The sequence below is a fragment of the Lissotriton vulgaris genome, chromosome 3_1 (genome assembly GCF_964263255.1).
Source record: "Lissotriton vulgaris chromosome 3_1, aLisVul1.2, whole genome shotgun sequence".
NCBI classification, from domain to species: Eukaryota; Metazoa; Chordata; class Amphibia; order Caudata; family Salamandridae; genus Lissotriton; species Lissotriton vulgaris.
Genome location: NC_141689.1, coordinates 633853048 through 635006480, shown reverse-complemented (window position 1 = coordinate 635006480; position 1153433 = coordinate 633853048). Strand labels below are relative to the sequence as shown.

At 47.1% G+C, this 1153433-nt stretch overlaps 2 protein-coding genes and 1 pseudogene across 3 annotated transcripts in view; 1 reads left to right on the top strand and 2 right to left on the bottom strand.

The window, feature by feature from the left end:
- The window catches only part of SKIC3 (SKI3 subunit of superkiller complex), a 1256060-nt gene extending 1066784 nt beyond the window's left edge, over positions 1–189276 (top strand). Inside the window, exons 36-41 of the mRNA XM_086960925.1 lie at positions 60645–60769; positions 89291–89449; positions 144789–144941; positions 151247–151377; positions 184891–185014; positions 187841–189276. Of these exons, the coding sequence (XP_086817051.1) occupies positions 60645–60769; positions 89291–89449; positions 144789–144941; positions 151247–151377; positions 184891–185014; positions 187841–187918 (770 nt within the window). The 3' untranslated portion in view covers positions 187919–189276. The remainder of the gene's footprint in view (positions 1–60644; positions 60770–89290; positions 89450–144788; positions 144942–151246; positions 151378–184890; positions 185015–187840) is intronic.
- Positions 189277–385514: 196238 nt separating this feature from the next.
- Positions 385515–1136410, bottom strand: FAM81B (family with sequence similarity 81 member B). 2 transcript variants are annotated; one of them, XM_086960923.1, is made up of 9 exons: positions 1136341–1136410; positions 1062157–1062228; positions 935422–935665; positions 777719–777837; positions 770190–770319; positions 633537–633643; positions 596465–596600; positions 481542–481737; positions 385515–389426 (listed from the first exon to the last, which is right to left on the bottom strand). In XM_086960923.1, exons 2-9 carry the CDS (start codon positions 1062204–1062206, stop codon positions 389293–389295), a joined length of 1116 nt encoding a protein of 371 aa, XP_086817049.1. In that variant the 5' UTR covers positions 1062207–1062228; positions 1136341–1136410; the 3' UTR covers positions 385515–389292. The 2 variants fall into 2 exon arrangements, with proteins under 2 accessions (XP_086817049.1, XP_086817050.1); XM_086960924.1 differs by lacking the exon at positions 1136341–1136410 and adding an exon at positions 1136070–1136201 and having other exon boundaries at positions 387426–389426.
- On the bottom strand, positions 804669–806037 carry LOC147726854 (uncharacterized; annotated as a pseudogene).
- Positions 1136411–1153433: the final 17023 nt, after the last annotated feature.

The following is a 1153433-nucleotide window of genomic DNA, read 5'->3' as shown; positions in this document are numbered from 1 at the left end:
GGTACATATAACTTAGCTTAGAATACTCTGAGTTCTATTGAACCAGCTGTTTTAGTTCAACAGGGCCTAGCACACCCTGACTACAACTCTTAGCAAGGGATCAATAGGCAAACAAATAGTGTAGGTAGGTGCATCACTTACACCACACTAGAAGCATGTCAGACAAAGGAGGGAACTCAGAAGCCCCCCTTCTGTCAGTTGACCCTCCACAGGTCACTTCCAGATATGCTGCTCTTAGCTTCCAGGAGATGATACAAATCTGTACATTCAGGAAGCTAAAACAGGGTTCTAACCCTACCATTCCCTTTCTGATTGGTCTCTTAGAGACTTATGATGCCAGGAGGACTGCTAACACAGATCCTACTCATCCAGATGGGAACATGCCTCCCTTAGAGGGAACCACTGGTGACCCTGACCTCCACCTCCAAGCAGCATATGATGCAGAGGAGGAGGAAGAAGAGTTATCAGGGGATGAGGCAGACAAAGGTCAGGTAGAAGTCAGTAGACTAACCAGGACCAACTTAAGTAGGCATGAGAATGGATTTGGGGGACCCCCAGGGCCACTCTCAGACGGACTTAACATTGGGAATGGACGAGTTAGGTCTCTATCCAGAGGCTCTAACAGATCCATTCGAACCAATGGCTCTCAGACCTCTTCTCATAGAGGGATGTCATCCCCTAGGAGGAGAGAGCATGAAGCAAAGATGAGGGAAGCCAATCTGAGGATTGAAAGGGAAGAACTTGCCCTGGCCAAAGAAAGGCTTGCCTTTGCTAGAGAGCAAAAGTTAAGTGGGCTAGATCCCACTGGTGGCAGCATTCTCCCAAGAGAAAAAGACAGGAGTTTAGACACTAGACACCTGAGTAAGATAGTGCCCCCCTTTAAACAAGGGGATGATATCCACAAATGGATAACTGCTTTGGAGAGGGCCTGCACTGTCCAGTGCGTCCCCCAGAGTCAGTGGGCAGCTGTCTTGTGGCTCTCCTTTGAAGGCAAAGGTAGAGACAAGCTCCTCACTACTAGAGCTGAGGATGCTAACAATTACCAAGTCCTGAAAAATACACTGATAGATGGGTTTGGCCTAACCACTGAGCAGTACAGGTTGCTGTTCAGGGATACCCAGAAAACTCAGTCTCAGGATTGGTCTGATTTTGTGGATTGTGCCACTAAGGCTTTGGAGGGCTGGTTGCTGGGCAGTAAGGTTACTGATTACACAGGATTGTACAATCTGATCATGAGGGAACAGATTTTAAACAATTGTCAGAACCAGTTGTTGCATCAGCACCTTGTTGACTCAGATCTGACCTCTCCCCAAGAATTGGGAAAGAAGGCAGACAAATGGGTCAGAACAAGGGTTAAGCAGAACCAGGGCCAGAACCAGGGTGGTCAGAAGAAAGCAGACCAGAAGGGTAATAATACCAAAGGTGAACAAAATGACCAGAAGTCTTCGACAGGTCCCAAACAAACCAAAGAGGGTGGGGGTCAGGCTTCCCAGAAGAAGAAGACTCAAGAAGGCCAGTCTAAAAGGTAGTGCCAGTACTGTAAAAGTAAAACTCACTGGTTTAGTGAGTGCACCAAGAAAGGAGGGCAAACTCCTGCCACTGCAGCCCCTAAGGCACCTGCACCCCCTAGTACAGTCAGCAGTGGTAAAAAGCAACCTAGGCGGAGACAGTAGATTGCCCACACAATGGTGGCAGGACAAAGACTGGGACTGAACAGCTTCCAATGAATTACTTAATTTTATTAAACAATTTATTTTATAATTCATAAAGCAAAAACAATGACATATGTATCACAAGAAAACATTTAAAAATACATTTCTAAAAAATAAACATGAATTAAAATTGAATGAGATTAGTGGATTCTTTTACAGTGAGAAATAAGTTGTGTGTCGACGCGTTTCGGCGGCCAGCGCCTTTCTCAAGACAGAATACAATTTTCTGTGAATAAAAATGTAGTTTAGTATACAGGTTTAAAAAATTCCTATTTGTTTAACAAGAAAAAATAAAACATTAGACATAATGCATTTTACACATAAAGATAAATAAATAACATACAAAATTTATACAGTAATGCATAATTATATTCTTTAAAACCAGTTTTTTTGAAAAAGGAAACTGTGCAGTATAGCTAAGTCCCATATTTAAGGCAATCAAGTACTCTATTGATGAAGAGGGAGATGAAGGGCTTTACTCTGAGTGAAGGGATTGACTTAGAATAACTTGAACAGGTGAATATGATGGCGGTGAGATGTTAAATTCAGGATAAACAACTACACAGACATTGATAAGTTTATTCTTTAACCCAAAGATAAAGCATAAGAATGGATATTGAAGGTCACAGAAAAGTTATTATAGGAATAGTGATGAAAAATCTGATGTGAAAAGGTAGAAAAATTAAGAAGAGTGTCAATGATAGAAAAAATGATGTGACAAAAAATATTAAAGAAGAACTATCATTCTGGACATTTATGGTTAGTCTCCTGTGTAGGCTAGAATAAGCCTACACCTCTAGCGTCCCTTATAGATTTTTCGGTGCCATAATGGTTTAAAAAGGTTAACAACCAGAGCTTATTTCATCAGAAAATTCATTATTCTTTTTAATTATAATGACATTTATCTCTTGAGGTCAGGATCTTATTTTGTAAAGGGCCCCTGAAATTCTTCTTATTTGTCGTATGTTTAGAATAATGCATGGTTTTAAATCTAGGGATGGAAGGTGGATGCTGTATCTTGTACCGAGTGTAATAATCACTCTTATTATTATGCTTACCTATAGCTAAATCACTACGATCATGCCGGTCGTTGTCAAGGGGATAGAGTTTCTGCTTGGTGCTCGATGATAGAGAATGGCGTATTCAAGAGGGTGAAGTTCTGCAATATAATATAAATTCAAAATGAAACGCTGCAGCATAACATAATTACTTTTAATATCTAAGTGTGTGGGAGAAGAACATACCTCGTATGGCAGGTCCCTATTTCTTGTGTTAAATTTATATTTGTATATATTTCGGTCAGTAGTGGAACGATAATCGAATAGAATAACCTGCAAGAGATATAATGCGATGTATGTATATAAGAAAGACTTGTATATCAACTCCAATGAAGTCGAATGCTAAGGTTGCTTGAAATATCAAATCTGTAGAGGCTCATTTACCTGATAAAAAACGTATGCTCTCGTCGCCTCCACGGGATGTTATGAGCTTTATTTTATGACTTCTGATTCAACACAACCTAAGCTGTAAAAAATGAAGGCACATTTTAGCACTTCATATATAGGCTGAAACACAGGTGATATTTAAAATGCCGGAAGGGGTCTTACCGAGCATTTTACGAGATTTGGATGCTTATTGGCGGTGTGATGAAGATTCAAAGAACACGCTGGGCTCGATGTATAGCTATTATTACAGCCGGGTACTAAAACATAAGAAATATGCAACTCTGCATTAGTATATATTTTCTTAAAAAGAGGAGAAGCGGCATGAATCAGATTTACTTTCTCAACGAGAAAGTGTTCCCGTCTGCATACCTTTTGACTTAGCCGTGATGGGGCTTCAACATGGAGTGTTCAGATTCTGCCGAGTGTCGAGGATATAAACACCGGGTCAGGACCTGAAACTAACGAATTAAGAAGCAATATTTTAAAGTTAGACTAAGAAGGGCTATTTAACCCTATAGCACCACACTTTGGATTTATCTAATCTACGTACCTTTGATATTATAAATCTAGGCGCGTGGAGGCGGGCAGATGTCTTGAACGAGTTTCCGTGGTAAATTTGGAAAAGCCGTACTACGCGCGTCTTTTTATCTCGGCAGGTGAAAGCAATTAACCTTGTCACATGGTGACGGAGGCGGAAATAAACGCGAAGAAAGACTATGGATTACAACTACCAGTGGGGATGAATTTTCTCAAAAGAAATATTTTCTCTTATAAATGTCGATGGCTACGTGAAAAAACTACCTATTTTCGAAAACGGGATAAAAAAGATATAAGCGATAAGTAAAAATGAATATCTATGTATTTCCAGAAATAGGAAGTACAAATACCACAGGGCCAGAGACAAATTTCCTTTCTGTGAAGTAATCAGAAGGTTGCATAGTAATTTGTTTATACTCTTTAGGTTCACTTTTAATAGAAGGCGTGTATCTGTCCTTATATGATTACCGTATAAATCTCCATATATATGCACTCAGAATTGTTACGCACTTATGGAGTTATAGATAATGAGACAACTATTTACAGTCGGATTCAAAGCTATTAGAGATCTTGGAAAAACACGCCATCAGACAATCGCGTTTTCCCACGGGATCTCGCTATTTAATCCCTCACGAAATGTATTTAGAGAAAAAATCCAAAAAACTTCACGTTTTTTTCGAATGGCTTCACCTCCTTTATCATCAGGTACATTTTCAAGTATGCGCCATGTGAATTCATCTGGGCCGTGTCCAAGGTCCAGAAAATGCTTCACTATTGGTGCAGTTACCTTCTTGGTCCTGATTGCTGAACGGTGTTCAGTTAATCGTATCTGAATTGTACAGGCTGTCTCACCTATATAGCCCAAGGCGCAGGGACATTGCAAAAAGTATACAACATTAGAGGTTTTACAGTTGTACATATTTTTGGCATCAGCTGTGTGTCCATTGTGGGTGAAGGAAGTTCCTTCATAAATATTGGCGCAAGATTTGCAGTTAGAACATGGAAAAGTGGCTTTAAGGGGGTGGTTACCTATTATGGATTTCTGAACAAACGTTGTAGGGTCTGTTGGGGCTTTCAGTCTTGAGCGAACAATGTAATCTTTGATATTCTTGTTACGCCTATGGGCAAAAAGGGGTTTCTCTAATGTATTGGCACTGTTACTGTTCAAGATGTGCCAGGAAGAGTTGAGGACTTGTTTTATTTTTGCATCTACCGTTGAATGTCGAGTAATACAAACCAGTTTTTTAGTATCTTCTTTTGGTTTGTTTCTTAACAGACAGTCACTGTCATAATAGCGTGCTCTTTTATATGATTCCCTCACTAATCTGTATGGGTAGCCCCTGTTCAAAAATTTCTTTTTCATCTCCACTGCTTGCAAATCAAAGTCTTGGAGGTTCGAGCAGTTCCTCCTAATCCTCAAGAATTGGGAAAATGGGATGCTCTGTCTCTGGCTTCGGGGATGAAAACTTTGAAAGTGGAGGAGGGTATTTCTGGCTGTGGGTTTCACAAAAAGATCTACTTTGAGTTGGCCCTCCTCATGGAAAATCCATATATCTAGGAATTCTAGTTTGCTCGAGCTTATATGTGAGGGAAATTTAAGGTTTGAGTCACATACATTAAGCCAAGCCAGGAACTCATCCAGAGTCTGTCTCCCATCAGTCCAGACAAAAAAGATGTCGTCAATATATTTGGACCAATGGGAGACAGACTCATAGAAGGGTGCTATTTCATTGTAGATGTAACGGGCCTCAAAGGCGGCCATATAGATGTTTGCCACCGAGGCCCCCATGCTTACTCCCTTAATTTGTCGGAATAGTTTTTGTCCGAATTCAAAAATGTTCTCAGTAAGCACCATCTTGAGACATTGTAGCAAAAAGGTCTTAGGGCATGGTATAGAATAGAGATCAATGAACCATTCCACTGTCTGTATTGCCTCAGTTAGAGGAATATTGCTGTAAAGAGACTCAACGTCTAAAGTTACAAGTATGTCTCTTGAAGGGTTAAATCTAATGTTCTCTACCTTGTTGATCATAGCACTTGTGTCTTTTATATAAGACGGGCTATTAGGTATAAAGGGACAAAGAAAGGAGTCAACATATTTGGAGAGAGCTTCAGTCGGAGTTCCTATCGTAGATACGATCGGCCTGTAAGGGTTTTTTTTTTCATCCTTATGAATTTTTGGTAGGCCGTAAATACAGGTAGTTTTGCCTGTGTTAGTATTTAAATAGTCAAACTCCTTTTTGTTAATGTCACCTTTTTCTAAAGCCAAAGTTGTTATGGAATGAATGTCTTTAGTTATTTTATTAATAGGATTTTGTCTCTCAGTACAGTAAAAAGTACGGTCTTCTAGCATTTTTAACATATTTTGTTCATAGGATTGTGAATCAATGACTGCTATGCCGCCTCCTTTATCACAGCTCTTAATTGTGATGGAGGTATTGGAGGCCAGTTCATTGAGGGCATCGTGTTCAAGTTTATTGATGTTATAAATAGGTTTTGGAATGAACCGAATAGTTTTTTCTAATTTTTTTTTAATACAACTAACTCAAAGGCAGCCACCTCAGGACCAACCTGGTCGAGAGAGGGGCTGAAGGTGGAGGGTAGTCTAAGGGTAGTTGATGCTGAAGGCATCAAATTAGTTGATTCATTTTGAAAGTATTTTTTGAGTCGAATTTTTCGGAAGAAGGATATTATATCACTGTGTAATTCGAAGACATTTACGCCACAGTGCGGTACAAATGAAAGACCTTTAGATAGAAGGCTAACACTAGGGTCATTCAGCACAGTTTTAGGCAAGTTGAAAATGGGGATTACATTCCCGCCTTCCAATATTGTCTTTTTCTGGTCTCTCTGACAAATTGTGGTTCCTCCTGCTGATATAAATGTTGGGGATCTTGCTGGTAATGATGTTGGGGTTTGTACCCCCCTCTGTTTTGTGGTTGAAACCTCACCCGAGGTCGGCCGCGGTGCCCCCGCGGTTGCCTAAAAAAGGAGTCTGGGTTTGATTACATTTAGCTTGGGCAGAGTTATAATTACTGTCTGACTCATAAAATGCTTCATCTCCTTCTCCATCTGATTCTGAAGAGGCCGAAAAATTATTAACCCTTTGTTGCTGGTTTCTGTTAGTATCCATATAGTGATTTTGTTTATAAAAGTCTGGTCTTAAATATGGATAGGCCAATTCTAATGAGTAAAATCTTTTCTCTTTTACGAGCTTATCGTTTTTACGTTTCTCTAAATAGCTCGCAAAGGATTCTACTTCCTTATTTGCATCCTCTAGTTTTTTAAGGGTTTCTTCTAAATTGCCTATTTGTTTAATTGCTTCTTCTAGGGCTTCTATTTCTTTTTTGATATCTATCGCTAGTTCTTTTGCGGTCTCTACTATAATCATCATTCAATCCCGCGAGCAACGGCTCGCGATCATACTCCATTTTTCAATAAATGCACGATGGTGTACAAATAGGCCCGGGATGTTTCTTACTCGTAAGCCTATGGGGATTATGCCTGATTTTAAATAAGCCAACATAAATTCCCCATGGGCTTCCATTCTCCGTAATTTCTTTTTAAGGTCAATTAGCTTGTTAAAGTCGTCGCGTCCTCTGTGTGTGTCAGAGGTGGCATTGGTGGCGTTGGTAAAGGTATTTGATGTACCTACTAGTAATGCGAATTCCTCATCAGAGAAGCCAAACGTTTTGAGTTGGGCCATCTGTGGGTCTTATGATAATGGAGATATATATCTAATAGAAGATAAAGAGTTATAAAAAGTGGAGCGAGGAGCATAGATATGAAGACACAGTGTCGATAAGCAATACTTAATTCTGTATTTGTTAAGCTAATAATATAACATGAGGCCAAGATAACAATTAGTATTAATCAGAGACTAAAACCCTACACAGACAAGCTGTGGGTAAAAAACGTCCTGCACGTCCTTCCTCCGGAATCCGACCGACCAGCGCGACGAGACCCGGCTTCCCTGGCACGTCCGAGCTCTACCTACATTGTCAGCTCAGCTGATATCCGTGGGTGTGACGAGACCTCGAGGGACCGGCCATCTTCAGAACTGCACAACGCTTATCCAGCACGACCGCCGAGGGATCCTCGAGTGAGTGCTTTGGGGTTCGAGAAGCCCTGACCCTGAGCAGCTCCAGCATCGAAGTCCAGCCCCCTAGCATCCACCAGATCTGCGTGGGGCCCTTCTGCCCTTTGCTGCTCACCGCGTTGTCCCGCTACTTGCCTGCTGGCTTGTGGCCCTCTTGACAACGCTCCACGACGACAACACCGCTGGTCTGGTTGCTCCAGACTGGCCCTTGCTCCCCTCCAGAAGAGGAGCACCCCGGACCCTCCTGGTCCACTCCAGACGCCATTTTAAGTCCACCGTGTGGGCTTGCATTTGCCAAGACTTGTTGCCCCAATCCTGGGTCCAGCGACGTCGACAGCAGAGACCTTCGTGGGACAGCTCCCACCTCCATCCTGGTCGCCGACAGCGCCTCCTGGTCCGTGAGACTGCAGAGCCCAGCGTCGCTCACTCACCTGGTCGAGGTGACTCCATCCGGTGCCATCCTGGTGCCCATCTGATCACTGGCTAGTGATTCAGGACTTGGTCCCCTCTGCTTACAGGTATCCTCCATCTTCGATCCAGGCTTGGATCCATCCGAATCTCTTCACTGGTCGCCTGCCAGCAACTTCTTCTTTCAGGCTCCATAGACTGCAACGAGGATTCCCGACGTCTTTCCAGGCCTATACAGCCGCAGCCCCTGGGCTAGGTAACCTCAGCATTTCGATGCTCCAGCATAGCCTCACTATCCAAGGGTCCAGATCCTTTTTCGTTTCAGCTCTACCTAGTCGGATTCGTCCGATAACACTAACTTTGTAATTTCTAGCAACCATAGACTTTGTCCCGCATCCCGCGTGAGAGTGCACACTCTGCACCCGATCTCCCTAGGCCTCCTGCTAGTAATCTGAAGGTTCAGTAGTCAAGTCCTAGCGATCCTAAAGCCTATTAGAGTAGTACTTACCTGCTAGTAATTTCGCATTCCACTTTTGTAGTATATGGTTTTTCGTGCCCCTCGGGCATTTGTGTTAATTGTGCAACTTGAAGTATTTTCTTAAGAGCTTTGTATTGTGCTAGCACCCTGTCCTCATAAAAAGTCCAGGGTTGTTGTGTTCTAAATAAATATCCTTTTATTTTCATAACAACTTGTGTGGTGTCCTTTCACTTGGTGTTCAAGGGGTATATGTAATGGTATAACAGCTGGCTTAACACGCCCTCTAGAGTTTAGCCTAAAGATTGCTCTTGTCCATGCTACTAGGATAGCTGGTCTACGGTTGACTTACAACCAATCATCAATAAGGGTGGTTTGGACTGATACAAAGTGCTCACTAGAATAGTGAACATTATATATCAGACCAACTTCTCACATCCTGCTCATGCAGTGGCACCCTCACACTTACAACCCAGGTCCCTGCCTTCGGGATTGAAAGGCTGCTTTAGGGGTAATTTATAGGTTTTAAGTGTAGTGGCCTCAAATAGAGGAAATCTTTTGTTGTAATAGGTGCTAGCACCAGCTTACACAGACTGCAATGGCAGACCTGTAGACACAGTTTGAGTGTTGTCTCCTGGGTGGCATGATGCATGCTGCAGCCCATGGGAGACCCCTGGTGTACTATGCCCCTGTGTACCTTAGTATCATATACTGGGGACTAACCGTATCCACTAGTATCCAATTGTGGAGGTACAGAAGTACATACCAAGTCGAACTTCATGACAAAGCACATTGACTGGTGTCCTGATTAGCAGAATCTGAGTCATACTAGTCTAAAAAACATACTGACACCAGCAAAAAGTGGCGGAAACCATGAAAGCAGACCCTACTTTCCTACACAACCCACCCTCCCCAACAAATGAGATTAGACTAACCTTGCCTAGTTTAGTCTTTATTTTCTAAGTGGAAATATATGTACAGTCCATCTGCGTTGGCTTGGTTACTCCCTGGGCTATGTTCCACAGAAATGTCCATCCCCCTCTAGGAAAATGGACCACTGAGTTGGAGCAGGTGATCCTCCCAGGTGGAGCTAAAGGTAGCAATATTGTCTAGATATGCTGAACTGTTGGCTTTCAGACCTGTGAGAACTTTGTTCACCAACCTCTGAAATGTGGCAGGTGCATTCTTCAAACCAAAAGGCATCACAATACATTTCAAAGGGCCCACTAGGGGTTGAAAATGCTGTTTTTGCCTTGGCCTCCTCAGAGTGTCTGATTTGCCAGTAGCCAGCAGTCTGGTCATATGTACTTGGATGAGGTCAGACTATCAATTAGCTCATCTGCCATGGGAATTGGAGGGAAATCAGTCCGCGGGACTGCATTGAGAGTTCTATAGTGTAGTGATAAATAACGAGTCGCAGGCGTAGGTTGCTGTTAGTAGGTTTAATCCGCTCAAGAGCAGCACAGCGACAGCCTCAAAGCACAGCATCCAACTGCCAGAGCAGTCAACATTCTACTCGAAACCACGGAACTCCCAACACTCAGGGTTCCAACTAACAGTGCCAAGAGGGCACAAACACAGAATACTACATTATCCTCATTTCTGCAAACAAAAGGAAGGAAGGAAAAGAGTGTAGGAATTGACAGAAGGAAAGGGAACTAAAGGAAAAGAAACCAGAAAGGAAAGGAAAGAAAAGAAGGAGAAAAAGAAAGAAACCCTGACAACCACAAGACAGAACAAGAACACCACATAGCAGGACAGGGAAAGAAAAGAACTATCTGAACCTGACAGGAATCCTGGGTACCCTCACACTCCTACGAAGTGTGGGCGACAGATCTTCATTAGCAGGTTTGCTGCCAGAAATTGCGGATTCAGAGGAGGCAACTTTAACTTTGACAACCTTACATACATTCCACCAATGGTTGTTGTTAACCTGCACAGCATTCCCACAAACCTTGTTGACAACAAACGGTTCAGAGAATTTACTCCTGCCTTTGGTGACATGAGCAGGATTCTTAATGCGAACAACATCACCAACACAGAAGCCATGAGACACCACCCTTTTCCTCTCATCAAAATGGCTTTTCTGTCTAGCCTGTGCTTTGTTAACGTTTTCTCTCACAAGACCATCAATGCCATCTATGACATCCATCTTGACCCACTTGGACATCCAACCTGGACAAATCTTAGTCGACGGTTTCCTCCCTCTTAGAAGCTCAAAAGGGGAAAAACCAGTGGAAGAATGTGCGGTGGTGCGGTAAAACCATAGCATGGAGCGAACAGCGTTCTCCAACACACACTTACTGGCAATAGCCCATTGGACACAGTTATTCAACACACGGTTCATTCTCTCGACAAGGCCATTGGACTGGGGATGGTACAAAGAACTCTTCTTGTGAGAGACTCCACTTTGGGTAAGGAAAGACTCGAAATCAGAACTGACAAACTGTACCCCATTATCGGTCATGATACATGAAGGAAAACCCTCTCTAAGGAAAATATCCTTCAGGAACAAAATGACATTAGCGGAGGAGGGCTCATTGATGAACCGAACCTCTGGCCACTTTGAATAGTAATCAATGGCCACGATGGCAAATCGTGAGGTGGAAGGTAAAAGGTTAAAGGGCCCGACCAAGTCTACTCCAATCTTTTCCCAAGCTCTCTCTGGGAGTTGAACTGGTTCCAGGGGGGGCGTCCTCACCTTTAGACTTTTGTCGGAACTGTTGCATATGACACAACCATCAATCATCGAATCAACACAAGCATCCATTTGTGGCCACCAAAAGACATCTCGCAACCTGCGTTTAGTGAAAGTTTTCCCTAAGTGACCCTCATGTGCACCATCCATGAGACGCGCCCTCAAACTCTCCGGAGGAATCAGCCTACCACATCGCAAGAGAATACCATCCTCTACGGTGAGTTCTTCAGCAATCTTAACATACGTCTGAAAGGGTCCAGAGACATACTTTTCCCTCGGCCAACCAGACTTCAAAAAATCAATGACACGAGCAAGGATAACATCCTTTGCCAATTCTCCTTTCCACTCAGATTCGTTCACAGCACACATGCCTTCTAAGTCCAAAGCCGCTACAAAACAATCCTCTTGATCATCTTCTCTCTCAACCTCGGAGTCATTCCCAGAGATAGGAAAACGTGAGAAATAGTCTGCCCTGACATTTTTTGCTCCAGGCAGATAAGTAATGTCAAAATCGTACTGTAGGAGCTTGGTTGACAACCTTGCAATTCTAGGGGTGTGCTCTTTAATCTTTTCACCAGACAAAATTGAGACCAAGGGACTATGATCAGTGCGTATGGTGAAATGACTGCCCCAGAGAAAAGAATTGAATTTTCTGACCGCCCACCAGCAGGCCAATAACTCTTTCTCGATGACCGAGAAATTCATTTCTGCACCACGCAACACTCTTGACGCATAAGCTATGGTGTTGTCGACCTGACCATTCTTCTGGGTGAGCACAGCCCCAAGACCAAACCCACTGGCATCAACAGTCACCACACATTCCTTATTGGGGTCAAAAGCTCTGAGAACACTGTCACTCACAAGCTGAGACTTGATCCAACGAAAAATTTCATCACAATTCACATCCCACACAAAGGGTACATTTTTTTTGAGCATGTTGGTTAAGGGTTGAATTTTTGATGCATAACCCTTGATGAATCTAGAGTAGAATTCACTCAACCCTATGAAAGATTTCAAACCAGGTTTATCCAAAGGAGGAGAGGCATCGACAATGGCTTTAACTAACCCTGGACGTGGTTCAACCCCCTTGTGAGAGACTACATGCCCAAGGAATTCCATTTTCTCTTTAAGGAAAACACATTTCTCCCTTTTGAGAACAACGCCTTTACTTTGCATAATGCCTAACACCTGATCCAAAGAAACGTCATGTTCCCCTTTGCTTGGCCCAAAAATTAAGACATCGTCTTGGAAAACGATCACTCCGGGAGTGTCCTTGAACATCTGACTCATCAACCTCTGGAAAACTGCTGCCGCAGAGGCAAGACCAAAGGGCATTCTACAGTATTGGAAGCTGCCAAAAGGCGAAACGAAAGCAGTTAGGTGCCTAGAGGACTCACTCAACACCACCTGGTGGTAAGCAGATGCCAAATCCAACTTAGTGAACCACCTAGCGCCCCTAGTTAGAGACAATAAATCCGTGATCTTGGGCAAAGGGTGCGAGTCAACCCAGATGTTTCTGTTAAGGCTGCGTAAGTCGACACAGACGCGTAAATCCCCATTCCTTTTCCTTGCAACAACAAGGGGAGACAACCACAACGATGACTCGATGGGTTCAATGATACCCTTTTTGCACAAATCCATGAGTTCCTTTTCAAGACTGTCCCTGACACTAAAAGGGACACCCCTTACCTTATGCTTGACCGGAATGGCCCCTTCCTTAACTCTGATTTCGTGTTCGAAACCTCTAATTGTTCCAAGGCCTTTACTAAAGACTGAGGGAAACTTAATTGCCAAACCCACAACATAGTCATCAGTTTCTACAACTGCCAAGCTCTCAGGAATTAAAACATCCTCTTCCATTCCAACCTGTTCTCTTGCACCAGGTCTTAATATTAACCGAAACAAACCACCATGGAACCACCCCAAAATGTTAAGACCCTTGCAAGCCACATAAACTTTCCCAAAGATTTTCCTGCCCCTGAACTGAATGATATCCTCAAAATACCCATCTAAAGCTATTCTGCGCCCCTCAAAGGACAAAGGAGCTCTGTCGGGAGGTTCAAGCTTTCTTCCTGGCCAAGTCTCATTAAATAGTTCTTGGGTGATCATAGTGACCTTTGCTCCTGAGTCTACTAATAAAGAGATTACTTTGTCACCCACACCGAAATTTTCGTATGGATCAACACAATCCGCAGGGTCACCAACAATGACCTCATCATCACGCACAGCTATGACCATGTCTTTGTCGACTTTGGTAGACACATCAACGGAAACTTCGCCCTCATGAACCACAACAACCATATCTCTAAGGTCATCTTGGATGGTACTAATGTGATCTTCCCCCCTGCTGGAGTTATCATTGCATTCTGTAACACAACCTACTCCAGAAGTGTTGACCTGACTCTGTGGTTTGTTGCCAAAACTCATATTTCCCTGCCTAGGGTTTTGACAAATTTTGGCAAAATGACCAAATTTTCCACAGGTGCGGCAAGTAGCACTCCTAGCTGGACAGAACTTATTATCCTTATTGTGAGAGGGATTCCCACATCTATAACAAATGTCCCGTCTAGAAAACAGATTCCTATCGTAGCGTTGTGGATAAGAAGAAGAGTTCCTCTCAACAGGTTGTTGACCAGGTCCAGTTCTGGATTCTCTGTTCTCCTTGGACCTCACAATGGAGACTGTTTCTTCATTCTTCCTTTCAAGTTCTTTAACTTCTTTCTTTGATAACTCAATGCTTTTTGCAGTGCGGATTACTTCTTCCAGAGTAGGATTCCCTAACGTGAGCAATTTCTGTTGTATCGACTTGTCTGTGCACTTGCAGATGTATTGATCCCTGATCAATTGTTCTCTGAAACCTTCGAACTCACACTCAGCACTCAATTGTCTCAGAGTGGATACATAGGTTTCCACATCTTCGCCTGGGAGTTGATCTCTTTTGAAGAACTTATGCCTGATCACGACGAGGCTAGGTTTCACGTCAAACCTCAGCTCCAATTTCATCCTTGTCTCAACAAATTCATCGATGTCATCTTCATTGTTTCTTGGAATAGGAGGTAAATGTTTGAAGATTTCCCTACCCTCGAAACCCAAAGAGTGCAAGAGAAGACACTTCTTCCTTTCTGCGCGGTATCTAGACGCGCCTATTGCACCAAGGTATGTTTCGAAGGCGTCGAACCACTTCTTCCAAATAATTGGCGGATTCCCTGGTGTTTCCAGGAAAGGTGGTGGAGGCGAAACAGATTGCATCGCTTGACCAAGTAAACTGGAATTGAAAAGAGAAAGAAAGAAAACAAGTCCTTTGATGTCGCTGTGCCAATTGAAGAACAAATCTCCCTTTGAACGTTCAGAATGCAGGCTTGTAAAGCAACGAAACACGATGCAGAGAAGGAGACTTGTTTTGCATTAAAGATTCCGCTTTGCTGGCTTTCCTTGAATTAATTTTATTGACAATAAACTGTGAATGTAGAAGTATCACGTTATGGAGAAGAGGGTTGTTAAGGTTTTAAAAGTACTTGTAGCGCAACAGTATTGTGGTTTGCCAACCACGTAGATTTATTACTTTTCGCGTCTTCAGAAAACAGCTGTCCCAGAACGTGTAGCGCAACAGTATTGTGTTTTGCCAACCACGTAGATTTCGGGAGATAAAATGGCCGCTGCGTGCGTGGACTCGCGTTGCCAACCACAAGCGTCGCCGTCAAAATGGCCGCCGGGTCGTACGCAGCGTGCCTTGCGCTGCCAACCACACGCACCACAGCGCCAACCACGACCGTTGCACTGCAGCTCTCCGCCCCCTAGATGGACGCGCAAGGAAAACAAGACGGAGCACTTATCTGGAAGTGTCCCTCGTCGTGCGCTCCGAACAGGACAGGCTCCTTCTGTGGGTTCCGCTCTTCTCCCTCAACGCGACTCCTCTTCTTTTCCGGCGCTAGGGCACACCGACCTTCACTCAGGATTCTCCTTGATCGACGAGGTAAGGCAGTAGGTCAGTTTCATGCTCTTGAGCATCGTCGCCACATTTCTGTAGTGATAAATAACGAGTCGCAGGCGTAGGTTGCTGTTAGTAGGTTTAATCCGCTCAAGAGCAGCACAGCGACAGCCTCAAAGCACAGCATCCAACTGCCAGAGCAGTCAACATTCTACTCGAAACCACGGAACTCCCAACACTCAGGGTTCCAACTAACAGTGCCAAGAGGGCACAAACACAGAATACTACATATAGTCTACACAAAAACTCATCTCCCTTACCATTTTGGGTGTGAGGTTTTAGCACAAGGACTACAAGACCAGCCCAAGGGCTATTGGAAGGTTCCATGACCCCCAACTCCAGTATCCTTTGGACCTCAGTCCTGATGCTGTGTCTAACATGGTCAGGCTGTCTGTAGATTTTACTCTTTACTGGCAAACTGTCACCTGTTTCCACTTCATGGGTACACCAGGTGGTTTGACTTGGAGTCAGAGAGAACAAGGGGGGAAACTGATCTGAAAGAGACACGTTATTGATAGATTCCTTACCTTAGAATATCCCCAGGCGTCAGACTGGATCCGGATAGCTTTCGTCAGCAGTACCCCTCGTCGTATGGCTCTGTGTGCGTTGTTGGCGTCGTATTCACCGAGATTACGTCACTGGAGCTACTTAGACGCGCCCACACATGCTCATGTCAGTTCTTTCTTTTTTTGCACCAGCAACAAAGATCCGGAAAGACCCGTACCCCGTCAACTTGTTGACTAAAGTGTTTGTTTGATTAAATTGTAAGTAAATCTTACTCCTGGTGCATAGGGATGCCCGGTTTCAAGCTTTGCGAGGATTGCTTTTACTTTACTCCTGAGGCTTGAGCCGGGAGGTTGTTTTTTAAAATTGTGCTCCGCCTTGTCACGAATTTCCCGTGTGTCCTCTCCCTCCCCCCTGCACTGAATCAATAGTGTTTTGTTTTGGTTAATGACACACTAGCGCCGAACTCAGAAAATATCTTTTGCTGAATTCTATCTAAAAACTGCATACTTGCCTGCCCTGGGGACGCGGTCGACTCTATGACCGGTATCAGGCAGGACTAGGATAGTTTGAGAGTCAGGCAGCAGCCATCTTTCTGAGGGCTCGCGCTGCACGTCGCGCTACCGAGCGCTTAAAACCAGGAAAGGTTCGTGGAAATTCCTGATTGCTTTTACTTTTCTCCTGAGGCTTGAGCCGGGAGGTTGTTTTTTAAAATTGTGCTCCGTCTTGTCACGAATTTCCAGTGTGTCCTCTCCCTCCCCCCTGCACTGAATCTATAGTGTTTTGTTTTGGTTAATGACACACTAGCGCCGAACTCAGAAAATATCTTTTGCTGAATTCTATCTAAAAACTGCATACTTGCCTGCCCTGGGGACGCGGTCGACTCTATGACCGGTATCAGGCAGGACTAGGATAGTTTGAGAGTCAGGCAGCGGCCATCTTTCTGAGGGCTCGCGCTGCACGTCGCGCTACCGAGCGTTTAAAACCAGGAAAGGTTCGTGGAAATTCCTGATTGCTTTTACTTTACTCCTGAGGCTTGAGCCGGGAGGTTGTTTTTTAAAATTGTGCTCCGCCTTGTCACGAATCTCCCGTGTGTCCTCTCCCCTGCACTGAATCAATAGTGTTTTGTTTTGGTTAATGACACACTAGCGCCGAACTCAGAAAATATCTTTTGCTGAATTCTATCTAAAAACTGCATACTTGCCTGCCCTGGGGACGCGGTCGACTCTATGACCGGTATCAGGCAGGACTAGGATAGTTTGAGAGTCAGGCAGCGGCCATCTTTCTGAGGGCTCGCGCTGCACGTCGCGCTACCGAACGCTTAAAACCAGACGTTCATGGCTCCGCGCAGCGGACGCGCATTGCGGGCGCGCCAATCGCGCGCCGGAGTCAAGCCAGAGTCCTGCCCGTCTGCGCCCGTCCGCGATCGACCGGGGCGCGGGGCAGGACACCCTGGACCCAATGACATAGCTCTGGTAACTAACAGGGCGTCCTCTCAACAGCGAATCCATTACACACGCGCAACTCTACTAGAAATAGGTAAGACCCCTATTAAACCTTGTTGGCACTCCGCGGACCCTAATGCGCTACCACCACAATGTACTACATGTAATCATCTATTTCAGACTGTTCCGAACTGCAATTCCCATGTGCCTAACCTAAATTTGATGCTATTAAACTGTAGATCCATGATAAAACATAAATTGGAACTACGTGATCTACTACAGAAACAAGACTTTGACGTTCTGTTTCTTACTGAAACTTGGTTAGAGGAATCCTCATCCCCCGATATACTAGAGACAGTTCCTTTGAATTACAGCTTACTGAGAATCGACAGACCCAAACAGCGGGGTGGAGGTCTTGCAATGATTTTCAAAAGGGAATTGGAATGCACCCTCACTAATAAAGGCATTATTAATAGTGAAAGTGGAACATTCTCTATAAAAGTGAATCCGTCAATGACCATTACTGGTCTTCTCATTTATCGGCCCCCGGGCAATGCTACCCCTTTCTGTAACCAGCTCATAGAAACAGCCATGCAACTAGCCATAAAATATAACAACCTTATGATTCTAGGTGACCTGAATCTTCACTTCGAAGACATTAATGCTAAAGAAGCCCAATTACTCAAGACAGCTCTCCTCGCACTGGGAATAACGCTGCTTTCAACCTTTCCCACACATCAACATGGTCACCTTCTTGACCCTGTCTTTGCCACCTGGGAGGTATCGAAATACATCCCCTCGTCCCAATAATTTGGTCTGACCACTACACGATTACTTTTAACATACCTACTAATAAGACTACTAATAGTGTGAACACACCCAGGTACACTGAGCGTCTTAACTGGAAAAACTACACCCCTGAACGTTTTATCAACAAATTAAAAATTCACCTCCCACCAACCGGACAGTCCCTACAAGACACCTGGAACAATTATGAACTATGGCTGAGCAAGGCACTAGATAAAATTGCCCCATGGACTTCCAAGCCCCCAGTCAGGAGAACAAAATCTGAACCTTGGTTCTCAGAAAAATTAAAAACAGCTAAAGCCCGCTGCAAAGCGATTGAAAGAAAATGGAGAAAAAACTATTCTACTGAACTTAAGGAAACCTATAAACTGGAACTAAAATCTTACCAGAGATTAATAAGAGAGGAAAAAAGTCTCTTTTATCAGAGCAGAATCGAAGAAGCCACCAATCCAACAAAAGAACTATTCCGGATCTATAAGGAACTTACAGATACCTCTAGACTAGATACCCAGGACACATACTCAAACGATTTATGCGAACAAATAGCGGATTTCTTTGTCAAAAAAGTTGAGAAAATTCACGCTACCTTTCCCATCCCCTCTACATCCGGAAAGGAAACGTCCCCCTCTCTAAAAACCTTCCTCTCCCAATTTAACACACCTGACAAAGAAAACCTGTCTAGCATAATCAATAGTATCCACTCTGGCTCCCCTAATGATGTGTGCCCTCTAGAAAAAAGCAAGGACATCATGGACCATACCCTTATGGATCAAATAAGTCAGATGATAACCCTCTCTTTTAAAGAATGCTATGTTCCGGAAGCTTGGAAAACTGCTCAAGTTATCCCTCTCAAAAAAAAAAAATAACATCCCGGTTACCCAATTTCAAAATCTTAGGCCAATTTCCCTCTTGCCACAATGTGCCAAGATAATTGAAAAAGTAGTAAACAAACAACTGATGGCTTTTTTAGAATCAGAAAACGTACTCCACCCTACTCAATCCGGCTTTAGATCTAACTATTCCACGGAATCAGCTGTTTTGTATTACACGGAATACATCCTCAAGATGGTGGACGAGGGTGAGACAGCAGCGTTGGTCATGCTAGACTTAAGCGCAGCTTTTGACACTGTGCTACATGCCACGCTGCTGTCCCGACTCTCAGACATCGGAGTGAAAGACCATGCTCTGGCGTGGATTAAATCTTTCCTTACTAAAAGATCTTTTCAGATACACTGCCCACCCTTTAAATCATCTTCTCGAGACGTGAGCTATGGGGTTCCACAGGGCTCCAGTTTGAGCCCCACACTGTTCAATATCTATATAGAGCCCCTGGCTCAGGTCGTAGAGAACTTTGGGGTGGGCATTGTCAGTTACGCCGATGACACCCAGCTCATGTTTAAGCTCACTCCTGATACCGAGAAATATGCCTCCAATTTCTCGGAATGCATGGCTGCTGTCGCCATGTGGATGGATAACAACTGCCTCCGGCTAAATGGAGATAAAACAGAGGTGTTGGTGGTAGGAAATAAAACCTCTTTATGGTCGCAGGCGTGGTGGCCCACAACATTGGGCGACTTTCCGCACCCCGTAGAAAAGGTGAAAAACCTAGGGATTATGATCGACTCTGATTTGTCAGGAAAATCCCAAGTCAACAAAATAATAGGCAAATGCATCGGTACGCTAAGAATTTTAAGAAAAATCATCGATCTCATCCCTACTGAAGCTAGAAAAACCATCGTACATGCGCTTATCACACCTCATTTGGACTATGGGAATGTTCTCCTATTAGGACTGAACCAAAAACATCTTCACCGGCTTCAATGCTTACAAAATGCGGCCGCTCGCATGGTACTGGGCCTTCCCAAAAGAACATCTGCCAAGGCGGCCTTGTCCAAACTGCACTGGCTCCCTGTTAGGGAAAGAATCCAATTCAAGAGCCTCTGCTATGCCCATAAGATTGCCCATAACAAAGGTCCCACCTATCTAAGAGATCTTCTGACTATCCACCGCCCAACCAGAGACCTTAGATCCTCAGGAATGTCACAATTCAAAATCCCACGTGTCCACAGAGCGAAAATAGGCGACCGCTCTTTTCGCTACCTTGGAGTAAAACATTGGAATGCTCTACCTGTTCATTTAAGAATGGAACCCTCAGAGACTCTTTTTAGAGCCAAACTAAAAACCCACCTCTTTCCCCAATAATTGCTTTCTCTGACCGCCCCTTATCTATTCTCTGTGAGTTTTGTTGGCAATCAGCGCGGGGATACACAGTTGTGCAGCCATGCGCTTTACAAATTTTCTATTATTATTATGTCCGCGCATGATGTCATTGATGGACCCACACCTTGAGTGTCTATTCTGCCTGGGGCGTGTCATGACACTGAGTCGTGTTCTCACTGCTCAGCCATGGCCCGGAAAACTTTGCGGGAGCGGTCCCGAAAGTGGCTGGAGGCCTGGTAGTCGGCCCCACGTCGTTCCAGGTCCCGGTCTCGTTGGAGGTCGAGGAGCAAGCACCATCATTCGAAGTCTTCGCACTCGGAGTTAGATAAGGCGAAGCACAAAAAGTCGAAGAAGCATCGTCACTCTTAGTCATCTCCTCGCCGGACGCGGCTGAGGGGGCAGGTGGCCCCGTCCCTGCGGCTCCGACGGAACCTGAGCAGTTACTGTTGGCCTACCCACCCTTCCCGGGTCCATCAGCGACTCCAGCCGAATTGCAAGAGTTTGTGTCTGCACTGGCACGTATGTTCGGCCCATTCGGCCCCGTCAGATAGCCTTTGGGCATGCGGGCCCCACTGTTGCCTTCTTTCTTGCCAAAGGTTGTCACACACTTCCACATTGTGCGGACCATCACTTTGCCCACCTTCTTTCCGTCTCCGCATCCTTCCAGGGAGGAGGAGAGGCTCCACCGTCTAGAACCAAAACGTTCGCTTGCTTTCTATCTGCAGCGTACACAACAGTTCCGAGTGAATTATCAACTCTTTGTTGCCTACGTGGGAGCCAAAAAAGGTCGGGCTGTGCACAAACAGACCATTTCCCGGTGGGTTGTTCTGTGCATCAAAGCATGTTACCCCTTGGCCAAGAAGGAGCCTCCTGTGAGGCTGCGTGCCCATTCGACCAGGGCGACTGCAGCCACTACTGCCTTGGGATTCGGCGTTCCCTTGCAGGATATTTGTCAGGCAGCTAAGTGGGCCTCGCTGCACACGTTTACAAAGACCAGTGCCTTGACAGTCAGGTCCAGAGAGACTGCTTCTTTGGCTGTTCTGTGCTCCGTGACTTTCTGGTGTGCTCTTGTTCGCAGACCCACCTCCGGAGTTGGTATTGCTGTGGTATCTTGTCTAAGGTAAGAAATCTATCACTAACGTGTCTCTTTCAAATGCACAAGTTACTACTTATGTAACGATATGTAAGAGACATTAGTTAGTGATAGATTTTTTACTGCCCAACCCATCCTCCCCGTTCTGTGGACTGATTTACTAGGGTTAAGGTCATCCCTTTCAGGGCCCTAATTTTTATGCACCAATGGTCAGTATCGTGCATGGCTCTGCGTTCCTGGCGCGGAAAGTCGTGTACAGAACTGACGTCAGTGCGCATGGGTGACGCCTAAGTACTCTCCATGGCGTCATCTCGGCGCTGACGACGCCAGTGACTGACGCGGAGCCGCAGGACGCCACCTACGGACGCGCAGGGGTACTGCTTAGCAAAAACTTTCCGGATCCAGTCTGACGCCTGGGGATATTCTAAGGTAAGGAATCTATCACTAACTAATGTCTCTTACAGGTATATCGTTACACAAGTAGTAACTTGTGCGATTGGCATCCACTGGCTTCCCCAACTAAAGACATGGTAAACTAGGTGTAGTGTGGTGTTGCACCTAACTACCCAAGTGGAAGCTAAACCTTAAAAGGATTGTAGAAAGGTTTGTGCTAGAACCTCAACTATCAATCCAAAAAGTTCAGTAGAACTTCCTACTTTACAAAAAACATTTATATGTTCCTAATGCTGGTGATGGTTTACACCTTGATTAGCTGTTGAAACAGTGCAGGCTTAAATCTCAACTGATGCACACCAATGTAGGAGGCTTGCTTAGTATATGATGCACACTTATTTAAGTAAAGCACCTTGCACTAATCCAGACAACCCTTATGGTGGTTTTGGAGGTCTTAGACAACCTTGAAAAGCTCTCTAAGTAGTAGCTGTGGAGAGCAACCTTCAGGCTTAGTCCAGAAAGTGTGTTAAGCAGCTTGTTTTACTGGATCTATTCATGTAGTGTAGGTTATTTGAAAAATAATCTCTAGTGTGTACATACAAAAATGTCTATGTTCGAGGCATGTAGGCTGCTGAATTCATATCTGTGCATAGATCGCCGCCTAGTGTTGGGTCCGGATGATTGCACATTGTTGTCCTGGAAGAGTCTTCGAAGTATCACGAGATAGGTGGCTTCTCCCCTGGACTACAGTGCGCATGAGCATCCTCTCCATCCTCAGATTGTTTTTTTCCGCCATTGGGTTCGGATGTACTTTCTCAACTCTAGTTCGGAAACTTTGTATTGACTCTTTCCTAAGGCCAAAAGGCCTTCGAAGCGTCGGTATTGTCTCGTTCAGTGCCTGTTTCTTTCCAGTTCTTCGAACCGGATGTCGGAGGCTGCTTCTCGCTTTCGACACCAAAGGCCCAGACTACGACGACGATGGATCGGAGCCCGTTCAAACGATGCCCCGTCTGTAATTCAAAATACCCCCACATTGATGTGCACCCAGTGTGCAATAAATGTTTGTCCCCCGAGCACGACGAGGCCAGCTGTATGGCCTGCTCGAAGTTCCGCTCCAAGAAGACGCTTAAAGTTCGACGCACAGCAAGACAGTCAGCGCAAAAGTTGGCGCCGGAGCCGGTCAACATCTTCGAGGACGGTGACGAAGAAGGCGCCGAAGAAGAAGCTCCTAACGAGCGGTAATAACCAGCGTCGGAGCATGACTCCAACTTCGAGGTGGACGAGCAAGTTGAGGATTACGTCCACGGAGAAGACGTCGTCGAGGTAGGGGACGACGAAGGGGCCATCGGAGCCGTCGATGACGACTCCAGTGATGAGCCAGGCCCAACCGCAGTAGCGGGGCCTACAACTGACAATACGCTCCCTACGGCTCAGGTCGAGGCATCGCCGAAAGGCCTTAGCCAAGATCTTCCTTTACATTTTATAGCCCCGCGTCCAAGCCAGGATAAGAATACTTCGAAGGAGCCATCGGTCGATTCTTCAAAACCGAAACCAACAGAGACAAAATCGAAACCGAAACTACTTAAGATGGTCGTCGGTTCGACGTCGACGCCAGTCAAGTCAAAGACTATCGACGACCCTTCGGCCTCGAAAGGGGCCGTCGCCTCGAAGGCTGGAGCGTCAAAGCAGAGCTCGACCGTCAAACACGTCACCTCAACGCAGTCGACGTCGACGCACAAACATGGCGACAAGGCCAAAGGCCTCCAGACCAAGAAGGCTGTCGAGCCGAAGATTTCAGCGCTCAAGCCACTACTGAGCAAACCACTCGAGTCGAAAACCAAAGCCGACCCGAAACAGCAAGTGACGTCGACGCCTAAGGCCGTGCATGCTACGCACCGGGAGCTCGAGTCGACGCAATCAAGCAAGCGTCCTAATGAGTCGCCGAAGCAGCTCGGATCGACCACTACGGCGAGCTCCAAAAACGTCGGCCACCCTCCGATTAAATTCGGTCTTCCGCCAACGGCTCGAGCCAAGCATCTCGAACACCACAAAGGCACCGACCCTTCCAAAACGTTGTCTGCACCTTCGAAGCCCACCCCTGAAGGGGTTGTGTTCCACGAACCCTCGTACGACAACCAGTCGAAACTCTTCATCGACTCGGAATCGGGCAGGCTTACCATCCATAAACGGAAGATCGCACCTGAACATCCCTTGGAGGGTTATAAAATTCCTCTTAAACGGAAGAAAGACTCGGCCACCTCACCAGTTCTCTTTGAACACTTTGAGAACTATCCACAACACATGGCATATTCTCCAGCACAAAGCGAGGAGGACATGGGTGATGATTATTGTCAGGCGGCCTTCACTTATCACGCTGACACTGATCAGGAGGAACCTCAACAGTGGTCTGATGCTGTGGATCAAACCGTAGATCCTGATGATCGACAAGCTGCACCGGACGCTCAGTCCTACAACGTCAAAACCTCGCCAACTGAGGACACGGCAGCGTTTAACGCTTTGATGGAGAGGGCAGCGCTCAACCATGACGTGGAAATGCACGCAGAACCTGTGGAAGAAGATTTCTTATTTGACACTTTCTCCGCCTCTTAAAGATCCACTAAGACTTTGCCTATGCTTAAAGGGGTCCTCAAGCATGCTGCAGACATTTTCAAAGAACCCACAAAAGCAAGGGTTATCAACCCACAGATTGAAAAAAAATATAGGCCTGCTCCAGTGGACCCCACCTACATCAAAGGCCAACTCCCATTGGACTCCCTCGTGGTGGCCAATGCCCGCAAGAGGACAAACTCGCAAACTAGTGGTGACGCTCCTCCTCCGGACAAAGAATCAAAGATCTTGGAGGCGTCAGGAAAGCGAGTAGCAGCACAGGCTGCTAATATTTGGAGGATTTCAAATACACAGGCCCTATTGGCTAGATACGATAGGGCTCACTACGACACACTAGAACAGTTGTTGCAACACCTGCCTGATGTTTACAAAGAGGGAGCAGAAATGATCATACAGGAGGGGAAGTTGGTTTCTAATGCATCCATCAAATGCGCACTGGATGCGGCAGACACGGCAGCTAAGGCCATTAACACTAGTGTAATGTTAAGACATCACGGATGGCTCCGCATCTCTGGGTTCAAACCCGAGATTCAAACAACTTTGCTCAACCAGCCGGTTAACCCAGACTTCCTTTTTGGTCCCGAGGTAGACACAACCCTCGAAAAAATAAAAAAGGACACTGAGACAGCAACATCCATGGGGGCTCTGCAATCACAGCAGTTTCGGGGCAGTTCCTTTCGTCGCTCCGGTAATAGGAGAGCCTCTAGAGGACAGGCTTTACAGCAGGCCTAGTACACCAAAGGGAACACGCAATCCACCTATACAAAGAATACCAGGGGTGGATACCGTGGGAACAGCGCCAAGGGCAGAGGACGTGGCAATAACAACGCCAGATCCTCCGCTCCCAACAAACAGTGACGCCTTGTCGCTGCCCCCCGACCATCTAACACCTGTCGGGGGAAGACTCCAGCAGTTCCTGCCAGTCTGGGAAGGCATTACCACGGACAGGTGGGTGAGACAACTTATCCGATACGACTGTTGTCTAGAACTAACCTCTACCCCCCCACCCCCCCAACATACCCCCAAGGCACCGTCCTATGTCCGCAGAGCACATGCACTTATTGCAGCAAGAAGTACTCTCCATGCTGCAAAAAGGGGCAATAGAGCTTGTGCCTGCAGAAGAACGAGGTACAGGAGTGTACTCTCTGTACTTCTTAATCCCAAAAAAGGACGGTTCCCTGCGGCCCATTCTAGACCTCAGGCCCCTCAACCAATACATACTGTCAGAACACTTTCATATGTTAAGCTTACAGCAGGTCCTGCCGTTGCTCAGTCAGGACGACTTCCTAGCGACCCTGGACCTCAAGGATGCATATTTCCACATTCCCATTCACCCAAGTCACAAGAAATATCTCAGGCTCACCATCAACAATCAGCATTACCAATTCAAGGTCCTGCCTTTCAGGGTCACGACTGCCCCCAGAGTGTTCACCAAGTGCTTAGCGACTGTGGCTGCGCACCTTCGAAGACAACACATTCATGTCTATCCCTACCTGGACGACTGGCTTGTTCAAGCCAAGTCAGCCCAGCAGTGTGACAGCCACATGTCGCTCACAATTCACCTCCTTCACAGTCTAGGGTTCTCACTCAACTACGCAAAGTCACACCTGCAGCCCGCCCATGTGCAACAGTACCTAGGGGAAACATTGAACACTCTGACGGCAACAGCACAGCCGAATTCTACCAGAGTCAACAGCATGCAGCTGCTCATTCGGAGGTTCAGGCCTCAACAATCGCTCCCAGCGCAGGTGTTCATGCAGCTCATCGGTATGATGGCATCCTGCATATTCATAGTCCCGCTCGCGAGGCTGCACATGCGTCCCCTTCAAGAATGCTTAGCACGACAGTGGAACCAGGCTCATGGGCATCTAAAAGACCTAGTGTTGGTGACCGGTCGTGCATACAACTCTCTGCATTGGTGGAATCCACAAAACCTTTGCAGGGGACGACCGTTCCAAGAGCCTGTCCCACAGATAGTGCTAACGACGGAAGCATCTCCAGGGTTGGGGAGCGCATGTCCTCCATTACACGGTGCAGGGACTATGGACAACTCAACAGCAGAAGATGCATATTAATCTGTTAGAGCTGATGGCAATCTTCATGCCACTAAAAGCGTTCAAGTTGCACCTGTGCAACAAGGTCGTGTTGATCCGGACGGACAACATGACTGCCATGTATTACATCCAGAAACAGGGAGGCACACACTCCCCACAGCTATCTCACCTAGCCCAGAGCATGTGGTAGTGGGCCATTCAGAGGAACATCTTCCTCATGGCGGAGCATCTCCCGGGCGTAGACAACCAGATGGCGGACCTGCTCAGCAGGCACAGTCATCAGATGCACGAGTGGGAAATTCGCCCTCGGTACTCCAGCCTTACTTCCAGCAGTGGAGTCATCCAGAGATCGACCTCTTCGCCACAAAAGAGAACGCAAAATGCCAAAGCTTCGCCGCTAGGTTCCCACACCCGCAGTCTCAGGGCAATGCGATATTGATGAACTGGTCAGGCAGATTTGCATACACTTTTCCCCCAGCCCCACTCATACCGCTGGTGGCGCGCAAACTGCGGCAGCACTCCATGACGCTCATCCTGGTTGCTCCAACGTGGGCACGGCAAGCTTGGTACACCACGTTCCTGGAACTTTCAGTGGTGCCTCACCAACGGCTGCGCCTCACTCCCAGCCTCCTCACACAGAGCCATGGAGACATTCAGCACCCAGATCCGCAACAGTTGAGCCTAGCGATTTGGCTCCTGAGGTCATAGAGTTTGGCTACCTCAACTTGCCCCCTGAGTGTATTAACATCATCAAAGAGGCAAGGCGACCTACAACTAGGGCGTGCAATGCAGCCAAATTGAAACGTTTTGTCATATACTGTTCCAACAATGACATTAATCCGATAGATGCGCCCACACAAAAATCATATGTTACTTGCTGCATCTGTATCAATGCAATCTAGCGTATAGTTCCATCAGGATACATTTGGCTGCTATGGCAGCTTATCTTCAGAACAGGCAGCACCTTTCCCTCTTCAGAGTGCTTGCCATCAAACCCTTTTTGGAAGGCCTTAAAAGAGTGATCCCTCCCAGACACCCTCCTTCGCCTGTCTGGAACCTAAATATCGTTCTCACTAGGCTCATGGGGCCCCCCTTTGAGCCTCTCCATTCTTGTGAGATACAGTTTCTTACATGGAAAGTAGCTTTTCTGATAGCCATCACTTCGCTACGAAGAGTCAGTGAGCTTCAAGCCCTGACAATTCAAGAGCCTTACCTACAAATTCATGCTAATAGGGTAGTGCTGCGCACCAACCCCAAGTTCATGCCAAAGGTCATCTTGCAGTTCCACATTAATCAAAACATAGAACTGCCAGTTTTCTTTCCAAACCCAGATTCAGTGGCAGACAGAGCACTGCACACCTTAGATGTCAAAAGAGCTCTCCTGTATTACATCGACAGGACAAAAGACTTTAGAAAGACTAAACAACTGTTTGTTGCCTTCTCTCCACAACACAAAGGCAACCCTATTTCCAAATCAGGTATAGCCAGATGGATTGTTAAATGCATACAAATCTGTTATCAGAAGGCTAAACGCACTTTAACAGTTCCCCCAAGAGCGCATTCCACACGCAAGCTAGGGGGATTCATGGCTTTCCTAGGTAACATTCCTCTACATTTACCAAACACTACTGCGTAGATGTACACTCCAGCAAGCTGCTGTAGGACAGGCTGTTCTCAGAACTCTCTTTCAGACTGCTGCAGCTGGCACCGGCAACCGCCGATAAGGAGGTAACTGCTATTTATTCTATGCACAGATATGAATTCAGCAGCCCGCATGCCTCGAACGGAATATGCTACTTACCAGTATGCATCTGTTCTTGGCATGTAGGGCTGCTGACATTCATATCGCCCACCCTCCTCCCCGGTGCCTGTCGCAGCTGTAGCACTCAGAATCATTCTCAGGCATGGTCATCACTTACTGTATTACACTCCATCTCTGCCACAATGGCATAAAACAATCAGAGGATGCCCATGCGCACTGTAGTCCAGGGGAGGAGCCACCTATCTCGTGATACTTCGTAGACTCTGCCAGGACAACAATGTGCAATCATCCGGACCCAACACTAGGCGGCGATCTATGCACAGACATGAATGTCAGCAGCCCTACATGCCAAGAACAGATGCATACTGGTAAGTAGCATATTCCTTATTACACAACACTCACTAACACATAGGTATATATCCCACCCGGAGATTTCAACACAGATACTCAAGAATACTTCAATTGTAACAGGTAAGTAAGCACAATACACAGTGGTCTCCAGGGGAAGATCAAACCAAGAAAGAGGAATGGGAACTGTGACCGAAGTCGGGACCGGGAACTGGAGACTCAGAATAGCTGGGAATATAAGGCCCCCGCCCCCGCACCTCACACACAGGTAAGTACCCAGGAACCCCACAGAGGACTGTGCAGAGTGGAAACCTAGCTGCGTACTCAATTGAAGTCAACTGGAAAGTCGCGGTTGCAGGTTTGAAGAGAAGAAGGACCCTTCCCAGTGGATCCTGAAAAAACCCTGTGAAAGACAGAAGGTTGGAGAGTCACCCCACCCGTATATACCTCAGGAAGCAGGATATACCTACACCTGGGAAGCCGGGTGCATAGGTGCAAAGTGACGTCAGAAACCACTGTAGACCATAATGAAGAACTTCAGTAATGATGCCGCTGGCAAAGACTCTGCAATAGTCCGGGTGAATCGAAGGGTGGATTTTTGAAGAGAAGAACCTGCAAACAGAGGGGACAGAGTCTATGCCACTCGGAGCTGACCAGGAGGCCTGGAAGAGCAATGCCCACCGATGACGGAAGATGCAGGAGTGATGACGGTGACCATGTCCCTGCAGCTGTGAGGACCAGACGACGCTGAGTTAGACCAGGAGCCGTTCACGAGCTGTCCCACGTTGGAAGTCGAGAAACCAGGGGGTCGGTGTCAGGCGGGAGCACCAACAAGCCTTGGCAGCAGCAACAGACTTGGAAAACGATGAAGGAGAAAAGTTGGGACCAGCAAGGGACTCACCAAGTGCAGGAGAGTCAGAGCAGGTCCAAGCAAGCAGGGGAGCCCACTGATGCAGGAGAGGACCCTCAAGATGACCCACAGGCCGAAGACACTGGAGCCACAAGAGGACCTGTGAGCAACTCACCAAAAATAAAGGCTCACAGTATAGAGGATGCAATGAGGATGAAGATCTTGGCAGGAAGAGATGCTATAGGCTGGAGCCTTCAATTCTCTAACCCAGACCCTAGTGCTAACATCCTAAGTGTATGTGTGCATGTTTTGATTTAGTGGCATGTGTGGTATATTCCTGTGTGTAAGTGAATCAGACTAATCATGCCCTGTGTGATCCATTTTTGGATGTCCAAATCTGCTTTGCCACACAAGATGGAAGTGAGGTTATTTTCTCAGATATTTGGGGTCTAATTCACAAACAACTCTTTGTATTACATTTGTAGTACTATAAAATGCAGTTCACATACTATCTTCGAAATTTTACAACCCTCTGCTCGCAATACTTGTGAGCAGAGTTCTCCGTTTGATTGCAGAGACTCAGGGTGCAGAAATGTCTGCACACATACATACAGAAGGAGCAGAGTCATAAAACTCCACCCATAATTTGTGAATACCAAAAAGTAGTTAACTTACATACAAATGTAAGTTTACCTTTATGAATCAGTCCCTTGATGTGTATTGCTGACATTTGTGAAGTAGGAAGAAGTCTTGGACACAAAAGTGAGCAATAAGGGGACAAGACTACTTCAGAAATTTTGCTGGGCAAAGAGCTGATAATCAGGCTTCCGGAAGCACTGCCTTTTGGTAGATAGTGGTGTTGAAGTGTTGGGCTGCACTCTTATGCTAGATGAAAGGGACTCCCTAGCGAAGTGTGAGAAGCTGGCTATGTATATACTATACCAAAATAAGGTGTAGTGTGCAGAGAGTCCATGGGATACCAGAGGTATAGCAGAGGCTAAATTAGATATAATCACTTACAGCTCTCTCTGTGGTAGTGTGGTCGAGCAGTTAAGCTTATAAGGAGGGTGTGTTAAGCATTCATTGTATTCACTCAGTCAAGGACTGATGACACACACTCCGAGAGAGTATCCAGACCAATAAGGTAAGTATAAAAAAGGTATACTTATGTTTTATTTCTAGAACCAAGCAGGACTGGGTACAGGTAAGTAAAAGATACTTTCAAATGCAAAACTTTACAAGGAAATGCAGTTGCTTCGAAAGTTGGACCTCACCTTACCAGAAATAAACGTATTGCCGGATATGACTGACTCATACATATAATCACATGAGACAATAGTAAAATAACACTTAATGGTCATTGAGATATGGATCATCATATTGGGAGCTCAAGACTGAGCGGAGTGGTGCTGTTCAGTGCAGCCTGATGAGATTTTGAGCAGAGTGAAGCTGCAACAGGCGTGTAAGTCAGACAGTGAGTGACGCTCTAAATTAAATAAGGGGCTGCCTGGATGCCAGATCCCCTTGTGAGGGCACTGCCAGGTTCTGTATTAGTTATGTTTACCACAGGCCATCTCTGAAACTACGTGCTATAGGAGGCTGGAGAAAAACAAGACTGGGTTTGGCTGAACCTCCCTGCCCAGACACAAAAGTAATATAGGGTTTTCTGAAAGAGACACGTTGTGATAGATTCCTTACCTAAGAATATCCCCAGGTGTCAGACTGGATCCGGAAAGTTTTTAGTCAGCAGTACCCCTGCGTGTGTCGGTAGGTGGCGTCGTGCAGCTCTGCATCCGTCGCTGGCGTCGTAAGCGCCGAGATGACGTCATGGACACTACTTAGACGCCACCAATGCGTGCTGACGTCAGTTCTTTATTTTTCCGTGTCAGCAAGCATAGATCTGGTTAGAGCATGTACCCTAGTCACTTTTTTGACTAACTTTTTTGAGACTTTTGTCTCTACTTCTTTTGAGTCTTGATTCCTGGTGCCACGTAGGGATGCCTGGGTTTAAATCCTGCGGGGCCTGTCGCCGTACGGTGTCGGTGGCCGACCCCCCACGGCATTTGTCTCTACTGTCTGGAGCGTGACCATTTCTCCCCGTCATGTTCTGATTGTTTGGCAATGGCTCCGAAGGCTTTGCGGGAGCGGTCCCGAAAGCTGCTGGAGGCCCGGCAGTCATCTCCGTGCCGTTCGAGGTCCAACAGACCCATCATCATCTCTCCTCGGGGTCGAAGTCTTCACCCTCAGAATCGGGTAAGAGACGTCACAAGAAAAAGGCGAAGACGCGGACGAGGGGGCCAGGATTCTTCCCCACGGATCCGTTGAAGCCTGGGAGTCCCGCAACTCCGTAGGAGCCTGGGAGTCAAGTGGCCTAACCACCTTATCCGGGTCCATCGGCGACTCCAGCCCAGATGCAAGAATTTCTTGCTGCCATGGACCTACTTTTCAGGCCTATGGCTCCCGCCGGTGCGCCTTTGGACCCCGCGGTCCCAGTTGATGGCCCTTGCTTACTCTGGCCAGTGGCCCCACAAGGTTCTCCGCCGGTGGCTCCGGCCTGACGCCGCAAGTACCTCCAACTGCCCGGCGCCGCAAATGGTCCCGTTTGTCCCACCTCCACCCTTGCCCGGGTTTCCAGACAATTGTGCTCCTTCATGGGACCCTAATTGGGACATGGAGCCGGACTGGCGCCGTTCCCGGCGCTCTTGTACCATTTGCATTCCCCTGTTCCTCCCCCACCGCCTGTGCCTTGGGCCGTGGAGGAGGGGGATGACTGGGAGGGATTTGAGGACCCTCTTGCACGGCAGTGCAAGTCAGAACAGGAGTGGAAGGAGGATTCAGAGGATGCAAGTGGCCTTGACATCTCCTCTGCGCATGGCTTACTGTCTCCTCCCGCGGTCATGGAGGATGGCGCCACTAATACTGTTGTGCTCCGTAGAGCAGCTGAGGTCCTTGACCTTGATCTACCTACTGTCACTCTTAAGACAAACCTCCTTACTGAAGTGCTTCAGCCGGCGGCAAGTTCTATCGAACCTCTGCTTCCGTTCAATGAGGCCTTGACAGATGTTTTGATTGGAACCTGGTCTAGGGGTTTCTGTGGTTAAAAATGTGGCCAGGCGTCATCCTCCGGCACCAAGTGACTCTGCCTTTTTAACAAATCATCCAACTCCCGAGAGCCTGGTCATTCAGGCCTCCACTTCCCAAAGTGCATTCCTTACCACGTGCCGGATAAGGAATCCAAGAAGCTGGAGCAGTTTGGCAAAAAGTTATTTTCCTCTGCTAGCTTGGGACTGCGGTCAGTCAACACCGCATGCCTCTTGGGCCGCTACTCTCACACTGTGTGGGACACAGTGGCGCAGACACTGCCCCAGTGCCCAGAGGAGGTTAGGACTGTACTTTCCAAAGCTGTTGCGGAGGGGAAGGGCGCCGCAAAGTTCGCCATCCGTTCTTGGCTGGACACCGCGGACTCTTTGGTTAGGGTGATCTCCACAATGGTGTGTCCCTGTATCGCCATGCCTGGCTGCGGTCCACAGGGTTTTCGGGTGATGTCCAGAGTTCCCTCATGGACATGCCTTTCTATGGTACTCGCCTGTTCGGCGATAAGGCATTCCAAGGACTCTCGGGCTACGGCAAAGTCCTTGGGTCTCTCCACCACACGCGCCCCTGCACGTTGGTTCAGCCAGAAGCCTGCGCTGAACCAAACTCAGCACGGCCACAGGTGTGGAGGCCTCTGTGGCGTCACAGGGGGCCAGCGCGTGTGTCAGTTCACCTCTGCTCCCGCAGCATCCGCCTCAAAGCCTTCCCAAATGGGGCCTGCACCCTATCTTGGACCTCAGGGATGTCAGTCGCTTCCTCTGGAAGGAGAAGTTCAAGATGTTAACTCTGGCTCAGGTCTTGGCTGCTCTCGACCCTGGAGACTGGATGATAGCGTCAGACTTGCAGGTCGCATATTTTCACATCCTTGTCCTGCCGGCTCACCGGCGTTACCTGCGGTTCACGGTAGGGCAGGAGCATTTTCAGTTTGCAGTGCTACCTTCCGTCCTTACCAGCGCCCCTCGGGTGTTCACAAAAGTGATGGCGGTGGTCGCAGCTCACCTGCTCGGGTCAGGGGTGTCAGTCTTCCCCTACCTCGACGACTGGTTGTTGAAGGCTGGCTTGTCCCAGGCAGTTGTCACCCACCTTCAGACTATGGCTGACCTCCTGCATTTGTTGGGGTTCTCCATCAACGTGGCGAAGTCGCACTTGAGTCCGTCTCAGAAGCTCCTCTTCATCGGAGCGGTTCTGGATTCGACGCGGTTTCGGGTGTATCCTCCCGAGCAGCGAGTCCCGGATATTCAGGCTATGATTCTGATCTTTCAGCCCTGTCCCGGGTTTCATTCAGGATGACCCTCCGGCTCCTGGGCCTGATGGCCTCCTGCATACTGCTAGTGCAACATGCCAGATGGCATATGCGGGCTCTGCAGTGGGACCTGAAGTTCCAGTGGGCGCAGCATCTGATAGAGACTACTAGGTGCAGATTCCTTAACGTAGAATTATCGCCAGACGTGAGACTGGATCCGGATTTATTTTTTTTGCCACAGCATCTCTGCTTGCCGGGGGCGGTACCACGTGATACTGTCCTGACGTCCGCAGGCTTGACTTCAGCCCCACCCCTGCTCGCCAACATCAGTTTTTTCCTTTTCCGCGTGCAACGCGGATCCAGTTCGTGCTCCGGGCTTGTTTAGGCCTTTCCCATTTGCTATTGCCTATGTTTGTGGGAACAGTGCGCGGTTGCCTTCGGGCTTTAAAACATGCTTGTCTTGTGGAAACCTGATGTCGGCAACAGACCCTCACCTCCTTTGCATGTGGGACTGATTGCGAGACGTGCGAGCAGTTGAAGCTGAAGTCGCGGCGGGAGCGCCAGATGAAACTTCTCTTGGCTCGCATGTCCAGATCGTCTTCCTCACCTCCAGCCGCCATTGTTGTCCTCGTTCCTCTGCTAAGCCGCAAGAGCGTCGCTCGCCTGTTGGTATGTGTCGCAGTTTGTCCCCGAGGGCTGGTTTCCGGCCTGTTCGTGGGCTCCCTGCGGGTGATGCGGCCCTGCGTATCGTCCCCCTATCCACCGTTTCCCAGTAAGGGGGCGTCGAGTGGCCCAGATGGAGACATATGCGGCGGCTGTGCAGGCCTTGCTGGCCTCTCCTTGTAGGAAGGTGGATATCTGACTATGGTTGCCCCCAACTTTTTGCCTGGTGTTTTGCTGGTTTTTCGACTTAGTTGACCTGGGGCCCTGCTATTCAGGACCCTAGGCCCACTGCTCTCTCTGTAAAATGGATTCCATGTACCTTAGGTACATATCTAATTGGATACTGAGTCACCTTATCAGCCCCTGTACAGTGTACCTTAGGTACCCAGAGCATAGGTGCACCCAGGGCCTACCAGGGGCTGAAGCATGTATTATGCCACCCCTGGCTGGCCATCCAAATCTGACACAACTGGCTGCACGACAGCTGGGGCAAGGTGGTGTAATCACCCTTTGCTTTAGATATAGTATTCCTATATCTAACCCTAAAATGGACACATATATTCCTATCAGTCACTCCTATGGCAGGCCTTATCAATCCTGAAGGCAGAGTGCTTGGAATTATGTGAGATGGTTCTCTGGCATGAGCTGAGCCCGTTTGCAGCTTGCGGAACCAAGTCCCAATAGCTGTTCCATGATAACGCGTACCATATACTCTTAAGTGCATTATAATTCTCGCGGTTATTTGCTAACTTTGGTATCGCTTTATCAAAACATGTCGAGTAAGGTGTCATACGAATTGGAATACTAACCCCTCGCCAATTCTGGCGACGGGGTTAGCATTCCACCCTTCTAGAGGGACACGACATGTATGTATCTGTGAACCCCGGTTAAAGTTAACTCGAGCCTCAGCATCACAAAATGGATGCTGCCACCACAGACACAAGTCTGACCTCCTGCTGCTGGGAGTCCTTCCAGCGAGGAGAGCTTGGACAAAGGGTTTCCTGTCGGGGGCGGTGCTAGCACCATCCCAGACAGGGTTTTGTGTATCCCAGGTAGGCAGGGCTGAGAGGAATGTGACTGCAAGTGGCACCCCGGTGCTCACTGTGCATATGCCGGCTCAAACCAGTTCCAGGGGCACCCCAGCCCCTGAGCTGGGGAGAGACCCGACAAAGGAGAGGGGTGTAACCACCCCCCTCCTGGTCCCACCCATGGGCAGGACCTAGTCGCGTGCCAGCCCTTTTCTTAGGATAAAGGTAGGAGCGGGCCCCCTTCCCAAATTGGATAATCTTGAATCTTGAACTACTTTCCACGAAAGGAACTCTTGACTTTCTCTGAAGACTCTCCCTTGTGGCTAAGGAGTAGCCACCCTGCACCAGCAGGCACCACCTAAGCATCGCGGTTTGCTGCACTTCCATCCTCCGGATCAAGACTGACCAGCTCGACGAGACCCGGATTCCCTGGCATCTCTGACCTCTACCTGCATCATCAGCCCAGCTGAGATTCGTGGGTGTGACGAGACCTGAGGGACCGGCCATCTTCAAAACCTGCACGACGCTTAACCAGCACGACCGCCGAGGTACCTCGAGTGAGTGCACTGGGGTTTGAGAAGCCCCAACCCCGAGCAGCTCCAGCACCGAAGTCCAGCCCCCCAGTATCCACGAGATCTGCGTGGGACCCTTCTGCTCTTTGCTGCTTGCCACGTTGTCCGGTCACTTGCCCGTTGGCTAGTGGCCCTCCTGACGACGTACCACGACGTTTTCACCGCTGGTCTGGTTGCTCCAGACTGGCCCTTGCTCCCTCCCAAAAGAGGAGCACCCCGGACCCTCCTGGTCCACTCCAGACGCCATCTTGACTCCACCGCATGGGGTTGCCTTTGCCAAGGCTTGTTGCTCCAATCCTGGGTCCAGCATCGCCGACAGCAGACACCCTCGTGGGACAGCTCGCACCTCCAGCCTGGTCGCCGACAACGCCTCCTGGCTCGTGTGGCTGCAGAGTCCAGCGTCGCCCACTCACCTGATCGCGGTGACCTCATCCGGTGCCAACCTGGTGCCCACACAATCACTGGCTAGTGATTAAGAACTGAGTCCCCTCTGCTTTCAGGTCGTCTCCATCACCGATCCAGGCTTGGATCACACCGAACATCTTCACTGGTCGCCTGCCAGCAACTTCTTCTTTCAGGCTCCATAGACTAAAACGAGGATTCCCGACGTCTTTTGAACCCTATGCAGCTGCAGCCCCTGGGCTAGGTAACCCGAGCATTTCGGTGCTCCAACGCAGGTTCACTATCCAAGTGTCCAGATCCTTTTTCGTTTTAAGTCTACCTAGTCGGATTCGTCCGAAAACAGTAACTTTAGAAATACTAGCCTCCATAGACTTTGTCCCGCATCCCGCGTGAGAGTGCACACTCTGCACCCGATCTCCCTAGGCCTCCTGCTCCTAACCTTAGAGTTCAGTAGTGTAGTCCTAGCGATCCTGAAGCCTCTGGATCGAGTTACTCACCTGCTAGTATTTCGCATTCCACTTTTAGTGTAGATGGTTTTTCGTGCCCCTCGGGCATTTGTGTAAATTGTGCAACTTGAAGTATTTTCGTAAGAGTTTTGTATTGTGCTTAGCTCCCTGGCTCATAAAGAGTTCAGGGTAGACTTGTTATTAATAAATATCCTTTATTTTTATAACAACTTGTGTGGCGTCCTTTCACTTGGTGTTCAAGGGGTATATGTGATGGTAAAACAGCTGGCTTAACACGCCCTCTAGAGTTTAGCCCGAAGACTGCTTTTGTCCACGCTACTAGGAAAGCTGGTCTATAAGGTTGACTTACAACCAATCATCAATAAGGGTCGTTTGGTATGATACACAGTGATCACTAGAATAGTGAGCACTATATATCAGGTCAACTTCTCACACTCCTCCTCCCCCTTCCCCTCCTGGGACATCGTGGATCCCTTGCGTTGTGCGGGGCCCTCCACAGCAGCTCCGGCACCGACTGGCTTGGCTCCAGGCTTGGGGGATATGGTGCCGTTAGGGTGCGGCCCTACGGGGGTCCCTCTTTCGGACCACTGCAACGCTTCTTCGCCGCAAACTCCTGCGGGAGTCCCTGTGGTGTCGCGGGAGGTCGCCGGGCTCGGTTCACATCCCCGAGCCCCTCTCTGCCCTATGGACCGGCGGCGAACTTGTCTGAGACAGAGGTGATGCCGGTTCGGCGCATGCAGCTGCTGGCCCTGGAGGCGCCACAGGGGTCTGCGGACCCCCCTCATCCCATCATGGGTCAAGTCTGGTGGGGGACACCTAGTCCCTCCCCGGGCCCCTCTCGTCCCTCCATGCACGCGGCTAACTTGTCGGAGGTCGAGTCGGCGCCGTCCCTTAGCCGTCTCAGCTCTGGTATCCTGCGCCGTGTGGCGAGGCGGAGGCCTGTCCGGCGTCTCCTTTGGCGCTGGACGATTACGACGTCCTGCCTCAGGTTGCGGACTCTACGGTGCCGAGCAGGCCTCGGGTCGTGGACTCTTCTTCGGATGCCTCCTCTAACCTGGAGGTTGGGCGCCTGCTGGTGTCGTCCTTGCCGGAGATGTACAAGTTAGTTACCTTCGGTAACGATGTATCTGGTAGAGACGATTCTAGCCGCAGATTTCTTCACAACCCGCCCTTCCTTCCAATTTTGCGAGGGCCCATCCTATTGGGCCTTCCGCACAGGTCTCCTTTGGGTGCATTCCTCAACGTTCTGCGAGGACCCTTGGCTTGGTCTTCCACATTCCCCTGCCTCTGGGTGCTTTGTCTTCTGCATATGCCCTCTTTCACTCCTCCCTAGCGGGATGCTTTGTTTGGTGTGTTTGCATCCACTCCTTCCTTTCTGGTACTTGATTGGTAGGTTCAAGGGTACTCCTGCATCCCTACACCCTGGTGTTTCCAGTGTGGGGCCTTCTCATACTTCCCCTTTTTCCTTGCTTGGAGTTTCTGACTCATGTGCAGTCTGCTGTGCTGGGGTCTTTTGGCTGGGTCTCAGCCTCAGCTCCTTTCAGGGGATGCGACTCTCCTTGATGGTGTTGTTGTTGTTGGGTGAATTGTCGTTACTCTTCTGGTCTGGACTGCTTGTCCTTCACTTTTAATGGACTGTGGTTGCAGGTTTCTTTCCTCTGCAGCAGTTTTTCGCATGTTTCTTTCTGACTCCACGGGGGAATGTTGTATTTGCTTGCAGGGTTGCTTTGCAGTGGCTGTGCTCTGCTCTTCCCTTCTATGACTTTCGGTGCCACAGTGGCTGGCACTTCCCCGAATGTGGCTGTCCCCCGTCCCCCCCCCTATTTGCTTCTTTCTTTTCTGTTTATCTGCTATTTCGCACACTGTTCCCATATTTTTTTGTTTGGGATGGGTCCGCTTTGTAGCCTGGAAAAGTTCTCCGAAGAAAACTGATGTTGGCGCACGGGAGTGGGGCTTATGTGACCTCGCTGACGTCATGGCCACGGACGACGTCATTACGGAATCACGTGGTACCGGCCCCGGTGCACAGATATGCTGTGGTAAAGAACATTTTCTGGCTCCAGATATATCTGTAAGAGACATTAGTTGGTGATAGATTCCTTACCGCCCCACCCATCCTCCCCGTTATGCAAACTGATTTCTAGGGTTAAGGTCATCCCTTTCAGGGCCCTAGTTTTATGGCACCAGTGGTCAGTTTCTTGCATGCCTCTGCGTTCCTGGCGAAGAAAGTCGTGTACAGAACGAACGTCACCGCGCAACTGTGGTGTTGCGTGCTTATCTAGGTTCCTGATCGATACTGTGACCTTATGCCCCTATTCGGCTATAAAACCATTTATTCCCTATATTGGCATAACCGTTCAAGTGCGATTTTCTGAAAAGTCATCTCTGGCCTCACACGAACAGAGCCACATTCCAGCATGACTCTCTGCTACTTCCTTTGCGACCAATTAGTGCAATGACAGAGCAGCAGTCACTATCTGATATTCCTAGATAACACTCCGAGTTCTTCAACAAGATAAAAACTTAGCAAACCTGGAAATCCCCGCTTGCTATGTTTTGATTAGTAATGGAACTCTAATGAGCAACTGATAACTGTCACTTCCTAGTGACATCTTTAATTGACGTCTTATGTCCAGCAAACTTGCGTCAAACCCGGCACCTGTCAGGTATAAATATTACCAACGTTGCCTTAAGCAATGTGAGCTGTGAGCTACAAGCTACTGTTGCTGATGCTGGCTGCCTGCATGACCCTGTGTTGGTAAATCTAGCACTCTGTCGCTGCAGCCTGCTATCCTGTGGTGGTGAAGCTGCTGATTACCATTATCGCCGCTACAGCGCGAACTATGGTGCAGTACGCTTAAGGAGCAGAACAGCCGTCCTCTGCGAAGACATCCAGCAGATTCCAGCTGCCCGCGGACGCTGTCCCCCCTCCTTCCTCGACGCGCTGAAGAGAGCCGCTGCCTTTCTCGTGCAGAGAAATCCAGTCCCGGCGCTTCCGGTTTACCCTCGCGGGTGACTGGGATATCGAGAGAGACCCCTGAAGGAGATACCAATCCTCCATCATTCTATTCAGAGGTATGGTGTTGACTAAACCCTTAGACGAGAATTCTTGAAACAAACCTTGGCAAAACCAACTTAACTTAAGCTACTTACTTACTCCCCTTTTCACGTGTTAGGCTTAGGTCAGGCACACTGGGGTAGGCTTAGTTAGAAGCACCAGTTGAGTATGTTAGCCTAATGTATATATGACTGTATATATGTTTTATTACTTTTAAACCATTGTATGGCTAAGAAACCATACCAATGCTTTTACAGTTCTATTTCGCAATACTTATCTTACTGTACGTACTTTTTATAATAACAATTATTACAATTGTGGCAATACATTTCTCTTGTACGAGAAGAAAGACTGTTCAATAAATGTTAACCCTTTATTGACAAACGCCCGTCTCTCTATTCTCTACATCTCGTGAAAGTAAACTGCACTAGACTGACTGAGTGAAATACATGTCTATTGTTTCACACGACCCTAGAGATTGACTCTTGATCTGAGGAGCAAAGTTGTCATGTTGCACGGTTGTTGGAAAACTGAATCCCTTCTTGTCTGTGCCAAGGGAGCTGATCACTTCCTATGCAGAGAAGAAAGTTTCCAGTGACCTCTGAGCTAGTTGGTAACACAACCCAATTAAGTTTAGCATAGTCAGTGGAGGCCTGGAATATCTGCAGTTCCACGTCGATACTACTGTTTATGTTATTCCAATGCGCAGGGCCTAGTGGGAAACTAGGAACTACACTACAGTGGTGCCTAAGTAGTCTCCGTGACATCATCTCTGCACTTACGACGCCAGCGACGGACACAGCCACACGACGCCACCTACCGACACGCAGGGGTACTGCTGCCGAAAAACTTTCCTGATCCAGTCTGACTCCTCGTGATATTCCAAGGTAAGGCAACTATCACTAACTAATGTCTCTTCCAGATAATTAGTAACTTGTGCATTGCTGCCCAAGTCAGATACCAACCACAGAATTTGTAACAGCAGGCACATGGAGCGCACAGGCTAACTACTTAAATGCATAGCATCCTGCTGTGAGATACCTCGCATGAATTAAAATCAACCAATCAATTCACGTCTCGAGTCTGTCCAGGCAGCCCCTGTCCACGTGGGACCCGACTGACAAGGCTGAGAGGCGCCAGCTCAGATCTCATCTGCTGCCATTTATCCAATATTCTACCGCAGCACCAACTCATGTGAGCACAGCGGAGAGTTAGGATTGCAACTTTTCAAGCACGTCCATTACTACATCAGACTGCAAAATGTAACATTACCACTATCACAAGTTTCACAGACTTGTAAGCCGCGGCAGGTCCTGCAACACACACCGTAGGCAATCAGATCCCTTTGTAATGATCATCTCATCACCCTGCCTCTGCCGTGACTGTATGTGCGACCCGTCTCACTGGCAAGTGAACTCCAGCGTGCATGATCGACGAGGCACCGATATAATCATTGCTGCATGGTAGGCAGCAGCAAACTAAACAAACATAACTACTGCTCACTCTGCCGCGCACTCAGAGTCCACTTCCAAATGGATACACTTTGTTGCAATAACTTGCCGCCACCACGTCAAATGAATGCTGTGCCGGCAGGAACAAAGCCGCTGTAAAAATCATGAATGCTGATTGCTGCAGCCAGCGCTGCAATGAGCCACCCGGTAGGCGCAACCCACTCCTGACCTACCATTCAAGAAACTTTGCACACAACTAAAGAATAATACAATCACACACTCTGCCAGAGCAGCACGTGGTTCGTGCTGCTTGCTCATTGTTAGAATTGGGGGTCTCTGGTTGGCGCAGGTATGCACTTGCGACAAGCAGGGACCCTCTCCTCTAAGTCAGGGCAAAGGATTACTCTCCAGAAATAACCCCTGCTTACCGTCAAGGTAGTGTGGCGCAAGCAGTCAAGGCTAATCTCAGGAGTACATGTAGCTAAGTATTTGCAATATCACACACAATAATTCATTAACCCACCACACAATGACACAAGACTGTTGGTTCTGTAAAAATATCTCTTTTATATAACTCTTAAGCAGGCTTCAGATACAGTCTTTAAGTGATTTACAGATGGTTCCAGTTACAAATACCACAGTTCTTGAATTGCAGGGACAGTACTTTAGAATGCTTTCACTCCCTTTAAAATGTGGCCACAGTTCTTAATGTCACATTGGACAGTCTCTTGAAAGAGGTTTGAATACTCCTCAACACACCCTCACAATGTTCAGTCTCTTTTAAAAGGCGAGATTACTTCTCATAACAACATCTGGCTCTCCAGGCACTGTGTACTACTTAATACACTGTTAGTTGAAGGTCTGGGTCCTCTGGAGCGCTCCTGTGCGCTCCGTACGATCACCGGAAAAAGGCCCTACCAAATCTTACGGATCTCGCGTGAGACGCGTACACCGCGGCTGATCAGGACCAGGGGTACGAGTCGTATTAAGCTTGTACGACTCGTACCTTCAGGCGTAGGGGCACAAGAACGTTCACAATGGACAGCGGGACACTGCGCACAGCTCGAGGCGTTGGAGGGGCCTCAGTACATCATACAGGCGGTGCGAAGCGTACCGGTCTCAGCGTACCCCTCTCCTCAATACCAGCGTACGCTGCGCACAGTTTGGCTGATCTAAAAGGGGTGAGAGGCGTACACACGATGCAGTACAAAGCGGGCAGTTCTAAGCGCCCACTTCTTCAATCTCAGCTGTGCACAGTTCACCGTACCGTTTTGTTGAGGGGGAAAGGCGAAGCGGTGCCTTCCTCCGTGACAGGAACTACGGCTCGAGGGCTCGTCTCCTCGAGAGCAGCGTTGCGTTGTGGGAATGGCTCGTCCTCCTCTCGTACACTTCGGTCCTGGAAAGAGGGGGCGGGGGACCCAAACAGTAGTGCAAGGCGCTGTTGGTGATGTTTCCAAGTACAGCGCGTTTCTCCGGATAGTTTCACAGGGGAAATCAGGCTCGCAGGGCACGGTCCTTTCTTGCGGGGCTGAACACGGCTCAGGCAGGCTCGGACCAGCGGGGGGCTAGTCTTTACTGTGCCGCTGGGCTTCGTCTGGCAGAGGTCGCGGTTGCTCAGCGGAGGGACCAAGGGCCTTTCAGAGGGCGCAGCAGATCTCCACGGCGCGCTCAGCTATCTCCAGTGGAACTGTGGGGAATACAGCATGCACAATAGTTTCTCCTTCCAGGCGGTGAGGTTGAGCCCAATGTTCCTGGGGCTCAGTTCAGGGGGCAAGTTCACACGCAGGCCCTTGGAGATCTTTATAGAAGTTTGGCACAAGTTAAAATAAAATAAAGTCTCTGTAGTCTTTGTCCTTCTCTCCTTCTTGCAGCAAGGCACCCACCACAGGCCAGTCTCTCAGGATTAGAGACAGTAGTCCTCCTTGTAGCTTTCCCAGGTCCTTCTCTTCGGGCAGAGTTTCTTCTTAGCGCAAACAGGATCTGATTTGTTAGGAGCCGGGCTCCTACTTTTATACCAAGTTTCTTTTGTTCTTTCAGGCCAGGGGGGCCTTTGCATAGTTCACTTCAGCTCTGAAGCACTTTGTTTTGCCAAAACAGGTCTTTGCTTTCAGTGTGTGGGGCAGGGCAGCAGATGCTCCGCAGGAGGTGGAGCCAGCATTGTGAGAACAAGTACAGTCAGAAGCACCTTGTTGACAGACTTCCCTCTTCCTGGTCCAGGTGTCTGGCAGAGTCATCAGTCGCTCCCCAGGGGGCGGAGCCAGCATTGTGGTGGCAGAGCACAGCCCTATTCAGAGTCAAGGGGCACTCCCACCACCTACTCTGGTGTAATACCCCTATTCACCACCTGTCGTCCCCAGCCCTGTCACTCACACAACCCAAACAGCAGATACACATCCTGGCAGAGGCGGGCTGAAATGGTTAGGCAAGCAAATACTAACTTTCTAAAAGTAGCATTTGCAAACACAGGATATTAAAATAAACTTTACTAAAAGAAGTATTTTATTATTCTGAGTTCAGGCATACTAAACTTGACTTCCTACCATGTTCCCTGAGCCTGCTGGGATTATAGAGTGTAATAATTCCAGCAGCCCATTCGGGCCTATGAGAACAGGTAGCCTTACAATAGTGAAAAACGAAATTGGCTGTAATTCACTATTAGGACATGCCACACATCAGGACTTGTCATACCTTATGCTTACAATGCACCCTGCCCTTGGGCCTACCATAGGGTTGACTGATATGAAGTTAAGAGAAGGTTTAGGGACTGGCAAGTAGGTGCACTTGCGCAGTCAGCATGACAGTACCAGACTACACGCAGGTTCTGCAATGGCAGACCTTAGACACATTTTACTAGGCCTCTTCTGTGGGTGGCACAACCAGTGCTGCAAGCCCACTAGCAGCATTTCTATTTACAAGCCCTGGCACCCCTGGTGCACTTGACTAGGGACTGACAGTAAACCAAATAAGCCAAACATGGACACCAATCAATGTAACAATTTACAACAGGGAGAGCATATGCACTTTAGCACTGGTCAGCAGTGGTAAAGTGCCCAGAGTCATTAACCCAACAAAAACAGGTCAGAGGAAATATACGAGGAAAAAGGCAAAAAGTTTAGGGATGACCCAGCAGGAAGGGCCAAGTCCATCACACATATTGAGTGTTTGGCCAGGGCGGTAGATTTTGGTCCTGCCTCTGCAAACTGCGGTGGGGTCTAGGAGGCATTACATGCTCCTTGATGCGTATGGGATAAGTTGCGCTATATAAATCTTTACTCACTCACTCACTCACATTGCATATCTGAAAGAGACACGTAAGTGATAGATTCCTTACCTTAGAATATCCCCAGGCATCAGACTGGATCCGGAAAGTTTTGCGTAGCAGTACCCTTGCGCGTCGGTAGGCGTCGTCTGCGGCTCCGCGTCCGTCATCTGAAAGAGACACGTTAGTGATAGATTCCTTACCTTAGAATATCCCCAGGCGTCAGACTGGATCCGGAAAGTTTTGCGTAGCAGTACCCTTGCGCGTCGGTAGGCGTCGTCTGCGGCTCCGCGTTGTTGGAGTACTTAGACGCCGCCTCCGCGTGCTGACGTCAGTTCTTCTTTTTTCCACGCCAGCCAGCGCAGATCTGGAAAAAGCAGTTCCCTAGTCATTTTTTGACTAACTTTTTGGTTCTTTTGATCTCTTTCGAAGTCTTCACGACTCCGACGGTGCCGTTAGGGATGCCCGGCTTCAAGCACTGCGGCGATTGCGAGCGACTCATGTCGGTTACGGATCCGCACCGACTGTGTCTGACGTGTTTGGGCGTCGACCATGACGACGAGGCCTGCTCCGACTGTCGGGCCCTCTCGAGGAAGGCCAGGCGGGAGCGGTCCCGCAGGCGACTCGAGATCCGCCAGTCGGCCCCGCGCCGTGTGAGGTCCCGGTCCCGGTCCCACGGGAGTCAAGTCAAAAAGTTTATTTGTACTGGTACTCAACCGAGGACCACAAATTATATTATACAAGTTACATATATAAAAGAGGTTTAAATTATCAATACAGGGGTAAAAACGATTTCAAAAATTTATACAAATTATAACAAATGAATTCGTTCGGAGGTTGTTTGCAAAGAGCTATAAGTTCTCTCACCGTCGTGATTCTACATAAGCGATATATTGGTTCTAGGAATCTAGTGCGGGCTGAAATTACGATCTGGTTCGGACATACGAATAAAACATGCTCCAAAGTCTGATCGCCCCCTGCGCACAATGTACATAAAGGAGATCCTCCCGGGGACCATCCTGAGGTAAATGAGAGTACGGGAAGGATGCCCAATCGAACCATAGCAATTGTTCTCCTTGCGCCATGTGTCAAGGTTAGCCCGATATAAGACCGACTTTGTTTAAATTCTAATGAATCAACAAAGGGTTTATAGGTAGGTAATTTAGTGCAATGTCGAGAGTCCAATTCGTAGCTTAATTTTGGGGTGAAGCATTTTAAAAACAATTTTAGTTGTGCTGGTGACCAATTTAGCAACATTTCAATGTTAATATTTGCTACGCGAAATGCTTCAGTCATGTTCTCTCTAAATATATGCTTTTTAGCGTCATGCCCAAAGGTTTCTTTTTTCAGCAGTGACCTTAATGTGTTCTCTTTTGCATGCAATAAATTGTAGGCCCACCTTATTACATTTGCAATTGCTACGGCGTACGAACTTGTGACTGATAGTTCCAATCTCAGTGCTTGAACTGGTACTGCATCTGACAATTTCAGAATTTTTCTTAAGATCTTTCCCTCTTTGCGATCCATGAAAACCCATTGTTTTATGGGAATATACTCCGTCGCATAAGAAAGTACAGGAGGTATTTTTACTCTATAGATGTTTATCAAAGAGGAGAAATGTCTATTCCCTGTTGCGCTATAGAGTCTCTGGAGGGCCGCGGCATGTATGTCTGATTTTCTTAGCAGATTGTTCATTTGAGTGGTGTTAGTTAAGTTTTTTGAAAGGATCCTGCCGAGGTAGGGATAGTCCTTAACTTCTTCTATCGTTTCTCCTCCTAATCTCCAGGTATATTTGGCGCTTTGTTTCCTCCCCGAGAAGGCTAGTACTTTTGTTTTCTTAATGTTTGGGACTAAATAGTTTTCTTTGGAGTAGTTGTGCAGAATATCAAGTGACATTTGTAGTCCGAAAGGGGTAAGATCCAACAACACTATGTCGTCAGCATAGAGCAGAGCGATTATTTTATTATCAGCAACTTTTGGAGGTAGGTTGGAGCCCGATTGCAGGTAGTAACACAAGTCGCTTAAGTAGAGGGAGAATAGGATTGGGGTTAGAAGGCACCCTTGCTTTAGTCCGTTTTCAGTTTTGATTCTTTTCGTATAACCTTTTTCTCCCCCCATTTGGACTTGACACCAGGTATTGGTGTGTAAGCTTATTATAGACTGCAGTAATTGTTCGTGTATACTGAGCTTCCTCAATTTCTTCCACAGTGTTGGTCGGTCTACCCGGTCGAATGCTGTGGAATAATCTATGAAGGCAGCGTAAACAACCTGGTTTTTTTGTGTTACGTATTTGTCGAGGATAACTTGGATAACTGCGATATTGTCAGTTACCGAATGTTTAGGTCTGAAACCTGCTTGAAACATTGGTATCTGACCTGTTGTGAAGGCCCATTCTTTTAGACGATGTAAAATTTCTGCTGCAAATACTTTGCCCACCGCGTCTACAAGTGCTATTTGGCGTTAATAGTATGCCTGGGTTTTGCTTCCCTTTTTATGGATCGGGATGACTATACTTCCCTGCCAAGATTTTGGAACTTGACCAGTATCTAAAGTATAGTTAAAAAGGTGATATAGCAACTGACTCCATTCCTTTGGGGCAATTTGTAATGCTTTGATCGGAATCTGGTCAGGGCCAGAAGCACCTGTTGATCTTGCATTACGTATGTTTAGTTCGACAGATGATGCAGTAATTTTATTTAATGGATATTTGACATTTCCTTTGTTGTAAACCCCACTGCATTCCGAGGGGACTCTTGAGTTTGATCTGTAAAGGTCTGTCAGAAAAGTTTCCCAGGCGTTCGGAGGGACCGGTATCGATTGTAATTTCTTTTTGGATCCAGTAAGTTTTCCTATTAGATACCAATATTTGCGCTGGTCATTCTTATTTGCCGCTATCTGGATGTCGACCCAATTACGATCTTGTAAGGATTTTTTAGCTTTTTGATTCTCACGTCTTAGTTGATTTTTTGTTTTATTTATTTCCTTTTTTATTTCTGGAGTGGGATTCATATATTGGGCGCGTATGTATTTGTTTAATTTTTTCTTTACTTCAGAGTTCTTAAAAGTGCGCTTATTTTTGTCTTTGTTCCTACTGGTGCCTGCTGCATCCTTTGCTGTCATATTAAGGATGAGAAGTCTGAATTCTTTTATGATGAATTCAAAATTTTCGATAGGATTATCTGAGAATATTTTCGTTAGGAACTGAGAATGATCAATCAAGGACGTGATTTTGTCGATGGTATAAGAGTTCCAGAATATGCGTCTCTTCTCGCTGTTGACCACTATATTGCTTTTTTGGTATATAATGTGGCAGGCTGCAGAAGATTTTGGTAACCAATCTGTTGTCAGATGCATTAGGGTATGGTCGCTTTCTTGACAGAACTGGTTAAGCAAATGTGAGACTGTGTCCAACAAATCCTTGCTACTAATTATGTAGTCTACAATAGATGGAGTCCCGTTACCCCGCCTGGTGTAACTTGCTGGAATGTCCCCTTCCATGTTACCGTTCACTATTACTCCATTGATATTTGTCAATGTTGATAATAACAGTTTCCCTCTTTTGTCAGTCCGTATGCCCTCCGGAAATTGCGGGGATATGATGTCCATACCTTCTTCTGAGTGTTGTTTTGCCCACTTATTAATTTCTAGGTTAGAAATTTTACTATTAAAGTCGCCAACAATTAAAAAGGGTGAGTGAAGATGGTTTTCTATTATATTCTCGATCCTTTCCATGATTTTTAAAAATGTTATATCATGCTTTTTACCCGGAGGAGCATATACATTGAAGAGGAGAACTGTTTTAGAGTGGGCCGTACTGAATGTTTTAGCGGAGATTTTGATGCACTGAAGGTTTTCTAGGTTAGTATCTAATAGTTCCTGGTCCCACAGATATTCTTCACTTAGAAGAATGGCTAAGCCGCCTTTGGCATGACCTCGATGAGTGTTTGTTGCTGAAATTTCGTAAACATAGTAGTTTTGAACAATGATAGGTTCGGTTGCCCACGTTTCTTGTAATATCAAGATATCCGGTAGATTTCTGGTAGCTGTGGACAGTTTGTTCTTAATTCCACCTGCGATATTCCAGGAGGTTATTTTTATGCCGGTGCTAAACAGATTGCTGTTGAAGTCTCCTGATTTTGTTGCTATTCAGAGTCTCTGAGACCCAAGCCCAAGATTTTGTATTATTGTCATTCTCAAGTTTTTTAGGGGCTTGGTACCAGACGGCCCGTTGACCTTGGTTCACCTGGATTTTTAGTTTTTCTTGCCCTACAGACTGGATATCTGAGTGCATGATTACTTGGTCTTCTTTCACCTCATAGTTCCTTTGGGATTGTTTCCAATATGAGTTAGAAAGTGCACTTATTTGAGCGTTATACCCGGTTGAGGCTTTACTGACCGTTGGTTCCTTTCTTTCCATTACATCATAGCCTTGTTTGTATAGTATCTCTTTGTCATTCAGAATGATTTCTGGGAGAACAGACGACCAAAATGTTACCCGTACTAATTTAGTATTGTCTTTGATGGGAAAAGTTACTAAATCGAGTTCGTTACTGCTCAGTGATTGAAGAGGCTTAATATGGCGTAATAGATGTATTATTCTTCTTCTGTTGAGTGGAGATGAGTCACTAGGAAAGAGTTCCTCGAATTGTAGAATTTTGGGAGAAGACTCTTTCTCTCTTTGTTTGTACCTGTTTATGTCTTCCGTGGCTTTGTTGTTGTTAATTTGACTTGGTTACTCCGGAAGTCTGAAAGGGACATATTCTTGCGCTCTTGGGTCTAATTGTGGCGACTTTTCTTCAGGTTTTTTTCTGGTTGCTATTTTTGCAATGCTTTCTGATGCTGTTATTTTTTCGAGTTGTTCCTCTGCAAGGTTTTGTGTTATAACAGGTTTTCTAAATTTCAGTTTGTGAGCTTTCTTTTTTTGAATCCTTCTTATTGGTTTTTTCCTCCTACATTTCCTTCCCTCTATGTTGTTTTCCTGATTCTTTTTATCTGTAAATTCTCCATTATCTTGGATTGATATTTTAGCGGTGTGTATTTCTTGGATATCTGATACGGAATTATTTGCCGGTGTAGTTGTTTCGCTTCTTTTTGTGAATATTGGGAAGTGATTAATCTTTTGCTGATGTTTTTCTTTGAAGAGTTTTTTTAGTGAATATATTGTTGAATCATTTGAATGTTCCGTCTTTTGTTTTTGTTGTAATTGAGTCTTAAAGGTTTGGGTACCAAAATCGCGTGTTCTTTTCTTCTGTTCCTTATTATGTTCTTTTGATATGTCATATTGTTCAGTTTTTATTTTTGTTGGTAAATTATTTTCCTCTGCTAAGAAGAGATCTTTTTTCTTTTTCTTATCAACTAGATGTTTTAATATCCCTATTTGAACGTCCAGGGTTTGATCGGAGTTATCTAGAATGTTTCCCAGAAAAGAGAGGACAGATTCCAAAATCTCTTGCAGCGAGAACAAGGCTTTTGAAATGGGTGAAGTCGTGTTGATGTTGTTATTATTTGTTTTAAAGTTGAAGGGATCAGATGAGAGATCAAGTAAGGTGATTGGAGGAGATGTTTTATCCTTATTATTCTGGCTTGTTCCGTAGTCCGATTTTTGTGGTCCAAGAATTGATTTGTTGACGTTTGAGTTGCCAAATAACGTTGAGCTCCCTCCGTTTTTGATAGGAGTAGAAGTTTTTAGAGTGGACCGTTCCTGTTGAGAGTTTTATAGATCTACTGGAGTACAAAGTAATTTGCTACTTGAATCGGTGGCCAGAAGACCCAATTTAGATTGTGAGTTAGGTTTCGTTGGAGTGCTTTCTGATTCCCTTATGATCACCGAAACGTTAAGAGAGGTTTCTTTGGCAGATGTAATCAATTCTTGAGTGTCTATAGCTGTAAGTGTAGTAAAGTATGTGCTGATTGCCGGCGTTAAGGTTATCCGACCAGGTTTAATGGCTTTGTCGGTAGATTTCCAGATAGCGTTCTCTGTCCCCATTCTTCTCATAAATATCGTACGGGAACGTAATTTTTTGAAGCCCATTTAAAACCTATATGCTTTAAGTTGTTGTTATTTAAAAGTTATCTCACAAGTATACCGATGTGAGCTCTGATGTTAACTGCAGGTTAGTTGGGCTTCCCTTAGTGACTTACCAATTAAGGTGTTCTCTGTAGGGATGGTCGAAATGAAAAGGGGGGGGGCCCGTCCCGTCCTCAGGCGTCCTCGGACGGCCACAGACGGCCCGCCCTTTGCCCAGGCTTAGCCCCGCGCTTGGTCCCGCGCGTGTCCCGCGTCGCGGGGAGCGAGTTGATATTTGTACGCTTCGTCGGTGGGCGTGTCCGTGGGCGTTTCGCCTGGGGGAAGAGGAACCAGCTGATCTCAGCTAAGAGTTCTGGTCCTCGCAGTCCCCCAGGCTAGGTGCGCTCTCAATGCACACCCTGGCCTCAACCCCTCTGACTCCAGCTGGGAGCGATGGGCAGAGCGTGCAGAATGCTCACGCTCACACCAGCGAGTCAAGGGGAGGCAGCGCCACAAAGCGATTACAGGTTGAGCGTCGGCTTCAGTCAAGCAGCTCCAAGCAGGCAGCACAGGTCACAGGCGGCGAGGGGAGATTCCTCACACAGCGAAGCAGGCTGTCAAGATCAAATCCGAGTTCCAGTGAGTGGCGCCCGCGAAGCGGGTGTCACGAAGATGTATCCTCGTCGGTGGGCGTGTCCGTGGGCGTTTCGCCTGGGGGAAGAGGAACCAGCTGATCTCAGCTAAGAGTTCTGGTCCTCGCAGTCCCCCAGGCTAGGTGCGCTCTCAATGCACACCCTGGCCTCACCCCTCTGACTCCAGCTGGGAGCGATGGGCAGAGCGTGCAGAATGAAGCTCACGCTCACACCAGCGAGTCAAGGGGAGGCAGCGCCACGAAGCGATTACAGGTTGAGCGTCGGCTTCAGTCAAGCAGCTCCAAGCAGGCAGCACAGGTCACAGGCGGCGAGGGGAGATTCCTCACACAGCGAAGCAGGCTGTCAAGATCAAATCCGAGTTCCACGGGAGGTCGAGGGACAGGTCGCGGGGGCGGAGCCGTTACAGCTCCGGGAGTCGGCGCCACTCCTCCGGGTCCAAGTCGTCAGGTAAGAAGCATAAGAAGTCGAAGAGACATCATCGCTCTTCCGACTCCCCCCGACGCTCGCGCGATGCGGCCGGGGGTTCGGGTGACACCGCCCACGCGGCTCCTCAGGAGTCGCGGGCGCCGCGTTCGGCTCCATACCCCCCGGTCCCTGGGCTGAACGCGACGCCGGAGGAGATAGAGCGCTTCCTCATGGTCATGAGGTCCCTTTCTTTTCCGACGGGTTCCGCGGCGCCTTCGGGCCCAGCGAACCCGTCTGGGGGCCCTAGTGGGTCGGGTTGAACCCCGACGCCGTCGGGTGCTTCGGCCTCGACGCCGGCGCCGCAGGGCTCCACGATCCCGACGCCGCCGCTGCCCTCGGGCTCGGCGCCGCAGGGTTCGGCGGTCCCGGCGTCGTCGGTGCCTTCGGGTCCGACGCCGCAGGGTGCCGTTCGACCCTCGTCGGGCGATGGAACGTCCCCGGTGGACCTTACGACCCCCCCGGGGTCGGTCTGTGTGGTGTCCCCTCCGGCGTCGGTCCCGGCCGACGCCGTCTCCAATACCTCCTCTCTATGGGCCCCGACGTCGGGACGGCGCCCGTCGGCGCCGATCCCGACGCCGTTCGGGGATTTCTATCCCTATGAACCATCCTCATTCACTAACGACCCTGAGTCTCAGGAGATGGGGGACGAGGAGGATTGGGAGGGGTCTGAGGACCCTCTGACAAGGGAATGTCAGTCTAGCATGGACTGGACAGGAGACCTCGGGGAGGCCAGTGGCCTGGACACCTCTCCAGACACTGGATTCGTCTCTCCTCCTACCGTGGCTTCGGAGGAGGGCGCGACATATAGTGTGGTGTTGATGAGGGCTGCTAAGGCATTGGGCCTTGAGCTCCCCGTCGCGGCCGTGAGGACTAACCTCCTCACTGAGGTCCTTAAGCCGCAGTCAAACTCCATGGAGCCTATGCTGCCGTTTAATGAGGCCTTGTCGGACGTTCTTTTGGGCACTTGGTCCAGGCCCGCTACAGGTTCGCCTGTAGATAGGAGCGTGGCCAGACGCCACCGCCCGGCTCCGGGCGACCCATGTTTCCTGTCCACCCACCCCACCCGAGAGTCTGGTTATCCAGGCCTCTAACTCCCAGACCGCCTTCCCGTCGGCTCCCCCTGATCGGGAATCCAAGAGGTACGAGGCCTTTGGCAAGAAGGTCTTCTCGTCCCTTAGCTGTGGACTACGGTCTTCTAACACCGCATGCCTCTTGGGCCGTTACACCCATTCTATATGGGAAACGGTGGCGGGATTGCTGCCAGAGTGTCCGTTGGAGGTACGGGCCAAACTCGGCCAAGCCCTGGTGGAGGGCCGGGACGCAGCGAAATATTCGATCAGGTGCGGACTGGACACAACTGATTCGCTGGGCAGAGCGATGGCTACGGCGGTGGCGATTCGGCGCCACGCCTGGCTCAGATCCGCCAACTTCTCGGCTGATGTCCAGAATACCCTCATGGACATGCCGTTCGATGGCCGTCGCCTCTTTGGCGACAAGGCAGACCACGCGCTTGAGCGCTTTAAGGACTCCAGGGCTACGGCCAAGTCCTTGGGCCTCTCGGCCCCGCGCCAGCAAGGGGCTGCTTTTCGCTCCTTTCGTGGCCAAGGAAGGGGCGCCCCCACACGTGCCGCCAGCCACTCGCCGCAAACTGTCGTCCAGCGCGGCGGCGGCCGTGGAAACCGCCGTGGAGGCGGTCGGGGAGGCAAGCAGAGCCAGTCCACACCTGCCCCCGCAGCATCCGCCTCTAAACCCTCCTAGTCCGTGCTTTTCGGCCCATGTGACGCCAGTGGGGGGCAGGGTTCGCCATCACCACTCTCACTGGCGCACAGTCACTTCGGATAGGTGGGTGCTGCAGATCGTCCGAAGGGGCTACTCCCTCCCCTTCGAGACGACCCCTCAAGCCATGCCACCGCAACACCACCGCGTATCGGGGGATCATTTGCGGCTCCTGCAGGAGGAAGTTTCGGCCCTCTTGGCCAAGGGGGCCATCGAGCGCGTTCCTGGGCCAGAAGTAGGTCGTGGTTGCTACTCCCACTACTTCCTGGTACCCAAGAAGGGCAAAGGGGGCCTACGCCCTATCTTGGATCTGAGGAACGTCAACGGCTTCCTCCGGAAGGAGAAGTTCAAAATGCTGACACTGGCTCAGGTCTTAGCTGCCCTAGACCCAGGAGACTGGATGGTAGCGTTGGACTTGCAGGATGCGTATTTCCACATCCCCGTCCTGCCGGCCCACCGGCGCTACCTGCGGTTCACGGTAGGCCTCGAGCACTTTCAGTTTACCGTGCTCCCCTTCGGCCTTATCAGCGCCCCACGGGTGTTCACTCACCTGCGCAGGTTAGGGGTTTCAGTCTTCCCCTACCTAGACGACTGGTTGTTGAAGGCGGGCTCGCCCCAGGCAGTCGTCAACCACCTCCAGACTACGGCGGATCTCCTGCACAGGCTAGGATTTTCCATCAATGTGCCGAAGTCACACCTGTGCCCCTCTCAGAAGCTCCTTTTCATCGGAGCGGTTCTCGACTCGGCGCAGTTTCGGGTTTACCCGCCCGAACAGCGAGTCCGGGATATTCAGGCCCTGATTCCGATCTTCAGGCCGTTATCCCGGATTTCGGTCAGGCTGACGCTGCAGCTTCTGGGGCTGATGGCCTCCTGCATCCTTCTGGTGCATCACGCACGGTGGCGGATGCGGGCTCTGCAGTGGGACCTGAAGTTTCAGTGGGCCCAGCACCGGGGCAACCTTTCCGACCATGTCCTGATCTCGGAGGGCACTGCGAGACAGCTGCAGTGGTGGCTCACGGACCGCGATTGGGTCAACGGCAGATCCCTCTCCCTTCCCCAACCGGAGCACGTAGTTGTGACGGACGCGTCCCTCCAGGGCTGGGGTGGCCACTTGGGAGAGGCGGAGATCAGAGGTCTCTGGTCTCCGGCGGAGTCCCGGCTCCATATCAACCTTCTGGAGCTGAGGGCGATTCGTCTTGCACTGAAGGCATTCCTCCCCTCTGTCAGGGGGAGCATAGGGCAAGTGTTCACCGACAACACCACCGCCATGTGGTACTGCAACAAACAGGGCGGAGTGGGGTCGTGGACCCTTTGCCAGGAGGCTCTGCGCCTATGGCAATGGCTGGAACATCAGGGCGTGACCCTGGTGGTTCAACACCTGGCAGGCTCTCTGAATGCCAGGGCGGACGAACTCAGCCGTCGGTGCATGATGGATCACGAATGGCGTCTGAACTCGGACGTGGCGCAAGGTCTCTTTCAGCAGTGGGGAGAGCCTTGGTTAGATCTATTCGCCACAGAAGAGAACGCGCAATGTCATCAGTTCTGCGCGTTGGAATTTCCAAGGCGGCACTCGCTCGGAGACGCTTTTCGTCGCGAGTGGAGCTGCGGTCTGTTGTACGCCTTTCCGCCTATACCACTTCTGCCCAGAGTGCTGAAGAAGATCAGGCGCGACCGGGCCCAGGTTATCCTTGTGGCTCCGGACTGGGCACGAAGATACTGGTATCCCGAGCTACTCAGCATGTCAGTCGATCCCCCGATTCGTCTGCCTCTTCGGGAGGACCTTCTGTCGCAGCAGCAGGGGACGGTCCTGCACCCGAACCTGTCCAGTCTCCACCTACAAGCTTGGAGATTGAGCGGCGGCAGTTGAGGCCATTTGACTTGCCTCCCGAAGTCTGTGATATCATTCTGGCAGCCAGGCGTCCCTCCACAAAGTCGGTATACGCCTGCCGGTGGAACAGATTTTTGGCATGGTGCACAGCAAAGGCTGTGGATCCTCTCTCTGCACCCCTTTCGGAAGTGCTGCTCTTTCTTCTTTCCCTTGCCCAGCAGGGCTCTGCTCTGGGCACTCTTAAAGGGTACCTTTCTGCTCTATCAGCCTTCTTAAGGCTACCAGATCAGCCTTCTTTACTCAAGTCCCCTATTGTAAGTAGATTTCTGAAGGGCATCACGCACATGTTCCCTCCTGTTCCCTTCGTGATGCCCCAGTGGGACTTGAATCTGGTTCCCACCTATCTGATGTGTGCTCCCTTTGAGCCACTTCATAACTGCCCTCTTCGTCTCCTTACTCTAAAGACGGCATTCCTGGTTGCCATCACCTCTGCCAGGAGGGTGAGTGAGCTCCAGGCTCTTTCTTCTTCTCCACCTTTCCTGTCTGTTCATCCTGATAAGGTGGTGTTACGTACACGGCCTTCCTTTCTGCCCAAGGTTGTCACGGCCTTCCACATCGGGCAGTCCATCACTTTGCCCACCTTCTTTCCGCCTCCGCATCCCTCGAAAGAGGAGGAGAGGCTCCACCGTCTGGATCCAAAACGTGCGCTCTCCTACTACCTAGATCGCACGCGCCAATTCCGGGTGGATGACCAACTCTTCGTTGGTTACGTGGGCGCGAAGAAGGGAAAGGCTGTGCACAAGAGGACCATCTCTAGGTGGATCATCCTGTGTATCCAAGCATGTTACTCCATAGCGAGGAAGGAGCCCCCAGCTGGATTGCGGGCTCACTCCACTCGGGCCACGGCGACGACAACCGCCCTGGGCCGCGGTGTCCCCCTGCAGGACATTTGCCAGGCAGCTACGTGGGCCTCGCTGCACACGTTCGCAAGACACTACTGCCTGGACGGTCAAGTCCGGAGGGATGGCTTCTTTGGCCGTTCCGTCCTCCAGGACTTTCTGGTGTGATATTGGTTCGCAGACCCACCACCGGGGTTGGTATTGCTGGGGTATCTATTCTAAGGTAAGGAATCTATCACTAACGTGTCTCTTTCAGATGCGCAAGTTACTACTTGTGTAACGATATATCTGTAAGAGACATTAGTTAGTGATAGATTCCTTACCGACCCACCCATCCTCCCCGTTCTGCGAACCGATATCTAGGGTTAAGGTCATCCCCTTTCAGGGCCCTAGTTTCATGGCACCAGTGTTAGTTCTATCATGGCTCTGCGTATCTGGCGCGGAAAAGCTGTGCTATCAGAACTGACGTCAGCGCGCATGGGCGCCGTCTAAGTACTCCGACGTCATCCCGGCGCTCACGACGCCGACGACGGACGCGGAGCCGCAGACGACGCCTACCAGCGCGCAGGGGTATTGCTACGCAAAAGTTTCCGGATCCAGTCTGACGCCTGGGGATATTCTAAGGTAAGGAATCTATCACTAACTAATGTCTCTTACAGATATATCGTTACACAAGTAGTAACTTGCGCATCTGGCACTGAAGGCATTCCCTCCCGTCTGTCCGAGGGAGTGCAGTGCAGGTGTTCACGGACAACACCACCGCCATGTGGTACTGCAACAAACAAGGCGGGGTGGGGTCGTGGACCCTATGCCAGGAGGCTCTGCGCCTCTGGCAATGGCTGGAACATCAGGGCGTGACTCTGGTGGTTCAACACCTGGCAGGTTCTCTGAACGCCAGGGCGGACGAACTCAGCCGTCGGTGCTCGATGGATCACGAATGGCGTCTGAACTCGGACATGGCGCAAGGCCTCTTTCTGCGTTGGGGAGAGCCTTGGTTAGATCTATTCACCACCGAAGAGAACGCGCAATGTCATCAGTTCTGCGCGTTGGAATTTCCAAGGCGGCACTCGCTCGGCGACGCTTTTCGCCGCGAGTGGAGCTGCGGTCTGTTGTACGCCTTTCCGCCTATACCACTTCTGCCCAGAGTGCTGAAGAAGATCAAGCGCGACCGAGCACAAGTCATCCTTGTGGCTCCAGACTGGGCACGAAGGTACTGGTATCCCGAGCTACTCAGTATGTCAGTCGATCCCCCGGTTCGTCTGCCTCTTCAGGAGGACCTTCTGTCGCAGCAGCAGGGGACGGTCCTCCACCCGAACCTGTCCAGTCTCCACCTCCATGCTTGGAGATTGAGCGGCGACAGTTGAGGCCATTTGACTTGCCTCCTGAAGTTTGCAACATCATTCTGGCAGCCAGGCGTCCCTCCACTAATTCGGTATACGTCTGCAGGTGGAACAGATTTGTGGCATGGTGCACAGCAAAGGCTGTGGATCCCCTCAATGCCCCTCTCTCTGAGGTTCTCCTCTTTCTTCTCTCTCTTGCCCAGCAGAGCTCTGCTCTGGGCACTATCAAGGGCTATCTTTCAGCTCTTTCAGTCTTTCTGAGGCTGCCTGACCAACCTTCTTTGTTCAAGTCCCCCATAGTTAACAGATTTCTGAAGGGCATCACTCATACCTTTCCTCCTGTTCCCTTCGTGATGCCTCAGTGGGACTTGAACCTGGTTCTAACATTTCTGATGTGCGCTCCCTTTGAGCCACTTCACAACTGTCCTCTTCGCCTTCTTTCTCTGAAGACTGCCTTCCAGGTTGCCATCACCTCTGCCAGGAGAGTGAGTGAGCTCCAGGCTCTGTCTTGTAAGCCTCCTTTCCTTTCAGTCCATCCGGACAAGGTTGTGTTACGGACAAGGCCCTCCTTCCTTCCCCAAGGTAGTCACGGCCTTCCACATTGGGCAATCCATCACATTGCCCACCTTCTTTCCGCCTCCGCACCCCTCGAGAGAGGAGGAGAGGCTCCACCGTCTGGACCCAAAACGTGCGCTCTCATTTTATCTGAACCACACACAACAGTTCCGGGTGTATGATCAACTCTTTGTTGGGTACGCGGGCGCTAAGAATGGGAAAGCGGTGCACAAGCGGAAAATCTCCCGGTGGATTATCTTGTGCATCCAGGCGTGTTACTCCTTGGCTAAGAAGGAACCCCCTGTTGGGCTGAGGGCTCATTCTACTCGAGCCACTGTCACTACAACTGCCTTGGGCCGAGGTGTGCCCTTGCAGGACATATGCCAGGCGGCTACGTGGGCCTCGCTGCACACGTTTGCAAGACACTATTGCCTGGACAGCCAAGTCCGGAGGGATGGCTTCTTTGGCCGTTCCGTCATCCAGGACTTTCTGGTGTGATTATTGGTTCGCAGACCCACCACCACGGGGATGGTATTGCTGGGGTATCTATTCTAAGGTAAGGAATCTATCACTAACGTGTCTCTTTCAGATGCACCAGTTACTACTTGTGTAACGATATATCTGTAAGAGACATTAGTTAGTGATAGATTCCTTACCGACCCACCCATCCTCCCCGTTCTGCGAACCAATATCTAGGGTTAAGGTCTTCCCCTTTCAGGGCCCTAGTTTCTTGGCACCAGTGTTGGTTTTTGTCATGGCTCTGCGCTTCTGGCGCGGAAAAGCTGTGGCTAAGAACTGACGTCAGCACGCGGAGGCGGCGTCTAAGTACTCCGACGTCATCACGGCGCCCATGACGCCGACGACGGACGCGGAGCCGCAGACGACGCCTACCGACGCGCAAGGGTACTGCTACGCAAAACTTTCCGGATCCAGTCTGACGCCTGGGGATATTCTAAGGTAAGGAATCTATCACTAACTAATGTCTCTTACAGATATATCGTTACACAAGTAGTAACTTGTGCTTTAGTGCGGTTATGTGGTCCGCAGCCCTAAAATGCGTTACAATAAAGCCTGATGCCTGGTACTTGGCAGGACTGACGTTTTATGAGTACACCACAAGTGATCCAATAGACGATGGAATGCAATCACGCCCCTCTAAAATAAGCTGAATACACCACTCAGGTTGGGATTATTATTATTGCGCCTCAACCAAGAGAAGGGTATAATAATTATGAAACCCCTCATTGTAAACAAGGGTATTACAGAATACCAAAGCGCAGCACCATAGCACCACTATTGCAATATAGAACACTCCAAGTGAACATAAAACCACTCCCCCTTGATCCTTTACTAGATCAAGTGAGATGCGAAAGCATGTAGGTGCTACTTCGTCCCCCACAGCACATGAGATACAGGATGTGGAAAGTGATACAAACATAAATACTCACTCCAGAGAATGGGACAATAGAAAGAAGGGCAGAGCGGTGAACATGTAGGTACTGTCAGCAGCACTGTACCCCTAGGAGTTGTGAGCTAAAAAATAAAAAAAGCTTGTCAAAAAAAGTGCCTTTTGGTCTTCAAAACCACTCGTTCCTATGGTTGTCCGTAGTACAAAGGGACTACATTATCTGTAGATATTCTACTTGTCAAAGGGCAGAATGCCGTCACTCACAGTGAAGTTAGCCAGTCGTTGAAATGGGCTGCCCCTGCTGTGGTTGGTGGAAGAAAAATGTGAATGACTCAAAAGCAGAACAAAGCATTGAGAGGGCCCGGCTGAAAGATTCCATATTTATTATATTATACATATAATTTCAGTAAAACCAAAAAGGTCTTGGCTAACACCAGACATGACAAAAAGCAAAAGATGCATCCAAAGTCTGTAGTCCTTGAGACTTCTAAAATATGCCTTTGTAACTCTTGTGCTCTAACAATCTGTTTCCCAGACCCTGAAGATTTAGTCAGCCTTCAGCCAAAGTGTAACATCCCTTTCTGCAGTAACGTAATAGACAAAAGTGAAATAGCATTTTACAGGCAAACATTGAAAAATGCATCACACTACATGAATGCGAGATCGAGTTGACCTTTTGCCAAAGGGAATGAGGCAGCATGATGTGACTTTAAAAAGAATCTGCCCATTTTAAGACTGGCCTTTCGTGCAAGTGTGAAATTCAAAATTTAGAGGTTTAAATGTACTTGTACCTGCAGTCACATTGATATAGACAGTATTTGGGGAGCAGAGTAATATAGCATCATTTAAAAGTGACATTCTTACAATATTGCTTTTTGAGTACAGTTTATTCAATACCAGTTGCTCTAATTGTTTAATACAACAATAAATCTAGTATTCTGTTAGCAATGAACAAGTATGCTGTACAAAAGCTTTTCTTGTTTTAATCATTTTTACTGTTCCTATTTCTAGTGGAGCATAGAGCAGACCTTCCAACTAACTACACTCAAGCTCTAGAAAAATGGTCTGGGTTTCAGTCTGTTATTGGTTTAAAAGATTCAGGCAAAATCTCAGAAGCTGAGGATCATTGCACAAAGGTAATTTCTTTGTTGTTCTAGTTGTGTGGGTGAACATTTGTATGTATCCATGTATCTATTTGTCTGTGGTAGGTGCCTGCGACATACAAAATTTAACCTATCTGATATAAGACTACTAGATTCCTTCACGTAGAATTATCCCCAGGCGTGAGACTGGATCCAGAAACATTTTGCCACAGCATCCCTGCGCAACGGAGGTGGGGCGGCATCACGTGACTCCACCCAGGTGTCGTCCACGTATGTGTCATCAACGAGGTTACATAAACCCCACCCCAGCGCGTCTACGTCGGTTTTTTCCTTTTCCGCGTGCAATGCGGTTCCGGTCTTGCTGCAGGCCTCTTTTCTTCATCATTGTCTCTTTTTTGGGGGAACAGTGTGTGAATGCCTTCGGGCTCCAAGACTGGTGCTCGGCCTGTCGGGCGTGGACTCTCCGCAGGTGATGCAGCCCCATCTGCCGTCCTCCTATCCACCGTTTCCTGGTGATGGGGTTTTGAGGGTCCAGATGGAGACATACGCGGTGGCTTTGCAGGCCTCGCTGATGTCTCCTCCTCCTTCCCCTCCTGGGGCATCAACGGATCCCTTGCCTTGCGCGGGGCCCTCTGCGGCGCCGCCGGTGGCTCCGCCCCCGGCGCTGACTGGTTCGGATCCAGGATTGGAGAATGTGGTGCTGTTTGGGTGCGGCCCCTCGGGGGTCCCTCCTTCAGACCACGGCGCCTCTGCCTCGCCGCAAACTCCTGCAGGAGTCCCTGTGGTGTCGCGGGAGATCGCGGGGCTCGGTTGCATCCCCAAGCCCCTCTCGGTCCTTTGACAAGGTAGTCCTGTCTATGGCTTAGGTGACGCAGCTACGACGCCGGCAGCTGCTGGACCGGGCGGCACCACAGGGGTCGGTGGACCCTCCTTATCCCGCTTTGGGTAGAGGCTGGGCAGGGACCACTGGCCCCCCTCCGGGCCTTTCTCGTCCCTCCATGCAGGTAGTTGCCTCGTCGGAGGGCGAGCCAGAGGTTTAGTCGGCCCTGGCAGCGCCGCATGGTTCGCCAGCAGAGGCTGGCGGAGGGCTTTGTGTCACTCCCCTGGTCCCTTTCATTCCTCCACGCAGACGGCTGCCTCGGCAGAAGTTGAGTCGGCGCCGTTCCGAAGCCACCCCCTGACCACTTGGGATCCGGTCCCCAGAGCGGTGTGGCTTGGAGGAGCCCTATCCGGTGTCTCCTTCGGCGCTGGATGGCATTGCTGTACTGCCTCAGGTGGCGGACTCTACGGCTCCAGACAGGCATCGAGTTGCGGATTAGTCTTCGGACGCTCCCTCTTCTCCGGAGGCTGACTGCATATTGGTGTCGTCCTCCCCCGAGACTGGCCGCCGTATGGTGTCTTTTTCACCGAAGGTCGGCTCCCCACCATTTCTGAGGCAGAGATGTTCGTCGGAGGAGCGGCCGGTCCCCCATTCATCGGTACTTTCTGACTTCCAGGTCTGGCCTTTGCCCATCCTGCGTGGTTTCAGCGACCGCCGCCGTAGTTTGCAGCCGTCGCCCATGGAGGAGCTGCTTTCTCTACCGCGGGGCCCTATGGAGGTGGGTGAGGCCTTCGCTCACGCGGTGTCCACAGCAGTGGTCATTCTGCGCATGGGTGACCCGATTGCTCACTTTCCGGCTGACAATCTCTGGAGGTTCTCCACCAGGGCTGTGGTGGGAGCGAGATCTTGCTTACCTTTGAGGGTTTGCTTCTTTCTTCCCTGACGAGGGCTTGGAGGCGTCCGCCTCAGGGGATCCGGTGCCTCAGCACCTTCTCCCTCCACCCCTCTGCTGACAGTCCACTTTTGCGGACTGCTTTTCCCTCCCTGCCGCCACTGTTGACTCCGCCGTCCCAGAAGGCCCGCTGGCTGGACTCGTGGGGGCTCAACATGTTCGCCTCGACCACCGCTGCCCTTAACACCTTCTGTGTATTGGCTAAGGCCTCCTCCATTTGTTTGTGGGACTCAGCTGAGTCTCTGGGAGCTGCAGCTTCCCAACAAACTATTCAGGTAGACTTACAGCATCATGCTTTGGTAGGCCGGGAGCTAGCGGCGTTTATTCTACGGTCCGCTCTGGACATCTTGGAGGGGCAGGGCCGGTCCATGTCTTCCTCAGTCGCCCTCCGTCGCCATGCTTGGCTTCGGGACGGCGTGTTCCCTGAAAATACTCGGGAGCGACTCCTTGATCTTTCGTTTGAGGGCAGCCTGTTGTTCCATGCTCTGGTGACTCCGCCAACCAAAGGTTTCCGGCCGGGCTCTGTCCTCCTCCTCCTCCTCCTCCTCCGCCTCCTCCGCCTTATCCTCCTCCTTCCCCTCCTCAGTGACTGCTGAGTTGGGTTGGTTCTGGGCCTTCTTAGGCCGGTAGTTCTGGCTGTGGAGTGTGTTTTCTGGCCATTTGTGTTCTCCTTTGGGACTTTGGCATTGTTTGCTGCTGGACGGCCCTTTGTTGACTATGTGTGATTGTTTTGCTGGCTTTGTTGCGCAGACTTGGCCCTGAGATTAGGATGTGACTCTCCTTGATGGTGTTATGTGAGAAGTTGGCCTGATATATAGTGCTCACTATTCTAGTGATCACTGTGTATCATACCAAACGACCCTTATTGATGATTGGTTGTAAGTCAGCCTTATAGACCAGCTATCCTAGTAGCGTGGACAAAAGCAGTCTTTAGGCTAAACTCTAGAGGGCGTGTTAAGCCAGCTGTTTTACCATCACATATACCCCTTGAACACCAAGTGAAAGGACACCACACAAGTTGTTATGAAAAATAAAGGATATTTATTTATAACAAGTCTACCCTGACTCTTTATGAGTCAGGGAGCTAAGCACAATACAAAACTCTTACGAAAATACTACAAGTTGCACAATTTACACAAATGCCTGAGGGGCACGAAAAACCATATACTCTAAAAGTGGAATGCGAAATACTAGCAGGTAAGTAACAAGATCCAGAGGCTTCAGGATCGCTAGGACTACACTACTAAACACTAAGGTTAGGAGCAGGAGGCCTAGGGAGATCGGGTGCAGAGTGTGCACTCTCACGCGGGATGCGGGACAAAGTCTATGGAGGCTAGTATTTCTAAAGTTACTGTTTTCGGACGAATCCGACTAGATAGACTTAAAACGAAAAAGGATCTGGACACTTTGAGAGTGAACCTGCGTTGGAGCACCGACATGCTCGGGTTACCTAGCCCAGGGGCTGCGGCTGCATTGGGTTCAAAAGACGTCGGGAATCCTCGTTGTAGTCTATGGAGCCTGAAAGAAGAAGTTGCTGGCAGGCGACCAGTGAAGATGTTTGGTGTGATCCAAGCCTGGATCGGTGATGGAGACGACCTGAAAGCAGAGGGGACTCCGTTCTTAATCACTAGCCAGTGATTGTGTGGGCACCAGGATGGCACCGGATGAAGTCACTTCGACCAGGTGAGTGGGCGACGCTGGACTCTGCAGTCACACGGGCTAGGAGGCGTTGTCGGCGACCAGGCTGGAGGTTCGAGCTGTCCCACGAAAGTGTCTGCTGTCGGCGATGCTGGACCCAGGATGGGGGCAACAACCCTTGGCAAAGGCAAGCCCACGCGGTGGAGTCAAGATGGCGTCGTGGTACGTCGTCAGGAGGGCCTCTAGCCAGCAGGCAAGTGACCGGACAACGCGGTGAGCAGCAAGGAGCAGAAGGGCCCCACGCACATCTCGTGGATGCTGGGGGGCTGGACTTCGGTGCTGGAGCTGCTCAGGGTTGGGGCTTCTCAAACCCCAGGGCACTCACTCGAGGATCCCTCGGAGGTCGTGCTGGTTAAGCGTCGTGCAGTTTTAGAAGATGGCCGGTCCCTCAGGTCTCGTCACACCCACGAATCTCAGCTGGGCTGATGATGCAGGTAGAGGTCAGAGATGCCAGGGAATCTGGTCTCGTCGAGCTGGTCAGTCTTGATCCGAAGGATGGACGTGCAGCAAACCGCGATGCTTAGGTGGTGCCTGCGGGTGCTGGGTGGCTACTCCTTAGCCACAAGGGAGAGTCCTCAAAGAAAGTCAAGAGTTCCTTTCGTAGAAAGTCGTTCAAGATTCAGGATGATCTAATTTGGGAAGGGGGCCCGCTCCTACCTTTATCCTAAGAAAAGGGGCTGGCACGCGACTAGGTCCTGCCCATGGGTGGGACCAGGAGGGGGGTGGTTACACCCCTCTCCCTTGTCCCGACTTTCCCCAGCTCAGGGGCTGGTGTGCCCCTGGAACTGTTTTGAGCCGGCATATGCACAGTGAGCACCGGGGTGCCACTTGCATGCACCTTCTTCTAAGCCCTGCCTACCTGGGATACACAAAACCCTGTCTGGGATGGTGCTAGCACCGCCCCTGACAGGAAACCCTTTGTCCAAGCTCTCCTCGCTGGAAGGACTCCCAGCAGCAGGAGGTCAGACTTGTGTCTGCGGTGGCAGCATCCATTTTGTGATGCTGAGGCTCGAGTTAACTTTAACCGGGGTTCACAGTTACATACATGTCGTGTCCCTCTAGAAGGGTGGAATGCTAACCCCGTCGCCAGAATTGGCGAGGGGTTAGTATTCCAATTCGTATGACACCTTACTCGACATGTTTTGATAAAGCGATACCAAAGTTGGCAAATAACCGCGAGGATTATAATGCACTTAAGAGTATATGGTACGCGTTATCATGGAATAGCTATTAGGACTTGGTTCCGCAAGCTGCAAACGGGCTCAGCTTATGCCAGAGCACCATCTCACATAATTCCAAGCACTCTACCTTCAGGATTGATAAGGCCTGCCATAGGAGTGACTGATAGGAATACATGTGTCCATTTTAGGGTTAGATATAGGGATACACCACCTTGCCCCAGCTGTCGTGCAGCCAGTTGTGTCAGATTTGGATGGCCAGCCAGGGGTGGCATAATACATGCTGTAGGCCCTGGGTACACCTATGCCCTGGATACCTAAGGTATGCTGTACAGGGACTGATAAGGTGGCCCAGTACCAATTGGTAAATGCGCCTAAGGTACATGTGTGTCAATTTAGAGAGAGAACAGCTAGGCTGTGGGTCTGATTAGCAGGCCCACAGCCAGGGAAAGTCGTAAACCAGTGAAGCAAAAAGAAAAAATCGGGGGTGACCATAGGATTGCAGACCCCACTCTCCTACAGTGTTGTCTTAGGGTAATTTGTCATTACTCTTCTGTTCTGGACTTCTTGTCCTTCACTGTTAATAGACTGTGGTTGCAGGCTTCTTTTGTCTGCTGCAACATTTTCCATATATTTTTCTGTCTCCATGGAGAATGTCGTATTTGCTTGCAAAGTTGCTTTGCAGTAGCTGTTCTCTGCTCTTCCCTTCTATGACTTTCAGTGCCACGGTGCCTGAAACTTCCCCGAATGGTGCTGTTCCTCACCATTCGCTTCTTTCCTTTCGTTCATCTGATTTTTCGCACTCTGTTCCTATATTCTCACAATTTTTGTTTGTGATGGTTCTGCGTTGTGGCGCGGAATAGTTCTCAGAAGAAAACTGATGTCAGCGCACCGGGGTGAGGCTTATGTGTCCTCGCTGACGTCACGCCCGCAGACGTCAGGGCGGGGTCTCGTGGTAATGTCCCCGGTGCTCAGAGATGCTGTGGCAAAGAAAATTTTCCGGATCCACTCTCTCGCCTGGGGATAATTATACGTTCAAGAATCTGCGGCTAGAATCGTCTCTACCAGATACATCGTTACCGAAGGTAAGTAACGCGTACTTTACATTACACCCTCATCAGGTGCCTTCACGAGATTGGCATTCAAGAACTCGCTCTGCTAGATCTGCTCCTCCTTAACGAATAGAACACACTTTTTCAGCTTAGCACCCTACTCCTTCCATTCCCAAAAAAACCCATCTGCAGAGTGCCTCAAGGTGCATCACTCAGACCCACCCTCTTCAATGCATACATGATCCGCTGGCCAATGCCATCAGTGCACACAACAATAGCATCCTCTCCTAATCTGACAATAGGCAACTCATTCTCTTCCTCTCTGACAAGACCCCCAACACAAGAAACAAGTTGTTAACTGGATGAAAGCCAACAGTCTCTAGCCCAACGACAAGAAAGAACTAGTGAACTTCGTCAAGAACACCTCAGCATGGCACGCCAACTGGTGGCTGCTGAAATTAGACCTACACCCAGCCCAGGAACTCTGAATGATCAACAGCAAACTGTACATGACTGCAAGTGCCCATTTCAAACTCCTCATACACACATTCACGGCACTACACTACTGAGTCTCTACCTACCTGCACAGTTACCTCTCCTTCCACCAACCTTCTAAACACCTCAATTCCACAGTACTCCTAATTGCACACATTCCACGCATAAACAGAACCAGATTAGGAGAATGGACATTCTCTTACATTACTCCTAAAGGCTGGTATGCCCTCCCATTCCACATTAGAGCCTCCTCTTTTCTTGATTTCCACAAGAAGCTGAAGACATGGCTTTTCAATTAACCAACCTACCATAGTCAGGGCTAGGCACACACCTGGGGAAACGGACATTACGTTTTATTCGCTACAGCGAATGCGATTACAATGCGGACGTTACAGCAACTTTGTTGTTATATCGCAGTACATTACAATGCAAGTTGTTACATCGACTTGCTGTAGGGGGCTCACTAACCTAAGGAATAGTATAATTTACTATTCCAACACCTTCCTTACTGTTGCGCACTCTGGAGTTGGAATAGTAAATTCTACTATTCCCAAGTCCAGCGTGCCCCTTACAGCAAGTTGATGTAATGACTTGCGTTGTAATGTGCTGCTTCTGATGGATACATTTGCTTGTGGATTCCTCACCTCATGAATATCCCCTCTGCGCCAGCATTCTGGAAATTTTTTGTAGCTCTCTGCGCCAACGAGGTCATCGTGGCTCTGCACGCGGCTCCGCATGACTTCACCGGAGCCATAAGAAGACCACGTCGGCGTGATGACTGCAGTTCCTTTTCTTCCGCGAACAAGCTAACGTTTTTTCTGGGACTCTCCTGTCTTTCTACTGCTATTTTGTTTCAAGACTTCTCTTGTTACTATTTTCGATTATGTCTGTTCCTAGGAGGTCGGGTTTCAAGCCCTGCAAGGAATGCAGAGGTCACATGTCAATCACTGACACGCATGATGACTGCCTTTGGTGCCTTTCGAGGGATCACAACATCGAAGGTTTTTCATCCTGCATGAAAATGAACCCTAAGGCGCTGAAGGAAAGAGAGTCTAAGCTCTTCATGTCCAAGATGAGAAAGGAGAAAAGAGGTTGTAAAAGATCGAAGTCGTCAACTTCGCATGGATCCAAGAGGAGGCACAAGAAGACGACGACATGGGTCTCCACGTCGTTCGACCAAGTCTCGTGCTTCGAAGTCACCTTCCCCAGCTTCTCGACGTCGTGTCAGAGACTTTGTATCTCCTTCGCCTTCTGAGTCTCCACAGGCGTCGCTTGTCCGGTCTCCTATTATGGGTTCTCCGGCGCAGTCTCCGGTGCCGGTTGATTCTCTGGCTTCGGATGGAGATTCGAATCCCTTGGGAGAAGAGTCTCCTGTTGTTCCTGTGACTCCACCAGTGGCTCCAGCGCATCCGTCTCCGGAGACTCCTCGTAAGGAAGTTGAGCCAGCGCAGTATCCTTAGTTCCCGGCACCGGGTTGGGCTTTGTTGCACTTCATGAATGCGATGTATGGTATTTTTACCAGAGCCACATGTCCCTCTGGAGCACCTTTGGGTCCCATGGGCCCATTGGCATTCAATTTGGGTGTACCTCAGCCTTATCCTTCGGCCCCCTTTATGACTTATTTGCCGGTGGCGCCGTCATGGCAGTTTCCGGTGCCGAGGGTGTCAACGCCGTTTGAGCAGTCCCCAGCTCCGTCTGGCGTCCCTGCTTCCAGGGTTCGTTCGATGCGGTTCACTGTCACGGAGCCTCCTAAGACGCCGTTGCCGGAGCCGCGGATGGCGCCGCCGACACCGCTGCCGAAGAAGCTCAAAGGCGGATTGAAGAGGAGCAATATCGTGCTGGTGAAATGGAGGAAGGTAAAATTTATGAGCCTGAGGACTTGTTGGAAGACTTGTGTGAGGCAAGTGGTTTGGATGTCTCTTCAGAAGTGGATTTTGCATTGCAGAAGGCTTCTCCTTCTAAGGATGTAGCTCCTTATCACGTTGTCATCAAGAAGGCAGCTGAACTGTTGGATCTGGAGCTTCCGATGGCTGAATATAAGCCTAATCTTCTAACAGAGGTACTTCATTCTCCTTCTGCTGTTGTGGAACCTCTTTTAGCCTTCAATAATGCCCTAATGGAGCCGATATTAGAAGTCTGGAGTAATCCTCTTTCTGATCCTGTAGTTTCTAGATCTGTTTCTAGAAGATATAGACCGGCACCAGGGGACCCTGATTTTCTTTCGTCTCACCTGTCACCTCAAAGTTTGGATGTTCAAGCTTTATGCTCAAAGCAGTCTGTGGGTTCCTTTCCTCAAGCACCGGGTGACAGATTCAAAAAAACTTGAGCAGTCTGCAAAGAAAGTTTTTTCTTCAACCAGTATGGCTTTGAAGTCCACCAACGCAACTTGTTTGTTGGGCAGATATATTCACGCTTTTATGGACTCTGCGAAGGAGATTCTCCCTAAAATATCGGAGGAGGATCAGAACAATTAAAATGAGGTCTTGTCGAACTCTCAGGCGGCTGCTCGCCAAGTAATCCAGTTGGGTCTGGACACTGCAGATTTGGTGGAAAGGGTGATAGGTTCGTCTGTTGCTACTAGGAGGCATGCATGGTTAAGATCTTCAGGATTTTCGCCTGATGCGCAAGCTGATCTTTTGGATCGCCCCTTTGATGGTTCTAGGCTCTTTGGGGAGAAAGCTGACCTGGTGTTGCAGAGGTTTAAGGACAGTAAAGCCACAGCAAAATCCCTGGGTTTACAGTCTCAGTCAAGACGGTATGGTTACAGAAGGTTCCGTGGTTTTGGGAAATCTTCCTTTCGTTCCAGTCGGCCTCAGCAACAACAGCAGCAAAATCCTCTGTATAAATCCTACAGGGGTAAAGGCAGAGGTCGACTTCGTGGGGCTGGACGACATCCCTCCTCCTCCTCTTCTTCTACCTCTCCTCCCCCTCCCGGTAATGCCGGAAAGCAGCCCTAGATCCGCCATCCTGGATCATGTGGGTCCTGTGGGAGGCCGACTTACCCATTTTCTACAAGATTGGAAATTAATTACTTCGGACCTTTGGGTACTAGATCTTGTGGAAAATGAGTACGCCCTTCGCTTAAGGGAATTCCCTCCTCCTTACCCTCCTTGTCAGGGGTTTTGCACAGAGGATCATTTGCTTCTCCTTCAGAAGGAGGTTCTTACCCTGTTACAGAAAGGTGCGATAGAGGTGGTTCCGGAGCAGGAAAGGGGTCAGGGATGCTACTCCCGGTATTTCCTGATCTCCAAGAAGGATGGCAGGTTACGTCCCATCCTGGACCTCAGAATCTTGAATCTGTTTCTCAAACAGGAGAGATTCAAGATGCTCACCCTAGCGCAGGTTCTTCAGGCGCTGCAACAAGAGGACTGGATGGTGTCCATCGACCTGCAGGATGCGAATTTGTACATCCCAATCCTGAAGTCGCACAGGAAGTATCTCCGTTTCACTGTTTGATCGCAGTACTACCAGTTTGTGGTCCTTCCGTTTGGTCTTACTACTGCACCTCGAGTCTTCACCAAGGTGATGGCAGTGGTGGGAGCCCATCTCCGAAGGTTGGGGATTCCGGTTTTCCAATACCTGGACAACTGGCTTCTGAAGGCAGAGTCTCCAGGGGTGTTGTGTCGTTATCTGTAAGTAACAACCCAGCTGTTGTACAAATTGGGTTTTTCAATAAATGTCTCCAAGTCTCACCTGGTACCCTCACAGCGCAACCTGTTCATAGGGGCGGTACTGTATACAACTGTGTCTCGAGCATTCCCTCCACTTCAAAGGATTTTCGAAATACAGGAAATGATTCCCTCGTTTTTCAATGGAGCGGTTGTTCCAGTTCTGAAGGTCCTTTGCCTGCTCGGTCTGTTTGCTTCCTGCATTCTGTTGGTCACCCATGCATGCTGGCACATGAGGGCACTCCAGTGGGGTCTCCGCAGGCAGTAGTATCAGCACAACAGAGATCTCAGGCAGTCTGTGAGGATCTCCAGAGAAGCTGCAGCGGATCTGTCTTGGTGGAGTGTGGAGGGCAATCTGTCTCAAGGAAAGTCCTTCCATCTTCCGCCATCGATGGCCACAGTGATAACGGATGCCTCTACTCTAGGGTGGGGAGCACATCTGGGGATCCGGAGATCAAGGGTCTTTGGTCTCCAGAGGAAAGATTGTTTCATATCAATCTTTTTGATTTGCGGGCGATGTGTTTGGCGCACAAGGCCTTTCACCCTTCCCTTCGCAGTCAGTCAATTCAAGTCCTGACAAACAACACGGCTGTGATGTGGTACATCAACAAGCAGGGAGAAGTAGGGTGGTACCGTCTCTGCAGAGAGGCGTTGCGGCTCTGGTCTTGGGCTCAGGACCATCGGATTTGCCTGATGGCAAATCATCTGGCCGGGGTGCTGAACGTGTGTGCGGACAGTCTCAGTCTGCAGTTCTCTGCCGACCACGAGTGGAGGCTTCATCCAGAGGTAGTTCAGCACATCTTCTAGATGGGGGGGGGACTCCTCGGGGGGGGGCCTGTTTGCCACTCTCGAGAACGTGCACTGCCTGTCATTCTGCAGCCTCCAGTTTCCGAGGCAGGGAGCGTTGGGTGACACGTTTCAGTTTAGTTGGAGCACACAACTCCTTTACGCGTTTCCTCCCATACCCTTGATTCCTCTGGTTCTGAGGAAGATGCGCCAAGACCGGGCCCAATTTATATTAGTCGCCCCGGATTCGCCAAGTAGGGTGTGGAATCTTCTTCGCCTATCTTCGCACCCTCCGCTCCGTCTCCCTCTCAGGGCAGACCTCCTCTCTCAGATTGAGGGGCAAGTTCTACACCCCCACCTCCAGAGCCTGCACCTTCATGCCTGGAGATTGAATGGGGCAACTTGAATTCTTTTTCTCTCCCGCCTGATGTGGTGGACGTTATATTATCGGCCATGCGACACTCCACCAAGTCTATCTATTCGTACCGGTGGTCTAAGTTTGTTAAGTCGTGTGGAGAGAAATCTATTGATCCCTTAAAAGCTCATCTATCTGATGTTCTTAGATTTTCTCTTCATTTGACTCAGCAGGGTTTTTTTGTGGCCACTGTAAAAGGGTATTTGTCGGCTTTGTCTGCATTTTTGTGTTTACCCGATCAGCCTCCTTTATTTAAGTCTCCTATGGTCTTAAGATTTATTAAGGGGCTGACAAACATGTTTCCTCCCACTCCATTTATTATGCCTCAGTGGGATTTGGTGTTAACTTTTTTAATGGGTTCGTCATTCGAACCAATGCATAGTTGTCCTTTAAGACTTTTAACTTGTAAAATGGTCTTCCTGGTGGCTCTCACCTCGGCCAGGAGGGTGAGTGAACTCCAGGCTTTGAGTTCAAAGCTGCCTTTCCTGACCATATATGCTGAAAGCATGGTACTTAGGACCAGGGCTGCTTTTCTGCCTAAGGTGGTGACTCCCTTCCACCTAAGTCAACACCCTCCTCCGGGAGAGGTACTGCTGTGGGATTCTGTTAATAAGGTGAGGAATCCACAGGCAGATGTATCCATCAGAAGAACAAGTTACTTACCTTCGGTAACGCTTTTTCTGGTGGATACAGTATCTGTCTGTGGATTCCTCACAGTACCGACCCACCTCCCCGTTTGCCCACCCTTTTATACCATAAAAGCTGAAGTTTTGAGTTTTTGATGTATTGTGTACTCAAGACTCTGTTTCCTCTGTTTATTTACTATTGTCTTGTTAAAATACAAGCTTTCTTCTGTCTTTATACACTGAGTGTATTTGTGTAAATTTTGTATACTATGTATACGTTGTTTCTATGTCGGTCGCCCGTTTTACCTCTGTTGCACGGAGAAAATAGGTGGAACTGACGTCATCATGCCGACGTCGTCTTCTTATGGCTCTGGTGACTTCATGCGGAGCCGCGTGCGGAGCCATGACGCTGTGACGACCTCGTCAGTGCAGAGAGCTTCAAAAAATTTCCGGAATGCTGGCGCAGAGGGGATATTCATACGGTGAGGAATCCACAGGCAGGTACTGTATCCACCAGAAAAAGCGTTATCGAAGGTAAGTATCTTTTTCATCTGAAAGAGACACGTTAGTGATAGATTCCTTACCTTAGAATAAAATATCCTCAGGCGTCAGACTGAATCCGGAAAGTTTTGCTAGCAGTACCCCTGCGGTTACGCGTCCGTCGCTGGCGTCGTATGCGCTGAGATGACGTACGGAGACTATGCGCCACCCATGCGTTCTGAAGTCCGTTCTTTCTTTTTCCGCACCAGTAAGCGCAGATCCAGTTAGAGCACGTACCTCAGTCATTTTTTTACTATCTTTTAGAGACTTTTTGTCTAGTGTTTATCTTCTATGGTGCGAGTAGGGATGCCTGATTTTAAATCCTGCGGTGCCTGCTGTCACAATATGTCTGTGGCGGACCCTCAAGACGTCTGTCTCTACTGCCTGGAGCGCAACCATGCCTTCCGGTCCTATCTGGACTGTAGGGATATGGCCCAAAGGCATTGAGGGAGCGGCACCGGAAGTTGCTTGAAGTTTGACACTCGTCCCTACGCCGTTCGAGGTCTAGGGGTCGTTCCCGTGACCCACCGCTCCTCGGGATCCAAGTCTTCACCCTCCGATTCGGGTAAGAGACAACACAAAAAGAAGTCGAAGAAGCGTTTTCGCTCTCCGACGTCCCCCCGTCGGTCCTATGATGCGGACGAGGGAGAAAGGGGCTCCGCCCCTGCGGCACCTTCGGAGCCTGGGACTCCGCGGCCTACCCGCCTTACCCGGGTCCGTCGGCGACTCCCACACAGATGCAACAATTTCTTGCTGCTGTGAACCAACTGTTTAGGCCTTGGGCTCCTGCTGATGCGCCATCGGGCCCCGCAGTCCCGTGTTAGGATCCTACTGGTCTGTCGACTCCTCCGGCGGATCCAGCCCCGGGGTCGCCAGCGGCTCCAGCACCGCAGGATCCTGCTCCGCTGGCTTCTGCCACGGTGCCAAGAGGTCCCATGCTGCCGACTCCGGCCTCGGCGCCGCATTCAGCTACGCACTCGGCTCCGCACTCTGCTCCGCCGGAAGAGCAGTGGATATCGCTGGTTCCACCTCTGCCCCGGTTCCCAGAGTGTTTTGTCCCCACCTGGGATCCGTATTAGGACACAACGCAGCCTTGGCTCTGGCTGGGGCCGTTACCCTTCCCTGATCCTTGCCCCGCCGCCGAGGCCTGTGCCAACTGCGCCGGCAGTGGAAGACGATTGAAAGGGGTCCGAGGACCCTCTTGCTAGTCAGTGTGATTCTGAGCAGGACTGGTTGGACGCCTTAGAGGAGTCCGGCAGCCTTGACGTCTCCTCTGATCCGGGGTTTGCCACTCCCCTGCCCACTATGGTGGAAGCTGCCTCGTATACGGTGGTGCTCCGTTGGGCAGCTGAGGTCCTTAACCTCGATCTCCCAACAGTGACCCTTAAGACTAATCTCCTCACTGAGGTGCTCCAGTCGGCGTCCACTTCATCAGAGCCACTGCTGCCCTTTAATGATGCCCTCACTGAAGTCTTGTTGGGCACTTGGTTGCGGTCAGCCACAGGGGCCCCTGTTGATAAGAACGTCGCCAGCCGCCATCGCCTGACACCGGGTGACCCTGCCTTTCTGACCTCCCATCCTCCACCTGAAAGTCTAGTCATTCAAGCTTCGACGTTCCAGAGTGTTTTTCCCACGGCTCCTCCGGATAAGGACTCTAAAAAGTTGGAGCAGTTTGGCAAGCGGTTGTTCTCTTCGGCCAGCTTAGGGCTGTGGTCGGTGAACACCACGTGCCTTTTGGGCTGCTATTCCCACGCAGCGTGGCATAACTTTGCTGAGGTGTTGCCTAGTGCCCGTAGGAGGTCCAGACTGTGCTGTCTCAGGCTGTGGCTGAGGGTAAGTGTAGGAGAGTAGGGTCTGCAATCCTATGGTCACCCCAGATTTTTGCTTTTTGCTTCACTGGTTTACGACTTTCCCTGGCTGTGGGCCTGCTAATCAGACCAACAGCCTAGCTGTTCTCTCTCTAAATTGACACTCATGTACTTTAGGTGCATTTACCAATTGGTATTGGGTCACTCTTGTAAGTCCAAGACTTAATCAAATAGCAAATAGGCAAAGGATTTACAGGATATCAAAGAAAGTCACTCCTATGGGCAGGCCTTATCAATCCAGAAGGCAGAGTGCTTGGAATTATGTGAGATGGTGCTCTAGCATGAGCTGAGCCTGGCTGCAGCTTTCGGAACCATGTCCTTATAGCTGTTCCTTGATAACGCTATACAATATACTCTTTAGTGCATTATAATCCTCGCGGTTATTGCTAACTTTGGCATAGCATTATCGAAACATGTTGTGTAAGGTGTCATACGCTTTGGAATACTACCCCCTCGCCAGTTCTGGCGACGGGGGTAGCATTCCACCCTTCTAGAGGGATAAGACATGTATGTAACTGTAACCCCGGTTAAAGCTAACCCGAGCCTCAGCATCACAAAATGGATGCTGCTGCCACAGACACAAGTTTGACCTCCTGCTGCTGGGAGTCCTTCCAGCGAGGGAGGCCTGGACAAAGGGTTTCCTGCCTGGGGAGGTGCCAGCACCACCCCAGACAGGACTTTCTGTATCCAGATAGGCAGGGTTGAAAGGAATGAGATATGCCTGGGGCACACAAGGTGTCCCTGTGCATACCCCGGTTCAAACCAGTTGCTGGGACACTCCAGCCCCAGCTCTGGCGCGAAACAGGACAAAGAATAGGGGGTGTAACCACCCCCATTCCTGGTCCACCCATGGGAGGGACCTAGTCGCTAGTACAGCCGGCTTTAGCAGAATAAAGGTAGGAGTTGGTCCCATTCCAAATTAGATTATCCTGAATTGAAACTACAAGAAGAAACTCTCTTGTGGCCAAGGGGTGACCACCCTGCACAAGCAGGCCCCATCAAGCGTCCTAGCGGTTAACTTTGTTGTCCTTACTGCCGGAACCAGACCTCAGAGCTCGACGAGACCCGGACTCCCAGACCTCTTCGACAACTACCCACATCTGCAACACAGCTGAGACCCGTGAGTGCCACGAGACACGTGGGACCGGCCGTCTTTGAAGAACTGCACCTCGCTTCCAGCACGACCTCAGGCACCCTCGAGTGAGTGCTTTGGGGGTTGAGAAGCCCCGGCCCGAGCAGCTCCTGCACCGAAGACCAGCCCTCCAGCATCCACGAGATCTGCATGGGGCCCTTCTGCTTGATTGCTACTCGACGCGTTGTCTTTTCACTTGCCGGCTGGCTAGTGGCCTCCTAGACGACGAACCTTGAAATCTACACTGCTGGTCTGGTTGCTCCAGACTTGCCCTTGCTTCCTTCCAAAAGAGAAGTACCCCGGACTCTCCTGGTCTGCACCAGACGTCATCTTCACTTGCTGCTTGGGTTGCATTTGCCAAGGCCTGTTGACTCCGATCCTGGAACAGACACCGCCGATAGCGAGAGCCTGCGTGGGACAGCTCGTGCCTCCATCCTGGTCGTCGAAGACGCCTCCTGGTTCACGTGGCTGCAGAGTCAAGCGTCACCTCTTCACCTGATCGCGACTACATCATCTGGTTCCTTCCTGGTTCCACTCTGGTCACTGGCTAGTGACTTTGAACACTGTCCCCTCTGCTTTCAGGTCTCTATCTTCTTGGATCCGCCCTTGGATCACTCCGGACATCTTCCTCTCTGGTCGCCTGCAGCATCTTTCTCCAAGGCTCCATTGACTTCAACGCGGAAACCCAACACACTTTCACACCTATGCGCCCGTGGGTGAGGTAACGAGAGCATTTTGGTGCTCATAGGTAGATTGACTCTCCTAGTGTCCAGGTATCCTGTAGTTTCAGTCTCAACCAGTCGGAACTGTCCTTACTCACCTATTTTGTAAATTGTTCGTGCCCATTGACTTTGCATTGGAACCCGCGTGTGTGTTCTAACACTGCACACGCGTCCCGTGGGCCTCCTGCTCCTTACCTAAGGTTAGGGTAGTGTATCCCCAGCGATTCTACAGCCTCTGGGCATCCTCATTTCCTCTATCTTCCTACTTATACCATTTACTTAGTATATGGTTTGCCGTGCCCCTAGGGCACCATTGTAATTTGTGCGACTTATTGTATTTTTTTGAAGAGTATTGTTATGTGCTTAGCCCTCTGATCTCATAAAGAGTTCAGAGGTGTTTGTTAGTAATAAATATATTGTTTATTTTCATAACAACCTGTGTGGTGTCCTTTAATCTGTTATTCAAGGGGTTATATGTGGTAAAACAGTTGGCTTCACATGCCAAAAGAGTTTAGCCTAAGACTGCTCTGTCCATGCTACCATTAGGATAGCAGGTCTATAAGGTTGACTTACAACCAATCACCATAAGGGTTGTTTGGACTGATACAAGGTGATCACCAGAACTAGTGAGCATCATATATCAGGCCAACTTCTCACAGTAAGGACCCGGCTAGGTTTGCCATTTGTTGTGGCTTGGACACCGTAGACACCCTCGGTAGAGCAATTTCCACGATCGTGGTGCTTCGTCGCCACGCCTCGTTGAGGTCCACCAGATTCTCCCTGGAGGTCCAGAGCTTGCTCATGGACATGCCCTTTGGCGGCACTCGCCTGTTTGGTGATAAGGCCGACACTGCCATGGAGCGTTTTAAGGACTCTCAAGCTACGGCCAAGTCCTTGGGCCTCTCCGCCACACGCCGGGCCTCTTCTACTTTTCATTCCTTTCATGGCCATGGCAGGGGCACCCCTGCCCGTTTGTTCAGTCAAAAGCCTGTGCAGAACGAAACTCAGCGTGCCTGTGGGCATGGAGGCCGCTGGGGTGGCTCCGGGGGCCGGCGTGAGTGTCAGTCCACCTCCGTCCTCGCGCTTTCGACCTCGAAGCCTTCTTAGTCTGAGCTTCAGGTCGCACCCTACACCGGTGGGTGGCAGGATTCGTCATCACCTTCTCCATTGGCGATATGTAACTTCCGACAAGTGGGTGCTGCAACTTGTCAGGACGGGCTACTACCACCCCTTTGAGTCTACTCCCCTGGCCATGCCACCTTGGTTCCACCGCATGTTGGGGGATCACTTCACGCCTCTCCAGCAGGAAGTTATGGCCCTCTTGGCCAAGGGGGCCATCAAGCGTGTTCCTTGGCCGGAAGTAGGACGTGGTTGTTTTTCCCACTACTTTCTGGTCCACAAGAAAGACAAAGGAGGCTTGCCCCCATCTTGGACCTCCGGGAAGTCAATCGCTTCCTCCGGAAGGAGAAGTTCAAGATGTTGACTCTAGCTCAGGTCTTAGCTGCCCTCGACCCGAGAGACTGGATGGTAGCGTTGGACTTGCAAGATGCATATTTTCACATCCCCGTCCTGCCGGCCCACCGGCGTTACCTGCGGTTCACGGTTGGCCAGGAGCATTTTCAGTTTGCTGTGCTCCCCTTCGGCCATACCAGTGCCCCTAGGCTCATCTGCGCAGGTCAGGGGTGTCAGTCTTCCCCTACCTCGACAACTGGTTGTTAAAGGCAGGCTCCCCCCAGGCAATCATCACCGATCTTCAGACTACTGCTGACCTCCTGTATGTGCTGCGAATCTCCATCAATATGCCAAAGTCGCACCTGAGTCTCTCGCAGAAGCTCCCCTTTATCGGAGCGGTTCTGGATTCGACACGGTTTCAGGTTTATTCTCCTGAGCAGCGAGTCCAGATATTTAGGCTATGATTCCGATCTTTCAGCCTCTATCCCGAGTTTGTCAGGATGACCCTCTGGCTCCTGGGCCTGATGGCCTCCTGCATCCTGCTCGTGCAACATGCCAGGTGGCATATGCGGGCTCTGCAGTGGTGTGAGAAGTTGGCCTAGTATATGATGTCCACTATTCTAGTGGGCACCTTGCACCAGTCCAAATGACCCTTATTGATGGTAGGTTGTAAAGTCAACCTTACAGAAAGCTATCCTAGTGGTAGCTGTGGGCATCAGCCTTCAGGCTAAGACTTAGAGGCGAGTTAAGCAAGTTGTTTTACCAATTATAATCTCTTGAATGACCAAATGGAAGCACACCACACAAGGTATATATCAAATATATATGTATTTAATCTAAACACAATCCTTCTGGTCTCTTTATGAGGTCAGAGGTAAAAGTAAAATATAAGGAACTTACTTATATACAACAATAAGTTGCACAGTATACAATATGCCCTAGGGGCCTAAAAAACCATATACTAAAATAGTGGTATAAGAACCACGTGAGAGTTAGAAAGCAGGACTAGGGCCTGTAGAACCGCTGGGGCTACCTAGAATCACTAAAGGTTAGGATGCAGGAGGCCTCCCAGGGAACGCCTGCAATGTCTAAACACAGCCGCGGGTCACCATTGACTTTCTATGAAAAACAAACAAGTTACAGTTTTAAAGATTAAAGGCACTTCTAGGTGGACTACGATGGAACCCTTTTAGACTAGGACACTTCGAAAGTCAAGACCCACGGGAGCACCGGAGTACTCGTGTTACCTCACCCAGGGAGCCCGGTCAATGGAGAGCTGCGAAGAAATGCTGCATGCAACCAGAGGAAAAGTGTCCGGGTGGATCGGAGATGTGAAGAACCTGAAAGCAGAAGGGACAGAGTCTGGGTCACTAGACAGTGACCAGGATGGCGAGGAGAAGATTCTAGCCGATGTCGGAGGATTTCAGGTGAAAGAGGTGAAGCTTGACTCTTCAGCCAAGAGGACCAGGAGGCGTCGACGATGCCCAGGAGCTGGATTCGAGCTGTCCCACGAAGGATCTAGTTGACTGCAGTGTCGGAGTCCGGACTGGCCCCAACAAGCCTTGGCAACGCACACAAGATGTTGAGATTGGCTTTGGTGCAGACCTGCAAGATCTGAGGGACTCCTCCTTTGGAGAGGAGTGAGAGCACGTCTGGAGCAAGCAGGAAAGCTCAAGAAATCAAATATTGCCCTTCGTGGAGGCTCGCTAGCCAATGGACTAGGAACCGCAAAGGGGCCTCGAGTGGAAATGCTCAAAGCGGGCCCACGGGACACTCTTGTAGGCCTCTGAGCTTCGGTGCAAAAGTTGCTCGGGCAGGGGCTTCAAATACCCCAATGCACAACTTCGGGATACCCCTGGAAGTAGGTGCAGTTGCAAAAATGCAGGATGTCCAGGAGTTCCGGTCCCACGTCTCTCGTGTCCGCTACAGGTCTCAACTTTGCTGGGAGCGCAGGTCAGCGTCAGAGATGTCTGGAAGTCCATGTCCTGTGTTGCAGATTCTTTGGGATCCGGCGGGAGCCTCGAAAATGCAGACCGCCAAAGATGCTGTTGGTGCCTGTTTGAACAGGGTGGTCACTCCTTGACCACAAGGGAGATTTCTTCCGTCTTCCAGTCGATGTGAGATGTCGAAGGTCCAAGATTTATGTATCACAGTTTCGTCCAGGGTAATCTGAAGTCTCAGGGACTGGAAACCTATTCTTATAGCAAGTTTAGGGGTTGGACTAACTCTAGGGTCCCACCTATGGGAGGACCTGGGGAGGGGGTGGTTACACCCCTTCCTCTTTGTCCAGTTTTGCGCCAGAGCTGGGGTAGAGTGCCCCAGCAACCGGTTTGAACTGGGAAATGCACGGAGCACCTTGTGTGCCCCTGGCAGTGTCTGAAAAGCATTCACTGAATGCAACCCACCCTGTCCCAATACACTAAAGCCTGTCTGGGGAGGTGCTGGCACCTCCCTGGACAGGAAACCTATTGTCCAGGCCTCCCCTGCCAGGGTTTCGTCCAGCAGCAGAAGGTCTGACTCGTGTCTGGGGCAGCATCATCCATTTTGTGATGCTGGGGCTCTTTTAAACTATTACCAGGAAGGTAAGTGTGCACATGTCTTCTCCCTCTATAAAAGTGGAATGCTACCTCCGCCGCCAGAACTGGTGGTTCGGGGGGGGGTAGTATTCCGAATTGTTTGACACTAAACACGACATGTTTTGATAAAGCCAAACCAAAGTTAGCATTAACCGTGAGGATCATAATGCACTTCGGCCCGGGCTTACGGCTAGTTCTGATCCAGGCTGGGAGGATGTGTTACTGTTGGGGTGTGGCCCTTCGGCGTTCCCTCCTGTGGACCACGGCACCTCTGCTTCGCCGCAAACTCCTGCGGTAGTCCCTGTAGTGTTGCGGGAGGTCGCCGGGTCTCGGGTCGCATCCTGACCCCCTCTTGGTCCTTTGACAAGGCGGTCATGTCTAAGGCCGAGGTGACGCCGCTATGGCGCCAGCAGCTTCTGACCCTGGCTGCGCCACAGGGGGCGGCGGGCCCCTCTGACCCGTTTTGGGTCGGGGCTGGAAGGGGGCCCCTCTCCGGGGCCTTCTCGTCCATCCACGCAGGCAGCTGCCTCGTCGGAGGTCGATTTGGGGCGTCGGCGCCACAGGGGTCGGTGGGCCCCTCTCATCCCCTCGTGGGTCGAGGCTGGCGGGGGACTCCTTGTGGGTCCCCTGGTCCCTCTCGTCCCTCCGTGCAGGCGGACTTCTCCCCAGAGGTCGAGTCGGACTTAGCGCCGCCATGGGGGCCGGTGACCCTCTCTCTCGTTCCCCATGGGCCGAGGCTGGCAGGGCACTCCTTGTCACTCTCCGTTGGCTTCTCGTTCCTCCACGCAGGCGGCTGCCTCATTAGATGTCGAGTCAGTGCCGTTCTGGAGCCGCCCTTTGACCACCTCGGCCCCGCCCTGGCCCCAATCCTCGATGCCGGTAGGAGAGGTGGTGGCCCGGCCGGCATCTCCTGTGGTGTATGGATGACGATGACGACTCCCTGCTCCAGGTTGCGGATTCTACGGCACTGGACAGGCGTTAAATTGTGGATTCGTCCTCGGACGTTCCCTCTTCTCCAGAGGTTGCACGCCTGCTGGTGCCGTCCTCACCGGAGACAGGCCGCCGCATCGTGGCGTTCTCCCCGGTGTCATCTAAAGACTGCTCCATGCCTTCACCTCAGCTGTGGCTTTCACCTCAGTAACCACAAGTCCCCCACTTTTCGGCTCCTCTTTCTCCCTTTCGGGCTTGGTCCTTGCCCCCTCCACCTGGCTTCGGGGACAGCCACCTTAGTCTACAGCAGTGGCCCACGGAGGAGCTGCTTTCTCCACCACGGGGCCCTATGGAGGCGTGTGCGGCCTTTGCTCGCACTGTTTCCACGGCTGTGGGGATTCTTCATATGGGAGATCTGGCTGCCCATTTCCCCGCATATCATCTCTTGGAGGTTCTCCACCAGGGCTCTGGTGGACGGGTGCTACTGCTCCCCTTTGAAGGTTCGCTCACTACCTCTCTGACGCGGACTTGGGGACGCCCCCCACGGGGGATCCGGTGCCCCAACACCTTCTTCATCGACACCTTCCGGCGCCGCGTGACCCCATGTCTCTTTCCCTCCATCCCTCTGCCAGTGGGCCCTTGTTGCGGACCGCCTTTCCTGCTGTTGGCTCCACCTTCCCGGGAGGCCCGTTGGCTCAACTCTTGGGGCCGCAATAGGTTTGCTTCATCCAGTGCGAGTCTGTGGGCTCTTAACACCTTATGTGTGTTGGCTAGGGCCACTTCTTGTTTGTGGGATTCGGCGGAGTCCCTTGGATCCGTAGCCTCTGAAGAAGGTGCTGGCATTGATTTGCGGCACCATGCGTTGGATGGCCGGGAGCTGGCGACGTTTATTCTTCGCTCCGCTTTGGACATCTCGGAGGTGCCTGGTCGTGCCATGGCTTCGTCGGTGGCCCTTTCGCCGCCATGCTTGGCTTAGAGTCAGTGTGTTCCCAGACAATGTGCGGGAACGGTTGATCCACTAGCCGTTCCCGCACATTGTCCTTTTGACGGTTCCCTTTTGTTCCATGCCCCGGCAGACTCAGCCATCGCGGAGGTGTGTCATGTTCTCTAGCTTGGAGACTGAGATGCTTACATCCCTCCTTCTTCTGGTGTAGCCTGGTTGGTCTTCCGGCGGGACCCTGGCCTGTTCTTCTTGCTTCCGACTGCTTTGTTGCTGTCGGCCCCGTTTTGTCTGGTCTGTTGCCTTCCGACTGTGGTGGGCTCGCCTTCTTTACCCTTGTTTCCTTGGGCCCTCTAGGTTGTTCTTTCCTCTTCCTTGCCCTGGCACTGTTCTGAGGTTTTTGTTGCCTTATAAGGGTGTGGGGTGCTTTGGCCTCCCCAGGCTTTGCGCTTGGCTCCTCTTCATCCCGCGCCCCCTCGGGGGTCGGGGTCGGTGGTGTTATATTTGTAGGGGTTCCCTCTTGCCTGGGGAGATGAGGCTTTTCGCCTGTCTGTTGGACTAGTCCCCTGTGGGACCCTCTGTTCTGTCCGGGCTGGTGCAATCCTTTCACAGACCCTCCCTCCCCGGGGGTATTGCTAGGGTATCTATTCTACGTTACGGCATCTGCAGCTAGTAGTCTCTATCAGATGTACGAGTTACTTACCTTCAGTAACGATGTATCTGGTGGAGACTATTCTAGCCGCAGATTCCTTCACAGCCCGCCCTTCCCCCCAGTTCTGCGGGGACCTTTGGTTTGGTCCTCTGCACTCGCCTCCCGGTGGGTGGCTATGTCTTCTGTGAGTGCATTCTTTCGCTCTTTGGCGGCTGATCCGTCTTGTTGCTTGTTCCTTCCTCTTCTCTGGTGCATTGGTGGATGGGTTTAAAGGTACGCTTGTGCCCCTCTGTTCTGGTACTCCAGGATTGAGGGTTTGCTTGGAGGTTTGTCGTTCCTGTGTGCCTTGGAACTGGCTCTCCTTCATTGTTTCCTGGTTGGGGTTGTAGTCCTGCTACTTTTTGTCATGACATTTTGCATATGCTCTTTGTCTCCAGGAGGGGGCCTATCTACATGCTGGCAGGGTGGCTGCTCCGGGCTGTGTTCTGTTCTTTCTTCTTTCCCTGCTTTTGGACACTGTAGTGTTGACACTACTCCTTATGTTGTTGTTTGTCACCATTCCTTATTCCAATTGTTTCTTCTTTTCGCACACTGTTCCCATTCTCCCACAGTTTTGTCTAATGGCTCCGCGTTGTGGCGTGGAAAAGTTCTCCAAAGAAAACTGACGTAGGCGCGCCTGGGCGGTACTTATGTGACTTCGCTTGCGGGCGACGCCTGGGCGGATCCGCGTGATGACGTCCCCCCAGCTCGCAGAGATGCTGGGTGAAAATGTTTCGGGATCCATTCTCGCGCCTGGGGATAATTCTATGTTAAGGAATATGTGGCTAGAATAGTCTCTACAAGATACATCGTTACCGAAGGTAAGTAACTCGTAGTTCAAATACATATAACATAAGGCACCCTTCCAGACACTCCTCCTTGTAGAAAGACTTGAAGGTGGATGTTTCCCTTGCTCGATTAGGACACTCTTTGAAGAAATGTAGATTGGAGGGACCTGATGTTAGTAGTGGCAAACAACAATATTTGATAGAGACTACTAGCCGCAGATTCCTTAATGTAGAATTACCCCCAGGTTTGAGACTGGATCCGGAAAAATTTCTTTGCCACAGCATCTCTGCGCGCCGGGCGCGGTACCACGTGATTCTTTCCTGACTTAGTCAAAGGGCGGGATGTCAGCAAGGTCACATGAGCCCCACCCCGGCGCGCCGACATCAGTTTTTTCCTTTTCGGCGTGCAACCCAGATCCGGTTCGTGCTCCAGGCCTGTTTAGGCCTTTCCCTTTCGCTACTGCGTGTGTTTGTGGGAACATTGTGCGGATGGCTTCGGGCTTTAAGACGTGGTCGTCTTATGGACGGCTGATGTCGGCGACCGACCCTCACCTCATTTGCATGTGGTGCTTGGGGGAACATCACATCTCCTCTGATTACGAGGCATGCCAGCAGTTGAAGCCGAAGTTGCTTGTCCAGATCGGCTTCATCACCTCGTTCAGCTTCTGCGGAAGGTTTTCGAAGCAGTCGTCAACGTCCTCTTCCCTCTCCTAAGCCGCTCTCCTTTTAGTAAGTGTCGCAGTTTGTCCCCGAGGGCTGGTTTCCGGCCTGTCGGAGCGTGGGCTCTCCGTGGGTGATGCCGCCCTGCGTATCGTCCCCCTGTCCACCGTTTCCCGGTGTGGTGCCATTGTGGTGCGGCCCTTCAGGGGTCCCTCCTTCGGACCACTTCGCTGCAAACTCCTGCGAGAGTCCATGTGGTGTCGCTGGAGGTCGCCGGGGCTCGGGTCGCATCCCGAGGCCCTCTCGGCCCTTTGAACAGGCGGTGAATCTGTCTGAGGCCGAGGTGACGCTGTTACAGCGTCAGCAGCTGCTGACCCCGTGCAGCGCCTCTGGGGTCGGTGGACCCCCTCGTCCTATCATGGGTCAAAGCTGGCGGGGGACCCTCGTCCCTGGGCCCCTCTCGTTCCTCCTCGCAGGCGGCTAACTCGTCGGAGGTCGAGGCGGCGCTGTTCCGGCGCCGTCCCTTAGCCACCACGGCTCCGGCCCAGCCCTGGTCTCCTGCACCGTCTGATGTGGCGGAGGCCTGTCCGGCGTCTCCTTTGGCACTGGACGACGCTTACGCCCTGCTCCAGGTTTCGGACTCTACGGCACCGGACAGGCGCCAGGTCGTGGACTCGTCTTCGGATGCCCCTCTTCCCTGGAGGTTAGGTGCCTGCTGGAGTTGTACTCGCCGTAGACGGGCCACACGTTGTGGATTTTTCCCCGACGTCATCAAAGGACGGCTCATCGCCGTTGCGGCGGCCCCGGTTTTCGCCCGAGGAGCCGCAGGTCCCCCACTCCTCGGCGCCTCTTTCTCCTTTCCGGACCTGGCCCTTCCCCGCTCCGATTGACTTAGGGGATGGCCACCTTAGCTTGCAGCCATCGCCCACAGAGGAGCTGCTTTCCCCACCGCGGGGCCCTTTGGAGGCGGGTGCGGCCTTCGCTCGCGCTGTTTCCACAGCTGTGGGAATTTTGCGCATGGGTGATCCAGCTGCCCATTTCCCCGCGGATCATCTTCTGGAGGTTCTTCCTCAAGGCTCTGGTGGTAGGGAGCTGCTGCTTCCCATTGAAGGTTCACTCCATTCTTCTCTTTTGGGGATTGGGGCCGTCCCTCCACGGGGGACCCGGTGCCCCAACACCTTCTGCACCTTCCAGCATCACGTGACCCGGTGTGTCTTTCCCTCCACCCCTCTGCCAGTGGCCCCCTTTTGCGGACTGCCTTTCCCTCCCTGCCGTTGCTGTTGTCTCCACCATCACGGGAGGCCCGCTGACTGGACTCTTGGGGGCGCAATATGTTTGCTTCGACTAGTGCTGCTCTGCGGGCCCTTAACACTTTGTGTGTTGGCTAGGGCCACCTCTTGCTTGTGGGACTCGGTGGCGTCCCTTGGATCTGCAGCTTCTCAGGAGGGTGCTGGTGTTGATTTGCGTCACCATGCTTTAGATGGCCGGGAGCTGGCGGCGTTTATTCTTTGCTCCGGACATCTCGGAGGTGCTTGGGCCGTGCCATGGCTACTTCGGTTGCCCTTTACCGACATACTTGGCTTCGGGACATTGTGTTCCCGGAAAATGTTCGGGAACGGCTGGTGGATCTTCCCTTTGATGGCACTCTTTTGTTCCACGCCCCGGCAGACTCGGCCATCTGGAGGTTCTTAGCAGGACTTCGGCCTCCTCCTCCTCCTCCTCCTCCCCCTCAGTAACCTGTGAGTTGATCTGGTTTTTGGGAGCTGTTCTTTCGTTGGGGCGGTTCGCCCCAGTTGTGTGATCTGTGTGATTCATGTGCCTGTGAGTCAGATTTTGTTGGGACTGTGGCTCTGTTGGCTGCTGGCTGACCCTTCTTGACTGTGTGTTTTTGCTTTGGGTTATTTACACCAGGTTGGCCTTGAGATTAGGCTGCTTGACAAGCTTTCTGTGGGGGGTTTTCCCGCAGATCTTTCTATTGTCCTCTGCTGCAGAAGTTTCTTCCTAAGAGGGTTCCCATGTCTTGGGACTTAACATACCCTGTGTGGGGTAGTGGTAGCTGTTATATAGCTTGTTCTGTGCTCGGGAGTTTTGGTCGCCTTCGGGCCTCTGCTCTCCCTATCGTTTAATTACGTTGCAGGTGCTATTCCCTTCTGGTTGGTTTGGAATGCCTTTGGTGGGACCCGAGGTATCCTTCTCCGGGGTCATTGCACTGTTAGCCTGGTCTGACCTTCTGTCTGTGGCCTGGCGTCATGGCTCTGATTCCACGTCTTTTTGTGTTGTGTGTGCGGACCCCTCCGTGATGTGTGTCCTGGTCTTTCTTCGCCTTCCTGCTCTCTATCCTGGGGGCTGAGATGGATTTCTGTTCCTTCCTCTTTGAGGCGTACCCTGCCCGGTCTTCCTGGGTGTCCCTGGCTACTCTTTCTTCTTCCGCCTGCTTTATTGCTGTCAGCGCTGTTCTGTCTGGTCTATTGACTTCTGGCTGTGGTAGGCTCAGCTGCCCTCGTTGCGGGGTGTGTTCCCGGTGGGGGGGGGGGGGCTTGCCTTCTTTCTGCCTCGTCTCTAGGTTGATCTTCTTCCTCTTCCTTGCCCTTGGTGGAGGTTTGGTTGCCTGTTACGGGCGTGGGGTGTTTCAGCCTCCTCTTGCCTTGCCCCTGTTTCCTCTGCGGAGTGTGAACCAGCTTCCTCTTCTTTTCTTCCTTTCCTCTTCCCGCATCCCCGTGGGCATTGGTGGTGTTCGGACTGTAGGGGTTCCCCTTGCCTGGGGGGACAGGGCTCCTCGCCCTGTCCGTCAGACTCATCCCCTGTGGGACCCTCTGTTATGTCCAGGCTTGTCGGGTCCTCTCGCAGACCCTCCTTTCCCGTGGGTATGGCTAGGGTATCTATTCTACGTGAATGGAATCTGCTGCAGTAGTGCCTATCAGATGTACAAGTTACTTACCTTTGGTAACGATGTATCTGAGAGAGACTATTCTAGCCTCAGATACCTTCACGACCTGCCCTTCCTCCCTGTTCTGCGAGGAAATTTAGCTTGGTCTTCCGCATTCGCCTGCCTCTGGGTGCTTTGTCTTCTGCGAGTGCCCTCTTTCGCTCCTCCCTAGCAGGATGCTTTTTCGGTGTGTTTGCATCTACTCCTTCCTTTCTGGTACTTGATTGGTAGGTTCATGGGTACTCCTTCATCCCTACACCCCGGTGTTCCAGTGTGGGGCCTTCTCATACTTCCCCTTTTTCCTTGCTTGGAGTTTCTGACTCATGTGCAGTCCTCTGAGTTGGGGTCTCTTGGCTGGGCCTCCGCCTTCGCTTCTTCCGGGGGACGCGACTCTCCTTGATGGTGTAGTCTTGGGGTACATTGTTGTTACTCTTCTTGTCCTTCACTGATAATGGACTGTAGTTGCAGGCGTCTTTCGTCTGCTACACAGTTTTTCCCATGTTTTTTCTGTCTCAAGGGTGAATTTTATATTGCTTGCAGGGTTGCTTTGCAGTGGCTGTGCTCTGCTCTTCCCTTCTATGACTTTCAGTGCCACAGTGCCTGGCGCTTCCCCGAATGGGGCTGTTCCCCTCCATTTGCTTCTTTCCTTCTGTTTATCTGCTATTTCGCGCACTGTTCCCATATTCTCACAGTTTTTTTTAGTGATGGCTCCACGTTGTGGCGCGGAAAAATTCTCCAAAGAAAACTGATGTTGGCGGGGTGGGGCTTATGTGACCTCGCTGACGTCACACCCGCGGACGACAACGTCAGGACGGAATCACGTGGTACCGCCCCCGGCGCACAGAGATGCTGTGGCAAAGAACATTTTCCAGATCCAGTCTCACACGCCTGGGGATAATTTTACATTAAAGAATTTGCAGCTAGAATCGTCTCTACTGGATATATCGTTACGGAAGGTAAGTAACTTGTACATTCTGCTCGAGCGCTGGACACTGCTTAGACGCTGTTCCGCTTTGTTTCCTTAAGAAGAGGGTTTGAAGTACTATTAGCTTAGAGATAGAGGAGGTGTGGGCTCAAAGTTGCTGTAATTATTTATCATATTGAATCACTGGTATTTAAGACTGCATGTTTTGTGTTTTACAGAGTACTTCAGAATTATCATACATTTATTTAGTTTGCTGTAGTGGAAAGGGCACTGTAGACTGCACAGCGGCATTGTGGGCACACAACCTGCTTCTCTGTATTGCGAGTAAATGAGATAATACTGCAGCACACTTACAATAACGCACAAAAAAAGCTTAAATGCAGGGGATTCGAATTCCGTGAATCTGTGTGCACACCTCTGTCCCTCTTTTTCCTAGCAATCCTTTAATCTCTACTGTTATGATGGGATAAATTGGCCTTTTGAAAACGCACATAATATTGATTTTTCTTTTAGCGTGTAAAAGGTATTGTCTACATTTTATGTATTCTACTAATAGCTGTTTTCGGGGTAAATGATTTGTTTACATATGATTTCACCTATACATTTTCGAAACGTTTCTACAAAAATATGTATTCTTTTTTTTGTTTGGTTATTGGTTGAATTGGGTATATTTTATAATCGAGGTTGTAAGCAATTTTCTGTATTTATTTTCAGACTTTGAAATTGTGCCATGATCAGGCAGCAGTGTTCCTGCTTTTGAGGCAAGTCCAGAGTAAACAGCTGCTGGTCTCACACAAACCATTACTGGAAACCATCTTGGAAGAGCTGAAAAAAACAGTTGTATCAAATTTCAATAACATAACAGCTTGGCATGTAAGGGTGACATTTTATATTTCTGTGTGCTTGTTATGACTATGGCCATGCAATGTAATTATCTATTTTTACTGAAATACCAATAAATGAGCATTGTTCGATAGCTCTGCCCATGGTGGCGTTCAGTGCAGGTATCAAATGTGTCCTCTAGTACGAGAACACTGGAATTGTCTCCTGTGGCATTGGTTGCTTAAGGTAAATCCTTGCATATGATGTTGTATCCAAGGAGTTAACTCACTTCTTTCACGTTGACCACTAAATATTGGTACCCTGTAGTTGACCACAAAATGTAATAATCTCTCCTTGAGGTTTGTGAGGCAATCTTCTGCATCATTGCCTGGCTTTAAATCATCACTTTCAGAATGTTATCATTTCTGCACCAGATGTTTCACTGCGCATTTCTAATCTGAAATAGACACGTTAGTGATAGATTCCTTACCTTAGAATATTCCCCAGGCCTCAGACCGGATCCGGAAAGTTTGTTGTAAGAGCCGGGATGATGTCACAGAGGCTACTTAGGCGCCACCCATGCACGCTGACATCAGTTCTTTCTTTTTCCGCGCTGAAAGCGCAAATACGGATTGAGCACGTACCTCTCATTTTTTGACCACTTTTTCTAGACTTTTTGTCTCCTACTCTTGTCTCCTGGTGCACGTAGGGATGCCCGGCTTATAAGTCTTGTGGGTCGTGCCACCATAATATATTATGGTGGCGGACCCCCATGATGTCTGCCTCTACTGCCTGGAGAACGACCACGACTCCCGGGATTGTCGGGACTGCCGTGCCATTGCCCCGAAGGCATTACGGGAGAGGCGTAAGAAGTTGCTTGAGAACCCCAGCAAATGCAGGAGGTTGGCCGTAGTCTGGAGGTGGGAGACGACTGCCTGGGGCGAGCCTGCCTTCAACAGCCAGTCATTGTGGTTGGGGATCACTGACCCCCCTGACCTGCGCAGATGAGCTGCGACCACCGCACTCACTTTCGTGAACACCCGATGGGCGCTGGTAAGGCTGAAGGGGAGCACGGCAAACTGATAATGCTCCTGGCCTACCATGAACCGCAGGCAACGCCGGTGGGCCGGCAGGACGGGGATGTGAAATTCCGGTCCCACGTCTCTCGTGATAGCTACAGGTCCCAGCTCTGCTGGGGACTCGTGTCAGCCTTGTAGATGTCTGGAAGTCCGTGTCCTGTGTCGCAGATTCTTCTGGAACCGGCGAGAGCCTCGAAAATGCAGACCTGCAAGATACTTCTTTGGTGCCTGTTTGAACAAGGTCACTACTTGACCCCAAGGGAGATTCTTCAGTCTTTCAGTTGAAATGAAATGTCGAAGGTCCAAGATTTCTTCTTCAGAGTTTCGTCCAGGGTAATCTAAAGTCCTAGGGACTGGGTTCCTATACTTATACTAAGTTTAGGGGTTGGGCTAACTCTAGGGTCCCACCTATGGGAGGACCTGGGGGAGGGGGTGGTTACACCCCTTCCCCTTATTTATTTATTTATTTTATTTTAAAGGTTTTATATAGCGTTGGCTAGACCTGGAGGTATCGGAGCGCTTTACATGAGCATCAGATCATAGTTACAGGTTACATCGTTACAAAGGTTACACAGTTCTTAGAGCATGGCAACATAGTTACTTGTAAGGTCAAGATAAACAATAAGCACAAATACGTAAGGGGAAAAGCAGGCAAGGGGAAAGATTCAGGGGAGGGAGGGAAGGAGCTGGGGAAGTAGACAGGTAATGAAGGCGGGAAAAAGGAGGGGAGGGTGAAGGACATGGCATGGAAAGAGGAGGGTAAGGGCAACGGGGACACAAACCGGTAGACGAGTCAAAGCAAAGTCCAAACTCCAGTGAGCTGTGATTCCTGGGGAAGTGGTATCACTTCCCTATCTCTGTTGCGAGAGGCTCCCTTTATGCAGTGGACTCTTTCAGAGGGGTCTCTGAGATTCCAAGGCCTGCAAACTGGATCCTTCCCCTAAGGGGAGAGGGAGTGCTTTGTGCCATACCATACCTCAGCTGTGAACGGCTCCCTTGGCGCAGTGGACTCTCTCAGCGGGTACGCTGAGACCCCAGAGTGTAAATATTGTCTCTTTCCCCAACAAGGGGAGAAGGAGTGCTTAGTCAAAGGGCACAATGGGCAGGGGGGCTAGGCAGAGTAGCAGGCAAAGTGAGAGATTCTGGGTAGAGTGGATAGGAGCTTGGGAGATAGACAAAGGGAGAAAGAGTAGTAAATGGGAATACATTTAATTAATGAGTTATTAAAAAGCGCTGGCTAGACCCGATGGAATCAGAGCGCTATACATGAGGGACTGTCCAGTTTTGCGCCAGAGCTGGGGCTGAGTGCCCCAGCAACCGGTTTGAACTGGGAAATACACTAAAGCATGGCTGGGGAGGTGCTAGTACCTCCCTGGGCAGGAAACCTATTGTCCAGGCCTCACCAGTTTCGTCCAACAGCATGAGGTCAGACTTGTATCTGTGGCAGCAGCATCCAATTTGTGATGCTGGGGCTCTGTTTAACTTCTACCGGGTGTACCAGTTTGTACATATCTTCTCCCCCTAGAGGGGTGGAATTCTACCCCTGCAGCCAGAACTGGTGGGGGGGTAGGATTCCAAAGTGTTTGACACCAAACACAACATGTTTTGATAAAGCCAAACGTTAGCATTAACCGCGAGGATTATAACGTATAGAATATATGGTATGGCTATATCATAGAACAAATATAAGGAAGGATTTCCAAAAGCTGCAGAGGGGCTCAGCTCATGCTAGGGCACCCTCTCATACAAACCAAGCACTCTGCCTTCAGGATTGTCAAGGCCTGCCATAGGAGTGACTTATAGGTTAATATATGTAGATCTAGGTATACCTTATCTAAGTAAGGGGTGATTACACCACCTTACCCAGACTGCAAGTGCAGACCTGTGGTGACATTTTGGAAGGCTTCCCAGGGGTGGCATAATACATGCTTCAGCCTCTGGTAGGCCCCTGGGGTACCTATGCCCTTGGTACCTAAGGTATCATATACTAGGAGCTCACAAGGTAATTAGTAACCAATCTGGTATGTGTAGGAAGGTACATCCTGACTATGGTTGCCCCCAACTTTTTGCCCTGTGTTTTAGCTGGTTTTGGACATAGTCGACCTGGGATCCTGCCAATCAGGACCCCAGGCCTACTGCTCTCTCTTTAAAATGGATTCCATGTACCCTAGGTACATTTCCAATTGGTACTGGGCCACCTTATCAGACCCTGTAACTCAGGGCATAGGCGTACCCAGGGCCGCCAGGAGCTGCAGCATGTATTATGCCACCCCTGGCTGGCCGCCTAAATTTGACACAACTGGCTGCATGACAGCTGGGGCGAAGTCGTGTAATCACACTTTGCTTTAGATATAGTAGCCCTATATCTAACCATACAATGGACACTCGAGTTCCTATCAGTCACTCCTATGGCAGGCCTTGACAATCCTGAAGGCAGAGTGCATGGGCTCGTGTGAACTAGGCTCTGGCCCGAGCCGAGCCCGGTTGCAGCTTGCGGAACCAAGACCCAATGGCTGTTCCATGATAACGCGTACCCCATCGGTAACTTCGGTGTCGCGTTATCAAGGCATGTCGAGTAAGGTGTCATACGAATCGGGATGCTGCCCTCTCACCAACCCTGGCGATGAGGTTAGCATTCCGCCCTTCTAGAGGGACACGACATGTACGTAACTGTGAACCCCGGTTAAAGTTAACTAAAGCCTCAGCTCCACAAAATGGATGCTGCCACCACAGACACGAGTCTGACCTCCTGCTGCTGGGAGTCCTTCCAGTGAGGGGCGCTTGGACAAAGGGTTTCCTGTCGAGGGCGGTGTTCGCACCGTCCCAGACAGGGTTTGTGTATTCTGGGTAGGTAGGGCTTTTGCGAGAAGGTGACTGCGGAGTGGCACCCCGGTGCTCACTACGCATCTGCCGGTCAGAACCAGTTCCAGGGGCGCCAGCCCTGGCCTGGGGAAAGTCCGGCAGGGGAGAGGGGTGTAACTACCCCCCTTCCTGGTCCCACCCTTAGGGCAGGACCTAGTCATGTACCCACCCCTTTCTTTAGGATAAAGGCCGGAGCGGGGACCCTTCCAAATTAGATCATCTTTGAATCAAGAACTACTTTCTACGAAAGGACACTCAAGACTCTTCTCAAGATTTCTCCCTTGTGACTAAGGAGTAGTCACCCTGCATCAGCGGGCACGATCTAAGAACTCTGCGGTTTGCTGCAAGTCCTTCCTCAAGGATCCGACGGCCCAGCTCGACGAGAACCGGCTTCCCTGGCACCTCTGACCTCTACCCACGTCATCAGCTCAGCTGTGATCTGTGGGTGCGACGAGACCTCGAGGGACCGGCCATCATCAGAACCTGCACGCTCTTAAAAACCAGCACGACCATCGAGGTAACTCTCTGGTGAGTGCTCTGGGGTCCGAGAAGCCCCGACCCTGAGTCGCTCTAGCACCGAAGTGCAGTCTCCCAGCATCTCCACGATCTGCGTGGGGCCCTTCTGCTCGCTGCTCAGCACGTTGTCTGGTCACTCGCCGCTGGCTTGTGCCCTTCTGTGACGACATCCAAGAATCATCACTGCTGGTCTGGTTGCTCCAGACTGGCCCTTGCTTCCATCTTTGCGAGAAGCACCCCGGACCCTCCTGGTCCACTCAAGACGCCATCTTAGGCCCACCACGTGGCCCTGAGATCTGCCAAGGCTTGTTGCCCCATCCTGGGCCCAGCGACGCCGACAGCATCATCCTCCGTGGGACAGCTCGCACCTCCACCGTGGTCGCCGACAACGCCTCCTGGTCCGTGAGACTGCAGAGCCTAGCGTCGCCCACTCACCTGGTCGAGGTGACGGCCAACCGGTGCCTTCCTGGTACCCTCTGACTACTGGCTAGTAGTACGAACTTGGTCCCCTCTGCTTTCAGGTTTCATCAATCTCCGATCCAGGCTTGGATCTCTACGAACTATTCAGCACTGGTCGCCGGCCAGCAACTCCTTTCTTCCGGCTCCTGGCTCGTCAGCGAAGACCCCGACGCCTGTAAGACTTGTGCAGCCGCAGCCCTCGTGGCTAGGTAACTCGGCATTTCGGTGCCTGCATAGCCCCCTTACTCTAGGGTCCCGAGTCCCTCGCTTCCGACTTGCCTTATCGGGTCCGCCCGAGACCTTAACCTTTCCGTGTCCTCGGACACTTGTTTTAAACTGTGCACTTGAAGTATTTGCTAAAGAGATTTGGTTTGTGCTTAGTACCCTGTCCTCATAAAGAGTACAGGGCTGTTGTGATTCTTAATAAATATCCTGTTTATTTTCATAACACTTGTGTGGTGTCCTTTCACTGGGTGTTCAAGGGGTACATGTGTGGTAAACAGCTGGCTTAACGCGCCCTCTTGAGTCTTTAGCCTTAGACTGCTCGTATCCACGCTACTAGGATAGCTGGTCTATAGGTTGACTTACAACCAAACACCATAAGGGACGTTGGAACGATACATAGCGGTCGCTAGAATAGCGAACGTTGCATATCGGGCCAACTTCTCACATTGGTGAGCAGCGGTTGGGATTTGAGCTTGCTGTTGTTTTACCACACGTATCCTAAGAATATCTTGTTGAAAGATCACATAAAGTACTGTTAGGTACATATAACTAAAGCTTAGAATACTCTGAGTTCTACTGAACCAGCTGTTGTAGCTCCTCAAGGCTTAGCACACCTTGGCTGCAACTCTAGCAAGGGATCAGTAGGTAACACATAGTGTAGGTAGGTGCATCACTTACACCACACTAGAAACAGTATGTCGGACAAAGGAGGAAACACTGAGTCTCCCCTTGTGTCAGTTGACCCTCCACAGGTCATCCCTTCAAGATATACTGTGCTTAGCTTCCATGAGTTACGACAAGTATGTACCTCTAGGAAGATTAAGCAGGGGTCTAACCCCACAACTGCTTTTCTGATTGGTCTCTTAGAGACTTATGATGCAAGGAGGGCTGGTAACCCAGACCCTTCTACTTCAGAAGGCAATATACCCCCCTTACAGGGACCCTTTGATAGCCAGGAACATCCCCTCCAGGAAGCAGATGGTGCTGAGGAGGAGGATGAGGATGATGACCAGTTGTCAGGGGATGAGGCAGATAAGGGACAGGTAGAAGTCAGAAGACTAACCAGGTCCAACTTAAGCAGACATGAGATTGGTACTGGGGGACCCCTGGGCCCACTCTCAGGTCAGCTTAACATTGGGAATGGACGAGTTAGGTCTCTATCAAGAGGCTCTAACAGATCCTTTCGAACCAATGGCTCTCTCAACTCTTCTCACAGAGGAATGTCTTCCCCTAAGAGGAGAGTGTATGAAGCTGAAGAAAGGGCAGTCAAACTGAGGATTGAAAGGGAAGAACTTGCCCTGGCCAAAGAGAGACTTGCCCTTGCTAGAGAGCAAGAATTATGTGGGCTACAGCCCACTGGTGGCAGCAATAATCCTAGCAATAGGGAAAGGAGTTTTGATAAAAAGCACCTGAATAAGATAGTGCCCCCCTTTAAAGAAGGGGATGACATCCACAAATGGATTACTGCTCTGGAGAGGGCCTGCACTGTGCAGGGTGTTCCCCAAAGTCAGTGGGCAGCTATCTTGTGGCTCTCCTTTGATGGTAAAGGTAGAGATAAGCTCCTCACCACAAGGGTGGAGGATGCTAACAATTACAAAATCTTGAAGAATACACTGGTTGATGGGTTTGGTTTAACCACTGAACAATACAGGATGCTGTTCAGAGACACCCAGAAAACTCAGTCTCAAGATTGGACTGACTTTGTTGATTGTGCCACTAAGGCTTTTGAAGGCTGGCTACTGGGTAGTAAGGTTACTGATTTTAAAGGATTGTATAATCTAATTATGAGGGAGCAAATCTTAAATAATTGTCAGAACCAGCTATTACATCAGCACCTGGTAGACTCTGAGTTGACCTCTCCACAGGAATTGGGTAAGAGGGCAGACAAATGGGTCAGAACCAGGGTTAGGCCTAAAAACCAGGGTGGTGACCAGAAAAAGGAATCAACCAAGCCTCAGGAGAAGGGTGGGGATAAATCCACAGAGAAGACTTCCCAAGGGCCCCAAAACTCCAACAAGGGTGGTGGGTCCCAGAACACTCCTTCAGAACAGAAGAAACCTTATTGCCATACCTGTAAACAGGTGGGTCATTACAAAAGTGATGCCAGTTGCCCTAAAAATGGTAATAAGGGAAATATACCCCCAGGTAATACTCCTAAACCTCCTGTTACCACTAGTGGTAATCCCCCAGGTGGTGGGAGTGCCCCCAAGAATGTGGTGGGCATTACTTTGGGCCAACAGGAGGACTATGGCCTAGCCAGGTTCCCTGACCACACTCTTGTCTGTGAGACTGGCATGGGGTTTGCCAACTTCACTACTGGACCCCACATTTTGGGAAAGTATAGACAAGAAGTTTTAGTGAATGGTCAGAAAGTCGAGGCATTCAGAGACACAGGGGCCAGCCTCACCATGGTGAGTGACCATCTGGTCCCCTCTGCTCAACTGACCCCTGGTTTTACTTATCAGGTGACAGACATTCATGGAGTGAAGAGAAGGCATCCCATGGCAGTAGTCAAGCTCAGTTGGGGTAATGTCACAGGGCCCATGAGAGTGGCAGTGACAGATAACCTACCTGTAGATTGCTTACTGGGGAATGACCTGGAACTCTCAGCATGGGCTGAGGTGGAGCAAGAAACTCACTCCAGAATGATAGGCCTATCCAGACAGGTTAGTGGGGCAGTAATGGCTACAGCCCCAGTCCAAGCACCATTCCTCCCTGAAAAGGTTGGAAGGGCAGTGGTAGCCACTGCCCAGGCTCAGACAGACTTTCCAGAGCAGGATAGGAGGGCTGTGACAGTCACAGCCCAAACACAAACTGAGTGCCCTCCTGAAAAGGTTGGCAAGGTTGAAATGGTCTCAGCCTCTACTCAAACAGATAGTGAGGTTGTGAAGCCTGAAACAATGGATCACTCCACTCAAACAGAGAGCATTGAGGAGGAAGAAGAGTCTTCCCCCTCCCAGACACTAGGTGAGAGCCAGCCTCCTCAGGGAACTGACTCTACCCCTGTTGAAGGAACTGCCCCAGAGGTAGTCAGGCCTAGCCTGGCAGAGCCCCTGATGGCAGTGGGCCCTTCCCAGGTGGGACCCAGTCTGGAGCAGGTAACCTGCACCTCTCTACCCTGCCTCAGTCAGCCCAGGGCTGAAGAGATCAGGGAGGCCAGTGGTGGACCCAAAAGGGCCCCCTGTCCAAAAAAAACCCTTAATCAGCAGATTAGGATCACTGAAGCTGGTAAACCTAGCCAAGTGAAAAGAGAACAGACTCCTGAGGGATCCCCCTTAAAAGTAGTTAGGGAACTCCCACAGCTGGACACTGTTGGGCACAGCCAAACATGGGGCCTAAAAACCCCAGACCTGACCTGTCCCTCCAGTAAGCCAAACAGAGGGACTCAGCCTCCAGCTTTAGGTAGCCAGAGGCTGACCCTGAGAGCTCAGTGCATCTCAGCTAAAGAAAGAAAGGCACACATGATGAATGGTGATTGGAGGAAGTTGAGCCCAAAGGTAGAGGAGCCTCACTTCAGTACTCCATCCCAGCATCAGCCTTTTACTTTCCCAAGACACACCAGAGACAGAGATTCCCTATGGTGGAGACCCTCAGATACCCTTAGGGTGAGGGGTTGCCTAGTGGACCATGACACAGGGGGAAACCAAGCCAGAGCTGGTCCTTCCTTATATGGCCACTTAGGTAATAGAGGCTTACCTGGACAAGGATAGCCTTATCTCCTTTCGTTTGGGGGGGGGGTTGTGTAGGAAGGTACATCCTGACTATGGTTGCCCCCAACTTTTTGCCCTGTGTTTTAGCTGGTTTTGGACATAGTCGACCTGGGATCCTGCCAATCAGGACCCCAGGCCTACTGCTCTCTCTTTAAAATGGATTCCATGTACCCTAGGTACATTTCCAATTGGTACTGGGCCACCTTATCAGACCCTGTAACTCAGGGCATAGGCGTACCCAGGGCCGCCAGGAGCTGCAGCATGTATTATGCCACCCCTGGCTGGCCGCCTAAATTTGACACAACTGGCTGCATGACAGCTGGGGCGAAGTCGTGTAATCACACTTTGCTTTAGATACAGTAGCCCTATATCTAACCATACAATGGACACTCGAGTTCCTATCAGTCACTCCTATGGCAGGCCTTGACAATCCTGAAGGCAGAGTGCATGGGCTCGTGTGAACTAGGCTCTGGCCCGAGCCGAGCCCGGTTGCAGCTTGCGGAACCAAGACCCAATGGCTGTTCCATGATAACGCGTACCCCATCGGTAACTTCGGTGTCGCGTTATCAAGGCATGTCGAGTAAGGTGTCATACGAATCGGGATGCTGCCCTCTCACCAACCCTGGCGATGAGGTTAGCATTCCGCCCTTCTAGAGGGACACGACATGTACGTAACTGTGAACCCCGGTTAAAGTTAACTAAAGCCTCAGCTCCACAAAATGGATGCTGCCACCACAGACACGAGTCTGACCTCCTGCTGCTGGGAGTCCTTCCAGTGAGGGGCGCTTGGACAAAGGGTTTCCTGTCGAGGGCGGTGTTCGCACCGTCCCAGACAGGGTTTGTGTATTCTGGGTAGGTAGGGCTTTTGCGAGAAGGTGACTGCGGAGTGGCACCCCGGTGCTCACTACGCATCTGCCGGTCAGAACCAGTTCCAGGGGCGCCAGCCCTGGCCTGGGGAAAGTCCGGCAGGGGAGAGGGGTGTAACTACCCCCCTTCCTGGTCCCACCCTTAGGGCAGGACCTAGTCATGTACCCACCCCTTTCTTTAGGATAAAGGCCGGAGCGGGGACCCTTCCAAATTAGATCATCTTTGAATCAAGAACTACTTTCTACGAAAGGACACTCAAGACTCTTCTCAAGATTTCTCCCTTGTGACTAAGGAGTAGTCACCCTGCATCAGCGGGCACCATCTAAGAACTCTGCGGTTTGCTGCAAGTCCTTCCTCAAGGATCCGACGGCCCAGCTCGACGAGAACCGGCTTCCCTGGCACCTCTGACCTCTACCCACGTCATCAGCTCAGCTGTGATCTGTGGGTGCGACGAGACCTCGAGGGACCGGCCATCATCAGAACCTGCACGCTCTTAAAAACCAGCACGACCATCGAGGTAACTCTCTGGTGAGTGCTCTGGGGTCCGAGAAGCCCCGACCCTGAGTCGCTCTAGCACCGAAGTGCAGTCTCCCAGCATCTCCACGATCTGCGTGGGGCCCTTCTGCTCGCTGCTCAGCACGTTGTCTGGTCACTCGCCGCTGGCTTGTGCCCTTCTGTGACGACATCCAAGAATCATCACTGCTGGTCTGGTTGCTCCAGACTGGCCCTTGCTTCCATCTTTGCGAGAAGCACCCCGGACCCTCCTGGTCCACTCAAGACGCCATCTTAGGCCCACCACGTGGCCCTGAGATCTGCCAAGGCTTGTTGCCCCATCCTGGGCCCAGCGACGCCGACAGCATCATCCTCCGTGGGACAGCTCGCACCTCCACCGTGGTCGCCGACAACGCCTCCTGGTCCGTGAGACTGCAGAGCCTAGCGTCGCCCACTCACCTGGTCGAGGTGACGGCCAACCGGTGCCTTCCTGGTACCCTCTGACTACTGGCTAGTAGTACGAACTTGGTCCCCTCTGCTTTCAGGTTTCATCAATCTCCGATCCAGGCTTGGATCTCTACGAACTATTCAGCACTGGTCGCCGGCCAGCAACTCCTTTCTTCCGGCTCCTGGCTCGTCAGCGAAGACCCCGACGCCTGTGAGACTTGTGCAGCCGCAGCCCTCGTGGCTAGGTAACTCGGCATTTCGGTGCCTGCATAGCCCCCTTACTCTAGGGTCCCGAGTCCCTCGCTTCCGACTTGCCTTATCGGGTCCGCCCGAGACCTTAACCTTTCCGTGTCCTCGGACACTTGTTTTAAACTGTGCACTTGAAGTATTTGCTAAAGAGATTTGGTTTGTGCTTAGTACCCTGTCCTCATAAAGAGTACAGGGCTGTTGTGATTCTTAATAAATATCCTGTTTATTTTCATAACACTTGTGTGGTGTCCTTTCACTGGGTGTTCAAGGGGTACATGTGTGGTAAACAGCTGGCTTAACGCGCCCTCTTGAGTCTTTAGCCTTAGACTGCTCGTATCCACGCTACTAGGATAGCTGGTCTATAGGTTGACTTACAACCAAACACCATAAGGGACGTTGGAACGATACATAGCGGTCGCTAGAATAGCGAACGTTGCATATCGGGCCAACTTCTCACATTGGTGAGCAGCGGTTGGGATTTGAACTTGCTGTTGTTTTACCACACGTATCCTAAGAATATCTTGTTGAAAGATCACATAAAGTACTGTTAGGTACATATAACTAAAGCTTAGAATACTCTGAGTTCTACTGAACCAGCTGTTGTAGCTCCTCAAGGCTTAGCACACCTTGGCTGCAACTCTAGCAAGGGATCAGTAGGTAACACATAGTGTAGGTAGGTGCATCACTTACACCACACTAGAAACAGTATGTCGGACAAAGGAGGAAACACTGAGTCTCCCCTTGTGTCAGTTGACCCTCCACAGGTCATCCCTTCAAGATATACTGTGCTTAGCTTCCATGAGTTACGACAAGTATGTACCTCTAGGAAGATTAAGCAGGGGTCTAACCCCACAACTGCTTTTCTGATTGGTCTCTTAGAGACTTATGATGCAAGGAGGGCTGGTAACCCAGACCCTTCTACTTCAGAAGGCAATATACCCCCCTTACAGGGACCCTTTGATAGCCAGGAACATCCCCTCCAGGAAGCAGATGGTGCTGAGGAGGAGGATGAGGATGATGACCAGTTGTCAGGGGATGAGGCAGATAAGGGACAGGTAGAAGTCAGAAGACTAACCAGGTCCAACTTAAGCAGACATGAGATTGGTACTGGGGGACCCCTGGGCCCACTCTCAGGTCAGCTTAACATTGGGAATGGACGAGTTAGGTCTCTATCAAGAGGCTCTAACAGATCCTTTCGAACCAATGGCTCTCTCAACTCTTCTCACAGAGGAATGTCTTCCCCTAAGAGGAGAGTGTATGAAGCTGAAGAAAGGGCAGTCAAACTGAGGATTGAAAGGGAAGAACTTGCCCTGGCCAAAGAGAGACTTGCCCTTGCTAGAGAGCAAGAATTATGTGGGCTACAGCCCACTGGTGGCAGCAATAATCCTAGCAATAGGGAAAGGAGTTTTGATAAAAAGCACCTGAATAAGATAGTGCCCCCCTTTAAAGAAGGGGATGACATCCACAAATGGATTACTGCTCTGGAGAGGGCCTGCACTGTGCAGGGTGTTCCCCAAAGTCAGTGGGCAGCTATCTTGTGGCTCTCCTTTGATGGTAAAGGTAGAGATAAGCTCCTCACCACAAGGGTGGAGGATGCTAACAATTACAAAATCTTGAAGAATACACTGGTTGATGGGTTTGGTTTAACCACTGAACAATACAGGATGCTGTTCAGAGACACCCAGAAAACTCAGTCTCAAGATTGGACTGACTTTGTTGATTGTGCCACTAAGGCTTTTGAAGGCTGGCTACTGGGTAGTAAGGTTACTGATTTTAAAGGATTGTATAATCTAATTATGAGGGAGCAAATCTTAAATAATTGTCAGAACCAGCTATTACATCAGCACCTGGTAGACTCTGAGTTGACCTCTCCACAGGAATTGGGTAAGAGGGCAGACAAATGGGTCAGAACCAGGGTTAGGCCTAAAAACCAGGGTGGTGACCAGAAAAAGGAATCAACCAAGCCTCAGGAGAAGGGTGGGGATAAATCCACAGAGAAGACTTCCCAAGGGCCCCAAAACTCCAACAAGGGTGGTGGGTCCCAGAACACTCCTTCAGAACAGAAGAAACCTTATTGCCATACCTGTAAACAGGTGGGTCATTACAAAAGTGATGCCAGTTGCCCTAAAAATGGTAATAAGGGAAATATACCCCCAGGTAATACTCCTAAACCTCCTGTTACCACTAGTGGTAATCCCCCAGGTGGTGGGAGTGCCCCCAAGAATGTGGTGGGCATTACTTTGGGCCAACAGGAGGACTATGGCCTAGCCAGGTTCCCTGACCACACTCTTGTCTGTGAGACTGGCATGGGGTTTGCCAACTTCACTACTGGACCCCACATTTTGGGAAAGTATAGACAAGAAGTTTTAGTGAATGGTCAGAAAGTCGAGGCATTCAGAGACACAGGGGCCAGCCTCACCATGGTGAGTGACCATCTGGTCCCCTCTGCTCAACTGACCCCTGGTTTTACTTATCAGGTGACAGACATTCATGGAGTGAAGAGAAGGCATCCCATGGCAGTAGTCAAGCTCAGTTGGGGTAATGTCACAGGGCCCATGAGAGTGGCAGTGACAGATAACCTACCTGTAGATTGCTTACTGGGGAATGACCTGGAACTCTCAGCATGGGCTGAGGTGGAGCAAGAAACTCACTCCAGAATGATAGGCCTATCCAGACAGGTTAGTGGGGCAGTAATGGCTACAGCCCCAGTCCAAGCACCATTCCTCCCTGAAAAGGTTGGAAGGGCAGTGGTAGCCACTGCCCAGGCTCAGACAGACTTTCCAGAGCAGGATAGGAGGGCTGTGACAGTCACAGCCCAAACACAAACTGAGTGCCCTCCTGAAAAGGTTGGCAAGGTTGAAATGGTCTCAGCCTCTACTCAAACAGATAGTGAGGTTGTGAAGCCTGAAACAATGGATCACTCCACTCAAACAGAGAGCATTGAGGAGGAAGAAGAGTCTTCCCCCTCCCAGACACTAGGTGAGAGCCAGCCTCCTCAGGGAACTGACTCTACCCCTGTTGAAGGAACTGCCCCAGAGGTAGTCAGGCCTAGCCTGGCAGAGCCCCTGATGGCAGTGGGCCCTTCCCAGGTGGGACCCAGTCTGGAGCAGGTAACCTGCACCTCTCTACCCTGCCTCAGTCAGCCCAGGGCTGAAGAGATCAGGGAGGCCAGTGGTGGACCCAAAAGGGCCCCCTGTCCAAAAAAACCCCTTAATCAGCAGATTAGGATCACTGAAGCTGGTAAACCTAGCCAAGTGAAAAGAGAACAGACTCCTGAGGGATCCCCCTTAAAAGTAGTTAGGGAACTCCCACAGCTGGACACTGTTGGGCACAGCCAAACATGGGGCCTAAAAACCCCAGACCTGACCTGTCCCTCCAGTAAGCCAAACAGAGGGACTCAGCCTCCAGCTTTAGGTAGCCAGAGGCTGACCCTGAGAGCTCAGTGCATCTCAGCTAAAGAAAGAAAGGCACACATGATGAATGGTGATTGGAGGAAGTTGAGCCCAAAGGTAGAGGAGCCTCACTTCAGTACTCCATCCCAGCATCAGCCTTTTACTTTCCCAAGACACACCAGAGACAGAGATTCCCTATGGTGGAGACCCTCAGATACCCTTAGGGTGAGGGGTTGCCTAGTGGACCATGACACAGGGGGAAACCAAGCCAGAGCTGGTCCTTCCTTATATGGCCACTTAGGTAATAGAGGCTTACCTGGACAAGGATAGCCTTATCTCCTTTCGTTTGGGGGGGGGGTTGTGTAGGAAGGTACATCCTGACTATGGTTGCCCCCAACTTTTTGCCCTGTGTTTTAGCTGGTTTTGGACATAGTCGACCTGGGATCCTGCCAATCAGGACCCCAGGCCTACTGCTCTCTCTTTAAAATGGATTCCATGTACCCTAGGTACATTTCCAATTGGTACTGGGCCACCTTATCAGACCCTGTAACTCAGGGCATAGGCGTACCCAGGGCCGCCAGGAGCTGCAGCATGTATTATGCCACCCCTGGCTGGCCGCCTAAATTTGACACAACTGGCTGCATGACAGCTGGGGCGAAGTCGTGTAATCACACTTTGCTTTAGATACAGTAGCCCTATATCTAACCATACAATGGACACTCGAGTTCCTATCAGTCACTCCTATGGCAGGCCTTGACAATCCTGAAGGCAGAGTGCATGGGCTCGTGTGAACTAGGCTCTGGCCCGAGCCGAGCCCGGTTGCAGCTTGCGGAACCAAGACCCAATGGCTGTTCCATGATAACGCGTACCCCATCGGTAACTTCGGTGTCGCGTTATCAAGGCATGTCGAGTAAGGTGTCATACGAATCGGGATGCTGCCCTCTCACCAACCCTGGCGATGAGGTTAGCATTCCGCCCTTCTAGAGGGACACGACATGTACGTAACTGTGAACCCCGGTTAAAGTTAACTAAAGCCTCAGCTCCACAAAATGGATGCTGCCACCACAGACACGAGTCTGACCTCCTGCTGCTGGGAGTCCTTCCAGTGAGGGGCGCTTGGACAAAGGGTTTCCTGTCGAGGGCGGTGTTCGCACCGTCCCAGACAGGGTTTGTGTATTCTGGGTAGGTAGGGCTTTTGCGAGAAGGTGACTGCGGAGTGGCACCCCGGTGCTCACTACGCATCTGCCGGTCAGAACCAGTTCCAGGGGCGCCAGCCCTGGCCTGGGGAAAGTCCGGCAGGGGAGAGGGGTGTAACTACCCCCCTTCCTGGTCCCACCCTTAGGGCAGGACCTAGTCATGTACCCACCCCTTTCTTTAGGATAAAGGCCGGAGCGGGGACCCTTCCAAATTAGATCATCTTTGAATCAAGAACTACTTTCTACGAAAGGACACTCAAGACTCTTCTCAAGATTTCTCCCTTGTGACTAAGGAGTAGTCACCCTGCATCAGCGGGCACCATCTAAGAACTCTGCGGTTTGCTGCAAGTCCTTCCTCAAGGATCCGACGGCCCAGCTCGACGAGAACCGGCTTCCCTGGCACCTCTGACCTCTACCCACGTCATCAGCTCAGCTGTGATCTGTGGGTGCGACGAGACCTCGAGGGACCGGCCATCATCAGAACCTGCACGCTCTTAAAAACCAGCACGACCATCGAGGTAACTCTCTGGTGAGTGCTCTGGGGTCCGAGAAGCCCCGACCCTGAGTCGCTCTAGCACCGAAGTGCAGTCTCCCAGCATCTCCACGATCTGCGTGGGGCCCTTCTGCTCGCTGCTCAGCACGTTGTCTGGTCACTCGCCGCTGGCTTGTGCCCTTCTGTGACGACATCCAAGAATCATCACTGCTGGTCTGGTTGCTCCAGACTGGCCCTTGCTTCCATCTTTGCGAGAAGCACCCCGGACCCTCCTGGTCCACTCAAGACGCCATCTTAGGCCCACCACGTGGCCCTGAGATCTGCCAAGGCTTGTTGCCCCATCCTGGGCCCAGCGACGCCGACAGCATCATCCTCCGTGGGACAGCTCGCACCTCCACCGTGGTCGCCGACAACGCCTCCTGGTCCGTGAGACTGCAGAGCCTAGCGTCGCCCACTCACCTGGTCGAGGTGACGGCCAACCGGTGCCTTCCTGGTACCCTCTGACTACTGGCTAGTAGTACGAACTTGGTCCCCTCTGCTTTCAGGTTTCATCAATCTCCGATCCAGGCTTGGATCTCTACGAACTATTCAGCACTGGTCGCCGGCCAGCAACTCCTTTCTTCCGGCTCCTGGCTCGTCAGCGAAGACCCCGACGCCTGTAAGACTTGTGCAGCCGCAGCCCTCGTGGCTAGGTAACTCGGCATTTCGGTGCCTGCATAGCCCCCTTACTCTAGGGTCCCGAGTCCCTCGCTTCCGACTTGCCTTATCGGGTCCGCCCGAGACCTTAACCTTTCCGTGTCCTCGGACACTTGTTTTAAACTGTGCACTTGAAGTATTTGCTAAAGAGATTTGGTTTGTGCTTAGTACCCTGTCCTCATAAAGAGTACAGGGCTGTTGTGATTCTTAATAAATATCCTGTTTATTTTCATAACACTTGTGTGGTGTCCTTTCACTGGGTGTTCAAGGGGTACATGTGTGGTAAACAGCTGGCTTAACGCGCCCTCTTGAGTCTTTAGCCTTAGACTGCTCGTATCCACGCTACTAGGATAGCTGGTCTATAGGTTGACTTACAACCAAACACCATAAGGGACGTTGGAACGATACATAGCGGTCGCTAGAATAGCGAACGTTGCATATCGGGCCAACTTCTCACAGTATGTACCTAATGTACATGGTATCAATAAGAGCGAGAACAGCTAGGCTGTGGTCCTGATTAGAAGGGCCACTGTGAGAAGTTGGCCTGGTATATGGTGTTCACTATTCTAGTGATCACCTTGCACCAGTCCAAACAACCCTTATGGTGATGGTTGTAAAGTCAACCTTATAGACCAGCTATCCTAGAGGTAGCGTGGACAGAACAGTCTTAGGCTAAAAGACTCTTGAGGGCGTGTAAAGCCAGCTGTTTTAACATATGTAACTCCTTGAATACCAAATGAAAGGACACCACGCAGGATATATATAAATTATATATGTATTTATTTACTAACACACTCCTCTGAACTCTTTATGAGGTCAGAGGCAAAAGCACATAACAAGTTACTCTCAGAAATACTTTAAATAGCACAATTTACAGTTAGGCCCTAGGGGCACGTAAAACCATATACTAAGTAAGTGGTATAAGAACCACGACTTGGGAAAGGAAAAGGCCCAGGGCCTAGGGAATCGCGGGGGCTACACTATAGGAATCGCTGGGGCTACACTATCTGACCCTTAGGGTAGGAGGCCCACAGGCGGCGCGTGCAGTGTCAGTACACTCACGCGAGAGTCAATAGAATGTCAATAAGTACGTAAAAGGTAAGTAAATGGAGATTTAGGACACTTCCAGTCTATCTAGGAAGATACAACTAACAAAAGTAGACACTAGGATAGTCAATCCCTACAGCAGCACCGAAGTACTCGCGTTACCTCACCGATGGGCTGCGGGTGCATAGGTGTCAAAGTGTGTCTGGTTTTCTCGTTGATTCCTATGGAGCTTTGGAAGAAGATGCTGCAGGTGACCAGGAGGAAGATGTCCGGGTGGATCCAAGGGTGGATCAGAGTTGAAGAAGACCTGAAAGCAGAGGGGACAGAGTCTAGGTCACTAGCCAGTGACCGGGAGGAACCAGACGTCGTTGAGGAGCAATCAGGCGCTGTTGTGAAGCTTGTCTTTGCAGCCACGCAGACCAGGAGGCGTCGAGGACGACCAGGTGCTGGAGAGGAGCTGTCCACCGAAGGTTCTCGCAGATGGAGGGGTCGACTTCAAGATCGGAGCCAACAAACCTAGGCAAAGGCAACCCATGCAGGATACACAAAATGCTTCTGGTGCAAACCAGGAGGGTCTGAGGTACTTCACCTTTTCAGGGAAGCAAGGGGCCAGTCTGGAGCAACCAGACCAGCGATGGATTTTCAAAAGGATTGTCGCCACAGGGGTACTAGCCAACAGGCCAGCAACCGGACAACGCGTCGAGCAGAACACACACAGAAGGGCCCCACGCAGATCTCGTGGAGTGTGGCGGGCTGGTCTTCGGTGCAGGTGGAGCTCGGTGTCGGGGTGTCTCAGTCACCAGTGCACAGCTTTGAGGAGGCTTCAGGAGCTGCGCTGTTAGCAAGTTGCAGGCTTTCCAAGATGTCCGGTCCCACGTGTCCCACTGTGCTCAGCTGTGCAGGAGTCGTGCAGTGGGGTCAGAGAGGTCTGGGAGTCTGGATCTTGTCAGGCTCTGTGCTCGGGTTCCGGCGGGAACGGGGACAAAGCAAGCCGTCGAGTTGCTGGATGGTGCCTGGTTCCTTGTTACTTGTTTTATGTGCTCCACCTAGTTGTTTGATATATCTATATATGTGACTATAATTTGTGTATTCATTACTTCATAAAATTCATTTTTGGATATATCAAGGCTTTTAACTTAACCTTGATTACAAATAAATACTGAATCGATCCCTCTGTGCCTCTTTGTATTTGTATGCATCTTTTTGATGTCATGTGCTCATGTACATGAGGGTAATTTGGGCACAATCCCCCCCCTTTTCTCCTGGGTGCCCAGGGTGGTCACTCCTTGGCCACAAGGGAGATTATTCAGTCTTCTGCTCAGGCGAATGTCGAAGGGTCCAGAGTTTCGTTTCAAGTCGATTCCAGGATTAATCTAAAGTCTCCTGGGTCAGCTTCTACCTTTATACCACTAAAGGGTGCTGGTTTACTCACTACACCCCCTTTCCTTTGTCCAGTTTCGTGCCAGAGCTGAGGCTGGAGTGCCCCAGCAACCGGTTTGAACTGGGGTATGCATGGAGCACCTAGTGTGCTCCAGGCAGTGTCTGTTTCTATTCAGCCCTCCCTGTCCCAATACACATCCTCCTGTCTGGGGTGGTGCTCGCACCTCCCCAAGCAGGAAACCTATTGTCCAAACCTCCGTGACTGGAAGAACTCCCAGCAGCAGGAGGTCAGACTTGTGTCTGAGGCAGCAGCATCTATTTTGTGATGCTGGGGCTCTGGTTAACTTTAACCGGGTACAGTAGTTTCAACATGTCTTCTCCCTCTAGGAGGTTGGAATGCTACCCCCGTCGCCAGAATTGGCTAGGGGGTAGTATTCCAAAACGTAAAACACCTTACACATGTTTGGATAAAGCCAAACCAAAGTTAGCATTAACCGCGAGGATTATAATGCACTTGGAGTATATGGTATGGCAATATCATAGAACAGCTATAAGGACATGGTTCCGAAAGCTGCAGACAGGCGCAGCTCATGCTAGAGCACCATCTCACACATCACCAAGCACTCTGCCTCCAGGATTGTTAAGGCCTGCCATAGGAGTGACTTATAGGTTACACATGTGTCTATATATAAGGTGTGAGAAGTTGGCCTGATATATGATGCTCACTAGTTCTAGTGATCACCTTGTATCAGTCCAAACAACCCTTATGGTGATTGGTTGTAAGTCAACCTTATAGACCAGCTATCCTAATGGTAGCATGGACAAAGCAGTCTTAGGCTAAACTCTTTTGGCATGTGAAGCCAGCTGTTTTACCACATATAACCCCTTGAATACCAAATGAAAGGACACCACACAGGTAGTTATGAAAATAAACAAGATATTTATTAATTAAAATACACCTCTGAACTCTTTATGAGGTCAGAGGGCTAAGCACATGACAAGACTCTTAATAAAAATACAATAAGTTGCACGAGTTACAATGTTGCCCTAGGGGCGCAACAAACCATAAACTATACAAGTGGTATAAGGAAGTCGATAGAAGGAATGGAGCTGTCCAGAGGCTGTAGGATCGCTGGGACTACACTACCCTAACTTTAGGTAAGTAATAGGAGGCCCACGGAACGCGTGTGCAGAGTGTGAACTCACACGCGAGATGCGTAACAAAGTCAATGGACAGTACAGTTTACGAAAAAGGTGAGTACGGACAATCCTGACTAGGTGCGAAGTCGTGTCGGGTTTCTGCGTAGAAGTCTATGGAGCCTGAAAGAAAAGATGCTGCAGGCGACCAGGAGTAAGATGTCCGGCGTGATCCAAGGGTGGATCAAGGAAGCTGAAGACCTGAAAGCAGAGGGGACAATGTTCAAAGTCACTAGCCAGTGACTGGAGTGGAACCAGGAAGGAACCACAAGCTGTTGTCGCGATCAGGTGAAGAGTGGACGCTTGACTCTGCAGCCACGTGGACCAGGAAGTGTCTTAAACGACCAGGATGGAGGCACGAGCTGTCCCACGCAGGCTCTCGCTGTCGGCGGTGTTGGATCCAGGTTCGGCATCAACAGGCCTTGGCAAAGGCAACCAACGCGGTGAGTGAAATCGGCGTCAGGTGCGGACCAGGAGGGTCCGGGTGCTTCTCCTTTGCAGGGAAGCAAGGGCCAGTCTGGAGCAACCAGACCAGCGGTGTGGATTTCAAGGATCGTCGTCTACGAGGCCACTAGCCAGCCGGCAAGTGACCAGACAACGCGTCGAGCAGCAATCCAGCAAAAGGGCCCCATGCAGATCTCGTGGATGCTGGAGGGCTGATCTTCTGTGCAGGAGCTGCTCGGGCTGGGGCTTCTCAATCCCCAAAGCACTTCGTCGAGGATACCTCAGAAGTCGTGCTGGAAGCGAAGTGCAGTTTCTTCAAGATGGCCGGTCCCACGTGTCTCGTCGCATCTACGGATCTCAGCTGTGCTGCAGATGTAGGTAGAGGTCTGGAAGTCCGGGTCTCGTCGGGCTCTGAAGTCTGGATCCACTCGGGAAGACGACAAAGTGAACCGCTGGAACGCTTGATGGTGCCTGCTTGTGCAGGGTGGACACTCCTTGCCCACAAGGGAAATTTCTTCAGTCTTCTGTGGAGCAGAACGTCGAAGTCCAGAGTTTCTTCTTGTAAAATCAATTCAGGATAATCTAATTTGGAATGGGACCAGCTCCTACCTTTATTTTCCTAAAGGGGGCTGTACTATGACTAGGTCCCTCCTATGGGTGGGACCAGGAAGGGGGGTGGTTACACCCCCTATCCTTTGTCCGGTTTCGCGCCAGAGCTGGGGCTGGAGTGCCCCAGCAACTGGTTTGAACCGGTGTATGCATAGGGCACCTTGTGTGCCCCAGGCATGTCTCATTCCTTTCAGGCATGTCCTACCTAATACACAAAATCCTGTCTGGGGTGGTGCTAGCACCTCCCAAGGCAGGAAACCCTTTGTCCAGGCCTCCCTCGCTAGAAGGACTCCCAGCAGCAGGAGGTTAGACTTGTGTCTGTGGTGGCAGCATCCATTTTGTAATGCTGAGGCTCGAGTTAACTTTAACCAGGGTTCACAGTTACATACATATTGTGTCCCTCTAAAAGGGTGGAATGCTACCCCCATCGCCAGAATTTGCGTGGGGGTACTATTCCAATTCATATGACACCTTACACGACATGTTTTGATAATGCTATGCCAAAGTTAGCAATAACCGTGAGGATTATAATGCACTTAAGAGTATATGGTATAGCGTTAGCATGGAAACAGCTAAAGGACTTGGTTCCGAAAGCTGCATACAGGCTCAGCTCATGCCAGAGCACTATCTCACATAATTCCAAGCACTCTGCCTCCAGGATTGTTAAGGCCTGCCATAGGAGTGACTTATAGGAGTATAAGTGTCCATTTTAAGTTTAAATACAGGTATACTATATCTAAAGCAAAGGGTGATTACACCACCTTGCCCCAGCTGATTGATCAGCCAGTTGTGTCAGATTTGGATGGCCAGCCAGGGGTGGCATAATACATGCTGCAGCCCCTGGTAGGCCTTGGGTTCACTTATGCCCTGGGTACCTATGGTACACTCTACAAGGACTTACAAGAGTGACCCAATACCAAGTGGTAAATGCACCTAAGGTACATGGAGTCCATTTTAACAGAGAGAGCAGGAAGCCTGGGGTCCTGAATAACAGGATCCCAGGCCAACTATGTCGAAAACCAGCAAAACACTAGGCAAAAAGTTGGGGGCAACCATAGTCCGATATCCACCTTCCTACAATACTATACCTAAGCAAGGGGTGATTACACGACCCTGCCCCAGCTGAGTGATAAGCCAGTTTTGTCAATTTAGGTGGCCAACCAGGGGTGGCATAATATATGCTGCAGCCCCTGGTAGGCCTTGGGTGCACCTATGCCCTGGCTACCTACGGTACACTATACAGGGACTCACAAGGGTGACCGAATATCCAATTTGGTATGTACCTACAGTACATGGAGTCAATTTTACAGAGAGAGCAGATAGCCTGGGGTCCTGAATAGCAGGATCCCAGGCCAACTAAGTCGAAAACCAGCTTAACACTTGGCAAAAAGTTGGGGGCAACCATAGTCCGGTATCCACTTTCCTACAGCCACAGCCAAACCAGTGAAACACAGCATAAAGTGGGGGTAACCATAGGAAGCAAACCCTACTCTCCTACACCGCTGACGAAGGATCAATTAAAATTACTCCAGGAGGAAGTTATAGCTCTTTTGGCCAAGGGAGCTATAGAAAGGTTTCCAGTTTCAGAAGTAGTCAGTGGCTGTTATTCCCCTTACTTTCTGATACCGAAGAAGAACAAAGGGTTGCGGCCCTTTTTAGATTTTCATACCGTCAATGTCTTCCTCAAGAAAGATAAATTCAAGATGCTTACTCTGGCTCAGGTCTTGTCTGCCCTAGACCAAGAAGACTGGATGGTAGCATTGGACCTGCAGGATGCGTATTTTCCCATCCCCATCCTAATGGGCCACGGGCATTAACCTGCGGTTCAAGGTTGGCTGTGAGCACTTTCAGTTCACCGTGCTCCTCTTTGGCCTTACCAGTGCCCCTCATGTGTTCACCAAGGAGATGGCGGTGGTCGCAGCTCACTCGCGCAGGTTAGGGGTGTCAGTCTTCCCCTACCTCGACAACTGGCTGTTGATGGCTTCCTCGCCCTAGGCTGGTGTCTCCCACCTTCAGACTACGGCGGAGCTCCTGCATTCGCTAGGGTTTTCTATAAACGTGCCGAAGTCATACCGACTTCTTCTCAGACGTGCCCTTTCATCAGAGGTGTTCTGGACACAGTGCAGTTTTAGGCCTATCCTCCAGAGCAGTGAGTCCAGGATATGCAGGTTATGATTCCGATGTTTCAGCCTCTATCCTGGATTTCGGGTACACTGAGACTGTTGGGCCTCATGGCCTCCTGCATCCTGTTGGTAAAGCACGCCAGGTGGCGTATGCGGGCGCTGCAGGGGACATGAAGTTCCAATATGCACAGCATCAAGGAAATCTCACTGACGTGGTTCTGATCTCGGAAGGACCTGCAAAAGATGTGCAGTGCTGGTTAATGAACCGCGATTGGGTCAACGGCAGACCCCTCTCCCTTCCCCAACCGGATCTCACAGTCATGACAGATGCGTCACTTCTGGGATGAGGCGGCCACCTGGGCGAGGTGGAGATCAGGGGACACTGACGGCGGAGACGGGGCTCCACATAAATTTGTTGGAGCTTCGAGCGAATCAGTTGGCATTGAAAGCATTTCTTCCCTCTGCCAAGGGGAAGTTAGTGCAGGTGTTTACAAACAACACAACCGCCATGTGGTACTACAACAGGCAGGGCGGGGTGGAGTCGTGGACCCTTTGTCGAGAGGCCCTGAGTCCCTAGACATGACTGGAACAGCAGGGTATAACCCTGGTGGTTCAACACCTGGCAGGTTCTCTGAATGCCAGGGTGGACAAGCTCAGCGGTCGATGCCTAGCGAATCACAAATGGCGTCCCCAGTCATAGGTGGCGCAAGTTCTCTTTCAGCAGTGGGGAGAAACTTGGTTAGATTTGTTCGCTTCCGAAGAGAACGCACTGGTCCGCATTAATGCGCCCTAGAGTTTACGTAGCGGCTATTACTCTGCAACGACATTCGTCATGAGTGGAGCTCAGGCCTGCTGTACGCCTTTCCGCCCATACCCTCCTGCCCAGGGTTCTGAAGAATATCAGGAGTGACCAGGCCCAAGTCACCAAGTCATCCTTGTGGCTCCGGACTGGGCGGGGAGAGTGGTATCCAGAGCTTATGTTATGTTATGTTATGTTATGTTATTTAAAATTTATAAAGCGCACATACGCCCAGGAGCTTCTTGGCGCTGGAAAGAGATAAAAAACATAACAAAGGGTGAATCAACAAAAGTCTCTATTTCAAATATGCTTGTGTGAAAAGGTGAGTCTTAAATGCCTTTCTGAAGATGAGCATCGATCCTCCAATCAGGCTGCCCCTTCAGGAGGATCATCTGTCGCAGCAGCAGGGGAGGTTTCTCCACCCCAACCTGCCAACTCTGCGCCTCCATGCTTGGAGATTGAGCGACGGCAGTTGAAGGCATTTGACCTTACTCCCGAAGTACCTAATGTTATTTTGGCGGCCCTCCACTAAGATGGTATACACCAGGAATTTGTATTATACTGTACAGAAAGGTCTATTGACCCACTTTCTGCTTCTCTTTCCACTGTCCTTTTTTTCATTCTAACCCTTGCCCAGCAGTGCTCTGCTTTGGAAACTCTCAAGGGTTACCTTTCTGCTCTGTCTGCTCTTTTGCGACTTCCAGACCACCCCAGTTTCTTTAAGTCTCCAATTGTACATAGGTTCCTGAAAGGGCTGGCTCGCTTGTTTCCACCCACGCCCTTTGTTATGCCACAGTGGGACGTTAATTTGGTCCTCACCTATCTGATGTCTGCTTCCTTCGAGCCTTTATATAACTGTCCCCTCCGGCGGCTGACCATCAAGACAGCCTTTCTAGTGGCGATTTTCTGCCTGGAGGGTGAGTGAGTTGCAGGCGTTACCTTGCGTTACCTTGCACGCCTCCCTACCTGATGTCTTTTCCAGACAAAGTGGTGCTTCACACCGGGCTTCCTTTTTGCCAAAGGTCTTGACCCCATTTCATCTGGGTCAAACCATTACATTGCCCTCCTTCTTTGCACCCCGCATCCCTCTAATGAGGTGAGTGTCTCCACCGACTGGACCCAAAAAGAGCATTGTCGTTCTACCTTTACCGCACAAGAGTTCCGGGTGGGTGACCAACTCTTTGTGGGGTACTTGGGAGCAAAGAAGGAAAGGGCAGTGAAGAAAAGGACCAGAACTTGTTGGGTCATTCTCTGCATTAAGGTCTGCTATGCTCTGGTGAAGAAGCAGCCCCCTGTGATAGAGCCAATTCCACCATGGAAAAGGCTGCGATTACGGCCTTGGCTCGGGGTGTCCCGGTTCCGGACATTTGTCAGTCAGAAACCCGGGTATCTTTGCACACTTTTGCCAAGCACTACTGCCTGGACAGTCAGGTCCACTGGGATGAGCATTTTGTCCGTACGGTCCTACAGGACTTTCTAGTTTGAGGTATTGGTCCCCACCCACCTCAGTAATGGTATGGCTTGGGTATCTAATTCAAAGGTAAGGAATCTGCAGCTAGAAGTCTCTGACCGTCTGAAGCAGCTCATCAGAGGTCGCTCCCCCTCGCTCCCTGCCTGTCCCGAGACGCTTTTGCTGACGCTCTGCTGCAAAATTCACCTACTCGAGAGCTAAGGCGATATTGCAGCGCCTGGTATTGTTTTTACATATTTATTTATTTGCGCTGCTCATTGGCCCTGCATTGTGCTTTATTAAATAGCGCTTGGCTCTGAAAAGTGTTTTAATAAGCGGCGACTGTGCCCCTGCTTTGTTGTGAGATACCCTACTCCATTTTGTTAGTTTGTTTACCTGGACCCCGTGTCTCCTCCCCGCTCCCGCCTCCCAGCTGCCCCTCCCACACACTAGTTTCGTTCTGCAGCCCCGTCCCCCACTGCCACTGTGACCGTCTGAAGCAGCTCATCAGAGGTCGCTCCCCCTCGCTCCCTGCCTGTCCCGAGATGCTTTTGCTGACGCTCTGCTGCAAAATTCACCTACTCGAGCGCTTCGGCGATATCGCAGCGCCTGGTATCGTTTTTACATATTTATTTATTTGCGCTGCTCATTGGCCCTGCATTGTGCTTTATTAAATAGCGCTTGGCTCTGAAAAGTGTTTTAATAATCGGCGACTGTGCCCCTGCTTTGTTGTGAGATACCCTACTCAATTTTGTTAGTTTGTTTACCTGGACCCCGTGCCTCCTCCCCGCTCCCGCCTCCCAGCTGCCCCTCCCACGCTCTGCCCCCCTCCACTCTCCATATAAGACAGATGAACCTACGCGCAGCGTCCTCGCGCTGCGGCCGCGCCGAAGGTGCGCCAAAGGTAAGCCCGTCTACGCCCGTCCGCGCCTGGACCGCGCCCAGCGCCAGACCCCCTGGCCCCCGCCGTACCCAGCCCACTAGATTCACATATGACGCCCTCAACCCCAAACGCACACCACAATGCTGCGAAGCCACCCCAGGACGTACCCACGGTCCATTCGCCTGTCACACCTGCAAGTTCACCTGCTTCAGGACCCTCTCCAAATCCACTTCCTCCAAACACAGCTCAGACTCTAACCACCTACTGAACTCTGGGACCTACTTGACACTGCATCACCGGTCATCGCCTTCCTTACAGAAACTTGGATGAACACATCATCAGCACCCGACATCGCTATAGCCATCCCGGACGCTTACAAGATCACCCGAAAAGACCACACCAACCAAACAGGAGGAGGCATCGCCATCGTCCATAGGAACACCATCAAAATCACAACCAGCATCGACGATAATCTTGCCACCGCCGAACATCTCCACTTCCAGATCCACACCGACCCTAAGACCACACTTAGAGGCACCCTCATCTACAGGCCTCCAGGAACCCGTACTCAATTCAGCGATGACATCACTACTTCGTCAGCCCACATGCCCTCGCCTCCGAGAACTACATTCTATTAGGAGACCTCAACTTCCACCTTGAAAACAAACACGACAGCAACACCAACTCCCTTCTGGACAACCTGGCCAATCACGGACTCAAACAACTTGTGGATACCGCCACCCATGTAGCCGGACACACGCTCGACCCTATCTTCACCTCCAGCAAGCACATTTCCTTCGACCGCACCACAGCCCTCCATTGGACAGACCACAGCTATGTTCACTTCAGCTACAAAACCACCTTGACCCACAACCGCCCACAACCTATTCCTCGAAGAAACTGGAACAAAATCACCTCCGACCAACTCCTCATATCACTCAACCATAACCCTCCCACCCTCTCATTGGACCCAACCCAAGCGGCCACCAACCTCAAGCAATGGATCACCCACAGCGCTGACGAAATAGCACCCCTGAAAAAGCACCAGATCAATTCAGGCAGCAAAAAGGCCCCCTGGTTCAATGATGACCTTAAAAAATCCAAGAAGCTATGCCGCACCATAGAGAAAACTTGGAGAAAAAACCCAACCACCGACAACATGGCCACCCTCAAGGCGGCCACCCGCAAACACCACCAACTGATTCGATCCACCAAGAAATCAGCTTTCAAGGATCGTCTCGACAACAACGGCCACAACAGCAAGGAACTTTTCAACATCGTCAAAGAATTCACCAACCCCGCCGCAGCATCTAACGACATCACTCCCTCCCAAGACCTCTGCGATGCGTTATCCTCCTTCTTCTACAACAAAATTGCGGACATTCACAACAGCTTCGAGAATACTCCCGGCGAACAACTCTCCCCACCCCCCTCAGATCCTACACCGCCAACTAACAACCTCAGCACCTGGAACCCAATCACCACCGAAGACACCATCCGCCTAATGAACTCAATCCACTCTGGCTCGCCAACCGACCCCTGCCCCCACCACATCTTCAACAAAGCTGACTCCATCATCGCACCCCATCTCCGTGATGTCATCAACTGCTCGTTCAACTCTGCCACCTTCCCAGAAAGCTGGAAACACGCCGAACTCAGCGCCCTCTTGAAGAAACCCACAACAGACCCCTCTGAACTTAAAAACTACCGACCCATATCCCTCCTCCCCTTCCCCACCAAAGTCATAGAGAAAGCCGTCAACAGCCAACTCGCCGCCTTCCTTGAATCCAACAACTCCCTCGACCCCTCACAGTCCGGCTTCCGAGCCAAACACAGCACCGAAACCGCCCTCATCGCAGCTACAGACAACATCCGAACGCTACTGGACAACGGAGAAACAGTGGCCCTCATCCTACTCGACCTCTCCGCCGCCTTCGACACAGTCTGCCACAGCACCCTTATACAACGCCTCAGCAACATCGGCATACAAGGAAAAGCCTTGGACTGGATCATCTCATTCCTCGCCGGAAGAACTCAAAGAGTCCGACTTCCCCCATTCAACTCAGAGGCTACTGAAGTCATCTGTGGAGTACCACAAGGATCATCACTCAGTCCCACCCTCTTCAACGTTTACATGAGTCCACTCGCCTCCATCGCACGTCAACACAACCTTAACATCATCTCCTACGCCGACAACACCCAGTTAATCCTTTCCCCCACCAAAGACCCTAATACCGCCAAAACCAATCTTCACGAAGGCATGAAAGAAGTAGCCGAATGGATGAAACATAGCCGCCTAAAACTCAACTCCGACAAAACGGAGGTGCTTATCCTAGGATTCCTCCCCCTCTGCCTGGGACGACTCTTGGTGGCCTTCCGCTCTGGGCACAGCACCCACACCCACAAACCACGCACGCAACCTGGGCTTCATCCTAGACTCCTCTCTCTCGATGTCCAGACAAGTCAACGCAGTCTCATCCTCCTGCTTCAACGTACTTCGTATTCTCAAAAAGATTTTCCGCTTGATCCTCCTCGAAACAAGAAAGACTGTCACCCACGCACTGGTCACGAGTCGACTGGAGTATGGTAACACACTATATGCCGGAATCACAGCAAAACTACAGAAAAAACTCTAACGCATCCAAAACGCATCAGCGAGACTCATATTGGACATCCCTCGCCAAGATCACATCACCGGACACCTAAAAGACCTCCACTGGCTTCCCGTCAACAAGAGAATTACATTCCGTCTTCTCACCCACGCACACAAGGCCCTCTACAAACTAGGACCCGAATGCCTCAACACTCGACTGTCCTTCTACACACCCACCCGCCAACTTAGATCGTCCAATCAAGCCCTCGCCGCAGTCCCGCGCATCCGAAAATCCACCATGGGTGGCAGATCCTTCTTTTTTCTGGCGGCCAAGACCTGGAACTCACTCCCCACTCACCTCCGCCTTACTCAAAACCACATCTCCTTCAGAGAAGAACTTAAAACCTGGCTATTCAACAAAAATTGAACCCCCCTTCCCAAGTGCCTTGAGACCCTCTGGGTGAGTAGTGCGCTATATAAATCCCTGAACTTGAACTTGAACTCAAATGAACAAGTTATTTACCTTCGGTAACACTTTTAACTGACTTTATCTAGCTGCAGATTCCTTACAGCCTCACTTGTTCCTTCCCTCTTTGTGGACTGATATTGTAGGGCTAGGGTTACTCCCCCTTTCAGGGCCCTAGTTTTGCACACGACTACATCAGTTACTTCATGGCTCTGCGCTTTAGGCATGGAAAAACTAAAAGTACTGACATCCACGCATCTAAGTGACACCTATATAGATATCTCAACATCACAACCGGTGACGTCACTCGGAGCCAAATAAAGCCACCCGATGGCGTGTGCAGGGGGTATTGCTCAGCAAACGTATCCGAATCCAGCCTGACACCTGGGAAATTCAAAGGTAAGGAATCTGAATATAGATAGCCTCTACCAGATAATGCATTACGGAAGGTAAGTAACTTGTTCATTTTGGAAACAATGTGTGCTAAGAACCTTCATTCTATAAATGGGCAGAATTTGAAAAGTGCATGAAGGAACCATTGTTTTTCTCATCATTACCCACATCATGGAATTATTTCATTTTCAGCCAAATGCCCTCTTCCCATGCAGACAAGGATGAAAAAAGATCAACAGACTAAACAGTACTTTATTTAAGGTGTATTATGAAGGACAGAATGGTCAAAGTTCAGTGAGGCTGTAAAGTATTGGAAATAAATATCCCTGCATCTTTTACCAACTGTCGAAGAGGAAGCACTTCTGAGGAAAGAATAAACCAGCTCTCCTAGACCTCGGATGCTAAACATTTCCTATTATTTCCCTCATGAAGTAGCTGACCTTCTATCCATCATCCCAGGCTCTTCCAGCACATTAATCTTTTTGTCATTTGCGTAAACAATTTATTTGGTTTTTGCGTAATCTCTCACATCCTGCTTTTAAATCATCAAATGTTTAATTTTCATATCAAGAAACATCACTGACTAGGCAATGCCCTTCTTCTCTGCTAGTAACCATTTGCCACCAGGAACAACAAAATGGGGTCCATTTTGTATCCCCTCCTGCTTCCTGGCTACTTCTCATTCCTTTGCCAAATTGCTTCGATTTATCATGAACCTAAACATGAACTTGACTGAACACATTGAGAAACTAACAAAATGTGTCTGTCTCTTTGTAAGAATGTCTTCTGAGGAACCTCAAATCCTATATCAAATCACAGGACTTCGGAATCCCAGTGTAAGTTTTCATTCTCTGCCATCTTGATGGTAGAACTGCATTATTATTAAGCCTTCATAAAGTGACTGTCACAACTCTTAAAACCATCTTTGATGCAACAGATGCCCTCATTTTAAGAGAACTTTACTGGCTCCCTTTGGAAGCATTCAATTGATTTCAAAGTGATATTCATATATACAAGCTCCCTTTGCTTTTCGTCATACCTTAAAGACATTCTCCACACCCCAGCAGGCAAAAGAAATTTCAGAAGCTAATCTCATCTGCTTTTGAATATTTCAAAACCTCTAAACGTTCTGGGAGAGGTGCAGATCAGAGACCTCTGGTCTCCAGCAGAGGCTCAACTCCACATCATCCTGTTGGATCTATGAGCCATCCATTTAGTTTTAAAAGCCTTCCTGCCATCCTTTCATGGGAGGCTGCTTCAGGTGTTCACGAACAACACCACTGCCATGTGGTACTGCAACAAGCAGTGCGGGGAAGCGCTGTGGCCCCTATGACATGAGGCCCTACATCTCTGGACTTGGCTTCAGCACCAGGGGATTTTCCTGGTGCACAGTACCTGGCGGGCTCCTTGAACACCAGTGTGGACAAACTAAACCGTTTACACCTAATAGACCACGAATGGCAAATACACACAGAGCTGGCGCAAGGTCTCTTATGCGACTAGGGAGAGCTTTGCCGTGTTTGAGTTTCCCGAGTGGGCTCTCACTTGGGGATCCCTTCAGCGTCAGATGAAGCTTGGAATCCTGTACGCCTTTCTGCTGACACCACTCCTATCCCAAGTTCTGAAGAAGTTTAAGACAGACTGGGTCCAAGGCATCCTGGTGGCACCAGACTGGGCAACAAGAGTTTGCTATCCTAAAATCCTGAGCATGAGAACAAGCCCTCCGATCAGGCTACCGCTTCAGGAGGACCTCACGTTGCAGCAGTAGGGTAGAGTTCTGCACTTGGACCTGCGCACTCCATGCCTGAGCAATGTCAGTTGAGCACTTTTAGCCTTTCTCCAGTGTTTGTGGATTTTATTCTCATAGCTAATCTTTCCTTTACCAAATCCGTATACAGGCACCAAATAAAACATAAAAAAAAGTTACTAGACCTGTAGGTCGAGTGACTTGAATAATTTACTCGACCTAACTAGAATGTACTTGACCCGTAAAGTGGTCTCAAATTGTGTCATCATTGGCAAATATTTTATTTTACTGAGTGGCCGCCTTCATTCTCACGAGTGCACCTACAAATATGTGAGTTCAGAATTTCTGCTGTATAAAACAAAACTCTATTTTGTTTAAATAGGCTAAGGGCCTGATTTAGATGTTGGCGGGCACACTGCTGGCCCGCTGTGTTCTGAAAAACCCCGACAAGCATTCAGCACCCCTATCGCCTTGTTACGATATCATCGCTGGGCTGGCTGTGTGCCTGCGGCGCAGTCATGGCGGTGGAATGCTGCGGCTCTAGTTATGAGCCGCAGCCAATGCAGGCCATGCTGAGAAGGCTCTGGGTGGTCGGGTGAACCGTTTCCCTGCAGCAGGGTCTGTACAAGAAACAGTGCGCTTCAACGTGCACAAGTTATGAGGGCTCACACAGAGCAGCACCAGGAAAATGTCTACAGGGCACATTCCCCCTCGAGAAATGCTTACACCCAAAACCTGTTTTTCCGCCTTTGTTTTTATGGAGGTGTCACCGCCATGGAAAGGTTTGAGTAAAGGTGGTTGTAATCCTGACTGCGTTGCCCATGCCATCCCCGCCACCATTGACGCCACTCTACCAACCGGCGCGGGAGCTCAGATCTTGGCCGTGGCATGGAGTCGGTCAGATGGTGGTCTCACCTCCCACATCATAATCAGGCGGTCTGACCGCAAGTTATGCCGGCGGTCGGACCACCAAAAAGTGACGGTGATCTCAGTACAACCAACATCTAAATCTGAAAGAAACACGTTAGTGTTAGATTCCTTACCTTAGAATATCCCCAGGCGTCAGTCTGGATCCGGAAACTTTTGCGTAGCAGTACCCCTGCGAGTCGGTAGGCGTCGTCTGCAGGCATCCCCTGCGGCTCCGCGTCCGTCGTCGGCGTCGTGCGCCGTGATGACGTCGCTGGAGTATATAGACGCCGCCTCCGCGCGCTGACGTCAGTTCTTCTTTTTTCCGCGACAGTAAGCGCAGATCCGAAGAGCAGTACTCCGGTCTTTTGACCTACTTGTTAAACTTTCTATCTCTTTTTGGTGCCTGGTAGGATGCCCGGTTTCAAGAATTGTGACGGGTGTGACCGCACGATGTCGGTCACGGACCATCACCGACTCTGTCTCCGGTGTCTGGGCCCCGACCACGACGTGGACGCCTGCGTCGACTGCCGGGCTCTCACTAACAAGGCTAGACGGGAGCGGTCCCGCAAGCTGCTTGAGCTCCGGGTGTCGGCCCCGCGTCGGGAGCGGTCTCGGTCCGGCCGGAGGTCCAGGGAGCATTCGAGGGAGCGGTCGCGGAGCCGCGCCGAGCGCTCCGGAAGTCGTCACCACTCGTCGGGCTCATCAGGTAAGAAACACAAGAAGTCGGGGCGTCGTCATCGTACCCCCGACTCCCCCCGACGCTCGCGCGACGCGGCCGGGGGTTCGGGTGACCCCGGCTCCGCGAGAGTCGCCGGCGCGGCCTGCCCCATACCCTCCGGTCCCTGGGCACGGTGCGACGCCTGAGGAGATTGAGGCGTTCCTCATGGCCATGAGGGCGCTCAGTCCGGGGGCCCTAGCGGGTTGGGTGTCCCTGACTCGACGCCAACGGGTGCTCCGGCCCCAGTGCCGCCGACGGCTCCGACCCCGGCGCCGCAAGGGCCTTCGGGGTCGACGCCGGCTGGCCTACCGGCTGGCCCGGCACCGACTCCATCGGGGTTACCCCCGACGCCGTCCCCGCGTGGCGCCGGTTCTCCTGTGCCGGCTTCGGCCGGGGCTCCGGCGCCGGCTCCGGGCGGCGCGTCCCCATTCCCTCCCCGAATCCGGACGCGGAGTCGGACCGGCGTCGATCGACGCCGGGCTCGACGCCGATGGGGCCTGTGAACCCCGAGGAGCCGTTCTACATCGTTGACTCCGAGTATGGAGATGATGAAGAGTACGGGGAAGGTTGGGAGGGGTCTGAGGACCCTCTGTCACGTGAGTGCCAGTATGACCCGGACTGGACAGGTGATTTAGGGGATGCCAGTGGTCTGGACGACTCTCCTAACCCTGGCTTTGTCTCTCCTCCTTCCGTGGCGTCGGAGGAGGGAGCTGCATATTCAGTGGTGCTGATGAGGGCTGCCAAGGCCTTACACCTTGAGCTCCCCGTCGCGGCCGTGAGGCCTAACATCCTCACTGAGGTCTTCAAACCGCAGTCATGCCCACAGGAGCCACTGCTGCCGTTTAACGAAGCCTTGTCAGACGTTCTGTTGGGCACGTGGTCCTGGCCCGCTTCAGGTTCGCCTGTTGATCGGAACGTGGCCAGACGCCACCGCCCTTGTCCGGACGACCCCAAATTCCTGTCCACCCACCCCACCCCCGAGAGTCTGGTGATCCAGGCCTCTACCTCCCAGACCGCATTCCCGTCGGCCCCGCCCGATCGGGAATCCAAGAGGTATGACCAGTATGGTAAGAAGGTCTTCTCGTCCCTGAGTCTGGGACTGCGGTCTTGCAACACCGCATGCCTCTTGGGCCGCTACACCCACTCTGTGTGGGACACGGTCGCGGACCTGCTACCTGAATGCCCCATGGAGGTGCGGGCGAAGCTCGGCAAGGCTGTGGCTGAGGGCCGAGACGCAGCTAAATATTCCATACGGTGTGGTCTTGATACAACCGACTCGCTGGGCAGAGCTATGTCAACGACGGTGGCGATTCGTCGCCACGCCTGGCTGAGATCCGCCAACTTTTCGGCAGATGTCCAGAATGCCTTAATGGACATGCCGTTCGATGGCTGTCGCCTCTTTGGCGACAAGGCGGACCACGCGCTGGAACGCTTCAAGGACTCCAGGGTCACGACCAAGTCCTTGGGTCTTTCGACCCAGCGCCAGCAAACGGGTTCGTTTCGCTCCTTTCGTGGCCAAGGAAGGGGCGTCCCCACACGTGCTGCCAGCCACGCGCCGCAACAATCATTTCAACGCGGTGGCGGCCGTGGAAACCGCCGTGGCGGCGGTCGGAGTCAACGGCGGGTTCAGGCTACACCTCCCCCCGCAGCATCTGCCTCCAAATCCTCCTAGTCCGTGCTTTCGGCCCCATGTGACACCAGTGGGTGGCAGGGTTCGCCATCACCACGCTCACTGGCGCACAATTACGTCGGACAGGTGGGTGCTGCAACTCGTCCGAAGGGGCTACTCCCTCCCCTTCGAGACTACTCCTCCAGCCATGCCACCGCAGGACCACCGTGTGTCGGGGACCACTTGACACTTCTGCAGGAGGAAGTTGCGGCCCTCTTGGCCAAGGGGGCCATCGAGCGCGTTCCTGGGCCAGAAGTAGGGCGTGGTTGCTATTCCCACTACTTTCTGGTACCCAAGAAGGACAAGGGGGGCCTACGTCCTATCTTGGATCTACGGAACGTCAACGGCTTCCTCCGGAAGGAGAGGTTCAAGATGTTGACTTTGGCTCAGGTCTTGGCTGCTCTAGACCCCCAAGACTGGATGGTAGCGTTGGACTTGCAGGATGCGTATTTTCACATCCCCGTCCTGCCGGTCCACCGGCGTTACCTGCAGTTCACGGTAGGCCAGGAGCACTTTCAGTTTATCGTGCTCCCCTTCGGCCTTACCAGCGCCCCACGGGTGTTCACAAAGGTGATGGTGGTGGTCGCAGCCCATCTGCGCAGGTTAGGGGTTTCAGTCTTCCCCTACCTAGACGACTGGTTGTTGAAGTCGGGCTCGCCCCAGACAGTCGTCCACCACCTTCAGATGACGGCAGACCTCTTGCACGGCCTGGGGTTCTCCATCAATGTGCTGAAATCATACCTGTGTCCCTCTCAAAAGCTCCTTTTCATCGGAGCAGTTCTGGACTCGGCGCAGTTTCGGGTTTATCCTCCGGAACGGCGGGTCCGGGATATACAGGCTTTGATTCCCATCTTTCAGCCGCTATCCCGGGTTTCAGGTCAGGTTGACGCTGCGGCTGCTGGGGCTGATGGCTTCCTGCATCCTTCTGGTGCATCACGCCCGGTGGCGGATGCGGGCTCTGCAGTGGGACCTGAAGTTTCAGTGGGCCCAGCATCAGGGCAACTTGTCCGACCACGTCTTGATCTCGGAGGGCACTGCAAGACAGTTGCAGTGGTGGCTCACGGACCGCGATTGGGTCAGCGGCAGATCCCTCTCCTTACCCCAACCGGAGCACGTAGTTGTGACGAACGGGTTCCTCCAGGGCGTGGGGGGCCACATGTGAGAGGCGGAAATCAGAGGCCTCTGGTCTCCGGCTGAGTCCCGGCTCCATATCAACCTGTTGGAGCTGCGGGCGATTCGTCTAGCACTGAAGGCATTCCTCCCCTTTGTCAACGGGAGTGTAGTGCAGGTGTTCACCGACAACACCACCGCCATGTGGTACTGCAACAAACAGGGCGGAGTGGGGTCGTGGACCCTGTGCCAGGAGGCTCTGCGCCTCTGGCAGTGGCTGGAACGTCAGGGCGTGACTTTGACGGTTCAACACCTGGCAGGTTCTCTGAATGCCAGGGCGAACGAACTCAGCTGTCGGTGCTCGATGGATCACGAATGGCGTCTGAACTCGGACGTGGCGCAAGGCCTCTTTCTGCAATGGGGAGAGCCTTGGTTAGATCTATTCGCCACAGAAGAGAACGCGCAATGTCATCAGTTCTGCACGTTGGAGTTTCCAAGACGGCACTCGCACGGCGACGCCTTTCGGCGCGAGTGGAGTTGCGGTCTGTTATACGCCTTTCCGCCTATACCACTTCTGCCCAGAGTGCTGAAGAAGATCAGGCGCGACCGGGCCCAAGTTATCCTTGTGGCTCCGGACTGGGCTCGAAGGTACTAGTATCCCGAGCTACTCAGCATGTCAGTCGGTCCCCCGATCCGCCTGCCCCTTCAGGAGGACCTTCTGTCGCAGCAGCAGGGGACGGTCCTCCACCCGAACCTGTCCAGTCTCCACCTCCATGCTTGGAGATTGAGCGGCGGCAGTTGAGGCCATTTGACTTGCCTCCTGAAGTCTGTAATGTAATTCTGGCAGCCAGGCGTCCCTCCACTAAGTCGGTATACGCCTGTCGGTGGAACAGATTTGTGGCATGGTGCACAGCAAAGGCTGTGGATCCTCTTTCTGCCCCTCTTTCAGAGGTTCTTCTGTTTCTTCTTTCTCTTGCCCAGCAGGGCTCTGCTCTGGGCACTATCAAGGGCTACCTTTCTGCCCTTTCAGCCTTTTTGAGGCTTCTTGATCAGCCTTCTTTGTTCAAATCCCCGATTGTAACTCGATTCTTGAAAGGCATCACTCACATGTTTCCACCTGTTCCGTTTGTGATGCCTCAGTGGGATTTGAACCTGGTTCTGACCTTTCTAATGTGTGCTCCCTTTGAGCCCCTTCATTCTTGTCCTCTCCGTCTCCTGACTTTAAAGACGGCTTTCCTGGTTGCCATCACCTCTGCCAGGAGAGTGAGTGAGCTCCAGGCTCTTTCTGTCCAACCTCCTTTCCTGTCCATTCATCCTGATAAGGTGGTTCTGAGGACTAGACCTTCTTTCCTGCCCAAGGTTGTTTCGGCCTTTCACATCGGGCAGTCCATCACCCTCCCTTCCTTCTTCCCGCCTCCGCATCCTTCAAAGGATGAAGAGCGGCTCCATCGTCTGGACCCAAAACGTGCGCTTTCATTTTACATGGATCGCACACGCCAGTTCCGGGTGGATGACCAACTGTTTGTTGGCTACGTGGGTGCGAAGAAGGGACGGGCGGTCTGTAAACGAACCATCTCTCGATGGGTCGTCCTCTGCATCAAAGCGTGCTACTCTTTGGCTCGGAAGGAGCCTCCTGTTGGGCTGAGGGCCCATTCCACTCGGGCCACGGCGGCTACCACTGCCCTGGGCCGGGGAGTCCCCTTGCAGGACATTTGCCAAGCGGCTACGTGGGCCTCGCTGCACACCTTCGCGAGGCACTACTGCCTGGACAGTCAAGTCCGGAGGGATGGCTTCTTTGGCCGTTCTGTCCTCCAGGACTTTCTGGTGTAGTTGTATTGGTTCGCAGACCCACCACCGGGGTTGGTATTGCTGGGGTATGTATTCTAAGGTAAGGAATCTAACACTAACGTGTTTCTTTCAGATGAACAAGTTACTTACCTTCGGTAACGATATATCTGTAAGAAACATTAGTTAGTGTTAGATTCCTTACCGAACCCACCCATCCTCCCCGTTCTGCGAACTGATACCTAGGGTTAAGGTCATCCCTTTCAGGGCCCTAGTTTTTACATGGCACCAGTGTTGGTTCTCTCATGGCTCTGCGTCTCCTGGCGCGGAAATGCTGTGTGCAAAGAACTGACGTCAGCGCGCGGAGGCGGCGTCTATGTACTCCAGCGACGTCATCACGGCGCACGACGCCGACGACGGACGCGGAGCCGCAGGGGACGCCTGCAGACGACGCCTACCGACGCGCAGGGGTACTGCTACGCAAAAGTTTCCGGATCCAGACTGACGCCTGGGGATATTCTAAGGTAAGGAATCTAACACTAACTAATGTTTCTTACAGATATATCGTTACCGAAGGTAAGTAACTTGTTCGACTGGATGGTAGCGTTGGACTTGCAGGACGCATATTTTTACATCCCCGTCCTGCCGGCCCACCGGCGCTACCTGCGGTTCACGGTAGGCCACGAGCACTTTCAGTTTACCCGTGCTCTCCTTCGGCATTACCAGCGCCCCACGGGTGTTCACGAAAGTGATGGCGGTGGTCGCAGCTCATCTGCGTAGGATAGGGGTTTCAGTCTACCTCGACGACTGGTTGTTGAAGGCGGGCTCGCCCCAGACAGTCATCACTCACCTCCAGACTACGGCTGACCTCCTGCACCTGCTGGGGTTCTCCATGAATGTGCCGAAGTCACACCTGTGTCCCTCTCAGAAGCTCCTCTTCATCGGAGCGGTTCTAGACTCGGCGCAGTTTCGGGTTTATCCTCCCGAACAGCAAGTTCGGAATATTCAGGCTCTGATTCTGATATTTCAGCCGTTATCCTGAGTCTCGGTCTGGTTCACGCTGGGGCTGATGGCCTCCTGCATCCTTCTGGTGCATCACGCCAGGTGGCAGATGCGGGCTCTGCAGTGGGACCCGAAGTTTCAATGGGCCCAGCATCAGGGCAACTTGTCCGACCATGTCTTGATCTCGGAGGGCACTGCAAGACAGTTGCAGTGGTGGCTCACGGACCGCGATTGGGTCAGCGGCAGATCCCTCTCCTTACCCCAACCGGAGCACGTAGTTGTGACGAACGGGTTCCTCCAGGGCGTGGGGGGCCACATGTGAGAGGCGGAAATCAGAGGCCTCTGGTCTCCGGCTGAGTCCCGGCTCCACATCAACCTTCAGGAGCTGCGGGCGATCCGGCTTGCACTGAAGGCATTCCTCCCCTCTGTCCGGGAGACTGTAGTGCAGGTGATCACTGACAAAACCACCGCCATGTGGTACTGCAACAAACAGGGTGGGGTGGGGTCGTGGACCCTGTGAGAAGTTGGCCTGATATATGATGCTCACTAGTTCTAGTGATCACCTTGTATCAGTCCAAACAACCCTTATGGTGATTGGTTGTAAGTCAACCTTATAGACCAGCTATCCTAGTAGCGTGGACAAAAGCAGTCTTTAGGCTAAACTCTTTATGGCATGTGAAGCCAGCTGTTTTACCACATATAACCTTTGAATATCAAATGAAAAGGACACCACACAGGTTGTTATGAAAATAAACAGTTATTTATTAGCTAACATACACCTCTGAACTCTTTGAGGTCAGAGGGCTAAGCACATGACAAACTCTTAGGAAAAATACGTTTAAGTTGCACGATTTACAATGGTGCCCTAGGGGCACGACAAACCATATACTAAGTAAGTGGAATGTGAAAGTCAATTAAAGGAATGGAGCTGTCCAGAGGTTGTAGGATCGCTGGGACCACGCTACACTAACTTGAGGTAGGTAATACGAGGCCCACGGAGCACGTGTGCAGAGTGTGGACTCACACGCGAGATGCGTACAAACGTCTATGGACAGTACAGTTTAAAGAAAAGGTGAGTACGGACGTTCCTGACTAGATAGGACTGAAACGACAATGGAACTGGACACTAGGAGAGTCAAGCTACCCCTGAGCACCGAAATACTCGTGTTACCTCACCCACAGGCTGCGGGTGCATATGTGCGCAGTCGTGTCGGGTTTCCGCGGCGAAGTCTATGGAGCCTTGAAGAAAGATGCTGCAGGCGACCAGGAGGAAGATGTCCGGTGCAATCCAAGGGTGGATTGGTGAAGAGAGGAACCTGAAAGCAGAGGGGACAATGTTCAAAGTCACTAGCCAGTGACTGGAGTGGAATCAGGAGTGGAACCAGATGTCGTCGTCGCGATCAGGTGAAGATGGACGCTTGTCTCAGCAGCCACGTGGACCAGGTGGTGTCTTTGTCTCCGGATTCGGGTTCATCAGGCCTTGGCAAAGGCAGCCCACGCGGTGAGTGGAAACGGCGTCTGGAGTGGACCAGGAGGGTCCGGGGTGCTCCTCTTTTGGAAGGGAGCAAGGGCCAGTCTGGAGCAACCAGACCAGCAGCAAAGTTGTCGGTGTTCGTCGTCTAGGAGGCCACAAGCCACCCGGCAAGTTACCAGACAACGCGTTTAGCAGCAGGCAAGCAGAAGGGCCCCACGCAGATCTCGTGGATGCTGGAGGGCTGATCTTCGGTGAAGGAGCTGCTCGGGGTCGGGGCTTCTCAGTCCCCAGAGCACTTGGATGAGGATACCTCAGGAGTCGTGCTGGAGCGAAGTGCTGCTTCTTTCAAGATGGCCGGTCCTACGTGTCTCGTCGCACCCACGGGTCCCAGCTGTGCTGGAGTTGTAGGTAGAGGTCGGAGAGGTCTGGGAATCCGGGTCTCGTCGGGCTCTGAAGTCTGAATCCTGTGCAGGAAGACGACAAAGGGAAGTCGCGGTACGCTGATGGTGCCTGCAGATGCAGGGTGGACACTCCTTGCCCAAAAAGGAGATTCCTTCTGTCTTCTGTGGAGCAGAACGTCGAGGTCCAGAGTTTCTTCTTGTGAAGTTGATCAGGATAATCTAATTTGGAATGGGACCAGCTCCTACCTTTATTCAGCTAAAGGGGGCTGCACTATGACTAGGTCCCTCCTCTGGGTGGGACCAGGAAGGGGGGTGGTTGCACCCCCTTTCCTTTGTCCGGTCTTGCGCCAGCTCTGGGGCTGGAGTGCCCCAGGAACTGGTTTAGACCAGCATATGCACAGGGACACCTTGTGTGCCCCAGGCATGTCTCATTCCTTTCAGCCCTGTCCTACCTAATACACAAAATCCTGTCTGGGGTGGTGCTAGCACCTCCCAAGGCAGGAAACCCTTTGTCCGAGCCTCCCTCGCTGGAAGGACTCCCAGCAGCAGAAGGTCAGACTTGTGTCTGTGGTGGCAGCATCCATTTTGTGATGCTGAGGCTCGAGTTAACTTTAACCGGGGTTCACAGTTACATACATGTCGTGTCCCTCTAGACGGGTAAAATGCTACCCCCGTCGCCAGAATTGGCGAGGGGGATGTATTCCAATTCGTATGACACCTTACTCGACATGTTTTGATAATGCTATACCAAAGTTAGCATTTGACCACGAGGATCGTAATGCACTTAAGAGTATATGGTATAGCGTTATCATGGAACAGCTATTAGGACTTGGTTCCGCAAGCTGCAAACGGGCTCAGCTCATGCCAGAGCACCATCGCGCATAATTCCAAGCACTCTGCCTTTAGGATTGATAAGGCCTGCCATAGCAGTGACTGATAGGAATATATGTGTCCATTTTAGGGTTAGATATAGGGATACTATATCTAAAGCAAAGGGTGATTACACCACCTTGCCCCAGCTGTCGTGCAGCCAGTTGTGTCTGTTTAGATGGCCAGCCAGGAGTGGCATAATACATGCTTCAGCCCCTGGTAGGCCCTGGGTACACCTAGGCCCTGGATACCTAAGGTATGCTGTACAGGGACTGATAAGGTGGCCCAGTACCAATTGGTAAATGCACCTAAGGTACATGCTTGTCAATTTAGAGAGAGAACAGCTAGGCTGTGGGTCTGATTAGCAGGCCCACAGCCAGGGAAAGTCGTAAACCAGTGAAGCAAAAAGCAAAAATCGGGGGGGACCATAGGATTGCAGACCCTATTCTCTTACACAACCCCCCCCCCCCCAAACTTAGGGACATTAAACTAACCTTGACCAGGTGAGTCTTCTTGTTCTAAGTGGAAGTACCTGGAGAGACCATCGGCATTGCCATGGTCAGTCCCTGGTCTGTGCTCCACTGTAAAGTCCATCCCCTGTAGGGAAATGGACCAGCTAAGAAGCTTAGGGTTTTCACCCTTCATCTGATTTAGCCATAAGAGGGGCTTATGGTCGGTCTGAATCTTGAAGTGAGTACCAAACCAGTATGGCCTCAACTTCTTCAGGGCCCAAGCCACAGCAAGGGCCTCCCTCTCAATAGCTGACCAACGTTTCTCTCTAGGGGTCAGCCTTCTACTTATAAAAGCAATGGGCTAGTCATGACCATCAATATTCAGTTGAGCTAGAACAGCTCCCACACCCAACTCAGAAGCATCTGTTTGGACAATGAATGGCTTGGAGTAGTCTGGACTCTTGAGAATAGGTGCAGTGCACATGGCCTGCTTTAGGTCATCGAATGCCTTCTGACAGCTAACTGTCCACTGAACATTTCTTGGCATTTTCTTACTTGTCAGTTCATTAAGTGGAGTCACAATGGTTCCATAATTTCTGACAAGTTTCCTATAGTAACCAGACAGGCCCAAGAAAGCTCTGACCTGTGTCTGGGTGGTTGGAGGAGCCCAGTCCTTTATGGCCTGTATCTTGCTCTCCAAAGGTTGAACTTGGCCTCCACCTACAAGGTGGCCCAAGTATACAACTTGACTCTGCCCTATCTGGAACTTGGTAGCCTTGATAGTGAGGCCTGCCTTTTGCAGGGCCTCCAAAACTTTCCTCAGGTGGATCAGGTGATCCTCCCAGGTGGAGCTAAAGACAGCAATATCATCTAGATATGCTGCACAGAAGTCATCCAGCCCAGAGAGAACTTGGTTCACCAACCTTTGAAAAGTGGCAGGTGCATTTTGCAAACCAAAGGGCATCACCACAAACTGGTAATGACCTCCTAGGGTCGAAAATGCTGTTTTGGCCTTGGCATCCTCAGCTAACCTGATTTGCCAATAACCAGCTGTCAGGTCAAATGTACTCAAGAATTTGGCAGAAGCCCATTTATCTATGAGTTCATCTGCTCTTGGTATTGGATGGGCATCTGTCTTAGTGACAGCATTGAGACCCCTGTAGTCTACACAAAACCTCATCTCTCTCTTACCATCCTGGGTGTGATGTTTAGGCACTAGAACTACAGGACTAGCCCAAGGGCTCTCTGAGGGTTAAATGACTCCCAATTCCAACATTTTCTGTACTTCTTGTTTTATGCAGTCCCTGACGTGGTCAGGTTGCCTGTAGATTTTACTCTTTATAGGCAGACTGTCACCAGTGTCCACCTCATGGGTGCACCAGTTTGTCTGACTGGGTGTCAGAGAGAACATTTGTCTGAAGGATTGAAGAACCTGTTTACAATCCTCTTGTTGAGGTTCAGAGAGGCTGTCAGAAAAGACTACACCATCTACTGACCCATCATCAGGGTTCTGAGTGAGCAGGTCTGGGAGAGGGTCACTCTCTTCCTCCTGTCCCTCATCTGTAGCCATGAGCAAGCCCATGTCTTCCCTGTTGACAAATGCCTTGAGCCTATTCACATGAAGTACTCTGTGAGGGCTCCTGGGAGTTCCAAGGTCTACCAGATAGGTGACCTCTCTCTTCTGTTCAATGATGGTATGGGGTCCAGACCATTTGTCTTGGAGAGCTGCTGGGGACACTGGCTCCAACATCCACACCTTCTGTCCAGGCTGGTAAACAGTAAGGACAGCCTTTTGGTCATGCCAAGCTTTTTGCAGTTCTTGGCTGTCCTCAAGGTTTTTAGATGCCTTTTCCATGTACTCTGCCATCCTGGAGCGGAGACCAAGTACATAGTCCACTATGTCTTGCTTAGGCTTTTTGAGAGGTCTCTCCCATCCTTCCTTCACCAAACAAAGGGGCCCTCTTAAAGAATGCCCAAACAGAAGTTCAAAAGGGCTGTAGCCAACCCCCTTCTGTGGGACCTCTCTGTAGGCAAACAAAAGGCAGGGTAAAAGGATGTCCCATCTTCGCCTAAGCTTTTCAGGTAACCCTTTTATCATCCCTTTGAGGGTCTTGTTGAATCTCTCAACAAGCCCATTGCACTGTGGGTGATAGGGGGTGGTGAATTTGTAATTAACACCACACTCCTTCCACATTGCAGTCAAGTATCCTGACATAAAGTTTGCACCTCTGTCAGAGACAACCTCCTTAGGAAACCCCACTCTAGTAAAAACTGAGAGAAGGGCCTTGGCCACAACAGGAGCTGTAGTGGTCCTAAGGGGAATAGCTTCTGGATACCTGGTGGCATGATCCACTACCACCAGTATAAATCTGTGCCCAGATGGTGTTGGGGGGTCCATTGGTCCAACAATGTCAATCCCCACTCTTTCAAAGGGTACCCCCACTACAGGTAGTGGTATAAGGGGGGCCTTTGCTGTGCCACCTGATTTGCCACTGACTTGACAGGTGACACATGAGCGACAAACTTATCTAGTGTCCTCAGACATATGAGGCCAGTGAAAGTGTGGGACTAGTCTTTCCCAAATCTTGATCTGGCCTAAGTGACCTGCAAGGGGAATTTCATGGGCCAAGGTGATAAGGAAACCTCTCAGAGACAAGGGGATGACCAGCCTCCTGGTAGCCCCAGGCTTGGGGTCTCTTGCCTCAGAGTAAAGGAGTCCATCATCCCAGTACACTTTATGGGTACCTGTGGCATTCCCTGCAGCCTCAGCAGCAGCCTTCTGTCTGAGGGGGTCAAGAGATGAACAGTCTAATTGTGCTTGGCTCAAGTCTGCCCTGGAAGGTCCCCCGTCCCAAGAAACTCAACCTGATCAGGCTCAAGTTCTTCTAGGACAGTTCCTTCTGGGGTCTTTGGGTCAGTCTCCTGTGAGAGCTGATCCTCACCTTGAGGCAAGGGGGAAGGCACTGCCTTAACCCTACTGTTCTTACTCTTGGTTAGTGTCTAGTCCATTGTTCCAGGATCCAGCACTAGTTCAGCTGGGCATTTCCTGGCCTGTGACCTAATCACAGCAAGGACATGTGCTGACAAACCTAACATTTCCACATGAGTCCTATACTCCACATCTGACCATAGGGAGGATTCCAAATCATTGCCCAAAAGACAGTCTACTGGGAGGTCTGAACTAACAACAACCCTTTTGAGGCCATTTACCCCTCCCCAGGAGAAATTAACAAGTGCCATACTATGGTTGGTAGTGACATTGCTAGCATTGGTCACTAGGTAGTCTGAACCTAGTATTACCTGTCCAGGGTCCACAAATGCTGGTGTCACCATAGTGACACTGGCACAGGTGTCCCTGTAGGCCTGAGCCATTTTTCCATTGATTAAAAGCGTCTGCCTGTACTTGCCCAGAGTACTGGGACTTATTGTAGAGGTCAAATCCATGTCCCCAGTACAAACAAGAACAGCCTGGGTAGGTACTCTGACTAGGTCAGAGCTGTCAGATACCAATGTCAACCCCACTATAGCCTTAGGGGGAACACTACCACTACTAACTGAACTAGGGGTTGCAGGTGCCTTAGGGGTAGTAGTGGTAGGAGCTGGGCCTTTCTTGGTGCACTCACTAAACCAGTGAGTATTACTTTTACAGTATTGGCACCATGGTTTCTTCTGACCATTTTTCTTTTTCTTTTGTGAATTCTGGGTCCCACCCTCCTTAGATTGTTGGGGCCCTGTTGAAGACTTCTGGTCATTTTGCTTACTTTCATTACCCTTCTGGTCTGCTTTCTTCTGGCCACCACCCTGGTTCTGGTTCTGCTGCTTGACCCTTGTCCTGACCCATCTGTCTGCCTTCTTTCCCAATTCTTGGGGAGAGGTCAGATCTGAATCAATAAGGTGCTGATGCAACAACTGATTTTGACAATTACGTAAGATTTGTTCTCTCATAATTAGATTATATAATCCTGTGTAATCAGTAACTTTACTTCCCAGTAACCAGCCTTCAAAAGCCTTAGTGGCACAATCAACAAAGTCAGCCCAATCCTGAGACTGAATTTTCTGGGTGTCTCTGAACAGCAACCTGTACTGCTCAGTTGTTAAGCCAACCCCATCAATCAGTGTATTCTTCAGGACTTGGTAATCGTTAGCATCCTCAGCTCTAGTAGTGAGGAGCTGCCACCAGTGGGGTCTGCCCCACTCAATTTCTGCTCTCTGGCAAAGGCAAGTCTTTCTTTGGCAAGGGCAAGTTCTTCCCTTTCAATCCTCAGATGGACTTCCCTCATCTTAGCTTCATGCTCTCTTCTCTGAGGGGATGTCATCCCTCTCTGAGAAGATGCCTGAGAGACATGGGTACGAACAGATCTGTTAGAGCCTCTGGAGTGAGACCTAACTCGTCTATTACCAAGGTTAAGCCTGTAGGAGAGTAGGTTCTGCAATCCTATGATCACCCCAGATTTTTGTTCTTTGCTTCACTGGTTTGCGACTTCCCTTGGCTGTGGGCCTGCTAATCAGACCCACAGCCTAGCTGGTCTCTCACTAAATTGACACGTGTACCTTAGGTGCATTTACAAATTGGTACTGGGCCACCTTATCAGAGCCTGTAACTCAGGGCATAGGTGTACCCAGGGCCTACCAGGGGCTGCAGCATGTATTATGCCACCCCTGGCTGGCCATCTAAATCTGACACAACTGGCTGCACGACAGCTGGGGCAAGGTGGTGTAATCACCCTTTGCTTTAGATATAGTATACCTATATCTAACCCTAAAATGGACACATGTATTCCTATCAGTCACTACTATGGCAGGCCTTAACAATCCTGAAGGCAGAGTGCTTGGAATTATGTGAGATGGTGCTCTGGCATGAGCTGAGCCCGTCTGCATCTTGCGGAACCAAGTCCTAATAGCTGTTCTATCATAACGCGTACCATATACTCTTAAGTGCATTATAATCCTCGCGGTTATTTGCTATCTTTGGTATCGCTTTATCAAAACATGTCGAGTAAGGTGTCATACGAATTGGAATACTAACCCCTCGCCAATTCTGGCGACGGGGTTAGCATTCCACCCTTCTAGAGGGACACGACATGTATGTAACTGTGAACCCCGGTTAAAGTTAACTCGAGCCTAAGCATCACAAAATGGATGCTGCCACCACAGACACAAGTCTGACTCCCTGCAGCTGGGAGTCCTTCCAGCGAGGGGAGCTTGGACAAAGGGTTTCCTGTCAGGGGCGGTGCTAGCACCAATTGTCTCATCTCCTGGAAGCTAAGGGCTGCATATCTGGAAGTGACCTATGGAGGGTCATCAACCACAAGGGGAGCCTCTGTGTTCCCTCCTGTGGTAGACATGCTTTTCTAGTGAGGTGTAAGTTGTGCACTTACCTACACTATGTGTTTACCTACTGATCTCTTGCTAAGAGTTGTAGTCAGGGTGTGCTACTCCCTTTCTATTACAACAGCTGGTTCAGTAGAACTCAGAGTTTTTCTAAGCTTGTTATATGTACCTATAGTACCTTATGTGATTTTTCAAATGATATCTCAGATTATATTTGGTAAAAACAACAGCAAGCTCAAATCCCAACAGCTGCACACCAATGTGAGAAGTTGGCCTGATATATGATGCTCACTAGTTCTAGTGATCACCTTGTATCAGTCCAAACAACCCTTATGGTGATTGGTTGTAAGTCAACCTTATAGACCAGCTATCCTAGTAGCGTGGACAAAAGCAGTCTTTAGGCTAAACTCTTTATGGCATGTGAAGCCAGCTGTTTTACCACATATAACCTTTGAATATCAAATGAAAAGGACACCACACAGGTTGTTATGAAAATAAACAGTTATTTATTAGCTAACATACACCTCTGAACTCTTTATGAGGTCAGAGGGCTAAGCACATGACAAACTCTTAGGAAAAAATACGTTTAAGTTGCACGATTTACAATGGTGCCCTAGGGGCACGACAAACCACATACTAAGTAAGTGGAATGTGAAAGTCAAATAAAGGAATGGAGCTGTCCAGAGGTTGTAGGATCGCTGGGACCACGCTATACTAACTTGAGGTAGGTAATAGGAGGCCCACGGAGCACGTGTGCAGAGTGTGGACTCACACGCAAGATGCGTACAAACGTCTATGGACAGTACAGTTTAAAGAAAAGGTGAGTACGGACGTTCCTGACTAGATAGGAGTAAAACGACAATGGAACTGGACACTAGGAGAGTCAAGCTACCCCTGAGCACCGAAATGCTCGTGTTACCTCACCCACAGGCTGCGGGTGCATAGGTGCGAAGTCGTGTCGGGTTTCCGCGTCGAAGTCTATGGAGCCTTGAAGAAAGATGCTGCAGGCGACCAGGAGGAAGATGTCCGGTGCAATCCAAGGGTGGATTGGTGAAGAGAGGAACCTGAAAACAGAGGGGACAATGTTCAAAGTCACTAGCCAGTGACTGGAGTGGAACCAGGAGTGGAACCAGATGTCGTCGTCGCGATCAGGTGAAGGTGGACGCTTGTCTCAGCAGCCACGTGGACCAGGTGGTGTCTTCGACGACCAGGATGGAGGCACGAGCTGTCCCACGCAGGCTCTCGCTGTCGGCGGTGTCGTCTCCGGATTCGGGTTCAACAGGCCTTGGCAAAGGCAACCCACGCAATGAGTGGAAACGGCGTCTGGAGTGGACCAGGAGGGTCCGGGGTGCTCCTCTTTTGGAAGGGAGCAAGGGCCAGTCTGGAGCAACCAGACCAGCAGCAAAGTTGTCGGTGTTCGTCGTCTAGGAGGCCACAAGCCGGCCGGCAAGTGACCAGACAACGCGTCGAGCAGCAGGCAAGCAGAAGGGCCCCACGCAGATCTCGTGGATGCTAGAGGGCTGATCTTCAGTGAAGGAGCTGCTCGGATTCGGGGCTTCTCAGTCCCCAGAGCACTTGGATGAGGATACCTCAGGAGTCGTGCTGGAGCGAAGTGCTGCTTCTTTCAAGAGTGCCGGTCCCACGTGTTTCGTCGCACCCACGGGTCCCAGCTGTGCTGGAGTTGTAGGTAGAGGTCGGAGAGGTCTGGGAATCCGGGTCTCGTAGGGCTCTGAAGTCTGGATCCTGTGCAGGAAGACGACAAAGGGAAGTCGCGGTACGCTGATGGTGCCTGCAGATGCAGGGTGGACACTCCTTGCCCACAAGGGAGATTCCTTCTGTCTTCTGTGGAGCAGAACGTCGAGGTCCAGAGTTTCTTCTATTGAAGTTGATCAGGATATTCTAATTTGGAATGGGACCAGCTCCTACCTTTATTCAGCTAAAGGAGGCTGCACTACGACTAGGTCCCTCCTCTGGGTGGGACCAGGAAGGGGGGTGGTTACACCCCTTTCCTTTGTCCGGTCTTGCACCAGCTCTGGGGCTGGAGTGCCCCAGGAACTGGTTTAGACCGGCATATGCACAGGGACACCTTGTGTGCCACAGGCATGTCTCATTCCTTTCAGCCCTGTCCTACCTAATACACAAAATCCTGTCTGGGGTGGTGCTAGCACCTCCCAAGGCAGGAAACCCTTTGTCCGAGCCTCCCTCGCTGGAAGGACTCCCAGCAGCAGGAGGTCAGACTTGTGTCTGTGGTGGCAGCATCCATTTTGTGATGCTGAGGCTCGAGTTAACTTTAACCGGGATTCACAGTTACATACATGTCGTGTCCCTCTAGAAGGGTGGAATGCTACCCCCGTCGCCAGAATTGGCGAGGGGGTAGTATTCCAATTCGTATGACACCTTACTCAACATGTTTTGATAATGCTATACCAAAGTTAGCATTTGACCGCGAGGATCATAATGCAATTAAGAGTATATGGTATAGCGTTATCATGGAACAGCTATTAGGAGTTGGTTCCGCAAGCTGCAAACGGGCTCAGCTCATGCCAGAGCACCATCTCGCATAATTCTAAGCACTCCGCCTTTAGGATTGATAAGGCCTGCCATAGGAGTGACTGATAGGAATATATGTGTCCATTTTAGGGTTAGATATAGGGATACTATATCTAAAGCAAAGGGTGATTACACAACCTTGCCCCTGCTGTCGTGCAGCCAGTTGTGTCTGTTTAGATGGCCAGCCAGGGGTGGCATAATACATGCTTCAGCCCCTGGTAGGCCCTGGGTACACCTATGCCCTGGATACCTACGGTATGCTGTACAGGGACTGATAAGGTGGCCCAGTACCAATTGGTAAATGCACCTAAGGTACATGCTTGTCAATTTAGAGAGAGAACAGCTAGGCTGTGGGTCTGATTAGCAGGCCCACAGCCAGGGAAAGTCGTAAACCAGTGAAGCAAAAAACAAAAATCGGGGGTGACCATAGGATTGCAGACCCTATTCTCTTACAGACCCTATGCCAGGAGGCTCTGCGCCTCTGGCAGTGGCTGGAACATTAGGGCGTGACCCTGGTGGTTCAACACCCAGCAGGTTCCCTGAACGCCAGGGCGGACAAACTCAGCCGTCGGTGCATGATGGATCACGAATGGCGTCTGAACTCTGACGTGGCGCAAGGCCTCTTTCAGCAGTGGGGAGAGCCTTGCTTAGATCTATTTGCCACAGAAGAGAACGCGCAATGTCATCAGTTCTGCGCGTTGGAATTTCCAAGGCGGCACTCGCTCGGAGACGCTTTTCGTCGCGAGTGGAGCTGCGGTCTGTTGTACGCCTTTCCGCCTATATCACTTCTGCCCAGAGTGCTGAAGAAGATCGGGCGCGACCGGGCCCAAGTCATCCTTGTGGCTCCTGACTGGGCACAAAGATACTGGTATCCCGAGCTACTCAGCATGTCTGTCGATCCCCCGATTCGTCTGCCTCTTCAGGAGGACCTTCTGTCGCAACAGCAGGGGACGGTCCTCCACCCTAACCTGTCCAGTCTCCACTTACATGCGTGGAGATTGAGCGGCGGCAGTTGAGGCCATTTGACTTGCCTCCTGAAGTCTGTAATGTGATTCTGGCAGCCAGGCGTCCCTACACAAAATCGGTATACGCCTGCAGGTGGAACAAATTTGTGGCATGGTGCACAGCAAAGGCTGTGGATCCTCTTTCTGCCCCTCTTTCAGAGGTTCTCCTCTTTCTTCTTTCTCTTGCCCAGCAGGGATCTGCTCTAGGCACTATCAAGGGCTGCCTCTCTGCCATTTCCGCCTTCTTAAGACTTCCTGATCAGCCCTCTTTGTTCAAGTCCCCAGTTGTAAATAGGTTTTTGAAGGGCATCACTTATATGTTCCCTCCTGTTCCTTTCGTGATGCCTCAGTGGGACTTAAACCTTGTTCTGACTTATCTGATGTGCGATCCCTTCGAGCCACTTCATAACTGTCCTCTTCGTCTCCTTAATCTTAAGACTACATTCCTGGTTGCATCACCTCTGCCAGGAGAGTGAGTGAGCTCCAGGCTCTTTCTTCTCAACCTCCTTTCCTTTCTGTCCTTCCGGCCAAAGTTGTGTTGCGGACGTGACCCTCTTTCCTGCCCAAGGTAGTCACAGCCTTCCACATTGGGCAGTCCGTCACCTTGCCCACCTTCTTTCCGCCTCCGCATCCCTCGAAAGAGGAAGAGAGGCTCCACTGTCTGGACCCAAAATGTGCGCTCTCATACTATCTGGATCGCGCACGCCAGTTCCAGGTGGATGACCAACTCTTTGTTGGTTACGTGGGCGCTAAGAAGGGACGGCCGGTGCACAAACGGACCATTTCTCGATGGGTCGTCTTGTGCATCAAGGCTTGTTACTCTCTGGCTAAAAAGGAGCCTCCTGTGGGGCTACGTGCCCATTCCACTCGGGCCAAGGCGGCTACAACTGCCCTGGGTCGGGGAGTCCCCTTGCACGACTTCTGTCAGGCAGCTACGTGGGCCTCGCTGCACACGTTCGCAAGACACTACTGCCTGGACAGCCAAGTCCGGAGTGATGGCTTTTTCGGACGTTCCGTTCTCCAGGACTTTCTGGTGTGATCATTTGTTCGCAGACCCACCACCGGGGTTGGTATTGCTGGGGTATCTATTCTAAGGTAAGGAATCTAATACTGAACTGTTTCTTTCAGATGCACAAGTTACTTACCTTTGGTAACGATATATCTGTAAGAAACAGTAGCTAGTATTAGATTACTTACCGCCCCACCCATCCTCCCCGTTCTGCGAACCGATATCTAGGGTTAAGGTCATCCCCTTTCAGGGCCCTAGTTTTCATGGCACCAGTGTTGTTTTTTATCATGGCTCTGCGTTTCTGGCGCGGAAAAGCTGTGTATAAGAACTGACGTCGGCACGCTAGGGCGGCGTCTCAGTACTCCGACGTCATCCCGGCGCAGACGACAGACACGGAGCCGCAAACGACGCCTACCGACGCGCAGGGGTACTGCTACGCAAAATTTTCCGGATCTAGTCTGATGCCTGGGGATATTCTAAGGTAAGGAATCTAATACTTACTACTGTGTCTTACAGATATATTGTTACCGAATGTGAGTAACTTGTGCATTAGGTATTTAAATGTGTTTAGAAAAACCTTATACCCTACAGCCGTTCATTTCATACTTCGTACGGCAGGTCAGACAATTCACTTTACAAAATCCTGGAACTCTGCAGCCATCAAAGGAAAAGTAATTGTAAATTGACTTCTGGCCTCTGTCTCTGAACACAAAGCAAATGTGACAAGATAAAAACAAGATTTAAAGGCATCTTTACCTTCGCTTTCTGACTGAACTGAACACCAGATCGTTGTCAACTTTTCAGAATGGATGAGTATTTCCTAAATTATACATCGACCTGATCAAATCTAACTCACCATAGCGAGTGGGCAAGTAGATTTTCTGAGGCCTGTCACTGGTACAAGTTTGTGGCTTGCTGCACGACCTAACAGATTGACCCACTTCATGCCAGGCTGTCCGAGGTTTTCTTGTTTGGATCATTCTTACCCCAGCAAGGCCTTGCTTTGGACGCAGTTCATGGCTATGTGTCAGCTATTTCAGCCTTTTGGCAGTTGCCAGACAGCTTTTGTGTTGTAAATCGCCAGTTGTGATGCTTTTCCTTAAAGGACTTCAAAATTTGTTCCCCCCCACCCCTCTACTTTCATTTTGCCCCAGTGGGACGTGAATTTGTTTTTGACCTTACTTATGTGTTCTCCATAGCTGTCTCCAAGGTTGCTCACCCTTAAGAGTGTATTTTTGGTCACCATAACATCGGCCTGGAGGGTGAGCGTGCTTAGGTATATCTCAGTTAATGCACCGTATACAACCTTCTAACCTGACAAGCTGGTTCTCTGGACTAATGCATCTTTCGTGCCAAAGGTGATTATGCTGTTTCAAATTGGTCAATCCATCTACCTGCCAACGTTCTTCGCTCCACCTCACACCTATGAGGACGAGGATCGTCTCCATCGTCTGGACCCGAAGAGAGGGCACTGAGCTTCTACATTGATCATATCAGACAACACCAGGCGGATGATCAGCTCTTCATTGGGTTGATGGCAGCGAAGCAGGAAAGAGCGGTGCAAAAGCGGACTATGTTCCGCTGGATCATACACTGCATCCAGATTTGCTACTATTTAGTTCAGAAGCAGCCTGCTCAGGGCTTGCAGGCTCATTCGACCAGAGCCATGGCTGTTACTACTGCATTGGCACGCGGAGTGCCTGTCCTGGACATTTGCAAGTTGCAACATGGGTGTCCATACGTTCACAAAGTACTAGCGCAACAGGCATTTTGCGTATTCGGTCCTGCAGGACATTTTGGTTTGAGCCCGTTCAAAGACCCACCTCCTGGCAGGTACTGCTAAGGTGAGGAATCTGCAGTTAGAAGTGTCTCTCTAAAGAACATGTTATTTACCTACGGTAACCACTTTTCTGGTAATGACTCTTATCTAACCGCAGATTCCTCATCCTCCTCATTCTCGATACTGGACTCATTCTCCATAAAAGAACTCTATTAAGAAATCTTCCCACTGGCCTTGACAGAATTGATTTTGGCTTTTTGTCTGTGGACACGAATAGCAACTGCTCAAGTCACATCCAGCGTAGAAAAGGTCGTTGCGGAGCCGGCCGCGCCACCTTCCGGCATGCAGGAGTACTACAACAAAGTTTTCCAGATCCAGGCTGATGACTGGGGAATATTCTCAGGTTAGGAATCGGCGGTTAGATAGTCTCTACAAGAAAAGGCATTACCAAAGGTAAGTAACTTGGTCATCTGCTTTCTAAGTTACATTTTTGTACAATTCCCCTTTCTGTGCATGAATTTAGTGTGAATTTGGATACCAGTTACATATAATTGTAATGTAGGCAAAATTGCCAGTTTGAGCAGATGTAACACTGGTTTTTCCAAGGTCACAGATGAGCCATAATAGTTACTGCTACAGTGGGAGAAGGATTGAAGAGGATTGGCTATGAATCTTAATATCTCATCCCAAATGATTGTATGAAGGTACACCCCTTTAATGTGTGCATTTGTTTCTGACTAGTAACAGGCTAATGAGGCACTAGTCTTTGTATGATCCTGAAACTCTGTCTATCATCTTCTGAAAGTCCATAGCAGCTCAAGGGAGTGTAAGGTTTAATGACAATTCATCAGTAGTCTAAGTTTGTCTTTTAAAGACAGTGGCTGCCAAAGTGTTTCTTAATTCTAGAGGACTTTCCCACTGATATCCTATGTTCCTAAAATCTAGCTCTTGCTTGCCTTTCTGGAAGAATTTCAAATATTCATTGTTAAGGAATCTATTGAGGGCATGCTTAGTATTACTACAATAAATTTTGCTTTTCTTGGTTTAGGTCTGTGTTTGCAGCTTAGGGTTTGGCTTTTACACATTTTACGCTATCTTCTGTAAAGTACTATTTTACATGTTTCTTTTCATTTTATTTTTACCTCCTGAAGGTTTTAGTTGCTTAGTAACTTATATGGTCTGATTGATATTTAAAGAATTGAATAAAAAAAATAATTACACTCCATAGAGTAACTCGGAGTAGATACTTCAATAGAGACATGTTATGCACACAACTGAGATAAGATATAGGTATTAAAAAGGACAGTGTACTGATTTAATTTTTGAATTACTTTTCAGAGACCCTGTTATATTATTCATGAGAATAATGTCTAAACTCTGATTTTAAAAGCTTTTAACATAGCGATCTAAAGTTCTTATTTTGCATAACAGATAAAAAACTTATATTATACATTTTGTAGTTTGTAATTGTTGTGACTAAAAATCTTGCACCTTTTATTCTTCATTTTTTAGTGGTTGGCCGAAGTCTACAAGTCCCAGGGAATGATGGTTGCAGCAGAGATGTGTTACAGAAAAGGTCTTCAGTTGGCATCTCAGCAAAGCAATTGGAATGGGAAGCTTTCCAGTCTACTGCGATTAGCTATGCTTGCATATAAAGTGTGCTTGGTGCGTATCCCTTCAATTTAATTAGTTCTAGAATCATTGCTAGAGCTGTTTAATGCACCATATTCTTGTCAATAATTTTCTTTGGTTCCATATGCAAGCGTTGTAAATGTGATCACAGCTGAATCTTGAGACCCTCATTACGAGCGGGTCGGAACGCCTGTTACTGCACATGGTGTGAATAGCCATGGGCTTATGTTCAGTAGGGATCACAATAGAAGGTGCATAATAGAAAGCAATATTTAACTAATTATGAGTTATACAATTAAGTTCACATTCTCTGCATAATTATTAGCAGGTCAATCCTGTCAATATTTACTGGGGACAATTGCAGGTAAATACTGGAACATTTGTATTTTAAGGTTCAGTAAGCACCAAACTCCAGATGTTGGTCCTCATTATAGGGTGAAAATCTCTGAATAGATGATATCACACTGAAAAATTCTGACCACATCCGCAGGCATGGGACTGGATCCAGAAACTTTTTTCCCACAGCATCCCTGCACACCGGGGGCGGGCGACATCACTCGACTCCGCCCAGGCGTCGTCCGTGTTCGTGACGTCAGCGAGGTCACATAAGACCAGCCCTGGCGCGCCTACGTCAGATTTTTCCTTTCCCGCGTGCAACATGGATCCGGTCCTTGCTACAGGCCTGTTTTAGGCCCCTTTTTCTCCATTTCTTTTGGTGGAACAGTGTGCGAATGCCTTCGGGCTTCAAAACTTGTATGTTTTGTGGGCTTCTTATGTCGGCGACGGACCCGCACCTCATTTGTATGTGGTGTTTGGGGGAGGATCACAGCACTACTGACTACGGGGCCTGTCAACAGTTGAAGCCAAAGTCGCGGAGGGAGCGCCGTATGGAACTTCTCTCTGCGTGTCTCTCCAGGTCGACGTCCTCCCCTCGGTCTGCTTCGGCGGACGGCTTCAGGTTTGGCCTTGGTCGTCGTCCTCACCCTTCTCCGATGTCACATGAGCGTCGCTCCCCGGTGGGTAAGTGTCGCAGTTTGTCCCAGGGGACTGGTTTCCGGCCTGCTGGGGACATGTGCTCTCTGCGGGTGATGCGGCCCGCGTGTCGTCCTATCCACCGTTTCCCGGTGTGGGGGTGGTCGAGAGTCCAAATGGAGACATATCGGCTGCTTTGCAGGCCTCGCTGGCGTCTTCCCCTCCTGGGGCGTCGGCGAACCTCTCCCCTTGTGCAGGGCCCTCCGCGGCGCCACCGGTGGCTCCGGCCCCGGCGCCGACTGGTTCGGATCCAGGCTTGGAGCGTGTGGTGCTGTTGGGGTGCGGCTCCTCTGGGTCACCTCCTTCAGGCCACGGCTTCTCTGCTTCGCCGCATACTCCTGAGGGAGTCCCTGTGGTGTCGCGGGAGGTCGCCGGGGCTTGGGTCGCATCCCCGAGCCCCTCTCGGTCCTTTGACAAGGTGGTCCTGTCTAAGGCTGATGTGACGCCGCCATGGCGCCGGCAGCAGCTGGACCGTGCGGAGCCACAGGGGTCAGTGATTGTGGTGAGGACTCCTCGCCTCTTTCCGGGCCCCTCTCGTCCCTCCCCACAAGCAGCGTCCTCGACGGGGGGCTAGTCGGAGGTGGAATCGTCCCTGGCACTGCCTCATGGGTTTCCGAGCGATCTACGCCTCATTCTGGGCCGCAGCTGACGGAGGTCTTCGTGTCACTCCCCAGGCCCCTCTCGGTCCCCATGCGGGTGTCTACCACGGTGGAGGTCAGGTCGACGCCGTCCCCACCTCAGTGACTTCTGAGTCGGGTTGATTCTGGGCCTTCTTAGGCCGTTGGTTCTGGCTGTGGAGAATGTTTTCTGGCCATTTGCGTCCTTCCTTGGGACTTTGGCATTGTTGGCTGCTGGATGGCCTTGTGTTGATTATGTGTGTGTGTTCTGCAGGAGTTGTTGCGCAGACTTAGCCCAGAGATTAGGCCTTCTGCTTTGCTTGGGCTGCTTGTCAAGCCTTCCAGAGGGGTGTTTTTTTCCCCGTGGCTCTTTTGCTTTTGCCTCTGCTGCGGAAGTTCTTCCAAAGAGCTTTCCCATATCTCAGGACTTAAGTAACCTATGGGGGGTAGTGGTGGCTGTCATATGGCTTGCTCTCTGCTAGGGTGTTCCAGTCGCCTTTGGGTGCCTGTTCTCCATGGCGTTTAAGTAGGTTGCTTTTGCTTCCTGAAGTCCTGTGTGCGGCCACTCGTAGTGGTGTGCCCGGGCATCTCCTCATTTCCCTGATCCTGTGTTCTCCCTTGCCAGGCGCCGCTTCCTCGGCCTTCTTGGGGCCTCGGGCTGTTCTTCTTGCTTCTGGCAGCTTTGACTGCTCGCACTGTTCTGGCTGGCAGGATGCTCTCCATCTGGAGTGGGTTTGCTTTCTTTTCCCTCGTTTCCTTGGGCCCTCCTGGCTTCTCTGCCGCTTTTCCTGTCTTGGTACTGGGCGGAAGCTATTTTACCTCGTGGAGAAGTGAGGTGCTTCAGCCTCTTCAACCTTGCCCTTGATTCCTCCGCTGTGAGTGTACGGGCCTCTTCAGCCTTCTTCTCCCTCCTCATCCTCTTGGGGTCTGTGGGGTTCTGCTTGTGGGAGTTCCCATTGCCTGGCAGAGACCAGGTTCTACCTGGTCCACAGATCTGGTCCCCTGTGGGGCCCTCTGTTTTTTATTGGCTGGTGGGGTCCTTTCGCAGACCATCCTTTCCAGGGGGTATTGCTAGGGTATCTATTCTACGTAAAGGAATCTGTGGTTAGTAGTCTCTATCATGTACGAGTTACTTACCTTCGGTTACGATGTATCTGGTAGAGACGATTCTAGCCTCAGATTCTTTCACGGCCCTTCCTTGCTCCCCTATTCTGCGAGGACCCTTACACTGGTATTCGGTACTCGGGTGGCTCCGTCTGGGGCGGTTCATTCTTCCTTTGGTTCGCGGGGGGGGGGGGCCTGGGGTTAATTCTATATGAAGGAATCTGCGGCTAGAATCGTCTCTACCAGATACATTGTTATGTAAGGTAAGTAACTCGTACATTAACACTCATCTTATGCAGTATGACAGGACATGTTATCATTGTGTGCATAACTTGGAGGCTGCTCAACTACATTGTATTGCTTTCAAAATTGCCTGGATATTAAGAATAATTTGGGATTTATGATATAACGTGGAGTGAATGTACTAAAGCCTTCTTTGTAAAATACTATCTGCACCAGAGCTACACCTGAAATAAAGTTGTTTCTTTACTGTTAGAAGTTGGCCTGATATATGATGCTCACTAGTTCTAGTGATCACCTTGTATCAGTCCAAACAACCCTTATGGTGATTGGTTGTAAGTCAACCTTATAGACCAGCTATCCTAATGGTAGCATGGACAAAGCAGTCTTAGGCTAAACTCTTTTGGCATGTGAAGACAGCTGTTTTACCACATATAACCCCTTCAATACCTAATGAAAGGACACCACACAGGTAGTTATGAAAATAAACAAGATATTTATTTACTAACAAACACCTCTGAACTCTTTATGAGGTCAGAGGGCTAAGCACATGACAAGACTCTTAAGAAAAATACGTTAAGTTGCATGAGTTACAGTGTTGCCCTAGGGGCGCAACAAATCATATACTAAACAAGTGGTATAAGGAAGTCGATAGAAGGAATGGAGCTGTCCAGAGGATGTAGGATCGCTGGGACTACACTACCCTAACTTTAGGTAAGTAATAGGAGGCCCACGGAACGCGTGTGCAGAGTGTGAACTCACACGCGAGATGCGTAACAAAGTCAATGGACAGTACAGTTTACGAAAAAGGTGAGTACGGACAATCCTGACTAGATAGGACTAAAACGACTGTGAATCTGGACACTAGGAGAGTCAATCTACCCTTGAGCACCGAAATGCTCTTGTTACCTCACCCACGGGCTGCGGGTGCATAGGTGCGAAGTCGTGTTGGGTTTCTGCATTGAAGTATATGGAGCCTGAAAGAAAAGATGCTGCAGGCGACCAGGAGGAAGATGTCCAGTCCGGTCCGGTCAATGTCCGGACAACACCACCGCCATGTGGTACTGCAACAAACAGGGCGGGGTGGGGTCGTGGACCCTCTGACAGGAGGCTCTACGCCTCTGGCAATGGCTGGAACATCAGGGCGTGACTCTGGTGGTTCAACACCTGGCCGGTTCTCTGAACACCAGGGCGGACGAACTCAGCCGTCGGTGCTTGATGGATCACGAATGGCGTCTGAACTCTGACGTGGCGCAAGGTCTCTTTCTGCGATGGGGAGAGCCTTGGTTAGATCTTTTTGCCACTGAAGAGAACGTGCAATGTCATCAGTTCTGCGCGTTGGAATTTCCAAGGCGGCACTCGCTCGGAGACGCTTTTCGTCGCGAGTGGAGTTGCGGTCTGTTGTACGCCTTTCCGCCTATACCACTTCTGCCCAGAGAGCTGAAGAAGATCAGGCGCGACCGGACTCAAGTCAGCCTTGTGGCTTCGGACTGGGCACGAAGATACTGGTATCCCGAGCTACTCAGTATGTCAGTCGATCCCCCGGTTCGTCTGCCTCTTCAGGAGGACCTTCTGTCGCAGCAGCAGGGGACGGTCCTCCACCCGAACCTGTCCAGTCTCCGACTCCATGCTTGGAGATTGAGCGGCGGCAGTTGAGGCCATTTGACTTGCCTCCTGAAGTTTGCAACATCATTCTGGCAGCCAGGCGTCCCTCCACAAAGTCGGTATACGCCTGCAGGTGGAACAGATTTGTTGCATGGTGCACAGCAAAGGCTGTGGATCCCCTTAATGCCCTTCTTTCTGAGGTTGTCCTCTTTCTTCTTTCTCTTGCCCAGCAGGGCTCTGCTCTGGGCACTATCAAGGGCTATCTCTCAGCTCTTTCAGCCTTTCTGAGGCTGCCTGATCAACCTTCTTTGTTCAAGTTCCCTATCGTTAATCGATTCCTGAAGGGCATCACTCATACCTTTCCTCCTGTTCCCTTCGTGATGCCTCAATGGGACTTGAACCTGGTTCTGACATTTCTGATGTGCGCTCCCTTTGAGCCACTTCACAACTGCCCTCTTCGCCTTCTCACTTTGAAGACTGCCTTCTTGGTAGCCATCACCTCTGCCAAGAGCAAGAGAGTGAGTGAGCTCCAGGCTCTATCCTGTAAACCTCCTTTCCTTTCAGTCCATCCGGACAAGGTTGTGTTACGAACAAGGCCCTCCTTCCTACCCAAGGTAGTCACGGCCTTCCATATTGGGCAATCTATCACCTTGCCCACCTTCTTTCCGCCTCCGCATCCCTCGAGAGAGGAAGAGAGGCTCCACGGTCTGGACCCAAAACATGCGCTCTCGTTCTATCTGGATCGCACACGCCAGTTCCGGGTGGATGACCAACTTTTTGTTGGTTACGTGGGCGCTAAGAAAGGGAAAGCGGTGCACAAGCGGACCATCTCGCGGTGGATTATCTTGTGTATCCAGGCGTGTTACTCCTTGGCTAAGAAGGAACCCCCTGTGGGGCTGAGGGCTCTAGTTTCATGGCACCAGTGTTGGTTTTTGTCATGGCTCTGCGCTTCTGGCGCGGAAAAGCTGTTGCTAAGAACTGACGTCAGCACGCGGAGGCGGCGTCTAAGTACTCCGACGACGTCATCACGATTACGGACGCGGAGCCGCAGACGACGCCTACCGACGCGCCAGGGTACTGCTACGCAAATGTTTCCGGATCCAGTCTGACGCCTGGGGATATTCTAAGGTAAGGAATCTATCACTAACTAATGTCTCTTACAGATATATCGTTACACAAGTAGTAACTTGTGCATCCGATCCCAACACCAGGCATGTAGAGCTGTAGAAATCTGCAGCTCTACATGCCAAGAACAGATGTATACTGGTAAATAGGATTTTCCTTACTGTTCCTCGTAAAATCTATGTCTCTGGATTGGTCTTTTTAATTTTGGTGTCCATAAATTCATAAATATTTGTACATTGGTGTTGGGTTCCCTGAGTCTTAAGTTTCTTTCCTCTTGAATTGTTTTGGTGCAGTTTAATGCTTTACACGCGTTCCTGTGTGTAAGCCTGACTGCTCATAGCTACAGATACTTATGGTTGTACTATGGTTTAACAAACTAAACCGGACTCGTTGACAGGTATGATTTTTATATAAATAGCAAAAATCAAATGCAAATCAGAATCCTAAAACTATTTGTGTCTAAATCTTTTTTACTGAAATGTGTTAAAATGTATTTAAACAATGTTTCGTAACAGGATCTATAATAGTTTCCCTAATCAAGTAACAGAAATAATCTTTTTTGTCTTAACAGTGTTTTGTTGTTTTTTTTTTTTTGTACATAAATTTTCAAAATAGGCAAAAATTCCAAATAATCATTGGCCGGCCCTGGTTCAGGAGGCAGTTGCTGAAGCCTTGAAGATTTCCTTCTGTCCACTGGCTATTTTACTTCAAGGGCTACAGCAGTTCAACATCAAAATAGGGGCAAGGTAAGAGATGTTCTGCAGAATTTTCATCCTTTGTCGAGTTTATTTTGAGAATATTTGCTTTACATATAAAGATGCAGTCTTCAGAAAAAGCAACTCAATAAATTACTTGCATAAACATTATGGTGACTTTTGGGAAGACTAGTTCCCACTTTCTTTTAAAAAGATACATGTTAAACATAGAGCCTAAAATCTGAAAATGTCTGCTTAACCTAACCAGCTCAACATTTATTGAGTCCTAATGTACAGTATGCGTGGTTTGAGGAAATGTGGACCTAATTCTAGTACTTTTCAATTATGTCTTTTTATATCATATACTGAGCCTGCCACTCAATGATACAGCAATTGGTGTTTTTTTCATGCACCTGAAGGCCATCAGGGAGCAGGAGACCAAGTTGTGCTTTGCCAAGGCCGACAGGGAAGTGCAATTTGTACACCTCACAACTCAGTCCCTCTCTAGGGTCTAGCCTATACACCTAGAAAGAAGTCTTGGACCACAGTGCCATTCCCCTTCCTGCCACCACTAGAGATCGGATTTGGACGCCATAAATATTTCTGATAGAGATTGTTTGCACACAAGATTACACCTCCGAGACTGGTAATTTACTTCCTCCATCTGAACCAGAGGCTTGCCTTTGAGACGAAGTCTTTTACTTTGCCACTATGGTGCATAAAGCTTCAGAGACTTAGGAGCTGACTTTCCTTTCTGAAACACCAAAGTATAATTTGATAGAACCTTTACAACCGTCTTCTTCGTTTGTTTCCATTTAATAAGGCCATTTAGAAGTTTTTGGGGATAGCTCTTTTTTGGGATAGCTCTTTTTGGGTTCTTCATTACATAGATTGGCAGATGCTGTAGACCTACTAATGGTGTCCCAAAGGTCTTGCCCTCTCATCATGTGTCAGAGAGCCAGGTGGCAGAGCCTTCATTGTTAAATCTGAACACAAAGGCTTTTCCTACGGCTCTTCCTATCTGAAAGAAACAAGTTAGTGTTAGATTCCTTACCTTAGAATATCCCCAGGCATCAGACTGGATTCGGAAAGTTTTCGTCAGCAGTACCCCTGCGCGTCGGTGTAGGAAGGTGGATGTCTGACTATGGTTGCCCCCAACTTTTTGCCTGGTGTTTTGCTGGTTTTCGACTTAGTTGGCCTGGGATCCTGCTATCCAGGACCCCAGGCTTCCTGCTCTCTCTGTAAAATGGACTCCATGTACCTTAGGTACATATCTAATTGGATACTGAGTCACCTTATCAGCCCCTGTACAGTGTACCTTAGGTACCCAGGGCATAGGTGCACCGAGGGCCTACCAGGGGCTGCAGCATGCATTATGCCACCCCTGGCTGGCCATCCAAATCTGACACAACTGGCTGATCAATCAGCTGGGGCAAGGTGGTGTAATCACCCTTTGCTTTAGATATAGTATCCCTATATCTAAGCCCAAAATGGACACATATCCTCCTATCAGTCACTCCTATGGCAGGCCTTATCAATCCTGAAGGCAGAGTGCTTGGAATTATGTGAGATGGTGCTCTGGCATGAGCTGAGCCCGTTTGCAGCTTGCGGAACCAAGTCCTAATAGCTGTTCCATGATAACGCTATACCATATACTCTTAAGTGCATTATGAACGCTGTAGTACCGACGGACAGAGCGGTGCTTCTCCTCTTTCTTGAGCCGTGGCCAGGTGGGGTGAGGTCTATACCTCTTACAGAAATGAAATCATGTTAAGAGGGAGCAGAACACCAAGAGATATCATGTGATCTTTGTATCGTATTTTGATTTTGAGCACTTATCATATCACGATCACCTTGTTTGCTGTAGCTATTATTAATATGGTCCTGAAGAAAGCAATGACAAACACGTCTATTATTTGCTGAAACATGTCGACCACACCTTACATTTAGACGGTCTTTATTTCTTTTCTGACTGTCATTTAACTACTACTTTTTAACATTGGAAGGTAGGGTAACACCAAAATAAAGTTTTAAGTACCCCCCTATCCTATTTTACACTCACTAGTTTTGTTCATTATTTCACACCTTTTGAGCACTGCAACATCAGTCCCCCAGGGTTTGACATTTACATCCTCATAACTTGAGAAGCAAGACCCCAGTTAGACCCTACTGCCCGGCGGTGGAGCTCCTCCCAACATCAGGACCCCCGACCGTGACAGTTGATGGGCTATCCCAGCAATGGCCTTGGTGGAATCCCAAATGATGAAGGGCGGTTCCGTGTGGTGACTGATGGGCATCCCTCCTTGATCACTGTAGGGATGATTCTTTTTTCTTTGATACATTTGGTTTGAAGCTGTTTCCTTTGGGTACACTGTGAGAACACACTGTGCGCTAGACGCTCCAATATATTGGTTGTGATATATGTATAGGGAACATGTTGGAGCATGGTCTTTAAAATTCCCCTTGGTGCCAATCAACTGTATTTTGTTTGCTTACAGCTATGCCAATAGTCCCTCCCAGCTTTTTGTCAAATGCCAGGACACTGACTCAGAGGGCGAATACGGCCACGAGGAGGTTGTTCATCTTCAGCTGCAGCAGCAGCAATCTGAACAGGAAATGGTTACAGTGCCAGCATCTTTCCTTCAAGATCTGCATAAGATGCTGCAGGACTATAAATCTAAGGCAAGTAGGCCTCTTCCAGTTCCGTCAACGCCTGCTACGCCTACAGGGGCTCCGGCTTCATTTGTGACGCCTACGGCTCAATCTTCCCCTCAGCCTCAAAGTCCTTCCATCAGGATTCCTCTGGATTACAAGAGGCCCATGATGATGATGATTCCTCGGATGAGGACCAGCAGTCCGATCATGTCTCTAATCCCGATACGGAATATGATGAATATGTCATTGAACATCCCTCATCACCAGTCCCGGACCCGGCGGACTCCCCGCCAGCGGACATTGGGGGCTTCCATCTGCTGATGGAGAGAGCTGCTGCAAGATTTAAATTGGCCATGCCTAAAGTTACTACAGATTGTTTCTTATATGATTTTAAGGAACCCTTTCGGAAAACTACTAGGTCCATTCCTATTGTGGATCACCTATGGAAAGAGGGCATAAAGGCTATGAAACACCCGGCGACGGTGGTCCCGCTGCTACCGCGTCTAGATAAAAAATACAAGACGACCGATGATGCTCCTGCGGCTTTAACAGGTCACCCAAGGCCAGACTCTGTGATCTCGCAGACGGCGCAAAGAAAATCACGTAACCCTTCTGCTCCACTAACAACTCCTCCGGACAAGGAAGGGCGGAGGTTGGATAACGTGGGAAAGAGATTCTCATCGATGGCAAGTTTGCTGCTGCGAGCGGCTAATGCCCTAGCGATCCTGTGTAGGTACGACCGCCAGCTCTGGTGCGATGTCGCCCCGTACCTTGACCAGCTGCCTCCGGAATCTACGTCTGAGGCAAAGAAGATTTTACAGGAAGGAGAGGCGACGTCTGTGAGAAGTTGGCCTGATATATAGTGCTCACTATTCTAGTGATCACTTAGTATCATACCAAACGACCCTTATTGATGATTGGTTGTAAGTCAACCTTATAGACCAGCTATCCTAGTAGCATGGACAAGAGCAGTCTTTAGGCTAAACTCTAGAGGGCGTGTTAAGCCAGCTGTTATACCATCACATATACCCCTTGAACACCAAGTGAAAGGACACCACACAAGTTGTTATGAAAATAAAAGGATATTTATTTATAACAAGTCTACCCTGATCTCTTTATGAGTCAGGGAGCTAAGCACACAACAAAACTCTTACGAAAATACTTCAAGTTGCACAATTTACACAAATGCCCAAAGGGCACGAAAGACCATATACACTAAAAGTGGAATGCGAAATACTAGCAGGTAAGTAACAAGATCCAGAGGCTTCAGGATCGCTAGGACTACACTACTGAACCTTCAGGTTAGGAGCAGGAGGCCTAGGGAGATCGGGTGCAGAGTGTGCACTCTCACGCGGGATGTGGGACAAAGTCTATGGAGGCTAGTATTTGTAAAGTTACTGTTATCGGACGAATCCGACTAGATAGACTGAAAACGAAAAAGGATCTGGACACTTAGATAGTGAACCTACGCTGGAGCACCGAAATGCTCAGGTTACCTAGCCCAGGGGCTGCGGCTGCATAGGGTTCAAAAGACGTCGGGAATCCTCGTTGAAGTCTATGGAGCCTGAAAGAAGAAGTTGCTGGCAGGCGACCAGTGAAGATGTCCGGAGTGATCCAAGCCTGAATCGAAGATGGAGACGACCTGAAAGCAGAGGGGACTCAGTTCTTAATCACTAGCCAGTGATTAGGTGGGCACCAGGATGGCACCGGATGAAGTCACCTCGACCAGGTGAGTGGGAGACGCTGGACTCTGCTGTCCCTCGGACCAGGAGGCGTTGTCGGCGACCAGGCTGGAGGTGCGAGCTGTCCCACGAAGGTGTCTGCTGTCGGCGATGCTGGACCCAGGATTGGGGCAACAAACCTTGGCAAAGTCAAGCCCACGCGGTGGAGTCAAGATGGCGTCTGGAGTGGACCAGGAGGGTCCGGCGTGCTCCTCTCTTGGAAGGGAGCAAGGGCCAGTCTGGAGCAACCAGACCAGCGGTGTAATCGTCGTGGTTTGTCGTCAGGAGGGCCACTAGCCAGCAGGCAAGTGACCGGACAACGCGGTGAGCAGCAAAGAGCAGAAGGGCCCCACGCAGATCTCGTGGATGCTGGGGGGCTGGACTTCGGTGCTGGAGCTGCTCAGGGCTAGGGCTTCTCAAACCCCAAAGCACTCACTCGAGGATCCCTCGGCAGTCGTGCTGGTTAAGATTCGTGCAGTTTTGAAGATGGCCGGTCCCTTCAGGTCTTGTCCCCCCCACGAATCTCAGCTGGGCTGATGATGCAGGTAGAGGTCAGAGATGCCAGGGAATCCGGGTCTCATCGAGCTGGGCAGTCTTGATCCGGAGGATGGACTTACAGCAAACCGCGATGCTTAGATGGTGCCTGCGGGTGCAGGGTGGCTACTCCTTAGCCACAAGGGAGAGTCTTCAGAAATAGTCAAGAGCCCTTTCGTGGAAAGTAGTCAAGATTCAGAATTATCTAATTTGGGAAGGGGGCCTGCTCCTACCTTTAATTCAAGAAAAAGGGGCTGGCACGCGACTAGGTCCTGCCCATGGGTGGGACCAGGAGGGGGGTGGTTACACCCCTCTCCCTTGTCCGGACTTTACCCAGCTCAGGGGCTGGTGTGCCCCTGGCACTGGTTCAAGCCGGCATATGCACAGTGAGCACCGGGGTGCCACTTGCAGTCACCTTCCTCTCAGCCCTGTCTACCTGGGATACACAAAACCCTGTCTGGGATGGTGCTAGCACCGCCCCTGACAGGAAACCCTTTGTCCGAGCTCTCCTCGCTGGAAGGACTCCGAGCAGCAGGAGGTCAGACTTGTGTCTGTGGTGGCAGCATCCATTTTGTGATGCTGAGGCTCGAGTTAGCTTTAACCGGGGTTCACAGTTACATACATGTTGTGTCCCTCTAGAAGGGTGGAATGCTAACCCCGTCGCCAGAATTCGACATGTTTTGATAAAGCGATACCAAAGATAGCAAATAACCGCGAGGATTATAATGCACGTAAGAGTATATGGTACGCGTTATCATGGAACAGCTATTAGGACTTGGTTCCGCAAGCTGCAAACGGGCTCAGCTCATGCCAGAGCACCATCTCACATAATTCCAAGCACTCTGCCTTCAGGATTGACAAGGCCTGCCATAGGAGTGACTGATAGGAATACATGTGTCCATTTTAGGGTTAGATATAGGAATACTATATCTAAAGCAAAGGGTGATTACACCACCTTGCCCCAGCTGTTGTGCAGCCAGTTGTGTCAGATTTGGATGGCCAGCCAGGGGTGGCATAATACATGCTGCAGCCCCTGGTAGGCCCTGGGTACACCTATGCCCTGGATACCTAAGGTATACTGTACAGGGACTGATAAGGTGGCCCAGTACCAATTGGTAAATGCACCTAAGGTACATGTGTGTCAATTTAGAGAGAGAACAGCTAGGCTGTGGGTCTGATTAGCAGGCCCACAGCCAGGGAAAGTCGTAAACCAGTGAAGCAAAAAGCAAAAATCCGGGGTGATCATAGGATTGCAGACCCTACTCTCCTACAACGTTGATGGAAATCATCGACTGTGCAATGGATATTGCAACAACGGCATTCCGTTCATTGGCTGAGCGGCAGTACTCCGTCGCCAAGGATGGCTTAAGGCTACTTGGTTTCGGCCTAAGATCCAGAACAAGGTCTTGGATCTCCCCTTTGATGGAGAGGCATTGTTCGGCAAACTCATTGACGACACCCTGCAAGAGATAAAGAAGGACACAGAGACTGCCAGCTACTTGGGGACCCTTCAATACAGAAAGTCTCCTTTCAAGGGATCCAGAGGCAGGGGTGGTAATTACAGAGGATCCTTCCAACAGCAACGCTATTCCACCACGGGCTCAGGTTCCCAGCAATACCGTCAGCCTTATCAACAGCGGCAGGGCCAGTCTACCAACTATTCCAGGCCTTACAATAAAGGAATGCAGGCTGGACGAGGATGTGATTCGTCCAAGCGCCAGTAGCGGCCTCCTGGCTCTTCCTACTGGACCCTCCTTCAGGAAATCATCAGTTGGAGGCAGGGTCAACAAATACCTTGAAAACTGGTCCAGGATAACATCGAACCGTTGGGTGCTCAACATCATTCGGAAAGGGCATACCTTGGAATTCATGCAAGTCCCTCCACCCAAGCCCCCGGCAGCCACTCCATCGAAACACCAGCGTCTCCTTCGGCTCGAAGTTCAACAGATGATCCGGAAGGGAGCGATAGAGCCGGTTTCCTCAAACCAAAGGGGTCAAGGATTTTATTCCAGGTTCTTCTTGGTGAGGAAGACGCTAGAGAAGTGGCGCCCGATTTTAGACCTCAGGGGGCTAAACACCTATCTCATCTCTCTGTCCTTCCGGATGGTGTCTCTCCAGGACATCTTGAAGCTTATCAGCCCGGGGGATTTCATGGCCACGCTCGATCTCGAGGATACCTATTTCCACGTTCCGTTTCACCCAGCGCACAGAAGGTTTCTGCGATTCAAAGTAGCCAAGAGCCATTACCAGTTCAGGGTTTTACCCTTTGGACTCCGCTCAGCCCCAAGAATTTTCACAAAGGTGCTGGCGCCAGTAGCAGCTTTCCTGCGAAAAAAACATTTTCAGGTCTTCCCCTATCTGGAGGACTGGTTACTGAAAGCTCCGTCCAGAGAAGCAGCGCTGAAGGCTGTTCAAGCTTGTACCAATTTATTCCAGAACTTGAGACTCACTCTGATCAACGAGTAGTCTTTCCTTGTCCCGTCCAGAAGAGCTCGTTTTCTGCGAGCCATCTTTGATTCGAAGCTCTCAAGAGCCTTCCCTACTCCGGAAAGGAGGCAGAAATTACAAACCATGGCCCAAGACTTACAAACAAGAAAGTGTCTTTCAGTACGCCGCTACAAGTCTCTACTGGGAGTGATCTCGTCGTGTATCCCGCTAATTCCCCATTGCAGACTAAAGATGCGTCCTTTGCAGGAGCAACTAGACAATCAGTGGAAACAGGTCCACGGTTCATTCGAGGACAGGGTGACTGTCACTCCAGAGAAGAGGGAAGCGGCCTTATGGTGGACAGATCAAAACAACTTGTACCAAGGTCTAACCTCGCAAGCGACCCGTCTCCACAAGTGGTAACAACGGACGCGTCATTGGAGGGTTGGGGAGCAGTGATGCAAGGCCTACATGTCAGCGGTCATTGGTCACCCCAGGAGAAACGCCTCCACATCAACCTGTTGGAACTCAGAGCGATACAACTGGCTCTACAAGCTTTTCTTCCTCGCCTGGAAGGTTCACAAGTGCTTATCAGGACGGACAACACCACGGCCATGCACTATGTGAACAAGGAAGGAGGAACCAGATCGCGCCCATTGTCGCAAGAAGCTCAGCAGGTCTGGGGATGGGCGATCCTTCACAGGATGTCGCTGAAGGCAGAACACTTGCCGGGCGTCCTAAACGAAAACGCCACAAATGGAATTGAATCAGAGAGTCTTGGAGCAGGTCTTCAGCCTGTGGGGCAGGCCGGACATCGATCTTTTTGCCACTCCGACCAACAAGAAATGCCGGTCTTACGCAAGCAGGCTTCCCCATCGAGATTCACTGGGAAATGCGCTTTCGATAGCTTGGTCGAAGACATTTGTCTACTCTTTTCCTCCCATTCCTCTGATACCACGACTGATCAGAAAAAACAAGGTGGAACCGTGCAGGATGATCCTGATAGCCCCGGCTTGGCCGAGGCAGTTCTGGTTCACGGAGCTCCATCTGTTGTCAATAGCTCCTCCCTTACCTTTGAGGATTCTGCCGGATCTTCTCACGATGTCCGACGGACAAATTTGGCACCCAGCTCCACAGTCGTTACACCTGACTGCATGGCTCCTGAGCAGCGAGAGTTTATGAACCTGTCCTTGTCAAAGGAGATTAAGGAAGTTCTGTCCCAAGCAAGGGCTCCTTCAACGAACAGGACTTACCGCCTTAAGTGGAAATGATTTTGTTGTTGGTGTAGAAAACAAAGCATTGATCCTTTCAATTCCAAGCCTCATCAGATCCTACCTTACCTGCTATCCTTGGCCAAGTCGGGACTAGCTCATTCATCAATTAAGGTCCACTTGGCTGCTTTGTCATGGTTCAGAAGGACAGGATCCGGTCCTTCCTTGTGATCTTCCAGGATAATCAAGCAATTTCTTAAGGGCTTGTTCAGGGTCTATCCACCGGTGAGACCGCCCCCTCCTACATGACATTTGAATCTGGCCCTTTCTCAACTCATGAAGGGTCCATTTGAACCAGTCCATCGTTCTGACATGAAATATCTTTCGTGGAAATTGGCTCTCCTTCTTGCTCTCACGTCGGCAAGGCGTGTTGGAGAATGACAGGCTTTGACCATCCAAGAGCCTTTCCTTCAATTCAAGAGAAACACTGTGATCATGAGGACTAATCCTAGGTTCATGCCAAAGGTTCCCTCGGATTTCCACTTGAATGAACCGGTCATTCTGAAGGCGTTCTTCCCTCAACCTTCTACGCCAGCAGAGAAAGCATTGCATCCGTTGGATGTGCAGCGATGCTTGAAATTCTATTTGGAATGTACTAAAGGTTTTCGAAAATCTTCTTAACTATTTGTAGCCTTCGGGGGTCCTAGTAAGGGCCTTCCGCTATCCAAACAAGGTGTTTCGAGATGGATCACGAGTGCCATTCTACATTGTCACAAGGCTGCAGGAAAACCTCTGACTGGAAAGATCCGAGCACATTCCACAAGATCTGTTGCCTTTTCAAAAGCCCTCTTTGCGGGGGTGCAAATGAAGGACATTCGCAGAGCTGCTACCTGGAGCAGCGTTCACACCTTTACCAAGCATTACTGCTTGGAATCTCTGCAACAAGATGATGCAGCAGTAGGACAGGCTGTCCTGCAGAACCTCTTCCACTAAGGGTGAGCTTTCCTTTCTTTTCCACCTTCCGTCTTTCACATTTTGTATCTAATGTCATGTTGTCTATTGCTATAATTTACGATGCAAAATGTGATTATCTTGCCAACTGCTTGCTACTCTGATACAAAGCATGGGAATCTATGAAAGTTCCAATACTGGGGTAAGAAAACAAGTTACTTACCTGTAACTTTAGTTCCCCAGTATTGGTAACTTTCATAGATTCCCATGCGCCCACCCGCCTCCCCAGGGAAAGCTCAGCCTACAACAGATATGGTGTCTAAGTACACAACGGCTACGAAAATCTGAGGCTCTGAGGTTCCTTCAGGAAGGTTCTAAGTGGTGAGGCACTTCTGATTGGCTGATGCCAAAGTGTGGTCTCTTTTATACAAAGAGGGTCATATGCTACAAAAGGGAATGAGGCCTAGGCCTTTTTCCATTGTCTTTTGTACCTACAGCTATGGTATTTTTGTTACCGAGACTCCCATTCCGACGACGGGGAATGATACAAAGCATGGGAATCTATGAAAGTTACCAATACTGGGGAACTAAAGTTACAGGTAAGTAACTTGTTTTCTTATATGGTAAAACAACAGCAAGCTCTTATCCCATCCGCTGCAGACCAATGTGAGACGTTAGCCTGGCATATAATGTCCACTTTTCTAGTGGGCTCCTTGCACCAGTCTAAACGACCCTTATTGATGGTGGTTGTAAAGTCAACCTTATAGACAAGCTATCCTAATGGTAGCATGGACCAGCAGTCATAGGCTAAGACTTCAGAGAGCACGTGAAGCAAGCTGTTTTACCAATTATAATCCCTTGAATATCAAATGAAAGGACACCACACACGGTATATATCAAATATATATGTATTTAATTCTGACACAACCCCTCTGCACTCATTATGAGGTCAGAGGTAAAAGTACATCACAAGTTACTCAATTAGCATACGATAAGTTGCACAAATACAGTTTTGCCCTAGGGTCCTCACAAACCATATACTAAGTAAGTGGTATAAGAACCACAACAGAAACAGTGAGTAGGTCTAGGGAATCGCTGGGGCTACACTAAACAACCAAAGGTTAGGAAGTAGGAGGCCCACGGGAGAAGCGTGCAGTGTCTAAACACAGTTACCATTGACTTATAATGGAGAACGTAAAAGTTACAAAGTTACTGTTTAAGGGCACTTCCGGATTGGCTACGACAAAACCCCTTTATACTAGGGCACTTCGAGAGTCAAGACCCACGGGAGTACTCGTGTTACCTCACCCACAGAAGCCGAGTGCATAAGTGCCTTTTCGTGTCGGTTTTCGTCGATGTTTTCTATGGAGATCTACAAAGAAGTGCTGCAGGCGACCAGAGGAAAAGTGTCTGGGTGGATCCAAGGGTGGATCGAAGATGTGAAGAACCTGAAAGCAGAGGGGACAGAGTCTGGGTCACTAGCCAGTGACCAGGAAGGAACCAGGCGATGTTGCGATGATCTTAGGTGAAGAGGTGAAGCTTGTCTCTACAGACACGAGGACCAGGAGGTGTCGACGGCGACCAGGAGCTGGATTCGAGCTGTCCCACGAAGGATCTAGTTGACTGCGGTGTTGGTTTTCGGATTGGACCCAACAAGCCTTGGCAAATGCAACCCACGCAGGAAGTGAAGATGGGCTTCGGTGCGGACCAGCAAGGTCTGTGGAGCTTCTCCTTTGCAGGGAAGCTGGAGCAAACAGGAAAGCGGTTTGGTTTCAAAGGATTGTCTTCAGGAGGCTCACTAGCCAACGGGCTAGTAACCGGGAAGACGCGTCTAGCCGAAATGCAAGAGTAGGCCCCACGCCGCACTCGTGGAGTGTGAAGGGTTGAGCTTCGGTGCAAATGGTGCTCGGGTCTGGGGCTTCTCGTACCCCAATGCACAACTTTGAGGGTAGCTCGGTAGTCGAGCTGTTAGAAAAATGCAGGATGGCCAGGGTGTCCGGTCCCACGTCTCTCGTGTCCATCACGGGTCTCAGCTTTGATGTGGATTGGAGTTGAAGAAGTCTGGAAGTCCAGTTCCTGTGTCGCTGAGTCTTCATGTTCCGGCGGGAGCGTCAACAAAGCAAACCGCCAAGTTACTGGTGGTGCCTGTTTGCACAGGGTGGGCACTCCTTGACCACAAGGGAGATGTCTTCCGTCTTCTAGTCAGAATAGAATGTCGAAGGTCCAAGAGTTCTGTATCAAAGTTTCGTTCCAGGATAATCTGAAGTCCTGGGGACACAGCTCCTATCTTTAAACTGATTTTAGGGGCTGGATTACCTGCTAGGACCCTCCTATGGGTGGACCTGGGAAGGGGGTGGTTACACCCCTTTCCCTTTGTCCAGTTTCGCGTCAGAGCGGGGCTGGAGTGCCCCAGCAACTGGTTTGAACCAGGCTATGCATGGAGCACCTTGTGTGCCCCATGCAGTGTCTCAAAAAGCTTCTGCTGATGCAGCCCTCCCTGTCCCAATACACATCTGCCTGTCTGGGGAGGTGCTGGCACCTCCCTGGACAGGAAACCTATTGTTCAGGCCTCCCCTGCCGGAGTTTCGTCCAGCAGCAGGAGGTCAGACTTGTGTCTTTGGCAGCAGTATCCATTTTGTGATGCTGGGGCTCTGTTTAACTTTAACAGGGTAAAGCAGTAACTACATGTCTTCTCCCTCTCGAAGGGTGGAATGCTACCCCCGCCACCAGAACTGGTGGGGGGGGAGTATTCCAAAGTGTTTGACACCTTACCCGACATGTTTCGATAAAGCCAAACCAAAGTTAGCATTAACCGCGAGGATTATAATGCACTTAAGAGTATATGGTATGGCTATATCATAAAACAGCTATAAGGAGATGGTTCCGAAAGCTGCAGAGGGGCTCAGCTCATGCTAGGGCACCGTCTCACATAAAACCAAGCACTCCTAGGATTGTCTAGGCCTACCATAGGAGTGACTTATAGGTGCATATGTGTCTATATATAAGGTAGATATACTATATCTAAGTAAGGGGTGATTACACCACCTTACCCAAGCTGAGTGATCAGCCTGTGGTTTCAGTTTGGATGGCCAGCCCGGGGTGGCATAATACATGCTTCAGCCCCTGGTAGGTCTTGGATGCACCTATGCCCTGGGTACCTATGGTACATTATACAGGGACTCACAAAGGTGACCCAATACCCAATGAGGTTTAGGAGCAGAGCCCAGAGTTCTTAGCGTTCTATCCTGGAAACACTATGAGATATATGTACTACTTGCTACTCTGATACAAACATGTGAATTTATGAAAGATTCAATACTGGAAAAAAACGAGTTACTACGTGTACATTATGGTTCTCCAGTGTTATCTTTCATAGATTCACATGCGCCCACCTCCCCGTTTGTCAGGTAGAACATTTTACCTCCGGATATATCCAGAGTGTTGGAGAATAGGGTCTGCAATCCTATGGTCCCCCCCCCGATTTTTGCTTTTTGCTTCACTGGTTTACAACTTTCCCTGGCTGTGGGCCTGCTAATCAGACCCACAGCCTAGCTGTTCTCTCTCTAAATTGACAAGCATGTACCTAAGGTGCATTTACCAATTGGTACTGGGCCACCTTATCAGTCCCTGTACAACATACCTTAGGTATCCAGGGCATAGGTGTACCCAGGGCCTACCAGGGGCTGAAGCATGTAGTATGCCACCCCTGGCTGGCCATCTAAACAGACACAACTGGCTGCACGACAGCTGGGGCAAGGTGGTGTAATCACCCTTTGCTTTAGATATAGTATCCCTATATCTAACCCTAAAATGGACACATGTATTCCTATCAGTCACTCCTATGGCAGGCCTTATCAATCCTGAAGGCAGAGTGCTTGGAATTATGTGAGATGGTGCTCTGGCATGAGCTGAGCCCGTTTGCAGCTTGCGGAACCAAGTCCTAATAGCTGTTCCATGATAACGCTATACCATATACTCTTAAGTGCATTATGATCCTCGCGGTCAAATGCTAACTTTGGTATAGCATTATCAAAACATGTCGAGTAAGGTGTCATACGAATTGGAATACTACCCCCTCGCCAATTCTGGCGACGGGGGTAGCATTCCACCCTTCTAGAGGGACACGACATGTATGTAACTGTGAACCCCAGTTAAAGTTAACTCGAGCCTCAGCATCACAAAATGGATGCTGCCACCACAGACACAAGTCTGACCTCCTGCTGCTGGGAGTCCTTCCAGTGAGGGATGCTCGGACAAAGGGTTTCCTGCCTTGGGAGGTGCTAGCACCACCCCAGACAGGATTTTGTGTATTAGGTAGGACCGGGCTGAAAGGAATGAGACATGCCTGGGGCACACAAGTTGTCCCTGTGCATATGCCGGTCTAAACCAGTTCCTGGGGCACTCCAGCCCCAGAGCTGGCGCAAGACCGGACAAAGGAAAGGGGGTGTAACCACCCCCCTTCTTGGTCCCACCCAGAGGAGGGACCTAGTCGTAGTGCAGCCCCCTTTAGCTGAATAAAGGTAGGAGCTGGTCCCATTCCAAATTAGATTATCCTGATCAACTTCACAAGAAGAAACTCTGGACCTCGACGTTCTGCTCCACAGAAGACAGAAGGAATCTCCCTTGTGGGCAAGGAGTATCCACCCTGCATCTGCAGGCACCATCAGCGTACCGCGGCTTCCCTTTGTCGTCTTCCTGCAAAGGATCCAGACTTCAGAGCCCGACGAGACCCGGATTCGCAGACCTCTCCGACCTCTACCTACAACTCCAGCACAACTGAGACCCGTGGGTGCGACGAGACACGTGGGACCGGCCATCTTGAAAGAAGCAGCACTTCGCTCCAGCACGACTCCTGAGGTATCCTCATCCAAGTGCTCTGGGGACCGAGAAGCCCCGACCCCGAGCAGCTCCTGCACCGAAGATCAGCCCTCCAGCATCCACGAGATCTGCGTGGGGCCCTTCTGCTTGCCTGCTGCTAGACGCGTTGTCTGGTCACTTGCCGGCTGGCTTGTGGCCTCCTAGACGACGAACACCGACAACTTTGCTGCTGGTCTGGTTGCTCCAGACTGGCCCTTGCTCCCTTCCAAAAGAGGAGCACCCCGGACCCTCCTGGCCTTTTGAACCCGAATCCGGAGACGACACCGCCGACAGCGAGGGCCTGCGTGGGAAGCTCGTGCCTCCATCCTGGTCGTCGAAGACACCGCCTGGTCCACGTGGCTGCTGAGACAAGCGTCCACCTTCACCTGATCGCGACAACAACATCTGGTTCCACTCCTGGTTCCACTCCAGTCACTGGCTAGTGACTTTGAACATTGACCCCTCTGCTTTCAGGTTCTTCTCTTCACCAATCCACCCTTGGATTGCACCGGACATCTTCCTCCTGGTCGCCTGCAGCATCTTTCTTCAAGGCTCCATAGACTTCGACGCGGAAACCCGACACGACTTCGCACCTATGCACCCGCAGCCTGTGGGTGAGGTAACACGAGCATTTCGGTGCTCAGGGGTAGCTTGACTCTCCTAGTGTCCAGTTCCATTGTCGTTTCAGTCCTATCTAGTCAGGAACGTCCGTACTCACCTTTTCTTTAAACTGTACTGTCCATAGACGTTTGTACGCATCTCGCGTGTGAGTTCACACTCTGCACACGCGCTCCGTGGGCCTCCTATTACCTTCCTCAAGTTAGTATAGCGTGGTCCCAGCGATCCTACAACCTCTGGACAGCTCCATTCCTTTAATTGACTTTCACATTCCACTTACTTAGTAAATGGTTTCTCGTGCCCCTAGGGCACCATTGTAAATCGTGCAACTTAAACGTATTTTTCCTAAGAGTTTGTCATGTGCTTAGCCCTCTGACCTCATAAAGAGTTCAGAGGTGTATGTTAGTTAATAAATAACTGTTTATTTTCATAACAACCTATGTGGTGTCCTTTTCATTTGGTATTCAAAGGTTATATGTGGTAAAACAGCTGGCTTCACATGCCATTCAGAGTTTAGCCTAAAGACTGCTTTTGTCCACGCTACTAGGATAGCTGGTCTATAAGGTTGACTTACAACCAATCACCATAAGGGTTGTTTGGACTGATACAAGGTGATCACTAGAACTAGTGAGCATCATATATTAGGCCAACTTCTCACACATGTGTCTCTCTTGGGGCTGGAAATTTGAGGTAGGAGTGCTCTGCCGGGGAGTGTGATGTCCGGGCTTTCTGCTGATAGGCTGAGTTTTGGACCAAACAACAAGGAGGTCTGGTTACCAAATTATGTCATTCCCTATGGGATTTTCTATGCAGTTTTTCTCTATGGTACTGCTATGGTCATTCTGTTACCGTGAGACTCCCACCATGACGACGGGGAAGATACAAGCATGTGAATCTATGAAAGATAATACTGGAGAACCATAGTGTACAGGTAAGTAACTTGTTTTTTGCCAACGGGAGAAACGCAGCTAAGTTCATGATCCGATGTGGGCTGGACACCACCGGCTCGCTGGGCCGAGCGGTTTCATCAACAGTGGCCTTACAGCGCTACGCCTGGTTGTGGTGGACTGGCTTTTCTGATGATGTCCAAGCGTCGCTTATGGACATGCCCTTTGATGGCTCCCGTCTCTTCGGAGATGAAGTGGATTCATCACTGGGCTGCTGTAAGCACAGCGGCGCTAGGGCACATCCTTGGGCCTTTCCATGGCCCCTTGTCACAACCCCAATCTGCTATTCACTCCTTTCGTGGCCATTGAAGGGGAGTCCAGCTGCTTCTATACTCGCCCAGCCACTCAGGTGCGCAAGCATCCCGGCCTCTGTGTGTCTGAGGGCTCTGTACCCACAGAACCTCTGCGTCGGGCAGCAAAAGATCGGGCCAGTCCACCACTCCCCGGGCAAGTGTTGCCTTCAAGCTTGTGGAGAAGTGTGGCTCAGGGGTTAGAGGCGGCAGACCCAGAAGCTGAGATCGGCCCTGGACCAGGGTTCAATTCCCCGCCTCGGCGGGTCTTGGGCTCATAAAATTCCACGGACTCGATAATTCTCGCTCCGGTGCCTTCTCAACTCACGGGTTCACACTCTGCGACTCTGGGCAATAGCTTGCTTAATCTCCACAACGGCCCCTCGCGGAGGGATGCCTGGCTTTCACCTTGTGGATACCCTGCCGGGGTTATCTCACTGGGGAATACCAGGACGGGTTCTCTAAGCAAGCGCCGGGAAACCCTTTGTGGGTAGCTGTGCGCTATATAAGCTCAAATACATTTACATTTACATTTACAAACCCTTATAGTCTGCCCTCTTACTGTCATGGGTGCCCAGTGGGGAGCAGGATCTGCCATCAACGACCTCACTGGTGGTCTATCACATCAGAACCGTGGGATTTGCCGATCGTCCGAAGGGTCTACTCCCTCTCCTTCATGATTACCCTTCCCTCATTGCCACCTACATGCGACCGGAGTACAGAGGGCCACCTAGCCCTTCTCCAACAGGAAGTGATGGCTCTCTTGGCCAAGGGAGCCATAAGGAGGGTTGCAACATCAGAAGTGGGTAGTTGTTGCTATTCACACTACTTTCTGATACCCCAGAAGGCCTTTGTCCATTTCTTACTTAAGAAAGAGAATGCGCACACTCACTCAGGTCTTGTCTGTCCTGGACCTGGGAGACTGGATAGGAGTGTTGGACTTGCAGGACGCATATTTCCACATTCCGATCCTGCCTGCCTATAGACGTAACCTGTGGTTCACCGTCTACCACGAGCATTTTCAGTTCGCTGTGGTCCTTTTAAGCCTTACCAGCGCCCCTCGGGTGTTCTCCAAGGTGATGGCGGTGGTTGTAGCTCATCTAAAGAGATAAGGGATGCCACTCTTCCCCTATCTTGATGACTCGCTGTTGAAAGTGGGCTCGCCTCAGACTGTCGTCTTTCACCTCCTGACTACGGAACACCTGCTGCATTTGCTGGAGTTCACTATCAATGTGCCAAAGTCACACCTGACTCCCTCTCAGATGCTCCTCCTCATCGGAGCTGTTCTGGACACAGTGCAGTTTTGTGCATAACCTCCTAAACGGCGAGTCCAGGATAGCCTTAGGACGCGGCATTCCCTTGCAGAACATTTGGCAGGCAGCTATGTGGGCCTCGCTGCACACGTTTACCAAGCACTTCTGCCTTGACGGTCAGGTCCGCAGAGACAGCTTCTTTGGCTGTTCTGTGCTCTGTGACTTTCTGGTGTAACCTTGTTCGCAGACCCACCACCAGGGTTGGTATTGCTGGGGTATCAATTCTAAGGTAAGTAAGCTATCACTAACATGTCTCTTTCAGATGCACAAATCTAAAAGAAACAGGTTAGTATTAGCTTCCTTACCTTAGAATATCCCCAGGCGTCAGTCTGGATCCGGAATTTTTTGCGTAGCAGTACCCCTGCGCGTCGGTCGCGTCGTCTGCGGCTCCGCGTCCGTCATCGGCGTCGTTAGCGCCGGGATGACGTTGCCTGAGTACTTAGCCGCCGCACTCGTGCGCTGACTTCAGTTCTTCTTTTTTCCACACCAGCAAGCGCAGGTCCGGAGAAAGTGGTACCCTTTAGTCTTTTTTTGACTAAACTTTTTTGATCCTTTTTGATCTATTTTCCTTTTGATCCATCGGTGCACGGGTTCAAGCCCTGTGCCGACTGCAACCGACTGATGTTGGTTACTGACCCCCATCGCCGGTGCTTGTATTGCTTAGGGGCCGACCACGATGACAAGTCGTGCCCCGACTGCCGGGCCTTGACGTCGAAAGCTAGACGGGAGCTGTCCTGTAAGCGCCTCGAGATCCTGTAGTCGGCCCCGCGCTGCTCGAGGTCCGGGTCCGGGAGGAGGTCGAGGGACCAGTCGCAGGGCCGGAGTCATCACAGCTCGGTGAGTCGACACCACTCGTCGGGCTCCAAGTCCTCAGGTAAGAGGCACAAGAAGTCGAAGGGGCGACATAGCTCTTCTGAATCCACCCGTCGCTCGCGCAACGTGGCCGGGGGTTCGGGCGACACCACCCACACAGCTTCGTCGGAGCCGCAGACGTCGCGGCCTGCTGCATACCCACCCGTCCCTGGGCAGAACGCAACGCCGGAGGAGATCGATGCCTTCCTCATGGCCATGAGGACGCTCACTCCTCCGTCGGGTTCCGCGGCACCTTCGGGCCCCGCGGTCCCAACTGGGAGCCCAAGCGGGCCGGGTGCTTCGGCCCCGGCACGGTCAGCGACTTCAGGCCCGGATCCGGGTCGCCGCTTGTCGACCTTACGACCCCGCCGGCGTCGACCCCTAGGGTGTCGTCCCCGCACAACGCCGTCCCTGGTCCCTCCCTCGACGCCGGCTGAAGAGCAATTCTTCTATGATCCGGCTCCATCCTTTACCCCTGCATTCCAGGAGATGGAGGACGAGGGAGATTGGGATGGGTCTGAGGACCCTCTGGCACAGGAGTGTCAGTCCTTTCAGACTGGACAGAGGAGCTAGGGGAAGGCAGTGGCCTGGGCACCTCCCCAGACACTGGTTTTGTCTCCAGTCCTACCGTGGCTACGGAGGAGGGGGCTGCTTATAGTGTGGTGCTGACGAGGGCGGTCAAGGCCTTGGCTCTTGAGCTCCCCATCGCAGCGGTGAGGTCTAACATCCTCACAGAGGTCTTTAAGCCGCAGGTAAGATCTCCGGAGCCTCTACTGCCGTTTATGAGGCTCTCACGGATGTCCTGTTGGGCACCTGGTCCAGGCCCGCTACAGGTCCCCCTGTAGATAGGAACGTCGCCAGGCGCCACCGCCCTGCTCCTTGCGACCCTAGTTTCCTGTCCACCCACCCCACCCCGAGAGCCTGGTTATCCAGACCTCTGCTTCCCAGTTCGCATTCCCAACTGCGCCGCCAATTCAATGAAATGGCGGCGCAGAAATACAATTCGGAAGAAAATGTTCTCCTCCCTCAGTTTGAGTTTGCGGTCGGTCAACACTGCGTGCCTTTTGGGCCTTTGCACCCTCTCCCTGTGGGATACGGTTGCGGCCGTGCTGCCTGAGTGCCCGGACGGGCCCCGGGTGAAGCTCGCTCAAGCCCTCGCGGAGGGACGGGACGCAGCGCGGTACTCCATAAAATGTGGGCGGGATACCATGGACTCGCTAGGAAGAGCGATTTCCACGTCTGTGGCAGTTCGCCGCCACGCGTGGCTGAGGTCCGTCAACTTCTCGGCCAATGTCCAGAACACCCACATGGACATGCCGTTCGATGGCAGCCACCTCTTCGGTGGCAAGGCAGATGGTGAGCTTGAGCTCTTCAAGGACTCCCGGGCTACGGCCAAGTCCTTGGGCCTGTCGGCCCCGCGTCGGCTGACTTCTGCTTTTCACTCCTTTTGTGGCCAAGGAAGGGGCGCCCCCACACGTCCTGCCAGCCACGTGCCGCAGACTAACATCCAGAGCGGCAGTAGATGTGGTAACCGCCGTGGCGGTAACAGGGGACAACGGCTAGGCCAGTCCACATCCACCCCCGCAGTATCCGCCTCAAAGCCTTCCTAGTACGAGCTTTCAGGCCCATTTGACGCCAGTGGGGGGCAGGGTTCGCCATCATCTCCTCCACTGGCGCACCATCACATCGGACAGGTGGGTGCTGCAAATCATCCGAAGGAGCTACTCCCTCCTCTTCGAGGTGACCCCTCCACCATGCCACCGCAGTGCCACCGCGTGTCGGGGGATCACTTGCAACTTCTGCAAGAGGAAGTTACGGCCCTCTTGGCCAAGGGGAACTTTGAGCACTTTCCTGGGCCAGAAGTATCTTGGACCTGCGTAATGTCAAAAAAAAAAAAAAAAAGGAGCTTGTTTCCTTCCCAGTGTAAGAATTGGCTTTTGTAGTTTGGTTTGCCCTGTTCCCATCATGCACTGGGACAGGAACAGACTAATTTGCATACAGCCAGGTTCTGAAACTGGGATGGTGCAGTGAGCTAAAAAACGGTGTTGGATCTAGCCCTGATCTCTTGACTGGGTGAGAGCTTTCTGCTTAATTCAGAGACTCTGTCCCTCACCACCTCTTGTTGTAAATATGTGTAATGTCAACGGCTTCCTCCGAAAGGAGAAGTTCAAGATGCTGACTTTGGCTCAGGTCTTAGCTGCCCTAGACCCGGGAGACTGGATGGTAGCGTTGGACTTGGAGGACGCCTATTTTCACATCCCCGTCCTGCTGGCCCACCGGCGTTACCAGCGATTCACGGTAGGCCACAAGCACTTTCAGTTTACCGTGCTCCCCTTCGGCCTTACCAGCGCCCCTCTGGTGTTCACAAAAGTGATGGCGGTGGTCGCAGCTCAGCTGCGCAGATTAGGGGTGTCAGTCTTCCCCTATCTTAACGACTGGTTGTTGAAGGCGGGCTCGTCCCAGACAGTCGTCAGCCACCTCCAGACTACGGCCGACCTCCTGCACCTGCTGGGGTTCTCCATCAATGTGCCGAAGTCACACCTGTGTCCCTCTCAGAAGCTCCTCTTCATCAGAGCGGTTCTAGACTCGGCGCAGTTTCGGGTTTATCCTCCCGAACAGCGGGTTCGGGATATTCAGGCTCTGATTCCGATCTTTCAGCCTTTATCCCGAGTCTCGGTCAGATTGACGCTGCAGCTTCTGAGGCTGATGGCCTCCTGTATTCTTCTGGAGCATCACGCCAGGTGGCGGATGCGGGCTCTGCAGTGGGACCTGAAGTTTCAGTGGGCCCAGCATCAGGGCAACTTGTCCGACCATGTCTTGATCTCGGAGGGCACTGCAAGACAGTTGCAGTGGTGGCTCACGACCGCAATTGGGTCAGCGGCAGATCCCTCTCCCTACCCCAACCGGAGCACATAGTTGTGATGGACGTGCCCTCCTGGGCTGAGGGGTCCACATGGGAGAGGCGGAGATCAGAGGCCTCTGGTCTCCGGCGGAGTCCCGGCTCCACATCAACCTTCTGGAGCTGCGGGCGATCAGGCTTGCACTGAAAGCATTCCTCCCCTCTGTCCGGGGGAGTGTAGTGCAGGTGTTCACAGACAACACCACCGCCATGTGGTACTCCAACAAACAGGGCGGGGTGGGGTCATGGACCCTGTGCCAGGAGACTCTGTGCCTCTGGCAGTGGTTGGAACATCAGGGTGTGACCCTGGTGGTTCAACACCTGACAAATTCCCTGAACGCCAGGGCGGACAAACTCAGCCGTCAGTGCATGATGAATCGGACATGGCACAATGTCTCTTTCAGCAGTGGGGAGAGCCTTGGTTAGATCTATTCGCCACAGAAGAGAACGCACAATGTCATCAGTTCTGTGTGTTGGAATTTCTAAGGCGGCACTCGCTCGAAGACGCTTTTCGTCGCGAGTGGAAATGCGGTCTGTTGTACGCCTTTCCGCCTGTACCACTTCTGCCCAGAGTGCTGAAGAAGATCAGGTGCGACAAGTCATCCTTGTGGCTCTGGACTGGGCACGAAGATACTGGTATCCCGAGCTACTCAGCATGTCAGTCAATCCCCTGATTCGTCTGCCTCTTCGGGAGGACCTTCTGTCACAGCAGCACCTCCATGCGTGGAGATTGAGCGGCGACAGTTGAGGCCATTTGACTTGCTTCCTGAAGTCTGTGATGTTATTCTGGCAGCCAGGCATCCCTCCACAAAATCGGTATACGCCTGCAGGTGGAACAAATTTGTGGCATGGTGCACAGCAAAGGCTCTCTGCACCCCTTTCTAAGGTTCTCCTCATTCTTCTTTCTCTTGCCCGGCAGGGCTCTGCTGTGGGCACTATCAATGGCTACCTCTCTGCCATTTCCGCCTTCTTAAGGCTACCTGATCAGCCCTCTCTTTTCAAGTCCCCGGTTGTAAATAGGTTCTTGAAGGGCATCACTCATATGTTCCCCCCTGTTCCTTTCGTGATGCCTCAGTGAGACTCGAACCTTGTTCTGACTTATCTGATGTGCGCTCCCTGTGAGAAGTTGGCCTGATATATGATGCTCACTTGTTCTAGTGATCACCTTGTATCAGTCCAAACAACCCTTATGTAAGTCAACCTTATAGACCAGCTATCCTTATGATAGCATGGACAAAGAAGTCTTAGGCTAAACTCTTTTGGCATGTGAAGCCAGCTGTTTTTTGGCGGAGATCTTTTTCCAACTGCCTTATGGTGAGGTGGGGGTGTGTGGGCCGGGCTAGGTGTAGTGGTGTGTGGGGTATTAAAATGTAGCAAGGGGTACCGGAATTCAGTTTATTCTGGGGGTCCCCTGGCTGCAGTTAAAAAGGGGGGTTAGCTCACTAGGTGTCAGCAGGTTAGGTCGGGTGACCCTAGATGAGACTAAAGGTGATGTTGGTCGACATGTTTCACGCAGTGGGTCTAGTCACCCGCGATTCATCAGGACCTTAATAATGTGCAACGGAAAACATGCTAGTGTCATGTGTGTCAATTGTTACCTCTGTGGGTACTCCTATGCCTAGACATAGAGAAAAGGAAGAAGGACAACCATTAAATGCTAATCTGCATGTCAACAGTTCCAGTTTATGCCAGGGTGTTCATACAGTGTGGCATGCTATTGGTGTTAAGGAGTAATGTACAACCGCCAAAGCATGCCTTGCAAAAGTCTGTGTGCAAAGTGCGCAGTGAGGAGCACACCCAAATGTAGAGTCCGTGAGGAGGTTTTTGGTGGAGTGCTGGCTAAAAGCAATATTTAAAAACAGTTTTAAAGAAAGATTTAAAAATGCAGCAGTTACAGAGGTTTGGACTGCTCTTGTAGTATGGAATTCGAGCAGGTATATTTGTATGGCACCGTTTGTAATTACATGCACAACAATCACACACTGTGTCCCAAAGGGGAAATTATGAGAAGTCTCACATGTCCCACTCACCTAATGGTTGAGGATTACATGCCACATGAGGGGTCGGCGGGACTAGACATCAGGGAAGAGCCCAAGGTTTTAGCTGGAGATGGAATATAACATAGCGCCAGGATTTGGAAAGTTGCTAAAGCTAATGTTAAAAATTGTCTCCAAGCAGAGTAGGGCTTGTGAGGTCAAGGACCTCCACGCTATCTCCCTTTGTTAAATCCCTGTCTAATTAGACTCACCTCCATTCTCCCGTGTCCGCGCAGTCAGACCTACCCTTCTCCGCCGAGCTCGAGTAGATGTAAGAGCTCGGCGGCCGGGGAAATTTAAAGCGTGTTGACAGGTCGGCGTGTGACGGCGCGTCTCCGCCTCCTCTGTCAGATCACGTGGTTAGGGCGCTTTCTGTGGCGGCCATCTTAGAGCGGTGTTCTGTTGCGCTTAACGCTGTCTACACATCATTCTAAATGTAAGTAAAACTATTTATTTCATTTAGAGGGTAAAAAAGGTTGTTGAAGATCACCCTATATTCCCAAAGGCAAGACACCACTGTTGTGCGTGTGGAGTGGTTTGTACAAAGAATCACTCGCTCTTATGTATGAAGTGCGGCGGTCACTGTGTGATGGGCATAGGATATGCTCCGGGCATATGTTTACCAATATGGTCATGAAAACATAGCGGTATTCTGTGTTTTGGTGAGTCTACTGCCTAAGGAGCATGAATGGCATATGGGACACGTTGCGTAGTATGTGATGTCGCATTGCATAGAGTGTAGTGTTGGCAACAGGGATTGGTGTTAGGATGATTAAGGTGGATCGCTGTCAACAATGTGGCCCGTGTACAGGGCGAATGGTTATGCGAGGGATAGGAAAAGGACCTAGATATCCTACAGTGAATGCCACGGGATATCCTCGTTGAGACCCTGTTTGTCTGTGGACAATCGATGGATCCATCTTTGCTCTTTCCGGAACAGGGCATTGTTGGGGCAGTTAGGGCTGGCTTCAAGTACTACCCATCTCATGGAGTCCTCATCATGGTTTTGTTCAACAAAATGTTTGCACATCTTGGTATGGGTCTTTTTGCAACGAAAGTTGCTTCGGTGTTCAATAATTCTCGTTTTGACTGGACGGGAGGTCATCCCGATGTAGAGTAGGTCACACGGGCACTTGATCATATAAATACAATGTGATGTATTGCAATTAGTGTTGTGTCTGATCTCCCATTTGAAGGTCTCGGAGAGCTGGATCGTCTTAAGTGTCATGGTGTACCTACAAACACCACACATTCCGCATGGATAGTGGCCCGTTACTGGGGGTAGGTGCCATAAAGTTTGTTGGGTATCTTTCCTGGTGCACTTAGGCCTAGTACTGATAAGGATGTCCTTCAGGTTTTTGGATCTCTTGAAGGCGAACCTAGGTTCTTCTAGGGATAACTCGCCTGTGTTTAGGATCCCCAATGGCGTCTGATAGTGCCCCTAATCTCAGTGGACAGAGGGGTGTATGTTGTTACACATGTGATTGGTTGATTCTCAACCGGGGATCTCTCTTGTCTCTCTAGGAGCGCTTCCCTGTTGTTATTTCTAGCGCGTTTCCTGGCTTTTAGGACATCGCACCTGGGGTAGCCCCTGTCAAGTAGATTCCTTGATAGGATTTCGGACTCCTTTCTGTAGTCAGATACCTTACTGCAGTTGCGTCTGATTCGTAAGAATTGTCTGAAGGGCAGATTGGTACGCAAGGCCCTCGGATGGTGACTCTTAAAATGTAAAAGACTGTTACGGTCAGTGGGCTTGCGGTACATGGTGGTGCTGATGGACCCGTCTTCTAGTCTTATAGTTAGATCTAGGAAGGCAATCTCCTTGGGTGAGGAGGTCATCGTGAAGTGTAAGTGAGGGTTTAGAGAGTTGACCCAAACCAGGAAGGCTTCATGTGACATGGGTGGGCCTTTCCACAAGATCAGAATGTCATCAATGAAGCGCTTCCACATCTTGATGTTGTTCATGAAAGGATTGGTCTCGTGGTGTATATGTAGCCATTCAAACTTGGCCATGTATAGACAGGCCACCGAAGGGGCAAAAGTGCTGCCCATGGATGTCCCCTGGGTCTGATGGTAGTATTTGCCTCTGTATTCGAAGTAATTTTCAGTCAGAGCTAGGGTGGCACACTCCATTATAAAGGTCTGTGGAGTGTTAGAGTTCCAGGTTTCCTGGCTTAGTCTTTCCTCAATCACCTCTAGAGTGGCCCGCTGAGGAATGTTTGTGTAGAGGGCCTCCACATCTAGGGTGATCAGGAGATCAATCTCTCCTGTGTTCTCGATATTGTCCAGTATGCGCAGTACGTCTGTGGTATCCTGGACGTAAGAGGGAATGCTTTTGACAAGGGGTTGGAGAAGGTGATCGCAAAATTGCGAAAGGGGCTCCAAGACTGAGTCAATCCCTGACACGATGGGTCTCCCTGGTACTGGTCTTGTGGCTTTATGTATCTTGGGTAAGATATAAAAATATGGTACCCTTGGGTCTTTTTTAACCAGGAAGTCAGCCTCCTTCCTAGTGATCCACTGTTCGCACTCTGCGCTAGTGACCAAGCTTAGATTGAAAACCTTCTTTGAAGGGAGGCCGTGTGAACCCAATACTGACTCTGGGTTACATAATCCTTCAACCTTCACACCACACAACGGTATGGTGCCGAATGAAGTACTTACTTTTGAACAAGCTGTGCTCAAAGATATCTCAAAACTGAACTTGAAAACACCGCACTGCAACATCTCCAGGAATGAGATGGCCACATTGAAATCATTGGCGGATGACCCGCTCATAACCATCAAACAGGCAGACAAAGGGGGTGCCACAGTGCTGATGAATACTAAAGACTACGAGTTGGAATGTATCAGACAACTGAGTGACAACAGGTACTACACACCCATTGCCAGTGACCCTACCACGCGCTTACAAACTACGATTACAAGCTTGGTCACTAGCGCAGAGTGCGAACAGTGGATCACTAGGAAGGAGGCTGACTTCCTGGTTAAAAAAGACCCAAGGGTACCATATTTTTATATCTTACCCAAGATGCATAAAGCCACAAGACCAGTACCAGGGAGACCCATCGTGTCAGGGATTGACTCAGTCTTGGAGCCCCTTTCGCAATTTTGCGATCACTTTCTCCAACCCCTTGTCAAAAGCATTCCCTCTTACGTCCAGGATACCACAGACGTACTGCGTATACTGGACAATATCGAGAACACAGGAGAGATTGATCTCCTGATCACCCTAGATGTGGAGGCCCTCTACACAAACATTCCTCAGAGGGCCACTCTAGAGGTGATTGAGGAAAGACTAAGCCAGGAAACCTGGAACTCTTAACACTCCACAGACCTTTATAATGGAGTGTGCCACCCTAGCTCTGACTGAAAATTACTTCGAATACAGAGGCAAATACTACCATCAGACCCAGGGGATATCCATGGGCAGCACTTTTGCCCCTTCGGTGGCCTGTCTATACATGGCCAAGTTTGAATGGCTACATATACACCACGAGACCAATCCTTTCATGGACAACATCAAGATGTGGAAGCGCTTCATTGATGACATTCTGATCTTGTGGAAAGGCCCACCCATGTCACATGAAGCCTTCCTGGTTTGGGTCAACTCTCTAAACCCTCACTTACACTTCACGATGACCTCCTCACCCAAGGAGATTGCCTTCCTAGATCTAACTATAAGACTAGAAGACGGGTCCATCAGCACCACCATGTACCGCAAGCCCACTGACCGTAACAGTCTTTTACATTTTAAGAGTCACCATCCGAGGGCCTTGCGTACCAATCTGCCCTTCGGACAATTCTTACGAATCAGACGCAACTGCAGTAAGGTATCTGACTACAGAAAGGAGTCCGAAATCCTATCAAGGAATCTACTTGACAGGGGCTACCCCAGGTGCGATGTCCTAAAAGCCAGGAAACGCTCTAGAAATAACAACAGGGAAGCGCTCCTAGAGAGACAAGAGAGATCCCCGGTTGAGAATCAACCAATCACATGTGTAACAACATACACCCCTCTGTCCACTGAGATTAGGGGCACTATCAGACGCCATTGGGGGATCCTAAACACAGGCGAGTTATCCCTAGAAGAACCTAGGTTCGCCTTCAAGAGATCCAAAAACCTGAAGGACATCCTTATCAGTACTAGGCCTAAGTGCACCAGGAAAGATACCCAACAAACTTTATGGCACCTACCCCCAGTAACGGGCCACTATCCATGCGGAATGTGTGGTGTTTGTAGGTACACCATGACACTTAAGACGATCCAGCTCTCCGAGACCTTCAAATGGGAGATCAGACACCACACTAATTGCAATACATCACATTGTATTTATATGATCAAGTGCCCGTGTGACCTACTCTACATCGGGATGACCTCCCGTCCAGTCAAAACGAGAATTATTGAACACCGAAGCAACTTTCGTTGCAAAAAGACCCATACCAAGATGTGCAAACATTTTGTTGAACAAAACCATGATGAGGACTCCATGAGATGGGTAGTACTTGAAGCCAGCCCTAACTGCCCCAACAATGCCCTGTTCCGGAAAGAGCAAAGATGGATCCATCGATTGTCCACAGACAAACAGGGTCTCAACGAGGATATCCCGTGGCATTCACTGTAGGATATCTAGGTCCTTTTCCTATCCCTCGCATAACCATTCGCCCTGTACACGGGCCACATTGTTGACAGCGATCCACCTTAATCATCCTAACACCAATCCCTGTTGCCAACACTACACTCTATGCAATGCGACATCACATACTACGCAACGTGTCCCATATGCCATTCATGCTCCTTAGGCAGTAGACTCACCAAAACACAGCATACCGCTATGTTTTCATGACCATATTGGTAAACATATGCCCGGAGCATATCCTATGCCCATCACACAGTGACCGCCGCACTTCATACATAAGAGCGAGTGATTCTTTGTACAAACCACTCCACACGCACGACAGTGGTGTCTTGCCTTTGGGAATATAGGGTGATCTTCAACAACCTTTTTTACCCTCTAAATGAAATAAATAGTTTTACTTACATTTAGAATGATGTGTAGACAGTGTTAAGCGCAACAGAACACCGCTCTAAGATGGCCGCCACAGAAAGCGCCCTAACCACGTGATCTGACAGAGGAGGCGGAGACGCGCCGTCACACGCCGACCTGTCAACACGCTTTAAATTTCCCCGGCCGCCGAGCTCTTACATCTACTCGAGCTCGGCGGAGAAGGGTAGGTCTGACTGCGCGGACACGGGAGAATGGAGGTGAGTCTAATTAGACAGGGATTTAACAAAGGGAGATAGCGTGGAGGTCCTTGACCTCACAAGCCCTACTCTGCTTGGAGACAATTTTTAACATTAGCTTTAGCAACTTTCCAAATCCTGGCGCTATGTTATATTCCATCTCCAGCTAAAACCTTGGGCTCTTCCCTGATGTCTAGTCCCGCCGACCCCTCATGTGGCATGTCATCCTCAACCATTAGGTGAGTGGGACATGTGAGACTTCTCATAATTTCCCCTTTGGGACACAGTGTGTGATTGTTGTGCATGTAATTACAAACGGTGCCATAAAAATATACCTGCTCGAATTCCATACTACAAGAGCAGTCCAAACCTCTGTAACTGCTGCATTTTTAAATCTTTCTTTAAAACTGTTTTTAAATATTGCTTTTAGCCAGCACTCCACCAAAAACCTCCTCACGGACTCTACATTTGTGTGTGCTCCTCACTGCGCACTTTGCACACAGACTTTTGCAAGGCATGCTTTGGCGGTTGTACATTACTCCTTAACACCAATAGCATGCCACACTGTATGAACACCCTGGCATAAACTGGAACTGTTGACATGCAGATTAGCATTTAATGGTTGTCCTTCTTCCTTTTCTCTATGTCTAGGCATAGGAGTACCCACAGAGGTAACAATTGACACACATGACACTAGCATGTTTTCCCTTGCACATTATTAAGGTCCTGATGAATCGCGGGTGACTAGACCCACTGCGTGAAACATGTCGACCAACATCACCTTTAGTCTCATCTAGGGTCACCCGACCTAACCTGCTGACACCTAGTGAGCTAACCCCCCTTTTTAACTGCAGCCAGGGGACCCCCAGAATAAACTGAATTCCGGTACCCCTTGCTACATTTTAATACCCCACACACCACTACACCTAGCCCGGCCCACACACCCCCACCTCACCATAAGGCAGTTGGAAAAAGATCTCCGCCAAAGAGCCCCTCTTTGAGGTGAGCCCGTCGGGGATTGCACCGCCTCCCCGACGAGGAGCAACCGCCGATGATGAAGCATGACATCCTTCGGGGTGTGTGAGGCCATTACATCCAACAAAATGGATGCCCCAGGATGTTACTCTAACATCTGTGGTCATGCCAGCTAATACTTCCCACACTTTCCATAGGAACAGTACAGCAACCTCCCTTTGTTTCCCTAGTGCAAGACACGGACACAAGCTGTAACTGGACCTTCCACCTCCCTGTGTGGAAAACCGTGTCCGTTGATCCATTGATCACCTACTTTAACTTAAATACCAAGTGTAAGGACACCACACAGGTTGTTATGAAAATAAACAATATGTTTATTAATAACAAACACCTCTGAACTCTTTATGAGATCAGAGGGCTAAGCACATGACAAGACTCTTAGGAAAAATACGTTTAAGTTGCACGAATTACAATGGTGCCCTAGGGGCACGTCAAACCATATACTAAGTAAGTGGGTTGAGAAAGTCGATAGAAGGAATGGAGCTGTCCAGAGGCTGTAGGATCGCTGGGACTACACTACCCTAACTTTAGGTAAGTAATAGGAGGCCCACGGAACGCGTGTGCAGAGTGTGAACTCACACGCGAGATGCGTAACAAAGTCAATGGACAGTACAGTTTACGAAAAAGGTGAGTACGGACAATCCTGACTAGATAGGACTAAAACGACTGTGAATCTGGACACTGGGAGAGTTGATCTACCCTTGAGCATCAAAATGCTCTTGTTACCTCACACACGGGCTGCAGGTGCATAGGTGTCAAAGTGTGTCGGGTTTCCGCGTTGAAGTCTATGTAGCCTTGAAGAAAGATGCTGCAGGCGACCAGGAGGAAGCTGTCCGGAGTGACCCAAGGGTGAATTAAGGAAGATGAAGACCTGAAAGCAGAGGGGACAATGTTCAAAGTCACTAGCCTGTGACTGGAGTCGAACCAGGAAGGAACCAGATGCTGTCGTCGCGATCAGGTGAAGAATGGACGCTTGACTCTGCAGCCACGTGGGCCAGGAGGTGTCTTCGACGACCAGGATGGAGGCACGAGCTGTCCCACGCAGGCTCTCGCTGTCGGCGGTTTTGGTTCCGGATTCGGCGTCAACAGGCCTTGGCAAAGGCAACCCATGCGGTGGATGGAAAAGGCGTCTGGTGCGGACCATGAGGGTCCGGGGTGCTTCTCCTTTGCAGGGAAGCTAGGGCCAGTCTGGAGCAACCAGACCAGCGGTGTAGTTTTCAAGGATCTTCGTCTAGGAGGCCACTAGCCAGCCGGCAAGTGACCAGACAACGCGTCGAGCAGCAATCAAGCAAAAGGGCCCCACGCAGACCTCGTGGATGCTGGAGGGCTGATCTTCTGTGCAGGAGCTGCTCGGGGCTGGGGCTTCTCAATCCCCAAAGCACTTTGTCGAGGATGCCTCTGAAGTCGTGCTGGAAGCGAAGTGCAGTTTCTTCAGAATGGCCGGTCCCACGTGTCTGTGGTGGCAGCATCCATTTTGTGATGCTGAGGCTCGAGTTAACTTTAACCGGGGTTCACAGTTGCATACATGTCGTGTCCCTCTAAAAGGGTGGAATGCTACCCCCGTCGCCAGAACTGGCGAGGGGGTAGTATTCCAATTCGTATGACACCTTACTCGACATGTTTTGCCAAAGTTAGCAATAACCGCGAGGATTATAATGCACTTAAGAGTATATGGTATAGCGTTATCATGGAAACAGCTAAAGGACTTCGTTCCGAAAACTGCAGACAGGCTCAGCTCATGCTAGAGCACCATCTCACATAATTCCAAGCACTCTGCCTCCAGGATTGTTAGGGTCCGCCATAGGACTGACTTATAGGAGTATATGTATCCATTTTAGGGTTAGATCTAGATATACTATATCTAAAGCAAAGGGTGATTACCAGCCAGTTGTGTCTGTTTAGATGGCCAGCCAGGGGTGGCACAATACATGCTGCAGCCCCTGGTAGGCCTTGGGTACACTTATGCCCTGGGTACCTATGGTACACTGTACAAGGACTAACAAGAGTGACCCAATACCAATTAGATATGTACCTAAGGTACATGGAGTCCATTTTAACAGAGAGAGCAGGAAGCCTTGGGCCCTGGATAGCAGAATCCCAGGCCAACTATGTCGAAAACCAGCAAAACACTAGGCAAAAAGTTGGGGGCAACCAAAGTCAGATATCCACCTTCCTACACTCCCTTTGAGCCGCTTCATAACTGTCCTCTTCATCTTCTCATTCTTAAGACTGCATTCCTGGTTGCCATCACCTCTGCCAGGAGAGTGAGTGAGCTCCAGGCCCTTTCTTCACAACCTCCTTTCCTTTCTGTCCATCCGGACAAAGTTGTGTTGCGGAAGCGACCCTCTTTCCTGCCCAAGGTAGTCACAGCCTTACTCATTGGGCAGTCCTTCACCTTGCCCACCTTCTTTCCACCTCCGCATCCCTCGAAAGAGGAAGAGAGGCTCCACCGTCTGGACCCAAAACATGCGCTCTCATACTATCTGGATCGCACACGCCAGTTCCGGGTGGATGACCAACTCTTTGTATGTTACGTGGGCACTAAGAAAGGACGGGCGGTGCACAAACAAACCATTTGGGTGTCTTTTGCATCAAGGCTTGTTATTCCCTGGCTAAAAAAGAACCTCCTGTTGGGCTGCATTCCCATTCCACTCAGGCCACGGCGGCTACTACTGCCCTGGGTCGGGGGGTCCCCCCTTGCAGGACATCTGTCAGGCAGCTACGTGGGCCTCGCTGCACACGTTTGCTAGACACTACTGCCTGGACAGCCAAGTCCGGAGAGATGGCTTATTCGGCCGTTCCGTTCTCCAGGACTTTCTGGTGTGATTATTGGTTTGCAGACCCACCACCGGGGTTGGTATTGCTTGGGTATCTATTCTAAGGTAAGAAATCTAATACTAACCTGTTTCTTTCAGACCCACACGTTACTTACCTTCGGTACCGATATATCTGTAAGAAACAGTAGTTAGTATTAGATTCCTTACAACCCCACCCATCCTCCCCGTTCTGCGAACCGATGTCTAGGGTTAAGGTCATCCCTTTGTGGGCCCTAGTTTCATGGCACCAGTGTTGGTTTTTATCATGGCTCTGCGTTTCTGGCACGGAAAAGCTGTGTATAAGAACAGACGTCAGCGCGCGAGGACAGCGTCTAAGTACTCCGGTGACGTCATCCTGGCACCGACGACGGACACGGAGTCGCAGATGACGACTACCGACAAGCATGTGTACTGCTAGGCAAACATTTCCGGATCCAGACTAACGCCTGGGGATATTCTAAGGTAAGGAATCTAATACTAACTACTGTTTCGTACAGATATATCGTTACCAAAGGTAAGTAACTTGTGCGTTACTACTTGTGTAACGATATATCTGTAAGACATTACTTAATGATAGATTCCTTACCGCCCCACCCATCCTCCCCATTCTGCGAACTGATTACTAGGGTTACGGACATCCCTTTCAGGGCTTAGTTTTCAATGCACCAATGGTCAGTATCTTGCATGGCTCTGTGCTCCTGGCGCGGAAAGTCATGTAGAGAACTGACGTTTGCGCGTATGGGTGGCGCCTAAGTAGTCTCTGTGACGTCATCTCGGCGCGTGCGACGCCAGTGACGGACACAGAGCCACAGGGCGCCTCCTACTGACGTCTGGGGATATTCTAAGATAAGGAATCTATCACTAACTAATGTCTCTTACTGATATATTGTTACACAAGTAGTAACTTGTGCATTAAGGCCTTTGATCCATGTTGCCACTTTGTGTCTAGCGTGCGTTGAAATTTACCATGTCGCAATATACTATTCAATTGAGACAGAAAGTATAACAAATTAGAAACATTATCACAAAGGCATTAACTTTTTGAAGGTTAAGAATGACTGTGTTGAATATACATTATCAGCATCATCTGAATTTATTTATGATACAAACTGTGGTTAAGTATTGAACATTTTCAAATGTACTTTTTTTCCTTGTAGGGACACCCGTCGTTTCTTGGAGAGGGTCGTATACCAGCCTGGCTATCCTGACTCCTGTTCGGCAGTTGCACGGTGGTACCTCCTACGGCATTTGCATGCCAAATATGATTATGAGCTTATTGATGTAAGAGCACAGTATTATTTTTGTACCCTTATAATACGGAATGCAGAGTGATTGCATTTAAACATAGAAGTTGGAAGATGATATGGTGAATTCTAGCAGTTATTTTGACATTAATGGCTGCAACTTCATTTAAAAGTGACTAAATTATTCATAATCAAGTATAATGAATATATAATAATCAAGCACTCTTTTTAGAAGGTCGCTTTTTTAAAACCTTATCTTTTTTATTAGTTTTCTAAGTCAGTGATTTAGAGCAAACATGCTTGCACCGTAGTTTCCTTTTGTGTGTATGATAGACTCATAGAGTTTCAGATTCCTTACCTTTGAATTATTCCCAGGAGTCAAACTGGATCTGGAAATGTTTCTTGAACAGAACCCCCCGTGCGACGGTTGGTGGCGTTGTTCAGCTCTGCATGGCATCGACTGTGCCAAAAGTGATGTGCACGGTGCCTATATAGGCACCACCCCAGCGCAGTGACGTCAGATCTTACCTTTTCGCACTAGTCTGCACAGATCCGGGAAGAGCTACCTATTGGTCAATTTTTTTGTAACTTTTTTCGACATTTTGTCGAAGTGTTTTGATAATTGTTTCCTCCTGATGTGGCAGGAATATAATTTACAAAGGCCATCTTCAAGCCCTGCGGAACCTGTGACCGCTCGATGTAGTTGACGGACCCACACCTTGTATGCCTTTTGTGCCTCAAGCCCAACCACGACCCGAAGGCCTGCTCCAATTGATGTGTCATGCACCCGAAGGCCTTGAGGAAGCAATATGTAAAGATCCTGGTGGATCTACAAGCGACACCACGAAGATCCAGATCTCAGTCGAGAATAATGTCCCGGAAGCAGTCGAGGAGTCTGAGAAGTGCGTTGGACTCTAAGTAGTCATGCCATTTGGGTAAGTTCTGCCACAGGAAGAAGCCGAAGCGTGCTTCAACTTCGTTTTGTCCATCGGCCGACAAGACGAGGGAGCATCATTCGAGCCCCAGCTTCACAGCTGAGCCAGTGCCTGAGCCGGCTCTACATCTCCCCAAGTTTCCAGGAGCTAGAGCCACACGTGCCCAATTGAGAGAATTATATTACGCTGTACACCTCATATTTTGGCAGCCCATTCCCTCTGCCACGCCTTCAAGCCCTGAAGGTTTGGGAGATGCCCCTACTAGATCCAAGTCGGTGGCTCCGGTGCCAGTCAGGCCCCAAGGATCCACAGATGGATCCGAATTGGCACTGGTCATGTCATGTTGACCATCCCAAGCGCCGGTCTCAAGCATGACGCTCCCGCCGCTGCCGGCACCTTCACCATTTAAATCCCTGACATGGTACCGAAGGGGTGTCGCCTGACGCTGACTTGAGCCATGCCTTCCAAGCTGGAACCTGAGCCCTGTTCTTATGGGCTAGGACTCTGGATGGAAGGCAAGAGTTTGCTGGTCCCTGAAGAATGCCAGCAATATGATACAAGCATGGACTGGTGTGAGGATTTTTGCGGACGCTAGTGGACTTGATACTTCTCCAGATACCTGCATGCTCTCTCCCCCCAGAGTGGATACAGAGAAGGGAGCTTCATTCATAATGGTCGTGAGGAGGGCGGCTGAGGTCCTGGACCTTAGCTTGCCCTCGTTGGCATTCAAGACTAATGTCTTGACGGGCGTGGCCAAGATGGTGACGAGAGTGGACATGTAGAATGAAGCTCAGCGGTAGGCCCAGCAATTATCGGTTTCCTGATCTCCCCACAGCTGGTTCCTTGCTCCTGCTACCTTGGTGGGACAAGCTGAGTGCCCACACTGACCCCGGCATGACAGGGCTCTGCTCAGGGCACTCTGAAATGGTATCTTTCTGGCTTTTCGCGACTGCCTGACCAACCCTTGGTATTTAAATCTTCGATTGTAAATAGATTTCGCAAAGGTCTTGTATATATGTTCTCTCCTTCCCATTTCATAATGCCTTTGTGGGGCCTTAAGTTCGTTCTCACATTTCTGATGTGTGCTCACTTTGAGACTTTACACTACTGTCCCCCCAGGATGCTCCCCATCAAAACATCCTTTCTTGCAGCTATTTCATTGGCCAAGAGCACGAAATGAGCTGCAGGCTTTATCATCTAAGCCTCCCTTTCTATCAGTTTTTCCTCACAAACTGGTGCTTCTTACTAGGGCCTCTTTGAACACTGCACACGTTTGCCAAGCATTACTGCCTGGACGGTCGGTCCTGCATGACTTCTTAGTCTAAATGTGTCCGTAGACCCACCTCCGAGGTTGGGTATCTCTTCAAAGGTAAGGAACCTGCTGCTAGATATCTCTATCAGATGAACAAGTTACTTACCTTAGGTAAAAGCCTTATCTGGTAGAGAGAATATCTAGCTGCAGATTCCTCACTGACCCACTTATCCTCCCCACTCTACAGATAGATTTCTAGGGTCTTGGCTGCAACCTTTCAGGGCACTAGTTTGGACACACCAGTATCAGTGCACTTCATGGCTCTGTGCTTCTGGCGTTGAAAGTTGTGAAAAATAACTGACGTACATGTGCCGAGGTGGCGCCTATATAGGTGATGCAGACATGACTTACGACTAAGACGACATCGACAACCCCACACGGAGCCAATAGACGCCATCTACTGGCGCGCAGGGATACTGCTCACAAAAAATCTTCCGGATTCATTCTGAGGCCCGGGTAAATTCAAAGGTAGGAAATCTATGGCTACATATTGTCTCTACCAGATAAGGTGTTGCCGAGTTTAAGTAACTTGTTCACCAAGAGTAAACCAGATTTTGAATTGACAGTATTAGGCACCTACTGCTATTAAACAAACATATTTATTTTTGTCTATTAGGTTCTGATCGAAAATGCCAAAGCTAATGGAGATGTTAAAGTGTTGGAACTTCATGAAAAATTGTCCGCAGCTTTATAACAAATATCAATATCAGATGGATTTGCCATTACCTGCACCCCGTGCTCTTTTAAGGAGAACCCAGTTGCCTATTTTTAGAAAAAAACCTTCATAATCATCCATTTGGTTGCCTCCAAGGTCGTGTTTATGATTCAGGACACATATGTTGGATTACCTTCCATCAGGAACTTGCTGTAACCTGTCTTCGTTTTTTCCTTTAGAATTACATGCATGTTATTTTACTTTACATTGTTTATTACTACAATGCAGTCTTTATGTTTACCTTTACTGGAGTCATTAGAGCACAGTATGGTGAACAACATGATTACATTGCTTGCTTCGTAATGGCTGCATATGCCTAAATAAACATCTATATTTTCTTGACCTTGTATATTAGCAATCAGGTTTGTGTACACTGGTTTATATTTTGCCCAAGTCTGTACCTATGGCAACAATGAAGCCATTGTTCAGGAGAAACATGCAATGTGTAATCATACAGTCACCTTCAGAGTAAAACAGTCCATTTCCCAATAGATTCCTTATTCATAGAGTCCCTATGTCTTGAATTCCTGGACACTTATAAGACAACTCAGAACATGTTTTCAACATTTAGATGAGTAGGACCCATATTGGACTACATGTTTGCCTGTACTATCTTTATAGGCAATGTCCTGTGGCTGTCTGCAGGCCCAGCCCAAAGTGCCACTTTGTCATCATCAATCTGTTTACCCTAATCATCAGAGGCTATGTACAAATGTTGGTATTTGCAAAGGAGATATTCCTAATGATGAGATACTATTTACTTTCAAGCTGTCCATGTTTTTATTGGATAGACTGACCTTTGCAGATGTACACTGCTCTAGCTCGCTGTGTTTATCTTAATTATATATATCATCACCCTGGTGTAAGGGCCAGTTTTACTTACCCATCTGTGTTTCCAGTGGCATCAAGGGATGACTAAATATATGTACATTATGGTGTTCTGGAGAGGGACTAACTACCATAGAGACACAAACACTCCCACAATATGATTTCTGTTTACAACATACACATTAGCTTTAGATGTGATGAAAACCAATCTTGATTCTCTACACATCTTCAATTTTTCTTTCCACTTTAAAGAGCTGTTTATGAATTTGGAAGGCATACACCTGCAAGCCGCATGAACGAAATGGAAAATCATTAAAGGTGGAATTAGTATATTGGCTGGCTGGACATTTTGCATGAGTCTGTCAATTCTATGTCCAGATAGCCTAAGTACTCATGATGCTTTTTTGAAAATTTGAAATTTAAATAATGCTCTCAAGGTTAATCATGGCTAATTTTTGATTGGTAAAAGGTTCAGCCTTTAAAACGCATGAAATAAAACGAATAGAAAATTTGTATTGTGTATGTCATGATTCATGGTTATTTAAAAAAATTCAAAGAATATTAAATGTAATTTGCATAGTTACATGGTGCACTTTAGAGTTCTTTGTCTTTAGGAGTTGATAACAGTAAGCCAAGAGTGTAAAGAATAATAAATTAGATAGCATATTTTACTGTAAAACTGCCAACTGTTGCCATATGCTGTATCCTGCATGTTGTTCTCCTCCACTATTGAATCGATTGTCATTGAGAACAGCCCTTACTCTCTAACCAGTAACTGATTTTAGCAATGCAGCTTACTGATTTACCATTCTCCAGTCATCCTTTGATGCATGCTGACATGGTTTCTGCTGCTTTTGTAGTGACCTTAAAACTAATAAAGAAGCATCCTCCAAGATTGTACACGCATAGGACTCAGACTGCTACAGCATTAAATTAAGGGATATTTTCCTCAGATTCAATGTATAAAGAAAGGTTTGGGGCAGAGTAGATTTCATAAAGAAATACCTTTTATTTGCGACAAACTAGAGAAAAATAGTATGATGTCTTGGCACTGCATTCACATTCTCATGCCAGATTAAGAGGTGTCACTCAAAGATGCTAAAAAATCATATTTCATTCTGCTTGGATTCATCAATATAATGTAAATCTGAAAGAAACACATTCGTTATAGATTCCTTACCTTAGAATTACAGACTGGATCTGGAAAGTTTTTTCGTCAGCAGTACCGCTGCGCGTCGGAATGTGGCGTCGGCCTCCGCGTCTGTCGTTGGTGTCATGGTCGCCGGGATGACTATGCAGCTGATACTGAAATGCGCCCGCGCATGCTGACGTTAGTTCTTTCTTTTTCCGCGCCGGCCAGCGTGGATCCGGGAAGAGCAGTACCTCCGTCATTTTTTTACCATCTTTTTCTCGACTTTTTGTCTACTTCATGTTTCGAGTCTTTGACTCCGAACAAGTGCACGAGGGATGTCCAGTTTTAAGGCCTGCTGTTCCTGTAAATGGCTGATGTCGTTTACGGATCCGCACCGCGTGTGCCTCTTTTGCCTGGAGCGCGACCACGAACCCAAGTCGTGCACCGACTGTCAGTTGACGCTGAAGGCTTTTCAGGAGCGGTACCAAAAGCTGCTTGAACAACGACAGTCGGCTCTGCGCCATTGAAGGTCTCGGTCGAGAGGGAAGTCGAGGGACCGGTCGCGGAGCCATCGCTGTTCTGACAAATCATCGATGTTTTCGGCCCAGGTAAGTTGAAGCATAAGAAGAAGCCGGAGAAGCATTGTCGCTCTTCGACTTCTCCTCTTCGGTCGGCCAACCCGACGAGGCCCACGTGTGTTGCCTCTTCCGCGGCTTTGCGCGCTGAGCCCGTTGAGTCGACTCCGGGCTTCCCTCCCTTTCCCGGGCCTGGAGGAACTCCCGCCCAGCTTTGTACATTCTACAAGGCGATTCATGCCACCTTTGGGCATACCGACCCCGTTAGCCTGCCTTCGGGCCCCGCGGACTCGGTTGGGGGTCCTAGGTCTTTGCCGCTGACGGCTCTGGCCCGACGCTGCAGGGCCCCCTTGCATCCAGGCCTGGATCCGGATCGGTGCCGGTTGACATCATTACACCTCCGCCGGCACCGCTTCCTCTGGCACCACTACCGCATTCGGCGCCAGTCGGCTCCCCAGCCGGCGTCGACCCCAGCCTCCATCTCGACATGGACACAGAGCCGGACCAGCGGCGGTTGACGCCGGATCCCACGCTGATGGGTACTTTTGTCCCTGTGTTCCACCCTGGCCAATTACAGCCTGTTTGGCAGCCAGAGAAGGGTGAGGAGGACTGGGAGGGGTCAGGTGACCCTTTAATTGACCAGCTAAAGACTGAGCAGGACTGGAGAGAGGACCTCGGGGATGCCAGTGGTCTTGACACTTTACCCGACCTTGACATGTTGGCAAGGTGGGAGTGTCATACGCTGTGGTGTTGCGTAGGGCAGCCGAGGCCCTCTGCGCGTCGGTAGGTGGCGTTATGCGGCTCCGCATCCCTCACTGGCACCGTGAGCGCCGAGATGACGTCACGGAGACTACTTAGGCGCCACCCATGCGCGCTGACGTCAGTTCTTTATTTTTCCGCGCCGAAAGCACAGATCTGCATTGAGCACGAACCACAGTGCACGTAGGGATGTCCGGATCGAAGTCTTGTGGATCGTGCCGCCGTAGCATGTCGTGGCGGACCCCCACGATGTCTGCCTCTACAGCCTGGAGACCACTCATGACTACCAAGACTGTCGAGCCATGGCCTGAAGGCCTTGCGGGAGCGGCGCCGGAAGTTGCTGGAGGTCCGGCACTCCTCTCACCGCCACTCCGGGTCTAGGGGCTGTTCGCGGGACCGGAGCCGTTGCTCCTCGGACTCTTTTAAGTCTTGGCCTTCAGATTCTGGTAAACAACGCCATAAAAAAATAAGTTGAAGAAGCGTGTTTTCGCTCTCCGACGTCCCCCCGTCGCTCCCCGGAGGCAGATGAGGGGTGCGGTTCCTCTATAGCCGGGGAGTCCCACAGCCTACCCGCTATACCTTGGTCTGTTGGCGACTCCCGAACAGATGCAAGAGTTTCTTGCTGCCATGGACTGCCTTTTTAGGCCCCGGGCTCCCGCCGCCGTGCCTTCGGACCCCGCGGTCCCATGTCCAGATCCTCTGGACCCGCGGCTCCCCCACTAGCACCAGCCCCGGCGCCACAGGATCCTGGGCCGCGGGCTCCGGTCCCGGCGCCACAAGGTGCAGCGCCGCTGGCTCGGGCCCCGGCTCAGCCACAGGCACCTCACTGGGTCTGTGTATCCCACCCCTGCCCCGGTTCTCGGACCATTTCGTTCCGACCTGGGATCCTCTTTGGGATACGGCCCCGACCGGCTCCATTTTTGGCGCCGTTCCTGACGCCGCTTGCCCCCTCTCCGGGCCTGGTGCCGCAGCCGGCTCCCTCTACTCCGGAGCAGCACGAGGACTGGGACGGCTCCGAGTACCCCCTTGCCTGGCAGTGTGACTCCTAGCTGGATTGGGTGGACGACCTTCAAGATGCGGACGAGCTTGATGTGTCTTCAGACTCGGGGTTTGCCTCTCCTCCACCTACTATGGAGGAGGGCGCTTCCTATACCATTGTGCTGTGGAGGCTCTCCATCTCGACCGCCCTACGGTGGCCCGTAAGGCCAACCTCCTAACGGAGGTGCTCCAGACAACATCTACATTATCAGAGCCGCTGTTCCCTTCAATGAGGCTCTCACTGAAGTCCTCTTGGGCACTTGGTTGCGACAAGCCTCGGGGGCGCCGGTGGATAAAAACGTCGCCAGAGGTCATCGCCCGGCACCTGGTGACCCTGCCTTCTTGACCACTCACACCACACCTGAGAGCCTGGTCATTCAGGCCTCAACGTGGCAGAGTGCCTTTCCCACAGCTCCGCCGGACAAGAACTCCAAAGCCTGGACCAATTTGGCAAGAGGTTGTTCTCCTCAGCCTGCTTGGAGTTGCGGTTGGTTAACACCGCCTACTTATTGGGCCGTTACTCCCACGCGGTGTGGGATTCGTTAGCTGAGATCTTGCCTCAGTGTTCTGAGGAGGTCCAGGCTGTGGGTTTGACACTGCTGATTCGTTGGGCAGGGCAATTTCCACGATTGTGGCGTTGCTGCGCCATGCCTGGTTACGTTCCACTGGGTTCTCACCCGACGTCCAGAGCTCGCTCTTGGACCGGCCCTTTGATGGCTCCCGCCTCTTTGGCGATAAGGCCGACCTTGCCCTGGAGCACTTCAAAGACTCTCGTGCCATGGCCAAGCTGCCACGCCTGGGTTTCGTTCCTTTTGTGGCCAGGGCAGGGGTACCCAGGTACGCTCTTCCAGCAAGCCTGTGCAGAACCTGCCTCAGCGCTGCCGTAGGATTCAGAAGGGACGGGTCTGGTAACCAGCGTGCGGGTCAGTCCACTTCCACCCCCGTTGCTTCCGCCTCTAAGCCGTCCTAATCCGAGCTTCAGGGAGCACCGCACGCTGGTGGGTGGCAGGATCCGCCACCACCTCCACCACTGGCACGAAATTACATTGGAGAAGTGGGTGCTACAGCTAATCAGCCAAGGTTATGCACTCCACTTTCTGTCCTCCCCTCCGGCCATGCCACCTCGGTACCACCGCATGTTGGGGGATCATTTGACTCTTCTCCGTCAGGAAGTCTCGGCCCTCCTGGCCAAGGGGGCCATAGAGCACGTTCCCAGTCAGGAGGTGGGGAGTGGTTTTATTCCCGCTACTTTCTGGGCCCCAAGACAAGTTCAAGATGCTGACTCTGGCTCAGGTCCTGGCTACCCTGGAGACTGGGTGGTGGCGTGGACTTTTGACATTCCCGTCCTGCCGGCGCACCAGCGCTACCTGCGGTTCACGGTAGGCCAGGAGCATTTTCAGTTTGCCGTGCTCCCCTTTCCTTACCATTGCCCCTTGGGTGTTTACAAAGGTGATGGCGGTGGTCACAGCACATCTGCGCAGGTCAGGTGTTTCAGTCTTCTCCTACCTCGACGACTGGCTGTTGAAGGCGGGCTCGCCCCAGGCAGTCGTCACCCACCTCCAGACTACGGCCGACCTCTTGCATATGCTGGGGTATTCCATCAATGTGCCGAAGTCGCACCTTAGTCCCGCTCGGAATCTCCCCTTCATCAGCGGTTCTGGATTCAACGCTTTTTCGGGTTTATCCTCCCGTGCGGTGAGTCCAGGATATTCAGGCTGTGATTCCACTCTTTCAGCCTCTATCCTGGGTTTCTGTCAGGCTGACCCTCCAGCTTCTGGGCCTGATGGCTTCCTGTATCCTGCTGGTGACACATGCCAGATGGCATATGCGGGCTCTGCAGTGGGACCTGAAGTTCCAGTGGTCACAGCATCAGGGCAACTTGTCCTATCGCGTCCGGATCTCGGAGGGGGCTGCACGACAGTTGCAGTGGTGGCTCACGAATCGCGATTGTGTCAATGGCAGATCCCTCATCCTTCCCCAACAAGAGCACACAGTGGTGACGGATGCGTCCTACCTGGGATGGGGAGGCCACATGGGAGAGGCGGAGATCAGAGGCCTCTGGTCTCCAGAGGAGTTCTTGCTCCATATCAACCCTCTGGAGCTGCGGGCGATCCGACTTGCACTAAAGGCATTCCTTCCCTCTGTCCGGGGAAGTGTAGTGCGGGTGTTCATGGACAACACCACTGCCATGTGGTATTGCAACAAACCGGGCAGGTGGGGTCGTGGACCCTATATCAGTAGGCTTTACGTCTCTGGACGTGGCTGGAACATCAAGGCATTACCTTGGTGGTTGAACACCTGGCAGGTTCTCTGAACGCCAGGACGGACGAACTCAGCCGCCGGTGCATGGTGGATCACGAATGGCAGCTGCACTCAGACGTGGCGCAAGGTCTCTTTCTGCAGCGGGGCGTGCCTTGATTAGATCTATTCGCCACCAAAGAGAACACGCAGTGTCATCAGTTCTGCGTGTTGCAATTTCCAAGGCAGTACTCTCTCGGAGACACTTTTCGTCGCAAGTGGAGTTGCGGTCTGTTGTACGCCTTTCCGCCTATTCCACTTCTGCCCAGAGAGCTGAAGAAGATCAGGCGTGACCGGGCATAAATCCTTCTTGTGGCTCCGGACTCGGCTCGAAGCGTATAGTATCCCGAACTACTCAGTATGAGCATCGATCCCCTGATCAGTCTGCCTCTTCGGGAGGATCTCCTGTCGCAGCAGCCGGGGACAGTCCTCCACCCGAACCTGTCCAGCCTTCACCTTCAGGCGTGGAGATTGGGCGGTGACAGTTAACACCTTTCTATCTTCCTCCCGAAGTCTGTGATGTCACTCTGGCAGCCAGGCGTCCCGTAACCAAAACAGTGTACACCTGCAGGTGGAACAGATTTGTGGCATGGTGCGCAGCTAAGGCTGTGCATCCCCATTCTGCCCCTCTTTCTGAGGTTCTTTTGTTCCTTCTCTCTTAGGCCTAGCAGGGCTCTGCTCTGGGCACTATCAAAGGTTATCTTTCGGCCATTTCCGCCTTTCTACGGCTTCCAGATCAGCCTTCTCTTTTTAAGTCCCTGGTTGTTAACCGTTTTCTTAAGGGCATTACGCACACTTTTCCGCCCGTGCCCTTCATAATGCCTCAGTGGGACTTAAATCTTGTCTTGACTTTTCTGATATGTTCTCCCTTTGAGCCTCTTCATAACTGTCCTTTTAGTCTTCTCACTCTAAAGACAGCTTTCCTGGTAGCTATCAACTCTGCCAGGAGAGTGAGTGAGCTCCAGGCTCTTTCTTCCAAACCTCCTTTCCTTTCTGTTCATCCAAGTTACTGCTTGTGTAACGATATATCTGTAAGAGACATTAGTTAGAGATAGATTCCTTACCGCCCCACCCATCCTCCACGTTCTGAGAACCGGTATCCTGGATCTGAAAGAAACAGGTTAGTATTAGATTCCTTACCTTAGAATATCCCCAGGCGTCAGGCTGGATCCGCACACTTTTGCATAGCAGTACCCTTGCGCGTCGGAAGGTGTCGTCTGCGGCTCTGCGTCCGTCATTGGCGCCGGGATGACGTCGCCGGAGTACTTAGACGGCGTCCTCGCATGCTGACGTCAGTTCTTCTTTTTTCCGTGCCAGCAAGCGCCGATCCGGAAAAAGTTTTACCCATAGTCAATTTTCGACTAACTTTTTCGATCCTTTTTCATCGTCTTTCGAAGTCTATCGACTCCAACAGTGCCGGTAGGGATGCCCAGGTTCAAACCCTGCGCCGATTGTTGCCAAATGATGTTGGTAACCAACCCCCATCGCCGGTGCCTTCAGTGTCTGGGCCCGACCACGACAACAAGTCCTGCTCCGACTGCCGGGCCCTGGCGTCCAAAGCTAGACGGGGGCGGTCCCGCAAGCGACTTGAGCTGCGGCAGTCAGCCCCGCGCCGCTCGAGGTCCCGGTCCGGAAGGAGGCCGAGGGACCGGTCGCGGGGGCAGATTCACCACAGTTCCGGGAGTTGTCATCGGTCTTCAGGCTCGAAGTCCTCAGGTAAGAGGCACAAGAAGTCGAAGAGGCGACATCGCTCTTCTGACTCCCCCCGACGTTGGCGCAACGCAACCGGGGTTTCGGGCGACACCGCCCCCGCGTCTCCGCCGGAGCCGCAGGCGTCACGGCCTGCTCCATACCCGTTGATCCCTGGGCAGAACGTGACGCCGGAGGAGATCAAGGCCGTCCTCATGGCCATGAGGTCGCTCACTCCTCCGTCGGTTTCCAAGCGGGCCGGCCCCCGATTCATCTGCCTCTTTAGGAGGACCTTCTGTCGCAGCAGCAGGGGGCGGTCCTCCACCCGAACCTGTCCAGTCTCCACCTCCATGCTTGGAGATTAAGCGGCGACAGTTGAGGCCATTTGACTTGCCTCCTGAAGTTTGTAATGTGATCCTGGCAGCCAGGCGTCCCTCCACAAAGTCGTTATACGCCTACAGGTGGAACAGATTTGTGGCATGGTACACAGCAAAGGCTGTGGATCCACTCTCTGCCCCCCTTTCTGAGGTTCTCCTCTTCCTTTTTTCTCTTGCCCAGCAGGGCTCTGCTCTGGGCACTATCAAGGGCTACCTTTCTGCCCTTTCCGCCTTTGTAAGGCTACCTGATCAGCCTTCTTTGTTCAAGTCCCCGATTGTAAATAGGTTCTTGAAGGGCATCACTCATATGTTCCCCCCTGTTCCTTTCATGATGCCCCAGTGGGACTTGAATCTGGTTCTGACTTTCCTGATGTGCGCTCCTTTTGAGACGCTTCATAACTGTCCTATCCATCTTCTTACCCTTAAGACTGCTTTCCTGGTTGCCATCACCTCTGCTAGGAGAGTGAGTGAGCTCCAGGCTCTTTCCTCCAAGCCTCCTTTCCTGTCTGTGCATCTGGACAAGGTGGTGTTGCGGACAAGACCCTCTTTCCTGCCCAAGGTAGTCACATTCTTCCACATCGGGAAGTACATCACCTTGCCCACCTTCTTTCTGCCTCCGCATCCCTCTAAAGAGGATGAGCGGCTCCACCGTCTGGACCCAAAACGTGCGCTCTCATACTGTCTGGATCGCACACGCCAGTTTCGGGTGGATGACCAACTCTTTGTTGGTTACGTGGGCGCAAAGAAGGGACGGGCGGTGCACAAACAAACCATTTCTCTGTGGGTTGTTTTGTGCATCAAGGCATGCTACTCATTGGCTAAGAAGGAGCCTCCTGTTGGGCTGAGGGCCCATTCCACTCAGGCCACGGCGGCTACTACTGCCCCTTGCAGGACATCTGTCAGGCAGCTACGTGGGCCTCGCTGCAGACGTTCGCAAGACACTACTGCCTGGACAGCCAAGTCCGGAGAGGTGGCTTCTTTGGCCGTTCCGTCCTCCAGGACTTTCTGGTGTGATTATTGGTTCGCAGACCCACCACCGGGGTTGGTATTGCTGGGGTATCTATTCTAAGGTAAGGAATCTAATACTAACCTGTTTCTTTCAGATGCACAAGTTACTTACCTTCGGTAACGATATATCTGTAAGAAACAGTAGTTAGTATTCTATTCCTTACCGCCCCACCCATCCTCCCCGTTCTGCGAACCGATATCTAGGGTTAAGGTCATCCCCTTTCAGGGCCCTAGTTTCATGGCACCAATGTTGGTTTTTATTATGGCTCTGCGTTTCTGGCACGGAAAAGCTGTGAATAAGAACTGACCTCAGCGCGCAAGGGCGGCGTCTAAGTACTCCGGCGACGTCATCCCGGCGCCAGCGACTACGGACACGAAGCCGCAGACGACGCCTACCGACGCGCAAGGGTACTGCTACGCAAAAGTTTCCGTATCCAGTCTGACACCTGGGGATATTCTAAGGTAAGGAATCTAATACTAACTACTGTTTCTTACAGATAAATCGTTACCGAAGGTAAGTAACTTGTGCGTTAAGTAGATCCCTTTCAGAGCCCTAGTTTCATGGCACCAGTGTCCGATTCTTGCATTGCTCTACGTTCCTGGTGTGGAAAACTATGTACAGAACTGACGTCAGCGCGCAAGGGTAACGTCTAAGTACTCCAGTGACGTCCTCCCGGCGGTCACGACGCCGACGACGGACACAGAGCCGCAGACTACACCTACCGACGCGCAGGGGTACTGCTGACGAAAACTTTCCGGATCCAGTCTGATGCCTCGGGATATTCTAAGGTAGGGAATCCAACACTAACTAATGTTTCTTACAGATCTATTGTTACCGATGGTAAGTAACTTGTGCTTCACCACCGTAGAGAACGCGCAATGTCAGCAATTCTGCGCCTCGAAATTTCCAAGGCAGCACTTCCTAGGGGGCGCTTTTCGTCACGAGTGGAGTTGCGGTCTGTTGTATGCCTTTCCGCCTACACCACTTCTGCCCAGAGTGCTGAAGAAGATCAGGTGCGACCGGACCCAATTCATTCTTGTGGCTCCAGTTTGGGCACAAAGAGTCTGGTATCCCGAGCTGCTCAACATGGTCATCGATCCTCCGATCAGACTGCCTCTTCGGGAGGATCTCTGTTGCAGCGGCAGGGGGCTGTCCTCCAGTCGAACCTGTTCAGTCTCCATCTCCTTGCGTTCAGATTGAGCAGCGGCAGTTGACGTCTTTTGACCTGCCTCCCAAAGTCTGTAACGTAATGTTGGCAGCCAGGCATCCCTCCACTAAGACGGTATGAGCTTGCCGGTGGAACAAATTTGTGGCATGGTCCACAGCAAAGGCTGTGGATCCCCTTTCTGCCCCTCTTTCTGAAGTGCTCTTGTTCCTTCTCTCTTTAGCCCAGCAGGGCTCCGCTCTGGGCACTATCAAAGGCTAACTTTCTGCCATCTCTGCTTTCCTTAGGCTGCCAGATCAGCCTTCTCTAGTCAAGTCCCCGGTAGTTAACCCTTTCTTGAAAGGCTTAATGCATCTTTTTCCTCCAATTCCATTTGTTACGCCTCAGTGGGCTTGAATCTTGTGCTGACTTATTTGATGTGCGATCCCTTTGTGCCGCTTCATAATTGTCCTTTACGTCTTCTAACTCTTAAGACTGCTTTCCTGTTAGCCATTACTTCTTCTAGAAGGGTGAAATTCCTCAAAACCTCCTTTCCTGTCTGTCCATCGGGACAAGGTGGTTCTCAGGACCAGTCCATCCTTTCTCCCTAAGGTGGTCACTACCTTCCATATCGGGCAGACCATTACTTTGCCCACCTTCTTCCCACTTCCGCATCCTTCAAAGGAAGAAGAGAGGCTCTACCGTCTGGACCCAAAACGTGCGCTCTCCTTCTATCTGGATTGCACAAAACTGTTCTGGGCGGATGATCAACTGTTTGTTGGCTACGTGGGTGCAAAGAAGGGTCGGGCCATACACAAACACATCATTTCTCAGCGGGTCGTGTTTTGTATTAAGGCTTGTTACTCTCTAGGTTAAAAGGAGCATCCAGTGGTGCTGCGGGCTCACTCCACCAGGGCGACTGCAGCCACTACTGCCTTGGGAAAAAGAGCGCCTCTAAATGACTTGTCAGGCCGCCACGTGGGCATCACTGCATATGTTCACCAAACTCTACTGCCTGGACAGCCAAGTCCGGAGAGATAGCTTCTTTGGCCGTTCTGTTCTACAGGACTTTCTGGTGTGATCTTTGTTCGCAGACCCACTAACGCGGTCGGTATTGCTAGGGTATCTAATCTAAGGTAAGGAATCTATTACTAACGTGTGTCTTTCAGATGCACAAGTTACTTACCTTCGGTAATGATATATCTGTAAGAAACATTAGTTAGTTATAGATCCCTTACCACCCCACCAATCCTCCCCGTTCTGCAAACTGATTTCTAGGGATAAGAATATCCTGTCAGGGCCCTAGTTTTGTGCACCAATGGTCAGTGTCTTGCATGGCCCTGCGTTTCTGGCGAGGAAAGTCGTATAAAGAACTGGCGTCAGCGTGCGAGGGCAGTGTCTAAATAGCTGCAGCGACGTCATCCCCGCGACCACGACAACGGACGCGGAGCCGACCGACGCCACCTTCCAACACGCAAAGGTACTGCTGACGAAAAAACTTTCTGGATCCAGTCTAGCCCCGGGGGTTATTCTAAGGTAAGGAATCTATAACTAATGTTTCTTACAGATATATCTTTACCGAAGGTAAGTAACTTGTGCTTTACTTACTATGAGGGTGATGTTGTTTAAGGCTGTTAGTATGAATTGTGTCACTTGGACAGCTTGGTAGAATCCCTCCATCTTTAGTGCTACTATCAGTCCATCACCTGTTTTGTTTGCAATTGCCGCCATAAGTGCGCTGGGGATGCTCAGACGTGGGTCCCAGGCACTCCACACCACTGGAGTCAAGCTAGCTTGGCTGATGAGAGGTGTTACCTCGAAACCGGTCCGGTCCTCGGATGCTTGATTCCGTTCTGGGAAGGACATGGCTTTTGTAGTTCGGACTGGACTGTTCCCATGGGGCACAGGGTCAGAGCTGATTTGCATATCGCCATTGTCTAACCCAGGGTGGTGTGGAGTGCAAAAAACGATGGATTTGGGCCCAGATCTTTGGACTGGGGTGAATGTTTGACATTGATCCACATTCTGTCCATCACCTGTTTTGTTTGCAACTATCAGTATAATGGCATGGTCATGATCACTTGGGGTCCATGAAATTATCTATTGAGGCATGCCCTGCGAAACGATTTATGGTCAAAGAAAAGCTAATTGAATAACAAAGGGATTCAAAGTGGTTTAGATTATTTTACGTCACTAGTTCTTCTGATGGATACATCTTCTTGGAATTTGTGTTTATTTATTCAACTGCACTATACGCATCAGACTAATGCTCAGGTTACAAGTTAAGCAGAGTTCCATACAGAGATATCTAGCAGCTACAATGACTCTTTAGTGGCTGGTAGCTCCTCGCGGAAATCTGTGTATTAAGAATGAAACCCCTCGGAATGGGAAATAACTGCATACTCTGAATTACCATGCCAAAGTCCTCATGATATTCCTTTTCTGAGGCGTTTGAAGCACACATTGACCGCCTATTCTGAGAAGGTGGTAAATGTGTGCAGGGGCTAGTGCATGGGGCATAAGAGTAGGGAAGGCAGGGGAGCGAAAGGGAAATACCGTTCTAGCATGGCAAGCATTGCATGCCGGCCCTCGCTAACAGGAACCGAAATGCAGGTCTTGGCTGCTGTTGCTTCCAAAACTCATGCAATTTTACTAGCTAGAATTACCAGATCAGAAAAAAGTGAAATTCCATATGGTGTTTCCTGCTCCTACTTATTTGCAATCAGTATCTAAATGTGGAAGATCCTGAAATAGCAATGATGACCTCTAGAAGTGACACATCAACTCTACAGCCGAGAAAGAAAAGTAGCAGGAACATTAGTAGACGCAAATCACTATCAATACTGAAGTGCCATTAGTGGCTCTCATCTCCGTCCTTTTGTGTTATTCATGCCACAGAAACCAGGTACTCAGAATTTGCAAGAGTTCTAGAAATATTTTTAATACATTTCAATTGTTCTAATGATATTCTTACTCCTAAAAAATATTGAAGTTTAAGTCTTGCACACAGTAGAGTCACGCCCTATCAAACATCTATTTCTGTAATTGTTATGTGTTGCTTGGGAGCCTAACTCTTGTTTGGTAAGACACCTGAAGTTTGTTATAGAATATTGAAGAAAAGTAATTTTACACTTTCCACTGTTTCAATGGAAATTTCCAATTAATGTTCAGTGTTTTGGCTGCGATGTAAGGCTCACTCCAAATTGAAGAAATTGCAATGATGTGACTAAGCATTGGCTACCCCAAAAGTAGAAGCAACTCCAGTTTCTAAGGTGGAAGTTGGTGGATTCAGGCAGAAAATACCCTAGAAGGAAACTGGCCCATAACCATACCTGGTCAGTTTGTATCTGTTGTACAAACAGCTTTAAGAAGAGAATTCCTTACCTTCTACTATTGTATTTGTTCATCCAATGTACCGAATAGGCAGCTTCTCCCCACCTTTATAATCATTGAAAATTGTTGTCCAGGAACGTCCTTCGGCCTGTGTACCATGTAATAAGCTCAAGCTTACCACTGAAAATCAGTAAAAATAGAATGAAAACAAGCATTTACAATGCAATAGGTATCGCATTTATGAGAGTTTGCATCATTGTAAATGACAATGCCTTTTATTTATGGGTTGTTTATAAAACAGATAAATAAAAGGCATTGTCATTTACAATGCCAATAGCTTAAACTCTCGCAAATTCAAGACCTATTGCATTGCAACAGTATGCTATTAAAAGCCTACGCAGTTGCCGACGGCCTACCTGCCTTTCCCGGTTCCATTGGCGACTCCGGCCCAGCTGCAGGAATTTTTGTCAGCCATGGTCCGTCTCTTTGGACAGTTGTGCCTTCCGGAGCCTCTTCGTGCCCCGCGGGTCTGACTGGGGGTCCTCGCCTGTGAGAGCGAGGGTTTGATATACAGGCGTGGAGGCTGCAATATAGGTTTGGAAATAGGTTTATTGATATTTGGGGGAAGAGAAATGGGTTGAGAAGTTAAAGTTTCTTCTTCTTCAGAGTTTTCCTGGGATGAGCCGGAGAAACCGAAGGTCTGCAACATTGTTTCTGTGCCTTCTAGGTCTTCTGGACCGGGTTGGTTACTCCGGAGGCTCATAGAAGGATAGAAATAAACAAAGGGGAACCTTCAGAATGGAGTTCTTTACAATGAAGTTGATGTCCTTCACCACACCCGTGTGTTTGTCAGGATAATTCAAAATGGTGAGTGGTCTTATTTAGAAAGGGTATGGGATCGTGAATGTTAAGTGCCTAGGGTAGGGGTAGTCGTGTACAGTTTCAGACAATTTTCGGTAACGAACTTAGTTGTCTAGAGCAGAGTAAAGTTGTGTACCATCACTCATATACTTCACAAAACAGTGTGGCACACGTAGTATTTTACAAGCTTCACTTGACACCCGAGGTGCTCTACCCTCCCACTATGCTCGTTCCCGCCCCCACCCTCTGTGTCCCTGAGCCAGTTTTACTCACCGGCCCCGCCGTAACTCTCCTCCGAGTTACGGCCGCCTTCCAGCCTCCTCCGGACACCACCAGTCCTCCGACCAGCTTTCCTCTTCGGGGTCGTCAGGTCCAGCGTCTTGGCCACCGGGTCCCGCGTCTTCTCCACCGGGTCCCGCATCTTCTCTACCGGGTCCCGCGTCTTCCTCACCGGTCCCGCGTCTTCCTCACTGCGTCCCGCGTCTTCACTCATCCTCGCCTTTTCCGCGTCTGCTCTCTCTCCTTTGACCTGCCCCTGCGTGCAGTTTCGTGGCTCGCGTCTCTCCCTTCCGGGGTATGGGGGTTGGATTTCCGGGTCACGCGAGCGATAGGCATGGTCCTGTGGAGATACGTGAGAGGTATGTGGGCGTGGTAGTCCTCGGGAGCTCTCCTGACACCATGGTCGCCCCTGCATGTTCCGGGTAAGTGCGGGGTCTTCCTCACATCGCCGTTCTTCGCCAATGGCCCTACGTCGTCAACGGCTCTGGCCTCTGCGCAGCGAGACCCCCATGGATCCGTGCATGGATCCCAGCCGATGTCAGTTGACCTCGTACGATCTCCACCGACATAGACGTCTATGGCACCGGCGTCGGCCGTCTCCCCGACTGATGTCGTCCCCGGCTTCCACCCAGAAATTGTGGGGGCTGCCGAACCGGTGTCAATAGACGCCGATTCCTCGACAGTGGCGCTTCGCCTTCACGCCTGGCTGAGGACAACTGGCTTTTCAGGGGATGTCCAGAACACTCTGATGGACATGACTTTAGATGGCACTCACCTTTTTGGTGACAAGGCAGATAGTGCGTTGAAGTGTTTTAAGGGCTCGCGGGCTATGGCCAAGTCCATGGGCCTTTCAGCCATGCGCACTTCTTCGGCTTCTGCTTTTCGCTCCTTTCATGGCAAAGGAAGGGGCTCCCGAACACATTCGTTTCAGAGCCACAGGCCTGCGCAGCAACAGTCTCAGCGCAGCCGCGGTCGTGGGACCCGCCAAGGTGAGTCACGGGGCCAGCGGGCAGGTCAGTCCACCACCTCCCCTGCCACCACTGCCTCCAAACCTTCCTAGTCCGGTGTTTCAGGCCCATCACACGCCAGTGGGCAGCATGATTCGCAATCACCTCCCCCGCTGGCGCACCATCACTTTGGACAGGTGGGTTTTACAGATAGTCCGAAGTAGCTACTCCCTTTCCTTCGAGACTTCACCTCCAGCCATGCCACCTCAGTTCCACCGCATTTCGGGGGATCACTTGCCTCTTCTCCAGCAGGAAGTTGCGGCCCTCTTGGCCAAGGGGGCCATCGAGCGCGTTCCGACTCCAGAAGTAGGTTGTGGTTGTTACTCCCACTACTTCCTGGTTCCAAAGAAGGACAAGGGCCTGCGTCCTTACTTAGACCTTCGGGATGTCAATCGCTTCCTCCGGAGGGAGAAGTTCAAGATGCTCACACTTGCTCAGGTCTTGTCTGCCCTAGACTCGCAGGACTGGATGGTAGCGTTAGACTTGCACGACGCTTAATTTCATATCCCCGTCCTGCCAACCCACCGGCGTTCCCTGCGCTTCACGGTAGGCCACAAGCACTCTCAGTTCACTGTGCTCCCTTTTGGCCTTACCAGCGCCCCTCGGGTGTTCACGAAAGTGATGGCGGTGGTCGGAGCTCATCTGCGCAGATCAGGGGTTTCAGTCTTCCCCTATCTCGACGTCTGGTTGTTGAAGGCAGGCTCGCCCCAGGCAGCCGTCTCCCACCTCCTGACTGCGGCCGACCTCTTTCATGTGCTGGGGTTCTCCATAAACGTGCCAAAGTCACACCTGATCCCCTCTCAGAAGCTCCTCTTCATAGGAGCGGTTCTGGACACAGCGCAGTTTCGGGTGTATCCTCCCAAGCAGTGAGTCTGGGACATTAGGACTATGATTCATATCTTTCAGCCCTTGTCCTGGGTTTCTGTCAGGATGACCTTGAGGCTGCTGGGCCACCTGCATCCTGCTGATCAATCATGCCAGATGCCATATGCTCTGCAGTGGGACTTGAAGTTCCAGTGGGGCAGCATCAGGGGATCCTCTCCGACTACGTCCAGATCTCGGAGGGCACTGCACAACAATTGCAGTGGTGGCTTACGAACCAGCATTGGGTCAGTGGCAGATCCCTCTCCCTTCCCCAACCAGAGCACACAGTGGTGACGGATGCGTCCCTCCTGGGATGGGGGGGCCACATGGGAGAGGCAGAGATCAGAGGCCTCTGGTCTCCAGCGGAGTCCAGGCTCCATATCAACCTTCTGGAGCTCTGGGCGATCTTACTTGCACTGAAGGCATTCCTTCCTGGTGACAAGCGGAGATGAGTGCAGGTGTTCACAGACAACACCACCGCCATGTGGTATTGCAACAGGCGGAGTGGGGTCGTGGACCCTTTGTCAGGAGATTCTGCGCCTCTGGACATAGCTGGAACACCAGGGCATTTTCCTGGTGGTTCAACACTTGGCTGGTTCTTTGAACGCCAAGGTGGACAAATTCAGCCGCAGGTGCATAATGGATCACGAATGGTGTCTTCACTCAGAAGTGGCACAAGGTACTTTTCAACAGTGGGGAGAGCCTTAGTTAGATTAATTCACCACCGAAGAGAACGTGCAATGTCAGCAGTTCTTCGCGTTGGAATTTCCAAGGCGGCACTCGCGCTGCAACGCTTTTCGTAGCGAGTGGAGTTGCTGTCTATTGTACGCCTTTCCGCCTATACCACTTCTACCCAGAGTGCTGAAGAAGTTAAAGCGCGACCAGGTCAAAGTCATTCTTGTGGCTCCGGACTCGGCTTGAGGAGTTTGGTATCCCGAGCTACTGAGTATGAGCGTGGATCCCCTGATCCGACTGCCCTTTTTGGTAGGATCTTCTGTCGCAGCAGCAGGGGACGGTCCTCCCCCGAACCTGTCCAGCCTCCACCTCCTTGCGTGTAGATTGAGCTGCGACAGTTGATTTCATTTGACTTGCCTCCTGTAGTCTGTGATGTCATTCTGGCAGCCAGGCGTCCATCCACTAAATCGATATACGCCTGCAGGTGAATCAAATTTGTGGCATGGTGTACAGCTAGGGCTGTGGATCCCATTTCTGCCCCTCTCTCAGAAGTCCTTTAGTTCCTTCTTTCTTTAGCCCGGCAGGGCTCTGCTCTGGGCACTATTAAGGACTGCCTTTCTGCAAGTTCACCCTTACTCAGGCTCCCTGATCAGCCCTCTCCTTTTAAGTTGCAGTTGTAAATAGATTTCTCAAAGGCATTACTCGCCTTTTACCTCCTATTCCGTTTGTGATGCTGCAGCGGGACTGAAATCTGGTTCTTTCTTATTTGATGTGCGTTTCTTTTGAGCCGCTTCACAACTGTCCTCTTGATTTACTAACTTTAAAGACTGCTTTCCTGGTTGTCATCACCACCGCTAGGCGCATGAGTGAGCTCCAAGCTCTTTCCTGTAAACCTCCTTTTTTGTCTGTTAATCCGGACAAGGTTGTGCTCCGCACTCGTCCTTCCTTCTTGCCAAAGGTTGTTACTGCCTTCCACATTGGGCAAACTATCACCCTGCCCACTTTCCTTTCACCTCCGCACTCTTCCGGAGAGGAAGAGAGGATTCACCATCTGGACCCAAAACATGCGCTCTCATTTACCTGAATCGCACACAACAGTTCCGGGTGGATGACCAGCCTTTGTTGGCTACGTAGGTGCCAAAAAAGACCGGGCTGCGCACAAGAGGACTATCTCCCGCTGGATCGTCTTGTGTATAAAAGCCTGTTATTCTCTGGCTAAAAAGGAACCTCTGGTGGGGCTGCGCGCCCATTCTACCAGGGTGACAGCAGCTACTACTGCATTGGGACGTGGTGTCCCCCTGCAAGGCATCTGTCAGGCAGCCACGTGGGCCTCGCTGCACACTTTTCTAAGCTTTATTGCCTTGACAGCCAAGTCCGGAGAGACAGCTTCTTTGGCCGTTCTGTTCTCCGTGACTTTCTGGTGTGATCTAGGTTCGTAGACCCACCTCCGGGGTTGGTATTTCTGGGGTATCTATTCTAAGGTAAGGAATCTATCACTAACGTGTCTCTTTCAGATGCACAAGTTACTTACCTTCGGTAACAATATATCTGTAAGAGCCATTAATTAGTGATAGATTCCTTACCGCCCCACCCATCCTCCCCGTTCTGCAAACTGATTTCTAGGGTTCAGGTCATCCCTTTCAGGGCCCTAGTTTCAATGCACCAATGATCAATATCTTGCATGGCTCTGCATTCCTGGCGCAGAAAGTCCTGTACAGAACTGACTTCAGCACGCGAGGGCGGCGCCTAAGTAGCTGCTGCGACGACATCCCGGCAATCACGACAGACGCGGAGCCACACGACGCCACTTAACCAACGTTCAGGGGTACGCCTGGGGGTAATTCTGAGGTAAGGAATCTATCACTAACGAATGTCTCTTACAGATATATCGTTACTGAAGGTAAGTAACTTGTGCTTCTACAAGCTGATTCTCTGCGGCTCCTGGGCAGACTCCAGAGCATATTTATGTAAGATTTCCTCTCCCAATGGTAGTACTGCTCACTCAGCGAAATGTTCTATTCTCCATATTGAATTTGGATTAACCTGTACGAAACAGATTAATCTAAAGATGAGAAGCATCTGACTTTGTGGCTGTGTCTATTCTCACAAATCTGCTACACGCTTGCTATGACATGTCTTTGAAGAGTACCTACCATACACAGACGGAGTGGATGATGCTTTCCTATACTTCTATTAATCCATACACTAACATTTAATGCTAGGGTTCCCTGCATCTCCCTTCTTTTCGTTTCAATATGCCAAGGTGTTGTGTCAAAGCACAAGAGCACACAAGTCTAGCCATCATGCAAAAAAAAAAAAAACCCTGAAAGCAGTCCCATAAAGTAGCATGCTAACTGTCTACAAATATGCCTCAGTGCGTTGACAGGGATACGGAATGATATAAATGCAACTACAGAGCCAAGGACAAATTATGTGATGTTCCAGATGAGTTTGTCACCAAGCATCAGTCAATGCTTACCGCGAATCTTGAGAGCCACCACATTGTGCCCTCATACACCAGGAAGGACAGCATGAAAACTTTCAAGTAGCCTCTTATTTATCTCAATTCTCCATACAAATTTAGAAAGGAATGTAAGTTAAATACATCCCTAACCAGAATACGTGTGGCTCACTTGGAAGAGGTAAAGGTTGTTAGTCATGGAGTTCATCTTATGACCATCAACTGTGCTGATAAGTTTGAGACGAAGATTGTTCCATCTCTGGATATCCCCACTAATTGAAGTGGGGTGAACCCTCCTAGCAAACCTTGAGATTTCTTAGGAAGGTATAACTCTTGACTGACAAGTGAGAATCAGATTCCAAGTGTTACACTTGGATCGAGTTGGGGGGTGTTGTTACATAGGACTTCTCTGAAAGAGAATCGGGTATAGGGGGTCGAAGGTTGGCCATAGTATGAGAACCTTACTCATGTAAAGAAGCAACCTACCAGAATCAACCAAACATATACGTTCCTTATTGGGAGAAGACAGTCTAAGAACAGTACTGACTTCCACTTAAGCATGGCATCAATCAAGCACTGCAACAGGACAGCTTTGCTAATCCAGTGCAACTCCAAAGGTACTAATCAAACCCTTACATATCTCTTGAAGGTAAAATTACAGGTCCTGCAACCCCATGTTGTCACCAGACTACACAACGCCGGCATTCAAGGGACATCTCTGGACTGGATCCGACCATTCCTCACCGGAAGAAGCCAAAGGATCAGACTGCCACCCTTCCTCTCTGATCCCACGAAAATCACCTGCAGAGTCCCTCAGTTGTCATCACTGAGCACGACCCTCTTCAACATCTACATGGTCCCCCTCGCAGTCATTGTCCAACAACACGGCCTCAACATCGTATCCTACGCTGACGACACCCAGCACATCCTCTCACCAAAGACCCCACCACCGCCAAACTCAACTTCCAGAAAGGAATGCAAGACGTTGCAGTCTGGATGAACAACTGGTGCCTGAAGCTCAAAGCTGAGAAGACAGAAGTCCTCGTCCATGGAACCACCTCCTCAGCATGGGACAACACCAGGTGGCCGACCGCCCTCAGGAGCCCACCCACCCCCTCAGACCCCACCAAAAACCTTGGCATCATATATCATCAACCGACAGGTCAACGCCATCACCTCCGGCTGCTTCGACACCCTCCTCATCCTCCACAAGACCTTCAACTGGAACACCCCTGAGTCAAGGAAGATGGTCATCCACACACTCACACCAGCAAGCTGGACTACGGAAAGGCACTCTACGCCTGCATCAACAAGTCCCTACTCCGCAAACTCCAGACAATACAGAACACTGCCGCCAGACTCGTCCTCTGCATCCCCCGACACAAACACATCAGCCAACACCTACGAAGACTCCACTGGCTCCCAGTGGAGAAAAGAATCCCCTTCAAAATCCTCACTCACCTACAAATGCCTACACAACAACGGACCCAAATATCTCAACAAGGCACAAGTGTACAATATGTGCAACCACACTCACATCAACCCAATGATGTCACCACAAATAGACTCCACAGAAGTTTTTATAAAATGAGTATAATCTTTATATAAGAAGTTATACGATATGACCACACAATACAAAATCAACATATAAGAATGGGTAGCATTCTTTCCGGTGGGTTGGTAGGTTCTAACCACCGCTTCTAACCAACATTTCAGTTCACTTCTAACCGTTTCCAAAAGGTTAGGCCAGTGGTATTGCTAGAATCACACAGGTTGCAAAAGGAAACAAATACTGCAATGCGTAACGATATTCTCTTGTACTGTGCAACAGAGAAACAATGCCATACGTAGCGCCACAGTCATGTACTTTGCAATAAAAGGAATAATGCAATGCGTATCACTACCAGCATGCCCTGTACCAGGAAGAAATAAATGCAATGCGTCACGCTACAATCCTGTACGGTGCAGTGAAGAAATAATGTACTGCTCCACGTTATAATCGGATACTGTGCAAGGAAGAAATAATGCAATGCGCCATGTTACAATCAGTTAATCTGCAAGGGAAAAATAACAGAGTGCGTAGCGCACCAAAGCAGGTAGTTTGTCAGGAACAAATGAGGTCAGGCATTATAGTTCGTTAGCAGCAATAATGCAAAGTGTAATACAACAGTCTAGGTGCTCCGTTAACAGAGCCCCCAATATGAAGCAATGATGACACAAAGTCCTGCTTCCCACTCTGGCCCCAGTAGCGCCCCTCCTTGGGTCAGCACGTGCCGGGATCCGAGCTGAAGCAACAGGCCTGTGCAGCTGACAGAAGCGAGAGGCAGAGAGTGTATCCCTCCGAGCCCGCACCCCACCCCAGGTGGTGATCCACGTTACCTGGGGTGGGCGCGACCCCACTCTCCTCTCCGACGTCAGCAACTTGGGCCTTGATCCAGAACTCCGCCATGGGGTACGTCAAGCTCGGGGTGGCAGCTCAGCTCTTCCGGTGCTGCCAGTCCGGGCCGCTGCTGTTTTACTCCAAGGGCCCAATAACTTGGCCCTCCTTGCGGTGCTCTCAGTGAACACCGAGACCCGCTCTCAGCGCTGTGGAGACTTTACTTCAAATTCAGTGCACACCCTACCCAGGCACTCCTCACTAGCGCCTCAGGTTGCACCTCGACACGCACGATACGCGTCCGAGACTTGTCTCTTCTCTGGTGCTCACGATGACCCGGCATTCTTCAGTGCCTCTGCTTGCACCTCGACACGCACCCTGCGCATCCGAGTCTCACTCCTTCTCCCGGTGCACACGATGACCAGGCGCTCATCACCAACGCCCTGGCTGCACCAAGACACGCACTCCTCTTGTCCCAGACTCACTTCTTCTTTTGGTGCACACGATGTTCAGGCGCTCTTCACCAACGCCCTGACTGCACCACGACACACTCTGCGCATTGGAGTCTCACCTCTTCTCCCGGTGCGCACGGTGGCCAGACGATCCTCACCTATGCCCTGGCCTGCACCACGACACGCACCCAGCACGTCCGAATTTCACTTTGTCTCCCCATGCACACAACGACAAGGCGCTCCTCACCAACGCCTTCGCCAGCACCACAACAGGCACCCATCAGGTCCGAGACTCTGCTTACTCCTGCGTGCCCACGATCACAAGGCACAATTTCTGAGGGTATCAAGCTGCAACAGCACGTGCACAACGTGTTGCTTGGGACTTCTCCGGAAACTTTTATGATCCTGTATTTCCAAACTGGGAGCCAGCTCACCCTGGGGTTACAACACACAGCACTCCGCACAAAGCACAGGCTTCTTCAAGCAGGGGGACCCAGTGCCTCCAAACACAGTCCCAACAGCCCCTCCCTTGGTTAGAACAGCAAACTGCTGACCTGCCCCAGATCACAAAGCAAGGATTGGTCTTTCCACAGCAGTCTCTTCAGTTGCTCCTTCTTTAGTAGAGGTTCCTCTTGACCATAGAATGGGTCCAAGCCTTTTCAGTCTCAATCCATTTCTGTTTCATTCCAATGTTCAGGGCTTTCAGCTCTCATAGTTATACCTCTTACTGTCTTTGAAGTTCGTTTGTGCTCAGGGGTCCCTGGCCTATCCCTAAATCAGTTCTGGGTGTCTCCCTCCTAGTGTCACCTCTCTCCCTTTGATACTGGTGGTGTGGTTCCTTATTCACTCAGCAGGAGATGGGTCAATTGGTTTATAGCACCAGCCCAGGCCTTTTCACCTCCCGGGCGTCTCCTCCCCTACTCTCCAGATGCAGGGCAACCTCTCACACCCTCCCTGGGTCAAGATCTCTCCCAGCTCCTCTCACCTTTCAGATCCAGACAGACAATCCACATTTCAGCAGAGACACACAGAAATGCTTAGAGCACAAAACTCAGGCACTTTCTAAAAGAGTGGTTTCTGAACACACAGTGACAAAACCACCTTCTCAGAAAGATGTGTTATGACATTGCGAGTTCATACATACTAAACTTCACCTCTCCTTTATAAACTTACAGGAAACTATGCTAACAAACACAACACCCTGCCTACCCCATTCTGTCCTATTGACAGGATTGCCTTTCAGCAGTGAAAAATGAAATGGAGTGTTTTTCACTGTCAGTACGTAACACACACCTCAGTATATATCCTGCCTTTTACCTACACTGCACCCTGCCCAGGGATTGCCCGGGACCTACCACAGGGGTCCCCAATGTGAATGTTAAAAGGAAAGTCAGTTGTTGCATTTGTCAGGACAATTTGGCACTCTGCGTGCAGGCCCTACACTGCAGGCCTAAGTTTCCCTTCTATGCGCGCCTTTGCGATACTAGCCCTGGCACACACAGTGCACATCACTAGAGACTTTACTAGTAAGGCAAACATACCAATCATGACCAACCGATTACCATTACATTTTACATAGGGAACTTGTACTTTGGCACTCCTCAGCAGTGGCAAAGTACCCAAACCATCTAAATTAGCAACTCTATGTCAGGAAAACGGTCTAGGGGGAAAGCAAAAAGTTTAGGGAACTTTAGCCAAGAAGGCCACGTCCTACACTTTCCATTTAGGGCAACTATAGCAACGCAAAAAGATGATGGAAGTAATGCTGAACATTGTCAAGCATTCACCCCCAGTCACAGATCTGGGTTAAATCCATTGTTTTTTTGCTCACCATGCCACCCTTGTTTGGACCCAGCCATATGCAAATCAGTATTGACCCTACTCCCCATGGGAACAGTCCAGCCTGACTACCAAGCAAGGAACACCCTGGAACGCAAACGAGCATCCTGGGACCTGTTTTCGGGCATCACCCCTCATAAGCCAGGATAGCTTGAGTCCAAAAGCAATAGTAACAGATGATGGACAGAATGCTGAACAATGCAAACATTCACCCCAGCCACATATCTGGAATTATTCCATCATTCTTTTGCTAACTACGCCACCCTCAGTTTGAACCCAGCCAAATGCAATCAGTCTTGACCCTGCTACTCATGGAAATAGTCCAGCCCGAACGGCCAAGCCAGGTCCTCCCTGCAACGGAAACAAGTATCCTGGGACTGTATTCTGGGTATCACCCCTCTTCAGCTAGGCTAGCTTGAATCCAGTAGGACAGTGAGCACTTGACACATGTATGGGCGTACCCTTCCGACTTAGGGTGACAAAAGCAAGAAAAACAGATGATGTACTGAATGCTGAACAATGCAAACATTCACCCCCCAGTCACAGATCTTAGTTTAATCCATCGTTTGCTCACCACGCTACCTCGGTTTGGTCCCAGCCATATGCGCATCAGTATTGACCCTACTCCTCATGGGAATAGTCACGCCCAAACTGCCAAGTCAGGCCCCCCTGGACGGGAAACAAGCATCTGGGCCATGAGTCACTTGGACACTCTGTCCTCCTCTTTTCTGTTTATTAAGTTTTGAGCATTTACAAAGTCGATCTGCTCTGCATACGTATTGTGATCACTTAGATGTATATTCCTTTCTTGTAGGAAATATTTGCAGGCATTTATACCCAAGTCGTTTGCTATGGTGGTGTATAACAAGATAACATCCATTGTAATCAAGTAATACGAGTCATCCCAGGTTAATTGCTGAATTTTTCTAAGGATATCACTGGTATCTTTGATATAAGAATCCAGGTTTTCCACAAAAGGTTGAAAAAAATAGTCTATATAATTTGCCATTGGCTCCAATAAAGACCCATTCGCCGAGATTATCGGTCGTCCAGGAGGTTTTAAAGCTTCTTTGTGCAATTTTGAGAGGAAATAAATGCTGGCCATCACTGGATGGTGCACCACGAGATATTTTCTCTCGTCTTCATCAATTAGTTTTTGAGCCGCCCATTTCAAGATTTGTTGATCTATTTCTCTTTTCATTTTGACCATTGGATTGACTTGTAACCTTTCATAATAGATGGCATCCCCAAGCTGCCGATGGGCTTCAGTTATGTATGCTTGTCTGTCCCAAATGACAACGTTTCCGCCTTTATCAGCAATTCTTATCACTATTTCCTTATCCATTGAAAGGTTATGGAGGGCTTCCTTTTCTCCTTTTGTTAGGTTGTCCTTATACCCTCTCTTTTTCATTTTGCACAGGTCATATGTCACAGCTTCTTGAAAAAGGTCTATTTTATTCACCGGTTGTAATTGGGGATAAAATCTTGAGTTTGGGCGTTTATTTGCTTAGGCCTGCTCCAACTTGTTCATAGGCCTCTTGGAGGGTAATTTCTCCGTTTTCCAAAGCATGTAGATTTAGCAATGTTAGATATGCTGTTTCATCTTTTGCTTTATGATTGATTCAGGGGTTTCTCTTATGCTTAGTTCTTTTTTTGGATGTTCTATAAAGAATTTCGAAAGCTTCAATTTTCTTATATATATATATACAGATCTATTCTTGTTTGAGCAATGTCCATGCTTTTAGTGGGGCAGAAGTTTATACCCTTTTTTAGTAAAGTGACTTTTGTTTCAGACATTTGACGTTTTGATAAGTTGACTACTTGAAGTTCATTTGTTTGTATCTCATTAGATTAATTGTTTTCTCGATTATTTTCAACTAGCGTTCCTTCCTTTGAGCCATGCTCCTTGTTGTATATGTATGTGTATATATATATCTATATCTATAGCTTTAACAGTGGGGATAGTTTGGTTGAGTTCATTGAGCCCAACTAAACCAGGACTACACCCACCATACACTTGATTTGATAAATGAAATTATGTGTGTCTGGCACGAGTCATCTGGTAAACGTAACAAGATACCAATCGATTGCAAGATGCAGACTGTATTAACTGAAATTGTCCTTGCGAGCCATCTAGTTCGCGCTCACAAGTCCCTATGTCCTCATTCGTCTCCTTCCCTTCTTATGCATCTTCTCTCCCTCTCTATCCAGTATCTGCTAATGCTACAGTTTCGTCTGTTTCTGCTCCTTCCCTTCTAGCACTTCAAACTAAGACCACCCCTATTTACAGACTCCCGCATTTTGTCTCCATTCGCTCCCCTATTCACTTCAATTTCTTTTCTAGCCCTAACTCTCTCTCTTCTTTAAACACACTGCCCACAATAGCTTTACGCTTTTTGTCTTCACTCATGACTGTCTTTGCTCTTCAACACCTCACACACATATAGCGTCCATTTGCGGCCTTGCCGGCCCCCAAGCACAGACCACTCCTTTCCCTACTAAAACACATTAAATTAGGTAAACTTGCTTTACTCACAGCTTGCACGATCTGCTCGGATTGCCAATTTTAGTAAGCTCTCACCTAGCAACCACTGTACGCGCAAGTCCCACCGGTGGAATGCCAGGAAAAACGAGCACCTGTGGTTGGTAGGATTTCGTATTGGTTGCCTGGAGATGGCCAAGATCTGAAAGAAACAGGTTAGTGTTAGATTCCTTACCTTAGATTCCTTTCCTTAGAATATCCCCAGGCGTCAAACTGGATCCGTAAAGTTTTGCGTAGCAGTACCCCTGCCCGTCGTCTGCGGCTCCGCGTCAGTCGTTGGCGTCGTGGTCGCCAGGATGAAGTCCTCGGAGTACTTAGACGCCGCCCTCGTGCGCTGACGTCAGTTCTTTTTTTTTGGAGCCAGCAAGCACAGATCCGGGAAGAGCAGTACTCCTAGTCAATTTCCGACTAACTTTTTCGATCCCTTGGATCTTCTCGAGTCGATTCTCGACTCCGGTGCCGATAGGGATGACCGGGTTCAAACCCTGCGACGACTGTAACCGTATGATGTCGATTACCGACCCCCACCGTCTGTGCCTTTACTGCCTTGGGGCGGACCACGATGACAAGTCGTGCCCCGACTGCTGGGCTTTGACGTCGAAGGCTAGGCGGGAGCGGCACCGTAAGCGCCTCGAGATCCGGCAGTTGGTCCCACGCCGCTCGAGGTCCAGGTCCAGGAGGAGGTCGAGGGACCAGTCACTGGACCGCAGGCATCACAGCTCGGCGAGTCGACACCACTCTACGGGCTCCAAGTCCTCGGGTAAGTCGTGGCACAAGAAGTCGAAGAAGCGACATCGCTCTTCTGACTCCCCCCGACGCTCGCGCGTCGCGGCCGGATGGTTCGGGCGACATCGCCGCAAGCACAGCGTCCAGCTCCATACCCGCCGGTCCCTGGGCTGCACGCTGTGCCAGAGGAGATCAACGCCTTCCTCACGGCCATGAGGTCGCGCCTCCCTCCCTCGGGTCCCGCCGAGGCGTCTTCGGGCCCCGCGTATCCGTCTTGGTGAAGTGGGAGCCGGCGGCTCCGGCGCTGTCGAGTGCTTCGGCGTCGTCGACGACTCCGGTCCCGACGCCGCAGGGTTCCTCAGGATCCAGGGCTGGATCCGTGACTACTCCAGTCGACCTTAGGACCCCTCCACCGGCGCTGTCACCAAGGGTGTCGACCCCGACGCCGTCCCCGATCCCCAGTCCGGATCCGGAGTCGGACCGGGGCCGCCCGGCACCATCTTCAACACCGATTGGTGCTCCCTTCACCGACGACCCGCTCCATCATTTATTCCTGACTTTCAGGAGATGGATGACTAGGGGGATTGGGAGGGGTCTGATGACCCTCTGGCTCTTTTGCCAGGACTGGGCAGACGAAAAGGGGGAGGCCAGTGGTCTGGACACTTCGCCAGACACTGGATTTGTCTCCCCTCCTACCGTGGCCACGGAGGAGGGTGCTGCTTACAGTGTGGTGTTGAGTAGGGCAGCCAAGTTGGCCTTGGCTCTTGAGCTCCCGGTCGCAGCCGTGAGGACTAACCTCCTCACTAAGGTGCTCAAACCGCAGGCAAGCTTTTTGGAGCCTCTCCTGCCGTTCAACAAAGCCCTCACGGACATTCTGTTGGGCACCTGGTCCAAGCCCCCTACACGCCTCCATGTAGATCGGAACATGGCCCGACACCAACGCCTGGCTCCGGGCGACCCCATTTTCCTGGCGGTTCACCCCACCCCTGAGAGCATGGTGATCCAGGCCTCATACTCCCAGACCGCATTCCCGACCGCCCCTCCGGATCGGGAATCCAAAAGGTACGATCAGTTTGGCAAGAAACTGTTCTCCTCACTGAGTTTGGGGTTGCAGTCTGTCAACACCGCCTGCCTTTTGGGTTGTTACTCCCACTCTCTGTGGGATACGGTCACGGAAGTCCTGCCACAGTGCCCGGCAGAGGTCCAGGCAAAGCTTACCTAAGCCCTTGCAGAGGGAAGGGATGCAGCACGCTATTCTATTCGGTGTGGACTGGATACCACGGACTCGCTAGGCAGGGCGATTGCAACGACAGTGGCGGTTTGCCGTCACGCCTAGCTGAGGTCCGGCAACTTTTCGGGCGATGTCCAAGCCTCCCTTATGGACATGCCCTTTGATGGCCGTCGCCTCTTTGTCGACAAGGCGGACAGTGCGCTGGAGCGTTTCGAGGACTCCAGGGCTATGGTTGAGTCCTTGGGCCTCGGCCAGCGCCAGCAACCTTCCGCCTTTCGTCCCTTTCGTGGCCAAGGAAGGGGCGCCCCCTCACGTCCAGCTAGCTACAGGCCACAAAACCAACCTCAACGCAGTCGCGGACGTGGTAACCGCCGTGGCGGTGCCGGGGGACACCGGCAAGATCAATCCACACCCGCACCGACAGCATCTGCCTCAAAATCCTCCTAGTCCGAATTTTCAGGTCCTTTCGATGCTAGTGGGGGCAGGGTTTGCCATCACCTCCTTCACTGGCACTCCATCACATCGGACAGGTGGGTGCTGCAAATCGTCTGAAGGGGCTACTCCCTCCCCTTTGAGGCGACCCCTCCAGCCATGCCACCGCAGTACCACCGCATGTCGGGGGATCACTTGCGGCTTCTCCAGGAGGAAGTTACGGCCCTCTTGGCCAAGGGGGCCATTGAGCTCATTCCTGGGCCAGAAGAAGGACGTGGTTGCTATTCCCACTACTTTCTGGTACCCAAGAAGGGCAAAAGGGGCCTACGCCCTATCTTGGACCTACGGAGCATCAACGGCTTCCTCTGGAACGAGAAGTTCAAGATGCTGACTTTGGCTCAGGTCGTAGCTGCCCTGGACCCAGAAGACTGGATGGTAGCGTTGGACTTGTAGGACGCATATTTCCACATCTCCGTCCTGCCGGCCCACCGGCGTTACCTGCGGTGCAAGGTAGGCCACGAGCACTTTCAGTTTACCGTGCTCCTCTTCAGCCTTACAAGCGCCGCATGGGTGTTCACGAAAGTGATGGCGGTGGTCGCAGCTCATCTGCGCAGATTAGGGGTCTCAGTCTTCCCCTATCTCGACGATTGGTTGTTGGTGGCGGACTCGCCCCAGACAGTCGTCTCCCACCTCCAGACTACGGCCGACCTCCTGCACTCGCTGGGGTTCTCCATCAACGTGCCGAAGTCACACCTGTGCCCCTCTCAAAAGCTCCTTTTCATCGGAGCGGTTCTGGACTCAACGAAGTTTCAGGTTTTTCCCCCCGAACAGCGGGTTCGGGATATTCAGGCTTTGATTCCGATCTTTCAGCCTTTATCCCGAGTCTCGGTCAGATTGACTCTGCAGCTCCTGGGGCTGATGACCTCCTGCATCCTACTGGTGCATCATGCCAGGTGACGGATGCGGGCTCTGCAGTGGGACCTGAAGTTTCAGTGGGCACAGCATCAGGGCAATCTGTCCGACCACGTCTGAATCTCGGAGGGCACTGCAAGACAGTTGCAGTGGTGGCTCACGAACTGCGATTGGGTCAGCGGCAGATCTCTCTCCCTACCCCAACCGGAGAACGTAGTGGTGACGGATGTGTCTCTCCTGGGATGGGGGGGCCACATGGGGGAGAGGGAGATCAGAGACCTCTGGTCTCCGGCGGAGTCCTGGCTCCACATCAACCTTCTGGAGCTGCGGGCGATCTGGCTTGGACTGAAGGCATTCCTTCCCTCTGTCCGGGGAAGTGTAGTGCAGGTGTTCACGGACAATGCCAAGGCCTCTTTCAGCAGTGGGGAGAGCCTTGGTTAGATATATTCGCCACTGAAGAGAACGTGCAATGTCATCAGTTCTGCGCTTTGGAATTTCCAAGGCGGCACTCGCTCGGAGATGCTTTCGTCACGAGTGGAGCTGCGGTCTGTTGTACGCCTTTCCGCCTATACCACTTCTGCCCAGAGTGCTGAAGAAGATATGGCGTGACTGGGACCAAGTTATCCTTGTGGCTCCGGACTGGGCACAAAGGTTATGGTATACCGAACTACTCAGCATGTCAGTCAATCCCCCGATTTGTCTGCCTCTTCAGGAGGACCTTCTGTCGCAGCAGCAGGGGACGGTCCTCCACCTGAACCTGTCCAGCCTTTACCTCCATGCGTGGAGATTGAGCGGCGGCAGTTGAGGCCATTTGACTTGCCTCCCGAAGTCTATGACATCATTCTGGCAGCCAGGCGTCCCTCCACAAAGTCGGTCTACGCCTGCAGGTGGAACAGATTTGTGGCATGGTGCACAGCAAAGGCTGTGGACCCACTCTCTGCACCCCTTTCTGAGGTTCTCCTCTTTCTTCTTTCTCTTGCCCAGCAGGGCTCTGCTCTGGGCACTCTCAAGGGGTACCTTTCTGCCCTTTCCGCCTTCTTGAGGCTACCTGATCAGCCTTCCTTGTTCAAGTCCCCCATTGTAAATAGATGTTTGAAGAAATGAAATGAAATGAAATGAAATGAAATGAAATGAAAAGCAACTTATAATGCGCAACTAAAACCCGAAGGCATCAAGGCGCCTAACAAACAAAAGTCATCAAAAAAAGGCAGAGACAAAAACTACATGTAGGCTTTGACAAAAAGACGAGTCTTCAGAGCCTTTCTAAACATATGTGTGAAGGGCATCACACACGTTTCCTCCTGTTCCCTTCGTGATGCCCCAGTGGGACTTGAATCTTGTGCTTACTTACCTTATGTGTGCTCCCTTTGAGCTGCTCCATAACTGTCCTCTCCGTCTTCTTACTCTGAAGACTGCTTTCCTGGTTGCCATCACCTCTGCCAGGAGAGTGAGTGAGCTCCAGGCTCTTTCTTCTATACCTCCTTTCCTCTCTGTTCAACCGGACAAGGTGGTGTTGCGTACAAGACCTTCCTTCTTGCCCAAGGTTGTCACGGCCTTCCACATCGGGCAGTCCATTACTTTGCCCACCTTCTTTCCGCCTCCGCATCCCTCGAAAGAGGAAGAGAGGCTCCACCGTCTGGACCCAAAACGTGCGCTCTCTTATTACCTAGATCGCACACGCCAGTTCCGGGTGGATGACCAACTCTTCGTTGGTTACGTGGGCGCTAAGAAGGGAAAGGCGGTGCACAAGAGGACCATCTCGCGGTGGATCATCTTGTGTATTCAGGCATGTTACTCCATGGCCAAAAAGGAGCCCCCTGCTGGATTGCGGTCTCATTCTACTCGGGCCACAGCGACTACAACTGCTCTGGGCCGAGGTGTGCCCTTGCAGGACATTTGCCAGGTAGCTACGTGGGCCTCGCTGCACACGTTTGCACGACACTACTGCCTGGACAGCCAAGTCCGGAGGGATGGCTTCTTTGGCCGTTCCGTCCTCCAGGACTTTCTGGTGTGATGTGACTTTCTTGGTTCGTAGACCCACCACCGGGGTTGGTATTTGTAACAGAGTGCCACTGCCAGTACAGGACATTGTCCCCCCTTCAACTACCCTCTTCTACCCTTCACAGAACATCGAGACCACAGACAGCACGCCAGAGTGCGAGGAGAGACACTGGCCCTTTAACGAGGAAACAGCAGAGGAATGGGCGGGGCTGTATGGTAAGGCGGAGACGTCTTATACGGAGGAACGCCAGCACCAGGTGTGCTTGTTAACCCGGAGGGAAGAAGACGTGTGGAGAGAAGCGGAAGAGGAGCGGAGAACTACGGACGTGGACGCAGAAAGGAAGGAAGACTCGGAGTCTGAAGAAGCCGGGAGTTCGAGAACGGACGAGAAGCCAGGAGGGCAACGACTTCACGAGTCGCCCTGCCACACACCCAAGGGAGGTGTGTGGCTAACTCAGGTACGCAATACTATCCGGAACTGGGTGGGACGTAAGGGCGCTTCGTCTAGTTTATCCTGACCCCTCCCTGACCCGGTGTACCTTTCCCCGAGCACTATCCTGCACTGCCATTAGTACGACGCAAAGAGAGTTACACGGGTTAATGTGTCCTCACTCCTTTCCCCCTGCACGTGTATATAAATAAAGCACCCTGTAGGAGAATAGGGTCTGCAATCCTATGGTCACCCCCGATATTTGCGTTTTGCTGCACTGGTTTACGACTTTCCCTGGCTGTGGGCCTGCTAATCAGACCCACAGCCTAGCTGTTCTCTCTCTAAATTGACAAGCATGTACCTTAGGTGCATTTACCAATTGGTACTGGGCCACCTTATCAGTCCCTGTACAGCATACCCTAGGTATCCAGGGCATAGGTGTACCCAGGGCCTACCAGGGGCTGAAGCATGTATTATGCCACCCCTGGCTGGCCATCTAAACAGACACGATTCAGAAAAAGGGGTGGTGATGAACAGAGTGTCTGAATTGAGCAGACCACTCTTACCCAGTCCAAAGATCAGGGCTTGATCCATCACCGTTATTTATCTCACTGCCCCATCCCAGCTCAGAACCTGGCTATATGCAAATCAGTCTGTCCCTGGCCCAGTGCATCATGGGAACAGAGCAGACTAAACTACCAAGCCAATTCTTCACCAGAAAGGAGACAAGCTACCGGGGACCGGTTTCTGGCATTTCAGCCGTCTTCGGCCCGGCTTGCTTGAATCCTGATGGAGCAGTGAGAAAGGGACTCATGTCTGAGTATACCCTGCCACACCTATAGTGGCCAAAAACGATTCAGAAAAAGGGGTGGTGATGAACAGAGTGTCTGAATTGAGCAGACCACTCTTACCCAGTCCAAAGATCAGGGCTTGATCCATCACCGTTATTTATCTCACTGCCCCATCCCAGCTCAGAACCTGGCTATATGCAAATCAGTCTGTCCCTGGCCCAGTGCATCATGGGAACAGGGCAGACTAAACTACCAAGCCAATTCTTCACCAGAAAGGAGACAAGCTACCGGGGACCGGTTTCTGGCATTTCAGCCGTCTTCGGCCCGGCTTGCTTGAATCCTGATGGAGCAGTGAGAAAGGGACTCATGTCTGACTGGGTGAGAGCTTTCTGCTTAATTCAGAGACTCTGTCCCTCACCACCCCTTGTTGTAAATATTTTTGTCCACCCTAAGCGTGGAAGGGTATACTCAGACATGAGTCCCTTGCTCATTGCACCATCAGGATTCAAGCAAACCGGGCCGAAGACGGCTGTAATGCCAGAAACCGGTCCCCGAGAGCTTGTTTCCTTCCCAGTGTAAGAATTGGCTTTTGTAGTTTGGTTTGCCCTGTTCCCATCATGCACTGGGACAGGAACAGACTAATTTGCATACAGCCAGGTTCTGAAACTGGGATGGTGCAGTGAGCTAAAAAACGGTGTTGGATCTAGCCCTGATCTCTTGACTGGGTGAGAGCTTTCTGCTTAATTCAGAGACTCTGTCCCTCACCACCCCTTGTTGTAAATATTTTTGTCCACCCTAAGCGTGGAAGGGTATTCTCAGATGTGAGACCCTTGCTCATTGCACCATCAGGATTCAAGCAAACCGGGCCGAAGACGGCTGTAATGCCAGAAACCGGTCCCCGGGAGCTTGTTTCCTTCCCAGTGTAAGAATTGGCTTTTGTAGTTTGGTTTGCCCTGTTCCCATCATGCACTGGGACAGGAACAGACTAATTTGCATACAGCCAGGTTCTGAAACTGGGATGGTGCAGTGAGCTAAAAAACGGTGTTGGATCTAGCCCTGATCTCTTGACTGGGTGAGAGCTTTCTGCTTAATTCAGAGACTCTGTCCCTCACCACCCCTTGTTGTAAATATTTTTGTCCACCCTAAGCGTGGAAGGGTATTCTCAGATGTGAGACCCTTGCTCATTGCACCATCAGGATTCAAGCAAACCGGGCCGAAGACGGCTGTAATGCCAGAAACCGGTCCCCGGGAGCTTGTTTCCTTCCCAGTGTAAGAATTGGCTTTTGTAGTTTGGTTTGCCCTGTTCCCATCATGCACTGGGACAGGAACAGACTAATTTGCATACAGCCAGGTTCTGAAACTGGGATGGTGCAGTGAGCTAAAAAACGGTGTTGGATCTAGCCCTGATCTCTTGACTGGGTGAGAGCTTTCTGCTTAATTCAGAGACTCTGTCCCTCACCACCCCTTGTTGTAAATTTCTAAACAGACACAACTGGCTGCACGACAGCTGGGGCAAGGTGGTGTAATCACCCTTTGCTTTGGATATAGTATCCCTATATCTAACCCTAAAGATGGACACATATATTCCTATCAGTCACTCCTATGGCAGGCCTTATCCATCCTGAAGGCAGCGTGCATGGAATTATGTGAGATGGTGCTCTGGCATGAGCTGAGCCCGTTTGCAGCTTGCCGAACCAAGTCCTAATAGATGTTCCATGATAACGCTATACCATATGCTCTTAAGTGCATTATGAACCTCACGGTCAAATGCTTACTTTGGTATAGCATTATCAAAACATGTCGAGTAAGGTGTCATACGAATTGGAATACTACCCCCTCGCCAATTCTGGCGGCGGGGGTAGCATTCCACCATTCTAGAGGGACACGACATGTATGTAACTGTGAACCCCGGTTAAAGTTAACTCGAGCCTCAGCATCACAAAATGGATGCTGCCACCACAGACACAAGTCTGACCTCCTGCAGCTGGGAGTCCTTCCAGCGAGGGAGGCTCGGACAAAGGGTTTCCTGCCTTGGGAGGTGCTAGCACCACCCCAGACAGGATTTTGTGTATTTGGTAGGCCAGGGCTGAAAGGAATGAGACATGCCTGGGGCACACAAGGTGTCCCTGTGCATATGCTGGTCTAAACCAGTTCCTGGGGCACTCCAGCCCCAGAGCTGGCGCAAGACCGGACAAAGGAAAGGGGGTGTAACCACCCCCCTTCCTGGTCCCACCCGGAGGAGGCACCTAGTCGTAGTGCAGCCCCCTTTAGCTGAATAAAGGTAGGAGCTGGTCCCATTCCAAATTAGATTATCCTGATCAACTTCACAAGAAGAAACTCTGGACCGCGACGTTCTGCTCCACAGAAGACAGAAGGAATCTCCCTTGTGGGCAAGGAGTGTCCACCCTGCATCTGCAGGCACCATCAGTGTACCGCGACTTCCCTTTGTCGTCTTCCTGCAAAGGATCCAGACTTCAGAGCCCGACGAGACCCGGATTCCCAGACCTCTCCGACCTCTACCTACAACTCCAGCACAGCTGAGACCCGTGGGTGCGACGAGACACGTGGGACCGGCCATCTTGAAAGAAGCAGCACTTCGCTCCAGCACGACTCCTGAGGTATCCTCATCCAAGTGCTCTGGGGACTGAGAAGCCCCGACCCCGAGCAGCTCCTGCACCGAAGATCAGCCCTCCAGCAGCCACGAGATCTGCGTGGGGCCCTTCTGCTTGCCTGCCGCTCGACGCGTTGTCTGGTCACTTGCCGGCTGGCTTGTGGCCTCCTAGACGACGAACACCGACAACTTTGCTGCTGGTCTGGTTGGTCCAGACTGGCCCTTGCTCCCTTCCAAAAGAGGAGCACCCCGGACCCACCTGGTCCACTCCAAACGCCGTTTCCACTCACCGCGTGGGTTGCCTTTGCCAAGGCCTGTTGAACCCGAATCTGGAGCCGACACCGCCGACAGCGAGAGCCTGCGTGGGACAGCTCGTGCCTCCATCCTGGTCGTCGAACACACCGCCTGGTCCACGTGGCTGCTGATCACCTGATCGCGACGACGACTTCTGGTTCCACTCCTGGTTCCATTCCAGTCACTGGCTAGTGACTTTGAACATTGTCCCCTCTGCTTTCAGGTTCCTCTCTTCACCAATCCACCCTTGGATTGCACCGGACATCTTCCTCCTGGTCGCCTGCAGCATCTTTCTTCAAGGCTTCATAGACTTTGACGCGGAAACCCGACACGACTTCGCACCTATGCACCCGCAGCCTGTGGGTGAGGTAACACGAGCATTTCGGTGCTCAAGGGTAGCTTGACTATCCTAGTGTCCACTTCCATTGTCGTTTCAGTCCTATCTAGTCAGGAACGTCCGTACTCACCTTTTCTTTAAACTGTACTGTCCATAGACGTTTGTACGCATCTCGCGTGTGAATTCACACTATGCACACGCTCTCCGTTGGCCTCCTATTACCTACCTCAAGTTAGTATAGCGTGGTCCCAGCGATCCTACAACCTCTGGACAGCTCCATTCCTTTAATTGACTTTCACATTCCACTTACTTAGTACATGGTTTGTTGTGCCCCTAGGGCACCATTGTAACTCGTGCAACTTAATGTATTTTTATTAAGAGTCTTGCCATGTGCTTAGCCCTCTGACCTCATAAAGAGTTCAGAGGTGTATGTTAGTTAATAAATATCTTGTTTATTTTCATATCTACCTGTGTGGTGTCCTTTCATTTGGTATTCAAGGGGTTATATGTGGTAAAACAGCTGGCTTCACATGCCAAAAGAGTTTAGCCTAAGACTGCTTTGTCCATGCTACCATTAGGATAGCTAGTCTATAAAGTTGACTTACAACCAATCACCATAAGGGTTGTTTGGACTGATACAAGGTGATCACTAGAACTAGTGAGCATCATATATCAGGCCAACTTCTCACAGTGTGGAGCCTGGCTGGCGTCTGCTCTGCGTTAGGACCCTGTGGGAGCCTTGGAAGCCCCAGAGAGCCAGAGCGGAAAGGAGTGTGCCTCTGATGGGATTGGCGTTTGTCCCGGTTTCCGCGGACGGAGCAGTGGAAGCGGTGAGCGGTGTCTGCTTCGGAGAACAGGAGCTTCGGCTGGGATGTCGGGCGAGTATATGGCGGGGGGTCAAGGCTGATACTGGCTAAGATCAGCCTCCGTTCTCCTCTCAGCCAAGCTCACAACGCTGCACGGTCAGTTAAGGGAGAGTGGGGTGGCAGGCAGCGAGTTGTTGGAGGTACTATATATAACGCGAATTTGGTGAGGGCTAAACAGCTAGGTTATTTTTGCCGGAAGTCGCCTGGCGCTGATATTGCCAGCATTGTCCTTGGACCCTCTAAAATCGGTACAGCACGGGGGGATGGATTCAGTTATAAAAGCTGCATCAAAAACTGTATCAACTCAATTGAAACCTGCTCACCCCAGAGTAGAAGGGGCGGTTCTATCTACTGACTCTGTGAGAGGGCGAGGGAGTGAAAGAGAAGAGACACTGGTGCCCGCACCCACTGTTTTTCCTGCAGTTCCTATAGTACCTGCTAGAAATAGGTACCAACTTAGGTCCAATTTAGATCTACAGAAGACCAGGTTTGGTCATTTGAGCACCCCAGGGTTAGAGGTAGTGCCACTTACCCCAAAAGGGAGGAGGAAGGAAGAAAAAAAAAGACAAAACTCTAAGAGCAGGGGAGCCTAGGAAGCGGAGACTGCCAAAAAACGGTCCATCTCAGCCAAAACCAAAACCTACACCATCTTTAAAATTATGGAGCAGGTGGCAGAGCCTAAGGGGGGAAAGCCTCCCACACTATCTTCCACTCCCATCTCCACTATTATTACTTCAGATAAATACCCAGCAGGTGCAGGGTCTCAACCTGTGACTTTGGAGAATAGATACACAGTGTTAGCCTCTGACCTAGACCTAGAGGCGCAGATGCTGCGTGAGGAGGATATATGCAGTCAAAACTCTCCACAGGTAGCTCATGGTTTATCCTCTCCTGTGGCGCCTGCTGAAGCTCAATTAGTCCAGGATGGCAGAGGCAGCGAGACAGCATTAGTTGCACCAGATGGAGGACTTTCACAGGTGGCGTCGTTCCTGCATAATCTGAGAGGCGATCTACTGTCTAAATTCGACATTTCGGAGGCGAACCAAAAGAGTATTCAGGAACAGTGCTCTAACTTAGAGGCTAAACTGGATGATGTCTGTAAGCGGACGGGCATCTTGGAGGAAGAAGTCACCTTGTTGGCAGGGGCCTCAAAACAGCATGATAGAGACATTGAGATTCTTAGAACCCAGAATAGGACTCTCCAGATGGACATTGAGAGACTAGAAATTCAGTCCAGGAGAAACAACTTGAAATTTTTAAAAATCCCGGAGGGAGCAGAGAATGGGGATGTTAAGACATTTATATGCAAACTTCTCAGAGAGGGAGTCCTTAAAGATAGACCTGACATAGACCTAGAGTTAGAAATCCAAAGGGCCCACGGAGACCCCTTCAGACTTCACACTGAGAGAAAAGCCCCCAGGAAGATTTTGGTAAACTTTCATACGTATACCATAAAGGAGTTCATTTTGGGTAGAGCTTTGTCAGATACTACACTCCGAATAGACTCCGCTAAATATTTGTTTCGCTCTGATGTGGGGAAAACAACAGCACAACGACAATGGAAACTAGGAAATAGGATGCCAGATTTGAGGAGTATGGGCGCACAGGTCCAGATGAAATTCCCAGCCTTCTTAAAAGTAGTCTGGAGAAACAAAACACAAGGGGCCAGATGTAGGTGAAATAGATTTACAGATTTTTAATTACCGAATTTTACCGATTCGGTCATTAAAAATCGGTAAATCTATGGGGTGGACATGTAGGTATTCCAGATGTGCTGGAATACCGGTTCGGATGATTTCGGTATTTACCGATTCGGTAAATACCGAATAATGCCCATTCATTCCTATGGGCTTTGAAGCCCATAGGAATGAATGGGCATTACCGATTCGGTATTTACCGAATCGGTAAATACCGATTTTCACAAGGGTGCAGGGGGTGTCACTTTGACACCCTCTGGCACCCCCAAAACAGGCTCGGGTGCCATGTGGCAGGCATACATGCCCTAAGGGCAGGTCTGCCTGTCACATGGCATAGGTGTACATGCACACATGTGCATGCACACCGGAATCGGTATTTTACCATCAAATTGGATTTGATGGTAAAATACCGATTCAGTAAGGCCTCTGGGACTCTGAAGAATCCCACCTACATCTGGGTGGCTCAGATTCGGTAAATTTACCGATTTTTTTTATTTTACCAAATCGGTAAAATTACCGAATCGGTAATTTTACCGATTCGGAAAAATAATGCCCCCTACATACCTATCACCTATTTACCGATCGGTAACGGCCGAAAATACCGATTTTTGGCCGTTACTGACCGACCTACATCTGGCCCATAACTTCCTATCACCCCAAGAAGTGGACACGTTTCTAATCCTAATGAGAGAGAACTCTTAGTAGAGCCCTGTTTGTTTGTTTTCTCCGCACCTTGACACCAGATCACTCTTATACCTTGATACCTCGACACTCTGACACCTTGAAATGACCCCTAAACAATTGGGAGTAATCAGTCAAAAATTTTACTTTATTTGGTTTATCATAACCATAAAGCATACATGTATAAAAATTCTGTTAAAATAGCAACAAGTTAAAAACTCATGTAGTTAAAAAATATTTCCTCCCAGGCTATATCTGTTGTCTGTTTCTTTTTTTGAGAGCAAATTCTCTACCGAGTTCATGAATTTTACCCCGCGGCATATTAGAATGTTTGAGCCTGCTCCCAACCAGCTGGTCACAGCTTGCCTGCAGGTGCGGATCTGTAGCATATTAAAAATAGGTTTCAATAAATTCTTCCTTTTTTCTGTGGAGGATTCACATGTGCACAGGAGATGACACATGGTCTCACTGTGGTAGTTACATAGCCTGCATCTTTGTCCCTGGTGCGTGACTTTCCATGATGGAATCAAGTCTTTGGAGCAGTGGTCTCCCATTCTAAGGGCCAAAAATTTTGTCTTTAAAGATAGCCGGAAGTGCGCTTGGGAGTAATCATTTTTCCCTAGACTTAGATCAAAATAGGGGAAGGGGCGATTGGATGAGGAGCATAAGGGGTGAACTGTCAAAAGAAAAGAAAAAAAAAGGAAATAAATGTGTGTACACATAAAGGGTTGGGAAATTCTGAATTAATAAAATAAAATAAAAAGGAGAATACACATGGAAGTGGGAAAAAAATGATAAATAAAAAACAATAAAATGCACTAGAGATCACATTTTTCGTAGCTACTCTCCGTTTATAAGAGGGGAAGTCCTGATCAGACACCAAGGGGCTTCCAACAGGCAAAAAAGATCGCCAAAATAGGTATGGGGGGTTCCTCATGGGAGGTGGGTAGTTAATTGGGTGGCAGGGGTAAAAAAGGGAAAAAATAATCCTCATGTACTTACGAAGAAACAACGTTTTTTTAGACAGGAGCTGGACAGTGAAATTTTGAAAAAACGGTCTGTATGGCCAATATGACAGGTAAAATTAAAATCATCAGTCGGAACGTAAATGGTTTAACGGACAGGAAGAAGATGCATAGGGTAAAATATTATTTGTATAATTCGGGAGCTCATGTTTGCCTGCTTGAGGAGACACATCTAGAGACGCGAGAGTGCAAGTCTGCGTTCAATAAATGTGGGTGGGTTCAGGATATCCTCTGCTCAGAACAAAGTGGTAGTACGAGAGGGGTGGCAATACTGGTTAGATCGAATGCCAGGATTAGGCTGGTCAAGTCTGAGACAGCTCATTCTGGGAGATGTTTGGTGGCATCTTTAATAAGTGATCAGAACCCCTTTATATGTGCAGTTTACTACGGGCCCAATCAAGACGCTCCGGGGTCCCTCATAAAGCTTAAAGCTAGCTTAGCGGAGACCGTAGGACCAGTAATTTTAGGGGGTGACTTTAATTTGATGTTCGATGAAAAATTAGATCGTACTTCCAGGGTTAGATTCACACCTCCCCAAAGATCCCGAATGGAGCTCAAGAATATCATGAAAGATTTTAGCCTTATTGATATCTGGAGAGCTAAAAATGAAGGGAAAAGGGATTACTCCTTTTTACAGTAAAAGATATGGACATCACTCCAGAATCGACTTCTTTATATTGGATAAAGAACTCTTTTCAGGGGTAGACTCCATATCTTATATCCCGGCGATTTTGTCTGATCACTCAACTGTAGAGGTTCTAATTCATCTTAAACAAAAGGTACAGCAGAGGAGGTGGACCCTGGATAGAACCCTCTTACTTCAGGAGGAGGTTAGGATGGATCTAGTTACACAGACTGAGGAGTTTTTCAGGCTTAGCAATGGTTCTACAAGTAAACAGATGATATGGGAAACATTCAAGGCCTTTATTAGAGGCTCTTTGAGTGCCCTGATGATCAGGAGAAATAAGCGGATGAGGTCAGAGGAAGAAGAACGCCTCCTCAAGCTTAAATTAAAAGAACAGGAGCTACAGAGAGCATCAATAGATCAGTCGGATACTAGATCCCGACTACAAAAAGAACTTGACACTCTACGGGCAGAGTATCAAGCAAATCTAGATAAGGTTTTAAAAAATAGATGGGACGCTAGTAAGCTCCAAAACATTTTGTATGGGGAGAAATGTGGTCGCTTACTCGCATGAAAAGCTCATGCAAATAAGACCAGAAACCAGATTAACAGTCTATCCCTTGCTAGTACAGTGGTTACCACCTACGATGACGATCTTATTAGAGAAGAGGCTAAGACCTATATGCAAAATTTATATAGAACCAACTCTAGCTATTGCATGCAGCGGGCTGAAAACTGGCTAGGTAAGATACAGCTTCCTAGTTTGTCAGAAGAAGATAGGTCTTTTCTCAGCTCTGAGATTAGGGAGGGCGAGGTAACTAAGAACCCAAATCCTGAAAATGACCAAAGGAAAAGCAGCTGGCCCCAATGGGCTTCCTGTAGAGCTGTACAGGATAGTCCTAGATCAAATAATTTCCGATTTAACACTACTGTTCAATGGAATTCTTATAGGGGGAGAACAGGCCCCAAATTCGTGGTCGGAAGCTACTGTTAAATTAATACCAAAGCCAAACAAAGATCCAGTAAAGATCGAGTCCTACAGACCAATTTCTTTATTAAATGCAGACTATAAGATTTTTGCGGGAGTATTAGCAGTGAGACTGGCCAGAGTGGTTAAAACTATTGTCCACAGTGATCAGAGGGGCTTTATTCCCGATAGACAACTTAACGAGCGAACTTTTTAAGTTATTGCTGCATTAGATGTTGCTATAGAAAAAAAACTCCCTCTGACCCTGGTAGTGGTTGACGCCGCCAAGGCATTTGATCAAGTAGATTGGTCATATTTATAGACAGCCTTGGCCAGCTGTGGTGTCCCAAACACCTTCGTAACAGGTATAAAATCTCTTTTTTGTGCACAGTGTGTTAATATTTTAGTGAACGGGTCTCTTACGGATTGGATGCCCATCGCCCGTGGAACCAGGCAGGGCTGCCCTTTGTCGCCTCTTTTGTCTAATTTATATATTGAGCCTTTTGTGTGTCTGCTTAGGTCTGACCCATTAATTAAGCCCTTTAAGATTTTTAACCTATAATTAAAATTTGCGTTATACGCGGATGATTTATTGATGTATACTTCAAATCCAGCTGAAGCCCTGCCAAGACTAATAGAGTTAGCAGAAATTTTCGGAGAGATCTCAGGGTATACAATCAATAAAGATAAGACCGAGATATTGGATTGGAATCAAGAGGCAGGGACGTTAGGATCAAAGACACGAATGAGATATCTGGGTGTACATTTGGCTAAAATGATTGAGTATATTCCAAAAATTAAATTAGATAGTCACCAAAGATGTGTGTACCCTACTCCAGCGATGGTCGTCTCTCCCTTTAAATATCTTTGGGAGAATCAACTTAATCAAGATGATTATCCTCCCAAAGATAACGTTCCTATTTAATTCCATCCCTTTATCTTTTCATATATTGGCTATTAAAAAACTACAAGGGAAACTAGTAGCCTTTATTTGGAACTCAAAGTCTCCACGAATTGCCTGGAAAAGGCTCAGGAGAAGCTTGAGAACAGGGGGGTTGGCTTTTCCAGACCTATTAGTCTATTGCCATGCATTTCACTTCAAAAACTTCAGATTATTGGCTGGTAAAACTTATCAATCTTCCTTGGGTTTACTTTTTTCAGCATTGTTGCAGGATACCCCACAGAGACAAGACTCTTTTCTTTTTAAATTTGGGGATACTAACATTTTTTTAGAAGTGAGACTCAAGATTCTGGGGGTGGCCTTAAGAAACTGGGCATATGTTAGGAAAAGGCTCAATATTCCATATTACGCAATGCAGGCCCCGATATGGGATTCTCCGGGGACTCCAGCCTGTCTGGACGACCAGTTATCCCGGCCCCTGAGGTTGCCCGGGTTAGAACGTTGGGGGGACCTACAGGTGGATGCCCAGCTTTTGAGTTGGGAAGCCCTCTCTAATTTGACGGGGGTACACTTACCAGATTTAAATATTATCAGCTAGCCGGATGGTGGTCAACTAGGCCTTGGGACTTTAACAAATTCAAATCCGAAGTTTGATTCAGTAACCAGGAGTGGGAGGTGGAAAAATCAAATCTCATATTGGTACTCAGCCATGCTTGATGCAGAAAATGTGACAGAACCAGAGTTACAAAAACTTTGGGGTAATTTTTTTAACTCGAATAGTGGGAATGTTGGGGACTGGTGGTTTGATTCTTTTTCCATCTTGCAAGCAGTAGTTAAGCCTGCTATGTTAAAAAGAAATAATTTGTAAACTATGTATAGGGTATACTTAACCCCTAAAAAAATTGCTAAATTCTCCAACTTAGAATACCATTGTCCGAGATGTAGGCATCCCGAGGTAGACGATGTTCATATGTTCGCTGATTGCCCAGAAATAAAAGACTACTGGGTCAAGATTCGAGGCTTTCTGGAAGATGTCCTTCAAGTACCCCTGGAGGTTACTACAAGAACTATCCTATCTGGGTTATGTCTGGACTACAATGTAAATGATCCCCTTACTAGATTTGTTTTTTATGTTATGCTCCTTGCAAGGCGCGAAATTTGTAGAGCCTGGAAGGATCCTGCCCCTCCCACTTTTTCAAATTGTTTAAGAAACATTATTTTTACAAGCAAATCTGACATGGCATGTGATTCCACAATTTTGGTTAAAACCTGGGCTGCTCTAGTGGCATGGCAAGACGGATGATTGGTTTTCCAATGATTTATCTGGGGCCCTGCTGGTTCCCTTGACTCCAAAGTAACACGGGGCGGCAACTATGGTGTGAAATGGATTGGAGCTGGGAAGGAAGTGGCTACTGGAGGGATCAGGCTTACCACCTCGCTATTGGCCGATAGAATCAGGGCTGGACCAGGATGTCCAACTGTGTAGAGGTTGCCAGTCTCCCATCAAGATTTCCAATAATGGTATATGAGGAATACCAAAAAAAAAAGGAAATGATTCCTTTGTTTTACAATGGAGCGGTCATTCCAGTCCTGAAGGTCCTTCGCCTGCTCAGTCTGTTTGCTTCCTGCATTCTGTTGGTCAATCATGCACGCTGGCACATGAGGGCGCACCAGTGGTGCCTCCCCAGGCAGTGGTATCAGCACAACGGAGATCTCAGGGAGTCTGTGAGGATCTCTAGAGAAGCTGCAGCGGATCTATCTTGGTGGAGCGTGGAAGGCAATCTGTCTCAGGGGAAGCCCTTCCATCTCCCTCCATCGGTGGTGTACGGGTTCAGTAACAGGAGGGGCGGGAGGAAGCGAGTCTGACACGTTAAGTAGAGATTTCAGTGAAGGTTTTATTTTTAGATATGCTTTTCTTCTTCTACTGGACAGTCTTATGCGAGCAAACTCGTCGGGCTCCGTCCTTATGCCCTTGGGGAAGTTAGGTAGTTCCAGGGTGTTTCTGCACCTCGGTGGGTGGGTGCCCTCCAGACCGGAAGTTCTGTAGTGGACGTCGGGGCAGAGGTCCGCAACTCAGGTCGTGCGTGAAAGAAAGAAGAAAAGCAAGGAGTCAGTGTAACGTTCCTCGCGGACGTTTAGGGACCAGGGAGTGAGGGACACCAAGTGTTCACAAGGCGGTCGGTTCTAAGTGCGGGTGAGGGGATAGGGTTTGGGAACTATACTGTTAGAATGCCCTTCATTCATTTGAGAGCATGCCACGAGCAACCCAGCCCACCACTTTGCCCCGTACCTTGGTGAGCCACGCTCCTCCCGTGGGAGCGTGGCGGGGCGAATCGCCGAACCGTTGGCCTCCTGGCTTGTCGTCCTCAGCTGGGCTCGTCAGGGACTCTTCTTCTCCGTACTCCGGTTCCGGTCTCGATCTCCGACTTCTCACGCTTTCTCCTCCTAGGGAAACGCCGTCCACAGTCTTCCTGGAACCACCTCCTTTTGGCTCCATGATGTCCCAGGGGGGCGGAGTCTCGTCACTCTCGAGGGCTGCATTAAAGGGGCCGCGTTCCCTCTCGTCTTCGCTTCCCCAGGCTTCCTTGTCAGCATAATTCCACTCCTCCTGCCAGTGAGAGATCGGCTGTGTGGAAACAAAAAGGGGTGATAACGGTACAGCACCACCAGTCTTTCCCATTGTTGTCATCACTGCAGGTGTCGGGGTTGCGTCCCGCCCCGTCACAGGTGGCAACAGTGATAACTGATACATCCACTCTATGGTGGGGTGCTCATCTGGGGGACCTGGAGATCAAGGGTCTTTGGTCTCCAGAGGAAAGGTTGCTTCACATCAGCCTTCTGGAGTTACGGATGATACAATTGGCGCTCAAGGCCTTTCTCCCTTCCCTTCGCGGTCAGTCAGTTCAAGTCCTAACGGACAACACTACCGCGATGTGGTATGTCAACAAACAGGGAGGAGTAGGGTCGCATTATCTTTGCAGAGAGGCTCTGCGTCTCTGATCCTGGGTTTAGGACCATCAGATTTTTCTGATGGCAAGTCATCTGGCCGGAGTTCTAAACGTGCGTGCAGACCGTCTCAGTCAGCAGTTCTCAACCGACCATGAGTTGAGGCTTCATCCTGAGGTGGTTCGTCACGTCTTCCGGACATGGAGAACTCCTCGGGTGGGCCTGTTTGGCACTCACAAGAACGCTCACTCCCCGTCATTCTGCAATCTCCAGTATCCGATGCAGGGAGCTTTGGTGGACGCGTTTCAGTTGAGTTGGGTCTCACAACTCCTTTACGCGTTTCCTCCCATACCCTTGATTCCTCGAGTTTTGAGGAAGATTTGTCAAGACCGGGCCCAAGTCATATTGATCGCCCCGGATTGGCCAAGAAGGATGTGGTATACAAATCTTCTCCACCTCTCCTCGTGCCTTCCGTTCCGTCTCCCTCTCAGGGCAGACCTTCTCTCGCAGTCGCAGGGACATGTTCTACACCCCCACCTCCAGACCTTACACCTTCATTCCTGGAGATTGAACAGGGCAACCTGAATTCTTTTTCTCTTCCTTCTGACGTGGTGGACGTTATTTTGTCCGCCGGACGTCTCTCCACCAAGTCTATTTATTCATATAGGTGATCCAAATTTGTTCATTGATGTGGGGAGAAGTCTATTGACCCTTTAAGGGCTCGCTTATCTGACATTCTTCAGTTTGCTCTGTCTCTGGCCCAGCAGGGTTTTGCTGTGGCTACTGTGAAAGGCTATTTATCAGCTTTGTCTGCGTTCCTTTGCTTGTCGGACCAGCCGTCCTTGTTTAAATCACCCATCGTGTTACGATTCATTAAGGGGCTTACCAACAAATATCCGCCCACTCCTTTTATGGTGCCTCAATGGGACTTAAATCTTGTCTTAACCTATTTGATGGGTTCTCCCTTCGAGCCCTTACACAAGTGTCCCTTGAGGTTATTGTCATTAAAACTTTGTTTCTTGTTGCCATTACCTCGGCAAGGAGGGTAAGTGAGCTTAAAGCTCAGAGTTCAAAACCCCTATTCTTGACTATTCATAATAAAGGGATCTTGTCGTGCGCAAACTTAGCCCAATGGGCATCAAGGCGCCTAATTCCAAATCCAGCTCATAACAAAGAACTCTACAACTCAACCTGTATAGGCTCTAGAGAAGCACCATGTTTTTAGGGCCTTTTTAAACAGCACCAAAGAGGGTAGCGTCTTCACCTCCATCGGCAGGGTGTTCCAAAGCTGTGGGGCAACGACGGAGAAGGCCCTGGCTCCCCACCTGGTGAGCTTAAAGCGAGGAATGACAAGTTGGAGTTGTCCCGAGGAGCGCAGACACCTTGGAGGGTGATAGCGAGTAAGTAGGGAGCTGATCGCATCTTTGGGTCCGTCCTCGAGAGCTCTATAGGTCAGGCACAGAATTTTAAAATAAATTCTGTGCTGGATAGGCAGCCAGTGAAGGTCTCTCCTCGCAGCAGTAGCAGAGGAAGACCTGGGAAGGTCCAGGACAAAGCGTGCAGCCGCGTTCTGCACTACTTGCAGTCGATGTATGAGGCCCTTGTTGGTTTCCATGTAGAGAGAGTTGCAATAGTCTAACCTGGAACCAACAAGGGCGACTGCAATCTGCTTGCGTGCTTGAGGGGACAAGTAGCTGCGAATTCTGTTGAGAGTCCTGATCACGCCCCAGCAGGTCGCGACAGTCCGACTCACCTGTAGAGACATCGAGAGTGATGTATCGAACACCACACCCAGATTTTTGGCGGATTGTGAGGGAATGGGGCAAGTTCCAAGAGAGGAAGGCCACCACTCACTCGACCAGATATCTTGGTCCTTCCCAAAAACCAGAACCTCAGTCTTGTCGCCATTTAGCTTCAGGGAGTTGGTAACCATCCAATCTGCAACATGTTGCATACAGGTCCTGAAGCGAGAGGCAGATGTTATGACAGAGGACCGGGTGAGTGAAATCATAATCTGGGTGTCGTCGGCGTATGATACCACCTCCATCCCCAGCGATCTCACAAGTCTAGCTAGGGGGGCCACGTAGATGTTGAATAGGGTCGGACTTAATGCCGACCCCTGAGGGACCCCACATTGCAAAGACTTTGCTGGGGAGAGGTGGTTGCCGAGCATCACTCTCTGTTCCCTATCTAGGAGAAAGGAGTTGAGGAGACATGCTGATAGAATGGTTCTCAGGACCAGGGCTGCTTTTCTGCGTAAAGTGGTAACTCCCTTCCATCTGGGGCAGTCCCTTACCCTTTCTTCCTTCTATCCTCCCCCTCCCAAGGAGGAGGAGCGGCTTCACCGCTTGGACCCTAAGAGGACGGTGAGTTTTTACCTTGATAGAACTAAAGACTATCGTGTGGATGACCAGCTCTTTGTGGGCTTAGCTGGCTTCAGGAAAGGCAGAGCGGTGCACAAGCGCACACTTTCCAGATGGATTGTCTTGTGCATCCAGATTTGTTACTCTTTGACCGGTAAGGAACCTCCAGAGGGTTTAAGAGCTCATTCTACCAGGGCAAAGTCTTCTACATCTGCCTTATCTAAAAGGGTTCCTGTTGAGAACATTTGTAGAGTGGCAACTTGGGCCTCCCTCCACACTTTCGCGAAGCTTTACTGCTTAGATTCTGAAGTGAGGAGGGATGGTCACTTTGCGCGTTCTGTCCTTCAAGATTTTCTGGTATAAAAGGGTAGACACCCTCCTCCGGGAGTGGGGACTGCTGTGGGACTATTCACAAGATGAGGTATCCACTGGCAGATGTATCCATCAGAAGAACAAGTTACTTACCTTCGGTAACGCTTTTTCTGGTGGATACAGTATCTGCATGTGGATTCCTCACGGACCCACCCCCCTCCCCGTTTTCTACCCTTGTATACCTACAATGTTGATGTTGTCTATTTTATTTTCAATTAAAGTGTTTTACAGCATTGTTTTCACACTGTGTGTGTTGGTTGAATTCTGTGTACTATGTATAATATATATATTTATGTTGGTCCTTCCGTGTGCCTTGTAGGCACGGAAAAAAAGGGCGGAACTGACGCCATCAAGCCAACGAGGCTCCTTTATGGCTCCAGTGATGTCAGCAGAGTCTCGAGCGGAGCCATGGTTCTATGAGGTTGTCCTCGTCGGCATGGACTATCCACCAGAAAAAACGTTACCGAAGGTAAGCAGCTTGTTCTTCTGTGAGCCTCTAGTACTTTCCCAGGGTAGATCATGTGATCCTGCCAGGTGGAGCTAAATACAGCAATATCACCTCGATATTCTACACTAAAGGATTCCAGTCCAGGAAGGACTTTGTTCACCAACCTTTGAAAAGTGGCAGGTGCCTTTTCAAGACCAAAGGGCATCATAGTGAGCTTTTGCTCCTAGAGTCAGACCTATCTGCCAATACACTGATCTGAGATCAAAGGTACTGAGATATCTGAAAGAGACTGTTATAGATTCCTTACCTTAGAATTACCCCCAGGCATCAGACTGGATGCGGAAAGCTTTTTGTCAGCAGTACCCCTGCGCGTCGAAAGGTGGCGTTAGTCGGCTCCACTTTCGTTGTTGGCGTTGTGGTCCCCGGGATGACATTGCGGTACCTACTTAGACACCGCCCTTGCGCGTTGACGTCAGATGTTTTTTCCTGCACCAGCCAGCGCAGATCCGGAGAGAGTGGTACCTCCAGTCACTTTTTGACTGACTTTTTGTCAACTACGTTTTTGAGTCTTCGACTCCTGGTGCACTTGAGGGATGCATGGTTTCAAGGTTCCTGCCGACGGTTGATGTCAGTGACAGATCTGCACCGTGTGTGCCTGTTCTGTATGGAACCTGACCACGACTCCAAGTCGTGTTCCAACAGCCCGATCATGAATCCGAAGTCTTTGCTTGAACGGCCCCGAAAGCTTCTCGAGGCCTGGCAGTCGGTGTTGCGCCGCTCGAGGTCCCTGTCGCGTGGGAGGTCAAGGGACCAGTCGCGGAGCCACCACTACCACCCCCAGCAATCTTCTTTCAAGTCTTCGCACTCCTCCGGTAATTCGAAGCACAAGAAGAAGTCGAAGAAGCATTGTCGCTCTCCGACTTCTCCCTGTCTGTCGGCTGACGCGACAAAGGATGCGGGTGGTGCCCCTCCTGCGGCTCCGCGTGCGAAGCCCGCTGTGTCAACTCTGGGTTTCCCTCCCTTCCCGGGACCCAGTGCGACCCCTGCCCAGCTTCGGAGTTTCTACGAAGTGATGCATGCCATCCCTGGGCAGCCTGACTCTGCCGTAGTGCCTTCGGGCCTAGTGGACTCAGCTGGGGGCCCTGGGCCTTCGACACCGGCTGCTTCTGCCCGGCACCGCAGGGTCCCCTTGGATACAGGCAAGGATCCGGTTGACCTGACTACACCTCCCCCGGCGCCGACTCCACCGGTATCATGTCCGCAGCCGACGGCGGATGTGTCCCCAGCTGGCGTTGATCCCGACCTCCACCCCGATGTGGACACGGAGCCGTACCGGCGTCACCCGTAGCCGGATCCGATGTCAGTGGGTACTTTTGTGCCCCTGTTCTCCTCTGGTCCTATCAGGGCAGATTGGCAGCCACAGGAGGGTGAGGAGGACTGGGAGGGGTCTGGAGACACTTTCACTGACCATTTAGGTTACGAACCGGCCTGGAGAGAGGAACTGGGGAAAGCCAGTGGTCTGGATACCTCACCAGACCTTGGCATGTTGTCTCCTACTGTGGCTATGGAGGAGGGAGCGTTATCTGATAGAGACTACTAGCCGCAGATTCCTTAACGTAGAATTATCCCCAGGCGTGAGACTGGATCCGAATTTTTTTTGCCACAACATCCCTGCGCGCCTGGGGGACGGCATCACGTGACTCCGCCCAGGCATCGTCCGCGTACATGACGTCAGCGAGGTCACATAAGTCACACCCCAGCACGCCTACGTCACTTTTTTCCTTTTCCGGTTCATGCTCTGGGCCTGTGTGCGAATGCCTTTGGGCTTTAAGACGTGTTCATCTTGTGGACGCCTGATGTCGGCGACGGACCCTCACCTCATTTGAATGTGGTGCTTGGGGAAGGATCACAGCTCCACTGATTGCGAGGCGTGCCGACAGGTGAAGTTGCGGTAGGGGTGCCGGATGAAACTTCTCTCGGCTCACATGTCCAGATCAGCTTCATCACCTCGATCAGCTTCTGCTGAAGGTTTTCAAAGTTGCCGTTATCGTTGTCATCCTCATCCCTCTTCTGTGCCGCAACACCGTCGTTCTTCTGTCGGTAAGTGTTGCAGTTTGTCCCTGAGGGCTGGTTTCTGGCATGTTGGGGGTGTGGGCTCTCCACGGGTGATGCAGCCCTGCATATTGTTCCCCCTATCCACCGTTTCCCGGTGAGGGGGCATCGAGAGCCCAGATGGAGACCTATCCGGCGGCTTTGCAGGCCTCGCTGGCTTCTCCTCCTCCTCCTTCCCCTCCCGGGACGTCGGCGGATCCCTTGCACTGTGCAGGGCCTACCGCGGCATCGCCGGCGGCTCCAGCCCCGGTGCTGACTGGTTCGGATCCAAGCTCGGAGGATGTGGTGCCATTGGGGTGCAATCCTTCGGGGGTCCCTCCTTCGGACCACTGCGCCCCAGCTTCACCGCAAACTCCTTGGGAGTCTCTGTGGTGTCGCGGGTGGTAGCCGGGGCTCGGGTCGCATCCCGAGCCCCTCTCGGCCCTTTGAGCAGGTGGTGACTCTGTCTGAGGCCGGGGTGACGCCGCTACGGCGCCAGCTGCTGCTGGCCCTGGCGGCGCCACAGGAGTCGGCGAACCCCTCTCGTCCCATCATAGGTCGAGGCTGGCAGGGGATCCTTATCACTCTCTGGGCGCTTCTCGTCCCTCCGCGCAGGCAGCTGCCTCGTCGGAGGTCGAGTCGGCACCGTTCCGGCTCTTTCCCTTAGCCACCTCGCCTCCAGTCCAGCCCTGGTCTCCTGCACTTTGTGAAGGGTGGAGGACTGTCCGGTGTCTCCTTTGGTGCTGGACGACAACGACACCCTGCTCCAGGTTGCAGACTGTACGGCACCGGACAGGCGTCGGGTCATGGACTCAGCTTCAGACGCCCCCTCCTCCCCAGAGGTTGGGCGCCTGCTGGTGTTGTCCTCACCGGAGACGGGACGCTGCGTCGTGGCTTTTTCCCCGACGTCATCAAAGGACGGCTCTTCGCCGTCCCGCAGTCACAGTTTTCGCCAGAGGAACCACAGGTCCCCCACTCTGCGCCTCTTTCTCCTTCCCGAGCCTTGCCCTTCCCCACTCCACATGGCTTAGGGGATGGCCGTCCTAGCTTGCAGCCATCGCCCACGGAGGAGCTGCTTTCCCCGCCATGGGGTCCAACGGAGGCTGGTGCGACCTTCGCTCATGCTTTTTCCATGGGTGTGGGAATTTTGCGCATGGGTGATCGGCTGCCCACTTCCCCGCGGATCATCTTTTGGAGGTTCTTCACCAGGGCTCTGGTGGGAGGGAGCTGCTGCTTCCCTTTGAGGGTACGCTCCATTCTTCTCTGACGGGGACTTGGTGGCGCCCCGCCATGGGGGATCCCGTGCCCCAACACCTTCTGCACCGGCACCTCCCAGTGCCACGTGACCCGGTGTGCCTTTCCCTCCACCCCTCTGCCAGTGGGCCCCTTTTGCGGACTGCCTTTCCCTCTCTGCCGTCACTGTTGTCTCCACCTTCACGGGAGGCCGACTGGTTAGACTCTTGGGGCCGCAATATGTTTGCCCTCTGTGGGCCCTTAACACTTTGTGTGTAGGCTCGGGCCACCTCTTGTTTGTGGGACTCGCCAGAGTCCCTTGGATCTGCAGCTTCCCAGGAGGGTGCTGGTGTTGACCTGCGGCACCATGCGTTAGATGGCCAGGAGCTGGCAGCGTTTATTCTTCGCTCCGCTCTGGACATCTCGGAGGTGCTTGGTCGTGCCATGGCTTCTTCTGTTTCCCTTCGCCGGCATGCTTGGCTTTGGGATAGTGTGTTCCCAGAAAATGTTCGGGAACGGCTGGTGAATCTTCCCTTCGATGGCACTCTTTTGTTCCATGCCCCGGCAAACTCTGCCATCCGGAGGTTCTTGGCCGCTTCCTCCTCCTCCTCCACTTCCTCCTCCTCTTCCTCCTCCTCTTCCTCCTCCTCTTCCTCCTCCTCTTCCTCTTCCTCCTCCTCTTCCTCCTTCTCCTCCTCCTCCTCCTCTTCCTCCTTCTCCTCCTCCTCTTCCTCCTCTTCCTCTTCCTCCTCCTCTTCCTCCTCCTCCTCCTCTTCCTCCTCCTCCTCCTCCTCTTCTTCCTCCTCCTCCTCCTCCTCTTCCTCCTCCTCCTCCTCCTCCTCCTCTTCCTCCTCCTCTTCCTGAATTCCAGGCTGGTGGGTGGATTCCAGGCTGGTGGCAGCTGCTTGGCGCCACTGGGAAAGGCAGCACGTCTAAGGGCAATTACTACGGCACAATCTAATTATTTTAAACTTGTGGCACTCTAACTTTTAGGCTGCTTATCTTATTTTGTTATTATTTCCTGTTCGCTTTTAAAGCTCTGCTTCATCAATACTGCGGCGCTCTGCAGATCTAAAGGCAGGTGCCTCGCTGTTAAGATTTGTACCGTACTGTATTAACTTGCCGAACATTCTTGTGATCCTACCTGCTGCTTAGGGCCCCCTCTGCCCTGGTCCATCGCGGCTCCCCTGCCGTTAGTGTGGAGGGCGGCTCCCCTACCGCGGCTCCCTGTGCCGGTCTGGTGGAGAGATCGGGCACCATATTGGGAGGAGCCTGAAGAGCACTGGAACCACAGTCAGCGGTCCAGTTGCCCGAGGCTCACTCCCATAAAACGCTATGTGTCAACGGCAGCGCAGCGGACGAGCGCAGCGGGCGCGACGAAGGCGCGCCGGAGTTGCGCCTGAGTTAAACCCGTCTGCGCCCATCCGCGAGCGTTCGGGACCAGGGGCCACGGATTCTGGCCAAATACACATCTACTCCTCTTCTGAGTTAATCGCATTCAAACCTAATGCTAGCTCGTGCCCCCCACTATCCCCACACACACTTAAGCGCATTTCTCAGCTGGAGATAGTGAACACCAATATCTCAGCTGATGATCTAATACCTATAAATATATTGAACCCAACTACCACCGGCCTTACACAAGAATTCAGATGTATTTACCTCAACACTCGGTCGATGGTTAAACACCAGATCGATATCTTTCTCCTACTAACGTCCGAGAAACCAGATATGCTCTTATTGACTGAGACATGGCTCACTCCAGACTCTTTACCAGACATACTCGTATCTTTACCATCTGATTACTATATTCTCTCAGCCAACCGCCTACCTGGGAAAACCGGGGGCGGAGTTGCAGCTATTATTCTCAAATCCCACCAATTTAGAGAACTACCATCTCTACTCCTTCCAGATACGGAGAACATTGTCATTAAGCTGGATACTGACTGTGGAGCATTAGTACTGGTTCTGTTGTGCCGTCCACCCCAGTCGATGTCCACTTTTCCTTTAACTTTAACAGAACAACTTGCCTCTCATGTTACCAATTATTCTAAAATTCTTCCGATCGGGGACTTAAATTACTGGTTCGATAATACAAAGTTGGACCACCAGGCAGCTGAACTGACAAACCTATTAACAGATCTAAACCTGAACCAGCACATACACACTCCAACCCATCAGAAGGGCCACAGCTTAGATCAGATTTGGTCACTTAACCTGCCCTTACAGCTAAAGTCCATTTGCCCTTGCAGTTGGTCAGACCATTTCACTATCTATTTCTCATTTTCCATCAAGGGGCCGCTAAACCTATTTCTCAAGCAGGCAGAGAATTCCGGAAATGGAAAACCATGGACCTACCCTCATTTTTAAACTCACTGAGCTCTTCCCTCCCGTGCAAAGTAAAGACATAGAGACAGCCAAAACTATGCTCACTCAGTGGCTGCGCCAATCCGCAGACTGTCATGCCCCCCCTGATTAGTTTTAGTTGTTCACGAGGGAACGACGCTCATAAATGGTTCACCCCTGACCTAAAGAAACTAAAACTTGAAATCAGACACAAAGAAAGAAAGTGGAGAGCGAACTATTTACCACTTGATAGGGTAATTTACTGCTCTGCCAGAAAGGCGTACCAAAAAGTTCTGCTCCAACACAAAACTGAATATTTCTCTGCAAAAATCCTGAATTCAGCGAACAGATCTAAAGAAATATTCAGCATTGTGAACGACTTGTGCTATGACGACAGGACAGCCCCCCCCCACAGTTCCCACACAGAAACTCTGTGATTCATTGAACCAATTTTTCAGTGAAAAAAACGCAAAAATAAAACAAAATATAACTAGCTCTCCTACCCCTACCCCTTTAGATGATATTTTTTTACAACCCTTCGGCACTATACACTTTCCCTATTATTGATCAAAAAATATTTGTTGAACTCCTCACACGAGTCAAATCAGGGTCGCCCAACGACATCTGTCCGCCTTACATTTTTAAAGAAATAGGACGCACCATTCCTCAGAGCATCCTTCCCTTACTTAATGAATCTCTTACTCAGGGTAAGGTCCCTAGCAGTTTTAAACATGCACTACTGATCCCGTTGACTAAAAAAACGGGCATTGATCCACTGGACCTCACAAACTATAGGCCTATCTCCCTTCTACCCTACCTATCGAAAATTTTGGCGGCCCATGTCACCAACTGTCTCCCAAATTTTATTGAATCTACTGAATACCTAGAATTCAATCAAGCAGGGTTCCGTCCCTGCCACTGGACAGAGACAGTTATACTTGCAGTCCAGAACATCTTAAGATCCAATGCTGATAACAACTTGCATCAGGCTCTGGTGCTCCTTGATTTGTCGGCGGCGTTCGACACGGTTGACTATTCCATCTTGGTCGACCGTGTCGAACAGGCCGGCCTCAGGGGCCCTGCCTTGAGCTGGCTGCAGTCCTTCATATCTGAACGCACTCAATCTGTGAGGTTAGGTATGTTCACAGCCCCCAAAATCAGTACCTCTTGTGGAGTTCCTCAGGGCTCTTCCCTGTCCCCTTTATTATTTAATCTGTATCTGCGCCCTTTGCTGTATTCTTTGAAAAATCACAATGTCACAATATACAACTACGCAGATGATTTAAAACTTATTTTTTCCCTGAGCTCTCCTGATGCAGTTGTAGCATTCCAAGCCACTATGACCCACATCCAAAGCTGGATGACTTTGAACCATTTTAAGCTCAACCCGGGCAAGACAGAACTTGTCTTGCCCGGGAAAAGTGAAATCAGCTGGGGCCCCCATTTTTGGCCCGTGGATTTGGGAAATCCCCCCAGCAAATCTCACTCCGTCAAGAGTCTGGGGGTAACCATCAGCGAGGATCTCTCACTGAAAAGCCAGATAGGAACGGTAGTCTCTTTTGGATTCTTCCAGTTGAGAAAGATAAGGAAAATCGCCCATCTTTTAACCCACTCGGCTCTGATTCAGGCAGTCATCGCCTTGGTCTTATCCCGCCTTGATTTTTCGAACAGTCTTTATCTGGGTCTTCCAGTTGGTCAGCTTAAAAGACTGCAGTATCTGCAGAATCAGGCAGCCAGGCTTATTTATAAGCAAACTAAGTGGCAGTCCATCAGGCCAGGGTTAGAAGTACTACACTGGCTGCCTGTGGCGCAGAGAGCCGCATTCAAGGCTGGATATATTATTTTTAAAGCTTTGCAAAATAAGGGCCCGAAATTTATAAGGCAGCTGATATGTAAATATATCCCTTCACGCAGCCTTCGTTCAGCCCATAAAGATTTACTTTTGGTACCCCAGTACAAGAAAAAACGTCAGGGAGGCAGCAGCTTTCACTACCTTGCAGCCTCCCTTTGGAACTCCTTGCCACAATCCTTGTAACAAACTGAAAACCTTCTTTCTTTTAGACATGCTTTCAAGACCTGGCTTTTTAAACAGGCATACTCTAAAAAGATGACTGCCGAAAATGCCTTGCTGTGTTATGTCTTCAAACCCACTGTTCAATAGCGCATGAGGCCCATGGGCGTACGTGCGCTGAATAAATAAACAATTAACATAACATAACATAACATAACTTCCTCTTCCTCCTCCTTCTTCCTCCTCTTCCTCCTCTTCCTCCTCTTCCTTCTCCTCCCCCTCCTCCTCCTCCTCCTTCTTCTCCTCATCAGTGATCTATGAGTTGATCTGGTTTTTGGGAACTGTTCTTTCGTTGGGGTGGGTCGCCCCGGTTGTGTGCTCTGTGTGATTCATGTGCCTGTGAGTCCTCTTTTGTTGGGACTGTGGCTCTGTTGGCTGCTGGCTGGCCCTTCTTGACTGTGTGTTTTGTTGAGGGTTATCCACACCAGGTTGGCCCTGAGATTAAGTCTTCTGTTCTTTCTCTTGGCTGCTTGACCAGCCTTCTGCAAGGGTTTTTCCCCACCGCTCTTTCTGTTGTCCTCTGCTGCAGAAGTTTCTTCCTAAGAGGGTTCCCATGTTTTGGAACTAACATACCCTATGTGGGGTAGTGGTAGCTGTTATATAGCTTGTTCTGTGCTGGAGAGTTGTGGTCGCCTTCGGGCCTCTGTTCTCCATGGAGTTTATGTACATTGCAGGTGCAATTCCCTTGTTGCTGAATTGGAATGCCTTGGTGGCGCTCCAGGGTGTCCGGCTGCTGTGCTGTTCGCCAGGTCTGACCTGCTATCTGTGGCCTGGTGTTGTGGCTCTGGTTCTGCTTATTTTTGGCTTGTGTGCACGGACCCCTCTCTGAGGTGTGTTCGGGCCCTCCTGCACCCTCATGTTTTCTGTCCTGGGGGCTGGGATGGCTCTTGTGTTCCTCCCTCTTTCGGGGGAAGTCTACTCATCTTCCTTGGTGCCCCGGGCTACTCTTCCTGCTTCCGACTGTTTATTGCTGTCGGTGCCGTTCTGTCTGGTCTATTGACTTTCAGCTGTGGGGGCTTCCTTCTTTTTCCCTTGTCTCCTTGGAGCCTCTGGGTTGATCTTCTTTCTCTACCTTGCCTTGCCCTTGAATGGAGGTTCTGTTGCCTCTAGGGACGTGGGGTGCTTCGGCCTCCCCTTGCCCCAGTTTCCTCTGTTGAGTGTGACAGGGCTTCCTCTTTCTTCTTTTCTTCTTCCCATGCCCCCGTGGGATCGGTGGTGTTCTGCTTGTGGGGGCTCCTCTTGTCTGCAGGGACAGGGCTCTTCGCCTTGTCCCTTGGACTGGTCCCCTGTGGGACCCTCTGTTATGTCCAGGCTGGTGGAGTCCTTTCGCAGACCCTCCTTCCCTGTGGGTATGGCTAGGGTATTTAGTCTACGTTAAGGAATCTGCGGCTAGTAGTCTCTATCAGATGTACGAGATACTTACCTTCGGTAATGATTGTAGGAAGGTACATCCTGACTATGGTTGCCCCCAACTTTTTGCCCTGTGTTTTAGCTGGTTTTGGACATAGTCGACCTGGGACCCTGCCAATCAGGACCCCAGGCCTACTGCTCTCTCTTTAAAATGGATTCCAGGGGGCGTGGCCAAGATGGCGGGCTGAGAGGTCGCACTTGCCGAGGGCTCCCGGACCCCTGAATCTCTGCACCGCTTGGAACCGCTGATTCCCCCCCGGATCACGCGGCCACCGAGCCTGGTGCTTGCGGTGGAGGTGTGGAGAGCCTGCTGAGCCTGGTTAGCGCCGTCGGGGACGAGATTTTGGCCGGTGTGGCCCAGATCGGACCCCGCTGCACGACCCGACTGGGAGCTGGAAGCCGCGAGTCTCCCGACCCTCGGAGCGCGAAGGTGCGATCGGCCCCTGAGATGTGAGGCCCGCGGTGGTGCATGGGCTGTTGGAGTTGGACTTGACGACGGCTCTGCGCGAGGCTTGGAGCTGTCCAGCAGCAGCTGTACGGGGCGGAGCGGAGCGGAGGCGCAGAGCGGTGGCGGAGTCGGTGCCACCTTGCTACGCCAGCCCGTGGCTCGAAGGGGCCTGCCGGAGGGGGTCGCCTAGGCTGTTTATCTGTGCGGATCTGGGGACTGAGTCTTCCGAGGTGGATTTCCCCCTGATGCGGCGGACCCCGGTGGCTGATGCATTGTGACTTAGCCCCCTGACCGGATCTTTGGTTCGTGGGTCGGGGACGGACAAAGGGTCTCCATCTTGGGCGTTGTCCCCACGACACTACTGAGCGGCCATTTTGTGGGGCCCGGCCGGGCAGCTCATCCCTCCTGGCGCTCACGGCGACCACCCACGGCTGGCTCATAGCCGCTTATTCTGCTGTTCAACGAGCCTCAGAGTTTGTTCTCGCTCTACGATGTCGAATGCCAGGGGACAGCGAAGAGGCGACCGGACCTTGCCGGAGATGCTGGGACGGGGTGCCCTGCGCAGCGGAGGGGCCCAACCGGCCGCGACCTCCCCGGCTTCAGCCAGAGGGGCAGAAGGAGGAGAGCCCCCGGTGACGAGGTCTTTTCTCGAGTCCCTGTTTAGCTCCCTGAGGGAAGACTTCCAAGCACTCAAGAACGAAGTGGCCGGGGAGGTCCGCGAAGTGAGGAGAGAGATGGACTCCCTGGGGGACCGGGTGAACACGGTGGAGGAAGCGGGCCACTCCAGGGATGAGGAGATCACCCATCTGCAGCAGGAGGTCCTGCGGCTCCGGGAGCAGCAGATCGAGCTACAGGCCCACGCCGAGGACCTTGAAAACCGGTCCAGGCGGAACAACATTCGGGTCCGCGGAGTGCCGTCTGGTGAAGAGGGGGAAGACGTGACGGCATATCTGGTGGCCCTCTTCCGAGCGATCCTGGGTGAGCCGGAGGACTTTCGAATTCGTATTGACCGGGCGCACCGGGTGGGTCGCCCCCGCAGGGCTACGGCGCCCGCCCCGGACATTCTGGCATTCCTCCCGAACTTTCCTTTGAAGGAGCGGATCCTTCGTGAGGCACGAGGGCAGCAGCCTTTTGGATTCCGGGACCATCCTGTGACACTGTTTCAGGACTTATCCACAGTCACGTTACAGAAAAGGAAGTCCTTCAAGATCGCTACGGACTTCCTTCGGGAGCATGAAACGCAGTATTCCTGGGGACACCCCTTCCGCCTGATCTTCAGGTGGAATGGGGTCTTGCATCAACTTCGGTCCCTTCAAGATGTTTGCGAGGTGCTGGGCCTCACTGCAACGGACACGGATACCCCGGCCCCGCGACGGAGGCGCAACAATCGTGCCGGCTGGCAACGAGCCGAGGGGGGGGCCTCTCCCCCGACGGAGCGCCCGGGCTCGCCTGCAATCCGGGCTGAAATGGCGGCTGCCATCCAGGAGGCCTCCAGAGTGGCGGCGAATGGCGAAGTGGCCTTGACGGCTTGAACTTACTCCGGGGGGAGTCTACTTTAGCACATTCTTATTGCAGGTGCGGGGTTTTGGGGGGTGGCACGGGAGGGAGGGCGAGTGCGGAAGGTGGTGGCTGGACGTCCACTAGGTTGACTTTCCACGGCCTTGCCCGTTTGGGCCGGACAGGGACGATGTTTTTTGTGAAAAGTTTGAGAAGCGGGGGAAGGGGTTGGGGCAGACGGGCAGCTGTTTCGGTTTTGAGACCTAGACGGGGAGCCAGTAGCGAGGGGTGGTGTGGTTTTGTTGGGGTGGGGGCGGGGGGGAGGTATTCGGTTATGGGATGTTGGGGTTTGGGGACTGTACTGTGCCAAGGGTTGATTCAATGTTGCTCTGTTTTGAGGTCTCGAAGGGGGCCTTCTGTGTTTGCTGGCTGGGCTTTGCCTACTGATAAGTGCTTCCAGACCTCTTTCTTAGATGGCTCTTAAGGTGCTTACTCTCAATGTGAAGGGGCTGAATAATCCGGTTAAGCGGCGGGCAGTGTTATCCTTGTTGGAAAACTCACAAGCGGATATTTGCCTGTTGCAGGAGACCCACTTATTGGCTAAGGACTGCACGCGGATGCGAACCCCCAAGTTCCCCACTCAGCTTTTTTCCTCTAGCACTTCCAAGACGGCAGGGGTGGCCATTTTGTTTTCTAGAAGGTTCAGGGGCGAGGTTGTGAGCAAGGTAGCGGAGCAGAAGGGAAGACTCCTGGTATATAGAATCAAGGTGGGGGGCTTGGCACTGACTGTAGGCTCCATTTATTGCCCCAACGATCATCAGGACCAATTCTTGCACAGGGCCTTGGACGACGTTGCATTCACCTCTGATAGGCACATAGTGTTGGGAGGTGATTTGAACCTGGTTTTTGACGCGACACTGGACAGGTCTGTGCAGCGGCGCCAGCAGTTGGGTGAGCTCTCGGGCCCGATTCGAACTCGACTGGCGGAGCTAGATCTGCATGACATGTGGCGAGGCCTCCACCCCACCACCCGCGCATATTCTTATTTCTCACACGCCCATAGATCTTATGCGCGCTTAGACCACCTTCTAGTGTCGGGCCCGCTGCTTCTTTTGGCTTCGAATGCAGACATGGGGGTCCTTTCTCTTTCTGATCACGCCCCAGTTGAGGGCACTTTCACTCTTCCGCCGGTGGCTCGGTTGAGGGGGGTTTGGAGGCTCCGAGATACGCTTTTGCATCGGCGGTCGGTGGTGGACCAGATCAGGGCGGCCATTTTGGCTTTTCAGACTGTGAACGATAACGGGGACACCTCCCGTGCAACGCAGTGGGCGGCCCTAAAGGCCGTGCTCCGAGGCGAATTCATCGCGATTTCCGCTGCCGAGAATAGAGACCGGCAACTTAAGAGAGAGGAGCTCACCCAGCAGGTGAGGGAACTGGAACAGGTACATCACAGGACAGGGGCCCCCAGAGTGTGGAGGCGGCTGAAGGCGGCGCGGAAGCTCCTGGCAGCCCTAGACACGGATCGGGCGGAGTACGCAGTACTCCGCCTGAAGCATAAATATTATACAGGGGGCGATCGATGTGGGCGGCTCCTGGCTAACAAGCTCAGGGTGCAGCACCAGCAGCACCGAGTGAAGGAATTGCTGGACCCGGCCGGAGGCAGAGTCACGACCGATGAGCACATAGCGGATGTCTTCCGCGGCTTCTATGCGGACCTCTACTCCGGGGAGCCCCCTTCGGCCCAGGCTGAGGGGAACTACCTGGACTCGGTTCCGCTCCCGTCGCTGACTCAGGAACAGGCTCAGTATTTGGAGCGTGACATACGCATTGAGGAGGTGGTCACGGCGATATCTCGGCTCAAACTGGGCAAGGCCCCGGGTCCGGATGGCTTCATCCCGCTGTTTTACAAAACCTTCTGCCAGGAGCTGGCGCCTCTGTTGACTCGCCTTTTTAACTCCTTCGCAGATCCGGGAGCCATCCCCTCCGAATTTCTCCAGGCCACGGTCTCGGTGATCCCTAAGCCGGGCAAGGACAGGACCGCCTGTGGGTCCTACCGCCCCATTTCGCTGCTGAACACCGATTTGAAGGTGTTCACCAGTATTCTAGCGGCACGCCTGGCGTTGCATCTCCCCGGCATGGTTGACTCGGACCAGGCAGGCTTCGTGCCCGGTAGGCAAACGGTAGATAACACGAAGAGGGTGACGCACATTCTCGAGAAGGCCTCTAGGGTCCCTGGAGAGAGGATGCTCCTGTCCATTGACGCGGAGAAAGCTTTTGACAGGGTGCACTGGCCCTACCTTGAGAAAGTCCTGAGCAAATTTGGGATAGGGGAGAAGTTTCGTCACCTGATCTTTAATTGCTACCGGTTTCCTTCTGCGGTGGTCCGGGTGAACGGCGGCAGCTCTCGACCCTTCCCCATTGAACGGGGCACGAGACAGGGGTGCCCGCTCTCCCCTTTGCTCTTTGCCTTGTACATGGAGCCATTTGCCCAGAGGGTTCGGCAGAACCCGGACATTATTGGTGTCCAAATGGGAGGGTTTCGCCACGCGATCAGCCTGTACGCGGATGATGTTATACTGACACTGGATGATCCGCGGAGATCACTACCGGCCTGTGTGGAGGAACTGAACTTATTCGCGGATGTGGCGGGCTTTAAGGTGAACCTGGGTAAGTCGGCCGCCCTAGACATCTCGCTTTCTGCTGCCACCAGAGTGGAACTGCAGAGGCTTTACCCTCTGAGCTGGTCCAAGGACCAAATCCCGTATTTGGGGATCCTGCTGGCGCCCTCCCTCCCGGAGATGGTTAAGGCCAATTACGCAGCTCTAGGCACTAAAATCAAGGAGGAGCTGGGTCGATGGGATAAAGGCACGCTGTCGCTACTGGGTAGGGTATCCGCAGTGAAGATGACCCTTCTGCCTCAGGTGCTTTACCTCTTCAGAGCATTACCGCTCCACCCTCCCGCGGGGTGGCTTGCGGAGACTCAGACTGCCATTGCACGATTTGTGTGGCAGGGCCGTAGGCCGAGGATCAAGAGGAGTATCGCTATGCTCTCACCGGAATCCGGAGGGCTGGGGATACCGGATTTACGGAAGTACTTTCAGGCCGCCCAGCTCCGATACCTCGTGGAGTGGAGTCGGTGGGAATCGGATAAACACTGGTTGTTCCAAGATCAGGCGGTGGCGGGTCGGACCCTGCAGGAAGTCCCATTCTTGAGGCGAGTCCATCGGCCCCCCAATCTCTACGCGTCCTTGGTGACGCGGGTCCCGCTTCAGACGTGGGACTCGGTGGCGGCTAGATGCGAGTTGACTACCTTCCCCTCTCCCTTCACGCCGCTCATTGGCAACCCGGACTTCGGCCCGGGGCTGGAACGGGGAGCTTATGACCGCTGGCGGGTGGCCCGCTGCTGCACTCTGTATCACTTGTACTCCCCCGAGGGCGTAGTCTCCTTCCAGGACTTGCAGAGGGAATATGGCCTCCCGGAGACGGAACGCATGCGGTACATGCAGGCGCGCCACTGGGCATTACAACCTCAGGTGCGCGACACGGCGCACAGGGAAATCACGGAGTATGAGCGTTGGTTGATAACTCGCACGTCGGACGCCAAACTGATCTCGGACCTGTATAGAATGCTGCAGCCCCCCTCATATCTCATTCACAGCCCGGGTCGGGAACGTTGGGAGCGAGAGCTTGGGCGCGAGCTGAGTCATAAAGAATGGGACCACATCTCTTACCGCGCGCGCCACTCGGCCTACCACACGGGTCTTACAGAGACCTTTACTAAAATTTCGACCTACTGGTACCGCACTCCGGAGAAACTGCATGAGATGGACAGGGCGATACCAGGGACGTGCTGGCGCAACTGTGGCAATACTGGTACACTGACGCACATACTGTGGGATTGCCCCCTGCTGGCCCCGTACTGGGAGGAGGTCCTGAGAGAAGTTGACAAATGCTTTGGGATAGAACTGCCTAGGTTCCCGGCCTATGTTCTGTTGGGGTTGCCGAATGGGTTGATGTATCCCCTTAGGTCCAAGAGGGGTAGACAGATCGCAATTGCGCTGGGGTCAGCGGTGCAGAATATTCTCATACACTGGCGCACTACAACACTTCCCTCTGTAGTTGGTTGGCTGCACAGACTGTGGCACGTTCTTGGAATGGAAAAGATGTCCTTAGTGGCCCTGGGGGATACTGATACCTTTGAGGAATTGTGGGAGCCCTTTCACAGCCTGTTATGTTCTGAGTTCCGAGAGATTACCTGCCCTAGATACCTGCGGTTGTTGAGGCTGACACCGCCGCCGGACCCGCCTGCCTGAGTGGGTGGGTTCGGGGTTGCATAGTAGTAATTCATTGAGAGTTCACAGTGGAGGAGATTGTAGATGCTGGCACAGTACAGGGGGTGGGTCGGGGTGGGATTGTCTGGGGTTTAGTTTGGTTGGGTAGGTTTTTTGGAGCGGGGTTGTTTCTCCTCCCTTTTCCTCTCCTCATTCCTCCCCTCCCCTCCCCCTTTCCCCCCCCCCCCCCCCTCCCCCGTCGTTTGTCCGTACCCACAGGTGCTGAAGCTATGCTCCCGAGCTGGACGAAACCTCTCACGAAATTGTGACCGCATTGTTGTATTGGCTGTATGATGCGCATTGGAGCGCGGATCTTGTGGGTTACCTGTTTCTTACCCCTCTGTGTCCTACCCCACCCTGCTTCAATAAAATACTTTAAACCTAAAATGGATTCCATGTACCCTAGGTGCATTTCCAATTGGTACTGGGCCACCCTATCAGACCCTGTAACTCAGGGCATGGGTGTACCCAGGGCTGCCAGGGGCTGCAGCATGTATTATGCCACCCCTGGCTGGCCTCCTAAATTTGACACAACTGGCTGCATGACAGCTGGGGCAAAGTCGTGTAATCACCCTTTGCTGTAGGTGTAGTATACCTATACCTAACCCTAAAATGGACACACAGATTCCTATCAGTCACTCCTATGGCAGGCCTTATCTGAAAGAGACACGTTAGTGATAGATTCCTTACCTTAGAATATCCCCAGGCGTCAGACTGGATCCGGAAACTTTTGCGTAGCAATACCCCTGCGCGCCGGTAGGCGTCGTCTGCGGCTCCGCGTCCGTCGTCGGCGTCGTGAGCGCCGGGATGACGTCGTCGGAGTACTTAGACGGCGCCAATGCGCGCTGACGTCAGTTCTTCTTTTTTCCGCGCCAGCTAGCGCAGATCCGGAAGAAGCTCTACCCCTAGTCACTTTTTGACTGAAAACTTTTTGATCTTTTTGATCTTCTATTTAGTCGACTTCTCGACTATCGGTGCCAGGGATGCCCGGGTTCAAGCCTTGTTCGAAGTGCGGCCGACTCATGTCGGTCACGGACCCCCATCGCCGGTGCCTGAAGTGCTTAGGCCTCGACCACGACGATCGATCCTGCTCCGACTGCCGGGCCCTGACGTCGAAGGCTAGGCGGGAGCGGTCCCACAAGCGTCTCGAGCTGAGGCAGTCGGCCCCGCGCCGCTCCAGGTCCCGGTCCCACGGGAGGTCGAGGGACAGGTCGCGAGGTCGGAGTCATCGACGTTCCGGGAGTGGACACCGATCGTCTGGTTCCAAGTCCTCAGGTAAGAGGCATGAGAGGTCGGAGCGACACCATCGATCCTCCGACCCGCCCCGACGCTCGCACGATGCGGCCGGGGACTCGGGCGACACCGCCCACGCGGCTCCGCGGGAGTCGCAAGCGTCGCCGCCTGCCCCACACCTTCGGGTCCCTGGGCACGGCGCGTCGCAGGAGGAGGTCGAGAGGTACCTCATGGCCATGAGGGCCCTCCCTCCCCAGTCGGTTCCCGTGGCGCCTTCGGGCCGATCGGCTCCGTCTGGAGGTCCTTCCGGGTCGGGCGCTTCGGCCCCGACGACGTCGGGTGCTTCGGCCCCGGCGCCGCTGGCGACTTCGGTCCCGGCGCCGCACGACCTCGCTGGATCCGGCTCCGGATCCGGGACCTCGCCGGTCGACCTTACGACCTCGCCGGCGCCGTCCCTTCAGGTGTCGTCCCCGGCAGCCGATGTGGTTGCCGCCCCCAATGTTTCCTACGGTCCTACTCAGGAGTCGGAGGGGCGCCGCTGGGCGCCGATTCCGTCGGCCTTTGGAGACTTCTATCTCCACGAGGAGGCCCTGGCTGTCAATCCTGGTCTCCAGGAGCCGGGTGACGAGGAGCAATGGGAGGGGTCCGAGGACCCTCTGGCACGTGATTGCCAGTCACATCAGGACTGGACATATGAGCTTGGGGAGGCCAGTGGTATTGACACCTCGCCAGACACTGGATTTACGTCGCCCCCGACTGTGGCTTCGGAGGCGGGTTCTGCTTACAGCGTAGTGTTGACGAAGGCAGCTAAGGCCTTAAACCTTCAGCTCCCCGTCGCGGCCGTGAGGACTAATCTCCTCACTGAGGTCCTCAAACAGCAGTCCGGCTCCGCGGAGCCCCTCCTGCCGTTCAATGAGGCCTTGTGTGACGTTCTTCTGGGCACTTGGTCCAAGCCCGCCACAGGCCCCCCTGTGGACAGGAACGTGGCCAGACGCTACCGCCCGGCACCGGGCGACCCATGCTTTTTGTCCACCCATCCCACCCCCGAGAGTCTGGTCATCCAGGCCTCAAACTCCCAAACCGCATTCCCGTCGGCCCCGCCCGACAGGGAATCCAAGAGATATGAACAGTTCGGGAAGAAGGTTTTCTCGTCTGTGAGCCTAGGGCTGCGGTCTGTGAACACCGCCTGTCTCTTGGGCCGCTACACCCACACCCTGTGGGACACGGTTGCGGAGGTGCTGCCTAGATGCCCGGAGGAGGTCCAGGCTAAACTCAGCCAAGCCCTGGCGGACGGCCGAGACGCAGCACGCTTTTCTATTCGGTGTGGGCTGGATACTACGGACTCACTGGGCAGGGCGATGGCAACGACGGTGGCGGTTCGACGCCACGCCTGGTTGAGGTCCGCCAACTTCTCGGCCGATGTCCAGGCCACCCTCCTGGACATGCCGTTTGATGGCCGTCGCCTCTTCGGCGACAAGGCAGACCATGCGCTGGAACGTTTCAAGGACTCCAGGGCCACGGCCAAGTCCTTGGGCCTTACGGCCCCACGCCAGCAATCGGGTGCCTTTCGCTCCTTTCGTGGCCACGGAAGGGGCGCCCCACCACGTACCGTCAGCCACGCGCCGCAGAATGTTCAGCAACGCGGTGGCGGACGTGGGAACCGCCGTGGCGGTGGTCGGGGCCAGCGGCGAGGCCAGTCCACACCTCCCTCAGCAGCCCCTGCCTCAAAACCTTCCTAGTCCGAGTTTTCAGGCCCATGTGAAGCCTGTGGGAGGCAGGGTTCGCCATCACCTCTCCCACTGGCATACAGTCACTTCGGACAGGTGGGTGCTGCAAATTGTCCGAAGGGGCTTCTCCCTCCCCTTCGAATCCTCCCCTCCATCCATGCCACCTCAATACCACCGTGTGTCGGGGGATCACTTGCAACTTCTGCAAGAGGAGGTTTCGGCCCTCTTGGCCAAGAGGGCCATCGAGCGCGTTCCTGGGCCAGAAGTAGGACGTGGTTGTTACTCCCACTACTTTCTGGTACCCAAGAAGGGCAAAGGGGGCCTACGCCCTATCTTGGATCTGCGGAACGTCAACGGCTTCCTCCGGACGGAGAAGTTCAAGATGCTCACTTTGGCTCAGGTCCTGGCTGCCCTGGACCCAGGAGACTGGATGGTAGCGTTGGACTTGCAGGACGCCTATTTCCACATCCCCGTCCTGCCGGCCCACCGGCGTTACCTGCGGTTCACGGTAGGCCAAGAGCACTTTCAGTTTACCGTGCTCCCCTTCGGCCTTACAAGCGCCCCACGGGTGTTCACGAAGGTGATGGCGGTGGTCGCAGCCCATCTGCGCAGGCAGGGGATATCAGTCTTCCCCTACCTCGACGACTGGTTGTTGAAGGCGGGCTCGCCCCAGACAGTCGTCAGCCACCTCCAGACTACGGCCGACCTCCTGCACTTGCTGGGGTTCTCCATCAATGTGCCGAAGTCACACCTGTGTCCCTCTCAGAAGCTCCTCTTCGTCGGAGCGGTTCTCGACTCGGCGCGGTTTCGGGTTTACCCACCCGAACAGCGGGTTCGGGATATAAAGGCTCTGGTTCCCATCTTCCAGCCGTTATCCCGGGTCTCGGTCAGGTTGACGCTGCGGCTTCTGGGACTGATGGCCTCCTGCATCCTTCTGGTGCGTCACGCCAGGTGGCGGATGCGGGCTCTGCAGTGGGACCTGAAGTTTCAGTGGGCCCAGCATCAGGGCAACCTGTCCGATCATGTCCTGATCTCGGAGGGCACTGCGAGACAACTGCAGTGGTGGCTCACGGACCGCGACTGGGTCAGTGGCAGGCCCCTCTCCCTACCCCAGCCGGAGCACGTAGTTGTGACGGACGTGTCCCTCCAGGGCTGGGGAGGCCACATGGGAGAGGCGGAGATCAGAGGCCTCTGGTCTCCGGCGGAGTCCCGGCTCCATATCAACCTTCTGGAGCTGCGGGCGATTCGTCTAGCACTGAAGGCATTCCTCCCCTCTGTCCGAGGGAGCGTAGTGCAAGTGTTCACCGACAACACCACCGCCATGTGGTACTGCAACAAGCAAGGCGGGGTGGGGTCGTGGACCCTCTGCCAGGAGGCTCTGCGCCTCTGGTAGTGGCTGGAACATCAGGGCGTGACCCTGGTGGTTCAACACCTGGCAGGCTCTCTGAATGCCAGGGCGGACGAACTCAGCCGCCGGTGCATGATGGATCACGAATGGCGTCTGAACTCGGACGTGGCGCAAGGTCTCTTTCAGCAGTGGGGAGAGCCTTGGTTAGATCTATTCGCCACGGAAGAGAACGCGCAATGTCATCAGTTCTGCGCGTTGGAATTTCCAAGGCGGCACTCGCTCGGAGACGCTTTTCGTTGCGAGTGGAGCTGCGGTCTGTTGTACGCCTTTCCGCCTATACCACTTCTGCCCAGAGTGCTGAAGAAGATCAGGCGCGACCGGGCCCAAGTTATCCTTGTGGCTCCGGACTGGGCACGAAGATACTGGTATCCCGAGCTACTCAGCATGTCAGTCGATCCCCCGTTTCGTCTGCCTCTTCGGGAGGACCTTCTGTCGCAGCAGCAGGGGACGGTCCTGCACCCGAACCTGTCCAGTCTCCACCTACAAGCTTGGAGATTGAGCGGCGGCAGTTGAGGCCATTTGACTTGCCTCCTGAAGTCTGTGATATCATTCTGGCAGCCAGGCGTCCCTCCACAAAGTCGGTATACGCCTGCCGGTGGAACAGATTTGTGGTATGGTGCGCAGCAAAGGCTGTGGATCCTCTCTCGGCACCCCTTTCGGAAGTGCTGCTCTTTCTTCTTTCCCTTGCCCAGCAGGGCTCTGCTCTGGGCACTCTTAAAGGGTACCTTTCTGCTCTATCAGCCTTCTTGAGGCTACCAGATCAGCCTTCTTTATTCAAGTCCCCTATTGTGAGTAGATTTCTGAAGGGCATCACGCACATGTTCCCTCCTGTTCCCTTCGTGATGCCCCAGTGGGACTTGAATCTTGTTCTCACTTATCTGATGTGTGCTCCCTTTGAGCCACTGCATAACTGTCCTCTTCGTCTCCTTACTCTAAAGACTGCCTTCCTGGTTGCCATCACCTCTGCCAGGAGAGTGAGTGAGCTCCAGGCTCTTTCTTCTTCTCCACCTTTCCTGTCTGTTCATCCTGACAAAGTGGTGTTACGTACACGACCTTCCTTTCTGCCCAAGGTTGTCACGGCCTTCCACATCGGGCAGTCCATTACCTTGCCCACTTTCTTTCCGCCTCCGCATCCCTCGAAAGAGGAAGAGAGGCTCCACCGTCTGGATCCAAAACGTGCGCTCTCCTACTACCTAGATCGCACACGCCAATTCCGGGTGGATGACCAGCTCTTCGTTGGTTACGTGGGCGCGAAGAAGGGTAAGGCTGTGCACAAGAGGACCATCTCTAGGTGGATCATCTTGTGTATCCAAGCATGTTACTCCATGGCGAGGAAGGAGCCCCCGGCTGGATTGCGGGCTCACTCCACTCGGGCCACGGCGACAACAACTGCCCTGGGCCGAGGTGTCCCCCTGCAGGACATTTGCCAGGCAGCTACGTGGGCCTCGCTGCACACGTTCGCAAGACACTACTGCCTGGACAGTCAAGTCCGGAGGGATGGCTTCTTTGGCCGTTCCGTCCTCCAGGACTTTCTGGTGTGATATTGGTTCGCAGACCCACCACCGGGGTTGGTATTGCTGGGGTATCTATTCTAAGGTAAGGAATCTATCACTAACGTGTCTCTTTCAGATGCACAAGTTACTACTTGTGTAACGATATATCTGTAAGAGACATTAGTTAGTGATAGATTCCTTACCGACCCACCCATCCTCCCCGTTCTGCGAACCGATATCTAGGGTTAAGGTCATCCCCTTTCAGGGCCCTAGTTTCATGGCACCAGTGTTAGTTCTATCATGGCTCTGCGTATCTGGCGCGGAAAAGCTGTGTGTCAGAACTGACGTCAGCGCGCATGGGCGCCGTCTAAGTACTCCGACGACGTCATCCCGGCGCTCACGACGCCGACGACGGACGCGGAGCCGCAGACGACGCCTACCGGCGCGCAGGGGTATTGCTACGCAAAAGTTTCCGGATCCAGTCTGACGCCTGGGGATATTCTAAGGTAAGGAATCTATCACTAACTAATGTCTCTTACAGATATATTGTTACACAAGTAGTAACTTGTGCGACAATCCTGAAGGCAGAGTGCTTGGAATCGTGTGAGATGGTGCTCTGGCATGAGCTGAGCCTGTCTGCAGCTTGCGGAATCAAGTCCCAATAGCTGTTCCATGATAACGCATACCATATACTCTTAAGTGCATTATAATCCTCGCGGTTAAATGCTAACTTTGGTATTGCTTTATCAAAACATGTCGAGTAAGGTGTCATACGAATTGGAATACTAACCCCTCGCCAATTCTGGCGACGGGGTTAGCATTCCACCCTTCTAGAGGGACACGACATGTATGTAACTGTGAACCCCGGTTAAAGTTAACTGAAGCCTCAGCTCCACAAAATGGGTGCTGCCACCACAGACACGAGTCTGACCTCCTGCTGCTGGGAGTCCTTCCAGCGAGGGAGGCCTGGACAAAGGGTTTCCTGTCCGGGGCGGTGCTAGCACCGTCCCAGACATGGTTTTGTGTATCCTGGGTAGGCAGGGCTTTTCAGGAAGGTGACTGCTGAGTGGCACCCCGGTGCTCACTACGCATAGGCCAGTCAGAACCAGTTCCAGGGGCACACCAGCCCCTGGCCTGGGGAAGTCCGGCAGGGGAGAGGGGTATAACCACCCCCCTCCTGGTCCCACCCATAGGCAGGACCTAGTCACCGGGTCAGCCCCCTTTTTTAGTATAAAGATAGGAGCGGGCCCCCTGTTCAAATTAGATCATCTTTGGAATCAAGACACGACTTTCTGCGAAAGGACTTCAAGATTTCTTCATCAAGATTCTCCCTTGTGGCTAAGGAGTAGTCACCCTGCATCCGCAGGCACCATCCTAAAGAACACTGCGGTCTGCTGCAAGTCCTTCATCACGAATCCGACGACCCAGCTCGACGAGACCCGGCTTCCCTGGCACCTCTGACCTCTACTCACCTCTACAGCAAAGCTGAGAACCGTGAGTGCGACGAGACCTCGAGGGACCGACGATCGCCAAGACTGCACGACATCTTTACTGCAAGCCCACCGTGTCCTCCACTGGTGAGTGCTTTGGGGTCCGAGAAGCCCCGACCCTGCGCAGCTCCAGCACCCAAGGTCAGCCTCCCTGCATCTCCACGATCTGCGTGGGGCCCTTCTGCTGTTTGCTGTGCACCGCGTTGTTTGGCTACTAGCCGGCTGGCTTGTGGCCTTCTGAACGACGCCCGACGACATCTCTGCTGCTGGTCTGGTTGCTCCAGACTGGCCCTTGCTTCCTTCTTCAAGAGAGGCACCCCGGACCCTCCTGGTCCACTCCAGACGCCATTTTAGGTCCACCGCGTGGGCTTGAATTTGCCAAGGCTTTGTTGCCCAATCCTGGGTCCAGCGACGCCGACAGCTTCTATCTTCGTGGGACAGCTCGATCCTCCATCCTGGTCGCCGACAACGCCTCCTGGTCCGTGAGATCTTCGAGCACAGCGTCACCCACTCACCTAGTCGAGGTGGCTACCATCCGGTGCCCTCCTGGTGCCCACTGACTACTGGCTAGTAGTCTCGAACTTGGTCCCCTCTGCTTTCAGGTGTCATCTATCTTCAAGATCCAGGCTTGGATCCAACTGAACTTTCTTCACTGGTCACCGGCCAGCATCTTTTCTTCCGGCTCCTGGTCCGTCTACGAGGATTCCCGACGTCTTTTCAGACCTATGCAGCTGCAGCCCCTGGGCTAGGTAACTTCGGCATTTCGGTGCCCCAGCATAGCCTCACTATCTAAGGGTCAGGATCCACTGTTGTTTTCTCCCTACCAGGTCGGGTTCGCCCGAGAACACTAACTTTGCAATTTCTAGTTACCATAGACTTTTGTCCGCATCTCGCGTGAGAGTGCACACACTGCACCCGAGTCCCCTAGGCCTCCTAGAAGTAATCTAACGATTCCCTAGTCAAGTCCTAGCGATTCCAAAGGCTATTAGTACTGTACTTACCTGCTAGTAATTTCGCATTCCACTTTCAGAGTATATGGTTTTCCGTGCCCCTCGGGCATTTGTATATACTGTGCTAACTTAAGTATTTTTGTAAGAGTTTTGGTTTGTGCTTAGTACCCTGTCCTCATAAAGAGTACAGGGCTGTTGTGATCTTTAATAAATAACTGTTTATTTTCATAACACTTGTGTGGTGTCCTTTCACTTGGTGTTCAAGGGGTATATGTGGTATAACAGCTGGCTTAACACGCCCTCTCGAGTCTTTAGCCTTAGACTGCTCGTATCCACGCTACTAGGATAGCTGGTCTATAAGGTTGACTTACAACCAATCATCAATAAGGGTTGCTGGACTGATACATAGTGTTCACTAGAATAGTGAGCACTGCATATCAGGCCACCTTCTCACATTGGTGAGCAGCGGTTGGGATTTGAGCTTGCTGTTGTTTTACCACACGTATCCTAAGAATATCTTGTTGAAAGATCACATAAGTACTGTTAGGTACATATAACTAAAGCTTAGAATACTCTGAGTTCTACTGAACCAGCTGTTGTAGCTCCTCAAGGCCTAGCACACCTTGGCTGCAACTCTTAGCAAGGGATCAGTAGGTAACACATAGTGTAGGTAGGTGCATCACTTACACCACACTAGAAACAGCATGTCAGACAAAGGTGGAAACTCTGAGTCTCCCCTTGTGTCAGTGGACCCTCCACAGGTCATCACTTCTAAATATGCTGCTCTTAGCTTCCATGAGATGAGACAAGTGTGTACTCTCAGGAAACTAAAACAGGGGTCTAACCCCACAACTTCCTTTCTGATTGGTCTCTTAGAGACTTATGATGCCAGGAAAGCTGAGAAACTTTTTAGCTCTCCTAATCCAGTTGGGAATATGCCCTCCTTACAGGGACCCGTTGATAGCCAGGAACATCCCCTCCAGGAAGCAGATGATGCTGAGGAGGAGGATGAGGATGATGACCAGTTATCAGGGGATGAGGCAGATAAGGGACAGGTAGAAGTCAGAAGACTAACCAGGTCCAACTTAAGCAGACATGAGATTGGTACTGGGGGACCCCTGGGGCCACTCTCAGGTCAGCTTAACATTGGGAATGGACGAGTTAGGTCTCTATCAAGAGGCTCTAACAGATCCTTTCGAACCAATGGCTCTCTCAACTCTTCTCACAGAGGGATGTCTTCCCCTAAGAGGAGAGTGTATGAAGCTGAAGAAAGGGCAGTCAAACTGAGGATTGAAAGGGAAGAACTTGCCCTGGCCAAAGAGAGACTTGCCCTTGCTAGAGAGCAAGAATTATGTGGGCTACAGCCCACTGGTGGCAGCAATATACCTAGCAATAGGGAAAGGAGTTTTGATACAAAGCACCTGAATAAGATAGTGCCCCCCTTTAAAGAAGGGGATGACATCCACAAATGGATTACTGCTTTGGAGAGAGCCTGCACTGTGCAGGGTGTTCCCCAAAGTCAGTGGGCAGCTATCTTGTGGCTCTCCTTTGATGGTAAAGGTAGAGATAAGCTCCTCACCACAAGGGTAGAGGATGCTAACAATTACAAAATCTTGAAGAATACACTGGTTGATGGGTTTGGTTTAACCACTGAACAATACAGGATGCTGTTCAGAGACACCCAGAAAACTCAGTCTCAAGATTGGACTGACTTTGTTGATTGTGCCACTAAGGCTTTTGAAGGCTGGCTACTGGGTAGTAAGGTTACTGATTTTAAAGGATTGTATAATCTAATTATGAGGGAGCAAATCTTAAATAATTGTCAGAACCAGTTATTACATCAGCACCTGGTAGACTCTGATCTGACCTCTCCACAGGAATTGGGTAAGAGGGCAGACAAATGGGTCAGAACCAGGGTTAGGCCTAAAAACCAGGGTGGTGACCAGAAAAAGGAATCAACCAAGCCTCAAGAGAAGGGTGGGGATAAATCCACAGAGAAGACTTCCCAAGGGCCCCAAAACTCCAACAAGGGTGGTGGGTCCCAGAACACTCCTTCAGAACAGAAGAAACCTTATTGCCATACCTGTAAACAGGTGGGTCATTACAAAAGTGATGCCAGTTGCCCTAAAAATGGTAATAAGGGAAACATACCCCCAGGTAATACTCCTAAACCTCCTGTTACCACTAGTGGTAATCCCCCAGGTGGTGGGAGTGCCCCCAAGAATGTGGTGGGCATTACTTTGGGCAATCAGGAGGACTATGGCCTAGCCAGGTTCCCTGACCACACTCTTGTCTGTGAGACTGGCATGGGGTTTGCCAACTTCACTACTGGACCCCACATTTTGGGAAAGTATAGACAAGAAGTTTTAGTGAATGGTCAGAAAGTTGAGGCATTCAGAGACACAGGGGCCAGCCTCACCATGGTGAGTGACCATCTGGTCCCCTCTGCTCAACTGACCCCTGGTTTTACTTATCAGGTGACAGACATTCATGGAGTGAAGAGAAGGCATCCCATGGCAGTAGTCAAGCTCAGTTGGGGTAATGTCACAGGACCCATGAGAGTGGCAGTGACAGATAACCTACCTGTAGATTGCTTACTGGGGAATGACCTGGAACTCTCAGCATGGGCTGAGGTGGAGCAAGAAACTCACTCCAGAATGATAGGCCTATCCAGACAGGTTAGTGGGGCAGTAATAGCTACAGCCCCAGTCCAAGCACCATTCCTCCCTGAAAAGGTTGGAAGGGCAGTGGTAGCCACTGCCCAGGCTCAGACAGACTTTCCAGAACAGGATAGGAGGGCTGTGACAGTCACAGCCCAAACACAGACTGAGTGCCCTCCTGGAAAGGTTGGCAAGGTTGAAATGGTCTCAGCCTCTACTCAAACAGATAGTGAGGTTGTGAAGCCTGAAACAATGGATCACTCCACTCAAACAGAGAGCATTGAGGAGGAAGAAGAGTCTTCCCCCTCCCAGACACTAGGTGAGAGCCAGCCTCCTCAGGGAACTGACTCTACCCCTGTTGAAGGAATTGCCCCAGAGGTAGTCAGGCCTAGCCGGACAGAGCCCCTGATGGCAGTGGACCCTTCCCAGGTGGGACCCAGTCTGGAGCAGGTAACCTGCACCTCTCTACCCTGCCTCAGTCAGCCCAGGGCTGTGGAGGTCAGGGAGGCCAGTGGTGGACCCCAAAGGGCCCCCTGTCCAAAAGAACCCCTTAATCAGCAGATTAAGATCACTGAAGCTGGTAAACCTAGCCAAGTGAAAATAGAACAGACTCCTGAGGGATCCCCCTTAAAAGTAGTTAGGGAACTCCCACAGCTGGACACTGTTGGGCACAGCCAAACATGGGGCCTAAAAACCCCAGACCTGACCTGTCCCTCCAGTAAGCCAAACAGAGGGACTCAGCCTCCAGCTTTAGGTAGCCAGAGGCTGACCCTGAGAGCTCAGTGCATCTCAGCTAAAGAAAGAAAGGCACACATGATGAATGGTGATTGGAGGAAGTTGACCCCAAAGGTAGAGGAGCCTCACTTCAGTACTCCATCCCAGCATCAGCATTCTTCTTTCCCAAGACACACCAGAGACAGAGATTCCCTATGGTGGAGACCCTCAGATACCCTTAGGGTGAGGGGTTGCCTAGTGGACCATGACACAGGGGGAAACCAAGCCAGAGCTGGTCCTTCCTTATATGGCCACTTAGGTAATAGAGGCTTACCTGGACAAGGATAGCCTTATCTCCTTTCGTTTGGGGGGGGGTTGTGTAGGAAGGTACATCCTGACTATGGTTGCCCCCAACTTTTTGCCCTGTGTTTTAGCTGGTTTTGGACATAGTCGACCTGGGACCCTGCCAATCAGGACCCCAGGCCTACTGCTCTCTCTTTAAAATGGATTCCATGTACCCTAGGTGCATTTCCAATAGGTACTGGGCCACCCTATCAGACCCTGTAACTCAGGGCATGGGTGTACCCAGGGCTGCCAGGGGCTGCAGCATGTATTACGCCACCCCTGGCTGGCCTCCTATATTTGACACAACTGGCTGCATGACAGCTGGGGCAAAGTCGTGTAATCACCCTTTGCTGTAGGTGTAGTATACCTATACCTAACCCTAAAATGGACACACAGATTCCTATCAGTCACTCCTATGGCAGGCCTTGACAATCCTGAAGGCAGAGTGCTTGGAATCGTGTGAGATGGTGCTCTGGCATGAGCTGAGCCTGTCTGCAGCTTGCGGAATCAAGTCCCAATAGCTGTTCCATGATAACGCATACCATATACTCTTAAGTGCATTATAATCCTCGCGGTTAAATGCTAACTTTGGTATTGCTTTATCAAAACATGTCGAGTAAGGTGTCATACGAATTGGAATACTAACCCCTCGCCAATTCTGGCGACGGGGTTAGCATTCCACCCTTCTAGAGGGACACTACATGTATGTAACTGTGAACCCCGGTTAAAGTTAACTGAAGCCTCAGCTCCACAAAATGGGTGCTGCCACCACAGACACGAGTCTGACCTCCTGCTGCTGGGAGTCCTTCCAGCGAGGGAGGCCTGGACAAAGGGTTTCCTGTCCGGGGCGGTGCTAGCACCGTCCCAGACATGGTTTTGTGTATCCTGGGTAGGCAGGGCTTTTCAGGAAGGTGACTGCTGAGTGGCACCCCGGTGCTCACTACGCATAGGCCAGTCAGAACCAGTTCCAGGGGCACACCAGCCCCTGGCCTGGGGAAGTCCGGCAGGGGAGAGGGGTGTAACCACCCCCCTCCTGGTCCCACCCATAGGCAGGACCTAGTCACCGGGTCAGCCCCCTTTTTTAGTATAAAGATAGGAGCGGGCCCCCTGTTCAAATTAGATCATCTTTGGAATCAAGACACGACTTTCTGCGAAAGGACTTCAAGATTTCTTCATCAAGATTCTCCCTTGTGGCTAAGGAGTAGTCACCCTGCATCCGCAGGCACCATCCTAAAGAACACTGCGGTCTGCTGCAAGTCCTTCATCACGAATCCGACGACCCAGCTCGACGAGACCCGGCTTCCCTGGCACCTCTGACCTCTACTCACCTCTACAGCAAAGCTGAGAACCGTGAGTGCGACGAGACCTCGAGGGACCGACGATCGCCAAGACTGCACGACATCTTTACTGCAAGCCCACCGTGTCCTCCACTGGTGAGTGCTTTGGGGTCCGAGAAGCCCCGACCCTGCGCAGCTCCAGCACCCAAGGTCAGCCTCCCTGCATCTCCACGATCTGCGTGGGGCCCTTCTGCTGTTTGCTGTGCACCGCGTTGTTTGGCTACTAGCCGGCTGGCTTGTGGCCTTCTGAACGACGCCCGACGACATCTCTGCTGCTGGTCTGGTTGCTCCAGGCTGGCCCTTGCTTCCTTCTTCAAGAGAGGCACCCCGGACCCTCCTGGTCCACTCCAGACGCCATTTTAGGTCCACCGCGTGGGCTTGAATTTGCCAAGGCTTTGTTGCCCAATCCTGGGTCCAGCGACGCCGACAGCTTCTATCTTCGTGGGACAGCTCGATCCTCCATCCTGGTCGCCGACAACGCCTCCTGGTCCGTGAGATCTTCGAGCACAGCGACACCCACTCACCTAGTCGAGGTGGCTACCATCCGGTGCCCTCCTGGTGCCCACTGACTACTGGCTAGTAGTCTCGAACTTGGTCCCCTCTGCTTTCAGGTGTCATCTATCTTCAAGATCCAGGCTTGGATCCAACCGAACTTTCTTCACTGGTCACCGGCCAGCATCTTTTCTTCCGGCTCCTGGTCCGTCTACGAGGATTCCCGACGTCTTTTCAGACCTATGCAGCTGCAGCCCCTGGGCTAGGTAACTTCGGCATTTCGGTGCCCCAGCATAGCCTCACTATCTAAGGGTCAGGATCCACTGTCGTTTTCTCCCTACCAGGTCGGGTTCGCCCGAGAACACAAACTTTGCAATTTCTAGTTACCATAGACTTTTGTCCGCATCTCGCGTGAGAGTGCACACACTGCACCCGAGTCCCCTAGGCCTCCTAGAAGTAATCTAACGATTCCCTAGTCAAGTCCTAGCGATTCCAAAGGCTATTAGTACTGTACTTACCTGCTAGTAATTTCGCATTCCACTTTCAGAGTATATGGTTTTCCGTGCCCCTCGGGCATTTGTATATACTGTGCTAACTTAAGTATTTTTGTAAGAGTTTTGGTTTGTGCTTAGTACCCTGTCCTCATAAAGAGTACAGGGCTGTTGTGATCTTTAATAAATAACTGTTTATTTTCATAACACTTGTGTGGTGTCCTTTCACTTGGTGTTCAAGGGGTATATGTGGTATAACAGCTGGCTTAACACGCCCTCTCGAGTCTTTAGCCTTAGACTGCTCGTATCCACGCTACTAGGATAGCTGGTCTATAAGGTTGACTTACAACCAATCATCAATAAGGGTTGCTGGACTGATACATAGTGTTCACTAGAATAGTGAGCACTGCATATCAGGCCACCTTCTCACAACGATGTATCTGGTAGAGACGGTTATAGCCGCAGATTCCTTCACGGCCCACCCTTACTCCCCGTTCCGTGAGGACCGTTGACTTGGTCTTACGGCACTCACCCCTCGGTGGGTGGCTATGTCTTCTGTGAGTTTATTCTTTCACTCATTTAACGGGATGCTTTGTCTTGTTTCTTGTTCCTTCCTCCCCTTTGGCACATTGGAGGATGGGTTTATAGGAGCTCCTGTGTCCCTATGCTCTGGTTCAGGATAGGGGCTTGCCTTCCCTCTCTTCTTTCCTCTCCTTCTTCCCTTCTTTCCTCTCCTTCTTCCCTTTGGTTCCTAAGGGTTCTGGTCCCTCTGCTACCCTCTGGGTTGGGGTCATTCAATGGTGCCTTTGCCCTTGTTCCTTTAGGGGGTTGTCGCACTCTGTGCTGGGGTTACCTGGGAGGTTTGTCTTGACACCAGTTCCCCTTCGTTGTTCCTGGTTGGGGTTTTAGTCCTGCTACATGTTATCATGACATTTTGTGTATGTTCCTTGTCTCCAGGGGCGTCTGTCTACATACTGACAGGGTGGCTGCTCAGGGCTGTGCTCTGTTCTTTCTTCTTTTTTCCTGCCTTTGGCTGCTGCAGTATTGACACTGTTCCTTATGGTGTTGTAATCACAATTCTTTTTTTCAATGTTTCTGCTCTTTTGCACACTGTTCTTATACTCTTGCAGTTTTGTCTGATTGCTCCGCGTTGTGGCGTGGAAAAAGTTCTCCGGAGAAAATTGACGTAGGGGCGCCGGGGTGGGACTTGTGACCTAGCTGACATCACGTAAGCGGACGATGCCGGGGCGGAGTCGCGTGATGATGTCCCCCCGGCGCGCGGGATGCTGTGGCAAAAAATTATCCGGATCCAGTCTCACGCCTGGGGATAATGCTACGTTAAGGAATCTGCCACTAGAATCATCTCTACCAGATACATTGTTACAGAAGGTAAGTAACTCGTACTTCTGCAGTGCTGTTGCGTAGGGCGGGCAAGACTCTCAACCTCGAGCTACCTACAGTGGCGGTCAGGATTAACCTCCTGAGAGTGGTGCTTCAACCGGTGGCGAGCTCTTTGGAGCCCCTGCTGCCATTTAATGAAGCCCTAATCGACATCCTTTTGGGCCCCTTTTCCAGATCCAGCACATGGACCAGGTGCCCAAAAGGATGTCCTTTTGGGCACCTTGTGCAGAGCTGGACCACCTTGGTAAGAACATTTTTTCTTCCTCCAGCTTTACGACTGTGGTTGGTAAACACAGCATGTCTGTTGGGCCGTTACACCCAGTCTCTGTGGCATACGGTAACGCAGGTGCTGCCTGTGAGAAGTTGGCCTGGTATATGCTGTCCACTAATTTTAGTGGGCACCTTGCACCAGTCCAAACAGCCCTTATTGATGATAGGTTGAAAGACAACCTTTATTGAAAACTATCCTAGTGGTAGCTATGGAGAGCAGCCTTCAGGCTAAGTCTTGAAGGAGTGTAAAGCAGCTTGGTTTACCAGTTTATAACCTCTTGAATGTCTAAATGAAAGGAGAACCACACAAGGCATATATAAAATATATGTATTTATTACTAAACACTCTCTAGTAATCTCTTTATGAGATTACAGAGCAAAGTACACAATTTAAACATGATAGAACTTCAGTAAATAGCACAATATACAAGGAGCCCTAGGAGGAGACCATACCATATATTAAGAAAGTAGTATAAGAACCACGACTTGACTAGACACATTGCCTAGAGTACGTAGAATCGCTGGAACCCCAAGGAACCACACAAGGTAGTGACACAGGGGGACTCACGGGGAACGCGTGCAGTGTGAGAACACAGCCGTGAGCGCTGTTAACTTCTATGGGGAAAGTCACGGTTGGAATTTTGAACTTTAAGGAGACTTGAGAGGACTTTGAGCAAACCCCTTTAGACTTAAGGGGTTCTAGGGCCAACACCCACAGGAGCACCGGAGTACTCAAGTTACCTCACCCAGGGAAGCCGGGTGCATAGATGTCAAATGGTGTCGGGAATCGTTGTCGTTTTTAATGGCATCCTGCTGCAAAGTGCTGCTGCCGTGAAGAAGAAAAGTGTCCAGTGTGATCCAAGCCTGGATCAAAGATGTGAAGAACCTGAAAGCAGAGGGGACAGAGTCTGGGTCACTTGCCAGTGACTTAGGGCACGATAGACGAATGCCCACCGATGTAGGGTGCTTCAGGTGCGAAGAGGTGAAGCTTGACTCTGCAGCCACAAGGACCAGGAGGCGTCGAAGACGACCAGGAGCTCGATTTGAGCTGTCCCATGAAGGATGTCGAGTGCTGCGGCGTCGGTGCTCGGATTGAACACAACAAGCCTTGGCAACAGCAACCCACGCAGGAAGAGAAAAGATGCTTCTGTGAGGACTAGCAAGGTCCAAGGGACTCCCCAAGCGATGGAGAGTCAGGGCACGTCCGGAGCAACCAGGGAAACCCAAGGAAAGTTAAAGTTGTCTTCTCAGGGACCCATAGTTCGACGGACCAGGGATCCCGAAGGTACCTCGAGAGAAAACACAAAGGGCTGGCTCTCGGAACACTTGTGGAGTGTAGGCTGGCAATCTTCTGTGGAATTGCTGCTCAGGGTCTGGGCATCAAGCAACCCAAAGCACAGCCTCAAGGATCGCCAGGAAGCATATGCACTTGCAAATGTGCACGGTGTCCAGGAGTTCTGGTTCCACGGTCCCCACGAGGGCTACAGGTCTCAGCTTTGCTGAGAGCTCAGGTCAGCCTCTGGAAATCCGCCTCCTGTGTTGCAAATTCTTTGGATTCCAGGGGGAGCTTTGAGGATGCAAACCGGTCAGACGTGACTTTGGTGCCTGCCACGCAGGGGAGTAATTCCTTTACTCCAAGGGAAATTCTTCAGTCATCTAGCGCCTTGTAGATCGTCGAAGTTCCAGGATTCAGGATTAGAGTTTCGTCCAGGTAAATCTAAAGTCCTGAAGTCAGGGGTTCCTACTTTATGCCCAAGGAAGGGGTGGGACAAACTCTGGGGACCCACCTATGGGATGGTTTGGAAAGAGGGGTGGCTACACCCATTTCCTTTTTCCAGTTTGGCGCCAGAGCAGGGGCTAGCCCCTGCAGCCAGTTTGAACTGGGCTATGCACAGGGACACCAAAATATGCCCCCAGTGCAGACTTCAAAGCTCTCTTGGAGTGCACCCAGCCAGCCCCAATACACTAAAGCCTTTTTGGGAGGTGGTTACACCTCCCTGTGACGGCAAACCTATTGTCCAGGCCACCCCTGCCGGAGTTTCAACCAACAGCAGGAGGCCAGACTCGTCTCTGTGGCTGCAGCATCCATTTTGTGATGCCAGGGTTCTGTTAAGCTGGTACGGGTGTTACCGGTGTGGCCATGTTTGTCCCGCTAGGAGGGTGGAATCATAACTCCGCCACCAGTACTGGCGGGGAGGTATGATTTCAAGGTGTTTGACGCAACATGTTTCCTTGCAGCTGTTCCAAAGTTAGCATTTACCACAAGGTTATAATGCACTTAAGAGTATATTGTCAGCTGCATCACAGAACAACCCCGAAGAATAGATTCCGAAGGCTGCAGAGGGGCCCTGCTCATGCATGGGCACCCTCTCACACAAACCCAGCACCCTGCCTTCAGAATTGATAAGGCCTGCCATAGGGGTGACTGTTTATATGTGCAGTGATATAAGGTAGATATAGGTTCCCTATATCTAAGTAAGGGGTGCATATACCACCTTACCCAGGTTTCTGTAGCTGACCTGTGGTGTCATTTTCGAAGGCTGCCCAGAGGTGGCATGTAAGACCGGGCACCCTTGGCGTGGGTATCCCTTCCATTTTTGTGAATGTGCCTCATGTGTTTTTGCTGGTGTTAGCTGCTCAGAGCACTGTGCCACTGCCAACCAGTGCCACAGTGCAAGTGCTCCCTGTATAAAATGTATACATTGATTGGATTCCATGATTGGCTTATTTGGTTTACTGTCAGACCCCAGTAAAGTGCACCAGGAGTGCCCAGGGCTTGTAAATCCAAATGCTGCTAGTGGGCCTGCAGCACTTGTTGTGCCACCCCCAGAAGCGGCCTGGGAAAATGTGTCTAAGGTCTGCCATTGCAGAACCTGCATGCAGTCTGGTACTGTCATGCTGACTTGGCAAGTGCACCCACTTGCCAGTCCCTAAACCTTCCCTTAACTCCATATTAGTCACCCCTATGGTAGGCCCAAGGGCAGGGTGCATTGTACGTATAAGGTAGGACAAGCCCTGATGTCTGTTGCATGTCCTAATAGTGAATTCCAGTCATTTTTCCGTTTTTCACTATTGTAAGGCTACCTGTTCTCATAGGCCAGAATGGGCTGTTGGAATTGTTACATCCTATGATCCTAACAGACTCGGGGAGCATGGTAGAAATTTGAGTTTAGTATGCCTGAACTCAGAATAATAAAATACTTCTTTTAGTAAAGTTTATTTTAATGTTCTGTGTTTGCAAATACCACTTTTAGAAAGTTGGTATTTGCTTGCCTAACCATTTCAGCCCGCCTCTGCTCTGATGTGTATCTGCTGTCTGGGTTCTGTGAGTGACAGGGCTGGGGAATTCCAGGAGACAGGCTGGGAAGCCAGGTGGTGAATAGGAAGATTACACCAGGATGGGTGGGAGGAGTGCCCCTTGACTCTGAATAGGGCTGTGCTCTACCACCACAATGCTGGCTCCACCTCCTGTGGAGCGTCTGATGTCTCTGCCCTGCACCCTGAAAGAAAAAGGCAGCCTCATGTCAACAAAGTACTCAAAAACTGGACTGAACTAGGCAAAGACTCCTTGGCCTCAAAGAACAAAAGATTTGTATTATAAATATAGGAGCCCTGCTCCTAAGAAATTAGATCCTGCTTGAACCAAGAAGAACCTCTGCCCCACAAGAAGGAACTGGGAAAGCTGCAAGGAGTACTGTCTCTGACCTGGGGGGTTGGCCTGCAGTGGTTGCCTTGCTGTGAAAGGAGAGGAAAAGACTGAAAGACTTTATTCTGCTTGTACTTCTGAAGATCTCCAAGGTCTTGTGGGTGAGCTTGCCCCCTGAACGAAGTCCCAGGAATATTGGACTCCTCCTCCCTTTAAGAGCCGCTGGGTGAGGTTCCGTGACGATTTGAACCCGTGTTTTCAATGTTGTCGGAAATACATAATATTAGTATCAGCGAACCGCAAATGATCCATTTAGCATATCCTGGTGTTTTCGCTATGCTACGAGCAAGAGTACTCCTGTTACGAACACATTTCCGATCTACCCATGGCATCCATCTTAGATCATGGCGGCCATTTTGTGTTTCTTGCCCTCACATACGCAATAACCTCTGATCACTTCATTTCAATTAAGGACACGTGGCCTTAGCCGACGATTCACCTCTTTAGTGACACGTGCACCTTAGAACAGAACACGCTGTAGCTGCATGACTCGACAAAGGCTGCCTCCTCTGCCCGAGGCTAGTCCTGCTATACCGGTTCTTGTGGTCATTGGTCTGATCATGATTAGGCGGCCGAAGCTGGTAGCCTTGCCCATTTACAACCCACAAACATCCCTTATCCTGCTTTTCTATCTTCTGCACCTGGCTCTGCTCCTTTCCTTCTGGGCCTTTATTAGGGGGAGGTAACGAAATTTACGATGAGGCGGTCCGGGTCTTGAATGAAAACTTGACATGAGATTATGATGGAAAAGTGGGAACCCCTCGTTCGTAATTTTTTGACATCAGATATTGTCGACGATTCCTGTGCAACGCCAAATATTTATTGTTTAGGACACAAAGGTTTGGGAATGTACTAACATGTGAAGAATTTGCCCGAAGCCTAATTTTTAGTATATAAGGAGCAACCCTCTTTGTACAAATCGAACAGGCTCCTAGACACTGCCCATGCGTAGTTTCTGTGACTTCTGTGTCCCTGCAGTAATAAACCTTGGTCTTTGACGCCACCATCGAGAAGCCCGTGTTTCTGTTTATTTGTGCACCAAGACAGGTGGAACTCCGGGGTCTTCGGGTGTTGTTCCCTGACACCTCTGGACGGAACCAAAAAGTCCAGAACTCCATGGGCCTTGCCAAAGATTTGCCCTGCCGCTGGAGCTGCGATCTGAGTGCGACTCGTAAACCCTGTTCTTTCCGCAGCTGTGTCCGTGGCCGCCCCGCACCGTGTGACTCCGCTCTGCACGAGCCGTAGCTCGCAACGTCCATTGAAGGGCCGCTCGCACCCCCCGGCACCCTCCCCCCTTGAGCCGCACCGCTCGCCGTCTCCCCTGCCGCTGGCAGTCAAAGACCGGAGCTTCCCGCAAGGAGAATCCGGCCTATACGAAGCGTACTGGCCTCCTGGCGCTGCACTCCAGAAATCTAACCTGCAGCCCTGCATTGAAGAGTACGGCTCGTACGCTCGAAGCGTACCGGCCGCCCGTACTGCTCTGCTGGGTTCTGAACGGCATCTCCGCTCAAAGGCATGACGTGCATCACGCCCCGCAATGTGAATCTCCACGACCCGGATCGTCCACTTCGCCCTGTGGCCCCCGCTCGCCCGCCCCAAACCAAGGCGCCTACACGAGCCGGGCTCGCACTGGAGAAGAGCCAACGCACGCTTCTGGGACGCCTTCACCTGCCACGCATCATCCGCGTTGAGAACTACCCATTAAAAGGTACTGTGAGATTTGCACTCCGACTGTGTGTGCACCGGACCAGAGAATCCGCAACATTTAGCTAACTCTTTTGTTGATACGATCTCCCCCAAAAGAACCGCACAGTCAGCGCGAAGCGCATGGACCATAAAGACACGCATTTTTGAAGTAATCACTGCATTCCTAAGAGTATTGTGGCCTATTTTAAACGTTATTGGATCTTGTGTTAAGCCTTATATAAAATAATTATTTTTTATATAAAACCTAGTGTGGTATCCTTTTGTGGTGTTGTCACTAAGTTACTGTATGTGTTCACAAATGCTTAACTATTAGCGCTCTGAGATTAGCTTTGTCTGCTCGCGCCACACTGCCTAGAAGGTGAGCAGGGGTGATTTTGAAGGGTATTCCCCTTGTCCTGACTAGAGGAGAGGGTCCCTGCTTGTCACAAGTAATTACCTGTGCCAACCAGAGACCCCCAAATCTAACATTGGAAGCAGCGGAAGGGATTTTCGAATTTGCATTTGTGATTAATGTACAGTAATTGGTGAACCCCACGTAGTGAGTTCAGACCAATAGCGCAGCCACATACTTGTGATTTTTGTTTTTGCTGAGAGATCTCCATTTTGAAAGAAATCATGCCTGGCCCAGACAGCATAGAAAAGGCAGCATCTGTAGTCTCTGACATTGAAGGAATAGAATGGGAAGAGGAGAGACTAGAGAGCTACTCAGTAGCCTAGCTGAAGGGCTTCTGCAGAAAGTTTGGAGTTTCCAAGTGCTGGATGTAGAAAAAAGACACAATTCCAAAAGGCGCTGATGGCCTGGTTTGAGTCAAGGGCACCTGAGAATGGGGTGGAAGTTGAATCCGCAGGAAGTGTCATTGATTTTGGCAGAGTCCTGTCGCCAGAAGAGCTGGCAGACAGAAAAGAAACCCGGGCACATGAGATGGAGATGGCAAAACTCAAAATCAATGGGCAACTGGAGCTGGAAAGCAAAAAGATGGCTCTGGAAGGAAGGAGAATTCAAATGTAGCATGAAATGAAATTGAGGGAGATGGAGCTGAAAGCTAAAAGTATGGAACATACTCCCTCTGGTAGCAGCGCATCGCCTATGCAGGTAGAGTCAAGGGTGTACATACCTAAAGAAGTGGTAAAAGAGTTTTTTAAGAATGCTGGCATAGGGCAGTGGTTCAAGGCCTATGAGGTAGCCATGTCTTCCCACCGGGTCCCTGAGAGAGATTGGGGAGCGGGGTTGTGGGGGCGGTGAGGTTCATAATTCTTACCCACACATGAAGGAAGCTTTGATGACCAGGTATGGGTTAAATCCTGAATTGTACAGACAGAGGTTTAGGGGTTGTGCAAAGATTCCTAATAGTACGTATGTGGAGTATGTAACTTTTTTCTGCAGAGCACTGGATGGTTGGGTGAAGGGTAGCAAAGTGAATGATTTTCAAGGTTTCTTTGATTAAATTGCATGGGAGCACTTGTCTAATAATTGTTTTCCTGATCTACGCCAGCACCTGATTGATAGCAAGCTGACTAATCCTAGGAAGCCGGCTGAGGAGGTGGACCGCTGGGTCAGCACCAGGGTCCACAAGGGTCAAGTGGGAGAATCTGCCAAGAGTGGGCAGGGAACCCCAGCAGAAGAGTGGGGGGGACAAGAAAAAACAGAGGGAGTTCCAAAGAAGGCCTCAAAGTAATCCCCAAGGGAACCAAGGGAAAGGTTCTCAGCCTCCCCCACTCCAGAAACCGGCTGGGGCCCAACAGGTACACTTGTTCAAAGAGGGCCCCCATAAGTGTTACAAGTATGGTGACCTGGGTCATTTTGCCAATGATCCCAATTGTCGCCTGTTTGGTAAACCAGCACCCATTGGTGATCCGCCCCGGCAGATGGCTAGTGTAGCCGTTGGGGAGGAAGTAGCAGCCCAAGGTGGGTGGGGTACCGTAGAAATGTCCCTTGTCTCTTTAGGAGACTGTAAGATGGTCCCTGAGAACCAACTGCTCAATAACACTAAAAGATATGGGCAGTGGGTGACCATCAATGGCAAAAAGGTGGGGGCTCTTAGAGATACAGGAGCCAGTGTGACAGCTGTCAAGCATCACCTGGTGTCTCAAGAGTAGGTTGCCCCACATGCATTCTGCCGAGTCGTGAACGCTGACAACACTGAGAGTCAGTGTCCAATGGCTCAGGTTCCCTTTGAGTGGGGGGGGGGGGCTCTGGTACTCTTCAAGTAGCTGTGAGAACTGCCATGCCTGTAGACTGTTGTTGGGGAACAACTTGGAGAGCTCACCTTGGGAGAAGGTGGAGAAGAGTACTCACCTGAGGATGGTGGGTCTGCCTGACGGGTTCGTGCGTGACCACCCGGTCAATGGCAGCCAGTAAGAGTGCTTAAAAGGTCCTGTAGCCTGAGGGAGAGGCCCAGGGACCGGCCTTAGAGAGAAGGCACAGGAGGCATGGGAAACCGGCCCCTGAAGTTCCCACAGCCCAGGAGGAAGCAGACCTTGAGGGGGTGTAATAACCGACTTTTCCGACCCTTTTTAGAAGGAGGATGATGGAGGATGACTCCAGCCTATTACCCTTATAGTATAGGGATTAGGACTATAAGTAGGACCTATCCATAAGGCACAGTAGTGCATTTTCGTACCCTTTTTCTTAGATTAGGGCTTATAAGCTAAAGCTAGGGGATAGATATATAAGTATTAGTGATGATCCGTCCTTTTGTAAGAGTATTAGTACATTTTCTATGGAGCCATGCATATTTTGGGCCTTGCAGGCCTTAAACGGGACAGACTCCATCTTGCCCTCTGCCCGGTAGCTGGAGAGGCTTTCTAGGTTAAATGTAATGTTTTAGTTTCAAGGTGTTGTTCGCTTGGAGAGAACCGGTTCAGGCTGGCCCTTATCAAAAGACTATATTTTTCTCCACTCCGAAGACACAACTTCAGGCCGGCCGGCTGGGAACGTGTCCTTGGTACGGGGAGGTACAAGAATTTGGTGGGCGGCAGGTTACTGGCCGTAACTTTCCATGAAGGGACAGCTTCCATGTTAGTGAAAGTGTTAGGCACTGAGTCAGTCAGTCCGTAGGCGGCAGCTAGCCGTTAGCATCTATGCCCCTAATTATTTCTGCGGCAGACAATCGCCATTTTGAAGTCTGAGAAAAGATTCTAAACCGAGACTCTCTGAGAACGAGAGAGAGAGAGAGAGAGAGACGGTAGCTAATAACGAGCAAGGTTCCAGTGACTTGGAGGGAAGCAGAGGAGGTTGAGCCTAGCGGTGCAGACGTGTACTTGTGACGGCTGAGGTGGACCCCCGAGACGAGCCAAGACACAGAGAGAGACGAGACGAGAACCTAGATGACTGCCGAGTCCAAACTTCATATTAACCAGGTGATATCTGCCCCTTCCCTTGCGAAGCGCGCACCTTAACCTCTACTTTTTCTTTGCAGCATATATATATATATCGTGTAGTATTGTGTTTATTTCTTTTACTGTAATAAATGCCCCCATTTTTGGTGAACCGACATGTGCCTTGTATTCTTGTTCAATCATAGTAATCTAGTTCTCCTAGTCAGGCGTTGTTTGCATGAACGGATGTGAATCCCGGTCAGGTAAGGAGTGACTGAATAAGTAGGGAGGCAGGGAACAGTTGATGTCAAGAACAGAAGGCACATATTATAATTTGAACACTATACTAATTTCCATTGCCGTAGTTTTACCCTGAATAGATAACTACAGATTTCATCCCTGAGGATTCATAGGAAAGTGATCGTCGTTGGTACACGGCGTTAATGAGAGCACCTAAGGATAGGTGTGTAGGTCTGCCGGATTGTAGACCGTGTGTAAATGAGAGCACCGGGGGGATACGGTGCGGAGGCCTGCCGTATTGTAGGCCATGTGTAAGTGAGAGCACCCAAGATTGAGGGGTGTGCAGGTCTGCTGGATTGCAGACCGGGTATAAAGGAGAGCACTGGGACTGCAGGCCCACGTGTGTAGACGCGCCGGATCGCGTGTCAAGTGAATAAAGTGCGAAATGGTACATTATCAGACCTGCCCCAGGGTAGACTAGTCTGGGCTTATGTGGCCGCGAGACTAATAGGTGTGAATAGGATATTGTAGAACCAATGCTTGTTTATTGCTATTTTCCCCATCCTTAGGTACGAGATGTTACACATATGCCTATATCCATTGTAAATTTGTTCTAAGGAGGGAGTTGTTTACGTTCCGGCTGGATTAGAGGGGCTCCTAGGAGCGGATTCCATCTGGTCCAAAAATCTGGTCGGTACAGGGGGATGCCCTGGAGCCTACCGGGGAACAGATAGCTGAACTGGGTGACCTGCCTGAGCTGACCCATTGGCAGCAGGAAGGAGGCCCCTCCAGGAGGAATTCTGTGGGGCCCGAAAGAGTGTCCTTCTCTCACAGGTTTGCGGCAGCAGGCTGCGGACCAGGCCAACGGTGATCAGTCTGGAACACATTTCATTTATTGGGAGAATGACCTGTATTCAGAGCCTAAGGTTGCTGAGCGTGGGCCAGCCCATGCACCGGTTGTGCCCCTGAGCTTCAGAGCCTTCCTACTGGGGCTGGCTCACGATGTGCCATTGGCAGGGCATTTGGGGCAGGACAAGCCCTATGAAAGGCTTGTCACCCACTTTTATTGGCCTCAAATGCGCAAGAGTTCAGACACTCATTGAGGGACCTGCCAGACTTGCCAGGCAAGAGGAAAGAGTGGTAGGAAGCAGAAGGCTCCTCTCCAGCCATTCCCTGTAGTCAGTACCCCATTTCAGCGAGTGGGGATTGACATTGTGGGGCCACTGGACCCCAGGACAGTTATGGGCAACAGGTTTATCCTGGTCCTGGTGGACCATGCCACCCGGTACCCGGAAGCCATCCCTCTGAGGAGAGTGACGGCCCCCGTGATGGGACGTGCACTGATGGGAATTTTCTCCGGAGTGGGATTCCCTCTAGAGGTGGTGTCTGACCGGGGTACCAATTTCATATCCAAGTATATGAAATCTCTTTGGCAAGAGTGTGGTGTAACCTACAAATTCACCACCCCTTACCACCCCCAATGAAATAGGTTGGTTGAGAGATTCAACCGTACGCTGAAGGGCATGATTATGGGTCTGGAAGAACCCATGAGGCGTAAGTGGGACGTCCTGCCATGCCTGCTCTTTGCTTACCGTGAGGTGCCACAAAAGTCTCTAGGGTTCAGCCCCTTTGAGCTCCTGTATGGCCACCCAGTGAGAGGACCTCTAAGTCTGGTCAAAGAAGGCTGGGGGAAACCTCCCCAGAATGTATATAGCTACATGCTGGCCTTCAGGAACCAGACTAGGCGTTTGAGCACTTGCTGAGGCAAATCTGGAAGCCAGCCAGGAGGAGATGAAGCGGTGGTATGACCAGAATGCCACTCTGGTAGAGCTTCAGCCTGGACAGAAGGTGTGGGTCTTGCCCCCCATGGAGCCTTGTGCGCTCCAGGATAAGTGGACCGGCCCCTTTGAGGTTGTGGCGCACAAGAGTCCTGTCACCTATTTGGTGCACTTGCAGTCTCCCAGGAACCCCTTGAGGGTCCTGCATGTCAACCGCCTTAAGCCCCATTTGGAGAGGTCTGAAGTGGGCATGCTCTTGGCAACAGATGATGGAATGGAGGAGGAGACTGAGCCTCTTCCTGACCTCCTGGTAGCCGCAGAGCAAGATGGGTCAGTGGATGGAGTTAACCTCTCTCCCACCCTGACCCCTGAGCAACAGAATGACTGCCGCCAGTTGCTGGGACAGTTTTATGACCTGTTCTCCCTGGTTCCTAGTGTCACAGATTGGTGCGTTCATGATGTGGATACAAGAGACAGCTTACCTATGAAGCATAAGGTTTACAGGGTGACTGACAGGGTCAGGGCCTGCACCAAAGAGGAGGTCTCAAAGATGCTTGCTCTTGGGGTGATTGAGTCCTCCAGCAGTCCTTGGGCCAGCCCAGTGGTCTTGGTCCCGAAGGCTGCAGTGCCGGGTGCCACACCCGAACTCCGGTTCTGTGTGGACTACAGAGGACTCAATTCAATCACCAAGACTGACGCGCACCCCATGCCCACAGCTGATGAGCTCATTGATCGGTTAGGGGCTGCCCGGTACCTCAGCGCGTTTGACTTAACGTCTGGGTACTGGCATATCGCCTTGACTGATGGGGCCAAAGAGAGGTCAGCATTCTCCACACCAGATGGGCATTTCCAGTTCCGGGTTATGCCATTTGGGATGAAGAATTCCCCTGCCACCTTTCAGAGGTTGGTCAACCAGGTGTTGGTTGGGCTGGATGAGTTCAGTGCCGCCTACCTGGATGACATTGCAGTGTTCAGTGTCACATGGGAAGAACATCTGCGCCACCTCTGGGAAGTGTTGATGGCACTGCGCAAGGCAGGCCTCACAATCAAGGCGAGTAAGTGTCAGATCAGGCAAGGTTCTGTGGTGTACTTGGGACACCAAGTTGGGAGCGGCCAGGTGGCGTCTCTACAACCCAAGATTGAAACCATCCTGGCTTGGGAACCCCCCAACACCCAGACAGAGGTGAGGGCCTTCTTGGGGCTCACCGGGTACTACAGGAGGTTTGTCAAGGGGTATGGCAACATTGTTGCACCCTTGACAGAGCTGATTTCCAAGAAGCAGCCAAAGAAAGTGATCTGGACTGACGCCTGTCAGAAAGCTTTTGACACCCTGAAAACTCCCATGTGCACGACGCCTGTGCTCCTGCCACCCAACTTCTCCAAAGAGTTCCTTGTGCAGACAGACGCTTCAGAGCATGGTGTAGGGGCAGTTCTCTCACAGATGACTGAGGAGGGCTTTGACCAACCTGTAGCCTTCATCAGTAGGAGGTTACTTCCACTGGTACAGAGGTGGAGTGCAATTGAGCGTGAGGCTTTTGCTGTGGTCTTGGCACTGAAGAAGCTAGGACCCAACCTGTTTGGGACTCACTTCCCGGTTCAGACAGACCACAGCCCCCTCAGATGGTTGATGCAAATGAGGGGTGAGAATCCAAAGCTGTTGAGGTGGTCCATTTCTCTACAGAGAATGGATTTCGCCGTGGAACATCGCCCTGGCACAGATCACATCAATGCTGACGGTCTGTCCAGATTTTTCCGCCTTAGTGATGAGAACTGGGGTAGGGTAGTTCTCCCCACATTTCAGCTAGAGGGGAACACGTGTTAGACCTGGCACCGTTGGCGTGGGTCTCCCTTCCATTTTTGTTACTGTGCCTCATGTGTTTTTGCTGGTGCAAGCTGCTCAGAGCACTGTGCTACTGTCAACCAGTGCCACAGTGCAAGTGCTCCCTGTATAAACTGTATACATTGATTGAATTCCATGAACCTGCATGCAGTCTGGTACTGTCATGCTGACTGGGCAAGTGCACCCACTTGCCAGTCCCTAAACCTTCCCTTAACTGCATATTAGTCACACCTATGGTAGGCCCAAGGGCGGGTGCATTGTAAGAATAAGGTAGGACAAGCCCTGATGTGTGTGGCATGTCCTAATAGTGAATTCCAGAAATTTTTCATTGTTAACTATTGTAAGGCTACCTGTTCTTATTGGCCAGAATGGGCTGTTGGAATTGTTACATCCTATGATCCTAACAGACTCAGGGAACATGGTAGAAAATCGAGTTTAGTATGCCTGAACTCAGAATAATAAAATACATCTTTTAGTAAAGTTTATTTTAATGTTCTGTGTTTGCAAATACCACTTTTAGAAAGTTGGTGTTTGCTTGCCTAACCATTTCAGCCCGCCTCTGCTCTGATGTGTATCTGCTGTCTGGGTTCTGTGAGTGACAGGGCTGGGGAATTCCAGGAGACAGGCTGGGCAGCCAGGTGGTGAATAGGAAGATTACACCAGGATGGGTGGGAGGAGTGCCCCTTCACTCTGAATAGGTTCTGTGCTCTACCACCACAATGCTGGCTCCATCTCCTGTGGAGCGCCTGATGTCTCTGCCCTGCACCCTGAAAGAAGAAGGCAGCCTCATGTCAACAAAGTACTCAAAAACTGGACTGAACTAGGCAAAGGCCCCCTGGCCTCTAAGAACAAAAGATTTGTAGAATAAGTATAGGAGCCCTGCTCCTAAGAAATTAGATCCTGCTTGAACCAAGAAGAACCTCTGCCCGACAAGAAGGAAGTGGGAAAGCTGCAAGGAGGAGTACTGTCCCTGACCTGGGGGATTGGCCTGCAGTGGTTGCCTTGCTGTGAAAGGAGAGGAAAAGACTGAAATAGACTTTATTCTGCTTGTACTTCTGAAGATCTCCAAGGGCTTGTGGGTGAGCTTGCCCCCTGAACCGAGTCCCTGGAATATCGGACAACTTTTGCCTTTAAGAGCCGCTGGACATTGCCAAAGATTTGCCCTGCCGCTGGAGCCGCCATCTGAGTGCGACTCATAAACCTTGTTCGCTCCGCAGCCGTGTCCGTTGCCGCCCGCACCATGTGACTCCGCTCTGCACGAGCCGTAGCTCGCACCGTCCATTGAAGGGCCGCTCGCAACTCGCTGCACCCTCCCCCCTTGAGCTGCACCGCTCGCCGTCTCCCCTGCCGCTGGCAGTCAAAGATCGGAGCGTCCCGCAGGGAGAATCCAGCCCATACGAAGCGTACTGGCCTCCTGGCGCTGCACTCCAGAAATCTAACCCGCAGCCCCACATTGAAGAGTACGGCTCGTATGCTCGAAGCTTACCGGCCGCCCCGTACTGCCCTGCTGGGTTCTGAACGGCATCCCCACTGAAAGGCACGACGCGCGTCACGCCCCGCAATGTGAAGTTCCATGACCCGGACCTTCCACTTCGCCCTGTGGCCCCCGCTTGACCGCCTCGAACCAAGGTGCTTAAACGAGCCGGGTTCGTACCGGAGAAGAGCCAACGCACGCTCCTGGGACGCCTTCACCTGCCACGCATCATCCACATCGAGAACTACAGATTAAAAGGTACTGTGAGATTCAAACTCCGACTGTGTGCGCACCGGACCAGAGAGTCCGCAACATTTAGCTAACTCTTTTGTTGATACGATCTCCCCCAAAAGAACCGCACAGTCAGCTCGAAGCGCATGGACCATAAAGACACACATTTTTGAAGTAATTACTGCATTCCTAAGAGTATTGTGGCCTATTTTAAACGTTATTGGATGTTGTGTTAAGCCTTATATAAAATACTTATTGTTGATATAAAACCTAGTGTGGTATCCATTTGTGGTGTTGTCACTGAGTTACTGTATGTGTTCACAAATGCTTAACTATTAGCGCTTTGAGATTAGCCTTGTCTGCTCGCGCCACACTGCCTAGAGGGTGAGCAGGGGTTATTTTGAAGGGTAATCCCCTTGTCCTGACTAGAGGAGAGGGTCCCTGCTTGTCACAAGTAATTACCTGTGCCAACCAAAGACCCCCAAATCTAACATGGCATAATACATTCTTCAGCCCCTGGTAGGCCCCTGGGGTACCTATGCCCTAGGTACATAGTGTACCATATACTAGAGACTCATAAGGGTACCCCAGTATCCAATCTGGAGTGTACCTAAAGTACATGGAATCATTTCAGAGAGGAAGCAGGTAGGCTGGGGTCCTGGATAGCAGGGCCCCAGCCAGACTAAAGTTGAAAACAGTGAAACATTAGCAAAAAGTGGGGGTAACTATAAGAAGCAGACCCTACTCTCTTACACTACCCAGTGCCCGGAGGAGGAGTGGGCCGTGCTTTCCCGTGCAGTCGCCGAGGAGAGAGACGCAGCCAAGTTTGCCTTCAGATGTGGGCTCAACACCGCTGACTCGGTAGGCAGGACAATTTCAACATCGGTATCCCATTGACGAAATGCCTGGCTGAGGTCGACTGGCTTTTCCGGGGATGGCCAAGCTACCTTCATGGACATGGCCTTTGATTGCCGTCGCCTGTTCGGCAGGAAAGCGGACAACGCGCTAGAGCGCCTTAATGACTCTCGAGCTACGCCCAAGTCCCTGGGCCTCTCCACCCGCCCTGCACAGTCTGCTTTTTTCCCCTTTCGTGGCCCCGCCATGTTCCACCCAGAGCCAGAGGCTGGCGCAAGCTGTTCAGCCTCTGCCTGGCTGGGGACGTGGGACCCATCGTCATGGGTCTGGGGGCCAGCGAGTGGGCCTGTCCACCACTGCCTCCTCTGCAGCAGCCACCAATCCTTCCTAGTCCGACCTTTCAGGGCCACCAATCACTAGTGGGCGGCAGGATTTGCCATCACCTCCCCCACTGGCGAACCATCACGTCGGACAGGTGGGTTTTGCAAATAGTCCTAAGGGGCTACTCCCTCCCCTTCGAAACTACCCCCCAGCCATGCCACCTCAGTACCATTGCATGTCGGAGGATCATCTGCCCTTCTCCAATCCTCGACCCTGGAGACTGGATGGTAGCGTTGGACTTGCATGATGCTTATTTTCACATCCCTGTCCTGCCGGCCCACCGGCGTTACCTACGGGTCATGGTAGGCCATGATCACTTTCAGTTTAGCGTACTCCTCTATGGCCTTACCAGCACCCCTCGGGTGTTCATGAAAGTGATGGCGGTGTTCGCAGCTCATCTACGCAGATCAGGGGTTCCACTCTTCCCCTATCTCGACAACTGGCTGTTGAAGGCGGGCTCACCGTATGCAGTCGTCTCCCTCCTCCAGACTACGGTGGACCTGCTGCATTCGCTGGGGTTCACAATCAACGTGCCGAAGTCACACCTGACGCCTTCTCAGAGGCTCCTTTTCATCTGAGCGATTCTGGACACGCCACAGTTTCGGGTCTATCCTCCCGAGCAGCCAGACTGGGATATTCGGGCTTTGATTCCGATTTTTCAGCCTCTATTACGGGTTTCGGTCAGAATGACCCTGAGGCTGCTTCGCCTCATTGCCTCCTGCATCCTGCTGGTAGATCATGCAAGGTGGCATATGCGGGCTCTGCAGTGGGACTTGAAGTTCCAGTGGGCACAGCATCAGGGGAATTTGTCCGATTGCATCCAGATTTCGGAAGGCACTGCACGACAATTGCAGTGGTGGCAACCGAACCAGAATAGGGCCAACAGCAGATCCCTCGCCCTTCTCCAACCAGAGTACACAGTGGTGAAGGACGCATCACTTCTGGGATGGGACAGCCACATGGGAGAGGCAGAGATCAGAGGCCTCTGGTCTCCATCAGAATCCGGGCTCCACATCAACCTTCTGGAGCTCCGAGCTTGCACTAAAGGCATTCCTTTCCTCTTTTCAGGGAAGACTAGTGCAGGTGTTCACGGACAAACCACCGCCGTTTGGTACTGCAACAAACAGGGTGGGGTGGGGTCATGGACCCTATGTCAAGAGGCTCTCCGTCACTGGACATGGCTGGAACATCAGGGTATTTCCCTGGTGGTTCAACACCTGGCAGGGTCTCTGAACGCCAGGGCAGACCAACTCAGCCACAGGTGCATGATGGATCACAAATGGCGTCTTCACTTGGAGGTGGCGCAAAGTCTATTTTGGCAGTGGGGGAGAGCCTTGGTTAGATCTATTCGCCACTGAAGAGAATGTGCAATTCAGAATGTTTGAATTTCCAAGGCAGCACTCGCTAGGTGATGCTTTTCGTCAAGAGTGGAGTTGCGGTCTTCTATACGCCTTTCTGCCTTTACCACTTCTGCCCAGAGTATTGAAGAAAATCAAGCGCGACCGGGCCCAAGTCATTCTTGTGTCTCCGGATTGGGCATAAAGAGTCTGGTATCCCGATCTGCTACACATGGCTATCGATCCTCCAATCAGACTGCCACTTCGGGAGGATCTTCTGTCACAGCAACAGGGGACGGTCCTCCACCTGAACCTGTCCAGCCTCTACCTCCTTGTGTGGAGATTGAGCAGCGGCAGTTGGCGGCTTTTGACCTGCTTCCCGAAGTCTGAGATGTTATCTTGGCAGCCAGGTGTGCCTCCACAGAGATGGTATACGCCTGCAGATGGAACAAATTTGTGGCATGGTGCACAGCAAAGGCTGTGGATCTCCTCTCCGCCCCTCTTTCTGAGGTTCTCTTGTTCCTCCTTTCTTTGGCCCAGAAGGGCTCTGCTCTAGGCACTGTAAAGGGCTCCCTCTCGGCCATTTCAGCCTTTATTAGGCTTCCTGATCAACCTTCTCTTTTCAAGTCTCCTATTGTAAATCGCTTCCTTAAGGGCATTACTCATCTTTTTCTTCCTGTTCCCTTCGTAATGCCTCAGTGGGACTTGAACTTAGTTCTTACGTATCTTATGTGGCTCCCTTTGAGCCACTACATATAACTGTCCTCTAAGGCTTCTGGCCTTAAAAACTGCCTTTCTGGTGGCCATCAGCTCTGCGCACAGGGTGAGTGAGCTCCAAGTGCTTTCTTCTAAGCCTTCTTTTCTGGCTGTTCATACGGACAAGATTGTCCTTAGAACTCGTCCATCCTTCCTTCCCAAAGTGGTTACTCCTTTCCATATTGGACCGACCATCACTTTGCCCACCTTCTTTCCGCCTCCACATCCTTCCAAAGAAGAAGAAGAAAGGGTCCACCGACTGGATCCAAAGCGTGCGCTTTCCTTTTTCTTGGATCACACAAAACAATTCCAGGTGGATGACCAACTCTTTGTTGGCTACGTGGGCGCTAAAAAAAGGTTGCGCCATGCACAAACGGACCATCCCTAGATGGGTCAGTCTGTGCATCAAAGCTTGGTATTCCTTGGCAAAGAAGGAGCCGCCAGTGGGGCTGCACCCCCATTCCACCAGGGCAACAGCAGCTACCACTGCTTTGTGACGTGTAGTCCCCCTTAATGACATCTGTCATGCAGCTATGTGGGCATTGCTGCACACGTTCACAAGACACTACTGCCCAGACAGCCAAGTCCAGAGAGACGGCTTCTTTGGCCGTTCTGTTCCCCCGGACTTTCTGGTGTGATCTTGTTTCGCAGACCCACCTCCGGGGTTTGTATTGCTGGGGTATCTATTCTAAGGTAAGGAATCTATAACTAACTGTTTCTTTCAGATGAACAAGTTACTTACCTTCGGTAACAATATATCTGTAAGAAACATAGGTTAGTTATAGATTCCTTACCACCCCACCCATCGTCCCCTTTTCTGCGAAATGACTTCTAGGGTTAAGGACTTCCTTTCAAGGCCCTAGTTTTGTGCACCAGTGGTCCGTGTCTTGCAAGGCTCTGTGCTTCTGGTGTGGAAAGTCACGTACAGAAATGACAGGGCACGAGGGCGGCATTTAAGCAGCTACCGCAACGTCATCCCAGCGACCACGAAGCTAACAACGACTGCGGGGGCGACCGACGCTACCTTTTGACGCTCAAGCGTACTGCTGATGAAAAATGTTCTGGATCCAGTCTGACGCCTGGGGTAAATCTAAGGTAAGGAATCTATAACTAACCTATGTATCGGATAGAGACTACTAGCCGCAGATTCCTTCATGTACAATTATCCCCAGGCGTGAGACTGGACCTGGAAAGCTTTCTTGCCCAGCATCCCTGTTTGCCTGGGGGACAGCATCACCCGACTCCGCCCAGGCGTTGTCCGTGTACGTGACGTCAGCGAGGTCACATAAGTCCCACCCCGGCACGCCTACGTCAGTTTTTTTCCTTTTCTGCGTGCAACGCTGTTCCGGTTCGTGCTATGCGCCTGTTTAGGCCTTTCCCTTTCGCTATTGCTTGTGTGTGGGAACAGGGTGCAGATGCCTTCGGGCTTTAAGACGTGCTCGTCTTGTGGCCGCCTAATGTCGGCGACAGATCCTCACCCCATCTGTATGTGGTGTTTGAGGGAACACCACGACTCCACTGAATGTGAGGCGTGCCAGCAGATGAAACCGAAGTCCCGGCGGGAGCGCCGGATGAAACTTCTCTCAGCTCACATGTCCAGATCGCGGTCGTCATGTTTGCAAAGGGTTCTCGGACCCGCTACTTCCCTTGTTGACATCGTCCTTCTCCCAGGTCGCAAGAGCGCTGCTCACCTGTCGGTAAGTGTCGCAGTTTGTCCCAGAGGGTCGGTTTCTGGCCTGTCGTGGGTGTGGGCTCTCCGCGGGTGGTGCAGCCCCACGTGTCATCCGCTTTTCTGCCATTTTCCTGTGTGGGGGCGACTAGAACCCAGATGAAGACATATGCAGTGGCTTTGCAGGCCTTGCGAGCTTCTCCTCCTCCTCCTTCCCTTCCTGGGATGTCAGCGGATCCCTTGCAGTGTACGGGGCCCTCCGCAGCGTCGCCGGCGGCTCCGGCCCAACTGGTTCGGATCCAGGCTCGGAGGATGTGGTACCGTTTGGGTGCGGCTCTTCGGGGGTCCCTTCTTTGGACCATGGCGCCTCTGCTTCACCGCAAACTGCTGCGGGAATCCCTGTGGCGGCACAGGAGGTGGCTGGGGCTCAGGATGCACCCACGAGCCCCTCTCGGTCCTCTGGTCAGGCAGCGGTCTTGTCCGAGGACCAGGTGATGCCGCCACAGCACCGGTGGCTGCTGGCCCTGGCGGCGCCACAGTGGTCGGTGGAGGGCCCCTCTTGCGGGTCGAGGCTGGCGGGGGACTCCACGTCCCTCCCCGGGTCCCTCTGGTCCCTCCACGCTGGTGACTGCCTCATCCTCGCTGGAGACGGACCGCCGCGTCGTGGCTTTTTCACCTACATAGTCTAAGGGCGGCTCCTAACAGTCTCCACAGCTGCGGTCTTCGCGGGAAGAGCCGCAGGTCCCCCACTCCTTGGTCCCTCTTCCTTCTTCCGGACTTGGCCCTTCCTTCCTCCGGTTAGCTTGGGGGATTCGGGGGATGGCCACCTTAGCTTGCAGCCATCACCTAACGAGGAGCTGCTTTCCCATCCGCGGGGCCCTACGGAGGCAGGTGCCCCTTTCGCTCGCGCTGTTTCCACGGCTGTGGGAATTTTGCGCATGGATGATCCAGCTACCCATTTCATCTTCTGGAGGTTCTCCATCAGGGCTTTGGTGGTAGCGAGCTGTTGCTTCCCTTCGAGGGTTTACTCCATTCTTCTTTCTTGGGGACTTGGTGCCGCCCTGCCACGAGGGACCCGGCGCCCTAACACCTTCTGCACCTCCATCATCCGGCGCCGCGTGATCCGGTGTGTCTTTCCCTTCAACCCTCTACCAGAGGACCCCTTTTGCAGACTGCTTTTCCTACCCTGCCGCCACTGTTGTCTCCCCCATCATGGGAAGCCCGCTGGCTGGACTCCCGGGGGCGCAATATGTTCACCTCAACCATTTTGGCTCTACGTGCCCTTAACACACTGTGCGGTTTCGCTAGGGCCACTTCTTGTTCGTGGGACTCTGTGGAGTCCCTTTTGTCTACCGCCTCTCTGGAGTTTGCCTATGTTGATTTGAGGCACTATGTGTTGGATGGCCAGGAGCTGGCTGCATTCATTCTTCACTCCACTCTGGACATCTCAGAGGTGCTGTGTCGTGCCATGGCTTTTTCAGTTGCCCTTCATCGCCATGCCTGGCTTCGGGACAGTGTGTTCCCGGAGAATGTTCGAGAACGGCTGGTGGAACTTCCTTTCGATGGTGCTCTTTTGTTCCATGCTCCTGCGGACTTGGCCATCCAGTGGTTCTTGGCGGGGCTTCGTCCTCCTCCTCCTCCTCCTCCTTCATCTCCTCCTCAGTGACCTGCAAGTTGATCTGGTTCTTGGAGGTGTTCTTTCATTGAGGTGGGTCGCCTCGGTTGTCTATTCTGTTTGCTTCATGGCCACTCGATTCCTCCTTGTTGGGACTGTGGTTCTGTTGGCCAGCTTTTCTTGACTGTGTGTTTTTTCGTTTGGGTTTTCTACACCAAGCTGGCCCGGAGACTGGGCCTTCTGTGTTTCCCCTCTGGCTGATTTCTAAGCCTCCTGCTGGGTTTTTGCCCCAGGTCTTTTCGGTTGTCCTCTGCTGTGAAAGTTTTTTCCTAAGAGGTTCCCATGTCTTGGGATGTGATATGCCCTATGTGGGGCAGTGGTGGCTCATATATAGCCCTGTTATGTGCTGGGGAGCTGTGGTTGCCTGCGGCCTTCTGCTCTTTGTGGCAATATAGTATGTTGCTGATGCAGTCTTCTTGCTGATGGCTTGGACTAGCTTGAGTTACGCCCAGGGTGCTCTTCTCAGGGGTCGCTGTGCTGTTTGCCTGGTCTTGCCTACTGTCCATGGCCTGGCGTCATGGTTCTGTCCAGTTCCACTTCTTTTTGGGCCGCATGTGCGGTCTTTTCCCTGGGGCGTGTCCTGACTCTTCTTCTTTGCCTTCTTGCTGAGTGATTTGCTCTGTGGTGTCCCCGGGCGTCTGCGGAGCTTGCTGGTTCCGACCTGTTGTTTTTTCTGCACCTTTGTGCCTTCTTGGGGCTTTAGTGGAACTGTCATCCTACCTTGTCCACTACTTCCAGTGTACCTTGCACTCTGTTCTACCTCTTCTCCCTGTGGGAGGAGATGGTCCCTGACTTCTTGACCCTCTTGCGGGCGCCGTCAGTTCCTGCGGGGCATTGGATGGTTCTTCCTGGGTGACCTTGAGTTATCTTTTCGGCTTCCGCCTGTTTATTGCTGACGGCGCCGTCCTGTCTGGGATTGCTTTTGCTCTGCCTCTTCTCCTTGGAGTCTCTAGGTTACTCTTCTACTTCGGTGCTCCTTTCCTTGCCTTGGTCTTGGGAGGACGGACAGAAAATCTTGATTGCATGATTAATAAAAATCTTTGCAATTGAGCTAAGAATACAGAATAAAGCACCTTTGCAAAGCACATAAAAAAACTCATTTCATTTCAATTACATTAGTTAGAAAGCCATTTAAAAATTGCAGTATGTTTTTTTGTAGTTACTTTTGTGTTAGTACTATTTGCTGCAAGTGAAAGTGTTAGTACTATTTGCTGCAAGTGAAAGTTATAAAAGCTGTTTAAACGACCCTAGATTAAAAAATCAAAAGCCAGGAGTTTCCATATGGCAGACATCAATTTGTACTTGTTTCTGCTTACAATATCCTAAAAGTTCGCAAACGAATCTACCAAGAAGACAGATTAACAGATAAAGGTTATGATTCCGGTGTATAATTTTCAGATGTTTGCGTTTTTAGTCAGTTCATGTACTGGCAGGAGGATTTAGCACCATGTTTGCTAATTTCATGAAACTTACCAGTCTGCAAGCTATTTGACTATCTCCTCCTGCAAATCATGCTATTAATGCTAGTCTGTGAGTTCGCATGCGTTTTTGGTTCCAGAGCTGTTTTAGTAGTAGCCTTCGTTCATTCTCTAGACCAGTGCTTCCCAAACTTTTGACTCCTGAGGACCCCCATTGACTCACCACTGGAAGCCGGGGACCCCCAGCAATTTGTATGATTTAAATTTCAAACATTAAAAGAGTAATTTGATTAGGAAGGTTGGTGCTGCATCTGCATAAATGGTTAGTTTTATTTCGCAGTACAAGGCTCCTGCCAGGGCCAGAATGGAAACCCAAAGCAGCCCTGGCAAATGTTTTTGGACCTGTCCCCATACAGTGCACACCAAGTGCATTGAGTGAGCCTGCCCATTACAAAGGGGGCTTTGGGAGGCTCTCCCCCAAAGAAAATGTAGGATAGAATGGTGCATTCTACAACACATTCATCATTATATATTGAATTGTACTAGCTTATAATGAATAGTAAATGATGACCTTACTATGCACCAGGATACAACAATCTTTGTTGGGATTCTTCAATGATTCCCTTATTATCACCCTTCAACAGTGCCTCTCATTTCTCCATAGCACATCTGTCACATGTATTTAATTAGTTTTATAGCATCTCTCCTACCACTGTAGGATGTCAGAGCACTTTACATCACACATATATAGAGACAATGAATCATACTTGTAAATCAGTGTTGAGAAAATGTTACATAAGTCAAAGGGGACTACAAGGTGTAGGATTCACATGTCTTTCATACTGGTAGGCATTTTTGGTGCTTGGTCTGGAAAAGCACAAACTCAGGATTCATTACACAGTGGTTAGCATTGACTAACAATAAAAATGTATTTCCACCCAAATAAACCACTTTAGCAGCATCAGGACAATGAAAGACTGGGAAAAAAATAAGTTAGTAACTTGTACTATGCAGTGTGTAAGCAGCTCCTTGGTGACAGTTTATAGGTCACTGTGCTAGATTATGATTGTCTCTTATGAGCGGCAGAGTAACAAAAGAATCTATGTGACAAAAGCAGTAACCCACTGACCTATGCACATAAAATACAGTTTTTTTAAATGCATTGCACACGTTCTTTGCAGCAGGCATATTAACCCTCTGTGCTACATTAGATAATTCAACCCTGCCACTGGACAAAACTTGGGCGTATCAACAAGTTGGCGATAAAAATTATTGCCGCTTTTGTGGCCGTTTTCGACCGAAAAGTGGCGATAATTGTATCGCAATATTAGCACGGTCACGCTACTGCATGAATCCTTGCTTTAGCACCCTTTCCTGTAACGCCCACCTTTGCATCTCTAATGAGATGCAAAGTGGGCATTCCAGCTCAAAATAACTGGAGAAATGTCGCTAACAAACATTTCTCCAATTATCAATGGGCACGCTAACAAGCATATCGATAAGAAAAGTTTCCTTTGACTAAACAATGTTAGTCAATGGGTGGTGGATTATAGGGCTGAGACCACCCAACCCTATCAACAAGCATATCGCAGGTTTCCATGGAACATCGCTGAAAAAACAGCGATGTTCCATGGAAAACATCGCTATCTCTGGAATAATTATCGCCTTTGTGTTATGCGTTTGTAATACGGCGCTAGCATGAAGATAATTATCTGAGATAGCAGGCGATAAAACTCCTCATGCTGAGGGCAGCCAGCGATAATTATCGTTGCTGCTTGTTGATATGCCCCTGGATCTCTCTCCAGAAGGTACATTCATCACTGGTGTTATCTTGAAACTTTTTTTGTTGCTAGAAAACTGCTAATTCTAAAAGAAGCTTTGAGGGCTTTTAAAACTGCTGCCTGTGGACCCCCTGGGAATGTTTCACGGACCCCTGGTCTAGACCATTGCAGCTACACAGTAAATGCAAAACATCCTCTTTTAGGCCATCGCAAAGTCTACAGTTTGTAGTGGATTCCGAACGTGTCCATGGGGGAAGATGTTCTTTTGCTGGTATTACTCCTATCCTCAACTGCAAGAAGGATTCCTTTACAGCCCGTGAAAACCCTGTTCCCAGGTATGCTTGTGGTAGAGGCCTGGTATAGCTCTGGATCACGAACCACCCATGGGCCCTCCTGGTAAGTGTGGATTTGTCTTCTTCCAGGGATAGTGTCTTCACTATTTTGTTTACGAGCTGCTTGAAGCATTTGTGAATCCCATTCGCTTCCAGGAGTTCTTGTAGCGCAAGAGAGTTTATTGCTGCCTGGAGATAGACCATTGCAGGGCAGTCCTTATTCCTTTCCAGTTCAAGGTGCCTATCTCAGCTCCCTCTATGCCAACATTTGTCGTAGGCACCCTTGCGTACTATTTGTTGTTTGTGGAGGCAGAACTCAAGTCTTAGTTGCACTGGTGAAGTGTACTGTGGGAGGTTGAATAGTATTCGCATTGCTTTGGACACCACCTTATCTAAGGTGGTCTCGTCTCTCCCTCTCATGCATTTACTGCCGTAAGTTATCAATGGTAATAATCTTGCTTGTAATACTTCTAGCAAAGGGATTAAGTTTGGACCCGTTATTTTGTGCTTGATACTCTTTAATGCGACGGCCAGGGATATCCCTCTATTTCTGATCACCGTTGTTTGTTGCACAAATGTTCCTTTCCTGTCGAAGATTATCCTCAAGTATTTATATTCTTTGACGACCTCCATCTTCTGGTCCCGTAGAGACACTGTTTTTGATTTAATATCATCACCTTTGATTTTTCTAGGTTTATGCTTAGCCCGTTCCTTTCAGGAAAGTTACTCGTCGTGTTTATAAGCTGCTGAAGGCCTACAGGGGTTCAGCTGATTAGTATTAAGTCATCCGCGAACAGAAGATTAGACAGTGTAAGGCCTCCTAGGTTTGGGGAGTGATGGTTGCAATTATCAAGTTCTGCTGAGAGGCCTGACATGAAGAGGTTGAACAGGGTCGGGGCAAGGACACAACCCTGCTTCCGCCCCTTTGTAGTTGGAATTTCCCTTGATAGACAATTGCCTGTCCCCAGCTTTATTTGAATCCAGGTCTCTGTGTGGAGTAAAATAAATAGATTCAAAAGTTTAGGGTCTATATCCCAGCCTGATAATTTAGCCCAGAGCTTTCCTCTATCTATAATGTCAAATGCGGACGTATAATCAATAAAACAGACAAATAGTGTTTTTTTTATTTCATAGTGGCGTCTATTAAAAGAGAGAAAGCAAGAATGTTTTGTCGTTGTCCCTGTGCTTTTTTGAAAGCCTGTCTGGTTAATGGGGATTAAGCTTTTCATTGATGCCCATTCGGTTAGTTCTTCTAAGAAAAGGCCCACAAAATATTTGGCGTCTATGTCTATGAAAGCGATGAGCCTATAATTCTTTGCTTCGCTCCTGTTACCTTTTTTGTAAATCGGGGCGATGATTGATCCCTTCCAAGAGTTGGGGATTCGTTCTGCCACCCCGATATACCTAAAGAGGGGGTGCAGTTGCTCAGCCCAGTAATTTGGTTCCTGCTTATAAATAATTGGGGGAATTCCATTTGGCCCAGGGGCCCCCTCTTTCCTGCCTTTCGAGGGAAGTTGGTCTCCTTGACTAGAGGCTTTGGGGCCTCTGGACGTAGCTGCCGGACCACAGTGTCTTGTTTTGTTCCGTCAGCATCTGTATTGAAGTGGTGCACATAGGGCCAGATGTAGGTAATTCCTATTTACCGACTCCTAAATACCGAATAATATCGATTCGGTATTTAAGAGTCGGTAAATAGGAAGGGGGCAGATGTAGGTTATTCTAATTTTAGAATTACCGAATCGGTACGATTCGGTATTTACCGATTCGGTAAATACCGAATCGGTATTGCCCATTGATTCCTTTGGGCCTTGAAGCCCATAGGAATCAATGGGAAATACCGATTCGGTATTTACCAAATTGGTAAATACCGAATCCTGCAAGGGTGCAGGGGGTGTCACTTTGACACCCTCTAGCACCCCAAGTACAGGCTTGTGTGACATGTGGCACACATACATGCCCTAAGGGCATGTCTGTGTGTCACATGGCACAGGTGTACATGGACAGATGTGCATGTACACCTGAATTCGGTATTTTACCACCCAATTGTATTGGGTGGTAAAATACCAAATTCTGAAGGCCTGTAGCACTGTAAACAGTGCTACCTACATCTGGGATTTACCGAATCTGTAAAATTACAGATTCAGTATTTTACAGAATCTGTAAATTTACCGAATCGGTAAATTTACAGATTCTGTAAAATAAGGGCCCCTACATCTCAAAAACCAATTTCTGGTTGGTAACTGCCGAAATCGTCCGTTACCAACCAGTAATTGGGGACCTACATCTGGCCCTAAGTGTTTTACCCAGGCCTCCTCAGTTATGTGGGAATTTATTCCAGGGGCCCTAGGATTCTTTATTTTGTTTACTGCGTGCCAGAATCGTGTGGTATTGTTAGTTTTTGCATCGTAAACAGGGCCGGACTGGGAACCAGAACCGGCCCTGGCAAAGTGCTCGGCCGGCCCCCCTCCCCCCCTCCGGGATCAGAGGGGAGGGGGGAGAGGTGCGACCGCGCTCTGTGATAGGGCCGGTTTTTGGCCGTTTTTGTTACAGGGCCGTTTTTGCAGCATAACGGCCCTGTGACAAAAACGGCCCCAGGGGCCCAAAACCGGCCCCCAACCATGCGGCCCACCGGGGGATTGCCCGGTGCCCTCAACGGCCAGTCCGGGCCTGATCGTAAAGCAATTTAGCCCATGTTTTTTTCTGTGGTTTCCTGTTTTATTCGCCACAGGATCTTATTCTTGCTGCTTTTTAGCTTCCTCAGCTCTATCTGTCAGCTGCTGTCGGTAACTTTTTTCCAGAGTCTGCGGAGTGTTCTGTTAATGTCGCTTTTTCTTTGCCTTAATGTGCTGGTTTGGGTTGTCGGTGGGTGGATTTTTTGATAGTTTATGGGCTTGGTGAGTAGGTTGTTTGATCCATGAATTACTTTTGCTGATTTTGATTTGGAATTAGCTGATCCAAAGTTTTTCAAAAAGGTCTCCCAGGCGCACATATTATTGTCATTCTTTGATTTAAATTCTTCCCAGCAGATTTTGGCTTCTTTCACGAGATTTTCTGGGTCATTCGTTTTACATTTGATTATTTTGCTATTTGAAGTGACCATTAAGTTTTGTGCTTCAATTGGGAAAGTTAGTGCTGTTCCCTGTGCCGTCAGGGTCAGCACTTGTGGCAGATGGTCGCTACAATCTAACGTACCAATCTTAAAATCGCTTACTAATTTAAAAAGTGGATAAGATAAGAAAGTATAATCTATCGCAGTACTGGACGTGGAATTGCGGTAGTTTGCTGCTTGGGGCGGTCGCCAGGTGTTCGCCCATTTAGTGAAATTAGGCCCAAGCTTGTTAGGTCCTTTAGTAGATCTTTGGATAGCTTAGTTTGTTTTTCCCACGTGCTCTCTTCCTGAGGTGGGACCCCCCTTTCAAGCAATTGGTCATATTAAAATCTCCAGATACGATTAAATTCAGTGTTTCTACTTCCGTGATTAGTTTGGTCAGTTCTGACACCAGGGACATTGTGCCAGGTTTTTTCCCTTTTGGGTGCAAGTAAGTATTTACCAGGATTAGCTGTTGTCTGTTTTTACCTGGGGCTACGATTTCCAACTGTATTGCGTTAATTCCATTCTTGATGTATTCTTGTTCAGCAGTTCTTTTACTGTGTTTATTGTTTTTATTGAAGAATACGTGGTGAGGCCTCGTTTCTGGTGACCAAACTTTGAATTTTTACTGGCTGGAAGGTGGTATGATTTATAGCCTTGAAGGTGGAACGGCTCGTCCAACCAGGTTTCTTGGAGTAGAATTAAGTCATACTGCTGGAGGTACGTCAATTGATCTTTATTCGTAGTTTTGGATCCTAGGCCATTTATATTCCAGGAACATAATTTTAACAATGGCTTTAGCGATGGCGAGTTCCTGTTTTGTTCTTCGATCTGTCATGAACCTATGGGTCTGGTATTGACTGCTTTTGCTACCCAGGATCAGTCTTTCCCTGTATCCTTCTCACCCTTACCCCTGAGCGTCGGGATGTCTCTAACCTTTGGTTCAGCTGAGACTCCTCGGGCTCCTCTTAGTACAGATTTTTTGGGCGCCCCAGTCCAATCTCTTTTTTTGTGTGATGTCATTATGGTCTTGGATGTGGCGAAGTAACGGTTCGAGGTAGCCGATTTTGTAATAAGGTTTTATTCGAATCCCCCATGCATGTAGTTGCAAATCCTCCTTTAAAAAATGTTCCACTAGCTCTCCTGAGGTCCAGATGGTTTTTGTTATTTCCTGTTCCGACAGGTGCTTGTAGCTTTTGAATTCTACGGATTCCATCTTGCTGGTCCGTTTCCTCATCTTTTCCTTTGCTCTCGTTTGCTGGCAAATGTTTGGTCTGCGGGGTCATGCTTTCTGATCCCTGTGGCCGAAGTACGTTGGTGAATTTCTGCTTCTCGTGCAAATTTGGTTCGTCTCTGGTTTCTCCTTGTTCCGTCTGGGTCTCTATTGGGGATTTGCTTGCCAGTTGGAAGAAAGAATTTATAATGGCCTTGGGTGGAGGTTTTGTTGCCTCACATGAGCGTGGGGCTTTTGGCCTCCTTTCGCCTTGCCTTGTTTCCTCCGCTTGGTGAGGACAGGCTATACTCTTCTCTTCTTTTCTCCACCACCCCTTTGGGGTTGGTGATCTTCTTCTGGCAGGGGGTTTCCCTTTGCCTGGGAGGACGGGGCTCCTCGTCCTGTCTTGGGACTCGGCTCCTGTGGGGCCCTCTGTTGAGCCCAGGCGGGTGGGGTCCTCTCGCAGACCCTCCTTCCCCTTGGGTATGGCTAGTGTATCTAATTTACGTGAAGGAATCTGTGGCTAGTAGTCTCTATCAGATGTACGAGTTACCTACCTTTGGTAATGATGTATCTGGTAGAGACAATTCTAGCCACAGATTCCTTCATGGCCCGCCCTTCCTCCCCGTTCTGCGAGGACTTGTGACTTGGTCTTTTGCACTCGCTTCCCTGTGGGTGGGTGTGTCTTCTATGAGTACATTCTTTCCCTTTTTCAGTCAGGATGTTCCTTTTTTCCTCCCCTTTGTCACATGGGAGGATAGGTTTATTGGTACTTCTGTGCCCTTATGCTCTGGTTGCTCCAGTTTGTGGCTTACCCCCCCTTTTTTTTCATTACTTGGGTTCTGGGCCCTTTGCTGTCCTCGAGGTTGGGGTCTTTTGGCTGTGTCTCTGCCCTTGTTCCTGATGGGGGTTGTCACACTCTGTGATGGGGATGTCTTGGAGTTTTGTCGTTCCCTGTGTGTCCCGGACTGGTTCCCCTTCATTGTCTTTGGTTGAGGTTGTAGTCCTGTTACATGTTATTGTGACAATTTTACATATATCCCTTGCCTATGGGGGGAGGGGCTGTCTCCGTACTGGCAGGGTTGCTGCTCTGTTTTGTATTCTTTTCCCTGCCTTTGGATACTGCAGTGCCGGGCACTGCTCTTTATGGTGTTGTCTCTCACCATTCCTCTTTCTGCTCTTTCGCCCACTGTTCCTATACTCTCACAGTTATGTCTGTTGGCTCTGCGTTGTGGTGCAGAAAAGTTCTCTGAAGAAAACTGATGTAGGCACGCCGGGGTGGGACTTATGTGACCTCGCTGACGTCACGTTCGCGGACAACACCTGGGTGGAGTCGCTTGATGCCGTCCCCTCAGCACGCAGGGATGCTGGGCAAGAAGGTTTTCCGGGTCCAGTCTCACACCTTTGGATAATTCTACGTGAAGGAATCTGCGTCTAGGATCGTCTCTACCAGATACATCTTTACCGAAGGTAAGTAACTCATACTTCTTACAGCTATATCATTACCGAAGGTAAGTAACTTGTTCGGAATGTGGGACAGGAGTTGTAAAACTCCTTCACTTTCTGCTGCATCCCTGGCCAGTAGACATGACTGACTAGCTTACTCCACGCTCTGGTCTGACCAAGGTGTCCAGCTAGGGGAATGTCATGGACCAATGTTAGGAAGAAATTCCTAAACGTCTGAGGCACTACCACTCTCCTAGTTGCACCAGGTTTGGGGTCTCTGGTCTCAGTGTAAAGTGATTCCCTCCTTCTAATAGGTCGAGTGGGAACCACTGACATCACCTCCTTCCTGAGCAGCAGCTTGCTGTTGCAGGCTATCTGAAAGAGACACGTTAGTGATAGATTCCTTACCTTAGAATATCCCCATGCGTCAGACTGGATCCGGAAACTTTTGCGTAGCAGTACCCTTGTGCGTCGGTAGGCGTCGTCTGCGGCTCCGCGCCGTCGTCGTCGTCGTGGGCGCCGTGATGACGTCGTTGGAGTACTTAGACGCCGCCTCCGCGTGCTGACGTCAGTTCTTCTTTTTTCCGCGCCAGCCAGCGCAGATCTGGAAAAAGCAGTAACCCAGTCAATTTTTGACTAACTTTTTGGTGATCATTTTGATCCTTCTCGAAGTCTTAATCGACTCCGACGGTGCCGTAGGGATGCCCGGCTTCAAGCATTGTGAAGATTTCGACCGGTCACGGATCCTCACCGCCAGTGCCTGACGTGTTTGGGCGTCTACCACGACGACGAGGCCTGCCCCGACTGTCGGGCCCTTTCGAGGAAGGCCAGGCGGGAGCGGTCCCGCAGGCGGCTCGAACTCCGGCAGTTGGCCCCGCGCCGCGGGAGGTCCCGGTCCCGGTCCCACGGGAGGTCAAGGGACATGTCGCGGGGACGGAGCCGTCACAGCTCCGGGAGTCGGCACCACTCCTCCGGGTCCAAGTCGTCAGGTAAGAAACATAAGAAGTCGAAGAGGCATCATCGCTCTTCTGACTCCCCCCGACGCTCGTGCGACGCGGCCGGGGGTTTGGGTGACACCGCCCACGCGGCTCCTCGGGAGTCGCGGGCATCGCGTCCGGCCCCATACCGTCCGGTCCCTGGGCTGAATTCGACGCCGGAGGAGATTGAGTGTTTCCTCATGGCCATGAGGTCCCTTCCTCCTCCGACGGGTTCCGTGGCGCCTGCGGGCCCAGCGAACCCGTCTGGGGGCCCTAGTGGGTCGGGGGCTCCGACCCCAACGCCGTTGGGTGCTTCGGCCCCGCTGGCGCCTTCGGGCCCGGCGCCGCAGGGCCCCACGATCCCGACACCGCTGGTGCCCTCGGGGCCGGCGCCGCAGGGCACAGCGGCTCCGGCGCCACCGGCACCTTCGGGCCCGGTGCCGCGGGACGCCGATGGGTCTTCCTCGGGCTCTGGACCGTCACCGGTGGACCTTACGAACCCCCCGGCGTCGGTCCGTGTGGTTTCACCTCCGGCGCCGCCGTCCCCGATACCTCCTTTGCTTCGGTTCCGACGTCGGGACGACGCCTATCGGCGCCGCACCGGACGCCGTTTGGAGATTTTTACTTCTATGAACCGACCTCATACAATTACAACCCTGAGTCTCAGGAGATGGGTGATGAGGAGGATTGGGAGGGGTCTGAGGACCCTCTGACCAAAGATTGTCAGTCTGATATGGACTGGGCTGGAGACCTTGGGGAGGCCAGTGGCCTGGACACCTCTCCAGACACTGGATTTGTCTCTCCTCCTACCGTGGCTTCGGAGGAGGGGGCTACCTATGGTGTGGTGTTGACGAGGGCTGCCAAGGCCTTGGGCCTTAAGCTCCCCGTCGCGGCCGTGAGGACTAACCTCCTCACAGAGGTCCTTAAGCCGCAGTCATGCTCCATGGAGCCTCTGCTGCAGTTTAATGAGGCCTTGACCGATGTTCTTTTGGGCACTTGGTCCAGGCCCGCTACGGGTTCGCCCGTAGATAGGAACGTGGCCAGACCCCACCGCCCGGCTCCGGGCGACCCATGTTTCCTGTCCTCCCACCCCACCCCCGAGAGTCTGGTCATCCAGGCCTCTAATTCCCAGACCGCATTCCCGTCGGCCCCGCCGGACAGGGAATCCAAGAGGTACGAGAATTATGGCAAGAAGATATTCTCGTCCCTTAGTTTGGGACTGCGGTCTTCCAACACCGCATGCCTCTTGGGCCGCTACACCCACTCTCTGTGGGAGACGGTGGCGGAAGTGCTGCCAGAGTGCCCGTTGGAGGTACGGGCCAAACTCGGCCAAGCCCTTGTGGAGGGCCGGGACGCAGCCAAGTATTCCATCAGGTGTGGGCTGGATACTACTGACTCGCTAGGCAGAGCGATGGCTACGACAGTGGTGGTCAGACGCCACGCCTGGCTGAGATCGCCAATTTTTCGGCAGACGTCCAGAGCACTCTGATGCACATGCCGTTCGATGGCCGTCGCCTCTTTGGCGACAAGGCAGACCACGCGCTTGAGCCCTTTAAGGACTCCAGGGCTACGGCCATGTCCTTGGGCCTCTCGGCTCCATGCCAGCAAACGGGTGCCTTTCGCTCCTTTCGTGGCCAAGGAAGGGGCGCCCCCACACGTGCTGCCAGCCACACGCCGCAGACTACCACCCAGCGCGGTGGCGGCCGTGGAAATCGCCGTGGAGGCGTTCGGGGACAACGGCGAGACCAGTCCACACCCTCCCCCACAGCATCCGCCTCTAAACCCTCCTAGTCCATGCTTTTCGGCCCATGTGACGCCATTTGGGAGGCAGGGTTCGCCATCACAACTCTCACTGGTGCACTGTCACTTCGGACAGGTGGGTGCTGCAGATCGTCCGAAGGGGCTACTCCCTCCCCTTCGAGACGACTCCTCAAGCCATGCCACCGCAAAACCACCGCGTGTCGGGGGATCATTTGCGGCTTCTCCAGGAGGAAGTTTCGGCCCTCTTGGCCAAGGGGGCCATCGAGCACGTTCCTGGGCCAGAAGTAGGACGTGGTTGCTACTCCCACTACTTTCTGGTGCCCAAGAAGGGTAAAGGGGGCCTAGGCCCTATCTTGGATCTGAGGAACGTCAACGGCTTCCTCCGGAAGGAGAAGTTCAAAATGCTGACTCTGGCTCAGGTCTTAGCTGCCCTAGACCCAGGAGACTGGATGGTAGCGTTGGACTTGCAGGACGCGTATTTCCACATCCCTGTCCTGCCGGCCCACCGGCGTTACCTGTGGTTCACGGTAGGCCACGAGCACTTTCAGTTTACCGTGCTCCCCTTCGGCCTTACCAGCGCCCCACGGGTGTTCACAAAGGTGATGGCGGTGGTCGCAGCTCATCTGCGCAGGTTAGGGGTGTCAGTCTTCCCCTACCTAGACAACTGGTTGTTGAAGGCGGGCTTGCCCCAGACAGTCGTCAGCCACCACTACGGCGGATCTCCTGCACCAGCTGGGATTTTCCATCAATGTGCCGAAGTCGCACCTGTGCCCCTCTCAGAAGCTCCTTTTCATCGGAGCGGTTCTCGACTCGGCGCAGTTTCGGGTTTACCCGCCCGAACAGCGGGTTCAGGATATACAGGCTCTGATTCCGATCTTCCGGCCTTTATCCCGAGTTTCGGTCAGGTTGATGCTGCGGCTTCTGGGGCTGATGGCCTCCTGCATCCTTCTGGTGCATCACGCACGGTGGCGGATGCAGGCTCTGCAGTGGGACCTGAAGTTTAAGTGGGCCCAGCATCAGGGCAACCTGTCCGACCATGTCCTGATCTCGGAGGGCACTGCGAGACAGCTGCAGTGGTGGCTCACGGACCGTGATTGGGTCAACGGCAGATCCCTCTCCTTTCCCCAACCGGAGCACGTAGTTGTGACGGACGCGTCCCTCCAGGGCTGGGGAGGCCACTTGGGAGAGGCGGAGATCAGAGGACTCTGGTCTCCGGCGGAGTCCCGGCTCCATATCAATCTGTGGGCGTGGGCGATTCGTCTGGCACTGAAGGCATTCCTCCCGTCTGTCCGAGGGAGTGCAGTGCAAGTGTTCATGGACAACACCACCGCCATGTGGTACTGCAACAAACAGGGCGGAGTGGGGTCGTGGACCCTCTGCCAGGAGGCTCTGCGCCTCTGGCAATGGCTGGAACATCAGGGCGTGACTCTGATGGTTCAACACCTGGCAGGTTCTCTGAACACCAGGGCGGACGAACTCAGCCGTCGGTGCTCGATGGATCACGAATGGTGTCTGAACTCGGACGTGGCGCAAGGCCTCTTTCTGCGATGGGGAGAGCCTTGGTTAGATCTATTCGCCACCGAAGAGAACGCGCAATGTCATCAGTTCTGCGCGTTGGAATTTCCAAGGCGGCACTGGCTCGGAGATGCTTTTCGTCGCGAGTGGAGCTGCGGTCTGTTGTATGCCTTTCCGCCTATACCACTTCTGCCCAGAGTGCTGAAGAAGATCAAGCGCGACCGGGCACAAGTCATCCTTGTGGCTCCGGACTGGGCACAAAGGTACTGGTATCCCGAGCTACTCAGTATGTCAGTCGATCCCCCGGTTCGTCCGCCTCTTCAGGAGGATCTTCTGTCGCAGCAGCAGGGGACGGTCCTCCACCCGAACCTGTCCAGTCTCCACCTCCATGCTTGGAGATTGAGCGGCGACAGTTGAGGCCATTTTACTTGCCTCCTGAAGTTTGCAACATCATTCTGGCAGCCAGGCGTCCCTCCACAAAGTCAGTATACGCCTGCAGGTTCTCCTCTTTCTTCTCTCTCTTGCCCAGCAGGGCTCTGCTCTGGGCACTGTCAAGGGCTATCTTTCGGCTCTTTCAGCCTTTCTGAGGCTGCCTGACCAACCTTCTTTGTTCAAATCCCCTATCGTTGATCGATTCCTGAAGGGCAACACTCATACCTTTCCTCCTGTTCCCTTTGTGATGCCTCAGTGGGATTTGAACCTGGTCTTACGTTCCTGATGTGCACTCCCTTTGAGCCACTTCACAACTGTCCTCTTCTCCTTCTCTCTTTGAAGACTGCCTTCCTGGTAGCCATCACCTCTGCCAGGAGAGTGAGTGAGCTCCAGGCTCTATCTTGTAAGCCTCCCTTCCTTTCAGTCCATCCGGACAAGGTTGTGTTACGGACAACGCCTTCCTTCTTTCCCAAGGTAGTCACGGCCTTCCACATTGGGCAATCCATCACGTTGCCCACCTTCTTTCCGCCTCCGCACCCCTCGAGAGAGGAGGAGAGGCTCCACCGTCTGGACCCAAAACGTGCGCTCTCATTCTATCCGAATCGCACACAACAGTTCCGGGTGGATGATCAACTCTTTGTGGGATACGCGGGCGCTAAGAAAGGGAAAGCGGTGCAGAAGCGGACCATCTCCCGGTGGATTATTTTGTGCATCCAAGTGTGTTACTCCTTGGCTAAGAAGGAACCCCCTGCTGGACTGAGGGCTCACTCCACTCGAGCCACGGCCACTACAACTGCCTTGAGCTGCGGTGTGCCCTTGCAGGACATTTGCCAGGCAGCTACGTGGGCCTCGCTGCACAAGTTTGCAAGACACTATTGCCTGGACAGTCAAGTCCGGAGGGACGGCTACTTTGGCCGTTCCGTCCTCCAGGACTTTCTGGTGTGATTATTGGTTCGCAGACCCACCACCACGGGGATGGTATTGCTGGGGTATCTATTCTAAGGTAAGGAATCTATCACTAACGTGTCTCTTTCAGATGCACAAGTTACTACTTGTGTAACCATATATCTGTAAGAGACATTAGTTAGTGATAGATTCCTTACCGACCCACCCATCCTCCCCGTTCTGCGAACCGATATCTAGGGTTAAGCTCATCCCCTTTCAGGGCCTTAGTTTCTTGGCACCAGTGTTGGTTTTTGTCATGGCTCTGCGCTTCTGGCGCGGAAAAGCTGTGGCTAAGAACTGACGTCAGCACGTGGAGGCGGCGTCTAAGTACTCCGACGACGTCATCACGGCGCCCACGATGCCGACGAAGGACGCGGAGCCACAGACGACGCCTACCGACGCGCAAGGGTACTGCTACGCAAAAGTTTCCGGATCCAGTCTGACGCCTGGGGATATTCTAAGGTAAGGAATCTATCACTAACTAATGTCTCTTACAGATATATCGTTACTCAAGTAGTAACTTGTGCTTCAGGACCGGGACAGGTTTTCTTAGCCCTGGCACAGCTCCTCCCCAGAGGGGCCCCCTGGGCCCAAAAGCTCAGCCTGGTAAGGCTCCATCTCCTGAGGCTCAGTTCCAACTGGGGATGACTCTTCTTCCTCATGAGGAGAAGGGTCTGGTGTTTGATTGGATACTGGCTCCCCAGTCTTCCTGCCTTTTCTCTTGGAGGGGTGGGCCATTATTCTAGACTCTAGCCTCTCTTTTTCATCCTGGGCTCTGCTCTGTGCTCTGGTTTTCACACACACACACACACACACACACCCAGTGTGGGATTCCAAGCATTTCTGCATGGATCCTCAGTTCTGCCTCAGCCAAGGCTGAGACTCTAAACCATTGCCAAGCAATCAATCAACTGATATGGATGAAGAGACTGTTACCTCTTTCTTTCCAGCTACCCCTCCCCAGTCAAAGGACACCAGCGCCATGCAATGGGTTTTTGTCACATTGTCAGCATTGGTGACTGGACAGAACCTTCCAGGCAGACACTGTAATGAAGACACCAGTTGCTCAGTCTCCATGGTGATGCTGGCATCAGTGTCTCTCAAGGCTTCCACCCTAACCCCATTAATAACAGGATGCTATCTGTATTTTTTCATGTTAATGGACCAGACAGCTAAGGAGGCTATGTCCAAATCCCCTACTAGAGTCACCTCAGTGAGCTCCTTGGCATGGCCTGTGCTCTACCGAGATCCCATCCGGATATTAGCCACTGCATGTAGTGCAGGTGGACTAGAGGCATTTTTCTTAATTGTACAGCCAAAGTCTTCAGTTTGGTGTCCAAGGGACCTACAGTCCTGACACCAAGCCTTCTTGGGATCCCAGTTCTTCCCCTGGTATCCACTGTTTTTCTGTAAAAAGTCTCTGGGCCCACCCTCCTGAACAACTGTTTTGGGATCAAAAGAGGACTTTGTTTTTAGAGTTACTCCTTTTCCCTTTGAGGGGCTGTTTGCCCTCTTTCTTTCAGTCTCCCCACCAGTGGTAGTCTTGGTCACCCTTGTTTTGATCTAGTGGTCTGCCTTCTTCCTCAACTCTTGAAGAGAAAGTGGAACTTGGTCTACCAGGAATTGATGTAGCTTCTCTTGGTAACAGTTACATAAAATATGCTCCTTTATAATCAAATTATAAAGCCCTTCAAAGTCAAGCACATTGTTACCTTCTAACCAACCTGCCAGTGATTTTACTGAGAAGTCTACAAAATCTACCAAGCTGTGGCTCTGGGTTTTTCGAGCCTGCCTGAACCTGATCCTATACTCCTCATTGGTGAATCCGCAGCCCTAAATTATGGTACACTTCATGAGTTCATAGGATTCAGCCTCTTTCTCACAGAGTGTCTATCCCTGCACTTTACTGAGAACATTTCCTATAGAAGAGCACTCCAAAGCTTCCTGTGGGTCTGTCTGCCAAGACAGGCCCTCTCAAAGCAATGAACCACTTGGTGATATATTCGCCCTCAAAGAATTTTGGGGCAATTCCTTGGGGGAATTTAGGGTCAAAATAATCTACTTTTTCCCAATTTATGATCGTGTTCCCACCAGGTCCTAGGCCCAATTCTTTTCTCTCTCTTTCTAGAACTAGTAGTCAGGCTTCTAGAGCTGCCCTCCTGGCTAGTCTTTCCAGAGCAACCTCTTCAGCTGAAGGTGCTTCTCTGTTAACAACAATTGGGCAAGGTTCAGTCCAACACCAACAGTGCACCGCCAGTGGCACAGAGGCTGCAGGGTGCAAGTTTGAGGTTGGGCACCCAATACAAATCAATGGGGACTGGGGCAATCAGACAGAGGCTGCTTACAGGTAAATAGCAAGGGCTTGGGTGACCAGTCCCTGGGGGTTGAGGCTAACACTAGACGGGGCCCAAGGCAGCACCAACACTAAATCACCAGGGGCACAGAAGTGGCTGAGTGCACGGTGCCAACACAGTGCCAGCTGCCCAATGAAAAGCAATGGAGACAGGCCAGATAGGAAAAGGGCTAGTGCAGCTCTGTAGTGTCCAGCTCTTCTTAGATTGTCAGGAACTGAAGTTCAAGGTCTGGGAGTGCCACCTACATACTAGATTCGGATGGAGACATCTGTCTGTGGATTCCTCACCTTTTGAATTCACCCACGTGCCAGCATTCCACGGAATCTTTTTTCCTAGCTCTCCCACGTCAACGAGGACGTCACAATAACACGGCTCCGCACTCGCGACTCCATCTGACGTAATCGGAGCCACAAATAGACCTCGTCGGCATTTACTTCTTAGGTTACTTTATCTGAAAGAGACACGTTAGTGATAGATTCCTTACCTTAGAATATCGGAGCCCCTGCCCCCTTGTCCGCCCCTGTCCCCCTCGTCTGACCTTGTCCCCCTCGTCCGCCTCCGAGGAGCGATGGGAGGACGTCGGAGAGCAAACACGCTTCTTTGACTGCTTTTTGTGGCAAAGCTTACCGGAACGATCCCGGAAACGGCCCCTAGACCCGGAGCGGCAGCGGGATGAATGCTGGACCTCCAGCAACTTCCTACGCCGCTCCCGCAAGGCCTTGGGGGCCATGGCTCGACAATTCCAAAGATGAGATCTAGGAGAGAGGCACAGAGACTGTTAGAGGAAGAGGAATATCAGCAGGATAAGCCTGAAGAAGGTGAAATTCCTTTCCATTTCATCTTTATTTTGACAAATATGTCATAAAAGAGATCACATATAAAAACAATTTAAAAGTGAATGCAATGCATGTAAGTAAATTAATAAGTACTAAAGAGATGCAAGGGTCCATACAACATTATCATTACATCACAATCTATAAAAAAGATAATATAAATAGGTGAGTGTCCGTATATTCCTCCATACCAATCTAGAGTTGGAGTGCAAGCAACAAGGCATCTATACAACTGTAAATACTGGATCCTAATTCAGACAGTATTTATTACATACATTCATTCATACATCCTTCTTTTGTTCCACATAGCTGCCAAGAATTTTGTTACAGCAAATACAATTACAGTTGAAAGATCTGTTTTAAGTATTCTATAGGCTTGTGAACATTGCGTGATCCCCAGATTTTTACATAGAGGGATAATCCACAACCTCCTGGATTTTTGATAAGCAGTGCAGAAAAACACAACATGCATTTCATTTTCCAGCTCTGCAGTACACCCAGGACAATTTTTTGGGGAGGGCGGACACCACTTGCTCGTGAAAGCTCTAATAGGTAGGGTGCCATGTCTCCATTGGAGGTACACATTTCTCAAAGCAGCAGGACTAACATCATCTAAAACAGACTCAAATTGATAAAAATCTTTAATCATTAAAAAAGTGCTAGATAAAGGGCTGGTTTGTGCATTCGATATAAGAGCAGTTAATTTAATTTCACGGTACAGATTGAGCAGGTACTTACGAGAGACCCTAGTGCAGGTCAGCTCCGGGTCAGACCACATTAACGGAAGACCTATTCTCTCAAATTCCTCTCTTACATACTTCAGCTAGGGAAATTTCCCCGAGTTCGGAAACCTTAAAACGTATGAGAGCTCTTGCCTATAGTTCTTGAGCTCAGGGGTAATCCAAAGCCTCCGCCAGAAGGTTAGCGGTTTAAGACCCAATTCCTCATCTATTGGTCGGAGGCCCAGATCGAGCCTCAGTGGCAATAGAGGTGTACTAGGGGGCAAAGCTACCAACTGTCTTAGGAATTTGTTTTCCACAACGGCAATCGCGGACCCACACTTGTGGCCCCACAGTTCGCCACCGTAGATTACTTGTAGTTTATATATTTCCAGAGGTGGGCCATTCGGTTTGACAGAGGATTTGTTTAAGAGCTTACGGATACCCCCGCTAATTGAGACAACTTGAGTTGAGATTTTATTTGATGTTGAACCCAAGTCATAGTTTCATTTAAGGTGAGCCCTAGGTACTCAAAGGTCTGAACCCTTTCTAACCGGACTCCACCTATCGTCGGGTTTGGGCGTGTTGTTTCTGGGGGATTAAAAATCATATATTTTGTTTTTAAAGTATTTATTTCCAGCCCCCGTTCCAAACAAAAAGACTCAAAGCCATTCAGCACTCATTGGATGCCCATGGGAGACTTTGAGAGCAATAAAGTATCGTCTGCGAACATGATCGCAGAAACCCTGCAGCCATCAAGTTTTGGAGCGTCGCTGTTGGGTACTGCATTCAGGTGAGTGATTACCCTGTTGACATAAAGGCAAAAAAAAGGTGGGTGCCAAAACACACCCCTTTCTTACCCCCTGCCAACAGGGAATATAGCTGAGAGAGCACCATTTTTCCCACACCTGACCTGTGCGAAATTCTGCCTATGGAGTTGGATTATCATATTCAAAAGGGGGGGGGAATGCCCAATTCAAGAAGCACAGTCCAAAGTTTCCCACGCGGAACTAGGTCGAAAGCCGCACGGAGGTTCACGAAAACAGTGTACAGTGAACCGCCCTCAATTTTAACGGTTTTCCAAAAGAGCAGGGTCAATCGAAAAATCTGATCCGTAGTGGATACATTCTTTCTAAACCCTGCCTGGTAAGGGCTTAAGATGGAAAACTCCTCAGTCCATTCTAGGAGGCGGTCTAAAATCAGCCTCGCAAAGATCTTTTGCGGCACATCAATGAGGCTGATAGGCCTGTAGTTGGCTGGGAGCAGAGGAGAACCCTTCTTGAAGATAGGGACTATCTCAGCTCGCAGCCAAGTACTAGGGACCGCCATGCCCCTTTGGATTGCATTAAATAAAACCGTTAAATAAGGGGCCCAAACCATGGGTTCGTGCTTAAAGAGGTCGCCGGGTAGTTTATCCAAACCTGGCGCTTTGCCGGCTGCAAATTTGAAAATAGCGGCATGGACCTCTCCCTCTGTAAAATCAACCTCAGTCATATGAGCAATAGAACTGGGCACTAGTCCCCCTTGCTCCATATCGTTGGTAGAATTGTCCCCTCCATACAGGGTGCGAAAATGATCTTCCCACACATCCGCAGCAATATTAGGTGCTACTGCCAATACTGGGTCAACCGACCCAGTATTAACAATTAGCCAAAACTTCCGGGCATCTCTTATTTTTAGCGCAGACATTAAATTGGCCCAGTTCTCGTTGTCCCAGTCGACCTTGGCATGATGGATTAACTGCCTACATTCTAACCTCCTTTCTTTTATCAGTGCCCTATTGTTATTTTGTTTCAGGGCACGAGGAGCGCTACTTTCGCCTTCCTACATGCAGTATTATACCAAGTAAGTTTATTACCCGCTCTTCTCCCTGTTGGCCTTGGGGGGTTTAGAATCTCTGCTAAGATATTGATTAATTCCTTGTTAATATCCCCTAGCCTTAGATATACTTCAGGTGAGGGATGCTGTGGAATTAAGGCGCCGACCGCTTCCAGTACCGGAATTGCCCGAGCATATAGCTCCGCCACTAGCTCTGGATGTATAGCAAATTTGTCCCATCTAACCTTGCGCCTGTTATGTGACAAAAGCGCCCTGTCATCTAAGCCACTATCTAGGTTGCAGTTATCTTTGGAAATACCAGGGGATAAAAAGTCCAGAATCAAAGCGTTATGGTCACTTTCACCCCTAGTTTCCACCCTAAAATCAAGGACCTTATGCCGAGCACAGCTTTCGACAAATATATAGTCCAGCCGTGACTCCTGACCAGGCTTGTTAAAAGTACATTTTGAGAAGATATCCGATTTTACACGGCCATTGAGTATTTAAGTGTCAGAGCCATGATTTTGACAGCCAATGGCGCCCATTACCTGAGCGGGGGACCCACCACTTGAGGTATTTTCCAGTGGTCGTCCTCCTCCTGATTTACACCATCCAACACCATTCAACAGGCCCAAGAGTGGCTCAAAGTGAGAATTAAAGTCTCCCCCTACCACAAACGTTGTGCCCTGAGGAATCACATTTAGAAAGGAAGAGAGCTCCTCAATGGTTCTGGACTCAGATGTAATACTCACAAGTCGAGAGTAGGTATTAACCAAAGCGAGTCTAGAAGCATTCAGCCACTCCAGCACCGCACATTGGACATCCTCTGTTGTAGTATTCATAACCCTGGCACTACAGCCCAAATGGGTTCCCACCCAAATTGTTAAACCCCCCGATGGTCTCCCCCCCCCCCCCCCCCCGCCCCCCACTTTGCAGGGACTGAAAATGAAGCAAAACCACTCCGCAGATTCTCCTCCCTTGCCCAGGTTTCCTGGAAGAGGCAAACATTGTTCTTATCTATATAACAGCCCCACTCGGGGCAGGCCATTTTATTGCATAGACCTGCCACATTCCAGGACAATATTTTCAGTGAGCTAAGATCAATTGTAGTTCTTCGGGTTGGTGAGCTGGATTCTATACCAGTAGTCAGGATTCCTAAAGTATGAAAATTAACTGGATCCTTAACCTGGTTGTCGCAGGTATTGGGTTCAGGTGAAGCGCCCTTCGATGTCCCTGGATGATTATTCATCACGCTAGCAGCTTCCTGCATCCTACCCTGATTCATACATGTGACTGTTCCTAACTGACGGGTTTGATTATGTATTGTAGCACCCGTCCCCCCATCTCGGCCCACAGCTCTACATTTATACTGTAGTCAATCTACCTGGTCCAATCAGCTATACCTATTGCTATGGAGATATTGAGTGGGCATGTGAGTGTCGTAAGAATTGGTCCTAAGCCCTCTGGTCTGTCCCCTAGGTCCTACCCTTGTTCAACCATCTTCTAGCCCTATTTCAGATTGAACAATATCAGGTGGGTAGAAGAAGGACAGTGGGAAAGTCTGAATAACAGTATCTGCCTCTCTGCCCGGCCAGTTACAGATATGCGAGACTATCCTGGGGTTCCTAAAAGTAACCAGGATACAGTCACCACTGATATTTTTACTAGTATATCCCACCCAAGAAACCCTTCTAACCATTAGAATTTCACTAGAAATGTGGGGTGGGAGGGGTCTGTGTGTGTTCAGCCAGTTTTCCGCTTTGTTGTTAAGAGAGGCAAACGATTCTACAGATGAATTACTGAGCTCGGGTACACCGGTTAAGACCACTACAAGAGGTGCTGCCTCTGGGGGTAAGTTAACTACCTTTTTCATTCTCACTCTATTGCCCTCACGTGTTCTTCGCTTGACATTCTCATTAGATTTTTTAGCCATCCTGGAAGAACTAGCAGGGACAGTAGTTTCTGCCCTGGGGGGATTACTGGGGCAGGGAAGTTTGCTGGAGGGAAGATGGTGACTGGAAATGCACGCCCCGCATTAGCATCAGACTCCCTCTGTGTGGTTTCTATAGATTTCAAGTGATCCACCATAGCCCCAGTGGTCTTTTCTATTTTTTCCAATCTGAGGTCGATTTGGTCAAGTCTATCAACCAAGGGGTCAAGCAAAGATTTCAGAATACTGCCCAGGCCAGAAGTCAGCTGGTCACCCCTAGCCTGTGCTGTGTCCCCAAAACTAAATGTAGTAGGCTGCACCACAGGAGGAATTGGGGGGAGAGGGTTAGTAGTGCCACCAGCTACTAGAGGAGCCTCCCTATCTTTAGTATGATCTTTGGGTTCATTATAGGAGGAACATTTGTCTAGCTTCGCCTTTTTTCCACCCCTTACCTGTGCCCCACGTTTTCTTTTGGGGACAGCCCCTTCCCTGTTTCCCCGAGGCTGGAAGGTATTAGAATCAGGCCTACTATCAGACATCACACTGATATCGGGAGAAGGCACTCCAATAGCCTTGGGGATAACCGGAAGAGAATCTCTATGCGTTCCAGGGCTAGTCCTGGGCTCTGGCAAGACAGATGTTCTTAGTTGTTCATTGCTATTTAACAGAGCAATAGGGGAATCCGCACACCTTTCAGGAGTTTTGGCATTAGCTAAGTGACCCAAAGAGGACCTTTTGACATTTTCGATTCCCGCGAAAGATGTCTTTCCAAAATAGTTATTTCATTAGATAAGAGAGAATTTGCTCTAACCAGGAAATTGTCCAATGTACCTGCCACCATTGTACTCGATGATAGAGCTTTGCTTCTAGTCTCTCGGCTCGTCATAGTCCTAGGTCCACAGTTATGCACCACCCAATGAGTGTTAGGTGCCTTATAGACACTAGCGCAGTCACTCAAAAACCACAACGGGTGGCTCGGTCCGGTCTTGCACGGTCTGTAACGGCCTAGAACAGGCCCGCCCTTGGCCCGGGCTTTGCCAGCGCGAGTCCGCACGTGTCCCGCGGGTCGTGATTGTAGGTGGAGCTAAATAGAGGGAGGTGGGGGCGGGAAGAGGCCCCAGCTGCGACAGATGACAAGCCGCTAGGCCTGCTGGTCCTCGCAGTCCCGCGCCCGTGCAGTTCGCCCCAAAGTTCAGCCCCAGTCAGCAGGTAGCAGGGTTTCACACAAGGTCCCAGGAGCAAAAAATTAGAATCAGGCTGTCTCCGCTCCCCAAGGTCCAGCCGCTTGCGAGCGGCTCCCGCGGAGCGGGGGCCGCGAGCCGTGAAGTACTGCAGGGAGGCGGGGCAGGAAGAGGCCCCAGCTGCGGCAGATGACAAGCCGCTAGGCCTGCTTGTCCTCGCAGTCCCGCGCCCGTGCAGTTCGCCCCAAAGTTCAGCCCCAGTCAGCAGGTAGCAGGGTTTCACACAAGGTCCCAGGAGCAAAAAAGTAGAATCAGGCTGTCTCCGCTCCCCAAGGTCCAGCGGCTTGTGAGCCGAGAGGTGAAATTGAAGAGGATGAGTTTGAAGGCCTTCAGGTGGTGAATGGCTTAGATACTTCCCCAGAATGGGAACTTTCATCACCAAAGGCTTTACCCTCGCAAGATGTTGCACTATATCGTGCAGTTATGGGAAGGCTGCTGAACTTTTAGATCTTCAGCTACCCACTGCTGATTTCAGACCGAATATTCTGACAGATGTCTTACACTCTCATGGTTGAGCCTCTTTTGCCATTTAATGAGGCTTTGAATGAGCCTATTTTCGAGGTGCGGTGGAAGCCCCTTTCTGCACCTGATGTTTCAAGGAATATTGCAAAAAGGTACAGCCCTGCTCCAAATGGTCCTGCTTTTCTTTCTTCTCATACTTCTCCTGAAATTTTAGTGGTGCAGGCTTCTTGTTCGAAACAATTGGCAGGATGTTTCCCTCAGACTCCTGGAGACAGGAATTCGAAAAAACTAGAACAATCCACCAAAAAGGTTTTCTTCTCTTCAAGTATGGCTTTGAAATCCACCAATGCAACCTGCTTGTTGGGGATGTATATTCATGCCTTGATGGACTCTGCAAAACAGTTTGTTCCAAAGTTGCCGGAGAATGATCGAAGTTCCTTTTTGGAGATCATGACAGATACCCAGGCGGATGCTCGCCAGGCTATCCAGTCTGGTTTGGACACTGCTGATTCAGTGGCAAGAGTGATGGGCTCTTTTATTGCTACAAGGAGGCATACCTGGCTTAGGTCTATAGGTTTATCTCCTGATGTACAGAATACTATTCTCGATCTTCAATTTGATAGTTCCAAGCTTTTTGGGTAAAAGGCAAATTCTGCTCTGCAGAGGTTTAAGGACTAACGAGCCACTGCTAAATCTTTGGGTCTCCAGACCCATACTAGAGGATTTGGTTTTAAGAGGTATCATGGTTTTGGCAGAATGTCTTCCTTTTGAGGCCATCAACAACTTCAGCAGCAGCAGAACAACCAGTACAAATCTTACAGAGGAAAGAACAGAGGTTGTTTGCGAGCTGCAGGCCGTCAACTCTCCTCCTCCTCCTCCTCCTCCTCCTCCTCCTCTTCTTCTTCTTCTGCTCCTACCACTGGTGTCACTGGAAAGCACTCCTAGATCCCCCATCTTGTAGCATGCTGGTCTTGTAGCGGGTCAGGTGTCCCATTTTCTACAAGATTGAAAATCAATAACATCAAACCTTTGGGTTTTGAATCTTGTGGAAAATGGGTATGTCCTTCTCTTTCGCAAGTTTCCCCCTCCTTACCCTCCAGCCAGGGCTGGTGCTCAGAGGACCATTTGCTGCTTCTGTAGCAGGAGGTTCTTGTGTTATTGCCGAAAAGTGCGATAGAGGTGGTCCTGGAGCAGGAAAGGGTTCAGGGATGCTACTCCTGGTATTTCCTGATACCCAAGAAGGATGGCAGGTTAAGGCCTATTCTGGACATCCGGGTCTTGAATTTTTACCTCAGACAGGAGAAATTCAAGATGTTGACCCTAGCTCAGGTTCTTCTGGTGCTGCAGCAAGAAGACTGGATGGTGTTGATCGATTTGCAGGATGCGTATTTTCACATTCCCATCCTGAAGTCACATCAGAAGTATCTTTGTTTCACCTTAGGGTCCCAACATTATCAGTTTGCGGTCCTCCTGTTTGGTCTTACTTCCATGCCTCGAGTCTTCACAAAGGTGATGGCAGTGGTGGCAGCACATCTCAGAAAGTCGGCGATTCCTGTTTTTCCTTACCTGGATGACTGGCTGCTCAAAGAAAAGTCGCCAGAGATGGTGCTTCATCATCTGCAGGTAACAGTGCGGCTGTTGTACATTTTGAGTTTCTTGATAAATGTACCCAAGTCTCACCTGGTGCCCTCACATCGCAACCTGTTCATAGGGGCAGTACTGGATACTACAGTGTGGCAAGCCTTTCCACCTCCGCAGACGATTCTCGACATTCAGGAAATGATTCCCTTGTTTCACGATGGAGCGGTTGTTCCAGTCTTGAAGGTCCTATGCCTGCTCGGTCTGTTCGCTTCCTGCATTCTTTTGGTCAACCATGCATGCTGGCACATGAGGGTGCTCCAGGGGTGTCGCGCAGGCAGTGGTATCAGCACAACGGAGATCTCAGGGAGTCAGTTAGGATCTCCAGAGAAACTGCAGTAGATCTGTCTTGGTGGAGTGTGCAGGGCAACTTGTCTCAAGGAAAGCCCTTTCAGCTTCCTCCACCTGTGGCCACAGTGATCATGGATGCCTCCACTCTAGGCTGGGGTACTCATCTGGAGGTCAAAGCTCTTTGGTCTCCAGAGGAAAGGTTGCTTCACATCAACTTTCTAGAATTGCGGGTGATACGTTTGGCACGAACGGCCTTCCTTCTGTCCCTTCACGGTCAGTTAGTTCAGGTCCTGACGGACAACACTACTGCGATGTGGTACATCAACAAACAGAGAGGTGTAGGGTCGTATCGCCTCTGCAGAGAGGCTCTGCGACTCTGGTCCTGGGTTCTGGGCCATCAGTTTAGTGTGATGGCAAATCATCTGGTGGGTGTGCTGAATGTTCGTGCGGACAGCCTCAGTCAGAATTACTCGGTCGATCACAAGTGGTGGCTTCATCCAGAGGGGGTCCATCTCATCTTCAAGATGTGGCGATTTCAGTGGTTGGACCTCTTTGCCACTCGCCAGAACGCGCAATGCCCGTCGTTCTGCAGTCTCCAGTTTCTGATGCATGGAGAGTTGGGGACACGTTTCAGTTGGATTGGAGTTCGCACCTCTTTTATGCGTTTCCCCTCATACTTTTGATTCCTCGAGTTCTTAGGAAAATTCACCAAGGCCGGGCCCAAGTCATATTGATTGCCCTGGATTAGCAAAGAAGTGTGTTATACACAGATCTATTTCACCTCTCATCGCACCCTCCGCTCCGTCTCCCTCTCAGGGCAGACCTCCTCTTGCAGTCGCATGGTCAGGTTCTACACCCCCACCTCCAGAGCTTACACCTCTGGAGATTGAACGGGGCAAACTGAGTCCTTTCTCTCTCCCACCGGATGTGGTGGATGTTATTTTACCATCCAGGAGACACTCCACCAAATCTATTTATACCTCTAGGGGGTCAACGTTGTTAAATGGTGTGGAGAGATGTCCATTGATCCTCTGAATGCCCGTTTGTTTAACATTCTTGATTTATCTCTTTCTTTGGCCCAGCAGGGTTGTGCTGTGGCTACAGTAAAGGGATATTTGTCAGCTTTGTCAGATTTTCTATGTTTGCCGGACCAGCCGTCTTTATTTAAGTCCCACATTGTTATAAGGTTCATTAGGGCCTTACCAATAGGTTTTGTCCCACTCCTTTCATTATGCCTCAGTGGAATTTAAATCTTGTTCTTAATTCCTAATGGGTTCTCCTTTTGAGCCTCTTCATAGTTGCCCGTTTATGCTTCTTTTTTTTAAGACGGTCTTTCTGATCGCCATTACCTCAGCCAGGAAGGTAAGTGAGCTTAAGGCTCTTAGTACTAATCCTCCGTTTTTAACCATTCATGCAGAAAAGATGGTTCTCAGTACAAAGGTTGCTTTACTGCCTAAAGTGGTTACTCCTTTCCATCTTGGGCAATCCATTACCTTACATACCTTCTAGCTTCCCCCTCCTGCTTTCAAGGAGGAGGAGAGATGTCATTGCTTGGATCCCAAGAGAGCTGTCAGTTTTTATCTGGACAGGACCAAGGATCTGAGACTGGACGATCAGCTCTTCGTGGGCTATGTTGGTCGAATGAAGGGCACAGCTGTGCACAAGCGGACTCTCTCCAGTTGTATTATCTTGTGCATCAAGATCTGCTACGCCTTGGCCAAGAAGGAACCGCCTGAAGGTATCAGAGCTCATTCTACCAGAGCTAAGTCTTCTTCTTCTGCTTTGGCTAGAGGTGTTCCTGTTTTTGACATTTGTAAGGCGGCACCTTGGGCCTCCCTCCACACCTTTGCAAAGCATTACTGCTTGGATTCGGAGGTTAGGAGGGACAACCATTTTGCACGCTCTGTGCTTCAGGATTATTTAGTATTGGTTGGTGGAAACTTTCCTCCCGGAGTGGGACTGTTGTGGGATTCAATTCAAAAGGTGAGGAACCCACAGGCAGATGTATCCATCAGAAAAACAAGTTACTTACCTTCGGTAATGCTTTTTCTGATGGATACAGAATCTACCTCTGGATTCCTCACTGTCCCACCCTCCTCCTCGTTGTCCACCTTTGTAAACCAAAGGAATTATTGTTTAATTGACATGGTTGTTTTCCTGTATCTGTTGATTGCCATGCTATTGATTTATTGGAAACACTTTGTTTATTTAGCTTTTCCTATTTTTCTTTATACTGTGTGTATTTGTGTTTATATTGTATACTGTGTATACTTCAATTATGTTGTTGGTCACCCATTCGCCACGTAAAAAATGGGTGGAACTGACGTCAGCACGCCAACGAGGTCTATTTGTGGCTCCGATGACGTCAGATGGAGTTGCAAGCGGAGCCGTGCCATTGTGACGTACTCGTTGACGTGGGAGAGCTAGGAAAAAAAATTCTGCCGAATGCTGGCGAAAGGGAGAATTCAAAAGGTGAGGAATCCATATGCAGATACTGTATCTACCAGAAAAACCATTACGGAAGGTAAGTAACTTGTTCTTTAGGGGCTTAGCAAGGTAGTGACGGTGGCCAATGGCCCCATTACCTGTGCTGTCTACACCCTCTATCATGTTCACCTCTTGTGGGAGGAGGACATGGACCTAGCCCTGATTGGATAAGTCCTACCATCTTCAAGTTGGTGGGCACTGAAAAGTGCACCTCACCTCGCCTACAGCACCTGACGGGTGGAGTTGGCGAAGGGGGGCACACCTCCTAGTCTTTCTACGCTTCCTTGCCTATCCTCCTGCCATAAAGGGGGGAGAACAGGACGGTGGCCTGCTCCCTCTAAGAGGAAAGGCTGGGGTTGCATTACAAAGGTGGCAAGGCCTTTGAAGCTCCCCAACCCACCCATGGCTATTCCTGACCAGGGGAAGATGTGAACACCTCCACCCAAGAAAGGCATTATTCTCTGCTTCAGAGTGCACAGGCTGCGGGGGCTTATATTACGCCACTGACATGGCAACTGAATTTGGTGTCTCAATTTGAAACACAAGGTTGCAGCAAGTGACTCTTATGCCTCAATGCTGAAGGCCATCCAGGAGCAGAAGGTTAAATTGTTTCTGTTCAAGACCTGCAATGGTACCTGTAAGTAATATCCATCCACTGCACCTCACCTGTAAGGAAATGATCTCCTAAAAGATTGTTCCACGAAAAACACGAAAAGTGGGATACGAAAAGAAGTCGTTGTCTTCTTTTTTGAGGAAACGGTCCTGCTCGTCCAAGGGCCACTCAGTCTCAAAACCATTTTCCATTGGCAACCTTTTGTTATTTGTGGAAGCATGTTGTCACATATCAGACTGAAAATTCTGGGTCCATTAGCCGACCCCGCACAAGTCAGCCTGCTTGGGGATGGCTCATGCACCCTCTGAGCAATCCTCAAAGAGGAAGCACTTTCCTGCTGATTTGGCGACTTTGCTGTTCTGACCCAGATGCAGCTTCTCTGTGGGATCCAGCCACAACACAGAAAAACAAGCATTGGCATAGCCAATGGGTCTCACCTTTGGGACCTTATAAGTGTAGAGTTATCCAGCACGATATTCTTGGTGCAACAACATCAAGTGTTGAATGGCTAAACACTTATAAGGTCCCAAAGGTGAGACCTATTGGCTATGCCTATGCTTGTTTTGAGTGAGTGGCTCGTGCAGGTATGCCACTCAGAGAGATGCTGCGAGTGCTTTTACGGGAGATATGCCTTTCCGGGACTTTGGGTCTGATGCAGAACATTGGCTACAGAAGTGACCACAAGATGGCGCCAGATTGCACCTGCCTTTAAACAAGCCTTGCTGATAGAGGTGGGGAGGTGCAAAAATAGTATTCGGCCCTGGAAACATAAAACTACTTGGACCTGGGCTGGGATTAGCAGGGCAAGATGCACGTCTATGCTTGCATTTCCCATTTGCCCTTAATTAATCTTCATCTTGGTTTCAAGCATGTTCTTGCTTTCTCCCCCATGAGGTTTTTCTATAGACATTCCAATATTTAATCAAATCAATAACCTAGGTGTACTACGGTTCAGAACACCTCCAAGGATCGAACAGAGAGTGTTTCTCAAGTAAGGGACAAGAAAAAAAATCTAAATCCGTTTAAAATAAATCTACCCATCAGCAACAGAAAACCCTGAGATGCTGGGAGATTAAGGCCGGATAACTACAGTGCAACACCACAACCACACTCCCATGAAGGAGCACAAGCCACATCTATGCCAGAAATCAGAAACCAACCCACCAGTGCTCAATTTGAGCCGGGGGTTTTCGGTGCTCGGCACCGGCAATTAATTGTCCGCAAAGAGGTCTGTCTAATTCTGAAATGAGCATAACAATGTTTAATAAATCAATATAAAATTTAAAAAAAATACCTTCAAATCATATTTATTATAGCTTTACTTGGCCTAGAACAGTCTGAATTGTCACACTGCGGGATGGTTAGTAGTTGTGTTGTACCTTCATTGGCAGAGCCAACGAGGTAATGGGTGGAGCAGGCTGGCAATCACTTTTTCCCGTTACTTTTTACAAATGAATCACTGCCACCCACCAACACACCGACCTTCACCCCACCTGTGCAAGGGCTCCAAAGAAACCTACGTCGGAGTTTTTGTGCAGTTTGTGCTAAAAAGGTGTGTGGCACAGTATACAACATATTAATTGTGGGATAATAACCAAAATGAGAAAATATGATTCTATAAACAGGGCAGGGAGTAATCGGTCTACAAAGGAGCCCAACTTGGATAGGCAGGTTGGAGGAATGAAATGGGAGTCACAGAAACTGTATTTCAAAGGGTTTTTCTCGAAGGATGCTGCTCACGGAAGGCAGTGTTCCTCTGTTCGTGCTTTTGATACATGTGTGGGACTCTTTTGCCTGCAGGCCTTAGTGCTCGGCTGCTTTCATGCTTGACTAATGCTGGTTAATTTTAGGTTATGTAAATTGATTAACAGTAATATACATCAGTGGTCCCTAAGTGGGAATGATAAGATCAAACACAGCATTTTATTCAGAGCTCGAGGGTCTTTAGCGTATAAAAGTGCAGGGCCGTTTATACAACAGAGGGAGCAGCCACGTGGTGGTTTAATCTGGGCCGCCATTGCTCTGTATTTCTCTTCTTATCGACACTTGAAGCATGAACGTGAACGTCAGGAGACACGTCTCTACCGGTTTCAACAACTGGAGCATGCTGATGCACACGCATGGCAGCGGTTTGCATCAACCTCGCGAGGATGAAAGGCAGGGCCGGGTTGGAACCGGAGCCCCGCAGGTCGATCTACATCTGTGCACAGCCACCCGTGCTTCATGCCTTGAGATTCACAAACAGTTGACTTATCATGTCTGGTTTGTGAGGTCATGTTAGCTCTACTCTTTCGTGTTTCTAAGGGTCAGGCGTGCACGGATATCTGATGGGAAGCTTTTGGGTCCTGGCCGTAAAGCGTGTAGAAAAGAACACAGATTTGTATGAACTTTATGCTCTGCAGCACTAGAAGTCGGCGGGGTTGGTTATTTAAGCACTAGGTAGGGAGAGTGGCTTCTTCTAGGTCCAAGCATCTTTTTGCTGCGGGTCCCTCAGCAGAGCTTGGAGTCTCTGGCACGCTTTAGCGCTAAGCATCTTAAACAGTGACGCTTTTTAGGAGTTCCACACACCCGCAGACGTGATTTATATATGCATAAAATTAAAATGAAGACAGGCAGAGGGAAACTAAAGCCGCCATCAACCCCTTGGAGTGCCCAAGCACATCCACGCCTGATCTTACAGGGCCGCAGTTGCTCCAGGAGCAGGCTGGCAATGAGGTGAAAACGTAGCCCGAAAGGTTATTGCGCCCCCGGTGTGCGCAGCCAGCAAAAACGAGCTGCCGCTCGACCTCTTTACCACTAGAATTGCGCAAAGACGTAGAATGTTCATTTCCCACGTGCATCATTTAGACTCCAGCAGAGTACTGTATCACAATATGTGAACTACCGTGCACTTTTAAACCGCACTTTATGGAGTCAAGCTATCAATTTATTCAGACATTGCTTTCGTATAATACATTTCTTGTTTACACGGTTTTAGGAGCCAGACAGCTGCATTTTAGGCACCTGACTTCCGATAACAAGATAAAATCAAGGAACAGAAGCCAGTGGGCACAAGCTGCTGCGGCCAACAGGCACGCACACACTTACCGCCTGCAGTGGCCAGCAGCCGCACACAAACCTACCAACACCTCCTGGAGTGGCCAACCGGCGCACCCAAACCTACCAACACCTCCTGGAGTGGCCAACCGGCGCACCCAAAGCTACCGCCACCGCCTGGAGTGGCCAACAGGCCACACAAACCTACCACCACCGTCTGGAGTGGCCAACAGGCCACACAAACCTACCACCACCGTCTGGAGTGGCCAACAGGCACACACAAACCTACCGCCCAACAGCACACACAAACCTGTGGCCAGCAGCAGGAGTGAATAACAGACACACTCCCGAACTTGCGAACCCCAGGTGGAGTGGCCATCGGATGCACACATAGGTCAAAGATCTACAGTCACAAGATAGATTCACATACAGGCCCAACAGCCCCAAGTTACAATGACCAACAGGCACACCCATAGGCCTACAATCATATGCAACAGCAGTGAACAGGTCACTGACAGTCACAAGCTAGAGAGACAGCAGACTGGAACACAGCCTGCAGCCATGTGCTAGAGTGCCCACTGGCAGGCACACAGGCCTACGCTCACATGCTACAGCAGCCGAAACTTTCGAATCCCTTTTACTTAGAATTTTTTTGGGGTTACATATGCAGAGTATGCAATAGATAATGGATTATGTGACAGATGCGACTTCCGACATGCCAACCCTCTCGATTCAGGCGGGAGACTACCGATTTCAAGGCTAGTCTCCAGCCTCCCGATTCCTCGAGGGTTTTAACTGACAGGGCTGGGTATTGTGTAAAGTGCTAATTCTTCAAGCAATAGTCAGAGTGGCGATGCAGGGACTCTAGAAGGGGTGAAAAGCCAACAAAGCCTCAAGCGAATGGTCTTTTAAAGACCTGTAAAGAACTCTGGGGCTGCCACACAGAGGGGTGGGACTGGGGGTGGTTTATGCACTGCCAGCAACCTGCCAGGCCAGTGCACAACACTTGCATAACCCACTCTCTGCCTGCCATTGCGCTCCATGCTTCTGAAAGGTAAGAAAAAAACGTGCATTTGCATTTCAAATGTCCGATCCTGCAGCAGCCACTTCCAAAGCCCATACATGACAGTAACCCGATTCAAGGCCTCATACTCCCGATTTTTTTTAATCTCCCACTTTGCTCTTCTGAAATGTAGGCCTGTATGGACTAAATCAATGATTTTACGGAAAACTCCTCAGTTGCAGAATCGCATAATTCCAGTAGAAATGTATAAATGTCTTCCCAGGGCATCTTTAGCGACGGTTCAGATCCTATTTCATCGTGCAGAGCTTCCCGCTGTTCTGAAAGCTGCGGCCGGCAGATACTGGGTCAATGTATCGACTCCACAAAAAGGCGGGAGCGGCTTGGGAATGGGGCATTAGCCTGTATACGAAGGAAAAGAGCCGCCAGGCATGTTCCCAGATCATGCGGTCTCACCCCTTGACTACATGGGTAGGCCATCACTCGCTGGACATAAGATACACACCCTAGGGAATTTATGACATGATGTGCGGCCAAGAAATGTACATTTCATTGGGTTTTTAAGTTAAGAATTACATTGGCTGCTGGGGGAGTGTGGAAATTATACTTCATGTCACCTTGTGCAGGCCGTGAGAAACGCGCCTGAGTCAAAAAAAAGCACCTGCAAGAAATGCTTTTATGGGAAGTCCATCAAATATGGAGTCTTTGAAGAATGCACCCCTAAGCATGACATTAACAGTCAAGGAAATGTGTATAAAATCTTCAAGGCTGCTGCTGGAAGATTCTGGCAATACGTAATGTTTCTAGGAGCAGGCCTTGACATTTGCATCCCTAGAAACGCACGTTAAATTAAATGTGCAAAGCAATAAGTGCACCGCCTGCAGAGCTTGTGCCCCTACAAACATCCTCTATGTGATATATATTCCATAACACAAATTGTATGATATGCTAATTGTTGTAAATAGACTGCGCACACAAGTTGATAGGAGGAGGTAAGACTAAGGATTTATTCTGGCAGGAAAGAGCGGACCCTTCTCTTGGCCAGCCTGAATCAACTGTCACCCCAACCATGTCCCCCTTACAACACAAAAGCCCCTCAACATTCCACGGACTCCAGCCTCTCGAGTCAATCAAGGCGCAAGGCCTAAGCTTACTGAGACTGCTTGTCTCGAGTAGGCGCAAAAAAAGTATAACACGCACTCTAGAAATGTGCAGCCCTCCATGAGACAGACAGTTTATCCACCGAGGCGCCATTTACAGAGAACCTCCATATACTTATTGAAGTTTTTAGCCTCCACCAGCTACCAGGTGCCTATAAACGCGTCAACCATGTTGTTGGGGTTGTTGAGGGTGGAGTTTGGCTAAGGCGGGAGTGCTGCAGGCGTAGACTTCTGAGTGCGTCAAATGGTTCTGTTACTGCTGCTCACCTAGAGAGCACCAGGCCACGTCTATGATACAAAGGGGGATCGCTCTTCAAGAGGGCGAACTGACAAGACACGCCTCTCAGCGCTCACTCGCCGAACAGGAAGAGGGTGCGCTCGGAAATATTTGAATACTTCCGCTGATTGTCTCAGGCCACCCAGTCATGCACGAGCGGATCGAGGATAAACGGTAAAATCGCCAAACACCGTCGTTTTTATCAGATTGATAATCGGCTTGAAGGCTGCTGAGAGGACCAACACGTCTAAAGAAAATACGTTCAGCAGTAGAAGAAAAGTATTTGTTTAGCATCTAAGTATATGTTGGTGTGTAGAAGAACTCACTTACTGATGTTCCGCGTAAGTATCCAAAACACGAGCTCAGACATTTGTAGCATATACGTCACACAACTGTTATGTAAACAAGCGCTCGTGCCGGCGAGGAGAGGAAGAGGCAGCAGTGGGTGGGGAGAGAGGAGGGGGCATGCATCTGTTTCCCTTGTGGGAGCGAGCAGGAACCGTATGTTTGTAATAGACGGATGGTTTGAAAGCTCACTCCCGCAAGGGAATTGCCAAACGTGCACTCATTGAAATCAATGCAATGCTTGTGCGTTTTTGGCAGCAAAACTTAACCGAGTACAAGAGGTCTTTTTTCCTATGCAGTGAATGCGCGCTGCATAGGCGATACCTAAAAAGCCGCAACCTGCCAAGTCACCATCCCCATTCAGTCCGTCTCCCACTGCACCAATGCAGACATCCTCCAAGGCAACTACTTTGTGTGTGTGTTATGAGAGAAAAATGTAGGGAAACTTTAGTGATGTTTCCTTAGCAGAGCTCCTCCCTATGGCTCTGATTTTCCCGAATGAAGGAGGTTTTTGACTCTGAATCTGATACACGGAATATCCCTGATAGTGATTATGGTCGTAGGGAGTAAGTGATTCGCAGGTTGATGACTTCCTTCCCAGGTATAATATTGATATACTACCTTATATCAGGACTTACAAAATAAAGTAACACTGCGAGTCTGCTTAACATTTTACCAGAGGGAGACACTCCTGACCCTTCTGGCACTGCTTCATAAGAACTTTCTTCATTTATGACTGTGGTGCACAAAGCCATTGAAGCCTTGAAATTGATTTTGTCCCCTGCCAAGGTGAAGTCTAACATTTTGGCTGTGTTCTTCCAACCATCCTTCTTAGTGACAGAGCCTTTGCTTTCATTCAATGAGGCATAATTAAACCCTGTACCCTGTTATGGCTGCATGGAAGAAATTATTTTCCGACCCAGGAGGTCATATCCAGCCTGACTCCTAAGGCCTACTCAGACTGACTCCCAATGCCTGTTCTTACACTAGTCATCATTAAATCTGGGCATCCAGATAGCCTTCAAGCAGAACCCATATATATGATTTCAAATGCTTTATGGATGTTAGTGCAGGTACAACAAGATTAATATGTTCATTCTTGCATATGACATCATTCAATGTGAAGCTTGCTTTATTCAAAATAATGAGCAAAGTGTATTTAAGCTGAGGGTACAGACAAGTTGAAAGCAGAGATGACATCTTTGACATTCTAGCTGACTAATTGGTAAAACATCTATAAACCCCCTTTGTTAAGGCCACAGGCTGCCATCTTGGAACTAGAACAGCCTTTTCGGCTTACTGGTACACCATAGATACCAAGCTGAGATAGCCAATGAAATTCCTCACACAGAATAACTCTTCTATTGTTCAACAAAGGTATTGGTGTGGGAGGCCAACTTAGAAGCTCACACAGGTTCTGTGTTAAGACTGCTTAGCTAGAGGCAAGAAGTTAGGCATTGGATGATATGCATAGACTTGAAGTTTTCATGCAAGAGAATTCTCAACACTGATCCGCCATTACAATGTTGCAATTTTTTTATTTTACTGTTTATTATTTGTTTTCATTACCACTATTTTGTTAATTTTATAGTTACAACTATACACATGTTATGCTATAGGATAGGATGTTGATTTTAATAAAATCATAAACATATCCCTTTTTAAATTTCTGAGTATGTCTATTCACGGTATAAAGAGATTCAGAACCTACTAACAACAATTAATTTTGTGAAGTCTCACAGGACTGAAAGTTACCCAGAGTCTACTTTCCTCGTATAATACTTAGTTGGTTTGTAAGTTAGTCTGCCAGGCATCCTAGCTTTGGTTGAGCCTAGACGTTCCCCAAAGGCTTTAGAAAATCTAAAGTCTTGCCCACTGTATGGAATGACAAAAAACATATAATTAGAATGCTTCAAAAACAGCAGAGGTATGACTCTCCTGCTGGGCCTAGCCTCCGTAGCATGGTTTACCAATAATATAGAGAGTTGTGCCTGTGTCCCGCCAGAGATAACCTTCTCAGTCTGTGGACACCCCAACAGCTATGTTTCTTCTCAGCACAGGGGAGGATCTGGTGAACAAAGCTACCATCCTCTACTGACCCTGTAGCCTCAATAGACCTCTGACTGCCTCCGGCCTCCCTACCCTCCTTGATGTCTGACTAGTCTCTGGTGCTGTTCGGAGAAAAACTTAGGACAACGGCTCACCTCCACGACATGGGCTTTACCATGATTGTCCAAATATTCTGTCTATCTCGCTTGTAGAAAGTTATCTTTATCCCAGGTTGGTAGTGGTATAGAGGACAAAGCCTGCGTGAAGGCTCTTCTTAAGAGGATCGCAGATATTCAGGATTTGATTTTGAGTTTTTTGACTCGGACTGAAATCCTTGAGCTGCAAGTAATGCGTTCTTCCATTTGCATGGGTACATAGCTTCATGCATACTGTTACTGCCACATCCCTTATTCCATTAGTTTCGTGTAAATGTAGGTCAAGGGACCCGAGCCCTTGGTACGACGATTCGCTGCGGGCGCTCAAAAGCACCTGTAGGCATGCTGAGCGGGAATGGCGCAAAACTTATGACAGCGATAAAAAAGTTTTGTATTTGGCCGCTGTAAAACTTTATCATCGTGCGGTCTGCAGAACCCGCGCGGCTTTCTACGCCCTGCAATTTCGTACCAGTACCAACCCCTCTAAAACTATTTTTAAGGCCTTGAAAGACCTCATAGCTAAAAAGGTGGTAGCGAATAATCAGGGTTATATTGCACACTGTGAAACCTTGGCGGCCTTCTTTTTGGAAAAGGTCCACGCCATCTACAGAGCCTTTCCCACGGTCGTACCCTCTGTTGATAGACCTCCTAAGCTTCCAGTTTTGGATGTTTTACATTCTTTTCCGAGTTTAACACCAGAAAACTTTGGGAAATTGGCTCAGCAGGTCAAGTCTGGATCTCCGGCTGACCCTTTACGGCCAGCTTTGTTCAGAGACCTAACATCTCACGGTCTTTTTCCGGTTTGCTCTTTGATTAACACCTCATTAGCATCCGGCCTGGTTCCCGCGAAGTGGAAACATGCGGTAGTTATGCCCATCCTCAAAAAACCAACTCTGGATGTTGGTAAACCTGAGAACTACCGCCCAATTTCACTTCTTCCGTGGCCAGCTAAAGTGGCGGAGGCGCATGTTAATTCTGCCCTCTCGGACCATCTTCTACGGGCGAACATCTTAAATAGCACGCAGAATGGATTTCGGGCGAGACATAGCACGGAGACAGCCCTCCTCTATATGGTGGAGCACCTGCGCTCCGTGCTTGATGCGGGTCAAACGGCGGCGCTGGTGCTATTAGATCTGAGCGCCGCCTTTGACACCGTCTCCCACCCGATCCTTCTGCAACGCTTGGAGGAAGCCGGCGTCACCGGCCCTGCACTCCAGTGGTTCCGTTCTTTCCTTGCCAACCAATCTTTTTGCGTGGCCGTCCCGCCCCATCAGTCCAAATTCCATCCTCTGGATCTTGGGGTCCCCCAGGGCTCCTCGCTGAGTCCCACGTTATTCAATCTTTACGTGAGACCGCTGGCTGAGGTTGTCAGGCACTGGGGTATGACCATGGTGTCTTATGCTGACGACACTCAGTTAGCGGTTACGATCAGCGGGGATGCGGATGTGGATGCCCCTAGATTCCAGAATAGACTCCGGGCGGTTGCCAGCTGGATGACCTTCAACTGTCTCCAGCTGAACGCAAATAAGACGGAAATTATGATCTTTGGCAAGCATACGGAACTCTGGGGAGACAGGTGGTGGCTTTCGGATTTGGATCCTACGCCAACTCCGGTCGCTGAGTTAAAAAACCTTGGGGTGTGGCTTGACCCAACTCTCACCTTTGTCTGCCATACTAAGCGCACAGCAGCCTGCTACTTTGGCATCTTGCGTGGACTACGTCCCGTATTAAAAAATGTTGATGCTACCACCAGGCAACTTGTGATCCAGGCAACTGTGATCTCTCGGCCCGATTATGCCAGCTCCCTTTTAGTAGGGCTAAATCAGGCCGAAATCACCCGCCTGCAGCGTGTACAGAATGCAGCAGCTAGAGCTGTTGTGGGCTTACCTAGATTCTGTCCCACAACCAACACTCTGCGCACCCTGCATTGGCTACCGATTGCGCGAAGGATCCAGTTCAAGGTTCTTTGTGTAGCCTATAAGATTCTCAAGGGATCCCCTGCCTTGATTCTTTCTAACCTCCTGTCCTGTTATATCCCAGTCCGTGCTTTACGATCTTCGGACCTAGAACTTGCGGTCGTCCCCCGTTTCAAGCGCTGCCGGGCTGGTGGCTGCTCATTTCAAGTAAGCGCAGCGGTTCTGTGGAACTCCCTTCCCCTTGAAATCCGTGCCCTCAGGGATTTGCTCTTTTTTCGTCGAGCTGTTAAAACTTTTTTGTTTCCTTAGCTCTTTCCTTTTACTCTGTCCAGTTGTGTTGTGTTGCTACCTTGTCGGGCGCCAGGACGCTCCTTTGCTGGAGCATCTGTGCGCATAATAAATGTGTTTAACATAACATAACATAACATAACATGCAAGCTAGCTGATGAGAGCTTTTAAGTGATCACAGTGGCTCTATCATCAGGGGAATCTTAACAGCTCAGGTGCAGATCTCCCATGTAGTAGCCAGAGCTGCAATGGTGGATAACTCTTTTACTCAGTTTACTGTTCATGCTACCATGGTAAGAGTCATGGTTGCCTCCTTGTTGGGCAGGTGTGCCCATCTGGTCCAGCTGACTGTATAAGGCCTTTGTTCTGCATCGGAGCAGCGTCTGCACATAACCATACTCTAGCCGCAGGCAGTCCACCTTTCGATGAAAGGATTTCTCTCTTTCATCCTAAAGAGCAACATTGAGATTCTGTCCGACACATCACCACCGACTATTACACCAACAAACAGGGCAATGTGCAGAGGTGGTTCACTTAAAAGGCTTCCTTGATATAAGAGCAGATGTTCTGAGTTGCCTTTCACAGGAGTACCATAAGTGGAGCTACACCCTTAAGTAACAGCAGGGATCTTCTCTTTAATGGAATTCTTTTCATAGATCTCTTTTCCATAGGTCAGATAAGGAGTTTTCCTCAGTTTTGTGCCAAGCACTCTCTCTGAATGGTTCACTGGGGATATCTTCAAGTTCAACTGGTCTCAGGGCCTGCTGTGCAGATTTCCAACCATCCCATTTCTGGCAAACGTTCTATAGAAGGTGCAGGAGTATCAGGCATAGCTGATTATCTTTGCTCTAAATCGGGCTCAAAGAATATGGTACTCTGATCTGTTGGCACATGTGAAGATTGAATGGTCCCAGTTAGAGTTATTTTATCTTCCTGATGAAATTGCAGGCATCATCTTGGTGTCCAGGAGGCCTGTCTCTAAATTGTCACATTCTATGCCTGTTCTATGCCGGTTTGTCCAGTGATACGACTTGAAAGGGAACAACCCCTGCACTTCTCTCTTTCCAATGCCTTGTGTTTTGTGTTATCCTTTGTACAACAGGGACTAGCGATGGTGACTGTTAAGGGCTACCTGGTGGCCATGTCTTCATTTATGTGTTTGAGTGATTATCCTTCCTTGTATAGATCACCACTAGTGGTGCATTTTCAGAAAGGTTTTCTCAGTTTGCTCACTACCACTCCTTTTATTGTTACAGTACCTGCTTTGATTCTGAACATATAGTTCAGGGCTTTAAATCTAATTCTGTTTTCTACCCTGAGCCAATGCAGCTCACGACGGTAGATCGAGACCCTCGAAGTTTTGGGAATTCTGCACAGCAGTCTTACAGCTGAGTTTTGGACAAGCTGCAGCCGCCGAACTACCGCTTTGTTGGAGCCAAGGTATAGTATGTTTCCGTAGTCAAGCCGAGATGTAATGAGGGCATTGACTACGTTTTTTTGGGTGGGGATGGGCAGCATCCAAAGGATTTGCCTCAGCCACTTAATGATGGTAAAGCAAAGGCCGACGACTTTGCTGGCCTGTTGTTTCATGAAGAGGGAGCTATCTATGATGACTCCTAGATTACGTACTTGGGTGGCTGGGGTTGGGAAATTTCCCATCTGGTTTGGCCAGTGGGTGGGGTTCTAAAGATCACGTTGTTTCCCCAGAAGGAGGATCTCCATTTTTTCTCCATTTAGCTTTAGCTGGTTTCTAGTCATCCAGCTGAAGATGTTTTGTAGACCTAGTTTGAGGAGAGACGGGGATGAGGGACTAGATTCAGACAGGGAGAAGATGATCTGTGAGTCGTCGGCGTAGGTCATGAGAGTGAGTCCTGATTTATCCGCTAGGTCAGCCAGAGGTCCGAGATACAGTTTAAAAAACAGGGGACTTAGGATGGATCCCTGGGGCTCTCCGTGTGGGGCATTGAACATTTCGGAACATGCCGAGGAAGATGTAATTTGGAACGTCCTTTGTGTCAGGAAGGACCTGATCCATTCATTAATGCCTACACTCCTTCCTGGGTACTTAGATCTGGAGGAGCAGCACTGGCAGGGATACCCAGAGTACGCCGTGCACAACTGGGGGGGTTGCTCCTTTGTTCTTCGCGCAGCCAAGCTTTAGGAACCCTATGGCACTCAACAGAAGACTCAAACAGTCTGAGGCAAGTTTCCACAGAAATCTGAAGACTTGGCTCTTTAGACAAGTTAGTAGCATACCTGCACCTGACTTTACTGATCCTGATATTGCTACTGCTTAGCGCGGGGACACGCCGTTGGAGTAACCGGGCGCTTTATAAATCCTAAATTAATTCATTCATTCACTTTAGCAGTCTCCTCCAACAACTTTATGGAATGTGACATGTTTCCTTTCTCCTGAGCCCACTGAGACTGCAGAACCTGGAATGTTCTACAAGCAGAATACAGGACGCCAATAGTCCAAGAAGCCTCAGAGTCTCCCTCACTGATACCTAGGACTGCAGCTGCAGCATTGGGATCCATGTTCTGGGCTCTCTGATCTAGAGGAAAAGCCCGATAATGCACCATGTCCAGGATGGCTTCTATGAAAGGGAGCCAATTACAATGAGTAAGATGTGACTTTGGCCCGTTGAAATTGGTAGCCCTAATATATCACATAAACGGTGTGATGAGTGGAAGTTTGTTTCTCCGATTCTTACCTTTACACTGCATACAATAATTGTCAATTTTTAAGCCGAAGGATGAGAGGACATAGAAATTAAAGTACAGGAAATGTTCACTAGAACGTGGCCTTATTTTTGTGAAGCATATCAATCAATCAATCAATCAATCAATCACGGCATTTGTAAAGCGCGCTACTCACCCGGGAGGGTCTCAAGGCGCTGGGGGAGAGGGGTGAGTTACTGCTCGAACAGCCAGGTCTTGAGCTTCTTCCTGAAGGAGAGATGGTCTTGGGTATGCCGAAGGTGGGTGGGGAGGGAGTTCCAAGTCTTGGCTGCCAGGTAGGAGAAGGATCTTCCTCCAGCGGTGGCTCTGCGGATGCGTGGTACGGTGGCGAGGGCGTGGCTGGTCGATCGTAGCTGGCGGGTGGGCGTGTAGAAGGTCATGCGGTCGTTGAGGTATTTGGTACCCAGGTCGTGGAGAGCCTTGTGTGCGTGGGTGAGGAGTCTGAACGTGATTCTCTTGCTGACGGGGAGCCAGTGCAGGTCTCTCAGGTGTCCGGTGATATGGCTGTGTCGAGGGATGTCCAGGATGAGTCGTGCGGAGGCGTTCTGGATGCGTTGAAGTCTTTTTTGAAGTTTGGCTGTGGTTCCGGCATAGAGGGTGTTCCCGTAGTCCAATCGGCTGGTGACTCTTGCCTGGGTGACGGTCTTCCTGGTTTCAGTGGGGATCCATCTGAAGATCTTGCGGAGCATGCGCAGGGTGTTGAAGCATGAAGATGAGACAGCGTTGACTTGTCTGGTCATCGACAGGGAGGAGTCCAGGATGAAGCCCAGGTTGCGTGCGTGGTCTGTTGGTTTGGGAGCGGTGCCCAGGGCTGGGGGCCACCATCAGTCGTCCCAGGCGGAGGGTGATGATCCCAGGATCAGGTCTTCCGTCTTGTCTGAGTTCAGCTTAAGGCGGCTGTTCCTCATCCAGTCGGCGACGTCTTTCATCCCTTCGTGTAGGTTGGCTCTGGCGGTGGTTGGGTCGTTGGTGAGGGAGAGGATCAGCTGGGTGTCGTCGGCGTAGGAGATGATGTTGAGGTTGTGTTGGCGTGCGATGGCTGCGAGGGGGCTCATGTAGAGGTTAAAGAGGGTTGGACTGAGTGAAGACCCTTGTGGTACGCCGCAGATGACTTCGGTGGCCTCGGATCTGAACGGGGGGAGGCGGACTCCCTGGGGTCTTCCGGCGAGGAACAAGATGATCCATTCCAGTGCTTTGTCTCGGATTCCGATGTTGCTGAGGCGTTTCACTAGGGTGCGGTGGCAGACAGTGTCGAACACCGCAGAGAGGTCCAGGAGGATGAGGGCCGCTGTTTCCCCGTTGTCGATCAGGGTTCTGATGTCGTCGGTGGCTGCGATAGGGGCGGTCTCGGTGCTGTGGTTGGCCCGAAACCCGGACTGCGAGGGGTCGAGAGATCCGTTCGTCTCGAGGAAGGCGGCAAGCTGTCTGTTGACGGTCTTCTCAATGACTTTGGCCGGAAAAGGAAGGAGCGAGATGGGACAATAGTTCTTGAGGTCGGTGGGGTCCGCCGTTGGTTTCTTCAGGAGGGCGGTCAGTTCGGTGTGCTTCCAGCTCTCCGGGAAGGTGGCGGGGTGGAAGGAGGAGTTGATGATGTCTCGGAGATGGGGTGCGATGATGGCGTTGGCTTTGTTGAAGACGTGGTGTGGGCAGGGGTCGGTTGGTGATCCGGAGTGGATGGAGTTCATCGTGCGGGTGGTGTCTTCGGTGCTGATCGGGGTCCAGTTGCAGAGGGTGGTGGTGGAGGGCGTTGGTTTGGTGGTAGGGTGCATGGTCTGTGCGTCGAAGCTGTTGTGTATGTCGGCGATCTTGCGGTGGAAGAATGAGGCGAGTGAGTTGCAGAGGTCTTGCGAGGGAGTGATGTCGTTGTTTCCGGCGCTGGGGTTGGAGAACTCTTTGACGATGCTGAAGAGTTCCTTGCTGTCGTGGGCGTTGTTGTCCAGTCGTTCTTTGAGTGCCGTCTTCTTGGTGGCGCGGATCAGCTGATGGTGTTTGCGGGTGGCGTGCTTGAGGGCGGTCCTGTTGTCTGTGGTGTGGTCGAGTCGCCAGGCTTTCTCGAGGGTGCGGCAGTTCTTCTTGGATTCCTTGAGTTCGTCGGTGAACCAGGGGATTTTCTTGCTGTTGAGTCTGCTGGGAGGGTTCTTTAGTGGTGCGAGGTCATCGGCGCAGGTGGTCAGCCACTTGGTGAGGTTGCTGGCTGCTTCGTTGGGGTCCGTTGTGCTGGTTTGAGTGTTCTGGCTGAGGGAGGCGGTGAGCTGCTCGGCGATGATTTTGCTCCAGCTCCGGCGGGGAACCTGTTGCGGGTGGTGGTGGGACGTAGTTCTTCTGAAGCTGAAGTGGATGCAGCTGTGGTCGGTCCAGTGGAGTCCGGTGGCGTGGCTGAAGGAGATGTGCTTGCTGGATGAGAAGACGGTGTCAAGCGTGAGGCCGGCGTAGTGGGTGGGGGTGTTCACCAATTGCTTGAGTCCGAGGTTGGCAAGGTTGTCCAGCAGGGCAGTGGTGTTTCTGTGTCGTTGTTGTTCTCCAGGTGGAAGTTGAGGTCCCCTAGGAGGATGTAGTCGGCGGAGGGAAGGGCGTGCGGGCTGATGAAGTCTGCGATGTCTTCGCTGAATTGTGTGCGTGGTCCTGGGGGTCTGTAGATGAGGGTGCCTCGGAGGGTGGTCTTGGGGTCAGTGTGTATCTGAAAGTGCAGGTGTTCGGCGGTGGTGAAGGATTCGTCGGAGTTAGTCGAGATGCGGATGGTGTTCTTGTCTGGTTGACGCGGTCCTTCCGGGTGATCTTGTATCCGTCCGGGATGGCGATGACGATGTCGGGCGCTGAGGAGGCTTTCATCCAGGTTTCGGTGAGGAAGGCGACGTCCGGTGCTGTTGCGTCGAGCAGGTCCCAGAGTTCCACGGCGTGCCTGTGGATGGAGCGGGTGTTGAGCAGGATGCATTTCAGGTGGTTGCTGCTGGTGCTCGACTTGGCGGGGGTGGAGCAGGTCCGGTGGCAGGTGAATCGGCAGGCTTGGCAGGCGAAGGGTCCGTGAGTGCGTCTCGGGGTGGCTCGGTAGCAGGCGGGGTTCCGGCCGGCATTGAGTGCGTTGAGAGTGGCGGCGTCGTAGGTCCGTCGGGTAGTCTTGCATTGGCGGTGAGGTCCAGGGGTTCTGGCGCTGGGCGCGGTCCAGGCGCGGACGGGCGCAGATGGGCTTGCCTTTGGCGCGCCTTCGGCGCACAATCGGCGCACCCGCTGCGCGCGTGCGTGCACTCCACCATAAATGGCGAAGTGGGAGGGAGGAGCAGCTGGGAGGCGGGAGCGGGGCAGCCAATGGGAGGGATACAGAAGAGAAAGGGGAGGGGCCGCAGGGGAGCAGCGGCGGGGAGCGGGGAGAGGGCGGGAACGCGGCAGGGGGCACAAAAATGCTGAACAGAGGCAACGACGAGGGGCAAAGTAAAATACAACAATAACTCTACAGTGGTAAATGCTAGACACGCAACACAGGAACAAAACGATGTACGAAATAGAGGCAGGGACAAAAATACAAAATAGAAACGATCAGGAGCACAGCTACGGGCAGCGGCGGCACTCAGCGGGATCGGGGGCAGCGTGGGCTCACTCACGGGGAGTGTGCGCGGTGCGTGGGGTGACCGGCTGCAGACATCAAAAGACAACCTGTATTATAAGTCTTGTTTCATTACAAGGCCCATTACCCTAAGGGCAATGGTCCATTGCAGTGGTTGCCTGCTAATCATAATTGGATGTCTGAGTTTGTGAACCACAGGGTCAGGAAAACATCATTGATTTAATGCGACTGGAACGCACAATAAGCAGTTGGCATTCCTTTTGTTTGGTTTAAGGTTCGTCAATGACCATCACCTACATTATTAAAAGTCTCATTGCTTACAACATTGGCACTGAATGATTTTATTTTCTCTAGCAGGTCCTCTGTGACATAAGATAAAGACCTCAGTACATAGTTTTATTTTGAAATCATTGGAAATGCAACTCTCCGCAATGAAATAAAATACTGTTAAAGTATATAATAATTAAAACGTTAATTAGAGAATTTCAAACCTTACTTTTTTCTTGTGATTTCCTAAACTTAAACTGAAATGAATAATTGGAACAAAGGTTGAAATCGTTTTTAAAAACTTTGTTTCCGATCTATGTGTCATTCATTTATGCCATTGGTGTGCATAGATTTCTGACTTTTCAATGAACTGCACAACCTCGTGAGGAGGCCCCGGTTGGAGGCTACATACCCCTGATGGCTCTCCCTTCTTCAGCGACCTGTTTTCACCCCTGAGGGGGCCCTGAGTTAATACCAGCCCACCCCTCAGTGGCTTATCGAGTGTGGCCCTCGGCCGCCCCACTTCTTCAGCAGCTCCCGCAATTCTGGGTCAGCAGAGAGGGCCCGTGCGGAGCAGCCCTCGGGGCACACACACCCCTCCCCAAAACAAAGCAGAAAACACCAGATGCAGGCAGCAGCCCTGCAGCCACATTCGAATGAAAGGAACTACGCCACTGACTCTCCTGGGCTTTTTACTTTTCGTTTGTCCTGGCCGCCATTGTGCTGATTCTCGCGGCCGCTTTTTTCTGGACCTGACACACCACCTTGTCCATTCCCTCGTCCTTTAACCCCTTTCCCTAGTTTCCCCCTTCACGATCCTCAAATGTTTCTTCCCTTTTCTGATTTGCCTTTTCTCCATACCCTTGTATCCCTCCCACCCTCCCTTGGTGCTGTGACTGCATCCCCCTCCGGCCCCATTTAATGGAACTCTGCTCTTCTGTTTTTCCTTTGGGTCTTGACCTGAGAAAATCCACTTTGTGTATATATGTATATAGAGATAACTCTAATCACTAGTCTATGCAGTAGACCTTTGTACTCTCTACCATTCCTATGTGACTCTTAAGAGCATATCCATTCTTATCCCTTCCCTATGTATATAGAGATAACTCTAATCATAAGTATATGCAGTAGACCTTTGTACTCTCTACCATTCCTATGTGACTCTTAGAGTATATCCATTCGTATCCCTTCCTTATCTATATAGAGATAACTCTAATCACTAGTATATGCAGTAGACCTTTGTACTCTCTACCATTCCTATGTGACTCTTAGAGTATATCCATTTGTATCTTTTACTTGAGTGACTACTTTTTGTACATTTGCAATTTTTCTATCTGTTTGTATCTCTTCCTTGTGTGACTTTACATCTTGTACATTTGCAATTTTTTCTGTTTGCATCTTTTATGTAATGCATGTAATCCTAAGTCCTTATGTTTTGCAACTGGTTCTTATGTAAAGCGCTCTGGCACCATCGGGTAAAGTTTGCGCTATATAATATCGCATTAAATAAAAAAATTCAAAAAAACTGCAAATAAATCATGCATTGAAATCAAATAAAGTCATAGATTGGTCTGTATGCTCAAACAAAGTCTAACACGTGGTAATGTAATAATAGCCAGCACGCATCAAATATATTCTGAATGTGTAGAAAGTAATTTCTATAACCGAGGGCTCTGCTCAGTTGGCGGAGCTTCCATTGGTGCAGTAGGAACAGTAGCACTAGGACCCTTTGAGCTAAGGGATTCACTGAATCCAAATTTGTCTTGTATGTCAGAGTTCAAATAGCAGTCATGGGGCCCATTTCCTCCCTTGCACTAAGGTTCATGACACACTGGCTGCCACTAGCTCCGCTGATTAGTTGGAGCATGAAATGCTGAATTCTATACATTTCAGCACTGCATTTATACAATGTTTCTCAATGTGATAAGTGGAGGAAATTATGTGTGGTGAAACAGAAACCTCAGAGTGACACTAACGAGCAGGTGCTGGGCTCTTCTTATGTGAAGACTTTGAATAAAAGATACCACAAGCTACAATAAACATTCTACCTTCACTAAATCTGCAGTTCTCACTTTGTTGTGCTTGCTTCATACGGTTACTTTACCAGTTAGATTAGAATGTGCAGTGTAAATCATGAAACATCAAGATGGCAGATTAATAATAAAACTGTCCTGTTTTATGTGGATTTAAGTGGTGTTTTCTCAGTGTTTTCCAAACCTTTTGAAATCAGTGCTCATCAGTGTGTATTCAGCTGCCTCGCCCCCAAAATAGACAGAAAATGTGTTTTTCCAGTGTTTCTGAAATGTTTGTTGCAATAATTGAGATAAAGCACATATTTAATTTAAAAGAGAAGCAATGCAACGTATGAAGTGTCTCCCCATTGCCACTGTATCCAATGTACTTATGTAAGACAGTTTTGAGCATGGAAAGTCTGTTTAATACCCTCACACTCATATCTCAGTACCCTCTCTCACATCTCATTACCTCGCACACTTACTCTGTCAGGGCTCTGTCTGATTTACAGGACTGGTAATGGATTAAAAAATGAAGAGTACTATTATCAAATGTTTAATAAACAAATGCCTGGACACAGTCGAGGGCTTTTACCGACTACTTACTGAGTATTATGATATTCTAGGGGTGGTCAGCCTTGCAAACAGCAAAGTACCTTGTGAATCCTTTAAACTTTTGAATTACACCAGATTGATTTGTAGCCCTGCATTCTAAGGCACCTGAAACGTGATGCTTTATTGTAAATTCTGTTTAATGAATAGAGAGCATACAACACAAGCCAAACAAATTGACGACTCATGTCCCTGTAAAACGAGCACCAAATAAGCCCACATTCCATTGTACAAAATACAACAGCTTAATGAGAACATACATGTCAGGATCTACCCCATGTAAAATGCAATCAGGCCCTACATAACAAATGGTAGCTCAATATAGGGGAACAACACTCATCCGAGCCGAACCTCCCTTTATCTTAACAAGCAACCCATTATAGGGAAAGCAGAGAGAAACAAACCTAGAGGCGGAAGGGAAAAAATGAATAAAACAAGGTTCCCCTTAACCCAAGCATTGAACATGAGCCTATCTTTAATGCTGTAGAGGAAGCTTTGGAGATGTCCTGTGGATGTCGTCATAACATATGATTTCTTCCCCTGCTCTATGGGTGGTCTCTGATCAGGAAAGTCACAGGGAACTGTCATCAATTACACATGAAGAATAACATTAAAGAAAAAACCAATATGAAAACCTTACAAAACAATGAAAAAGAGAAAAAAAGTAAGCTTTGAGAGAAGACTGACCCTCGGACCGGAGCTAGGGAGTCATCAGGCCAGATCATCGGGCCTAAGTAGGTCGCTCAGGAGAGACCGGCTTCTGGCCTCTAGAGTATGGTTCAAGAAAATCCTTAAGCAACTGCAGGGCCAAAGTCTGGGGGCAACCAACGGGAATGCCTGTTCGCAGTGAGGTAGAGTATAAGAGGCTGCCAAATGCGGGTGAAACGTGTGTCTGTGTGGTTAATGCAGGCGGTTAGCAATTCAAGAGCTAAAACATTCCACAGGTGAAGAAACCAGGGGAAGATGCTGCTTCTTCCAGAATAAGGCTATTGACTGTCGAGCCGCTCCTAACAGATGGAGGATCCAGCGCCAGTCCTTATATGACATAGCATTAAGTGTTGCAGGTTTAATGCCTATGAGCGTGACTACTGGAGAAAAAGGAATAGGAAAACCCACTATCTCTTTAATGTGGCTGAGGACCTCCTTCCAAAAGGTCGTGAGATTGGGGCATGACCACCATATGTGAAGGAAATCACCTCTATTCCCCTGGCATCTCCAGCAGGTCGGGGGGGAATTTGGAAACATTTGGTGTAAGCGGGTTAGGGTGTAATACCTTTGCGTCATTAACTTGTAAGCCGATTCGTGTGGTCACGTGCCTTGGAATGTCTTTGGGATATCCCGCCATAACAGGGCCCACCCTTCAGGAGGTATGTCTTCTTCTAGGTCTGAGGCCCACCGCGTCTGATATACGTGGGGTGTGGGGCGCTGAGAGAGTTTTAAAACAGTATATGTATTAGAAATCAAACCCTTTGACCCCTCAAATTTGCGAACCAGGGACTCCGAGGCAGTCAGTTGTCTAATAGCTCCCTGGACATAAGTCTGGGAGCTAAGCCAATGGCGTATCTGGTAATATTGCATAAGTGTCCCCACCGTGAGATGAAACTTTTGCCTGCATTGCTCGAATGTAAGAAAGTCCTCAACCTGAAAAAGGTCCTGAATGACCTGGCGTTTGCCCTATGTCCATGTACCAAATGCCTGGATTTGCATTGCGGAGAAAACATTGGGTTACAGGCTATAGGCATATTTGGGGATGGGAATGATGTCAGGCCTCGGGCGATTGCCAGCTTGTCCCAAATCTCCAATACCGTCGTCGTAGGGGTGGCTATATAGGTGCTGCGGGGACGTGCTCCACGTGGGAGCCAGGCCAAAACCCACAAATATCTACAAGCCACCACCAAGCCCAAATGAAACCAATGTTTTTCACATGAACCACCCACTCCGATCTATACCTAAGGGGACAAGCCCAATAGTATTTGAAGAGATAGGGGCATGCTAGTCCACCCCGGTCCCGAAGCAACATTAAAATCCTGTTGGAAAAGCGTGGGCGGGATTTCCCCCATATAAATTTTGTAAAGTCTCATTGTAGGGCAAGAATATCATCTTGATGTATTGGAGTGGGTAAGGTTTAGAAGCGATAGAGAACTTTAGGGAGGAGGGACATTTTAATAGTGTTGATACGTCCTAACCAGGCAAGGGGAAGGCCCTTCCTTCTGTGCAATTCCTCCCAGATAGCCTTCTTATATCCAGGCCAATTGGATTGAGTCCAGGTCGAGAGTGAGGGGTCAAGTCTAATCCCAGGTATCGAATCGAGACGTCTGTCTACCGCACCGGAATCAGGTCTTGCATTGTCTGGACTTCCGAGGCCGAAAGAGTAGGATTAAGATCATGAGATTTTTCCAGATTGATCCTATATCCCGACGCATCCTCAATGGTCTTCAGAAGGGAACACGTTAAACAATAAAGGGGGGGTGTGTAAGGGAAATATTTATTGACCTGGCATTGCTACGATCCCTAGATATAGTGAAACAACAATTAGTGGCAATGGGTCAGGGATAACTCAAGCTATCTAAAAAAAACGTACATTTATATTAGGATACAATCCAAGAATCCCAGGTATTCATGGTGAAAAATTGTGTTCCCATCAGATACCCGTCCTGTACCGCCCTACATCATTTGGGATCCTTCACCCGAAGGAAGTGGAAACATGTCGACTATGGATTAGGTAGATTGTAGCCTAATCTTGTGGGAGGATACAGAGATGTGATGAAAGAAGAGTAGTATCAGGGGGTAAACTGACTAGCAGTGTAAAGAAATGTGCTATGTGCAAAAAAATAGGTGAATAAGTTAATATTGGGTTGCAGGAATGGAAAAAGAACTTTAATAGGATCCTACCCACACCCAAAGTTAAAAAACAGTGCAAAGTAGTGTAACAAATGACTACTTAGATGTAACAGAGGTCGACATGTTTCTGCAGTATAGTAGGGTCAAGGGATCCCTTTCTGCTTCTTCAGGACCTTTAAAAAAAATGCTACTTCTGGTGTGCAAGACGTAGTGATTTACAGTATAAAATCATATCACCTGAAATCGCCCATGGAGATAATCCAGATGGTCAGGGTATCGTGTTAGACAAACAAACACACAAAAAACATACAGTTAATAACGATAGCTTGTGAGGAAAAACGAATTTCTCGTGAGAAATTTATAATGCCAAATAGTACTGGTCGATAGTTGTTAAATAATCAACTTAATCATTCAAATCAAAATGATGATGTGAAAAGGATAACACTGTACCCACTCACCCATGATATGGGGAATAAACTCTCCACCTCACCCGGCTACAGCTCAGGTAGAAATGAAGCACCGCTCTATTAAAAGAGAGAAGAAGAAACACTATAGAACGAGGAAGAGCTAAGGAGCTTTTAGCTAGACACGCCCTGTCTCAGCAGGATCATTCATTTCTGTAAGGTATGCCATGATATTCTGCAACAATCATCAGCGCCTACCCTGCGCTATTTGAAAATTAATAAGGAAGGTTGCAGTTGTCGGCTATTTTATAAAGTACCAACACGGAAAAGCTGTTAGCGCTACATGCACCTTCGTTACGCTGATATTCTGAAACACATGCGTTTCGAGAGTTGGCCGTGAGAAAAGTTAAATATGAAACCCAGATTGTTTGTACCAAACAAAGCGTTGCCTGATTCAAAGGAGGCCCTGGACATCGCATCCGCACAGACGGAATGCTGCCGCCGTGTTAATGCAAGTCAGTTAAAGCTGCGGTGCCTGCCGAATGAGCGCTATGAGCACATCTGACTAGAGACGTGGAGATTATCCCGTTTCCTCTAAACGCGCTTACCTGTTCGTCGGTACTCCTGGCATCCGTCTAGGCTGTCATGTGGGAGGTACCAAGACGGACAGGAAGCATACTTTTAAACTCTATTGGCGAACTGCGGTATAGATCATGTGACCGCAAGTTCTTCGCGCTGAAATAACGCTAAGCTGCTGGGAACTGTAGTCTATCACTATACTCTAGTTCTCACAACAGAAATGGAAGAAACACTTCGATATTTCTGTCCGTGAGTCTATCTAGTTTCAACAATATTATTTGTGGATGAAGACTAGCGCAAATACTTACTCTGATAATGTAAAGAAAATACATTAGTCTTTAAGGCTCAACAGCTAGCTGCAGTACGATCGTGTAATTATACATATTTCGCGCTGCAATGCTGCTGGGAGAGGTCATTTCTCTGTGTGTTCAATACCGCCATGTCTAAAGTAAACACTGGAGAATTTATATGCCAACCTTAGATCTTAGTCTGTGGAGACTGTATTATTCGCAATAGCCAACATGCTCTCTCGTTAAGAATTTTGTAAAAAATATAATTTTTTTTAAAAAAAGAATCCAATAATACAAAGCATAGAGAGTATGGAATCCACAGTGCCCAAACTGGACTACAGAATTCAACAGTCACTTGCAGCTTTTCAGAGGTAATCTTAAATGCTAGGTCACAATATTTACTGTTGTGCACAGACTGGGGACACCCATTCAATGAGCGAATTATAACGACATCCACGGGATGTCTTCATTCAAACCCGTTTTGACGGTTTGTAACTTATACACCCACTTCTGTTCTCTTCTGTGTAGAAAGGTGCTGATGTCAGAGATGTGTTTGGGTATCAATGGTTGTTCTAACACTGTCCAGTGTAGATCAGTTGGAGAATGGTGGGCTGCTAGGAAATGGTTCGTCAATCTCGTAGCCTGCTTGCTACAACGTATCGAGCTCTTATGCTCCGATATTCTTATCTTTATTTTCCTAGTGGTCATACCCACATACCTTTTCTCACATGGGCAGTTGATCAGATAAATTAGGTTCGAACTGTTACAGTTCGTGAACCTACGTTGTTCCCATGGTCGTTCTGTTCCGATATTGATCATAGTAGATTTAGAGGTTTTGGGGCAGGCTGCACACTGTCCACACGGATGGTGACCGGTGACTGCGGGCATCTCCCAAAGGGTGCCTATGGCTCTTGGAATATCCATTTTAGGTCTTGAGTGGACCAATTTGTCCTTTAAATTTTGTCCCCTTTTAAACGCAAAGAGGGGTACAGATAGTGTGTCCTTTCCAGTATTCAAGATACCCCAGTGTTTTTTGATGATTTTGGAAATTTGATTAGACAACGTGCCAAACGTAGTGACACATGTCATGCGTTCAGCTTTCTCTTTGGGAGGTAATATTTCCAGTAGGCTGGCTCTGTTGTTGTTCGCCGCTCGCTTTTTAGACTGATATACCAGTTTTTTAGGATAGTCTTTATCTAGTAAATCTCGTGCCAGGCTCTTTGCATGTGTTTCAAATGAAAGTCTAGTAGTGCAGTTTCTTTGAATACGCAAAAATTGCCCGTAAGGCAAATTATCCCGTAGGGATTTGGGATGGCAGCTATGATAATTGAACAATGAATTACGGGCCATTGGTTTCCGGTAGAGCTCCGAAACAAGGCAGTTCGGTGTGCCATGAATCAATAAGTCCAAAAAGGCCAATTGACAGGTGTCGTATTCCATGGTGAATTTCAGGAAGCGATTCCTCTGGTTTAGCCACTCATGGAACTTCTTTAATTGGATCTCACCTCCACGCCACACGACGAAAATATCGTCAATGTAGCGTTTCCAGGCTCGCAGACACCTGAGATGGGGGTTGGTGTCTGCGAGCACGTGCTCCTGTTCGAATTGGAAACAAAACAAGTGATGGACAGAATGTGGATCAATGTCACACATTCACCCCAGTCCAAAGATCTGGGCCCAAATCCATCGTTTTTTTGCACTCCACACCACCCTGGGTTAGACAATGGCGATATGCAAATCAGCTCTGACCCTGTGCCCCATGGGAACAGTCCAGTCCGAACTACAAAAGCCATGTCCTTCCCAGAACGGAATCAAGCATCCGAGGACCGGACCGGTTTCGAGGTAACACCTCTCATCAGCCCGGCTAGCTTTTTGTAGTTCGGACTGGACTGTTCCCATGGGGCACAGGGTCAGAGCTGATTTGCATATCGCCATTGTCTAACCCAGGGTGGTGTGGAGTGCAAAAAAACGATGGATTTGGGCCCAGATCCTTGGACTGGGTTGAGTGTGTGACATTGATTCACATTCGGTCCATCACCTGTTGTTTTTGCCTGTTCGAATTGGTGCACGTACAGATTAGCGAGACTAGAGGCAAAAACGCTGCCCATACTAGTCCCGCTAATCTGCAAATACAGGGAGTCCTCAAAGGCAAAAAAGTTTTCTGTCATAGCCAGTGTCGCAAGTGTCATGATGAGCCTGACTGGGGTTATAGAGTTCAGATCTCTTGCAAGTAGTAACTCCTCTATCACTTGTAATGTCTCAGTTTGTGGTATTGATGTGTACAAACTTTCGACATCGAATGACACCAGAATGTCAGTCGTAGTGTCATATTCGATGTCGGGTAGAAGTCTTAGGAAGTCTTTAGTGTCCTTCAGAAATGTCGGCATTTCCTGTACCATCGGTTGTAGAAAATCATCGACAAAAGTCGACAGAGGTTCCAGAAGTGAACCTATCCCAGATATTATGGGACGGCCCGGTGGTGGACGTTGGGCCTTGTGTATTTTCGGTAGTTGGTAAAAATAGGGAGTGACAGGATTGGCTGCACGGAGGTATTGTCCCTCTTTAGGAGTGAGCCATCCTTCTGCGAGGGCTTCTTCGACAATGTGTCCTATGATGTTTGTTAGTCTTTCAGTAGGATCTTCTTTGAGTTTCTTATAGGACCTTGTATCATTGAGCTGCCATAAGCACTCATTGCGGTAGGTTTCCACATCGAGGATGACTACTGCTCTCCCTTTATCTGCAGGTTTTACTACAATAAGGGGATTCTCTGTCAGTTCCTTAATGGCATCCTGTTCATTTATGGATAGGTTAGAGAAGGTCTTTTGCCTGGTTGCAAAGAGTTCCAGTATGTCATGATTTACAGCCTCCTCGAAGGTGAGGACCTTCAGGGGCAAACCCAACGTGGTGGGATTGAAAGTAGAAGGTTTCTTCAACCCTGTGTTCACATTGGGACTGGTTAGTGCCATCTCAGTTGTCTTGTTTGCGAACAAATAGTGGAGTCTGATCTTCCTATAAAGTTTACTTATTTCGATTTGCGCCTGAAAAGGATCAGTGCGGTTTGTAGAAACGAAACCAAGGCCTTTGTTCAGTACCTGTTCTTGAGTCTCTGTCAGTTGTTGCGAGCTCAGATTGATAACTAAACTGGTCCTGCCGTGGATGCTGTTTGATCTTGTGGGATTTTCTTCCCACTCCTCAGATCCATGGTCTGGGGTGGTACGTTACAGCGAACCTGTCCCTGCCTGGGAGTTCTTTGGCGGCCCCGGCTTTGCCTGCCCCCTCCTAAAAAAGACTGTTGGTTATAGTCTCCATAGAATTGTGGCGGACCATAGGGATTCATCATTGGTGGAAAAGGGGGTGGTCCCCACGGTGAGGGCTGCCACCAAGGTGGAATTTGTGGTTGGGAAAAGGCCTGATTATAACCTCTCCACCCTCTCTTATTGCCTCCTCTTCCTCTCTGTTTAAATGATGACTGGCTGGTATTCGACCCGTCCGAATTGCTGGCGGCACCATCGGAACTAGAGCTCCCATAGTTGGATCCTCCCTTGCGTGTGTCTTTTTGGTTAGAGTGGAAAAAGTTGTCGCTGGTGTATGGATAAACCTTATCCATGGCGAATTTGTCCAGATCTTTTTTAAATTTCTCTAGTTTGGTGAATAGTATTGAGTCTCTGAACTCTTTACTAGATTTATTTCCGTCCTCTTGATGTTTGGTAAACAATTTAGTAGATGAAATAGTTGTTTTGATCTGGCCCTCTAAGACCTGGATCTCCACCAATATTTTGTCCGCTGTCTTTTTTGCTGTTTTCATAATGAGCACTAACCAGTCGCGTGTGCACTTCCACGCTATAAGCGACCAGTCATGGAGGAAATCCTTATCGTCTAAAAATAGACGAGGGACATTCCCCACAATTAAGCCACTGGGGGCACAATTGCTTCTTAGATAGTCTGCCATTACTATTCCATGTACACTAACTCTAGCTTGATTTTTTTAAGAATAAGTACTTTTGCCCAGCCATCCTCGGGAATAGTGGAGGTGGTAGGTAACATCTCGAGCATGCTGGGATTCTCCGAGAGTAGTGTCTGGATCTCGTTTTCATCGAATGCTAGGCCTAGGTTAGTGGCCATGACTGCTGCTTGAATGTGTCTAGTGTTATACTACAATGGCTCCTCTACTCGAACAAGATTCCTCCCTCTCAACACAATTGAGTCGTGAAAGAATATATGTGACACCCGCAGTCGAATGACTGCTCTAGAACACGTTAAACAATAAAGGGGGGGTGTGTAAGGGAAATATTTATTGACCTGGCATTGCCATGATCCCTAGATATAGTGAAACAACAATTAGTGACAATGGGCCAGGGATAACTCAAGCTATCTAAAAAAAACGTACATTTATATTAGGATACAATCCAAGAATCCCAGGTATTCATGGTGAAAAATTGTGTTCCCATCAGATACCCGTCCTGTACGGCCCTACATCATTTGGGATCCTTCACCCGAAGGAAGTGGAAACATGTCCACTATGGATTAGGTAGATTGTAGCCTAATCTTGTGGGAGGATACAGAGATGTGATGAAGGAAGAGTAGTATCAGGGGGTAAACTGACTAGCAGTGCAAAGAAATGTGCTATGTGCAAAAGAAATAGGTGAATAAGTTAATATTGGGTTGCAGGAATGGAAACAGAACTTTAATAGGATCCTACCCACACCCAAAGTTAAAAAACAGTGCAAAGTAGTGTAACAAATGACTACTTAGATGTAACGGAGGTTGCCATGTTTCTGCAGTATAGTAGGGTCAAGGGATCCCTTTCTGCTTCTTCAGGACCTTTACAAAAAATGCTACTGCTGGTGTGCAAGACGTAGTGATTTACAATATAAAATCATATCACCTGAAATCGCCCATGGAGATAATCCATATGGTCAGGGTATCGTGTTAGACAAACAAACACACAAAAAACATACAGTTAATAACGATAGCTTGTGAGGAAAAACGAATTTCAGGTGAGAAATTTATAATGCCAAATAGTACTGGTCGATAGTTGTTAAATAATCAACTTAATCATTCAAATCAAAATGATGATGTGAAAAGGATAACACTGTACCCACTCACCCATGATATGGGGAATAAACTCTCCACCTCACCCGGCTACAGCTCAGGTAGAAATGAAGCACCGCTCTATTAAAAGAGAGAAGAAGAAACACTATAGCACGAGGAAGAGCTAAGGAGCTTTTAGCTAGACACGCCCTGTCTCAGCAGGATCATTCATTTCTGTAAGGTATGCCATGATATTCTGCAACAATCATCAGCGCCTACCCTGCGCTATTTGAAAATTAATAAGGAAGGTTGCAGTTGTCGGCTATTTTATAAAGTACCAACACGGAAAAGCTGTTAGCGTTACATGCACCTTCGTTACGCTGATATTCTGAAACACATGCGTTTCGAGAGTTGGCTGTGAGAAAAGTTAAATATGAAACCCAGATTGTTTGTACCAAACAAAGCGTTGCCTGGTTCAAAGGAGGCCCTGGACATCGCATCCGCACAGACGGAATGCTGCCGCCGTGTTAATGCAAGTCAGTTAAAGCTGCGGTGCCTGCCGAATGAGCGCTATGAGCACATCTGACTAGAGACGTGGAGATTATCCCGTCTCCTCTAAAAGCGCTTACCTGTCCGTCGGTACTCCTGGCATCCGTCTAGGCTGTCATGTGGGAGGTACCAAGACGGACAGGAAGCATACTTTTAAACTCTATTGGCGAACTGCGGTATAGATCATGTGACCGCAAGTTCTTTGCGCTGAAGTAACGCTAAGCTGCTGGGAACTGTAGTCTATCACTATACTCTGGTTCTCACAACAGAAATGGAAGAAACACTTCGATATTTCTGTCCGTGAGTCTATCTAGTTTCAACAATATTATTTGTGGATGAAGACTAGCGCAAATACTTAGTCTGATAATGTAAAGAAAATACATTAGTCTTTAAGGCTGAACAGCTAGCTGCAGTACGATCGTGTAATTATACATATTTCGCGCTGCAATGCTGTTGGGAGAGGTACTTTCTCTGTGTGTTCAATACCGCCATGTCTAAAGTAAACACTGGAGAATTTATATGCCAACCTTAGATCTTAGTCTGCGGAGACGGTATTATTCGCAATAGCCAACATGCTCTCTGGTTAAGAATTTTGTAAAAAATATAAGTTTTTAAAAAAAAAGAATCCAATAATACAAAGCATAGAGAGTATGGAATCCACAGTGCCCTGCATTTAACACCAAGCTGTGATGCAATCGCCAGGAGCTTCGCATTGCGATTGTGTGGGACTACACAACGTGGTGGTTTTATGTGTATGTAATTGACGCCACTGTGACTGAAATAGGAAGCCCTTAGTAGGGATGTTCTGCCCGCTGAGTATCTATTGTAATGACTCATACATTTTGGGACTAGAAAAAGCATACTCAGTGCAAATGTATGGCCCAAACTGGACTACAGAATTCAACAGTCACTTGCAGCTTTTCAGAGGTAATCTTAAATGCTAGGTGTTAGAACTGGCTATTTCTGGTAGGCTAAGGCTGACGCCAAAGCCAGGCAGAAACCACCAATCTAGTCAGGGCAAGGAAGTCACACGCCAAGATAACCCCTGCTCACCCCCTTGGTAGCTTGGCACGAGCAGTCTAGGCTAAACTCGGAGGCAATGTGTAAAGCATTTGCGTCAGCGCACAATAGCAACAACATACTAGGTACACCACAAAAGAGACTCCACACAAGGTTATTATAAAAATACCTTTTGTATTGTAAAAGCACATCAGATAAAATCACACATATACATGGTGCCAATTGGCACGGGCAATATTCACATGGGATTATTCACAAGACAGGGCCACAAGGGCCACTGTCACAATCAGCACATTAGTAGTAATGAAATACCATCAGAACTTAGACTAAAAGAGTATAAAATCACTGTAGCACAAAGTAACAGTTATGAATCACATCCAGTAACTACTGGGAACAGGTAAGTACACACTACGCAACCCTAAACACCTTAGGAGCATGTCACGCAGGTACCCAGGACCTCACTAGGACCCCCTGTACTAGAAAGAACAACCACCTAAGGATAAAATCCACTTAGGGGTATAAATCAGAACACATTACCCATGATGCATGAATATACATTCAGAGGAGTAGTAAAGAAAGAAAACACATGATGTATAGACCTACACATTCAGCGGTGTTAAGGACAGAGCACATGATGTAATGACAATACATTCAGGGGTGCAGTGCAAGAAGACACATGATGACTAAACATTCAGAGGTGCAGCGCATGAAAAGAAAGACACATAATGCATAAAACATTCAGAGGTGTCAAGAGTATACCATAGCGCAAATATCACATGAGGCCTAAAAACCTTCAGAGGTGCAGGAATAACACATGATGCAAAAGATCACATTCAGAGGTGCGATAACCATACCATTGCACAAACTCACAAAAGCCACCACCTGTGGCAGTCCCTAGGCCAATGGCCTTGTTGCGGCTCAGACGCCCTGAGTCTCAGTGTCAGGGTGCGCTGCCATGCAGCGCCAGTCTCAAAGTTCACAAAGCCTAAACGTGGCAGGTGCCCACTAAGTGCTGGGCACCTGGAGAACAACAGAACTGCGCCAGGGCCCTAACTGGCCCTTAGGCGCTAACTGCGCCACTGCTGGAGCCACACAGGCTCTGAAACAAACACTGTGGCCAAACGTTGGAGCCACACAGGTTCTGCAGACAATGCCCCCTCGAGCCTTTTCATGGCCTCTCCAAGCGTTGGGGCGACCCACTGTCAACCGGGGCCGCCCATGAAGCCCTCGTGGCTTTAGACACACTGAGCCCTTTGGGGACGGGCAACGACAATATGCCCCGATATGCCCCGAGCCCTCTTGCTCTCCAACACCAATGCGGCCGACTCGGGAACCTCTCAACCGATGATGGCCCCCGGGCCTCTCAGGCTCGATATTGTAACCGCCCCTGGAGCCTCGCAGGCTCCCCAGTTCCAAAACATGGCCCCTTCGGTGGAGCGGCCCCCTATCAGGCGGGGGCCACTCAAGAACTAATGCGGGTGCGCTCCCGCACCCACGGGGACTCCCACTGATCTCCCCTTGGTGCTCCCTCCTCTCCCGCCTTCTCCTCAACAGCGTCACTCACCAGCTGCGTCACCAGGGCGGGGGTTCGCACCACGCTTCACCCGGTCCCCCATCTCGGGACCGGGACTTCGAGAAGTGGAGCCCTCATGGCTCCCGGCTCCTCTCTCAGCGCGTAGCACCTCCGGTCTCCCACTCCACACGGGAGACCGGTAACACAGCCACAGGCTTCCCCCAGGCAAGGGGGGGAAGCGGAAGTAACTTCCTCCCGGCCTCTTCTCTTCCCGGGCCCGGCGGTGATCACGAGTGATGGGCCAATCCCATCGCGGCTCTCGCGGCGAGCCTCCCCGTGACGTCGGAGCCTCTGCGGGCCAGGCAGCCAATCCCAGCGCGACTCTCGGGGGCAGGCCTCTTGCAACGGCCAATCAGAGCGCGGCTCCTATCGGCGAGGGACCAATCGGGTCCCGGCCCCTTCGTTCTCCTCTCCTCGGCTCCTGATCGCCTTCAGGCCCCCGGGCCGCAGCGGTGACAACACGGGGCAATGCCGGGTGGGCACCGGCCTCCATTAAATGCAGCATAAAAGCGCTACTAAGCGCTTGGGCCAGATAAAGCGCTCCAAAGCGCCAAACACGATCCACAGCGCTACGGAGCAGGAAAAGCGCTCCTAAGCGCTACAAAGTCCAGAGAAGGCGCTCTCAAGCGCGTGGGGGGAAATTAAGCGCCCCAGAGCTCCAGACAGCAGGCAGAGCGCTCCCAGGCGCTCAAGGGGAAGCACAGCGCCTCCAGGCGCTAGAAATCCACTCCAGCGCTCTCCCCAGGAAAAAGCAGCTTCTCCATGCTGCCAGGGTCCCAGAGCTTCCCCAGGGGCAAAGCCAAGTCCCCCCTTCAGCCCAGGCAGGGCAGAAGGGTCCCCCAGGAGTCCAGGAATCCAGGCACCCAGGGGCTGGGCAGCGCCCACCCCTGGTAGATCCAAGTCAGCCACAAGAGCTAGAACAAGAACAACTTGGAAGGAGACTCATCCCCTTCTTATAGCCAGAAATGCCTTTGAAGTACTTCGTGCAAGGGACCCTGAGTGCTGGATTGTTTCTGGTTTTCGTCTTCCTGACAGCTTCAGGGCCAGAGGTGACAGTGGGCCGTCAGGAAGGAGAGCTAGCAGGGTGGGTGACAGGCACGGCCCGGCACCACCAGACGCTCTTTCCTCCCATCCCTGACAGCAGAGGGGCCTTTCATCCACGGCTGACTCAGACCCCCTCCTCTGGGGCCTTGCAGACCCTGCAGACCCTGTCCTACTCAAACCGGACAGTCCATCCACCAGCAGGTCCAGGCACTCCTGGGCAGACTCACCAGCCAATCACACGCTAGCACCAACTTACACAATTATGCCAACTTCCAAAAGTGGTACTTCTAGACTAGACACAGTCATGCTGCATACATCCATTTGCAGCATTCATTCTCACGAGTTCACACATATCAAACTCGACCCCTGCACTCCCCACACAACAGGAACTACCATGGGCATACATATTCCCCATTCATTCCTATGGGAGGGCAGGTCACTCACTCTTCATACAGAGAGCTCAAGCACTTTACACTGTACCACAGTGAAAAAAGTGCGCAGAGGCCTAGAATCACCAACACCAGGTTCCAGAAACAGGCTAGGAAAAAGCAAAAAGTCTAGGGGTGAACCTGCCCAAAGGGCCGGGTCCAACACAGCCCCCTTCCAGCCAAAACGCAGGGTAGACCAATCACTCCACTGATGGGCTTCACTGCTTTGGGCGACAAAAACCACGGACACGGACCTGCACGGCAGGGACACCCTCCGGTTTTTCGCCACTCTGAACCTACCTGGTTACCTCTAAACAATAACTCTCTGACACAACTAGGATACCCCACTGGTACTCACTAGTCATCCACAGCCAAGACCATCCAAATCACAGGTCCTAACCAATCCACAGAGCGGGGGGCAATAACCCCTGGCACACAATAGCCATTCTCCACTCCCTCTCTCAGTGTAGCTACAACTACCACTGATCCAACAACCTAGGGTCCACACCCCCAAGCTGACCAGAGGTCTCGGGCAAGAATGCCCCACCCTACCTCTACTTCTGGGTTTCCGCACCCTCACAGAGAAGCATTCACCAGAACACAATTCTCCTACCAGATCAGGACCTCACTCCGTCACTGGTCTACCACCTGGAAACTATTCCACTTCTGAGGTACAAAGCACACAGCACAGTTCCTCTTCAAGCAGGTGGGGGGGACACAGTCCACAGCAAAGCCCCCTTTCCTCTACCTTAGTGAAAACAACAAACTGCAGGTGAGCCCCAGAACACACAGCAAGGGCAGCCCCCTCAGTCTCTTCAGCTGATCCACTTTGGTAGAGATTCCTCTTGACCTAGAAGTTTCCTAATCTCCCAACCTAAGATCTAAACCCTCAGGTTGCACCGGGGTCAGAAGTAAGGACACCGTCCCTCTGCACCCCCTTCCAGTTCCATGACTACAGGCCCAGTTTGTCTCAGGCTAGACAGAGCACACGCCAGCGGCGTATCAGCGACACACCCTCCTCCAGTACTCCCTATCACAGGGTAATTCTCAGTATGTCCCAGGCTAGACAGAGCACACGCCAGCGGCGTATCAGTGACACACTCTCCTTCAGTACTCCCTATCACAGGGTGATTCTCAGTATGTCCAAGGCTAGACAGAGCACACGCCAGCGGCGTATCAGTGACACACTTTCCTCCAGTACTCCTCCCAGGTCAGGCCACAACCCCAACCCGGCTTTCCCCCCTCCTCGGGGAACAACCTCCAGAGGCCCCACAAATGGTTAAGCACTCTAGAAGGTCAAATGCTCAGCGAGCCAGGACTTCTGCACCCTCCACTTAGGAGCGGTACTGCCCAACACTAGGACCGCCGGAGTTCTGGTTACAGACACTCCCCGTCCTCTAGACACAGGAAGATCCTCCTCAACTGACCTGTATGTACAGCCTAGGCCCCTGACCTGGCGCTCCCTTAGGGAACCCTCCGGGCCCTGAGATAAGGTTTCAGGCCAACGTGGGACACACTGTCCCACACTCACTCCGCCTCCACTGAGACAGGACGTGAGCCCCTACACCCCTACCATGCTACTGGGATCTAGCTGGGCTACACAGTAACCTCTTCTCCTCCACAGGATCATCAGATACACAAGCCACTCCTTTTAAAATCACTTCCTAATGCCTCAGCCAGACATCTAGCACACCGCCAGACATCCACCTTCTTGTCCAGTTCCTTTGCAGGACCTAGTGCACACCACCAGAGGTACACCTCTCATGCAAGCTCTTTAACAAAAAGAAAACTCACACCAACTCCTCCAGTTCAGCACATCACTCCTTCGCACACTCCCCCCCCTCGGACTGGTAAGGCAGTTTCTACCACCCCTGATCACTCAACCCGACCACACGTGACACAGGTACCAAACTCTGGGAGCGGGGAATGGGAATTAACACACTGGACACATTAAAGCTGCCACCACTGGACCCTACCACACTGGGGAATCCAGACACACACACTACACCCAGGGAACAACTACCCCCTGAGCTAGTCTTTTCTCCTCACACTCCCTCTCTCTCCTATCTACCCACACACACACATGAGGATAGGATTTGGGATTGGACACTGGACCCTGCAAGGGATTCCTAATCTATGGGAACCTCCCCCTCTACTGGCGTCCTGCCCTGTCACTTTCTCTCATCTGCCACTAAACATAAAGCGCAGAAACACATTTGAAAATGACATTCTTGAGGAAAAAAAATCAAAAACAATAATCCCAAACATGTGACTATCTGAAAAAACAATTGCAGAGTTTTGTAATGTAGCCAGTTGTCGCTATGGCACTGCGCAAACACAAGTTCCAAATCCGCACCGCTGACCCACCAATGTTAGAACTGGCTATTTCTGGTAGGCTAAGGCTGACCCCAAAGCCAGGCAGAAACCACCAATCTAGTCAGGGCAAGGAAGTTACACGCCAAGATAACCCCTGCTCACCCCCTTGGTAGCTTGGCACGAGCAGTCTAGGCTAAACTCGGAGGCAATGTGTAAAGCATTTGCGTCAGCGCACAATAGCAACAACATACTAGGTACACCACAAAAGAGACTCCACACAAGGTTATTTTAAAAATACCTTTTGTATTGTAAAAGCACATCAGATAAAATCACACATATACATGGTGCCAATTGGCACGGGCAATATTCACATGGGATTATTCACAAGACAGGGCCACAAGGGCCACTGTCACAATCAGCACATTAGTAGTAATGAAATACTATCAGAACTTAGACTAAAAGAGTATAAAATCACTGTAGCACAAAGTAACAGTTATGAATCACATCCAGTAACTACTGGGAACAGGTAAGTACACACTACACAACCCTAAACACCTTAGGAGCATGTCACGCAGGTACCCAGGACCTCACTAGGACCCCCTGTACTAGAAAGAACAACCACCTAAGGATAAAATCCACTTAGGGGTATAAATCAGAACACATTACCCATGATGCATGAATATACATTCAGAGGAGTAGTAAAGAAAGAAAACACATGATGTATAGACCTACACATTCAGCGGTGTTAAGGACAGAGCACATGATGTAATGACAATACATTCAGGGGTGCAGTGCAAGAAGACACATGATGACTAAACATTCAGAGGTGCAGCGCATGAAAAGAAAGACACATAATGCATAAAACATTCAGAGGTGTCAAGAGTATACCATAGCGCAAATATCACATGAGGCCTAAAAACCTTCAGAGGTGCAGGAATAACACATGATGCAAAAGATCACATTCAGAGGTGCGATAACCATACCATTGCGCAAACTCACAAAAGCCACCACCTGTGGCAGTCCCTAGGCCAATGGCCTTGTTGCGGCTCAGACGCCCTGAGTCTCAGTGTCAGGGTGCGCTGCCATGCAGCGCCAGTCTCAAAGTTCACAAAGCCTAAACGTGGCAGGTGCACACTAAGTGCTGGGCACCTGGAGAACAACAGAACTGCGCCAGGGCCCTAACTGGCCCTTAGGCGCTAACTGCGCCACTGCTGGAGCCACACAGGCTCTGAAACAAACACTGTGGCCAAACGTTGGAGCCACACAGGCTCTGCAGACAATGCCCCCTCGAGCCTTTTCATGGCCTCTCCAAGCGTTGGGGCGACCCACTGTCAACCGGGGCCGCCCATGAAGCCCTCGTGGCTTTAGACACACTGAGCCCTTTGGGGACGGGCAACGACAATATGCCCCGATATGCCCCGAGCCCTCTTGCTCTCCAACACCAATGCGGCCGACTCGGGAACCTCTCAACCGATGATGGCCCCCGGGCCTCTCAGGCTCGATATTGTAACCGCCCCTGGAGCCTCGCAGGCTCCCCAGTTCCAAAACATGGCCCCTTCGGTGGAGCGGCCCCTTATCAGGCGGGGGCCACTCAAGAACTAATGCGGGTGCGCTCCCGCACCCACGGGGACTCCCACTGATCTCCCCTTGGTGCTCCCTCCTCCCCCGCCTTCTCCTCAGCAGCGTCACTCACCAGCTGCGTCACCAGGGCGGGGGTTCGCACCACGCTTCACCCGGTCCCCCATCTCGGGACCGGGACTTCGGGAAGTGGAGCCCTCATGGCTCCCGGCTCCTCTCTCAGCGCGTAGCACCTCCGGTCTCCCACTCCACACGGGAGACCGGTAACACAGCCACAGGCTTCCCCCAGGCAAGGGGGGGAAGCGGAAGTAACTTCCTCCCGGCCTCTTCTCTTCCCGGGACCGGCGGTGATCACGAGCGATGGGCCAATCCCATCGCGGCTCTCGCGGCGAGCCTCCCCGTGACGTCGGAGCCTCTGCGGGCCAGGCAGCCAATCCCAGCGCGACTCTCGGGGGCAGGCCTCTTGCAACGGCCAATCAGAGCGCGGCTCCTATCGGCGAGGGACCAATCAGGTCCCGGCCCCTTCGTTCTCCTCTCCTCGGCTCCTGATCGCCTTCAGGCCCCCGGGCCGCAGCGGTGACAACACGGGGCAATGCCGGGTGGGCACCGGCCTCCATTAAATTCAGCATAAAAGCGCTACTAAGCGCTTGGGCCAGATAAAGCGCTCCAAAGCGCCAAACACGATCCACAGCGCTACGGAGCAGGAAAAGCGCTCCTAAGCGCTACAAAGTCCAGAGAAGGCGCTCTCAAGCGCGTGGGGGGAAATTAAGCGCCCCAGAGCTCCAGACAGCAGGCAGAGCTTTCCCAGGCGCTCAAGGGGAAGCACAGCGCCTCCAGGCGCTAGAAATCCACTCCAGCGCTCTCCCCAGGAAAAAGCAGCTTCTCCATGCTGCCAGGGTCCCAGAGCTTCCCCAGGGGCAAAGCCAAGTCCCCCCTTCAGCCCAGGCAGGGCAGAAGGGTCCCCCAGGAGTCCAGGAATCCAGGCACCCAGGGGCTGGGCAGCGCCCACCCCTGGTAGATCCAAGTCAGCCACAAGAGCTAGAACAAGAACAACTTGGAAGGAGACTCATCCCCTTCTTATAGCCAGAAATGCCTTTGAAGTACTTCGTGCAAGGGACCCTGAGTGCTGGAATGTTTCTGGTTTTCGTCTTCCTGACAGCTTCAGGGCCAGAGGTGACAGTGGGCCGTCAGGAAGGAGAGCTAGCAGGGTGGGTGACAGGCACGGCCCGGCACCACCAGACGCTCTTTCCTCCCATCCCTGACAGCAGAGGGGCCTTTCATCCACGGCTGACTCAGACCCCCTCCTCTGGGGCCTTGCAGACCCTGCAGACCCTGTCCTACTCAAACCGGACAGTCCATCCACCAGCAGGTCCAGGCACTCCTGGGCAGACTCACCAGCCAATCACACGCTAGCACCAACTTACACAATTATGCCAACTTCCAAAAGTGGTACTTCTAGACTAGACACAGTCATGCTGCATACATCATTTTGCAGCATTCATTCTCACGAGTTCACACATATCAAACTCGACCCCTGCACTCCCCACACAACAGGAACTACCATGGGCATACATATTCCCCATTCATTCCTATGGGAGGGCAGGTCACTCACTCTTCATACAGAGAGCTCAAGCACTTTACACTGTACCACAGTGAAAAAAGTGCGCAGAGGCCTAGAATCACCAACACCAGGTTCCAGAAACAGGCTAGGAAAAGGCAAAAAGTCTAGGGGTGAACCTGCCCAAAGGGCCGGGTCCAACACTAGGTCACAATATTTACTGTTGTGCACAGACTGGGGACACCCATTCAATGAGCGAATTATAACGACATCCATGGGATGTCTTCATTTAAACCCGTTTTGTCGGTTTGTAATTTATACACCCACTTCTGTTCTCTTCTGTGTAGAAAGGTGCTGATGTCAGAGATGTGTTTGGGTATCAATGGTTGTTCTAACACTGTCCAGTGTAGATCAGTTGGAGAATGGTGGGCTGCTAGGAAATGGTTCGTCAATCTCTTCGCCTGCTTGTTACAACGTATCGAGCTCTTATGCTCCGATATTCTTATCTTTATTTTCCGAATATGACACTACGACTGACATTCTGGTGTCATTCGATGTCGAAAGTTTGTACACATCAATACCACAAACTGAGACATTACAAGTGATAGAGGAGTTACTACTTGTAAGAGATCTGAACTCTATAACGCCAGTCAGGCTCATCATGACACTGGCGACACTGGCTATGACAGAAAACTTTTTTGCCTTTGAGGACTCCTGTATTTGCAGATTAGCGGGACTAGTATGGGCAGCGTTTTTGCCCCTAGTCTCGCTAATCTGTACGTGCATCAATTCGAACAGGAGCACGTGCTTGCAGACACCAACCCCCATCTCAGGTGTCTGCGAGCCTGGAAACGCTACATTGACGATATTTTCGTCGTGTGGCGTGGAGATGAGATCCAATTAAAGGAGTTCCATGATTGGCTAAACCAGAGGAATCGCTTCCTAAAATTCACCATGGAATACAACACCTGTCAATTGGCCTTTTTGGACTTATTGATTCATGGCACACCTAACGGCCTTGTTTCGGAGCTCTACCGGAAACCAATGGCCCGTAATTCATTGCTCAATTATCATAGCTGCCATCCCGAATCCCTACGGGATAATTTGCCTTACGGGCAATTTTTGCGTATTCAAAGAAACTGCACTACTAGACTTTCATTTGAAACACATGCAAAGAGCCTGGCACGAGATTTACTAGATAAAGACTATCCTAAAAAACTGGTATATCAGTCTAAAAAACGAGCGGCGAACAACAACAGAGCCAGCCTACTGGAAATATTGCCTCCCAAAGAGAAAGCTGAACGCATGACATGTGTCACTACGTTTGGCACGTTGTCTAATCAAATTTCCAAAATCATCAAAAAACACTGGGGTATCTTGAATACTGGAAAGGACACACTATCTGTACCCCTCTTTGCGTTTAAAAGGGGACAAAATTTAAAGGACAAATTGGTCCACACAAGACCTAAAATGGATATTCCAAGAGCCATAGGCACCCTTTGGGAGATGCCCGCAGTCACCGGTCACCATCCGTGTGGACAGTGTGCAGCATGCCCCCAAACCTCTAAATCTACTATGATCAATATCGGAACAGAACGACCATGGGAACAACGTAGGTTCACGAACTGTAACAGTTCGAACCTAATTTATCTGATCAACTGCCCATGTGAGAAAAGGTATGTGGGTATGACCACTAGGAAAATAAAGATAAGAATATCGGAGCATAAGAGCTCGATACGTTGTAGCAAGCAGGCGAAGAGATTGACAAACCATTTCCTAGCAGCCCACCATTCTCCAACTGATCTACACTGGACAGTGTTAGAACAACCATTGATACCCAAACACATCTCTGACATCAGCACCTATCTACACAGAAGAGAACAGAAGTGGGTGTATAAATTATAAACCGACAAAACGGGTTTGAATGAAGACATCCCGTGGATGTCGTTATAATTCGCTCATTGAATGGGTGTCCCCAGTCTGTGCACAACAGTAAATAATGTGACCTAGCATTTAAGATTACCTCTGAAAAGCTGCAAGTGACTGTTGAATTCTGTAGTCCAGTTTGGGCCATACATTTGCACTGAGTATGCTTTTTCTAGTTCCAAAATGTATGAGTCATTACAATAGATACTCAGCGGGCAGAACATCCCTACTAAGGGCTTCCTATTTCAGTCACAGTGGTGTCAATTACATACACATAAAACCACCACGTTGTGTAGTCCCACACAATCGCAATGCGAAGCTCCTGGTGATTGCATCACAGCATGGTGTTAAATGCAGGGCACTGTGGATTCTATACTCTCTATGCTTTGTATTATTGGATTCTTTTTTTAAAAAACTTATATTTTTTACAAAATTCTTAACCAGAGAGCATGTTGGCTATTGCGAATAATACCGTCTCCACAGACTAAGATCTAAGGTTGGCATATAAATTCTCCAGTGTTTACTTTAGACATGGCGGTATTGAACACACAGAGAAATGACCTCTCCCAGCAGCATTGCAGCGCGAAATATGTATAATTACACAATCGTACTGCAGCTAGCTGTTGAGCCTTAAAGACTAATGTATTTTCTTTACATTATCAGACTAAGTATTTGCGCTAGTCTTCATCCACAAATAATATTGTTGAAACTAGATAGACTCACGGACAGAAATATCGAAGTGTTTCTTCCATTTCTGTTGTGAGAACTAGAGTATAGTGATAGACTACAGTTCCCAGCAGCTTAGCGTTATTTCAGCGCGAAGAACTTGCGGTCACATGATCTATACCGCAGTTCGCCAATAGAGTTTAAAAGTATGCTTCCTGTCCGTCTTGGTACCTCCCACATGACAGCCTAGACGGATGCCAGGAGTACCGACGGACAGGTAAGCGCGTTTAGAGGAGACGGGATAATCTCCACGTCTCTAGTCAGATGTGCTCATAGCGCTCATTCGGCAGGCACCGCAGCTTTAACTGACTTGCATTAACACGGCGGCAGCATTCCGTCTGTGCGGATGCGATGTCCAGGGCCTCCTTTGAACCAGGCAACGCTTTGTTTGGTACAAACAATCTGGGTTTCATATTTAACTTTTCTCACGGCCAACTCTCGAAACGCATGTGTTTCAGAATATCAGCGTAACGAAGGTGCATGTAACGCTAACAGCTTTTCCGTGTTGGTACTTTATAAAATTGCCGACAACTGCAACCTTCCTTATTAATTTTCAAATAGCGCAGGGTAGGCGCTGATGATTGTTGCAGAATATCATGGCATACCTTGCAGAAATGAATGATCCTGCTGAGACAGGGCGTGTCTAGCTAAAAGCTCCTTAGCTCTTCCTCGTTCTATAGTGTTTCTTCTTCTCTCTTTTAATAGAGCGGTGCTTCATTTCTACCTGAGCTGTAGCCGGGTGAGGTGGAGAGTTTATTCCCCATATCATGGGTGAGTGGGTACAGTGTTATCCTTTTCACATCATCATTTTGATTTGAATGATTAAGTTGATTATTTAACAACTATCGACCAGTACTATTTGGCATTATAAATTTCTCACGAGAAATTCGTTTTTCCTCACAAGCTATCGTTATTAACTGTATATTTTTTGTGTGTTTGTTTGTCTAACACGATACCCTGACCATCTGGATTATCTCCATGGGCGATTTCAGGTGATATGATTTTATACTGTAAATCACTACGTCTTGCACACCAGCAGTAGCATTTTTTGTAAAGGTCCTGAAGAAGCAGAAAGGGATCCCTTGACCCTACTATACTGCAGAAACATGTCGACCTCCGTTACATCTAAGTAGTCATTTGTTACACTATTTTGCACTGTTTTTTAACTTTGAGTGTGGGTAGGATCCTATTAAAGTTCTTTTTCCATTCCTGCAACCCAATATTAACTTATTCACCTATTTTTTTGCACATATCACATTTCTTTGCACTGCTAGTCCGTTTACCCCCTGATACTACTCTTCCTTCATCACATCTCTGTATCCTCCCACAAGATTAGGCTACAATCTACCTAATCCATAGTGGACATGTTTCCACTTCCTTCGGGTGAAGGATCCCAAATGATGTAGGGCGGTACAGGACGGGTATCTGATGGGAACACAATTTTTCACCATGAATACCTGGGATTCTTGGATTGTATCCTAATATAAATGTACGTTTTTTTTAGATAGCTTGAGTTATCCCTGACCCATTGCCACTAATTGTTGTTTCACTTCAGAAGGGAAGCCACCGCTGGGAGGGACGTAGCGGTGGAGGAAAGGAAAAGAAGGTGGTCATCTGCAAAGAGGGAGGCTTCATGGTCATGCCCACCCATGGGAATGCCTCGTACATTCAGAACTTGACAAATAGCGATAGCCAGGGGTTCTACAACCAGGGCGAACAACAATAGGGACAGCGGGAACCCCTGTCTAGTGCCCGATAGATGAGAGTAGGGACAGTGACATGACCATTGAAGCGTATGCGGGTAGAGAGTTTTGCATAAGGCGCCATCAATCTGGAAACCATCCCCGGTCCCAGCCCCACTCTCCGCAACACTTCTCTGAGGAATCCCCAGTCCACTCGATTGAAGACTTTTTCAGCGTCAAGGGATACCAGACAGGCAGGGATATTTCTATAGCGTACTTTTCCTACGGGATTGGTGTCACTACAACGCATGCTTTTACATCGCATGCCTTTACAACGCGGTTTTTACCACGCAGTCCATTACAAAGCATAATGCTTTTAGGCGCTGGATAGTGAATTATTTAATTTACTATTCCAACTCCAGTCCCCGTGGATAGCAGGGAAGGTGTTGGATAGTAAATTAAATATATTCCCTATCCTAGAGCGCCCCCCAGCGCAATGCGTTGTAATGGTATGCGTTGTAATGGTTGCGATGTAATGGTAGTGCGTTGTAAAAAATGCGTTGTAAGTGATGTTCCCCTTTCCCACAAGATGGGCAAACCGTCAGATATTATCAGCTCCCTAGCAATGTTGAATAAAACCCACCTGGTCCGCGTCAATGAGATCGGGAAGATGGGGTTCCAGGCAATTGGCTAAAATGTTTGTATAAATCTTTACGTCTGTGTTTAACAGAGCAATGGAGTGGTATGATGCGGGAAGGGAGTAGTCTTTACCTGGTGAGACCCGTGACGTCTGGGAAGCTATTAAAAAGATGAAGCAAATGGTCTCAAAGCTGCAGATAGAAGATCTGATAAAAAGTGACAGGTATTCCATCCGGCCCCGGGGTCTTACCGAGTGGGAGTTGCTTCAAAGCATGGGCAATTTCATCATGGGCAATGGGACTTTCCAGCAATTTCGTAAAGTGAGAAGCAATAGGGCCCCTTGGGCAAGAATTAAGAAAGGCATTAACAGTGTCAGGGGGACAAGGAGCGTTCATATAAAGATCCCAATAGAACTTCTCCAGTTCCAGGCCTTTATCCGCCTCTGGAATGGCCCATGAGCCATCTGGGCGCTTAGGTTTGGCGATGTGTGCTCTTGCGGTCTGTGCTTGAAAGCGTCATGACAGGCACGCCCAAACCTTATTGCCTCCCGTGTAGAACTTCTGCTTGAGATTAAGCAGAAGTCTCACCACCTTATTGGTACGATGCAGACGCAACTGGCCCAAAATTCAGCCAGACTCCGTTTATTGCAGAGGGACGGATGAAGATGTCCCTGAGTTCTAATGTTTTGATGTCTCTAGAGAGAGTTGTCTCAACCAATCTATCCTCTCGGGTCTTAGCGATAGATACAGATGTGATGACTCGTATAGTAGCTTTAAAAGCCTCCCATTGAGTGTCCTCCGGAGTGTCGGTAAGGGAATTAGCAAGAAAGAAGGCCTCAATCTCTTTCTGGATATCTGCCACATCCACAGGGTCCTGAAGGACCTGAGGAGGCAGCCTCCAGCGAGGTACGAACTCCTTACAGGTAATAGGAGGTTGGAGAGAGACCAAGACATGAACATGATCTGATAAGGATATATCTGATACCTCCGCATCACTCAGAGAATGGATCAATAGGAGGGAGAGAAAAAAATACTCTATATGATGAGCTTAAATGGAGGTGTGTGGTGGACGGGATTCCGTGGTAATTCATGCACAATGGGCATACAAATGCGCATAATAATGTGGTAGACAAAGGGGAATCAAGATTTAAAAGGTAAAACCGGGTATGCAGTGTCTCCAGATATTGAGAGCAGAAGGAAAACATTGTTAAGGCAGTCAGTTTGTATGAACATCTTGGATGTTGTCTCCAGTGAAATAGCCTTGTGTATCTATTGTTGTATCTATTACTGCACAACCCTCTGTCGTTGGGGATGTCTCTTTCTTTCCCCTTATCCCCCTTCGACTGTCCTTTTCTTTATCTTGTGCTGTTTTCTGGTATTATTACAGATGTATCCTACTCTCCTTTGCGTACCCGCCTCTGAGCGCGACTCCCTTGCAGACTGAACTAATATCCCTAAATCGTCCATTTATCTTTGAACCACAATATTAGTGGAGTCGGATTATCTCCTTGTTTACCTATCAGCTGTATCGTTTATAACATCTCGGTAAGCATAAATCTCGATGCATTAAAACTAGGGATTGGTCTATCTATCCCAGATAAACGGTGTCTTCTGTTATTCTCACTGCACATCTTTTATTCCCTCAGACTGGGGTTTGAGCATCTTCCTCTGTCGTTGACTATCTTAGATGCCCTCCATTCAGATATATATACATATCTTAGAAACGACTACACTCTTTTGGTACTTATTGTCACTCCATCTCACTTGTTTTTCTTCCTCTTCACTATGAGCACATTGGGTGAATTCTCTATTAATGTGCTCAGCCGACATTCATGTGATTCATTGGAACTTCCTTGTTTGCTATCTCTATGTCTAAAAAATGTCCTTGTGCACACTTTTCTCTTCTCCCCCTTCCTCTCTTGAGCTAAATGAATGTATCTAATGTATAATGTTCCTCGCTGCAAACGTTTAAGTTTTCCCCTCATATGTTATATATCTAGGAATTGTGTAGTTTCTTTGAACTGTGTTTTATATTACCCAATCTGTATGATACCCTTGCTTATCTCTTTTTATTATCCCTTTAGGCACGTCTATTGTTTTTCTTGTGTCCCACAACTGACTTGATCACCCTGACGAAGGTGTGACCCACATTGGGTTAGACACTGCAACACGCGTTGGCGCTGGAGAACCTGGTACCTCTGTTTATTTCCACCTTCTATAACAAGAAGACACATGAACAACTATTGATTATTTGATGCCTATCTTATATCATGAATGTGAATCATTTTGAGTTATGACCTTATTACAAATTGTAAATTCCTTTTGAGTGTAGAGAGTGTATGAGTATGGCTGTATTAGTGTTTGCTTAGTATGTCTTGAATGTGTGAATGTGGGACCCTGTATATATTTGTTCACATTGAAATGTTTTTCAATTCCTTGCTACTTACATGAATGTTGATAAAATAGTATAAACAATAAAAAATATACATATTTGATACCCCTTTTGATTGATTCGTTTTGAGGGAACTTTTTCTGTTTGCATGGCGATGTTTTAAAGCATCAGTGACCTTATGAGCACTTTATAATCATTTTTAGGCATCTTGGGTTTTTCCAGATTGCTTTCTGGCCATCACAAGACAGCTACACAGTAATAATGGCCCTAGTATCACCCAACACAACATTTGTATGTATTATCATCCCCACAGCCCCTAAAACCAGCGCATCCAAAAGAAAAATATAAACTATGGAAAAAAAAGAAAGAAAAATGAAGGATACAATAACTGATGGCCAACTGGGCAAGTCACAGCCAGAGTCCATCCAGAACAGCCCAGTGTCACACAGACGGGCCATTCTGGAAACGTCACTCTCCTACAGGACTCTGTAGGGGGGGTGGTAGTCGTACAAAAGTTTGTGGGTCTCCGCCACCACAATCCTGTGACAATGTTCAGGAAAAGCAATAGTTGCCCCAATCCTCGGGCCAACCCTGAGAGGATCAGCCGCAGCCGCGGTTCGGACATCTTCCAATGGCATAATCACTTTATACAGGAGGGTCAAATGTCACTTTCTAATGTATGCAATATTGCAGCTAACAATCCTTCTTTAGCAGTATCAAGGAGTTCCTTCCCATAACTGGGAGCACCTCAAGACGAAGTCAAGGCACATGTAGCCTCATCAGAGGTCCAGGAAAAAGCACGGCCAGGATGTGTTCATTCTGTATGATCTGATGATCGAGCCGGAGACTGATGATCTCCTGTTTAGCTTGGGAAGAATCAAGTTTATGCAAGCAGCGTCTGGACTTAGGAGGCATGACTGTGGACCAAATCGAGCGAAGAGGCCCCTCTCGGCGCTCTCGGAGTGAAGACACGACCCCACCATCAGTCTCCGATGGGAGCTGCAAAAGCTGTTCGTAACTTTTAGTGAGTGGAGGACTCGCCTTTTGCCCTCCCATGTAAACATCAAGGTGAACGGATGACCCCATTGGTATCTGATGTTGAGCTCTCTCAACTTATCTGTGACGGGCTTGAAATCTTTTCGCTGTCGAAGTGAGGCTGGCATTTACAAAAAAGGGGTTACCCTGTGTCCCTCAGAACCTGGGTAAGTATGCAAATATAACAAAAATGGTTCTGTCGGGTAGAGCAAACATGAGTAAAAGGATGGAGTATGGGGCCACAGCTGTGTTAATAAGTTACAGTTGGAGGAAAACTTATTTGTAAAGAAACTCCTGTTTTTGCCCACCTCAGCTTCAACCGAATTAAGTCACTGTGAACTAGCCATTGATTATTTAACCGACCAATGATGATCTGGCGGTCTATTTGGCTTAAGGATGAGAAGTCCTTTAATAGATCTATTATTGAGGACTGTTTACGGTTGGATAAATATCGAGAGATACCCTGGGTTAAATATGTTGTTTCTTGTTTTTCAGACATTTTTAACTTGAATATTTTAAATGACCCCAGCGCAGCAGCAATGATTTCTAAGTCGGAAATGAAAAGTATATTCCTAAAATATGCGGGGAGGAAGCGGGCAATTGCAACCGGATCAATGTCCACTGTCATTTTTTATAATAAGTATAATATAACGGAAGGATTTCCTTCTTATTTAACTATGGTGACTAGGCACTCACATACATTTTTGCTAACCAGACTTAGATTTGGGATGGCACATTATTTAGTAGCCCACCCAAATATTAAGAAACATCTGACTGGGCCATGTAGGTGTGATGAGGTATCCACCCAGAGCACTGTGTACTTTCTAATGTTTTGCAAACTGTACACTAATTTTCGTATTGCCTTTTTGAAACCCATGTTTGTTAAATATGGCATACGTACTGGAGGCCGGATATTTCGCCTGGAAAGGTAGATAGGAAGGCACAATGGCTCGGAATCTGGTTAGAAGAGATTAATCTGGAATAGTGAAAGGAGGGCAAGCGTCCCATCCGGATCCTGCTAATAGTCAGGCTCATGCAGGATCCGGATGGGACGCTTGCCCTCCTTTCACTATTCCAGATTCATCTCTTCCAGGCGAAATATCCGGCCACCAGTAGGATACCGAGCCTTATGCCTCTCAACTACCTTTCCAGGCTAAACATTCGGCCTTCAGTAGGACTGTCAACCACTCCCCGAACTGTCTTGAGAAAGACCCGCCGTGACCACCCATTGGGGCACCACAGGGTCGAAACGTCGACGCTTTACTTAAGGTCCAGCATCAACAAGACTCTATACTTGAACAGATAGATATCTTAGTATTTGAAAACTGTCATCTGGCCTATCCTTATTTTATTTGTACATATGTATAAGTCTGCACTGTATATAATGTTCACCTCCTAAGCACTTTGCACATTTGTCACCCCCTTTTGTTTTGTATCTCACTTGACAGTCCGTATTACCATATTGTATTTATCAGTGAATTAATTAATTCTGAGATAAATGTTCTTCTATAAGCAATTGTTTTCTCCATGACTTATTCATTAAGTATTGTTGTGTGTCAGAGGACATTGGGCCATATGTATGGAGAAACCGATTTGCGATTCTTTATTTGCGATTTTTACCGAATCGCAAACCGGTATGTATGAAACAAATCACAAATAAATAGCGATTTCTTAAAAATCGCTATATATTTGCAAAACCTCTAAATGCAATTCCTTAACCTCAGGAAATCGCATTTTTTGCGAATCCTTACTTTGCTCTGATTTTGCCTACATACATACCATTTTGCGAATTCGCATTCGCAAAGGTCGAAAATCTGAGAATTTCGGCCTTTGCGAATGCGAATTTCAATGATACATATGGCCCATTGTGAATTAAATGTATGCCTTTTTTTAATAAGATACTTGGAAATGCAACTAGTTTGGAATGCTTACATCTTTCTTGTTTATTTCCCTCCACCAAACTCTCTTGTTAATCCATGAACCCTTAATAAAGTGAGCAGCATGTCACCTGCACTGTGCACTTAACACTGCACCTATTCAGCAAAAGACTTCACATTGCTCTTGCTCCTAAACCCACAGTCCACCCACAGAGAATATGGCTCTTCCTATTTCACAAATATACCTGTCAAGCCGTAGAGCCTATGATTAAAATTGGCACTTCTATTTATTAGAGCTGGTTTTTAATATAATTTTAAACAAAATAAGAATATAAAGGGCTTTTGTTTTCATGACCATTAATTAAAGTTATCTGCATATGCTGATTACATCCTGTTATATGTATTGTAACCATCTATTACAATGTCAGCCTCTTTTGGTAAAATGTATTAATCTCCAAGTTTTTTTGGCTAATTTTAATTGTGAGTAAATCAGAAATATCATTGAAAAATGTTTGCCTTTGATCTATATTTGAAGAATATTATTGTATTTAGAACATTCAGAAAATAAAGTACGAATATTTGGTCGCTAATTCAATTAAAGAAACAAATAAATTAAACCTGGAGGATATTAAATCAAAGCTAGATGACTTGACATTGAATTGAAGACAGATTGATACTATTAAGATAATGCTCACTCCTATTGTTTCTTTCTACCTGGGCAAAGCTGCGTTAAACGCTCGCCAGGTTGGAATTTAATTTGTTGAGAACTGTGTAATTTTTAACTGGAGGCTTGTTTTTATGGGGAACTAGCTTACCCGTCGCGCGTTGCTGCGATCTCAGAAGAAAGGAAATTTAAGGAAACTTGTCATGATAACATTCAATTTACATTGTGTCATTTTTATTTAAACTTATTCATTTTAATATGGAAAACATTTTAAAGTGTTGTTTTAATTCTGTTTATTTATTCAAGTGCTTTTGGATACACTGTATTTTTTGTTTTTCCGTCTGGTGCGTACACGAATAAACCAGAAGGTTTTCCGACGCGTAAGTTGGCCACATACAGTTGTCCATGTGAGAAGCACGGATTCCCCAATTGTAGTCCACACACTTGCAGTGATTGTCCTTGTGCTTTGTTGATGGTCATTGCAAAAGCGAGCCGCACCGTACACTGTAAACGTTCAGTATTGGAAAGATTATGAGGGCTCTGGGGACCCGGGGAGGGGGGGGGGCGATATTTAACACTTTATTTTTTTTTGCCAGAAACCTTCGCGGAGTATACTCAACAACTTTTAACAATATTTAAAAAAGAAAAATGTTTTGCCAGAAACCTTCGCGGGAGTGTACAACTTCCCAAAGTTTCATGACGATCGGATGAATGGTGTAGTAATGCATAAAGGACAAACAGACATACTTTCGTTTTTATATATATAGATTACCTTTGGAGGGGTGTTTTATTTATTCGTAAAACGCCGCACTCCTCCTGACCCGGGCCGACCCACGAGAGACTCACTTCCGGTCTCGGTCTCCTGGGTACAGGTTAGCAGGCTAGTCTTGAGGTGATAAGCCTATTTAGCACGCTCAATGCTGCGTGCGCGCCGCCGGCGCACCAAAGACGCACCAAAGGCAAGCCCGTCTGCGCCCGTCTGTGCTCTGGCCGGGCGCAGGGCCCGTCCCCCTGCTTGTGGCACATTAGGCGGACTACAGTACTCGAGTAGGGTCTTACATGAACTTAACCCCGGCAGCAGGATACCACCATGCACAGAGCTGTCTTCTGGTTGGGGAAGTAATTTAACAGATGGCTCCCAGTGTAGTTGCTGCCTGCTGCCCCTTCCGACCATCCTCAATCTGCCAATTCGTAATGGTAGGATCTCTCAGGATCATCTAAATACAAGGACGCATGGCCATAGGGATCCACTGAACTGTATACTGCTGAATGCCAGATCATTAGTGAAACACAGTTTGGAATGTGTGCTCCTCTTGGAGGAGCATAAGATTAAAATTGCTTTTATCACCGAGACTCGGACGGATCGCAGCTCAGGGCCTGATCTGGTGAAAGCAACATCTTTAGGATTCCTTTGCCATACATTGAATCGGCCCAATAAGAGGGGGCATTGGCTTGCTATTATTTATCATGAAACACTATCCCTTAAGGCGACTGCAGCCTCCAACCTGGCATGTGAGGCCTTAGCTTTTGAAGTTTATGCTCTCCTGCATAGACCCTTTAAAGGGCTACTTATATACCGTCCCCCAGGGCCCAAAGGTGGCTTTTTGAATTCATTAAGCACACTCCTGGAAGAAGGATTGTGCTCAGATTCCTTCTCGGTAATAGGAGATTTTAACTTCCACTTTGAAAATACCAATGATGGTGATAGAGCTAGGCTCAATCAAATCATGAATGTGGGTGGTCTGACACAAAGGGTGATTGTGCCGACTCATGATAAGGGGCACACTTAGACGGATTCTTCTCTAATAAGGAGGATATAGATGAGATCTCAGTCCCGCCGATTGTTTGGTTGGACCAATGCATGGTAAAGTTTGTACTTACATGTCCTTTGGCCCACTCGTCTGGTCAGCCTAAACCCAAAGAGATTAGAACCAGATCTAGAAAACTCCATTTATCAGGCCCCGCATGATGTAGAGGAGGCGACTATCACCTACTGGCTTTTGAAAGCCTGTGATCAACTTGTCCCCCTCAAGAAATGGAGTCCCAAACGGATATCCCCTTCTGCACCCTGGTACACGGAGGAGCTGAGGGCCAAGAAACTGGTCTGCAAATATGCAGAGAAGACCTGACGGAAATCATATTATAACACCGAAAGGGAGAACTATAGATTGTGTATCTCCAGGTACAAGCAAACACTTTTAGAAGCCAAAAGAGAGTATTTTTCGATACAAATTAATAAGGCTGTGCCCAATCCCAAAGAACTGTTCAAAACAATTTCCAAATTAGCTAATCCCTCTACTCCTAAGTATCAGGGAGATGCTGAACTTGGTAACAAATTAGATAGATCCTTCAAATCTAAAGTAGAAACAATTTTCATCTCATTCACAGGTAGGATTAACGATACCTTGACGGTAAGCAATCAACTAGACCAAGGAAGTCTAGGCTCCTCGGCAGAAGGACTGGAACACTTCTCACCTATGAACAAATTAGATTTGGTGAAATCTTTGCTCAAAATAAAATCGGGGGCCCCCAACAATCCGTGCCCTGCTGGTATAGCCAAAAAAGTACCGGAAATTATTGGAAGGGTACTTACACCTTTGATTAATGCTGTCTTGCAGACAGGATGCTTTCCCATAAATTTGAAGAAGGCCTCGGTGCTCTGTCTTTTAAAGAAGCAATCCCTTGATCCTAAGGATGTGAATAGCTCACGCCCCATTTCCAGGCTACCCCTACCAGCCAAGATTCTGGAGAAATAGATGAATACTCAACTTAGTAATTTCCTCTCTGTTAATAACTCCCTGGACCCATCACAGTATGGGTTTAGAGCCAAATCACAGCACAGAACTGATGTTAATTAAATCAACTGAGGAAATCAGAGAAGCCGTGGATAGGGGAGAAAATGCCATCTTAATCCTCCTTGACTTATCCGCGGCCTTTGATACGGTTCACCACACGGTTCTGATGAATAGGCTCTCGGATATTAGAGTGAGAGGTGTTGCCTGGAAATTGTTACAGTCTTTTCTATCTGATAGAGTTCAGACGGTGGATCTGGATGGAAACATCTCAGAACCTTTTTCCCTCCCCTGTGGGGTGCCACAAGGCTCGGCTCTAAGCTCTACGCTTTTTAACATCTATGTGGCACCCCAGGCTAATGTCATCCAGTCTTTTGGTTTCCAGCTCACCTCCTACGCAGATGACACAATAATTGTGTTGTCGCTGACGGAGGGAGCAGAAAGGGAAGTAGGGGCGAGGTTTCATGATTGTATGAGTGCGATCTCCACCTGGATGTCGTCCAATTGCTTAAAACTCAATTCAGCTAAAACTGAGGTGCTGCAATTTGGAAAAAATTCGCAAATCTGGACTCCTGACTGGTGGCCTGAGTACCTGGGATCATGCCCAATTCTATCACGGAAAGCTAAGAATCTGGGAGTTCTGGTTGATAATAAACTCTCTATGGGGGACCAAGTGAATCAGGTAACCTCAGCATGTTTTATGATCCTTAGAATCATAACAAAAGTAAAATAAAATCTCCCATCAGACAACCTAAGGACGGTCATAACTGCTTTCATCATGTCCCGCCTGGACTATTGCAACAGGCTTTATCTCAATGTCCAGAAGCAACATATGAACAAGTTGTAATTGGTCCAGGATGCGGCAGAAAGAATGCTGACGGGAACCCTTAGGTTTGTTTCGATCAAAGGAGAATTAAAGAAACTGCATTGGCTTCCTGTCCCTCTTAGATCACGCTTTAAGGCACTTACTGGCACATGCATCAATATTGCATTTTGCGATTCCTTAATTGCGAAAAATAAGGAATCGCAATTAAGGAATTGCAAAATGCAATGCATCAAAAAATCGCTAAAAAAATAGCGATTCCCTAAAATTCCTTAATTGCGATTCTCTAATTGAGAATCGCAATTAAGGAATACCACCCCATTCATTCCTATGGGCCTAGAGGCCCATAGGAATGAATGGGAATGACATTCTTAATTTGCGATTTACCATTAGAAATTCGCAAATTAAGAATGTAATTTCAAGGGTGCAGGGGTGTCCAAAGGACACCCTGTTGCACCCCTGAAATCTACCCATAAGTAAATTTTGCACACACACATGCCCCAAGGGCATGTGTGTGTGTGAAATGAAACTTTGAAAAATGCACTTTAGTGCATTTTTTAACGTTTTTCCCAAATGACCATGAAGGTCAACTTCATAGTAATTTGCACCCCTTATTTGCGAATTCGCAAATTTTTAAAGTTTGATGCATTGAATTTAAGGAATCTCAATTTGAGATTCCTTAAATGCAATCGCAATTTAAGAAATCACAATTTTGGGATTTCTTAAATTGCGAAAATAACAAAAATGATAATGCATCCCAAAAATGGGAATTGCATTCGCAAACGGCCGAATTTTGCGATTCGCATCATTTGCGAATGCAATTTTCTTTGATGAATGTGCCCGTATGTGTTGTCTTTAAAGCTGCTAATGGGGTTGGCCCGGAGTTCCTTCAATCCAGGCTCACATGGTATGCTCCAGGTAGAACTCTGCGTTCCTCTGGATCTAAATTAGTCCAATCCTCCACCTTCAAGAAAATGAATTGGGGAGGTAGAAGTTTCCTTTACTGTGCCTCCAAAGCCTGGAATGAGCTCCCCTTCCATCTCAGAAATGCCCCAAACCTTGCCTCCTTTCGCAAGGATCTGAAAACATGGTTGTTCTCACTTTAACTCGCTAGCGCCCTCCAGGTAGTCAGTACTTAGCGCCAGGACACCCCAGGGTAGCAGTGCGTTTTATAAGTACAATTATCATAACATAACATATTGTTATTTATACTCTATCCATGTTAACAAGCAATTTAGCTAGGTCTTTGTTTAAGACTATTGATATATCCCTTTCCAAATTTTTATTGAAACAGAAAAAGGCAAGGATTTCTCTTCCAAAACGCAAAGGATTTAAACATGTTTAGGGTGGAAAGATTCCTGATTTTTATACATATCATTCTGCTTTTTTTTACCTCTGACAATCTTGGTTTTGCTTATTTAGTACACACGATTTTGGTGTGGCCTATATGTGTTACATTGGAGAGCTCTATGATTTTTCATGTCATTTAAGGAAGTACTGCATATGCCCCATAAACCCAAATCAATCTCAAGTCCCACCGTTAATGACACCTGTGGTTTACCAACATCAATATTAACATTTAAGTTCTTTGAAAAAGAGCATTTTTTTTAAATTTGCTTTATGGTACAATAAGAAATTTAAGATTAATCATAGGGAATTGTATTGGCCCAAATGGAAGTCTAAGGGGATTCATTTAATTAGTCAACCTTTGGATGATGATTCATTTCCCCCTTTCCTAAATCAAAGGAGATATATAATCTGCCTGGTTTATTTCATACACATCATGTTGCATTAATAGAAGCTATTGAGGAAAAATGATTTGAGTGGCATCTCTAGTGATTTCCAACATAGTGTGTATGTAATATTTGAGAAATAATCACAACCTCCACAGGCTCCAATGGGTTATAATTTATTAATGAACCAGAATAGTTAGAGATAAAACTAATGTTGAATGTCAATGGAAAAATGTTTGTATAAGCTGTGGTCCATTCAAACATGAGGTTTTATATAGACAAGGATTCATTGCACATCTTGTGCACCAACATTATTGTTTCTTTACAGAAGACTGTTTCTGGTGCCTTGTCTATTGCATAAATCTAACAAGTTGCTTTGTGAACCTTGTCAACCATGCTCTTGCATTAAAGCAGATTTGTGACACATGGTTTATAAGTGCCCTTTAATATATCCGTTTTGGGTCCAAGTTTAGAATTTTCTTAATTAGGTTATGATAACCACTGTTTCTTTTTCATTCCAAAATATTTTCTTGGGTAGCTCTGTCTCAGATTAGAAGATACTTCCAGTGAAAGGTTGAATATTAAATTTACTCTTAGAAATTGAATGGCAACTGATTACAACAAATTGGAAGAAAACAGAAAAAAATCATATAAAGCATTGCTGTATGGTATATGCTATAGCCATAACGTGAAATTGCCCTTTTTTATTTTATTTCTCCAAATTTCTATATTGAGGAGTTTAATATGGCAGACCTTCTCTTCATATTTATCCAGATCAGGAAGAGTTTTGACTTCAATACTTACTGAAAAGGTACTAAATCCTCATTCATGTGCTCTTGAGTTTGTGTGTGTGTTTCAGATTTTCCCTTTCCTCCCTCTTTCATTTTTCATTTTCAGGCTTGACGGCACGTTTGCTCCAATGCTGGTTCCATTTTGTAAGTGGGCCCCAGTACTAGGGTAATCTGATGGATTTTCCGAGAAGCAGCTTAAGACATCCTGGTATGGCTAGTGTCAGATCTCCTCATGTTGGGTGAAGTCCTTCTGCCGCCAATTGTGGAGGCCAAGGTAGTGACTGATGCCTCTTCACTTAATTGAGTGGTCATCTTAATGCATTGGATTGCAGAGGCATGTGGTCCCCTTTGGAACAGAAGTCCCACATCAACCCGATTGAGCTCCAGGTGTTCTGCCTGGATCTCAAAGCAGTCCTGTCTTCTATCAGTGTTCCAAATCCTGATGGTCAATATGTATGTGATTTGGTGGGCCGACAAGCAAGGTGGCATGGGCCTGTTCGCTCTGTATATGGAAGCTGTGGTCTTTGGTTTAGGTTTACAGTGTCTGGCTGGTTATGAAAACACCTGGTTGGCTTGCAGGAAGACAATCTAAGTCAATGTCACCTATCTGAAAATGAATGCCTTCTTTATCTGGAATTGATTCAGTCCATCTTTATCCTTCAGGGTATCTGTCTGGTGGACCAGTTTGACACTCATGGTGCTCTTCTTGGCCTATCAAGGTTTTATTGTGGCCCTTGTTAAGGGCTTTTGGTCTGCTCTTCGGACTTTTATTTGTTTCCCTGATTGAAAGTCTTAATTAAAATCTGCTGTTGTTATGTATTTGCTGAATGGGTTAACCCATTTGTTTCCCCTTTCCCTTTGTTATGCCTCAGTGGAACCATAACGTTGTACTTACATACTTGATTGCTACACCATTGTAGCCTTTTTTCCTTTGCGGTTGCTTTCCTTACAAATTGTGTTTCTAATTGCCATTACTGTTCTACAGCATCTTGCTGAGCTGAGGCTTTGTATAGTAGTTCTCAGCTGCCATATTATTACTAACCCTTCTTTCCTTTAACGGTAGTCACCCCATTTCCCTTGGGTCAGTGTACACTTTACTGACATTCTGCTCCTTTCCTCTTCTCACTGCACAGGTGAAGAGAATACACCATCACACCTTTGGTAATGATCTTTGTGGTGGATTCAATATGTACATGCGGATTTCTCAACAGTCTGGTGCACCATCCCTTTGTGAGGATTGACCATGCAACTGTTGATATGGTCTCACATTAGTTGTAAAACTGCAACTTCTGTCAGCCTTGTAGGCTGTGTGTGCATGCATGACCTCGTTGTAGTGATGGGTTGGTACAGTGTACAGCTCTGTTATATATTATCTGGGGGTGGATCCCAGAGCCGAGTCACTACCTATTGGCACATGACAGCAATTTTACATTTCCAAACCTATTTTGACACCTGTAGAAGATTCAAGAGATGAGGAATCTGCAGGCAGATAAGTATAACCACCAGAATTTTTTTTAATAAAGAAAAGTAGCTTACTCATGTATGCCCTTATTACTGATGTAATTAAGTCCAGCTCTTTATGGTTTTCTGTTTACTATACTGAATTGGGTGAGTCCCATCCTGCATTTCTGCTGTACCACTGGAAGTCCACTGGGGCAATTAGCCACAATAGCTCACTGAGGTTTTTCACCATCTGTTTTTATGTATTTTAATGTCCTCCATCGCATTTGCGATCACCACCATTAATAAAGAACAGAGTACAGATTTACCATTAAGGCCATGTCCACAACTGTTGTCTACCCTATATGCCTGAAATGTTATTTTCCTTTTCTTTTTTGTTCCACTACAGGTAGATCCAGGGTACAACAGGTACTTTTACCAGTAGACACTTCTTCTGCTATGGATAAACTGTGTTACCAGTAGATTTTAGGTGTAGATAGTTATTTTCTTTTTTCGGTCCTGAAGAATCGCGAGTAAATTCACATTATGCAAGAAACATGTTGACCTATATTATTTAAACGAAGGACACTCTGACACGAGACATCACACTCAGATGAGTGGCCTGCTCACTGTTTTTAAATAGGATAGGAGACCCCCAGCATAAAATGTTCCAAGCCAGGTACTCCCAATCCTATTTTAACCCACCACTACACATCTACATTATTCTGGCCCCACACCTGCACTTCACCATACAGCTGTTGGATAAAAGATCTCCGATAAAGTGACCCTTTTAAGGGAGCACGTTGGACATTGCACCGCCGGTCCAACGAGGAGCAGCCTATATGATGAAGCATGACATCTGGAAGGGTGTGTGAGGGTATTACAATCCAACAAATGGATTTGCAACTGCAGTCCCCAAGTGGGCATAGATGGACCCAACCTTCTGTTGACTCTCTGACTCTGGCACTAGAGGAACAGCATAATACCACTTCTTTGATATTACATGGTCTCTCTACCTATGATTAGCCCTTCTAAGTTGTGAAATACTACAGATTTATGTAAAGTGCTCTAATTCTTCTTGATACTGTAACATTTACATAAATACAAAAATAGATAGTGATATACATTATCCTGCAATCAATCAGAGGCTTGTAAAGTGCAACTACTCATCTGTAAGGGTCGCCAGGTGTTTGGGGGGGTGGGTGGAGAGAGAGCTACAGGTCCGTCGAGGCACTGTGATTAAGTTGAAGAGCCATGTCTTGAGGTCCTTCCTGAATTTAGGCAGTGACGGTGATTGCCGGCGGTGCAGAGGCAGGGTGTTCCAGGTCCCTGACTGTGGTCTTACAGATATGTGGGATGGTAGCCAGGGCCAGTTCGGTGCAGTGGAGGTCTCTGGTGGGTATTTGGAATGTGAGGCGGTGGTTGAGGTACGTCGGTCACACATCATGTAGGGCTTTGTAGGCGTGTGTGAGGAGCTTGAACGTGATTCTTTTGTTGAATGGGAGCCAGTGGAGGTCTTTTAGGGGGCTGGTGATGTGGTTTCAGTGGGGAATGTTGAGGATGAGTTTGGCGGAGGTGTTCTGGATGTTCTGCAGTTTCTGGTGATGCCGGTGTAGTGTGTTTTGCCGTAGTTGATTCTGATGCTAACGACTGCATGGATGACCATCTTTCTGGCTTGTCGGGGATCCATTTGAAGATCTTTCAGAGCAGAAATAACTAGTGGAAGTATGATGATGAGACGGTGTTGATCTGGCGACTCATGGTGACTGAGGAATGCAGGATGATGCCGAGGTTCAGGACATGCTGCTGGCCACCAGGAGTCATCCTAGGTGGAGCCCATGATGAGGACTTCGGTCTTCTCTGAGTTGAGCTTGACACAGCAATTTTTTATCCAGGTGGTGACAGCCTTCATCCTGTTGAAGAAAGTTTTTCTTGGTGACTGTTGGTTCTTTGGTGAGGGAGAGAATCAGCTGGGTGTCGTTGGCGTAGGAGAAAATGTTGAGTCTGTGGTTCCTGACAATGACTGCAAAGGGGTCCATGTAGATGTTGAAAAGTGTGGGGCTCAGGAAGGAGCCATAAGGCACTCCGCAGCTGATCTCTGTGGGTTCCGAGAGAAACGGACGTAGTCTGACTCTCTGTGTTCAGCTGGTGAGTAAGGAGCTGATCCATTCCAGGGCTTTGTCGCGGATGCCGGTATCATGGAGTCTTGTGCATAGGGTGCAGCGAGAGACGATATCGAAGGCGGCGAGAGGTCTAGGAGGATGAGGGCTGCTGTTTCGCCTTGGTCAAGGAAGGCGTGGATGTAGTCTTTGGTGGCGAGGAGAGCGATCTCAGTGCTGTGGTTGCTCCCGAAGCCAGATTAAGAGAGGTCCAGGATGTAGTTTGCTTCAACTCGATAAGTTGGAAATTGATGGTCTTCTCAATGACCTTGGCTGGGAAGGGGAAAAGCAAGATGGGTCTGAAGTTCTTGAGGTCTGTCGGGTCGGCAGTGTGTTTATTCAGCAAGGGATTGATTTCTGCATGTTTCCAGTCTTCTGGGAAGATGGCAGAGTCGATGGAGCAGTTGATGGTGCAGCAGGCAGGGGTCCGAAGGTGCTCCCGAGTAGGTGCTCTTCATCATCTTGAGGGTGCCATCTTCTGTGAGGGGGTCCAGCTGAGTAGGGTCTGTTGGGGTCCGGCGTTGAAGGGGTCGGTGGTTGAGAGTGGGGTAGGAAGGTCTTAGGCATCGAGGCTGTCAAAGCTGTCATATATCTCCCTGATCTTGCAGTGGAAGTAGGTGCTGAGGTTGTTGCAGAGATCTTAGGGGGTTTCTGCTCTGGGTCTAATGATTTCTTTGACCACAGCGAAAAGTTCCTTGCTGTTGAATGAGTTGGTGTTGATACTATCGTGTAGGGCCCTTTTCTTTGTTGTTCTGATAAGGTGGTGGTGTGCAGTGACAGCGGTCTTAAAGTCGGAGTAATCTTCTGGGGTCTTGCTATATCACCACCTTTTCTCGAGTCATCTGCAGAGGTGCCTGGACTCATGAAGGGAGGGGGAGAACCAGCTGGTTTTCTTTGAGTGTAGCTTGCTTGGGGCTTTCTTCAGGGGAGCCAATGTGTTGGCGCAGTAAGAGATCCATCGTTGGAGGTTGAGTGCTGACATCTGTGGAGGAGCTTGGTTGAGAGTGGTGGTGAGCTATTCTTTGGCAAACTTGTTCCAGCTTCTACAAGGGTAGCAATGGGTGTGGTGGTGTATGGTGGGTTTGGTGAAGGCGAAGTGGATGCAGCGGTGGTCAGTCCACTGGAGCTCGGTGGTGTGGCTGAAGGTGGTGATGTCGCTGACAAAGAAGATGAGGTAGAGCGTGTATCCTGCTGAGTGGTTTGGAGGAGGTGACCAGTTGTTTGAGTCCGACGGTGGTGAGGTTCTCCAACAGGGACGAGATGTTTTTGTCATTGGAGTTGTCCAGGTGAAAGTTGAGGTCGCTGAGAAGGATGTAGTCTGTGGAGGCGAGAGCATGTGGTGTGATGAAGTCTATGAAGGAATCACTGAAGGGTGGTTGGGGTCTGGGGTGGTCTGTAGATGAGGGTGCCACGTAGGGTGGTGTTCGGGTTGGTCTGGACCTGGAAGTGGAGGAGCTCCATGTTGGCTGAGAAGTCCTCCATGTGGGTGGTGAGGCGAAGGCTGCTTTTATGTATGATGATGATGCCTTCCCCTGGTTTGTTGACGTAGTCCTTTTAGCCGTCCGGGATGGTGTTAGCGATGTCTGGAGCAGAGGTGGTGTTCATCCAGGTTTTTGTGAGGAAGGCGATGGGGTCAATGGAGTCAAGCAGGTCCCAGATCTCCAAGACCTATTTGTGGAGGGACCGTGTGTTGAGCAGGATGCAGTTGAGACAGCCAGGTCTGGTTTTTGACAGTTGTCCGGTGGGTGGGGCTGATGTGCGGTGGCAGTTGAAGGTTCAGCTACAGTTCCGGCAGAAAAAGGGCCTTGGGTGTCCATTGACGATGCCCGGTGGCAGGCGGTGTGGCATCTGGTATAGAGAACATGGAGGGTGCTGGCGTCACAGTGGTGGATGATCCGAGAACCAGGGTCTGTGGTGCTGTCTGTGGTCCAGGCACAGACACTCTTGACTTTGGCGAGCTTTAGGTGTTCCAGTGGCGAGGATGCCATAAGTAGTGTGAGGGGAAGTGTTGGACAACTGGGAGGTGGGAAAGCGGGAATCAGCACTGGAGGGGGGCGGGCTGCAGGAAGAAAACAGCAGCAGGGGCATAGGTTAGAAAGGTGCAGAAAGAGGCAAGAGAGCAGAAGAAGAAAAAGAACAGATACAGTGAAAAAAAGAGAAGGAAAAAGAGCTCAGAAGGCAGAGGGCAGAGTAGCAGCAGAGCAGAGAAGCCCCTCACTGGACCACCAGGGATGGGACGCAGGCGGATGCCTGCGATAGGAGGAGGGCCTCGAACTCTAACCAGCAAAGGTCAGGGGCAGCAGCTACTTCGGCAGAGCTGCCTGGTGAGTGAAGCGCTTCACTGACAAGGTCAGTGAGACTGCTCCTTTCACTGCACATCACCCACCATAAGTAGTGTGGGGGAGGACTGGACAGCTGGGAGGTGGGAAGTGGGAATAGATGCTGGAGTGGGAGGGGTGGCAGGGGCGAGGGGGAAAAGTGCAAAAGGAGGCAAGAGAGTAGAAACAGAAAAAGTGAAAAGAGAAGGAAAAAGAGATCAGAAGGAAGAGAGACGGAGAGCAGCAGCAGAGCAGAGAAGCTCCTCACTGGACTAGCAGGGATGAGATGCAGGCGGGTGGAGGAGGCCCTCGACTTCTGACCAGCAAGGGTCAGGGGCAGCAGCTACTTCGGTGGAGGTGTGTGGTGAGTGAAGCACTTCACTGACATGTCCTTGAATATGTCCTTTGGGCATATGCATCGATCTAGGATTTGACTGTTCCACTTCTCCTCAATTCAGCTCACTGAGGCCCTGGTCAATTTCATTTAGGCAATACATTCTATAAATCCTAATTGGTCTGTTGATTAGCCGCAAGTATTTTGACAGGTCAACTATACATTGCAAGTGCATGAAATAATACAGACGGACTAAGACAGTCTGATTATTGTCAGTGTGATGCCTATTTGCATTGCAGTCTATGCTTTCTGCCTGGTTATGCACTTCTTTGTATGCATCCCTAAACGTGGTTTGTGTGGTATATACCCTACGCCTCTACTGTTCATGCAGGTGGCTCATTTCAAGTTCTATATGCATTAAAATGTTTGTATTTAAGAAGTTGATGGTGGAGAGGGTCATATTCATTTCTACATCAACATTAGATGTGCTATCATTTTATAAATCAGGTTTATCACGTTTTGTCTCACTATTTTTCACATCACTTTTTTTGGTTTTTTTCAGTTTTGTTTCCGACTTTTTAGTGACTATTTTGTGCAGAGATTTTTTGCCCCCTTGGCGGACAAGAAAGGTTACAACTGAAGTACATTTTTTTCCCAAACAAATTGATTTATTTTTAATGCCTTCTCTGAGTTTACATATTACAACATTTAACGCCAGAATAATTTCTGAAAGTTTGTTGGACCATAAGCATCACAAAATATATTTTCCTGCTCACATGTTGTTAACTATTACAGAAAATACAAATGTAGATTGTTGCCTATTCTCGCGCCTCTAACTGTAAAACTGTTCATTGGTAATAAAGGACTGAAAGCAGCAATGCAGTGGGATCAAGCAATGTGCTATTCTGAGAAACTACACATGTTAAGACTAAGCAATGACAAGCCTCCAAGATAATATTAACAATTTTACAACTTAACAGCAGATCGATAACGATTTCATTTTCCCTACATACTTAAATGAGAGAGGTTGCAACATGGTTGCCAACTTGCCCATCCCAGGTGTGACGTCTTTATCCAGTCTACCGGCCATGTTACATATTATTTGCAATGGTGCAAATCCATCTGCACCTGGTTACGTATTGCCGAGTGGAGCAAACCATATTTTAAAAAATGTAAACATGGAACAGATAGTTGTATTGCATTTATAAAAGAAGTGTATTTTTCGCAACTTTGAAATGTGATAGAAGAACCATTGTAGATGTAAAACAGTTTATTCTATTAAATCACTATTATTCTCACTAATGATTTATGAGCAATAAGGGGCACATTTACTAAGGTTTCATGCAAAGCAAGGAAACAAGCAAAGTTGCTGCGTTGAGTAAAACAGAGAGAGCAGAAAGGCAACATATCTACTAAGTAATGGCACACTAATGCTCCCACCATGCAATGTCGACTCTCTCTTTTTTTTTTTTACAGAGCCACTCAAGATGCCACAAATTGGCCTTTGAGTGGCTTTGTTAAGCTCTGCTAACTTTTTGCCTTTTGTCTGTGCCAAGAAAAGTGGTGATGCCACAACGCAAAATGTTAGTAAATTTGCCCCTTTATGATTTGTATTTTTTGCAAGTTGTGCTACAGTCCAATTCCTTCAGTTCTCGATTGGTGCAATAATCTTTTTGTAAAATGGATTGTACAAAAATGTGTTTGTCCTATTCTAAGAGAGGCAACAAAAATAGTGCAAAAGGATTTGCCCTGTACTTTTTGCACTGGTGTTTAGACACAATATCGGAAAACAAAATCGTGTGGAGAAAGTAGTTTGTCTAGAATATTGAGGACAAAAATAATATGACCTCCTTGACCACAGAGAAAATGTCCTCATGTGGTTTGCCTCCTTCCTCCCAAGATGCACACAGAGCATCCGACTGCGTCCCTTCACCTCTGCACCCAAGAACGTCATCTGCAGCGTACCCCAAGGATCATTGCTCAGCCCTACCCTGTTCAGCATCTAAATGACCCCACTCCCATAATCAGATCCCACAGACTCAACATAATCTCCTACGCTGACAACACAAAACTAATCCTCTCACTCACCCTCCAATGCTGAAACCAATTTCTGCAACGCCAAGACCAGTGTCGCCAAATGGATGAGAAATAGCTGCCTCCAACTCAACTCTGACAAAACAAAAGTACTGATCTTCGGGAAGAACACCTCTGCGTGGGACCACAGCTGGTGACCAGGAGAACTCGGACCAACACCCACACCGATAGACCATGCACGCAATCTCAGCATCATCCTTGACAGCCAACTGCCATGAAATGACAAATTAATGCTGTTGACTCCTTTTGCTTCCACCCCTCCACATGCTCCCAGAATCTTCAGATGGATCCATATCAGCATCAGAAGACCATCAGGCAGGCCCTCATCACTAGACAGCTCAACTATGGCAACGCTTTTTTCACAACAGTCTCCACTGAGCTCCTCAAAAGACTCCTGACCATACAAAACACAACCAGACTCATCCTGGACCACCCCAAACAAACCTGCATCACCACTCACCTCAGAAACCTTCACTAGCTCCCCATTCAGAAGAGATGCTGACGCACTTATACAAAGCGCTACACGATCAAGGACCATCCTACATCAACCATCGGCTGAGCTTACACCTGCCCTCAAGTCACCTGGGCTCCACCTCAATCGTGCTCTCACACACCCTTCCATCGCAGCTGCAATGGCGTAGCTCCTGCTCCTATAGCGCTGCCAAGACTTGGAATGACCTGTCCCTCCACCTCCGAACCACACTCTCCCTGGTGGACTTCAGAAAGAAACACAAGACCTTGCACCCTCAGCGCTCAGATACCCCTAGGGGCGACGAAGTACAGATGCTGATTGAATAAGCTAAATGTGGTTCGCAAAACATGTTGGCATAGTACTGTTCATACAGGCCTGAGATTGATTGTAAATTCAAGCACTAATATGAATTAATCAAGCCTGCAATAGCATATAAAAGACTTTGGAATAAAATGATTTCCACATAATATGAAGACGTTTACTTTGATGCCTCCTGAGAGGGATGTGAAGGTAGACAACTCTCCATGCCTCAGTGCGGGAATTCAAACAGATCTCAAGTTGCCTAGGATTTGTACTTTACAGAGATTAGAGATGCAGGCTATCAACAGCAGTCTGGCTATGGGTGGATCATGCATTCAGCTTCCCAACCTGCAAGTAACATACGCAAATGTGTAGGTGTTCAGGTGAGCTTTTTCTATAACAATGATTAATTGTACTGTAAATGCGAAAATGTGAGATACAATCAAAGAAGAAAATGTGTAATTAAAGCCTACTTGATAATGTCAAATTCTGATGTTAAGGGCAAACAATGTATGAATCACATGGGAAGTCAAAAATATATTCACATCCTCAAAAACATAGCACCCTCTATACAATATTTTTAGAAAGCGGTCACCTCTGCTATGCTGCAAGCTGTGGCAAGTCATTCCTTAGTTAGCTGCAATAGGTTTGCAATGGGTATCTTTACTGTAAAATGTAGATCAATGTTTATATTCTTTTGCTGGTTCAAGGTGAACTTTGATGCTGCAGAGGTTCTCTTTCCTGTTCTGGAGATCAGTGCTAATGTGAACGTTTCGTCCTTCATTTTTATGCACCCAAGGAAATGCACACAATATAGAGAAATCTATTCAATGTATAGTGGGTTAACAGAAAGTTAACCTTTACAAAAGAAATGTATAAAAATTGGCTGACAAGATAGGTGTACACATCGCCTTATACTTTCAGTGCCAGGCTGTAGTAAGGACTGGCTTCTAAAATTGCAGGGTGTTATAGAAAGTCTTTCAGTATATTCCCTTGGGCTATTTAAACTGCCTTGTTGGAACATTGACTATCGCCAGTGTTGACTACATCAATGTTCCCTAATTAGTGTATCCGTCAGTCATGATGGATTGTGTCTTGGGTCTGCAAAGTAACCCACATCCAGTTTAGATGTCTCAATTCAAGAGCCACATTGTTCTTGCATGCGATGTGCCTTACACACGAGAATAGGAACACAGCTGTCCCTCTACACTTTCTATAAACCTATGAATGGTTTGGCATTGCCAATAATCAAGAGGAGAAAAACACATAATCGGGGCTCAGTTTAGGATTTTACAAACGGAGTGAAATTTATAGAGTTTATCACAAATGATTAATTGTAAGAACAATATAGTGGCCTGACTTGGAATATCAACCACTGGGAAAACACCCAGGAGTTATAGGAATGGGACAAAGGTTGACTTCATGGCTGGTTCGGCTCAGGGTTCTCATGGTCACATAGATCATTTACTACTACAGAAAAATAGTATTCTTAGATTGGGCCAGACCATTAATTTTTATCATAATTTTAGCAAATATATTTAGAAAAGACTGTTAAACTATGGTTGAGTCAATCTGATTTGATACACATGCTGTAAAGTCAATTGTTTGGCCACATTTCAAAGAAGAAATTTTGTGGACCTCCTTTACCCTTTTCAAGGACTCCTAGAGCGTGAGTTTAAATTGTTTGCTATACTCGCTTGGCTTGCTATACCATCCTTCATCTGGAATTGCATAAATCTTTGAAAACCTGAAGGTATCCAAGAGCAACTCCTTTCCTCCAATCTCAAATAAAATTTGAAAACCATCAACAAAATACACTCAACTCCCCTATGATCGCTCCAAGACAAACACAGACATCAACCTCAACTATTCACACAGCAAGTCTCTTGTTCTAATACCCTTCTTGCCTCTAACACGTTACCCCATTAATACTCAGTTTCCCTTCTATGGCCATGTCTTAAACCACTTGCCTACCCCCTTTAGTTCAGGCAACTGAGTCATTCTTGTAGAAACAAATACAATACTGCATGCCATCAATGTAAATCTGGGCCACGTCCCCCACGCCACGTCCCTACTTATCAAGAGCACAGCTTTGAGCAGTTTTTCATGATATACTCTGGATAACTTATTTTCTGGAGCTCTCATCAACCTATATCACTACCCGAGGAGGTCCTTCATAGTTGAATCAATGTAAGATTTTAGATCACTTCTTCTCTGTTGCTCTCATCAACCTATGCCACCACCCATGGGAGTCCTACTAAATCAAAATATACTTTACTTTTCTCTCTGTACTGTGGTGACCAGCTCGCTTCATGCTATTACATACAATATTTTCCAGTCCTGGATGTTTCCCTTGCAAGTAATTGTTACCAGGTGTGCTAGTCTAATTAGGTGATTGTACACGAACCAAGACTACAGTTCCCAAAATACATTAGGTGGTGAGAGAAAAGCCCTGTACTGATCTAGAGTGAGGTAGTCAACCTAGTCTGTAAACCCCTTCTCTTGAAGATATCATCTTCAAAGTGCAGATTTATTTAATTATATTATTGTCTTTACCATGTAGATGTCTAGGATTGATGTTCCTTGGTTGTAGAGTGAGGGAAGGTCACTATGTAAGGGCAGAAGAGAGTGGCATCACAAAAGAAGGAAACTTAGCAGGCAATGGTAGAGACCTGGAATGGAGTATATTAGAAAACAATAATCATTATTAAAATAAATGATGTCAAGCAGAAACTTGAGCATTATATCTTTAATGTGAACTAAATACCTTGATTTTATTTTTTAGTATCTGTCCAGTTTACAAACTGGACAGAACTATGAACCTCAATGATTTAGAGAGTAAGAAAATCGGGGGGAAAAGAACCACAGTAATTTGCAGTGAAAAATATAAATGTCCTTAAAAAGCACAGACCTCTCACCCCTCTGCTGCCATTCATTGATGTGATGAGTGGACATCTTAAAGGTTACTTCACAGTGCACATGGATAAATCAACAACTACAATGTTGATCATTCAGAATGACTCCATGAAAGTGACTAGGAATGCACATTATTTACTAAAATTCTATCTCTGCAGACCAAAGACAAGAAATGTCAAAGACCTTAACATGGAAACTATTAAAAATATCACAGGTCTGTGTACACAGTGTTGGTTATTGTTTGTCTTGATAATCATGAGCATTGCAAATTGAAACGCTTCGTAGAACATTGCAATGATATATATGGCAAATAGTAGGTTGTGTGTCTTCCTTTTATAGTGGGCAATGCTTTGTATTAAATAAGACATATGATACATATTTTCACAATGGACCACCTAAAAGGCAGTATGTGTAATGGAATTCAGGGTGTTGGATGTATTCCATGTTGGCCCTCAGTGTGAGGATGATGAACATTTAAAACACCCTTGAACACAGAACATGAAGGAGTGGCCCTGAATTTAATTGGTTGGGATTTGCAGTGGAGTGAAAGTTCTAAATTAGGAGGTGGCAGAGGATGACGTGGGTATATCAAAGAGACTGTGGTTGTTGGACTGTAGGGTCAGGAAAGGTTACAGCAGCGGAGGTTACAAGAGAGGTAATTCATGGAGGTACTGCTGATGGTCATGTGGGCCAAGGAAATAAATTTATAGAGGGCTTTATTTTTGCAGATATCAAACTAGCTTCAGGTGAATTGGAGGAGGTAGAGTCTGTCAGGGATGTTAAAAAAGGGCACTTATGGGAACTAAGTTGAACACACTGTGGGGTGGGAGTCTCTTAAGTTATCGAGTTTGCCAATTGTAGGGTTGTTCATGATAGATTTGTCTGTCTGAGAGTTAAGTTGTGTGCACCTTTCTGATATGTATTGCCTGGTATGTGGCTGTGGTGTAGCAACAATGAAAGACTTCAACCACATGCTAGAAACAAACTTAACTCATGGCAGAAAGGCATGATGAACGAAAATATATCCCTTCCACCCAGTGTAGTTGTGGCAGAAAAATAAATGATCTCATCCATCCTAGGAGTTAGGGCTAGGAAGCACAGGTGTACACGTAATAGAGGAAGGAGAATCAATGAAAGGAACAAAAGATCTAGACTTCGTGTCGGCACTCGGAAGAGGTTGCACAATGGAGGAGGTATGTTTGTTCTTTCCTGCTCAATCAGTAGATGTATCAGATACATAACATTTATAACTAGACATTTGTTTAGATAACCATCATGAATTACTGTTGCTGCACAAAAATATCAACATATATTTCAGTTTTTTCACCACGTTTCTCTTGAAGTGTTAAACACATTGTGGTGCACCGTCTAGAGTATATTCTCATTGTGTTGTGTAAATCAATCCAATGGAAAGGGTATGTTGTCTTTCTCCATTTTTGTCTCGTAGAAATGCATGCTCCGCAGTCACATGAGGCAGTCTTTACCAAGAGACATTAAATGAAGTTATTATAGGCATGCTGTTGGATTTCCAATAGTTTGATGAAATATCAAAGGATAGGTAGTAGATCCTGCTGCTGTTATATTATAGACGAGCTGTTTAAAAATAATTTGACTTGCCATTTTGAATATGCGTAATATAAAAGCAAAATCACAAGAGTAATTAACGAAGGTGAATGTTGATACTGTAGTATCTCTCAGAAATCCTTGATTTCAGTCATCTTGCGTCGTATTTGCTTGATGTCTTTCTGAAATTTCTTGGTCTCTAGTTTCACTTTAGTTTCTTGTATTTGTTGGAGTGATGCAATGGAGTCTTGAATTGATTGAAATCCTATTGAAAATAAAGGTACATTAGTGAATTAAACCCTGCAGCGTTTTATGTTAAGATCAGAAGGGTTGATTATATGTAAATTCTATCCATAATGCATCCTAAACAACAAAAAAGGTTTGTATACTACACATTTCAGTATGCCAAAGTGCACTGTAGCTTGAAATGCACCAATGGAACAATAAGAAAGACAACCAATGGTCAATTAGGTAACTCTATAAGTAACACATTAAAAAAGAGCCATTCATCTTTCTTTCATTGCTGCTCCTGCTCATGTTACCTATTGGGGTAGCTTACTTGCGGTCTTCATTTATTTGACATTTAGAAAATAACTGTTGCCTGAGTTTGGCAATGTGGCGTTACAATTCTATTGTTAATGGTTTACTGTGTCTTGGGTTATTTTTCCGTAACATGCTGCTAGGTTCCTTCATTGCTGGTGTGAATAATTTTGAGGTATTTATTTATTTATTTATATTCTTATAGCGCGCCTGAATCAGCCCCGAAGGGGTATCTCCGCGCGTAGCTTCTGTAAGGGTTGAGAAACATATTAGGGGATGACAATGTAGGGAAGCAGAAATAAATTAATCTAGGGTGAATAGGTGTGCTTTTATTTTTTTCCTAAAAGAGAGGAGATTAGGAATTTGTCTCAACTGTGGAGGCAGGGAGTTCCATAGCAAGGGGCCTTTGAGGGAGAGTGCCCGTCCTCCCTGTCTTGCTCTGGTCACTCTAGGCACCTGCATCAACATGGTGTTACTGGAGCGCAAGGCACGTCCAGGAGAGTAAGGGACAAAAATGTCTCTTAGGTATTTGGGACCGGACCCATAAATACACTTATGCATTATGCAACATAGTTTGAAGTTGACGCGTTGTCTCACCGGGAGCCAGTGAAGGTGAGAAAGGAGTGGGCGTGAAGGGGTTCGGGGGGGGGGGCATTCAAGATGAGTCTTGCTGCAGTGTTCTGCACCACCTGCAATCTGCACAGTTGTTCTTGATTGGCAGAGATGAGTAGACCATTGCAATAGTCTACCCGTCCGATAACCAGTGCTTGTACCAGCGTTTTCCTGTGGATATCGGCAGGAAGGGGAAAATGCGTCGTAGGAGACCAATTACTCGGAAACACGTTCCAGTAACTTGACTGACATGGTCTTTTAATATCAGTGTTTGGTCTAGGCGCACTCCCAAATTTTTGATGGTCTGTTTTGGCGCAGGGACAGGTCCTAGCTCAAGTGGCCACCAGTCCGGGGACCAGAGCAGGGTGGCCCCTCCAAACAACATGACTTCGGTTTTAGTCACATTGCATTGGAGGAAGTTCTGGGCCATCCAACCTGCCACAGCTCTCATACCATTTTGAAAGGATTGCATGACTGCAGGTGTGATGGTTTGGAAGGGAAACAACAGCTGGGTGTCATCAGCGTAGGAGATTGGGGAGAACCCGTAAGATCTTATGATGTCCGCCAAGGGGGCCACATATATGTTAAATAACGTGGGGCTCAGACATGAGCCCTGTGGCACTCCCTTGCTGAGCTTCCTACAGATAGATTTGTGGGAGCCTAATTTGACACCTTGTTGCCTATCTGCAAATAAGCTTTCAAGCCACGCAAGGGCAGTCCCTTTTACTCCCACCTCCCTCAAGCGGCCGAGAAGGATTTTGTGCGACACCGTGTCGAAGGCAGCGGACAAATCCAATAGCACCAGAATCACTGAACTCCCCCTGTCAAGTGACATCCTGATGTTATCAGTTACTGACAGGAGGGCTGATTCGGTGCTATGGTTTGGCCTAAAACCAGATTGGGAGTGGTCTAGGCCGCCCGCTGCCTCAATGTAATTGGACAGGTGCGCGTTGACATGTTTCTCGGCCAGCTTGCTTAAATATGGTAGGAGGGAGATGGGCCGGAGGTTGGAGAGCTCCGTCCAGGGGAGAGCAGCATTCTTACGGATGGGGTTCACCACCGCTCTTTTCCATTCAGTTGGTACATTACCCTTCTTCAAAGACTGATTAATTACATCTTGAATGTGGGGGCCTAACAGAGTACTAAGGGAGGTTAAAGTTTTAGCAGGAATAAGGTCATCCGGGGACCCGGATTTTACATGGGTCATTAATGTAAGAAGCTCTCTATTATTGATAGGAGGGAAGGTAGTCAGCATGAGGTTAGTGTTTTCAGTGGGGAGGGGGGCAGTCACAGTGCCATTGTCTGTTTGAGATGCTAAGATTTTATCATAAATGGATTCTATTTTGTTTTCAAAATATAGGGAGACTTCCTCGCATAGATTTTGTGAGAAGTCATCTGGACTTACACATGCCATAGGCTTGACAAATGTCTCAAGAATCCTATAAAGTTCTTTTGGAGAATTGCCAGCTTCCATGAGCTGTTGGGCTATGTTGTTTTTACGGGCAGCTTTAACGTGTTTATAGTAGTTTGTTTGGGCTGCACGATGGGCCTTCTTGTTATCCTCTGAGTGGGATTTTCTCCATCTCTTCTCTATCCTCCTACATTCTTGCTTCTCTTTTCTGAGAGCCTCGGTGTACCATTTTTCCTGTTTGGCCACAGGAAATTGCCTAAATGCTTTCAGGGGGGCAATTTTGTCAATGGCTACAGTAAGTGATTCCTGAAATATAGTTAGGCTATGTTCCACTTCATCAGTATCCTTAATATCGGGTTTTTCCCATACCTTTTGTAGTGCCTCCAATGTGGGTTTGTGCCATTGTCTACGCATAGTAGGGGGTAGGGATTTTTTACAGGAGCCTTTGTTAATTTTAAAAATAGTGAACTCTAATAAAAAGTGATCAGACCAATCTAGTTGGGTCGGTTTATTGCAAGATATATTATCAAAGTTAGTGTATATCAAATCAATGCAATGTCCGCCTTCATGTGTGGGACCGTGATTTTTTTTGTGTGAGGCCAATGGTTGTCAAATCAGCAGACAAGCTTTGGTCTCCGTGGATTCAGGTTGGTCGGTATGTATATTAAAATCCCCAAGAAGAAGGAAATCCTCATTGGCCCGTATATGTGGGCCTAGTATCTCTAAAAGAGATATAGAGAAACTAGGACATGTAATTGGTGGTCTATAGATAAGTGCTCCCTTGCTGGTCTTTCTATTAGGGAAAGTGATTCTATAAACGATTATTTCCATTTCTTTACAGCATTGTTTGTCTAGAATATCCAGTTTAAGGTATTCTTTGTAAATTGTAGCAATGCCGCCACCTATTTTTTCAGGGCGGTCTGAATGGTGGAGTTTGTATCCCACTGGTACTCCCAGGGCAATAGCAGATGTCGTGTGAGGCTTTAACCAGGTTTCAGTAATGAAACAAATATCCGGAGTTAGGGAATGTACCAGGTCCCAGATCTCGATTTGGTGTTTGGGCATTGATCGGGCATTTATGAGAATACAGTGCAGATCATCAGATGACGTACTTGGTTTGTGTGAATCAAAAGAATTAATGGTGGAATAATGGCATTTTAAACATGAAAAGGGTCCTTCAGGACAAGGCCAATTATCACTTGTATAGCAAGGAGAGATGGGCTGCCTTAATTTTAGCAAAGATGATGCCTCATACCTGATGTGTTTGGCCACACAATTGGGCGGCATAGTGGGGACCCGTCGCCCCGTCAGCGCGTCCTGTCGCGGACAGGCGCAGACGGGCAGCTCTTTGGCTGGTCTTCGGCTGAAATGAGGCTGCGCGCAATCGCTGCGCGCTTCCTGTGAGGCGAGGGCTAAATAGCCCCCTGGTAACAGCTAGAGCGCTGACCGCTCCCGGAAGTGCCTGGCCCTCACCTGTCCGCCCTCCACACAACGGTAAAGAATTACCGAGTCGGACCGAGGCGGGCAGGAAATGGGATCGAGACCAGCACTCCGGTAGGTTACAGGAATTAAAAAAGTATTAAACAGTTAGTGACGCGCTGATCGCTAAAACGTGCACAAGTATTTTAAAATCAAAGGGAGTCTTGAAATGCGGCTATGTTAAAGAAGCTCTGCAATGTCACTCTAAAGATTGTCTTCCCGGTCAGCAAGCTAGCGGTATGAAGACACTGCCACCGTCTTCCACCGCAGCTGCGCTGTGAGAGGCTCCGCCTAAATAGCCCCCTGGTAACAGCTAGAGCGCTGACCGCTCCCGGAAGTGCCTGGCCCTCACCTGTCTGCCCTCCACACAATGGTAAAGAATTACCGAGTCGGACCGAGGCGGGCAGGAAATGGGATCGAGACCAGCACTCCGGTAGGTTACAGGAATTAAAAAAGTATTAAACAGTTAGTGACGCGCTGATCGCTAAAACCTGCACAAGTATTTAAAAATCAAAGGGAGTCTTGAAATGCGGCTATGTTAAAGAAGCTCTGCAATGTCACTCTAAAGATTGTCTTCCCGTTCAGCAAGCTAGCGGTATGAAGACACTGCCACCGTCTTCCACCCTTCCACTGAGGGGTAGCTGTTTCTAAAGAAGAAAAGAGAGCGGCAACCTATTCTGGTTTTCACATAAGTGTAGGAGTTGTAGGTCCATCCGGACCCCGAATAAAACTAGGTTTTGTGTACCGGCTGGCAGTGGCGGCTGGTGACATTTGAAACAGGCGAGGCGTAAAATGATTGTCATACTGCACCGTAGCGAGCGAGCTCGAACAACCTAAGGGGAGGTTGAAATTTTTTGAAGAAAGAGTGGACAAATGGTGCTTTGTCATGCACATTTGAGGTCACAGAAACCCCTCTTGACTAATTTGCAAATGTCCACTTTCACCACGCCAATGTTAATACCAATGAGTGGCTGAACGAAGTGCTGCGCCTGACCTGCACAATGACGCCGTAAGAACCAGAAAAGGGGGTGGTGATGAACAGAGTGTCTGAATTAAGCAGACCACTCTTACCCAGTCCAAAGATCAGGGCTTGATCCATCACCGTTTTTTAGCTCACTGCACCATCCCAGCTCAGAACCTGGCTACATGCAAATTAGTCTGTTCCTGTCCCAGTGCATGATGGGAACAGGGCAAACCAAACTACCAAGCCAATTCTTATACTGGGAAGGAAACAAGCTTCCGGGGACCGGTTTCTGGCATTTCAGCCGTCGTTGGCCCGGCTTGCTTGAATCCTGATGGTGCAATGAGCAAGGGACTCACATCTGAGTATACCCTTCCACGCTTATGGTGGACAAAATGATTCAGAAAAGGGGGTGGTGATGAACAGAGTGTCTGAATTAAGCAGACCACTCTTACCCAGTCCAAAGATCAGGGCTTGATCCATCACCGTTTTTTAGCTCACTGCACCATCCCAGCTCAGAACCTGGCTACATGCAAATTAGTCTGTTCCTGTCCCAGTGCATGATGGGAACAGGGCAGACTGATTTGCATATAGCCAGGCTCTGAACTGGGATATTTCAGTGAGATAAATAACGGTGATGGATCAAGCCCTGATCTTTGGACTGGGTAAGAGTGGTCTGCTTAATTCAGACACTCTGTTCATCACCACCCCCTTTTCTGAATCGTTTTTGGCCACTATAGGTGTGGCAGGGTATACTCAGACATGAGTCCCTTTCTAACTGCACCATCAGGATTCAAGCAAGCCGGGCCGAAGACGGATGAAATGCCAGAAACCGGTCCCCGGTAGCTTTTCTCCTTTCTGGTGAAGAATTGGCTTGGTAGTTTAGTCTGCCCTGTTCCCATGATGCACTGGGCCAGGGACAGACTGATTTGCATATAGCCAGGCTCTGAACTGGGATGGTGCAGTGAGATAAATAACGGTGATGGATCAAGCCCTGATCTTTGGACTGGGTAAGAGTGGTCTGCTTAATTCAGACACTCTGTTCATCACCACCCCCTTTTCTGAGCCGTAAGAACCAGGCATCCTGTCTTCCGTGGTTTTACTGCCCCCATAAGAACAACATTTCAAGTGCTCAGTGATAAGGCCTGCCAGAAATGCTCCATCTTCTACAGATGGGTGGCTCAAAGTATTCAGAAAAACTCCACCTTGTGACTAACATAACTGAACATGTTGGTATTGTTACTAATTACAACCAAACCGCACTGTCCAGTGTTTCACATACTGTTTTCAATAAACATTATTCTGCGGAAGACACGTACGTTATTAAAGCTAATAGCACCTGAAATAAACATGCAGTATAACAAATACAAAAAGCTGTCTTTGTGTACTTTGTCACCAGAACCCCTACTGCGAAGGAGCATGCATATCCCTGAAAAAAATATAAAATTTCTCTCTCCACACTCTCTCACACACACACACACATGCAATTACACAAACACCACACGCACACACGGCACTTCGAAAATTAAAGATTTCGCTAAATCTTTAATTTTCGAATAAATTGCAGAATAAAAACGATGCTCATGCCTAAACAAGATTGAGAAAGTGAGCCACAGTACACCATCTAAACCAGAGTGCCGTAACACTCTGACATCACAATATCTGTCTGGTTTCCTATAACCCTGACACCACAATGTTCTGTTCCATGACCCATCATGCTTGGACAGCACAATGTTCTCGTCACATCACATGACTTTCCACCCTCTGACATCACTTATTCTACATATACTGATGCAGGAAATGACTGGTGGGATTCCGTTTATCCACGTGAACATCGCCTTAGTTGCACGTTCTAATCTATTATATCCCTACAATTTTGGATGGCATTCCACTTTTGTCCAAGTCAAAATACTTCCATGCATAGAGGCTCACATGGCACAGTGAGCACTGGCAAAGCAATGTTCTCCCCTTTCAATGCCATTACCTGCCCCTTTGCTTTGCCTGTGTTAATTGGTAACTCTGTCCCGCATTTAGCAAAAACGAAAAAATGCATGTTTGCTGATATGGAACAGCATCACCAAAAACTAAAAAAACTTATATAAGCCAAATATGTGCACATGCTTCACCATCCATGCGCACACTGCGTTATGATGCGTTGGCTATTTTTTCTATCTTTTTTTACTTTTAATTTACTTTTTCCAAGATGGCAGATGCCAAGTTTGGAGTGGTACAACATTTTTTTAAATAAGTGTGGAAGCGCACTAAAAGAAAAAGGAGTGACCTAGGAACAAATTGCAGCTATCAGACCTTCAAAAAATGTTTTCATGAAAAAGAAAAGAAAATGTGTCATGAGGGAAAGGGAGCACAGGAGGCATTTGCAAAAGACTCAACATCGGAGCAGAGCCAGGGAGGGTGGGGAAGCAACAGGTAGTGGGGGAACAAGGGACACATTGATGACGAGCTGGAGAGACTAAGGCACAGAGAGAGATAGAGAGGGAATGGGAGAGACGTTAGGCTGTGAGGAAAGGTCCTCGGAAAGTGCTTTGAAGGAGAGACATTTTCCAAAAAAGATTTATCACACGCCTAAAGCTTTTGAGAATTATTAAATACCTTCTTACAGAGCACATAAAACAAAAGGCAGACAGAATTTAAATGTATAACTTTAGGACTTGACTTTTCAAGGAATTATAGCTGTAAAGTTTTGAAGCATTAAACTGTAATGCATTAAATGCCCGTGTGTCTTTTGTAGCAGCAATATAAATTCCTAGCAATAATTCTGGCTGTACAAAAATCAGTGGGGACTATATTAGCTTGGTAAATGGCAAAGCAAAGTTGTATGTTTCCAATGGCATTTAACATTTGTCAACCCTCTGAATAATGTTACATTATGATTTTATTGATTTCAAGCTTCTGGTGCCCCCCTCCTCCAGTAAGCAAAGCTTACATTTTTAGCATTTCGCGGTAGCGTTTTTTCCCCACTGTTCTGTTTTATATTGTCTGGCCGGCCTCATGACAGAAGGAGCATTCCTTCAGGTTTGTGCTTGCGAGAAAGGTCATTTTCTCACAAAATGACTGAAGGAAGGAAGTAGCCCACGAAGAGCGCTGTAACCCCGAAATATCTAACGAAATAAATATACCCGCCTGCCCACTGCGAGCCTGATTGTGTTTTGCAATCAGGATGTGTTGGGTAAAGCGCGGCTAGGCCGACGGCGTTAATTGGGGTCCGTGGGGTTGAGCACCCGCGTCGAGCAGTGGGGCCTGCCAGTGCTTCTCCGCTACGTATCCTGGGTGGTATTCAACAAGTCCATTGACTGGTAGATTTGGAATGACAAACTGTTTGCAATTAGAAGTGTCATGATGACACAAAGGCGCTTTTCACCCTAGCCCTGGCCCCCCACCAGGGTGATAGAGATGGAGTCCGGGGTCCTTGCATGGAGGGCCCTGCCTGTCTCCACTTGTATTTTGTAGTCAGCCATGTACTCGAGAGCAGCTCTGCGGTCCTGGGCGAGAGTAGCTGAATTCCCTGCTTTTGTAAGGAAAGGAAAGGCAGGGCCGACATCGGCCCTGCCACAGTTATGGGGGGGCGCACTGGCCCCCACCCACCCTGGGTCCCCTGGTGACCCGGAAGTGATTGAGTCACTTCCGGGTCACAAAGGGAACAAAGGCCAGGCCAGTTAGATCCGGCCTGGCCGATGACGGGTTAAAAGGCCGTGGAGCGCGAGAGTCTGCCTCTTTCGCAATCTTCGTGATGAGTTCCTGCCAGTTAATGGCTGAGCCTATTTCACAGGATGGTGCTGGGGCAGTTGTTGGTGGTGAGCTGTCCAGTTTGGGTCCTGTTGCTTCTGCGTATCTCCTTCCATCCACACGCGCGTTGCTATGGCTGTTTGTTGGGTTTCCAGTTGGGATTCTGTCTGCCAATGCGGATTTGTAAGTCTTCCTTTGTCCCTGGTCTGTTCCTGTTGGGTGTAGGGAAGTCTTTTGTAGTTGGGGGGGTTTGCGTGGTCCATCCTTCTTTGCCTTCTGCAGGTAGGGACAGCCGCGATAGCTTGCTGGGTGGGGTCCTGTGCAGTTGGCACATATTGCTGGTTCGGTTTCTCAGTTCCTTGTGCATTGTTTAGAGGTGTGCTCGCCTCCACAGCGTACGCACTTTGGTTTCTGGTGGCAGAAAGCAAAGGTGTGCCCCAAGCGCTGACAGTTCTAACACATGACCGGCCCTCGTTTCCCTCTAGGTGCTTCTGTAGTGACGGTGCAGCTGCAGAGCAGGGTGACTGCTGAGGGGTCAGCTGGCTTCCCATCATGGCTTGCCGACAGGTTTACAACAAAGAGGGGACATTTGTTGTTCTTGTCTGCTGGAGAGGCACTCTATGCCATATTTTTGACTGGAAGACCAAGTTCAGATAAGTCCTTAGTGATGTGCCCAAGTGATGCATTTGCTGGGAGCCCCCATATTACAAAGCGCTGGGCTTTTGCAGAGGTCATTGAAAAGGTGTGGTACTCCTTTTTCTGGTCTGTAAGTATGCTGGTCACACTCCTGTAGTCATCTGGGGTGGTGAGCATAATCTTGGCGTGGTCCTGCCTGGGCTTGATTGTGAAGGGGGAGGTGCAGTGTTCATCCAGTAGCTCCACGAGGTCCTTGTGAGTGGGTAAGTTCTTCAGGATGATGGAGGGGGATCCGTAATCGCCTTGTGGGACCTGAGGAGGTCTCTGGTTCAGTTGCCTCATGGTCCTGAAGGTGGGTGTCGCAGTCCTGGGTATGTTGGAGAACGAGTTTGAGGTTGCAATTGTGGGGCTAGTGAGAGGTGCGTGGGCAAGCTTTGCGACTTTTTTTGGCGAGCTTGGAATTGCACTGTCTCTTTTTCTTAATGCGCCATTCCATGTCGCGTCTGCCTCCATGGTCAATTGATGCAGCTGGATGGGGGTTAAGGGGTTTAGGCCCTTCTCCTGTTCCTGTTCGGCACGCAGCCTGGCCCTGGTCAAGCCAGGGAGACACAGACCCAGCACCATAAAGGAGTGGGAGAGAGGGCAGAACGGGCCGGACCGAGACACTCCCGCCGAGAATCGAAGTGCAAGATAAATCAAGCAAAGCGCAGCAATGATAAATTAAACTGTAATCTGAGTGCAAAATCAATCAGGAAGTGAAGATGAATTCAGCAAGCAGAGCGAAGCAGGACAAAATGAAATCTGAGTATCCAAGCGCAAGCAGAGGAATTTACTCAACAAACAGAGCGCAGCAATGAAAAATTGCAATCAGAGTACAAGAACAAGCTAAGGAAACAAATCAAGCAAGCAGAGCGCCGCAATGACAAATTGCAATCAGAATACAAGATCAAGCTGAGGAAAGAGCCAAGCTAGCAGAGCGCAGCAAAGACAAACTGCGATCAAAATGTAAAGTCAAGCAGATGAAATTAATCAGGCAAGCAGAGCTCAGCAATGATAAACTGCACTCATGATACAAGGTCTGCCATGCATAGGAAATGAGGCAAGCAACAAAGCAGGGCGGAAAAGCTCCAACCAGAAATCAGAGTAAAAATGAATCAAACAATGAAGCAGGCTAAATCTATCTACCAGGCATGTTCTCTCGATGCTGCGAGTGGGATTCAATCCCCCATCGTGGCGGCCATCCGAGAAATCAGTTGCAGCAGGAATCCAATCATCCTGTAACCAAGTGGATGGGGATCAGCTGCAAGCAGGAATCTTCAGAAATCCTCATCTCAGGCAAATCTAATGGTAAAAATCAAGTCATCCGGCACCAAATGGAGGATGCGAGTCAGCTGCGACGCAGCTGCGACGTCGTCATAGAAATCGAATGAATCATGTGAATAAATCGAAACAGTACTCGAATGAGAATCGAATTCCTGTGGGGACAATGGTGGCGAATCTTATGTCCGGACTTTTCCACAGTGAAGAAAACACCCGCAATGGCAGCAAAATCTAAAGGAAACTCCGTCTTCTTGATGTGGAATGCTAACAGCATTCAGAAGAAAACTGCAGAACTCCTGCACCTGATGGAAACCATGGATGTGAGTATAGCGCTTATCTCAGAGACCCATCTCCAAGGAAGCCAGAAGCTCAAATTAGCAAACCACAGGGTGTACCGCACAGATCACCCCAATGAAGCCAGGGGTGAAGGAACAGCAGTCATTGTCAGCACAAAAGTGAAGCACTACGAGACTGCACTACCAAGCAACCGGCGTACAGATCCAAACACCTGCAGGCCCTTTACGGTTGATTGCTGCCTACTCACCCCCAGGGAGGCTAAGCCTGAGGGACTTGGATGCTTTATTGGACCACCGCATCCCGACACTAATTGGAGGTGACCTTAATGCCAAGCACCAGTGCTGGAACTCTCTCACAGCAAACAGCAATGGACAAGCCCTACTTGCCCACTGAAAAGAAGGAGGACTTTGTTGTGGCTGGTCTGACTCAAACAACACACTATCCAGGATCTGCACTGAAGAAACCGGATGTTCTGGACATCGTCATCATGACGAGTCTCTCCCAGTCTATGGAGCTTGAAACCCTAACAACGCTGACGTCCAACCACAACCCAGTGTTGATCACAGTGGGAGATGTACTTGAAGACTAGCAACAGGGCACCAGGCACAACTTCAAGAAAGCGGTCTGGAGCCTATACAAGAAAAGCCTGGAGAAGACACGGGTCCCAGGTCCCCTACGCTGCATCGAAGACATTGACCAGGCAGTTCACCACTTCACAGCTGCAATCCACACTGCTATGGAGCACAGCGTTCCCGAGCAGAAACTCCAACGCTGCTCTATCTACGACCTCCCGAAGGGCATCAAGCAGTCAATAGCTGATAAGAACAGAGCCCAGAGAGAGTGGTAAAGGAACCACACCCCCGACCTGGTGAAAAAGTACAATGAGCTGACAAGACAGCTTAAGATGCAAATAGGCCAGCACAGAGGGGAAAAATGGGAAGCAGCTACAGCTAACTTGAAGGACTCAGACAACTCTCTCTGGAGAATGACCCGACGCTTGACTGGGAAGAAGGAACCAAACCCACCGATACAAGGGAAGACTCACTTGGCATGCAGCAACAGGGACAAGGCTAAGGTCTTCGCTGACACACTGGAGGCATCCTTCAGACCTAACCAGGCAAGCAGACTGGCAGCGGAAGTCGAGCAAGAGGTCACCAAGCACCACCGGGAGCACCCACCAGAAACAGAAGCTGCAATCATTGAGGAATGCTCAATGGGTGAATTACTGGCCCTGCAAAGACTCTAAAAACAGCAAGGCACCAGGAAAGGACAGAATAGTCAACCAAGCCATCAAGATGCTCCCAGATACCGCAGTGGATAATCTTGCTGAGATATTCAACGTGTACATGCAGCACCAGTATTTCCCTAACGCCTGGAAAGAAGCAAAAGTCGTCGTATTCCCCAAGGCTGGGAAACCACTGTGAGATCCTGCAAATTACTGCCCCATAAGCCTCCTATCTGGCCTATCAAAGCTCTTCGAAAAAATTATCCTCGCCAGTCTCGTGGACTTTGCGACAAGCGAAAACCTCCTTGCCAAAGAACAGTTTGGGTTCCGGAAAGACCACTCAACCAATCACCAACTCCTCAGAGTTGTGGACATCATCAGCCATGGATTCAACATCAAAAAGTCTACTGGAGTAGTCTTTCTGGATGTAGCCAAAGCATTCGACCGAGTATGACATGAGGGACTGCTTTACAAACTTATCAAGCTCAAGTTTCCAAACTACCTGGTCAAGCTGTTGTCTAGCTACTTGTCAAAACTGACCTTTCACGTGGCGGTGCGAAAAGAATGCTCATCGCCACGTCCAATTCTTGCTGGAGTGCCTCAAGGATCAATCCTAGGACCATTCGTCTTCAAAATATTCACAAACAACATCCACACTGACCTAAAGAAGACTGATCTTGCCCTTTACGCAGATGATGTTGCAGTCATCTCCCAATCCTTCAGCGACAAAGAAGTGGCTAAGAAGTCTGCAGACTCTCCGAATGGTACAGCAACTGGCAGATCACTGTGAGCACAAGCAAAACCAAAGCAACATTATTTACCAGGAAGCTGAACAGAAAACATCCACAGATCCTCCTCAATGGGGATGAGATCAAATGGGCAAACAGCAGATCCTACCTGGGGGTGACTTTGGGCTCTAAACTCAGCTGGAGAAACCACATAGAGAAGACCTGCCAGAAAGCAGCAGCCAAACTGGCTGCATTATACCCAATCCTGAAGACCAAGTCGATGCCCATGCTGAGCAAGGTGCGTGCAATCACCACAATAATTCGACCAACTATGACATACGCTTCACCAGTTTGAAGTGGCTGCCGCACGCAGCTTCGGAAAGACCTACAGAGACCACAGAGCAAGGCCTTACGGATTGCAGCAGGTGCTCCTATGTTCACACGAACAGCAGACCTCCACAGAGACCTAGGCATTGCGATGTTGGACGACCATCTCCTCAAACTCAACAGGACATTCTACAAAGGATTGGATCAAAAAGAAAACCCACTGATCAGGAAACTCGCAGACATCTCTACAAACCCATTTAACCGCTACCCGCGGCCCATCGAAGCGCTAACCTTGTGAAACTGAAACAGCAATGCAGCATCCAAAAACTCATCACTGCCTGAAGGTACATGGTCTGGGACTACCGGCCACCCCCCGCCTTACTACACAGATTGCATTACTTAATTCAACAAGTCAACACATGGGTCTTTGGAAGGCAGGGGGTCCGGGACCCCCTGGCCGTATTTATTAAAATATGAAAATAAAATGAAAATTTTAATAAAATAAACATTTTGACAATTATTAAATGCACATTTCAGAACATTAGATTACATCCATTTTGACATTGTATGATGGGCTAACCTTAACAAATATCTAGTACAGCGTGTTTCCTAACCGAGTCTAACATCCTGAAAAATAAATGCATTCTAATAATTAAGTCGGACGGCAAGGTCGCTAACCGGTGTCAGATCCTTTACAGCTACGCTCTCACGTTCGAGATGCGCATGCGCAACCCAGGGCACGTTTCACCCACGTGCGCTCCCCGAACTCCATTAAACCATAACAGGAGGGCCCACACTTGCTCACCTTGATGACGTCATAGTGTCTGTGAGGGGTGGCTACCAGCCTGAGGAAAGCGTAGACTCCCTCCCCCGCACCCTTCTAAGTAATGGATATCATATCCTGCCCCTGAAGTTCTGGGAGAGACCAATGGCCCCTCCCGACGGGCGGCCCCTTTCATGAATGGGCCCGCCCCCCCCTAAGGACCTTAAAATGCTGCTCACCGATTATGACCTTACCGCCAGACCCACATAATAAATACGACATTGCTATTCTAAGAGGAAAAAAGGCCTAAGGAGAGAATTAGTTAAAAACCACAGCAAAGCACCAAAGCATTTACATCCGTACATTTTCCTGTAAACGGGAAAAAAGGCCTAATGAGATAATTAGTTATAACCACAGCGAAGCGCCAAGCATATATATATATGCACATTCCACCTGTAAACGGGGAGAAAAAGCCTAAGGAAGCCAGCATTCCATTCCTATGATCCAGTACATCACTAGACAGTATACCTACCATTGTCTTTACCCAATTCCGCTAACCAAGGGGATGGAGGGTGGGGAAAATTAAAGAGCCCCACGGTGGGGCGAGGAGCGAGCCTGGGGAGCGCGGGCACAAAGAGGCCGCTTCCCGCGCTCCCCAGGCTCTTAACCCCTTCGTGGTCGCGGCCCCGCCCCCCCCGGCCCGGAAGCGCACAACTACTTCCGGGGCGAGGGGGCGGGACAAGCCACCACAAAGAAATCGGGATATGGGAGGGGCCGGGCCCCGCCATGCGTGCGTGGGGGCCGATTGGCCCCCCCTTTTCTCATGGTCTGGGACTACCGGCAACCCCCCGCCTTACTACACAGATTGCATTACTTAATTCAACAAGTCAACACATGGGTCTTTGGAAGGCAGGGGGCCCGGGACCCCCTGGCCGTATTTATTAAAATATGAAAATAAAATGAAAATTTTAATAAAATAAACATTTTGACAATTATTAAATGCACATTTCAGAACATTAGATTACATCCATTTTGACATTGTATGATGGGCTAACCTTAACAAATATCTAGTACAGCGTGTTTCCTAACCGAGTCTAACATCCTGAAAAATAAATGCATTCTAATAATTAAGTCGGACGGCAAGGTCGCTAACCGGTGTCAGATCCTTTACAGCTAAGCTCTCACGTTCGAGATGCGCATGCGCAACCCAGGGCACGTTTCACCCACGTGCGCTCCCCGAACTCCATTAAACCATAACAGGAGGGCCCACACTTGCGCACCTTGATGACGTCATAGTGTCTGTGATGGGTGGCTACCAGCCTGAGGAAAGCGTAGACTCCCTCCCCCGCACCCTTCTAAGTAATGGATATCATATCCTGCCCCTGAAGTTCTGGGAGAGACCAATGGCCCCTCCCGACGGGCGGCTCCTTTCGTGAAAAGGACGAGGTGGGTGGCAGCCGCTCGCACCGCAGCTGACCGACGCAGCTGATCCTCCGAGGCGATTGCCTTCTCCGCCGACAAGCCCATCACCGCATTACGAGGGCGTCGAAATTCGAACGTGGGTCCACACTTCAACGGTGGCTTCTCCGGTCGGGCTCGATCTTGCTCTGTGCCTTTAGCGGGATAACCTGCAAAATAAACAAAGAAAATTAAAGAGCCCCACGGTGGGGCGAGGAGCGAGCCTGGGGAGCGCGGGCACAAAGAGGCCGCTTCCCGCGCTCCCCAGGCTCTTAACCCCTTCGGGGTCGCGGCCCCGCCCCCCCCGGCCCGGAAGCGCACAACTACTTCCGGGGCGAGGGGGCGGGACAAGCCACCACAAAGAAATCGGGATATGGGAGGGGCCGGGCCCCGCCATGCGTGCGTGGGGGCCGATTGGCCCCCCCTTTTCTAACGCCCGGCGGGTACGCAAAACTCATCACTGCCCGACGGCATAATCGCCTCGGCAGGCAACCAAATCCCTTTCACTGTCTGACGGCATAATCGCCTCGGCAGGCACCCAAAACTCAACACTATCAGAAGGTACTAGATAGACAAAGAAGAGATTCTTTGAGGAAACATGCTGACAATTCTGCAAACTCAATTGACCGCTACCCGCGGCCCATCACTGAGCTAACCTTGTGACACAACCTCAACTGTGACAAAGCGTCACACATCAATAAGACAACCTAAACAGCGACTAAAAAATTAAAAATTAATGTGGCAACTGCCTCGATATCCAAAAACTCACCACTGTCAGAATGAATCTGACAGACGAAAACAAGACAGATGACGAGTCTGCCTCTTTGACTCCTGCGCGCCACGTCCTGCCCTTCCAGCCTCTGGGAGGCTGTAATTATTTTCCCCAGCCTCGCTAGGAGGCTGTAATTAATTCTTTGTTTTTCGCCCTTACAGTTTTCTTTAATTGCTGCAGGTCTAAGAAACTGAAAAAGGAAGGGTGGCGTGCGGCGGGAGGAGAGTGATCCCGTCGCCGGCGCGGCGCTCCCTGGAGGTCATGGCCAGAGTCAAGAAAGGAGGAAAAGGTCCTGTTTCGCGATGACACCACGTACTGGATCCGGAGGGAGGGGCCACTGTCTCCATGCGTGACATCCTGGGCATCACATTTTGTGAGCAGCGGTCGAATGTTTTGAAGAAAGCTGAGGTTTTCGTGCTCAGCACACGAAGGGTGAGTTTCACTGCTTCAAGGGACATTACACATCATTACAATATATAAACTGGTCCTGGAAAGTCCGCACAGGATTTTTTAACGGTTTGGCTCAGGATATGCATACTGTGCCCTGTACTTTTCTTCGTCAGACTTCAAAATCATGCGGCAAAAGGATTTTGTATTTGAGAGCTCACTTACTCGACCTTTCCAATCCTAAAACATGACCATTCTGCCATCTTGTGGACAGAAATGCGCAATTCGACAAACTTAGGTTTAGCCACGAGGAAAGTCCAGCCATCTAGCGGACTGGTTTATTGCAGCTTCCCAGAAAGGCAAGAATAGGGAATGCAGCTTTCCACTGTGAATAGCTTTCGAGCTCATCTGTCGAGGTGCAGTAAGGGACACTTTTTTTCTTCATGATTCAACAGGGAGTGGCTGAGCCAGTCTTCAAAGGTGGCTTTGTGTTTTATCTCCGGTACTTTTCGTTATTAAATTTTTTTTTTACTTTATTGCATTTATATTGTCGTGTTTTCCAGATTTAAAGGTCTCTTGATAGCAAAATCGTGCCATTTTTAAAGACTTTAGATAGAGAGTGCAATATTCGATATGGGAGGTGGGCACAGGACTGGAACATGACTTCCCAGATTCTTCCTTAAGAAGAAACATGTGCACCCATGAGTTAACATACTAAATATTCAGTGCAGTTCTCTTCTTTGGTTTATGCATATACAAATATTGTTTTTAAACAATACAAATCTGATACCAACATCGAGATGCATTCGAGGAGCGCGAGACATGCATATCGGCTAGCTTAGAGTGGGGCGAGGGGTGGCTCAACTCATATCGGTGCTGACTTTGGAGCTTGGAAAAACAGGGTTCGATCCTCAATGTGGGCGGTGAGAGAGCGCAATTTGAATGGAATATATATCGTAGTCATATTTAGACGCATCTATTATAAACGTAGGAAAGAAACGTATATCGTAACATGAAGTTGACGACTATGGCGTAAAAGTTAACAGACGTGACCAAAGTAATATAGGAAATGTATAACTGTATTCACTTTAGAATGTATTAGATTTAGAAGGCCTGTATACTTAATGGGTAAATGTCGAAATGTGTAGAAATGCTTACGAAATGTAGAACGTGCACAATAGAATTCATGTACGTGAGTAACATTAAATGTAGAAACAGCGGGACAACGTAACATGAAGAAATGTGCAAGGAGCATACACACAACGGTGTAAACAATGAGAATAAGTTATATTCTATGTATTAAAATTGTATTCTATGTAAAATGTATTCACACATGAGCAAAGTATTTGCTAAAGCGATTACATATGAATGTATGTTAAAGGTTATACAGTGTAGAAGAAGTTGTAGGAATGTTAAAAGAGTTTAGGTCATTTGTGATTATAACCTGACTGACCAAGGGTTCGCAGGAGCATAGTCCAATGTATGTAATTTAGTGGGCTCACAGGAGTCGTGAATAGCTTCATATGAAGGTGCGAGCCGAAGAGTCTAGCATTTGTTAGATTTAAGGTGACAAATGTCGAACGAAGTTTATTGCCTAAACATGAGAGGAGACGATTGGAATTTGAGCTTTGTTTTGAATGACCATTCGCAGGATCTAGTAAGGTCAAGAAATAGTTGTAAGTTAAAGTCTTGTTTAAGTTCATTTTGACTTTTGATCTGAAAGTGTCAATTAAAGTTGCCAACAAGAAGATGAAGATGACATCTAAGGAGAAGGGTCAACCTAACGGACGGCGCAAAAAGATGAAGCGATGGAAAGAAGCTAGAAGCTGACATCATCGGGGAAAGTCCGTGGTGGGCGTCAAGGGGCGTTCCACCCACACTGTGATTGTGTATTTTAGGGACAGCACCCCGGGGAGAAGGTAGCAATTGGAGATTAGGAACAGCGAGGCGAATTGCTCAGAGCAAAGGCAAGGGTAGATGCCTTGAGCAGATGCGCTGAGAGAGATCAGAGCGCAAGGGAGCAGTAGGCCGAGGACCCTTAGAAGAGCGGATGGGTAGGCAGAGAGGGTACTGCTTCTTAAACTTAAGTTACCTTTAGAGGCTAAGAGAGTTTGAACTTCTTTGGAAGTCAAACTGCTGACACCTTTTTAGGGAGGAAACTTGCGAAGTAGGGATGTCACCTAGTATAGAGTAGGGACAGATTTAACTTGATTAATTTTCTCTTTCTGTAGATGACGCAAAGGAACCACTTCACATCGAAACTTTAAATTGCTGATTTTGGAATTGATTTTGTATTCTTTGTATACTTTGAGGTTTATCCTGAGAGGATTGTACTTGCATTCAAATTCGACTTTTATATAAAACTTTTAAACTTTATCAGTTGTAAGTGGTTCTTCAGAGTGGCGTCAGTTAATGGGGTTTAACTAAACCTATGTGGGGGTTGTCTTTTACTCAATGACAGATACTATCGGTCCAAAATTGATGAATGAGATAAATTATTAAATTGATTATAAATTGATACCAAAATCTCATTCCCCGCAGCGGCATCAAGGAAGTGAGATTCAATTATGTATGTGACCATGGAAGCCTTTGTCTGCTACTCAGAGCGACCCAGGAATGTGTTTTGCCCTTTTATTTCTTTGAGCCAATGTTGACGTTTGTTGCGATTTATGAGGGAAGCAACACAACTACTTTGTCATTTCCTCCGATTAGACGAGTGCTGTGTGTCTGCTTTACAATGTTGCTTCGGGTAGAATAAGGAATATTAAGGTTTTGTCTCTATTGTTAGCTTAGAAAAAGTTTACTTAACGCTGGTTTACACTAGCTGAGTCAATTGAAAGGTGCAAAGACAATTATACTCGAGGACCGGCGGTTACCAATGAAGGATAATTTCAGATTATCGTGGGGTGGCAGTGTACCCAAAAGACGTTAACTTGGTAGAGTGTGCGGAACAGTTGGATTTTTTAGGCAGATACCATTTAAACCTGTTAGTTTCACTATTGCTGTCGTGAAACCCACACTAGTTGTATTGTAAGCGACAGTAAGGGTGGCCCCAATTTGTTTGTCATAAACCGGAGAGCAGTGCGTCGTCTTGGAAACTGCAAAGCAAGTTTAATTTCAAAGGGGTTCACGTGGTTCAGCTTTTTAATAGACTGCCTCTGTAATTACTGGCACCCAGTAGGTATGCCCATAGTAGGTTACCATTGGGCAGCCGGGTCTCTTGTAGATACACAATGAACATACTACAGTATCTAGTGGTGGGCACTAGTTACTAGTTGTGTCGATGTGTGCGCGGAGCCCCAGAGAATGATGAGGAAAGTCGACAATTGACCATTTATCATCTAAACATATGCTCGGTGGCAGGAGATGCATAAATCGTGGTTATAGTAATTTTCTGATGTGTGTGTGCACTAAGCACAGGATGGACAGGGTCAGGTGTACAGCGTATATGAGTTGGGTACACGAACATACTGCAGTATCTAGTGGTGGGTTCCAGTTACGTTATGATTCTGGACATCCGCGTGTTCACCGGCGCAGTTGAATGGTGCACTAAACACTCAAGGTGATTACTGCCATGTTCATAGTTCAAGTATGGGTGCATTATGTCCATGATTTATACAATGGCAATTTTTTGCTGTCTGACCGTGTGCAAATAAAGTGCGAGGAATCTCATAGAACTGGAGGCATATGTGGAACTGATTGAATCAGGAGATAGGCACATATTGACATTTGTATAGTCTTTAGGGTGCACGGGCGACACTGGAGCATGCATAGTCTGGTGTGCACCGGGCACAATGCTAAAAGTACATACTCTACGGGCGTGACAGAAATGAGGGGGAGCGCACAGTACCGTGTTTTATGGGATGGCTGGTGGGCCCTGGTTTCAGTCCGCCGCTTTTCCTACGCGGTTGACTTACAACCGCGGCGGAAAAGCTGTAACATGGCTGGCGATGTCTATCAGACACCGCCAGCCATATTAGGATAGAGTAAAAGAGATGCTTTTCCAGGGCGGCTTTTCCGCTGTTGAAAAGCATACAGAATTTGACTTCGGGGGCCCGTTGCGGGCCCCCTGGGTGAAGGGGGGGTGAGGGGGCACATGGGGGGGTACCCATGGTACCCCCCTGCATTTGTATGCAGAAATCAGCAGGCACCGCGCGGTGCCTGCCGCTTTCTGCATACAAATGCATTGTATGCATTTTTTACATTGCGGCGGGTGCAGTTGAAGCTGCACTCGCCGCAATGTTAAAGATATAGGATGTGACCGCTACCCTGGCGGTCACATCCTAATCTGCACGGAGGGAACAACGCTGCCCATGCGGACGTTCCCTCTTACTCTGGGGTCGCGGACGGACTCAAGTCCGTCCGCGACCCTAATGAGCCCCTAAGTGTCATATTTGCAAAGGCATACGAAGACGGGTTGGATTTCAATAAGGGCACCAACCAGACACTCAGTAGGAGCTCTCCACTCGGTACCCTGTACCTTCCTTAAATAAACCATGAACGTGGTATTATATTCCACTGTATATTTCCATTCTTTAAATTAGTGGGGCACTCGCACACGTGGAGTACAATTACGGGGGAGCCGGGTATATGGTAAGTTGTTAAATATACACCTGTTACAGAACTCTTGAAAAATACGCAGAGGTCCCCATGTTTGTAACTGGTGCTTTGCTAGGCACCCTCAATGTAAGCCTGATTTCAAGGCTCCTCCTGTAACACAATCATTGCTATGCTAAGACCTCACAGTGGAAAGTCTGAGCGGTATGCAACTGGTGCTAATATCTTGTTATAATTTTGGAAGGGGTGCCCAGGTATACAACTGGGGCTATGCCAGGCACCCTCATTGAAGGGATAGTTCAATCAGCTAGGCGATGGCCACTTGCAAACGTTGTCATGCTCCAAAGGGTAATGACTTTAGTACTTATGGCGCAGGCACTAGGTATTCAGCTTCTAACAGAGTACAGGGCTACGCCACCTGGTTCTAACAACACATTTAGCCAGCAGGGCACACTTCCTACCTTTAGTTTAACTACTGAGAAGCCCTTATCTGTATCCTATGCAATTGCAGATGCAGTGATAGGATTAGATCCCTCACTGTGGTACTCTGATTTATAATCTCAGGGACGATGTTGCGAAGAGAAATAGCGACATGGGTTTACCAGTGGATTGCTAATTAATTACCAGCACCATGCAGTCACCCAACAATGTTTTTACTGGACAAGACTACCCAACAATTTTCTTACTGGACTAAACGGCACACAAAAGGTTAAATGGCGCTATGGTAAGCACTCATCAATACATATGCCCTCTGTGGAATGATGGCAGGGGGCCGGGTGGTTTCTTATGGTTGACCTAGCTGATTTACTGATAAATCTCTTGGGACCGCACGTGTGTGTGTCAGGGCCAGTAAGCTAAATGCTGCTTCTTCTTCACATAGGTTACCTCTAGGGTAGGCTACAGGATTTCATATGTGCCAAATTACTTAATGGGGGAGTTAGGACAGTTATTGCATGGTGTTGCAGTCAGGCTTACTTGGCACGATCCTCGGTGTGGATTCTTTCAGGTATACTTTAAACGCTAGGTGGTCAAACAGACTAGCTTCGGGTCCAGTATCTCGCAGGATTGGGGCATCCTTGTGGCATCATACAGTACCGGCACCGAAGTAGCGCAGACTGGCAAATTGTGATTGGTCATCTACAGACAAAAAGGCAGTAATCATTTGTTTGTTTTTTCACATATGTATGATTGGATTTATGGCGGATACCTGGGAAGTGCTCCACACCGCAACAACTGCAAGAGGTGGACAACCAAAGGGACCGTTAGATGCGGAACTTGAGTGGCAAGCGACGACATCAAGGTGATGGGTGATCAATCAAGGTCTCAAGAGGTGCCAGCACTGTATTGGTTGTTTATGGGTGTGTTAACCATTGGTGGTGAGAGCCACAGTAATATAGCAGTACGCTGCTTTACGTGCTTCAGTATTCTGCCGCTACGGCGCCTGTGCTCGCGGGTGCCATTGTAGCAGACATTATAGGATAGTCCATAGTAAGGAGGTAGGCATACGCAGAACATTTCCCTGAGCATTGGGGGCAGGTGTAGGTGGTTTACGAACTCCATGATATGCTTGTAGCAGTTCCTGGGGCCTGTCGTTCCCTGGGTAGCCTGCCAATTACGCTGACAAGGAGTGTCAGTGGCTGTAAGGTGTGAGAAGTTGGCCTGATATGTAGTGCTCACTATTCTAGTGATCACTGTGTATCATTCCAAACGACCCTTATTGATGATTGGTTGTAAGTCAACCTTTAGACCAGCTATCCTAGTAGCATGGACAAGAGCAGTCTTTAGGCTAAACTCTAGAGGGCGTGTTAAGCCAGCTGTTATACCATCACATATACCCCTTGAACACCAAGTGAAAGGACACCACACAAGTTGTTATGAAAATAAAAGTATATTTATTTAGAACACAACAGCCCTGGACTCTTTATGAGGACAGGGCGCTAAGCACAATACAAAGCTCTTAAAGAAATCCTGAAAGTCGCACAATTTACGCAAATGCCCGAGGGGCACGGAAAACCATATACTCTAAAAGTGGAATGCGAAATTACTAGCAGGTAAGTACTACTCTAATAGGCTTTAGGATCGCTAGGACTGGACTACTGAACCTTCAGATTACGAGCAGGAGGCCTAGGGAGATCGGGTGCAGAGTGTGCACTCTCACGTGGGATGCGGGACAAAGTCTATGGATGCTAGATTTCGTAAAGTTAGTGTTATCGGACGAATCCGACTAGGTAGAGCTGAAACGAAAAAGGATCTGGACACTTAGATAGTTAAGCTATGCTGGAGCACCGAAATGCTGAGGTTACCTAGCCCAGGGGCTGCGGCTGCATAGGTCTGAAAAGACGTCGGGAATCCTCGTTGCAGTCTATGGAGCATGAAAGAAGAAGTTGCTGGCAGGCGACCAGTGATGAAGTTCGATGTGACCCAAGCCTGGATCAGTGAAGATGGATACCTGTAAGCAGAGGGGACCAAGTTCTGAATCACTAGCCAGTGATTAGATGGGCACCAGGATGGCACCGGACGAAGCCACCTCGACCAGGTGAGTGGGCGACGCTGGGCTCTGCAGTCTCTCGGACCAGGAGGCGTTGTCGGCGACCAGGATGGAGGTGCGAGTTGTCCCACGAAGGTATCTGCTGTCGACGTCGCTGGGCCCAGGATTGGGGCAACAAGTCTTGGCAAATGCAAGCCCACGCGGTGGACTCAAAATGGCGTCTGGAGTGGACCAGGAGGGTCCGGGGTGCTCCTCTGTTGGAGGGGAGCAAGGGCCAGTCTGGAGCAACCAGACCAGTGGTGTTGTCGTCGTGGTGCGTCATCAAGAGGGCTACAAGCCAGCGGGCAAGTAGCCGGACAACGCGGTGAGCAGCAAAGAGCAGAAGGCCCCCACGCAGATCTCGTGGATGCTGGGGGCTGGACTTCGGTGCTGGAGCTGCTCAGGGTTAGGGCTTCTCAAACCCCAAAGCACTCACTCGAGGATCCCTCGGCGGTCGTGCTGGATAAGCGTCGTGCAGTTCTGAAGATGGCCGGTCCCTCGAGGTCTCGTCACACCCACGGATCTCAGCTGGGCTGATGATGTAGGTAGAGGTCAGAGGTGCCAGGGAAGCCGGGTCTCGTTGTGCTGGTCGGTCGGATTCCTGAGGAAGGACGTGCAGCAAACCGCAGTGTTCTGAGTTGGTGGCCGCAGATGCAGGGTGACTACTCCTTAGCCACAAGGGAGAAATCTTGAGAAGAAGTCTTGAGTTCCTTTCGTAGAAAGTAGTTTCAGGATTCAAAGATGATCTAATTTGGAAGGGTCCCCGCTCCCACCTTTATACTAAAGAAAGGGGCTGGTACAGGACTAGGTCCTGCCCATGGGTGGGACCAGGAAGGGTGGTGGTTACACCCCTCTCCCATGCCGGACTTTCCCTAGCTCAGGGGCTGGTGTGCCCCTGGAACTGGTTCAAACTGGCAGATGCACAGTGAGCAACGGGGTGCCATTTGCAGTCACCTTCCTATTCAGCCCTGCCTAACTAGGATACACAAAACCCTGTCTGGGATGGTGCTGGCACCGCCCCTGACAGGAAACCCTTTGTCCAAGCTCCCCTCGCTGGAAGGACTCCCAGCTGCAGGGGGTCAGACTTGTGTCTGTGGTGGCAGCATCCATTTAGTGATGCGGAGGCTCGAGTTAACTTTAACCGGGGTTCACAGTTACATACATGTCGTGTCCCTCTAGAAGGGTGGAATGCTAACCCCGTCGCCAGAATTGGCGAGGGGTTAGTATTCCAATTCGTATGACACCTTACTCGACATGTTTTGATAAAGCGATACCAATGATAGCAAATAACCGCGAGGATTATAATGCACTTAAGAGTATATGGTACGCGTTATCATAGAACAGCTATTAGGACTTGGTTCCGCAAGCTGCAGACGGGCTCAGCTCATGCCAGAGCACCATCTCACATAATTCCAAGCACTCTGCCTTCAGGATTGTTAAGGCCTGCCATAGGAGTGACTGATAGGAATACATGTGTCCATTTTAGGGTTAGATATAGGTATACTATATCTACAGCAAAGGGTGATTACACCACTTTGCCCCAGCTGTCGTGGAGCCAGTTGTGTCAGATTTAGATGGCCAGCCAGGGGTGGCATAATACATGTTGCAGCCCCTGGTAGGCCCTGGGTACACATATGCCCTGAGTTACAGAGTCTGGTAAGGTGGCCCAGTACCAATTAGATATGTACCTAAGGTACATGGAATCCATTTTAGAGAGAGAGCAGTAGGCCTGGGGTCCTGAATAGCAGGGTCCCAGGTCAACTAAGTCAAAAAACCAGCAAAACACCAGGCAAAAAGTTGGGGGTAACCATAGTCAGGTATCCACCTTCCTACACAACCCCCCCCCCCCAAACGAAAGGAGATAAGGCTATCCTTGGCCAGGTAAGCCTACATTGCCTGAGTGGCCATATGAGGTGGTACATGCACTGGCATGGTTACCCCCTGCATCATGGTCCACTAAGCAATCCCTCACCCTAAGGGTATCTGAGGGTCTCCACCATAGGGAATCACTACCTGTGGTGTGTTTTGGCAAAGTAAAAGGCTGGTGCTGGGATGGAGTACTGAAGTGAGGCTCCACTACGTTTGGGCTCAACTTCCTCCAATCACTACTCACCAAATCTGCCCTTCTCCCCATGACTGAGTTGCTATGAGCTCTCAGGGTCAACCTCTGGCTACCTAAAGCTGGAGGCTGGGTCCCTCTGTTTGGCTTACTGGAGGGACAGGTCAGGGTTGGGGTTTTTAGGCCCCAGGTTTGGCTGTGCCCAACAGTGTCCAGCTGGGGGAGGTCCCTAACTAAGTTTAAGGGGGGTACCTCAGGAGTCTGTTTTATTTTCACTTGGCTAGGTCTACTAGCTTCAGTGACCCTAATCTGCTGACTGGGGGGTTCTTGTGGACAGGGGGCCCTTTGGGGTCCACCACTGACCTCCCTGACCTCTACAGCCCTGGGCTGACTGAGGCAGGGTAGAGAGGGGCAGGTTACCTGCTCCAGACTGGGTCCCACCTTGGAAGGGTCCACTGACATCAGGGGCTCTGCCAGGCTAGGCCTGACTACCTCTGGGGCAGTTCCTTCACAGGGGGTCAGATCAGTTCCCTGAGGAGGCTGATCCTTTCCTAGAGTCTGGTGGGAGGGAGATTTCTCTTCCTCCTCAATGCTCTCTGTCTGAGTGGAGTGATCCATAGTTTCAGGTTTCACAACACTATCTGTTTGAGTAGAGGCTGAGACCATTACAGCCGTACCAACCTTTTCAGGAAGGCACTCAGTTTGTGTTTGGGCTGTGACTGTCACAGCCCTCCTATCCTGTTCTGGAAAGTCTGTCTGAGCCTGGGCAGTGGCTACCACTGCTCTTCCTTTTCAGGGAGGAATGGTGCTAGGACTGGGGCTGTAGCTATTACTGCCCCACTAACCTTTCTGGGTAGGCCTATCATCTTGGAGTGGGTTTCTTGCTCCACCTCAGCCCATGCTGAGAGTTCCAGGTCATTCTCCAGTAAGCAATCTACAGGTAGGTCGTCTGTCACTGCCACTCTCATGGGCCCTGTGACATTACCCCAGCTGAGCTCGATTACTGCCATGGGATGCCTTCTTTTCACTCCTGAATGTCTGTCACCTGATAAATGAAACCAGGGGTCAGTTGAGCAGAGGGGACCAGATGGTAAATCACCATGGTGATGCTGGCCCCTGTGTCTCTGAATGCCTCAACTTTCTGACCATTGATAAGGGGCTCTTGTCTATACTTCCCCAAAGTGTGGGAACCAGTAGTGAAGTTGGCAAACCCCATGCCAGTCTCACAGACAAGAGTTGTGTTAGAGGACCTGGATAGGCCAGAGTCCACCTGGTTTCCCAAAGTAATGCCCACCACATTCTTGGGGGCACTCCCACCACCTGGGGGATTACCAATAGTGGTAACAGGAGGTCTGGGAGTAGTACCTGGGGGTATGTTTTCCTTATTGTTGTTGGCCTTGGGGCAACTGCTGTCACTTTTGTAATGGCCTACCTGTTTGCAGGTATGACAATAAGGTTTCTTTTGGGTGTTGGGAGAAGTTTGGGACCCACCCTTTTCGGAGGATTTTTGGGGCCCTGTGGTTTGATCAGAAGATTTATTCCCACCCTTCTCTTGAGGCTTGGTTGATTCCTTCTTTTGGTCACCACCCTGGTTTTTAGGCCTAATCCTGGTTCTGACCCATTTGTCTGCCCTCTTACCCAATTCTTGTGGAGAGGTCGGATCAGAGTCTACCAGGTGCTGGTATAATAACTGGTTCTGACAATTACTTAAGATTTGCTCTCTCATAATTAGATTGTACAATCCTTTAAAATCAGTAACCTTACTTCCCAGTAGCCAGCCTTCAAAAGCCTTAGTGGCACAATCAACAAAGTCAGCCCAATCCTGAGACTGAGTTTTCTGGGTGTCTCTGAACATCAACCTGTACTGTTCAGTTGTTAAGCCAAACCCATCAACCAGTGTATTCTTCAGGACTTGGTAATTGTTAGCATCCTCAGCTCTAGTAGTGAGGAGCTTATCTCTACCTTTGCCTTCAAAGGAGAGCCACAAGACAGCTGCCCACTGACTCTGGGGGACGCACTGGACAGTGCAGGCCCTCTCCAAAGCAGTTATCCATTTGTGGATATCATCCCCTTGTTTAAAGGGGGGCACTATCTTACTCAGGTGTCTAGTGTCTAAACTCCTGTCCTTTTCTCTAGGTAAAATGCTGCCACCAGTGGGGTCTACCCCACTCAATTTCTGCTCTCTAGCAAAGGCAAGTCTCTCTTTGGCCAGGGCAAGTTCTTCCCTTTCAATCCTCAGATTGACTTCCCTCATCTTAGCTTCATGCTCTCTTCTCTGAGGGGATGTCATCCCTTTGTGAGAAGAGGTCTGAGAGCCATTGGTTCGAATGGATCTGTTAGAACCTCTGGATAGAGACCTAACTCCTCCATTCCCAATGTTAAGTCTGCCTGAGAGTGGCCCTGGGGGTCCCCCAAATCCATTCTCATGCCTACTTAAGTTGGTCCTGGTGAGTCTACTGACTTCTACCTGACCCTTGTATGCCTCATCCCCTGACAACTCCTGATCCTCCTCCTCTCCTGCACTAACTGTTCCATTGAGTTGGAGGTCAGGGTCCCCAAGTGTTCCCTCTAAGGGGGGCATGTTCCCATCTGGATTAGAAGGATCTGTGTTGGCAGTCCTTCTGGCATCATAAGTCTCTAATAGACCAATCAGAAAGGGAATTGTAGGGTTAAAACCCTGTTTTCGCTTCCTGGAGGTACATATCTGTCTCATCTCCTGGAAGCTAAGAGCTGCATATCTTGAGACGACCTGTGGAGGGTCAACTGACACAAGGGGGGCCTCTGAGTTCCCTCCTTTGTCTGACATTCTTTTCTAGTGAGGTGTAAGTGGTGCACTTACCTACACTATTTGTTTGCCTACTGATCCCTTGCTAAGAGTTGTAGTCAGGGTGTGCTAGGCCCTGTTGAACTACAACAGCTGGTTCAGTAGAACTCAGAGTATTCTAAGCTAAGTTATATGTACCTGGGTACTTATGCGTTCTTTCAAATGATATTCTTAGGATACGTGTGGTAAAACAACAGCAAGCTCAAATCCCAACCGCTCCTCACCAATGTGAGAAGTTGGCCTGATATGTAGTGCTCACTATTCTAGTGATCACTGTGTATCATTCCAAACGACCCTTATTGATGATTGGTTGTAAGTCAACCTTTAGACCAGCTATCCTAGTAGCATGGACAAGAGCAGTCTTTAGGCTAAACTCTAGAGGGCGTGTTAAGCCAGCTGTTATACCATCACATATACCCCTTGAACACCAAGTGAAAGGACACCACACAAGTTGTTATGACAATAAAAGTATATTTATTTAGAACACAACAGCCCTGGACTCTTTATGAGGACAGGGTGCTAAGCACAATTCAAAGCTCTTAAAGAAATTCTGAAAGTTGCACAATTTCGCAAATGCCCGAGGGGCACGGAAAACCATATACTCTAAAAGTGGAATGCGAAATTACCAGCAGGTAAGTACTACTCTAATAGGCTTTAGGATCGCTAGGACTGGACTACTGAACCTTCAGATTACGAGCAGGAGGCCTAGGGAGATCGGGTGCAGAGTGTGCACTCTCACGCGGGATGCGGGACAAAGTCTATGGATGCTAGACTTCGTAAAGTTAGTGTTATCGGACAAATCCGACTAGGTAGAGCTGAAACGAAAAAGGATCTGGACACTTAGATAGTTGAGCTATGCTGGAGCACCGAAATGCTGAGGTTACCTAGCCCAGGGGCTGCGGCTGCATAGGTCTGAAAAGACGTCGGGAATCCTCGTTGCAGTCTATGGAGCCTGAAAGAAGAAGTTGCTGGCAGGCGACCAGTGATGAAGTTCGATGTGACCCAAGCCTGGATCGGTGAAGATGGATACCTGTAAGCAGAGGGGACCAAGTTCTGAATCACTAGCCAGTGATTAGATGGGCACCAGGATGGCACCGGACGAAGTCACCTCGACCAGGTGAGTGGGCGACGCTGGGCTCTGCAGTCTCTCGGACCAGGAGGCGTTGTCGGCGACAAGGATGGAGGTGCGAGCTGTCCCACGAAGGTATCTGCTGTCGACGTCGCTGGACCAAGGATTGGGGCAACAAGTCTTGGCAAATGCAAGCCCACGCAGTGGGCTCAAAATGGCGTCTGGAGTGGACCAGGAGGGTCCGGGTGCTCCTCTGTTGGAGGGGAGCAAGGGCCAGTCAGGAGCAACCAGACCAGCGGTGTTGTTGTCGTGGTGCATCGTCAAGAGGGCTACAAGCCAGCGGGCAAGTAGCTGGACAATGCGGTGAGCAGCAAAGAGCAGAAGGGCCCCACGCAGATCTCGTGGATGCTGGGGGGCTGGACTTCGGTGCTGGAGCTGCTCAGGGTTAGGGCTTCTCAAACCCCAAATCGCTCACTCGAGGATCCCTCGGCGGTCGTGCTGGATAAGCGCCGTGCAGTTCTGAAGATGGCCGATCCCTCGAGGTCTCATCACACCCACGGATCTCAGCTGGGCTGATGATGTAGGTAGAGGTCAGAGGTGCCAGGGAAGCCGGGTCTCGTCATGCTGGTCGGTCGGATTCCTGAGGAAGGACGTGCAGCAAACCGCAGTGTTCTTAGTTGGTGCCTGCAGATGCAGGGTGACTACTCCTTAGCCACAAGGAAGAAATCTTGAGAAGAAGTCTTGAGTTCCTTTCGTAGAAAGTAGTTTCAGGATTCAAAGATGATCTAATTTGGAAGGGACCCCGCTCCCACCTTTATACTAAAGAAAGGGGCTGGTACGGGACTAGGTCCTGCCCATGGGTGGGACCAGGAAGGGGGGTGGTTACACCCCTCTCCCATGCCAGACTTTCCCCAGCTCAGGGGCTGGTGTGCCCCTGGAACTGGTTCAAACTGGCAGATGTACAGTGAGCACCGGGGTGCCACTTGCAGTCACCTTCCTATTCAGCCCTGCCTACCTAGGATACACAAAACCCTGTCTGGGATGGTGCTGGCACCGCCCCTGACAGGAAACCCTTTGTCCAAGCTCCCCTCGCTGGAAGGACTCCCAGCTACAGGGGGTCAGACTTGTGTCTGTGGTGGCAGCATCCATTTTGTGATGCTGAGGCTCGAGTTAACTTTAACCGGGGTTCACAGTTACATACATGTCGTGTCCCTCTAGAAGGGTGGAATGCTAACCCCGTCGCCAGAATTGGCGAGGGGTTAGTATTCCAATTCGTATGACACCTTACTCGACATGTTTTGATAAAGCGATACCAAAGATAGCAAATAACCGCGAGGATTATAATGCACTTAAGAGTATATGGTACGCGTTATCATAGACCAGCTATTAGGACTTGGTTCCGCAAGCTGCAGACGGGCTCAGCGCATGCCAGAGCACCATCTCACATAATTCCAAGCACTCTGCCTTCAGGATTGTTAAGGCCTGCCATAGGAGTGACTGATAGGAATACATGTGTCCATTTTAGGTTTAGATATAGGTATACTATATCTACAGCAAAGGGTGATTACACCACTTTGCCCCAGCTGTCGTGCAGCCAGTTGTGTCAGATTTAGATGGCCAGCCAGGGGTGGCATAATACATGCTGCAGCCCCTGGTAGGCCCTGGGTACACCTATGCCCTGAGTTACAGGGTCTGATAAGGTGGCCCAGTACCAATTGGATATGTACCTAAGGTACATGGAATCCATTTTAGAGAGAGAGCAGTAGGCCTGGGGCCCTGAATAGCAGGGTCCCAGGTCAACTAAGTCGAAAAACCAGCAAAACACCAGGCAAAAAGTTGGGGGTAACCATAGTCAGGTATCCACCTTCCTACATAAGGCTCAAGAGGTGCCAGCACCGTATTGTTTGTTTTATAGGTGTGTTAATCAGTGGTGGGACAACCACAGTAATGTAGCAGTATGCTGCTTCACATGCTTCAGTATTCTGCCATCATAGCAGACACAATAGGATATTCTGTAGTAAGGAAGGAGGCATACGCAGAACACTTGCCTGAGCATAGTGGACAGGGGCAGGTGGTCCACAGACCTTGTGGTATGCCTATAGGAGATCCTGGGGCCTGTGGGTCTCTGGGTAGCCTTCCAATTACACCGACAATGAGTGTCGGTGTCTGGGGTGACGGGTCTTTTCGGGCACAGTGTGATGCCATCAATGTAGCCCATTTAGTGGCCCCATGGCGGTATTAGTGGCCACATGGCGGTATGCCCACTTTCCTAGAGTCTGACAGCACTAGCATCTCTATCCCGCACTTGGGGGGGGGGGGGGAATGACTGATCAAGAGCTTCCAATATGAGTGGGCAAGTCTGTGAGGCCATGGGGCCAAGGGAAACATCTGACTCGTAACAAACTACTGAGACTAGCTAGGGCATGACACTTACAGAATATAGCTCAGGGATGCAACTGTGGGGGAGCCGTGCTTCTTAAAAGATGGCATCCATTTGTCCATCGGGGTATGAAATCATCTCAGAGAATCTTCTTGCCTACTTAGTGGTATATAGGGAGGACTTTGCAGTGAGTGGGCTAGGTAAGGAAATTTTAAGGACAGGGCATGACCTTTCAGTGTAGGAGGTTATGGGGGGGCCAGATAGTCGGTCAACTACGCTGGCCTGTGGCGGTAAGGTCATGATTGGTGAGCAGTTAATTTAAGGTTCTTAGGAGGCGGCGCCATTCTCGAATGGGGTCGCCCAAAGGGAGGGACAAGTGGTCTCTCCTAGAACTCCAGGGGCAGTTACAGCCTGTTGGCTACATGGGTGCGGGAGAGGGGAGAGTCACGCTTTCTCAAGGCTGGTTGGCCACCCCGCACGTGCACAATGACGCCAGTAAACGCACAGAGATGCAAGGGCCCCCTTTAATGAAGTTATTAGAGCGTATGGGGGTAACCGGGGGGCCAAAGTACCCTCACGGTAAGCGGGCCCTCTGCGCATGCACACTTTGACTGAAGGGTGTGGTTAATAGGGAGACCGGGGGTAACCGGGGAGGGGGTGTACCCCCATGGTAAACGGGCCCTCTGCGCATGTGCGCTCCGACAGGAGGGCGTGGTTAATAGGGCGTACGGGGGTAACCGGGGAGGGGGTGTACCCCACGGTAAACAGGCCCTATGCGCATGCGCACTCCGATAGTAGGGCGTGGTTTAGTGATAAGGATCTGACACCAGTTATTGACCCTGCCGTAGGCCCAAATAGGTACGCAGAAAATAAATATTGTATGTGATTGATATGTTAGTCTCGGATAGGAAATACCTTGTACTAGAAGTATGTTAAGGTTAGCCTTCTAACATCTGTATATATCAATTGTAACGTTTTCTGCATAATTGTGTAAATATTGTTTATTTCAATTTTTGATTTGTTTTGTATGTTTTAATAAATACGGCCGGGGGGTCGAAAGATCCCCACCTTCCAAAGAAATCCCTCTCATGTCCTGTTAATAATGTTGGTTAACGGAAGGGTGGGGGTCCTTCGGCAGTCCCTGGCCACAAGGAAAGGAAGGGCCGACATGGGCCCCACCGCAGTTATGGCAGGGTGCACCGGCCCCCACCCACCCCGGGTCCCCTGGTGACCTGGATAGAGCGTACGGGGGTAACCGGGGGGGCCAAAGTACCCTCACGGTAAGCGGGCCCTCTGCACATGCGCACTTTGACTGAAGGGTGTGGTTAATAGGGCGTACGGGGGTAACCGGGGAGGGGGTGTACCCCCACGGTAAACGGGCCCTCTGCGCATGCGCACTCCGATAGGAGGGCCTGGTTTAGTGATAAGGATTTGACACCAGTTATTGACCTTGCCGTAGGCCCAAATAGGTACGCAGAAAATAAATATTGTATGTGATTGATATGTTAGTCTCGGATAGGAAATACCTTGTACTAGAAGTATGTTAAGGTTAGCCATCTGACATCTGTATATATCAATTGTAAGGTTTTCTGCGTAATTGTGTAAATATTGTTTATTTCAATTTTTGATTTATTTTTTATGTTTTAATAAATACGGCCGGGGGTTCGACAGACCCCCCGCCTTCCAAAGAAATCCCTCTCATGTCCTGTTAAGAATGTTGTTTAATGGAATGGTGGGGGTCCTCTGGCAGTCCCTGGCCATATGCAGCTGCGCTGGCTTCTTTATAAACGCCCAACCCTTATCCTCTCAAGGAGACGGAATAAAGATCTCTCAGAGGTAGATGTGGGCGCAGCAATAAATTAAGAGGCAGAGCCGAGCGAAAGGCCTGGCATGGCTCTAAGAGCTCGCATGAGCTGAACATGAAGCGTTTTTTGTAAATCTTGCAACAAACTTGAAAATATGACAGACTCTTCAAAGTTAAAAAACAGTTTTTCTAAAGCACATGGAAGTGTTTACTCTTAGTCAGTCGCGGCCAGCATGACGGGCGGTGGGGGGGGGGAGGTTGTGGAAATGGGGTAGTCGCGGAGGGGATGGGGGAGTCGGGAGGGGTTTAATTAAAAACATTTTTTCAAACTTACCGTCCTCCGCCACCTCAGCTTCCCGCCGTCTGCTCCTGTGTTTTCCAATTCCGGCCGCACCTCTACTCGTGATCATGAAAGGCAGCCTACCTCCCTCCCCTCCGTCAATCACAACGCTGCAATGGCAGCAATGTGATTGGTAAGGCTCTTCGGAGTGTGCCCCACCCGGGCCATTTTCTCACATAGAGAAAAAGGGAGAGTGGGCAGTCCTACTCGTGGGCAGGGGGGGGAATGGCTTGCCCACTGTTATGGGTATTGACTGTTTGGTTGGCCCCAGCGACGAGCAAACAGTTATTACCCACAAAGGTGGACAAGCCACTCCCCCTGCCCTTGAGCAGGACCGCCCACCCACAACCAGGCACTTTTGCTTTCTCGCAGATTGAGAAGCAGAAACATAAATGGTAGTTATTACCATTTATGTTTCTGCCTTCTCGCACTGTGAGAAAGCAGTGGGGAGGACGCCCCCACGCCCCAATCGAGGAGCCGCCACTGCCGGCTGGTAATTTTAACTCACTTTTTCACTTACTGTTCTAGGCCAACACACTTGCATGCACAGCTGCGGGGTCTCCTAAAAAGATATCTGATAAAGAACCCTCTCGCGGGGCCAGTGGGGGACAGCAGCGCCACCCCCACAAGGAGCAACACCCGATGATGAAGCATGACACTCACAAGGGTGTGTGAGGGCACTATATACTAAAGGAGAAATTTCCCCTTTTTCTAAAACATCCCAACTTTATTGAGACATACAACTCCTACACATGTGCAAATCAGAATAGGTTGCCACTCTCTTTTCTTCTTTAGGGACAGCCACCACTCAGTGTCTACCACGTTAGTCCTTGAGAGCAATGGTACTGGACCTAGTTACTTTCTAATACCTCCCCGTCCCCTCTCTCTACAGTGTGTTTGTGTTGTGAATAATTTTGAGCCAGAAACATAATGTCCCTCCATATGATACCTTACACCTAAATCCCGCCAACTCCTTTATGTTACCTCCCATAACACGATCTTTCAATCTGGATCTTGATTGTTATTGTGTTGAGGTAGGGGTTCCACTCCTCTCTAATCGCCCTTCTATGCTTTGTCCTCCATTTTTATGTATATGGATATAAAAACCCAGGTCTCAAATGCTACTGTACTCCAGCAACATGAACTGCACCATGACTCAGGAGATCTCTCTCGACCCAAACTTTCGGACTCTGAAGCTGAACTTTGTTTTTCGATCCTTTCTGTCCTGCAGCAGTTTACCTATTGAGGTCTGAAGGAATATATGACTTATTGTCTTTTGGTTGGAACCTCAGCAAACTCATGGCAATGTGGAAACTCGCAACTCTACTTCCACCTCTTCTATTGAAGTCAGGAAGGGTGGAAGGGGGGGTTGAGACCCATAATTTAGATGCCCCACATAGAATTTTGTTTGTCATGCAAATAAATAATTTAATACAAACGTGTGAATTGATACATGTAAGATCATCACATATTCATTGACTTGGTGTGTGTATTAAGTTGAAACAATTATTCAACTTTAACATTTGTAATCGCTAATCGATGTGTTCGAATTGTTTCATTCTTTGATAGATTCCCAAATAAATGTAGACAAAACGCAGCCCACGTGTTCATGGGCATCCAGACGTTCAACAGGACCAGTTGTTACGGCAATGACTTGAGAGCCCGACTGATTGAGAAACTGCCTGACTTTTTCTTTTTGCTCTGGCCACCCCCTAGTCTCTTTTTTTATATAATAATTTTTTTAAGGAGCAGGATGAGAGCCAATAAATCTATTACATAGTAAAACATATAAAAATCCTTGATAATAGCAGCAATTCTTAATAAAAAAATAAAATGATAAAATATGCAATAGCGATAATAACTAATAAAAACGTGCATAGGTAGAAATCGTGTGCCTCAAACCCAAATAGATAAAAATCTTTTGCATAATAATCCTACATCCATCGATACAATCTATTAAAAATCAGATTAACACTGTCCACCCCAAAGATCATTACCAGTTGCAGCGATATCCAATGTGAGAATGTAAAAAAAGAAGACAATACAATACCATACCCAATAGCAGCAATAGCCGATATCAAAGTGCAAGAGTGCAAATAGCGCAAAACAGACCTGTATAAAACACATTGTCCTAGGCATATCGAAGATGCAAAAAGAGCAAATCACCACTGAGTTGAAACCATTCACTACTAATACCAATTAACGATAACGTTTAGTGAGACAAAATGTGCAATACACCACTCTAGCCAGTGTAAATGATAGAGCCGCATATAGCATTTCTCCCTGGAATATTTATATTTATTTATTTATTTATTTTAAAGGTTTTATATAGCGCTGGCTAGACCCAGAGGTATCAGAGCGCTTTACATGAGCATCAGATCATAGTTACAGGTTACATCGTTACAAAGGTTACACAGTTATTATAGCATGGCAACATAGTTACTTGTAAGGTCGAGATAAACAATAAGCACAAATACGTAAGGGGAAAAGCAAGCAAGGGGAAAGATTCAGGGGAGGGGGAATGAGCTGGGGAAGTAGACAGGTAATGAAGGCAGGAAAGAGGGCGAAGGACACCGCATGGAAAGAGGAGGGGAAGGGCGACGGGGACACAAACCGGTAGACGAGTCAAAGCAACGTCCAAAGTCCAGTAAGCTGGATCCCAGGGGAAGTGGTATCACTTCCCTATCTCAGTTGCGGGAGGCTCTCTTTACACAGTGGACTCTCTCAGAGGGGTCTCTGAGACTCCGAGGCCTACATACTGGATCCTTCCCCAAAAAAGGGAGAGGGAGTGCTTTGGAAAGGTGTGCCATACCTCAGCTGTGAGTGGCTCCCTTGGCACAGTGGACTCTCTCACGGGTTCGCTGAGACTCCAGAGTATAAATATTAGACCTTTCCCCAACAAGGGGAGAAGGAGTGCTTAGTCAAAGGGCACAAAGGACAGGGGGGTAGGTAGACTAGCAAGAAAGGTGAGAGAATTCAGGGGAGAGGGGATAGGAGCTAGGGAGGTAGACAAAGAGAGAAAGAGTACTAAATGGGAACAAATTTAATTAATGAGTTATTATAGAGCGCTGGCTAGACCCAAAGGAATCAGAGCGCTTTACATGAGGAACAATAATGTTGCAATTTACATCAGTTAAAAGTTACATAAGTATCAAGAAAAGCATTTAAAGAACATATGGGCCAAGGTGAATGGAGCAAGGAAGGGTAAGGGGATAGGGTAAAGGGGTAGGAGGAAGTTAGGCCGTAGAGACGAGGGGAAAATCAGCCCAAGGTCCGGCTGGGTAGGTGACGGCAGCGGGGGAGTCCACAACCCATCTCCTCTAGCTATATGGTAGCTCCAAAGGGCATCAGTCAACTCGCTAGGTCTCCACAGTCTGGGGTAAGTTCCGCAGGTTCCAAGTCCTGATGTGTAGCTAGGTTAGGGGATAGGTTTAAGGTCTGGTCACTGTCCAATTGTTGTCCCAGGGAAGTAAAAACGTGTAGGGGACCACTATGGAAACCATCATTGGGGTCAGGCAGGGGACTGACCTGTACACTGGTACACTGGTGGCCATCCAAAGGTCAGGCATCTGGCAATTAAAGTCAATATCCAGGACAGCGGCCGCCATAGAATAACAAATCCAGTGTGCACACACCATCACACGCACATACATGCACAAACACACACAAATGTGAGCAAAGACTCTCATATGCGCACTGACGCACACACACACACACACAAGCCCATAGACAGAAAACATCCAAGAACACAAGCACACATAAAATCCAATGCTCTAATACAAAAACACCCAAATACATGCACACGCAAACACCATCACATGCACAGACATGCACAAGCACACACAAATGCGCTCACACTCTCAAACATGCAGACACGCACACATACAGAAACTATCAAAAACACAAGTACACATACAATCACATGCTCCAGAACAAAAATACCCAAAGACATACACACAAATACATGCACCCATACACCCCATCACAAGCACAGATATGCACAAGCACACACAAATGTGCGCACACACTCTCATACGCGAACAGAGGGCGCATACAAGCACGCATACAGAAACATCCACAGGCACAAGCACACACACAATCCCATGCTCTAATACAAAAACACTCAAATGCATGCACACACCATCACACGCACAGACATAACATACAGAAACCTCTGCGCGCACAAACACAAGCACACATAGAATCGGTATACAGTCAAAATATCGAGTTTTTAATATTGAGTTACATTAATATCGAGGTAAAAATATAGAATGGACACAATATTGAATGGACAGAATATAGACTACAAAAATATCGAATAGAATAGCATAAATATCGAATCAAAAATATAGAATGGACAAAATATCGAATGGACAGAATATAGACAACAAAAATACAGAATGACAGAATATAGACAACAAAAATATAGAATGACAGAATATAGACAACAAAAATATAGAATGGGCAGAATATAGACAACAAAAATATAGAATGGACAGAGTATAGACAACAAAAATATAGAATGGACAGAGTATAGACAGCAAAAATATAAAATTTGAGGTAAGTTAATATTCATTTTTTAAAGTATTTTTTATGTTAGTATATGTGTGATAAGTGTATATTTATTTTATAATTTATTTTAATTATTTAATTTGATGGTATTTAATTTTTGCGCAATATAATTCTGTAGCGGGTTGTGGGTTTATAGGGGAATAGGGTGGGAAGTAATTTAATTATAATGAATTAAATATGTACATTTAGTTATTGGTATTTTGAATTAATTGTTAATTATTAATTGGTAATTAATTAAAATATAATTGTTAATTATTTTAATTATTTTAATTAATTGATTAATTGATAATTATGTTAATTTTATTAATGTATTTTCTGTAGCAGGTTGTGGGTTTATAGGGGAATAGGGTGGGAAGTAATTTAAATATAATTATTTAAATGTGTAAAAGTATTTATTGGTATTTATTTTGAATTAATTGATATTTACATTTTTAATTGGTAATTAATTAAAATATTATTGGTAATTAATTTTAATTCATTGATTAATTGATAATTATGTAAATTGTACTAATGTATTTTCTGTAGCGGGTTGTGGATTTATAGGGGAATAGGGTGGGAAGTAATTGAATTATAATTAATTACATTTTAAAATGTATTTATTGGTATTTATTTGGAATTAATTGATATATACATTTTTAATTGGTAATTAATTTAAATATAATTAGTAATTAATTTTAATTAATACTTTAATTGTTAATTATGTTAATTTTATTAATTTATTTTCTGTAGCGGGTTGTGGGTTTATAGGGGAATAGGGTGGGAAGTAATTTAATTGTAAATAAATAAATATTGTTATTTATTTAATGGTTTTGTTTTGTTGTAATATTGAATAATTTTTTAATTGTTAATTAATTGTTAATTGGTAAATAATTTCTATTAATAGGTAATTATTTGTAATAATTTTTTTTGTATTTTTAATTGATTAATTATTATATTATATAACATTGTTAATTACTTTTAATTAATTTGTATTTGATATTAATATTTAATTTATTTTTATTCATATGTGAAGTATTTACTTTCCCTACTGTTGCAATCTCTGAAGTGTGAATAGTAATTTTCACCCCTACGCTATCCAACGCTTTCCCTACTGTTGCACTCACTGGAGTGGGAATAGTAATTTTTACCCCTACGCTATCCAACACTTTCCGTACTGTTGCACTCTCTGGAGTGGGAATAGTAATTTTAACCTTCCCGCTATCCAATACTTTCCCTACTGTTGCACTTTCTGGACTGGGAATAGTAATTTTTACCCCTACGCTATCCAACACTTTCCCTACTGTTGCACTCTCTGGAGTGGGAATAGTAATTTTTACCCCTACGCTATCCAATGCTTTACCTACTGTTGCACTCTCTGGAGTGGGAATAGTAATTTTTACCCCCACGCTATCCAACGCTTTCCCTACTTTTGCACTCTTTGGAGTGGGAATAGTCATTTTAACCCTCCCGCTATCCAACGCTTTCCCTACTGTTGCACTTTCTGGAGTGGGAATAGTAATGTTTACCCCTACGCTATCCAATGCTTTCCCTACTGTTGTACTCTTTGGAGTGGGAATAGTAATTTTTACCCCTAGTCTATCCAACGATTTCCCTACTTTTGCACTCTCTGGAGTGGGAATAGTAATTTTTACCCCTACGCTATCCAACGCTTTTTCTACTGTTGCACTATCTGGAGTGGGAATAGTAATATTTACCCCTACGCTATCCAAAGCTTTTTCTACTGTTGCACTCTCTGGAGTGGGAATAGTAATTTTTACCTCTACGCTATCCAATGCTTTCCCTACTGTTGCACTTTCTGGAGTGGGAATAGTAATTTTTACCCCTACGCTATCCAATGCTTTCCCTACTGTTGCACTCTTTGGATTGGAAATAGTAATTTTTACCCCTACGCTATCCAACGCTTTCCCTACTGTTGCATTCTGTGGAGTGGGAATAGTAATTTTTACCCCTACGCTATCCAACGCTTTCCCTACTGTTGCACTCTCTGGAGTGGGAATAGTAATTTTTACCCCTAAGCTATTCAACGCTTTCTCTACTGTTGCACTCTCTGGAGTGGGAATAGTAATTTTTAGCCCTACGCTATCCAACGCTTTCCCTACTGTTGCACTCTCTGGAGAGGGAATAGTAATTTTAACCCTCCCGCTATCCAACGCTTTCCCTACTGTTGCACTTTCTGGAGTGGGAATAGGAATTTTTACCCCTACGCTATCCAACGCTTTCCCTACTGTTGCACTCTCTGGAGTAGGAATAGTAATTTTTACCCCTACGCTATTCAACGCTTTCTCTACTGTTGCACTCTCTGGAGTGGGAATAGTCATTTTTACCCCTACGCTATTCAACGCTTTCCCTACTGTTGCACTCTCTGGAGAGGGAATAGTAATTTTAACCCTCCCACTATCCAACGCTTTCCCTACTGTTGCACTTTCTGGAGTGGGAATATGAATTTTTACCCCTACGCTATCCAACGCTTTCCCTACTGTTGCACTCTCTGGAGTGGGAATAGTATTTTTTACCTCTACGCTATCCAACGCTTTCCCTACTGTTGCACTCCCTGGAGTTGGAATAGTAATTTTTACCCCTACGCTATCCAATGCTTTCCCTACTGTTGCACTCACTGGAGTGGTTATAGTAAATTTTACACTTTCCGCTATTCTCGGGTAAAAATATTGTAATAATTTTATTAATATTACATTTATATATATTTGTATTAACAAATTAATCTGTATTTTTTTAACTAACATTAATTATTTAATAATTTTAAGGTTATTTAAGTATTTTAAGTATGTTTAAGTTAATTATATTTATTATTTCATTAATTTTTAATTAATTTAAAGCATTTTTTAACATTTGATATTTTGACTAACTATATTTTTTACATTGATATTTTTGATTCAATATTTTTGTACTTACCTGTTTGGAGATAGGAGGTCGATATTTTGGTATTCTATATTTTTTAACTCGATATTTATGTAACTCGATATTCTTGACCTCAATATTGTTTCAGTGATCCCACAGAATTACATGCTCTAATACAAAAACACCCAAATACATGTCCACACCATCACACGCACAGACAAGCACACACAAATGTGAACATAGTCTTTCATACACGCACAGGAGCACACATACACGTGCGTCTGCACACACGCACACACAAGAGCACTCCCATGACACATTTCTCCAAGACTGCTGCAGCATTGATAGCAAACAATAGCAGTTTTGGATGGACTAATGAAGGAAGGCCAGTTGTACACACACTTATTGCGACTGCTGCATTCTCCGCTCCATTAAGAAAAGTGGTGTCTTTATGGGCGAGCCGTGTCTACATCTAATATTGCTGGTCTACCATGCATCATAGCTGTGGGGCACTGAAGTGGGCTCCGAGGACTTTGCCCTGCCTTGCTGCCCATTACACGCTGCCTTTTGTCTGCCTCACTGGTCCCCCAGGAGCCTCCTCTCATTTCTGCGTGGGTGATCAGGTTTCCTGGGCTCCCCCACTGTGGTTCTTGCATGCCACTCCCTGCCACAACTCTCCGGAGGCCTGGAGCTCCCGCAGCTCTGCTGTCGCTCCTCTCTGGTGGTCCTCCCTGATATGCTCTTTATCTGGTGCCTTCAGCTCAGTCCCCGCCACCCTGTTCAGGCAGAACGTCTGTACCGCTAATCCAATCAGGCGCTGCTCACTTTGCAGCTTTGCTGGTGCCGCTCGCGCCACTTCAGGGCTCTCAGCTGTCTTTGTCCCCTCTAAGCAGCACCTCTCCACTTGGGCCGTTCCGCAGCAGGGTATCACCGCCGCAGGCCTGTCAGCTCTTCCTGCTCTCAGCGGCTGCTGCGAACCCCTGGAGCCCCCTCGGTCAACACTCCGAAGGAGCTCAGTTGCGCAATGCATCCCCTGTACGTGGCCTACCTTCGCCTCCATTGCTGTGCTGCCATCTTGGTCACTTCAGTGCAGCAGCATAATCAGATCCACGCAGCTCTTTGCCACCTTCTGGACCCTCCTCTCATTCCCAATGCGGTGTCAGCTCGCAATCCCACTGAAATCAGGCCGCAGGTCCCCACATGGCGGCAGAAACAAGCACTGCACAGCATCTCCGCACTTCACAGCAGCATAGAAACCACCAAACAGCAATCTCGCAGCAGGTCCGGATTTTAAATGAGGCAGCCATCTGATCAATATTACAGTCCACATGTACCGCCCAGGTGATCTGACACAGTACCTGAAAGTGCCGTTGAGGAGCGATACGCTCCAGCTACGTGACCGCAGTCATGTCCGCCCGCCAGATGTTGAAAACCCTATTAACCTTCTGGATTAATTAGTGCCATGCTGGAAAAAACTGCTCCTCTGAGAAGAAAGGAGCCCAGGTTGCTTCAAATCTCTCAGTTGCCCCCAAGTTTTCTGGCAAAGACGTCCTCAAAGGCTTTGATCCCAATCATTTTGTTGAACCAGTGATGGTAAGTAGGCTCCGTATCTGTAGCTATCAATATAAAATACTGCTAAAGTGTATGAGGGCGGATACCTGATGAGATAAAGCGAACAATATCAAAATTGATGTCAGTGAAATCGTAGTTTGAGTAGTTCGACTAATTTAATGGAAAACCTTGCTCCAAAATTGTTACAGCCTGGAGCAATCGAAAAAGATATGCACCCATTTGCCCCCATTCGATTTCATTACACCTAAAACACTGATCAGGAAACGATGGAAATATCCCATGTAACCTATGTGGTTTGTAATTTGCTATCCATCTAGATAAGAACGCTATGCTTTTATAGTTCACGTGTCTTAGTGATCTGCCGCCTACTTCCCTAAGAGCCTCCCATTCTTTTCTATTAAACCTACAATAGGTTTCCTGAAAAATCTTTTGCAGCAGCTCAGGTAATAGTTTCAGATTACTGTACTCAGGGCCGGTCCTAGAACTTCTGGGGCCCCGGGCGAAAGGGAAGATGTGAGGCCCCTCTAATTTGCATGTAAGTTCCAATCGCGGCTAGCATGACTCGTGGGTGGGAGGTCTCACAGGGGTTCGCGCGCGGGGGGGGGGTAATTTAAAAATAAAATAAACTTACCTTCCCAGGTCTCGCGTCATCTCTGCTCCTGACCTGCTCTCTTTCTTTCCTGCCTCTGGCAGGAACAGGGAGCAGGCAGCCTCCCTCCCATAAGCCAATCACAACGATGCAATGGCAGCATTGTGATTGGTTGGGACACCGACCAGCCAGGCGCCTATGGGGATGCCATTTTCTCCATGTATGGTGCATTGGTGCCTACATGGAGAAAGGACAGAGTGCGCAAAACCAAACAGTCAGGGCCCTTAGCAGGTGGCAAGGCACTCCTCCCCTGCCCTAAAGCAGACCCGCCAGCCCCCAACCAAACACTTCCGCTTTCTCGCGAAGAATGACAGAACAAATAGAGCAAACAAGTGGCCAATTACGGCATATTGCCACACTTAACACCTTCGCCCCGCACACCATAGCCAGAAGTGTGATGGCCTGGGAGGCAGGAATGAAGCTGAGGCCCGTCAACAACCAGCCCACATGTCACACCTTTCAGCACCGGGCTATTGAATGACTGATTCCTTCGTAATCTGACCCAGTTCCCAATTACAGGTCAAACCTGCAAATGCAGACGGGCCTCGCGCTACATGTGGGCTGCACGGCCCTGGGGAAAAGGGGCCCTCTCCCTGGGGGTTAACAGCCATTACCCAGTGCTGCGAGGCACAGGGGAGGGGGGCCTCTTCCCCTATTCCTACACATGCCTGCGAAGCCCAGTGGAGAGGCAGCCCTTCCCTGGGCCACGCAGTGCTCACCACCGGCGCGAGGCTGGTGGGGACAGTGGCGTCACTAGGGGGGTGCGGGGGGTGCGGACCGCACCGGGTGTCACCCCATCTGGGGGTGACACCAATCTAGTTAGTTATGGGCTGCTTTAGTGCAAGCGCACGGTGCGCTGTGCACAGTTGCGCACCTGCTTTAAAAAAAATTAAATACTGCTACTACTGCAGTCAGTGCAACACTCACTGAAGTAACACGTACGCAGTTTGTGGGTCCCAGGGCCGTCAATCTCTTTAGCGCTACCAATGACGGCCCTGGGACAGCCCCCGCGCGAGGGTGTGCGTGCGCTCCAGCTTTGATGCGTTAGCGCGTTCACACGAGCCCGCCATGGAGGAGACGAGACCAACGGCAGCGCAGGGGAGTGCGTGAGTCCTGCAACTAGAATAAAGAAAGTATTCATACCGAGGACATCACACCACGGCATGGGCACATCACACCACAGCACGGGCACCATATTCTATCTGTCCATTGATATAACGATTGCCGTCGTGGTCTGAGGTCTCCACGCGGCACTTTGAAGAGACTTTTTAATAGTTTGCCCGTGCATGTACTTCATGGAGTTTGCGTCGGTGCCTTCTTGTTCTTCGCAGCTCGGGGCGCTTTATGTGTTTACAGTGCATGCCGAGGGAGCACTTTGTTTGCTGCTACGAATGCGTGCACGCGCCCTGGAGCATTATGGTGCCAACTTTCTGAGGAGAATAAGACTTAGAAGGGTTAGGGATCGTACATTGGCGAGGAAACACTCTGCCCGAAGGAGAAGGCCCCACCTCCTGTCGGCAGAGGAACACATGGAAATACTCGTGAGAGGTAGGAAGCGCTTTGTAAATTATATAACACAATTAGAAGGCGTGTTAAGCTGGAGCACCGAATGCTGACAAATAAGTGCATTTCTGCAAACAAAATGTAATTGCCATAAGTCAAAATGGCATTTTGGTAGTCCCCACACAAATGTCTCACACCTAATCATGATGTGTGCGTAAAATGCATTATATTTTTATGGTAATCATGTATAACTGTGTTGAGCTCCAATTTCTCATAATTCTACAGCTGTGTAAAACTGAAGGAAGTAAAATAAAATACGTGTTCTAATTACCCTTAACTATGTTTTTCCTTATTTGTTTCTCTTAAATGCCAACCCATCCTTCCTTTATACATTGAATGGCGTACTTTTTATGCTTTATGAACACATTACAAAAAGTCTACACAGTTATGTAAGTGTGCCAAGGGCAATCCGTGCCTTTTCATCGGATCCCATTCTGGAGGCCACAGTGCAAGCAGAGGCTAACTGGGCCTGAGCTATGGGGGGTGGGGTCTTTTGACTCTGATATCCCAGGGTGAGTCTGTTGGATTTAAAAATGGGCCAAAAACAACCCCTTCACCCTTAACTTTCAGTGGTGGCCATGGTGAGCAGTGACAGACTTTTTAGGGAGGTGGTGTCCTGGTGCTCAAAATCAGAGTTTGCTTGTTTCCGGCCCAGGGAAGACATGGCTTGGCAGTTCGGGCTGGACTGTTCCCATGAGGCACAGGGTCAGACTGATTTGCATATGACCATGTCTGAACTGGGGTGGCTTGATGAGCAAATAACGATGGATTAAACCCAGATCTGTGACTGGGGGTGTATGTTTGATTTGCTCAAACGCTCCGTCCATCATCCCCTTTGGTATCGCCAAGATTAGAGTTAAGCAATCAAACAGCAGCACAATAACAGATTGTCCAACCCAGTGCTTTACTTTAGAAAAGAAAAGCACTTATTTACACATACTTAAAACGGAAGACTACTCACAAAATTCTATCAGACAAAGCTATGGGTCTTGTGCTATGGCCACTGCACCTTTGGATGCTGCCTACCCCTTCCACCATCCCCTTTGGTATCGCTTTGTTCGCCCTAAGTTGGCAGGGTATGCCCAGACGTGGGTCCCTTGCTCACTTTGCCAATGGATTCAAGCAAGCCTCCATCATCCCCCTTGGTATCGCTTTGTACCTCTTCCTTTTACACAGGCGTCCCTCCTCTGGTAAGGCTAGGACGGTTCCCTTTTGGGTTTGAGTGTCTACGCAGTACAAACCAAGGCTCAGGTGCTGATTGCTCCTGTTCATCATATCCAGCACTCAGTTGGGTACAACGCCCCTTTAAAGTTTCACAAATTGCAGGACTCCCTTTTCAAAACACAGGCAGCAAGGAACCAGCGGACCAGTACAAAGCATCTTCACTCTCTCCTTTTCTGGGATGACATGCACTGTGCACTGGATCAGCCTTTGTCAGTCCAGGCAGGGTCCCTGGTAGAGATGACACAGGTGGCTGCTGCCTGAGGTCCTGTGGCATGAACACAGGTGTTTAGAGTCACAGGGGCTCCAGAGGATGTGTCCGATCCCACTCAGCTTCTGCCTTGCTTCCAGGTCATGTTGCAATAGGCTGCAGGTGGGCCACACCACCTAAAAGGTAGGATCGCAGCAGGACAATCGACAGTTGCTGGCACACTTCTTGATCATGGCATCAAGGGCTGCAATGGGCAAATTCTTCATCATGAGGCACAGTAAGCTGCTGCTGCACTTTTTGGCACAACGGTGAGAACAGCCAACATTTGCTTTTCTTGGCACAGCGTCAAGCTCAGCTGCAAATCCACAATTCCGGCCCATAACCCTAGTACCAGAGAGACTGGCACCCACCACTCCTGAAGCTAACAGATTACTCTTTTCCGTCTTTCTTCTCCTGGCTGCTCTGGGGGTCTCTCGCTTTCTGACTGTTAATAGACAGTCACGCCTACTGCTATGTTGAAAGACTCCTTTCCATCGCAGCACCCAGGATAAATTTAGGTACTTCAGGTCAGATGAATAGCTTCTTTCAGCAAGACAAAACGTTAGTTAATGTCCCCTCACCTCTGGGAAACCATTGTCAGGCTCACACCAGCTCTGATTACACAGCACACCTTACAGTACTACGCGGAGTACTTCCTCCTTGGTCACAGAGAACTTGGAACTGGAACAACAGGTGCGCAGATGCCTCTCAATTATATTCAGCCAAAGCAGACAGGGGACATGGATCCACTGTCTACATTTTCAGAACTGGATTGTGGGGGGGTTCTTTTTCAAGTATTCTTTCCAGTTTGCGCTCCAGATATATTCTTTGTGTATATTGATGCACCTCACAGCAGGTTAGTCTCTAGACTAGAGTACACACAACAAAGGCAACAAGAGGAGCTTTCTGCACAGTCCAAAGCAAGGGGGGCGGGGGTGAGCCCCGTGCAGCACTAGTTTTGGGGGCGGCAGCCTCCCCCCACTCTTACCTGCCGTCTCAGTGTGGCAATCGCCCTCCTGCTTTTCAATTGCCCAAGAAGGGCAGCAAATGCAAAAAAATCCTGCCAGCACCCTCCCCCCCAGCTCTTTGGTGCAGCCGCAGTGGGCCAGCAAACAAGGGGACCGCCACAGGTGGCCAAAGTGCTTGCAATGCCACTGTTTCTGCACCTAGCATTCATCAGTCACACTGAATTGTCAACAGGGACAATCAAAAGCCTGGCCTCACCCCTTCAAATTTGGGACTCACTGACTTCTTCTTGCTGGGTCCGGACTCAGAGGCAGTTGGTGAGAGAGAAATAATATCCAGTCATCATTTATTTATAAATTAATATGAATCATGAACTTAGTTAGAAATGTGGCAGTGCAGTGGCACACAAATGAATCAGATTCAGTAAAAACATGGCCCTCTTTGGGCGGGTCTAGTGCACCTGGCTAAAGCTTTCTTCTTTCCTTGGACAGTCACGATAGGCCCTGGGGACTGCGGTAATGGCATTTTGTTTGTTTTTTGATACTTGCACAAGTGCCACCATTGCCTACGTAACATTTGTTCTTGTGCTTGAGTGTCTAGCATATATTGCAGTATTATACCTCTTCTAATTGTACTTTGTTTACTCTCGAGCACACTTAAGTTCACTTTAAAATAGTTTATTGGGATTACACTACTGTAGACACCTGGTGCAGAGATCTTTGTTTACCCAACAAATTCCAAAGCATTGTAGCTGTAAGATAACTTTGGTGGTGAATACACTTGCTGGCGAGATCTGTGTGCAGTCTAGTTACAGGCCGGCCTGACTCATACAAAGTATAAAGAGTTAATGTGATGTCCCAGCTGCAAAGTGAAGCATGCACCATGCAGGTCACAGATTTGTATTTTACGTAGGAAGCTCAGCGAGTTACTGCTTTCATTGCAGACATTCTTGAGTGAGATAGGTCTCAGGTTACCATCCTTGTAATATACCTGCTTAATGAATTATGAACCATCTTTAAGCAATTGCATGCTAACTGAAAGGTATAAGTTTAGAAACAGTGCTTTTTGCTCAGTATTTCATTATTCGAATTTTTCACAAAAGTGTTCCTTTAGTAATAAAGACGCATTAGTAATTGCTTTTATGGGAGGTCCATGCGGTAAGTCGTGAGGGGGGGGTAGGGGGGGGGGTAGGTGACACCATGAGTTACCCGCACCGGGTGACACCAACCCTAGTGACGCCACTGGGTGGGGAAACACTTTTGCGAGGCCCCCTGTTGATGGGCTGAGCTCGGGGCCTTGGCAGCCGCCCATGCTGCCCATGCCTAGCGCCGGCCCTGACTGTATTGGCGTAACAAATTATGCCAATTACCCGCACCCGATAACCTAGATACATTTATTCGATGAACTAGAAAGCGAGTGGCTTCATCCATTATTACACGTAGTTGTTTTTAAGATGAAAACTAAAACGGAGTAGCGAATTCTGATGATCAAGTTGTTGACTTATAGAATCCCATGAAATTAGATTAGTTCCGTCGTAAAAATCTCCCAGTTTCTTGAACCCTAAGGCTTTCCATCGCTGTATAGTCCCTTCAGTGAATGCCCCCAGATCTCTCAGTTTTGTAGTGGGGTACAGGCATAACAACTCAGAACACCCCTAGATTTAAAAAACAGCAGAATACGTCATGAGAAAACAATCAGTACCTTATATCTCGTTTTCTCAAGAAGTTTTGCAGTTCGTAAGAAAACAGGCAACCTAATTTCACTTTTCCATGTGGTCCAATAACAAATTAACATACACTGGGGATTCTGCTACCAATTCAGCCATAACATCAAGCAAAGCGGCCTGATAGTACGTCTGCAGGCGTGGTAATGCTACCCCACCCTGATTTACATCAAGTTGCAAAATAGACATTTTCACTCTGGGTTGTTTTTTAGACCATATTCTTCTAATTCTTATAATAATGGCACTGCAATCATCAAAATGCGCAATAGGAATTTTAAGCAGAAGATAAAAAAAAAAGGAAGGATGGAGATTTTAATTAAAGTGACCCTGCTGATTAACAACAATGGCAAAATGGTCCACCTCTCCAGCAGCTTATTTACATTAATAAGCATTGCCTCATAGTTCAGCTGGAAAAGTTGAGAGAAAATATTTGTAACATAGATTCCTAAATATCTAATAGGATGTTGTGAAATCATCTGTAAGCAGACAGGGATTTCAGCTCTACTTGAATTGCATCGAACGAGCTCCGTTTTCGCTTGATTGACTTTGTAGCCACCAATGTTTGTAAATGCAGGAATTTCAACAATGGCATTCTGAATAGTTAAGCTACCGACCTGTAAATATAAAATGACTTAATCCGCAAACAATGTCATTTTTGCCATCTGAAATCGATGGATTGGTGCAGATCCTAACTGCTAAAGGCTTACAGCCTGATTCATCAAGCCGAAATGGGCTCGCAAAGGGCCAGATTCTGAGAATCTGGCCTTTGCGAGCGCTATTTTTGCATTTGGGATTCATCATCCCAAATGCAAAAATCGGTAATAGCGATTTCGCTATTTTGCGAGGAATTACATTTAAGGAATCTCAATTTGAGATTCCTTAAATGCAATTCATCATCCATTTTAAAATTGCGAATTCTCAATTTCGGCCGCTATTTACCGCGAGGTAAAACCTCGTGGTAAATAGCGAAAACTTAGAAAAATGCTTTTAAAAGCATTTTTCTAAGTTGCATGTTGCACACACACATGTCCAGTGGACATGTGTGTGCGCAACACCTGTTCTTATTTACTTTTAAGGGGTGCTACAGGGTGTCCTTTGGACACCCCTGGCACCCTTTAAATCGCTATCTTATTTGCGATTAGCAAATTGCTAATCGCAAATAAGGAATACTCCCCATTCATTCCTATGGGCCTTTTGGCCCATAGGAATGAATAGGGAGTTATTCCTTATTTGCGATTAGCAATTTGCTAATCGCAAATAAGGAATATGTAGGAATCACTTTTGTTTTTGCGATTCCTACATGAATGCCGTTTTGCGAGTCTGGAATAGCGATTCCTTATGAATCGCTATTTCAAACTCGCAAAACGGCACTATGATGAATCAGGCTGTTAATAAGGACGAACGCTTTTTCAGCGTCGATCTTTAATATTGCTGCCTTCTCCTTGTTAACTGAAAAATAATCAATGGTATGTATAAAAAAATATGTATTGGTGGCCATCCCTCTTTTGGGTAGAAACCCGCTCTGATCAGAATGTATTGACTGTTGTGCACACGATGCAATTTGCTCTGCCCAAACTTTCGAAAATAATTTATAATCAACTTTAGGCAAGCTTATAGGTAGGGCTCCCAGTTTATGGTATTTCTTTTTTCGACATTTCCATCTGTATTTAACCATATTTATTGTGTGCTCTTTTTTCTGTACTTATCCATTTTTATTTTGTGTTTTCTGTATAAATTAAGCTGCAATGGGTATTTTTCCATATTTATTTAACTGATACATGTAAACTCGCATTTGAATGTCCAAAAGGTTTCAGCAGTATACAGTGCAATAGAGTTATTTGAAAATACTTGCATTGTGGAATAGCATAAATAACTGTAGACCTGCACTTAAGCTTGATTAGGCAATCTATTGTCTTTTTTCATCTCTCCTACCTCTCAATCTGTACACCTACTGACCTGGCACTCATAATTGACAGTAGAAAAGATCATCCAAAGAAGGCCTATTTTTCATAATTTTCTGTATTTAAAATACAGACAGGAAAAGAAATAGTTTTCTGTCTTTATCTGAAAAAATAAGTCGAAACGTAAAACTGGGAGCCCTACTTATAGGGCAGTACGAATTAGGATCTATAGTTACTACAACTTGCGCTGTAGGGTGCTGGGCTTAGGAATAGTAAAATTTACTATTCCAACTCCAGCCTACGTACAGTACGGAAGGTGTTGGAATAGTAAATCTACTATTCCTTAGTCTCGAGCGCCCTCCAGTGCAAGTCGTGGTAACAACTTGCGTTGTAATGGTACTGTGGTGTTTTGACCGCATAGTAAAGGTTGTTTACCAAAGGATGGACCCCAGGACACCAGTGATAAACAACCTGAATCACCATAGTTGAGGTCCAGTAGACCCTGCCTGCCCTGTGGGCCCTCGAACGGGGTCTGACAGGCCCCCGCCCACTCTTTGAGAAATCCACTGCTCCCTATATTACCATCAGGAAATGATGCAGAATGATTTACAAATCACTCCACACAATGACCCCTCCTCACATAGCAAACACGTTTAGAATCTTCAGGGCCAGCATCTCACGGAGCATCAACACTGGAAACAGAAAAGAAGAGAAAGTAATACAGCATGCTCCTTCAACCTAAGATCCAATTTCAATTCTTACAGTACGGCTTACACACTTATTTCCACTAGCAAATGATGAGACATCTTATCACCCAGCAACTTGCACTGACTATCTCTATCGACTACAGAATGCCTTTAATACTGTGTATCCTTGTTATGGCCACCTATCTAGTAAATCCCGTTTTATGAACAATGATCCAATGCGTTCATCTAGATTTGCCCTCTATACATCCCATACATTCATACATACATAAAAATCAGTCTCAGCAGCCAAAACTGGTTACAGTATAAGGATGCTTAGGATTTGAAGTAAATAAAGTTGAAGTTGGGTAAAGATGGTAGTAAAATGGAGATGTAATTGTGTGGTGAGGGGGCAGATTACTATGTGAATGAATCCCTTATACATCATAAGCGAAGCACAAGTAAACTCTTTGCTTCTTAGGAAAATACATGCTCTCACTTCTGCAGTAAAATAACTCCTGCATTGTGTTGGTTATTCCTCTGTTTGTATGTGAATCAAGATATTTTGATTAATTTTTTGCTTCTCTGTATCCTAATTATAGTCCTCTCTATGGTTTGTTCAAACATGTGATTGAGTTAGCATGGATAACATTTTGCTGAAGTACTGACAAACTGATAACGTTTGAGAGCTATTATGGCAGATCAGATCTTTTTCTAAAAGTGAGTAAAGAAGTGTTACAAAATGTTCCACAAAATCTAGACAATATTTATCTATCAAGGACAGGAGAATACCTTCTGGATATATGGCCAATCTGGAAACAAATCTCATTTATTAGCTGCAGATTCACCATTAGGTGCTTGGTGATCCAGATTTCCGTAACTACTGTCGTTTGCAAGAGGAACAACAACTTGCTGCAACTACATAGTAAGAGGAGCAATTCTCAGCCTTTGCTCTCAAGTATCAGATACATTTGAAGCATATCTGTTGGTCTAGGATGTAGATTCACATAAAGCTAGGTTAAAGGAATGTTGAAATGCAAGAAAAATCTGACGTGAGACTCTGGGGTGCGAGATGGCAATTCCCATGCCATTTCCCTATTTCACATTGTGGAAAATTGTGGGCGGGTTCTGGCTGGAGAACATTAAATATTTAGTTATCATTGATGGGGCCTTATAATTTCCTCGAATTAAGAAATCAGAATTCCCTACGCAATTTCAAGGTGTAACCCACTGCTCTGAAAATCTAATGAAACTAGAGACAACTACTTGCTTGGCATGTGTAACTGCTGACCTACCAGTTGGTGTCTGTACAAGACCAAAGGATGATTTGAAGTCTCTGGGATGCCTGTTCCCTGGCATTTTTCGCAGAAACATTAGGACTGCTTTGCTTAGACCAAGTGCTGGAAGTATGAGGAACACAGTCTGATAGCTCTTATTCTCTGCCTCGTAGGGTATGTGAGAATCATGGTAGAGTTGCTGCATAAACGAAGATTTCTCAAAGAGAGCAACTGAAAACTCCTCTAAGCCTAGAAACATTGGTTCAAGATTCAGTGATGGGAACTGAACTTTGAAACATCTTATCAGAGATTTTTTTCCTCCATTGAGTCAACCCTCTTTCCACAGACCATCCAAGTCCACTCGCATCCCAGTCTTCATTCCATTCAAGAAGACCAATCAAGACACTTGAAAGATTTTTCGAATGTGTGACAGCCTACCTTAGAACCTTTTATAAGCTGGGAAGGATAGGTGGATATTTACCACATGTGATAAATTACCATTACGCTAGAATAGGGTGCTTACCATCTGTGGTACAGGTCTCCTATTTCGGATTATCAGCATAAGGCATTACAATTCACAATCGTTTTTTAACACACAGAATTCCGCATGTTTTCCCTTTGCCAGGCCTTTTTCCTCAAATAAATGTTGGCAGCTTTCACCTGCAGGAATCTATCAGGGGAACACTGTGAGGTTCAGATAATTATCACGCAGCTCGTAATTCTGATCCATGTGCAAATTCTTGTTTACACACGGAGCTGAATTCAGCCCTTGTAATGATGGCTGTAGTCTTCGTGTCACCACTGATTTTCCGCTTAATTGTGGTTACATGTACGGTATTAATTTTATTATTTCCTATTATTTACCAGTTTGTAACCACTGGCCTTTTTGTGGTATCCAGTTGCCATTGGAGTATATTCCTGAATTTGGAACTCAATTCAGTTTATTATTCTATTTGCTTTTGAATAATTATGCATGCCACCCTTAGCACGTCTGGCAAAATGAAGCCTTGAGTTCTGCCATGCTATACTTACAATCTGTTGTTGAACTAGTGATTAACAAAGTGTTAAACAGTTGAAGTTTATGGCTCTGTTCTCCTTTCCACTCCTATAAAGTTTCATATTTATTTATGTTTGATATTATGCCAAAAAAGACAAAACAAACAATCCAAATATTAGTTCTCTATCAATGTATACAAACTTATTTTTATGAATGTCATTAAAGTGATTTCTTTGTTTCCATTTATATATCAAAACACAAAAATGTTTCGTATATTTTTGAACAAATATGTTTCCTAACTATTATTGACCACCTAAGATCAATAGCAATAACATATGTTCTCATTTAATCATTCCTAGCAGCATTTCTTGCCAGTGAGGCTGGCAAAGTGAGAAAAGTGTAATACATAAAATACTTTTATTATTATTATACTCCATCAAAAGTATTATTATATTAGCCTCCATTTAAGGGAGGGATACTCAATAAAATATATGAAAATGAGATGTGCAAAGGGATTTATACAGAAAAATGCAGTGAATAGTAAAAATATGCTATTAGCAGACAGAATTCGATTTACTATACTCCTCACCTAGCGTCAGATTTAGATCCCAAACACAGAATACAACTGAGGCAGTGCTAAATTCGAGCAGGTGCTTTTAGGTGCTCAGCACCTGCACTTCTTTCACAGGGCCGGGGCTACAATTTCTGAACCTGCAGGTGGTGGTCTCAATATTAATTGTTCAATTCAAAATAAAAAGAATAACATACATTGCATGGTGATTGGCTGGTAAATGTTCATAAGCAGGCCGGCATTCGCCTGTCCAGGCAGGCATGATTTAGTCATCGACAAACTATGGCTTGCATTCTATTCCCCTAGTCTGCTGAACCCTGCCACTGCCTGAGCCTAAGCGTCCCATTGAATATTTGTAGCTGGGGGCTGGCTCATGACAGAGTTGAGGCAAGGAAGCTGTAAGAGCGCATTTGGAACTTGGGAGGGAGGGCTCTTGAGGAATAATAAATGAAAGTAAGTGTGGACTTTCAACTTGTTGCAAAGCCAGAGTAGCATATCCGGCAGCCCTGGATTGCTGCTATCCTCAATGTGCTCAATGCGGCTGTGGCCCAACACAACTTTTGTGCACCATGTCATCACCAGTAGAATCTGTGCGCTGCACTCCAGCATGATAATTGCTGTGCGTGAGTGAGTCCAGTAGCCACACAGCCATAATTATCGGCATTCGCAGCATTACTGCTGGGAACAATGCCTGTGCTGTAGCAGGCAGGATCGCAGCAAGCTGAGTAGTGGATGCCGATGCCGATGCCGTCGCCATCCCTGGACCTATTAATTACAGGCAGCACTAGCATTGACATGACCTTCTGTGCTCAAACAGCTGCATGTTCCGCAATAAACACAGTCATACCACATTGATTAATATATGCAAAAAAGCATTTTCATTGGTGTACATTTTGTTTTTGCACTCAGTGTAGGTAAGAAAGTAAAACATCTACCGCTTCTTTAGCAATGACAACAGGAAAACGCAGAGTTCAAAATAGCAGGGACATGTACAGGCTGACGACAGGGGTCACAGGCAGCAGCAATGTTAGAGATGAGAGACACAACAAAAATTGAGCGGAAGGTTCCCCTGGTTTACTTAGACACAGGTAGGGGGAAATTGCTGCAATTAAAGAAGATGAACCTGTGATTTTAGTGAAGGACTCTATGGTGTCAAGAGTCCTGGCTAGAACATACCAATATCAGCACAAAACCTATTAACATGTGGGTCCTTAAAGTAATAACCAATCTTGAGCACATATGTAAACTTAAATATCAAGCACTATCCCAGGTAAAACAATGATGAGAGACAGCAAGAGTAAAGAGGAGAAGAAACAACAAGAGAAGGGGAGAGATAAAACGGAGCAAAGTAGAAGAAAGGGAGGAGAGCAAATCAAATACAAAGAGAAAGCAGACATGATGTGAAGAAGAGAGCATTAAGAGGAGAGAAGATAGAATGAAAGGATCTGGAGGACATGAAAGAGGAAAAAAAGCAGACAAATGATAAAATGGACACACAGCTAATCACTGCTAGAGAGTGATAGTAAAGTGCCAAGATCGAGGTGAGAGAGAGTAGAGAATGGATAAAAGTGAAGAGAAAAAAGGGCTGGACTAAATTGAATAGAGGGCAAATCAGAAAAACAGGGTGTGACAAAGGTGATAGAAAACAATTAGAGATGTGAGAGGATAGACTCTTAGAGCAAAGACTTAGGGGACAGACAACAAATCAAGGGTAGAGGATAGAGGCTTAGGCTGTGAGAGTGTTTAAAGTGGGGCTCATCGGAGGAAGACATATGCGGTGGCCTCCTTGGCAACATTTTCAGCACCTGCACTTCTTTTTTTTACAAATTAAGCACTGAACTGAGGTATATAGCAGGTGCAACTGAACAATAACTATCCACTAAACCAAGGAGCCAGATATTTCACCTGTCCTATAACTTATACATAACTATATTATCTTGAACTTCTATTACTGTAAACAGAGAAGATCTGTCTTCATAACCTCGAGAAATTTCCCAAGTCTGTATCACAGCAGTATGTTATCATAATTCATTTACAGGTTAACAGTTCCTCAACTTTCCTTATTTTCATTTGTGTAAAAACAAGTGTTAAAAGTCTCTCTCTTTCAATTAAAAACATAAGATGTGCTAATGTGATGGGTCCCGCTTCGCAAAAGGAACGTATTAATGTGTGCCATGAATTGGATGCCTTCTCACTCTTAGATAACTCACAGGAATAAAAGGTAGCAATTGGCCCAATTGCAGATTCAATATCCACCGTCTAGAGTTTCTGTCCTTTATATCTTTTAAATATTAATGTATTTGATGTAAACACAGATAAGAGAGGCACATGAATGGAGATATTCAAACATATTCTTGGTATAATCCATTACACAACGGAATCACGATGACAGTGGCATTCGTTCTTTTTGTATTCTTAGTTCCTTTTATTCATTTCTTGGCACTAAACATGAGCATTTTTCCGTACTGCTTGATGAATGTATTTCACCTGAGAATTTACCCATACGCATATGCTTAAGGTTCTTTTTCCTCTTACAGGCCTCTACATTTGGCTTGATAGCTCTTTTATCCAATTTTTCAAAACCGTGTTCCTGGATACCTGTGAGTATTGTTCTTTAATAGAGCAGAGCAGGTCAACATTTGCCATAACTTTCCCTAAACTTACCATCCAAGATGCATTGGATTCTGACAGGAGAACCTTTTTATTTGTATAATTTAATGTAGCTTCTGCAGATGTTAAAATTTAATGCAAGATAATTCATTATTCTTTGATAGTATTTGAGTTTTATACACATTAAAGCTAGATCGAGCCATAGAGCGCAATTCACCAACCCCTTCAGAAGACCAAGACACTTCTTCCATATATTCATTTTAGTTGGCTCAGCATATTTCATCTCCTTTTCTTCTACTATCTCATATCCATACAGCAGTAGATTAGCTATTAGCTATATTCATATTATAAGACTCGCTTTTTACCTCCACTGATTTATGGGCACGTTCCAGGGCTAGCCAGGCTAGTGGTGAAGCCACTGATGTGCATCTTTATTTCTAATACTCAAAATGTCTTTTGGCTGAGAGGGTACTTATAAAGAAAATCCCCAGATTCTGGTATTCATACACAGATTCCACTTGTCGGGCATTGAACCACCATTTTAATTGTATCCCTTTAGTGAAACACATTGCTTTTGTTTTGTTACTTTTATTAACAATTCATTGGAAACACAGTAGTTTACAATTCATTTAGTTGTCTTTGTAAAACCGATTGGGGTTAGAAAGAATAAGATTGTGTCATCTGCGTAGAGTATGTAGGACACATGTTCCTCACCCTGTTTTGCTGGAAATGATTGGGCTCTCTCAGCTATTTCGGGCACCCAAGATGTATATAGAAAACAGGAAAGATGCCAATATGCATCCTTGTCTTAATCCATCAGATGTTTCAATCTTTCTTGACAAAAAGTCATTACTTCCCAGCTCGATCTCTGTCCATGAACCCTCTTGTAGCTTGATTATCAATTTCAGTAATCCCAGCACAATAAGCCAGCTATCAATTTTCTTCCATGGCGTGAGGAATTGACATATAAAACACTGTTGTTAAATCGGTGTACATTACAGAGGGTGGCCTGAATAGGGCATATTTCCTAGCAAGGAGTAAAAGACACTCATCAATGGTGGGGTATCCTTTCCTGAATCCTATCTGAATTGTTTAAAGTGTATTTGCCTCTTCTATCCATTCTTCCACAATTAATATCGTTGTTTGGCATAAAGTTTGCAAGGAATATCTATCAGTGTTATCACCCAGTAATTATGCAACTGCTCTCGAGGGCCCTTTCTATAAATCGATACCCATATAATACCTTTTAATGAGTCTGGAATTCTGTAAAGTTAAATACCAGCACTAAGCAAGGGTACCAATGTTGTGCCCAGAGATTTGAAGTCAGTTGTAATGTAGAAGCAGACTACCATCTGGTCCTTGTGCTCTTGCCCCTTTTAGCTCCTTTATCAAGGTTTCAGCATTTTTTACTGCCATATTATGGATGCAGTACAAATATACCACAGGGTGTAAGCTGCTGGACAAAGTTGGATAGTGGTTGGCTATTCATTGCTCAGACAAGAGAATTGGGCATTTGCAGCATTGTGGGTTGCGTGCATGCGGCCGCTTTCGCTTTTAATTGTGGCCCGTACCGGGCCCGGCTGTCAGAATCTTCAGTTGGCCGGTGGGTGCAGGTACGTACAGTAATGCAATGCAGACCTTTTTGAGTTACGTGCAAGGTTCTTTACAGACTTCCTAAAAACGTGGATTATTGTTTGCTCACAGGTTCATTCGCATCAGTCTTGGAAAGGGTTCCAACCGTATTAATTACTTGGAAGGTAGGACTCTCTATGCTTTTATCCATCTCACGGAGATTGCGTTCATACGCCTGGGCATGTGTCAAGTTCCATTATGTCCGATAGACGGAAATCTTTCCTTTTCCCCCGCCAGCAAACGCGGCGACCATTAATGGCACTCCTAACCTTTTACCTTGTAAGGGTCCACCTTCATTAGGCTCGGCGTCTACTAACCATGACAATACGCCTCTCCCCCTTAATATGACCGCGTATGGGCATGTTTCATTTTTATTTTCTTCTTAACAACTCATTTGAGTAGACAACACCCGCTTTTCGGGGCTTTACATTATCACGTTGGTAAAGAGGTTCGCTTTGATCTCATTTCCTGTCCCTTCTGACCTCAGGTGATGATCTGCACTATTCACATGAGACCAACTAACAACTTTGACGATCTCCCCATATAGTGAGCGGCGATTGGTGATTCTCTTTCAGTCCTCTGGGTATATTTAGGCCTTTTATTGTCATTTTAGGAGGTTAGTGAGCAACCTGTTTCGGGATTGTGGGGTTCCAGATCCACCAACCTCCGTGGAATACGAGGCCTCGATGCCTAATCGTTTGCAAACATTACTCCTGGCCTAATCTCACAACTTGGAGTAAGTGCCATTCACAACGCTCTGGGCTTTACACTTTTTGTTGTAACATAAGTCTAATGTGAAGCCTCTTTTTTTTCTTTCGTTCTCTTAGACTTAGAAGCCTAAGGGCTCACCGTTTTTAATCACCAGCCTGATTAATCACGCTGTTGTCAAATCGGTAAACATCCATTGTTACTTCACATGCTGTTTTTTGACTGACACCCCACTTCACCTGACTAATATGAAGTATCTGATTATCCCTAGGTGCTCCCTTTCTCTTGTCCTGATGAAGACTCCAGGCTAAGGATCTAACAGGTAGATTCATGAAAGAAAAATTGGCTCGCAAAGGGCCAGATTCTGCGAATCTGGCCCTTTGCGAGTGCAATTTTTGCATTTGGGATTCATTATCCCAAATGCAAAAATCGTTAATTGCAAAATCGCATATTTGCGAGGAATTGCATTTAAGGAATCTCTATTTGAGATTCCTTAAATACAATTCATTAACGATTTTTTATTTGGGAATTCGCTATTTCTGGCCGCTATTTACCGCGAAGTCTGACTTCGTGGTAAATAGTGAAAACGTAGAAAAATGCACTTTAGTGCATTTTTCTAAGTGGTATGTTACCAACACATATGTCCTTTGGACATGTGTGTGCGCAACATCAGGCTACATTTACATTTCAGGGGTGCTACAGGGTGTCCTTTGGACACCCCTGGCACCTTTGAAATCGCATCCTTATTTGCTAATCGCAAATAAGGAATAACTCCCCATTCATTCCTATGTGCCTTTAGGCCCATAGGAATGAATGGGGAGTCATTCCTTATTTGCGATTAGCTATTTGCTAATCGCAAATAAGGAAGCTGTAGAAATCGCAATTAAAATTGCGATTTCTACATGAATCCCGTTTTGCAAGTCCTTAATAACGATTCCTTAATAATCGCTATTAAGGACTCGCAAAACGGGACAATGATGAATCTAGGGGTAAGTACCTTCACTACACACAGAGATTGAAGCGTCGACTATCCTTCATTGTTTTCAAGCCCAGATGACAAAGATTAATTAGCTGTGTCTATATAATGCTATGTGTATTTTGTATTAGTTTGCCTTCATTAGGCTGGATAGATTTCAGCTAAACTTGATGTATATATTGCACATTGCCTTTCCTTTTCCCCAACCCTCACAAGCACACATTCCCTCTTGAGCACTCTGTCCCCCCTCGAGCACCATCTTTCCCAAATATACAATCATGCTGTCCTCTATAATCATGCAAGGAATATAAAATACATTGCATTTATTTTTGATGTGTCATGATGATGCTTGAATGATTTAATAGTGTAGCACGCAAAAGTTACTTCTACTGTGACCATTCTTTAGTATACTGTACTTTACCCGGGTCCAGTAGTATTTCGGGTCACCCCATTGTTATATAACATATTTTAGAACATATTATGGATGCGGGCGCAAAGGCACACATGCCTTTAGGAGGCGCACTGAAAGTGCGCCACAAACAGGTGGCTCACTTTTAGTGTGTCTCCTAAAGGCAGCCCTCTGGAAGGGAGAGGGGGGGAAAAGACAAAACATCCACTTGCAGGCAGGTGCAGTCACTCACTTCACCCGCCTGAAAGGGGATCCCGCTCCCCTCTTTAAAGCCTGCACAGTGAAACACAGAGCAGCTTTGAAGCAGCCGTTCTATATTTCACTAGAATGTGCTGTGGGGCAGCGTGAGTACCTGGCTGACTTCATGGTAGGCAGCCCTACAGCCAGTGCATTCATGGTAATACGGCACACTTTCCTTGTTTATGCATGGCACACCTATTTAAAGGTGCGCCATGGTCGTATTATATGCAAGCATATAATACGGCCCCAGATACCCAAATCTGCTCTTTTCTGCTGCTACATTATGTACCAAGTAGTCTTTTCGAAACCACTTTTTAACTTGCCAATGTTTCTCGCAGAGCCACTATCGCCATCTACTCCTCCATTAATTTTGATTGTAAATGTGACCAGTTTCTTTTAAGGCCTGCAATATTCCAAAACATCAGACAAAAGGCATTAATATTAGGAGCTGTATGGTTTGGTTACAGTGTGACCAGAATTAATTGCTGCAGCAATCTAATTCATTCGATCTATTTCCTGGTATAGTTTTCTTTACAATAAGGTATTTAATATTTATTACAAATGGATTCAATTCTTCAATTATCAAATGTATATTACATATAATGATGTGCATGTTTTATGAATTAAATCATGTATATATTTACATATCTATTAATATTTATCTTTGACAATTGCTTTTTAAAAATATTACAACATTTATTGTATTCTTTAAAATGCGAATAAAAAATTCCAACACAAAATGATCCTGCTCAGTCACCTTTTTTGATGATGGACGTGTAAATATCCTACTTTTAGAGCCCATTTTAGTAATGCACATTTTGTGACCTACCCAATCACATTCATCATTCTTTATTCTACTGTATGGTTTTCCCTCTTTGTATTGCTTGTCCGCATCCTCTTGCCTTCATCACTAGGCCCTTCTGCAATATACTGCTGTTTAATTTGTTATCAAAGCCTATCCGATTTAATTCATCAATTGATTTTATGACCTGTTCAATGACAAACAATTCTTGAGTAAAAGATAACGTGAGTAAAAAATATACTGTGGCATTTGGACATTCATACCCAAGAGTAAAAGCTATATAGCTTGATGGCATTTTTTAAACAACCTTGGTACACTATTTAGGACTGAAATAATTATAGCACAATTAAGATAAGTACTTGGGGCAAGATGTATCAAGCATTTTTACGGTCGCAAACGGCCCAATTCGCAATATGTGGCCGTTTGTGACCGTAAAAATGCATTTTTGTATGTATCTTTGTCAAACTGCGATTTGGGAACATGCTACTGAATCGCAGTTTGGAACTGCAAATACATACTGATTCGATATTCGTAAGAGGTGTGTTTGAGACGTCCTTTCCTAAAACCGAATCGCAGTGAAATGTAAGAATGTTCAGCAATCGAAATGTGGTTGCTAAACTTAATGTAGGTGGTAACCCATTTGCCGGGCCCTTTGTGAATGTTTGTGAAAACGTTTTTTTAAGAGCAGGTAGTGGTCCCATGGACCACTGCCTGCTCTTAAAAAATGAAAAGAAACTTCTCATTTTTCTTTTTTAAAAGCAATACATTTTCCTTCAGAAAAAATGGGCTGCATTTAAAAAAAAAACAATATTGCTTTATGTAAAAGCAATCACAGACATGGTGGTTTGCTGAGCTCAGCAGGCCACCATCCCTGTGATGTTAGCGATTCCTAATGGGTCACAAATTACGGCCTACCTCATTAATATTCATGAGGTAGGTCGATTTGCGACCAACTAATAATCGCTATGAAACTTGGAGTTTCATACATTAAGAATTGCGATTACATAAATGTGATTCACAGAAAATCGCAATTAGGTAATCGCTGTTCCCAATATTTATACATCTGGCCATTGGTGTCCAATCTGCGAAAATAATAACTATTTCTAAAGTCAAGTGTTCTTCACTTATATTGCAGAGCTCTCAGTTACTTCTTTTTAGGGTATTGTTTGTCTCAGTATTGATAGTATTTACTATTGTGTTTCAATACCTACAGTTATGTGTATTGCTTCCTTGTTGGTCAAAGAAGAATGAACTAATTGGAGTGCATGAATACACTGTTCATTCTGTACCTCAATATTCAGCATTTTAGTCTCTCCTGCTTTAACATTCACTATTGAAACTATTATTTGCCCACTTTCATTTATTTTCTCTTCACTTTTCTTATTTATTCCTCCTTCATACCTTTCAGTTGAGCATTCATTTCCTGGGATGCTTATACTTAATTCGTTATTGTCCCAGCTCATCATCCGGCATCCTTTTATTGTATTGTAATTGCATTTATATAGCATTTATTACCCATAACAAGGCGTTGAAGCGCTTTTTCGGCGAGTAGCATGCTACCCCAGAACTATAAATGATTAGTGGTGAATTAGTATAGTGAAATATGAAAGTACTTTGAGTGGTGGATATATTAATCAGTTATTTGTATTGAGGAGGATAGTGAAGGGATATAAGAGGGAAAAAGTTTGCATTTACATAGCACTTGCTACCCCTGATGAAGTGTTAAAGCGCATTGTTGCCGAGTAGCACGCTACTCTAGAAAACTAGAAAGGATTAGTGGTGAATTAGTGTACTGAAAATTGTGGCTTGTTTGGGAGATCAGAATAGTAAAAGAGGTATAAGATGATGCAAGGAGGGGTTGAGGATGGAAGAGTCTCGAAAGAGTTTTTTGGGGGTTCATAGTAGTGGTATGGGTTTTGGGATGAATGGGAGAGTTGAGTAAGAGGAAATATTGATAGAGGTATAGGGTGAGAAATAGGGTTGTGAATTGGAACGAGTAGTAGCATGAGGTTTGAGATAAGTCAGAGAGTTGAGGTAGAGGAAATATTGAGAGTGGTACAGGGTGAGAAATAGGGTAGTGCATTGGATACGCTGAATTAGAAGAAAAGTAATAAATACATAGATAAATGAGTCCATGGAAGGATATATATGCATAAGGAAGGTAATATATGTAGATTGAACTCCGGCTTTCAAGTGTTGTTGTATTGTAAATTAATGTATTTGTTTTCATTGTTTATAATTCAATAGTGAAGCATTTCTAGATAAATAGTTATGATAAAAGATTTATTTTACTAATTTATGCAGTCACTTATATACATGTTAAAAACCTAGAATAGTGTAACTGTAAGTGATATGTACATTTGTTAAGCAAAACTAATGAATATCTATATTTTTAAAACATAATTATTATACATGTTTACACAAAGCAAGACACATATAGTGATCCTTCACCTCTTTCTTCTCTTTATTTTATTTTGCCCAACCTTCCACAGTTTTTTTCCTTGGGAGATTGAATATACTTCTTTCTTTTCAAAAGAACTAGTTAAATCTCCACTTTCCCCTTAGTCTCACTACTTTCCTTTTTTATATTCATTATATGTTTACTTTTTTCAATACCTATTATTGCAATTTCGTGATTGTGTAGAGCTTCACTAATTTGAGCTGATGCATCTACAAGACCACTATTACTAGCCCAACTCATTGTACCCTCCGTCTGAACCATTGCATACTTCTTTGTGTATACAAAATTAGAGGGATCTATTTCGGTTTGTGTCTGTGTCAACTTAAGTATGACTAGTTGCTCTAGCTCTTTTTCCTTGTAGAAGCCCTTAGTTACGTTCAGTAAGATATTTTAATATTGTTGAGGTGATCTTAATGTTCTGATACTGTAAGAAAGTGGCTATGTATATAATGCACCAAAGTAAGTTTCAGTGTGCACAGAGTCCACAGTCCAGGGTATGACAGAAGTTAAAGTTAGATATAACCTTACTCTCAAAAGTGGTAGCTTGGTCGAGCAGTAAGGCAGTATCAGAGGACAGTGTAAAGCATTTTTTATACACACTCAGTCAGCAAATGGTCTCACACACTCAAGAAATGAACTCTAGGCCAATAGTTTTTTATATAAAATATATAGTTGTTTTATTTTAGAAACCCGGTAGGTATCATAAATACTTTCTCAGAATGAGATGTTGCAATGGAATACTTTCAAATAGCAGTTGACTTTTAAATGCAATAAATACAGTTGTTGCAGTATGCAACACAAGTTAAACACAAATTAACATTGAGCTCAATGGGAAGTTTTAAGTAAATGCAATAAAATCACTTCACAAATGTTTTTCTTACTCAGGGCTGGATCCTGGATTCAGTCCTGGTGCATTTCCTGTAAACAGTTGAAATAAATAGTTTTTGTTATACAGGCGATTTTTAAGGAATATTTGTGAGTTTTGAAAATCGACAGAAGAAATTCTGGCAAAAACCAGACAATGTATTCCTATGGAGGAAAATTGGGTTAACAGTAAATCGCGGTTATAATTACTTTTCAGGTTCAGTGCTGGACTCAAAGGTACAACACTGGGATCTCTCCTGATCTTAGGTCAGTAATTTCTTTTTTGATGTTCAGACAATTTTTAAGGAATATTTCAAAATTGTGAAAATCGACAGAAGAATTTCCAAGTGAAATCAGCCAATGTTACCCTATGGAGAAAATCAAGTTATCGGTCTTTGGGTAAGTACTAGACTGGTAGAGGCAGCCGGGTGCAGAGAGAGTAGGCCCAATGTTATCCTATGGAGGATGGGGGCCTTCGGTTGGTGGCTGCTAGCAGGCAGGCCACGCGGCTGTGGGAGCTGAGCTCCTGGTCACTTACACAGGGCAAGTGGGGAAGTAGAGTAGTGTAGATGCTGCAGTCCTAGTGGCACTCGGGCGGCTGGGTGCAGGATGCTTTTCGGCCTTTGAGCGCCCAATGTTATTCAATAGGAAACCTGGAAGTTGAACAAAGGCTGCAGGCTCGGGGACGGAGATTCTTCAGGTGTGACCACCACTTTGAGAGGTAAGTTGAGATCTTGGAGGATAGGTAGACACCCAGGAGTTGGGCACAGGGGGCCGTGGGGCTCCGGGTGCAGGGGTGTATTTTGACATCGGGAAATCTTACCCTTAGCTGGTCGCAGTTGGAGGGGTCCCTTGTTGTGAGGTTGCAGGCATTGTCAGGAGCGTCGAGGAGGGTCTTGGGCACTGGATTTCAGGTCACAATCGCCAGGGGGACGTTCTCGTGGTCTTTGTTCACTCAGGCACATGCCGGGCTCGGCGGGTGCAGCGTGTGCTGGATTCTCGGTTCCTGGCTGGCACCAGAGATTGCTGCTATTTGAGCAGAACCACTGCTTATGGAAGTCCCAGGCTTTTGATGAGCAAGGCAGGCAGGTCCTCCAGGGTTTTTGAGGTTGCTGTCCACAGGAGACGCAGGGTTTTAGCAGGAGCAGATGTTTTGAATGTGGCTTCTCACCAATAAGCCACACCCAATCACTGCACTACCACCTGGAACGCCAATATACCACTGCACTTTTGAATATTATACACTTTTAAGCATGTCTTAAATGCTTAAAACTTACTTCATACTTCAACACAAAACAAACAGCACCTTTTGAAAATGACTTCTATCTAACAAAATGACTCTATCACTTTTAGAATAAGGCTTGGGGTTTATTACATAATACACTCTAAACAAATGCTGTCTCAGATACCCAATGCATTAGATTCAAATATATGTAGCAAACTTATAATCTAACGGCGTGAATCAATAACTGAGCAAAGTATAATACTGATTTATAAACAAGCAATAACTGATATAAGATAAGATACACTGGACGTCCTGCAAGAGATCAGAATGATATATAGATATTTATATAACCACAGTAGAGGGTCACTCTGGATGTGCACCTCCCACACCACAAGGAAAACACCTCAAATGATCACAGTCACTGAATCACAAAGCACAACACATCACCTGATGCATACACTGCCCACTTCTGGCTGGGGGAAGTCTTCACACAGCCGGGGATCAGAGCTCAGCAATCAGGGTTCAATCCGAGATAGACACGTCTGTCCTCGCTCGGAATCCACACTCCCAAACTCCCCCCAGACCAGTGGAGACTCCCCTTCTTAATACAAATTCAAACATAACGAAGCTTCTAGCAAGCCACACCCCCTCGTTCTCATGAGAGCCCGTACCAGTCTGCTCCAAGGCCACGGCATTGGTTGATCAGGCCTTTGCTATGGCCTCGAGACGGACCATGTACATTCCTTTGATAAGAACCAGAGTTTCTCTAGTCAGTAAAGTATGAAAAACAGAAGGGAGAGTAAAACATGCCCTCCCCACTTTGCAGCAATGTGCAAGCACAGAAAATAGCTTCAGTCATGAAAATGGAGTTAGTTAGGCCATGCACACAGAAAGGCCCAAAGCAAGATGGAATTGAAAAGCAAGATGACATAAAAGCATGTCAAAGCTAAGCACTGCCATAAAGCAAGGTAAAGTCAGAAAACAGAATGACTTTAAACCATGTCCTATCATGTCAAGCCAATAGAAATAACTCATAATTCTCACCAATGCACAATACAATACACATTCCTGCACAGCTGCACACCTTCAAATGCACATCTCACAAGCTCTGCTCTTGGCAAGACTGTTCCACTCCGTAACAGCTCCCATTGAAAGACAGTAAGATTATAGAACAGAAGAGAAGCAGGCATATGCAGCACCATCCTACATTACGGCTAGGGTAAAATAACACACTAAAGTCAGTCAAAATGGTGATGGTTGAGGGTCATCATAGGGTGCCAAAATCACAAGAGTGGCTCTTTTATTACAGCAGGTTCAAGGATCAACTGGCCGGTAGGGCTGGGCCCAAGTCATCTGGTGTCATAATTTTGTTAGCAGCTGCACAACAGGTCTTCTTTCTTCTTGTTTCGAAATTGGGATCTGAGGGAGGAAGGTTCAGGGTGCCCCTAAATACTACATTTTGGGCCGGTTCTGGTAGGGCAAGGGCAGGGACAAATGGGTCCCTGTCCTGGGGTGAGTACACCCCCTATCCTCCTCCTCTCCTGTCCTATCCTATATTGGGTAGGGCTCCCCGTCCTCCGATGGCGGGAGCCCGGAGTTATGCTTCACCTCGCCTCTCCCACCTGAGGGGTGGGGTGGGCAGAGGCTGGCACACCCCCTTCCCTTCCTTTGTTTTTCCCGCCTGTCTTCCCTTCAGAGTGGGGGGTCAGAACCGGTGGGGGCCAGTTGCTGAGTACAGCAGGTGCCCTGGAGAAGCTCACAAAGGCAGCATGCCTTTGAAGCTCCCCCTGCCCATCCTGGGGGAGGAGACCTAGCACCTCGTCCCAGGATGTGCATTGTTGCAGGCCCAGGAGAGTGGATGGCTCTCTACCCAGGGGTCCAGCAACATGTCTGCTGTGTGGCAGCCTAGGCAGCCTCTCAGTCAGGACACTGGTAGTTGATTAGGTTTCAGGGGGCCTCTCTAAGATGCCCTCTGTAGTGCATTTTACATTAAATCCCACACTGGCATCAGTGTGGATTTAATGTGCTGAGAAGTTTGAGAACAAACTTCTCAGTCTTCAGTTTAGCCATTATGGTGCTGTGGAGTTCGTAATGACAACCTCCTAGCACCATATACTATTAATGGCATCACTGCACTTACAGTGCCCAGGAATGGCACTGGGTACTGTAGGGGAACAGGGATCATGCACCTGTGCTCACACCACTGGAATAGTACACCGAGCTAGAGGGGTGACTGAGATATGCCAGGGCAGTGTGTTTGTGGGCATGTCACACAGGCATGTGTGCCATGCCGACTCTCTGTTTAGTCCTGGACCTAGACACTCAGTCTGCAAAGGCAGTGTGTATGTGTCAAGGTACAGGGCCTCTAAGGGTAGTACAATAAGTGCTGCAGCCCTTAGGGGCCTTCTCTGGTCACAGTGCCCTGGGTACCTAGGGTACCATTTACCAGGGCTTACCTGTGGCCAGAGATGCCAATTGGGTTTAGGCTTTAGTTCAGTTTTTAGGGAAGGAACACATTCCCCGGGGACCTGATTGGCAGGGACTCAGGGCACACCAAGGAAAAGTGCATCAGTTATCAGACAAAAAGTGGGGGGGGGGGTTACTGCAACAGAAACCCACTTTCCTACAGATACTAATCCTTAACTACATTTTCCAGCAGAATCTGGATGGATTCCAATATATGTTGTATAGCAACCATCATACCAGACCATATTACTGGGTGAATACCTTGGGCATAGTATGCTCCGGTGGCTCTGTTTAAGGCCACCCTTCCGGCTTGCCAGTTCATAATAATGCTTTCACACAAAGAACCTGTTATATAAGGAACTTTATTTATGAGTAATACTGCAGGAAGCTTTTGATTTGAGTCAGGAGCTAATTTAATTTTTGGGCTGATGATTATTTAACCTCATCAAATTAAAATTGTCCAGAAAGCATTGAGCATAAGGACATTTCAGCTAATCCCTTTTGGTCCTCGGCCCTGATATTGTGCCTAGAATAGATATGTCACTCACTATATTGTAGTCTAGGCCATGTTGAGGGTACATATTCTATAGCCCTATTACCCGCTGAGCCGTAGGCAAGGGCCTTTAACAAGGGAGCGGGACTTTAATGGCTGTATAGCCCAACTATGAAGGGAATTAAGGCTATTAGAACATTCTGCCACTAGAGGGCAGAATGTTCTAACAAATTAAACAGAGGATTCAGGGAGCCCAAAGAGATGGATAACAATCCCCTAGGACACAGAGAGGCCTTTTTCAAGCAACCATGGAATGTTGCTCTGCAGGATTTTACCGGCCCGTAGAAGCACGGAGCACTTAACCGGTTCTATATTCATGTTCAATCTCATTTTCCATTAATAAGGTCATTTGGCCTGGCTTGACTGCCAGTTTTACTTTCTCCAGGGCCAACTTCCCCTGTATGGCCTATAAAAGTGTTTTCTAAAGCTGATCTAGTCCTCCTACCAGGATTCCTACCGCCCTTACACCATGTGTTTGCTTCCCATGCCCCTTTTCAGTTATAGACTTAATAAGTTTTTTCTTCCTAGATCCATTTTTATTGATTGGTGACAGATAGTCCATTATGGATAACTTTTTACAAATAATGTGGCTAGCAGTCTCGTATATCTTATCTGACGCAACAGTTGTCTTGTCTCTATACCTTCACTTGGGTTAGCCCTTGTCAGCAGCCGCGGCCCATGCAGGTAAGAGCAGTGGGGTCAGGTGTTAGGGGATTTCGAAAGACGACGACGAGGGAAAATGTAATTTTTCTTTTAATTTTGCATCTTTATCGTCTGTTGAAATCCCCCCCACCCAGCCCACCGCTCTTACCTGCACCGGCCAAAGCTGCTTGCCAGATATGCAGGGGCCCTTCCTCAGGGTCTCTAACAATATGAGTTATTTCCATTTGAGACAAAGACGATACTATGATCTTACTCAAGTTGCATCACTTATGCTTAGATCCTCCTTGGTCTTCCTGTTTGTTATATTATACAGATAAAGACTTTTTTGTGATAGCATAGTGAGATTTGTCTTTAATTGTTTTTTTCCTCTGTGGTTTACTCTTCAATGACCCTGTTCTCAGCATAGTTAGTTATTTTACAGACCTTTGCATAATTTGCAATGAGTCTTCTTCCCTGCAGTTACTACTGTTGGAAAACAGCTTAGATTTAATTTTTGTATTACTTGATGACTGTCTACAGTTGCCATTTCTTGCTTTCCCTCTGGCCAATCCTCCACTTCAATGGTAGGCCTTAATAAATGAAGGTACAGGGTTTCAATGTTGTACACAATTAGTGTATACCAGATGGAATTTGGTTATCCCCACAATCAGGGAACAAAGTTGTGCGAAAATGTTTCACTCTTTTCTAACTGCCTTCAAGTAGACACAATCGGGATCACTCTAAGGTGGAGATTTACAAAAAAGTCACACAACGCAGTGCAACAGGGAGGGAGCAGGAGAGTGCCATATCTTCAGACATATGGCTCTCTCCTCCCCTTTCCCCAGAGCTGGCGCTTATTACAGCGGCCCTGTGCCATGCACACACCTTAGCGCCATAGCCGGGGTGTGTGCATGAGTCTAGCACAGGTTTTGTACAGAAAGGGTACCTTTCATGTAGTACAAAATACTATATCTAGACACAATGGAAAGCTTTTCCCACTTTGTATGCATGCTGAAAAGTGCAGCACGCATGCAAAATCAGAAGAGCACAGAGGAATTAAAGCATTTTTCCTGGTAGCGCCTCCTTTGGAGAGGCGTTAACTTTTGGCGCAAAACCATGTCTACAAATCTTTGGAAATATGGTTTTGCATCAAAAGGCATGGGTTTCACGCCAATGTTCCACCCAGGTAACGCCCCCTGGCCCTAAGTAACGCAAAGCACAAAGTAAGTTTTGCGCTGGAAAGTAAATAGCAAAATGTTTTGTAATCTGATCCACATTACTGCATGTTACAGCAGATAAGTACCAGATATCAAAGTCTATAGTGGACGTCAATAGAATTGGCAGTTCTTGCATCCAAGATCCAGATCAACATCTTGCTGTTGCTGACCCGGGCCACCAGAGATGGAAAACACCATTGTCCCTTAAATATTAGTGCAGTGTGAATATTGGCCTGTCTGTTGTTCTTTATTTTAGTGGGGCAATATCACATTAACAGTGATGCTTTACATTCGTGATCAATATGGATACTAAGTCTGAAATAACAACGGGGGGAGGTAGAGTAAAGAGATAGGATTCCTACTCCACAGGCACTGATAATTAAACAAGGAGAATCCTACTTCCAGTGTACACCACAGGGTGGGGGACACTCAGTGTTTTGTAAAATACCCCTCACACACCAACAGGCCCCTTGGTGTCATGCTTCATCATCGGGGTCTTCGCACCCCGCTAGAGGGATGCGGCACGCTGCGACCTGCGACTACGCGGGAGCGTTGACAACGTTGACTATGTGTGGTGTGTGTCAAGTGCAGGTGAGGGGATATATGTGAGTGAAGGGTGTGGTGAAAAATTAAAAAGTACCTGGCTAGTGAGTGGTGTGAAAAAACTTTATTTAGGACCCCTAGCTGGTGCTATTAAAAAGATGTGCAAAAAGGCGAGGTCTGTTGTCTTAATTAGGGACAAAACCTCTGGTGTGCGTCGACATGTTTCGGAACCGGTGTTCCTTCTTCAGGACGGGGCACAACTTCCCAACCCTACTCACGTATTTCTATATAAAAAAATGTTATCTACAAAACTTATTACTGAATAGTGATAACGATCTCACGTAGGCTAACAATGTGCCTACAGCGGTATTTATCGGTTCATGCAATTGCATGTCTCGTAATCACTGTTGTATATTGCATCATGAGCATATCCAGAACATCAAGGTCGGTAGGTGGATCCACAATGAAATCCGCCTGAATTGGCCTCCTTCTACCACCCTGTGCTGCTCCGCTGTCAATATTGAGTACGTGAGTAGGGTTGGGAAGTTGTGCCCCGTCCTGAAGAAGGAACACCGGTTCCGAAACATGTCGACGCACACCAGAGGTTTTGTCCCTAATTAAGACAACTGACCTCGCCTTTTTGCACATCTTTTTAATAGCACCAGCTAGGGGTCCTGAATAAAGTTTTTTCACACCACTCACTAGCCAGGTACTTTTTAATTTTTCACCACACCCTTCACTCACATATATCCCCTCACCTGCACTTGACACACACCACACATAGTCAACCTTGTCAACGCTCCCGCGTAGTCGCAGGTCGCAGCGTGCCGCATCCCTCTAGCGGGGTGCGAAGACCCCGATGATGAAGCATGACACCAAGGGGCCTGTTGGTGTGTGAGGGGTATTTTACACAACACTGAGTGTCCCCCACCCTGTGGTGTACACTGGAAGTACAATATGGATACTAACCTGACAATATTGCTTTCATTGTTGGGGCATTATGTAAACTGGCCATAGTGGGGGCTGGGAGAATTTAAAATTCTGCGGCAATCATTGCAGTAGATAGTTGTCCAATTCGTAAACTGGAGAATTGTAATGTAAACATATGCATGTATGTTATGTAATACAAATTGCTGCTATAGCTCCTATGAGCTTCAAGGGAGATCTGTTATCTTCAAGATGGACAACATCTCTGCCGTCTCTTATATCAATCGCCTTGGTGGTAAAAAATCAGCAGACCTCTCCAATTTAGCCAAAAAGCTTTGGATGTTTTGCTTGGAACACAAGATCTCCCTGAAAGCGGAGTATCTTCCGGGAAAGTCAAATGTTTTCCGCAGATTGGAACTCAAGATTCCTTCTAGATTTCAGCGATTGGAAACTCGATCCTCTTGTCTTCAACACCCTAAATTTCCTTTGGGGTCCTCTAGATGTGGATCTTTTTTCCAGCAGATTAACCTTCTAGTTAGAGAAATATTTCAGCTGGATGCCGGATCCGGGCGCTCTTGCACTGAACGCCTTCCTTCAATCATGGTCAGGCCTACAGGGTTATGCCTTTCCCCCCTTCGCAATGATCCAGAGAGTTCTTCAGAAAGTCAGACAAGACCAATCCTCACTGGTTCTGATAACTCCATTTTGGCCTTCCCAAGCCTGGTCCCCAACAGCTCTGGAACTGGCCTGCGAAATCCCCTTCTTAATTCCTGCGGTCCCAGGTCTGGTTACAAACGCAGACAGGGAAGATCACCATCTAATTCTTTCAGGGAATTTGAACCTTCTTGCTTGGAAAGTGTCAGGAGATCCAATGAATTGTCTGACCTTTTGTCATCAGCTGCAACTCTCCTCAGAGAATCTTGGGCTCCAGGAACACATTAAAGATACAACAACATGTGGAGAAAATGGCTTTGTTGGTGTCTGGAGAGGGACTTGGATCCCGTGGAGGCTCCTGTCGTACACATAGTTAATTTTCTTGTTGAACAATTTCATAATCTCCTTTCTTATAGATCTATTAAATGTTATAGATCAGCTATCTCTGCCGGTCACTCCCTTGTCAACGGTAAAACGGTAGGTGAGAATGTTATTATTTGTAGAGTTATGAAAAGCATTAGACTTAAAAGACCTCCTAGGCCTAAATACCAGTCCTTATGGGATGTTAAATCTATTCTTGATCTTTTTATTTCCTGGCCAGATAATTCACTTCTTAATAGGAAATGCCTTTCTATTAAATTATCTTCTCTCGTATGTCTAATTTCTTGCTGTAGAGTTTCTGATATCAAATGCCTCAATATTTCTTATAGGTCTTATGATATGTTTGGTGTTAAATTTGAAATTGCCGCTCGAAGTCGCGTGGCTAGAGGCTGACCTGTTTTTCCTGCTTTCCCTGGGTCGCCTGGACTGAGTAATCCTGCTGGGGCATTGACTACCGGGCGCTGCAATCGAGTGGGACTGCGAGTCCCAGGAGAGCCTGCGGCGTTCCTGGAGCCGCACCTGGGACTCTTCCCACTCCACCCCGCCCTCCGCCCCAGGGCCTTGAAAGCCACGACTTGCGGCCCCCGCTTCGCGGGAGCCGCTCGAAGTCGCGTGGCTAGAGGCTGACCTGTTGTTCCTGCTTTCCCTGGGTCGCCTGGACTGAGTAATCCTGCTGGGGCATTGACTACCGGGCGCTGCAACCGAGTGGGACTGCGAGTCCCAGGAGAGCCTGCGGCGTTCCTGGAGCCGCACCTGGGACTCTTCCCACTCCACCCCGCCCTCCGCCCCAGGGCGTTGAAAGCCACGACTCGCGGCCCCCGCTTCGCGGTAGCCGCTCGAAGTCGCGTGGCTAGAGGCTGACCTGTTGTTCCTGCTTTCCCTGGGTCGCCTGGACTGAGTAATCCTGCTAGGGCATTGACTACCAGGCGCTGCAACCGAGTGGGACTGCGAGACCCAGGAGAGCCTGCGGCGTCCCTGGAGCCGCACCTGGGACTCTTCCCACTCCACCCCGCCCTCCGCCCCAGGGCGTTGAAAGCCACGACTCGCGGCCCCCTGTTCGCGGGTGCCGCTCGAAGTCGCGTGGCTAGAGGCTGACCTGTTGTTCCTGCTTTCCCTGGGTCGCCTGGACTGAGTAATCCTGCTGGGGCATTGACTACCGGGCGCTGCAACCGAGTGGGACTGCGAGTCCCAGGAGAGCCTGCGGCGTTCCTGGAGCCGCACCTGGGACTCTTCCCACTCCACCCCGCCCTCCACCCCAGGGCATTGAAAGCCACGACTCGCGGCCCCCGCTTCGCGGCAGCCGCTCGAAGTCGCGTGGCTAGAGGCTGACCTGTTGTTCCTGCTTTCCCTGGGTCGCCTGGACTGAGTAATCCTGCTGGGGCATTGACTACCGGGCGCTGCAACCAAGTGGGACTGCGAGTCCCAGGAGAGCCTGTGGCGTTCCTGGAGCCTCACCTGGGACTCTTCCCACTCCACCCCCCCTCCCGCCCCCAGGGTGCCACGCCCCCTTCACCAGCAATATCTGTGAGTAGTGTGACGCGTATCGCGGGACGTGCGCGGGCGAAGACCGGGCAAAGAGCGGGCCGTTTGAGGCCGTTAGAGACCGGGGGAGACTGGACTGGGCTATACCCTTTGGCTCCAAAACAATAGAGGAAGTGTAGAGGAATTGATAGAATCACCCTCCTTGTAGATCCGCATAAACAAAAAGATTCTATCAAAAAAAGTGCAAGTGTTAAATTTTAGGATTTTTTCTAGAGTCCTACAAACCGATAGCAAAAATAAGCTGTCAGTTTGTGCTTCGGGCATGAGTTGGCCCAGGGTGAAGCTCAAAAGATTGAAAAAAGACGCAATGGTCTTTTCCCAGTTCTGATTGCGTGCCTCATGAGCCGGCAAAAACGAGGGTTTTTCAACGTGGTCAAGTAACCGCTGATAAGCACTGCTTTAGTCCTACCCCCGTGCCGCTCCGAGGAGAACCTCGGAGCGGCACAAACTGACAGCTTATTTTTGCTATCGGTTTGTAGGACTCTAGGCAAACCTTAGAACTGAGTACCTTCTAGTAGGAACCATCAGAGGTCCTGATGATCAGACAGTAGGGGACTGTCTGTGAAACATGTCGACCTGTTAGGTGCCAACAGCCCTACCTCACAACCCCTTTTTAACATTCCCAGCCAGGGAAGTGAATAAAATTATTTTTTCCACTAGCCAGGGAATTTTTAAATTAATTTTTTTATCCACATCACAAGGTCCCTACACTTCACCAACCTCACTGATACTGCACTAACACATAGCCTTTCATCACAAAAAATAGTGCTCCCGCGTAGCTCGTAGGTCGCAGCACGCCCCGCCCCGTAGAGGGACGTGAAGACCCCAATGATGAAGCATGACACTAAGGGATTCTTAGTGTGTGAGGGGTATTCTAAAAGCACATAGTGCCTTCATCCCACTGGTCTGATGAAGAGCCTCATTTTACACTCCCTTAAATAAGAAACTGAAAAAATCCTAAAATTTAACACTTGCACTTTTTTTGATAGAATCTATACCATTTGGCCCCAACTTTGTTATAATAAACCTACCTGTCAGTGAGCTTGCTGAAGATAAGGTACTATGTCCACTCGTGAGTATAGAAGCAGGGCAGCCAAAGGGAAGTTGAAAAATGGGACACTAGATGACTTCATTACTAGGACCAATAATGCCATAGATATGGAGATCAATAAAATGCAGCACAGGGTCTCCACTGAACTTGATGCAGCTAGAAGGTTATCCCAGGAGCTGGCCATGGCCAAAAAATCCTCTTTAGGGCACTTTGCCTTTGCCAAAACACCTGACCCCCCAATGGGTCAGCTCCCACTTTGACTGTGACGCAGGCAGATATCCACCAGCCACCAGTCATACCGCCCCCCGCATCGAAGGTGGGGTCTCCACATGCATCCTCCTCCATCCTAAGACTATCACTGGGTGGGGTGGCCGGGATTGATGCTACGGCTGATGGGGCCACTTTGGAGAGGGTACCAACTGTTAAGCTTAAGGGAACGAGTGGGAGGACTTCCCCTACCCCCCAAAAGGGTCCAAACCATAAAAGAAAGCGTAACAATACTTCTGCCTACTCTAGGAAAAAGGCCAAGGTAGCAAAGGCTCAGTTACCCACTCAAGCACTATCTCAGGTATCCCACGTATCCCTTCCCATGGGAAATATTTGCCCCCCTGAATTAGAATTAGAATCTAGCTCAGTAAAATTGGTTGGCAAACACAATGATAATTTTGTAATAGAAAGTGAGAATGGCGGGGTACCACTCTGCACTATAAAAGGGAAGGTTGTGGAATTCTTAACGATTGTGTGGGAAACACTAAAAAAACTTCTAACCCCCCTGGAAGTTAGACTCTCGCGAATAGAAACCCAGCTGCTTGAGACAGAAAAAAGCATCTTAAATCTAGCCACCTTGAGTATACCTGACAATAAACCAACTTGCCCACCAGTTACTACTAATACCCCACCACTACCTGCCGTTATCCCATCTGAAGCTCCGGTGGCTAAACCCATCCCGAAACCCCGGCACAAGGGTATTACAAGTACTTCTGTTAACAGGGTAGCGGCGGCCACAAACCAGCTGCCGGGTCAATCTGCACCAGCCCCGATAGACATGGCAATCCCGAGGGCCAAAGATCATAACACCCACCACTCCACTACACAGAGAACAAAATCTACTAAAAATCATTACAGGGGCTATGTTGACCTTCCCCCTGATGTAAGACCATATGTAGTTGTATTAACGGGGGTGCCGGAACTTCCATGCCAACAGCAGGAAGACTTTGGATCATTAAAAAACAAAGTAATCCATTGGCTTAATGTCAACAGGCCAATACCCAATCACCTGAGAAGTAAAATTCTTATGGTGCGACGGGTCCCTTGGATAGGCACCTCGCACAAGTCTATTACAGGTGATTGCGTTATTGTTTCATTCGAAGATCCCAACACTGCACACCTCATTCATTCATGGAGCAATTATGGTGTAAATTCGCCCATAGCATCTAGACCCCTAACTTATTTCTATCCGCCCCGTTTACACTTCAACACGGGGGGGAATTGGAATTGGATCCCGGCGAGAAAGGGGGTACAGGGTGGGTTACCCAACTATTGGCAAGATACACATGGTGGGTGGACTGGGGCACCCACTCACAACAGATTTGGGTGCCTTGAGGATGTGGATTGACTTTCACATAGGATTACTGGCACATCGTCTTTGGCAGACTCATCCTGTTCTTCGCCTTATTCCTCGGGTCGATCTGCTTCCCCACTATCACACTATCTCCCTGGAGACTGTAATCAAATTACAGGTGAGACTAGGCACACAGATGGGGCTGCTGTTGAATACTGTGCGGGCACCACACTAATTGAGCCAACAAATGATAAAATCATTCACATAGATAGAGTTGATCAAAACAGCAAGGATAACCCCCTTCCTGAGGCGCCGCTTGGAACATGGTCGTTGGTAACAGAAGGACTGTCCCGCCACAAGCACAGTCAGTCCAGGACAAGCAGGTTCACTTTGGTATCTAATGACACTGATAAGATGGTGGCTCCCGGCGTAGTCTCCATACTTTCCTGGAACATTGCCGGGTTGGCCAATAAACTAGATTCCCCAGAGTGGGCGGAATTAATTGAAGAACATGACATATGCTTGTTTCAAGAAACATGGGCTAGGGAAAAACAGTCCAGCACAGGGTACGCTTCTTTCGAGATTGCGGCAAAATGGGGCGGGAAGGGATGACCGTCTGGGTGCCTTTTGATTCGGGTGGGTTCCCACCTTTGGATGCAGGGCGAGAAACCTTGAAACCAACTCAGCAGATTTTCAGTGCGTTGTCTTGGGGTGGGCATCTGGTGTGAGTGTAGCATTGATTAACGTATATTCAAGAGAAGTTGGGATAACAGGCACCTCGGGGACAATTGAGGATTTAGCTTTGTTCCTTGACTCTGCCACTCTTTGCCCTTCACTCATAGTTGGGGGGGACTTCAACACTCAGTATGAGCCCCTCCCGGATCATCTGGCAGGGGTAACTAGTGAAGAGGATGATCTTTGGGAGATCCTACCCCGGTGGGTCCCCCTGTAAAGTCTTGGTCACCTCTAGTCACCCAAATAACATCTTTTACTCTTTCCCACTCGCTGAGGGCTTGCAATAGCCGAACTAAGGGAGATATTCCACCAAAGTACACCTTTAATAGACCAGGGCATGAGTCACGGATAGACTACATCCTGGTTTCAATGAAGGATTGGGCTAAAGTGAGGGACTTTGGGATAGTCGCTAGGACTGACAGTGACCACAATGTACTTTCACTGAGATTTGCGGTCCAGGGATTGCCCACTGGTACAGCAGAAGAAAATTTAGCATTCCCTGCTGGCTTAGTCGCAACCAGCAATAGACGTAGAATTAAATGGCCAAAACTCCTGGAGAACCCTAATAACATCCATAGGCTATATGCGACAGTGGTCCCTGCCCTAGAAAAAGTTGAGGTTCTCATCCCTCAGCTTGCCACCGCTGCTGAGCCCCCTGCCCTAGAAAAAGTTGAGGTTCTCATCCCTCAGCTAGCCACCCTGCTGAGCTCACTGTGCTCGGGGATATTCATTCTGAGCTTTGCTCTAACCTAGCAGAAGTACTGAACCCGGTGGCCAGGTCGAAAAAGCCCAAGGGGAGAAGAGCCTCATGGTTCACTGCTTCTTGCAGGAGAGCAAAGGCCGTCCTTAGAGTCCCTTAAAATTCGGGAAACTCCCAGTAAGATTAGGGAAAAGCGGTTGGCCTACAAGTCCATCCTACGCAACGCTAAAATAGAATGGGACGAGGACAACTGGTCTAAAATGACGGCTGCCCTTGCACTGCGAGATGCCCGAAAATTCTGGCAAATCGTTAAGCATGGCTCAGCTGAACCTTTAGCGGCAGTAGAAGCAAATATTGCATCTGCTGTCTGGGAGGACCACTTCAAAACCCTGTATAGCGTGCCCGACCCGGACCAATTGGGGAACCCACCCGAACTAACAATGGTCCAATCTACTGAAAGTGTAGCCCCCATGGATGGGTTCACTCTGGAAGAAGTCACTATGGCGATCTTGGGCCTTGCTGCTGAAAAGGCGCCAGGCTTAGACAGGCTCCCAGGTGATCTATATAGGCACGAAGTCAAAATCTGGGCCCCGTATCTTAGGGTGTTGTTCAATGCGATCTTGAATGGCATGACGATCCCCTCAACATGGCTGGGGGCAGAGATAGTCCCCATATTTAAGAAGGGATCGCCTCTGCTCCCAGCCAACTATAGGCCAATAAGCCTGATAGACGTTTCACAGAAGCTTTTTACTAGGATACTTCTGGATCGTCTGTCGGAATGGATGACGGAATATAATATTCTGAGTCCCTTCCAAGCGGGCTTCAGAAGGAAGGTTTCCTCCATAGACCAGGTCTTTCGGCTTGCCCTCATTTTTTGGAAAACGGTACAGCTGGAGGGTGGCAGCCTCTACACTGTATTCGTGGACCTGAGGGCCGCCTTCGACCTGGTTCCCCGCAGAAAGCTTTGGGAGGTGTTGGCCAAACTGGGGGTCCCTAAGGGCTTGCTGGAGATGATTATTCGTCTCCATACTGCCAACTTCGCACAGGTGAGGTGTGGCAAGGAGGGAGCATTGTCGAATAGGTTCCCCGTTGACAGGGGGGTAAGGCAGGGTTGTTTGCTTGCGCCGACCCTGTTCTGCCTCTACGTCAACGGGGTTATCTCCCACCTGAATGGGGTTGTTAACTCCGATGCTCCTAAGCTGGCAGGCTGCAGGGTGCCGGCGATTATGTTCGCCGACGACACCCTGCTGCTTTCAAAGTTTGCGATGGGTATCCAGCGCGTTCTTGACGGCTTTGTGGATTTTTGTGGGGAACATGGCTTAGAAATCAACACCCTAAAGACTAAATTTATGGTGTTCAATCCCCCACCAAAACTCCGCTCTAGCCCCAACATCGGGCAAAGCAGACTCGAAAAGGTGAGAACCTTTGAGTACCTTGGAGTCATGTTAAATGAGAGAATGTCCTGGTGCACGCATCAAGAGAAAGCACTCCTTAAATTGGTTCAGTACTCGGGTGGGATTATGAAGCTCGTGGGTAAAAACAAGTCATCCATCCGGCCTGCTGGTCCACCTCTCCAGATCTATAGGGCACAGGCAAGGGGGGCTGCCATGTATGGTTGTGAGCTTTGGGGCCACGCAGTCTCTTCAGACCTGGTGAAAGAGGAGAACAAGTTCATCCGAAGGGTGGTAGCACTTCCCCCCAGCACGCCTCTTGTCTCTTTAAGGTTAGATCTAGGGATGGGACCCCTTGATGAAGAACTGGCATTGCGACCCCTGGCTTATTGGCGTAGGTTGTGGGCTGTCCCAGAATTGATTAGCTATAGGCAGGGTCTCCAGGAGGTGCTTGCTATGCCTAATGTAGGGAAAATTAAATGGCTGAAATTTATCAAAACCGAGCTGGAGGATCTAGGCCTCTTGAAGCTGTGGTCTGACCCTTTATCCACTTGCACATTTTTTCCCAAAAAGAGACTGGCAAAGGTTTTTCATGACAGTAAATTAGCGGCACTCTGCCGTCGACAAAACCATGGGACACTCACGGTGTCATTTTTACGCACCAAGGACAACTACAGCTTTGAGCCAGCCTTGGACAAACTATATCCTCCCTTACTCAGGAAACTCTATTTGCAATGGAGGCACGGGACCCTTCCACTCCGAGCACTCACAAGTAAGTGGAGTGAACAAGCAGTCAGCTTATGTCCAGCTTGTAGAGTGGCCAATGAATCTGAGCTCCACATAATTTTTTTCTTCCCGGCTTATAATGTGACCCGTAAGAAATGGATTGTCCCTCTATGCAGGAATGTGGGGTTTGCAGAGTGCCTGGCCACGTTCAGAGTGCTGAAAACAGATCTGTCGGACCACATCGTTTTCGCAGTGGCTAAATACCTAGGTGCAATGTGGTCCCTGAGAAGACAATGCCTTAAGGCCGGTCTCTGACTTAACTGTACCAAAAATGTGAAATCCTGCACTAATGAAATTTTCTAATGGACTCTAAGGACCTTGCAATGTCTTAAATCTTTTACCTCTTAACAGTTATGAAATGCTTTTAATGTCTTTTATGGTGATAAATTACCGAAATAAAGATTTATGAAATGAAAATGAAATGAAATTGTAAGGAGAACCAAGACTATGTCAGATTTTATTTTCTGTCCTCGCTTTAATATGTGTAAACAGCTTTGTGTTTTGAACTGTATGCAAGAATATGATAATAGAATGAAAGACCTTCTCCCTCCTGGTGCTAACCAATTACTCATTTCTTTTGTTAAACCTTTCAAGCCCATTTCTTCTTCTATTGCAAGATGGGTTAAGTGTGCTGTGAATCTAGCTGGTGTTGACTTATCAAAATTTCAAGCACACTCTATTAGAGGCACTATGGCCAGTAAATCCATCTGGTCTGTTGCTAAATTGGACGATACTCTCAACGCTGCAGATAGGTCCAACGCATCCACATTGGCTTGACATTACTGTAAACCTATCAAGCACATGTCTGATGTTGTCCTTCACGGCTACCAACATGCATAATGTAGCCTTCGGTTTTGTAATGAAATTGCGATTCTCCTTTTAATACGACCAGAGAATCTGGATTTCATTAAAGACACGGAGGCTAACATTACCCCTCCCATCCCTCCCTTGGAGGATTTTTTCTATTCATAGTATTGATTGTGATTTTATCATTCTGATTGTTGTTTTTCTGCTATGCCTTGTTATTATATTTAATTTTACTATGCTTTGTTATTATATTTTTAAGGACTTCTTTATTTTCACTTCCTTTTTTTCCATTCGTTTCAGATAATTCATCTTAATGGACTCCTTCTTTTTGGAAGCTTATAGATTCTTCTTCTAAGAACATCTTCAGTGTTTTGTGTATCTGACTTACCCTGACTAGAACTGTTGTTCCTGCTTGGACATGCAGGCAAAAACCTACCAAGTGATTGTCCCCTTTCTGGAGCACAACAAGCCCCAGGCCACCACAAGTCTGCTGATAAACCCATTGCAGTCCCTCCTGCTCCAATGGTTTCTCTTGTCTATGTCCCAGCGTAAAACCAGCGTAGTATAGTTTCAATCTCAAAATCTTCTCCAAACTCCTGAGGACAGAGCCCCAGTAGTTATACCCACAATGACCTTTGAAGTAGAGAGCAGTTCACAAGGCCACCTTTGAAATGCACAGGCCTATTCAAAATTTAGTCCTGTCTGCCTCCCTACCCTGGGAGGCTTGATCAATATCTTTAGTGGGTTCAGAAGCCTGCCTCTTGGAATGCCTGTGCCAATTCCACCTCCTCTGATTCTGAGGGGCCTTCCTGGGATGGATAAGAGGTCTGCAGTTTCCCTTCAGTGCCCCTAGTTTATGGACATCTATAAGGAATTCACAGGTGTAGCTTTCCCCCAGCACCCAGATGTGGATTGCATACAGACACAAACGTAGAAATGCCCACTTCCCCAAAATGGCATTCCACATTAGTAATGTCAAATCCACTCTCACTACCGGAGACAATGTGCCGTTACTAATTAATTCAACAATACTAAACACCATACTGCTACTCTGCTGCAGTTAGTAAATACAGCTCAACAGCCTTTTCACAGATCTCCCATGTTATTCAATGCGAGAAGTAACTTCACAGTACTGAACACACCATCCAATGTTATTCACTACTAAGGCATATATATAGCAAACTTACACATGCCCTACCTCTTCCCTACACTGCACCCTGCCCCCAGATAGTACTCAGATGTAGTGAGAGACATGCAGAACTTTGGCAAGTAGTTTTTAAATACCAAGCTGAGTAACAGTGACCTGCACAAACAGGCCCCGCCAAGGCAAACCTGTGGTACGTTTGAAGAGCTACCTCCATGAGTGGCACAACCAGTGCTGCAGGCTCACTTAGTAGCATTTGAGTTACATGCCCTAGGTATATGTCTTAACACTGGACAAGGACTTACAGCTAACTCAAATCTGCCAATCACATATACACCAATCACCAGTATGAATATGTCAAGCACAGTGCTTTGGCATTGAACCGTAGTGACAAAGAACTCAAAGTCCTAAGCCAGCAAAACAAGGTCCAAACAAGAGATCGGGGTGGCCAAGATGGCGTCGGAGTAGGACGCACTTACGAACCTCTCCGGCGCCGCTCCTACAAAGCAGCGTATAGCGGGGTCCCAAGAGTGCTGCCCGGCGCCCTGCGAAGTGCGGAGACTGGCGGAGTGCTCCGGTGCCACCGGAGAGGAGTTCTGAAACCAGCGACGCCTCTGGGGGCCGGTTCAAGTTGCGGCCTGCGAAGCCGCGTCCTCGCGTGCTAGAGGGCCCGGCCTCGACTCGAGCGGCGTCTCGCCCCTGGCGGGCCCGGCTGCCACTGGCGACCCCGGCGTGGGTCGGACGAAGAGCGAGGCGCGTCCCTGCAGGGTGCAGCGAGGAGGAGCGCATCGGCGGACCCGGCGAGGCGGGCTCATAGACGGCAGCCCTAACCCCCGACAGAGGTGGACCGACCGGGGCGCCTTTGCTGCCCCCACCACCAGAGCACGGCGGAAGACACACCGGAACGGCGGAGGAGCGCAAGGTACTGGCGCTGACGCGCAGAGCATTGCAGCTGAGGGAGACCTGAGCCGGGGGCGGATCGAGAGCGGCGCCTCGGCCCTGGAGGAGCGAGAGCCTGACCGACGGCACCGGGGGAATCCTTTCGGCCTTCCGGCGCTTTGAGCTCCTCTCCACTATTGCAACTGCCTGCTAGAGCGCCGCGTTATTGAGGAGTCCTCAGCCTGGGGAGGGTCTGTGCATCGAGGACAAACTTTGGGGACTGCCTTCGAGGACGCTCCTCGTCCCATAGGTGCTGCCACGTGTGAGCTGGGAGGGACATTTCATTAGCTTCCCTGAGAGCACCTCGCATATCACAGTCTCTGCGAAACAGAGGCGCTTCCTCTACGTTGCTTGGTCCTGCCCGAAGGAGCACTTTACCCGCGTCAGCGGTTGGGACGATTAACTACCTGAGGTGGGCGACTCACCGTGCAGACCGGCGCCGCCATCTTGGGGTGCCCCTGTTTGGTGCTCGTCCTCGCTGTGCTGCTAGCTGGAGGCGCCCGCCGCGTCTTCCCCACACCTGCAACCAGCTGACCGCTAGCTCTGTGAAGCTGACCCGTGCACCCTGAAGTAGAGGGGGGGACGTGGCTGGAGGACACGGAGACCTGATGGTGGCGAGCTGCATTCACTGACCACCGGAGGGGGTCTCTCTTCCCGCGACGGCCCGCGTGGTCCTGTAGGCGCTGAAGGTGGGTGCCTACCCGGGCATCGGCGTGCAGTCAACGCCCCGAGAGGAGGAAGCCGCCTTGCCGACTGGGCACGCCTGTTTGAACACGGGTTAAGGTGTACTACGCCGCCGACAGGAGGCCCGACGCTGTGAATCCCCTGCTGGTGACTGGTCCTCCCGACTGCGTCTGCCTAGAGTTTGGTGGAAAGATCGAGACGGAGACCACGGCCATGTCCAATTCCCAGCGCAGAGGAGGGAATAAGGGGAAGGAAGGGGCCTCCAAATCATCGCAGCAACCTGCGTCGCCGGGAGCCAGTGGTTCCTCTAAACAGTCGGATGATGAAGCACCGGCGACCAAGGCTTTTATGAAGGAACTCTTCGCTACCATCAAGGAGGACATTACCGAACTTCGTACACAGCTGGCCTCGGACCTCAGGGAGGTGCGGAGGGATGTTGATGGGATCGGCGAGAGGGTGGCGACGCTGGAGGACCATGACCTTAGCATGGCTAATGATGTGCACCAACTCCAGCAGGACATCCTACGTCTCACGGAGCAGAATCTGAGCTTGCAGACCCACACAGAGGACTTGGAAAACCGCTCCAGAAGGAACAACATCCGTATTAAGGCGGTCCCGTGGGATGGCGAAGCGGGGGACCTGCGTGGGTACGTCCAAGCCTTGTTCCTTCAGATCCTAGAGGATGAAGAAGTGCGGGATATCCTGATGGACAGAGTGCACAGGGTGGGGCTGCCCAGGAGAGGTGGGGGCCCACCGCCGGACATCCTTGTCTGTGTGCATGACTTTCAGATGAAGGAGAGGATATTGAGGAAGGCTAGAACCATTTCTTCATTACAATTCAGGGGCCATCACCCCCAGCTTTATCAGGATCTGGCGGCGACAACCTTGCAGAAGAGGAGGGACTTCCGACCTGTGACCGCCTTCCTCCGGGAGCGCGGGGTGTCCTACTCCTGGGGTCACCCCTTCCGGATCGTCTTTCGGTGGGAGAATAGACTGAGACAGATCAACTCCCTGCAGGTGGCGAAGGAACTGCTGGGCATCGAAGAGACGACGCCATCGCAGGAGGCGCGTGGCTCGCCATTCCGTAGGCGACGGCGCTCTTCCTCGTGGCACAGGGTGGGCCCATCCCCGGAGCGGCAGCGACCAGACTCGGCGGCTAGTGCACAGGAGAGGGATGCAGCGGTGGCATCAGTGGCCTCCGCCACTGTGGCGGACTCCCAGCTGAGCTCTGGAGCAGCTTGACCCCACTTCAGCGAAGTGGCGTCGGAGAGGGCTCTTGGCCTGAGGTCCTCGGGGTTCTAAGGTACTTTTGGAGAAGACACCCCGGATTTCGGACCTGGGGGTCCCAAGGAGGACTCCCCTGCCCCTACTACAGTCCAGTGGGGGACTCTTGGACCGTGACCTGCTGGAACTGAAGACTGCGAGGTTCAGGTTCAGTGCCTTGGGTGGCATTTTGTTGTTCTTTGTTCTTGGAGGGGTGCTGGGGGGGTTTGTTGGCGCACTGATTATGGGTGTCATAACGGGGTGTTTTGGGTTGGGGTTGGGAGTTCGAGGGGTGGCGGCGACACTGTGTGGTGAATGTGTGATGACAGGTTCGTTTTCGTTGCTTTCATTTGTGTTTTGCGTAGGGTTCTGGAAACTGCCCTTGTTGACCCTTATGTGCCTTGGGATTGTGTTTGCCTCATGGGACTCGCGGGGTGACCGGGAGGGCCTCCTGAGTGGGTTGTGGCTGGGTTTCTTCCCTAGAGAACCCGTGGTTGTTCGTTTCCTTTGGGTTTGGCTTGTGGAGCGAGTACGAGTCTGGAGCGGACCTCGTGGCTGCTTGACGGTGAACATGGAGTGGTATCTGTGTGAACCCTTATGCCTGTTAGCGTAGGGACTTGGAATGTCAAGGGCCTTCACTCCCCACAGAAGAGGCAGAAACTCTGGAAGTACATCATAGATCACCATTTGGATATAGTGGCCCTCCAGGAAACCCATCTGGCTAGGAAAGACGAACTGAGGCTTCGTCATCGGCAGTTCCCCCTTATCTACAGGGCCTCTGCGGCCACGAAGCACAGAGAGGTGGCCCTACTCTTTCGGGCTTCCCTTCATTTTCATCCCATGGGTGTGAGTGCGGATAGAGACGGCCGTTGGCTTCTGGTGAAAGGTCTGTTGCGGGACCGCCTGTGTACCTTTGCTGTCTTGTATGCCCCTAATGCGGGTCAGAATGGCTTTCTGCAGGATTTGCTGGATAAAATGGGGGACTTTGTGGAGGGTCACTTGATAATGCTAGGCGATTTCAATATGGTGTGGGACAGAGGACAGGATAGCTCTGGGGGCCGCAGAGCGGACACAGGCGTTTTCTCGGACAAAACTAAGCAGCAGTTGAGAGATCTAGGGTTGTTTGACAGTTGGCGCTTTCTTCACACACAGACCAGAGACTACACCTTCTTTTCCAACGTGCACCACACATACTCCCGTATTGACTATATCTTACTCAACCAGGCCCTTCGGGGAGATGTACAGCTGGCGAATATTTTTCCACTTTCGCTATCGGATCACAGCCTTGTTGTTCTGGGACTGCGCTGGGCCGCTGGGGGGGATGGTTGGCGCAAGTGGTACTTTCCGGCGGCTCTGGTCCGGGATGAGACGTCGTGTAAGGCGCTGCGTAAGGCAATTGGTGATTTCTTCCTCCTTAACCCGCCCTCGGACACGTCGGTGTATACCACGTGGGACGCATGCAAGGCCTCCCTGCGGGGCACATGCCTCGCTCTCAACGCGAACCTGAATAAGCTGCGGCGCGAGGAGAGGGAGGCTTTGGAATTGGAATTGGCTACCTTGGAGCAGGCCCACAAGGCGAACCCGTCTAGGGTGACCCTACGCCCCCTAACAGCGGTCCGAGGGAAACTGAGGGCCCATTACAATAACAGGGCGGAATTCACCCTTCTGCGACTCAGGCGTACCTCCTACTCCCAGGGCAACAAGATCGGGCGTCATTTGGCCCGACAACTGCGGGACAAGCACGAGAAGGACTATGTCGGGGGTATTCGCGATCCGGCGGGCTCTGTCCAGCATAGTGACGCGAACAAAGCAGCTATCTTCGGGCGCTTTTACGCGGCACTCTATTCGAGTGACGCTCTCGATCCCGACGCCCAGTCCAAATTCCTGGAGGGACTATCTCTCCCGAAGGTCTCTAGAGAATGGAACGAATCGCTATCCTCCCCCGTCACCCGCGAGGAGATCCTGGAGGCCATTAAAAACCTGAAGCTGCACAAGGCCCCCGGACCTGATGGCTACACGGCCCTCTTTTACAAAACATTTGCTTCTGAAATATGCGACTACCTGGTTTCCCTCTTCAACGCGATGGCGACTGATGGCAGAACCACAGATTCTATGGCTGAAGCGCTAATTAGCATTATTCCCAAATCGGGGAAGGATCCTACCCTTTGTTCATCCTACCGCCCGATAGCACTCCTCAATATAGACGCCAAACTGTATTCCTCTATCTTGGCGACTAGGCTGCAGGACCTGATGCCGGCCCTGATCCATCCTGATCAATCGGGATTTATCAGGGGCAGACAGACCCATGATAACCTGCGCCGCGTCATACACCTCATCGAGAAGGCGGAGCGCCTCCACATACCCGCGGTACTCGTGGGGCTCGACGCGGAGAAGGCTTTCGACCGCGTCGACTGGGGCTTTTTGCATCGGACTCTGGTGGCTTTCGGCTTCTCACCCGCGTTCGTAAGGATGGTTGAGGCTAATTACAGTGGACCCACGTCCCGTGTGTTGGTCAATGGCCATAGATCCACGACTTTTCGCCATTCCCGAGGGACGCGCCAGGGTTGTCCCCTCTCACCCCTTCTCTTTGCTCTGAGTATTGAGCCCTTAGCGTTAGCAGTCCGGGATAATGAGGGGATTTTGGGTCTTCCCTTTACGGGCGAACAGCACAAGATCTCGCTCCTTGCGGACGATGTTCTGCTGTCCATCAGGGATCCGGCGCGGTCGCTGCCACATGTCCACTCAGTGCTCTCGGCCTACGAGGGAGTGGCGGGCTTTAGAGTGAATTTCGATAAATCCTACATCCTCAACCTAACTCTCTCGGCGGGGGAGGTGCACGCGGCCGAACAGCTCACTCCACTTGCCTGGGCTTCAGAGTCCTTGCTCTACTTGGGAGTACGACTGACCTCTACCGTGAATGCCCTGTTCCACGCTAATTTCCCTCCGATGCTGTCCTCCGTTAGGGCTGAGCTGGAACGCTGGAAGCCTAAATACATCTCGTGGCTAGGCAGGGTGCACGCCCTTAAAATGGTGCTCCTTCCCAAACTGTTGTACCTATTTCAGGCGTTACCTATTCCGATAGGGCTGGACTACTTCCGCCAATTGAAGACCATGATGCTCCGGTATGTCTGGCAGGGTGGCCGAGCGAGGCTCCCATTCCACGTCCTGAGGCGCCCACGCTTGGAGGGAGGGGTGGGTTTTCCGGACATGCACTTATACTACAAAGCTGCCCAACTGAGGGTCATAGTAGAGTGGTCCCAGCAGCAGTCGGAGAAGCACTGGCTCCACATGGACCGTATCGTGGCGGGCCGCTCCGTTTGGGACTTAGCCTGGAAACCTAAGGCGGACCGCCCCAGGAATGCCTACATTAGCACCCCCACGAGCACGGTGCTGAAGGTATGGGACACGGTGAGCGGTGACGACCGCTGGACCACGTTCCCGTCCCCTTTCACCCCAATTCATTTCAATCCGGCTTTTCCACCGGCCCTGGAGGAGGGACCGTTTGACGGATGGAGGGAGGGTGGCTGTAGAGCACTCACCCACTTGTTCCATGGCACCGAACCCCTCACTTTCCACAACTGTATGAGGGACTATGGTGTCCTCCCGACGGAGCGCTACAGGCATCTCCAACTCCTGCATTGGGCTACATTGCCTGCAGTAGTGGACGCGGCTACCAGACCCTTGTCGAAATTTGAGTCCTTCCTTCTCCACACTACTACCATGAAGGGTGCGGTCTCCTTCCTGTATAAACTGTTATTAGACTCTGCCGTGTCACCACGCCCACGATATCAAGATCACTGGGAATCCACGTTGGGGAGGGACATATCTACTGTCGAATGGCGGGCCCTATGGAGAGACGTGACAGCGCACAATCACTCTGCTGATCTCAGAGAAGCACATATGAAAGTCATCTTTGATTGGTACCTATATCCCTCCAAGCTGCGCAGCATCTTCCCAGCTACTTCAGATAGGTGTTGGCGGGGCTGTGGAATGTTAGGAGACTTTAAACATATTTGGTGGGACTGCCCTACCATCCAGCCGTACTGGGCTGAGATACTATCCCACATTAGAGACATCCTGGGTTACCCGATACCGAACTCCATGGACTTTGTCCTACTGGGACTTAGAGACCCACTGCTTGAACACCAGACTAGGGCGGATAAGAGGGTGATGTGGTTGTGTTTGGGAGCGGCCAAAAAGACCTTAGCGGCAGCGTGGAAATCCTCCTCTGCCCCGGCTATTTCCTTGTGGCATGCCCGACTGTGGCGTCTGTTAAGCATGGAACGCCTTTCTGACATCTTCCTGGGGCACTTTAAGAACTTCATGTACAATTGGGGTCCACTTGTGAGATTTCTGTCCCGAGGTTTGCCCTCAGCTGTGTGCCCGCCAACGCTGCGATCTCTCCATCTTTTCCAGATTTGATTTCAAGAATGCCTGTGTTGAGTGCTATGAGTGCTAGTCGCCGTCACTGGGGGGAGGGTGATGTTGGGGAGGGTTGTGGGTGGGGGATAGTTGGGGTGTTCGTCTTCTGTTCTCCCTTCCCCTTTTTCTCTCGCTGCGACTAACTATGCCTGGGGAGGGCTACAGAGCCACGAGCGGACTTTGAGCGCTGCCTCGCTCTACCACTACCTATGTTGGACTAGAATCCCTATTATGGATGGACTATGGAGCTCTATCGCCCTTCCCCTTTGGATGAGTCCCTCCCCCTTCTTTGCGCCCCCTGTGTGGGGTTTCGTGGCGGTATGTCGCCTATTTTTTATTTTTTCCTTTTTTACTATACTGCAAAATAAAGTTTTTAAAAAAAAAACAAGAGATCGGAAGCCAAACAGTCAAGCGAGACCATGCCAAAAGATGCCAGGTCTAACAACAATCTTATGGAGGTCGATTGAGTGAGTCGCCCTCTACATCAGGTAGTGCGGAGGCATATCTATCTCTATTGTGCCTCTTGGATTTTTTTCTTCACCGCACCACAGCACTGCATGTTGGAACTGCTTAGCTGTGTAATACAACTTCATGTACGTGTAGCCCAAGCCCGCCTCCACTTGACTGTTTTTCACACGTGCTAGTTGCAGCCTGCTTCCGTTCCCTGTCCATTCCCAAGAGGTTAACATTGTATCCAGTGCCCTGAAAGTCGACCACAGGATAGGACAAATAGAAGTCTGCAAATGGTGTGAGGGGGTGGAACGGGTCTTGTTAGGGCGCTTAACATTGTTGGATAATGGGTTTTGGAATTTGTTCTATTACAGAACCATCTTAACATATTTAACTTTTCCCTAATATATTTGAATATTATCCTGTAAAGTTCACCCTTTGGCCCCATTATTCTTGTGAATTGTGGGGCTCGGGTGAGTGGTGTCTCGAGGGGTCCTGGACGGGGGAAGAGCCTCTGCCTTGCCTCTGTTTCGGAAATAAAAACAACCCTTCACAGTAACAAGTGGCTACTTGCCTGCTCTGTATTCGCTCTTGATCTCTTCCAGCTCGTCCCAGAGGTCCTTCTCTACCCTCGTTATCCTTGCGTGTATTTTCTCTTCCATGTGCTTCACGCCGCTCAGCTCCGCTTCAAGCCGCTGCACGTCATCGGAGCTTTCTAAGCGCACTCTGAGGTGATGCATTTGCTCTTCCATTTTCTTTTCCGCCGCATTCTGTGAAAGTAATTCGAGTGGGATGAGCGACAGTTCTTTGTTAGGCAGTGCTTCACTTTACACAGGGCAGGCAACCAACAAAATGTCCACTTAATAACTTCCTTATCTCAGTCGTTCAGATGGTCTTCTTTATTCCAGTTAAGAGAATATTTTTTTATTCATAAGCTTTTGCGCTGTTGCAAAGTGTGGAATACTCAAAATGATCTTTCATATCACACACAGGCCATTTTTGCAGTGATTTATCAAGAAAGACCGCCTTTGCAACTTTGTATTCAAAATAACTTTTAAGTCTTCGATTTTTCTCTGCTGCATCAGCGTTTGGACTCTCTCTTTAGCAGTAGTTGATGACAATCTTTACAGCACTGGGATGATGGTGGGGGCAAGGAAGTCTAAGCGTTTGACCCCAACTTTGCACCACATCATACTCTGTACTCCACATGCCACCTCTGACTTAACAATCCACCACACCGCACATACCACATAATAGTTGTCATATGTTCCCATGACATGCGCTATTCCTTGGCTAACGCCCATCTTTTTTAGAAGGACTTGCTGGCACATTGTAGTAATCAGGGACCACGCTGGTGATATTCAGTCAACGTAGGTTTATTCAAGTAGTAGGTAGGCAGGTAAACAGGTAGAACAAATCCAATTATAATGCCACGGCAGCCCCACCGGGAGCAGCATGCTAGCTGCTCAGCCCCATCCATCAACTGTCGTCCCTCATTCAGTCACCCAAGTATTCCACTCATAGCCCACACACCAAACATTCCATTCAGAACACTCACACAGGCTGAGCAGCCAGGGACAAGGAAACATGGGAGAGGCAATCCATAACATCAGGGTAGTACATACCTCTTCCCTAATTAAGAGAAGAATGATGTAACGTAAACAAAGAATAAAAGATAAAAACAGCATTTAAATATAAACATAAAATTACAGCAACAGTAAATAGGGAAAAACAACATCGCAAGGGGAATAACTAATCAAGATGAATCTAGAGCCCAGACCCAGGGATGGAGGGAAACATACATCACTAGAGGGAAAGGAACAAAAGACTATAGAGAAAGACGGATAAACAATAATACATATCTCCCTCCTCTTATGAAGGAAAAAAAAGAGAAAACGTACAAATGTAACATCTCCATGTAAGGAGTAAAGTCAATGTGGACAGAAGGGACTAGTACCCAACATCCTGTCCCCTACCCTAAGCAAAGGAAAATGTGTACGTGAATGAGGACTAGAGGGACTAATACCCAATGTCCTGCCCCCCACCGACCAATAGGGACAAACATGAAGTCAGAAAATGTTCAAAACCCTGTGCAGCGCAAGGCGTCTTATGCATGCAGGTATCCACCCCTGCAACAAAACCTTGTGCAGCGCAAGGTGTCTTATGCACGCAGGGACCCACCCCTGCAGCAACAACCCGTGCAGCGCAAGGCATCTTATGCACGCAGGAAATCCACCCCTGCAACAAAAACCCATGTAGCGCAAGGCGTCTTATGCATGCAGGAATCCATCCCTGCAACAAAAACCCGTGCAGCGCAAGGCATCTTATGCACGCAGGAATCCACCCCTGCAACAAAAACCCGTGCAGCGCAAGGCGTCTTATGCATGCAGGAATCCATCCCTGCAACAAAAACCCGTGCAGCACAAGGCGTCTTATGCACGCAGGAATCAAACCCTGCAACAAAACCTCGTGGAGCGCAAGGCGTCTTATGCACACAGGGACCTAGACCAAGCAACACCTTCCGCCTTCCACCTTCCGCCTCCTCACCCACGCACACAAAGCCCTGCACGACCAAGGCCCGAGCTACCTCAACAGCCGAGTCAACTTCTACGCTCCCAGACGCCACCTCCGATCAGCCAACCACGCCCTCGCCGCCGTCCCCCGCATCCGAAGAGCGACTACAGGAGGAAGGCCTTCTCCTACCTGGCCGCCAAGACCTGGAACTCCCTCCCGTCCGACCTGCGCCTGACCCAAGACCACCTCTCCTTCAGAAAGAAGCTGAAGACCTGGCTGTTCGAGCAGTAGCGGCACCCCCCCCCCCCCCCCCCCAGCGCCTTGAGACCCTACGGGTATGTAGCGCGCTTTATAAGTGTCACTGATTGATTGATTGAATTTAAAACATAGCATGCATACTTTTTAATTTCTCCAGCATAAACTGTCATTCTCTGTGCTCACAACAAAACTAACAAACATACATGTAAAAATGACCTCTTGAAACTGCATTACATAACATTGACAAACAATGCTGCGATTAAAAATGAAGAAACAAGTCCTCCACTGAGCGATGTCTCACACGTTGTTCACATTTCCCGACTGTGCACAAAATGAAGAAAAGAACCTGCGAATTCCTAAGTTCTCAAAGTCACACCGCAGGCAGACACAAAGATAAGAGACACCAAAGTTCTCACCACAACGATCCAGTTCAAGACGAGAAGCTAATTCTTCCAACGCAGCGTTTCTGTGAGATGTTACTATCCTTTTAAATGCCACACTTTCCACATTCCAAAACAGCTAGAAACAGACCAGTGTCAAACAATGAGATGACGCCAATACAGTACAGTTCATAACCCCGCTGCTTGTGTGGAGATTCCAACAAAATATGAATAACTAGACATGTCTTTACCCACAAAATTTGCCATCTGCTTTAAAGCTGCTAACATTGTCACCAAACACCAAAAGTCAACATGGCTCACCTCGAGGAATATATATACTCAAACACCTGAACGATGTCTCCTCAAAACCATGAAAGCTGAAGACCTCATTGAGAGCGTTGCGTGGCAATAAATAAAACGAACATCCCCTCAGTGTTAGGACACAGTGATGAAATCAGGAAGAAGAAAATGGCGGCTCGTTGAGACATGCTGTGCCAAGTGGCTCCCGGCATGTACCTGCGCCCAACATTGCTGTACTGTATCAACACAGGAACGTCATAGAGAAGAAGATCCATGTAGGTACTGTAGGTTGTGGTTTGTTGACACCACAGCTGTTTGGCCCCAAACATGTCTTGTCACCTGACATCGTTCATCCAGCTACTGCCACTGATGAGATGAAAAAGTTGGAGTGGTTCTGACAGCGTAGCTTCAAACATGTCTCTTGGCAAGTACTGGTGCAAGAGCCACTGAGTAGGAAGCTCAGTTCCAATGAAGGCAATGAACAGGAACACACTCTGGGCAACGTCATTGTAGTGAAGGTCTGCTCCAACACAAGCCGTTATCAGGCACACACACTGCGCAGTATCAATGTAGTGAAGATATAGGCTTACTGTACTCAAAAGCTCACTTCGGCGCAGCGTCCATGAAGTATCTTGTTGTACAGCACGCTTGTATGTGGCCTGTCTGATGTGATGGACACCAGTGGGGCTGCTCTGCGTGCTGGGGCTGGACCAGTTTCATATATTGTACTTGTAGAATAATGTCTTTAGAGTGACACAGTTGTGTGTCCTCATGTAACTCTTATTTGTTTTGTCTTGTTCCTGTCACTTGTGTTAATCGGTTTCTCCATGTAGTGGCTCCTTCCCAGCATGATGTAGGAGGCATCTTGAAGTTTTTTATGTCTACTTGCACCACTGTAGAGCATGCGGACGTCCTTAACTCATCGCCAAAAATAAGTGTAGTAATCAGGGACCACGCTGGAAATATTAAGTCAACGTACGTTTATTCAAGTAGCAGGTAGGCAGGTAAACAGGTAGAGCAAATCCAGGTATAATACCACAGCAGCCCCACCGGGAGTAGCCTGCTAGCTGCTCAGCCCCATCCATCAACTGTCATCCCTCATTCAGTCACCCAAGCATTCCACTCATAGCCCACACACCAAACATTCCATTCAGAACACTCACACAGGCTGAGCAGCCAGGGACAGGGAAATATGGGAGAGGCAATCCATAACATCAGGATACTACACACATATTTATTAAATGAAACTGGAAGTCCCTGAATGCAAAGTGCTGTCAACCAAATTATCATACACAGGGCCACTAGAATTATGTGGCAGGAGAGGTTCAACTTATGCGGGGGAGTTGAGCAAATTGTGCAGCGAGAAAAGTCTAGTTATGCAGCATAATGCAGCACATTTTGTAACCGTATTACTTCATACATTTGTCATTTTTAAACTTGGTAACACTGTCTGGACATTGGTTGCACCTCATTAGTATGAGTTTAGTACCCAAATATAGCAATAAGAAACAGAAAGTGACAGGTCCAGCTTTGCAAAGGGCCTTTCACTGAGCAGCAACATGTGTTGCAGCATTTTTAGTAACTTTTGAACAATTGGAGATAAAACATGTGTTTTGTTAAAATCTGCAGATTATGCAACAGAGGATGGATTATGTGACAAAAGTGGCATATCTATAATTATGGGAAAATCGCTGCGGCCGAACAATCGCATAATTCCGGTGGCCCTGATCATACCTTCCCAAGGGATCACACATGACATTGTGCCAGCTCAGTACTACTTTCACCACACCACACACTCCACCTGAAGTTAGCACTTTCCACAAGACTCACACCACACACTCAGTGGTCTGCCGGTATTTTTCCCTTTTTGGCACAGTTTAAGGGGTCCCTAATTCCAAGGGACCCCGAAATGCAACTGTGCTTCTTCTTAGAGCCGCTGCTTCTGTGCACTGAAATCAGAGACCATCGGTTGGTATTTCTACCCTGTAGTCTGCAAGGGGTGGAGTCGCTGGACCCCCTGAGCCATTTTTGCCAGGTCCAGACTGGTAGTAGAAACATATTAGGGTTATTGGGGTACAGTAGCTCTACCAATAGGTGATTCCTACTAGTCTTCACTTGTAAATATCCGGTCGCTTCTTCCTTTATTCATTAAAGAAAGTGAATGTTCACAAATGTGTGTTTGGTGTTGCTTGATGCCAAACACCAGAAAAAGAAACAGGTCTGGATGAAAGATTGATCGCGATCCCTTTTGGTGCTCGTGTTATATGAAACACCCTAAATTGTTTTGTATAAAATGGAGAATACAAGATTGAGGGAGTGGCTGCAGCATACAGAGAGTCAAGGCCACACACATCCATCACTTTTTCATCCGTCTGGTTTCCTACTTCTCCTGGCCCTATCTGGGGAAATACACAAGTTTCCAATCACACCAAGCCCCAGGAAATTGTATGTGTCAGTATCACATAGGCACATGCACATTCTGTCTGAAGGGTATGGCCTACCATTTCATATATCCCTCCCCCTCTAGGGGAAATCTCTGCCTCTACCTAGCCGCATGCAAATATAAGCTTCAAGAATGCCTTTTTATGGTACGGATAAGCCCTGGACTGTTCCCCCAATGCCATGGACTGTAAATATCAGCTCAAGATCCACTCCAGCTCAGGGAAGATCTGTATCAACACAAACCTGCAAGGACACTGCTGTGGTGCTTCCTGGACGCTCAGGTACCGGTTTCTCATTTTCCCAAGGCTATGACTACACCTGATGACCTGCTGAAGCCCTGGTTGGCTGATTTCAAGCAGGTGAAGGTCTAACCATTGGAGAATCCTACCAGTCTATGAGTTCAGAAAAGCTCACACAGCATCAAGAAGCCCCCTTCTCATCAGAGCTGCCAAGTATCGCCCACCTACAAGAGCAGGTGATCAATGCTTTGGGCGCATACTGTCTCCATGCGCCACCATTTACATTTTTGTGTTTTGTTCACTTTTATTGGTCCCCCACTTGCCCTTTCTAGATACTCACTATGCTGGCTTAGTGCGAGCATGGTCCCTTCAACAGCCGGTAAAAGTCTAGGTACCGGAGGAAATGCCACCAAGCCATACTTGGAGGTCCCCGGACTCTGTGACGCAGCGCAGCGGTTGATCCCACTGCTGGTTTGGATGACAGATGGATCCAGATAGCTCAAAGAGGAAATGTGTGGTCCTTGCATGCACCGTTGTGTTTGGGAGCTCCTATCACGTATGGTAAACGAACAAATAAGGAACCATTGTAGCTGTCCTTTCCAGCACATCAAATGAGGTCATTGAGAGAACCTTTTACTTTAAATTAAGAAAATAATTTATTTAATACAACGCCGTGGTTCTATCCTACTGTAGACCGCCACCCCCTGTTGACAGAGATCTTAAGATGGTGAGACCCTAGGTCATAGCAAACCTGTGGCCCAATTACACATACGATTCACTTTTCCTGTTTGCGCCGGGGTGCACCTTTAAATTGGTGCGCCACGCACAAACAGGGAAAGTGTACCATATTACAGTAAATGCGCCGCCACAAGTGCAGCTACGAACTCGTTCTGCTCTGGGAGCAGCACCTTCAAGTAACATACGGAGCGGCTGCTTCAAAGCTGTGCCATGTTTCACAGTGCAGGCGGCAACCTCTTGACACTTTAAAGAGGGATTAGAGATCCATTTGCAGGCAGGTGCAGTGGGTGATGCACCCGCCGCCAGAGGGCTGCCATCAGAGGGTGCAATGACTGTGTGCCACCTTTTTGCGGCCCACTTTCAGTGCACCTCCTAAAAGCGACTTTGCCTTTGTACCCGCATCCATAATTTGGCATGGGCGCAGAGGTAAAGAGATTCCCTAATTTACATGGGGCCACAAACCCATGCAAATGAGGGAGCGCCCTCTTGAAATAGTGTTGGCATTAAATGTGCATCAGCGCTATTTGTATTACAGAAGGGGTTGCACAAGTGTTTGCTGAACCATTTGTAATACCCAAGTGCCCTGGGAGTGCACAAAGCAGTTGCACAGGCCTGCTGCGCCCCTTAGGACATTCTGTAATACGGCCCCTGGATGCTGAAGCTGAAATGTACATATTATTTCATTCTGGGCATGTGGACATTGCTGTTCTCCTTCATGTAAGGTATTTCATACACCAATAAACTCAGTTTGCACATGCTGGAGAGTGTGTGTTTACAAATATTAAGTTCATGCTATTTGTCAATAAGATTCCCACCAGGTTTTACCTGCCAGAAACAGTGTGGTGTACACAATTTGTGAGAGGGCAAATGATCACATTAGCAGTTAGCACATGGGCAAATACCATCCATCTTGGAATCCCCTCAAAGGTGCAAATGTGAGTTTGAACCTGAAATGGAATTAGCCCTGTAGTTGTAATCTGGGCCTTATTACACTTTATTGGTTAATGGAAAAGCCCAGTAATGTGAAGCTTAAGGTCTTGACTGCGAATTTTCAGAACTCAGAACACTGTGGTAATCCCAGTCCATTTGTAGTGGACTTGTGGAAAATCCCAAATCCAACAATAGTAGAATACTCCCAGATATGGAGGCATGATGAAGACAGGAAGGTTCACCTGACTGGTTTCTGGCTATTTGACTGTGACGTAATTTACAACGGAACCTATAAAAATTCACAGATTTGTAATGTTTGGAAGGGCACTAGTCAGTAGAATGATTGCACCCTAATTAGTAGGGATTCTGAAACCATACTGATGTACTTCTCAGGATGGCGCATACAGCAGTTACATTTTAAACATCAGTTGGGCTTACAGAGACACTGGGTGCATTGAGCGGGCTGAGACTGTGGAACATGAACTCCTGGCGCTAGGGCACTCCTATCACAGGAAGTGGTAATAATCACTTTTGGGTAGCGTCAGGGAGTAGGAACATACACACTTCTTTCAGGTCTCCTTAACTAGCGATGGACGTGGAAGCAGGTGATACGCAACTTTTTAATGTTGTATCATCTTCTCACTCTCTTTTTATCTCATTACAGATACTGGTAATCCATCATTCAACTTTAATGTTTTACCCCTATCTCCGCGTTTGGGTATTATGGCTCATCTCTTTGGATCAATCTCTTCTGGATTCTTAATTCTGCCGTCTCTTTGGAATAGCTTTGTCCACCTGGTTCCTTCGTTAGTGGACGACTCCTGAAGCCTGCAGGACTCCTCATTGCTGTCATATTGATGGAATCAGGAGGGTGTTACTCAGGCTGTCTATCTGTGTTGCCTTTATCAGAACATATGCTTATGAGCATTATCTGCCAATACCACATTGGAGGTGAAGAACGGTTTTACTTTAGAAGTCTTCTTCATGCTGTTCAATCTCTTTAGGGCGACAGCTGTGTGATTGCTTTTTTCTCCCTTACCCTTATTTTCCAATGAACAAAACCCTTCCTGGTAGCTTCTTAACACCCATCTCAGCGAAAGTCTTTGCAGGGAAATGATCAAAATCCAGCCAGGTTCTTTATACCAGAGAAATTCTCTCAGTCCCACACTGATTACGATTGTCATTCTTTGTGGTTAAAATGGAATTTTTTTAAAAGGATTCATGAACAGTGTTGCTTATGGCCCTTATCCTTCTTTTAATAGTGAGTGTGGATTCTGTAAGCAATATCACTGGGTCGTTGATGGTGCTCAAATTCTTTTGGCAGTGTTCTTGAAATTCTTCCCTCTATTCTGCAAGTCTAGCTGATATCAATGTCTGCATGACTCTGCTGCCACATTGTCTTGGTGGATTTACATATCAAGAGAAATAACCACTGTCTGTGCTGAGGAAGATTGTGGGGTTTATCAAGATGTTCCCCATTTTTTGGGTCTGGACATTTGGGGGCTCATTTATGGAATTTTGGTGTAAGGCAGATCAGCCAGCACAAAGCCTTGCTGCGGTGTCCAATGGCAAAGTGAAACGACAGGAATACTCAGTTTTTAAGCAATTCGGTGCATTCCTGTTCTTTCTCCGTGCGCTGCCCTGTTTCAGCAGCCTAGTGCCAATGTAGACGGTGACTCTATTGCAGGCAGGATTGTTTTTGTGCAGGAAGGGAGGCCTAGAGGTCCACAGGAATGAATGGGAATTGCATGCACAATTTGCGAGTACCCAATAGCTACTCGCAAATTGCGCTGCAATATCAAGGGTGCCAAAAGGACACCTTGTTGCACCCCTGAAATATACATGTGTGCACATGTGGCGCACATACCTGCCCTAAGGGCATGTATGTGCGCACATTGCACTTAGAAAAATACAAAATTGTGCATTTTTCTAAGGATTTGCAATTTACCACCAACATGAAGTTGATGGTAAATTGCAATTCCTTAAAGCAGGGTCGCAATTGAAAAAGCGTTTCCTGCATTGCATTAAGAGAATGCATTCACAAAATAGGTAATTGCAAAAATTGCGATTCCCTATTTTGCAATTGCCTTTTGGGATGATACATCTTAAAAGGCTTTTTTCCGTTAGCATACGGGCGGAATCTGCGAATCGGCCCATTTGCGAATAGGAAAACGCTTGATACCTCTGGTCCATAGTCTATACAGGATAAGGCGTTACTGGAGATAAGTGACTTGTTCATTTAGCCTACTAAGGACGCAGGCTGAGCCTGATTTTCTGTCCCTGTGGCTGTTTGGTGGCATTTAATCTCTCAACATATGCCTGTGAGTGGGTTTGGTGTCTCCTGTGTCCTTTCTTTGTTTTTATTATTATTGTTTTTTATGGTTGATGGTTGGGCTCTTTTTAGCCCTTACCCAGGGTGGAGGCAGAGCGCCATGGCTTCGTTAGTTTTGACGAGATAGTCACACTAGGGCTTATGTTGGGCCTGCGGCTTGGGAAAATGCGGCCAATAACAATTCTTTATTTACCAGAAAAAAGTAGTAAAGATAAATCAAAAAACGCTCACAACCCCCACAGGAAATTGTAACTCTAAGAAATGCATATGTTGGACACAGAGAGGGCCAAGACATTGGATGGTTGTCACATTCTACGTTAATACTATACACACACATGCTTATGCTTCAACATTCATAGATGATGTTTAAAGCACAATAAAATGTACATAAAGTGGGAAATAGCTGTGCACTGCACACACACGCAAGCCCAACTGAAGGATTCTGTACTGTACAGATCTAACCTCACTGACTCAGCCCTAATTAGCTCTAATTAAGCGTTTAGGTAATTAATCCATTAGTTTAGAAAGAATTGATGTGAAAAACACAGCCATATACATCGTCATTAACATATCATATGCTTTGCAGCTTTAATGTGAACCTTTTCTATTGTCTTTTCCTACTACTTATTTCACCCCCGCCCCGCAAATGTTTGAGTAAACAGGGCTTTTTCTCTTCCACAAACAACTTTTTCCCGGTATGTTTTTCAGCATCGGGGCCGGGCCCAGATCATGACAAATGGCAATGAGTTAATGTAAAAACAGAGTATAAACACGGTTCCATCTGGACGGCTCCGGGCAACGGATGTCACAGTATTGGCAACTGTCACCCTGGTGAAGGATGTGACTGAAGAGTTCCATTACTCTAATGAAGGACCCAGCGCAGAGTGGCAGGCGCGGGAAGGGAATTAAACCCAGTAAATCACCATCTGATTTAATGAATCCTCGTTTCAAGGGGGTCTGTTCATTCGAGTGTGCGTTGCTGTGGATTTGTCTGCATTGATACCGCGGGGCTGGGTGGTATATGAAAGTCCCTTGGTAGTTTGTAGGAGGAGGTTAATAGTTGTAATGGTCTGGTCCAAAATATCTCAGTGCAGGTCCTACAAATTGCAGGAATATTCATAAAAGCAGATCAACTGTTTTATGTTGCGGTTGTTATACTGCGAATATATGGTGCATTCAACTGAACACACGCTTCAATTAAGTGTTAATGTTCTGACAACTTTTGTGTGGTTGCATGGCAGAACAAGGCATGCATTACCTTGCATGCCTTTACAACGCTGTCATTACAATGCATATATCTTTACCACACATCCACACATATGCCTTTACAACGAAAATGTAAGTATTTTGAAACTAAGTATAAAGTCTTATACATATATTACCTACTAGCGGTCGCCAGTAGACAGATATAGTGAGGTCCTGATTTCTATTAAAAAGTTGTTTTTCAGTTGCCTATATATTTGGAGTCATTTTATAAGTCTTCATGACATTTTAAAAATTAGTTTGATGATCACTTCAGCTGCTGTCTTGGAAATGTCGAAGTGATCCGTCAAACGGGGGCCAAGAAAAAGGGGGTTCCTAAAACGCTTTTTCCCCATGATAATTTCCATAGGAAACTGTAGACACTGCTGAATGGAATTACACCAAATTTGGCAGAAAGGTAGCTCTTAGTCCAGAGAGTGCCCTTTTTTTGTTAAATGGTTTAAATCCGTTCAGTAGTTGCTGAGAAATTTAAAGATTTCTAAGATATAAAACTGAGGTCCTGGTGGAACCGCAACCACTCCCGATCTCGTGGCTGAAACTGCCACCTCCCCGCGGCAACTCTATATCAAATTACATACAAGGGCCGTGCAGCACCCTCAGCCCTGGGGACCACTACCATAATTCATTAATGTTCGAGGGGGGCCTCGTGGCCCCCATTGTGGAGCCATAGATGACCCTAGCGACTGCCACTCCCAGGGCTGGCTCTCACCTACGGGACATTGCAGTTTGCTATGGCTTCTCCCGCCAACCAGAGCAAACACTGCTCAGCTTCATGGAAGGGAGATGCTCCAGCCTCCATGAAGCGGAGCAGAATTACTTTTAGACAGAGGGATCTGCATGTTTGCAGCTCCCTCTGTTCAAAAGCATTGCCAGCTCCCACAGCAGGCGGGGAGATGACAGGGACCGCAGGGGCATTGAGGCTCCCACTCTGGTCACCAACGAGAGGCCATGTCCCGGGGATGGGGTCCTCCGACAATATCGGCCCGGAAGGGGGGCCGCACAGGCCCTCATCCCCATTATTTAAAACAATATGAAGGCCTGGCCTCAGGGTGATTTGGGCTTGAGAGGGGAGCTGCACATCCCCCACCAATTGAAAAAAATAAAAGAAAGGGCAGGCCTTGGGAAGGGGTGCTATGCTGACCCCCATTCCTTTATTTTTAAAAACAAGGAAAAGGCCGGGTCCCAGGGGATGGGGTCCCAGGGGGCCGTAATCGGCTGGGGGAGGGAAGCTCCCCATTTAAAACAACAACAAAAAACGACTGACCCTGGGGGATGGGCTCCCGGGGCCGAAATCGAATGAGGGAAGGGGGCTACGCAGCAAATATTCAACAAAAAAAAAAACTCCGGCAAGTCGCCGGAGGCCATACCCCCTTCACCACCACTTTTCAAACAAGCCTCCTGGTGCAGTGGTGGTTGGGGAATTAAATCCCCTTGAATGCTGAGGGTCTTTGGGGGGGCCAACAAGCCCTCTTGTTACCTCCCATAAATTTCAGACAGCAGGATTGCTGGGTGGACTTGAAGACCATGCCCCCTTTCTCCACCACTTCCTGGCATGTTTCTGGGTGGGTAATTAATTCCACTTTACTCCTGAGGGCCTCAGGACTAAGGTGAACTATTTCCCCAATCAGAAGTGCATCAGGAGGCACGTTTGCAGAGTGGTGGAGAAAGGGGGCATGGCCTATGACAGCCTTTCAGTAATCCAACTGTGTGGGTCTTACTGGTGGTAACAGGAGGTGTAGTTAGTCTCTAAGGACGTCCTTGAGGGCCAACTACCCCTCCAGTTACCTCCAGTAAGGCTCACACATCGGGATTGCTAAGAGGTCTTTGGAGGCCATGCCCTATTTTTCTACCACTTGCAAACGTGGCTCAGCACGTGGTGCAATACTGTTTGGGGGATGAAGTCCACTTTACTCCTGAGGAACCTTGGGGGCCAAGAAGCCCTCCTGGTAGCTCCTGTAAGCCCTACACAGCGGGATTCCTGAGAGCTGGTTGAAGGGCCAGCCCCCTTTCTCCACCACTCTGCAAATGCGATTACTAGTTAAAAACTATAGAAATTCACTGAAAAAAAACAAAGGTTACGGAGATGTTATAGTTAGACTGACATTGCACTCATACAATACCAGAGAAATTCAGCAGTTCTAGTTAGCTGAGGTAACTATAACTCGCTCTCCCGCAATGCACTGTGATCTAATCAGCAGGCTAACCCACGAGGAGGTTTCCTCGGAACAGTTGTGTTCTTGAGACACCGGCCTGCGAGACGCCATGTCGAGTTTACAAATGCAATAAACTCGTATATGTTTTCCGGATTGTTGGGAGCCCCTCTACACATATTGATTCAACTGGAATCATATGTGATTAACATATCGGATCTCGAACTGAATTACGGTGTGACCGATAGTGGCACTGGTGGTGACACATGCCCTGAAGAAGACCGGGGTGACCTCCTTGGCACAGTAAGTCGGTCGAAACATGTTGGCAAAGGCAGTTTGAGGAGGGCTGTTTAGAGGACTTTAATCTGTCTCTTGGAAACAGCACCCATACTTTTTTCTTTTTAATCCTGGTTGTGGAACCTACTAATAAAGTTGTTGCTTGGTATCTCCAAACCAGTTTTAAACACTATTTCCCTTAACTGCACGTGTTGCGCACCTATTCTAGCCACTTGGTGATATTCACTGATCACTAATTGTGTTTTATATGTTTCTGTTATATGTATGTTGTTTGGTCACGTATTGGTATTCTGTGGTCTTGTTTTGTTTAAAACATCTCACCCCCCTTATGCTCCGTCCAGAGTGTGGCTACACCTGGACGTATTGTAGGCAGACCCGATGATGAAGCATGTCACACACTTCGGTGTGTGAGTGAGGGCAGTTTTCTCAAAACAATCAATTTTTTGTTTTGTGGGACGTGTTGGGGTTGTTTATGTTCACCTCTCTCCACCCCTTTATGTGTGTACAATGATTGTCTAGGAGGTTCGGGGTGGGAGATTCATTATTGACCCTCTTCCATCACTAGTGTGAAATACTGTTTATGACCTCACATATTACATCACTAATGACATCTCAAATGACATCACTGATGACATCATTCAGTGACTGTGAGTGTTTTTAAAATGTTTGAGTGTTAAATATATACACCAATATGTATTGATAAATGAGTAAGTGTATGTGTGCCTGTATCGATGATTCAATAGGCATGTGACTGACTGCATAAGTGAGTGATTAGGTGTCTCAGTGAATGTATGGGTCCCTGACTAGGTTGTCTGAATGTCTGTATCAGTCTGTCAGTTGGTGTTTAAGAGGTTTTATGGTTTCATTGGTGAGTGGGGATGTGAGTCGCTGTATGGGTCATTGTTTGGTTGTCTGAGTACCTGTATGGGTGAATTAGTGTCTGTGTGGGTGGGAGGGTGTGTGACTACCTGCAGGGATGAGTGAGTGGGTGAGTCAGTTGGCATATGGGTTAGTGAGTGTGTAAGTGAAGGACTGTATACGCGTGTGTGTGGCTGTGTCAGTGAGTGAATGGATGTTTCAGTGGCATATGGGTGAGTAACTGGATATGTGAAAGGCAGTATAGGTGAGTGATGGGGTATGAGAGTGACTGTTTCAGTGAGGGACTGTGGTAGTGACTGTATGGGTTAGTGAGTGCATGTGTGAGGGGCTGTTTGGGTGTGTATGTGTTATTATCTGTATGAACAAGTGAGTGACTGTATGTTTAACTGAATAGGTGAGTAAATAGCTGTGTAATTGGCTCTATAGGTGAGTGAGTAGGTGTGTGAGTAGCTATATGAGTGACTGACAGTGTGTGAGTGGCTGTATGGGTGTATGAGTGGATATATCAGTTTGGCTGTATTAGTGAGTGACTTGGTGTATGAGGGCCTGTATGGGTGACTGAGTGGATGTGTGTGTAGACCTATGAATCATTGAGTGGGTGTGTATGTACTGGAAGGGGTGTTTTAGTGGTTTTGAGGATGCTAGTGTAGAAGTATGAGTGGGTGTATGAAAGGTTATATTGGAGTGTGAGTGGGTGTGTCAGAGATTGTGTGGATGATGTCATCAGTGCTGTCACTTGAGATGTCATCAGTGATGTCACTGACCATTTCATGAGTGATGTATTATGTGAGGTCATAAGCAGTTCATTGAGGGGGTGTGAGTTATAGTTAGCTCAACTAACTATAGCTGCTGAATTTCTCTGGTTTTGTAGGAGTGAAATCTGACCCCTATAACCTTTGTTTTTTTCAGTGATATAAATATGTACACACTCTCACACACACAGATATAATAAACTTACCTGCAAAATATTTACATTTTGGTTGTTAAGGTATGTGTTGTGAAGACTTTCATTGTAATGCCATGCATGGTAAAGGCATAAGCATTGTAATGACGACACTGTAAAGGTTATGCATTGTAATAACTGTTTTGTAAATGTTGTATAACCAATTGTGTTGAGGAATGCGCTAATTAGTTTTTAGTAATCTACTGATTTTCAGTACTCTCTTTCTTGTCTCAGATCTTATATTTAGACCTGGGTCCACCTCTTTTCTCAAACCTTTTAGCACTGGCTAGAGGTAGCCTTTGCAGAGCTTATACCATTCATACACATACAGGTGGTGAAAAAGTTCGGCCTCCCTCAACCATTGAAAGTTGTATCATTCAAGTTTTGGTCCATACAGATTACATTCATTAAATGGATGCAAGTCATGTCAGTGGAGTAGGTGTATGAGTATGTATAACAACATGAACAGGCAGTTCCCAATAATATAAAGGACCAATAGGTTCCAATAGTAACAATTGCCCACAGAACAACTGGGTATATTTAAATCATTTTATTGTCATTTATATGTATACAAAATTGCATAGAAGAAAGTCCATACTTAAATGAGTAGAACAGCATATATAATTCATATAGCGTCAGCCCAGAGCTACAAGGAACAATAAAACATTTTTTCATACATCATACACTGATACAATCAATCACAAACTAACTCACAAATCAGAACATCCATCTAAATACAGACAACTAAAAAAACTCTCAACAGCCAGACAGAAAGAAGCGCCTGGGCAATCGTTACTATTGGAACCTATTGGTCCTTTATTTTATTGGGAACTGCCTTTTCATGTTGTTATACATAATTGCTTCCCTGGTGGGTTGTTACCCCTTCCCGTATCTTTTTTAGGTTCAGGGTCCCTCTTCTGTTTTTTGTAGGTGTATGAGTATTCATAGCGATGGGCGACCACCAGTTTTCCGCATCAAGGTGGTGGGACACCAAAGCAAGATCATGACTTGCCCTCCAGAGATGGGAGCCTGACAAGCTTCACAATGTTGCCAAATGCTCTCACTGCGCACCTTTGGCTTCCTTTTGTCCAGGTTGCTTTTCATTATGTCTAGCTTATCAGACATTGCATGCTGTCCGGTTGCAGAAGACTTGTTGTTGACGTACCAACAACTTACAGGGGCTTACAGCCCATCCATTGGTTACCATTTATTGGTTTTATAGTCCATCTCATTTGCTTGCTTATTCAATGGCTTTCCTTGTCCCATCTTATATTTGTCCGGTCCCTCTACTGAAGCATAGCCTCTTTATCATCTCTTTGATTAACTGGCTTCTTTCCTACTGCCCGCTTTTAGTGAGATACTTTTTTGTTTTTTCTAAGCACTCTATGGGAACGTATGCGTTTTCCAACTCTCTCCCTCGTGTGCTCTCTTTCCCGTACTTTATGTTGCTGTCTCCCTCCTGCCAATCTTCCCTGTTCCCCCCTCATTGTTCCTTTCTAGTTCCAATACTTCTCCTTCGTCCCCGTGTTGCTCTCCCCCTCATGTGCTGCTTTTTCCCTCCGACACCTAATCCCTGTTGTTGAGGGAAAAAAAGCAGCTTCAGGTTACTACTTTAAAAAAAAAATATTCACCACTCAATCTCCGATCAGTAAAGAAAAAAAATGGAGCCCACATCATTTGTAGGCACACATGCATGATGATGCATGTTTGTACCTAGAAAATAATGCTGCCATTGCGTCCACATCATCACACGTTTTACCACTTTTGGTCGTGGTGCACAGCATGATCAAAAGACTATTACAAGGCAAAGAGGTCCTAAAGTAGAAACCTGTTTGCCAGTGCTTTATTTTTTTCCTGGTTTCTTGTCGCAGTTTTTAGTCTTTTCTTTTTGGTCTTAATGTCCCTTGTTTTTGGTTTCTTTTAATAAAGCTAATAAACATAATGGTTTAAGAAGTCCTGATAGCCTGGGACAGAACACATATGGAAGGGAAGGTCTTACCTTACTGTAGAGGCACAATAACTTTCACACAGTATCTCCAACATATAGAAGACAGCATAAAAACAAGCTTTGGCAATTTAATAGTTCTCGCATTTGTGATAATTTGAGCTATTGGTGTTGCAAAGGAAAATTTTTGTTAGATTTTTCTTCTCTAAAAAGTATCTGAGCAGTAGCTGTTTCCTTGCTTCCACGAAGCAAGGAAACAGGGCAGTACCACAGGGTGTTACTAGGTGTCACTGCGGATTGGTAATTGGACCTCTGTTAGCCACATAAGGTATTGCACCCATAATGCAATTATAAAGACAAAGATTGAAGTGGAGCATACGTTTCCATTTGCTTTTATTAGAAGGGAGATTTTTGTTAGCTTGTGTTTTAAAAATGCACCATTGTTGTTTATTTAGCTGCCTGCAGGCGCGACCTAAAAACAGGAAGCAAAGACAATGTGGGGCTGTCTTGAAATGGAAAAGTTTTGTATTAAAATAAATGCCTCATTGCAGAAAATGGTTTGAAACCTATTTTTATATGTGCAATTACTGCCTAAAAGTATGTTAAAAAAACAAAGCAAAGTTCATTGCATATAAAAAAAGAAACAATATCACAACACGTTGTGCAGGCAAACTGGGCTGTTATGTCTGCCTCTTTAACATTATGTTTGCAAATTATAATTTGTGTATAAGAACACACTGAATTTCAGGTGCCGCATAGTTGATGCCACCTGTCTTCAGGATGGGAATGTTGCAATGGCGCCAGCAGTTGCCACACATCAGGCGTGAGTAGCTCATGCAGTTATATTATTTAATTTCTGTTTTGCTGCTTCTGGTTTTGATGTTCACGATTCCAAGTATACCAGACGACAAAAGAAATGTTCAGACTGAATGAACTACGCCTTCGTAACAGGGAACCGACTCAAGGCAAATACAAGATTTAATTGAGGTTAATGAGGATGAAGGGCCGAAGGCTGCATTGCACCAAAGAGGGAGAAGCATGTTCAACATATGGAACTAGACGGATTAGAGGTGCGATTAACATGCATAGATTCTCCGAGAATCATTTTACTGTAATGTAAAAACGAAGAGTAATGACTAGAAGAAATTTGTATTAGTCGGTCAAGGAATTCTGGGAATTCGAAATACAACATTCCACGCTGGCGTCGACCGTGACACTCGACCGCCATACAAGAAGGAAAGAGGAATAAGCTTCATTGCGAGTTGAAGTGCCTTAAAATGTAACATTCAAACATTTACAGCCAGTCAATTTCAGCCAATTTACCTGAATGACACTCTCAAAACATTTGCCCTTTCAATTTTTGACGTGCCCGAAGCAGGGTCGGACTGGCCAAAAAATAGGTCCATGCACAGAAATGAAAGTGGCCCCATTAGCGAACCACATAGCTAAAAAGTGATCATATCTGTACATCAGCCCAGCTTTTGAACTTGCAAAGACATGGTATGAATTACTTTTGATATCACTCGGTTCCTACCCTTGACTGGATTAAACATCTCACTGCCCTAAAGTGCATCCCTTTTTGTAGACTCTGCAAAATCCTCAGGTATCACCCTGGATAAACACCTAAACATGCAAGTGCACATCAGTGCTACTTCTAGAGGAGCCAATTTCCAACTTAACACACCTAAGAAATCAAACCTTTCCTCCCCCCGAAGACCTCAGGCCAGCGGTTCAATCACTGATTATCTCTAGATTGCAATATGGGCTGGTGACCCTTGCTGGACTACCGATAGCCAGCTTGGCCCCACTCAGAACTACCCTGAACGCATCAGCTAGACTCATAACAGGCTCGAGATAGTTTGATCACATTTCCCAGGACCTTCTGCAACTAAATTGGCTATTTATTGAAGCCAGAATCAGGCTCATGATAGCTTGCCTGACTCATAAAGCCATACTCTATAAAACCCTGTACAACATGGCAAATAAGCTTGAACTATCCGGCTCCATCCGGAACCTTAGAAGTACGTACACCCTTCTCTTGAAACCTCCAAGATTTAAAAAGAAAAGATCTTACAACCGTGCTTTCACTGGTTTTGCTACGAGAATTTGGAACTCCCTCCCATCCGAGATCAGATCCAATCCTTCCACGACATCCTTTAAAAAAAACTGGTCAAACGGCTACTCCTGAATGAACGTTAACACCATCATCTTGTGATCATGCTCTTGCTTTTATTAATACACTATTTGGATGTACTACACTGATGTGTTTTATTGTATGCTTTTACGTTATTTTGATCTAGTCCCCTATGGCTCCTTAATTGCATTATCTTGTGATCTCGCTCCTACCGTTGTTATAATTTCCTTGATTCGTATTGCACTTCTCTGGTGTGTGTCATTTTATGATGTTTTGCTCTTCATGTTCTAGGGTACCGGTTATACCCCTAACTCGTAACCTGAACATTTTTATTATGTTGTAACGTCACCTGCTTTCATATTGCATTTGTACCGTTGCTTGCGCTAACTCTGTACAGCTCTCTGATACCCCTATGGGTCTTGTTTGTGCTTTATTAAACTATTCAAATAAAATAAAATAAAATATGTGGGTATTTTGCAAGGTATGAGAGACTGAGTGCGTTTTATTTTGCCGCAGGCAATGCTTGTGGTAATATCATGGAAATCAACATTAAAAACCTGTCCACAAACAGGCCAAGAAACTGATCAGTTCGCCGGGCTCTGCCTGATTGCCCTATAGGCCAGAAGTACCTCTTGTGACATCTGCACCCTGGGGGTTACCTGCTCCTCCTGTTTACTGGCTCTTTGGTGTAGGATGGAGAGCCATGCTGGTGCCCACATTTCTTTTCTCCAGAAAATGCAATCTGATGACACTGTGTTTTTTAATCCTATCAATCTCCCCTTCCAGTCTTTCTATGAGAGCTATTGGACCCTGTTCTGCAGCAATAGCAGACTGCCTAAAACACCAAATTATTCTGTTCAAAACTCATGGGAAGATCCAGAAATTTCTCCAGAGATTTATAAACATAGACGTGTAACGTCCTCCACCAGTTTTCTTTTCTGATCTTCGAGCTGGCGATTTCTGTCTGATTCATGACCTTAAACTGGGGTCGCAGAAGTTGATAATTCCTCATATTTCATGAGTACAAATTATGAATAGTGAATACCAAGCCAGGCACCCAAGGATTGTTAACCCCAAAGAGGGCTTCCTGCCATGACAAATGTTTTATTGTGCCCATTGGGGCGTATCCTAATTTTGCACAAAGCGTGAACTTCAAACACCCTTGGACCTGTAAAGTACTGTCAGATAAACCAAATAAGACTCTACAAGTATTGCATTGCACAATATCGGCCCAATTAGAGATGTTCTCATAAAAAGCAATCCGCCCATAATTTAAAATTGGCATACGTTTATCAGTTTGCTGGATATCACTTGTTAGATCGCAGTTAGAAGTAGCCCTGATGGCTCCTTCCTCAATCCTAAAAAAGATGCATTTAAAACTATACTGCTGAGTGTAACGCCCTTGGTGTCACTTAAAACCCCCCTGCTCTTCAAACCATAACCCTAGATACTTTTTTTTTTACAACAAATGTTATTGAATTTTTCCATCCAATGGGGTGTGCCCCCAACAAGCAATATTCAAACATAGCAATGATCATAGGTATACAAGTCGCTGCCGAGGGTATCCTTCGAGAATCTATAAAACATCCAAACCAACAACCCCCGCCTCCCGCCACCCCTGCACCGCCCTACCCGCTTGAAATTCTAAACAGGCATATATACATATGATCGCATCTCCACATCGGCTAATCCGCGAGTTAAAGTGTAAAGTCCTGTAATGGTGAGTCTGTATTTGAGATCTTGATTCGTGGACGTGGAAAAGATAGAAAGATCAACGCCCCGGTACTTGGCCCATGCTGTCCAGATTTTCCAGTGCTTCTGCAGGCAACCCCTGGCCTGAAACACAGCCACTTCGGCAGACATACATTTATCTAATGCGGATTTTCAGACCGAAAACCCGGGGGGAGAAGAAGACTTCCATTGTTGGGCTATGTCGCGCTTGGCCAGTGTGAGTCCCAAAAAAAGTAGGTTTCTTTTATATATGTTCCCCCCTATGTCATCAGTACTGTGGGGGAGGGTCAGGCGTGGATCAGCTGGGATGTCCCACCCCAGTACCCGCCCCAGGAAGGACAGTACTCCCGATCAAAAATGACATAACGCCGTGCAGCCCCAGACCGTGTGTAAAAAGGATCCGTCATCCAACTGGCATCTGAGGCATGTGGGGGATGGAATAGCCCCCATCTGCCAGAGACGGAGGCGGGTATAGTACACCCGATGCAGGTATTTAAACTGTATCAGTCTATATCTAGATGACACTCCTGAACCCCTAGGCTGGCAAGAGCCTCGGTCCAGTCGTCATCAGAAAGGGTCGGTACATCCGCCTCCCATGCTGCTCGCATCCAGTGCAGGTTCGTCTTAGTATGTGTGGTCAATGTCTGATAGAGCTGACGGATTTTGTGTTCCCCCAGATCACCCATCAACAGTCTTCCCTCCAGGGGATGGAATTCTGGCAGCGTCATAAGGTTTTAACCAGGGAAGACAGAGCGTGGCGAAGCTGGAGATATGTATGGAATTGGGATTTGTGTAGGTCAAACTCCTCCTGCAGCCTTTGGAAGGATTTAAGTGTGGGACCGTGCATCACATCACTCAGTGTCGAGATCCCTATTGTATCCCACCGACGGAACCCAGGCAAAGCCGCGACCGATCGGAGGCATGTGCCCCACCAGAGGGGCGTCTCTCACGTCAGCATACCCCACCAACCCATGGACTTCGAAACAATTCTCCAGATCTGGATCACCGTGCGAAAGCCGGGGGAGAGCTTCAAGGGTGGAGTTATTATACAAGAAATCCAGCAGTGGATAGACCTCTAGGAAGAGCCGCTCCATCGCGTAAGCCGGATCGCCCTGCAGATTATACCACCATTCATTGATGACCAGCAGTTGGGACGCCCAGTAATAAGATTGTACGTCTGCAGCCGCGATACCCCCACAGTAAGTAGATTGGACACAGGTCGCCAGAGCCACTCGGACCGCCCCACCATCCCACAGGAAACTGTTCAGGAGAGCATTCACTTAACGGAACCAGGATGGAGGGATGGGATAAGGGTAGTTTTGTAATCTGTATAATAAGAGTGGCAAGGACACCATTTTACAAATCGCAGACCTGCCATAGAGAGACAGTGGAAGATGGGACCTTACCGTCGTCTCCTCCCGGACCACAGGAAGCAGAGGGGCGATGTTAAGCGACCACGCCGAGGTGGGATCCCTGGTGATATGGACACCTAGGTATTTAAATCCGTCGTTTGCTATGACGAGCAGTGAGGCCCAGTCTTGACATCCCCGCTCCCCACATATCGAAAAAAGCGTCGACTTAGACGGGTTGGGATGTATGATGGTACAACTCGTACCGTTACAACGCGTCCCTTTACGAAGCAGTTTTAACAACGCAAGTCGTTACAACGACTTGCTTTGGGGGGCACTGATAGTGAATAGTTTAATTTCCTATTCCAACACCAGTCCACGTGGATAGTAAGGAAGGTGTTGGATAGTAAATTAAACTATCCCCTATCCTAGAGCGCCCTCCAGCGAAAGTCATTGTAACGACTTTCGCTGTTAAAGCTGCGTCGTAACGGTACTGCGCTAAACCAGTTACGTTGTAAAGGATGTTTCCCGACGAGTTGGCGCATAGACCGGTCGTCTCGCCAAACACCCGCAGAATCTCCAACACTCTCGGTCCCGTAACCCCGGGGTCTGAAAAGAAGAATAGTGCATCGTCCGCGTAGAGTGCAATTTTATCTGTGTATTCTGGGGACCAAACCAGGCCCCTATAGACCGCATCCAGGCGCACCCACGCCGCCAATGGCTCGATGGCCAGAGCGAAAAGAAGCAGGGACAGAGGGCATCCCTGCCTTGTCCCCCTCCGGATATGAAAGGGGTCCGAGCGATACCCGCCCACCCTCACTGAGGCCGTCAGGTCAGTGTATAGAAGTTTAACGTAAGCTCAAAATCGTGGACCCAAATTAATCGCCTTCAGTAATTTAAAAAGGCATGTCCAGCTCAGGGAGTCAAAGGCCTTGTCAATATCGGCCAGTAGGACAGCTGCTGGACGTCCCAGGCGGTGGGCCTCAGCCACAGCGTTATGCGTGCGACGTATGTTATGCCTGTTGGAACGGTGCGGCATGAAGCCTGACTGGTCTGTGTGGACGAGATCCAGAATACAAGTGCGGAGGCGATCGGCCAACTCCTTCCCCAGCAGCTTTGGCTCAAAGTTCAATAAGGATATGGGGCGATACGAGCCCGGGTCTTCTGGCGGTCAGCCCGGTTTGAGGAAAACAACTATTTTGGCATGCCACCAATCCGGGGGCAAGATTTTCTGCTTGAGTGCCTGGTGTAGTGCTCCGAGAAGGTGGGGGCCAACGGTCCCCGTGTGAGGACGTAGGAAGTCGCCAGGGAACCCGTTGGGTCCCTAGCACGGCCCGGGTGGATATTGGTGAGGACGACCTGCAATTCGTCAAGAGAGATGGGTTTATCAAGGGCGTCCCGCTGCTCATCGGATAAGCGCTTGGGAGGGATATCTCCGAGGAAGGCATCTATGAGCGAATCTGCAAGTTCCTCACGGGCACTGTATAGAGTGGTGTAGAACTCAGCGAAGACCTGCACCACTGCCTCCGGGGAGGAGCACAAGGTGCCAGTAGAGGATCTAAGTATCTGGACCTGCGTCGGGGCGGGCCGCGCCTGGCAGAGTCTGTGGAACATCTGACTGGATTTATCACCCCATTGATATATCCGGTATTGTGTTGCCAGCCAGGCTTCTTTGGCATTGTTTGTAAGCAGCTGGCGCAGCTGCTGCTGAACATGGAGTAAATTGCGGCGAGCACCACTCCCCGAGCCCAACACCACCGCCTCTTGAGGTCGCTTTACGCTTCTCCAACTCTAGAATCTGTGCCAGGCGACGTCTCTTTTCCCCGTACGGTAGCTAATATCTACCCCTCGTATAGTGGGTTTGAAGGCTTTCCAAAGTGATATCTTGGATGTAACCGACCCGACATTCGAGGCAAAGTAATCAACTGTAGCATGATGAAGTGTCTCTTGATACTCGGGATCTCGAAGCAACCATGTGGAGAAGTGTGGCTCAATGGTTAGAGGAGGCATACCCGGAAGCTGAGGTCAGACCTGGGACCAGGGTTCAATTTCCGACGCGGCAGGGTCTGAGCCCAAGTGTCCATGGACTCGATAATTCTCACTTCGGTGCCTACTCGATTCACGGGTTCACACTCTGCAACTCTGGGCAATAGCTTGCTTAATCTCCACTACGGCCCCCCGCGGCGGGATGCTTGGCTTTCACCTTGGGGATGCCCAGTATGGGCTATCTCACAGGGAAAAGCCAGGACGGGTTCCCAATGCAAGCGCCGGGACACCCCGTTGGGGTAGCCGTGCGCTATATAAGTTACACTAAAAAAAAAACAAAAAAAAAAAACATGTTGACATGCGCCAGCGATAGGGGGACCGGCTGGTCTGCAGACGGAGTATGAGCTGGGTGGGTGAGTGGTCTGACAGGCCCCGAGGGAGGATGGAGGTGGACCTAACCCTATGTGTGTAGCTATGTGGGAGATATATATAGTTTAACCGAGAGAGCGTGTGGTGTACTGAAGACACATACGTGTAGCCAGCCTCGAAGGGGTGAAGGGCCCGCCATGTGTCCATCCAGCCCAAAGTATGCGCCAGGATGTCTAGATACTTTTAGTGCTGATTAATTCTAATCTTTACACTGTGTCTGAGTAAAGGGCAATAAAGTCTTTCAAAAGTAACGGGGATCTACCTCAACCAAGCACATCTGTGTAACATAATCTTGGGGGGGCACCCATTCAAGGTACTCTGAAGGAGTGCCTGCCTATATCCTCACCTTGCCGCTAGCTGTGTGCAAGTATAACCATATAACCTGACAACATCAAGATATGTTTAATGATACAACTAGCTTAAAGGATCAAACATAAAGCCATGAGTGACCAACATGCACTGAAGTCGGAGTGGCAATGGAGCACACCGAAAATGTGTTTCTTGTCACTGATTCACATAGTAGTGTGGTTCAGGGCTTGACAGTGTTTGTCCCTCACTCCACAAGAGCTTAAACCTATGGAGCCCTTGAGTAGAGATAGCAGTTTACACTGTAAGGCACGCAGAGACTCAAATGAAATTCATTCACTAAGAAGCGAAGATTAAAAGTTTACTGCCGCTACCTTCACCCATGATTAAAAAATGGTCTGTCCTCATCTTTTTGTGAAGCTTCCTCACCATGCATCATGCTTTTTGAAGACAGAAATATATTGTGTGGTGTCACTCATTTACGCCTGCTAAAGATAAATGGTCTGATTCGGAACAAAATGTGGACTGATAGTCAAAAAACAGCTGTTCCTTAAACATATGTGATCCTTGCAAGTCAACGCGCTCTCTGTGCCCCAGGTTTCTGCATATTACCCAAACCTGGAGTGGCCAAGAGTGATTCGGTGTGCTTTACACGATGTAGGGACACAAATACCACCACCAAATCTTAATGAATAAACAATCAAAATTCCTTACAGGAGGTGACGAATAGAAGACCCATCCCCCAAGACATTTTGAAGAGAAATGGGCTTAAATGTTGCTATTTCCAAAACAATTTTCCAAAAAATACAGTTAGCAATCCTTAGTTATTGCAGGTCTGTCTGACGGGGAACTCATAGAGCATTCCAGTAGGTAACATGCTGCCACAGTGCTGTCATAGATTAACATTACCTTACAGACAGCAGATGTATACCGCTACATAATGTGATTGCCAATACACACCCCAGTAATGCATACACTGCAATATAATCTTTATTCACAATGTCTCGGACTCACAACTAGCACTTGACATGGCTTGCTGCCAGAGAGTCTACACAAGTGCTGAGAGGTGCAACTAACGTGTATAACATCTACCTGCATTTATATTGTACAAACCCACAACAAGTCTATTGGAGAAATTGAGGGGACTCTCTACTCCAAGTGAAGCTGAATTATATATATTCTGTGTAAAATTCTGGGTCAGTTTGTTTCAAGTTTAATCTCACACCCACTAGTGCACTGATGTGCAATCTATGATGAAACGTTGGTGGGGGGCGCAGCACTTGATTTATTTGTTTATGCAAAACCAATTTTCAGCTCAATTTCACCTGGGATAGTTTACACCTAACATTCCATCAGTGTACTCATCCTATATCTACTGCTCTCCTTTTCTCACATCTCTCTGTGTCTGCCTCAAACTTACCTCTTAATATCCGAGCTCAGAGCCACCCCTCCACCTATGTCACTTTCTACCTCTTCATTCTCACAAACATTCTCAAAAATGATCTGCACATCCTAAATCTATTATTCTTTACCAATACATATGTCTAATTTTAGTTGCCCTTTCACTCATGTTGTCATCATTGTCACTTAGTGTCACCAACATGTCTATTTCTGCCTCTCTAATGTTCTTATCTTTATCTCGTTTTCCCACTTGCCACTACCTCTTTCATTCTTTTACTCCACCAGTTTCTATCAACTCTTTGTTTCTCATAGTGTTCTTTCAATTTCCATCTTCCTCTATCCAGCTTCTACCCTAATATGCCCTAATTTACCTCTTACGTCTTTCTCTTCCAATCTTCCATGTAGATGACTCAAGCTCCTCTACACCTCTCCTTTTTATTTGCACCTTTAAACCTGTTCTCCGTCACTATCTTAATTTTCCTTCAGTATCTCAACAATACTGTTTAGCCATCGCCCACTTTATCTTACCTCTGTATCAATCTTGCACTGAATGTTTCTACCCATCACCCTCTTTCCCTTTTTCTCTGTCTGCCGCCTGTTCTCTCTTGGCATCCCCTTCACGACCCCTCTATCATGCCTTATGTTCCATCCTTTCACTTTTACTTAATCCGTCCATCATTCCTTCTTGTGTCTCTTTTCACTTCTCTTTAATTTTCTCTAGCTCTTTTTTGAAATATGATTTTATTATATATATACATGAAACATGTGTAACCTATTGGATTCCGCCATGTACCCACCACCCCACTTTCCAGACTCACACTTTCGTGATATTGCTCAAGCACTATTTAGTATCACGTCACTGTTTCACTCATGTTGTGAGTTTTGATAGACAATCGTTACCCCCATGACAGTCTCCATTTCTTATTATTTATAATTTTATTGTTACTTTGTTAAGATACCTCACTTCCCTACCACACCCCTTTTTTCGAATTCACTGCTCCTCCGCACACCCTATGCTCATTCACACTCCCCGTAATAGACCAATAGTTGACCTTACCCATTGTCGTGCACCCTCTGGACCTCCTGTGATCTGTATTGGGACACTTCCAGTCGGGCATTTTCCCACACTACTCTATGTAGCACAGGACACATAGGGCTATTTAGCACTACTGCAATTGTGCACTGCCCCATCACCACACCCCTTCTGCTCAGCAGCAAGTCAGTGTCAATATCCCCGAGGGTAGCCTGCCACTGGGCTGCAACCACCTCACGCTTTGAACGGGGCGCGCTTTAATAAATGAAATAAACCGCCTCGAGGAGGAGGAGGAAGAAGAGGAGAGGCGGTACCTGCCTGAAGATACTACCACCTATAAGCCAAAGGAGCACATTGTCTGGGAGTTTTTTTTAAATCCCAAGGGGCCTCAAGAAAGTTAATGCGCCAAAGGTCACTTGTCTGATCTGTGGCACTGTACTTTCCAGGGGGAACCCTGCCAAAAAGTATTCTTTTGGCAACAACACCATGATTCGCCACATGCAACGCTGACACCCAAACAACTTTGCTGCGGCAGAGGTCAGAGAACTGACCAGAAACCCTCCCCAATCTTCACCCAGCACCTCCCAAAGTAAGCAACCCACTCCATAGGGTCCAGAGACAAGTGAGATGGTCCCAAACATCCAAACCCAGTTTGGAGATTTCAAAGTTGTTTGCAAATTTTGTGGAAGGACAATTTGCTATGGCGAGCAAAGTATTAAACTGATTAACCACACCCCTTTTACACCTCTCTGCAACGCAGCCCCCGTGCATGTTTGAAGAGGGGGGAACTAATTCCCCTTGCATACTGGGGGCCCCTGGGGGCCAACTAGTCCACCAGGAGCCTCCAGTATGCGCCAGGGGGCTGCATTGCAGAGAGGTGTAATGAGGCCACACCCTTTTTTACACCTCTCTGCAACGCAGCCCCCGTGCATGTTTGAAGAGGGGGAACTAATTCCCCTTGCATACTAGGGGTCCCTGGGGCCCAACTAGCCCACCTGGAACCTCCAGTATGCGCCAGGGGGCTGCCTTGCACAAAGGTGTAATGAGGCTATGCCCCTTTTTACACCTCTCTGCAACGCAGGCCACTGGCGCGTTTGCAGAGGGGGGACTAATTCCCCTTGCATACTGGGGGTCCCTGGGTCATATCTGCCCAAACACCGATATTCCGAACGATTGAAAATTACTTTTCTTGAGAAACATTCGGATTTCGATTATCAAGTCCTATACTTTGGAATTTTTGAAAGACTGACTTTGAGGATGCTATAAATTACTCAAGTCTGCCCAAATTGTGTAGGTAAAATTGATACCTAGTCACTTTGAATAAGAATGTACTTACGTCTCGTCTAACATTTGGAAGAAATATCTAGTTATATGACAACAGGATACCGACATAATTTGACGGAAATAAGAACGCCCTGAAGAAGTTCTGTTGTACAGAACGAAACGTTTCGGCTGGCTGTGGTACATAAATTTAAGGAAAATAAAAGCATTTGAATATACACCAAGATTCAGCGCTTCAATAAGGACTCTAAGTGATATGATTTGATTGGACTTATTGTGCAAGTGGTGCTGTGCCAAACTTTGGAATATTCTCCACTACTCTCTACTACTTACTCTCTCCTACTCCACTACTCTCAAATACTCACTCTCTACTACTCATTCTCTACTACTCTACTACTCTCTACTACTCTCTCTCTACTACTCACTCCCTACTACTCACTATCTACTACTCTCTACTACTCTCTCTCTACTACTCACTCTTTACTACTCACTCTCTACTACTCTCTACTACTCACTCTCTACTTCTCACTCTCTACTACTCTCTTCTACGCACTCTCTACTACTCTCTCTCTACTACTCACTCTCTACTACTCACTCTCTACTACTCACTCTACTACTCACTCTCTACTACTCTCTACTACTGACTCTCTACTACTCTCTCTCTACTACTCACTCTTTACTACTCACTCTCTACTACTCTCTACTACTCGCTCTCTACTTCTCACTCTCTACTACTCACTCTCTACTACTCTCTCTCTACTACTCACTCTCTACTACTCACTCTCTACTACTCACTCTCTACTACTCACTCTACTACTCACTATCTACTACTCTCTACTACTCTCTCTCTACTACTCACTCTTTACTACTCACTCTCTACTACTCTATACTACTCACTCTCTACTTCTCACTCTCTACTACTCTCTACTACTCACTCCCTACTACTCACTCTCTACTACTCACTCTACTACTCACTCTCTACTATTCTCTACTATTCTCTCTCTCTGCTACTCACTCTCTACTACTCACTCTCTACTACTCTCTACTACTCACTCTTTACTACTCTCTACTACTCACTCTCTACTGCTCTCTACTACTCACTCTACTACTTACTCTCTACTACTCTCTACTACTCACTCTCTACTACTCACTCTCTACTACTCTCTACTACTCACTCTACTATTCACTCTACTACTCTCTACTACTCACTCCCTGCTACTCTCTACTGCTCTCTACTACTCTCTACTACTCACTCTTTACTACTCTCTACTACTCACTCTCTACTGCTCTCTACTACTCACTCTACTACTTACTCTCTACTACTCTCTACTACTCACTCTCTACTACTCAATCTCTACTACTCTCTACTACTCACTCTACTATTCACTCTACTACTCTCTACTACTCACTCTCTGCTACTCTCTCTACTGCTCTCTACTACTCTCTACTACTCACTCTCTACTCTCTATTACTCACTCTCTACTCTCTACCTCTCTCTAGTTCTCTCTCTACTAGCCTCTACCTCTCTACCGCTACCTCTCTACCTCTACCTCTCTACCTCTCTCTACACGCACACATATACACATATATATATATGCATATATATGCATATGCATTTATATATATGTATGTGTATGTATATATATATATATACATACATATATAAACATATATAATCTGTATATCTATATAAATACAAATATAAATGCATGCATACATATACAAATATGCATACAAATGCATGTTATTTACATGAAAGTTTAAAAAACACTAAGAAAAGCAAAGCTAAAAAGCCACCTCATTACAAACAGAATGGCTTTAACTTAAACGAGGGCGAGATCTATTGCATTTTCAATGCTTGTTTACTTTGGTTCCATCAAGAAGGCATTCAGATGTGTCACACATTTGCCATAAATTCTGAATGCTGGCACTCTAGTTGCTCATTAGATCACTGTAGTAAAGCTACTGCTCACCAGGGAAGACTGCTGCTGGTATTCAAAGTGTATGTTTCAGTCTGCATGTCAGAATTTTTTTCATGAAATAGATGAGGATTTGAGAAGTCACTCAAAATGATCCCTAATTTTTCTTTCTGAAGCACTAATCACACTTTCTATGGCAAAATGAACCCCCTCATTTTGTTCCTTTTTAAATTAAATGCTTTCAGACTCACCACTTCATTCCAATCAAGATGGCTTCTGGTGTGACATACTTTTGTCATAAGTAAGACTGTTAGCGCTCTAGTTGTTCTTTAGAACACTCTGGGACATTCTGTCATTGGGCTATACTTGGGCTACATCTGGGTGATATTTGGGGTACATTTAGGCTCTTTTGTCTCTGGTGGCCATCTTGGGAGACTGCATGTCAGAATTTTTTAATGAAATTGAAGAGGATTTGAGAAGTCACTCAAAATGTGCCCTAATGTTTCTTTCTGCACCACTAATCATACTTTCTATGGCAAAATATAACCCTTCATTTTGTTCCTTTTTAAATTAAACGTTTTAGGAGTTACCACTTTATTCCAATTAAGATGGCTTCAGGTGTGCCATACCTTTGTAATAAGTAGGACTGTTAGCGCTCTAGTTGTTCTTTAGAACACTCTGGGACATTCTGTCATTGGGCTATACTTAGGCAACATCTGGGTGATATTTGGGCTACATTTGGGCTCTTTTGTCTCTGGTGGCCATCTTGGGAGACTGCATGTCAGAATTTTTTAATGAAATAGAAGAGGATTTGAGAAGTCACTCAAAATGTGCCCTAATTTTTCTTTCTGTAGCACTAATAATACTTTCTATGGCATAATATACCCCCTCATATTGTTCCTTTTTAAATTAAATGTTTTAAGAGTTACCACTTTATTCCCATCACGATGGCTTCAGGTGTGCTATACCTTTGTAATAAGTAGGACTGTTAGCGCTCTAGTTGTTCTTTAGAACACTCTAGGAGGCTGCAGTAGAACACAAAGGAATCAACTGACAGTCTCTGTCCTTGTTGGATGTACATGTTTTACTGAGAATGTCAGACTTCATTCTCACATGACTGAGAAAGATAATGTGAATTTACAGAAAATATGCTTTCAGTTTAGCTTATAGATCCCCTTCCAAACCACTGTGGGAAAATCATGAGATATTAGTTTTCTTTCAAACATGATTCATGATATCACAGCAGAAGGCTTTTTCACATGGTAAAATCACCTTAGAACACACCACAATTCCTAAAATGAATATGGTACCATCAACAAATGATTTATAATGTAACTAAAGTCCTAAAACCCTCTATTAACTACAAGGCTTTTTAATGAGGTGCTATCATGTATATTGGTCCCAAGATGGCTGCCAACACTTCTTGGATGAAGTGCTGACAGCCAATCAGATCAGATGTAAGGTTAGGCTCCGCCCAGATATATATATTTTTTTGAACCTAAATACTCAAAATCCACTGGAGCACATATCTTGAGACATAGCAAAGGCACATCGGGCTACCAGTCCCTAGAATTTTGCCAAGTTTTGTGGAAGTCCATTCAGCCGTTCGGGCTAAAAGTGAGTCCAACCGCCCTATGGAAATTAACATGGGGAAAACACGTTTTGGGACCCCCCCTTTTATCTCGGCCCCCGCTTGACGAATCCCCCCCAAACTTCCAGGGAAGGAGCGGAGCGCAGCGAGGCAAATTTAAGGAAATTAACAGGCAGATTCCTCAACTGGCGCCAAAGTTATTTCCAATAGAATGTTGCGGATTTCCTATAGAAAACAATCCTAACTATAACTACCTACTGGCGACCGCCAGTAGGTAATATATATATATATATATATATATATATATATATCCAACACCTTCTCCAAACGAAAGAAGCGAGACCCACTTGAGGATTAGATATGGAGACTTTATTCTTTATTTAGCCGCTCTTGCAGAGGTAAACAGGCACAACGTTCTTGCGGCGTATGCATTTCGGCATCCCGCCTCGTCAGCGCCGCTTGCGTGTCTGTGTGAGAGCAGGGCGTCACAGCTCGATTTAAATATTCCGCCCTCTCTCTTAACTAATGAGCTTCTGCCCCCCAGGTGAGTATGTTCCAACATCTGTCTTAGTTCTGGCGCGCCTTGCACCAATGGCGCCTCCAAGTTCCAGAATGCACTGTTCTTGTCGTCATCCGGTAATGGGGTCAAAATTGCATGCTCCGAGTTCTTCCTCCGGCCAGCGGCCACGTCTCCCACATCCCCCCAACTTCACACCTCCTCCAACATTGCCAGGAGATATGTCCGCGGGGGCCCAGCAAGGAATTATATATATATATATATATATATATATATATATATATATATATATATATATATATATTCAATGAAAAAACCATTGGTTTTAGGCCATATATAGTTAGGGATTTGCATTTACAAAACCTTATTTTACTCACACAAAACCATTGAAATTCCATATATAGTTATAAGCGCTAACTATATATCGCGCACCCGCAATCCACTGCTGATGATGTCACATATTACATCATTCATGACATGGTTAGTGACATCACTGATGACATCACTGATGACATCTCAAATGACATCACTGATGACATCACTGATGACAACATCCAGTGACTGTATGTTTCTGTAAAGTTAAAAAATCTCTTACATATTGAAGAATGAGTGGATATATAAGTGTCTGGATGAAGGATTTAGTAGGTGCATGACTGACTGTATGAGTGAGTGATTAAATGTGTCTCACTGAGTGCATGGGTTAGTGACTAAACTGTCTTAATTTGTGCATCATTATGTCGGTTGTTCTGTAAACTGTTGCATGTGTTGATAAGTAGCTATATGAGTAACTATATGGGTTATTGATTGGTTGCCCAAGTATTTGTATGGGATACTGAGTGTGTGTGTGGGTGGCTGGGAGGTGTGTGACTCTGTGCATAGATGTGTGAGCAGTTGATTCACTCGATGTATGGTTTCAAAAGTGCATGTGGAAACAGCTGTATGGGCGGTTGACTGTGTGCATGAGTGTATTGGTGAGTGAATGGATATCTCAGTGCTACATGTCAAAGTAAGTACATATGTAAAACACAGTACATGTGAGAGTTGACATATATAAATAACTGGGTATAAGAGCCAGTGAATGTGTGAGTGGCTGTATGGATCATTGTGAACTTGTATCAGGGATTGTATAATAGAGTAAATATGTGTTAGTATATGTTTGAATAAGTAAAGTTTGTATAACTGTATAGTTGAGGAAATGGAGGTGTGATTGATTCTTTGCATGACTGACTAGGTGTGTGAGTAACTCCATGGATGAGTGACAGTCTGTGAGTGTCTGTTTACACTGATTGTATCTAAGGTTATATTAGAGTCTGAAGAGGTTCATCGTATTATCACATGAATGATATCATCAGTGATGTTATCAGTCATGTCAAATGAGATGTTTTCAGTGATGTCATCAGTGATGTCATTTGAGATGTCATCAGTGATGTCATCAGTGATGTCACTAACCATGTCATGAATGATGTAATATGTGACATCATCAGCAGTGGATTGCGGGTGCGCGATATATAGTTAGCGCTTATAACTATATATGGAATTTCAATGGTTTTGTGTGAGTAAAATAAGGTTTTGTAAATGCAAATCCCTAACTATATATGGCCTAAAACCAATGGTTTTTTCATTGAATTTTCAAGGTTTTGTAAATGCAAATTCCTAACTATATATGGAGTATAACCTATGGTTTTTTCTGTGAATTTCAATGGTTTTTTAATAGCAAACATCAAAAGCTGTCAAATGTCAAGTACGTGATAGGTAAAAACGTTTTCGTGTTTATGCACGCTGATGTGCTTTGAACGCTGCCCCCCCCCCTCCCCTCTTTTCTCTTAGTAGTACTCTCTCCTTGCAGATAGTGAAGGGTAGTTAACGCAGACCTTTACCCCTGTTGTAATCCGTCGTACCTGCTTGTCTCTCCATTTGATTGATTATTATCCAAGCATTTACTGTTTTACAATTGGTTCTCTTTGGATCATTCTCTATTTACAAACAAGCACAAAGTCGCAATACTCTGTTTAGTCTTTGCAGATAGTGAAAAATCGTGCAAAAAAAATAAAAGTAATCGAGCAAAATCAGTAGACCACTAATTCGATCTCTTTTTAACCTCGGTAAAATACAAACATTAGGAATAACCCTTCAAGAGAAATACGAAAATAGTGAAATGAATTGAGCTCCACACCATGAGGGCTGCAAAACAGCTCGACTCCGCCACCCACACCGCCCAAAATAACGGCAAACCCTATGCAAATATTATAAATATACACAACACACCACCAAAGAAACAGAATAAAACATTTTATTAAATAACTATTTACATAACTATTTTATACTTTTTATTGCCCGATCCGGCTAGCTCAATCGATCGAGCATGAAAGTCATGCACTGATAACAAGCGTTGAGAGTTTGTAGAATGATGGCTTCAGATTTTCCACATACAGTGTAGTGGCGCGAACTGGCAGGGGGCGTTTGGATTCTACCCCTTCTCCAAATAAGATTTTCATACGTGAATGTTCGTTCATGCTTTTTGTCCCTGAGTTGCTTCCATGTCACTGCCTTACATAAATGGCATAAGTCCTGGTTATTGAGTGCCATACTTCAGAGTTCTAAGCAGTTCTTGTAACACTGTTTAAACCTTATTTGCACCTGCTGCAGCTTCACTATTCAAAGTAGTGGGGTCCATTTGTGGACCTGACTGCATTGGAAAACAATGTGATACGGTGCCTCCCTAAACCGCTTGACGGAGGCTCCCGAGGAGCGGTGAGATGGCGCGGACTGAGAGGGGGCGCTTGGCTCCTGCCCCCTCCCCAAGTCGTGTTGCCCTGGTGAGGCCTGAGATCGCCCCCGGCATAGGTGGCCGGCTCCCAGGGTCCGGCGGAATTTTTTCCCTTTTGAAGAATCTTTCATTCTGGACCTTGTCCCACAATCCGTTTCACCTGAAGACACGCTGTCGTAGGGCGCCCCTTTACCGTTTTAGTTGCCATTCCGCCCGCTTTTGGTACTCTGTGCCTCTTCCGCCATTCAGCTGTTTACCGCTCGCTCTTGCGACTACAACGTCTCGCTCACCATGTAGTTGAGTTGCTCCCGCTCTTAAGATTTGACCGAACTTTTTTGACTGCTGAAAGCGGTGGAATTCCGACCGCTGGTTGGTGGAGACATTTTGACTATATTCTGCACCTGCATTGTCGCGTAATGCGTCATATGACGCGACGCGTTAGCGCACCCGGATGTGCTCCGGTGCGCAAGGCGCAGCTTCCCGGAAACGATCCAGAGCGCGCCGCGCAGCGCGTAACGTAAGCATAACAGGTCATGTGACTTGTTAATAAAACTTTTCATTGGTTCATTTTACTTTTCTTTTCCTAATTATGTAAGACTAGGTCATGTGACCTAAAAATAAAACTTTTCATTGGATTAAAACTTTTTTTTCCCAAACGATGAAAGCCCCACCTTGTTTCTGGATGTTTCAGACTGAAGCTGGCGTCACCATGAGAGCACCACCATCTCGTAGCTCCGTCGTGGCCATTCCGCAAGCAATCATGGCAGCCGCTCCCCACCGGAAGCCTGCGGGAGTCGAGGGCGCCCAAGACTTTTGTACAATCTTCAAGGCTGAGGGGACGCTTTCGAGAATGGAACCCAAGCCCTGGCAGACAAGCGTCCGAGTTCCAAGGTGTCCCAGGGCCATTTTACTGGACCAGGCCCAAATCCGAAGAGCCGGCCGCCATTTTAAGAGTCCTGTGGAAGCCGCCTACCGCTGCACCGCAAGAGTGGGAGCAACTCAACTACATGGTGAGCGAGACGCTGTAGCCGTAAGAGCGGGCGGTAAACAGCTGAATGGCGGATGAGGCACAGTGTAGCAAAAGCGGGCGGAATGGCGACTGAAACGATAAAGGGGCGCCCCACTACAGCAGACAAGCCTCCGCCATGTGCTTCAAAACTGCATATGTATCTCGTGATATCAAAGTTGGGCAACCAGTACAGAACAAGCAGTTACGAGTCCCATTTACACCGGCGCCATTTTGGGCGCGGCCGGGCAGGTCCAGGATCTACTGAAACATAAAAAATGAGGCTGACGTCTCTGAAGCAGTTCACGAACAGCAGGACATAGCAAATAAACATGAACTCTCTAAAGCTGTTAACTCACTGCAGAACAAAACAAGTGAACCTGAAACCTCTGGAATAATTGTCGCTCAAAAGAACAACACACAAAACTCTGTAGAGCCTGAAGAAAAAAAAACAGAAGGGCACTGTAGTTTCAGACACACTTAACACTAATGATGAAACAAAGATATCGTCTGTTTATAAAGCAGTTATCATCTTGACAGAATTGACAAAGAAGTGTACAGACACCAATGCATCAGCATTCTCGGAGATAACATCTTAAGGAACAAAGAAACACCTGTTCACTCTTGACACCCCAGGTGCTGTGTATATTGTACTATAGTGCTGCATCGACAAAACGGGCAACACTATTGATGTGGATTTTTCATTATTGATTATTGTAAAGAAATGGCGACTCCCCCCTTTAGCAGATTAGCTAAATGTTTGCGTAATTTAGGCATAAAAGTTATATTATTGTTGTTGTTGTTGTTATCGTTATAGTTCTGGTTAATTTCAAAAAATGGTTAAATATATTTACAGTTTTTGTTGCGTTCGTTATATTTAAATGTTAATAAAGTTTTAAAATGTAACTGTCTTGGAGTACTATATTTTTTTAAAAAATCGGGTGAATGGGGCCTTGAATCGGGTTATTGTCATGTGTGGGCTTTGCAAGTGTACTGCTACAAGATCGGACATTTCAAACTCAAATGCACGTTCTTTTTCTTACCTTTCCGAAGCATGGAGCGCAATAGCAGGCAGAGAAAGGGTGATGCACGTGTTGAACACTGCCTGGCCTGCAAATTGCTGCCAGTGCCCCCCCGCCCGCTCCTGAAAAAGGACACACACACACCGCCGCCCCGAGTACTTCACAAATCTTTAAAAGACCATGCGCTTGTTCAATGGGAAGTGGATAACATGGCTAAGAGCATTTGCTGACTAATGCATGAATATCGCTGACTTTTCAGCGATATTCATGCATTGCGGCCGTTTTTTATCGCATTTGCGATAAACCTTGCTAATAGCAAGGTTTATGTGCGATAAAATTCGCCGAAGTGCGGCGATAATTATTGTCTCTAAACAAGTTAGAGACAAAAATTACCGCTAGTTGTTGGAAATATGCCCCCGGGTTTTTCCTTGCAGGAATCGGGAAACGAAAGACTAGCACTGAAATCAGTAGTCTCACACCTGAATCGGGAGGGTTGGCATGTCTGGATACTCTACAGCTGGAGCCATACACTACATCCGCAGGGCTAGGTGATAGCCTAGGTCCGGCCTGGACAATCGGACACAGAGGAAGAGAAGTGTCAGAGGGTGCGGTAGTGAATAGGGTGAAAGGGAGGTGTCGAACGGGCACAGGGTGTGATTCTCAGAGAAGAGCAGCGCAGATGGGGGAAGTATATGGCCCATGCATGAGAGAGAGAGCGGGGGTGACCATTGCGTGGGGGAGATGCGTGCGAGGGTGGGGAGCCATGCTGAGAATCGACGGCGTGCAGAGAGTGGCCCTGGTCAAGGCATCTAAAATGGCTGCTGTGCACGACAAAATTGTGGCATTGGACAAAAACGCAAGATGGCGCAGACAATGTTTATCAATAAGGATTCATTTATAACAAAATATTTACTCGCAGTGACAAAATGGTGTTCAACACTTCCTGATTTCCATCGAATCGAACGTTAACAAACGTCACGCAGCAAAAAAAAAAAAAGCTCACGCACAGAGCGGTTTTTAGCCATGTTATCCAATGGAAGGTGGATAACATGGCTAAGAGCATTTGCTGGATAATGCATGAATATCGCTGACTTTTCAGCGATATTCATGCATTGTGGCCGATGTGCGGCGATAATTTTTGTCTCTAAACAATTAAAACGAAGCACAAAATGGCGAATTCCCGTTTCGCTACCAGTTTGCGGCCCAGTTCGCGGCCCGTGAAGCGCTTCTACCGTGAAAAATAAATTTTTTTTTCTTTTCCCCACGGGACCCTTTAATAACCCCAACAACATTCCTAGGGGTCAAGAGGGGTATACCTTGCCCCCTTTCAATAAATTCCCCCTTCGTTTTTCACCTCTTCTTCTCTCTCGATCCTACCGAGAGATAAGATGGCGGCCGCTCCGGACTATTTAGAATGTTGACAGACACCGGAGAGCCAATCAGCTTTCTGTTATCCAATGGAAGGTGGATAACATGGCTAAGAGCATTTGCTGGATAATGCATGAATATCGCTGACTTTTCAGCGATATTCATGCATTGTGGCCGATGTGCGGCGATAATTTTTGTCTCTAAACAATTAAAACGAAGCACAAAATGGCGAATTCCCGTTTCGCTACCAGTTTGCGGCCCAGTTCGCGGCCCGTGAAGCGCTTCTACCGTGAAAAATATATTTTTTTTTATTTTCCCCACGGGACCCTTTAATAACCCCAACAACATTCCTAGGGGGTCAAGAGGGGTATACCTTGCCCCCTTTCAATAAATTCCCCCTTCGTTTTTCACCTCTTCTTCTCTCTCGATCCTACCGAGAGATAAGATGGCGGCCGCTCCGGACTATTTAGAATGTTGACAGACACCGGAGAGCCAATCAGCTTTCTGTTATCCAATGGAAGGTGGATAACATGGCTAAGAGCATTTGCTGGATAATGCATGAATATCGCTGACTTTTCAACGATATTCATGCATTGTGGCCGATGTGCGGCGATAATTTTTGTCTCTAAACAATTAAAACGAAGCACAAAATGGCGAATTCCCGTTTCGCTACCAGTTTGCGGCCCAGTTCGCGGCCCGGGAAACGCTTCTACCGTGAAAAATCTTTTTTTTTTTATTTTCCCCACGGGACCCTTTAATAACCCCAACAACAATCCTAGGGGGTCAAGAGGGGTATACCTTGCACCCTTTCAATAAATTCCCCCTTCGTTTTTCACCTCTTCTCTCTCGATCCTACCGAGAGATAAGATGGCGGCCGCTCCGGACTGTTTAGAATGCTGACAGACACCGGAGAGCCAATCAGCTTTCTGCGCGCAAAGTTCCGTTTCGCGAAAAGTAAGCGGACCGGATCGCTGCCCAGAGCGCTGTTACAGATATATATCTTGGTTTGAACATTAATTTCTCAAAAACTACTGGAGCACATATATTGAGACCTAGCAAAGGCACATCGGGCTAACAGTCCCTACAATTTTGCCAAGTTTCGTGCAAATCCATTCAGCCGTTCGAGCTAAAAGTGAGTCCAACCGCCCTATGGAAAAATGAATGGGAAAAACGCGTTTTGGGACCCCCCTTTTTTCTCAGCCCCCCCTTGACGAAACTCTACCAAATTTTCAGGGGCTGCTCAGAAACAAAATGTGCCATTTTCCTGAAAATTTCAGCCGATTCCGTCCTCAAACGCCAAAGTTATTAGACATAGAATTTTCAGAAATCCCATAGGGAATTAATCCTAACTATATATACCTACTGGCTATTGCCAGTAGGTAATATATATATATATATATATATATATATATATATATATTCTTATCCAACAAACAAGGAAGCTTCTCAAGATGCACTCTACAGTGCGTCTGCTATTCGGCATCACGGTTCAGCCCGCCCCAGCCATCCAAGTTTGTTGTAGTGCTTGACACGTTTCTGTAGCCAACGTACTACTTCATCAGAGGCGTTTCTCGTGTACGCATGGGACCGCTCTTTATACTGCATGCTGATTGGTTGAAAAACCCGCATGGGTTCAACTATGTATTTGATTTCTTCATATAGCATGCTGGGATGTGTATATAATGATTTTGTTCTGTATTTCTTCATCCTGCCTTTATGTCTTCATGATTTTTCCACCTCTCAATTTGTTCACCTTTTCACTGTGGCGTTTTTCATTTTCTTTGTTCCTGCTCATTTTTTCTTATCTATCTTATTCTTTTTAGTTGCTATCATATCTCCTTTTTTGTTCCATCTCCCTCTATCTTATTGTTTTTTTTCCGGTTGTTCCTCACTCCATTTCTCTCTCTTCCACTTTTCTTCTCTCTTTTTTTAAATTCCCTTTTCTCTTCTTTTTAATATCACTTTATTTTCACTGCCTTTATTTATACTCCTACTTCTATTATTCGTCATTCAATCCCCCTTATTCATTCTCAGTACCCCCTACTTATCTATTTAGTCTTGTTCCTTTCCACTGTCTTACTGTCAACATGTCAAGTGATTTTTCCCCTGGCCACCCAACTGTGAACGATCAGTCTCACCCGAAGGTATTTATTAACCTCTGAGTGATTACTCTGGTCAGAGGTATGCGTGGGGGCGGGGTTCATGGTGGCAGGGATCACAATGATCATGTCACTGTTTTCAACAGGAAGGAAGCATAGGCAAAGCCAATAGGTCTCGCCAATGCAAGAGCGTTTGGCTTTGCCAATGTGTTTCACCCATGGTATACACCAGCATGGCTAAAATTAGTGCTGTAGAGGAAATTGGAATGTAGTGTTATAGATGGAATATCGAAGAGTGGAGTGGTGAAGAGTAGTGGTGACTGGTGTATAGTGCCGTAGAGGCAGTGGTATAGAATTAATCAGCTTACAATGTAGCTTCTTAGTGGCGTAGATTAGAGTGTTGCATAGTAGTGTGCAGTGGCGCGCACTGAAGTGGTGCAGAGTAGAGTGGCATAGAGTACTGTGGGGTAGAGTGCAGTGGTGCAGAGTAGAGTGGCATACAGTGCAGTGGCATAGAATGGCGTAGAGTGGTGTAGAGTGGAGTGCTGCAGAGAGCAGTGGCGTGGAGTGATGCAGAGTAGAGAGGCGTAGAGTGCAGTGGTGCACAGTGGAGTGCAGTGGTGCCTTGTGGAATAGAGTGCAGTGGAATGGAGTGGTGCAGAGTAGAGTGGAGAGGCGTAGAGTGGAGTATGCATGAAGGGGTAACACACAGTCATTACTGACAACACATTTTCAATTGAAATTACACAATTACTTTTGCACCATCAGACAGTTTTAATGAGAAAACCTTTTTCTGCTAGCAGTATTCAAAAAGACTGTCACATAAATCATCTCAATCTGAAGTCCTAAAGAAAATTAAACAGCAAGCGCCCTCAGAAGACAGAGCCTGCCATTTGACCTCTGGCTTTGAATGCACAGTGAATGTGACAATATAAGAACAAGATTTACAGGCTTGTGTACAGAAAGAAGCACAGAGGGTCGAAGTCACTCTGGGCAACCTGAAACAAATAAAGCCATAAAACACAAACCCAGGAAATATGAGTTTTAAAGCCAGCGGTAAGCAAAGGGCGGAATGCATTCCCAGGGCAGCTTTCTGAATGTCCCCAAGCTGCCTTAGCAAACTAGACAACTGCGCTGTCTGCTCGGCTTTAACCGAAAAAGCAACAACAGAGTAAGCTTTCCTCTCTGGGAAGAGTTACAGTGCAGACAGTGGCAGTGTAAGTCTTACTTAGACACGCAACAAGAGGCACTACATGTGTAGCAGCACTGGAAGCTTCAAGCTCACACAGAACCAGTTACAGCATAAGCAGAACTACAAGATTCCCACAAGCACAAATCACAGAGGATAAACACAGCAAAGAAAGCAACAGTCAAATAGCCTATCGTTCGGCACAGGCAGTAGGTTAGGATTCCTTTATATAAAATATGCACAAGACAAGAAACGGCAAAGCAAGCATCCTTTACACAAAAAGAAAATATAAATCACAGGAAGAAGCAGGGCAAACCTCCCTTACAAAGAACTCGTACAGCACTAGAAGGATCAGTCCAAGCAACCCTCAAACACAAGCATGGCTAGTGCTGTATACGCCAGCCTTGCACAAAAGCATGAACAGTAACAGTGTCAGCCTCCCTTACTCATAACAGGTACGGTTAAAAGTGGTTTTAGTGCATGTCTCACAAAACAAATACATGATGGCCAGCAGCAAAACAGACACTCAGTGGAGGCATCGGTGTTCGAGCCTGCCAAGCAGCCACATGGCACATCGGAAACCTTCCACCTGCCTTGTTTTTTATTCAACAGCACCTTGCAAGCTTCAAATAATATACTTATGTTTATAACACTAAAAATAAAAGCACCAGTCTCAGAATTCTATATGATGTTGTCTAAGATGCTAGGATAAGCTGAAGATATCGTATGTGACGTCTGCAGTTAACCTCCTCAGTAAAACAGCCCAGACTGCCATCTTGAAAAGCAACAGTTGCTTTTAAATAGGCATCACGTGCTATGTTATTCGACTATAAATTACAAAATAGATATTCATTAGCCCAGAAACAAACATGTATATTAAAGATCTTTGAACTTCTCAACGACGTGCAGCAAATCTTTGAAATTAACATCATAATGGTAAGCAGGGCTATTAAACCGGCAGTTTCCCCTGAGACTCACCTATTTAGGGCCCCATGTCATTGGCAGGCAGCTGTAAAAAAAAGATAGAAAGTCAGGCACTAGGCCTCACAGGCGCAGTGTTGGGGGACCTGGGATTGATGACACTGTTCTTCACACTACCTGAATCCAAGAACAAGGCAAGCAGCACAAAACACACACCTACCTCCTAACTTTTTGTGTCCCTGCTCTTGTCAAGCCTTTCAGATGCTCTTCACATGGAAATGATTGATATCAGCGGAGAGATAATAATACTAGCTGCTTTCTGTGCATTGCACTGCCCTGAACTCAACCACTCTTTGTGGATGGAGTACTTCTGGGCCTCACTCAACTCACCCCCTAACTTCGATGACAGGGCAATAAACTACAAATTATAATGTGTTCTGGCACACTAGGCAGAGTTTTACTTCATATCACAATGCCATGCTCGTTCACTAAATGGGACGGAAGTGAGCAGTGGGCTCCCCGTGGTGTCAACAGCAGTGAGAGATCTGTCTTCCCAACTTGTGGTGAATAAAACACAAGAAATAGAGCTTTCATTAAGTTAGGCCAGCTTATCCTGTCATCGCTCGTCAATGCGACATCGTAGTATACCACAAGATAAATGGAGTTACAATTAGTTGCTTTAATAAGGAATCGTAGGCTTGTTATGAAGAGACTAATACTTTCCCAGCTGGACTGAACTAAATGTACATTCCCAAGGCCAACCCAACTGTCTCAGATTGAATAACATTCTATGTAACAAGTCATGTCAGACTGTGGGGACACTTGAGTTTAATGTTATAGAATGGTGAGAGAATCGCTGAATGTAGTCTGTAGTAACTGTTTCTTTTTCCTTGTTTCATATCAGTTATGAGCCTGTCTATCGTGTAGAGATATGAGAAATCCTTTGTTTAAGGACCTACAAAAGGATGTGATTCCTTCATGAAAGGGGACACCTTTTTTCCATCCTTAGAAGGCAAATCTACGATGAATTTTCAGTAGAACTTTCCTGAGTTGTTCTCTGTATTCCTTATGATCTGAACGCTTATTGTACTAATAGGTTGATGATCAAGCTTATGCATTTCTATAACTGATAATCTTAGAGTAAACGTGAAACTTTTGTCCTTGTCTGTCACTCTTAATCAGAAATGCTTTTACCCTAATACTAAATGTATGAGATTTAATTTACAAGCGAGATGGATCCAGTTGGGAGCAGAAAAGTCCAATAGTGACTACACCGCTCCCAGCCCAACCCTTTGGTGCACACAATAGGGTAAATGAGCTATAGGTTTGTGCAGTGACTTATCTGGTAGCAGAATTGATGGTTCCGACTGGACCCATCCAGCACTGATTCAACCTATCTGAATGAGGTCAATCACCCATGGAACTGACTAACTGTACCTTCATGGTCCAGGTTGTTTTGCCCCGAGATTCAAATTGACCCAACCCTAGCCCGATCCTGATTCCTGGAGACCATGGGGAGATGAGGTAGGTGTCCCGGTAAACTGAAGCAGAATGACGGGAGTATCTATAGGGTACATTGTGGCTATAAGGAGCGAAGCCAGACAGTGTACGTTGGAATTTATCGTTCGCTATGGTGTGTAATGCAGTTGATGACGTTTGAATTCAATTACTATGTAGCATTAAGTCTTGGATTTGTGGGGACAACATTTAGTTTGATCATGATGATGTTTTTCTGAGTTTTGATGACAGCAGTGTAAAATGTGTGTTTTGCTTGGTTGACCTTTGACTGAGATGCAGTATTGGCTACTAAGCCATGAGCTCAGAGCATGAGAGAAGGAAGAGAGGGTGAGATCGTAGTAAAGAACAATTGTTGACTTTTAACAAAACGGGGAAACACGATTCTAATGAGCAAGAGAAATTTCGACCCGACGATACAGCAGCTAGGGAAAGAAAGGGTTAGACATGTGCATGTGGCTCAACCAGTGGCAGAAATAAACTGCAAATGATAGGAAATTATGATTCCAATTAAGTAGCACATTCCACATACCTAGAACTGAAAAGTTGAGAAGGCGAATGTATGACTTAAAGCCCCAGCCCAAACTCACAAAGTTCAAGGCCTTAAAAGCTTTGGGGACAGACTGCAAACAGAAAGAATAGAAAGAAATCTGAGCTGCAGAAGAATGGAAGGATGAAGATGAGCATAATGATTTGAGGCCAGTGAAGCTGAAGGGATTGAAATCACATGTAAAGGAACTGATTGAGAGCATCAGGGAATCAAGTGATGTGGAGTAATTTAGGGAACTGTGGTCTTAAAAGGAAAGTTTGAATGTAAAATTGAAGAAGGAACCCCTAGGGGATAGAGAGAGAGAAGCCACAGAGAAGGAATGTTAATGTTAATGTTAATGTTAAGAGACATTTATTTAGCGCACTGTCACCATGAGTTTCCTGGCGCTGATGGGATACTGAGATTGGGCAATAGGAGTTTAGTGAGGATGGGAAAAGAGCAAAGTTTTTAAGGATTTCCAAAAAGAAAGCAGGGAACAAGAAGTCTTGAGTGAAAGTGGGAGGGAGTTCCACAGCTTGGGGGCCAGGTGAGAGAAACTGCGACCACCAGATTTAGTGAGTTTGAAACGGGGGACGACTAGAAGCTGGAGGTGGGTGGACCTCAGGGTGTGAGGGGGACAGTAAGGGGTGATCAGGGACTTCAGGAAAGCAGGGGAGGGACCAGTGAGAGCCTTGAAGACCAGGCAGTGGACCTTAAAGACTATTCTTTCACTGACTGGTAGCCAGTGGAGTTGATGTAATAAAGGTTGGGCCGACTGCCATCTGGGGATTTTAAATGCAAGTCTGGCAGCCTGGTTCTGAACGATCTGAAGCCTGGACTACTGGGATTTGGGAAGGCCATGATATATAGAGTTGGAGAAGTCCAGACGGGACATCACCTGAGATATTAAGACTTGTAACAAGGCTTCGGGAGTCAGGAGGTTGGCAACTTTCCGTATCCTGTATAGCTGGAACATACAGGAGGATGTTACCGCACTCACCTGGGCCTTGAGAGTGAGCCCAGAGTCAATAATGACCCCGAGACTCTTTACACAGCCAGCAGGAGAGGGAGGTGTACCAAGCTCAATAGGCCAATACTGGGGGCCCCAATAAGGGGCACTTCTCCCAGGAAGGAGAAGCTCAGTTTTGCCAGGATTGAGCTTTAATTGATTTTGGTTCATCCAGTGCTGGATGTGTGTCATGGCCGCCTGAAAGTTGGTAACAGCGTCAGGGGAGGTGAGGGGGAAAATAATTTGCAAATCATCCGCGTAATTAAACACGGTGACGTCCCACCTACCTAAAGAGTGAAGGAGGGGTTGAAGGTACAAATTAAAAAGAAGGGGGGACAAGGAAGATCCCTGAGGGACCCCGCAAGATGACGAAACGCTGGTGGCGCTGAAAGGACCCAAACTAACTGCCTGAGATCTCCCCTCTAAAAAAGATTTAACCCAGGACAAAGCAGGCCCACAGACTCCGGCGGACTCGACACGGTGGAGTAAGATGTTATGATCCACCGTGTCGAATGCCGCCGATAAGGCAAGTAGGACTAATGCCTGGGGTAGTCCTCTGTCAGGGTTGTTTCTGAGGTTATCCAACACGGCAAGAATCACAGCCTCAGTAGAATGGGCTGGTCTGAAACCTGCCTGGTTGATTTCCAGGAAGTTGGACTCTTCAATGAATTGCGAGAGGCAAGTAGTAACATGTGCCTCCAAGATTTTAGACAGGAAAGGCAAGAGGGAGATGGGCCGATAGTTAGCGAGAACCGCTGGGTCCGCGCCGGGTTTCTTTAACAGGGGCACCAGTACGGCCTCCTTAAATGACCTGGGGACTATGCCAGAGTTGAAGGAAGAATTAAGTAAAGGTAGGATGCAATGTGGAAGGGTGTGACAAATGTCGCGGAGCACGGAGGGGGGGCAGCAGTCCTTGGGGGAACCAGATTTCACACGGGTGGACAACTTGGCAAGGGAATCCGAATCGAGTGTAGGGAACCGGGACAAGGTGGAGGTATTAACGGGGGGGGGTTACTGCTGTGGCTAAAGAGGGGGAGTGGGGGATGGAATTTTTAATTGTAATAATCTTATCAATAAAAAAGGAATTTAAAGCATTGCATGACTCTGCAGAGGGAGGCAAGTTCGGGAGTGTCCTGGCGTCCGATGTTAATTCGCCAAGGACCTTGAAAATCTCTTTGGATTTATTGGGAGCTGTTAAAATTCTCTCAGAGACGAAGGCAGACTTGGTTGTGATGATGGCTTTTTTATAAGCTTTACGTGCGGACACGTACGCCTCCCTGTCGGAGCTAGGATAATTACGCCTCCATCTACGCTCCAGTTGGCGCAGCTTGAGATGTTGTTGTTTCAGGGCTGAGTTGTACCATTTATGGGAGTTACTATGGCGTGTTCGAGGGAAGCAAGACAGGGGGGCAAATTGGTCGCTAGCCATCATAAGCCAATGGGTGATATTAGCGTCCACGATGTTAATGTCTGGGATGTTAGTTATTAGAGGCTGGGTCTCAGCAAGGAAGGAAAGGAAGGCAGATGAATCGAGGGCCTTCCATTTCCGAGCAGTCCCTGAGCAGGAAGTGAAGGAGTACTCTTTGAGGGAATTCCATGGAGGAGCAGGTGCACGTGTCCCTTGGTTTTGAACAGATCTCTCCCACTTCACTAACACTGATCCAATGTTGAGGGAAAACCCCAATAAATGGTATACCCAAAGACATCATCAGATAGTGACCATTTCAAAAGACTTGTGGGAGGACTTGCTCTTCAAAGTATCAGACCGAAAGGATGTGTGGGCGGAATGCAAGAGATCTGTAGATTGGTCAACACAAGAACCCCTGAAGTAGCACACACAAATGCACGTCATCCTTAGTAAAGACCAAGTATGACACAGACATTGGCCACCTCAGGACCAAGGACCCCCAGATAGAAATAAATTGGTCTACAATTTTCTTAACATCCCAAGAGCCCAAAGGCACGCTTATTTTGTGAGATTAACACATGTTTACAGAAGGCACAGTAGAATGAGTGATCCCCTTGGAGACAACATGGGAGAATGTAATTCTTCCTTTATGCATGGGCTATGACAAGACCTCAGCACACAGATTATACAGCATGTTCTTTGCTGGCAAAGCAAGCCCATAGATGAGACACTGCAGCATACTATATATTGCAGTGATACATTAGACGCTAAGCAAAGGTGAATGAAGTATTGTTGCTCAGACCAAGTTAGCACAGAGTTCAGGTGCAGGTGGAATATACATGCCTGTCAAGGACTAGACCTTGATACAAGTATGGGGTTAAACATGCTGGGAGTCTCTATGCTGTATGGAGGAAATGCCCAAGGAATGGGTAGAGGACGGGGAGGTAGACCTGGAACAAGTATAAGAGCTCTGTAACATTTGCAATAAAGTTGGCCACTGGAAACAGAAGTGCAGATACAATCCTCACTGAGCAATAACTGATGCTCAAGTACCCAATCCCAAGATGCAAGGGGAACTTTCCCTATGCTGCGACCTCCGGTGATGAACTAAAAAACTCAAAAACTCAAAGGCCAGAGCTTCCACAAAATTACATGCTACCAGTAGAGATGCAAGGAGGGAACCCTCACTTCGAGCCTAATGTGAGAGCTCAGCAGAATCTGTTTGTGATGCAAGAATCTTCAATTCACATTATGTTTGGAAGTTCATTGGAATCTGAATTGGCTCAAGATGGTGCCTGAGTGGGTAGGAGGAGTAGATGCTTGGTGCAGTCCTGGAAGTGGAACAGAGTAGCAATTATTTACAAGGAGAGGTTAATGGACATCCTGCATCATTCCTGGTAGATACTTGAGCTACTCATTCGACCTTTAGGACAGTTGAGGTCTCAAACCTACCCCTCAGTAAAGGAAGCCCCAATTGTTGGCATCACAAGTCAGCAGCACACTATTCAGATTTCAGCCACAATCCTAGTAAAAATTGGGACTATCAAAGAGCATCATTATTTCGTCATATTAACCTCATGAATTTGTTAGGGAGAGACCTACTGTGTAAACTTAAATGCATGATATACTGCATGTCAGATGGAGTGAAGTTGGAGACTTATGCATCATATGCTGAGTTTAAATTGCAGGCACCGATTCTTTAGTCATGATTGTACCCTGTCTTACCAGGGAAAAATTAGACCTAGATTTTAAGGAGTCAGTTAGAGAAGTGGTATGGTATTTCACAGGGAAGGAGATTGGATTGATTAAGGATGCTAACCTCCTGAGGATAACTGTCAGGTTGTATGGCGTCTTTCCTCAAAGTCGCCCTTACAAGTTGACCCCAGAAGCCATTGCAGGGATAAAACCCATCATTGATAACATGATAGAATAGGACATGTTGTCGGAGGTCATCAGGAGTCCATGCAATTCTGCAATTATGGCCTTACAAGAATTGATCAAAAATGGTGGACAGTGCAGGACCTCCAAAAAATAAATCAAACAGTCTTAGTATGTTTTCCTGTGGGATTCCTGCTGGGATTCCTATTTGGAATTCCCCAAGAAGCGGAATGGTTCTCTGTCATTGAGTTCTGTCAGGCACTCTTTTCCATTCCCATTTGTCAAGGGACCCAGTATCTCTTTGCTTTTGCGTTTAGATTCCAAAAGAAAACTCTTAGGTGGTGTTGTGCTCCTTAGGGGTATATGAAGAGCCTGTCATATTTGAATCAGATAAGATCCTGCACAGTTGTCATGAAATTCCACCTTAGTGCAGTGCATAGTTGACTTGCTTGTGGCATCAATGACATAAGAAGCTTGTAGGCAAGACACCATAGCCCTACTCAACCATCTTGCTGAGAATGGGCAGAAGATTTCCCCTGAAAAAATACAGCAGTGTCAGAAGAGGTCAAGTATTTAAGACACCAGATTGAGAAAGGAGTCAGAAGAGTGTCCCATGAGCACATCAGATGACCCTCAAAATGAAATTTCTGACCACACACAGAGAAGTGCAAATGTTGTTGGGCATGGTTGGCTATTGCCGACAATGGATCCCAAATTAGTTCCTTGTGGCAGAGCCTTAACTGGAACTGATGCATGCAAAATGTCAGTGACCAGGACCCAAGGATGACAAAAGTATTGAAGCCTTCCAGGACCTCCAAATTTTACTTTGCAGTGCACTACTCTTCTGCCATGAGCATGATGGGCGCGCTTTATCTGTGTTGACACAGATCCATCGAGAGGCAAACTACCCTATCACACACTTATCAGCAACTCTTGATCTGGTAGCCGGAGCACTGCTTTGTTGTCTCAAAGCTACTGCAGTGGTCAGCCTGAGTGTTCAGCAGATGGAAGGAATAGTGATAGGTCACCTGCTCATAGTCATGGTGTTCCATTCAATTGAGATGTTCATGACTTGCTCTTGCCTCCGCACACAGCATTTGACCAACAGCTGCCAAACCCGCCACAAGAGAACCATCTTGGCTGCAATCAATGTTTTTTTAAAGAGGTGTAATACTCTGAACCCTGCCTCTCTATTGCCTAACCCTGATGAAGGTGAAGAAAGTGAATTCAATCATTACTGCATCAATGTCATACAAGCTATGTACAAAGCTGAAACCAAACATACTGGATGTGCCCTTTCTTCAATCTGACCATGCTCTGTTTGTTGACGGCTCTTGCTTGAGAGACTGACATGGCATTTTAAGACTTCAGTATGCCCTCTGCACCTTAAGCGGTGTTGTAGAAGCATCTTACTTGTGTCATGGAACCTCTGCACAAGTAGCTGAATTGATTGCCCTCACTAGAGCCTGTTGTATTTCAGAAGGCCCTTAAGTCATCATTTACACTGACAACCAACCGGAATTTGGCTTGACTTGGGTCTCTTGTGGTCACAGAGAGGATTTTTGACTCCTCCTTGTTCCCTTACTAAAAACAATTTGTATGTCCTGAACATATTGAATACCCTTCAGCTGCTGAAGGCAATAGCAGTGAAGTGTGCTTCACATAGGAGTGGGAAGGACATTGTCACAAGATGCAACCACTATGTGGATAGGATTGCTTGATACTGCGCTCTTAAGTCTAGCACTTTCCACCTGGATAAGCCATGCAGTACGGAGGAAGAGACAGCCTAAAACATGCTCTTAAACACTGTACAAACATTTATAGAGCTGAGGAAACTGCATGAAGCCCCAGAGATTGAAACTGCAAAATGGGGAAGGGCAGGATGACCGACAGATGCTAGTGACATATGGGTATCTAGCGATGGAACACCTATTCTACCTGACAGTGTTGCCAGCCATGGTGAGGCACATGCATGATCCAAAACATGTGGAATGTGATTGTTAGCTGATGGCTTTGGAAATCATACTCTACCAGGAGATGTGACAGTTGTTAAACTACTACTGCAGGAATTGATTCAGCAATTAGGAAGTGTAATTAATTTCAAAACAGATCCAGGGAATCATTTAAAAAATGAGATAATGCAGTTGCTGTACATGCCGTTAAGGACTGACCAAAGATTTCACTGCACTTACACAGATCAGAAGCATAAGGTATGGTAGAAAGGATAAACAGGACAATCAGAGCAAATTTGGCCAAAGCCTGTGCCTCAACATCTCCCAAATGCCCTGATGCACTTCCCTTGGTACTGATGTGCATTCAGCGCACTTCCTTCGAGAGAACAGGATTGTCTCCTAAAGGTTTGATAGGGACTGCCTTTGGGAATCCATCCTGTCTTGGCTGCGGTTCTGTGAATACCAGAGATGAAAAGTTTATCACGTCCTGCAAGGGGATGCCTGTTGTGGTACATTCTATTTCTCACAGATTCGATGTTGCAACTTCATCTTTGTGAGAAGCCCAATGCTGTGATTTGAGACCTGTTGATTGAATTGACGTGAAGAAACGCGTTTGCAAGTCATGCCTGGAGGAACAGTGGAGAGTACCCTTCCAGGCTATCCAGATGACTAACACCATAGTGAAGTGTGCCGGATTGCTAAACTGGATACATGTCTCCAGTACCAAGAGGGTGAGATGAACAGAGGAAGAAGTGGAGTCAACATCCACTAACTCCCTGAATCTGCCCAGGTTCGAAGTTTCCGAGACCTCCAAATCGGAAGAGGAGGGCCATTCTGGGACTTCCCAGCCTTGCACAGCACAGCCTCGACAACTACCACAACAAAACAGTGATACAGATTCTTCAGTTGCATTTGATACTCAAGATTGCAAACTGAGATTACGCATTTGCAGAGAGAGCAAGCACTCATAGAAAGCCTAAGCTATTCTGCCTGGGACGAGTATCTCCAGATCAGAGAGCAGAATTGACAAAGAAAGTTCCACATCAGAAAACAAATCAGCCTCTTCTGAGCCAGAAATGACAAGTAACTCAAGAGAACAAGTGGACCCAGAGTTAAATGGCTATGGACTAGTCAAAAGAGACTCTTGCCAAAAGTAGAGAGACTAGAGACAATTAGGGAAGAAATTGAGTTAGAGTAACAATAAAATCCAGATTTTCGAGATGACAATGATGAGGACCTAGAGTCAATTACAGCTAAAAGACCAAAAAAGGAGTGAAAACTAAATTGCAAGTATTCAGGTCTTGACTAGATGTACTTCCCAAAATTTGACGCTGACTATGACAATTGTCTGACTGAGGCTGACAAACCATGAGCCAAAACAGCAGATGAGAAGAATCTTCTTGTGCACAAATTGTCGTCAAAAGCTGAAAGGAAAGAAAAAGATTTAGGGCAATGGTCAGATGATAGGGCAACAGTCAGATGGGGCCCTTAGGCATCCACTTGAAATAGAATAAAAACCACTGTAGATTCTGAGGTAGGTTAGTGACTATAGAGTAGTTTTAGAAAAACTTATCAAAGTCCAATGTCTTCACTTGATCTGATGCAAGATGACATGGCGCAGCAACGCTGCCAGATTGTCCTAGTAGTTTTGGTAGTTACCATTGCTGTTTTCATAGTTGGGTGAATATTAGATGTCTACTTGCTGGAGGGAAGTATTCTGCACCCGCCCTTTAATCAAACAAATAAACTCTGCATGTGGATACACTTTGACACACCCATTCTTCTGTTCTGAGACTTTCTATAGCTATAATATATATTTCCAGATGCTTGCTGCATATGTTAAAATATTGTTGAGTCTTCTCCTATCTTCCAGCTTCTGCAGCGGAAGGACTGGCTTATCATCTGCCCCTGTAATATGGTATTTCTTTTATGTAGCATTTTCCTGACTCTGTTTTTTCCAGAAATCTTTGCTTAAATTGTTTAATACAAATTAATAATATCTGTTGGAAAGTGTATCATTTGTAAAGGGATTTAATGTATCTGTGCTCAACTAAGCATGTTTATTGATTTTTAAGGCTTTTAAATGAATGGATCAGTGTTGAAAATGAAATGCTTTACTCTCCCAACTAGTGAAAGTTCCACTAACCAAAGCATGCAGGATCTAACTTGTAAGGTTAACAAAGATGAAAGAAACTTTGTAGACACATTAAATGAAAGAATAAGACAAGATGAAGAGAAGGAACGTGAAAGGGTGAAGCAGAATGGAAAGAGAGAACAGAATAAGGGAAACATAGAACCACCCTCAACACTGAATGTTGAATTTTCCAAGATGAGAACCTTATGCAAGGTGAGAAGGCAAGAAGGGAATGAGGTTATAGAGGATGTAGGATGGAGCGAATGCGAGCCTAGTGATTTTGTTAAGGATAGGATTTTTGCTGAAATCAAGGAGAAGTATTAAAGGCATATACTGTGTGTGTGGTAAGTCAGCTTACTTTAGGCAGCCGCATAATTGTGTAGGTATTTGCTATACTGCTTTAGTTTTCCCTAAAATCTATCATACTGACAATACAGACCATAAACTTGACTCATATGCAAGATTTAGCAAACGTAGTTTCAAGCAAATAATAAGTGATATCTTTGGAGCACTAACACCCTCAGTGGGCGTGGCTTTGAATGGCATTAAAATTAGAAGGTTGTCAACCGAGTAGATAGATTAGCTGCTAAGACTGGATGAGGTTTAATTGTTATTAAGAAAGAACTGCTTGCAATAAGAGCCATTGTTATACAGAACTGCTCCGCTTTAGACATTCTTCTTGCAAAGGAGGGCAGAGTTTGCAAGGCAAATCATGCAAGGGAATGTTGTGCATACACACCTAAAGTAGATAACCAGATGAACAGTTATATTGGCAATATCACTAATATTACCCATGAACTAACTGAACTAGAAGAGAGAGGTGTTTGGAAAGGAACAGCTTCTGTATTTTTATCTATTCCACAAGGCTTTGAAAAAATAGGGTGAAAGGCTAGGAAGTGTAGGGGGAGGAATACTGACATTGCTTTTGACCCCTCTTTTAGTCATACTAATTAGTGCTGCATGGTTGCTTTTCCTTCTAAACTTTTGCAAGAGAATTTCATCATAATGTTGGTTGAATTGTGGGAAAACAAAGCTGTCACAAATGAGCGGAAGAAAAAGGAGAAGAGCAGATGTCAAATGAGTGGAGATGCAGAGTGAATTTTATGACCAAATAAAAGAAACAGAAGAATCCAAGCAGAAGAATCTGAGATTGATGACGGCTGTCTTGTGATGACTAGCTGAATGTTATAATTTATAAATCATCAGGGGGAGGATTGTGAGATCTGTTTTCCAACTTGAGGCGAATAAAACATGATAAATTGGCTTTCATTGAGTTAAGCCAACTTATTCTGTCAGCCCTCTTAAATGCGAAATCATCATATACCACAAGATTATCACTTTTACTATTATTTGATGTGATGTAATGAAGGATTTTAGACTTGTTATGAAGAGAGTAATGCTTTACCGGCTTAACCGAACACAATGTACTTTCCCAAGGCCAATTCAACTGCCTCAGACTGAAGAAGTTACTACGTAACAAGTCATGTCACATGTACAGACTCTAAACACTTGTGTTAAATGTAGTAGAATGGTGAGAGAATCACTGAAAGTATTCTGTAGTAAATGTTTCTTTTTTCTTGTTTCTTATTGGTTAAGAGCCTGTGAACCATGTACTCTCCTAGTGATATGTGAAATCCTTTGTTTAAGGACCTATAAAAATATGTGATTCCTCCATGATAGTGAACACTTTTTTCCCTTTCTTACAAGGCGCATCTATGCTGGATTTTCAGTTGAACTTTCATGAGTTCTTCTCTGTATTCCTTATGATTTGTAAGCTCATTTTACTAATTGATTGATGATCAATCTGATAATCTTTGAGTAAACCTTTAAACTTTAGTCCTCGTCTGTCATTCTGAATCAGAAATGCTTTTACACTGAGATTTAATTAGCAAGAGATACAGACACAGTGAGGCGCCCCAAAGTCCAATAGGGACTGCACTGCTCACGATTCAACCCGTTGGAGTGCACCAGAGGGTAAATGAGATATAGGTTTGCGCGTCTACAGCAGCTTTCATGGGTGCATGAGAGGGAACAGAAAGAAGGCACATCTACCACAAGCCACACCTCCCACAATCCACTGAGCTCACCTCTGTCTGTAGCCATGGTACAAGTCGAAACATTTGTTTTGCTGCAGCCTCTGATCAGGATCAACGAAAATATAGAATTGAAAGAATGCTAAAATAAAGTTAAAGAGAAAGTTGGGAAGCTAGCTTCAATTAACTCTGCCTGGGACTTATCCTGTGACTGGCTTCTCTGTTCTCCTAACTGGGCCAGACCTACCTTAATGGGACTGCAAGATTAAAACAACTGATTCCCAGTCGCATTGACTGCATAGCTGAGTGGATTCACACACACTGCAAGGGGCCCCATCCACTACCTAAGACCTAGACATATAAGCTTCTGCTGTCTCAGCTGATCTTGCTGCAACAATGGTGTTGGACTTGGCCTTTTCCCCCAAAAATTTTCGCTTTTGACCCCCTTGTCTAGGATGTCTCCCCCATGGGATTAAACCTGTATAGGCCATGAGTGGTGTGAGACACCTTGTTGAAAATGTAATGTCATGTAATAGTGTGAGCACTTGTGAATTTCCCCACTTTAGAACTGCACCTGACTGAAATGTATTGTACTTAAAATGGATGCCATGGCCATGGGTTTTGCCACTGGACTGCCATAGGTCAGCGGTCTAGATAATATTACCCAGCTACCCCTAGCTTTTGGAGGGAAAGCCTGGCACCCAGGGTGCTCACTCCCTCTCCTTGAGCCAGTTTAGGCCAGCTTTGCCAACATTCTAGAAGGTTCTGGCACTGCCTGGGAGGAGGGTATAAGTAAGGGGGAAGTGCCACCAGAGAGTCAGTCAGCGCTGGGACAAGGAAGAGAGGGGACCTGCTGTGAGGTGCTACTGCCACATGGGCCTGTGAGCTGCACCCCATAAACCCCCCCCCTCTGCTGTCCCCATGGGCCCCTGACAAGGGAGGGCCCCTATCCAGGTCACTGACGCTATTTGAGCGGGTACCACGCCAGCGCTGTGTGAAGAAGCGCCCAGGAGGTGAGGAGTGTGCCCCTGAGGAATTGCTGCGGGACTGTCTGCCCCTTTGAAGCACCATGGGGAAGATTGTGCCCCCAAAAGAACTGCTGCGGGCTGAGGTGCTGTGAGTCCCTGTGAAAGCGCTGGGACCTGGGACTGTTGTGGCCCCCTAGTGCTGAAAAGCCACCTGTCAAGCGCTGTGTGGTGAAGCGCTAAATTCCTGCCCCCTCTGCGTTTTTTGAGGAGCAGTGCGCTGTGAATAGCGCCGTTTTCGGAGGAGCAGTGCACTGTGAGAAATGCTTTTTCCTGAGGAGACTGTGGCAGCCTGTAAATAGCGCCGTTTGTGGAAGCGCGCTTTTGCCGCTACCGAAAGAAGTAATTAAAAGGGAGCCTACCCCTTATTGCCGCCGGAAAATCACCGCCGCGGCCCGGCGCTGTTGTGGGGATTCCCCCCCACTGCTGTGGGCATCGTTGCGGCAGCCCCCGGTACCAGAAGAGGGCCGCCGAAGTGAGGAAAGGGCCGCGCTAGGCCCTGAGGCCGCGGCACTCGCGTCACGTGACGGGGGCGCCCGGCCGCGTCATCGGCCCGCCTCCGCCAACGCCGCGCTGGGATTGGCTGCCGGCCGGCAGCCCGGGAAGAAGAGCGACGCGAAGCCCTGGGTCCCCATGAGGGAGGGGGACCCAGGTGAAGTATCGGTGCGGGCCCCCATGGTCGAGGGGGAGCCCCGATAGGAACGATCGGAGCGGGCCGTCGGAGGGGCCGCTGGAACAGGCGGGGCCGGGGCACACTGTCGGTGCCAGCCCCGCCGGTGCAGGGAGAAGCTGAGTCTAAGCCCTGGGTCCCCGTGAGGTAGGAGGGGGACCCGGGTGAAGCGGGGCCCCCGTGCCAAGGAGGGAGCCCCGAAAGAAGCGACCGGAGTGGGAGGCCACCCCACCGGTCTGTGCCCCCATGCGAGGGGCCGGTGAGGTAGGCGAGGCCGGGGCACACTGTCGGTGCCAGCCCCGCCTCCCCGACCTGAGGCAGCCAGAGAAGGGAGCCCCGTGTGAGGTGGGAGGAAAGCCAGGCAGGCTTTCCCCCACGTGTGCCGAGACACCGCGTGTGTCCCCTGAGGCCTCTCCGAGGTCGTATTGAAACCCTGGGCCTCTGTGAACAAAGGAGGCCCGGGTGAGGAGAGTGTGGCCACCCAGAGGCCGTTTTGAAACCCCCGGACCCCCATGAGGAGGAGGGGCCCGGGCGACGCTGCTGTAAGGGGGGGCCTCAAGGCATATTGCCGGTGCCTGCCCCCCTCTGCCTCGAAACTGCATAGGCCTGAGTGAGGCCTTGCGGGCCCCTCGATGCTGAAGAGAGCCCCTGTTTGGGGCCTGAAGCCTCGCGGAGGCTACCTTTAAGTCCTGGGCCCCCGTGAGGACGGAGGGGCCCGGCTGTCGTCGTGAGAGAGGAGGGGGCATCGAGGCACATTGTCGGTGCGTGCCCTTCCTCAGGGAAGCCCTGCGCCTGCTGAGGACCCTAAGTGAGAGAGAGTCCAGGAACAGCCGTTGAGTGGGGCCTGTCTTAAGTTGGTGGAGGGGGGGCAACGGGGTACATTGCCGGTGCCCGCCCCCTGGGACTGTGTTGCCCTGTCAGGCGCCCCGTATTGCGGAGGGCACCTGCGACTTGGGCTCCAGATTTATTGAACTGCCCTGACTTTCCTGCAACTAACTGCCCTACCAGACAACTCGGGAGCAAGCCGGTTGCCCTTAATGCATATTCTGGGGTAGAGAGTCTTATTCCCCCTCATTGCAAATATAGGTACCTACTTTATGGGTTGCCCTGAGGTCCCCAGTTATTAAGGAAGTATGGGCAAGGAAATGTCTAAGGGAGTCTAGAAGTAAAGAGGGTTGACTGCTGTGTACACCCTGATGTTTGATACCCCTAGTTTGATGGTAGAGGGAGCCTAGTTGATTCCTTACAGGTGTTCCTGGTCTATGAGGAGGGCCCCTACCGGATATTAATGCTGGGCGATGTATGTTCTGCCTAATGTTGGTCAATAGGTTGGCCTGATGTGTTATTCCAGGCCCTTGGTTATGTACCAGGTTAATAGGCCAGATGGGCTGATTTATTACAGGTGTTCCTGTCTATGATGTGCCGTGATGCCCTAATGTTTTTCCCTTACAGGGGTTGGGTCGGCGTAATTGTGCATGATGTATTTCTATGCTAATGTAGAATTTGCAATTACAGCCTACCCTTAAGGATGAGAGTCTGAGTTGGCCCCGCCAGATTGGCCCCAGATTGAACGCCATTTTGATCCCATCCTTTTTCTTCCTTTCAGCATGGACTACTTCCTATGTAAATAATTCCCCCCTTTATTCACTTGGCTCTGGCGCCAATTGGCGTCCTGTTGTGACACTACTGTTTTGCATTCTTTTGCCTTGCAGGTTGGAAACACTACTAAACTACGTATCTTTTTCCAACTCAAACTGGTGTCCTGCCTCTTTTGTGGTGTGCCTGGTGTGTTGACTGTGGGTACTGCGTGAGTGCTTCACATGTCCTCGAAGTTTGGCCTGCCCGCTTGGTTCCATGCTACCCCCTTGGAGATTTTGGTAACCCCCATTTCTTACTTTGGTGGCAAGCGGTGGGATAGGACTTGTGTTTGCGCAGTACCACAGCGGCCACAGGTTACACCACAGGTAGAGCCTTGTGGTGGGGATTATTGTTGGCTGAAGATTGGTTGCTGTATTGCTTCCTCCTGAACGTGGTTTGTGAAATTGTGTCCCCTTGTTCCACTGTGGGTGTGTCCCGAGAGTCCTCGCCACGATGGGGTTGGTTTATGAGGAGGTGGAACTGATGGAGTACACCGAACAGGAGGTGATAGACTTCCTACTGGAGAGAGGGATACCCCCAGTAGGAAACATTAGGAGAAAGCTGTTTCTTTATGAGGCCCTCAAGAGGGTGGAGCCCTTAAAGATCGGTGGGGACCTGTCTGATTACCCCCCTGAGTATTTAAAGGGTGGATTCGGTAGAAGCCAATGGGAGGGCTCCCAATCCGTATCCCTGGAGGGTAATTACCTGGATGGAGAGGAGGAAGAGTTTAACAGGGCAGAGACGCCAGTAGCTGTTGAGGACCCCAGAGATAGGGAGTCTCCCACTGGGTCCAGTCCCCGGGGCACTGCCCCATCCCTTTCCCTGTCCCCAGAAGAGTGGGTAGATAGGAGGGAAGAAAGGGAGCATCAGCTAGTGCTGGAGAAGCTCAGATTTGAGCAGGCCATGGAGTTAGCACAGCTGAGGATTCAACAGCAGAGGCTAGAGACAGAAATGGTCCTAGCCCAGGAGAGGATGGCAGAGGCAGAGAGGGCCTTTGCCAGGGAGAGTGTAGCTCAGGTGGGTAGATTGTCCCCTGAGAGCGGTTTTAAGAGCCTGGATACGCCTGTGAGGGTGGGATCCAGTGGTGGCAGCGAGTGTAGGTCCAGTGCAAGGAGTCCCATTCCCGAAGCCCAGGAGACCGTGCCTGATTCCCAGGAAGAGGGGGACGGGTTAGTGTTCACGGGCAGGGGAAAGCTGTCCCATCAGTCCTGGTTAGAGTTTGAAGAGGAGTGTTGGACTGTACGGGAGGATTGGGTGGTGAGGAGAGCAGTGGAGGATTGGGAAGGGCTGTGCCATGCCGTTATCCGGGAGCACATGCTGAGGAGTTGTTTCCCAAGTCTGTGTCACCATCTGTTGCAGTGCGGGTTCTCAGACCCCAGGGAACTTGCACGGGAGGCAGACCTCTGGGTAAGTGCCAGAGCGTCTGGGAAGGCTGAGGGGAGTGATCCTGGAGGGAGTGAGACGGGGAGGTGTCCCGGAGTGCCCCAACTGCAGTCACCGGGCCTGGAGAGTTTTTTAAGGGAACCCCAGGTTGGGAACCTAGGCTGTCCCGATGTGCCATCCAGAGGGAGGGATCCCCTTATGTCAGGAGAACCCGGAGCATCAGTAATCAGAACTCCAGTGGTTCGGGGGCCTGACCAGTCACAGGGTTTAGATCCTGGACTGGGGTTCCAGGTTCAGGGTTTGCCTGACCTGGAGTGTGGGGTACCTGCAATTCAGGTCCCTACCAATTTGACTCCCAGTGGTACTGCTCCCAGTGGGAGGGTGCGGAGCTCTGGGAGGGGGTGCAGAGGGAGGAAGGTCTCTTCTCTGTCACCGGCTCAGCCAAAGGGCGCAGATCCCGGGTTGAGTGGCCAGGTTGAGGGTTTGCCGGACCTGGCGGGTGGGACATCTGTGTTCAGAATCCCCCCAAGTTTAACTCTCAGGGGTACTACTCCAGGTAGGAGGGTGCGGAACTCTGGGAGGGGGTGCAGGGAGAGGGAGGACTCGCCCCTGTCACCGGTTCAGCCTGTGGGTTTCGACTCCAGGTTGGGGAGGGAGTGGTTGTGTGAGGGTGTCCCCAGGCGAAGGAGATGGCGGAACCCTAGGAGGAGAAGAAGGGGGAGGAGAGCCTCGCCCCTAAGGGCTGGTCAGTCTGAGGGTGTAGACCCCAGGTGGGTGGACCAGTGGCAATTTGGAGAGAGGAGAGTGGTCCAAGAGTATTACAAGCCTGAGGCTAGAGCCTCCCACTCTAGGAAGGAAAACCATCCCACTAGGGAACACCAGTGGGGTGGTTTTGTTGGTGAAGGGAGGGTTGCGAGAGAGAACCATTGGGTTCCAGAGTGGAGGAGAAACTGCAGGTGCTCCTGTAGTTGCAGGCCTGCGTCCACCTTTTTCCGCCCCAAGCAGGGAAGCCCATCAAGGCATTGATCGGTCTACCCTGGCTTTTGGCTGGGGGGGAGTTGTGTTGGACTTGGCCTTTTCCCCAAAAATATTTCGCTTTTGACCCCCTTGTCTAGGATGTCTCCCCCATGGGATTAAACCTGTATAGGCCATGAGTGGTGTGAGACACCTTGTTGAAAATGTAATGTCATGTAATAGTGTGAGCACTTGTGAATTTCCCCATTTTAGAACTGCACCTGACTGAAATGTATTGTACTTAAAATGAATGCCATGGCCATGGGTTTTGCCACTGGACTGCCATAGGTCAGCGGTCTAGATAATATTACCCAGCTACCCCTAGCTTTTGGAGGGAAAGCCCGGCACCCAGGATGCTCACCCCCTCTCCTTGAGCCAGTTTAGGCCAGCTTTGCCAACATTCTAGAAGGTTCTGGCACTGCCTGGGAGGAGGGTATAAGTAAGGGGGAAGTGCCACCAGAGAGTCAGTCAGCGCTGGGACAAGGAAGAGAGGGGACCTGCTGTGAGGTGCTAACGCCACATGGGCCTGTGAGCTGGGTCCTGCACCCCTATAAACCCCCCCCTCTGCTGTCCCCATGGGCCCCTGACAAGGGAGGGCCCCTATCCAGGTCACTGACGCTATTTGACCGGGTACCACACCAGCGCTGTGTGAAGAAGCGCCCAGGAGGTGAGGAGTGTGCCCCTGAGGAATTGCTGTGGGACTGTCTGCCCCTTTGAAGCACCATGGGGAAGATTGTGCCCCCAAAAGAACTGCTGCGGGCTGAGGTGCTGTGAGTCCCTGTGAAAGCGCTGGGACCTGGGACTGTTGTGACCCCCTAAGTGCTGAAAAGCCGCCTGTCAAGCGCTGTGTGGTGAAGCGCTAAATTCCTGCCCCCTCTGCGTTTTCTGAGGAGCAGTGCGCTGTGAATAGCGCAGTTTTCGGAGGAGCAGCGTGCTGTGAGAAATGCTGTTTCCTGAGGAGACTGTGGCAGCCTGTAAATAGCGCCGTTTGTGGAAGCGCGCTTTTGCCGCTACCGAAAGAAGTAATTAAAAGGGAGCCTATCCCTTATTGCCGCCGGAAAATCACCGCCGCGGCCCGGCGCTGTCGTGGGGATTCCCCCCCACTGCTGTGGGCATCGTTGTGGCAGCCCCCGGTACCAGGAGAGGGCCGCCGAAGTGAGGAAAGGGCCGCGCTAGGCCCTGAGGCCACGGCACTCGCGTCACGTGACGGGGCGCCCAGCCGCGTCATCGGCCCGCCCCCGCCAACGCCGCGCTGGGATTGGCTGCCGGCCGGCAGCCCAGGAAGAAGAGCGACGCAAAGCCCTGGGTCCCCGTGAGGGAGGGGGACCCAGGTGAAGTATCGGTGCGGGGCCCCCATGGTCGAGGGGGAGCCCCGATAGGAACGACCGTAGCGGGAGCCCACCCCGCCTGTCTGTGGCCGTCAGAAGTGAGGGGCCGCTGGAACAGGCGGGGCTGGGGCACACTGTCGGTGCCAGCCCCGCCGGTGCAGGGAGAAGCCGAGTCTAAGCCCTGGGTCCCCGTGAGGTAGGAGGGGGACCCGGGTGAAGTGCCGTTGCGGGGCCCCCGTGCCAAGGAGGGAGCCCCGAAAGAAGCAACCGGAGCAGGAGGCCACCCCACCGATCTGTGCCCCCACGCGAGGGGCCGGTGAGGTAGGCGGGGCCGGGGCACACTGTCGGTGCCAGCCCCGCCTCCCCGACCTGAGGCAGCCAGAGAAGGGAGCCCCGTGTGAGGTGGGAGGAAAGCCAGGCAGGCCTTCCCTCACATGTGCTGAGACACCGCGTGTGTCCCCTGAGGCCTCTCCGAGGCCATATTGAAACCCTGGGCCCCTGTGAACAAAGGAGGCCCGGGTGAGGAGAGTGTGGCCACCCAGAGGCCGTTTTGAACCCCCGGACCCCCGTGAGGAGGAGGGGCCCGGGCGACGCTGCAGTAAGGGGGGGCCTCGAGGCACATTGCCGGTGCCTGCCCCCCTCTGCCTCGAAATTGCATAGGCCTGAGTGAGGCCTTGCGGGCCCCTCGAAGCTGAAGAGAGCCCCTGTTTGGGGCCTGAAGCCTCGCGGAGGCTACCTTTAAGTCCCGGGCCCCCGTGAGGACGGAGGGGCCCGACTATCGTCACCGAGAGAGGAGTGGGCATCGAGGCACATTGTCGGTGCCTGCCCTTCCTCAGGGAAGCCCTGCGCCTGCTGAGGACCCTAAGTGAGAGAGAGTCCAGGAACAGCCGGTGAGTGGGGCCTGTCTTAAGTTGGTGGAGGGGGGGCAACGGGGTACATTGCCGGTGCCCGCCCCCTGGGACTGTGTTGCCCTGTCAGGCGCCCCGTATTGCAGAGGGCACCTGCGACTTGGGCTCCAGATTTATTGAACTGCCCTGAATTTCCTGCAACTAACTACCCTACCAGACAACTCGGGAGAAAGCCGGTTGCCCTTAATGCATATTCTGGGGTAGAGAGTCTTATTCCCCCTCATTGCAAATATAGGTACCTACTTTATGGGTTGCCCTGAGGTCCCCAGTTATTAAGGAAGTATGGGCAAGGAAATGTCTAAGGGAGTCTAGAAGTAAAGAGGGTTGACTGCTGTGTACACCCTGATGTTTGATACCCTTAGTTTGATGGTAGAGGGAGCCTAGTTGATTCTTTACAGGTGTTCCTGGTCTATGAGGAGGGCCCCTACCGGATATTAATGCTGGGCGATGTATGTTCTGCCTAATGTTGGTCAATAGGTTGGCCTGATGCGCTATTCCAGGCCCTTGGTTATGTACCAGGTTAATGGGCCAGATGGGCTGATTTATTACAGGTGTTCCTGTCTATGATGTGCCGTGATGCCCTAATGTTTTTCCCTTACAGGGGTTGGGTTGGCGTTATTGTGCATGATGTATTTCTATGCTAATGTAGAATTTTGCAATTACAGCCTACCCTTAAGGATGAGAGTCTGAGTTGGCCCCGCCAGATTGGCCCCAGATCGAACGTCATTTTGATCCCATCCTTTTTCTTCCTTTCAGCATGGACTACTTCCTATGTAAATAATTCCCCCCATTATTCACTTGGCTCTGGCGCCAATTGGCGTCCTGTTGTGCCACTACTGTTTTGCATTCTTTTGCCTCGCAGGTTGGAAACACTACTAAACTATGTATTTTTTTCCAACTCAAACTGGTGTCCTGCCTCTTTTGTGGTGTGCCTGGTGTGTTGACTGTGGGTACTGCGTGAGTGCTTCACATGTCCTCGAAGTTTGGCCTGCCCGCTTGGTTCCATGCTACCCCCTTGGAGATTTGGGTAACCCCCATTTCTTACAAATGGTAACTATTTAGCTGCTGTTATCAATACGTTTTTTGGTGGTAAGCTAGGGCTGTGGGACCTAGGGTTGCCACTGATGGAGCGTGGATGGCGATTACCACCTACCTTTATCAATGTCTACCTGAAAGAAACGAATCTAACATATTTACCGAAATATGACATGTTTACGTTTTTGACAAAATTATGAGTTCACATACTGCTTTGTAAAAGCATGCAGAGTTCTTTGACAATGATGTTATAACAAACTTAAGCTAAGTGAGAAGAATTGAGAACCTAAGAATTGATGCGTTTATGTGCTATGAAATAAACAAAATGTGAAGATAAAATGTTGAAATTTCAAGAATAAACACATAAAGGGGCTTTAACATAAATACATAGTAGTAATAAAAAGATAAATTAAAAGATGTTTTTATTTTGCAGATAGTGCAAAAATTTAAATGTATGGGAAAATTAAAATGTGTGCTGAAATTGTTACGTTGGGAAATTCTAATACCTGGTATTGAACTAATGTGACTAAAAAGAGAAAAGAAAAGAGAAAGACTTAGAGGCACTACCTAATATTAACGTGTACTCAAGAGTTAAATGAATTAATGATCAAGTTAAATACATTTACGAAAATGAATTCATCAGTAAAGATATACATTACTGTTATTTTAGCTGTTTTCTGTGTAGGCCTCCATTTTTTTCCTTTCTGCTCAAAATTGCCAAATCATGTAGGACACCTAAGCCCTATGAGAACTTTCTGCAAGATTTCATTTCTGTTCGGATTACCAATCGATTTCTCTTTCACTAGTAATCAAACTGATAGAACTGTAATAAACAATGTTGCACACCCTGGGAAAGGAGCTTGGGAACGAACTGACAGGAGATGAATAATGGTGCCGCCTACGTCCAAGGGTGTCACCAGAGACTGACATAATGAATTATAATGAGTTTAAGGAAAACCTGAGGAATGGCTTGCTTAATTCTTCCGGATTTCGTATAACTTACTTATTACCCCACAACAGACCACGGTAAAGGACCAATGAAACCTCATGGTGTTGTGTTTCGATTTAGATTCCGTATGTATTTCCAGATTCATGCCCTTATATAGGTACAATTCACATTGCCCTTATATAGGCATAGAAATCCAGTCCTTATTTAGGCATAGTCCATGCTACCCAAATACAGGCATGGCTACTTACATCCGTTCATCTACGTCACAACAATTTCTTGGAAAACCAGACTCTTAAGCCGTTGGGACTTTCCCCGTGCTTGAATATTGATTTCTCCAAGAACTAATTTATTATGCATGAACATCTATTCCTTAGGGGTTCATTCATGACGTTCATAAGCCCGACTTTTACGTCAATACTGGCATTCCTAAACACCTTCAAGGTATAAATATACCTTCACTTGCTATGGCAAGGCACGGTGCGGTTCGACTACCTACTTGCACGCGGCTCGCCACAGTGAGTCCCGCAGGGAGTCATCTCCCCAACTCACGCACTGACCAGACTCTGTCATCCTCCTTGCGGAGAATCTAGCTCCAGTGTTAGAGAATCGAGTCCTGGGAAAGAGATACCAACCTTTCTCAATCTAAGTTATGGAGCTGATTAGAACCTAGAGAAAGTTTTGGCAACTCTTGGCATAACTAAACCAGACTAAGACAGCACCTACTTCTCCCCTCGTACTAGACTTAGGTTAGGTACACTGGGGTAGGATTTTTTAGAAGCACCAGATGAGTATTTTAGCCTGTGTTATTTATGTATGTATTTTAACGAATATATGTCATACCTACACGACATGCCATTATAGTATTATTTTATCTTACTGCTAACGCTGTACATTTCATACTTCGCATTCTGTCTTACAAATGTAGCAGTTCATATCTCTTGCATGAGAAACAAGACTGTTCAATAAACCCTTTTTATTGAAACGCCCGGCTCTCTATTTCTGTGCAAAACTCTGTAGAAACGAAGCATGCACAATTGACTGAGTGAAATGGTTATCTATTGTTTCCATGACTCTGAAGATATTGTTCCGACTCTAAGGGAAACAAAGTTGTCATGTTTATGCGGTTGCAGAGACTAATCCCTTCTTGTTCATTGGAGAAAGTTTCTAGTGACCTGTGAGTTAGCTGCACACACAAGTAATTAGGTTTAATGTACTCAATAGAGACATACTGACCTCAGTCCTATGTCAAATCTATAGTGGGTATTATTTCAATGCGCAGAGCCTATTAGGGATATAGGAACTACACTACAATGGGCTGATAAATTCGATACTTTAAGGGGTGTGCACTGGAACTATTTTAGAGTATAAAGACCCCATAGGAGGAGAATGGGGGAAGGCTGGCTATCGTTTAACTTTTTCTGCCTGACATGCTGTCAGATTGACTTTTGACTTTGGGTGATTTATGATTATCGTTACTTTAATGTGAGGAAAATGACTCCCAAATCAAACTGTACTTGAACTCGAACTGCGACCCCTGAATCTTGTGCCCTGCTTGCTGGCAGAGTGTGAGAAATTACCTTCTGGCTGAGTGGTTGTCTGACTCCTCCTACGGACGGCATGTAGTGCTGTAGCCTTATCTCGAACTGAAGGACTTTGATGACAGACCTGAAGCAAACTACCTGGCTTTTTTTAAATTATTTATGTTACGGAGTTTAATGTAGCGCGAACTTGACCCGAAGGTATTGGGTATCGGAGTGCTTTACATAGGTTTGAGGTCCACCGCCCTAGCCCTTAGGCCACCTCCTTTCCCCAACCTTGCTTGGTTTGTATGCTAACAATTGTGTTTGTATTTTTTCTCCACGGTTTATTTCAGGCCTGAATCTGGATTAAACAGCGAATGTTTCTATACTATAGATTTTCCTTAAACTGAATGTCAAAATATTTTCTTGACCTGATTATCCAACTTGAGGCATTAGATAAATGTTTTATTTGAATTATCTATTCTGATTCTGTCTTATTCTTTTGACTATAATCGTGGCCTCAAGGAGCATATATGTGTGGCTGAAGAAGGTTTTGATGCAGGTTTGAGGAGAGTTTAGCCAGGGTGTCAATTATCTATTCCAGGTCCTCATAAGATAATTGATTGCATTTTCAAGTATATCAATTGCCTATCAGCTCAACAAAAAAGAACCGTCGGAGGAACTATGGTAAGAAGGTAATGGTTATACAGGTAATGGGCCTGGTTGAGGTAAATAAGGAAATAATGACAAAGTGATTAGATTGAAATTGTGAACAAGAAAATCATCTTGCTGCATCACCACCTTCCCCCATACAAAATACCAACCATTTGTTCATTGTTCATGTTTAAAGATTTCGCAAAGCCCCAGAGAAGATACTTAAATAGAACTTTATAGAAACTCATGCATTCATTTTTAGGTCCGGCCTGATCCAGCGCATGCGCTGCTCTGGCCGAGATATTTAGTAGGGCTTTCAAAAGTGCTACTATCCTGGCGACCAGCTTGCTAGAACGTGCACAAGAGCGCGTGCGCCCATGCGTGTAATAGCAAACTGGTGGCCGGCAAAGCAGCACTTGAGGTGATGCGCGTGAGCACCACTCGCGTCATTCCTGCCATGACTCGCGCATCCCTTTTTACTCATGCGAGTCTTCCTTCCTGTGCGCCCTCTCTATCTAAGCAACCCGGAACCATTGCCTACCATATTTTACATAATTTTGACTACGATTCCAGCTTGGGGTGTCAAATCTCACCCGTCTTGGGTGAGTGTTTTGTGCGTGTGTGTGAGTTTGTGTCAAAAGGTGCATGTGTGTTTGCATCTGTGCCAAAAGGTGCATGTGTGTTTGCATCTGTGCGTGTTTGTGTGTGTTTACCTCTGTGTTAGCGCTGAGCGTGTGTACGTGTGCCTGAATGTACACGTGCATGCGTGTTTGTTTACTGAGCGTGTTAGTGTGTATGCCTGGCTGTGCTTGTGTCTTTGTGTACTTCGTTGTGATCAGTTCCTTCATATGCTTTTTTTTCCTGTAATCTCTGTACGTCATTGTTGTTCGAGACAGCGGGCCTGCAAATAACCTCATACATAGAACTACGAAGATAACCCGGGGGTGTGGCTGTGACGTCATGGGATTCTAACCACCGGGTTGAAAGCAGGATCTTGACCACCCGCAGCGCGCCCTTTGATACAGTGTGAGTTCAGCGGCTTGCAGGATCCGTGCATTTTAAGAGGCTGGTGGGCGGCGCTGTATGAGGGCCACCATCCTTTCCCGAGCACCAAGCAGAGGGGATTCTGACCCTGGAACAAAGGCTTGGTGCATCGAAGCCGCCTCCTCAGTGATAGTAATTGCTAGATACAAATACAATTTCTTGCAAGCGCCTACTTAGATAAGACGTCTTCTAGCAGCGCTCTGGAGCAATATTTAAATGGGAAGAGGTGTTGGCAATATTAAATAAGCATATTTACTTAGGGGAGAGGGTGTGACGTAAGGGCCAGGGCTACCGACTGTGGAGCATGTCTGCTCAACATCTTGTGATTCTGGGCAGATCACTTAATGTCCCCCGCCTACTAAAAAATATAATGTGTCCTCGTGTAATGTAACTGGTGCTCATATAAAATGCTGCAATACCTTTGGGTCGACTTTGCGCTATATAAAAATGCTAATAAAAATAATAACCTGAAATGTAAGCCAATAACGTCAGTCCACAAGTACACCGGTGCTTGAGATGCTTTGTCCCCCTACGCACTACGCACGAGTTCTACACCCTTCCTCCTGTCCTTTTGCTTCACTTTTGCTTCGTGGAAAACCAGACCTCCCATGTCGTACTTTGCTTCCTTCTATAATGATTTAATGGGTGTAAAACAAAAGGTGAGGTGTGTTAGTGCACCAGCGCTCCCAGCTTTCCTGATTTAAAATTCATGATTTCAGCACCCCATTATGAATATTGTTCCAGCACCACTACTTCTTACACTGCCTCAGACGGAATGTAATGCACGGTAGTCTAATATTTCCACAGGCACTGATGCACAAAGCTCCAAAATGTATTATAATTAATATTGAAAGGACATTACTGTGCAGCAGAGAACAGAAGGCATTTTCTCTGGCTGTGTAACCTCCTTGCAACTGACTCACATGGGTCTTCCACAGGAACCCGGATTTCTGCAGCCTTACAAGGCCTTCCTTCTGTAAGTGAAACACTTTTGTGTGCCTGGCACTCTCCCCCTCTCTTTTGCCTTCCCTCTCCCACCTTTCCATCCCTCCCGCCTCATCCATCTGGCTCTTACAAGCCCGAGCAGCTCTAACAAGAGCTTACTCCTCTAATGAAAAGCTGGCCTCCAGGCGTCCCATTACAAGGCAGCGAGGGAGACAAAGAGCTCAAAGCGCAGCTATATAAGCCCTGAAGGGGCTGCCGGGCTTGCCACACATTGCCTTAACATCAAGCAGCCCCCCTTGCGCTCTCCTCGCGCCCCCCAGCCCTCGCGCGCACACCTTCCACTGGGAGGCAGCCGCACTGAAGGACAGCGTCACCGCAAGCCTCTTCGAGCGAGGTGTCTGATGGAGCCTCGCGACAATAGGAGCTGAGTCGGGTCCACGTGCCAGGCAAGGCAGTGATCCCTGAATTCAATGGAAGTGCCATACGGCGGAGATAACCGAACAGTTTAAGTGTGGACTATTAACTCTATCTTGCAGGTACAAACTGCTTTGTTCCAGTGAGCAGGTGGAGAGGCGGCTAGAGGATAGGTTTTAGGTGGTCCACATTACTTTTGTTTAGTACGTTTTTCATGTAGCGTCTATACCTGGTCGTTAAGACCACCTATTCACAGAGAGGTGAAGTAATTTGCCCAAGATCACACAGTTCATTCAAATGATGATTTGGGGATTATAACTCCATTACCTCCTCGTCCAGTCTTCCCGTCCCGCTCCTTATCAGCTAGTCTGCTCCCCAGAACCCTATACCTAGCAGAACTTTTTTAGCACTTCCCCCAATATTGCGCCACCAATCAGGCGAGTATATAGGGGGAAGTGCGTTACAACACTTCCTGTTCATTTTTTTCTGCCTTCGCAAACACGTTGCCTAGCAGGACGTGGGTTCGGTGAGTGTATTGTTCCTTTTATTGTGTGTTTTTTATTGTTTGCCGGCGGCCTGCTTTAGCGGCTGCCTTGTTCTTTGTTTGAGCTGCATGATGCATGTTTTCACGGCCCGCTTTAGCGGCCATCTGTGCCTTTTTTGAATACTCACGTGTGCGTTGCAGCGTGCTTTAGCAGCCGTTGGCCTCATGTTTGTCCCTTAAGCGCCCTGCTTTAGTGGGAGCAGGTCTCCTTTGTTTCTTTGCGGCGCAGAGCGTCCGCCTGACTTTCTAGCCTCCTTTAAGGATTTCCGGCGGTCAGAGCTCTCCCTTTAACATCCGCATTTTTTCCAAGTTGCTCGATGTGAGAAGTTGGCCTGATATATGATGTTCACTAGTTCTAGTGACCACCTTGTATTAGTCCAAACGACCCTTATGGTGATTGGTTGTAAGTCAACCTTATAGACCAGCTATCCTAGTGGTAGCGTGGACAAAGCAGTCTTAGGCTAAACTCTTTTGGCATGTGAAGCCAGCTGTATTACCATATGTAACCCCCTTGAGCACCAAGTGAAAGAACACCACATAGGATATATATTCAAAATATATATGTATTTATTACTACAAATAGTCCCCTGAACTCTTTATGAGCACAGGAGCAAACACGTTAAAAAATTCACTTGATAATATACAAAAGTAGCACAAATATGGATAGGCACTGGTGGCCCCTAAAACCATATACTAAAGAAGTGGTATAAGTACCACGAGTCGAAAGGAAGTAAGGCCTAGGTCCTTGGGAATCGCTGGGGCTATGCTGGACTAACACAAGTTAGGAACTAGGAGGCCCACGGGATCTGGTTTGCAGTGCGCAAAGTTAGAAGCAAGTTACATTGAAGTCAATGGATGCGTAAAAGTTAAAAAGGTGAAGGTAGGAATTCTCCGGTCAGTCTAGGACTTAACCCTTTGGAATCTAGACACTAGGAGTGTTAAGCTACTCGGGGGCACCGGCGTGCCAGCGTTACCTCACCCACAGGAAGCGGGTGCAGTGGTGCCAAAGTGTGTCGGGATTCTGCAGGAGTCCGGATGGAGCATGCTGCAGGCGACCTGATGTGAAGAGTTCCGGTGGATCCAAGGGTGGATCTGAAGAGGTGAAGACCTGAAAGCAGAGGGGACAATGATCACAGTCACTAGCCAGTGACCGGCGTGGCACCAGGAAGGAACCAGACGTTGTCGGGTGCCAACAGGTGATCTCGTGAAGCTTGTTTCTTCAGCAGCGTGGACTAGGCGACGATGACGACAACCAGGAGTCACTCACGAGCTGTACCACGTAGGCTCAAGTTGATGGCGGTGTCGGCTTCTTAATCGGAGCAAACAGGCCTTGGCTAATGCAAGCCACGCAGGAAACAGAGAAGGCGTCTCACTCTAACCAGCAAGGTAAGAGGGGTTGCTGCTTTTGGGAGCAGCAAGGGCCAGTCTAGAGCAACCAGACCAGTGGTGGAAAGTTGTTGTTTGGTCGCCAAAATGGCCACAAGCCAACGGACTAGTAACCGGACAGGCACGTCGAGTGGAATAAAGCAGAAGGGCCCCACACAGATCTCGTGAGAGTTGGAGGGCTGGTCTTTGGTGCAAATGTAGCTCAGCGGTGGGGCTTCTCAAGACCCCAAGCACAGCAATGAGGGTACCTCAGGGGCTGCGCAGTCAGCTTCTCGTGGACTTTTCAAGAGGTCTGGTCCCACGTCTCAGGTCGCCTCCACTCGTCTCAGCTTAGCAGGGACTGTGAATCGGGCTGTTAGATGTCTGGGAGTCTGGTTCTTGTCAGCCTCTGGGCTCGGGTTCCGGCAGGAGGAGGCGGCAAAGCAGCATTGATTGCTGGATGATGCCTGTGTTCACAGGGTGGCCACTCCTTGGCCACAAGGGAGATTCTTCAGTCTTCTGCAGCAGAACGTTGCAGGTCCAGAGTTTCTTCTTCTTGTAGTCGAATTTCAGGGTAATCTGCCGTCTTGCGACTCAGCTCCTACTTTTAAACTAATTCTAGGGGCAGGACTATCTACTAGGTACCTCCTATGGGTGGGACCAGGAAGGGGGGTGGTTACACCCCCTTTCCTTTGTCCAGTTTCGCACCAGAGCTGGGGCTGGAGTGCCCCAGCACCGGTTTGAACTGGCCTATGCACGGGGACACCTTGTGTGCCCCGGGCATGTCCGGTTTGAACTGGCCTATGCACGGGGACACCTTGTGTGCCCCGGGCATGTCTGATTCTCAGCCCTAACTAACCAGATACACAAAATCCTGTCTGGGGTAGTGCTAGCAACTCCCAATGCAGGAAACCCTTTGTCCAGGCCTCCCTCGCTGGAAGGACTCCCAGCAGCAGGAGGTCAGACTTGTGTCTGTGGTGGCAGCATCCATTTTGTGATGCTGAGGCTCTGTTTAACTTTAACCGGGGTTCAGGTTCTGTACATGTCGTGTCCCTCTAGAAGGGTGGAATGCTACCCCTGTTGCCCGAATTGGCGAGGCGTAGTATTCCAATTTGTATGACACCTTACTCGACATGTTTTGATAATGTCAAACCAGAGTTAGCATTTGACCGCGAGGTTCATAATGCACTTAAGAGTATATGGTATGACGCTATCAGGGAACAGCTAAAGGACATGGTTCCGAAAGCTGCAGACAGGCTCAGATCATGCTAGAGCACCATCTCACACATAACCAAGCACTCTGCCTCCAGGATTGATAAGGCCTGCCATAGGAGTGACTTATAGGTTACTGTGTGTCCTTGAATAGGTTAGATATAGAGATACTATACCTAAAGCAAAGGGTGATTACACCACCTTGCCCCAGCTGAGTGATCAGCCAGTTGTGTCAAATAGTAAGTCCAGGCCAGGGGTGGCACAATACGTGCTGCCGTCCAAGGTAGGCCTTGGTGCACCTATGCCCTGGGTACCTAGGGTACACTGTACAGGGTCTCACAAGGTGATCCATGTTCCAATTGCTATGTACCTAGAGTACATGGAGTCCATTTTAACAGAGAGAGCAGAGGGCCTGGGGTCCTGAATAGCAGGGTCCCAGGTCAACTAAGTCGAAAACCAGCTAAACACTAGGCAAAAAGTTGGGGGTAACCATAGTCAGATGTCCACCTTCCTACACTCGAGAAGTCAGGGGCCTCAGGACTTCGTTCTTTTAAAAAGGGGCTTGACCATTGGTCCCCGACCTTTTGCTGGTTGGTGGTGTGTCATTGGTATTAACTCTTGTGTGCTGTTGGCATTTCCTCTTCTTTCTCTGTGGGAAGGTGCCTTGTGTTGCCTTTTTGCGCACTTTCATGGACCAGGGTGCTTCTGGCTCCGCTGCTCCTATTTTGGATGCCTTGTGCCTCCTTATTAATGAGGCTGTCTCTGCTGCCTTCCGGGCTCTGGAGGCGGCTGGCCCTCCTGCCAAGCTACCCTGTGGGTCTCTTGATCATCCTGAAGCTCCAGACTCTGAGTTGACTGGGGAGGAGGAGTGTGTGCGTGAGCGTTTTTTCCAGGGTGTGGAGCTCTCTGATTTATTCTCCCATGTCCGTGACAACTTGGGGTTCGAGCCTCCTGCTTCTGAAGTCTTACCCAGTATCACCAGCCGCCTTCAGAGTCCTTCTCCTTGCATGGCGCTGTGCGCAAGGTGCTGCATCATGAATGGAAGGAAGTTGATAAGTCCTCCTTCCCTCGCTTCTTGTCCAAGCGGTATCCTTTGGAGGGGTTTACTGCAGAGTTTCCCCAGTTCATCAAAGTGGACAATTTGATGGCCGGTCTCTCCTCACAGGGCTTGGTTCTGTCTGATGACGCCCTTCCTTCTGGCGCATTGGATAGGTTTGTGGAGGGTGCTATGAAGTGTTCCTACGCTGCCTCTAATTTTTCAGTGAGGGCGACGTCCTATTCAAATTATATGGTCCAGTCCCTGCTCAAGGATTTCCAGTCCCTGTCAGTTCTTCTGCTGGATGGGGAATATACCACCTCTCTCTTGGCCCTTATGGAGTTGCAGGTTCGATATTTATCAGACATTTCCTTTGACAATCTGAGTGTTGCTGCTGCTGCTTCTGGGGCTTCGATTGCTGCCCGGCGTCATCTCTGGATGCGTTCCTGGAAGGCTGATACGTCTCAGAAGGCGGTCCTTTTTCGTTTTCCCTTTATGGGGTCCAAAGTGTTTGGGTCTCTGCTGGAAGACATGGTTAAGCAGTTGGCGGAAAACCGCAAGCTAGAGTTTCCGGTCCGCCCTCCTTCTCGGGGGCGTGGCTTTGGCTACCGCTGTGCCTTTGGGCCTTCTACTCATGGTGCTTTGCAGCCCTTTCGTGGCAGGGGTCGTGGCCGGAGAACCCCTGGAAGTGCCAAGCATCGTGCCCCCTCAGGTGGTGCTGCTGTTGCTCCCTCCTCTGCCCTGTGACTATATGCCTTTTCCGGTTGGGGGTCGCCTTTGTTTCTTTCTGCACCATTGGTTGGAGGTTCCGGATGCATTGGTAGTGAACATTGTGTCGGAGGGTTATCGGATCGAGTTTTCCTTCCCCCCGGTCTTCCGGGTGACCCCTCTTCCCCACCATTCTCTGTGAAGGGAGGCCTTGTTGGAGGGTGTGCGCCTTCTGTTGGAGAAAGTGGCTATTGTGGAGGTTCCTCCTCTGGAGAGGGGCAAGGGTTGTTATTCTATCCTCTTCCTGGTCTCCAAGAAGGATACATCGGATCTTTGTCCTGTCTTAGATCTCAAGAGGGTCAATCTATTAATTCCCAGACGTACGTTCAAGATGGTGGCGTTGCTGTCCATCCTACATCTGGTGCTTCCTGGCTGCTTCCATGCGTCCTTGGACCTGATGGATGCCTATCTTCACGTGCTTATCCATCCGGAGGATCAGAGATTTCTCCGATTGGCTGTTGGTTCCCGGCACTTCCAGTTCCGGGTACTGCCTTTCGGCCTTTTGATGGGCGCCAAGGGTTTTCCTGAAGCTCTTAGCCTCTCTGGTGGGTATTCTCCAAACCAGAGGTCTTCAGGTTTTCCCTATCTTGACGATTGGTTGATTGTTTCTCCTTCTTTCTCCCAGGCTCTGTCAGATGTGGACCAGGTGTGTCGTCTTCTAGGGTCCTTTGGATTTCTCATCAACCACCGGAAGTCCTCCCTGCAGCCCACCCAATTTATGAAGTTCCTGGGAGCCATGTTCCACATGGATCTGGGAATGGTGTTTTTTTCCAAGGACCGTCAATTGACTCTGTCCAGTCACCTTTCTTAGCTTCTATCCCAGTCACAGGTGTCTGGTTGCGGAGTCAGGGGGAGATGGCTTCCACTCTCCATCTCCTTCCTTTGGCGCGGCTACATTTGAATCTCCTCCTGCATCACGTTCTGTCCCTCTGGGATCCGGCCTCGCAGGACTATGAGGCTCTTATTCCGGACTCCCTGAGGATTCGGGCTGCTCTCCGTTCGTGGTTGTCCCTTCAGTCTCTTTCACAGGGCTTCTACCTTCTTCCTCCTCCAGCTGTGGTTGTTTTGTCAACGGATGCCAGTGCCGATTGTTAGGGGGCGGTCATGGGTCCCTCCACGGCTTAGGGTTGGTGGTCCCTGTTCGAGTCTCGCCAGTCGTCGAACTGGAAGGAGTTGAGAGCGGTTTGGTTGGCTCTCCGGTGGTTTACTCCTCTTCTTCAGGGTCACACTGTCTCGGTGCAGACAGGCAACCAAGTTGTTCGGGCTTACGTGAATCGTCTGGGAGGGCATGTGCCGGTCTCTGTTTCTCCTCTCCAGGCCCATTGGTCTGTGGGCCGAGCACAATCTGGTGTCTCTGGCGGCAGTGTATCTTCCGGAGACGGAGAATGGGCCTGCGGACTCCCTGAGCAGGGTGTTCCCTCGTCTGGGACCATGTGTCTGTCGCCTCTTCTGTTCCAGCTGATTGTCCTTAGATTCGGCCTTCCTTGGCTGTATCTATTTGCCTCGGAGGAGTCTGCCCTTCTTCCCCATTTTTGCAGCCTGGTTTCTTCTCGGCTTGCATGGGCGATCGACGCTTTCACGGTTACTTGATTCCCTGGGTCTTCTGTTTGCCTTCCCACCATTTGCTTTGGTCCCCCAGGTCCTCCAGAAGCTTCGGTTGGATCGGGCGGAGATTCTTCTGATGGTTCCGGAGTGGACCCGGCGGCCTTGGTTTCCCCTTTTGTTGTCATTGTCGGTTTGCCCCCATTGGTAGTTTCCTCTGTGGCCCTCCCCTCTGCGTCTCCTCTTCTCCGGGTGTCCTCTCTGCGCCGCCTCTGGCTGGGGGTCTGGCACTTGAAAGGTTGACTTTGTTGGAACAGGGGTGTTCTGTTGAGGTGACTCAGAGTATTCAGTTATCTCGACTCCTTCCACCCTGAAGTCCTACGACTGACATTGGAATAACTTCTCCTCCTGGTGCTGTGGGAAGGGTCTTCTTTCCTCCTCTTGTGCTGCTGCGAGGGTGCGGGATTTCTTGCGTGATGGGTTTTTTGGGGGGCTCGCGGTTTTGACGCTCCGTGCGCAGTGGGCTGCCATTCTTGCCTTTCAGGGTTCTGATGTGTATTCTATCTCCCCTTTGGTGGCCCTCCTTCTGAGTTGTTTCTTGATTCAGCGTCCTGTTTCATGCTCTCCTGTCCCGGCCTGGGATCATCCCCTGCTTCTGCAGGCCTTGACGGGACCCCCCTTTGAGCCTTTGCTTTCGGTGGACCTTAAGTTCCTTACGGCTAAGGTGGTGTTTTTTTGGTGGTGGTTTCTTCTGGTAGGCGGGTTGGTGTGATTGGTGCCTTAATGGCTTCTCCGCCTTTTTTGCGTTTTTGCTTGGACAAAGTGATTCTTCGTCCTTGTCAGTTCTTCCTGCACAAGCTTTTGTCTACTTTCCACTGTCAGGAGGATAGTGTCCTCACTGTCCTTTTTCCAGACCCCTCCTCTACGGAGGAGGTGGTCCTCCATGCTTTGTATGTGTTGCGGGCTCTCAGCATATTTTGGGTCGTTCCAGTGCCTTTCGTAAGGTTGATTCCCTGTTTGTTACCTACGGTACATCGGGTAAGGGGCTTCGTCCTTCCTTGTCCATCTTGTCCCGTTGCGTAAAATGTGCGGTAGTTTCTGCTTATGAATCCGCTCACTGTCCTCTCCCCGCTTCGGTTCAGGGTCGGTCTACACGAGGTGTTTCCTCCTCTTGGGCCATGTTCAAGGGTGCCTCTGTTGCGTGCTTATCTAGGATCCTGATCGATACTGTGACCTTATGCCCCTATTCGGCTATAAATCCATTTATTCCCTATATTGGCATAACCGTTCAAGTGCGATATTCAGAAAGTCATCTCTGGCCTCACACGAACAGAGCCACATTCCAGAATAGTTTTCTCTGCCACTTCCTTTGCAACCAATTAGTGCAATGACAGAGCAGAAGTCACTATCTGAGATTCTTAGATTAACACTCCGAGTTCTTCAACAAGATAAAAACTCAGCAAACCTGGAAATCCCCGCTTGCTGTGTTTTGATTAGTAATGGAACTCTAATGAGCAACTGATAGCGATCACTTCTAGTGACATCTTTAATTGACGTCTTATGTCCAGCAAACTTACGTCAAACCAGGCACCTGTCAGGTATAAATATTACCAACATTGCCTTAAGCAATAGCCTGTTGCCCGTCGCCTGAAGCTGCTGTCATGCTGAAGATATCATAGCTGCTATCGCTACTACTATCGCTGCTAACTAGCGAACGATGGTGTGGTGAACTTAGGAGCTGAACAGCCGTCCTCTGCGAAGAGCCCAGCAGATGCAAGCTGCCCGCGGACGCTGTCCCCCCTCCTTCTCCTCCTCGACGCGCTGGGAAGAGACGCTGCCTTTCTCCTGCAGAGAAATCCAGCTCCAGCGTTTCTGGTCTACCCTTGCGGGTGACTGGGATACCGAGTTTCCCTGAAGGAGATACCAGACCTCCATCATTCTATTCAGAGGTATGGTGTTGACTAAACCCTTAGTGAGAATTCTTGAAGCAAACCTTGGCAAAACCAACTTAACTTAAAGCTACTTACTTACTCCCCTCCCAAGTATTAGGCTTAGGTCAGGTACACTGGGGTAGGCGTAGTTAGAAGCACCAGTTGAGTATTTTAGCCTAATGTATATATGAATGTATATATGTTTTATTACTTTTAAACCATTGTATGGCTACGAAACCATATCAATGCTTTTACAGTATTATCTTGTAATACTTATCTTACTGTACGTACTTTTTATCATAACAAGTCTTGCAATTGTGGCAATACATTTCTCTTGTACGAGAAGAAAGACTGTTCAATAAATGTTAACCCTTTATTGACAAACGCCCATCTCTCTATTCTCTACATATTGTGAAAGTAATCTGCACTAACCTGACTGAGTAAAATAACTGTCTATTGTTTCACACGACCCTAGAGATTGACTCTTGATCTGAGGAGCAAAGTTGTCATGTTGCACGGTTGTTGGAAAACTGAATCCCTTCTTGTCTGTGCCAGGGAAGCTGATCACTTCCTATTCAGTCAAGAAAGTTTCCAGTGACCTCTGAGCTAGTTGGTAACAAACCCAATTAAGTTTAGCATAGTCAGTAGAGGCCTGGAAGATCCGCACTTCTACGTCGATACTACTGTTTATGTTATTCCAATGCGCAGGGCCTAGTGGGAAACTAGGAACTACACTACATGGCGCCCAACGTTTGGTAAGGCGATAAACTAGCGCAAGACGTTAGAGTAACTCAGTCGTGCATATTTCACACAGACCCCTTTCTCCCGTAAATACTCCAATAGACGTCTGGAGTGGGTGAAAGGTTAAAATCCGCCCGAACTCAGTAGGAAGAGATTCCTATGTAAAGCTCTGGTTTATTCAACGTTGAAGGATACAGTGTTCCAAAATATTGTGCACCTAATCTTTGTCTCCTTGGAGACCAACTCTGCAAAGCCTGCATTTATAAAATGTCAGACAGTGAAGAAGAAAGGGAAGCAGCTAGGCTGGCAGCCCAACTAATAGAGGAAGACTCGAGTCTCCTACAGACAGACCCGGATGCTATCGACATCCCGGTCCACTTAAGAAAATCTATAACGTTAAAACTTATAGAAAACGGACTGACACCTCAAGGTGGTACAGTAATTTTCGTGATAGAGGCTCACGAATATCGGCAGACAGAGGTATTATATTCATGGATAAACTTTCCAGCGGCAAACGCTAGAACAAAAGAGTTTCACTATTACAAAATAGAGGAACCTCCGGAAGAGTACGCTCCTTTCGAGGAGACTGAAATACCACTAAAATTCCAAGAGCATCTGCTCTGGTTTAATGGCGCCCTAAAACATAATGATCCCATAACCAGGCTCGGTCCACTAGGTAGACCAGGAGCAACGTGGCCGGTTCTAGCCGGCTACACACCACATCCTGACATTCCAAAAATGTCTAAAGAAGAGCTGTTAGTACAGCTAAAAACATTAATTAAAATGCATAGGCAATTAGTCCAATATGTAATGCGGACTGCAACAGTCCAACCAGCTGTTAATGTACCACAGCTGACCCCTCATCAGGGGAACACTAATAAAATTACACCACAGAACATACAGTCATGTCTTGGTAAAACACCCGTAAAACGGGAACAAATTCCTTTCTGGTTAGCACAGAAAATCACTCAAATAGAGGCAGTATTTCCTGATACTACCCCTATAGAGAAACACAGAATCTTAACCATCTGCCTTCCTATGGGAATCGCACCACACGTGGAGGACTGCGACACTTGGGGTACAGTCTTTGCTTCCATTTACACAAAAACACACGGTGTTCCGTCTATGGCGGTAATACCAGAAGTGCTAAAACAGATTCAAAATGAATACGGTCCAGAGCCAGCTTTAAATCTTGGTATGAAATTACTGAAAGACTTCAAGCAGGTCTCGGCTATATTATTAGCCAATATAAAGGGAGAAGCAGCATCTGTGGCGATTCGCCAGAAGTTGAAGGAAACAGATATAAAAGATCAGCCAATTGAGCTTGCCAGAATCATAGAAAAATGCTATGAAGAATTAGGTAGAGACAGCTTGGGTGGAAAACCAGTAAAGCCCCAACTGCTCGAAAATCCTGAAAAATTATTTATTAAAAATAATTTAAACACTCCTAAAAAGAGCTCGGATAGAAATAAACAATCCACTCCCAAGGAAAAAGTTTTCCAGCCCAGAGGAAGGTCTCCTCGACGGAGGGAAAGAACTCCGACTCGAGAACACCAGTCTCCCCAGAGGGAGCCCTCTGAGAAAAGATATAACCTTAGAAATAGGGATAATCTGAAAAAACCTGATAGATATCAAAGTATTGATACACGTCCCTCTCGATCTTTTTCGCAGAAATCGGAAAGAAGAGGACGGTCAGACTCAGGAGAGCACACCAAGTCCAAAGACAAGGAACCTGCTCAGAGTAAAAAATCTCAATTTTCAAAAAAGAAGGTAGCCAGTATTAGAGTAATCAACCATGCCGAGAATACTGAGGACACAGTTGAAAAACGGGGAGTGGGCATTGACAATGTTGGACAGTGCAGCAGAAATCAGTATAGCGCGCAAGATCTTGATGAGCCATCTGGAGACAGTGGACACAAATGAATACATTCAGGTTAAAACTGCCGACACCAGACTTAGCGAGCCCCATAAAATATACAAAATAACATTGCGTATAGAGGGTGATAAGACTAGGAAAATAAAGGGTCTATTTTGGGATAAGCTCTCAAAAGGCTATGATATTCTGTTAGCTGAAAAAGATTGGCCCCCAGAGTTTGTCAGGGAGTGTCCTCGTGGCGAAGAAGTGATTATGCCTGCCTTCTCGAATCACATTCCGATTCACCAAAAATATACATATGCAAGGAAATGGGCAGTAGCCCAGGCACCGGCATTATATAAAAATCATGTAGGATGGGATGAAGACTCTCCTCCTCACAAAATCCAATTAAAAAGTGAACCAACTGCCCAACGGCAGTATCCCGTTAAGCAAGAAGCTAAAAAACAAGTCAGGGAGATCTTAGATCAACTTGAATACCAGGGGGTGATTGAAACATGCACCTCTCAAATGAACAATCCTTTATTTCCTGTCTCCAAGCCAGACAATTCATATCGTCTAGTTTTGGACTACAGACACCTTAATACATGTTGCAAAACTTTTGCAGTACAAAACTCGCATAGTACAGCCCTAATGAATAACATAGTTAGGAAAAAATATAAAACGACATTAGACATATCTAATGGTTTCTTTTGTCAAAACATTGCACCAGAAAGCAGATATTTGACCGCTTTCTCAGCATTTGGGTCGCAGAAAAAATTCTGTCGACTCCCACAGGGGTTCAAGAACAGCCCAGGACTATTCTCAGCTAGGGTAACAGAGTTACTACAAATATATGATGATGAGGCATTATCTTACGTAGATGATATCTATCTCACAGACGACGACTTGGATACTCACTTGAAAAGAGTGAACACCATTATACTTGGGTTCGCAGCAGAGGGTTACAAATTCAACTTTAAAAAGTCTCGAATTGCCCATCTTACAGTACTATTCTTAGGGTACAATCTATACTAGGTTCTCTGAATTTCGGAAGAACTTACATTCTAAATTACGCAGAGAGGGTTAAACCTCTCTACGAACTAATTAAACCTGATTTTAAACAAATCAATTGGACTCAAAAACACACAGAAATTTTGAGATCACTGCAAACAGACATGTTAGCTAAAACTAAATTAGATACACGTGACAACACACGCAGTCTTGTAATCCGAGTCATCCCAGGAAGATGCGGATTCACGTACCTAACCTCTAATGAGGGAGAAAAGGTACCAATTTCAATCAAATCTCACTTGTACACACAAGCAGAAAAAGCATTCAGTCTCACAGAAAGAACTGTGAAGGCAGTGCAAATTGCATTAGCAAATGAAAGAGAACTAGCACATGGTATAAGGATTAATATCCTCACAGCGGAATCCGCCTTCGAGGCGCTATTCAGCCCAGTAAACCTGCCTACAGTGCCACTGGATCCGAAATGGATACAGTGTGTAGATTCTCTTGGAGCGGAAGATGTGAAATACTATTTCGCCCCGCAATTCGAAGAACTGAATGATTTAGAATATGAAGAAGAATATCCTCTGCCAATCGAACTTCTGCCTCTCCCACAATACGCCTGTATAATCTATACAGATAGATTTGTACAGCATTTCAACGTAGAGAGCCAATCCTACGATTCAGCCTGTGCGATTGTTAAAGGTCGTTGGCTGTGCGGTAAATTCAGACCGAAAGTAACAAAAACTGAATCTGTAAGAAACTGTTCGGTTCAGAGAACTGAAATCAGATGTTTAAAGATGGCGCTCGAAAATGCAGAACATGAATTCCCGACACTAATCGTGTGTGATTCTCATTTTTGCGTCAACTCTTACAATAATAAACTGCAGAGATGGATTGAAAACGATTACAAAGATGACACAGGTGCCACAATAAAGCATAAATTGCTCTGGAAACAGGTAGCTCTTTTACACAAAGAACTACAAAAGACTCACGTGGTACACGCACAGAGTCTTCAACGTGATGGCGTTCACGTTGCAGGGAATTCATTGGCTAATACAGCCACAGCGGAAGCAACTAATCCGGCTTCCGTAGCCACAAAAAAGCGTACAGAAAAATACATAGACGGGGAAACCATGCTGGCAGTAAAAACGACCGTAAGAGGCGACTGTGCAGCACTACCCGAGAACTATCCACTCAATTATGCATACGCAATCAATGCAAACTCCGTTCCTTTTGCTCGAATCCCTGGAGTGGGGGATAGGGTAATTCCAAACAGGGGCCGGAGGGGCTTCCTCTTACTGGAAGCACACATGGGGTTGGGTCTGAGACACCAAACAATTAAAGACTCTCTGAAAGAATTACAATCAGAGTACTGGTGGCCTGGAATGAGCATAGATATTCAATGTTTTGCTCAAAATTGTGAAGACTGCAACAGAGATCGCAGTAATGAACAGGCCAGTGTAGTTTCAGGTACCCTGATAAACAGCATAAGACGGTCTATCTGCGCAATCAAAGAAGAGAAGCGCGTCCCATTGTACATCCTTAAGGCTAAACACACTTAAAAATGAGGCCTCCAGCGCTCGGCTGACGCTAGAACTGTTATAAGAGAGATCTGCGAGTCTATATCGGCACATATGCAATTACCACTTTCCATTCTGACCAGGGTCCTGCTTTTAGCTCTCGAGCTTATAGGGAGGCCATGGCCAGCATGGGAATTGGGTTGCGGTATTCTTGTCCGTCGCACCCCGAAGGGAATAGTGTGGTTGAAAGAAAAAACCGGGACATAAAGCGATCTATAACAGCAAAGGTATTAGGTTCAGGCGCTGGGTGGGTCAAACATCTAATAAGTGTCCAGACCAGTCTTAATAACTTGCCTAGAAATTCTCTAAAAGGTTTCAGCCCAAACGAACTATTGTTCGGAATTAGAATGAACATTCAGGACCTCGATAGTCAGATAACAGTGGTACAAGAAAAAACAACAGACTTTGACATCAAAGATCGTTTGGCTGTTTTACAGGAACTGAATGAAACAAGAAAATCCTTAAGCAACATAAAGTTAAAGCAACAGCCATCTACCACTGACGAGGCACCACAAGCAACAGCCCCAGCAAGGCCTGTCTGGATTCCAAAGATTGGGGATCTAGTCAGAGAAAAAAATCGCGGTGAAGAAGGAATTTGGGCCTTCTTACAGAAAAGCAGTACCTGTCTTGGCAGTCACCGGAACAAGATCAGTTGTACTACCGCCCCTTGCTGGTAAAAAGGAGAACAGAGTTGTGTCTATCGACCTGGTAAAACCACAAGCATGTGGCCTATAATCAACAGTAGGCCCAGTGGACTCCCAAGAAACAACAGAATACCCAAACTTGCAACAATCCAAGAGGTTCAAATTGAAAGACTAATCACATTCGATCAGCCTGCAGTGCACAGAGAAGGACTATGCAATAATGCCATGGAACTCGTGCCTCTTGAGACACAGATTGAAACGGTTCGTCAAGAAACACCAGTCTACAATAATGTGGCATCAGAAAGTGCTACCGAGAGACAGATTGAAAGAACAATCCCAACAATTGACAGAACAGCCTCTGGTTATTTCATCAACTTCAACAACTTCTCTGAAATCAAAACGACCCCGAAGTGATGCCAGAAACAAAAAAGACTTTTAAAGAAAAAGCAACGGAACTCTTTAATCAACTGAAGAAAATCTACCTTGTTTCCCCTTGGTTAGAGTTCTGGTTCGGTCTAGGTGTATTTTTCCTCCTGCTTTGGCTCATCATGGTACTGTGTTTGGGAAAATTCATTGAGGGAAAATATAGTACAATGGACACAGCAAGTCAGAACATCAACCTAGTCCTGAAACCACACAGATCATCCCACGTGAAGAAAAGAGAACTGTCAACAGTAAATGTCACAGCCATTCCAATACCTGGTGGGGTAGTATGGGAGAAAACTGACTATGAGATCTATGGTCCGGTCGAGATCCTGAAGTATCCTCATCAACTGAAGGTTTCCTTAAGTGACTTTGTAAAACCTAGTACATCCTCTGATGATTGGGACTTTAACAGTATTAATGACATGATGTCTGATTTAGTAATGTCAGCTAGATTTACACAACATGATTATTTACAAGGTTCATCTAGTTATGAGCAGACATTCTGCTACACACATTATGGCGATCATTATTTGCATAAATCTGCGCAGCCTAGAAATGTTTTTAAGTATAATCAATGGGAACATTGTTCTACACCACCGAAAAGCAGTTCTAAAGCTTTTTTTGAGAAATTCAAATACTTCTCAGGGTTTAACACCAGTGATGCAGAAACATTTTATTACAAAATGTTAGATAAAACAGGAATGAAAACAATGCTGACAAATTCTAAATTAATATATTCAGAAGCATTTTATGACAAAATGATGACATTTGGTTTTGATTATTGGAAAAATATAATTGAAACAAAAACCATTTGGGGTACAAAAGATTGGTAGGTACACGGCCTTGAAGCACTATTCAGAACCTGCATGATACCAGAACAAATGATGTTTTTAAATGACACAATTCACCAAACATCCTGTCTTGGCCTAGCTAAGATCAAAGACCTTAAAACACTGTCTATACCAAAGCCAATACCTGAAAATACAACTACAGATATTGAGTTAGACGTATCACAAATTTTACATTTTAACAGAACACATTCTTATTGGAAAAAGTGGTTAATCTGGCCTACTGACAAAAACAGCTGTCAAGATAGATTCCTGAACAAACACAGGGGTTAAAAATGACCAGACTAGACCCTAGATACTCCCAGAGACAACATCCAGGGATAGTAACAACATACAGTGTAGGGAAACTCTGCCTTGAATGGCTAACATCATCCACACTGGCTGAAATTAAGCAACACTTATCTTTACTAAAAGATGGTGCTGATTTGCGCAATTTCATTCTTGGACCACGCAAACAGCGCCAAAAGCGTTTCATAGCGACCAGTATCTATGCTGCGTACAACGAGGCTTGGAAAGTCACACAAATTGAAACAGCAGAAAAAATACGAGAAATTGATCGTATTATTTGGAAAAATCACTTTCTGTAGTGGACAATGGGTTAATGACTCTGTCCTCCAGAATATATTCCTTGGACAATATTGTATCTTCTGCCTTTGACATAATAGACAGAAACATGCTAATGTTACAACATGGCCAATCTCAATTACGTTCTATTATACAATTGGGCTGGACGCTGCAAAATCTTTGTTCAGGCTATGTGCCTTGGCGTTTAATAAACACAACGTCATTATTCTCCCTTTTTAACCTTACTGATAAACAAATCAGTTTGGCACAGAAAGGAGCAGACTATACAATCCTGAGCATTGAAAAACTTGAGAGAATACCATTGACAATGTCAGAGAGTCCTGTCATTGAATGGATAATACACGGAATTATCACTATTCCAATAACAACTTTCCGATTTAAAAAGTGCCTTGAGTACATACCTACTGGCCAGTATGAACGATTGGGTAAAGGATATGTAAAATCAGAATGGAAATTACCATACACACATTCATGCTACAGTGACAGCGACAAAAATGTATTTCTTAGTGGTGAAAATTGTAAACATTCACTAAGCGGTATACTTTTGTGCCAGGGTATTAATTTACACGGAGCTTGTGATGGAAATTCTGACAACCTTTCATGCCACCAGCTTGTCACACCTGCAACTCAGATAGAGCCCTTCTTTATGCAACTTGCAAACGGGAGTTACATTCTTAGAACGGATCACAGATGTTGTGGCCTTGTTCCAGGGAAAAGTTATCTAGTAAGAGTAACATCCATGGTCAAATGCTGTATGCAGGCATTGTTTCCGAGCGGGCCTGTAGACACAGAGACTCCCATCTGGTCTCGTCTGAATCTCTATTCTATACGAATTGATACTTTAAGCAAAATGAAGTCTGTGCTTTTGCAGACAACAGTGCCCATAACGTCATCAAAAGAGACGTATGATCTCCTAGTTGCAAGGACAGCTACGGAAGTTCATGAACTTTTATCAACAAATTGCCCCGTGCATTTCGTAGAAATGCTTAGCCAACTCCTTAACATGTCTAGTGCCACAGGCATCCCAGGCATATTTAAGAGGATTTTTACGGGACTGCTTACACCATTTCAAGCAATTCTGGGAATCGTTCCAAATCCCCACTCTGTCCACTCTGTTTTTGGCGGCATACCCTTATTTTTGGGACTTGTAGCAGGGATTTTATTTTTGACCGTCCTGCTTCGTTATGGCAAGCCAAAGCTCAGACATAGCTCCCATGGGAATGGAGGAGACAATCCTAGCAATGCGCTACCGGGACAGGATAACTAACGTCCTTGGATTGGCCAGGCTGAGAGATCTAAACATGACCTGGTTCCTTTCATTCAGACCTATATGGCAGAACTGTATCTTACCGGTACTACGATGTATGCTATGCGGAGATGAGTGCGTGTTGGACATCTGTCTTTCACTTCCATCAGCAGTACCAATGGACGTCGATACTTTGCTCAGTCCGATAACGGCTCACGCATTGTGTTGTCCCCAGCAGCTACCAATCCTGATGACGGCATTCGTTGAGACTCCTGTGCTACGATTAGGTGGTAACAGTGGAGCGAGTGACAAAAGCAACATCACCCAGGTACGACCTTCTGTGAGCATTGCTGATCCCGACTATGATGACAGCAAACATTCTCACACCTGCCAAGTTACAGCACTATCGAATTTGGTTGAACTGTCACCTGATTTTGTAGACCAATTCTTTGAGAGCCTGTCTGATACGATGTTCTCACCCGGACAGAAACAATAACTTTATAGAAGCTTTCCGACACACAGCGTTCCCATGAACTCTGAATTCGGCCTTCAGTTTTGATCAACAAAAACTGCTAAAAGCGTTGGAACTCTATTTCCCCGTTCAAGCAATAATTCTTTTGAATTGAACACTTTTTACTATTGACCCTTTTTTGGCACGAACAATTCTTTGCTTAAAGTAAAAACTATTCTTAGAGAACAGAAGCTTCAACTTCTATTTCTAAACACATCTAGAGACATAACAACCTTACACCAGCCTCTAGCACATTTATTGCACTGCATTTATATGTGATGATTTAGCTCGCCCTTCTTCTGTTTCAGAGATATTTCATGTGTAAATCTTTTTGCATAATCGTTCATTGATTTCATATGCAATAATTTTTGAATGATTTCTATGCTTCAAAAACGTACAGTACCTAAATTTTCACGTATTACAAATACGCCTATTTCGAATGCATTTATGTATTTTGAGGTGGGCAATGTTACACATGCATCTTATTGCTCTAGTTTTAGTAATTTGATGGACATGAACCCGTGGAGTGGGTGTTGCGTGCTTATCTAGGATCCTGATCGATACTGTGACCTTATGCCCCTATTCGGCTATAAATCCATTTATTCCCTATATTGGCATAACCGTTCAAGTGCGATATTCCGAAAGTCATCTCTGGCCTCACAAGAACAGAGCCACATTCCAGAATAGTTTTCTCTGCCACTTCCTTTGCAACCAATTAGTGCAATGACAGAGCAGAAGTCACTATCTGAGATTCCTAGATTAACACTCCGAGTTCTTCAACAAGATAAAAACTCAGCAAACCTGGAAATCCCCGCTTGCTGTGTTTTGATTAGTAATAGAACTCTAATGAGCAACTGATAGCGATCACTTCCTAGTGACATCTTTAATTGACGTCTTATGTCCAGCAAACTTACGTCAAACCAGGCACCTGTCAGGTATAAATATTACCAACGTTGCCTTAAGCAATAGCCTGTTGCCCGTCGCCGGAAGCTGCTGTCATGCTGAAGATATCATAGCTGCTATCGCTACTGCTATCGCTGCTAACTAGCGAACGATGGTGTGGTGAACTTAGGAGCTGAACAGCCGTCCTCTGCGAAGAGCCCAGCAGATGCAAGCTGCCCGCGGACGCTGTCCCTCCTCCTTCTCCTCCTCGACGCGCTGAGAAGAGACGCTGCCTTTCTCCTGCAGAGAAATCCAGCTCCAGCGTTTCTGGTCTACCCTTGCGGGTGACTGGGATACCGAGTTTCCCTGAAGGAGATACCAGACCTCCATCATTCTATTCAGAGGTATGGTGTTGACTAAACCCTTAGTGAGAATTCTTGAAGCAAACCTTGGCAAAACCAACTTAACTTAAAGCTACTTACTTACTCCCCTCCCAAGTATTAGGCTTAGGTCAGGTACACTGGGATAGGCGTAGTAAGAAGCACCAGTTGAGTATTTTAGCCTAATGTATATATGAATGTATATATGTTTTATTACTTTTAAACCATTGTATGGCTAAGAAACCATATCAATGCTTTTACAGTATTATCTTGTAATACTTATCTTACTGTACGTACTTTTTATTCAACAAGTCTTCCAATTGTGGCAATACATTTCTCTTGTACGAGAAGAAAGACTGTTCAATAAATGTTAACCCTTTATTGACAAACGCCCGTCTCTCTATTCTCTACATATTGTGAAAGTAATCTGCACTAACCTGACTGAGTAAAATAACTGTCTATTGTTTCACACGACCCTAGAGATTGACTCTTGATCTGAGGAGCAAAGTTGTCATGTTGCACGGTTGTTGGAAAACTGAATCCCTTCTTGTCTGTGCCAGGGAAGCTGATCATTTCCTATTCAGTCAAGAAAGTTTCCAGTGACCTCTGAGCTAGTTGGTAACAAACCCAATTAAGTTTAGCATAGTCAGTAGAGGCCTGGAAGATCCGCACTTCTACGTCGATACTACTGTTTATGTTATTCCAATGCGCAGGGCCTAGTGGGAAACTAGGATCTACACTACACCTCCTTGCGTGACATTTGCAATGCTGCTACTTGGGCCTCTCCCCATACATTTGGGTCTCATTACCGTCTTCAGTTGGGGATGGCGGCCTCGGCTTCCTTTGGCTCTCATGTTTTGTCTGCTGTACATGATGTTTGATTTGTACAGCTTTCATTTGCATTAAATTGACCTGTTGTGCTTCAATTTCTGGTCTTTCTTTGTGCAATCACTGTGTGTTTGGGTATGGGCTCACTGATAAGGAATGGGACGGGAAGACTGGATGTGGAGGTAACGCCCGGTTACTCACCGGTAATATTTATTACTCCGAGTCCTGGTCTTCTCGTCCCATTCCTGAGCCCTTTCCTCCCTCCCTGGGTTTTTTATGTGGGGTGATTGTTTTTCTGCTTTTCTGGGTTTCTTTGGTATTCTCAGGAAGTGTTGTAACGCACTTCCCCCTATACGCTCGCCTGATTGGTGGGGCCATATTGGGGGAAGTGCTAAAAATGTTCTGCTAGGTATAGGGTTCTGGGGAGCAGACTAGCTGCTCACTGATAAGGAATGGGACGGGAAGACCAGGACTCGGAGTAATGAATATTACCGGTGAGTAACCGGGCATTCTCTTTGCCTAGCCAATAGGTCTCGCCTTTGGAACCTTATAGTGTTTAGCCATGCAACAGTTGATGTTGTTGCACCAAGGATATTGTGCTGGATAACCAAACACTTATAAGGTCCCAAAGGCGAGACCTATTAGCTATGCCAATGCTTATTATGTCTTAGGTAAGACAACACATGCACTGTGATATGCAAGACATATTGCCATCTTACAGTGAGCTTAGAACCTTCCTATTGCTTATCATTGTTTGGTTTTACTATCATTCTCATTTGGTTGCTTTTTATTCACTAGATTGTGTACACTTTCCTTCCTCTTCCTCATGTGTTTCTCCCCTCACATTACTTGTGTCCTTACATTACTCATTTTATGAGCACTCTTTCTTTCTTTTTTTTTTTAGCCACTCCATCAATGCATGTATTTTCTAGTTGTCCTACTCGTGCACCTCCTCCCCCGCCTCGGTATCCTTCTCCCTCTCACCCATGTGTTGCGTTCTCACTGGTGTGTTTCGCCATGCCAGCTCCTCTTTGCTGTCTTTCTCCCGTTTGCTTTCCCCAACCCTCGTACTCCGTGCTGCTTTCTCCCACCAGTGCTCTCTGTGTTGCTTTTGACCTCCACTGTAGCTTCCGTCTTGCTTCAGGTTCCCTGATCCCATCTTGCTCCTCCCTTAATTCTGCCTCAGCCACTGACCTCCGAATAAAGCTCCTCAATAGCTAATGCGTGGAGGATCTGTCTACAGAGACGGCTAGCTCTTGCCAGTCTGCTACAGGAGCCATAGGCCCTACCACCCTCGCTGTCCACAAAAGATGGATAGACAAACCTTTTCCGCTAAATTACAATTCGAGAGTAACAAAATGTTACCTGAATACCTGCATTGTAGTGTATGGGCTGGAGGACTGTCACTTTGGGCCAGTGGTGTAACGAACCTTGAGGGGGGCCCCCCTGCAGGGTACGTGAAGGGGCCCCCTCCTGACTCAATCTAGAGCTCCCCAGCAGAAGTGCGGTGCTGCCGGGGCCCCTGGAGGGTGAGGGCCCCCCCGCACCGCGGGGGCTGCAAGGGCCAGTGTTAAGCCCCTGCTGTGGGCACAAAGTCTATTTCGTAGGCCAATGCATTGTGGGAAGTGTAGTTCTGACTCGGCTCACTTTAAATACTGCTGACACTGCCAACAGACCATTTTAGCGCACCTAAAATGGAAATGAGTTGAGAGTAAAATGTGATTTTAAATCTTATTAATATAACAAGATATAAACAAATCTATGTGTGTACTTCTTCTTGTGATATTGAATAGGTAAATCATCATTAGCAAGCGTCAGGTATACATTTTGTAACAAAAAGGATAAGAGTATCAATATAATGGCTTGAGATTTGAAGGCTGACAGTTGTGAGCAAACATAAATGCTCCCTTTGGAACTCATTGGCTTTGCCAGTGTTTTTTAGCCAAATGCTAGTTGTACCAGCCAAAACATTCAAATATTATTCATGAAAAACGATATGGTGGCAGCTGTAGCTACGGTCTCCTCTAAAATGTAAACCATTGGATCCCCTCACTGCGAGGGCTGTGGCGGCCTTTGTTACTTTGTTATGGTTAATGCAAGGTGTCACAACTGAAAGTTAAAATGTTTTCTTTTAAGCCACAACCCTGCTGGAAAATTGTTTAATACAAAAGTTACAGGTTTATTTTTTATTAACCTCAGCTTCTTGTTCATGGAACTTTAGCAAAGCATTTCTCCTCTTCAGCAAGTAACACAATAAGACAATAACTTGTAGCAGTGGTGCATGGGAACTATCTGTAAATTAGAACTGAACTAAAGCTCTGATAACTTTCTGGTAAACAGTTAGGGGCTTGTTTACTAATAGTTCACACAGTTGCTGCGGTGAATGATTCATAGAGAGCTGAAGAGCTTTATATCTACTCTACCTGCTCTGGTGCTCTGAGGCAGTTAGCACCAATGCAGTAACACTTTTCCCATGGTGCAAGGAGGTCTGCGTTACAGGAAGTATTGCTTTTGTGTAGTAGGGGACATGTTCCTGCACAACAAAAATATAATTCAAAACAATTTCCTCTTTCTATGCGTGATGCAGAATGGATCACATATTATAAGAAGGTGGATACCTGACTATGGTTACCCCAGATTTTTTGCCTAGTGTTTAGCTGGTTTTCGACTTAGTTGGCCTGGGATCCTGCTACTCAGGGCCCCAGGCTATCTGCTCTCACTGTAAAATGGACCCCATGTACTTTAGGTACATCTCCAATTGGATATTGGGTCACCTTATGAGCCCCTGTACAGTGTACTATAGGTACCCAGGGCATAGGTGCATTCAAGGCCTACCAGGGGCTGCGGCATATATTATGCCACCCCTGGCTGGCCCTCCAAATTCACACAACTGGCTGATCACTCAGCTGGGGCAAGGTGGTGTAATCACCCTTTGCTTTAGATATAGTATACCTATATCTAACCTTATATCTAGACACATATACACCTATAAGTCACTCCTATGGCAGGCCTTAACAATCCTGGAGGCAGAGTGCTTGGTTTTATGTGAGATGAGACTCTAGCATGAGCTGAGCCTGTCTGCAGCTTTCGGAACCATGTCCTTATAGCTGTTCTAGGATATAGCCATACCATATACTCTTAAGTACATTATGAACCTCACGGTTAAATGCTAACTCTGGTTTGGCTTTATCAAAACATGTTGTGTAAGGTGTCATACACTTTGGAATACTACCCCCTCACCAGTTCTGGTGACGGGGGTAGCATTCCACCCTTCTAGAGGGAGAAGACATGTTGTTCCTACTAATCCCGGTTAAAGTTAACCAGAGCTTCAGCATCACAAAATGGATGCTGCTGCCACAGACACAAGTCTGACCTCCTGCTGCTGGGAGTCCTTCCAGCGAGGGAGGCTTGGACAATAGGTGTCCTGTCTTGGGAGGTGCTAGCACCACCCCAGACAGGCTCTTGTGTATTGGGGCAGGGAGGGCTGAAAGAAATGAGACACTGCCTGGGGCACACAAGGTGTCCTATGCATAGTCCAGTTCAAACCGGTGCTGGGGCACTCCAGCTCCAGCTCTGGCGTGAAACTGGACAAAGGGAAAGGGGTGTAACCACCCCTTCCCTGGTCCCACCCATAGGAGGGACCAGGCAGGTAATCCAGCCCCTAGATTTGGTATGTAGGTAGGAGCTGAGTCCCAAGTCTTTAGATTTATCGTGACTGAAACTTGAAATGAAACTCTGGACCTTCGACGTTCTACTTGAAGATAGAAGACTGAAGAATCTCCCTTGTGGTCAAGGAGTGACCACCCTGCACAAGCAGGCACCATCAAGCGATCAATGGTTTGCTTTGTCGTCGCTCCCGCCGGAGCCCGAACACAGAGCCTGACAAGACCCAGACTTCCAGACTTCCTTCAGCCCAATCCACAGCCACAGCAAAGCTGAGACCCGTGGAGGCGACGTGAGACGTGGGACCGGCCATCTTGGAAAGCCAGCAAATTGTTTTCCGTGCAACTTCCGAGGCACCCTCGAAGTTGTGCATTGGGGATTGAGAAGCCCCAGCCCCGAGCATCATCTGCACCAAAAATCATCCCCCCACAATCCTCGAGTGCTGCGTGGGGCCCTTTTGCATTTTCCTGCTTCACGCGTCTGTCTGGTCAGTTGCCCGTTAGCTAGTGGCCTCTCTGACAAGGAAACCTTGAATTTCCACCACTGGTCTGGTTGCTCCAGACTGGCCCCTGCTCCCCTGAAAAGGAGCCGCCCATCAGACCTTGCTGGTCTGATTGAGAAGCCATCTTCAATTCCTGCGTGGTTTGCCTTAGCCAAGGCTTGTTGACTCCAATACGGAAGCCGACACCGCCGACAGCGAGAACCTTTGTAAGACAGCCTGTGCCTGACTCCTGGTTGTCGTCGACGCCTCGTGGTCTTCTTGGCTGCAGAGACAAGCTTCACTACATCACCTGATTGCTTCGCGTCATAGCCTGGTTCCTTCCTGGTTCCGTCCTAGTCACTGGCTAGTGACCCAGACTCTGTCCCCTCTGCTTTCAGGTAATCTTCACCGGACACTTCTCTCCTGGTCGCCTGCAGCATCTTTCTCCAAGGCTCCATAGGATTCAGCGACGAAACCCAACACACTTTGACACCTATGCACCCGCTTCCTGTGGGTGAGGTAACGCGAGTACTCTGGTGCTCCTGTGGGTATTAACTATCCTAGTGTCTAACTTTCAAGTAGCTTTATCCTAGTCACTCTGGAAGTGACCTAAAAGAACTAGTTTCCAATTCTTTCGTTCCTATTCTAACTGTATGGTAACTTGCGTGTGTGTAAAGACACTGCACACGCCTCCCGTGGGCCTCCTACTTCCTATCCTTTGGTAGTACAGTGTAGCCCCAGCGATTCCCGAGGCCCTAGGCCTATCCTTTGTTCGTGACGTGGTTCTTATACCACTATTTTAATATATGGTTTGAAGTGCCCCATGGGCTCTACTGTATTTTGTGTAACTTATTGTATGATAATTAAGTATCTTGTTATGTGCTTGTGCCTCTGATCTCATAAAGAGCTCAGAGGGGTTGTTTAGAAATAAATACATATATATTTTATATATATCTTGTGTGGTGTCCTTTCATTTGGTATTCAAGGGGTTACATATGGTAAAACAGTTGGCTTTACATGCCCTCTGAAGTTTTAGCCTAAGACTGTTTTGTCCATGCTCCCTCTAGGATAGCTGGTCTGTAAGGTTGACTTTACAACCATCACCATAAGGGTTGTTAGGACTGATACAGGGTGCCCACTAGAATAGTGAACATCATATACCAGGCCAACTTCTCACACATATAGAACAAGCATTTGAAATGCAATAGGTCTTGCATTTAAGAAAGTTTGAGCTATTGGCATTTGTAAATGTAATTTACAATGCCAATTGCTTAAACTCTTGCAAATGCGAGACCTATTGCATTGTAAATGCTTGTTAATATATGGGAGCATTTTTACAGCAATCCACGCAGCCCTTTATAAATAAATTCCTGAGGACGTTGTCAATACTGCAAGGTGGGATTTAACTGCGTTACACCCGTGTACGTCAAGTGGTGCACTGTAGAATGAGGGAACCAAGTACAAGCCCACCCTGGCATCCCACCTTTAGGCTGCGCAGTTTTACATAAGTCACCAAACACGCACTGAGGTTTAGCACATACTTTATAAACGCCGGCATTCCCCCTGCTGTGCATGCCTGCTCTCTTTAATGCTAGGCTTGTGTCTGACTGTTATGCAATTGGTGCTGATTTAATGTGCTATGATACCCTCGGGTAAAGTTTGCGCTATATAAAAGTGCAAATGAATAAATAAAGCCTACCTGTAGCACGTCCGTAGCTATATAAAAGTGCAAATTAATAAATAAAGCCTACCTGTAGCACGTCCGTTCTTGTTCTGCGATGCCACATGCCTTTGGGCCTGTACTGATTAACTGCACCCGGCTGTGGGAAACCTCCATGGCAGGAACAAGGTGTTGCGGGGAAGAGGCGGGGAATGTAGCCACTGTCCTGTGGCTGCACCGCGGGGTAACAGTGCGGGGGCAGGAAGGCAGGCAGTCGGTACGGCTGTGCCATGGCAGTGTAGTCCTCTGTGCAGGCCGGGCACGGGGGTTGCTGTTGCTGTTGGAAGTGGTGAGGAGATGGGGGTTCGGTATGTCTGCTTCTTAATACTGGGCAGGGCACAGTTATAAAAAAAAACTAGCTGGGCAACCCGCTGCAAGGAGATGAGTGGTCGCCATTATTGAATGTTTTAAAAAAAAAAAGATTTGGGTGAGCTGCACACAGGAAGATGCGCGGCCGCCATCATTTAATGTAAATAAAAGAAAGCTCTCCACTGGAGGAATATAACAAAATTAAAAGATACACATTACCACCTGTTTTTTTTTAGATAGAATGAACTCTACACGAACATATCAGCCCGCTTTAAATGAGCACCAATTGCATTACAGAGGGACACATTTTTCAGCACCGGTAGATTGTGATTTGTGTACAACCACAGAATGTTCGTGCCCTCGCCACTCTCGAACCTGGTTCCCAGCTTCAAAGTCTCCCGCCGTTATGAATGCAACCTCGGCTTTATATATAAAACTAGATGCCGAAAGCTACAAATATGAAAGGGCGCCGTGCTAACACATCAAGCGCGGCGCCCGTGCATATTGAAGTTATGAAACGGGCGCCATGGCTAGCAGGAAATTAAAAGAAATAGTTCCTGAAGTACCACATAAACAGTTTACAGTGTAAGTAAACTAGTTGTTTGGTGCTGCTCCGTACAAAACGGAAATTATGTATTGGGACCAACAGCAAATAAGGAGCCGCTAAAGAAGAGCAACAGGAGAATGAACTAATGGCAAGCAGGTGGAGGGATTTCACTCAGTGTAGAGATTACTACAGGTCTTGCAGACAGTGCATGCGCGCAACCTAGGCTCGACCTAAAAAGGAAGTAACAAGGAGAAATCAACATATTTCTCTTTGTTACGTCTCACTTAGGTTGGAGCACCATTTTGGCACAATACTAGATTGACTAGTTTTAGTAAATCTTGGATTGCGTCAAATTCCATGGGTAGATGCATGGGAACGCCCATGCACCACCCATGGTGCGCAAAACACATCAAAATGTAACGCAAAGCAGTGCAAGGCGCTGCATTTCGTTACATTTCTTTACATGATCACGCAATGGGGCTCAAGTAGCCCCTTCCATTGGTTTGTCCTTTAAGGACTTGTGCAGCCTTGTAACGACTTGTGCCATGCAAGGACAATGTAAGTGCTTAATAAATCTGGGCCATAGTATGCAAAGAATGATCAACTAGAGGAGATAAAATACCAGCCCTTACACTGATCTTAGTTTTGAAAACTGCAACGGGAAAACCATTGGGACTTTGTGGGCCATCACTCCAAACAGCATTCAAAGACTTCAGTACTCTACCAATGCCAGACAATTGTTAAAGCTAGCATGAGTGAATAAACTGTAGTAACGTCATTGGTAACATAAAGCCTATTAATGTGACAGTTTCACACCACTGGAGAAACATTGTTCATCCTTCTCTTATTTCCCTCACTAACAAATTTTTTAATAACATTTCAAAACTTTCTTTCATCCCTTGATTTTCAAACCTCAAAAACTTGTCAGATGGCTTTCTTGTAGGAAGCTCTTATTTGAATCCCCTTCAGATGAAAAAAAACACATCATTACTTGCTAACTTGATTTTCCTAAGTGTTTTGTTTAAATTATTCCCAAGTGGTCTCAGGTCCTCGCTGTCCCATTTATTACTAAAGTCTCTCAAACTATCCCTCGATATATTAGTGGATGAGAAGCTATCTAGGGGATGATTTCTCATCTTTCTCCCTAACATCCTAAAACAAAGTCCCATAAAGCAACCCCATAATTGGAATCATTGCCTCTTCTAAATTGCTAAACCACAATACAAATGACTACCCTTACTTAAAGAAAAAAATCTTTTGATCTTTTTTAACCCCTTCGATGCTCATGACGAGCTCAGCTCGTCATGAGGCACGGTTGAGCTGTGCTGATGACGAGCTGAGCTCGTCATGAAACTATAGGGTTCTAGATCTATCAGCACAGGAGGGGAAACCATTAGAAGCCAAGGTGTTAATGACTTTTGAAGTCATAATGAATGCGCATTTTTGGATCATCACAAAAAACTTTAAACTTTAAATCTGATAGAGACATCTAGCTGCAGATTCCTTAACTTAGAATATCCTCCAGGTGCCAGACTGGATCTGGAGATTTTTCAGCAGTTCCTCTGTGCACCGGAAGATGGAGTCGCATGGCTCTACCCTGACATTGTCTACAGATATGACATCGGTGGAGCCATATAAGTCCCTCTCAGTGCGCTGATGTCAGTGTTCTTCTTTTCCACACCTGCAGTGTAGATCTGGGAGAAGCTGTTCCTCAGGCCTGTTTCTGTTTTTAGGCCTTACTGAAGCCACTTCCTGTATGGGAACAGTGTTCCAATTCCTTCGGGCTTTAAGTTGTGTGAGACCTGTAGGCAGCAGATGTCAGTGACGGATCTGCGCGCGATTTGCATGTGGTGCTTGAGTGAGCACTATGACTCCATGGAGAAGCGTCAGCGGTCTCCATCTCGAGCTGAGGTTCCTGTTCAGGGCAGGTCATGGAGTAATTTCTGAGGCCATTGTTCACCTTCCTCAGGTAAGCATAAGAAGAAGTCACGGAGGCCGTTGGCCTCACGTAGTCATTATGTCGGTGGCCGCTGCTCCCGGTCTTTACTGGACACGGCCTCTCAGCAGTCGACCCCCACCTATCCCCCATTTCCTGGGGTTGGGGAGACTAGGACTCAGATGGAAGCCTATTACCAGGCTTTTCAGGCCATCTTTTGGTCGACACCTCTCCCTGGTGCGTCATCCGGCCCCACAGAGATGGTAAGGACTCAGACTGGGAGCTCGCCGGTGGGTTCGCTCTCAGCACCGCACCAGTCAAGTACCCTGACCCCAGTTCCGGAGTCCCTGCGATGTCTGGAATTGGCCTGGTGGGGCTTCCCATTCAAACATCAGCCCCCAGTCCACCTTCGGTGTCAGGGCAGAGTCCTGTGGGGTTCCCTGTGATGACGTCTCATACGGCCGTAGCAGGGGACTTGTCCCAGAGTCAGCGCATTTCCACACCACAGTCTACCATCGCGGTGGATGTCGGGTGGACACATTCCCGACACCAGTCAACGGAGTCTCCTTTGGTGTTTGTGGATATCGATGCAGCGCCGTCTTGATGCCGGCGATGGTCTTTCCTCCTCCCTTGCTGATTGTGGAGAAGGCCCCCCCTCCAGTGTTGCTTACGCGTTCTTCGGAACCCCATTAACTAATTGACCAAGGCTCCACAAACTTTCAATGCAATAGTAAATAAGATACTAAATACCTCGCTTGCAACTGCCATGGTCCCTGCACACTGGAAAAGGGCAAAAGTGCTCCCTCTATCGAAAAAACCTTCGGCTGACCCGAACCAACCGGGAAGCTGTAGACCCATCTCCCTCCTCCCTGCCTTCTCCAAAGTTTTGAAGAAAGCAGTCAATCATCAACTGTTGTCAATACCTGGAGGAAAACAAGCTTTTACATCCCAGTCAATCAGGCTTCAGACCACACTTTAGCAAGGAGACAGTGCTTCTGGAAGTAGTGGAGCATGTCAGTAGCACCCTCGACAAGGGAGGGAAGACAATCCTGATCATGTTGGACCTAGCCGTGGCTTTTGACATAGTTTCCCATCTAAAACTACTCAAACGCCTTCGGGCAATAGGGATCAGAAGCACTGCCCTGAAATGGCTTTCCTCATTTCTAAGTAATCGAAGCGAAGAAGTATGGTTGCCCCCGTTTTCCTCTCAAGTTACAACTCTAACAGTGGGTGTACCCAAGGGATTAGCACTGAGCCCCACATTGTATAATGTTTACCTCACGCCTTTGGCGACATTGGCAGAGTTGGTGGGCGCAAAAGTGATCTCATACACCAGCGATACTCAGCTTTTCTTTTCCTGTGGTAGGGGAGAGGAGCTAGATGGGGAGCACATCTGAGAATGTCTCTCCAAGGATTTTCAGTGGTTGGCTCGATACCAACTAAAAAGCAACCCAGAAAAGACTGAGATTGTGATTTTTGGGGCTGCCCCCAACTGTTAAAGATCTTGTTGCCCTAAGGATGTGCTGCAGCCAGGTCCTCTATCTAAAGAGTTCTGTAAGGAATCTTTGGCAATACCCTTTCCTTCCAACCTTCTTCCTGGATCATTACATCTCCTTAGCTGAGGAGGTTTGGCATATGATGTCAATTGTGCTCTTACGGGGTTATTTACTAAGGTTCTGCCAGTATACAGTCAAAATATCGAGTTTTTATTATCAACTTGCATTAATATCGATTAAACAATATAGAATAGACACAATACGGACTGGACAGAATATAGAGTACAAAAATATTATATAGGATAGCATTAATATCGAATTAAAAAATATAGAATGGACATAATATCGAATGGACAGAATATAGACTACAAAAATATAGAATGGACAGAATATAGACTACAAAAATATAGAATTGGTAATTAGTTAAAATACAATTGGTAATTAATTAAAATTAATAGATGAATTGATAAATATGTTAATTTTAGTAATTTATTTTCAGTAGCGGGTTGTGGGTTTATAGGGAATAGGGTGGGAAGTTATTCAATTATAAATAATTAAATATGTTAATTTATTTATTTGTATTTATTGTGAAATAATTGTTAATTCATTATTAATTGGTAATTAATTAAAATATAATGGGTAATTAATTTTAATTAATTTATTAATTGATAATTATGTTAATTTTATTAATTTAGTTTCTGTAGTGGGTTGTGGGTTTATAGGGGAATAGGGTGGGGAGTAATTTAATTGTAAGTAATTCTATTTTTAAATTAATTTTTTTATTTTATCAAATTTTAAATTATTTTCTAATTGTTAATTAATGTATTTTTAATTGGTAAATAATTTGTATTAGTAGGTAATTATTTTTATTATTTAAATTTTATTTGCATTTTTAATTGATTAATTAATATATTATATAAAAGTGTTAAGTATTTTAATTAATTTGTAATTGGTATTATTATTTATTTTATTTTTATTTATATATGAAGTATTTACCCCCTACGCTATCCAACGCTTTCCCTACTGTTGCACTCTCTGGAGTGGAAATAGTAATTTTTACTCCTGCGCTATCCAACGCTTTCCCTACTGTTGCACTCTCTGGAGTGGGAATAGTAATTTTTACCCCTACGCTATCCAACGCTTTCCCTACTGTTGCACTCTGTGGAGTGGGAATAGTAATTTTTACCCCTACGCTATCCAGCACTTTCCCTACTGTTGCACTCTCTGGAGTTGGAATAGTAATTTTTACCCCTACGCTATCCAGCGCTTTCCCTACTGTTGCACTCTCTGGAGTTGGAATAGTAATTTTTACCCCTACGCTATCCAACGCTTTCCCTACTGTTGCACTCTCTGGAGTGGGAATAGTAATTTTTACCTCTACGCTATCCAACGCTTTCCCTACTGTTGCACTCTCTGGAATGGGAATAGTAATTTTTACCCCTATGCTATCCAGTGCTTTCCCTACTGTTGCACTCTCTGGAGTTGGAATAGTAATTTTTACCCCTACGCTATCGAACGCTTTCCCTACTGTTGCACTCTCTGGAGTGGGAATAGTAATTTTTACCTCTAAGCTATCCAACGCTTTCCCTACTGTTGCACTCTCTGGAGTGGAAATAGTAATTTTTACCACTACGCTATCCAACACTTTCCCTACTGTTGCACTCTCTGGAGTGGGAATAGTAATTTTTACCCCTACGCTATCCAGCGCTTTCTCTACTGTTGCACTCTCTGGAGTTGGAATAGTAATTTTTACCCCTACGCTATCCAACTCGTTCCCTACTGTTGCACTCTCTAGAGTGGGAATAGTAATTTTTACCCCTACGCTATCCAACTCGTTCCCTACTGTTGCACTCTCTAGAGTGGTAATAGTAAATGTTACCCTTTCCGCTATCCTACGGTAAAAATATTGTAATTCTTTTTATTTATATTACGTAGGCGCAGAGCAAAATGGATCAGTATCAAGGGGCCGAACATTCTATTTGGATATAACCAGAGATCAGCTTTCTTCTAACATACATTGTATCATAAACATTGACATAGAGATGTGTAAATCTACCTCCCAAACCACTTTTGACTGATGTACCTCCCATTGCTATGACATACAAAAGCTGCCTTTTTTTATCAGATATCATTGAACACACAATACCCCAAAGCCTGGGCAGCTTCCATGCGTTCTCCGTAGATGTATACAGCACAGAGATATGCAGGGCATTTACATTGACCAGCTCGCTAACCATGGGCGGAAAATCCGTTTCGCTCGCGGATTTTGCGGATTTTCGGTAAATTCGCAATCCGCGAGATTCGCTAATCTCCCGCAAAATCCGCAAATCCGCGAGCAGCGGATTTTGCTCGCACTGTTCGCGTGAGTTCGCGCCCCCGCGAATAAGTGCAAAATTGCAGAAATACGATCTTAGCAAAACTGAAAGTAACTACTTACCAGGTTCAAAAGTTCAGGCTCATCATTAGTAGCCATTTCCTGTAGTGCTTCCTGAGGGGCCCCTCCAGAGTTCAGTTGCCAGTTGAAACTATTATGTGACCCTGCTCTGAACCTCAGAATAGTTACACATATGCCACAAAGGTCCTGAATTACAGCTAAGGGAGACAAGCAGGAGCCAGGCTGGAAGTTCAAATCCATTAATCAGCCCCTAATGCATTATTGTCAGTTGGGGCAGGGCAGGTGTTGTAACTAATTTTGCAACAATGAAAGCACTTAGCAAGTGCAAAAGATCACTAATCAGGAAGCACTAAGGAAGCAGGTGCCAGCTAAAAAAATATTCTGTGACACATTAATCAGCCCCAAATTAATTCAGGTCACTTGAGGCAGGGAAGGTGTGCTTGCGTTGCCACAATAATGTACACTGACTGGACAACCAGAGGGTGCTGTGATGAAACAGAGGGTGGCATGGGTGGGCCAGAGGGTGGCATGAGTAGTCAGAGAGTGGCAGTGGTGACAGAGAGTGGCAGTGATGAAGAAGAGTGTCCCAAACAGGCTGGACACGTAGAAACAACAAGTTCGCGAAACTTGCGACCCGACAGGTAAGTTCGCAATTTGCGACATTGTAAAAAACCCTCGCGAACTGGCAGAAACCCGCGCAAACACAAAAAAAAAAATCTGCAAATCCGCGAGAATTCGCGGATTTTGCGGATTGCGAGTTCGCAAATCCGCAAAATTCGCCCATGCTTACAGCTCGCACATATTCTGTAACCACTTTGCCCTCACTTCTTCCTCATGCTGTGATGCACAATTTGAACAACATGTTTCACACGTTTCATTTCAGATGATTTCTATACAAGAAATGAAACAGACCAAACAAGACAAGAGCAAACCATATCAGAAAGCAATACGAGCAAATATAATGACATGTTCTTCGAAAACAAATTACAGAAATGCAAAACAAGAAAGCAGAATCTTATACCATCTTGCCCTAGTAGATGAAACTGGTTCTATTAAAGGCAGTTGCTATAATGACGAATTTTACAGGCAAACCAAAGAGTCATCGGGTGCCTGATTCTGCCTTTCACTTTCTCACTGTTTTCTACTTTTTGTCTTGTGGAGCCAATTCAAAGGTGTGGAATAGGCGAGATCCAGGCCTTCAGACAAGGATAAAGTAACTTTGTGGTGCCTCCATTACTTTTAGTCTTTAGACTACTTCCAATCCTCCACACCTTCCTCCCTAATCCTTTGTCATCAGTCAAAAAAAGTCAACCATTGCTTTTGGTGAGGGTTTCAACCTCTGTAGAGGAAGAGGGTACCACGGTGTAAAACATACCTGCACATGTCCAGGGTTGCCTGCCTAGGACTTTTATTTAACAGTGTAGTAGCTTTGGCTACCATTAGTATGGGAAGAGGAACCTATGGGTTGGGAATTAGGATAACCCCTGTAGATACCTGCATCACTTTCAGGGGAGGAATACCTGGGCCCCAAGTACCTCAACCACCGCCTGACCTTCTACACGCCCACCCGCCAGCTACGATCAACAAGCCTCGCCCTCGCCGCCGTACCACGCATCCGAAGAGCCACCGCTGGTGGCAGATCCTTCTCCTACCTGGCGGCCAAGACATGGAACTCTCTCCCCATCCATCTTCGGCTGCCCCAGGACCATCTCGCCTTCAGGAGACAACTCAAGACCTGGCTGTTCGAGCAATAGCAGTCCCCTTCCCCCAAGCGCCTTGAGACCCTGCCGGGTGAGTAGCGCGCTATACTTTTGTTATGATTGATTGATTGATTGAAAGAGTTGGTTCTCAAGGAGCGGTTACCAACCAGGACAACCTGATCGTGCAAAGTGTCCAAGGTCCTTGCTGCCGACAAATTTACTTCAACAGACCTGATATGTTACTCCTTCTTTCGCGAGGTCACCCTGGATGGGCGAGGATCGACGGTGGTTCGCCTGAGGTGCGAATGTCATGAATAGTGAAGAAATTAGTAATTTTTGTACTTCTATCGTGTCACTAATAAAGTTAAATGATGATGATGATGATGAGTAATACTTTCTCTGCATATTATAGCCGATTTGGCTCTATAAATGAAAACCTACATATATAACGCTGTGGACATGGGATGATGTTTAATCTGAAGCATAATACAATTACATTGCAGTCAACAGATCAGATGTACATTCTTGTTTATTAACATACTACATGCAATACTTAGGACTCGTTAGCAATACAGATGAGGAAAAACAAGAAAAGATTCCTGAAGATCACCCTGTTTCCTGCTCCAGAGCACATTCTTGCCCTACCACTAAGACTTATGTGTTATTCAGGTAAGAAGGGGCAGGGCTCCTCTGGAAATGTAGTCCGAGGGGGGCGCAATGTTTGGCGCAGTTTTCAACGGGGCACTATTTTTCCTAGCTCAGTATTCTGAGTAGCATTATTTCTCCCCAGGGCACTATTTCATGATGCATTATTTCAAGGGGCAGTTTTTCTTGATTTCTGAACACACCACTCCCTCTGGGCCATTTCAAAGGCATCTTTTCCAGAGTCTCATATTCTAGAACGTGCTGTTGCTCCTGGTGCAGGGGGTGTATTTCGCATAGTGTTCTGACAGGAAGATTTCTTCTTCCACAGATTCTGAAGACAGTATTTCTTCTGACATCGTATTTTTAGAGGCATTATGTTCTCTGGTGCAGTATTTATTCTCGGTAGTGTTCCTGTCTTTACTACATTTATAGTTGACTAGGATGTATTGTTCCTGGTATTATTGGACTGATTTTGTGTCCTGTGCTTTGACTTCCCGTGGTAATGGTTTCTTATGGGTACAGTAGACAGAACCGGCCCTACTTCTGACAAGGCACTATTCCTGCTGCAGTAGACAAGCGCTTCTGTTCGAGCTCCCGGTGTTTCCACTAGACTCTATTTACGTAGTTTCCTGAAAGTGACGTGAGCTAGTAAATAAGAACAATGTGTGCCAGTACAAAACTTCCACTATTTATACATGTACAGTGAAATATGCGGTATGCACAATGGAAGTTTGGCTATGATTTGCCCATAGTGAGCAAAAATAGGGCCAGGGACATTAAATAGCCTATGTACATTGGAGTTCATAAAAAATTTCAAACAAGGGGGACACCCCAAAAGACGTAAAATTCACAGAAATATTTGTTAAAGCCCTAAAGGAGAGCTAAGTATTAGCATCAATTCTTCATAACACACTTTTCTAACCCCAATCAGGATTTTAAGTAGTCAGTGTTTAAGTCTGAATTGACATTATGTAATTAACCTAAAAAAGGGCGTGAGAAACACTACTACGGAAAGAGACTGTGGCTCTGCTCACATATTGGTAGACAGGGGCACATGGTTTGATTGGGCATAAATTGCGTGCTTCCACAAAAAAAGTGCTTGGTTAACTAGATAATTTATGGTTTTGCTTTTATCTGGCAGCAGAACAGATGGGTGTAGGGCGGTCATTAACTTTTGAGTTCAGAGTGCAGTTTTGTGTTTAAGAACCCATGGCTACACTAATCTACATGGGTTTTTACATTTGCTTGACAGGGCAACTGTCACTGTCCTATGTGATCAACAAAAAAAAGTTTTAGAGAGGGACTTAGGTTCCACCCACATGTTGGTTACCCTGGCACAGGATTTGATTGGGCTGAATTTGTGTGCTTCCACTTAAAAGACTGCTTGTATTGCACTTTTTAGGCTTGTGGCAAAGTTTATACTCTATACAACAGCACTCATTTGGGTATGGCGGCAAGCCAATGACCATGGCTAGAGGCCTCATCTGTTCATTATGAAATGTTATGGCAAAGACACTAGGCCGTTAGACACTTAAATGTGGCTTGTTATTACTCTATACTAAAGCCTACAGATAGGTATTTTGTTACATGGAATTTCACAGATTACCCTAGTAGGCAAGGGTTTTGATGTTAGTCACACAGTGTGAGCAACCATGGATATCAAAGGCTTGCTTTGTCAGAATCTTTGTTACACCATTTTAGGAGAGATAGTATTTTGCTTAGCCAACTATAATTGTGTATATCTTTCTAATTTTATGACTGTGTGTCTGATGGTTGCCTTGTGGAAAACGCTTATGCTTAAAACTGTGAGCCTGAGTTGGTTATGGTGGCAAGCCAATGATAACAATCATTAGCCTGACTGGTGCACAAGAGCAAGCTATTCTAGATGCCATAGTCTGGCCTGTTTATTATGAAACATTCTGGCAAAGGCAGTTAGTCTATTTTAATAATTGAAAAGCATATGTTAATGCCAGTAAGCTCTCGACATTTGGTTGTTATCACATTGAGTTATGGGCCATAGACAGGTACTTTGTTACATGGAATCTAACAGTTCATTGAACTAGGCAAGGGTTCTGATGTTGGTCACCGTCTGACAAATCTGCAAGTGTTTAACTGTGATGATTCTTGTTATGCCCTATTAAGATGGGTTGTATACTGTTTTGTGAGCTTTGTTTTCATACATATTTGTAATTTTACACCTGTATGCATGATGGTTGCCAGTTTATGTGTGCTTGAATGGGCCAGTTTTAAAGGGTAAATAAAGGCTTTATCGGTTGATTGGGAAACGTTATGCCTGATTTCATGGGTTTGATCTGTTTATTGTGAAACATTATGAGAAAGCCAGTAGGCCTGAGCTACTTATAGTGGAAAGTATGTATTAAAGGCAATAGACTTTTAAGGATGGATTGGTATTACACTGTGCTAAAGCCTGTAGGCAGGTACTTTGTTACATGGAATTTCACAAATTACGGTAGTATGCAAGTGTGTTGGCGATCCACCCAAATAAACTGTGGGGATGGAAAATATGCACAACAATAATCCTTCTTCGGCTCACTTGGGAGGGATAGTATTTTTGGTTGCCAACTGTAATTTTATATACATTTCTACTTTTTAAGACTGTATGCCAGATTGTTGCCTTGTGGAAAGCTGACGCTCATGGAATCTCATAGATTACCATAGTAGGCAAGGGTTTTGGTGGTGGTTACCTCCTCTTACAAACTATGAGTGTAGACAATTTATACTGTCAGAATCCCTGTAAGACCTTCTTAGGAGAGATTCTATTTTGCCTTGCCAACTTTAATTTTGTATAGTATGTAATTTTATGACTGTATGCCTTGTGAGAAATCTTATGCTCGCTAAAGGAAGACTCAGTTGATTATGGTGATAAGCCAATGATAACAGCCACAGGCCTGATTGGTTCACTGGGAAAAAATATTTCTATTGCCACTGGTCTGATTTATTTATTATGAAAAGTTATGATAAATGCATTAGGCCTCAGAGATTGATTATAAAAAGCTTATTTTAAAATCAATAGGCAATAAACAGTGAACTGTTCTTTCTCTATTTAAAGCATACAGATAGGTATTTTGTTACATAAAATAGCTCATATTACCTTTGTAGGAAATTGTTTTAGTGCTTATTACTGCCCCTGGCAAATCCTAGGGGGAGAAGATTTGCACTTTAATAATGCCAGAATCTCTTTTTAGCTGTCTGCAAAGGATCGTGTAATAAAACTGTTCATTAAAATATATATGTACATATATATATATATATCACCACTTCCACAGCAGCGACGAGGGAATCCAATCTCCCACCGAGGCAACGCAGACACAGACCAAAGTTTCTGTGCAAGTTTCTATATTTAGTTGCAAACCGCCATAACGTTTCGCCTCCTCAGAGGCTTGTTCACATGACAATGTGACTCTGGTAAGTTGCAGTTTTTAAAGTGACAGTGCAAAATTTGAAAGTGCATCATGTGACATGACCATCTATAGACATAGAAGGTTAATTATAATATTTTTTAGTTATCAGGGAGGCTGGAAATGCCGAAATCGATTGGGTAGATAAATATAAAATTCATAAATACATAAATAACAGTAAAATACACGTTATTCATATCTTTCTTCTCGGACAGAAGGTATAGTACCACATTAGATTTCCTCTTATACATATGACATAATAAACACATAAATGCTGAGTCCGAAAGATATGTGCAAAATCACGCATTCATGCAAAATTCCACAGGAGCCTACAATCATACCCTCAATATGTTGGGCCCTTTTAATCTTTATTCTCCCTCTAGACCAATCATAGTTACAATGTATAAATCATCAATACATTACACATTATAGTATTAAGGTGGATATCTATATGACCATGAATCAGGGGAACAGTAAATTACATGACCATTCATTGATTGTACTGGTGGTTTGTCACTCTTAATTCCAAACATATTTCGGGATGAATCCCTATATATATATATATATATATATACACACACATCATGTATATAGTATATATGTATGTATGTATGCATGTATTTTTCTGATCACATATGTACATCCACCTAATAAAATTGAGTGTACTTGTGTGTCAAAGCTTGTTGGCCAGTCCTTTTGGTTATAATGTTTTTAGTGTCTGGCTTGACAGCGCAGCTCTTGCAAAACAATTATGTGAGTATCACTAGAGAGACGCTTTGGCTCCTTCACATGTTGGGAGTCAAGAGTACATGTTTTGAATGGGCAGAGGTTGCATGCTTCCACAAACAAGCATTTGCAATGCAATAGGTCTCGCATTAATTACGTTTGAGCTATTGGCATTGCTTAATATTGCAACACCAATTGCAACAAAAGTCTATAAATTTTAGGCCAAAAAAATGTGCATTTATTTTTGTAGCAATGGTAGCATGCTGCGCTTTAGATGAATATATTTAAAAGTAAAAGTGCGCCATACTGCGATTGCTACAATAGTTAGTTGTGGATGCGTTAACAATTGATGTGTGCACTGATGGCTGATGGTGTGTGTCCCTGTAGAAATTGTGCACTGCCGGCTGGTGGTGTGTGTGTCTGGTGGAAGCGTGCACTGACGGCTGGTGGAGTGTGTATGCCTGGTGAAAGCGTGCACTGACAGTTGGTGGTGTGTGTGTGTGTGTGTGTGTGCCTGGTGAAAGCATGCACTGACGGCTGGTGGTGTGTGTGTGCCTGGTGAAAGTGTGCACTGATGGCTGGTGGTGTGTGTGTGCCTGGTGAAAGTGTGCACTGACGGCTGGTGGTGTGTGTGTGTGCCTGGTGAAAGAGTGCACTGACAGCTGGTGGTGTGTGTGTGTGCCTGGTGAAAGCATGCACTGACGGCTTGTGGTGTGTGTGTTCCTGGTGAAAGTGTGCACTGATGTCTAGTGGTGTGTGCCTGGTGGTAGCGTGCACTGACGGCTGGTGGTGTTTGTGCCCGGTGAAAGCGTGCACTGACGGCTGGTGGTGTTTGTGCCCGGTGAAAGCGTGCACTGACGGCTGGTGGTGTTTGCGCCCGGTGAAAGCGTGCACTGACGGCTGGTGGTGTTTGTGCCCGGTGAAAGCGTGCACTGATGGCTGGTGGTGTTTGCGCCCGGTGAAAGCGTGCACTGACGGCTGGTGGTGTCTGTGCCTGGTGAAAGTGTGCACTGACTGTGTGGTTGTGTGTCGTTGTATGTGTGTGTGTGTTTGTATGTGTGTGTGTGTGTTTGTATGTGTGTGTGTGTTTGTATGTGTGTGTGTGTTTGTATGTGTGTGTGTGGTTGTATGTATGGTTGTATGTGTGTGGTTGTATGTGTGTGTGTGGTTGGGTGTGTGGTTATGTGTTTGGTTGTGTGTGTGTGTAGTTGTGTGTGTGGTGTTTGTGTGTGTGGTTGTATGTGTGTGTGGTTGTGTGTGTGGTTGTATGTGTGTGTGGTTGTATGTGTGTGTGGTTGTGTGTGTGTGTGGTTGTGTGTGTGGCAAAGTACAAAGGCTTCAGAAAAACTGCGCGGACACGTGCCAGCTGGGTTTTAGGGCTCATTAATGTCGTCCCTTCAGGGACCCATATGTCACTCCCCATTAGGGGTCGGGAAATGCAAATGTCCAGATGACTTTTTTTATCTGCATCCACTGCAATCTCTTAACTCCATGAGGCAGTAATAACAGAGTAATGGGCAATGTGCAGATCAAGTAAAAAAAATAAAAACAAGAAAGGATTCACTATCTCGCTATTTACTCACTGGAGTATTTTTTTTTTTTTTATCGAAGTAGCAATCTGGATTTGCTGTTGTAGGCTCATAAATTATAAGTACAGTTTTAGAAAGTATCAAACAGGTAGAATTAAGCAACAAAACGTAATAAACAAATGTCATCTTCCTATTTGTCTTAATAGCCCCTACCATGGAGCTACTTACTGTTCATATCCCATTTAGATACACAAACATATTTAATGTTTGTCAATACCACAATCATAATATTTTTCGGTGCCATGGTTTATTGTTATTGAGTAGTGGAAGCGGGGTGTACTATGATCCTAGTTTGTAAGCAGTGTGTTCCGTAAATCTGTAATACAGACCTAAAGAGAGCAAGACCTTAGAAACGAGCTGGGATGCGATTTACTGAATGGGGAAGCTAAACTATTTCAAGGTTGCCTCGAGCACTCACAGACAACACGATTAACGCGGAAACGCACAAATATTTAGAGTGCACTAAAGCACTGCGTCCTCTGTGGCAAGCAGAACCATACCAATCACCACAAATGGGGTTACATTTATCAATCGCAAAAGTGTCACTTTATAAGGAAAAGTCTCCCGTAAAAATAGTGCTAATTAGTTGTTATGCAAAGACAAATATACGACCACGTTAAAGACAATAGGTTTCTCTAATACCACGACGGGCAACCTATTTGTCATATTATTAAGCAAAAAAAAATAAATGTCATTTGAGTCAGAAATTAGGGCAGCGAGCATTTTAAACAAGCATAAGACTTGCAGAAGAGTAGGTGGATGATGTGAGGATAGTAGGGCTGGGGTGTTTGTTCTGGGGCTGGCTTGGTGGTGGTTTGAAGTTTGCAATTTGTGGGTATTATGTGGGGCTCCGATGGCATCAGGACTGCAGGGGGGATCTGTGTGGGGAGGTGCGCATCCTGGGGTCGGGGTTTGCAGGACGGGAGTTGTGGTGCTTACTGCAGGCTTGGCACAGGGTTTAGCATACTAAAGGATCAGTCTGGGCATGGTGAGGTTGATTACAGCATCATATACAAATTACGATTAGTCCAGTGTAGATCTTTCTCTAATGAAGTTAGGCACAACTAGTAGGATTAAACCTCAACAGGAGAACTAGCAGGAAAGATAATTCATTTTGGTGTAGATGAGTTAGCAAACAGCATGTATTAAAAGTGCAGACACTTTACCTGTAGTGCAAAGTTTGTGCAGCGAAGACAAGGAGGCCCACAGAGTAATGTTCTCATGGTACAGACTGTAGACAGATGCACACTTCTCTCAACTTACTTCTCAGTAGGAGAGATTTCCTCACTTCTCAGTAGGAGAGATTTCCTCAGTGTTACGCATTTTTAAGATTTGGTTGCAGATGCAGAGCTGGCTTCGTTATCGAACTTGAAGGACTGGGGAGGGCAGCGAGGAGGTGAGAGCTCCCGAGGACAGGGATGCCGGAACGGCTGGATTTGGCTCAGCAGTCAGTCCTATGGGACCACGGGCTGAGTGAGAGCATACCTCAGGCCCGGCCAGGCTCGCCACATAGTCTGCGTGCTTCATGGTCAAAGCTTAAGCAGGCTGAATCCTCCTGGTTTTCAAGACCGCAGTGGGGGTTATTCATCGCGGGGTGGAGGGGCGGGGGACTGGGGGCAACGGTTCCGATCGTTGCTGAACCTTTCGCCTTTACCATAGTTTCTCGCGTCACAGGAATGTGGTCATTGCGAAAACAAGCGTTTTTGGGGAGACGGCGCGTTCTTGTAATCTCCTTATCAGCATGTTTAATTAGCGGCAAATGGCAGAGCGTAAAGTTACGTTCTTAAACAGGCAAGGTCTTGTGCACGTTACTCCGTAGCTGCTCAATGCGTTAAGAGGAGATTACTTTCGAAAGGGAGGAAATAAAGGAATAGGGAGAGAGAACTAAGTTGACAATGTGCCTTTAGTATACCACGGTCCTGCAAGGAAATGGGGGACGAAGGAAAACACCTTGACTCAAGAGTGCATCCGTTTTACCGCATCGTAAACGGAGCACTGGGGAAGTGAATATTTAAATACCCAGTCATTACAGCGCGCACGCACTGGCCGCGTCATGAAGTCGCTAGATGCTGCCTGGTGATTAATGAGACAAAACCTTCAGTGAACAAGACGTGCGCAAAAACGAAACCTGCCGTGGGGCGGGACTTCCGTCTTCCGAAGCCCGCGCCCACGGAGTGCCTGGACAGAAAAGCAGTGCTGGTGACGCGGGACTCCCATGCCCGAGGGAGAGTCCAGCGGAGGCTGCAGAGTCCGGCGATGCGGTGAGTGGGGTTAGTTTGGGGGGGGGAGGCGTCTCTGTATGTGCGCGTGTGTGTGGGCGGGGGGGGGGATTGTCTGTGTGTGTGCGCTCGTGTGGGCGGGGGCGCCGGCGGGGCAGGGGGCGGGGGGCTGGGGTGGTGTGGTGTGTGTGTATGTATGTATGTATGTGTGCACTCGTGTGTGTGTCTCTGTGTGTGTGCGTGATCCATGGTGACCAAAGAGCCTGCCGGAATCGGAGCGCGCGACCTGATCCGATTCCGGCAGGCTGCGTGCGTGCGCGTGCCAGTCTGTTGTCCCAAACCTCGTTAGTCCTTGAAAGCCTGAATGATTGCAATAGGACTCCACTGCGACAATCGCTTTCGCGATTGCGTCGCAGTGCGAGCCCTAAAAAAGAGTTTGCCCTCTGCACAGCTGTGATCATTTTGTTTATTTATCCAGCTGCATAAGCTTGAACTTTCAGGGGCTCAATCAAGGCATTGGAATTCTATTAAAGTGTCTTAGTTAAATAAATACGTTGGGTCAGATTTACAAGCCCCTTGCACCACTTTTGCGTCATTTTTAACATGAGAAAAGTGACGCAAAAGTGGCACAAGGGGCTTGTAAATGTGCCCCATTGTTATTCTCTGGCAGCAGCACAGATGGGAGGAAATAAATCATTAAACTACATGAATTTTAGGTCTAGGTTGAATGTGCAACTCTCACTTTTCCCTTTAACCTACACCAACATTATTTTACTGATTTTTGCTTCCACGCAAATACATATCTATTCCCATGATATTTACTTGTATTTCTTCACATTACCATACAATATTCCTTTAAAGTCAGGCCTATTGTCGTTGCTAATTGTTGTCTTTTTATTCTCTCCAGGCAGTGTTAATGGTTTGCTTGCTGCTCAGTTCGTCTGCAAAGTGAAGCATACTACATGGCCACTTCCTTTAAACAAGGAGACGATTATGGAACGCTGTTGACCATAGTGCATCTTTGTTTTACCATTCCAAAATGGCCAACAAGTTATTTCTTAATGCGGCTACCATGCTTGAACTTTAAAACAATGATAGACTATTTGCAATACCTTTGGAAGGCAGAAACTCGCTGCTATATTTAGTTATTACAAGCCTACACCTGCTGTGTTTAGACTGCAGCATGAATTCTTTTGTTTTCCTTGTACTCTTTAGAATTATCTTGCATATGTTGTTGAGCTCGTGTGTGATTTAATGCAGTTGTGTCAGAGAGTGAAGGCAAGAATGAGTCAGTGGCTGGATGAATGAATGCATGAGTGCAACGATGAGTGACAGGGTGCATGTATGATGACTTATTGAATGCCCATACCCATCAATGACACACAAAATGCACATTCATTCATAAGCCGGGCCTTTCGGGATTGCCAATGCCTGTTGTGGCAATTGCTCTAGTACGTCATATGTAACTAAACTGGAATTAAGATATCAGGTCCTCATTGGTAGGAAGCATTGAAGGGATAACCGAAAAATAATACAAACGTAAAGAAGGGAAGCACATACAGGCAAGACAATGCAAATATGCATATATCTAACTAACATATCAAGTATTTCACAATAAAACAATAATCCCCACTCCCAAAGCTAAAAAGGATTGTAGATTGGAGTAAGTATGAAATTAGGATGTCAAAACACAAAACATCTCCATCCTTTATTGTGTGTAGGGCAATGGATGCCTCCAAATAGAAAATAGTTTCCAGGTGGAGAGAAAAGAAAACAAATTAAGTGTGTCAATCAAGTCCATCACATTTACTATTTGTAGTGTGATGCCTGTAGACAATCCTCGGGACAAAGAGTATGGAATCAGAGTGCACGTGCACAGTATACAGCAGGCGTGGTGGACCAGGGGAGTAGAGTGTGGAGTTAACGGTGAGGGGAAAATACAAACACAGGTGTAAGTAGCATGGATGAGGCAAACACTGCTGTCTCTTTTTATGAATTTGTGTTTCCTCTCAGGAGAATGTGGCCCACCAGTCAAAGCACGCTTAGGCTTGCCCTCAGAGTTTAGTTTCTTACCATTCTCTCCTTCATAGTGCTGAGAAGCTGGTCTGCGTAACGCGCTTGATCCTGCTCTGACCGCTGCAGCTGGGATTCCGTCCACTTCCTCTGGCTCTGAATTTGCCCGCGGAGTTCCGAGAGAACGTTTGCCAATCTAAATGTAAAATAAATATATGTTATGAGCACTGAATACTATTAGAACGCCGTTGATAAAGCTTCAGCAATAGGTCTGTAAGACACAAAACTCTGCCAAAGAAAGCACCATTAACCAATCGTATTAGGAGAATATGGCACTGTTCCATTGTGTGCATAAATCAGGTGTATGACAGCAGGTTTGTGGGCATGCTGCACAGCTCACATAGCTAAGCTCGACCATGAAGTGATGCGCGCACGACGTTCTCTGTCTTAAATTGGCTCAGAGCATTACGGATTTGGAGGTGTGCAATGACCCAGCATGCTTTGATATACATAGGCGTGCTTCTGCAGGCACTGACCATCATCAACCCGTGCTTAATTTGTAAAATAACGTGTGTCGGTGCACAAAGCGCTGCTCAGAAACTCCGCTGGCACTAGTAAATGCCGACGCGCCAAAATCAAGGTTGCATTATGCGTAGTCCTGAATCCACCTCAGGCCTCTTTATTCCACTGTCAGACATCCCCGCCCCTTTAACCCACTCTTGCTGGGTCCTGCTTTCTCGCTTGGTGATGGATTTTCTGCCTTTCTCGTCCCCTTCTTTCCCATTTGTGTATGCTCTCGGAAAGTGTCTGATGAGGAAAAATAAGTGCTCAAATTAAGCAACGCACATTCCACTTCTTTCTAGTGCATTACTTATATCCAGGCAGTGGTCGAAGTGGGGACAAAAAAGTAGGGGAACTGTGGGCGGAGACTCAGGGGGCGGGAATAAGCAGAGGATTGAATTAGTGGGCGGAGTCGGAGGTGTGGCTAAAAATAGCAAAACATACCAATTTTTAGTGCATTTGGCATTTCACTGACCAGTTACAGCTTATAACGTTATTTAATTCAAACAATCGATACACATGTTCATTTGAGGTTTAATATATAAGTTGTTTATATTTAATTCATTTACAATGTGGGACATGTTTCCAATCACAGAATATTCCAAATACGCTTATAAGTGGAATCATAAGCCACTTGTCTCCGAGCCATGCAGTTTCTTTCATTGGCACTTCCCGCATTGCAAATCCCTGGTGAGTTTGCAATGCAAAATGGAGGCACCAATGGGTGAGGTGGACTGGCCTCAAGGGTCCTGTGTATCATCCCCAGATCGAGCCTCACCTTCCCACCTTCATTCCGGCATCGATCAATACCCTGCTTTTTACATACCCATGTTCTGTCCTCTCTTTGCCACCATTACTTCCTGGCATCGCTCATTACCGTACTTCTGGCATAGCAGGGTTGAGCCCTCCTCTTGCCAACCTACATCTTGGCCTCACTTTTAACCCTGATTCCAGCAAACCCAGATCTAGCCCTCCCCAATTTTAATTCCTGCCATCGCACATTACTCCGCTTCTAACATACCCAGATCCAGCTTTGCTTTCTCCCACTCTCACTTCCTGGCATTGAACAAAATCCTGCTTCTGGCATAGCCAGGTTCAGCCCTACCCTTGCACCCTTAGCCCCTGGCATAGTCGTTAGTATGCTTCTACCATACTTAGATCCAACCCTCATCTCGTCACCCTTAGGTTCTGGCTTCACTAACTACCCAACTCCTTGCATACAGGGTATATCCCTCCTGTCACCTTACTTCCTGGCATTGTCCTTTACCCTACTTCTAGCACCCCAGGATCAAACCATTGTGTTGCCACCCCTATTTAAGGCAACGGTAATTACTTTACTTTTTGGATGTCAGGAGCCAGCTCTCCCCTCACCCTCCTCACTTTCTAGCACTGCTCATTACCATGCATCTAGCATACCCAAATACAGCCCTCCCATCACCACCCTTACTTCCTGGCACTCATTACCTTGCTTCTAGCATACCCAGCTTCAGCTCTACCCTTACCGCCTTTACTTCATGTTCTAGTTTTTTGCCATGCTTCTACCAAACTTAGATCTAGCCTTCATCTCGTCCTGCTTAGTTTCTGAAATCACTCACTACAAAACTTGGAGGATACCCATGTTCAGCCTTCCTCTGACCACCCTTACTTCCTGGCATTGCTCTCTACCTTAGTTCTAGGAGTGATTCAGCCCTTCCGGTGCCATCGCTACTTCCTGGCATTGCTTATAGCATTACTAGAGTTAAACCCTATTTGCTAACCTTACTTAAAGGTATCCCGACTTACCTTACTTCTAGCATACCCAGATCCAACCATCCCCTCACTACCCTTACTTTTTAGACATCATTACCCTGCTTCTAGCATAGACAGGTTCAGCCCTTCCCTCGTCCTCTACCTCCTTACACCGCTTATTATTGCCCTACTCTAGAACACCCACGTCCCGCCCTCCTCTCGCCACCCTTACTGCCCGGGATCGTTCATTACCCTAGGTCTAGCCATAGTTGGATCTCGACCTCCCTTCGGAACCCCCACTTCCTAGAATCATTCATTCCCCCAGCTTCTAGCTTACATGGTTCATTTCTCCTCTTTCCACCCTTACTTCCTAGCACCACTCATTTCCATGCTTCTTCATACCCAGATTCAGCCCTTTCTTCACCCCTCTGTATCCTGGCATCCCTCATTACCCAACTTCTAGCATACCCAGATCCTGCAATCCCCCTCAACCTTAACTCCCGGCATCGCTCATTACCCTATATTTAGAGTACCCAACTCCAGCCCACCCTCCCCACCCAAACTTCCTGGTATCACCCATTACCTTGCTTCTAGCATACCCAATTGTTCACCCTCACATCGCTCCTTACCCTGCTTCTAGCGTCCCCACATTGAACCCTTCCACGCCTCCCATGCTCTCTGGAATTACCCTGCTTCTAGCATACCTACACCCAGCACTCCCCTCGCTACCACTCACTTCCTAGCATATCATTACCCTGCTACTAGCATACCCAGACCCAGCCCTCCCTCGCCACCCTCACTTCTTGGCAATGCTCATTACCCTGTTTCTAGCATACCCACATCCTGGCCTCCCCTCACTCCCCCTCACTTCCTGGCATCATTCATTACACTGCTTCTAGCATACCCACATCCTGCCCTCCCCTAGCTCCCCCTCACTCCCTGGTATTTCTTATTACCCTGCTTCTAGTATACCCAGATCCAGCCCTCCCTCACCACCCTCACTTCCTGGCATATCATCCATAGACTGCAAACTGCCCAGGGGACACATAGGGCGAGGGCATGAAAAAGACTTGAAGGGCATCAGCAGAGCCTCTGTACTGTAATTATAGGTTAAACTGCACGTCTGGATTGAGATAGGCAGGGGCAGCAGTGTCTGGCCCCTACCAGCAGCACCGAGAGCAATGGCAGATCGGGATAGATGCCCTTCGGTGGAGCAAAATGCCAACATTTTAGAAGAGTAAAGAGGGAGATTTGTTTAAAATAAACGGAAGAATTAATTTCCCCCATTGACTTCTGCAGAAGCCGCAGGCTGCAGAAATAAAGCTGGTTTTGGCTTTCAAGGTTGGGCGTCTCCCGCCCAAATCGGGCCTATTGACATGTATTTATTTGATTTATTTTGAAGGTTTTATATAGCTCGAACAAGACTCTTGCGAGTATCAGAGCGCTTTACATGACAAGTAGAAATATATACAGTATATATTACGATATAATGAACCACGAAATAAGTAATAGATACATCTGGATCAAGAAAAGGCAGTGCGATGCTAGTGCAAAACGGCAAAGAGAAACAGAAGGACGGGCCCTAAAATAGTGTTTTACATATAATCAGGCAGCACACCACTTTACATACAGTACCTCTCCTACACTGCTTTTATATATAATCATCCCAGTACACTGCTTTACATATGACGTCCTCTGGTGAGCAGATTTATAGGTACTCGCTCCTGAGCCCTGTTTATATACAGTGCTCTCCAGTGCACCAATCACAGTTCTATATATAATAATACCGGTGCACTGCTTTACATATAACGATCTCCGTTGAACTGATGTAAAAACACTCACTCCTGTGCCTTGTTTATATGCAGTTCTCTCCCGTGCACCGCTATACATAATAGTGATTTCAGTACACGCTTCTATATATAATGGCACCAGTGCACTGTTTTACATATAGTGCTCTCCAGGAATTTTAAATGCCCGCAGTGAGCCTGGCATGGGTGGTGCCGCCAACTGCACTGGCTTCTGAGTAGGGCACTACACATTGAAAGAGCAGATTTACAGCAAGTCACAAAGTCCCCCAGGTGGCGTCCGTCAGTCTGCTTGACACCAAAGAATCCTTTGTCACAGGTCACAGGGGGGCGGGCAGGCAGGCAGTGTCCTCACAAATGAGGTGTGAATCACGGTCTCACGGCAGCAGCAGGGCCATCAGAGGTAGCCGCTTTCGCGCTATGCTACACTGATGGCCCTTTCAGTCTCACTTTGTAGGCCCCGAGACACAACAGGGTAGGGGAGGAGGTCGGGTGCAGTGCAGAGGACCTTGTCAATATTCACGTTGCAGCACGCGCCCGACCTTCGTCAATATATTAACGTTGAACCACTCAAACAAACAAAAGGTGTCATTTTAAAGTGGCTATTCCTACAGTCCCGGTACGCCCTTTCAAAACCAAGAAGTAGGGGAACGGACTAGCATAATTTTTAGAAGTAGGGGCACGCCGTGCCCTTCCGTCCCCGCCCACTTCTAACACTGTATCCAGGTATATAACCTTGATCATTTTATACATTCTGCAACTTGATGAATTATACATTGAGCACAATCAAAGCTTCAGGGCAAAGTAGTCCTTCAGCGTGAAAAAGCAGTTACATCATTCGAGGCCTCCCACCCAGCCAGGAGCCGATCTTAATGCAGTTTGCTTATTACATGAGGGAGCGGAGCAGCCATCTTTCCTCAAGTTACAAGATTTTATGACCAAAGACGCCTGTTAAACATTTCCTAGGGAAAAATTGCCTAGCAGGATCCCAGGGGCCCGAATGCCACCAAGTCCCTGTGTCCCCTGCTTTGCCAGGAAGAAGCTGCTGTCATTTGGGTCCGGTCCGCTAACAGCCCTGGATCTGGCGCCGCTGCTCCGACAGCACTGATTATAGCGCCGCCCTTGTGTTAGACAGGTATATTGCAGAAAGCTATTCAGAGTGATAGCTTTACATGCAATGTACGTCACTCGCTTGTCGTTCCCTTTCGTAATAACGGCTGTACAGCTGTGGAGAGGCGGGAGTATCCATTCCAAGCAGAGCCCCGCCCGTCACGTGACTCTGCCTGCTTTAGGAGCATGTGTAGGACATACGCAGAATCTATTGAGTGTGAATCTGTACAGTCATACGAAGAGGTCGCCACAGCACCGACGAGTATGAGGGAGGCCCGAGGTCCCTGCAGGGGACCCCATAGGAGGGCAAACCCCGTAGTAGGGCGCAGGGAACCGAGGCCAGCCCAGGGGAGGGAGGGGGGGTGGGGTCACGCAAGGATAGGCCAACCCCCTTTCCCGGGACGGTTATAGGGGAGCTCCTCCCCCCTGGCGCCCTCTTTTGCTGCTGCCCCCTCCATCGCTGTAGGCGTGCAGGCTGCTCCTCGCCAGCCTCAGGCCCCTTTAGCCCCCTTAGGCCCCCTCCTTCACTCCCCCACAACACCGGACGCTAGGCCCTCAATTTCTGCTCATCAAAAGGTGAGGGATCTACAGGCCTCCCCCTGGGCCCCGTCCTCGGGATTGCCGAGTCGACAGGGCTCCGTGGTTTCAACACGGGGGATCCCAGTGATCCTATCTTGTAGCGTGCGGGGTCTGTTTTTGTGTTGTACGGGCGGATGGAGCGGTAGCGTTAGGTGGCGCCGACGGGGTAAAGGGGTTTAATTAAAGTGATGTAGCGGTAGGTCGGGGAAGTCATGTGGCTCTGCACCACGAGGGAGAGGCAGGGTTTTAATGGCGCCAATGTCCTCACGGAGCGTCATCGCTGTGGTGTATGCAACAGAATTAATTAACGTCGAGCGGGAGAAGCGCTGGGTTGCATTTAGAGCCTGCCCTATTGTGGGGTGCGTGGTCTGTGGGCAGGCGGGGGACGGGGCTTTTAAGATGGAGCCGAAGGGGTTGAGTTGCGCTGCACCTTGGCGGGGATAGGTGTATTGTGGCAGGAGGGCAGGTATCGGCGTGAAAGTTTACTTAGTTCATAACCCCGATGCATATTCACGCACTCTGCTTACTAGTGGGGGAGCGGGCTGGTCGAGCCATGGTTGGATGGCACACCCTCCCGCTTCCTCAGGCGTCCGACCCCCGCCCTCTTCCCCCCCTTTCGAGGGCTTTAAAATGCCCGTTGTAACTGAGCAAAGGACCCCTTGGCGAGTCACAACGCCGTAATGTATGGCCTCAGGGGTCGGAGCGTGCTCCGAAGGCGGTGCATCTCCCCGGCCTGCCGCCCCACATTCATGAGCGTGCCCCCCCCCCCTCCGGTTGCCTGGGTGGGCCCTACACCGCGAGGTTGGTACATCGGACGTCTCCGCGGGGGAGGGGGGGTGATGCTCATAGCAGCGAGTACCTGGAAACATGGTTTTAACAACTAAAATTACTACAACATCTGTTCCAGAATTCATAAACCTTTCGGTTTCTGGGGAGACATGCGCTTGGTAGCGCTGCCCGTTCGGCGCGAACCCAGATCTCCCAGGCCACAGACCGCTGCTCTACCAACTGAGCCACGGGGCTATCGCATCATCGCGCCGCGTCACTGCCCCTAATGACCAAGTTTACAAGTGACCAATGAGCCCCTGCCACCGTAATTCATGCCCAGGATGCATGGCTGGCGGCATTTGCTCCAAGGCCCCTCCCCCACGCTGCTACTGGCCGTGTCGTGGTCTCGTAGCCACCCCACCAGTTAGCCTGTCTGACCTTCCTGTGGCCTACAAGCGGTCCAGTTTGGGGTCGACTCCCGTGCCTTATCCATCTCTCTTCCCTGGAGCGGCCCCGAGCTGCGTCCCAAAGCTCCCCCTACCGCCCTCGCATTCTCTATAATTTTAGGACACCTCGGGCCCCTGTGCAACCTGGTATAGCCCAGAGACGGGGCCCGGGCGTAGACGAGATCGAGTCACCATTACCCTGGGGCTCAGCGCCTTCCCAGCCCATATCCACTGGCGCTCAGTGACAATGCACATGGCTTTTCACTGGTAGCTGGGATCGTGGGTATTTTCCGACCAGATCGGGTGCTATGGTACATTGAGGCTCGCGCTGTAGAAGACAAACGAACAGGCGGATTGATCGAATAAACGGAGATCAATAGTGTGCAGTACACAGTGAAGTGGCATTTCCATCAATTACATATCAGATTTTGCAAACGGGCATGCCTGTTTGTGTAATATGAGCTTGTGGTCCTGGCCCACGCTGATTATACAATAGCTTTGATCTTAGTTTACATTTGTCACAAATGCAAACAGGAACTACTTAGCATGTCGGGGGGCCGGTAGTTACTCTATACACTAAAATGGCCGGGTAGGATGTATTTATACAGTACCTCGACGATAGATAAATAGACGTTTTAGGCTATCGGCAAGCATCCCGGAATGGCTTCGGGGGCAGCAAGCAATTAAACAGGGGTAAATACAATTCGCCGTGACGCCTGGGGATGGACAGGTATCCGGCCTCTGGCGTGCCTGAATCGCCATGCGGGTTTCGCATGCAAGGGGGGAACGTGGCCTAACGGCTAGGGCGCTGGACCTCGAACCTGGAAGAGCCTGGATCGAGTTTCGGGAGTGTTGTCCACACATCCCGTGATTCTGGCCAATTCAATTGTCCTCCCTGAGCCAACCAAGAGGAACGAGTGGTGATATGTAAGGCATATATCGTCACAGAAAGGTGGTCGCACAGGCAACGTGTTATGCTAATTGACATCGCATAATTACTGACGGGTGGTCGGAATTGTACTGCGTGTTTGCCACCTGCTAGCAGAAGGTTAGCATACTGCCCATCTATGTTTTAAGGGTAATAACTGTAATGTGGCGTTATTTACAATAGTGTTGTGCGTACATGCTCACTCGCGCATCCTGTGATTCTGGCCAATGCAATTGCCTCCCCGAGCCTAACAAAAGGAAGGAGGGTGATATGTAAGGCGCTTTGTTACCCGAGCAGGTTAGGTATACAATTGATAGGTAAGGCGCCTTGTTACCCGAGTAGGTTGAGTTCTACAAAGGGTATTGGGGAGTGTGGGCCACTTGGGGCCCGAACCTTACCTCGCCCCCCCCCCCAACCGTTGTGGCGGATCGGTGACCCACGTCGCAAGTGCAGAGTGGCAGGCTGGTTTACTAGTTAATAACATGAGCCCTGAAGTATTTAGGTGCATTCGACTTGAATTTCCCCAAATTGTGCAGAGCGGCAGGCTGGTTTACTAGCTAATAACATAAGCCTTGAAGTATTTAGGCGCATTCGACTTGAATTTCCCCAAATTGTCCTTCCATTCAGCTCATTGGAGTGAATCGACGCAAATCACACCTTGGCCTAAATCTTGTAGGGTCAGTCTCCTTTCGAAATGTGTTCTGTTTAGCAGTATTCTTTTAACAGTGGGCCATAATACTTCCATGTCTTCACTGACGTAGACGAGACGTCCAGTGTACTCTTTCAATTGCTATCCTCAGTGTAAACCAGTCTTTGCTATCCTCAGTGTAAACCAGTCTTCTTTACATAGTTCATACCAGACATCCATCAATGGGGTTAACGCGCGTTATTAGGTTCTGGTATGTGGTTTTTCTTTATGGTGGGTGCTGGCAAGTGGAACAGTAGGCAAGCTTGCTGACATGAGCAGAGCATATCTGCTATGCTAGGGGCACAAATGTTAACTAGACCCACTGGGCTAAATTAGGATAACTCTGAGCAGAGGTTTAGCTCCCCCATTCATGCTCACAAAGGCCATCAAAAGAAGGATGATCTCCTGGCATGCTTCCAACTGGAATGAGGGCTGAGAACCTATCCAGACTGACATATATGAATGATTAAATGTTGAGCCGGAAGATTAGCTGGCTGCTGGACTTCCAATACAAGACTGATCAAGCCTATCTCAGATCTTCTTCCTTATCCCTCCTTTGCATGTAAACGAAAATTTAGCCGCCATCTTTCCGGGGTTTGCTCAGGGTAACACATAGCATAGATTAGTAAAAGGCTAACTAATTTTAATTTTAACCAAGCTGTGCTAAAGATTTAAATAGTGAGTAATGCGTCTCCACGAGAGCAATTATGCCAAGGTCCAGTGGGGGAGGAATGGGGAATCCACTACTAACTTCCCGGTTGAGCGGGGAGTGCGGCAGGGTTGTGCAATGGCACCCCTGCTGTTCTCCCTGTTCATCAATGGCATCGTGGACAGGATGTTGGACGCAATGGTTGACGCACCTTCGTTAGCGGGCATCAGAGTCCCAATTCTGATGTTCGCGGACGATACCTTGATTGTGTCCAAGACTCCGTCGGGCCTGCAGAGAGCCCTGAACATTTTTGACGCATTTTGCAAAGAACGGGGTCTTGAGGTGAATGTAAATAAAACCAAGTTGATGGCCTTTGGGCATAAGCGCCAATCTCAACCTAGGGTATTTTTGAATAATGTTAAGTTGGAGCTAGTAAATGTTTTTACATACCTCGGGGTTGAGATCTCAAGCAAACTTGGTTGGGCAAGACACATAGAGAAGGCGCTGTTGAAGCATCGGCAAATTTCAGGAGCCCTCAGGCTTGAGCAAGTGAAATCTAAGACCAGGCCCATAAAACCAGTTCTTATGGTTTATGACGCCAAAGCCTTGGGCGCAACCCTTTATGGGGCCGAAGTCTGGGGCTTTGAGAGTCTTATCAACATTCAAAAATCTGAGAACAAGTTTTTGAGAGGGATAACTAGTCTTCCCCAAAGCACCCCCTTAATACCGCTTGTCCTTGATTTAGGTAGAAAATCGCTCAGGAACCGAGCCCGACTGAGGCCAATCCTTTATTGGAGACGGCTTTGGACAACCATGGAAATAAGGCACTACGCCGAGGGCTTCCTAGCATTAGCCAAATTAGATGTTTTTCGCAAAATTAAATGGCTAAAAACGCTCAAGGACGCTCTTGCGGAACTTGGGCTCTCCAAATTATGGGAAAACCCCCTCGGGGAAGTATTCCCCAGTAAAACCAACATTAAAGAAATATATTGGGATTACATAGATCAGAAATTATGGAGGAGCGCAACCTCGGATTCAATGGGGGGAAGATTCCTGGAAATCAAACAAAGCCCATCCCTGGAAAAGTATTGGGACAGCATAACTGTCCCATTAGACAGGAAACTATTTTTCCAGCTAAGGGCGGGCTCTCTCCCCCTGAGGTGCCTGACGTCCGGCTGGAGAAATAGTGGTGGTTTGTGCTGCCCGTCATGTGGGGCCCCCAATGAGAATATTGCACACTTCCTGTTTATATGTGAGTCCTATGCAATCCCAAGAAAATCATGGTTGGCTCCAGTATGTAGGAATCTTGGTGTCCGAAGCGGTGTGGAGGGGCTGAGAATTATCTGTTCCTCCACTGAAATGCCCATCGTAGTTGGAACAGCTAAATATCTGGGGTGGGCATGGTCCATAAGGAGGCGGGCTCTACTCCCCAATGTGTTTTGAATTCCACATCTTTATATTTGTTTGACTAAACCTTGCAAATATCCACTGGGTGTTGTATATGAATTTTAACATCACAAAATGCGGGCAATATGTATGGTATGAGTTTTAATTTGTCCAAACTGTGGGAATGGTCTGTAACGCGGAGGTTCCCATACCTCAGCATGCATTTAGTATTCGCATAGTATGAAAAAGCTTATTTTATTCCAATTGGTAAAAATTTTAATGCTTTGGTATTATGTATTTTCAATTATAAATTGTTGTTATAGAATGCTTGATGTTTTAAAATGTATGAATTTATATGCCAGTGCTTTTATGAGTGTATAACTCGAATAAAGCTTTTTCAATCAATCAATCAATCAATAGTGAGTGTAGCCTTTAAATGTTCATGGAATATCAGATTCAGTGGCATATTGTAAGGGTACACTGCCACATTTATGAATGTTATATTAGGTTAAAACAACCGAAGTGCCCAGATACCGATAGGTGTCAAACACCAGTCTGTCAGCGGTGCACCTTGCACGCTGTGACAGCCTTAAGCGGCATACTTGTCCTTCTCTGTGCAGATGGCCTCACCTGCACTCCAGTGAGGGAACGGAGAGCCCCCTGCAAGCAGGTTCAGTGACTGACTGAACATGCCTGCTGGAGGGGGGGCGGCAATGTCTGTCTCAGCCATTCGAAAAATAGGCATGCCATCCAATCTCACCCATCCTCAAGATTCTATCATTGACTTTCTTGATTTCTGCACTTTAATGATGTTGCTTCTGAATAAACATTGGATAAGGGGAAACGGGAATGATTTACTTGATCCCAGTTAGGGTGATTACTTGGACCTTATTCCAGTCCATAATTTTCGCCTGCTGTCCCACTTCGAACAGGCCCCAGCAATAGCATATCAGAGTCAGTACTGCCCCTGTAGGAACAATCCTGTTCGAAGTGAGGGGTAACATTCTCCCTGGACAGGAACATAAGTAAATCTAGACCGGTTTCTGTGACAAGATATTGGCCCCTCTGGGGTTGAAGAAATAAGTTGCAAGTAACGCCTATCCCCAAATGAGCACCTGTAGTCCAAATGCGTAGCTTACTCGAAGGTTGTGGAGCGTATTGACATACCTAGTATTTCTGAATTATCTTGTATCCAAGAGCCTACATTTAGGTTGGCATTAAGTACAGGTACTTTTATATATAGCCGTCCCTCCCAGTAACTGGAATTACAACACAATATAGGAGTTAAAATACTTGAAAAGGAAAAAACTTAAGATGTGCATATAGGGGAGAAACTGGAAATAATTGGCAGCAAATACAAACATACAAATTGAAATCAGACCATGTCTACAACCAACAACAAGATGGCAGACGGGCATCACCCTGGCGCTAGTGCTCCGTATAGTGTTAGTTCGTCAAAGTCTAGTACTTAAAATACCGAATTTTAAGGTATTGGAAATAAGCTTTTAGCTGAAGAAAGCAATATACATGCATAAACAATAATGTGCGGTTCCAACTTGCCATCCCGTAGCACAAATTTATACCGGTGTTGCGCTTCCGGTGACTATATGGGCAGGGAGATTTGTGCTGTTGACAATGTAGAAGTTAGGGCATATTTAACAGCTGTTCAGAGATCTTCAGTGAGTTTTTCAAATATCCCGTAGACCTACCCTGGAGAAAATAAATAAATAATTTTGGTAGGGGAAAGTTTTCAGATGAATCAGGTAGACTTCAAGACTGTTGGACTTTCCCACTGTTTTAGTACGCATGCGTACTCTTCTTAGATAGCGCGGACCGCATCAAGTCTCCAAGCCAGCTGCTTGACCATATGTAATCCTTTTAATACCAAATGAAAGGACACCACTCAGGATATATATAAAACATAGATGCATTAAAATTTTATCACTACCCCTCTGAACCAGCTATGAGGCGGAGGTGCAAGCACATAACAATACACTTAGTTAGTACACGCATTTGCACTATTTTCGGTTAGGCCCAGGGGGCCAAGCAAACAAAAGAGTAAGAAAGCGGTATAAGTACCAAGCCACAAAGAAAGGGAAGGCCTAGGGCCTAGAGAAAGGCTGGGGGCCACACTGATCCAACAATAGCTAAGAAGTAGGTCTAATCAATGTCAACGGGGACTTAGAAGTCAGGTAAAAGAAGAGTGAGGACAGATATAAATTTGCATGCACAACCTACAACGGTGACGGTGTGCATATTTGTCCCACTTAATCGTATTCAGAGCGCGCAAAGGTATTTAAAGAGTATTACCTAGGAAATATACATAAATATATCACGAATAAAGTGGCAGGTACAGACGCCAAGAAACAATTTAATTTCCACAGGGATTTGGCGGTCCCCAGAATGTATCCAGGTGACGTGAATTGTGACCCGTTACAAAGCTGTCCAGATCTGTTAGGCTGTCCCTGGTAGGGGCCTCTTAGTTACGAAGATTAAAAATTCTTCATTCATTCCTGGAAAAAACTCAATTAGTACAGGGAGGCTACAACAACAAACGCTGCGTAGATTATTGAAGGAACACAGGCAAAAGCCAAACATCCTGGTGGTGCACCTTGGGGGGAACGACCTGGTGGCGTTAGGCAAGAGGCGTTTATTAGACACAATGAGGAAGGATTTGAGCATCTTGAGCGGCGAATTAGGACAGGGCAACAGATACTGGTCAGAAATTTCCCCTAGACCTATCTGGCATGGAGCAATTTCACATGAGGCATTAGAAGTCACTCGCAGGCGCGTCAATGCAGCAATGCGCACATTCTGCGAACAAAGAGGGGTAGGTTTCATCAGGCATGGCTTGCTGCACGCCAAATCCATTGGCTGCTGGGAATCTGATGGAGTACACTTGTCCAAAGTAGGCATGGCGATTTTCTTATTTAGACCTGGGGGAAGCGCTAGAAACAGCCGGATGTAGATAAGGGAGGACTAGGGCTAGGTAGTGGGGGCTCTGGGCGCAGCGGGTGCCACGCCCAGGGCTGTGGATAAGGTACAATGCGACCCCCTCATGCAGGACAGGCGCAGGAACAGGACCTGAAGCCCCAGTGCAAAAGGCACAGCGCTGAGTCATATATAAGCCGAGGGGCCCTTCTTGGGGACTTGGTTCAACGGCACCCCGTTAGTCCTTAGGGCGGTTGTAAGCCTGAGCAACCGGGGGTTTGCTAATAACGCCCCGCCTGGATGGGCAAGGTGTGAGTTGACTCTCCCTTGTCTGGAGGGTGGGGCAGGTGGACGATAGGTCCACCGGTGGGAGGCTGGTGCCTCCCAGGTTCGACACCTGGCTAGGGTCATTGGTGTCCGCTTCATTGGCTCAACTTCAGGCGCCCTGCAACAAGGGGTTGCGGGGTATAGGGGGGTCGCCTGTCAGTTAACCTGCTCTGTTATTTGTATCACAAATAAACCTGCAACTTCTTATTCCCAAAATGCTTGTCTGTGTATCATTTGGGTGGTGAGGGTTGTGGGACGAGGTGTACCGATGCAACTACTATGAGGGAGGCCCGAGGTCCCTGCAGGGGACCCCATAGGAGGGCAAACCCCGTAGTAGGGCGCAGGGAACCGAGGCCAGCCCAGGGGAGGGAGGGGGGGTGGGGTCACACAAGGATAGGCCAACCCCCTTTCCCGGGACGGTTATAGGGGAGCTCCTCCCCCCTGGCGCCCTCTTTTGCTGCTGCCCCCTCCATCGCTGTAGGCGTGCAGGCTGCTCCTCGCCAGCCTCAGGCCCCTTTAGCCCCCTTAGGCCCCCTCCTTCACTCCCCCACAACACCGGACGCGAGGCCCTCAATTTCTGCTCCCCTCCCTACCGCTCACCCGCAGAAAGGGGAGAAGTGGGGCGGGGGGAATATTAATGATGTATTTATGTTTTCTAGGTTGCAGGAGGAGTTACAAGGCAACCCCCTCATGCAGGACAGGCGCAGGAACAGGACCTGAAGCCCCAGTGCAAAAGGCACAGCGCTGAGTCATATATAAGCCGAGGGGCCCTTCTTGGGGACTTGGTTCAACGGCACCCCGCTAGTCCTTAGGGCGGTTGTAAGCCTGAGCAACCGGGGGTTTGCTAATAACGCCCCGCCTGGATGGGCAAGGTGTGAGTTGACTCTCCCTTGTCTGGAGGGTGGGGCAGGTGGACGATAGGTCCACCGGTGGGAGGCTGGTGCCTCCCAGGTTCGACACCTGGCTAGGGTCATTGGTGTCCGCTTCATTGGCTCAACTTCAGGCGCCCTGCAACAAGGGGTTGTGGGGTATAGGGGGGTCGCCTGTCAGTTAACCCGCTCTGTTATTTGTATCACAAATAAACCTGCAACTTCTTATTCCCAACATGCTTGTCTGTGTCTCGTTTGGGTGGTGAGGGTTGTGGGACGAGGTGTACCGATGCAACTACTATATGTGCTGCCCCAGAAATAGATGAGATTGCGGGCTCGTGGGCGCAGGGGCCACGTGCAGCGCCAGCAGATGGCCAGGGCATCACACATTCTAAGAGTGCAGACAACGGCATGGATTCACTGAACAGACGGCTCCTTCAGCATATGAGCAACTCACTGCTGCTCAGAACTAGGACGAGCAAAGGGCGAGTAATCACTCCCTCAGCGTCTCCGGGAGCCAGACCCCCAATGTCTGACCATCACTCAGACAATTTAATGGAACTCAATTTGCGATTCCTCGGAAGCTTCCCAAGAATTCAAACCTGCGACCTGCAGATTGCAGGAGATGTTCGGTGCAAACGGATAACATAAAGCTAGACAGAGGCCCACTGGGGGTCCATAGTTGCGATGTGGGGGAACCCACTGTTCCCCACATCGCAACTATGGACCTGAGATTTTTTTTGCGGGATTTATCTACATGATGTACACACGCTTTATTTTGTTTTCTTTTAGCACTATCTTAAGTGGTCTGAGCCCTTAAAATAATCTAGTTGAGCAACCTGAAAACTGCTCGCCCTCCCAAGAAGGCAACACCACCAGGAACCGCAGGCTTGTTAATACTTAACCGACACCCCAAAAAGTAGAGATAAACAGCCCTTAGTTACCCCAAACTCCAAAAAGTGGCGATAAACAGGCTCGGGGCTTCACAGCCACTTTAGGGAAATGGTGAGCAAGTCCACGGAGATTATTCTGATCCATAACTGCTTCACATATGGAGAGGGTGTGTGTGTGTGAGGGGGGAGGGCACGAGGCACAACTCTACTACAAAACAAACAGAAAAAGTGGCTTCTTGGCTAGCAGCCTAACTAAAAACATATGACTGCTAAACAGAAATCTTTATGCCTTAGGATGTGGGAATGAGTTAAAAACTAGAAAATTAGGATGTGGGAGAACATATCCTGTGCCGTCTCCAAAAGGCTTCAGTGCATCCCACTCAACAATTAGATTCGGACTCAGCTTTTCACTAGAAGATCTACCAGAGATCGTTGCATTCAACTAACAGCCTACATGGCAATTTAGTATTAGTGAAAAATATTTATTAGTTATAGGCATAGATTCATCAAGCAAAAATCCACTCGCAAAGGGGCAGATTCTCAGAATCTGCCCCTTTGCGACCGGTATTTTTGCATTTGGGATGCATCATCCCAAATGCAAAAATCGCAATTTAAGAAAACGCAAAATTGCAATTACTTTAATTGCTATTGCATTAAAGGAATCTCAAATTGAGATTCCTTAAATGCAATGCATTAAAGCTCAGAAAATAGCGATTTCGCTAATAGGGCTCGCAAATTACCATGAAGTTGAACTTCATGGTAATTTCCAAAAACTTTGAAAAATGCACTAAAGTGCATTTTTCAAAGTTTCATGTTGCGCACACACTTGCGCAACATATGTGCACAGATCAATTTCAAGGGTGCAACAGGGTGTCCTTTGGACACCCCTGCACCCTTGAAATCGCATTCTCAATTTGCGATTCGCTAATTGCGATTCGCAAATTGAGAATGTCTTTCCATTCATTCCTATGGGCCTCTCGGCCCATAGGAATAAATGGGGAGGTATTCCTTAATTGCCACTCGCAATTTGAGAATCGCAATTAAGGAATTTTAAGAAATCTCTATTTTTTAAGTGATTTCGGCATGCTTTGCATTTTGCTATTCCTTAACAGCGAATCATTATTTTTTGCTATTAAGGAATAAGCAAAATGAGTTCTTGATGCATCTGGGGGATCGACCACTTTTGAAAGAGCAGATCTTTGTGACTAACAGGCAGACTTGTAATGTGTATGCGTAAAAACACTCTTCCCATCCTGAAACAAATGTGCTGGAGATGTACCTCTTGTTTCCTGTGACTTTTAATTTCTCGTTTAGTGTATGCTTCTGTATGTTACACAAATATCAACTAAACGAGAAATTAACAAAACACCTTGCTAAGAAAGCATGCTAAAGTCACGGGAAACAAGAGGTACATCCCCAACACATTTGTTTCAGGATGGAAAAAGACACACGCACGCACGCACCCACGCACACACACAACACACACACACACACACACCCCAACTGAACGAGAAATAAAAAAAAAATCTTGCTAACAATGCAAGCTCAAGTCACAGGAAACAAGAGGTACACCTCCAACACATTTATTTCAGACAATAACCACTCACAGGGCAGGTATGGGAGTGCAGAAGTCTAGCAGGCCGATTGAAAAGGAAAGTAAGTGAAAGCAGGACAGCAGATATCAAGCATTAGCCGGCAGCCCTCATCTTAGTAGCAAGTACCTGAAAAGTAATAAATGTGTAGGAACGAATGACTTGTTGAATCACTTGAAAGTACATGGTCACTGACCGAATGTTTTCCCTAGAAGCAGTTGTTTTTATAAAACACCAAAGGGGCATATTACCAAGCAATAGCGATAATTATCGCTATTGGTTGGTTAGAGACAAAAATTTACAGCTGAGCTGCGGTGATTTTTATCGCTGATATACCTTGGTATTACCAAGGTTTATCGCAAATGCGATAAAAATCGGCCGCAATGCATGAATATCGCTGAAAAGTCAGCGATATTCATGCATTACCGAGCTAATGCTCTTAGCCATGTTATCCATTTCCCATTGGATAGCATGGTTAAGAACTGATCAGGGCAGGTGTTAGCTTTTGGAGATATTCGCGCTTAGCGCGAATATCTCCAAAAGTTGGTAATAGGAGATAGCGATGTTAGCGACTGTTTCCAGTCGCTAACATCTTGGCACGCCCACTATGCATGTCATTAGTGATAAATATCACTGACATGCAAAGTGGGGCCCAAGATGGTCGCTATCTCCTACTAGCTGCCGCTAACTAGTGTTAGCGACAGCTAGGTAATACAGAGATAATTTTATCTCCCCTTTCTTGGCTTTTAAAGCCAAAAAAAGCGGAGATAAACCCCCTTGATAATATGCCCCCAAATATTAAACTATGAATGTGTAACATGTGATTTGGCTCAGGGAAGAGTGGTGTCTGTGGTCATTTTGCGGCTTGGCAAGGGTTATAGTGCTGTCCACGCAGGAAATGTAGACAATCTGAGTAACCTTCCCACATTCCGGGGTGCTAAACAGAGATAGCCGCTAAGTGACTCGGGTAGTTACTGGTGATTTCTGTTCTCCCTGGGGAGAGCTCTAAACATTGCAACCAGATCAATCCAAGGGCCCTACTTTTCCAGTACCTTTTCAGTAAGGTTAATGAAGGGTTGAATAATTGGCATCTAGAAAATCAGTGGTCAGACTGTGGCATGTACCTCCTTTCTGCCCATGAAAAAACCATGCCTTTGATCTGGACAGACTTAAGGGCAGTACAGGACAGTGCAAAGATATCTGATGCCAACGCACACATTTGGGATGTTCTATTTAAAGGTATCAATAACCTGAAACTTCTAAACAATGTAATCTAGTATTGCAAAAAGCTAGGGGTGCACAGGAAGGTATTTGAATATAAGAATACCTAAAGCTATGTGATAACTGGTATGAGTCTTCACTTGTAGGGCTACCTAAAATTCTTTGGGAAGAGTGAGCTTTTGAAAATAATTAGACAGAGAGGAGTTACTTAGATGGTACAACATTTGCACAGATAAGCCCTTTTATACCATAAGAAAGGGGTTAGGATGACTCAGGGGTCCATCCCAGAGGAAGGGCTGGACAGAGGGGAGGATACTCCTATGTCCTTTGTTCAGTTTCACACTAGAGCAGGAGCCAAGGGCTCCCTGAACTGGCTCAAACTGAAGTATGCAAGGAGAACACTAAATGTGCCCGTCAAAGCAGTCTGGTGGTACTGGCAAGGGCCCCCACTCAACCCTAATATACTAAGTCTTGTCGGGGAGGTAGTCACACCTCCCTGTGACTTTATACCTATTGTTTCACCTTCCACTGCTCGAGCTCAGCTCAGCAGCAGGAGGGTAGAATTGTGTCTGTGGTCGGCAGCAGCACTAGCTTGCTAGCAGATGCTGAAAGGCTGTTACCAGGAGTGCTGGGGGCTTCCTGGAGAAGCCCACCAGTGTATGAAATCACTGGTAACGGTGTTGGGGTATGACTCCAACATGTTTCATACCACTATATGGAGCATGGCCACTATATGTATCAAAATGACTGACCGCACTTACAAAGCCTAGAGAATCTACTCTGGGGTTTGTAGGGGTGTCCTGCTCATGCAGGGGCACCCTCCCACTTATAACCCAGAACCCTACCTTCAGACCGGAAAGGCCTGCCTTAGGAGGGACTTATAGGTTTTAAGTGTAGTGACCTCAGACATAAGAAATCGTATATCTGTTGTAAGTGGTGCTAGCACCAGCTTACACAGGTTGCAATGGCAGGCCTGTAGTCACAGTTTTAGTGGTCTCTTAGGGGTGGAACAATATATTCTGCAGCCCGTGGGAGACCCCTGGTGTACCTATGCCCTGGGTACCTCATAACCATATACTAGGGGCTTATCGGGTATATCAGTAGCCAATTGTGGAGGTACAAAAGTAAATACCATAGCCAAATTTAGGGAGGAAGCCCAGTGAATGAGATCCTGATTACCAGGATCCCAGTCAGACTAATCAAAAAAACATGTGAACAACCGCAAAGGTGCACCACAAAGTTCTTCAAGCAACAATATTGTTAATATAATGAGTCGAAAAAAGATGATGTTTTCTTGTTTTTCAAAGTTCTTTATTTTCAATCGTTGACACCATACAGCCGACGCGTTTCGTCCCAAAGGGTCTTCTTCAGGGCTTGTAAGTTGGAAGAGAATGCTTCCAAGTAAATCCTCAAAGGAGAAATTCCGTACGGCTCCTTTCACAATATTGATAATTCTTAAATGATGAGAACCTGGACTGAATCCTCTAATACGACTTATCTACATCTGGTATTGATGTAAACTGTGAGTGATACGGATGTCATATGGTTGTATGTAAGCTCTGCCACAAATTGGAAAGGAGTTTATAAATAATCAGGGTAATCTATCTCAGTTTCTAATGTCCTCAGGATGTTCAATTTTGTAATCCACTAGAGCAAATATGTAGGCACTGGAGGCCAGTAGGTTGATCGTAATAAATCGTCCTGTAGTGGGGGTTGTCCGCAGAGCCTTCGCCTTGTCCGCAATCCGTAATCCGATCAGCCCCGTAATCAAAAAAACATACTGACACCTGCAAAAAGTGGGGATAACCATGAAAGCAGATCTTACTTTCCTACAAGGCCCTATACTCTGTTCATCACCACCCCCTTTTCTAAATCGTTTTTGGCCACTATAGGTGTGGCAGGGTATACTCAGACATGAGTCCCTTTCTCACTGCTCCATCAGGATTCAAGCAAGCCGGGCCGAAGAAGGCTGAAATGCCAGAAACCGGTCCCCGGTAGCTTGTCTCCTTTCTGGTGAAGAATTGGCTTGGTAGTTTAGTCTGCCCTGTTCCCATGATGCACTGGGCCAGGGACAGACTGATTTGCATATAGCCAGGTTCTGAGCTGGGATGGGGCAGTGAGATAAATAACGGTGATGGATCAAGCCCTGATCTTTGGACTGGGTAAGAGTGGTCTGTTTAACTCAGACACTCTGTTCATCACCACCCCCTTTTCTAAATCGTTTTTGGCCACTATAGGTGTGGCAGGGTATACTCAGACATGAGTCCCTTTCTCACTGCTCCATCAGGATTCAAGCAAGCCGGGCCGAAGAAGGCTGAAATGCCAGAAACCGGTCCCCGGTAGCTTGTCTCCTTTCTGGTGAAGAATTGGCTTGGTAGTTTAGTCTGCCCTGTTCCCATGATGCACTGGGCCAGGGACAGACTGATTTGCATATAGCCAGGTTCTGAGCTGGGATGGGGCAGTGAGATAAATAACGGTGATGGATCAAGCCCTGATCTTTGGACTGGGTAAGAGTGGTCTGTTTAACTCAGACACTCTGTTCATCACCACCCCCTTTTCTAAATCCTATAGTCTAAGGGGCAGATTTACAAGCCCCTTGCGCTGCCGGTGCATCACGTTGTGTGATACACCAGTGGTGCAGTGGCAAAAACAATCTCCCCATGACGCAGGCACCCTTGCACCCTTGTACAAGGGTGCCTGTGCTGGCGCATGGCAGCAGTTTGTGCGCCAGAGCAGGAGGACGCACAGAGATGCAACATATTGTTGTAAATATGTCGCATCCCTGTGCTTCGAAACTAATGCAGCGGGGCGTAGCAAAATGACTTGCAGCACAGCGCAGCCTTAGTTTCTTGTAGATCTGCCCCTAAGTATCACAGTGATCGACTGGTGTGGTTATCTTCTCTGGGATCTCACGGAGGGTATCTCTCAGGTTCAGGTGATCAACCAATCCGTTCTGCATCTATATATTTATCCTTGCACATTTTAAGATCTATTTCCAGGGTCATATGGGCTCCATTTGTGACGTGAATACTGAGCCAACACGTTACCACTTTGACAGCGTCTTACTCCAGCAAAGGAAGAGTGGATATTGTCTTCCGTGATTGCTCGAAAGGTGAGTAATCAATACCGGGCGGTTGGAGATGGCAAGTGGGTAGGGGTGGGACAGATTTCTTCAAATGTAAGTGAAGGAGCAGGGTATTGTGATTGGAGAGGCCCCTACATAAGTACTCGGGGGTACCAGAGGGCAAAGTTGTTCTGAACATACTGTTTGGTCACAGCGCACATATAAGTCATGCACAACAGAGTAACATTAATAAAGTCAAAGCTATGGACTCTGATGACATCTTTTAGAGTCCAGTGAGTGAGCCAGTTTGAGACTGCGCATGTGATGAGGATGGTTAGAGCGGAGAGCAGTGGAGGTTGGGACATGTCTAAGTCTGCATGGAGGACACAGTTAAAGTGCCATCATCAAGAGTATGTAAGCCCAGGAGGGAGCAGCCTGGAGAGTTGTTGGAAACAATTGGTCGAAAATATGGTTATAAGGGCATAGGTTATGGCAAGGACCAGGGGGCTAGCATCAAGGAAACCCGGAAGGAGAACTAACCTACCTTTCTTATCAATGATTTACGAATAAACTACAAACTTGACTCCTGCTTTAAGCCAAATGAGTGCCTCCCTAGCATAGGCTGAGTAGTTGGCAGGGAAAAGTTGGCCTCTTCATCTGTTCTGGAGGCAGGCATCCTCCACCTTCATTATGTGAGATGCCTGGATTAGGGCTATCTGCCACCTGCACCCTTTTAAGTTAGACTGGATTTTGTATGTCTTGGATGGAGTGTGAACCCCTTTCATATTCCATGACATGATAGAAAAGTGATGTTGGCTATACATCACTTTTCTGGCTGCATACCAAAAGAGATATGCCCAGCTCATGGTGGCCACTTAGGAAGGGATCGTGGTGAAGGGACAAGCTATAGTCCACAAAGGAGGTAGTGCACAGAGTACTAACTGTATCAACAGAATAGCTAGGGCCACGAGGCCCAAAAAGAACTACAATACCGAGGACAGACAATAACATGCCTACTGTCCAAACCTGTGTGAAAGCGTAGTATAGTACCATCAAGACAGATTAATGGGGGCTTGTAAGAGTAGGCCAGAGTCCCCTGAGCTAAGAAGAGGTGTAGACAGATGGATCCCTAGTGTGGCTGGAGATGGTAGTATCAGAAGTGCATCAATGCAAGGAGAGTTCAATCAGTGTGTTATAAACAATACACTCCAATTGAATGGACCAGTCTAATGTCAGAAGAAGTTGTCCGTTGTTTTGGCATAAGTGCGTATCCGGTTCACCTTGGTCTAACAAGGAAGGGGTGCCATCATCTGTCAGTGGATGTAGTTGGAGCCGACCCAAGGGAGGCATGGAAGGCAGCCGCCACAGCAGGGCAGAGTGCTGGGCTTGATCACTTGAGGGATCATTTGAGGGAGGAAAAAGGAAAATACCTTCCACCCCTTAGATGCCCTGTGATGACGGAGGCGGTCTCTGGGAGGTCGTCCCGACCATTGCCGGGAGGTGTCTGCCTGAGAGTAGGTGCCCTGTCTTGCGAATAGTCCCAGGCTCTGTGAAGAAAGGAGTTCTGGTCCTGGACGACTATAAGTTTAGAAGGGAAGAGCAGGGCATATGTTAAATTCATTCAATGTCAAAAGCCTGCTCAGAATTATATGTAATATTAAACAAACATTTCCTTCTCCAATCAGATTTTATGATTTTACTCACAGCCATGGTCATATATGGAATGGAATACAGCAATGTGCTACTCATACTCCCACCCAAAACCCACTTGCCCTTGTAAGAGCAGTCCTTCAGTCTGCTGCCCAATTCATCTCCATAACTACGATCTGGGCATCAATTAACTGACTTTCCCTTAAGGTGTGGAACATGTACAATATCTCCAGCATCACCTACAAAGCCATACATATGGATACCCCAAAATATCGACCAAATAAATTGAGCCCAGCTGAAGGAAGCAAAGACTTAAAGGAGAGACTCTTCCTGTACCACAATCTTCCCAAGTACAAGAAAAACCCCACAGTGAAACATTCCTTCTCCAGCAGTTCCCATAAAAGTCTGCAACTCTCCATCAACCGAAGTATGCACAGCTCCCTTCTCATGTTATTCAAAGACATCTTGTTAGACTTGGCATCCTTGCAGTGGTTTCCCCTGTCTTTTTTTCCTCTACCTCCTGTATTTTTGGACTGTGTGCTGGTATTCGTTTTTGCTGGTTTTGGTACTCTGGGCATTTTGCCACTGCTGATGAGTGTCGAAGTGCAAGTGCTCCCTGGGTACATTTTGATTCTGATTGGTTATCCATGATGGGCATAATTGATTTTCTTGTAAGTCCCCAGTAAAGTGCACTGTGTGTGCCCAGGGCCCGTAAATCAAACCCTACTCATGGGCCTGCAGCACCAATTGTGTCACCCACATCAGTAGCCTTTTAAATGGGTCTCAGACTTGCCACTGCAGTGTCTGTGCACAGTTTTTAACTGCCATGTTGACCTGGCAAGTGCACCCACTTGCCAGATGCTAACCTTCCCTTTTCTTACATGTAAGGCACCCCTAAGGTAGGCCCAAGGTACCCCCATGGGCAGTGTAGGTGAGAGGTAGGACATGTACTGGTGTGTTTTACATGAAATGATAGTGAAATACTGCCAATTTCGTTCTTCACTATTGAAAGGCTGTCTGTCCCATGGGTTAACATGGGAGCTGCCTTGTAACACCTTACAAGTGTAACTTTCCATTGGGACAAGATGGAGAAATTAAGTTTAGGCACTGTGAACTCAGAATTTAATAACACACCCTTTACTGAAGGTGGTTTTTGTAATTGTGTGTTTGAAAATGCCACTTTTAGAAATTCAAAAATGAAGATTATAAATCGATTGCACTCTAATGTCAAAACTTCATCCAAATATTTATTTAGCTCAATGGCATAATGTTTGCGTGCACACTTGAAGCGTACTCCACCCAGCAAAGCAACACACAGCAAAGGGGCAGTCTCCTCCTCACAGCTCTTCAAATCTTCTTCCTTGACAGGGGTTCCTCTTGATTCCAGAAGTAATCTAATGTTCTGAGGTTTTAGGTCTAATATTTATACCCCAATTTCTCTTGTAGTCTTTGTTGCAAGATTCTGCCACAGCACTGCCGCAGAATCGACGCATCATGGGACCGTGGCTGAACAGGTCCTGTTTTCAGCTGCCACATCGACTTCCACCGCATCCAGATTTCCACACATCGCCCCTGTGTGGCAAGTTTTACAAAGCATCACCCGTAGACCAGAACAGTCTTGGAATCAATGCATCAGTTCTCCCTACAGTCCGTATTCAACGCATCATTTCTGCGTGCAGCAGAACTGTTGCATTGCTTCCCTCAAGGACTCAGGAACTGATGCATTGCTGTGTTTTCTGGCCCTTCCCTTCTCTGCAGCTATTTTCTCGTGTGTATTTTGATGCATTTGAGGTACTTTAAGTAAAAGTTACGCATCCATAGTTTTCTATGGACAGAGTTGCTTGAAACCTTTTAAAAGTCATATTTTCAATTGTGTATGTTAGATTTTGTCATTTTTGTATTGTTTGGTTAAGATAAGGATAATTTATTTTTCTAAAATTATGTGGTGTCCATTAGTAGTGTTTTCACTGTATTACTGTGTGTTTTGGTGCAAATTCTTTACCCATTGCCTTTAGGATAAGCCTGTCTGCTCATGCTAAGCTACCAAGTGGTTGAACAGGGGTTATCTAAAGTGTGTAACTCCCTTATCTTGACTTGAAGGAAGGGTCCCTACTTTGATAAAGGTGCATATCTTTGCCAACTAGACACCCCCATTTCTAACACTCATTGTCCTATCCAAAAACAACTTGCCCCTTAAAAAGCAGTCCTTCAGTCCTTTGCTCGATTCATCTCCCGAATTAGGAAATTCAATCATATCTCATGATCTGGGCATCACTTAAATGACTTTCCCTTGAGGCGTGGAACACGTACAATATCTACAGAATTACCCTCAAAGCCATACACACGAATTCCCCAAAATATCGACCAAATAAATTGAGCCCAGCTGGAAGAAGCAAAGAGCTAAAGGAGAGAGTAGAAAGTCTTCCTGTACCACAATCATCCCAAGTACAAGAGTATCATTCCTTCTCCAGCAGTCTCCTAAAAATCTACAACTCTCTATTGACCGAAGTATGCACAGGTCCTTTCTCACGTTATTCAAAACCATCCTAAAAAACATATACTTGCCAACTCAAATCTCTGGTGAAACTACCTCTGTTGAACCCTTTGTGAGGACAAAACAAGTTCACTGCAGGCCTGTAACTTCTGAAACTTCCTGTCACTTGCCTGTATACATATGTCATGTTAAGAATGATGTTTATTTGTTTCTGTGAATGCATGTCTGTTCAATAGTGAAGTGCTGTGGTAGGATCGCATAGGGTCACACTGCAAATACAAAAAATAAAAAACAAAAACACAAGACCATAAAAAATCATACAATCTAAACTATTGTGTAGCTGCACATAATACAGATACGTCAGTGAAAGAAATTTGCTTATTAGCTGAGAGGGCTGATAGCCCCCAAAAGTAATAAACACAATCCTCATCAGAGTGAAGCACAAAAGTCAAGAAATAAACCTGTGCTTAACTATATGCCAGCTTGGTACAAAAGCTGTTAGATTTAACTTAAAGAAAATGTGCAAAGTATTTATGCAGTATTCAAACAGTAACAAAGTAAAAACAGAACACTAGAAAAATCCCAAACCACATTAGAAAACGTGAGTACATTAAAATAAATGACACCAAAAAGACAATAATCCAATAAGTAGAACGAGCGTTAGGAATTTTTAGATTTCATATAAATATAGAACAAAGAAGAAAAAAACAACACTGTGGTTATCTGATTGTGCTGGTTCAGGTCAAAGACTAAGGGTGATAGAGTGCGGGTCGCATACAGGGGTCAGGTTCGTCTCGGTAAAAATTTACCTTCTCACACAGTCCCGTTTCATGATAGGAGCCTCAGCTAGTGGCTTTGTGTTGGCTGGAGTCGTTCGGAGATCGTTGTTGGCGAGAACAACAGGTCAAAATCTGTCTTCACGTTGGCAGGAAATGCAGACGATCAATTGCCATTGCGAAGAACCCCAAACTTCTAGATTTTTGTCTGGAGTCCAGTTTTAAGGGTGGAGGAGTACACTCTGACACCAGCCAACTGTCAAGACCTGAGGAGGCACCTCTAGGGCTCAGGGCTCACTCCAGCAGAGGTCGGCAGCAGGACTAAGGCAGGTCCAGTTGACACTGGTCTGCTGGGCAGTTGAAAGAAAGTCCTCTAGAAGCTTGTTGTGTAACTGTAGCTCAAACACAAGGTCAACAAACTGACCATTGGAATCAGTTCTGAGGACCCAGTTCTGGGGATTCTCTGTTCAAGGCAAGTAGCTCCAGTCTTCCTTCTTCAGACAGCAGAGCACACCTTCTTTTGAATCTTCCACAGGTTCTGGTGGGTTCTGATGAGAGGTTGTGAGGGTTACATGTGTATACCCAGTGCTAGCCTGTGTGGTGTGGAGGTCCCTCTCTTTGTCTGTCTAACCCTAAATTGGTTCTGGTCAGTTCTTCACCTTCCCCAGTGTCTAGCTCCAAACTGTGAAGGATAGCAGGGTAGGCAGGCCCAGGTGTCAGCTGCATTTGCCAGTGACAGTAGCTTCCTATCACTCCTCAACCTAGAAAGGAATCTGAGAATCGCAGTGCCCCCCACCCTAATATAGAGCTCGATAATCTCAGCTTGCAATCCATCAAGACTTATAAAGCCATACAATTCGCTATCAGAGACAGGAAGAACCTTCTACGCCTTTCATAGAAATGTCTATCAAAATGGGAGATCATACAGAAATCCACCCACGAAACACAGAAGAAACTAAAATCTATCCCTATGGTAGCGACAAAAAGACTACTCCTCCATCAAAATCAACTTAGCTATCTGAGAGAAAACGAGATACAAACCCTTTTACGATCCTATGAAGCAGCCACTATTCCTCCTACTAAATTAGATGAAATCAGGATTAAGTCAGTTTCAACCAACGCATACAGAATCGCTAAGACTAGTAATAGATCACTAAATGTTAACAACTTAACAAATTTGATAATAATTCCCGAAAATCTAGACTCTTCAACTATCACACCACAGAAACACATTAGGTGTATTCTACTCAACTGTAGGTCAGCAAAGAAATATGCTGCAGACATAGCCAACCTCGTATTAAGCCAGGAAATCGACATAACTCTACTAACAGAATCTTGGCTATCTGACTCTTCCTCCCCATGCCTAGATATATTAGTCCCCCCAAACTATTGCATTATGAGACTAGACAGGCCAATAAAAAAGGGAGGAGGCATCGCCTGTATACATAGATCTGACATTGCCATCATGAAAATTCAATCTGACCCTTTTGAGTTATGTGAGTATCTCGGTATGTCCCTTGATATGTCAGATAATCGAGTTTGCAAACTACACACATTCTATCACCCCCAGCCAAAAGCACCAGGTTTATACACCAGCTGATAGAAATCATCAGAGCAAAATTTACCCCTCATTCCAATGATATTTTCTTAGGAGACTTTAACCTTCACTGGAAAGATCATTCTGACAATCAGATCAATCTACTCAAAGCCTTCCTTGTAGATCAATCACTGGTCCAAGAATGTCTGCTACCAACCCACTCCAAAGACTCTACCTTAGGCTTGATCATAGCTAAAGAAATAGATAAAGATAAAATTGAAATCACCCCCAGTGATTGGTCTGATCACCACATCATTACTTTCCAAATACCCTTCACAACACTAAAAGCTTCATCACAAGCAAAAAAGTGGATGTGTGACACTAGAGGGCTCAATATGGAGATGGTCGCAGCACGCTCTGAGATAGAATTACAACTTCCTAATAATAAGTTAGTGACCTCACGAAGTATTACAATAACACAATGTTGATTATTATGGAGGACATAGCAACCGCTAAAATTCAAAAGGATCCCTGACAAAGATAAAAACCCTTGGTTCATTGGTGACCTCAATGAAGAAAGACGGTCACTCAGATTCACAGAGGGGAAATGGCGACAACACCCTTCCTCACCCCATATAATACAACTAAGACTGGCCAGGAAGGCACACAATAAAAGCATCCTAAACTCAAAAAAAGACTTCTTCAGGAAAGAACTGGACAATGCAAAAAATAGACCGTGGAAACTATTTGATCTGCTAAAAGATCAATCTAATAAAACGGCCAAATCTGCACCAACTAATACAATTTCGAATTTAAGCAATGAAGATGTATCCTTCTTCTTCACAGCCAAAGCCAAATCGATGGAGGTGGAGCTCAAAAAAGCAGCTGAAGGCCCTTTCTTCACTAAGAGCACCCCAGATGAGGTTCAACTGCAACCAACTCTGGAAATGCCTAAAAATAATGCGAGATGGTCAGAATTCAAGCCTCTCAGGGACTTAGATATTGCAAAGAACATCCCCACCATTAAACCAAACAATCACTACAACAATCCTTTACCTGCAAAGTGTTGGACTTCAATAAACCAACTGCTCATCCCCTCTGATGCACTACTTGCCCTTGACCGCATTGAAACCTGTCTCCTAATCCCGCTCGACCTCTCTTCTGCATTTGTCGCGGTTAACCATGCCAAAATACTAGATCGCATGAAAAATTGGATTGGATTTGAGGGTATAATCCTAAAATGGTTTAGATCGTTCTTAGAGAATAGAATGCAAAAATTCACAGTCAACCAAACGTTATCAGCTTCTTCCAGAAATGCGATTGGAGTTCCTCAGGGCTAAACACTATCCCTGGCACTATCCAATCTGTACGTAGAGCCACTCACAGAAACCTTACAACGAGCAAACATCTCCTTCCACATGTACTCAGATGACACACAGCTGTACATCAAGATTACATTGACAGAAGAGATAGATATCATGAACCAAGCCCTAAAGAGTACCATCCATTGGCTAACGAGCAATCACTTGAAGCTTAACCCCCATAAAACGGAATTCATGCTGATTTCCCCACAGAAAAGCGCTACGAACATCCTAGAGTGGACCAATCTGATCACAGCACTAAACTGTACACCCTCAACGATATGCCTATATATGCCAAGTTGATGCTGAGTTGTTTCTTCTTGTATTTGCAACATGTAAATTGAAAAATAAAGTTTTAAAAAATACTGTACACCCAGGATTGTTGATTCTACCAAATCCCTAGGGATCATACTAGACAAAAACATGAATATGCTATCTCATATCAACACAATGGCAAAAAATGTCCAGTTCCACTTAAGCTACCTCAGAAAACTGAACCCTTCTTAAATAAGACAGACCTTAAAACAGCAGTCCAGGCACTAGTAATATAAAGGATCGAGTACGGTTGCACAACCCTAGCTGGTCTCCCCAAGATTTCAACAGCTCTGCTGAAAGCCTGTCTCAATGCGGCCACAAGACTTATAACTGGCTCCAGGAAATTCAACCACATCACCCCTCATCTGAAAGCTTTTAACTGGCTGCCTTATGAAGCGAGAATACAACTAAAAATGGCATGCATTACCCACAAAGCGATACACTACAAAACACCAGCGTACCTAGGCCAGAAAATCACACTATCGGAAGGATGCCGTGTCTCCAGGACCCACCGGCCCGATTCCGTAAGAAAAGAACTTATGACCCAGCATTCTCTGGTGCAGCGCCCAGAATTTGGAACGCTCTCCCCCTAACATTAGAAGACTTTTGTCAATCTCTGCCTTAAAAAATGAAGCCAAGTACATGAGTAAATATCTCCCATAATCGTAGCAGACTCGCCACTATCATTGTTCCACGATTATACGCATGCTACCGCTAATCAAACATTAACCTCTTTGGGGTATTGTATATGTTTATTAAGCTTTAATGTTTTTCGTAAAATCATTGTACAACTACTAATGACTGTTTATTGATATGCAAATGTGAAGCGCTCGGATACCCCACTCAGGGTCATGTTCGCGCTATAGAAAACACCAAATAAATAAATAATTAAGCTGCATTTGCCAGTGACAGGGCTGGCAGCTTTAGAAGGCTGTAAGAGGTTAGCACATGTCTTTATGCAACCCTTTGAAACTTACGGAGAGCTGATTACAACCCCTCTCCCATCTGCCCGCCATTCTCCTCATGAAAGAAACATTTTGTCTCTTGTCTGGAAGGAAAACACATCTTTACACAGGCGATCCATTATCAGTCATGTGACACTAGCAGAAAGGCACATTTGGTTTAGGCAGAAAAATGCCAACTTCAAAAAATAAAAATTAAATAAAAAAAAATAAAAAAATAAAAAAATTAACGCAGCAAATATGCACTCAAGAAACTGGTTCAAACAATCAGTATCAATAATACACAATGTAAATATATATAGCAAACAGTATTGTGTGCACCAAGTGAGGGGTTCTGCAGGCCACCTAATTCAAAAGAGACTTTGGAAATTCAGCATTAAAGAAGATTTTAAATAGCAAATCAAATGAGTAGAAGTATATATCTGCTCTCAAACTAAAGGTATCATTTATTAATTGTAATAAAGTAATTCAGTATTATTCTATGAGAGAGGTAGTCTTGCGACAATGAAAACTTAGGCACACATGTCTTACCTTTTCCATACCATGCACCATTCCCTATGAGCCTTCAGGGCCAACATTAGGGGTGACTTATAAGCATTAAAAAAGAAGGTTTAGACATCGCAAAAGGTTTATATTGCCTGGTCGAAAAGGGAGCTTAAAAATGGTACCATAGGCTGCAGTGACAGGCCTGAGAAATGTTTCACTGTGCTACTTTAGTGGGTGGCACAATGAGTTCAGTAGCCCACGTATAGCATTACAATATACGCCCTTTGTACATGTATACTAGGGGCTTACAAGAAAACGAAAGCAGCCAATTAGGGACATGCAGATTACACTATGTTTAAGGGAGAGAGCACACACACTTTACTGCTGTTTAGCAGGGGTAAACTGCACAGAGTCCGAATGCCAACAAAAATGGGACCAGCAGAAACAAGGTAGCGAAGGCAAAATGTCCGGGGGGACTCTGCAGGATCAAGTTCGCGCTGTATAAAACTTTATAAATAAATAAATAAATGCGATGCAAAAGGTGTGAGGTCTAACAGTCAGCCATCCATCCACATGCAGATGTGTATGTATAGCGGCATGTTTAGAAAGTTATTTGACTTGTAAATTATTTCTATGTAATTTATGCACATATTCCTTTGTGAGGTAGCTGTTTTCTCATCTTGATTATCAGGATTCCTCAGGAACTACTTCATTTCGATGCCATGCACGTGTTGCAGCATTTGATTTCCGTTTTGTATTGATATTTGTGTTTCGCTCGAGGAGGTGGTGCAAGTTTACTGGGGCAGAGTGATTGTTGCGGTACTGCGATGACCAGCGGCCCTTCATCCCCGACGCTGGTGCCTCTTCCCGCCCCTCCCACGCCGGACTTGAAAAGCAGCGCCTCGCGGTCCCCGCTTTGCGGGAGCCGCTCGAGGAGGTGGTGCAAGTTTACTGGGGCAGAGTGATTGTTGCGGGACTGCGAGGACCAGCAGCCCTTCATCCTTGACGCTGGTGCCTCTTCCCGCCCCTCCCACGCCGGACTTGAAAAGCAGCGCCTTGCGGCCCCCGATTCGCTGGTGCCACTCGAGGAGGTGGTGCAAGTTTACTGGGGCAGAGTGATTGTTGCGGGACTGCGAGCACCAGCAGCCCTTCATCCCTGATGCTGGAGCCTCTTCCCACCCCTCCCGCACGTTCTATATCTCGGCCCCGCCCCCCGCGTCGCGGGACGCGCACAGGCTCGCGCCCGGGCTCGCACCCGAGCCAAGGGCGGGCCCGTTTAAGCCTGTTGCAGCCCGGAGGAGACCGGACCGGGCTACCCCTCTTTATCCGCCACAGAACAGGTCCACGTCCTGGACACACTGTAAGTATTCTTTGTGGCGAAGATTGTACCAGTACTATGGCTGTACGTGAGAGTAGGAGCAAGGCTTCAAGTGGTCACTTAACGGGAACATTGGATCATTTTGTACTAAGAGCTAACTCTGTTATTGACCAGGGCATTATACTTATGGAACGCCGGGTTCCCAGGACTTAGCTATGGCCAAAAGATCCTCTATGAGCCATTTTGCTAATGCTCGCACCTCTGAGTCTTTTAGGGGACCAAATACGAATACCGTCTCTGTGATTGTGCATAACCCACCCACTCCCCAGGGCCAGGTCGTTACTTCCCCTGCTGTGCAATTTCAACCACAGGATTCTACTGAGATTACCTTTGTCTCCACTCCGGTTAAGTCCCCGGAAAGACCCAATACCTGTCAGCTGCGGGAAAGACGTGAGGGTGCAAAACCTAAGAGGAATGTCACAACATCTAGTCACAAGGGGGTCGAGGAGCCGAGGCCTACTGATATAGTTGATCCACCATTGTTAACTGCAACAAACTTTGAAGAAAATTAACTAGGTGTGGATATATCCATCGACGGATCAGCGGCAGCGGAGGATCCCCTATGTGTGAAACTGAGCGTCTTACTGAGATCCTCACTCCGACCGCTTGAAGAGAGACTTACCCGTATTGAGCAACAGCTCGCGAAGTTTGAGCATGCCACATTGGGAACTTTAGACAATATTAAATCAAATGTATTAGACAAGGGCAATTTTTATTTGAATACTGCATCAGGTGGGACTGTAATGCTTAAATCTTCCACAGTTGTGGCACAATCATTAGTTGATAATTTATTGTAACATCTGTGGGAGCTACTGCAGTTTTAAATACATTGTCTAATAATGCTGGAGTGGGAGATACTGCAGTTCTGAACACAGTGGCTAATAACGCTGGAGTTCAATTGGGCAGTGACATTATTGGCTCGAATGCTAGTAATCCGAGGTGTATGTTAATAATGTCATGGAATGTGGCAGGTTTACCACACAAATTAAATTGTCCAGAGTGGGGCTCCTTTGTGGATAGAAACAACATTTGTCTCTTCCAGGAGACTTGGGCCAGGGAGGAACAACACAGAGTGGGATTTGTGGCTTTCCATGTTCCTGCTCGCTGGGGAGGAAAGGGACACCCATTTGGGGGCCTTACGACCTGGGTTGGTTTACACCTGGGTTGCACGGGTGAGTCTATCTCCACCTATTCTGATGATATTCAGCACGTGCTCTTGAAGTGGCCATACTCTTTTAAACTTGCCATTGTGAATGTTTATTCACGTCCGGTAAGTTCGGCTAACAAGCCCAATACTATTGAGGAGTTATCACACTTCTTGAATACCCTTAGTAGTGACCTTTATTTTGTGGTGGCTGGTGACATAAATTGTCATTTTGAGCCCCTGCGGGGGTTGAACGAGGGAGCCCTCACCGGTGAGGACGAACATTGGGTAATTCCGCCATGCCAGTCGCCCTGTTCTAAGTCTTGGTCCTCTCTGGCGGTTCAGATTATGGCCCTAACCTTAAATAATTCGATTAGGGCCTGTAATGGTCGGACGCCTTCGGACATTCCGTCAAAGTGTACCTTTAACAAGAAGGGCCAAGAATCACGCCTCGATTACATTATGGTGGAGACACGGCTGTGGTCAAAGGTTATCGATTTTGAGGTAATCATTAGGGCCGATAGCGACCATAATGCATTAAGTTTGAAGATGGTTTTTCCTGGGCCCAAGGACAATGAAACTGAAGATACGGCAGATCTAGGAGATGGGATGATTATTACTAACTACAGACGCTGGGTTAAGTGGGGGAAAATTGTGGCATCCTAAAATGGATTACCTAAACTATATAACAAAATCTTACCTCTTCTTATGAAGGTTAACGCTCTAACTACTCAACCCCTGGCGCCAGATTTTAATGACAAATTGCAGTCTATGCACCAGGAATTGGTAGTCTCTTTAGCTGAAGTTTTTAATCCCCAGGTCCCTAGCAGGAGGAAAAGGGCGCCTGTATCTTCTTGGTACAATGCCTCCTGCAGGAAGGCAATAACTGAGCTGCTTAAGGCTCTCAAGGATGGGAGTGATAAACATAAAACCTGCACTCTGAGACTCCATTATAAGGAAACAATGAACCACGCGAAGAAAGAGTGGGATATGGAAAGGTGAAGCAATCTAACCTCTGCCTTAGACTCCAGGGATGCACGCAGATTTTGGGCAATAGTTAGTACAAGGTCTGGAGAACCAAGATCCGCTATAGAACCTAACATTGAGGCCGGGGTTTGGGAAGATCACTTTAAAGCCCTATACTCAGCTGAACTGGGTCTGGAAATTATCCCTGCACCCGTAACTTCAACTGCCCAGTTAGATGAGTTGGAATTTACTGTAGAGGAGGTTTGTAATGCCATAGGGAAACTTGCCTCGGGAAAAGCTCCTGGCCTCGATAAACTCCCTGGTGACCTTTTTATTAACCAACCCAGGATCTGGGGACCCTATCTGCACATTCTTTCTAATGCAGTTCTAAGAGGCATGGAGGTACCTGGTACTTGGCTGGGAGCAGAGATAATCCCAATATTCAAGAAGGGTCTCCCCTGCTCCCAGCCAACTACAGGCCCATTAGCCTCATTGATGTTCCCCCAAAAATGTTCTCACGGCTCATCTTGGATCGCCTGCAGGAGTGGATGGAGGAACATGATGTCCTCAGCCCGTATCAAGCTGGGTTCAGGAGGAACACATCCACCATGGATCAGATCTTTCGCCTTATTCTACTATATTGGAAAACGGCAAACATAGAGGGTGGCAGCCTCTACATGGTGTTTGTGGACCTCCGGTCCGCTTTCGATTTAGTGCCTAGGGGAAAACTTTGGGCTGTGCTTTTGGAGCTGGGCGTTCCGTACGAAATATTGAGGGTTCTGATGAGGCTGCATGCAGGGAATTTCGCACAGGTCAGATGTGGGAGGAATGGGGTGCTGTCATCCAGATTCCCAGTTGGCAGGGGGGTGAGGCAGGGGTGCGTTTTGGCACCAACCCTGTTTTGCCTCTATGTGAATGGTGTAATATCGCATCTGGATGCGGTCCCCAATAATGATGCACCCAGGCTAGCTTGCAGGAGGGTGCCAGCGATTATGTTCGCTGATGACAACCTCCTGCTTTCCAAGTCTCCTATGGGGATTCAATGTGTATTGGACGGCTTTGCGGATTTCTGTCATTGCCGCGGATTGGAGATTAACGCGGATAAAACTAAGTTTATGATTTTCAATCTGCCGGCATCCACCCACCCGACGCCTATTTTGGGATCTGTCAGACTGGAGAGGGTGCAGACCTTCCAGTATCTAGGGGTCACGATAAATGAAAACTTGTCTTGGGGCCCCCAACAGGTTAAATCTCAGCTGAAATTGTCCCAGGGGGGAATTCTCAAGATGTCCAATACATCGTCATTTAAACCAGTGAGCCCTGCGCTGGAGATTTAGAAAACCCAGGTGAGGTCAGCGGCTCTCTATGGTGGGGAGCTATGGGGGCACTCCTACAGGCCCGAATTTGCCAATACGGAAAATAAATTCATGCGGCAGTTACTGGCACTTCCCCAAAGTACACCGCTCCTTCTGCTAAGGTTAGATTTGGGATTGAGTTTTATCCAGGACGAGCTAGCACTAAAACCCCTTAGGTTCTGGCGCAGGCTCTGGATAATGCCAGAACTGTTGAACTACAGGCTAGAACTGAAGGAAATATTAAATTGTAATAGTGCAGCAAAAATTCCCTGGCTCGTTTTCGTTAAACAGGAATTTGGTAAAATGGGTATGCCCGCACTGTGGCATGATCCTGAAAGGGCGTGCCGTGAGGTTTCAGGCAAGTCCCTTACGAGGTCTTTTATGGATAATAAACTTAATACTATACTGCATGATTCTCATGCTGGCACCCTGACTAAATTGTTTTTAACATTTAAAATATCATACTGCTTTGAGGATTTCATGGACGTTTTCTATCCTATTGGATCAAGGAAACTCTATATACAATGGAGATATGGTACATTACCCTTAAGGGCTTTTACAGGTAAATGGTCTGCCTCTACGAACAAATCTTGTCCTGGGTGTAGCTGTTGAGGATGAACTCCACATACTTTTTTTTTGCCCAGCCTACAGTAAAGCCAGGATGTATTGGCTAGTACCGTTATGTAACAACATGGGTTTCGTCCAATGTTTGCATGCCTTGAGAATCCTTAAGACAGATACGTCTAGACACATTGTATTTGCACTTTCGAAGTACCTGTCAGTTATGTGGTCCAAGCGACGATTTTTAATTGTTAATGAATGCCAGGGGTGATTTAAATATCTTTTAGGACTGTATGAACTGTACTATTTTACATGTGTTACGGAAATATATGTTTTATCTGTACTCTTTTATGGCAAAACAAATGCCGAAATAAAGATTTCATGAATGAATGATATTTGGAATAGCTTTAATGCATCTGAGCAGATGTAATGAAAACCTTCAGCCTTTCTTCTCATGGACGCATCTTAATTATACAGTTGATGCCTCATTTCTCAATGCGAAAAGAAGAGTGAATGTACTTTCCTGGCCTGTGCCAGGCTGTCATTGTGTTCAGGCACTCATCTATGCCCATTAATGTAATTAAAATCTTTCATTCACTTACTTGTAGTCGAGAAGCTGAAGTTCATGGATCTGCTCCCCCTGGGCTGTCTTTGCTTTGGAGCTCTGCTCGCTAATGGAAGTTTCCATCTTGCTTAAGAGCTGCATTACCTGATTTGATTAAAAAAGGAACAGCTTGATGAGCCAAAGAAATTCTTGGTGACCTTTTTCGCTTCGTTTCCTATAGACGTTGCAGCAAGATAGATTTAATGTTCTACACTGTCTTATTATTCCCATTCATCAGTTATATACAAAAACTCTTTAAAGAAGGAATAATGTTGTTTCCCAAAGTTTTAATTACTTTGAAGAAGCTGTTCTTTCCTCGTAGCTCATGACATCCAAACAGTTTAACAGGAACAAATATAGCCAACTTTTGAACCTGATGCAGCTTACACACAGAGCTGAAAACCATGGGCCTGATTTACAAAAGTAGGTTACACTTTTGAGTACGTTTACACCTCTTAGTAAGTTTACTACTTTCTGTCTTCACAAACTATGAGTTTAAACTTACAACAAAAGTGAGAATTACCTGTCTCCACCCCCAGAGTAATGTGATTGGTTTACTCTTGTGTGGGTGGGTGACGATGCTCCCTAAACCTGTCCTTGACTATAAGCATACCACTTTTACTCATCCCTAATCCAATCCCATTTGGTAGATAGCCAGCCCCTTTTTCCACCTACACCGATATGTCCCTCCAACATTTACTTCTAAAATCTACATTTACATGTGTGAGGAAACACTGCAATCAGAGTGGAGAACACCGCACATAAAAGTATTGGAAAAACGTACTTTTTGTAGTATGTTTTGTAGTTTGTCTTGTAGTGTTACAAAATGCAGCTTAAGACACAGGCCTTTTGAGTTGTTGAATGATTTATCCATCAAATTGCTGAAGGTAGCAACTTTGAACAGGCACAACATCAGAAAGTGAAATAAGTAGGCAAATATTTTGTTTCCTTTTATAAAACTAAGACTAAGACATGATTCACAAAACATTATACATATTTACTAATACTCCTTTTTCAATTCACCATTTCTGAGTGCAGCTTTACTCCTAGGTGTATTCTCCTCCTCCCAAATCAGGGAGTGAATCCTCTTACAAAAGAATTTACGAGTTTAAAGCTATAACTAATATCTTTGCGTAGGTGGATGGAGATCTCCACCACTGTGGCGGAGAGCTTCCTTTGGGAAAGTATTTATTAATATTCAGAAAATGTATGCAACATATTTTAATATATAATATAAATGTAAATTAATTTACAATGTTTATTATTAACCTGGACCTAATAATATAAAATGTTAGAGCATACTAACTAATCACATTAAATGCGTATTAAATATTTAAATAATTGAAATGTATTTAATTTGTAAATATTTTTTAACAAAAACAATTACTTACTAACATTTCTATTTTTCTTTTATAATCAGAACTGTTTATTAAGAGTTATGTGTTAAATTAGTTAAAATTATTTTTAACTTTTATTTTTGCTGTATCTGTGAGTGGCCACACGTGGTGATTGATTTACTCTAAGGATGGAGTCTCTTTTAACACCTTTTGCTACTTTAGATGTGTAGACTCTTAATAGTAATGGTATTACTCTTTTGTTATGTTTTGTTATGTTAATTGTAGCTTATATAGCGCGTAATCACTTACAGGTCTCTTAGTGCTTCTGGGTGTGTCCCCCTTGTTTCTGCCACACTTATTACAACATTGTATGCCCAAGTATGTGAAGATCACCATCACCTCGGTGGAGATCTCAGCACAGAAAAGATAAGGGGGGGTAGATCTCAGCCTGTAAGTTTGTAAATAGCATTTTATAGCATGTGAGTAGTACTACTCTAATACTACTTTACGTACTACAAAATGCAGTTAGTGAATTCGTCCCAATATGTCCACTACACCGCTGTTTTGGCACACCAAAGTTCAATTTAAATGAGCAGAAAAATGTGTTTGTAAGGACGAACGCCCTGAAGCTAATACACTTCCCTGTTATGCAACAGTACAGGGTCACACAGACACTTACTGATTGGATATAACTTGACACAGTCAAACCAAGCACTCAAACAGGAGTTCGGTTAAAACCCCTTGTAACTGGACATAAACTTGCTAGCACTTTAGTCTAATTGGTATTTTATGACAGTGAGTCAGCCTTCTTTACATTTTGCACCATTGGAACTGATTAACATTTGCACTGTTAATCAACTAAACTACAGTAACAGTATATATGATTACTAGTGGACGGGCCTTTTGGACAGTCTGAATCTGCCAGATGCACTAGCTTAAAAGGCCAGTTTGTGGGCCATTTATTTTGGTACTGTGGGCTGTGATGGGATCAAACAAATCATCCTACGCACTATCCTTTTCCAGTTGGCCCACTTGGCAATGCCAAACTGCCCAAAAGGCTAATCTAACACTGTGGATAAGTGCAAAGCAAGGACTTGCTCTTCAGCCAGTCACCCAGATTCTACCAGGCCCTCATCTTCACATAGTTATTATAATGTATTGTTCATTAACATTGCATGCTACCACCGTATTCCTTTTATCATAGATGTTAATTCGCCAAAATGCCAGGGATAGAGAAAGTGACATCATCCCAACATGCAGCCGCTAATGAACTCACAGGAAGTGACATTAAGTAATCTACAGAGGATGCTGTCGGGTCAAACAATTGCTTAGTTTGTGATGCCGAAATAAAGTTTTAAACCGTTATTAAACCAATTAAACCATCACGATGTGGAGAAGTGTGGCTCAGGGGTTAGAGGCGGCAGACCCGGAAGCTGAGATCGGCCCTGGACTAGGGTTCAATTCCCTGCCTCGGCGGGTCTTGGGCTAAAAATTCCATGGACTCGATAATTCTCGCTCCGGTGCCTTCTCGACTCACGGGTTCACACTCTGCGACTCTGGGCAATAGCTTGCTTAATCTCCACAACGGCCCCTCGCGGCGGGATGCCTGGCTTTCACCTTGTGGATACCCTGCCGGGGCTATCTCACAGGGGAATACCAGGACGGGTTCCCTAAGCAAGCGCCGGGACACCCACTGCGGGTAGCTGTGCGCTATATAAGCTCAAATACATTTACATTTACATTACATTGTTAAGCAGTTCTGAACCCACCCCCCCCCCACAAAAAGGATGCCTAAATAAAAATACTCATACAATGTGAACATGAACAATTACTGTTTTGTTTTATGTATGAAAAAGAAGAATCAGAAATATATGGATGTCATATATACAATTGTATCCACAAAGGTGACACAAGGTAATCAAGTGAAAAGTAAAACAGTTGTGATATCACTGTACAGGTTTTTCATATATATATATATATATATATATATATATATAGAAAATAAAGAAACTGACAAACCTGGTTGTCGTGTGCAGCTCCATCTCCCTCTGTGGGGAAACAGTGAAAATTAATTATCGGCTTGGTTCCGCCGAAGGAGACTGCGCTGCCATCTAGAGCGCCATACACCCTCCAATTGAACCTTCCTTGTTGATCCGGTAAAACGGCTTAGGAGGTTGTGGTGCTCCCAGGTACTGATACCCGGTATTGGACTCAAACAAGCTTTCAAAGGAGCTGATTTGGGGAAACCTGTTGTCGGACAGAAGTCCAAGGAAAGAAACAACATTGTCGGCATTGAAGCAACACCGTGCCCACTGGAGGGTAGAAAAACATTAAAAAAGACCCGGGGAGCCGCTTGCACTACAGGTACCATAAGGCTCACAACAGGAAGTGACCTGCCAAATGTTGCCATTGGAGGCTTTAAAAACCATGAAATCACGAGGTACTTATAGCAACAAGCTGGCGTTCCCGGAAAAGCGGTGTTCTGCAATTGAGGAAGTTCTAGGAAGAACGAAACGCGTCTTGTAACAATGCTGCGCTAAAGAATGCATCAGAAAATAAAGAAACTGACAAACCTGGTTGTCGTGTGCAGCTCCATCTCCCTCTGTGGGGAAACAGTGAAAATTAATTATCGGCTTGGTTCCGCCGAAGGAGACTGCGCTGCCATCTAGAGCGCCATACACCCTCCAATTGAACCTTCCTTGTTGATCCGGTAAAACGGCTTAGGAGGTTGTGGTGCTCCCGGGTACTGATACCCGGTATTGGACTCAAACAAGCTTTCAAAGGAGCTGATTTGGGGAAACCTGTTGTCGGACAGAAGTCCAAGGAAAGAAACAACATTGTCGGCATTGAAGCAACACCGTGCCCACTGGAGGGTAGAAAAACATTAAAAAAGACCCGGGGAGCCGCTTGCACTACAGGTACCATAAGGCTCACAACAGGAAGTGACCTGCCAAATGTTGCCATTGGAGGCTTTAAAAACCATGAAATCACGAGGTACTTATAGCAACAAGCTGGCGTTCCCGGAAAAGCGGTGTTCTGCAATTGAGGAAGTTCTAGGAAGAACGAAACGCGTCTTGTAACAATGCTGCGCTAAAGAATGCATCAGAAAATAAAGAAACTGACAAACCTGGTTGTCGTGTGCAGCTCCATCTCCCTCTGTGGGTAAACAGTGAAAATTAATTATCGGCTTGGTTCCGCCGAAGGAGACTGCGCTGCCATCTAGAGCGCCATACACCCTCCAATTGAACCTTCCTTGTTGATCCGGTAAAACGGCTTAGGAGGTTGTGGTGCTCCCGGGTACTGATACCCGGTATTGGACTCAAACAAGCTTTCAAAGGAGCTGATTTGGGGAAACCTGTTGTCGGACAGAAGTCCAAGGAAAGAAACAACATTGTCCGCATTGAAGCAACACCGTGCCCACTGGAGGGTAGAAAAACATTAAAAAAGACCCGGGGAGCCGCTTGCACTACAGGTACCATAAGGCTCACAACAGGAAGTGACCTGCCAAATGTTGCCATTGGAGGCTTTAAAAACCATGAAATCACGAGGTACTTATAGCAACAAGCTGGCGTTCCCGGAAAAGCGGTGTTCTGCAATTGGGGAAGTTCTAGGAAGAACGAAACGCGTCTTGTAACAATGCTGCGCTAAAGAATGCATCAGAAAATAAAGAAACTGACAAACCTGGTTGTCGTGTGCAGCTCCATCTCCCTCTGTGGGGAAACAGTGAAAATTAATTATCGGCTTGGTTCCGCCGAAGGAGACTGCGCTGCCATCTAGAGCGCCATACACCCTCCAATTGAACCTTCCTTGTTGATCCGGTAAAACGGCTTAGGAGGTTGTGGTGCTCCCGGGTACTGATACCCGGTATTGGACTCAAACAAGCTTTCAAAGGAGCTGATTTGGGGAAACCTGTTGTCGGACAGAAGTCCAAGGAAAGAAACAACATTGTCGGCATTGAAGCAACACCGTGCCCACTGGAGGGTAGAAAAACATTAAAAAAGACCCGGGGAGCCGCTTGCACTACAGGTACCATAAGGCTCACAACAGGAAGTGACCTGCCAAATGTTGCCATTGGAGGCTTTAAAAACCATGAAATCACGAGGTACTTATAGCAACAAGCTGGCGTTCCCGGAAAAGCGGTGTTCTGCAATTGAGGAAGTTCTAGGAAGAACGAAACACGTCTTGTAACAATGCTGCGCTAAAGAATGCATCAGAAAATAAAGAAACTGACAAACCTGGTTGTCGTGTGCAGCTCCATCTCCCTCTGTGGGGAAACAGTGAAAATTAATTATCGGCTTGGTTCCGCCGAAGGAGACTGCGCTGCCATCTAGAGCGCCATACACCCTCCAATTGAACCTTCCTTGTTGATCCGGTAAAACGGCTTAGGAGGTTGTGGTGCTCCCGGGTACTGATACCCGGTATTGGACTCAAACAAGCTTTCAAAGGAGCTGATTTGGGGAAACCTGTTGTCGGACAGAAGTCCAAGGAAAGAAACAACATTGTCGGCATTGAAGCAACACCGTGCCCACTGGAGGGTAGAAAAACATTAAAAAAGACCCGGGGAGCCGCTTGCACTACAGGTACCATAAGGCTCACAACAGGAAGTGACCTGCCAAATGTTGCCATTGGAGGCTTTAAAAACCATGAAATCACGAGGTACTTATAGCAACAAGCTGGCGTTCCCGGAAAAGCGGTGTTCTGCAATTGAGGAAGTTCTAGGAAGAACGAAACGCGTCTTGTAACAATGCTGCGCTAAAGAATGCATCAGAAAATAAAGAAACTGACAAACCTGGTTGTCGTGTGCAGCTCCATCTCCCTCTGTGGGGAAACAGTGAAAATTAATTATCGGCTTGGTTCCGCCGAAGGAGACTGCGCTGCCATCTAGAGCGCCATACACCCTCCAATTGAACCTTCCTTGTTGATCCGGTAAAACGGCTTAGGAGGTTGTGGTGCTCCCGGGTACTGATACCCGGTATTGGACTCAAACAAGCTTTCAAAGGAGCTGATTTGGGGAAACCTGTTGTCGGACAGAAGTCCAAGGAAAGAAACAACATTGTCGGCATTGAAGCAACACCGTGCCCACTGGAGGGTAGAAAAACATTAAAAAAGACCCGGGGAGCCGCTTGCACTACAGGTACCATAAGGCTCACAACAGGAAGTGACCTGCCAAATGTTGCCATTGGAGGCTTTAAAAACCATGAAATCACGAGGTACTTATAGCAACAAGCTGGCGTTCCCGGAAAAGCAGTGTTCTGCAATTGAGGAAGTTCTAGGAAGAACGAAACGCGTCTTGTACCAATGCTGCGCTAAAGAATGCATCAGAAAATAAAGAAACTGACAAACCTGGTTGTCGTGTGCAGCTCCATCTCCCTCTGTGGGGAAACAGTGAAAATTAATTATCGGCTTGGTTCCGCCGAAGGAGACTGCGCTGCCATCTAGAGCGCCATACACCCTCCAATTGAACCTTCCTTGTTGATCCGGTAAAACGGCTTAGGAGGTTGTGGTGCTCCCGGGTACTGATACCCGGTATTGGACTCAAACAAGCTTTCAAAGGAGCTGATTTGGGGAAACCTGTTGTCGGACAGAAGTCCAAGGAAAGAAACAACATTGTCGGCATTGAAGCAACACCGTGCCCACTGGAGGGTAGAAAAACATTAAAAAAGACCCGGGGAGCCGCTTGCACTACAGGTACCATAAGGCTCACAACAGGAAGTGACCTGCCAAATGTTGCCATTGGAGGCTTTAAAAACCATGAAATCACGAGGTACTTATAGCAACAAGCTGGCGTTCCCGGAAAAGCGGTGTTCTGCAATTGAGGAAGTTCTAGGAAGAACGAAACGCGTCTTGTAACAATGCTGCGCTAAAGAATGCATCAGAAAATAAAGAAACTGACAAACCTGGTTGTCGTGTGCAGCTCCATCTCCCTCTGTGGGGAAACAGTGAAAAATATAGAAGAAGGTCTATACTGAAACGGTTCTGTTTGTTTTGTGCAAGTTTGCGGTGAATAAAATCTGGTAAACAGCCCCTGTGAGTGCTCCTTTCTTCCTGACGGAAGTCTTGTGGGAGGAGAGTGGAGCGGCACATATATATAAATACAAAAAATACAAAAATAATGGTCTGTCCTACAGTAATTATGTATGTCTTGCTCAGTAGTCCAGCCTTAGGGTGAGCGGACTGAAGGACATGGCCTAAGGACAAGTTGATGTTTCGGCCCTGGATTGTGCGCAATTCAAGGGGCATCAGGGCGGGTCTTCATCAGGGCTGACAGTGAAGAAAATATGGGCAGCTTATAAGAGACAAAACTGTTAAAAATTAATAAATATTCTGGGGTGCAGTGCAAAAGTGGAAAGTGCCCAAAACAAAGCACTCACCAAGGAAATAAGTTGATGGGATGCTTCGTATTTGGGAGCTGAAGATTCAGTACATATACACAAAGAGTAGTATAAGGCCAATGTATTAGAGGAGAAAAAAAGAGTCATCAGTAACTCTTCCTCATATAGGTTGATGAATTCTCGTAAAAAGCAAAACTGGACCTATCTTGATTTTAGGACACAACTCCGCAATTAATAGGAGTCTTGAAAACAAATTGATTCTCACTTGACAGCTCAGGGAAAGTATAGCATACACTCCGGTATGTATCTATAATCAATGAAATCACCATTGTACAGTGTAAGAGCACATGGTCACGAGAGTGTGTAATGCGTAGTTGTATCAAAGCGTCTTACCTATTTAATGTCACAGCTTAATCCAAATGGCCTGTACACATTTAATAGATATTTTTAGGTGTGATGAAGGAGGAAAGTAAATGGGGTAAAGTCACTTGTGGTGCTCTACTAAGTATGGACGATTCTCTTTTGAATAAAGTGCCCGCCCAAATTGAAGCACTGTCTTACCTTTTAGGTGTGCAATGGCTTCAATCAAAATACACTGTTGTGGTCATGTTTAATCTTCCAAGTGTAAAAAACACAGTGTCAAGCTACCACGAGTATTTTTATATAGATAATTGCAAGTCAAGTCAGGAAAGGAGAACGCATCTTACCTTCCCAGTCTCAGGCACCGAATGCTGAAAGCAACGAAACCACGCGCCTTCGGTATCCTCAAAATGTCACAGCAGCCTGCGTGATCGTGCGTGCCATCACACACAGGCCAGCAGTACGTCAGATGCCAGGCATCCATTGTTGTGAGGGACAAGCCTCAGAGACGCAGCCTGTAATGGGCAGGCTGGTAGAGGATGACAACATCCCGGCCCGCTTCAAAATAGTGTGATTATTCTATTGTACACAAAAAAGGTGTATTATTCTGCCAGAAGATATCATGTTGCTAATGTTCACACGGAGGGGTCTTGTGTGGACACGAGTAATGACGGTGTAAATAAAGTTGCAAAATAATGTATCTCACTTACTTTTCTTTACGCATGAATCAACATGGACATACGTTTTTGTGCAGTAATAGTGATGTTTCGAGGGTAAATCATTTTAACTCACATAGTGCACGATCAAATAGAAGGGCTATGCTTATATACATTCAAACCTCCTGCATCACTTTGTCACTAATATGATGTAGTTCTGTGTGGCCATTTATTACTTCATCAAAATGTAAATCAAATCATCTCAATAAAATCGTGCTTTGCATTTTTTAACAGCAACGTAGCACAAATATATATTGCTGGGAAATCGTGCTTTACATTGTTGAACAGTGACGCTGCATGAAGATATACCATTGTGAAATCATCAAACAATTTCTTGGAAAGACTCATGTGCATAAAAACAGTGTGATTAACACAAAGTGAATGACTGTCCTCGGTGGGGTCTTTGTTGATCCGTCTGTAGCTTTCCTGGACCGATAGTTGTTGATTGATCTCTGTCTCTGTAACAAACTTTCTGTTGACCAAACAACCCAGAAGGTCAAAGCGAGAATACTACAAGACTGCAGCAAAATCCGCTTTAAGGTCTGAGGGGCTCCCCTGGTGGAGCATTTCATTACCAATGGGCATGGTGCAGAATGTCTGAAATGGTGGGTGATAGAGAAGATTAGCCCACACCCCAGAGGAGGTAGCATCACATCATCTTTGTGCCTAAAAGAATGCAAATGGATACACATCTTAGATAGTGTGTCCAAGGGACTTAACGAATCTGAAGAGACCAACAGACAGTTGGGGTAACTCACCTACACCTGAAAGTTTTATATTCCATATTTCTAGTAACCACACTTTGATAAACATGGCTTGGACTTTTCCAAACTAGTCCAACTGCCTGGCTGTCTCCCACCCATATAGGTACCAGCCACCTAGATCACAGTATATCTGTTTAATGTTTGGACCATACAGTACATCGTATAAATCTTATTTTAATTTTACTTAAGAAATGTGTGTCTATTTGATTCCAACTGTTTTCCGTTTTGATTGCAGACATTTACCATATGTTCATCACACTGTTTTTATGCACATGTGTTTTTCCAAGTTTGATGAATTCGCAATGATCTATCTTTATGTGGCGTTACTGTATAATAATGTAAAGCACGATTTCACAGCAATATATCTTTGTGCTACATCGCTGTTCAATAATGCAAAGCACGATTTTATCTTGATGATTTGATTGAAATTGTAATGTGTAAGACCCGCAACAATCATTCACAGGAGTCAGATGAGAAAGTAATGATCTCTTTATTAAGATCCAAGTAACAGAGACCCCATCCAACACGTAGGACTGGCAACTGTCATCTGAGTCAAGGCTCTGCCCAGCACAGTAACTTCAGTATTCTAGATTCTATACTGACTTATACGGCAACTCCAGTTTTACATAACATCAAGTAAGACACTACATAATGAACTAATTAATGGGCGCACACAACCACGTCATATTAGTGACAACGTGATGCAGGAGGTTTGATTGTATCAAAACAAAGTCCTTCTATTTGATCGTGTCCTATCAATCAATCAATCAATCAATGCATTTATATAGCGCACTACTCACTCGGAGGGTCTCAAGGCGCTGGGGTGAGGGGGTCCGCTACTGCTCGAACAGCCAGGTCTTGAGCTGCTTCCTGAAGGCGAGGTGGTCTTGGGTCAGGCGGAGGTGGGTCGGAAGGGAGTTCCAAGTCTTGGCGGCCAGGTAGGAGAAGGACCTTCCTCCTGTGGTGGATCTTCGGATGCGGGGGACGGCGGCGAGGGCGTGGCTGGTCGATCGGAGCTGGCGTTTGGGAGCGTAGAAGTTGAGGCGGCTGTTGAGGTATCCTGGGCCTTGGTTGTGTAGGGCTTTGTGTGTGTTGGTGAGGAGCCGGAAGGTGATTCTCTTGTTGACCGGGAGCCAGTGCAGGTCTCTCAGGTGTCCGGAGATGTGGCTGCGGCGGGGGATGTCCAGGATGAGTCGTGCTGAGGTGTTCTGGATCCGCTGGAGTCTCTTCTGGAGTTTGGCGGTGGTTCCGGCATAGAGGGAGTTGCCGTAGTCCAGACGGCTGGTGACGAGGGCCTGGGTGACCGTCTTCCTGGTCTCGTGGGGCTCCATCGGAAGATCTTACGTAGCATGCGCAGGATGTTGAAGCACGACGAGGAGACGGCGTTGACTTGTCTGGTCATGGAGAGGGAGGAGTCCAGGATGAAGCCCAGGTTGCGTGCGTGGTCTGTGGGTTTGGGTGCGCTGCCCAGGGCGGGGGGCCACCAGGAGTCCTATGTGAGTTAACATGATTTACCCTCGAAACATCACTATTGCTGCACACAAACTTATGTCTGTGTTGATTCATGCATAAAGAAAAGTAAGTGAGATACATTATTTTGCAACTTTCTTTACACCGTCATTACTTGTGTCCACACAAGACCCCTCCGTGTGAACATTAGCAACATGATATCTTCTGGCAGAATAAGAATTGCACCACCAATAAACCCTTTTTTCTTGTAAGATAGAATAATCACACTATTTTGAAGCGGGCCGGGATGTTGTCATCCTCTTCCAGCCTGCCCATTACAGGTCGAGTCTCTGAGGCGTGTCGCTCACAACAAAGGATGCCTGGCATCTGACGTACTGCTGGCCTGTGTGTGACTGGATAAGAAGGTGAGCAACCCAATATACCCTTGCGGGCTCGGGCAGAGTTTATTATAATGAAAGATGGCCAGCAAGGGGTTTTATTGTTTTCTAATTTCTCAGCACTGTTAGGACCTGTTTTGGAACAATCAAAGTACCTAAGCTTGAAATTAATCAGTGGCTGTCCTATGTTATTAAATTATACAGGGAGTTCCACAGAATAAGAATAAAAGATGTTACCACACTAACATCATGTTATACAATAAATGATCAATAAAATACAAGAAACCAGGATTTAGTGTTGTCTGAAAATTATTATTTAAATTCAAGGCAAAAAAAATATATTTATGTACAAAAAGGATGAACATTCGTGTGGGGTAGGGTACATACATGGATATAACTTGGATATTCAAGGTATTGGTTATTTATCCTTTGACCTATCCAAATATTGAGTCCAGACTGCTTAAACACATTAGTTCATTGATTTCAACTTAAAATCAGAAGAAAATCAAAGGATGACATGAAACAAGAAGTGCAGAGTTGGACTAAACAAGTCTTGTATATCCATGTATGTACCCTACCCCACATGAATGTTCATCCTTTTTTGTACATAAATATATTTTTTTTGCCTTGAATTTAAATAATAATTTTCAGACAACACTAAATCCTGGTTTCTTGTATTTTATTGATCATTCATTGTATAACATGGTGTTAGTGTGGTAACATCTTTTGTTCTTATTCTGTGGAACTCCCTGTATAATTTAATAATATAGGACAGCCACTGATTAATTTCAAGCTTAGGTACTTTGATTGTTCCAAAACAGGTCCTAACAGTGCTGAGAAATTAGAAAACAATAAAACCCCTTGCTGGCCTGTGTGTGACAGCACGCCCGATCACGCAGGCTGCTGTGACATATCGAGGCTACCGAAGGCGCGTGGTTTAGTTGCTTTCGGCATTCGGTGCCTGAGACTGGGAAGGTAAGATGCGTTCTCCTTCCCTGACTTGCAACAATTTATATAAGCATACTCCGGGTAACTTGACACTGTGTTTTTTTACACTTAGAAGATTAAATATGACCACAACAGTGTCTTTTGATTGAAGCCATCGCACACCTAAAAGGTAAGACCTGCTTCAATTTGGGTGGGCACTTTATTCAAAAGGGAATCAATCGTCCATACTTAGTAGAGCACCGCAAGTGACTTTACTCAATTTCCTTTCCTCCTTACTCACAGCTAAAAATATCTATTGAATGTGTACACGCCATCTGGATTAAGCTGTAACATTAAATAGGTAAGACGCTTTGATACAACTACGCATTACACACTTTAACTCTCTAGTGACCATGTGCTCTCACTCTGTACAATGGTGATTTCATTGATTATAGATACATACCGGTGTGTATGCTCTACTTTCCCCCAGCAGTCAAGTGAGAATACATTTCTTTTCAAGACTCCTACAAATTGCGGAGTAGTGTCCTAAAATCAAGGTAGGTCCAGTTTTGCTTTTCACGAGAATTCATCAACCTATATGATGAAGAGTTACTGATAATTTTTTTCTAATCTTATACATAGGCCTTATACAACTCTTTGGGTATATGTAATGAATCTTCAGATTTCAAATACGTAGGATCCCAGCCACGTAGTTCCTTGGTGAGTGCTTTCAGTTTTGGGTACTTTCCACTTTTTCACCGCACCCCAGAATCTTTTATTCATTTAAACAGTTTTGCCCCTTATAGGCTGCTCATATTTTCTTCCCTGTCAGTCCTAATGAAGACCCGTCATGATGCCCTTTGAAATGCGCACAATCCTGGGTCGAAACGTCGACGTGTCCTTAGACCATGTCCTTTAGTCCCCTCACCCTAAGGCTGAAATAACTATCACCAGGGCTACTGAGGAAGACATACATAATTAATATAGGACAGACCATTTTTTTGTATATATATAATTTCATAATAAATGTACATCCTCTAATGCATGAAAAACCTGTCTACTTTACACTGATATCACGACTGTTTCACTTTTCACTTGATTCACTTATGTCACCTTTTTTTACCTTTGTGGATACAATTGTATATATGACAGCCATATATTTCTGGTTCATACATAAAAACAAAAAAGTGAATGTTCATATTCACATTGTATAAGTTTTTTTTATGCTTCCTTTTTAGGTCTCGCACATGCAGCGCGCATGCGCTGCAAGTCAAAAAGACCTTTTGCGGTCACTTGGGCTTTTCAGCCCAAAATGTGCACGCATTCCATTGCCTTCAATGGCAACGCGTGCAAGTGAGGCGGTATACTTGCGGGAGCGTGCGCCGCCAAATGGCAGCAATTATCACTCCCGCAAGTGCACACAGGCCCCTCTCCTCCCCCTGCTGCCGCGCGCCTCCCCCTGCTGCCCCGTAACCAAGGCCTGAAGGCTAAACAGGCTTCTCACAGACCAATCTGTTCGGAGCTCGGCTAATGATCGTTCTCCATAGAAACCCCACTGCAGTCAATTAATATTCTCCCCTCATGCGGCCGCCGCTGTCCTGTATTTGTAGAAGATTAAGTAGTGCTGTTAGTTTTTGCCTCTGTGATTGGAGTTCATTTTAGCCTGCTTTAAAGCCGCCAACCCAGCTTTAGTGAAAACTCTACTATAGCTTCACATTTGAATTCGCCTCACCTTTGTACGGACAGGATGCACATGATTGGTTGCTTTGGGAATTACTCTGTGGCAGGTAACCAATGGGGGCAGTCAGGGAGGATAAATGGCTCCAGATTGCCAGAGGTGCTGCCTGTGGCGCTTTGGAATTATCGTCGCAGACAGCTGAAAGCAGAAGGGTTTCCAGTTTCCCTGCTGAGTCTCTGCCGTGATTGCTGCTACAGAAAGACACTGATTTAAAGTAAACATTCCCTATGCCCTGCTGTCAAATTACGGAGATGAAGGGTTTTCCAACACATAGAAAAGAAAATCTGCATTTTTAAATACCATTTTAGGTCCATGCAAACCCACCACATGATTTTAACAGCATGATTTGCATTTTTTAAAATGCCACGCGCTCCAGGTAGCTTTTTCGACCCTTAATTGATATTAGTTTGTTTGATTCGTGCATTACCATATCTGGGTGTATTCATGCTGCAGCGCTGGCTGTGTGGTGCTAACAGGAGTTACATATTCTGTTGAACAAGGATTTACTCTTCCACTAATTTCCATACATTATTCAATTTCCAAAGCTTTAACATTTGTAATTAAAACTTTAAAAGGGTTTGCATCAAAATACAGAAAATGCAGGCGTGGGCATCCAGTGAAGCGGTGTGAGGTGACTACAGTGCTGCAATGTAATGGAGTCCTCGTGCATCAGTGGGACAGACCTGCATTGCAGTGCACAAGAGTCAATTTATTTACCTGGCTGATCTGCTGCTTTACTGTTCATGGCTCTCCGAGGGCTTTAGAGAGAGGATAGATGAACCAGCCAATCAAAGGCATGCAATTCAAAGTCAATATGGAGTTCTCCATTAGTATGGTTCGCCTAACACTTGGCAGAAGATGTACCGTACAGCGATCAGGGCATAATACTTATTGATTCTTATAACAAACGAGTAAATTACAATGTTATTAAATATGCATCCTTTCTTGCAGCTGAGGGTGCCATCAATTCAGAATGGTGTTTCAAGGTTCATAAAAATGATTATGGGAGTAAAAGTTAGCACATATATGTCGAGCGATGCAGGGATTTATTTGTGCTTCTGAGAATACTCCCAGAGGTGAGTGTGATCGGCATTTGTAATATTTTTTCAAAACTTTATTTATGCCTTTTTCACTCGGACCACAAATCATTGCCTTTTTTCTTATTCTATTCACTTTCAGTTCTTGTGACTTTTTATAAGCAAGTGATACAGTTATTTATTGGATATTTATACTCCCTTTTTTAGTGTTAGTTTTAAAATGAATGTAAAGTTCCTTTTTTAGGTATGGCTTGACAGTGCAGCTGTCTGGGCATCTTAGTGATACCAATTCTTTAGGATATACATAGAAAGGATTTTGGTAGAGCCTATAGGAACATTTCTCACTCACTTTATGCTATTGGCTGTTAGGTCTGATGTCCCTCTTCCTACAGAGTCCTCACATAGTATTGCACAAGGAACTGCTTTACATGTTAAAAGTAGTCTGATTCATCACAAATGAAATTCTTTATCTCATTGGTACATTGCATACAGAAAGCAATCGCGCAAATGCAAGCCAGACATATTAGCTCTGACAATGCTTGTTTATGTAGCTCGTGAAGATGAGAGACCAGCAGTATTCCAAGTGCTATATGTTTCTTTGTCCTAAAACTTGTACTATGAGTTCGGATGAAATGCTGCCAGAAGCTGAGCTGAGCTGGAATGGTGCAGTGAGCTAAAAAACGGTGATGGATCAAGCCCTGATCTCTTGACTGGGTAGGAGTATTCTGCATCATTCAGAAACTCTGTCCATCACCTTTTCCAAAATTGATTTTATCCACACTAGGGGCCCATTAGGATGGCGGGCGGATTGCCTCCGCCAGGGTAGCGGTGGCCACCGCCACCCTGGCGGAGGCATTCCGCCCGCCATCCTTCCCTGCATTCCCCCCGCCATATTACCATGGCGGAGGGGACCGCAGCGGTCGGAAAGACCGCCCGCCTGTTTTCCGCCCGGTCGCATAGCGGCCGGGGCGGAAAAGGGATAACATGGTGGCGGTGTCTATCAGACACCGCCAGCCATATTAGAATAGGCATTTCTCAAGGCATGCAGTGTTCACTCTGGGGGGGCCCTGTGGGCCCCCAGAGTGACGGGCAAAGGGGGGTGGCACACAGGGGGGTACCTGTGGTACCCCCCTGCATTTGCATAATTGCAGCGGCAGGCACCGCGCGGTGCCTGCCGCTTCGAGTGTGCAAATGCGTGCTTTTGTTTTTAACATTGTGGCGGGCGGTGCAGTGAGCACCGCCCGCCACAATGTTACTTTGAGGAATGCGCCCGCCACAGTGGCGGGCGCATCCTAATGCCAATGTCAGGACCCCCGCCCTTTAGGCGGGCGGTCCCGATCTCCGTTAGGGTGGCGGGCGGACTGTTTCCGCCCGCCATCCTAATGGACCCCTAAGTGTGGGAGGGTATACTCAGACGTGAGTCCCTAGCTCATTGCACCATCAGGATTCAAGCAAGCCGGGCCGACGACGACGGTCCCCGGAAGCATGTCTCCTTCCCAGTATAAGAATTGGCTTGGCAGTTTGGTTTGCCCTGTTCCCATCATGCACTGAGACAGGAACAGACCAATTTGCATGTAGCCAGGTTCTGAGCTGGGATGGTGCAGTGAGCTAAAAAACGGTGATGGATCTAGCCCTGATCTCTTGACTGGGTAGGAGTATTCTGCATCATTCAGAAACTCTGTCCATCACCTTTTCCAAAAATGCTGCCAGAAGGATACAGCAGAAAGAGCTATGGGGCTTTGGGATGGAGCCTCTGTGGACAAGGAAGTGACTTATGAGATACCATATGCGCACCCAAGGCTGCATTTGTGAGATGGACTGAACAAACTTAACAAAAAGCATTGGCATAGCCCATACGTCTCGCATTTGGGGCCTTATAAGTGTTTTAACCTTGCTGCGCTAAATCCTGGCTTTATCTTGAAATTTGTGAGAAAGTTTGTAATACTATAAGAGTAAGGCACATCTGCATGTTTGGTAATCCTGCCCTAAGTGTTTGAATAGATAACTGCATGCACGAGTGTGCTTGCATGCAGCTCTTAGATGGCAGTTCTTCATTCAACGAAGTTTACTTGCAAACTAAGTGGCAAACCTACATATTTCTCCTTACACTGTGGAAAAACTAAAAGTTACAGGACATATAAACAGTTTTACAAGACATGCCACTTGCAGGAAAAAACAAACAAACACAAGGCCCAGAAAATGAAAATGCATTTTATTTATGTTTCAAAAACCAAAACATAAATAAAAGGCATTGTCATTTACAATGCCAATAGCTCAAACTCGGGTAAATGCGAGACCTATTGCATTGCCAATGCTTGTTTGTTATAGGTTTTTTGTTAATTTCTTGGGGTTTTTCAGAACTGCTTAACAATCATGATGGTTTAATTGACTGGTTTAATACTTTATCCTGGCATCACAAACAAAGCAATTGTTTGACCCAACAGCATTCACTGTAGATTACTTATTAATGCCCAGGTGCCGAGGGATACAGAGTTACCCCATTACCACTAGTGGTTTCACAAGAAGTGACATCACATTCATTTTTGACCCTGGTAATATTAGAGAAGGTGTTGCCACATGACCTTCGACATAATGGCATTAAGGAAATATATGAGCCCTGTATTTCTTCAGTTCCTGCCACTGCCTTTGTGATTTCTCAGGCCAGGGTAAATAAAGGTAGATTTAGGTGTCACAATGAGCAAGCCTGGGGTGACAGCTGTGACCCCTGGCAACCCCAAAAGACATTCATGCCTTTTATCCTCAACAATTGTGCCATATCTATGACCCATCAGGCGGTAGCCTGACCCCCAATGATACATTGTTCAATGAGGTGCCCCAGCTGGTATAGCCCCTTCCTGGGTGCACCTATCCTTTATTGGCTACCACAGCATACTCTGGGGACACTGGGTGGGTTTTTTCAGCTCCACATAACAATGATGGACCTGTAGAGATCATGGGGTGGCCACGAGCACCACGGATACTCATAGCTAAGGGAAGAGGAGAGCACAATGTATCAGAAATGCCCGGTAGTTACATTTCAGAGCGATGTTGCATTGACACCATATTGGATTTGGTATCATATGGCCACAGTGGGCCTTGACAATATTGCAAAAAGAACCCCATAAACCTCAATCATTCATATATTTATACACACAAATTATTTGGCTCAGAGAGAAGGTATTTACTTTACATTGATGTTTTTATTGACAATCAAAATAAAAAACTTCAAATTACATTTTTTCCAATATCCTAAGCATCTGTATTGCACATTACAAAAGATAACATTTATAAATTTAGGACAGCATTCTTCTTATAATGCATGGCATGTTTCATACTACCTATACATCCTAGTCATTCTCATAAAATCATTTAATTTCTGAGAATATATATTCAGCTTGATCTTGAATTTTTCCAAGTAAACTATTTATCACAATTTATTCTTTATACTTAGTGACACAATTTATCATTCTGTGCTTCCTTAACATTATACTTTATCCAATCCTGAATCGATATATGAAATAACCGTGGATTGTAATATTTCTCAATGCATGTTTCGGCGTGAAGATGCCTTCTTAAGGAAAGCTACTTCAAGACCTTTTTATCGTATGAATACCCTGAAATTGCAATTAACATTCTACTGAGCCATCTGTTATCTTACATTAAACTAATACATTCACTCTTCAGTGTCAAGTCGAAACAATTACCTTTATGCATGCGTCCGTCATGTGTGGGTAAATATTAATGCTATATCACAGCCCGTCACTAGTGAGAGCACAAAACACCCTACCATTTTTTGTGGGTGAAATTCCATCCTCTTATTCATTTTACATAATCCCCCAAGTTTGTAATAAATAATGTACTTCTTAATCCTGTTGTTTCCTTATCTCTATCCAAACCACAGGTTTTTCATGCAAGTGAGTATCCATGCTAAAATAGATTTTTTTTTACCAGTATCGCTCATGGAGATCTCCAAATCTAGAAAACATATATTTTGAAAGGAGTAAAACCCTCCAACTGAAAGTGGATGAACCTACCTGAGGTGAAATTTCTTCTTGTAGTTATCCAATTACCATCCAAATACAGCTAGTGTTCTAGACACTTATCTGAAGTATCAGAAGTTTTAAAAATGTTCTTCTCAAGCGGAAGCAAACATAGGATTCCCACATGGGCTGGTATGGGCAAGAAACCTGCTGTGTCCCAGGGTGTACTCCCCGGGACACACCCAGTGAGCCAGCCCGAGGGCGGGCTCTCCGGGGTCATTAAGGGCTCAGGGGGGGAGGCACGCAGCCCCATCTCTTTTAATTAGTTTAGCAGCCCCGGGAGATGGGGGAAAAGGGATATATATTTTTTAAAGGAATAAAGGACTCCAAGTGGAAAAGTGCCCCAGCCATTTGCTGGACTTGTTTATAAACTGGATTGTCTATTGTTTCCTTTGACAATTTATGCATCAAAATAATCCAATTGATTTTCTGTATTATTTTATTTGTGCTGGCTACATGACCCATGTAAATTTACTTATATTCACTGAATATATATTCATGCTAGAAGAATTTAAACATAATTGGTATGAAGTTTGTGTGTTATGTGCAGTTGGAAATGACCCTTTTTGCGGGGTTATTTCCAAACATTTTGCTTCTTCCTCCTATTTTTCTGACATGTTTTTGTTGCCTTTAGGACTCTAGGCACTTTACCACTGCTAATCAGTGCTAAAGTGCATATGCACTCTGTGTATATTGTCATTATAATTGGTTGTCCATGATTGACATATTTGATTGATTCGTAAGTCCCTAGTAAAGTGCACCGTGTGTGCGCAGGGCGTGGAAATCAAAAGCTAGACCCTAACCTTCCCTTTTCATGCATGTGAGACACCCCTCAGGTTGGCCCAAGGTACCCCATGGGCAGAGTGCAGTGCATGTGAAAGGTAGGACATGTACTGGTGTGTGTGAAATGTTCTGATAGTGTAATACTGCCAATTTCGTTTTTCACTGCTGAAAGGCTATCTGTCCCATAGGTAACATCGGAGTTACTCTGTAATACATAACTTTCCATAGGGACAAGATAGAGAAGTGGCTTTTAGGCCCTCTGAACTCAGAATGTATTAACACATCTTTCAGGGAGCCGGTTTTTAAATTGTGTGTTTGAAAATGCCCCTTTTGGAAAGTAGGCATTTTCTCATTTAACCATTCTGTGTGCCTCTGCTGGTTTGTGTATGGACTATCTGGCTTTGGAGTGAGAAGGGCTGGGGATGTGCAATCACTGTAGACCGCGACTGGGGGGGTTGTGTTGTGCCCTGCCTTTCCTGGGTGGCTCAGAGCTAAGCTGAATGGACCTTTGCTGCATTTAGAGTGGTGGGGGATGTTCCACTTACACCTCAATAGGCAGTGTCTCTGCACAATGCTGTCTCCACCTCTGTGATGCTTCACTATAGAGGACAGAACTGGTTTGGACTGGGCTTGGAGACCCTTGACACAAAAAGGACAAAGACAAAATGGGATATAAGTCATGGATCTTAAACCCCAGAGAATTAGATTACTTCTGGACTCAAGAGGAACCTATGCCAAGGAGAGGAGCTGGAGAGCTGTGTACTTCCCCTATGCTATATGCTGTGTGGGTCTGGCATGCAGCTGCTGCTTCTGCCAAGAAAAGGATAAAGACTGGACCTTTGCTGAGAAACCTGCTTGAAGGAGAATCTTCAAGGGCTTGTGTGTGCTGGCATTCTGTTCTGAAGTCTCAGGGACACCCAAATATCACTCCCAGCTCCCCTGGAATTTACTGCTGAGAGTTCTGACCTGCCATGATGTTTCTATTCCAGTTTTGGGCATCTGGAGGTTGTTCCTGCTGTTGGGAGCTGGAAGATGCCTAAGAGAAACAAGAAAAACAATCTCCGACGTCATCAGCGATGCTGCAACCTGCATTGAGGCCAGGGGCACCACTTGTGGCGTGCACAATGCACCACCCTGTCTGCACCGCAGCTCTGACACCCTTCAATGCCTGCCGAAGCCTGCAGTTATCGGCCTATGGGATATACGTCATGGATCTTAAACCCCAGAGAATTAGATTACTTCTGGACTTCTGGACTCAAGGGGAACCTATGCCAAGGAGAGGAGCTGGAGAGCTGTGTACTTCCCCTATGCTGTATGCTGTGTGGGTCTGGCATGCAGCTCCTGCTTCTGCCAAGGAAAGGATTCTGGGCCCGATTCACAGAACTAACTTAAGACAAAATCCTAAACTTACAACCATTTTCGTATTCACAGAAGGCACTTACTCATTTTGGTATTCACAGAAGACACTTACTCATTTCTGTATTCACAGAAGTTAGGAGTCCTAACTTTAGGACTCCTAAATGTCTTCTGTGAATACCGAAAGTCCTAAAGTTAGGATTTTTCACAGTTTAGGAGTAGTAAAGTTAGGACTCCTAACTTTAGGACTCCTAAATGCCTTCTGCGAATACCGAAAGTCTTAAAATTAGGATTGTTTTCAATTTAGTAGTAGTAAAGTTAGGACTCCTAACTTTAGGACTCGTAAATGCCTTCTGTTAATACCGAAAGTCTTAAAATTAGGATTGTTTTCAATTTAGATGTAGTAAAGTTAGGACTCCTAACTTTTGGACTCCTAAATGCCTTCTGTGAATACCGAAAGTCTTAAAATTAGGATTTGTCTCAACTTTACAACTACTAAACTGAGACAAATCCTAATTTTAAGACTTTCGCTATTCACAGAAGGCATTTAGGAGTCCTAAAGTTAGGAATCCTAACTTTACTACAACTAAATTGAGAAAAATCCAAATGTTAAGAATTTCGGTATTCACAGAAGGCATTTAGGAGTCCTAAAGTTATTAGTCCTAACTTTACCACTCCTAAACTGTGAAAAATCCTAACTTTAGGACTTTCGGTATTCACAGAAGGCATTTAGGAGTCCTAAAGTTAGGACTCCTAACTTCTGTGAATACCGAAATGAGTAAGTGTCTTCTGTGAATACCAAAATGAGTAAGTGCCTTCTGTAAATACGAAAATGGTAGTAAGTTTAGGATTTTGTCTGAAGTTAGTTCTGTGAATCGGGCTCTGTGGGCTGGAGCAAGGCCTGCTTCCGCTGCATGCAGGGAGCTGGCTGGGGATAATGGGGCCTTGGGGTTTCCCCCCTGTGGCCACCAAAGAGTGTATGGTGCGTGCCCTAGGTGGGCACCAGGGCACCCACCTTTATTTAATATAAGCCCGGGCAGAGGAGTCCACTGGGCAAATACAAGCTCGGGGAGGTGGGCTGACCATTGCCCCCCGTCCCCCCCCCCCCCCCCCCCCCCCCCCTTATTCTAAGTAATGGCCCTGGGAATGACGTTTCCAGGCCCATAAAATGCTCGGGGAGGATGACCATACTTTATTAAAAATAATTGCGCTGGTAAATGGGTTCACCAGGGCCTGATAAGGCTCAGGGAGGTGGCCACATGAATTAATGCAATGCATTTTAAAGTCGATATTCTGCCTCTGGTGAAAAAAATTACATAATTATTGAGTATTTGCATGGAAATGCATAGTGCAATTGATTTTCTATATTATATTATTTGTGCTGGCTACATTACCCGTGTAATTTTAACTATATTCACTGAATATATATTCATGCTAAGATGAATTCAAACATAATTGGTATGAAGTGTGTGACTTAAGTGCCCATTATTATCCCATGTTAAGTCTAGTTGATATAACGGCTTAATTTTTGTAAAACAGGCGCAGAGACCTGGGGGAAGTGCAGAAGTGTGGAAACTTAGACCACGTCCTTGAGACGAGGAACACAAACCGTGATTTAATATAACAGTTGGAATACAGACTGAAAAGTTGTTATGCTGCACTGCAGCAATCCCAAAGTGAGAAGGATCTGGGGGTTAAGGAGAATCCTTAGCTGAGTGAGGTTTAAGCAATGGCGAGGAGAACTTGAGCATCCCATGGACTGAGAGAGAGGAAGAATAAGTAGGAATTACATGGATAGGAACTCAGAAAAAAGACAGAACTAGTAGAAGAGACTACATGTGTTATTTACCCCCACCTCTAATGATTTCAGAGGAAGTGCGATCCCAAGCCCTTTGGCCAACATGAGGCAAAGAAAGTAACGCTGCGTGACCTATGGCCTTTGAGACTCGAAATGATGTTAGGTCACAGAAAGTGCCATTACTGAAGTCAACAAAAGCATACAGTCGGTAAAACATGACCACTCATACAAATGCATGCCCGAGATTACACATGCACTGCTTTTCTGGGGTGCCCAGCATAGGTACAGGATGGCCAGATCCAAGCCAGATTTTTTAAGATATCCACAATGTAAACGTTTTCTACTTGGATTCGTTGTATGTAATGTTATGTTATTTGGATACCAAAACAACTGGCATTTATTTGATCCTCATGGACATACTATACACATCCCCCCTTTAAACAAAATAAAGGGCTTCGATAACGGTTTTTTTGAAGCAGAAGGCTATTTGCTTTCTTTGTGATAAGAAACAATAAATCAGTCCTTCTGATCATTGTTGTGGCCTGTTGAGGAAACTCAGGCTCAATGTACTGTACAGGTGTTAATTAACCCGGCCCCCTTCTTATTGATTTCTTTGCATCCCAAACCATCCGTGTTGCCACATCACTCCCTGTCATCAGGACACCATGTTTCCAGCCCAGGGCTTATCATTTGCAAGCCTAATGTAGTTAAGAGTGCTAGTCCTAGATTAGATTGTATCTACAAAACAAACTGGAGCAGCACATCTCATGGTAACGAGTTGTCAGAGGTGTGAATATGGTGTCCTGATGAAATTGTGGAGAGTGGCAACACTAACGGATCCACACCGCTTACTTCATTTCCTCCTCTCTGCCTCCCACCAAACTCTATTTCCGGGGCATTGCTCATTTCTTTTCATTTCATTTTCAGTTCAGCCAAGCAAAGTGGCAGAGCTGGGCGGGGCCATAGCTGCTGATTGGCAGCAGGGAGCAGTTTTACTGCTCCAGTTTAAACTGTGCGTGTCACTTTGGCCGGCTGTCTTGTGACGGGCAGCCTGCTATTTGCATTTTAAACCTCTCCACTCAGCTGTCTAAGACAGCTGTGTGGAGAGCATTCACAGGCCCCCAGTGCCTGAGGGAGCATCGAGGCAGTCTGCTCCAACCAAACCAGGTGCTTCTCTCATGTTGCCTTAAATTATCAGCAGCATAAGAGCAGCATCAGGATTAGTTAGGGAAGTGGCTCAGAGACTCCTTGCTCAGGGGAGGCTGGTGACATTTGAAAGTGGTGAGGCGTAAATGAATTGTCGTACTTCACAGCGGCGAGCGCGCATAGCGTGCGAGCTCGAACCACTCACGGGGGGTTTGGGCGTTCCACCCCGAGAAGAATTTGAAAAAAGAGTGGGCAAATGGTGCATTTTCAAGCAAACCAGAAGTTGTGAAAAACAGCTCAATTAATACTACTGTTTAGAGTTGTGGAAGTTAAGAAACCTTATAGAAGTTTGACCCATAATGAGAATGCTCTGTGAATATGGAACTAAAATGAACAACAATATCCTGGTACCGCAGTAGCACAACTATTCTTAATCATACTGGATATAACCACAAGCGAACATGTACAATACCATGATTGACAGGGTGATGAATTTTCTTGGAAACTAGCGCTTAGGGAATGTAGCAATTTCTCACTCCAAGGCTCTCAAAACTATTCACACATCAAAAATATGTTTTTGTGCAGTGCTTTGAGGCGCTGACCATACATGCAGACAGGGCGTTGGACACAGGTTGAGCCCACCATGGGTGGCGAAACACAGATGTGTCCCACACACACCACTGTAAAACACTGCCATTACAAGATGGAAGCCATGACAGGTGCATCACTATTGAGGCAGCTAACTAGAGGTGTTAACATGCTCAGTGCAACAGTGTTCCACTGTGGTACCAACAGACTCAAGTTATAATGCTGGCTGCGCCACTGCCCTATGCTTCAGTTAACTATTTGCAAAACTTGTGCCACCTAGAAGCAGGCCTAACCACACTATTAGGCGCTAAATAAACAACTGCCTCCTGCCTACAATCAACAACAAAAGCTGGATGATGCAGCTGCACTGGCATGTTTGGGGAAGGGAGTATACTGAAGTGCTAGATTGAAGCCAAAAACTATGTTCCTCTTGCAAACATACGCCAAACAAATCTGTAACTCTTTTTCCTAAAAGATATTTCCATTTGACAATTCTTTATACACCCAATACAATTTTAAACACATCAAAGGCAAATACTAAATTTAATGCTGGACAGTTGGCCCTGAACTAACGGTTTTCATTTTTAACTTCCTAAGATCATTTAGGAATATTTTCCCGCGATCCCCAGGAAGTCAGAGTGTGTAATAAAAGACTAAACAAATTGAACTAGGGAGTTATAAAAAAACACACAAAAACTGACATTTGCCACCAACATTGGGATGCTCAAAGACCTGATGTACCCATTTTTAAAACCATTGCAGTAGTCGAGGAGCAGAAAGCGGCTGCAATTATCAGTATTCTCAAAGGCCAAAAACTACTAAGGAATTTAGACTGCTGTGCAATGTGCAGGAAGTGCTGTAGAAGAATAAAAAATAAAGCTGCAGCATGCTCAAACATATTATTTTGGAACAACATAAACCATTTTATAAGGGTTTGTTATTATTAGCAAATAGGAGCTGTCAAATGATTGAAGGATTGAAAGGAAATCCAAACTGTGATATGTAAAGGTGCTTTAGCGCGTGTCTCTGTGAGAACTATACAAACGCCTGTTTTCTACAGAAGTGCAAGGTCTGCATACAGACTCTGTAATCTTACAATTGGCAGAGAAAAAACACACTGTTATCTGTAGAAGGAATGACATCATGTGAACTTAAATTAAGAAATCAAGGAAGGAAATTAAAAGCACGAGTTGAATACAACAGGTACTTTTTATTGGATTAACTGATAAAAATCACTTTGGAACAGCATTTACCAGCTTTTGAGATCACATAAACCGTCCGGGGGGCTGAGGGACACACTTTTGGAAATAAACTACAATGCTCAAGAGGGAGTTTGACTGTGTCCACCGCCCACCGGAGAGAAAACTATAATTAAAGGTTTTCTGTTTCGTCCATCAAGTTGTGGAAAATGCATAAATTAAGTTAAGGATGGGCTCGACTGAAGGTTTCGAGGCATACACTTGCTGAGCGCACATTAGAAAATGACCATTCCAACTCCTGCCTTTATAGTCTGTCACAAGGTGCTTACAGAGACTGACATTCCATATTCCTCAAACCCACCATCTCCCTCGCATCCGGTTCTCTTTTAGCATTCGTTCTCCCCACTCCGACTCCTCTTGAGTTTCACCACGTTCCTTCTCTCCAAGCCAAGGGTTCTCTCACGAGTCACTCCCTGATGCGTTTGCCATTTGGAGTAACGCTCTATTCTAGAGGCCGACACTCTTGTCTCAAGCCTCACATCACAGCTAGAAAATTACACTCACCCCTAAGCCTGACACTGACGTCTTTCGCAATCTAAAATTCTATACCGCCTGACACTCTCCTCCTCTATTGCCTGGCAATCTCGCCCCACCTGCAGTTTTACACTGTACTCTCTTGTCACCAAGACTAGAGTGCCACAGACACTAGTACCCCATAGAGCCGAGACTCTCTCCCACTATACTAGACACTCTGTACTTGAACCCTGACCCCTCGAATATAACTTGACAATGTCTTTTATTCACCCTTACTTTTTCACAGCAGGAATCAGGATGGTTTGAATGATCTACACGACGATGCACGTAGTGTACTGTAACTGTATGTAGTGTACACAACAGCGAGACGGTGAGGTGGGAGTCGGTCTGCTGCCTGTGCACAAGCCCCTAGAGATTGAGAACGTCACGTCACACTACAGGCAGCGGCGTGCGCGTCCCGAAATGGCCAATCACTGCATGGCTTCAAATAAAGTCAAACAGTGATTGGCCATAGAAAGTGCGGCTCAGGCAGTGTGCCACCACCCACTCACGGCATCCAATAATGGATTGCATGCCCTTCCGCGCAGTGGACCAGCCAATCCTGGCGCTGCATGCAGCGCCAGGATTGGCTAGGGGGGCACACTGACTACTCGCCCTTTGCAGCCCGGATGCTGTAAGAAACAGCACCCCCTTGGACCCTCTCTAAGGGGAACTTCAGTGGAGCTAGTGTACGTGCATGCTTGGGCAACTTGGAGCCCAAAACTTCACAAGCGCAGTACTGCTACAGCTGAGTGTGGACTGTCACTCTAGCTGCAGCAGCCCAGCGCAGCCCCACCCTCTGCGCACTCCGGATTAAGTCAGGTGTGTCGCGGATTCCCGGGTACTTTTAACATTCTTTAGGATTGTTGCCAATGCAAAATATTGTTAGTGTGCTTGACGACGGTGCGTCCATGTAGCTTAGTGGGGCTACGCCCTGACGCTCCAATGGACGCACCGCGCCTGTCCTTGCTGACTTGGAGCCATGGGCGGCAGCAGGACCGAAGAGGAACACTAGGACGAGGTAGTGGGTCAGTCGAATATTTTATTTTTTAATAAAACTGCTTTCGTACCCACTTGCAGGCAGTGTGAGAAACGTGCACTGCTTTGGTTCATTTCAGCCTCAACTCCAGTGCTAACTGTGGCCCATCATAAACACTGGGGCATATTCTCAGGAACGTTTGATAACCATCGCAAAAGTAACTTAACGCAACATTCAACATAGCAGTCTATCGCTGGAAAATTACACCCTGTTACTAAGTATTCACAACACATCACTACCATGCGATAGTCCCCAGAGAAAGCGTCAAATGACCGTGTTAAAATCCACATAAAGCAGCAAAAATGTGAACACAAAAAAACTTGCGATAAGGTCAATCGTGATACAAAAAGCAGCGAAAACCAGCGGCAGGCCTTAATATCCCACATGCCTGGTGGGAGAATACACTATAAAAGCCACAAAAACAACACACCCAAAACAATCCAAAGTGCACAGCAACATCAATGCATCCTGACCGAGTCCAGAGGCAAATGCGAACCACACAAGCCCCACAGACCACCAGCAAGGTACAATGGAGTTGGGGAAGGCCAAGGAGAAGAGGGAGAGGAAGACGGGGTGCAGTCCGCAGGAAAACCAGATCAGCGTCAAGGAGGTGACAGAACACTACCATCAACTGACCCACAATCAGACTACGGTGAATGCCGTCGGAGTGTCGAGGAGGCCAATGGAGGAGGCCAAGAGGCGCTGGCATGATGTCAAAATCTAGACCAACTGGTATTATTTGAAGACAGTTAAAGAGGATATGTTATAAACATTATCAAAAAGGAAATAAGGAGACTCTTTCTAAGTTATAAATGTGCTCATAGCATCATATTTATCCAAAAGAAGGAAAGAAAAAGTTACAGTTGCAGCAGCACTGTAGTTACATAAATAATACAACCCAAATTGTACTTGGTGCTCTGTTGGTGCAAGTGATATACACGGTGGCGACGCAAGTGACAATCAGCCTGATTCATGTACGGGCCGTTTTGCGTGTCCCTAATAGCGAATCATAGCGATTCGCTATTGAGGACACGCAAAACGGCATTCATGTAGGAATTGCAACTTAAATAGCGATTCCTACATGTTCTTTATTTGCGAGTAGCAATTTGCTACTCGCAAATACTCCCCATTCATTCCTATGGGCCAAGAGGCCCATTGGAATGAATGGGGATTTGCGAGTAGCAATTTGCTACTCGCAACTGAGATAGCGATTTTAAGGGTGCCAGGGGTGTCCAAAGGACGCCCTGTAGCACCCCTAAAATGCACTTATGGACAGGTGTTGCGCACACACATGTCCAAAGGACATGTGTGTGTGCTACATGCAACTTTGAAAAATGCTTTTAAAAGCATTTTTCTGAGTTTTTGCTATTTACCGACAGGTCTGACCTGTCGGTAAATAGCGGCCCCAAAAGTCCAAAATCGCTATTTTGTTGTGTGTCATGAATAGCATTTAAGGAATCTCTATTAGAGATTCCTTAAATGCCATTCCACGCAAATATGCGAATTCTTAAATAGCGATTTTTGCATTTGGTATCAGGAATACCAAATGCAAAAATTGCGCTCGCAAAGGGCCAGATTCTGAGAATCTGGCCCTTTGCGAGTGCAATTTAGCTACATGAATCAGGCTGAATGTGATCAGCAAAAACGGCGCAAGATGACTGGTGCAAGAATATATACAGCATGTCGATAGAACAGCGTGGTTCCAGCTGAATTGTGGTGCTTGGTTCTACTTTGGGCTGGCTGTAGTTTGATTAATCCACCTTGTGTGTTGCACCTATGATTGCGCTAAGTGGTCGACAGCGTTTCTATCTTCATAATTTGGGATCTTCATCAGGACTGGTTTGGTTTGTTGTCAGTGCTGTACATGGGGAATAGAAGAAAAGAGAGTGGGAGGTTTGACAGACTGGAAGATGGCGAGCGCGTGTGATGGTAGTGGTGTAGGTCCGAAAGTGTGGGTGGGAAAGCATGCATGAAAGTAGGCTAGGTAAGGGCAGACAGGTGTTAGGAGTAAGCTAGGCTCCTGTCCATGACTATTGCGACTATGGCTTGGGGAGCACTGTGTATTGGGTAATGCTGTTGGTTCCAAACGCCTCATATCAAGAGCACGCAAAAGAGCATGATATGGCCACAAAGAACACCTCCTGACTACCCAACCCAAGAAACCCATGAACAGAATTCCCTTTGTATCCAGATTCAACCCCAGCAGCAACCAAGTGGCTAAAATCATAAAGAGAAATTGGTCAATACTACGCCCATTCAAACCTTTCAAGGAGGAACCCCTTTTTTTTACTACCAACAAGGGGATAACCTAGCATCGCACCTCGTACATGCCATTGCGTGGCCTGATAAAACTACGGACAAACATACCATCACTGCTGCGTGGGGGCTCCCACCAGTGATTGGACATTTTAAATGCCAAAAATGTTCCGTATGTGACCTAACAACCAACACCAAGGTCTTCCTCTACAAAAACAGGACTCACAAATTGAAACATCTCACTAACTGCAGATCCCAAAATGTTGTTTACGCTATCCGTTGCCCCTTGGTCTCCCACTACTTGAACAAAAAACATCAAGACTCCGAGATCACGTGGCAGGTGATTGAACAAGTCACCCTACCCCCTAGAAGTGGAGACATCAAAACCCTCCTCAACAAATGCGAGTGCAAATGGATGACATTATGTGACTCTGTCAACAATTGATTGAATACCATAGACGAATGGAACAGTACCATCGCCATCAATAGTTGTACCCCCAGTTTGGGACCTACACCACTACCATCACACGCGTTCGCCATTGTCCAGTCTGCCAAACCCCCTCTCTCTTTTCTTCTATCCCCCATGTACAGCACTGACAACAAACCAACCCAGTCCTGATGAAGATCCCAAATTATGAGGATAGAAACGCCGTTGACCACTCAGCGCAATCATAGGCACAACACACAAGGTGGTTCAATCAAACTACATCCAGCCCAAAGTAGCACCAAGCACCACAATTCAGCTGGAACCACGTTGTTCTATCGACACACTGTATATATTCTTGCACCACAGTCACCTTGCACCGTTTTTGCTGATCACATCGCCACTTGCGTCGCCACCGTGTACATCACTTGCACCAACAGAGCACCAAGTACAATTTGGGTTGTATTATTTATTTAACTACAATGCTGCTACAACTGTAACTTGTTCTTTCCTTCTTTTGGATAAATATGATGCTATAAGTACATTTATACCTAAGAAAGAGTCTCCTTATTTCCTTTTTGATAATGTTTATAACATATCCTCTTTAACTGTCTTCAAATAATACCAGTTGGGAGACTATATGTTGTTATTATATCATTTACCCCAATCCCAACGTGGTTGATGGGTCTTTGCTCCTGTGGTTGATACAAAATCTAGACCAGGAGCAAAGCCGCTGCCAACAGGGCTAGGTTTCCAGGGTATGCCCAGACATGGGTCCCTTGCTCACTTTGCCAATTGATTCAAGATAGCCTGGCTGATGAGGGTTATGAACCCGAATCCGGTCGCATGATACTTGTTTCCGGTCCAGGGAAGACATGGCTTGGCAGTTCGGGCTAGACTCTTCCCATGAGGCACAAGGTCAGACTGATTTGCATATGGCCATGTCTGAACTGGGGTGGTGGAGTGAGCTAAAGAATGATGATGGATTAAACCCAGATCAGTTGACTGGGGGTGAGTGTTTGATTTGATCAAACGTTCCGTCCATCATCCCCTTTGGTATCGCCAACAGGAAGGCAGCAACGACGACAGGCAGTGGGAGTCCTGTGCAACAGGAGGAGCTGGAGGAAACGGAGGCCACAGTCATCAGTGTGGAGGCGGTGCGAGGAGGGAGTCGGGAGTCGAGACACAGCTCGGGAGGACCTGACAAAACATCAACAAGGTGAGTAATGACCAGGAACTGGGGGGACAGGGGGAGATGGGCACAATGGCACACATGCACAACGATGTGTAGCACACTGCACACCCACAATGACCCTGGATCATGTCCTTGATCCCTGTGGCACACTGCAGCACACACACATAGCAACAACAGCACATCCACATTGACGACAATGTGGTACAATGTGCAACCCCGACACTGCAGAACAGAGGACACAACTGGGTCCGCACATGTGCAGAAACAGGCTAACTACATCTGACAGAGCAGGAAACTGTTAGATGGAAATGTACATGTACAACCTCACATCCGTCACGTAGTCCAAATGGGCACTGTCTCGCATCTAAATACAGCTCCTCCCAAACAGTCATAATGTACATTGTCATACAGTCTGCATGTAAACAAGTTCAATGTGCCAACCTGCATGTCAACACAATGTCAACATGCATCTCCCCTTCACATTGCAGAGGACAATACAACACCTCCAGCAGAGTAGAGCAGACTACCCATCAGTGATGCAGGAGAGGACCACCACACCATCAACACCAACGCCCAACAACAGCCCATGGACATCCCACGCAACCCACCACCAGGCCCAGGGCAGCCAAGCGACATAGAGGAGAACACAGCCCCTGCAACAGACCACACAGCAGGAAGCACCCGCAAGCACGGCTCGCTCCCAACCCTTCACCAACCCACACATTGCATCCCAATGCCAGTTGTCAGAATGCCTAAAGGAGGTGGCCGAACAGGTGCCAGTGGGTTCCAAACCCATGGAAGACGACCTACATCACATACGTGGGTGTCTCATTCCCTTCATGGACCACCTACACCCCACAAAGGATACCCACACTGCGAAAGAGACACATGCAGTTGCACATCATTTATTCTGAACCACGCCCAGAGCCCCGATATCATCAGTCACACACCCACGCTGGACCTGCGAATGATGACTCAGCTCACTCCTCTGACGTATTGCGTGGGTGACGACCAAACTACATGTCCAGCTCTAACCCGCTACCTATGGTGACATGTCTGCGTCCGCTGTACACATCACAATGTAATGTTGTAGGGCCCAGGGTCCTCATGCATACATCAAGACCACATGGACACACACAGATGGTATGTGGAACTGGCCACGGGCACATGGGCCCGGCCCCTTTATTGGCAGGGTCACATGTACACTGACGCCTGTGCTGGATGTGTGTCGGGTGAGTGTAAGTCAGCCCGCACGGAGTGGATAGTGCTGGCAACAACTTGAACAGTGATCAATATCAAAATGGAAATGGAACACACCAGCATTACAGAAACTACAGCGAAGCATCATGGTGGTAGCCGGAGCAAGCACAGAGGACACCCAATAAGCAAACAGAAGTGTCCGTGAGTTGCTGAGCGCTGAAGTTGGGGCACTAGAGCTGAGCGTGCCCATGTGAATTAATTGTCCAGTAATGTGTCCCTTCGGGGAATACCTAATGCAGTTGCAGTGGGGTGTGTTGCACTTGCATCATCTTCCTCATCAGCGTCCCAGGACTCTGACACTGCCTGAGGAGACATTGATGCTTAACCTCTCCACAGCACAAAACCCATGGGTTGCGGGGCACTGAGTCAGTGACACTAGGAGTGCTGAGCAGGGTATCAGGCAGATGATGGCATCCACGACAGGTGTGAGCAACTCAGTTAGTCTGCCAGTACGACTGTTGCTATTCTGGCATTTGGCGGTTCGAGGTGGTCCTGCCGGTGGGGTTTGTGTGCCTCCTGTGGTGATGCAACGTCTTGGCCGGTCAGGATTCAAATTGATGTGTGTGTCCTCGTGGACCTCAGTTGAGGCCGGAGGCAGCAAACAGCGCAGGGCCACAGACACATGGCGTCGATGACCCCAAGGCCACGTCTCAGAGGCCAAGGCCATCCAATATCACAGAAGACAGGGCCCCTGACATGACCAGCAAAGAGTCAGTGGCCCCGGATGCACAGTGGCCGGCACAGGCACACCGCCACGGAACAGTGACTTACGGTCCACTGAGGTAGGGGCACGCGGACTGAGCAGGTACTCATCGATGTCCGATTTGAATGTGGCGGATCGTTGCGGCGGACAGTGGAAGGAATCCTCCAGGGCATGATACAAAGGGTAGAAGTCGTCCGGAAGCGACAAATTGAGGAGTGGAATTCTACAGCCTCGGTTTCACCACCAATTCGGTATCAGATACATGAGGAAGTAGACAACCCCCAGTCCGTAGACTCACCTAAGTGCAACCAGAGAGTGTCCATGATTGTCGGGAACAGACTTAGTGGCACCGGAGCTGAGAGGGTATACACCCGTTACAACGCATCTTTTACTCCGCACTACCATTACAACGCGACTTTTACTCCGCATACCATTACAACGCATTGCGCTGGGGGGCGCTCTAGGATAGGGAATAAGTATAATTTACTATCCAACACCTTCCCTAGGGTCCACGGGGACTGGAGTTAGAATAGTAAATTATACTTACCACTATCCAGCACCTCAAAGGCTATGCGTTGTAATGGTATGCGTTGTAAAAGTCGCGTTGTAACGGTATGCGGAGTAATAGTATGCGGAGTAACATCATACATCCGCTGAGAGGGTATGCAGTCTGCGATGATGCTGGTACACTGATATGAACTCGGCCATTGCTAAATCAATACTCATTTCCAAATGTGTGATCTACTCGAGCTTAGTGTGGCCTGATGGCAGTAGTCCGCGTGGGCCCACCGACACGTGTGGTTGTAATGCTAAGCACAGACTTGGTGGCACCACATCAAAGGGAGAATAGTGACATAAAATCTGCCATAAATAAAGTTCTCTACCACAGTGTAATCAAGACTCAGGGCCAGATGTAGGTAAAATAGATTTACAGATTTTTAATTACCAAATTTTACCGATTCGGTAATTAAAAATCGGTAAATCTAAGGGGTGGATATGTAAGTATTCCAGATGTGCTGGAATACCAATTCGGAAGAATTCGGTATTTACCAAATCGGTAAATACTGATTTTCACAAGGGTGCAGGGGGTGTCACTTTGACACCCTCTGGCACCCCCAAAACAGGCTCTGGTGCCATGTGGCAGGCATACATGCCCTAAGGGCAGGTCTGCCTGTCACATGGCATAGGTGTGCATGCACACATGTGCATGCACACCGGAATCGGTATTTTACCATCAAATTGGATTTGATGGTAAAATACCAATTCGGTAAGGCCTCTGGGACTCTGAAGAGTCCTACCTACATCTGGGTGCCTCAGAATCGGTAAAATTACCGAATTTTTATTTTACTGAATTTGTAAAATTACCGAATCTGTAATTTTACCGATTCGGTAAAATAATGCCCCCTACATACCTGTCACCCATTTACCGATCGGTAAGGGCCAAAATCGTCCGTTACCGCTCGGTAAATGGCCCCAAACGGCCACCTACATCTGGCCCTCAGTTCCTAATGTGTGACCTACTAGTCCGCTGTGTATGCCGGTACAGTACGTTAACGAGAAAGGAGTACTGCAGGCCTGTGTCGCCGAGGCCGTGATGGTCTGAGGAGGCTGCCAAGGTCGCAGACTTCAGGCTTGGAGATTGAACGGCACGTGGTAGGCCCTCTTTGACACATGCCAGTGTCGGCAGGTGGGCATTGAGGCCTGGGTGCACACGGGGAGGCAAGACTGGTTCGGGGTGCAGCAAGCACACTGGATCGCAGGCAACCCCATTCGCAACGATAGCCTTGTGGCAGGTTGAGAGGTGCCACACTGGCAGAGACGTTGGGCATGCTGGAAGAGGACCACGCCCAGAGTTATGTGCCTTTCATTCACACCCCTACACTGGCCTGGCATATGCCGGGCCAGCCCACTCCGCTCATGCTTACACGGGGGACGTAACAAGCTACATTTCCATGATCTTCCCCACTAGCTGGGGTGACATGGGTGCATCCACTGTCCACTACAGTCCAGACACCATCGGAGTGTGTCGACGTGGATATGTGTGTTGTCTGCATACTGCAGTCTGGCCAGCACATCCATACCACACTTGGCATTGTGTACATTCTCATTCATGGGTCACTTGCCTCCTTTGCACATGCCTGATGTATGTAAATGTATGTAAATGTATTGGCATTTATATAGCGCACTACTTACCCGTAGGGTCCCAAGGCGCTTCGACCGCTGCGAAACCCTTCCTGGCTTCCCTGAGAGATGGTCCCTTAATGGGTATCTCCAGGGTGAGACCAGGCATCCCCGGCGGTCTGGTGGGGCAGTTAGTGAAGATGAGGCAAGCTAATGCCCAGAGTTGCCGAGTGTGATCGCTGATCAGAGTGGGCACCGAGGCAAGAGAATTATCGAGTCCGCTGACCCTGGTCCAGAAACCTGCCGCGCCGGGAATCGAACCCTGGTCCCGGGCCGTCCTCTGCTCTCGGGTCTGCCGCCTCTAACCAGTGAGCCACACTACTTCACTGATCCCAACCTCTTCCCACATTCTGCTATTGAGTAGCTGAGGTGCCATGCCATTGATGGCTAATGTACATGGCTGGCCCAGGTTACAAAAGTAAGTTGTGCTGTCATCTCTGGTGGGTGTGCATGTTGTTTAGCATGTTGTATGTGAGCTTTAGACGTGTGCATTTCTAGTGTTGTGAGTTGCATGATTGTGGAGGTGAGGTGTGTAGTATGTGAAATGACTTGGAGTACAGTGGTTAAGTGAGAAGAAGTAGTTTATTCAATCAACAACCCCAGGAGCATTCAAGGACCAACTTCCTCAGCATCTGTGCATCTCTGATCTGCTCCCTGGATTCCACACTCTGGAATCCAGTGAGCACAGTGACCATGAGACAATGACATCATTGCTAAGATACAACATATCTCCCTTTCTATAAAATAACAAAACTACAATGAAAACTAAAAACACATTTTATATAGATACATATGAGAAATACACCATCAAGGACATATGTAATCCTTCATCCAAACTGGTCGACATTTAGGTCTAGTAGATACCGACATAGAAATGGGTACATCATCTCTTTTCTCCACAGATGTTTTTGCAGAAATGTTTACCAGACCATCCATTTGTTTGCACTCTAGATCGTTACATCTTGTAATGCTCCTCACATTCCACTGTTTGCCATCATCTAGCTTTACAATATTACCTGTTACACAAATAACTCGTTTGGGTTTTGACCATTTAGAAGAACCAGGTTTCCGATTGCCCATTAATTGAGAGCGTACCCAGTCGCCAACCCTAAATGCATTAGTATTACAAATGATCTTAGAATTGTGATTCTGAACATATTTATTTTGATATTGTTGAACCTTAGATGCAAGATTCTTACCATCAGTCACTTTTGAAATGTTTTTAAGCATCCATACAGGTTTAACCTTAGATCCAGCCTCACGCCCTTTTAATAAAGAAAACGGAGATATTCCCGTAGCCGTGTGAGGGGTATTTCTGTAACACCATAACATTTCCTTGACAGCATCCTTACAGTTATCATTATTGTTGCTGGCAAGTTGGATGCATTCCTTCAACACCCGGTTGAATCTTTCTATTAAACCATTTTCTCTAGGATTATATACAGAGGTGGTAATGTGTCTAACTCCAACTTTTTTTAGATAAGCGGAAAATTCTTCGGCTATAAATTGCGGGCCGTTATCTGATAAAATAGTGCTAGGGTACCCTTCTCTACGGAAAATACCATCGCAAAATTCGATTATGTTGGAAGCTTTGATATCCCTTACAAAAGCTACTTCAGGCCATTTAGAGTGAAAATCCATCAAGACAATTGCAAACTTATTTTCAATACCTTTGACATGAAATGGACCACAAATATCAATGGCAACTCTATCCCAAGGCTTTTCAGGAAAGGGAGTTGCCGAAATAGTGGTTTCATGCGATTTGTGAGATTTGTCACTAGACATGCATGCTAGACAATTTCTAACACACCTGTCTATATCCTTGTCCATTCCAGCCCACCAAAAGTCATTCCTTGCCCTTTTCTTCATGCTAGTCATTCCACTGTGTCCTTCGTGTAACAAACTTAAAAGTTTGTCACGCAAAAGTGCAGGTACAACTAATCTGTCGCCCCTCCTAAGAATACCATCATGAAAAGATAATTCTGGCCAAACCATCTTAAAATCAGCCAAAATACACTTATCCAAGGATGACAGATCTACACCAACATGTAAGTTATTAATGATTTGTTGTAATAACGTGTCATCAGTCACAGCTTGAACCCACTCTTGTTCGCTGATAGCATTATTACATGATTCTTCGATGCTGGCAACTAACCATTCATCTTTATCCTCAGAAGTATCATCATTGTCACACGGCAAGGGGAGGCGTGATAAACAGTCTGCATTAATATTTTTATGACCAGGAACATAATTTATTTGAAAGTTGTACTCCTGTAGTCTATATAACCATTTGGCTATTCTGGGAGTGGCTCTTGAAGCACCCTTAGTTGTGAAGATATCAATAAGAGGTCGGTGGTCTGTTCTTAATTCGAAACAAGTGCCCCAAATAAAAGTTTTAAAATGGTCTACACCCCACCAACATGCTAAAGCTTCTTTTTCAATAACGGAATAAGAAGGTTCGGCACCCTTAAGTGTGCGAGATGCAAACGCTATGATACGTTCAGCTTCATTGTGCTTTTGCATAAGGACAGCACCCAAACCATAAGCACTTGAGTCCACCACAATTATAGAGATATGATCAGGATCATAAGGTTTAAGAGCCACTGCTTTTGTGATGTCTTTTTTGATGTTCTCAAAAGCCTGTTGACACAAGGTTGACCATGCAAAAGAAACGCCTTTTTTCATTAACAATCTTAAATTATGCACCTTGTCAGCAAAGTTTGGGACGAATTTAGAATAGTATTCCGCAAGTCCCAAAAATGATCGCAACTGATCTTTATTAATAGGGTGGGGTGCTTTTTCAATGGCATCTAAAAGTTTCATTTTAGGTTTAACCCCTTCGTTGGAGATGGTATGACCAAGATAATCAATTTCTTTGACTCCAAACTTGCATTTCTCCCCACATACAGTTAGACCAGCATTCTGTAATTTTTGCAGCACACCGTGTACTGCTTGATCATGAGAAAGTATGTCTTTCCCCCAGATAAGAACATCGTCCTGAAAAATTCTTACATTAGGTTCATCTTTCAGGACGCTACACATGACTCTCTGAAAAACTGAGGATGCAGATGCCAATCCGAATGGCATCCTGAGATATTGGAAGGCACCCTCAGGTGTAATGAAAGATGTTAAATGCCTAGAATCAGGATGTAATTTGATTTGGTGATATGCGTTTGACAAATCAATCGACGAGAAAAACATGGCATCTTTAATGCTTGAAATCATTTCATTGATGTGTGGCAGAGGATATCTATCAACCCAGATATTTTTATTTAAGTCCCTCAGGTCCACACACATCCTAATTTTTCCATTGGGTTTGCGAGCCAAAACGATGGGACTAAGCCAATTTGAAGCTTCAATAGGCTCTATTACCTTGGCATTACATAACCTGTCTAATTCATTCTTCAGGGGATTCCGTAGGGCAAATGGTACATTCCTTACTTTATGAACAGATGGAGTATTGTCTGCCTTTAAAATAATTTTGTGTTCAAATTTGGTCAAACATCCTAGTTCTTTACTAAATAATTTGGGAAAAACAGATTCCCATTTAGAAGATGGATCCTCATTAGTTACCAATACATGCTCAAGATAATCATTAGCTAAGACTACTTGATCAGGATGATTAGGATTTAGTACTAACCCCATTTTTCTAAGATCTATCCAACTCAATAAAGCACGTCCCTGTTCAACAACATAAACTTTGGTAGAACATGATCTACCTTTGAAAGTTACTTTGGCCTCAAAATAGCCAATAAGAGGTAATCTAACACCACAGTAACCTTTAGGTCTTGCATCAGCTGTTACTAAGGTGTACTTGTTACCACTTTCCCACATGTTTTTATCAATGATGGTGTACGGTGAACATGAATCTGCCCACAGCATCATGTAGACATCATTTATCAATACTTCACATTTAGGCGGACAATAGTCTTCAGAGATATCATTAACAAAATCATCTTGCAACATCATCACTTCAATATCATTTTCATTGCCATCAATTGCTTCCTCATCACTGTCAAGGTGAGATTCTACGAGATTTACAGAACGCTTCCAATTACTGTAATCACCAGTTCTACACCATTTGGCAAAATGACCGATTTTTTTGCATTTAATGCATGTAACTTTACTAGCAGGGCATTTAATGAAATCAGCAGTGTGTTTCTGACTACCACATCTGTAACAGACTCTCTTGGAAAAACTGGATTTATTTTTGGAAAAACTAGGTTTAACTTCTTTGTTATCGCTTTTATAATCAGTTTTTCTAAAGCCTGTAGATACAGCATTGACATTACTAGATTCATCCTTAGAACTTAACTCTTTGACATAGTGAGACGTATTCTCCATTTTTCTGGCTGTATCAAGAGTTTTCTGTAGAGATGGATTTTTTAGTTCAAGTAAACGCTCTTGAATTTTGATGTTTTTAATTCTATTTATAAACTGATCTCTTATTATTTCTTCGTGTAAATCTTTGAACTTACATGTAATGGCTAAGGTTCTTAAACATGCCACATATTGTTGTACATTTTCACCAGCTAATTGTGCTCTAGAGAAAAATTTGTGTCTTTCAACAACAATACTCGTTTTCTTACCATAATTCTCTTCTAATGCTTTTAAAGCATCAGAATATACATCAATAGCTGTATCATTAGAACTGGTTTCACTAGTTTCACTTGTTTCATCATTATCAATAACCGTTGAGACAACACGATTTGTTACGGGTAAAGTTTTTAAAACTTTTCTGCCTTCAACACCCAAATTATGTTTAAGTAATGCTAATTTTCTAGATGGTAAAAATACATCACCGCCTATGGCTTCTAAATAGGTCTCAAAAGATTCTGACCAGTCTTCCCAATTCATAGAAGGTGGACCAGGAGACTGCAAGAACTTGGGAGGAGCAACTACAGAAGATGAAACATCCATAATGACTTAATAAAATTAAAATAATAAAATAACACTTAGTAAATGCAATAAAATAATAAATTAAAATAATTAATGTAGTCACCGTTGTCAAAGTGGTTTGAAAATAAATAACTAAAATAATTAATGTAGTCACCGTTGTCAATAACTGATATTAGCTTGAGAAACTGTTGTCAGGCGTTTATTCCATCACATTTGTACTTATTGTTCAAGGTTCAATTCTTGTTTTAAGTTCACTTCATGGAAAAATGTTTTCTCAAAAAGAAAAAATTAAATAATCTTGTTTATTGAGGATAACGTTTAATAATGCCAAATATAAGTAATGAAGTAGACTTGCCGAAGGAAAATTGAGTCCGACGAGTGAAATAATCCTTTTTGTTTACTTTTGACGTCTGAACGAGTGAAATGGCATTGGTTGCCAAGGTTACTTAAGATGGCCGCTTGCGGAGCGTCAAACGTGATGATGCAGTGACTGCAGCGTTGAACGCGCTGATGTGGCAACGCGATGACGCGGTAGCTCAGAAAAGGAATGCAGATGATCAGCGTTGGACGTGCTGAATGGTAGCGCGATGTGGAAAGGAATGCCGGTGATCAGCGTTAGACGCGCTGAGTGGCAGCGCGGTGTGCACGCGACAGCAAACAACACGGCGGCATTATTTGAATGAAGAAACGAAGTAAGATGTTAGCATCCCCGGCATTTTTCAAAATGACAAAAAGTTGTAGTCTTTAAAGCGATGGAAAAGAAGGAGATCCTTCGTATTTTACAAATGGCATTAAGATTACGATGCTGTGCGCTATTTTGACATGTTAAAAACAGTTTATATGCCAAAAACGGTTTAAAAATTGGATTAGGTTTTCAAAACACAAAAAAAAAAATCCAAAATGAGCGCAAAATAAGAGTTCATTAGTTTCAAAACGATAACAATAATAAAGGTACCTTGAAACTTTTTTATAAATGTTCAGGCTTCCTGGGGTTGTATGAAGAAATCTTCAGTTAGTAGAAAAATCTTCAATCCAAGTCTTCTTTTCTTCTTAAAATGAATCCCATCCTCGTGGCCACTGAAATGACTTGGAGTACAGTGGTTAAGTGAGAAGAAGTAGTTTATTCAATCAACAACCCCAGGAGCATTCAAGGACCAACTTCCTCAGCATCTGTGCATCTCTGATCTGCTCCCTGGATTCCACACTCTGGAATCCAGTGAGCACAGTGACCATGAGACAATGACATCATTGCTAAGATACAACAGTATGTTCATTTGGTATTTGCCAACGAGCAGTGCATGTCCGTGGGTGCCATCCTGGTAACACAGATTGATGATGGACTGTCGGAAGATGTAGAGATCATGCACATAGCCTGTGTGATTGGCGACGGCATTGGTGGAGATTCCCTGGTAGTCCGATATTGCCTTGACATTGGTGGAATATGTGCGCTTTCTATTGTGGTTATTGTGTGCAGTGTTCCCAGGGGGCACAAGTAGGACATGTGTGCAGTTAATTGCCCCCTGAAACGTGCGTGAAGCCAGCTGTGGTGTTGATGCCTTGCTTGGTCTCCGGCTGTTCCTGCGCAGTGTGGGGGAAGTATAGATAGTGGAGTATCAAGCTGATGGTGTCATCCAGGACAGGTGTGAGGAACTTGGATAGAACTGGCTGTGAGACTCCTCCGACTCTGGCAGTTGTTGGTTGGAAGGTACCAGATGGCAACAGATGCAGCACAGCCAGCAGATTTGTCTGAGGTGGGATGTTGGTTGTCCGCTGTGTTGGTACCGTGAGCCTGTGGGCAATGATGGTCAGGATATGGAGGATGGTTGTTCTTTTATGCCTGTAGTGGGCAATGACATTCGCAGGTGTTGAGTCTGTGAGGCTGGTGTGTTTCCTGAAGGTCAGCTGGTCTTTGTCTGCACTGCCTCTGTGGTGATCCGGGACGGGACAGGGGGAGGTGGCATGCCTGGATGTGGTGGCGGTGGGTTTTGTGGCCCTGTTGGACGTTGCATGATCGTTGGCTCCATGGCATCTGTTGCCCTTCAGGTGTGGGTCTGGGCTGGGCTCCCTTTTGCGGTGTAGGCTGTCGTCAGGGCAGGTGTTACTTTCCTGCTGCTATCGTGCCTTATCGCATGTTTTTTGCTCTTATCGCCTATCTGGCTAGTCATTGAGAATGTTGCGGAGTGGAGTTGTTGCGTCTTTTAGCATGGGAACGCCTACTCTGCATCTCATTAACGATAGTTGCTGGGGTCATCTGTGGCAATGTTTTTTGCGGCTGCTTTCGTAGGTAAACTGGTGATATGGGCTGTTTACACCAGCTTGTGAATGGGGTGATACATTTATCGCTACTTTGGCTGCGTTAAAGTGCTGTTAGCTCGACGATATGTCCTTGAAAATATGCATACCGTTTATAATAGGCCACAATTGAGAACTGTGGGGGTTTACCACAGTGCCTGTAAGCGGGACAAACATTTCGCCCCACAGTTTAATAATCTAAGCTGCTGCTACTGTGTATACCTCGGACCTCTCTCAAACCACTGCAGCAATATTGCATTTTATAATGCCATATTGTGTTTTATAATGCTTATCATTACAGCTTTGCCATTTCTGAAGGCTGTACGATCTCTTACCACCACAGAGTTCCATGATACTCCTGATCAGAAGAATACTGAGTTTGCCTTGCTGAGTTTCAAAGTTATGGCCTATAGATCTTAGCTGCTTTCCCAGCATGCCAGAAGCTTTTTCCATGAACAGTTACATTTCTCATTCCAACATCTCAAAAATCACAGAGTTCTATAAAATATGCAAGAAAGGAAGAACGGACAGAATCATAATCTTAAGAAATGATTAGTAAACACAGAAAATCTGCAAACAAATTGTCGATGTAAAGTTATTTTCATCTTGATCTCAGAACAATATAACCCTAATATTAGTTCAACATTTTTATACTGGTTAAAGATTTCCCTACATATTTTACTTTAAATAAAAGGAGTGCTTAATATTTCGCATTACATTTCCAAACTGTGTTGGCTAAACTATCCTGATGCTCTTTTTGACACAGGAAGGAGGGTGATTCTAAAGTAGTTTCTAGATTAATATATAACTTTTCCTTTAGAAAAACCGATCCACAACTTCTCTACAAAGATTCTCACTGCTCCAGGTAATGAGCCACTTCCAGCTCCCTGTGCGTTGTTTGTTTCTGTCAGAAAAAAATGGATCAATTGTAACTGTACTCAATCCAACTTTCATGAAAGAACATATACTTTTTCCCAATCTCTTTTGTACAGTCTGTACCCAGCACACTTCTCTTAAGAATCAAGCTTGTGCTATCCTTCCAATGTTTGCACAACTTTCTATGTCTCTAAGGCCCACAGTATGAGCGGCATAATGAATTGTGATGCGTGGTAACTGCTGTTATCCCACATATTGCAATTATGGCTTTTGTGATGAATATGAACAGGTTAAACATGCCAATATTCATCAGAGGTAAATTGTCTGGAGTTTACCGACACATGCAGATTGAGATGCGGAAAGCACTATAATCCATATCTTATTCCTCAAAAAGTCCTCATGATTATCATCATGAACAAACTTTATTCGGTTTTAAGAACAAAACCATCAAAGTCAAACACACATGAATAAAAACATCTTCCAGGATACATATTTAGCTAATGTTGATACATCAAATTACACTGGATTTATAGTAAAAATACATAGATTAGAATACAAAACTTAATCACAACTTGACCTGAGTCTGAGAGCAACCAGTAAAAAATTGAGGGCATATTACCTACAACTAGCGATAATTATCGCTATGTTGGTTTAGCGGCGATATTTTTATCGCTGAGCTGCGGCGATTTTTATCGCTTAGGAACCTTGCTATCATCAAGGTATATCTCCTAAGCGATAAAAATTGGCCGAAATGCATGAATATCGCTGAAAAGTCAGCAATATTAATGCATTACCGAGCTAATGCTCTTAGCCATGTTATCCACCTACCATTGGATAACATGGCTAAGAACTGCTATGGGGCAGGTGTTAGCTTTTGGAGATATTAAAGTTGGTAAAAGGAGATAGCGATGTTAGCGACTGTTTCCAGTCGCTAACAACTTGGCACGCCCACATTGCATTTCATTAGTGATAAATATCACTGACATGCAAAGCGGGGCCCAAGATGGTCGCTATCTCCTACTAGCTGGCGCTAACTGGTGTTAGCGACAGCTAGGTAATAGGGAGATAATTTTATCTCCACTTTCTTGGCTTTTAAAGCCATAAAAAGCGGAGATAAACCCTCTTGATAATATGCCCCTGAGAGTGTACAAAACAGTATCATTATAGAGGAGTTGTAAAAACAGAAATGCTGGTCTTACCCTCCTGAACCCAGCTTTTTTAAGGATAGGAATAATAAATAAGTTTCTATGAACATCATAAAAGCTGCAAAACATTAAAAAGTGCACCATGTCCTGAGGAGACTCACCCTCGCAGCTAAAGGGCATGAGGCACTGACCTCTGTGGGAGCCACGAGGTTCAGCCAAGCGATAGTGGAAAGGTTGAGCCGTACCATTGTCAATAAAAAACGATCATGAATGCTTTTGAGCCCTAAAAGAAATGGTTCGGTGGTTGGCACCATTTTTAACATGATGTGCCTACGCACACTGGGCTTACACAGCTCTATTTCCTCACTATCGCAAAAGTTCCTTCCTAAAAACACTCTTTGGGCCATGCATAGTCCCTCTTACATATATGCTCAGGGTTAGTAAATAGTTCTGCTCTACCTAACCAGGAAAGACCTACTCTTATGTACTGGAGCCATCGGATGAGCGAGAGATAGTCAAGCAAAAGCCAATCCTTTAGGACGTGCTTACTGAGTGTATTTTCCTGCTTGGCCCAGATCCTGAGCCACAATGCCAGGGGTCGTCTGAGAGGAAGGGCATCCCCAGCTCTTCGTGCACAACTGGAGTATTTTGTGGCAGAGAAAGGGCCCGACGCAGGAACAAGATTTTGGCGATTTGTAGTGCCCCAACCCCAATGTGGCCCCATATCTTGCTCTTGTAACTGGCCTTTCAGAAACATTTGTTTGGTAAATCTTCAAGAGAGGCCCTATTGGTTTCCCTCCCACTCTGGTGGTGAAGTTAAAAACAGCTGCAGAAGATTTCACTAGGTCCCCTTTCTTCTGAGTGAGCAAGGGGGACCAACTCAAAGACTCATCAAACACAACCCCTATGTAGGAGAAGACATTAGTCTTGGGTATTGGCGATGGTCCTAGCTGAAAAGTAAACAGCTTTGCTTTACGAGGTCCCATCTGCATGATAAATGATTTAGAATGATTGACCGTCATGTCCACGTCCTCCATAAAAAGAGCAAAAGAGTTCAATAAAGTTGTAGACACTGGCTGTTCTCACCATGAGAACTGCATCGTACGCTTATAGTAGGACTGGCAGACTACGCTTGCCTACCTGGGGACAGTCAGCTTTTGTGGCCAAAAGAGCCTTCTCTAAAGAATTAACATATAAGTTAAAAAGGAAGGGTGCCAGCATGCACCCCTCGCATACCCCTCTCTTAATGTTTAATTGGCGGGTCACTTTCATATCTTTTGTATAGCAAACAACTGCCCTTGATTCTCGATGGAGGTCCCTAAGGAATAAAAAATTGTTACTGTCAATGCCGATAGAAGACATCAACTGCCATAGCTTAGATCTGTTGATACAGTTGAACGCTTGGGACAGGTCCATGAAGGCTAGGTGAATGGTGCTGGAATGTGCCACAGTATACTTATTAAGAACCATATACAAGTTTAAACATTGTTCCACGGTGGAACGGCCTGGACGGAAGCCGTATTGAACATCGCCTAAAAAGTTATTTTCATCAGCCCAGGATACAAGTCTGCCCAGGACTATACAACCCACCACCTTCAACACAGAGTCCAGGAGAGAGATGAGCCTGTAGCAAAGGGTACTGTCCCAGTCCCCTTTTTAAAAAAATTGGGACTATAATCGACACAGCCCAAGAATCTGGGTGTCCGACCTGGATTGCAGCATTAATCACAGCTGTGAGAACCGGTACCCGGGTGTCCACATGGGTGATGTAGAGATCAGCCGGGATCTCGTCTAGCCCAGGGGCCTTATTTTTAGACAGTCCCAGAATACCAGCTCTCACCTCATGCACTGTAAAAACAAGGTCCGTCTTGCCTTCCACCCTTTCTTGCCTCTCAGTTTGCGGGATGTCCGAACGAAAAATGTATTTATTTATTTAATTTATTTTGAGCGTTTTATAGAGCATGAACCAGACCCTTTAGGATATCAGAGCGCTTTATAGGCAGTGATGAAAAATGATACAACAAAAATAGAGAGAAGACGAAACTAATATACGTGTACATAATGTGCAAACATACAACAAACAAATGAGGTAGATCAGATATGAGTAACACGTTGTACAAAATAAAACAAAGAGAAGGGTGCGGGCCGACAGGGCATCTGTGCAACGTAGGTGGTCTGTTTGCATCCATACACTAAAAGAACTACCAGTAGGGGTAGTGGAGAAGTCATGGTATCCTTAGGTGATGATCATGTGATATACCCAGTCATCCTCTGTAATGTGGGAATCCAAACAGTTGCTGTTGTCTCCAGTTAAAAAGGGACTATTAATGATGCCCCAAAACTTAGACCTATTGGCCAATGTGCTAGCCTCAATTAAATCAGACCATGCCTCCTCCTTAAGGGCAGACTTAAGAGTAGCTAAAGCATCCTTGTATGCTCTTCGTAGGCCTTTGACTGCAGCCTGATCCCGCAGCTTAGCACGAGAGCCTTTCTCAGAGTCCTGGAAGCCTGGAAACACACTGAGTCGAACCATCTTGGGCCTAATTGCTTGCGGCCCCCGCCTGGGGCCCATAGTAACTTCCCTATAGAAGTAGGCATTTTCCCAAATGCATCTATAATGTCCGGAGTGCTTACCTCACCATCAATACAGATGGCAAACTCGCTATGAAACTGAGTTAGAAGCGACTTGTGAAGTAGCTCTGCTACTATATGCCCCCTCTTTAAACTCCTTCCTGCTTCCACCACTTTTAGAGGAGATACCCCCTCCCCCCTTGATATTACTATGTGCTTGTGACCAACCTGTTAAAACACATAGGGGATTATGGTCGCAGTGTACACTCGCCTCGACAGAAAAGTCAGTAATCAGAGAAAAAACGGGGTGGATTCAAAGGGAAAATCAATAAAGGTCTCTCATCCTCTCCCAATAAAAGTAGAGTAATATCAGCTTTCCCCGGGGGCAGATTGTTCATGACAGATGTTAAATCAAATTCATTCAAGATGGTAGTGAGATCAATATCCTGGGGTGAGTGTTCCATATGCAAGCCTGCTTGTTGTGCACAGCCTATGGCTTCCACTCCTCCTCGCCTGATATCTCCACACATATGAATATTAAAATCCCCTGTTAAAAAGATGTGATGGTAATTCTGGCCTTTCAAATTAATATCCTGAAGAACAGACCCCAACTGAGCAATATTACCTTCCTCCGTGTGCGCAACTCCTGTATTATAAAAAAATAACAAAAGAAGCTTGCTTTGTCCAGTAGTTAACAGCATCATCTGAGAGTTGGGGGAAACATGTAATGGGGTGACGGAGATGCTAAAGATTGCTAATGAGACAAAGATCACAAGGCCCCCCCCCATAGCTTTTCCTACCCTACATGGTATAACTGGCTTAAAGAGGGTCTTATAGCCATCCAGGTGATAGATGTTCTTCACAGCCCAAGTTTCCTGGAGGCATATCACGTCAAAGCTCTTAACAAAAAACAACCATTCAGGGACCTCTATTTTACTCACCAACCCTGCGATGTTCCAGGAAAGAAATCTACACCCTCCATTCACCCTGGATACATGTTCTGGGGGTCGTGCCTTTTCCTGTAGTATAGGTGCCGCAGGGTCCGAATTACTCTTGCACCGTTAGTCACACTCTTCTAGTGAACTTAGGGGAGTAAACGTATTTGCTAGGCTTACCCCTGTAGCCCCCACCTTTCGGCCCCCATGGCCCACGTCTGGAAGTCACTCCTGCTGAGGCCCTGTTTGGTAATATCTGGGTCTGTAAAAATATCCCAGCGGGAGTGCCAAGACTGCTGAGTTCCAACACCTATAGTTGTTTTCCACAACCGCACTTAAAATGTATTTACCACCACAGAATATTTAAAATTGATGATAACACAATCCCTCTGCCAGGTTTTCTTGCCCTTCCCACCCAAATTGTATTCAACGCAACATGAGTATTTGATTTTCCACCCTAAACACTGGGGCGAGTTGAGCAGTGCACCACCTTATTCTTCAGCTGAAAAAAGTCTTCCTTAATCCCGGGATCAAGGCGCGGAACATTGGCTAACACTACAACAAGCGGAGTGAACTCGGGTGGGAGGTGAACAGAGCCCAGACTGGGAGAATGGTTATACGATCCTGCAGGAAATGTGCTTTCCCTCCTTCAGTTCCCTCCCCTTCCTTCCCCCCATATTCAAGACTAGACAAATCTCCCGCCTTGAAATCCAGGGGTTGGCGCAACTGAGAAGAAGCAGGATTCAAAACGCTCCCGCCCCCATAATTGTCTGGTAGAGCCAGAGAGTCAATCCTGTTTGTAGTTGGTGCTGTTTCGTTGGGTAACACTACTGCTGCCGCGTGACTATGTTGCTCAGAAGTAGACGCTGCTCTAGCTCCACCCCCAGGAAGGGTCGCAAGACCACCAGACTCGTAATCAGGCCCTTAATCCTAAGGTAAACCAGCAAAAAAAGTATGACCTGTGGTCTGAAAAGCACCGTCTAAAACAGAGGTCTTCAAACTTTTTGATGCCGAGACCCCCTTGTAAAACCTTTTTAGGCGTAAGGACCCCCTTACGACAAAAGATTCTAGAAACTGGTACTCCTCATCATCAACAACTATCGACGTCCATAAATGCGCCTGTTAGACCTCATCACATCCATCCATCCATCATTCATCCACCCACACTTTCACACATCCATCCACCCTTTCATCCTTCCATCCATACGTCCATCCTTTACCTATCCACCCATCTATTCATCCACCCACCTTTTCACACATCCATCCATCCATCATTCATCCATGCAACCTTTTACCCATCCATCCATACATCCATCCTTCATCCATCCACCCTTTCATCCTTCCATCCATACATCCACCATTTCACCTATCCATCCTTCATCCATCCACCCTTTCATTATTCCATCCATACATCCATCCACCCTTTCATCCATACATCCATCCTTCATCCACCCACCCTTTCATCCATCCATCCACCCATCATTCATCCCCCCACCTTTTCACACATCCATCCATGCCTCCATCATTCATCCATGCAACCTTTTATCCACCCATACATCCATCCTTCATCCATCTACCTTTTTGTCCTTCCATCCATACATACATCCTTCATCCATCCACCCTTTCATCCATCCATCCTTCATCCATCCACCTACCCTTTCATCCATCCATCCATCCATCCACCCATCATTCATCCCCCACCTTTTCACACATCCATCCATACATACATCCTTCATCCATCCACCCTTTCATCCATCCATCCACCCACCTTTTCACACATCCATCCATCCTTCATCCATCCATCCACCCTTTCATCTTTACATCCATCCACTCATCATTCATCCACCCACCTTTTCACACATCCATCCATTCATCCTTCATCCATCCATCTACCCTTTCATCTTTACATCCATCCACTCATCATTCATCCACCCACCTTTTCACACATCCATCTATTCATCCTTACATCCACCCATCCATCCTTCATCCTTCCTTCCATCCATCCATCCATCCACCCACCCTTCATCCTTCCATCCACCCATACATCCATCCTTCATCTATCTACCTTTTTGTCCTTCCATCCATACATACATCCTTCATCTATCCACCCTTTCATCCATCCATCCTTCATCCATCCACCTACCCTTTCATCCATCCATCCATCCATCCACCCCCATCCACCCATCATTCATCCCCCACCTTTTCACACATCCATCCATACATACATCCTTCATCCATCCACCCTTTCATCCATCCATCCACCCACCTTTTCACACATCCATCCATCCTTCATCAATCCATCCACCCTTTCATCTTTACATCCATCCACTCATCATTCACCCACCCACCCTTTCATCCATCCATCCACCCACCTTTTCACACATCCATCCATCCTTCATCCATCCATCCACCCTTTCATCTTTACATCCATCCACTCATCATTCATCCACCCACCTTTTCACACATCCATCTATTCATCCTTACATCCACCCATCCATCCTTCATCCTTCCTTCCATCCATCCATCCACCCACCCTTCATCCTTCCATCCACACATACATTCATCCTTCATCCACCCACCTTTTCTGTGCCTCTCTCATGGGGGTGGGGTCAGTATCTCTCTGTGTCTTCTTCCTTCTTCCTCTCTCATGGGAGGGCATCTCTGTGCTTCCCTGCTTGGGGGGTGGGGGGGGGGGGGCAGAAAGGCTGTATAAACACCTCACGGTGAAGAACAGTTTCAGGCACATTTCTCCTGCACAGGCGCCAGGTATGTGGGACTTGAACCAATGACTGTAATGTCCTTCTGCTGTTTGCTATGTGTGTTTGTAAAGCGCTCTGATACCTACGGGTTAAGCTAGCGCTATATAAAACGTTAAAAATAAAAATAAACCCCACAGCTAAGTCCATTGATTGAACTCAAAGGGCTACAGCCTCCTCCCCCAGACACCCCCCCACCGCCCCCCCCCCCCCACTCCCCAGCACGTGTAAGTGAGCCCGGCTGAAACAGCTTCGGGACACACAGAAAGGCACACCCGAGTACTTCACAGGTCTTCAGAAGACCTTTACTTGTTAATGAGGCGTGAATTAGGCCTCCACCGTGATCACCCGGCCTCAATCAGCCTGACGCCAGGAACTGCTGCACGCTCCAACAGAATCTGCGACCCCCTTCCCAGGACTCCACGACCCCCCTGGGGGTCGCGCCCCACAGATTGAAGACCTCTGGTCTAAAAGCATTTATATAGGGGGGACACCCATAGGAAAGCTACCTGTTTTTAGGGTTGTATGACGTCACAACGCAGGCTTTTACCCCGCATGCCATTACAACGCGGGGATTACAACGAAAGTCGTTACAATGACTTTCGCTGGAGGGCGCTGGATAGTGAAATAGTTTAATTTTCTATTCCAACTCCAGCCCATGTTGACAGTAGGGAAGGTGTTGGATAGAAAATTAATAAATTCCCTATTCAACAGCGCCCTCCAGCGAAAATCGTTGTAACGACTTTCGTTGTAATCCCTGCGTTGTAATGGCAGTGCGGGGTAATCCCCGCGTTGTCATGGCTGTTCTCCATTTTTAGTTATCTAGGGATAATGATGGTTGCTAACGGGATAGCTTAATAAGTCAGAGAGTGCAAATGAAGCGGCTGGCCTCTGACACAATGTTTAGATTCACCAAAGGACTAGGTCACACAACAGTCAAGGAGCTGATCAAGCTCTATAAATACGAGCGCCTTTCTGCTGGCACATGTGGACCTGGAGTCTGGGGCTGTGCAGTCCCCGGAAATTACAGGTAGCCAAAAACAGATTTTTACGTAGGATTTTAGCCATTTCAAAAGCTACATCGAGTTTTATTTTCCATCTGGAACTGGGCATAGGGTTTGTGGAGGACCAAATCAATATGGCCCCTTTATTACTATGGTTAAAGCTATGGTATACTCCTAGGGCAGAGTTTTTCAGTGTTTTCAATACCTTAAAAAACTGTGGTTATCAGTGGTTACACATTTTCGCGCCATTAAAAATGATAGAAATAGTGTTTTTCCTGTGTTTATGGAATGGTTTGCTTTTAATTATTGCTTGCTTTCTACACAGATAGTGCATGTGTATAGACAGCATGTGTACAGGGTATATGAGATCCAAATACATTTTTACAAATCAAAGTTATTGTAGTACACTGTTAGACCTGGCATCATTGGCATGAGTCTCCCCTCCATTTTTTTGTCTGTTTGCCTACTCTGTTTACGATGTTTTGCTGGAATATTGCTTTGGGCACTGTGCCACTGCTGATCAATGCCACAGTGCAAGTACTACCTATGTTAAATTGATACATTAATTGGATTCCATTTTTGGCTTATTTGGTTTACTGTCAGTCCCTAGTAGAGTGCACCAGGAGTGCCAGGGCTTGTAAATACAAATGCTGCTTGCAGCACTGGTTGTGCCACCCACAGAAGCGGCCTAGTAAAATATGTCTAAGGTCTGCCATTGCAGAACCTGCGTGCAGTCTGGTACTGCCATGCTGACTGCGCAAGTACACCTACTTGCCAGTCCCCAAAACCTTCTCTTAACTTCATGTTAGTCACCCCTATGGTAGGCCCAAGGGCAGGGTGTAAGGTAGGACAAGCTCTGATGTGTGTGGCATGTCCGAATAGTGAATTACAGCCATTTTCGTTTTTCACTATTGTGAGGCTACCTGCTCTCCTTAGGCCAGACTGGGCTGCTGGAATTATTACACTATATAATCCTAACAGACTCAGAGAGCATGGTGGAAAGTCGAGTTTAGTATCCCTGAACTCAGAATTTAATAACACATCCTTTAGGATGGATGATTTTTAGATTCTGAGTTTGAAACTAGCACTTTTAGAAAGTGACTAGTTTCTTGTCCAACTATTTACCGGTCTCTGCTGGTTTGGTGTGTGTGTGACAGGGGCTGGGTGGGTCCAGAGGTCTGAATAAGTCAGTGTGGGGTGAATGAGGCATTTGCGTTTAGAGTGGGGGAAGAGTAGTTCCTGATAGCCTGCCCTACCTGACACAATACTGGCTCCACCTCCTGCCGGGCGACTGATGGCCCTGCCCCTGCCAGTGACAATACTGGCTCCACCTCCTGCTGGGCGGCTGAGGACCCTGCCCTGCACAGTGAATAGGCCAGGTGCCTCGGCCTGGCAACACCCACAACAAACCCAGGATGAGGGGAATTCCCCTGCATGGACAAAGGGATCAAAGCAGAAAAGGGGTATAAAAGAAGGGCCCCATGAACCAAGAATTTAGATCACTTCTGACAAGGAAACCTATACCAAGGACATGAAGCCTGCTGATCCAAAAACTTGCCTACCCCTTCTGCCAGAGTGCTGTTTGCTGGGGGGAACCCTGCAGTTGCTCCTTTATTTTTGCCAAGGAACAAGGAGAGAGGACCTGAGTGTGTACTCTCAAGCTTTGCCAAGAAAATCTCCAAGGACTGGAAGAGTGCCTGTCTCCTGCTGAAGTCACAGGGCTAAAGGACTTCGCCATCTACTTGAACCGGAGCGTGGTGTTTCCAGTATTCTAAAGAAATCAGCAATCTCGACGCCGACGGACGCCGACGAATCCAGCTCGACATCGTGCGTAACGGCTCCAGTGTCTCAGCTCCTTTGACGCCGCCCGCCGGGCCCGATCGACGCCAGTAGCAACGGCAGTGAGTAGCGAGTTCGGCTCCAGCTCCTAGAGACCCTGTGTCGACACCGCCGCTGATCGCATCGAAGCCGCAGCCCTTCTCGATGCCGTGGACTATCGTTTCTTCATTCTCAAAGGTACTGTGTTTGTGGGGTCTGTTTCGACTCCGGGCTCGAGGTAGCGCTCCTCGCGGTCGACGCCGAACCTTTGGGATAACTTTGCCTCGACGTTGTGTGACTCCTGTGGGGGTTACATTGTTGCCAAGAACTGTGCTTTAAAGAAGAAGATTTACTTTTGTTGCTAAAGAACCGTTTACTAAGAAGAGACTTTACCTGAACTATTATTTTTTCTTTACAAAGAGTATTTATTAAGATTGTGGTATATTTTTGTCGTTATTTGGTCTTGTGCTAAGCCTTATATAAACATCCTTATTTTTGTAATACCTTCTGTGTTGTGTCCATTTGTGGTGTATTCACTTTATTACTGTATGTGGTCATAAATGCTTAACACACTGCCTCTGAGATAAGCCTATCTGCTCTGCCAAGCTACCAAGGGGGTGAGCGGGGGTTATCTGAGTGTGTGATCCTCTTGCCCTGACTAGAGGAGGTGGGTCCCTATTTGTCAGAAGTGCATACCTCTGCCAACTAGAGACCAGCTGATTCTAACATACACCATAACATTTGCTCTTTCCTTCCTATGTAAACGTTTATCTGTGAAAAGGCCCTCTCAACATCGCAATGCCAAAACAGCCAGTATACAATTTGCTAACTCTGTCTAATGAAATAGCTTTCAATACCAGTACTGGTGCACCTGAAGATTGTGATTCTCTAGGACATATTCTGCGTTGAATTTGGCGCGTATGAAAGTTATTGAAGCAGTCAAAAATGAAGCAGTACTTTTCAAATTCTGGAGAAAATTCAGAAGGGATCTAGAACTTGTGCAGAGTAGGTCCCTGAGGCTTCATTACCTTCAAATGCCATGGTTGGGGAAGGGAAATTCTACGCATCATCGCTAGCCATTTCCCACAGTCTATAAAATAACATTTCCTGAATTGCTCCTCCACATTTCTTTGCTTACCATGTGGCAAGAATTCTAACATGCAGCATTTTGCAGTGGTAAAGTCACTAAAAGTGTTGCCCAGCCTACTCTCAAGGAGAAGTTTCAGATCTACACCAATTACGCTGAACACTTGGTAGACAAGGGTGTTTTTAGTCTCTAGTATTTTGATTATATCCACTACATCAGTGATATATTCCTGTAAAAACCTAAGCATGCAGTAGACTGTACTTTTTGACATTACTATCAATATGTGACCAAAGATCATGACATTTCTTGCCTTGGGCATCATTACTAAGCAAATATTCTGTAAACGGTCGACACATGGATAATATAGCATTCACAGCTTCTACGACTGAGAACCACCTGCTAAATGACAGTTAGGATGACTCTTCCTTTGATGCCACACAAAGCACAATATGAGAAATATTTGAATTTTACTTCCTGGGCATACCAAAACAGTGCTCCAGATTGGACTACAAAACAATGGCATTCTTCATTAACTCTGAAGATTGTAAAGATGCTTTCAGCATATCATCTAGAAAGTGACAAGGATCTCTTACAGGAAAGCACTTCAGCTCAGCTACAGGTCATCATACAACTTTTTGATATACATAGCTGAATTACTGCAATTGCAAACAATATCACTCCAATCTTTATTGAACTTAGTCTGAACTTTTTTGCAGCAGCATTCCAAATCACACTGCGTTCCTTGTTTACCAAACGTCTGGTGTTATGTTTTCACTACTATCTCAGATGCTTTGGTGACAACACTCTTTTCATATATACCTGTCACTACTCTGCATTGAATGTTTAAAGCCTGGAGTGTTTGGCAATTTAGCTACAATCAATAATGACTGGCTATGAAAGGGGGCTGATGTTTCAAAGGATTTCACAGATTCTCTGTCTGTTTGTAAATGTGATGGTATATATTAGGAAAGATTCTTCTGAAACCAGCCATTTTACCTATCAGTGAAATCAAATGTAGCCAAAATAGTAAATATGATTTTGATAGTTCCTGAATCTCTACAGTATATAAAATAACTAAATACGACCTAAAACATGCTTCTAAATAGACTAAAGACCACAAAGCTGAAAAAAACAGATGGAAGAAGAAACACTATTTTAGTGACATTACTAAACAACAAAACTCAAGCAGAATAATGTTAGCCCAGCCTTTCTCGCTGCTGCCTTGCATAACAAAGTCACATTGTATTGGCCCATTCAGGAAGAAATAAAAATGAATCTTTCACTAATCTTTTCCTTTCTTTGAATGGCACTTAATTTGTGGTTGTGAAGGTTTTTTTCAGTGTTTATGTGTTTACACCGGTGATGGCTATTCTCCTTTCGGTGGGGGTTTATCAGTTATTATAGGTTTAAGCCCAAAACCAGACAGCCTAGGTTTATCACCACAGGCATGGAACCTTATCTATCCTGGATTGCCAACACACAATACAATAAGATTTTATTTGACTAGGCTGAGACTGAACATCATCCACTTTTTATGGCAATTCCTCAAGAAGGCACCTGATATGCCTCTCTACCATGTTGCCCATGTGATGCTATTTCTGCCCAATCCACTGTACACGTTATGCCTTTTTGCACCCTACACCTTTAGAATGTGTTTTTTTTGTTTTATATTTCTTTGTATTAAAACAAGGCATCAAAGAAAAACACAGGTGCGCAGTGTAGAAGCGGATTGGATCCATATAACGATACATCATACAGAAAATATTAGCATGAGGGGGGAGGGGGAGGGAGAATAGAAAAAACAGAATAATTATACATGAGAGGGTCATGGAGATGCTGGAAAATCAAAAATAACATCCGTAGGTGGTACAAATATGTCCCCTTTATATCTGTTCCATGGTCCCCAAACAGTAGTCCATTTTCGAGGGCGACCCCTTGCCAGATACACAGTTTTTTCCCGGAACATGCACCAATCCATAGACTCTTTCCACCCCTCTAGCGTAGGTGTCCTCTCTGATCCCCTCAGCTGGGCAATATTGAGTTAGGTAGATTGTGTTTTTAATGCCCAATACTTCTGCATAAGCACTTTACCTCATATAAAGAAGGATTATTACATCTACAAAGTCTAGCTTCACTTGAAAATCGCACTGCTGTGCTCAACTATATTGTTGCTGCTATTAAACTGAGAATAAATCATGCATTTTAATTGTTTTATGAGATTGCCTTTCTGTTAAGATGTCATTCGTTTGGTCATATGCAATGGCTGAATAAAGATCATTTTGACTTTTTTATTTATTTATTTTATTTAAAACATTTGTATAGCGCATCTGTCACCTAGCAGGTATCCTGGCGCTGAGAGATTACTCCTAAAATGGTAAGTAGTGGGAGACTGAGAGCGGGTTGACGGAGAGGGAGTTAAGGAAAAAGCCAGGTTTTAATCCGCTTTCTGAATGGAAGAAGTTGCGATGTTTGGCGGATGTCGACAGGCAAACTGTTCCAAAGTTTAGCGGCTGCCACTCTGAAGGATCTTCCCCCGGTTCTGACCTTGTTGAATCTTGGTACCATGACAAGGCAGGCTGAGGCGGATCGGAGAGTTCTGGTAGGGGTGTACCAGGTGAACATTTTTTGCAGGGATCTGGGTCCAGCTCCGTGCAGTGCTTTGAAAACAAGGCAGAGTGCTTTAAAAGCTACGCGCTGCTTCAAAGGGAGCCAATGTAACTCGGCTAAAGCTGCTGTGGCCGAGGATCTCCTGGTCCAGCCGAGGGCTAATTTGGCGGCGGCCGTCTGGACTCTTTGGAGTCTGTCCAACAGAACAGCTGGGGACTCGAGCAGAAGTACATTGCAGTAGTCAAGGCGACTAAGGATAGTGCACCTGACTATTAGTGCTCGAGCCTGTGCGGGAAGAAGTGGCATGATCTTGCGTAGAGAACGCAGTAGGGCCGAGCAGGTGGACACTGTTTTTGCGACCTGCGTTTCCATGCTGAGCTTATTGTCCATCATGACACCTAGGTTGCGGACAGTGGTGACCGGCTGAGGTTTATCTGGGTGCTTCCGGGGGCCAGAATTCAGCAGGAAACAGGCGAGGAATCCGGCATCCAGCGCAAAACAGAACCTCTGTTTTGGAGGAATTGAATTGCAGTGAATTTTTGTGCAGCCAGCCAGCTGTGTCTCTCAGGCAGTCGTGGAACGATTCCAGTGGGATTGAATCTTCCCCCTCCCAAGAGAGGATAAGCTGGGTGTCATCCGCGTAGCTTATAGCTTTTAGCCTGTGGGATTTGATCAGAGTGACTAAAGGTTTGAGATAAACGTTAAAAAGGATGGGGCTGATGGACGAGCCTTGGGGCACCCCCTGGGTTACTGGGGAGAAGGCGGATTGAAAAGGGGGAAGGGACACAGCCTGCTTCCTATCTCGCAGGTATGAGTGGAACCAAAGCAGAGCGGTGCCGTCAACCCCTGCCTCTCTGAGTCTCTTTAGCAGAGTCACATGATTGACCGTATCGAACGCGGCAGACAGGTCCAATAAGATCAAGGCCACTGCATGGCCCCTGTCTGCACGCTTACGAAGTTCCTCCATGGCCGTGAGCACAGCTGTTTCGGTGCCATGGGCTGGGCGAAAACCAAAGTGGAAGTCGTCCAGAATGTGATTCTGCTCCAGATGTGTCGATAGACAGGAGCTTACCCAGCGTTCAACAACTTTCGCCGGGAAGGGGAGAGAGATAGGCCGAAAGTTTGATAAACACTCAGGGTTCAATGAGGGTTTCTTCAGCAATGGGGTGATGAGTGCTTGCTTCCAGGGAGTCGGGACAAATCCACAACGCAAGGATTGGTTGCAAATCCTGCAGAGGGTGCGGAAGAGTTCTGTTCCACACGCTTTCCAGGTTTTTGGGGGCAGAGGGTCGAGGGGGGAACCAGAAGTGATTCAATGTGCCATTCTCTTGAAGTCGGCTTCCAAGATAGGGGGAAATACCCGCAGACATTCCCTGGGTGGGTGTCCTGGGCTCACCGGATCAAGGTTGGTAGTGGCGGCCTCGAGGGGGTTGAGACTGTCTAGTGAGGGGGAGGTATTAAGGTTATGGATAATGGTCTCAATTTTATCCTTAAAAAACAGTGCGAGATTATCGCAGAGTGTTTGTGTAGGAGGGATAGTTTTTTTGGCACAATCGGGATGGATGAGGTTGTTAAGAATCTGGAAGATGCTTTTGGAGCTATAAGCGGCATTGACTATAGTGGAGCAGAAGTAGGTGGATTTGCTCTCAGCAATTGCAGATTTATATTCCATGAGTTTATTTTTCCAGAGTATTTTATTTGTGTCGGAATAGCCTTGCCTCCATTTCCTCTCAGCCTGTTTACAGGCTAATTTGAGGATTTTCAAAGAGTCGTTAAACCATGGGGCTGATGCTCTGCCCTTGGGTTTGCATCTTTTTAATGGAACCAGGGAGTCCGTAGTAGAGGATATCCCCGTGCAAAAAGCCTTGTAGTTGTCCTCAACCGAGTTAGCAGGGGAAAAGCTATCTTCCACGTTAAACACGGCACTGGTAGAACTCAGTTTTTCCAGAGCTTTCCAGTCTCTGTACATGAATTCTGGTGAGGCTTTGTGTTTCGGCGTTCTAGCCTCTGTACTGGTAATATAAAATTTGAGAAGAGCATGGTCGGTCCAGCCCATAGGCAGGATGTCGTTCAGATGTACTAGCTGAGGAGTGGAGAAAATGAGGTCAAGTCGATGACCTGCTGAATGAGTGGGTTGCTTGACCAGTTGGTAGAGTCCCACGCTTTCGCAAGAGAGCAAAAGATTTTGAAGACCAGTATCTAGACTACCGTTCGGCCAGAGGTTGAAATCCCCTAAGATGATTAATTTATTATGGGAGGTTGCCATGTTCGTGAAGGTGGTGAGTAGCAATTGTTGTTGTTGGAAGGTGAAGGTCCCCGGGGGGCGGTAACAGATAATTGCCGTAAAAGTGACTCCAGTATGGCAGTTTATGGAGAGGCCGAGGATCTCGGTCCCGGGAACTGAGTCCATGTCTATGACGTTAATGAGCCAAGAGGCTCTGTAGATCATACCTACTCCACCACCGCGACCTTTGGGTCTGGGAAGGTGCAAGATTTTAAAGTCCTGAGGACATGCCCAGTCTAATTCGATGTCACAATCTGCGTGGGTCCACGTTTCGGTTAGAAAGAGGACATCTAAGTGATGGGTGTCGATACGTAAATGAATTTCGTTAGCGTGTTTTGGTAATGATCTGACATTCAGAAGGCCTCCCAGGAACAGACCCTTACTGGCGAAGTCATGCAGTGGAAAGGCGGTGTCAGCAAGGATGGGCTGACCTTCGTGTGCGTACTCTCTCAGATTAAGCAAGGTTTCACGGGTGTAAAGCGGGGGCCGCGTGAGAATCTGAGCAGAGTGATCTGCGCTAGTCGCGTCCTCCTCGCGGACGAGCGCAGACGAGCTTGCCTTAAGCGCGCCATCGTCGCGCCCGCTGCGCTCGTCCGCTGCGCTTCCGGCAGAGACTCATGATTTATGGTAGATGCTCTGGGCGTTGGAGGGGGGGCGTGGCCAACAGAGGTGGGCGTGTCTCGTGGCTCCCTCGAGCAGGCAATGGCGGCAGAAGCGAGCGTTTTGGCCGGAAAAACTGCGATAAATCGGCTGCTCGGCGTAGTTGAGGTAGGTGCCAGGGGTCAGTGAAAATGTGCAATGAGTTTAAAAACACAGTGTCACAAATTGATAAAAACGAAGGAATCAAGTGTCACAGCTCCCGGCTTTCCGCCTCAGGAGTTTCTCAAATCAATAATGCAGCGCTAGTGTTCAGCGCGCACTATTTGTACCTGTGAGGGGGGGCGTGGCCAACAGAGGTGGGCATGTCTCGTGGCTCCCTCGAGCAGTTGACGTTTGACTCTGAGACATTTAGGTCTGAATGGTGCAATTCAGCTCTGCATCAATCAATCAAATGGGATTTGTAGAGGGCTGCTTATCACCCCTGAGGATATCCAGGTGCTGGGGGGTTGGGGGGGGGGGGGGGAGATTCTGCTGTTGAGATGAGTTACTTGAAGAGCCAGGTCTTTAGGTCTTTCTTGAACTACTGCAGGGTGGGGGATGTACGGAGGTGGCCTTGGCCGCCAGGTGTGAGAAGGCTTAGCCACTACTCCTGCTTCTGTTGATAAAGGGGTGTAGGCCAGGTAGAGGGATGAGGAACGAAGTATGCGGGTAGATTGGTTGAAGTTCACCCCGTGGTTGAGGCTGGACTCTTGTTGTGAAGGGCTTTGTAGGCGTGGGTGAGAGATTTGAACTGGCACCGTTTGCTGACAGGGAGCCTGTGTAAGGCTTTGAGGTGAGTATCTGCCTAGGGAGGTCGAGGATAAGCCTGGCTGCTGCGTTTTGGATGGTCCGGAGTCTGTTTAGTAGTTGAATAGTAATTCCCAAGTAGAGGGAGTTGCCGTAGTCCAGGCGGCTAGTGATGAGGGCTTGGGTGACAGTGCGTCTGATTTAGAAGGGGAACAATTTGAAGATTTTTCTCAGCATGTGGTCAGGGTGGGAAAACAAGAGAATGAGTGTTTATCTGCTTCCTCATTGGCAGCTTGCTGTTGAGTATTATTATTAGGTTTGTAGCGTGCTCTGTGGGTGTGGGCCGAGCTCTGTTGGCCACCAGGAGTCGTCCCACAGCGAGTTGCTGCTCCCGATTATGAGTATTTCAGTTTTGTCTGTGTTGAGTTTGAGGCATCTACTATGCATCGAGCCTGTGACGCTGGTCTTGCATCTGTGGAAGTTATATTTGGTGTTAGTCGGGTTAAAAGAGAGTGAGAGGAAGAGCTGAGTGTCATCAGTGCTGTAGGAGATTATGTTCATGCCGTGGGATTTGACCAGGGTGGCCAGGGGTGCCATTTAAGTGTTGAGAAGGATTGGACTTAGAGAGGGTCCTTATGGGATGCTGCAGATTGTTTTTTGGTCCCAAGGAGAAAGATGGGAGGTGGACGCTTTGGGTTCATGCAGAGAGCAATAAAGAGACCCATTTGAGGGCCTTTCCTTCAATTCCCATTTTGTGGAGAAAAAGCACGAAGGTGTGGTGGTATACAGTGCATGATTCCATTTCATCTGACATTGTTGTGGCATTGCAGGTTATGTGAACAACATTCTGCCAATTGCAAGGGACGTTGAAGACAGGTATCCAAGAAATGAAATATTCAGATGACTGTCCATTGCTTGCCTATCACCTGCCATCAGGACACAGCTATACTGTAGATATATGTGTACATTGGGGCTGGCGTTTAAGTAGGAAACCAGAAACAGACATAGGCAAGAGGGAAACACCAGTTCTTGCAAAAGACTGATAGCCTTTTAGTGGATTGCAAGCCACTTCGGAGGCTAAATAAATGACATAAAGGTTTGCAATAATCGAGTACAGTATCCATCTACTATAAGCATAGAATCATTGAAAAAAACAAAGATTGAAGTGACGTTATTGTTAGCTTTGGGTACAACACTTCAGAAATGTACCTAAAAAACATGGTTAAATAGCATGTATGGTTAGAAATAAAAACTGAAAAACCACGAAAATTCACAAGTTATGGTTAGGATCACAATCCATATCTCAGACAATAACCATGCAAAACCGTAATTCGCACAACAAATGCAATGATCATAACCTCACCCTAATGAAACAAATGCAATTACAAATGTAAATTATCTTAAAGATGAGCTCACATTACCCTTACCACTTTGACAGATATGACTATGAATGTATTACCATTTATTAGTTTAATTATGTGTGGTTTAATTATACTTCACTTTTACATGTCATTATTTATTGTTTTAAATATTGTGAGGCTATAAACATTGCATTTGGTGTGAGAGTTGAGGTTTACATGGCCGCTTCACTGTTTTTTTAAAAGTTTAATTTGTAATGATGAATGCACTTTACAGTGGTGTTTAGGTGAATTTTTGTTTAACACACATTTAGGTGTTGTAATTAAAGCTCACCTTAACTCCATAGCTTGTGTTTTAAGTGATTTTTAATCATATACCACGTTTAACAGTTTGCTGTGCCCAACCATCTATGGTGCAGTGTGCAGTGGGGGTTGGATGCAGGGCCTTTTTTCTGACCAGGCCCTACGTCCAACCATCCCTGGGCATCCAGGACTCACAGAGCATGCCCTTTAGCTGTGTGTAGTGGGCTTTGGTCACAGGGCTTGGCCTCTGGCACAAACCATGGGCGGGCAGCCCTTGATGCGTGTTTCCAAAAGCAGTGTGCAGCAGGGGCTGTCAAAAGGCCATAGCCTCCAATGGGTGACCAGTTCCCATTGTTGTACATCCATGTGCAAATGGGGTTTTCCAGTTCTTGCACTCATCCCTCCACTGGTAGCCAATACCCACAGTGCACACCCTATGGCCATGCACTCGGGGTTCGACCGAAGGGCCTGGCTTTGGGCCTCATACTGCACCAAACACAAAGTGGGTGGACAAATTCCACTGTCCGCGGCCTCTGGCCATTTGCATTGGGGGGTTGGCTGCAGGGCCAGGGATCTGGCCAGGCCCTGCACCCAACACTCTGCAGGTGGCAAATAAGGATGGATTTCATTACAAGACTGGAGGCTACCATTATGCTTATACTTTTATTTGCTGTCCCAACGTACAGTGGCCAGGTATCTCGCCAGGCCCTGCACCAAACAGTCTGCAGGTGGCAAATAAGGATTGATTCTTAACTACAGAAACCACTTGAAGTATCCTTATTAAAGGGTACAAAGTTAATCAACCAATTATGCAAGTTGACAGGCTAAGCACTGAGATATTCAGGGTCCATAAACACTGCTACTGCCTAATGTCACCCGGAAGCTTAGTGTGACATAACCCAACACCATTTTGGATTGGCCTGATATCTATTCAAAAAACATGCAGAGTCCTACATCTTGATTGGTGTGGAAGTGGGTGCTACAGCATACCCAGACACTACGGGGCATATTACCAACAACTAGCGATAATTTTTGTCTCTAACTTGTTTAGAGACAAAAATTATCGCCGCACATCGGCGATTTTTATCGCAGATAAACCTTGCTATTAACAAGGTTTATCGCAAATGCGATAAAAAACGGCCGAAATGCATGAATATCGCTGAAAAGTCAGCGATATTCATGCATTATCGAGCAAATGCTCTTAGCCATGTTATCCACCTCCCATTGGATAACATGGCTAAGAACTGCTCAGGGCAGGTGTTAGCTTTTGGAGATATTCCCGCTTAGCACGAATATCTCCAAAAGTTGGTAATAGGAGATAGCGATGTTAGCGACTGTTTTCAGTCTCTAACATCTTGGCACGCCCACTTTGCATCTCATTAGTGATAAATATCACTGTCATGCAAAGTGGGGCCCAAGATGGTCGCTATCTCCTACTAGCTGTCGCTAACTGGTGTTAGCGACAGCTTGGTAATAGGGAGATAATTTTATCTCCGCTTTCTTGGCTTTTAAAGCCAAAAAAGCGGAGATAAACCCCCTTGATAATATGCCCCCCTGTTATTAATGGTTTTCACTGACTCCAGTCCCATCATCTTAGTTGGACAGTAATGCAGGACCACCTCAACCACACAGGACCCCTATGCCCTCTATGAAAAGACCCAGAAGGATGTTCATTATTACGCAGCCCAAGTTTGTTAGTGTCTTTGATTCCAATAAGTGATTAGCTCTGACAACTGAGGAACACAATAGCCAGCTGACTGAAGCAATACAGACTTTGAAGAGAGGGCTTGCATTCAACTGTAGTGCAAAATCAGTAGAACATACCTTAGTATAAAGGACAAACTGTTTGCAATGGGATGTGCACCTAAATAAGAGTTGCTGAGAGGCATTCTCATTTTGACAAGTTGCAGTACACACTTAAAGTTTACCTGTGCTCACCCTTGGGTAGCTTGGCTCAGAGCAGTCAGGCTAAACTTAAGAGGCAATGTGTAAAGTATTTGTGCATGCACGAGGGGCGCACTGCAGAATGGCCGCACTGCCGTGAGGCTCCTGCAGCCCGGAGCCTTTATCCGGTTAATTATCCTGTTTCGCGTCACCCACCTCTACCCTGACCCTGGATTTTGGTGTGGTGGGCAGCTGCCCACACTCGTTCCGACTCCTGTGTCGATCGACACTTCCTGGCCGGAGATAGAGGCCCCGACAGGTTCACCGCTGGGCGCCCTGGAGGACTGAGGCTTCGCGGTCCGGCGCACTGGCTCACGCTAGTCCGCTGCCTTCTGCATGAAGTGTGGGCCCATTCCCCTCCCCCTCGGGGGTCGTCTGCTCCTGTCCTCCCCGCCGCGGCCGGCGGCTGCACCTGGGGCGCTTCTGCTGCGGAGCCATATCTGCGGCGCTGGGACAGGCGTCGCTCCGGACTGCAGCGACGGAGCTAAGATGAGGATGCCAGTTTCCCCTGCGGCCGGGATCGCGGCCATTGTTTGACCGGGAGTGGCGGGGCGTCCGTGCCTGCTCGTGCCCCTGAGGCCGGTGCCTGCCTGACTGACTTGCCCTGGCGGCTTGGTGCGGAGGTGAGTGGCGGTGGATGCGGTGATTGCAGGGGGGATCGCTGGCCATACCGCTGGGACGCCGCTCTACCCACTTGGCGCCATTTTCAGAGCAGCGAGTGCGCTGTGAGGGGACATGCTGAGCTGAGGTCTCCGCCAAGACTTGTGTTTGTTTGCCATCTCTCCGGACCCATCGGATTGTACTGCTGGTAGTTGCCTTCTGCTGTGCGGCGCATGCAGTATTGTTTTTCTTTTTTTTGGCGGTGCTGCTCTGCTCTGTGGGCGACCTTGCCGGCGCCATTGGCTGCACATTCCCATTTTCGTGCCTCATGTGCTCCGCTGCTTTGGCTGCCCCGCTGTGTGCTGTGGTGGGCCACTATTCTACCCTCACGGACTTGATTTGCCTGCTGGCTTAAGGGCTGCCCTCTGCTGTCCGGGGGCCATCGCGATCTTGGACCTGGTGCAGGGTGCTGCACGGAATGTAACAGGCTGTACTTGTGTGGGAATCAGTTCACTGCACCCTGATCTTTGCTTTCCCTGTGCTTTGGGTACTGGTTCCTGTGTGGCGCTGATTAACGACTGGGCGCTAGCACTGGGTGTCTCTCTCGCTTCCCCTTGCACGCTGTTCCGGGGGTTACTGCGCACTTGGTTGGCTGCACCATGGGGAAGCCGGACAATAAGCAGCCCAAGCTATCCTTTGATTCTGCAGCTTCCAGGAGGGGCGCTCACCTGGCGCAGGAGGCGGGGGGCTCGCAGTCCTCCCCTACGCCTGTCACTGACACTGCCCCGCAGCATACCGCCCCGGATTTCCAGCAGATGATGCAGGAAATGCGTCAGGGGTTCGCCACTATCGTAGATAAAGTGGACAAATTATCTTCTCGCATGGATGCCGTGGTGCAGAAACTTGATGTCCACGAGGAGCGCCTTACCGCAGCGGAGCAACGCATCTCGGACCATGACGACACTACTGCCACCCATACCACTCAGCTGGCGCGAATGGACAATATCCTGAGAGTAATAGCCACCAAGAATGAGGAGTTGGAAGCGAGAAGTCGGCGCAATAATGTACGTGTGGTAGGCGTTCCGGAATCGACCAATGTGGGGAAAATGGAGACGTATGTGGAAAGGCTACTAGTTGGTGCGATTGGAGCGGAGGCGTTCTCCACGCAGTTTATTGTGGAACGGGCACACCGATCCCTTGGGCCGAGGCCGGCCTCGGGCGCTGCACCGCGGCCTATTATTGCTCGCCTCCTGAACTATCGTGATCGTGATGCGGCTCTCCGTGCGGCTCGCACTACCCGCTCGCTTTCCTTCGAGGGGGTGAATTTCACTATCTATCCGGACTTCACTCCGATGGTGCAGGAGCAACGTCGCCAATTCCTGGCGGTCAAGAAAAAACTTAGGGATCTGCAAGTGGACTATGCTTTACTGTACCCTGCGAAGCTAAGAGTGACTCACCAGGCGAAGCAGACTTTCTTCACCAATCCGCAGCAGGCGGAAGACTTTGTGAAGCAACTCCGGCAGGAACGGAATGCTCGTGACCGGCGGGGCGGGGAGGAGCAGGATGGCCACCGCTCGGCGGGGGAGGAGGAGGACGCCTGATCCGATCTCTGGCGGCGTGGAGGTGCACGCCTTGCACTGGCACTCATCTGCTGTCCTTGGGACCTGCACTTACCCAGACTGGTGCTGTTAAACGTGTTGTGTGGGACACGGAGCGGAACCATGGGATCGCTATTGAGGGTCGCTAAGGGGGTGGTGGTTGATGATGTTACTTTGCTCCGGGCACCCACTCCCACACTACGCCTGGGGTAGGGCTTTGCCCTGCGGATGGAGGATTGGCGTGGTGTGCAAGAGTGGTTATGTGTACCTCTGGTGGACACCCCACTGGGAATGCCCCACTTTTTTTGAGTTTTCTTGTACGACTGCTTTGTTGGTTACATGGATGTATGAGTGTTGGGAGGGGGGGGTGGGTGGTGGAATGTCCTGACAGGTTGGGGTTGTTCAGGTGGGCGGGGGGAGGGGTAACTGCGCTGACGCCTTGTTTGTCACTGGATGATTGTACTACTGGTGGTGTTCTGCATGGCAGTACCAGGGGCGTGGCGACGTCCTGTAAATGTAAATGCAAATGTATAGGCATTTATATAGCGCACTACTTACCCGGAGGGTCCCAAGGCGCTTCGACCGCTGCGAAACCCTTCCTGGCTTCCCTGAGAGATGGTCCCTTAATGGGTATCTCCAGGGTGAGACCAGGCATCCCCGGCGGTCTGGTGGGGCCGTTAGTGAGGATGAGGCAAGCTAATGCCCAGAGTTGCCGAGTGTGATCGCTGATCAGAGTGGGCACCGAGGCGAGAGAATTATCGAGTCCGCTGACCCTAGTCCAGAAACCTGCCGCGCCGGGAATTGAACCCTGGTCCCGGGCCGTCCTCTGCTGTCGGGTCTGCCGCCTCTAACCAGCTGTTATTCTGTTCTCTTCAGGACCGTATCAAGCCTGGCCCTTTCCTTGGATGGGGGGGCTGAGCGAAGGTGTGTCACTCCTGGGCGGGTCATTGGTGCTGCTAGTGGGACACGCTGGTTCGGTAGCACGAAGCTCTTTATGTGTACTGCGTGCCTGTTGCACGACTGTTCCCGAGTGTGTTTGGGAGGGGGGGGTTGTTTTTTGTGGGTGGAAGACGGCATGGATGTATGTGGTGTGCGATGTTCGTGTGGGACGGCGCGTGCAGCGGAAATGGTCCAACGATTTGATTCAGGGACATGTGCCTGTGCGCAGTTCCAGCGTAGCTCCTTACACATTCCTTTTGTGTGATGTCAGTCGCAGTGTTGGATAAGATATCGATACTGTCTTGGAATGTACGTGGGCTCAATGATGCCAGGAAATGTCGTAATGTGCTTCATTATCTGGATAGGCATGCCATACAGGTGGCGCTACTGCAGGAGACACATCTGCGCCGGACACCCGCTCCTACGTTTGGGGGGAGGTGGGCCGGGGTGAGAAGCTTTTCATCGTACTCCTCTTACTCGAGAGGGGTTGTTATACTGATTAAGAAGTCACTCTCCTTTCAGGAGTTGGGTTCACGTGTGGACTCTGATGGGAGATATGTTCTATTGTGGGGGAGGCTTGGGCAGATCACCTTGCTCTTTGTGAATTGTTATGCACCCAATGTTGATACACCTGCTTTTATCCTTGAACTCTGGGGCCATGTTCTAGCTGTGGATGCATCGCACATTGTATGGGGTGGTGATTTTAACTTAGCACTGCGGGCTCTTGAGGATAGATCGGAGGGGTGCACTCAATACAATACACAGGCCAGGGATGTCTTGCTGGGCGTTATAGAGGAAGCGGGTTTGACTGATAGCTGGAGATATGCACACCCCACAGTCAGGGAGGGTACACACTTTACGGCTCATGCTCGTACCTGGGCGAGACTGGACTATGTCTTTCTCTCCAGAGGACTTGTGGCGGGATTGCATGATGTGACACACCTTCCCAGGACATATTCAGATCACTGTCCCGTCAGAGTTATGATGTCAATGCCTGGGCTACATAGACCGCATCCACCTTGGAGGCTTTTCCCTTCTGCCCTGTTGGATCCCGTCTTTCAGGCGGAGCTGGGCGAGGAAGTGGATGCTTTTTTCACGAGGAATAGGGGTTCTGTGGATAGTGTGGAGGTGATATGGGAGGCATTTAAAGTTACGGTTCGGGGGATCACTATATCCAAGAGCTGCGGGGTGCTTAGAGCTATTGTTCGTAGGCTCACGAGTTTAGAGGCTGATCTGAAACAGCTAGAGCGCGGGATGCAGGCTGGCCCTGATCCTGACCTCATGCAGCAGTTCAGGGGTAAACTCTCGGAGTACGAGGAGGAGGCGACCAGGGAGGCGAAGCACAGGGGGAAATACTGGACGGCGAGGAAATACTGCGAGGGGAAGAGGCCCGGGAAGGTGCTGGCTGCACTCACGAGACATCAGCGACATAGTTCGGATGTGTTGGAACTGACTTTACCAGATGGCACGCACTGCAGGGACACGAGGACAATCCAAGACACGTTCACACGCCACTACACACACTTCTACACCTCACAACAATTGGGAGAGTTATGGGGGTTTTCTGGACGAGTTGACACTCTGTTGGCTTTCCGACGGTCACAGGGCGCCCTTGAGGTTGATGAAATCAGAAGCGCCATTATGTCTCTGAATAATGGGAAGGCCACCGGATTGGATGGTCTCCCTGCCGAAGTTTATAAAAGCTACGTGGATATTATGGCCCCGATGCTTCGGGACGTATTTGTGGAATCTCTCGAGGATGGGAGACTGCCTGGTTCTATGCTGGAGGTTGCTATCACTTCTTTGCTCAAGCCGGGAAAAGATCCTCTAGACGTGGGGTCTTATAGGCCTCTTTCATTGCTCAACTGCGATGTTAAGATCCTGGCGAAAGTCTTGGCGACGCGGCTCTCGGAGCTTATGCCCGTCATAGTCTTACCTGATCAGTCCGGATTTGTGCCTGGCAGGGCAACCTCTCATAATCTTCGGACTCTCTTTTCGTTGATGCCAACCATTGCCCCAGAGATCCCGGTGGCAGCCGTTTTTTTGGACGCTACGAAAGCGTTTGACTCTGTGGAGTGGGGGTACTTGCTGGATGTCTTAGGTAGATTGGGATTTCCCCGGATATTTATCTCATGGGCCAAATTGCTGTACACTGACCCAATGGCGAGAGTGATTGTGGACGGTGTGCTTTCTTCCCCTTTTCCGATTTCGAGAGGGACCAGGCAGGGGTGCCCTCTGTCCCCCCTCTTGTTTGCCATCACCGTAGAACCTCTTGCATGTAGGATACGTCAGTTGCATCGACAGAGTGCATTTCAGTGTTTTCAGCGTCAAATTGGGATCTCTCTGTATGCGGATGATGTTACCCTATATATAAAAAAATCCGCAGTTGCATATTAACGCGCTACTGCGTGAGTTTGTTGCCTTTGGCGGTATCTCCGGAGTGCATATCAATTGGCAGAAATCCCAATTTTTTCCGCTCACTGCAGCGGTTCATCGATTCCCGCTTGACTATCCGCTCGAGTGGTGTGATAAAGAACTGCGTTATCTGGGTATTGTGGTAGCGTTGCATAAGGATGAGACTCTTCGGCTTAATTATGGAGTCGCCATTACTAAACTGGCGGATGCCATTACGAGGCGGATGTCCTTACCCCTGTCCATGGCGGGTAGAGCGTCGCTGATAAAAATGGTGGTGTTGCCCCGCTTTCTGTACCTATTCCAGAATATTCCGTATCACCCTGGAGCGTATTTCTTCACGCGGCTCCGCTCGGAGCTCCTTCGTTTGTTCTGGGGGGGCAAGCAGCCGCGATTAGCATGGTCCACCTTAACATTGCCTTATGCTGATGGGGGCTTTGACGTCCCTGATTTTGAGAAGTATTATATTAGCGCCCAGGCGCACTATGCATACCACTGGATGCGCCCCACACCGTTTATGCCTCAACTTGCTGCTGAGCAATGGGTTGCTCATCCTCTCCCATTGGAGGGCATGGTACTGGGGAATGTTGGCGACATAGACACTCATCAGACTACGGTGACTTGCACGGTTGATGCCTGGAAGCGCGTTGCGAAGGTGCTGCAGCTTGCACTCCTCTACTCGCCTGCTCTGCCTTTGGTCTATCACCCTGCCCTGTCCTTGTTGCAGGAGTCGGGGTTCCGGCGCCTGTGCAAGCGTCTTGTGATACTTATGTGGGGGGACCTTTTCCTAGAGGGTGTCTTCCGTACCCGTGAGCAATTTTTTGGTAGTGGGGAAGTTTCCCCGTTGGAGATGTTTTATTATATTCGGTTGCGGCAGGGTTTGAGGACGCTACTGCCGGAGTTCCCTAAGGAACCAGTCGTGGCCTTACCGCTCCATGTGCTGTTGCTCTCTGCTGGGCGTCACTTGGTCTCCAGGCTGTATGGTGCCACCCGGAAACAGCTGGTCACCTCGCCTAGTCGAGCACGCGAACGATGGGATGTTGAGCTCGGAATTTCTATCTCTGATGAACAATGGGCGTACTGTTGTGGTGTGACGGCCAAGATCTCCTCTAGCTGCCGCTTGAAAATCATACACTATAAATTTGTACAACGATACTATTACACTCCGGTTAAGAAATTCAGATTCCGGTTGGCGGAGGATGATCGATGTTTGCGTTGCCGTGCGGCGGGGGCCGATTTCCTGCACTTGGCGTGGGAGTGTGGGGCCATTGCTGAGTACTGGGTGCAGGTTCACGAGGCCCTTCAGGTCATGACTGAGGAGGGTGTGTTGTTCGATCCTATGGTCCTACTACTGGGATATACTAAGGAGGTGCCGGCGCCCTATCGTAGATTTGTGGACGTGGCTTTATTGTTGGCTAAACGTCGAGTGGCTTGTTGTTGGGGGCGGGGTAGGGCACCACGGTTCGGGGACTGGCTGAGGGATGTCCTTTATTGTCAGGACCAACACAATGTGTATGCAGAAATGCTTCCTGTGCGCTGTAGGCCTAAGGACTTCTGGAGCCCGTTGCAGGTATACCTACTCACTCGAGCTGCGCAGGAGTCTGAGTCGGACAGTGAGGAACGGGTTGGGGTTGGTTAATGGAACTCTGCTTGTTAGGAACCGGCCTATATCTATCTGGTACCCTGTGCGGCAGCGACTGGGGGGATTACTGTACACTGCTGCTTGATTTCTTGTGACAGCTACTATATATTTGTATTGGGGGGTGGGGGGACTGCTGCCTGCTCCTGTGTAATGATGCCTAGCTTAACTCGGCCTAGGGGCTGTTGACCTAAGGGTATGTGATCACTGTGCTGATGCTACTGTCCATCCTGGAAGGATGTATGCTTTATGTCCATCCTATTGTTGAACTTACTTGCTTTATCCGGATGTGTCGCATACCAATTGCTTGCCTGTATCGTCATTCCATTGGCATTTCTATTGATATGATTTTTGTATTGGATATTGATCCCGCCATATGCGCTGCTGCATTGTACTGTCCCTGTACCATCATGTGCTTTGTATGTATGCCACTGATGACCTCTGCTTGTCTTCCACTAAATAAAGTAGTTCTTGGTTTAAAAAAAAGTATTTGTGCATGCACACACAGCAACACAGTGAAAACACCACATAAGTACTCCACACCAGTTTAGTAAAATAGCCAATATTTATCTGAATAAAAGAAGACCAAAACTGACAGAAATCCAACATACACAAATAACGATACAAATCTCTATAACAACGTGCTTGACGACCACAAGGTAGCGCAGGCCGACAATGGATTCCTACAGACCCAAATTATAGTACCCTGTAAACGTTAACAGAACAAAGACGTTGCAAGGTGCCGGGGTGATGAGGCATAGAGGAGGCTGGTGTGGTGTTGGTTCCTTACTGTCAGTCCAGGCATGTTGGGGATGCCTGGGCATTGCAAGGCACAGGGGAGGTGATGGGGCTTTTGCGGCGAGGCGTTGGTTCCACTGGACGTGTGGGGTTGATGAACGTTCAGTGTCAAGCCATGAGGTGTTGACTTTGCGGTATCAATGTCACACCAGGGCGCCACAGGTACTGTGGTGGAGTCAAAGTTTGGCGTCACGGACTTTAGTGAAGGGGTGCTCGAGACTCACGCTGTGGAGAATCTTCGGAGGGGCTTTCGCGGCGTTGGGGCCTGTGTCACAAGTAGCGCTCATTGTATTGAGTGGGGACCACGGTTTCGGTGCAGGCTCTGAAGGTACACTCAAAGTTGATTGACTGCTTTCTTCTTGTTTAGCACAGTAAACTCACTTCCAAGGGCCCAGGAACTGAATTTGGCACCACCTGGCAAAGTAGGGCTTTCAGCAGAAATGTCCTGGTGCTGTTGGCAAATTCTTTGACGGCACTGAGACTTCGAACAGGAGGCAAGCTCAACTCAAGCCCTCGGAGAACCTTAGAAAGCAGGATGCAGAGAGCAAAACCAGGCCTCTGACTCCTAAGACAGAAGCAGGTGGAAGCAGGCCAACACAACAAAGCAAGTAGCAAAGTGGCAGTCCCTCCTGGCAGCACAACAGCTCTTCCTCTTGGTAGAATGTCCTCAGTCCGGAGTTTTCTGAGTCAATGGTGTATGAGGTCTAGTACTTACACCCATTTTAGAAAGGTCTTTGTAAAGATTAAAATATTGTAATTTTTATATTTTCATAAAACAATCCATTTGATAGAAAAGAACCAACTTACTTGAGATTGTTTTAGTTCTGGTCTATGTCTGCAAAGGAAGAAAGTGATGTATTTTGCAGGGCTTTTGGATAATGCTTTAAGACTTTGTAGTGCACAAGACCCTGCCCTTCCAGGTCCTGGCCTCAGAAACACTACAGAGGGGTAGGCTGTTCTCTGTGAGGGGACAGACACAGACTTATTCAGGTTCAAGTGCCAGATGCTCCCTCCAATCTAGCTCAGGAAGAAGCATCAGCCGGGTGATGGGTCATCAGGATATGCAGAGCACACCACAGGTCCCTCTGCGTGTGACTGTCTAGAGTGAATTCACAAAGCCCAGCTGTCATCAAACACAGACATGTATTCTAGGGACAGACATAGACACAGAATGGTTAAGTAAGGAGATTCCAACTTTTTAAAAGTGGTATTCTCACACCTGCAATTTAAAAACCAACTTCACTAAAAGATGTGTTTCAAAATTGTGAGTCCAGAGACACCAAACTCCTATTTTCTAACTGTTCCCAATTGGACCATACACTTGTAGAGTGTTACAAGGCAGCTCCAATGCTAACCTATGGGAGAGAAAAGTCTTGCGATAGTGAAAAATTAGTTTAGCTGTTTTTTTTAACTACCAGGTTATGTAAAACTTAAACCACATGTCCTACCTTTTAAAGACACTGCATCCAGCCCATGGGGCTACCTAGAGCCACCTAAGGAGTGCATTACATGCAACAAAAGGGAAGTTTTGGGCCTGGCAGTTTAAAACTGAACACACAGGCTATGCACTGACAGACCTGAAACAGGTTTGAAGTGCTACTCATGTGGGTGGCACATCCGGGCTGCAAGCCTATTAGTCAAGAAACACCAAAGGGCCTTGACTCCACCAAGTAAGGCTGAGTCAATATAACAAATTTGGCAACAAGCTTTTTAATTGCTTATCACAAACACTCTATACACGTGAAAATATTTTTATTTACAAAGAAACAAACTTGATGACAATCCATGAATCACAGAGACACCCACAAACACTCAATGTATATCTTCAATCAGTCCTGGTGCACTGAAAATAATTGATGTACATTGTAGACTTTGGAAGTCTTGATTTAGGTGTGCACTTGTGTGAGATTGTAGTTGAATTGTCGGGTTGTTTGACTCCTATCGTTGTAGTAGGCCTTTCTGGTTCGTGGCCACCTTTAAGTTGTGTGTGAAAAGAGAGAGGTACCCCTTAAACTAGTCAAGGGAAATGGGGTTATTACAACCCAAAGTTTCAAAGGTTCCCTTGAGTCAAATAAAGAACAGGTTCACATAAACATACCTTCAAATGCAAACAATACAATCATATATACCACCAAGAATATATCAGATTAAAAATCATTTATTATGAATACATTGTAAATAAAAACAATATGATTGGGCTAACTAATCTAATGCCCTAATCTAAAATACATAAAACAAAACAAGACAATCAATTATGAGCTGCACAATTGAAGCTAAGGACAGAAGGAGTAAAACATGAAAATTGTTAAATACAGGTTGTACATATGGACTCCGTTATGTTTTCCATCGATATTTTGCTACTGCAACATCTGTACGTCAACATCAATGTCAGAGTCTTGAATTGTACCAGAAAAGGCGTTGACGCGTTTCGGTGGGTTCTAATGATAATAACCACCTTTATCAAGACTTGTTGTTTATCTGTCACCATACAGGGGTCAGTAAGATCTCCCCTTATTTCTAGGCAGCAAAGTTCCTAGATATCAAAGTCTGCGTGTGTACTGATCCAGTGGTCTGGTCAAAATCGTAAATCTCTGAGCGGCTAGTTCTGCTTCCTGTTTAAATCTGCAACCCAGTATTATCTATGAAAATTCAAAAACCAGATGACCTGTAGCGGTGTCTTGAAAAGATCAGCATTCATCACGGAACCCCAGTACACGCCGGTGTTACCAGAGACTTAGGAGGTAGATGTACCCTGACAGCAAGTGAGTGTGACAGCATTAACCCACAACTATATTTGATATATGGGAGAAGCTAATCTTTTCAAGACACCGCTACAGGTCATCTGGTTTTTGAATTTTCATAGACACATTTTGAAATATCCACTGGAAGGAATACTGCTTTTAACTTATAAGAGTGCAATTAATACTGGGTTGCAGATTTAAACAGGAAGCAGAACTAGCCGCTCAGAGATTTATGATTTTGACCAGACCACTGGATCAGTACACACACAGACTTTGATATCTAGGACCTTTGCTGCCTAGAAATAAGGGGAGATCTTACTGACCCCTGTATGGTGACAGATAAACAAGTCTTGATAAAGGTGGTTATTATCATTAGAACCCACCGAAACGCGTCAACGCCTTTTCTGGTACAATTCAAGACTCTGACATCGATGTTGACGTACAGATGTTGCAGTAGCAAAATATCGATGGAAAACATAGCGGAGTCCATATGTACAACCTGTATTTAACAATTTTCATGTTTTACTCCTTCTGTCCTTAGCTTCAATTGTGCAGCTCATAATTGATTGTCTTGTTTTGTTTTATGTATTTTACATTAGGGCATTAGATTAGTTAGCCCAATCATATTGTTTTTATTTACAATGTATTCATAATAAATGATTTTTAATCTTATATATTCTTGGTGGTATATATGATTGTATTGTTTGCATTTGAAGGTATGTTTATGTGAACCTGTTCTTTATTTGACTCAAGGGAACCTTTGACACCTTTAAATTGTTCCAGTTAGGTTTGGCCTGACCCGGTTTGGTTTGTGGATGTTTTGAGGGTTGAATGCAAGTGCTTGTTGAGTATGCTTGAAGGAATGATTGAAGGTATGCATCGAGTGTTTGTGGGTGTCTCTGTGATTCATGGATTGTTATCAAGTTTGTTTTTTTGTAAATATTTTTTTTTCACGTGTATAGAGTGTTTTTGATAAGCAATTAAAAAGCTTGTTGCCAAATAAAATGATTAATGGCACTTTAAATAGTGTGGACCTATTTGTTAAGTTTCATGGGTCTGGATATCAAATGATCTAAGGAGTAGTGCTCAGTACTGGCATTTGTTTTGTTTTGTTGCAAGCCCATTAGTAGCATTTGAATTACCAGCGCTGGGCACACATAGTGCACGGTACTAGGACTTATCAGTAAATCAAATATGCCAATCATGGAAAAACCAAATGCCACGGCATTTAGACACAGAGCACATGCATTTTAGCTAACCCTGGGCATACTGCGCGGAGTTGCGCTACGCGTAGCTACGTGAAGTGCACTTCGCGAGATATGCGTAGCGCTACGTGAACTGCGTAGTGCGCTGTTTGCGATGATTGCACAGTGCCAGTTGCTTGTCCGCACTGTGTAATCATTGAAAACGGCATCTCGCACAGTGCGAGCTGTAGTTTTCTACCACTCAAGTAGATTTCTACTCGAGCGGCAGCTTTCTAAACGCGGACTGGTAGTTTCTCATTGCGAGCAGTAGTGAGCAAATGTGACCACTCGCAATGAGAAACCTGACCTCCATGCGTTGAGATTCTCGCCGGGAGGTTTATTTTCCTCGTTCGCGATCCACAACTTGATGTTGCTGATGGAGAACGAGGAAAAAGTCTTGTCAGGATGTCATTTTGCTCGCTTTCGGTCACCAACTTGACGTTGATGACTTTGAGCGAGCAAAAAATGCCAACTACGCTACGCGATTTTGCACTCAGCTACGTGTAATTCGCGTAGCGCGAAGTAGCACAAACTACGCAAACTTCGCTAGCGTAGCATAGTTGGCACCCCAGGGTTTTATTTTAGCACTAGTCAGCAGTGGTAAAGTGCCCAGAGCCCTAACACCAGCAACAAGCATTGGCATAGCCACTAGGTCTCGCCTTTGGGACCTTATAAGTATTTAGTTATGCAGTACAATATCCTTGGTGCAACAACATCAACTTTTGCATGGTTAAACACTTATAAGATCCCAAAGGCAAGACCTATTGGCTCATGCTTTGGTGGCTGTCTCTTGTGCAGTGTGAGCTTAATAACTTGTCAGAGTAATTTTAACCAACATTGACGCCCAGCATAGGCTGGAGTGCAGGGTAGCTCATTTATTTAAATGTTTTACTTCTTCTCAAAATTAGCAACAGAAATAAAAGAAAAGAAAAATACTCATCCCACAGGTGGCAACAAAAAGTTTCATTTCAGTTTTGGAAATGTGAGATTGGCATGGCCCACTTGCTGCTGGATAAAAGGTCACTTTGTTCCTCATTCACGGTCCATTCTTCCCAACCCTCCCTTACGGTGTGTTCAAGTAGTAACTTGAACAGCTGTGCCGGAGCACCTTAGTGCTGTAGGGAAGGCTCACTCGAGCAGCCGCATTCTGTAGCGATGAGTCCAGACAGATCTGGACTTGGGTGGGAGTGTGAAGGGCCAGGGATGCTCCTGGCTTCCAGAGCGGAAGTGATAAAAGATGCTGCACTCCACGACAAGGAAGAGCTCAGCAGGCCTGGACATCAGAAGTACTGCGCGTTGTATTGTATTGTATTGTATTGTATGGCGTTTTTGTAGAGCGCGTGGTTACCATGAGGCATCCCAGCGCTAAGATAGAGCAAGACTCTGTGGAAGGGCAGGCAGGGGGGGAGGAAAATTATTTGGGGAAGAGGAAGGTTTTCAATGATTTGCGAAAGCGGAGATGGTCGAATTCCGCAGGTAGTTGCAGTGGCAGCGAGTTCCAGTGATCACAGCAGTATCACAGCGGGCCTTCCTCTCTCGCACCCTGGCATCCACGGAAGGGGGCACTCCTTCCTAGTTAACGTCCGTCACTCTGCAGAATGCCCGGGTGCACAGCTGGGGTCATGGGAAGCCCTTGCTGCTCCATCAGTGAAGTCCAAATTTATCTCTGTGAATTAATAACTGAATGGTTTACAAATAGAGAAGCTTTGAGAAGCCAGCAGCAGACTTTGTGAGATGGACGAGGCCGCCATTGTCCAGAGCCTGTTCTGCTACATACAGCCAGGACACTGCTTTGGGAATTCATACTTCTGCACACCAGTATCAAGGTTTTCAGCTGATGATTCCCAGGCAGCACATTTATATCCCAAAATATGAGGCCCAAATGACCACTTGGAAGACTTCCCTTCAAGATGAACTGTCCGACGCAGAATTGGGCTCAGCAGTAGCAGAAAATGTAAAAAAGAATCAAGCCAATTACACATTTATTAGCAGTGGACTAGGCGCAACGGTATACAGAGAGCTTTTACATCAGCAGGTTTTAGGTCAAAGCGTTATTTTGGGAACATTGATACCCTGCTGTGGACCAGTAGAGTGTGATACTTTCTGGGGGAAAAAAACACACGTGTGCACAACACACACCCAGCGCAAACACACCTGACGTACACACACCACACCCCGCACAAACACACCACAGACACACCACAAAATGAGGTAGAAGAATTTGAGAAGGAGTGATCTGCGGGACTCTAGAGGAAGAAAGATTTGCATAGACAGCGCGTCTTACGGAGTCTCAGGTGGAGTGTTAGCTGCAGCTGGATGACCGCGACTTTACACAATTTAAAGCAGGGACCTGTGCTTTGGATTAATATTTTGGCCTGAAAAGGTGTCTACTTCTGTGGTGGCACGCTACCAAAATCACTAGTATGCGCTGCTCTACAGGGAGGTGTGAGTGATGTATTTTAAGATGTCTATGATAAAAAAAAACTAGTGTACACGCTAGGATTAGAACTCTGGGGTTGAGGCTGCGCAGGTGACAACGCATCAACGCGATTGCTCAGCCTCGGCCGTCCCTTCATTGCTGTGGGTGCTGTACAACAGGGAAGAGTGGACAGTGAAATAAGAAGAGTTATCTCTCCACTAAGAGACGGTGTAAATTAATTTATGACACATAATCTTCCTGCGGGTAGTAAAGTCCTTCACAATGGCCCATAACCCATAAAACATGTCCAGGAGTTCACGGTGCCTGCGTATTATGCATTGTTTACACCATTTTGTCTCTCAGGGTAATGAAGGGAAGTGCTGAGATTTATTGCAGCACTTTGCCACAATAACAACAGGTACTGAGGCGCCAGTGCGGAAACAAGATATATTTAAGGCTTGTCAAAAAAGACAGGCCGGGCCTTTCCAGTGTGGGCATGGGGGATGTCCTCACTTGAACTGCATGGTACCGCTTGGCACAAGTGTGCAGCGCTCCCATACAAAGTTTTATAAGGCTCGAGGAAAAGAAAAAAAACTGTGAATAAAATATTTAACAACTATAAATATTAATTTAGCCCGCTCTAATTTTACCAGGCATAATGGGCCTGAAGGGTGCTTTTTTAAGGAGGGTTACCCAGTTGTATTTGTGTTTCTATTAGGTTTTGGTGATTCCCCGAGCACGTAGGGGATGGTGCCATTCAAATGGTAACTGGATACAAAAGCGATGGAGCATTTGTGCTCGGGGGGCCTCTATAATAAGGGAATGGCTGCGTTTATGTAAGAGGGTGGTTGGCGGGCGGAAGCAGCGATGTCAGAAAGCAAACAGGGACATGCTGTGTTGGGTTACCCAGTTCCATTTGTGTTTCTATTAGGTTTTGGTGATTCCCTGAGCACGTAGGGGATGCTGCCATTCAAAAGGAAACTGGATACGAAAGCGACGGAGCAATTGTGCTGAGGGGGGCCTCTATAATGAGGGAAACGCTGCGTTTATGTAACAGGGTATGGGCTGGCGGAAGCAGCGATGCCAGAAAGCAAACAGGGACATGCTGTGTTTGGTGAAAGGGCGCAGGGATGGACTAAATAAAGAAGCTTAAACAGTCACATAAAAACAGAGGAAAGGGACAGAAGACATTGAAAAACAAGCATTGGCCGCGCGGCTGTGATTGGTTGAGCGGCTGCAAAATTAAATTAAAAAAACGCGCGTGGTGACGCGCGTAGTGCGCACGCGCGTCACCGCAAGTGCTACTTTGCCGGCCATCAGGATGCTATAACGCTCTTGTGCGCGTGCGCTCTTGTGCGCGTTCTAGCAAGCTGATCGCCCGCAAAGTAGCATTTTTCAGAGCCCCAAAATGTCTCGGCTGAGAGCAGCGCATGCGCTGGATCAGGCCGAGACCTAAAACCGAAGTTCATAAATCATGCCAAAAAGATGCCATGTCTAGCATCTAGCTTAAAATGTGAATGGAATGAGAAGAAACAGAAATCATGATGAAGTTTAAACATGTGTTTCTGGAATATTCCGAGACAGTGTCAGAGACAAAGTTAACATTTCAGGGAACACAGGCATATGTAAGCTAGTTGTAAAGTATTAGGCATGTATTTTAAAATTGGCAGAGTAGCCACCTAGCCAACAATTACAAACTGAAGCACAGGAAGGGATACCATCCAGTCAGATAGCAATACATCAGACTCAGCTCCTCCAATTTCAACACGAGCTGGTGTGGAGGAAGGTTGATGATAGTGGAGCCCTCCAGGTCTAAGCTGACAACAGCCTGCCTCTTCCACTCTCCAGGTCGGACAAACTACCTAAGTATTTCCTGACCCCTGAGAGGGGATTGGCTCCCGGCACCACCACATCCCAGGAGACTATTTCATTCTTTAGGTTTACCTAGGTGTTTTGGGTTCCCCAGGACTATCCTTCCCCATGCATTGCCATGTGTGCATAACAGTTCAAGGGTAAAGCCACAGTACTCAGATTTTGGAACAGAAGGGCCAGACAGAGATTAGGCACGTTTGAAGAAAGTGCCTCTGCCCCGGCTTAATTTGTCCCTTCAGTGTTGCTTCAGAAGCAATAAAGACAAATCTTGTGGATAAAATACTGCTCACTTCGGAATCACTAAAACCAATGAAAAATGTAGAGTTTATTTTTAGGTGCCAAGAATAGGGAAAATGAGAGTTTCAAGTACCAAAAATGGTGGTAAGATTTCCCAAGCTGCTATATGAGATTCGTCTCAGGGAGATGGAGCAGTGTGTTTGATGTTCCTGGAAAACCACATCTCCAAATGGCCTGAGACTAAGGGGCATATTATCAAGGACAGGCGATACATTATCGCCGCTTTTAACGGCAGGAAACTGCTGATAAAGCGGCGATAATGGCCTTGATAATTAGCTCTATGAATTCCAATCGAAGCCGATGTTAGATGTGTTCACATCTAACATGGGCTTCGATTGGAATTCATAGAGCATATTATCAAGGCCATTATCGCCGCTTTATCGGTAGTTTCCTGCCGATAAAAGCGGCGATAATGTATCGCCTGTCCTTGATAATATGCCCCTAAAATCTGTGATAATCTGTCTACTAAAGGGGACACCGAATTAAGCGATCAGTCTTACAGACAACAGAGCTCAGTTGACAACAGTGCTTATGCCACCTAGTCAAGTCAAGTCAAGTCAGAGAATTTATATAGCGCACTACATACCCAGAGGGTCTCAAGGCGCTTAGGGAGGGGAGGACGCTTACTTGTCAAATATCCAAGTTTTAAGTTGCTTTCTAAAAGCTAGGTGGTTCTGGGTAAGGCGAAGGTAGGTGGGGAGTGAGTTCCAAGTTTTAGCTGCCAGCAAAACTGTTAGGCACTGTTACAAATGAGAGGCGCAGGGGGTGGTGACTAAGAATGGAGAAAATAAAATTGAGAAAATTGTCAGTGAGATAATTTAGCCTTGCCCTCCCCAAAGTACAATGGAATGATTACTTATGCAATGCTATAAAGGTGGAAACACTATGCCCAAACAAGTCTAAGGCGGAGGAGAGGGGTGGGACAAGAGATGCCTTTAGAAATTCTTTGTGACACCAAGTGCCTTTATGAAATATATAGAAGACGTATAAATCATGCTGCATGAATGGTTTGGTTCTCCAGCAGTTATCGGCTCCCTCCCACATCCATGAGGATAACTTCACCTCTGCATCTGAGGCCAAAGCCACACTGATAGGGCACTTAACTGAGTTCCGCAGCACATGGAAGTCCTGATAAATGTCTTAAGTTCACCAGGCGTCTGCATCTATGTTCAGCTTTTGCAGACGGGCAGTGATGATGGCATGTTTGACCTCCTTCGCGGCTGAGGAATGTACTGATAAGTTGAGATTGGATGGGAGGTGATACCTCAAAGAGCCACATCTGCTACTGGTGTTGGAGATGAGGGCTGCTCGTCTAGCAATATCCCAGTATGTGATTAAAACACACTTAAACAGGCTCCAAGGGAAGAATTAGTGTCTAGATAGTGGGGTGGGAAATGTAGTTCTGAGTTTAACTGAGTCAATCTTTGATTCAATCCATGTTATAAATCATCATAAAATCGTCATGAGGAGTCCATGCTGAGGATGCCTACTTATCATTTCCCTAATGATGCAAGTGAGGTGTTCATCTGCTGAGCTGGGTTTTATTAGGGGCCTTTTGAGATCCCTACATGGTAAATCATTTGTTGGGTTCAGCTTTTCTTGTCATAGCCCTGCTTAGCCTCAGCGGTGCGTGCTATCCAGGAACTGGCTCCCTGCTTTGGAGTATATTGAGTGTCACCACAGGCAAGCATCCTGGGTGAATATTGATAATGGGAACTACTTGGTTGAAGATGCAAGGTTGAACCCTCATGATGTCCAAAAACAGGTGAGTGCCTTCCATTTGGGTTTTGATGCAAAGCAGGTTGCAGAGTTCAAATATTAAAGAAGATCAGAGTCAGGTCCAACAAGGAGCGTGACATCATTAGTGTTGAAAATGTGCTGGTCGGTACCGGAGGGCCCGACTGACACTTACTTTAGGGAGCTGGAACTCCTTGTGGCCAGTGGCTCTGATGGCTAGGCTGTGGCAGTGACGTTCCACAATGTGATGCATGAGCAGAACAGCTCTTCGGTACTGCACTTGACCTGAAATCAGCCCCCATCTTGAGACGCGCCATGTCACGACTGCCTGATATGTGTCCAGTTCGAGCCTGAACCTCACCTGCATATTGGAGGTTTGGAGTTCCAGTAAATCTCTCGATCAAACGCTCTTTGCGCCTGACTGAGCCAATCCCTTTGACTGGTCAGTGTGTGCATGGTAAACCAGCTCCTAATGAAGTGGCCTGGTCCAGGCTCTAAAGTGATTTTTTTTAGTCCTGAGCTCCACTGACTATTGCTTTGAGATCTACTTTAGCTAAATATGTTCTTCTTCCAAAAGTATTAGTCCAATGAAGCTACAGTTTCTGTTGAAGCCAGTGCACATTTTTCTCTGTTCTTCTAGAAAGTCATATTTAGCGCTATATCACAAATTCACTATGATGCTACAATTCCTTATTATGGGCTTATTTGTATTTGAAAAAAAAGATATGCAGCAGGATATAGCACCAAATTTAATATTGTCAGATAAACAATCCATTTGATAGAAGAGAAATTAGAGAACCGAGCTTAATTAAGATTATTATTTTAACGCTGGTTCTGGTCTTTGTCTGCAAAGGAAGAAAGTGATGTATTGGCATGGCTTTAGATAATGCTTTAAGTGATTTTGACAGACAGCCCACTGCTTGTCATTAAACGACAGTAACTCGTTCTTTTTATCACACGTTTCCAAAAGAGACAGATGTCTATACCATGTCCTGAAAGAGAGTTCCGCCTTCCTCTAAAGTCACTTATGTGTCATTTTGCTGTAGAGCAAATTAAGCTAATTCGTTTCTCAGTAAGATTCGCGCATCATGGATGCATCCGAGCATTCTTATAATTGTGGCTACCGAGAACTGAAGGCGGGATTCAGATGATGCCTTCACCCTGATGTATACTGCATGGGGGTGCAATAAATGGGAGAAACTGCATTGGAGAGCGAAATCTGAAAATGATAGACTCGAGTAATGCATCATTCCTACGTGAAAAACTGGCAGATAAAAGGCATCTCAATTACACACGACGTGTTTAAAAATATGTATTTAGGTAAGTATGTATGTAGGCATATATACAGTATTTTTATAGCGCAAATCTAGCCAAAAGACTTCAAGGCGTTGTACATAGTTGCCCTGATGTTACTAAAAAGATATGTATGATGTACTTATAGTGTTTTCAACCCACCCTCTTCATCCATTGGTCTGTGCTACTGTCATTTGCATGTTTCTTTCGCGCACTGCAGCATACAGCATGGGCAATGGGTCTGCCCTCTTCAACCATTGGCTAAATTCACTATGAGTGTTGCATTCTGTCATTTCAATTGCAGCGCATCCACACACAAAGCAGTTCCCTTAAGTGCCAGGGACATCTACTGCAATGTGTACTTTTTTAGAGGAATATTTTGTTTGTTGCGTTTAGCCATTTTTTTAGGTCGAGCCTAGAGGCAGCGCGCATGTGCTGCTCTGTGAGGCATGCTGTATTGGAGTATGCACTTGAAGCCCTGCCCACTCTCCGTCCATATTTGTGCCCATCGGAGACTTTGTTTCTGAAAAAACTTAAGACGTGGCTATTCTGCCCCCCCGGATGGCCGGAAATAGGCCATAGATAGTTGTTCCATAGGGGGGCCCTGAATGCAGGGTGGGAGGAGGGGGGGGGGGTTCTTGGGCGCAGTTGCTATGTATTAACTGGAGTTTCAGCGCTGGGACACTCCGTTTGGAGTAACCAGATGCTCTATAAGTTGTATAAATAAATAAATAAATATTTGTCATTTGCTTGTGTCATTGTCCTTCATAAATGCTGGCTTCAGATTCATAAATAGGCTTGTTAGTCCCTCCGCGGTACCGCCTTGTCTGCATTTGTTACCTCCCATAACGACTGAACCTTTTACTTGGCTTGTTACATTGCGTGCGCTATAAGTAGGTGAGCATTATTTTTATTATTGACTAAAGGGGACAATGGCGGCTTCTTCTTGTATTTGCAGCGCGCCCACACAGGACAATGGCGTCCGCTTTTCATATGGAGCACTATGCCGCTCTTACTTTAAAAGTGGCTGCCCCCCACTCCCACATCACTTACGGTCCAATGGCGATGCTTTAATACATTTTTTAAATTTCATTTAAGATGAACATGGCATCCGCACTTTCTTTCAGCTTTTATTTTAAAAAAAAATTAACTTGAATGCTGAGCGCAGCGCCCGCTTCAAGGACACCGCGCTCTGTAATATAATAGGTCTTGTTATAGGCAAACTTTTACCTATTGGTATTGTAAATGACAATGCCTTTAAAAAATGTAAAACACATTGCCATTTACAATGCCAATAGCCCACAATCTAGCAATTGCGAGACCTATTGAATTGTAAATGCTTGTTTTGGATTGATAAGGAGCAAACAGCTTCTTCAACAATAACGTTTTTCGAAAATCATGACAAAACATAACAAGCATTGACAAAGCTCAAAGCCTGGTGGCCAACATCAGATCTAATGGCTTGCCAAAGCTTGTTTCATACATATATTCGTAGTACATTATCTCAATGATATTCCAACGAGGCACTGTAACTGGTAGCAATTGAAAACAGGGCCCTTCTGCACTCCTATCATTTCTCCTAACCTGTGTTCAGGCCATCAGCATGATTACTTCCATTTGCATGCACATTTCACTTATGGATGGAGGGCACAGTGTGCATGCAAATTCTGGAAAAGTGATTTTACCTGAGCCAATAGCACTGAGAGTAGTCCCCTTTGGTACAGAGAAAGCCTTCCAGGGTCATTGGAAAGGAGCAGGCAAGGCCATGGATTAAACAGTCAGAGCTTGCCTGTCCTTGCCTCTTCCTTCTAGCCATCTGCCATTACTGATGTCGCCCTCAAGGTCATGCGAAGTCTGAGCACTAGTGCTGCACTGGACCATGGAGAACTGCATCATGCAGTTTATCTCCTCCCTGGCCCAGGACACTTTCAGAATCATTTCATGTGGTTGGATCTTTCAACCAAACTACACATCCCACCAGTACTAGCCCTAGCATGATGAATGAGTGAGGATCAGCACATAGTGTGTATGTTTCTATGTGAGTGATATCTGTATAAGAATGTCAATGTGGACATGTAAAGTAAGGGAATACCTGATATACATCCTCACCGTATAATTTCTCCTAGGTGCTAGAATAGATCTGGAGAATTAGGAATCAGTGCTCCCACGTGCGAGTAGGTGGCCTTGTGCAGCAACACATTGGCTTCATACCTCACTGGAAGTAATGAGCGGACCCGCATATAAGCGCTGATGTCAGTTTCTTTCTTTCCGCATCTTTCGATTTGTAGCCAAAGCTCCTCTTCCAACATTGTAGGTCTTACGACGACTCCTAAACTTTTTTCACAGTGTGCTAGGGAACAATGGGGTATATTTACAAAGAAATGGCGCAGCACGGTGCTGCAAGCAATTTAGCTGTGCCGCGCCATTTAAAAAATGCAGGGATGTGCCGTATTTACAAGAATATGGCACTGTCCTGTGTTTTCCCTTGCGCAGGTGCTAAAAAAGCTGCCTAGACCAACGCAGACACCTTTGCACCATGGTGCAAGGGTGCCTGCGTTGCAGGGATGATTGTTTATGTGCAGGAAGGGACGCCTCCCTGTATATAAACAATCGTTAATGGCAATTTTCTCCTTCTATGTGTGCTGCAGGATGCAGCCTACATAGAAAGAATAAAAAACAAGGAGAAATAAAAGTGATTCCCCTCGTTGCGCCACTCTGGTGCCTGTTTTTCAATGGCATTCCTTTTTGGTGCTGCCTCAGATGTATACATCCTTATAAATCTGGGGTAGCATAAAAAAGCAATGGGTGTTGCGCTGGAATGCACACAGCAACACCCACTGCACGCCCCTTTTATGCAAAGTGATGCATGAAAAGGGACTGTACTTACAAGGCCCGGAAAAGCCATGCAGGGTGGCTTTGCGTGGCCTTATAAATATGGACCAGCACACAAACCCACCGGAGCATCAAAAAAAGTGACGCTCTGGTGGCACACAGGGCTTGTGAATATGACCCAATGTTTCTCCTAAAAACAACAGGCTTCAAGCCATTTCGTGGCTATAGGAAGCAGACTTTGGTCACAGACCCTGACCAGGTGTGCCTGTCATGCCTGACTCCAGACACGATTGAAAGCTATGTGACAAGTGGCCATAATGCACCTGAACGCGATTAGAGACGGAGAGACAATGTTGTATGTTATTAAACAGAAGAAGTAGAGGCCTTCATGCATTTTCCTCTCCTTCTGAAAGTTGTGGGCCCATTCTTGGTGCTGGTCTTAGGGCTGCACCTGCTCCACCTCCAGCTCAAAGTCCTCCAGGAAGTCCATGTTAAAGAACAAACATAAGAAAGCAGAACAGGTTTAGACCCCGGACCGCTATTCTGACTCCAAAGAGAAGGTGCAAGGGCGTCAAGATGTAAATTACACTTCATCAATGTCTTGAGCAGTAAGAACGGATTCCTTAGTTTGTCAAAACATGCCCCCAGTTTCCCAACCTGGTAGCAGTTTGAGGCTTCAAAGAGGTCATTCTGTAAATGTTCAGTGAACTTTCTGCTCCATAAGGCATGGCTTTAGGCTCCACAGAACCACATGGGCCCAGGTCGGTTACCTCCAGTGGGTCCTTCCCTGGCCCCATCTGTCTCTGAGAACCTTTACCAGGCCTGCACCACCTGAGGTATATACGTCCACCACAGCCCCACGATCCACACCAGTTCCAGCCTCGCCAGTGCCACTGGTGCCAGGGGATGATCCAGTTGTGATACCTGGGTGAGATCCCTTACCAACATTGGCTCATGCTCGGCCGATGGCATGGTATGAGATTACAAGGGTGCAACCCACTGTTATGCATCCTAGCTCTAACCCTGTGTCTCTATGCTGTCATACCTATCAACAGTTGCTCCATTATCTTTTTGGCTTTAATTCGCAGTCTGCCCGAGCAGGGCGCACACCAGGATATTGATGATGATAATGATGATGGTGGGGATGGGTAGGATGGCTTGCTCCCCACTCACCGCACTGGTGATCCCTTACCTTAATTCACAGAACAACAGTGGGCTTGATACCTCCCCTAAGACAGAATTTGACTCGCCACATGGGCCACCAATGGAAGAAAGTGCATAATTTGCTGCTGTGGTTTGAAGAACAACCGAGTAATAGAATAACTGCTGCCCTCCATTGAGACCAAAACATAGGTTTTGATGGAAATTGCCATTGGTAGAGCAGGCAGTACCAGAGTTGTCCTCCATAGATATGCTGGGTAAGAGGTCCACTTGTTTCTACAGCAATGTGCATGCTTTGCCAGTGAATAGGCCCTTCGATGGGTACAGCCCCTTTGGGGAAAAGGCAGACTCCACTTTGGAAAGCTCTGCAGAAAGTAGAGTTACAGAGCATTCCTTGGTTGACTCCAGCCAAAAAATGTGTGCCTCACTTCAAGAAATGTAAGGGCTATTCCAGGAGGCTGGTGTATAGGCAGAGACTCCCAGAAAGTGATGCGACAGGCAACCCTGTCCATTTGGTGCTGTGGTTGTTGAACCGGCATGCAGGCAAGCAGGGACATCAGTCCTCTAACACCTCTTCTCAAGCCACAACAGCCAACAAACCACTTTAGTTTGCCCTTAGTAGCACATGCAGATCCACAGTGTGGCAGGATCCAGCACTTCCTCCCAGATTGACAATCCACTACTTCTGGCAGATGGGTCTTGAAATTGTTTAAAAAAACATCCCTACATTTTCTCTCCTTCCCACCCAATACTCATGTCACACCAGAATGAATCTGGACAGCCTGTTTGTCCATCCTGTTACAGGAGGTTAGCCTATTTCTCTCAATGATGCCATAAAGAGGGTACGTATCAGACTCTCAGAATGACAGTGGTTGGTCGTCCAGCTAGTTCCTCACCTCACAGGAAGATGGGGGCCTTAGACCTACCCAGGCCCTATGACCGCCTTCCTGTGATAGTGGTGATGGACACATCACTTCTGGGTTGAGGGATTACCCGAGGGAGGTGGAGAACAGAGGACTTTTTAAAAATTATTTTTTTGGCATGTAAATCAATAAGAAAGTAAAAAAGTCAGGTGACATTAAATGCAAGCATAATGACAAACAGTACGGTGGCACTGTGCAATTCATATCTATGGAAAATATATTTCACACCATCCTGCCCCCGCCCCACCCCCAGCGAATCTCAAGTTTACAAGCTTGTCTAGCCCCTCAAGATCCCAAGCAGTTCGCGTGGCACGCAATACAGTATTATATTGTTGTCCCCGATAATGATTCCATTTCCCCCACATATTAGTCCATTTGTACGAACACTCTCTTCTTTCAAAGACTACCTTCTCTACCTTCATGTACCAGTCCATATCCCTCTTCCAGTCTGCTTAGTGTGGTGCAGTAGTAGCCGACCAGAGTCTTGCTATGTTTTATTTGGCCACCCGCAGTCCCTGAGTGACCCAGGGGCCTTCCAGACAGGTGAGATCTTTTTCGCCCGTTGTTTTGGAGACACCACTTCACCTCGGGTTCTAGTCTACCACCACACACACTAGTTCTGCAGGCACCCACTGCCACCCAATACAGCTGCAGCACTGGACAGTCCGATATTATATGGTAGAATGTACCCATCTGTCCACACCCTTTGGGGCAAAGTGCCTCATCCGCTTTACCCATTTTCAGTAGTGTTGTGGCTGCATATTAACTCCTATGAAGGATCTTGAGCTGTACGAGGCGGAAGCACGAGCGCATGGATGCTTTACGCAGGGAAGTCAAGGCGTTGGGCCACTCATCCTTCTCCATGCCACCCAAATATTTCTCCCTAGTCTTAAGCAGTTGGATCAGAGTGTCGAGGGAGTTGTTTAACAATTTTTGATATGTGAAGGATATCGCCCTTTTGGGTAAGTACTTGTTGAGTTATCCGTCCTCTAGAGGGGAGGACTCAGGAAGGACCTCTCCCCGGGGGATCGCTTTATATAGGGCTTTGCGGACCTGCAGATACCTATGTGCCATCATGGGTGCCAACTAATAGTTGTTTTTCATCTCAGTGTAGGGGAGCACCCCGCATTTTTCTATGAATCGTCCACTCGGGACAGGCTTATAAGATCCCATTTGTGATGGCTGTTGGGTCAAAAAGGGATGTACAGGTTGCCCCACATAGAGAGCTCGCTGATAGCCCCCTGGTTGCAAGTTTCTCCTCACCATTATGTAGTCCCAGGAGGTGCACCCAGTGATTGGTTACAATTAGCTGGGATGCCCAGTAGTATATGCGCACATCAGGAAAGGCTATTCCCCCATCGTACCAACCCCTCGTCAGATTCTGAAGCGCTATGCGGGGAGGACCCCCATCCCAAAGAAGCTTATGGGCCTCGCAATCTATGGCACGGAAATAAGACTGGGGTATTGGGTAGGTTCCGTGTTTTGAATTGCGTATAGAAATTGTGGGAGGGCCATCATCTTGAAGAGAGCCACCTTTCCTAACAAGGAGAGAGGCAGAGTTTTCCTATGCTTCATGTCTCTCCGCAAACACAGCAATGGTGGTTCAAGGGTATGTGTATAGAACACATCCAGATCTCTCGTTATAAAGATGTCCAAGTAGCGGAATACCTCCATGAGGGAGTACAGGGCGGCTCCCCATGATGAGCACAGAGCAGTGATTTATTCTAATTGATGGTGTAGCCAGAGGTAGAGAGTGAATATATATGTAGGACTCTGTCAAGTGTGGCAGAGGGAACCAGCTAAGCACAGCAGGATATCATTGGCATAGATCGACATTTGGTCCTCCCAATCTGCGGTCCATATCAGACCCCTGACCATGTGGTCACTATGGAACCAAGCTGCCAGTGGTTCCAATATCAGAGCAAAGATCAGGGGGGAGGGTGGACAATCTTGCCTGGTGCCTCTCCACAGAGGAAATGGTGCTGATGTGCCGCCATTTACTACCACCTGCGCTAGAGGACCCAATACAACAACCGTATCCAGGAGACAAAGGGGGGGCCATAGCTCATCTTCTCTAGTACTGTGTGCATAAAGGGCCACTCCATGGTAATGAATGCCATTCGCGCATCCAAAGTCAGTACTAGTGCATCTAGCGGGTCTCAAATGCATGTCCTAGTACTCCATGAATCCTCCGAAGATTGATCACTGTGTTTCTGGATTAATCAGAATGACCCAGGAATTTGATCACCCCAACCGATCGTGTGGCTAATAGTTTTGCGAGAATTTTAACTGCTACATTTAGCAGTGATATAGGCCTATAGGAGGCACAGCCATCAGGTGGTTTATTCTCTTTGGGGCTAAACACTATGCTGACTAGCCTTTGGTCCTGAGAAAGTTGGCCAACATCAATGCTTTCGAGAAACATGAGCAGGAGGGGCGGGCAACACTGTCAGCTGTCAACATGTAAAGTTCTATTGGAATCCCATTGGGGCCCAGTGCCTTTCCCAAAGCTAGATTACGGATCGCTTGCACCACCTCTTCCCCTGTAAAGTCCTCTTCGAGGGCCTGTCTATCACCCTGGGAGAGTTTCAGTATTTAAATATGTGCAAGACGCTTATGGGACTCCTCAATCCTAGCTGCTTTGCTGGGGAATTGAGTAGTGTGTAAATGTGCAAACATGTCCGCAATACCTTGACAGTCTCTAAACTGGTTTTTCCACTGCCATCATGGATCTCCAAGACCCATCGGTACGATGCCTCCCTCCTGTCCAGCCACGCTAGTAGTTTGCTGGCCTTGTCTCTGACCTCATATAAGCAATTCTAAGAGGCTCAATAATAGTTTTTGATGGCATCTGCTGCAACATCCCTGAATTCCATTTGTTTGAGCAACAGAGTATGCTGTGAATGGTCCTAGTTATCTAGCACTTGGCTGGCTTTAAACTGGCTGATTTCTTTCTCAAGTTGTTCCAGTTGGGCTTGTTTTCCTTTTTACTACCCATTATGAGCTCTATGCCCTGACCCCTAAAACAGCTTTGTAGGCTTCCCACAGTGTCTGAGCGGATTCTACTGAACCCATTGTTGTAACTTCTCCCATTGGTTCACCCCTCCCATACTCACCCCTCTCCCTTCATCTTATTTGGTATACCCCGCACACTTCTGTGAAGGCTGTGTTAGAATGTTGACAGCGTACGCTGAGAGTGAGACACACGACAAGCTGGGGACACCTTTACATTCTAATACTTCAATAAATACGTTATGAACTATTTGGTTTGGACGCTGATTACCACATTTCTTGGCGACGAGGGACGGAAGCTGTGCCAGGGACAGTAAGGTGTTACCCCCCTGGAAAATCCTGAGAAGCTTGGTCGGTAAAGAAATTCAACTTGAACTTACCATTTTGATTTTCCAGGAAATAATGCTCTGTGGCTTCTCGGATTGTCTCATGGATATGGAGTACTTTCAGGTACCAGGGGTTGAGTATCAACCTGCATCCACCACCACGGCCTGGGAAGCCGTAAGTAGCGCACACAGGGGAGTGGTCAGAAAAGCTCCATGTGAGGTGTTGTGCTAAAAGGATACAGGGATGATCTTTAGTCAGGGTAAGTATGTAGTCAATTCATACAAAAACTCTTGAGCGCTCCTGAATGGTGAGTGTATTGTTATGTTGTGGAGTGGAAAATGCACCACGTGTCTGCCAGTCCAAACACTGACATAACGTCGGCTGGCAGGAGGCGTGTTATTCTCTGGGGTCAAGGGGGCCACCAATATGTCACCTCACTAACTGTGTGGTTAAAGTCTCCCACCAGTAGTAGACCACTATCAGGGAGTTGAAGGAGGAGTGCACCCTAATCCGTGAAGGCCACCTCGAGAATCTTGGGAGGGATGTAGAGGGAAATGTTATTGAGGGTCTTGTACTCCCATTGTACTGTCAATGCAATGTATCTCCCATGTGGATCTGGCCAAGTCTGTTGCACAATAATCATGGATCGATTTACGTAGGAGGATGCCAACCCCAGAACCTCCTCGCAAATCCTGCATGGGCAACCATTTTTTATCCCCATCTGCCTAAGGCACGGGAAGAGTTCCCATGAAGGTGCATTTCTTTTTAACATATCTACCTCTGGTGAGAGGCATTTAAGGTACTGCAAAACCATTCCATGTTTAGTTTTATTTCCATGCCATTGACATTCCAGGATAGTACCCTGTAACTGGAAGTGTTGACCTCAGCAGCCATGGGGGACCATTAAAGGGAAAGACTGTGAGCATATGTTGTGAAGACACCTATGGGGCATCAAACAGGCACAGACAACGCAGAAAGGGCCACTACAATTGTTTGTGAAACACTGAAAGGGGGACTGTGGTCGACACTCAGGTTCCCAACCTGAGCGGAGCAGAAAGGGAAAGGGGACAGGGCCCAGTAGGGCAGTTTACCAACCTGGTCATGAAGAGCGGTCACCATTAAACTGAGAACACATACAAGAAAACAACTTAGTGAACTGTTAATCCCTTCGAGAACATCATCCCCTCCGCCTCCCTGCATGACAGACCTAAAACTGCCCACCTCCCCGACTGTGCAAAGTGCTTGTAACTCCAAAACATAATACATTTAAAGGATGCTGTGGCCATTGCTGCTGGGCCACCTCACCCACCCCTAGAAAAGAAAAATCGTTGTGTCGCCACAGAAATCATGAATATGGAAGGAGCTCCGTCTCTTGCCACCCCAAGAATCTGGTACCAATAGTACTCAGGAGTTATTAGACGGCGCTCTATGGCAGTTCAATGGTGCTTGGTGCCATCAATAAAAATACACCAGACCCCCCTGCCCACATCGACGTCAGCTTTAGTTGTGGTTGGTGGGTGGGGAACCTCTATGAAGAAGCGGCGTCTTCATCACTCAGTCAAGTGCTGATAGTTGGTTCATGGTCCCAGCCCCTGCGTGGCCTCTTCTTCATTGCACAGTCGCTGTGACCGCAGGTCTTGTTGAGTTTGTGCCATCATTCTCCAATCCTCCAGCTACTCTCAGACCTCTTCTGAGCTGGTAAAGTACCAGGTCTTGCCATCCGCTGCCACCTTCAGCTTTGCTGGAAAGATCATGGCGTACCTGATGTTGCACTGTCTTAGCTCCTTTTTAGCTTCTAGAAAGGATCGGAGCATTTATGGCATTCGAAGTGTAAAATCGGGGCAGAAAGTGATCATGGCACTGTCACACTTGAGCGGGGTGCAGCTTGAGCAGTATGAAGGATAACATCCTGGTCACGATTGTTGAAAATATGAGGTAGGATAGGGCGCGGCGAGCTCCTGGGGGGTCCCTGGTACTCTGTACACCCGTTCTACTAAAACAAATATTTAGAAAGACCTCAGGGTTGTAGCATTTTGAGCACCCGGTCTTCTACAAAGAGATTGAGAGTCAGTCCTACGAAGCATTCTGGCACCCATACTATTCTGGTATTGTAACACGGGAGCACCCCTCAAAGTCTTCCAGTTTAGCTATGGAGATTGAGTTAATTTTAGCTTCAAGTCTAGTGTGTAGGTCCTGCATTGCCTCCATTATGTTGATGAGCGAGGGTGGGTCTTAGGCCAGGGTGATATGAGTTCGAGTTGAAAGCTGCTCCTCCACCTGCGATGCAGCCATTGTGTCTCTTGGTTGCGTAAATGATCGAGCTTTGCTTGATGGACAGGATGGGAACCCCTACTGCCAGTCACCTCCAAAGTGGGGCGAAATACTACTGCACGCTCCAGTTGATCCAGTCAGGGCAAACAGAGGGGAACTTATGCACGGTGGAGGTGAAGTTCTCACTGCCGCCTGCCAGGTGGCAGAGTGAGGCACACCCACGGCCGGTCGGCTTTCCTGTCTCACTCCCCCCCCCCCCTTCCACTCCACCTATGTCTGCCACTGGACACTTTTAAGATGTTGCCCCATGTCTTTCTATCCCACAAAGTGGTGCGGGCACCACTAGGATTGGGGGAGCTGAGGGTGACTTGTGGCAAGTGGGAATTGCCCAGTAGCAATGATAGTTCCCCTCTGCAATCAGGCGGCAGCACGAAATAGGTGCAACTGAGCCAGGCATCACATCAGAGGGATCTGTAGGTCAGTCCAAGTAGATGTTGGTCATGGGAAGAGAGGACCTGGAGGCAACTCCAGAGTCCCCCTCTTTCACCAGCAAGATGCCGACTCAATATGGCAGTCACCTGGGCTCAGGTCTCCCACCGGTCTCGGGCCCCACTTGTGTGGTACAGGCAGTTAAGATCCTGTCTTTTTGGCTGTCATCAACCGGGCACAAGCCAATTGTTGCAGCAACTCATTCTCAGTCCTCCAGACAGTGCTGCTACCTGCTTCTCTGGTCTCATCAGTAATTCTTCATTCTAAGTCCTCCTGACAGTGCTGCAGCTGCTTCTCTGGTCCAAGTGGTACTTCCTCATTCCAAGTCCTCTAGGCAGTGGTGCAGCTGTGTCTCTCTTCCCAGTAATAATTCCTCATTCTTAGTCCTCTACACAGTGCTGCTAGCTGCTTCTCTGGTCCCATCAGTACCTCCCCCAGTACTCAACACAAGAAAAAACCCTCACCAATTTGGAACATGCATTTGCAATGCAATCAGTCTGGCATTTGTGAAAGTTAGAGCTATTGGCGTTGTAAATTGTATTGTTTTTTTTCTACTAGATGAGTCAAGAGGACTAAGAATGAGGAATTAACACTCGGACAAGAGAAACAGCTGCAGCACTGCCTAGAGGACTTAGAATTAAATTAACCATTGTGACTACAGAAGCTGCTAAAGCATTGTCTAGAGGACTTAGAATGAGGAATTAACAATGAGACCAGAGAAGCAGCTAGCAGCACTGTCTGGGGGACTTAGAATGAGGAATTACTAACAGGATGAAAAAAACAGCTGCAGCTTTGCCCATAGGTCTTAAAATGTGGGAATTTTTGACTAGACCAGAGAAGCAGCTGCACTGCTGTTCATAGGACTTAGAATGAAGAATTACTGATGAGAACCAGAGAAGCAGCTAGCAGCACTGTCTAGAGGACTTAGAATGAGGAATTACCAACAGACTGGAGAAGTAACTAGCAGCACTGCCTAGAGGACTTTAAAAGGGGGAATTACCAAGAGGACAAGAGAAGTAGGTGCAGCACTGTGTAGAGGACTTAGAATGAGTAATTACAGATGAGAACAGAGAAGCAGATAGCAGCACTGTCTAGAGGACTTAGAATGAGGAATTACCGACGGGCCCGAGTAACAGTTAGCAGCACTGCCTAGAAAACTTAGAATGAGGAATTACCACTGAGACCAGAGATGCAGCTGCAGCACTGTCTAGAGGACTAAGAATGAGGAATTAATCCTGTGACCGGTGACACAGCTCCTGCGCTGCTGAGAGGACTTAGAATGAGGAATTACCACTGGGACCAGAGAAGCAGCTAGCAGCACTGTCTAGAGGGCTAAGAATGAGGAATTACCACTGGGACCACAGAAGTAGCTAGCAGCACTGCTTAGAGGACTTAGAATGGGGGAGGTACTGATGGGACCAGAGAAGCAGCTAGCAGCACTCTCTAGAGGACTAAGAATGAGGAATTATCACTGGGAAGAGAGACACAGCTGCACCACTGCCTAGAAGACTTGGAATGAGGAAGTACCACTTGGACCTGCGAAGAAGCTGCAGCAATGTCGAGAGGACTTAGAATGAAGAATTACTGATGAGACCAGAGAAGCAGGTAGCAGCACTGTCTAGAGGACTGAGAATGAGTTGCTGCAACGAATGCCCTGTGCCCGGTTGATGACAGCCAAAATGACAGGATCTTAACTGCCCGTACCACACAAGTGGGGTCGAGACCGGTGGGAGGCCTGAGCCCAGGTGACTGCCATATTGAGTCGGCATCTTGCTGGTGAAAGAGGGGGACTCTGGAGTTGCCCCCAGGTCCTCTCTTCCCATGACCAACATCTACTTGGACTGACCTACAGATCCCTCTGATGTGACACCTGGCTCAGTTGCACCTATTTCGTGCTGCCGCCTGATTGCAGAGGGGAACTATCATTGCTACTGGGCAATCCCCACTTGCTCCAAGTCACCCTCTGCCCCCCAATCCTAGTGGTGCCCGCACCACTTTCTGGGATGGAAAGACATGGGGCAACACCCCAAAAGTGTCCAGTGGCAGTCATAGGTGGAGTGGAAGGGGGGGGGGGGGGGGTGAGACAGGAAAGCCAACCGGCCTTGGGTGTGCCTCACTCTGCCACCTGGCAGGCGGCAATGAGAACTTCACCTCCACCGTGCATAAGTTCCCCTCTGTTCACCCTGACTGGATCAACTGGAGCGTGCAGTAGTATTTGGTCCTTCATGGACTGGAAACAAGCATCCTAGGACGGGTTTTAGGCTTTCAGTCCTCATCAGCCAGGATAGCTTGATTCCAGTGGCATGGAGAGCACGGGACTCACGTCTGAGCATACCCGTCTCACTCGGGTTGACAAATGCAAAAACAACAGTTGATGAACAGAATGCAGAACAATGTCATACATTCACCCCAGTGCAGAGATCTCGGTCTAAATCCATCGTTTTTTTGCTCACCATACCATTCCAGTTTGAACGCAGCCATGTGCAAATCAGTCTTGACCCTGTACCCCATGGGAAGAGTCCAGCCCGAACTGCCAAGCCAGGTCCTCCCTGGACTGGAAACAAGCATCCTAGGACCGGTTTAGGTTTTTCGGCCCTCATCAGCCAGGATAGATTGATTCCAGTGGCATGGAGAGCACGGGACTCACGTCTGAGCATACCCGTCCCACTTGGGATGACAAATGCAAAAATAACAGTTGATGGACAGAATGCAGAACAATGGCATACATTCACCCCAGTACAGAGATATGGTCCTAAATCCATCGTTTTTTTACTCACTATGCCATTCCAGTTTGAACCTAGCCATATGCAAATCATTCTTGAACCTGTGCCCCATGGGAACAGTCCAGCCCGAACTGCCAAGCCAGGTCCTCCCTGGACTGGAAACAAGCATCCTAGGACTGGTTTCGGGCTTTCAGCCCTCATCACCCAGGATAGCTTGATTCCAGTGGCATGGAGAGCACGAGACTTATGTCTGGAATGGCATGGTGAGCAATACAATTACGGATTTAGGCCCAGATCTCTGCACTGTGGTGAATGTATGACATTGTTCTGAATTCTGTCCATCAACTGTTATTTTTGCATTTGTCACCCTGAGTGGGACGGGCATGCTCAGTCATGAGTCCCGTGCTCTCCATGCCACTGGAATCAAGCTATCCTGACTGATGAGGGCTAAAAGCCCGAAACCAGTCCTAGGATGCTTGTTTCCAGTCCAGGGAGGACCTTGCTTTGCAGTTCGGGCTGGACTGTTCCCATGGGGCACAGGGTCAAGACTGATTTGCATATGGCTGGGTTCAAACTGGAATGGCACGGTGAGCATTTTGTGAGCAAATTGGAGCAGACATATGTGTCTATTCAGCAGGGCTCAGCTGAAGAAGCCTCGGCTTGCGACACCTCCCAAAGGCTCACCAAGAAATCATGTCTCAAGGAGGTCATAGTGCCTCCGAGAGAAGAATTGATAAACTTAACTATGGGTATCCATTCGGGATCCCCCACGGACGTTGCTCCTCTGGAAATTCTCAGGAATCATGTCCACCTCCTGTTTAATTACATAGGCAATTTGGCTACCCTACATTTTCAAGAGAGTCAGGTGCCGGAGGAATGGAAACTTGCCCAGGTAGTTCCTATTAAAAAGAAGGCAAACCTGAGTATCTCCCAATTGGATAACCTCCGACCCCATTTCCCTCCCACCTTTCTGTGCCAAAGTGGTGGAGAAATTGGTTAATAACCAGTTGGTCAAATTTGTAGAGGATAATCATCTTCTACACTCTTCCCAATCTGGTTTTAGGGCAAAACACTCTACAGAAACTGCCCTTCTTTTCTCCACAGAATTGCTTCGCCAGAAAGTAGATGAAGGACAGACCGCTTCTCTGATATTGCTGGACCTGAGTGCGGCATTTGATACTGTATTGCATCCCAGACTTCTTGCCTGTTTGAGCGAGATGGGGGTTGCCGGGCCAGCATATGAATGGATGGTCTCTTTTTTGGTGGATAGAAAATTCCAAATACACTGTCCCCCCTTCAAGTCCACGATCCCGAGCCCTAAAACAAGGAGTCCCGCAGGGCTCTATATTGAGCCCTACGTTATTTAATCTATATATGGAACCCTTGGCGCGAATGGTGGAATCTTATGGGGTGGAGATCGTATCATACGCGGACGACACTCAACTGGTGGTCACTCTATCACACAACCCAGTTGAGACGGTCGATAATTTTTCTGCTTGTCTTGCGGCACTTGCAGCTTGGATGAAGAGCAACTGCCTCCGTTTTAACTGAGGCAAGACCGAACTTCTTGTGATCGGTTCCTCTCCATCAATTTGGACATCTGCCTAGTGGCCTGCTGAACTGGGTCCTACCCCCACCCCTTCTGATACGATGAAAAACTTGGGTGTTCTCCTGGATACCAATCTTTCATACTCCCAACACATTGGCAACATAGCGGGGAAATGCTACGGCATACTGAAAGTCCTACGCAAAATCTTGGACCTTCTACCTATTACAGCTAGGAAAACATTAGTACATGCCCTGGTTACTTCCCATCTTGATTATGGGAATTCCCTTCTCTGTGGCCTCAGTACTAAGAACCTGAACCAACTCCAATGTGTCCAAAATGCGGCGGCCAGGCTTGTTTTGAATTTGCAGAGGAAGTCGTCTGGGAAACGTGCCTTACAGATCTTGCACTGGCTCCCCATGCGGGAACGTATTCGGTTTAAGGCCATGTGCATTATCCACCGTATTGCACAGGGCAAGGGCCCGGCTTACCTCCGATGTATGTTAACTGTATATCGTCCCAGACGCCTTTTGAGGTCTATGGGCAGCATGCAGTATTCGGTACCCCGCATCTATAAAGCACGGATGGGTGGACGCTCTTTTAGGTTTCTAGCCAGTAAACAATGGAACGAACTCCCCATGGAGCTTCGGATGGAACCATCAGAACCAAGATTCCGGTTGAAACTCAAGACTTACTTGTTCCTGGAAGTTTAGTATGGAGTCAGTGTCTAACCTTTCCTGTCCCGCCCTCCCATCATTTTGATTGGTCTTTGTGAGAAGTACTTGTGACAAGGCATCCTAGCGCGGAGACACACTGTTCCTAGTGTATTCAGGAGCTTAATAAATGTTTTTATTATTATTATTAGCAAAAAAACGATGGATTTAGGCCCAGATCTCTGCACTGGGATGAATGTATGACATTGTTCTGCATTCTGTCCATCAACTGTTGTTTTTGCATTTGTCACCCTGAGTGGGACGGGTATGCTCAGACGTGAATTCTGTGCTCTCCATGCCACTGGAATCAAGCTATCCTGACTGATGAGGGCTAAAAGCCCGAAACCAGTCCTAGGATGCTTGTTTCCAGTCCAGGGAGGACCTGGCTTTGCAGTTCGGGCTGGACTGTTCCCATGGGGCACAGGGCCAAGACTGATTTGCATATGGCTGGGTTTAAACTGGAATGGCATGGTGAGCAAAATAAACGATGGATTAAGGCCCATATCTCTGCACTGGGGTGAATGTATGACATTGTTCTGCATTCTGTCCATCAACTGTTGTTTTTGCATTTGTCACCCTGAGTGGGACGGGTATGCTCAGACGTGAGTCCTGTGCTCTTCATGTCACAGGATATAAAGATATCCTGGCTGATGAGGACTGAAAGCCCGAAACCTGTCCTAGGATGCTTGTTTCCAGTCCAGGGAGGACCTGACTTGGCAGCTTGGGCTGGACTGTTCCCATGGGGCACAGGTTCAAGACTGATTTGCATATGACTGGGTTCAAACTGGAATGGTATGGCGAGCAAAAAAATGATGGATTTAGGCCCAGTGGGGTGAATGTATGAAATTGTGTTCTGCATTCTGTTCATCAACTGTTTTTGCATTTGTCACCGTGAGTGGGACAGGTATGCTCTGATGTGAGTCCTGTGCTCTCCATGCCACTGGAATCCAGCTATCCTGGCTGATGAGGGCTGAAAGCCTGAAACGGTCCTAGGGTGCTTATTTCCAGTACATGGAGGACCTGGCTTGGCAGTTCGGGCTGGACTGTTCCCATGGGGCACAGGGTCAAGACTGATTTGCATATAACTGGGTTCAAACTGGAATGGCATGGTGAGCAAAAAAACGATGGATTTAGGCCCAGATCTCTGCACTGGGGTGAATGTATGACATTGTTCTGCATTCTGTCCATCAAGTGTTGTTTTTGCATTTGTCACCCTGGGTGGGACGGGTATGCTCAGAAGTGAGTTCCGTGCTCTCCATGCTATCCTGGCTTATGAGGGCTGAAGGCCCGAAACCGGTCCTAGGGTGCTTGTTTCTAGTCCAGGGAGAACCTGCTTGGCAGTTCAGGCTGGACTGTTCCCATGTAGCACAGGGTCAAGGCTGATTTGCATATGGTTGGGTTCAAACTGGAATGGCATGGTGAGCAAAACAACGATGTATTAAGGCCCAGATCTCAGCACTGGGGTGAATGTATGACATTGTTCTGAATTCTGTCCATCAACTGTTGTTTTTGCATTTGTCACCCTGAGTGGGACGGGTATGCTCTGATGTGAGTCCTGTGCTCTCCATGCCACTGGAATCCAGCTATCCCGGCTGATGAGGGCTGAAAGCCTGAAACGGTCCTCGGATGCTTGGTTCCAGTACAGGGAGGACCTGGCTTGGCAGTTCGGGCTGGACTGTTCCCATGGGGCACAGGGTCAAGACTGATTTGAATATGACTGGGTTCAAACTGGAATGGCATGGTGAGCAAAAAACGATGGATTTAGGCCCAGATCTCTGCACTGGGGTGAATGTATGACATTGTTCTGCATTCTGTCCATCAAGTGTTGTTTTTGCATACATCCTAATTTACAGCGTGCTCATCGTATTGGCCCTAAACCTTCAAATGTTTCAAGTTCTTGCCATCCTAGGGGTATCAGTGTTCTTTTTCTAGAATATACAGAGCTTCCGATGGTGTTATTGGCAGCTAAACAAAGAAAACAAATGGTATGGTCTGGTCAGAAGGTATTTATCTCTCAAGATGTGTCACGAGTAACTGCCGCTCGTCGGAGTTTCTATCCTTTCGGTCCACTTTACGTAAAAATGAATGCAAGATATGGCCTTGTACACCCATGCTTCTTTAAAGTCACATATAAAGACCAAACCTTTTCTTTTGATTGGCCAGATAACCTGATAAAATGTATTCTCTAGCACAAGGGTGAATCAATGGCGCTTGGGAAAGCATGAGCTCCTTGTTTTTATGATGTTTCTTCCGCTATGGGCTTAGATCTTCATCCTCCGTATCTAAAATTGCCACTATCTATTTTCCTTTTTACAGTTATATGTTGTCTACCCTGTACTTCCTCCTGTGATTGATTTGTTCCCCTATGTATACCTCCCTTCCTACACCTATTTTTTCCTATTTTCCTTGTGTCTGGTACGTTGTTTTCTTTGATCATTTATGTAAAATGCATTTCTATAGTTGTTTATTTATCTTGTTGATCTTAGTCATAGGATTGGTTGAAATATGTTTCCTTCTCTCCACACTCTCCAAGTCTTTTTCATAGTAATGATTGTCTCCGACGCTGTTGTCATTCATTTTAAATAAATGTTTGCCTGTTGTCCGTCTTCAGTTTTGCGCTTCTCCACCTGCTTACTATATTATTTCCACAATACATGTGTTTCCATTCTCCTCATGACTAAAGCTATTCGGCCTTCTGTCATCTCCATTATTTCTATCAGAACTTTTCTTACCTCTCTTTTTCCTTTCTCTCTTGCATCGTCCTCTCCCTTCAGTTTCACTACGTTTCCCAATTTTTCATTGATTTTCATGCTTAGATAATTTTATGTGTATATTCTCAAAGAGTTGGATGCTGGTTTCACTTATTCTTTTGCTGCCACGGTTTAAAACATTTGTTAAAATATTGCAGTGGTAAACTCCCTTAAGGTTATTTCTTGGAATGTTAAGGGCTTGCGTAATCCTATCAAAAAGCAAAGAGTTTTGACTCATTTAGCTCGCCTTAAATGTAATATTGCTCTATTGCAGGAAACACACTTACTCGATAAAGATTTGAACTCATTGCGCAAAAATTGGGTTGGCCAGGTTTTCTGTTCCCCAGCCCTTAACCACAAAAATCGGGTTATTATTCTGGTTCATAAATCCCTTCCACTGGTGGCTGAGAAAGTGGAAAGAGATGCGGTTGGTCGATGGGTTCTAATTCATGCTACCTGACACAATATGGCTATTTCTATACTGAATATTTATGGACCCATAGCTACAGATTTACATTTTTGGAATAAAATGTCAGATGTTTTGCGCTCTTGTTCTAATGCAAATTTAATAGTTAGTGGTGACCTCAATCAAATTGTTGACCCTTTCTTGGGTAGGAAGTGTCAAGTTAAATATGTTCCTAACAAAATGCAGAAAACATTTACACATTTTATTCATTCCAGGGGATTAGTTGATACTTGGAGATTATACTCTCCAGACATATTGAAATATACCTTCTTCTCACCAACACACACATCCTAATCCAGAATTGATTAACTATTCCTTTTACCACCTGTAGTTACTTCATTACACATGCTGAAATTGAGTCAATTTTAATTTCAGACCATGCACCGGTTATAATAGATTTGGATTTATTGCCTGAGATCGCTAAACCTCACAGATGGCATTTTAATAATAATTTATTGAATGATTAAGAGTTTTTACCAAACTTTGAATGTTTTATAAAATATTTTTTTCTTCATAGTATTACACCGGATATCTCATTCTATATTGTTTGGGATGCTCTCAAAGCTTCTGCCTGTGGTTATATAATTAACTTTGTTTCAATTAAAAAGAAGAAAGCTAATAAAGAATCCTCAATTTTACTTCACTTTATTAAACATCTAGAACATGAACTTTTCACTTCTAAGAACGATACTGCATTACAGCATTTAATGAGTGCTAAATTTGGGTTTAATAAAAAGTCAACTGAGGAGGCTGCTGGTACACTGTTAAAAATAAATTCGAAGTTTTTGGGGAGATGCAACAAGGCAGGAAAATTACTTGCCAATTATTTGAAAGTTAAATCTCAAAAGTCTAAAATAGTTAAAATGTTGGTTGAAAGTGGGAATCCTCTTTTAAAACCAATGACAGTTTAAAATGCTTTACTGACTTTTATACAAATCTTTATACACTAGACCACTTTCCCACTGATGAGGCACTAGATTTCTATTTTCACTCTCTTCTGCCAAGACAGAAACAGATGCATGATCTTTCTTTTCTAGAAGAGCCAAGATTTTATCAATTAGGATTTCTCCTCTAATTCCCTATATGGTTGGACTTGAGCAGACTGGATTTGTCAAGGGTAGACACATGACTGACAAATCTAGGCTGTTTCTGGATATTTTACTTATGGCTTCTTCTACCAGTACTCCTATAGCTGCCGTGACTTTAGATGCTGAAAAGGCATTTGACTGTGTCAATTGGAAGTTCATGATGCGGGCTGTACAATGGCATGGTTTTAGTCCAACTTTTATTAAATATGTAGGTGTACTATATTCCTCACTGATGACTTCTGTTTTTCTAAATGGTTCATATTTTCCCCTTTTACGTGGTACCGGGCAGGGATGTCCTCTCTCCCCAATGCTTTTTATTTTATCCCTAGAACCCTTTTTACATACATTACATAATTCACAATTGTTTCATGGCTTTCAACATAAAGATACTGAGATTAATTTCTCAGCCTACGCTGATGATGTGGTCCTTTATGTCTCCGAACTGTAAACATCAATCCCGGTCTTTACCAATCTTTTATCATTGGACTCTAATTTATCTGGGTACAAATTGAATTTTTTCAAAATCTGAAGTACTCCCTTTCAATAAATATTGTCTGAAGAGTAAGTTTGATGGCACTGGGTTTACATGATTGGGAGTTAAATATTCTACTTCCATGGCAAAGACAATTCAGATCAACTTAGAAGATGTTCATCATAAGATTATTCTAATGACAGAGAAATGGTCCCTATTATATTTGTCTTGGTGGGGACGGTTGCCTACTATCAAGATTATGTTTTTACATGTCATTAATTTTTACCTGTCCATGTTATCTATTAAATTACCTGTAACATTTTTTAAGCTATTAAATAAATCAATTACTGCGTTTTTATGGAATGGTAAAAAAGTACACATCTGCGCTCTGCTCCTTCCCTGAAAGTTTCAGGGGGGATTCGTCAAGCGGGGGCCGAGAAAGAAGGGGGGTCCCAAAACGTATTTTCCCCATGTTGATTTCAATAGGGACATTCTGACAAGGCTACAGCTCGAACGGCTGAACGGAATTATACCAGATTTGGCAAAATGGTAGGGACTGGTATGCAGCAGTGCCTTTTGTATGTTTGGTGTAAATCCCTCGAGTAGTTCTTGAGAAAATTGAATTTGAAATTTTTCAAATGGCATTTTCTATGGGACCTTTAGACACGGCTACAGTCCGAACGGCTGAACGGAATTACACCAAAATTGGCAAAATGGTAGGGACAGGTATGCAGTAGTGCCTTTTCTATATTTGGTGAAAAGCCCTCCAGTAGTTGTTGAGAAAATTGATTTGAGCAAATTATATATATATATATGCGCTCAACATTCTATTGGGAATAACTTTGGCGCTGATTGAGGAATCTGTGTGTAATTTTCCAAACTTTTGGCCAGGTCCGCTCCGCTCCTACCCTTAAAGTTTCGGGGGGATTCATCAAGTGGGGGCCGAAAGTGGGGTCCCAAAACGTATTTTCCCCATGTTAATTTTCATAGGGACCTTTAGACACGGCTACAGCCCGAACGGCTGAATGGAATTACACCAAACTTGGCAAAATGGTAGGGTCTGGTATGCAGATGTGCCTTTGCTATGTTTGGTGAAAATCCCTCCAGTAGTTCTTGAGAAAATTGAATTTGGAATTTTTCAAATGGCATTTTCTATGGGACCTTTAGACACGGCTACAGTCTGAACGGCTGAACGGAATTACACCAAAATTGGCAAAATGGTAGGGACAGGTATGCAGTAGTGCCTTTTCTATATTTGGTGAAAATCCCTCCAGTAGTTGTTGAGAAAATTGATTTGAGCAAATTATATATATATATATGCGCTCAACATTCTATTGGGAATAACTTTGGCTCGGATTGAGGAATCTGTGTGTAATTTTCCAAAATTTTGGCCAGGTCCGCTCCGCTCCTACCCTTAAAGTTTCGGGGGGATTCATCAAGCGGGGGCCGAAAGTGGGGTCCCAAAACGTATTTTCCCCATGTTAATTTTCATAGGGACCTGTAGACACGGCTACAGCCCGAACGGCTGAATGGAATTACACCAAACTTGGCAAAATGGTAGGGCCTGGTATGCAGATGTGCCTTTGCTATGTTTGGTGAAAATCCCTCCAGTAGTTCTTGAGAAAATTGAATTTGAAATTTTTCAAATGGCATTTTCTATGGGACGTTTAGACACGGCTACAGTCTGAACGGCTGAACGGAATTACACCAAAATTGGCAAAATGGTAGGGACAGGTATGCAGTAGTGCCTTTTCTATATTTGGTGAAAAGCCCTCCAGTAGTTGTTGAGAAAATTGATTTGAGCAAATTATATATATATATATGCGCTCAACATTCTATTGGGAATAACTTTGGCGCTGATTGAGGAATCTGTGTGTAATTTTCCAAAATTTTGGCCAGGTCCGCTCCGCTCCTACCCTTAAAGTTTCGGGGGGATTCATCAGGTGGGGGCCGAAAGTGGGGTCCCAAAACGTATTTTCCCTATGTTCATTTTCATAGGGACCTTTAGACACGGCTACAGCCCGAACGGCTGAATGGAATTACACCAAACTTGGCAAAATGGTAGGGCCTGGTATGCAGATGTGCCTTTGCTATGTTTGGTGAAAATCCCTCCAGTAGTTCTTGAGAAAATTGAATTTGAAATTTTTCAAATGGCATTTTCTATGGGACCTTTAGACACGGCTACAGTCTGAACGGCTGAACGGAATTACACCAAAATTGGCAAAATGGTAGGGACAGGTATGCAGTAGTGCCTTTTCTATATTTGGTGAAAATCCCTCCAGTAGTTGTTGAGAAAATTGATTTGAGCAAATTATATATATATATATATATATATGCGCTCAACATTCTATTGGGAATAACTTTGGCTTGGATTGAGGAATCTGTGTGTAATTTTCCAAAATTTTGGCCAGGTCCACTCCGCTCCTACCCTTAAAGTTTCGGGGGGATTCATCAAGCGGGGGCCGAAAGTGGGGTCCCAAAACGTATTTTCCCCATGTTAATTTTCATAGGGACCTGTAGACACGGCTACAGCCCGAACGGCTGAATGGAATTACACCAAACTTGGCAAAATGGTAGGGCCTGGTATGCAGATGTGCCTTTGCTATGTTTGGTGAAAATCCCTCCAGTAGTTCTTGAGAAAATTGAATTTGAAATTTTTCAAATGGCATTTTCTATGGGACGTTTAGACACGGCTACAGCCCGAACGGCTGAACGGAATTACACCAAACTTGGCAAAATGGTAGGGACAGGTATGCAGTAGTGCCTGTTCTATATTTGGTGAAAATCCCTCCAGTAGTTGTTGAGAAAATTGAATTTGAGCAAAATATATATCTATATGCGCTCACCGTACGCGCACCGTACGCGAACGGTACGCGTACCATACGTGTACGTGCGTGAGCGAGTTTCTGATTGGCTGGCAGTCAACTGTCAACATTCCAAACTGCCCAAACCAGGAAGTGTTGGCCACCATCTTGTTTTTCAGGAGAACTGAGGCACAAGAGAGCCCAAAACAAGAGTGGAAAACATGAAAAGGGGGCAGGGTAGAGGCCCCCAACCCTCTAGCCCTTCTCAGTGGGTCCCAAAAGAACCCCCAAGGGCAAAAAAACTCCCAAATTCAAATAAATTGCGGGTTACGCGCACCGTACGCGTACCGTGCGCGTACCCTGCCCCCTTTTCGCGTTTTCCACTCTTGTTTTGTGCTCTCTTGTGCCTCACTTCTCCTGAGAAACAAGATGGCTGCTCAGGTGGTCCCAGAAGGATAATAACATATATAAACGTTATCCGCTAATAGAATTAGCATTTACAAAACCTTTGAAATTTATTGAAAAAAAATATAGGTTTCAGACCTGATATAGATAGGAATTAGCATTTAAAAAACCTTGCAAATTCACTGAAAAAACATAGGTTTCAGGCCTTTTATAGTTAGGAATTAGCATTTAAAAAAACCTTGCAAATTCACTTAAAAAAACATAGGTTTCAGGCATTATATAGTTAGGAATTAGCATTTTAAAAACCTTGCAAATTCACTTAAAAAAACCATAGGTTTCTGGCCTTATATAGTTAGGAATTAGCATTTAAAAAACCATTGAAATTGCTCCTATATAGTTAGTTTTACTAACTATATTTTGCGCACCCGCAATCCACTGCTGATGGTGTCACATATTACATCATTCATGACATGGTCAGTGACATCACTGATGACATCACTGATGACATCTCAAATGACATCACTGATGACATCTCATTTGACACCACTGATGATATCATTCATGTGATAATACGATGCACCTCCTCACACTCTAATATAACCTTTGATACACCCAGTGTTAAATACAGACTACCATTCTTGAAACCATTGACACACCAATACCAGTTACTACATACGCACTCACTGATTCCTAGGTCTACACACACATTCGCTCATTCACCCATAGAATCACTCATACATACAGTCACTCATCAATACAACACTATCATATGCACTCATACACCTATACAGACACTCACACACTGCCACTCATCCATGGAGTTACTCACACACCTAGTCAGTCATGCAAAGAATCAATCACACTTCCATTTCCTCAACTATACAGTTATACACACAACACCTTACTTATTCAAACATATACTAAGACATACTTACTCTCTTATACAATCATTGATACAAGTACACAATGATCCATACAGCCACTCGCACATTCACTGGCTCTCATGTATAGTCATTTATATATGCCAACTCTCACATGCACTGTGTTTTACATATGTACTTACTTGGACATGTAGCACTGAGATATCCATTCACTCACCAACACACCCATGCACACTGTCAACCACCCATATAGCTGTTTCCACATGCACTCTTGAACTCATACAACTAGTGAATCAACTGCTCACACATCTATGCACAGTCACAAACCTCCCAGCCACCCACACACACACTCAGTCTTGCATTGAAATACTTTGGCAACCAATCAATAACCCATGTACAGGGGCGGATTGGCACTGCGGGCATTTGGGCATCGGCCGAAGGGCCGCTGTTTCAGTGCCCTCTGTGGGCCGTTTTTTTTCTCCCCTTTCCCAGTCCACAGAGAGTGCTCTCTGCTGTCTACTCTCTGTCGACTGGGAAATGGGAGAAAAAAAACGGCCCACAGCACGGAGACAGAGACAGAAATGAAAGCGCTTCACTGTGCAGGCCATACAGCGATTATCAGCTGTGGCCTCTACTGCACCCCCTGCCCTGCAAAGCAATCACGCTGAGGGTGGCTGGGGAGGGGGTGATTGTTTACAAGAATCGGCCTCCCTGGGGGCCAGGTGTTTCTCAGGCCTTTTGAGCCATTTTCACCATGCCCCCCCCCTGGGGCCCACGCAGCCGGGGAAACAGTGATAGTCTTAACACCTCCCACAGCCCCTCACATTCAGGGCACAGTGGGCGAGGAAGAATGGGTCTGGCTGTGGGGGCCAGGTGATGTTTTGAAAGCGCACAATCTTCACCTTAGCCCCCCCCCCCCTGCAAGAAGTTTAAAAAAAAAGGGTTATAGTTCTTTCTCGGTGTCATCATTTTAGAACTGATGCATTTTCAATATTACATTCAAGGAAGTCATGGTTGCAGCTTTTCTATTTTATGCAACTAACAACCATTCACAAAATCTATAGTTCTGGCTTGTTGTAGGTGTAACATTACTTGCTGTATTATATATCTGAACGCAATGAGAGAAGCAGCAAAATACCAGTCGGGTGGCACACTATGCTAAGCACAGATTTGTAGCTTAGGTGTTTTAAGCTACGCCCATAATTACATTGAACACCCCCTTTGGAGAGACCCCTCAGTTTTGTCATCCGACTTAAAGCCCTGGAAGCAACACCATGTCACAGACCCCTCAGGGCCTGGCACTGTGCATCATGCATGACTCATGACTTCCAAGGTTTCAGATTGACTATGTGCAGGGGCATCTTGAAAGCCTCCCTTTGCTTTAGGAACTACAGCGAGGGGTGAGTTCCTGATGAGTCTCTTCTGTCTGCAACTCTGCCTACAAAGGCTCAGCTCACAATTATTGTGAAAAGGTGGGTAAGAGAGTGAGTGAAGGGATGGCTGGATGGATCAGTGAAAGGGTGAATGGATGAATGAAAGGGAGAATGGATGGATGATGAGAGAGAATGGGTGGATGGATGAATGAAATGATGGATGGATTGATTAATTGATAAGTGAAAGTGTGAATGGATGAACAGATGTGTGAAAGGGTGGCCGTAAGGATGGATGAGTGAGTGAAAGGGAGGGCACATGGGCAAAAGATTGGATAGATGAGTGAAGGAGTGAAAGGATGGATGAGAGAAAAGATGGATGGATGATTGAAAGGATGGATGAGTGATAGGGTCAATGGATGGATGCATGAGTGGATGAGTAGATGGATAGTTGGGTGGATGGAAGGAAGGATGGATGGCTAAGTGAAAGGGTTGATGGAGAGAGAAAGGGAGAATGGATGGCTGAAAGGGTGAATAGGTGGAATGATGAGTGACTGGGTGGATGGATAAGAAAGTGAAAGGATGGGTGAGAGGGCAAAAGGCTAGATGGATAAGTGAAGAGATGGATTGGGTGAAAGGGTGGATGGAGAGAAAAAGTGAGGATGGATGTGTGGATGACTGAAAGGGTGAATGTGTCTAAGGGTGAGTGACTGGGTGGATGGATGAGTAAGTGAAAGGGTGGCTGGATGGGTGAAAGGGTGAATGGATGGATGAGTGAATGGATGGATGGGTGGAAGAGTAAAAGGGTGGATGGAGGGATGGATGAGTGAAATGATGGATGGAAGAATACATGATGGATAGGTTTGCAAATGGTTGAATTTGTTTGGATCTGGATTAGCGGCATCTTATGTTTGCCACTTTACATCTCACAATGACTCTCCAAGCAGATCTTCCCGACCATTTCTCTCACCAAACATGCCTGCTCAGAACCATGAATTGTAAACAAAATATCAGACTGGACAACCCAGTGCTGTAACCATATATATAGATTATTATCATATGAAATATCACAAAAAGACCTGCACAGTTGATCAATGCTGCGTGCATACTGAAAAACAGTGAAGTACACGATTAGTTCAACCTGATATAAACTTATTTTGACTAGTGCTTAAATGGTTATCTATTTACTTACTTACATAATAATGCGCAACCTCCTCTGATGAGTCTGTAAAACGTACCTTTTGTCCAGAAGGTTTGTTCTGAATTTTAACCCTTTGTCCTGAATGTTTACACTCCCCATCCTGAATTTGCACCCATGCCAGTTGGTCACCCTAGACCTGACACTCCCATACAGAACTACAGAGTGTTCACCCTGCCTTTTCTATTTGGTTACTCTTGTAACCAGATGCACCACACTGCCAGGCTCTAACTCAAGAGGGGCCATCTAATCCCCTTGGCATCCCACTCTCCACAGGGCTGACCAAAGTAGGCTTAGTAAAGCAGTACTTAAAGCTACATCGAGTGTGCCTCAATTGTCATCCCACCGAATCCAGAAAATACTGCACTAGACTCAGTGCAGTAGGTCTTCCTCAAAGGTTTACTTGACTTGCCACATCCAGCACCCAGAAATGCAATGTGTTGCTAGCCGATCCCTTCCTCTGAAGCAAGAAGGAACCGGTAGGAACCATTTTGTTTACCATTTCTTTGCACAATTTACTGATTCATTTGTGTGCCAGGTAATAATGTAACTTTATTTTAAAGGCCTCATCCAAAATGCAGACAAGGGGCATATTTATCTATATGCCAAAAATATTAATTAGTACGTTTTGGTTAGTTTTTGTTTGTAGTGTGTAGGTCTGACTGCACTCTATTTTAGGTCCTAGGCCAGATTGTGGCAACATGTTTGTGTGTTGATTTCAGGACATGTGTAAGACTTTGTGTAATTGATTTCTCAAAAGAGAGGTGTTTAGCCTCATTCTATGCTAGGCCTTGTTCGAGGCCTAAGCAAAATTTGCAAACTTTGCACTTCTTTCTCTGTGCAGAAGAATCAACTTTTCTAGCATGTTCAGGTTAGAATTCCTTTTTGCTGATTTTCTATCATTTTCATGGTTAATTGAGTAATCCTCAGTCTCCTCATGGCCCAGACTTGAAGGCAGCAACAGATGTGAATAAAACTGTGGTTTTTGTATATAGACATCACTTGTTGGCTGTGAAATAAATGTATGACTAGATTGTACAGATACATTTTTTCAGCATTCTTTACACCCCAGACTGCCTTTTCCTCATTTGTGAATTCTTACTTTTGTTATTACATGTTCTGTTCCCAGAGATTCCAGTCTTACCCTTTCTCCTTGATTTTGTAGTAGATGTCTGATTTGTGTGATGATTAGAGTCTAGGACATAGCTGGTTGGGAAAGAGTATCTAACGACATTGTGCAGGGCGTTAAGACTGCAAGTAATTATTCAGTTATCAGACCTGCAGTGCTCCTAGTCATTACCAATGTTACTTGCTCTGTAAGCTTTAAAAGGCTTAATTTACTAAATATTTCTCTACGAGTTAGACCTCAAAGAGTAACCAAATAGTGTTTCATGAAAGGGCACGCCCCTTGAATGTGGGCATCACCCCTTAACTGTAGGCCACCCCCATTAAATATATGACACGCCCCTTGAACGTGGGCCACTTTTTTCGTCAGTGCCCGGGCCAAATTGTGATCCCAATCTGACCCTGCCCATGTAGCCACTCATATAGCTACTGATCAACACATGCAACAGCTTACACAACAACAGACATACTGATGCACACATTCAGAAAGTTTAGTCACTAACCCATGCATTTAGTAAGACACATTTAATCACTCACTCATACAGTCAGTCACGCACCTACTAAATCCTTCATCCAGACAATTATACATCCACTCATTCTTCCATATGTAAAACATATTTAAACTTTACAGAAACACACAGTCACTGGATGATGTCATCAGTGATGTCAAATGAGATGTCATCAGTGATGTCATCAGTACTGTCATTTGAGATGTCATCAGTGATGTCATCAGTGATGTCACTGACCATGTCATAAATGATGTAATATGTGACATCATCAGCAGTGGATTGCGGGTGCGCGATATATAGTTAGTACAACTAACTATATAGGAGCAATTTCAATGGTTTTTTAAATGCTAATTCCTAACTATATAAGGCCTGAAACCTATGGTTTTTTAAATGAATATACATATATATATAATTGCATTACGTTACTCCTTCCCGTCCTAAGTCCAAAATTGAGACATTGTGGGAATCTGACCTTCAACATTCCTTATCTTTAAGGGATTGGGGTTCCATTTGGAATTAAATACACCATACATCGCCTAATGCCAGCACTACACACACCTTTTATTACTTTTATATTAGGATATATATTACCCCACTTTCATTGCAAAAATATAATCCAAAACTTTCAAATATTTGCTGGTCTTGTAAAACTCTCCCATGTACATATTTACAAATGTTTTTTCATTGTCTACCAATCACTGTTTTTTGGTTGCAGGGTTGCAGTACTATCTCCACTATTTGTTCTATTGATTTCCTCTTTGATGTTAAATGTATTTTTATAGGAAGTTCCTCATGCTTTTGGCTAGTAGGTTCAAATTTTGGCAAATTCTTGGATCTTTCACTTGCTATTGCCTGTCAAGTCATTACATCCAATTGTGAACATGGCAAAAATATTGATGATACTAGTTAGTGGAATCTTCTTTGTTTTCATCATAGACTTGATACAGCAGCAACTACATCTATGTTACAAATGACGAATAAGGACCTCTTTTGATGTGCCTACTGGGGGTGCAGATTACAGCATTTACATCCAAGCCTTTTGGTCGGCATTGATGCAACCCTCTGTCTCAGAGAAGGCTGTTTTAGCACGTGCAAGGGCTGTGAAATATTGGAACTCTTGTCTATAGCTTAGGCGTTTTACAATATAAGCTTATCAAAAACTCATGAACATTTTGCAAAATGTAGGGCAAACTGCTTGACTGGGAAATTCAGGGTTAAAGCTCCATGAATATCAGTATAGAACAGAACACATTCATGAAGGCAAGAAAGTTAGAACTGTCTATCTTTTGTTCCCTGACCAAAAAATTATGAGTGATGAGCAATCATATGTGGTAACAACTAGGAATGCAATATTGAACTTAGCTTACCTTGGGACTGAAAGCTAATGGCAGGAGGTCATGAGCACAGATTAAGTCAGGAAAATGTGTTTGATTATATACACCCAATGATTGGACAAAGGAATGCAGTGCACTATTAGAACTACATCTCTACAGGAAAGTATGTGATAAATAGTCAAGTGCTGGCCACTGTGAAGGTCTGTCAAGTTTACTTCGTGAATGCCCGAGGAAAGGGGGACTCTTCCCAGGATCCAAGGTGCCAATCTGCACTTAGTTGTACACGTGAAAGGTGTGGATGGTCTCAGAAGGAGGGTACCAGTTATGAGGAAAAAGCCACAAAGGGAAGAAAACACTCCTTAGCAATCTTATAGTTCTTGATAGAAGATCACGTCTAATGCAGTAGTAGATACACAAGACACCAACCTCCCCATTAACAACAAGGCAGAGAGTAAAGCCAAGCAAGATCTTCCAGCAGAAATACAAAATGGGTCTGGCTGTAAGGAGTAAACATCAAGAGCACAAATAGTAGCAAGGGGGCTGTTAACTTGGCTCAAAATAGGGAAAGAAATGCTTTATGAGTCATCCATCACACGTCAATGTCTCCATTGATGTGGTTCAAAGAGGAATTGACATCACAGGAAAAGATTTAACTCAATCTTGACCTGGGCAATTCAGACAGTAGTCTATGGACGTGCCACTGTCTTGGAAGGGGCCACCCATGAGGCATAGCTATGCCCCTTTCTTCCTACACATGACACTGAATAGGCAAGAAAAGAAGACCCCCCAGTTTGACATCTCTCCTTTGATTTAAATCTTTGCACTTGAACTGCTGCCCTTTCCAGCTGATGTTCTACATAAGCCGCAGAGCACCCGTCCTTGTGAGAGCAGCTGTGAAAATGGCAGTGCGGTATGGGTATCGTAGACGCTGGTTCACTGCAAGTGCAAAGTCCAAACGCATGCTGTCTGGCTGCATAGTCAGTGCACACTCATCCAACCCACACTTGCTGCCTCAAGTGAGCTCCTGGCATGCATCTAAGGAAGAAACATGTTCCCAAGAACGCTTACTTGAATAATATTCCAGTGAATCAAGAATTGAAGGCAACTCAAAAAAATCACTTAGGACAGCGAAGACATAAGGCCGCAATCAAGAGATTTCTTGATGCAGGATTACAGGTGATTGCGACATCGCACTCTGCAAACTATCCCTGCATTGAAGATTTTGTAGACACTGCATATTTCGATTATCAACTTGAATTTCAAACTTTTCTTGAACGCCCATAAAAAGATGTTTCCTTTATGAGCAAGCTATTTTCATGGCTAAAAGCTTTCATTCTTGAACTGAATAATTCCATTCAGTCTCTGACAAAGCAAGATTCAAGTAAATGACAGGGTGTCCATCGTCTTCTTGTTTTTGTAACAACATCACCCTTACATGTCTTTCAGAGGCATTTGTTTCCGCAATAAACTTCTTAGATGACATCTGGATGACACAAAATTGGAGTTTTCGTACATATAATTTTAAGAATATTAAACAATCTTTCAGCTTGATGATCCCAGCAAAAACTTCTTTTCATATTTTCCTTTTTCAGAGCATAAGTAATATCAATGGATATCTCTGCAAATTTCTTAATAAATTGATCTTTAGAATTAATATTATTATAGCAAATCCAGGAAGCTATGAGATTCTTTAGCATTAGTAGGCAAACCCCATTCCAAAATGTCTGAAACCATCTATAGATCCACGGAAAGGCCAAAGCATTCAACACACATCCAAGATTTTCAGTATTTTCCTTCTCAGACTCAGACTTCTAAAGTTTACAAGACAAATGATTGTTCTGGAGTCTTGATAAAACTGACCTCACATGTTCCTGGTGCTGTAAAAATGGTCTTAGAAAGTAGCAAGATATCTAAATAGAATGGTACAAACTGATTCAACACATGAGAGAAAATGTATTCCATGAAGAGCTAAAAAATGGAAGGGGCATTGCACAAGTCAAAAAGAATTAAGTGATATTCAAAATTATATTCAAAATGTCAAATGAAGTGTTCAAGATGTGTTCCATTAATCATCCTCCTTTTCTTACAAAAAATAAGCACCTCACTAATCAAGCCTAGTGTGTACTTGTGTTACTTGTAAAGAATGAAGAGATGTTGCCATGTAAGCCTCATTGGGGTTGTGTTTCTTTAGATGACATTAGATTGTCTTATGAGAGGTAAAGAGTATCTATCTTTGTTCATAACTTGATTTAAACCAAAATAATCAATAAGGTAGAAGTTTTTGATCTTTCTTTAGTACAAAAACAAATGTGCAATAGCTTGTTTGTGAGGAAAATTAACCTGTTTCACAAGTTCTCCTACAAGTAGCTCAAGGTGATGCAGGTGGCTATGGGTGTTTTCCTGTAGTTGGCTTGCTAGGTAATGCTTTTAATTTTAGGCATACTATGGGTAGGGCTGGGTGACATTCCTTTTACAGCTACACTTCAGTTGGAAGATATTACACTGCCCTCATTCCTTAACCATTAAGTCAATTGTGGTTCTGATTATATTTCTAGTCGCAAACACCACTCATTTCTGTAATTGCCTAATGTCTAGAAATAATGCAAGGTGTAGATGTTAATAGCATCTCCATTCATCCAATAAGTGTTACGCCTGCACAATGTTAAAGTGCCCTTCGTTTGTCAGAGTAAAAGCACTGTTTGAAACAGCGTATCTGTTCTAGAATCCATAAGGTGAAAATAAATACCATCTCCAAGCCGTTTTTTTATATCACTGCTTCCATCACCTACTTAATTTCAAATCCCGCCTTTGCTACTCCATCCCCTCATGAACACACCTTCAATCTCCCCAAGCCCCTGTGCAGCCCAGGGGTAGAGATTTCCATTCTATATTTGTCTTCAACTTCTTGGTACCTCCAATTCCTTTGGGCCAGCTGACCCTCTGTTTGGAACCGAAAAAAAAGACAGCAGGCTCCTCTTGCTAACCTTAATAGAAACTAGACTTACAGACAAATCCCTGCACCAGAGAAAATATCTAAACTCTCACAGGGCACTAGCAGAACCCTCCCTCTTAACCCTAGTTCTAGAAAAGGTATATATTTAGATTTATGTTGTTGGCAACGTTGGTGTTAATGTTTTGGTACTGTGCATGTATTAGCGCTTTTCTTGGACTCCTTTCTGAAGCCCAGTGCTTCACCCACCACAGACATTTTCCTTCTAGTTTGGCGACTCATCTGCCACTGAAAAAAGCAGACCATGACCTAACGCTTAAAAGTATATACTTCTCCAATACACGGTGTTGGAATGTTTGTCTCAGATTGTGTACATTTCAGATTTGCCACCAAAAGGAGAGCCGCACACCCCATGTAGCGTGAGGTGACATTGCAACAGGTGAAGTAATTGGGAGGCACAGTTCATTGAGTAGTCTTAAAATAAGCCCAGTATCTCACAGATAATAGTACGTCTGAGCAACCGTGGGAAATAAGCTGTTTCTGTTTCCATAGGTGTGTGCCTTGTATTTTTACAAAAAAAGATTGGGAAAGAAAATGATCAAAGAATTAAAGAAAAGTGTTTGTTTTAATATGGATGTATGACGGTACCACGCGTACTTTTACAACGCATACCGTTACCACGCTACTTTTACCACGCAAGTCGTTACAACGACTTGCGTGGAGGGGCGCTGGATAGTAAATTATTTAATTTACTATTTCAACTCCAGTCCCCGTGGACTCTAGGGAAAGGAGTTGGATAGTAAATTAAAGTATTTACTATCCTGGAGCGCCCCCCCAGCGCATTTCGTTGTAACGACCTGCGTGCTAAAAGTAGCGTGGTAATGGTACCGCGTTGTAAAATATGCGTGGTAACCGTTGTATACCGTTTAATATATTCCGCAAGAAGTAGGAAAACTTTGATTTGGAAAACTAATTTGTGTATTCCTTGCTACATTGCTAGAAGTGCAAAAAGGTAAAATAGGAGGTACAGAGGAGGTTGATTAAAGGCAAAAACCATAATTGAGAAAGAAACACAAAAATCAGAAAAGGAATGGGCTTGGGTGAATTACATGAAGGTCTTCCACTGCTTCAGAAAAGAGGGAGTGGGGAGGAGAGTAAAAACAGCTATTCAAAATTAGGTGAAAAAATCAATGTTAGCTCATTGGTGTTTTGTGCATTGATAATAATTTTATCTCGGATCACTTGTTGCCTCTCTGACCAAACTGGAAATTAACACCAAGAGGCCAACAGAGGCTTCCATCAGCTTGAAATAAATCTAAAGGAAGAGATTTTAGTATCCATATACATCCATGTCGAACCAGGGATCAAACATTGAAACCTTGACGTTCCCAGTGAACAAAAATATCAAATTCACCTCTTCCCTGTTACAGGGTGAGAGGTTCTGGACAGGAAGGAAATAGGGAGGGCTAGGGTACATGGCAGATCAAGGCAGCCAGTCTAACAAGCTACATTCCAGCACACGCTCACCATAATCTCATTCTTCACACAGACCATCTGGGCGACAGAAGTAGTAGCAAGCGGGACTGTCAATCTGTAATGTGCACTTATATAACGCAGCTGTCACCCAAAGGGTATCCTGGTTCTTAAATTACCGACCAGCGAGGACAGAGCAAAATGGTCCAAGATCACTATCTGGGAAATAGTCTAGTTTTCAGCTGCTTGTTAAACCGTGACAGGGCATTTAGTTGCCTGAGTTCCAGGGGTAGCAAATTCCATAGCTTGGCAGCCGTAAAGCTAAAGGATCTTCCACCCATTCGAACTTATTTAGCTTGGGGAACGCAGACCAAGTTCGCAGAGGAAGAGCGCAGAGATCTGGCGAGGGCATACCATACAAATTTCGATTGTAGGATTTTAGGCCCAGTTATATGTACAGCCCTGTGAACAATACAAAGGGCCTTAAAGTGTACTCTTTGTACAACAGGCAGCCAGTGGAGATCTTTTAAGGCCAGGGAGGCCAAAGCTCCACGTGGCCGGGTCAGTGCCAATTTAGCCACCATAGTCTGTATTCTTTGTAGTTTCTTTAACAAAGAGCCTGGTGCACCCAGAAGGAGTGCATTACAATAGTCTATTCTGCTCAGGACAATACTCTGTACCGCTAAAGGTCTAACAAGAGTGGGTAAAAACGGGAGGATATTCTGAAGGGCTCTGAGCGGATATAGACAGGTGCTCACAGTTTTGTTCACCTGTGAGTTCAATTGTAAATTGCTGTCCAACATCACTCCCGGATTACGTACTCTATTGGCGGGCACAGAAGAATTTTTAGACAGATCTGGCCAAAAGTATGCTGGAAGGCGGCGTTGAATTTTGCCTGACATACAGCACATAACTTCAGTTTTTTGCCCATTGAATTGTAAGGAGTTCTCTTTCAGCCAGGCTGTTGTTCAATGCAGGCAATTGTGAAATCTTTCCAGGGAGACTGCATTATCGCCATCAACCGCGAAGACAATCTGTGTGTCATCTGCATAGTTGATGACATCAATGCCAAAAGATTTTATTAAACTGATGAGTGGGTGGAGATAAACGTTAAACAGGATTGGGCTGATGGCTGAGCCCTGAGGAACTCCTTGTTTAAACATCCCTGAACTGAGAAGTAAACAGCGATAGCATCACTGCCTGCTGTCTGTTGGAAAGATAGGAATGCAGTCAATCTCTAGCCCCCCCACCACACCCAATTTCTCCAGCCTCTCAATCAGGATCTGATGGTTGACCTTATCGAACACGGCTGACATGTCAAGCAGCACCAAAAAGGCTGCCTGTACGTTGTCAGCCCGCATTCTTAGGTCATCCAGAACTGCAACCAAGGCAGTCTTGGTTCCATGTGCAGGGCGAAACCCGAATTGGGCTTCGTCCAGCAACTTGTCATCCTCGATGTATCTTGAGAGAGATTTTGTCAGTACCTTCTCCAGAATCTTTATTGGGTAGGGCAGCAAGGGAATTGGTCTACAGTTAGCGGGGCATTGGGGATCCAGGGATGTTTTTTTAGCAATGGGGAAACAACTGCTTTTTTCCAGCAGTCCGGAACTACAGCGTTGTTTAAGGATTAGCAGCAAACGTGATAAAGGTGCGGAAGGTTCGCTCCCATAAAATTTCCAGAATTTATAGGGGAGTGGGTCCAAACTAGAGCCTGAGGAAATACCAGCAGCAATTGCTTTAAATTCCTCTAATGAGGGAACCTGGAAATTGTCCAGGACTGTCACACGTTCCCTCTCATTTATACCCCAGTTTGTTAACATGTCATTTCCAGTATCCTGGCACATATAGTTGTTTCCCGAAGGTTTAAGACATTTAAGATTTTACTGATTTTCTCCTCAAAGAAAAGTGCCAAATCATCACATAGTTCCTGTGATGCTGGAATGTTAGGCTTAGCACATTCTGGATTGGCCAGGCCTTTCACTAGGCCAAAGAGAGTTTGAGTTTTATTAGTTGAGTGTAAAATAGTCTCCTCAAGATATTTGGCCTTGGCCTTGCCTATCAGCTCCTTGTAGGTATAAAGTAGGTTTTTTAAAACTGCTTTATCTGATTCCAGATAATTCTTCCTCCACTTCCTTTCCGCTTGTTTGCAACTAGTCTTCATCGACCTAAGTTCTTTGTGGTCCCAGGGAGCACAATTTTTATTTCGACTTTTAACTTTCCTTAGAGGTACTAACTGATCCAGTGAACTGGTGATATGATGGCATAAATTCAGATATTTCACTTCCACCAAATCATGCAGGACATAACTGTCATCAACAAGCCGGGGGAGGTCAGTTAATTTGGTTATTTTGGACCATGCCCTCCTCGTATGAGTAGATGACCTACCACCATCATATTGTTGAAGATTATCAACTTTTAAGGTGAAGGAAATTAAAAAGTGGTCTATCCATCATTGAGGGAGTATTTCCTTTACAACTAGATTATTTTCTTCAGCAAAGATAAGGTCAAGCACATGGCCCCTCTGGTGAGTAGATTGTGATACCAGCTGTTGTAAGTTTACATTCTTACAGGCCTGGCAAAGTTCCTTAACAGCTGTGTCTAAACTGCCATTCGCCCATAGGTTAAAATCTCCAAGAATCAATAACTTAGAGTGAGAGTTTGATAAGTCATATATGGCGTCAATCAGTTCTTGATAAACATGGCCAGTGCTCCCTGGTGGTCTGTAACACAGTAAACCAGTATACAGGACGCCACTGGTACCTTTAAGTGAGAACCCTAGTGACTCAATTCCGAGGACGTCCACTGTGCCGAGTAGGGTAATATTCCAGATATCTTTATAAATGTAACCCACTCTTCCACCTCTTCCATCCCGCCTGGGCTTATGATAAATTTTGTAGCCCAGATGACAGGCCAAGCCCAACTCCTCTTCACTATCTATTCGTGTCCAATTTTCAGTAAGAAACAGGACATCAAGATCATAATCATTCAATAAGATGGAAATCTCCACATGATGTTCATTCAAGGATCTAACATTAATCAATCCACAGTTAAGAGTCCCCAACAGTACTTTCTTGAAGGGATGCTTACCCGACCTAGTACAATTTTCATTACCCGTGGTCCAAGCTCTCCGAATATCGAGCCGGACAAGCTCGTCTCTAGAATAGACCAAACGGGGTCAACTGGGGCAGCATGTCTTGTGCTAAGCGTGTCCGATGCGCGGACGGGCGCAGACGGGCTTGCCTTCGGTGCGCCCGCTGCGTGCGCGCGCTGTGCCCTTGCATCACCTCTATTAAATAGGGACAGTGCAGGTTTAACAGCTAGAAAGCTACCAAAGATGGTGTCTGCCCGGTGACTCGCTCTGCCAGACGAGTACACCAGCACATCAAAGGAGCGTGAATGCAAGTGACTGTGTAGCAGCAGAAAGAGGTAGGAAGTGCAAAGATAGCAGAATTCTTATTAAAAAAAGACCTTATTTAAAAACGAGCATAGTATAAAACACAAAATGTTCCCTGAAAAATTTGCAGCCTAAAATGCCCAGCACGCTAAAATGATCGTACTAGACACACTGCCCCAGTCATGAGTATGCCATTAATCTGGGGTGCTTAGCGGGCGTGGTAGACAAAGTAGAAAGAGTTGGTGTGCATTCATGACCCACAGAGCTGAAAGCATCAGCCCATGGGGGATTCAGTGAGGTGGGCACTGGCAGCATCCCCTGTGACTCTAATACATAATGCCATGCAAGTGATGGTCTCCGCCATGCCCCACAGCTAGTGCAGCAAACAAACCAAAATCAACAATTAACCAATGGCTTCCTTCTCCCCCTGAAAGTCATAACCGTCATTTAGGGATTGCATTTGTGACTCCTAGCCTGCCCCCTGCGACCCCTGGCATTGCCACTGTGACCCCTGGGCTACGTATGGACAGACTACCCATGGCTTGCATTGAGCATTTGCCCTGGGCGAGTCTTAAACAGTGTACAGAAAAGAAAGGCTCTGCGCTCTGAAGGGGTTAAGTCATTTCAGAATGCGGAGAATACAGGTCGTGGAGAGTTCATGCACCTTAGTAATTACACTACAGTTGGAACCTCACTTCAGTCAATAAGCTAGCTGCTCTGATTGCATGACACGTGGTTTTGCCTCTCACCTCTAAATATTCAGATAAAGGTTTAGCATGCATTATTTAGTATATTACCTGATAGTGATACTTCCCATCCGCTTTCACACACCACCTAGCAGTGCCAGACAATTAACAGTCCACCCTGTCCGAAACACCCCGATTTAGGGCTGCCCTCCGTATCGGAGCCTGCCTGTTGCTTTCTCAAGAGGCCTGCTCAGACTTAGCTCCTGCTCCCTCAGTCCAAGGTAGAGCCCTGCATTGCTTTTCTTTCAGTCCTCTGCCCCCTTGGTCCCTTTTTTAGGGTCTAGCATGCGCTAGGGCATAAGTCTCACTTGCGAGGCACACTTCTATCCAAAATGGTCTTGGAACCCGCCTGTTGTTTACCCATTTGCTCCAATCTTCCACACCCTAATCCGCTCTACTCCAATCCGCCTCATTCCAATCCAAAACAATCTGCCTCACTCTAATCTGCCCCACTCCAATCCTCCCAACTCCAGTCTGCGACACTCCAATCTGTCCCACTCCAATCTGAAACAATCTCCCCCACTCCAGTCTGCTCCACTCCAATTCAAAACAATCTGCTCCACTCCAATCCATCCTACTCCAAAATGCCGCACCCCTGTTCAAAACAATCTGCCCCACTCCAGTCTGCCCTACTCCAGTTCACCCTATTTCAATCCTCCCTTCTCCAATACAAAATAGTCCACCCTACTCTAATCCAAACCACTCCAATCTGCCCCACTTCAATCCAAAACAATTGGACCACTCCAATCCAACCCACTCCAAAGCATAACAATCTACCCCAATCCAATCTGCCCCATTCCAGTCCAAATCTATCTGCATCCCTCCAGTCTGCCCCACTCTAATCCAACCCACTACAATCTGAACCACTCCAATCTTCCCCACACCAATCTGCCCCATTCCAGTTGACCCCACTCAAATCCAAAAAACCTACCCCAGTCCCTCCAGTCCATCCCAATTTTCCCCACTACAATCAAACCCACTACAATCCAAATCACTCTACACCAATCCAATCCAGCCCAATAGAATCTACCCCATTCCAATCCACCCTACCCCAATAAAATTGATCCCACTCCCTCCCCAATCCACCCAATCCAATCCAATCCACCCCACTCAAGTCCAAAACAATATGCTCCTCCCCAATCTACCCACACCAGCCTGCCCCACACCACTCCAAAACAATCTGCCCCTCTACAATCCAAAACAATGGGCCTCACTCCAATCTAAAAAAATCTACCCCACCCCAATCTGCCCTACTCAATCCACCTCACTCCAATACAAAACAATCTGCCTCACTCTAATCTGCCCCACTCCAATCCACCCTACTCCAATCAAAAACAATCTGCCCCACTTCAGTCCGCTCGACGCCAATTCAAAACGAACTGCCCAACTCAATACAAAACAATCTGCCCAACTCCAATCTGCCCCACTCCAGTTGACCCCACTCAAATCCAATCTACCTACCCCAGTCCATCCACTCCATCCCAATTTTCCCCACTACAATCAAACCCACTCCAATCCAATTCACTCCTCACCAATCCAATCCCGCCAAATCGAATCTACCCCACTCCAATCCACCCTACCCCAATCAAATTGATCCCACTCCCTCCCAATCCATCCAATCCAATCCACCCCACTCCAGTCCAAAACAATACGATCCACTCCAATCTACCCACACCACTCCAAAACAATGTGTCCCACTCAATACAAACAATCTGCCCCTCTACAATCCAAAACAATGTGCCTCACTCCAATCTAAAACAATCTGCCCCACTCTAATCCAAAACAATCTGCCCCACCCCAATCCACCCTACTCAATCTTCCCCACTCCAATCCAAAACAATCTGCCCCACTCCAGTCAGCCCCACTCCAATCCAAAACAATCTGCCCACTCCAATACAAAACAATCTGCCCCACTCTAATCTGCCACACCCCAATCCAAACCAATCTGCCCCACTCAAATACTATTCACCCCATTCCAATCTAATCCAAACCACCCCACTCCAATCCAGTCCACCCCACAGCAATCCAATACACCCCAAACTAGCCAAACACAATCTACAACCCACCTCAGCCCAGTCCAATCTTCCCCACTCCCTCCCTAATGCACCTGACTCCAATCCAACCCACCACAATTCACCCCACTCCAATCTGAAAATATCTGCCCCACTCCAGTCCACCCCACTCCACTCCAGTTGACCCCATCCCAATCCAATCCAATCCGTCTCAATCCAATTCTCCACTGAATCCAAACCAATCAGCCCAATCTAATCTACCCCACTCCAATCCACCCTACCCCAATCCAATTGATCCCACTCCCTCCAAAAATTCACCCACTCAAATCCAATCCACCACCTTCTCCTCATACTACTCCAAAACAATCTGCCCCACTCAATACAAAACAATCCACCCCATTCCAATCCAAAACAATCTTCCCTGCTCCAATACAATACAATGTGCCTCACTCCAATGTGCCCCACTCCAATCCAAACCAATCTTCCCTGCTCCAATCCAAAACAATCTGCCCCACTTCAATCAGCCTCAGTCCAATACATAACAATCTGCCCCACTCCAATACAAAACAATCAGCCACACTCTAATCTGCCACCTCCAATCTGAACCAATCCACCCCACTCCAATCCAATTCACCTTACCTCACTTCACTTCACCCCAATCCAATCCGCCTCACTCCAGTCCATTCTAGCTCACTCCAATCCAATCCACTACACCCTACACCAATCCAATTCAGCAAAATACAATCTACCCCAATCCAATCCAATTCACCCTACTCCCTCCCCAATCCACCACACTCCAATTCAATCCACCACAATCCACCCCACTCCAGTCCACCCCACCCCAATCCAACCCACCCCCATCCAATCCACCTCAATCCAATGCACTCCACTGAATCCAATCTTCCTCACTCCAATTCACTCCACCCCACTCCAATCCACCACGGTGCAATCCAATCTACTCCACTATAATCAAACCCCACCCTGTGCCAATCTAATCCGCTCCACTTCATTTCTCCCCACTCCACTCCATTCCACCTCATTCCAGTCCACCCCACTCCAGTCCACAAAACCCTAATCCAACCCAACCCAACCCAACCCACCCCATTTCAATCCACTCCACCCCAATCCACCCTAATCTTTTATGCCCCAATCCACTCCACCCCAATCCACCCCACTCTAATCTTATATGGCTCAATCAATCAATCAATCAATCAAGGCATTTATAGAGCGCACTACTCACCCGGAGGGTCCCAAGGCGCTTGGGGGGGAAGGGGGCGAAGGGGGGGGGGGGGGGGTACCGCTACTGCTCGAACAGCCAGGTCTTGAGCTTCTTCCTGAAGGAGAGGTGGTCTTGGGTCAGGCGAAGGTCGGTCGGGAGGGTGTTCCAGGTCTTGGCGGCCAGGTAGGAGAAGGACCTTCCTCCTGTTCTCGCTCTTTGGATGCGGGGGACGGCGGCGAGGGCGTGGTTGGTCGATCGGAGGTGACGTTTGGGAGCGTAGAAGTTAAGGTGGTTGTTGAGGTAGCTCGGGCCTTGGTCGTGTAGGGCTTTGTGTGCGTGGGTGAGGAGGCGGAAGGTGATTCTCTTGTTGACGGGGAGCCAGTGCAGGTCTCTCAGATGTCCGGAGATGTGGCTGCGTCGGGGGATGTCGAGGATGAGTCTGGCTGAGGCGCTTTGGATCCGCTGGAGTCTCTTCTGGAGCTTGGCGGTGGTTCCGGCGTAGAGGGCGTTGCCGTAGTCCAGTCGGCTGGTGACGAGGGCCTGGGTGACCGTCTTCCTGGTCTCGGTGGGGATCCATCGGAAGATCTTCCGTAGCATGCACAGGATGTTAAAACAGGACGCGGAGACGGCGTTGACTTGTCTGGTCATGGAGAGGGAGTAGTCCAGGATGAAGCCCAGGTTGTGTGCGTGGTCTGTCGGTTTGGGTGCGGTGCCCAGGGCGGGGGGCCACCAGGAGTCGTCCCAGGCGGAGGGCGAGGAGCCCAGGATGAGGACTTCCATCTTGTCTGAGTTCAGTTTCAGGCGGCTGGTTGTCATCCACTCGGCTACGTCTTTCATCCCTTCGTGGAGGTTGGTTCTGGCGGTGGCGGGGTCGTTGGTCAGGGAGAGGATCAGCTGGGTGTCATCGGCGTAGGAGATGATGTTGAGGTTGTGTTGGCGTGCGATGGCCGCAAAGGGGCTCATGTAGACGTTGAAGATGGTGGGGCTGAGCGAGGAGCCCTGAGGAACGCCGCAGATGACTTCCGTGGCTGCAGATCTGAACAGTGGTAGGCGGACTCTCTGAGTCCTTCCAGCGAGGAAGGAGATGATCCACTCCAGTGCCTTCTCCTGGATTCCGATGTTGCTGAGGCGCTGCACTAGGGTGCGGTGGCAGACAGTGTTGAACGCCGCGGAGAGGTCTAGGAGGATGAGGGCCGCTGTTTCACCGTTGTCCAGCAGGGCTCGGATGTCATCAGTGGCAGCGATGAGAGCGGTCTCGGTCCTGTGGTTCGCTCGGAAGCCAGACTGTGAGGGGTCGAGGGATCCATTCGTCTTGAGGAAGGCGGCCAGCTGCTTGTTGACGGTCTTCTCGATGACTTTGGCTGGGAACGGTAGGAGCGAGATGGGGCGGTAATTCTTGAGTTCGGTGGGGTCCGCTGTTGGTTTCTTTAGTAGAGCGCTGAGTTCGGCGTGCTTCCAGCTCTCAGGGAAGGTGGCGGTGTCGAAGGAGGTGTTGATGATGTCCCGCAGGTGGGGTGCGATGACGGCGTCGGCCTTGTTGAAGACGTGGTGGGGGCAAGGGTCGGTCAGAGATCCGGAGTCCACCCCACCCTACTCCAATCCACCCAACTCTTTACCAATCCAATCCACCCACCCCAGCTCAGTACACCCTACTCAATCCAATCCATACAGTCCCCCATAGCCCAATCCACCCCACTCCAATCTACCCTACTCCAATACACACCACGCTACAATACACTGCACTCCACCCCAATCCAATCCACCCCCCTCTAGTCTAGTCCACACCCCTTCACTCCACTCTAAATCACCCCACTCCAAACCACCCTACTCTAGTCCAATCCAACCCACCCCGTTTCAATCCATCCCACCCCACTCCAATCCAACCCACCCCATCCATTCCACCCACTCCAATACACCCCACGCCACTCCACTCCACTCAAACCAATCCACTCTACCCTAATCCAATCCACCCCAATCTTCTTCCAATTCTATTCAGCTCACTACCTCAATCCACTCCAACCCACTCCACCCTATTCCTCCCCACTCGACGCCACTCAACATCACTCCACTCAATGACACTGCACTTAAAAACACTTTGTACCGATGAACCACTGAACTCCACTCCCCTCTACTCAACTTCATGACACTCTACTCCCCCGATTAAACTCTACAACACTCTACTCCAACAAATCAAGCCCACTTTACTTTAAGACACTCCACTCCTCTAACTTTTAGCCATGCTGAACAGCAGCCACACTAGTGTACAACATGACAAAAACACATTTCCAAAGCCAATAGCCCTTGTATAGGCGATACCCAATGACTTTACTGGTGCTTGTAAACTCCTGTCAGAGCCCCAGTAGAATGCAGCCAAAACAGCTACTAAGGACAAGTGCCACATAAACCACATAAACCAGATGTTGAACCACATAAACCAGATGTTGAACCACATAAACCAGATGTTGAACCATCCTTATCGAAAATAAAATAAACAATGCAAGACATGGTAAAAGTGGCTCTATTTCATGCATTCTGGGACCCTCCACAGATAAGGGGATCCATATATGGACATGGAACTTGGAGGGCACATCGTTATCTGCCCATGATGAATATATCAGCAAACTTGCATGAACTAGCTTTCTGCCAGCGGTCACAAATCAAACCATTTATTGATGCCATGCTAAGAAATTATTATCCAGATCCACCACGGGACCTGCCTAAATTTGATCATAGTCTCCTCCCGATATTGGCATATGCTAATGATGTGGTATTAATGGCCAGAACGGGAATAGCATTGCAATCTTTAATTACAGTTTACGCAACGTTCATGGCTTCCCTAGATTTGAAGGTAAATGAAACCAAGTCCTTCATATTAGTAGAGGGGCAGCTAGAGGGGAAAAACACCCCACTTTTAATTTGGTGTCAAATAAGATTGAGGTGGTCAATTGCTTTTCATACCTGGGAGTACTCTTTGACAAAAATTACTCTTGGTCAAACTTGGTGACAGTAAGAGCCCAAAGAATGGAAAGGAGTCTTCAAGGCATCAAAAGCTTTGTGAAGAAACTAGGGGCGAGCCCAATGGGTTTAGTTAAAAGGATACTTTTATTTATTTGCACCAATGTTGTTGCTAGGCTAGTGCGCTCCCCTTAATTCATTATGCTCCATCGTCTAGCACATTCTTCGTTCACCCAGGTGTATAAATGATCTGTTAGATGTTCAACATTTGATTCAATGCGTTTTAGACTCCCCATTTGACTCTTGTTTCGATTATTGTTTTAGGTACTGGTTATTATTCCTGTATATGATTATTGTACGTACTCCCCTTATCTCTCTATGGTCCATCGCATAGCCCATTCCTACTCGTGCACTCAGGTTCTATTGAGCTGTTACGTTTGTTCTAGTTGATTCAATGGCCATTAGGTTCCTAATGTTAGACTAATGATCTGGTTTGTTACCTTTGCCTCAAATTGTAAAGCGCTCTGATATCCTTCGGGATCAAGTTTGCGCTAAATAAAACTTTATAAATAAAAATAAAAAATAAATAAAATCTTGGCAGACTTGAACTCAACGACAGCTCAGGTAAAGAGCGGGACTCAGGGTGACCAGAGCTGACAGGGAAAGAAAATGGTACATATGTATGCACAACTGTGAAACCTCAACTACATAAAAAGCTGTCAGAAGAGTTTGGCTTGCTGTCTTAAGCCAGCTCAGTTGGACAAAGCTCCTGCTGAAGAGAACTGTTGATTATTAAATTATAAACATTAGTGCCTAATCTATTTTATTTACTCATCATTATCAGACATTGACACACTGTTATTGCACGCCAATTAAACACTTCTGGCCATATTGAGAAAAACCATGCCAGGGTATGATGATGCCCACACCTGATTTAATTCTACTGGCCCTGGCAGCTGTAAACATGGAATATGGTACCTCTTATTTGTCAACACAAAATGTCGGAAAGTATGCTGGGTGTGGGCTTCACATGTGACTCTGCTGGCTTGCTCGTCCACTTTTCAGCGTGTTCTGAATTTTTATAATGTGCAATTGTGTATGCTGCATAAAAATCAATCCTAACCGTGTAGTTAATCACCTATTGTAGGGTATGTACTGATATCAAAGCATTTCTGGCAATGCAAACACTAGCCTGTTAAAATTATAAAAATTCTTCCTAAAATGTTCATATGCTTTGCAGCAGAAATGAAGCACAAAATTGAAGGAACGGCCCCATTAGAATATATCATAATTGTTAACAAGTTCAGACACAGTCCTGCTGAATGTATAAACACTGATAGCAGGTACAGTTGGTGCCTGTAAGACAAGTCTGAGGTATGTCTGTGGAAAATGTAGCATCACTACAGGCATATACAAATAGTGCCCCATTAGATATCAGCATTGTTGAAAGGAAGCTTGGATTCCACCTGTTCATTGAAAGCACAGACTTTAGAAAGCATACACAATGGTAAGCCCTCAAGAATGTAAAGCACAGAGAGAAGAAAGGGATGGTTTCTACTAAATCTAAATAAACAGCAGTTGCTGCAGTCTACTTTTATATCCCTGCCTCAACATGTTCTGCCTTTCAAATCCACACATGATGTTCAATGTAGAGTTGCTGGTACGTGGATTTTGATAGCTACTGATCTACTGAGGAATATCCATCTGATTCCAGTCACACTTCAAAACCTGCTCCCAATGCAACCTGTTTTTGTTGGTATCTGCTGTGTTTATTGGTTTCAAGTTGCTGTTTTCATTTAGAAAGCAGACTGGTCTTATATTTTCTTGCCTGCCATTAAATATTTGCAACAGGTATAATGGCTCACCTCTCTAACCATTGCCATTACTTACTCACCAATTTTATGTTGTTTCTAGATTTACCCTTGCATTTTTCCAATACAATTACTCTCATGCCAATTGTGACCATCCAGTGTCCAGCCTGTTAATATTGTCAAACTCTACATGGTCATCAAATCCTACATTCCTTACTCGAGAGCAGGTATGACAAGCACGTCATCTGTTGCTAATTGCCTGTGGTTTTAATGGTTTAGAACGGAGAAACAAGTAATGAGAGGCAGGAACTGAAAGGTAAAGTGAAAGTAAGATCAGAAAGGGAGACCAGGAGAGATGCGAAGGGAGTAAGAGAGGAGGAAGATATTCAGAGAAAAAGAGAAAAATGATGGAGGAAGAGCAACTGTGCACAAGAGGTGAATGGAATGATGGTGAAAAGGATTAAAATCATAGGAAATGAGGAGAGAAAGCGAAGGGAGCAATGGCACAGATACTGAGCGAGAGAGAGAATGAACAAGTTGGAGGTAAAAACAAGAGAGTGATAGTATAAAGGAGAGAGAAAAGGAAAGGCTAAGAGAAGAAAGTATAGAGGTGTTATGGTTAGGGAAGGGAGGTGTGGATTCCAAAAATGAACGAGAGAACAAAAGAGGAATGATCAGAAAAGGAGATAGGGACATTATGGTATGATGAAACAGGTGTGGTATAATGCACCATTTTCCATATTTTTGTTTTGAAATTGTATTTGGTGAGAACTCTCCCTAAGCTCCCCTTGTAGTTTTTGGGATAACTCACTGTACTCAGTCAGCATGGTGACTGGTATGTCATCATTTGCCAGAGCTGCTTTTGGTTTCCAGTCCAGCTCTGACTGGCCTCAGAGGTGGAACATTCAGTGCCAAGAACACAGGTGTAGCTTGCCCTTTTGGGCATCGTGGTGCCACCCTCCATTTTTGCATGTTTAAAAACAAATAGACCTTCACTGGCAGCTGAGGTAATAAATACGCTTTTAAATGTAGGTTGTGCATGTGCTTGTAGGTAAGAGTGTTGCCACGAGAGCGAAAACTTGTGTATGTGCAGGCATTGTTTCTGTGTGTGTCCGCATATATGTGTGTGTCAGTGAGACTCACCAACAGATAGTGAGTGAGCATGAGTGAGAGTAAGAGTGACTCTAGGTGAATGAGAGTGGGCGCGTGAGAATGTATTAACAAGAATACATGTGAGGGAGTGATAGAGATTGTAAGTTACAGTGAGTGAGTGTAACCACAAGTGAGAATGCTTTGATTACTGGGGGTAATCCCCATTACTCTTAGTCCTACTCGTCCTCAACCCAGTCATCACACATGTATGACTGGGTCGAGGACGAGGGACATAGAGGTAATGAATGAATCAGTGAGAGAGTAAGTGAGGGTTACTTAGAATAGGGTAAAAGAGAGTGTGAGCATGAATCAATCAGAGTACGAATAGGTGAATAGGTGAGAATGAGTGGAAATGAGTGAAAGTAAGGAGTGCAAGAAAGTGAGAATGAATGAGGGCAAATGAGTGACAGCAAGTGTCAATAAATGAGAATGCACGCCCACATTCCCAATTGAGAAGGGTGTCCGCCAGGGGTGCATCCTGGCTCCTTTCCTTTTTAATCTATACATAAATGGGGTGGCAGACCATTTATTAAAAACAGAGGTGGATTACCCGCGAATAGAAGGCGAACGTGTCCCTATCTTTCTGTATGCCGATGAAGCGGTTATTATGGCTCAAACACAAACTGGCCTCCAGAAGGCCTTAACCAGCTTCTCGGCATACATGGGAGATACGGGCCTTAGGATTAATATAGGAAAGACCGTCACCATGTGCTCCTCGAACAAGGTAAATATTACCTGTAACATTCATTTAGATAAATCAAAGATAGGCTTTACTGATACTTTTTCCTATTTAGGGATTGTTTTTAACAAAAGGGGTACCTGGAGATCAGCGATCACGACGAGGAATCTAGCTTTTTCACGGGCTATTGGTGCTCTGAAGCAATTTGCAAATAAGTTAGGGGATAGGCCAGTACGAATCCTGATTGATATGTATAAGGCAAAATGTGTATCAACGGCTGTGTATGGAGCTGGTATATGGGGGGTGGCAGACTGCAATGAAATCCAAACAAAGGAAAATGGTTTTCTCTGCTACCTGCTCGCTGTGCCCCGTTCCACCTCTACCTATGTCTGTCACAAAGAATTAGCCTTGCCCTTTACTTCAGATCAAATTAAAATCAGCCCCATGTTGCTGTGGCACAAGATCTGGACTACAGCAGAAACTGCCTTTAATAGGGTGATAATTGCAGACTGTATCAAACTCGAAGGCTCCAAAAAGGCTTTCCTATGTCCAGGATTTTTTTAATAATATGGGGCGCCCTGAATTTTATGATTCCCCTGAGACACTGTCCTCGATCCCCAGACGGGCATTGAAAGAAGTTTGTCTTGCCCATCTGGAAGAACGACGCTGGTGTCTTGAGGGAAAAAAGGCCTCTGTTATTTATCATCAACTACTGTTGCAAAATTCTGGGCTACAGCTCTATTTGTCACCAGATCAGACAAGCTATAGCAGAATGCTCCTAGCCCGTTTGAGAACTGGAACCTTTTTCAGGATGTTAACTTTTCCTAACCCAAACAACTTGTCCGTGTGATGATTCCTCCACTCAATCAATCATACACTGCGTTCTGTTCTGCAGATTCTATGAGTGGGGACGGAAAAGATACCTACTACCTCTTCTTAAAACTTGGAACCTTAGACAATGTAGACCAGCATTATTTAAATTACTGACTTTGTCTGAGGAAACGACTATTATCGCTGTGTCTAGGTACCTGAAATATGTGATTAGAAGCAGATCTACTATGGTTTGACTCTAATTTTCAAGAGTTTTTATGATGTTGTTAAATGTTTCACCCTTGAAGTAAGGGGTTTCTGGTATTTATGAAATATGTACTGTAAATAGCTTATTAATTATCAATTGTTACTGTTTTATTGGATGTAATTACTCTGTTTGCTTTTATGATTTTAATGTAAAATCGAATAAAGCTATCTTTGATCTTGATCTTGAGAATGAGTGTGAGTGAGGGAATGCACAAAGGAGACTGGGAATGTAGTGTTATGCTTGTGAGTCTTGGATATGCCCAGACATACCCAAGAGATTCTTGGCTTAGACAGGCACCCATGGCAAAATACTTGTGCTGATGTCCTGAAAGCAATTCTGATCACTACAGACACCTTTGATAAATTACTTACACTGTCATATTATAAACCTTGTCGTAATTAGTTCATGATGAACTACTGTTGTTGGCATACTACACAGAATTCCTGACATCCGGGAGCTGGCATACTTTAGGAAAGTATTGACAGAAGGGAAAGCCATGGCAAAATGCAGGCACTAGCACATTGGAGGTGATACCTGGCATAGGAGAGGACAACAGTGACGGGTGGGGGCAACCATGTTAAAATGCTGGTCCTGAAATGCTAGAGATAACGTTAAGTGTAGTGGGGGCCAGGAGCACTCTTTGAAACAATGCTGTCGATTGGCTTAGCAAACCATATAAAGAAATTAATATTTAAAGAGAGCCCACTTAGAGACCTAAGCCTTTTTAGCTAATCTATTTGAAAAATTTGCTTTACAATGCACTATTTACCCCAGTATTTTTAAAAACATTTTCTCAGCCTCAGAACCCCTCTGCACGTCCTGTAGGAGTGGTTTGGCTCCTTTGCTTCACTAGCTTCAATTCAGAGCAAGTATTGTTTCCCACCACTTTCTAAGATCATGTCAGCACCATAATATAGGTGGTATCTAAAACGGACATTTGCTTGTGTTGCATTTTCACATTAATGAAGCAGTTATTATGGAAAGTCAGTGATGCCAATTATTGTGATGACCTCAGTATTAAGGTCACATGACATCACCTCCTGTAAAGATTCGGGGCTAAAGGTCATATTATGCCACTTTCTGTGATATCATTAAAATCAAAGGGTGTGTGATGTCAGTTCTGCCACCCCTAGCATTTTGGTGAATTGACGCCCATAAACCATCACAAATCACACAAATAAGTGCTGGTGGTGTCCACTTGCTCCCACCAGCACAAATTAAGCACATTATGTCTCTTAATTTATCACTGGTGTTTAATATTTTTCTTTAACAAGTTTAATACAACTATATTACATTTTTTATTTCCAGTATTGGCATGGCCTCTTTCTTGGTATGTTTGGTGCACCATGCACCTCATTATCAGTTCAAGGAGGCACTCTCCTCCTATGTATTGTCTAGGTTTATTTAGATAATTAACGCACAAATGTACCAACGTGTTAATCCACAAGCTATTGCATTACAGGTTTACTCGTCTTCTCCTTGCTTTTTATAATAGATACTCTTGTCATGCTGAATTGATGGGTCACAGGTAGGATTTGATGGTGATAGTTTTCAGTTACTCCATTTAGTCTGATTCTGTTCAGGTTCGTGATGGTTTATGTGGACATCGTCTGTTTGCTTTTTTCTTAACATGAACTTATTTTGCAAATTAGGTAAACAAAAACTACTTTAAGAAATGGTAGATGAACAGTTTATGAACCTCTTTCCTTGCTCAGTTGGACTCCGTGAATATTTCCCAAAACAGACAAACATAAATGGAAAGCAACGTTTTTGGCAGTAGTTGATGCTATTCATGTGAGCATGGGTGCACATTAGTGATTTACACTCGTCTTCTGTGGGGCTAACTCGCATTAAAGAGTACATGGCCTGAGAACGAATGGGCAGAAGTTGTGTCATGAATAGTACCTCCAGGGCGCTTGTATAGGGCCAATCATTCTGGTGGGGCGATGAATGTAAATAAATGTACCTCACCTGAGGGTTCAGAGATCTGGGGTGATGGAAGTGGTGGGCTGTAGCACCTGCGTATGGATAGATGGCATTTTGGTCTGCGTGAAATATTTAGTAATTTAAACATTGTATTAAGATGTCAACTTGTAAAAGAAACGCTAAAGAACACAGGTTTATTCTTTATGTCTTGAAGAAAGTAGGTTTGGTAGCAACCACTAAATAAAGTTGTCCTTGATTCCTATCCGCTGCATTCTCTCTATTTATAGGACATCCATCACTAACTACCACCCAGAGGACAGGATGCTGAGTTATACGATCAGAACAGACGAGGCAGGAAGAGCACTTGGGGATCAGAGTTCCACTTTGATGTGTCCGAACCTCACCTTCATGTCCGACTCCCTGGCGTGCACCTCCAGGGCAGCCCGGAGGCTGTGGACCTCCTTTTCTTGCTGCTTCACCTCCTGCCTGGCTAGGGTCAGGTCACCGGACAATTTCGAAATACTTGCGTCACATCTAGAATTGAAAGAAAACCAAACTTCTTACGACTGACATTGTGTTATGTTATGTTAAATTAATTTATTGAGCGCGCTAACACCATTAGGTTTCTTGGCGCTATGCAGAGGGAGCAGGGAGGAGAGACAGAAAATAACATAACAGAGGATGACAGCTAATAGTACGCTATAGTAAAAAGGTGCGTTTTAAGGGAAGATCTGAATCTGGGGTAGGGGGAGGACAACCTAAGAGAAAGAGGTAAGGAGTTCCAAAAAGACGGGGCTAAAAAAGAAAACCTAAGGCCACCGTGTTTCTTCCGCTTGAATCTAGGGACAGAAAGTAGAGCCATTTGAGATGACCGAAGGGTGCGGGAGGGAACATACGGATGAAGCAGAGAAGAAATGAAGGAGGGGCCGTGACCGGTGAGGGATTTGAAAATGATGCAACCAAGCTTAAATTTACAGCAGGCAGAAACCGGAAGCCAGTGGAGACTTTTTAGGAGAGGTTGAACATGTTGATCTCTGGGTTGATGGTAAATCAGGCGGGCACCCTGATTTTGGATCAACTGGAGTCTCCTGAGTTGGTATGCAGGAATGCCTACGTATAGTGCATTTGCGTAGTCAAGCCTAGACATGACTAGCGCAAGCAGGGCCAAAGTAAGGGCATCGGTGGTAAGTAGGCGAGAGATTTTGCGTATTTTCCTGAGCTGGAAATGGCTGGAGGAAACTACAGCGCTGATCTGGGGTGTCATAGATAGATCGTTACTTATGACAACTCCCAGACTTTTTGCTGAGTTGACGGGACAGGGGGGGCTGCCAAGACTGGCAGGCCAAAAGGAAGAGTGTCAGGGATTGGAGGGCCCCCCGACAAGCACCAACTCAGTCTTGTCGGGGTTAAGTTTCAGATGGTTTGTGCCCATCCAATCACTGATGAAACAGAGGGTGTTTTGGAAAGTGGAGATAGATTCATCACTGGAGTCCATAGTGAAGACCAGTTGAATGTCGTCCGCGTAGTTGAACGCGGAGACATTGAATCGACGGAGGGAACGGATTAGCGGGGCCAGGTATAAATTAAAAAGGAGAGGGGATAAGGAGGAGCCTTGCGGGACACCACAGGTCAGCTCGACTTGAGAGGCAGAGAACTGGGACAGCCTGACAGCTTGATGGCGATTGGTCAGGAAAGAGCGCACCCAGTCCAGAGCAGTGCCCTGGATGCCAGCCTCTCTGACACGGTCGACCAAAATATCATGGTCGACCGTGTCAAAGGCGGCCGACAGGTCTAGAAGAACCAGGGCCTGACAGGTGTTAGAGTCGGCGCCCCTGCGTAGTTCGTCCATCACAGAGAGGATGACTGCTTCTGTGGAGTGCGCAGGTCTGAACCCAGCCTGCTGGGGGTCCAAAACACAAGAGTCCTCTATAAAAGAAGTAAGGGTTTGAGTGACATGGGACTCCAGGACTTTGCTGAGGAAGGGGAGGAGGGAGATAGGGCGATAGTTGCTCATGGTGGACGGATCAGCCGTAGGTTTTTTCAGAATGGCGACCACCTCTGCCCATTTGAAGGAACCCGGGACCACCCCCATGGTTAAAGAGTTGTTTAAAAGGGCTAGAGGGGGGTCCGGGCAGGAAGTGAAAGCTTCTCGCAGGGCCGAGGGGGGGCAACAGTCGCTGGGAGAGCCAGAAGAGACTTTGAGCAAAAGGGGGAGAAAATTATCTTTTGAAATGAGGGGAAGCTGGGATAGGGTATGGGTGATGTGGTGAGAGGGAGTGCTGGGGGGGGAAGAAGCAGATGAGGCGTGAGCAGAAATGCTGGTTTTGATTTTAACAATTTTGTCCACAAAGAATTGATTCAGGGAATCACACAGAGGCTGGGAGGGGAGCGGGGCAATGGTGACTCTCGCCTGGTTAGATAATTCCTCGACAATAGAGAAAATATCTTTGGACTTATTAGTAGAGTTCAAAATCTTGTTGGAAAAGTAGCTGGATTTAGCCCGGGCTATGGAATTGATACTGACGTTGATACTGACTCTGTTTTAAACTTACTATTTAAATGTGATTTCTTCATGTTACAGACTGGGAAATTGGCACACGAGTGCAATACTAACAATTAAAAAAGACACACAAAAGCAATACAAATCTGCAAAAAAATAAAACTGCAACAAACAAAAAAGTCTTGTGAGAGTCCTGTGGTCGTGTGAATAAAAAAATGGAGCCATCTAATTAGTCGTGATGGACTTATATCTTTTAGGCTGCCTTACTCCTGTGGGAGTGAGAGGCTGCTATGAGTCCTGCGGGAGCTTGCTCTCTGATTGGCTGGCTGCAACATGAACAGAAATGTTGCAGATACCATGTCCTGACAATTTTTTAACATGAAGTATAAGGAGACATGGCACGGGTACTTGATCCCCTAAAACATGTGGGTTGTCACAGAGGGATGCTGCCAAGCCCCAAATTAAAAAAACACAAAATACAATTGTGGGGTTTTCTTCGATTGTGCGGGTGTCCCGCGGATGCCAGTAAGACTCCTGGACTGCCGCTGGAGTCCCACGGCTGCTTGGCTCCTGGCCCCAGTCTCTAGTCTAAAGCAAGATTCTAACATCTGGAATGAGGAGCAGGGCCTCAACAATCTACACAGTTATTTTCAAATCTTAAACTTCAAAAGCTGGGAAGATATCCTAGAATAAAAACATAGCTATGTGATGCCAACATTTACTATTAGGAATACTAGTGATTTTAGACATATAGCAATATCAACTACTCCAAACCTCAAACTTTCTCAAATATAATGTGAGCCTTTATATTTATGTAGTAAAATTTTAACACACACCATGGGGCAGATTTACAAGCCCCTTGCCGCCGGTGCATCACGTTGCGTGACGCACCGGTGGCGCAGCCGCTAAGTGATATTTACAAGAACAGGTAAAGTCACCCTGCATGACTTAACCTGTGCTTGTAAATATCGCCCCCATTTATGCAACACTTTGCGTGTTAGGGGCGTGACATGGGTGTTGCTGTCGGTGTTCAGGGCCGGACTGGCATTTGCGGGCACCGGGCATTTCCCCGGTGGGCTGGAGGGGTGGGGGCCGGTTTTGTGGCCGCAGGGGCCGCTTTTCTTAAAGAGTGCCGGTTTTGTAGCAGCGCTGCAAAATCGGCCCTCTGTAAGAAAACCGGTAGCAGTGCTTTGCGGGTAACAACCCCCTCCCCTCCCGTTACTAGGCCAGTGGAGAAGCAACCTGTCAGGGCTGGTTGCTGGTCTCAGTCCAGCCCTGTCGGTGTTCCCTCGCAACACCCATGTCCACTGATGTATTTCCAGATTTATGAGAAATCGTAAACCTGGAAATGCTTCAGAATGTTTCGGCACCCTTGGGGTGGCATAGCGAGGTGCAATGAGGAGACATTTTTTCATTTCTCCTTGTTTATTTCCTCTTTCAATGCGTGCTGCATTCTACATCACACATTGGATGAGGATATCACCTAAATTGATTGTTTTTCTGCAGGAAGGAGCCCGTTCCTGCACAAAAACAATCTCCCAATGACGCAGGCATCTTTGCTCCATGGTGCAAGGGTGCCTGCGCATGGCAGCAGTTTGTGAGCCAATGCGCAGGGGGAAACACAGAGATGCAACATATTGTTGGAAATATGTAGCATCCCCGTGCTTTGAAACTAACACAGAGCGGTGCAGCAAAATGACTTGCGGCACCGCACTGCGTTAGTTTCTTGTAGATCTGACCTCATGTTTTATTTAACCTATTAATCAATCAATCAATCATATAATTTGTAAAGCGCACTACTCACCCATGAGGGTCTCAAGGCGCTGGTGTGTGGAATTCTGCTACTGCTTGAAAAGCCAGGTCTTGAGGAGTTTTATGAAGGTCAGCAGGTGTTTGGTCTGCCGTAGGTGGATGGGGAGGGTGTTCCAGGTCTTGGCGGTGAGTTGGGAGAACGATCTGCCACCAGAGGTTGCTCCTTGGAAGCGGGGGACTGTGGCGAGGGCGAGGTCGGCAGAGTGGAGCTGACGGGTGGGGGTTTAGAAGCTGAGTCGTCTGTTGAGGTACATTGGTCCGGTGTTGTGGAGTGCCTTGTGTGCGTGGGTGAGGAGCTTGAAGGTTATCCTCTTGTTGACCGGGAGCCAGTGCAGGTCTCTCAGGTGGGATGTGATATGGCTGCAGCAAGGGATGTTGAGGATCAGGCGTTCAGAGGTGTTCTGGATGTGTTGGAGCCGTCTCAGGAGTTTGGCTGAGGATCCTGCGTAGAGGGCGTTTCCGTAGTCCAACCTACTGCTGACGAGGCCTCGGTGTCCGTTCTTCTTGTTTCAGTGGGGATCCACTTGCAGATCCTGTGAAGCATGTGGAAGGTATTGAAGCAGGAGGAGATGACGGCGTTGACCTGTTTAGTCATGGAGAGGGTGGTGTCAAGGATGACCCCTAGGTTGCCTGCCTGGTCAGTGAGTGTTGTAGCAGTTCCCAGGGCGGTCGGCCACCAGGAGTCGTCCCAGGCAGAAGGGGTAGGTCCGAGGATGAGGATCTCCGTCTTGTCCGAGTTCGGCTTCAGTCGGCTGTTCCTCATCCATTCAGCGACGGCCTTCATTCCTTCGTGAAGGTGGTTTGGCGGTGTGGGGGTCCTTGGTGAGGGAGAGGATCAGCTGGGTGTCATCGGCGTAGGAGATGATGTTGAGTTCGTGCCGACGGGCGACGTGGGCGAGCGGTGCCATGTAGATGTTAAACAGAGTTGGGCTGTGGGATGAGCCCTGGAGTATGCCGCAGATGATCTCGGTGGCTTTGGAGCGGAAGGGGGGAAGGTGGACGCTCTGTGTTCTGCCGGAGAGGAAGGAGGTGGCTCAGTCCAGGCCTTCTCTTGGATCCCGGCATTGTGGAGGCGTGTTCGTAGTGTGTGGTGGCAGACCATGTCGAAGGCGGCTGACAGGTCCAGAAGGATGAGGGGCCGCCGTTTCTCCGTTGTCCAGCAGGGACTTGATATCATCGGTGGTGCCGATGGGGGCAGTCTCGGTGCTGTGGTTGCTGCGGAACCCGACTGGGAAGGGTCCAGGATGTTGTTTTCCTCGAGGCAGTTGTTTGTTGACGGTCTTCTCGATGACCTTTGCCGGGAACGGGAGCAGGGAGATGGGCTGGAAGTTCTTGAGGTCCTTGGGGTCCACCTTGAGTTTCTTGAGTAAGGCATTAATCTCGGTGTGCTTCCAGCTCTCCGGGAAGGTTGCTGTCTCGAAGGAGGTGTTGATGACTTTCGGGAGATGGGGTGGGATGGATGTGCTGGCTTTGTTGAAAATGTGGTGTGGGCCTGGGTCTGACGGAGATCCGGAGTGGATGGTGTTCATAATCTTAATGGTGTTGTCGTCGTTGATGTTGGTCCAGGAGAGTAGGCGGTTGGTGGGGATTGTGGTCATGGTGGCGGAGGTCTCAGTAGTTGTCAGGGTGATCGTGGCTTTGAAGCTGTCATGAATGTCTGCCATCTTGTGGTAGAAGAAGGTGGCCAGCGAGTCGTAGAGGTCTTGCAAGGGTGGGACGTCTTTGGTGTTGGAGCTGGGGTTGGAGAGTTCCTTCACGTTGTTGAAGAGCTCTTTGCTATTGTGTGCGTTGTTGTCTAGGCGGTCTTTAAAGGAGGCCCTTTTGGCGGATGTGATGAGGTGATGGTGTCTGTGAGTGGCGTTCTTGTGGGCTGCATGGCTGTCCGGTCTTCTCCAGCTTTCGGCAGGTTTGCTTGGAGGCCCGGAGGTCTTCAGTGAACCAGCTGGCTTTCTTGTTGGTGTGACTGTTGGAGGGTTTTTTGATTGGGGCGAGGGTGTTGGCGCAGTCATTGATCCACTGTCTGAGGTTGCAGGTAGCGGTGCTGGGGTCGGCGGGTTGGCTCTGGAGGAGGGTGATGGTTATCTGGTCTTCGGTGACTTTGCTCCAGCAGCGACGAGGCATCTGTTGTGTGCGTGGTGGGTTTCTTGAAGGTGAAGTGGATGCAGAGATGGTCGGTCCAGTTGAGTTCGGAGGTGTGGTTGAAGGAGAAGTGGGGTCTTGCGGAGAAGATGGGGTCAAGCATGTGACCGGTGGAGTGGGTGGGTGTTGTGACGAGTTGTTTGAGTCCGAGGTTGGCCATGTTATCGATCAAGGTGGTGGAGTTGGTGTTGTTGTTGTTCTCGAGGTGGAAGTTCAGGTCCCCGAGGAGGATGTAGTCCGTGGAGGCGAGGTCGTGTGTGCTGACGAAGTCAGCAATGGAGTCGCTGAACTGTGGTCGGGGTCTGGGGGGTCTATAGATGAGGGGTCCTCCGAGGGTGTGCTGGGGTTGGTGTGGATCTGGAAGTGCATGTGTTTGGCGGTGCTGAGGATGTTGTCGGTGTTGGTCGAGACTCTGAGAGTGGTCCTGTGGACAATGGCGATTCCTCCTCCATTGGTGCGGTCCCTGTGAGTGATCTTGTAGCCTTCGGGGACGGCTATGGCTATGTCGGGTGCTGATGAGGAGTTCAGCCAGGTCCCCGTCAGGAAGGCGACGTCTGGGGAGGTTGAGTCAAGTAGGTCCCAGAGTTCAACTGCGTGTTTGCAGTCGGAGCGGGTGTTGAGAAGGATGCATCTGAGGTGGTTGGGTCCTTCCCTGGTCGGCAGCATAGTGGGGCGGATGCTTGTGAAGCTGCAGTTCCGGCAGGTGAAAGATCCGTGGGTTCGCTTCGGGGCAGCCAGGAAGCAGGTGTGTGATCGTCCGGTGTTGAGTGCGTGGAGGGTTCTGGCATCGTATCGGTGTTGGGCATCGTGGCATCTGCGGGGGCTAAGGGTCCTGGTGCTGGGCACGGTCCAGGCGCGGTTGGGCGCAGACAGGCTCGCCTTTGGCGTGCGCGCCCGCCACGTGCCCGCTGCGCGCAGCATCTGCGCGGCCTCCATATGAGGGGATGTGGGAGGGAGGAGCAGCTGGGAGGCGGGAGCAGGGCAGGGGGGGAGGTCACAGGGGCGCAGCTGCAGGAAAAACGGGCAGGGGCCGCGGGAGAACTCGGCACAGGAAGGGAAAACAAGTTAAGACAAGAAAACAAGCACAGGCACAGAGGTATAAAAACAAGTCTGGGCAAGAAAGCAAGTTAGGCACAGGGGAATAAAAACAAGTCTGGGCAAGAAAGCAAGTTAGGCACAGGGGAATAAAAAAAATTGTCTGGGCAAGAAAGCAAGTAAAAGCAAGTTAGGCACCTGGGAAAAATACAAGATTAGGCAAAGACAATGCAGGCAGAGCCGTGAAGCAGTGTGGAGAGCGACCTGCCTATGACCTCTTTTTCAAATACGAATTTGACTTGCTGAAAATTGATGACATGGGCTCTGCTATATATTGCTTTATATAAAGAGAGACAACAATTTGACACCAACCAAAGGTATTTTAAAAGACAAGCAAAACGAAAAAGATGATATGATTATAAGTGACATACTATCCATTATACAGACCTAGCTACTCTTCCACGTAGGTCTCCGATCCCAGAGATGTGTTTGTGGTCCAGGGTTTGCACAGCAAAACTGGTTCCAGTGGTAACGCCATCCCTGGTCCGTATTTGTTCTTCCAAGGCCTGCGGGTATCAAGTTAGAGAGTTGTAATTCACAGTAAAAGACTACATTATTTGAAATCTAGTTACTAAGAGATTGATACGTTGATGGTAACTATTAACAACCCACATCGCTCTTGGGTTAAACCTCATAACATAAAGTACTATTCGTCTAAATTATTTCATGTACCCAAAGGCAAGCAGCAACAAATAACCTGTTTTGTACAAGCACACAGCAATGAAATTCTCCATATCCCTTCACCCAAAATATTTTCTCATTTGCATTCTAACTCTTAACTCCATAATGGGACTTCACAGCCCCTTTGTAATTGTGCTTTTTTTTATTCAGAAAATATCTAACTATGCAGTTTGTCTGGCTCCTTATCATTTTCCCTCTGTTAGAAAAACGAAAGGGGTCCACATGTTTAAGTATCCATTTGATACCTTTCAGTGCTGAGATAATTTTTGCAAGTCCAAAAGCCAAGACGTGGACATTCCCTGGCCACTATAGTGAACTGTACAAAGGTCTTCAAAGATAGGATCCACTCATATTGGACATACTTGACTGATAAGACTGATCTCAACACACCATCCCACTGATTCTGTACAGGATAGAAGGGTCCCCAACTTGGAGGGGACTAACACCATCCTCTGACTGTGAAGATGGTGGGTCGGCTCACATTCATTTACAAACATTCAAAGATGTAATATATGATGTAAAAATCCCTGCACTCCTCGATACTAGTAGCGGCCGGCACGGATCAGGGATGGTGGGGCAGCGGGTGAGGGAGGGGGGCAGTAAGTAGATTATAAAAAAAGAAAAAAACATACCTTACCGCTACATCTCTCTGTTGTCTCTCCTCTGGAATAGATGAGGCAGGCAGCCAGGCTCCCATGACCAATCGCAACGCTACAATGCAGCGTTGTGATTGGTCTGAGCGCCATGGTTCGGCGCTCAGCCAGGTACTGTGGCCCTGGGCATGTTCTACACGGAGGCTGTAATGCAGCCTGCATTGAGAACATGCCAAGTGCACATGACTGTTTGGTCAGCCAGGGAGGGCCGGCCAAACTGTCATTGCGCACGTAGGAGGGTGCTACCACTTCCCCCCTGCCCTTGCCGCACCCCGTCACGCAAAGCTGCAGCAGAAGGACAAAATAAAATGATAATAACATAACTCTATTATAATTTTATTTTTACTTTCTTTGACTGCTCCAAAACAGTGAGGCGACGCTCCTCAGCCTTAGTGGCGGAGCCGCCACTGGTCGATACTGAACCAGAAACAGTATTAAGAAAAATTGCCTCACGTTTTTTTAATTCCTTGCTTATCATCCTAAAGAGGCATTTCCAATCATTCCATAGGACGAAATTTGACCACACTGCATGGAGACTAATAAACAACAACCAATTAGAAATATTTTGATGACTGTTATGACTTAAAAGTAGTTACAGCAGGCTGGTCTCATGGACTACGCTGAAAGCTTTTTCTAACCTGCACTTTTCAACTTTGACTTAAAAGTTAAAACTATTGTCTGGCTGCAAGGCGTAAGGGCTTTTTTGTTTTACTAGAATATTTTTAATGTGCTATCATGTATCTAATATATAACCACAAAACAAATGCAAGTTGAGAATGTATACTATGTGATGCATCCTTGCTTTTGTACAGGTCATGGCAATATATTGTTTCTCGTAAATAAATAATTGACACAACGGAACATAATGAAAAGCACCTATTAATAATAAGCAGGTAGCCAGAAAGATTGTGGGAATCTATTCCTTGGAGAGAAACAATTTTTTCTCCTTGATGGCTAGCAAATGATTTTTTATTATCCAACAAATGAAGCCAATGTTTATCAAGTTGAGTTGACGCTGTAATAGTATTAATATATGTGTATCCAGACCGGATCTGGTGGATTAGTGGACCAATGCGTCCACTGTAGGGGCTTGTGTTCGACTTCATGGTCACAGGCTCAAATCCGGGAGGGTCCACTCAGACTTTCATCCTTCTGAAGTCGATACAATGAGTACCATTGATTTCTGCAACAATAAACCTAATTTATTCAGCGCCAAGATACCCTACTAGGTGAAAAAACGCTTTACAAAGCCACGTTATGAATGTTCCATTCCAAAAATATCCTATTGTGTCAGGGTGCCTTACGAGATTAAGCATTGCTCCGCCGCAGCCACTTCCTCTTGCAGTATAGGTGAATAAGTAATATGGCCCAAAGTACTTTGTCAAATTTAGGTCTTGTTTACAGGCCTATAGCTGTCGTGAGCGAATCACAAACATAAACCATACAATACACAACATACACGTACATATACATATAGGAAATGGTTTAGAAAGGGTTTTTTGTACGCCCTTTAAGCCCTTGGCTAGTGGATCATCTAGCTGTCCATTAACATTGGTATTTCTTGGGTGTGTATATGTAAAAATAATGCCTCTCCTCCTTCAGCAAAAACCTGCAGTGGCAGCCCTGTGCTCAAACTCTCCCGCCTCTCGCCCCTTGCCTGGTACTCCCCTCTCTGTTTCGTTCCACTCAGGTCTCCCAGCCCTCTCCTGTTTCACACACTGCCGGCCCAGCCAACGTGTTATGAAGTCGCAGCATTGACATTTAAACAAGGGTAGCCAGATCTCCATTGGTAGGTGTGTTAAACACAGCTTTCAGAAATGCTGAGCATTAAGCGATGCTTCTTATGCACCTGGATGCCACCTCTCCTTGCTGTCCTCTGGAGCTGAACTAATGCTCAAACATGGCCGCCCATGGACACTTCCAGAGCACCATCACAAGCTACATGCTTCTTGTTACTCCTAACCAATTTATTGCAGCCAGGGCTTTAAGTGGGCTGGGTCTCACCAGTGCTGAGCACCAGCAGTTATTAAAGGGAACCTTGAAACGGGTCTCTATCGGGCTCTGTTTGGTACCCTGGCACAGGCGGACCGTTTTTTCCCTGATTTCAGTGGCAGCAGCAGGCTCATTGATGTGCACGTGCTCACACCACTCACTTCTCACTAGTGGAGAAGTTACGGCATGCCGTCATGCCAAGTGAGTGTTGTAGGGGAAGGGGTAGGGTCGTCAAACGCAGGGACCGTCACAGGTGATAAAGCGCCTGACTAAGACACTGAAACTCAGGAGCAGCAACATTCTCGTGGTGTCATCAGGACTTTAAGTGGAAGCTTTTTCATTATTATATACAAGCCATAGTTGCTGCATTTATCTTGTGCAACTAACAACCATTGACAAAGCCAATAGTCCTGACTTGTATGTATGATGTTAATTGTTGTATCATACATCTGGAATCAATGACAGAAACAGCAAATTACAAGTTGGGTGGCACACTATGCTAAGCACAGATGTTTAGCTTAGTTGTTGTTAAGTCACGCCCTTAATTACATTGGCCACGCCCCTTTGAGAGACCCCCCCCCCAGTTTTTCATCCCACTCAAAGCCCTGCATACCCCCTCCCAGCATATAATCTGTGAATATATGCATGTAAGATTGACAAGAGAATATGTTAAAGTACTTTGTGTCCCTGCCCATGTGACTTGATAGCTTTACAACAAGCAGAGCTGGACAGCATCTACAAGCAGGTGCATGAACTATCCAAAAAAAAGAAATATGCATAAACAGCAGGAATTCACATCGACAGCTAATGCCATTGTACTCTCTATTCACTAAAGCAGATGTCCCAGGGCAGGCAATGTGGATGGATGGTGACAGGTAATTGGCAACACTAATAACAAGCTGTGGGAAGCTATCGATCCACAGATAAAATGTATTCAGTGTTCCTTTAGAAAATGCTACAACACCATTAAGCTTTCTGGGGCTCTCTGGGGTGGTATGTCAGAATATCAAGAATAACAATATTGTGACACCAGACTAGCGTGTCAAATATTGTCTACAAAAATATTGAGTTTACATACTTTGTATGTAAACTACCAAAATACTGAGTCAAACATTTTGTGGAATAGAATACCAACCAAAAAAACATACTTTTATTGAACTATTCGTACATATAACATTACGTCATTCATTTAAAATATTAAAATACAAAATGATAGTATAATTAAAAATAAATAGTTTTAATTAGTAATGTAAAGTAAATATGAGTATAAATACATTTATATATATAACATAAAACAATAATTAAATCATTTCTAAAAGCATTATATTATACATGTTAATACCTTAAACATTAAATAAACAAACTTAACCCAGAAACACATATATAAAATTAATTTTAAAAATAAACTAAATATATATCTTTTTTTAATAATGTGAACTAAATATGCACAATAAAATAATATATATATGTAAATATATATGTGTATATATATGTGTTATACACACACACACACACTGTAAGGGCCTTATTCACAAAAGAAAACTGACACTTTTGTATAAGTATACTCATTTTCGGTATTCCAAATGACTGCAGAGACCCAGCACGGGCTACTCCATTTGAGTGAAGGAGCGTGCCCCAAGCTGTGGGCACAGCAAAAGTAAAAAATAAAGCAGTGATAAAGTGACTTTATTACCATTTTATTTTTGTTCTGCCAGCTGCCGGAGTTAAATCATGTGAGGGCATTGGGGAGTGGGGCCATTGAACCAGACCAGGAGAAGGGAGGAGGGGTCCCTGGTAACACCAGTTTAAACTGCACATGTCATTTTGGCAGGCTGTTTTGCAATGGCCAGCCTAATATGCACTGTTTAAACGTTGCCAACCTGAGCTGTGTTAAACAGCTGGGTGGATAGATCGCACAGGCCACTAGTCCCAGAATGAGCGCTCAGCCAGCACAGTCCAACCAATCCTGGTGCTGCTTTCATGCTGGTTATCCGTATGAGAGCAGCTCCAGGATTGGTAGGTTGTTCTTCAACTCAACTGGAAGGATCTGTGACTGGGAGAGTTCGGGCAGAGCTCAGCGGGGCAGGGGACCCGGGCCTGCACATTTCTTCTGGGAACCCCTCCCTCCCATGTGGTGCCAGATCAGTACAGCAGGTTAAAAAAGGGGGAGTTCTTCTGGAAACTGAGCCGAGAAATTGAGGTGAGGCCCGGAAGTCTAATGATTGGATTTGTGATTGCTGGGACACAGGAGGGAATCTTGAGGGAAATTGGTGCTGGCAGAAGCCTGGTGTGCTATGAGGAAAGCCCCTCTGAGCCACAGAATGGACCCTCTTTAAGTGATGAGGGTCTAGGAGATGGATGCTGAAGATGAGAGAACCTCCCTAAAACACAAGGAACCTGGCACTGACATTAGTGCCTCGAGATGTCAGTACACAGTGTATTTTAGCACCACATACCACAATTTCTGCTGTTTCTAAGTGGTGTAAATAACCTACTTTACTGTTGAATTTAAGGGTTCTTCCGGTTGAGAGTCATTGTAGAGTTAACTAGACGATGGGTAAAAAGGTGCCCATTCACTGACAACAGTGGACAAAGACCGCCAATACTAGCGGCTCCCACAAGATGTCCATGGAGAAGGGTCTGCAGGTAGGACTGTGGGGCAGTCGATGCAGACCCTTCCCAGCACAGCAGCACCCATGGGTGGTGGCTCATGCGGTGGAGGGGGCTCTGGGGCAGGAGAGTGGAAGGCTTCCTAGAAGGCACAATGGTCCAAGTGGCAGAGTATGTTCTTGAAAGTGATGTGGTATGGAGGTGAAAATCCTAGAGAACGTGAAAGTTCTTGGATGTGGGTATTTAGGTCAACGTGTCAAGGGTATTTGGTGGAAGTATTTCTCTGCAAGTGCTGTGGTATTTGATTGAAGGTGAGCAGATACCCACACCACAAAAATGAGTGTGGCTGCAGTTTCCTTACCTTTCCACCTTACCACTTTTAAATGTCACTAGCCACCACTGAAGAGACTCCAGTGTTAGGGCGGAGACCTCCACACATAAAAAGCTAGGCATGGCCTATCTTTTTAGGTGCAGACTTTTCTGCCCTGACTGCGGAGACTCCAGGAGGGAAGAATGGACTATTCTCTGCCACCATCCGGCTCTGGTCCGGTGGTGCCTTGACTTCATGCGGTGCTGCCAGTCGCTCCTGAAGGGCCTCCATCGACGCCGGTTAAGCGGGTCACCGGCGACGCGTCTGGCACCGCCAATGCCGATTCCGAAGATTAAATCAAGGAGGGAAGCTCAGAGGCTTCTGCAAGAGGAGGAATTTCAGGAGCAGAAGGACCAAGCTGAGGAAGGAGAGATACTGGATCCTATGAATGATTTTGAAGGGCTTGAAGAGACCAGTGGTCCGGACACATCACCAGAGTGGGAGCTCTCTTCTCTCAAAGTTCTTCCTTTTCAAGAGGTGGTCTCATACCATTCAGTTATAAGAAAGGCAGCTGACCTTCTGGATTTACAGTTGCCCACTGCGGAGGTCAAGTCTAACATTCTAACAGAGGTACTTCACTCCCCTTCATCAGTGGTGGAACCTCTGTTTCCATTCAACAAAGCCTTGACAGAACCAATTTTGGAGGTTTGACCGATGCCAATGTCTAACCCGGCCTTATCCAGAATGGTGGCAAGGCATTACAAGGCTGCGCCTGGGAATCCAGCATTTTTATCATCTCACCCTTAATCTGAAAACTTGGTGGTTCAAGCTTCATGTTCCTCTCAGCAATCCGCAGGTTCCTTTCCCTCCACTCCGGGGGACAGAGATTCCAAGAAGCTAGAACAGTCGGCTAAAAAGGTGGTTTTATTGGCCAGCATGGCTTTGAAGTAAACTAATGCCATGTGCCTTTTGGGGGGCTACTTTTATGCATTGGAGGACTCAGCCAAGGAGGTGATACCTAAGCTGCCAGAGGATGTCTGGGGTCACTTTGCGCAGGTGCTGTCGGACACTCAGGCTACAGCCCATCAGGTGATCCAGTTCGGGCTCGATACGGCTTACTCCGTTGCCAGGGTGATGGGCGATTTAAGGATAGCAGAGCTACCTCTAGATCCTTAGGCTTTCAATCCCAGCCTAGGGGTTTTGGGAAGGCTGCTCCATTTCGAGGCAGACAAAAGCAGCAACAGGAGCAAGTTCCTATTAAATGGTACAAACAAACAACGAATAGCTGTAGGAATCAACAGTTGCACTACCCTAATATATACACGACAGTCAAAGCAAAACTTTATTTGCCATAGTTGCCCACCCCTTAGGTCCACTGCTAGAAAACCCTAATTATACAAACAAAATAAAGAACAGAGAGGCAACAATATAGAATACAGTGCATGGATCAAGTTGTTTTCCAAAACGCGTTCATATATGTTCACAAATAGAGTAGCGGTCATTCAAGTTGTTCTTCAAATATTTTTATTGCAGTCTTCAAACAATATATTGACAGAAATGTCAGCCAACTCGTTTCGCCCAGATTTGGCTTCCTCAGGGCAAAAATGTTTTTGAACGCCAACTGCACTGGTCTTCAAAGGAATCATGTTTACTATTCTAACTCAAATGTAAGCTAACATAGGATACGTTTTGAACTCTGCAATGGTTAGATGTACAATTCCCACTCCAATGTAAGCAAAAACAGGAAAAAAATTGGAAGGTCACGTTTACTATTCCCACTCCAATGTAAGCAAAAACAGGGAAAGTGCTGGTCTTTGGACGGGTTAGATTTACTGTTTCCACTCCAATGTAAGCTAAATCAGGGAACGCGTTGGATGCTGGAGGGGTTACATTTACTTTCCGCTCCAATCTAACCAACAGTAGGGAGTCTTTTTGACATTGGAGGGGTTACATTTACAATATGCTCCCCAATTTTAGCAACAGCAGGGAAAGTGTTGGCTATTAGAGGGGTTTGAATTAATATTCCAATTCCAGTGTAAGTAAAACAATAGAAATTGTTGTGCATTTGAGGAGTTAGATTTACTATTCTTACTACAATCTAATCAACAGTTGGGAAAGTGTTAAAGTGTTTGGCTTTTGAAGGGTAAATGTACTATTTCCACTACAATGTAAGCATAATCAGGGAAAGTGTTAGACTTTGGAGGGTTAGTTTTACTATTCCCACTCCAATCTAAACAACAGTAGGGAAAGTCTTGGACTTTGGAAGGGTTACATACACTAATCCAATTCTCATTCATTTTTAAAAAAACATTACATTCCTAACACTATAAAACATATTTAAAATACCAAATATTCATTATAACTAAAGACAATTAAATGTAATGGGAAAAAATGTAATAATACATTAATTTAGCAAAATAAATATATTTAAGAAAGATACACATCCCACCTTAGTACCTAAAAATCACCAACATTTTTTAAAACCTTACCGTCTAGATTCTGCCCCTATACATTTTTGACTAGACACCTTTTTTGACACAATATTGTTGTACCACAATATTTCTGAAACAATATTTTGGCCATGCACCCTCTATAGAGAACACATATTCTTATGGTGAATGAAGATATGGTAGTTTTAATAGATTTCCTTGAAAGTCACATTAGTGGTCTGTATTTTACATCGCCTTTCTATGGATAGGAGATAACATCTGCATAAAGGAGCTGCTTCAACGAGAAGGGCACATGCCATTGATTATTTACGCAGTAACAGATAACCAACGAGTGGCCTCTTCGTCATTGCTTTTTACCCTGTTTTTTTTAAGAATGGATGCCTTTTACTGTCTTGTGAGTTTGTGCGTGTGCATGGCAGTATTGTGGTGAATGCTATGATGAGTTACTGACTCCTTTGTTTTTGCTCTTCAGTGTTCCCTCACCCCTTAGGTTTCTCAGAGTGGAGGTCACGAGTCCCGGGTGTTAAACACCCTACTTTCACTTGTTCTCTTGCTATCTCAGGGTTGGTATCTTGAGTTTGCACTTTCAGCCTAGTTTCTATACCCTGTGGCTGAATAATTGCCTGTCAAGCCTGGCCCACCACCCTCCTCAAGGGTGACATGCTCTCTCTCTGGCTGTGTCACGCAGGGGTCTGCCTGGAGCAAGCCTGCTGTCTTTTGTCTTTGGGACAGCCCAGGCAGCATCTCCTTGTGAGAAGTGGCCTTACCAGGTTCAGGCTTGGGGTTCTCTGCTCTTAGAGCTGGCAGTCCCTGATGTACTAGTCCTCTCCACCCTTGCTGAGAGAGACAACAAACGTACCTTGTACGTGGCCAGATTCAAGTTACAATTTTCAATACAGAGCTACAATCAGGACAGGAAAAAAGTGTGATTTACCAGTACATCAATTTATTTGAAGAGGAAGTGACTGAACGAATTAGCAATTATAATAGGAGAATGTTCTACCGGGCCCTTTCTGCAGTATTACCCCAGATGTTTGCCTTCCTTTGCTGAACTTGTGTTTGTTGTTTTCTAGGACTATATGCACTTAAATACTGCTTATTAATGGTAAAGGGCTTGTGGTCTCCCAAGAAAACATAGTTACATTGGCCTGCACCCAATTGGTACATTTAATTTACTTTTACGTCCCTAGTATGTGGTACTAAGTGTGACCAAAGCCTATAAGTTAAATTCTACAAGTATACTGTGTGGTTGCGGAGCAGAACGAATATTGGATTTGTTTCTCTTCACCATATACATCAAATTTGGGGATGCGAACCTGAAAATTAAACAGACTGGATTGGGAACTGTTCTGCTTTTAAAGCCCAGTGAAACTTGTGCATACACCATTTAATCAGAGCAGAAGTGGAAAGTGTATAACTTTGGATTGTGTTAACCATCACCAAGCCCTGATGATGGTCTCTAAAGACACCCATATAGGACAGAAACTTTGACATTTTGAATCATCGTAGGGATTACCGAAGTGTAGTTCATTTGTTGGGTACTCTTTTTTTAAGCAATTGGAGGATCGTAGCCATTTAATAATTTTTTTTCCTCGGTATGTTACGTGTAAACTGTTTTTTATATGTAAGGGACAAATCATTGAGGTTCAGTGTTGCATTTCTAGGTTGATATATAGTAAATGATATACATTTTTGATACGCAATTTGCTCTTGAAGTTCTTTCTTGATTTATGCATCAGTATTTATTGGATAATTTGACCCAAAATATATTTATGTTGCTTATGTTTAGATCTTTACAAATAATTTTTAAAAGCCATTGGGACAACTTTGTTGTTTTTGATATTCAAGTTGGTTGGGGCATTCATTGTGCCATCCACTGAAGAGGCACTCTCAAACATGTCTCAGACATGCCACTGCAGCCTGTAGTGCAGTTTATAACTGCTGTTTCAACTTAGCAGAACAAAAGGCTTGCCAGGACCAAATCTTTCTTTTTAATACTTGTTAGTCATTGTTAAGGTGGGGCCAAAAGGCTGATAGGGCCGGGTCATAGTTTTTGCAAAGGAGGACGTTCGTTTAAGTTTTGCATTTCCTGTTAGTAAAAGACTCCTGAAGTCATTATCAATTGTAGCAAAGCTACTCTCCCATAGACTAACACTGATTTACCTTGGGAACAGATAGAGAGACAATTCTTCCACTTATTTGATTTGTATTTTTAAATGCTCTTTAATGACAAAGTTGGATTCTAAGTTAATATTCAGAAAATGCCACTTTTAGAAATGTGGAATATTGGAGGGTTGGGCCCTTAACTACAACTACTGGGGGCCTCTATCAAAATGCAAACAACTGTACCAAAAGTGGTTGGTTTTGATTCAAAGAATTTTACTGAAAGACCGGAAAATAGACCATTAACTCTGTGACTAAGATGGAGGCACCAGTTATCCATGATCCGCACTAAATCAAACTATTGTGAAAAATATTTTGGAGATTGACAAAAGAAAGAAAACAAGTCATCTCTTTTGCGCACAGCAGGATTCTAGTCAGGCAGGATCAGTTTCCATTGAAGATAAAAGATTCAGCAAAAAACACCACCAGACCAAAGCCTTGAATAGAACTCTCAGAGACCAGTGGTTTGAAATGCGTTGACCACAACCGTCGGGATTCAATTTACTTTGCATCCATAGGGACAGTGGAATTCAGTTGCATAATCATTAAACCCTCCATAGCGGATGGTTTGGGATTCGTTTGGCAGTACCAATAGAGCCATGCTATTTTTGAGGTCTTATGAGGTAACCCTTTGGTTTAGAAACACTGAACTGGTTTGAACAATTATTGTGTTTCTTCATGCACTTGTTTATTAATGCAATGAACTTTTGGGATTTAGGCTATAAAGCAGGATGATTGTTTCCAAGCCACAGCATTGTCAAGGTTGCACCATTTCCATTAATTTGTTTATTAACTTACTATAATCTGTTTTGTGGTACATTTGATTTGTTTGTTTTGTGTCAAAGCAAAGCGTGTTTTCCTTTTTATGATTTGTTAAAAATGCATCTATTTAATTGTGATACAAAGACACAGATCCAGTTTATTTATTAACTGGTCCTTAAGTAAAATTCTTTGAATCAAAACCAACCACCTTTGTTACAGTTGTTTGTACTTTTAGAAAGTTGGCTTTTTTCTGCCTAACCCAAATTTGCCTTTCTGCTAGTGTCCATGGCCTCATGACCGTGATTGGCTCTCCTGAGCGGCGTTGTGTATTCCTTCCAGACATGGGGAAAAAAAAGGCCTGGGTGTAGAGGGAGTGGGTCTTCCTGACAGGAGGGATGGGGAGGAGTTGTGCTCTGCCCTATTTACACTTCAAAAGACTCTGCACACATAACAAAACCTGATACCAGACCAGACCTTCCCTTTGTCATCCTAGACAATTTGGAGCCAAACTCAGAGTAAGGGAAAGAGCTGACCAAAACCAGTTTGGGAGTAGGCCTAGGATTGCCTGATACAGAGGCTGGCCCAAGGTATAAATGTGTCACCTTCAGAGCCTCTCATCGGAACACCTGTGGAAGATTAAGAAGAAGGACTGTCCTGCTGTATGAAGACAGAAGACTGCATGCTTTGAAATCAGGATCCTTAAAAGTGGCTCCAAGGGTCAGTTGGCAGACTCCTATTTGACCTACGGGGACACATCAAGCTTCCAGTGGCCGCCACCCAGCTGACTAGCACCAACTGGACCTAACTGAGTCCTGCTTTTGGCCTCTGCTGGTGTAAGTTCTGACTACCAATGGATGCCCCGCAGGTTCTGGACCCTTGGCTAGCATTAGAGCGTACCACTCCTGCTCCACAGCTACAATAGTTGCACTACGAGTGAAAATCCAGAGGTTTTAGGGTTCTTTACGACCGTGAGCATGCTTGTCATGTCAGCAACAGTTACTGTGCCTCCCGTCGACATGAAGTTTTGACGACAACCAGCTGTTCTCACCAAACAGGAACCAACCACCGCTTTGGCCAATGAGAAGCTCCAGCAATTACTACTCTTCACAACGACAACAAGCTCCTAATGGCCCCCTCCAATGCAAAACTCCAGCTGAAGCTCCTCACGTGGACTTGGACATGGAGAAAGTAAACTCTTTACTGGACCAAGCCTGTCAGTGAATCCAACTCGAGCTCCATTGCAGTCAGCCTAAACTTGTGACTTTGTCGCAGTTCTGCATGGTCAGAATGATACCCTAAAGTGGGTGCTTCTTTAGCTGAAACTTTAACAAACTGTCCTTTCGGTGTAATTTTATCTATTACATTTTACTCTAGTTTTCTAAATTTGGTTTGGGTTTTTTCTTGTATTGTGTTTTCACTTTATTACTGCTTGAGTACTGCATAACTACTTTACAAATTGCTTCTAAGTTAAGCTTAACTTCTTTGCACCAAACTTGCAGAGGGCTAGACACATATTTATTTAGGGACTTTTGTGATTCAACCAGACAAGGATTGTGTTTACTTTTTGATTGGGGCTTCCATTCCTCTCAACTTATAACCCCATTTCTCACAAGAGCGTTGCTAATTCAATCAGCAAGGACAGTCTCCTTAAGCATTGTGTTTTTATTAAAAGTTGTTGAGGGTGCTCGATTTAAATCATCAATGCCTTTATTTAGCTTTGTAGAGTGAGCACCTCCTATCAGAAATCTGCAAATTACAGGACGCTAACAGGGGCTGGGATAGCGCCAATCAGATGGTGTGGAACCCATCTCAGGCAATGTACTGCTAAATTCCCACCATGTAGGGATCAGTGACAGCATTTCTCACATAATTTTGGCATGGCCTTATGGAGCGGAAAGATGGCATTGGATTTGAGGTTGGGTTTGCGAGCTCGGATCTGAAATTAGACCCTCATCCTCACGGCTAAGGGAATCCCCATTGGCTGCCCACCATATTTTGTAAGAAGTGTGCAAGTATGGAACAATCCTTGAGGATTCACATAGACCATCCTCGTCTGAACCTCTTGGTGCAATGTTAAAATACTGTGTACCACCACTGGTATCCAATACCTCAAAGTGCCTGCAGATAATGCAAGGACGGTTCCGGTTCCTGTATATCACAAAATGGCACCTGCATAGCGTGGATAATTTGTGGTGCTTGTGAGGGATTCAGAGGTCTTATTATTATGGTCACTTATGACCTGGTCTTCTCTGTGAAGTTTTACTCCATTGACGTATTTGTTTCTATGAGAAAACTTTGATTGTCTTTAGCATGTCTTCTTGGTGAGAATTGCATGAATCCACACAATAGCTATCATATCTTCATAGCCATAATGAAGCAGAATCCAATTAAATCTGAGAAACGCGCGTTGATTGTCTGTTGAATGTCCACATTTAGCTGTTAGAGGAGTAAAACTCGTGAAGGCTCTTCTGAAATTGCATTTAATTGAAAATAAGGAAAACACATCGATGCCAATGATCAAGTAATAAAATTCTTATGAAGTACGTATTATTTAGTATAAGGAACTTTGGGACAGATTTACAAGCACCTTGCACCACCAGTGCCACACTTTTTGTGATGCACCAGCGGGGTATTTTACTGCCACATATTTACAAGGACAGGAAAATCCACCCTGCGTGACTTTTCCCGTCCTTATAAATATGGCCCCTTTTGCACGCAGCACTTTGCGTGAAAGGGGCACTCTATGGGTGTTGCTGTGGGTGTTCTTACACAACACCCATGGAACCAGACACATTTTCTGATTTACGAGAAAACGTAAATCTAGAAATGCGTCTGAATGATACTCCTCCACAGGGGAGAAGCCCAGAGATGCGACATATTGCTGTAAATATGTCGCATTCCTGTGCTTTTAAAGTGACTCAGTGCAGCGCAGCCAAATGGATTGTGGCACGCACTGAGTCACTTTCCTTGTAAATCTGCCCATTTGTATTTTTGAGTGCCTCAAAATAATTGTTCGTGCACGACTTTGCTGGGCGTTGCGGGTGCTTTAGTGAGACAACCCCACAGCGCTGGGGTCCTTTTCTTGCCGAAGGTACCTCGGGAATTGTAAAAGCTCCTGCCAGAATATTGAACTTCGAGGCTCAATGCCTACAAACACATACACAGGCATGCCTGTGTTCATGGGCACACACACCCTTTCGCTTTGGTTTTCTTTACTAGCTCTTTTAGTCCCTTTGGATCTTTATCTCTCTCCTACTCTATTCCTCTCCTACCTCTCTTTCTTTCTCTCGCTCTGGTTTTCTTCGACTCCAATTCTCATCCTAATTTCATCTTCATCCTGCCCCTTTTCTGTAGTTCGCTCCCTCACTCTTATGAATACCGAAGAGCTATGGGGCCTAATTTCCCTGCCGTGCCTTTAATGGGATAAACCATTCAGACCCTCATCTTCCTACGTCCCCTTGTAATGATGCCATAGGGTGAAGGCAATCTGGAGATTTACATTGTATCGTGTTAGCGTTTTCCGCTTCGTGAGCAGCTGCTGGCCATGTATGCAAGGTTACGTTTTGATACCGTGCTCTAAAATTTTGTCAACATTTAGAAGCAGGACATCACATGAAGAGACTGTGCATCACGTCCAGCGGGGGCGCAATTATTTTTGAGGACTAGTCGAGATCATATTCTCTCTCCCACCTCAGCCCCACTATATATGAAGCTCAGTTTGATCATTTCAAGGGTGATGCTGCACCATCGTGTTAGTGGCTGTCACTGTCAGTGGGGTAAAGACGAACAAAATCCTCTATACACAAGTATGGCTTAGGGTGACCAACTGGCATAGGTGCAAATTCAGGACGGTGAGTGTAAAAATTCAGGACAAAAGGTCAAAATTCAGGACAAAAATTCAAAATTCGCATCTCGCTCCAGCAGGTACATTAATCACCAGACAATGGTGAACCACACCTGAATATAAGTGAAGCCGCTTTTATTGTTGATTGAAAACTACTGGATATATAAGGAACTTTGCAGTGCCAGCCCCCAGTAACAAAACCGCTCCCCCCCCCCCCTTTCCAGCCTCCCAGGAAAACAACCGATGCCCGGTCCGGCCAGTCCTGCCTTGCTATCACCCTCAATGGTGCCCCTCATCTTCACTTAGACCGTCTCTCATGTGTATTTAATTTCTCTTATAGTGTTACTCATCCCAATTATGTAGGGCAGGGTGTCGGAGTGCGTTACATCAAACACATTATATAGAGACAATGACTCATATTAACGTGAAAGTCAATGTATAGGAAATTATACTTAAGATAATGGGTGCTACAAGGTGTAATCATTCTTTGATCTATTATTCAGTCTTTCACCATTCATTCTGTCCTTTCATCTACGTGCCCATTTATATCCATCCGCACAGTCATCCATCCACTCTTTCACCCATCCATCTATTCACTCATCCATCCAGCCATTTACCCTTTCACCCATCCAGCCATTCATTCATTCACTTACTCATCCATCTACCCAGTCACTTATCCTTCCACCCATTCACCCTTTCAGTCATTCATCCTCCCTTTCTCTCTCCATCCCCCTTTCACTTATCCATCCATACATCCATCATCCACCCATCCATCTACTCATCCATTCATTTATTCCATCCATTGATCCTATTACTCATCCATCCTTTCACTCATCCATCCATCCGTTCTCTCATCCATGCACCCTTTCACTTCTTCACTCATCTATTAATCCTTTTGTCCATCTACCCCTTTCACTCATCCATCCATCCATTCACCATTTCACTTATCAATTCAATCCATCCATCCTTTCACTCATCTATCCACCCATTCACTCTCCCATCATCTAAGCTTTCACTCATCCATCCATCCTTTCATACACCCATACACCCTTTTACCCATCCATCTACCCTTCCACCCATACATCCATCTATTTACCTTTTCCCTCATCCATACTTCCACTCATCCATCCATCCTTTCCTTTATCTATCCATTCAAACTTTCATTCATCCATTCATCCTTTCAGTCATCCATCCAGCCATTCACACATTCCTTCACTTATTTACTCACCCACCTTTTCACATTATGAGCTGAGCCTTTGTCTACAGAGGTGCAGACAGAAGAGGCCCATCAAGAACTTCACCCTCGCTGTAGTTCCTAAAGCAAGGGGTGGGGTGGGGGAAAGTTCACTATGCCCCTGCACATAGGCTGTCTGAAAACGTAGAAGTCATGAGTCACACATGATGCACAGGGCCAGGATGTGAGGTGACTGTGACATGGTGTTGTTTCCAGGGCTTGAATTGGTGTAAAAAAACTGGGGGGTGTACTGTCGGAGCCACCCGGCCCGTCCAGACACGCACGCACGCACGCATACAGCCCGGGGGCGGAGTAGCCCTCGGGTATAAATAAACGGGCGTAAGACCGCACGTGGTCTTTGCCCCTAACCAGCAGGCAGTCTCTGTGTCCCTTATTGCACAGCAGTGAGTTAGGCCCCACTACGAGGCCTAGGTTGACATTGCCCCTCACCAGACACCACATTGGCGACGAGGCGGGTCCCCACCCACGCCTCGCCACACCGCTGTACCTGCTGCCATCCCACGTCCTTGGTGGGTGCCACCCCGTGTGGGTGCTCGCTCCGTCCCCGTGGAGCCCGGGGTGTTTTCGCGCCTGTCGCGGCGCAGGAGGTGAGACGCGTGTTCCGAGGGGTGCAGCGCCTGGGGGCTGGAGCACACGGCTGGGCCCCGCGACGTTCGCTGTCCTGCGCTGCACCAGGCTTACCACCGCAGGGGAGGGGAAGCGCGCCGCTCCTATCGGAGGGACTGGCTCGGCCCTCACCGCGCCCCCTGCCGACTCTCACGCATCTCGCGGAGGCGGAAAATGGAGGAAGCCCAGTGATTGCTCACGCATCTCGTGGAGCACGGAGCTCAACTGCCCCAAGTCTGGGGAGGCCCGGATTGCCTTTACGCCCTGCTGATAGGCGGCCAGCTGCGGACTGTGTTCACACCCCAGAAAGATCAGGAGGCTCGCTAGGGGGGAGGATCTGCTGCTACCCTGCTCACGCTTCCTGCTGTGCCATCTGCAATCGCTGGCCAGAAGCATTTGCGGACCTCAGACCTGACCTACCCAAGGAATGAGTGTGCAAGTCTCCGGAGGGGCGGCGGCCGCAGGGCCCGCCCCGCGGGTCCCTACCCCGCCACCAGGGCCACTACCCAACGCAGGACAGGTGCAAGGCGGCCTACCACTCCAGAACCCTGCCCCGAATGTCGCGCCTGCGGCGCCAGGCCATGCCATGGCGGCACCGATCCCGCCATTTAGCGAGTTGGCAGAACCCTCCACAGCAGCGGCGCGTTGACGCTTATGGTTGGGTCGCCTGGAACACTACTTCGTCGGCGCAAGAGAGACCGACGACAAAGTTAAACGCTCGCTCCTGCTATGCTACGGCGGGGACGAGCTATACGAACTCTTCGAGACCCTGCCGAACAGAGGCGATGGCGATGACTACAATGCGGCCGTCACGGCCCTTAACCACCACTTTGACCCCCGTGTGAACCCGGATTTTGAATGGTTCAAACTGCGCCAGGCCCGTCAGGCTGAAGGGGAGCCGATCGATGCCTTCTATGCTCGGCTACGCAAACTGGCCACGGCGTGCGAGTTGCCGGATCGGACGCTGGAGATCAGGGCGCAACTGATCCAAGGATGCAGGTCTGTCCAGCTGCGACGGCTGATTTTGCGCCAGCCCCGGATCAGCTTGGATGAAATCTTGGTACTGGCCAGGTCCCATGAGCTCTCCAACGCGCGGGCTGAGGCGATGCAGGCCGCGCTCGACGGCCCGGTGGTCCCGGCGAAACAGGTGTCGGTTAAAGAGGAGCACGTGGATGTGGTGCGCAGACGTGCCCCGCCTTCAGCGCCGCGGAACCAGGCCTCAGCCGCCCCCCGGTCGGCGTGTGGAAACTGCGGGATGGAACATCCCCCGAACGGAAGGTGCTTTGCACGGGGCAAGTCGTGTTCCAATTGCGGAAAGTTGAACCATTTTGCGAAGGTGTGCCGCAGCAGCCGCCGAGCTGGCTCCGGCGGACGGAACATCACGCAGGCCGTGCGTCAAGTCTCCCTGGAAGACCCGGGCCCATGCGCGGACGCGCATCAGACGGCGTTCCGGCTGGACGAAGAGGACGATGACAATGTCTTTTTCGTCTCCTTTGTGGGGAGAGATGGATCTAGAAGAAGGCCACCACCAATGTGCGAAGTTGATATCGCAGGGTCCCGGGTAAAGGCGCTGATCGACACAGGGGCGTCGGTAAATGTCATGGACAGCACCCAATATGAACAGCTTGATCCTCGTCCGCCGCTGCTGCCTTCGAGAGCGAGGATTTATACATATGACAGTGACGAGCCGTTACCACTGAGAGGAGTGATCGATGTGGAGATATCATGCAACAACCAAAAGGTGAACACCAAGTTCCACGTCACGGGGGGCAGAAGAGGCACGCTGCTAAGTTGCCACACAGCGGAGGATCTCCAACTTGTGTTCTTCGCCAACCAAGTGCACGAGAGACACGCCGATGCCCTGTTGAGGGACTTTCCGACACTATTCCAAGGACTGGGTCGACTTAAAGGAAAGGTCTTCAGACTACACATCGACCCCACCGTCAAACCAACTGCACTCAGACATCGGAGGGTGCCGTTTCACCTGCGGCCGCAGGTGGAGGACGAACTGATCAAACTTGAGAAACTAGGGGTGATTGAAAAAGTGTCGGGCCCTACTCCCTGGGTGTCACCTCTGGTGGTCGCACCGAAGCCAAAACAGCCGGGCGCCATCAGGCTGTGTGTGGACATGCGCCTCCCGAATATGGCCATCAAACGGGAGCGGCACCTAACGCCAACGATGGATGACATTGTGGCCGACTTAAATGGGGCCAAATGGTTTTCAAAGTTGGACCTTAATGCAGGCTACCACCAGCTTGAGCTCCATCAAGACAGTCGCAACATCACGACGTTCTCGACCCATGTTGGCTTACGCAGATTCAAGCGCCTAAGTTTCGGGGTGTCCTCTGCAGCGGAGGTCTTTCAAAATGCGATTAGAGAGACACTGTCGGGGCTGACAGGCGTCATTAACCTAAGCGACGACATTTTGGTCTTCTCAAAAACCCTAGAAGAGCACCACGGACACCTGCGAGCTGCACTTCAACGCCTTGCGGATCACGGACTGACCCTGCACAGGGAGAAGTGTTCTTTCTACAACGAATCAGTCGAATTCTTTGGATACATCTTCTCGCGTGAGGGACTGCGAGTGGACCCCAAAAAGGCAGAGGCCATCCGGTCAGCACCCAAACCAACATCTGCAACGGAAGTCCGCAGTTTCTTAGGGATGGCCACTTACTGTGGCCGTTTCATCCCTAATCTGGCGTCCCTTTCGGAACCACTGAGAGTACTTACCAAGTCAGGCAGGCCATGGACATGGTCGAGGAAGGAAGACGAGGCCTTTCGGGCGGTGAAGGAGGCCCTAGTGGATGACAAGGTCATGGCATACTTCAGACCGCATCGCCAAACTGAAGTCGTGGTGGACGCCAGCCCGGTGGGGTTGGGGGCAGTCCTACTACAAAAGGCGGAAGATCACACGTGGGTCCCCACAGCCTACGCAAGCAGGGCACTGACTGCTACAGAGATGCGCTACGCACAGATCGAACGCGAAGCACTGGCCATCAAGTGGGCGTGCCAGTACTTCCATCTCTATTTGTTTGGCCACGAATTCACCGTGGTCACCGACCACAAGCCGTTGGTTCCGCTGTTCGCGGGGACCGCCAGGCTCGCGCCTCCCAGGATTGAGAGGTGGGCTGTCCAACTCCAAACGTATTGCTTCAAGGTCATCTTCCGGCCAGGAGTCAACAACCCGGCAGATTTCCTGTCCCGTCACCCGTGTCAGGAATCTGCGAGACGGGAACACGAGGACCTCGAGGAAGTGGAGGAATTTGTGAAGGTTCTGTCGCAGGAAGCCTGCCCCAAAGCGCTCTCTCTGGAAGAAATCGGGGCCGCCACTGACAGAGATGAATGCCTGCGGAAGGTGAAGCACACCCTAGAGGACAGGAGTTGGAAAACCTTTCTACAGGGAGCTGGAGCCCTCACGACCGAGGAGCAGACTTTTCGCCAACACATGTGGCGAGCGCAAAGCGAGCTGAGCACAGGACCCCATGGCGTGGTTCTGCGCGGTGACACGATTGTCATTCCCACCAGTCTGCAGAAGGAAGTAGTTCGACTAGCTCATCAAGGCGTAGCAAAGACAAAGGCTCGGCTGAGGGGGAGAGTATGGTTCCCGGGAATGGACAACGCGGTGGAGCAGGAAATCCGGAACTGCCACTCTTGCGTCATCACGGGCAGGGAGCCTACTCCACACCCTATCATCACTGAAGAACTATGTGACACCCCGTGGTCCAAGATAAGCATTGATTTTGGATCCTTCCCGGATGGGCGACAAGCCATGGTGCTGATAGACTCGTGCTCAAGGTTCCCTGTGGTGGAAGTGCTCCCGTCCACGGCGTTCAGTCATGTGAAACCCGCTCTGGATCGGGTTTTCGCCATGTTTGGGTATCCCGATGAAGTACGCTCTGACAATGGGCCGCCGTTCCAAGGCGCCGAGTTCCAGACGTATCTGGCAAGGAGAGGAATCCGGCACAGGAAGATCACCCCGCAATGGCCGCAGGCAAACGGAGAGGTGGAGCGGTTTATGCGGACCATGAACCGAGCGCTCCGGATTGGCGTGGAGAAAAGTGAAGTGCCGGAAGAATGTCTGTCACAGTTTTTGAATGCATATCGGCTAACACCCCACTGCACTACCAAGTGCGCCCCTGCACACGTCATGTTTAAGAGACCACCACGAGACTGTATACCCGTGAGCCCAGCATGGCAGGCACCCGAGTTAGACCACGAGGAGGCCCAAGACCGGCGAAGAAAGACGAATGAAAGAGTGAGTCGAGCGCGGGGAGCAGGAGTCAGACCACTCGCAGTTGGTGATCAGGTAGTCCTCAAGACTCGTCACCACCAGTGGAAATACCAAACCGCGTTCGAGCCGGAGATATGGGAAGTCGTGAACATTCACGGTACCATGGTGTCCGCATCACGAGGAACCCGAGTTGTAACAAGAAACATATCCTGGTTCAAGAGAGTGACTCCCAACGAAACCACGCCCGAGCAAAGGTGGGAAGATTGGGAGAGTGGAGAAGACCCGCTGGTCACTGCGGAGGAAGCCCAGGTGCCCCGAGAGAGAGGGCCGGAGCTAAGTCAAGGAAGTGCAGGTGGAATCACCGTACCCCCAACAATGGAGAACGTCGCTACAAGAGAATCTGAGGAGCCAAGGGCCGGCTCACAACGAAGCCAACGGTACAACCTGAGACCTAACCCAAACCCCAGTCAAAGACTCAGGGACTATGCCTGGAGAGTACGCTGTGGAAAAGACTCTGAGTGAGGCTGGACTGAACATCTGTGAGTTTGGAGGGATGTACTGTCGGAGCCACCCGGCCCGTCCAGACACGCACGCACGCACGCATACAGCCCGGGGGCGGAGTAGCCCTCGGGTATAAATAAACGGGCGTAAGACCGCACGTGGTCTTTGCCCCTAACCAGCAGGCAGTCTCTGTGTCCCTTATTGCACAGCAGTGAGTTAGGCCCCACTACGAGGCCTAGGTTGACATTGCCCCTCACCAGACACCACAGGGGGGTCTCTTCAAAGGGGGTTTTCGATGTAATTAAGGGCATCGTTTAAAACACCTAGGCTAAAAATCAGCGCTTGGCGCAGTGTTCCGCCCGACTGGTATTATGTTGTTTCTGTCATTGCATCCAGATATGTAATACAGCAAGTATCATTACACCGTATGATTATACCAACAAAAACCAGGACTATTTGGTTTGTCAATGATTGTTAGTTGCTTAAAATAAAAAAAGGCAACAACCATGACTTTGTTGGATATAATATTGAAAATACTTCAGTTAAAAAATGATGAGACAGTGAAAGAACGATAGCCCGTTCTTTTTCACTTATTTTACAGGCTTCTTTATATAAACGGTTTTCTTACGTTGCTAAAGTTGCAGCATTAGCGTTTTGCCTTTTATTTTACAGAACGCCCTGCTGTACAACGTAGCATGAGGAGGCCGCCACATTATTTACCAGCCCAGACTGCCCCATTGACATTATGTGTGTGGCAATCATCAGCCCCATACAGAATGACAATGGAGAGGGAGGTGCCGCTCTTTTGCTCAAGGAGGAGCGCGAGGCGTCCCATCAGGAAGGTGAGGCCTCTCACAGGGGAGCAGTGCTGCTCCCTGTGATCGCCAAAATTACGGACAAAAGGCGTCCTTAAAAGGTTTCCTCACGGACAACGGACGTGAGGTCCAAATTACGGACTGTCCGTGAAATTTACGGACGGCTGGTCACCCTAGTATGGCTCGCAATATCCCACGGACGCTGGTCACTTTACGGATGCATACAACCTGTGGGTGCAACAGGGGCCCTCTGAGTCGTAGGACATGGTCGTCGTCTCCTGATGTAGGGGATTTGCGGATTTTCAAAATTGTTAAAAAAAATTGTGCTTCAACATACCAATGGCCCTGTCCCTTGCCATGCTGATAACAAATCAAACAACAGTATTAATATTCATGCATAGTCTATAGATGTATAAATAATAATCTTTAATATTGATGGGTTCACTTTCTGGCAGACAGACGAGTACTGTGGCTGTTTGTTATGCTGCTGCTAATTAGCGATTTCCTTCAACTTAGCAGGCTGTTTTTCTTCGTTTTTTAAGGACAGGTTGTGCAGGACATAGGGAGGCGTAGAAGAAGGGAGTGGGAGGTGTTCCAAATGTGAGATATGAGAAAGGTATTGTCTACCAGCTCGGTGTGCAACCTGCTGGGCAGGCCCTGTGAAGGAAGTATAAACCCCTGATTTTCTTGAACGACCTCTGCTGTATTATTCCATCCATTGTGCTGTGTTCTTAGGCGCCGGGAAACCCTTTTTGGGTAGCTGTTTGCGCCATATCAGTTTAAAAATAAATAAATAAATAAATTGATTGAAGTAAGCAGTGAAATGGCTGCTCGTAAATATGGGCCTCCATGTTAACTGGAAAGAGGTTTGCAGTACAGGACTTGTAGTAAAAGAGGCATGCTGGCCGGGAAAGATGGGCTCTGTTCTCTTGGTGCTGCTGAGTTGCTGTGGTGTGTACCAAAATTGGATGAGAAAGTGGCATTTGTTTATTTATACACATTTATGAATATAGTGCTACTAAAGCCCACAGGAGATGTCAAAGCGCTTTAGAGGTACTGGGATGAACATAAGAGAAAAAAAAATCACATCTTTATATTGGACATCAGTTTGAAGCAAATGAGTAGTATTGAATTTGTGTCTGTACAGTCTGTTACTTGCAATACATATAGACCAAAATGTCTGCAGTAAACACCTCTATACAAAAATAAGCTTTCCTCCTGCCAACAGGCTGTTTGAAACGTGATCAGTATGCTGACATATGAAATGGTAATCATTTCTCATCATATTTAATTCTCAATATTGCTCATAAATGTTATATTGCTATTCACGGAGATCTCTATATAGTTATCTAGGCCACCAGTGTCGTTCTGCAGAATCAGAATCTGTGAGTTTGGAAGATGTGTTAACAAAGCAGGTGCATAGGCTGCTGACATGTCTGCCTCCAAGGTCAAGCGCACAGAGTGCATCACTCCTTCCCAGAAGCTATGCGTTTCTATAAGGTCTTTTACAGGTGCAATATGGCACATAAGGTGTTGGTCTGCATCCAGGTTTAATTTCCAATATTGTCCAGACAGTCCTACTCACACACTTCTTTGGATATTGCACATTGAAGCATAGGAGGTTTCCCTGAAGTGGACCAGACAGCCATCCCTTCTGTTATTTTACTGGTCTATGCAGAGCCACAGGTTCTTTGTAACCTATGGTTTACCTTCATTCCACCACCACTAAAGATCACATGTGGCCGCCCTGTGCTACCCTATACCTTAGTACATTCCTTACAGAACTTGCTTACTGCTATTTCAACATACATGAAGATATTTTCTGTTGAAATACCTTCTGCCCTGCTGCACGTTTCTCTGAATCTCAAATATCACCTGTCTCACCAGAACAGGCGCTCCTCAGAAAAAAAAACATCAGAACCATCCGTGGGATACCATACTGCTGGGAGTCCATTGATACAGCTCCTATTTAGCATCACCCACATCTCCTTATAAAATAAAAGCACCACCTTTGGGTGTACCAATATGTTGGCGAGGTAAATCTATGCCATTGGATGCAACATGTTCCATTCCAGCTTTTCGTTCATAAAATCAGCAGATCTTCAAGTCTGCTTTATGGCATTACCTGGGTTCATGTGCAATAGTAATACACTGACTGGCACATGCATCAACAATGCCATTTGCGATTCCTTATTAGCGAGAAATAAGGATTCGCTAATAAGGAATAGCAAACGGCTATGCATGTCGAAATCGCTTAAAAAGTAGCGATTTCTAAAAGTCCTTAATTGCGACTCACAAATTGCGAGTGGCAATTAAGGAATACTTCCCCATTCATTCCTATGAGCCTACAGGCCCATAGGAATGAATGGGAAGACATTCTCTATTTGCGATTCTCAATTAAAGAATCGCAAACTGAGAATGCAATTTCAAGGGTGCCAGGGTGTCAAAAGGACACCTGAAATCTGCATATGAGTACGTCTTGCACACACACATGGCCCAAGGGCATGTGTGTGTAAAATGGAACTTTGACAAATGCAATTTAGTGCATTTTTCAAAGTTTTTGCAAATTACCATGAAGTTCAACTTCATGGTAATTTGCTCCCCCTATTAGCATAATCGCTTTCTTTTTTTACTTTAATGCATTGCATTTAAGGAATCTCAATTTTAGCTTCCTTAAATGCTATCACAATTGTAGTAATCGCAATTTAGGGATTACTTAATAGCTTCCTTAAATGCTATCACAATTGTAGTAATCGCAATTTAGGGATTACTTAAATTGCAATTTTTGCATTGGGGATGACGCATCCCAAATGCAGAAATACCTGTCGCAAAGGGGCAGATTCTGAGAATCTGACCGTTTGCGACCGGTTTTTGCTTTGATGCATGTGGGCCAAAGTATTTCATCATCACCAGAGCACGAGGACTTAGGTCTGTGTAGGACTAGTGAGTATAGCTTCAGTGGTTTTCTTTTGTAAAGTGAATTTAGAATGGAATGTTTGGGGCATAAAGAACTGTTTTCTGATATCAGTGAAACTTTTATCTTGCAATAATCTGGAATTTGACTCTTGCACCAGAGTAAAACATGTGTGAATTTTTGTTTATTAGTAATCATATAAACAGTATGCAAGGTTAAGGACAATTATCTGCTTTGATAGCTTCACTTCTGAGAAATGGGGAGCCAGTTACTCTTTGAATGATACTTTGCTCCTCTGCAGACAAAAACCTGCCCGGAACATGGAGCCCAGTAACACTGCAGCACTCCCGGTACCAGATTACTGGAGAGCGGATAATTCAGAGGGGCTCTCAGCAAACCCTCTCTAAAAGGAATCCACAGCAGCATCTCTTGAGGCTTTCAGGGTCACCTAACAAGCGTGGGACACGTCATAATTCATCGCCTCTTTCTGTCATGTATTCGGAGAATTAAAATCAATGGTCAGGAAAAATGGGCATTGAAGTAAATGCCTGTGTTTATCTAATATTATAATTAGGGATCCCAGTTTTTTAATTTTACTGATTCTTACAGATAAAGACAGAAATCGCTTTTTTCCTTCCCTATATTTATTTTTAAATATGGATACCAAAAGAAAAGATCTTTTTTCTAACTGATTCTCAAAAACCTCTGTCATGACTACTAGACCAATGGCTCAGAGTGGCAAGTTCAGAAGTAAAAAACACAAAAGTGGGAGAAAGTTTGCGAATGGCGTTTATGATGCACACAAGTGTATATACCATGGAGCTCATGTTCCCATATGTAAGTACAGTTATAGCATATAAGGATACTTCAAATTTTAAAACCCATCAGTCATTCATGTGATAGTGTACCTTTAGTTCTTCAGCAACTAAGTGCCTCTTGCGTTTGTTGTTCAACCCTGAGACATTCCATGCCAAGCATCTAATTTTATGCATCTCTAATGTAAAAAGTGATGTCGATAATCAGCATTATTATGTGTAGTTCCAAATAAAGAACACATTTTACAAACATAAATCTCTCATCGATTCTTACTACCAGGTTGAAAATATTTTTTTTCCTTTTTTCCCCATCCCTCCCTCCACCTTCCCACATCTCCACACCCTCCCCATACTGCGAAGACCTACCCCTCCCTGCCCCCCTTACCTACTGCTGCCGTTGATGAGGCAGCACCTGCGGCAGTGAACCAAGGGCCCCTCCCCCCTCCCCCTGGGGTGTCAGCTAATAATATTACTTCATCAACACTGATGGCTAAATATTGTGGAATAGAAGAAAAAACAAAAAATTAAATATTTGAATGTTTGAAGTGTCCGTGCCCCACCTATAACTTGAGTTCCATTTCTATCTATCTAAAGTTTCTATATCTCTTGTGCAGAGAGGGTTAAAGATCTCCTCTATTTCCTTTAGTCTTTACTCCTGTTGCCACAGGCTAAATATGACTGTACCTCCCTTACTTCAATTATACAGAGAAAAATATAAACCACCTCTCTTTCTTTTCAATCTTTGCTCTTGTTGACGTTGGCTAAAAATGCCTGTGCCTCCCGTACTTCGCTAAAGAAGTTTGTACGCCCTTTGATAATCACTTTAAGTCGGGCAGATTCTTGTAGATATGCTAAGCCTCCCAATTTATTGATTGGATCGATTAATTTACGCATTTCCCATCTCTTATCCATCGTGGTTTTGCTAAGATCTGACCGAGCAAAGATGGTAAGATTGTCAATAGTTATTGGAGTATTAGGTTTAGCTTTTTGCCACACAGCTTGTCGGAGCAGAAAGTTACCAAAATGCATCAAGAGTGGACGTGGGAATTTGCTATTCTGGCGCTTTTGGCCAAGTGGGAGTCGATGTGCTCTTTGCACTTGGGAGTCCCAGTCCCAGTCTGAAAGATCCGGGAAAGCGCGAGGCAACAGTCTCACCAGGAAGGCCCTCGGGTCGGATCCCTCTAGCCCTTCCGGGATTCCGTAGAGTTTGAGGTTGGATCTTCTTTGACGATTTTCCAGGTCCTCGACTTTCCCCTGGAGTTGGATTAGTTCTGCATCGTGGCGCCCCACAGTGGCATCTAACCGTTGTGTTCTGTCTTCCACCAAGACTGTGCATTGTTGGAGCTCTATTATCTCCTGTGTAACACCCTTTAGTATGGAGGCTATATCAGTTATGGAGGTTTGCAGTCTTACATTGTCACTTTTCAGTTGCTGATAGTGTGCCTCCGATTCTACCCTTTGATTTATCAAAAGTTTTAGTATAGTGTCTAGTTGGGGGTGACCAGTGTTTCCCAACCTGATCTCTTCCGTTGAGTTTGTATTCATATTTTCAGCAGAAGATTTATTTAGGTCAGTGTCAGTATCCACAGATATCGGTAGATCAGAAGCGGAAGCAATTGGTGGGAGATCTTTTTCTCCTGTGGTCTGCTCATTAGGGACATGGCTGGGAGTTTGCGTCATATAAGACCCTATTTCAGGGACTTGCAGCATCTCATTATCTATAGGGCTGCCCCCAGAGAGCCTTAAAGTCATGCTCTTGACTAGCCCCTTGGCCTCAATCCACTTTCTTAGCGGACTTTTGTCGATGACCATTTTTTTTTGTAATCAAAGGGGCTGCTCCTGTAGCCAGGTTAGAAAAAGCTCTCCCTCTCTTCTTGTGAGTTGTCTTGGCTTTACCTCTGCATCTCTGTGGAGGTAGCCTGCTCAGGGTCTTATCCGTAGACTTATCCAATTCTTCCTCTGTATCATAATCGCAGTCCTCAGAGGAGAGATGTTCCTCAGCCAATTCCAAAGTTTGTTCCGAACCATAATCACCCACTGGGCCCGTAGCAAGGCTGTTACTTTCTTCTAATGTGCCTTTGCCTTTGTCTGTTGGGTCTTCCATCCTCGAAAATATAGCTGCAGTCTTAGGAATATAGGTCGAGGTAGCATCTGATAATGACTTGGCGATGTTTAATGATTGGGGCCCCCCATTTGCCACCCCATTTGCCACCTTTATTCCTACTATTGTCTCAGGGCTTTCTAGTATCTACCGGGTCTTGCTATTTTCAGTAGGGGTAGGAGATATAACTGATTGAGCAGAGTCATCATCATGGTTTATATTAGCCATTGTCATGGTATTTTGAAAACATACTAATGCTCCATCTTCCCCCGAAGCCGCCCCGGCTTTGACACTTTCAATAATGTCTGCGCCTTTTTGTGCCGTTTTTTTGGAATAGTCCCGCAATTCAACAGAGGAGGGCGCAGAATCGTCTTACCTGTCGCCTTCCTGTCGCTCCCCTTCAAAGTAGCAGCCTTATTAAGAACGTTCGTGTCTCCTTGGATCGGTGCTGCCAGTGTTACTGCTTCCACATTCACTACCATTTTCTCAGCCCCCGTCGCCATATCTTCTATAGTCTCTGCAACTGTGGTAGCCGGTGGAGCAGGGGCTGGAGCTGCAGCTGTCGATGTGAGCGTAGGCAAAGCGGCAGCCGCCGCCGCTGCTGCTGTTGGATAGGTTTTGGTGTTCCGCGTTGTACGCGGAGGGTGTTTGGGCGACATACCTTCTGGCGATACAGTTGCAAGCCGCGTCTTAGCCAGACCCAACAAGTCGATTCCAGAGCGAGCGAGCCGGTTCTCAAGCCAGTCCCTCATCGCTCGCTAGATTCTCGTAGAAAGCCACAACATCAATCCGTTAAGAGCAGTGTGGAGCGTTATGGAGCGCAGGATATCTGGATATCAGACCCGGGTGAGTAATTTGGTAAGATACGCTGCAGCAATGCTCTAAGCCGCCCGATTCATTCAGTCGGGTTTGATCCGACTTCGTCTTTTATTCCTTTCCAGTTGCTCCTCGCCGTACAAGCTGTCGATAGAATCACGATTTGTTCCCCATTTTCTGCACTCTTAGGGTTTTTTTAGGGAGCTCTAGTAATCCTCTGACACCAGAGTGGAGGGAAGGAGCTCTCGGACCGCCGCAAGCAGAGTCCTCACTCCGCCATCTTGGACTCCGCCCTTTCCTTGATGAATCACATTCAGGTTGAGGCATTGTTTTTTTAAATATAAATCCACAAATATGTAAGCATAATACTGGAAGCCCCTGTTATAATCTGGTTAAACTAATACACAATTCAAAGTAAATAAATGTGCTCAGTCATTCACTGACGACAGCTACGAACTCAAAAGTCGGATTGCTCTCTCAGTATGACACTGAAAAACTCAAGCAGCCAGAATTTGCCTGATCCTGCCAGCATTTCAAGCCATCTCTACCTTGGCTTCCGTAGGATGTGAGGATCATATTCACGGTCCCTCTGCTGCTCTCAAAACATACTGTGGAAAAGAGCAAACATACCACCCAATTATTGCACCCCACCAAGCTCCTAAAGTGTGCTGTACTTGGCCATGGTGCATCTCGCTACCCAATGAAGGTTGAATTGGCTGACACACGGAGAAATGGTATAGTGATTCCAGGATCCCAAGCTGTGAATTATACTGAATCCAAGCCTGAGAAAGGAGCCAAATTACTAATATATTTTTAAAAATCCTGAAAACCAAACGGTTCCAGGTTGCTTTTAATTGAGGAGTATTAGAAGAACATCAGGCTGGGGCCACCTTGCATTAAATGGACTCTAACTTCCTCATTAGCATAACACCCAGGTTCCTGCTCCTGCAGCAGCTGACATGTTCGAGTAAATGTAAAACTTAATAAAATAATACTTTTGCTAGTCTGCTCCATCTTTATTTTTTAATTTGGACTCCTGGATTTTTTAACTCTGCAGCCTCAAGTTTAAATAACAAACTCCAGACCCATATGCTCTATAGAATCTGAATGCTGTTTTTCCAAAAGTGCAACTCACACAACAGATGGTTTAGGCTGTCACTGAGGTTTAGATATTACCATCATCATAAAACTTTATTTTGGTCGTAACAACCATAAATGTGCAAATGCATACAGTACAAGGAAACAAGATAAAAAGCATACCAAAATTAATTAGCTGCAAATTAACAAGTTTCAACTTAATAATTATCCTATACGATGATGTAAAAGATTAAAATTGGCTTGTAAAGTACTAAAAGCTATGCCATTGCCAACAAGGACCAATGCAGCGATAAAACTAAGCAGCATGGCCCGCCATGCAGTTACAATGCTACGAATGCCAAGCCACCTACAAACAGGAGGTAACCATTTGGCTCTCTGAGAATGGTACATGGGACTCACACAAATATTTGGCTAATTGACTCAGCAGTAAGGGGACAACCGGGACAACACTGCAATGTAGTGGAAGGCTGCCGCCAGGAGGCTGGGAAGGTATTCACCAGGAGGGAGCCAAATCTGAATTGCATATAAAGCTTCTTCTCCTGCGGGATCATAATGGCCTCCAGATATTATTCATAGACACCTTTTGAATTCCATGAAATCCATAGTGAGGAGGTCCCAAGATGAATAAGAAATAAAAGACTAGACCACCGAATTCCAAAATTATTGCCTAATCAGGTCTTAACCAGGCAATAATGCTGGGTCTTTTGTTTCCCTTGATCCCTCCAGCCCTATAGTAGTAAGCAGGAACTTCACCTTAGAGAGCCAGCCAATTTTCCTAAAACAGTCAGGAGCAATGACTTCGACAAGAGCAGCAGCATATGGGAGCAGCTCGGTAGTGGATTTTAAGTGCAACCAAAAAAGTATGGGACGTAGCTTAGCTTTCTCCACGATTGAGGATCTGTCCATATCCAATCTTAGCGGGTGAAGGGGGGTAATCTGAGGAAGTGAGCATAGGGCTAAAAAAGTGTATTTGTTGCAAGAAGGACATCCAATTTTTCAATGTCCCAGAGCTCAGCCCCATACAATGCTGAACCCACTGCCCTATAATCATAAATATGAAGCAGGTTGCCACTGATTTGCTCTGGGGAGTCCTATGCTCTTTAATCAAGACCCCAGTAGTCTGCCTATGCTGAAGAGTTCGCTTTGTTACATGATGCTTCTAGGACAAATCCTCGGAAAGAGTGACACCCAAGTAATCAAAGGTGTTCACTGTCTCCAAGAGAATCCCACCCAGTGTTAACTTGCCTTTAAATGAGTTGTGGGGATTCAGCATTAGGAGTTTGGTCTTTGAGGTATTAACCTCTATGCCTCTAATTGTACAAAAGGCCTCAAAGCCATCTAAAGGCATAGGCAGACCTCTAGGGGTCTTGGAGACTAGCAGCATATCGTCAGCAAACAGTAGAGTTGTCACCTTGACTCCCCCAAAGTAGGTGCATCAGCAGGAATATCAATATTAATACCTCAGACTCAGTAAGCCAGCATTATTTTTGCTGCTGTGGGCCAACCATGAAAACTAAAGTGTAGGCTCTCTCACTACCCAGGTCCTGCCTTACCTGTAAACTCAAACACGCAATAGAAGCTGCAAATGAAAAATCAACAGGAAGGAATAAATATTACCATTTGTTGGAAGTCCTATGCTTCCTCAGCTAAAGGTTGAGAAGACTTAAGTGCCTTCTCTTTGATGTGTTTGGTGTTAGGCCTGGAATGGGCAAGGACCAGAAGACCTGCTTCTCAGCCCTCATGTAAGCCGTCATTATATGACCGCTCGATATACACCATGCACCACTCTACACTTATACAAATGCATTAACACACCTGCATTCAGAACGCATGCACAATCAATTACAACTTTATACTCATTCCTCATATCATTTATTACAACAAAAACAGAACAAACACTGACTATTTAAGTTGTGTAATAACTTTATATTTTAGTTATATTTTAAGTGTAGGCCTTGGGTTTTTATAGGGTGGGAAGTTAATAAAGAAATAAATAAGTAGCAATTGTTTATTATTAAATTGCTAATTATTTTGGTTCAAGGGGGCGTGGCTTGAGGCGTCAAGATGGCGGTCGCACTTTAAGACTGTTCCGGACCCCCTCCATCATCCGCCTTGTATCCGCCCGCGTACAGCTGCCATCAGTTCCTGTCAACGGTCGCCGCAGCTCCCCAGCTCACCTGCCTTGCCCCGGTTCCTTTGTGGGGCTGCCCGGTCCCTTCACAGCCTCCGTTGGACGCCCTCCCTTCCGATGCCTTGCACACCTAAGATGGCGGCCCCCTCACCACCTCGTCTCAGGGCCTGAGGCTTCTGCCTGCCCGGCCTGGCGTGCTGTGTGCCCTCACTGCCTGTGACTCTCCAGCGGCGATGGACTGAGTGGCGCTCCAAAGCACGGCACTGTGTTGAGCGGCCCGCTTCCGTGGGCGAGACCTGAGGGACGACGGAGACAAATGCGGCCCGACTGCACTGTGGGCGCTGCCTGTGGCCCGGCGCTGCCCGGAGCCTCCGGATGAGAGTGCGGCCAGGAATCCCGCCAGCGATGTCTGCCCGGTGAGTGCTGGCCTCCGATATTCGTTGCTGCTGCTGGAGGGGTTGGGCTTCCCCCCGGCCTTTGTTTAGAGGTCTGCCCGGCTCCCGGGTGATGAGCTGTGATTACCGGGGGAGCCACACCGGCCTGGAGCGCTGTGGTTACTGGACCCCGGGGAGGCACGGCCTCCGGCCCTCGGCTGGCTCCTGGATCGTTGGGGGCTCTGAGGTGGTGTGCCTGCCGGATCGTCCCTCCCGCGTGGCCTGCCTCGAATCGGGGGTGGGGCCCTTGCCCCCTCGATCGAGGCCGCTGGTTCCACGGGCCTCTGCCGACGGGCTGGAGGGTGTACCTGGCCGCCCCTGGCCCAGTGAGACGCTGTGAGCCGCTGGACGCCCCATCCCGCGGGGCCCCGGAGGGTCGCCGGCCGCCCGCGGGAGCTGCTGCTGTGGCCCACATTGACTCTTCATCTGGTCTGCTGAAGGCTGCACCGTGGCCGGCATGAGGACACGTGCTGGCCATCATACTGGGTGGCACCCGCCCCCCACCTGCCTATTTGGGAGTTGCTGGTGTGGCTCCGGAGTCGTGGGTGTTGCTGGTGCTGTCCGGAAGTCTGCCACTGGGACTGACTGCTAGGCTCTACTGAGGGCATTCTCCTTCCTTGGTGTGGCGGCCGCCCCTCTCCTCTTGATGGTGGTGAACGTCCGGGGCCACCTGCTTGCCTTCCGGGAACTGGCTGCCCATCTGCCATCTCCTGCACCACAGAGCCTGGGGGGAACGAGCGGCTGCCCACCTGACGACTCTTGCCCCTCCGGTTGCTTCCCTGGGACCATCGGACATTGCGGGCCCTCTCTGCTGCCCAACTTGCTTCTGGGGTCCAACGGGCCGGCTATCCTCTGGCCTCGGATGTGCTCCCCGATGGACCTGGCCTGTGTGGACTGAAGACGCCTGTTGCCCTACTGGAGCTGACCCACAGACTGACTCGGAGGTGAGGTGGACGGGGAGGTGCTCTGCCGGGGTGCAGAGGTGGTCCACCCCCCTGTGGGTCATGTCCTGGAGGGGGAGGCTTCCTCTTCTTGTAGTCGGTGTGTGGTGAGGGGGGTGTCATCTGCCACCACACTGGGTGGCGGGTGGTCGTGGAGTTGGCCCCCCCTCTCCCTCTGGGCGCATCGGATTGACCTCTCCGGGAGCATGGGTAGGACCCGTACCACTCAGACCCCCATTCCTCCGACCAAAACCAAAATGGACCAATTCATTACCTCGGACCAGGACCTGGGTGGAGGGGCTCCTGCGGCACCTGGATCCCCCAGGGGAGACCTCTCCACCATTCTACAGGTGATAAGTACTTCGCAGGCCTCTGTGGAGAGCAAGATCGGGGAAGTGCAGGTGAATGTGGCCCTAATTCGCCAGGACCTACGCAATGCCATGGCATGCATCACGGAGGCGGAATCCAGTATCTCCACTGTGTAGGATGATGTGGGTACCCTTAAATCTCAGGTAGCCCGTCTCCAGACACAGGCCTCAGAGCTCCATCGCAGGACCGAAGATGCCGAAAATAGGGCGCAAAGGAACAATATGCAGCTCCTGGGATTTCCGGAGGGTGTGGAGAAGGGGCACACCGACACTTTCATCAAGACCTGGGTCCGCTCCTGGATGCCTCAAGAGAAACTTTCCTCCTAGTTTGGGGTGGAACGAGCCCACCGTTCTCTCGCTCCCAAGCCCTTGCCCTGAGCTCCTGCTTGTCCTATTTTCCTCAGAATCTTCAACTTCCTGGACAGGGATGCTATTCTGGGAGCGGCCAGGGAACTGGGGCCACTGCAGTTTCAGAACTCCAGAATCATGGTCTTTCCGGACAACTCCAGGGAGGTCCAGACTCAGCGCCGATCCTACGACGAAGTTAAACAAAAACTCAGGGCGATGGGTCGGAGCAGCTGAATCAAGATGCGCCCAAGTTCCAGGGGCGCTGGACCGGGTCTCTGAGGAGGGGCAGGGGAATCCTGCTCACCAGCTGCGCAGTCCTGGCACTCTACTGCCTAGACTCCGAATCGGGGATCCGCCTCCCCCAACCTGGCTACTTCCCTGATCGATATGGGCAGTATCCCCGGTCCCAGTACAACTCTGCGAAGGGCCATGTCCGACTCGGACCTGTCCGGAAGCCCTGTGATCCATGGATCGAGCGGAGAGGATGGAGTCTGATCAGCGCTAGGCGATGAGCGATTTACAGTTCGTCCTTCGGGATTCTATGCAACGTGAATGCTCCTGACCCAGGGCCGGACTGGCTACCGGGCAGTTTGGAATGCTGCTGAGCTGCTGCCTGATTTTACTGCAGTGGGGGCTGATTTCGTCCATGGAGACCTGCGTGTGCTTCCAAATACTGAAAGCAAAACGAATTTCGTTTAGCTCACACAGGTCCCCATTAACAAAATCAGCCCCCAGCTCAGCAGCATTCCAAACTGCCCAGTAGCCAGTCCGGCCCTGTTTGACCCCACGAAATGGGGCCGACCTGGATCTGCTAAAGGGACTGGTCAAGTTCCGGAGCTTCATAGTAGTCCTGGGACTGAAGCCTACTACTGGCTTCACACTTACTAACTCATGTTTCAGCTGTTAGCATTTCATTCGAATAAATGGAGGGGGGTCCAGCTCAGCCATGTTTCTGATTGCTTGTTAGCTAACCATTTTAGATTAGCAGTCACCTCACTGCGAGGTAGTTATTGGTTGAGGTTGATTCAGGGCGACAGATGCTTCCATTTCAGAAGTGTAGGGTGGGGGCGTTGGGGGTGAGGTGGGGAGACAGTTGTCTCCCGTCAGTTTGTTGTTTTTAGCCGCCTACGGGCCGCTGTGTCCTGAACCCATTGGTAGGAGCGTGTTCATTCAAGCTCCCACTAATGACAAGTAGATCATTGCACCACACGCCTTCACTTCGGGCCCCGGGCCGGGGGGGCTTCCCTGGGGTTGAAGTCAGCCCTGCACACCCATCCGCTCCTCCACATGCCACTCCTCTAGATGTCCGGCACCCTCAAAAGGTCTCTCCACATCCTCTCCTGGAATGTTAACGGCCTTCTAGACCGAATCGAGCGCACGGTTGTTCTCCCCACTGCCCACCGCCATGAGCCTGACATTCTGTTTCTCCAGGAAACGCACCTCTTGGGCTCACAATGCAATTTTCTAGCCCGCTATGGGTTTGATAGGGTCTGGCACGCTGGTTTCGCACGGGTCTCCCGTGGGGTCACCATTCTACTTTGGAAGGGGCCTTCCCTTCACCCTGGCTAGAGCCAAGACGGATGCGCAGGGCACATACGTGGCTGTGTCGGGGCTGATTGAAGGACGCCCTTTGAACCTTCTGTGCACTTACGTTCCCCCGCGCTCCTGGCCTCAACCCTCTGTCACTTTATGCTGGTGATCTCCTCCCTTCCGCAGGGCCAAACTGTTGCTGGAGGGGACTTTAACGCCATCGTGCAGCTTTCACGTGATGTGACGGGTTCCCCGTCGGCACATCGTCTTGCCTCTGCAGAGAGTCTGTCTGGTTGGGCATCGGCCCTGGGCCTCGGTGACGTCTGGATGGTATGGAACCCCCGCAAAGAACAATATACCCACACCTCAGCGGCCCATCATACCCACTCCTGTATAGACCTACTCCTGATGCCCACAATGGATTGCCAATTGGTGTCTGGGGCTGCGATATTGCCCAGGGGGATCTCGGATCACTCGCCCATCTCCCTTTGCATCAGGGCTTCCACTGTCGGCCCACGGGCAACTTGGCGGCTGAACGCATGGTCCCTACAGGACTCTGCGCTGATGGAATCCCTCGGGCAGGAACTGCGTCACTACTTTTCAACTAATGCGGGCTCTGTTCCCTCACCGGGGACATTGTGGGAGGCCAGCAAGGCGGTCATTATGGAAGTGGCCAGAGTGCTGGTTTATGCGAAACGTGTGGAGCAGGCCACCCAGCTAGTGCAGCTGGAGGCTCAGGCTGCACAGTTGGAGAGACTCCAACTGACCACCGGCAGTGATGACTCGATCGACAACCTGCAATGGTCAGCGACGAGATTCGGCGGATCTCGTTTGAATCCGCAAAAATGCTCTGGCGCTCTTCGGTGGCACGTATTTATGGGTGGGGAGATAAAAATGGCAAACTCCTCCACAATCTAGTGTCCTACTCCAAAGTTAACCGCATTGTTCCGGAGATTCGGACGGATTCTGGGATCCACCAGGTTACGTCCACCGCAATCGTGCAAACCGTTGCCAGCTACTATGCGTCCTTATGTGACGCTCGTCCTCTGTGTACTCCTCTGGCAGACTTGCTGGAAGATACTGGTACTCGATTGCCGTGTCTCCCCCAGGAGATCGCTGATACCTTGGATCACCACTTCACCCCAGAAGAAATACACTGGGTGATCTCTGCGCTACACCCAGGAAAGACGCGGCTTTCAGTGAGGATTTGGTTCCTCACCTGGTGGAGAACGGGTCTTTCCCGCCCGAAACTGATGTGGCCACTATCGTAGTCATCCCAAAGACGCAACCGCCATCCTTGGATTGCGCGGACTACCGGCCGATCTCGTTGAATAATACGGTGATTAAGATCTTTGCCACCACGATAGCCCAGCAGCTCCGCCCACTCCTACAAGACCTGGTCGATCCCGATCAGTGCCGGTTCATGCCCTCCAGGGGCACCCATAATTGCATTCGTCGCCTCCATCTGGCTCATCGTCATCACCTGACCCCGTATCTGGCGCTCCTATTCATCGACTTTGAGAAAGCCTTTGATACGGTGGATCGGAGCTACCTGGAGGGCGTGTTGGAACGGATGGGGTTTGGTCTTCCCTTCCGCCGCATGATCAGAGTCCTCTATAGAAACCCCAGGGCTCATGTCCTCATTAACGGCGAGCTTTCTGAGGCATTCCCAATCCGTGGGGGCACTCGTCAGGGGTGTCCGCTTTCACCGCTTCTATTCGTGTTGGCGATGGAGCCTCTGGCGGCACTCATCCACCAGGATCCTCTGATCCGCGGCTGGGCCTGGGATCATAGTCAGACTGATAAGATAGCCCTCTACGCGGACAATGTCCTGCTTTTTCTGGTGGACCCGGACCGTTCTGGCCCCCGATGCCTGGAGGCCCTGGCTGCTTTCGAGCGGGTTTCTGGGAAGAGACTTAACCCGGCAAAGTCTACCCTGGTCCTCTTGCTTCCTTCTCAAGCATGCTTTGATTGTCAGGCAACTATCCCCCTCCGGAGGCAGTCATTCAAATACCTAGGTGTATGGGTCACCCTCCTGCAAGAGCTCGAATGGGCCCTGAACGTCAGGCCCTTGGTCACTAGGATGAAGGCAGACCTCTAGAAATGGCAGATCCTTCCCCTTAACCCTCTGGGCAGGAGTGCGCTCTTTAAAATGATGATTCTTCCCCGATTTCTTTACATCTTTCAAAATATCACCATCCACTTCCCAGGTAGCTGGTTGCAGGAACTAGACGGAGCCCTCAACTGGTTTTTATGGGATGGAGAGGTCCCGGCTGTCCCTGGCACACTGCTGTATCCCCCCCTTTGACGGGGGCATGGGGATGACCAATCTCCACCTCTACTATCTGGCCACGAAACCTATCGTGATCCACGACTGGTTTGCGGGCGGCTGGTCCGACCCAGCATACCGAGTGGAGCTCAGGGTAATGGACTTTGCGCAGATTCAAGCATTTCTATATGGTAGCCCAGTGCCACAGGATCTACCCCCTATCACTAGGACGGTGCTCATGGCCTGGCGCACTACCCTTCGCCATGTTCAATGGGACCGGAGGCTCACCAGGCAGACGCCGCTGTGGAATGGAGCATGTCTGCGGGAGGTTTTGTCCTTGCGTGATTTCCGCCGCTGGGACCTTGTGGGGGTCTCACTGCTTGTAGACGTATGGGTGGGAGACCATATTCGATCCTTTGCGACCTACAGCAATGTCACGCCCTTCTTCCTTCCCAATTCTATAAGTACCTCCAACTCAGACACGCCCTCCGCACTCACATTCCATCCCCCACTTCTCTCCCGGCATTGAGTCCCTTGGAGGCCGAGGTGATGATGGGGAACCTGGGGAGGGGAGGGCCTCCCGGATATACCGGTCACTGGTCAACAACGGTCCTGCGTCCCTAGAATGGCTCCGTGCTCGCTGGGAGGGGTGGATGGGTCCCTTGGAGGAGGCGGATTGGCGGGACGCCCTTATGGCACATAAAACCTTGACCACATCCGCCAAGTTACGCCTGGTCCAACTTTACTACCTCCACGCAGCGTACCTCACTCCGGCACGCCTTTTCCGGGCCTGTATGCGACCCTCCCCGGCCTGCACGCGCTGCGAGTCTGCCCCAGCAGATTTCTATCACATGGTATGGCGCCGTTCTGAAGAGGGGTGGAACGCGAGCTTACACAGGCCCTAGGATGGAAGGTTCCCCATGACCCGAAGCGCTTGCTGTTGGGAGTGTTTGATGGCCTTGATGGCTCTAAGGCAGATAAGCGTTTCCTGGAGACAGCTGTGGCGGTGGCGAAAAGGGACATAGCTGCGCTCTTGTCTCAGGCTAAGGCACCCACCATGTGGAAATGGAGGAGGGGGTGGATTGGTGTGGGGCGCAGGAAGAACCCCTCTTCGAAGCCAGGGGGTGCCCTGAACTATTCAGTAAAGTGTGGGGGAAATGGTTCAACTTGCTACCTGTGTGAAGGTCCGTGTGATGTTGTCTGTCTACTTTGTTTTGGGAGTATCGCATCCAATCCAATTGAGCCAACTATACCCTTTGTTGAACGTATGTGATGACATTTCTTTACTTATAATGCTTGATTTGCTACCAATGAATGTATCTGTTTTTGTTTTAAAAATCAATAAAGTTGATTATCAAAAAAAAATAATTGCTAATTATTTATTTACATTATGTAATACTGATTCATTTTAGTTATATTTTAGTTGTGGGTTGCAAGGTGTGTAGGGGTACAGGGTAAGGCGTTAATTAAGTAAGAATTAATAACTACAAACATACTAATTGTCTAATATTTAGTTGAATGGTTATTAATCATGCACATTCTGTTATACTTATTTATTTTTCTTATATTTTAATTGCGTGCTGCTATGGTTGTAGGAGCATAATGTGGGAAGTTAATTAAGTATTAAATATCCCTTTTTAAAATCATTTTAGGGGTCTCAGGAAGTCAAAGCGGCAACCCCTGGCTTCTCAGTTGCGACCCCTAGCACTGCCCCTGCAAAAGCTTCTCTAATAAGTCGCTAAAGAAGAATCAAGTTAAGTAGTGTTCTCCTGAGTTTTTTCAGACTTTTTTTTTATCCCAAAGCAAACATCGACGTTTGGGCTAACATAAATAAATTCAGCAGTGAAACTCTGAACACTGCAATAAAATAAAATGTTGCCACCATTCCTGGAGGCTCTGGTCTGAGCTGTCTTTGCAGTGTGTTGTGGACCTGGTTCAAACAGAAAATAAGAATTGTACAAGGGCCCAGCAGACAAGAATGAAAAGGAAGAGGTAATGACCATAGGCAACTGAGAGCCTAGAAGAAAGGAAGAAGACAGACCAGACAGTCCCATGAGACGTAAAGAGAAAAAGCAATCTGTGTATGTGTGGAGATGTTGGAGAGATAAATATGGGCTGGTTTGAGAAAGGGAGAGACTGAAATGAAGTGGTGACAGATACGGATCACTGACATAATATTGAGGGACAGAATATCGACTAGCAAAATATCGATGTCAAAATATCGACAGACAGGATATCGAGTTTGTATCTACAAACAGGTAAGTACAAAAATATCTAGCACAAAATATCGTTTACAAAAATATAGTTTATAAAAATATCGACTTTATTGAAAACAGTGTTAAATTACATTAATATTAAAAATTAATTACTAAACTATACTTAAAAATACTTAAATTACCTTATAATAATTAAATAATTAATGAAAGTTATAAAAAAAAATTAAAATCATATTTGTTAAAACATATATATATATAGTAACATAATATAATTAAATAATAGCCTATATTATTACCGTACGATAGCAGAAGTGTAAAAAATACTATTCCCACTCCAGAGAGTGCAAAAGTAGGGAAAGCGTTGGACAGCGTAGGGGTTAAAATCACTATTCCCAATCCAGTGGGTGCAACAGTAGGGAAAGCATTGGATAGCGTAGGGGTAAAAATTACTATTCCCACTCCAGTGGGTGCAACAGTAGAGAAAGCGTTGGATAGCGTAGGGGTAAAAATGACTATTCCCACTCCAGTGGGTGTAACAGTAGAGAAAGCGTTGGATAGCGTAGGGGTAAAAATTACTATTCCAACTCCGAAGAGTGCAACAGTAGGGAAAGCGTTGGATAGCGTAGGGGTAAAAATTACTATTCCCACTCCAGTGAGTGCAACAGTAGGGAAAGCGTTGGATAGCGTAGAGGTTAAAATTACTATTCCCACTCCAGTGAGTGCAACAGTAGGGAAAGCGTTGGATAGCGTAGGGGTAAAAATTACTATTCCCACTCCAAATAGTGCAACAGTAGGGAAAGCGTTGGATAGCGTAGGGGTTAAAATTACTATTCCCACTCCAAAGAGTGCAACAGTAGGGAAAGCGTTGGATAGCGTAGGGGTAAAAATTACTATTCCCACTCCAGTGAGTGCAACAGTAGGAAAAGCGTTGGATAGCGTAGGGGTTAAAATTACTATTCCCACTCCAAATAGTGCAACAGTAGGGAAAGCGTTGGATAGCGAAGGGGTTAAAATGACTATTCCCACTCCAAAGACTGCAACAGTAGGGAAAGCGTTGGATAGCGTAGGGTTAAAAATTACTATTCCCACTCCAGTGAGTGCAACAGTAGGGAAAGCGTTGGATAGCGTAGGGGTTAAAATTACTATTCCCACTCCAGTGAGTGCAACAGTAGGGAAAACGTTGGATAGCGTAGGGGTAAAAATTACTATTCCCACTCCAAATAGTGCAACAGTAGGGAAAGCGTTGGATAGCGTAGGGGTTAAAATTACTATTCCCACTCCAGTGAGTGCAACAGTAGGGAAAGCGTTGGATAGCGTAGGGGTAAAAATTACTATTCCCACTCCAAACAGTGCAACAGTAGGGAAAGCGTTGGATAGCATAGTGGTAAAATTACTATTCCCACTCCAGAGAGTGCAATAGTAGGGAAATTAAATACTTCATATATTATTTCAATAAATATAAATTAATGTCTATAAAAAATTAATTAAAAGTATTTACCAATTTAATATAATATGATAATTAATTAATTAAAATTACAAATTAAAAATATTTATTACAATTATTTACCTATTAATACAAATTAATTACAAAATAACGATTAATATTTTAACATTTAAAAATTAATTAACAAATAATTCAAATTAAATACAATTAAATACATTGATTTATTTAATTAATTATAAATAAATTACTTCCCAACCAATTCCCCTATAAACCCACAACCCGCTACAGAAATTAAATTATTAAAATTGACATAATTAGCAATTAATCAATTAATTAAAATTAATTGACAATTAAAATTCAATTAATTTCCAAATATAAATTAACAATTAATTAACAATGAATACCAATAAATAAATTTACATATTTAATTAATTATAATTAAATTACTTCCCACCCTATTCCCCTATAAACCCACAACCCGCTCAGAATTAAATTACGCAAAAATTAAAAAAACAAATGTCATTAATTAATATAAATTATAACATACATACACACTTTTCACACATATAATAACATTAAAAACACTATAAATTATTCGATATTATTAAAAATTCGATAATTTTAATAACCTATATTATATACTTCGATATTTTATCTGTCTATATTTTTAACATTCGATATTACATTACTTACCTTAAAAACAATATTTTTAATGTCTATATTCTGTCCAGTCGATATTTTGTCCATTCTATATTTAAAACTCAATATTATGTCCATTCGATATTTTGTAGTCGATATTTTGACTGTTTACCGACAGATACAGGTGAAAAAGAGATTGTAGAAGAGGGGAGATAGGTGTGTCAGGCAGACAGACAAGAAAGGTTAGAGACAGAAATAAGGGTCGAGACAGGTCTGACAAAGGTGGTAAAGAAACATCCGAAAGTTTGAAAAAGAGACATTTGGGAGAAAGTAGAGAAACAGATAAGAAAGAGACAGTTCAAAGGTACCGAGCAGAAGAGTAGGAGACAGGAGTACAAGAAGCAATGCGTGAGGGAACTCGGAAAGGGACAGAGAAAGAGGAATACATGTTAAAGAGAGAGATGACGGGGGGCGTGGCCAAGACGGCGACGGAGTAAGACGTCTTTTTGAGTCCCTCCGGCGCCGAGCCCAGCTTAGCCTTGTTTAGCACATTTAGCGGCTTGCTTTACGGTCCCACTTGGACTGATTTGGCTCCCGGAAGCGGGGGGCCAGCTCCGGTGTCGCACACCGGGCCTTTGGAGGACGGAACAAGGTCTCTGGAGCGGCGACGCCACGCGGCCCTGAAATCCCCGGCCTAGCGTGTTGAGGGGCTGGTCTTCCTGATCCCTGGTGCGGATCCTACGCGAGCACTCTGAGGCGGGGCGGAGGCGGCATCGACATCCGTGGCCCCAGCTTTGTTGCCTACTGAATCTGCTGGTGAGGAGTTGGAGGTGTGAGACGGCGTTGGAGTAGGAGACCGCGGCCGCTGGGAGGCCTCCGGAAGGGTGATCCGGTGGAGTGTCGACATCTTGCCGCCCCTCCTCCCGCTCTCTGCTGGCCGTCCCGGCTGGGTCGCGACGCTGGGAGTCGTCCTCCCCTGGTGTGGTGCGGAGAGCCTTGGCAAGGAATGCGGTCCCGGCGAGGCCGACCTGGGTTCCGGGGCTTTTGGAGACCCGCAGGCCTGTGATCCCCGGCCTTGCGTTGCGACTGGGCCTGTTCCTACTGCGTTGCTAAGGGGAGTGCCAGAGGCGGTTGCGGAGCACCAGCAGGAGGACTGCTGGGGGTCTGGTACGAATCTGGAGATTGTGGAAACGTGGCACGCCGGAGCGAGGCCTACTGGAGCGGAGGAGCCGGCGCTTTCCATCGGGTTCTGAGGTCGGAGCGGAGTGGGTGACTGCATGGACTCTTCCCCATCGCCCTAACTTGCCCTGCCGCGACGACGGTAGCCGCCTGGCACCTAGGGAGGCCTAGTGTGGGGACTGCCATGCTCTCCCGCTGTGACTGCATGAGAAGGTGCGTGGAGCGGCGTGGGGCCCACTCTGAATGTGCTACCGCATGGAATTTGGTAGCGAGGCCTGTGTGGCGCACCTACATTAGGCATTGACGGGAGGTGGAGGATTATTGGGGTGCCGGAATCGCCGCCTGGAGCTAGGGGGACGCAGCACCCCATGAGAAGTGCTACGATGTCGAATGCCTCCCGCAACAAGGGGAAGTCTGGGAAAGATGGTGCGGCGTAATCTACTCAGCAACCGGCGTCCCCGGGTCCCAGCGCGTCGCCCAAGAAATCGGATGATGAGGCCCCAGTGACTAAGGCCTTTATGACAGAGCTCTTTGCATCCATTAAGGAAGATATTTCGGAGCTTCGCGCCCAACTTGCATCGGACCTCCGTGAGGTGTGGAGAGATGTTGATGGTATCGGGGAACGGGTGGCTACACTGGAGGACCATGATTTAAGTATGGCGAACGATGTCCACCAGTTACAACAAGACATCATTCGGCTTACGGAGCAGGACCTGGATCTCCAATCTCACACGGAAGACCTGGAGAACAACATCCGCATCCGTGGGGTACCGTGGGACGGAGAAGTGGGGGATCTGCGGGGCTATGTCCAGGCCCTTTTCCTGATTGTGCTAGGAAACGATGACATCCAGGAAATCAGAATGGACAGGGTGCATAGAGTTGGGCTCCCGAGGAGAGGGGGGCCGCCTCCGGACATACTAGTGTGTGTTCATGATTTCCAACTAAAAGAACGCATTTTGCGGAAGGCGCGGACTATCACTTCCGTGCAATTTTGAGAACACAGGCCGCAGCTCTACCAAGACCTGGCAGCATCGACCCTCCAGAAAAGGCGGGAGTTTCGCCCAGTGACTGCCTTCCTTCGGGCGGGCGGCATTTCCTACTCGTGGGGCCACCCGTTCCGCATCATCTTTCGAGGGGAAAACAGACTAGCACAGATTCGCTCTCTCCAAGTGGCGAAGGATCTTCTGGGCATGGATGACGAGACCCCCTCGCAGGCGGCAGGCGGCTCGGCGCCACGGAGGCGCAGGCGCTCCTCCTCATGGCAGAGAGTAGGCCCGGATTTGGACACCAGATGGCCTGACCGTTCGACTAGCTTGCTGGAGAGGGGAGATGCGGTGGCGTCGGTGGCTTCGGCGACATTGGCGTCCTCCCAGCAAAGTTCAGGAGCTGCTTGATTTCTCGGCCGCCAGCTGGTAGGTGCCGGAGGGGCACATGACTTCAGGTACCGTGGGTTTGATTGTACTTTTGGAGAAGACACCCCGGTCCGTGGTCTCTTGGGGTTCCGACTATGGTCCCCCAGCCCCCACTCAGGAGGATCTTTATGAACTACCCTCTACAGGGACTGCTAAGTACATTTGTTTGCTTTTGGGTTTGGTTTTGGCCTTGGGGGGGGGAGGCGGGAGGACACTTTGGGGTTCTGGGGGGAAGGGGTTGTGGGAGACTGGGGGGGAGTGGGGTTGCTAGGTGGTGGCGTCTGGTATGATTGTGTGGTGTGCTTTGATCTTTCTTCATTTGCGGTGATTGTGATCCTGTCTGACGGCCCTCTGGGAGGGCTTGCTACCTGGGTGGGAGCTGTCGCTGTCCCTGGGTTATCAGAATCTGTGAGGAGTACGGTATTCCGTGAAGATCTGTTGCTGATTGGAGCTTGGGGGTCTGCTGGGCTGCCTTGGGGGGGATGGGAGTGTAGGCAGGTTGTTGCGACGCACAGGCAGGGGTGGGGTCTGATTAATTCCCATGCCGATTAGTGTGGGGACTTGGAATGTGAAGGGCCTCAACTCACCCCAGAAGCACCAAAAAATTTGGAAATATATCTCCGATCACCACTTAGATATTGTGGGGCTTCAGGAGACCCACTTGGCGCGTAAAGATGAGCTTCGATTGCGTCACAGGCATTTCCCGCTCATTTACAGATCCTCTGCAGCTACTAAACATAGAGAAGTGGCACTTATGTTCCGAGCGTCCCTACACTTCCAACCTATGGGGATTAGCTGCGACAAGGAAGGGCGTTGGCTGATGGTCAAGGGGGTGCTTCATGGCACGATCTGTACGTTTGTGGTGGTGTATGTCCCCAATTCAGGGCAGAATACATTTCTCCGCGATCTGTTGGACAGAGTGGGGGATTTTGTTGAAGGGCATGTGATTCTTATGGGGTATTTCAACATGATATGGGACAGGGACTTAGGCTGAGGAGAAAAGAGCGGGAAGATCTGGAAGCGGAGCTAGCTGTTTTAGAACAAGCCCACAAAGCCAATCCATCTAGAATGACCCTTAGACCACTGACTGCCGTCAGGGGCAAATTGAAAGCCCATTATAACAACCGCGCAGAGCTCACCCTCCTTAGGCTGCAACGTATTTCCTACTCACAGGGGAATAAAATAGGCAAGCACTTGGCTCGTCAACTGCGGGACAAGAGGGAGAGAGATTATATTGGAGGCATCCAGGACCCCACTGGGTCGTTACGCCACAAGGATGTGGACAAGGCCAATATTTTTGGCCGTTTTTATGAGACACTATATAGGGGTGACTCCCTCGATCAAGAGGCTCAGGATCATTTCTTGGCTGACCTTCCCATCCCGCGGGTGTCGAGGGAGTGGAATGAGCATCTTGCTGCCCCCATCTCCAGATCAGAGGTGTTGGATGCTATCAGAGATCTGAAGCTCCACAAGGCACCGGGACCCGATGGCTACACGGCTCTGTTCTATAAATCATTTGCATCAGAACTTTGTGACATCTTGGTGCATCTTTTCAATGAAATGGCAGCCACGGGACGAACCTCGGGCTCCATGGCGGAAGCTGTGATCACAGTGATTCCCAAGCCAGGTAAAGATCTATCTCAGTGCTCGTCATACCGCCCGATCGCTCTTCTCAATACTGATGCTGAATTACATTCCACCATCATAGCCCGTAGACTCCAGGACCTGATGCCGGCAATAATACATCCGGATCAGCCGGGATTTATTAAGGGACGCCAGACGCATGATAATCTGAGAAGAGTTGTGCATCTCATAGAGAAGGCCTCTCGGTTCCGTATCCCAGCAGTACTGGTGGGGTTGGATGCTGAGAAGGCCTTTGATCGGGTGGATTGGGGATTTCTGTTCCGCACTCTGGAGGCCTTTGGCTTCTCGCCCCAGGTTATCACCATGATCCGTGCGAACTACAGCAATCCCAGTTCCAGAGTGGTAATTAATGGTCAGCGCTCCGCCAGCTTTGCTCATTCCCGAGGAACCCGGCAGGGTTGCCCTCTATCACCCCTCCTCTTTGCTTTAAGCATTGAACCACTGGCTCTGGCGGTGCGAGAAAGGGAACAAATAGAGGGAATTCCCTTTTCGGGTGAACAGCATAAAATCTCCCTTTTCGCGGACGATGTGCTGCTTTCAATCGCGGACCCGGCTCAATCTCTGCCACAAATTCAGTCATTGCTTACTGAATATGAGGAAGTGGCCGGATTCAAGGTTAATTTCGACAAATCGTATATTTTGAATCTGATGCTTCCACCAGCCGAGTTGGAACCACTCCGGCCGCTTACACCATTGGTGTGGGCACCTGCCTCCCTGCTGTACTTGGGTGTAAGTTTGACACCCACCATTGGGTCTCTGTTCGCGGCAAATTTCCCTTCTATGCTGTCGGCTGTGCGTGGGGAACTGGACTGCTGGAAGCCGAAATACATCTCTTGGCTGGGTAGGATTCATGCCGTTAAGATGGTTCTCCTTCCCAGGTTCTTATACCTCTTCCAGGCGCTCCTTATTCCTATAGAGATGGACTTCTTCCGGTGCCTTAAGACTCTCTTGCTGAAATTCGTCTGGCAGGGAGGCCGGGCACGACTTTCCTATGCAACTCTGCGGCGCCCGAGGGAGGAAGGAGGGGTTGGACTCCCTGATATGCATTTGTACTATAAAGCTGCACAACTGCGGGTCCTGGTGGAATGGTCGCAGCAAGAATCTGAGAAACACTGGCTGCACATGGACAGGAGTGTGGCAGGACGGTCGATCTGGGATCTGGCCTGGAAACCCAAAGTTGACAGGCCCAGAAACGCCTACATCAGCACGCCCACGAGCACAGTCCTGAAGGTGTGGGACACAGTGACAGGGGATGAGCGCTGGACGACGTTCCCCTCTCCCTTTACTCCTCTGCATTTTAACCCGGCCTTTCCGCCGGCACTGAAAGAGGGGCCGTTTCGACTCTGGAGGGAGGGAGGTTGTAGAGCCCTTACGCACCTGTTTCATAGTACGGAGCCACTTTCCTTCCCTAATTGCATGCGTGACTATGGCCTTCCTTCTACGGAACGTTTTAGATATGCCCAACTGATCCACTGGGCTACCTCGACGGGACTGCGAGAGGCGGCGACTAGACCGCCCTCACTCTTCGAGGAGTTTCTCTTACAAACTGCCACGATGAAGGGAACGATTTCCTTTCTGTATAAACTTTTGCTTCGTACGACGAGTTCCCCCCGTCCACGTTACATGGATCACTGGGAGGGCCTACTGGGCAGGGATATAGCGGAAGGAGAAGGGAAGGGTCTCTGGCGTGACATTAGGACTCATAATCACTCAGTGGACTTACGTGACGCCCATTTTAAAACTATGTTCGACTGGTACTTGTACCCCTCGAAACTGCATCGCATCTTCCCGACTTCTTCGGACCGCTGTTGCAGGGGCTGTGGCCTATTGGGAGACTTTAGCCACATCTGGTGGGACTGCCCGGTTATACGGCCCTTCTGGACCGAGATCTTGTCACATATCAAAGATATGTTGGGATATCCGATCTCTGATTCCTTGGCCTTTGTCATTTTAGGCCTGCGGGACCCGCTATTGGAGCACCAAACGAAGGCGGACAAACAGATTTTGTGGCTCTGCCTGGGAGCGGCTAAGCTTACATTGGCTGCGGCCTGGAAGAAACCAACGGCACCGGCTTTGTCATTGTGGTACGCGAAGTTATGGAGGTTGATGAGCATGGAGAGAATGGCGGACATCTTTCTGGGCAACTTTAAGAACTTCATGTTTCGGTGGGGTCCTTTGGTCCGATATTTATCGCGAGGTTTGCCGTCAGCGGTATGCCCATCAGCCCCACGAGCCCTTCATCTTTTCCAGATTTAAGTAGGTTGTGTGATAGTGCGACTGTGAATTAGACTGAATGTCTGTTGGCGCCACCACCTTGGGGGGAGGGGTAGTTTGGGGAGGCGGGTTGGGGGGGAGTTTGGAGGGGGGGGTTCTGTTTTTTGCTGTGGCGTTGCATGGCTGAGGGGAGATTTTGCTTACCCGGAGGCTCTTGAAGCCCATGAACTTGCTGGACTGACTATCTCCTTGGAGGAGGCAGCCGAGACTTCCGGAATCGTATGATTGTCGCTTCATTGACTTTTGCTGGCTTTCCTTGCTTTCAGAACAACTTACCTGTTGGAGAACATCATAGCAAAGGTCATTATTTGAGTCCCCTCCCATATTTTCTGTATGTCTTATTGCAATTCTGCCGCATGTTTTCTTCTCCCTTTTTCTCTCTCTATGTTTCTCTCTTTCTGCTTACTATGCAATAAATGAAAAATTTAAAAATAAAAAAAAAATAAAAAGAGAGAGATGACAAATTAAACAAACACGATAGAAAGAATTGCTGAGCGATGGGGGAATAGACAAATGGATATCAATTAGGGGTTGCACTGGATCAAAGATACAACTTCGGAGTTGTCTTTTGGAACCCCTCTCAGTGCTTTTGCTCTGTCATGGCATCTGATGTGACAAAGTCAGTCTCAGGAACATAGGAGCAGCAGCGTTTGTGAGCATCAGGTCTCCTCCCTTCCTGATTCCTGCCCATTTTTTTTTATCATACTAATAACGAAGAACAGTCTATTACTTGCTAATATTTATTTATTTATTTATAAAGTTTTATATAGCGCAAACTTGATCCCGAAGGATAACAGAGCGCTTTACAATTTGAGGCAAAGGTAACAAATCAGAACATTAGTCTAACATGAGGAATCTAACATACACCTGGGTTTTCTGGAAAACAATCATCTTAATTCCATTCAATGTGAGTTGAACCGTTTGCGCGATATACTGTAACAAATGGTTAAGTACTGCGAAATATTTATGTAAAAGGTTCAACTATATCAAGGAAGCATTCTACGATAGCGCCAACTGAATATTAGAGTAGCTTATGCAATATGCCTCACCAGTAAATGGCAACAGGAATTTAAGCCTGTTTGGGTGCAGGCTTCGGGCACCTTAAGTCTGTTCTATTACTCCCGAAAACTATATTCTAGTAAATCAGGAACCTTGCAATGAAATTTTGCAAAGTGTAATAAAAATGGAGCCCCAGGAGCTATAATAGAACATGCGCTGGCCGCAGAGCTAAGTTAAATAAAATATTGACGTTGTGCATGCCGGTGAAAGTGTTTGTGTGTGAGAGAGCCTGTGTAAGTGTGAGAGTGAGTCTGGTCGGATATGTAAGCATGCTTGTGTGTGTGACAGTGAAAGTAAGTGTGAATGAGTGCTAATGAATAAGAATGAGTGTGAAGCGTGTTAGAGAGAACTAAGGATGAATGTAAAAATGAGGAAGAGTGGCAGAGAGTGAACGTAGCTGAGTCCATCTAGATACACATGTAGCAGGACATACACTTGATGGTATCTTTACATCCTGCCAAAAATTAACAAAGGTAGAAGTCCACCCGATCGCATGGACAGATCATAAATTAGTATCCTTCCAGCTAGAGACTATAGAGGACCTGGGAAAACCAACTGAAATTCCCAAGAGAGTCACTTATCCTGATTGGTCAAAAGTGGACCCTCAAATATTAGTAGAGGTAATGAACTCCTCATTTCCAACGCTAGAAAGTGACAGCAATATAGCCTGCACGCAATTCAACGATTGGTTAAAAACAGCCATTCAGAGCTCTGTACCCCAGAAAAGAGCGACCTTCAAAAGGAAGTCACCTTCACAACCCTGGTACTCAGAAGCTTTAAAAACACAAAAACAGACCTGCAGAAGAGCAGAGAAAAAGTGGAGATCGCAATATGACCCCAAATTAAAGGTAGACTATAAAAATGAACTGGCCACCTATAAAAATATGATAATCGCAGAAAAAAGCTAATTCTTTGTACACAAAATAAATGAATCCAAGAACTCGAGTAAAGATCTGTTCGCAGTAGTCAAAAAACTTGCCAAAATCGAAAATAATAATCCCGAGGATATATCATCTGACTTCTGCAATACTTTAGGTCACTTCTTCGTAAATAAAGTGTCTTCAGTATATGAACTATTTAAAAACAATCAGATAGACCATATAACTCAAAACCCCACAAATAACACAAAACTAGACAACCAACCCAGCGGCACCCCATCCTTTCACTGGTCCTTACCTACAGTGGAACAAATTATTAAAGAAATAATGACAACCAACTCAGGCAGTCCCTTAGACCCATGTCCACCGAAGGTATTGCAAATATGTTCAGATCAAATAGGACCCGCACTTCAAAAATTGTTTGAAGTAATTCTGAACACCAGAATATTTCCAAATGATTGGAAAACCATTTCAATCAGGCCACTACTGAAAAAATCCCATCTGGACAGTGAAGTCCCTAGCAATTACAGACCCATAGCTAGGATTCCTTTCGCCGCAAAAGTGCTGGAGAAACTGCTGAACAAACAGTTCTCACGGTACCTACTGGACAACAATTGGCTTGACCACTCTCAATTCGGATTCCGGGAAGGGCTCGGAACAGAAACAGCCCTCCTCACGGCCACCGAAGAACTTAGAAGTATACTAGACAAGGGGGAAAAGGCCGCCTTGGTGCTATTAGATCTCTCGGCGGCCTTAGACACGGTCAGTCACGAGATACTAATAAAACGCATTAGGGAAGCCGGAGCAAGCGACCACGCGTGCAATCTCATCGCATCCTACCTTAAGGACAGAAAATTCACAGTTGAATTAGGAGAAGCAAAATCAGACTCCTTTAAAGTACCATGCGGTGTCCCACAGGGCTCTTCATTAAGCCCAACACTTTTTAATTTATATGTGGCCCCCCTTGCTGAAGTAATAAGAGAAAATGGCTTTACACCAATATCCTACGCCAACGATACACAAATCGTCATTTCCATAGGCAAAGACAATAAAGTAACAGCCAAGAAATTCCAACTATGTATGCTAAAAGTTAGTCAATGGATGCAACAAAATTGCCTCAAACTCAACGGAGAAAAGAGTGAGGTAATGTTTCTGGGAGGTAATGCTGATATCTGGTCCCCAGAGTGGTGGTCTCCTGAACTGGGAACAAGTCCAGAACCCTCAGAGAAGGCTAAAAACTTGAGATTCATGATAGACACCAAATTAACATACGAAGCCCAAGTAAACAAACTAGCCTCGTCTTTCTGGCTGATATTAAAAATGATAAGAAAAATACTCCCATATCTGCCTCAAGACACACGCAAAACGGTAGTGACAGCCCTTGCACTGTCTTGATTGGACTACGGTAACGCATTATATGCGGGAGCCAGAGTAAAAATCATGGAAAAAATGCAGCGACTCCAGAATGCAGCGGCACGACTAATACTGGAAATTCCAAAGTTTCAGCCTATTAGTCAGAAATTAGAGACACTCCATTGGCTACCTGTGGCCAAAAGAGTCAAGTTCAAATCACTATGCTTGACCTACAAAGCACTGCAGGGCAAAGGTCCTCACTTCCTGAAAACACACCTGAAAAATTACGAACCTTCAAGGCTTCTCAGATCTGGTCAAAAAAAACTGATAGCGATACCTAAGTTTAAACGATCAAACTGGGGAGGAAGAAGTTTCCTCGTTCACGCAGCACGGACATGGAACTTACTACTACTTGATGTAAAAAACAGCCCAACTCTGGAGATATTTAGAAAGAAAATCAAAACTTGGCTATTCACCGCATAAACTTCACTAACTCCAGACCTGCACCGGAAACTGGACAATTCATAGCGCCAAGACACCTCCGGGCATTCGTGCGCTTTAGAAATGGACAAATCAAATCAAATCAAATCAATTAATGTGTCAGAGTGAGTGAGAATAAGTGAAAATGAGAGAATGAGTGTAAGAATGAAAGGGTGATTGTGAGCAAGAATGTAGGACTGACTGATGATAATAGAGAATATAAGTGAGTGGGTGCACATGAATGAGTGAGTGAGAGTGACTGCGATTAAGTGAGACTGAGTGAGAAAGAATGTGTGAGTGAGAGTTAGAATGAGTGGAAGAATGTGAGTGAGAATATGAGTGAGTGCGAATGAGAGTGAGTGCAAATGAGCGAGTGTAAATTAGAGTGAGTGAGGATGAATGAGCACAAGTGAGAGAGAATGAATGAGTTTGAGTGAGAATGAGTGAGTGAAAGTAAGTGACCTTGAGAGCGTATTTGGTGCTCTGCTTGCAAGTCTGCGGTTTGTAGTGGCATGCTGAATGCAATTCGTGGCTTATAGAAGCGCACATAACAGACTAGCGCTGGCTTGTCGAAGTATGACAGGCACCTGTGATAAAAAAATGACATTGCCATTCTAGAGATAATACTTGCAGATTGGGAACTCCCATGGAAAAATGCTGGCACTGACATACTGGAGCCAATTCAAGAGCATAGGGGGCACCGAAGGCGAAATACTGGGACTGGAATATCAGTGGTCCTTCTTGGCATACAGCAGGACAATCGTGGTATATTGGGGGGAAGGCAGGCAAAATGCTGGCCCTGACATACTAGAGATCATTTTTAACATCAGAGTCGCCCGTAGTATATGTAGGGTACTAATGCCAAAATTCTGGCACTGGCATAGTGTATGCCATTTTTGCCAATATTGTTAAGCAAGTTTTTGCTATGTTTCATTATTGTGACTACATGAAAAATTATGTTTTTGAATACAGCCTTAAAATAATTTAGCTCCTAGTACACTTTGGTGTTTTGTGGCAGTGCATACTCTTGAGATGAACACACAATGAGCACATCCGTTTTCATTTAATACAGAGATAAAGAAGTAATATTCACTGCCATATCTTATCAGCACCTTAGTATAGGTGGTATCTGAAATTGACATTTGTGTTGTTACATTAATCATGCAGTTATTATGGAACGTCAGCTATGTCAATTATCTTAATCTAATCAAGACCATGTGACATCACTTCGTGGCAAGATTCAAGGTCAAATGTCATGATGATGTTACTTCCGCGATGTCATTAGGGTCAAAGTGTGAGTGATGTCACTTCTGCTACTTCAGGCATTTTGACGATTTGACATCCGTGATATGTGTTTGCGTTTATTTAAGTAAATATTTTATATAATATTAAATATGATTTAAATTTACATTATATTAATGTTACATATTAAAATCTTCAAGATTTACTATTTTTATTTATATATAAACAATATTTATGTATGTTTGTAGTGGCGATATTAGTGTGAAATTACATTTTATTTTAAATATTTTTGTACCTATCATTATAAGTATAGTGACAACATAGTTTTGTAAACAATAATTTAAAACCAATCTTTCCGTAATACGATATTGTTGTTTTCGATATTCTGTCAGTGTAGTAGTAGTAGTAGTAATAGTAGTAGAAGTAGAATTAATTCTGTCAGTGATCCCTTAATGTTCTGTATTTCTTAACTGTATTCATGTTTCCTTGTGCTGGTGCACTAAACATCACACATTTTCTTTAATTGTTTTCTCATTGCTCTTCACCAGCTACAAAGCGAGGAACTTAATGGAAATCTGTTTCCAAAGCTAGATTTGGCCATGAGACATAATCCAACAGGCTATCATTTCAAGGACACTTGTCAACGTTCATTTACACCTCTCTTCATTTATCAAATCCCCCTCTTTGTGCCACTGCTCTGTCTCAATGTATCTTCTACCTCTGTGCCAATGAAGCTGGAACTGCATATAACTACACCTCAAACCTATCTAATATGACTTTATTTTCACTGATTTACAACAGCAGATACTCGAAGCCATACATTCTGTAGGTTATCTAGGAATACATATATACATATGACCAATTCCTCCTTTAAATTCTCCAGGCAATGATTATTTTGAGTAATGCATTCTTGCTCTTGCTATAGAGTCTTTTCTATACATATTTCATTAATGCAACTGCTTCTTCAGTTGTTTACCAAACCTTACCCTATATATTATAGCGACTGTACTAGATTGCTTCATTTGAACCTGTTTCAGCAATTTGCATGATTGGACTGCTAGCTAAGCAACATTTGTACTCATTTGTCAATGCATGATGCCGTTTTTGCACTGGTCAGTCTGTGCTAATATTTCTGCATCAGTCAGATGATGGAAATTACCTTGCAAATTTTCATTTTTCCCAACACCATCTCCAAATACATAATGCGACCCCACAATGCAAATGTTGACAAACTGGGTCTCATCAATATGGATCTTGGCGACAAGTCACCTGAAGTCAATATTGTGAATCCATAGTTCTTCAGCTTTCTTCACCATAGCTTCAATTCTCTCCTATTTTTTAAATTTCTGAACGGTATCTATATACAAAGGGCACAATGTTGATTTGACCCTCGAATCGTTCCTCTTTTTCACTAATCACATTCGAATTCTCGCCCATTCTCCTTACTGACTTTTTCATTGTTGCCGATAAGTCAGTAGTAACCTTCCCACTTCAGTGGTGGCAACTACCAATAAAAACTGGTGGGGCAGCGAGGAGGTAGGAGGATATGGGTGGGAGACAAAATGAAAAATCACTTACCTGCCGGCCGCTGCCTATCTTCTGTCCTCTTCTGTTCCTGACTCCGGACAGCTTACAGGCTACAGACTCCCCTAAGCCAATCACGAGGCTTTTGTCATGCTGGTACTAGTATTTTCAGCATAACAGCAGTGTCATGATTGGTCTGAGTGGCCTGATTTGCCTCTCAGACAGTGCCTGGGGACTGTTCTCAACGGTTTGGCACTCCTAAGATAGCCGGCCAAACCATCATGCGCACATAATGCCCACCTCTCCTCCCTGCTGATGAAAGCCCAGCACCGCACTGCCCTAAACAGGTGCAGTACTGACAAATAAATGATAATAATGTTGCGTTACTATAATCTTATTTTTCCTTTTTCCACTGCTCAGAGAGGAGTGGGGAAACTCCCTCCCCAATTAACTAAACGTATGTTACACTTTCTTCCAAAAGATCACCATGCCTATGCTAGCATGGACAGGAACAGAAGAGTGGCGGGAGAATTAGAATAAACAGTAGTGTTAATAAAAAAAGATCAGCGTTTAAAAGAGAATCATAAGATTGGCCTATCCAATAAGGAGTTCCAAGCTTTTGCTTAAAGTAATGAAACAACTGATAAGGTCTACAGAATATGGCTTTTTTGTACGGTCACTGCGACAAAATCAAGAGCAATAACAAAACGACCCACTGGCCAGTTTGGATGGATAAAGGTATCTCTATATTCAAGTACCTGGAGCTTCTGGGCACACATCTTTCCTTTATGGAGCAACAATACATACACTCACTCCATTACATACAGCTTAACTACTTTATTTAAATTAAAACTAAAACCTCCAAAGTTCGTGATCTGAAGACCTCCGGCTCACCCATTCTACTCAACAAACTTAGCAAATCGAGACACTCGGCATCGGAAACCTATAAAATTATAGATGAAAATAACAAATGTAAACTGTTACCCCTGCAAGCTATTGTGTGTCACTAACAGAAACCATTTAGCTAAGGATGGTCTGGTCGATTTATGCACTAATGTATGTAAAAAGGAAAGTATTTGTTCACTCACCCAATGAAATTTTTGTCGCTCCACCAAGGCTTTATGACATCTAATAAACTAGCCAAATTAGGGCTAATAACATCAGACTAATGTTGTAAGTATAAAGACAAAATAAGCTAACTAAAGCATATGCATTTAAACTGCAAACTTATAGGCCCTCTCAGAGATACTATCAGCATTCACCTTAAAGACATCTTCAAAGTCAATTCAATCTGTCAAAGCCATTTGGCGTATATGCTTCCTCTATACAACTGGGTTTAAATGAAAAGATCTCTCACTCATCAATCTCATGCATTCTGTCTCTAACAAACTCATCCTTCCGAATGGATGTAACTGGAAAAACTATTTATAAATACTTGGTGGGTCTGGCTCACATATCTAAGTGGCGGCCAACAGCCCATATACTAAATTCAAGAGGGAAATCGCCTCCTACTCATATCTGGGATACATTGAATAAATCTCCCCCTTACATTACTGCCTCTGGTTCTGTTCCATAACACATACCTGGGCATCCATTAATGCTTGCCAGACTCTCATAACAAAGAGAAGCCCATCTTACAACTCTCTTCTTTATCTGTCTCTGTCCATCTCTGTCGCTCTTTTCTTCCTTGTCTTCTCTTTTCCTCCTTTCTGCTGCCCCCTTTATCAATGGTCCCGTTATTCTTTCTAAATCCAAACCTAACTCTGTGTTCATTGGGTCCAATCCCACCTTTCACTTTGCTTAAGTAACAATCGATGCCCTGTAGAGGATCAGCTCTCTGCCAAAACCTAAATGCATGACTTAGGGCCAGATTACGATCTCGCTATGAAAGCCCTCCGTACGACTCGGATTCAGAGGGCTTTCCGAGCGAAACGTGCTCCGGGTGTCCGAACGAGGGAATACGATGCAGCTGTATGCTTACAGACCCCGGTTCGCTCAGACGCCCATTGAACTCTATTGGAGCCTGTGTACAGACGCATACACTGCCTTCCATAGAAAATGGGGTGAGTGGGGATAAGCGTACACCCTGTGGCGGGCACCCCATGTGCCTGCCACACTCTGCATGGCTGGATCAGGGGGAACCATGGGCAGGGCCCACGTGCCAGAGTCAGAGGGCCTGGGTGAAGGGGGCTCCCCGAAGTACAATTCTGACAGCCGTTTTGTCTCACCGACAGTTGAAGTGGCTGTCTGAATCATGCATCCGTACTAGCTCTGTCGGAATATGGCTCCATAGCGCAGCACCATTCGGCTATGAACGAGTCGTACGGACAGGTTCGGGTCCCATAACGATTCGGTTGATGCGTACATGATCTTTGCATCATACTTGGTTGTTTGGACCTGTGTACGATTCAATCAGAACAAGGGCTACGAATCGGATCCAGGAATGCCAAATCCGATTCGGAAGCCTTCCAAACGACATCGTAATGGGGCAATTAGTTGTACTAAGTGGAGTTATATGATGTTAAACTAGGTAGCATGTGGTCACATCAGTAAACGCCAACTCCATATCACTTTTTGCGACAATATCTTTCCCCAAATAATTGGATATCAATATTGGAATACATTTGTAGGCTAAACATTACAACTTTAAATATGCCTCGTTTCAAAGGCAGACAAAGGCACAGCTACCCTACACTCAGAAACAAAACCTTTCTCCCTAGGTCAAAAAATAAGTCTCTCCTCAACATTTGGAAACTGCTGCAGTTTATGTAAGTGATTAGCAGGGAATCCTCATATTGGTTATTACAATAAGCTAACTGATTGCCTGGTGTTTTTACCATTATTCGGGTGCAAAGTGTATGGAGTTTCCTTGTCTGGGGAAGATGGATATTGATGGGTTTCCTGGCTTTTGGAGCTCATGTCATTCTACTAAGTGGTATTGCAACTGCATTTTCAACTCTGGGCTTCTGTGGCATATGCATGAGGCTCGTCTTAAAATGCTTAGGACAACAGAGGAACTAAGCATATAGTGAAAAGAAAAGAGGAAACTGGGAAGTCATAAAGGAATCCACTGACAGGGATGGTGCTTTCTGATATAAAAGGGATGGGTTTTACTTTCTATTATATCATGACAAAATGATCGAAAATAGAGAATGCTGGTTGTCAAGTAATTTGATACCGGGGACACCCTGTTAAAAAAGAACAGGTGGTCCATGGTATCAAAAGTTGTTGATAGATCTAAAAGAGGGAGAAAATTACAAAAACAATTTGATGGACAGAATGTAGATCAATGTCTTACATTCACCCCAGTACAAGGATCTGGGCCTAAATCCATCGTTTTTTGCACTCCACACCACCCTGGGTCAGATAATGGCTTTATGGCAAATCAGCTCTGACCCTGTGCCCCATGGGATGGGATGCTTGATTCCGGTCTGGGAAAGATATGGCTGTGTAGTTCGGACTGGACTGTTCCCATGGGGCACAGGGTCAGAGCTGATTTGCATAAAGCCATTATCTAACCCAGGGTGGTGTGGAGTGCAAAAAACGATGGATTTAGGCCCAGATCATTGTACTGGGGTGAATGTAAGACATTGATCTACATTCTGTCCATCAAATTGTTTTTTGTGATAGATCTAAAAGAACCTACAGGACTGAATGACCATCCTCCATCAATTCCAAGGATGTAATAAAGTTTTTGTCGCATTATTCAGACAGAAAAAAGGGGTGAGTGTCTGAAAAGTTTCAGCGCTCTTTCCATCAACTCCTTGCGTTTGCTTTGTCCGCCCAAAGTTGTCAGGGTATGCCCAGACGTCTGTCCCTTGCTCACTTGGCCACTGGATTCAAGCTACCCTGGCTGATGAGGGGTGTTACCTCAAAACCAGTCCCAGGATGTTTGTTTCTGGTCCAGGGAAGACATGGCTTGGCAGTTTGGACTGGACTGTTCCCATGAGGAACAGGGTCAAGACTGATTTGCATATGGTTGGGTCTGAACTGGGGTGGCCAAGTGAGCTAAAGACAGATGATAGATTCAACATAGATCTGTGACTGGGGGTGAGTGTCTGAAAAGTTTCAGCGCTCCAGCCATCATCTCCTTGTGTTTGCTTTGTTCGCCCTAAATGGCAGGGTATGCCCAGACGTGGGTACCTTGATCAGTTTGCCACTGGATTCAAGCTAGCCTGGCTGATGTGGGGTGTTATCCCAAAACCTGCCCCAGGGAGCTTGTTTCCGGTCCAGGGAAGACCTGCCTTGGCAGTTTGGGCTGGACTGTTCCCATGAGGAACAATATGAAGGCTGATTTGCATTTGGCTAAGTCTGAACTGGGGTGGCAAAGTGAGCTAAAGAATGATGAGGGATTCACCCCAGTTCTGTGACTGGGGGAGTATCTGAAAAGTTTCAGCATTCCATCCTTCATCTCCTTGTGTTTGCTTAGAGAGAAACTTGACTGGAGGCTTGGCCAAAAAATGCTATAATAGTATGAACACCTTTCAACGTTTCTGCTAGAACAAACAGCCCTGGCATTGATTTGCAATTTTCAGTTTCCAGTGATCTGAATTAGAGTTCAATAGTCATTTTTAATAGAGTTTTCTGAAGATATTTTAACAGGTTTTATGTATTCTCTCTCTCTCATGGATTTAGACTGGGGGAAATGTTAGCAATTTTCTTTAACTGTTTATTCAGTATAATAGGATTGTTGACTTCTGTTGAGGCCTGAATCAATCATTTTTATTTTATTTTTTTAAATATTTTTATTAACATTTTTAAAGTACTCACATTACATCAAGAGGCAATTGGTGGCATCCCAGTGGGATGAATACATATGAGGGCTCGACAAACAAAATAGATTGTGTCCAAATGCCTGGAACGATTAGGAAGCTAGTACAGTTTGCATTGTCCAGGTGTGAGTCCAAGGAAAATAACAAAGGGGAAAAAAGAAAGTAGGGGGAATAAACCGTGGCCTTGGTACGGGGGAGGATAGGGAGGGGAGAAGAAGAAGAGTGGAGACAAGATCTGGGATGCAGGATCTTGGATAATGTCTGGACAGCAGCTGTTACAGGCCAGGAAGGGGGGGGGGGGGGCGTAGAAAGCACATAGCGGTTATCGGTTAGAGTGTATTCCCTGTCAGGGTGCAATGGGCGGCGCATGGTGGGGCTTTCAGGCTACTGTTGGTGGGTGCGGGCGGGAGAAAAAGGGAGGGGGCGGAGCTCGGGGGAGGAGTCCCGGATGACAATCCCCACCAAGGGACCCTATTGTGGTATAGGTGTTGTGTGGATCATGGGAGGTGACTGGGGGATATCGGGGGTCGGGCGCGGATGCGCTTGTTTAAACTGGTGTAATAACATAGTCCACTCCATGGATATAGGGTGTTTGCGGTGGCCCTTGGCTTCCTCCTCTCGTAGGAGCTCCTCTTCCGCAAGTGCCCATTTCTGTACTGCCCCTACCCATGCTTCCAGAGGGGGTCCCGAGGGTGCCCGCCATTGCATGGCAATGTTTCTTTTAGCTAGGAGCAAGGACAATGCCGTGAAGCGGACCTGCACTTTGTGTGTTTTTGGTCTACAGAATATCCCTAGGGCCACTGCTTCCCAGGAGTCTAAGTCTGTGAGTCCCGTGAGTGTGCGGATAGAGGCGAGAATGGCGGTCCAGTATGACTGTAAAGTCGGGCAGCTCCAAAACATGTGTAGGAAGTGTGCGTTAGGTGAATGGCATCTAGGACAGAAGAATTGCGTATCAGGGTAGAAGCGCTGGAGTCGTGCCGGTGTCTGATATGCTCTGTGTAAGATGTAGAACTCAATGTTCTTGAATCTCGCGTTTCTAGATACCTTCTTAGGGAATTCTAGTGCCCTGGTCCACTCCCCGTCATGTAGTTGGTGTCCGAATTCGTCTTCCCAGGTGGCTCTCAGAGTGAGCAAGGGCTTGTGCGCAAGCTCGCGAATTGACTTATACAGCCAGGTAACTAGATGTCGACCTATGCCCATGTACTGGATGGTGTGGATGACTGGGTGTGTCTCGGGCTCGCCGAGGTGTAGATCGCAATGTGGACGAAAGGTGGTGGTAAGTTGTCGGTGTGTTAGAAACTGTCCAGGGGGGAGGTCTTAGTCCTCCATGAGCTGTTCGTATGGGCGGAGCTGCTCTTCCGCGAACAACCCCTCCGCCTCCGTGATCTCGGCTGCCGTCCATGCACGGAGTCTTGCGGGCATGAAGTAAGCCTCTCCGGTTTGCCAGCCGACCAGCGGCATCCGTGGGGAGTAGCATGGGGTTCCTGCCGCGATGCAATGGATCCGTAGCATACATCGGCGAGCCACCGATACCTGCAAAGGATTGGACCGGCGGGGGTTGGTGCCCCGGAGTAATAGCCGTTGGAGTTCAGGAACGGGAATAGGGCCCTGTACAGTGTGATCTCTCCAGTGTGCCGACCTGCCGTCCAGTATGACAGCCACTGAAGCTGTGCGGCCAGGAAATACGACTCAAAGGCGGGGACGCCTAGACCCCCCTGGGTGGTGGGCAGCTGAAGTTTGGTAAGTGCGATATGGTGTCGGCCTGTCCCCCATATGAGTGCATGGAGGAGTGTATCCAATTCACGGAAGAAGCTGCCGGGTGGGACAACGGGTAGGTTCGTAAAGTAATATAAGAGTCGAGGAACTATGATCATCTTGGGTATGGCCACCCTACCAATTGGTGCCATCGGAAGGCATCTCCAGATCCACTGATGACCGAATGCCTGCTAACACCTGACGGCGGTTGCCCTCGTAGATGTCAGTGGGAGAGTGGTATAGGCGGACTCCGAGATAACGGGGAGCGCCCGTGCTCCAGCGCAGAGTTTGTGGACTGATGTGTATCTCTCGAGGGGCTAGGGAGTGATGGAGGGGGTAGACTGTGGTTTTGTCCCAGTTTACCTGAAGGCCAGACGCCTCTGCAAACTCCGCCAGAGCCGTCCAAATGGGTGTCAGATCTGCTGTGATATCCCTAATATATAGAAGGAGGTCGTCCGCGTACATGGAAACACAGTCGACCGTGTCCGCAATGGGTATAACCCAGGCGGTTCCCTCTTGGCGTAGGCGGATCGCCAGGGGTTCCACTGCCAGGGCGAAGATTAAGGGGGACAGGGGGTACCTTGCCTTGTGCCCCTCCTGACCGGTAGCGGGGAGGAAATGTTTTGACCCAGTCGAACCCGGGTCGTGAGGTCCGTGTATAACAGATTGGTATACTGTAGAAGGGTGGGACCTATCCCCGCTCATCGCAGGACCGCACATAAGTACGGCCAGGTTAAGGTGTCAAAGGTCTTTTCAAGATCAAGGATGATACAGGCAGCGCGTGGGAGGTTGTCCTCTACCTGATCTTGAACGTGGAACAATCGTCTAATGTTCTGGGATGTGTTCCTGCCGGGAACAAATCTGCATTGGTCCGGATGGACCAAGGGACATAGTATTTGTTCGTACTGGGTTGCCAGAATCCTACCCAGGATCTTGCAATCGGCAGAGAGGAGTGTGATGGGGCGGTAGGAGAACAATTGTTGGGAATCGCGATGCGGTTTAAGGAACGTTACTATGACGGACTCTCGAAGAGACCCCGGAAGTTCTCCCTTCTCGAATGCGTCCAGAAACATAGCGGTTAGTCGGGGAACCAGAAGGGTAGAAAAAGTGCTGTAGTACTCGAGGGGTATGCCATCGAGACCTGGAGCTTTATTCCGTGCTAGCGCGCGGATCGCGCCAGAGACACCCGCCGCTGATACTTTGGCATCAAGGGCATCCCTATTGGCGTCTGTGATGTGTGGGATCGGAAGGGGGTCCAAAAAATGGCTGATCGCTCCCTGTCGAAGGTTCTTTGGGGTGTCATATACCATAGCATAATATTGCTGAAACGCATTCAAAATGTCTAGCTGGGAGCGCACTAGGACTCCCGTTGCGTCAGGATCTCCGTAATGGGTTTGGTGTCAGTATCCTGTTTTGCTAACCATGCTAAGAGTGTACCCGTTTTGTCCCATTCTTTATGTACCCGAGTGGCGTATGCACGAAAATTAAATTTGCGCAGATCTGCCAGAGCTGTGGAGTACTGTGTTGTGGCTTCAGCCACCTGAGCCGCTGTTGCATCGTTTGCATCCTCCTTTTTCGTGAGTGTTGCTAATCTGCGTTCAGTGTCAACAAGTGTGAGTTTCAACATGCGGCGGACCCCTGTCACTTGCTGGATGCATGTCCCTCGGGCCACCACTTTATACGCGTCCCATTCCACCAGTCTGGATGAGGCGGACCCTGTGTTATGAGCGAAGTATTCCTGGATACTTTGTGCAAGGTTGTGTCGGAATGTCTGGTCAGTGAGGCAGTCCCGTGGGAGGCGCCATATGGGCACCGGCGGGTGTGGCGGCTTCCATTGGATGCGTAATATGTGTGCGTCGTGGTCGGAGACTATCTGGCCCAAGTAGTCAGAGTGTTGGACCTGAGGCATCAGGGAGGGGTTTCTGCAGGGGTTTCAAGTTTATTTTATTTGATTTGGTTCTCCACTGAGAACCACAAATATTTAATACACCATATTCAATTATAAACCACTTTGTTAAAAAGTTTTCATTCTAATACAAAGGTAAAAATAATGTAAAATTTTTTAAAAGGTTATAACATACAAATTCATTTGGCGGAGCTTTACATAGGATAATCAATTCTTGTGCTTTGCTGATTCTACATTTGACGTAGATTGGTTGTAGAAACCTTTTTCTTGCCATAGCAACTGTTGCATTTGGGCAGGTGAACAATAGATGCTCTAAGTCCTGGTCTCCACCGTTACACAGATTACAATTAGTGCTTTCTTTTAAGGAGGCATCAGGGAGGAAGTGCTTAGAAATCTGTCTAACCAGACACGTAAATTATGGGGGATGGAATGAAACGAGTACAGCTTTGTGTGAGGGTGATGGTCTCTCCACATATCCGCTAGCGCCCAGTGACTAACCCAGCGGCGGAAGCGCTCTGACCGTGCATGAGCCGGGGAGTGTGGAGGGGGTGGGTGCGATCTGTTGAGTGCAACGTCAAGTTCACAGTTGTAGTCACCCCCTAAGACCCAGGGGAGGGATGCAAATGGAGCCAGCACACTCGAGAGGGAGTCTCAGAACTTATCCTGTTCAGTATTTGGGGCATATATATTGCCTAGCAGGATGGGTTGCCCATCCAGTAGTCCCTCCAACAGGGCGTACCGTCCCTCCCTGTTGACCACCCTGTGGGTTTCCTGAAAGGGAGTGGCTGGGCGGACCCAAATTAGTGCGCCGCGCACATATGCGGAGTAGGACGTGGCACAGATAGTGCCGCGCCAGCGAGACTGGAGCTTGTAGATTTCTGGCGCCGTGAGGTGCTTTTCTTGGATGAATGCGAATTGCGCATGTTGGCGTTTGATATAAGCATATGTGGCATATCTCTTGTGCGGTGTATGAAGGCCCCGGGCATTTAGGGTGAGAAGGCTAACATCTGTGCACTGCATTGAGGAGTGTGGTTGGCTGGCCCCATGCCGGGAGGCACGTTCGTGATGGTGAAGGGTTTGGACTCTAAATGTGGCTGAGCCGCGTTGTACCCACTGGAGGGCCCCCTCCCATTCCCGCCCGGGTGTGCTGGCCGTCCTGCTGTACATGTCTCCTATGTCTTCCGTGGGGTATAGAGGATGAAAGAACAGGGTAAACAGAACAATGAACTGGGTGGAGAGCTATCCCAATACCTGGGACGCATTGGCAAGCTCGATACGTCCAAACTTGCACTCCTAGAACCAGGGAGGGAACAGTCAAATCTTAGGGGTGGCAGACCGAGCCTGCGAGGCAATTTCCGAACGGGGCGTTTGCAGGAGAAATGGTCGTCAGTTCGGGTTGTGTTGTGTCCAACGTGTTCTGACGTGGATGGTAGGTGGCCCCCAGCCGGGGTACCCACCTGTAGAAGTCCTCCAGCGGAGCATGTCGTCGGGTTGCAACCGGTAGTACTTATACTGGGCAGAGTCAGCGATCAATGGCGTGATCGGGGGCATCGTAACGGAGTTAGCTGTGGAACAGGTCAGTTCACTGTCCTCTTCACTGCTTGATGAGAAAAGGTGAGGGATCCCCTCGACATCCTCCTCTGATTGGGGAGCCCTGAGGTCCGCCACGGCCTGAAGGGCTTTTCGATGCTCCTGCATGAGCTGTTCCAAGTCCGAGGAGTTAATTTCCTGCCGGTTGGCGGGTCCCTCCAGTTCTGTTGTCTTTGCTGTTGTGTTTGGAGCGGGGCTCGCTTTCTGTTGCGGGGTGCACTTTGACTGCATTTCTGTGGCTGGGTCGCAGCCGATCCGCCCAATTGCAGGCCTCCTCTGCCGTGGAAAAGAAGTGTGTGGAACCTGCATGTATTACTTTCAGGCAGGCAGGAAATAACAGAGAGTACTGGATGTCATTCTCCCGCAGGTGTCGTTTCACCTCCAGGAAGGATGCCCTGAGCTTTTGCACCGCCTTGGCGTAGTCCGGGAAGATCATGACGTGTTGGTATTCGACCTGCATGGGCCTGGCCGCTCGCAGTACCGCATCCGGGTCTTGAAAATGGAGGAATTTTGCAAGCAGGGGGCGAGGGGCATTGCCGGGTAGGGGTTTCCCGGTCGGGACCCTTTGAGCCTGTTCCAAGGAGAAGAAGGCTGTGCTGTCTTTGGTCGGAGTGAAGGACTTCACCCAGGCCTCCACATATTCGATGGGGCGTGCACCCTCGATCCCCTCCGGCAGTCCCAGCACACGTATGTTGCAGTGTTGAGAGCGCCCCTCCAAATCGTCCACCCGTTCCTCCATTATTGCCAAGCGATCCATGGCTGTCCGAAGTGTTTGTTGCTGGGTCTTCAAAGTGGGTTGCACGTCCGCTAGGGTCTTCTCTCCCTCCCGGACCCTATCTGCCATTTTCCGTTGGTCGTCGCGAATTAGGGTGATGTCCGTGGTGAGAGTGCCCAGGCGTTCTTCCATGGAGGCCCTGAAGAGTTCTATGGCAGCCAGGACCCGGTCCAGCTTGTCGGAAATGGTAGTTGGCCTGATATGCAGTGTTCGCTATTCTAGTGATCACTATGTATCAGTCCAAACGACCCTTATTGATGATTGGTTGTAAGTCAACCTTTAGGACCAGCTATCCTAGTAGCATGGACAAGAGCAGTCTTTAGGCTAAACTCTAGAGGGCGTGTTAAGCCAGCTGTTAGACCATCACATATACCCCTTGAACACCAAGTGAAAGGACACCACACAAGTTGTTATGAAAATAAAAGGATATTTATTTATAACACAACAGCCCTGGACTCTATATGAGGACAGGGCGCTAAGCACAATACAAAACTCTTAAAGAAATACTGAAAGTCGCACAATTTACACAAATGCCCGAGGGGCACGAAAAACCATATACTATGGAAGTGGAATGCAAAATTACTAGCAGGTAAGTACTACTCTCAGAGGCTTTAGAACCGCTGGGCCTACAATGCTGAACCCTTAGATTAGAAGCAGGAGGCCTAGGGACGTCGTGTGCAGAGTGGAAACTCTCACGCGTAATGCGGGACAAAGTCTATGGATACTAGTAAATGCAAAGTTAGTGTTCTCGGGCGAACCCGACTAGGTAGGTCAAAAACGAAAGTGGATCTAGACACTTAGAGAGTGGTTCTACGCTGGAGCACCGGGGTACTCGGTTTACCTTGCCCAGGGGCTGCGGCTGCATAGGGTTCAAGTGTCGTCGGGAATCCTCGTTGACGAACCAGGAGCCTGAAGTGGAAGTTGCTGGCAGGCGACCAGTGAAGATGTTCCGGGCTGATCCGGGGACGGATCAGTGAAGAAGAGTACCTGTAAGCAGAGGGGACCAAGTTCTGAATCACTAGCCAGTGATTAGGTGGGCACCAGGATGGCACCGGACGAGGTCACTCAGCCAGGCGAAGAGGTGACACTGGATTCTGCTGCTGCAGGGACCAGGGGCACTGATGTCGACCAGGCTGAAGGTCTGCGAGCTGTCCCACGTCGGATGTCTGCTGCTGGCGATGCTGGATCCGGTGAAGGAGGCAACAAGCCTTGGCTACGGCAAGCCCACGTGGCGACACAAAATGGTGTCTTGAGTGGACCAGGAGGGTCCGAGGAAGGTCCCCTTCAGGAGGAGACTGGGGCCAGTCTAGAAGAGCTAGACCAGCGGTGAAACAAACGTAGGACGTCGTCTGGAGGGTCACTAGCCAACGGGCAAGTGACCGGACAACGTGGCAAGCGACACAGAAGCAAAAGGGCCCCACGCAGATCTGGTGGATGCTGGGGGGCTGGACTTCGGTGCTCGTGCTGCTTGGGGTTGGGGCTTCTCTTACCCCAGTGCACCCACTCGAGGGTCCCTCGGTGGTCGTGCTGGGTCAGTGTCGTGCTGGTTCTGATGATCGCCGGGTCCTCTGGTCTAGTCGCACCCACGGTTCTCAGCTGTGCTGTAGAGGCAGTTAGAGGTCAGAGAGGGCAGGGAGTCCGGGTCTCGTTGTGCTGGTCAGTCTGGTTCCGGAGGAAGGACGTCGTAGCAAACCGCAAGATACTTAGTTGGTGCCTGTTGCTGCAGGGTGACTACTCCTTAGTCACAAGGGAGAAATCTTGAGAAGAAGTCTTGAGTTCCTTTCGTAGAAAGTAGTTTCAGGATTCAAAGATGATCTAATCTGGAAGGGTCCCCGCTCCTACCTTTATTCTAAAGAAAGGGGCTGGTACGCGACTAGGTCCTGCCCATGGGTGGGACCAGGAAGGGGGGTGGTTACACCCCTCTCCCCTGTCCGGACTTTCCCCAGCTCAGGGGCTGGGGTGCCCCTGGAACTGGTTCAAGCCGGCCTATGCACAGTGAGCACCGGGGTGCCACTTGCAGTCACCTTCCTATTCAGCCCTGCCTACCTAGGATACACAAAACCCTGTCTAGGATGGTGCTAGCACCGCCCCTGACAGGAAACCCTTTGTCCAGGCTCTCCTTGCTGGAAGGACTCCCAGCAGCAGGAGGTCAGACTTGTGTCTGTGGTGGCAGCATCCATTTTGTGATGCTGAGGCTCGAGTTAACTTTAACCGGGGTTCACAGTTACATACATGTCGTGTCCCTCTAGAAGGGTTGAATGCTAACCCCGTCGCCAGAATTGGCGAGGGGTTAGTATTCCAATTCGTATGACACCTTACTCGACATGTTTTGATAAAGCGATACCAGAGTTGGCAAATAACTGCGAGGATTATAAGGCACTTAAGAGTATATGGTACGCGTTATCATAGAACAGCTATTAGGACTTAGTTCCGCAAGCTGCAGACGGGCTCAGCTCATGCCAGAGCACCATCTCACATAATTCCAAGCACTCTGCCTTCAGGATTGTTAAGGCCTGCCATAGGAGTGACTGATAGGAATACATGTGTCCATTTTAGGGTTAGCAAGGGTGAGTACACCACCTCGCCCCAGCTGTCATGCAGCCAGTTGTGTCAGATTTAGATGGCCAGCCAGGGGTGGCATAATACATGCTGCAGCCCCTGGTAGGCCCTGGGTACACCTAGGCCCTGGGTACAGGGACTGATAAGGTGGCCCAGTACCATTTGGTATGTACCTAAGGTACATGGAATCCATTTTAGAGAGAGAGCAGTAGGCCTGGGGTCCTGAATAGCAGGGTCCCAGGTCAACTAAGTCGGAAAACCAGCAAAACACCAGGCAAAAAGTTGGGGGTACCCATAGTCAGGTATCCACCCTCCTACATAACCCCCCCCAAACGAAAGGAGATAAGGCTATCCTTGGCCAGGTAAGCCTATATTGCCTGAGTGGCCATATGAGGTGGTACATGCACTGGCATGGTTATCCCCTATATCATGGTCCACTAAGCAATCCCTCACCCTAAGGGTATCTGAGGGTCTCCACCATAGGGAATCTCTACCTGTGGTGTGTTTTGGCAAAGTAAAAGGCTGGTGCTGGGATGGAGTACTGAAGTGAGGCTCCACTAAGGTTGGGCTCAACTTCCTCCAATCACTATCCACCATATGTGCCTTTCTTTCCAGGACTGAGTTGCTGTGAGCTCTCAGGGTCAATCTCTGGCTACCTAAAGCTGGAGGCTGAGTCCCTCTGTTTGGCTTTTTGGAGGGACAGGTCAGGTTTGGGGTTTTTAGACCCCAGGTTTGGCTGTGCCCAACAGTGTCCAGCTGTGGGAGGTCCCTAGCTAATTTTAAGGGGGATCCCTCAGGAGTGTGTTTTATTTTCACTGGGCTAGGATTACAAGCTTCAGTGCCCGTAATCTGCTGATTGGGGAGTTCTTTTGGACAGGGGGCCCTTTGGGGTCCACCACTGGCCTCCCTGACCTCTACAGCCCTGGGCTGACTGAGGCAAGGTAGAGAGGTGCAGGTTACCTGCTCCAGACTAGGTCCCACCTTGGAAGGGTCCACTGACATCAGAGGCTCTGCCAGGCTAGGCCTGACTACCTCTGGGGCAGTTTCTTCACAAGGGGTCAGATCAGTTCCCTGAGGAGGCTGATCCTTTCCTAAAGTCTGGTGGGAGGGAGATTTCTCTTCCTTCTCCATGCTCTCTGTCTGAGTGGAGTGATCCATAGTTTCAGGCTTCACAACACTATTATCTGTCTGAGTTTGAGCTGTGGCCATCACAACTCCACCAACCTTTTCAGGAAGGGACTCAGTTTGGGTATGGGCTGTGACTATCACAGCCTTGCCAACCTGTTCAGGAAAGGAATCTGTCTGAGATTGGGCTGTGACTGTTACAACCCTCCTGACCTGTTCAGGGAGGACATCTTGGACTGGGGCTGTGGCTATCACTGCCCCACAAACCTTACCATGGAGGTTTACCATTTTAAAATGGGTTTCTTGGTCTACCTCAGCCCAGGCTGAGATCTCTAAATCATTCCCCAGTAGGCAATCTACAGGCAAGTTTGGTGACACTGCCACTTTCTTCCGGCCAGTGACACCTCCCCAGCTGAGATTGACCACTGCTATGGGATGATCTCTCTGTACTCCATCAATGTTGGTTACCTGGTATGTCGCTCCAGGTATAAGTTGCCTTGAGGGGACTAGGCTCTCAGTCACCATGGTGATGCTAGCCCCTGTGTCTCTGTAGGCCTCAACTTTTGTACCATTGATGAGGGGCTCCTGTCTGTACTTGCCCAAAGTGTTGGGACAAGCTGTGAAGTTGGCAAACCCCATGCCAGTCTCATAGACAAGAGTATCTAAGTTTGGGGACTTGGTTAGGCCAGAGTCCCTAGGAACTCCCAAAGCAAATGCACCCAAATTCTTGGGGGCACTCCCACCACCTGGGGGATTACTACTAGTAGTAACAGGAGGCTGGGAAGTTTTACTTGGGGGTATGTTCTCCTTATTGTCATTGGCCGTTGGGCAACTGCTGTCACTTTTGTAATGGCCTACCTGTTTGCAGGTATGACAATAAGGTTTCTTTTGGGTATTGGAAGGATTTTGGGACCCACCCTTTTCAGGAGATTTTTGGGGCCCTGGGGTTTGATCAGAAGATTTATTCCGACCCTTTTCTTGAGGCTTGGTTGATTCCTTCATTTGGTCACCACCCTGGTTCTTAGGCCTGACCCTGGTTCTGACCCATTTGTCTGCCCTCTTACCCAATTCTTGTGGAGAGGTCAGATCAGTCTACCAGGTGCTGGTGTAATAACTGGTTCTGACAATTATTTAAGACTTGCTCTCTCATAATTAGATTGTACAATCCTTTGAAATCAGTAACCTTACTTCCCAGTAGCCAGCCTTCAAAAGCCTTAGTGGCACAATCAACAAAGTCAGCCCAATCCTGAGACTGAGTTTTCTGGGTGTCTCTGAACAGCAACCTGCACTGCTCAGTTGTTAAGCCAAACCCATCAATCAGTGTATTCTTCAGGACTTGGTAATTGTTAGCATCCTCAGCTCTAGTAGTGAGGAGCTTATCCCTACCCTTGCCTTCAAAGGAGAGCCACAATATAGCTGCCCACTGACTCTGGGGGACGCACTGGACAGTGCAAGCCCTCTCCAAAGCAGTCATCCATTTGTGGATGTCATCCCCTTGTTTAAAGGGGGACACTATCTTACTCAGGTGTCTAGTGTCTAAACTCCTGTCCTTTTCTCTAGGTAAAATGCTGCCACCAGTGGGGTCTGCCCCACTCAATTTCTGCTCTCTAGCAAAGGCAAGTCTCTCTTTGGCCAGGGCAAGTTCTTCCCTTTCAATCCTCAGATTGACTTCCCTCATCTTAGCTTCATGCTCTCTTCTCTGAGGGGATGTCATCCCTCTGTGAGAAGAGGTCTGAGAGCCATTGGTTCGAATGGATCTGTTAGAGCCTCTGGATAGAGACCTAACTCGTCCATTCCCAATGTTACGCCTGCCTGAGAGTGGGCCTGGGGGTCCCCCAAATCCATTCTCATGCCTACTTAAGTTGGTCCTGGTGAGTCTACTGACTTCTACCTGACCCTTGTCTGCCTCATCCCCTGACAACTCCTGATCCCTTTCCTCACCACCACTAACTGCTTCATTGAGGTTGAGGTCAGGGTCTCCAAGGGTTCCCTCTAAGGGGGGCATGCTCCCATCTGGATTAGGAGGGCCTGTGTTAGAAGCCCTCCTGGCATCATAAGTCTCTAAGAGACCAATCAGGAATGGGATGGTAGGGTTAGAACCCTGTTTTAACTTCCTGGAGGTACACACTTGTCTCATCTCCTGGAAGCTAAGAGCTGCATATCTTGATATGACCTGTGGGGGCTCAACTGACACAAGGGGGGCCTCTGAGTTCCCTCCTTTGTCTGACATGCTTTTCTAGTGAGGTGTAAGTGGTGCACTTACCTACACTATTTGTTTGCCTACTGATCCCTTGCTAAGAGTTGTAGTCAGGGTGTGCTAGGCCCTGTTGAACTACAACAGCTGGTTCAGTAGAACTCAGAGTATTCTAAGCTAAGTTATATGTACCTTTGTACTTATGTGATCTTTCAAATGATATTCTTAGGATACGTGTGGTAAAACAACAGCAAGCTCAAATCCCATCCGCTGCTCACCAATGTGAGAAGTTGGCCTGATATGCAGTGTTCACTATTCTAGTGATCACTATGTATCAGTCCAAACGACCCTTATTGACGATTGGTTGTAAGTCAACCTTATAGACCAGCTATCCTAGTAGCATGGACAAGAGCAGTCTTTAGGCTAAACTCTAGAGGGCGTGTTAAGCCAGCTGTTAGACCATCACATATACCCCTTGAAAACCAAGTGAAAGGACACCACACAAGTTGTTATGAAAATAAAAGGATATTTATTTATAACACAACAGCCCTGGACTCTTTATGAGGACAGGGCGCTAAGCACAATACAAAACTCTTAAAGAAATACTGAAAGTCGCACAATTTACACAAATGCCAGAGGGGCACGAAAAACCATATACTATGGAAGTGGAATGCAAAATTACTAGCAGGTAAGTACTACTCTCAGAGGCTTTAGAACCGCTGGGCCTACAATGCTGAACCCTTAGATAAGAAGCAGGAGGCCTAGGGACGTCGTGTGCAGAGTGGAAACTCTCACGCGTAATGCGGGACAAAGTCTATGGATACTAGTAAATGCAAAGTTAGTGTTCTCGGGCGAACCCGACTAGGTAGGTCAAAAACGAAAGTGGATCTAGACACTTAGAGAGTGGTTCTACGCTGGAGCACCGGGGTACTCGGTTTACCTAGCTCAGGGGCTGCGGCTGCATAGGGTTCAAGTGGCGTCGGGAATCCTCGTTGACGAACCAGGAGCCTGAAGTGGAAGTTGCTGGCAGGCGACCAGTGAAGATGTTCCGGGCTGATCCGGGGACGGATCATTGAAGAAGAGTACCTGTAAGCAGAGGGGACCAAGTTCTGAATCACTAGCCAGTGTTTAGGTGGGCACCAGGATGATATCGTCCGAGGTCACTCAGCCAGGCGAAGAGGTGACACTGGATTCTGCTGCTGCACGGACCAGGGGCACTGATGTCGACCAGGCTGGAGGTCTGCGAGCTGTCCCACGTCGGATGTCTGCTGCTAGCGATGCTGGATCCGGTGAAGGAGGCAACAAGCCTTGGCTACGGCAAGCCCACGTGGCGACACAAAATGGCGTCTTGAGTGGACCAGGAGGGTCCGAGGATGGTCCCCTTCAGGAGGAGACTGGGGCCAGTCTAGAGGAGCTAGACCAGCGGTGAAACAAACGTAGGACGTCGTCTGGAGGGTCACTAGCCAACGGGCAAGTGACCGGACAATGTGGCAAGCGACACAGAAGCAAAAGGGCCCCACGCAGATCTGGTGGATGCTGGGGGGCTGGACTTCGGTGCTCGTGCTGCTTGGGGTTGGGGCTTCTCTTACCCCAGTTCACCCACTCGAGGGTCCCTCGGTGGTCGTGCTGGGTCAGTGTCATGCTGGTTCTGATGATCGCCGGGTCCTCTGGTCTCGTCGCACCCACGGTTCTCAGCTGTACTGTAGAGGCAGGTTGAGGTCAGAGAGGGCAGGGAGTCCGGGTCTCGTCGTGCTGGTCAGTCTGGTTCCGGAGGAAGGACGTCGTAGCAAACCGCAAGATACTTAGTTGGTGCCTGCTGCTGCAGGGTGACTACTCCTTAGTCAAAAGGGAGAAATCTTGAGAAGAAGTCTTGAGTTCCTTTCGTAGAAAGTAGTTTCAGGATTCAAAGATGATCTAATCTGGAAGGGTCCCCGCTCCTACCTTTATTCTAAAGAAAGGGGCTGGTACGCGACTAGGTCCTGCCCATGGGTGGGACCAGGAAGGGGGGTGGTTACACCCCTCTCCTCTGACCGGACTTTCCCCAGCTATGGGGCTGGGGTGCCCCTGGAACTGGTTCAAGCCGGCCTATGCACAGTGAGCACCGGGGTGCCACTTGCAGTCACCTTCCTATTCAGCCCTGCCTACCTAGGATACACAAAACCCTGTCTGGGATGGTGCTAGCACCGCCCCTGACAGGAAACCCTTTGTCCAGGCTCTCCTCGCTGGAAGGACTCCCAGCAGCAGGAGGTCAGACTTGTGTCTGTGGTGGCAGCATCCATTTTGTGATGCTGAGGCTCGAGTTAACTTTAACCGGGGTTCACAGTTACATACATGTCGTGTCCCTCTAGAAGGGTGGAATGCTAACCCCATCACCAGAATTGGCGAGGGGTTAGTATTCCAATTCGTATGACACCTTACTCGACATGTTTTGATAAAGCGATACCAGAGTTGGCAAATAACCGCGAGGATTACAAGGCACTTAAGAGTATATGGTACGCGTTATCATAGAACAGCTATTAGGACTTGGTTCCGCAAGCTGCAGACGGGCTCAGCTCATGCCAGAGCACCATCTCACATAATTCCAAGCACTCTGCCTTCAGGATTGTTAAGGCCTGCCATAGGAGTGACTGATAGGAATACATGTGTCCATTTTAGGGTTAGATATAGGTATACTATATCTAAAGCAAAGGGTGACTACACCACCTTGCCCCAGCTGTCGTGCAGCCAGTTGTGTCAGATTTAGATGGCCAGCCAGGGGTGGCATAATACATGCTGCAGCCCCTGGTAGGCCCTGGGTACACCTAGGCCCTGGGTACAGGGACTGATAAGGTGGCCCAGTACCAATTGGTATGTACCTAAGGTACATGGAATCCATTTTAGAGAGAGAGCAGTAGGCCTGGGGTCCTGAATAGCAGGGTCCCAGGTCAACTAAGTCGGAAAACCAGCAAAACACCAGGCAAAAAGTTGGGGATAACCATAGTCAGGTATCCACCCTCCTACAGTGCGCCCTAAGATCTCCAGCACCGCAACAGGGGCTGCCTCGACGTGTCGCCAGCCATGCCCGTCGGGTGGGGTCCCACTTCGAGCAGTCCGCCCTGCGCCTGTCCTCTTAGCACGTTTCCGCGTTCACAAATAGGGTGGGGGGGATCACCCCTCAAGGACTGTCCAGTTCTAGCCCAGTAGTGGCAGCCTAGTGTGTATTCGGTGAGGTTTGCCCGCTGTGGTCGGGGATGGTGCCAGGTTCAGTTCAAATTAATGGGTTTTGGCCGCCATCTTAAAGTCAGGCAGTGTCCACGTGATGGCTGGCTTGTCAGCAGGGTGTCTGGGCTGACGGGGGAACCTCCGCAGGCGGGGGCCGCAGGGAAGCCAGCGGTGTACAGCACTCACCCCCAAAGGTCGGTTCTCCGTGCCGCCAGGGGCGTTGTCAGCTCCAATGTCAATGTCATCCATTTTGAGGTCAGGCAGGCCGTGGCACGGGAGCTCCCGCCGAATATCCGACGTCCCCGGGGGAAGATGAGTCGCCGCCTCCCCTTAGGGTTGCTGTGAGTGTTCGGGGAGGGAGGGGGTTTGAGGGCCTCACCCGCCTCCTGCGGTGATCCTCGCCTCGATGGTTTTGTCCCCAGCCGCCCGGCCACCCCCACCGCTTCAGAGGGGCGACACCGGCAGTCTACTGGCACTAGATGGGGTCGCCTATCGCGCAGCCAAAGGCAGAGGGAACCGCCGTGGCACCGGACCCAGTCTCGCGCACCCTCCGGGTGCGTTTGCGGTAGGTGAAGGTCCAGGCATGTCGCTGCTTTTACTCCCGTTCTAGTCCATAGCGGGCCGTTGCCATCTTGGGTGCAGGTCCGTGGGATTGAATTGGCGCAGCTAGCTGTTCTTACAGCGCGAGGCTCCCTGGTGTCTTGAGTGCTCCGGGTGCCGCTGGTGGTCTGCTGTCCGGGAGGATGTTTTTTGGCCCGGAACGACTAGGATCAGTTGGCTATTAGGCCGCTTGACTGCGGAGCCTCAGCAGTCTACAGCCGCCATCGTGGCTTGCTAAGCCACGCCCCTGAGGCCTGAATCAATCATAATAACAAACTTGAAGTAAGGGAGTAAAGATTCCACCTTTAGAAGCACTGGGTCATTCAGATCCAAGACTAAACGGCAAAAACAGATGAATGCTCCTTTTGTAGGCGTGCTACAATAGGATCAACCAAAGTATGATTCCACTGATGTTTTTCCACAGGGACACAAGCATTTATTTTAAAACGTTTTCTTGTATGGTGTTTTTAATCTGCATGCATCATGAACTATGAGCCGTACACAGTACAGCACTAACTTGGGAGAACAATTCACTTAGGGCTCGATTACAAGTTGAGGCATTATTTATTTCCCCGATACATAACAATGCCATGGTGTATGTTATTTATCGGGTGCGATAAATAACACCTATTATAAGTTTAAGAGGAATAAAATTCGTTTTTTGGTGTTTAACTAACAAAAATCTGCATGATATTGTAAATACCATATGTTTTCCACTGTTAAAATTCAGCAGGTTTAACCTGCTGAAAATGAGGTGCCAATTTTTAAATGCATTTATATTATTACAATATTTTCTTGTTAAGTATACTTGATGCTCCCTGTTTCGAAAGCAATTGCAATTACTTATTTAAAAAGAAGCGATTATGCATGAGAATAAAATATTAATGTCAACAATAGTATATGTTTGATTATTTTTGACACTTTTATATTTCATGTTCACATGCTCTGAGGGCTCAGTTGGCAATGCATCCTATTGTAGGTTTTACAAAGCAGTGCATCTGCTCCAAGTCATGTCAGAGCAATTGGATAAGCGCCCATTCCCTAAAGTGAAGGTCTGTGTCTTCTTTGAATCTATAGAGCAAGCTGATGTGTCACCCGGTTGTATTTTTTATTAAAGTAATCATTTATTCTCCTTGATAGCATGGAGTTAGGACCGTCGCCAATGGCGTTGAACATTGTAAATTTGTGATGATTGATGAGTAGATTTAATGCATTTGGTCAAAAAATAAATGCTTCCTTTTCGAATCTTCCCTTCCGTCCTGGTATTTTATTATTGCTCAGAACCTCAATGTTCAAACTGAATTAATATAATCTATCACTTTCAATATCTCAATAGTCACTCACAGTCATAGTACAGTTGTCACACAACTTAGGGCCTGATTTAAAGTTCATTTTTAGGAATCGGCTTAGCAACAGCTTTACCTGTCTCACCAGTATCATGTAATAAAAAAAATCATAAAGAAAAAATACATGTATATACGCTATCATAGAGAGTTTGGGTTGTTCTTCTTCATCCATTGATTTGTTCAAAAGTCATTCACATTTTGCTTCCACCTAACACACCATACTGCATATGGCCATGGGTCAGCCCACCTCAGCCACTGCCTCTCTTACACTGTAAGGGGCAGATTTATGTTAACTGGCGCATCCCCAGGGATGCGCCAGTTAACATGCGCCACAGTGCCCCACAGCTCCGCCAGCCATGGTGCGCCGCATTTATAATGCGGCGCACCATGGTGCAAAAACGGCACAGATGCGTGACGCATCTGTGCCGGAAATGTGGCGCATTACTGGAGTTGCGTCGCAAGCGCGACGCAGCTCCAGCAAGGCTCGGGGGTGCCCCATTTTAACAATGCTGCGTCAAGACCTACGCCTGCTTCAAGCAGGCGCAGGCTTTTGACGCAGCATTGGCTTAAAAGTGGCTGAGTGAAATCTCATAGATTTCACTCAGCCACTTTTGCGAGGCGCACCTGCCCCGGAACGCCCACCCTGCGCCAGAACGCCCACAAGCGGCGCAGGGCTTTACAACGTGACGCATCTGCCTAGATGCGTCACGTTGTAAATCGTTCGTAGGGATGCGCCACGTTTACGCCGCCTTGCGTGATGCAACAGCGGCGTAAACGTGGCGCAAGGGCCTCATAAATCTGCCCCAAAGTATTTGCAATTTTCATTACTACATGTTCACATCTGTCTAACAAGAAGAGCATTGCTTTATAACGATGAAGCTTTGGATCTGTCCTCAATTCCATGACCATTTGAACAACAAACTCCAGACAAGAAAGAAATTATAAAGCACCGAAACCTTAGATGTAAAAATAAATCTGAACTGTCCAAGCCATATTGACTCACATTTGTAAATACCTCAAATGACCATAACACCATGAATAGTAAATAACTACAAAGAAATGGTACAAATAAAACTTGAAGACTAACTATAAAAGGAGAAAGTGAGGAAAGCTCACAGATATGGAGAAGCAAAGTCCTATACTCCTTGCAGTCAGCTCAACTGCACATGGAAACAAAATAGGGTAAATCAGTCAACAGAGGTAGGAACATCACTACCTCAGATGTTGATAATATTGTCATCCTTCATAGACCTTTAAAAAAAAAAATCTTAAACTTTCAATAATGATGTACAGGAACAGACCACTGGCTTATGGGACTGGGCTGCTATAATAGGGCGCTTTACTCCAATCCCCGCAAACTTAACTTAACCGGCCCTACGGCTAGTGCGGTTGAGCCTTGGCACGCAGTCACTAAAAAATTGAGTTGGCATGGACGCCTGACTAAGGCGACACCACTCTGGGAGCCTGACATTTTTGGCCGACTTAGTCAATGCCCGGGATTTGATAAGTGGGACACAATTGGGATATCCACGGTTGGTGACATATGGTTTGAGGATTTGATTTGATTTACGGATTTATAAAGTGCACGATTGCCCATGGGCGTCTTGGCGCTAATTAGATGAAAAGACAGAAGATTCTACAGAGACTAAGTCCTAGCAGGAGGTAAATAGCCAGGATTTAACCTCTTTCCTGAACGAAACCACAGATGGACTATTTTTGATCCAGATCGGGAGAAGATTCCAAGCCCTGGCTGCATGCAACAGGAAGGTCTAGCCCCCCCCCCCCTAACCCCTCCCTCCCAACTGACTTGTTTATATTTTGGCACCTGACTTGATCAGTTTTGCTTGGCTAGATCTCAGATTCCTAGACGGCTCATATAGTTTCAGATGTTTTTTTAGAAACCCATCCCGTGAAGGGCTTTGTAGGCCAGACACACAGGCCTGAATTTTTATTCTTTTTATGGGTAAAAGGGAAGCTGGCCTCATTTGCTGACCTCCAGACAAAGTACCAAGTGGCACAATCCGAGACCTTTAGATTCTTACAGACTAGTCATGCAATTGTGTCCGCCCTGCAGAAGGATACCCCCTTCCCCGACTCTTCCCCTCTAGAAGATCAGTTATTATTGGACCCCATGGATCGCAAGGTCATATCACTCACTTCTAAGAGGTAAATAACCGTGCAGATCCGATGCAGAAATTGAGGGTTAGCTGGGAGACGGACCTGGGAAGCATAGAGGATGACGACCGGCGAGACGCACTGGCCTCCCCAGGGAAGTGGCCATTACCATGTGCTTATGGCTCATTCAGCTGTAAATTCTTGATCAGGTCTACTTTGATGCACAGCTCTTATTTAGACTGGGTAGACGCCCTGACCCGCTCTGTCTCCGGCACTGTAACCAAGTGGGTACCTTCGTACACATATTATGGGGTTGTCCACAAATCCAGTATTATTGGGAAAAGATTACTCGTCAACTTGAGAGGACATGTGACAAGGCCCTAAAGCTGTCTCCCCAGCTCTGTCTTCTTAATATTTGGGGGGCGACTGATCTCTCCCAGGCAGAACAGAATTGGGCCTTGGTGGGCTTTACCATCGCGAAGTGCAAAATTGCACAGAAATGGGAGATGGACACGGTCCCGCTTGTGGGTGAGTGGGCAAAAGACATGGACACGGCTATGATTGCTGAAAAGACGATGTTTAAGGGACGAGGATGCCCCAGGAAGTGGGACCATGAATGGGGAAAGTGGAATAAATACAGAGGATACGTCAGCATCTCCCCTACGGTAGAGGTGCAGAGAGAACGGCAAACTTTGATGATCTAGTTGATAGAAGAAGTGGGTGTCCCCTCCTCTTTCCAATCAGTAGATGTACTGACACCAGATCTATGTCACTCATTATGTCAGGATATGTAATTTTTTCATTTGTGATCTATCTTGTAATGGGCTTGGCTTTAAACAGGGGCATTGATTTGCAACACTCCTTGCTTACCTTATTTGTGGATGTAAAGTTATCAGAACCTGGTGTGGGAAGTGCCAATATGGTTAAGATGTATAATGTGTACCGATGCAATGTTGTTGGAAAACAAATAAAACATTTTTTTTTTAAACAAATCCTGACGTGCAGATATTTGACCAGCATACCATTGAGGAGAGTCATTCCCAAAGGACGAAACATGTTATCTAATTAAAGAACTACTATATTTCGGGAATATACCTCTCCAAAAAACTATATGATAACGATCCATGAGTCTGAGTCTTTAAAGTCTTATTGCCCTGCCCAGTTTACTTATATCTTAAAAGAGCAAGGATACCTCAAAGCAAGCACACTGTTCACACTTTGAAGACTTTTCTTTAAAAATATATAATACTAGCAGCCCGTCCCGACGTTGTCCGGGGATGAAATATAGCAGCGTTTGAAAGTGGGTAATGCTGATGTTTAAATGGCTGAAATGGCACAATAGTTATGCATCCATAAGGGATTTTTATGCGTTGTTTAACATTGATCTTGCACGTCGTCTTTTACCTGTCTTGTGAAGTAGGTAATTTCTGTGCAATTTGTTTGTCCGATTGTGGGAAATGCCGCCTGAATGCGAAGCTCCGTGAATGCTGCTCCTCGCTGGTAGGCTGACTGCCTTGAGGCCCCGCCTGAGCCCCGGACTAAATTGAAATTGTTAAGTGTGTGAAATGCCACCTGAATGCGAAGCTCCATGAATGGGGCGCACATTGTTCTAAATGCGAAGCTCCGTAAATGCGGCGCACATTGGTGTTCGGCGATGCCCCTGTCAGAACGGTTAGGCCCAAAAGCGAGTACTGTGAATGGCGCGCCCCATGAATGGCGCGCTCCGTGAATGGTGCGCCCATTTTTTTTTTTTGGGGGCCAGGCCCCTCTGACAACACCGACGCCCACAAGGGACTACTTTACCCCTAAGGTTCTTTTACCTTCGTAATGTATATGGTGGGCAGATGTATAACCTATGTCCATCTGCTACAACTGCCCTTTCCAATGCTGTATTGGGTGTTGTGATTGGCGCTGTACTTCTTGAGCTTAACCGCCTCAAAGGTTTTGGCTCTCTCTTTATAATAGTAGTATAGATTTGCCTACCTGGTTCAGGGTGACCATATAACTGTTGGGCTACATAGTGCAGTTGTTACATTTAACTTATCTGCGTTCTGCCGCCATTAGAAATTAGGAAAGGCCCCGAAAGACTCCTTATTGCGGGAATAGATGATTATCAATGACACATATGAATGATCACTGATCATATGAAGATAAACCTTTGGAGATTAAAAAAACAAGTCCGCTTTATGCAACTCATGCTACAAATTCAGGAAAATAGGGAATTATCGTCTCTTAAAAGTACAGCTAAAATTGATAAAAGGGAAGTCGACTCAGAAATAATAACTTACAATAATCAAGAAATATTAGTGAGCAAAAGAAACTAAAAGTGATATCGAGTAGTTTCTGCAAAACAACCAAAAATTCCTTGTACATGGTCCAAAGCATTTCTTCTAATTTACAGTGTTGTTAGTAGCCAACAGGAATGTAGCAGGACAAAATGTCATCTAAAGTTCATGCAAGAAGGGGCCTGATTATTTTGCTAAAAAGAGGAAATAATTGGAGACCTAGAGGTCTCTCGCAGAGATCTATTTAATATGTGGATTGTGAATTGACTTGTCACTAGAGAAATATGTGATAATCTTAAACATGTTTAATGCTCATAAATAGTTTTTCACTTTTTAAAATGACAAACAAATCAGTGACAAACATTAAATGAAAAACTCCTATCTGGAGTGATATTATTAGGTGATTTTAATGCAAAAGTCTCATTGAATGTATATGTTGCTAAATGAGCAACTAGTCCTGCATCACTTTACCAGCCATTTATAAGCAATAACAGGATGCACAAACCTACTATATAAACTGGGTCGGTCCAGGACACAACTACCCCTTACTCCTCTGAAAGGAAACAGTAAAGAAGACATGTGACTAGCCCACTACTTTTAACTCTCCAAATCGAAAGAAAAGACCGACATTGAAACAAACAAGTCAAGCAAATATTATATATATATATATATATATATATATATATATATATATATATATATATATATATATACATATATGGATCTATGATGTTACAACGCGTTATTTTACAACGAATGCTGTAACATCGCAACTTTTACAACGCAGGTTCCATTACATCGGAAGCCATTACAACGCAGGATATTACATAGCAGATGCTATTACAACGCATACCATTACATCGTAAGTATAGGTAAGTATAACTTTTTAAAAAAAATGAAATTAAGTTAATTTTATTAATTTTACTTTACTAATATAATTAAAATAATTGTAAAAATGTAATTAATATAATTTATTTAAATAAGTTTAATTTAATTTTAAATAGGAATTAATGTAATTTAATTAAATTAATATAATTTTATTAATTTAATTTAATACATTTTATAATAGTAATTATTTAAATTTAATTAATTTAATTTAATTAATATAATTGAATTAATCCTAAAATTATAATTAATTTGATTTAATAAATTTAATTAATTTTAATTTATTTAATTATTTTAATTTAATTAAAGTCGTACTAATAAACCCTAAAAATACCCCTGAACGCCAAAACCCAAACCCAGCCCTAAAACCTAAAAATTCCCCTGTACCCCAAAACCTAAACCCAGCCCTAAAACCTAAAAACACCCCTGTACCCCAAAACCCAAACCCTGCCCTGAAACCTAAAAACACCCCTGTACCCCAAAACCCAAACCCTGCCCTAAAACCTAAAAACACCCCTGTACCCCAAAACCCAAACCCTGCCCTAAAACCTAAAAACACCCCTGTACCCCAAAACCCAAACCCTGCCCTAAAACCTAAAAACACCCCTGTACCCCAAAACCCAAACCCTGCCCTGAAACCTAAAAACACCCCTGTACCCCAAAACCCAAACCCTGCCCTAAAACCTAAAAACACCCCTGTACCCCAAAACCCAAACCCTGCCCTAAAACCTAAAAACACCCCTATACCCCAAAACCCAACCCCTGCCCTAAAAATACCCCTGTACCCCAAAACCCAAACCCAGCCCTAAAACCTAAAAATACCCAAACACCCCAAAACGTATACCTCAGTACCCCAAAACATATACTCCTATACTCATACTTATTTTAAAAATTACTTAAATTAATATATTTAATTTATAATATTAAAAAACATAAATAAATATATTTATTTATAATTAATAATAATTAAATTAATTAAATAAAATTAAATAAAATTTAAAAAAATTATATACTTACCAATACTTACGATGTAATGGTATGCGTTGTAATAGCATCTGCTATGTAATATCCTGCGTTGTAATGGCATCCAATGTAATGGAACCAGCGTTGTAAAAGCTGCGTTGTAACAGCATTACGACGTAAAAGTTGTGTTGTAACAGTAACGCACCATATATATATATATATACACACACACACACACACACACACACACACACACACACACAACCCGCTGGTGGTTGCCACTAGGTGGGTATAGTTAGGACCTAGATTCCACAGGAGTTATGTTTTTTGTTTTGCCAATAACTTTGGCACAATTCGACAAATCTTCACAACATTTTTAAAACTTGTACGCTTATTAGTTCTGCTGTCATCTTGAAAGTTTCGGGCTGATTCGTCGAGTGGGGGCTGAAAAAAAGGGGGCCCCAAGATGCGTTTTCCCCATACAATTTCCAGAGAGATTTTGAACACGACTACTGCATGAACCTCAGGATGGAATTGCAACAAATTTGGCAGAAAGCTACCTCCTGGACCAGAAAGAGTGCTTTTTGTGTTTTCTTTTAAATCTGTACAGTAGTTTTAGAGATCTTAATGAAAAAACAAATGTGTGTAGCTGGGTAGAGGAGCCTACGCGGATCCACCGACAGTGAATCCACGGCTCCATGCACCAGTGCAAAGTCCTTATCGGCTGGCCTTAACTTGATAAAATAGTTGTGGCCGCCGTTTTATATATTGAGAAATGGTCCCCAAGCTGAAAAGTAGCATGTAGACTACATGAAGGGGCCAGGTTATAGTTTTCGTGACCCCTTGTGTGTGCTATAGATGTGGGGTATATAAGCAGAAACAGTCGTTCCTGCGGACAATATAAACAGTAAACAATGTGTATTTGCACTTTGGCAATAGGAAAGGGATAAATGGATGTCTGAGAAAGAAGAAAGACCATATATCACAGGATACTTGTAAATGCATGAAGTTTATAAACATAAAACATCATTCTTAGCGATAGATGTGGGGTAAGCATGTTGAATGGGCAGTAAAATGCCAAAAATCATTTTGTTTTGCCAAAGGCTAGATCTGCAGATCCGTTGCAGGGCTCAATGCGGCCCCAGTGAAGTCAACAATGGATCCGCGATTTTACACATAAAATGTTCAATAAAACAACTACCTGCCAAATCCGCTGGGTCCGTGGATTTAATTTCGCCACCTGGGAAGTGATGGGATCATGTTTTCTTGATATATATATATATACTAGCAGCCCGTCCCGACGTTGTCCGGGTGTGAATTGCTGCCGGCCAGTAGTATATTGTTTTATAGGATTTCGTTTTGATAGCATTTCTTATCTGTGACAAGCCTGTGAAACGCTCCGATACACAGTGCACTGCTGGTGCACTTAAGAGTGTGCATTCAGTAGTGTGTGAAATCGAGTTTCCATACTTTATTTTTCCTTGCAATATTATATAGCACGAACTCTACAACATGGCATGAGAACAATTTACATTACAGAAGAACACGTTTATTTGTGTTAGGCACGGGGAGACAAAGCGATTTGCCTGGAATCACAGGATGTTGAGCTGATGCCGAGATTCATACGTAACTCCCCAGCTCTAAAGTTCGCAATTCTAGAACTTGTGGCGGGAGTTGTGTCTAAAAGTGTATGTCGGTGCTGACCATCAATGAAAGAGACCTGTGCATTTTTCAAATGGGTGGTGAAAAAATATGAGTATGTTGCTGGAGATGTGGGCCGCCGTGCCACCAATGTACTTACCGGGGGAGGGTAAACACCCATTATTCCGCAACTTTCTTTCCGCATACCATCACTCCGCATACTTTCATTACGAAAGTACCATGACTCTGCAATGCCATTATAACGCATGGCATTACATTTTATATGCTTTTACCAAGCATACATTTACAACGAAATTCATTGTAAATGCATGAATGGTAAAAGCATGTTTTCTTTAATGTTTGGATAAGGTAAGTATGGGTAGAGGGGTATATGTTTTGGGGTACTGAGGTATATGTTTTGGGGTGTTTGGGTATTTTAAGGGTTCAGATATAGTTTTGGGTTATGGGGTACAGGGGTAGTTTTAGGGTTTAGGGATAGGTATGGGTTTTGGAGTACAGGGGTATTTTTAGGGTTCAGGGCTAGTTTTGGGTTTTGGGATACAGGGGTATTAGGGTTCAGGGGTAGGTTTGGGTTTTGAGGTACAGGGTTATTTTTAGGGTTCAGGGCTAGTTTTGGATTTTGGGGTACAGGGTTATTTTTAGGGTTCGGGGCTAGGTTTGGGTTTTGGGGTACAGGGGTATTTTAAGGGTTCAGGGCTAGGTTTGGGTTTTGGGGTACAGTGGTATCTTTAAGGTCCATGGCTAGGTTTGGGGTACAGTGGTATTTTTAGGGTTCAGGGCTAGGTTTGGGTTTTGGGGTATAGGGGTATTTTTAGGGTTCAGGGGTAGGTTTGGGTTTTGAGGTACAGGGCTATTTATAGGGTTCAGGGCTAGGTTTGGGTTTTGGGGTACAGGTGTACAGGGGTATTTTTAAGTTTAGGGATAGGTTTGGGTTTTGGGGTACAGGGTATATTTATAGGGTTAAGATGGGTTAGTGTTTAAGGGTGTTGGGGTATTTTAAGGAGTAAGGGTATCTTATGATTATGGGGTGCAGGGGTATTCAACGGGAGCAGGGTGGGATTAGCACACGATATGAGACATGGCATGAAGGGCAGAACGTACCACACGCCCCCAGCGTTTGTCACGCCCCCAGCACACGTCCACAGCACAACGCAGACACGCCCACAAGGGACTACTTTGCTGGCACGGTTCTTTTACCTTTTAAATGTATATGGTGGGCGTCTGCATAGCCTATGTCCTTCTGCTGCAACTGCCCTTTTCAACGCGGTATTGGGTGTTGTGATTGGTGTTGTGGTTCCTGAGATTACCCGCCTCAAAGATTTGGGCTCTGTCTTTATTTTATTACTGGCAGCCCGTCCCGACGTTGTCCGGGTATGAATTGCTGCCGGCCAGTAGTATATTGTTTTGTAGGATTTCGTTTTGATAGCATTTCTTATCTGTGACAGGCCTGTGAAACGCTCCGATTCTCAGTGCACTGCTGGTGCACTTAAGAGTGCGCGTTCAGTAGTGTGTGAACTCGAGTTTCCCTACTTTATTTTTCCTTGCAATATTATATAGCGCGAACTCGACAACATGGCATGAGCACAACTTACATTACAGAAGAACACATTCATTTGTGGTAGGCACGGGGAGACAAAGCGATTTGCCTGGAATCACAGAATGTTGAGCTGATGCCGAGATTCGAACGTAGCTACCCAGCTCTAAAGTTCGCAATTCTAGAACTTGTGGCGGGAGGTGTGTCTAAAAGTGTATGTCGGTGCTGGCCATCAATGAGAGAGACCTGTGCATTTTTCAAATCGGTGGTGAAAAAATACGAGTATGTTGCTGTAGATGTGGGCCACCGTGCCACCACTTTACTTACCGGTGGAGGATAAACACCCATTATTCCGCAACTTTCTTTCCGCATACCATCACTCCGCATACTTTCATTACGAAAGTACCATGACTCCGTAATGCCATTATAACGCATGGCATTAAATTTGATATGCTTTTACCATGCATACATTTACAACGAAATTCGTTGTAAATGCATGAATGGTAAAAGCATGTTTTTTTATGTTTGGATAAGGTAAGTATGGGCATGGGGTATATGTTTTGGGGTACTGAGGTATATGTTTTGGGGTGTTTGGGTATTTTAAGAGTTCAGATATAGTTTTGGGTTATGGGGTACAGGGGTAGTTTTAGGGTTTAGGCATAGGTATAGGTTTTGGGGTACAGGGGTAATTTTAGGGTACAGGGCTAGGTATGGGTTTTGGGGTATGGGGTTATTTTTATGGTTCAGGGCTAGGTTTGGGTTTTGGAGTACATGGGTATTTTTAGGGTTCAGGGGTAGGTTTGGGTTTTGGGGTACAGGGGTATTTTAAGGGTTCAGGGCTAGGTGTCTGTTTTGGGGTACAGGGGTATTTTAGGGTTCAGGGGTAGATTTGGGTGTTGGGGTACAGGGTTATTTTTAGGGTTCAGGGCTAGGTTTGGGTTTTGGGGTACAGGGGTATTTTTAGGGTTCAGGGGTAGGTTTGGGTTTTGAGGTACAGGGGTATTTATAGGGTTAAGGGCTAGGTTTGGGTTTTGGGGTACAGGGGTATTTTTAGAGTTTAGGGATATGTTTGGGTTTTGGGGTACAGGGTATATTTATAGGGTTGAATTGGGATAGTGTTTAAGGGTGTTGGGGTATTTTAAGGAGTAAGGGTGGGTTTTGATTATGGGGTGCAGGAGTATTTAAAGGGAGCAGGGTGGACACCCGGAACTGGAATGTACAGAACCTGGTAATAAAAAACAATGAAATATTTGACACAACGCGCGCCCCGCACACGCCCACATCCTCAGCACACGATATGAGACATGGCATGAAGGGCGAAATGTAAAAACAACAGTTGATGGACAGAATGCAGAACAATGTCATACATTCACCCCAATACAGAGATCTGGGCCTAAATCCATCATTTTTTTGTATTCCACACCACCTCAGCCTTGACCATGTGCCTCATGGGAACATTCCAGGCCGAACTGCAAAGCAATGCTTTTCCTGAACCAGACTCAAGCATCCTAGGACTGATTTCTAGCTATCAGCATTCTTCAGCCAGGATAGCTTGACTCCAGTGGTGTGGAGAGCATGGGACTCACGTCTGAGCATACCCATCCCACTCGGGGTGACAAATGCAAAAACAACAGTTGATGGACAGAATGCAGAACCATGTCATACATTCACCCCAGTACAGAGATCTGGGCCTAAATCCATTGTTTTTTTGCACTCCACACCACCCCAGTTCAGACATGGCCATATGCAAATCAGCCTTGACCCTGTGCCTCATGGGAACAGTCCAGCCCGAAGGGCGGAACGTACCACACGCCCCCAGCATTTGTCACACCCCCCAGCACAAGCCCACAGCACAACACAGACACGCCCACAAGGGACTACTTTGCTGGCACGGTTCTTTTACTTTTTAAATGTATATGGTGGGCGTCTGCATAGCCTATGTCCTTCTGCTGCAACTGCCCTTTCCAACGCTGTATTGGGTGTTGTGATTAGTGCTGTGGTTCCTGTGATTACTAGCCTCAAAGGTTTGGGCTCTCTCTTTATTATATTAGTATGGATTATGAATATATATATATATATATATATATATATATATATATATAAAATATATATATATATGTTGCACAAATCCCTTATGATAAGAGAATAAGTCCGCACTCACAAAAGAGCTTCATTCCCAGTTCTTTATTTTCTTTTGTCAAAAATCCAGCATATTTAAGCTACAAAACCAATGCGTTTCGCAACCCACAGTCGCTTGTTCACGGTAAATGTCAGAGTGTACAAACTCCTCCTATATTTTGGAAGGACCCACCACAAACTTTCTGTTGCTGATCTCATTTCCTGTGCTTCCACAGGAAGTTAGATGGGAAATGTAGTTTTTAGTAATTTTTTCGTATATTTCATTGTTTATGTACACAGACTTCTGCAAACGCTTTTGCGGCCATAGACAAATATATTACCTCATATATATTTTGGCCCTCATTGTTAGTACAGTGGTCCAATAAACTTTTACAATTTGATCATCTTTTGCCTCGTTTTGCTAATGGTGAAGACAAACAAATAGGAGAAAAATGAAGCCCTCTAGTGGGAACATTCAGTTTTCAAACACATTAATCTAATGAGATGGCTTCCATGATGAAAGCAAAAACATATATTCAAGCCCTCTGTTGGGCATAATTAATGCTGTAAGAGAACACCAATTAGTAATATAAACTCTATTCACCTATAGAGGATGATTTACAAATCAAAGGCATATTTGTATCATGTTTTCACCACTTAGAAACTGATTTAAGTTATTATACATTTCGGCTGTGCATTGTCTCATTTGGATTCCCTGGTATAGTCTAGAACCAGTCTCACTTTTCTTTCCTCCGGTTTCTGATTTTCTGTGGTGTTTCTTATTTCTTGTTTGGTTGTCAGGGCATCCTTCCGATTCTTCATGTTTGCTCTTTGCCATCCTTTCATTATGATGTTTTTGTTATATCCTCTGTTTTTGAACCTTTGGGCCATAGCTTTACTTGTTTTTTCTCATTCATTCTCCTCTGAACATATTCTCCTCAATCTGAGCGGGATGGAGATCAGGAAAAACAACTAAGATGTAGAGAATCAAGGCAAATCCTGAATTTCCGAACAATGACCCCATGGGGATTAAATCTGAGTGAAGAACTTTATGTACACTTATAAATAGGTTCATTTGGAGGTGTTCGTTGTGACAACATGAATTTCTTTGTAATAGAAAAATAGAGACTACAGTAGAATTTTGAGATATGGAATTGTTTAAATATAAATATAACGGAAAAATTGTTTCATGACATTATGAAGTACACAGTTAATTTGAGTGGCACAGGCGGCCTTATTACGAACATATAGCGAATGATACAATGCACAGCCGAAATGTATAATAACTTAAATCAGTTTCTAAGTGGTGAAAACATGATACAAATATGCCTTTGATTTGTAAATCATCCTCTATAGGTGAATAGAGTTTATATTGCTAATTGGTGATGTCTTACAGCATTAATTATGCCCAACAGAGGGCTTGAATATATGTTTTTGCTTTCATCATGGAAGCCATCTCATTAGATTAATGCGTTTGAAAACTGAATGTTCCCACTAGAGGGCTTCATTTTTCTCCTATTTGTTTGTCTTCACCATTAGCAAAACGAGGCAAAAGATGATCAAATTGTAAAAGTTTATTGGACCACTGTACTAACAATGAGGGCCAAAATATATATGAGGTAATATATTTGTCTATGGCCGCAAAAGCGTTTGCAGAAGTCTGTGTACATAAACAATGAATTATACGAAAAAATGACTAAAAACTACATTTCCCATCTAACTTCCTGTGGAAGCACAGGAAATGAGATCAGCAACAGAAAGTTTGTGGCGGGTCCTTCCAAAATATAGGAGGAGTTTGTACACTCTGACATTTACCGTGAACAAGCGACTGTGGGTTGCGAAACGCGTTGGTTTTGTAGCTTAAATATGTTGGATTTTTGACAAAAGAAAATAAAGAACTGGGAATGAAGCTCTTTTGTGAGTGCGGACTTATTCTCTTATCATAAGGGATTTGTGCAATATACAAAAGCGGGGCTCTGCTTAGTAGTCCTAGCACCGGTGGAGAGAGCGCCATTGGACCACAAAAGTTTGAGCCAAAGCTGTGGATATATGTATATATATATATATATATATATATATATATATATATATATATTATATATATATATATATATATATATATATATATATATATATATATATATATATATATATATATATATGTATATATATATATATATATTTATATATATATATATATATATATATATACACTCACACACCTACTCTGACATTCAGATAGACACTCTTATACCCACTGTGACACCCAAACAGACACTCTCATACCCAGTCACACACCGATACTGAAACTCTTACACCCAAATTGACACATAGATAGACACTATTAGATACGCTCTGAATCCCATACTGGAAATCTCACACCCACTCAAACACTCAGACATACTCAGACCCACTCACAGATCTAATCAGACAGTCACATCCCCCACTCAGAGACTCATTTGCACACTCTCACACCCAGTGATAGATCCATACAGGAATTAAAACACACCCACTCACAGACGCACTCATGCACTCACAGACCCACTCACTGACTCACACAGCCACTCATTTACTCACACAGGCACTGCTTCTTAAAGAAAAAAGTCAACCTTTATTAAAGACCAACATTAGATGTACAGTTACGCTTACTGCCTACAACCGTATATTGGCCGGCATAGCGACATTGCAAATGCATACGAATGATAAATTATGAGGGCAGGGGAGTACACAGCTAGCCGCCTACAACACCATTGGGCCAGCAGCTTTGGCAGGAGTCTCTGGCTATGAAGGCAGGATTATTATTGCATATATAATAACATGAACAATAACGAACAACTGAGGAATCTGAGAGGCTAGAAAGAAACAATATAATGAAAGAAAGTAAGTTCCACTTTCATGTGGTATCCTAAAGAAATATGGCCAGGAGAAGGGGATGTTTCGACCTAGGGATATTATGGCGATGACACATGTCGTCCCGAGTCTTCCAGTGTGTGGTGAGTTTGTGCTCTGCTGGGGAGTATCGTCAGGGGGCGGATGATATTTCTCATGAGGTTTCTGCATTATTGTCTGTGGCATGTTCCAATAAATAAGTTTACAACGGGCCCCAGATATCTTTGGGGCGCGATGAGGGGGGTTGGAGCTCTGCATACACATGTAACTGCTCTTGGCAATATGTTAGGTCTTGGAGCCAGTCCTTAAATTTCGGCGCTCTCCCCCTTCCCCACCGACAGGCAATTTTCCTCTTGGCGCGAAGCAGTGCTATGGAGGTGTATTTCCGCATTTTTTCGGCAATGGGTTCAGTATAGCCCAACAAAGCAGTAAGTGGATCCGTAGGGACATGTAAGCCTGTCATGAGATCTATTGCAGCAAGTATATCCACCCAGTAGCGTTGTATGGGTGGACAATCCCAGGCTAAGTGCCTAAAGTCAGCTCTCTCCCTACCGTAATGGTCGCAGTGATCGTTGTCCCGTAGTTTTAACCTGTACAGACAAGCTGGCATGTAATATAAATGGTGCAGGTATTTGTAATGTATTATCCTGAATCTGCTGGTAGCTGAGATTTCCCCCGTTTGTGTATAGCAATATGCCCACTGTTCTTCGGTTATGGGGAGGCCCGCTCCTCCTCCCACTTACCCTGGGCTGAAGGTGGGTCGTATGCTCTAGTGGTTTGGACGGTGTTGTACAGTTTCGATAGTACATGTGCAGGGGTGTCTTGTTGCAGCAGTTTGTGTAACTGGGGCATCACTAGGGGTTCCAGGGGAAAGGTGGGTGTGGCAGCTTTCGCGTCGTGTCAGAGCCTGATGTAATAAAAACGGTCCAAGGGAGTAGGGTCGACATTTTAAAAAATGTTGTCACTGCTGCTGAACTTCCCATTAGTATACAGGTGTCCCCAAGTGTGTATGGAGAGTTTACGGAGGAGCTGTTTACAGCCACCCTCCTGCGTGACTGGGAAGTCTTGTCGCCCATTCAGGGGAAGAAGAGGAGAGTATAATGGTGTGCAGTTGGTTAGTTTGGCTAGGTCGTGCCATGTGATGACGGTACATTGCACGGAGGTAGATGACATATGCCTGGGAACCGCAGGGACACTGAGATAGGCGGTGCTAGGGATGGGCGCATGTAGCTATCTTCAATCGCCAGGTGAGGCATGTAGGGGGGCTTCATCCAGTACACAGCATAGTGTGCCTGTGCACAACAGAAATATAATTCGATGTTTGGCACTGAGACCCACCCGCGTTAAAAGGGCGCGTAAGTGTGTCCCATCTGAGCCTGGCTTGTTTACCTCCCCATAGTAGTTGTATTAGTTGAGTCTTCATGGCTGAGAAAAAGTGACGGCTGGGGGCATATGGGATGTTGACAAATAAGTACAGGAGTTTGCGTAGAATGACCATTTTGAATAATGATGCTCTGCCAGCCATGGATAGAGGTAGCGCTATCCAACTTGTAATTTTGTCAGTGATGGAGTCCAGAGCGCGTCCGTAGTTGGCTGTCATGAGTTCATCGCGTGCGCGGGACACAGTGATAGTGTCATCACACCATTTAAGGGGGAAATCAGGGGTAAACTTTGCGGTGGATTCAGTAAGAGGATAAATCTGGGATTTGACCAGTTGATGCTGACCCCCAATAATTTGCCAAACAGAATGAATAACCGCAGTGTGGGATTCAGGCTGAAGTCAGGCTGTCTCAAGTATAAAGTGATGTCGTCTGCGTATAAGGATATGAGAATCTGTCGTTCCGGATTAATGATGGCGTGGTCTCAATGGTGTTGTCTAATTTTAGCAGCGAGATGTTCAATAGACAATGCACATAGGGGAGGGGAAAGAGGGCACCCTTGCCTGGTGCCTCTCGCCAGGGGGAAGGCGGAAGAGCGCAGACCATTCACCATTATGGTGGCGCGAAGACCAGTGTAAAGTAAGTGGATCCACGCCAGAAATGGGGGGTGGGGGGAAAGCCCATGCGCACCAGGACAAAGGAAAGATAATCCCATTCCAGGGAATCAAATGCCTTGGTGGCATCAAGGAATATGGCGGCAGCATTTTCCTCGGGGTTATTGTCGTGGAGTAAAGCGAATAGTGTTCTCAAGTTGTGGGCTGTGCTCCTAGTCGGGACAAATTCCGATTGGTCCAGGAGGACCAGCACTGGCATAAGGGGGCTGATGCTGTTAGCGATTCGTTTGGCGAGAATTTTGGCATCTACATTGATTAGTGAGAGAGGTCTGTATGAGTCAAGGTGTGTGGACGATTTACCTGGCTTAGGCAGCGATATAATGAGAGCTTCCCGCATCGTTCGGGGCAGAATGCCAGTATCACAGGCCTCCTCTGACACGTGTCTCAGTGCCCGAATAACGAGGTGTTTATACAATTTATAAAAGTCAGCCGGTAGGCCGACGGGCCCCGGGGTTTTGCCAGATTGTAATTGCATGATTGCTGAGATGATCTCCTCATCTTCATGGTGGGCTAGTAGGAATTCTCTTTGGCCGCTGCCTAGCCAAGCTACGGCAGGGCCCTCAAAAATGATTCAAAGTCTACTGGAGTATGGTGGTGGGTGGAGTACAGACCTTTATAAAATTGTTTATACGCGGCTAAAATGTCTGAGGAATTTCTATGTGTTAGTCCGACCTCATCTTTAATTTCCAAGACCGTGTTGGTGAAACGTGGAGGGCGGACAGAAGAGGCCAGCGCTCTACCTGGTCTTTCACCTTCCCCATATTGTCGAGCTTTATGGAATTTCCCCCTGAACTTACATTCACATTCTGCAGTGTCTTGATACTCAGTAAGTAGCGCACGTAGGTGTGCCTGTAATGTGGGAGAGGGCGCGGATTGGAGATCAGACTCACTTTGCTTGAGGTCTGTCTCTAATTTCTGGAGGGTGTTTCTTATGTCTTTCAGTACCCTGCCACTTTTAGTCAGGAAGATGCCCTGCATGGTGACTTTGAAAGCCTCCCATATGGTAGAATATAAAGTGACTGAGCCAATGTTGCGGAGGAAGAAGTCAGAAATTTCTTGTTCTATCTCATCCTTAAAAACAGGGTCAAGTAGTGATTGCGGATTGAGGCGCCATGCTAAATATTGAAGCTCCTCCTGCGGCGGTATGAGAGTCATCAATACTGAAGAATGGTCCGAATATGTGCGTGGTAAATAAGTTGTGTGTGACGCCCAGGTCGCCAATCCCCTGTCCACCAGCAAGTAATCTATGCGCGACCAGGAGGCGTGAACGGAGGAATGGCAAGAGCCCTGCAGCGCCGACGGGTGATGAGTTCTCCAGGGATCTGCAAGGTCGTGTTCCTCCACAATGTCCCTGAGGGCTCGCTGCGCATCTGTGTAGTGATGAGATTGTGGGTGTGATCTATTGAGGCGGGGGTCGATTGTGACATTAAAGTCTCCCCCCCCAAATCAGGTGTGTAGTGTCTACATCTTTAACATTCCCTTACAGCACCCGGAAAAAATCTGGGTCATCTAAATTTGGGCCATAACATGGCACCATGGTTATGGATTGCCTAATAATTTGCCCTACATTATGTTATATCTCCCCTGTGGGTCTGCATACGATCCTATATGAGTGTATGGGAGTGTGCGCTTCACCAATACAGAAGTGCCCCGGGCATACGAGGAGTAACAGGAGAAGACTCTGTGAGCAGCCCAGCGGGCAGCGAAGGTAGGGGAAGAGTTAGGAGATAGGTGTGTTTCCTGCAGCATAGCGCAGTGGATACTATGGCGATCCAAATAAGAAGGGTATGACTACGTTTCCTGGGGTCTCCTAATCCACGCACGTTCCATGATAGAAAGTTATATCTGAGTGTTAATACAATAAGCAGTGGAGGCATGTCAGATGCCAAATAAAAAATGACATATAAAGCAAACACTGATCTCTCCCTCCTCCCACAACAACAACCCCAACCTGCTGTGTTGTGCAACCCCCCACCCAAACAGCCCCAGAGATCCCAGGCCCAACCAGGGACAGTAAGAAAAACATTGCAACCACGTTGCACTAAGTCATGTGAAAGGGTTCACCTGGTGGGCGGCAACGAGAGGGCAGTCCAGGTACTCCTCGCTGTGCCGAGGGAGTTCGGGCGTAGAATATTCGGTCCATTTAGGAAGTTGAAATGACAGGGTTTGGGGGCCCAAGGAGGCCTAAGCTGGTAGTGGATTCACAGTGTAGAGGTCAGTGTGAGCATGTCAGGCCAAGCTCGGGATCCACCAACTCGCACCTGGGCCAAGGATTGCATGCCCAGGCTCCCTGGCGTGGGCTCCTGCGGAGCTAAGGTTAGTATCTTTGTAGCGGGGGAATAAAGTTTGTCATGTTCAGTGTGCGTGTGGCCGTCATCACTACATCTGGCATACTGATAACTGATCAAGAGGGTGAGTCCAGTCAAAGAAGCGGGTGTCTGAACGTGTGTTATAGTAAGGTCAGATATTCAATGTCCAATGCACCTCTGTTCTCCTCTTCCTGCCTCCTAGGGGAGGGGCACTCTCCTGTTGGTCTGGGTAGGGTCTTGATGAAATCCTGGCATGTTGCGGATTTGTAAAGAAGTGCTGCTTCCCTTGAGCCGTGACCTTCAAGCGGGCTGGGAATAACATAGCATAGGGGGTGCCGAGTTGCTATAGTTCCCTTTTAACCAGAAGGAATTTACGGCTCTGCTCCTGTACAGCCATGGTAAAGTCCCGATATATGGAGATCTCCGATCCTTCATGATTGAGGCGACCTTTCTCTCTGGATAGGCGGAGGACGGTGTCTCTATCGCGGTAGTTTAGAATTTTAGCTATTATAGGGCGAGGAGGAGTGCCAGGGGGAGGACAGCTTGCCAGCGAACGATGCGCCCTTTTGACCACAAAGACTGGCGAGAACTCCTCTCTGCCAAACAGTGTTGTGAGTAGGCGCTCCACGTAGGTCTCCATTTTCCGGTAGCCGTTGACTCCGGTATCCCCAAAATACGGACGTTGTTTCTCCTTGAGCGTGATTCCAACTCCTCTTTCTTAGCGGCTACCACCTTCAGCACTTTATCCATTTCAAGTGTGCGAGTGCTTGTGGCGGTAGTCGTGTCCTCTAGGTCTGATTTCCGTCTCTCCGCTTCTGTCAAGCGGTCGTCATGTTTTTCCACCTTATGCGTCAGACCATCCATTCTGGCTGACATAGAGTCCATTTTGGATTTGATGGAAGTCAGACTTGACTGCATCACAAGTAGCAATTCTATCAAGTCCGCCGTTGATGTAGTCGTAGTTTCAGCCTGCGCGTCGTCCGGTTCTTCCAGGGATCGGGGTGTCTTCCTGGTATCATAGGTGAGCTTTGGCTGCCTGTTATCCAGCTTCCCCATTGTGGCCAGGAGGGAGGATCTGTGATTCAGTGGGGTGTCGGGGGGATCTAAATCTACTGCTTTTGGCACTCTTCTATGGGCACAGGATAGTGGACTTCCTATTCGCGTCTTGTTTGTGCGGCTGGTGGGAATGTCTAGCTCCTCTCGCTTCGCGCCGTGGGCTGCCGCCCAGCGCGTCCCCCCCTCCAACGGGCCTCCCCAGGCCCCTTGCGCCAGTCCAGCAGCTGCCGGTGGCAGTCGCAGAGCGAGGGTTGCACTACCCAAGGGGGACGCGGGGGCCTCCGTCACCACAGAAGCTCAAAGTGTCTAGGCGCTTTACCACCACGGGGCGTTTCTTCCCCCCCAGGAGCACAGGTGCGCGGGGCTGGTACGCCAGCGAGGCCCAGTTGTGTGCAAGTGCGATTCAGCAGGCCGTGGATGAGACTCTGTCAATGCGAGGGTCCTGCCAGGTAAGTACTGCAATGTGGTTAGAGTCCAGCAGGCCGTGTTGCTAGGCTCAAACTTCTTCCAGCATCAGCTCCACAAAGCGGATGTCCGCCGTCACGCTACCCACCCGGCAGCAGCAGTCTCAAAGGGCAGACATGAGCGCATCAGACCAGGAGATCGCGGTGTCAGGAGGGGATTGTAGGCAGCAGGGAGTGTATTCGGGGCCCCCTATTGCAGGAGAGAGCACAATGAAGGATTTCCAGCCATACGCCTCCCCCGGCCCGCAGATTGTGGAATCCGGTTCCCCCGTGTGGCAGACAGATGCCTCAGCCGACTCTGATTAAAAGAGAGCTGACGGGCCGCGCCCCCAGGTCCGCTCACCCTGCAGCTGCCAGCAGCCGTCTCCTCACCCGCAGTGCAGATCAGCCGCTATGGGCAGATGGAAGCGCACCACGCCCAGCGAGCCGCAGCGACAAGAGGGAACAGCCAGCCGTAGGCACAAGCTCTCACCCGCGGGCTCCACAGCCCGGGTCACTCCCTCAGCTCACCTTCCCAGAGGCGGCCGGGCCTCCAGTGCAGCGCCCCTCCTTCAGGCCAACAGGGAATGGCCTCTACTCCATCATCCGACTCGCACCGCAGGCAATCTCCAAATCCATCAGGCAGGCCACGGGGGAGCAGCGCAGCAGGTCGGAGGACAGCAGGGCCAGTCCCGACTCGATAATGGGGGAGCAGCTCACCACGGCAACCTCACAGTGGACGGCAGGCCTCAGCTCAGCAGCGGGACCCAGACCGGGCGCCGATTGCAGGCAGCGGCACTCGCCACGGCAGCCTCTCCTCAGGTAGACCTCTCCATCGCCATCTTTGGAACCGCAGTCTCCGCACTCATCGCCGCAGGACTCGCATCTTCAGGTAGGAATAGGCATTTTTGGGCCCAGGCAGTCTCAGGGGGCATCCCGAGCATGCATGGCCGGTTGTGCGGGGTTTAAGTGCCAGGATGGCCAGGATATTAAATGGATTTGAACTGCAAGACCCTCACATGAGTGTGGCCATCTTGCTTGGTGCCCTATAGCGCCCCCTCACACAGGCACTGCTTATGATCTCACATATTATATCACTCATGACATGGTCAGTGACATCACTGATGAAATAGTATACTTGTGTACTACTAATAAGTGATACTATTTCTAACATATATTATATGAGTGGGTGTCTGACTCTGCGTATCCGTATGTGAGTGGGTGTCTGAGTGGCTGTATGGGTGTATAAGTGGGTACATGAGTAGTTGTATGGGTGAATAGGTGGGTGTGTAAATAGGTGTATGGGTGAGTGAGTGGCGGTGTGAGTGGCTGTATAGGTGAGTGAGTGGCTGTATGGGTGAGTGACTGAGTGAAATTGTGAATTTTTGTGTGGATGTGTGAATGGATGTGTAAGTGGTTGTATGGGTGTGTGAGTGGTTGTATGGGTGAGTGAGTGGCTCTGTTGAGAGGCTGTATAGGTGAGTGAGTGGGTATGTGAGTAGCCGTATGAGTGAATTAGTAGGTGTGTGAGTAGCTGTATGATAGGTGAGTAACTGTATAAGTGACTTTATGGGTGAATAAGTGACTGTTTGAGCATTGTATGGGTGAGTGTGTGGCTCTATGGGTGAGTGACTAGTTGTGTGAGTAGCTGTAAGGTTGAGTGAGTAGGTATATGGGTGAGTGAGTGTGTGTGAGTTGTTCTCTATATGAATGAGTGCCTGTGTGAGTGAGTGGCAGTGTGGGTGAGTCACTGGCGGTGTGAGTAGCTGTACAGGTGAGTGAGTGTGTGTGTTAGTGGCTCTATAGAGGAGTGAATGGGTATGTCAGTGGTTGTATGGGTATGTGAATGGGTATGTGAGTATATGGGTGGGTATGTGAGTGGGTGCATGAGAGGTTGTATGGGGTCTGAGTGGGTATGTGAGCGGCTCTGTGGATGTTGTCATCAGCGATGCCATTTTCCATGTTATGAGTGATGACACTGACCATGTCATGAGTGATGTAATATGTGAGGTCATAAGCAGTACATTGTAGCGGCATAAGTTACAGTTAGCTCAGGTAAATATAACTGCAGATTTTCTATGGCTTTGTATGAGTAAAATCTGAGTCTAACTATAACATCCCTGTAACCTTTTGTTTTTTTCAGTGAATTTCTACAGTTTTTTAATGTTATTTACCAACCATAACGTCTCTGTAACCTTTGTTTTTTTAGTGAAAAAATAAAATAATATATATATATGTGACCAAGGCCTCTGTGCAGGCCGAAACGTTATGCTGACGAGGTGTGCCTAAAAGAAAAAATCTCACCTGCATCCTGGGTCTTCTGTTTCTCTTTCTGCGGTTTCTGATGGTGAGCGTGCTGCTGATTGGAGCAAACAGTAATATATATATATATATATATATATATATATATATATATATATATATATATATATATATATATATATATATATATATATATATATATATACATATATATATATATATATATATATATCCAAATCCTATATATATATATATATATATATATATATATATATATATATATATATATATATATATATATATATATATATATATATATATATATATATATATGTATATATATATATATATATATATATATATCCCAAATTAACTCTTCGCTGATCCTTCTCCTCCAGCGAGAAAACACAGCACCACAACAGAGGTAAGATTTTCAAGAATTATTTATTTAGCACACCCAAGTGCAAAAACAGGTTAAAAGGACGGTCTACACGTTTGGATTCACAGCCTTCTACTGGACCATAGAGCCCACCATCTAGAGCGTCTTCTGAAAGTGCACACGTGCTCAATCCTTTTTTACTTTTTACTGCTCTCAAGCAGCTAGACTGTGCATCCCCATATACAAATAATGGCAATCTAAGTCACCATTTTACAACGTATGTTTATTTGTTTTTTTGAAAACAGTACATAGATATGAGAAAAGAGCAAAATGTTACCTAGATCATGTATTTTTGTATGTTCACATTTTTACGATAGTCTTACACTTTATATAGTTTTTAAACATTTTTGATATTTTCTGTCTCTCATCACTGTAAAGTACATTACATTCAATACCCTCAAAGAACATAAAGTGCACGTGCAGGTATAATATTTAACAATTCCAATTCATAGCCACAATTGCATGTTCGGTAAAAGGAACATGAAGTCAATAAAAACGTCCCAAATTTGAAATTGAAATTGACCACAAGGAATAAAAGATCGATGATTGACAATGTATAAGAGAATGTGGTACATAGAGAGATGATATTAAAGTGACTGGTGGAAGTGTGTATAATGGGTTAAAAAGTCATTCAAAGTGAAGAAAACATACAATTTAAACCCATTCTGTGCTTGTTATCCAGTCAGAATCTCCAGAACAAGAGAAAATTATATAAAGACAGATGCATTGTTCATCTAGTATGGATGAATTTCGCTATGACAGAGATTCAACAGGGAGCCCATGCTTAGATGATACAACCAACTGATGCTAGATCATGAGATCCTGGGAGTGCCAATGACTAAGAGTAAAGTGCCAGTGCAAAAGAAGGGGGGGAGTAATTACAGTAAAGTACTGAAATAAAAGCATATTACAAAAGCACCTCAGTACTTCATGAACCATTCAGTTAATTCCTGTTGCTCTATAAGTCTGATTGAGTGATACAGTCACCTATAAAAACATCAATACCTAAGTTGTTAAAACAAGTAAGTCTGTTGGGGTCAAATCTGGGACTAGTTATCTTTATATCGGCATGCAAGAAAAAATGCTTGGAAACGGTATATATGCATACAAATGTACAGATGCAGACCAATCACAAAGTTCAAACTGTGAAGTGACAAAAGAGCATGTCTCATAATCCCACAATTTGAAATGAGGAAAATCTGGATCAGATCTGTCAGAAAAGTTGGTAGGTCCATGGTTTTCGATAAATACAGATTGATGGCTCATATGTGGTTACTGTAAATGTATATGTAGTTCTGCCACCAAATTGTGGGCTCTAGGTACTAAAGGCCAGACTAAGTTGTAATTCTGCTTTTTTTTAAATTCAGTGTCCTGTCTTTGCTTCGTTCTTTCGGCTTGATGATTTTAATGCCAAAGTATTTCAATTGTTGGTTGTCAATGGAAGTCATAAAAATGTTTGCCATAGGATAAGAAAAATAAATTTTTTGATGGCCCGCAGGTGTTGCAAAATCCTCAATTTCAATTTATTTATTGTACTTCCAACATAAAGTTTCTGGCAGGGACACTGTAGTATATAAACCACGAATGTGGACTGACAAGTGATATGATCTGTGATATGCTCAATTTTGCCATTTAGAAGTTGAAATGTTTTGGTGTTTTGACCATTAGCACATGCCTTACACTTTTGGCATTTCCAGAAACCAGGAGTATTGAGCCAGGTAGAGATGTTGTTTTTTTTATCGTCAAACGATTATGTGTCAAAATACCACAGGGAGATGATATTTTTCTATATATGATACTGAAATCCAGTGAAAGAGTTGATTTTAAGGTTTTATCCAGTAAGTGTACTTTCCAGTTTATTTGTATGATTTCTCTTAGATTTTTGTGTTGATTATTGAAATCAATGATCAGTCAAGTTATGGTGTCCATGTTATGCTATGTCCCTGGAGTGTCCTGATGTTTAGTTAGAAGATCTTTTCGCATTCTGGATTCCACTTTAGTTCTAGAAATTTCAATGACTTTCAGTGGGTATCCCCTATCCAGGAAGCGACCACTCATTTCATCTAGTTGGGCCTCGATGTCCATGGTTTCTAAACAGTTCCTTTTGGCCCTGAGCATCTCTCCCTAGGGTATCCTCCATTTTAAGTTCTGTGAATGCCCGCTATTAGCATGGAGAACGCGCTTGCACAAGGTTGGTTTCTGGTGCATTTTAGTACAAAGTTTTAGATTTTTTATAAATATCTGTACATCCAGGAACACTACATTGGACTCACTGATGGTAAACGTGAAGGAAAGATTGTATATGTTGTTATTCAGTGTTTGGAGAAAATCCTCAACATGACCTCCCTCCCAGATCACAAAAAGATAATCTATGAAGCTGTTCCACATTTGATATTATGATGAGCTGGTGTTTTTAAAATTTCAGTCTCCCAAACTACCATCACAAGATTTGCATATGTGGGCGCAAAGGATGTCCCAATTGCTGTTCACTGCTTTTGATAAAAGAAGTCACCCATGAAAAGAAATACATTGTGATTGAGGCAGCATGTTAACATGTCCACTAACATCTCAGAATGTTCGAGGAAGCTCACCGATCTAGTGCTTAAGAAGTGTTTAACAGCAGCAATACCAACAAAATGAACGATGGAAGTGTACAAGGAAATTATGTCAATTGTTGACATGATAAGGCCCTCTTTCCATTCAATTCCCTAAATCTTCTTTAGAAAATCCAAAGTATCTCTTAGATAAGAGGGCAACGATTTTACATACGTCATTAAGAAGTTATCGATAAAACATGATGTGTTTTCCAGGAGCGAACCTCTGGAGCTCACGATTGGTCTTCTGGTGGATTTGGGATGGATTTATGGACTTTCTGTAGAAAGTAAATTGTGGGGACAATGGGGAAATCAATTTTGAGGTACATATATTCTTCCGTATCAATTAGGGCCTGATCTTTCCAGCCCGTCAGCATAAATAGTATTTCCTTGGTCCAGGTTTCCATGGGATTAGCTTTTAGCTTCTCGTAATGTTCCTCATTTCCCAGCTGTCTGTTGGCCTCATTGATGTATTGTTCAAGATTTTGTACCACTATATTTCTACTTTGAAAATACTCTGTGGGTCATATCGTAGTTCTTTTAACGCTCGTTGTTCACCAGGAGTAAGATTCAGATTTTTCTTTTTGTTACTTAGTTTACGGCTGGGGTTATTGAAAAACATCCGATTCACATCCTCCACCATGATTTTGTGGAAGAGGTCAACTTTATTGCCAGATTGAAGTTGTGGGCAAAAGGTAGATTGCGCTTTTAGTCCACTATTCCCTCCTTTCCTGGTGGCAATCCCCAGTCAAGTGCAAAGTTGTTTGTACGATTTCTGTGATTGATATGATAGACTCCCTCCAGAGTCCTGCTCTGTCTCCAGTTCCATTAAGGTTCATACTGTTGGTATATCTTTATGACATAAAAGTGATGTTTCAATAGCAGTTCCCATAGATGATATTTGGTTTGGCGGGTTGTTGTCAAAGTGTTTTCTTAGTTTCAACTTGCAACAAAATGTATGTAAGTCGATGCGGAAATTGGAAATATAAATATCATGGTTTGGACTGAAGGTTAGCCCTTTATTCAGCAGTGTAGTCTGATCCAGACTTAAGATCTTATCTGAGATGTTAATAAATAAGCCCATCTTTATCAAGGTCTTTTTTAGTTTTACTTGTTCTTTCCTATTCCTCTTTTTGTTTTGACTACATTTTCTGCTTCTTCTGATTGTGTTTGAGTTTGTCATCTCCCTCGTATTGATGTTCTTCCTCTTCCTCTTTGCCACATTATCATTTGAACTAGTAGCATCTACCTGTGAGAAGTTGGCCCGATATGCAACGTTCGCTATTCTAGCGACCGCTATGTATCGTTCCAACGACCCTTATGGTGTTTGGTTGTAAGTCAACCTATAGACCAGCTATCCTAGTAGCATGGATACGAGCAGTCTAAGGCTAAAGACTCGAGAGGGCGCGTTAAGCCAGCTGTTTACCACACATGTACCCCTTGAACACCCAGTGAAAGGACACCACACAAGTGTTATGAAAATAAACAGTATATTTATTAAGAATCACAACAGCCCTGTACTCTTTATGAGGACAGGGTACTAAGCACAAACCAAATCTCTTTAGCAAATACTTCAAGTGCACAGTTTAAAGACAAGTGTCCTAGGACACGGAAAGGTTAAGGCAAGTCGGAAGCGAGGGACTCGGGACCCTAGAGTAAGGAGGCTATGCAGGCACCGAAATGCCGAGTTACCTAGCCACGAGGGCTGCGGCTGCACAAGTCTTACAGGCGTCGGGGTCTTCGCTGACGAGCCAGGAGCCGGAAGAAAAGGAGTTGCTGGCCGGCGACCAGTGTTGAATAGTTCGTAGAGATTGATGAAACCTGAAAGCAGAGGGGACCAAGTTCGTACTACTAGCCAGTAGTCAGAGGGTACCAGGAAGGCACCGGTTGGCCGTCACCTCGACCAGGTGAGTGGGCGACGCTAGGCTCTGCAGTCTCTCGGACCAGGAGGCGTTGTCGGCGACCACGGTGGAGGTGCGAGCTGTCCCACGACGGATGTCGCTGTCGGCGTCTTGGGTGGACCAGGAGGGTCCGGGGTGCCTCTCAAAAGATGGAAGCAGGGGCCAGTCTGGAGCAACCAGACCGGCAGTGTTGATTCTTGGTCGTCGTCACAGAAGGGCACGAGCCAGCGGCAAGTGACCAGACAACGTGCTGAGCAGCGAGCAGAAGGGCCCCACGCAGATCGTGGAGATGCTGGGAGACTGCACTTCGGTGCTGGAGCGGCTCAGGGTCGGGGCTTCTCGGACCCCAGAGCACTCACCAGAGAGTTACCTCGATGGTCGTGCTGGTTTTTAAGAGCGTGCAGGTTCTGATGATGGCCGGTCCCTCGAGGTCTCGTCGCACCCACAGATCACAGCTGAGCTGATGACGTGGGTAGAGGTCAGAGGTGCCAGGGAAGCCGGTTCTCGTCGAGCTGGGCCGTCGGATTCCTTGAGGAAGGACTTACAGCAAACCGCAGAGTTCTTAGATGGTGCCCGCTGATGCAGGGTGACTACTCCTTAGCCACAAGGGAGAAATCTTGAGAAGAGTCTTGAAGTCCTTTCGTAGAAAGTATTCTTGATTCAAAGATGATCTAATTTGGAAGGGTCCCCGCTCCGGCCTTTATCCTAAAGAAAGGGGTGGGTACATGACTAGGTCCTGCCCTAAGGGTGGGACCAGAAAGGGGGGTAGTTACACCCCTCTCCCTTGCCGGACTTTCCCCAGGCCAGGGCTGTCGCCCCTGGAACTGGTTCTAACCGGCAGATGCGTAGTGAGCACCGGGGTGCCACTCCGCAGTCACCTTCTCGCAAAAGCCCTACCTACCCAGAATACACAAACCCTGTCTGGGACGGTGCGAACACTGCCCTCGACAGGAAACCCTTTGTCCAAGTGCTCCTCGCTGGAAGGACTCCCAGCAGCAGGAGGTCAGACTTGTGTCTGTGGTGGCAGCATCCATTTTGTGGAGCTGAGGCTTTCGTTAACTTTAACCGGGGTTCACAGTCACGTACATGTCGTGTCCCTCTAGAAGGGCGGGATGCTAACCTCGTCGCCAGAGTTGATGAGAGGGCAGCATCCCGATTTGTATGACACCTTACTCGACATGTCTTGATAACGCGACACCGAAGTTACCTATATGGTACGCGTTATCATGGAACAGCCATTGGGTCTTGATTCCGCAAGCTGCAACCGGGCTCGGCTCGGGCCAGAGCTTAGTTCACACGAGCCCATGCACTCTGCCTTCAGGATTGTCAAGGCCTGCCATAGGAGTGACTGATAGGGACTCGGGTGTCCATTGTATGGTTAGATATAGAGCTACTATATCTAAAGCAAAGGGTGATTACACGTCTTCGCCCCAGCTGTCGTGCAGCCAGTTGTGTCAAATTTAGGAGGCCAGCCAGGGGTGGCATAATACATGCTGCAGCCCCTGGCGGCCCTGGGTACACCTATGCCCTGCGTTACGGGGTCTGATAAGGTGGCCCAGTCCCAATTGGAAATGCACCTAGGGTACATGGAATCCATTTTAAAGAGAGAGCAGTAGGCCTGGGGTCCTGATTGGCAGGGTCCCAGGTCGACTATGTCCAAAACCAGCTAAAACACAGGGCAAAAAGTTGGGGGCAACCATAGTCAGGATGTACCTTCCTACACAACCCCCCCCCAAACGAAAGGAGATAAGGCTATCCTTGTCCAGGTAAGCCTCTATTACCTAAGTGGCCATATAAGGAAGGACCAGCTCTGGCTTGGTTTCCCCCTGTGTCATGGTCCACTAGGCAACCCCTCACCCTAAGGGCATCTGAGGGTCTCCACCATAGGGAATCTCTGTCTCTGGTGTGTCTTGGGAAAGAAGAAGGCGGATGCTGGGATGGAGTACTGAAGTGAGGCTCCTCTACCTTTGGGCTCAACTTCCTCCAATCACCATCCATCATGTGTGCCTTCCTTTCTTTAGCTGAGATGCACTGAGCTCTCAGGGTCAGCCTCTGGCTACCTAAAGCTGGAGGCTGAGTCCCTCTGTTTGGCTTACTGGGGGGACAGGTCAGGTCTGGGGTTTTTCGGCCCCATGTTTGGCTGTGCCCAGTGTCCAGCTGTGGGAGTTCCCTAACTACTTTTAAGGGGGATCCCTCAGGAGTCTGTTTCATTCTCACTTGGCTAGGTTTACCAGCTTCAGTGATCCTAATCTTTTGATTAAGGGGTTCTTTTGGACAGGGGGCCCTTTGGGGTCCACCACTGGCCTCCCTGTCCTCTTCAGCCCTGGGCTGACTGAGGCAGGGTAGAGAGGTGCAGTTTACCTGCTCCAGACTGGGTCCCACCTGGGAAGGGTCCACTACCATCAGGGGCTCTGCCAGGCTAGGCCTGACTACCTCTGGGGCAGTTCCTTCAACAGGGGTAGAGTCAGTTCCCTGAGGAGGCTGGCTCTCACCTAGTGTCTGGGAGGGGGAAGACTCTTCTTCCTCCTCAATGCTCTCTGTTTGAGTGGAGTGATCCATTGTTTCAGGCTTCACAACCTCACTATCTGTCTGAGTAGAGGCTGAGACCATTTCAACCCTGCCAACCTTTTCAGGAGGGCACTCAGTTTGTGTTTGGGCTGTGACTGTCACAGCCCTCCTATCCTGCTCTGGAAATTCTGTCTGAGCCTGGGCAGTGGCTACCACTGCCCTTCCAACCTTTTCAGGGAGGAATGGTGCTTGGACGGGGGCTGTAGCTATTACTGCCCCACTAACCTGTCTGGATAGGCCTATCATTTTGGAATGAGTTTCTTGCTCCACCTCAGCCCATGCTGAGAGTTCCAGGTCATTCCCCAGTAAGCAATCTACAGGTAGGTTATCTGTCACTGCCACTCTCAAGGGCCCTGTGACATTACCCCAGCTGAGCTTGACTACTGCCATGGGATGCCTTCTCTTCATTCCATGAATGTCTGTCACCTGATAAGTAAAACCAGGGGTCAGTTGAGCAGAGGGGACCAGATGGTCACTCACCATGGTGAGGCTGGCCCCTGTGTCTCTGAATGCCTCAACTTTCTGACCATTCACTAAAACTTCTTGTCTATACTTGCCCAAAATGTGGGGTCCAGTAGCGAAGTTGGCAAACCCCATGCCAGTCTCACAGACAAGAGTGTGGTCAGGGAACCTGGCTAGGCCATAGTCCTCCTGATTTCCCAAAGTAATGCCCACCACATTCTTGGGGGCACTCCCACCACCTGGGGGATTACCACTAGTGGTAACAGGAGGTCTAGGAGTATTACTTGGGGGTATGTTTTCCTTATTGCTATTTTTAGGGCACTTGGCATCACTTTTGTAATGGCCCACCTGTTTACAGGTATGGCAATAAGGTTTCTTCTGTTCGGAAGGAGTGTTCTGGGACCCACCACCCTTGTTGGAGTTTTGGGGCCCTTGGGAAGTCTTCTCTGTGGATTTATCCCCACCCTTCTCTTGAGGCTTGGTCGATTCCTTTTTCTGGTCACCACCCTGGTTTTTAGGCCTAACCCTGGTTCTGACCCATTTGTCTGCCCTCTTACCCAATTCCTGTGGAGAGGTCAACTCAGAGTCTACCAGGTGCTGATGTAATAGCTGGTTCTGACAATTATTTAAGATTTGCTCCCTCATAATCAGATTGTACAATCCTTTAAAATCAGTAACCTTACTACCCAGTAGCCAGCCTTCAAAAGCCTTAGTTGCACAATCGACAAAATCAGACCAATCTTGAGACTGCGTTTTCTGGGTATCCCTGAACAGCACCCTGTACTGCTCAGTGGTTAGGCCGAACCCTTCAACGAGTGTATTCTTCAAGACTTGGTAATTGTTGGCGTCCTCTACCCTTGTGGTGAGGAGCTTGTCTCTTCCTTTACCTTCAAAGGAGAGCCACAAGATAGCTGCCCACTGACTCTGGGGAACGCCTTGCACAGTGCAGGCCCTCTCCAAAGCAGTAATCCATTTGTGGATGTCGTCCCCTTGTTTAAAGGGGGGCACTATCTTCCCAAGGTGTTTCGTATCGAAACTCTTTTCCCTATTACTAGGTACATTGCTGCCACCAGTGGGGACTGCCCCACTTAACTGTTGCTCTCTAGCGAAAGCAAGCTTTTCTTTGGCCAGGGCAAGTTCTTCCCTTTCGATCCGCAGATTAGCTGCCCTTTCCTTCGCTTCGTACACTCTCCTCTGAGGGGACGTCATCCCTCTTTGAGAAGAGTTGTGAGAGCCGTTGGTATGAAGGGATCTGCCAGAGCCTCTTGATAGAGATCTGGCTCGTCCATTCCCCATGTTAAGCTGACCTGATAGTGGCCCCAGGGGTCCCCCAGTACCGCTATCATGTTTGCTTAAGTTGGACCTGCTTAGTCTGACGACTTCTACCTGTCCCTTATCTGCCTCGTCCCCAGAGAGATCCTCATCCTCATCCTCCTCCACATCCTCGTTCTCGGTTGCGAGATGAATGAGGTCAGGATCGTCTCGGGTTCCCTCGAGGGGAGGCATGTCTCCTTCTGGATTAGAAGAGCTACGAAGTTTCTCAGCTCTCCTGGCATCATAAGTCTCCAAGAGACCAATCAGAAAGGACGTTGTGGGGTTAGACCCCTGCTGAATCTTCCGGGAGTGACACAATCGTCTTAACTCCTTGAAGCTCAGCACAGTATATCCTGAAGGGATGACCTGTGGAGGGTCAACTGACACAAGGGGAGACTCAGAGTTTCCTCCTTGGCCCGACATACTGTTTCTAGTGTGGTGTAAGTGATGCACCTACCTACACTATGTGTTTTCCTACTTTTCCCTTGCTAAGAGCTGTAGCCAAGGTGTGCTAAGCCTTGAGGAGCTACAACAGCTGGTTCAGTAGAACTCAGAGTATTCTAAGCTTTAGTTATATGTACTAACAGTACTTGTGCGATCTTTCAACAAGATATTCTTAGGATACGTGTGGTAAAACAACAGCAAGCTCAAATCCCAACCGCTGCTCACCAATGTGAGAAGTTGGCCCGATATGCAACGTTCGCTATTCTAGCGACCGCTATGTATCGTTCCAACGACCCTTATGGTGTTTGGTTGTAAGTCAACCTATAGACCAGCTATCCTAGTAGCATGGATACGAGCAGTCTAAGGCTAAAGACTCGAGAGGGCGCGTTAAGCCAGCTGTTTACCACACATGTACCCCTTGAACACCCAGTGAAAGGACACCACACAAGTGTTATGAAAATAAACAGTATATTTATTAAGAATCACAACAGCCCTGTACTCTTTATGAGGACAGGGTACTAAGCACAAACCAAATCTCTTTAGCAAATACTTCAAGTGCACAGTTTAAAGACAAGTGTCCTAGGACACGGAAAGGTTAAGGCAAGTCGGAAGCGAGGGACTCGGGACCCTAGAGTAAGGAGGCTATGCAGGCACCGAAATGCCGAGTTACCTAGCCACGAGGGCTGCGGCTGCACAAGTCTTACAGGCGTCGGGGTCTTCGCTGACGAGCCAGGAGCCGGAAGAAAAGGAGTTGCTGGCCGGCGACCAGTGTTGAATAGTTCGTAGAGATTGATGAAACCTGAAAGCAGAGGGGACCAAGTTCGTACTACTAGCCAGTAGTCAGAGGGTACCAGGAAGGCACCGGTTGGCCGTCACCTCGACCAGGTGAGTGGGCGACGCTAGGCTCTGCAGTCTCTCGGACCAGGAGGCGTTGTCGGCGACCACGGTGGAGGTGCGAGCTGTCCCACGACGGATGTCGCTGTCGGCGTCTTGGGTGGACCAGGAGGGTCCGGGGTGCCTCTCAAAAGATGGAAGCAGGGGCCAGTCTGGAGCAACCAGACCGGCAGTGTTGATTCTTGGTCGTCGTCACAGAAGGGCACGAGCCAGCGGCAAGTGACCAGACAACGTGCTGAGCAGCGAGCAGAAGGGCCCCACGCAGATCGTGGAGATGCTGGGAGACTGCACTTCGGTGCTGGAGCGGCTCAGGGTCGGGGCTTCTCGGACCCCAGAGCACTCACCAGAGAGTTACCTCGATGGTCGTGCTGGTTTTTAAGAGCGTGCAGGTTCTGATGATGGCCGGTCCCTCGAGGTCTCGTCGCACCCACAGATCACAGCTGAGCTGATGACGTGGGTAGAGGTCAGAGGTGCCAGGGAAGCCGGTTCTCGTCGAGCTGGGCCGTCGGATTCCTTGAGGAAGGACTTACAGCAAACCGCAGAGTTCTTAGATGGTGCCCGCTGATGCAGGGTGACTACTCCTTAGCCACAAGGGAGAAATCTTGAGAAGAGTCTTGAAGTCCTTTCGTAGAAAGTATTCTTGATTCAAAGATGATCTAATTTGGAAGGGTCCCCGCTCCGGCCTTTATCCTAAAGAAAGGGGTGGGTACATGACTAGGTCCTGCCCTAAGGGTGGGACCAGAAAGGGGGGTAGTTACACCCCTCTCCCTTGCCGGACTTTCCCCAGGCCAGGGCTGTCGCCCCTGGAACTGGTTCTAACCGGCAGATGCGTAGTGAGCACCGGGGTGCCACTCCGCAGTCACCTTCTCGCAAAAGCCCTACCTACCCAGAATACACAAACCCTGTCTGGGACGGTGCGAACACTGCCCTCGACAGGAAACCCTTTGTCCAAGTGCTCCTCGCTGGAAGGACTCCCAGCAGCAGGAGGTCAGACTTGTGTCTGTGGTGGCAGCATCCATTTTGTGGAGCTGAGGCTTTCGTTAACTTTAACCGGGGTTCACAGTCACGTACATGTCGTGTCCCTCTAGAAGGGCGGGATGCTAACCTCGTCGCCAGAGTTGATGAGAGGGCAGCATCCCGATTTGTATGACACCTTACTCGACATGTCTTGATAACGCGACACCGAAGTTACCTATATGGTACGCGTTATCATGGAACAGCCATTGGGTCTTGATTCCGCAAGCTGCAACCGGGCTCGGCTCGGGCCAGAGCTTAGTTCACACGAGCCCATGCACTCTGCCTTCAGGATTGTCAAGGCCTGCCATAGGAGTGACTGATAGGGACTCGGGTGTCCATTGTATGGTTAGATATAGAGCTACTATATCTAAAGCAAAGGGTGATTACACGTCTTCGCCCCAGCTGTCGTGCAGCCAGTTGTGTCAAATTTAGGAGGCCAGCCAGGGGTGGCATAATACATGCTGCAGCCCCTGGCGGCCCTGGGTACACCTATGCCCTGCGTTACGGGGTCTGATAAGGTGGCCCAGTCCCAATTGGAAATGCACCTAGGGTACATGGAATCCATTTTAAAGAGAGAGCAGTAGGCCTGGGGTCCTGATTGGCAGGGTCCCAGGTCGACTATGTCCAAAACCAGCTAAAACACAGGGCAAAAAGTTGGGGGCAACCATAGTCAGGATGTACCTTCCTACACTACCCACAAAAATCCAGGTTGGAGGTACTAGGTTCATCATCTGCTGAGCTGATATCGGAACTATCCACAGTGCCTGCGGTCTCATATCCAGCACATTTGTCTATTAATGCTTTATTTGAGTATATATCAAACTTTCAAGCAAAGATATAAATTCGCCCGTTGGCATAGTCCAATCGGCCTCTATTGAATTTGCTAGCCTTTCTTTTTTCCACATCCGTTTCATGTTTGCCAATTTTCTTTTCCATTGATGCTATCAAGTCTTTCTTCTCATCATTAGAGGGATATTCATCCATTTCCTCTTCTAATTCTTTAGCTGTTATCATCTCTAGTTTCCTTTCTGCATGGATAATTAATGTTCTCATTAGTTTGAGTGAACAATCGTTGGTATCAGATTGCCATTGATTAATTAAATCGGTGTCCAAATCATTCAGAGTGGGCATGATGAGGATTCTCAGTCCTTTAGGTACCCCCTTGTATTCAGTGTATTTCTCTAAAGTAGCTTTCTCCCACTATTTCTTAACTTAAAAAATCAATTTTGTTGTAGTTCTCTAATCACTGTTGTGATTGTTCTCTTGGTTCCATTTCCCTGGTTTGTAGCAAAATTTGTGCTAATTGATGGTACTGCATCATCATTTAATAGCTCACTCACACGCAATGTTCTGTTACTACGCCTCTCTGCCATGCCGAGGGAGGAAGAATGAGGTTGTAAATAATAAATTCCCTGTTAATGCAGCTGCGGTGTGCTCTATTCAATTAGTGTGATCGATGAGAATACACTCTTCTCTGTAGTTCTCAAAACACAGTTGGCAGTATCAGAGAGTCAAGGAAATCCTTGTAGGCACTATTTATGAGATTTTTTGAGTTTTCGTTTAGAAATGCCGGAGGGGAATGGGATTACGCAGGTGTTTTAAATTACTTGCATACATATATATATATATATATATATATATATATATATATATATATATATATATATATATATATATATATATATATATATATATATATATATATATATATATATATTACCTACTGGCTATCGCCAGTAGGTATATATAGTTAGGATTATTTGTCTATGGAACTTTTGAAAATTCTATGTCTAATAACTTTGGCGTTTGTGGACGGAATCGGCTGAAATTTTCAGGAAAATGGCACATTTTGTTTCTGAGCAGCCCTTGAAAATTTGGGGGGGTTTCCTCAAGGGGGGCCGAGAAAAAAGGGGGGTCCCAAAACGCGTTTTTCCCATGTTAATTTCCATAGGGCGGTTGGACTCACTTTTAGCTCGAACGGCTGAATGGATTTGCACGAAACTTGGCAAAATTGTAGGGACTGTTAGCCCGATGTGCCTTTGCTAGGTCTCAATATATGTGCTCCAGTAGTTTTTGAGAAATTAACGTTCAAAACAAGATATATATCTGTAACAGCGCTCCGGGCTGCGCTCCGGTTCGCTTACTTTTCGCGAAACGGAACTTTGCGCGCAGAAAGCTGATTGGCTCCCCGGTGTCTGTCAACATTCTAAACAGTCCGGAGCGGCCGCCATCTTATCTCTCGGTAGGATCGAGAGAGAAGAAGAGGTGAAAAACGAAGGGGGAATTTAATGAAAGGGGGCAAGGTATACCCCTCTTGACCCCCTAGGAATGTTGTTGGGGTTATTAAAGGGTCCCGTGAGGAAAATAAAAAAAAAAGATTTTTCACGGTAGAAGCGCTTCACGGGCCGCGAACTGGGCCGCAAACTGGTAGCGAAACGGGATTTCGCCATTTTGTGCTTCGTTTTAATTAAATTACTAGGTATAAGGGGGTGCGGGAGACGTATCCTAATCCCCTATGTTTCATGAGGGTGGCTGAGGAGGCTCATATATGTTGATACATCTCTTCCAGCGGCTGTGCGTGAGCTTTTTATTTTTTTTGCTGCGTGACGTCTGTTAACGTTCGATTCGATGGAAATCAGGAAGTGTTGACCGCCAATTTGTCACTGCGATAAAATATTTTGTTATAAATGAATCCTTATTGATAAACATTGTCTGCGCCATCTTGCCTTTTTTCCAATGCCACAATTTTGTCGTGCACGGCAGCCATTTTAGATGCCAGGCTGGTCCCAGGCTATCACCTACCCCTGCGGATGTAGTTTATGGCCCCAGCTGTAGAGAATCCAGACATGCCAACCCTCCCGATTCAGGCGTGAGACTACTGATTTCAGTGCTAGTCTCCCGCCTCCCGATTTCTGCAAGCAAAAACCCGGGGGCATATTACCAACAACTAGCGATAATTTTTGTCTCTAACTTGTTTAGAGACAAAAATTATCGCCGCACATCGGCGATTTTTATCGCAGATAAACCTTGCTAATAGCAAGGTTTATCGCAAATGCGATAAAAAACGGCCGCAATGCATGAATATCGCTGAAAAGTCAGCGATATTCATGTATTATCGAGCAAATGCTCTTAGCCATGTTATCCACCTCCCATTGGATAACATGGCTAAGAACTGCTCAGGGCACTATCACTGACATGCAAAGCGGGGCCCACGATGGTCGCTATCTCCTTTTAGCTGTCACTAACTGGTGTTAGCGACAGCTTGGTAATAGGGAGATAATTTTATCTCCGCTTTCTTGGCTTTTAAAGCGGAGATAAACCCCCTTGATAATATGCCCCATGATTCCTCGGGGGTTTCAGCTGACAGGGCTTGGTATTGTGTTACGTGGTAATTCTTCCAGGAAACGTCAGAGGGTCGATGCAGGGGTTCTAGGAGGGGTGATAAACCATTTAAGCCTCATAAACAAGCGCATGGTCTTTTAAAGATCTGTGAAGTACTCGGGGCGGCGGTGTGTGTGTGTCTTCTTTCAGGAGCGGGCGGGGGGGGGGGGGTGATGCCAGCAACTTCCAGGCTAGGCAGTGTTCAACACTTGCATCACCCTTTCTCTGCCTGCTATTGCGCTCCATGCTTCGGAAAGGTAAGAAAAAGAACGTGCATTTGAGTTTGAAATGTCCGATCCTGTAGCAGTACACTTGCAAAGCCCACACATGACAATAACCCGATTCAAGGCCCCATTCACCCGTTTTAAAAAAAATATATAGCACTCAAACAAAGTGGGATTATAAAACTTTATTAACTTTTAAATATAACAAACGGAACAAAAACTGTAAAAACATTTAAACATTTTTCACCAAAAAAAGCAACAATTGTCAGAAGCTGTCTTTTGTGCGAATAGTCCCAAGGCAGCACAACGTGCTGAGTTCTGGACGGCACCCAGGTGATGTCGCCTGGGTGCCGCACTGGTTTTGGTATCCTACAATGCTGCTCCGAAAATTGGCGTGGGGCGTCCCGGGTGGTGCGGGGGGAGGCCTCGTCAGTAGCGGTCTGTTGTGCGAATAGTCCCAAGGCAGCAGAACGCGCTGAGATGTTGATGGCACCCAGGTGATGTCCAGTAAACTGCCGCACTGGTTTTGGTATCCTACAATGCTGCTCCGAAAATTGGCGTGGGGCGGCCCAGGGGGGGGGGGCGTGGGGGAGGCGGCGTGAACGGGCCTCCCCAGGTGGCGGCCATCCAGCTGAGTTGCGCCCGCTCTTGCGGCTACAGCGTCTCGCTCACCATGTTGTTGAGTTGCTCCCACTCTTGCAGTGCAGCGATAGGCGGCTGCCACGTGACTCTTAAAATGGCGGACGGCTCTTCGGTTTTGGGCCTGGTCCACTAAAATGGCCCTGGGACACCTTGGAACTCGGACGCTTGCCTGCTAGGGCTTGGGCTCCATTCTCGAAAAGCGTCCCCTCAGCCGTGAAGATTCTACAAAGGTCTTGGGGGCCCTCGACTCCCGCAGGCTTCCGGTGGGGAGCGGCTGCCATGATTGCTCGCGGAATGACCACGACGGAGCCACGAGATGGTGGTGCTCTCATGCTGACGCCAGCTTCAGTCTGAAACATCCAGAAACAAGGTGGGGCTTTCATCGTTTGGGAAAAAAAAATGTTCTAAACCAATGAAAAGTGTTATTTTTAGGTCATATGACCAAGCCTTCCATCTTTAGGAAACCAAAAGTAAAATGAACCAATGAAAAGTTTTATAAACAAGTCACATGACCTGTTATGCGGCATAGGGCTACAAAAAGCGTAGAAAATCCGTTGGCACGTGAGGCGGCGTCAGTAGCGGACCGATGTGCGAATAGGCCGAAGGCAGCACAACGCGCTGAGATCCGGATGGCAACGAGGTGGTGTCCAGCAAATTGCTGCACTGGTGTGGCCATCCTACAATGCTGCGCCGAAAGTCGGCGTGGGGCGCCCCGTTGGCCTGTGAGGTCGCGTCAGTCAGTGGGGGCTGTGCGTCTCCCCCAAGATGGAGGCTCCTCGGCTGCAGTGCGGCGCCCCTTAGCGTTTCACTCGCCGTCAAACTGAGTTGCGTCCGCACTTGCGGCTACAGTTGGCCGAAGGCAGCACAACGCACCGAGATCCGGATGGCACCGAGGTGGTGTCCAGCAAATTGCCGCACTGGTGTGGCCATCCTACAATGCTGCGCCGAAAGACGGCGTGTCCAGCTGAGTTGCGGTCACTCTTGCGGTACAGTGACTCGAACGCGCCGAGATCCGGATGGCACCGAGGTGGTGTCCAGCAAGTTGCCGCACTGGTGTGGCCATCCTACAATGCTGCGCCGAAAGTCGGCGTGGGGTGCCCCGTTGGCTTATGAGGTGATGTCAGTAGTGGACCGATGTGTGAATAGGTCGGAACCAGCACAAGGCGCCAAGATCCGAATGGCAAGTCCTGGATGTTGAGTGCCATAGTTGAGAGTTCTGAGCAGTGCTTGTAAGACTGTCTGAAGCTTATTTGCACCTGCTGCAGCTTCACTATTGCCCTGGTGTGGCCAAAGGTCGCACATGACATAGGCGGCCGGCTCCCGAGGTCCGGCGGAACTTTTTTCCTTTTCTTTTCTGCTTCTTGTCCTACAATCCGTATCATCTGAAAACACGACCAGGTCCCTGAATGTGTGCAGGGGGACGCTATTGAGTGAATGAAAATGGCGGCTTGACACAAAGCTGACTCACGCGTTGCTGTTGATGCTATACAGACAAAAATTGGTTTTCAGTTTGTACATTCTGCAGGATTTTTTTTCCATCCAAGGCTGATTGAGAGTTTGTAGAAAAATGGCTTCAGATTTTCCACATACTACTCTTCAACATTCTTCCTAAATGTAACAATGTGAAACTCACTAGGAGAACGGCTGTTTATGTTTCCTTTCAAAATGCTGCCAACAATATTTTCTGAATGGAAGACACCATCTTGTAGCATAAAGGGCCGAAAGGGGTTCTGGTCTGGCCGATGGTTGGTGGAGACATTTTGACTATATCTTGGACCTGCCCGGCCTCGCCCAAAATGGCGCCGGTATAAATGGGACTCGTAACTCCTTGTTGTGTACTGGTTGAACAACCTTGATATCACGAGATATGAATGCAGTTTTGATGCTCATGGCGGGCGGGGACGAGAATTGATTGAATATTTCGACATCCCTATTGATATTAAGTTCTGATGTGTTATTGATTACTGTACTATTGAAAGTTCGAATTAACGTCACCCATGGTACTTGCACGCAAATGTATATCTAGATAACTTTTTTGTAAGTGGCGCTGTCGTATTTTAATTACAAAATGTACGTCCACCGATTCCGCAACTGTTAGACACCTTAGTTCTTGCAACCTAATGGCTCGTTCGTTACGTTCCTCCATAATGTAAATGTCTCCTCATCATATACGATTCCAGTTTGCTCCGTGGCCGGCCCACGTGGTTATAGGCCCGTATTTGTATACTGACATTTTCACAATAAAGGTTTTTAAAACAAAACATGGTAGTAGTATTTACATTGGTAAAGTTTTTACTTTTAGTCACTGTTTTCGAATCAGTAAAAGGCAAGTGAAATAAAGCAGTCCAATTACATGACGGATAAAAGGTATAATATGTAGGAACGCAGTAAAGATAAATGGTCAAGGGCAGTTGTGTTTTTCATTTCTGCAACATAAAGTGATCGATAAGAATCTGATAATCAGGCGTATCGGCGACTAAGACAGCAGGCCGAGTCTCTTTTACTCAACGGCTCCGTCATGGAACGAAGAAACGCCCTTTTTCTCGAAAAAGGAATATATTTTACTTGCAGGACAGTTGTAAATTTTCCGGGAAAGTACATTAGCCTGGAATATTATAACATATGTTTAAAAAAAAATAATGTTCGAAAACAATAAAAAGCGTAATTTTTAGGTCATATGACCAAGCTTTTCATCATTAAAATAACAAAAGTAAAATGAACCAATGAAAAGTTTTATTAACAAGTCACATGACCTGTTATGCTTACGTTACGCGCTGCGCGCCGCGCCTCGGATCACTTCCGGGTGCGCTAACGCGGCGTGTCATATAACGCATTACGCGACAACGTAGGTCAAGAATATAGTCAAAATGTCTCCACCAACCAGTGTTCGGAACACAACCCCTTTCAGCAGTCCAAAAAGTTCTGTTAAATGACAACAGAGGGGACAGGCAACAAGAACCATCAGTCAAAGAGGGGAGGGCAAGTTCTTCTCTTCCGGGTCATGTTGGGGCACTACCGGAACTGATCGAATTGGTAGTCTACAGTGTTTCTGGATGTTTCAGACTAAAGCTGGCGTCAGCATGAGAGCACTACCATCTCGTAGCTCCGTCGTGGCCATTCCACGAGCAGACATGGCAGCCGCTCCCCACCAGAAGCTTGCGGGAGTCGGGGGCCCCCAAGACTTTTGTAGAATCTTCACGGCTGAGGGGACGCTTTCGAGAATGGGACCCAAGCCCTATCAGGGAAGCGTCCAAGTTCAAAGGTGTCCCAGGGCCATTTTAGTGGACCAGGCCCAAAACCGAAGAGCCGGCCGCCATTTTGAGAGTCCTGTGGCAGCCGCCTATCGCTGCACCGCAAGAGCGAGAGCAACTCAACTACATGGTGAGCGAGACGCTGTAGTTGCAAGAGCGGGCGGTAAACAGCTGAATGGCGGAAGAGGCACAGTGTAGCAAAAGCGGGCGGAATGGCAACTGAAACGGTAAAGGGGCGCCCCACTACAGCGTGTCTTCAGGTCAAACGGATTGTGGGACAAGGTCCAGAATAGAAGAGTCATCAAAAGGCAAAAAGTTCCGCCGGACCCCGAGAGCCGGCCGCCTATGTCGGGGGCGATCTCAGGCTACACCGGTGCTATAAGACTTGGGGAGGGGGTCGGAGCCAAGTGTCTTCTCCGAGTCCATGGCCATCACACCGCCCCTCGGGGGCCTCCGTCAAGCTGTTTAGGAAGGTTTCATATCACATTGTTTTCAAATGCAGTCAGGTCCACAAACGACACTCACTTACTTTGAGAATAGTGAAGCTGCAGTAGGTGGAAATAAGCTTCAGACAGTGTTACAAGCGCTGCTCAGAACTCTGAACTATGGCACCCAACATCCAGAACTTATGCCATTTGAGAATGGCAGTGACATTGAAGCAACTCAGGGACCAAAACCATTAACGTACTTTCACGTATGAAAATCTTACTTGGGGAGGGGGCAGGAGCGAAGCGCCCCCTCCCAGTCCGCGCCACCACACCGTATGTTGAAAATCTGAAGCCATCGTTCTACAAAGTCAACCAACCTTGGATTGAAAAATCTAGAAAAATGTACAAACTGAAAACCAGTTTTGGTCTGCATAGCATCAGTAGCAACGCTTGCTATCAGAGTGCATGAGTTTCATGCTCGATCGATTGAGCTAGCCGGATCGGGCAATAAAAAGTATAAAATAGTTATGTAAATAGTTATTTAATAAAATGTTTTACCCTGTTTCTTTGCTGGTGTGTTGTCTATATTTTTAATATTTGCATAGGGTTTGTCGTTATTTTGGGCGGGGTGGGTGACGGAGTCGAGCTGTCTTGCAGCTCTCATGGTGTGGAGCTCAGTTCATCTCACTATTTTCGTATTTCTCATGAAGGGTTGTTCCTAATATTTCTATTTTAGCGAGGTCAAAAAGAGATCCAATTAGTGGCCTACTGATTTTGCTCGATTACTTTTATTTTTTTACACGATTTTTCACTATCTGCAAAGACTAAACAGAGTATTGCGACTTTGTGCTTGTTTGTAAATAGAGAATGATCCAAAGAGAACCAATTCTAAAACAGTAAATGCTTGGATAACAATCAATCAAATGGAGAGACAAGCAGGTACGACGGATTACAACGGGGGTAAAGGTCTGCGTTAACTACCGTTCACTATCTGCAAAGAGAGAGTACTACTAAGAGAAAAGAGGGGAGGGGGGGTGCAGCGTTCAAAGCACATCAGCGTGCATAAATACGAAAATGTTTTTATCTATCACGTACTTGACATTTTAAAGCTTTTCATATTTGCTATTAAAAAACCATTGAAATTCACTGAAAAAACCATAGGTTATAGTCGATATATAGTTAGGAATTTGCATTTACAAAACCTTGAAAATTCAATGAAAAAACCATTGGTTTTAGGCCATATATAGTTAGGGATTTGCATTTACAAAACCTTATTTTACTCGCATAAAACCATTGAAATTCCATATATAGTTAGATGCGCTAACTATATATCGCGCACCCGCAATCCACTGCTGATGATGTCACATATTACATCATTCATGACATGGTCAGTGACATCACTGATGACATCACTGATGACAACTCAAATGACATCACTGATGACATCTCAAATGACATCACTGATGACATCACTGATGACAACTCAAATGACATCACTGACAACATCACAGATGACATCATTCATGTGTTAATACGATGAACCTCTACAGACTCTGATATATCCTTAGATACACTCAGTGAAAACAGACACTCACGGACTGTCACTCATCCATGGAGTTACTCATACACCTAGACAGTCATGCAAAGAATCAAACACACCTCCAATTCCTCAACTATACAGTTATACACACCTTACTTATTGAAACATATTCTAACACATATTTACTCTCTTATACAATCCTTGATACATGTTCACAATGATCCATACAGCCACTCACACATTCACTGGCTCTTATGCACAGTTATTTATATATGTTAACTCTCACATGTACTGTGTTTTACATATGTACTTACTTTGACATGTAGCACTGAGATATCCATTCACTCACCAATACACTCATGCACACAGTCAACCGCCCATATAGCTGTTTCCACATGCACTCTTGAACTCATACACCTAGTGAATCAACTGCTTACACATCTATGCACAGAGTCACACACCTCCCAGCCACCCACACACATACTCAGTCTCCCATACAAATACTTGAGCAACCAATCAATAACCCATATAGTTATTCATATAGCTACTGATCAACACATGCAGCAGTTTACAGAACAACAGATATAATGATGCACAAATTAATACAGTTTAATCACTAACCCATGCACTCAGTGAGACACATTTAATCACTCCCTCATACAATCAGTCATGCACCTACTAAATCCTTCATCCAGACATTTATACATCCACTCATTCTTCAATATGTAAGACATATTTTAACTTTACAGAAACATACAGTCACTGGATGTTGTCATCAGTGATGTCATTTGAGTTGTCATCAGTGATGTCATCAGTGATGTCACTGACCATGTCATGAATGATGTAATATGTGACATCATCAGCAGTGGATTGCGGGTGCGCGATATATAGTTAGCGCATCTAACTATATATGGAATTTCAATGGTTTTATGCGAGTAAAATAAGGTTTTGTAAATGCAAATCCCTAACTATATATGGCCTAAAACCAATGGTTTTTTCATTGAATTTTCAAGGTTTTGTAAATGCAAATTCCTAACTATATATCGACTATAACCTATGGTTTTTTCAGTGAATATATATATATATGAAAGAAAGGGGTGCTCCCAGTTGAACCGCACTTGTGGCAGGTAAGTGAAAATCAGGAGGAAGCTTGCTGATTATCCGCGTCTATGCCAGTCCTGACGCGTTTCGAGCATTGCGCTCTTCATCATAGGTAACCTGCACAAAGACCACCAGCAATTTATGGTTCCAGTATCTTCCCTTTAATTTATTCACAATCATCCTCAGGTGACAACACACCAAGCATTATGGGACTGGATGACTCCTTCAGTGCTGCTCTTGTGGTAGCACCGGAAAAGCACATCCGCAGGGGAGGTTCTCCGTGACCAGAAAGGACCGCAAAATATTCCAAATGAAAAGCACCAACAGTTGGACACCCGCATTCAACGTGTCCAATGCATTTTATTCAGCGAGGCAGCAAGGCACAACATCTCCGTAGGTACAGCTTAACTTAACACCAATTTCCTTACGCGTTTCAGGCGTGTCGCCCTTGTTCACAGGAATGGCCGAATGGGGCGATGCAGCGAACACAGGTGAATTATTAGTATCTTGAGTTAAATCCCGCACCACATTTTCTCAGTCATGACTGTCTGTATCTCAACTCCTATTTAACAAAACAATGAAACACTGCTTTATTTCAATTATTAAATGCAATCATTAAAATAAGGCAGAGTGTCACTCCGTTTTAAAACATAAATAAATATAGGCTCATATAGATGCTGCTATTCTTATTCTTAATAATGAAACGCTCCTTTATTTTCAATGATTATATGTAATCATTACATTTTAATGATTACATATAATGTTTGAAATAAAGCAGCGTTTTTTTTAAACAAACAACACTCTTTAAGTCAGAAGCAGTCAGTTGCATCTGAGGCCAAGTAAACCCTTTTGCACACTGGGATCATTAGCACTTGAAGTCAATGATTACGTTGTACACAGCAATCTGCCAAGTACTCGAAATTAATTCATGAAATAAGTGATGATTTAGCCAGCAGCAACCTTGTAACTTTTCCCAACTTCTACCAAGTTTGAACACACTAATTCCTTCAAGCGGAAAAACAAATCCTTTCTGTTTCATTGCAGTGTGCAACCATCAAACTTAATTTAACACGAGAGAGTTCATAACATAAATAGAATCTATATTACAAGGCAGCGTTTCACTGGTTTCATGTGCCCTGGACTGCCACTGAGCCGCCTTGCCTTTACAACTACCAGGCCAGGGCGGGGACTCGTTACGGGTGTGGAGCTGATCAGGCCTGCATAGGGCTCCTTAAGCTTTACCTGATGCCCTGATCAAACTGTAGCAGGTTGAACAAGCATTGGCATAGCCAATAGTTCTCGCATTTGAGACCTTATCAGTGTTCAGCCATGCAACGGTTGGTGTTGTTGCACCAAGGATGCTCTGCTGCATAACAAAATACTTACACGGTCCGAAAAGCGAGACCTATTGGCTATGTCAATGCTTGTTAAATGTTGATTTGTATTACATCTGTACAAATGTATGATAATTCCTAGTAGTATTATTGTTGTTAATAATAATAATCATCCTGTGACGCAATGTGCACGTGCTGCCAATACACTCTGGTATTGATCAGTGAAATGTCGTGGTATCTGAATTATTACTAAGCTAATTAATACATGTGCGCGTGGTGCAAGACGCATCAGTGTATGGTTAATGTATTGACACTGCCCGGCAATGTTAAATTTTACAGACAGACAGACCGACCAACAGACAGACCGACAGGCAAAGAGAGATAGATAGATAGATAGATAGATAGATAGATAGATAGATAGATAGATAGATAGATAGATAGATAGATAGATAGATAGATAGATAGACAGACAGATAGATAGATGTTATGACCATATGGAAATACATATATTTATGATATATGTATGCATGTATAATACATTCCTTTACTTTCCACTGAGGTAGGCAGCCGCTTTGATAATATAAATCACTATTTTCTGAATCCGTGAAGCAAGAGTAACATCACATTTCTTTGACCCCTCGAGTAAAACGTTCTTTGTAACACATTTGCAAGGAGCCGTGAGTGCTTCCCTCGGTGAGCTTTAAATTCACTTTATATAGGATTGTAATTCAATATTTCTCCAAGTAGTTTTTCGGCAGCTGGCATACTTCAAAGTATTATATGTTTTCATTTGCGTTTTTACGCCGCACCAACTATACCCTTGACCTGTAGCTTCAGGGAGCTTGTTGCAGGGCAGGCGATCTAGCGGTAAAAGCATGAAAGTGCACAGAAGCATGTGTTCTATGAGCTGGGTATGGGGGCACTGGAAGAAGAAGACTCCAGATTCCTGTGCTTTACCAACGGGCATCTGCTGGGAGTCCGGGTGGGTCATTTGAGGCTGTTCGGCTTCCTTCGAGGGCTGTGAGGCACTACAGACCCCGGCGGCCCCCGCGAGAAAGCACGTGCTGCCCACCCTAAGGCAGGGTCACAGGTCACAGTCCGGCGCGTGGACAGAGGGATGCCAGCACGTTTCACCTTTCACAGTGTCTCTGCTGCTCGCGTTTTTCTGAGGAACAATGTATTTTCTGCATGCCGGTTTTTACCCCAAGGAGAGCAAAAATGAGCCCATTGGCAGTGAGATGTTCCCCCTTGCATTTAGAAGTCCCACTGCTCTCACCCACTGGGCTGTTTAACCCAGAATAGTAAAATCAGAAAGTCAGGATTGAAATGTAGTTTTGCATTTCACTAGTCTGTGAAGTGCACTTTGACCAGGACCAGTGTTAAATTATGCGGAAAATAGAAAACTATGCCGCCTAATGAGGCAAATTTAGAAGTGATATTACTTCACCTTTTTAACTATAACATATTTTAAGAATGTATGGGCAACGTGTTTACCTCATTCATATTGGTTTAATGCTTGGAAGGCGGCCTCTCCGCATCTAGAATGTGATGTGTTTGAGAGTTCTTATTGAAGCTGATGAAGAGCGGGGAGGGGGTACTGAGAGCAGAGAGAGAGGGGGGGTGGAGGAGCATGGCTTAATGAGCCATTAAAAAATCCAGATGGCCTGTGCAAGTTCACGCGCGCGTGACCGCATGCTGGTGGGCGGCAAAAGGCTTTGGTAGCACTTTTCAAAGCCAGTTTCGAAATGTCTCACAGACCAGCGCATGCACTGGCTCTAGCGAGACCTACAAAGGCAGGTGGTGAGCGTCCTGGTAGACGTATATAATCCTACTTTTGCCACCTGCCCACTTTCCAGCACTGGCCGATCCGCTCTGCCACACCTGCTCCACACTGGCACTCAATGCACAGGATGATAAGCGCAGTGCCTGGGTGTGAAAGGCAGGTGGTGCTGAGACTGGAGGAACAACTTCATCCTCTTCGGCCAGCTCTTAAGCCAATCTGAGCGGCTGGTTTGGGTGAGGGCGGGCAACTTCTCCATAACAAAAGGGCAAAATATTCTAACAATGGCAAGGGGCTACTAAATTGAGACGCTTCTGGCGCAAGCTACGCACAGAGCCTAGGCGAGCTACCGGTTGGAGACCACTGCTAGATACTTAGTCCAGTGTTGCGCAATCAACTTAAAGATGGCAGGGAGCAGAGTGACAGGATGGTATGTTTTTTAAATCTTTTGAGTTGAAGTCAGCTTTCATCAGCAGCAGAGAAATCATTTCCTTTTCACAAAAGTTTGGGACTTTGCCAATGTTGAAGGAATCACTAATAACATCCAGTAGCAATGTGGAAAGAGCAGGTGACAACACTTTAGGATGGAAACTGGGACCAGATCAGATGGGGAAGCAACTCTAAGCTTATAAATGGCTCGTGAGAGGTGCTCTAGAGTCGTTGAGAGAGGCAATCTTATACTCCTACCTTCTGGGAAGTATAGAAGGTGATAGTAGGGCCGTCATTTTAGAATCCTTGAGATCAGTGTAAATGCCATCAATTGTCTTGACAAAGAAAGCTGCCTGGTCCTTGCACAGAGGCACTGAAGAAGAGAGGGCAGAACCACAACTATGAGAGAACAGAGACAACTGAGCTGCTTTAGTCACGGGATCAGCAGGGTTCTCAGAAAATAAAGGTTGTGAAGCAATAAAATGCAATGTAACTGCCTGCAAAAGGGCCTTGTGGTGTCTATGATAGAATCACTATTGACACAGCAGCACAAGGGAATAATTTAGGCGCCACCTGATTTCTGATTGGCTGGTGAACAAAAGCAAATTTCTGACCTCGGGCTTGAACCAGTACTTATGCATTTGCCCACTGAGGATGCCATAGAGCAATGAGAAAAGGGGTGCATACGCCTCCATCTTGTGAACAAAGTTGTAATTTAACTGGCACAGTGCCCGGTCGTTATTCCTTCTTCCATTCTCAAAGTGGAAAATATGGAGCTTTTCTAAGGCTGCATGACAGCATGGGCCCTCAAATTCCTCTAGCTTTCTTTGGATTTATAGGATGAATGCTTGACAGTTTGTGTTTAATTTGTTTAAGATTGTCAAATCAAATTAAATGATGGTCAGACTATTGTGCGGGATAGATCTAGAAGAAGTAACAGCATGGTAAGGTCTGTGTGCTATGGATCCCACTTCTGGGCACACCAGCTGAAATGTGTTGCCTCACTTAGTATAACTCAGCTCATCACAGCAAATAGATTTTTAATCATGTTCTTGTGAACTTCCAAATGGCTGTTCACAATATAAAGTAATGAAAACCTTTCCTCTCTAGACAGTTTAAAAATCTAAAAGGTTCCTCTTTGGGAGATTGTATGAAAGCTGTCAAAAAGGTCTTGATGCAAATTAACCACTTCCTTTGTTTTCCCCTGTCTTACTTTGGGGAAGTTATTGACAAAATACTTCAGGTACATAGATTTATTCAGTAGGTGGCAGATTTGTCCGTCACCTCGGTCGCTAAATGTTTCAGATCTTTTCTTCATGGACGCAGTCTGGCAACTTTCTAGCATCAGTTCGAAAGGGCCCTTGCAGCAGCCGCGGCCGGTAGTAGGAGCACCGGCCGGGCGGTGACATGGGGAGGGGGAGGGGCAGGGTGGGGGGTAGTAATGTATGGATTACGGACTTTAACAGGTAAGTGAACATATAAATACATAAAACGAATTTCGTTGTGCGCACTGCATCGCATTTGGTGATGCAGTGCATGCAACAAAATTAGTTTTATGTATTTATATGTTTACTTACCTGTTAAAGTCCCTAATCCATACATTACTACCCCCCACCCTGCCCCTCCCCACGTCACCCTCCGGCCAGTACACCCAATACCGGCCGCGGCTGCCTTGCAGGATTTCTTGTGAGGTAGGCCGGCTTCTTGTTTTTGTTCCTATGGGTGCTTGTTTTCCTGTTTTATTCAGCACCAAGAGGATTTAGGTGCCAACTGCTTTGTCCAACTTTTGCTTGAGTCTCTTATTTTGGAAGTGACCATCTATTTTTCTGGCTTTTTCCAAATCTGGGTAAACTTAATCCAAGAGCTGACATGGAGAATATTTAGCACAATCCTGAAGCCTCTGCCAAGGTTGGGCAACCTTTCTGGATGTATTAAGTTGCATTGGTTGTCTGCATGAAGAGGGAAACCTTTCATTACGTCTTTCTTGTACCATTCCTTTACATAAAAAGTCCCTTTACTTTTTATCAGTCCTGCTTCTGTGTTTACTTTCCACTGTGTACTTCAGTTACTGGAAGGAGTTCTTATAGTGGTACTGAGGTCCCTTCCTGTTGTTTTTTGGTCGAGCTGGTGTAGCAATGCGAAGCATTGCGTCCAGCGAAGTATCTATTGTTGGCCACTTCCTGGGAATCTGAGACAGGGGATGGGCACGTGCTGTGCTGTCTGAGATTTCATCGTGTGTGCACGCTTTTGCTGCTGGCCACTCGCGTAGGGCCGTCGGAGATTCCAGTGTGTGTGCACGCTTTTGATTTTGCTTTTGTCCTTTGCATCACGTGTACTGCTGGGCGCTGGCGTTCTGCTGTTGTGAGCGCTCTCGTGAAAACACATGAAATGCTTAGACTATTAGACTTTAGTCTCAGAAGCGTTATTATATGTTAATTAATACAGCGTGTGTGGCAGAATGTTACGTGATCTTCTGAAAGCTGGCGTCATGCTGGAAACCTATCGAATGTTTAGGAAAACTGTGCGCTACTCTGAAAAGAAGCAAAAAAAACCACAGATTTATCTGCGAACCCACATGCATGTGTTTCATTCATGACGTCACCACTGGGAACTCTGCAACGCCCTCTCAGTGAAAACAAAAACTTGATATCTGTGTAGTATCCTCTTACCGAGCGTATTTTGTAGCCACCATAGGGTGGAGGGTGAGCCCCGAGGGCCCCTTAGAAGGGTGCACAGTGCACTAAAAGTAGATCAACTGCTGCCGAACTCAGCAAAGCGCTGCGAGGCGGCGCGCGCTGCACCCCTGAACGGGAAACGTGTTGCATTATTTTATTTAGTGCTGTATTGCCGAGGGTGGCAAGGGGCTTTGCAGCAGATGCCACAGGGCTGCAATACTTCTGATGCTTGGCAGAGCCTAAAATACATAGTGAGATTACGTCACGTTGCTTTCAGACACGGTCAAAGCACACAATTATATGTACAGACCCTTGCATCAGGTGAAAGCATACCTTTGAACTTCTTTGGCAGTGCGTTTAGACTGAGCCATAACAACCTGTGACAGTGTGCCAAAGATACTCATGTCACAACAGCCTCCCAGTGGTAGGGTATGCTTGGAAGGAACGATACCGCAGCATTCTGTGCGCAGCAGCAGGAAGCCCCCCTTCCCAAATAATAGACACACAGCTAAAAAAAAATACAACAAGCATTTCACATCTCATGACCATCGGTCTTCCTGAGGCCACCCAGTCCTCGCCACGGGACGTCACACCAAATCATGACAGAAGCAGAACAGGCGGTGAGGCGACTGGCTAATTTGCGCCTTGTTTGGTTACTTTCAATGCACGTACCATGAAAAATTATTTTTTACAAACTCAACAGAGGGTTTTCTAACTGATGCCAGACAAAACCAGACTCGAGCCCTGCAAGCAGGCGCCACCGCACAGGCAGCTCCACAGCGCAGCATGTAGCAATCAACACATTAAGCACAACGTGTGGCCGTCTCTGGAATTCTTTCTTTCCAGAAGCGCTATTACCGCCTCTGAACGCCGAAAGTCTGCAGAAAGGATGTGTCCGGAAGCGGCTGTAGAACTCCAAAAGACCCGTCAGTGCAAGGTTGAGTACGTGACACATCTATAAAGTGGGCTCTGCACCCAGACAACCAGCCAGCCACCTAGTCCCTGTTGAATTTACATATCCAAACACCACTACAGCCTCCCTTGGGCTCACCGGGCACAAATTCTCTACAGAGGACACTTTTTTTTCGGTGCCCTGTTATCGCATCTTCCGGCTCCTGCACTCGAATTGTTTATTACTTATAAAAACATAAAACAAAACAGTCTGACCAGAGGGGTCCACCCAGCAACTTTTTAACAGAGCGTGCAAAGATGTATCCTTAGTCCACAGAGGCGCGCAGAAAGAATAGTCCGCACTCTCACTCACCCGTAGGCATTTTTTTCCTTCAGGCAAAACAGAGAATAGTCCAAAAGGCTATTTTAGTCCAGACCCGGCGCAGACAGGTCCCCCTCGGTGCTGCCAGTGCATACATGTCTGTGCGCCTGCTGCTGTCCCGGGATCAGCGCCGTCCGCAGCAGCCTGGGAGGAAGGGGGCGGGGCCTGGGGGCTGCCCTCCCCCTGCAGAGGCGAGAGGAGGAGCCGCAGCACTGCCCCCCCCCGTGGGAGCCCGACGAGGCGCACCGACAGGTCTTGGATGTGGTGCTCGCGTCTCCCACTCTCAGCCCCCACCCTCGCCCTCTTCGCCCCCACCTCACGGGCTACTTATGAGGCAGCAGCACGTAAAAAGAAACAAAACCCAGCCTCTGTGCAGCCGCACTCGCGGCCCTGAAAGCCCTTCTGCCCCGTTGCGCACAATGCCGCACATTGAGCTCAGGGGCCCAGGGCGCCTCCGGGAGGCCGGCATTATGTCACTGAGTGTGGCCTGTTACAGCAGCCCTCCGCCCGACGTGCCCACTTTTCAAAGCCTCGTCTCTCTGGAAACCCCTGCCACCATTATTCATTACAAATAAGGACATGTTAAAGGAGCAGGGTGGCTTTCTCCCCTTTATTTTGATTAATTTTCATTGAGTGTAGGTGTGGGGGATCTGGGTTGCTACCTAGGTATCGTCCACCCCCACAGAGGTGCTTCGTGTGTGTGACTTCATTCACACACATTAATCACATGGTGGAAACGCTGCGGGTTTAGGAAGGAAGTTTGTTAGCGAGAGGACGATTACAGAACATACTACTGAAGGGGTGCGCCTATCCCAATTCCCAGATGCATCTCTTCTTAGCAGAGATCATCTGTCTTGGTGTTATGCAAGAGTTTTTTTACATTGGTCGTTGTGGCATTCTTGCTGGGGCACAGCAGGGGTTAATTTGTAAAGTAATGAGTGCTGGTGCCCGAAGCGCTTCTCTGTGTAGTGTCCTGCTGGATACGTTCTAGTGTCTCAGCCAGTCCCTCTCACCCTCACAACCCCCTCACCCTCACACACCCTCACCCTCAAACACCCTCACCCTCACAACCCCTCACCCTCACACACCCTCACCCCCCACACCTTCACTTACCCTCACTCACCCTCACTCACCCTCACCAGCATAGCATAACAAAACATAGCATAGCATAACATAACACAGCATAGCATAACAAAAAAAAGCATAGGATAGCAAAACATAGCATAGCATAACAAAACAAAGCATAGGATAGCAAAACAAAACATAGCATAACAAAACACAGCATAGCATAGTATAACAAATCAAAACATAGCATAGCAAAACATAGCATAGCATAACAAAACAAAACATAGGATAGCAAAACAAAACATAGCATAGCATACAGCATCACTCAGCACACCCAGCATCACTCAGGGGCACCACAACATCACTATGCGCTATCACAGCATCACTGAACGCCACAGCATCACTCGTTCGCCATCACATCAGTCAGTGCCACCAAAGCATCAATCTGTGCAACCATTCAACAAAAACTGGTTCAAATATGTTCTCTCAATGTTTCAAGCTTTATTACAAATGTAACAAAAAGATGTTAATATTTCACTTCTGTTCTTAGATTTTCATCACAATAAAATACACTGAACATAATCTTCACAAAAGTTATTTACAAAAGTTTAGGCTATTGCCATTATAAATTACAATAACTTGTATTTAAGTATTACTTATTAAAAAAAATTAAAAGCCATTTTTATTTGTAATACCAATACATGTAAGTCACGTAAATACAACACATATTGCATTACAAATGCTATAGGTGTCACATTTGCAAAAGTTATAACTATTGGTATTGTAAATGACAAAGCTATTAATTTCGCTATGTTCAAAAACAAAACATTAAATAAAAATGTGTCAATTACAATACCAATAGTTCAAATTTTCCTAATGCGAGACCTATTGCATCGCAAATGCTTGTTTTAGCCTGACACTAGTCAACTGATTTCAAGTTCCTAAGAAACCTGGGAAGATCCACAACAGGCGAGTAGATATGTGTTTTCAGGTCTTGGCTACAAAGCGCAGGCGTTGTGCTGCGAGGCATATTGTTTGCAATCCATTGGGTTTACAATCTGCCCACAGCATAAAATTAGTTGTTTTTGTTGTCACTCTCATTTGCCATCTTTCGATTGCTTAACTCCCGTAGGGTTACCCTTCCTTTCTGGTGTTAGCTCCTCCCTGGAGCATGGACCAAGTACATATGTTCTTCCTCGTCTTTTTGCAACCCACTATTCTTTTTTATTTTATAAGCCTTTTGACATTATTTCTGGATGTGCAATGAGGTTTCCTACTTCTAACGCAGGCATACAGCTTATATTCTGCTTTCACCCTTTTTGCCTCCTTTATTGACACTTTAGTTAGTTACACACACAACTGTTCTACCCTACAGCACTCAACTGTCAGGCTCTATGCGAGGGACTCTCAGATTACTTCCTTGATAAAATAAACAAACTCTGTGTCTCCTTCCCTAAAGGGCCAGTCCCCCTGCCTCCCCCCTCTAGTCCCCCAGCTTCTCCGTCTTTTCTCTCCTTCAATAAACTCAACCGGGACGATGCTATTAGGTTACTCACCCAGTGCAAATCCGGCGCCCCCTCTGACCCTGTCCCTGCGAAACTCATGGGAGAACTGGCGCCTTCGCTAGCCTGCTCCTTCCTCTCCATCTGGAACGCCTCCCTTCACCATGGCTTCTTCCCTACCACTTGGAAGGAGGCCTTGGTGATTCCTATCCTAAAAAAGGCGGATGCCGATTCCACTGTTTTCGCCAACTACCGCCCCATCTCCCTTCTTCCCAAACCCGCAAAGGTCCTGGAAAAAGCCGTGCAGTTGCAACTCACGGAATATCTGGAAAACCACTCTCTACTGCACGACTCACAATCCGGATTTAGAGCGGGATTCAGCACTGAGACGGCTTTGTTGGAAGTATCGGAAACTATTCGGGAATGCGTGGACAGGGGCGAGGAGGCCATGCTGGTCCTCCTCGACCTGTCAGCAGCTTTCGATACGGTCTCCCACCCCATCCTCCTTGACCGACTCAAACAGATAGGCATTGGCGGCACTGCCTTTAGTTGGATCGAGTCCTTCCTTTCGGGAAGAAGTCAGAGGGGACTGCTGCGGCCTTTTAAATCGGCTGAAAAACCCCTGTCATGCGGTGTGCCACAGGGCTCCGCCCTCAGCCCCCTGTTCTTTAACGTCTATCTTGCCCCACTGGCCGACGTTGTGGAGTCCTACGGAGTCAGGGTGGTCTCCTATGCTGACGATACTCAGCTGGTGTTTTCCTTCAGAGACCACTCGGACTCCGCATTCACCAACTTCCGCCAGTGCCTCAACAACATCAGTGTCTGGATGACGGATAACCACCTCAGACTTAATGCAGACAAGACGGAGGTGCTATTCTTCAATCAGAAAGATCCCATCCCCTCCTCTTGGTGGTGGCCCACGGCTCTTGATCCCGCTCCCTCTCCTGTTCACTCTGCTCGTAACCTGGGTTTCCAGTTTGACGACTCCCTCTCATGCAAAACTCAGGTCAATAAAGTGACCTCTGCCTGCTTCCTGAAGTTGCGCATGATCAAAAAAATTCTCCCCTATCTCCCTCTGGACTCCCGCCGTACAGTTACCCATGCCCTCATCACGTCCCACCTGGACTATGCTAACAGCCTCTATGCTGGTGCCCCCCAGTATCTGTTAGACCGGCTTCAGATTGTCCAGAATGCGGCGGCCAGACTGATTGGTAATATTCCCTACCGTCAATCAGTATCCGCGTATCGTAAGGAACTTCACTGGCTACCAGTGGCCAGCCGTATCCAGTTCAAGATCCTTACCCTTACCTACCGAGCCATCAACGACCTCGGACCCAACTACCTGAAAAAACGTGTCTCTATATCTCGCTCCATCAGATCCTTGAGATCCAATGACCTCCGCCTCCTGATCTCTCCCTGTTTTAGACTATCTAGAATGGGTGGCAGAGGGTTCAGTGTCATTGCGGCAAAACTGTGGAACGCTCTGCCAATCGATCTAAGATTCTGTCCTTCCGAATCCATCTTCCGAGCCAAACTCAAAACTTGGCTCTTCTCTGGACTCTGATTTCTCCCTGCTGCTCCCCATGCTCTATGCTCCTTCTTCCCCCCTAGAGACTCAGGTTCTAGCGCCGGGACACCCCTCCGGGGGTAGCTGTGCGCTTTATAAACTACATAAATAAATAAATAAACTGTATGCTATACTACTCAATGCTACACCACTCCACTCTACACCACTCCACTCCACTGCATGCCACTTCACTACACTCCACACAGTCCCACTCTAAGGCACTTTACACCACTCTGTGCCACTCCACTCTAAGCAACGCTACTCTACACCACACTACTCTAGGCCCCTCCACTCTATTCCACTCTACGCCACTTAACACCACTCCACCCATGCCACTCCACTCTACACCACTCCATTCCACTCTATGCCACTGTACTCTATGCCATTCATGCCACTCCACTCTACGCCACTCCATTCCACTCTATGCCATTCCTCCCTATGCCACTGTACTCTATGCCACTCCAGTCTAAACCACTATCTCTCTACACCACTCTACTCTATGCCACTTTGCTATACACCACTCTACTGTAGGTCCCTCTGCTGTACACCACTTCACTCTAAGTTCTTCCTTTGTATATAACTCTACGCCACTCCACTGTACTCTACACTTATCTACGCCACTCCACTCTACGCTACTCTATGCCATTCCACTACTCCATTCTCCTCTCTGTGCCACTAACCTTTAGCCATGCCGAACAGCACCCACGCTGCTGTACAACATGGCTAAAAGCCATTGGCAAAGCCAATAGCTCTCACTTAGGCAAGACTCATTGGCTTTGCCAATGTCTGTTTAACTTGTAAAGACGCACTTTATACGTGTTCTATAAGGTATTGGACGCATGCATTTGTGCTTGCTGCAGGCAATGTTTGTGACAGCATCAGGGAAATCAACAGCAAAGAGTGGCCTACCAGACCATGCAACAGGTCTACAAACAGCCCAAAAAAACCTACAGACTGACCTATCAGATTAACCATTCTGCCACTGTCAGATTGTCCTATAGGCGAGTCCGGCCCTGGTGTGCACGCCACAGCTTCTGCTTACCCTAAGTCTTCCACATGATCTAAATCTCTACATTCTATAAAAAGAAAACGAGGGAACATCACTGTAAATCGTCTGCCTTGCATCGTTTAAGGTAAATTTGAAGGAAGAACAATGAAATTAAGTCTGCGTGGGCTACTCACAGCTATATAAATTATACCTTTCAAGATATTTGCAACATTCGGAAAAAATACATTGTTTTCGGGTGGAGTTTCCAGTACTTGTGGTTTGGGGTCAGACCTCTAACAAACATTTTTACTAAAGATCACAAGCACAGCATAGATGGTTCACATCTTTAAAATGTGAGATTAAACATAGTTCCTAAAATATAGGGCGATTTGCTTTCATGAAAAGCAAAAAAACTAATATTTGTTTCAAAAAACAAAATGCCATGGTAACATATGCTTATACAAGAACATCATAGCCTGCTTAGTATGCAGAGTATGTTACCATTGCGATATCAGCTTATGTTTTTTTTATTCCTTGAGATATGTGCTTTCCTTTCAGAAACATGCATGCATTTTTTAGTCTACATTGTATTTAGGTATGCTGTCTTGCCTATGTTTTTATAACAAATAAAGGAGAATATGGGTTGAATAAGTGAGTGGGCATTTGCCTTTATATATTTATGGACTAATTGCTTCTGACAGGTTTATATCTTTTAGTTTTTTTAAATTGCACATGCACTAAACATACAAATTGTTGGATGAAATATGAAACATAAACAACAAAGAGAACATGTACCTTGATCATTGTAAAAGACTTATCAACTCCTCACAAGGACATGAGCTTCTTAGTGTTCGGTCTGAATGCTTTCCTGTAGTCCCCTTCACGTTTTCTGCTATCAGATGAGTGGGTGACGGTCTCCCGAAGCCACAATGTCACCACATACTGGAATATGTGGTAGGTAGTGCCCTCAAGAAGCTGCCACCTTCTCAGGAGGAAAAATCCAAAGGCATAAAAAAACTCCTAGCTGGATGAAGACTTGAGAGGATAAAAGAAAACCAGGAATCCAACAGAGGAATTTTTCAGGAGCAAGGAGCCGAGATCAGCAGGTGGAGGGAGAAAGGAAACAGGCAAAATAATGCTGCTTTCTTGTGATGCACCCTCCAATTAGACTGAAGCCTTCATATAGTACCCGACCAGGAATAAAAAATTACATCAAACATAACACAACAAGAATTCAAAGGATTGAGAAAACCAATAAGGAACAAGGAAGAAACTGCTAGGATGGAAAAGGGCAAGAAATAGGAATGAAAACTTGAACCAGACTAGCTGCGGGGCAGCTTTCAAGCACAGCTACAAACCCTTAGGCAGGTGATTACCATGTTGGAGTTGGAGGAGCAAGGAGCAGCAGCTAGAAGCCCAGGAACAAGAGGGAAGGCAGTCCTAGGTGAGTGAAACTTACACCACGCAGCTGGGCTACATGGACATTTACTGAGAATCGGAAACTGTAGAAGCACGCAAGGTAACACAATTCGTAGAGAATCCACGGTTGCATATCGCAGCAAACCCCACATTTAGAGTACCAGCACAGAAGAGGCTCCGTCTACAAAGCCCTTCTCTCCTCACTTTATGACTGTGTTCTTGAATATTGCACCTGCATTTCATTTGATCTTTCTGTGAGAAAGATGTGCATTGTGGCACAGCAGTGACAAACAGTCTGTGCTGCAGCTCGAAATGACGAGAAACTGTGATAACGTACCACAGCTGGGCGGGAAGAAAGGATTAGTAGCATCATTTTCGGTTATTAATAAAATTGAGTGTTATCAGGAAATACACAGTTCCGCGCAACAGAAATTTACACTCTATATTTTCACCCCGAGGGCACTATGTTCATGCTACAGGGCCCACAGATGAATCCACAATCCCTTCTGTTATATGGATTGTACCTCGTTTGAATTGGAGGGTAGCTCCATGCAAAGGGAGGGCATTCTGTGTCTTCGTGCCCACACCATATTAAAGATGCAGATGTATAGGAAAAGAGGACATCACGAGATGTACTGACTTTGAGGCAGATAGAGGTGCCCTTCTTGAGGGGTGTACTAGGTCCCTAGGAACGCCTCAGCATCCCCCTCCAGGCAGATGCCATCACTCGGTATACACGCCTGAATGGACATCTCTGCCTTCCTATTAAATGAAGAGCAGGACAACACTTTCAGTAAAAGGTGAACCAGCAGCTTCAAACAGCCGGTCCGCCTTTCACTTATGTACTACTCCCAGTGCAGGTTTGGGTTTACACCTGCACTGGGAACAATGTATTCCTTTAATAGAATGCACTGTCCCAATCTGCGCCCTGCGCATCCATTTAAAGGTGCCCAGGGGGCATATTTACAAACCCCTAACACCATCAGAGCATCCCGTTTTTTCACGCTCCGGTGGCACTGCGCCATACCCTATATTGATAAAGCGTCCCTAATCCAAAAAACGTGGCTTAACGCTACCTTGTAAATATGCCCCTTACCGCAGCAGTCTGTTGCGGCAAAGGGGCAGTCAATGGGTGGTACTGTGGGTGTTCCACCGTAATAGCCATTGCTTTTTGACGCTGCCCCAGACTTACAAGATTGTGGCAGCGCCAACGACTAAGGCCAGATAATACCTGGTCTTAAAATGGTGATACGAGGAGAAAATAATAATTTCTTCTTGTTTTTGCTCTTTCCATGTGTGCTGCATTTTGCATCACACATGGAGAGAGCAAATCACCATTATTGATTTTTTTATGTACAGGAAGGAACACATAAATAATTGCTCCTGCAGTGTAGGTACCCTTGCAAAATGGCGCAATGGTGCCTGCGCTGGCACTAGGCAGCTTTTTTTGCGCCTGCTCTAGGAGAAACACAGGTGTTCACTGTATATGTGTTAAAATATCACTTCTTAAAGGTTTAGGCAACTCAGTCCATACAACTCCATGGTATGTTGGTTTTAGCACAATGTACTTTTGAAATGTCAAAATCCAAAACGAAAAACAACAGCAAAGGAGGGAGGCATGAGAAAACACAAGCAATAAGTTGATTCTTGAGTCCTAAGGGAATGGAGGTGTCAGTTCTGCTGCATGCAGGAGAAGTGTTGCGTCAATTCCTTACTGCACGGAGAAGCATTGCATCGAAATCCGAAGACAGTTTCTTTCTGCAGCAAGATGCACTAGAAACTTGGTGCCCAGGTGCGTTGCGTGGAAATCCAGACACGCTGGAGACAATGCAGTGGTGGCCCAAACAGATGCTGCTTTGACTCTTCCAACCGCAGATGCGTTGATTCCTTCACGACATACATCGAAGTCGAAGCAGGGGTCTCGGATGTCAGAGACTCGGTGCTCAGAATTCGGGCTGTGGCAGTTTTTCTAGCCATGAACAGGTGCTGCGCCAATTTTTCAGCAACACTGTGGCAATGCATTGATTTTTCAACCGCACGGCAATCTTACAGCGGGGAAATTTTTGCTGGAAGGGCAATGCCTGGAGTTTGAGTTTTTGAAGCAGCCAAACGACCTCCATGGGCCCAGAACTGGAATTGGCAACACTTGGCTGGTCAGATCTCCCAGCAGAGGAGTTCAGGGGGGCTGCAGATAAAGACTTTGGCCCTGAGACTTCTTAACAGAAGGCAAGCACACACAAACCCTGGAGAATCCTCTCAAGCAGGATAACAAAACAATGTCTAATCCTTGTGCTCTCCAAGACAGAAGAAGAAACTGCAGGCCAAGCCAGCAAAGCAACACAGCAAAGGGGCAGTCCTACGCCTGACAGTTCACCAGCTCTTCCTCTTGCAGAGTCTCCTCTTGATCCACAAGTGTTCTAAAAATTTGGGATTGCAGGTTCAATACGTATACCCCTTTCTGCATTTGAAGTAGACATACTATAAAGGTTAGTCTTTGTCGTGCACAGATCCTGCTTGCCGTGTCCTGGCTCCAGACACACTGCAGGGGGGTAGAGACAGGTATGTGTGAGGGCAGGCACACCCCTATTCCAGTGTCAGTGATGACTCCTCCCACCACTCTGACTCAGGAAGGCTCATCAGCCTGGTGATGGGCAATCGGAATATGCAGAGCACACCTCAGCTCCCTTTGTGTGACTGTCTAGAGTGAATGCACAAACAGCCCAACTGCCAGTCTTAACCAGAAGTGGATTCCACAGGCAGGGAGTTTCACAGGATGGTAAAGCAAGAAAACATCCAATATCTAAAAGAGGCATTTCAAAACACACAATTTAATACCTGGCTGCCAAACTCAAAAAGGCTAGCCAGTCCAGAAACCTCAGGAGCTCCAACACTCTGCTACTCATCCCACTGAAATCTCGTAAGCAGAAAACCACAAAAATATCGTTTGCCAGCAATGCCCCGAAAATCTGGAACTCCACCCCCCCGACATCAGAACGATACCCTCATTTCCCATATTCAAAAATCTGCTCAAAACCCTCTTTCTCGACCGCTCTCGAACGAACCGATAGAAGCCAAGGACGCTCTCCAGCCTGCACTCTCTCTAACCTTATATTTTGACCAGTGACACTGACTCGGATCAAGAAAATCTTTCCGGACTCTTGTCCGGTGTGAACAAAGCAACCTTTAGGGGCGCCCTGTGTGAACTTCATCCTCTATGCCCGCCCGCGCAACTGTGCCTTTGTTCGTCCTATTCTCTGCCTCATCCTCCTGTTTGACTTTAATCTGTACTGCATACCTGCTCATAATTTACTTGTTGTAAAGCGCTCTGATACCCTTGGGTCCAGCTAGCACTATATAAAACTCCTAAATAAATAAATGTGTTTTTAAATCCTGAGTTCAGGGAACCCAAATCCCAAATCCCCATCTCTTCCCATTTGAAAGTTACACTTGTAAGGTGTTACAAGGCAGCTCCAATTATAACTTATGGGAGGGATAGTAGTAAAAGGGAAGGGTTTGGCCTGGCAAGTGGGTAAACTTGCCAGGTCAACGTAGCAAATTAAAAACTGTCCTGTCAGACACTGCAGTGGCAGGTCAGAGACATAATTACAAGGCTACACATGTGGCTGGCACAATCAGTGCTACATGCCCTCTAGTAGCATTTGATTTTTTGGCCCTGAGCAGACATAGTGCACTTTATTCTAATATGGCAATGATGCATAACCAATCACAATCTCAATATACACAGGGAGTACTTGCAATATTGCACTGATCAGCAGTGATAAATTGCCCAGAATGCAAAAGCCAGAAAAAAAGAAGTCCCAAATACAGTCAAAAAACAAGATGGGAAAATTTCCAAAGGATTCCAGGTCTAACAGATACACTTTCTTGAATGATATATTCCTGGAGTTGTCCTGGAAAGTTGCAACAGTGGTCGCTTTCTAGGAGTACTCATATTCAGGAGCATTTACATCTGTGCAGATGCAAATGGTGTACACTTATCCATGTGCAAATGCTTTGCAGAACTGAATATGCACTTGGTGCATTTATTTCTACACTGAGATATTTTTCTGTGGAGAAACTCCTTTCCTTAAACCCTCAATTATTTTGAGGGTTTTACCTCTCCATCCCCAGCCTGAATCAAACTCTTAACAGGTGGCATAGTGCCTTGCAAACTATTAGAAATGCTCACAAACTAGCAAGGGTGTAAGGGCTTACCAACTTTTCATGGCATACATGTTTTGGTATGCCCTACCAAATGTTCAGTAAATTGCAATAAAAGTGTAAAATCATGTTTTGTAATTATAAAATGTAAATTTACACTCCTAACTCAAACCAATTGCGCATCTAACCCAACTTTGTTGGGGAAATGGTTTTCAGAATAAGGCTTCAAGGGCCCGATGTAGGTCGGTCGGTAACGGACGAAAATCGGTATTTTCGTCCGTTACCGATCGGTAAATAGGCTAATGGTATGTAGGGGGCATTATTTTACTGAATCGGTAAAATTACCGATTCAGTAATTTTACCGATTCGGTAAAATAAGTAATCTGTAAAATTACCGATTCGGAGCAACCCATATGTAGCTGGGACTCTTCAGAGTCCCAGGAGCCTTAACAAATCGGTATTTTACCATCAAATCCAATTTGATGGTTAAACACTGATTCCGGTGTGCATGCACATGTGTGCATGCACACCTATGCCATGTGACAGGCAGACCTGCCCTTAGGGCAGGTATGCCTGCCACATGGCACCCGTGCCTGTTTTGGGGGTGCCAGAGGGTGTCAAAGTGACACCCCCTGCACCCTTGTGTGAATCGGTATTTACCGATTGGGTAAATACCGAATCGGTAATGCCCATTCATTCCTATGGGCTTCAAAGCCCATAGGAATGAATGGGCATTACCGATTCGGTATTTACCGAATCGGTAAATACCGAATCGGTAATGCCCATTCATTCCTATGGGCTTCAAAGCCCATAGGAATGAATGGGCATTACCGATTCGGTATTTACTGAATCGGTAAATACCGAATTCATCCGATTCGGTATTCCAGCACATGCTCATGTAAATCAGTGGAATTCCGCAAAGTGAAACTCTGTGAGTTCCGGCTAGCTATTAGACTCCATCTTGTCCCCTCAAACCTTCAGGAGTGTCATTATAGATCATGCCTTTTGTTCTGTTATAGAAGCAAATGGAAATACATACACAATTTCTGTGATATGATAGAACTTCATTTAAAAAAATACAAAGTTCTGATTTGATATTGTTGGGATGGGAATGTCCCCTGCATGATGAATGCATGTGCGCCCCTCCCCTGAGTGCCCAGCTGCTTGTGGAATTGGTATCCTGACTTTGTTTCTTTGCACTGGCATCATGTGAATATAGCATGTGTGCAGAGGCCTAGGCCTGTCACTGGTGAATCGTATCCCTGAAACTGTTCTGTTGTCTGGAGAGGGACAAGAAAGTAGGCCCCTATGTCAGGCATAGGACTACTGCCATGTCCTGGGTGAATCGCATAAAGCAGTGGTGGCAGCGCACCAAGTTTTTGTGGATCAGTAGTGTGATCAGACCTTTTTCTCTGCAACAGAGAGAGTGGGTTCAAGGATATATCAAGGATATTGTGCCTCTGGGAAAATTGCAAGCAGGATTTCTTTGCTTCTTATTATAATGTTATGATGTTTAGTTAGAGTACTTTCTTTTCATTCAAAATAATAGCACGGAGCTGGACAATACATTCTTGTGTCGTTTGTTTGACTTCTGATTTCAGAGCTGCGTCCCCTGCACTAACTCCCTGACAAGCCTTTGACTGCTCGCTCTCACCCCCCTGAAAGTCAAGAGTGGTAAAAGTGAATTCTACCGAGTTTTAAATGTCATCGTAGGACAGGCCTCAGAGCACCAGTGGTAAATTAGCCCAACCACCATGGTAGGAGCCCAGTAGCCGCTATTTCTCTTGTGGTACCTGAAAGGATCTGAGCATATTGTCTAGTGATGTGATTCATAAGCTACACAAATATTTTCGGGAAATATGCATCACATTTAAAGATTGTTAGCTAATGATTTAAAGTGGTTAATTTCAATGATTCAGAAAGTCTTTCTTCAATTGAAGTGTAAAATGTATTAAAAAAAACCTAATGTTCAAATTTTGCAATTATACCTTAATTTACTAAACGTTTCTGTTGGAACATTAGAATTGAGGCTGTGGATTGAAACTTGCATTGAGAATATTACTGAAGAGATGCTTGGGGGGCGATTTTAAAAAGTCTTTTTTTCAAACCTAAATGAAAAGTACGTAGTGTCACCTTTGCACTCAAATGCCAGCCCTTGATTTGCGCAACAAGCTTGCGTAAACAGATATTGTCTATGAAGGAAATCTTTTTTTATTGAATTGCTGACCTTTGAGCATGGAGACACCACAATACGCGTCCACATGCATATCTGCTGCCCATAACACAGGGCAAATAATTGCATACCTTTAACTGACATATTTACATTTTTGTGAAGTATCACAGAAAATTGTCATGAAAGTCTGATGACATATGGGGGAGGGAAGGAGGGGGGTCACAGCATGGCCTTGCACAACACACATGAAAGACTAAAAATATGGCAGCTGCCCAGCAGCCTACAGTCACTGCAGGCCAAGCTGTTGACTTCCTGGGGTAGATTTAACTAGTTTAACGTGCTTAAATCCGGCATGGAATATTAAATAAGCCAACTGTAATATTTGAAAGCCTGCAAAGAACTGGCACGTAAACTTTAGAAGTGAGACTTGCAGATTATGTTAACATTTATGCTGCTGCAGAAACAGACTCTCACATTTATTAACTACCATATAAGCTAAAAGCTAAAAGATGCTTTATGATCAAAATCTCTAAATGTGTAACTGTGCATACTGACCATTTCGAAACTATATCTTTGTAGCATGTTACAAACTAGAAGAAATATAATTCACTGGTGACCTTACATTTTTAGTACAAATTCCACAAAGAGGAGTTTCAGAAAATATTTTTGATGTCTGCTTTTACCTGCTGAATTTACTTCAAGCTCCTTAATCACGTCTCAGTCCCAACACACAGAATTAGGCAGTAAAATGACGCTAATGGCAAGTGGACCTCGTTGCTTTCAAGTTCTCAAGTCAGAAGATTTCAAGATTTTCCAGCTCAGAGCTTTTATCTCCACAAATTAAGGCCCTCAAATTCCCTGTAGCGCAATGTAAAGCCCACCGAGGTCAGATTACTCTGCCATGAGTTTTACTTCCATCTCAGAGAATAAAGTGGATGGTAAAACTGTGAACCCAGCCCTACTACTAGGCTTCACCCGAACTTAGCTCCATTGTGCCCGGCTACCGTGATCACCCATTCCCTGTTCCCTGGCATCGACTTGTGAATGGCCTAATATTTCCTATGGATTAATTTTACTTTATTTTCTTAAATAACATCATGGGCTGTATTACAAAAAGTGCCCCGGGGGCGCAATGGGCGTGTACGCCAGCTTTGCGTGCCCATGAGGCACTTTGGCATTACAGAATGGGCTGCAGAAACTTCTGAGGCCCCTTCTGTAATACCGATAGCTCTGTTGCACTGAAAGCACCAGCGTTATCTGCAGGTGGCATGTCCCCATGCAAATGAGGGAATCCCTTTGGCTCTGTGCCCGTGCCGTATTACAGATGTGGGCGCGGAAGAAAAGTAGCCCTCAGGAGGCGCACTGACAATGTGCCACCTATAAGGTGGTGCACTGTTTGTGTGTCCCCTGATGGCAGCCCTCTGGTGGGGGGAAAAGGGGTCTCACGGACCCTGAGACATCCCCTTAAAAAGTGCAGGCGGGTTGCTGCTGAGACTGTGAAAACACGGAGCCGCTGTAAAGCAAGCATTATGTTTTTTACCTGTAAGTTCTGCCCTGGGGACAGCGCGGGTTCATAACTTACCTAGGGGCGGGGCATTCATCGCAGTCAGGCGCATTTTCATAGTTTACGCCAGGTGCACCTTTTTAAAGATGCGCCCAGCGCAAACAATAAAAATGCGCTTATTGTCTAATGTGGCCCCATAACTGCTGATCCACTTAAACAATGTTGTTGTTTTGGTGTTATTTAATCATTAAACTTGTTTTACTAATTGGTATGGGAATGTTATCTATTATATTTCTCAACTTTAATGTTGTCACACTTTTTCTCTGAGAAAGCCCGGCAGGGGTGGCTCTAGGTTCATGGTGGCCCTGGGCAGGGAGCGTAGGTAGGGGGCCCCGGAAGAGGGGGTCCGGGTGGGGCGGAGCGCGGAGGCCAGTAAAGGGGGGGGGTCATGGTGTTTGGAAGTTGTATAGAGCAAGAGGCCACCAATTTCCTGCCAGGGGCCCCCACACAAATATGTATTCATCCTCAGAGGATTATTATATTAAGGATATATATTGATGTGGTGGCCCCTGGGATTTGGTGGCCCTGTGCAGGTGCACAGCATGCACATGCCTAAGGCCGGCCCTGAGCCTGGTAACTGGAGGTAAGCCATTGGTACCTTACTGAAACCTAATTTTGGTATAGACTTTAGGGGCCTCTTTAGGGTTTAAAGGACAGGACACTCCAGCACAATATTGGGGATATCCTGTCCACAGTATTACAGGTATTTAAGAACCAATAACACTTGTAATACGGCAGACGGGAAATTTAGAGCATTTTCATGGAGTGTCCCATCTGCCAAACCTTAACTAAGGCCCTAATGTGCTTAATATTGTGGGAGCTCATCTACTGCTCTACACTCTAATTAGTCAATCACTTTCTCACAACTTACCACTGGAAGGATTGCCAGTTTGCCAAACTTCTAGTCCTCCTAAAACATTCTAGAATTAGAAAAATGTCTTTCCAGGGTTAGGTCAACGAGTGGCCTTTGCAGGTTGTGGGTAAAACTACAAAGGTGTCCTTTCTGGTTATTTTAAAATATTTTTGACACACTAGTATAAATTCTAAACGTATATGTAAAAAAAGTCGATGCATATGATAATGTGGGAAAGCATAACAATTACTCTTTTATCAGGGGCATAGACTAAGAGATGTCTTCACTTTTTAGAAAAATCTTTCAGTTGCGGAGACAAAAAAGGAAAATTGGCAAATGTACATTTTCACAGCCGTTTAGACTCGACTGTGTTCTCTGTAACCTACGTGTAGACGTATGACCTGGACATTTCTGTAATTCATATTTTTCTGGTGAGAAAGGACTGAGAAATTTGAGAACTATACAATATGTAGGAAACTACGCAGTGTCTCCGCCCAAAGCTACAATTGCATGCTATGTTTTGGAATTAGGACCCTATTTTGTACATTCTTCAACTACAACCACCTCAACTAAGTTTCACGAATTGAGCATTGCAGAATAGGTTGGTGTTGCAACAGGCTCTTTCACAAACTTTAAATCCCTAGGAGGAAAACTCTAGATTCAAAGAATGAAATTAAGTACTAAAATAAACAATGCAGGACTAAGGTTTGGCCAGGGCTAGACTCCTTCTGAGTTGCGACCTCCCTCTGAATCATTCATAGGCTGTGAGTTTTCAAGAATAGTTAAATAAATATTTTATGAAAATGTAGGCAGCTTGCGGTAGGCCTTGTTTGTGCTCTTTGCCTTCTCTGCTGGGAATAACAATTGACAGGTCTCATCATTCTGTGTGCAGCTGCGTAGTCTAAACTGCATTTCATGTTTAATTCATTTACCTTTGCGCATGAGGAAAAACTGAGCGATATGTACTCTTTAGCCCATGTGATGTAGTGGAAGTGTTTGCATTACAAATTCATTACAATTTGAATGCTGTCACAGGTGAGTGATCTTCACTGATGCAAAGTAAACATGCCCTGATCAAGGACAGGAAGGCTTTGATGTAAAGCCCCGCCAAGGCCGGGTCCGGTGCTTTATTGGACTAATGCGTCCACTGTAGGGGTCTGTGTTTGATCTCATAGTCACAGGTTCAAATCCTGGCGGGTCTACTCAGCCTTTCATACTTCTGAGTTCGATAAAATGAGTACCATTGGGTAAGAACAAACATCTGTTATTCAGCGCCAAGATACCCTTCTGGGTGAATGTGCACTTTAGAAATACACATGTTAGGTGATGGGTGTATGACGTTACAACGCATGCTTTTACAACGCATGCTGTTACAACGCAAGTATTACAACGAAAACCTTTACAACGCATTACACTTGGGGGTGCTGGATAGTACATAGTTTAATTTACTATTCCAACTCCAGTCCCCGTGGACACTAGGGAAGGTGTTGGATAGTAAATTAAAACTATTCCTTATCCTAGAGCGCCCCCCAGTGTAATGCGTTGTAATGGTTTTCGTTGTAATGCATGCGTTGTAACAGCACTAAGTGGTAAAAGTTGCGTTGTAAAGGTTGCATACCTAGGTGATCCGTCTCACCCACAGACCTTTTGTATGTTAGTTCTCAATCACAAAAACCTTTCTGTGCGTCCGAGCCATACAGCACTAAAAGTTCTGAACTTGCTATGGAGTTAAGATAACACACACAGAATCATAACTTTGTGGACATTCACCAATATGTACTATTCTAGCTACCTTTCTTTTTCTTTTTAAACCTTGGTGACCCAGAAACAAGTTATACTGAAAGTTACAGAACACTCTCATTTTTAGAAGGTGCCTGGGGTGAGGTAACACATCACCTGGGAAAATATTTTCCATGTGGTAACATAAAAATTATAATTGTGCTATCAAGCAAATTTCCTACCCTTAAAGCTATGCAGTTATTGCGTTACGAAGTTTAAATTGTCTTTGGGATAAGGAGAACAAGCCACACAAGGAAAGTTGTGATATTTGTAAACTCTGGCACACACCATATGTAAGTAGGGCAGGGAGTCTTCAATTTCCACAATGTAAAGACAGGACAATCCACATCTGGTAGTTTGTGATTTTATTTGATGATTGGACCTTTATCCACTGTAACTCCCAAATAATGTTTTACATAGGTGCTTATATGTGTGATAGTGACAGCCTAAGTAAATGCTTATTTGCTCCAGATCCACTGGAGACCAGCACAGAGGTTCCCCATTGCTGGATCAATAGCTTGCAAGCCTATGGTGGTGTCTGTCTACGTGCAATTCCTTATATAATTGATTTAAACTGGTTTATTATACAACCCATTGTTTCTAAATAGTTTGCCTAAAACATAAAAGTCAGTTAAAGTCTTGAAAAATAGATAATTAAATTGTTCAGTATTTCCAGGTTTGCCACTGTATCCAACAGATCATTCACCTTCAATAACTGAAATACCGGTGAGTGTGTCCGAGAATTGTGTGTCCAGAAGAAGCTCTGGGCGCACAGAAGCCACGTATTTCTGTCACAAGAAATAATCGCATGGATTGTGCCTAGGTTGAAAAGATGTCCACTACAAATGCCGTGCCAGTACAGAAAGTAGCAGAATCAATTAAATACCCCTACAAGAACCATTGAACGAAAACAAAATAAATATATCTGAAAACAGCATTACTCTATACAGCATGCATTGGCAAAGCCAATAAGTCTGGCGTTGTTTGCTTTGCTTTTTTGTTTGGGAAGCTGCTGGGCCATTGCAAACTAAAACAAATATTGTGTAAAAGCAAAAATATTTTTGGGTCTCAAAAACATGAGTTGCCTAGTAGTCCCTGGCACTGAAAGGAAATACTTTCTGGGTAGATGTGCGCCGTGTCAAAGGGAAGAATGCCTTCAATCACAGTGACGTATACAAACGGCTAAAGTAGCCTGAAATATTTTTCTATGCTATATGTTGTACTTGGTGGAAGAAAAATGTGAATGACACAATAATAGACCAATGGATGAAGAGGGCTGTCTGAAAGCTCCCATAAGTATATTACACATACAATGTTAGTAGATTCAAACAGTCTCGGCTGATGCCACACCTACAAATTCCCATGAATTGCCTCCTGTGTTATAGCCATAATTTCAGCAGAAAAAGTATCATTCATAACATGGAATAACATCGATCAGTGCCACAGAATATTGGCAATTAATTAATAAACATGAATGTGCTCATCGGTGCCAGACACTGTGCTGTCCACCAAAATTGCAAACAATGGACAAACAATATTGGTCACCAAGTTCAAATGGTATTTCCCATAATTCCCATTAATGCCACAGGTGTTGTCCATCTCCAAGATGTAATGCAACTCATAATCGTGCTATTGCTGCTCTACCTATGCTCCCTCAAACTAAAACTCTGTCAGAAAAGGTTTAAAGAAGAGGCCCCTCTTATATCCCTCTCTTGTACCTTTACTTTGAAATATGTATGCTATGTGGGTGTCACATAAAACAAACAAAAGGTGATGGGAGGAATACTTGCAAATAATCTAATTAATGGCAATCGCAGGAGCAAAATTCAACTGCAGGGTTCTATTGCCCACATTGCCACCTCAGGTTGGACCCAGCCAAATGAAAATGAGTTTTGACCCTGCTCAAACAGGAACAGTCCAGCACGAACTGCCAGGCCAGGTTCTCCCCGAACCGAAACACAAGCACCCCGATGCCAGTTTCACCTTAACTGCGGCTCTCTAGTCTGGTATAGCTTGGTTCCAGTGGGGAAGTGAGCACATGAATCACATCTGGGAGGAGTTGGCCTAAAGCTAGGGCGGTGCCTAACAAAAATGAATAGGTCCTCATGTAATGCAAGTGGTGCTATGTAAAGCTCTCTGATACCCGATTTGCGTCAAGTTCACGCTATATAAATCTCTGTAGAAAAAAAAAAAATCTGGACATACCCTTGGCGACCTAAGGCATTACCTCAGGCACACAAATGTTTATTGAAGGAATACTTGCAGAAGTCTAACCAGTGGCATTCCAACCCATCATTTTTTTCCCCACCATGCCAGCTCAGTTTGGGCCTAGCCACTTGGATATCATTATTGACCCTGGTCCATTAGGATTGTCCAATTATGCTCACTTGACCTTCTACTTCTTAAAGTGTTACAGAGTTTGGACAATTCTGGTGCAATTGTCGAGTACCTGACTCATAAAAGCCATTATATAATTCTTGAAAACAGGATGGACAAAAGAGGAAGAAGGAGTGACCATTTACAAGGCGTGGGTCTTTGACACTAATGCCTTACAGTGCCAAGAACATCCTCTGATGGTAGATTCTCCAATGAAATGCTAATTGGAGCAACTTTCTCACTAGTATCAATATTTTCAAGTTTACAATTTAACCTTACAGTCCGAGTTCTTCAACCTGTTCGCAAACCTAACAAGTATTGCAAAAGGGAGGTAGCTACCATTGGTGTAGCAGTTGAGGTGACAGCAGGGCCCAGAGCTCTGAGGGGCCCACTGTACTCTGATAAGTACGGCAGACAAATGGGATGTTTTCCTTGCCTTTGCCAATGCTCTTTGTCAAAGCTGTACAGCAGCAGACAAAATAAAATAAAAATTTGAAGCAATCATTATGATGTATATGTGTGCATGTATCAATATGCATGCATGCCTAAGAAGTGATGTGGGCTCCATTTGCTTTTAATGTACCAATCTGAGACTAGTGTAAAATGTGCTGCCTGGCCATGTGCAAAAAAAATTAAATATATACAAAGTACTCAGGGGCATGACTTGATCAGTAAGACTGGGGAGCATGAGTTTTAGCATTTCCAAAAATCTTGTAGGCATATAATGTCAAAATACATTATACGACAAGCAGGGCATATGGGAGAGGATAAAGGGATAAAGGGGCATTGTGAATATGAATTAGTAGGGGTACAAAGTGAGAGGAAACACAATAGTTTGTAAAATAACTAACATTTGTGAAGACTTTCAAAGCAGGGAGAGAGAGTGTGCGTTTATGTCTTTGTTTATGTGAAAATGCCTTCTGAAATCCTACAGACACCTCACCATACCCGACTGAAAGCACCTGTACCCAACAATTTTCCAGAAAATATATTTATTAGAGAGTGTAACACCCACAAACACCCCCACTCCCAAAAGCTATGACCCTGAAAGTCCTGTGAGTGTCGTCGGAATGTAGAAGCAGGTGGGGTAAAGGAACGTGGGGGATAAAATATATAGAAAGTCCAGTGGCGGGGAGAAAAGGAAACACAGCATATGACAGAGAGAACAACATATGGGTGAGGGTGAAGCACGCAAGGTAGTGAGCAACACAGAGCAAGGGATAGGAGAGTTTTATGGCGGTGAAGAGCATGAGTGAGAGTGAGAACAAGTAGTACACAAGGGGGAGAGCAATATGGAACGAGGGGCAGATATTTGGCAGGGTGGAGAAGCACCAGAGTAAGAGAGGTAGAATACACCTACCTTCTAATGGAGTGCTGAACCAGAAAGAAAAAAAGACATTATCTAACAATGAGCAGTGAAGGCATACAAGATAACCAATCAAAAGTATGGTAAAGATGCCATGCTCCAGGGGAGAATCAAACACAAGGGAAGACAAGCCATTGTGTAAGAATTAAGCAAATGAGGGTAATAATGCCAACCACTGGTAATCAATGGGTGTGGTGCAAACCCGCTGTAAATTCATGGTAAGTCCACAATGGGTCTTTTGCAGCCAGACAGCTTAGACTGTCTGGTAGATTAAATCTAAAAAATAAAGCACAGAGAATCTTTGTAATTGTAGGCAGTAGCCTTTGGATTGATTACAAAAAACATAGAAACAATAAACCATATTTAGAACATGGAGTTGCTAGGGTTCGGATCTCATGCACAAACACGCATTGACTTGTGAGGACGTTAACGTGCTGTAGACCACAGTATAAATGTTTTGTGAGCTTGTGAAGCTAAAGAACAAGATTGGCTTTGATATTGTCTATTTAATAGTAGTGTTAGTGACATGAAGTCACTGTCATCAGAGTGAAATGAAATGGTGAGTATTCCTTTGTAATAGTGGGTTCTTGATTTTCTGTGCATCTGTCTACGTGAGCAATGCTATACAGCTATTTTATTACTAGCATATTGGGGGGTTTAATAATCAGACAACAATGTCGAACTATTAAAGTATAAATCAGTGAAGTGGCTAACAAATATAATCTTTTCATACCACCAATTAATAATGGAATTATTCTCTTGTCCCCCACCAAGGATCAGCCACATTTCCTTTCTATGTTCCAAGGTTGGGAACAACTGTAGTCGAAAAGTAAGCAGACTGCAACTTGCTTTATGATTGCTTAAAATCCCATGTGCACATTTTGGTGGGACTGCTGAGAATGTAATTGCTAAATGTACTCTCCACAATCTTCTGAAATAGATTACTTGGGGATATACATGACACGTTTGTATTGTTAAAAAGTGGTGGTGGCGGTGGTGGGGGGGTATTTTTGTGAAATTGTACCCTTAATTCCGACAAATTGTAATCCTCAAATTGTGAGCAGAATACAACCAGAAAATGCAAATGAGTTCTCTCACACTGTCATTACAAAATACTCTAAAAAGAATACATCTTGCTTCAAAATAATTCTAAGAAAATATAAGGGTAGGTGTCTTTGCCTGTGGTCAAACATTTAAGCAAATCTGCTGACTTTGACATTGTGTGTTGCTTTCTAAAAGCTGGTTGTTGGACCTGGCCCTTTTTGCAGGGTAATTCCTGAACTTTTTGCCTTCCTCCTGTATTTTGTCTGACCTGTTTTTGTTGGTTTTGTGACTCTGGGTACTTTACCACAGCTGTTCAGTGCTAAAGTGCATATGCTCTCCCTATTATACATTGTAGTATTGGATTAGTGACTCCATGATTGGTTCATTTGATTTACTTGCCAGACCCTAGTACAGTGCACCATGTGTGCCCGGGGCTTGTAAATCAAATGCTGCTGGTGGGCTTGCAGCACCGGTTGTGCCACTCACAGAAGCAGCTTGTAAAGTGTGTCTCAGGCCTTCCATTGCAGAGGCTGTGTGCAGTCTGGTACTGCTATGTTGACTGGGCAAGTGCAATCACTTGCCAGTCCCTAAACCTTTCCTTTTCTGCTTTTTAGTCACCCCTATGGTAGGCCCAATGGCAGGGTGCATTGTATGTAAAAGGTAGGATGTGTGTGGCATGTCCTGATAGTGGATTACAGCCATTTTCATTTTTCACTATTGCGAGGCTACCTGTTCCCCATAGGCCAGATTGGGCAGTTTGATTATAACATCTTATAATCCTATCTGACTCAGCGAAAAAGGTAGAAATTCGAGTTTAGTATGCCTGAACCCAGAATGATAAAATACATCTTTTAGTGAAGGTGGTTTTAACATTCTGTGTTTGAAAATACAATTTTTAGAAAGTAGGTATTTTCTTGCCTAACTGTCCAAGCCTGCCTCTGCTAGGTTGAGTATTCCTTGTTTGGAGTTTGAGGGATTCCAGGAGACAGGGTGAGTCAGCACAGGGCTGAATAGAGCTATCTGCATCTAGATGGGTGGGAGGAGTGCATCTGGGACCTGAATAGGGTTGTGCCTGCCTTCAACAATGCTGGCTCCACCTCCTGTGGTGTGTCTGGTGTCCCTGGCCCACACTGTCAAAGGAAAGAAGGAGTCTTGTCAACAAAGTGCTCCAGGACTGCACAGAACTGGTTTGGACTGGGTACAGGACCCTCTGCCTTCAGAGCAAAAATGATTTGCTAGTATAAATATTGGGAACCAGACCCAAGAACTTTAGATCACTTTTGAGAAACAAGAAGAACCTTTGCTGAGGAGAGGAACCAGAGAAACTGAGGAGGAGACTATCCCTAAGCGGAGTGCTGTTTGGGGGATTGGCCTGCAGTGGTTACCTGAGTGCCAAAGAAAGGAGAAAGGACGTGGTGCTACTTTCAAATTAACTTGTAAAGGATCTCCAATGGCTTGAGATAGAGATAGGGCTTGAGATAGAGCTCCTGCTGACATTTCAGGGACAACAGACTTTACCAACCAGCTCCCCTGTCTTCCCTTGCTGGGAATTGAAGTGCCTGCTGTTGAGCAGCGCCTTCTGAGAGACTGCGTGTTGCTGGGAGCTGGAAAGGTGACTCAAGGTGAAGAAGCATGTCACCACCACAGCCGTTGTCGTTGCATCACCAGAGAAGCGTGCCACCGCTGCCGCTTTTGCCATCGCATCACGTTCCCAAGCAGAGAAGAAGTGACGCATCCCCCATGCAACAGTAGGGACCCCACATATCGCGGTTCGTGCGTGTAAGGAACCAACGCATCACCTTTCCTGCAACACTTTTGTTGTATAGCGTTACGCATCCAAAGGTACATTGAACTCAAAGTGTTGCATTTTACATCTAAAGAGAATTAAGCTATTTCTACAATTTTTAAAGTACAGTATGGTGGTCGTTTGTGGTCTTGTGTTAAGTCACAACTTGTGTCTGTCCAGCTGTAGTGTTGTCATTGGGTTACTGTATGTGTTATGACAACAGAAGGAACCGTAAAAGGACAATTTTTAACGGGGTCCAATGTACGTGTCTGAGAGAATAGTCACAAAGCAATGTACAAAGTTCCCCAAGGTGGAGTGGTGGAAATCTAGAGTATGTCGAGTGAAGCGTGAAAAGAGAGGGAGAGAAAAGCCAAAGAAGAGGAATACCCTTGTTGGAACTAAAACCCTCACACACCTAGCAAGCTAGATGTCATGCTTCATCATATGGGTTCTGCTCCTCGTCAGAAGACTGGCGCTGCAATGTCTGACGGGCAACCGTAAAGGGGCTCTTTATCGGAGATCTTTTGTTCCGGCCATATGGTGCATGCGGGTGTGCGGGAAGAAGAAGGGTGTAGTCGTGAGAAAAGTGGTGAAGATTAAAAAAGGTGGGTCAGCCCACAATGAAATTTATTAGCGTGGCTGGCGCTCTTGGTTAAAAAGGTGGGAGGGGAGATATATGCTGTGGGTAGTATTTAAGCTGCATACCTACAACCCCCTGAACAGGTCAACATGTTTCTTGCCCGGATGGCAATTCGTCAGGACCTTAGTGAGACGTACTACACAGTGAGAAAATGGGTGTTCATACGACCTTATGCCTTGAGGTCGTATAAAGGCAGGCAAAGAGGTCCTGCTGAGTTGGGGTGACCCTAAGGGAGATCCTAAGGTGCCCCGCAGTCTGCTCCAGTGGGACCTGCACGTAAAGGTCAGGAACCCGGATAGCGTGCGGTCAGCGCCGTTAACACCTATCCCCACCGTCTGGTCAGGACAGAGCAGCTGTATGTGTTCACAAATGCTTTACACACTCCCTCTGAGATCAGCCTGCCTGCTCGTGCCAAGCTACCAAAGGGGTGAGCAGGGGCTATTTTAGGAGCGTACTCCCTTACCCTGACTAGACGCAAGGGTCCCTATTTGGTTAAAGGTACCTACCTCTGCCAACTAGAAACCCCCAAATCTAACAGTGGTCATGATCAGAAGAGGCAGCATTGGCAAAAGCACCTGGTCCTGACTTCCCATGCCGCTAGCTGGTTGGCCTCAGACCTCACTCAAACAGAGCAGGTGGCATTGGCAGCAGCCACCTGTCCGTTGCCTTACATGCTGCCGAGCCATCCTAATTCCCTAGACAGATGGATCACATGGCTTTGGTATATGAAGCTTAGATCCTCCATCACAGGCCCCAACAGCAGGCTCCCACACATGAAACAAAAGCTCCTACCCCAATCACAGGCTTTCTGAGCAATCTAACCCTTGATAAACATGGGGCAGGTGGAGTTGACAAAGGTTTTCTGTACCCCTGAGTTAAGTAGAACATGTGGTGTTGGACCCATATGGTCCAACTTCACAGCGAAGCCCACACCTCCAAGAAACCTGTAGCAAGTGGTGTTGGTGAGAGTCACTTGCTTTCGCCCTCATGAGCCTTCACGTTTTTCTCTGGGTGTGTGGAAAAGTGTAAGGGCTCTGGGAAAGACTGAGCACTGGAGATAGGCTGTGCATGCACACTTTACAAGGACATCGTTTCAAACTGTCAAGACTGACATTCAATATGTACATGTGACCCATATCTCAGTTCATCAAGCCACACCATTTATAGTGCAAGATGCTTTCAGATGACACACTTCAACACACTGTGTGAAAGGGAGTCACACCAACCTATTTGAATTTCAAGCAAAAAGCAATGATGACACATTTAACAACATACGTTTCCCAGCTAAGTCGTTGAGCTGGGATCACAACAAGTAAAATTTGGAAACTGCCGTACTGGGCAATTATAATAAATACAAGGACAGTCAAAATATTAAAATAAACATGAGGCCAGTCAAAATACAACAGGGGCAATAAAAAAGGTGAGGGGAAATTATACTTATGATGGAATTGATATTCATCACTTAAAGTGAGAATTACCTTTATAATGGGGATGAGACAACAATAAGACTGCATAAACTAACCTACAAACTGGAATCATGGTGAGAATTGAGCAATAACATTTAAAACAAGCTCAACGAGAAAAACAGGCATTTGCCAAAGGCAGTGAAGCAGTTATCAAGCATAGGAAGGCAATCAGAAGACATGGTGAATGGTTAGAAATGTCAACGAGAAAATAGGACTAGGTTTAATGGGAGTAACAGCAATAGGTAGCCACAGACTGCAGTTGTTCAGAGGAATAAATGATATGTACTAATCTTGTCCTATAAATATTTTATGTAAGAATGCGGCATTTCGGTGTTGCAAGAACAAACACTGTGCCTAAACAAAAACATTCGATTTGCTTCATTAATCTCAATACCTTGATTCTGCCGACTTTTTGTTTATTTTTGGAAATGTTATAGAGCAAATCTAGCCACATAGGCAAAGAGCTAAGTGGATAGTTCTAGAGAAAGATGCATTATCAGAAGTGCAAAATGGATGAAAATAAGCAGCCTGTGAGGCGGCATTAAAAGGCGAGTCCTCAGGCCTTTTCTGAATGAGAAAAGACCCGGATTTAGTCTAATGTGCTCTGGCATAAGATGTCATCATTTAGAGGCGAGACGGTCTTACAGTTTGGTTTTCTAGATTTCCAAAAGTAGATCAGTTTTGCGTCTTGTGTTCCTTGCACCTTCTGTACCATAAAGTTTTCTTTTAAGGTTGGGTGGAGAGCCTGAATGGAGAGTTTTCTGAATTATGTAGGCTATTCTGAAGTTCATGCTTGCCTCCAGCTGCGGCCAGTGAATACATTTTAAGATTTTAAGACAGGGGGGATAGAGTGGGATTTTTGTGCTTGTGACTAATGTGGCAGCTGTATGGGCTGTATGTCACACTACGGATCATAAAATATCGACCTACAAATATATTGTGACCATAAAATTGACTAAAGAAATCGCATTAAACTAAGTGTAAAATAGCTCTGCTGTAACAATATTCTGGAAATTCATGGTTTTGATGAATCTGCAGGTCAATATTTCCACTGTGATGGGTTGGTACAACATGGCGGCAAGTAGGACGGCTATGAAAGGTGCAATGGTGGATCTGGTCATGACCTTTGTACAGACTAGTGAAAACCAAAGCTTGCAGTGCTACTCTGAAGCCGCTGGGGGATCGAGGGACTGAGTTCCTAAGCAGATGGATTTGAAAGAAGGCTGAATGGATCAATTTGGACATGTGTTCAGTAATTTATTGACCTGTCTAAAAAGTGTCCATGCATTACAATGGCATAGATTTCCCAAACTGAGAAGAGAAAAGGTGAGGCATTAATTGCTAATAGTTTTGCTTGGTCTGCCTTGGCCACAATAAGAATACCTCTAAAAGGTTTTCTGAGAGCCAAGATATAGCAGGCAGACACAGTATTTGTTAAAATACCCCTCACACACCTAAGGGGCCCTTGGTGTCATGCTTCATCATCGGGGTCTTCCCGCTGCGGGACACATAGCACACATTGATGGCAACGTTAGTGAGTGACAGAGGGGTCTGACCCCGTCCTGACGAAGAGGCACTCAGCCTCGAAACATGTTGACATCACTAGGAGGATTAGCTCATTGTTAAGCTTGTTTTTCTCCGCTACACTCATTTTTAACGATACCAGCCTATGACCAATAAAGTTTTTTTGTCTCCATAAGGCAAGGTATCCTTTTTAAACTCACTTTTCCATATCTCTCCTGACCCTACTTACACTCACTCAAATACACCTCACATAGCACTTACAATATCTAAGTCCTCCAGCGTAGTCGCTATTCGTAGCACGCCCCGTCCCGCAGCGGGCGGGAAGACCCCGATGATGAAGCATAACACCAAGGGCCCTTTTGGTGTGTGAGGGGTATTTTAACAAATACTGTGTATGCTTGCTATACCTTGGCTCACAGAAAACCTTTTAGAGGTGGACCTTGTTGTTTATTTATACCATTGACTGGAGGAGGGTGCGCCCACCTTAGGGCTTCCTAGCACTACCTCTTCCCTCCCCATTTTGATTTTTGCTTACACAATAAGAATATACCAGGAGAAAGTGGTATCACTGGAAGAAAGAAAAGCAGCCAACCTCTTATTTTTACTCATTGCAAGACAAATGCCTCTTCTACTGCCTAATCAGAACCATATGCAAATGAATATAGTGCAAAGCTGAAAAGATTGAGATCTAGAAATGGAGCAGCATTTCTCTGGCAGTACTGGAAATGTGCATTATTGCTGCGTTACCTCTATGTCTCTGCTGAGCTGTTTGACGATATTGGTTATGGTGTGTATATGGCTCTCCAGCAGCCGATGCGCCATCACTTCTCCCTGGTACGAGCCCCGGCTTCCGCGCAGGCTCGAAACTAGTTCATCCTTGAGCCGGAACGCCTGGTCCAAAAGAATGGCCGTGGTCCTCTCCTGATTGGATACCCGGTCTTCCAACAAATGAGCTTGCACCCCGGGAATAGCAGGCAAGAAAGGCTGCCCCCTGTTAAGACAGCAATATTAAGTATTTTGGGATGCGCAATAAACTCTTAGGAAAAGACATGAAAAAGAATTACGAATTATATGTCCATGTGATCGAACAACTGATGCTGTTGCTATAATCGGTCTTTCAATAAAACAAATCACACCTTCTTACCCTGGGGCGGCAAGTGGATCCTGGGTCACCACGCCTAAGCTTCAGGCAAAATGAATTCCCAGTAGTGAGATAAGTGCCCACAAGATAGTTCAGGTAGTAAATGTTCGTAGCCTACCTACACAGTTATCTGAAGGTCAAGGGTTAAAAACTTAAGAGCCCAACTGAGCCTTCTGAGGTCAGTGAATTGGATACCATTAAATTAGATAATATAGAAACCTGTAGCTCACAGCTCCCAGGCATGGCAGAAGTAAGGTTTGGAGAGCTTTATTTATTAACAACATGTCAGTGGTGTTATTATATATAGCATGCTCATTTCCTTACTACAAAGCTGTTGCTCTCCTTAGGTCACTGAGGCCAGTGCAGCATCACGAGGCACATGATGTTCTATGCAGGCATAACACAGTACTTATTGCTTGGAACAGCAAAGCAATGCTTTGAGCTTTTTCTGTTCCATTTTCATCCATTAAAGAGTGTTTTGCTAATAGCGAGAAATGGGTTTAATGGTGCCCCGAGAATGAGGAAGGGTTCTTTGCTCTGTTAAGTGGTGGGGGCCTTCTAAAGCCGATAAGTCTCAGCAATCATAACTGTAAAATGTATAAGCAAGACATTGTGGTCTGGGGTAGTGGGTTAAGTGCTGCAATTCTACTGTGGTGATGCAGGCAGCTGGAGTGCAAGGCTAAAGGGAAAAACCAGACTGTCGAACCATAGCCGGAGTGTTTTAGGCCATGACGTGTAGAGCTATGTCTAAGATGAAAATACTGTGTTTTTTTGCCCACCATCTTTTCTGTCCAAGCAGTTTAGGTTATATATACATAATTATAAATGCATAAAATGAAAGTTAAATATACCAGAAATTCTAGGAAAATGAGCAACAGACCAGCCCAACTCTGCAAAGTATTAGATGTAAAATAACACTCATAGAAATGACATGTCAGGGAAATGACAGTTTTCATATTTAATTACAGGAAGTGACTCAGATAAGGCGCATCCAAGCAGCAGACATTTCTACTCTTAGTTTACAGAGTTTACACAGCCAGTGACTGAGATAAGGCACCTGCTGGCAGCAGGCCTTTCAACACTCTGCTTACTGGGTTTGCACAGCCAGTGAATCAGAAAAGGTGACAGCCAGCAACAAGGGTTTAAACTCTCAGTGTTAGAACTGACCCTTTTTGCAGGTTTATCCCCAAACGTTTTACCTTTTGCCTCCTACTTTTCTGACCCTGTTTATATTGGCTATGGGATTCTGTGTACTTTACCAGTGCTGATTAGTGCTAAAGTGCATATGCTCTCTGCATAAATTGTGATATGATTGGTTATCCATGATTGGCATATTTGATTTACTGATAAGCCCCTAGTAAGTGCACAGTGTTTGTCAGGGTCTGTAAATCAAATGGTGCGAGTGGGTTTGCATCACTCATTGTGCCACTCACATGAGTAGCCCAGTAAATGTATCTCAGACCTACTACTACAGTGTCTGCGTGCCAGTTGTAAAATGCCATATTATCCTGACAAGTGCACCCACTTGCCAGGCCCAAGCCTGCCCTTTTCTTACACGTAAGGCACTCCTAACGTAGGCGCAAGGTTCCCCCCTGGGCAGGGTGTAGTGTATGTGAAAGGTAGGACATGTACCGGTGTGTGTTACATGTCCTAATAGTGAAATAAAATATATTTCGTTTTCATTGTTGAAAGGCTATCATTGGGGCTGCACTGTAACATTTCATATGTGTAACTTTCAATAGGGACAAAATAAAAAAATAGAGTTTAGGCTCTCTGAACTCAGAATTTATTAATGCATCATTTGGTAAAGGTGGTTTTTAAATTGTGTGTTTGAAAATGCCACTTTTAGAAAATGGACATTTTCTTGACCATTCTGTGTGCCTCTGACTGGTTGTGTATTCACCATCTGGTTTTAGAGTAACAGGAGCTGGGGATGTGCACTCACTCTAGACAGTCACAAGAGGGGGTTGAGGTGTGCCCTGCCTTGCCTGGGTGACTCATCGCTGGGCTGAAAAGATCTGGGCCGCGTTTAGAGTGGGGGAAGGAGTTTCACTTGCACCTGAATAGGCTGTCTCCTTTGCACAATGCTGTCTCCACCCCCTGTGGTCACGCTGTACCAGGGAGGACAGGACTGGTTTGGACTGGGTTCAGAGACCCTTGCCACAAAGAGAACTTTGACAAAACAAGGTATAAGTGTTGGACCTAGAACCCCAAGACTTGGGATTACTTCAAGAAAAAAGAGGACCCTTTCAAGAAGAAGAGTGGATGTACTGTGTGATGAGCATTGCCTTTTTTGTGTGAGGCATGGGTTGGCTGCAGTGGCTGCTTCTGTCTGTGGTGGAAAACAAGGAATGACTCTTTTTGCCTTGCTGTGGTATCCAGCTTGTGAAGAATCCCCAAGGGATTGTGTGTGCTTGCCTTCTATTGGAAGTCTCAGGGAAATCAAAGACGCCATGGAAAGAGCTTTGCTGGATCTCAAAGTAACCTGCCAGAGGGCTGGGAAATGAGTGAGGAGCGCTGCCCCTGACCTGCACAGGGTGGGACAGCCTACAGTTGCTGCTCCTGTCTGGAGCAGGAGAAAAGACTCAACTATTCTTTCAGCACTTTGCAAAGCGTGTGTGGAGCGCCGGATTTTACATCTAAAGAGAATTTCCTGGTGTCTATTTGAACTTCCTCATGCTTTGCTGAGTAGTTTGAGTGCCTCTCTTGGAAAACAGCTGACGCTTTCATTTTTGATTAAAAGGCCTCTCCAGGATGGGGGAAGATTGGGAAAACAACAAGAAACGCTAGCCACATGGCAAGTACCCCCTCCATGGGGCCCTGCCTGTCGGGAAGCTTTGCCGGAGCTGTGGCCGGGTGCCATGGCAACTGAAATCGCTAAGCGAGGAAGGCAGGGGGAGCTGGCGATGAAGCTCCAGCCTGAGGGACCTCAGTGTGGCAAACAGCACCAACCGCCGTGTTTACTTCTGGATGAGGCAGAACAAATTTGCCTCACCCGGGACAGTGTCTCCTCCCAGCGCAGCATTCCGGAAAGTGGAACATGTCTGTCCCGCACTCCAGGAATGATCGCTGCTCGAGGTTCCCAACTCGGGCAACTCTAGAAACGTCACTGAGGGTATCGGGGAATTCACAGCTGCACCACGTGAAAACGGGTAGCTGCTCTAAGTTCAGTTCCTCTGGGAGTGAGATCTCCCTGTGAAATCTGTATGAGTTTGCCCACCCTGGCCAGTCACCTGACAGAGTTGGGGCTTGTTTACAGCTGCACCCTTCAAACAAGGGCAGCTTGGATCACGGGTTGGGGAGTACCGGGTGAGGTCTCCACCGCATTTGGCCAGTATACTTGCTGTTCTCTCCATCGCCTGCTCGCAGCCCCTGGTGGTTTTGGGACATATGTTCACTGTGGTCGTCTCAGGAGGGGTAAACTCTTGACAGAAGGCCCCATCCTGCTGAGTCTACAAAATGACCATAACTCTGATAAAGGGCATGCCGGAGTTCGTGTGCCAGTGTGCTCATATGGTGGTACTGTATAAAGTGGTGTAGGAGTGCAGGGAAGCTGCACCCTAGATGTTCATGGTGTTATTTGGTGGTATTATTGTAACCTAACGGCTGCAGCCTCATGGCCTAATGTTAGGAGGAAGGTCATTGTTAAGCGTGGGCAGAGAACTCTGCTCCGCCAGCGGAGTGTGCAGAGATTTCACTACTCTGTGCGCCGCTGAGAACGCAGAGTAGGGAAAAAAACTCCAAATCCACGGCGGAGCAGAGTTAGCCAGCCCCACCCCCCGGTACATTGGTCCCCGCCTCCACCCCCCAATAAAACAATAGTAACAAGTTAATTTAAAAGAAATAAGTCACTTACCTGAATTGCGGCGTCCCCGGCTGCCTTCCTCTTTGTCACCGTACATCTTGTACGAACTGTGCATGCGGGCACATGCGCATTTCTCCCAAAGAAAAGCGCATGCGTACGTGCATGTGGAGTTCATAAAAGATGTACACGATGAGGAGGAGAGCAGCCCAGGGACGCCACAATGGAGTTAAGTGTCTTTTCATTTCTTTTAAATTAACTTGTTATTATTATTTTAATTAGGGGAGGGTGGAGGAAAGTCGCAGAGCGGAGTTCCATGGAGTTTCACCTCAACTCCGTGCAGCCATGGCCCGTGGAGGCAGTATCGGTGGGGCGGAGAGGCGGGGGAGGGGCAGGGTGGGGGGTGCTAAAAACTGGAGTATGGATAATTGAAGGTAAGTAAACAATTTAATTAATAAAATGAATTTCGTAGCGCGCACTGCATCACAAAATGCGATGCAGGGTGCGCTACAAAATTAGTTTTATTTATTAAATTGTTTACTTACCTTCAATTATCCATACTCCAGTTTTAAGCACCCCCCACCCTGCCCCTCCCCCGCCCCGCCTCTCCGCCCCACCGAAACTCCCTCCACGGGCCGTGGCTGACTCAGTGGACCTCCGCGTAGTTCCACTCTGCCCGGGGTTAGTTATTGTGACAATTGTAGAGACCCGATTCTGTGTATGATGTTCAGGAACTGCATGATATTTCCAGTATTCTCCTTTTATGATGTTTTATCAGGTGTGCAACCTATAAATAGTTACTTTTACTATCTTGCGCTAACAGTGATGTTATGCCTAATGTTTTTATGATCTACGTATTGTTATGACAGTTGCCTAGTTGGCAAAGTGATTTATGTGATTGTGGTCTAAGTGTTTTGTTTTACATACAATGTATGAGATATTTTTATATAACTTTGAGTGGAATCTTGTTGGCCGTGGCCCTTATCGCAGGGTCATACCTAAACTTTTTGCCTTTCTCCTAGCCTTTTTTCTGACATGGTGTTGGTGGTTTTAGGACTCCGGGCACTTTAGCACTGTTTTTCAGTGTAAAGTGTGTCTGCTCTCTGGTTTAAATATGTTAAGATTGCTCTACACCAGTTTGGCCTAATTAATTTACCTGTCAGTCCCTTGTAAAGCTGTATCTAATATACCCAGGGCTGGTAAATTAAATGCTACTGGTGGGCTTGTAGCGCTGTTTGCGCCTCCCACCAAAGTAGCCTTCCCAAACCTATCTCAGGCCTCTGCCATTGCAGGGCCTGTGCACGCAGTGTTACTGCCGCTGTGACGTGGCACCTAAAGTGTGTGCCATGTCAGTAGCCCCCCTTTTACTGCATATCAGTCATCCCTAAGGTAGGCCCTAGCTAGCCCTATTGGCAGCGTGCATTGTAGGTAAAAGATAGGACATGTACCTTAAGTGTATGACATGTCCTGGTAGCGACAACAGCCATTTTGGTTTCTCACTACTGTGGGGCTGCCCTCCCTTAGGAATGCATTGGGGATTCCCTGATAAGTGTTTCAGTGGTAATTCCTGATATGAGAGGAGCAGCGTGGTCAAGTTTGCTATGTTTCAAATAGTAATAATAAATGCTACGCGATGGTGTGCGCAGATTTATTATAACTATTTCAGAAATGCCCCTTTTAGAAGTTAACCAAAAAACAACTAGGATGCCAGTACTGATGAAAATTTAAACAATTAGATAAATGGTGCAAGGATATCCAAACCAAGCAACCATAAGCTATTAGTAGCCTTTATTTTCAAATATTCAAACATTTCTTCAATAGTGAAACACATAGAGGGAACATATTCATACATATAACACAAAAAACATATAGTAAATATCTTCTACATGTTACAATTTTCAATCGCTACCAGCACTATTATAAAAAAAATCACGACCAGCTCCGACGATAACCTCGCTATCGCCGAACACCTCCACTTCCAGATCCACACCGTCCCCAGGACCACACTTAGAGGCACCCTCATCTATAGACCACCAGGAACACGCACACAATTCAACGAAGACATCACTGACTTCATCAGCCCACATGCCCTCAACTCCGAGAACTACATCCTACTGGGAGACCTCAACTTCCACCTGGAAATGAAAAACGACAGCAACACCACCGCCCTTCTGGACAACCTGGCCAATCTCGGACTCAAACAACTTGTTAACACCCCCACCCACCTTGCCGGACACACACTCGACCCCATCTTCACCTCCAGCAAGCTCATCTCCTTCGACCACACCACAGCTCTCCACTGGACGGACCACAGCTGCGTTCACTTCAACTACAAAAAGACCTTAACCCACAACCCCCCACAACCTGTTCCTCGAAGAAACTGGAACAAAATCACCGCCGAACAACTCTTCACATCGCTTAACCAAAACCCTCCTGCCATATCGTCGGATCCAAACCAAGCTGCCTCAAAACTCACACAATGGATCATCCACAGCGCTGACGAACTAGCACCCTTGAAAAACCACCAGATCAAACTAGGTAGCAAAAAGGCCCCTTGGTTCAACGATGACCTTAAGAAATCCAAGAAGTTATGTCGTACTCTTGAGAAAACCTGGAGAAAAAACCCAACCACTAACAACATGACCACCTTCAAGGCCGCCACCCGCAAACACCACCAATTGATCCAATCCACCAAGAAATTAGCATTCAAGGACCAACTCGACAACAACGCCCACAACAGCAAGGAACTATTCAACATCGTCAAAGAATTCACCAACCCCACCGCCGGCACGAACGACATCACTCCCTCCCAAGACCTCTGCGACTCCTTATCCTCTTTCTTCCACAACAAAATCGCCGACATACATAACAGCTTTGAAAACCAATCCGAAGAACAGTCCTCTCCACCCACCCCCGAACCAAAACAGAACTCTCACAACCTTCGCGCCTGGAACCCAATCACTACTGAAGACACCATCCGCCTGATGAACTCCATCCACTCAGGATCGCCAACCGACCCATGTCCCCACTACATTTTCAACAAAGCAGACTCCATCATCGCACCCCATCTCCGCGATGTCATCAACTGCTCCCTCAACTCCGCTACCTTCCCAGAAAGCTGGAAACATGCCGAACTCAGCGCCCTCCTGAAGAAATCCACAGCAGACCCCTCTGAACTTAAGAACTACCGCCCCATCTCGCTCCTCCCATTCCCTGCCAAAGTCATCGAGAAAGCCGTCAATTGTCAGCTCGCCGCCTTCCTTGAATCCAACAATTCCCTCGACACCTCACAGTCCGGCTTCCGGGCCAAACACAGCACTGAAACTGCCCTCATCGCAGCTACAGACGATATCCGAACACTACTGGACAACGGAGAAACAGTTGCCCTCATCCTACTTGACCTATCCGCCGCATTCGACACAGTCTGTCACAGCACCCTCATACAACGCCTCAGCAACATCGGGATACATGGAAAAGCATTGTGAGGAAATATAAATTTTTGGTCAAGTTATGTTCCCTATCGTGTACCCCACCGTCTCCATGTACGAGTTAAAGTGCATGTAACTTCCCTCCTGTGCCAGCTATGAAGACGCAAATACATTTGCGTCCAACGTTAACATGTCCTCTTTCAGACCCACCCTGAATGGGTTGGATAGTCCGTTCCTAAGCATGCTATGCCAACGTCTTTTTGTAGTGTACTCTACATGTTTTTCAGCTCTGGCAAAATAGGCCCAGAATTTCTGCCATCGAGCCTTTTCCTTCCTTCTGACTCTGAAAGCCTCAGCCCAGGCTGCCCCCGTACCCGTGAACTCTGCCTTACTTCCAGCGCGGCCCACCACGCTCAGCTCAGCCTGCTGCCTGCCAAACCTGACTACAACCTTCGAGTTATCTGTTCCGCTCCTCGAAGATACATTCCTGCCTACTAGTTTCAGTAAACATTCCCCAGCTGCAGAGCCAAAGGGCCGGCCTGTCTCCGTGCAAGTAATTCATAGCCTCTGTTACCATGCTCCCATGGAAGGCCCATGCCCCCACGCTTCTCATGCAGACACTCAGGCGCTTATACACGCACTCACAGTCAGTATAGAATAGCTTCTGCCCCAGAGACCTTTCCGCCCAGATAGCTCAGTTCCTAAACATCAGATATCAGATACGATGGAAGCACAAGTTGATCTGACATGCTAGACTTCTGTCTCTTTTCCGTCAGTGCAAATGTCAAGCCCCCTGCACCCTCCAGTTTCACGCCAATCACACGTCATGCAGCTGCGCGCGCATCCAAGCCTCCGATTTCTGCTGACATTGCAACATTTCTGTTTAGTGCCACCCACATGTGACACCTACCTGTGACGTTTCTAAAGCACACCTACAGTTACGCCTAGTCCACGCCTTCTGATTACGTACTAGTAACACGTGGATGCTGTTATCTTGTCTACTCTCAGCTGTTACGCCTACTACACTGCTTTCTATGATGTAAATTAAGTATATAAGCTATGTACTGTCAATAAAACATTGCTCTATCCCTTTCTGAACCCCGTGTGGTTGCAGGAACATGATATCCAATTCCGGAATGATTCCTTTTTAAGGAATAAAAAAAAACCCCTAAGAACTCTAACACCACGGACTCTGTTTTCTTTCTTTCCGATTGAGTTATTATTGATTAAGTACTTACCTGCATAGAAATTAAGATGGTAAATTAAATATTTACGACATTTTGGCGCCCGAACAGGGACCCTCCCCCACCTCACGCGCCGGTTGGTGCGTTGCAAGCTCTGTCCCCTGCCATCAGTTAGAAGGAAACTACGCGTACCGGCAGGATTTCCTGTATCTCCCTCTGGCCCACGGAGGTGACGAAGATTGCGATCAGTACCCAGACGAGGCGGTGAGGAGTGCGGAGGATCCCGACCAGAGCCTAGCCGAAAGAAGCAAGGTCCGAGGTGTCAAGAGGACCACCAGTTTTCCGAAGTATCCACGTGTCGAGTCGAGTCGAGTCCGGTCCAGTCTAGTCCAGTCGAGTTTTCCGAGGCCTTCTGTTTTCCGTGCTTCCCGGTGAGTACCATTGCTGGGACGTATCTAGACGGGTTTGGGTACACAAGTGCGGTCTGCACTGTTTTAGGCAGTGTATCTGTACTGTTTAGCAGTACATCCGATGATTCAAGTTCCTGCACTGTTTGCAGCAGTGTATCTGTACTGTTTAGCAGTACATCTGATATAGGGGGTAGTCGTATATGTCGCAAATGTCTTTTTATGTGATTAATGTCGTGGTATGAGTGTGACTGTTTTTATGTGCATTATTGTGTTCTTATATAACTAGCTGTATCTAGTATTAAGTAGCAAGGATTGAGCATTCAGTACTGAGTAAACAAGATGCCGTTTTTCAACAAGTTAAAGCAGATAGGAACTAGGAAAGGGATACTAGAGGAAGAGATTCCTATCCCCCCTAAGGATACTCCTGGAAACTTTATGTATCACAAGCATGGCATAGATGCCATAGTGTATCTAGATTTATGGGCCGAGTATACTAAACATCTAGACGAGAGACACAGATGGCCAGTTACTGGAACATGGGATTCTGAGTGCATCATGAAGGTAGAGGAAGCATTATGGAAAAAGAAAGCCAGACAATCTCAGAAAGACGCCATAGAGTTTTGGCGTAAAGAATCACGTAAGCGTGCTGAAGAAGAACTACTCATGGACAGATGGAGAGGTTTAAGTACCAAATTAATTCAAATAATTCTAGAACAACGCCATAGATATGACACTTTCATAAGCTCCGAATATGTTCCCGCCCGCCCCCAGAAAGGAAAATGTATCATATGGAACGTCGGCAGGGCATTGAAAGCCAGAACCCCTTACGAGAAGTGCACCCAGTTATGGGTAACGATCACACCTTGAAACGAGTGTATGTACACACGCCTCTGACTAAGTTAGAACTGTTAGAAATGAAGAAACTAGTCCCGTGCCATGATAAAGACCCTGCAGGTTTTCATAGAGAGCTTAAAGACATGTTACTGATGGGGGATTATACGTACGAAGATATCACGAAAATGTTAAAGGTACTGCTGCCCACGGGCATCTACGAGAAACTAAAAGAAAAAGAATGGGAGGTGGGAGAGAAAAAGATTGTATGGACAGAAATAGAAGACGAAGAGAACAAACGTGTCCCAGGGGTAGGCCTTGGGGAGAAAACTAAAGCATTACCAGGTCTGATAGTACAGGTTCTGCCAAGATTATTGACAACTAGAAAGGAAGACTGGGATGCAATATCAGCCTGTAAACAGAAACCCGACGAAGATACTAGTGACTTCTATTCAAGATTCGAGAAATGTTTCATTATTAATAGTGGTCTTAAACCAAGTAGCGAGTCGTACCCACATCTTTTTGTATCAAAGTTAGTCGAAAATTCCCTGTTAGCAGTTAAAAACCGTGTATACAAGGTCGAGAGTACATGGCAAGCCAATACACCATCCCAGATGTTACAAATGTTACAATATCATCAGAACAGAATCAGAGAAGAGCAGGATCAGGAACAGAAACGTATGAAAGACACGAAAATGAAAATGCTAGTAGCCCAGTCGGTCCCAACCGACGGCCACAGAAAGGGTACGACCCAGACAGGTCACACCGCAGCTCCCGTTAAAGGGACATGCAACTATTGCAAGCAGCCAGGTCACTATGTACACGAATGCCCGGTTCTGAAACATAACATAGCAACAGGTAAAACTAAAGAAAGACCGCATCCGTCTAGACAAGACCATAACCAGCATCAGTCTTCACAGAATATACAGCCCATGCAGAATACACAGCCTACGCATGCTTCATCATCTACAGCACAGACAGTAGCGGTATCACAGCCACAGCCCATTGCCGCGACCCAGCAAGTTTCACAACAGATGTACCAGTATGCCCAGTCCGCTTACCCCGATTATCCACGATATACATGAAACAGCCTAGAGAGGGAGGGTGGCTTGCCTCTTATTGAGATTCCTGTAGATCAAGAGGGTCCTTATGTACATAGTCAAGTATTGGGAAAAGACAGAAAGTTTTTAATTGACACAGGGGCAAGTCGCACCACTATCAGTCATGAGGAAGTTCCAGGGGCACCCCTCTCAGGCTCACAGAATGTTTCCCTTGGTTTTTCAGGACAGCCCATTGTAAATGAGGTATCAGAACCAGTTCCCCTGGCTGTGGGTCCATTATCACGTGTTACTGACTTGTTACTTACGAAATCATGTCCAGAAAATCTGTTAGGAATTAAAACATTGAAGGCTCTAGGAGCCGTAATCTGCTGTTCCCCGGAGGGAGTCAGACTCTTTTTGCGGGATTTCAAGGGTCATTATATGTTACGTGAGTTTGATGTCAGATTGAAAAATGTACCAGATCACCTGTGGGCAAAAGGCCCAACTGATGTAGGTTGTATGCACATTACCCCATACCGTGTTACACTCAAACAAGGTGTAGTTTTACCCAGAATCAGACAATACAAGTTACCACCCGATGCTGTAGTGGCTTTACTGGAAATCATTGAAGAGCTCATTACCCAGGGAGTGGTCGTAGAGACCGACTCCAATATCTGTAATTCACCCATCATTCCGATTCTTAAACGTACTGATCCCAATGCACCGCCAGTATATCGGCTGGTGATTGATTTAAGAGAACTGAATAAATGCATTATTCCACAGTACCCTGTGGTTCCCGACATCTCATCCTTATTGACTGCTATTGATTCAGAAGCGACGTTCTTTACTGTAATTGACCTCAAGAACGCCTTCTTCAGCGTACCTATTGATCCAGAGAGCCAATATCTCTTCGGATTCAGTTTAAATGGACGCAGCTTCAAATTTTCACGCGCACCTCAAGGATTCACAGAAAGCCCCAGCATCTATAGCCAAGCACTGAAAAGACAACTTGATTGTATCACAATGCCAGTTAACACCGCTTTACTGCAATACGTCGATGATCTGCTGATCACCGCACGAAGTGAGCCCGAATGTGAACAAGCATCACTGACAGTTTTACATTTTCTGGCCGACAAGGGACACAAGGTGTCTCCTTCGAAGCTACAATTCTGTGTTCAGCAAGTTGTGTACTTGGGTCACTTGCTGTCCAAAGTGGGGAGACAGCTCACTCCCGATCGCATTCAGTTAATTGCAAATATGCCACAACCCCGGACACAAAAGGAAGTGCGGGCCTTCATAGGCCTCACCTCGTACTGTAGACAATGGATTCCTCAGTATGCATTTCGAGCCAAACCACTCATTCAGTTAACAACACAGGAGGCAGCGACTTCGACTGTCCTTCCCTGGACTCAGGAACATACACAAGCCTTTGAGGAATTAAAGAAAGCGTTATGCCAAGCACCAGTCCTAGCGACACCATGTTACAGCAAACCTTGCCCTATTTTCAAGCGTGAACAATCTGCTTACAATGTTTCTGCTGAACATTCTTTTAGCGAGTTACCTCCACATGAACTTTCTTACAGACTTGCGCTGCGCAACAACACATTCATTAGTATGTTACATCACTCCCATCAGACTAATAACGCTACAAACTGCTGGATATGTGGCCGACTCCCTCCCTACCAGAATTACAAGGGAGCTCTGCCCCTCTTTCCGTACCCGTTCACTCATAACGGCTCCTGTGGTGCATGGTTCAGAATAATTAATTCCCTAGATCCTGATATTGCTGTTCTTGATGGGAGCTGGGTTTGGGGAAACCTGAACTTAGTCCTGCTCAACGTCTGTTACCCTGATATGGAGGGACTCCCCATTAGAATAGGAACTGATCTAGAAAATGAAGTATATGGATTAAGTAATTACACAATTAACCTTATGATTCTTACTGTTGAATCCGAAGCTGCACCAGCTCTACCCGCTATGTCAGTATTACCAGTCACAGGTGAATTATGTGTCAGAAAGAAAGGTTCAGTACACTTAGGTCATAGTAAATGTACTACTGTGGTCGAATTCAGTGATCATGGTAAATCATCCTTTAAAGCTAACCGTCATTCTTATTTTGTTTGTTGTCATACCGCATACATACGTCTGCCTCCAGATTGGGATGGTACCTGTTATATTGCATTCCTTCTGCCACCTGTTTTCCTAGCCCCTCCTGATTATCACAGAAACCCAAATCTAGTAAAGAATAGACTCCGAAGAGATCTCCCGCTTGTCGACTATACAGAAACGGCATGGGAACAGTACACCGATTTTAATAAAGGATTCTTTTTCTTTTTAGGCCCCGTCCAAAACAGTAAATTAATACGTAGATTAACTAGAACCCTTGAAGCTGTAGTACATGAAACTGCCTCCGCCTTAGGTAACCTAACAGAGGAGCAATCTGCCATGCGGGTTGTTGTCCTTCAGAATCGTCTTGTTATTGACGTCATCTTGGCAGATAGAGGTGGAGCCTGTAAGGTCATCGGGTCAAGTTGCTGTGTTTTCATTCCAGAAAACGCGCCATCTGTATACAAAGCTATTACACGTCTTCACAAAATTGCAAGTTTAATACATCAGACTCCAGGCACCTGGACTTGGTCCGGTTGGTTCTGGACAACGTTGTCCGCTTGGGGATGGAAGATCCTATCCTTCCTAGGTTTTGGTCTTAGTATTCAGCTGCTGCCTGTGCCTACAGTGTGGGCCGGCGATATGTGGACTGTGTGCCACATCGTGCATTGAACATTCCAGTTTCCTCTCAAACAGACAACGGAAGAGAGACGAACAAATTATGTTACAAGAACAAACTGATCAATTTATGATGATCGATATATCATGAAGGGTCCGTAGGGAACAAGGAGGGAATGAGGAAATATACATTTTTGGTCAAGTTATGTTCCCTATCGTGTACCCCACCGTCTCCATGTACGAGTTAAAGTGCATGTAACTTCCCTCTGTGCCAGCTATGAAGACGCAAATACATTTGCGTCCAACGTTAACATGTCCTCTTTCAGACCCACCCTGAATGGGTTGGATAGTCCGTTCCTAAGTATGCTATGCCAACGTCTTTTTGTAGTGTACTCTACATGTTTTTCAGCTCTGGCAAAATAGGCCCAGAATTTCTGCCATCGAGCCTTTTCCTTCCTTCTGACTCTGAAAGCCTCAGCCCAGGCTGCCCCCGTACCCGTGAACTCTGCCTTACTTCCAGCGCGGCCCACCACGCTCAGCTCAGCCTGCTGCCTGCCAAACCTGACTACAACCTTCGAGTTATCTGTTCCGCTCCTCGAAGATACATTCCTGCCTACTAGTTTCAGTAAACATTCCCCAGCTGCAGAGCCAAAGGGCCGGCCTGTCTCCGTGCAAGTAATTCATAGCCTCTGTTACCATGCTCCCATGGAAGGCCCATGCCCCCACGCTTCTCATGCAGACACTCAGGCGCTTATACACGCACTCACAGTCAGTATAGAATAGCTTCTGCCCCAGAGACCTTTCCGCCCAGATAGCTCAGTTCCTAAACATCAGATATCAGATACGATAGAAGCACAAGTTGATCTGACATGCTAGACTTCTGTCTCTTTTCCGTCAGTGCAAATGTCAAGCCCCCTGCACCCTCCAGTTTCACGCCAATCACACGTCATGCAGCTGCGCGCGCATCCAAGCCTCCGATTTCTGCTGACATTGCAACATTTCTGTTTAGTGCCACCCACATGTGACACCTACCTGTGACGTTTCTAAAGCACACCTACAGTTACGCCTAGTCCACGCCTTCTGATTACGTACTAGTAACACGTGGATGCTGTTATCTTGTCTACTCTCAGCTGTTACGCCTACTACACCGCTTTCTATGATGTAAATTAAGTATATAAGCTATGTACTGTCAATAAAACATTGCTCTATCCCTTCCTGAACCCCGTGTGGTTGCAGGAACATGATATCCAATTCCGGAATGATTCCTTTTTAAGGAATAAAAAAAACCCCCTAAGAACTCTAACACCACGGACTCTGTTTTCTTTCTTTCCGATTGAGTTATTATTGATTAAGTACTTACCTGCATAGAAATTAAGATGGTAAATTAAATATTTACTACAATTGGACTGGATCATCTCGTTCCTCGCCGGGAGAACCCAGAGAGTCCGCCTCCCCCCATTCAAATCTGAGGCCACCGAAGTCATCTGCGGAGTACCACAAGGATCATCACTCAGTCCCACCCTCTTCAACGTTTACATGAGTCCCCTCGCATCTATCGCGCGACAACACAACCTCAACATCATCTCCTACGCAGACGACACCCAGCTGATCCTCTCCCTCACCAAAGACCCTAACACCGCCAAAACCAATCTACACGAAGGAATGAAAGAAGTAGCCGAATGGATGAAGAACAGCCGCTTAAAACTAAACTCGGACAAAACGGAAGTCCTCCTTTTAGGATCATCCCCCTGTGCCTGGGATGACTCATGGTGGCCACCGGCCCTGGGTACAGCACCCATACCTACAGACCACGCACGTAACCTAAGCTTCATCCTAGATTCCTCCCTCTCGATGACCAAACAAGTCAACGCTGTCTCATCCTCATGCTTCAACGTACTTCGCATGCTCAAAAAAATCTTCCGTTGGATCCCCACCGAAACAAGAAAGACTGTCACCCACGCACTGGTCACTAGCCAACTGGACTATGGAAACACCCTCTATGCCGGAACCACAGCCAAACTACAGAAAAAACTCCAACGCATCCAAAATGCCTCAGCCAGACTCATATTGGACATCCCCCGTCAAGCTCACATTACCGGTCACCTGAAGACCTCCACTGGCTCCCCATCAACAAGAGAATAACGTTCCGTCTCCTCACCCACGCACACAAGGCCCTCTACGACCTAGGACCCGAATGCCTCAACACACGTCTGTCCTTCTACACACCCACCCGCCAACTACGATCATCCAATCAAGCCCTTGCCGCAATTCAGCGCATCCACAGATCCACCATGGGAGGAAGATCCTTCTCCTACTTAGCGGCCAAAACCTGGAATTCTCTCCCTACTCACCTCCGCCTTACACAGAACCACTTTTCCTTCAGAAAGCAGTTTAAAACCTGGCGATTTGATAAGTAATGCACATCCCTCCCCCAAGCGCCTTAAGACCCTCTGGGTGAGTAGTGCGCTATACAAATTCATGAACTTGAACTTGAACTTGAACACACCACAAAGTCCTTTTTGGGCCAATATGACTTATTTAACTTAGATGAAGGCCCTTACACCCACCAAACAAAGCATTGATATGTTCTAATTTGACTGTATGTAAACCATAATGACATGTATTAGTCACCAAACAATTTCTAGGTTACTAAAGATCTACAATTTATCATCAACATGCACCACACCCTAATCACAAGATGCTAAAAACAATTGTTGGTGGTGTAAATAGAAAGGTCTACGCGTTTCAAACCCCGATCAATATTGGGTTTCTCATCAGGACCAAGAAACACTGTGGGGACAAAAAACAAAAAGCAGTGTCAAAACCTTCCTTACACTAAATTTGCCAAGCGCTCCTCAACAAAGACCACCAACAGCCACTACTTACCAATCTTTAAGAAAAGCCACAGCTGTGGACTTCCTACGTTTTTTAACTTGCTGAAAGATTCTAAGAAGGAAACAAATAAAACGTCCTTTTGTCAAGTTTGTCAAAAAAGCAGGTGCCCAACTTGGACTAATGTTGGCTTTTCCACTTCCTTCGTGTGAACAAGGCCCAGTAGATAATGTTAGATGCCACGTTTTCAAAAAGCTCCCTGCGTACCAAATGCGCGAGCACCTATTTTAAAAGGAAGGAGTGTATTAGTTGGTGCCTGCTTGCTTCACTTTGTGTTGGTTCAATGATCAAAAAGTTATACTTTTCAATCAATATAAGTCATACCTTATCAATGCGGTGCATCCGCGTGAAGTCGCCTATTAGTTGCACTTCCCCTCGCTGTAACCGCTTACTTTCGTTCGCTGTAAATATGAAACTGAAATTACTGCCCGCTGTAACGCACACTGCAGCATTGTATTAAGCCAATTACCGATTTGACAAGGCTTACCGTAATGCTTTACCGGCTGCAGACTCAATCCGCCATTGCTACAAACATTCGTTTTCTGATAGAGCTAGTGTTGTTTGCCCGCCTGAAGAATTCTTTCTAGGGCGTATCGGGAACTGTTGTTCTTCACTGATGGAGCGCGTCGTGATAACAGGAAATGTAGTTTCTTAACGGGGACCCCCAAGGCTGCAGTCACCCCTGTCAGAAGATTGCGTGGCATGTAGGGAGAAGTCGTTTCTTTCCGGACAGCGTTCTTATTTGTACAATTTGCTCAGAACGTATAAAGTTGTATGTGGAGAGCGTTTTTTTTTTAAAAAGGTTGTTACATGTTAAATAATGAGTGTGTTTGTAATAGTACTGGTAGCGATTGAACATTTTAACATGTAGAAGGTATTTATTATATTGTTTTTTGTATTATATGTATGAATATGTTCCCTGTATGTGTTTCTCTATTGAAGACATTTTTGAATATTTGAAAATAAAGGCTACTAACGAGCTTATGGTTGCTTGGTTTGGATATCCTTGCACCATTTATCTAATTGTTTAAATGTTCATCAGTACTGGCATCTTGGTTGTTTTTTGGTTTAGTTGACTCAGCCTTACTGATTAGAGTCAGGCCAATTGTTGTAATATACTTTTAGAAGTTGGCATTTCTGTGTGCTATGTGTCTGCCTGCCTGATGTGAATTGCATGTCTGGCTTTTGAGTGACAGGGGATGGGAGGTGTGTGTGGATCCAGGAGGGACAGGGTGAGTCAGCGCTAGGCTAAATGGGACATCTGCATTTGGAGTGGAAGGAAGAGAAGTCCCTGGTTCCTGGATAGGATTGTGCCTGCCCTAGTGAATGCTGGCTCTGCCTCCTTGTGGTGTGTCTAATGACGACCACCAACTAACAATGGAGAAGAGGAGCCCTGTCAACAGAGTGCTCCAAATCCCCACTGAACCAGTTGCATCTGGTTCCCACAAAGCCCTGTCCTGCAGACAAAAGGAAATGTGGTATAAATGTAGGGGTTTTGTTACCCATTTTTTCCTGTGCTGTTCCTGGACCTTTGGGGGCCTGCTGCTGTTGGGGCCCAGGAGGAACCGCCATGGGGACTTGCCTCCCTGCTGGAGGGCCCTGTGTGCTGGCCTTGCTGGGCCCAGCTGTGCCCCCTGAACCTTAGGGACTTGTTGTTCCTGCCTGCTGAATTCCTTGAGGGACCTGGCACCTGGCACCTTGTGGAGCGCTTCTGTTTCTGATTTGTAGTGCTGGGCTGCAGCCTGAAGATTCCCCTGCCCAGTGTGGGGAGCGGGTGCACACCCAGCGTTGTTGGGGAAGGAGCAGGAACCCACCCAGCGTTTTGCGTGAAACCGAGCGGGAGCCCACCCCACTGGTTGTGCTAAAAACAGCGTGTGCCCACCCCTCTTTATGCTGTTAATAATAGCTGGTGCCCACCCCGCTTCCGTGATTTATTTGTGAGCGGTGCCCACTCCGTTTTGGTGATTTATTTGCGAGCGGGTGCCCTCCCCGCTTTTTGTTTTTATTTGATGGCGGGTGCCTACCCCGCATTTGCCCGATAAGTAAATCACTACGCGACCCAGGGAAGAGGAGCACTGAAGAAAACAGGAAGTCTGGCGCCCTCGCCTGACTATGGGCGGGCCGACCGGAAGTGAGGATGTGCTGAGAGGTGCGCCTGTTGTTGGCGGGACTCTCGGAAGAAGGAGGAGAGTCAGCGTGTGCCTTCAAGCAGGAGAGCCTGGGTCCAGTGGGAACCCACCCTGTCCTCGCGGTCCTGCCTCACATAGAAGTCCCGGTGAAGTCAGGAGGGTGTGGCTGCTCGAGGCACAGAGTTGGTGCCTTTCTCCCTGCCATCAGGAGACCGGAGGGCAGCCAGAAGAGTCCAGTGAGTGGGGGCTGATCTCTTACAGGAGGCTGCATTTGTTTCACAAAGTCCCTGTGGGGCTTAGGGGCATTTCCTGGCGTCCTCAGTGTGTTAGTGCCAGTCAAGGCACAGTGCCTCATCAGTCGAGCAAAGGGAGCAGCCGCTCCAACAATGGGGGCAAATCTTGTTTAAGGAGTCCCAGAGCGGGGCTACAGAGGCGCTGCCAGGGCCTCTTTATTTTATTTACAGCTGCACCCTACCAGCACATGCAGCTGCAATGTTTACCCGCACTTTTGGTTTTAAGAGTCCCAGAGTTGGGTTCAGGCCAGTTTGCCACAGCTGCCTCTCCAGGCATTGGGCAGCTGCAACGCTGGGGGTATGTTTTGCTTGAGAGAGGCCCAGGGTGGCCCAGAGGGCACAGTGCCAGTGCCCCCAGTATCTTCACAGCTGCTCCGCACAGCACAGGCAGCTGCAACATAGGCCACATGTGTTGTAGAGAGTCCCAATGGGGGCTCCAGAGAGCACAGTGAGTGCCAGTGCCTACAGCTTTCCACACAGCTGCCCCATAATTAGCGGCAGCAGCAGGGCCGGACTGGGAACCACAACCTGCCCTGGCAAAGTGCTCGGCCGTCTCTCCCCTCCCCACTCGGGGGGTGGGGGGGGGGGGGTTGGAGGTGCCGCATAGCCAGTTTTCAGCTGATTTTGGTACAGGGCCAATTTTACAGCTATGCTGCAAAAACGGCCCTGTAACAAAAACGGCCCCCAAGGGCCCAAAACCGGCCCCCACCCGTGCGGCGCACCGGGGGATTGCCCGGTGCCCGCTATGCCCAGTCCGGCCCTGGGCAGCAGCCACGTTTAGACCTGCGCAATGGAGCACTTTTGGGATTCTGCTGCACTAGCAGCCAGCCCTGACATTTGGGACATAGGGCATTTGAGCCCTCAGAGATGGCCAGTTAGCCTGGGGGTTCAGTTGTAGGTTGGTAGGACGCAGGCCCCTACTGTGATTTATGTATGATGTGCCTACTGTGATTTATGTATGATGTGCCAAATGTGATTTATGCACCCTGATTTATGCCTCTAATAATGTTTATGCTCATGAGGTTATTGCATAATGTGTTTATGCTGGTGAGGCCTAATGCATAATGTGTTTATGCTTAGGAGTGTGTCTAACGCTAATGTGGTTATGCTTAATGTCATGCTATGATATTTTAGGAGGGTGTCTAATGCTAATATGATAATGCTAAGGTCATTATGGTACCAGTAGTTACTGGTTGTGGTTTTACTTACCTGTCCTGATAGTTCTGACTATGGCCCGATTGTCCTGATCCTGTATATAATCCCCTATGAATATTGACCAGTGCCAGTTGGCACAGTGTAAATGTGTGATTATGTTTCCAATGTGTTTATAAGAATACAAAGCCTATTTTTATATAACCTTGTGTGGAGTTCCTTTTTGTGGTGTGCTTAGGGTGTTGCTGCTGTGTGTGTGTTGCGCAACGCTTTACACATTCCCTCTGGGATAAGCCTGAGTGCTCGTGCCAAGCTACCAAGGGGGTGAGCAGGGGTTATCTTCAGTGTGTAACCCTCTTGCCCAGACTTGAGTGGAGGTTTCTGCCTGGCTTAGGCGCAAGCCCTAGCCAACCAGAAATCCCATTTCTAACAAGTCTCTTTTGTGGTGTATGTTCTGTGTCACTGGTGTGTGTGTGTGGGATATATGATGTTAGCACGCATACTTTTAGCACGCATACCATTACCACGCATTTTTTACAACGCAGGACCATTTACAACGAATACCTTTACAACGCATTACACTACAACGCATATACTATTACAACGCATACCATTAGCATTTCTGCTCTCGGTTTACACAGCCATTGACTCAGATATGCGCATTCAGCAACAGGCATTTCTACTCTCGGTTTACTGGGTTTGCACAGTCAGTGACTTGGATAATGCCCCTGCCGGCCACAGGAACTTCTACTCTCGGTTTACAGGGCTTGCACAGCCAGTGACTTGGATAACGGCCCTGCCAACAACAGGCATTTATACTCTCGGTTTACAGGGGATGCTGTTTGCAAAGTTTGCCCCCAAAGGCAAGGGATGGGAGTCCGTATTGTAGCACTGATCCCCATTCACTTGGGTCTGTTAACAAATGGGGAGGACACAGGTTGTACATCACAATATGAAGGACATTATTAATGGCCTACACATATCTTGACTCCACAATATCGACTATTAGTATATTGTCATCATGAGCTCATATAATGAAGTATAGATTTATTATTTTAACTCCACACCCGCTTCTATTGATGATATAGCGATAGTCAACATAGTGGAAGCAATGTATGGGCAGGATCATATTAAAACTTTGATATTGTGACTCCCACCTTCATGGGGTTTTTGCTAAACTGCACAAGAATAGGCCCACGCCTGTGGTCTGACATGGTATACTTGGAAACTAAACATAATCAGATACACTCAGCACCTCTAGCTGGATCCCAGGGTCTCGGAATCCCTACACACATGACGTGTTCGCTCACACAGTGCAAGAGATGATCAGATTTCTGCATGCCATACTCTGGACACACGTGCCTGTTGCAGGAGGCTGACATCTTTCTGAACTATTTTGTGGCTGTCAGCGAGGTATCCATGTACATATAATCTCACTCAGGTACAAAAACAGATTGTGCATACAACACCTCACATATAGCTCATTGTGGCTATCATACACACACGAGGTGAATAGCCCAAAATGTCCCTCTTTGCTCTGAAGCGTTTTACACATATTTTGGGATGGCAGCACAATATTTAAGGAGACAGCACACGGATACACCAACAGGTTCAGTAAAGACTGTCTTTGCCTTAAACTCCCTGCTGCACAACACGAGGCTTTCAGAAATGAGTGTGGCCAATAGCTAGAGCAGGACTTACCCCTTAGGGATTTAGGAGGAATCTAATCCGGAGCACTGATTTCTCTAATTAAAATGGTAGTCCAATAGTGATGACTTGGGTTCATCACCCACCTACTGCCTTCACCAGAATCAGTGGTGCTCGGGGTCTGGAGGGTGCTCTCCTTCCGCTTCATTTCAGGTATCTTGAGAATTGCTGAGAACATGTTCTGACACCGGGGTAAGCTCACGGTCAGTTGTCCGGACTTGGCTTAATGCCAGAGAGTCCAACCCTTGGATCCCCAAGAATCTGTCCATGTTTCAAGAGCTGGCACCCCTCCTAGCTGCGGCCTTGAAGGCTTTTCTTTCCTCCTACCCCCATGCTAGGATGGGTAGAACCAATGCACCGCAGGGCTATTCCACTGGCAGCTGGCCTGAATCTTCTGCCTCTCAGTCATTCCCCCACAGCTGGACCTCTTGGAACCTCGAGAGCTCTCAGCGATCACTTCTCTGCAGGAACGTACCAATCACAGCCCCGCAGGCGCTGTCACTCACTCGGATTGTTCTCCAGGCACACCTGATCATCTATTCCTTCCTCCCCTCCCTCCCCCGTGGGTGACCGTCAGGGGCGGATTGGCAAGGTGGGCATTCGGGAATGGGCCGAAGGGCCAGTGCCTCAGTGCCCTCTGTGGGCCGTTTTTTTCTCCCCTGTCCCAGTCCACAGAGAGTGGACTAGGAAAGGGGAGAAAAAAAAACGGCCCACAGAGTGCACGGAGACAGACAGAGAAAATTAAAGCAGCCTCGCTGTACGGCCGGACAGCGATTGTCAGCTGTGGCCTCTCCTTCACCCCTACCCTGCCAAGCAATCAAGCTGAGGCTGGGCTGGGGAGGGGTGATTGATTGTTTGCAAGAATCGGCCTCCCTGGGGGCCATGTGTTTCTCAGGCCTTTGAGCCATTTTCACCTCGGCCCCCCTGGGGCCAATGCAGCCCAGAAACGGTGTTAGTCTTAGCACCTCGCCCACAGCCCTTCACATTCAGGGCATAGTGGACGAGGAAGAATGGGTCTTGCTGTGGGGGCCAGGTGATGTTTGGAATTTTTTTATTTTATTTATTTATTTATGCGATTTTATATAGCACGGACTTTACCTGAAGGTGTCAGAGCGCTTCACACAAGGAACAGCAATAATACATGAGGAGAAAAATTACAAGTGGACAAATTACAAAAGCAAACGTTAAGTTACATGAATCAAAAGTGATAATAGCGAGCAACCAAAATACATGCGGTAGCAATCGGTACATTACAGGAGGAAAAAGTGATATGTGTGCAGGTTACAAAAGCGTACAAAGTACAAGTAGAGGTATGATACTGCAATAAATGGCAGACACTCCAGCACAAGAACGTTACGTAGGCAATGGTGGCACTTGTGCAAGTATCTAAAGCAAACAGAAGTGAGAGGTAGCATACAGTGTGATACCAGAGAAAAGTGACGTGTGCAAGTTACAAAAGGGTACCATACGCAGGTACAAGGGTAATACTACAGTAAATGGTACACACTCAAACTGCCAGAACACACTGGGAAGGCACTTCCCATGCACCAGCTTCACCTCAGCCTCCCCCCTGGCTACCTGGCTACCTTGGATGACCCAGAAAGCTGTGTTTTGTGCTCCCCTGCCAGGACATTTTCCCGAGGCCTGGAGGGCTGATTAATTTACTAATTGCAGGGGCCTTACCTGTTCATGTGCTCCTGAGCTGAAGGTCTGGGGAGGGCTAAGTAGGTTAGTAATAGCAGGGGCTTTGTTGCTTTTCAGGTGCTCCTGTGCTGGAGGGCTGGAATAATTTTGTGACAGAAAGGGGCCTTGCTATTTTTTTTAGTTGCTCAGCATGTAGGCCATTGGCACCTTTGCCCTGTGTCCTGTGCAAGAACAGTATCCTCCCACTTTCATTCCTTGTCTGTGCAAATAGTGTTTCATGAAAGGGCACGCCCCTTGAATGTGGGCCACGCCCCTTAAATATGGGCCACGCCTCTTGAATGTGGGCCACTTTTTTCGTCAGTGCCCGGGCCGAATTGTGATCCCAATCCGACCCTGGTGACCGTTCAGACGCCTTTTCACTTTTTCTCAAGACTTTCCTGTAAACTCGCCGCTTTCTCTTGTCCGTCTTCTATTTCAAACACCTGCTCTGCTCCTCTCAGCGCCGGTACACCACATTGGATTTTGGTAGCCCGGAGTGCATTTTCAAATAAATGTATCAAATAAATAAATGAATACATACAAAAATAAGTGTATATGCTACAGCCACCCACTGCATTTCACGTCATTGTATTTCAAGGTAGGAAAGGCAACGACACCTTGTGTTAACATGCATAGTAGTTGCATCGGTACACTCCGCCCCACAACCCTCGCCACCCAAATGAAACACAGACAAGTGAGTTTGGGAATAAGAAGTTGCAGGTTTATTTGTGATACAAATAACAGAGCGGGTTAACTGACAGGCGACCCCCCTAGCCCTGCAACCCCTTGTTGCAGGGCGCCTGAAGTTGAGCCAATTACACGGACACCCTGGCCCTGGCCAGGTGTCGATTCTGGGAGGCACCAGCCTCCCACCGGTGGACCTATCGTCCACCTGCCCCACCCTCCAGACAAGGGAGAGTCAACTCACACCTTGCCCATCCAGGCGGGGCGTTTATTAGCAAACCGCCCTAAGGACTAACGGGGTGCCGTTGAACCAAGTCCCCGAGAAGGGCCCCTCGGCTTAATATGACTCAGCTGTGCCTTTGCACTGGGGCTTCAGGTCCTGTTCCTGCGCCTGTTCTGCATGTGGGGGGGGTCGCCTTGTAACACCTCCTGCAACCTAGAAAACATAAATACAACATTAATATTCCCCCCTCACCACCTCCCCCCTTCCAGCGGGTGAGCGGTAGGGAGGGGAGCTGGAAATTGCGGGCCTCGCATCCGGAGTCGTGGGGGTGAGGGAGAGGGCCTAGAGGAGGGCTAACGGGCCTAAGGCTGGCGAGGGGCAGCCTAGCGACCGCAGTGGTAGGGGGGCAGCAGCAAAGAGGACGCCGGGAGGGAGGAGCTCCCATATAACCTCCCAGGAAAAGGGGGGTGGCCTGACCTAACATGACCCGCCTCCCCCGCCCCCTCCCTCCCACGGGCTGGCCTCGGTTCCCTGCGCCCTACTACGGGGTTTGCCCTCCCATGGGGGTCCCTTGCAGGGACCTCGGGCATCCTTCATAGTAGTTGCATCGGTACACCTCGCCCCACAACCCTCGCCACCCAAATGAAACACAGACAAGTGAGTTTGGGAATAAGAAGTTGCAGGTTTATTTGTGATACAAATAACAGAGCGGGTTTACTGACAGGCGACCCCCCTAGCCCCGCAACCCCTTGTTGCAGGGCGCCTGAAGTTGAGCCAATTACACGGACACCCTGGCCCTGGCCAGGTGTCGATTCTGGGAGGCACCAGCCTCCCACCGTGGACCTATCGTCCACCTGCCCCACCCTCCAGACAAGGGGGAGTCAACTCACACCTTGCCCATCCAGGCGGGGCGTTTATTAGCAAACCCCCGGTTGTTCAGGCTTACCACCGCCCTAAGGACTAACGGGGTGCCGTTGAACCAAGTCCCCGAGAAGGGCCCCTCGGCTTAATATGACTCAGCTGTGCCTTTGCACTGGGGCTTCAGTTCCTGTTCCTGCGCCTGTTCTGCATGTGGGGGGGGGGTCGCCTTGCACTTTATCCACAGCCTTGGGCGTGGCACCCGCTGCGCCCAGGGCCCCCACTATCTAGCCTTAGTCCTCCTTTATCTACACCCGGCTGATTCTAGCGCCTCACCCAAGTCTAATAGGAAGATCGCCTTACCCACTTTGGACAGATGCACTCCATCAGATTCCCAGCACCCAATGGACTTGGCGTGCAGCAAGCCATGCCTAATGAAACCTACCCCTCTTTGTTCGCTGAATTTCCGCATTGCTGCGTTGAGTCGCCTACTAGTGACTTCTAAAGCCCCTTGAGATACTGCCCCATGCCAGATAGGCCTGGGCGATATTTCTGACCAGTATATGCTGCACTGTCCTAATTCGCCGCTCAAGGTGCTCAGGTACTTCCTCATTGTGCCCAACAAACGCCTCTTGCCTAAGGCCACCAGATCGTTCCCCCCCAGGTGCACCACCAAGATGTTTGGCTTCTGCCTGTGTTCCCTCAGGATTTTTCGCAGAGTCCCTACCAGTGCTGCCCAGCGCATCCCAGGGAAACCGAACCATGATCTGTTTGTGTTGTTAAAACCATGCTTCCAGGTGTTGGCCCTCACCCATCTCGCCAGTCTGGTGACATAAGAGTGCCCCATCACCCACACCTCTGCCCCTGTAATAAAACACAGTGTGTTGAAAATTGTTGTTTATTACAAACTTAAAGCACAGCAATCAAACACACACCACTTAACAGCTAAATATGAACCATAATAACCATTCTGGTTTGTGGGTTACATACAATATTTACAAGTCATTGACCACAGGTCTGCTCACAGGGCGTATCACGCTCAATGGTCTGACATACCTCCTGTAACAGTTGGAATCCCAACGTCCTACTTTTTTGATTGCCTCGGCCGGGAGGCCTACCCTAAAGACCGTGGCGGCCGCTCCTATCCTAAAGGAATGTGAGCTAAACTTGGCCCCTTTTGTGGTGTACCCAGCCCTGAACAAGCACCCTTGCATCACATGGTCCACCTGGTACTTTGTTAGTGGTGAACAGTCAGCGTGTATGAGCAGTAGCCCGTCTGCATGCGGGCGGCTGGACAGGAAAGTGGCCAGCAGGGCCACCGGGCAGTAATTGTCGTTACCCAGGCGCTGTAATGTAATTGTCCTACCCTTGCCTGACTGGTCTGTTTTGGAGGTTTGTAAAAAGATCTCGGCTGACTCAGCTGTTGATCGTACGTCCCTTATCGAGATGGCCCTGGAGCATGACTCTTTTTTGGACCGGGCCACTAGCTCGCCGATCCTGAATGCTCCAAAGAAGGCAAGGCTAAATGTAACTGCAAAGAGGGCTGTTTCATACGCGGAATGGGTGACTGTAGGCAAGGCATCTACCATGTTTTTCAAAGTGTCATAATCTATGGGAGTCCTCTGATCTACCAGTTTCGGCATCACTCTAGCCCACCCTTTGAGTGCCGCCCTGGTTGGAAAAGAAGTGGTCGGGTCCCTCTGACCTAACAGGCGAGCATGGTGCCCAAGAATGACTCTTACCCTCATCCTTTGCCCAAACCATGAATGCCTGCACTTGGTCCCCTAGTCTTGAAACGTCCTGCTCCCACGGGCCCATAATTCCACAGAATGTTTTAACACAGGTCTGGTATCTTTTCATCGTTGCAGGTGCCAATGACAACTCTCCTAATTCTCTGATGCGCTGCGCCACCGCAGCAGGTGCCAAAGTCGAGCCGGGAAAGGCGTCATCTCCTCCCTCGCTCGCGCCACGCCTCTCGGAACCGCTGCCAATGGAAACGTGAGAGAGCGTCAGCAGCCGTGTTTTGAGCCCCCGGGATGTGTTTAGCCTTGCATTCCACGTTATTATAAAGACAGACCCTGACCAGTTCCCTGAGTAGGCATAACACAAGTGCGCAGGAGGCTGACTGGGTGTTGATGGCTTGGACCACAGCCATATTGTCTGACCATAGCACCACTCTCTTCGCAGACAGTAAGGCAGGCCAGAGGTGAAAAGCAACAACTACTGGGAATAGTTCCAACACGGTTATGTTGGAGGTGATCTTTTTCTTCCTTCAAGCATTGGGCCACCCCGCCGCGCACCACTCTTTGTCAAGAATTGCCCCGAACCCATCCCTGCCTGACGCGTCAGTAAACAACGTCAGCTCTTGGCTGCTGGTCCATGGTTCCCTCCATATCACTGACCCGTTAAAGTGCTGAAGGAAGTCCCCCCACACTTTAAGGTCCTCCTTGACCCCAAAACTCAACCTCACCTGGTGATGCTTGCGCTTAATCTTTGCCGCTGTCCTGGCCAACCTGCGCGCAAATGCCCTACCTGCAGGAATAACTTTCGTGGCGAAACTTAATCTCCCATGTAGGCTTTGAATGTCCTCTAATGTCACCTTGTCCTGCCCTAGCACCTGTTTTATCTGCTCTGCTAGCTCAAGGACCTTGTCTGCCGTGAGCCTGGCCTCACCTGCTGATGTGTCAATTTCGATGCCCAAGAAAACTAACGCCTGCGCAGGTCCCACCGTCTTCCCCGGGGCCAGTGGCACTCCCAGATGCTTAGTCATTCTTTGAAATTTCGCCAGTGCCTCCGCACATTCAGCTGTCTCTGCTCTGCCCACAAACAGGAAGTCATCCAGGTAATGTGTAACGCCCTGTACCCCTTCAATGTCCTGAAGAACCCATTGCAAGAAGGTGCTGAATGCTTCGAAAAATGCGCAGGAGATGGAGCAGCCCATGGGCATGCATCTATCGTAGTAGTATTCATTGCCCAGCCTGAAGCCCAATAAGTTCTGGCAGAGCGGATGAACCGGCAGAAGACGGAAGGCAGACTCGATGTCCGCTTTTGCCAGCCTTCTAGGCATTTAAGGATTGCTTCATAGCGTGACGATTGCACAGCACCACCCCTGCAAGAGGAAGGTAAGAACTCAAAAGGGGGGGTTGGCCATTCTAGGGGCATGGGCAACGCAGCCTGGGGGGGCCAGTGTTCATGGTCTGGTCCCCCTAGGGGGATGTCAGAGACAGTGGGTGGGGCCGGGGACCCAGGACGGGGCAGGGCCCTCTCAGGTCCCTGGTTTGGCTAAGAAGGGGCTGGGACTAACCCAGAACTTTTATATCAATCCATACAGGAGCGCAAACTCGACAGGCGTCGCCGCGACACACTCGCGGGAAAGGGTGGTCTCTGCGTACTAAGCGACCCCCCCCCCCCGCATCTACCAGTCCAGTGAAAAGTAAGTAAAGATAGGTTAAAGGGATGCAATGATGGATTATGGAGAAGGATGCATGAGGGTATCAGATCAGTAGTCACAACGTTTTTTCCTTGCAGGAGGTGAGACCGAACAGGATAAGATGTCAGGAATGGGACAAGGTGGTGCAGGAACAGGGTTTGTGGTCACGGAAGCTCAAGCAGCACATGCAGCGCTCTTCCTACAGCTAGTAGAGACGAACGGAGTAGCTTGGGCTACTAATCTGCTTAAGGGCAACACGGCGAACCCTTGTGTGAATAATGACATTTTGACAGTCGATGAAGATGACACAACTAGTGTGGGTCACGTGAGAGCGTCCAAAAGGGTCAAGGTACCCACGAACAAAGACTTTCCGCCGCCCGCTAAGAGGAAAGGGAGTGCTACCCTGTTATGGCTGTCTTTTTGCTAGCTCTCTGGAGAAGGAGAATGATGGAGAGTGACTCCAGCCTATCACCCCCATAGCATAGGGATTAGGCCAATAGACAGGGACCCTGTCATACATATATAAAGGCATTTGCGTGTTATTTCCCTTAGAGTAGGGCTTATGAATTTAAGTGAGGGGTTAGATATATAAGTATTAGTCATGATTCACTCATTTGCTAACATGCCGATCTGTTTTTCATGGAGCTATGCATATTATGGGCTCCGTAGGCTTTAAACGAGACAGACTCCATTTTGCTTTCTGCCTGGTAGCTCGAGAAGGCTTTCTAGGTCAAGTGTGATGTTTTAGTTTTAAGCTGTTGTTCGCTTGGAGAGAACCGGTTCAGGCTGACCCTTATCGAAGGAATGTATTTTTCTCCACTCCGAAGACACAACTTCAGGCCGGCAGGCTGGGAAAGTGTCCTTGGTACGGGGAGGTACAAGAATTTGGTGGGCGGCAGGTTACTGGCCGTGAATTTCCATGAAGGAACGGGCTTTGATATTAGCGAAGGTGTTAGTCTTTTTGTCAGTTAGTCCGTAGGCGGCATCTAGCCGTTAGCATCTCTGCCATTATTCACTTTCATGGTGGACAAGTCGCCATCTTTGAAGTCGGAGAAAGATTTAAGACCGAAACTCTCTGAAGATAGACTGAACGAGAAGTGGCGCGGAGCGCACTAATGCAGAGAGAGAGAGAGACGGTAGCTAATTAACAGCAAGGTTCCGAGGTCCTGAGGGAGAGCAGACGAGTTTGAGCCTAGCAGTGCAGACGTGTACTTGTGACGGCTGAGGGTGACTGCAAGGCGAGCCAGGACCCAGAGACGAGACAGGAGCCTAGATGACTGCCGATTCCCGATTTCCCATTAACCAGGTGAAGTCCGACCGATCCTTATAGTATGTGCACCCTAACCTTTATCTTTTATTCCCTTTGCAAATGTATTGTTGCATAGTAATGTGATTCATGTTTATTGTTAATAAATATCCTAATTCATATAGAATTACCGTGTGCCTGGTGCTTATGTTCAATCTTGGTAAACGATACTCCTAGGTGAAAGCTAGGCGCGTGAATGGACGAGTAATCCCAATCAGGTAAGTGGTGATCACACAAATAGGGAGTGAGTGAACCTCTGATGCCAAAAGCAGCGAGTACACTATACAATCTGGACCCATATCCAAAGTCATTATTGTAGTTTTCATTCCGAGTAGACAGCTGAGATAATATCCCAATATATATATGTATAGGTGTTCATAGGAATGTGGTCGTCGTTGACATGCGGCGTTAATGAGAGCACTGGGGGGTCGAACCAGTGTTTATACCCACAGGATTGTGGCTTGAGCTAATGAGAGCACTAGGTGGTCGAACTAGTGTGTAGGTTTCGCAGGATCGCGAACGGTTTGGAAAAGGGAGCATTGGGTTCTGCAGGCCCGTGTGTAGACGCACCAGATTGTGTGTCAGATCTGCCCTAGGGTAGAACGGTCTGGGTCGGGGTGACCGCGAGGCCAACTGATGTGAATAAGATATTGTAGAAAGTCTGTATATGTATATTGTCATTCCCCATTCTTAGGTGCAACTTGTATATTTATCTGTATATCTACTTATTGTGAATACGATCTAAGAAGGGAAGGTGAGTACGTTTTGGCTGGGTCACAGGGGCCCCTGGGGGCTGATCCCATCTAAACAGAAAATCCAGCCATTACATCTGGCGTCACGAACTGTTTACGAAGCCTGTGTGCATTGTGTTGTTTTCATCTCGTTGGTTTGCGCTCGGCTTGTACGTATAAAATTTTGTTTATAATTGTGTATATAATTTTTTGTGTGTCATTATGTTTGTGAAAAAATCACCGTCGGTTTTTAAATTACCGATCCAGATTCCCGGCTGGGAGTCTACGCCTTACGAGGCTTTGGCCCGTGAGTGGGCTGATTCTACTGGTTTGAGTGAAAATTGGTCTTCATTCTTGGAGCAGGCGGAGCCTGCTGATGTGATTTCGTGCCTACAGAAAGCGCCAGTAGTGAAGGGTGATGAGCTTCCTATTTTAGGACGCAGAGGGTGGATTATTCTTAATGCATACAGAATAATGCATGAGAGGTTTGTGCAACTACAGAAACAGTTTAAAGATTCGGAAGGACAGTGTGTCGAGTTGCAAAATGCGCACACTTTGTTGCGTTGTCAAAATAAATTGCTTGCCGATAAACTTGAAACATATCAGACCATTGCCGAAAGGGCTGCGGTCCGTATTGCACGATATAAGTATAAACATCGTCGTGGACGTGTGTCTTCACGCAAAGTGCGTATGGTTGTAGCAAAAGCTGGAATGGATTGGAACCCCGATGAGTGGGACGGTAATATCTGGGATTCTCATACTTCTGACTCCTCGGCAGAGGAGGGTGACAAGCGCGAGTCTTCTCGCTCCGGACGTGATTGTAAATCTGCCTCGTGCATTAATTCAACTCCCGATTGTGACCGTGCTCGTTCTTCCCGTGCGGATGACGTAGCTTGCCCTGATTGTGCTGTTAAATCTAAGATGCGGGCTTCCTCGGAAGCTCTTCCCGCAGTTTCTGCTCACCCGATCTTTCGACGAAAATTACAACAAGCCCCTGGTAATCCGGGTGGTATCGCTCTTGACTGTATTGAAGACTTTACTCAGCAGGAGATCAGCGACATCCTGCAACGATTTAAACAACGGCCTGGTGAGACCTTGCTTACCTGGATGGTGCGCCTTTATGAGCTTGGCGCTTCCGGTATTATGCTCGATGCTGTTGATTGTTTACGATTTTGCTCTTTGAGTTCTGATTCTACTATTCAGGACCATTTTCGGAATTTTAATGGTAATGTTCAAACTTCTTTGCTCCAGCTTGCGTCTGATGGCTGTAATCATAAATATCCAACTGAGTCTGATTGGCCCTCTGATGAAAAGCCGTGGTATACTCTGCGCGATGCGTCGCAACGTTTAAAGGAAGAAGTCATGAAAACCTGTATCTTCCTTAGTACTGCTGACAGATTATTGGATGGTCTTTTAACATCTTCTGTGCGTAACCGCATTATACGTACTTCTCCTGTTGCTTACAAGCAGGTCATGATGACTTTATTGATTAACCAAACTGGCAATCCTTTGTCTGCTGTGCTTGAGTCTGTTCGTCAGCTTGGTGAGCTGGGTGAATGGTTTAAACCTGAAAGACAATCCCGACCTGAGGGTCGTACTGGTGGGGACTATAAGTTCTCTAGACGTGACATGTTTTTTGCTCTCCTTGCGGATGGTATCAAAAGGGAAGAGATTGATGGTGAACCTAATAATGTCCTATGGGATATGTTTCGTAAGCGTGGTTTGGATCGAAAGGAAGGTGCCCGTCGTGTGCGAAAGAATGAGTATGATCGTGGTTCGGATGACAGTGGTGATGAGAGGCGACGTGTGAATTCTGATCGCCGTGATGATCGGCGCCATGAACGTGGTGGTTCCCCCCGTCGTAATGAGGGGAGGGGGAGAGAGGATGATCGTGAGAGGGGAGGAGGCGATCGTGGCTCTAGCGGACGTAGAGATGCAAGGAGTTATTCCCCTGACGTACGAAGGAGGGAGGATCGTAACAGACTCTCTGACCGTAACTCACAACTTTTTGAACCCGATACTAATCCGTTTCGTACTGGAGACGGATATGAACAAGAAATTCTGATACCCAAGAAAACTGAAAACATTTACCCTGATCTGTCTTGGTTGACGGAACGCAGGAAAAATGACTAGGAAATAGGTCAAGCTCCGGTACGCAGGTGGGCCCACAGAGATTACAGACCCTATGTAGATATTGAGATTTTTTGGAAACATCGTAATATCCAAAGGGCCCGAGCGTTAGTTGATACTGGGGCGGAGGCCACTTTAATTCATGGTAAGTCGAGAAAATTTCATGGACAATCTTTCACAATTACCGGTCTGGGTGGTAAAGAAACACCCGCAGTTCAAACTGCGCTTGAAATTAAAATTGGTAGGATTCCTCGTAGAGAATACTCTGTGTTGGTCGTGCCACTTTTGGAATACATTATTGGAATTGACATTTTGAAAGGTATGGCTTTGCATTTGGATGATGGTTATTATCAATTTGGTACTAGACAGTACATTTCGACCAGACCCGTACGGGTTGGCCGTTTACGCATGCCACCTATTAAGATCCCTTTGGCGACGAAAGTGATTTCTCAGAAACAATATCGCATCCCGGGTGGTCATGAAGAAATTACAGCTACGATTCAGGATTTGGTTGACGCGGGAGTCATTACTCCGGTCACATCTGCTTGGAATAATCCTGTTTGGCCCGTGCGCAAAAGTGACAACTCTTGGCGCATGACTGTTGATTATCGAGAATTGAATAAACATACACCTAAATTGACTGTTGCAGTGCCTGACATTGTTACACTGATTGAGAGAATTCAAAAGCATCCAGGTACGTGGTATGCTTCGATTGATATTGCTAATGCATTCTTTTCAATTCCGATTGCCCCCGAATGCCAGGAGCAATTCAGTTTTACATGGAATGGACGTCAAATGACGTTCCGGAGTCTTCCTCAAGGCTATGTACATAGTCCTACGATCTGTCACCGGCTGGTGGCGGAACATTTGTCTGAAGTGCCCACGATTCCACAAGTTCAGATTTGTCATTATATTGATGACATCTTGATTCAAGGTGAAACGCAAGACCAGGTACAGTCCCATTTAGATCAAATTATTGATTGTCTGCGAGCGAAAGGTTGGGAAATTAATCCTGACAAATTACAAACTCCATCCCAAGCTGTAAGATTTCTAGGAATTAATTGGCATGAGGGTCACAGAGAGGTGATTCCACAGGTTAAACGAAAAATACTTGATTTTGCTGTTCCCAGAAACAGGAAAGAGGCGCAATGCTTTATTGGATTGTTTGGATTTTGGCGTCAGCATATTCCCCATTTGAGTCAGATTTTGGCTCCTTTGTATCGAGTCACTCGTAAAAAGAATGCGTTTGAATGGGGCGAACCTCAACAGACTGCTTTTAATTTGGCTAAAGAAGCTATTCAGTATGCTTTGGATTTGTGGCCCGTGAGTGATGGTGATGTGGATTTGAATGTGTCCGTGGAAGGTCTGTATGCCAATTGGAGTTTGTGGCAAAAGCAGGGCAGACAAAAAGTGCCATTAGGTTTTTGGACCAAAAAGTTGCCAGAGGCTGGTGAGCGTTACTCACCTTTTGAAAAACAGTTGCTTGCTTGTTACTGGGCTCTGGTGGATACCGAGCAATTGACTTTAGGCCATGCTGTGATTTTGAGGCCTGAAATTCCCATCATGCAGTGGGTTTTGAGTTCACCGAAGTCCCATCGAATTGGACATGCTCAGGAGGCTAGTGTGATTAAATGGAAATGGTACATTCAGGACAGGGCACGTGTGGGTCCGAAAGGTGTGGCGGTTTTACATGAGCGAGTGGCGCAGGCGCCCTCCAATGAGGTTGAAAGTGAGTGTTCGGTTCCCGTAGTGCAGGAGTCTCCCGTGAAGTGGGGTAAATCATTTAATGATCTGTCCGCGGAGGATAGAAAACATGTGTGGTTTACGGATGGTTCTGCGAAGTTCATTGGTGACAAAAGACATTGGAAAGCTGTCTCCTATAATCCGATTACACAGAAATTATTGAGCACAACTGGAGACGGTAAGAGTAGTCAGTATGCTGAACTCTATGCAGTTTACCAAGTTTTGAAACAGGAGTTACCAGGTACATGTCATATTTTCACTGATTCTTGGTCCACTGCAAATGGACTAGCGGTGTGGTTGCCTACATGGCACTCGCACGATTGGGAATTGCACTCTAAAGAATTGTGGGGTAAAGAATTGTGGCAAGAAATTTGGGAACTGCTTCCGCAGAGTACTGTAACGATCTTTCACGTGGATGCTCATACTCCAATCGACTCCCTTGACAAATTTTTCCATAACATTGCAGATGAACAGTCTAAAATTTCTGAGGCAGTGGTTGACATGCAAGGTTCTGATTTGGCGGGATTGGCGAAATGGGCCCATCAGAAAGCAGGACATTTTGGAGAGAAAGCCACTAACAGGTGGGCTGCTGATAGAGGAATTCATATTCCCTTTTCTTTAATTAAAGATGCCATTCTACATTGTCCCATTTGCCAACATTCTAGAAAGAAGGAGGTGCCTCAAATTGTTCGAGGTCACTTACATCGAGGTAAATTGCCCGCCCAAATTTGGCAGATTGATTATATTGGTCCGCTTCCCATGAGCAGAAATTGTCAATACATTTGTACAGTGGTTGATACTTATAGTGGCCTTTTGGTCGCTTTCCCTTGCAAGTATGCTACCCAAGTGAATACTATTAAAACCTTGGAGCTAATTATTCTGTACTATGGTGTCCCATTCCAAATTCAATCAGACAATGCATCCCACTTTCGTGGAAGATTGGTGCAGGAATTCTGTATGGAGAATAATATAGATTGGGTGTTTCATATTCCATATTATCCACAAGCTTCAGGACTGATTGAGAGAATGAATGGCTTGTTGAAAGAACAGTTGCGCAAGTTGACTGATGACCGTTACAGCCAGTGGAGAGATGTCCTACTTCAAGCTTTATTAATTTTAAATAACCGTCCTTTGTTACATGCTGAATCTCCTTTGATGCGTTTGTTTCCTCCACATGTTGATGCGAAACCTAATTCTATTGCAACTACGGTCACATACTGGGAAATTACCCCCGGTGCTTTGGCTCCGTGTAGAGCAACCCCAGGCTCCGCAGGCCTCGACCTGCATGCATTAAATGATGCACACTTCCCAGGAAAAGATCGAATCATTGTTGAAACTGGCATTGGTGTCTCTATACCTGCCGGTAGTTTTGGATTAATTGCCCCTAGATCTGGCCTGGCCCTGAAGGGTGTACAAGTACTCGGAGGAGTGATTGACAGTGATTATCAGGGAGAGATTAAGGTTCTCTTGCTTAATAGCAGTGAGACTGATTTGTTGATCAAAAAGTCTGACCGTGTTGCTCAGTTACTGATTATGCCTGTATTCAGTGGTGAGATCAAGAAAGGCTCTGCCCCAACGTTGCTAACTGTGCGAGGACAAAAGGGCTTCGGATCGTCTGATCTTCCTGGAGCTAAAATATGGGTGCAATCGCCTAAAAATCCTCCTGAACAGGCTGATATTATTGCGACCGGTCATGACAACACCGTTTTGGTGATGAAGCCAGGGAAAGATGGCTGGGAAGCTGTCCCAGCTGATAAATGTTACTTACGAGAATGATTAAGGCCTGTGTTTCTATTCTTTCAGATCATTCTTTGGACTGCTGCTGCAGGATGTGTCGGCGTTGGACTCCTTTTGGCTTGCTACGCCGGGAGAGGAGAGGATCCACCGACGCCGAGTGATGGGACAATAAGAGCCGCGCGGTCCGCGTGGCGCGCCTCTTCAAATTTTTGGATCACACTCGCGAAGCGAGTGACGAACTCTCCGCATTTTTGCCTTACCCCCATGAAGTCCGTCACTGACATTTTAGCGACCTGTTTGGTTGCTGTCCCTGCATCTATTGAAACTCTACATTATGTATTTAATGTATCCAATGCCCGACCTAATGTTATTCTGGGCGATTTCGCGGCCCATGAATTTTGTCCCTCATGTACTCTTCTTCCAGACCTGGATGTCCCTATTAATTCCAGAATTATTACTTTTAATATTACCCCTGGTGATCTTTGTTTTATTATGACCTGCAATCCTAAGGCCATTTCTGAGTGTCTGCGATTGAAACTCCAAGCAGCTACTACTTTTTCATTCCATCAACGTTTACTGTGTTCAAAAAGACTTCCTAATTCATGTCTTTCAGTGAATAACAATATGACCTGTAAAGGTTTAGTTGTAGCCACTAGCCATTATCGTTCAATGTTATTACCAGCTGGATGGCTCTTTTCCTGCGGGAATTCATCTTGGCCCTATATTCCTGCAAATATTTCTGGTGGCCCATGTGCTATCACTAGGTTAAGTTTGCTAATGTTTTCTTCACGTCCTCCTTCCCATTCTCGTATTGTTCGAGACTCTATGTCATTACATGAAGACTGTGATTCCTCTGTTCATCTTTTTTCTAGATCTGAATATCTTGGTTTAGCCTTTTCTATTATTGGTGTTCCGGCATTGGCCGTTTATAATGCCAAAACAATCGGCAAAATGGCCTGCTGGATGGTGAAGTCAATCAATCAAACGTCTGCTGTTTTATCCGATTTATTATTAGATTCCCAAGGTGAACGTAGAGCTATTTTGCAAAACCGTGCTGCAATTGATTATTTGTTGTTGAAACATGGGCACGAGTGCTCTGAATTTGAAGGTCTATGCTGTTTTAATTTATCTGACCATTCTAAAGATATCCAATCCCATATTAATAAACTCCACGACTTGACTGCAGAAATTAGAGAACACATAGATCAGGGTTTCTTTGACTGGCTTTTTAACTGGCTCCCTGACATGCATTTTTTACGACAAATTTTGGGAGGGGTTATTGTTGCTGTTTGTATCCTTATAGCAATTTGCTGCTTTATTCAGTGTATCCCTTCCCTATTACAATTTTTTAGATTTACTAAGACTCGTAGATCAGTTAGTTTTGTTTCATATTATTCGTCTACTGACGTTAGTTCCATTTAGTTGGTGGATAATAGACTGGAGTCAAGGGGTGTAATGTTATGGCTGTCTTTTTGCTAGCTCTCTGGAGAAGGAGAATGATGGAGAGTGACTCCAGCCTATCACCCCCATAGCATAGGGATTAGGCCAATAGACAGGGACCCTGTCATACATATATAAAGGCATTTGCGTGTTATTTCCCTTAGAGTAGGGCTTATGAATTTAAGTGAGGGGTTAGATATATAAGTATTAGTCATGATTCACTCATTTGCTAACATGCCGATCTGTTTTTCATGGAGCTATGCATATTATGGGCTCCGTAGGCTTTAAACGAGACAGACTCCATTTTGCTTTCTGCCTGGTAGCTCGAGAAGGCTTTCTAGGTCAAGTGTGATGTTTTAGTTTTAAGCTGTTGTTCGCTTGGAGAGAACCGGTTCAGGCTGACCCTTATCGAAGGAATGTATTTTTCTCCACTCCGAAGACACAACTTCAGGCCGGCCGGCTGGGAAAGTGTCCTTGGTACGGGGAGGTACAAGAATTTGGTGGGCGGCAGGTTACTGGCCGTGAATTTCCATGAAGGAACGGGCTTTGATATTAGCGAAGGTGTTAGTCTTTTTGTCAGTTAGTCCGTAGGCGGCATCTAGCCGTTAGCATCTCTGCCATTATTCACTTTCATGGTGGACAAGTCGCCATCTTTGAAGTCGGAGAAAGATTTAAGACCGAAACTCTCTGAAGATAGACTGAACGAGAAGTGGCGCGGAGCGCACTAATGCAGAGAGAGAGAGAGACGGTAGCTAATTAACAGCAAGGTTCCGAGGTCCTGAGGGAGAGCAGACGAGTTTGAGCCTAGCAGTGCAGACGTGTACTTGTGACGGCTGAGGGTGACTGCAAGGCGAGCCAGGACCCAGAGACGAGACAGGAGCCTAGATGACTGCCGATTCCCGATTTCCCATTAACCAGGTGAAGTCCGACCGATCCTTATAGTATGTGCACCCTAACCTTTATCTTTTATTCCCTTTGCAAATGTATTGTTGCATAGTAATGTGATTCATGTTTATTGTTAATAAATATCCTAATTCATATAGAATTACCGTGTGCCTGGTGCTTATGTTCAATCTTGGTAAACGATACTCCTAGGTGAAAGCTAGGCGCGTGAATGGACGAGTAATCCCAATCAGGTAAGTGGTGATCACACAAATAGGGAGTGAGTGAACCTCTGATGCCAAAAGCAGCGAGTACACTATACAATCTGGACCCATATCCAAAGTCATTATTGTAGTTTTCATTCCGAGTAGACAGCTGAGATAATATCCCAATATATATATGTATAGGTGTTCATAGGAATGTGGTCGTCGTTGACATGCGGCGTTAATGAGAGCACTGGGGGGTCGAACCAGTGTTTATACCCACAGGATTGTGGCTTGAGCTAATGAGAGCACTAGGTGGTCGAACTAGTGTGTAGGTTTCGCAGGATCGCGAACGGTTTGGAAAAGGGAGCATTGGGTTCTGCAGGCCCGTGTGTAGACGCACCAGATTGTGTGTCAGATCTGCCCTAGGGTAGAACGGTCTGGGTCGGGGTGACCGCGAGGCCAACTGATGTGAATAAGATATTGTAGAAAGTCTGTATATGTATATTGTCATTCCCCATTCTTAGGTGCAACTTGTATATTTATCTGTATATCTACTTATTGTGAATACGATCTAAGAAGGGAAGGTGAGTACGTTTTGGCTGGGTCACAGGGGCCCCTGGGGGCTGATCCCATCTAAACAGAAAATCCAGCCATTACATACCCCCACAGTATTGGTGGTTCAGGAGGTGCCGAGCACTTCGAGCTTGCCGCCAAGGGTCCAGGAATTGCCTGGCCAATCAAACCGGCCTGCCACCGGGCAGCCATCAATGGAGTACGCTACCAGAAGTGATCTGGGTAAGATGATGTCCACATTAGAAATATTCATGAAGGAGATGAGGGAAAGTGTGATGCCTGGACCCAATGCCGGGGTTCGACCTTCCAATGTTTGGGGAAACGGAGCTGCGGCTCCTGGCACATCGGGAGCGGCTGGGGGGAGGCAGGAGGGGACTGACCTATCCAGTATTGCGAATACGCTTCCGGCGCCTGGACCATCACCACCGGCAGCCCCCCCGGGATCGCACTCTGTACCGTTTGCCTCGCCGATAGTGCCCACCCCCCTGGCACCGCGGCCCATGAGCCCGGTGTCCCCGTCCCCGGCAGTCCCAACCCCCCCCCCCACCCCCCCCCCCCCACAACTCAGCAGCGCCTGCTCCTACGTTGCCAGCCCCTTCCCCAGTGCTGCCAGGCGAGGAAGAGGTACACTTTGACGCCCCTTTACTATCAGGTCGCTCCTGCCTATCCTGGGAGGTCCCACAAGCAGCGAAGGAATTAATTTGGAAGAGAGAATTTATTGACATTTTCTCGCTACTCATGCTGGGTCAACAAGGGGCGGACGTGCGCAAGGCAGGGCTCAAGGAAGAGGAAACGAAAGTGAGATTTCAGGCCTGGCCGGAGAAAAGCATTGATAACTGGTTAGAAGCCTTTTCTATCTTGTCCTCGTGATCATGGAAAAGTTTAGTGATCAGGGTCCAGGGTTAGTGCAGTATGGGAGGCTCATCCACAAGGAAGCAAAGAAGTGGGGAGGCGTAGGTTGGTTGGAATACGACAGGGAATTCAGAAAAAAAATGTCCAGATGTCCCAGTATGCGGTTGGATCAGAAGGAGGTGCAGCTGTGGATGGATCATATGGGGTCCAGGGCACTTCAAGGGGTTGCGACAAACAGCAAGGCGCATGAACAACAGACAGGGTCCTCGGACAAATACGCCCCAGGGGCCATGTCTGAACAGAGGACGCCGCCCTTTCGAGGGGGCCAGAGAGGGAGAGGTCAGAAGAAGGGAGGCGGGAAGTCTTCGCCAGGGTCGTGCAGGTTATTCAACGGGGGGCATTGCCAGTGGGGGAGTTCCTGCAAATTCGCTCACACATGTAGCAATTGTGGAGGGCAACACCAAGCGGGGTCTTGTAGAACAAACAAAGGTCAAAAGCCAGGTAGCTACCAGGGAGGGAGAGGTGGGTCCTGGCAGAACAAGTAACCCACCACCACCCCACACAATGACCGCCCCCCCCACCCTGCTCCGCCCCTCTCCATCCAGCACCCTGAGCCTGAACATGCCTTGCCCACCCGGTAATACCCTTGAGTTGCTTGCAGATCCCCTTGAGCGAGGCGCAATGAAAGGCCCCTCGCCTATAGTCCTGGAGCGAATGTTGCCACTACTGAACAAATACCCAAACAGAATTGACGGGACATTGCTCCTGGGGGGTTTTGCTGAAGGGTTTGTCATACCGTACGTAGGTGTGCCGGTCGCCAGGGATGCTGATAATTTGAAATCCGCAAGGGATAATCCAGAGGTAGTGAGAGCCAAGGTAGGCAAGGAACTCGAGCTGGGGAGGGTGGCTGGTCCTTTCCCGCATCCACCACTAGACAACTTTGTGGTATCACCACTGGGGCTACCTTGGATGACCCAGAAAGCTATGTTTTGTGCTCCCCTGCCAGGACATTTTCCCGAGGCCTGGAGGGCTGATTAATTTACTAATTGCAGGGGCCTTACCTGTTCATGTGCTCCTGAGCTGAAGGTCTGGGGAGGGCTAAGTAGGCTAGTAATAGCAGGGGCTTTGTTGCTTTTCAGGTGCTCCTGTGCTGGAGGGCTGGAATAATTTTGTGACAGAAAGGGGCCTTGCTATTTTTTTTAGTTGCTCAGCATGCAGGCCATTGGCACCTTTGCCCTGTGTCCTGTGCAAGAACAGTATCCTCCCACTTTCATTCCTTGTCTGTGCAAATAGTGTTTCATGAAAGGGCACGCCCCTTGAATGTGGGCCACGCCCCTTAAATATGGGCCACGCCTCTTGAATGTGGGCCACTTTTTTCGTCAGTGCCCGGGCCGAATTGTGATCCCAATCCGACCCTGGTGACCGTTCAGACGCCTTTTCACTTTTTCTCAAGACTTTCCTGTAAACTCGCCGCTTTCTCTGTCCGTCTTCTATTTCAAACACCTGCTCTGCTCCTCTCAGCGCCGGTACACCACATTGGATTTTGGTAGCCCGGAGTGCATTTTCAAATAAATGTATCAAATAAATAAATGAATACATACAAAAATAAGTGTATATGCTGCAGCCACCCACGGCATTTCACGTCATTGTATTTCAAGGTAGGAAAGGCAACGACACCTTGTGTTAACATGCAGGATCCGCGCATGGCCGCTCGCCTTGAGGCAATGGCGCTATGTGCCCAAAAGGCCACTTATCATGAAGTCCTGCGGTAGGAACTCTGCGACAGAAGATGCACGATTGCTCCTTACTTTATAATCCTAAAAAGGACTCGAATGATTAGGCTTTCTGATAGCCAGGAAGTACAAGGGGGTTAAAATAGAGAAACGGAGCACAGGTCTGCAGCCTTCCTTCGCAGACTACAATGAAAGAATTGCTTTCATAGGTACTGTTACTGTGGCGCTCGAGCCACAAAGCATACAGCACGTGGCTGAGCCAAACAGATGCGAAGAGAATGCTTAATGGAAGGGTGTGGACAGCTAATCAATATCCTATTACTTCTCCAATTGCCTTCCTTTGTCTGGAAGAATAATTATGCAATACACGTGATGACAATCCCTAGTATTTGCCCCTCTTGGAGCATGTTTCCTTTTAATTCTCCAGAAACCTGCATTCATTTACTCAGAGCAGATCCCAGCGGTGGCCTCTTGTGCGCGTGGCACGACGGGAACCGGTAATGGGACAGCACATAATGAATGAGCGCGCCTGGCTGAATTACTCTCGTGCCAGGATAAATGGCCTGGCGCTGCCCATCGGGCCCTCTGCGCAGTGCATGCACCTCGAAGCGGCAGGAAATACGACGACGCTGCGCAGAGACCTATCTGAGAACTGCACAGCATTCCCAGGGCAGGTACCATCGTCCTGACGACTGGGGAGGGTGATGTCATTATATCGTATAGGAAATACTGCAGGACAACATGTTGCATCCATTATCTTCACTGCCACTATATCATCAAGGTTAGTAGCTGTGGGGGTAAAACAGTAAATAAATGTTTCCCTTGATGATGCAGTGGTAGGCAATGTATTGTACGCGATATTTTTGCAGGTTGACATTGTTGACCTCGATATAGGACATATGACCCCGAGGGTGTCATTGTAGTAGCTTAACAAAGCGTTCTGAAGACGAGTGAAAACTGCAAATGGCTTAATGAAATTTGCTTTTCTATTTTTGCATACACAGTTGATAGCATTTGAAGCTATGCGTATTATATCTACATAAAACGTAATGTTGGGTGCCGCGTATGAAGGTTTGACTACCTGTAGTGAATAGGTGAAGTACTTTATGCTTCTGATGTGTTTTAAATGTTTTAAGCACGTTTCTTGGATTTAGTTGTTCGAAATATGGAGTATCGGCCTTTCCCTTAATTTCTGTGCTTCGGCCTTCACTTCTTCCTAAGGGAAATTACTGAGTCATACAGCTAAATTCTATTACAGGACCGAAGGCTTCGGATTATTGCTTCACTTCATTTACTGTTTAACTCACAGTAGCCAATGAAAACGGTGTATACAGAAAATGAACTACATTTCCCATGATGCTCTTACATTCCATCATATCCTGTCCGACCCTATAAAAGCCACCATTTCCTTCCCCTGAGCCTATTTCTTTGCTGCTCATGCAGAGATAAGTGCATGTCATATTATTATATGCATTTGCATTATACCATATGATTGTTCTGCAACCACGCGCTTGAAAGTAAAATGATTATAATTGTGTAGTGATTGCAAGCGCTCATTTTTGGTTAATTTTGTCACAGTGTGCACGAATCAGATGCGCTTTATAGATGTTTCGCCCGATCGGGTAATTGCTAAGGAGGATTAAGTTACCAGATGGTAACTAGTCACCAAAATGGGCGCTCAGCACTATCCGGGAAAATATTTCAATCCATGACTCCAGTGGTGGTCCTAGGGGAAAAGAGGTTGGGTACCATACAACCACACCACAATCCACAAATGTAGAAAACAAAAGATACACAAGGCTTCCCGAGCACTCAAATATCAATGATATGGTGTCCATATAAGATCCTTCTTCTCAAAAATTATTTTACAGTTGGTACAGTCCAGTCCGTAATTCTTCCAAATATGTTTTATTGTTCCAAATTTCAATCCAAAGAAAAAGCAGCCAACACGTGTTTCATCGTGCACAAATCTAGCAAACTTGACTTCTTCAGGGCTGCAACCCAAAATGACATCACACAAGAATTCCACTAATATATTCAATTTCCACATTTCTGTAAATTCTATTTCCAAATTAACTGGATATAAAGTAAACCACCACGAGCCAACACCCAGTGTTTCAGGAAAAGAAGGACAGAACTAAATTCCCAGCAGGGTTTCACCCAAAGAAAGTTCCACTCAATAGTTACTCTCAAGGCCTATGCAAACACCAATAAAATAATTCAACCAACCTCCTGTAATGTCTTGTCACTTGACATATATTCTGCTCAAAACATTCTACAACTTTATATACCATATATCCCTAAGAAAATACATAAGAACACATAATTATAGTTTCTCCTTCAGTAATTGTTCGTTCAGAAACCACACCTTCAGTTTAAATACCCATCCAGACTGGTATTTCATTAAAAATGGAGAGTCATCCTCTAAATGAATGCAACTGTACCGTTTAGGTAATGTCAGCCGACGTGTATTCTTTAATCAATCTCCTTCATTCTCACTTTTTGTATTATTTAAACAAGAAAACCAAAGAGAAAATAACATTGACCCCACTTTAAATTGTTTAAATGAATGCAACTGTACCGTTTAGGTAGTGTCAGCCGACGTGTATTCTTTAATCACAAACCTACTCTCTCTGTCTCACAGAGAGCCTCCAAACGTCTGAAATCACAATTTAAATAACCTATGAGACACATCACTTTACGTCCAGTAAGATACTTCAAGCTGAGTCACTAAAGCTCAAAGTAAGCGCACCTTATTGTTCCGTAATCTTCAAATAAACTTGGTATCCTCCCATCAGTCCACATATACTTGGTACGCCATTGTCAGTATTCGATCTATAAATTACCAAAAAGTGGGACAGCTATAATACCCGAGTCCACACCTCTACTCCGCATTACCTGTATAATGTACCTTCGAAAGTGCCGTAACTATCTTTATTCACTCACCTCCTTTCATATCAGTAGCGCGCCGCTATTAGTAATTTAACCAGCGTATTGCTCCAAACCCGAAAAAGTATCGTAGTGGCCTCACGAGTACGTGATCTGTAAATCTTCAAGTAATAACAGAGTACTTTAGCTTCTGTTGTGTTTTAAATGTTTTAAGCAGGTTTCTTGGATTTAGTTGTTCGAAATATGGAGTATCGGCCTTTCCCTTAATTTCTGTGCTTCGGCCTTCACTTCTTCCTAAGGGAAATTACTGAGTCATACAACTAAATTCTATTACAGGACCGAAGGCTTCAGATTATTGCTTCTCTTCCTTTACTGTTTAACTCACAGTAGCCAATGAAAACGTTGTATACAGAAAATGAACTACATTTCCCATGATGCTCTTACATTCCATCATATCCTGTCCGACCCTATAAAAGTCACCATTTCATACCCCTGAGCCACTTTCTTCGCTGCTCACACAGAGATAAGTGCATGTCATATTAGTATATGCATTTGCATTGTACCATATGATTGTTCCGCAAGCACGCAGTTGAAAGTTAAATGATTATAATTGTGTAGTGATTGCAAGCGCTCATTTTTGGTTAATTTTGTCACAGTGTGCGCGAATCAGCTGTGCTTTATAGAATGTTTCGCCTGATCGGGCAATGCTGAGGCTCCAGCTGGGAGCATGAGTACCACGCCGCTCTCAGCGGTGATTTAAGCTTTATTGTGACCGCGCGTTCCTCGCGCTTTACCGTCAAGGCCTCCCTCATTGGCCGGTGTACGGTGTTGAGCCTCTGTCCGTCTGACGTGCGTAGCCCAATTGGGCTTTGTTTTGGGCTACTCATGTCGTAGGCCCCCTGCTCGTTCCAAGCCTGGAAAGTTTCACTGAGCCGTTCGCATTTGTGATGCCTGACCGGCTGCAACAGCAGTCGGACCCTGGAGTGAGCACACGCTCCCTGTATATATTTATTGGATCTTACGCCCTGACTGGGCTGGAATTATCTTGATTACAGCAACTGCTGAGGAGCTAGGTGCTCGTCCATTTATTTGTGTGCATGTGGGTTGGCTCCCTTTTACTCCTCCAATATTACCTTGCCTTGCACTAAATTAATACAACTAGAGTAAAATAAGAGTGAGCAATGGAAGAGTGGGTGAGATATGAGGAGGATGAACCCTAACAAGAGGAACAGCAGTAATATACCCTATAGGACAATATTGTTGATGCTCTGGACGCCTCGTTCCAGCAGTCAGTCAACAGGGCCATTGAGAAGGCAGTCCCTAGTACTGTGCAGCAAGCCTTGGCAGCCGCCTCAAAGCCTATTACTAAACAGCTAGAAAGTTTTGCGAAGAGCCATGGGTTGCAATTCCTAGCTGACCCTCAAACTGACAACTACACAAGCAAACCAAATCCAGTGCCATGGCCGCACGCTGATGCGCTAGTAAACCTGCCCAAGGTGAATGCTCCTGATCATGGTTTTTCCACTCCCTTTAACTCCGCAGGTGGGAGAGCGAAACAGAAGAAAAAGTGTACACAGACACTGCCACTACTGGCACAGATATGACTGATGAGGAGGCTCCTCCTAAGAAAAGATCTAGAAAGGCAGTCAATGTGACACCCGACATGAGACCGCAAAATTCAAACACACCCTCCACATTCAACCCGGCAGATATCGTACATCCTCATTCGTCAGATTGGGCTCCAGCCCCGGAGGTGGCAGACTATCTACCCGACAATCTTAGAAAGGGCTTCGATAAGGAAGTGCGCAACAGGTTGCACTCCTAGTGTCCGCGACCTGACATCACAGATAAGGTGGCGGAAACACCTGATGCCAGTCACCTTACTTTCCTTAAAAAGTTAAGGAAGGACCCAACGTAAGGGATTGACCGCGCTTGGCGGGGCAGCCAGGACAAACTCTTGAATGTAGGAGGGCCCTCGGCCAAAATACTAGAGATGGCCTTAGTAGCGAAAGAATCAGCCACGCCGGTGATCCAGATGTATTAGCGGGCTGGACACTGAGAGCCATATGCCTTTTAGGAAACGTCAAGTGCGCCATCTCTATAGAGAGACGCAAATCTCTTTCGATGCGGATGGAATAAAATCTGAGAGAAATGGCATCGGCCAAGCCTGGTCCACTTGCGGAGGGTAACTTCTTCGGAGAAAGATTAGTTAAAGACGTTTCAAAATATGTCAGCACATTTACATCATTGGACAAAGCCCAATGCGGAATAAAAAGGGTCTTTCAGGCGGGCTTTTTTAACAGGGCCTGGTGAAGCAGAGGACGCTCGCCAGGCCGCCAATACTACCAAGGTCCTCCCAGAGTAGACTACGGACGTGGTAGAGGTGACTGGGATTCCACCAGAGGTGCAACATTCTACCCCATGAGACAACAAGCGTTGCTTCAACAGGGGTAACACTGAGCTGGGTCCCAAGCCCAAAGCTCTGCAATTAAGAGTTATCAAAACTTCTCACTTACCCTTGGGGGGGGGGGAGGGGGACGTTGTACCCAATTTTTCAGCCACAATTGTTGAATGTTGTCACACGATGCATGTATTTTGCAGACTATTCAGGGGTTTCACCTAGACTTTTATCAAACACCATTCCAAGACACTCAACAGAGTCAACTCAGGTTTTCTCAACAAGAGTGTGCTTTTATAGATTCAGAAATAGAAGAATTGCTGCAGAAGCGCCAAATTGCTTATTGCGACACCAGACCTTGTGGGTTCTGCAGCATTGTCTTCTTAGTACAGAAGAAGGGTGGTGGTCACAGGTTAGTATTAAACCTGAGAGAGTTCAATCAGTTTATGACCTACAAATATTTCAAGAAGGAGGGTATCCATCTTTTAGCAGATTTACTAAAGATAGGAAATTGGATGGTCAGGTTAGACTTGAAGGATGACTATCTGACAATTCCTATTCCCCCCCCCTCGTCGCTTCCTGCAATTTCGATGGCGGAACCAATGGTTGGAATATTTGGCCCTTCCTTTCGGGCTTTCCTCAGTTCCATGGTGCTTCACCAAGGTAATGAAACCAGTGATAGCTCATCTAAGAGAACAAGGCACCAGCGTGATAATATATCTGGATGATATACTCATCATGGCACAGACGTAGTCCTTAGCCACTCAACACATACAAATAACCAGGTCCTTTCTATAGAATTTAGGGTTTGTTATCAACAAACTCAAGTCGTCTCTGAATCCCTCTCAGAGAGCGGACTTTTTGGAGTTCGTCATAAATTCTCAGACAGCTCAGTTGAGCCTTCCCCACTGAAAGTTGCAGGATCTCAAGAAGAAGCTCACAACAGTGCTTTCCAAGCAGACAGTCTCACTAAGGGCAATTGAAAGAATAGTGGGGTTATTAGTGTCCTCCATACAGGTGAACTTCCCGGGCCCTCTCCATTACCGGGCCCTTCAGAAACTAAAAATCCATCACCTTCAGAAACTTCTGTTTTACACAGATCTGGTACCTCTGTCCCAGGAGGTACGGGAAGAGATACAGTGGTGGTTGAGTCACGTAGAAGCGTGTAACGGGCAGAGCGATCTTCAGCTTCCAACCAGAGGTTATTATAGAGTCAGACGTCAGCTGTTGGGACTGGGGAGCACGTTGCAGAGATATCTCCACAGGAGGAAGATGGTCCCTTTTTGGAACTAGATCTCCATATCAATTGCCTGGAGTTGTAGGCAGGGTCATTTGGATTCGGACACTCTCCCCCAAACAAGTCTCTTGTTGCATCCTTCCCAGGATGGACAATATCTTAGCAGTGAGATATATCAACAAGTTGGGAGGTACGAGGTCATCGCTACTAGTGGAGATAGCAAGGAACTTTTGGCACTATTGCCTGAGTCATCTAATTTCAGTCATAAAGGAATACATTCCAGGACAGTCGAACACAGTGTGCGGACTAGAATTCCAGGTATCTCAAGGACTACAGTGATTGGCCGTTCCAACCCCAGATATTCAGTTGGCTGCAGGAAATATGGGGCCCTTGCAAGATAAACCTTTTTGCGTCCAGACTGAATCGACAATTACAGATGTTTTACAGCTGGAGGCCGGATCGTTTGCGAAGGCGATGGATGCCTTTTCTCAGGACTGGTCAGTGGGCCTGAACTATGCCTTTCCCCCTTCATCTTGATTCCCTGAGTGGCAAAACAAGTAACCCATCAACTAGTGGAGGTGATATTGGTGACCCCCATGTGGAAGTCGGAGTCCTGGTTCCAAGTACTATTGGAAATGAGCTGCGATTTCCCCAGGATGATTCCGTGGTCTTCAACAATGCTCAGGGACCCTCATGGAGAGCTGCATCCAGGGATGATTTCGGAACAGTTGTCCCTGATGGCATGGGGGCTTTCCGGCAGCAATGGGAAATACCAAGATTTCCAGACAAAGCTTCCACATTCATTAATCAAGCCTGGACCCCTTTCACTAGGAAAAGGTACTCTTCAGCCTGGAAAGCCTGGGTTTGTTGGTGCTTGGAACGGCACATGGATCCTGTGGGGGCAGAACTATCCCATGTTGTGAATTTCTTGTCAGACAAAGCCTTGGAGGGTTTAGCGTACCGTTCAGTCAATTACTTCAGATCAGCCATTTCAGTTGGCCATACTCAGGTGGATGGTAAGCCATTGGGTATGTACCCAGTCGTGTGTAAGTTACTAAAAGTCATCAGAGTAGCTAATCCTCCTAAACCTACATACTCCTCCTTGTGGGATGTGTCGCTAGTTCTTTCGTTATTTGACAAATGGCCGGCTAACAATCTGTTGTCCAGGAAACAGTTGACCGCCAAGCTAGCTATGCTTTTGTGTTCATCTGCCTGCAGAAGCTCTTCGGATGTGAGAGCCCTGGATCTTACTGGTAGAGTATTTACTCCTGAAGGTGTTTACATTTATATTACTGGCAGGATGAAAACATTATCACACAGTATTGAGTATTATGCTTTTCCCAGTAATGCTAAATTATGCGTAGTCCAGTGTCTGAAAGCCTATGAAGAATGTACTCGGTCTTTGTGACCAAAAGGTTCAACGCAATTATTGATTGCATCACAAAAAACGTTTAAATCGGTTTCAGCGGCTATGATAGCCAGGTGGTTAAAATCAGTCATGCAAGAAGCTGGTATTAATACCCAGATTTTTGGTGCCTATTCTGTTTGTGGTGCCATGGCATCCAAGACTTTTATGTTGGGTTCAACTGTTCAAGATATTATGAGGTCTGCTGATTGGTCATCAGAGTGTACATTTAAGCAATTTTTTATAAATCGTGGGTGGTATATCTACAGTAGTTTTTGATAAGCGTTAAACAAGCAATAATCCCATGCCTCTGGTCCTGTAAAAGTTTAAAAAATGTGCTAGCATTCGCGCCAAGAAGTTTCAATTCTATTAAAGACACGGAAGCGAGGATTATCCCACTCGGTTATATTTCAATGTTTTGTAAAATATATACCCGCCCAAATGTATTTTATACTCTGCTTAGCAGAAGTTACGGGTTTCTTATGTTTAATTTATTTCAGGTTCAGAAAAGAAGATGGAACAGGTGTTCTTCTGGTTGACGAAGATGTATAACGTTCCAGTTTCGGTTTTGGTTCTTCCACGTTGGAGGATGACAATTTGGATTTGAATTAATGTTTATATTGGACTAAAGACTTGAGTAAAGAAAGAGGCTCAGGGGAAGGAAATGGGGACTCTTATAGGGTCAGACAGGATACTGATGGAATGTAAGAGCATCATGGGAAATGTAGTTTATTTTGTATATACAACATTTTCATTGGTTGCTGTGAGTTAAACAGTAAAGGAAGAGAAGCAATAATCCTCGCTTCCGTGTCCTTAGTAGAATTGAAAATTCTTGGTGCGAATGCTAGCAAATTTTTTACTCCTTCTTCATCCCACAACTGAACTCTTCCTCACATACCCCGTCAGACCTGTAGTTATCCTGCCAGTTGAGTGCATGAGAATTCCCGCTCACCTTCTGAAACAGTGGCCTCAGTTGTGAACATTCAGCTGCGACAATCAGCGCATGCACGAGCTCTTGTGGTTTTGGTCAGGCCGCTGACACTGATTATCATAGGAACTGCTACAGCCCCAGTTAGGGAACAAGAACTCTGATTTTAACACTAAAGGGATCTGAGGTATAAGCAGTAAACATTGTGTTACAAACATTTTATCACAGATAATGTTACTGAGGCACTGGTAGATTTAGTTCTATGCACAAAGTCACACAGTTTGTTTAAGTAGACAATCCATGATAAGGCACCTAAGATTCATGGCTTCACAAATGGCACTGAATCACCTCATCACTTGTAAATGAAAATAGCGTGGACTATTTTTAAAGCACAGGATTACTATATAGGGAGTAAGTAACAAGGTGCAGAGACCATGTCAGACAGGAAGACACATGCGACTGAACTCATCGGCTGATCGATGGCAGAAAGAGGCCAGGACTGATGGTTGTGGGGCCATTGATTTCAGCAAAGACTTTGGTGCTGTTCGACAGAGAGAACCTGTAAGCAAGTGACGCATACTGCGGATGGTACGAGAGCAAAACAATATCTGGAGACTAAACAACAGAGTGAACAACAGCAGGTTAGTGACCAGCAGCAAAGAGCCGTGAGAGGCAGCAATAAGAGGCCGCCCCTCCCAATATGCAAAGCAACAATACTGTAATAAAACATCCCAAGAATAACATAAAGAGGCTGATACCAACAGAGAGTGTTTTTTTTTATTTTATTTTTATTTTATGTAGTTTGTAAAGCGCGCAGCTACCCCCGAAGGGGTGTCCCGGCGCTAAAATCCAGAGTTACCAAGGGAAAGGGGGAGTGAAGCAGGAGGAGCAATGGAGAGACTAAAGTCCGGAGAAGAGCCAGGTTTTAAGTTTGGCTCGGAAGATGGATTCAGAGGGACAGAATCTCAGCTCAATTGGAAGGGAGTTCCACAATTTGGCAGCAATGACACTGAACCCTCTGCCACCAGTTCTAGACAGTCTAAAACGGGGCGAGATCAGGAGGCGGAGGTCATTAGATCTCAGAGATCTGGTGGAGCGGGATATCGAAACCCGTTTTTTCAGATAAGTAGGTCCGCAGTCATTGACGGCTCGATAGGTGAGGGTAAGGACCTTGAACTGAATGCGGCTAGCCACTGGAAGCCAGTGAAGTTCCCTCCGATAAGCAGAAACAGATTGACGGTGCGGGATATTACCGATCAGTCTGGCTGCAGCATTCTGGACAATCTGCAGCCGGCCTATCAGGTACTGGGGGGCACCAGCATAGAGGCTATTGGCATAGTCCAAGTGGGACGTGATGAGGGCTTGGGTGACTGTACGGCGGGAATCCAGGGGGAGATAGGGAAGGATTTTTCGGATCATGCGCAGTTTCATGAAGCAGGCGGAGGTGACTTTATTAACCTGGGTTTTGCATGACAAGGAGTCGTCAAATTGGAAACCTAGATTCCGAGCCGAGTGAACGGGGGACGGGGCGGGATCAAGCGCCGTGGGCCACCACCAAGAGGAGGGGATAGAGGTTTTCTGGTTAAAAAACAGAACCTCCGTTTTGTCTGCATTCAATCTGAGGTGATTCGCGGTCATCCAGACACTGATGTTATTAAGGCATTGGCGAAAATTGACGAATGCGGAGTCCGAGTGGTCCCTGAAGGAGAACACCAACTGTGTGTCGTCAGCGTAAGAGACCACCCTGACTCCGTAGGACTCCACAACGTCGGCCAAGGGGGCAAGATAGACGTTGAAGAACAGGGGGCTGAGGGCGGAGCCTTGCGGCACCCCACATGACAGAGGTTTTTTCTCAGACTTGAAGGGACGCAACAGTACCCTTTGACTTCTGGATGAGAGGAAGGACTCGATCCAGCTGAAGGCAGTGCCACCAATGCCTATCTGCTTGAGTCGGTCAAGGAGAATGGGGTGAGAGACCGTATCGAATGCTGCGGACAAGTCGAGGAGAACCAGCATGGCCCCCTCGCCCCTGTCCACGCATTCTCGAATTGTTTCGGATACTTCCAGCAGGGCCGTCTCAGTGCTGAATCCGGCTCTGAATCCGGATTGTGATCCATGCAGCAGAGAATGGTTTTCTAGGTATTCCGTGAGTTGCAACTGCACGGCTTTTTCCAGAACTTTGGCGGGTTTAGGAAGAAGGGAGATGGGACGATAATTAGCAAAAACAGTGGGATCAGCGTCTGCTTTTTTTAGAATAGGGATCACCAAGGCCTCCTTCCAGGTGGTAGGGAAGAAGCCATGGTGAAGGGAGGCATTCCAGATGGAGAGGAAGGGGCAGGCGAGTGAAGGCGCCAGTTCTCCCATGATTTTTGCGGGGACAGGATCAGAGGGGGCACCGGATTTGCAGTGAATAAGTAGTCTGATAGCCTCGTCCTGGTTGAGTTTGTTAAATGAAAGAAAGGACGGTGACTCTGGGGGACTAGTGGGAAAAGGCAAGGTGACAGGCCCTGTGGGGAAGGCGACACAGAGTTTGTTGATCTTTTCGAGAAAGTAGTCTGAGAGTCCCTCGCAAAGAGCCTGACTCGCTGTGTTCTGGGGAGCCCTGGCCGGAGGGTTAATAAAATCTTTAACAATGCTAAAGAGCGTTTTAGATGAGTTTTTAGCTTTATTAATTTGAGAGGCAAAGTGGTCTTTCATGGCGCTTTTTTTTTGTTTAAGGAATTTTTTTAGGGCAGTTCTATATAGAAGTTTGGCTTCGAGATCGTAGTTTAATCTCCACTTGCGTTCGAGAGCCTTGCATCTGCTTTTCTCCTCCCGGAGGGAGGTGGAAAACCAGGGAGCAGAGGGTCGCGACCTAGTGGAGGTGATGATTTTCTGGGGGGCGATAGAATCAATCGCTTCGACGAGGGTAGTATTCAACCTAGAGACATTTTCATCAATGTCCGAGGAGAGGTACTCCGACTGAAAGTGGAATAACGGATCCAAGGTGGCACATGTAACCTTGTGCCACTTTCTTCCCAACTCCTTCCTTGGGGCCATAGGGGCAGATTTTCGTCCCAGGGTAAGAGAGAATGGAATGAGGTAATGATCAGTCCAAGTAAGAGGGAGGGGCGGGAGGACAGTGATAAGTGGAAAATTGGCGAATATGAGGTCCAGAGTGTGGCCAGCCACATGAGTGGGACCTACAACTAATTGCTTGAGATTGAGGCTATCCATAGTTTCCAACAGGTTGGTTGCCTTCACACAGAGCGGATTGTCTATGTGGAGGTTAAAATTGCCCAGGGCAATGAAGTATTGGTGTTTAAGAGATAAGTCAGCCAGTTGGTGGACGAGGGCAGTGAGGGAGGGGGAAGTGACGGGGGGGGATTATAGACTAATGTGCCAGCCAGGATAACTGCCGCGGAGTCGGAAATGGAAAAGTACATGGCTTCAATTGTACCAATGTTAGTGAGTTTGGTAAAAGTCAGCTGGAAAAGGGATTTAAAAATGACGGCTAGACCGCCTCCAGACTTACCACCAGCCCGGTTCAAGCATTTTATATCATATCCTGGGGGAATAGCCAGATAGATATCCGGAGAGGAGGAGTCTGTGATCCAAGACTCGGTGACAAAGAGAATATCCCATTCATCAGACGAGATGGACATCCAGATGTCATTGGCATGCCGGGGAAGAGAACGGCAATTAATCAGACCTGCTTTCAGGGTGCGCTGATTAGAGGAGGATAGCTGTAGTGAGGGGCGTGGGGAGAGACAAGGTTGGCAGGGCGGAAGAGTGAAATTGCATTGCGAGCAATGGTAATGGGCGGTCTCCAGGTGATTTGGGATGCAACGAGAGCTGGTCAAGCAGGGGCGTGTATTTAGTAGGTGAAGTTGGGTATGGGTCCAGCAGGTGCGGACGGGGCTAGTGGAGGAGGCAGGGGGACTGGCCCTGGGCGGTCCAGGCCCGGACGGGCCCAGACGGGCTTGCCTTTGGCGCGACTTCGGCGCGCTGACGGCGCGCCCGCTGCGCCCGTCCGCTGCGCTTCCTAGCAAGACACATCTTAATATGTCAGTGTGAGAGGAATCATGGGGGCGTGGCCAGCTGAGGTGGGCGTGTCCGCCGTGGCGCCTCGCCCTCAGTAATGGCGAAAGGTAGCGTTCGTTGCAGCGCTAGGAGCGCTGTTTCAGTGCACAGGGAGGTGGTATTAAAAATACAAGGTATCACACAACACAATTTTTAAAATGAGCAGATTCACTCCCGGCTTCCGCCTCAGGAGACTCCCGGATTCAAGTGACGAGCTTTCCAGCTGCGCGCACTTTAAAGTGTCAAGAGGGGGCGTGGCCAGCTGAGGTGGGCGTGTCCGCCGTGGTGCCTCGCCCTCAGTAATGGCGAAAGGTAGCGTTCGTTGCAGCGCTAGGAGCGCTGTTTCAGTGCACAGGGAGGTGGTATTAAAAATACAAGGTATCACACAACACAATTTTTAAAATGAGCAGATTCACTCCCGGCTTCCGCCTCAGGAGACTCCCGGATTCAAGTGACGCGCTTTCCAGCTGCGCGCACTTTAAAGTGTCAAGAGGGGGCGGGGCCAGCTGAGGTGGGCGTGTCCGCCGTGGCGCCTCGCCCTCAGTAATGGCGAAAGGTAGCGTTCGTTGCAGCGCTAGGAGCGCTGTTTCAGTGCACAGGGAGGTGGTATTAAAAATACAAGGTATCACACAACACAATTTTTAAAATGAGCAGATTCACTCCCGGCTTCCGCCTCAGGAGACTCCCGGATTCAAGTGACGCGCTTTCCAGCTGCGCGCACTTTAAAGTGTTGTGAAGCAGCAGGGACATGTAGGGACATTGAGGGCAAAATCATGGTAAATCAAAGAAAACAGGAATTCACTCAGTACTAATGTAAACCCTAGGGTAAAGCTAAAACCATGTAGGTTCTGCAGTGGGAAGAAACACGAGGTAAATGAGCATTCTGCTGCACACATGGAATGAGAAAACTGCCAATATTGATTGTTTATGTGCAGGAAAGTGTCCCTTCCTGCACATAAACAATGCCCCTGCAGCGCAGGCACCCTTGTAACATGGCAGCAGGGTGCCTGCGCTGGCACTGTGCAGCTTTTTTAGCATCAGCACTAGGGGAAACGCAGGAGTGCGCTGTATTCATGTGAATAAGGCGCATCCCTGCATTTTAAAAATGTCAGAGCCTGGCATTGCCAAATCTGGCATAACACTGCACTCCGACAATTGTTTGTAATTATGCCCCTATGTTTGCCTGAGCAGAGGGTGTCGAAAATCTAAATCCATGCCAGAGTCCTCCTGGACATGAATGGGCGCGGACTATTGCTGTGCCTGCTTTACCGCTTCCTGACCTACGTCCAAGAATGAAGCGGCCTTTTTTTTTAGTGAAATTAAATATGCAAATAAACTTGTAAGTGTATGATGGATGTTCTCTGTGCATTTAAAAGTGCTTGACCGCAGTTAAGTGAGTACAGCACAATGGATTTGTTTGGCTCTTTGTGTGCCTCCAGCCAACAGAAAGAGATGCAAAATGCACCCTTGGATAAGTACAAATGAGGGAGTCGGGAAATCTAATGGGAAATGGGGGCCTGGATTATACAGCAAATATGTCCAGTGTACTTCAAATATGAGATCGTAACCTCTGAAATATTTAAAGGGCACTTTCTGAAAATTGGTATTGAACGAGGGGTTTAACATCAAAGGTCATATAGTCTCTTACTTCAAAACATGTTGGAAATAACTAATAAGGGGCAGACAAGTCTCATGGAGTACCACTAGGCGTGGACTGGCATCCATTGGGGCTTTCAGAGGTGGAAAAAGGCACCTTAGTTGTGTTCACATTTCGAAAGTAAGTGATGCACTGTAGATAACTGATAATAAACGGCTTAATTAGTAAAATAATGAGTCCAGGGCAAATAGTTTTTTCCAGAATTGTGCAGCCAGTGCTACGAATATTTGGGGAGCCTAATGCCAAGGCTGGGTGGATTTGACTACACCTCATGCCGCTTCCACTTAAAAACCAGACACTTGTTGCCCCTTTATCTCACTCCAGTTGTTCCTTTCTCATCCCTTCTCCCTTTGTCACTGTTTTTCGTTTTTCTCTTCCTTTTTTGTCACCCCTTTGGTGCTTTTCTCTCTCATGCGCTGGGTAAACATATAATGAGAAAAAAATCAGTGCTGGTGGCCAAAAATAGTGCACGTAGCCACCACCAGCAACCACCGGCTCAAATCAAGTACTGCTAGTAACAAAGAATAACAGCTTGTGTAATGAGACACCGTTCCTAAGTGTCAGGGAATGAAAAGGTGAAGGAACAAGTATCAATGCCAGAGAGATCATTCTAAATAGTGCTAACAAGGATAAAAGACCTAAAAATTAACAAATTTTACCAAGACCAGTACTCAGCTTAATCGCAGGACCAGGAATGAGTACTTAAAATGCCTAATGTTGAAATGTGCTTCACCATAAGGCGAGGACAATTATGCGTAGATGTGGGGCTAATAAGCCAGATCGGATCCAATTCTGGCATGCCTGGACTCAGGGCACTGGTCTGGCATAAGGACACAGGAAAAGCATTAGCCAGAGGGCAGGACATCTATTTAGTAGATCTGATGACCCCTGCAGTGAAGCAGCATTACACTCTCCACCGCCAGTTTCCAGGATGCACTGATTTCTCTTGACTCTGATAAGCTGAATTTGAGAACCATATGAATTGATAACAGCAGCAGGGAAACAGCATAACGTGCCTAACAAAAAAAAAAGTGTTCTCATGTATATCTTCTGCCCGCCCTTCTCCTTGAGCGGCCTGACCCAGGAGCAGAGGGCCATATGGGAAAAGACCATTTGAAGCGCCTCACCTCCGTACATCTCATACCTCTCCCGAAATAAGAGGCATGGGGACCCGAGAAGGCAAGGTTTAGACGGCAGCGCTTGCACACATGGGGGAGCGAGCAGGTGGTCGTACTAATCCACTGTACATGTGAGCCCAGGACCCCGCGGAGACGGGCGAGCTAGGCCTGGGTGAGGCTTGTGGGTGGTTGGTGAGGTCCCGGACAATCCCCTCCACCACGCAGGGCCACACAGGGCTCATCACACTTAATCAAACGCCATCAGTGGTCTGGAAGACTGGAAATAAGGACTACATAAGTAAGCACCCCTCTCCATTACATCAGTTACATCTTTCCCAACATGCCTCACTTCCCACCGTGTGCGCCACAAGAAGGAGATGCAAGGAGCTAACAGCATAACAGGTGGGGTGTTGTAAGGGTAAGGGTGGGGGTGGGGAGAAAAAGTATTGGGGCAAGCAAGGAAGGACCGAAAACGTGATCCGTAACTACACTACATTCAGCTCTGCAGCTAAGTAGCGATACAGTCTACAGAAGATCCTACTGCCCCTACATGCCCATGAGGGAAATAGGAGGTTAGAAGTCCAGCTTAACATCAAAGAAATAAGCCACATGCAAAAGGTCAAAAAGGAAAACTTTGCCCTGGAAAAAAACCCAAGCTGAGGGCAACTCCTCACCACCCACCTCTTCTTCCCCCGCAGCCCACTTATATCATCCATTCACGAGGATGTTGGCATGGAGGCGTAAGGTAGACACCAAAGTGGAACATCCATGGTTAAAACCCCGGCCTCAAGTGGGCCAATTGGGTCAATAAGGGAATTCTTCCATAAAATAGGAGATCACACAATGGGGCCCGTTATTACTTCCACATAGTGCTCAGCCAACCTACACATGAATCTTCAAATTGTCAGACAAGACGTCATGCCACCAATAGGACAAAAGACTTGCAGGTCATACTCATGCCTAGGGCTGAGCTCAGATAATGAACAAATATGGTCCGAAGTCTGCGCTTCCATCAGTCCGGCCTCCACAGGTGCCACAACAGAAGAAGTCTGACAAAGTAAGTGAACAGTGGTTGCTCAAGTTCACACAAGCCTGATCTGGTTCAAGGTGCAGCCACAGGCACAAGAGCACAAGCCTGCTGTGCCCCCCATAGTTATTGTACCACCTCCAATTAGCGGGGTAAAAAATGAGCACCTAATGGACCTGGAAATGGGTAAACTCTTGGACCGCTGTCTCTCCACAATCGAGGCCTAAATGGAAGAGTCACTAGCTCAAACCCGTATCTTCGCCAAGCTCAACTTGAGAAGGACGACCACCTAACTTGGTCATTTATTAATGCCATGCAAGATAAAAATTGCTAGAGTGCTCCTATGGCAATTACAACAAATGGAGCTCCAGAAAGATTTAACATAATCATTGGCTACTCACTTGACAGACCTTGGGTCCAAAATAACCTCTTTAGAAAGACAATTGGGGGCCCTTAGGAAGAAGAGGCCATGCCCCTGCTCGCCCATAATAGACAAATTAAGTAGTCTACCTAAACTATTAGCAACTCTAGTGGGCAACACAATGAACTATGCACACAGCAACACACATAAGGATAAAATAAATAACTTGGATGTAACTCCTCCAAGGAACAGCCCTATCAATACAAGAGGATGCCACTTACCGCCAGCCATGGTTAATGAGGTACCATCAAGGTTATCAAGGGAGATAAATACCCTATTCTCATCCTCCGTTTGCACTGTGGAAGACCTGCCCAAGAACCTCATACCTGAGAATGGTGCAGCACAAGAGCCTGCTGCTATCTTGGGTCCCTCTCTGTCACAGCAAACACCACTCTCTCTAGGAGAGCAAAAAAGAGAGCGAAAAAACAGTCTAAGAAACAGCGCATCGTAAAGAGGAGATCTCTGACTTTAGGGGCATCAAATATATCAGCCGCGAACCTAGGGACCGACCCTTAGAACCTCTTCTCCATATTTGTACCACATACAAAGTCAAATACTGTAGTCCCACAAGATAATATCTTGAATGAGGGGCAGCAGGAAATGAAACAAAGGGACGGCCCAATTGCGATAAGTACAGCCAGACCGACTGAATATGGATGCTGCGACCGAGTGCTTACCAGCTAGTGCCTCATCCAATAGCAGACAGAAAGAACACCAGGAAGAGGGCCCGCAGCCAAATGTACTCAATCCGTCACCGCCGCATATGGCCAAATGGTTTCACTAGCTCTGGGTAAACGCTTGCAGGCATTGCCACACAGTCTGACAGCTGGCACTTTAACGCAACAAACAATTCACAATATGGCCAAGAGAACGGAGGGACTAGAGGGATTGTACTGGACTCAAACACAGCTAAGTCCCTTTTTAACAGCAGCAGTTACCAAAATGAACAAAGGGTCAAAGTCCCCCCTCATAATCGCCTGCAGTTCAACAGAACAAACAAGCCCCAACACAGACAAGAGACTTGAACGACCGCATGGAATCCAGCCATCCCAAGTCCCTTTTATTATATAGCAGCTACCACCAAAAGGAACAGTCGACCTCCCAGAATCCATTAAATGCTGAACCTTCCATAGACAACAACAGACACCCCTTAGTTGTTGCACACATACCGAAGAGGCACAGAGTCTCTACCTTCCACAATGGATAGAGCCAAGTGTGAAGAACCTCGAGCTGGTTTTGAGCTGGTCTTTATTCCTCACTTTCGGTCAAAGGTCCATTACGACACACTCAATAGAGGAGCCACTTATGACTAATAACTATTACATCATATTATCTCACTGAAAGATCTCAGCTTGGATGATCTAGCCTGGGTAAATTTAACACATATGTCACAAAATGGAATCACGGAGGCCACTGCACAACCTGGAAGAGGGAGGAACATAGAGATGCTATTCTGGGCCAACAAAGAACTTTTGAAGACTGGGGAATAGAGCTCTTAACGCTGTATTCACCAAAATACCCCCATGTGCTACAACTTTGCGGACAATCCAGTTCAACCAAAAGCATATTGAGGGGTGCTACTGGTGGGAAATATGATAAAACCCCAAGAACGCCCAATAATTCAATCACATTAACAGTCTCATACAAGCAAGATCAAAGGAAGATATCTAACTGCAATAGAATGTGGAATGACCTTAATTACTAGTGTTAGTTGGAACACTCACTATTGGGGAACATGGACCAGTTTCCCTAACATCACTGCAGCTCACCGGCACCAAGCTTCAAAAGGAAACAGTGCAGCCCAACTCATAATAACATAATGCAATATTGCTGACCTCAACATCATTGTGATAGGTAAACAAGAGTTAGCTTATCTGGATATAAGCGACCTTTTATGCCTGCAAGAGACCTGGGCTCTTTCACTATCAATTATACGAGGATTTTACGAAATCTTTAAGTAGGCCTCCTGTCCCAAACTCTTTGCCCACTGTTACAACTGGGATTTCTGGTTGGCTAAGGCTTACGCCAAAGACAGGCAGAAACCACCATTCTAGTCAGGGCAAGGGAGTCACACGCCAAGATAACCCCTGCTCACCCCCTTGGTAGCTTGGCACGAGCAGACAGGCTTATCCCGGAGGCAATGTGTAAAGCATTTGCGCACGCACACAACAGCAACAACATCCTAGGCACACCACAAAAGGAACTCCACACAAGGTTATATAAAAAATAACTTTTGTATTGTCAAAAAACATCAGATAGTAATGACACAATATACATTGTGCCAACAGGCACGGGCAATATTCACAAGGGATTATTTACACCAGGACAGGCCACGTGGGCCACTGTCAGAATCAGCACTTAGTAGAACTAGCACTTAAAATAACTGTCACACCAAATAACAATTATAGATCACAACCAGTAACCACTGGTAACAGGTAGGTACACACTACGCAATACTAATAACCATAGGCCTAGATAACGCAGGGACACAAGCTCACTAGTATAACATATTAGGCAAAGCAAACTTCTAAGCATGAGCACCTTTAGAAGAATAACACAAGCATAAGGGCAAAGCACATTACGCAGCCATCACATTTAGGCCTAAACAGTATAATTACAGTAGGCAATCTCTCACTAGTCTAAACACATTAGACTCTGCCTCCTAAGAATAAATCACATTTAGGGGCGTAAATCACACAGTGAAACATAATCTCACTAACATAAACCCCTATAGGTAAAACCAACTCTAGAGGTATCAACACAGGGTGCGTAAAACATACTAGACGCATTACATTTCCTAGCACCACATTTAAAGCACATATCACTCACATTAAGCAATTACCATCATAAACATAGTAAAATCACATTGCGCAACAATCACCTTAGGGCCTTGCGCCCTATCCACATACCAGCCCCAGTGGCCAACTGGCCATCTCATGAAGGAGCTCAAAATGCCCTGTGTCCAGAATGTCAGGGCCTGCTGCCATTGCAGCGCCAGTCAGGGGTGCGCCACCTGTGCAAACCTAAACGTTGTAGCTGCCCACTAATTGCTGGGCAGCTGAGGACAATCACAAGGGCCTAAACGCTGCAGCTGGCACTAAGTGATGCGCAGCTGTGAAAGGCCAACGTAGGGGCGAAGGGAGTGCGGCTCACTCCTGGATTCACAAAGAACAGGTCCCCCTAAAAGAAATAAAAGCCTAAACGGTGCAGCTGCCCACTACTTGCTGGGCAGCTGAGAAGTGCACTGCGGCATGAGCCCTCACTGGCCCTCTGAGAAACTGCGCCGCAGGGGTTGGAGCCCTCTGGTTCTGAACATACATACTGCGCACATTAGAGCTCTCTAGGCTCTGCAGGACAAACATGGGGCACCACAGGGCCACACCCCAGTGGGAAACATTGCCCCTATGGGCTCATCAAGAAATAATTGCCCCTCGTTGGAGCCCGCAGGCTCAGGAAATCGCCATTTCTCTGGAGCCCTCCGGCTCTCCCATCCACTATGGCCCCGGAGCCCCCTGGCTCCTTAAATGATCTCAGGATGCCCCCAAACATTGGGAACAACACAGGCCCTCTCCTGGGGCAACCACGGGCCCCTCTGACCCAGGGACACCCATAATCCTTGTTGGAGCGTCCCACTGACACACGGGCCGCTCTGACGCAGTGCCTCGCACCGGCACCACAACAATGTGTCCACCTTCAATGCTTCCCCATTGGGCACCCTGGACTCCTTCCCACCCCTAGAACCGCAGGATCTTGAAGTCCTGCTTAATAAGATCAAATCCGGTTCCCCTCTGGATACTTGCCCTCTGAAAATCATCAAGCAGTGCAGGGAGTCCTTCCTACCACCACTGCTAGAAATAATGAATCTAGCTATAAGAGATGGTGTCTTCCCCTTGGAATGGAAGAAAGCAGTAGTAAAACCTCTGCTGAAGAAGGCCTCCCTCGACCCGGAAGTCCTGAAAAACATCCGTCCAATCTCGCTGCTTCCCGCCCCTGCGAAGATGCTTGAGGCACACCTGAACAAGCATCTCGCCGCTTTTGTGGAAAGCTCGGGTTGCCTTGACTCCTCCCAGCATGGATTCAGGAGGGAACATAGCACCGAGTCGGCCCTCACTGTCGTGCTTGACAACATCCGCACGACAGTGGATAGGGGCCAGACCACCCTCCTGGTCCTGTTATATCTAACTGCGGCCTTTGATACCCTCTCCCCCTCAGTTCTTTCATCTCGCTTGAGGGATGTGGGGGTGAAGGGCGCAGCTCTAGATCTCCTGACCTCCTTCCTCACTGGGAGGGAACAGAGAGTCAAGATGGGTGAGTTTCTACTCCATCCCGGCCTGTGCTATGTGGGGTCCCACAAGGGTCGGCCCATAGTCCGACCCTATTCAACATCTATGTGACCCCACTGGCCAGACTAATAAGAACTTTCGGGATGGAGGTAGTCTCCTATGCTGATGACACCCAAATACTCGTCTCTCTCTCCCATTCAGATGTGCAGACCGCCTCCAAATGTAGATCTTGTATGGAGGCGGTTGGTCACTGGATGAGTCAGAACTCTCTCAAACTGAATGGGGAGAAGACTGAGGTGATGGTGTTTGGTGGGAACGAAAACACCTGGTCTTCTAGCTGGTGGCCTGACTCGGAGTGTGCCCCTCCCCCACCATATCCGCAAAAAATCTTGGGGTGATGATAGATCCTGCCCTGGATATGGGCAGACAGGTGAGTAGGACTATCTCCACCTGTTGGGGCCTAATCCATACCCTGCGAAGGATCAGGAAATATCTTTCTGTGCAGTCCAGAAAGCAAATAGCTGTCGCACACATTGGTTCACGTCTGGACTACTGTAATGCGCTGTATGCGGGGCTAAACAAGACCCTCCTGCAGCGCTTACAGGTAGTCCAGAATGCCACAGCCAGATTTGTTCTGGACGTTCCCAGACGCTCTTCGGCCACGTTGGCCAGAAAAACGCTGCACTGGCTCCCGGTAGAACACCGAGTACGGTTCAAGGTCCTGTGCATGACATATAGAGCCATTGCAAAAAACAGTGACTCTGGAGTGGGTTCTATCATCTCCCACTACATCCCTGGAAGGAATCTGCGTTCCTCCGGGAAATTGCTTTTGTCAGTCCCTCGTGTACGAAGAGCCAAATGGGGTGGCAGGGCTTTTTCCACTCTAGCTCCCAAATGGTGGAATGATCTCCCTTTGGATCTCAGGTCCCTACCCTCCCTGCAGACATTTCGCAGTGCCCTAAAAACCCGCCTCTTCTTGCAGGCCTATGTGTAAGGATGAATGGCTCAGACTTCTGATATTATTGTTAGGCGCCTTGATACCTGCGGGTTATTGTGTTTGCGCATTATAAATTTTTATCAATCAATCAATCAACAATCTATCTGCTCCCTCGTGGAACAGAAACAGAACTGCCCCCGCGTCACCCAGCCCAGCCCTGACTCACCGGGGCAACATGCGGGACTCTGTCTTCGCCACCGGAGTCCCGCTGGAAATCCTGCACCTGACTGCTCCTTCACCCGGGGCTTCAGTCGTGTAGCAGGCGGGGCTCTCCCTCACGCTGGGGAGCCTCGCTGGTTGCTGCAGCACCTCTCCCTACGCTGCACTCCTCACACGCAGGGCTCTCACTGGATACGGGAGCCCTGCTTCGCAGACACGGACCTCCTCTCTCCTCTTCCTGGTGCCGGCGGCAGGGGCGGGACTTCCCTAGCGAAACCGGAAGTCCCGCCCGCCGTCAGGCACCACAGTGCTTGACTTCCGGTTTTGACTCTGGCTGCCGCGGTGATTTCTTTTCCCTGCAGAACAGAGGGGTAGGCACCCTCGGTTTAGTAAAATAAACAGCGGGGTGGGCTCCCGATGAAATAACAAATAAGTGGCCATAATCGGGGTGGACACCAGAAATATAAATATTTAAAGGAGCGGGGTGGCACCCGCAATAAGCCCACAAGGAGGGGGGTATTCCCCCAGCCAGGGCTACAGCGCCGCGCTGCTCAGCCCCCAAGCTCTCTCTTTTTCAGGGAAGTTAGATAAAAGCGCCCAGACCCAAAAATAAGGCGCAGGAAGGCTGTAATAAGCCTTGGTAAAATCCAAAAATGGAAGCAATAGGTCCCAGTAGCCTTGGAGCCTCAAGGTGGAGCACAACAGCTCCCAGCATAGGAAGAAGTCCTCCAGCATCCAGGGGCAGGGTATCCAGGGGCTGGGCAGGGCCCAGGGAGGCAATCCGTCCCCTGTGCCCCACCAGCAGCATGCCCCTGGCAGATTCAAGTCAGGAACAAGAACCTTTTACAAGAGGTCACAGCCTCTTTTTATACACAAAAATCCCTTTGTCTAGCAGGGTGTAGGCAATGTAAGAACCAGCCACAACTTGTTATGGGGAACTCCCTTTCACTGGCCAGGCTAGGGACATCAGACGCACCACAGGGGGTGGAGCCAGCATTGTGTGGGAAAAGCCCAGCCCTATTCAGGTCCCAGGTGCAGCCCCTCCCTCACATCAGCATGCTAATCTCAACACTCACCACTGGGGCAGACCCATCCTGACTCCTGGAGCCAGGCTCCCCAGCCAGCTCCAGCCAATCACACGCCAGACACAAATTACACAAACATGCCAACTTCTAGAAGTGGCACTTCCACACTAGACACAATCATGCCGCATACATTATTGCGCAGCATTTAATCTCACGAGTTCGCACATACCAAACTCGACCCTGCACTCCCCACACATCAGGAACTACCATGGTCACACATATCCCCCATGCATTCCTATGGGAGGGCAGGTCACTCTCACCACACACACACAGAGCGCACGCACTTTACACTGGACCACAGTGAAAAAGTGCGCAGAGACCTAAAATCACCAACACCAGGTTACAGAAACAGGCTAGGTAAAAGCAAAAAGTTTCGGTGTGAACCTGCCAAAAGGGCCGGGACCAACACCCGCCATTCAGTGTGTTTTTTTTTTTGTCAAACACACATGCAAATTAGAGGTCACACCAATTAAACTCAAATTTCCAACCCTTCAAGCAGTCCTAATACAAGGAGCAAAAACTAAGCACAAGAACACACCCCGTCGCTTCTTAACTGCAACCTCAATGCACCAACAAACAGCAAGCACTTATGGTGGACGACCTCTGCGACTGCTTAGAAGATATCTTTACGGTTTTCACAGGCCATGAAATCCTGTTTGCGGGCGACTTTAACATCCAGGGGCAAGAAAACTCAAATGATCCTTTTGCACATTCAAAAGAATAAGAAAGGATGAAGGAATTTTTAACAACTTATAAACTGTCTTCGGCTCAACAACTCTGTGAGGCACAAGTTCTACAATTTCACTTCACTTCTACCTATAAGGGAACTTCAACAATCAACTATGTTTTCATGTCAGAGCCCCTAGCAAGTTGAGTCGCCAACTTAAGAGATTGTTATAGGCCAGAGAGAGAGATCTTAGTCCTCTGAGCCTCACTCTGGAGTTAACAGCACCACTGGCAGACAGATGTAACATGGTGGGCTCCTCAACAGGGGCTGAATAAGTCATCCTTGTTAGGAGAATTAAGTGGAGTTTGCAAGACACCCCACAGGTGATGACTTGTTTAGAAAAGCAGATCTCTAAAGGAACTAACTACCAGGTGAGTACACTTCAAGAAATGGGACTCGCTCATAGGAGATTTGAGAGGCTCCCTGTTAAATTAGATTAGATTAGAATACTTGTAAAGCGCATGGCTGCCTCGACAAAGAGGCGTCCCAGCGCTGATGCAAGGCAAAGTGAGGCACAGGGAGGGATTAGAGTTGAGAGTACAACCAAGTCTTCACAAGGCGTCTAGGACCTGGTGATCAGCGATGCAAAAGATGTGTAGAGGAAGGGAATTCCATAAGGTAGGGGCCAGTCGCCTAAAGGAGCGTCCCCAGATCTGGTCCTTTGAAAGTTTGGGATTCGTGCGAGGAGCAGATTAGCTGAGCGCAGGGCATTAATATGAAGACTAGATAAAAGAACACCAGGCATTGGAGGCCCCAATTCCAGTACAATAAAACAATTGTCTCCACACTAGACTAGATAAAAGAACACCAGGCATTGGAGGCCCCAATTCCAGTACAATAAAACAATTGTCTCCACACTAGACTAGATAAAAGAACACCAGGCATTGGAGGCCCCAATTCCAGTACAATAAAACAATTATCTCCACACAAAGATCGTTACGGAGTGCCCTGCATTCGCACAAACCCAGCCCACTGCGGCAGTCAAAAAATTACGCAAATTACACAAAACATTGTTGGGAGCAAAATAACGCCTTAGACCAAAAAGAGTGAGCAACAATAGTACACCTGCTGTAGTTAAATAACCAGGCCAGCTTCTGGGATTACATCAACAAATTGAAAAACACCAAATGCTCACTGGACAACGGTGTCTTGGAAGGAGCCTGGATAAGCTATGTGGAGGAACTATAAACAGATCAGCCCTCAACCCTCGGCCAAGTAGTCAAATGGGGGGGCTCATGACTCAAACCAGAGCGCCTCCTTGGAAGCAATTTCCACCACCTCAATATACAACAACAATAGAGCTAATGAAAAAAGATTGTGTGCTTGGCCCATACGGCCTTCGAGCCAGCATATTTAACTGTGCCGCGGATGCATGATCAAAGCTGCTAACTCCTCCCTTTAACCATGCATGCATAACAGGCCAAGTCTCAGACGCATGGCGGGGATTTACTTTGTGCCCCATATTAAAAAAAGGGGACCTGACAAATCCAACAAGCTACTGCCACATAGCATTCCTGGATTTAGAGGCGAACACCTTTGCTTGACCCCTACTGAAATATCAGGAGACTTTTGCTAGTGAACATGAACTCCTGCTTTTTAGTCAGACAGGTTTCTTGGCCTCCGTGTCTACAGTTGATCACATCACAGCACTTGCGTATTTGAGCCACCGAACAGCACAGAAAACTCAGCTTCCACTCTTCTGCTGCTTTATAGGTTACAGTTCAGCGCTCAACAGAGTTGACAGGAATACACTATAGAGAAAACTGGAAGTGTGGGGTGTGCCCTTAAATTTACTAAGATCAATAGTCTCACTATACATAGAGACTTGAGTCAGAGTAAAAACTGGTCCTAACATTGTCACCTCCAAACGTCAGACTTATCGGGGCCTAAAACAAGGATGTGTTCTCGCCCCACTCCTGTTCAATTTATATAGGGAGTACCTGGGAACAGCGGCAGTCCAACTCCCCCCAAGTTGGGCTCAATCAAACTCTGCATCATCTAATACGCTGATGACATCGTAAAAATAGATCACACTAAAGCAGGTATTCAAAAGGCCCTGAATACTCTAAATGCCTATAACTAGAAAAAACATCTTAGGGCAAATAATGGCAAGACTAAGGTCATCTTTGGAAAATATAAGAACAAGAAACATCTTACCTTGCATATAGGGAGTAAGACCATTGATACAGCTAGTAAATACAATTATCTGGGAGTCTGGTTCTCAGAAAACTCCAAACACAACGCCCATCTAAACTCATTGAAGATGAAAGGGGCTGCAATCATTTATGGCATCAACCAATTAACAAAACATTAAGTAGAGCTTCAGCCATGCCCATACTCAGGGTCATAAATGCAACCCTTCTTCCTGCTCTGCACTATGGTCATCAGGCCTTCCTCGGGATCTGTGCACCAGTCTTGGAGCACCTACATTGTATAGGGTTCGGGAAAATATTCCAGCAACCACGCTACAGTCGTCGATCATGACTCTGACTGGAATTTGGCATGGCAAATCAAGTACTAGCTTGCAAATTGCCATACTGAAATACTCAGGGTCCTGAAGGCTCCCCCAACTCGCTAAAAGCCCACTTGAAAGTAATTCTCAAGACCCTGGTTTCAGTAACTGCATGATACCATCATGTCCTTCCAAATTGAAAAGACTGTGCTAAAGAGGGGGGACTCTATGTAGCCTGGAAAAAGGCTATACACAGGCATTTGAAGACAGCATCGAGATTCCAGGACTTATCCTCACAAAAGAACTTGGTTACCCTACTCCCCCAGAACAGTTCTTACCTGGAGGGTAACAGCAACCAATGACATGCAGAGCGATTCTATGCATGAGACTATTAGGTTTACGATTACTAGAATTTAACCCAGCATGGGCCTGCCAGGGTGGGGAATGGAGCTTGCAAACTTTGCGACTGTAAACATGAATCATGGCTGCACCTCCGGGACTGCTGTCCCAAGCTAGACTTATCTAGGAGGAGACTGCTGAAACTGATCTTTTTAGCTCAAGGTTTCGGCACATGCCAAGAAGCATGCGCGACCTGCTTTTCTCAAAGCAGCCCATGTGTTGTACCTAGGTGGGGGAAGTTTGTAGACAAACTCAGAGCCTTACTGCTCCCGCAAGTCAATAATTCACAAATTCACAAGATCCCAAGACGGTCCAAAAACTGATAACTGACTATTATACCCAACACAACTGAAATGTCCCATGAAGACAGTTAAGGTGGAGTCAGCCTGATGGAAGGTGCCCGTGGAAAGGCCTATGGTTAGTTTTGATTACAACCCCCTACTGGTGTGGCTGCTAGTGGGGATATGACAAGTAAGATCAACAGATTGGCTATTCCACTGGGTCAATATGGCTGTTAAAAGCACCTCACAACCATGTTACATGTAACCGCTACATGAATGTATCACTGTATCGTGCTAAATATACCCACAGTATCTGAGATGTTAGGACATGATTTATTGTGGGGATAGTTGCACAAAGCACTTTACTTAACAATGAATTACGCTAAACTTCCCTAAATGCAGAGATGTTGGTTTAGCTTTTACTTTACGAATATTTTCACAAAGCACCTTACATGAAACTTTCTACCGCTCTCACCTTTTAAATTATGAAGCTGTCTGCAAAAATGTGGGCGACCCAACTCTGACACCGCCAGAAGTGAGTTCCCCTTGCAGGGCATGCAGGGGGGCAAGAGTAGTGGGTATTGCATTAACTCAAGTAACCGAAGCATATAGAAAACTAGGAGCAGTAGTCACTATATGGTTACAGTGCTTTTGAGATAATTTGAAATAATACCGCCTAGCTAATTAATTCCTTTGAGTAATATATTTTAATTCCAGTTATCCTTTAAGCTAGTATGCTATTCCGACTTTTGTTCTGTATTTTATTATGTGGATATGTTTAGTCTTTTTTGGCTTTTATTGACTAAAACAAAAACTACTACTACTACTTCTACAGCAGGACTTGCAAGCAATGTTTAGTTGAGAAAGAAGGTTCAGGGGTTCTCCTCCTGGGCGTAATTGCCTTATATCCTGTATTTGGAGGAAGTAATTCTTGAGGTATTAAACCTTTTATACCTCAGTTAATGATCAGTAAGGAGTATGTGAGTACCTCCTCCTCCATTTCTCAGTTTTTTAAATTAAGAAATGCCTCAAGATTCCTGGTTGTGTGTTTTTTAGTATATTTATTTTGCTGTCCAGTATTCGTTGCAAATTAAAGCCCAGTAAGGAACTCTCTGTAACATACTGTGAGAGAATTGTGAGTAGAGAGTGAGATTGTGAACATTACAAGAAAATACTTCATTAAGTTTGTGTATGGTTAGCTCTGGTGCCGGCATTCCATATTAGAATAGTGGAGTGTAGGTTACTTATGCCGGTCTCATTATGGATACATTTTCTATGGACTTTAAGCCATAGCAATCATCTGTTAACGTTGTGTCTTGTTCATTATTGGGTGTGTTATTTCTATTGGTAATAGCATGTAGGGCATTCTGTTAAAAAGTAAACCAGACAAGGCTGATTAAACTACTTCTTTATTTACGACCTCCACGGTGCCACCAGATAACAGGACACTTCAGTTCATTCTCTCTTCAAGATCAGTCTAATCTCTGTCAACATTATACAGCAGCCTCCAGGGGTAAGGAACGTTCCAAAGGGGTAGAAAAGGGAGGGGTGGAGGAAGATACTATATAACCTCAGGTATAAACCACATACCTTAACATGCCTAGAGCTAGGTCATAGCCCAACCTTAATAATAAGATTTAGTAATCTATAATAGGCATATAAATACATTGTGGATATAACACATGTAACAACCTGTAACATGTATATAAATAATTATGGATTATAACACATTCATTACCACGAGATAGAATAGACCTTATTTTAAGTTATTAGTGTTTGATAATATTCCAAACACGTGAGCAGAAGTATTTGCATAAGTCATATGTACCTTTCATACAAATAAGTGTCAATTCTAAGTTCCGATTATGAATAAAGATTTGTTGTGACTCAAAAGTCATTCAGTTTGGATAATCTAGAACATAAGAAGACATTTCTTGGTATTTTCATCCAATTAAACAATCATAAGTAAACAATAAGTCAAAAAAGGTTTCATTAACATTAATTTTAGTAGGTACAATCAGACCGCTCAGTGCCACATCATCTCGAGTTAGAGGGTAGTATGGTCGTTAGCATTCAGTGCAGCCATTACACTGAGATGCTATTGGTTTACTGGAGTTTTTATGTTCTAAAGTTTCAGGCTCAAGCAGGTTACGATGGTAACCCGCAATACGAGAACCTGGTCTCAATGACGATTAGCCAAAATTACAGGAGCGCTTGTTGAGTTGGTTTGACAATGCAAGCATTGGTGGTCCTTAAGCAATGAAGTACTGAACAACTTCCTAAAGGAATCTACAGTAATCATCTGGGGGAAGCTCGGACACGTCTACACCCAGAAGAGGAACACACATGGAGTTCAGAAAAAGGATGAGAAAGTGCTTGGGAAACACCCTCAGCTTGAGTGTCTAACATCTTAACAAACCACAGCCAAATCTAAGGCCTTCGACTGGCTGTTCCCTCTGTCATTCCCAATTTTCAAAGACAAAATACAAGGCCCGATGCAAAACAAAGCACATGCTTACGGCAGGGGCCAATGCTGCAAATATTCAGCAGCCGGGGGGTGGCAGAAACTGGGGGGATTAATAATAACGAAAAAAAAGGCTTACCTTATGCTGCCATCCGCCTCACTCCTTAGTGCTCCTCTACTCTCCTGTTGCTCACAGCAGTCCCTGGGAAAAACTGCTCATCCAATCCTGGCACTGCTCTCATGCTATGAAAGCAGCGCTGGGTTTGGCCTGAGCCGGCTGGTTTGACGCTCGCTCAGGCACAGGGAGTCTGTGGCGTTTCTCCACCCGGCTGTAGAATACAGCTGAGTTGGAGAAACCTAGATGAGCATTTCTGTACATGCGCACTTACCGTGCCCACCAATCTCCTCTGTGCCATGGCCAGGCCCCTCCCTACACACATATGGCTCAGCCAGTCACTCAGAAATTAAACAGTAATAATATTGTTGTATTATCATTTTATTTTTTAACTGCTGGCTTTGAGCAGTGGGGTGACGCTCCTCCGCCACTACAGAGGATCTGCACCTGGCTTAAGGGGTGGAAACAGTGGCAGCTCTTTCCATCCCATCAGTTTAATAGCCTCAACAATGGACCTGCCCATACAATGGAAAGTGGTGAGCGACTGACGTTTCATTTGTCTAATAGTTAATTGTCTGAGAAATATGAAGAATGCTGTAGTATCTGTTGTACCCTGTCCAGGTTCATTAGACTACCACAGACACTGTGAGGACTAATCAGAAACTGCTATGCTGTCACATTTCCCATCACAGCCTTCAGATGGGTATCCTAAGAGGTAGCTGATGGACAAAGAAGCAGTAAAAACCATGTATTGCTCCCCCACACCACGTCAGGGCTCAGATAGAAGATTAGGATTATATGGAGTTTAATGTGCTGGTCTGTGCCAATGCATGGTTATAGACTGCGGCTTCTCCTCCTTCATCTCTAAAGCTCAATTAAAAAGATGAAAATTCAGAAACATTATGATGTACTGTCTCATGCTCGTAGATGCCTTTATTACAAAATTATAACTTATAAATTATTTCTTATACGTGTATGAATAAAGTCGTTTTAGGTGTTAAGAAAATGAACATTAACATTAGGGGGGCATATTATCAAGAACGGCGTGAAAATTATCGCCGCTTTAGCGGCAGGAAACTGCCGCTAAAGCGGTGATAATGGGCTTGATAATATGCCCTTGAGAATTCCAATGGAAGCACATGGTTACACCAGAACATGGGCTTCTATGGGGATTCACAAGGACATATTATCAAGCCCATTATCGCTGCTTTAGCAGCAGTTTCCTGCCGCTAAAGCGGCAATAATTTTAACACCATTTCTTGATAATACGCCCACTGACATTGGTGAGAAATATAATTGCTATAATAAATTGTCCTTCGTAAAGGTTTATTTTAGCTATATGTCAAAATACTGAATGGTGTATTAATCCTGTAACATGTGATGAATATTGAAAGATTAGTATGCAAATTGACTATGAGGTAAAAAACTTTTTATGGGTGTTTCATACTTACATAATGTAGATGCAATTATTAATTGACCTAAATGAAGAGCTAATGGATTGTATTTCAATAATATGAAATTCATATTTTAGCACAACCTCAGCGTGCATAGGCCTAAAACTTTTACTTCCTAGTATGAACTAATGAACTGAATAGTCTGAAGTCTATGAGAGATTTTCATAAAGTTTCTACTTGTGCCCTAACACTCAATGATTCCTTTCACGTTTGTAGCTTACTTGATCGGAATTGCAACAAATTTGTTACTTCCTAGAGTACATGATTGGGAAAGGACTGGCATAGGATGAGAGCTTGGACTCTCCTACTTCCTAGACGTTATAACCAATCGGATGATTAAAGACAGTGGTTTTATGGAAAAGGCAAAGTAATGGATTACTTAATCCTGCGGATTTGTATACTTTTACCCACTACATCATCTCAACCTATTGAAACTGACCAATGAGACAAACTGGTCCGACCAAATTCGTTGATGTCAAGGGGTCAAGGGGTGTAACCATTAATCGATGGAGTATTATTACCTACATTGTGGAAGGGATGGCCCCCTTATCTTGTCCACCTTCTCAACCCACCTTGTGGTACAGAGATTGATGATTTGGACTTCTAGAATCAAACTCGAATTGAGACGTATTACTGCGTTTGCTTCTGGCTGGTAGGCTTGCGTATGTGGAACCTCTCCATCTGGAGGGTTACTGACAACAGCTGCGGCATTGACGCTGCAGTACAGATAGGGACAGACAAATCTGTTTATGAACTGGAACTGGTCATTTGGCGATTCCTGAACTTATATCTGTAGGGTTTGTATGAGGGTTATATGCTTTAAAGACTTAGGGCCAGATGTAGGAGACCTAATACCGGTCGGTAACGGCCGAATTCGGCCGTTACCGACCGGTATTAGGGTTTTCAGATGTAGGGGGCCTATATTTTACCGATTCTGTAAATTTACCGATTCAGTAAATTTACAGAATCAGTAAAATACCGAATCGGTATATTTACCGATTCGGTAAATCCACATGTAGGTGGCACTCCTAAGAGTGCCACAGGCCCTTAAGAGTCGGTATTTTACCACACAATCCTATTGTGTGGTAAAATACCGAATTCAGGTGTGCATGCACATCTGTGCATGCACACCTGTGCAATGTGACACACAGACATGCCCTTAGGGCATGTCTGTGCGCCACATGGCACACAAGTCCGGAATTGGGTTGCTAGAGGGTGTCAAAGTGACACCCCCTGCACCCTTGCAGGATTCGGTATTTACCGATTCGGTAAATACCGAATCGGTATTGCCCATTGATTCCTATGGGCTTCAAGGCCCATAGGAATCAATGGGCAATACCGATTTGGTATTTACCGAATCGGTAAATATCGCATGTTACAGATTCGGTAAATCAGATTTTTGATTTACCTACATCTGCCTCCTTCTAATTTACGGATTCATAAATACCGAATCGGTAAAATTCGGTATTTATGAGTCGGTAAATTAGATTTACCTACATCTAGCCCTTAATTCCTATGGTATAATCTCCCTCGGCTGAGGAAGAACATACTTTTCAAACTTGATTCTTACAGCTTTATTAATGCTTATTAAATCTCTATAAGTCGTACATTAATTTGGCATAAAAATGTCTTTATATGCAATAAAGATACCAATCTGAGATACTTATTTTGCTGGTTCTGTTTCATTCATTGTTGTGGTCATATATCTGTTTCTAAAAGCATTAACCTAAACAGATTCTGCTTGGGCAATATCCATTTGGTAATAAAATAAATGCTAACTATAATCTTATTCCTGGTCCTCATATGATAATAGTTCATCCACTAAATATTCTAGTCCCTTTCAGCACAGAACAAGATCCATCAGAGGACCTTATGAGCTCGATGTGGTAGCTGAGGAAATCATGGAAAAAGTATATTTGATGTAGAAATGTATTGAGGCCCAATACGTTCGCACTACAACAATGCATATAAATAGTCATAGAATTGTAACCACTCAAATGAAAGGTAAAATTCTACTTCACTTGGCATTTGCTTTATCCTTAATTTGGAACCCTACAGTTATGTCATGCTGCCCTTTTTTTAGTACAGAGAAGGCATAAAGAGGTAACAGTCCCTTGACTAATCAAGGATTGAATAATAGACCTTTATTTCTAAGGTCAATTCTTTCAAAGACATGTTTAACAACTTCAGCCCAATCTCATTGCAGAATTATTCTGCACTGTCTAGTGATGGCTTCACTTGTGAAGCCTAGTAAGAAAAAAGTTTTCCTGGCCCAATTCTTTTAAAAACGTTGTATTAACGGGCTATCTAAAATGACTGCTTACTTCACAAATGTAATTATTGAGTAATGGGGCTTACAGTGTTAAGGGATAATTTAAATTCCTGTGACCTGGCCACTAAACACTATCAGACCTTATTAGCGGGGCATGGAGCAGCTAAGGGCTACTGGGCTTCAACAGTAGTGTCTTTCACTAGCGTCCTGTCCTACTGTGGCTCTGCAAAGTGGACCATGCACAACCCTTAGTGCACTTGACTCTCATAGTAGAGAGGGTGAGCATTCACAGGCTTGTCAGGAAAGCACTCTGGGGGCAATACCTCAGAACTCAACAGTCAGCCTACAGACCCAAACACTCAATGTCCAGCCCAGTGCATGTCTTTATTATATAAAGGAAAGTAATTGTAATCACTCAGTAGAACTAAGTACAAGTCTAATTCGCAAATATAGCTTGTTACTTCTGATCACGACTCCCCTGTCCCCCCGAGGGTCCTATACCCCTCTTCTACTCAATGCTCCATTCCCACATGTGTGAACCTATTTGATGTCACCTCCCACCTATCTCTAGCACAGGCCTGAATTAGAATCAGGTACAGATAATGCTCCCCTCATGTTTAAATGTGCAAGCAGTCTCTTTTTTCTTACCCCATTGTGGTTGTGGGCAGAATTAGTCTCAAGTCATTGTGCTCTTGTCAGCACATTATGTTTCTCTGTTCTGACCACAGGTGGGGACCCGTAGTTCTCACTCGTTTTCACATTCAAGGATGAAGGTTTAGAACAGCCAAACTTTTTGGCAAGCTTGTCCTCTCAGCGGAACAGACACATGCATCTCAGCAGGTTTTGGGGTAGTGACCTAGGGGACTTTGGCAGTTGTAGCCCTCTTTCAGACCTATGCAGGCAGATTCTATGGCAAGGCAGTGGTGGCCCTCATCCAGGCTAACTCAGATGATTCCTACAGCAAAGTAGTGGCAAACATTCTCCAAGCCAGTACGTTTGCACCTGCGTGCAACTTGAATTTGCAAACTTTTCAGGCTGATCACCTCTCCCTCAACAGTGTGACGGCTTCGTAACCTGCCAGATGCAGTAGCTTCAAATAAAGGCCTACAGGTGATTATGAGTTTAAAGTGATCTTTTGGGTCCAGTTCTTGACAGGACCTGTGGGGGTAGTCCTTGAGTCTCACTTGCAGCACGGACAGTGCTTAATTTGAGCAGGTAGTTGCAGGTGGGGCCTACAAGCACTCCTTTTTTGGGACCAGCACTAATTTTTCTCCAACAGCCCTTGATCAAGAGTGCATGAGAGAAAAACACAAAAGGGAGGAAGACAAAGGCAGAAAAACTGTGACAAATGGAGAAAGCAGAGATGAAAAAAACACAGGAGTGAGATAAAGGGGCAGGGAGTGTCTGGTGGTGGATTGATTAGGCATTAGATTGAATTAAGACTACACAGCCTTGAAATTCAGCACCCTGATCGTCAAAACGTTTGTGGCAGGTCTCTGAACAAACCTTTAGGCAACAGTACTTATTGTTTTACAAATTAAGCACTGAGGATGGGTCCCCTCTTCTGCACTCTCCCAGACAGTCCACTTGCTTTGGGCGTTCCCCACATTAGAAACATGCAGGGGTTCTCCTCTTTGACAATCTCTCTTCTGCAAGGACAGCCACACTCCACCCCCTTGCAACAGGTAGGCAGGCTTCTATCCATTAGGCAGACACTCAGATGCTCCAGTAGAAAGTGCAGACTCAATTGATGTCCGTCACGTCTGGGAGACGAGCTGTCAGGCAGATACCAGCCCATCCTGGTCACACAGCAGTCCTTCCATCCTTTGAAGAGCACCCCCTTCTTTGATCATGAGGATCTTAAAACTGGAACAAAATGGGATTATTTGCATGCCACGTTTAAACATATTTTCTAGAAAGGGAATGTGGATCCATTGTCTCTGGCTTCAGAACCAGTTTGGGATGGATCTCTTTCAAGTGCAATTTTGAGGCTGCATTCCAGCCACATTCATCTTCTCACAGCAGGTAGCATTGGGCACAGGCACACACTTCATTGGAGAAATGAAGCATGAGGGTTCTGTACCTGGCTTTTAGCAACCTTCCTGAAGCAGGAATCAGAGAAAGAGAAAATGCCAGGCCTGATCTATTTATTTATTTTATTAATGGAGTTTTATATAGCGCAAACTTGTCCCGGTATCGGGTATCAGAGCGCTTTACATAGCACCAGTTTTGTTACATGAGAACACATTCATTTTTGTTAGGCACGGGGAGATTATGTGATTTGCCCAGATTCACAGGATGTTCAGCGTCTTTACCAAGACTCGAACCCGGTTCCCCAGATTAATGTCCGACCGCCCTAGCCCTTAGGCCAACTCCTCTTCCCGATCTACAAACGTCCTCATCTTGAACAACAGAAAGTACAATCCCATACTTCACCTCTACCATCTAACAAATATCATTTCTCAGGGATAACTAGTCAGTAGACCCATTATAACAAAGTCTTCAAGGACTTTCTAAAGATAACTGTGTTTTATTCTCCTTGCTTCATTGTGTTTGGATCCCCACCCCAGCCACAAGAATGAAGACACCACTCTTCCACTGTTTGGGGAATCTCACTGGCTTTCGTCCTCAGATTCACACACACACACACACACACACAGAGGTACTACCATGCATTCATTACATGCATACTACACATGTAGACAACATACACACAGGTGTCAGCACAAGGTCATGGATTTTACAGAACAGCAGAAGTTGATACAAGCGGAGCCAATAGGTCTCAATGTCATCGAAACAGATAACGATATCTGATCATACTAAGGATTCACAAAACATGGTGATTGCCACTCCTGCAGTAGGTACTCAACTAGGACAGGGAGAGTAGTACTCTGTCCACTATGAGTCAACCTTGGTGCACCCACCGGGATGCAAGAAAGGTCTTTGCCCCTGCATTGTTAGGGGCAGGCCTAGGCCTCTGTAGACATGCTAGATTAACGTGATGCCATTGCCAAAAAAAAGTATAGGATAGCAAATTTGCATAGAGTAGTAGGACACTCAGAGCAGGGGAAAACTCGCAGATACTATGCAGGGGGCATTCCCATGCATCCAACTTGACCACAGACTGCCTCCTTTTATTGTTGCACTTTGCCCCATGCATAAAGAAATCTGTCATTAGAACAGACAAAGGATACTTCTGTAGTCCAGTCATACCTTCTGACAATCCTTAACTAATCATATACTGTCTAGACCATTTCTCTAAGGGTATATATGTGAAGCTTTAAGGCCTTTTTGTGTCCCCTGAAACATATAGAAACCCCAGCTGAAAAGATCTGGAGGATAGATTTAATTTACCTCTGGGACTGGTCTAACGGGACAGCAAGGGTCTGTGTTATGGTTACTGTCTCTTTAATGGAGCTCTGTGTACCTTACATCATTGTTAGAATGTTATGTTTCTGAATAGAGAGTCAGTTGCTGTAACCTGCTGTTGATGGTTGTATCAATTAACCTGCTCTTCCAATTTAACCTGCTCAAGAGCTTTTATCACTGGCGACGAGAATGGGATTGATTGGGGACAAGCATTTACAACCATCAACTTCCCTACAATTGGAATTTTGATTTGGACTTGGTTTGGATAAGCTTGGATTTTGTACACCAAATTTTGGACATTGGACACTGGATACTGTACTTTGGATACTGTACAGTTTTTTTGGATTGGATTTATTGATACTCTATTTGGATTTTTAAACTCCACTTTCTTTCTTTATGAAGATCTGGAATTCTTTCCGTATTGTTAAATCGGCTGTCTGTTTGCTTTCTTCCTTGTACTGTACTGTATCCATGGATAACACAGTACCTACAGTGCACTGATTGCGCAGACCTTCGAAAACAAGTGACACCGATTGCGCAGACTTTCGAAAACAAGTGGAAAAATTTGCAAAACAGGTAACTTTTCATTGACTTTGTTCACCTGTTCAGCTGTGACCGTTGCGCTCTATTTTTCTTTGAATGGACTTGAGCGAGACATCGCGTCTGACTGGGGCCGCGTGTAGCATCGCGTGTGGCTTGCACGCTCATTTGACACGCTGACATCTTCACAGCGCCTTCGGAATCGGCATTGGCTTCTCTTTGTCATACGCGACGTTATTCTGCAGAACTTTGACCTTGACGCGCGCAACGTGTAGCGTCATCACACAACCAACGTCACGGCGGCCATTTTAAGTGCTTTATCGTAACCTTTCACGCCGATGCGCACAGCAGCGCGTCTTAGTAACCATTATAACTCATTACGCCGATGCGGACGGCAGCGCATTTTGGCTACCATAGCAACTCTTCACGCTGATGCACACGGCAGTGCATTTCATGATTTTAAGATTACCACTTTTACAATGTCAATGTGCACGACAGCACATTGATTTTCTTTAGGAGTAAGTTACTTTTCCTTGAATTACCTTCTTCATATCGTCCATGTGCATGACAGCACATTGACTTTTACATTGGTTTTATTTAGAAGTGAGTTCCTTAAAAAATAAAAACAAGACTTTTTTTACTTTCCTGATATTGGATATCAACCCACAACATGGCTACTACTTCCAGCATGTCACAACCTCCACCTATTCTTTCTGAGGAGAGAGAACCTATTCTTCCTTGGAAAAGGTGGCGGAATCTTTTTGATTCTTATTTGGTGGCAATTGATGGGGAAAAGTTTTCAGCTGTCAGAAAACAGGCAATTTTATTGCATAATTTAGGGGTTGAAGGTAGGCACACTTATGATAGCATGGACACTATACCAGTGGGTGGTGCTGATGGTGAACCTTCTGATATTTTTGAAATGTCTATGTCCATGTTAGAAAATTATTTTGGTCCAAGGATTAATGTTGTCTTAGAACGCCTTAGATTTTTCACTCGTGTGCAAGGTCCTATTGAACGTGTTGGTATATATGTAGCTGTTTTAAAAACTCTTGCACGCACGTGTGATTTTGGGGATTTATCTGAATCACTTGTGAGAGATCAGCTTGTGAGATGTACGAACAGCACAAGAGTCCAAGAAAAATTGTTATCAAAGAATCCTTCTTTAAAAGAGGCTATGGCTATTGTAGAAGGAATGGAGAATACTTCTACTTGGGTTAAAGAGATAAGGAAAAATAAAGAGGAAGCAATTCACACTTCTGTTGAGGTTAAAAAGAAAAGTCAAGATGTTGTGCATAGACTAGAAGAAGTTGAATTTTTGGAAGAATCTCCTGATTCTATTGCTAAAGTTTCAGCTAATGTAAGAAACAAATTGCCTCAAAAGAACTTATCATCTCAGAAAGGTTCTCAAGAGAGTCGTCCTTTGTTTAATAGAGAGACTTCTTTATCCAAAGAACGTGATTTTCGACAACAATGCTCATTTTCTAACCAAAGAATGCGTTGTTTCAGATGTGGTAGTTTTTCTCACACTTCTAATTTTCCAAATTGTTTTGCAAGATATAGTATTTGTAACAATTGTGTGGGTAAAGGTCACTATGCGCGTGTTTGTAAGTCCAATAAAAAGAAAGAATCTAATGAAAATGTATCTGACATTGTACGCACTGTAGTTGTTTCAAATGTAAAAGATATTGGAGAGAGTGTTGATTCAGAAAAGATTGCTATGCCTTTTTGTGATATAGGTATTGAAAAGTATATATTTAAGCTTATGGCAGATTCAGGATCTCCTTTTACTTTGATAGGTAACAAAATTTGGGATGAGGTTGTTGGTCTAGAAATGTTCCACAGTTGCCTCCAGATATTGCTCCTTTAAGTTATGGTCGTTCAAAGATTGACATCTTGGGATATACAGTGGCTAAGATTTCTTTCAGAGGTAAAGAAATCACTGGCAAAGTGTATGTGGCTGTGAGAGGGGACAATCTTCTTAGGTGGAAACATCAACATGATTTTGGTATAATCCTTAATCCTTGTGCTAAAAATCCTCATGATCAAGTCATCTTTATGGAGGACTTAATTCCCTCTGCTCTTCCTCAAGGAGTTAGCACTGTGTCTGAATCTAACAAATTTTTTTCTGAATTTCCTAAAGTGTTCTCAGATACATTGGGATGTTTAAAGGAATTTGAACACAAGATTATTCTTAAGAAATCTGCTAAATCATGTGTGCATAAGGTTCGAAAGGTCCCTAATATGATGGTTGAGTCTTTGAGATTGGAGATTGAGAAACTTTTGAAATTAGGGGTGATTGAATAAATAGAGTCTTCAGAATGGTTAAGTCCAATAGTTTTGGCACCCAAGGATGGTGGAAAAGCGGTAAGAATGTGTGTGGATTTGCGTGGACTGAATGAATGTATTTGGGTTGATCGGCAACCTTTACCAAATATTTCTGAATCTATTAGTATTCTGAAGGGTGCAAACATGTTTAGTGTTCTAGATCTCTCTTCTGCGTACTACCAAATTGTTTTACATCAGGAGTCCAGACATTTAACATCTTTTGTTACAACCCTTGGTGCTTATCGGTTCTTGAGAATGCCCTTCGGGTTAGCCTCGGCTGCTGCCTGCTTTCAAAGAGTGATGAAGATGGTTCTTGGAGATCTACGTAATGTGATGTTCTTCCAGGATGATATTTTGATGTATGGAGTGGATGCCAGGGAGCATGATGCTGTCTTAAGATCGTTGTTAAATAGGCTATCTGACAGAGGACTCACAGTTAAGAAAGAGAAATGCAAAATTGGTTTGGACTCAGTTACTTATCTTGGGCATGTAATCTCTGGGAAAGGGATACAACCAAAGTTAGAATTGGCTGAGAGTATTGTTAAGGCACCAGCTCCAGAAGACAAAGACCAGGCCAAGTGTTTCTTGGGCATAGCGGAATTTTATTCCAAATTTGTTAAAGGTTTTGCTAGCATTGTTGAGCCTATAAGATCTCTTTTAAAAAAGGTGTACGATTCACTTGGTCTAGTGATTGTGAGGAAGCATTTCGTTTCATAAAGAGTGAGATTGGCAAAATGCCCACTTTGGGTCATTTTGATTCAAAACTAAAAACCATTGTCACTACCGAAGCCAGCCTTAAAGGTCTTGGCGCGGTACTTTCTCAAATTGTGAATGGGGAAGAGGTTGTGGTAGCTTTTGCTTCAAGAGCTTTGAAGGATGCAGAATTGAATTACTCCTGCATTGAAAGAGAGGCATTGGCCGTATTTTGGTCAATATATAATTTTAAGTTCTTTTTATGGGGCATTCCGTTTGTTGTGAGATCGGATCATCGCCCTCTTGTTCAGATATTTTCTTGTCATCAAAGTGATCATATGACGCCTAGATTGAAGAAATGGAGTGAAGGTCTGCAGGAATTTAATTTTATTGTACAGTATATTGCTGGTCAGAACAACAAGCCCGCAGACTGTTTATCCAGGTTGACGGTTGAAGGGGATTGTTTTTCAGGAAGTTTGGAGTGTGTAAATTGGGTACTGGAATCTTCTTTGTCTAAGGATGAATGGTCAAGTTGTGTTGCTAATGATAAATTTTCAATCTTTGAGGGATATCATCAGAAAAGGGTGGCCTAGGTATGATCAACTAGATAGTGAATTAAAGCCTTATTGGACGGTCAGAAATGATTTGACATTTTGTCAAGGTAACTTGTTAAGAGGGGACAGACTAGTACCCCCAAATGATTTGCGTGAGAAAGTTGTCAATTTGGCTCATGAGGGGCATCTTGGGAGGAATCTCACCAAGGCTCGCATCAGAGAGAGATACTGGTGGCCTAGTATGGATCGGATGGTGGAAGTTGTTGTAAGAGATTGCCATTTATGTGTTGCTAATGACAAATCACACACCACTAGTCATTCTCCTCTCTCTCCAGTGGAAGTTCCTGCTACGGTTTGGACAAAGGTGGGGTTGGACATAGCGGGTGCTTTTGAGCTCATGCCTTCACATGAGAGGTTTGTGGTATTGCTGGTGGATTACACTTCAAAGTGGGTGATTTCTAAATGCATGGGTATGGTCAATTCTAGAACCATTATTGAGTTTTTGAAGGATGTATTTGTGTCAGAAGGTGTGCCTAAGTATGTACTTACTGACAATGGGGTACAATTTACCTCCTTTGAGATGGATAATTTTCTTAAAGACCTTGGGATTGTTCATCAGAAGACAGCTCTTTATTCAGCTCAAGAGAACGGTCTTACTGAGTGAATGAATAGGGTTGTAAAGAGTTGTGCGCAGAGGGTTTTGCAATCCAAGGTTTCCTTCAGTAGTGTGTTGAGGGAGACCTGGTGGGCACATCGCACTGTTCCCAATGCTATCATGCAAAAGTCTCTTTTTGAAGCATTGAGAGGGAGATTGGCTAATTCCAAGCTTAATCCTGCTTGGCTTCCAGAGAGGATTTGTAATGATAGTGTTGAGAATGAGTTGAGAAGGAGGAATGTGCTGGCCGAATATCAGTAGAATTATAAATAACGTTATGATGATAGGATGGCTGTCAATCAATCACCTGTAACATCTTTGTCGAAATCTAGCTGATTACTACTCCTGCAATACAAAAAAAATCCTTTTGTGGGATACCAAGATCTAAGAAGTCGTGCAGAGATTGCCCGAGATCTGAAAAGGAAGTAGGAGCCTGATTGCATAAGGTGTGGCCTGAACCACTTGCTATAGCCGGTCCTGCATTTTTCGGCTTGTTAGCATTATCTAGGAATAGTTCGCATGCAGATTTTCCATTTAGTGACAGTGGAAACTGTTCTCTACAAAGGGAAAGGAGGTTTGCAGCAAAATATAATGATCCCTTTAGCAGACTTCATTAAAAATAAAAAAAACATGGCAGAACTTCTTCAGCAACGTAGGGCATTTGGAAGTGAGCCCCGAATTGATCAACTTTGTCAGGGCCTACTGACCTTGTAGAACTAACATGTATATTGGTGTTCTTCATGGCAGGCAGAGGTGTTACTCTACATGGGCAAATTCAAAACTTAGATTGGCAGAATTCGCCCTCCCTCCATAAAGTTTGCCCTAGTAGATTTGCGCTGGAAAACTAAAGTTTGAACACACATGAGGAGCATCAATATTTGATTGATTCAACAGAATACATAACATTTGTCTGATTTGTGTATTGCTATAAGCAATTGCTTTTTCGTGGCAAAATCTAAACTGCTTCAGTCCATACAAATACAGAATCAAAGGCACAATACAATACATTTGAAAAATACTTATATACAAATTTAAATTTAAAATCAATTGATTCGATATTGTCAAAAATGATAACTTCTGATTTAATCTGCATACATAAAAATATATAAACTTTGGCATCTCAAGAGAGATCTACCATGAAATCCTATCACAATAGTATTTTTCTTATGTGCATAAATGCCAATACCTTAACCACCTCTCCGATTCAACACCGGCGACCAAAGAGAGTAAAGAATTAGCACACAGCCCCACAGACTTTACTAAGAATAGGCTGATTGTTCCTTTGGAATATTTCGGAGATGTCAAGAAGTGGCGGCTAGCAATTTCACCAAGGAAGGGGGGCACACAAGCACACAAACACACTTACACCCATGCATTCTCTCTCTCACACACATACACATACGCACACAAGCACACGTTCACAACACTCACTAACAAATACACATGCATTCATACATACAGGCACCAAACATGCAAATAACTCATAAAACGTAACTTCACTGTAGAGAGGGAAACCTTGGAGGTTCTAGGAGGGCTGGGCTTGCTGCCTTCCCTGATTGGCTGACCTAAGGCTGCCAAAAGAAACCTGAGGTCAGCCAATCAGGGAAGGCAGCAGGCCCTACTCGTCACAGATTGGGATGGGGTCACGGAGGCTGTTGACCCTGCCGCACTCAGTGATGAGCTGTAACTGATTGACATTCGGCTCTGGGCACTCCAGGGCTTAAAACTGAAACATCCAGGTTCGAGGCAATCAGTGTCACTTGAGGAGGATCTCAAGACACTTTTGCCAGGCTGAGGTGGTCACACCAAAAGGGCTGTGAAATCCTCAGCCTGGCAAAGTTCAGCTCGGGCAGCCAGGAGCCTCCGTATTTAGTGCATGTCTAGCTCTTGGCTGCCTGACCTCAACAAGAAGAGTGTCTATCAGGCTAACCTTTGTTTATCCTGGCAGACACTCTTCTTTCTGGGAAAAAGGTGGGGGGTGTGGCTCCCCAGCCCATATGGACGGGCCACTGCTGATGTCAAGTCATCATGACTTGCTAGTACAATAACTTTTTACTATGGTTTCACCCTAGAGTTTTATTTATTATAAGTCTGTACGTAAAAAAAAAACACAGTTTCTTAAGACCTCCTAATTTTTCACACATATTTTCTGTTTGCCTCAATCCACTCATCCTTATAACCCTGCAAACAAGTTATGTTCTTACAATAACCGTTAAAATAGTTAGGCCTTGTCTGCAAATTATTCACTGATAAAAGGATTGTAGTAGATATGTTATCATATTTTTTAATTTATCAGGTTCTGAATGACCTGAAATTTATCTCCCTTTCTGTAATGAATCGTCTTTTATTACTGATACCTAATTTGTCTTTAGAGAAGTCTTGTGCCCGTCTGACATGATGTTTTATTTTAAGGAACTCTATGTCATCATCATGTAGACAATCTGAGCATGCCTTCAGCCTGAGGTCTGGAATGAAAGATTTTCTAGCACATGGCAGAGGAATACAAATTATGAAATTAGTTAACGTAAAACAGTTTAATATCATTAATTAATTATGTACAGAAATGTAAGCTGTGCCAGCGGCTTCTGCATGACTAGAAAATCATTTAGAAAATACTATGAATCATAGCAGATTAATTTTACACATTTGCAAGCACGTGGCTTTCCACACTGAATTACATGTAAAACATTTACTGTTACAAAATATTCAGCAATTTCATTACAAGACCGGAGGCTACTATTATGCAATAACTTTTTTTGCTGCCCAGACATGTAGCCCTTTAAAGAACATGTATTAGATCATAAATAAAACATTTGATAAAACGTAACAAAACGTCATGTTAACTAAGTATCTTCCTCTTTTATTCTCTGCTGCAGGACAGTTAAGTATACTTCTTTCTTATCTTCAATATCTCTGATGATTATGAGTTTATTTGTAGTCATTCGAACAATTTGATAATGGCAACCCTCCTTGATGAGGGTTTAGAGCAACCCAGTAACTCCAACTCCATTAAGGACCCAGCAGGAAGGGAGATGTTTAACCCTTCTCAAATAACCCACCCTAGGGGATCTGACTGTGGCCTTTGGACCACAGCCAAATTTATTCAATTCTGGATTAGAAAACCTCTTTGGAAGGATACTCGAAATCTAATGAGATCAGAATGCCCAAGACCATTTTTGGATATTAAGTCAGGCATGATCCCCAAATTAGACCCGGAGTTAATGACTTTCCTGTTTAAAACAGGAAGGGATCCTATAAAAAGTCTGGAAAGCTGCTTCAAGCAGTGTCAGGACAAATTTCTGGACACGCTAGGGCCCCTAGCTAGAATACTAGACCTAGCAGAGGAATCCTCCATTAATGGCACTCCTGTAGATACCAAACTCCTCCGAGGATGGAGCCAGCGCGCCCTATGCCTCCTCGGAAATTCTAATGCAAGCCTTAACTCAGAAAGGCAAAGGGCTATTCTAATGCGTATGAACCCCAATTAAGGAAACCTGGCCAACAAAGACGTCCGGGGTGACCTGAATGGGTTACTTTTTGGCGAAAACGTTATTAAAACCTTGGGCAAGTATGTCTCCACATTTCCGCATTCAGTAAGGCCCAATCTAACATGAGGCCATGTTTGGGGGCAGAATTTTTGGAAGAGCTGACAGGACAGGACTGGCTGCCAGCTGCGGATACTATAGGTCCCACTACTACCAGCAGAATCAACGTGGATATGGAAGATATTTCCGCGGGATCAATTCCTTCTTCCCACAAAGAGGATGCAACAGTCGAGCACGAGGCAAGGCAGATTCCAAAGCCATGGACAACAAGGTAAGGACTCTTTCATCTGGTTCATCCCTCCCAAAGGTAAGGGGAAGGCTTTCCCTTTTCCATACGAATTAGTCCTTGATTACAAACGGTGTTTGGGTACTAGATACTGTGAAAGGTTCCAAAATAGATTTTATTGCAACCCCTTTCCAGACTATCCAACCCAGAGAACTTATCCTAGACCATGAACTCTGGTAGACACTGAGGCGAGTCAAATGTTATCAAAAGGAACCATTTCCACAGTATCCCGGTTTTGTGAGCACAATTTTTCTAGTAGGCCCCCAGCACAAAGCCTTTTTCTTTCCCTGTGTTTTATTTGTATGTGTATAAAAAACCATAAATAAAAAATTAAAAAAAGAAAAATTAAAAAAAAGAAAAAGGGGAAAGGCTGGCTCCCCGTAATAAATTTAAAGTAACGAAACACTTTCCTTGTGTACAGACATTTTAAGATGGAAGGTATCTATCTTCTGAGGGACATCCTCCAAGAGAAAGATTGGTTCATAAAACTCAACCTCAAGGACGCTTACTTTACAATTCCTTTGGACATAGAATCTCTGAAATGCTTAAGGTTTGTATGGAAAGGTGTAAGCTACTAATTTCGTTGTCTGCCCTTCGCCCTCTCCTCAGCACCTTGGTTTATCACCAAGGTCCCGAGACCACTGGTGGCCTCTCTGACGAGAAGAGGAATTTGACTAGTAATTTACCTGGACGACATTTTACTGACGTCTCAAAGCCAGGAGGAACCTTCTGACTCACATGAAATGTGCTGTATACCTTTTAGAAGGTTTAGGATTTATTATCAACATAGAGAAGTCTGTTATGACACCATCGCAAAAACTAGAGTTCCTAGGTTTCCAGGTAAAAACAACTTCGGCCTAACTACAACTTCCCTTAAAGAACTTGTTAAAAATAAAGAAGGAAGTATCTTATGTTTTATCCGAAGACATAGTGAGCTTGAGGGAACTATCAAGAGTAGTGGGTCTCTTATCCTCTTCGGTTCAGGAAATCTCCGCAGGACGGCTTCACTACAGGGCCTTACAGAGACTAAAATCTTCAGGGCTGAAGAAAGGCCTTTGGTATTCAGACAGCGTTCCCCTGTCTCTGGAGGCTCGAGAGGACCTTTTATGGTGGCAGAACAACCTAGACCTTTGGAATTTTCAAGCAATATTTGAGAACACCCCGGATCACACTCTGGAATCAGATGTGAGAAATTTAGGCTAGAGTGCCAGACTAGGAGGGATGGAAACCGGGGCAAATGGTCCCAAGAGGAACTCACTATGCACATAAATTACTTTGAGATGCTGGCGAGCTTGAACGCTTTAATGAGCTTCAAGTCGTTTCTAGAGAACAGTGTAGTACTAATCAAACTGGACAACTTTACAGCTGTCTCCTACATCAACCATTTGGGAGGAGCAAGGTCAAGGTTACTTGGAGATCTAGCCAAGAAGATATTGTACTTCTCCTGGAGTCAGAAAATAATTCTGAAAGCAGAATTCATCCCGAGCCATCAAAACACAAGGGCAGATAGGAATTCAAGGTTCCTAAGAGACTCGAGTGATTGGAAACTGAATCCAATAATCTTCAAAAAAGTTCAAGACCTATGGGACCGTTCGAGATAGATCTTTTTGCAAGCAGATTAACCTTCCAGACAGATCAGCATTTTTGCTGGAGGCCAGACCACCAAGCAACTGCAGTGGATGCTCTAGTCCAATCTTGGAACGTACGGAGTTGCTATGCCTTCCCTCCCTTCCCACTAATCCAGAAAGTTCTCTTGAAAGTTCGAATGGAGCATTGCCGCATTGTTCTAAATACCCCCTTTTGGAATATTAAAATTGGGTTTGAAGGTATGATGGAATTGACGATGGAGGCCCCATGCCTTATCCCAGGGAGTTTAGACCTCCTCCGGGGCCAGAAGGAGAAGTACATCCTCTTCTCTTAGAAGGAAACATGAAACTTCCTGCCTGGAAGATTTCAGGGGCTCAGAAGATGCTCAGGCCTTTCAGGAGAGGCTAAAAGCCTAATGGATGAGTCATGGGCACCGGGAACAAGGAGAAAAAACACTGGCATTTGGAAAAAATGCGTTAGTTGGTGCCTGGAATGGGATATAGATCCTGTGGATGCCCCTGTAGTAGAAGTAGCCAATTACCTAGCAGATCTATTTAATTCAGGTTTGTGCTATAGAACCGTAAATTGTTACAGATCTGCAATTTCAGCAGGCCATTCACTGTTAAATTACTTTTCTATTGGTACCAACCCTGTAATACGTAGAGTGATGAAGGGAATAAGACTTAAATGTCCTCCAAGGGCCAAGTATAATTCTTTATGGAATGTTAACCTTTTCTTCAACCTTTTTACCTCTTGGCCAGATAATTGTTTTCTTACAAGGAAACCATTATCAATTAAGTTAGCAACACTACTTTGCCTAACATCTTTTAGCAGTCTCTGATGTTAAAGCGTTAGAAACATGTAATCGGATTTATTCCCCAGATGGAGTACAGTTTGAAATATGGAAAAAGACCAAGACTATGTCTGAGAACATTTTTTTACCCTTATTTCTTGGACTGTCCCAAACTATGTGTGGTGAGCTGTATGAAAGTGTGCAAACAGAATATTTTATTTTTAGGCCTAGTAACAAAAGTCAATTACTAATTTCCTTTGTTATACCCTTTAATGCAGTCTCCTTTGCCACAATTTCGAGATGGGTTAGAACAGTAATGTTGGAAGCAGGTATAGATTTATCCAAGTTTGGTGCACATTCTTCCCGTGGCGCTATGGCCAGCAAGGTGTTCTGGGTGGAGGATCCCTTTCAGATATTCTCAAAGCTGCAGATTGGTTGAATCTTCCACCTTTGTTAAATTTTATCTTAAACCTGTGGGGCAATATAGCATTGAAAAGCTTTAAACTCGCATAATAGTAGCCTCCGGTCTTGTAATGAAATGACGATTCTCCAATCATCATACAGTGAGAATCTTGATTTCATTAAAGACAACGTAGGCTAACATTATCCCTCCCACCACTCTCTTGTGGATACTTTGCTTAAGAAATATATATTCTTGGTTCCTTTATTTAAGTAATTTAAGTAATGATAGTTGTCTTATGCTTTTTTTTATATATCTTGCAAAAGATATTACTTGCTCTCCTTTTTTCCTTCCAGACTCTGAATCTTTGTGAAAATTATTTTCTCCTTATCAAGTGCAGTTAACATGGAAGGAGTCGAATCTACACTTACTTTATCTTATCGCAGCTCTAAGAAGAAGATACTTGGGGACCCATTAGTATATCGAACGGATCGCCACCGCCATGTGGGCGGTGGCGATCTGCCCGACATTATTTGCCGCCCACCACCCATTTCCCCCCGCCATATTAGTATGGCGGGGGGGACCGCGGTGGACGGAAAGACCGTCCGTCGCTTTTACGCCCCGGTCGCCTTGCAGCCGGGGCGGAAAATGTTTAATATGGTGGCGGGGTCTATTAGACACCGCCAGCCATATTATGATGGGCTTTGGGGAATGCCTTTCCGTGGCGGCATGCAGAGACTGGGACTGGGTGGTGGGGGGTGCACCCGCATTTCAAAGTGCAACATGGCAGGCACTGCGCGGTGCCTGTCATGTTGTGCTTTAAAATGCACAACGTGCATTTTTACCATTGCGGTGGGCGGCGCTTTCAGCACCGCCCGCCGCAATGGTAAAAGCACAAGATGCGCCCGCCAGTGTGGCGGGTGCATCCTAATGGCTAAGACGGGACCGCCGCTCCGATGGCGGGCGGTCCCATTTTGCACGGGGATGGCAGGCGGGCAAAGTCCGCCCGCCATCCTAATGGACCCCTAGGTTACCATGACGTATTGTAATGTTCTATGGAATGTTTTACTTATGATGTAATACGTGCTCTTTAAAGGGCGGCATGTCTGGGCAGCAATAAAAGTTATTGCATACTGTTAGCCTCCGTAGTCTTTAATGAAATCAAGATTCTCTCTGTATGATAATTGGAGAATCTGAATTCTCTCTGCCAGGGGTGAGTAAATGAGATGCATGTTGTTTTATTGCTTTCTTGCACTTGTATTTGCATTTATGCCTGGAATCAAATTACGAGGACACAAATGCAGTCAATAAAAATGAACGCATGAGCTGCTCTTCCCTGAAAAGGGACACCTTGCTGCCTTACTGACATCACCCGGGATCCATCCTCTACACCTCACATAGTAGTTCATATTGTGACTTGTTGTACACCACAATGTGAACCTTAATGCACATCATGAGAATGTGCGCCCTGGGCCTGTATGTATACAGGTATGTATCTAAGATAGGGACGGTTATAGGACAACCAAGTTGCAAGGTAACAGAGCACCGTACAATGGTGGGGTACCAAAGGGTTTACACAGGCAGTAAAAAGAGAGTGGTAGGGAGTAAGGGAAGTTTGCAAGTAGGCCAAAGAAGGCAACAATAGGCACAGAAGAGGAGAGGTGGTTTGCAGATTAAGGCATCCTTCATGATGCCATCAACAAGGTTACATAATGTCTTACGTAGTGTTCACGTGATACATAACATCCCTAGTCCCTATGCATAACACCCAGCGACCCACTAATGCACAGCCCTCACCCCTACCCTGAAGCATGACACCCATGGCCAGAGTTTTAAAATAAAAGTCAGAAATGTACACCCACATATTTAGTGGGAAAAATATTTTGGGCCATGGCAAAACCTCTTTCTCCACACCCCTCCATTTTCGCACTCCTCAGTTCACCTACTCACCCTGAAATTAATGTACCTTTGTCGCTAGCAGAAGTAAATATCCCACCTTTTTCAGGTTAGAAAATGGACAGACTGGTTTTTGAATACCTAACATGTTTTGAATTTGTGGGTGTAAGCAAACATATATAACATTCCAGCCCAGTGACACCCACTGCCTTAGATTGGAGATTTAATCACACCAAAAAATTTCAGTAATGACATCTTTTTATGATTGCGAAGCCCACTTTTGACTTAGCAAAAACGGTGGTTTGCTCATGCCAAAATGCCTGTTTGTGCAAGTGATTCAAACTTACACATACTCGGGGGCTTATTTATGAGCCCTTGCGTCACTTTTGCGCCGCCGGTGCGTCACTTTTTGTGACGCACCAGCAGCGTAAAAAATGTGCAATGTTGCGTCATATTTACAAGTAGATTATACCTGTGCCAGGTATAATGTATGCAGGGTTGGCCTTCTGACACAAGTAAGCCTCGTAGAAGTGGTGCATTGAAATCGATGAGATTTCACTGTGTCACTTCTAGGACGCAAATGCATCAATATCTTACGCCTGCCTCACAGCAGGCGTAAGACTGACGCATGCCCTTTCACATTGGGCTTGCCTCATGTGAAAGGGCACATTGCTGGAGTTGCGTCACTTTTGTAACACACTCCAGCAATGTATCATTTTTGCACCTACAGATACGTCAGAAATACTGACATGTCTGTAACTCCTTGCGACATGATGCATCATACTGTAAATATGGCGCATCCAGCATGTCGCAAGGAGGGCACAATGAAAAGTGGCGCATCGCTGTTTTCATGCAGCAATGCGTCACTTTTCATAACTTAGGCCCATAGTTTTGACGAGCATCACCCAGTGCTTCCCTGAGACACATCACACTTAGGGTATAATATACAATCTAGAACATACCCTAAGCACATTATACTTAGCAGAACCAAAATTAAGATAGCATGTCCACTTTTCCATCAGTGCAAATACTGGAGCATAGTGTAATGAATCTTCAGACACTGGAAATGTAGTTTCATCGAGGACTTAAGCCAACTGACTCACAACAGAGAACACCCACGCTCCACGCTCCATGTTAGAACATGGACCTTAAGCGACATCACAGTTTGAAATTAAACAAAATGGAAATGGCACATAAAGTTTCTAAGGACACCAGAAGTACCGAAGTATATTTATTGCCCACACCTTTCCTCCCATCTGATACAAAATAACAAAAAAAGATTTTTGTAACCAAAACTAAGTTTTTGTGAAAAAACCCACAATATCATAAATAACTAACTTCTTCTAAAATCCTTCAGATAAACAGGACTTTTACAAGATCTTACACTCTTGCGAATTGATTCAAAACACTGATTTTGTGAAGGAGAACCATTAGAGCTTTCTTCACCACTTACATCATCACATTTAGATTTTACATGAACAGATTCCACATGCGACCATCATTTGTTTTCACCGCATTTTTTAATAGCTTCACCACTGTCTTTTCATCAGTGAATTTCGACCAGCTGAGACAACTTATAGGCGCTTTAACTTTAACCTTGTCTCCCACTTTGAATTCCACTTGCTTAGCTGATTTTCGAGCGTCAAAATAAATCTTTCTCTTCTTTTGTAAACCCAATTCTCACTGACCAATGTCATTATCCTTTTATACCTTTACCCAAAGTCATCCAGTCAGGGCAGATGATGGTATTTGCAGATCTTCCTTTGAATAACTCAAAAGGAGTCTTCCCTGTTGATGGGTGTGGTGCAAACCTGTATACTGTAATCCTTCTTTGCAACTTCTCTCTCCAATTCAAACTGCTGACTCTTGCTAACTGTATACTTTCTTTTAAGGTCTTGTTCAACCTTTCTATGGCCCCACTGGTCACTGGATGATAAAGCGAGGTTTTGTTATGTATAATTTCACACTTTGTCAAATATTCCTCCATTTCACCAGAGCAAAATTGTGGGCCATTGTCTGATAACAAAGAACCTGGAAAACTTTCATGTTTAAAAATAGCATTTAAAAACTTAATGACAGCCTGAGTAGAGATATCACTTACATAAATCACTTCAATCCAACATGAGCATAAACCAAGTAAAACTATTAAATATGGATTCTGGTGGTCACCATGAAGAGGTCCAACAATATCAATGGCTATTTCATCCCAAGGACACATGGGTAACTTCCTCCAGACCATAGGAGTTTGTCTGGGTTTAAGAATCTTGTCACTCATGGAACAAGAAACACAATCACGCACAAGACGTTCTACCATCAGATCAAGACCAGGCCACCAAAAGTCCTGCTTAATGAGTTATTTTGTTTTACAAATATCAATGTGCCCCTCATGAGCCATTTTTATAATGTTGTCTCGCAGACCCACTGCGGGAACCAACCTCGTGCCTCTGGTTACAATATAATTACTGATGGCTAACTCGTCACACACCATTAACCAAGTTTTCTCAAGCTTGTTCCCTTTATCTGGTCTAATCATATACATAACTTTCAGCATTTCCTTGTCCTTTACCACTTCTTCCCTCCATTCATCTTCCCTGATGGCTCCTGACGTGATTTCACAAACTTTCACATCATACTCATCCACCATGTTTTCAACTCCTTTTACACCTTGACATTCTACAGTAGCTACCAAATGTGAGAGGCAATCTGCCGAAATATTACTTGCCCCTGGAATATACTCCATAGCAAAATCAAATTCCTGAAGTGAAATCACCCACCTCCTGATTCTAGAAGAAATTGAGTCCAAACCATTTTTCTCAAAAATCTCTTTCCGAGGTTTATGATCAGACCTAACAATAAATTGAGTACCACAAACACATTTCTTAATATTATTCCAAGCCCAAAAGATGGCTAACGCCTCCTTCTCAATGACTGAGTAGTTTATCTCAGCACCTCTTAAACATCTTGACACACGGGCAACCAAACACTCCTGAGTATCTCTTTTCTGGATCAACAATGCGCCTAGTGCTTTTTTACTCGTATCTGTCACAATGTACGTCAAATCACCAGGTTTGAAAGCTTGTAAATCAGGTGCACTTCTAAGATCCAGCTTGACATTCATGAACTCTTCCTTATACACCTCATCCCACACAAACTCTGTCTTTTTTTACAGCAAACTTCTTAGATAACAAATTTTATTTGCAAAACTCTTTATGAACTTGCTGTAAAACTCAGCCATTACCAAAAATTATGCTACCTCTTCTTTCGAACATGGTTACTTTAGATTTACAATTGTTTCTAACAACTCTTTATTTGGTTTTACACACTACCAGATATATGATGGCCCAGATAATCTACTTCAGTCACCCCAAACTTACACTTGTCAAAACATAGAGTCAGCACAGCTTTTATTAGTCTGTTTAACACTTGTTCAACTCTCCCATCAGGTTCTTCAATGGTCTTACTGTAAATTAACAGGTCATCCTGATAATACCTGACGCCCTTAATACCCTTTATCACATCATTCCTAATTCTCTGAAAAACAGAGGCGGCTGAGACCAGTCCGAAATGCATCCTTAAAAACTTAAATGCTCCCATAGGTGTAATGAAAGCAGTAAGCTCCTGTGAATTATTTTCTAAAGGCCCCTGGTGATATGCTGAAGCTAAGTCCAGTGTACTAAACTAACAAGCACCATCCAAAGTTGATACCATCTCATCTATATTAGGTAATGGAAATTTGTCCCCAACCACTTCTTTATTGGGGGCACGTAAGTCCACACAAAGACAAATTTCATTATTGCTCTTTTTAGCCACCACTATGGGAGCCAACCACTTTGTTGCTTCCACCGGCTCAATCACACCTGCATCCGATAATCTGTCAATTTCTTTTTGTACAGGTTCTTGTACACTCAGAGGAATTCTCCTCACTTTTGCTGCAATAGGCTTTGCACTTAACTTGAACTTGATACTATGGTTGTAGCCCTTCACACGTCCTAAAGTGTTCTTGAATAATTCGCCAAACTACTTCACATACCTGTCCTCAACATTCTCTATGTTCTGCACCTGTACAGGAGGATTCCCATTAGGATCAAGAATAATTCCAAGCCTTGCTTGGTGTGTCCAACTCAGTAGGTTATCCCCTTTCTCTGCTACATAGATTTTAGCATTGGTGAATCTCTCTTTGCACTCCACACAAGTCTGAAAGTATCCCAACATCTTTATCGGAGTACCCCCATAACCTGTTGGCCTTACATCAGTTTTTAATATTTTACTTTGTTTTTAAAATTCTGTTAAAAATATCATTAGAGATGAATGTGAGATGAGAACAAGAGTCAAATTTCATCTTTATCTTCACATCTCATATCTTAACCCATTCCGAAGGATATTCCTAACCACACACCTCATTCACTTTAAAACTGACCTCTTTCACATCAGTCTTACCATCTCTTTTGTTGCAGAAACAACAGTTCTTTGAGAAAGGCCCTTTTTTCCCACAATAGTTACAAACCACTCTGAGTGCAGGACAAAAATTTGCAATCGCTGTATGGCCAATTTTCCCACAACGATAACAAGTCCCATGAAAAGGCATACCATTTCTTTTTACACCCTCACCAATCTTGTTTCTTTTCTCTTCCTCCACACTCTTCTTATGATCAGCGTCAGAGTTATGTACCGCATGACACACAACTTCCTCTACTTTTTCTTGAGTAACTGCAGACTTCTCAACCTTGCTCAATTTACTCACACATTTTAACATGTGTTCAACCCTTTTAGCAATTATCATAACTTCATTTAAAGGTGGCCCATCTTTTAACCAAAGTTCCTCTCTTATTTTGTCACTACCACATTTTAGCACAAACTGGTCATATATTCTTTCTTCAACCAGCTTCCCAAATTTTCAACTTGACACAAGTTTCCTAAGAGCAGTCACAAACTCCTCCACAGTTTCTTCCTTTCCTTGCTCTCTTAAACCAAAATAATATCGCTCCATAATGGTGCTCACCTTTGGCAGAAAATGCAGGTCCAATTGTCTTACACATACCTCATATTCATTTAATCCTCCTTGACATACTTGACTTAACAGAGGCAAATTTTCTAACACTTCTTGCCCCTCTCCACCTAAACAGTGAAGTAAAAGTGTTTGTTTCCTTTCCGCACTTAAATTTGAACCCACATACCCTTGCGTAGTTCTCAAATATTTTCTTCCATTTCTGCCACTTCACTGGTGGTTCCCCTGGACTTGTCATGAAAAATGGCGGCGCAGTTACATTTTGCATTTTATCTACTTAATGTAATTTCCCTTTTTTTTAAAATTCAAAATGACTCACACCATACCCAACTTTTCAAAATGACTACTAAGAAAAACTTGTATATAATATAATATTTAACTCATTATACTGCAAAATAAAAATAAATAATACAAAACACCGAGAACAAACTTCCAAAAAATAATATTTTAAGGTGTGCCTGTCATCGTGTTGACAAGCTTGCAACTGTACTTTAAAGTGTGCTTGTCATTGTGGTCGCAAACTTGCAACTGTTTAACTTCTCTATTTCTACTCTTCCTCTCTTCTTTTTTAAGTCCATAAACTAAAATTCACCTTTGAACTTGTCTCACTCCACCTTTTCTCAATTTTCCCAATGAAATGTACTTTTCCCTTTCAAAAATCCCACGCAAACATTTCGGCCAATATCCTTAGTAAATTGAGCTTGTTTCCTTTTCCCAATGCCTGACTCTAAAATGTATAGGGTGAGGGGTGTCTACAAAGGATTTTATTTGAATACTATTTGGCTTATTTGTTAGCATTTGTCATAGAGTTGTTGTCAACAATCTAACTCAAACGTATCAATAAGATAACAGTGATAATTCTTGATCTTAAGCACACATGAAAATGAAGACACACACAGAGAATCCTAATTATATGAAAATATATTGAATTTTATATTTTAGAAATCAATTCGAGGGGATACATCAAATAATTAATTCTAAGCAAAAAGCCATGAACAGATGTTAGAACAAATCAGCAAATCAGTTCATAACAAAACATCAACTCCTATGAATGAAAAGAGTAAGTAGGACCAATTGAACACAAAAGTCACTCTTGGAAACATAAATTGCTTGGGAGATGGTGTAGAGGTCGACGTTTCGGTCTCTGTTGCAGTTGTCTATAAGACCATCATCAGGACAATGTATATGTTGCAGAGGAAGTTCCTTAGCTGTTTGTGATACAGATGGACTAGCTGAGGTCATATGGCTAGAGAGTGGGGCAAGAAGGCCACCGCAATCTGCAGCTAATTCGCAGACAGTGATGTTTTAATTCAATTCGGCAAACCAGCAACAATGAAGGAAAGCTCTTCGGGTCAAAAGTAGAAAGTCTCAATTTACCACTTTATCGGCACACCGTTTGCAGTTCGGCAACCAGCAGAGTTTCCACGCAACACGCTCCATGTTAGAACATGGAATTTAAGCTGCATCACACATACTAAAGTGGTTAAAAGACAAAGGTGTATGGGTTATCCATTAGCTAGGAGATAAGAGATATCAGGCTGAGGTACTTCAGTCCAGGCATCTGCGCTGGAAAATGCTCACAGGTCTGTGTTAAAGAACTAGAGAATACTTTAATGTATTAAGATATGGGGCATAATCCAGAGAAGAGGCTGGTAAAACAGTACACATGTTTGTTTGTGTTGCAGACTCTACCTTCACGGCACGAAGGATGTTCAAAGCAAATGGTCTTTTCACAAAATTATATAAACCATCCTCAAACACAGCAGGCCTTTTTTTGCAATGTAAATCAGGATGTCCTAGTGACCTTTGTCCTCCTGCTTCATTTGTTTCCTAGTCCCTATCCTCAATCAGCTCTTTAACAACTCCTTAGAATCAGCAGTTGATCCCTCCTGCTGGAAGAGGGCTAAAGTCATTCTTCTCCTTAAAAACACGTCTGCTGACCCATCTGTTTTTTATATAACTGTCACCCTGTTTCCCTCCTTTCCACATTAGATAAATTGCTGGAAAACTTGGCTACCAAGTAGTTATTCACTTATCAGGGGGAGAATAATCTTCATCGTGCTCAGTCCGGCTTTCACTTCCATCAAAACATGTGAGGTAGCAGAAATGATTCAGTTTACCCTGGACGGAGGTAAATGTGCTGCACTGATAAGGCTCGATCTGTAAGTGGCATTTGATACTGTGTCACATTCCATCTTGTTACAACGCAAGCTCGATTTGGGTATCGGAGGCACTGCTTGCTGTTGGCTTAAATCTTTCTTGAAGGGAAAAGAGCAAGAGAAAGCTTGCTCCCATACCTCATCCTCATCCCGCAAGTGATTAGCTTTTGGTGTATCTATATGGCCCTCTTAGCTAAACTAATTGAATCTGACCATTTCATATACCAATGACACACAGTACCTAATTCACTAAGGTAAATTTACACTTTTGTGTGTGTTTACGATTTTTTCTGAGCAGTATCTATATGAGTGCAGAGTCTCCGTACATAAAAAGAGGTGTCTTTCATGTGAAGAGACTCTAGACTCTTAAAGATACCACTCATAAATCCCTTTGTGAATGGCAAACAATTGTAACCTTACACAAAAGTGTAAGTTTATCTTTGTGAATCAGGCCCTCAGTGGCTCCTTACTTTCCACCATTTCTCCACCGGCATGGCCATGGCCTTTAACTCCTGCATGATAGATGTTCTTCACTGACTGCTTGAAAGTCATCTGCAATGTAATGCAAAAAAAGCTGAGATTCTCTGATTTGGGCAAGTAAGAGAACACTGGCTAAATACTGACTCGCCTAGAGGCCTTCCCTACGCCCTCTACCTCTATTTCAGTCGCCAAGAATTTTGGAGTAAAGCTTGATGACACGCTTTCTCCCAAGCCTCAGATACTGTCTGTGAATGGAACCTACTGTGCCTTGTGCCACTCAGTTAGAAAGTTTCTTGACCTACTATCCCAGGTGGCTCGTTGTCCATGCATTGATCAAATCTAGAATGGACTTTGTTAACATCGTGTACCTAAGCCTGCCAGAGAGATGAATCAGGAAAGTCCAAGCGGTCCAGAAGGTGGCTGCCTGCTTCATCTTGGATATTCCCAAGAGGGAATCAATATCAGGTCATCTACGGCGTCCTCATTGGCTCCCAATCAAAAAAAGGATTTGTTTCAAGGCTCTCACTTATCAGTCCTTCTACAAGAGCCCACACTACATTTGATTAATGGGATTGTACATTATCAACCCTATAGAACTCTTTGATATGTCTTGGTGCTGCTTGTCATGGTACCAAGATTCTGCTGGGTTAGAAATGGTTCAAAGAATGGATTGAGCTTGGACTGTCACTTCAGGCCATTTCTTAAAAATCGACAATGAGAATGGGGCTTGCCCAGGGCCGGACTGCCCATAGTAGCAAGCACGAGCATTTCCCCGGTGGGCCGCCAGGGTGGGGGCCGTTTTTGTTACAGGTCTGTTTTTGCAGCATAGCTGCAATATCGCCCCTGTAACAAAATCAACTAAAACCAGCCCTGGCAAACAGCTCGGCTGCTATCCCAACCCTCGGGGCCTAGCCGAGCACTTTGCCTGGGCCCGTTTCGTTTCCCAGTCCGGCCCTGGGCTTGCATGGAACAGTGTTGCAATGGGAATGCCCCTGCATAGATGCATAGATAACAGGCATGTACCCATGTCCGGAATGTGGAACTGCTTATGAAACGGACATCCTGACTTTTTTTGTGGCCCTGGCCTCATGCTAATCTAGCGTGTACTCTGATTCCTGGGCCTGTCACTGCTAATGCAAGTTTCAGAACCTATTTTGTGAACTAGAAGGACCCACAAAGCTTGCTGTCATAGTGGGCATAGGACTACTGTTGATACCCTGGGTCAATCATGTAAAGTAGTGGTGGCGGGGTGCTGAGTTTTTCATTAGTATGACCAGACATGATGTGTTGTAATGATGTAATTGTACAAATTTCATGAAGCAAAATTCCTGAAATTATGTAAATTAAGCAGATTACTCTGTATAATTAAAGTTTTGCCTGGGTCTAGTACAAACATGGAATCTGAACCACCCCACTTTGATCAAATTCCAAGTTCTGCATGACCAGGGAAGGGTGTACTCTACAGAATACTGGGGCTGCTGTGGGATCAGGGCTAATAGCCGACAGCCAGCCTCCCAGGGGTGAGTGATTATTATCTGAAGCCTGCACTTTCTGATGGAGGAGCTGAAGGTCTGCCTAGGGCCTACAGGCCTACCTGCCTCATTTGCATCTGTGTCTCTTCTGTCTGGGACCGCCATTGAAGCCAGTACAGAAACGTGTTGTGAAATTGCCCATGGACTCCAAGCAATCAGAGACATGTTTGTCCTGTTAATGGGGCATCATTTCCAGGACTCCCATTAGAGACAGCAATTCATCCACAGCAGCTTGGCATGGTGGACCCGCTGCCACATTCCTCCACCCTCAAAGCTTCAGAAAGTAATTTTCTAAGTGTACTGTTCAGTAGGTTAATGTTGAGTACAACACCAGATGTTGCTTTACTCAGGGTGCTAATTAAATATTTCTCTGTGTATTCTAATGAATAGAAGAGGGAGAAAGTTGAGCAATTTGCTAAAGTGTAAATACATGGAAATACAGCAAAGATACATGAGATTACTTGTAACTCTGTGCAGTGCGCCCCTTCATTTAGTGCAATTTTCTTAGCGCAAAATGACCCTCGTGTCCAAAATGGACCTGAGGATGCATCAGCAGGCAGCAGCCTTTAGTGCTCTCTTTCCATGCTCTGGGGTAGGCATATTTGCCCAAAATTACTCTAATTTAGCCAAGACCTACTAATAAACATTCAAAATTTGCAGTGTCTTTTCATTCTTCGTTAGAATACTGCAAACAAATCTCTTCTGGACTATTCCTTGAAAGCTTTTCAAACAAGTCCTTAAATTCAAGCACTAGTTAAAAAGTCTGCTGTTCTGCTGTGTATTTTCTCTTAAATATTTCTGATATTTTATTGACACAAATCTACTGAAATTTGCAGTTACTGAACACCTCTGTCTGCATTCTGAGATTGATTTATATTTTGAATGTGCCCTGATTTTATACATGCACATGCAGGTTTCACACTGTCAATACGGTCGCAGAGTGATAGCCGATATTCAATGCAATTTTCTCCGAGTTTGGTTGTTGGAGTGAGGCTATATTGCTATAGGGGCATATCGTTTTGATTCAGTAAGACTGAAGTCTTCATGATTACATTATTGGGAACATGTCATCGTCTGCTCATAACCACCCCCTAATCAGGTGCACCATGCTCAGACAGAGTGTGAAAACTACTACAACAGAAACTGCTGTTCCCAAGGTGGTGCAATGAAAGATGGAGCAGTAGATAGATAACTTTATTAGATCAATCAAATAATAATCATAAAAACACATAGAAAATATTAAAAGTGAAATAAAAGTGTGTACGTAATAAAAACATACATCAATCCTTCAGTACGTACGGTACCAGAATTTTATAGGTTATTAAGTGAAGGTATCAGGGGTTCCACCAGAGTTTGAAACATGAGCATTTTCCCATGATGCAGAGCAGATTTTAAAAAAAGAGCAAACACTAAAACACACTAGAGGAGGGCTAAGATGTTGAAGAAACAGCAAGCCATGCGTGCACTTAACCAGGCCGACACTTCTCAAAACAGGAATGAAAAATATTTTAGTGTGAGCATGATAGATAACATCGGCAAAAAAGAGTAAAGGGCACTAGATTCTGTACAGGGCACTTACTAGTGAGGCATATCATGATGGCCAAAAGGTCAAATAAGCCCAAAAGAAAATATAAGTGGCTTCTAATAGTCCTGAATCTAAATCTGGTCAACAAGATCCGACCCGAAGTATTAAACAGCATATCTAAATATGGCTTCAAACCCATTGTGTTTCGTATCATACAGTGGCTGCTCTTACGCTCAGGTGGAGGAGTGTAGCCCCACTGCTTTTTATTTACCCCCTCTTCCCCCCAGCCCTGCTACCCTGATCCATGCCAGTTGCCACTGGTATCATAGAATGTACGACACTGGTTGATTTTGTTCATTCCACTGCCTCCCTTTCCTATTGCTTAAGGGCCAGAAAATTCATTTTCAAACAACGTTTCTCTTTCACAGTAAAATCCGTGGGATTCAAAAAAGATCGAATGTCTACCTACTTTGGTGCAGACCTGTTGATGTAGGAGAGCCATGGGATCCAAAGACCCCGGTGCATGATAGGCAGTCACCAAAAACCTCCTTGTTAAATGTAGCATGCGGATTACACCAGATCGCGCATCATAACAATAAAGGGACCAAATTAATTTAAGCTTCAACAAAGGCGAGTGCTATCTCCTCGTGAATAGCGTAAGCAGGGCAGCTGACTAGGAGGCCTAAAATACGCCTACAAACCCTATTTTCCTCAGCCTGTGGAGCTCTGCTCTTTTTATCGCCTCAGACTCCTAAACCATACGTTAATACGGGTAAACACTATCTCTTGTACACTTCTACAAGTGGGGTGATAGGTTTCCTTCCAATTGAGGATGCCAAATTAAACAAGAACTTAACAGCATTAAAAAATCTCTGTGCTCTCTTGGCCAGGCATGTCGCCGTGACCCCGGTGAGTCAAATAATGGAACTCATGAGTCCTTGAGATTGCTTTGCCCTGGATGGCCCGACAAGAAGACTTGAGGATTGTAGGACCGTGGGACATGACAAAAGTTTTGGTAACATTAGTTTCTAAATGTAACTGGGCCATAATATCAACAAAGGCATCCAGCAAAAGTTTAACCCAGTCGAGGTTCTTACTAACAGCCCAGCATCATCCACGTCTAATAATATGTCCATCCCCTTATTTTTAACCTTGGGCATATCCCTGTCCTCTTGATCAGCACTGCTTCTAACCCATTAATATCCAATACAAACAGCATGTAGCCCTGATGAACCCCTCGGGACAGACTGAAAGACTCTGTGCATTCGTATCTAGCCCCATATCTAACTGAGACTTCAAGGTCATAAGACTAGGGACATGAAAAAGAACCATCCTGCCCACTATTTTCACAGCAGAGTCTACAAGAGAAATTGGGCAGGAACAAAAGGGGTTCACAAGGTTCCTTTAAAAAAAAAAAGAAAACGGGGACTATGGTTGCAGTGTACCAAGAACGAGGTAAACCAGACTGACAAGCAACATTAATATAATTAGTAAGTATTGGCATCCACAATTGTAGGTTAATTTGGTAAAAGCCCTTAGGAACCCTACACCACCTAGGGGCTCCATTATTGGGGCTCTATAACCTCATCCAGGAAAAAAACTATCAATGGGAAAGTGAGGTGGAAAATGATCATTAACCTCACTCAAGCAATTCTTTGGGTGATACATCTTTCAGAAATACTCCACCCACTGATCTGGACATATGTTATCACAGAAACAATTATTGCTTATAATAGACAGTTTATTATGGCTAAGTAAATACCAAAACACACTGGTATTTCCAACTTTATGAGATAACACCCGATTGTTCCACGTGTCAAAGTGCACATCCAATTTTATTTTCTTTGGGTCTGTTCATGCTCCCTCCTACATTCGCTGATAAGCCTCCTATCTTTCGCACTCATGTGCAGTGCTCTACGGAAGTGTTTGTTTGCTACCTGCATGTGCTATCAAACCACAATGGCTGATCATCACCCATGGGCCTTTGGAGTTGCATAAGTGCATCCCTGATTGTAAGACCCAATTGAACATAGGCCTCAACACCTTTAAGGAGCTCATGCTTGTGATCAAGACAGCAGTATATCAGAACCAAATGATTAGAGCAGAGTTCACGTAACAATCATCCATATTTGCCGCACGCCAGACCAGTCTCCTTCAAGTGTCACTGGTGGAGATATTCCCAACTCCTGCTACTAGTCTATCTGTTCTTTCATCAGGTCTCCATAGAGGAATGGACATGGGATTATGATCACTAAAGATAGAGGGCTGGATCAACCTGTCCATGATCTGGCTCAATAAGTACCATTGTAACAAAGATATAGTCAATAATTAAGGAACAACCTCCCCACACACACACAACCCCAGTGTAGGTGGCAACAGTAGAACAAGAGGGAGAAACCATCACTTTGGAATTGCAGAGATCAACGCTGAGCCCGCTGCTATTCAATGTGTGTTTGACGCCCCTGATAAAGATGGCGGAACAACTGGGGGCCAAAATTATAGCCTATGCCGATGACACGCAATTGCTGTTTACGTGGCCCGGCGCTGACCTGGACACAAGCACGATTCGGTCCTGTCTATCCTCGGTCTTCAACTGGCTAGCTGCCGCCCAGCTGAAATGTAATGAGGATAAAACGTAAATCCTATTGTATGGTCAGTTTCCTCCTAGATTCAGAGAATCACTTTGGCCGGCTGGCTTCCCATTACCTTGCTCGGTCGATATCCCGGCTAAGAATTTGCGAGTCTGGTTCGGGGAAGATCTCTCGTTCGAGGCACATATTAAGAGACTGACGGGGGGTGCCTCGGCACCCTCAAAGCGATGCGGAAGTTTTTTCCATATCTTCCGTCTACAGCAAGAAAGACAGTTGCGAGAGCATTAATTCTTTCGCGTCTCGATTATGCCAACGCTTTGTTGGGTGGATCTCCGGCTTATCTGGTGGGGCGCCTCCAGATAATTCAAAATGCCACTGCCAGACTCTTAGGTAATATTTCCAGGCGCATGAGTGTCCGGACCTATTTGCAGATCTTACACTGGTTGCCAGTGCCGCAAAGGATCCTTTTCAAAATACTCACTCTGGCCCATAAGGCCATTAATGGCCAAGGCCCTGCATACCTGATGAAAAGGTTCTGTCGTTACTCTCCTAACAGGCCATTGCGCTCTGCTACTCAACATCTGCTGCAGGTCCCACGATTCCGGCGATCCCGGCTGGGTTGGCAGTCGATCGCGGTCAGAGCGGCGTCTGCTTGGAATGACCTTCCTCTGGTTCTCCGGTCTAATCCGAACTTTGGCTCATTCAAAAAAGCTCTGAAAACTCACTTGTTTAAAATGGCGTTTTAGGCTCCCCCCGTCAGCTCTATTTTCCTGTTTTCCTCTTTTTAGTCACTCCGCGCCAGGATACTCCAGTAGTAGTTGAGCGCGTTATAAAACAGCATATAACATAACATAACATAACATAACATAACATAACATAACAGAGATCACATTTCACTCACTGAGAGTGGAGCACATGACCCCGCTATCCATACCTTGTACCGTGCCTTCATTACATACAACCTCAAACATATTAACCTCAGCAATCAAGTTGATGTTGCCCAGTTTTGCATTAAACTCTCCCACCACTATCAAATTCAACCCTTTACCCATACCAGCATATTTGCGATCAGCTTAGCCAACGAAAATACGGAATATCCTTAACTGTAAAATTGTCATTATATAAACGAATAATCGCAACACTAAAAATAATTGTCCAGCTCACATATAAGGCTATACCTAGGCCACTCTTATGGTAAACAGGAGATATAGTGCAATCCAAAGTGGTCTTAAACCATGCAGTGAGTCTGCCCTAGCTCGACCTGCATTAGAGGGAACAGCGGGACAGAAAAGCAAATACAACCTTCAAAAATACATCAGTGTTTGCCCCAAATCCTGTAAGAGAACAGCATTGTACAATTTAACAAATTCCAACCAATTAATTATCCCCATTTTAGCAATAATACCAGCAATATTCCAACTTTATAATTTAATTTGGTTAGAACCAGGGGTTGCCGTTGTGGAAAGAGTTGGGAAACATCCTTTGCAACGTAACTGGTACAACGCAGTACTGTTACGACGCAGCTTTAACAACGAAAGTCGTTACAACAACTTTTGCTGGAGGGCGCTCTAGGATAGGGGATAGTTTAATTTACTATCCAACACCTTCCCTACTATCCACGGGGACTGGTGTTGGAATAGTAAATTAAACTATTCCCTATCAGCGTCCCCCTCAACACAAGTCGTTGTAACGACTTGCGTTGTTAAAACTGCGTCGTAAAGGGACGCGTTGTACCATCATACATCCAAAGAGTTAGAGATGAGCATGAGTCCTGGGACACAAACGCCCCATCATATGCAGCTGTCCCTGTACCCTGGCTTCTTTGGGATGGAGAGATTCGGATTGTAGGGCTGCAACAGACCGCAAGGCATATTTTGAAACCAGGCCCCTGCCATCAGTCATTACCTGTGAAACAGTGAAGGTATTGGATCCTACAACTGGCCAGCCTGGATCTCAACAAGTGAAACAACAGAACTAAGTGGCTGGTCAGGATGATTAACAAAATTTTTTAAAAATCACGTAGCCAATATGTACCATGTGACCAGTAGAATTATATTCCAAGCAAAATTTATTATCAATTAAACTTAGATCTCATTCGTTTCAAAAGCAACAGACAAAACAGAAAACTGTCGATACAGGAAGTTCAGCAACATGCAATCGTATATACAATATATACAAATATCTACAAATATACAAATGTGTAAACAAGTGAAGTGAAAAATCAGACAAAAAAACATATTATACACCAACAAAGAAACAAGAAATACTGTTCCAAATCAATTGCAAAGTACAAAATGCTGTTATAAGCAATGCATTACTTGTGCATGGAAAGAAACAAAATCAGTCCTTAGAACTCGAAACCAAAGGGCAGGCGGAACTAGGATGGAACTTGCCTGCCTGCCTCACAGGGCCTGTGGTCGAGTGTTTATAGGGTTTCACAGCTAGGGCCTGTGGGAGTGGTATGATTTACAACCTAGCTGCACCCGTTGGTCTTGCCACAGGTTGGGGATGTCGACGCGTTTCGAACCTTAGATGTTGTAGGTTCTCCTCAGGACGGGGACTGGGAAAGGATTAATCTAGAAGAAGATTGATAATTGGTGTCAGATATATACTGGGTACCATTGCATGCACCTACTCTGACTCAGCACGGTAAGAGAAATATCCTACCTGCACAGCGGGCAAGGAAGCTGCCGGGGTGTAGGTGTACCGCAATTCAATTAGGAAGTCTAGAAGAGAAAGTCGGAGAGTGCACAGCGTGGTCAATATCCCTTATGTCAGGTGGGGCAGCGTGCACCTAACAGTTACACATGGGTCAAGAAAGTGGATTTCATACCTGGGCTTGATAAAATGATAGCCGGAAGGCGCAAGGCCCGTGGCGCGGTGCAAACTCAGTGGAGGGGCCGGCTCACATGTTGGGCGCTGCTGTGGTGGGCTCTGGTAAATGACACCAAGACAGGAATAGAGATGCTTGTGAGCAATCCAAATAATGAAAGGAATCGCAATGGTGCTGCGAATGGAATAGGAGATTAGCTCCTACCTGTACTTGGAAGTGGAATCGATCTCGGTAGGCGGCTAGTCAGAGAACCTGAATCGGACCAGCAGGCGGGGACCATTCAACCGCGACCTGCTGAAACCGAAAGAGATACAAATTAGCAGGGGCGTCTGGCACGGAGTCCGCGAAACAGTGCGGTTTGTATCAAAACCGCCGCGGGGACTTACTCGTGTGGAGGAACTTGTATTCCACTGCCGCACCTCGGGAGATTCAATCGGAAAGTCTGCCGTGGAGCCCGCCACGGTGGTTTAAACCAACCAAGTCAGAAAGTGCGGAGATCGAGGAAGGACTGCACTCACGTAGTTATCAATCTTCTTCTAGATTAATCCTTTCCCAGTCCCCGTCCTGAGGAGAACCTACAACATCTAAGGTTCGAAACGCGTCGACATCCCCAACCTGTGGCAAGACCAACGGGTGCAGCTAGGTTGTAAATCATACCACTCCCACGGGCCCTAGCTGTGAAACCCTATAAACACTCGACCACAGGCCCTGTGAGGCAGGCAGGCAATTTCCATCCTAGTTCCGCCTGCCCTTTGGTTTCGAGTTCTAAGGACTGGTTTCGTTTCTTTCCATGCACAAGTAATGCATTGCTTATAACAGCATTTTGTACTTTGCAATTGATTTGGAACAGTATTTCTTGTTTCTTTGTTGGTGTATAATATGTTTTTTGTCTGATTTTTCACTTCACTTGTTTACACATTTGTATATTTGTAGATATTTGTATATATTGTATATACGATTGCATGTTGCTGAACTCCCTGTATCGACAGTTTTCTGTTTTTGTCTGTTGCTTTTGAAACAAATGAGATCTAAGTTTAATTGATAATACATTTTGCTTGGAATATAATTCTACTGGTCACGTGGTACATATTGGCTACGTGATTTTTGAAAAATGTTGTTAATCATCCTGACCAGCCACTTAGTTCTGTTGTTTCATCAGTCATTACCTGGCAGAACTCAAAGAACAGAATATCGATTTTGGATTGGAACTTGACTGCATCGTGGATGGCAAACAGGGGGAATCCAGAGGAGCCGGCTGTGGTATCCTACTACTTGTCCTAATGCACTGTGTGGGCCTTTGAAAACTCTCCTTTCTAGGTATTCTACTGATGTGACATGTCATCCTGATGATGCTCTGTGTAGAACGTTTTAGTTCAAAAGGGAGAGAAGATTGCCAAGGAGTGGAGTGTCCTAAGGAGGCTGGGGTGAAAGATGTAACCTGAATAAACAAACTTTATTTCATCTGATGCATGTGCCCTCATCTTTACACTGGTCTATGGTGTCTGTATGGTGTCTGTAGAAATAATCCAATGGGAAAACCTTCACCTCGGAAACTCTAGTAAGACCTAAAATTGAGGCTTTAGCAAATCAGTTGCAATACGCGGATTTCTAAGGTTGACACCAATGCAATCTCCCTGCATGGAGCAGTAGTTTCAAGCAACCCTATAACTTTCACAGGCAGTGGCAAAACTGTCTGACTTCACATGGGTGGCGGCTGGACTTCCCCTACAGTGCAGACGGGGTCTGTTCACCTGGGCTCCAGGGACCCTCTCACCTTTTAAAAAGTGTCCTCCTGGGGGCACACTGTGCACTTATATCTAGGTGGTCATTTACAAATGTGCCTCTGCAGAGTCAGTTTGACCTGCGCACACATTGGCAATACTGAGGGGCCAAAATGTAATAGCGAATAAGGAATATACTTGTGACGTTGCATTTATGATGCCAATGCTGAAATGGTCCTAAGAAATGTGGTCCAGTGTAAGCATCAGCTGCTCTGAAGGGGTCGAGAACCTTAGCAGTTCCCTCACAATGAGTGGCAGGCATTAGCACAGGTGAGCTGCCTAGTGCTCTGATTTTGGCATGAGGCCCTGGCAACTGGGGCAGAGAAGGAACTACATGGTTCCACAGTAAACACCCGAAATCTGTTGGCTGATCTAAACTGCAATGAACAGCCCATCCAGTCGCGGCTGCTCCAGCTAATCAACATTGTGGTGGAGTGGAGGGATGGGGGGTGTTTGGGAAGGAGGATGAGGAACGAGAAAAAAAAAAAATCCCTCACATGCCGACCAGCTGGCCAGCTGCCGCCTCTCTTCCGCCCTCTTCCTGGCTTCTATTGAAGCAGGAAGCAGGATAGGCTCCCCTAAGCCAATCACAATGCTGCAATGTAGCGTTGTGATTATTCTGAGTTTGGTGGTTTGGCGCTCAGATGGGGAATGGAAACCTGGGCATGTTCTCCACCCAGGCTGTAAATCACCCTGGCTGGAGAACATGCAAAGTGCGCATGAATGTTTGACCGCCCCCAGAGGGACCCCATGGCTCTAACCCCTTCAAACTTACTAATATTCCACTTATAAGTCAGCTAAACATGAGTAACTTAGGAGGCCTATTCTCAAACATGTGTAAATGCATGCATATCTATATATAAAAAAAAACTTATGTTTGGAAATGCTTATGCCTGTAATTCACATGCACACGTTCTCAGACATGGCAAGAAATCTAGAATTTGAGGTAATTAGATTAGATTAGATTAGAATAGATAGGGTTTATGAAGCGCCTGGTTACACCAGCTGGTGTGTCCAAGCGCTCTTTCCATACCAACTGAGTATCTTCAGGAGCCATTTACATGCGATTAATGTTGCCTTCAGTCTAACTGTGTGAACAGCCATGTTTTTAATCTCTTGCGGAAAACTGTATGTGCTTGTTCCGCTCGGAGAGAAGTGGGAAGCTCGTTCCAGCTTTTTGCTGTCAAATATGTAAATGAGCGAGCACCTATACATGCTCTTCTTATCTTTGGGACAGCTACTTGTTGTGTCCCTGTTGATCTTAACTGTCGTACCGTTTAATAAGGTAGGAGTAGATCGTGTAGATAGGCAGGGCCTTTCCCTTGCAAAATACGATGCCCAAAACAAAGTGCTTTACATTTAATCCACTTCTGCACATGCAACCAATGCAACGTCAGCAGTGCGTTTTTAGATGGTGCCTTTCTCGCCTCCTTTGTTGGTGGTCTTAGTATTGGGATGGAGAATGTCACCAAGTGATGATCTGACCATGGCACCGCCGTCGGATGTTCTACCAATAGCCTTTTTCAATTTGAAAAAATGGGGTCCACTAGGTGTCCTAATTGATGAGTGGCATGTGTAGACTTCAGTTCTAATTGGAGCCCCGCCATCTACAGTAAATCGAATTATTCCATCAACATTTTTTTATGATCAGTTATAATGGACAATCTCCCATCTGAAAGTCTTCTGTAGAAGTTTTATTGTAAATTCCAAGAAACGATACTTCAAATTCAGTCATTCCATCATAAAAACAGCCGACACATGTTTCAGGGAAGAATCTGCTTCATCAGGGCCACATTATATAAAACAGTAATGATCTCCTTTTTCAGCCCACAAACTCACTGACTCACAATAGAGTAAAAATGCAAATCCTAGTTCTTGAACATTAGCTCTTACTAACCAAACATTGTGGTTGATACCATTGAGAGAGCGAAATTTGAATATAAAGTATATCGTAACCATATTTAGACGTATATGTTATAAACGTAGGAATGAAATATATAACGCAATGTGAAGTTGATGACTATAGCATAAAGTCAATTAAAATGATATCATGGTATAGGAAATGTATAACTGTATTCATATTAGAATGTATTAGATCTAGAAGGCCGTATACGTAGTGGGCTAATGTAGAAATGCCTACGAACAGTAGAACGTGCAGAGTAGAATTCAAATACGTGTGTAACTTTAAATGCAGAAACGAAGAGAAATGCAACATGGAGAAATGTGCAGAGAGCATACATAACGATGTAATCAATGAGAATATAAAGTTAGGTTCCATGTATAGGGTTTATATTCTAGGTATGAAATTATATTCTGTGTGAACTTTATATTCTATGTAAAATTGTATTCGTTTAGAAGAAACGTAATTACTAAAGGTGTTCATATATAAATGTATGTTAAAGGTTATACTGTGTAGAAGAAGTTTGTAGGAATGCTAGAAGAGTTTAGGTCATTTGTGATTATAACCTGACTAACCGAGAGTTCGCAGGAGCATAGTCCAATGTATGTAATTTAGTGGGCTCACAGGAGTCGTGAATAGTCTTTACATGAAGGTGCGAGCCGAAGAGTCTAGCATTTGTTAGATTTAAGGTGACAAATGTCGAACGGAGTTTATTGCCTAAACATGAGAGGAGGCGATTGGAATTTGAGCTTTGTTTTGAATGACCATTCACAGGATCTCGTAAGGTCAGAGAAAGAGTCGTAATGTTAAGGTCTTGTTTAAGGTTATCTGACTTTGGATGAAAGTGTCAACTAAAAGTCGCCAACGAGAAGATGAAGATGACATCTAAGGAGAAGGGTCAACCTAACGGACGACGCGAAGAGATGAAGCAATGGAAAGAGCCAGAAACTGACATCATCGGGGAAAGTCCGTGGTGGGCGTCAAGGGGCGTTCCACCCACACTGTGATTGTGTATTTTAGGGACAGCACCCCGGGGATAAGATAGCGAAGAGCTCAGAGAGAGAACAGCGAGAGGCAAGTTAGAAGGGTAGATGCCTTGAGCAGATGCGCTGAGAGAGATCAGAGCGCAAGGGAGCAGTAGGCCGAGGACCCTTAAAAGAGCGGATGGGTAGGCAGAGAGGGTACTGCTTCTTAAACTTAAGTTACCTTTAGAGGTTAAGAGAGTTTGAACTTCTTTGGAAGTCAAACTGCTGACACCTTTTTAGGGAAGAAACTTGCGAAGTAGGGATGTCACCTAGTATAGAGTAGGGACAGATGTAACTTGATTATTTTCTCTTTCTGTAGATGACGCAAAGGAACCACTTCACATCGAAACTTTAAATTGAGGATTAAGGAACTGATTTTGTATTCTTTGTATACTTTGAGATTTATCCTGAGAGGATTGTAATTTGCATTCAAATTTGACTTTATATAAAAACCTTAAAACTTTATCAGTTGTAAGTGGTTCTTCAGAGTGGCGTCATTTAATGGGGATGACTAAACCTGTGTGGGGGTGGTCTTTTACTCAATGACAGATACGAGCGGTCCAAACTTTACGAATGAGATAAACTATTAAATTGATTATAAATTGATACCAAAATCTCATTCCCCGCAGTTGGTAGCAGAGTAATGATGGTTATCTTCTTGAGGAAGACAACCTAGGCCAGGTTTAGTTTACCCCAAGGTCCCTAGTCATCGACGACCAGACGACGAATCCCTGCCGAAGAAGGTGCTGACGGTGCGTCGAGAGAAAAGCAGCAGAATCGGTCGAGAGTGAGTATAAGGGTCATGCGTTGTAAGATTGCGGTGTTTTATGTTGTTCCTGTGTTGTAATGTCAAGCGGAGTTGAATGCCTGTAGTGTGATTGAGGGAAGGTTGTGAGCGCGCGCAACCGGATAAAATCTTATGTCCAGAGGACTTAAGTGGTTCGGGTGTATCGAACACCCAGAGTAATTTGTCTACCATTTCATGGGGGTCATGAGGTACCATTGATCGCCCGCAGACCGATGATAGGGGGAGCGTTTGAGTGAGTGTATGAGTAAACGCATGCTGGTCGTACGTTTACTGTGTGTAAGTAACCTATCAGTTGAGGTGAACGTCTGACCGTACGAGGAAAGACGTCTCGCCAGTTGAGGTGGCAATTACAGTTAGACTGTGGCCGTACAGTCAGAGAAAAGTGATCGCTTGGACGGAAGTAGTCATTTTTCAGCGTATGAATGAAACGCATGTGAGATCGCGAGACGAGTTGAGAAACGAAGGAAATTGCTGCAGAGGGAACAAGTGACGTCAGCGTAGAGTCGCGCTGAGATTGGTCAATCGGCGTAGAACAGCGTTGAGATAGGCTGACTAGCGAGAGTCGCACCGGGATTGGTGGTTGTCATCGGGACGTAAATAAGGAAGAGAATTAATAAAAGGAAAATCGTAGATCATCAAAAATGAAGTGCTTTAAGGGTTTAAGAAAGATCTTTAGGAAGAATAGAAGAAACTTATATGCCGGAGAAGAAGCTCCACCAGAAGGCACACCAGCTTATCATATGGCAGTAAATGTAGGCTTACACTCGATATTATGGATTTCCGAGTGGAATAGGCTAACAGAAGGAGAAAAGGAATTGATGTTTCCGAGATTCGGAACATTTAAGCTAGACGTGTTGAACCAATTGAAAGCGGTAATGCTTGCAACAAGACCTCTACCGAGGCCAACACAATTCGAAGCTCTTAGTGCATGGTTTAAAGCAGCACACGCAAAAGGCGTAAAGAGGCGTCAAGAAAGAGTGAGACGATCAGTAAAGGCATTACAGGATGCTAAATGGGATGAGGAAGCTAAGAAGTGGAGAGTGCAAAAGATAGAAGCAGACAAACTGTTCACCATGATAGAAGCTACGGGAGAAAAGAAACCCCTAGAAGAGGAAGACGAGGATAGCGAAACGGAAGAAGAACTGTTAGAGAGGCTGTTAACAGAGAGACCACCTCCGTATAGTGGTGAATCCGCAAGTCCCATATTACAGCAAGGGGAAGGAGCTAGATGGGGAGAATATAAATCGATCCCAGTAACAGAGTGGGACTCCAACAAGAGTGAGGAAATACCCCAAACTAGTTCCGAACAGAGAGTAGTGGGAAGATTCGTGGTCCAGAAGGTGCCAGAGACGCAATGTGCAAGGTCGTACCAAATGCCAGACGCTTTACAAGTACCTGTTACCATAGGCCCTATTGTGTCAATCTACAACCCAGAGGGGGTCCAACAGGAGGAACAGGCACGATGGGACAGGGAAAGGGCAGAGATGGAGAATAGGAATAACACGATGAATCCTCAAAGACAGAGATTAGCACCAGTAAGTCGAAGTACCCCATTAGATTCCGCGACGGGTCCCTGGATAGAACAAGGGGGTCAAAGAGGATCAATGGATTTGAGGGGACCAAAACCGAAATCCTATAAGGAATTAAGGGAATATCTGAAAGAATGGGACACGGCTGAAGAGGCTAGGAATAAAAGTTTAGAAACAGGAGCTGAATGGAGAGACCAGGATAACAAGGTCCTCTCTCATTGTGGAGCTGGCGAAAGCAGCCCAGAGTGGGAGAGAGGGAGTCAAGGAAGCGGAAGAGATAATTGCCCTACCATTAGTGGCAATAGGCAAACGTGCGATGACAGGAGTGCAGGGTGTGGCGAAGTGCCTCGCGTCACCTTTAGTGAAGGAGAACGAAGGACGCAGGAATACCGGAACACTTTCAGATGCACACACCATACTCCGGATGAAAATGTTCAACATTGGAATCACGGAAACATGGAGGGTCGCGAAGCGTCTCGACATGCATCCGGTGATAGTGGACGAAGTCATGAGAATTTAGGGAGCCGCGAAACGTCTCTCCATACATCCGGTGATCACGAAAGAGATCGCGGGAGCATGGAGAGCCATGAAGGACCTTATCGTCTGTTAAGTGATACCAGACAGCAAGCGAGTTACAGTGGTTTAGAACAGCACGGAGGATCTTATCTTGTATCCGGAGAAACCGAACTGAAAAGACGGAGTGTAGGAGTAAGGGATGGAGTATTGTTCCACCACACCCCAAGGGAAGATGGAAAGGCTTGGGATTTAGAGAGGTGGGAACAAAGAGATGGAAGAAAGATTCCTCATAACTCACCTGTGCTCAGGCGTAGGGCGCATAGTGGAGGAGAGAGGGATGCAAGAGAACAACCTAGGACTGATGTACTGAAAGCCGAAATAAAAGCAAGGCGCATAGATGTAATGAGTTTAAAATCAGACTTAGATGAAATAATTGACGGCACAGTGGCAATCGAGAGGTTAGATCTGTACGCTCCAGATGAGATACTGTTTTTATCCAAGGATGTTACTCGAAAGGCAAGAGCAGCTCATGAAAAGTTATCTGAATTGGCTGACAAGTACATGATAGATATATCACGAACTAAGGCTTTGCAGGCCAATCATAGGCTAAATTGCACAGACCTAGATTTGGATGAACGAAGAACGATTGGACTGAGAGTACACATAAGGGAATTGGTCATGTGTATTAGAATTTGGAGAGATCTGGATAGATGGGAGGAAAGATGGTCCAAGAAGGGGTCTGTCAGACGGAGTACACTTGTGAAGTCTCAGGATACAGACCTAATGCGAATGGAAGCTTTTCCTTTGCGAGAAATCACGAACGGAAACTACGTGCATGTACCATGGAGTAGGGGGGATTTAGCGGCATTCACTAATTCCTTCCCGAAACTTAGAGAAAATCCCGTTGAGTGGTACAAGCAGGTAGAGAGATTCGTGAAGATCTCTAAGGTTCTCTGGATCGATTTGAACACATTGTTCGATATCGTGGTACCCGGAGATTTGTGGACGGCATGCAAACTTAGTATTGAATGGCCCACTTGTGAGCCTCAGAGAGATACACAGACAGGTGGTCCATCAGACAGAGTCATGGAAAAATACGAAAGGGTAATAACATGGCTGAAAGAGAAAGTGCCGGTGCAAGACATAGACTGGGTTAAGATAGATCGAACAACTCAGGAGCCTAAAGAGACAGTTCACGAGTTCTATGAGAGGTTATTGAAAGCATTCAAACAGTATAGTGGCTTGGACGTAATGGATCCTAAGGACATAGGACAGTTTGTGTCGAAGTTTGTTCTCGGATTGAGACCAGACATAAGCCTAATGATTCAACAGCACTTGATCTGTTGGCAGAACAAACCTTTAGACGAAATTCTGAGGTATGCTAGATACTGTAGCGATGAGATAGACTCGAAGGCAAAGAAACTCAAGGAAAAGTTAATGTTAGTACAGATGCAAGCAGCTGGAAAGGGTGGACAGCGACAGCAGGGAACAGGAGCGCAGGCAAAGAAACAGAATAATCAGAGCAGAGAAGAGGAAGAAAGACCGAGACCGAGAATGGATATCGCAACACTGAAAAGGACAACTAGGTGTCATCAGTGTAACGAGGTGGGACATTGGAGACGCGAGTGTCCTTACAATATTGAGACAGGGGAATTAGAACAGGAGGAGGAAGAGGTACAGAACAACTTGGTTAAGGGAGCAACAGTCCCGAAGGGAAAGTTTATCAAAGGGGGGACTCAGACTCCTCGAGCCCCGTTTCCTCAACCGCCTCGAATTGCGAATGGAGGGAAAACCTATAGACAAATGCCATTGTTCGTAGGAGGAGAAGAATGCTACTACGTTGATCCTCTTACAGGGCAACGAGTGAATAGGGAAGAAGATTGTACTTTAGGAGCAGCCCTGGAAGTAGATCAGAGGGGACCATACGTAGAAGCTGAAGTAGCTGGATGTCCTACGACCTTTTTGGTGGATACGGGAGCCACTCGATCCACGTTGAGATCAGCGGTAGTCCCAGGTCTGCCGATATCAGGAGAAATGATTCAGGTGGTAGGAGTCGCAAACAAGAGGATGACGAATCCCCTGACAGAACCAGTGTCAGTAAAGATAGGGAATTACAGTGACGAACATCAGTTTGTGATCTGTGATTCTAGCCCGGTGTGTTTGTTAGGAAGAGACCTGTTGTGTAAACTGAATTGCACAATACATTGCACACCTGAAGGAGTAGAAGTACAGACCAACGATGAAGATGCCGATTTCAAAGTTGTAAATTCGCAAGAATGTGTGGAATTATATCCTACCCTGACAGTGGAGGAGCTTCCACAGGACTTGAGGGAGAAAGTGTCAGCTGAGGTGTGGGATTTCACTGGAGAAGAAATAGGCTTGATCAAAGGAGTAGAACCAGTAAAGATCTTGGTAAGACTCAATGCTGAGTACCCAAGAACACCACAATACAAGTTGACACCAGAGACGATTGCAGGAATAAAGCCTGTGATCGAATCCATGATTAAACAGGGAATACTGAAGGAGATCGTGGGTAGTCCATGTAACTCACCGATTATGGGTTTGCAGAAGCCTAGTGGAAAATACAGAATAGTGCAGGATCTTCGAAAGATTAATAATATTGTTGTCTCATGTTGTCCAGTGGTACCGAATCCATCAGTGATATTATTTCAGATACCATTCCAAGCTGAATGGTTTACAGTGATAGATTTGTGTCAGGCTTTCTTTTCGATACCTTTGGATGAAGAGAGCCAGTATCTTTTCGCTTTTAAGCTGGAAGATCGTGTTTTAACATGGTGTCGTATCCCTCAGGGGTATACAGAAAGCCCATCGATTTTTAACCAGCTTTTAAAGAGAAATCTTGAAAGTCTAGTACTGCCCAAGAACTCAGTTCTAGTCCAGTACATAGACGACCTCCTAGTTGCGTCAGAGACAGAGGAAGCTTGCAGAGAGGACACCATAACCTTGTTAAATCATTTGGCCGAGAACGGGCACAAGGTGTCACCAAGTAAATTGCAATACTGTAAGACTGAAGTGCAATACTTGGGTCACAGGATTGAAAAGGGGAAACGGAAGGTGTCTCCAGACAGAATAGAGGCGATTATGAAAATGAACGCGCCTACAACACAAAGAGAGGTCAGGATGTTTCTAGGCATGGTCGGTTATTGTCGACAGTGGATAGCTAACTTTTCGCTGAAGGCAAAGCCGTTATTACAACTGACGCACAAAGGAGTGAGTGATCCGGTACCATGGGACAAAGACTGTTTGATGGCATTTTTGCAGCTGAGGGAGGACTTATGTCGTGCCCCGGCTTTAGGAATGCCTGACTATACAAAACCATTTTTGCTTTACTGCTGCGAAAGAGAGGGATGCGCTTTAGCAGTTTTAGCTCAGATCCACGGAGATGCGCGTAGGCCAGTGGCGTATTTTTCGGCTACATTAGATCCAGTAGCCGCAGCGTTGCCCGGATGTCTCAAATCCGTAGCTGCAACGGGTGTCAGCATTGAAAGATCTGAAAGCGTGGTGATGGGACATCAGTTAGTGGTGTACGTACCGCATTCTGTGGAATTGTTAATGACCAGGACTAAGACTCAGCATCTGACGAATAGCAGGCTCACACGCTACGAGCAAGTCATACTGGCTGCCGAGAATGTGACCCTAAAAAGATGCTCTGTCTTGAATCCTGCAACTTTGATGCCACTTCCGAATGAAGTGGAAGATGAAAATTGTACAGATCATGACTGCCTCGATGTGACTGAACTATGCACCAAACCGAGACCCGATATCGTAGATGAGCCATTGACTGACCCTGATGAAATTTTCTTTGTTGATGGTTCATGCGTAAGAGACGATATCGGTCAGCTGAGAGCAGCTTATGCAGTTTGCACGATTACCAGAGTTATAGAAGCCGCTTGCCTGGAAGGAGTACATTCCGAACAGGTAGCTGAAATTGTTGCTTTGACTCGTGCTTGCTTAGCAGGCGACAAACTTCGAGTCACCATATACACCGATAGCCAGTATGGTTTCGGGGTAGTTCACGATTATGGGCAGTTATGGTCTCAAAGAGGTTACATGACCTCCTCGGGTTCTCCCATTAGGAATGGAGAATTCGTGAGATTACTGTTAGAAGCATTGCAAGGTCCGTCAGCCATAGCCGTTGTCAAGTGTGCCGCGCACACTAAAAATGTAGACTTTGTGTCGCAGGGCAATCGCTATGCTGATGAAGTAGCGCGTTATTGCGCAGAACAAGGATATTCTCACACTAATGTGAAAGTGGGGGGAGTACAGGAAAGAACTGAATTGACCATGTTGTTAGACACAGTGGATACGTGGGATGAATTAAGGAGTGTTCAGGAGAATGCACCAGATGTTGAGAAAAAGGGCTGGGAAACAGCGGGTTGTGAGAAAAGCGAAATGAATTTTTGGGTTTCTGCCGATGGGAGAGCAGTTTTACCAAATGAGCTTGTTAGTCCAATGGCAAGGAAATTGCATGGATCAGCACATATAGGAAGAGATGCAATGGTGAGAGTATTCAGACAAACGTGGTTTAATCCTAAATTTAGAGTAGCGGCAGAAGCAGTGTGTCAGCGATGTGCGATTTGTCAGCAACTAAACGTGGGAAAGAGAACACCAGTTACATTGAGTCATATAGGAAGGTCTGGGGGGCCTTTCAATAGAATGCAGCTTGATTTTATAGAAATGCCTCCATGTAACAGACTCAGATACGTTTTAGTGATTGTCTGCATATTTTCTAGATGGGTTGAGGCTTACCCTACACGTAGATGCGATACACTTACAGTAGCGAAACTGTTACTTAGAGAGTTAATACCGAGGTTTGGGGTGCCATCCTCTTTGGAATCGGACAGAGGAACTCATTTCAACAGCGAAATAGTGAAGATGTTGTGCTCAGCTTTGAATATTGATCAGAAGTTACACTGCAGCTATCGACCAGAAGCTTCAGGGATTGTAGAACAAATCAACAGTACAATCAAGTCCAGACTGGCTAAAGTTTGTTCATCGACGTCCCTGAGTTGGCCAGACGCACTTCCAGTGGTTCTTATGAGCATACGTAGCACCCCTGATAGGAAAACAGGCCTCTCTCCACATGAAGTGCTAATGGGGAGAGCTATGAGATTGCCATCGGTTCCAACTGCAGCGCTAGTGAACATCACAGACGACTTGATTTTGGACTACTGCAAGGGACTATCTGATGCCATTAATTCTGTGTCCCTCCAGGTCCAGGCTGCAGAGGTTCCATCAGCACAAGACTTGTGCCATGACCTGAGTCCTGGAGACTGGGTCCTGGTGAAAAAGCATGTCAGGAAGAACTGCTTAGACGTGCGCTGGAGAGGACCGTTTCAAGTCATACTTGTCACGAACACAGCGGTGAAGTGTGGAGGTCTGCCAAACTGGATACATGCCTCACACACTCGAAGAGTGCCAACACCTCTAGAAGAAACAGCTCCTCTCTCGGATGAGAATCCGGCGGAAAGCGGAGAAGCCATAGAGGGGGAAAGCCAAGCTGTGGAGGTGATCGAAGAGACTGAACCCGTGTTGGAACAAGTCGACGAAGGTCAAGACACTAGCGAGACCGAAGTCGCCTCAGGAGAAGAGAGTAACTGGGAAACTGAATCGGATACTGAACAAACTGAGAGTGACCAAGAGACTGGTCCAAGAACAAGGAGCAGAAGAACAAGGAGTGAAGAAGCCAGTTGGCCGGAGAGAAAGAAAAGGCCAAGCTCGGAGGAAAAGCAAGAAAGAACTCTTGTCCCGATCGCTGAAGAATCGGATCAGGAGGAAGTAACGACAGACTCAGGAACTGAGAGTCCACGAAGGTCGAGAAGGGTACGTGTGCCCTGTAGAAGGTACGCCACCCCAGAGTGGACTTATCTAGCAGATGTCTTGGGGACAGAAATCTGGGAGAGTGAAGAGTGTGAAAGTAATCGATCTCGATCCATTTGTGGCAGTGGAGATATGGATGTTGACGCCTGGACTCGAGACTGAGGGGTTACTGACTTTCACACTTCCCATACCCCCATACTTGAGTCGGATTAAGGATTTAGTGTTGAACAGATTACAATTTCCAACCTTTGGTCATCAAATATCAGAGGAAGAAGACAAAGTCATTCGTTTTGAGCTATTGGAACTAGTTGCAAGAGCTGCAGGTCCGAGAATAATTGTTGATGCATAGAGACTTTTGTATATAAGCTATAAAGAAGAAGATAACCTAGCGCCGAGTGGAAAGAAGGATAAAATTAGGGTTTACATTTAGAGGACGGAGAAGGGTTAGGGTTGTCTGTTGTTAAAAATAAAGAGACACTGTTGCGAAAAAGAGATCTTTTTGTTGATAAAAAGGAACTTTACAAACCGAGAAGAAAACAAGGCAAGCTAAGGACTGAACTGATAAGCTTTTCGCAAGGGAAGGAGTCACGCTGTTTTGACAACATGGAGAACGGCAACCCAAACAGAAAAGCTAGATGTATAGTAGGTACACTTATAGCAATATTGATATCTCTCATAATTACAGTAGTGACAATATCATACATAGTAGGACATGAAAACGATAAAGAAATAGCAAATGTAAAATTTGTAACGACTTTGAAACCTGCTCTTGTGGGAAAGAAGGAGGAGAGCAATGTTATACGTGAAAAGGCGTTACTAGCAGATGAAACTCGTAGATTACACGTAGACGAGTCACAGGGAAATTTTAGGTCAAACGCATATGCAAAACTATTATACGAGTATATTGATGCCATGGAGGCCAAAGATTGCTACGTTTGTATGCAATTGCCGGCTTCTGTAGATGAGGGCATTCGATATCATCATCTCCCATTGACTTATGGGATAACATGTAGCTTACTGCTTAGTATATTTTATGGTAGAGAAGGATTTGAGTACTACTTTTCAAATTATGATTCGGTACTGCCTGAAGTTCCGAATTATAAGCAAATGAATAAGTGGGACTATTACAAAAAGGAGGATAGACTAGCCAAATTCTTTCTTCCTTGGGATACGTTAGATACATCATATGCACGCAGAAATAATCTGACTTGCAAAGTGTCAGAGGTAGAAAAGAAGTTTATAGGACAAGTAGATGACCGATACAGAAGGCAGAAAATTTTAAAAATGTCAGGACAATGGAAACCTGATTGGACCGAAGAAGAGAAGGCACATAAAAAGAAAGGAAGTAATGGTCCAATAGCACTGGATAGAACGCAGAAAGGAAAGTTATGTTTAACTCGAAGCAAGACATATTATGAGAGTGAATTCGTAGGGGAAGTGAATTGCGAACATGCTTTTCGACTAGAGTACTACACGAAAGATTTTATGAAAGGGATGCAAGCTATTCCTAATGTATATTTTGTATGTGGGAGAAGTGCCTATGTAAAACTGCCTGACAATTGGTATGGTTCGTGTTACTTGGCAATTGTCTTCCCCAAAATATATCATGCAAAGGATTTAGCGATAATAGAAAGAAAGGCTTCGACAAGAATGAAAAGGGAAGTAGGAGAAGCAGAAGTAGTAGGAGACGTATTTGGAGCGATGTTTCCTATGTTGGGTTTAATACTTAACGATGTTAAGATCAGGAGACTAGCTACAGTCGTAGATAGATTATCTGCAAGTACTGCAAGGTCATTAATGCTAATAGAAGGTGAGATGCAATCGATCAGAGCAATGGTTCTTCAGAATCGACTTGCTCTTGATGTGATATTAGCAAAAGAAGGCGGAGTTTGCAAGGCTTTGAAGGTTCAGGAATGTTGTACTTATATTCCTGATAATTCAAAACCACTTGAGAAGGTTATAAGAAACATTACACAGATTCAACAAGAAATCGAAGATTTGACAAAAATAAATGTTTGGGAAAAAGTAGGTAATGGAGTAGGGAAAGTTGGGAGTTGGTTTGCTAACCTTGGCAAAAGTATAGTGTGGTACATATTAAAACCTGTATTAATAGTATTAATTTGCATAATTACATTGTTAGGATTTGTGAAACTATATAAATGGTATAGGACGAACCGGTTACAAAGATCTATGAGAGAGCAGGAAAGGAAATTAGCTGCTTTACAAGATCAACAGTATAAAAGCTTGAGGGCACTTGAAATGATGAAAAGAGGGAATGATGTAACTAGTTCTGTTTAAGAGGTGTATTCAAATTGCTTTTAGTGATGACTCCTAAAAGTCATCAAAGGGGGGAACTGAGAGAGCGAAATTTGAATATAAAGTATATCGTAACCATATTTAGACGTATATGTTATAAACGTAGGAATGAAATATATAACGCAATGTGAAGTTGATGACTATAGCATAAAGTCAATTAAAATGATATCATGGTATAGGAAATGTATAACTGTATTCATATTAGAATGTATTAGATCTAGAAGGCCGTATACGTAGTGGGCTAATGTAGAAATGCCTACGAACAGTAGAACGTGCAGAGTAGAATTCAAATACGTGTGTAACTTTAAATGCAGAAACGAAGAGAAATGCAACATGGAGAAATGTGCAGAGAGCATACATAACGATGTAATCAATGAGAATATAAAGTTAGGTTCCATGTATAGGGTTTATATTCTAGGTATGAAATTATATTCTGTGTGAACTTTATATTCTATGTAAAATTGTATTCGTTTAGAAGAAACGTAATTACTAAAGGTGTTCATATATAAATGTATGTTAAAGGTTATACTGTGTAGAAGAAGTTTGTAGGAATGCTAGAAGAGTTTAGGTCATTTGTGATTATAACCTGACTAACCGAGAGTTCGCAGGAGCATAGTCCAATGTATGTAATTTAGTGGGCTCACAGGAGTCGTGAATAGTCTTTACATGAAGGTGCGAGCCGAAGAGTCTAGCATTTGTTAGATTTAAGGTGACAAATGTCGAACGAAGTTTATTGCCTAAACATGAGAGGAGGCGATTGGAATTTGAGCTTTGTTTTGAATGACCATTCACAGGATCTCGTAAGGTCAGAGAAAGAGTCGTAATGTTAAGGTCTTGTTTAAGGTTATCTGACTTTGGATGAAAGTGTCAACTAAAAGTCGCCAACGAGAAGATGAAGATGACATCTAAGGAGAAGGGTCAACCTAACGGACGACGCGAAGAGATGAAGCAATGGAAAGAGCCAGAAACTGACATCATCGGGGAAAGTCCGTGGTGGGCGTCAAGGGGCTATCCACCCACACTGTGATTGTGTATTTTAGGGACAGCACCCCGGGGATAAGATAGCGAAGAGCTCAGAGAGAGAACAGCGAGAGGCAAGTTAGAAGGGTAGATGCCTTGAGCAGATGCGCTGAGAGAGATCAGAGCGCAAGGGAGCAGTAGGCCGAGGACCCTTAAAAGAGCGGATGGGTAGGCAGAGAGGGTACTGCTTCTTAAACTTAAGTTACCTTTAGAGGTTAAGAGAGTTTGAACTTCTTTGGAAGTCAAACTGCTGACACCTTTTTAGGGAAGAAACTTGCGAAGTAGGGATGTCACCTAGTATAGAGTAGGGACAGATGTAACTTGATTATTTTCTCTTTCTGTAGATGACGCAAAGGAACCACTTCACATCGAAACTTTAAATTGAGGATTAAGGAACTGATTTTGTATTCTTTGTATACTTTGAGATTTATCCTGAGAGGATTGTAATTTGCATTCAAATTTGACTTTATATAAAAACCTTAAAACTTTATCAGTTGTAAGTGGTTCTTCAGAGTGGCGTCATTTAATGGGGATGACTAAACCTGTGTGGGGGTGGTCTTTTACTCAATGACAGATACGAGCGGTCCAAACTTTACGAATGAGATAAACTATTAAATTGATTATAAATTGATACCAAAATCTCATTCCCCGCACCATGATAAGGATTCTTAGCGGTTGGCAGCAGCACACCAGTATTCCTAGATCATGGCAAAAAACTGCTTTGAGACATAAACAGAGCCATAAGTCAGGTGGTTGGACTGTCAAAAAGTGTGCTGAGACTTTAAAGCCTAAAAAACCAAAAGATTATTTAAAACAATGGTATTTTGCTCGGTGCAGTTTAAATCCGTATTCTTTTTGAGCATACGCAGCCTTCCTAAAAACCACCTACAGGTGTCTACTCATTGAAAGCAATACAAGATTACATGAGCTACTTAGACATGCACTTGGTATGAACTTGCACCTCTTCTTCATGGTACAAAATAGCTAAGCCCCTTTGTCCTCAGTCTTTGCAGTCAGTTGTTAGACTGTTGACAGCCTTAATGCTATCGTTCCTGCGATGGCAAGAATCCGTGTAAATGATAGATGGTTGCAACATTATAATGTAAATGTGGTTTATGACTGCTGGATGCTTATAATCAGAGTTCATAAATTAGTGATTATGGTCAGATAATGATGTGAGTGACTTTCATGATGGACTTACTTGTCAGGTTGGTAGTACTGGACCAGTTGCAATGAATTCTCTCGCGACATTTTTGGCGGTTGTGATAGTTATCTAAAAAAAAGGATCACAGATGATTTACTTTCAATAATAGATATACACATATATTGTTAAACATATAGGGCTCAATGTTTTACAGGTGTTAATGGCAATTTTTGTGCGTACTTTTTCACATGCATTCCCCTGAGATAAGTGACTAACAGCCTGATTCATGAAGTAAAATTGCGCCCGCAATCGCTGCGAAAATGCAATTGCGGGCGCAATTTCCGTAATCGGCATTCAACATCAAAATTGCGAACTCGCAAACACATAATAGCAAATTCGCTATTATATTCGCAGAATCCCGGTAGGAGAGCATTAGCGAATCGGAAAAAGCGACAAACCACGGATTCTGCGAAATAAATAGCAAATTCGCTATACAATCGCAATCGGTATGCATGAAAAATCGCAAATAGCGAAAAACCCAAAAATCGCAGTTTGCGCCGCGCAAATTAAGGACAACTCAAAGCAGGTGGTAACCATAAAAGCCATGCAAAAATTACATTTAAAAAACCGTTGGCCAATCACCAACAAGTTCAGGCCTGACCAATCACACATAAGGACAATCAGCAGCAGCAGCATTAGGAGTTCCACAATGCCAGGAATGTACATGGTGGTGAGGCGTCGAAGGCTACAGCGATTAGCACGGAGGAGACGCAGGATCCAGGACAGGATTTTCCGCCAGCGGGTCACCTTGCTGGGCCAAACCAGAGAGCAGATATATGCAAAATACAGGCTGAATGGGGAAATGATAATGCAGCTAATACAGGACCTTGACCCCCTGATGCAGCACCCAACAAGCCGTACCAATGCGGTGCCTACACATGTGCAGGTATTGTGTAGCCTTCACCTCCTGGCCTCCGGGAGTTTCCAGGGGATAGTAGCGGCTGCTGGAGGGATATCCCAGCCCACCATGTCACGCTGCCTCCACACTTTTGTTGACGCCATGCTCACCCAGCTACACCGTCACATCAAATTTCCCGCCAGCCAACAGGAATTGGACTTGACCAAGCTACAATTCTACAATGTAGCCCATTTTCCACATGTACTCAGATGCATAGACTGTACCCACGTCGCCATCTGCCCACCAGCTGCCAAGGAGTATATGTTCCGCAATAGAAAGTCCTACCACTCCCTGAACATCCAGATGGTCTGCAATGCTAAGACATACATCACTGACATTGTCGCACAGTACCCAGGGAGTAGCCATGACTCCTTCATATTCCGGCACAGCGGCCTCCACACACGACTGGTCAGGGGAGAGTTTGGGGAAGGACACCTACTTGGTAAGTACACTTTGTCGACAATGTCACATTGCTATGAAGTAACAGCGCAGCACAGGCAATCACCATCTGCTCCTCTCATTCAGGTGACAGTGGCTACGCCCTCCGTGAATACCTCCTGACCCCATACCTCAACCCTGCTAAATCACAGCAACGGCGCTACAATATTGCACACATACGGACAAGGAATTGCATAGAAAGGACATTTGGCCAGCTCAAGAGCAGGTTCCGCATACTGCACAAGATAGGTGGGGCCATGTATTACAGTCCTGCAGTGTGCTGCCGCATTGTGGCTGTCTGCGCAATACTACATAACATTGCAACCAAGCGCCGGATACCTGTCGACATCTCTGGCAGTGAATCTGAAGGGGACAACCGGCCACCTGCACATGCGCGCCATGCACGCGGGGAGAACCCAGCTGAAGGCCACAGACGTCGCAACCACATCACAGTGAACAGTTTCTAGTGCACCCTCTTCCCTCACCCCACAAATCACTAATGCATGCAAAATGTAATAATGACACAACGCTAATGTGTGCTGCAAAATAAATGTATTTGTTTCTATCACAAAAAAGGTACCAGTTCAACTATCTTCCACTAACAGTATTACTGCATACTGCGCTGAGTAGTCATCGCAGCAGTGTTGGCCTCCATGGCTGCAGTCATGCGGGCCATTCCCTCCCCCACACCTGCCATGGCTGCAGTCATGTTGTCCATGCGGTCCCCCATACCTGCCATGGCCGCCGTCATGCGGTCCATGCGGTCAGCGACTCCGGCCACATTGTGCCCAATCTTGTGCAGCTGGAGCTGAATGGCACCTTGCTGCCGTGCCTGGCGCTGATGGATTCTCAACATGCGTCTTTCGACACTCATACGCGCCAGCCCCTGTCCATTGCCACTCCTGCTGCTTGCTGCAGTGGTGTGCTGGCGAGACCTGCCATGCCTGCTCTGCTGGCCTGACACTGTGGCTGGCCGCTGTGTTGTAACTGTTGCGGGCCCAGATGTTGTAGCACCAGCTGCTGGTGGTGTCACAGCAGGCGTAGCTAGTGCGGCAGGGACTGGAGGCACACTAGTCGCCGGCCTGGCTGGGGCTGTAGGTGGTGCGCCAGATGCAGGGGGCACAATAGTCGCAGGCCTGGCTGTGGCTGTAGGTGGTGCGCCAGATGCAGGGGGCACACTAGTCGCTGGCCTGGCTGTGGCTGTAGGTGGTGCGCCAGACGCAGGGGGAACACTGCTGGTGGACCTGGCTGCTGGTGTTGTTGCAGCAGCAGGGGCTGGTGCCTGTGTTTGTGGTGGCACCTCCTCCTCCTGGGCCTCCTCATCAATTTGCAGCCTTTCACTGTCGCTGCTTTCAGCGCCACCTGTGAGGGTAAGTGGACGATCATTAGTTGCATGTATCTGTCAGACGTGCGGTTGCTACATGCATGCTGGGTGACATTCCCTGAATGGCTGTGGCTTTGCGTACTTTGGAACCTGTCTCGCTGCATTGTGCTACTACTACATTGTGGCCACACTACATCTCCCACAATGCTTTAGGGCATTCCCTGATGTGCAACAATGGCATGACTATGGGACATTATGGGAGCCTATTTGGTCATGGACATTCATAGGGGACAGGGTCGCAATCGCATGCCACTTACCTTGGGTGTCTTGGGTGGTGCGGGATGAGTCTAGACGTGTGAAGCCAATGCACGCCTCCCTCTCAAGGGTGTTTTCCACCTGGTCCTCCATGGGTGTGTTAGGAGGGACTGTAGGTCCGCCACCTCCAGTGCCCGACGACTCTCCAAGGCGCTCCGCCACCTTCTCTTTGGCACGACCTCGGAGGTCGTACCATCTTTTTTTCAGTTCTTCTAGTGACCTATCGGCCACACCCACGGAGTTGACAGTGGAGGCAAATCCCTGCCAGATCCTCCTTTTTTCTTGCTCCGGGACCCTCCTGGAGTCTTTACCAAAGAGTTTGTCGTGGTTGGCCACCACCCCTTCAATCAAATGTTCGAGCTCCTGCTCTGAAAATTTGAGCTTCCTCTTCCGCCCTGTGGTGTTGCTGGGGCCAGGAACAGGTTCCTCTGACATGGCAGCAATGTAGTTGCAGAATACAAATCACCAGAATAGCAGCAGCTCTCCCACTTGCTCCCTCGAGGTCTGCCTCACTGTGGTGAATGGGGGTGGGAACTGGCTGCTTCCTGGTTGTGATGTCATCACTGTGCTCGAAATGCGACTTCCTGTTTTCCCGATCTCGTGATTTTGCGATCTCGCAAATAGCGATATCGCAAATAGCGATATCGCTATTTGCGAGTTCGCAATCCCGACGCGGGTAGCCGGAAATAGCGATTTTTCTGCGATTATCGGTAATCGCAAACGGAATTTGCGCCCGCGTGTGAATCGCATTTTTTTCTCGCTAATCTTCATGAATACAGATTTGCGATTTCTCAATAGCGAATCGCAATTTTTCGCTATTTGAGAATCGCAAAACCCGTTTTTCATGAATCAGGCGGCAAGTACTATTGTAGTTATTATATGGAAATACTAATAACAATACTGACCCTAGAGGTTTAACCTACTGATCAATTTCTTCTTTTCCATAATCTTAATGTATGCTTTCTTGTTTATCAGCCTATTTGATAACTTAAGAAGTTGTTATTTATTTACTATTCTCGCATAAATCAATTTCCTGCAGTAAATATTCTTAAGGTTGCCTGGACTCAGTTATTACTTTTAAAAAAACTAAAATTATTACAATTCTTTTATTTTTAATAAAGAAATGAGTGTTCAAAAAGTCTACATTTACATTTGAATATGCAATGATTTCTATAAAAAAGTATGTCAATTTCACAACAAAGCTTCGTGAATGGAGGCAAAGGGACCACAGGGGTCTGAGATAAGTCAAGTATCAGATGGGAGGAAAACTGGGAATGCTTAGACTAAGAGGGAAAATCGGATGATAAGAGACAGAGTGGAATCTATATTAGTCTTTTGGTATTCTATGGAGAACGTTCATATTATGCACATTCATCACATATATATGTGATGGTGTGACCATTAGTATGTCATAAAACCACTTAAGGAAACTAGATGACGTTTCCTCATTACTCATGGATTTATGGAGTTTGTTATGGACCTGTGTAAGCACTTGGTTTAGAACCTAGATGCAAAGAAAACACCTAGGAGTTGTAGAGATAGCCTAGGATTAGCATACGATTCGTTTCCTGGAATATGATTTGTGTAACTTGTCATGAGCAAGGAATACTTTGACTCAACTATGTGAACGGTGGTCAGTTTACTGAATGTAATCATCAAAGGGGAATGGATCACTTGTCCTGCTCAACCATTAGGTATGCAGGAATGAGGATGTCCCAGTGAAAAAAGACCCTCATGCACGTGATGGGTATGGTGGTATCTGAAGCGGTATATCTTGGTTCTCCGCTTATGGATCACGTGTGTGCATAATCATTAGGTCTATTTTCGGTTTATGCAGCCTCCACTAGGAGGTTCTTACCCATGGTTGACGCAGTAGTGAGCCAGTGATAAGGGTTCTGTTAAAAAGACACAACAACCGGGAGTTCTGATTCTTTATTGTACTTGGTTGTTGGTCTGGTAAACTCTATAGGAGTGCATCACCTGGACTGGGTTACGAGTACTGGATGCACTCAGAGTGGTTAAGAAAGGGGGGGAGTTGTGGGGGTATTCTTAAAAAAAGGTCGACATGTTTCTGCCTCTATCTGCCTGGGTTTAGGACTTACGGGCATTCATCAGGACCGGTGATGGGAAAACGTGAGGTTTAACAAAATTAAGTGCTCAAATGTGAAAGAAAAAGGTGTTGACCTGTTTCTCTGGACTGGAGGTCTTATGGTACCTGTAAAGAGTAAGCACAAGGTTTTCGGCATACATACAGGGCGGGGGGAAGGGGGACACATACACCAAGCAGAACGTTGCTGCTTATATCTATCCATACATAAATACATAAACAACTAAAAAATGGCAATACTTTAAAAACCGGTTAACAATCATGGCAATGTCAACTCTCTCCTTTTCTCTCCAAACTCATGCAGCGGGTATTTAGCGTGCTATTCGACAGTGGTTACGTTGTATTCAGTGTCGACTTAGAACGCTGATCTTAACTATGGTTATTGTCAAGTGGTGATTGTGGTGAGCCATAGGTGGGTGCTGGTATTCAGCGGTGGTTTAGAATACTTGCGTTTTTTTGGAGACGTCTCCATTGCTCTCGCTACCTGTTGCACCCGATCCTCAGCTTGCTTCGTGAGTGCGCTGCTCTGCCCTTACTGATCCGGAAACACTTGGTATTCTAAACCACCCATGCTAACCACCCCATATCTCTACCCTTTAGCCCCTTCCAAGAGCTCTACGATCCGACAGGAGCGTGTTAAGCAAATGCGCGAGGTAACATTTCCTGAGCACTCGTAATCACTAACATAGTGCGAGTCCGCACAGCGACCGCTGAACACCAGCACCCACCTATGTGTTACCCGCTGCATGAGTTTGGAGAGAAAAGGAGAGAGTAGCTGGCCTCAGCGTTTCGTGGGAGCTTGCTCCTACCCCTTCTTGACAAGACATAAAGGAGTTAAAAAGGATAACCTCTGGGTTGGAGTGGCATGGTCCACCAAGATAAGGACAAACATGTTGTCTAAGGCTGTCTTGGGGTCCAAGAGTCCAATGTTGATGATGCCCACCAGTTCAAAGGGGGTACCAGTGACTGGTAATGGGATCAGTGGAGTTTCTTTGCTTTTCCCTAATTTCCCACTGGCCTGGCAGGTGGGACATGACCTGCAGAATTCATCTGAGGCTGTCTTCATTCTGAGCTAATAGCAGAGGGAGACATTTCTGGCATAGGCCTTGTCTTGCCCTAAATGTCCTGCCAGGGGGATATTGCGGGCCAAACCCAGTAGAAATGTCTTGTAATATTGAGTGACTACCAGCACACAGGCGGAACCAGCACTAGGAGCCTTAGGCTCACTATAGAGGAGATCATTCTCCCAGTAGATTAGGTGATCTCAGAGGCTTCACCTGCTGTGTGGGCTAAGGCCTACCGCTGCAGGCACTTGGAGTGAAACACTTCTTCTGCACTTTGCAGAATTCCTCCCTGGTGGGTCCACCCTCAATAGTCAGCCAGCAATCTCAGATAGGCCACAATGGGTGGCAATGTCCTCCCCGGTTTCCTCGGGGGCCTCCTCCTCAGGGACCCTGTCATCCTCCACTGTGGGAATTTCAGGGGCTGGTTTCCCATACAGGTTGCCCCTCTCCTTCGCAGTTGCCTGGGCCATTGCTACAGGCACCCTTGACTCCCTTCCCGGGCAGCCATGGACAGTGTTGTTAACCAGAGCTACTAAGGTAATCCCATCATCTCCAAGTGAGACCTGAGCTTTACCTCCCTCCAGGTAGTGTTCTCTAGGTTGTTGCCCAACAAGCAATTGACTTGACAGTTATAGCAGGGTTCACAGCCACTTTTAGAGATCCTGAGATCCTCACACTCAAAGGGAACCAGTGCCACCAGTAGATGGCTCTCCCGATTGTCAGTGACTGCGACTTGGTAGAATGTGTGCAATAGGACCTGCTCTGCAGACACCAGCTGATTCCTGAAAGCAGTCATGCTGGCTCCTGTGTCTCGGAGAGCCTCTACTCGTTGCCCATTGATGGTGACCCCCTGCCTATACTTTGAAGTATTAGCAGGCATGTGGGCTTTAGGCACCATCTCTTTATTCCCCAGCGCACCTAGAGTAACCTCGGTCTGTTCCCCAAAGCTAACTGGGGCTATCTCCACCCTGAGCGTTACACTCATTAACCCAGCTGCCTGCCCACCGGTGGGGGGCTGTGCACTCTTGAGACATTTGGAGTCACCCTTGGAGTGCCCATTCTTGTGGCACTTGGCCCAATGGGGTACAGACTTTCCTGTTTGTGATAAAAAAACTTCTTCTAGACTGGTTACCACTAATCCTGTGAGAATTATTTTGGGGGCCTTTTGAGAACTCCTTATTTTTATGTTTTTCTTCCCCCTCTTCCTTCTGGTTGGAACTCTGACCACTTTTGTGGGACTCTCCCCTTAAATACCTTTTTTAACACTCTGGTGCTAGCCTGGAGGTCTACCTCTCAGCAAGGTTCCTGTGTCAGTCATTTACTGTCACATAGGTGCTGGCGCAACTCAGGAAAACAGACACTGAGCATGATCTCTCTCATGACTAAATGGCGGTACCTAGTGAAATCACTAACTTTGTTGCCCCAAAGCCCAGTAATTCTGTGCCATACTGGAGTAGTCCACATAATCTACCCAGGATTGGATGGGGAGCTTTTGGCTGTCGGTGAATCTTTGGCGATACTTCTCAGGAGTCACTCCAAATTTGGCATTTAAAATGGCCTTCCTAGGGGTACACTTGGTTTGGTCCCCAAACTCTAGTGTAAGAATTATGTCCCTTCCCCAGAGTAGTGTGTATTTCCACAGATACCCCCACCCCAGTGCTCCTCGTGAACCCTGTGAACTTTCAGTGCAACTTTATAAGCGGACAACCATTTGTCATTGTCATCTCCCACCACATACCTGGACAACAAATCCTTAAGTATGCAAACCCTTTTCTTTCCTTCAGGTACTGCTGGTATGCTGCCACCATCACTGCTGGAATCCACCTGTCAGGCCTTGATATCCACCTCATTTAGGCTACCCTCATGAGCCAACAACTTTTTCTTTTCCAAGGTCCTTTCAGCCTTCTTCCCCTCCATGGCCAGTTTCCTTTCTTCCATTTTTAATTCAGCCAGCTGAAGTTTGAATTTCCTCTCATCCCTCCTCTCCACCAGTTACTCTGGGGACAGGCCTTGGGAAGATACACTGCTCCCTGCCCTGACAGGGAGTTCCAATTCAGAGTTTTCAACCGCAGCCACTGCAGATGGTTTCTCAGAAGAGCCATTCCTAGGCTCCCCAAATCCATCATCCTTAGCTGTGTGTTCATCCTGTTTGGGGTGAGCTTCTGCGGAAGCACTCAGCACCTTTTGTAACTCCACCTTCCTGGTGGCACTCTTGGCAGGAAACTCAATGATCATGCAAACATCTCTGTGCTGGGCCACTGTTTTCTATGTTGGTCAGCTCAAATTCCATGCTTCCAGTTGGAGAACCAACAGCCTGAGACATACTTTTGGAAAAAAATCAAACATGCCAAATTAGGGATAATTTTAAATTCAAATTGGTCTTGGATGTGAATGGATAGTGTACACCAAATTACTATATGGCACTGCACAAACACCGATCCTTATCTCACCAATGTTAGAAGTTGTGTTTTTGCTGGTTGATTTGGACGTAATCCTTAGACAAATAGCAGCCACAATCCTAGTCAGGATGAGTGTTAGGCAACCATAAATTAACCTTTGCTCACCCTCTGGTAGCTTGACACAGAGCAGTCAGGCTTAACTTATATGCAGTGTGTAAAGTATTTGTGTAACAGTAGCAGTACAACGGTTAAGGAGTAAAGAGCTAAAATGGGATATCTGGTCATGCCAGACTGGCACAAAGTCAAACGTTCAGGCTAACCTCGATTGAGCATGGCATTGGTCACAGTTAAGCAGTTGGGCCCGCTGAACAAAAGTACCTTAATCCGAGGTTGCAGAGTGTTGCGTGGGTTTGGGCCGAAGATGCGTCAAGCAGCAGAGGAGATGTCCCATTTCCCTGATGCAGTGAGGTTGCGGTGCGAGATCCTGATGCATCATCATCAAGGAACCATTTGACAGGGCTTTGCGATGCGAACACCAGTGCTGAGACTACGCTATACAGTCGAGAGGATGCGTCAGCTCTAATGAGCGGAAAAGCTGTGAGGTGGAGTTTGGCATCATTGTCCAGGCTGACATCTACGGGAATGTGAGTATCTTGTGCCAGGAACAGAATCGCACAGTGATGGTTCCAAAGGTGATGCATCAAGTCCAATCCATGCAGCAAATGCAATGTGTCCGTCCTGATTCACTTAGTACCAGTAATACGCTGGTTCTGATCCATGCAGTAGCAGAGACGCATCGGTTGAAACAGGATGCGTCGTTCAGCTGGAGCAAAAATCTTAGTGCCACTTTAAAGGGTCCAGGACTGGGAATGCACCACTTGGTAGGGCAGACTCACATATGGCAGAGTCCAGGAGTAGAAGCAGGGTGGTTGTTAAGTCTTTTATGTCCCTGAGACTTCAAATCAGGAGGCCAGCCAGCTAGCCCTTGGATTCACTCTGGGTTCAAGTGATGCAGGTCCAGTCCTTCTTACCCAGGCAGGGGAACAGTAGGCAGCAGGGAAGCACAGCAAGGCTAAAGTACAGCAAAACAGCAGTCCAGCAGAGTGGCAATGCTTCAGCAGTACAGCAGTTGGGGTGGGCAGAGCGCATGAAGGTTTACTCAGCAGAATTCCCCAGAGTTCTGGGAGGAGGCCGATTTCGGCATGTTATGCTGCTTGTGCTGATTTTTAGCACCGAGAGCTTGTTCCGCATTATAAAATCAGCAGGAACTGCACCACACGACATGCCAGGAGGCACTACTTCTTTTCGCCGCTTGCGTAGATTTTCTTTTTGAGCTGCAGCTTTTTCAATCCGAACAGTTGTGACCTGCCACAACCACCCGCATTGAGAAAATCTTGCCAGGAGGCATTCTAGCACCCAAAAATCAGGCTAGGAGTCACAAATTCTCACTCACACTCACCGTCTTAACATTGGGAAGCTGCGAATGAGAAAAACCTCAGCTACACAGTGCATGGTGAAGTTTTACCAGAACTCCACTATACTCGTGTGTCGTTGAGTTGGCAAAATTCTGCCGGCGGAGTGGAATTTTCCACCCACCTCTTCACACCAGTCCTTCTACCTGACAGAGTAGTCACAGGTCCAGAAATATACTGAAGTGGCGGTGTCAGAGGTCCACTACTTATACCTTTTTGAGCCTTTGAAGTGGGGGAGAAGCTTCAAAGACAGGCCTTTGAAGTGCACAAGGGTCCTGCATTTCCTGCCCTGGCGCCAGACTCACAACAGAGGGGGCATGATGCATTTTGCGTGGGAACAGGAAACAGGCTATTCAGGTGTAAGTGAGGTTGGCTTTATCTCCTCCCCCCATCCTTTCACTATGGCCCATCAAGTCATACCAAAGCTCCCATTGTGTGTGGCTATCTAGGGAGAATACACAAAGCCCAGCTGTCACCCACCACTGAAAAGTTATCAGAGACAGGCAGCAGGCACCAAATGGCTAAAGTAAGCAAATACTAACTTTCTAAAAGTTTCATTTTCAGAATGGCAATTTAAAATACGACTTCACCATCAGCTGGGATTTTATATTATGATTTCAGAGACACCAAACGTGAAAGATTTATCCCTTCCAGATCGGGAGTGGCACTTATAATGGGTAATAAGGTATCCCAATGTTATCCTATGGGAGAGATAAGCCTTGCAGTATTGAAAAAACTACTTTGAGAGCTTTCACTACCAGGGCAAGAAAACTATAAAAGTACATGTCCTGCCTTTTAAATGCACTTCATCCTGCACTCTAGATTGTCAAGGGCCTACCTTGGGGATGACGTGTAAAACTAAAGAGAAGGCTTGGCATGGCAAAAGGGAGGTTTTGCCAAGTTGACATGGCAGTATGAAACTACACCTACAGGCCCTGCAATGACAGGCCTGAGCCATGGATAGAGGGTTACTTAAGTGGGTGGCACAATTAGTGTTGCAGGCCCAATAGTAGCATCTAATTTACAGGCTCCGGGTACATGAAGTATTACGTTACTAGCCACTTCTAAGTAAACTAAATATGCCATTCAGGGATTAACCACTAGAACCTACTTTAGTGGAGAGAGCGCAAGCACTTTAGCACTGGTTAGCAGTGGTGAACTGTCCTAAAGCCAGCAAAAGCGAGCTCAGAAAAGTGGAGGAGGTAGGCAAAATGTTAGAGGGAAGACCACCCTAAGGCTGTCAGGTCTAACACTTTCTTTGTTAGGGAAAGGTGTGTGACACTTTCAGGACAGACCTCAGCAGGGATCGGGGTGGCCCTCTTTCTTGACCTGGCTTCAGTCTGCTTTTCTGTCTGAGTCTTCCAACTGTACCTTCTTTCTTTTCCTATGTACATTTGAACTAGGCACCAAAAGGTAGCCCGCTGTCCCTCATATGCAATGTTGTACCCATTCTCTGAGGCCCAGATTTATCAAATTGTTACATTTCCCATGCATCACGAAAGCTAACGAAAGGCAACACAACACTAAAGTCAGATTTACCAAGTCATGCAAGGTCACCTCATGTGGGCCTGTGGTACCTGGTAAATCTGCCTTGTGTTACACTGTCCTAAGGAGGCTTTCCATGGTTGGAATGTGGGTGTTGGATTTTGGATTTTGGCGCATTCCCAGATTTACCATGAGTGGAAAACCTGGGAATGCACCAAAATGTTATGCTTTCCCAGGTGTTTTGCATTGCATTCTGCATCACACATAGAAAGAGGAAAAAGCCTCAGAGGATCCTGGCTGCAATGCAGGCCCCTTGTACCATGACGCAAGAGTGCATGCGTTGGTGCTAGGCATCCAAAAGTGCCAAAAGTGTGCTAGAGCAAGGAGAAGACAGGAATGTGCCATATAATACGAAATATGGTGTATTCATGCCCTCTCCCTTTCAAGCAGCGCAGCAAGGAGTTTTACTGTGATGCATATGCTATTGACAAACATGCCCGAGTGATTAAATCTTGAACTGCTACCTTCCAAGCTTGCCTGGTACTATTTATGAGGGACTATTGCAAGGCTACTGCACATGCATAGTGTGTGTGTGTGTGTGTGTGTGTGTGCGTGCACAAGCCTTGTACTGCTGCATGCGCGCTGTGTGAATGAGTGAAACATACCTCTGCAGTGATGTGTGAGGAGAATCTTGTGAGGGTCTATTGAACGGATGACATCTATACTGTACCTATGATGTGTGTGAGATTTCAACCCTTACTGTCCATGTAGTTCATGATCTATGTCAGTAGGCAAGTATGCGTTCCCGGTGGTCATGCCGTGTTGTTCTGTAGGTGGGTGAAGCTTGCACTGGTGTTACGTCTGTGCTCTGATTGTGAAGTGATTGTGAAGTGTGCTTCTACTGCTCCTGCCTCCTATGTGTGTGACAGAATTTTCTGCTGCAGTGGTCATTATTGCACCAGTTATTGGTGCAATAGTGTGAAGGTAAATGAAAACTTATACTAATACAAAAACCAACACGTTCGACTTTGTCAATGCTTGCCTGCTGGGTGATGAATCCCAATAATGCGTAGTTGTACCAAATGGGGATGCTACTCTATTAACCCTTTCCTTGCTGCTGTCGGCCATTGGCCGACGGCAGCACTACCTTCCCAGTGCTGCCGTCGGCCAATGGCCGACGCGGCCCCGCCCGCGCACGGAAACGCCCGCACCGCGGCGGAAATACCGCCGGGGTTAACGGGTTAATAGCTATTAATAGCAAATCTCAGCCTGACTTTTTAAGATGCCCACTTGGTGCTTTGGGAAACAGGGCAGTTTCCTTTATTGCTTCATTTATTGGCTGATACTACTTTTTTAGGTCGAGCCTAGCATTGCAACGCATGCACTGCTCACTTTGCAAGGCATGCTGTATTAGGGTATGTTTTAGAAATAGAGTGCAAGCCCCGCCCATACTTTTCATTGGCTGGTGACATTGCCCTTGGTAAATGCAGGCTTCCCTTTGATAATGAGGCTTGTTAGTCCCTCCTTGTTACCGCCCTGTCGCCATTTGTTACCTCCTATGAGGATCTTTAACTTGTGGCATTACACGGTCTCCTTCATAAGTCGGTAGGCACTATTTTTATTTTTTCTACTTTTTTAATTTTTTTATTTGCAGCACGGTCTAGGGTGTTGCACCACACTCTGTATGCAGTGCATGATAGTAGAGGGGGCTCGGACTGACAGCACTGTGGGAACTCTACAGGGATGTAAGGGGCTTCCATGAGTTGAAGTGGAGGGCGGCAGGTGCCCCCCTGGGGGAAGAAGAAGCAGTCTGACACAGCGCCTCTTGCTGCACTTCTGAAGGTTTTCAGTGCTGTAACTCCAGGCAGTGCCATTGCTGTACTTGGTGGAATTTTCCAAAAACTGTAGTATGGAAGGCTTGGTTGGCCTCACAGGCGCGTACTTCCTTCCCTGGGCCTGTGACCGGTCTCTGAGGGTTGGTACCAGGTGTGGTCTGTTCTGCTGATGACTGGAGGCTGTGCAGGGCTTAAGCCGAAGCTGCATGGTGGGGTCGCGTGTTCACACGTGAAAGCAGCGGGGCAGCAGCATCTGGTCGGTCATGGTTGTCAAGCATTGTGCCACCACGTGTCCGCTTCACACGTGACGGATGCCTTAGGGTGGATCGAAAGGTGGCTGAAAACCCCCTGGGATACAGCTCTGCAGCCCGTGGCATTACTAGTGTGAAAACCCACCAGGGCGACGGCGGTGGGATCACAAGTGTGAGCGTGTGCTTTTTTTTTTAATGGGGGCAGATGTGCCTCACAAGCAGAAGTCTGCCCCACTACCCTCACTGCCAGCCTGGCACCCAGCATCCTACAGCCACAGGTTTGGGTGCATGGGCAGTGCACCTGTCTGGACACAGTGGAATGGAGGACAGGAGGCAGGGACAGGACATCTGTTCTGAGTGAAGGAGTGCGGTAGTGCCAGAAGATGTTATTGCTTAGAGGGCAAGAATGACAAAGCTATGTTCTACTGCAGGGAGAGGGCACCTGTTAAAATATAATCGACAGACATGAACATCGCCGGCGCCATCTTGCTTAACAAGAGCCACTGTATGCACGTAAGCGGCACCCATTTTAGATACTGCGGCCATTTCGTACATTGCCGATCACCAGCGCGACACCCTGACCTCGCTATCATCCCCCACGCTCAGACAACCCCCAAGCACACATGCTAGAGGCATAAAGCATCCTCAGCGAGACCCAGCCCCGGAGCCACTTCCAGTGCCAAACACCCATGCTCTTTCATCCCCCACGCACGAACAGGCCCATCGATAACCTCCTCCCCTGCATCTGGCTGTTCGATCCGGTCCCAGGCAATTACCAGCCCCTGCGGATACAGTTTATTGCCCCCGTACAGTAGGAACTTGCTCCCCATCAAAGGGGTCAGAGTTAATCAATGCCACAACTCTCTTAGATCTGACCGATTACGTATATTTCAGACCCTGCCGGAATGCCCAGCTGCGCGATAACAATCACCTGCTGAGACCAGGGTGGGGGACATTTGCTGTTGGGTATGTGCGGGAACTAGCTGGAAGTGGGGATTCCGGGGAAGTAATAAACTACTGTCAGGAATGTGTTACCCTGCAATAAAGAGTTGAGATTGTGTATAAAAGGCTATGCCACAGAGATGCAGTTAGAGCACCTCGAGAAGACATTTTGTTTGTCCGAACTGACTTGTTCTCCTCCGGAGAAATAAACCTGTTCATCGTTTTCCAGTTGCCAGCGCCTGCCTCTTTATTTGATTAGTTAATGACCAAGTGAATTAGAGGCGACTAACGCCAAGCAGTGTTTGATGATATCTAGAGAAAAACTGCTTTTTCACACACCTGGATAGTGCGGGAGAGGGGATTGTGCGGGAGGAAGCCCCGCACAGAGCCCGCTGTGCCAGGCTCCGTTGCAGGAGGGCAGCTTGGAGCTGAACCACATGAGAGCTGAGGGAGGAGTTCAGGGATGGTACAGAGTATGAATATGTATCCATTCATGTTTACCAGAGTTTATGCCAGCATGGGTGGACATAGGGCGGGAAGTCACCTCTGCCAGGCCAGGAGGTTGCACTAGTCTGGCAGGACATTAGCCGTCGCTCCTGAGGAGTGGGGGAGTCGGGAAGACAATTTATTTGTGCCAACATGACTTCAGAAACACAACAAAAATGAGTAGAAGATGCACTTTTTAGAACAAGCGGTTCAACGTCTCGTCAGGGGCAGAAAGCGCTATATAAACTCTAATACGTTGCATTTTAATACAGACCGCGCTGGCACAGCATCAGTTTTAGCTGCTTTGCATAAACCACGCTTGGAAAATTGTATCCGGGTGTTTTTTGACTCTCATCCTCCTTGCGCCCAAATCTCCCAGTAAGTGTCAGTGGGTCGGGCGAGGGGGTTTGCTGGGTGGTAAACTGAGTCCTTTAACTCAGATGGTTTAGAGAATTGAGTCCACAGTTGAAAAAGTCTGAGGACTCGAATCAGGAATGCTGAGAACGAGAGCATGCACATCTTTTTACTGTGTTGCTAACATGACCCTGCTCATGAATAGTGAAGGCAGTTTTTATCTCATTATGATTGAGTAATTTATTTATTCCAAGTGGGTTTATATTTACATTGTGTTTCCCCCTTAAGCCTTGCTGAAAGTCCAGCTCTGGAGCCCAAGTCTTTTGTATAAAACTATAAATGACATTGCGCCTATCGTACTGTTTGCACACTAGTAACGTGTTTTCTTAAATGTGACATCGAAGAGGCAGACACCCTCCGAAACACACCTCCAAAGTTATAAAAGGCACCGCATAACTGAAGCATTTCCGGGGTCTTACCCAGGTTTCCGCTCAAGGAAAAAGGCCTCCTTGTTGTCAGACCACAGTGCTCTGGTATTGTCAGCATTCTTAAAAATATGCAAACCGAAAGTACACTCTGGTCTTGTATATTTGGGATGGTAATCCCCGAATGCCTGGCTTCGCCAATGCTTGTTTTCAGCATTGTGACCGTGTCTTTTTAGGAGGAGCCTCCCATGAGGACTGGCCCTTTTACTTCTGTTGTTACACTGTATGCCTTATTTAGTCTTTAAGCACTTCTTTCTTTAATAAGTTTCTCAGGGCCAGACTGGGAACCAGAACCGGCCCTTGCAAAGTGCTCGGCCGGCCCCCTGGGGGTGCGACCGAGCTCTTTGGCGGGGCCGGTTTTCGGCCGTTTTTGTTACAGGGCCGTTTTTGCAGCATAACGGCCCTGTAACAAAAACGGCCCCAGGGGCCCAAAACCGGCCCCCAACCATGCGGCCCACCGGGGAATTGCCCGGTGCCCTCAACGGCCAGTCCGGGTCTGAAGTTTCTCCTACTGCAGGCACCACATGCTTTCCAGCAACATTTAGCATGCCATGCTCGTTTTCACTTTCCAAGCAGTAGGGACAATGGTGGCTGCTTCTTTGAATAGGTCTCGCATTTACAAGATTTTTAGCTATTGGCATTGTAAATGACAATGCCTTTTATTTAATGGTTAATTAGCAAAACAGATAAATAAAAGGCATAGTCATTTACAATGCCAATAGCTTAAACTCTCGCAAATTTGCGTTACTAATATTTAGGGCAACAATTAAACTAGTTTTACTAGTGTTTTACTTTTCAGTCCAGCTTTCGCACACGTCACAACATATACCTCATATGTGCTATTAGATCTTTATTTTTTGGGGGTATACTCGTTATTGTGCTTTCCCCATGTGTTGGGATTGTCAAAATCACTTTATTGTAATGCCACATTCCTTAATAACTGTAACCCTACCAACATTAACGAGAAATGCTTATGTTTGTACTTCAATGGAATATAGTGGCAGTGGATGTCAAGTTTTCTTTCTAGATCTCAGACAATCATGGTGAGACCTTTCTGCTCTCATGCCAGGGAACCTAGGAGGGGAGTGCCCCAGGGCTCATGTCTGAGCCTTACCTTATTTAACATCTATGTGGCTCCCCTGGCCTATCTTCTGAGGTCATTGGGCTTTGTCCCAATATCCAATGCTGTTCTCATTCAGTAATTTCTCCCCCTCAGTTCAAGCCTCTTTTTCCGCAGGATGAGTGCCATCTCCAGCTGGATAAAGAATAACTTCCTCCAGTTTAATGCTGCTAAGACGGAGATTATGCTCTTCAGTGAGGCCTCTTTGTAGTGGACACCAGAATGGTGTCCTAGCCCTGTCCCTTAAGGAGCACGCGACTGCTACTGTCTGCTCTTGCTTCCATGAACTGGAATTACTTCGGAGAGTTTTTTCTCTGCTCCCTGACTCTTCACGGAAAACTGCAGGGGCAGTTGCTGAGTCGTTTAGATTATTGCAACGCTCTGCTGATCTCAGCTAACAAGTCATCTTTGTGACGCCTACAGGTGGTTCAGAACACCGCTGGGCACCTTGTCTTGAATGCCCCCTCCAAGACTCCCTCCCTCCCGGTTGCATTGGCTCCCGGTGCACCAGCGGGTGCGGCTTAAAATCTGCTGTACTGTGCACAAGACGCTACATAATAAAGGCCCTTCCTACCTGGCTGAAAGGCTCATCAGTTACGTCCCTAGTAGATCCCTTCGCTTGGGCACTAAAGCCCTTCTTAGGGTTCCTAGGATTAGGAGAGCAAGGTTAGGAGGGAAGGCCTTCTCTTACCTGGCCCCGTCATATTGGAATAAGCTTCCCATCCATTTGCGCCAATGCTCTGACTACCTGCGCTTTAGAAAGCTACTTTTAACCTTCCTTTTCTAGATACCTGCTCTTCAGCTCTCGCCAGCAACGTCCTTGCGCTGAGATACCCCTCCAGGGGTGGTTCAAGCGCATTATAAATCTCCTAAATAATAGTACAAAAGAATTTCCTGGAAAATTACTTTATTTTTAAAGCCTAGCTCCTTTTCCATTAAATATAATCTCTATAGCGTTTTTTCCCTCAGAGTATATTGTCCTAAACTCAAATGAGATGTATTCCCTTGTACATCTAAAGAGCAAACTTGTTGTCTTTTTTTGTATCCCTTGGAGCTTTTAGTACAGAAACGCTATCTTTAAATCCTGCTGGCTCACAGTATTGAGTGCCCTTCTTTTATTTGTAAGACTCCTCCAAGCAAATAACTCACGAGCCATTGCTGTGATGTCATTTCCACAGCTAATAATTGCTGGGCATGTGCCTAGAGGCACTAAAGCTGTACTGCAGATAGAAGGAGCCTGCGAATATTGATGCACATATCTCTGGGATCCATATTGCTGATGCTGCCAAGAATTGATTCATTGATTGAAATAGATTTATAGAAAGCGCTGCTACGTATTAAGGCCTCCAGGTGCTCAGGTAAGGAGGAAAGAAAGACTTTTCGGTCAGATTGAAAAATCAAAGTTTTTAGTAGCCTTTGAGATGCGGTCAGATTCTCTTGATGACGAATTTCCAGTGGAAGGTGTTCCAATGTTTATCAGCCATAAAAGAAGAAGCTTGGCCACCAGATCCTACCTTGTTGATCTTCAGACTTTAACAAGAAAGGTTGGGCAAGAACCTAGTGACTAGCAAGGCAAGTTTAAGGAAAATGTCTTCTGTAGAACACTCTGAGCTGCTTCATTGAAAGCCCTGTGACAAGTATCCCTGGACTTGAAGATGGCTATCCAGAGTCAGAGAAGAGCGATCAGCTGTCCTTAAATCAAAGCCTGGCTAGGAAGACCTAAAAGAAGCCTGGCAGCAGATTTTTGAATTACTTGCAGCTATTGGACCAGGTAAAGAGTTGCAGTAATCGATTCTGGCCAGAATAACTGTCTAAGTCACTGTTTTGCAGCAAACAGTAGGTATTAAGTGGAGGTTTTTATAGCCATCTTTAAGATAGTACGAACCACCAGGTGAAACTTTGGTGATTTCATTTGGAAAATTAAGGCCCCTGTCGACTGTGATAACAGGGCTTTTGGCTGAGATCAGAGGGAAGCAGGAATGGCCCAGACCAGATATTCAATTGATGAAGCGAGGTTCAGAAATAAATTATATTTTGACTTGCGGAGTTAAACTTCCATAATAATGAATTGAATTAATGAGTTTATGCACAAAAATTTACTAATCAATCTAGATTAAAATGCATTCACGACATATGGGATTAACATTATGTGCTCTATGTTGCATCTGCAAGTACGTTGAAAAATAATAAACTAACCTTGTCTAATGTTTTTGTCAACATTAATTGCGGCTGTTTATGTAATGGCATGTGCCTATTTTAAATGTGCTTTTGTCTATGTTGTGTCCTATATGTGGCAAAGGCTTGTGGAGAATCTTGTTGGCCTAAAAAGAAGATGGTAAATAAAAACGCTGCTTATATGTGCATAAAGCTAGATAAAATAAACTAATGGGTTAGCATTAGTAAAGGGGGTGGGTAACAGAATGATTTTCATTTCTTAAATTAATTAATATTTTGTGTTTCTTTGAATATTAGCCTTCAAGAAAAAGGCCTGAGGCCTAGCTTTTTAAATGGGTGTTTCGAATCCTGTCGTGATGAGCCGAGCACAGCTATGAAATTGGAAATGTTTGCCACAATGACACTCATCAGAAAATAAATAAATGGAACTGTGCAAGATGTGCTCTGGGTTGGATAACTTCAAGGACAGGAAACGGCAGATCAGCCAAGCTGAGGAAGCAGCAAACTGTTATTCAATAAGATGTTGCAAATCCTCGGAAGCTAATGTCACCTGTGAATCAAGGACAAAGACGTTTTAGAAAGGCAGATTTTGGATTGAAAAAGTTATGATCTCATATGCAATCAGAACACAGAATGACAGCGAAAAGTATTCTTTTAGTGTAGATTAGTAAGTTAGAAAGGTATAAAAACTTGCAAGATTCCAGAGAGACGTGACTTGCTGATGGACTTCTTGCTCAAGTAAGAATAATAGGGTTTATGGACTTTACATTTTTCCCTTCTAGGTGAAGTGAGTCAGTTAGGGAAATAGAATTTAGGGAATGAGTTCTTAACTGCTTTAATTCTTTGCAAGCTTGAAATGTCGGTCTAATATGCCTTTTTTTTATTAAATGATGCTTTCTTATTGCAAATAAAAAAGATTTCTTATTCTAAAATGCTCTTTGCTTGATAATAAAGTTAATAAATTAGATTTTGAAATGACAAGCTGGTCTTGTTTATTATTAGTCTAGTTACCATCAGTTGATCCAATCACTTAATTAAATGTTTCCTTTATTTTCTATAAAAAATAAAGTCTTTTCTGTTTGAATGCGTGTAAATGATTTTGTGAGAATAGTGTTGTCTATTTCACGAGAAAGGATCCTGGAATGATTGAGAAAACTATTGCTTTATTTAGCGAAACAGACAAATGGTTTGTTTTTCTGTAGTTACTAATTGAATTTCATTGAAAAGAATTATTAAAATGGCGCTGTGAAAATATTTTGTAAAGGAGGGGTGAGTTTATGGAGTAGGAGACAGCGAAGCTGCAGCGGCAGTGTACGTCACAAGTTTTGCACTGTGATTGGTTAGCATACGTCACAGCGAGTGCACAGATTGGTTAATGTGACTGAAACGAGCTGATAGCTGATTGGTCCTTTCTGAAAACTGTACTTCTATTGGTTGAGCAAGGTAGTGACGTGGCTTAACCTGATTGGCTTGTTGGTGAGTTTCGCGCACGGATTGGCTAGAGTAGCGGAACAACAAAGAAATACGATCTTTTCCGAATTAAGCGGAATAATGAGTTATTGGTACAGAAAAGAGGAAAAGAAGCCTTCATGGTTTCAGAAAATGAAAAATATATTTAGCCCTGACAAGAAAATTGAAACGCGTGGTGGAAAATTACTTCATAAGTACAAGACACCCGCAGCATACATGGAAGGTGAATATGGTTATCATACTTGCCTTTGGTTTGACAATTGGATACAATATACCAAAGATGATGGTGTATTAACATGGCCGGAAGATGGGTCATTTAATATTACAATTTTGAAAAACTTGAGAGAGAAAATGATGGCTCTTGTGCCAAAGCCTAGACCTACACAATTTGAGGCTTTAGTTGAATGGGAGGTTGAAATTTTGAACTTGAACGAGAAACCAGAGGTATAACAAGAGGCCCAAAATTAGACATTAATAGGGAAACTCATGAAGACAGAGTACGACGTTGGAGAAAAGCAGACATGTGTGATGGTCTTTACCCAGTAAGAGTAATGATTACTGACACACCAGGTCAAAAAGATACCCAAAAGAAAAATAATATTGATGAAGAATTAGATGATGCTGTTTTAGAAGAAATTTATATAACAAAACGCAAAACGCCACCCTATCAACCAGATTCACAGTCTACCCCGAGAATTTCTTCAGGAATTTCTCCAAGTGCACCTCCCAGAGACATTGATGAAAATTCACCTAGATTTTTAAAATTACCTGAAAGAATAGGGACAAGAAGTAATTCTAGTACATCAGGTGAGAACAGAAATTATCCTGAAATTTCAGAACAGAGAAATGAATTCCAGAGGAATGTAATGAGAACAGAGAGACTTGGGAATATACCGGAAGTTTCTGAATATTTAAGAGCAAAAGAGAAATTAATACAGCAATTAACAAAAGGCATGGAAGCAGTGACTGTACCAGTAACAATCGGTCCTGTTGTACCCGTTTTTGACCAAAGAGAAAATAGACACTCAGCTTTGACTGTTCCATTAAATGCGGAAATTCAGAAAGTGGCTGAAAATTTTTATTCAGACTTATCAGAAATACATCGAGAAAAAACAATGCCAGATTTAACTTTTAATCGAAGCTTGCCAAATAATCAGACACCATCTGTTGCAGGATCTGATTCTGGATCTTCAAAAAAGAGTATGAATAAAACAGATTTAACACAGACTTCACTATCCCCACAAGCTCCTGAATTTAAAATACTTGATGTTGCAAAATTGGAAGAATTAATCATTGGCACAATTGGACCTGACAATTTAAAGCTATATCAGGATGATGAATTATGGTTTATTTGCAAAAGCATACAATGGAAAACAAAAAATAAATATGACCAATTAGAGGAAATGGCTGCTGAATTAGAAATAGATTTAAGTAGACAGAAACAATTGCAAATACATTACAGAGTGGATTTTTTAGAAAAAGACATTGAAAACTTGAACACCACAGGAAGGATAACACATGTAAAAGAATTAATTATGTTTCTGAAAAGATTAGGTGAATTAAGTAAATGGAGAGTAAAATGGACAAAGAAAAGAGAGGAAGAAAAAAGCGAAAGGGGGGAAGTTGCAACTGAACTTCCAATAAGAGAAATAGCTGGCGGAGGGTATGTCCATATCCCTTGGACAAGACAGGATATTTTACTGTTTACAAATGATTTTCCTCGGCTGAGAGAAAAGCCAGTAGCATGGTATCGCCAGGTAGACAGATTTATCAAAGTTTCAAAAGTTCTGTGGATTGATCTTGATGGATTCTTTGACATTGCTGTCCCATCAGATCTTTGGACAGAATGTAAAATTTCTGTGAGTTGGCCCAAAGAAGAACCAGCTCGAGATAAAATAATAGGTGCTCCTTCAGCAGATGTCATGGACTTATATGACAAAGTAATTGTGTGGCTGAAAAACAAAATTGCCCCGAAAGAAGTAGACTGGGTTAAAATTGACAGAACAAATCAAGAACCAAAAGAGTCAGTACATTCATTTTATGAAAGGTTACTGCTGGTATTTAAACAATACAGTGGCTACGAAAAATTAAGGGAGAAAGACATGAGCCACTTCATATACAGGTTTGTTTATGGCCTAAGACCTGAAGTTGGTGAAATGATTAGAAATGGGATTGTCGGTTGGCAATCACTTACAGTTGACGACATTCTGAGAAAAGCAAAATACTGCAGTGATGAGATGGATGCCAAGCAGAAGAAGCTTAAGGAAAAAGCAATGTGGGCACAGGTGAAGGTAGCTGAACAGCAAATAGCGACCGTAGAAAATAAAAATGTTAACCAGAATCAAGGCAAATTTAAAGGAAGTTTCAATAAAACAAAATTTAATGTGAATATTGAAGAGCTCAAGCAGAAGCTCCCATGTTTTAATTGCAGCGAAATTGGACACTGGAAGCGTGAGTGTAAAAATCCGCCCAGAAATTTTTAAAATGCATCATTAAATCCACAGATGCAGAGTGAGATAAATCAGCAGCAACAGCTACAGCAACAGTTAAATGAAATAAGTCAGCAGCGACAGGTAGTGAATCAGCAGAGCCAAATTCCACAACCGCCACTTCCAAACTGTGTGAATGGGCAGAGATACAGTCCTGAAACAGGTTTCTGCGGAGGTGAACAGGTAAATAGATCGCCAAGAGTGAATGTGTCAAATGTTTCTCAACAATTTTGGTTAAAAGAAAATTAAGGGAGTGATTCTGAAGATTACTCATGACGGTGCCTGAGAGAGGAGGAAGAGCGTGTGCTTGGAGCCACTCTTGAGGTAGATCAGGCTGGTCCATTTGTAAATGGAAAAGTGAATGATGTAGAAATCACTTTTTTAGTGGACACAGGTGCTACCCGTTCTACTGTTAGATCAGTGGAAATAGAAAACCTTCCTCTCTCTGGTGAATCAATCCAAGAAGTTGGTGTAGCGAATCAACAGATTAACACAGATTTAACAGAACCAGTTAAAATTGAGATTGGTAATTTCAAAGATAAACACAGATTTGTAGTCTGTAACAGCAGTCCTGTAAACCTGTTAGGGAGGGACATTTTGTGCAAGATGAATTGCAAAATATATTGCTCACAGGATGGTATTGAGCTTCAAACTATGGAAGAAGATGGTCTGTACAAGCTAACAATGTTAATGGTTGAAGAAGAAAATAAACTATTTCCTGCTTTTGATAAAAATAATTTACCTGAAGAACTGAAAGAGACAGTTAATGCAAAAATCTGGGATTTAACTGGAGATGAAATGGGTTTAATGAAACATGTGGACCCAGTAAAAATTACTGTAAAACAAGGAGTAGATTTCCCAAACATTCCTCAGTATAAAATGAAAGCTGAAACTATTGAGGGTGTTATTCCTGTGATTGAAAAATTTATAAAACAAGGTGTTTTATGTTTAAATTTTGTTTATTGTGCTGCAAGTCCAGTTCTAAAAAAAAAACACTTTACACACTGGTTTGGCGTCAACATTCGGCCCACCCAGCGCTTATACAGCTTTTAGTATTAAATCAAGTTATTGACATTAAAGAACAGACATAAGCAGTTAGGTGCATTTTCGGGACCATAACAGTTGTACCAAGAGCGGAGAAAAGAACTCATGAAGACAGCTGGCGGCAGTGTGAAGGCGTACAATCTCATTACGAGCCAGTTGTTATGCAGACCAGGTCCATTTAAGGCTTCATAGTGGTGTCCCTTACAGAGAACAACAATTAAACATTTTACCCCAATCCCCTCTGCCCCCCGAACTACCCACCCACCACCCCTGTTCCAGGTCCAAATGTCATCCACATGGGCACTATCGTCTAGCTAGATGACTCCTTTACATCGCTTTGCGACAGTCGCAGCAGGCACAGATATCTAGGACAGGTCACATCCCTGAATTCCTTGGCTAAGAGCGTCAAGAAGGGCTGCCACAATTCTGGGTACTTGTCTCCCTTCCCTTTCGCAATTACAGACAGCTTCTCCATCCCCAAGACGTTCCAAAGACGATGCAACCAGCCCTGAAAGGTGGGGATGTGTGTGGTGCACCAATACGGAGCCCAGGGCTATGGATATCAGTCTACCTCGATGGGAGCGCAGTGGATAGGTAATGGGATTGGGTGAGCCCAGCAGCACATAAGCAGGGAATCTCTGAAGTGTCGTGTCAAAGTGTGAGTCCACCTCGTCCAATACTTGTTTCCAATAACCCTGTAAGTGAGTACAGTCCCACAATAGGTGCACCAGTGTACCTCTCTCTCCACAGCCACGCCAACATAGTGCATCTTGCGTGTGATCCATCTCATTGAGCTTCTCTGGGGTGTACTACCAATATGTAGCGATTTTAGTGAGGGTGTCCGTCAAGCCAATGTGGTGTGCGGAGTGACGGGCCCTGTAACAGATGCCTTCCCATTCTTTATTACTTAGTGTGCGTCCCAGGTCTCTTTCCCACCTCGCTCTCCCTGAATTGTGGACATGAGTGTATCTACCTAACAGCATGCGGTATATATCTGATATTAGTTTACGATCAGACTTTCTTGAAATCAGCCAATATTCGTACTCACTGAGTCTGCGGTTTGCTCCGTCTCTGATACGTGCATGGAGTGCCCAGTGTCGCACCTGCAAATAGCGGAGGTGCTCCTCCTTGGGCATGTCATATTCTTATCGGAAGGCGTCAAAGGGAATAGCACCTTCTGCTGCATACATGTGCGAAAGCACCCTACATCCCGCCAGACCCGATCTTGCAAATGCCACTGTATCCATACCAGGACCAAAGTCTGGATTGTTCAGCAAGGGAATCAGCGGGGATGGGAAGGATGTCAGCTCGTGTGCTACACCCACGAGGTCCCACACCTCCAGAGGCGTCCTCGTGATAAACAAAGCGTAGAGGTTAGGGGGTCGATGTCGCCGCCGCAGGAAAGGAACCTCCTGTAGTGTGCTGCCCGCCACCGCCTGGTCTTGAAAGAGCCAGTGCTTCTCGGACTCCCATTTGCTCCATTCCACCAATGTTCGCAGTTGCGCCGCTTGGTAGTACAACAACAAATCTGGTAGGCCCAGTCCCCCATTCTCAGGAGGCAGCATAGCCAAGCGGAGCTTCATCCGTAGTCAACGCCCGTTCCAGATAAATTGTGCTAATTCAGATTGGGTCTGACGGATCCATCCCTCTGGGGGTATCATAGGGATGGCTCGGAACACGTAAAGGACCTGTGGTAGGATCGTCATTTTGATAGCAGCCACCCTGCCCAGCCAAGATAGCGGAAGGTGTCTCCATCTACCCAGTTCTGACCGAATCGTCTGCCGGAGTCGCGCATAATTGAGGCGGACCGTGCCCTGTAGGGTGGCCGCCAGTTGAACACCTAAAGAGGGGAAAGCTTCCGAGGCCCACGGAAAGGGGAAGAGCCCCTGTAGGTGCGCCCTCGTAGACGTCTCCAGGGAGAGGTCGAGTACCACTGACTTGCTTAGATTAACCTTAAAGCCTGCCTCCTCAGCCAAGGCATCCAGAATGGCCACACAGGCCGGAAGCGACTCTCTGGGAGAGGATAGCAACAGCAGAACATCGTCCGCATATAAACTTATGGTGTGTTCGAAGGCTCCCATTTTGATTCCATGGACCTCGGGAGCGAGTCTCACTGCCTGTGCTAGGGGCTCCATGTAGAGGGCAAATAACAAGGGCGACAACGGGCATCCCTGTCTCGTGCCCCGCTCTATAGGGTAGCGGGGCGAGGAGCACCCATTGACACGGACCGTCGCTGATGGCCTCGAGTAGCAATTCAGGATCCAGGTGCGGAATCGGTCTCCCAATCCGGCCCTCACCAAGACCTGCTCCAAATACGGCCAGTAGACTCGATCAAACGCCTTTTCCGCGTCAATTGCAAGCATCATGTATTCCCCTTCCGTACGCGTGGCTTTCTCGATTAGGTGTAACGCCCTCTTTGTGTTATCTACGGTTTGCCGTTCCGCAATGAATCCGGCTTGGTACGGAACAATTAGTCTCGGCATAAGCGGGGCAAGTCTCGTTGCAAGGATGCTTGTGTATAATTTCCGATCAATGTTAAGCAGCGAGATGGGTCGATATGCTTCGCACCTCGAGTGGTCCTTCCCTGGTTTGGGGATCACGGAGATAGTGGCGTCCAGTAGATCCTCCGAGATCGTGCCCGGCTCTGAAAGTGAATTAAAGAGAGTGGTAAGCAGCGGCACTACCTGTGCGCAAAATGTTTTATAAAAAATGCCTGTGAAGCCATCAGGCCCCGGGGCCTTTCCTAGCTTGAGCCTGGAAATGGGCGAGATAACCTCCTCGGGTCTGATGTTGCATTCCGGTGTGAGGACCGGGAGTTGGGAAGAATCAAGGAAGGCTTCGCCCGCTGCATGGTCTAATGTTGACCCCGCATATAGGGAAGTATAGAAGTCGCCGAAAGCGGCTGCGATCTCACCATCCTCTGTCGCCAGGTACCCACCCGGTGTTCTGATTTCTTTCACCGTGTGACGCTGCCGCTTCTCTCTGAGCGCTCATCCCAATAAGGTCCGCACCTGTCCCCCCCCATGTAGTACATGTGGCGCACCCTCAAAGCAGCGAATTCCGCCCTATCTTGGTCTAGCGCACTCAACTGTTTCCAAACCACTGTTAGTTGCCTCCAGATCCTGGGGGCGCACGTCCTTTGGTGCATGCCCTCCATCTCCTCAACCTTTTGTATCAGCTCGTCCCTTTTCTCTGCCCGCGCCCTATTCTCAGCCGAAGACAAAGCTATAAACTCTCCTCTAAGCACTGCCTTCAACGCTGCCCAGTGCGTCGCCGGGGAGGTGTCCGAGGTGTCGTTATGTAGCAGATAATCTTTTATCGCGCTTATTATTTTTTCGCGTACTTCTTTGCGGTGTAATAGCGTGTTCCTGAGTCGCCAGCAACGGGAGGGTCGCTGCACTGGGGCGAAAAGGAAAGTCGCAGAAATAGGGGCATGATCAGAAAGAGAAGCAAGCCCTATATCCACAGTGGATGTCAGCGCCTGGAGGGAGGTAGAAGCCAAAAAGTAATCCAATCTGGCGTATGTGCGGTGTGCGCTCGAGAAATATGAGTATGCTCTAGTGCCTGGGTGGAAGCTGCGCCAGAGGTCTACCATACCTAGTTCCCCAAGTTTCGTCAGACCCCCCTCGGATAAGGTCTCAGCCTGTGTAGTGAGCTGTGCCGACCTATCTAAAGTGTTGTCTAATACAAGGTTGAGGTCTCCTCCTACAAGGATGTGTCTATCTTCGGAAGCCGCCACTACGCTGAGCGCTTTGTGAAAGAATTTTTCCTGACCCTCATTAGGGGCATACACTGAGAAGATCGTGAATTCAGAGAGAAGTGGTAAGATAACAACCTCCCCTTTATCTCCGCTCCCTTCCGTAACACCCGCCCTCGAAACTTCTGCGCTACTAAGATCGCAACCCCAGCTTTCTTATTCGGGCGGATGAGAAGAACTGTTGTGGAAAGTTATGCGCCCTCATCCTTGAGCAGTCCTTCTGTAATAGATGCGTTTCCTGTAGGAGACAAATGTCAGCCTGCGTGTGTTCAAGGCAAGATAGCACCGCTCTCCGTTTGACTGGGTTGTTGAGTCCTCTCACATTCAGCGAGAGGACGCGCAATTCAGTGGGGGCCATGTTTCACCCTCACCCCCACCCGTTCCACATACCCGGGGCCAACCCCTAAATCTATACCTCCCCCCCAGCATGGCTCACCCTCCCGTTCGGATCATAGCCTGACGCGACCTGCTTCAAAATACTGAGAACTCATGTCGGCCTTTCGTGGTGGACACCCCAGGACCTGGAACCCCTCCCTCTCCCTCCCACAAAAATGTGCACCCCAATCTCTACCCTCTTTCTGACCCCAACACCCCACACAGCCCCCACCCCTACCCCCTCGCCAAAATCCCTGAACTATCAACTGGAAGACAAAAAGACAGAAAAATACACAATTATCCATCATCTCTCACAGATGACTGGTCACACCGTTTCGCGGGGGAAATGAAGTCCAGTCTCTCATTCGTCCCCCCCTCCGTCGACCTCTAAAAGAGCACATGAGACCCCGGGTATTGCAGGTCTTCAATGGATCATCCGCCCGGCTGCTGTGAGGTTAAGTCCGTGGATACTGCCTCCACCGCCGCCCTGCGACCACTTTCGATCTCCGTCTTCGGGGGCCTCTTGGCGCAGCGCCGGTTCCGTTGTTGGCGCCATTGAGATGAAGATTCTCCCGCTCCTTCTTGGCGACATGGCTGCTCATCTTCCTCTTTCGGTAGATCTATACCCAGTACCTGACAGGCTTCCCTTAGGGAGCGGAGTTGATAGAGCTTGTTATTTAGTTTGAACACGATCCTGAACGGGTGCCCCCAGCTGTACGGTATAGCCTGCTGTTGGAGATAGCTCGTGACTGGTTTGAAGCAACGGCGTTTCTGCAGTGTAAGTGCAGAGAGATCCTGGAAAAGTGTCGGAGAGTGACCGTGAAAGCAGATGGGATGCTTCTGCCTCGCTTTCTGAAGGATGTCCTCCTTAGTGCGGAAATCCTGGACACACACCAGAATGTCTGCGGCGAAGGTCGACCCAGTTCGCTGGGGTCCAACCCTATGTGCCCTGTCAATCGGGAGTGCTGTGTCTTCCGGCGGGCCCAGGATATGGTTGAAGAGCTCCCTGGTGAATTTGAAAAGGTCTTTATCTTCATCTGAGCGAGCCACTCCCCGAATGCGCACGTTATGTCGTCTGGAACGATTTTCTAGATCCTCTAAGTGTGTCTGCAGATCTACTTGTTGGTCATGTAGGCGAATAATTTCCTGTTGGAGCGCCTCTGTTTCGATGTCGCGGTTGTCCTGTTTCGTCTCGAGCTCTGCCACCCGTTCTCCTACGTCATCCAGATCTGATCGCACTGCTCGGATCTCATCCGCAAATTCTTTTTTGAGGGTGTGGATGTCCTCCCTCAGTGACGTGAAGAGGGACTCGAGGAAGGCCTTTGTGATAGGTTCCGCGCCGTCCGTCTCCGGTGCGCCCCGCTTTGCGCCAGCCATCGAAGTGTCCTTAGCCGTCGTGGGCGATTGGGCTTTAGCGAACATTTCCTTCATTGTCCTGTCCTTACGGATCTTTGATCCCTGCGACATGGTAGTCACTCGGCGGCAGGCTCTCCTCCGGGAAAGTCACCAGATCCGGTGTCAGAGCGTATGAACACCCCGATAGTAGTATGTGTAGGCTGCACCAGCTGCCAGACCGCGTGTCGGTGGCTGACTCTCACCGCTCAACAAAATGGCGCCCAACCAGGCCCTCGTCCTGGAGAATCGCGCTGGGACCACACTTCCCTCCGCCGCGGGCCCCTTCGATAGGACTCCCTCTGGTTCCAATGAGCCCTGTCCGTTCCGGGCGGGGACTGCGTTCCTTCTGTTAGTCACCACGGCCCGGTTCCTTCTCCTTCCCTGTGGCCGTGTCGCCGCCGGTGCCCTTAGTCGTGTCCGCTGCGCAACACTATGGGCAGTAACGTGGCCCTCTCCGTGGCACCGGGCTCGGGCCCTGCATCCGCGATCACCCCTGAGCAGTCCCCCCGGCAGGCCCGCAGCAGCAACAGACGTGGCTCCCGTCTGCTGCCTCACGCAATGCTCATGCGCATGCCTGGCCCGCCGTAGTCTCCCAAGACTGTATTGATGGGCCTCAAGTCACGGGCTCTCAGCCCCAATGTCTCTGGTGGGATCCCCCCTCTGGCAAAACCCGACCCAGGACCCTGCTTTGTCTCACCGCCGGCTAGGCCTCAGTGATCAGCGCGGGTTCTCGCTCTCAACCGCCGTTCCCGCCTCTTCACGCCCGGAGCCCGGCGGGCTCCCCCACCATTCTCCACACTCTTGCCTTGGCGGCGGGTCTGCAGAAGCAATCGGACTGTGGTGCCACCGCTGCCTCGCGCCGAAGTAGGCATGGGTCAGACCCGCCGAGGACTCACCGGGTTAGGCGGAGGGCCACGCCCAATCTCGGGCCTCCGGCTCGGCTGCTGCTTCTCCGACCGGTCGCTCCGCCCCCAGCGCTGGCCGCGAACCCAGGCCGCACCACAGGCAGATCGTCGGCCGGCCACACGGGCGTTCCCTGCGGGCCAGGAATGACCCTGCTGATCCCCTGCAGTATAGGGACACCGGGCAGGCTAATGGGGTCGCTAATAGGGGGCTCCGTGAGGCCGGAACCCGTGCTGAAGAAGGCCGACGGCGGGAGCTCCGAAAAATGCGTCTTCCAACGCCGCCATCTTGGCCACGCCCCAAACAAGGTGTTTTAAAACAAATTGAGAGCAGCCCATGCAATTCACCGATTATGGGAATCAAAATGCCAAATGGAACTTACAGGATTGTTCAGGACCTGAGAAAAGTTAATCAGATAGTTGTTCCATGTTGCCCAATTGTACCAAACCCAGCGGTAATTCTTTATCAGATTCCGCATGATGCAGAATGGTACACGGTCATAGACCTATGTAATGCTTTCTTTACAGTTCCACTGCATCCAGAGAGCCAACAAATTTTTGCGTTCAGGTTCCAGGATTGCATCTTAGCATGGTGTTGTATCCCTCAAGGGTATACTGAGAGTCCATCTATTTTTAATCAATTGTTTAATCTTTGGAAGATCTAGATTTACCTGGAAAATCAACATTGGTTCAATATATTGACGACCTTCTGGTGGCTGCTAAAACATGAGAAAATTGTGTAACTGACACCATTACCCTTTTGAATCGTTTGGCAGATGAAGGACATAAAGTGTCACCTGCAAAATTACAGTTTTGCAAACAAGAAGTAAAATATCTTGGTCACAGAATTGCAAAGGGAATCAGACAAGTGACAGTTGAGAGAATAAAAATGATTCGAGCAATACAACCTCCAACAACACAGAGACAAGTCAGAATGTTTCTAGGAATGGTAGGTTATTGTCGTCAATGGATTCGTGGATTTTCAGTAATTGCGAAACCACGGCAGAGACTGACAAAAGCAGACATAAAAGACCCGATTACCTTAACAAAAACGGAGTTAGAGGCTTTTGAGCAGCTAAAAAGAAGTTTGTGTGAAGCTCCAGCATTGGGGATGCCAGACTATGATAAAAAATTTGAGCTGTACTGCAGTGAAAGGGAAGGTTGTACATTATCAGTTTTGATTCAGAGACATGGAAAACTGAGAAAGCCAATTGCCTATTTCTCAGCTGTTCTTGATCCTGTTGCAAAAGCATTGCCAGGTTGCTTAAAAGCAGTGGCTGCAACAAGTCTAAGCCTTGAGCAGAGTGAAGGAATCATAATGGGGTTTCCTGTAAAAGTGTATGTACCTCATTCGGTTGAAATTCTTCTTACCAGAAGCAAAACACAACACTTGACGAGTAACAGGCTAACCAAATATGAGAAAACTCTTCTGGGATCAGATAATGTCTCAATAGCAAGATGTGTGAATTTAAATCCTTCCACATTGTTGTCGGATGGTGCTATTACTGAAATCAAAAATAAGACTGATGTTGACCATGAGTGCTTGGATGTTTTAGATTATTGCACTAAACCCAGGCAAGACATAAAAGATGTGCCCTTGCCAGAATCAGATTTTGATTACTTTGTTGATGGCTCCTGTCTAAGAACAGATGAGGGCATTCTGAGAGCAGCATATTCTGTCTGTACAGTTGCAGAAGTAGTTGAGGGTTCCTCTCTTGAAGGAATTCGTTCGGCTCAAGTGGCAGAATTAATTGCTTTGATTCGTGCATGTGAAAGAGCAAAAGGAAAAAAGATTACCATAGTGACTGATAGTCAGTATGGATATGGCGTATTCCATGACTATGGCCAGCTTTGGTCTCAAAGAGGTTATTTGACTTCTGCAGGAACATCAATCAGGAATGCAAAATTGATCAAGAGATTGATTGATGGCATTCAGTTACCAGAAAAAATTGCTGTTGTAAAATGTGCAGCACACAAAAAGGGTGAGGACTACATTACCAAGGGTAATTCCTTTGCTGACGAGATTGCGAGGTACTGTGCGAAAAACAATTTTTCAATTAATCGGGAAAAAGACAATGATCATGTTATGAACTCCCTCATGCTAACATATGTAGTTGAGACATGGCAAGGAGTAAAAGATTTACAAGATGAAGCAGATGATGAGGAAAAAGACACATGGCTAAAAGCAGGTTGCAGGCAGCGGGAAGAAGATGAGGTTTGGGTTTAAAAAGATGACAGACCAGGAATGTCAAATTGCATGATTGCTGACATGGCACAGATGTACCATGGTCCAGGACATTTAGGAAGAGACTCCATGATCAGGTTGTTTAGGCAAACATGGTTTAATCCCAAATTTAGGATTATTGCAGAATCACTTTGCCAGAAATGTTTGATCTGCCAACAAATTAATCCAAACAGAAAAACAGTTGTGAGCATGGGAACCATAGGACGGGAGGGTGGTCCTTTTACTAGGTTGCAAATGGATTTCATTGACATGCCACCCCACGATAGATTGAGATATGTCCTAGTGATTGTCTGCTGTTTTCAAGATGGGTGGAAGCGTTCCCAACACGTCACAATGACTCAGTTACTGTGGCAAAATTACTTTTGAGGGAGATCATACCGAGATATGAATTTCCAGTGACAGTTGAAAGTGATCGTGGAACACATTTTGAAAACAGAATGTTACAAATGATTTGTGAAGCTCTGAACATTAAGCAGAAGCTACACTGTGCATACAGACCAGAAGCATCAGGTGTTGTTGAACAAATTAATGGCACAATACAAAATAGAATTGCCAAGATGTGCCTAGCTACAGGAATGAAGTGGACAGATGCACTTCCACTTGTTCTGATGTCTTTGAGGAGTACACCAGATAAAAAGACAGGTCTAAGTCCTCATGAGATCCTCATGGGCAGAGTCATGAGACAGGCATTTGTTCCAGTTAACAAGCTATTAAGTAATAATGAAAGTGCAATTATGGAATATTGCAAGAATCTGTCTGATGTGGTGACTTCTGTATTCCATCAGGTGGGAACTGATGTGATTTCAAAAGAAAAGGAGCAAGCTCATGATCTGTTACCAGGAGACTGGGTGAGAACAAAAGTACACCGGAGAAGAAACTGTTTAGTACCCAGGTGGCAAAAAGCAAGACAGGTGATATTAGTCACAACAAATGCAGTTAAATGCAAAGGTTTGAAAAGGTGTACCACCTCCTGATAATCCTGATGAGGATAGTGACACAGCAACTGATTCAGACTCTGAAGAAGAACCTGAAGAGAATCCAGATTCTGAAGATCGACAAGAGGGTCGACATCTGGAAGATTCAAATGTGAATGAAACATTGAATGAAAAAGATCTAGAGATTGTGATTCTAGATTCTGAAAACGATGAGGATCTGCTAGAAAAAGAAGCAGAAAAAGAATCTGAGCCAGAAAATAATCAAGATCAGGAGAGTATTGAAAAGCAGATTGAAAGCTCTGAAAGCAGGAACAAGAATTCTGAAACTGGGAAGTTGGAAGTAATTCCAGAAGAAGAAGAAGATGAATTACCAAGTACCAGCTATACGGATGATGTTCCTAACGGAGTGAAACTGCAGAGTAAAGAAGATCCTAAATATAAATTTGAAGTCTCAGAAACTGATTCAGATGAAAGTGATGAAGATTCTGAAATAAGAATATTCAGAAAAACAGCTTGGAGAGCTGAATGTAACGAAACTTAGCCGAAGAAGAAATTCATAAGAAAGGGAGATAATTGGCCAAAAGAAAGCTTAAAATTCAAATTAGTGAACAAGTCAAAGGAGCAAATTAATGAGATATCAAGTCAAAAAGGTGACTCTGATAAGAAAAATCAGTTAGGAAAGAAAAGTGAAGTGATTAGCAGCAGAGCAAAAAGAGCATTAAAACCCAATCAAAAATACAAGTTCCCTGAATGGACGTACATCATCATTCCACCAGTAGTGGAAATTAGTAGCAGTAGTCAGGATGATTTAGAAGAAACCAGTGACAATGATTGAAGTTATTTTCTTATTAGTTTGAGGTTTATTTTTGGCATAAAGCTGAAGAAATTGTGTTAGGTGACACAAGGTCGAAGAAATTGTGTTAGCTGGAAAAACACATTGATGTAAGACGCAAGGTCGAAGAAAAGCTGTTAGAGGGTTACTAAGTTAAAAAAGAAAAAATTAAAAGGGGAGGTGTATATATAAAAAGTACTTTACATTTTTGTTTTTGATTTAGGTAAAAAAATAAAAGATGCCTAATTCTGACAATTCAAGATGTGCTATTTTTAGAAGATGCTGTAAAATGTCTTCTATTTGTGTGATTCTAATAATTTTGGTTTGGTTGATTTTGGCAGTCATCTTTCCTCTTGGGATAGATAAAGAAAAATACAAAGCTAACATGACAAGTGAAGTAGAAACTAAACAAGTTAAACATGATGACAAAACTAACAAAGGTATTGAGCACAAACCAGAGATCCACCAAGATAGATCTGTTGGTGATGTTTCTAGTAATTCTTTTTCGATACTCTTGTCAGAATATGTAAAAGTCATGGATGAAAAGGACTGTTATGTCTATGTAAAGCTTCCTGCTTCTGTTTCAGAGGGCGTTACATATAACATGCTTCCCCTTACTTATGGCATTACATGCAGTGTTATAGCTAGTTTGTTCTATCAAACAGTTCGTCTGGAGTATTATTACTCAGATTATGACGAAATTTTTGCAAATTTAAAAGTTGTAAATAGCTTGAACAAAGTAAGACCTGCTTAACAGATGAGAGAATTCTTTATAGTGACTAATGAACTTACTTATGAGTACGCTTTTAAAAACAATTTAACATGCAAAATGAGAGCTGAAGAAAAATCATTTCTAAATTTGGTTGAGGAGAGAAGGGCGATTTATAAGAGAAATGAGATGCTGAAACAAACTAAATCCAAGTTTTGGCAGATAGAGGATGAAAATCTCAATGGTGGAAATGAGTACGATGCTATTCACATAGATGAACCTGTTAGTGGAAAATGTTGCATTAGGAGAGATAATATTTTGTATGATAACTACTTTGTGGGTGCAAGTCAAAGTGAGAATACTTATCGTATCATAGGGGGATGGGGATTTAAAGGTGGCAAAGACCCAATTTTTCCTGGAATTTTCTTTTTTTATGGGAACAAAGCTTACTTTAGCCTCCCAGACCATTGGTATGGGACGTGCTATCTTGGTTTGGTTTTTCCCAAAAATTTTCATGTGGACAGACATGCAAAAGGTTCATTCGAAATTGGCAAACACCTGAATAGGTACAGGAGGGAACGTTTTTCAGAAATCATGGGTGACATATTTGGCGCAAAAATTCCTATGGTAGGAATAACCCTGAATGCAATTAAAATCAGAAAAGTATCCACAATTGTGGACAGATTGTCCACAGACACTGCAAGTGGTTTCCAATTAGTTAACACAGAACTTGTTGCCACGAAAAGTATGGTAATGCAGAACTGTCTTGCTTTAGACATTCTGCTAGCAAAAGAAGGAGGGGTCTGTGGGATTTTACATGTCCAGCATTGCTGTACTTATATCCCAGATAAGAGCCAGAATATAGAGATGCTTATCAAAAACATCACAGAATTCCATTCAGAAATAGAACCTTTAGAAGATGATAATTTTTCAGAACGTTTGAGCAAAAGATTTGCAGCAATCGGTAACTGGTTTCGAGAGATTGGCAGTTCAATCATTGGCAAAATACTTTATCCTGTAATAATCATAGACATAGTGACACTTTTGTTAAAAATTAGTTGCATGTTACACAAGAGAAAGAAGTATGTGAGGGAAAAGAGAAGGGTTTATAAACTCAGAAAGGAACGGGAGAAGGAGATAGAATTGGAAGAGTTTCGGAATGCACAATATGAGAGTTGTAGACAAACTGCTGAGTCAGGAATTTAGAAAAACTAACACAGAGGGTGTTCAAAACATGATGTCTTCAAAAAGGGTTACATTTTGGTAAAATTTTGTGTGTTGTTTGGTGATTTTGAAATCACCAGATGAGGGAGTTGATGAAGCGAGGTTCAGAAATAAATTATATTTTGACTCGCGGAGTTAAACTTCCATAATAATTAATTGAATTAATGAGTTTATGCACGAAAATGTACTAATCAACCTAGATTAAAATACATCCACGACATATGGGATTAACATTATGTGCTCTATGTTGCATCTGCAAGTACGTTGAAAAATAATGAACTAACCTTGTCTAATGTTTTTGTCAACATTAATTGCGGCTGTTTATTTAATGGCATGTGCCTATTTTAAATGTGCTTTTGTCTATGTTGTGTCTTATATGTGGCAAAGGCTCGTGGAGAATCCTGTTGGCCTAAAAAGAAGATGGCAAATAAAAACGCTGCTTATATGTGCATAAAGCTAGATAACAGAAACTACTGGGTTAACATTAGTAAAGGGGGTGGGTAACAGAATGATTTTCATTTCTTAAATTAATTAATGTTTTGTGTTTCTTTGAATATTAGCCTTCAAGAAAACGGCCTGAGGCATAGCTTTTTAAATGGGTATTTCGAATCCTGCCGTGATGAGCCGAGCACAGCTATGAAAGTGGAAAAGTTTGCAACAATGACATTCATCAGAAAATAAATAAATGGAACTGTGCAAGATGTGCTCTGGGTTGGATAACTTCAAGGACAGGAAACGGCAGATCAGCCAAGCCGAGGAAGCAGCGAACTGTTATTCAATAAGATGTTGCAAATCCTCAGAAGCTAATGTCGCTTGTGAATAAAGGACAAAGACGTTTTAAAAAGGCACGATTTTGGATTGAAAAAGTTATGATCTCATATGGACTGATAGCTGACAGCCAATCAGAACACAGAATGACAGTGAAAGTATTCTTTTAGTGTAGATTAGTAAGTTAGAAAGGTATAAAAACTGGCCCCATGACAAGAGGGTGCTCCTCACTTTCCGATTCCAGATAGACGTGACTTGCTGATGGACTTCTTGCTCACGTAAGAATAATAGGGTTTATGGACTTTACATTTTTCCCTTCTAGGTGAAGTGAGTCAGTTAGGGAAATAGAAATTAGGGAATGAGTTCTTAACTGCTTTCATTCTTTGCAAGCTGATCTGTTTTGAAATGTCGGTCTAATGTGCCTTTGTTTTAATTAAATGATGCTTTCTTATTGCAAATAAAAAAGATTTCTAATTTTAAAATGCTCCTTGCTTGATAATAAAGTTAATAAATTAGATTTTCAAATGACAAGCTGGTCTTGTTTATTTTCAGTCTAGTTACCATCAGTTGATCCAATCACATAATTAACTTAATTAAATGTTTCCTTTATTTTCTATAAAAATGATGATGATAAACTGCAGTTGTACATAAAGTGTAAATAGTGTGTGAATAGTTCTGATTAATTAGGTCACATGATTCAGTTGCCCAATATTTGTCTTGGTTACTTATGGGCCTTGTGAGAGTTTATGATTAATGGTGTTTATCATGGTGTTGGGTTGTGTTGAAGAGACAGAATTTCTTTAAGGGCGCTGGATCACGATCAATCAATAGGGGGTTTTGTAAAGCGTGCTACTCACCTATAAGATATTAGCAGGCTCTCCTAAGGTGATAACCTCAATCTTGTCTCCACCTAGTTTGAGACAATTGGTTTGTATCCACCTCTCAACAACAAACAGCAGGGGCGGCTCCTCCGATATGGTGGAGGAGTGTCACCCCACAGCTTTTGAGCAGTGGAAAGGAAAGGAAATATAAAATGATAATAACTTTCAGTTATTATCATTTTATGTTTCCTTTGCAAGGGGCTGCTCTGCTCACGGAGCAGGGCATGGGAAGAGTGGTTTGCCCACTTCTAAGTGCGCAATGACTGTTTGGTCGGGCGGCCCGAGAGTCATGCACACTTTCCCTGTTCTCCATGCAAGCTGCATTACAGGATGCTTGTTTCCAGTCCAGGGAGGACCTGGCCTGGCAGTTCGGCTAGACTGTTTTCATTGGGTGCAGGTTGAAGACTGATTTGCACATGGCTGAGTCCAAGCTGGAATCGCATGGTGAGCAAAAAAACGATGCATTTAGGCCCAGATCTCTGTACTGGGGTGAATGTATGACATTGTTCTGCATTCTGTCCATCAGTTGTTCTTTTTGCATTTGTCACCCCAAGTGTGACGGGTATGCCCAGATGTAGGTCCCCTGCTCTCCATGCCACTGGAGTCAGCTATCCTGGCTGATAAGGGCTGAAAGCCTGAAACCATCCAAGGAAGCTTGTTTCCAGTCCAGGGAGGACCGGGCCTGGCAGTTCGGGCTGGACTGTCCCCATTGGGCGCAAGGTGAAAACTTATTTTCATATGGCTGGGTCCAAGCTGAAATGGCATGGTGAGCAATAAAACCACAGATTTAGGCCCAGATCTCTGTACTGAGGTGAATGTATGACATTGTTCTGCATTCTGTCCATCAATTGTTCTTTTTGCATTTGTCACCCCGAGCAAGACAGGTGTCAAGCTATCCTGGCTGATGAGGGCTGAAAGCCCGAAACAGGTCCTAGGATGCTTGTTTCTAGTCCAGGGAGGACCTGGACTTGCAGTTTGGGCTGGACTGTTCTCATTGGGCGCAGGATCAAGACTGATTTGAATATGGCTGGGTCCAAACGGGAATGGCATGGTGAGCAAAATAAAATATAGATTTAGGCCTAGATCTCTGTACTGGGGTAATGTATGACATTGTTCTGCATTCTGTCCATCAATTGTTCTTTTTGCACATATCATTCATACATTCGAAGAGATAGAGCAAACGTTGCCTAGGCAAATCCTAAAAAGCTTGATACATGTGGCCCTTTGTCTCATACCACATGTAGGTTTTGTTTTTCCAACAATACTCATTTGTCTGCCCGTGCCTTAGATAAAGCAGGTCGATGCATACCCCTTATTTCGCTCATATCATTCTATCATTGACTGTCTTTTTCTCTCAGATTTTGACTCAGTACAGAACCAACTGCATGCTGCCAGGATCCCTTGCTCACATGTCTTTAGCTAACATGCTGCTCGTATCATTGACAGGACCACTCAGCCTGTCACATGATCATATGTAATATCATATGTAATAGAGGTGTAATGGCATCTTGTGTCTTGTGTACATTAGATCGCCTTTACTGTCAGTAACATGACACCGATAATTGATGTAAAAGCTTTGATAGGTGAGCACTTGTAAACTGTGCAGTGCCCTCTCTTTTTGTTTAAAACTTTATTTATTGAAATTTCAGACAATATATAGACATTCAATTGTAATAAGGACGTCTTCTGCAGTTAACCAGAGTAAAAAGAGCTCGCTCTGGGGGCCGGCGTTTTTCAGTGCAAGTGGCGGCACTGTGGAACTCCCTGCCCTTTAAGATTCGTTCGGAGCCTAACATTCTGCACTTTAGGAAACTCCTGAAGACGCATTTGTTTCCTGTGTCGTGACTGAGTCTGAGCTTTCCCTTCTTCGTTCTGTTCAGCGCTGGGATGCCCCTGGGTAACTGAGCACGCTACAAATTTCATATAATACAATTTCATATAATAATAATATCCATGGGGGAGACAGAATACACATATTCAAGAACATAAATCAGGGATACACCCGGACATGCAGCAGTAATTAGCCATGTACATAATATGGCGTTATAGTGCAATACACACCACCAATGGGGTATGGGAAATCTGAAAGCAAAATCAGGTGTTATACATTTGCTGTTACAGTTTACATTAGTATAGGAACGTGAGGGTAGTGTTAATATATTTAGGACGCCATTAAGGACAGATATGTGAAGTCAGAGTATTGAGACAGGTGGACTTATGGGAGCTGGTGTCGTCTGGCCCTGGGGCGCAGCTACGTCTACGTGGGGTTGCTCTAATAAATATGTCTGCGGCGGGCCCCCGATGTCTCTAGGGCAAGAGGAGCCAGGGAGAAGTTCAGGTTAAGTGTCGAGTTGATTTTTCCAAAGTATGAAATCCGATAACCAGTCCTTAAATGTGGGCGCCTGTCCTCTACCCCATCGACAGGCTATACGCCTTTTAGCAAGCAGCAGGTAGAAGGACACAAAACGCAGATGTTTAGTGGGGAGCTGCTCAGTATAACCTAATAGAGCTAGTAGTGGAGACCACGGGAGAGGTGTAGCGACCATGGAGTCAAGAGGGTAAGGACATTATCCCAATAGGTTTGAACTTCGGGGCAACCCCAGGCAAGATGCAGGAAGTCAGCATGTTCCATTTTACATCTGTCACATCTGTGCATATCTCTCAAGCCGAATCTATGGAGTGTAGCTAAGGTATATTAACTTAGATGTATGAACCTATAATGAATGATGCAAAGCCTGCTATTGGCTGATACCTGCCCAGTCTGACCACAACAGTACAACCATTGTGCATCCATAATGTCCTGGCCCTATTCCGCTGACCACTTGGCGCGCGCCAGACATGTGGGATATTCAATGTTGCGATAAAGACCATGATAGAGTGTGGTTACTAAATGGGAAGCAGTAGGGGCACGCATGACACTATGCAGCGGGGCAAATGTGGCGCGTTCGGACGGGTATGTGCCGAGGTCAGTCTGTATCCCATGACTAAGGTGAGCATATGTAAACGTTTCCATAGTGTAGGGCAGGGGGTCAGGACAAAGTTGTTGGAGAGTATGGAACGTGCTGTTACTATAGAGGTCTCCCCAGCAGCCAAGGCTCCGTTTACGCGCAATGTTTTTGAAGAGACCCTCCTGCAGCAGAGTGAGCTCGGGATGGTATGTAAGTGGGAGAAGAGGGGAATATAGGCTAGGTGCATGCATGTATTCCAAGATGTGAGACCATGTCGAGATCGTGCATTCCACAGAGGATGGGTTACTGCCACGGCGGATCGCGGGAGCTAAAATGACTCCGTCAAAAGGTATGGGGTCTGCAAGCCAATGCCATATGGCGACATAGCCCATGAGAGTAAGGCCGCATGATCACATTCCATTTATTACGTGGTTGTTTTCCTCCCAATACAAGGCAAATCAATTCCGATCGAAGCGAGGCAAAAAAATGTCGGCCAGGATCATAAGGAATATTCAAGAAAAGGTATAAAAATGTTGGGAGGATCACCATTTTTATAAGGGAGAAGCGACCAGCAATGGTCAGGGGGAGGGCAATCCATCGGGTTATGCAGTTTGTGGCATGTTCCATTTCGCATCCATAATTGATGCGCTTCAACTCTTCCCTGTCTGAGGTTACCCGAATACCTAGGTAATTGGCATCATCCTCACACCACACAGGCGGGTAATCAGTTGTAAAGGGAATGACTGAGCTAGTTAAAGGAAAGATTTGCAATTTGGACCACCTTATGTGTACCCCGGAGAGGCCACAGAACCTGACAAACTCTTGCAGCAATGTATTGAGATTATGTTGAGGATCTTTAATGTAGAGGGTCACGTTATCCGCATACAAGGAGATGAGTGCAGTGACCTCTCTTTTATTAATTTGCGTGCACTCATAAATTCAATTTTAGGGAGGCCACCTTACTTGTGTCTTATCACAATGGCCGTAGTACTCAGGCCTCAGAGAAACTGCAACTGGAAATTTTAAAATGCCTCCACAATTACCCTTCACAGGGCAATTGTATCAAAAAGAGATGCTAAAAATTCTTGGTTACTGACGTCGAGGATGGATTGTGGCAACTTCAGCCAAGTAGTAACATACCTTTCAAGGTGATGAGTGGAAATCCCATCAGAGAGAGGCAGCACATGAAGAAACAGAGCATGCTTTCACTCTAAATCCATTTAAGAGCATCAGCCAATTATCAGTGGCATACTAAACACAATATAGTTTAGCAACAGAGGCCGTAGTAGATTAGGTCACTGTCAGATATTGTGCAGCACCTGACTGGCTCTGACAGCCTTGAAAGAAGCCAGCCCAAAGCACAGGTAGTTTTGAAAAAAATACTAGACTAAAGGATGCTCCTTGTTTAATGGAGAATAAATGTTAATGATACAGAGTTCCTGAATTGTTTACTAAGCCACATTCAGCCGAAATGTGTTTGAGTGCATTTGTTTTTTTGCTTACACAATCCCATCTGTCGTGAACCACCATTGAATACCAGACCGTCAAATGATGATTAAAAGGTATAACTATTTATTGCATAATATACTGCAATAAACAATATATTGTATTGTATTGTATTCTATTCTATTCTATTCTATTCTATTCTATTATATTATATTATATTAGTGGAAACAAGAAATATGTGTATTGCAGGCATTCATATTTACATAGCATTCAATCTGCCATTGCAATGGTACTGCAGCTCTTTCATTAAGCCGGAATGGCTTTCCAAATGCCCTGAAGGTGTTCAGTGTAGGCTGAAGTCTGCTTTGGTTTGTGGAAATGTGTGGTCAAAAGACAGAATGGGAATATATATTCGTGTGGTGAATGTGTAAGCTTGAATACGTTTTCATTTGATTGGTAGGTTTTATGAAACCTATTCATTGATGCAAACACCCACTGTATGACAGATCTATTTGTGTGGTAGATACCTGGTGGAATTAAGTGTTGTTTGGCGCATCTTAGGCCAATTAAACACGTTTAAGGTGTTTAAGCTGTGTTGGATGCATATATATAGTTCTGTATTTTCTTAACATTTTATTCTATAAATGGTATTCAACGCTGTCCAAAATATGACCCTTTACTTAAAGCAAATGTTCTTTCAAAGATCATTCATGTTACATCTTTCAAAATGCCAAAATTAACAGAAAATCTGTCATCTTATTCTGTAATGTTATTGAGAAATCTTAACTAAAAAGAAGTAGCTGCATTTAAGAAGGGAAACGTGATAGGAAACCGTTAACTAATCCCATGCATATCCTGTTACAGTTTCCATAAACGTTGTGGGATTTCACTGGCTTATTGATGTATTATAGGATCTTCCTCCAAGTTAGAGTGGATAGCTCTTTTAACCACACAAAAAATGTTAATTTGTTCTTAATTTTTCAATTAGATAAAAATGACTTTTCCCTTACAACTATTGCCCTTTCACTCCATCATCTCTCAGCTGAAACCTACAAAACGTTTTTGGTGAGATCACTAAATATAACAATTATCTTTCTAGCTTGCAAGAGTGGTGCAGGTATTGTATTTGTCCTTCCATACATTTCATTATAAAACAGTGCAAAAATAGGAAAACTAAAGAACAGGTGTAACAAGTCACAAACTGGAGAATTACACGTTCAGAGGTTGTCATTATTATATAGGTGGTGACTCGTTGTCACTATTTTTCGTTTTGCTTAGTACATGTGCTAATGCATACTAAAAATATTCATATATACTGGGTGATTTTATGTTTTTTGATATAGTTAATGATCTTCACATTAGAGTCAACCATAGTCAAAGTATGTACACGTTGAGTAGTTAATGTATTCCCCAGTTAACAACTCATTCTAGGAGTTTGATTACAGTAGTCTGAATAGATAATTGTTTTAACCCTTTCGCTGCGGCGGCTATTCCGCCGCAGCGCTATCAGGGCGGGGCGGCCGCGCGGCGGCCACATGCTGGTGACAGAACCGCTCCGTCACCAGCCGCAGTTGAGCTGTGCTGGTGACGGAGCAGTTCCGTCATGGCCCGCTCCGCTCAATAGAACGCGCCACGCAGGCGCGGCGGCCGGGCCATGACGGAACCGCTCCGTCATCAGCACAGCTCAATCGTAGCTGATGACGGAGCGGTTCCGTCATCAGCATGGAAGTAGTTAAAATTATTTGTTTCTCATGAAAATGTTATTACTGTTAATTTCACTGTAACTGAATAATCGGTTTTAAGGCACCTGTGCCCAAGACGGTCTGACCATGATGTACCAGCCAGTATGAGATACCTTCTGAAGGCCATACAGCTGTAAGCTTCCTTTGTGTGATGCCTGGGTAAGCAAGCTAAGATATCTCATCATGAAATGCTAGAGTTTGATTGGTTCCTACCTCTTGGGAACTGTAAACAGTTGTTCTTCAATGTAGAAATTGTTGTCTAATTGTGCATAACCAGGTTTGCTTCAGAGGTTCCTGTCTATTCTTTTGAGAGCAGATGCCCCTTTCCACTCTCTTGAGATTCCATGCCTAGTTTGCTCTGCTTCTAGAGTTTAACTCTTGAGCAAATCTATCCTTTCTTGCCAGACTGAACATTCATGATGTTCCTCCTTTAGAGATGTTGCTTGCTGACACCTGCTTCTCAATTCTTCCCCTACCTAATCTGAATCATCAGTTTAGTGTTAGGAAACTTCTTTTCAGGGGGATTGAATCCCACTCAATTTGCCTATGACCATCTTTACAAAACTTGTCTTTTACCTGCTATTCTAAAATATGCCTTAGATCACGGGTACTCGAAGTACGGCCCGCGGGCCTCCAGAAGCTCGACAAGCCTTCCTTGGCGGCCTGCAGGCCTCACAGACATAATACCTGTGTTCTTTTTTTTTTAAATGTCGGCAAACTCCGGTGGTACTGCTCTGTGAGGGCCGGGCGATTCCAGACACAGTCAGAGTGGAGCTGCAGGGGCGCTAAGAAGAGGTGAACAAAGCCTCATTAACAGTTAAATGGTCTTTTAAAGACCTGGAAGTACTGGGGTGCGGCTGTGTGTATGCCCAGTAAGCTGTGTCAGCCCGGGCTGACACACACACACACGCGGGGGGGGCAGTGGGTGTGGTGACAGAGGACAGCAGGGACTGACAGCCTGGTGAGATGGGAAGGCAGCAGGGAGTGAGAGCCCGGGTGAGGTTGGAGGGCAGCAGGGAGTGAGAGCCCGGGTGAGGTGGAAGGGCCGCAGGGAGAGAGAGCAAGGTGAGGTGGGAGGGCAGCAGGGAGTGAGAGCCTGGTGAGGTGGGAGGGCAGCAGGGTGTGAGAGCCCAGGTGAGGTGGGAGGGCAGCCGGGTGTGTTGACAGAGGACAGCAGGGAGTGAGAGCCCGGGTGAGGTGGGAGAGTATCACGGAGTGAGAGCCCGGTAAGGGGACGGAGGGCAGCAGGAAGTGAGAGCCGGGTGAGGTGGGAAGGCAGCAGGGAGTGAGAGCCTGGTGAGGTGGGAGGGCATCAGGGAGTGATAGCCTGGGTGAGGTGGGAGGGCAGCACGGAGTGAGAGCCCGGTGAGGTGATGGAGGGCAGCAGGGAGTGAGAGCCTGGTGAGGTGGGAGGGCATCAGGGAGTGATAGCCTGGGTGAGGTGGGAGGGCAGCACGGAGTGAGAGCCCGGTGAGTGGACGGAGGGCAGCAGGAAGTGAGAGCCGGGTGAGGTGGGAGGGCAGCAAGGAGTGAGAGCCTGGCGAGGTGGGAGGACATCAGGGAGTGATAGCCTGGGTGAGGTGGGAGGGCAGCACGGAGTGAGAGCCCGGTGAGGTGATGGAGGGCAGCAGGGAGTGAGAGTCGGTGAGGTGGGAGGGCAGCAGGGAGTGAGAGCCCGGTGAGGTGGGTGGGCATCAGGAGTGATAGCCTGGGTGAGGTAGGAGGGCATCAGGGAGTGATGGGCTGAGTAAGGTGGGAGGGCAGCAGGGAGTGAGAGCCCGGGTGAGGTGGGAAGGCAGCAGGGAGTGAGAGCCCGGTGAGGTGACGGAGGGCAACAGGGAGTGAGAGCCGGGTGAGGTGACGGGGGGCAGCAGGGAGTGAGAGCCGGGTGAGGTGGGAGGGCAGCAGGGAGTGGGAGCCCGGGTGAGGTGGGAGGGCAGCAGGGTGTGAGAGCCCGGTGAGGTGACGAGGGCAGCAGGGAGTGAGAGCCGGGTGAGGTGACAGAGGGCAGCAGGGAGTGAGAGCCGGGTGAGGTGACAGGGGGCAGCAGGCAGTGAGAGCCCAGTGAGGTGACAGAGGGCAGCAGGGAGTGAGAGCCCGGTGAAGGTGAGACAGATAGAGACAAATAAAGACATATAGTGACAGAGACTGATAGAGGGAGAGACAGATAGAGACAGGGGAAGACAGAGCTTGATCGGGTCAGAGACAGGGACAGACAGAGACAGATAGAGGTACAGACAGACAGCGATAGAGAGAGAGAGGCAGAGATAGAGGCAGGGACAGATTGAGATGGACAGAGACAGATAGAGTCAGAGACAGACAGAGATAGAGACAAAGAGAGATAGAGGTAGAGACAGAGACAGACTGAGACACGGACAGACAGAGACAGATTGAGACAGAGACAGACCCAGACAGGCATAGACAGAGAGACGGAGAGGGAGACAGAGGGAGGGCGACAGAGACAGGGACAGGGACAGACAGAGACAGATGGAGGCAGGGACAGGAACAGACAGATAGAGGCAGAGTGACAGAGAGACGTAGAGGGAGACGGACAGGGAGAGAGAGACGGAGAGGGAGACAGAGAGGGAAACAAAGGGAGGGAAAGGGAGGGGGAGGAGAGAAATGGAGACAGAGGGTGACAGAGGGAGGGAGGGGGAGGGAGCCCGGGTGAGGTGGGAAGGCAGCAGGGAGTGAGAGCCCGGTGAGGTGACGGAGGGCAACAGGGAGTGAGAGCCGGGTGAGGTGACGGGGGGCAGCAGGGAGTGAGAGCCGGGTGAGGTGGGAGGGCAGCAGGGAGTGAGAGCCCGGGTGAGGTGGGAGGGCAGCAGGGTGTGAGAGCCCGGTGAGGTGACGAGGGCAGCAGGGAGTGAGAGCCGGGTGAGGTGACAGAGGGCAGCAGGGAGTGAGAGCCGGGTGAGGTGACAGGGGGCAGCAGGCAGTGAGAGCCCGGTGAGGTGACAGAGGGCAGCAGGGAGTGAGAGCCGGGTGAAGGTGAGACAGATAGAGACAAATAAAGACATATAGTGACAGAGACTGATAGAGGCAGAAACAGATAGAGACAGGGGAAGACAGAGCTTGATCGGGTCAGAGACAGGGACAGACAGAGACAGATAGAGGTACAGACAGACAGCGATAGAGAGAGAGAGGCAGAGATAGAGGCAGGGACAGATTGAGATGGACAGAGACAGATAGAGTCAGAGACAGACAGAGATAGAGACAAAGAGAGATAGAGGTAGAGACAGAGACAGACTGAGACACGGACAGACAGAGACAGATTGAGGCAGAGACAGACCCAGACAGGCATAGACAGAGAGACGGAGAGGGAGACAGAGGGAGGGCGACAGAGACAGGGACAGACAGAGACAGATGGAGGCAGGGACAGGAACAGACAGATAGAGGCAGAGTGACAGAGAGACGTAGAGGGAGACGGACAGGGAGAGAGAGACGGAGAGGGAGACAGAGAGGGAAACAAAGGGAGGGAGAGGGAGGGGGAGGAGAGAAATGGAGACAGAGGGTGACAGAGGGAGGGAGGGGGAGGGAGACAGAAGGAGACAGAGAGAGGCAGACAGAGAGATAGGGAGACGGAGGGAGTCAGGGGGAGAAGGAGTGAGGGAGAGGGAGTCAGGGGGAGACGGAGTGAGGGAGAGGGAGGCAGAGGGAGACAGAAGGAGGGAGACAGATGGAGGGAGGGAGACAGAGGGAGGGAGCGAGAGAGTGAGACAGAGAGAGAGAGGGAGACAGAGGGAGGGAGACAGAGGGAAGGAGACACAGAGAGAGGGAATCGGATGTAAGGAGGCAGATGGAGCGAGTCAGGGAGAGACAGAGGGAGGGAAAGGGAGACAGAGGGAGACAGACAGAGGGAGGGAGACGGACAGAGGGAGGGAGACGGACAGAGGGAGGGAGATAGAGGGAGGGAGAGGGAGGGAGAGGGAGAGGGAGGGAAAGGGAGACAGAGGGTGACAGAGGGAGGGAGCCAGACAGAGGGAGGGAGACAGAGACAGAGGGAGACAGAGAGAGAGGGAGAGAGAAAGGGAAACAGAGAGAGAGAGAGGGAGTGGGAAGGAGGCAGAGGGAGCAAGTCAGGGAGAGACAGAGGGAGGGAGAGGGAGACAGACAGAGGGAGAGGGAGACAGACTGAGGGAGGGTGACAGACAGAGGGAGAGAGACAGATAGAGGGAGGGAAGGAGATAGAGGGAGACAGAGAGAGGGAGACAGAGGGAGGGAGACGAAGGGAGGGAGACAGAGGGGGGAAACAGAGGGAGGGAAACAGAGGGAGGGAGACAGAGGAAGTTGGAGGGAGTGAGGCAGAGGGAGCGAGTCAGGGAGAGACAGAGGGAGACAGACAGAGGGAGGGAGACAGACAGAGGGAGGGAGACAGACAGAGGGAGGGAGACAGAGGGAGGGAGACAGAGGGAGGTAGACAGAGGAAGGGAGGGAGATAAAGGGAGGGAGAGAGATAGATGGAGGGAGGGAGGTAGAGATAGGGAGGGAGGGAGATAGAGAGAGGGAGACAGAGAGAGGGACACAGAGAGCGGGAGACAGAGAGAGCGGGAGACAGAGAGAGAGAGACAGACAGAGGAAGACAGACAGATGGAGATAGAGAGGGAGACAGAGGGACGGAGACAGAGAGAGGAAACAGAGGGTGACAGACAGAGGGAGACAGAAAGAGGGAGGGAGATAGAGAGAGAAAGGGAGGCGATGGGAGGGAGACAAACAGAGGGAGGGAGATAGAGGGAGGTAGGGAGATGGAGGGAGGGAGGTAGATAGAGGGAGGGAGATAGGCAGAGAGGGAGACAGAGAGAGGGAGACAGAGAGAGGGAGGGAGACAGATGGTGACAGACAGAGGTAGACAGAGGGAGACAGACAGAGGGAGACAGACAGAGGGAGACAGAGAGGGAGACAGAGAGGGAGACAGAGGGAGACAGAAAGGGAGACAGAGGGAGGGAGACAGAGGGTGACAGACAGAGGGAGACAGACAGAGGGAGGGAGATAGACAGAGGGAGGGAGACAGTCAGAGGGAGACAGATAGAGGGAGACAGACAGAGGGAGATGGACAGAGGGAGACAGAGAGGGAAGGAAAGAGAGGGAGGGAGACAGAGAGAGAAAGAGAGGGAGATAGAGAGAGAGAGAGGGAGAGAGAGAGAGAGAGAGAGCGGGAGACAGAGTGAGTGAGACAGAGGAAGACAGGGTGAGACAGAGAGAGAGGGAAGGAGGGAGCGAGAGAGAGAGATCGAGAGAGAGACAGAGAGGGAGAGAGCCAGAGAGAGGGAGGGAGGGCTAGAGAGAGGGAGAGAGAGAGAGCGAGAGAGAGAGAGATGTGTGTGCCGGGTCTGTTGGCTCAATGGACAAAGGCGTCCGCTGCAGGGGCCTGTATTCAACCTCATGGTCAAAGTGATTTTTTTCTCTAGCCCCTCCCCCCTCCTCGACTGACCCCACCACCACCGCTGCGGCCCTCGGCCACAAACCACACTGTAAATTCAGCCCAAGAGAAAGTTTGTTAGCACCCATGCCTTAGATTATACTGAAATTCACTTTCACAGAGGGATTATTCATTTCTTACTAATTCGAATGATTTGATACTGTAATTTTGCTAATCTGCTGATAAAACTTTACGGTTTGCAAATCTATTATTCTCTGTCATCCTTGTGAGGGAAAATGGGCTTCACTGTCATTGAATGTTGATTAACTGTTGAAGTTAAGCCTCAATTCAAGACACAGGTCTATCCACTTGAGTGCAGCCTGTACTTAACTTTGCACTAAAGAGATGCATGGTGAAAACCCTGTCTCCAGCTGCTTCATATGATAGCAGAGGATGGTTCTCATTGAGGCTTAGAGAGATAGAATTTGTTCCAGAGTCAGTAGGAATCTGCCCCTGCCCAGTCCGCATCCCTGAGGTTCCGTGTTTTGCCCTGGATAATTGGTGGTTGTAGGAGCTTAGTATATGGTGCACACCTATTCAAGTGGTGTACCTTGCACAAATCCAGGCAGCACAAATCCAGGCAACCACTATGGTGGTTGCAGTGGTCTTTGATAACCATAGAAAGTTCTCAAAGTGATAGCCGTGGAGTGCAGCCTTCACGCTTATCTTGAAGGAGTGTTAAGCAGCTTGTTTTACCAATTTAAACTGTAGTGTAAGTTAAGTGAAACAGAACCCCACAGTGTTTATATATTAATATTTCTATTTATTACACAACACTTACTAACACATTGGTATATCTCTTACCCAGAGAAATTAACACAATTCACAAGAATACTTCATATGCAATCAGGTAAGAAGCACAAAATACAGTAGTCTCCAGGGGGAGACTAAACCATATACTAAAAAAGTGGAATGCGAACTGTAACAAAGGACATGACTTGGACCAGAAGACCCAGAGGAGCCGGGGACACAAGGAGCCATCCAAGATAAGTACCTGAGGACCCCACAGAGCTGTGTGCAGGGTGGAAACACAGCTGCATGTCCAATAGAAGTCAATAGAGAAGTCGCTGTTGCAGTTTTAGAGAAGGAGGACCCTTTCCGGAGGAACCCGAAGAAACCCTTCTGAAGACAGAAGGTTGGAGAGCCATCCCACCATGGATGCCCCAGGAAGCTGGTTACCTACACCAGGGAAGCCGGTTGCATAATGGGTTAACTGACATTGGAACCTTCCCTTGACAACAATGTAAGGCTTCGAAGAAGATGCCTCTGGAGAAGATGTCGAAGGAGTCCAGTGGAATCCAAGGCGGGATTCTGGAAGTGAAGAACCTGTAAGCAGAGGGAACAAAGTTTAAGCCACACTGAGGGGACAAGGAGGCATTGAAGAGCAATGCTCGCCGATTTCAGGAGGTTCTGGAAAGTTAACGGTGACCTTGTTGCTGCAGCTGCTAGGACCAGGCAATGCTGAGGAACACCAGGAGCCATGCATACGTTGTCCCACATCGAATATTGATGACTAGGTGGTCGATATACGGCGGGAATACAACACACCTTGGTAGCTTCAACAGCCATGGCAGACGAAAAAAGAGCAACGTTGGGACCAGCAAGGTCCAAGGGACTCACCAACATCAGGCGAGTCAGAGCAGTCCCCGAGCAACAGGGGAGCCCCCTGAAGCAGTAGAAGACCCTCGGGTGGACCCACAGGCTGAAGTCACAGGAGTCGCAAGAGAACCTCGAGCAGCTCTCCAAAGCTAAAGGCCCACGGTGCAGAGGATGTGGTGAGGATGCTGATCTTTGAGGAAAGAGATGCTGGAGGCTGGAGCTTCTTGTGGCCCGAAGATCTCTGGAGTGCAGAGTCAACAAGGCGTGGCAATGGCAAGTCGAGGAGGTGCTCGAGGGTTTGATCTCAGGGGTTCCAATAAGGGATTGTGGCCTCAAAATTGTAGAGAGTACAGGTCAGGCCTTGAGGGAGTTGCAAAACCAGCACCTGTGTTGCTGAGCCTCAGGAAGTCCATAGGGCGACAGGAGCAGCAGACTGGTCAGCTTCATTGCAGAGCCTGCAGATGCAGAACAGTGACTGACTCCTTCACTCCAAGGGAGATTTCCTCAGGTGTTCATGGTGCCCACAGGTCTGTTGAAGAACCTGGCAGAAGCACAGACAAAGACAACAAAGAAGATTTGAAGGACCAGAAGCAGCAGGAGTCTTTAAGTCCAAGTCCAAGTGTCCAAACGATTGAAGAGCAATGTAGTTTCAGTGTTGAGTCTTTTCCCACGATGAATCTAAGGACCCACCCACAGGTAAACCATTAAGTACCCTAAGGGAAGGGTTAGAACAACTCGGGGTGCCTACCAGAGATGGGGTTGGACAGAGGGTAGGATAGTCCAATGTCCTTTGTCCAGTTTCGTACCAGAGCAGGAACCAAGGGCTCCCTGAACTGGCTCAAACTGGAGTATGCAAGGAGGGCACCAAATGTGCCCTTCAAAGCAGTCTGGTGTCACTGGCAAACGCCCTTACCACAGCCCAATACACTAAGTCCTGTCCGGGAGGTGATCATACGTTTAAAACGGGAATCAGTATTGGGGTATGATTCCAACATGTTTGATACCAAACATGACTGGGTTCGATGCAGCCACTATATAGTTAGAAATCTCGTAATTAATTATGTCCACTATGGGCCAGATGTATGACCATTGGAAATTATGACTCGCAATTTGCGCTCTATTGCGAGTTGCAAATTGTGAGTTGCAATTTCCAATGTACAACAGTGTCTGAGACACTGTTTGCGATTCTCAATGGGGTCGCAAATTGCATGCCTCATGAACATTAATGAGGCACTCACAATTGCGACCCCATTTAGAATGGCAGGCCCTTCCAGGTATGGTGGCCTGCTGGGCTCAGCAGACCTCCATGTCTGGGACTGCTTTTAAATAAAGCAGTTAATTTTTTTTAAATGCAGCCCATTTTCCTTAACCCCTTCACTGCGGGGCTATTCCGCCGCAGTGCCAAGGGGGCAAGACGGAAGAGCGGCGGGCGCATGCTGGTGATGGAACCGCTCCGTCACCAGCGTCGGTTGCGCTGTGCTTATGATGGAGTGGTTCCGTCATGGCCCCGCCCGCTCAATAGAATGCCCAGCGCAGGCGCGGAATTCGCGCTGCGCAGGCTCGTCGGGCGGGCCATGACGGAACCGCTCCATCATCAGCACAGCGCCACCGCGGCTGATGGCGGAGCGGTTCCGTCATCAGCAGGGGAGGGGTTAAAGGAAAACGGGATGCATTTACTGCCTGGCCCTAAAATGTATTTTCCCCTGCATCCCCTTGGGACCCCTTCCCATTTGCAACTGCATTACCACCCTCATGAAGAGGGAGGTAAATTGTGAGTGTTTTGCGACTGAATTGCGGTTGCAAATCATTCATGCATAGGGCTGCGAGTCACAATTAGGAAGGGGCGCTCTTGGAATGCCCCTTCCAAATTGCGAGTCGCTAAACACTATTTTGCAAGTTGCAATTTTTTGCAACTCACAAACGAGTGTTAGTGCATGGCCCACAGGGATTTTGCATGCGTAAACGGGTTGAAAACCCGTTTGTGCATGCAAAAACCCCGTCGTATATCTGGCCCTATATGTCTACTAATGGCTGACAGCACCTACAAAGCCTGGAAAATCGACTCTAGGGTATTGACTCTGGGGTTTATAGAGGTGTCCTGATGATGCAGCGGCACCCTCACACTTATAACCATGCACCCTACCCTCAAGGCTGAAGAGCCTGCCATAGGAGTGAATTATAGGTTTGAAGTGTAGTGACCTCAGATATAAGGAAACAGATGTCTGTTGTGGGAGGTGCAAGCACCAACTCACATAGGCTACAATGGCAGGCCTGTAGTCACAGTTCAAGTGGACTCCCATAGGTTGCATAATACATGCTGCAGCCCATGTGAGACCTCCTGTGTATTTATGCCCAGGGTACCTTAGTACCATATACTAGGGACTTATAAGGTTACACCAGTTGCCAATTGTGGAGGTACCAAAGTACTTCTCATGGTCAATTTCAGGGAGAAAGCACAGTTGCTGGGGTAGTGATTAGCAGGAATCTAGCAGACGAGTTCAAAAACATGCTGACACCAAGCAAAAAGTCGGGATAACCATGAAAGCAGGTCCTACTTTCCTACAGTGGTGATCTTGGTTTCCTGAGGCAATTAAAGTGTCCTATGAGCGAGAGTATAGTAGGGTTATGTATCTTTCATTATGTGTTGTCAAGCGCTGCGGTTTGCAGGTTTTTGTAAAGTAGTGTGTTTCATGGTGGGGTGTCCATTTAGGTCCAGAAAGCTCCATATTGAAAAGAGACATGAGATTCTGTTTTGTGTATATTGCTTGTGCATATGAAGAGATATACGATTGCTTTAAGAGTGGAAGATTGGTTATCAGATTTGTTGTAGTCTAAGTTCCTGGGATAGATATTGAGTATATTAAATTGTAAATTGGCTGTTAAAGTTTGTGGCGCTGAGCGATGACACACTATTGGCAGAAAAAAAGATAGGGACTTATTAACTTTCGGTTGTGAGGCTGCACTAATTGAGATTGATGTTTGGCCATCCTTTTGCACAGAGGAGTAGACTGCACGAGTCAGGGTGATTTCCTGGTGGTTGAGATTTCACTTCTTATGTTATAGCGCCAGGAGGGCGTTATTCCCTAATTCTCATAGAGTGGTTGTTGACTTTGAATTTCATTTTAGTGAAACAGACAAGAGTTGTTGTTTTGTTATTGTTTTTCAAAATGTGCTGTTGTGAAGCAGCTCGCTGTTGAGTGAAAGATGCTTTTTATTGGTTCTTAGATGTTAATTACGTTCAAACAACATATTACAATCCGATTGTGTAATAACGGCGACTGTAAAAAGTTTGCAGGGTTCATGGCATTTGTTTTGGGATTTACAGTAAAGAAATCTTCATTGGCAATCACGCAAGAGCTGCAATTCTAGAAACCACGGGCCTCATTTATGAGGCTGTGCGTCACTTTTACGTCGCTGGTGCGTCACTTTTTGTGACGCACTAGTGGCATAAAAAATGCGCCTTGTTGCGCCATATTTACAAAGTGACGCATCTAGGTAGATGCGTCACTTTGTAAATCCCTGCGCCACATTATACCTGCGCCAGGTATAATGTATGCAAGGGGGGCGTTTTGACGCAGAAAGGGTCATGGAAGTGACGCAGTGAAATCCATAAGATTTCACTGCGCCATTTCGTAGCCGCTAATGCGTCAAAATCTTACGCCTGCTTCATGGCAGGCGTAAGACTGACGCAGGCACTAACAACAAGAGAATTGCCCATGTGAAAGTACAAATTGCTGGAGTTGCGTCACTTTTGTGACACACTCCAGCAATGTGTCGCTTTTGCGCCTACAGATACGTCAGAAATACTGACGTATCTGTAACTCCTTGCGACATGATGCGTCATATTATAAATATGACGCATCAATCATGACGCAAGGAGTGCGCACTGAGAAGTGACGCATCGCTGCTTTCACGCAGCGATGCGTCATTTCTCATAAATGAGGCCCCACATATCTTTTCCACAGTAAAAAGTGATTAAATTGAAAAAAAATGAGGGCCCAGAGTAAAAAAAAATGTATACCCGTACAAAGTCACCCACAGTGATACAAAACGACACAAAGTTATTATAAAGGTGCTTACTTTCCAGCGCAAAGGTATTCTGCATTGGAAAGGTGTTTTTGTCTCAAACAGTAGGCAAGAGGCCGTTACTTGTGTGTTACTTGAGAGGATCTGTCAAGCCACAGTTTTTGACACTGCGGATTTGCATTTTGTGTAACTGCACATAATTTTTCAGAAATGTAAAACAATTTTCGAGAAAGTAAATTACACAAATTTCACACCACCCTATATGAGAAATGTGGTAATTGTCAAGTGCCAAAGCAGTATTGCTCTGTCTGCCTCCTACTTAACTTTGGGTTGCAGAATGTGGAGGTTACCCTCATGACATTCATTCTTTCGTTCAGATGGGAGTTGAAGATGTGATTAAAAAACTCCAACACGATGGAATCCTTGGTGCACATTTCTGGGACCACAGTCTCTTTAATATTACCTGCTAAGGTCTCTTGCGCCTCACAAAATGGTAGCTGTGCTCCCTGTTTCAATGAAACAGGCAATTTTGGTGCAGTAGCTGGTCGTGCAACTTTGAACCACTCGGAATGTCAGAATGCTCATTAACGTGCAAAAAAGTCCACTGACTGTCATTTGTTTAAATTTTTATACTATGATGGGGGCGGTGGGGGGTGGCATTTGTCTCCACGTCTCGACCTGGGGTCAATGTTTATCCACCTCCCCCCTTTTGTTTATCCTTATGAAAGGAACAAACCTGTGTCCTTGTAGGGCACAGGGACTGTGCTGTGCACCCTGTAATGGTTCTGATTTTTTTACATATATCACCACCCACTGCCCGTGCTGGGTCCGCCAATTACACTACCTGTGTGTAAGTGTGACAATTCAGACTATTTGAAGGCCCTCAAACTATAAGGATGGCTTACGGGCAAGTGCTAGTTGTTTTTAGGTCTCACCTACGTAGCGCGCATGTGTTGCATAGGAGGAGAACTTTAGGAATCAATTCAGTTTTTGGGCCCAAAACGTGTATGCATTGCATTGCTTTCAATGGCAAATCGTGCACGTTTGGCGATTCCCTTTCGGGAGCCAGCTTTAAAAACATCTGGTTCCTGCTCCCTACCGCAAGGGAAACAGGCACAGGCCTACTCCTCTCTCTCCTCCCCCTGCCGCCTTCTCCTCTCCTCGAAACTTTTTTTTTTCCACTTTCAAGTTAGCCGCGCGCGCTTGTTTCCTGTGTTGCCAGCATTAACCCCAGGATGAAGGTATAAATATCTGTGACCCTTTGAGTCAGGTTATGGTTTCCATGAACATACTGAGTATCTGCTCAATTCTACATGCCCACATTCCCTTTTAAAGACACCTGAAGAGATTCCTTAACACCTTACTTTATTCGCTTGATGGTCTCCCTACGATTCTGACTGCACTGTGTCTGCTCTACCCAAATTCAAACGGTTACTAGCATTTCCATGCTGGATCAATTTGAAGATGCCCTGCTTGTCTTTGCCATTTGGTTTCATGTGAATGATTCTCTGATTTTACTTTACAATACGGCTTATGGTTTGCATACGTCCCCTTTTCAATTAAAATATATCTATGTGCTCTCATTTCCTCCTGGCGTGTGCGCTTTCTTGCTTGGATGCCAGTGTCTGAAAGGCTGCACACCCTGCTCCCAACCCCTTTATAAGTATGGTGTCTCCGTGTGCCTCTACTGCAGCAGCAGGGTCAGGCAAGGATTGCAGAAGAGTGAGAAAACAGCCATTACAAAGCTTCAAGAACACACTCCTGGCAATCATTAGGCAGCATGTACTCCAAGGATAATCATGCCTCCCCTTCCTAAGACATGCACATCATCTCATCCGCCCCAGCCTTACATCCTTCTTGAACCATCGGCACTAAATTCTGCATACCGCAGCCCATACATATTCTCACTAGCCTTCACACGACTATAAGCACCTCAAAATTCCCTGACCGCCAAAAACAGCGACCGACAATTGTTTTCCACCCTAACCAGTTTTCATCCACAAACCCAGCATACAAAGAGCACCACACCCCATTCAAAACACCCACATATCACGCTCCCCGCAGTTATGACTTACTTGAATAAACACAGAAACTATCTCAAGGGCCATCCATTGTATGCTTTTCAAGAGTACACGGACGAGTAGTAAGGTTCACCTTCCCCGTACATACACCAAAATGTATTCACTAATTAAGACTGGCCTGCATATCAGACCCAAAGCACCGCACAGAAAACCACATAAAAAAGTGGTAACGCCTATAGAAACCATATATTGCTTCCCATCTCACAACTTCCGCACATAACACCAACACTATTAAGGTCACCAAGAGCATCAAAGACACTGCATGTACTCCTGCCAAACGCCTCGAAAACCACCCACACAGTACTGCCCAATATTCTCAGTAGTTAGACTGTTCATCAAAGAAGACCGCACACACCTCCTTCCCTACACCGTAACCTATCTTTTCAACTCTTCACAAAAACACCGCATAGAGAAACCCTTAGGACCAACATCGACAGAGCGCCCATTCTTTCACAATAACCCCACACGACATCCCGGTTATCTCAACGCAATTCTGTACCAAAAAGCATATGTCAAGCACAGCCACCAGCCCAATCCCACACAGCCCCTCCCAACATACCACCTCCCTCTGCTGCCTCACTCACCCCTTCAGCAAAAACTTGCTCCTACCAGCGCTTCAAGCTCCTCCTCTATGATCAAGTCCGCAAATACCTCTTCACATATCAACTATACTTTCTGCGAGTTAACTTACAAAACCCACCCTTCAAAACACGTACACAACTACAAGAAAACACCCAACTTTTCTCGAGATCATGCTTTTCAATTGGTAACACAGCACTACCGGTACATACATTGTGAACTAGCTGCAGTTCACCTATTCACCTGTCCGACTGTCCTATGACTGGAAATCCATTTAAACCCCCTCACCAACCCCCAGCTTTCTCCAACATACACCTCATTGTCAAACCTGTACCCCCTGTCTTTCTCCAACTATTGCTACTAGTCTCCACCGCCTCCCCCACCCCCCCAAACCCTCCGATCTCAACAACCCAGACCTCACGGAAGCTTCATCCCACAAGATCACCACCTCTTTGAACCCTCCCCCCGTCCCTAAAGTCAGACCCCCAACCCTGAGCACCAGACACCTCTGTGTGCTTCTTTCTCTGCTACAGAGATTCAAGGCTAATCTCAGACCTCTTAACAAGGGTAAGAAGCCCAGCCACGACTCTGAAACACCAGAGAAATATAGGGCCATCACAAGCCGGGATAGACACCGGCCTCCTGTGCTCCTCTGGCCCTCTGTCCTCAGCCAGCACAATGCTCTGCTCTCACCCACCTCTCAAACTGACAGCTCGCCTCTTATACTCCTTGCCTGTCTTTGTTAGAAATGGGCCTCCGGCGCCACTTTTAACCTCCAGCAGACCTGGCCCCAGTACCCACCTGCCTTCTCCATTTCGCTCCTCACACATCCACCATTTTGTTCCGTATTTACCCCTCAGTGTTACCAGGTCTGGATGCAAAAACAAGGGCAAACTGCGAGTGGGAAAAAGACCGAAAGTAACCCCAACCACATGAAAGCAAGCTTAGCCCCACATATCGCCTGTAACTGTCTACATGAGAGAACATGTGACTCATCGCTCCCATTGTTAATGAACCAACGATGTTCGACCACTCTAATCGATGTTTGTACTTTTCTACCTCATGCAGCCTGTCATTTTTTTCTTTGTTTGAGTGTCTTTCCATTTTGCATTTGACGTGCTCTTTCGGCTGTATTTGTCCTCCCGACTCATTGCCACTTTCTGTATAATTTTTTCTACAACCATTGGACATTTTTCGCTCTACAGTTGTTATGCCTTAAATGCCCATCCTTGACCTCTCTTTGTTCTATCACCACTGTGCATTTTTCTAGCCCTCTATTTTTTGCTACACTTGCTGGGTATTTTCTGCTCTTCAATGTTTTTACCTGGCCTGCCTGGGTACAACAGTTGCAGTCACTATTCCAAAGGGGTTCCACAAACTAGAAAGTTGTACATTGCCCTTAACTCATTTAGATAAATTTGTTCAATTAACTTAACTTCAATTGAAGTACATTTCCCAGTTTAACACTTGTAGTATTTTCTAATATCAATCCAGAAAAGAGGCTGAACAGTCAAAGTCAAAAACAACTTTATTCGATTGCCATTCCAGACAATCATAAAAGCACAGAAAAACACACAGTTCATTACACAGAGTAAAAATAGAAATAAATTATATACAGGTAATTATAAAATTCAAGGTTATGAATAATATTCATTGGGTTCTTCGTAAACTCATTGTTTATATTACAATGCATTTCCTGTGGCTGAGTACTTTCTTTAGAAACATCGATGCCCTCCAAACTCTATGTTCATTATCCAACAACTGTAATAAAATAAAAGCCGGGAGGCATTATCTGATCCCCAAGGACTTTAAAATTGTGACTATCCATACCTTCCTTAATTCACTACAAAATCTGCAAAAAAAAACATGTATGGTGGATTGTTCTGAATGATTATCACAAGGTCACAACTGCATTTCTCAGGCCCAATCATTCATTTTTGGAAAACTTACAAGTTTATGGAATATCCCTAGCCTAAATCTAGTTAAAAACAAGCATTGGCATAGCCATTAGGTCTCGCCTTTGGGACATTATAAGTGTTTAGCCATTCAACGGTTGATGTTGCTGCACCAAGGATATTGTTAACTGCATAACTAAATACTTATAAGGTCCCAAAAGCGAGACCTATTGGCTATGTCAATGCTTGTTTATTGTATATTGAATTCAATAATAAACACTATAATGCAAACAACGGCACCATGTGGCAACTGATAAGTGCTGGTGTTGACAATTAAGTGCCGAGGACTGGAAAACACCAACTTAAATTAGGAACTGAAAGAGGCACTCTTCAAAAAAAATGTGTTTAATTCCAAGTTTAGTATACTGAAGAGAGAAATAGAGGGGAACAATAAAAGGAGCCAATGACGTGAGAGAGAGATTGTGCATGTGAGAGATTGAGGAAAAGGGAAAGGAAAGAGGAAAAGGAAAAGGTAGATTAGATGTGTGATGTAAAGAAAGATGGGAATTAGATCATGTGTATGAAAGAAGAGAGACAGACACAGAAAATAGAAAAGAGTGTAAGACAGCAAAAATACCCAAGCGATAGAAATAGATACACGGAGCAAATTATAGAAAGGGAAAGGTGGATAAGAGAATTTGAAAGATTAAGTGTGGAGATTTAGAAACAGAGCCTTCCGAGAAAAGGAAGGACATCACCCACTCCTGCTTGACACACAGAAACAGGCTTCAGAATTCTGCTCTCTACTGAAATGAAAGCAAATACAATCATACAAAGAACTACAGATCCTAGAAAATGGTACAGCAAGATGGCAGAGAAAAACCAAAAACAGAAGTACATAAACACCTTTCACCTAGATGAGATGAACAGGAGAATCTGTTACAGAAAGAAAACGCAAACATAGGCAATGCAGTCGGAATCCATGACACATGCACAACAAAATGTAATGCCCCAAACTACTACAGGAACTAACTCAGAAGAATCCTAAATAGACACAGGAAGTGAATCACATAGTGTTTACATGATTGAGATAGAGATATTCAAAGTTGAGCGGGTATAGTGAGAGGTATGTGTAACAGTAAACAAACAATAAGCATTGGCAAAGACAGTAGTTCTGGTGTTGCCTGCCAACCTTTTGGCAATTTTATTTAGTTTTGTCATGGTTTTTGCAAAACATTACTGGTCGGGAAGCTGCTGGACCCTCATTAAAACTATAGAAAAATATTGGCTAAAGGTAACAGTGTTTTTGTGGTTTCAAAAAAGTACACATTATCATGGTTCACTCTGCACTGACGGTAACTACCTTGTGTGGATGTGCTCCTTGTGAAAGGACAGAATGCCGTAACTCATAGTAAAGTCAGTCAATGGCTCAAGTGGACTAAGATTGCTCCTTGACACATGCTGGAGTGGGTGGAAGAAAAACATGAATGACACAATCACAGACTAATGGATGATATCTGACTGAAAACCCTTATAGTTAACTATTTTTACATACTTTCATAAAATCAAAAGGTCTTGGATAACATGGACCTAAAAAAAGCAATGGGTGTGGCTATGGCTGCTAGCCTCGGCTTTGAGAAAGAAGGCAAGAAAAAAAGGAAGAAAGGAAATAAGGAAGGAAGGTAAAGAAGCAAGGGAGGCAGACATAAAAGGGAGGAGGAAGGACAAGCAAGGAGGAAGGGCAAACAAGGAAGGAAGGTAGGAAAAAAGAGCAGGAAGGGAGGGAGGCAAAAATAGAAGGAATGGAGGAAGCAGGGAAGAAGGCAAAAAAACAGGAAGAAAGAAAAAAGAAAGATGGCAAAAAAGAAAGAAGGAAGTAAAGGACAAAAGATGGCAAAAAGAAGACATAGGAAAAGGAAGTAGGAAATAAAAAAGAACAAGGTAATACAGAAAAACGAAAGGAAAGAAAGAAAAGGCAAAAAAAGATGAAAAAGAAGGAAAGAAGGCAGGAAGAAAGTAAGCAGAGAAGGCAAAAAAAAGAGAAAAAAGAAAAACGTAAAAAAGGCAAGACGATGAAAGAAGCCTCAATGGAAAGAAAGGAAAGTAGGGAAATGAAAATAGAACAAAGCCAGAAAGTAAGAAATAATAAAGGTTAATGGAAAGTTCGCCAAAAAGAAGGAAATATTGAAAGAAAGAAGGTCAAAGAGAGAAAAAGAAGGAAAAAAGAAAACAAATGAAGGAAAGAAGAGAAGAAAAGAAGGAATGAAAGAAAAAACAAAAGAAACAAAGACAAAAGGAAAGAAAAATAAAAGAAGGCGAAAATAGAAGAAAAAGAAAGAAAAAGTATAAAAGACGGAAAGAAGGCGAAATTAAAGGAAGAAAGGTAAGCAAGAAAAATGGAAGCAGGCAAAAAAGAAAGAAAGGAGGAAAGAAAGACAGAAAAATGAAAGGTAAACCAGAATGACAGAAGAAATGAAGTCAGGAAAGAAAGAAGAGGAAAGGGAAAGAAGGCAAAAATAAATCAAGGAAATAAAGTAGATAGGAAAAAGGAAAAAAAGAAAGAAAGAAGAAATGAAGGAAGGAAGGTTCACTGCATTCAATATTGGATATTAAACCCAAATTACACTTCACCTATGTTTAAATAAAAGTGGTACATGTGCGCTGCAAATGAAAAACAATATATTTGGTTTTCTTCCTGGAGAAACAAAGGTGAAACTGAGTCCAGAAACCCAATATGGTATGTTGTGAAAAAGCATCAGTCATCTTCAAAAAGAATTAACAACTGCATTGAAAGAAGACAGGAACTGACAACGCTGGATCTTGCCCTGTGCTCACTTCAAACGCATCCTACTATCACATCAGGCAACACTGGCACTAAAGGGAGCTAAACTACCTTGTTTGCGCATGTGCTCATTGTGAAAAAGCAAAATACAGTCACTCAGATTAATGTTAAGCAGAGACCATAAGTAGGCTGAACCATTGCCCCATGCTGTATGCTGTAGTGGGAGAAAGCAAAATGGGAACGACACAACAGAGCAATGGGTGAAGAGAGGTGGTGGCTGAGAGCCTCTTTAGGTAAGTATATTATATTTATTACTTTAGTAAAACGAAAAGGACTTGGCTAAAACCAAACGTAAAATATATACTATTTTAGTAAAATCTAAAGGTCTTGCCTAAAGCCAGGCCTAAAAAAAGGGCACCTTACAGAGAGCCTCGGAAAGAAAAGCACACATTTATATTGCTATCTTGCAGGGGTAAAAGAGGATCGCCAGGGCTATCTTGCCGGCACATATTCCACTCTTCACTCACGACCTCTTTAGCAAAGATAAACATTAGGTAAAGGCAGATATTAACCCCTTTTGTGTGGAGAATCTCCCCTTTTCAATGATATCTGCATGGCTATTCCCCCCACCCCCAAAAAACTATGAATACAGTCCTTCTGCCTCCCTCGGAGGGCAGATGGGGTGATTACCCACAATCTACCCCCTCCCGGGTGGGTAGGGAGGCAGAAGGGACCCTGGACACCAGGGAATTGTTTTTGTTGATTGTTTTTTTTTTTTTAAATATAGCAGTGGGAGCTGCCTATAATGGGCATGGCATCCCCCACCCCAGAAAGAAGAGAGACAGCCTTTCTGTCCTCCCCATGCGGGAGAATAGAAGTAATTATCCCTGATCTGCCCCCATGGGGCATAAAGCACCTAGCCACCAGTGTCTTTTTTAAAAAAGAAATATAGTGGTAGGGGCATCATGCTTCAACCCCAAAAACTATGGTGACAGTCTTTCTGAAACACCCCAAAGGGCAAATAGGGGTGATTACCCCCAATCGCCCATCCTCGACCCTCCCCCTTCCCCGGGAAGGGGCTAAAAGCCTATTAGACTCCAGGTTTTTGTTTTTTTATTTAAATACTGGATGGGGGCTACCGACCATGGTCATGGTAATGAATGCCCCCACCCCTACAAGAAGAGAGACAATCTTTCTGCCCCCCTGTAGGCAGATGGGGATAATTACCCTGACCTGCCCCCCAGTGGGGCAGAAAGCCCTCTAGACACCAAGAGTGTGTTTTTTAAATAAATATAGGGGTAGGTGGCCGCCCACCATGGCCATGGATATGTCCCCAACCCAACAAGTAGAGGGACAGTCTTTCTGCCCCTCCTGGAAGGTAGATCAATTAATCAATCAACCAAAGGACACATTTGTATAGTGCATAGCTGCTTCAAACAGAAGCCTCCTGCTGGATGGGGATAGCTGCCCGCGAACTGTCCCCCTGAGGGGACAAAAAGTTCTGTAGACAACAGGGTCTATTTGTAAAATACATATATGTGTGAGTGATAGCTACTACGGGCATGGCCATGCCCCTAGCTCCACAAACCTATGGTGACAGTCTGTCTGACCCTCCCTGTAGGGCAGATTGGGGTGATTACCCACAATATACTCCCTGAGGTGCAGAAAGCCTGCTAGACACCAGGGAATGCTTAAATATGTGGCCCAGTAGAATTTCTGCCCCCCCCCCGGGGTGTATAGGAGTTTTCACCCCAATCTGCCCCGTGGAAGTTAGAAGGCCCACTAAACCCCAGTCATTTGACAAAGGAGCTGAAACAAAAAAAGGATGAGGCTTACCCCGACATTAAGCATACCCCCTCCCCGGATGGGGCTATAGTGTCTTCCTACCCCCCTAGGTGCAGGTAGCAGATTTGTCTTCATTTTGGAGTTTGCCCGAAATATGCCCCATGGGTGTAGAAAGACCCCCTGGCACCAGAGACTGTGGTGCGGGTGTTGCACTCTGGTATTGGCCACTCACCACCTCCAAAAAAGGAACAACACAGTATTTTTGCCTCCCAGGGGCAGACAGGAGGTTTGTACCAATTTGCCCCTGGGGGACAGAAAGGCCACTGTATGGCAGGAATATATAATTTTTAATAAGGGAATGGGGTGTGTCTCGCCCATCCTAACATCTGCCCCACATTCACCCCTAAAGCTTCAACAGTCTTTCTGCTCCCCTGCAGACTAAGAAATCCCATCCTAATGGCAAACAAGAGTACATTTTTATTCCTTTGGGTGTTCTTTTTACATATGGGGCAGGAGAGTGTGTCTAACTCTCAATATCGTCCCACGTGTAATGGTGAATAGCTAAACTTGTTGGGCTTAGGTAGGCTGCCACCTGGGAAAACCTACCAAACATAAACAGTTATGAAACCTAGACACCAGTGGGAGTCCAGAGTGGTGGTTCCCACAATATTTTCGTACCTAAAATGCAATGCAAACCGCAAACATTGACTAAAAACACACCCTTTCTTCACATATCTTGCGGGAAACTTCTAGAATCTGTGGGGGGGCCACAAATTTCATACCATCCAGAATTCAACAATGTTACTTCACTTGTGTGGGTGCAAAACTACTAAACACAGGCATTTTTGAAAACTAGACAACTAAGGGATTCCCGGGTGGTGTGTCTTTCATGGATCCCATGAGGTTTTCCTACCTACAATGCCCTGCAAACCTCAAACTATAGCTGAAATCACACATTTTTGTTACATTTTGATGATGGAAACTTCTGGAATCGACAAAAATCCTACTACCCAGGGTTACCCCACTTGTGCAGATAAAAACGCTTCACCACTTGTGAGGCTGGGACTTGTCCCCGCAACAGGAATGAATCAAACCAAGTTCAAATATCGCAGGAACCCCTATTGCTTATCTCTCAATGTAGCACTTCAGGACCTTTTTGTATAGTGATCTCGGGGCCCACCCACACAAGTGGGGATCTGTGCGTATTGTTGGAAAAGTAGGAATTCAGAGTGGTAGGAAATATGTGGCTTCCCACATATTCCATAACTTATCCTCACAGAAATGTGAGGAAAATATGTGTTTTTACCTAAGTTTGACATTTGCAAGATCTTGTGGGTAAAATTACCTAGTGAAAGCCATGCATGTCACCCCACCATGGATTCCTCGAGGTGTCTAATGTGCAAGTTTGTAAGGTTTCCCTACGTGCTGGCTGAAATAGAGCTTAAAATCCAAAGCTACCGACTTTGCATTAAAAGGGTCAGTTTTGAGTGGAAATCAGTGATGTCGTTATATTGCGTTTTGGGCCATTTCCTGTCAGGCGCACTAGGCCTACCCACACAAGTGAGGTACCATTTTTTATTGAGAGACTTGGGGGAATGCTGGATGGAAGGAAGTTCGTAGATCCCCACAGATTCTAGAACTTTCCATTACAGACAAATGTGTTTTTGTTGTCAAAGTTTGAGGTTTTCAAGGGATTCTGGCTTAAGTATCCCAGTGCATTTCGGGATTGGCCCTTCGTCAGGGGAATATCTCCTCCATGACTGTAAACTCTCTGCATCAATTTGGCATGTACAATATTGATCTGATGATCCTACATCAATAAATAAAGATTGAAATTGATTAAAATAATAACACTTAGTGAATATTAACATGAGGATTACCTACCTGGAAAACATACATGGTCAAAGCATTTCAGTGGTGTGCACAGGGGGACGTTACTCCCTTCTAGGAAAATGCATCAGCAAGCATAGAATAGTAGAACATTTGTTATTACCAATTGGACTTTGGCCTTCCAAATGTAAGCCAGTGTGTAACAAAGAAGACATTTTGAAAAAAGCCCTCTAAATCATATGCTTACATAGGTACCCACAAAATCAGAGATGTGTAATAACCACTGCTTCTAAACTCCATATTTTGTGCCCATTTCAGAAACACACAGGTGTTGGACCTGGCCCTTTTGGCAGGTTCACCCGAAACTTTTTGCTTTTTTCCTAGCCTATTTCTGTAACCTGGTGTTGTTGATTTAAGGCCTCTGTGCACTTTTTCACTGTGATCCAGTGTAAAGTGCATGCGCTCTCTGTGTATGTGTGGTGAGAGTGACCTGCCCTCCCATAGGAATGCATGGGGAATATGTGTGATCATGGTAGTTCCTGATGTGTGGGATGTGCAGAGTCGAGTTTCGTATGTGCGAACTCGTGAGATTGAATGCTGCGGGATGATGTTTGCGGCTTTATTGTATCTGGTGTGGAAGTGCCATTTCTAGAAGTTGGCATGTCTGTGCAGTGAATGTGAATTGGCTGTCTGGCTTGTGATTGGCTGGATCTGGCTGGTGTGCCTGGCTCCTGGAGTCAGGATGGGTCTGCCCCAGTGGTGAATGGGGAGATATGCATGTTGATGGAAAGGTGGAGTTGCACCTGGGACCTGAATAGGGCTGGGCCTTCCCTCCACAATGCTGGCTCCACCCCTTGCAGTGCTTCTGATATCCCTAGCCTGGCCAGTGAAAGGGAGAGAGGGGCAGAGCAAAACAAAGTGCTCAGGAGTTTCCCATAACCAGTTGTAGCTGGTTCTCCCATTGCCTGCACCCTGCTAGACAAAGGATTTTGCTGTGATGTGATGATATGTGAGGTACCATTTATATAGCGCACTATCACTCCAAGGAGCATCTTGGCCCTTTGACTCTGACCGGCGGAAAGATGGTCGCAGTCATACTGTCCAGAGAGGAGAGGAGAATTACACTAATGCTTTGCATATAGGGTCCGAAAGGCTATATATCCAGGTCTTAAGAGATTTCCTGAAACATAGTTCGGGGTGATCTGACGCAGGTGGTGAGGGAGTTTATTCCACGCCCTGCTGCCCAGCACTGCCAGGGATTTAACTCCCTTTGTAGAAAGTCTGCATTTGGGAACAATGAGCAGGTTGGCTGTGGCGGACCTGAGATTGCGTGAGGGATGATATTGTGCAAAGCTTTTGCGGAGATAAGTCAGACCCTGCATATGAAAGGCCCTATAAGTGATGATTAGTATTTTAAACAGAATACGTTTGTGGATGGGGAGCCAATGAAGGGCAGCCAGTGCTGCCGAGGCAGAAGACTTTCTGGGCCATCTAAGTACCAGGCGGGCGGCAGCATGCTGGACCAATTGCAACCTATGAAGGGCCGCTTTATTTGCCCCTGCATACAAGCTGTTGCAGTAGTCCAGCCTTGATGTAATTAATGCCACTGCCACCGTACGCCTGGCTTCCAGGGGAAGCAGGTCGAAGAATTTTCGTAGTCCCTTTATGATGTTAATGCAGGAACCGGCTACCGCCCCGCTTGCTGTTTAAATGAAAGGGTGTCGTCAAATTTGATCCCTAAATTTCGTGCTGTACTAATAGTGCTCGGGGGTGCTTCCGCATTCCCTGGCCACCATTCCTGAGGAGAGAATGGATTGTTAAGACCAAAAGGCAAAATTTTCGTTTTAGAAGAATTACACTTCAGGTTCTTGTTCTTCATCCATGTGAATGTTGCTGCTAGGCAGTTTTTCAGGTTTTGTTCTGCATTCGCCATATCCTTATCCAGGACTAGAACCAGCTGTGTATCATCAGCATACGCGATCGTGCTGATGTCAAAGGAAGAGATTAACTTGATCAGGGGGACCATGTAAAGATTGAAATGCGTGGGGCTCTAGCTTGAGCCCTGAGGAACTCCTGTCTTCAATACTTTTTCCCCTGAGCAAAAATGTCCTAAGGTCGTTACTTGATGCCTATCCGTCAGGAAATTCTTAAGCCACTCCAATACGGTTCCTGCTACGCCAGCAATAGCCAGGGGGTCTAAAAGAATAGCATGGGACACCGTATCAAAGGCTGCATATAGGTCTAAAAGGATCAGGACAGCTTTCTTGCCCTGATCCATGGCAACACGCATAGTTTCAGTTGTAAACATAAGGGCAGACTCCGTGGAGTGCTGGGTTCTAAATCCTGCTTTTTAGGATGAAGTATATTATTCCCTTCTAAGAATGCAGTAAGCTGCCTGTTTACAAAAGTTTCCGCTAGTTTACAGAGTGCTGGGAGAAGTGAAATAGGGTGGAAATTGGACAAAGTCGTGGGCTCCTGTAAGGCCTTCTTCTGGAGTGGTTTTACGGCAGCGAGTTTTCATTGGGCTGGGATCTTAGCTGAGAGGAGTGATGAATTAATAATAGAATTTATCAAGAGGGTTGCCTCCTCTATCATGGCTTTTAGTAAGACTGGAGGACACGGGTCAAAAGGAGATCCTGACTGAATTAAGGATATAGCATGAAGGGTATCTTCCATAGTAATCGGAGAAAAGGCCTTCAGGTAGGCCGTTTTTGTATCGGCATCGATAATTTCATCTGAAACCGCAGGCTCATAAGGGGGAAAATCCTTAGTGAGATTGTGTATTTTTTGTTCAAAATAATCGGCTATAGAGTCACAGAGAGTCTGGGATGGTGGAATTTCCTGAGTCAGGAATTTCGGGTTTCTAAAACTGTCGACAATTTTAAAGATTTCCCTCTGCTTATTTTTTGTGGATTCAATAGCCGCTGTGTAAAAGTTGGCCTTTGCACCTTTGAGGAGAGCGTGATAGTGCCTCCTGGCCGTCTTGTACACCTCATGCTCTTTCCTATCGTAGTTACGGCGCCATCTGCGTTCTAGTATTTTAACTTCGCCTAGAGTTTCTTTTAGGGTTATCGAGAACCAGGGTGCCGATTTCTTCTCATAGCGGAGGCTGGAGTCTGAGCCTAAGGGTGTCATCCGGCTCCCTATCTCGCTGACCCATTCCCCAAACTGTTGATTATCTGTAGTGGTGTTTCCTGTCAGAGTGGGTTTGCCCTCCTTCACCCATCTCAAAAAGTCAGGGTGATCTATAATTTTACCCCATTGTGGTGTATTCCTCCCACAGCTTTGTGCCTCTTTCTTTATTATCCCCCTACTGTCCACTAAGATGCTAAATGCAATGAATTTATGGTCTGACCAGGTTTGTGTCAGGGGGTTCTCTACTTTAACCAATTCTAAGTTGGAACAAATACAGTCCAGGATGTGACCCGCTCTGTGGGTAGGGTCTACAGTTTTCAGAGTTAACCCTAAAACATTTGTTATTTCTCTGAAACAGATTACACTCGGATCGGTAATGTCATCCAGGTGGATATTCAGGTCTCCCAAAAGTGTAGAGTTAGAGAATTTGAGTGTCAAATTGCTCAGTACTTCCCCAAGACTTTCCAAAAACTGAGTTTGCTGACCCGGTGGGCGGTAAATTAGAGCACCCGCGAAGGTAAAGGAGTCATGGAGCTGCAGACAGAAATTGATGCTTTCAGCTCCCTTAATATCCGCTAACTCCGTGATCTTACATAATAAAGAGTCTCAGTGAATAATTGCCAAGCCTCCACCACGCTGTACTGGTCTATCCAACCTCTGGATTGAGAACCCTGGGGGGAGAGCGTGTACAATATCCGGATTTGACCATACTTTTAACCATATTTCGGTAATGAACAGATAATCAAGCTCCCTCTCTACTATTAGGTCATACACATGAAGTGCATTTTTGCACATAGATCTGGCATTTATAAATCCTCCAAATATAGTCTTGGGTGCCCCTTTTCTCTTGGATTTTTGATGGGGTTCAAGTGTCTGTTTACAGCCATGACAGCTAACCGGGCCTAACCAGGTGTCTACATTAAGCGCCTGATGACGACAATTGGGCTGCATATTCAGTGATACTATAAGGTATCTAGATAATTGATTAGTGGAGATTACCTGAGCAGCGTGACAGGCCCCTGGTCCGCGGACGGGCGCAGACGGGCTCAGGAGGACGATCGAGTCTCGCGATGCCCCACGAGTCCCTGCCTTTATACTGTCGCCCAGAGAGCTAGAGCACTGTGCATTTACTCCCCTCAGATGGCCGCTATTCTGATTCAGCGCCTCAGTCTCCTTAAATCTTGAACCTCAGCGCCTATCTCGGCTGGGGGAAGGGTGGATGCCACCCCGCTTAGTTTTATCTTACTATGGCCCCTAGTTTTGTATTTTAAATGGCAGGAGCCTACCCTGCATTATGGCCATGGATTGCGTTGTTTTTAATTACGGGTGCAACCCCGTTTATGGCGCCCTTAGCGGGTGCCCACCCCGCTTCTGTGTTTGTTTTTCGCACCGAGGTTGCCCACCCCTCGGTGCTGCCCCGCAAAGAAATTGCCGCTGCAGTCGCGGCAAAAGCGGAATTCAGGCGGCGAGGTGCCTGACGGCGGGCAGGACTTCCGGTTTGGAAAAGGAAGTTCCACGCACGCCGCCACCACCGGGAGAGAAGGAGCCTGCAGGAGAAGCCCGGGTCCCAGGAGGGGGCCCGAGGGGAGAAGGGAGAAGCTTGGGTCCCTGGAGGGGGCCGGGGGAGAAGGGAGAATCGCTGCCAGCAAGGAGAGAAGAGCTTGGTCGCCGATTGGTGGGGCTTCAGAGTTGAAGAGAGAGCCCTGCGCCTGTCGCGTGGACCAGGAGTAGAGTCCCGACTCCACCCCAGCTGGTAAGTGCCCAAGGGAGCCCGGTGGGGGAGAGAGGCAGACTCAGAGCAGCCCCGTCAGGCAGCGGGCCGCTCCAACGTGTGGCCCCATTACTTCGAGAGCCTAGAGGGCTCCAATGCTGGTTCCGAGCCTACGAGACTCCAACGATGGGGCAATGTTGTTTAGAGGGCCCGAGGGGCCCGTACCCCTACCAGTGCAGGCACGATGGCCGTGCCCTTTTCTCAGAGGGGCCCATACTTCCATGAGTAGGGGGGTGGTGTAGGGGCACGTTGTCGGTGCCCGCACCCCATGCCCACGCCGCTAATACTGGTGCCTGGGAAAGGTACAGGGCCAGTTATGCATTTAGAACGGACCCTGATGTCAGTGGGCCGCTCCAACGTGGTATTCAGGCTCCAGAGCCCAGTGGCTCCAGCGTTTGGGCATATGTTTACTCAGAGCCAGAGGGCTCCAACGATGGGCAAGTGGTTATTTCTAGAGCAAGAGTGCTCCAATGCTCCCAGTTATTTTTAGAGTCTAGAGGGCTCCCCATGTTTGGCGTAGTTTTGTCCTGAGGGGCTAGTGAGAGCCCCAGTCGCGGTTTTGGACGATCCGCAGCTGCCCAGAATGTAGTGGCACACCCCTGACTGGCGGTGCGTTGGCAGCGCGCCCTGACATTCTGGACACAGGGCATTTGAGCCCTTCTTGAGATAGCCAGTTGGCCACGGGGCTGGTATGTGGATAGGGCGCAAGGCCCTAATATGATTTTTGCGCAATGTGATTTTCTACTATGTTTGTGATGATAATTGCCTAATGTGATGTATGGGCTAGAGTAATGTAGTGCTAGGAAATGTATTGTTTATAGTATGTTTGGCGCACACTGTGTTTTATACCTCTAAAACTGTGGTTTATGATTATGAGGTTGTGTAGCATATTATGGTTTATGCTAGTGAGATGATGTTTCATTCTGTGAGTTACGCCCCTAAATGCGAGTTATGCTTAGGGGATAGGGTCTAATGTGTTTAGACTAGTGAGGAGATTGCCTACTGTATTTATACTAGTTAGGCCTAATGTGAATTATGCATAATGTGCAATGCCTTTATGCCTGTGATACCTCTAAATGTGTTTTCATGCTTAGGAGGGTGCTTTGCCTAGTATAGTTTATACTAGTGAGTTTATGTGTCCCTGCATGATCTGTGCCTATGGTGGTTAGTATTGCGCAGTGGGTACCTACCCTTTACCAGTAATTACTGGTTGTGTTTTACACTTGTTATTTTGTGCTACACTTATTCTATGTTCTAGAAGTGCGATTTCTGCTAAGTGTTGATCCGGGCAGTGGCCCTGTCCTGTGTAAATAATCCTGTGTGAATATTGCCCGTGCCAGTTGGCACAATGTACATTGTGTGATTACTATCTAATGTGTTTTTAAAATACAAAAGTTACGTTTATATAACCTTGGCTGGAGTTCCTTTTGTGGTGTGCCTGGGATGTTGTTGCTGTATGCGTGCGCAAATGCTTTACACATTGCCTCCGGGATAAGGCTGTCTGCTCGTGCCAAGCTACCAAGGGGGTGAGCAGGGGTTATCTTGGAGTGTGACTCCCTTGTTCTGACTAGAATGGTGGTTTCTGCTTGGCTTTGGCGCAAGCCTTAGCCAACCAGAAATCCCAGTTCTAACAACAGGTTTCCTTAAATACTCATATTTTACCACATGAATTGGTGCACACTCGGTACACTATTAAAAACCAGTATGGCGTAGCTCAGTAGTTAGCTCTGGGTACATTGGGATCTTAGAGAACCTACAAACCCTATATATCTCCACAACCAGAAGGGTCTAGCAGACGTAATTTTATATTGCTTTTGGAAATTAGCCATTGTGACGAAAAGTTACAGATGAAAAATATTGTCTCAAATAGCTGTTTTTGTCCTACTCATTTTCAATATTTTGTTGTCAACCGTTAGTTTCTTTGAGGAAACCTTGAGGGATCTACACATTTGACCACTTGCTGAATTTGGAATTTTGTCGACTTTTCAGAAATCTACCGCTTTTCCGGGTCACCTTAGCATTTCACACTGGTTTCCACCATAAACTGGAAGTAGGTTGACAATGAAAAGAGAAAAAATGGGCTACCTCTTTAAAAAAAATCCGAAACTGTGGTAAGAAATATTTTTTTAATTCAGCTCTGCATGTTCCTGAAAGCTGGGAAGATGGTGACTTCAGCACAGCAAACCCTGCATTTATGCGATTTTTAGGAAAGAAATCCAGATAATTTTATACAGAGCACTTTTTTCCTATTTTCCCCCAAAAACACTCAAAATTTTGCAATATTTTGCCTATTTTATTAGTCAAATCCAAGGAAATCCACAAACCCTGGGTGCTTTTAAGAATCCCCAAGATGATGTAAGCAAGGACACAAATTTTGGCATGAATACCTTATGTTGAAAAAAGTTATGGAGCCCTTTGCACAAACTATCTCAAATAGCCAAAAACGAGTTCAGCACTAAAAATCCCCAGTAGTTAAGAAGAAGTTAAATGAAATGTTCACAAAATGGAAGGCGGGGGCATGACCTCAACATAGCTCAGATAATGTGCTGCCAAATTACACCTCCCAGATCTCATTACCTTACAGTATCGATTTGCTGACTGGAAAAGCGCTCAGACTTATTCTCAGTCCATGTTAATGAAATGAAAAGAACTTTATAATGCTCTGCTTAGCAATGAACAGTGTGTTTTGTTCCTACCTTGGAGCAGGTGTCGCCACTTCTACGATCATTGTTTGTCCTTGGCACGCCTGCGCCCCTTTATCTGAACCCACGGCTCAGAGCACAATCGCAGAGAAGCAATGTTTTCAAGAAAAAGTCGTAATCCTAACAAGTTTTGTGGCAGGCAGTCAGTGAGTGACCTGCCCCCGGCGCTCCCCCAACCCCACATATTAACAGCAGATCACGTCCCTCTGAAAGCATGGCCTGGCAGCGGCCGCTTTTACAAATTGAAATAAAGTTTGTTTCTTACATTCTTCCGGACCCCTTCAGCAGCGCTCGAAGGCAGTGATGTCACGCGTTTCTCCAGGCTGGGTTTGTGAGCCGAGTTGCTCCTGTTTACACTTGTCTCTAGGTTACTGGAAAAGTTGTTGACTGCGGAAGTGCAGTTTTAAAATGAACGGGGTGTCTTTTTATTTAATCTGTGCTCCACGCGATTGCACTGGTATGCATTAAATATCTTTTACCAAGGTCTCTTTGTGAGGTATTTGGGCCTAGAATCCTAGAAAGAGTAATCCGCGTGAGAAAGTGTAATTGTCCTCATAATAGCCTGTAAGGGTGGGGCATACACACATGCCGATGCGTCTGAATGAATAGTTAGAGGGAATATGAACATTGAACACGTTCATATAAGAGCTACGGAGTTTATTTTATACAATTCGATTTTGGGAATAAAATTAAATTGTGATTTGGGGGAGGAGGGGGAGGGAGGGGAGGGTTGTGGCGTTTTTCCTGACTCCTATCTGAATAGCAGGAATCCAGCACTAGCCAGCCATTTCAGGCGCGTGCATGATCTCGCATAGATTGTTCAGTTTTACTTTATATATCCCTGTGCATAAGATCGATGCTAGCTACCTGTAAACTTGCCCGTGCTTGGAAATGAGTTTGTTAAATTGCTCGTGCTGCTGACCCTGGCGGTGTCACTCGACTCAAGAACTCAGCAGCCATTGGAACAAGTTTGGTTGAAATCGTCTTTGCGTTTCTTATGCCTTAGATGCATCAAGGGTTTTTGCATTCGCAAACGGTGCGAATCGCAAAATTCGGCCGTTTGCAAATGCAAATCCCGTTTTTGGGATGCATCAAGCATTTTGGTATTTTGGCAATTGTAGAAATCGCAATTTTGTTGTGATTACTAAAATTGCGATTGCATTTAAGAAATCGCAATTTAGCGATTTCTTAAATGCAATGCATGATTACTTTAGAATTGCGAATTTGCAATTTGGAAGGGGTAAATTAGCATGAAGTTGAACTTCATGCTAATTTATAGAACACTTTCAAACATGCACTAGTTGCATATTTGAAAGTTTTAATTTACACACACACATGTCCAGGCCCGGACTGGCCATAGCGGGCACCGGGCAATACCCCGGTGTGCCGCATGGGTGGGGGCCGGTTTTCAGCCCCTGGGGGCGATTTTGTTACAGGGCCGTTTTTGCAGCACAGCTGCAAAATCGGCCCTGCAACAAAATCGGCCGAAAAACCGGCCCTAGCAAAGCGCTCAGCAGCACATCCAGGGGAAGGGTTTGCCTTAATTGCGATTCGCAAATCTTGAATCGCAATTAAGGAAAATTACCGAATCGCAAAATAACTTGCGATTTTTTGATGCATAGCATTTTGCGATTTCTAAATTGCGATTCCTTAATTTTCGCAATTAAGAAATCGCAAAATGTTACAATGATGCATCTAGGGGTTAGTCCAAAATCCTAATATCCTAGCCAGTAGCTGTCTTTTTAAATTGAATTTTTGCGATAAGTTCTCCAAATTGTTATTACATTCTAAGCAGAGCAGAGTGAACTTGAACAGACCATATCCTGAACAAATACATGGCTTTATTTTATTTGTTTCAGTCTAGCCATCGGTGCTGCCGGTTGTCCACTTTTAGACCGTTTACATTTTTTTAAATTACTCGCCCGTTGTACAAAGAGAGAGGTCACAAAAAGTGAGTTCTATTTTTGCACCAGCTTTTTGGGAACTGTTTCTGATTTTACGGTGCTGCCTGTGTACTAATAGGTTGCTTCACAGTCATTTCCGGTCGCAGGAGAGGGTCACAGAACAGAATGACTTTCCTAGTGAATATTAAAATAAGACGGTCACTCTTTGAAAGCCACTTAGATTGGCAACAAACACAGGGGTGGGGGCATGCAACAAACAGTAAGCCACCAAACCAGTGCCTCATTCAGTAATTAGATTTTTTTTTAAAGCAGCCTGTTTCGTTATAGGAACCGGTGCTGATTTAAAAAAAACATGGGGGCTTATTTACAAGCCCCTTCCGCAGCCGGTGCGTCACTTTTTCCCATTTTAAAAGTGACGCACCGGCGGCGCAAAGGGCTTGTAAATAAGCCCCATGGTTTGTTCGAATACTTCAGAAGAACATATGTGATCTCCTTTCAGTGCTTAATTTGTAAAGTATTAAGTACCAGGGCTCAGACCAGGAGGCCACTGCAGTTTGCACCACCCATCGCCCTTGTCATCGCTGCCAAAACAACTACTAGTAAACATTATTCTTTTGTATCCTTATATATACATACAACGACATTTCAACAATGGGCATTCTACAATTCCAAAGAACTTGTCAGCCTACCTAATTATACAGACCTCTTTTGTAGAGTTATTATTTAACCTGTACATAGGAGAGATTTGTCCAGAGATCTCTTCAGATTCATTCAGGCCTCCCTGGACACAGTCTAAAAGATGGATCTGTTTGCACTCTCGTAGATTCATGGTAGATGTTATAGCTCCCTCTCTCGGGTTGGGTTGAATCCTTTCCAGTACCCACCATTTTAAGCTGTCATAGGGGTGAAGCATCTCACTTAAAGTGTTCCACCAATGGGGCACCTTGCACTTTACAACGAACTCGTGAACAGTGTTTTAAGAGTCTTGTTTGATCTTTTGTTTGGTCTGACCAACATATACTTTCTGACAAGGACATCTGATGATGTAAATCACGTCCTTGGTATTACAATTGCTGTGATGAAGTAGGGTAAACTGCCTGCCATTGTGTATAAAGTCTTTTTGTTCAATCGTTAGATCACACGCTTTACAGTGCCCACATCTAAAGTGACTTTGTAGTGGAGGTAACATTAGTAAAGAGAGTGTGTCTGGTACGAGCTGACCACACAATCCCTGATGTTTCTTCCTCTTTTAAAGGCAAAGAGAGGTTGGTCAGTGGTCCCTATTTCATCCCCCACAAGAGACCAATTGTGATTTATAATGTGCTTGATTTCATTACTCCTGTCGTTAAATGTAGAGACACAGATAATCCTGTCATTTTCAGTTTTTTTGTTCTGGTTGGTCTGTAGTAATATGTTGCTCTGACAATACCGTGCCCGTTTCCGTGATTTCTTTAAGAGACTGAATGGATAGCCACGATCTGTCAATCTGGAAATGAGAGAGTCAGATTCTCTGAAGAAATCTACCCTCTGGGTGCAGTTCCTGCGAAGTCTTAGAAACTTTGTAGGGCATATTTTCTCTCAGATTTCTGGGGTGGCTACTTGAATACCCTTATCTTTGGCTAGTTTGTCTAGTTTTCTGTTGAGTGTGCTGGTATTAAACTCAGCAATTGTCTTTTCCAACCTCTCTAGAGCTTCTTTAGCATTGGTAAGTGCTCTGTCATCTATGATGTCTTGTTTCAGTTCTTCAATTTCCTTAGTTTTTTTTATGTATTCCAAGACCATCTCTACTCCAAGCACCATCCAATGCCTGGAGCAGTTATTTGCCACAAAACTGAAGTTCTCTCTGAACTTAGGAAAATCCATAAAGATCGCAGGCTCATTCCTCACTTGGAATCCCACAGGAATAATATTTGCCTGAAGATACTTCATCAGTAAATGACCATGTAATCTAGTCCTTACCAGTTTCTTTTCCAATATCTCAAGTTTATTTAATTTCTCATGTAATGAGTTGTCAAAAGTTGTGGCTGCTACTCCTAAAAAGGATGTATCTTCCTGTCCTTGTATGAGTCTCACAATATACTCTTTGCTATATGAAAGCGTGTCAGCCAATGCACATAAAAATTTATGAGTTGTGAGAACAAACCCTCGCAGACCAGCGTCTGCTCATGTAAGTCGATATTAATCAATGGGGTAACCCAGTAATGTAGTGGAAAGATAAACAAGCATTTGCAATGTAATAGGTCTTGAATTCAAGCAACTTTGAACTATTGGCATTGTAAATGGCAGTGCCTTTTATTTACATTTTGGGTTTTAAAACACAAATAAAAGGCCTGGGGCCCGATGTAGGTAGGAAAGATTTACCGATTTTAAATTACCGAATTGGTAATTTAAAATCAGTAAATCTATGGGTCCGACATGTAGGTATTCCAGATGTGCTGGAATACCGAATCGGATGAATTCGGTATTTACCCATTTGGTAAATACCAAATCGGTAATGCCCATTCATTCCTATGGGCTTTGGAGCCCATAGGAATGAATGGGCATTACCGATTCGGTATTTATTGAATCAGTAAATACCGATTCACACAAGGGTGCAGGGGGTGTCACTTTGACACCCTCTGGCACCCCCAAAACAGGCACGGGTGCCATGTGGCAGGCATACCTGCCCTAAGGGCAGGTCTGCCTGTCACATGGCATAGGTGTGCATGCACACATGTGCCTGCACACCAGAATCGGTATTTTACCATCAAATTGGATTTGATGGTAAAATACCGATTCGTTAAGGCTCCTGGGACTCTGAAGAGTCCCAGCTACATATGGGTGGCTCCAAATCGGTAAATTTACCGATTACTTATTTTACCGAATCGGTAAAATGACCGAATCGGTAATTTTACCGATTCGGTAAAATAATGCCCCCTACATACCATTCGCCTATTTACCGATCGGTAACGGCCAAAAATACAGATTTTCGGCCGTTACCGACCGACCTACATCGGGCCCATAGTCATTTACAATTCTGATAGCTTAAACTCTCGCAAAATGTGAGACCTATTGCATTTTAATAAAGGGTCTTCTCGACTGCTTGTTAGATTGTAAATATCAGAGGAAGAGTCCAGCCTGCGACTTCTTCAAAGTAGTGATGAACAGTGCAGTGAAGAAGATGTGTGAGTGTTGTAAATTACACAGACACAAAGTGTGAAGTGAGAGTTACATATGATTCAAGCTATAAACACTAACAAAAGCACTCCAACACCTTTTGCCTTGTGATTATACTGTCACTGCTCAGGAGGAAGAGTAGGCGGGGGAATATTCCCTGCCCTCCCTGTGATTTGAGTGTGCAGTGTGGCATTGCATAATGTCATTGCTATCTTTGGCCTAGTAAAAAAAACACTCCAGTGGTAGTAGGGCCCTTGCTTCACCTCGTGGTTCAGGGCGGGCTGTGCTTTATGGCAGGCATGGAGGGAGGGATGATCTCAGCTGCAGCTCCGGCCTCTTACAGTGCCTCTGCTATTACTAGTGAGTAGAGGTGCTGAGGTGGTGGCATTGGTATTTGTGCCATTAATGGTATTGGTGGTTATGGTATTGATGGTATTGGTGATCTTGGTGGTGGTATTGGTGGTGGGGTATTGGCGCTGGTATAGTTAGTGGTGGTGGTGGTATTGGTAGTGGTGGTATTGATAGCAGTGGTATTGGTACTGGTGGTGGTGGTTTTGGTATTGTTGGTGTTGTATTGGTGGTATTGGTGTAATTGGCGGTGGTGGTGGTATTGGTGGCATTGGTATTGGTGATGGTGGTATTGGTGGTGGTGGTGGTGGTGGTACTGGAGGTATTGGTGGTATTGGTGATGGTGAGATTGGTATTTGTGGTGGTAATGGTGATGCTGGTACTGGTATTAGTGATGGTGGCATTGGTGGCATCAGTGGTATTGGTGGTGATACCTGTGGTGATGGTGGGGTATTTCATGGTGGTGGTGGTATTGATGGTGGTGATATTGGTGGTGGTATTGGTGGTGGCATTGGTACTGGTGGTGGTATTGGTATTTGTGGTGTTGGTGGTATTGGTATTGGTGGTGCTGGTATTGGTGGTGGGTTATTGGTTGTTGGGTTTTGGCGGTCATGGTTTTGGTGGTGGTGGTGGTGGCATTAGTGGTGGTATTGGTGGTGGTATTGATGGTATTGTTGTGGTGGTGGTATTGGTGGTACGATATTGGTGGTGGCGGTGGTATTGGTGGTGGTGGTATTGGTGGTAGTGGTATTGGTTGTGGTGGTATTGGTGGTTGTCTTGGTGGTGGTATTGGTACTGGTGGTGGTAGTTTTGGTGGTGGTATTGGTGGTCGTTGCATTGGTGGTATTGGTGGTGGTATTTGTGGTGGTGGTACTGGTGGTGGTGTTGGTGATATTGGTTGTGGTGGTATTGGTGGTGGCTGTGATATTGGTGGTGGTATTGGTGGTGGTGGTCTTTTTTAGTGGTATTGGTGGCATCAGTGGTATTGGTGGTGGTGGGGTATTTCATGGTGGTGGTATTGATGGTGGTGATATTGGTGGTGGTGGTATTGGTGGTGGTATTGGTATTGGTACTTGTGGCGGTATTGGTATTTGTAGTGGTATTGGCGGTGGTGGTGGTATTGGTATTGGTGGTGCTGATATTGGTGGTATTGGTGGTGGGTTATTGGTTGAGGGGTATTGGCGGTGGTTGTATTGGTGGTGGTGATGGCATTGGTAGTGGTGGTGTTGGTGGTGGTATTGGTTGTGGTGGTTTTGGTGGTGGCGGTGATATTGGTGCTGGTGGTATTGGTGGAGGTGGTATTGGTGGTTGTATTGGTGGAGGTGTTGGTGGTATTGGTTGTGGTGGTATTGGTGGTGGTGGTGATATTGGTGATGGTGGTATTGATGGCGGTGATATTTGTGGTATTGGTGGTGGTGGTATTGGTAGTGGTGGTAGTGGTATTGGCGGTGGTGGTACTGGTGTTGGTATTGGTGTTGGTGGCATTGGTGGTGGTACTAGTGTTGGTGGTGGAATTAGTGTTATTTATGCTGGTGGTATTGATATTGTGGTGGTGGTATTTGAGGTGGCATTGGTGGTGGTATTGAAGGTGGTGGTATTTGTGGTTTTATTGGTGGTGGTATTGGTGGTGGTGGTATTGGGAGTGGTGGTATTGGTGGTGGTGGTGGTATTGATGGTGGTAATAGTGGTGGTATTGGTTGTGGTGGTATTTCTGGTGGTGGAATTGGTGATGGTATTGGCATTGGTGGTAGTGGTGGTGGTATTGGTGGTGGTATTGGTATTGGTGGTTGTGATATTGGTGGTGGTGGTGGTGTTGGATGTGGTATTGGTGGTATTGCAGGTGGTATTGGTGATGGTGCAGGTGGTGGTATTGATGGTGGTGGTGATGGTTTTGGTGGTGGTTCTGCTGGTGGCGGTGGTATTGGTGGTGGTGGTATTGGTGGTGGTATTTTTGTTGGTGGTGATGGTAGTGGATTGGTGGCGGTGGTATTGGTGGTGGCGGTATTGGTTATTTTTGTTGTGGTTATGTTATGTTATGTTATTATATTGGTGGTGTTATTGGTGGTGGTGGTATTGCTGGTCTTGGTGGTGGTGGTATTGGTGGTGGTATTTGTGGTGGTATTGGTGGTGGTGAATTTGGTGGTGGTGGTGGTATTGTTGGTGGTGATGGTATCAGTGGTAGTATTTATGGTGGTATTACTGGTGGTATTGGTGGTGTTATTGGTGGTGGTGGTTGTGGTATTGGTGGTGCTGGTGGTACTGCTGATGGCCTTGGTATTGGTGGTGGTCGTATTGGTGGTGGTATTGCTGGTGTTGGTATTGGTGGTGGTGGCATTTGTGGTGGTGGTGTTGGTAGTGGTATTGGTGTTGTTGGTTGTATTTGTGGTGGTGATATTGGTGGTGGTATTGCCGGTTTTGGTGGTGTTGGTATTGTTGTTGGTGGTATTGCTTGTGGCGGTGGTATTGGTGGTTGTGGTATTGGTGGTGGTAGTAGTACTGGTGGTGGTGAAATTGGCGGTGGTGGTGGTGATATTGGTGGTGGTATTAGCGGTAGTATTTGTGGTGGTATTAGTGGTGGTATTGGTGGTGATGGTGGTGGTATTGGCGGTGGTGGTATTGGTGGTGGTGGTTGTATTGGTGGTGTTGGTATTATTAGTGGTGGTGGTGGTATTGCTATTGGTGGTGGTATTGGTGGTACTGGTGGTGGTGTATTGGTGGTGGTATTGGTGATGGTGGTATTAGTGATGGTATTGGTGGTTTTAGTGGTGGTATTGGTGGTGGTATTGGTGGTGGTTATATTGGTAGTGGTGGTGGTGGTATTGGTTTTGGTATTGGTGATTTGGCGGCATTGGTGGTGGTATTAGTGGTGGTGGGGGTGGTATTGGTGTTAATTGTGGTGGTTATATTGATATTGGTGGTGGTGGTATTGGTGGTGGAGGTATTGATGGTAGTATTGGTGTTGGTATTGATGGTGGTGGAATTGGTAGTAGGGGTTTGGTGGTGGTGGTGGTATTGGTGGTGATGGTATTGGTGGTGGTGATATTGATGGTGGTATTGGAGGTGGTATTGGTTGTGGTGGTATTGGTGGTGGTGGAATTGGTGGTGGTATTGGTATTGGTGGTGGTTTTGGCAATGGTATTGGTGGTGGTGGTGGTGGTGGTGGTGGTATTGGTATTGGTATTTTTTGATAATGGTGGTGTTGGTGTTGGATGTGGTATTGGTGGTGGCAGTATTGCTGGTGGTATTGCTGGTGGTATTGATGATGGTGGAGGTGGTGGTATTGATGGTGGTGGTGATGGTATTGGCAGTGGTACTGCTGGTGGTGGTGGTGGTGTTTTTATTGGTGGTGATGGTATTGGATTGGTGGCAGTGGTATTGGTGGTGGTGGTATTGGTGGTGGTGGTATTAGTGTTGTTGGTTGTATTTGTGGTGGTGATATTGGTGGTGTTATTGGCGGTGGTGGTATTGGTGGTCGCGGTGGTATTGGTGGTGGTAGTGGTATTGCTGGTTTTGGTGGTGGTGGTATTGCTGGTGTTGGAATTGCTGGTGGCGGTGGCATTGGTGGTGGTAGTGGTATTGGTGGTGGTGGTATTAGTGGTAGTATTTGTGGTGGTATTGGTGATGGTATTGGTGGTGTTAATGGTATTGGTGGTGGTACTGGTAGTGGAGGTTGTGTTGGTGGTATTGGTATTAGTGGTGGTGGTGGTGTTGGTGGTGGTATTGGTGGTGGTATTTTTATTGGTGGTGATGGTATTGGATTGGTGGTAGTGGTATTGGTATTGGTGGTGGTGGTATTGGTGGTGGTGGCATTGGTGTTGGTGGTATTGGTGATGGTGGGATTGGTGGTGGTGGTATTGGTGGTGGTGGTGGTGTTGGTGATGGATGTATTGGTGGTGGTAGTATTGGTGGTGGTGGTATTGGTTATGGTATTGATGGTGGTGGTGGCATTGGTGCTGACATTGGTGGTGGTATTGGTGGTGGTATTGGTACTGGTGGTGTTGGTGGTGGTATTGTTATTGTTGGGGGTGGTATTGGTATTGGTGATGGTGGTGTTGGTGGTGGTGTTATTAGTGGTATTAGTGGTTGTATTGGTGGTGGTTGTGGTATTGGTAGTGGTGATATTGGTGGTAGTGGTATTGGTGGTGGTGTTGGTGGTGGCGGCATTGGTGGTGGTGGTATTAGTGGTGTTATTGGTGTTATTTTTGGTGGTGGTATCCTCGCTAGGTCCCGACCGTGTTCCCTGTGAGTACCTTTCCTTTTTCACACCCATGGGCACACCCATTTCACTCTGACAGTAGAATCTGTAATCAGGTACTAACAATAGTATACGCTCAGTCTGCATCCAATTCTTGGTTTTTGCAGGCCTCCACTCATACGCATATTGTTTTTTTAGGTGTCCCTGCATTGCTAGGTCCTGAAGAGACCCTTCATGGTCGACAGGGTCGAAACGTTGTAGCCAATTTCAAAGTGAACCATATATCAGCCTCTGTTATTGCATCAGAAGGCTGTGTTCATCTATTATTTATGTTTTGGTCAACATTTGGTGACATAATTGTATGTCACAAAAATTTCACGAAATATGTTGGTTTCGTGATCATCATTGGGGACACTATGCACCTGATTGGGATTATATATTGAAACTATATATATATTCACTGAAAAAAACATAGGTTTGACACCAGTTATAGTTAGCTGGAAATTTTACTGACATAAAACCATTGAAATTCCCACGTTATAGTTAGTTGGACTCACTATAACTTGCGCGCCTGCAATGCACTGCTGATGACGTTACATATTACATCACTCATGACATGGTCAGTGACATCACTCATGACATCACTGATGACACCATCCAGTGAATGTGTGTCTTTCTGAAAAATAAATATGTTTTATATATGTATATGTAAAGTGTAGGAGAGTAGGGTCTGCAATGCTATGATCACCCCAGATTTTTGCTTTTTGCTTCACTGGTTTACGACTTCTCTGGCTGTGGGCCTGCTAATCAGACCCACAGCCTTGCTGTTCTCTCACTAAATTGACACGTGTACCTTAGGTGCATTTACCCATTGGTACTGGGCCACCTTATCAGACCCTGTAACTCAGGGCATAGGTGTACCCAGGGCCTACCAGGGGCTGCAGCATGTATTATGCCACCCCTGGCTGGCCATCTAAATCTGACACAACTGGCTGCACGACAGCTGGGGCAAGGTGGTGTAATCACCCTTTGCTTTAGATATAGTATACCTATATCTAACCCTAAAATGGACACCCGTATTCCTATCAGTCACTCCTATGGCAGGCCTTGACAATCCTGAAGGCAGAGTGCATGGAATCATGTGAGATGGTGCTCTGGCATGAGCTGAGCCCGTTTGCAGCTTGCGGAACCAAGTCCTAATAGCTGTTCCATGATAACGCGAACCATATTCTCTTAAGTGCATTATAATCCTCGCGGTTAAATGCCAACTCTGGTATCGCTTTATCAAAACATGTCGAGTAAGGTGTCATACGAATTGGAATACTAACCCCTCGCCAACTCTGGCAACGGGGTTAGCATTCCACCCTTCTAGAGGGACACAACATGTATGTAACTGTGAACCCCGGTTAAAGTTAACTCAAGCCTCAGCATCACAAAATGGATGCTGCCACCACAGACACAAGTCTGACCTCCTGCTGCTGGGAGTCCTTCCAGCGAGGGAGGCTTGGACAAAGGGTTTCCTGTCAGGGGCGGTGCTAGCACCATCCCAGACAGGGTTTTGTGTATCCTGGGTAGGCAGGGCTTTAGAGGAAGGTGACTGCAAGTGGCACCCGGGTGCTCACTATGCATCTGCCGGCTAGAACCAGTTCCAGGGGCACACCAGCCCCTGAGCTGGGGAAAGTCCGGCATGGGAGAGGGGTGTACCACCCCCCTTCCTGGTCCCACCCATGGGCAGGACCTAGTCGCGTGCCAGGCCCTTTTCCTAGTATAAAGATAGGAGCGGGCCCCCTTCCAAATTAGATAATCTTTGAAGCCTGAAACTACTTTCTACGAAAGGAACTCTCGACTTCTTCTCAAGATTTCTCCCTTGTGACTAAGGAGTAGTCACCCTGCATCCGCAGGCACCATCCAAGCATCGCGGTCTGCTGTAAGTCTCTCCTCTGGATCAAGACTGCCCAGCTCGACGAGAACCGGCTTCCCTGGCACCTCTGACCTCAACCTGCATCATCAGCCCAGCTGAGATTCGTGGGTGTGACGAGACCTCGAGGGACCGGCCATCTTCAGGACTGCACGACGCTTGTCCAGCACGACCGCCGAGGGATCCTCGAGTGGGTGCTTTGGGGTCCGAGAAGCCCAACCCTGAGCAGCTCCAGCACCGAAGTTCAGCCTCCCAGCCTCCACGAGATCTGCGTGGGGCCCTTCTGCCTGTTTGCTGCTCACCGCGTTGTCTGGCTACTAACCCGCTGGCTTGTGGCCTTCCCGACGAGGAACGACGACATCAACACCACTGGTCTGGTTGCTCCAGACTGGCCCTAGCTCCCCTCCAAAAGAGGAGCACCCCGGACCCTCCTGGTCCACTCCAGACGCCATTTTGAGTCCACCGCGTGGGCTTGCATTTGCCAAGACTTGTTGCCCCAATCCTGGGTCCAGCGACGTCGACAGCAGATACCATCCTGGTCACCGACAACGCCTCCTGGTCCGTGAGCCTGCAGAGCCCAGCGTCGCCCACTCACCTGATCGAGGTGACTCCATCCGGGGCCATCCTGGTGCCCATCTAATCACTGGCTAGTGATTCAGAACTTGGTCCGCTCTGCTTACAGGTGTCTTCCATCTTCGATCCAGGCTTGGATCCATCCGAATCTCTTCACTGGTCGCCTGCCAGCAACTTCTTCTTCCAGGCTCCATAGACTGCAACGAGGATTCCCGACGTCTTTCCAGATCTATGCAGCCGCAGCCCCTGGGCTAGGTAACTTCGGCATTTCGGTGCCCCAGCATAGCCTCACTATCCAAGGGTGTAGATCCTTTTTCGTTTCAGCTCTACCTAGTCGGATTCGTCCGATAACACTAACTTTGTAATTCCTAGCAACCATAGACTTTGTTCCGCATCCCGCGTGAGAGTGCACACTCTGCACCCGATCTCCCTTGGCCTCCTGCTAGTAATCTGAAGGTTCAGTAGTCAAGTCCTAGCGATCCCAAAGCCTATTAGAGTAGTACTTACCTGCTAGTAATTTCACATTCCACTTTTAGAGTATATGGTTTTTCGTGCCCCTCGGGCATTTGTGTAAATTGTGCAACTTTGCGTATTTTCCTAAGAGCTTTGTATTGTGCTTAGCACCCTGTCCTCATAAAGAGTCCAGGGTTGTTGTGTTCTAAATAAATACACTTTTATTTTCATAACAACTTGTGTGGTGTCCTTTCACTTGGTGTTCAAGGGGTATATGTGATGGTATAACAGCTGGCTTAACACGCCCTCTAGAGTCTAGCCTAAAGACTGCTCTTGTCCATGCTACTAGGATAGCTGGTCTATCGGTTGACTTACAACCAATCATCAATAAGGGTTGTTTGGACTGATACATAGTGATCACTAGAATAGTGAGCACTGCATATCAGGCCAACTTCTCACATTGGTGAGCAGCGGTTGGGATTTGAGCTTGCTGTTGTTTTACCACACGTATCCTAAGAATATCATTGTGAAAGATCACATAAGTATTAAGGTACATATAACTTAGCTTAGAATACTCTGAGTTCTACTGAACCAGCTGTTGTAGTTCAACAGGGCCTAGCACACCCTGACTACAACTCTTAGCAAGGGATCAGTAGGCAAACAAATAGTGTAGGTAGGTGCATCACTTACACCACACTAGAAAAGCATGTCAGACAAAGGAGGAAACTCTGAGTCTCCCCTTGTGTCAGTTGACCCTCCACAGGTCATGTCCAGATATGCAGCTCTTAGCTTCCAGGAGATGAGACAATTGTGTACCTCCAGGAAGCTAAAACAGGGATCTAACCCTACCATTCCCTTTCTGATTGGTCTCTTAGAGACTTATGATGCCAGGAGAACTGCTAACCCAGATTCTTCTAATCCAGATGGGAATATGCCCCCCTTAGAGGGAACCACTGGTGACCCTGACCGCCACCTCCAGGCAGCAGATGATGCAGAGGAGGAGGAGGAAGAGTTATCAGAGGATGAGGCAGAAAAAGGTCAGGGAGAAGTCAGTAGACTGACCAGGACCAACTTAAGTAGGCATGAGAATGGATTTGGGGGACCCCCGGGACCACTCTCAGGCGGACTTAACATTGGGAATGGATGAGTTAGGTCTCTATCCAGAGGCTCTAACAGATCCATTTGAACCAATGGCTCTCAGACCTCTACTCATAGAGGGATGTCCTCCCCTAAGAGAAGGGAGCATGAAGCTAAGATGAGGGAAGCCAATCTGAGGATTGAAAGGGAAGAACTTGCCCTGGCCAAAGAAAGGTTTGCCTTTGCTAGAGAGCAAAAGTTAAGTGGGTTAGATCTCACTGGTGGCAGCATTTTACCCAGAGAAAAGGACAGGAGTGTAGACACTAGACACCTGAGTAAGATAGTGCCCCCCTTTAAACAAGGGGATGATATCCACAAATGGATAACAGCTTTGGAGAGGGCCTGCACTGTCCAGTGCGTCCCCCAGAGTCAGTGGGCAGCTGTCTTGTGGCTCTCCTTTGAAGGCAAAGGTAGAGATAAGCTCCTCACTACTAGAGCTGAGGATGCTAACAATCACCAAGTCCTGAAAAGTACACTGATAGATGGGTTTGGCCTAACCACTGAGCAGTACAGGTTGCTGTTCAGGGATACCCAGAAAACTCAGTCTCAGGATTGGTCTGATTTTGTGGATTGTGCCACTAAGGCTTTGGAGGGCTGGTTGCTGCGCAGTAAGGTTACTGATTATACAGGATTGTACAATCTGATCATGAGGGAACAGATTTTAAACAATTGTCAGAACCAGTTGTTGCATCAGCACCTTGTTGACTCAGATCTGACCTCTCCCCAAAAATTGGGAAAGAAGGCAGACAGATGGGTCAGAACAAGGGTCAAGCAGAACCAGGGCCAGAACCAGGGTGGTCAGAAGAAAGCAGACCAGAAGGGTAATAATACCAAAGGTGAACAAAATGACCAGAAGTCTTTAACAGGTCCCCAACAAACCAAAGAGGGTGGGGGTCAGGCTTCCCAGAAGAAGAAGACTCAAGAAGGCCAGTCTAAAAGGTGGTGCCAATACTGTAAAAGTAAAACTCACTGGTTTAGTGAGTGCACCAAGAAAGGAGGGCAAACTCCTGCCACTGCAGCCCCTAAGGCACCTGCACCCCCTAGTACAGTCAGCAGTGGTAGTGCACCTCCCAAGGGATTAGTTGGGTTAACCTTGGGTTCTGAGGGGTATGACAACTTTGTTGGCACACTCACTCAGGCTGTCCTTGTCTGTACAGGGGATGTGGATATATCCCCTGATGCCAGTCCCAATACTTTGGGCAAATACAGACAGACACATTTTATCAATGGCAAGATGGCTCAGGCCTACAGGGACACTTGTGCCAGTGTCACAATGGTGACACCTAACTTTGTGGACCCTGGACAGATCATGCTAGGTCCAGAGTACCTAGTGACCAATGCCAGCAATGTCACTACCCACCATAGTATGGCAATTGTTGATTTCTCCTGGGGAGGGGTAAGTGGCCAAAAGAAGGTTGTTGTTAGTTCAGACCTCCCAGTTGAATGTTTGTTGGGCAATGATTTGGAGTCATCCCTATGGTCAGAAGTGGAGCAGAGGACTCACATGGAAATGTTAGGCTTGCCAGCACATGTGCTTGCTGTGACTAGGTCACAGGCCAGAAGATGCCCTACTGAACAGGTGCTGGATCCTGGAACAATGGACCAGACACCTTCCAAGAAGAAGAGCAGGAGGGTTAAGGCATTGCCTTCCCCCTTGCCCCAGGTTGAGGATCAAGTCTCAGAGGAGGCTGACCTCAAAGAGCTGAGGGAAACTGAGCCTAAAGGACTTTAACCTGATCAGGTTGAGTTTCTGGGTTCAGGGGGCCCCTCCAGAGAAGACCTGGGGAAGGAACAGTTAGCCTGCCCTTCTCTTGAACCCCTCAGACAGCAGGCTGCTGCTGAGGCTGCAGGGAACGCCACAGGTGCCCACAAGGTATACTGGGAAGATGGACTCCTGTACTCTGAGTCAAGAGACCCCAAACCTGGTGCAACCAGGAGGCTGGTCATCCCCTTGACTCTGAGAGGTTTCCTTCTCACCTTGGCCCATGAGATTCCCCTTGTAACTCTATGCCACTGATTGTCTGTGATGAAAGCATTATTGGCGAGGCCAGCTACTTAACTCAAGATCGTACTAATGGGTACCCCTTTGAGGATCTAGCAGGCCCATCCAATGTAAATATTAATTCTAATGATATTGGTGAAAAGATGATGCATGAGACTATTACAAGCCCTAGTTCTGTTATGATAACTAATACGGGGAATCTTTTGTCTTGGAATGTGGCTGGACTATGTTCCAAGTTGGATTGTGCTGACTGGTTTGGATTTATTAATAAGTACGATCTTTGCATCTTCCAAGAGACTTGGGCGTGTGACCCTGTCTTTGCATTGGGGTACATAAATGTTCATGTTCCTGCTTCTAAGGGCCCTAAAGGGCGTCCGATGGGGGGTCTTACGATATGGATCAGGCAGTCTCTAAAAGCTGTTGTAAAATGTGTGGAGCTTGACCAAAAAGATATCCAGCTCATCAGACTCACTAGTGATCTACCCATCTCCATAGATATTTATAATATCTATGCTAGAGGCGGAAACAAAGGTAAATCTGAGGTTCTCTTGAGCCTCTTTAATCTCCTTGAGATACACTCTGCAGGGAAAAACATACTAATTGCAGGCGATTTAAATCGCACTTTTGAACCTCTCATCACTGGTGACTCCCCTCTCGGGGTAGAGGAAGATAAGCTATGGGATATCCCCACATTAGACACTCCTCCGATAACTTGCTGGACAGCTGACATACTAGGCTTAAATGCAATGTGCCTGGAGTATGGGCTACGAGCCCTGAATGGTCGAACCAAGTCAGACCGTGTCCCTGCCATGACTTTTAATAACGGGCGAAACAAAAGTCGCATTGATTATGTCATTTGCAGCATATCTATATGGTCATCTGTTAGTGACATGGTGGTAACAGCAAGGCCAGAAAGCGACCATGACCCTCTATGCGTCACTCACAATTTGGTGGTCGTATAAAGTAATAGCACCAACCCCTTGTGACCAACTTTTGCTCCCGACGATTGTTCCAACTAACGACATGCGCAGGTTAAGGTGGTCAGGTGTCAGGACAGACCAGCAGGTCCTCGAAAAAATAGGAGCAGTGACAGACAAGGCCATTGCGGCTCTGGAGAGCGGATCTATGACAGAATATCGACTACAAAAATATCGACCTACAAGAATATCGAGTCAACAATATCGAGGGCAAAAATATCGACATCCTATCTACAACATGGTAAGTACAAAAATATCGAAAAAATAATATCGTTGTAAAAAATATCGATGTTAAAAATATCGATTTTTTTTTAAATATATATAAATGTAAAAGTAAGTATATAACACTAATAAATAAAATAAACATATTTAAAAGTATCTAATAATGTTTAAAATTAATAAATAAAAATATATACAGTAAAGATATAATATATATGTACTAAACAATAAGTATTAATAATTAATTTACTAAAAATACCCCTTTACCCCAAAACTGAAAACTGACCCTGAACCCTAAAAATACCTCTTTATCCAAGAACTGAAAACTGACCCTGAACCCTAAAAATACCCCTTTACCCAAGAACTGAAAACTGACCCTGAACCCTAAAAATACCCCTTTACCCATGAACTGAAAACTGACCCTGAACCCTAAAAATACCCCTTTCCCCATGAACTGAAAACTGACCCTGAACCCT

Bases quoted from the DNA above. Each gene is read 5' to 3' on its own strand.
- FAM81B (XM_086960923.1), bottom strand. From the start codon at position 1,062,206: ATGTCGCGAGAGAATTCATTGCAACTGGTCCAGTACTACCAACCTGAC. The intron at 481,738-596,464 runs GTAAGAAACTAA...TTACTTTCACAG, and splicing joins GCACTATGAAGGAGAGAATG to AATGCGGCGGAAAAGAAAAT. The intron at 389,427-481,541 runs GCAAGTAGCCAC...TATTTTCAATAG, and splicing joins CAAGAGCGAATACAGAGCAG to GATTTCAATCAATTCAAGAC.